This window comes from Typopeltis vanoorti, chromosome 7 (assembly GCF_054136105.1).
Source record: "Typopeltis vanoorti isolate ZY-2024b chromosome 7, IOZ_Tvanoo_1.0, whole genome shotgun sequence".
Taxonomy (NCBI): Eukaryota; Metazoa; Arthropoda; class Arachnida; order Uropygi; family Thelyphonidae; genus Typopeltis; species Typopeltis vanoorti.
Window position 1 is genome coordinate 155,825,821 of NC_143555.1, and position 1,153,433 is coordinate 156,979,253.

The following is a 1,153,433-nucleotide window of genomic DNA, read 5'->3' on the forward strand; positions in this document are numbered from 1 at the left end:
CTTGATCTTGATCTGGTTCAGAGTGACCCTAATACTCCTATGCTATCTGCATCCAGTCTGTTTTTCTGATTTCGTCATTTACTCTTGTTTCGTTTATGATGCTATTATACTGTTTTGTAGTCACAGTGAGTTTTAAGGCTTCTGGATCAGTATGTAACTGTAATGCAGTGACATAATGGTCTTTCTGTTTGCACATTATAATGGCTGCTGTATAATGGTTTGGAGGGCCCGTATATTTATGTCAATACAGTCAATACAGGATAAGGTGGTTGTATTTCCGACTATCTCTTCTCATGTATATGACTGTATGGATGAGGTTATGTTATTATTATTATTATTATTCAGGCCTCCATGGAGTCAAAAGACTCATCGTGGGAGGTCCTTCCTAAGAACATAAAGTCTGTCAAGACTCATCGAGGGGCGGTTCCCCCTAAGAAACACAAAGTCTATCATACCACTCCTCAAACTCATTGACCGTTTTCGCCCTCACCACTCTATCAGGCAATGCATTCGATGGCTCAACCATCCTCCATGCAAAGAAATCACTCCTCACCCTCTTGCCCACAGTTTCCTTTCGTAACTTCCAGGGATGGCCTCTTGTCATCACTCCTTCCCGCTGTTCAACCAAGTGAAAGAACTCCCCAGTGTCAACCCTGTAACCACCTCTCCAGATCAAAGGAGTTGTCAGTTCCCTAGCACATTCTCTCAAAACTCGTGGTGAAATACCATCCAGTCCCAAAGCTTTATTGACATCCAGAGTTCTCAGTATCTGAAACACACTCTCCTTCTGTACCTCTAAACCTTGAACCTGCCCTATCTCTCTAGCATTAAAACCGACTCCTCCAGGATGAAATACTCCAATAAAGTGGTCATTGAACAATTCCACTATGTCCTCTGCATCAGTCACTCTATTCCCATTTTTATCCCACAATATCATTCTTCCACAGTCATTTTTCCTCCTACTGGCCACATAGCTAAAAAATTCCCTAGGATTTTCTTTGGATCTTAGGGCCAATCTCCTCTCATATTCCAGTTTCGCTTTCCTTACCACACTTAGTCACTCTTCTGGCCTGTGTCTTATATTCTTCATGCATCCTCTCTTCACCTGCCTCCTTATATCTCTTCCATAGCCTCTTTTTCACAATCAATTCCTGTTTAATATTGTTTGTCATCCATTTTACTCCAAATTGTGTCCTTTTCTTCACTCGTGGTATACAACTTACCATTGCTGCTAACAAATATTCTTTCACAATTTCCCACGCACTAACGATATTCCGGCCTTCCAACTCCTCCCTCCATGAAACTTCCCGAAGTTGATGCATAAGACTATTATAATCACCTGCCTTATAATTCCACATAAGTTCCTGTCTCTTTGATACTCCTGCATGTCTATTCATTTTCCAAGTCAAAACCATATGGTCACTCTCTCCAACTGGTGGGAGAGATGTCATCTCAGTTATTATCAACTCTTCTGATGCTATAACCAAATCTAAAACTCTTGAACCTCTTGTTCCCTCTGTTACATGTTGCCTAAGACATTTGTCCCTCACGAATTCTAGAAATTCCATTCCACTATTACTACATGCATCTCTCTCCAATTTATACTACTGTAGTTAAAATCTCCCATAACAATCATTCTTCTTGCACTTGCCAAACTTAGCTGTCTAAATATCTCCTGGTCCCCATCCTCCGTGCTCCTGTGCCTGTAGCAACACCCTACTAAATATCCTGTCTTGTCTACCTCTACCTCACACCATATGCTCTCAAAATCATTTGTCTCACTTCCTTCCAAAGCCTCCACTCTTAGAGGACATAGGTCATCACTTATCATAAGCAGTACTCCACCACCACGCTTTTCCCTCCTATTCTGATGAAAAATGCTATACCCAGTGACTTCTATTCCTGTTATTATATCCCCTTCTGTCAACCACGTCTCAGTGATCCCAATAATTTTTGGCCAGGCTGATGCTATCTGCACCACCAATTCCTCTCCTTTATTTTGGATACTCCTCGCATTAGTATAAAGTATATAAATGCTATTGTTTCTATACCCAGCATTATCCCTTCTAGACTCCACTGGGCTCAGTTTTACCTGACATCGTCTCCCTTCACCCAAGTATCCATTCCCATCCTTGCTATCATCCTCTCTGGGACAAACTGACTCGTTCAGAACAACAATCTCTCCAGATGCCTACATCCTTCCTCATTCAAATGTAAACGGTCTCTCGCATACAATTCCATGCACACTCCAAGCATCCACATACACCAGTCCTCTCTTGTCACACATTCTTGCTATTATGCCATTCAATATCACTGCTCATCATTATCATACCTAGGCAACACACACACTATTTTTCCTCTCTCTGTCTTCTTCTGTACAGTCTCAAGCAAAAACCTCATATCTCTTGCTGCCCGACTTACATTACCACTCAAGTCATTCGTTCCTACCATCACAATCATCTCATCCACTATTTCACCTCTCTTAATTGCCATACCCACCCTTTCTATTGTTCCTCCTAGCAAACACTCCTCACGCATCCTATCTTGAACACCACAGATCATTGAGTTGCCATACATTATACCTCTTACCATTCCCTCTCTTCTATTGTTTCCATTCTCTCCTCTTCTTTCATTCCCATAGGTCTCTGTCATTCCCTCTCCTCTACTGCTATTCTCTCTTCTAGCATTCCCATATCTCTCTCTCTCTCCTACAGTTTCCATTCTCTCCTCTTCTAGCACTCCCATACATCTCTCTCATTCCCTCTCTCCTACTGTTTCCATTTTCTCCACTTCTAGCACTTCTATATCCCTCTCTCATTCTGTCTCTCCTACTGTTTCCATCCTCTCGTCTTCTAGCATTCCCATACCTCTCTCTCATTCCCTCTCTCCTACTGTTTCCATCCTCTCGTCTTCTAGCATTCCCATACCCCCTCTCATTCCCTCTCTTCTACTGTTTCCATTCTCTCCTCTTCTAGCACCCCCATATCTCTCACTCATACTCCCTAAATTCTCTCTCCCTCCTACTCTGATTCTCCTTGTATTTATCTCTTCCATTCTCCTAATCTTATCTTTCATACTTCTGCTCTCATTCACAAGACATTCCACCTCCTCTTTCAACTCATCTATCTCCCTCTGCAGGTCAGTCACTCTTAATCTAAATTGACTCTCCCAAACAAAACCATCTCCTAAACTTTCACAGTCACTCAGACCTTCCACACTATCAACTGTTATTTTCTCATTCATATATATCTTTTTTTCATTCTCTCCTATCACACTACTTATGTGCTGATAACAGGTCTAGGTATTGTTCTGTGTTATTTATGTCACATTTATGTTAATAAATGAGACATAAATAATTCTGATTCAAATTAAATAATGAGATATTTCTTCTCATAAATAGCATAAATATGTTATGAGATTAATATGTTTATATAATAATATAAACATATAATTTATAATATTATATGTTATAATATAAGTTATAATAATAATAATAATAATAATAATAATAATATTTATGTCACCTATTATTATCAGGTATTCTGAGTTGCTTGGTAGAAAGCCATCTGTTTAATTCATCAAGAAATTTTGTGGTTCTTAAATTGGGTTGCCTGTGTTTAATTTCAAGGAGTTCTTTGGTTTGATATTTTTAACTTCGATACATATATTTTCCGCAAATTCTAATTTATAGTTTATTTCTATTATTTTAATTTATGTTTGCTAAATATTATTATACCACCACCTCGTTTAGTTTGCATGCAGTGTTTGTGTTGTTGAAAGTTTGGCATTTGGTAGATGGTTGCCTCTTCGTTTGTTGAGGATACTTCTTTTAGTTAAAATATCTATGTTGTCTATATCTTCCTTCAGATAAGCTTGCAGGATCAGCCATTATTTTTGAATGCTCCTGATGTTGCTATGAAGAAAAGAAACACTCCTTTTTTGGGGGTAGTCACTTGTTTCTGTTCTATTATCGAGTTTAGAACATGGCAACTGTCATGTTCTGGGTTGATTACATCTGCTTGGTAGTCTGCATTCATGTAGGTTGGTATCTTGTTCCTTTCTTTAAGACTCATCAGTATTCCTTTTAATTGGAAGTCTTCTGAGATCTTCTACGGATTTTATTTGGATTGGCTTTACATCGTGTGTCTTTTTAATTGCCGTCTCTTGTCCATATAAACTGGCAATATTTTTCTGTTTTTACTTTCCTTGTATGGTAGAATATTTTCTGATAATATGGTGTTAAGTACTCGGACAGTTAGACCAGGTTATTGTGTTATTGTCGTGAGTTCCATTCAGATCCTTGGCTACTGGGTTTTTAATCCGTCTAGCTTTTATGAGGTTAACTCTTGTCAGGCTGTTAGTGAGTCGCACCGTGATGGGAGGAAGTCAGGGAAACTTATCTTTTTCTTGTTTTGAGGTAATCAGTGGATTGACTGGATCTTTTAGTCTTGGAGCACCAATTTTCTGGATTAATTTTATGGTATTAATTTTATATTATTAATATTATATTAATACTATTCATAATAATTAAATGTATTAATTCTACTTACTTAACAAAAACAAAGTACTTAGCAAGGAAATTTGTATCATGGTGTTAAAAAACTGCAACTGTTCTCAAAGACCAATAAGATTATTATTGTTATTGTTATTAAACAACTTATTATTAAAAATTATTACCGATTTAAAAAAAAATGTATTGTGAAAATTGTTATTACTTCTATTACTTTTAACATTAATTATAATTATTATATTGTCCTAATTCTGATAATTATAATAGCACGTAACAAAATGAATACTACAGTTGTGTAATTTCTCTGAAAGATAATAAACTGTTGTTATAAAAATATTATTATTATTATATAGGCACCTCGCTGGACTCCGAAGACTCACTGTGGGAAACCCAAACTGTCCAAACTCAATCTGTCATACCTCTCCTTGAACCCATTAACAGACAAAGCACTCACAACAAACTCTGGCAACCCATTCCACTCATTCACAACTTTCCAAGTGAAAAATCTAATCCTCACAACCCTACTGACCACACTTTTACTCAATTTAGTTTCTGCACTTGGCTAGGGGTTGTTCTCCCCCTAGCCAAGTGCACATTTCCCCTGCATCAGTTCTATAAAACCCTTTAAGAAGCTTAACTGTTTTTCCTCTTTTACGCCTTTCAACCAACTTCTGCAACCCACAAACCCTGAATCTATCATGAAATCTATCTATCGGAATCTATGGAATCTACCAGAAACCTCCCTATCCTCATAGGAAGGTTTTTCTGAAGACCGCTCACCTCTGGATCCTCTCCTGCTTCCTCATTCCCAAGGATTCCAGGAGACCAGACCTGAGCACAGTAATCTAGATGTGCACGTATCAAGGCTTTATAAAGAAGAATAACAACTTCCTAATCTCTACTTTGTTAATGTGTTTATTTTGTCAACTTGAGTTATCTCATATTCAATCTCACCTTCGTAAATCCTTCTTAAATTCCTCTGCTGTCTAAGAATGGTTTTTGAAAATCTTACCCATATCTCTGAGTGTCTGACTTCCGTTCTGTTTGACTTCGTGCACATGAGCAGAAATTAGCCAATCAAGCTAAGGAAAATTCTAGACAGTTCTTTCGATATGTGGGAAGTGGGAAAATGAACGATTATGGGAGGATTATATTACTGAATGGAAATGGTAACCGCTACGGATGAAATGCTTCAGCTATTTAATGAGCAATTTATCAGGGTATTTTATCTTTATGACACAACATCATGAGGAGCTTTAATATAGACAGTATAGTGAAGGAGGGATTGATGGTTAACGAGTGGGAGGTATGTGAGGAATTAGGTAAACGGTGTTAATAAGGCAGTAGGACTTCACAGCATATTACTGCCTGTTTTAAAGGAATGTTCCTCAGAATTAACGGCATCCTTCGTATACCAGGGGCGAATTCTCCATGCTTGCTGCGCAAGCTCATTACTTGAGAAAGAAGTAATATTTATTGGTTAATAAATGCATGCATTTATAAGCATTCCGTTTAGTCTTTTATTTTTGTAGACAGAGGACGTCTTAAGCTTGTGCGGCAATAAATAAGCTCTATGTTGTGTATCGAAGACTGATGCATGCTCGTCTAGTCAAAGCTACCTTGGCTTGCTAGGTTGTAGGAGCTTCCAGGTCCTCGCTGCAGCGCTGTGATGTCATGCCGGTCATAGCCATTTCCACTCCCTTCACGTCGTCTTAAACACAGGTCATATGCAGTCAAAGTGGCTCTAGCCTGTGAGCTTCAGCCAGCCTTTACAAGTGTGCGTGTTGCTTGGGAAAATTAAGTTACGACCAACTTTTTATGACGATGTTATTGACTGGTTCATAAAGAAGCACCGTAGGGTAGAATTTGTATTCAAGTAGCTAAATTGAAAAAGATAGAATATCATTTATAAAATAAATGTTGTATTTGTATGATTAACCTTTTAACTGCTGAGATACTAAATAACCAGTATGACCCTCCTTGCTGAGTTATTTTCACAATTAAAAAATATTTTATAATAATATGAATAGTTACTCTAATGTATTACACATTTTTGCACCGTTTTCTTGTATAAATTGAAGTCACTGAACAAAACTATTATATAGGAATTTTATTTTCAAGTTAGGGATGTCCAAAATTTATCTTGAAATTTATTTGTTCATTCCATGTCAAATAATGTCACACACAACTTCAAGTGAGAAGCACCTCCCCAAAAATACTTGAATACTTTGGTAGTGTGTGGTGTGCACATAAGGCTATGCCACATTTGGCACACATATACCGGCTCTCTTTTCTTTTTCTTTTGCCCAATGTGGTTGGGCAAAAGAAAAAGAAAAATTTATAATATAGTCTATAGTCTATATATAGTCTATATAGTCTCATATAGTCTACAGTATATGAGGGAGAACAAGTGAGAGTCTACAGATCATCTACAGTATATGAGGGAGAAAAAGTGAGAGTATAAAAAGCAGGCCAATGACTTGGTTAGTAAGGACAGCAAAATTGCAGAAGAAGCAAAAATTGGCCAATCAGGGCAATAAGAATCACAGAAAGTTCTTTCTGGGATTTTTTACTCCTCCTTCTTGTTCTACCACATGAAATATCTCTGCAGTGTATTGTTAATCCTATAGTTATTTCTCAAACAGATTAAACATCACAGTTACATCATCTCTTTGTCTCTTCTATTCATTAAACTCTGTAGTCCAAATGCTCTCTCAGCCTATCCTCTTAACTAACATTCTATGGTACTGATTTTTTTCCCCCTTCAAATCCGAATGATGAAATCTGAGCATAATAATAATCCAGATGTGATCTGATCAGGGCTTTAAACACTGGATTCACCACTCTTCTAACTCCACTGATCAGCATTCTTCTCAGTATTGCAGCAATCCTATGGGGTTACCTCACCACCTTTGTGCAATCCTCTAAAGTTCAACGCATATAAAGTATATTAATCAAAGGTAACTTTAATGAATAACTTCTATATTTCGGCAATGTCACATTGCCATCTTCAGGAACATAAAGATATGGTATGTGCACTCAGGAACTAACACAAAGCAAATGAGGAAGAAAGCAAGAAACTAATATTGTTCCTAAAGTCCTAATGGTGCCCTCTTGCGGGCTAATTTGGTAGTCTTGGCAGTTGGGCTGAAGTTCTCATAATGAAAGTCTCCCAAATTTGGGGCAGTTTCATGCACCCAAATTTGTTGAGGTTAGGAACGTTTTTAGAGCTGCTATTTAAACTTGCTGCGATGAATTATTTTTGTTTTCTTCCAATGAATTTTATGGTGGGTATCCAAGGCATGGTCTGCCAGCCCAGAGCGGCTGTACCAGTGAAACCGGATGTAGTCTTGGTGTTCTGAAATCCTGATATTTGTTGTTCCGCCTGTTTGGCCAAAGTAGGACAATTTGCAGCTGCAAGGGACCTGGTATACACCAGGTAGGTCTAGGGGAAGTGGTTGGTCTTTGGTAGAGAGGATAAGGGATGCCAACTTTTTATATGGTCTGTAACAGGAAGTAAGGTCATATTTTTTGAGGATATTGGTTATTTTCTCAGAGGTGCCCTGGATGTAGGGGATGGTGATAGACTTGGTGTAATCTTTATTGTGGAGGGGGGGGGGTTGTGGTTTACAGGTTTTAGTATTTTTTGGATTTTTTTGGGGTTATAGCCATTGGCTAAGAAAGTGTTGAGGATGTGGTTTAGTTCAATAGTCAGGGCCTTGTCATCTGAGCAGATTAATTTTGCCCTGTTATATAGTGTTTTTATCACCCCATATTGTTGTGAGGGGGTGGGTGGGATTGCTGGTGAATGTATCTGCCAGTGTGGGTGGGTTTTCTGTAAACAGAGAAAACCAAAGATCCATCAAGCTGGCGGGTGATTAATGTGTCTAGGAAGGGGAGGGTGTTGTTTTCCTCTTTTTCTAAGGTGAACTGGACTGTGGGGTGTTGGTTGTTTAAGTGTGCTAGGAAGGAGTGGAGTGTGTCTGAGCCATGTGGCCAAATAGCAAACACATCATCCACATAACGAAGCCAAATAGTGGGTTTTTGTGGGGCGGAGTTTAAGGCTTTCTCTTCAAATGTCTCCATAAAGAAATTGGCCAAGGGTGGGGAAAGTGGTGAACCCATGGCTGTCCCCTCTATCTGTTTGTAGAACTTTCCTTGCCAAACGAAATAGCCTGAGTTCATTGTGAACTGAAATAGGGCTGAGATATCGGGAGGAAACTTGGCTTGGATGAGCTCAAGGGTTTCTTTGAGTGGGACATTAGTGAATAGGGATGAGATATTTCGGCAATGTCACATTGCCGAAATATAGAAGTTATTCATTAAAGTTACCTTTAATTAATATACTTTATATGCGTTGTTAATTCCGTAAACTAATTACCAGTTATGTCTAACCAACGTATAAGTCTTACTACCAGAATCTAAAGTTCAAGTTTCTATCAATCATCAACCCAAGATTCCTTGCCTCCTCCATTTCCTCTAGTACAGTTCCACTAACAGCATATTTAGCTTCCCATCAATGGATTCCAAACTTTCAGATCTTACATTTAGTAGAATTAAACTGGTATCTTCCTAGTTATTTGTCCATCCATACTTATTCAAATACTCCTGAAGTGCAATATGCACTATTACTAATAATCATCCTTCCAAGATTCATATCATCTTCAAACAACTGAATATCTCCCTGCAATACATTGATATGAAGATGGGAAATAAAAATGAGCTTGTATCTGTTCACGCTAAGCCAATCCCCAATCTGGTTCACTAACCTGACATCTAGACCCATATACCATAACTTCAATGTCAGCTTATCATCATGTGGTACCCTGTCAAATGCTTTGTAAAATCAAAAAAAAAAAAAAAAAAAGGCAGTACAGTATATGTCTTTCCCTCATCAACTGCTCTTATTACTTAGTTATAAAAGGCAATCAGATTTCTAAAATGAATCCATGCTGACCCTCACTGATAACATTACCTTCATCAGTGCAATGCTGTATATGATCTCTGGCACTTTCATTCTATCACCACTTTTATGCAATGGCACTATTTTACCCTCCTTCCAATTGTTAAGCACCTCCTATAGTTAGGCTCTCATTGAAAAGGCAAGTCAGAGGAACCACCATTTCTTCAGTTCTTTAGCAGATTCTATCAAAATGTCCCATTTAACCGCATTGCCCTATTGACATCAGGAGTAATTGGTATTTGAAATATATTCTCCTCATGCACTTCTAAAAACTTGAACCATCCCTTTCCCTCCAGCAACAAAACTTATATTTTCAGGTTGAAATATCTCAATAAAATTAGATATGTGGCCAGTAGGAGGAGAAATGACTGTGGAAGAATAATATTATGGGATAAAAATGGGAATAGAGTGACTGATGCAGAGGACATAGTGGAATGTTCAATGAACACTTTATTGGAGTATTTCATCCCGGAGGAGTCAAGTTTTAATGCTAGAGGGATAGGGCAGGTTCGATGTTTAGAGGTACAGGAGCAGAGTGTGTTTCAGTATCTGGATGTCAGTAAAGCTGTGGGACTGGATGGTATTTCACCACGAGTTTTGAGAGAATGTGCTAAAGAACTGATAGCTCTGTTGACCTGGCTTTTCAATGAAAGTCTGGCTGCAGGAAAGATGCCTGCCCATTGAATGGAAGGAAGGTAACATAGTGCTATTGCGTATGGGCGGTAGCAGACTGGAAGTGTCTAATTATAGGCCAGTTTGTGTGTCATCAGTAATTAGTAAGATCTTGGAGAAAGTAGTGAAGGACCATATACAGCATTGAGCAGATGAGGATAATGTTATCTGTGAGAGTCAACATGGATTTGTGAAGGGGCGCTCTTGTTTTAGCAATATGCTAGCCTTTTATGATAAAGTTTCAAGAGCATTAGATGAGGGAAAGGCATATGCTGCCATTTTCTTAGACTTAGTGAAGGCATTTGACAGGGTGCCTCATGATAAGCTGAAATTTAAGTTGCAACACATGGGTCTGGATGTCAGATTGGTCAACTGGATTCAGGATTGGCTGTTCGATAGGTATCAGACAGTTGCGTATGGTGGGGCAATTTCAAGGAAGCAGAGGGTTACTAGTGGGGTCCCACAGGGCTCAGTACTGGGACCTGTATTATTTAACCTTTATATCAATGACATTGCCAGTGGATTGCAAGGGAATATTCAGTTGTTTGTGGATGATGCATAGCTGGGAAGGATTATTAGTAATAGTGCAGATGCAGCAGCCCTGCAAGAGGATTTGAATAAGCCAGATAGATGGGCAAATGAATGGGGGTTTCAGTTTAATGCAGCAAAATGTAAGGTCTTGAGGTTTGGGAAACATCGATGGGACACTGCATACTCTATGGGAGGAGTTATACTGGAGGAAGTAGGGAAGACAAGAGATCTGTGGTTGACGATTGATAGAAACCTGAAATTTAGGGGACATATTGCAAAGGTGGTGAAGGTAACACAGAGGATTGCTGCAATAATGGGAAGGCCTTGCCTACTTCCTATAAGGGAATAAAAGGCGTTAGCTAATTTATAAATAGATAATATAGATAATATAAATATATTATAAAATACTAAAAACACTAAAATCTACACTAATATACTATAAATCACCAATTTTCTAAGGGCACAATAAAATAGACAAAAATCACCAATTTTACAAGAATGCTAAATTCACCGCCCAACCACAACGTATCCTTGAACCAAACCCAATGGATCAGCCTTGGCCATCTATATACGAAGTATGTAACTCTTTCATCCCAAAGTGCATTATCATCTCATCTCATTTCATCTCACTTCCTTTTCCCCTCTTTTACCTTGCAGTGTCGAGGGTTTATTAATCATCGGACTACAAACCATTCACAGGATAAGGTGGTCAGCCCTACGCCCACAGTGTATCCTATATCTGTAGTGTGGAGTTCTCAAGGCCGGTTTGCCTGCTTTGCGGGATGAAAATCCTCAGGATAAAACTGGGGAAAAAAACCCTGCTGTCCACGCCCAAGACCAGCTAACTTGGCTATGGCTGTGGTAGATCCTTCAGCTCCTCACATCCCCGACGGGAATCAAACCTAGGACACTCCTTCCCCAGGCATATGGTTGTGAAGTGTACAGCCACTAGGATAACCGAGCAGATGTGCATTATCATACATTTTATAATATTAAATTGACAACCATTGTTCTTTACCCACACTGCCAATTTATTTGAGTGATCCTACAAGATAGCTATATCACCTTTATCAACTATTGCCCTCTCCAGTTTTGCATCATCAGCAAACAACTGAATATCCCCTCTCAAATCTTCTGGTATATTATTAATATACAAATTAAAGAATAGTGGTCCTAGTACAGAGTGCTGAGGCAATATACTAGTCACCATCATTTGCCTTAATTCCACTCCACCATATAGCAGAAGATTTGATGAGATGAGACACCCTCTGTTGTCTGTAAGCCTCCCCCCCCTTCCATGCCACCAACCTCATATCTACTCCCATTTGCTTCAACTTATGTGATAATTTTCCATGTGGTATTCTGTCAAATGCCATTATAAAATCCCGCAGTATCATAGTGTAGCCATTTCCTTGATGCAGTTCCATTGTCATCTTATTATAAAATGTGAATAAATTATTGAGGCAGGACTGAAGCCATGCTTTTCCCTATAGAATATCATATTCCTATCCACCAATTCAAAGAATTTTACTTTAACCTACTTTTCCAATACTTTAACCACCACCACTCCAGAGAATACTAATTGGACTGTAATTTTCTACTTTTGTCTAGGAGCCACCTTTATGTAATGGAACTATCCGGAATGGAATTTAGTGAGCAGTTGTTACCAGATTAATGTGGAGGATATTTTTCATAGTTCTGTGAAATAAACCTTCCTTATACAGCTTGCAGGGGTGGTTTGAGAAAGGGAGTGAAGAGCAGGTTCTTTGCACAGAGAGAGAGAGAGTGAGTATTGGTGAGTAGATTGCATTGCCTGAAAGTGCAGTGATGCAGGAACTGTGAAACTGTGAATGGGTTCAAGGAAGTTTAACGATCTTTTTTGCATTAGAGTGTGGATGGCTCATTACAAGGCTTGACTTCATAGAGATCTGATGTCAATAATAATAATAATAATAATAATTAAAAACTGACATTAAAATTAGCTTCCTTTTATCTGTTCACCTTTAAAATATATTCTTAACTAATATATAAGTCAATTAACTATGGATGTCAGTGTATCACCCAAAGAAGATCCAAAATGAATCTACATGGTCATCATTTGCCCTGCAGATTTTATTTATTATTTTTGAGTAACTTACCTGTTACTCAAAAATAATCTGCAGATTTTTTTTGAGTAACAGGTCTTGAAGAGAATAAATTCTCTTCAAGACCTGTTACTCAAAAAAAAAAAAATAATAATAATTCTTATAACATGTTTGATTTCAAAAGGCTTTAAGTGGAAAACTGGGAAGAATTCAGAAAAGAACTGCATTCTCAATTATTATTATTTTATTCTATTGGCATCTCCATGGAGTCCAAAGACTCATGCTATCTCTCCTTCTTATTCACCAAGCACTAATCACTTTCTCTGGAAATCTCATCCTCTTGTTTACAAACAAAAAATTTAGTCCTTAATTCCTTGCTAATGACTCTCTTACAGAACTTTTGTAGTAACCACCACTTCTGAATACTAGTTCTCACCAACCTCTCCAACACCTTAACTATACAAATGGATCTCTAGTGTTGATAACAAATGGGTCTAAAGGTGTTGATAAGGTAGTTGCACAACCTTATCAACACCTCTGTGAAGTGGGGCAATTTAACTCCTTCTGTACTCCATTGGGACTTGTGCTGTTGCCAAACCCTTGTTAACCCTTTGAGCAGTAAAGCAACAAACACAATCCCTGTTCTTCTATCCCCAAAACAGTATCAATGTTTATCAAATTTTAACTACTGTAATGAAGCCATACATTTATATTTGCTTAGGTTTTTCCAAGGAGATACTGCAATCTTTTACCAATTCCCAATTTTTTAAAAATATATATTTATATGCCACAGAAGGTGAGATATATATTTTTAACTTACTGCTCAAAGGTTTAAAAGGTATTCAAATGCTGCTGGTAAACTCCCTAGGTTACATGTAATATGTAATCAAGTCCTAGTCTATATTTCTATTCTCTTTTGCTAATTTCTGAGAGCTGGGTTAGAAATAAAACACTTGACCAAAGACTAGAGACTGCAGATATGATGTCAAAGAGTCCTGAGAAAGATTAAGGATGTTAGCAAATGGCATGAATGGCAATATCATATTAAAAAAAAAAGGATATTAGGAAAGAACTTGACATTGTTAGCATCCAGGAATGTGTTAGCAGAGCTAATCTCAGGTGGTATGGTCACTTAAACAGAATGGGAGAGGAAAGATTAGCAAAACAAGTGTTCTCTGCCAGGTTGGCAGGAAAAAGACCCACAGGAAGACCAAGATATTATTATTATTATTATTATTACCACCCCAAGACCTCATGGAGTCAAAGACTCATCTGGGAGGTCCTTTATCACACACACAGCTCATCATATCTTGTTTTAAACACGTTAAAACTCTTTGCAGACACCACATTCTCAAGACAGGGCTCAGTACTAGGACCTATATTGTTTAACCTTTATATCAATGACATTGCCAGTGGATTGCAAGGGGATATTCAGGCGGATGATGCGAAGCTCGGAAGGATTATTAGTAATAGTGCAGATGTGGTAGCCCTGCAAGAGGATTTGAATAATCTAGATAGATGGGCAAATGAATGGGGATTTCAGTTTAATGCAGCAAAATGTAAGGTCTTGAGGTTTGGGAAACATTGATGGGATGCTGCATACTCTATGGGAGGAGTTATACTGGAGGAAGTAGGGGAGACAAGAGATCTGGGATTGATGATTGATAGAAACCTGAAATTTAGGGGACATATTGCAAAGGTGGTGAAGATAACACAGAGGATTGCTGCAATTATGAGAAGGACACTGACCTGCAGAGATAAAAGGGTTATCATTCCGTTGTATAAGTCTCTGATCAGACCACACTTGGACTATTGTTCTCAGATTTGGTCCCCAGGATTTGAAGGGGATAAATTAACTGTGGAAAGGATACAAAGACGGATGACAAAGATGGTTTCAGGACTGTACAAGGATAGTTATGAGGATCAGCTGAGGGAATGTGGACTGCAGAGTTTGGTGGATAGAAGAAGGAGAGGTGATATGATTGAGACTTTTAAACTGTTGAGAGGTGGTTACAGGGTTGACACTGGGGAGTTCTTTTGCTTCGTTGAACAGCGGGAAGGAGTGATGATAGGAGGCTATCCCTGGAAGTTACGAAAGGAAACTGTGAGCAAGAGGGTGAGAAGTGGTTTCTTTGCATGGAGGGTGGTTGAGCCGTGGAATGCATTGCCTGATGGAGTGGTGAGAGTGAGAACGGTTAATGAGTTTAAGGAGTGGTATGAAATGCTTTGTGTTTCTTAGGGGGGGGACCTCCTTTCGATGAGTCTTGATAGACTTTGTGTTTCTTAGGAAGGACCTCCCACGATGAGTCTTTTGACTCCATGGAGGCCTGAATAATAATAATAATAATAATAATAATCTCCTCTTACATCTCATTCCTATACTGACCATCCCTGTAGTAATTGTTACTGCTTTCAGCATCTAATCTCCTTATGTCATGTCTCCCTATTTGCTCTGACTTTCCATTTACAAGTAGTTCAGCCTTATGTGTTCCACTCTTCTGATATTTCACGTCATAGGTTACTTTCTCTGATCTCTTGTTCACATCACTCATTACACTTTCTTCTTGCAACAGTCTTGCCAGCTGACACATCAAATCCCTTTAAATTCAGTCCATCACTTTGTACAATTTCATCTTCTGTCAAATGCATCCAGAACATTAACAAACTACATTCCTTTCCCCTTACACAACTCTGCCAACATTCCATTCGTTCTTGCTTGCCATCTCAATTCATCATTGTCATACCTTTGGCAACACACTGAAAACTTTTCCTACTATGCTGTTATCATTCAGTTTTCTCAATACCTCCTGACATTCATCCTCCCATTCTTCTTCTGTCTAACCAAATCATTTGTTCTCAGAACCACCACTAGCTCTTTTATTCATTTTTTCCTGTATGTCTTGGGTCGTCAACTGTGGGTAATACTTGCAGTTAACTCCCTGCACTTCCATCTCAGTGTGATATCACTGATAGTTGAACTGGGATGGCCCAATTTGTCAACAATTTGCCAAAGAGATAGACCTGCAACCATGGCATCCAATTACAATTTCTCTTTGAGATTCTGTCAGTTCTCTTCTTGCAACCATTTCAGTTGGACACAGTTGCACTAAATTTGGGAGCATCATATTCTTCCAATTTATACCAGCTACAAATATGTGACTTGTTACATGGTACAATGCACTTTGCCCACGGGAGGGTGTTCATTGATTTTGTTTGAAACAGTGTATATTCTCATAGTATTATTTCAGACTCGTGAAACTCAAAAGCTTTTGAAATAACCAATTGCTTTTGAATTTCAAATAGTTGCATGGTCACTGCACTCACTCGATGTGCACACACACACATGCATGCATGCACGCACACTGCTGATGCTATGAGAGACTTGTAGTTAAATATCCATTGTTTACTGTTTTTTATTAAATTTTGTTATTTTACCAAGGCATGTGTTATTTAGATTTAAATTCAGTGATTAATAATATAACAGTTTCTGAAAAAAAATTCTAATGAAAATATATGATAATACTACACATGCATATGTAGAACACCTTAGTTTTAAGATTCACGTTATTAGTTAATGACAGTCTGTTTGGACAGTATTTCAATTTTCTTGACAAGCTGTGGGTTTGACCCTTCAATTAGCATGAATGTCTGTGAATGCCTTTAAGTGATAAACTATTTTTGTTGCCTGAAGTGAGACAGCTATGCCACTAATGGAGACCTGAAGTAGCTTGTGAAAATATTGTGCCTAGTCTCTAGAGCTGGGGAAATGGATTATCTAACTGTCAGGCCACTTAGTAACCTTTCTGGCTTAAGACATAAAAATAAATAAAAACTTTCATATTTGTTTTTGAGTTATTTATTTCATTGCATACCATTTTTATGTGTGCAGTATTTTAGGAGATCAACCATCTTGTAGATTTTCTTAAATATTTTATTCATTTCCTAGATTTCAGTTAGTCTAATGGCACTGTCAACAGCACATTTTTGAAATGTATACAACTCACACTGAGATAGTTCAGTCTCAGACTTTACAAGCTATTTCCAAACACTACTTACACTGCATGACATTTGAAGGGTTTATGGCTAATAACTGCTAATTGAGAACTGTCACATCTAATATGCCAATTAGATTTTATTGGTGACCATTAAGTATTACTAAAGCTTTTACAGAAATAAAACATTAATATTTACTCCAGATAAATATTTAACAGATGTAAATCTGCAGGGTGACAAGAACAGAATTTATTTGTTTATAAAATATACAGATACATTTGATAAATATTTTCAATGCAATTTTCAAAATTTAACTTTTAATATTTGAAAATTTCAAAATTTTAATAATAAAGAGAAAATTATATATATTTTAAGTGAAATGTTTTAATGGCATAAATCCTGTAGTTATTTTTCTCCTAGTCTTGATTTAATTTCAGCAAATATAATGGAAACACTACTGTACTTCCTTTGTGCTCTTTAATGAACATGAAAATGAAAATATCTGTATTGGAGTTTTCAAAGAATGAAATTTTGATTGAGTTTTCTGCATTGCTGCCAGTTTTAAAAGTTGTTTTCATGATGAAGTTCTTTTTTATCACTGAATTTATAACTGGTAGTTAAAATAAAAGTTTCTGAATGCACACAAATTGTTACAGATAGAAAATGCTATTTCTAATTGGGTCTAATAAAGGAAAATGCAAAATGATCTGAACGCCCTTCAACATTCCAGCTATTTAGCCTTATTGCTAACTATAATTATTGCACGGACTTCTCTTTAATTTTTTTTTTAGTAAAATGCTTTTCTTTTTTTTTTGATGCAAATATGTACACAAAGTAAAGCTTTAAAAACAGCAATAAAAATAAAATTCTTCTGATAGATATAGCTACAGATGTAAGTGGCTTGTCTAGTAGAGAAACAATATTTTGTTTGGATCCTGAGCAGATATGCTGCTATATGCCAGTCATGCCATTGACAGCAGTATGCTATTTGAATTCCATGGTAAAGCTGGACAAGACTTATGAGATAAAAAGTGAATTATTTACAAGTTCAAAGAGCAGTCTGAGTCACTTAGAAATGATATGTAGAGAAGGCTTGCTATGCAGCTCTTCACTGTGATCTTTTGTAAGGAACAATCAACCTGCAAGAAAAAAATGCATGGTCCTTACATATTATTGCAGCTAATGAAAATAATAGTAAAAAAAATATGACTATTATTAATTAAAACCTTTTTCTAGAATTTTCAGAACAGTAAGCATGATAAATTAATCATTTCAACAATAAAAAGTGGGAAAGAACCAGAGGTAATTCCTGGAAGTTATGTAAAAGTGTGGTAAAGAAGGGTGTGAAGAGTAGATTTTTTTACATGGAGAATTGTCATTGAATGGAATGCATTACCAGAATGTGTTGTTAATGCAAAGAGTGTTAAGGACTTTAAGATTCTATATGATAAATATGCTGTCAGTTGAATGAACCTCCCACAATGAGTCTGTTGACTCCATGGAGGGTGTAATAATAATAATAAGTAAAAAGGTATAAAAAACATGAAACTGGAGAATAGATTGAAAATAAGATTGAGATTGAGCAAAATGGTAAAATAGTATGTAAGTAGAAACAGTAGTAATGTGAGTGATGAAGAGAGAATGGGAATGCAAAAGGAACAGGGAAATGGGGTGGGGTGGGGGCTTGGGTGGACAGGGAGACATGGAATAGGGAGAGTGGATGTTAAAAGTGGCAGTGAAGGTGTGTATGAAGAAGGAGTATATTGCGATGTGGGTGGGAAAGTTGACACTGAGCAAATATATGTGGTAAGTGGTGATAAAGGTGATTGGACAGGTGTGGTGGAGAAATCACAAATCGACACATGGCTTGGATGAAACTGGCTATAGACATAAAAATGAACTGCTGTGTTTGTTTACAAATGTCAGAAGTATCAGAAATAAGGAGGATGAAATCATTTCCGTAATTGAGTTTATTCGCCCCAAAATCATTGGAATAAGTGAAACATGGTTGAATGGAGATGATATCGTAATGAGAATAGAAATGGAAGGATACAGTATTTTTCATAAGGATAGAAAGGGCAAGAAGGGAGGGGTGCTGCTGATGATAGCAGAGAAATTAAGTCTATATAGAGTAGACATGAAAGGGGGAAATACTGTCTATTTTTATGAGGCATTGTGGTGTAACGTAGAGGTTGAGAAGAAGGCATATTTATTGGATGCTGTTATACGCCTGGGAATATGGAGGGTGGTGATGAAGAAATGTATAAACAACTTGGATTAATGAACAAAGAAAGGGTAATTATTATGCGTGATTTTAATTATAGTGGTATAAACTGTACTGAAGAGATAGCATTTGGTAATAAGGAAAATGAATTTCTCAAGTTCTTGAGAGATAACTATCTCAGGCAGCACGTAAAGGAAGGCACGCGAGGATCAAGAGTTCTAGATCTGATCATTTCATCAGAGGATGTAATTGTTAGAGGGGGTTTTCACATTTTCCTCCATTTGGTGAAAGTGATCATGAAGTAATCGCCTGTGTTGTGGCTAGTCATATGCAGACTTTTGTGATGAAAGGATATATGTGGAATTATAAGGCTAGTGATTATGACAAGCTCAGGAGACAGCTTGTAGTTATCATGTCGATATAGACCAGATAACTACCCCTGACTAATAATTGTGTGCACTAATAATTAAAGAAATACTGTAGTCCTTCTCATGACAAAATATAGGCTTAAACAACTGGTGAAGGTCTGACAAGTAATATAGGTAATGAAGGAAGAGAAAGGAGAGCATGATAGAGTGCAGTGAGAGTACTTTGCCGATTTCATGATCAGCAATGTGAATTATGAGAACACGACGAAATTTGCATTTTGTTATTATTATTATTATTCAGTATCTCCATGGAGTTAAAAGATATCTCATGGAAGGCCCATCTTAGAAAAAATCTATCATACCACTAAACCCATTCACCTTCTGCATGTTCAGCATCCTATCAGGCAATGCATTCTATGGTCCAACTTCCCTCTATGCATAAACATACCTCTCACCCTCTTACTCAAATGCCCTTTTGTAACACCCACTACACCAAAAAGTTTTGCCGTGTCAATCCTGTAAATACCTCTCAACAGTTTAAAAGTCTCAATTACTGCATGCAGTTTGCATGCCCTCAGTCTATCTTCCTAACCAATTGTTCAATAAGTCTGATTTTTGTTATCTGCCTCTGTTCCATTTCCAAGGTTACTCCATCCTCTTCAAATCCCAGTGACTAGATTTGAGCACAGTAATCTAGATGTGGTCTGATCAGAGATTTATAAAATGAAATTGCCACTCTTATTTCTGTTGATAAAAGGCTTTATTAATAATGCAGAGATGGTCTAGGTCACATTCATCACCTTTGCAGTATGTCCCCTAAACTTCAAATTTCTATTGATTATAACCCCAAGATTCTTGCCTGTTTCACTTACTCTTGTAAGTGAAACAGGCAAGAGTAAGTGAAACAGGCAAGAATTCCACCAGTAGGGTATGCAACCTTCTGTTGATAGGTCCAAATGTCATGTCGTTACATTTAGTTCCATTAAACTGAAATCCCATTTATATGTTCGCCACTCCAGCTTATTCAAATTCTCCTGAAGAGCCCAGCATTAGGACTAGTGATGCTTACCAGCTTTACATCATTTGCAAGCAACTGAATATCTTTGTACTGTCCATTGATAGCATCATTGATAAGAGGAGAGTAGAGGTCAATGGAGCAGTCAGTTCCTTAACACATTTTCTCAAAATACATGGTGAAACCAACCCAGTAGAGATCCCAGTACTGAACTCTCTGAAACCCAATGACCTTCCTTTTCCTTGATACCACTCTGTGATACACAACTCTCTGATATCAGTCAAACAGCGAATCTCCAATCCAATTCGCTAACTTGATATCTAAATCAATATACTTCAACTTAGATATAAGCTTATTGTGTAGCACCTGACCAAATGTCTTTGCAAAAAAAAAAGTATGTGCCATTCCCCTCATCAACTACTCTAGTAACTTTATTGAAAAACAGACAAGCAAATCACAGAAATAAGAATGCCCTTTAGCAAATCCATGCTGACCTTCACAGATAACAGATAACATCACTCTCATCTGCCCAGTTTTTATATGATCTATCACTAATTTCTCCAAAATTTTGACAACATCATTTTGCATTTTTCTGTTGTAATTGAACAGCCAGATCAATTCAGCTGTCAGTTCCATAGCACATTTTCTCAAAACATGTAGTGAAACCAATCCAGTTTCACCTTAGTGACTTCCAGAGTACTTTGTATTCAAAATACATTTTCTCCTCATGCACTTATAAACCTTCAATCTTGCTCTATACACAAATAAAATCCTTTTCTGGAATAAAATATGCCAATATATTGATGATTCAACAGCTCTGCCATGTCATATGCATTGCTATTTGATTCCTATTTTCATTTAATAGAGTCACTGATCCACAAGTACTTCTCCTACTGGCCACATAATGAAAGAATCCCTTAGTATTTTCCTTGGACTATACTGCTAGTCTCTTTTCATATTTCATTTTTGTCTTCCTTCCTATACTAGTTAATTTCCTATCACAAGTCTTACACTGCTCATCATCTACTCCCCACCTCTCTCTTTACTCTTGCTCATCTGCAATTCTTGTTTGATTTCATTAGTTATCCACTTTACCTTACTAAATCAAGCTATCTTTTTTCAATTGAGAAATGCAATTTGTCATTTTTAACTAGCTCCTGTGCACTACTGATATCTCTCCTTTCAATTCTTCCCTTAGATTATTATAGTCAGCTGCCTTAAAATTCTACACAAATTCCTTTCTCTGTGATACCTCTGCATGTCTATTCAGCTTCTAAGTCAAGACTACCTGGTTACTCTCGCCAACTGTAGGCAAGGATGACATCTCATTTTACAATCAGATCTTTTGATGCTAGGACCAAATCCAAAACTCTTGATCCTCATAGTCCCAGTGCTACATGCTGCCTGAGACATCTTTTCCTCAAGATTTCCATTCTATTCCCCTACTACTGAATGTGGTTTCCTATGCCCAATTTATACTGCTAAGTTAAAATCTACTATAACAATCACTCACTTTGCATTTGGCAAACTTATCTGCCTATGCGTTTCCTATTCATCACCCTATCTGTTCCCTGGCCTATAGCAATATCCCACTAAATACTCTGTTCTTCCCAACTCTCCATCTTACACTGCTTTCAAAACCATTATGCCACTTCTTTCCAAATTTTCTATTCTGAGGAGATGCAACTCATAACTTATCATAAACACCACTCATCCTTTTCTGTCCTACCAAAATACCCTTCTATTTCTATTCCTGTTAGGATATCATCTGCTGCCATGCACTTTTCGTGGATTACAATAACCTTTGAATAGGTTGGGGTATCAGTTCTTCTAATTTGTTTTCTTTATTTTTTATACTCCTGCTATTTGCATTACAAAATCAATGCATTGTTAGTATAGTTATACCTATTGTTATTTCCTCTACACTCCATTTGACTCTGCAATAAGGGTACAAAGGCAGATAACAAAGATGGTTTCAGTCCTGTACAATGATAGTTATGAGGATCGGCTGAGGGAATGTGGACTGCAGAGTTTGGTGGATAGAAGAAGGAGAGGTGATATGATTGAGACTTTTAAACTGTTGAGAGGTGGTTACAGGGTTGACACTGGGGAACTCTCTCGCTTGGTTGAACAGCAGAAAGGTGTAATGACAAGAGGCTATCCCTGGAAGTTACGAAAGGAAACTGTGAGCAAGAGGGTGAGGAGTGGTTTCTTTGCATGGAGGGTAGTTGAACCATGGAATGCATTGCCTGATGGAGTGGTGAGAGCGAGAACGGTCAATGAGTTGAAGGAGTGGTATGATAGGCTTTGTGTTTCTTAGGGGGGGACCTCCTTTCGATGAGTCTTGATAGACTTTGCGTTTCTTAGGAAGGACCTCCCACGATGAGTCTTTTGACTCCACGGAGGCTTGAATAATAATAATAATAATAATAATAATAATAATAATAATATCAAAATGACATTAACAGACAAAATCAACAACAACAGAATGTGTGGTGCTGGTAGAATGACCTGAAAGACACAGGGATTGTTATGTTTGTACACAAGTATAAGGAGTATTCGAAACAAGACAGCTGAGTTTGTTCCATAGATCAAGTCAGTATGCCCAAAGATAATTGGAATAAGTGAAACTTGGTTGTCTGAGGAGGATATGATGTCGGGAATAGAAATGGAGGATAAATACTTTTCCAGAAGGATAGGAATGTGAAAAAAGGGGAGGGGAATGCTGTTAATGATTGTAGAGGAACTGTGTCCACAAGGTGTGAAAGTTAATAGTGCACACACAGATTTTGAATCTGTGTGGTGTGAAGTTGAAATTAACAGGCTAGTATATCTGATAGGATGCTGTTATAGGCCAGGGAATGTAGAGAATATTGATTGTGAAATATTTAGGCAAATTGGTTGGGGATGTGAAAAGAAGGTGATCCTGATGGAAAACTTTCATTACAGGAATATAGATTTGATGATAACTTCACAGATGTAGTTGTTAATGAGGTATTAACGTTACCACGAGTTGGTGAGAGTGATCACAAGGTACTCGTTTGGTAAGTAGCAAAACAAGAAAAGGTTACTGCCAATTATTATATGTGGAAGTATAAAATGGGTGATTATGAAAAGCTCTGTAGTCAATTAGCATCATTACATATCATGACATTTGGCAGATGAGCTGAGTAGTGCATGGATATTGACAGTGCACAGAAATTCACAAGGTAATATCTGAAACAAGCGATGTATAATTGTATACCAAGGGTTAAGCGAGTGAGTGAATAGATGAAAAGTGTTATCAAGCAAGCTGTGTTAAAAAAGAACATACTATGGAGGAGGTATAAGACAGTTGGTGGTGATCGGTAAAGAGACAAAAAGATGCAGTATGAGAAAAGATTGGCTCGTCACTCCAAGGTTAATTCAAGGCAATTTTTCTGCAACACGGCAAGCAAGAGAAAGAATAATTATGGCAAGTTGAAACTAGTATAATAGTCATGGCAGCAGAATGACAGTTGCAAAGGATATAGTGGAATAATTGAACGAGAACTTTATCATTGTATATAGGATGCTGTTATAGGCCAGGGAATGCAGAGAATACTGATTGTGAAATGTTTAGACAAATTAGCTGGGCATGTAAAAAGAAGGTGATCCTGATGGAAGACTTTAATTACAAGAATATAAAATTGAAGGAGGAGATAATATATGGGAACAATGAGAGCGAGGTTGTGGAATTTCTGAGAGATAAGTATCTTAAGCAGCACATGATTGAAGCAACTAGAGGCTTTAATGTTTTGGATTTGGTGATAACTTCACAAGATGTAGTTGGTAATGAGGTGTTGACACTGCTGCCAGTCGGTGATAGTGATCATGAGGTACTTGTTTGAGAAGTGATGAAACAAGAAAAGGTCACTGCCAAAAAGAGATACATGTGGAAGTATAAAGCAGGCAATTATAGGAAGCTCTGTAGTCAGTTAGCATCAGTACGTTGGGTAGATGAGCTTAGCAGAAAAAATGTTGACAATGCATTGAAACTCATAAGGCAGTATCTGACAAAAGCAATGTATGACTTAGGCAACATGTAATAGAGGGAACAAGAGGTTCAAGAGTTTTGGAATTGGTCATAGCATCAGAAAAGCTGATAATAACTGAGATGACATCCCCCACCCCCAAAGTTGGAGAGAGTACCCGTGTGTGTTTGACTTGGAAGATGAATAGACATGCAGGAGTATCAAAGAAAGGGGAACATTATAAGGAAGGTAATTATAATAGTCTTAGATATCAACTTGGGGCAGTTCCATGGATAGCAGAATTGGAAGACCAGGATATCATTAGTGCTTGGAAAATTGTGAAGGAATATTTGTTAGCAGCAATAGTAAGCTGAATTCTACGAGTGAAGAAGCAGACACAATTTGGTGTAAAGTGGATGAAACAATATCAAACAGGAACTGCAGGTGAAAAAGAAATTATGGAAGAGATATAAGGAGAGGGGTGGAGAGCAGATGCATGAAGAATATAAGACTCAGGCCAGGAAAGTGACCAGTATGGTGAGTAAGGCAAAACTGGAATATGAGAAGAGATTGGCACTAAGATCCAAAGAAAATCCTAGGGAATTTTTTGGCTATGTGGCCAGTAGGAAAAGAAATGATTGTGGAAGAATGACATTGTAGGATAAAAATGGAAATAGAGTGACTGATGCAGAGGACATAGTGGAGTTGTTCAATGAACAGTTTATTGGAATATTTCATCCTGGAGAAGAAAGCTTTGATACTAGAGGGGATTAGGCAGGTTCGAAGTTTAGAGGTGCAAGAGGAGAGTGTGTTCCAAATACTGAGTACTCTGAATGTCAGTAAAGCAGTGGGACTGGATGGTATTTCACTATGGGTTTTGAGAGAATGTGCTAAAGAACTGACAGCCCCTTTGACCTGCTTTTCAATGGAAGTCTGTTTCATTTTCAATGAAACAGACTCACAGAACATTGAAAATTGGTTACAGGAAAGGTACCCAAGGAATGGAAGGAAGGTAAGATAGTGCCATTGCATAAGGGCAGTAGCAGATTGGAAGTGTCTAATCATAGGCCAGTTTGTGTGTCATCAGTAGTTGGTAAGGTCTTGGAGAAATTAGTCAGGGACTATATACAGCGTTAGGCAGATTAAGTAATGTTATCTGTGAGAATCAACATGGATTTGTCAAGGGGTGCTCTTGTTTAAATAATATGATTGCCTTTTATAATAAAGTGACAAGAGCAGTTGATGAGGGAAAGGCATACACTGCCATTTTTTTTGGATTTTGCAAAAGCATTTGATAGGGTACCACATGATAAACTGATATTTAAGTTGCAGCACATGGGTTAGGATGTCAGGTTTTTAAACTGAATTCTGGATTGGCTGTCTGATAGGTTCAGAGAGTTGTGTATGGTGGGGCAGTATCAAGGAGACAGAAGGTTACAAGTGAGGTCCCACAGGGCTCAGTACTTGGATCTGTATTGTTTAACCTTTATATCAATGACATTTTCAGTGGATTGCAGGAGGGATATTCAGTTGTTTGCAGATGATGTGAAGCTGGGAAGGGTTATTAGTAATAGTGCAGATGCGGCAGTCCTGCAAGAGGATTTGAATAACTAGACAGATGAGTGAATGAATGGGGGTTTCGGTTTAATGCAGCAAAATGTAAAGTCTTGAAGTTTGGGATACAACGATAGGAGGCTGCATATTCGATTGGAGGAGCTGTACTGGAGGAAGTAGGGGAGTCAAGAGATCCAGGGATGATGATTGGTAGAAAACTGAAATTCAGGAGGCATATTGCAAAGGTGGTGAAGGTAACCCAGAGGATTGCTGCAATACTGAGAAGGACACTGACCTGCAGAGATAGAAAAGTTATCATTCCATTGTATTAGCCTGATCAGACCGCACTTAGACTATTGTTCTCAAATTTGGTCCCCAGGATTTGAAGGGGATAAATTAACTGTGGAAAGGGTGCAAAGGCAGATAACAAAGATAGTTTCAGGACTGTACAATGTTAATTATGAGGATCGGCTGAGGGAATGTGCCAGTCTGGTCTTTGCCGGCCTGGTTGGCCGAGTGGTTAGCGTATCCGCTCTGCAACCAAAAGGCTGCAGAGCGGATACGCTAACCACTCGAATCCCACCATGGGCATGGATGTTTGTGACTGTCTGTGAAAATAATAGTGGTGATGGCGTACAGTAGATGGCGTTGGCGTAGATGAGGCAGTTTGTGGATGTGGTGGAGACAGAGAGCTGTAGAGTAGGTGCCCTTCCTCGATGAGTCTTAGGACTCACTGGAGGTGTCAAATAATAAAAAATAATAAAAAAAATGTGGACTGCAGAGTTTGGTGATAGAAGGAGGAGAGGTGATATGATTGAGACTTTGAAACTGTTGAGAGGCAGTTATAAGATGGATACTGGGGAGTTCTTTCACTTGGTGGAACAGCAGGAAGGCACAATGACAAGGGGCCATCCCTGGAAGTTATGAAACAAAGCTGTGAGCAAGAGGATGAGGAGTGGTTTTTTTTTGCATGGAGGGTGGTGGACCCGTGGAATGCATTGCCTGATAGAGTGAGAGAGAGAGAACAGTCAAGGAGTTCAAATAATGGTATGATAGACTTTGTGTTTCCTAGGAAGGACCTCCCACGATGAGTCTCTTGACTCCATGGAGGCCTGAGTAATAATAATAATAATAATATGATCTACTCCCACTGCCTTTCCACATTTCAGGCTTTTGATGGCTTTTTCTACTACAAGTATTGATATATATTCTGATTGGATGCCTGTTTTGTGTTTTTTACTACTGTGCTGTCACTGCTTGTTTCATTAAAAAATATTTCGAAGTAATAACTCCATACATCATAAATCAAAATATCTTTTTCTCTAGTTTTCATGTCACCTTTATCAAATTTAATTTGTTTTACAGCACTCTTCTCCAGGAGAATTTTCTGATTTACTCTGATATACTACCAGCTGTATTTCTTGTAATTTTATTTCTTCCACTATATAGTTAGTTTTAGTATAACTTCAGGCTTTGAAAACGGGTCAAAAATTCACAGACCACAATATCTATCATGCTTTGACTTAAACACATTCAGTGTTGGAGCAGCACTCGCCACCCAATCTGGCAATGCATTCAACTTGTTTACCACCCCAACAAGCAAAAAATTAAGTTTTTACTTCTTTACTCACATGACTTCAGTACAGTTTATAGGGATGATTTCTTGTTTTTGCATCACCCATTATCCTATGTATTAATTTCCTTGTATGTATTTGATATGCTTCTCTCACTAACTTTTACATTTTCAACCATATGACTCCTTCCTCTTCCTCTCTGCCAATATCTGAAGATCACATTCTTTCAATATTTCATTATACTCAGTATTCTATAGTCTTGACATAGTCTTAGTTATATGCCTGTGCATATTCTCTCTTCAATTTTTCCTTATGGCTAATATAGTCAGGTGGCCAGAACTGTGCAAAGAAATCCAAACAAGGCCTAATTAGCACCTTTTACAGTGGAACTATCATCTCCTTAATCCATACAAGTCAGCATTCTTTGATTATAGCAGCAGTTTTCTGGGTAACCCTTAAAACTTTTGCAATGTGTTTCCTGAATTGCATTTCCCTATCCACCAAGATCCCCAGATTCTTTACCTCCTTCACTTTCTGAAGCAAAGTTTCTCCAAGATAGCAAACCTTATTTTATCTTCATAATATTACACTTAGCAACACTGAAATGGTATTCCCATTCTCCAACTCAAAGCACCAACCTATTTAAATCCTCTTGTAGCAACTAACTTGTCAGAGCTTCTTGACATTGTTCTTCCTAATTTAGTATCATCAGCAAACAACTGAATATTTCCTTTGACACTGTGAACTATATCATTGATATATATATATATTTTTTTAAATAACGAAACCTGTGGTGCGTTCATAATTAGAAGAAACACACATATAAACAACAGTGAAAATTATTTAATTGTAAATATTTCATCCTAAGTATCTTAGGACATCATCAGTACAGTATTTAAACAAAATTAGGAATAACATACAGTTAGGGCGCATGATTACAATAGAATCTCATGAAAACGTGCATAACGTGCTAAAGTAGTACAAAAAAAAAAAAAAAAAAAAAACGACAATTATTTAACACAATTTTGTATGATAATTTCCCATACTTTAGGAATAGTAAGAACATCGTTGCGGTTTAGGTTTGGTCTGTGTAGTAGGGCTTCAGAACTTTCTTTGTATAAACGTTCATGTTTAAATAAAGATCTATGTAAAAGTTTAGCCTTTTCCCAATGAATCCTATGGTTTGGATTTTCAATTCCGTGTTGAGAGAGGCCAGACTTCTGCGGTTTAAGAAGACGAATGTGGTCTTGATGTTCCGAGATGCGTTTCTGAACAGACCTACCTGTCTGTCCAAAGTAAGATAATTTGCATGAGCATGGAATCTCATAAACACCAGGTAACATCAAGGGTGAGAATTTGTCCTTAGGAGAAGGTAATAAGTTGTAAATTTGGTTGATAGGTTAATCATTACTAGAGCTGATAAAGGAAATACCACTGTGGTTCTTGATACCAATTCATATGACCGAAAAATGAATTTACTTCTTCTAGATCGTAATACTTACTCCAAATTGGATTTTGATCCTACGAATCGTCAACTCAGAAAATTAAATAAGCTACTTAATGAAACTTCCTCCTTAGATGAAGAAACAATCAATAAACTTAAGACATACCATGCAAGACCTCCTAGAATTTATGGCTTACCTAAGCTACACAAAACTAATGTTCCACTTAGACCCGTTGTAGACTGTATCAGCTGTCCAACGTACAAGTTATCAAGATTCTTATCTAACTTTCTCTGCCCTCACATAGGCCACTCAGTCTCTTCAATCAAAAATTCTACTGAGTTTCACACAAAAATTAAAGACATTCAACTATCAAAAACTGACTTGTTAATCAGCTTCGACATTGTCTCCCTCTTAATAAAGAAACAATAGAATTACTAACTCAAAAATTTCCATCTGATATAGTTGAATTGTTCAAGTTTGTTATTGCATCAGGTTACTTCACCTGGAAAGGTCAAATTTACAAGCAAGAGGAAGGAACAGCAATGGGATCTCCTTTATCACCAAACCTAGCAAATTTGTTTCTAGAACACCTTGAAGAAAAAATATTCACTTTTGAACCCAAACCAAAAATTTGGCTAAGATATGTCGATGACGTATTTGCAGTCTGGAATCATCCCGAACTTGAATTACAACTGTTTCTAGATAAAATTAACCATCTTCATCATCGCATCAACTTTATGTTAGAAAAAGAATCTCCACAGGGTATCTCTTTTTTGGATTTACACATCCAAAGAAAAGAAGACGGTTCCATCGCCACGTCCGTCTTTCGCAAGCCTACATCCTCAGGTCGCTACATTCACAATTCTTCTGCTCATCATCTCTAATTATTGATATATATGTTAAACAATAGTGGTCCCAGAACAGAACCCTATGGTATCCCATTCATCACCTTCCTTTTTTAGGATGCTATGTCTCCATACACAACTCACTGTCTCCTATCAGTAAATCATCCCTGTAACCAAGCTGCCAAATGACTATCCATCCCCATCCTGCTCAATTTCACCAATAGTTTATCATGCAGTACTCAATCAAATGCTTTAGCAAAATCATAAAAAAGATAAATCACAGTATAAGTATCTCCTCTGCCCAATACACTGGTTGCCCTATTATAAAATATAACCAAGTTATTAAAGCATGAACTCCTCTTAACAAACCAATGCTGCTCTCTAGAAATACTTCTGTTTCTCATCAATCCAGGTTTGTATTCAGTCTTTGGCCAGTCTCTCTAACACCTTCACCACTACATTTGATACCTGACTTGGAGTCTCCCTTATGCAGTGGCACTATCTTTTCTCCCTCTTTCCACTGTTCTGAGACTGTTACTATTGCCAGGCTTCTTTTGAACAACCAAGTCAAGGGCACGGTCAGCTCTTTTGCACATTCTTGTAATATATGTGGTGACATCCCATCCAATCTCTCAGCCTTATTAAAAACACAAAGCTACCTAATATTCTAAACACTTTCCATTCTTGAACTGTCAGTCTTCTGTTCTCCTTCCTACTGCTATTCAACACCACTCTGAACTCCTTCCTACATGAATTACTAACGAAATACTCATTGAACATTTCCAGTACATCTGCTGAAGATGTACTGGAACTAAAGTCAGTCTTTCATATTCACCCATTCTTCTACTAGCAACATGATTGTAGAATTCTCTAGAGTTTTGCTTTACTGTTTCAGTCAATTTATTTTAAAATACCAATTTTTCTTTTCTTACTACACTCGTCACCTTTCTAGTATGCACCTTATACTCCTCATGATGCTGGGGAGCTCTTTATATCTCCTCCTGAACATTGTCTTTCTCAGAAGCTCAGGACTCATAATTTCATGATTCATCATTTTACTCCTACTTTATTTATCCTGTGAACTTTTGAAATACAATCTGAAGTTGCCATAAGTAACTCATTCTGGACCAAGTACCAGGTACTGCTGATTTCTATTCCCTTCAACTGATCAAGCCACAGCACATCACCAATCTGTTTCCTTAATTTATCATAGTCCTCTGTTCTGTAATACCACTTATGTTTAGTATGTATATTATGCATTTCTGTTTTTAGTATCTAGATTTTTAAAGATTATGCTGATGTTTTTTCTGGCAAAAGATCAGAGAGGACATGCATTCATGTTATGTTTAGAGATAATTTTTCTGGGTTGCCTAAACGAGTTGTAGGAGAAGACTGATGCTAAGTGGTCAGCTTTATTTTTTGATGATGTTACCATGGTTCTATCTGAAGGAGACTCAATTGCTATTTGAACAGGAGACAATTTTTTTTCTCATTTCCTCTATATATGTGATTAATTTAAGGCCTCCATGTTCTCATCTTTCTGATTGATTTTCTCTTTACTTCAAGGATAATGCTTTGAAACTGAAGAAATATCAGCAGACCTAATAAATCATAGTTTACTGTATTTTGTCCTATATTATTTAAAATATTAATACACAATGTTGTAACTAGAAATATTGTGCATGCAATATTTCCAATTAACTAATGATTATAGTAAGTATTATCAGTGTATGAGAATAAAGAAAAAAACGAAAAATAATTGTAATATCAACTCAGTTTACAGCTTAAAAACAGTATAAAACAATATTAAAAACAGGCTATTATCTGCTTTACCTCTTGCTGACTCTATATGCATTCATAATATTCATAAAAAATAAAAGAATAAATAAATGCATTTCCTTGTTTGCTATCAAGTGGTTAATTTTATTCATTAAGTTTTAAAGTAATGACATACGAAAAATTATAGGAATATTTTTAGAGAACAGGTATCCTTAGTTTTCCTTTTTTTTCTTCTTCTAAATTTTCTATTACAAGAACACAATATTGTAACAAACCCTTAATAAAATGGGCATGATGGAAGATTGCAGTATTTTCTTTCCACTTTTGGTCCACATGGAGCACCACCGTGTTTTGGAGTTCGTTTAACTGTCCTGTTCCTTTGCTGAATACCTCCCTGACCACAGGTTTTTGAACATAATGACCAGTCAGACCATTGATTCAGCATACAATCTAGTTAAAATACAAATAATGATTAGTAAGTGAAATGTAAGGTGAAAATCCTGTATCATATGCTAACTCACACACACAATATTATCAGAGCATGCCAACATAGTAATATTAAATGAAACGGATTTTTCGCAGGGAAATTAATTACATAAAGGCAGCATTGAACTGAAATGATAGCAGCGATCCTTCAAAACACTGACTAATTTATGTAAGATCAGTAATTGTGTGGGCTGCAATAAGATATAAGTGAATTTTATATTTAATTATTATTATTATTATTATGTGATGCCACCAAAGTGTCCAATGACTCATTGAGGGCAGGGACACACCATTCTACTCTACTCTGCAACTCTTCATCTCCATCATTTAATGCTCCAACTATACAGAATCACTACTATAGTACGCCCACAGATACGAGACCCTTCGACACTTCTGCACATGTCAAAAGAAGGAGAATCCATTCCGATAATAGGGTAATCAATCCGTATTGTGGGATGAGTGTTTATTATTACACGTCGGAAAATTAACTTCTCTTTTATGATCCTTGTAGTTTTTAAAGCGGTAACTATTTTGCTTGCATAACAGTTGAAAAATTTAACGTATAAAGCACATGATTTCACGTGTTGGTGACCAATTTGTACATCGCCTTATTTCTTTCTTCCCTTCAACATGAATTGACTCTTCTTGGCAGTCTGCCAACAACAGCTCTTGTTTATGTAGTTGGACTATTACCAACATCATCTACACACAACAATATCTGCTGCCCACCACCACCATCATCACTAGTATTTTTGGTCTGTAAACTGCTTGTATTATCAAGGCCGAATTGCTTGTACATGGGATTAACAAAGTGAGTTTCTATGAGAAAACACCCTACTACTCTGGTATGAGATTGACTAACTCACCTTCAATTGAAAAAAAACCATATAAAGATTCCTCTCATCAAACGAAAATCAAATGTAGGCCTTTTCCAGCTGAAGGTCACAATATACCATCGTTCTTCCAGTTGCACTACAGAATTAAGTAATGTGTTTAGATATTATCTAATTTGTAGACTGAGCATACTGTGAGATATTTGATTGTGGAAAGTGTTTGGATAAATTTCTTATGAGTTATTGCTATAAATTCATTGTTCTTGTTAGTATGCTGACATAAAATGGTGATGAAAGGCAAATCGTTGTGTACGTCAATGTGGAAGACAAGTCAAGTAAATGACATGGATTTTTCGAAAAGGTACAGTGCTGTGAATGTGGTATGTGTAGAAGAATGTTGCGGATATATATATGTACAGAGGCTGAGTAAGAGAAAAGAGCAAGTGTGGGTTGTAAGAAGTGCAATATTCTGAGGGACCACAAAGAGTGATTAAATATGAGTAGGGAACATAGCATTATAACTGAAATTGCAGTGAAAGATGATTGTGTGAATGTTCAGAAAGTGTGTTGAAATGATAGCAAGGGAATGAAGCTACTTTTCCTCAGTCCTGAAGATATTTTCAGGTGCAAACTTTGTTTGCTCACACTTGGATAAAGGATTAAACCAAATTTATTATACAATAGCAAGGGAAAGAGTTCTGCTGATAATAAAGGGGATGATAATGGTGTTGGAAAACAGAGTGCAATTAATGGTAAGGTGGTGAAAGGGGTTGACAGTGAATAAGTGTGTGACTGATGATAAAATAGCAAGAGTGAATGATAGCAAAAACTTGATGCAAGATTATTTGTAAGCTGAGTTGGTGAAGATGAAGTGGCTGTGGAGGGAAATGAAGAGAATCAAATTAAATGAAATGAAAACGAATGATGTTGGTATGAAAAATATAATGAAAGACCTGTGAGTAGCATTATATGGAGATTTGATTATTAGAGGTGTGGTAAATGAGAAGATGCGTAAGGTTTGTTTTCCAGGAGGTAAAGTGAATAGAGCAATCAAGGCATTGGACAGGAGGAGTAATCGAGCAAGAAAGTTCATAGTGGTAGTAGGGACAAGGAGAATGGATATCAGGAGAACAAATGACGACTGGGGACAAGGAGAATGGATATCAGGATATCAGGAGAACAAATGACGACTGGGGACAAGGAGAATGGATATTGTCGAAACGATAAAAGATAATAGTGTGATAGGAAAGGCAGTCAGTGTGTTGCCCAGGTATGAGACTGATGAGATGAGGTGGAGAGCAAGGATTATTAACATTAGCGGAAATGTGTGAAGAGAAAGGAGTGCAGTTTGTTACTGTGTGGAATGAGTTTGAAGAATGAATTGAACTATATAAGAGTGATGGACTGCATTTGAATGGGACTGATGCGAGTCATTTGGATAGACTGCTGCTGGAAGGGAGAGTAATGAATGAATGCAGAGAATGAATCTAAGCAAGTAAGAAGTGATGTGAAAGAGTGGGAGAGCAAGGAAGGAGAGACTGAAGTGGTGCTTTTGAATGAAAAAGTGGATAGCATGTGTGTAGAGAATGAGAGAACAAGTGTGCAAGACAAACAGGAAAATGGGGACAAGGGAACACAGTGTGAGAAAGGTTGATACTCTAAGAAGATGTGAATGTATGTGTAGACAAGAAGGGAATGGGATGGCCTGGGATATGGGGGGAAAACAGTTGGATTTGAAGAAGGTTCTAGGATGAGTAAGGAACAAAAGAAAAGGCTCGAGGAAGGTATGTCAGTCTTATCTAAGGAGTGGTATCAGGGAAACTGAGCTGTCATGTTTGTATACAAATGCTAGATGTATCAGAAAAAAGGGAAATGAATTGGTTGCATTGATTAATTTCGTTCACCCAAAAATTGTTGGAATAAGTGCGACATGGTTGGATGAGGATGACATTCTGAGTGGAATAGAGATGGAAGGGTATGTATTTCATGAAATAGAAAGAATAAAAAGGGTATTGGAGCGATATTGTGCATAGAAAAAAAATTATGTCCATACAAGTCTGAGGTGCAAGGGGGAAATAGTGGCAGTGGGTTTCAGGCAGTATGATGGGAGATACAGATGAACAGAATAAAATACTTACTCGATGTTGTTATAGACCAAGATACTTGAAATGTAAAAGGAAATTAGCCAAGCAAATAGAGAAAAAGTGATCATTATGGATGATTTTAGTTATGTCAATATAGACTGAAATGACAAGACAGCAACTGGAAGTAAAGAAAATGAGTTTCTAAAGTTTTTGAGGGAAAATTACCTCAGGCAGTATGTATCAGAGAGCCTACGAGGATTGAGGGCTATGATTTTAATCATCTCATCAAAGAATGTTAAAATAAATGAGGTGTCACATTTCCTTCATGTTGGTGTGAGTGACCGCAAAGTGATTACCTGTTCAGCTGCCAGCCATGTGCGGACTTCTGTGAGGAAATGGTATATGTGGATATGTGGAAATACAAGGCTGGTGATTATGAGAAGCTCAGAAGACAGCTGGCAGCTGTAGCATGGAATGAGGAGTTGAGTGAAAAGGAGATCAATGTTGCTTTGGTGATATTCAAGATCTATCTAGTAGGAGCAATATTTAAATATATTCCAAAGGTTAGAAGATTACATTAGGTAGAGAAGGAGTGAAATGGATGAATGAAGAGATTAAGCATGCAATGCATAGACAGAAGGCATCATTATTATTATTATTATTATTATTATGACACCCTCCATGGAGTCGACAGACTTGTCGTGGGCAGTTCATTCAACTGACAACATATTTATCATATAGAATCTTAAAGTCCTTAACCCTCCTTGCATTAACGACACATTCTGGTAATGCATTCTATTCACTCTCCATGTAAAAAATCTACTCCTCACACCCTTCTTCACCACACTTTTACATAACTTCCAGGAATGAACTATGGTTCTTCCCCTCTCACCTTCTACTATTTTTATAATCTCTCTGGATTAATCTGATAAAATCCTCTCACTAACTTAAATGGTATAAAGACAGCTGTTGCAGAATGTGTGGTGGAAATACTTAATGAGAAGTTCATAAAGATCTTTCAATCTTGTGAATGTGACTTCATGGAGAGACTGAGAGCAGTTGATGATGGGGAGGAGAGACTGCCTGTAAGTGAGCAAGAGGTGTTTGAGGAGTTGAGTAAACTAGATGTAAATAAGGCTGTGGGACTTGATAATATATCACAGCGTATTCTGAAAGAATGTGCCAGGGAGTTGACACCTGCCTTGACATATTTTTTTAATACGAGTCTTGCACTTGGTCATGTTCCTAAGGAGTGGAAGGAGGGCAAGATTGTGCCACTTTGTAAAGGAGGTGATCGAACTCAAGCATCAAACTATAGGCCTATCTGTGTGTCAGGTGTTGTGATTAAGTTGTTGGAGAAGCTTGTGAGAACTAGGATCCAGAGTTGGGTTGACAACAATGGTATTATCTTTGATGGACAGCATGGTTTCGCTAAAGGGAGGTCATGTTTTAGTAATCTACTTACTTATTACAATAAAGTGACTGCTTCCATGGATAGAGAAGAAAGGATACACAGTAATATACTTGGATTTTGCAAAGGCTTTTGATAGAGTACCTCATGATAAGTTGACAGTCAAACTAGAGCAGATGGGGATGGATATTAGATTAGTGCATTGGATTGGAGACTGGCTATCTGATAGGTATCAACAAGTTGTGTATGGTGGTGCGATATCCAGGAAAAGGAAAGTCACTAGAAGAGTGCCTCAGAGATCTGTTTTAGGGCCATTACTGTGTAACTTGCATATTAATGATATTGGCAAAGATTTGGATGGAGATATTCAGTTGTTTGCAGATGATGCAAAGTTGGGACGAACCATAAAGAGTAGTGAAGATGTTGTGGCCTTACAAGAAGACTTGAATAAATCGAGTGACTGGGCATGGAAATGGGGATGTGAGTTCAATGTTACAAAATGTAAGGTTTTAAAATTTGGAAAACAAAGATGGGATGCAGAATTTATGCTTGGTGAGAACATATTGTTGGAGGTAGAGGAAATAAGACATCTGGGGGTGACAGTGGATAAGGATCTAAAATTTAGGGGATACATCGCCAAAATTGTGAAGACAACACAAAGGCTTCTGGGAATGATGCGGAGGACACTGACGTGTAGAAGTAGGGAGATTCTTGTTCCGTTATGTAAGGCTTTGATTAGGCCACACATGGACTATTGTGCCCAGATTTGGTCACCGGTTTTTCAGAAGGATGAAGAGATGTTGGAAAGGGTCCAAAGGAGACTGACTTAGTCAGTCTCCTTTGGACTGACTAAGGTAGTTAGTAGTTTTTTTGGTAGTAATCAATTCTGACCTCTGGAATGTCGAGCATGAGGAAAGATTGAGAAGATGTAATTTGCAGAGTCTGGTGGACAGGAGGAAGAGAGGAGATATGATAGAGACCTTCAAGTTGGTAAGGGGTTGTTATAGGATCAATAGTAGAGAAGTTCTACAGAGAATAGTGGGAGATCAGGGGAGAACCAGAGGTTATCCCTGGAAACTGTATAAAGAGGGTGTGAGTAGGGGAGTGAGAGGCAGGTTTTTTTCATGCAGAGTTGTGAATGATCGGAATGCCTTGCCTGAGAGTGTGGTGTCTGCAAGAGGTTTGAGTGTGTTTAAGACATGGTATGATGAGATGTGTGTGATAAAAGGACCTCGCAGATGAGTCTTTGACTCCATGAGGTCTTGGGATAATAATAATAATAATAAATGTCTGTCTCTCTCTCATTTCATCTTTCTTCCTGCTATCCACATCTCTTCAACCTCTCTCCATAGCCAGCATTCCAAACTCCTGATATTGTCTCAGTCACTCGTCTCTGGATCCTCTCCAATGTCTCCACATCACATTAAAAACCAGGTGACCAGATCTGAGCACAATAGTCCAAGTGTGGTTTGACCAGTGCCTTATATGGAGGCAGCATAAGAGGATTGGTAGTAATCAATTCCATGAGGAGTACAAGGAGTGTAGGTTGATAAGTGTAGGAAAAGTGCAATATGAGCAGCAGTTAGCTAATGAAGTAAAAAAAATCCTAGGGAGTTCTTTCAATGTGTAGCCAGCCAAAAAAAAGAAAGATTATGGGTAACATGACAATGACTGGATAAAATGGTATAAGGACAACTGCTGCAGATGATATAGTTAAGATATTTAATGAGAAGTTCGTAAAGGTCTGTCATCCTTGTGAATGTGACATCATGGAGAGTTTGAGAGCAGTGGATGATGATGAGAAGGAAAGACTGACAGTGAGCAAGATGTATATAGGTAATTGACAAACTTGATGTCAATAAGACTGTGGGACTTGATGATATATCAACATGTATTTTGAAGAAATGTGTCAGGGAGTTTACATCTGCCTTGACATATTTGTTTAATATGAGTTTTACATTGGGTCAAGTTTCAAAGAAGTGGAAGGAGGGTAAGATTATGCCGCTTCATAAGGGAGGTGACAGAACTCATGCATCAGATTATAGGCCTACATGTGTGTGTGTCAGTTGTTATGGTTAAATGTTGAAGAGGAAAAGCTGGTGAAAACCATGACCCAGAATTGGGTTGACGATAGTGGTGTTATCTTTGATGGCCTGCATGAATTTGCTAAAGGGAAGTCATGTTTTAGTAATCTACTTACTTACTTATTAAAATAAGGTGTTGGCTTCATTTTAGTATACTTAGATTGCAAAAGCTTTTGATAGATTACTACATGATAAGTTGATAGTCACACTAGAGTGTATGGATGTTGAATATTAGGCTAGCGCATTGTTGGATTGGAGATTGGCTATCTGACAGATGTCAGCAAGTTGTGTGGGGGGGAGCAATATTCTGGAAGATGAAACTTCCCAATTGAGTGCCTCAGGGATCTGTTAAAGTTCCATTGCTGTTTAAATTGTATGTTAACGATACTGGAGAAGACTTGAATAGGGATATTCAGTTGTTTCAGATATTGCAAAGGTGGGATAAACTATGAGGAGTAGGGCAGATGTGGTGGCTTTACAAGAAGACGGAATAGGCCTAATGAATGGGCACAAGATTGAAGTTTTAAAATGTAAGGTTTTAAAATTCAGAAAATGAAAATGGGATATAGAATTTATTCTGGATGGGGATATATTGTTTGAAATGGAGGAAATAAGGGATCTTGGGGTGATGGTGGATAAGAATCTAAAATTTACAGGATACATTGCCAAAATTGGCAATGTATCCTGTAAATGGGCATGCAAGAGTGGGGATGCCAGTTCAATGTTGCAAAATGTATCATCATCATCTCATCCATTTGGTAACAGGTTGAGTCCACAAAGAAGAAAGGTTCTCCACTTATCACAATCTTTAGCCATCTCGGTCATAACTCTGTAACTGGGCAAATGGGAATGTTTTTTTTTTGAACCCTTTTGGCTGGAGAGTGGATAAGCTAACCACTTGGCCAACCAGGTGAACACAAAGTGACTTTGTTACCACTTTGTTATCTTTTATTCTCCTGAAGAACCTCCTTGCATCCATTTTCACATTCTCCTTGTTCTCAACTAAATCATTTGTTCCTACTACCACTGCCTTGCTCCTCATATTCAATGACTCAATCACTCTTCTCATTCTAACTCCAGGAACACAAACTTTGTGCACCTTCTCACTTATCACACTCCTAATAAATGAATCTCTATGCAGAGCAAATTAAATTTGCCATAAAATTATAATCTTATTTAATCCTTTACCCAAGTGTAAGCAAACAAAGTTTGCACACGAAGTATCTTCATGATTAGGCTACTTGTATAGTTCCATCTCAATAAAAGTTTTGGAAACTTTCCCATCATTGGAAGTTTTCACTGATGTGGCTACCTGCAATATCACTTCAGTTCCACTATCACTATACTTCCACTATGCATTAGTGCAAGTTTTGAAAATTTGGGATATTGAGTCTTTCATGACCATGACATCCAGTCTACAATCAAACTCTCGATTGACAGGACTGTTGTAATTCCAGCTTTGCTGCAAGTAGGATGGCAACAGTATTGTAGGTTTCCACCTACTCCAATGTTGCCTGAAAATCCTGGAAAATATACCACCAATGTTGCCTTTAAAGAATCCTTAAGATTAATAGCAAAGACTGGTGTACATTTCTTGCCTCGTTGTCTGAGCATATCCATCTGAAATCAGTGGACCGTGGATTCAAATTCCATCATCATGGATATGGATGTTTTGTGAATGTCCTTAGTCAGGAGATGAATTTCATTGCCAGCTAAGCGACTACCAGTCTGCTTATTTGAGATCGGAAGTTCATGTTTGGTCTAGTACAGGATTTTCATATTATATAAAAACTGTATTTATTTAAAATAATTAAAAAAATCTTAAGTCCACCCATGAGCTAATGCACTATACGTTTTACCCCTTTATGGCTGGGAATCACATTAAAAAAAAAACAAAAGGTAACATTAGTGTTTTGACTGATCCAGTTACATGAATACTGAGGCAATTATAATCCTCAATCAACTTTGCAGGATTGTCCATGTTGTCATATATCCCTTACAACACTAATGTGCTATAAGTTCTGCCTGTCATGTGTGAGAGATATAATGAAAAGAAAAAAGCTAGATACACATCTTCTAAACAGATCTTCTCTGAGGAAGGCAAAAAATAATGGGAGTGCAAGACAAGTTTGAGGATAATCTCACTCTTAAGGAAATGTAACATCAACACGAACACTTGGAAAGCTCAAGTTACAGATCAGTCGAAATTGAGAAAGATAGTGCTGCCTACTAAATCTCACTGTTTAGAAACTATGTGATCATAGATATAACTAATAAGAAAAATATCAGATTATGTGAGTGTTTCTTAATAATCATGGCTTCTCATCACCATTAAGATCACATGGATTATATACTGGTCTGATCATGAATCTCCAGACCTGTCAGTAGATCAATTCTGAAAGACAACTGCGGTTATTTTAGTATTATTTCCATACATCCATGGAGTGCGAAGAATCAATGTGGGGAGGTCAAACACTCACTGTTATCTTTTATTCTCCTGAAGAACCTCCTTGCATCCATTTTCACATTCTCCTTGTTCTCAACTAAATCATTTGTTCCTACTACCACTGCCTTGCTCCTCATATTCAATGACTCAATCACTCTTCTCATTCTAACTCCAGGAACACAAACTTTGTGCACCTTCTCACTTATCACACTCCTAATAAATGAATCTCTATGCAGAGCAAATTAAATTTGCCATAAAATTATAATCTTATTTAATCCTTTACCCAAGTGTAAGCAAACAAAGTTTGCACACGAAGTATCTTCATGATTAGGCTACTTGTATAGTTCCATCTCAATAAAAGTTTTGGAAACTTTCCCATCATTGGAAGTTTTCACTGATGTGGCTACCTGCAATATCACTTCAGTTCCACTATCACTATACTTCCACTATGCATTAGTGCAAGTTTTGAAAATTTGGGATATTGAGTCTTTCATGACCATGACATCCAGTCTACAATCAAACTCTCGATTGACAGGACTGTTGTAATTCCAGCTTTGCTGCAAGTAGGATGGCAACAGTATTGTAGGTTTCCACCTACTCCAATGTTGCCTGAAAATCCTGGAAAATATACCACCAATGTTGCCTTTAAAGAATCCTTAAGATTAATAGCAAAGACTGGTGTACATTTCTTGCCTCGTTGTCTGAGCATATCCATCTGAAATCAGTGGACCGTGGATTCAAATTCCATCATCATGGATATGGATGTTTTGTGAATGTCCTTAGTCAGGAGATGAATTTCATTGCCAGCTAAGCGACTACCAGTCTGCTTATTTGAGATCGGAAGTTCATGTTTGGTCTAGTACAGGATTTTCATATTATATAAAAACTGTATTTATTTAAAATAATTAAAAAAATCTTAAGTCCACCCATGAGCTAATGCACTATACGTTTTACCCCTTTATGGCTGGGAATCACATTAAAAAAAAAACAAAAGGTAACATTAGTGTTTTGACTGATCCAGTTACATGAATACTGAGGCAATTATAATCCCCAATCAACTTTGCAGGATTGTCCATGTTGTCATATATCCCTTACAACACTAATGTGCTATAAGTTCTGCCTGTCATGTGTGAGAGATATAATGAAAAGAAAAAAGCTAGATACACATCTTCTAAACAGATCTTCTCTGAGGAAGGCAAAAAATAATGGGAGTGCAAGACAAGTTTGAGGATAATCTCACTCTTAAGGAAATGTAACATCAACACGAACACTTGGAAAGCTCAAGTTACAGATCAGTCGAAATTGAGAAAGATAGTGCTGCCTACTAAATCTCACTGTTTAGAAACTATGTGATCATAGATATAACTAATAAGAAAAATATCAGATTATGTGAGTGTTTCTTAATAATCATGGCTTCTCATCACCATTAAGATCACATGGATTATATACTGGTCTGATCATGAATCTCCAGACCTGTCAGTAGATCAATTCTGAAAGACAACTGCGGTTATTTTAGTATTATTTCCATACATCCATGGAGTGCGAAGAATCAATGTGGGGAGGTCAAACACTCACATACCACAATGACTATTATACCTTGCCTTGAAGTTATTCAGCATTGGAGCACTTACTACCACTATTGGCAATGTATTCTATTCATTAACCACCTGCCATGCAAAAAATCTCCCTTTCATTTCCTTACTCACATAACCTCTCATTCTTCCATTCTCTAGCTCTTCTTACCAACTTATATGTCTCAATCATATCACCTCTCTTCCTCCTCTTATCTGCTAAGCTCTACAGATCACATTCCCTTAATCTGTTTTCATGTTCAACATTCCAGAGTTTCGAGATGGGCTTAGTTATTTCTATCTGCACTTTGTCCAGTGTTATCTTATTGTCAATATAGCAGGCAACCATATATGTGCACAGACATCTAAATGAGGCCTGACAAGTGCCATATTGACAGGGATAGGGATAGGGAGTTTACAGTGGAACTATAAACTCCCTATTATTTGTGAGAGTTCTTCACAATACACTCGTGATTTTCTGGGTAACCCTTACAAATTTTGTGGTATCCCCTGAACTTAAGATTCCCAGATCCCTTTATCCTGAGACAAAGTTCCTCCAATTTGATAAACCTCATTCCATCTTCTCACACCAAAGTGCATAATTTTACACTTAGAAACATTGAAATTAAATCCCCATTCTTCAGACCAAAGCACCAACTGATTCAGATCCTCTTGCAACAACAGCATGTCAGAACTTCCTGATGTTGCTCTTCCTAATTTAGCATCATCAGCAAACAACTATTTATCTTCTCACACTCTGAATTATTATTGTTATTAACATTTGACCTCCATGGAGTCAGAGACTCATCATGGGAGGTACACGGTATTGCACATAAAGTTCATCCAACCATTCCTTAAACTGATTCAATGTGTTTACATTCACAACACACTCAGGCAATGCATTCCACTCACCAACCACTCTCCATGTAAAGAACCTTCTCCTCTGAAACACCCTCCCTATACAGTTTCCAGGGATGGCCTCTTGTTCTATCCCCCTCTCCCATTCTGTGAAAAATCTCTTCAGTGTTAACCTGATAACAATTCTTCCCCCCTCCTTATTTTTTAATATAGTGAAACCTGTGGGGTATCCATAACTATAGAATAACACGTATACTACAGTAAATAACTTTTTTTAATATGTAAATATTTCTTCTTATGTATCATAAGACATCATCAGTACAACTAACAAACAGCAATAGGAATTGAATTCCAAAAACAGTTGTATGCATGATTAAATTGGAATCCCTCTATGTATACAGTTGCATGTTCATGGATTAAAAGCTACTGGGCTGATATTAAAATTACTTAAATTAAATTAAAATATAACAGATAAATTATTGAATGCAATTGAGGATGACAATTTACTAAACTTTTGGAAAAGTGAGACAGTCATTTTGTTTAAGATTAGGTCTATGAAGTAAGGCTTCAGCACTTTCTTTATATAACCATTCATGTTTATATGTGAATCTATATAGTAACTTGGCATTTTACCATTGGATCCTGTGGTTATCATTTTTAATTCCACGTGGTGCAAGGCCAGATTTGTGAGGTTTGATAAGATGGATGTGGTCTTGATGTTCAGAGATACGTTTATTTATAGATCATGGGCGAGAGTTTGTCTTTAGAAAAAGGTAGCAAATTGTGAATTTGGTTGATGGGTTTATAGTTGATATTTTCGTATAATTTTTGTCACACACTGGACAGTTACTTTTATGTAATTTTGATGAACCATATATTCCGAGACCACTCAGACCTATTGTGAATTCTATAGGCAGTCTATAAAATATCAGGATTCCTGTGTAACCTTCTCCGTCCTTTCACTGGCCATGCAACCTCTTCAATATCCATAGAATTTCATAGAAGGATAAAAGACATGAAACAAGCAGATACAGATATGTTATGTAGGTTTAGACATTCTCTCTCTCTCTCTCTCTTCGCTATTATCTCTCGTAAAGAAACATAGAATTGTTAACCAAAACATTTCCACCAGACATAGTGGAATTATTCAAATTTAGAGTCGAATCAGGTTACAGTGCATGGAAAGATAAAATATATAAACAACAAGAATGAAAAGCATTCGGCTCACCCTTATCACCTAACTTAGCCAACTTTTTTCTTGAACACCTAGAAGATAAAATTTTCACTCTTGACCCAAAACCAACAATGTGGCTATGCTACTTTGATGACATCTTTGTAGTTTGGAGTCACACAGAACCCGACCTCTACTAATTTCAAAACAAAAAAATCAACACCCTGAATCCTAGTATCAAGTTCATGCTAGAAAGGCATCATCAACAGGTATCTCCTTTCTTCATGTATACAACCAGCACGAACAAGATGGATCCATTTCCACTTCCGTCTGCCAAAAATCAACTTTTTCAGGTTGTTATATCCATAATGATAGATATTGTTTTGATAGTTTTTGGGTTTCCTGCAATGAGCCTACTGAGATACCTGTAATAATAATAATAATAATACATCAGCTCACCATCTATCTCAAATATATGGCATCATAAAATCTTTATAATCCAGAGAACACAAGATTCGTCCTTCTGAAGAATCCTGAAAACAAGAATTGTAAATTATCAAAGAAACAGCCTTACTAAATGGATATAATCCAATAACAACCCAAAATATAATTAACCACTCTCCTACAAATCAACCCAGAAAAGAAGAAGCTCACAGGACTCCTATTCTATATACGAGGGTGGTCTGAATAGTTCTTAGCCTAACAGATAAAAAACGAATTTATAATTTCAAAATTATTTTTATTTTTCAACATAATCTCCTTTAAGACTAATACATTTATTCCAGCAATGCTCCAGCGCCATTATCCCATCCCTGTAGTGGTTCTCAGTAAGATCTGCAAAATACCCCTCTACAGCTAATCACCTCTTGATTCAAAGAAAAACGCTGACCAGTGAGGAAGAGTTTTAGTTTTGGGAGGAGATAGACGTCAGAGGGAGCCAAATCTGGGAAATAGGGTTCATGTTCCAACAATTCATAGCGCAGATCCCTTAATTTTTTCATTGCCAAAACACTTTTGTGGGCAGGTGCATTGTCCTGATGAAAGATGATGTTTTTCTTCTGCAAACCAGGTCTTTTCTCACGAATTTTTTCATCTAGTCTGGTTAAAAGATTGGAATAATATTTCCCAGTTATTGTTTTACCCTTTTCAAGATAATCAATAAACAAAATGCCTTTAGCATCTCAAAACACCGAAATCATAACCTTTCCTGCTGATGGAACCTACTTTGTCTCCTTCGGCACTGAACAACCGACTTGTGTCCATGTTTTGACTGCTATTTGGATTCTGTTGTGTTATGGTGAATCCAAGTCTCATCCATAGTAATAAATCGATGCACAAAATCAGTTTTATTTTTGTTAAAATGCTCCAAGCACTGTTCAGAGATTTTCATGCGAGTGCATTTTTGATCTGCTGTGAGCAAGTGTGGCATCCATCTTGCGCAACGCTTTTTCATATGCAATTCTTTGTGCAAAATGTATCCTATACATTCTTTTGAAATGCCTATAATCTCAGCAATTTCACGAACTTTAACTCGCCAGTCATCCAATACCATATTGTGCAGTTGATCAATGATTTCTGGTGTTGTTACACTTTTTGGACATCCTTCATTAAGCATGTGCACGACTGTTTTTTGAATTCATTTTGTATTGCTGTTTGTTAGTAGTACTGGTGATATCTTACGACACATAAGATGAAATAATTACATAATAAAAAAGTTATTTGCTGTGGCATATTCTAATGTTATTCTATAGTTGTCGTATAGTTGTGTGGACATGATGTTTAGGGCCTCCCTCAATGAGTCTAAGGACTCCCTGGAGTCGCCCGTAATAATAATAATAACAATAAAAAAAATAATAATAATAGTTATAGTAATGACAATCCCTGACTAACTTATACCTCTCAATCAATAATAATAATTTAATAATAATATCCACTCCTCCTCCTCCTCCTGAAAAAGATTACATCGGAAAAGATTACATCAATAAGTTTTGACAAGTATGAAATGATACAACAGCAGTACCAGAACAGAATCCTGTGGTGACCCACTTACTGTAACCCTCCTTTCTTTGGAACACTACACAACTCATTAACTATCCCCATTCTACTCATTTTCAACAGTAGTTTATCATGCGGTACTCTATCAAATGCTTTAGCAAAATCAAGATAAATCACTGTATAAGCGTCTTCTGGGTCTAATACATTAGTTGCTCTATTATAAAATATGTTATAGGTTATGAACTTATATGAATAGGCTATAGGCTGGCCACTAGGTGGTGAAGAGAGCTGTGTTCATTGAGATCGCTGTGAAAAGATAAGTTTAAAATTTTAAATTGTATGTGGCAATAGTGATAATTAGTATTTTAAATACTGTTGTATGGTAGTTATGATCGGGAGGAAGGGTTTGGTGTAGTTATAATTCTGTGTTTATTAAATTTCTTTGTATTTCTTGTGTGAAAATGGTGGTGAAATGTAAAATGGCATGAAAGATAAATGCAAGTGGCATGGAATTACCAGTCTGGTTGGCCAAGTGGTTAGCATATCCACTCTCCAGCCAAAAGGCTGCAGGTTCAAATCCCGCCATGGGCATGGATGTTTGTGATTGTCTGTGAAAATACTAGTGGTGGTGGTGGGCAGTAGATAGTGTTGGTGTAGGTGATGATTGTAGTTGGAGAATTGAGTGGTGGAGACAGAGCTATAGAGTAGGTGCCTCCCATCAATGAGTCATTGGACTCCCTAGAGGTGTCATGTAATAATAATAATAATAATAATAATAATTTTTCGGAAATGATGAGATGTGGTGAATGCAGTATGTATGCTTGGGGAGAGATTAAAGATATTTATGTGCAGAGGATTAATAAGAGAGATGAGAGAGTTTAGGTGTGTAGCATACATATGGATTATGATATCAATGAAAGTAAGCAGTAGTTTGCAAAAGATCATGGATGTAGCTATGGGAGTAAGTGGAATTGATGGTGCAGCTGAGTGCTTGAATGGTAAGACAGCAGGAGAAATTGGCAGTAAGTTAGTATCCCTGTCACTTGCATGTTGATTGGTAAGACAGCATGCATAGATGGTGGCAAGTTAGCAGAGGTGAGCAGTAAGACAGCAGATGTGCAAGGTAGTGAAAATGCAATTTGCATAAATGGCACTGAAAAACTAATTGAAGATGTGAAAGCAGCGTTATTAAAGATGATGCAAGACATTAAACATATGAAGAATGAACTGAGGAGAATTATGAATTTGTATGGAAATGTGAGGAAGAATGGGATGACAGATTTGAAAGAAATATCAAATGATTTGAGAATGGAGTATGGAGATTTGATGATAAGAAGTGTGGTGACTGAAAAGGTGCACAAGTTCTGTTTTCCAGGAAGTAGAATGAGCAGATTATAGCATTAAAAAACAGTTTATTGACATAATAAAATATATTTATGGAAATGCTACATCAAATATCGTTCTTAATGAAATAAGTAAAACATTTCACATAAATCAAGGAATAAGGCAAGGAGACACCATATCTCTCAAACTCTTCACATTAACACTGGATCATATGATGGGTAATTTAGAATGGTCCAATAAAGGCATCAATGTTAATGGAATTAAATTAAATAACCTAAGTCCCACATTATTTCAAAGCCGAATAAGAAGCTCAAAGATCGGAATCAAAGAGTTTCATGCCAAATATAGTCAACTACAAAAGTTTCTGCGGATTGTAGCGTAAGCTAAAGCACGTAGTTCTACACTAGGGCGACTCTATAATAAATTTAGTTTAATCCTTTATCCAAGTGTGAGCAAACAAAGTTTGCACCTGAAAATTCTTCAGGACTGGGGTAAGGTAGTACAACACCAGGCAACTCATAGCAAAGGTGGATCCAAGCTAACATCACTCCTATATCAGTATCACCCATAATGCAAAACACATCTCCTTGCGGATATGTATAATGTTATGCATTAAGGGAAGGGCCACTACCGAGACTAGTTTCGACTTTTATTGAGGTCTCTTCAGTGGGAGCCAGGCCCAGAAGTAGGGATACCACGCAGAAGCAATGGAGAGATCATCTTTACCTATAGGAGTTGCCATAACATTATACATATCCGCAAGGAGATGTGTTTTGCATTATGAGTGATACTGAGATAGGAGTGATGTTAGCTTGGTCCACCTTTGCTACGAGTTGCCCAGTGTTGTACTACCTTACCCCAGTCCTGAAGATATTTTCAGGTGTAAACTTTGTTTGCTCACACTTGGATAAAGGATTAAAATAAATTTATTATAGTCTAACCAAGTGAAAAATAAACTTTCAACTAGGGCAACTCGTTGCAAAGGTGGGTAAAGTTCTGATCACTATTCTTAGTATTACCCATAATGTAAAACACATCTCCTAGGAGATGTATGATGTTATACATTATGGTGGAAGGTCACTACCCAGATCCATTTCAACCTTTATTGAGGTCTCATCAGTGAGTAGGTAGACCAGGTAATACTGACGTTATAGCAAAAAGAACTTATGTACTTTGCTATACGAGTTGTCAAAAAGGTGCATCCATAAATTACGTACTCGTACTTAAATAAAAGAGCCAATAGGCTTCACTCGGCGATGTAGCATAATTTAAATTAAGGGGATATTAAATCCCACGTTATTTCAAAGCCGAATAAGAAACTCAAAGATCAGAATCAAAGAGTTTCATGCCGAATATAGTAAACTATAAAAGTTTTGGGGGATTGTAGCGCAAGCTAAAGCACATAGTTCAACGCTAGGGCAACTCGTTGCAAAGGTGGCGATACATTATGGGTAATACTAAGAATAGTGATCAGAACTTTACCCACCTTTGCAACAAGTTGCCCTAGTGTTTTAGCTTATGCTACAATCCACCGAAACTTTTATAGTTTACTATATTCGGCATGAAACTCTTTGATTATGATCTTTGAGTTTCTTATTCGGCTTTGAAATAATGTGGGATTTAATATCCCCTTAATTTAAATAATGTTACATCGCTGAAGTGAAGCCTATTGGCTCTTTTATTTAAGTAAATAACCTAAGGTTTGCTGATGATATTCTTGTTATTGCAAACAATATGAAAGATTTAAAAGAAATGATAGAAGATCTAACAACTGAAGCAATAAAAATGGATGACATTAATTCTGAAAAAAAAAAAAATAATGACAAACTGAAAAGGATATACGATGAAAGATAACATTATGAAGGTAAACAATAAAGAAACAAGGAGTCCTGGAAGAAGTGAAAAGAAGAATAGGAATGGGATGGTCAGCTTTTGGAAAATTGAAAAGTTTTTAAGCAGCAAAATAAAACCTGATAACAGAGCAAGACTGTTCAATCAATGTGTATTGCCTTGTTACCAATTATATATTTGGTTTAATCCTTTATCCGAGTGTAAGCAAACAAAGTTTGCACCTGAAGTCTTTTCAGGACTGGGGCAACTCGTGGTAAAGGTGGTATAAGTTCTGATCACTTGCCTTAGTATCCCACATGTATAATGCTATGCATTAAGGGAAGGGTCACTACCCAGACCGGTTTAGACCTTTATTGAGGTCTCGTCAGTGGGAGCCAGACCTAGAGGTGGTGATACTAAGGTGGAAGTAATGCAAAAGTCATATCACCACATACCAGTTGCCAAAAGGTATCAACACCTTATTATTAAAATTCTCTGGATTAGAGATAGTTGATGTTATGACATATGCTGCAGAAACCTGGTCAATCAAAAAGGAAATAATAGACAAAATGTTTGGATATTGAAGCAAACATACTTGGAAAGAAATAGAAATGGGTGGGACAAATTACAAGACTCAAGGACAATAGATGAACAAAAGTTATACTGGAGTGGTGGCCATATGAAGGTAAAAGATCAGTGTCAGTGTGTAGTAGTTGAGACGGTTGTATAACAGTAGGTGTCCTCCTGCGATGAGTCTTCGGACTCCTTGGAGGTGTCACGAATAATAATAATAATAATATCAGCTGGAAGATCTGAAAGAAGATGGTCAGATGATATATGAAAAACAATTGCAACTCTTTGGCACCAACAACCTCAGGATAGAAAAGGATGGAGAGAATTGGGAAACACCTATAGCCAAAAGTGATTATAAAAAGGGTTAAAAGAAATAAAAGAAAAAGAATGAGCAGGGTGGTTGAAGCATTAGACACAAGGAGTATGTGAACAAAAGGAGTTGGTAGTGGCAGTTGGCACGAATGATTTGACTGGTAACAAGAATGTAAGGAGAGTGAAAGATAACAGTGTGGTAGGTAAGGTAGTCAGCAGGTTGCCCAGGTATGATAACAGGGGCCACACATGGATTGAGGATCTTGGATTTGATTATTTCATCAGAAGATATTGTTGTAAATGAAGTTTTGCATCTTCCTCCAGTTGATGAAAGTGACAAAGTGATCTTCTGGGTGATGGCCACCTTATAGTTCCACATATAACCCTTTCTCTTTGTGAGAAAGGGTTATATGTGGAACTATAAGGTGGGTGATTATGGCAAACCCAGGAGATGGCTTACAATGATGTCATGGAATGAGGAATTGCATGTGAAGGAAATCAGTGCTACTTGGTCATTATTCAGGAAGTATCTGGCAGAGACAATGACTGAATGTATTTCAAAGGTTGCGAGATTAAATAAAGTAAGTTTAAAATGGATGACTGAAGAGGTGAGACATGCAGTCTGAAAGAAAAAGGCATTGTGGGGGAAGCATAAGATGAGTAGAGATAATCAGTTACATGAGAAGTACAAGGAAGGTGACTCACTTGGTAAGGGTGGCAAAAGTGCAGTATGAGCAGCAGTTAGCAAATGACACTAAAAGGAATCCTAGGGAATTTTTTTCAATATATGGGCAGTAGAAAAAAAAAATGCTTATTGAAGAATGATGTTAATCTGATAATGGTAAAATGATGACCAATGAGGAGGATATAGTTGAAATGTTAAATGTGTATTTCATTAAGGTATTCCATTCTTGTGATTGGAACATAATTGGAAAATAACAAAACTTGAGAGCAGTGGAATAGGAGGAACCAATGATGGTGAGTGAGCAGGAAGTATATGAATAATTGAATAAACTTGATGTTAACAAGGCCACGGGACTTGATGGTATATCACCACATGCCTCAAGGAAACGTTAAAAGGGAGTTAACAACAGCTTTAATTTACCTTTTTAACATGAGTTTTAGATTATCCCAAGTTCCAAGGGAGTCTGAAGAGGGCTTTGAATTATAAGCCAATTTGCTTGTTTGGAGTTGTGGTCAAGGTGATGGAGAAGCTGTGAGGACAAGGATTCAGAACTGGGTTGACAGCATGGGTTTGCTAAAGACAGATGGTATTTTAGCAATCTGCTTACTTATTAAGCAGATTAAGTAAGTATATAACAAGGTGATGAATACATTGACAAGGGGGGGGGATGCATATACAGTAGTATATTTAGATTTTTTAAAGGTGATAGATCGCCAAATGACAAGCTAGTATTTAAATCAGAACAGATGGGGTTGAATAGTAGATTAGTGTATTGGTTTGGAGATTGGCTGTCTGACAGGTATCAGCAGGTTGGGTTTGGGGAGTGATATCCCAGAAGAGGAAAGTCTCTAGTGGCATGCCTCAGTTTTGGGGCTATATAAATGATGTTAGAAAGGACTTAAATGGTGATATACAGTTGTTTGCAGATTGTGCAAAGTCTGGGAGAGCAGATGTAGCTTTGCAAAAGGAACTAAATAGACTGTCTGAATGGGTAACAATTGTGTGTGTGGGGATGTCAGTTTAATGTTGCAAAGTGTAAGGTTTTAAATTTTGGGAAGTAAAGATGGGATGCAGAGTATAGGATTGGTGGGAATATTTTAGAGGAGGCAGAGGATCTGGGAGTGATGGTGGATAGGGATTTGAAATTTCATGGATATTCTGTTAAAATTGCAAGGACAACGCAGTGGATTATGGGAATGACGCAGAGAACATTGAAGTGTAGAATAAGGATGTTTTGATTCTATTGTACAATACTTTGATCAGGCTGCATATGGATTACTGTGACAGATTTGGTTACCAGGTTTTCAAAAGAATGTTGAGATATTGGAGAGGGTTCAAAGACAATTGACTAAGTTGGTTTCTCATCTCTGGAATGTTGAACATGAGGTCAGATTGAGAGAATGCAAATTACAAAGCCTTATGGATAGAAAGAAGAGGGGGGAAAGACATGATTGAGGCATATAAGTTGGTAAGGAGTAATTACCAGATTAACATGGATAAGATTTTTTATAGAATATCTGGAGACGGGGGTAGAATGAGAGACTTGCTGGAAGATGTATAAGGTGGGTGTGAATAAGGGGTGAGGAGTAGATTTTTTGCATAGAGAGTGGTGGGTGATTGGAATGCATTGCCTGAGAGTGGTGAGTACATTGACTGTGAATGCACTTAAGTTGAGGTATGATGAGCTGTGCATATCAGAGTGGGACCTCCCATTATGAGTCTCGACTCCATGGAGATCTGGTGATGGTGATAAAATTTATCTGTTAATGAAGCAAACAATTTCCTTAAAAAACCTATACTGCTCTCTTGAAAGATTTTCATCATCATCAATCCTAGTATATATTTTCTCTCTAACACCATCATCGCTACACCTGATACAGACTGGTCTATAGCTGGATGTCACCAATGGCTTTTCTGTTATGCAGTAGTACTATTTTTACATCTTTCAATTTTTCTGAGAACTGTTGCCAGACTCTTCTTGAACAACCAAGTCACTTTTGTGCACATTTCTGTAATGGATGTTTTGATGTCCCATCCAGTCCTGTAGCCTTATTAACATTAAGGTTACTTAATACTCTAATCATTTCCCATTACTGTTAGTGTATTGTCCTCCTTCCTATTGTTATTCGACACTACTGCTAATCCCCCCTCCCACATGAAATACACTAATGAAACTCACTGAACATTTCTGCTCCATGATCAGCAGCTGTAACCATATTCCACCTACGGCAAACTAACTAAAGTCAGTTTCCATATTCACATTATCTCTATGGCAAGATATCTGTAGAATTCTGTATGGTTTTGCTTTACTGCTTCTGCCAATCTCCTTTCATATGCTAATTTCTCACTCTTTACTTCACTCATCACCTTCCTAGCATGCACCTTACATTACTCATGCTGCTGAGGGGCATGAGGAACATGACCCTGTTCTTTATATCTCCTCCATAATGTCTTCTATCTCAGAAGCTCCTGCATAATTTCCTGATTCATCCATTTTATCCCTATTTAATTTAACCTCTTAACCTTAGGAATACATTCTAAACATTGCCATAAGTAACTGATTTCAGTCTAAGTCCCAGTCATTTCCGATTTTTCTCCCTTTTAGTTGATCAAGCCACTGTGTTTCCTTAATTAGTTGATCATTTCAATATGTTTCCTTAATTTATCATAGTCCTTTGCTCTGTAATTGCACACATCTTTCATTCTCTGAAGCTTGTACCAGCATAGCTACTTCCCATGTCAAAACCATATGATCACTTCCCAATCAGTGGAGCTAGGATGATATCTTCTGTTAATACCATATGAAATGATATTATTAAATCTAATACTTGCATTTCCTGCTCTGTAGAAACACCCCATTAAATATCTAAAATTTGTGCTTTCCTCAACCTGCCACAAAATAGCTTCAAAACCATTATCACTACTGCTTTCTTCAAGTTCCACAGGCAAGGGATACAACTCTTTTGAAATCATCATTAATAATCTGCCTCCTCCAAAAATGCTATCACCGTCATATTCTATTACATCATCTTGTGTTCACTTCTGATATCAATGATTTGCAGACTGACTAATTGTATCGAGGCCACAAATTCTGCACCATTATTACTAATACTCTTTGCAATTGTGTATAAGCATAGCAGCTTCCCCTGATTCCCTTTTCCTTCCCATAATTCCCTGTCCTATCAATCAAGTCCTTTGACTTTGTTGCTCCCGTTGAGTTCATTCCTGTATCCTTATCATGTCATCCTTCATCAGTGAGCGACTGCTGATACTACTTTCTGACATAGCATCCTCTTATTCATATTGTTTGTTTGTTTTCCATCCCTCATATGTTCCAGTTTAATGCCTTATCAATATGCATTTCTTTCCTATCCATCTCACCAATAAGTTTATCATAATTCAGAGCAAATTACTTTGACAGGATCTCTCCTTTGACACGGTACTATTCTCCACACAATCTGGATTATCTGTCTACCGCATTCCTGAATTTGATGTTTCATTGCACAAGGATGGTGATGCTATAACAGATATAACATATTAACATCAATCAATATTTCTAAGGTGATAGTCACCTTTTCTCAGACATAGTTCTGGAAAAAGCTGGTAAGTGTTTAATTTCAGGAATTCTGGTGCTGAGATCCAAACAACACCAGATAAAAAGTATTGTTGTTGTTCATGCACATTTTTGTAATGCATGTACTGAAATCCTATTCATCTCAATATCGATAAAAATTGCATTAAGATTGTGTAGTATCCCTGGCATATATCACTTTTGTATCCATTTCCCATATATTCTTGTACAACACTGGTAACCCCTTTAATAAATTTAGTTTAATCCTTTATCCAAGTGTGAGCAAACAAAGTTTGCGCCTGAAAATATCTTCATCTTCAGGACTGAGGTAAGGTAGTGCAACACCAGGCAACTCGTAGCAAAGGTGGACCAAGCTAACATCACTCCTATCTCAGTATCTCCCATAATGCAAAACACATCTCCTTGCGGATATGTATAATGTTATGCATTAAGGGACAGGCCACTACCCAGACTGGTTTCGACCTTTATTGAGGTCTCGTCAGTGGGAGCCAGGCCCAGAAGTAGAGATACCAAGGCAGAAGCAATGGAGAGGTCATCTTTACCTATAGGAGTCGCCAAAAGGTGTGCCACCTTATTATTAAATTACTCTGGATTTAGAGAAAGATGTTGAAAGTTTATTTTGCACTTGGTTAGACTATAATAAATTTAGTTTAATCCTTTATCCAAGTGTGAGCAAACAAAGTTTGTGCCTGAAAATATCTTCAGGACAGGAGATATTGAGATAGGAGTGATGTTAGCTTGGTCCACCTTTGCTATGAGTTTCCTAGTGTTGCACTACCTTACCTCAGTCCTGAAGATATTTTCAGGTGCAAACTTTGTTTGCTCATACTTGGATAAAGGATTAAACTAAATTTATTATAGTCTAAGCAAGTGCAAAATAAACTTTCAATTGGTAACCCCTTGTCTGGACTGGTAAAACAGGTATACTAGTGCCTAGCTTTATTATGATATTTGTACTATAAAATATCTATAATAATAATAATAGCATGCTGTAACAATAATTGTAATATTCCTTTAGGATATATAGCAATCCGTGAAGCTGTGAAATTATCCTTGGATGCTGGCGATTATAATGCTCTCAGGATAATAGTTCCCAGTGAATGAAAATTTCAAACCATTTCTTCATCTGTGGTGGATGCTCTTTCAGCAAATTAAAATTGATAAAATGATTTAAGATCAGACTTCACAAAAATGACATGAGTTTTTTATCCTATTCACAGCAAACAAGAGTTAAAAATGAGTGGAAAGGCCTATGTGTTGGCAGTACATGTTAGTTTATTTTAATGGTATTGATTACATCACACAATGATAAGAAAATAATTAATATTTATTAACTTATTAGCTAATATTTTGCAGGTATTGTACCCAGCATCTTCAGAGCACAAGAACAGTTTGTCACAGTATACAAAACAACAACAGTTTCATATAACACTGGGATTAGTTTAAAAAAAAAAATGTAGTGGACAACACAAGGAACTAAAGTCCTAATTGGCATCATCTATTTTGGAAAAAGAGAGAAAGCCAGTATTGATTAGATCTTAAAATGACTGTCTCTCAGATGTTTGGTAAATTTATACAGCCATACTTGTTAAGGTTTGGAGTATGTTGGGTACAAATGTATGTTGGGTTTGGAGTTATGGTGGGTACAAATGACCTGAGTGTTAGTATAAATCAGGTAGCAAAAGATTTAAGAACATTGTTAGATATCATGAAGAAAAGTGTCAATGGGAGGATAGTGTGTGTGTGCTGCCTCATTTTGACAATTATGAGTTAAGCAGACGAGCGATGATAATGAATGATATGATTGCAAGAATGTGCAAAAAAAAAAAAAAAAGATGTCTGGAGTGTGTTTGAAGGAAAAAGACAGCTGTATGCAAGACATGGGTTGCATCTGAACATGGAAGGTCATAAGCGATTGAAGAAGTTACTGTTTTCTGAACAAGTTGAAGTAATTGGGCAGGGAAACTAAAATTGAAAAGGTTGAGTGTAAGAGGGAGGAATGTAAGCAGTGATTGTATAATTGTTGATTCTTATTTGCAGAATAAAATGCAGAATAAAGGGGATAAAAATCGGCAAGGGACTACTGACATGTATATTAGTGACATGTATATCAGTTCTGAAGCTGGTACAAGAAATAAAGGCAATTTAGGTCTGGGGAGGAGTGTTCTATTATCACTGATATTACTGATTGACAAGAATGGACAAAGAGAGTGTGGAGTATCCAAGAAGTGTAGTTAGTGGGACTTGTTATAGAAACAGAAATGTATACAAATTTTTGTATACAAATGCAAGAGGGAAGAATTTTTGGCATTAGTCAGTGCAATCTCACCAAAATTTGTAGGCATTAGTGAAACTTTGCTGTCAGCAGATCAGATGTGATCACTGGAATTGAATGTGATGGGTACAGTATTTTCAGGGAGGATAGAGAAGATAGAATGGAGGGAGGAGTACTGTTGATGATAGCTGATGAGTTGCAGCCAAAGAAAGTAGTATATAGTGAATGATAGCACATTTGAGGTGTCTGGTATGAAATAGTGACCAATGTAACCAAATATACAGTTGGTTGCTGCTATAGGCCAGGGGGGGGGTATAGGGGGTGATATTGAATTCATGCATCAGCAGATTAATGCAATGAGTGCAGAGTTAGTGATTATTATGGCGGATTTTAATTATGGTGATACCAAATGGAAGGAGGAAATATCACGTAGCAAAAAGGAAATGGAATTCATACATCTTCTACGAGATAATTACTTGAAACAGTACAAAACTGAAGGGACACGTGGTGTGAGAGTGTTGGACCTGGTTATTGGTTCAGAGGATATATGCATAAGTAAGGTGTCCTCGTTACCTCCAACTGGTGAAAGCGATCATGTGGTATTGACTTGGGAGGTTGCAAAATTTGTGGATTTCTCTCTTAAGAAGGGGTATATACGGAACTACAGGTTAGGCAATTATAACAAGCTTCGGAGTGAACTTGCAGCAGTCCTATGGCAGAACATATTGCAGGGGAAAGCTGTTAGCAGTGCATGGGATAAAGTCAGCTGGTATCTGAGGAACAGGGACAGATTGTGTCCCCATGGTCAGGAAGACAAAGAAGGTAGGCATTAAATGGATGAGTAGTAGTATCAAGCTTGATCTGTAAAAAAAGAAAATGTTATGGAGAATTTACAAGGAGAAAGGCGATCAGTACACCCATGGCGATCAGTACACCCAAGGCTCAAGCTAGGAAGGTTACCAGCATAGTAAGAAAAGCTAAATCAGATTACGAGAAGACCTTTAGCAGAGGAGATCATGGGTAATCCCAAAGAGTTCTTCCGCTATGTGGCAAGTAAAAGGAAGAATGATTTGGAAGGATAACATTAGTGGGTGCTGATGGTATCGGGGTTACCGATTCAGATGTAATAGTAGAGTTACTGAGTGATCACTTTTCGAAAGTCTATCACCCAATGAGAATATCTCTGTAACTGTAACAATAACTAATATGACAATTGAAGTTAAGAAATCAGAAGTACTTAGTATACTGCAGAATTTAAATGCGAACACTGCTGTAGGTTTAGATGGAATATCAGCTCGGATGTTGCGTGGATGTGCAAAGGAATTGTCAATGCCTCTTACATGGTTATTTAACTTAACTTTGAACTCTGGTATCATCCCTAGGGAGTGGAAGGCAAAGTAGTTCCTTTGCATAAATGTGGCTCTAAAACTGCAGTAGTTAATGGCAGATCAAGTTAACAATTGGTTACCAACATTTCGGGTGTGGTGGTAAAAGTATTGGAAAAGTTGGTTAAAGACAAAAATTCAAGAAAGGATGGATCAGGATATGATACTTTATAGGGGCCAACATGGTTTTGTTAAAGGTCGATCCTGCCTTAGCAATTCATTAGCTTCTTATATTAGAATGACATCTGATTTGAACAAAGGAAATAGCTACACAGTGATACTTCGTATCACTTTGCTAAAGGCTTTTGACAGGATACCCCATGGAATACTGTTGTGCAAATTGGAGCAGCTGGGGATGGATATTAAACTGGTGATATGGATAGGAGAATGGCTCAGGGAGAGATACCAGAAAGTAGTGTATGGAGGAGCAGAGTCCAGGATGAGGCAGGTGAGCAGTGGTGTGCCTCAGGGCTCTGTGTTTGGGCCATTGTTGTTTAATTTGTACATAAATGATATAGGAAATGGATTAAAGGGAGATATTCAGTTGTTTGCTGGTGATACAAAATTGGGTAGCACAATAAAAAAAATCAAGCTGATGTTGAGAGTTTGCAGGATGATTTAAATAAGCTGGTAAAATGGGCAAAAGGAAATGGAGGTCAGTTCAATGTGGAAAAGTGTAAAGCTATGCATTTTGGGATTAAAAGATTACCAGCTTTGTACTACATTGATGGAATAATACTCCAAGAGATTGATGAGGCTAGGGACTTAGGGGTGTTGGTATATAGGGAGATGAAGTTCAGGGAACACATTGCTATGGTGTCTAAGATTGCACATAGGATTACTTGGTTATTGAGGAACACACTAACATCCAGAGAAAAAGAGTTTATTATAAGAAAGATTCCAATTATTGGACCACATGTTTATTACGATAAATAATAAAAAACAACCCGACAAGTTTCGTAAGTCATATGATTTACATCTTCAGGGGTCAAAGGTAACTAAAAGTTTAAACACATGAAATGAGAAATTACTCAAGATGGTTCATTCTATGCAGTTGTCTAACTGTTCATTAAATTGAATATCCAAATGTAGATTCAGTGCAATGCTAAGTTTGAACAATGCTGGATGCTGTCACGTTGTGTTGTTGATGTTCACATTATCCGAGGTCTGACTTGAGTATATTTTTTTATCAATGCTGACCAAAATTAGGTGTACAATTGGTTTTTGTTGTATTGTGCTGGAATTCTAAGCATGTTCGTAGCTTCTTTAAATTTCCTTATGAAACAATTTTTTTCAATGTAAGACATGTTTTTTTTTTTTTTTGCCAGAGTACATTATAGCCGGTGGAAGTTGTATGGTATGCTAAGCCTAATAATTTGTTTTTTTGTTTTCTCTTCTTTTTTGCACGTCTTTTTGGTGTTCGTTTATGTGTATTTCCCCTGATCTTCCTGTCTGGCCTGCATAGCAGATGCCACAGGAACAATGAATATTATATACACCTGGTTTTTTTAAATGATAATGTGGAGGTTTTGGGGATGTAGAGATCTTGAAATTTTTTCCAATGGTAGAAAAGCCACTTTGATGTTATGTTTGTTTAGTAATTTGGCCATTTTGTCTGTAACATTCTTGATGTATGGAAGCATGATTGAATTCTTGAAATCTTGCTTTTGTGAGATGATTGTAAGAGGTGTGTTCAGGATTTTTTTGATAGTCTTCGGTTCATAACCATTTTTTTTTTGAAGATCTGTGTTAAATGTTGAAGTTCTTTATTTCTTTGTTTTTCTGTGCTTAAAATACTATAAGCTCTGTCCCTCAAGGTTTTAATTAAAACTATCTTTTGCGATTGGTGGTGGTGTGAGGCCGCATAAAGAAATCTTCCTGTATTAGTGGGTTTTCTATAGATGGAGAAGGATAATTTATTATTTTTTTCATTGATTTCTATTAGGATATCAAGAAAGGGAAGTTTTTTATGCTCTTCTTGTTCCAAAGTAAATTTTATGTTATTGTGTATATTATTCAGGTAATCTTTTAAAGCAGTTAATTCCTCTTTTGTTCCTGGCCATATGATGAAAATATCATCTAACGTAGCAAGATTTTCGGTTTTTTATGATAATTGTTTAAAGCATTATTTTCAAAATGTTCCATATATAGGTTATCTAAAGCCAGGGAGAGGGAGTAGCCCATAGCCAGTTCTTCTTTTTGTTCCCAAAATTTATTTTGATACATAAAAAAAGTATTTTTTATGCAATGTTTATAAAGTTCTACGATGTCCGGAGGAAAAAGGTCTTCAAGGAGATTCACAGTTTCATTTCTAGGAACATTTGTAAACAGGTTCCATTACATCCAAACTTGCTAAGATTGAAGAGACAGGAGAGATTGAAGAAGTGGATATGAATGAGGAAGTGAATGGGATGAGAATAGAAAATGAGAGAATTGGTGTGCAAGAGGAGCAGGGAAATGGGGAGGCTCAGGGTGGACAGGGGTACACAGAGTGAGAAAGGTGGATGCTCTAAAAGGAGGTGAGAGCATGTGTAGGCAGGAAAGGAATGGGATGACCAGGGATCAAGAGGAAACAGTTGGAATTGAAAAGGGTTCAAAAATGAATTAGCAGAAAGGGAAATGGCCCCAGTCGAGCATGGAGAGATCACATCGAGTGTGTGGTATCAGTGGAACTAGCTGTAGATCTAGAAATGAGCTGTTGTGTTTGTATACAAATGCTGGAAGTATAAGAAACAAGGCAGATGAAATGGTTGCACTAATTGCGTCTGTTCACCCAAAGATTATCGTATTAAGTGAGACATGGTTGGAAGAGGATGACATCCTGATAGGAATAGAGATGGAAGGATATGATGTAGCCAATCTTCAGCTAGTATTAGAAACCATTCCATACCAACTGGTTGGAATGTAGAAGTATAATCATGATGTTAATATATGTATATAGATAGATACTTGTTGTTTTGTCCAATGTATTTCTACAACCAACAGATAACACTAATAATAGGACTTTAGCGTTGATGTATACATATATATATATTTTTTTTTCACCAGAGGTCAGGCCAACAATTGTTGTAGCGGTTGGAAAGTATCTTTAACAAACCAGTTTGATTGTAGTGTAGCTTGTTTTCTGTGTATAGTTGTATGCTCCAGAAGATGACCTTGACATAAAGGTCTAAACGACGAATGTAGATTTTAGTTATATTAAACCAGTTTTTATTCAAACACGGTAGTTGTCTCCATAATTTTCAAAAATGCATTTGGATCATCGTGTAAGCTTAAGAGAAAGGAAGGGTATGATGTGTTTCATGAGGATAGAAGGGGTAAAAAGGGAGTGGGAGTGCTATTGATGATATAGAAAGAGTTATGTCCATACAAAGTAGAGATGCAAGACGGAAATAGTGCCAGTGGTTTTGAGGCAGTATGGTGTGTGAGAGAGAGGTGAATGGAATCAAATACTTGGTGCGATGTTGTTATAGACCAGATAATTTTGATGGTGGTGATAGTGAAATGTATAGTCAAATTAGCCAAGCAAATAAGAAAAGGAGGATCATTATGGGTGATTTTAATTATGGCAATATAGATTAGGATGATGAGATAGCAACTGGAAGTAAAGAAAATGAGTTTCTTGAGTTTTTGAGGAAGAACTACCTCAGACAGTACGTAAGAGAGGGCACACGAGAATTAAGGCTCTTGGATTTGGTTATCTCATCAGAGGATGTAATTATAAATGAGGTGTCAGAACATCTACCAATTGGTGAGAGTGACCATGAGGTGATTACCTGGGTGGTTGCAAGCAGTGCGAGGACCCCTGTGAGAAAAGGGTATATGTGGAACTGCAAGGGGGGTGATTATGAAGAGCTCAGGAGACAGCTTGCGGGTGTAGCATTGAATGAGGAGTTAGTAGGAAAAGAGATCAATGCAGCTTGGGGGATTTTCAAAAACTATCTAGTAGATGCAATGTCTAAATGTATTCCAAGGGTTAGAAGGTTAAATAAGGTAGGTGTGAGATGGATGAATAAAGAGATTAAGCATGCGATACAGAGAAAAAGGGCATTGTGGCGGCAGCATAAGAGAAGTGTAAATAACCAATTTCATGAGGTCTACAAAGACCAGGCAAGGAAGGTGACTTGGTTGGTGAGAGTAGCTAAAGAGAGGTATGAACAGCAGTTAGCTAATGAAGCCAAAAAGAATCCTAGGGAGTTCTTTCGATATGTAGCCAGCAAAAGAAAGAATGATTATGGAAGGATGACATTGATTGGAGGAAATGGTATAAAGACAGCTGTTGCAGAATGTGCGGTGGAGATACTTAATGAGCAGTTCATAAAGATCTTTCAATCTTGTGAATGTGACTTCATGGAGAGATTGAGAGCAGTTGATGATGGGGAGGAGAGACTGACTGTAAGTGAGCAAGAGGTGTTTGGGGAATTGAGTAAACTAGATGTAAATAAGGCTGTGAGATTGATAGTATATCACCGCATATTCTGAAGGAATGTGCCAGAGAGTTGACACCTGCTTTGACATATTTTTTTAATACGAGTCTTGCACTTTGTCAAGTTCCTAAAGAGTGGAAGGAGGGCAAGATTGTGCCACTTCATAAAGGAGGTGATTCAACTCAAGCATGAAACTATAGGCCTATCTGTGTGTCAGGTGTTGTGGTTAATTTGTTGGAGAAGCTTGTGAGAACTAGGATCCAGAGTTGGGTTGATAAGAATGGTATAATCTTTGATGGACCGCATGGATTTGCTAAAGGGAGGTCATGTTTTAGTAATCTACTTACTTATTACAATAAAGTGACTGCTTCCTTGGACAGAGGAGAAGGATACACAGTAATATACTTGGATTTCGCAGATTTGATAGAGTACCTCATGATAAGTTGACAGTCAAACTAGAGCAGATGGGGATGGATATTAGATTAGTGCATTGGATTGGAGACTGGCTATCTGATAGGTATCAACAAGTTGTGTATGGGGGTGCAATATCCAGGAAATGGAAAGTCACTAGTGGAGTGCCTCAGCGGTCTGTTTTAGGACCATTACTATTTAACTTGTACATTAATGATATTGGTGAAGAATTGGATGGAGATATTCAGTTGTTTCCAGATGATGGAAATTCGGGGCGAACCATAAAGAGTAGTGAAGATGTTGTGGCCTTGCAAGAAGACTTGAATAAATTGAGTGATTGGGCATGGAAATGGGGATGTGAGTTCAATGTTGCAAAATGTAAGGTTTTAAAATTTGGAAAACAAAGATGGGATGTAGAATTTATGCTTTGTGAGAATATATTGCTGGGAGTAGAGGAAATAAGAGATCTGGGGGTGATAGTGGATAAGGATCTAAAATTTAGGGGACACATCGCCAAAATTATGAAGACAACACAAAGACTTCTGGGAATGATGTGGAGGACACTGACATGTAGAAGTAGGGAGATTTTTGTTCCATTGTATAAAGCTTTGATTAGGCCACACATGGACTATTGTGCCCAGATTTGATCACCTGGTTTTCAGAAGGATGAAGAGATGTTGGAAAGGATCTAAAGGTGACTGACTAAGGTAGTTTCTGACCTCTGGAATGTCGAGTATGAGGAAAGATTGAAAAGGTGTAATTTGCAGAGTCTAGTGGAGAGAAGGAAGAGGGGAGATATGATAGAGACCTACAAGTTGGTGAGGGGTTGCTATAGGATCAATGGTGGAGAAGTTCTACAGAGAATAGTGGGAGATTAGGGGAGAACCAGAGGTCATCCCTGGAAACTGTATAAAGAGGGTGTGAGTATGGGAGTGAGAGGCAGGTTTATTTCATGCAGAGTTGTGAGTGATTGGAATGCCTTGCCTGAGAGTGTGGTGTCTGCAAGGAGTTTGAATGTGTTTAAGACACGGTATGATGAGATGTGTGTGAGATAAAAGGACCTCCTAGATGAGTCTTTGACTCCATGAGGTCTTGTTTAATAATAATAATAATAACATAAAATTTATTTTCGAACAAGAAGAGCATAAAAAACTTCCCTTTCTTGATATCCTAATAGAAAACAATGAAAAAGATAATAAATTATCCTTCTCCATCTATAGAAAACCCACCAATACAGGAAGATTTCTTAATGTGGCTTCACACCGCCACCAATTGCAAAAGATAGTTTTAATTAAACCTTGAGGGACAGAGCTTATAATATTTCAAGCACAGAAAACCAAAGAAATGAAGAACTTCAACATTTAACACAGATCCTCAAAAAAAATGGTTATGAACCGAAGACTATCAAAAAAATCCTGAACACACCACCTACAATCATCTCACAAAAGCAAAATTTCAAGAAAGCAATCACACTTCCATACATCAAGAATGTTACAGACAAAATGGCCAAATTACTAAACAAATATAAAATCAAAGTGGCTTTTCTACCATTGGAAAAAATTTCAAGATCTCTACATCCCCCAAAATCTTTTGACAGTCTTCGGTTATGAACCGAAGACTATCAAAAAAATCCTGAACACACCTCCTACAATCATCTCACAAAAGCAAGATTTCAAGAATGCAATCACACTTCCATACATCAAGAATGTTACAGACAAAATGGCCAAATTACTAAACAAGTATATCATCAAAGTGGTTTTTCTACCGTTGGAAAAAATTTCAAGATCTCTACATCCCCCAAAACCTCCACATCATCCTAGAAAAAACCAGGTATATATAATATTCATTGTTCCTGTGGCATCTGCTATGTAGACAAGACAGGAAGATCAGGAGAAATTCGCATGAATGAACATCAAAAAGACATGCAAAAAAGAAGAGAAAACAAATCAGGGTTAGCCTACCATTCAACTTCCACCAGCCATATTGTAATCTGGCAAAAAACAAACATGTCTTACATTGAAATAAATTGTTTCATAAGGAAATTTAAAGAAGCTACAAACATGCTTAGAATTCCAATGCAATGCAACAAAAACCAGGGCCTAATTGTACACCAAGTTTGGACAGCATTGATTAAAATATAACCAGGTCAGACCTCAGACAATGTGAACGTGAACAACACAACGTGACAGCATCCAGCATTGTTCTAACTTTTAGTTACCTTTGTTCCTTGAAGATGCAAGTCATACGACTTATGAAACTTGTTGGTTTTTTTAATTGTTATTTATTGTAATAAACATGTGGTCCAATTATCGGAATCTTTCTTATGAACTGATAAAGCACAGAAACCATACAAAGAGGTTATTATTATTCCCCTTTATAAAGTGTTGATCCTTCCACATTTGGATTACTGTGCTCAGGTGTGGTCAACTGCATTCCTTGGAGATGAGGAGGTTGTGAAAATGGCTGAGAGGAGAGTGACTAAGTTGGTGATTGATGTAAAAAATTATTCTTCTTATTATTTTTATTCATGCCTCCATGGAGTCAAAAGACTCATAGTGGAAGATCCTTCCTAAGAAACACAAAGTCTATCAAGACTCATTGAGGAGAGATTCCCCCCTAAGAAAGATACAGTCTATCATACCACTCCTTGAACTCATTGGCCGTTCTCACTTTCACCACTCCATCAGGCAATGCATTCTATGGTTCAATCACCCTCCATGGAAAGAAACCTCTTCACCCTCTTGCTCACAGTTTCCTTTCGTAACTTCCAGGAGTGGCCTCTTGTCATCACTCCTTCCCACTGATCAACCAAGCGAAAGAACTACCCATTGTCAACCCTGTAACCACCTCCCAACAGTTTAAAAGTCTCAATCATACCACCTTTCTTTCTTCTATCCACGAAACTCTGCAGTTCCATTCCCTGAGCTGATCCTCATAACTATCATTGTACAGTCCTGAAACCATCTTTGTTATTCGCCTTTGTACCCTTTCGACAGTTAATTTATCCCCGTCAAATCCTGGGGACCAAATCTAAGAACAATAGTCAAAGTGTGGTCTGATCAGAGTTTTATACAACGGAATGATAACCCTTTTATCTCTGCAGGTCAGTGTCCTTCTCATTATTGCAGCAATCCTCTGTGTTACCTTCGCCACCTTTGCAATATGTCCCCTAAATTTCAGGTTTCTATCAATCATTAACCCCAGATCTCTTGTCTCCCCTACTTTCTGCAGTATATCTCCTCCAATAGAGTATGCAGAGTCCCATCAATGTGTCCCAAACCTCAAGAATATATATTTTGCTACATTAAACCGAAATCCCCATTCATTTGCCCATTTATCTAGCTTATTCAAATCCTCTTGCAGGGATGCCGCATCTGCACTATTACTAATAATCCTTCCCAGCTTCGCATCATCTGCATACCCTTGCAATCCACTGAAAATGTCATTGATATAAAGGTTAAACAATATAGGTCCCACTACTGAGCCCTGTGGGACCCCCACTTGTAACCCTATGCTTCCTTGAAACTGCCCCACCATACACAACTCTCTGATACCTATCGGACAGCCAATCCTGAATCCAGTTGACCAATCTGACATCCACACCCATGTGCTGCAATTTAAATATAAGCTTATCATGTGTCACCCTGTCAAATGCCTTCGCTAAATCTAAGAAAATGGCAGTATATTCCTTTCCCTCATCTAATGCTCTTGTAACTTTATCATAAAAGGCTAGCATATTGCTAAAACAAGAGCACCCCTTCACAAATCCATGTTGACTCTCACAGATAGCATTGCTCTCATCTGCCCAATGCTGTATATGGTCCTTCTCTACTTTCTCCAAGATCTTACTAACTACTGATGACACAAAAAATGGTCTATAATTAGGCATTTGCAGTCTTCTACCGCCCTTATGCAATGGCACTATCTTACCTTCCTTCCATTCCATGGGCACCTTTCCTGCAGCCAGACTTTCATTGAAAAGACAGGTCAAAGGCACTGTCAGTTCCCTAGCACATTCTCTCAAAACTCGTGGTGAAATACCATCCAGTTCCCACAGCTTTACTGACATCCAGAATACTTAGTATTTGAAACACACTCTCCACCTGTACCTCTAAGCCTCGAACCTGCCCTATCCCTCTAGCATTAAAACTGACTCCTCCAGGATGAAATACTCCAAAAAAGTGTTCATTGAATAATTCTACTATGTCCGCTATATCAGTCACCTTATTCTCATTTTTATCCCACAATATCATTCTTCTACAGTCATTTCTCCTCATACTGGCCACATATCTAAAAAATTCCCTAGGATATTCTTTGGATCTTAGGGCTAATCTCCTCTCATATTCCAGTTTCGTCTTCCTTACCATACTAGTCACTCTTCTGGCATGTGTCTTATACTCTTGATGCATCTTTTCTTCTCCTGTCTCCTTACACTTCCACAGCCTCTTTTTCGCATGCAATTCCTGTTTAATATTGTTTGTCATCCACTTTACTCCAAATTGTATCTTCTTGTTCACTCGTGGTATACAACTTACCATTTCTGCTAACAAATATTCTTTCATAATTTCCCATGCACTAATGATATCCCGGCCTTCCAATTCCTCCCTCCATGAAACTTCCCCAAGACTATTATAATCTAAGTCTAAGACTATTATAATCACCTGCTTTAATAATTCCACATACGTTCCCGTCTCTTTGATACTCCTGCATGTCTATTCATTTTACAAGTCAAAACCATATGGTCACTCTCTCCAACTTGTGGGAGAGATGTCATTTCAGTTATTATCAACTCTTCTGATGCTATGACCAAATCCAAAACTCTTGACCTCTTGTTCCCTCTATTACATGTTGCCTAAGACATTTGTCCCTCAAGAATTCTAGAAATTCCATTCCTTTATTGCTACATGCATCTTCCTCTCCCCACCTATATCTTGGTCTTCCTCTCGGTCGTTTTCCTGCCAACCTGGCAGAGAACACTTGTTTTGCTAATCTTTCCTCGCCCATTCTGTTTAAGTGACCATACCACCTGAGATTAGCTCTGCTAACGCATTCCTGGATGCTGACACTGTCAAGTTCTTTACTAATATCCTCGTTTTTAATATGATACTGCCATTGATGCCACCTGTTCACGCCTATAATCTTTCTCAGGACTCTCATATCTGAAGTCTCTAGTCTTTGGTCAAGTGTTTTACTTCTGACCCAGCTCTCAGATCCATAAGTTAAAACTGGTTTGAACACTGTCTTGTATACAGCTAATTTAGTGTTGCGACTAATTTCTCTCTTATTCCATATGAATTTATTCAATTGACTTCCCACCATACCAGCTTTGCTGATTCTGTTGTCTATTTCTATATTTAATTTACCATCTTCAGTAAAAATCGTGCCTAAATAGCTGAAATGTTTTACTTGTTCCACAGGTTCTCCATTCCCAACACAATTGACATTTTCAATGATTCTGCCTATTTTCACTGTCTTTGTCTTTTTATTGCTGACCTTCATACCATATCTATTACAAGAGCTATTCAATTTAGTCAGAGAATCTTGCAGACTTGTAGCGGATTTATTTAGAAGTATAACATCATCCGCATAGAGCAAAGAGCTGACATTAACATCGCCAATTTGGATATCATGTTGAATACCACTTTCCTTCATAATGCGATCCATATAGATAATGAATAACAGAGGGGATAATGTACATCCTTGTCTCACACCAGATTTAACATTAAACCATCTTCCTGTACTTCCTTTAATTCTAACTGCTGACTTACAACTCAAATAAAGACTAAGTATTGCTTGATACAATGCCCCATTGATACCATATAACTTCAGCGTATTGAATAGCTTCTCTCTTGGCACCTTGTCATATGCCTTTTCCAGATCGACAAAACTTAAATACAGATCTTTGTTATATTCCCATGCTTTCTCGACTATTTGTCGTAAAGTGAAGATCTGATCCTGACAGCCTCTATTTGGCCTGAATCCAGCTAGTTCTTCACCAAGCTTTTCTTCCACAATTCTTCTCAACCGTTTCTCAAGTATACTTGCATAGATCTTGCCAGGAACACTCAGTAGGGAAATACCTCTGTAATTCTCACATGCAGTTTTATTTCCCTTTTTATATATGGGTACTATGAGAGCTCTACTCCAATCAGCGGGAATTCGTCCCTCTGTCCAGGCTTTCTGAACTATGCAGTGCAGCCACTGTAAGACTCTTATACCACCATACGTCAGCATTTCTGGTCAAATATCATCTACTCCTGCTGCCTTTCCACATTTCAAGCCTTTGATGGCTTTTTCTACTTCAAGTATGGATATGTATTCCTGACTGCATGTCTGGTCAGTGTTTTTTACCACTGTGCTGTCATCACTGCTTCTTTCATTTAGCATTTTTTCAAAGTAATTACTCCATACTTCAAGGATATCTTTTTCTCCCGTTTTCATGTCACCTTTATCATCTCTAATTCCTTTTATAGCACTCTTTACTCCATTCTTAAGCTTCTTCAACAACCTCCAGAATATTTTGCCACATTCTTGATATTTATTTTCTATATTCTTGCCAAAGTCCTCCCATGACTTTTGTTTAGCTAGTTTTACACAGTGTTTAGCATTCTTGCATTTGTCTCTATATTCTCTAAGAGCACAAGCTGACTTATTTGACAGGAACTTTTGGTATGCTTTCTTCTTGTCCTTCACTGCTTCTTTAACCTCCTGTGTCCACCAGGGAGTTCTGATTTTTTTATCCTTACAAACAACCTCACCACATGCCTCTCTGGCAGAATCAATCAATGTTTTCTTCAGAGTTTGCCAATGAATCTCCAAGGTTTGATTCCTGTTCTCAAACTCTTTCATTTTTCCTTCAATAATCTTTGTGTATTTTAGTCTACAGCTCACATCTGAGAGCTGCTCAACTTTTATTCGCTTTAAAACTTTCTTACATGTTATTCTTTTCAATATGAAATTCAATTTTATCCTGCTCAAGACTAAATAGTGATCACTTCCAATTTCAAATCCTCTGTACACTCTGGTGTCCTGCACCAGGGAGAAAACATCACTATCAACAATAACATAGTCAATGAGACTTTTCTTATTCCTAGCCTCTTCTCTCCATGTGAATTTGTGCACATTTTTATGTTTTAACATGGTGTTAGTAATAACCAGTCCATGTCCTGAGCAGAAATCCAACAGATATTTGCCATTATTATTAGCTTTGCTCTTTTCTCCAAATTTTCCCAAAATATTTTTGTTTGTCTCACAACCATTTCCTACTCTGCTATTTAGATCACTAACAAGGACCAACTTTTCATTTTTCATTGTGTCAGTTGCTTTTTCTAAAGCATCAAAAAATTCCTCCACTTCTACTTTAGTAGAACCTTCTGTGGGACCATAGGCACAAATAAATCTCATTGTCCAGTTCCCCATTCTCATATTTGCCCACATTGCTCTACGTGAGACTGACTGCCATTCAAGAAGATTAGCCTCATATTTTGTGTTGAATACTATGGCTACTCCTTCTTTTCCTTGATTGTCATTGCCTGAATATAACATTTTGTATTTATTGCTCAGAAAGATCTCACCAGTTTTGGTCTTTTTTGTTTCAGTCACCCCTATTATGTCGATCTGGTAGTTATCTAATTCCTCAGCTAGCTCCATTTCTTTGCCATTCAGGCTTCTTACGTTGATACCACGTCTCAGTGATCCTAATAATTTTTGGCCAGGCTGATGGTATCTGCACCACCAATTCCTCTCCCTTATTCTGGATACTCCTGGCATTAGTATATAGCATATAAATGCCGTTGTTTCTATACCCAGCATTATCTCCCTCTCGACTCCACTGGGCTCACTTTTACCTGATATCGTCCCCCTTCTCCCAAGTACCCATTCCCAAAAGAGGCCACCCCTGCTACCATCCTCCCTGGGACACACTGACTTTTTCAGAACAGCAATCTCCCCAGATGCCTCCGTCCTTCCTCATTCAAATGTAAGTGGTCTCTTGCACACAATTCCTCTCTGTCCTCAAATGCACTCCAAGCATCTACATATTCCAGTCCTCTCTTGTCACGCATTCTAGCTATTATGTCATTCAATATTACTGCTCTTCTGCTCAGTTCATCATTATCATACCTAGGCAACCCACACACTATCTTTCCTCTCTGTGTCTTCTTTCGTACCACCTCAAATCTCTCGCTGCCCTATTTACACCACCACTCAAATCATTGGTTCCCACCATCACAATCATCTCATCCACTCTTTCACCTATCTTAACTGCCAAAGCCACCCTTTCTATCGTTTCTCCTGGCAAACACTCCTCACACATCCTATCTTGAACACCATGGATCATTGAGTCCCCAAACATTATACCATCATCATCATCATCATCATCAAATTCCTGCCGTGTACCCTCAAGGGATGTATAGGATATGATAGTACTACACGAAAAAAATTACATCATTACTAACTTCCTATCTACAATTTTCCTCCAAATCAGTCTGTTACTTGTCAAGACTCCAAAATTATCAGATCTTATATTGTCAGTGGATTGCAGGAGGATATTCAGTTGTTTGCAGATGATGTGAAGCTGGGAAAGGTTATTAGTAATAGTGCAGATGTGGTAGCCCTGCAAGAGGATTTGAATAAGCTAGACAGATGGGCAAATGAATGGGAGTTCAGTTTAATGCAGAAAAATGTAAGGTCTTGAGGTTTGGGACACATCAATGGGACACTGCATACTCTATTGGAGGAGATATACCAGAGGAAGTAGGGGAGACAAGAGATCTGGGGTTGATGATTAATAGAAACCTGAAATTTAGGGGACATATTGAAAAGGTAGTGAAGGTAACAGAGAGGAGTGCTGCAATAATGAGAAGGACACTGACCTGCAGAGATAAAATGGTTATCATTCCATTGTATAAGACTCTGTTGAGATCACACTTAGACTATTGTTCTCAGATCTGGTCCCCAGGATTTGAAGGGGATAAATTAACTGTGAAAGAGGCAGATAAACAAGATGGTTTCAGGACTGTACAATGTTAGTTATAAGGATCGGCTGAGGGAGTGTGGGCTGCATAGTTTGGTGGATAGAAGTAGAAGGAGAGGTGATATGATTGAGACTTTTAAACTGTTGAGAGGCGGTTACAGGGTTGACACTGGGGAGTTCTTTCGCTTGGTTGAACAGTGGGAAGGAGTCATGACAAGGGGCCATCCCTGGAAGTTACAAAAGGAAACTGTGAGACAGAGGGTGAGGAGTGGTTTCTTTGCATGGAGAGTGGTTGAACTGTGGAATGCATTGCCTGATAGAGTGGTGAGAGCGAGAACGGTCAATGAGTTTAAGGAGTGATATGATAGACATTGTGTTTCCTAAGAGGGACCTCCCACGATGAGTCTTGATAGATTTTTTTTTCTTAGGAAAGACCTCCCGCAAAGAGTCTTTTGACTCCATGGAGGCTTGAATAATAATAATAATAATAATAATAATAATAAATTGGCAACAATAATCCATTCCTAAGGACAAACTCTCTTCTTTATTACATCCAAGAGTGTATGAAGTGCCGTGTTCTTGTGACCTGGCTTACCATGAATACACAAGAAGAACTGTAGACATCCACCTTGGTGAACATAAAAAATACATTTGACACTATCGTTATGGCAAGCTGGATCTAGCAGACCATGTCTTTGATACTCCACACAGGATCAAAAGTGTTACTCAGAAGTCATAAGTCAGACATTGCATTTGGAATTAGCAGCAGCTTTATAATATACATACTCCAAATATCAACAGGTATGGCTGTATAAATTCACCAATATTCTGAGAGAGAGAGTAATTTTAAGATCTAATTGATACTGGCTTTCTCTCTATTTCCACCATAGATGGTGACAATTAGGAATGTAGTTCCTTGGCTTCTCTGTTACAAATTTTTTTAAATTAGTTCCACTGTTATATCATATTGTTGTTTTTTCATGTACTGTGACAAACTGTAATTGTGTTTTGAAGATGCTGGATATAATACCAGTGAAATATCAGCTCATACCTTAATAAATATCAATACCATTTAAATAAACTAACAAGACAGTTAAAAAGGCTCAAACAGCATGCATGAATTTTTTGTAGCAACTAAAATGAGAGAAGTAAATTTTGAATTTATTCCAGTTTTTTTGTTTGTTCTTTTTTTTCTTTCTTTTTTTTTTAATACACTCAATTTTTATTATAAGAAACAAAGTTATAGCAAACTTATTCACAATAACAGGGGAAATAAGGAAATTGAAATGGTTGTTGATTGAGTTCATTCACCCAAAATTTGTTGGAATCAGTGAGACATGGTACGATGAGTATAACATCCTGACAGGAATAGGGATGGAAGGGTGTGATGTATTTTGTAAAGGTAGAAAAGGTAAAAAGGGAGGTAGAGTGCTACTCATGAGAGAAAATGTGTTATGCCCATACAAGATAGAGATGAAGGGGATGAATAGTGATAGTGGTTTTGAGGCAGTATGATGTGAGATAGAGGTGAAGAGAATGAAATACTTTGTTGGATGTTGCTAGAGACCTGGTGTTAAATTCTGAATGAAAGGAATTATAATATAATAGTGTTTCATTCAGGATTTAACATAGTCTGACATTCCCTGAGCCAAATTTGCTCATTAGACAACAGCAAATTATATACTTACTGATGTATATTCCATAATTATAAAATAATTGTATGTTCTAATAGTTGTTATTTATTTATTATTATTATTATTATTATTATTATTATTATTATTATTTCCCCAAGACCTCGTGGAGTCAAAGACTCATCTGGGAGGTCCTTTTATCACACACACACACACACACACACACACACACACACACACACACACACACACACACACACATCTCATCATACCGTGACTTAAACACACTCAAACTCCTTGCAGACACCACACTCTCAGGCAAGGCATTCCAATCATTCACAACTCTGCACGAAAAAAACCTACCTCTCACTCCCCTACTCATACCCTCTTTATACAGTTTCCAGGGATGACCTCTGGTTCTCCCTTGATCTCCCACTATTCTCTGTAGAACTTCACCATTGATCTTATAACAACCCCTTACCAACTTGTAGATCTCTATCATATCTCCCTCTTCCTTCTCTCCACCAGACTCTGCAAATTACATCTTCTCAATCTTTCCTCATACTCAACATTCCAGAAGTCAGAAACTACCTTAGTCAGTCGCCTTTGGACCCTTTCCAACATCTCTTCATCCTTCTGAAAACCCGGTGACCAAATCTGGGTACAATAGTCCATGTGTGGCCTAATCAAAGCTTTATACAATGGAACAAGAATTTCCCTACTTTTACACGTCAGTGTCCTCCGCATCAATCCTAGAAGTCTTTGTGTTGTCTTCACAATTTTGGCAATGTGTCCCCTAAATTTTAGATCCTTATCCACTATCTAATATTTATATCCTTATCCCAGGGGAGGATATAAATAGTAGAAGAAATCAGATTGATTATATTTTGATAAACAAAAGATATAGAAACATTATAAAAAATGTGACAACATATCCAGGAGCAGACTGTGATACAGATCACATATTGTTGTCAACTAAGATAAGGATTAATCTAAAAAAGGTAACTACAGGGAAATGGAACAAATCATGGAACATGGAGCGGCTGAAGATACCAAGTACGGTGAATGAATTCTCAAAGAAAGTAGAGGAAGAAATGAACGAGAGAAATATACAAGAAAATGATGATGCAAGTGAAAAATGGAAGATTCTGAAGGAAAGCATAATTACTGCTACAGAATTACATTTAGCTAAAAAAGAGGAGGAAAGAGAGAAAAGAAAGAAACCACGGATGACGGAAAACATTTTGAGGAAAATAACACAAAGAAAAACGTTAGTTAATAGTAAAACAGAGGAGAAAAAAAAAGCAGTATAAAGACTTGAGTAGGGAGATACAAAGAGAGATAAGAAGGAAAAAGGAAGAGTGGTTAGATGAAATAAGTAAAGATACAACAGCAAAGGCAGAAAGAAAGGAGGGGTTTAGAAGATCGATTTTTATCCCCATTCCAAAAAAGACAGGAGTTTAGACTGTAACAATTTTAGAACGATAAGTCTTATAACTCACACAGCAAAAATTCTGGGGCAAATAATTTAGAGAGAATTAGGAATAAAATAGAAAAAGAAATGAACGAGGAACAGTTTGGATTCAGAACCAACAGAGGAACTAGAGAGGCTATAACTTGTCTAAGAATTATTGGGGAGAAAACACTAAACCATGGTGGAAAGTTGTTTTGGGGATTTCTAGATTTTGAAAAGGCATTTGATACAGTGAAACATGAAAGGCTTTTTGACATTCTAGAAAATACTGACATTGACTATTATGATTTGGAAATTTTAAAGAGATTATATTGGTCACAAATAGCATCAGTGTGTGTAAATGGAGAGGAAACAGGAAAATTCCCGGTGGAGATAGGAGTCAGACAAGGATGCAAGTTATCACCATTATTGTTTAACTTTTATAGTGAACAAAAGTTTAGAGCGCACTTGAGGATGTAGAAGAAGGAATAAAAATAAACGGATGAATCATTAATAACTTAAGATATGCAGATGATGTAGTAGTGATGGCAGAAAGTGAAAATGGATTACAACAAATTATTCAAAGAATTGAAAACTCTTGTAAAGAGTATGGACTAAGAATTAACACAAAAAAGACCAAGATAATGATAATGGGTAGAAAAATAGGAGATAATGTAAAAATAAGATGTGGAGGAAAGATTTTAGAAGAAGTGGAAAGATTTCAATATTTAGGTAGCTGGATCTCAGAGAAAGGAACTTCAGAGTTGGATATTAGAAATAGAATAGGTAAAGCTAAATCGGCATTTATGGAAATGAAGAGAATTTTAATAAACAAGAACACTAAAATGGGTGTTAGAATTGGAATAGTTAAAGCAACAGTTTGGAGTATTGCAAGTTATGGAAGTGAGTCCTGGATACTAAGAAAGAGAGATATGGAAAGAATTAATGCATTGGAAATATGGTATTATAGAAAGATGGAAAAGATTAGCTATACAGAAAGAATATCAAAATAAGAAGTTTTAAGACGATTTGGGATGGAAAGAACATTGTTAAAGAATATTATGCAAAGAAAGACTAGATTTGCAGGACATCTTCTGAGAGGTTCTTCGGGACACCTGACAAGAACTATATTACAAGGGAAAGTTCAGGGGAAGAGAATACGTGGAAGACCAACTAGAGAGTGGTTTAATGACATCGTGGAATGGACTGGTTTAAGAATGATGGAAGCGACAGACAGAGAGAAATGGAGAAGAGCTGCTCATCTGCTGCAATCCTCTTGCTAGAGGATGCTACCGGACGACAACGACGATGATCCACTATCACCCTCAGATCTCTTATTTCCTCTACCTCCAACAATATATTCTCACCAAGCATAAATTTTGCATCCCATCTTTCTTTTCCAAATTTTAAAACCTTACATTTTGTAACATTGAACTCGCATACCCATTTCCGTGCCCAGTCACTCGATTTATTCAAGTCTTCTTGCAAGGCCACAACATCTTCACTACTCCTTATGGTTTGTCCCAACTTTGCATCATCTGCAAACAACTGAATATCTCCATCCAAATCTTCGACAATATCATTAATATACAAGCAAAATAGTAATGGCCCTAAAACAGACCCATGAGGCACTCCACTAGTGACTTTCCTTTTCCTGGATATCGCACCCCCATACACAACTTGTTGATACCTATCAGATAGCCAGTCTCCAATCCAAAGCACTAATCTAATATCCAACCCCATCTGCTCTAGTTTGACTGTCAACTTATAATGAGGTACTCTATCAAAAGCATTTGCAAAATCCAAGTATATTACGGTGTATCTTTTCCTCTGTCCAAGGAAGCAGTCACTTTATTGTAATAAGTAAGTAGATTACTAAAACATGACCTCCCTTTAGCAAATCCATGCTGTCCATCAAAGATTATACCATTGTTGTCAACCCAACTCTGGATCCTATTTCTCACAAGTTTCTCCAACAACTTAAGCACAACACCTGACACAGAGATAGGCCTATAGTTTGATGTTTGAGTTCGATCACCTCCTTTATGAAGTGGCACAATCTTGCCCTCCTTCCACTCTTTAGGAACTTGATCAAGTGCAGCCTTATTTACATCTAGTTTAATCAACTCCCCAAACACCTCTTGCTCACTTACAGTCAGTTTCTCCTCCCCATCATCAACTGCTCTCAATCTCTCCATGAAGTCACATTCACAAGATTGAAAGATCTTTATGAACTGCTCATTAAGTATCTCTACCACACATTCTGCAACAGCTGTCTTTATACTATTTCCTCCAATCAATATCATCCTTCCATAATCATTCTTTCTTTTGCTGGCTACATATCGAAAGAACTCCCTAGGATTCTTTTTGGCTTCATTAGCTAACTGCTGTTCATACCTCTCTTTAGCTACTCTCACCAACCAAGTCACCCTCCTTGCCTGGTCTTTGTAGACCTCATGAAATTGGTTACTTCCACTTCTCTTATGCTGCCTCCACAATGCCTCTTTTCTCTGTATCGCATCATGCTTAATCTCTTTATTCATCCATCTCACACTTACCTTATTTAACCTTCTCACACTTGGAATACATTTAGACATTGCATCTACTAAATAGTTTTTGAAAATCCCCCAAGCTGCATTGATCTCTTTTCCAGTTAACTCCTCATTCCATGCTACACCCGCAAGCTGTCTCCTGAGCTCTTCATAATCACCCCCCCTTGTAGTTCCACATATACTCTTTTTTCACAGGGGTCCTTGCACTGCTGGCAACCACCCAGGTAATCACCTCATGGTTACTTTCACCAATTGGTGGATGATTTGACACCTCGTTTATAATTACATCCTCTGATGAGATGAACAAATCCAAGAACCTTAATCCTCGTGTGCCCTCTGTTACATGCTGTCTGAGGTAGTTATCCCTCAAAAACTCAAGAAACTCATTTTCTTTACTTCCAGTTGCTATCTCTTCAACCCAGTCTATATTGCCATAATTAAAATCACCCATAATGATCACCCTTTTCTTATTTGCTTGGCTTATTTGACTATATATTTCACTATCACCACCATCCATATTACCAGGTCTATAACAACATCCCACCAAGTATTTGATTCTATTCACCTCTATCTCACACCATACTGCCTCAAAACCACTGGCCCTATTTCCCTCTTGCATCTCTACCTTGTATCCACATAACTCTTTCTCTATCATCAATAGCACTCCCCCTCCCTTTTTACCCCTTCTATCCTCACGAAACATATCATACCCTTCCATCTCTATTCCTGTCAGGATGTCATCCTCTTCCAACCATGTCTCACTTATTCCGACAATCTTTGGGTGAACAGACGCAATTAGTGAAACCATTTCATCCACCTTGTTTCTTATACTTCTAGCATTGGTATACAAACACGACAGCTCATTTCTGGATCTACAGCTAGTTCCACTGATACCACTCACTCGATGTGATTTCTCCATGATGGACTGGGGCCATTTCCCTTTCTGCTTCTTCATTTTAGAACCCTTTTCAATTTCATCTGTTTCCTCTTGATCCCTGGTCATCCCATTTCTTTCCTGCCTACACATGCTCTCACCTCCTCTTGTAGCATCCACCTTTCTCACGCTGTGTACCCCTGTCGACCCTGAGCCTCCCCGTTTCCCTGCTCCTCTTGCTCACCCATTCTCTCATTTTCTATACTCATACCACTCACTTTTATTTATCCTGTACTAATTCTTTGTAGAATATATATATATATATCCTATGTGAACTGTGCATGGAAACTTGGAATTTAATCCATTTCTGTAAACCATTGCCAAAGATATAGCCAGTATGACAGAAATTAAGTGCTGTATGAAATTATGAAGTTATCTGCCAGCACACATTTTGGCGCTAGTCACCATGCCGTGTTTACAATGTCATACATGAGGCAGATTTTTTGGTGCGAAGAAGAGAGAAGAGACATAGGCTGTTGATATAGAAGGAAGGAGAGAGGAATGAAGGCCAACAGTATAACCGGGTTGAAAAGACAAGGGAGCGCTCTGTTTTTCTGTTACTCTTCCGTGGGCTCTTGTTCGTATCCTGATTCTTATTCCCTCATCTTGTAATTGTGAAAGACGAGAGGCATGACTGGGATTGCCAAAGAAACCTGAAGGATAGACATTTTAGAATGAGGCAGGCATGTATTCCCGAGTCAACAAGATCGCTATGGTGATTCTGGATCCTTTCGAACTAAAGTAACCTAAGAGAGCTATTGAGAAGCAAGGAAGTGTTTTCCAGAACACGTGATAACAGGCAAAGTATATCAACCGCCCCGGTAAGGAAATCCTTTCTGTCTTTTGTGAATGTAATTACAATAAAGAGGAAGCGTATTGCCTTAATGACAGTTCAAGTTTGAACGTGTGATATCTTGAAGCTTCCCCTTTATTGTATCCAATAAATCCAATCCGATCACCAAGAGAACGTGATATGTTAGAAACTGACTACTAAGAATTACTGTAATAGATTGATAGGACTTTAGAATTCCTTGGTGTGTGTGTGTATTTAGTAATATGTGCTTTGAATAACCAGATCGGCTAAGCAGAGTCGACAATTGAAATATATTGAATAGATAACCTTTGTCTAAAAGTTGTACTTAGAAGCTTATAACTCTAAGAAGGACAGAAATCTATATGTTAAGAATTTAACCATGCTGAGTGTATTCTACTGTGAAGTTACTATTGTCTTAATAAGAACTTCTTTATTTCATGATCATTTTAGTTATGTTTAGATCTTCTTAGATTAATGTAAATTCATGTGATAGTGTATTAAATGTTTTTATTTAGTTTGAATCATGTGCTTGCCTGAATTCATTTCAATGCACCACTCATTTAACAGTTCAGATCTAAGCGGGAACTCTATTTAATGTGAAAGTAAGAAAAGATTAGAGAACCACAACTGCTATATAACTTAAAGGTAATTTGTCTAAGGAAGGTTCTGTCTTATTTAGATTATTATAGCATTGTACTTGCTGATGATTGATTCCTTAACATTGTTCTTACAACCATGGACACACAGTGGCGCAGTTAAATATAAATTTTCTTTGTGTTCTAAAAAGGAGTCAATCAGAAGAAAGAACCAGGGAATTACCGACCTCGTCGATAACCTCCCCTATTATTTTAACTCTTGTACAGTGTTACCCATATAGAGATTAGGCCTAGACTGTCTCATAACTGAATACTGTATTCAGGCAAAAATAGAACACACAACGAAGAAGAAAGACATCACAACACTGGTAATGTGTAGGCTAATGACCAGGAAATGTAGAGCATTAATTGCAGCAATATGCACTGGGATGACAAGATAGCAACTGGAAGTAAAGAAAATGACTTTCTTCAGTTTCTGAGGGACACCTACCTCAGGCAGTATGTAACAGAGGATACATGAGGAGTGAGGATCGTGGATTTGATCATCTCATCAGAGGATGTTATTATAAATAAGGTGTCAAAGTTAGTGAGAGTGACCATGAAGTGATTACCTGGGTGGTTGCCAATCATCGAGGACTTCCGTGAAGAAAGGATATATGTGGAACTACAAGATTGGTGATTATGAGAAGCTGAGGAGACAGCTGGAAGCTGTAGCATCGAATGAGGTCATTAGGTGGAAAGGAGGTCAATATTGCTTGTGTGATATTCAAGAACTATCTATTAGAAGCAATGTTGAAATGTATTCCAAAGGTCAGCAGGTTAAATAAGGTAAGTGTGAAATGGATGAATGAAGAGATTAAGCATGAAATACAGAGCGAAAAGGCATTATGAAGGCAACATAAGATGAGTGTTAATAATTAATTCCATGATGCCAGTTCAATGTTACATAATGTAAGATTTTTAAAATTTGGAAAATGAAACTTGGATATAGAATTTATTCTTGGTGGGAATATGTTGTTTGTGGTGGATGAAATAAGAGATCTTGAGGTGATGGTGGATAAGGGTCTAAAATTTAGAGAACATATTGCCGAAATTGTGAGGACAACACAATGAATTCTTGGAATGATGCAGAGGACACTGACTTGTAGAAGTAAGGAAATTCTGTTTCCATTGTATAAGGGTCTGATTAGACCACATATGGACTATTGTGCACAGATTTGGTGACCTGGTTTTCAAAAGGATGAGAGTCCTTTTGAAAACTTGAGAGTCCAGAGGTGATTGACTGAAATTGTTTTTGATCTCTGGAATGTTGATGAGTCTAGTGAATAGTAGATAGGGGGAAGTTGATATGATAGAGATGTACAGGTTGGTAAGGGATTGTTATAGGATTAATGTTGTAGAGGTTTTTCATAAAATGGTTTGAGATGAAGGAGGGTACGAGCAAAGCAGTTAGAAGCAGGCTTTTTGCATGACGAGTTGTGAATGAATGGAATGCATTGTCTGAGAGAGTGGTGTCTGCAGAGAATCTGGATGTGTTTAAGGCATGGTACAATGAGCTGTGTGTATGACAAAAGGGACCTCCTAGATCAGTCGGTGACTCCATGGGGAGGGGGGGGGGTCTTGGAATAATAATAATAACTACTGAAAAGTGCTGACGTTCCACAGGCACATCATGCACCATAACAAAGTATTGTTGTAGTCCTGGAAGTTTGCTTTAGTGAGAATCAACAATATAATTATTTATCATAAATATACAATCAAATAACTAATAAAAATAAATTTTTTTGCAGTTATTAAAAAATGTTTCAGAAAGAGTCTTTTCTTTTAAATAATTTCTTTTGGCCAATATCAGATTTATGGTTATTAAAACCATTCTTATAATCTGATTTTCCTTGTCTTACTATTCTTGTCATTCTTCTAATCTAAGCCTGCACTTCATATTTTTATGTGTTTGTGTGTGTATACCTCTCAGTAATGCATACACTCTCATCAATTAGAGAGAAAATGGTTACCTAACTGATGAGTATATCCTATGATGTTACGAGTCTGAAGATACTATATGATTAAATCCAAAAGACTCTATGGTGCCAATAGATTAACACTAATAAATCATTATTACTTTATTATCGTCATCTCTCATTTATAGACAGCTGTGCCATGATAGGATTCGAAACCATGGCATATAGGTTAAAATGTGACATTAGCTTAGACATCTAGGCCAGTAAATCTCCAGGAAGTGATTTGCCTATGTCATGTGAGAAGATGAAAACATAGAAGGAGAGAAATTGTGCACAGTAGACTTGGCAGAGACTAGACGTGTAATATCAGGATCATATAATATAATGTAATGAATATAATGCGTAGTATCAGGTGAGACGGTGAGTGACAAAATGAGAGACATTCCATTAAAACTTCATATTTTTGTAAATTCTTAGAAAATCTTAAATTTAAATATTGGATTGGCCTACATGTTACTCACACTCAAGGAGATTTCAAAGTTGGCATTGTAGGGCACCATTATATAAGATGTCAGCTGAAAAAAACAGCTGAAAGATTGGTGCACAGCTTGATCCAGTTTGTGATAAGAGTACCATGCTAGCAGAGATTCATTTCCTGTTGGTAGCAATTTATGGAACAAATAACATGTCATGGAAACAAATTTCAGTTTGGTATAATGATTTTGTAACAACATGTCACATACCACCAACTGCATGGTGAATGATCATGATACCATAGTTAGGAGGTTTTGGACTTCTAATTTGTGTAGTCCTGATTATGCCTGTGTTCTTTGATCTCTCATTCTCGCTACACCATGAAAGAGTTAGTGGCTGTAATACAATATGCAGTCAATGGTGAAGTGTAACATGTACTCATTTTCTAGTTAGAGACACTTGACACCAATTTTTTTCTGGGCTGGAATGGATACTTTGGTAACATGGTAGGATAAATGGATAAACATCTCGAACAATATAAAATGTATATGAAACATAAGATATGTCAGATAAGAAAAAAAAGTTCTTGTTAACTTCATTTTTTTTTAAAATATATCTTTATGTGTGTGTGTGTGGATAGATATAAAAAAACATACCTGTCCTATCTTCTTTTCTGTCAGCTATATAAACAGAAGAGAAAAAAGATTTTTAATGTTGGAAATCTTAATAATAAACCATAATTCATTAATATTAAATAATGATTTTTTTCATTCATAATTAATAATATGTATGTGTGTGTATATATATATATATCTATATACCAGTAACATTAGTGTTTTTGCATCAATATTCATGTAACTGATTAAGTCAAAAACACTAATGTTACTTCTTTTTTAATGAGATTCCCGGCTATAAAGGGGTGTAAGCCTATAGTGCATTAGATCGTGAGTGGACTTAAAATGGATGGAATTCGAATTTATACAGTAGCTAAGAGATAATTACCTGAGGGATAATCACTCTCCAAATGGGGAGAGTGATCATGCAATCTTGTTCTGGGAGGTTGCTAAACATGTAAAATTCTTTGCCAAGAAAGAATTTATTATTATAATTATTATTATTCAGTCCTCCATGGTGTCAAAAGACTCATCGTGGGAGGTCCTTCCTAAGAAACAAAGTCTATCATACCACTCCTTACACCCATTGACCGTTCTCACTCTCAACACTCCATCAGGCAATGCATTCCATGGTTCAACCACACTCCATGCAAAGAAACCACTCCTAATCCTCTTGCTCAGTTTCCTTTCACAACTTCCAGGAATGGCCTCTTGTCATTACTCCTTCCCGCTGTTCAACCAAGCAAAAGAAATCCCTAGTGTCAATCCTGTAACCAGCTCTCAACAGTTTAAAAGTCTCAATCATATCACCTCTCCTTCTTCTATCCACCAAACTCTGTAGTCCACATTCCCTCAGCCGATCCTCATAACTAACAATGTACAGTCCTGAAACTGTCTTTGTTATCCGCCTAGGTTTCCACAGTTAATTTATCCCCTTCAAATCCTGGGGACCAAATCTGAGAAAAATAGCCTAATTGTGGTCTGATCAGGGTCTTATACAATGGAATGATAACTGTTTTATCTCTACAGGTCAGCATCCTTCTCATTATTGCAGCAATCCTCTGTGTTACCTTCACCACCTTTGCAATATGTCCCTTGAATTTCAGGTTTCTATCAATCATCAATCCCAGATCTCTTGTCTCCCCTACTTTCTCCAGTATATTTCCTCAAATAGAGTATGCACAGTCCCATTGATGTGTCCCAAAACACAAGACCTTACATTTTGGTGCATTAAACCAAAACCACCATTCATTTGTCCATCTATATAGCTTATTCAAATTCTCTTCCAGGGCTGCTGCATCTGCACTATTACTAATAATCCTTCCCAGCTTCGCATCATCTGCAAACAACTGAATATCTCCTTGCAATCCACTGACAATGTCGAGCCCTGTGGGACCCCACTTATAACCCTCTGCCTCCTTGAAACTGCCCCACCAAACACAACTCTCTCATACCTATTGGACAGCCAATCCTGAATCCAGTTGACCAATCTGACATCCAGATCCATGTGCTGCAATTTTATCAGCTTATCATGTGGCACCCTGTCAAATGCCTTTGCGAAGTCTAAGAAAATGGCAGTATATGCATTTCCCTCATCTAATGCTCTCTTAACTTTATTATAAAAGGCTAGCATATTGCTAAAATAAGAGTGCCCCTTCACAAATACATGTTAACTCTCACAAATAACATTACCCTCATCTGCCCAATGTTGTATATGGTCCCTCACTACTTTCTCCACGATCTTAACAAGTACTGATGACACACACAAACTGGCCTATAATTAGACACTTCTAGTCAGCTACCGCCCTTATGCAATGGCACTATCTTACCTTCCTTCCATTCCATGGGCACCTTTCCTGCAGCCAGACTTTCTTTGAAAAGCCAGGTCAAAGGCACTGTTAGTTCCCTAGCACATTCTCTCAAAACTCATGGTGAATTACCATCTAGTCCCACAGCTTTACTGATATCCAGAGTACTCAGTATTTGAAATACACTCTCCTCCTGTACCTCTAAACCTCGAACCTGCCCTATCCTTCTAGTATTAAAACTGACTCCTCCAGGATGAAATACTCCAATAAGGTGTTCATTGAATAATTGCACTATGTCCTCTGCATCAGTCACTCTATTCCCATTTTTATCTCACAATATCATTCTTCCACAGTCATTTCTCTTCCTATTGGCCAGATAGCTAAAAATTTCCCTAGGATTTTCTTTGGATTTTAGGGCTAATCTCCTCTCATATTCCAGTTTCGCCTTCCTTACCATACTAGTCACTCTTCTGGCCTGTGTCTTATATTCTTCATGCATCTTCTCTTCACTTGTCTGTTCTGTCATGCATCTGTTCCATAGCTTCTTTTTCGCATGCAATTCCTGTTTAATATTGTTTGTCATTCACTTTACTCCAAATTGTGACCTCTTCTTCACTCGCAGTATACAAGTTATTATTGCTGCTAACAAATATTCTTTCACAATTTCCGAAGCACTAATGATATCCCGGCCTTCCAATTCCTCTTTACATGAAACTTTCTCAAGTTGAGGTCTTGGACTATTATAATCATCTGCCTTATAATTCCACATACGTTCCCATCTCTTTGATACTCCTGCATGTCTATTCATTTTCCAAGTCAAAACCATATGGTCACTCTCTCCAACTGGTGGGAGAAATGTCATCTCTGATGCTATAACCAAATCCAAAACTCTTGGACCTCTTGTTCCCTCGGTTATATGTTGCCTAAGATATTTGTCCCTGAAGAATTCTAGAAATTCCATTCCCTTATTGCTACATGCATCTTCCTCTTCCCAGCTTATACTGCTGTAGTTAAAATCTCTCCTAACAATCATTCTTCTTGCACTTGCCAAACTCAACTGTCTAAACATCTCCTGGTCCCCACCCTCTGTGCTCCTGGGTCTGTAGAAACACCCCACTAAATATCCTGTCTTGCCCACCTCTACCTCACACCATATGCTTTAAAAATCATTAGTGTCACTGCTTTCCAAAGCCTCCACTCTTAGAGGACATAGGTCGTCACTTATCATAAGCAGTACTCCACCACCGTGCTTTCCTTTCCTATCCTGCTAAAAAATGCTGTACCCAGCGACTTCTATTCCTGTTATTATATCCTCTTCTCTCAACCACTTCTCAGTGATCCCAATAATTTTTTGACTATAAAACTAGTAATTATGATAATCTTATGAGGCATCTTGGAGCAGTGCCATGGCTTAAGAAATTACAAGGAAAGAATGTCAGTGGTCAAGGAAAGTGGTCAGGGATTGTTTGAGAGTAGCAATATTACACAGCATACTAAGCTCAGAAGGATAAACCAAGTGGAAAGTTAAGTGGATGAGCCTGGTTTTCCCTTTCAGTTGTTTCCGACCATAGGTGACTTTGTAGGCATTGCCCATAAAATATTCCTGGTGAGATTGTTACAGGGTAGTTCACCATTGCTTTCTCCAACCCCCCCAATTTTATCTGGGCTCGGGAGTGGCATATGACTGGGATGTATTCAGTCATGAATACATCCCAGTCATAATCCCGGTCACTGTAATCCATGTGTGTTCACAGGGCTGGTTTGCCTGTTCTGGGAGACGAAAAACCCGAGTTTCCAGGTGAAAAAATCCTCTTCCTCCATATGACCTTTAGTCACCTTTAGTCAAAAGAGACCAGATAAAGGTTCCTCATGTCACTGACCAGAATCGAACCCAGGTCTTTCCGAGCAACGGGCTTCGTTTAAACTGACTGAGCTACGGAGGCTCAAGTGGATGAGTAGAGATATAAAGCATGAGCTGTAAAAAAGGAAAACAATACGGAGGGAATATAAGAAAAAAAGTGATCAGCATACTCATGAGCAGTACAAAAGGAAAGAAAGAAGGATGACTAGTATGGTAAGAAAGGCAAAATCAGATTATGATAGAAATTAGCTAAGCAGGTCCAAGTAAATCCAAAAGAGTGTTTTCTTATGTATCAAGTAAGATGAAAAATTACTATGGTAGATGACTTGAATCGATGATGGTAGGAAAGTGAAAGAAGCAAGAGCAATAGTTAAGTCATCATTTTGAAACGGTATATATATCATCTAAGTGGGGACTTTGTAGTTGCTGATGTAACAGAGATGCATGTCAAAATTGAGATAGACAAACAGCATGTGTTAAGAATCTTGAAAAATATCAATGTGAATACAAAAGTGGGAATGGATGACATGTCAGCCCGTGTACTACGTGAACGAGCAAGAGATGTTGTTCAATCTAAGTCTCAGCTCTGGCAAGGTTTCAAAGGAGCGGAAAGAGAGTAAGATAGTTTGTTCCATTACATAAATTTGGATCAAAGACAGAAGTAGAAAACTAGCTATATTATTATTATTATTATTATTATTCAGGCCTCCATGGGGGTCAAAAGAGTCATCGTGGGAGGTCCTTTCTGAGAAACACAAGTCTATCAAGACTCATCAAGGGAGGTCCCTCCTAGGAAATACAAAGTCTATCATACCACTCCTTAAACAGATTGACCGTTCTCGCTTCCACCACTCCATCAGGCAATGCATTCCATGATTCAACAACTTTCCATGCAAAGAAACCTCTCCTCTTTCTCGCAGTTTCCTTTTGTAACTTCCAGGGATGGCCTCTTGTCATGACTCCTTCCTGCTGTTCAACCAAGCGAAAGAACTCCCCAAAGTCAACCTTGTAACCACCTCTCAACAGTTTAAGTCTCAATCATATCACCTCTCCTTCTTGTATCTACCAAACTCTGCAGCCCACACTCCCTCAGCCGATCCTTATAACTAACATTGTACAGTCTTGAAACCATCTTGGTTATCTGCCTCTTTCTCACAGTTTCCTTTTGTAACTTCCAGGGATGGCCTCTTGTCGTGACTCCTTCCTGCTGTTCAACCAAGAGAAAGAACTCCCCAGTGTCAACCCTGTAACCACCTCTCAACAGTTTAAAAGTCTCAATCATATCACCTCCCCCTCTACTTCTATCCACCAAACTATGCAGCCCACACTCCCTCAGCCGATCCTTATAACTAACATTGTACAGTCCTGAAACAATCTTGGTTATCTGCCTCTGTACCCTTTCCACAGTTAATTCATACCCGTCAAATCCTGGGGACCAGATCTGAGAATAATAATCTAAGTGTGATCTGATCAGAGTCTTATATAACGGAATGATAACCATTTTATTTCTGCAGGTCAGTGTCCTTCTCATTATTGCAGCAATCCTCTGTGTTACCTTCACTACCTTTTCAATATGTCCCCTAAATTTCAGGTTTCTATCAATCATCAACCCCAGATCTCTTGTCTCCCCTAATTCCTCCGGTATATCTCCTCCAATAGACTATGCATCCCAAACCTCAAGACCTTACATTTTGGTGCATTAAACTGAACTCCCATTCATTTGCCCATCTGTCTAGCTTATTCAAATCCTCTTGCAGGGCTACCACATCTGCACTATTACTGAAAACCCCTTCCCAGCTTTGCATCATCCGTAAACAACTGAATATCCCCTTGCAATCCATGGACAATATCATTGATATAAAGGTTAAACAATATAGGCCCTAGTACTGACCCCTGTGGGACCCCACTTGTAACCCTCTGCTTCCTTGAAACTGCCCCACCATACACAACTCTCTGATACCTATCGGACAGCCAATCCTGAATCCAGTTGACCAATCTGACATCCAGCCCCATGTGCTGCAACTTGAATATCAGCTTATCATGTGGCACACTGTCAAATGCCTTTGCTAAGTGTAGGAAAATGGCAGTATATGCCTTTTCCTCATCTAATGCTCTTGTAACTTTATTATAAAAGGCTAGCATATTGCAAAAACAAGAGCGCCCCTTCTCAAATCCACGTCGACTCTCACAGATAACATTACCCTCATCTGTCCAATGCTGTATATGGTCCCTCGCTACTTTCTCCAAGATCTTACTAACTACTGATGACACACAAACTGACCTATAATTAGACACTTCCAGTCTGCTACTGCCCTTATGCAAATCACTATCTTACCTTCCTTCCATTCCATGGGCACCTTTCCTGCAGTCAGACTTTCAATGAAAAGCCAGGTCAAAGGCACTGTCAGTTCCCTAGCATATTCTCTCAAAACTCATGGTGAAATACCATCCAGTCCCACAGCTTTACTGATATTCATAGTACTCAGTATTTGGAACACACTATCCTCCTGCAGAGTATATCAGGAGTGGTTATTAAAATATTGGAAAAATGTTCATTAAAGCTAAAATCCAAGAGTGAGTGGATAGTAATACAATCTCTATAGTGGAAGCATTGTTTTATAAAGGTAGTTCCCGTCTTAGTAATTTATTCGCATTTTATAATAAAGTAACAGCAGAAATGAATAAATTAAATGGCTACACGATGATACTGCTGAACTTTGCAAAGACATTTGACTGAATACCACATGGAAAACTATTACAAAATTTCGAGCAAATAGGAATAGATATGAAGTTAGTAGCATGAATATGTAGATTATTATTGTTATTTTCCTGACCTCCATGGAGTCAGGAGACTTATTGTGGGAGGTCAACACAGTCTATCATACCACTTCCTAAACTTACCTACTGTCTGCACATTCACCATCTTCTCAAGCAATGCATTTCATGCTCCTGCCACTCTGCAAGCAAAAAACCTCTTAACCTTTCACTCACCACTCTCTTTTGCAACTTCCACAGATGGCCCCTTGTTCCTGCTCCTTCCTATCATTCTAATATATGAAGAATCTCCTCAGTGTTAATACAGTAATAACCCTTCAACAGCTTAAATGTCTTGATCATACTTGATGATTTGGTGGAAAAAAGCAAAGGGTGGATACCCTTTGTCTTTTATCTACCACTCTATAGTCCTCATGTTCTCGGTCTTTCCTCATAATCATCATTGTAAGGTCCTGACATCATTTTTGTTACCTGTCTATGCACCTTCTCCAACTCAAATCCTGTTGTTCAGATATGAGCACAGAAATCCAGATGTGGTGTCTGATCAAAGCTTTATACAATGGGACCAGCACACTTTTATCTCTCATGGTTAATGTTTGCTTCAACATTGCTGCAATTCTCTGATATGAGTTTACAACTGTCACAATAATAATAAAAATATCTCCTTGGAACTTCAAATCTCTATCCAGAATCATGACAAGATCCCTTGCTTCCACCACTTCTTCCAGGATCACTCCACTAACTGAATATAAAGCATCCCATCTGTGGATCTCAAGCTTTAAAACTTTACATTAGTTGCATTAAACTGTAAAGTTTTAATCCCCATGCATTTTCCCACCCTTCAAGCTTATTCAAATCTTCTTGAAGAGCCAAAACATTAGCACTATTACTAATAACCCTCCCAAGCTTCACATAATCTGGAAACAACTTATCATCTCCCTGTAGTTCTGTGCCAATATCATTGACAAAAAAATTGAACAGCAAGGGTCCTAGGACTGAATGGTATGGAACTCCACTTATAACCTTCCTACTCCCCATATACAATTCTCTGATATCTATCTGAGATCCAATCACCAATCCAATCCACTAACCTGATATCCAAACCCATATGATCAATTTATCATGTCGCACAATGTCAAATGCCTTGGAAAAATCCAAAAAAATGAGACTGTTCGCCTTACCTTCATCCACTGCTCTTGTTACTCTATTGTAAAAGGTAACCAAATTATTAAAACAAGAGTGTTGTTTAACAAATCTATGCTGGCCTGAATAAGTAATATTACCCTCATCTACTCAATTCTGTATATGAGTACTTACCAATTCTTCCAACATTTTAACAACTACAGAATGCAATGGTACTATCTTATCTTTCTACTCTCCAGGAACATGCCCCATTGCAAGACTTTCATTAAAAAGCAAGGTTAATGGCACAGTCAGTTTAATAGCACATTCCCTTAAAACACATGGTGAAATTCCATCTATTCCACTTGCCTCATTGACATTTAGTGTACTCAATATTCGGAATACATCCTCTTCCTTCACTTCTAACATTTCATCACTCATTATGCCGGTCTGGTTGGCTGAGGGGTTAGCATATCTGCTCTCCAGCCAAAAGGCCACAGGTTCGAATTCCACCCGTGGGCATGGATGTTTGTGACTGTCTGTGAAAATACTAGTGGTGGTGGTGGTGGTCGGCAGTAGATGGCGCTGGTGTGGATGATGAAGGTAGTTGCAGTTGATGGAGTGATGGAGATTGAGTGTTATAGAGTAGGTGCCCTCCCTCGATGAGTCTTTGGACTCCTTGGAGGTGTTAAGTAATAATAATAATAATTATTATCCTTCTAGAAATAAAGCCTGCTGTACCAGGATGAAACACTCTAATAATGTGATCATTAAATAGCTCAACGAAATCATCTGCATTAGTCACCTGATTCCCATCTCCATCTAGCAAGGTAGTCCATCCACTGTCTTTTTTACTCCTACTTGTCACATAGTTAAAAAACTCATTGGGATTGCAGCAGCGGTAGTCTCTTCTGATATTCTAATTTTTCTCTCCTTACAGTACTAGTCACTTCCTTAGCCTGAGCCCTATATTCCTCATGCAACTGTTCTCCACCTCCCTCTCTCTCTCTCTTTATATGTCTTCCATAATCTCTTTTTTCTTTTACATTTCCCCTTTTATTTCTCTTGTCACCCATCCCATTTGACTCCAAATTGCTCTATCTTCTTCAGTCAAGGTACATAATCTGTCATTGCTATCAACAACATTTTCTTAAGCATCTCCCATGCACTAATGATTCCTCTTCCTTCACATTTTTTCATCCACTGTACTACTACAAGCTGGTTTCTAAGTCTATGATAGTTGTCTGCCTTATCAATGACACTGTCAGTGGATTGCAGGGGGATGTTCAGTTGTTTGCAGATGATGCGAAGCTGGGAAGGATTATTAGTAATAGTGCAGATGCGGCAGCCCTGCAAGAGGATTTGAATAAGCTAGATAGATGGGCAAATGAATGGGGTTTCAGTTTAAGGCAGCAAAATGTAAGGTCTTGAGGTTTGGGAAACATCGATGGGACACTGCATACTCTATGGGAGGAGTTATACTGGAGGAAGTAGGAGAGACAAGAGATCTGGGATTGATGATTGTTAGAAACCTGAAATTTAGGGAACATATTGCAAAGGTGGTGAAGGTAACACAGAGGATTGCTGCAATAATGAGAAGGACACTGACTTGCAGAAATAAAATGGTTATCATTCCGTTGTATAAGACCCTGATAAGACCACACTTGGACTATTGTTCTCAGATTTGGTCCCCAGGATTTGAAGGGGATAAATTAAATGTGGAAAGGTTACAAAGGTGGATAACAAAGATGGTTTCAGGACTGAACAATGATAGTTATGAGGATTGGCTGAGGGAATGTGGACTGCAGAGTTTGGTGGATAGAAGAAGGAGAGGTGATATGATTAAGACTTTTAAACTGTTGAGAGGTGGTTACAGGGTTGACACTGGGGAGTTCTTTCGCTTGGTTGAACAGTGGGAAGGAGTGATGACAAGAGGCTGTCAAATGGCTTTGAAAAGTCCAAAAAAGTCATGTTGTTGCTACAATTTTCTGGCCTGTTTTCTATGTGATGTTTCTATAACAACAACTATTGTTACAGAGTGAGTAAATTACTAAAGCAGGATCCACCCACCACCTACCTACAATTCACCAATTTCTGAATTCTGACCTTAATTAACTTAGGATGAGGAGAATTCAGCCAGTTTCCCAATCTATCAACAGTGGGAAAATGTGATGAAGACATGCTCAGCTATTGTCAGCAGGTTCTCCATTGTGATTTCAACCAACGATTGAAAGATATTCTTGGAATGAAAATACCTGATTGGGTTTTGGATCCATTTTGAAGTATGAATACAGAAGAATCTTTACGATTACAAGAACAACTGATAGAAGTAACAACAAATGAGGAATTGAAATTAAAATTCAAACACTGGTACCAGCAGTTCTGGTTGCAAAAGCAGGTGTCCAAACTTTTGCAACCTGGATTGTGGGCTGCAGTAAAAAAGAAACTGACTGCAAATAGCTAATCCTGATGATTTAAGAATGCTGTTGACAAATATAGAGTCAAATATCAATGAATTGGTAGCAGCACACCAGGCTCAACCTTATTAGGATTGTTTTTAATATTACTGATCGTTTTTTTTTATTTAAAAAAAAATTTTTTTTTTTAAATAACGAAACCTGTGGTGCGTTCATAATTAGAAGAAACGCACGTATAAACCACAGTGAAAATTATTTAATTGTAAATATTTCATCCTAAGTATCTTAGGACATCATCAGTACAGTATTTAAACAAAATTAGGAATAACATACAGTTAGGGTGCATGATTACAATAGAATCTCATGAAAACGTGCATAACGTGCTAAAGTAGTACAAAATGTTAATTATTTAACACAATTTTGTATGATAATTTCCCATACTTTAGGAATAGTAAGAATGTCGTTGCGGTTTAGGTTTGGTCTGTGTAGTAGGGCTTCAGAACTTTCTTTGTATAAACGTTCATGTTTAAATAAAGATCTATGTAAAAGTTTAGCCTTTTCCCAATGGATCCTATGGTTTGGATTTTCAATTCCGTGTTGAGAGAGGCCAGATTTCTGCGGTTTAAGAAGACGAATGTGGTCTTGATGTTCCGAGATGCATTTCTGAACAGACCTACCTGTCTGTCCAAAGTAAGATAATTTGCATGAGCATGGAATCTCATAAACACCAGGTAACAAAATTAGGAATAACTGTATGTTATTCCTAATTTTGTTTAAATACTGTACTGATGATGTCCTAAGATACTTAGGATGAAATATTTACAATTAAATAATTTTCACTGTGGTTTATACGTGTGTTTCTTCTAATTATTACTGATCGTAATGTACTATTTTATGTGTGATTTTTACATATGTGCAATTTATGTTTGTTTCTTAATTTTAATGGTGTTATTAAATTTTCAGCTGCAACTTGTCCTATGTTTACGTGCAATTTGTTTCTTTTGTCGATTTCAATAAATAGTTTTAAAATTTCAGTTTCAAGGTGTCTCATTTTCACACTTCAAAAATCTCTACTAGACACATAATAAAATGCAAATTTGTTTCTGTATCTATCTGTTTGTTCGCTTAAAACTCGAGAACTACTGATCCAATTTTCATACAATTTTCTTTTATATGTATCATGTAGAGCATGTCAGGTCTTAGAAGCAAATAAGCAAGTAAGCCAAAGCAAATAAGTTTGGGAACCACCACCACCACCACTAGCATTTTCACAGACAATCACAAACATCCATGCCTATGGCAGTATTCACTGATGCAGCCTTTTGGCTACAGAGCTGATATGCTAACCACTCGACCATCCATACAAGCAATTAGAAAGCTACAAAAAAAAAAAAAAAAAAAATTCGTTCAAAAACAAGCCAAAATCTTTAGATAACACAAAACATAATCCTACATATACAGAAAAAATATTCTATGGAAACAATTGAAGTGATATCCAAATAATAGCTTTAAACCATAAAACACAGCTTCATGGAAGACACCAAATCTATCTTTCCAGCAACTAGCAAATGACTTTAACCAATACTTTGTACATTCCATCCAAGAATTACAGAGAAAGATCTCTCTGACATTATGATTCTCAACTAGGAGAAGCAGAACTTCTCTCTGTAATCCAAACTAAACCAAACAAAGCCCAGGAATCAATGGTGGCAGACCTAAAGATATCAAGTAACATGCAGCTAGCTTAGACCCGATCTTACTAAAATTTTTTTAAAAAATATTCCAAACTGGACAAATACCCAGTATGTTAAAGATTGATAATCACACCTATATACAAACATGGAAAAAAAATGTAATCAATAATTACACTCATAGCAACACCACAAATTATAATTGACAATTATCAATCAAATAATGGAGCGGATCATGCTTAGCAAACTAGTGATACATACAGAGAACTTTCATATTATCCCTGATTGCCTTTTATAATAAATAAAAAATTAACAAATCCATGTAAACGGTGATTGACCCCACAAAAGAAGATTTGGGTTCAAATCTGGTCGCTGGCTAGAGGAACATTTTCTGGTCCCATGAAAATACTTCAGGCACAAACTTTGTTTGCTTATACTTGTATAAAGGATTAAACCAAGTATATAATTTCTTGGTATCTTTAATTTATAGTACAACCAAGTGAAAAAAACTTCTAACAACTTTCTCTAATCAAGAGTAGTTTAATAATAAGATGTGACACCTTTTGGCAACTCATATATGAAAATATGACTTCTGCATTATTTTAATCTTAGTATCACCTCTGAATCTGGCTCCCACTGACGAGATCTTGGTATACGGCAAGATAAGTACTTTGGTTTTCTTTTGTTTGTTTTTCACTTTAATTTATTTTACTGGTGCTAGTGGTGGTTTTATCCCCACTAGCACTGATTTCTTTTAATAAATACTGTATTAGGATTGCTGGTAGTGTAGTTAGTATCTGCATTATGGGATTATTTTTAGCGGAATCACGGCCGCCGCTCAAATAAACATTTACTGGTGGTGTAGAATTATTTCTGTATCACGAGATTATTTTATTCTCAGTCTTACAACTGAAAGTTTTTTTCTTCCAATTAAACACAGAGGTTATAGTCTTTTTCCCACTTGAGATAATGGTACCAATTCCTCCAAGGGTGCAAACTCTAGGAATTGAAATTCCCAGATGTGAAGAAACGAGATGGGTAACTAAGGTTTTAAAAGAGATAGTCGGTGCAAACAAGATTTATTCTTATGGAAGAGGGAAATATTTAATTGTAGTTAAAGATGTGGAAACAAGGGACAAACTATTACAGGGTTTTACTTTCGAAGGCAGCACAGTTATTCCTGTAATGCTCGGAAGCCAGGTAAAAACAGTAAAAATCGAAAGATTTCCAATGGAATATATAGAGAATAGTAATGAAATTGTTATACAGACATTTTCAAAATGGGGTAAGATTAGTAATATACGAAAGGGTTTGTCAAGTGAAGATCCAAATTGGTTTTATGGTGATGTCACCTTCACAATGGATATGAAATGCCTGTACCAAATTTTGTCAACATCGGTACAACCCGAGTTATAGTAAACTATATAGTAATTTATTTATTTATTCGTATGGAGTTCCCTCCCTTTTCTCCCCATCCCTACTGGGGCGAGTTGAGCCCCCACCTCATGGGGGTTAAGTATTTATGGCTGTAGATCCATGTGTTCACGAGGCCGGTTTGCCTTCTTGCGGGATGAAATCCCCAGACAAACTGGGGGGGAAAACCCTGCTGTCCACGCCCAAGACTGGCTAACTTGGCTATGGCTGAGAAAGATCCTTAAGCTCCTCACGTCGGTGACGGGAATTGAACCTAGGACACCCCTTCCCCAGGCATATGGTTGCGAAGCGCAAAAGCCTATACTAAGCTAACCGAGCGGACTATATAGTAACGAAATTCTTATACAGATGTTTTTGAAACGGGGTAAGATTAGTGATATATGAAAGGGTTTGTCATGTGAAGATCCAAATTGGTTTTATGGTGATGTCACCTTCACAATGGATATGAAGACGCCTGTACCAAATTTTATCAACATTGGTACAACCCGAGTTATGGTAAACTATCCTGGAGTGCAACATCAGTGCCTGCATTGTGGTTCATACGATCACTTAGGTGGTAACTGTCCCAAATCTAAATGTTTCAATTGTATGGAGATCGGAGATATCATTAATCAGTGCCTCAAACTGTGTCAGAAATGCGAAAGTTCTGAACACCATGTTAACACCTGTCCTTTTAGAACTTTCATGGAAAGAGTGGGAGCTCTTGTAGAGCCAATTAGAGCATAATATATATATCATAGAGGCATAATGAAGAGTTCCTGGATCTTCCAATTCAGTCTAGTAAAGATGGCACTTGGTAAAATCACAAAATGTACATGACCAAATCAGTTAGAAATTAGCCCTAAAATTCCAGATCTGCAGGAGCAACTTTTCTAGTCAAATGCTGATGGAACATCAGTTGAAATTACCAATAATGAACCTAAAATAACAACTGAACAGGTACATAATGAAATGAAAAAAACATTCAACTGTTCTACAAGGAGAAACTGGAGAAGAAACAGAAAAGCAAGTAAGACAACTGAAAGAACTTAATATGCAGACAAGATCATCAAAAAGGAAAGACGAATTAATAAAAAAATTTTAAAAAAGAACTACAACTAAAAAAAAGGAGTAATAAAAAATGTAAAAATGGAGAAAGCTGTGGATCATCAAATGAAAAGTCTTCAGATTCAGAAGAGTTTATGGATTATGAAGAACCAACTCATGCTAATAAAGAGAAAGTAAGAGATACAATTAAAGAAAATATAATGAAGTTTACTGATTCAAAGTTTTCTCAGTACAGTTATCATCTACATGAAAAGAAAATAACTAGCTTCCAAATCAATAATGATAGCCATGAAATTGAAGTAATAGAAAGCAACTGTAAAAAATTGGAAAACAGTTTACAAGTAGGTCACACAATTGCTTCTTCACAGATTGAAGACCTCATTGGGTTCATCCAAAACTTTGAAGTTAAAGACTTACCAGTGACACATCAATAATCATAGCATCTCCTTTCTGTATTGCCTCATTAAATGTACGAGGATTCCATAGGCAAATTATACAAGAAACTATATGGAAGCTTATACTACGCCATAATATCAGGTTTTTGTTTCTAGAAACATACTTCTGCAGATATAAAGATATAAAAAGTTTAACAGATAGATATCCACTTCTTTCTTATTGGAGCTTTGGAAGATTTAACAGGGCTGGAGTAGGAGTTCTTATTCTTGTCCCCCTCCTTGGATCATTCTCTAATATCCAAAGGGATGCAGAAGGGAGAATCTTGAAAATAGATTGGAAATACTGTGGATGTGTAATAAGGTTTATAAATGTTATACTCAATTCAGTGGAACAGTTAGACGAAAATTCTTCCAGGAATTGGAGCCATATTTATATGGTGTCCACTACATCATAACAGTTGGAGACTGGAATTGTATTGAAAACCACACATTAGACAAAATAGGAGGACACCCCCAGGAGTGGAAAAGTGGGATATGCACAGTTAAAAACCTGTCTTGACAATGCTCAATTAGTAGACATATTGAGGATTCGCAATCCTAATCTCCAGGCATACACATGCATGAATCAAGGTATTGGTACTCGTATTGATCGAATTTATATCTCTTCTTCCCTTATAAATAGGATAATTCAGATAAAACATCTTGACATCAACATGTCAGATCATAATCCAGTTATACTTAAGTTCCATTGTATGGAAAAAGTAGAGATCTCTTCTGGATCATGGAGACTTCCACCAAATTTTCTGTTGATCTTTTCAACTAAATTCCAGACCCTCTGTTTGAATTGGAATTATGTTACCTGGAATTGGGATATGTGAAATTCAAAAAAACAGTAAAACAGAATATGATGGAATGGGGAAAGGAACAGGCTTTCCTCAAAAGGAAAAAGTTGAAAGATCTGTATAAAGAGAGAAGCTGGTTTGTAACAAACCAATGCAATGGTATAGAATGTAGCAACATCATTCGAAACATTAACATAGAGATAGAACTGGAAAGGCAGAAACAAGTACAATAAATAAATAAATAAAAGTAGAAGAAAGAAATTTTAAAATAAGAATACAACAGCACTTAGCAGATAGCCCTTCAGCTGCATTCTTCAATAGACAATTTACAAAATTTCGCAAAGAAAGGACTATCACTCAAATCTGTGTTGATGGAGAAGACATGTCCACCACTAAAGACATCCTTAACTTCTTTCAAAAACACTACAAAAAACAATACACATGCTGTACAAGGAATTAACAGTTCCTTCAACTAAAAAGGAAAATAAGGTATTAGCATATGATAATGATGTAGTCGGAACTTTGAAGGATAATGTTTGAAGGCAATAGTACTGTTGGAAATTATAACTCATGGAACATAAATGGCTTTCCTGTTCATATCCAAGATGGGCTTGACAGCTCCATTACAGCATCTGAAGCTACCACAGCCTATAAAAAATGCCAGACAAGAAAATCCCCAGGGCTTGATGGTCTAGGGATAGAACTTTATCGTGAGGGCTGGGATTTTATTCTTCCCATTCTAGTTACAGTATTTAATTCCTTTCTCTCATCAGGACACATACCAAGTGAATTTGTAGCAAGCCATACTGTCCTCATTCCTAAACCTAATAGAGATCACACCTTAATCAGCAGCTGGAGACTTTTTTCTCTATCTAATACTGACTACAAAATATTTTTCTGCATTATCAATAACAGGCTCAAAGTGGGAATGAAATATATAATTAAAAGCACACAAGTGTATGGAGTACCAGGTCGAGTAGTAGAATTTAATCTATTTCTGCTACGTGATCTAATCCACTTAGTTAACACGAAAAAGCAGTCAATAGCAGCGCTATCAGTAGACCTTACTCAAGTATTCGATAGTGTCCGGCATCCCTTTCTATTCCACATCCTCCAGCAAATTGATGTAGGTAAAAAACTGCAATCTTTTATCAAAGGAGCCTATGCCAATTCAAACACCCGCCTCCTAGTTAATGGGTTCTGTGTCAGACCCAGTAAAAATTCAAAAAAGGAGTCAAGCAAGGTTGTTTTCTCAGTCCACTGCTCTTTGCATTGGTTCTTGAACCTTTCTTACAACAAGTCAACAATACACATGCTGTACGAGGAATTAACAGTTCCTTCAACTAAAAAGGAAAATAAGGTATTAGCATATGCCAATGATGTAGTCGGAACTTTGAAGGATAATGATTCCATATATATATTTTTTGGCATTTTGGAAAAATTCAGCAAAAGCAGCAGATTAATTATATGGAGACAAGACAAAATTAAAAGTTTATGGAAAGTGGGATCTTGAAGGCATTGCTTTTGGACTAACCCCCCAGAGAGAACCCCTCATTATGCTTGGAATTACCTTCTCCACTTACCCAATATTACCAGTCAAGAACTTATATACAAGAACTTGGAAATGTTAGAAGACTAGAAAATAGGGCTATTCTCCTTTTCTTTTAAAGCCATAGTACTCAAAACCATAATCTTTTCTGTTCAGTGGTACATAATAAATATTACAGACATCACAGAAGCTGAAGAAAAGCAATTATACAGTAAACCAGTGTGATTTTTTGTGATTTTTTGAAGATTGGACTTCAGTCTTAAAATTCTGCTAATTAAGCAATACAGCTTCAAAAAATCCATAAAATATTGCCAACTAATCACACATGTGCAGACCTTCTCCGGTACTACTTGGGTTTTCATCTTCCCTGTTTGGAGTTAATGATTATAAAGGTCCAAAAGCTGATATTTTTCCTGAATTTTCTGAGATTTTTCCTACAACACTCTGTGTTTAACGCTAAGACTGCTAAAATACTCTGGAATTGACATTCTTTCCATTAAAAAAAGTAAAATATGATATGAAGAAATCTTTAATCTCTTTCGCTGCGAAGTTCCACAGTTGGGTACTGACAACAATTTTGTTTCATAACGATGAAGTTCCAAGGGTACCATAATAGGAAGGATCTTGCTTGGAGAATTGCATATTATTATTATTATTATTATTATTAGTATTTCCTAAGACCTCATGGAGTCAAAGACTCATCTGGGAGGTCCTTTTATCACACACACACACACACACACACACACACACACACACACACACACACACACACACACACACACACACACACACACACACACACACACACATCTCATCATACCGTGACTTAAACACACTCAAACTCCTTGCAGTCACCACACTCTCAGGCAAGGCATTCCAATCATTCACAACTCTGTATGAAAAAAAAGTGCCTCTCACTCCCCTACTCACACCCTCTTTATACAGTTTCCAGGGATGACCTCTGGTTCTCCCCTGATCTCCCACTATTCTCTGTAGAACTTCTCCACCATTGATCTTATAACAACCACTTACCAACTTGTAGATCTCTATCATATCTCCCCTCTTCCTTCTCTCCACCAGACTCAGCAAATTACATCTTCTCAATCTTTCCTCATACTTGACATTCCAGAGGTCAGAAACTACCTTAGTCAGTCGCCTTTGGACCCTTTCCAACATCTCTTCATCCTTTTGAAAACCCGGTGACCAAATCTGGGCACAATAGTCCATGTGTGGCCTAATCAAAGCCTTATACAATGGAACAAGAATCTCCCTACACGTCGGTGTCCTCCGCATCATTCCCAGAAGTCTTTGTGTTGTCTTCACAATTTTGGCGATGTGTCCCCTAAATTTTAGATCCTTATCCACTACCTCCAACAATATATTCTCACCAAGCATAAATTCTGAATCCCATCTTTGTTTTCCAAATTTTAAAACCTTACATTTTGCAACATTGAACTCACATCCCCATTTGCTTGCCCAATCACTCGATTTATTCAAGTCTTCTTGTAAGGCCACAACATCTTCACTACTCTTTATGGTTCGTTCCGACTTTGCATCATCTGCAAACAACTGAATATCTCCATCCAAATCTTCGACAATATCGTTAATATACAAGTTAAATAGTAATGGCCCTAAAACAGACCCCTGAGGCACTCCACTAGTGACTTTCCTTTTCGTGGATATTGCACCCCCATACACAACTTGTTGATACCTATCAGATAGCAAGTCTCCAATCCAATGCACTAATCCAATATCCAACCCCATCTGCTCTACTTTGAGTGTGAACTTATCATGAGGTACTCTATCAAAAGCCTTTGTGAAATCCAAGTATATTACTGTGTATCCTTCTCCTCTGTCCAAGGAAGCAGTCACTTTATTGTAATAAGTAAGTAGATTACTAAAACATGACCTCCCTTTAGCAAATCCATGCTGTCCATCAAAGGTTATACCATTGTTGTCAACACAACTCTGGATCCTAGTTCTCACAAGCTTCTCCAACAACTTCACCACAACACCTGACACAGAGATAGGCCTATAGTTTGATGCTTGAGTTCAATCACCTCCTTTATGAAGTGGCAAAATCTTGCCCTCTTTCCACTCTTTAGGAACTTGACCAAGTGCAAGACTCGTACTAAAAAAAATGTCAAGGCAGGTGTCAACTCTCTGGCACATTCCTTCAGAATATGCGGTGATATATTATCAAGTCCCACAGCCTTATTTACATCTAGTTTACTCAACTCCCCATACACCTCTTGCTCACTTACAGTCAGTCTCTCCTCCCCATCATCAACTGCTCTCAATCTCTCCATGAAGTCACATTCACAAGATTGAAAGATCTTTATGAACTGCTCATTAAGTATCTCCACCACACATTCTGCAACAGCTGTCTTTATACCATTTCCTCCAATCAATGTCATCCTTCCATAATCATTCTTTCTTTTGCTGGCTACATATCGAAAGAACTCCCTAGGCTTCTTTTTGGCTTCATTAGCTAACTGCTGTTCATACCTCTCTTTAGCTACTCTCACCAACCAAGTCACCCTCCTTGCCTGGTCTTTGTAGACCTCATGAAATTGGTTACTTCCACTTCTCTTATGCTGCCTCCACAATGCCCTTTTTCTCTGTAACGCATCATGCTTAATCTCTTTATTCGTCCATCTCACACCTACCTTATTAAACCTTCTCACCCTTGGAATACATTTAGACATTGCATCTACTAAATAGTTTTTGAAAATCCCCCAAGCTGCATTGATCTCTTTTCCAGCTAACTCCTCATTCAATGCTACATCCGCAAGCTGTCTACTAAGCGCTTCATAATCACCACTTATCCACTTCTTCGATCTCTCCTGTCTTACTCTCCTGCTCTTCCACATCACTTCCCTCTCGATCTGATTCATTCTCTCTATTCACTTCTCTACCTTCCAGCAGAAATCTCTCCAAGCGACTCATACCATAACCACTAAAATGCAGTCCATTGCTGCCATACAGCTCACTTCGTACCTCAAACTCATTCCACACATTAAGAAACTGTACTCCCATCTCCTCACACATTTCAACCAGAATATCATTCATAATTCTTGCTCTCCGCCTCATTTCACCACAATCATACCTAGGCAACACACTGACTACCCTTCCTGTCACACTATTCTCTTTTATCTTTCCAAGCAGCCTAATAATATGGTTGCCTCCCAGTCAATGCCATCAAATGGAGGTACTTTAACATCGGAGATCCAATCTGTGACATCTGTTACCAATTGGAAACAGTAGAACATGCATTCTACAGCTGCCCTCTTGCTCTGCATATTTGGAACAGATTATGGAATGTGTTGGGCATGCCACTATTTACAACAGAACAAGTTATTTTTTTACAATACCCACCACCTGTCAGCAATTGGAAGAGAATTTTGATTTTTATACTTAATGAATTAAAATACCATTTATGGCAGGTTTGAAAAAACATGGATTTGAAAACCAGCAATATGACATCCAAATGCTTTATACTATTGTATTCTGGAAATTTTATTGTTTAGTCAAACTTTTTTTGTATTTAGAAAGAAGCATTCTAGGAGATATCAAATGTATCACTAGATGGTGTAGACCACCCATATTATGTAATAATCACTAGGGGGAGATAAAATTCTGTCTATTCTTGCTATGAGAGGTTTTTTAAATAGTTCCTTCCTCTTAATTCAATGTAGTCTTATAGTCAATTGCAGGGATGACTGGAGAGCAATCCCAGGCAGAGAAGGCCAAAGGCGGTTAACCACCTGGGTATCAGTCATCTTTGCACTTTAGTTTCAATTGGTTTTTTGGTTGTTCATCTATATGAGATTGGTGAAAAAGGAAAACTGATAACCTTTGGCCATATGATGATATAAAAGAGCCAAGGCCTTTCTCTCACACTCTCATGCTATCTATCTGTCTTTTTTTCTCCTAATACTATCAGGCTCTCTTGCACCCCTTTACTAACTATTGTAGGCCTATGATGAGCAACCCTTTACTTTTTCACCTCAATGTATATTACATAATATACATTGAGGTGAAATATGGGGTGATAATGAGGTGATAGACATTATATAATCTCTACAGAGGCGCTAAAGGTTGAAACCTTTAGTGCCTCTGTAGCGCAATTGGAAGAACGACGGTACCATTTGCACTTCAAGTTCGATTCTCGTCATGATGGGAGTAATCTTTATATGGACTTTTTCAAGCCAATCTCATACAGAGGTAGCAGGGTTTTTTCTCTTGGAAACTCAAGTTTTTCATCCCGCATACAAACAAATTGGCTCTTCAGAACACACGCATTCGACAGATAAACAATACTAGCTGTGGTGGTAGTGGCCAGTAGATAGCGTTGGTAGTAGAGGTTTTGTGTAGTAGTAGAGACGGAGAGTTGTACAGTAGGTGTCCTCCAGCGATGAGTCTTCGGACTCCTTGGAGGTGTCACGAATAATAATAATCTTCTTCTTCCTAACATGGAATATAGGCCATGTGGCCTGTTCCGGTCTCATGCCATCTCTTTCTTGGTCTTCCGATTCTTCTTTTTCCACTTATTTTGTATCTGTATAATATTTTTGGTAGTCTGTCCATTCGATTTAAATGTTCTAGCCATTTTTGTTTATACTGTCTTATGTAGTAATTAATTGGTTTTATTTTTAGGGATTGTAAGATTTCGTCATTTGTTTTGTGGTCCCACTTGGGACCACAAAACAAATGAAGCAAATATATCCAGCAAAATATATATCCAAATATTATCAAAACAATATATATCCAAATATATCAAAATATATATCCAAATATATCAAAATGTATATCCAAATATATAAAAACAAATATATCCAGCTGTTTTTCTGAGGAACTTCATTTCTGCTGTTTGAATTCGTTTTTCCTCTTTCTTTTTCATGGTCCATGTTTCGCTTCCGTATAGTAGAGTTGGTTTTGGCAAGACATTATATAGTCTAATTCTAGTGTGTTTTTGTACCAGGGATGGCTTAAATATATACGGAAGCGAAACAGAGTTTGATATTTTAGTGTCTATGTCTTTTTCTTCTTCGTATGATAGATCACATCCCAAGTATCTGAAAGTGTTAAATAATAATAATAATAATAAACCGGTCTGGGTAGTGACCCTTCCTATAATACATAGCATTATACATGTCAAGGAGATGTGCTTTGCATTATGGGATACTACGGAAAGTGATTTGAAGTCTTAGCTTCCTTATACGAGTTGCCCCAGTCCTGAAAATACTTCAGGCACAAATTTGTTTGCTTATGCTTGGATAAAGGATTAAACCAAGTATATAATTTCTTGGTATCTTTAATTACTGTCTGTTAATGGATTCAAGGAGATGTATGAAAGGTTGGGTCTCTCACGATGAGTCTTCGTACTCCATGGAGGTGCTGTATAATAATAATAATAATAATAATAATCTGTCCAATGCTGTATGAGTCATCTTTGCACCCTCACTAATTTCTCCAAAATCTTAACTATTGATGAAATACAAACTAGTCTATAGTTTGACACTTCCATTCTACTACCACTATTATGCAATGGCACTAACTCAGCCTCCTTCCATTTCTTGAGGCACCTTTCCCACGGCCAGACTCTCATTGAAAAGCCAGGTAAAAGAAGCCGTCAGATCTTTAGCACATTCTCTCAAAATCCATTCATTCCCATTGCTTCATTGACATCTAGAGTATTCAATATTTGACACATGCTCTCTTCTTGCACTTCTAAACTTTAAACCTTTCCTCTTCCTCTAGTATTAATCTCCCTGTCCCATATCAACACCCTACTAAATATCTAGTCCTACCTTCATCTCACTCATACTAAATGTTGTGAAAACCATTTGTATTATTGCCCTTTAAATCCTACACTCTGAGAGGACAGAACTCGTCACTTATCATAAGCAGTACTCCAATGCTGCATTTCCACTTCCTATCCTGCCAAAAACTGCTATACCCTGCTACTTCTATTGCTGTCAGTATATCATCTTCAATCAACCATGTCTCAATGATCTTAATAATCTTCGAAGAAGCTGTGGCTATCAGGGCCACTAATTCATCTCCTTTATCATGGATACTCCTGGCATCAGTATAAAGAATAATCAATGCACTGTTGCTGTTTCTATACCTATCATTATTCTCCCCAGACTCCACTAGATTCAGGATTACACAATGTATTCCCCCTTCTCCCAAGTGACTATTCCAACTACCATGCACCCTGGGAATTCTAGTTTCCCCTGCATTGACACATTGACTTGTTCGGAGAACAACATTCTCTCCAAATGCCTATGTACTTCTTCATTCAAATGCAAGTTGTTCTCTTGCTTACAATTCCTTTCTGTCGTCAAATGCCATCCATACATCCACGTAATCCAAACCTATATTTTGACACATTCTGGCTATCATTGCTATTCATTATTGATGCTCTTCTTCACAGCTCTGCATTATAATACCCAGGGGCGTGCCGGCCATATGTGCAATGTGTGTGACACACACAGGTGCCAAAGAGGAGGAAATGCTTAAAAAAAAAGTTTTTTTTAAAGTCATTTTTTTATTGGAGGGGGGGGGGGGCACCAACTAACGTTTTGCACACAGGTGCCGGACACTACTGGTTATAGGGGGTGCCAACTAAAGTTTTGCACATAGGAACCAGACACTACTGACATGCCCCTGATAATACCTGTGCAGCACACTTGCTGTCTTCCATATCTCAGTCTTCTTCTTTACAACCTCAAGTGTGAACCTCAGATCTCTTGCCACCAGATTCACACTGCCTCTCAAATAACTTGTGTCCACAATTATCTTATCCATTTTTTACCATGCTTAATTGCCATAATGTCACACTGTGTGTTGTTCCTCCAGGCAAACATACCTATGGCATTCTATCTTGCACACCATAGTTGATAGAATCTCCACACATCATACCTCTTACCACTCTGTTCCTTCCTTGCTTACCTGCATCCCTCATGATACTGTCTCATTTTGTTTTCCCACTTATATGCCATCTTATCATCTCTCCATCCCTGGTTGCTGCATTGTTTTGCCTACCTCTCATTCACTCTTTTGTATTGATTCGTCCCCCCCCTTCTATCATTCCCATAACTCTCTCTCACTCCTAATCTGATTCACTTCAAATGCATTGTTTCCTCTCTCTCAATCTCTTCTTTCATGCCTCTTAACTCATTCCTCATACATTCTGCTTCTTCTTTCAGCACATGTATCTCTCTCTCTCTCTGCAAGCTACCTGTTCTCACTTGACATCCATCTTTCCAATCAACAACATCTTATGACCTCCCACAATGAGTCTTTTGACTCCATGGAGACCTGGATAATAATAATAATAATAATACCATCTTCAAACCTACTACACTTCGTAATTTTATATTCTCATTTGCATGCGCTTGTTTTCCTTACTCTCGATCATTCTACTTGTATTCACCTGTTTCTGATAAAATGCTGCTGATGTCTTCTTCTTCTTCTGCAGCTTCTCCCACTTAAGTGGGGTCACTATTTGTAATGAGTCTCCTCCACACCTTCCTGTCTTGGGCTATCACCACATCCAAGTTCTTCATCTTCAAGTCCTCTTCTACCAGCTCCCTCCATCTCTTCTTTGGCCGCCCACACTTCCGCCTTCCTTGCACATCCATCTGCATGACCCTTCTTACCACATATTCGTCCTCCCTCCTCATCACATGACCAAACCATCTCAACCTTGCCTCCTGTATTTTCGCTCCTAAGTTCATAACTTTCACTATTCCCCTGACATAGTCATTTCTCAGACGATCCTTTCTGGTCACACCGCACATCCACCTAAGCATTCTCATCTCTGCTACTTCCATCCTGCTGATGTTATTTTTCCTCAGGGCCACAGTTTCTATAGCATATGTCATAGCTGGCCTCACTACTGTCCTATAAATTTTGCCTTTTAGATTGATCGGCACCCTCTTATCGCATAACACTCCAGCCATCTCCCTCCAGTTCCTCCAACCCGCTTGTATCCTGCATCCCACTTCCTTCTCAGCTCCTGCATCCCAGTTCCTTCTCAGCTCCTCCATCTTCTTCCACTGTTGAACCTAAGCATCTAAAGTCTCTCACCTTCCTGATGACATTTCCTTCCAGCTCCAGATCTGTCTCCTGGCCGCCACCGCCCACTGCGCAACACATATACTCTGTCTTACTTCTGCTCAGTCTCATACCTCTCTCTTCCAGTACTTTTCTCCATCTTTCCGGTTTAGTTCCCGCTTCTTCTCTTGAATCTACACACAGCAAGATGTCATCTGCATACAACATTGTTCAAGGTGCATCTTCTCTCACCTCCTCTGTTACCACCTCCATCACAATATTAAACAGAAACCGACTTAATGCTGACTCTTGATGCTAGCCAACTGTTACTTGAAAACTTTCTGTCTATCCCAAACAGGTCCGAACACTTGTCTTCACATTTCTGTACATTTCCCACACCAACCTGACATATTTCTCCGGCACCTTCTTCTCCCTCAGACACCTCAAGACTTCTTGCCTTGGCACTCTATCGTATGCTTTCTCCAGATCAATAAATACCAGATGTAGCTCCCTTTGGTTCTCTCGATATTTTTCCATCATCTGTCGTAACCCAAAGATAGCATCTGTTGTTGATCTACCAGGCATGAAGCCAAATTATTCCTTTGCAATCTCCACCTCCTTCCTCAATCTACCATCAAGAACCCTTTCTAGGATCTTCATTGTGTGGGTCATCAACTTTATTCCTCTGTAATTTTTACAGTCTTGTGCATCCCCTTTACCCTTGTAGATGGGAACAATACTCTCCCTCCATTCCTCGGGTATATTTTCCTGTTGGCAAACTTTCATGAATAGGTCCCACAGCAGGTCAATTTCCTCTTCCACCAGTGCCTTCCATGCCTCCACTGGAATTCTGTCAGGCCCACCGATTTTCCATTCCTCATCCTCTTCATGGCCTCCATCACTTCCATTCTACTGATGTTCTGCACCATCTCCTCTGTGAGTCCTTGCATTTTCCTCATTCAAAAGTCCCTCAAAGTATATTTTCCATCTGTTTCTTATGTCCACATCCCTCCATAATACTCTTCCTTCAGCATCTTTGATCTGCCTCACATGTAAGATGTCCTTTGCTGCTTTATTTCTACATTTCGCTAGTTGGTAAATTTTTCTCTGTCCTTCCTTTGTTTCTAATTGATCATACAGATCTTGATATGCCATGGCCTTCGCCTGTGCCACAACTCTCTTGGCTTCTTGCTTTCTCTCTTTGTACACCTCTCTGTCCTCTTCCACTCTTGACTCATCCCACTTCTGCTTTGCCTTCCTCTTAGCTGTCACTGCCACTTGTACATCATTATTTCACCACCACCAACCCTCCTTCTGCTCTCTAATCTTTCCAGATGTCTCACCAAGCACCTCGATTGCACAGCTCAGGATTACTTTTGAATTATGTTTCCACCAATCTTGTACACTTTCCAGTCCATCCGAAATCCTCTCTAACACCCTCTCCCTAAAACGATTCCTCACACTCTCTTCTTTTAAGCGAAACCACTTAATTGTCTTCATCCCATGGCATCCAGAAGTTCTTATCTTCGATCTTATTTTAAAGTCTGCACACAGCAGTCGGTGTTGTTGTGCTACTTGATCTGTTGGAATTACTTTACAATTTGTCACAACCTTAAGATGTTTTCTTCTAGTCAAAATGTAGTCAATTTGTGAGCTGTTGTTACCACTCCTAAATGTTATCAAATGTTCTTCCCTCTTGTAGAAAAACGAGTTCACAATTGCCAGATCAAATGCTACTGCAAAGTCCACAACCCTCTCTCCTTCCTGGTTCATCATTCCCACTCCGTGGCCACCATGTATTCACCTGTTTCTGATAAAATGCTGCTGATGTCCATTATGCTAATTTCTAAATCATTAAAAATCATTCCTAAAAATGTGAACAGAGAAAGTAGTTCTTGTTGGAATTAATGATTTTAGTAGTAACAAATATAGTTTGAGAGAGGATATTATTATTACATAACACCTCCAGGGAGTCTGTAGACTCACTGAGGGAGGGCACTTGATCTACAACTCTTTGCTTTCATCACTCAATCCACACACAACAACGAACCACAATTACACCAACGCTATCTACCGCCCACCACTAGTATTTTCATAGACAATCACAAATATCCATGCCCATGGCGGAATTCAAACCTGCAGCCTTTTTTTTTGGCTGGAGAGCAGATACGCTAACCACTCATCCAACCAGGCTGGCATATGAAAGAATATGAAAGGTCTGTTGGTTAAAGAAAAAAAAAAGAAAAGTGAAGGAGAAAAAATTGTTTGCTTTCTACCAAGATACAACAATGTTGAGTTAAGAAGGAGAATATGATAGCAAATGATTCAATGAGCAGACTACTGCATAACTTGGATAAATATTTGGCAATAGGGACAGATAGAATATCTGCATGCATGCTAAAGAATTGTTCAGCCGAATTGGATAGGCCTGTGATATCTTTATAAAACTTGAGTCTCATCTCGGGAAAGGAATGTAAAGAATGTATCTTCTTCTTCTTGAGTATTCTGCAATTGAGCAGGTTCTTCTTTTAATAGCAGAAACTTTCCTTCCACTCTCTTCTGTTCTGAGCCTTCTCTTTCAAGGTTGTGTACTTGTCTCCATTCAGCATGTCATCTAGCATTGTTTTCCTTACTCTTCCTCAAGGTCTTTTTCTGTATATTTTTCCTTCAATGGCATCTCTGATGATTTCATTCCCTCTCAGAATATGTCCAATCCAGTTTCTCTTGCTTCTTTTTATCCTCCTTAACAGACTTCTTTCTTCTTCTACTCTTTTTAAGACCTCTTCATTAGTTATTTTATCTGTCCATTTGATTTTTTCCATCCTTCTCCAAATCCACATCTCAAAGCTTTCCAAAATCTTAATTTCTTCTTTCTTCAATGGCCAAGTTTCAGCTGCATAGAGGGCAACACTCCACACATAACATTTTATTAGTCTTTTCTTTAGGTTTCTATCCATTTTATTCTGAATAAATTCCATTTTCTATTAAAGGCATCTCTTCCCATTGCTATTCTTGCTTTTATGTCACTTTTACATCTTCCATCACTGCTATTTAAATGTCTTTATTATATTCAATTTTTCCCCATTTATTCTGATATCCATATTTGCCTCTTTCCTTGCTATTTTCATTACCTTTGTTTTTCTGATGTTAATTTTCATTCCATAATTGATACAAGATTCTAGTAATCTGTTCAACAGATGTTGTAGTCCTGTTTCAGTATTTGATAGTAATGCCTTGTCATCTGCATATCTTATTGCAAATATCTGTCTACCTCCAATCTTTATTCCTTCTTCCGAATTCTCCAGTGCTTCTTTTAATGTTGTTTCGGAATACATGTTAAACAAAATTGGTGACAGAGAACAGCCTTGTCAAATGATACCTGGTTCTGTTGTACCATATATGTCTCTCACCATGGCTGTTTGTCCCATATATAGTGAAATAATTTGCCTTCTGTCTTTCCAATCTTTACCATTACTTCCACCATCTTATCCCATTTTACAAAGTCAAAAGCTTTTTCAAAATCTATATAACAGATATTAACTTCTTTATTCACTTCCAGACTTCTTTCACCTACTATTCTTAACAGTCCAATTGCATCTCTTGTTCCCCTACCCTTCCTGAAACCAAACTGATCTCCAAGAAATTCTTCCACTTTAGATGCAATTCTTCGTGTCTTGAGTCTCAAAACTTGAGTCTCATCAATGATAGGTATAGAAACAGCGACAGTGCATTGACACATCACCGATGTGTTTAACTACTGACCTATCAGTATCTCTGGAGAGGTGGTGAAGATTTTAGAGAAATTAATAAGAACTGGCATACAGAAATGAATTGATAGACATCTATACTCTGCAAGGAACAACATGAGTTTACTAAAGAGAGGCCGTGTTTTAGCAATCTTCTCATATTTTATAACAATATTATGGCTGATTTAGATAAAGGGAATAGATACACTATGATACTGTTAGAAAGGGAATAGATACACTATGATACTGTTAGATTTTGCTAAGGCTTTTAATAGGATACCACATGTGGTATCCTATTAAATCTTGCCACTGATCTCCACTGGTGGAGATCAGTGGATGGTTGATAGATAGATATCAAAAAAGTGGTATGCAGTGGATGTGAATCTACAAGATCAGTTCTTGGACCATTGCTGTTCAATCTGTGCATTAATAACATTAAGATGGGTCTAGCAGGAGATGTTCAATTGTTTGGTGATGAAGCAAAGACAGGCAGGGCAACCAGTGATGCTTCTGATATCCAGCACAAAATTATTTGAATAGGCTGGAAATTTGGGCAAATGACAATGCTATCAGTTCAATGTTAGTAAGTGTCAAGTTATGCACTTTGAGGTGAGGAGATTTCCTATGGCAAGAAGCTGATCAGGATGGGGATCTTAGTGTAATGGTGGATAGAAATTTGAAGTTCAATGGTCGCATAGAAAAAATTGCAAATACAATTTAGAGGATAACTGCGATATTGAAACAAATACTGACATCTAGGGATAAGAAAGTCATTTTGTCTCTTGACAAGGGCTTGCCAGACTGCCCCTGGACCACTGTGCATAGATTTGGTCTCCTGGGTTCCAAGAAGATAAAGAAGCTGTGGAAAGGGTGCAAAGAAGAGTTACAGAAATTATATTGGGATTATGGAATTTAGGTTATGACACCGGCCTGGTTGGCTGAGTGGTTAGCATACCCACTCTCCGGCCAGAAAGCTGTGTGTTCGAATCCTGCCATGTGCATGGATGTTTGTGATTGTCTGTGAAAATACTAGTGATGGTGGTAGGCGGTATATGGCATCAGTGTAGATGATGAAGGTAGTTGCAATTGGTGGAGATGGAGAGTTGTAGAGTAGGTGCCCTCCCTCGATGAGTCTTTGGACTTCCTGGAGGTGTTACGTAATAATAATAATAATAAAGTTAGATTGCGAGTATGCAGACTACAGACGCTGATTAACAGGAGAGAGGTGATAGGGTAGCAGTCTATAAACTTCAGCATGGGTGTTGTAGGATATCATGTAATGAAATTTTTTGTTACATGCAAGGTGAGAAAAGAACACAGGGCATCTATGATTAAGAAAAGGGTAAGAGCTTGATTTTTCTCTCACAAAGAGCTGGGTTCTTTACTTTTAGAGTAGTGAATGAGTGGAATGCGCTCCCTGAGTCTGTGGTGGATGCTGTGACAGTGAATGAGTTTAAGGCGAGGTATGATAGATACTGTATGAATGTCAAATAGTTGTGATGAATATGATTTGGGGCCTCCCTCGATGAGTCCAATGACTCCCTGGAGTTGCCCGTAATAATAATAATAATAATAATAATAGTAAAAAAGCAGTGAGTGAGTGGAAGAGTTTGCCTGTCAAAGTGGTGAGTGCATCTAGTGTGAATGAATTTAAGAGAAGGTATGGCAGCTAGTCTCTGGGTGATGTATAGACTCTAGATGAGTTCTTGACTCCTTAGAGGTCTCAGATAATAATAATAATAATCTTTCTAAATAAAGAATTTTAGTACATGAAGCAATATGATTTAATGCTGGTTGAAGTTGTCATTCAATGATTCTTCTGTCATTCATGTTGAAGTTTCTGGAAGATAAAATGAGGATAGACATGGAATGCAAATAAATAATTTACCAGCTCAAATTAATTATTTACAAGCCAACGTTTTGCTAGCTTAAGCTAGCATTATCAAAGGCAATTTAACACTACATTGAAGAAAACAAAAATGATCTGGATAACAGACAATGATCTGGATGGCACAGATCCTGTTTATATTAAAACAGGATGACGCCCTCTGAGACCTGGATTATAGAGGTCTTTTAATATGTTACATCTCCAGGCTGTGTCATAAGCTTTTTCCAGAGGGAAAAAAATACTGAAACTAGATTTTTTTCTTTTTCTATGTTGGGCCCATATATGAAAGATTGGCTGGTCAACTTATAGTACTTTAGTACAGTATATGGGTAGTGGGATGCGAAAGGAGAAACTTGTTGACATTAAATTTAAAAGCCTGTATATTGTATTTCTTGGGAAATACATCAGGGGGAAGATTGTTCCATAGTACAGCAGTAGCAGGGATGAAGGAAGAGGAAAAGAAACTTGTTCTGTGGGTTTCAAAGGTTGTACTGTGAAAGGATGTTGGGCAGCAGCTGTACATGTTCCAATGGGCTTAGTACAGAGTGGGGAAATTATTGATGCTGTTTCAGATGAACATTTTCCATGGAAATATTTATAGAATATACAAATTGCAGAGACTAAACGTCTATGTGAAAGTGGGGGGGGGGGGGTGAGTTGGTAAGAGATAGATCATTTCTCAGTCTAACTGCTCTCCTCTGTATTCAGTCAAGCATTTTGAGGGAGCGTTTAGGAGCCACACTCCAAATGTGAGAACAGTATTCGATAGCTGGGCAGATTTGTGATTTGTATAAGGTTAACAGTTGTTTTGAAGTGAAGTAACATCTTGAGTAAAAGAGAAAGCCTAGTTTTTTGGAAGCTGAGGATGCAATGGTTGTGATGTGTTTATGCCAGGAGAGGCCTGATGTCAAGGTAATTCCGAGAAGAGAAATTTCATCTTGTCTGGGAATTTGAGTGTTATCAAAAATAATACTGGGGGAAAATGGTTCTTTTTTGTGGGAAATAAGACAGAACTGCATTTTACTAGCGGTGAAGTTCATGAGGTTATCTGAGCCCCACTGGAGTCCGAATTAAGAGAAGTTGTGGTTGATGTTCTGTGGGTTGAAGTGAGTTGTGTAGGGTAAGGTTTATCAAATGAAAGGGAGGAGTGCAATATGCTGTCATCTGCAAAACTGTGTACTGGGTTAGAGGTCAACTGAAGTAGGTCATCAATGTATAGAAGGAAGAGGGTCAGTAGAGAACTGAACTTTGTGGGACCCTAGCATTAGTTGGATAGTGGGAGGATAGGGAGCCATCTACCATCACACATAGTGTGCATCCAGACAAAAAGCTGACAATCTATCTGCAGAAGTCCTGAGGCAGTCCAAATGATGGAAGTTTGCTTAGTAAGTCTTTGTGCCAGACCTGGTCAAAGGCTTTAGCGATATCAAGTGCAACTACTTGGGATTCACCAAATTTTTCCATGGCATATGTTCAGAGATGGATGATATACGAGAGCAGGTCACCTGTTGATCGGCATCGACGGAATCCATACTGTGGTCGCTTAATAGCTGGGTACCTTCAAGGTAGATTAGGAGTTGACTAGTTCCTGGTTGGAATCAGATGACTATCCCTATGTATCAGGATGAATCTCATACCTGTCACTCCTTGATGTTCATATTTCAGAAATGCATTGCATATATAGGTTTCTAGACAGACTAAATGATTCAATGTTGATTGGTATCTACAAAAGCTACACTGGGTGTTGGAGAGTAGATAATTTTTTGCAAATTCTATTTTTTGCAATACACAGCTGGACAGAGAAAGGTTGGTAATTGTTTGCATATGTTAGATCCTTTCTGGCTTAGGGATGTAGACCCTAACAGGGCAATTGAGTTAGCCTGCTTTTATTGAGGTTGGAAGTTTGTATAAAAAGTAAGGATGATGTTCCTGGTTGGAACCAGATGAATATCCCTATGTATCAGGATGCATCTCATACCTGTCACTGCTTGATCTTTAAACTCTGAACATATGTGCAATATGAGATTTCATTCTCATATTGCACCTCTAGAACGATGGAGTGTTTTAAGTGTCGCTGTAACTGGCATTCTCCCATTGACATTGCTCTCATCATTTTTCTGAGTGTTATTGACAGGATGTTCTGTCAAAAATGTAGTTTTTTAACTATTTTGGGTGATTCTACTAGACCTTCTAAACCCTTTTGATAAAGAAGAGTGAGATTTTCTCTGTTACCTTTTCATCTGTTGCATGGATAATGAGAAACCAATGGTACATCTATATGTGTGTCAGATGGCTTTTGTTTCTTATTTCTGTTGTCAGATGATGTATCTGTGTCTACACTTGCTTGGAGCCTTGTGAGAGGGCCTGAAAATTTGAGGATGAAGGATTTGAGTCCTTTTTTTTTCTTTCAGTTCAGCACTAGAGATCTCTACTCGCACATCTTGGGGCCACTACATGGATTCCCATTATCTGGCAAGCAATGAATGCAGTCAGAAGTGCAACACAAGGGTTATCCCAAATGCAAAAAGCCTTGGGCACTGTCTCTAGACCACTGGGGTAGGAGACTTAATTCAAACCACTGATCCTTGAAGGCAAGCCTACTAGCTGACTGGCACTGGCTGGGCCATCCAAAATCATGCATCATGCCAAAGCAAGGGATCAAAATAATGTCAAGGATCCCCCTTTCCAGATGTCCACAGGTCACACTGCATGACAAATAGCAGCAGATCATTGTATTCCAGATATGGTGGTCTGGAAGAAAGGACAGTAAAAATGACTAAGGAGAAGGAGAATGAAGAATATGAGAAGAAAGGCAATGAAAAAAAAAAAGAGGAAGAATGAATAGAGCCAGTGGAGGTTCCCTCCACCACAAACAGGTGCCACACATCAAACGGATGGGGAAGATTGTGAAGGAATGTTTGAAGAAAGCTATATCACACTGTAAACCAGAATCAGTCAGATGTTAGATGGGAGTTAGACGGAGAGTAACATCATTAAGTAGAAGGTGAAGAAAAAAGTTGTGGATGGTTTTTAAAGAAAAGGTGATCAGCAAGACCATGAGCAGAACAGCTGAGGGGAAAACAGTGACCTGTATGGTAAAGAAGGAAGGAAGGTCAAAGCTAATTATAAAGGAAGCTAGTTAATGAGGAAAAATAAAATCTCAAAATTGTTTCTCTGTGTGGTGAATAAAAGGAAGAATGACTATGGAAAAGATGATTTTAATGACTGTTGATAGTAGGGAGTTGACAAAAGAAAACAAAACAGTTGCATTACTAAGTGATTATTTTGCAAGGGTGTACCATATGGGTGGAGATATTGTAGTAACAGATGTCACACTGATTGATGTGAAAATAGGGGGAGATAAATTGGGGTGCTTATCGTATTGCAGAACCTCAATGCCATGGGATAACAATAATAATAATAATAATATGATTCAGGCCTCAATGAAGTCAAAAGACTCATCATGGAAGGTCCTTCCTAAGAAACAAAAAATCTATCAAGACTCATCGTGGGAGGTCCCTCTTAGGAAACACAATGTCTATCATACCACTCCTTAAACTAATTGACCGTTCTTGCTCTCACCACTCCATCAGGCAATGCATTCATTGGTTCAACCACCCTTCATGAAAAGAAACCACTCCTCACCCTCTTGCTCACAGTTTCCTTTCGTAACTTCCAGGGATGGCCTCTTGTCATCACTGCTTCTGGTTGTTCAACCAAGCAAAAGAACTCCGCAATGTCAACCCTGTAATCACCTCTCAACAGTTTAAAGGTCTCAATCATATCACCTCTCCATCTTCATATTCTATCCACCAAACTCTGCAGTCCACATTACTTCAGCCGATCCTCATAACTAACATGGTACAGTCCTGAAACCATCTTGTTATCATTCTTTGTACCCTTTCCACAGTTAATATATCCTCTTCAAACCCTGGGGACCAAATCTGAGAACAATAGTCTAAGTGTGGTCTGATCAGAGACTTATACAACTTATATGTCCCCTAAATTTCAGGTTTCTATCATTCATCAACCCCAGACCTCTTGTCTCCCCTACTTTCTCCAGTACAACTCTTCCCACAGAGAATGCCGCATCCCATCGATGTTTCCCAAACCTCAAGACCTTACATTTTGCTGCATTAAACTGACACCCCCCCCTATTCATTTGCCCATCTATCTAGCTTATTCAAATTCTCTTGCAGGGCTACTACATCTGCACTATTACTAATAATCCTTCCCAGCTTCGGATCATTTGCAAACAACTGAATATCCCCTTGCAATCCACTGACAATATCATTGATATAAAGGTTAAACAATATAGGTCCCAGTACTGAGCCTTGTGGGACCTATGGGAATGATAGAAACACCCTTGTGGGAATGATAGAAACCTCACTTGTAACCCTCTGCCTCCTTGAAACTGTCCCACCACACAACTCTCTGATACCTATCGGACAGCCAAACCTGAATCCAGTTGACCAATCTGACATCCAGACCCATGTGCTGCAACTTAAATATCAGCTTATCATGTGGCACCCTCTCAAATGCCTTTGCTAAGTCTAGGAAAATCGCAGTATATGCCTTTCCCTCATCTAATGCTCTTGTAACTTTATTATAAAAGGTTTTAGCATATTGCTAAAACAAGGGCACCCTTACACAAATCCATGTTGACTATCATGGATAACACCACCCTCATCTGCCCAATGCTGTATACGGTCCCTCAATACTTTTTCCAAGATCTTAACAATACACGCAAACTGGCCTATAATTAGACACTTCCAGTCTACTACCACAGTTATGCAATGGCACTATCTTAACTTCCTTCCATTCCATGGGAACCTTTCTCGCAGCCAGACTTTCATTAAAAAGCAAGGTGAAAACTCATGGTGAAATACCATCAAATCCCACAGCTTTATTGACATCCAGAGTACTCAGTATTTGAAACACACTCTCATCCAGTACCTCTAAACTTCAAACCTATCCTATCCCTCCAGTATTAAAACTGACTCCTCAATAATGAAATACTAAAATAAAGTGTTCATTGAACAATTCCATTATAACCTCTGCATCAGTTATGCTATTCCCATTTTTATCCCGCAATATCATTCTTCCGCATTCATTTCTCCTCCTACTGGCCACATAACTAAAAAATTCCCTAGGATTTTCTTTGGATTTTAGGGCTAATCTCATCTCATATTCCAGTTTCGCCTTCCTTACCATACTAGTCACTCTTCTGGCCTGTGTCTTATATTCTTCATGCATCTTCTCTTCATCTGTCTCCTATATCTCTTCCATAGCCTCTTTTTCGCATGCAATTCCTGTTTAATATTGTTTGTCATCCACTTTACTCCAAATTGTGTCCTCTGCTTCACTCGTGGTATACAACTTACCATTGCTGCTAACAAATATTCTTTCACAATTTCCCACAAACTAATGATATCTCGGCCTTCCAATTCCTCCCTCCATGAAACTTCCCCGAGTTGACGTCTTAGACTATTATAATCACCTGCCTTATAATTCCACATACGTTCCCGTCTCTTTGATACTCCTGCATGTCTATTCATTTTCCAAGTCAAAACCATATGGTAACTCTCTCCAACTGGTGGGAGAGATGTCATCTGTTATTATCAACTCTTCTGATGCTATAACCAAATCCAAAAACTCTTGAACCTCTTGTTCCCTCTATTACATGTTGCCTAAGACATTTGTTCCTCAAGAATTCTAGAAATTCCATTCCCTTATTGCTACATGCATCTTCCTCTCCCCAGTTTATACTACTGTAGTTAAAATCTAACATAACAATCATTCCTCTTGCACTTGCCAAACTCAACTGTCTAAACATCTCCTGGTCCCCACCCTCTCTGTTCCTGGGTCTGTGGCAACACACCACTAAATATCCTGTCTTGCCCATCTCTACCTCACACCATATGCCTTAAAAATCATTAGTGTCACTCACTGCCTTCCAGAGCCTCTACTCTTAGAGGACATAGGTCGTCACTTATCATAAGCAGTACTCCACCTCCACACTTTCCCTTCCTATTCTCCTGAAAAATGCTGTACCCAGCGACTTCTATTCCTGTTATTATATCCTCTTCTGTCAACCACGTCTCAGTGATCCCAATAATTTTTGGCCAGGCTAATGCTATCTGTGCCACCAATTCCTCTCCCTTATTCCGGATACTCCTGGCATTAGTGTAAAGCATATAAATGCTGTTGTTTCTATACCCAGCATTATCCCATGCACACTATCTTTCCTCTCTCTGTCTTCTTCCGTACAGCCTCAAGCAAAAATCTCATATCTCTCGCTGCCCGACTTACATTACCACTCAAGTCATTTGTTCCTACCATCACAATCATCTCATCAACCCTTTCACTTCTCTAAATCGCCATAGCCACTGTTTGTATCATTCCTCCTGGAAAACACTCCTCACGCATCCTATCTTGTACACCATGGATCATTGAGTCCCCATACATTATACCTCTTACCATTCCCTCTCTCCTATTGTTTCCATTCTCTCCTCTTCTTTCATTCCCATATGGCTCTCTCATCTCCTCTCCTCTACTGCTCCTATTCTCTCTTCTAGCGTTCCCATACCTCTCTCCTACTGTTTCCATTTTCTCGTCTTTTAGCACTCCCATGCCTCTCTCTCTCATTCCATCTCTCCTACTGTTTCCATTCTCTCCTCTTCTAGCACCCCCATACCTCTCTCTCTCTCATTCCTTCTCTCCTACTGTTTCCATTCTCTCCTCTTCTAGCACTCCCATAGCTCTCTCTCATTCCCTCTCTTCTACTGTTTCCATTCTCTCCTCATCTAGCACTCCCATAGCTCTCTCATTCCCTCTCTTCTACTGTTTCCATTGTCTCCTCATCTAGCACTCCCATACTGCTCTCTCTCCTACTGTTTCCATTCTCTCCTCTTCTAACATTCCCATACTTCTATCTCATTCCCTCTCTCCTCTTCTATCAAACCCAAAATTCTCTCCTCTCCTATCATTCCCAAAACTCTCTCTCCCCCCCCTACTTTGATTTGCCTTGCATTTATCTCTTCTATTCTCCTAATCTCATCTTTGATACTTCTCTCGTTCACAATACATTCCACCTCCTCTTTCAGCTCATCTATCTCCCTCTGCAGGTCAGTCACTCTTAATTGAAATTCACTCTCCCAAACAAAACCATCTCCTAAACTTTCACAGTCACTCACCATCTCCTAAACTTTCACAGTCACTCACCATCTCCTAAACTTTCACAGTCACTCACGCCTTCCACATTATCAACTATTATTTTCTCATTCATATTTTTTTCTTCATTTTCTACTATCACACTACTCGTCTTCCTATATTCATTTCCCATTCCTGGAGCAACAAGGTCGGATATTGATATAGCTATTGCATTTATTTCATCCCACGGGCTGCACTTTACGCACACAAGCACCACCCCTCTCTCAAAAGCCACATATCCAGTTCCCGAGACACATAAATGCAGCAAATACTGCACGCCACAAAGTCCCTTATTAAATTACTCATAACAGAGTTCTTAAATGGTGGAGAACTTGGCGACATGCCATTTGCGACTGCAGCTGAATCTGCCATCATTCCTTACTGCCGAGGAACTACCAGCATAATCGTTAACTATTCAAAATAGTGTCGCTAATTAGTGTAAAAAATAAATGCTAAATAAGTATTAGGGAGTATAAATAAATAAGAAAAAGTATAAAATAAGCAATTAAACAATTACAAACAATTTCATGTATTATGAGAAAGTTCAAGGGAAATGGCAGTTCATCTGACCAAGCTGTTTAAGTTAAGCCTCAGGTCTGGAAAGATGCCTAGGAAGTGAAAAGGAGACATAATAGTTTCCATTCATAAAGTAGGCTCCAAGAGAGAAGCACCAAATTATAAGTCCATCGGTATCTCAGGAGTATTGGTTAAGGAATCAGAGAAGTTAGTAAAAGACAGAATTCAGAACTAGGTGGACAGGAATATGATACTTTATAGGAAGCAACATGGTTTTGTGGACACCCAGTTCTGAATTCTATCTTTTACTAACTTCTCTGATTCCTTAACCAATTTGTCACATGAGTATAAAAATCAAGTTGCATAACAAAATGGCTACTCAATGATACTACTGGACTTAGAAAAAACATTTGACAGCATATCTCATGCAATTCTGTTGCATAATGTGGAGAAAATGCAGATTGATATAAAGTTGGTGATTAGCATAACAGGATAGCTGATAGACAGATATCAAAGAGGGGTATGAGGGAGCTAAACACAGGAGAAGACAGGTGAATAGTGGTTACTGTGCTATGGAGATGTCCAGGGTTCAGTGATATAGGAAATGATTTAAGGGAAATATTCAGCTATTTGCCAATGATGTAGAGATCTAGGATGACTTAAATAGATTGACAGTATGTGCAAAGAATAATGGCTGCCAGTCTAACATGGACAAGTACGCACTTTCGGATGACAAAATCACAAAATGTGTACTATATTAATGGAATTGAACTGGAGGAAATTGATAAGGCCAGGGATACAGGATGATTGTGAAGTTTGGAAGACATATTGTAAATATGACTAAACAGGATATCAGATTATGTGGTTGTGGAAGAGCACACTGCTTTAATAAGGTGACATCTGGAATGGCTTTTAAAAGGTCATTCATAGGCAGGGGATATTATGAAAGGAATTTTATAGGATTGACATTGAAGACTTTTTTTTCACTACTTGGTTGGAAAGGATCACCATTGGAAATAGTATAAGAGTGTAGGTAGCAAAGGTGATAACTAGTTTTTTTTGTTTTTTTTTTTTGCTTTAGGGGTTGTGAATGGGCATAGTGGGTGCCAAGAGTGGTTGCAAGTACTTCATTGGTGAAGGAGTTCAATGAGGTATATGAAAAGCATTATGTGAACAACAGTTAGCATGGGTCTCCCACAATGAGTCTTTGACATCATGGAGATGTCCAACAAATAATAATAATAATAATAATAATAATAAATAATGACCTTTCCCTGTCCTATTTTCCCCTTTATTCTACTTGAAGATGCTATGCTATGCCCCTTACATTCTTTTCCTATATCATTCTGTATTACTAATTTTCACTAATGTGTATACTTTTTGGGCAAGTTGAACTAGCTGTACTAAAAACCCCTTCCCTTATTATTATTATTAACACCAGCCCTCTATGGAGTCAAAAGACTCATCGCAGGAGGCACACACCATTGATTACCTTGGGTGGTTGCTAACCATTTGAGGACTTCCGTGAAGAAAGAGTATACAAGGCGTGTTCAAAAAAAAAAAAAAAAAAAAGATCAAACTTTTCCTATAAAGAATTTTTGCTCATTTTACAACATTTTAAACACTGTCTCCTTCAAAGTAATCCCCTCTACTGGTGATACACCGTTCCTAACATTTCTTTCATTGTTGGAATGTTTCCTGGAATGCCCTTTCTGTGATGGCATGCAATTCTCTTATCACATTTTCCTGAATCTCCTCTATGGTTTGGAAATGATGTCTTTTCAAAGTGGCTTTATTATTATTATTATTATTATTATTATTATTATTATTATTATTATTATTATTATTAACATTTGACCTCCATTGGAGTCAAAGACTCATCGTGGGAGGTGACACTATTGCACACAATGGTCATTCAACCGTGCCTTAAACTGATTCAATGTGTCTACACCCACAACACACTCATGTAATATAATGCATTCCACTCATCAACCACCCTCCATGTAAAGAACCTACTCCTCTGTTCATACCCTCATTATATGGTTTCCATGATGGCCCCTTGTTCTACTCCCCTCTCCCATTCTGTGAAAAATTTCTTCCATGTCAACCCGATAACAAGCCCTGACTAGCTTATATGTCTCAATCATATCTCCCCTCTTCCTCCTATTCATGAGGCTCTGCAACTTACAATCTGTCCTCATACTCCAACCAGATCACTGACTACCTTTGTGAATCTTCTCTGGACCCTTTCCAACATATCCTTGTCACCATGAAAACCCGGTGACCAAATATGAGCACAATAATCCATATGAGGCCTGATCAAGGCCTCATATGGATTATTCAATCATCTTCAAACAGCTGGATATCACTAGTCAAACCCAACCCAATATCATTAGCATACAAATTGAACAACAATGGCCCCCAAACTGATCCCTGCAGCATGCCACTAGTTACCTTTCTCTTTTGGGATACTGCACCCCCATATACAGCTTTCTGATACCTAACTGACACTGATCCAACTCAGAAGTCTGTTATCCAATCCCATCTGTTTCAATTTATTTAAGAGCTTATCACGTTGCAGTCTATCAAAAGTTTTTGCAAAATCCAAGTACACCACTGTATGTGCATCTCTCCTGTCCAAGGTATTTATTACTTTGTTATAGTACATAAGTAAGTTAGTGAATCTGATCTCCCCTTAATAAACCAATGTTGATAAAACCACAGAGAATACTGCTGTTTTAAGTTTGGGAAATAGGGAAAAGTCTGCTAGGGATAAGTCCAGAGAATAGGGTGGATCGGGCACAATGGATGTGTGATGTTTTGTCATACGGATGACTGTGTATTGCCGTGGTACAACATCCAAGTCTGGTTTTCCCATAATTCAGGCCTCTTCCTATGCATAGCATCCCTCAAATGTGCTAAAACATCCTGGTAATGTGGTACAAATTCATAATGGATAATGCCTTTCCAATCAAAACAAACAATCAACATCACCTTGATCTTTGACTCTCATCTATCATCAACGCTTAAACCACTCATATCACTGTGTTCAGCTCATACAGTCCTCCCTGTATGCTAGGTTAAGCAATTGAAATGTCTCTGTAAAAGTTTTACAACTTTAAGCAAAATATCACACACACACACACACACACACACACGTTGTTCAAGCTCTTTTCAACGGATGTAACTTGATGACTAATGCTAATAGCAGAATGGGCAAATGGCAGTTTGTTGTCAAAACCTGCCGCTAGGTGTGCTCAGTAGCCACAGTGAGCTCTCTGTGCCAGTTGGCATGCTATTTAAAAAGTTTGGTCTTTTTATGAACATGCCTCGTATGTGTAACTACAAGGCTGGGGATTATTATGAGAAGCACAGGAGACAGCTTGCAGCTGTAGCATGGAATGAGGAGTTGGGTGAAAAGGAGATCAATGCTTTTTGTGTGATATTCAAGAACTATCTAATAGAAGAAATGTCTAAATGCATTCTGGTCTGAGAGTTAAATAAAGTAGGCGTGAAATGGCTGGATGAATGAAATTAAGCATGCAATGCAGAGAAAGAAGGCATTATGGAGACAACATAAAATGAGTGGTAATGATCAATTCCATGAAGAGTACAAAGAATAGGCAAGAAGGGTGAGTAGGTTAGTAAGAGTAGCAAAAGTGCAGTATGAGCAACAGTTAATTAACGAAGCCAAAAAAAAAAAAAAAAAATCCTAGGAAATTCTTTTTATACAGGGTGTTCGGGATAAATTTGACAGTTTCGTAAGGAAAAAGAAAATCTTCTTTGTATCTATTAAATTTAATGAATTGACAAAAAAACATTACAGGCAGAGTTAATTACAATACTATCAACAAGATTTACTCAAAATAACCACCATTAGCATCGATCACAGCTTCAATTCTGCTTCAGAACCTCGAACAAGCTGATGCTACAGTCTCCCTGGGAAGGGCCGCAAAAACTGTTTTAATTTTATCCATTAACTGGGCTTTTGTATTACTGGAAGTGCGATTGGTGTCTTTTTCAACTGCGCCCCATACAAAATAATCCATGGGGTTAAGGTCTGGGGAGTTTGGAGGCCAAACATTTGGACTGGTGAAGTCGTAGAAATTTTCAGACAACCATTTTTGACTTTTCCCAGAGGTGTGGCAAGGGGCCGAATCCTGCTGCCATACATACGGCCTACCATTGGCTACCCTTGTTATCCAGGGCTTGACTACAGTTAGCAACTCCACGAACAAAGCCCGAATTCCAATGCCAGGGTTCTTCAACACCTGTTCCTGCAGATTTGCGAGGAATTCTGCTGTACGAACGCAATCAGATCGTCTGCTAGGGATCTTTCTTCTTGCTACATCCTCGTAGTCACCATTGCAAGTCTCTAGTTCATGCCTGATTGTTTTTACTGTATTCAGGGAGCATTGGGCAGCAGTCGTAATATCCTTATTTTGATGGCGGGCACGAATCATCATGATACAAGTTATTCTCTTCCATGATTCAGGTGGGTTCCAGCTATCCATCCTTTCTGACATCTTGTATGAATGAAGAAGGGTCCAAACTTTTAAATGAAGAGAAGTGTGTGTTAATACATGTAACTTACGGAAAAATATAATTAATTATAAATATGTCAAATTTATCCCGAACACCCTGTATGTAGCCAGCAAGAAAAAAAAAAAAAGAATGATTATAGCAGGATGATACTGATTGGAGAAAATGGGATAAGGACAACTGCTGAAAGCGATTTTGTCAAGATATTTAACGAGTAGTTTATCATCATCATCATCATCATCAAATTCCTGCTATGTACCCTCAAGGGGTGTACAGGATATGACAGTACTACATGAAAAAATTACATCATTACTAACTTCCTATCTACAATTTTCCTCGAAATCAGTCTGTTACTTGTCAAGACTCCAACATTATCAGATCTTATATTTCTATCGTCTAAGGCACTTTGTACCGTATCAATCCACCTATATCTTGGTCTTCCTCTGGGTCGTTTTCCTGCCAACCTGGCAGAGAACACTTGTTTTGCTAATCTTTCCTCGAGTAGTTTATAAAGGTCATTTATTCTTCTGAATGTGACATCATGGAGAGTTTGAGAGCAATTCATGATGAGGAGGAGAGGCGGACTATGAGTAAGGCAGAGGTATATAGGGAGTTAAGTAAACTTGATATTAATAAGACTGTGGAACTTGATTAAAGAAATGTGCAAAGGAGATGATATATGCGTTGATTGATTTATTTATGAGCCTTACATTGGGCCAAGTTAAAAATGAGTGGAAGTAAGGCATAATTTATTGCTTCATAAGGGAGGTGACAGAACTCAAGCATAAAATTATAGGCCAATCTGTGTGTCAGATGTACTGGTTAAAGTGTTGGAGAAGTTGGTGAGAACCAGGATTCAGAAACAGGTTGACAACAGTGGTTATTAAAGGGAGGAAATGTTTTAGTAATCTGCATTTAATAAGCTGCACTGGATGAGGTTGATGGACACACAGTAGTATACTTAGATTTTGCAAAAGCTTTTGATTGATTACCACATGATAAGTTGATAGTCAAATAGAGCGAATGGGGGAGAAATATCCTCTAAGAGGAAAGTTCCTAGTGGTGTGCCTTAGGGGTCTGTTTTAGTGCCATTGTTGATGATATTCGAGAACACTTCAATTTGGGATATTCAGTTTGCAGATAATGAAAAGTTGGGTTGAATTATGATGTTCTGGACAGTACAAGAAGACCTGAATAGACCGAGTGAATGGACATAGGAGTGAAGATAACAGTTCAATGTTGTAAAATGTATGGTTCTAAAATTTGGAAAACAAAGATGAGATGTAGAATTTATTCTTGCTGGGATAATGGTGGATAAGGATCTGAAATTTAGAGGACATAATTGGGTACTGCATAATTGGGGTCACTGGGTATAGCATTTTTCGGCAGGATAGGAAGGGAAAGCGCAGTGGTGGAGTACTGCTTATGATAAGTGACAACCTATGTCCTCTAAGAGTGGAAAGCAGTGACAAAGAGTGGAAAGCAGTCTTTGGAAAGCAGTGACACTAATGATTTTGAAAGCGTATGGTGTGAGGTAGAGGTGGGCAAGACAGGATATTTAGTGGGGTGTTGCCACAGACCCAGGAGCACAGAGGGTGGGGACCAGAGATGTTTACACAGTTGAGTTTGGCAAGTGCAAGAAGAATGATTGTTATGGGAGATTTTAACTACAGTAGTATAAATTGGGGAGAAGAAGGTGCATGTAGCAATAAGGGAATGGAATTTCTAGAATTCTTGAGGGACAAATGTCTTAGACAACATGTAATAGAGGGAACAAGAGGTTCAAGAGTTTTTGATTTGGTTATAGCATCAGAAGAGTTGATAATACTGAGACGACATCTCTCCCACCATATGGTTTTAACTTGGAAAATGAATAGACATGCAGGAGTATCAAAGAGACAGGAATGTATGTGGAATTATAAGGCAGGTGTTATAATAGTCTAAATCATCAACTTGGGGAAGTTTCATGTAGGGAGGAATTGGAAGACCAGGATATCATTAGTACGTGGGAAATTGTGAAAGAATATTTGTCAGCAGCAATAGTAAGTTGTATACCATGAGTGAAGAAGATGACACAATTTGGAGTAAAGTGGAAGACAAACAATATTAAACAAGAATTGCATGCGAAAAAGAGGCTATGGAAGAGATAAGGAGACAGGTGAAGAGAAGATGCATTAAGAATATAAGACACAGGCCAGAAGAGTGACTAGTATGGTAAGAAAGATGAAACTGGAATATGAGAGGAGATTGGCCCTAAGATCCAAAGAAAATCCTAGGGAATTTTTTAGCTATGTGGCAAGTAAGAGGACAAATGACTATGGAAGAATGATATTGTGGGATAAAAATGGGAATAGAGTGACCGATGCAGAGGACATAGTGGAATTGTTCAATGAACACTTTATTGGAGTATTTCATCCCAGAGGAGTCAGTTTTAATATTAGAGGGATAGGACAGGTTCAAGGTTAAGAGGTACAGGAGGAGAGTGTGTTTCAAATACCGAGTACAGTGGATATCAGTAAAGCTGTGGGACTGGATGGTATTTCACCACGAGTTTTGAGTGCTAGGGAACTGACAGTGCCTTTCACCTGGCTTTTCAATGAAAGTCTAGGTGTGGGAAAGGTGCCCATGGAATGGGAGGAAGGTAATAGAGTGCCATTGCATAAGGGCGATAACAGACTGGAAGTGTCTAATTATAGGCCAGTTTGTGTGTCATCAGTAGTTGTTAAGATCTTGGAGAAAGTAGTGAGGGACCATATACAGCATTGGGCAGATGAGAGTAATGTTATCTGTGAGAGTCAACATGGATTTGTGAAGGGGGCGCTCTTGTTTTAGCAATACGTGTGTAGTGCTTAAGTGCTGGGAGGACATCATGTTGGAGGCTTAATGGATTTTTTACAACACTCAAAAAGAATTAAATTAGAATTTAATACTTCCTATATTTCATTCTAGTCACTAGGACATCTACGGGGATTACAAAAACAATTAATGTAACATGCACACAAAAACTTACAATACTAAGCCCAACCATGTGGGTGACACTAGAGTCCTATCTAGGTGGAGCTCCCTCTAAGGGCGGTAGTAGGTGGCCTGGAATGTAAGGTAGGACCTCTGGTGATGAGTGTTTCCCAAATCTTCAGAAGCTTAATGCAATTGTATTTATTAAGATTTGGTTGATTTCTGAGAGCTGCTGCTGCTTCTAAGAAAAGTCTCTCTTTCTTGAATTTGCTGTGGTGGAGCATGGTCGTTTTCTTCCATGATACTCTGTGGGTGGTGTCCAAAACATGGTCAGCCAAGCCTGAATGGCCGTAGTTGTGTTTAACAATGTAAGACGTGTTCCTCCAGGCAGATGGATGCTAATTTGCCTGTCTTCCAAAGTACGCCAGCTTACAGGAACAGGGTACTTTGTAAACTCCAGGCAGAGAGAGAGGAGGGTTGTAGATTTTGTTCTTCCAAGCAGATAGTGGGAACCACCATGGGTTCCCCCCCCTCTCACCCCCTTGCCAATTGCTATATGGAAGATTTCGAAAAACGAGCCATAGACTCAGCCCCACTCAAACCTTCTATCTGGCTAAGATATGCAGATGATGTGTTCTCTATTTGGCCTCATGGCCCAGACATGTTAGACTCCTTCCTCAGTCATCTCAATAGCCTACATCCAAGAATCCAGTTTACTATGGAAAAGGAAAAGAACAATTGTTTACCCTTCCTAGACACCTTAGTCACACGCCTGCCTAATGATACACTTGCCTTCACTGTATACAGAAAACCCACACACACAGGCAGATACATTCACAAACTCTCCCACCACCACCACCCCTCGCAACAATATGGCATCATTAAAACTCTTACCAAGAGAGCCCACAATCTTTGTTCCAGTGGAACCGCCCTTACTACTGAGCTTAACCACATACACAAAATTTTCCTCTCCAATGGCTACAGCGAACACAGTATCAAAAAAATAATCAGTTCTTCCCCCATTCCCCGTCCATCTCGTCAACAAGATTTTAAAAATGCCATCACCATACCCTACATCCGTGGCACTTCGGAAAAAATAGCCAAGATACTAAAAAAGTACAACCTACACACAGCATATAAGCCCTACCGCAAACTTGCTACCCGTATCCGTTCTATGAAAGATCAGCTCCCTCCTCTCTCTCTGCCTGGAGTTTACAAAGTACCCTGTTCCTATAAGCTGGCGTACTTTGGACAGACAGGCAAATTAGCATCCATCCGCCTGGAGGAACACAAGTCTTACATCGTTAAACACAACTATGGCCATTCAGGCTTGTCTGACCATGTTTTGGACACCACCCACAGAGTATCATGGAAGAAAACCACCATGCTCCACCACAGCAAATTCAAGAGAGAGAGACTTTTCTTAGAAACAGCAGCAGCAGCTCTCAGAAACCAACCAGATCTTAATAAATACGGTTGCATTAAGCTTCTGAAGATTTGGGAAACACTCATCACTAGAGGTCCCACCGTACATTCCAGGCCACCTACTGCCACCCTTAGAGGGCGCTCCACCTAGATAGGACTCTAGTGTCACCCATGTGGTTGGGCTTAGTATTGTAAGTTTTTGTGTGCATGTTACATTAATTGTTTTTGTAATCCCCGTAGATGTCCTAGTGACTAGGACGAAATATAGGAAATATTAAATTCTAATTTAATTATTTTTGAGTGTTGTAAAAAATCCATTAAGCCTCCAACATGATGTTTTAGCAATATGCTAGCCTTTTATAATAAAGTTACAAGAGCATTAGATGAGGGAAAGGCACATACTACTATTTTTTTAGACTTAGCGAAGGCATTTGACAGGATGCCACGTGATAAGCTGATATTTAAGTTCTAGCACATTAGTCTGGATGTCAGATTAGTCAACTGGATTCAGGATTGGCTGTCAAATAGGTATCAGAGAGTTGTGTATGGTGGGACGGTTTCAAGGAGGCAGAGAGTTACAAGTGGGGTCCCACAGCGCTGAGTACTGACACCTATATATTGTTTAACCTTTATATCAGTGACATTTTGTCAGTGGATTACAAGAGGATATTCAGTTGTTTTCACATGATGTGAAGCTGGGAAGGATTATTAGTAATAGTGCAGATGTGGTAGCCCTGCAGGAGGATTTGAATAAGCTAGATAGATGGGAATATGAATCGGGGTGTTGGTTTAATGGAGCAAAATGTAAGGTCTTGAGGTTTGGGAAACATCGATGGGATGCTGCATACTCTATGGGAGGAGTTATACTGGAGGAAGTAGGGGAGACAAGACATCTGGGGTTGATGATTGATAGAAACCTGAAATTTAGGGGACATACTGCAAAGGTGGTGAAGGTAACACAGAGGATTGCTGCAATAATTATTATTATTATTATTATTCGTGAAACCTCCAAGGAGTCCGAAGACTCATCGCGGGAGGACACCTACAACTGTCTCAACCACTGCACCGAACCTCTACCACGAATCAACACCATCTACCGCCCACCTCCATCACTACCACAACTAGTATTTTTTGTCTGTAAATTGCGTGTGTTCTGAAGGGCCGATTTGTCAATGAAAAGGACACTGACCTGCAGAGATAAAAGGTTATCATTCTGTGGTATAAGACTCTGATCAGATCACACTTAGACTATTGTTCTCAGATTTGGACCCCAGGATTTGAAGAGAATAAATTAACTGTGGAAAGGGTACAAAGGCAGATAACAAAGATGGTTTCAGGACTGTACAATGTTATTGAAAGTTTATTTTTCACTTAGTTAGACTATAATAAACACTTAGTCCAAGTTTGCTACGAGTTGCCTGGTGTTGTATTACCTTACCCCAGTCCTGAAGATATTTTCAGGTGGAAACTTTGTTTGCTCACACTTGGATGAAGGATTGAACTAAATTTATTATGTACAATGTTAGTTATGAGGATCAGCTGATGGACTGCAGAGTTTGGTGGATAGAAGAAGGAGAGGTGATATGATTGAGACTTTTAAACTGTTGAAAGGTGGTTACAGGGCTGACACTGGGGAGTTCTTTCGCTTGGTTGAACAGAGTTTGAAGAGGTTGAAGGAGTGATGACATGAGGCCATCCCTGGAAGTTACGAAAGGAAACCGTGAGCAAGAGGGTGAGGAGTGGTTTCTTTGCATGGAGGGTGGTTGAACCACGGAATGCATTGCCTGATGGAGTGGTGAGAGCGAGAACGGTCAATGAGTTCAAGGAGTGGTATGATAGACTTTGTGTTTCTTAGGGGGGACCTCTCCTCAATGAGTCTTGATAGACTATGTGTTTCTTAGGATGGACCTCCCACGATGAGTCTTTTGACTCCATGGAGGCCTAAATAATAATAATTGCCAAAATTGAGAGGACAACACAATGAATTCTTGGAATCATGTGGAGGACACTGAGAAGTAAGGGGATTCTGGTTCTATCATAGAAGGCGCTGGTTAGGCCACATATGGACTACTGTGCACAGATTTGGTCACCTGGTTTTCAAACGGATGAAGAGATGTCGGAAAGGGTTCAGATGTGATTGCCTAAGATAGCTTTTGATCTCTGGAATTTTGAATACAAGGAAAGGTTTAGAAGATGCAATTTACAGATTCTAGTAGATAGGAGGAAGAGGGGTGATAAGCGAGGATGTACAAGTTGGTAATTGATTGTTACAGGATTAACTTTGAAGAGGTTTTACACAAAATGGTAGGAGTTCAGGTGAAAAACAAGATGTGAACCATGGAAGTTGTATAGGGAGGGTGTGAGCAAAGAGGCAGAAGCAGGCTTTGTGCATGGAGAGTTGTGAATTATTGGAATGCATTGCCTGAGAGTGTGGTGTCTGCAGAGAATTTGAATGTGTTTAAGGGACAGTATGATGAGCTGTATGTATGACGAAGGATATCCTAAATGATTCTTTGACTCCATTGGGTCTTAAGATAATAATAATAATAATAATTCATCCAGTATCACCTTAGTTTTCTCTGGATCCTTTCCAATATAACATCATATAAGGCCTGATCAAGGCCTCATACAATGAATCCAGAACTTCTTTATTTCAGATGCTTCTAGTATTAGTATACATAATTTGCAGAATCCTATAGATAATTCTTAATTGAAAATTTCACATTTGGCAACTGTCTCCAAAGTGAAGACTGCATGATCATTCTCCTCAGTTGGAGGCAACATGACTAACTTGGTTGCTGCTAAATTGTGTGATGCTATAAGATTTGTCAATAACCAAGTGTGCATGTATATAAGATTACTCAATAATTAACTGCAATCCATCACTCATAACATGTAAGTCCCTCTAACCATCAAATTCACTCCATACAATTTATACATATGATTAACTCCATAAGCTGCCTTGCCGTTAGCAATCATGGCACTTCTCTCAACTTAATTCTGTCTACGGTTGAAAAGATTCTTAATTTCTGATCTTTCACTTGTTCCAGCAACTTTTTCATATTATTTTGAAAGCTACACTGGTCATTCATACTTTCAAAAAAATAATCATCTTTCACTTTGCCTCTCTGTATACACTAATATCCTTAATCTTTCCATCCTGGAAACACAATTTCATCAAGTGCTCATCGAGCACTCCTTATCACAGCATCACCACTCTCTCTCCTTTCCATCTTTCAAACTCTGATTTCTCTTCATTTGCACAGTTTTCTGAAAAGCCCTACCACATGCCATATATTTCCAATAATTTGAGCTCACATTTTGTTCTGTGAAAGATCCAAGTATGTATATTCTCTCTCTCATCACACATTATTCTCATGTTGCACTGTATCTTTCATGCTTTTACTCATATATTATTCACCTTTGCTCACTGTGCTTTCACCTACAATCTCACTTGTGCTCACTTTTTTGTGCCTTTTGTCATTCAGCACCCTGCTATCATGCTTCTCACTGTCTCCACACACTTCTGGCACTTGCTTTCAAAACACTTCCTTGCTCACTCACCAGTTCTGTTTATCTTCTGCAAATCTTTCACTCTTCATAATGAATACATTTCATGCTCACACACACACTCATATGCTGCAGTGATTACCATTGTCCTGCTATGCACTAGCACTAATTAAACAATATAAAAGTAAAAAGCTTTTTCCTGAACAATGCACAAGAAAACACTTTAAAAATGAACAAACACTTATAAAATCACAAAATGGCCCTTCCCTTAATGCATAACATTATACATATCTGCAAGGAGATGCGTTTTGCATTATTGGAGATACTGAGATAGGTGTGTTGGTAGCTTGCTCCACCTTTGCAAGGAGTTGCCCGATGTTGTACCACTTTACCCCAGTCCTGAAGATACTTTCAGGCGCAAACTTTGTTTGCACACACTTGGATAAAGGATTAAACTAAATTTATTATTAAAATCACAAAAATACTAGAAATAAACCTGATGTTATTAATTACTCATATTTTCAAAATATAACTTATCTGTCAGCTCTGTGATAAAATGCTCCTACTCAGCAAATTGTCCTCTGCTGGTCATCTGATTAAGAACTTTTCATATGGTACAAAAATAGGTTTTGGATGATTATCCATCCCATGCAGAACATATGTTTATTATTTTTTTTTTTTATGTGAATACCACCTATGAAAGGTTGTTATAACCTATAGCAAATTAACACTGAAAATAGGCTAATATTTATTAGATAATCCTGAAACCCTGCACTACTGGTGAAAAATGAAGCATTTTCAAGCCCCTTCAGGCCTTTAGTAAGTAAGGTGGAAGTTTTATACAAGGTGATGAAATTCATCTACCACCTAAAGTCAAAAACATCTATGCCAACAGTGTGATTCAAATCCACACAGCCTGTTGATTTGGAGTAGATCTGCTATCTAATCAGACAGCTGGGCTGAAAACGTATATACATATTACATATGTGTGTGTGTGTGTATGTGTTTTGAGACATCTTTTGCTTTCTCTTATTGTGAACTGCATCACTGTAATAACAATATTTGTTTACTTGATTATAAACTAAAAATCAAGACTTAACAACGTTAAGACATTTCAGTGTATTCTTAGCATGTTTCCATTGTATGTATTGTAGCTATTCTAGTGGTTTTAAGTTTTTAAGTTAAATATTAAGTCCTGATCACATGGCATTCATATAGCTTCTGAAATATTGAGTGATTAAAATTATTAATCAACAGTTATTGTTACTCAATAGGTGATGTTTCTTACCATAAATATATGATTATATTTCCATGTAGAAAAGTTGATTACTTATTATTCTTCATAATTACTATTTGGCCAATGTTCAATTTTCTTGCAACTTAACTGAACTGTGTGCATGTTTCTCATTGCCAGAGGCTTCTACAGCTGTCACAGTATATATATATATATATATATATATATATATATATAGCAAATGCATCTTCTTATGCTCTGATGATGCTACACTAAATTACACTAGTGAAATACTGACTTGAATTGCTTTAATTATATTTCAATTAATAATTGAAATATAATTATAAAATTTAAACATGACAATGTCACATATTACTTCAGTAATTATTTCTCACATGTATAACATCTCCCTCTTTTTCTATTATAATTCGCATGCTGCCACTTCCTTCTTAACTTCCTTTTTCGAGATTAGTGATTTACTTCAGTACCATTTCCTAGAAGGTACCTAAAGGGATGTACAAAATACTTATAGTTCAGCAAGAAATATGTTACTAAAAAATCACCCTCACCTAAATTATCTTATTATTTGTGATATAAAACTATTAAATTATTTTTCCTTCATCTTTTAAGACAGTCCTAAATACATCGATCTATTTCTGTCTCACTCTGCATCTTTTCTTGCCACTTTTGCTTCAAATATCTGTTGTTTTTTTTTTAACTTTCATCATCCATTCACTTTAAATTACCATACCATCTTAGCCTGACTCTGCTTAAATTCTTCAGTATTAATATGCCAAGTTATTTCTAGAATATTCATTTCCATAGATAACTAGAAATTCCAAGATAACTACAATGTTATTGTTAGAATGTTGTTTCTTTAGCTATTCAAATTTTCTTTGGAACTTTATCATTAATGATTTGCTGTTTCTGACCAATTTTTTTATATTTAACTTGTTTCCAGATCCATGCATTAAAATTAGATTCAACAATTTCTATGAATTGCAAATGACATTTCCATTTTTGTGAATATCTTAGTTCTTTGATCCCTCTCCATTTTTTTTGTTAGTTTTCCTAACATATTTAACCAAACAAATCAACATATACAACTGATGTATGGGATCTCAAAGTACATGACTGATGATAATTATGATGGTTTCTCTTATTAGATATTTTCTAATATATCTTCTATTCCTCTGGAATACTGTTTTAAGCTCTCCAGTAAGTATACCAAGGAGTATCTGACTTTTCTCTCTTTTCAGACAATCCTTGTATGCTTTGTTCTGAATAGTAATGTTTATTATTTTTTTTTTTTATCAGTACTACTCCATTTCCATGCAATCAAATTTTATCAGATTTTTCCATTCACTCTCTAAGGTTGTTATTTTCTTGTTTTAATTTTTCCCTGAATACTATTCTATGTTATTAGAGAAAATGTGTATATTTGAATGTACAGCTGACAAACAGTTTATCACATTTAAATTAAAGCTTCCAATTTCCAAATATGACTGCTCTGTGTTATCATTTTTTTCCCTTTTATGACTCAAAACACATTGCCAATCAAAGTACATTATATTGTTGCATAGATCTTTTTACAATTTTCCAATATTATTATAGTCATATATAAATTAAATTAACTGTGGAAAGGGTACAAAGACAGATAACAAAGATGGTTTCAGGACTGTACAATGATAGTTATAAGGATCGGCTGAGGGAATGTGGACTGCAGAGTTTGGTGGATAGAATATGAAGATGGAGAGGTGATATGATTGAGACTTTTAAACTGTTGAGAGGTGGTTACAGGGTTGACACTTGGGAGTTCTTTTGCTTGGTTGAACAGCGGGAAGGAGTGATGACAAGAGGCCATCCCTGGAAGTTACGAAAGGAATCTATAAGCAAAAGGGTGAGGAGTGGTTTCTTTGCATGGAGGGTGGTTGAACCATGGAATGCATTGCCTGATAGAGTGGTGAGAGCGAGAACGGTCAATGAGTTTAAGGAGTGGTATGATAGACTTTGTGTTTCTTAGGGGGAACCTCCCCTCAATGAGTCTTGATAGACTTTGTGTTTCTTAGGAAGGACCTCCCACGATGAGTCTTTTGACTCTATGGAGGCCTGAATAATAATAATAATAATAATAATTCCTAACCTTCACCATGCACTGTTGACATTCTTACCTTGTAGCTTTTTATGCCACAGCACAGCTCCAAACTGCCTCCAAGGTTTGTCATAATCATCAGCTTTGTAGTTCCACATATACCATTCCATAACTACCATGGATATGGATACATCTTCTGATGCTGATACTCTGATACTAGATCCAGCACTCTCAATCCCCCGTTTCTCTGCATCACATGCTGTTTCAGGTAATTATTGCTTAGTAATAGTGTGAATTCCATTTCTATCTTGCCATGCAATTGCCATTTAAACAGCTTCCACCAAGATATCAAATTAACAATGGAGGTTGAAGAAAATGGATCTCTTCCCTTCCTGGATGTAAGACTTACTAAGACATCTGATTCTATTAAAATCTCAATCTTTAGAAAATCTACACAGACAGATAGATACCTGCATGCATCCTCACATCACTATCCTGCACAGAAAGTGGGTATCATCTCAACCCTAGCACATCGTGCCACATCTGTACTGTCAGATGATGACGAGCTAAAAAATGAACTACAACATCTACAAAGAACCTTCACAAGTAATGGCTACTCGTCGAAAACTATTAATAAGCATCTATACTGCCACCATCAAAACAACTCAGAAACACCAGACAATCCCAAAGGTTATATCTCCTTACCATATATCAGCTCGCTCTCCACAAAACTAAGAAGAATTTTACGAAAGTTCAACATAAAAACCTGTTTCTCTACTCTTCCTAAACTAAGATCGATTTTAAGCAAATACAAACAAGCTCACAACCATCTACAATTCCCAGGAGTGTTCAAAATCACATGTGACTGCGGGAAGCAATACTATGGCCAAACTGAAAAATCCATCCTCCTACATCTGGAAGAACACCAGAGCCAGAGGGACATTGCCTACAAAAGAACTAGAGCAAGTGTCCTGTCAAGCCATGTACTGTTTTCAGTAAACACAAATGATGAAGGCCGGCAACATGAGATAAACTGGACAACAACCTCAAACCTTCATATATGCCTTGACGAGGTGGAGCGCCGCATAGTCGAGTCTAAGGAAATTGTTATGGACCCTCATCACATAAATAATAACCTTAGCTATAATCTACCAGACTCTTTCAGCTCTGCTATCCAATATTGGCACACTCGTGAAATCAGACGCACGCAGCTGCTTAACAATAGAACTTCAACACGGACTGTAGCAACAGTTCGAAACTAATTGAATTTTATAATAGTCGTTTGTATAGTGATACGATGTTTCTTATAGTGTTTATTTGCTTTCTATGTTCCCATGCCTGAAGAAGTCGGACAATCCGATGAAACATGTTGCGATTTGAATAAATTTAATTGTTATTCTAGTCTCAGTTATAGTCAGTATATATAAATATGAACATATCCCAATACCGAGTTAATACTACAAATATGTATATGAAAGATACATAACAATAATAAATCGGTGCTTAATTCAGCAACAAGGGACCATCCCTGGAAGAAGGACACTGTGAGAAAGAGTGTGAGGAGTGGTTTCTTTGCATGGAGGGTGGTTGAACCGTGGAATGCATTGCCTGATAGAGTGGTGAAAGCGATAATGGTCAATGCGTTTAAGGAGTGGTATGACAGACTTTGTGTTTCCTAGGAGGGACCTCCCTTGATGAGTCTTGATAGACTTGTGTTTCTTAGAAAGGACCTCCCACGATGAGTCTTTTGACTCCATTGTAGCCTGAATAATAATAATAAAATCTACTTGCTCACTACACAAATGAAAAGACCATTTCTTGGAGATCATTATGCAGAGTATTATCCTCCTTAAAACAATTGCTGATGACTAATTTGGCTATTTTCAAATGTGATTTGGCTCATTGTTTAAACAGTCATTTGGGTATGTGGTTGTCAACACATACTTGATTGAAAACTAAGCTAAAAGATATAACTTCCAAGCAACACTTATTGTTAATAAATGTAGATAATACATCTGAGAGTATCATACATTTACTAATAAGGTTGCACGCATAAATGTTTTGACACTCCTATACTTTATGGGTACTATTATTATACTTGTTTCAGTAATTTCAAAACTTCAAGATGGCAGTAAAATATATGCTTTTCTGCTCACCAAGAAATACTATTTCAGAATAATGAATGGTCTGCATACGTGTTTTGAAAAAAAAAAAAAAACATATTTCTTGTACCATTTCAACTTTAGAAAAAACTGCAAATGTCGATATAATAAAGAGAACAGAAAGAAACTTTTAAATTAAAATTTTTTTAAATAAGTGTGGTTCACTGAATCTGGCTTAACTAATTGTTGCTTCTCTAATTTGAAAGAGAAATATCAACACTTCATCTATAATAATCTGCTATTAATCCAGTTATGCCATTTTTTTCCAGAAAGAGTTTTCAGAAAGGTATACAGTGAATTCCATCTCACTGCTTTAATTTGTATTTCTATTTGTTAAAATATAAATTCATTTTTTAGCACAGACTCATTATTCTAAGAGCACCTGCTTCTTAAATCAGCAATACTTATGGTATAACTTTTATTAGATCTTCATTATTGATTTACTGCATCCCTGTGTTCATGTAATGAACACTAAAGAGAACTGTTTTTTGTTTTCGTTTTTTTATTATCTGTGTTTATCAAAAAAAAAAGCTTTACATTTTTGTTTTCTTATCAGATAACTAAAGCATTATATTGGAATACTGTTTAAGTATTTGAATAATATTAAGTGGCTGTCTACGATAATTGACCACACACTTATTTTTATCTGTTTATGCTTTCCCACCACCTTTTATTACATATAATTATTCTTAATTATCTGCAGGGCTGTTTGCTTCGAAAGTTAAATCACCCACCTGCCATGGATCAGATGTCATTCCACTCATTATCATTATTTTATTCTTCTTGGGATTTTTCCTAAATTTTCATTCCTGTAAAAGACAACAATCTTCAGTAACTCTTTTAAGCCAGCCTTAGTCTCTGAGATAAGCATTATGCCATCAGCAAAAGAAAGAAATATGAGAAATAAATCCCAGCAATAATGTTTATACTGAACAGATTCTTTTTTTTTTTGTTGTTTGTTTGTTTGTTTGTTTGTTTGTTTTTTAATCTTCAGTTTGTTTTCTTCAAAGGAATAAGCTGAGCAAAACACATTTTCCTGTTCAAATTCTTGCTTGAACTCCTTGTTAATTCGAACATGTAAAATGTACTTTCATGGATTTTAAAAATTTACCTCGCATATTTATGCCATTATACAGTAACTGTAACTGGCGATTAAATGAAGTCGGACATTAATTTAAAATTACAATTAAACAATAGTAGGAATAAATAATACAAAAAAATATTTTCTTTAATAAAAAGTGTGAAGTGATAACATTTAATCTCTCTCTCTGTCTCTCTTTTCATTCAATTCATTCTGAATGAATAAAAGAAAAGATTTCATGCAAGTATTAAAATGCTGACCTGGTTGGCTGAGTTGACAGCTCTTCTGCTAACAGGCCGTGGGTTCAAATCTCACTTTGTTGGCAAGCACATATATTTGAGAATGCTCTTAAGCAGTAGATGAATTTCAATGCCCAGTGTGCAAGACACACACACACACACACACGAACTGAAGTTTGAAATAGCTTGAAAAAGTTCCATATTTGGTATCTAGAGCAGGGAAATTGGATTATCTAACCTTTAGCCCACCTGTGACACTAATATATGATAGTTTTACAATCCTTGGTGGAGGAGATTCATATGTAATAAAACTATATAAATAACATAAAGTCTTTCAAATTATTCTGATTTTAAATTCTAAACATTTAATTTTATTCATTATGAAAAAGAAGGATGTAAGGAGGAATGTTTATTAAGTTACAGATATAAAAAAATAGTAAAATTATGATCAAGAACAAATTTAAGTGATAGGTACAACATAAACTGAATTGCTCATTATTTTGTGTATCATTAAAGCTTAGGATTTTCTCTTCACAAAATTTTTCGTGTTTTGTGTGGAGAAAATCCCAAGTTTTCTCATGCAGTTCAGATTAAAAAAATACAATGCAATTAACAGAAAAAGCATTTGGGAAAACTGTGAAGAAGCTGCCTGTGATGATTTCTAGGATCTCATGGAAGTACCAGATCATAATAACTTATATATGTAATCTTTTATGAGGTCTTGGGGGGGGGGGGGTTTAGCTGCTATTTTTCTTTATGACATACAGATTCTTCACAATGCATTGTAGACTTCTTATATATTTGAATGAAATACCTAAAATAACATTTTATTCTTTTTTTAACAGTCAAAGGTTAGAACTGTATTATAAGAAGTATGTTCACAGGAGAAGAACATTCTAGACAAATAAAAATAACGAGCATATAAGTAGTTAGAAAGTGCTAGTCTGAGTACTGTTATTATTTTTGTGCGTGTTCAAGAACTTTAGAAAATAGTTCTAACTATTTTACTATATCTGTATAGAAAAAATGAGGTAGCAAAACATTACAGAATTTACAAAAGATGTATAATACACAAATTGTAGGATGAAACTTGGGGGATAATGTAATCCCCAAGTTTCATCCTACAATTACATTACATTACATGAGATTACATTATCTTCATGACCTTCATGGGGTCTCTTCACTCCATGAAGATCATATTAAACACTGGTTTCGCAAAGTCAATATCCTACATTAAAATCACTTACTGTCTGCACACTTGCCACACTCTCACATGTCATATAACATATAACATGTGAGTATGGCAACCATTTATGCTTTGCATAATTATCTTTCTTCTCCATGATGTCTGCATTTGCAAAGAATATACTTGGGATTTTCAATGAGCAATTTATATTTCATATTTCAGGATAATTCATCCTCGTGAATGCAATAATATGAGTTTAAGTATAGAGTATGGTGAAAGAGAGACTGACAGTGAGTGAGTGAGTAGGAGGCATGTAAAGAATTAAATAAATTTGATGATTGACAACACATCACCACTTGAAAGAATGCACCAGAGAGTTATTGGTTGGCATACCAGTTTAACACAAGTCATTAATATTATTATATTTAATTATTCCTTAAATCCTAAGGAATTCTTTCCTTATTATTATTATTATTATTCATGCCTCCATGGAGTCAAAAGACTCATCGTGGGAGGTCCTTTCTAAGAAACACAAGTCTATCAAGACTCAAAAGGCTGGCCGAGTGGTTAGCATGTCCACTCTCCAGTCGAGGCTGTAGGTTCGAATTCTGCCATGGGCATGGTTGTTTGTGATTGTCCGTGGAAATGGTGATGGTCAGTAGTAGATGGCATTGGTGTAGTTGTGGTCAGTTGGTGGATTGTGAGTGTGTGGAAGCAGAGTTGTAGAGTAGATGCCCTCCCTCGATGAGTCTTTGGACTCCCGGGAAGTGACAAATAATAATAATAAGACTCATTGAAGGAGGTCCCTCCTAGGAAAAACAAACTCTATCATACCACTCCAAAGTTCCCTCCTAGGAAACACAAAGTCTAACCACTCCTTAAATGCATTGACCGTTCTCGCTCTATCAGGCAATGCATTCCATGGTTCAACCACCCTCCATGCAAAGAAACCACTCCTCACTCTCTTTCTCACAGTTTCCTTTCATAACTTCCAGGGATGCCCCCTTGTCATGACTCCTTCCTGCTGTTCAACCAAGCAAAAGAACTCCCCAATGTCAACCCTGTAACCACCTCTCAACAGTTTAAAAGTCTCAATCATATCACCTCTCCTTCTTCTATCCACCAAGCTCTGCAGTCGACACTCCCTCAGCAGATCCTCATAACTAACATTGTACAGTTCTGAAACCATCTTTGTTATCCGCCTCTGTACCCTTTCCACAGTTAATTTATCCCCTTCAAATCCTGGGGACCAAATCTCAGACCAATAGTCTAAGTGTGGTCTGATCAGAGTCTTATACAACGGAATCATAACTCTTTTATCTCTGCAGGTCAGCGTCCTTCTCATTATTGCAGCAATCCTTTGTGTTACCTTCACCACCTTTGCAATATGTCCCTTGAATTTCAGGTTTCTATCAATCATCAACCCCAGATCTCTTGTCTCCCCTACTTCCTCTCGTATATCTCCTCCAATAGAGTATGCAGTGTCCCATCGATGTGTCCCAATCCTCAAGACCTTACATTTTGCTGTATTAAACCGATACCCCCATTCAATTGCCCATCTGTCTAGCTTATTCAAATCCTCTTGCATGACTACCACATCTGCACTATTATTAATAACCCTTCCTAGCTTCACATCATCTGAAACAACTGAATATCCCCTTGCAATCCACAGAAATGTCATTGATATAAAGGTTAAACAATATAGGTCCCAGTACTGAGCCCTGTGGAACCCCACTTGTAACCTTCTGCCTCTTAGATATTGCTCCACAATACACAACTCTCTGTTACCTATTGGACAGCCAATCCTGAATCCAGTTCACAATCTGACATCCAGACCCATATGCTGTAACTTAAATATCAGCTTATCATGTGGCACCCTATTCAATGCCTTTGCTAAGTCTAGGAAAATGGCAGTATGTGCCTTTCCATCATCTAATGCTCTTGTAACTTTATTATAAAAGGCTAGCATTTTTCTAAAACAAGAGTGCCCCTTCACAAATTCATGTTGACTCTCACTGATAACATTATCCTCATCTGCCCAGTGCTGTATATGGTCCTTCACTACTTTCTCCAAGATCTTACGAACTACTGATGACACACAAACTAGCCTATAATTAGACAATTCCAGTTTGCTACTGCCTTAATGCAATGGCACTATCTTACCTTCCTTCCATTCCATGGGCACCTCTCCCGCAGCCAGACTTTCATTGAAAAGCCAGGTCAATGGCACTGTCAGTTCCCTAGCACATTCTCTCAAAACTCTTGGTGAAATACCATCCAGTCTCACAATGATCCCTCACTAATTTCTCCAAAATCTTAACTACTGATGAAATACAAACTAGTCTATAGTTTGACATTTCCATTCTGCCACCATACTTAAGGAATGACACTATCTTACCCTCCTTCAACTCCTTGGGCACCTTTCCCATGGCCAGACTTTCACTGAAAAGCCAGGTCAGCAGAGCTATCAAAACCCATGGTTTTTATGGCTCTGTTGCTAACAAAACCCATGGCCAAAAACTCATGGTAAAATCCCATGTGGGATTTCATTATATAGTAAGTAGAAGGAGAAAGTATTGTGAAAGAATGACATTGTTGGATAAAAAATGGGAATAGAGTGACTGATGTAAAAGACATGGTGGAGTTGTTCAATGAACAGTTCATTGAGTATTTCATCCTGGAAAAGTAGGTTTTAATATCAGAAGATATGACAGGATCAAGGTTTAGAAGTGCAAGAAGAGAGTGTATTTCTCAGTACTGAGTACTCCAGATGTCAATGAAGCAATGGGACTGGATGGGATTTTACCATGGGTTTTCAGAGAATGTGCTAAAGAACTGATGGCTCTGTTGACCTGACTTTTCAGTGAAAGTCTGGCCATGGGAAAGGTGCCCAAGGATTTGAAGGAGGGTAAGATAGTGTCATTCTTTAAGGGTGATGGCAGAATGGAAATGTCAAACTATAGATCAGTTTGTATTTCATCAGTAGTTATTAAGATTTTGGAGAAATTAGTGAGGGATCATTTATTTCATTGGACAGATGAGAGAGTACTGTTATCTGTGAGAGTCAGCATGGACTTGTTAAGCGACACTCTTGTTTTAGTAATATGAGTGCCTTTTATAATAAAGTGAACAAAAGCAGTTGATGAGGGAAAGGCATATTCTGACATTTTTTTTGGATTTTACAAAAGCATTTGATAGGGTATCACATGATAAGCTGATATTTAAGTTGCAGCACACAAGTTATTGAGCTTGATTTGGGTGATTGGCTGTCCAATAGGTATCAGAGAGTTGTGTATGAGGAAGCGGTATCAAGGAAGCAGAAGGTTACAAGGGTCCCATGGGGCTCAGTATTGGGACCTGTATTGTTTAACCCTTTATATCAATGATATTGTTAATGGACTGCAGGGGAATATTCAGTTGTTTGCAGATGATGCGAAGCTGGGAAGGGTTACTAGTAACAGTGCAGATGTGGTAGCCCTGCAGGAGGATTTGAATAAACTGGACAGATGGGAAAATGAATGGGGATTTCAGTTTAATTCAGCTAAATGTAAAGTCTTGAAGTTTGGGATATATTGATGGGAGGCTGCATACTCTATTGAAGGAACTGTACTGGAGGAAGTGGAGAAATCAAGGGATCTGGAGGGTGGTGAAATATTGCTGCAATATTGAGAAGAATGCTGACCTGCAGAGATAACAGAGTTGTCATTCCATTGTATAAAGCCTGGATCAGACCACACTTGGACTATGGTACTCAAATTTGGTCCCCAGGATTTGAAGGGGATAAATTAACTGTGGAAAGTGTGCAGAGGCAGATAACAAAGATGATATCAAGACTGTACATTGTTAGTTATAAGGATAGGCTGAGGGAATGTGGATTGCAGAGTTTGGTGGATAGAAGAAGGAGAGGTGATATGATCGAGACATTTAATCTGTTGAAAGGTGGTTACATGGTTGGCACTAGGGAGCTTTTTTCATTTGGTGGAACAGGGTAAAGAGCAAGGCCCCCGATTCCTGGAAGTTATGAAAGGAAGTTGTGAGCAAGAGGGTAAGGAATGGTTTCTTTGCAAAGAGGGTGGTTGAAGTGTGGAATGTATTGCCTGATAGAGTGATGAGAGCATGAATGATTCAAGGAGTGGTATGATAGACTGTGTTTTCTAGAGTGGGCCTCCCATGATGAGTCTTGTGACTCCATAGAGGTCTGAATCATAATCATGATAATAATAAAAAAAACATTCATAGTTTCTGCACTTACCACACTATCAGGCAATGCATTCCACTCACCAATCATTCTCCATGCAAAGAACTTACTTCCCCCCCCTGCTGACACCTTCCTTTATACAGTTTAAAGAGTCATGTAACAAGGCAAGTCTCAAATGAACAGAAAGAAAGTAAAATTGTTCCACTTCAAATGGCTATAAATTATAGGATAATCTGTATATCTGGGGTTGTGTTTCAGGTGATCATAAGGTTGATGAGAGCTACGATAGAGAATTGGAATGATAATAGCAGTGTACTCCATGATGCTCATCATGAGTTTGAAAAGGGAGGGCTTATTTTACCAATTTATTTATTTATTTACTTCAGCAAGAGGCAAACATCTCTCTCCGCCCCCCCCCCCCTCCAAATGCAGTACAGGTATATGTGGATTTTTCAAATGTGCCAGCAAGATTTTTTTTTTTTAATATTAGGATTAATATTAATACTAATGGTATTCCAAGCCTCCATGGAATTTGAAAACTCATCTCAAGAGGTTGAACACTCACAGACCACCACAACTATCGTACCTTGCCTTGAAAATAGTGTGAAGCTCTTATAATAGGTCTTTTGACTCTGTGGAGGCCTGATGTTAGTAATAATAATGAACAAGTAAATCTCTCAGTCTTTTATCTACCATGCTGAATGTGAAACATGAAGACAGTATCTGTGCATACACATCGAAATAACATCTTATGGGAGACTTCATCTGTGGAGATATGGAGAAGGAAGAAAATGAAATGTATTCACCTACTAAGAGAAATTACTTGAAACAGCATGTGATGGAAAGAACACATAGTTTGACAGTGTTGGATCTAGTCATAAGTTCAGAAGATGTTGGAAGTTTATTTTCCACTTTGTTATACATGTCCGCAAGGAGATGTGCTTTGCATTATGGGAGATACTGAAACAAGGAGTGACGAGAGCTTGGTCCACCTTTACTACTAGTTGCCTCAGTCCTGAAGATACTTTAGGTGCAAACTTTATTTGCCTACACTTGGGTAAAGAATTAAACTAAATTTATTAAAGTTCAGAAGATTTTTCCATAACACTGGCCACAGCCTCCAACTGGGGAAAGGGATTGTGCAGTCTTGACTTGGGAAGTTTTGAAAAATGTAGGATTTTCAGTTAAGAAATGGTATATGTCAAACCACAGGGAACATGATTAAGACAAGCTTAGAGGTGTCCTGAAGCAGTGTCATGGCATGAGAATCTACAAGGGAAGGATGTTGGTGCATAAGAGATAGTCAAAGAGTATTTGAAGCAAGCGATGTCATACTGTATACCCGAGGTCAGGAGAGTAAATCAAGTGGGAGTTATATGAATGAGTAGTATCATTAAGCAATAACTGCAAAAAAAGAAATGTCATGGAGTTATGTTATATAAGGAGAAAAGTGATTACTGATATCACCAAGAAGTATGATGCAAAATGAGATTATGAAAAGAAATTAGCATAGCTAGTCAAAGTAAATCCCAAAGAGATTTTTTGCTATGTTAAAAATAACAGGAAGAATGTCTATATGATGATTCTTTTTAGAAGTGCTGATGGTAGCAAGGTGATAGAAGCAGATAACTGACAAAGCAGTTCAGTTACTGAGTTACTACTGTGCAAGGGTTTGTCATCCAGGGAGGTGATAATATTGCTGTGAGAGGAGATTATGTGAGAATAGAGGTTTATTGGCTGAAAGCACTTAGGCTATTAGAATGTGCAAAGAAACTAGCAATGTCCCTGACCAGGCTGTTTCAATGAAGTCTCAGTCTGGTTAATTCCCAAGGGAGTGGAAGAGGATAAAATAGTTCCATGCATAAAGGAGGTTCCAAGACTGTGGTAGTAAAGTAGTAAATTATAGACTAATAAATAAATCAAGAGTGGTAGTAAAAATATTTGGAAAGTTGATCAAAGACAGAATTCAGGAATGGATGTATAAGAATATTAATGCTATTCTATGGTGGGGGGGGGGGAGTGACAACATGGCTTTGTGAAGGGTAAGTCATGCCTTAGTAATTTTACTTACGATTGTTTTGATAATAGAGAGAGAACTGAATTGATTAAAGGCAATAGCTGCATGATACTACTAGATTTTGCAAGGGCATTTGACGGGATACAACATGGAACACTCTTATGCAAACTGGACAAATGGGATGAATATGAAACTGGTTATATAGATACAAGGGTGGCTGATCGACAGATACCAAAGAGTGGTGCATAAAGGAGCAGAATCAGGAGAAAGGAGATGACTAGCTCTGTGTTGAACCAGAAGATCAATTTGTGCATAAATAATAATAATAATTATTATTATTATTATTATTATTATTATTATTATTATTATGGGTATCTCCATGGAGTCAGTAGACTCATCGCAGGAGACCCAAACTATCAAAACAATATCTATCATACCTCTTCTTGAATTCATTTACAGACGAAGAACTCACAACTGAGTCAGGCAATGCATTCCACTCATTCACCACCCTCCAAGCAAAAAAAAAAAAAAAATCTAGTTCTCACACCCTTGTTAACCACACTTTTCAAACTCACAACTGAGTCTGGCAATGCATTCCACTCATTCATCACCCTCCAGATGAAAAATCGAGTTCTCACACCCTTGTTAACCACGCTTTTCCTTAATTTCTGGGGATGACCTCTTGTTCTTCCATCACTATCACACAGCTGAAATATTTCCCCTGCATCAATCTTATAAAGTCCTTTTAGTAATTTAAATGTTTCTATCATATCGCCTCTTCTCTGCCTATCAACCATCCTCTGCAATCCACAAGCTCTCAATCTCAATTTAGGTAGCATTTTTTACATCACTCTCCTCTGAACCCTCTCCACAACCTCCAAATCTCCAAGGAATCCAGGTGACCAGACTTGAGCACAGTGATCCAAATGTGGAAGTATCGCCGCCTTATAAAGGGGAATAATAACCTCTTTATCTCTGGATGTTAGTGTGTTCTTCAATAACCAAGTAATCCTATGTGCAATATTGGACACTTTAGCAATGTGCCCTCTTAACTTCATCTCCCTATCCACCAACACCCCCAAGTCCCTAGCCTCATCAATCTCTTGGAGCACCGTTCCATCAATGTGGTACACAGCTGGTAATCTTTTAATCCCAAAATGCATAACTTTACACTTTACCCACATTGAACTGACATCCATTACCTTTTGCCCATTTTGCCAGCTTATTTAAATCATCCTGCACTCTCAACATGAGCTTGATTTTTTTATTGCACTACCCAACTTTGCATCATCAGAAACAACTGAATATCTACCTTCAAGCAATTTGCTATATCATTTATGTACAAATTAAACAAAACCGGCCTAAGCACAGAGTCCTGAGGCACACCACTGGTCACCTGCCTCATCCTGGACTCTGCTCCTCCATACATTAGTATCTCTCCATGAACCATTCTCTTATCCATATCACCAGTTTAGTACCCATCCCCATCTGCTCTAATTTGCGCAACAGTATTCCATGGGGATATCCTGTCAAAAGCTTTAGCAAAATTCAGAAGTTAATAAATTGCTAAGGCAGGATCGATCTTTAACAAAACCATGTTGGCCCCTATAGAGTATCATGTTCTGATCCCATTCTTGAATTTTGTCTTTAACCAACTTTTCCAATACTTTTACCACCACACCCGAGATGGTGGTAACCAATTGTTAACTTGATCTGTAATTAACTACCACAGTCTTAAAGCCACCACCTTTATGCAAAGGAACGACTTTGCCTTCTTTCCACTCTCTAGGGACCATATCAGAGTTCAGACCTAAGTTAAATAACCAAGTAATAGGCGTTGACAATTCCTTGCACATTCACCCAACACCCAAGCTGATATTCCATCTAAACCTATTGTAGTGTTTGCATTTAAATTCTGCAATATGCTAAGTACCTCTGATTTATTAACTTCAATTCTCACATCAGTTATTGCTACAGGTACAGAGATATCCTCACTTGTGTGATAGACTTTTGAAAAGTGCTCACTCAGTAACTCTACTATCACATCTGAAATGGTCACCTCAATACCATCAGCACCCACTAAGGTTATCCTAAAAAAGTCATTCTTTCTTTTACTTGCCACATAGTGGAAGAACTCTTTGGGATTACCCTTGATCTCCTTGGCTAAAGTCTTCATAATCTGATTTAGCTTTTCTTACTGTGCTGGTAACCTTCCTAGCTTGAGCCTTGTACTGCTCATGGGTGTACTGATCGCCTTTCTCCTTGTAAATTTTCCATAACATTTTCTTTTTTTTGCAGATCAAACTTGATACTACTACTCATCCATCTAATGCCTACCTTGTTTGTCTTCCTGACCATGGGAATACATTCTGATATTGCCTTTCTCAGATACCTGCTGATTATATTCCATGCGCTGCTAACATCTTTCCCATGCAATATGTTCTGCCATGTAAGCTTACTCTGAAGCTTGTTATAATTACCTAACCTGTAGTTCTGTATATACCCCTTCTTAAGAGAGAAATCCATAAATTTTGCAACTTCCCAAGTCAACACCACATGATCGCTCTTACCAATTGGAGGTAATGAATACACCTTACTTATGCATATATCCTCTGAACCTATGACCAGATCCAAAACTCTCACACCACGAGTCCCTTCAGTTATGTGCTGTTTCAGGTAATTATCTCTTAGAAGGTGTATGAATTCCATTTCCTTTTTGCCACGTGATATTTCCTCCTTCCAATTGATATCACCATAATTAAAATCCCCCATAATAATCACTAACCCTGCATTCATTGCACTAATTTGCTGATGCATGAATTCAATATCACCCCATGGCTTATAGCAGCAACCAACTGTATATTTGGTTGCGCTGGTCACTATTTCACACCAGAACGCCTCATATGAACTATCATTCACACGTCTATCCTCTTGATACTATTGATACTTGATAGCCAAAGAAAGTAGAATATACTACTTTCTTTGGCTGCAACTCATCAGCTATCATCAACATTACTCGTCCCCCTACTCTATCCTCCCTGAATAATATAGGGAATGACATCAAGGGAAATATTTAGTTGTTTGCTGATGATGCAAAATTGAGTAACATCAAGATGATGTACAGAGCTTGCAAGATGATATAAATAGGCTAACTATAAAAATAAGATAATTGATGCCATTTTAATGTAGAAAAGTGTAAAGTTATACACTTTGGGATGAAAGATTATGAGCTGTGTTTGACATTGATTCCGGTCACAGATCTGACCACAACTGTACAGGTCCACGGTGGCAGATAGTGGATCAATCCCCAGATATGGAGAGTGGTTCAGAGATAATCTAATGAATAAGCAGTCCTGGACCAACAGCAGAACTGCCGTCAGGGGTGGTGCAGCCACCTTTGGCAGGCTTCTCAATATGATGAATGATATAATCACGTAATCACAACAAAGATATTTATTTAACCAAATATTTCAGTCTGGAAATAGCAGACCATCGTCAGTGATAATACAAGAACAGTTTAAAAATACAAGCTAGAATACTAACAATAGATCGTTAAAATTATAACACGCCGCGTGATGTTAAATTACTAAGTATGAAACGGAATATTTTGAAGTACAAAAATGATTGAATTTGTTATTAAAAAAAAAAAAAATTAATTAATGAGTAATCTTGATTAGATTTTCCCAGATTTTTGATATAGATATACAATCATTACGATTCAGGTTGGGGCGATGGAGCAAGGCCTCCACGCTTTCCTTGAACAAACGTTCGAACCTATAATGGGATCTATGTAAGAGGCGAGTCTTGGACCAAAGGATGCTGTGGATAGTTTCAATCCCGTGTTGAGCCAATCCAGACTTTTCAGGTTTGTTGTGAAGAATGGATGATTGATGTTCTTGGATTCTTTTTTCAAGAGAATGTCCAAACTGGATGTTCTCTTGAAAAAAGAATCCAAGAACATCAATCATCCGTTTGATTACTCATTAATTAATTTTTTTTTTTTTTTTTTTTAATAACAAATTCAATCATGTTTGTACTTCAAAATATTCCGTTTCATACTTAGTGATTTAACATCACATGGCGTGTTATAATTTTAACGATCTATTGTTAGTATTCTAGCTTGTATTTTTAAACTGTTCTTGTATTACCACTGACAATGGTCTGCTATTTCCAGACCGAAATATTTGGTTAAATAAATATCTTTCTTGTGATTACGTGATTATATCATTCTTATGTCGCAAGTATCCTTGAAACAACAGATTCTCAATATGATATGGCACCCTATGTTACCATTAAATATGCATGCCCCTGAGGAGGTACCCGAAAATCAACTGCAGTGACTGTCTATCAGGTAAGATGTGGCTGTTCCATGTCAGGAATTGATGGTGGCCTGCACCAGGCCCCTGGCTAGGAAATAGCAACTTCTGACTAATACCTCACCTCGTAGTCCAAATGCCAAGATTAGAGGTAGTGAGTGCATTTAGTGTGAATTAGTTTAAGGGAAGGTATGACAGCTAGTTTGAGTGATGTATGGCTTCTCTCAATGAGTCCTGACTGCCTGGAAGTATCAGATAATAATAATAATAATAATAATAATAATAATAATAATAATAATAATAACCTAATCCTTTATTTTAGTATTGCATGGTGATCAGCATCCATTTTAGAAATTATGGACTTTACAACCGTGTTATAAATAACTCTTTTAATTTCCCGACATTTCAATCTTCATATTAAGATTATCATCTGGAGCATATACAAATATACAAGGACAATCTGAGTTACATTACACACAGTAAGCTAGAGAAACAATGATTTGATCACTGGTTATTCTACTGGCATGACCTCTAGTGAAAAAAAAATTCAAATTAATTAATTATTTAGAAACTACATCAAAGCTAAATTCTATTTAAGGTAACATGAGAAAAACATTCTTTCTTATAAATGCTAAAGATACCGAGCTATTTTAAACCTGGTTTTACTCCATTTCCCAAGTAATCAAACAGACAAGTAAGTCAAGTTTGTACCTGCAAGTATTGCAAGTCTAGGTGATCCCACACATAGTGCAAGACCAGGGAAACTCATGGTAAAAAGGTGGATAAGCTCTGATCACTATTCTTAATGTTTACCCTTAATACAAAGCACATCTCCTGGAGGAGATGTATGATGCTATGCATACTTGCAGGTGCAAACTTGACTTACTTGTCTGTTTGCTTACTTGGGAAATGGAGTAAAACCAGGTTTAAAATAGCTTGATATCTTTAACATTTATTATACCCAAGGTAAAATACTTTTTACATCTATCTCTCTCCTGAGATTTTTATTTAATAAGGTTAGAACACCTTATGGTAACTTGTTCTGGTAAAATACTTATAAGCTCTATATTACTAAAATCTTGGTATTTCTTGCCTGGCTCCCACTGATGAGACCTCAATAAAGGTTGAAACCAGTCTGGGTAGTGGCCCCTGGCCTTTAATACATAGCATCATACATCTCCTCCAGGAGATCTGCTTTGCATTAAGGGTAAATATTAAGAGTAGTGATCAGAGCTTATCCACCTTTTACCATGAGTTGCCTTGGTCTTGCAGTACGTGTTGGATCACCTAGACTTGCAATACTTGCAGGCGCAAACTTGACTTACTTGTCTGTTTGCTTACTTGGGAAATGGAGTAAAACCAGGTTTAAAATAGCTTGGTATCTTTAGCATTTATTATACCCAAGGTAAAATACTTTTTACATTCTTTCTTATAGATAGTCTTCTTTCAGTAACAATGATGTCCTATTTTTAACATTACAATTGTTATTTTAGATTTAAGATTCTGGATTACCTACAGTCCTGTTTATAGTTAACTCTTAGAGAGAAAGGTTGAACATGTGCCTTCCATATGCATGGAATTTTTAGACCATCATTATTGTTCAGATTGGGGTGGTTGATAAGAAACTCACAGGCTTCCTTAAATTTGCGTTCATACCATGTTTTGGTGTGATGTAAACAACTGGTGCTTTTCCAGTCAATTCTATATAAAGTGTTCATGGCATGATCTGAAGGGCCAGCTTCACCATAGTTATTTTATTTAATGTGTTGTTTATGTTCCACTATGTTCCTTCACCATAATAACTATGGTGAAGCTGGCCTTTCGGATCATGCCATGAACACTTTACATAGAATTGACTGGAAAAGCACCAGTTGTTTACATCACACCAAAACATGGTATGAACGCAAATTTAAGGAAGCCTGCGAGATTCTTATCAACCACCCCAATCTGAACAACAATGATGGTCTAAAAATTCCAAGCATATGGAAGGCACATGTTCAACTTTTCTCTCTAAGAGTTAACTATTATTATTATTATTATTATTATTGTTCCGGGAAACTCCAAGGAGTCGACAGACTCATCGAGGGAGGCCCTAACATCATGTCAAGAACAACTATTCAACATTCACACAGTATCTATCATACCTTGCCTTGAACTCATTCACGGTCGTTGCACCCACAACAGACTCTGGAAGCTTATTCCACTCATTTACCACTCTCCAAGTAAAGAACCTAGCTCTAACACCCTTGTCAACCACACTCTTGCCCAGCTTCCATGCATGGCCCCTAGTCCTCCCACCACCAGTCATATTTTCAAAAATATCTTCTGGATCAATCTTATAAAAACCCTTCAGTAATTTGAATGTCTCAATCATATCACCCCTCCTTTGCCTATCGTCAAATTTCTGAAACCCACAAATCCTCAACCTATTCTCATAAGGTTCATTCCACAGACCTGCTATCATCTTGGTCACTCGTCTCTGAACCCTCTCCACTTCCTCCCCATCACGAAGAAACCCTGGTGCCCATAGCTGGGCACAGAAGTCCAGATGGGGTCTTATCAAGGCTCGATACAGAGGAACAACAACTTGTTCGTCTCGGCATGTTAAAGTATTTTTCAGAAGCCAAGTGATTTGGTGAGCTGTTTTAGTTACTTTTGCAATGTACCCCCTAAACTTCAACTCCCTATCCACCAACACTCCCAAATCCCTGGCCTCATCAATCTCCTGGAGTATGATTCCACCAATGTGATATACTGCTGCTATTCTTTTTACCCCAAAGTGCATAACCTTACACTTTGCCACATTAAATTGACATCCATTTTTCCTAGCCCAGTCCTCCAACCTATCCAAATCATCCTGTAAAATTTTGACATCTTGTGCACTCACAATTGCTCTACCCAACTTTGCATCATCAGCAAACAAGTGAACACTTCCTCTCAGATCCTTTCCAATATCATTGATGAACAAATTGAAAAGCAGTGGTCCAAGAACAGAGCCCTGTGGCACTCCACTAGTCACAAGACGTCTTTTAAACTCCACTCCTGAATAAACCACTCTTTGATATCTCTCCTTCAACCACCCTCTTATCCATCTCACCAACCCTATATCTATACCCATCTGCTCCAGTTTATTGATTAGGGTTCCATGTGGTATCCTATCAAAGGCCTTGGCAAGGTCCAGTAGTATCACTGTAAACCCATTACCCTTATCCAGTTCAGCCGTCACTGTGTTATAAAACGTGAGCAAGTTACTGAGGCATGATCTACCCTTCACAAAACCATGTTGTCCCCCATACAATATCCCATTTTCATCTATCCAATCCTGTATTCTTTTCTTGACTAATTTCTCTAAGACCTTGACAATGATTCCTGATATGCTAATCGGTCGGTAATTTACAACAGCAGTCTTGGAACCACCTTTATGCAGTGGAACTATTTTCCCCTCTTTCCACCCGCTTGGGACTAACCCAGACCCGAGACTCAAATTAAACAAAATGGTCAAGGGTACTGACAATTCTTTAGCTGCTTCTCGTACAACACGAGCTGGTATACCATCCAATCCCACAGATGTATTGACATTGAGGTTATGCAATAGAATATTCACCTCCACTTCATTAACCACAATTCCCGTATAATCTACTGGTTTATTCCTTTCTGCAATGTCACCACCTGGATGATATACTTTTGCAAAGTGCTCACTCAGTAACTCAACTATCTCAACTGATTCAGTTACCTCCCTACCATCAGCATTCTTTAAAATCAATCTGCCATGTACATTTTTCCTTTTACTTGCTACATCTAAAAAACTGTTTAGGATTCACTTTAGCCTGCATGGCCAATGTTCTTTCGTAATCCTTTTTTGCTTTTCTTACCACACTCATCACCCTTCTGGCCTGCGCTTTATACCGTTCATGTGCCTGCGGGTCACCCTTCTCCTTAAATTCCCTCCATAGTTGTTTCTTTTTTTGCAACTCAAGCTTAATGGTGTTATTCATCCATTTAACCCCTACTTGATTTATTATTCGGACTCTAGGTATACAGTCAGCCATTGCTTCATGCAAGCACTTCTTAACTACCTCCCATGCACTATCAACTTCTAGTCCTTGCACTTGTACATGCCATGGCACTGAACCAATCAAACTCCTAAGTTTGTCATACTTTCCAGCCCGATAATTCCACATGTACCCTGTCTTAAATGAAAATTCTACACCTTTAGCCACCTCCCAAGTTAAGACCCTATGATCACTCTCACCGATTGGTGGCAATGTGGTCATATTTGTTACAGCCAAATCCTCAGATGTAATTACTAGGTCAAGCACTCTCTGACCCCTAGTATTTTTCATTACATGCTGTCGCAGATAGTTATCCCTTAATAACCGCATAAAATCCAATTCCTTCCTCCCGTGTGTCCTCTCCTCACTCCAATCAGTGCTACCATAGTTGAAATCTCCCATAATAATTACCCTCCTTCCACTCATTTCTTCTATTTGCTTGTGCATACTGTCACCACCATCTTTTCCATCACCTGGTTTATAGCAGCACCCAATTGTATATTTAGTTCTCCTAGCCACAATCTCACACCAAATGGCCTCAAATGTGCTCTTTTCTCTATCCTGCAATTCAACTTCTATTCTCCTTGGCTGGAGCTCATCAGCTATTATCAACAATACTCCTCCCCCCATTTTATTCTCTCTGTCATTCCTGAACACACTATACCCATCACATTCAATCCCACTAGTTATATCATCTACAGTCAGCCATGTTTCACTAATACCTATAACCTGTGGTCTGGAAGTGCCAACCATAGCCAAAAACTCTTCGTTCTTGTTCCTAATACTCCTAGCATTAGTGTACATGAATTTAAGACCCCCATTAGCCCCAACCCTACCTTGATGCCTTATATTAACTATCCCACTCAGATTTGTTGTCCTTATTTGCTCTGGCATATTATATTCATTCTTACATTCAACTGCCTCCATAAGGACTGTATTTCTACTCCCCCCCCCCTAACAAATCTAGTTTCCCTGAATTTGCACATCCACTACATTCAGCAACACTTTCTCAAGTCTTCTTACACCGTAACCATTCAAATGCAATCCATCCATCTTATATAGATCCTTTCGCCCATCAAACTCACTCCACACATCCACAAATTCCACACCACTCGTCATACATAAACCACGCATAAAGTCATTCGCAATTATAGCCCTCCTTTTAAACATTTCACTGTCATACCGTGGCAAAAGACTAATCATTCTAACTCTCTCACTCTTTTCTTTTGCTACCTCAAACAATTCATTCAGGTCTTCTATCATTTCCATTTTATCTCCTTTCAAATCATTCGTACCTGCCACAACAATCATTTCTTTCACCCTTTCCTTTTGCTCTCTAATAGACGCAGTTACGTCCTTTATGGTCGCACCAGGTTGGTACGATTTTGTCAAATCCTCTACTAACACACCTCGTACTAACGAGTCTCCATACAGCACTCTATCCTTCATTTTGTTCATGTTCACATTCCTACGTCTATTTTTCCTGTCATACCTTTTATTATTGGTTGGTTCATTCAGTCTACTTTTGTTCATGCACTCTAACTGCTGTTTTGCTCTTTCTATCGCACTATTCAACAACGCGATCTCACTCAATGCATCTATCTCATCTTTTTTGTTCTCTGAGAAACCATTTATACTATCATTCACACTTTCTACATTCACACTCTCACAATTTTCATGTACAACCTTGCCGTTTCTTGTCATATCCCTATTTCCTTCATTCTGAAGGTTGACAAAAATATCACACTCACGATCCGAAATACACTTCAATTCCTCATTCTCCCTACATTTTCTACACACATTCAATCCTTTATTATCATCTAACCACACTCCGACCGCACTCCGCAAAGCGTACATTTCACAGCTAGTACACTGACTCATTTCTTTTATGCTACCGTTCTTTGATAACGATGGCGAACCTTCATTACTGGCCGCCATTTTCCTTCGCACAGGTACCATATTTATTTGCAACTTGTTTTGTCAAATTATACATTATAACTATAAACAGGACTATAGGTAATCCTGAATCCTAAATCTAAAATAACAATTGTAATGTTAAAAATAGGACATCATTGTTACTGAAAGAAGACTATTTATAAGAAAGAATGTTTTTCTCTTGTTACCTTAAATAGAATTTAGCTTTGATGTAGTTTCTAAATAATTAATTAATTTGATTTTTTTTTTTCACTAGAGGTCATGCCAGTAGAATAACCGGTGATCAAATCACTGTTTCTCTAGCTTACTGTGTGTAATGTAACTCTTGCATATACTCCAGATGATGATGATCGTAATATGAAGATCGAAATGTCGGGAAATTAAAAGAGTGTAGCAGGAAAGGTTGTGAGTGTGTTACCCAGGTATAATGATGATGAGTTGCGATGGAGAGCGAGCCAAAATCATGAATTGTATGTTGATGGAGCTGTGTGAGGAGAAAGGAATGGAGTTTGTGGATGTATGGCATGTGTTTGAGAGAAGAATAAAATTATACAGGCGTGATAGGTTGCATTTAAATGGCTTTGAAGTGAATGTGCTGGAGAAAGTGTTACTGGATGAAAGTACAGTGCATGATGCATGCCAGAGATCAGAAGGAAGAGATGAAGAGAAAAATCAGGAGAGTGGTACTGAAAAGACAGCAGTGCTAGAGGTCAGGGAGGAAGAGAGAATGGGAATACAAGAGGAACAGGGAAACAGGGGGAGCTTGGGTGTACAGGGAGACATGGCATAGAGGGAGTGAGTGTTGGAGGTGGCAGTGAGTGTGTGTGTGTGAAGATGGAGTGTATTGCAGTGTGGATGCAGAGGTGGAGACTGGGGAGGTATATGTGGTAAGTGGTGATAAAGGTGATCACAACCAACATATAGCTTGGATAGGACTGGCTAGAGACCTAAAAGTGAACTTTTGTGTTTATTTATAAATGCCAGAAGTATCAGAAATAAAGGAGATGAAATGATTTCAGTGATTGAGTTTATTCGCCCCCAAATCATTGAAATAAGTGAAACATGGTTGAATGAAAATAATATAGTAACAGGAATAGAAATGGAAGGTACAGTATTTTTCGTGAGGATAAAAGAGGGCAGGAAGGGAGGGGAGGGGGAGTGCTGCTGATGATAGCAGGGGAATTAAGTCCACATAAGGTAGACATGAAAGGGAGAAATAGTGGCAATGGTTATGAGGCAGTATGGTGTAACGTGGAGGTTGAGAGGAAGGCATATTTAGTTGGATGTTGCTATAGGCCTGGGAATGTGGAAAGTGGTGATGAAGAAATGTATAAACAACTTGGATTAGTGAACAAAGGAAGGGTAATTATTATGGGTGATTTTAATTATGGCAGTATAGACTGGAATGAAGAGATAGCATTTGGGAATAATGAAAGTGAATTTCTCGAGTTCTTGAGAGATAACTATCTCAGGCAGCATGTAAAAAAAGGCATGCAAGGATCCAGAGTTCTAGATCTCATCATTTCATCAGAGGATGTAATGGTCACAGGGGGGGGGGTTTCATGTTTTCCTCCAGTTGGTGAAAGTGATTCATGAAGTAATCACCTGTGTTGTGGCTAGTCATATGCAGGCTTGTGTGAGGAAAGGATATATGTGGAATTATAAGGCTGCTGATTATGACAAGCTTAGGAGACAACTTGGAGCTATAACATGGAATGAGGAGTTGAGCAGTAAGGAAATAAATGCTGCATGGGAACTTACAAAGAAATACATAAGAGCATCAATGTACGAATGTATCCCAAAGGCCAAAAGACTGAATAAGGTTGTTGTAAAATGGATCAATGTGGAGCTTAAGCATGAAATCTGGAAAAAGAAAGTCCAAAGGACTTTCTTTTTCCAGATTTCATGCTTAAGCTCCACATTGATCCATTAAGTACAAGATGAATAATGATAATCAGTTACATGAAGAATATAAAGAACAAGCCAGGAGAGTGACTCAGTTAGTAAGGAAAACAAAAGTTGAGTATGAGCAGAAATTGGCAAATCAGGTTAAGAAAATCCCTAGAGAGTTTTTTAGATATGAGCAAGTAGAAGGAAGAATGATCATGGAAAGATGAAGTAAAGGGATGAAAGTGGTAGAATGGTAACTGCTGCACAAGACATTGTTGAGTTATTCAGTGATCAATTTATAAGTGTGTTTTATCCTGATCAGGGTGGAATCATAAGGAACTTAAGTGTAGAGGACATAGGAGAGGATAGCTTAATTGTGAGTGCGCAAGAGGTATTTGAGGAAATAAATAACTTTAATGTTAATAAGGCGATAGGATTTGATGAAATATCACCACGCATCTTAAGGGAATGTTCCAGGGAACTGGCAGTAGCATTGGCATGCCTGTTTAACAAGAGTTTTGCAACAGCACAGGTTCCAAGAGAGTGGACGGATGGCAAAATTGTTCCACTGCATAAAGGCAGTGATAAGGCTGTAGCTTCAAATTATAGGCCGATCTGTATATCTGGAGTTGTGGTGAAGGTCCAGGAGAGATTGGTGAGAAGTAGGATACAGAAATGGGTTGATAACAGCGGTATTCTCTGTGGTTATTCTCTGTGGTTATTAGCATGGGTTTGTTAAGGGGAAATCATGTTTCACTAACTTGTGTACTATAACAAGGTGACAAATACCTTGGACAGAGGAGATGCATATACAGTGGTGTACTTGGATTTTGCAAAGGCTTTTGACTGCCACATGATAAGCTGTTAATTAAATTGAAGGAGATGGGATTGGATAACAGACATCTGTGTTGGATCAGTGACTGGCTGTCAGATAGGTATCAGAAAGTTGTATATGGGGGTGCAGTATCTCGAAAGGGAAAGATCACCAGTGGTGTGCCACAGAGGTTAGTTTTGGGGCCATTGCTGTTCAATTTGTATGTTAATGATATTCATTTGGTTTAACTAGCGATATCCAGCTGTTTGCAGATGATGCAAAACTGGGGAGAGAAATGTACAGTCATGCTGATGTTAATGCCTTACAAGAGGATTTAAATAGATTGCATGAATGGGCAGATAAGTGGAACTGTCAGTTCAATGTTGCCAAGTGTAAGGTTTTGAGATTTGGTAAGCAACGATGGGATGCCAAGTATACACTTGGTAGGGAAATGTTAACAGAAGTAGAGGAGATGAGAGATCTAGGAGTGATGGTGGACAAGGACCTGAAATTCAAGGGTCACATTGCATAAGTTGTGAAGACATCACATCGAATAATGGCAATGATGCGGAGGACCCTGACATGCAGAAATAGAGAGGCTATGATGCCATTGTATAAGGCCTTGATCAGGCCTCATATGGATTATTGTGCACAGATTTGGTCACCAGGTTTTCATGGTAACGAGGATATGTTGGAAAGGGTACAGAGAAGATTCACAAAGGTGGTCAGTGGTCTTTGGAATGTGGAGTACGAGAACAGGGAATGTAAGTTGCAGAGCCTCTTGAATAAGAGGAAGAGGGGGGGGGGGATATGATCAAGACATATAAACTGGTCAGGGGTTGTTATCAGGTAGACATGGAAGAGATTTTTCATAGAGGTGGAGAAAAGAAAGTAGAACAAGAGGCCATTGCTGGAGGGTGTGAGCAAAGGAGTGAGAAGCAGATTCTTTGCATGGAGGGTGGTTGGTGAGTGGAATGCATTGCCTGAGTATGTTGTGGACGTGGACACATTGAATCAGTTTAAGACGCAGTTGGATGAGCATTGTATGCAATAGTGAGTACCTCCCACGATGAGTCTCTGACTCCATGGAGGTCGGGTGTTGATAATAATAATAATAATAATTTATATCATGGCTGCAAAGTCCATAATTTCTAAAATGAATAATAACCTAAGTTTTGCATAAAAATTGCATATAAAGTACATATAAAATTAATAGATTATTTAAATAAACTTCTTGTAAAAATGATGAATATAAGAGATATATTTAAAAAGTAATGAATGAATAAATAAACAAATATATGAATATATATATATATATTTTGCTGGCCTGGTTGGCCGAGTGGTTTGTGTATCTGCTCTCCAGCCAAAAGGCTGCGGGTTCGAATCCTGCCATGGGCATGGATGTTTGTGATTGTCTGTGAAAATACTAGTGGTGGTGGTTGGCGGTAGATGGCATTGCTGTAGATGTGGTCCATTGTAGTTGGTGGATTGAGTGGTGGAGACAGAACTGTAGAGTAGGTGCCCTCCCTCAATGAGTCTTTGGACTCCCTGGAGGTTTCATGTAATAATAATAATATAAATAAATAAACATATCTCTATGTATATTTGTCATCATCATCATCAAATTTCTGACATGTGTTAAAAAATATGTTTGTGTAAAAATTACTTATACATATAATGGATAAATAATAGGTATTAGGGAGAATTCAAAGTCATAATTTCCAGAAGTTTCAAATTTTTAGACTATCGCTGCAATTTTGAGTAGGTTAATTGCAAAGACTTCATTGCATTCTTTGAAGAGTCTCTTGGGTTTGAAATGATAACAATGTATCTGGTCAAAATGGGGGAGATTACAGGAACAAGGAATCTGGTATACTCCTGAGTGAGCTAAGGAATATTGTTTGCCTTTAGTGGAAGATATAACTCTCTAGGAATTTTCAGCTGACATACTTAGTTTATTTGACCTTGCTGTGCCCTCTAGATATGTTTGTAACAATGTAATCTCTATATGTAGATGAAATGAGCATTGGTTTCTCCCTTGTTACAACAGTTATCCAGTTATTTCATTATTATTATTATTTTCACACCTCCATGGAGTCAAAGACTCATTGTGAGAGGTTCCTCTGTTAAACACACAACTCATCATACCTTCCTTAAATATCTACATTCTGTACAGTTACCACACTCTAAGGCAATGTAGTTCAATCATTCATCACTCTCCATGCAAAAAACCTGTTTCTAACTCTCTTGCACACCCCCTGCTTATACAGCTTCCAGGGATGACCACTTATTCATCCCATATTCTTCTTAAATATTAATCTGATAAAAACTGATTAACAACTTATATATCTCCATGATACTCCCCCACACACACCAACTCCCCTTCTGCTATTCACCAGACTCTGCAATTGCATTTTCTCAACCTTTCTTCATACTCAACATTCCAGACTTAGTCACCTTTGGACCTTTTTACAGAACTCTTCATCCATTTGAAAACCAGCTGACCAAATTTGTGAAGAGTAGTACATCCATATATATATATATATATATACACCCTCTGTCCAAAAAGAAACCAAACTTTTCGAAAATAGATGAAACTAGTGGCACCATCTGTTGTATCTTTTTGTTGTCGAAAGTGGCGAGCTTCATTAGCATTGTGTGAACTGTTTATGACATTTGTTTCATTAGAAGCAGAGTTATAATGCCAAGAGTGACAGTGTGTTTTGACGAACGGTCGGTCGTCACGATATTAATGCTGTATGCGACGAATTCTCGCTATCAATTGCTTCAAAACTTCAAGATAAAACTCACCATTAACCGTTTGGCCAGGCGGAACGAATTCTTTGTGGATAATGCCCTTGGAATCGTAGAAACAAATCAGCATTGTCTTTACTTTTGACTTCTCCAAGCCAATTTTTTTTTCGGATACCCCTCTTCTTGTGGTCTCCAATCAGCACTCTGCCATTTTTTTGGGGCTCATACTCACAACACCATTTCGTCCCAGTAACGATCATTTCAAGGAAGTTTGAGTCCTTACGAGCAGTTTTTAATGAGGTCCTTTCATTGTTCAATTCGATACATTTTTTGGTCTTCGGTCAACTTGTGGGGAACAAATCACGAATTCAATTTACGAAGGCCCAAACTCTTGGTCAAAATGTTGTGCACAGTTGATTTTGAAATCCCCCAATTCATCTTCAATCAATCTCATCAATTGACGATTTCGGGTTTTCTTTGATGAAATCACGTACTTTTTGGATGTTAACTTCACTCAGTCCAGTTTTTGGACAGCCCGGCTTTTCATCGTGGAAATCGCTTAAACCACTCGTAAACTTGAGTACGGGATAAGCATTCATCACCGTATGCTTTTTGAAGAAATTGATGCGTTTCGGTAAAACTTTTACCAAGTTTAACACAAAAGTCAATCACAGCTCTCTGTTTAAAACTCATTTTCTGACGATTCATCAAAACACACTGTAACTCTTGGCACTATAACTCGGCTTCTAATGAAACAAATGTCATAAACAGTTGACACAACACTAATGAAGATTGCCACTTTCAACAACAACAGGTGGCACCATTAGTTTCTTCTATTTTCGAAAAGTTCAGTTTCTTTTTGGACAGAGGGGTGTGCATAGCCTAATCACAGCTTAATACAATGAAATCATAAACTTCCTTATTTCTACAAGTGTCAGTGTAGTTCTCATCACTGCCAGAATCTGGTGTGCTGTCCTCAAAATTTAACAGTGTTGTAAATTTTAGGTTTTTGGACACCATCATCCCCAGATCCATAATGTCCTCCACCTTCTTCAACATATCCCTACCAATTGTATACTCTGCACTCTGTCTTTGTTTTTCGAATTTTAAAACCTTACACTGTTAGCCCCACCCCATGCCCATTTGCTCTGATTATTCAAATCCTCTTATACAAACCTAACATCTACTATACTCCTCACAGATATTCCTAGCTTTGAATCCTCATCAGACAACTAAATATTACCATTCAAACCATCCCCGATATCATTAACATACAAGTTAAACATTAATGACTTCCTCTTTCGAATTAGGAATATATAACTTCCATAAGAATGTCAGTAGTCAGTGGGAAGTGGTCAGGAATTGTTTGAGAGAAGCAGTATCAAATGCATATAACTTGCTGATATCAATCTGATAACCAATCTCCAATACAACACATGAATCTATTATCCAACCCTAGCCATACAGGTTTAACTAATTAACTTATCGTGTGGAATTCTATGGAAAGTTTTCCCAAAATCTAAGTACACCACTGTGTATACATCTCCCTTGTCCAGTCCACTTGTCACTTTATTGTAATAAGTATGTGGATTACTAAAACTTGACTTCTCTTTAGCAAATCCATACTATCCATGAAAGAGAATGCCACTGGCCCACACTAACCTCCGACCAAAGGACTAGGAGTCTGAGAGCAATAGATCTAGTAATAGCATCAGAAGATATATCCATGAAAAAGGTAGACACTCTGACTCCAACTAGGGAGAATGACTATGCAATTTTATTCTGGGAGGTTGCTAAATGTAAAATTCTTTGTCAAGAAAATATTTATGTTGAATTATAAAGCTGGTAATTATGACAGACTTACGAGGCATCTTGGGACAGTACCATGCTTTGAGAAGTTACAAGGAAAAAATGTCAGTAGCCAGTGGGAAGTGGTCAGGAATTGTTTGAGAGAAGCAGTATCAAATGCATACCTGCAATTGAGAGGATAAACCAAGTGGGAGTTAAGCAGATGAGTAGAGAAATAAATCAAGAACTGGGGGGGGGGGGGACATCATGAAGGGAATATAAAGAAAAACATGATCAGCATACTCATGAGCACTACAAAGTGCAAGCAAGAAGGGTGGCTAGTATTGTAAGGAAGGACAAATCAGAATATGAGAGAAAATTATTTAAGCAAGCCAAAGTAAATTCAAAAGATTTTTTTCATTATGAAACAAGTAATAGGAAAAATGACTATGGCAGGCAGGAGGTGACAGAGGCAAAAGAAATAGTTGGGTTGCTGAGTGATCATTTTGCAAATTTGACTCATCCAGGTGGAAATTTTGCTGTTACTGATTATTATTATTAATATGTGACACCTCCAGGGAGTCCAAAGACTCATCGAGGGAGAGTATGCCAACAGCATTGAACGATTGATCCTCTTCTAACTACTAACTGTGCTCAAACTTGCTTAACTTTTTGCGTGAGCCATTAGTAGCAGAGGTTCTACCAATCGAACAATCTTTGCTGGCAAAATTTAGTAGCAGAGCATGATATGACAGATCCATGTCAAAATTGAGGTAGATGAACAGAAGGTTCTCAGCATAAGGAAAATAATCAATGTGAATATAGCAGTGGAATATGTCAGCCCATATAATATGTGAATGTGCAAGAAAATTGGCATTACCTCTGATGAAGTTGTTAAATATAATTCAGCTCTGGCAGAACTCAAAGTGATTACATTTTATATTACAAAGCAGCTACCATTACATAAAGTTAGCTCCAAGACAAAAGTAGCAAATTTTCAGACCAGTTAATATTTCAGTAGTGGTAGTCAAAGTATTGGAAAATTTGGTAAAAAGTAAAATCCAGTAGTGAGTGGATAGGAATATGACATTATATTGGGGGGGGGCATGTAAAATCCAGTAGTGAGTGGATAAAAATATGATACTATTTAAGGGGGCATCACGGCTTTTTAATTACTAAGGCCTTAGTAATTTCTCACATTTTATAATAGAATGACAACAGAATTAGATAAAGGAAATACCTACACACGATACTGCTTGATTTTACAAAGGCATCTGGCAAAATACCACATGAAAAACTATTGCAAAATTTGAGTAAATGGGAATAGATATGAAGCTGATATCTCGGATGGGGGGAATGGCTAACAGACAGATACCAGACAGTAGTGGTGGAGGGCAATCTAGGAGAATGAGAGTAACTAGTGTAGTGCCAGAGGATTCTGTACCAGGGCCACCACTCTTCAGTTTGAATATTAACATTATAAGGAATAAAGCTATGATTTGGCTGCATCTTGACTACTGTGTACAAATTTGGTCTCACTTGGATTTCTTGGAGATCAGGAAGTAACAGAGAGGATTCAGAGATGTGTGACCAAGCTGGTGGTGGGTCTGTAGATCCCTGCCTATAAGGATAGGTTGAAGGTGTTGGTTGTAAAGTTCAGTTGATAGGTGGAAAAGAGAGTCATGCCAGCAACTTATAAGATAAAGAGGTTTGGTTTTATAAGATTGACACAAAGGAAAATTTTCAATATATGACAAATAGAGAGAGAGAGAGAGAGAGAGAGAGAGAGAGAATTAGGGGTTTTCCATTGAAGCTGTATAAGAGGGTTAGTGGTGTGCTGACTAGGTTTTTTGCATGGAGAGTGAGTGGAATGAATTGCCAGATTTAGTTAGAAATGCCCTGACAGTGAATAAGTTTAAGAATAGGTATGATAGGTTTTTGTGTGCATAAAAGTTAGTGTGGGTGTCCCACAATAAGTCTCTGGTCTCCATTGAGATACCCATGATGATGATGATAATAATAATAATACATTTTCCATTTACATGTGCTCTTACATACTCTGTAACAAGTTTTGTGTTCCTCTGCCCATTGGCTATATTTATAGTTTGTTTACTGTTATGCTTATTTTATGGTTACTTATTTATAGCTATGATGGCTGTTTATAGTATATTGCATAGGATCCTGATAGTATTGTGAAACTGATTGAGAGCAGTAAAAAGCACTGTATGACAGTGCTTTCTACTGCCATATAACATCTGTTCATTCCACTCTTGTATCATGTAACTGTCTGTTCTTTTTTATCTGTTAACGCTGATAATGTGATGAGAAACTCATCATAAAATATAAATGTTTTATATTAAATGCTTTGTCTTTAGTAAAATATATGGGTAGGAATTTCATCAACTGATTAATATCTTCTCTTATTGCATATTCTCACCTTTCAAATCATTCATGCCTGCCAAAAACTAATCAAATCTTTTACTTTCCCTCTCTGAATACTAACAACTTAGATAACATCCTCGATCTTTGCACATGGAAAAAATGCTTTTGTCACATCTTCATCAAGCACACCTCTTATCATATAAGCTCCATACACCTTTCATTATTCCCAATTTCTTGCTCTTTCATACTCTTTGTACTCATGCTTTCCTTTCATTCTCCTCCTTGATGTGCCATATGCTAGTCACTTCTCAAATTACTTGAGATTATGTTTGGTCCTGTGAAGGATGTTGTAAGTGCACTATTTCTCTCCTCACTGCTAACTTCTCATTCTGAATTCACCTCTTTCAGACTCTTATTAATATTCATTCATTACTATTATTATCCAGGCCTCCATGGTGTCAAAAGACTCATCGTGGGAGGTCATTTTTTAGGAAACACAAAGTTTATCATACCACACCTTCAACCCATTGACCGATCCAACTCCAATCTCTCTTGTGCACAGCCTTCTTTCGTGACTTCCAGGGATGGCCCCTTGTCAACGCTCTTTCCCGCTGTTCCACCAAGTGAAAGAACTCTCCAATGTCTACCCTGTAATTGCCTCAACAGTTTAAAAGTCTTGATCATATCACGTCTCCTTCTTCTATCCACCAAACTCTGCAGTCCACATTCCCTCAGTCGATCCTCATAACTCATATTGTACAGTCCTGAAAAAATCTTTATTATCCATCTCTGTACTCTTTCCACAGTCAATTTATCCTCTTCAAATCCTGGGAACCAAATCTGAGAACAATATTCTAAGTGTGGTCTGATCAGAGTCTTATACAACGGAATGATAACTCTTTTATCTCTGCAGGTCAGCGTCCTTCTCAGTATTGCAGCACTCCTTTGAGTTACCCTCACCACCTTTGCAATATGCTCCCTGAATTTCAGTTTTCTATTAGTCATCACCCCCAGATCTCTTGTCTCTCCTACCTCCTCCAGTACAGTTCCTCCAAACAAGTATGCATCCTCCCATCGATGGATCCCAAACCTCAAGACTTTACATTTTGCTGCATTCAACCGATATCCCCTTTCATCTGCCCATCTGTCTCGTTTCTTCAAATCTTCTTGCAGGGCTGCCACATCTGCACTATTACTAATAATCCTTCTAAGTTTCACATCATCTGCAAACAACTGAGTGTCCCCTTGCAATCCATTGACAATATCATTGATATAAAGGTTGAGCAATACACTTCCCAGTACTGAGCCCTGTGGAACCCCACTTGTAACCTTCTGCTTTGTTGATATTGCCCCACCATACACAACTTTCTGATACTTATCAGTCAGCCAATCCTGAATCCATTTGACTAACCCGACATTTAAACCCATGTGCTGCAACTTAAATATCAGCTTATCATGTGGCACCCTATTATTCATTTCTTAAACTACATTCCCTTACAACATTTTCAATTTCAAACCTTTTCATTTTTATTATTCATCCCTTTTTTTCTCACTTTCAACATCCTCACATTTCTAGTATTCAATCACAAAACACTTATTATTATTATTATTATTACCCCAAGACCTCATGGAGTCAAAGACTCATCTGGGAGGTCCTATTATCACACACACACACACACACACACACACACACACACACACACACACACACACACACACACACACAGCTCATCATACCGTGCTTTGAACACATTCAAACTCCTTGCACACACCACACTCTCAGGCAAGGCATTCCAATCATTCACAACTCTGCACGAAAAAACCTGCCTCTCACTCCCCTACTCACACCCTCTTTATACAGTTTCCAGGGATGACCTCTAGTTCTCCCCTGATCTCCCACTATTTTCTGTAGAACTTCTCCAGCATTGATCCTATAACAACTGCTTACCAACTTGTAGGTCCCTATCATATCTCCCCTTCTCTTTCTCCTATCCACCAGACTCTGCAAATTACATCTTCTCAATCGTTCCTCATACTCGACATTCCAGAGGTCAGAAACTACCTTAGTCAATCGCCTTTGGGCCCTTTCCACCATCTCTTCATCCTTCCGAATACCAGGTGACCAAATCAGGGCACAATAGTCCATGTGTGGCCTAATCAAAGCCTTATACAATGGAACAAGAATCTCCCTACTTCTACACGTCAATGTCCTCCACATCATTCCCAGAAGCCTTTGTGTTGTCTTCACAATTTTAGCTATGTGTCCTCTAAATTTCAGATCCTTATCCACTATCACCCCCCAGATCTCTTATTTCTTCCACCTCCAACAATATATCCTCACCAAGCATAAATTTTGCATCCCATCTTTGTTTTCCAAATTTTAAAACCTTACATTTTGCAACATTGAACTCACATCTCCATTTCCATGCCTAATCACTCAATTTATTCAAGTCTTCTTAAATAATCTTCACTTTATAATCTTCTTATAAATCTTCACCTATATCGTTAATATACAAGTTAAACAGTAATGGCCCCAAAACAGACTCTTGAGGCCCTCCACTAGTGACTTTCCTTTTCCTGGATATCGCTCCCCCATACAGAACTTGTTGATACCTATCAAATAGCCAGTCTCCAATCCAATGTACTAATCTAATATCCAACCCCATCTGCACTATTTTGACTATCAATTTATCATGAGGTACTCTATCAAAAGCCTTTGCGAAATCTAAATATATTACTATGTATCCTTCTTCTCTGTCCAAGGAAGTGGTCCCTTTATTGTAATAAGTAAGGAGATTACTAAAACATGACCTCCCTTTAACAAATACATGCTGTCCTTCAAAGATAACACTTCCTACATGTCCTCTCTTCACTCCCTCACACTCACACACACACACACACACACACATACATACAAAATCCCTCATGTTGAACTCTTACCAAAGAGACCTTTGCTACTGTTTTTCTTCTTTGCATGCCATCTAAAACACTGTTTATAAAATATACATGTTAATAAATCTTGCATAAAAAGCACAGAGAATTGAATGGTTATAAAACAAGGAAAATACCACTAGTAACAATCAGGAATATGATGAATTTTTAAAACAAAATCACTTATCTGTATGATGTGTTCATGTAACACTTCACAAAACAATCTCCTCTAGACTATCCAACTTATATATTTTTAGGATCCCATTATCTGTAGGCTGAATACAGAATTTGAAAGGGTATTTCAAGAAATTATAATATAACTTGAAAAAAAATTCATTTTGGTAGTCATTGTTGGTTACTTTTAATATGTCTCTTTAAATTACAAGAAGTTTTGTTAATTTAATTTTATATCATTAATTATGAAAAAATAACTATTTCCTATACTGTAGGTAATGAATAAAAAGACTGCAACCTACGACATGGTGGATTATCCTTGCACTTTCTTCTCTGCACTAATTTCCGGGGACATGGTTTTCCTCCATTTTCTGGATTCAGTTTTATCATTCTTCTACGTTCTTTGCGTCCATTACCACAGGTATGTGAGCAAGGTGTCCACTCAGACCAAGAGGTAACTACACAATCTATAACAGGTTGAGTTTTTTGATCTGTGAAAATTCCTGAAGTAGTCAGAGCTGTCAATGTGCTAATTGGAGCTGAAAAAAAAATATTTAGTAATCAGCTCCAATTGGCACCTTGACACCCCTAACTATTCAGGAATCTTCAATTAATAAGATAATGATATAATAAAATATAAGATAATAATGCTAACCAACTAACTAACCATGCATTTCATATCAACTCTGTCTTAATTATAATGCTAAATAATTCAAATGAAGTTTAACACTTACATAATTTATTTTAAAAAATTCTAAAGATATATATAAACAAAATAAAGTTAGGAAAAATTAGCAGATTTGAAAAGTACTACAAAGTAATGGCCTATGTCTATTCCCACAAAGGGAATAGACATAGGCCATTAGATCTGTTTAAGTTAGGAAATGAAGTAAAGTTTTACAACATTTCTTTATAAAGACATTCTATGAGGAAACACCTTTTATAAAAGAATCCTGTCTTGTTCAATAAACTCTAGGCTTAGTGTCGATAGCATGCTCCACAAGTCCAGTCTGTTCATGCTTATGGTATTTCATATAAGACTTGTATTCTTCAAGGCTAATAAAAATAGATCTTCCAGTTTGCCCAAACTAAGATAATCCACAAGACCAAGGAAACTGGTAAATGCCTGGATAACTGAGAGGTGGAAGATTGTCCTTAGCAGAGAAACGTGTAGAATTTTCTGATGGGGCAAAAGGCAATAAAAATATTCAGTAGTTTTAAAACTTTCACTATGCATTCAGCACTGCATGCACATAAGTGATAGGAATGCATGTTATTTATACTGTACAGGAAGAAGTAAAGATACCATAACTGTTAAGAGCTTTTTTTATGAAATAATTCTTAAAACCATAATACAATATAATATAATATGTTACAATTCTTTTTGTAAAAGTTCGTTTGAAGAACATAATAAAGAATGAGCATGATGTACTAAAGTTTTAATAGTTCCAGCCTTTTTACTAGGATGGTGATGAGATTCAGTGTGAATATAATAGCTATATGAGTATTCTTCTGAAAAACTGAAAAATGTAGGCTACCATCTTATTGGTGAAAAATTAAAGGTTATTTGCTTTAGTTATTTGGTTAATTGCTTATTTACTTCTTCTTCTAAGGTGAATTAGATCCTGGGATGAAGGGCATTTAATTTGGGAAACTACTGTAACTCAAAGAGCCATTCCAAAGTGCAAAAATATCATCCACAAATCTGTACCAATGTGAAGGTGTAGGTGAAAGGTTATCAAAAATATGGTGTTCAGAGTATTCCATTAAGAAATTGGCAATAGTAGGAGAAATAGGATTGCCCATGGGCTGTTTCTTTGATTTTTTTTTAAAAGAGAAATGACCAGAATGTATTACAAATTCAAATAGTTAAATATATATTTGAAGGAAATTGTTCTTGAAGTAACTCAATGGTGTCAGATAAAGGAATATCTGTAATCAAGAATACAACATCTAAACTAAGTATAGTATCTGAAGTATCCTGATGAAGATAAGAAATTTTATTTTTAAAATTAAAGTGTTTTTATATAAGTAGCAGTTCTTCTAGTTGAAGTAACAAGTAAAATGGATAAGAATTTAGAAATCTTATAAGTGAGATATATCCTATACAGTCTATGACTGATCTTAAAGAACTGGCATATTTTTTATTATATCCATTATTATATCATTAATATTAATATTAACGAAAGATGAGCGAGTGGCGTTGTATGGCGACTCCATTATTAAAGGCATGCTAGAGGATAGAATGCACAAGGTATGTTTTCCAGGCAGTAAAATGAGTAGAGGGATTGAGACACTGGATATGAGGCAGGAGCAAGCAAAAGAGTTAATAGTATTAATTGGTACAAATGATTTAAGAGCGTCTCAGAATGGATATCAGGAGGCTGCTTGGAAGGATAAAAGAGAATAGTGTGACAGGAAGAGTGGTCAGTGTGTTGCCTAGGTATGACTGTGGTGAAATGAGGCGGAGAGAAAGGATTATGAATGATATGCTGGCTGAAATGTGCGAGGAGATTGGAGTACAGTTTGTTAATGTGTGAAATGAGTTTGAGGGATAAAGTGAGCTGTATGGGAGCAATGGACTGCATTTGAGTGGTTATAGTGTGAGTCGCTTGGAGAGACTGCTGCTGGAAGGTAGAGAAGTGAATAGAGAGAATGAATCAGATCGAGAGGGGAGTGATGTGGAACAGCAGAAGAGTAACACAGGAGAGATTGAAGATGTGGATATGAATGGGAAAATGAGTGGTAAGAGTATAGAAAATGAGAGAATGGGTATGCAAGAGGAGCAGGGAAATGGGAAGGCTCAGGGTGGACAGGGGCGCACAAGCGTGAGAAAGGTGGATGCTCCAAGAGGAGGTGAGAGCATGTGTAGGCAGGAAAGGAATGGGATAACCAGGGATTAAGAGGAAACAGTTGGAATTGAAAAGGGTTCTAAAATGAAGAAGCGGAAAAGGAAATGACCTCAGTCAAGCATGGAGAGATCACATCGAGTGAGTGGTATCAGTGGAACTAGCTGTAGATCCAGAAATGAGCTGTTGTGTTTGTATACATTTGTATACAAATGCTGACACCCAAAGATTGTCGGAATAAGTGAGACATGGTTGGAAGAGGATGACATCCTGACAGGAATAGAGATGGAAGGGTATGATGTGTTTCGTGAGGATAGAAGGGATAAAAAGGAAGGGGGGGGGGTGCTATTGATGATAGAAAAAGAGTTATGTCCATACAAAGTAGAGATGCAAGACGGAAATAGTGTTAGTGGTTTTGAGGCAGTATGGTGTGAGACAGAGGTGAAAGGAATCGAATACTTGGTGGGATGATGTTATAGAACAGGTAATGTGGATGGTGGTGATAGTGAAATGTATAGTTAAATTAGCCAAGCAAATAAGAAAAGGGTGATCATTATGGGTGATTTTAATTATGGCAATATAGACTGGAATGATGAGATAGCAACTGGAAGTAAAGAAAATGAGTTTCTTAAGTTTTTGAGGGATAAATATCTCAATTATCCCACAAAATGAGGTGTCAAATCATCCACCAATTTGTGAGAGTGACCATGAGGTGATTACTTGGGTGGTTGCCAGCAGTGTGAGGACCCTTTTAGAAAAGGGTATATGTGGAACTACAAGGGAGGGGGGGGGGATTATGAAGAGCTCAGGAGACAGCTTGTGGGTGTAGCGTGGAATGAGGAATTAGCTGGAAAAGAGATCAATGCAGCTTGGGGGATTTTCAAAAACTATTTAGTAGATGCGATGTCTAAATGCATTCCAAGGGTGAGAAGGTTAAATAAGGTAGGTGTGAGATGGATGAATAAAGAGATTAAGCATGCAATACAGAGAAAAAGGGCATTGTGGAGGCAGCATAAGAGAAGTGGAAATAACCAATTTCATGGGTCTACAAAAACCAGGCAAGGAGGGTGACTTGGTTGGTGAGATGAACAGCAGTTAGCTAATGAAGCCAAAAAGAAGCCTATGGAGTTCTTTCGATATGTAGCCAGCAAAAGAAAGAATGATTATGGAAGGATGACATTGATTGGAGAAAATGGTATAAAGACAGCTGTTGCAGAATATGGAGCTTAATGAGCAGTTCATAAAGATCTTTCAATCTTGTGAATGTGACTTCATGGAGAGATTGAGAGCAGTTGATGATGGGGAGGAGAGAGACTGACTGTAAGTGAGCAAGAGGCGTTTGGGGAGTTGAGTAAACTAGATGTAAATAAGGCTGTGGGACTTGATAATATATTACCGCGTATTCTGTAGGAATTGTCAGGTAGTTGACACCTGCCTTGACATATTTTTTTAATACGAGTCTAGCACTTGGTCAAGTTCCTAAGGAGTAGAAGGAGGGCAAGACTGTGCCACTTCATAAAGGAGGTGATCGAACTCAAGCATCAAACTATAGGCCTATCTGTATGTCAGGTGTTGCGGTTAAGTTGTTGGAGAAGCTTGTGAGAACTAGGATCCAGAGTTGGGTTGACAACAAGGGTATTATCTTTGATGGATAGCATGGATTTGCTAAAGGGAGGTCATGTTTTAGTAATCTACTTACTTATTACAATAAAGTGACTGCTTCCTTGGACAGAGGAGAAGGATACACAGTAATATACTTGGATTTCGGAAAGACTTTTAATAGAGTACCTCATGATAAGTTGACAGCCAAATTAGAGCAGACGGGGTTGGATATTAGATTAGTGCATTGGATTGGAGACTGGCTATCTGATAGGTATCAACGAATTGTGTATGGAGGTGCAATATCCAGGAAAAGGAAAGTCACTAGTGGAGTGCCACAGGGATCTGTTTTAGGGCCATTACTGTTTAACTTGTATATTAATAATATTGGCAAAGATTTGGATGGAGATATTCAGTTGTTTGCAGATGATGCAAAGTTTTGACGAACCATAAAGAGTAGTGAAAATGTTGTGGCCTTACAAGAAGACTTGAATAAATTGAGTGATTGGGCATGGAAATGGGGATGTGAGTTCAATGTTGCAAAATGTAAGGTCTTAAAATTTGGAAAACAAAGATGGGATGCAGAATTTATGCTTGGTGAGGATATATTGTTGGAGGTAGAGTAAATAAGAGATCTGGGGGTGATAGTGGATAAGGATCTAAAATTTAGAATCCACATCGCCAAAATTGTGAAGACAATACAAAGGCTTCTGGGAATGATGCAGAGGACACTGACATGTAGAAGTAGGGAGATTCTTGTCCCATTGTATAAGGCTTTGATTAGGCCACACATGGACTATTGTGACCAGATTTGGTCACCGGGTTTTCAGAAGGATGAAGAGATGTTGGAAAGGGTCCAAAGGTGACTGAGTAAGGTAGTTTCTGACCTCTGGAATGTTGAGTATGAGGAAAGATTGAGAAGATGTAATTTGCAGTCTGGTGGACAGGAGGAAGAGGGGAGATATGGTAGAGATCTATAAGTTGGTAAGGGATTTTTATATGATCAATGGTGGAGAAGTTCTACAGAGAATAATGGGAGATCAGGGAAGAACCAGAGGTCATCCCTGGAAACTGTATAAAGAGGGTGTGAGTAGGGATAGTGAGATGCAGGCTTTTTTTGTGTAGAGTTGTGAATGACTGGAATGCCTTGCCTGAGAGTGTGGTGTCTGCAATGAGTTTGAGTGTGTGTATAAGACACAGTATGATGAGATGTGTGTGTGATAAAAGGACCTCCCAGATGAGTCTTTGACTCAATGAGGTCTTGGGGTAATAATAATAATAATAAATTAAAGCAATTCTCATAATGACAACAATATACACAATATGGTTATATAGATGTGACAAGATATACATAAGAAATAATCACAGACCAATACAAAGCAAAAAGATAAAAAGTGGCAATGGAAGCAAATAGGTCTGATATCGGAAGAAGGAAAAATAAAAATAATACTGATAAAGGAATCGCCTTTAGGGGAAGGGATAATCCAACCTGATAACCCATACTCGGAAAAGTAAGAATAATTTTAAACGTAGAAAGTCCTAATATAATAAAGAAAACTAAAATGACAATATGGCAAATGAGTGAATTACATGAATGTAGGTCAATACTTGTATTTACATAACTTGTAAATAGTGTAAACTATAATGTATGTGTGAAGTATAATGTACGTATATAATGTACATACGTACTATAATACAATGTACAAAGTATGTATAGAATGGATAAGTTTATCAGTCTGTAAATATTAACAAATATGTATTATAATGTGTGTTCTATAATACAATGAACAGAGTATGTATAGAATGGATGAGTTTATCCGTCATAAATATTAATGTGTATGTTATTCAACACAAAGTACATATATAAAAGTTAATTATGTCAGTATGTAAATGTTAACGTACATGTAATTACATACTGCAACAATGTATTTCGAATATGTTATTATTATCAATAATGTATTAGTAAACCAAAGAAAAAGCAACAAGCAGACTATGTAAATATTATATACAGATTGTAAATATTTGTATATATGATTTCTGAATGTACACATCTGCAATTGAATACACTGGTTCTTGTCTGATCACTGAAGTTAAGTAGCATTGGACCGAACAGTACTAAGAAGGGTCCCACCTGGGAACACTGGGTGCTGCTGGCTTTTTTTGTGAAGACATCACATCGGATAATGGCAATGATGTAGAGAACCCTGACATGCAGAAATAAAGATGTTATATGCCATTGTACCTTGATCAGGCCTCATATGGATTATTGTTCACAGATCTGGTCACTGGATTTTCATGGTGATGAGGATATGTTGGAAAGGGTCTGAGAAGATTCAGTTGTTAGTGGTCTTTGAAATGTGGAGTGCAAAGACAGATTAAAAGAATGTAAATTGCAAAGCCTCATGAATAGGAGGAAGTGGGGGGATATGATTGAGACATATAAGCTAGTCAGGGGTTGTTATCAGGTTGACATGGTAGAGTTTTTCATAAAATGGGAGAGGTGATAGAAGAGAAGAGAATGGAAACAGTAGAAGAAATGGAATGAGAGAGAGAGAGAGAGGCATGGGAGTGCTAGAGGAGGATGAGAGAATGGAAACAGTAGGAGAGACGGAATGAGAGAGAGAGGTATGGGAGTGCTACAAGAGGAGAAAATGGAAACAGTAGGAGGGAGGGAATAAGAGAGAGGTATGGGAATGAAAGAAGAGGAGAAAATTTAACCAATAGGAGAGAGGGAATGGCAAGAGCTATAATGTATGGGGACTCAATGATCCGTGGTGTTCAAGATAGGATGCATGAGAAGTGTTTGTCATGAGGAAATAGAAAGGGTGGCTTTGGCAATTAAGAGAGGTGAAAGGGTGGATGAGATGATTGTGATGGTGGGAACAAATGACTTGAGTAGTGGTGTAAATAGGGCAGCGAGAGATATGAGATTCTTGATTGAGGTGGTACGAAAGAAAACACAGAGAGGAAAGATAGTGTGTGTGTGTGTTGCCCAGGTATGATAATGACAAACTGAGCAGAAGAGCAGTAATATTGAATAATATAATAGCTAGAATGTGTGACAAGAGAGGACTGGAATATGTGGATGCTTGGAGTGCATTTGAGGACAGAGAGGAATTGTATCCAAGAGATTGCTTATATTTGAATGAGGAAGGACATAGGCATCTGGAGAGATTGCTTTTCTGAAAAATCAGTGTGTACCAGGGAGGATGGTAACAGGGGTGGCCTCTTGTAGGAATGGGTACCTGGGAGAAGGGGGACGACATCAGGTAACACTGAGCCCAGTGGAGTCTAGAGGGGATAATGCTGGGTATAGAAACAACGGCATTTATATGCTATATACTAATGCCAGGAGTATCCGGAATAAGGGAGAGGAATTGGTGGCGCAGATAGAATCAGCCTGGAAAAAAATTATTGGGATCACTGAGACGTGGTTGACAGAAGAGGATATAATAACAGGAATAGAAGTCGTCGGGTATGGCATTTTTTGGCTAGATAGGAAGGGAAAGCGTATTGGTGGAGTACTGCTGTGATAAGTGATGATCTATGTCCTCTAAGAGTGGAGATTTTGGAAGGCAGTGACACTAATGATTTTGAAAGCATATGGTGTCAGGTAGAGGTGGGCAAGACAGGATATTTAGTGAGGTGTTGCTACAGACCCAGGAGTACAGAGGGTGGGGACCAGGAAATGTTTAGACAGTTGAGTTTGGCAAGTGCAAGAAGAATGATTGTTATGGGAGATTTTAACTACAGTAGTATAAATTGGGGAGAGGAAGATGCATGTAGCAATAAGGGAATGGAATTTCTAGAATTCTTGAGGGACAAATGTCTTAAGCAACATGTAACAGAGGGAACAAGAGGTTCAAGAGTTTTGGATTTGGTTATAGCATCAGAAGAGTTGATAATAACTGAGATGACATCTCTCCCACCAGTTGGAGAGAGTGACCATATGGTTTTGACTTGGAAAATGAAGAGACATGCAGGAGTATCAAAGAGATGGGAACTTATGTGGAATTATAAGTCAGGTGATTATAATAGTCTAAGACTTCAACTTGGGGAAGTTTCATGGAGGGAGAAATTGAAAGGCCGGGATATCATTAGTGCGTGGGAAATTATGAAAGAATATTTGTCAGCAGCAATGGTAAGTTGTATACCACGGGTGAACAAGAGGACACAATTAGGAGTAAAGTAGATCACAAACAATATTAAACAGGAATTGCATGCGAAAAAGAGGCAGTGGAAGAGATATAAGGAGACAGGTGAAGAGGAGATGCATGAACTGTATAAGACACAGGTCAGAAGATCGACTAGAATGGTAAGGAAGACGAAACTGGAAAATGAGAGGAGATTAGCCCTAAGATCCAAACAAAATCCTAGGGAATTTTTTAGCTATGTGGCCAGTAGGAAGAGAAATGACTGTGGAAGAATGATATTGTGGTATACAAATGGGAATAGAGTAACTGATGGAGAGGACATAGTGGAATTGTTCAATGAACACTTTATTGGAGTATTTCATCCCGGAGGAGTCAGTTTTAATATTAGAGGGATAGGGCAGGTTCGAGGTTTAGAGGTACAGGAGCAGAGTGTGCTTCAAATACTGAGTACTCTGGATGTCAGTAAAGCTGTGGGACTGGATGGTATTTCACCACGAGTTTTGAGAGAATGTGCTAGAAAACTGACAGTGCATTTGACCTGGCTTTTCAATGAAAGTCTGGCTGTGGGAAAGGTGCCATTAGAATGGAAGGAAGGTAAGATAGTGCCATTGCATAAGGTAGGTAGCAGACTGAAAGTGTCTAATTATAGGCCAGTTTGTGTATCATCAGTAGTTAGTAAGATCTTGGAGAAAGTAGTGAAGGACCATATACAGCATTGGGTAGATGAGGGTAATGTTATCTGTGAGTGTCAACGTGGATTGGTGATGGGGCGCTCTTGTTTTAGCAATATGCTAGCCTTTTATGATAAAGTTAAATGTGCATTAGATGAGGGAAAGGCATATACTGCCATTTTCTTAGGCTTAGTGAAGGCATTTGACAGTGTGCCACATGACAAGCTGATATTTAAGTTGCAGCCCATGGGTCTGGATGTCAGATTGGTCAACTGGATTCAGGATTGGCTGTCCGATAGGTATCAGAGAGTTGTGTATGGTGGAGCAGTTTCATGGAAGCAGAGTTTCATGGGTTACAAGTGGGGTCCTACAGGGCTCAGTACTGGGACCTATATTGTTTAATCTTTATATCAATGACATTGTCAGTGTATTGCAAGAGGATATTCAATTGTTTGCAGATGATGTAAAGTTGGGAAGGATTATTAGTAATAGTGCAGATGTGGCAGCACTGCAAGAGGATTTGAATAAGCTAGATAGATGGGCAAATGAATGGGGGTGTTGGTTTAAGATTTAATGCACCAAAATGTAACGTCTTGAGGTTTGGGAAACATCGATGGGACACTGCATACTCTATGGGAGGAGTTAAACTGGAGGAAGTAGGGGAGACAAGAGATCTGGGGTTGATGTTTGATATAAACCTGAAATTTAGGGGATATATTGCAATGGTGGTGAAGGTAACACAGAGGATTGCTGCAATAATGAGAATGACACTGACCTGCAGAGATAAAACAGTTATCATTCCATTGTATAAGATCCTGATCAGACCACACTTGGACTATTGTTCTCAGATTTGATCCCCAGGATTTGAAGGGAATAAATTAACTGTGGAAAGAGTACAAAGGTGGATAACAAAGGTGGTTTCAGGACTGTACAATGATAGTTATGAGGATTGGCTGAGGGGTATGTGGACTGCAGAGTTTGGTGGATAGAAGAAGGAGAGGTGATATGATTGAGACTTTTAAACTGTTGAGAAGTGGTTACAGGGTTGACACTGGGGAGTTCTTTTGCTTGGTTGAACAGCAGGAAGGAGTGATGACAAGAGACCATCCCTGGAAGTTACGAAAGGAAACTGTAAGCAAGAGGGTGAGGGGTGGTTGAACCATGGAATGCATTGCGTGATGGAGTGGTGAGAGCGAGAACGGTCAATGAGTTCAAGGAGTGGTATGATAGACTTTGTGTTTCTTAGGGGGGAACCTCCCGTCAATGAGTCTTGATAGACTTTGTGTTTTTTAGGAAGAACCTCCCACAAGAGTCTTCTGACTCCATGGAGGCCTGAATAATAATAATAATAATAATAATAATAATAATAATAATAAATCCACCTTTTTATGTAATGGTTTTAAGGATTCTTTCATTGAATAAACATATAATGGTTATGGTATCTTTACTTCTTCCAGTACAGAAGAAATAATTCTCATTCCCATCCCCTATGTGCATGGCATTACTGGCATAAGGTTTAAAACCATTAAATATTTTTATTGCATTTCGTCTCATTAGAAACATCTCCACCCCTCTAGAGTTTATCCAAAATAAGATAGCCCACAAAGCAAGGAATCTGATACAGAACTGCAGACTAACCTGAACAGAACTTCTATGTAGCATGATAATGAGTGTCAGTTTAATGTTGCTAAGGATAAAGTGATGCATTTTGGATTGAAACCTTTGCAGATTGAATATTATATAGTATTATATTAATGGGGATTTGCTGCAAAAGGCTGATGAAGCTAGAAAGCTAAGATTAATAGTTGACAATGCATGCACTTTAGATGTTGCAGTGCTAAGATAGTTAAATAATCACATGATATATTTCTATCATATCTCCTCTTAGCTCCTATTTCTCAAACTTTAAAGACCACATTCCTTATTTCAAAGTCTTATAAAGTGAGAAACAAAGAAGAGATTTTCACACTTTACAAGACTTTGAACTAAGGAATGTGGTCTTCCAAGTTTGAGAAATAGGAGCCAAGAGAAGGGGGAGTTATGATAGAAATATACAAGTGGTTCTAAAGTATAAATATGAGGAAATTTTGCAGCTCATGGCAGGTAGGGTAAGGAGAATTAATAGTAATTTCTGGAAGCTGATTAAGGCTGTGGTTAGGAAACATATGAGGTTCAGGTTCTTCTCATGGTGTTTGGGTAGTGAATAGAATAAGCTGTTAGTGGACATCCTGAGTCTGCCTTTGGTGAATGTTTTCAATGAGAACATAACAGTTAAGATTGCATATCTTACAAAGAAAGGCCCTTCCATTGATGAGTATCTGCCTTGTATTCTGGAGATGCTATATAATTAAAATACTATTGTTTGGTGTCTATAAGCCTCTTATTTATCTTACAAACTTCATATCCATTCACACTTACTTCAGTTTATGTAACAGGTCTGTGTAATATTCTGTCATATACCTTTGCTATTCCCTTTATTCAACTTAACTGTTCACTTATGATAGAAAGTAAGTAAATTACTAAAGCAAGACTTATCCTTCTCAAAGTCTTTTTGTCTCCCATAAAGTATCATTATTCCCATTCACTCAGATATTCCTGGATTATGCTTTTAACAAATTCCAATTTTTCCAATACTTTAACCATTATCTCTGAAATAATGATTATCATATAATTTGCAACCTCTCAATTGGAGCTTCCTTTATGTAATAGCACTATTTTGCCCTCATTCCACTGTGTTGGTACTTTGTCAGAGCAATGCCATTTCTCATGTTCCCTTTCATAAGACAGGTTGGTTACACATCCATTTCCATGGCAATATGCAGTTTGAGATTCTGTAATATGCTAAGCACCTCCAGTTCATCTACCTCTATTCTCACATCAGTCTCTGTTACATATGTCACTATAATATCTCAAGACCCCTTACAATACATCTCAGAAAGTGATCACTCAGTAATTTAACTATTCCTTCTGGTTCTGTTACCTCCCTACCATCAGCAGGCATTAAAGTTATCTCTTCATACCCATTCCTTCTTTTATTCACAATGCAGCAGAGATACTCTGGGATTTCCTTTGGCTGCTTAGGCTACTCGCTGTACAGCTTGGTGTTAATAAGGAAGCAGTTGAGTTATGATTTATTTGAGGTTTGTGCTGTACATCTTGACACATGAACAGAAAAAGCACCAGGTTACATGTTGTCAAAATTTCATCCATGCAATTGAATAAGATTGCGATGTGTTGCAAAGAATTGTTACTGGTGCTGAAAGTTTTCATCAACAGCGTTTTCAGTATGATATTAGCCAGCCTTGCTGGCCGAGTGGTTAGCGTATTCACTCTCCAGCCAAAAGGCTGCGGGTTTGAATCTTGCCATGGGAATGGATGTTTGTGATTGTCTTTGGAAATACCAGTGGTGGTGGTGGTGGTCGGCAGTAGATGGCGTTGGTGTAATTGCAGTCAGTTAGTGGATTGAGTGGTGGAGACAGGAGTTGTAGAGCAGGTGCCCTCCCTCGATGAGTCCTCGAACTCCCTGGAGGTGTATAATAATGATAATAACAATAATAATATGGAAACAAAATGCCAGAGAAAAATAGCATGGAACGTCTTCTCCCCGACAGAAGGCAGTCTGGTTGCAAAAATCATGTGCAAGACAAGTCATTGCTTTTTTTTTGTTGTTATGCTGCTGCTGGAATTATCCACTACAAATTTGTTCCTGAGGACACCACAGTGAACAGTCAGTATTATTAAAGAGTAATGCAATGTATATGTCACATGTACACCCACATGCGACATGTCAGGAAAGACCTCTTCCACAACACCAATTGGTTCCTGTTGCATGACAATGCACCTGTGCACTGCCCGTGAAGCAGTTTCTGGCATCAAAGTCAATGTGTGTGATCAAACATCCCCCATTTGCCAGATTCGGCTCCTGCAAACTCTTTCCTCTTCCAACAGATGAAGTGTGCTTTGAAATGGGAGTGCTTCAGAGACACTGAGGATGTCCATCACATGTTGTGACCCAGTCACTGAAGGAGGTTCCCGTTCAGGACTTCCATCATGCCTTCGAATGCCTGTACAACAGATGTAAGCTTGGTGGAGTTGGAATAATTAATTTAAATCTGTCTAATTCACAATTCCAAATATAATTCTTTGTTTTGATATAATAATTGTTGTCTCATTATTTAATGAGCACATGTGTATATTAGTATTATTTTAATATTATTTATGGGTTTCCATGAGGTCAGAAGACCATACATTCACAGGCTACAATACATATCATATCTAACTTTGAAAAGGTTTAGCACTGAAGCATCCACCATCACTGTAGTAATGCATTTTACCCTTTCATCATTTGCCATACAAAAAAATTTCCATTTCACTTCCTTACTCACATGACCCTTATAAAGATTCCAGGAATGATCTATCCTACAACCTATTACGGCAAAAGAATACAAAGCAACTATAGATCAATGTCTAGTGCAGAAAGCCAATCCAGGGCCTCATCCATCACCTCGTGGATGTCTTGGAGGTTATCATGAAATTGGTGCCTTAAGCAGTCATTCACAATATGAGTAATTGTCTGGGCTATGGGACAGTCACAATAAGGGTGGTCTGTGTAATGAGCAGCCACATCTACCCTGGTTAGTTCTGATCCTGTTTTACAACCTGGTTTTGCTTTTCCTAGGAAGAGCAAAACCAGGCTGTGGAGCATAGGGATCTTCAACTAGGAAGCCATTTATTGGGAGATTGTTGGACCAGTGTTCTCCCCACATGTCAGATGTTGATGGTAAGGCAGCTGAAGAGAGTTCGTCCATGGACCAGAAAGGGTTGTTTCTTGATTTTAGGTGAAGACTAGGTGGATTGTTGAGAGTCTGGTGCAGGGGGCAGGAGCAGGTTCTCATTACTTTATTAAATTCTTTAATCAAGGCTTGTCTCCACTATGAGTCTGCCGGCTCCATGGAGGGTGTAATAATAATAATAATAATACATTTGGTAGAGCAATGTTAGGTATGACAGCCAGCCAGGATAGAGGGGGTGCTTCTCAGTGTCCCACTAATTGTATACATGATAGAGTTTAGCTGGATGTCTATGGTGTTAGTGTGCGCACTTCTTTCTCAGATGGGGGCACAGTTCTGCTGCAGAGAATGCGAGGGCTAGTGCAGATGACCTTAGGACTTCTGCCTCACAACCACAGGTTGTTCCAGCAAGCCTTGAAATGATATTATTTCTCGTTTCAATTTTGTTGGACAGATTGGTGATGTGCCTTTTATGATGTACCTGGGTTCTTTTCCCATCCATGACGTGAGCATCCTTTATCTGTCTCTTTTGACTAAAGATGAGTTAGCTAGTCTCGTACGAAAGTAGAGAGTTTTTTCACCTGAAAACTCAGGTTTTTTTGTCCCTCAGAACAGGCAAACCAGCCCAGTGAACACACACACACACACACACACACACACACACACACGAATTTACAGTCATTAATACTTACAACAATATGTGGAAGAGATAGGATCCTCACCACATGTCGTTACACCCATACCTAACCATGAGCCACATCATTGAAGTCAATCTCCTAGATAGGAGATGCACATGAATGGGATGGGGATTTTTAAACATACAAGTAATCCTTTTGGGCCAATTTACCAACCTTTGCAACATGGCCTCTGAACTTTAACTCTGTCTATCATTATTGAAAAGTCTCTAGACTCATGAATTTTCTGCAATCCAGCACCATCGATGTGATACATAGTATGCAACCTTAAACTAACAGTTATTATCTTTTGACCAGAATGCCAATTTATTAAAATCAGCATGCAGGATATCAACATTGTCTTTATCAGCTATTGTCCACTCTATAATTACTATCTTTATAGTTCAACATAAATTATTTTTTGATAGGGTCACTCTCAAGAAAGGATTTATGTTCTGCATGGTCCTCCATGTCTCCCTGATTGGAGACAGAGTGTCTACCTTGGTTATGGATATATCTTCTTATACTATTACCAGTCTAGCTCTCACACATCTGCTCCCCTCTATAACATGTTGTTTCAGGTAATTATCCCTTAGCAACTATATAAATTTCACTTCCATCTTACCATACCCCTTTCCTCCCTCTAATATCCCCATAGTTGAAGTCTCCCATAATAATTGGTCATTCTACATTCACTGTGCTAATCTGCCAACACATGGCATTGACATCTTCCTGTGCCAAAAAATTCAAAAAATATTAAAACCAATTAACCATAACCCCCCCTCCATTAATCTATTGAATGGTGATTAATCTATCACCATTCCTTATATCCGGGTTACTTCTGAAAAGCTAACAAAAATCCTAAAAAATATGACCTGACAACTTGTTACAAATTAAATTAAAAAGTAATCAGTTCAGATAACAATGCTCCCTCTCCCCGATTTATAGCAGCAACCAAAAATATAATTTGTGCTATTGGCCCCTCTCTCACACAAGATAGTTTCAAATGAATCATCTGAACGTCATACTAAAATCCTCTTTAATTTCTAATCTTTCTGTTTGTAGTTCTTCAGCTATCATCAGCAACACCCCCACCTCCTGTCCTATTCCCTCCTCTCTGAAAATAGAATAGCATTCACATTCTATCCCTGTAACTATATAATTTTTTGTCAACCAGGATGCATTGATGCCTATACTTTTTGGCCAAGTCGAGCTGACCAATGCCAAATGTGCATTGATGTACATGCATTTCAATATCCTCTTGGACCTACATTTATCCTTGTGTAATGTCATCGCTAACTCATTTGAATCCGAAACTTGCATATTGCATTAAGCACTGCATAATGATTTCTTTGCACACACACACACATACACATTTATCCCAGTGGTGGATGGACACATGCTTGACTGCACCCACCACCACCCCAATATCTCTAATTTTCCTGGTATTGCATTCCCAAACTTTCACTAAACAAACAGAGGAGAATGGAATGGATATCAATAAAGAAATAGCACACTTAAATGTTATCCTTCATATGACAAAGCGTGAAATTGATAAAATGAAGAAGCAACAGAAGTTAATCAGGCTGAAAAAATAATAAAGACACCAAACAAACAAGAAAACAAGTTAAAGAGAAGCTTATGTAAGGAGACTCAATAATCAGGGGAGTACTTAATGAAAGTATGATGAAATTGTGTTTTCTGGGAACAAAAATTCATGATAATAACCACACCATCTGGATGCTCAAAAAAAAAAAAAAAAAAAGGTAAGTTGAAGGAAATGATTGTTTTGGTTGGTACCAATGATTTCAGAGGTGAGAAGTATTCTATAAGGGAGGATGTAAAGGAGTTGTTAGAAGAGGCAAAAATGACAAGTGAGAAGGAGAAGACTGTAAGTCTCCTACCACGCTATGACAGAAGCGAACTGAGGAGGAGAAGGACATTGATAGTGAAAAATGAGTCTATACGTAGATTGTGCAAAAGGAATGATGTAGAATTTGTGGATCTGTTATCTCTGTTTGATGGAAAGAAGGATTTGTACAATGCAGATGGATTACATCTGAATAGTTTTGGTGTTTGGGGAGAGAGAGAGAGTTTTGTTCACCAAGCATTACTGACATACAAATTCAGGGAAACTTAAGCAGTTAGGGTGGAAACAAGTGAGTTTGTGTAAAGGCACCCATGAAGCGAGTGAGTATGAGAATGACCAAGTCAGGAATCTAGTCCCTTAAGCAAAAATATTGAGCAGGGCAGTCAATTCAGAAAGTAAAGGTGGGTGGAGGAATAAAGGGATGTTGCCGTTTCTATATACTAATGCCAGAAGTATCAGGAACAAAAGGGAGGAGTTTTTGGCATGGGTTAGTGCAACCTCACCAAAGGTTATAGACATTAGTGAGACTTGGCTAACAGCAGATGATGTAGTTACAGGGACTGAATGTGAAGGGATTAGTATTTCAGGGAAGATAGGATGGGAAGGAGTACTGCTGATGATAGCAGGTTAATTGCAACCAAAAAGAATCGGAGACAGGCGGGAGGGTGGCTGTTCATTTAAAGCAATATGGTGTGAGATTAAGACCAATAAGACAAAATATACAGTTGGTTGTTGCTATAGGCCAAGGAGTTCCACAGATGATCTGGAAAACATGCATCACCAAATTAGTACAATGAATACAGGTCGAGTGATTACCATGGGGACTTCAACTATGGAGATATATACTGGAAGGAAGAAAGATCTCATGGCAGAAAGGAAATAGAATTTATACACCTGCTGAGAGATAATTACTTAAGACAGAATGTGATAGAGGGGACTAGTGGTGGTAGAGTATCAGACCTGGTCACGGGATCAGAAGAGCTAGCCATAACCAAGGTGACAACATTGCTTCCTACTGGTGAAAGTGACCATGTGGTCTTGACTTGGAAGATTGTAAAACATGTGGAATATTCTATCAAGAAGAGGTATTTGTGGAACTAGAAGAGAGGTGATTATGACATGCTTAGGAAAAAGCAAAGCTTAAATCTGTACTATGGCATAAAACATTGCAGGGTAAGGATGTTAGTAGTGCATGGAATATAATTAAAGGTCATCTAGAAGAAGCAGTATTAAATTGTATACCTAGGGTAGGTAAGGAGGGTTAATCAGATAGTTAGATGGATCAGTAATATCATTAAGCATGAGCTGAAGAAGCAGAAAATGCTGTGGAGGGTATATAAAGAAAAAGGTGACCAGCACAGCAAGGAAGGCAAAATCAGATAATGAGAAGAATTTAGCCAAGCAGGATAAAGGAAATCTCAAAGAGTTCTTTTGTTATGTGGCAAGTAAGAGAAAGAATGACTATAGAAGATTAACATTAATGAGTGATGATCGTTGTGAGGAGACAGAAGCAGATAAAATAGTTGAGTTACTGAGTGAAGTGACCACTTTGCAAGCATATATATTCCTAGTGAGGTCTGCTTTAACATATGTGACAGACACTAATGTGGAAACAGAGGTGGATGAACTGGAGGTTCTTGGGATATTGCAGAATCTCAATGCAAATACAGCTGTGGGATTAGATGGGATATCAGCCAGGGATATCAACAATGTGTAAGGGAACTGCCAATGCCTTTGACAAAGCTGTTTAATTTAAGTCTCTGCTATGGTAGAGTACCAAGGGAATGGAAAGAGGGCAAAATTATTCCTTTGCATAAGGGAGGTTATAAGACTACAGTAAAAATTATAGACCAATCAGTATCTGAGACATAGTGATAAAAGTACTAGAAATGGTAAAAAAGAGAATTCAAGAATGGGTAGATAAAAATATCATATTGTATGAGGGTCATATTGTATGGCTTTGTGAAGGGTTGGTCATGTTTTAGTAATGTACTATCATCATCATCATCATCATCAAATTCCTGCCATGTACCCTCAAGGGGGGTACAGGATATGATAGTACTACATGAAACATTTACATCATTACTAACTTCCTATCTACAATTTTCCTCCAAATAAGTCTGTTACTTGTCAAGACTCCAACATTATGAGATCTTATATTTCTATCGTCGAAGGCACTTTGTACTATATCAATCCACCTATATCTTGGTCTTCCTCTAGGTCGTTTTCCTGCCAACCTGGCAGAGAACACTTGTTTTGCTAATCTTTCTTCGCCCATTCTGTTTAAGCGACCATACCACCTGAGATTAGCTCTGCTAACACATTCCTGGATGCTGACAATGTCAAGTTCTTTCCTGATATCCTCATTTTTAATATGATATTGCCATTGATGCCATCTGTTCACGCCTATAATCTTTCTCAGGACTCTCATATCTGCGGTCTTTAGTCTTTGGTCAAGTGTTTTACTTCTGACCCAGCTCTCAGATCCATATGTTAAAACTGGTTTGAACACTGTCTTGTATACAGCTAATTTAGTGTTTTGACTAATTTCTCTCTTATTCCATATGAATTTATTCAATTGACTTCCCACCATACCAGCTTTGCTGATTCTGTTGTCTATTTCTATATTTAATTTACCATCTTCACTAAAAATCGTGCCTAAGTATAGCTGAAATGTTTTACTTGTTCTACAGGTTCTCCATTCACAACACATTTGACATTTTCAATGATTCTGCCTATTTTCATTGTCTTTGTCTTTTTATTGCTAACCTTCATACCATATCTATTACAACAGCTATTGGATTTAGTCAGAGAATCTTGTAGACCTGTAGCAGATTTATTTAGAAGTATAACATCATCCGCATAAAGCAAAGAGCTGACATTAACATCTCGAATTTTGATATCATGTTTAATACCACTTTCCTTCATAATGTGATCCATATAACTAATGAATAACAGAGGAGATAATGTACATCCTTGTCTCACACCAGATTTAACATTAAATCAGTTCAACTGCATAAAGGAGAATCCAAGACTCCTGTTGCAAATTACCGACTGATCAGCATATCAGGAGTTGTTGTCAAGGTCTTGGAGAAAGTAGTCAAAGGAAAAATACAGGAATGGATTGATGAAAATGAGATACTGTACAGGGGACAGCATGGCTTTGTGAAGGGTAGATCATGCCTCAGTAACTTGCTCAAGTTTTATAACACAGTGACGGCTGAACTGGATAAGGGTAATGGGTTTACAGTGATACTGCTGGACCTGGCTAAGGCATTTGACAGGATACCACATGGAATTCTAATCCGTAAACTCCAACATATGGGAATAGATATAGGGCTGGTGAGATGGATAGGTGGGTGGTTGATGGAGAGATATCAGAGAGTAGTTTATTCAGGAATAGAGTTCAAAAGACGGCTTGTGACTAGTCGTGTGCCACAGGGTTCTGTCCTTGGACCACTGCTGTTTAATTTGTTCATTAACGATATAGGGAAAGATCTAAGAGAAACAGTTCATTTGTTCGCTGATGATGTAGTGTTGGGTAGGGCAATAGTGAATGCAGAAGATGTCAAAATCTTGCAAGAACAATTTGGATAGATTGGAGTTCTTGGCTAAGGAGAATGGATGTGACATTCTCCTTAGCCCAAGGGTGAAAAGATTAGCAGCAGTATACCACATTGGTGGAACTGTACTCCGGGAGATTGATGAGGCCAGGGACTTGGGAGTGTTGGTGGATAGGGAGATGAAGTTTAGGGGGCACATTTCCAAAGTGGCTAAATCAGCTCATCAACTCACTTTGTTGTTGAAAAATACTTTGATGAGCAGAGACAAGCAAGTTATTGTTCCTCTGTATCGAGCCATGATAAGACCTCATCTCGACTGTGCCCAGATTTGGTCATCTAAGTTTCTTCTTGATGGGGAGGAGGTGGAGAGGATCCAGAGGCGATTGACTAAGATGATAGCAGGTCTATGGAATGAACCTTATGAGAACAGGTTGAAGATTTGTGGGTTGCAGAAATTGGTTGATAGGCAGAAAAGGGGAGATATGATTGAGACAATCAAATTGTTAAAGGGTTTCTATAGGATTAATTCAGAGGATATTTTTGAGATCAGGACTGGTGGTGGGAGAACTAGGGGACATCTATGTAAGCTGGGAAAGAGTGTGGTTAGAAAGGGTGTTAGAGCTGGGTTCTTTACTTTAAGAGTGGTAAATGAGTGGAATAAGCTGCCAGAGTCTGTTGTGGTTGCTATGACAGTGAGTGAGTTCAAGGCAAGTTATGATAGATACTGTGAGAATGTCGTATAGTTGTGTGGACATGATGACTTGGGCCTCCCTCGATGAGTCTAAGGACTCCCTGGAGTTGCCTGTAATAATAATAATAATAATATATCCTCCATTACATACTAAATTCATGAAAAACATGAGTATAGAAAAGAAAAATTGCTATCAAGATATCATTCTCATCCAACCATGTTTCAATTATTCCAACAGTTTCCAAGTAAATCAAATCAATCAATGCAACACATCATCCTTATTTCTGATAATCCCAGCATTGTTAAACACAATAACTCATATTTGGGATTATAATTCATTCTGTCTATGTCACATTTTGACTGCAACTTTAACTTCTCCACACAGTGAACCTCGTCACTCCTCTTTCCCATCTTAGTCTATATTTTTCCCAAACCTAATGACTCCTCTTGCATTCTGGGTGATTCCATTCTCGTGTTGATTACCCTCCTATGTGTGGATGTATGTGCACATAAGCATGTGCACATACATCCACACGTAGCTTCCCATGCTTCCCACATCCATTTTCCTTACATTGCCTTGCTTTTCACCATGGATGTTCTCATTTAACTCTAAGTAGTGGGCACTTGAGCTGTCTATTTTGCATTCCTCTTTTCTCATTTTCATCTCTTACTCCTCCTCCCACTGGTTTCACATTACTCATTTATCCCTATCCCTTCTACCAACAGCCTCCAGCTGACTCATGGCAAATCCATTCAAATGTAATTCATCATTTATACAGCTCAATCTAGCTCTCCAGTTTATCTCTCACATTTATAAATAGCTTTCTCTCTCTACCAATATACCATTCATGATTCTTTCTCTTTGTTTCAACTTATCACTGTCATACTTCGTTGACAAGGTATGACGAGGCAAAATGTTGCCTATCCTTCCTTCTATACTGCTACCTTTCAGTCTTCTCAATAATCTCCTGATATCCATCCTCATATTTTCTTTCTGTCCATCCTCATGTTTTCTTTCTGTCCATCCAAATCATTTATTCCTACAAATGCCACTAACTCTCTTACTGGGTTACTTCTCATATCCAAAGTATCAATCATTCTGTTCACGTTCTTTTTCTCTCTCCTAGAAAATAAACTTTGACCACCCTCAAATTTAACACACCTCTAAAACTTGCTATTCATACAGTACTATTCTTGAGATGCTTGTTATCTTTTTTCTCTTGATTGTTTGGCCCTTTCTACACCTTTCCATTTATATCCAACAAACATTTTAATCCAAGTTGCATTATCATTAACATTACGACAGATAGTTGATTTCTTTTAATGAGAGGTAAATATTCCTTTCATACTATATATGAAATACACCATTGGCAAAATAGAAAACTCAGTTAAAATAATTCTATTTCCTTAAATTTATTTAAGAAACCACTGACATTTTCAAATATCTAAATAATACCTAAACTAGTTGAGATCAAACAAACAGAAGCAATACAAACTAAAGTTGTACAATCACACTATAATGATCACATGAAAATTAGGCAATATATTAAGCAGTTCTTTATGCAATTAATAATATACAAGCTCCTTTGAACACAGTAGAGATAAGCATTATATATTAAACATATATCACATTAATGAAATGTATTAATAAACTTTTAATAGTAATAATCAGCAAATGAAAATATATGTATATCAATGGTAAATCAAAAATAAAACTATTTCTACTATCATGAACACAGAACAAAAGAAATGAGGAACATAAAGAAAAAAAAAAACATGCAAATTCTATCACAGCACAACACAAAATGTTATAGTTCTGTCACAAACCACACACTAGGCCCTTCTCAAGATGGACTGTAGCATCCTTCACAGCATAGGCATAAGCAAAGGCAGAAGGAGGTAAGGCAGGACGTATATAGTCTAGAGTTTATTGAAAGTAATCATTAGTTAGTATATAGTAACAAAAAAATCCAGAAAGAGTAGCTAAGCTAAGGCTAAAAGAAATTATCATCCTACTAAAATTTAATGGAAAGTTAGTGTGATTAAATATAAAGGAATTCATTTTCAGAACTCACATACAATAAGATTTTAAAATCTCACCATTACTACCTATAAGAAAATGGAGTTTTTATAATATTCTTTTTATTATTATTATTATTCAGAACCCCCATGGAGTCGCAAGATTCATCATACCATTCCTTAAAATCATGCAATGCATCCATGGTCTAACCACTCTGCATGCAAAATGCCACTTTTCACTCTTTACTGACTTTTTCTTTCACAACTTCTAGGGATAACCCCTTGTTCCTTCCTATTTCTCTACCATATGAAAAATCTCCAGTGTCAATCCTGTAAATACCTCACAACAGTTTAAAGTCTCAATCATATCACTGGTTTGTCTTCTATCCAACAAACTCTACAGATTGCATGATCTCATAACCAACATGGTACAGTCCAGATATAATTTTTTTATCTATCTCTATACCCTAAGATTACTTCATCTCCTGGAATTAATTCAGAGATTGTCAGATCAAAGATTTATACAATGGAGTCACCACTCAAAATTTTATCTCTGCTGGTCATTGTTCTCAGTATTGCAGCAATTCTTTGGATTACCTTCTGCCTTTGTGATATGCCTTGTAATCTTGAAATTTCTACCAACGATCAACTCAACATTACCTGCCACAGTTTCACAAACAGAGTATACAACCTCCCATCGATGGATCTCAAATTTGACTTTATATTTATTATTATTATTATTTACATCTGACCTCCATGGAGTCAGAGACTCATCATGGGTTGTACACACTATCACACACAAAGCTCATCCAACCATTCCTGAAACTGATTCAATGTGTCTACATTCATAACACACTCAGGCAATGCATTCCACTCACCAACCACTCTTTCCATATAAAGAACCTACTCCTCAATCCTCTGCTCACAGCTTCCTTATACAGTTTCCAGGGATGGTCTCTTGTTCTACCCCTTCTCCCATTCTATGAAAAATCTCTTCCATGTTGAAAAGTTATATTTGGTCTTTATTAACTATAATCAACACAACAGATATTTGGATTATAATAAGATATAGGTTTAATACATATATGTACAAATTCATCGACTAGTTTCGCTAGCAAAACTGACTAGATTTGTCAAGACTAAACAGTGAAAAAACGAATATTATAAGACCATAGGTTTAATACATATATGTACAAATTCATATCTATTGTGTTGATTATAAATCTCTTCCATGTGAACCTGATAACAACCGCTGAATAATGTATATGTCTCAATCATCCCCTCTCCTCCTCCTATTTATGAGGCTTTGTAATTTACATCTTCTCAATCTGTCCTCATACTCTATATTTCAAAGACTACTGTTCACTTTTGTGAATCTTTTCTGGATCCTTTCTAATATACCCTCATCACCATGAAAACTCAGTGACCAAATCTGTGCACAATAATCCATATGAAGCCTGATCAAGGCCTTATACAATGGCATTATAACCTCTATATCCATAATCAAATTTATTTGAATTAAACTGACATCCCCAATTCCTTTGTCTGTCCAGCTTATTCAAATCAGGGACCATAACACCAGCAATATTACTAAATAACCCTTCCAAGATTCACATCAACTATTCTGCAATCCAGTGACAATATCATTGACATTAAGGCTGAACAGCAAAGGTCCCTGTGCAGGATCCTGTGGGACCCCCACTTGTGACCTTCTATTTCCTTGATGCTGCTCCCATACACTGTCTATTAGACAGCTAATTTCCAATCCAGTCCAATCCAATTCGCTAACGTAATATATTCTTACTAAATAGCTTGAGGAAATTACAATGTACAATAGAATATACATTAAAATAAATTTTAATACACTTCCAATATTTCGGCAATGTCATGTTGCCATTATCACAGGAACTTAAATACAAGACACGTGCACTCAAGCACAACACACAGTAAATGAGGAACGAAGCAGGAAGCGATTCTTTCTCCTAAAAGTCCCGATGGCGCCCCCTAGCGGGCAATGTTGGTATTCTTGGCCGATTGGGTTAAAGGTCTTCTGATGTAGGTTTCCCAAATTTGGGGCAGTCTCATGCAACCAAATTTGTTTAGGTTTGGATTGTTTCTTAGGGCTGAGGCTGATTCCATAAATAGCCTTTCGTATTTGAATTTACTATGGTGTATTATCGTGGCTTTCTTCCACCGTATTCTATGGCGGGAATCCAGCGCACGGTCTGCAAGACCAGAGTGGCTGTATTAGTGAAACCGGATGTAGTCCTTGTGTTCTGAAATTCTAATATTAGCTGTCCTGTCTGTTTGGACAAAATAGGACAGCTTACAACTGCAAGGGACTTGGTATACACCAGGTAGGTCTAGGAGAGAGGTTGGTCTTATATACATTAAATTACATTAATATACATTAAAATTAATTTTAATGTATATTCTATTGTATGTTGTAATTTCCTTAAGCTATTTAGTAAGAATGTATAACCAACGTCTAAGCCTTCCCACGAGAACGTGATATATAACCCTATTTGTTGCAATTTAAATATCAACTTATCGTGTGGCACTGTCAAATCCCTTTCGGAAAAAAAAAAAAAAAAAAAGGCAGGCTGTATATGCTTTCTTAGCATTGTTAGCATTGTATGGCCACTTGAATAAAATGGAAGAGGAAAGGTTAACAAAACAAGTGTTCTTTGCTAGGATGGCAAAAAAAAGGACCCAGAGAAAAGACCAAGATCTAAGCAGATTGATATAGTAAAGAGTGCCTTAGAAGACAATAATAGAAGATCCGATAAGACTGGAGTCGTGATAGATAACAGATTAATTTAGAGGAAAATTGCTGATAGGAAGTTAGTAATGATGTACCTTTTTCTTGTAGTATTATCATTATATCCTGTATCCCCCCCCTGAGGATATATGTTAGGAATTTGATGATGATGATGACATATAACATTGTTATATTCCTCAGCCTCTAAAAAAAACTAGACATTCTTCTCCACTGAAGATGCTATTTTACACCCACTCTGCTAATAATCTTATAAATCTACTATCCTTAGAATGCTGTTCACACATTTGGGATAGTGTATCTGAAACATCCCTGAAAATTCTTAATACTGTCCAGAGGTGAGCAGTTTGGCTTATAAATGATCCTTCTCTCACAAAATCACTGTTTAAGCTCTGCATATCTTCTAAAATTACTTTGTTGGTCACTGCTACAGCGAATTAGCAAGCAGCATTCCTCCACTTTTTTTGGGCCAATTTAAACAAGAGAAGCAGCTTCCAAACATCCCTTTTCAGCACAACCACAAACATAATGAACCTGATTCTACTCCTCATTTAATTGATCTGCTTCTGTACTTCTGAACAGCACTCCTCGTAATGTGTTTCCTAATAACTGCAGCTTCCTCTCTTCAATAAAAATGGCAATAAATTTCTTCTTTTGCGATCCTTGCCTACACACGCACACACTTATCCCACACACACATTAGTAAAGAAGAAAGTGACATCAAAACTGGCCATAATTTATTCCCTATGGATTAAATTATGCCCAGTTCTGATGAAGAAATAAAGCAGAAAATTCCATTTTCTTTTTTACTAATGTGCCCACCAATTTTATATCCGCTCTTTTACAAGTAAAATTATGACACTCTTGAAATAAAGGAGAGGAATTGGTAGCACTGATAGCATCAGCCTGGCCAAAGATTATTGGAATCACTGAGACGTGGTTAACAGAAGAGGATATAATAACAGGAGTAGAAGTAACAGGGTACAGCATTTTTCAGCAGGATAGAAAGGGAAAGGTTGGTGGTGGCTTATGATAACTGATGACTTATGTCCTCTAAGAGTGAAGGTTTGGAAGGCAGTGACAATAATGATTTTGAAAGCATATGGTGTGAGGTATATGCAGGCAAGACAGGATATTTATTAGGGTGTTGCTACAAGCCAAGGAGCAGAGAGGGTGGGGACCAGGATGTGTTTAGACAGTTGAGCTTGGCAAGTGCAAGAAGAATGATTGTTATGGGAGATTTTAACTACAGCAGTATAAACTGGGGAGAGGAAGATGCATGTAGCAATAAGGGAATAGAATTTCTAGAATTCTTGAAGGACAAATGTCTTAGGCAACATGTAACAGAGGGAACAAGAGGTTCAAGAGTTTTGGATTTGGTCATAGCATCAGAAGAGCTGATAATAAGTGCGATGACATCTCTCCCACCAGTTGGAGAGAGTGACCATGTTGTTTTGACTTGGAAAATGAATAGACATTATTATTATTATTATTATTATTAAAACACGACCTCATGGAGTCAAAGACTCATCTAGGAGGTCCTTTTATCTTACACACACACATCTCATCATACCGTGTCTTAAACACATTCAAACTACTTGCAGACACCACACTCTCAGGTAAGGCATTCCAATCACTCACAACTCTGCACGAAAAAAACCTGCCTCTCACTCCCTTACTCACACCCTCCTTATACAGTTTCCAGGGATGACCTCTGGTTCTCCCCTGATCTCCCACTATTCTCTGCAGAACTTCTCCACCATTGATCCTATAACAACCCCTTACCAACTTGTAGGTCTCTATCATATCTCCCCTCTTCCTTCTCTCCACAAGACTCTGCAAATTACATCTTTTCAATCTTTCCTCATACTCAACATTCCAGAGGTCAGAAACTACCTTAGTCATTCGCCTTTGGACCCTTTCCAACATCTCTTCATCCTTCTGAAAACCCGGGCACAATAGTCCAAGTGTGGCCTAATCAAAGCCTTATACATTGGAACAAGTATCTCCCTACTTCTACATGTCAGTGTCCTCCGCATCATTCCCAGAAGTCTTTGTGTTGTCTTCACAATTTTGGCGATGTGTCCCCTAAATTTTAGATCCTTATCCACTATCACCCCCAGATCTCTTATTTCCTCTACTTCCAACAATATATTCTCACCAAGCATAAATTCTGCATCCCTTCTTTGTTTTCCAAATTTGTAGGAGTATCAAAGAGATGGGAATATATGTGGTATTATAAGGCAGATGATTACAATAGTCTTAGACATCAGCTTGGGGAAGTTTCATGGAGGGAGGAATTGAAAGGCCAGGATATTATTAGTGCTTGAGAAATTGGGAAGGAATATTTGTTGGCAGCAATAATAGGCTGTATTCCACAAGTGAAGAAGAGGACACAATTTGGTGTAAAGTGGATGATAAACAATATTAAACAGGAGCTGCATGTGAAAAAGAGGCTATGGAAAAGATATAAGGAGACAAATGAAGAGCAGATGCATGAAGAATATAAGACACAGGCCAGGAGTGTGACTAGTATGATAAGGAAGGCAAAACTGGAATATGAGAAGAGATTGGCCCAAAAATCCAAAGAAAATCCTAGGGAATTTTTTGCTATGTGGCCAGCAGGAGGAGAAATGATTGTGGAAGAATGACATTGTGATAAAAATGGGTAAATTGATAAAAATAAAAATAAAAATAAAAATCAATGAACACTTTATTGGTGTATTTCATGCTGGAGGAGTAAATTTTAATACTAGAGGGATAGGGCAGGTTCAAGGTTTAGGGTGCAGGAGAAAAACGTGTTCCAAATATTGAGTACTCTGGATATCAGTAAAGCTGTGGGACTGGATGGTATTTCACCATGAGTTTTGAGAGAATGTGCTGGGGAACTGACAGTGCCTTTGACCTGGCTTTTCAATGAAAGTCTGGCTGTGGGAAAGGTGCCATTAGAATGGAAGGAAGGTAAGATAGTGCCATTGCATAAGGGAGGTAGAAGACTGGAAGTGTCTAATTATAGGCCAGTTTGTGTGTCATCAGTAGTTGTTAAGATCTTGGAGAAAGTAGTGAGGGACTGTATACAGCATTGGGAAGATGAGGGTGATGTTATCCATGAGAGTCAACATGGATTTGTGAGGGGGCTCTCTTTTTTTAGTAATATGCTAGCCTTTTATAATAAATTTATAAGAGCAGTAGACGAGGGAAAGGCATATACTGCCATTTTCATGGATTTTGCGAAGGCATTTGACAGGGCGCCACATGATAAGCTGATATTTAAGTTGCAGCACATGTGTTAGGTTGAATGTTAGGTTGGTCAACTCGATTCAGGATTGGCTGTCCGATAGGTATCAGAGAGTTGTGTATGGTGCGGCAGTTTCAAGGAGGCAGAGGGTTACAACTGGAGTCCCACAGGGCTCAGCACTGGGACCTATATTGTTTAACCTTTATACCAATGACATTGTCAGTGGATTGCAGGGGGATGTTCAGTTATTTGGGGATGATGTGAAGCTGGGAAGGATTATTAGTAATAGTGCAGAAGTGGTAGTCATGCAAGAGGATTTGAATAACCTAGACAGATGGGCAAATGAATGGGAGTAATGCAGCAAAATGTAAGGTCTTGAGGTGTGGGACACATCGATGGGACACTGCATACGCTATTGGAAGAGATATACTGGTGGAAGTAGGGGAGACAAGAGATCTGGAGTTGATAATTGATAGAAACTTGAAATTCAATGGACATATTGCAAAGGTGGGTAAGGTAACATAAAGGATTGCTGCAATAATGAGGACGCTGACTTGCAGAGATAAAAGAGTTATCATTCTGTTGTGTAAGATCCTGATCAGACCACACTTAGATTATTGTTCTCAGATTTGTTCCCCCAGATTTGAAGAGGATAAATTAACTGTGGAAAGGGTACAGAGGCAGATAACAAAGACAGTTTCAGGACTGTACAATGTTAGTTATGAGGATCGGCTGAGGGAATGTGGGCTGCAAAAAAATGGACTGTAGAGTTTGGTGGATAGAATAAGGAGAGGTGATATGATTGAGACTTTTAAACTGTTGAGAGGTGGGTACAGGGTTGACACTGGGGAGTTCGTTTGCTTGGTGGAACAGCAGGAAGGCGTGATGACAAGGGTCATCCCTGTTACGAAAGGAAACTATGAGCAAGAGGATGAGGGGTGGTTTCTTTGCATGAAGGGTGGTTGAGCCGTGGAATGCATTGCCTAATAGAGTGGTGAGAGCGAAAACGGTCAATGAGTTTATGGAGTGGTCTGATAGACTTTGTGTTTCCTGGGAGGGACCTCCCACGTTGAGTCTTGATAGACTTGTGTTTCCTAGGAAGGACCTCCTGCGATGAGTCTTTTGACTCCTTGGAGGCTTAAATAATAATAATAATAAAAAATCCAGGTTTCTTTCTATTTAGAAATGCTATCTACAAAGAGAATTTCAGTTTGGCCATTTTTAAATAGCATATAGTGTGGCTTTTTTAAATTGTGCTGCATTTTTTTTAGTCTGGATACCAGTCCTTCAATAGTGTTTGTTGTTTGAATTTTCATCTGTTTATATTGTGTTTTGCTACTTGCTTTCTTACTGCTTCTACTTCTGGAAATAGCATCTGTAAAGAAGCATATGTCGGCATCAAGTAAAGCTTCAGCAGGAAGATTGGGTTCTGCCTTGGATTTTTTATAGCGGATGTGTTACAAAAATTACTTCATGTATGCACCAAAATTATCCTTTCAAACTGTATCTGGAGTGTGACAAGGATGTCTGCTATCTCTCTTATTATTAATACTGGTGCTAGTTCAATTATAGAACAGACAGCAGTGAAACTTGCGAAAGGAATATCATGGAAAATAAATAATACTTTGGGTGATCAAGACTATTCAGATGATGTATGTCTAATTGCTCACAAACATGCAGATATCCAAAATAAACTAATCACATTACAAGAAGAATCACTGAAAGCTGGTTTGAAAATAAATACAAACAAAAACAAAACAAATGAGAATCAATGTGAACAAGAAGGCACCAAGTACAAATGAAAATGGAAAAATCAAAACTATTTCACATTTTACATAGCTTGACAGTGTTTTATCTACAGATGGAGGAGCAACTAGAGATGTTGACATAATGATTCAAAAGGCAAGAAGTGCATGTGCTAAACTCAGTAGAGTATGGAAAATGAAAAATATTCATACAGATATGGAATATGAAACTGCAGAACACAAATTCGTGGCCCACATTCAAATTACTTTGAATGTGGGCCACGAATTACTAATGAATAACAAATCAGCAAAAAGACAACCTTGAAATCAGAAACGAAAATTTAGATGAATTGGACGTACACTTGGGAAAGATCATGAAGAAATCTGTCATGCAATCCTGGAATGTAATCCACATGGAAAGAGAAAGCCTGGCCATCCTAAAAAAACAACTTTAATAGAATGTGAGAAGAAGAGTTTTGCTCAATTAAGACCAATTGCAAGAATAAGGAACCGATGGAAAGCATTTACAGACTCCAATGTTCCTGATGGAATCTGGGAAAGAAGAAGAAGAAAGAATGAACCTCCCATGATGAATCTGCCAACTCCATGGAAGGTGTAGTAATAATAATAATAATAATATTTATCATGGAACTGGAATTATAACCATTCTATCATTGAGAGTGAAATGTGCCTGGATTAAACTCCAAAGATTTCTCTTCCATTCCACATATCAGCTTATTTCAACCATGTTAGCAAAAATTCTCAAGAAACATAAGATCCATACTTCATTCACTCCTCTAACTAAAACTGATGCTTGATTTGCATGGCAAAACCAAAAGGCAATGGCTTAAAGTGTCCAGGTGTGTACCATCACTGGCATGGCTGCAGTTCCCTGTATTTCATACAAACAAAGAATTCAACTGAGCTTTATACAGAAGAGCTTGTTAGAGATATCACCTTTGGTGGAACCAGAGCCTCAGCTCTATCCAATCATGTTGCTAATCCTACTGATCTCAACAATGATCAGTCCACTATGGTGAGATACTATTGTCAGCTCTGTGCATCTTAACATGAATCTAACTACAACCTTTCTGATTGTTACTTCTCTACTATTCAATTATGGTGTACACAAAATTGCAACCTCATTTACACATTCATCAATGCAGTCAGATCAAGAATTCCTGATAGAAATCCATTTTTAATTTAATATTATGGCAGTTGTACTCAACTAATGTTTGTGTTGTGTGTCTGGTTTTTTCACTTCTATGTTTCCACTAATAAAGTCTCCTAGCAAGACAAAATTAATCATGCCATATCAGAAAAAAATAGATCCTATTATTTTTTTGTTCCTGCTCAACTTAATAGTCATATAAGTTTTAGAAAAATACACGCACACACTTTTGAAGATTGCCACAACATAGAGACTGAAATGTTGAGTGTGAATGTTTTTTAGTATCATTAAACTTTTAATCTCCAGGCAGTACACAAATCGACATACCACATAAACTTACGAGAAAAGGAGTTACAAAAAGTTGGCCACATAATTTTGGCCTGCCTGGTTGGCTGAGTGGTTAGCATATCTGCTCTCCAGCCAAAATGCTGCAGGTTCGAATCCTGACATGGGCATGGATGTTTGTGATTATCTGTGAAAATGCTAGTGGTGGTGGTCAGCAGTAGATGGCATTGGTATAGATGATGAAAGTAGTTTCATTTCATTGTAGTTGGTAGATTGAGTGGTGGAGACAGAGAGTTGTACAGTAGGTACCCTCCCTCAATGACTCTTTGAACTCCCTGGAGGTGCCATGTAATAATAATAATGATTATTATTATTATTCAGGCCTCCATGGAGTCAAAAGACTCATCGTGAGAGGTCCTTCCTAAGAACACAAAGTCTGTCAATACTCATTGAGGGGAGAGCCCCCCTAAGAAACACAAAGTCTATCATATCACTCCTTAAACTCATTGACCATTCTCGCTCTCACCACTCCATCAGGCAATGCATTCCATGGCTCAACCACCCTCCATGCAAAGAAACTACTCCTCACCCTCTTGCTCACAGTTTCCTTTCACAACTTCCAGGGATGGCCTCTTGTCATCACTCCTTCCTGCTGTTCAACCAAGTGAAAGAACTCCCCAGTGACAACCCTGTAATCACCTCTCAACAGTTTAAAAGTCTCAATCATATCACCTCTCCTTCTTCTATCCACCAAACTCTGCAGTCCGCATTCCCTCAGCTTACCCTCATAACTATCCTTGTACAGTCCTGAAACCGTCTTTGTATCCTTTCCACAGTTAATTTATCCCCTTCAAATCCTGAGGACCAAATCTGAGAACAATAGTCCAAGTGTGGTCTGATCAGAGACTTATACAACAGAATGATAACCCTTTTATCTCTGCAGGTCAGTGTCCTTCTCATAATTGCAGCAATCCTCTGTGTTACCTTCACCACCTTTGCAATATGTCCCCTAAACTTCAGGTTTCTATCAATCATCAATGCCAGATCTCTTATCTCCCCTACTTCCTCCAGTTTAACTCCTCCCATAGAGTATGCAGTGTCCCATCGATGTTTCCCAAACCTCAAGACGTTACATTTTGGTGCATTAAATCTTAAACCAACACCCCCATTCATTTGCCCATCTATCTAGTTTATTCAAATCCTCTTGCAGGGCTACCACATCTGCACTATTACTAATAATCCTTCCCAGCTTCGCATCATCCGCAAATAACTGAATATCCCCTTGCAATCCACTGGCAATGTCATTGATATAAAGGTTAAACAATATAGGTCCTAATAACAACAATAATAATAATGTATACATCAGTGGTGGCCCGTGAAGTTTTAAATGGGGGTGCTGCCTATACAAAATAATTTTTAAAAAATTCTTTTTTTTCCTAATCAGTAACCAAAAATCTACAGATTTATTTATTAATAAATTGGTTACTGATTAGGAAAAAAAAGAATTTTATAAAAATTATTTTGTATAGGCAGCACCCCCATTTAAAACTTCACGGGCCGTCACTGGTATATATGTTTAAACACAGTAACACTACAAATGTGAATATAGCATATACCTGCTTATTCTTTAACCAATCAACAGGAGTCTGTTTCAGGTACATTCGCAACCTGTTTGCTCTTTCTTTTTTTATGTCCAATCCACACATGAGAATAGATTTATATGGGGAAGGGGAATATGCAGCTATTTACAGAAAATGCAAACAGCTAATATGGGGAGGGCTATGGGAGGAAAACAGATGTGGCCCCCAGGATGATTTGAACAGATTATCAGTATGTACAGGTGAGTAGGACTAATAATTCATTGTTACAGAATATAAGTTTTTGAAATTTGAAAGGCAACAGCAATGAGATGCTCTGCAATCAAAAGGTGGGAATGGATTGAAAGTAGTGGAAGAGATAAGGTACCTGAAATGTGAAGGCTTTCTTATGAGAGCAAAATAGATTATGGCAGAGATGCAGAAATAAAGATGTTATAGTTCTGCTATATAAGTCATTGGTTAGATAGAACCTCAATGAATCTTGACTTCGTACAGGTCTCAGAATAATAATAATATAGAAAGTTCAGGCATTATTTTAATAATAACAGAGAAGCCATCTCCTAGTTATATACCTTCAACCCTTAAATAACCCCACTGCTTATTTTATTAAGTAATTATTATTATTATTAACATTTGACCTCTATGGAGTCAGAAAATCATTGTGGGGGGTACACACTATAGCACAAAATGCTCATTCAACTGTGCTTTGAACTAATTCGAAGTGTCTACACCACAACATTCTCAGGCAATGCATTCCACTCACCAACCACTCTCCATAGAAAGATCCTACTCCTCACTGTCTGCTTGCACCCTCCTTATACAGTTTCCAGCAATAGCCTCTTGTTCTAACCCCCCCCCATTCCATGAAAAATATTTTCCATGTCGACCTGATAACCATCCCTGACTAGCTTAAATGTTTCAATCTTATCCCTTCCCTTTTCTCCTATTCACGATGCTCTGCAACTTATATTCTCTCAATCTGTCCTCATACTCCACGTTCTAAAGACCACTGACCAACTTTGTGAATCTTCTCTGGATCCTTTCCAACATATCCTCACCACCACCATGAAAACCTGGTAACCAGATCTGTGCGCAATAATCCATATGATGCCTGATCAAAGCTTTATATAATGGCATCATAACCTCTCTATTTCTGCATGTCAGGGTCCTCCGCATCATTGCCATTATCTGATGTGACATCTTCACAACTTGTGCAATGTGGCCCCTGAATTTCAGGTCCCTGTCTACCATTAACTAATCAAAAAAATTAAAAATTTAAATAATTAACTAATCACTCATGTAAAGTATGAGCACAAGCACATTATACAGAGAATTTACCATTCGTGTCAAAACATATCCTACAGCCGTACTAAAGTAATAGAAGCAAAATATGAATAATAATGGCAATATAAAACGCACGCACACACAGTGTTATATTATTATGTTTTATAACATAATATTATTATTATTATTATTATTATTATTATTACCCCAAGACCTCATGTAGTCAAGGACTCATCTGGGAGGGCCTTTTATCACACACACACAGCTCATCGTACCGTGCCTTGAACACATTCAAACTCCTTGCAGACACCACACTCTCAGGCAAGGCATTCCAATCATTTACAACTCTGCATGAGTAAAAACCTGCCTCTTCCTCCTCTTCTCCCCTCTTCCTCCTGTCCACCAGACTCTGCAAACTGCATCTTCTCCATCTTTCCTCATACTCGACATTCCAGAGGGAAACTACCTTGGTCAGTCACCTTTGGACCCTTTCCAACATCTCTTTATCCTTCTGAAAACCAGGTGACCAAATCTTGGCAAAATAATTCATGTGTGGCCTAATCAAAGCCTTATACAAAGGAACAAGAATCTCCCTACTTCTACACTGCATTGTCCTCTGCATCATTCCCAGAAGTGTGTGTGTTGTCTTCAGAATTTTGGCTATGTGTCCCCTAAATTTCAGGTCCTTATCCACTATCACCCCCAGATCTCTTATTTCTTCCACCTCCAACAATATATATCCTCACCAAGCATAAATTCTGCATCACATCTTTGTTTTCCAACTTTTAAAACCTTACATTTTGCAACATTGAACTCATATCCCCATTTCCATGCCCAATCACTCAATTTATTCAAGTCTTCTTGTAAGGCCACAACATTTTCACTACTCTTTATGGTTCGTCAAAACTTTGCATCATCTGCAAACAACTGAATATCTCCATCCAAATCTTTGCCAATATTATTAATATACAAGTTAAACAGTAATGGCCCTAAAACAGACCCCTGAGGCACTCCACTAGTGACTTTCCTTTTCCTGGATATAGCTCCCACATCCACAACTTGTTGATACCTATAAGATAGCCAGTCATCAATCGAATGCACTAATCTAATATCCAACCCCATCTGCTCTATCTAATCTATCAAATGGCTTCACAAAATCTAAGTATATTACTGATCCTTCTCCTCTGTCCAAGGAAGCAGTCACTGTATTGTAATAAGTAAGTAGATTACTAAAACATGACCTCCCTTTAGCAAATCCATGCTATTCATCAAAGATAATACCATTGTTGTCAACCCAACTCTGGATCCTAGTTCTCACAAGCTTCTCCAACAACTTAACCACAATACCTCACACAGAGATAGGCCTATAAACCTAAATCATGGTGCAGCCAAATATTACGAAGGCATAAAAAAAAAAGTACCTGCAGTGAAGACAGTTACCGGGTGGAAACTGAAAATGGTAAACTGTATACAGAAAATTATTCAAAAGTATAAAAAGATTGTGGGCAGTGTGGATCCAGTTGCAAGTGAGATAAATAGTTGTGAATGATAATGCCAAAGCACATTCCTGAAAGAAATTGTTATTTCCATCTTAGCTGTTGCACACAAATTCATATTAAATTTCTGCAACAGAAATTACTTGAAACTGAAAAGAAATAAATAACATATTAACTAAGTTATTTACAAGCTGACATTCTGTCAGCTCAAACTGCAAAAAGACGATAGAAGATGATATGGAAGATAACAATACTGGTCTTTGTGGTAATCTTCTGTGATTATTGCAGGACTGGAGGATAGGGTAGTACACAAAATTTGTGTGGGATCACACCATTAATTATGTTGTAGTTAACCAGTATGTGTAAAATTTCAGTTGCTTCCAGGAACATTCTGTATGATTTAAATTGAGATTTGTGTAGTAATCTGGCTTTCTTCCACCTGATGGTATGGTCTTCAATCAAGGCATATTGTACTGCTCTGTTTTTAGGATGTCTGTAGTGAATGTACTTTTTTTATGTTCTTTTTGCTGAAGGTGGTCCCATCCTGTGTGTCCTAAATACTGAATTCAATAATAATAGGGAATATTGTAGAAACTGGGAAGGACAGGGAATTCTGGCAGTCTGTGATTTGTCTCAGTGGAAACTTTGTTCAATTGTTTGTAGACTCTTCTAATTCTATGTTGTTTTAGACATAGGCCTAGTCAATCTGTTGTACCTTTGATATAGGGTAGAGATATGGTGTGTATAGTCTGTTTTGGAAACAAATCAGAGACCTCCATCACAGCACAGGGCACCAGTTAGGATCATAGGAGCCTGCTGTTACAATTAGTGTTTGCCTTCCTACTAGTGTGCCTGCATGCATGTGCTCAATATATCTCTTTGTGCCAATACCTTGGTGACCAAAGGATAAATATCAGCTTAATAATCTAATTATTTAAAGACATTTAGATAATTAGATTATTAATGCTTTAGATAATAGCTTTAGACTTACATTTTATTCCACTAAACATCAACATGGATAACCAACCTCCAAGCACCAAAAAAGTCAGTACAAATGGAACATGAGGAAATTCATATAGTAACAGCCTATATCAGTTAACCTAGGACAAAAGATCACAATAGAGGAAGGCAATGAAGAAGAAGAAATTATATGCAGAATTCAACTTGATTGGATATTCTTTAGAAAATGCTGTGACTCACAAAAAGGAAACATCGCAATCTGCCTTAAAAGAAAAATATTTGACAGTTGTACACTTCCAGTTATGACATACAGATGTGAAATGTGAACTTTGACTAAAAATTTGACCAGCAAATTGAGGGTTACCCAGAATAAAATGGAAACATCATTACTCAGCATTACCATTTTAGATAGAGGGAAAAATTTGACTGTCATCTCCTCGTGGTGCCCTCTAGATAATCTAACAATAGCAGCATTTCTTTTTTCCCATCATGGAGACAAATTTCAGTGATTATAACTATGCTACAATGTACAAGACAGTAAACACAACTCTTGATTTGGAAATGACATCAGAGTTGAGAAATGAACAAATCATTCCACCCATTACAAGAATATTAATATAATCCAATGTAATTTACATGGTATCATTACTCCAGCAAGCAAAGAAAAACTAAATGCACTATTACTACTAGTTGACAAACATAATGCTGATGTTATTTGCATCCAGGAAACCAAACTTTGACAAACCAGCAGACAACATTAAAAACTATGATATCATACGACAAGATGGGCCTATTGACCAAAATAAAGGGCTTCTGATACTAATCTGAAACTTTTGCCACTTCATAAAGGAGGTGACAGAACTCAATCATCAAACTATAGGTCTATCTGTGTGTCAGGTGTAGTTAAATTGTTGGAGAAGCTTGTGAGAACTAGAATCCAGAATTAGGTTGACCACAATGTTATTTTCTTTGATGGACAGCATGGATTTGCTAAAGGGAGGTCATGTTTTAGTAATCTACTTACTTATTACAATAAGGTGACTGCTTCCATGGACAGAGGAGAAAGATACACAGTAATATACAGTAAAACTCCGAAGTTACACGGTAGGTGGGACCAACAAAAAGCAGGTAAGTCGAATTTGCGTAACTCGGGGTATAATTTTGCATGTAATTTATATATACAAACATACAATTGGGATTAAAGGTTTATAAAAACACCTATATTTTTTAAGAAATATAATCATAATTGTAGTTTTTCATACATAAAAAAAGAAATTATTTCGATGTCGATGGTTTCATAAAATCTAATAGATTCGTCTGATGGCATAATGTCTTTTTCTTGTCACGCAAAATTTCTTCATAGCAAGCTAATGATTTTTTTATTCCTTGCCTTGTGGCTACAATTCATTCCTCGTTAGAATATATGTCCTCCAAAATCTGTAAACCTTTCTTTTATGATTGTTCTTACTATGGATTCCTGTAGATTGAACTTCTTTGCTAGCTCACAAATTTTCATTCCGCCTTCAAAATCCTTAATAATGTTGAGTTTTGTTTCCAAAGTCAATGTTTTTCTTTTCTTGGTAGCAGTACAAGAATTGGACTTGCTTCTTTTGAATGACATTATTATTTTTTATGTGATAAAATTTTAATCAAGAACGTAACATTAAACAATCGAAAGGTTTGTGGACTCTAAAAATCGTGTATGAATGGAGACCGTGCGAAACACGTCAGTATTTATTCACAGCATGTGCGACACTGGCGAATGCAGCCTGCACTGAAAGATACGACTAGTGGTGAGACGTGAAGTGGGACGGTAATACGTACATATACGAAACCGCTTAACTCCGGATTCGCATACGTCGGGATAGCGTAAGTCGGGAGATGACTGTACTTAGATTTTGCAAAGGGTTTTGATAGATTACTGCATGATAAGTTGATAGTCAAACAGCAGTGGATGGGGTTGGATATTAGATTGGTGCATTGGATTGGAGACTGGCTATCTGATAGGTATCAACAAGTTGTTTATGGGGGGAAGCGATATCCAGGAAAAAGAAAGTTCCTAGTGGTGTGCCTCAGGGGTCTGTTTTAGGGCCATTGCTCTTTAACTTGTATATTAATATTTGTGAAGATTTGGATAGAAATATTCAGTTGTTTGCAGATGATGCAAAGTTGGGACGAACCATGAAGAGTAGAGAAGATGTTGTGCCTTACAAAAAGACTTGAATAATTTCCGTGATTGGGCATGGGAATGGGGATATGAGTTCAATGTTGCAAAATGTATGGTTTTAAAATCTGGAAAACAAAAATGAGATGCAGAATTTATGCTTGGTGAGGATATATTGTCGGAGGTGGAGGAAATAAGAGATCTGGGGGGGTGATAGTGGATAAGGATTTAAAATTTAGGGGACACATAGCCAAAAGTGTGAAGACAACACAAAGGCTTCTGGGAATGATGCGGAGGACACTGACTTGTAGAAGTAGGGAGATTCTTGCTCCATTGTAGAAAGCTTTGATTAGGCCTCACATGGACTTTTGTGCCCAGATTTGGTCACCTGGTTTTCAGAAGGATGAAGAGATGTTGGAAAGGGTCCAAAGGCGACTGACTAAGGTAGTTTCTGACCTCTGGAATGTCGCATATGAGGAAAGATTGAGAAGATGCAATTTGCAGAGTCTGGTGGACAGGAGGAAGAGGGGGAGATATGATAGATTCCTACAAGTTGGTTGGTGGAGAGGTTCTACAGAGAATAGTGGGAGATCAGGGGAGAACCATAGGTCATCCTTGGAAGCTGCATAAGGAGGGTGTGAGTAGGGGAGTGAGAAGCAGGTATTTTCATGCAGAGTTATGAATGGTTGGAATGCCTTGTCTGAGAGTGTGGTATCTACAGAGAATTTGAGTGTGTTTAAAGCACTATGATGAGCTGTGTGTTTGATAAAAGGACCTGATAGATGAGTGTTTGACTCACTGGGATCTTAGGTAATAATAATAATAATAATAATAATAAAGTTGTTGAACTATACATAGTAGCAGAAGGAACTGAAATACAAGGAATCCAAATACTGGAACCAAGTAAAAGGCTATTAAACATATTCAATTGTTATCATCCTCCTAACAAACCTGGACCAAATCTTTCTAGCCTATCCCATTTGTGGGCAGTTGTGGCCGAGTGGTTAAGTTGAAATCCATTGGGATCCCACCCAGGTTCGAATCCTATTGGTTGCATGATAATTTTACTTACCAGGTGCAAAAATTAAGGATGTGAGTGAGTCTATAAGAGTGCAAAAGCAGAGGGTGAAAGGAATGATAGTAGTGGCAGGAATGAATGATTTAAAAGGAGAAAAAATTGCTATGAGAGAGGAATTGAAGGAATTACGAGAGGGCAAAAGAAAAGAGTGAGAGATTTAAGATAGTGAGTTTGTTGCCGCTGTATGACAGAGAAGAGTTGAGAAGGAGGGCCATAATTGCAAATGACTCTATGCGCTGGTTATTATTATTATTATTATTATTATTATTATTATTATTATTACCTGACACCTCCATGGAGTCCAAGGACTCATCGAGGGAGGACAACTACTCTACATCTGTTTTCACCACTCAATCCACCAACCACAACTCACCGCAACTACATCAACGACATCTACCGCCCGTTCCCACCACTAGTGCTTCCACAGATAATCACAAACGTCCATGCCCAAAGCGGGATTCGAACCCGCAGCCTTTTGGCTGGAGAGCGGATACGCTAACTGCTCAGCGAACCAGGCTGGCTATGCAGGAGGAGTGGTGTGGGGTTTGTCGACGTGTGGAGTGAGTTTGATGGGCAAAAGGATTTATATAAGATGGATGGTTTGCATCTGAATGAATTTAGTGTGCAGAGACTGGAAAAAGTGTTGTTGAATGAAGTGAAAGTGGATGTGCAGATTCAGGGAAACTAGAGTTATTAGGGGGGGGGGGGAGTGAATATGCAGAATTCAGGGAGGCAGTTGAGTGTATGAATGTGTATAATATGACCGAGCTAGTACGAAGGACAACAACTCAGAATAATGGGATAGTTAGTATAAGGCATCAAGATAGGGGTGGGACTAACAAGCTTCTGCATTTCATGTATACTAATGCCAGGAGTATTAGGAACAAGAAGGAAAAATTTTTGGTCTTGGTTGTCTCTTCCTGGCCACAAGTTATTGGTATTAGGGAAATATGGCTGACAGAAGATGATACAGCTAGTGGGATAGAATGTGAGGGGTATAGAGTGTTCAGGAGGGACAGAGAGAATAAAATGGGGGGAGGAGTATTGTTGATGATAGCTGATGATCTGCAGCCAAGGAGAATAGAAATGAACTGCAGGATTGTTGTGTTTGTATACCAATGCTAGAAGTATAAGAAACAAGGCGGATGAAATGGTTGCACTAATTGCGTCTGTGCACCCAGAGATTGTCGGAATAAGTGAGACATGGTTAGATGAGGATGACATCCTGACAGGAATAGAGATGGAAAGGTATGATGTGTTTCGTGAGGATAGAAGGGGTAAAAAGGGAGGGGGAGTGCTATTGATGATAGAGAAAGAGTTATGTCCATACAAGGTAGAGATGCAAGGGGGAAATGGGGCCAGTGGTTTTGAGGCAGTATGGTGTGAGATAGAGGTGAATAGAATCAAATACTTGGTGGGATGTTGTTATAGACCTGGTAATGTGGATGGTGGTGATAGTGAAATGTATAGTCAAATAAGCCAAGCAAATAAGAAAAGGGTGATCATTATGGGTGATTTTAATTATGGCAATATAGACTGGAATGAAGTGATAGCAACTGGAAGTAAAGAAAATGAGTTTCTTCAGTTTTTGAGGGATAACTACCTCAGACAGTATGTAACAGAGGGCACAAGAGGATTAAGGGTCTTGGATTTGGTCATCTCATCGGAGGATGTAATTATCAATGAGGTATCAAATCATCCACCAATTGGTGAAAGTGACCATGAGGTGATTACTTGGGTGGTTGCCAGCAGTGCAAGGACCCCTGTGAAAAAAGGGTATATGTGGAACTACAAGGGGGGTGATTATGAAGAGCTCAGGAGACAGCTTGCAGGTGTAGCATGGAATGAGGAGTTAGCTGGAAAAGAGATCAATGCAGCTTGGGGGATTTTCAAAAAATATTTAGTGGATGCAATGTCTAAATGTATACCACGGGTGAGAAGGTTAAATAAGTTAGGTGTGAGATGGATGAATAAAGAGATTAAGCATGCAATACAGAGAAAAAGGGCATTGTGGAGGCAGCATAAGAGAAGTGGAAGTAACCAATTTCATGAGTTCTACAAAGACCAGGCAAGGAGAGTGACTTGGTTGGTGAGAGTAGCTAAAGAGAGGTATGAACAGCAGTTAGCTAATGAAGCTAAAAAGAATCCTAGGGAGTTCTTTCGATATGTAGCCAGCAAAAGAAAGAATGATTATGGAAGGATGACATTGATTGGAGGAAATGGTATAAAGACAGCTGTTGCAGAATGTGTGGTGGAGATACTTAATGAGCAGTTCATAAAGATCTTTCAATCTTGTGAATGTGACTTCATGGAGAGATTAAGAGCAGTTGATGATGGGGAGGAGAGACTGACTGTAAGTGAGCAAGAGGTGTTTGGGGAGTTGAGTAAACTAGATGTAAATAAGGCTGTGGGACTTGATAATATATCACCGCGTATTCTGAAGGAATGTGCCAGAGAGTTGACACCTGCCTTGACATATTTTTTTAATACGAGTCTTGCACTTGGTCAAGTCCCTAAAGAGTGGAAGGAGGGCAAGATTGTGCCACTTCATAAAGGAGGTGATCGAACTCAAGCATCAAACTATAGGCCTATCTGTGTGTCGGGTGTTGTGGTTAAGTTGTTGGAGAAGCTTGTGAGAACTAGAATCCAGAGTTGGGTTGACAACAATGGTATAATCTTTGATGGACAGCATGGATTTGCTAAAGGGAGGTCGTGTTTTAGTAATCTACTTACTTATTACAATAAAGTGACTGCTTCCTTGGACAGAGGAGAAGGATACACAGTAATATACTTGCATTTCGCAAAAGCTTTTGATAGAGTGCCTCATGATAAGTTGACAGTCAAACTAGAGCAGATGGGGTTGGATATTAGATTAGTGCATTGGATTGGAGACTGGCTATCTGATAGGTATCAACAAGTTGTGTATGGGGGTGCAATATCCAGGAAAAGGAAAGTCACTAGTGGAGTGCCTCAGGGATCTGTTTTAGGGCCATTACTATTTAACTTCTATATTAATGATATTGGCGAAGATTTGGATGGAGATATTCAGTTGTTTGCAGATGATGCAAAGTTGGGAAGAACCATAAAGAGTAGTGAAGATGTTGTGGCCTTGCAAGAAGACTTGAATAAATTGAGTGATTGGGCAAGCAAATGGGGGTGTGAGTTCAATGTTGCAAAATGTAAGGTTTTAAAATTTGGAAAACAAAGATGGGATGCAGAATTTATGCTTGGTAAGAATATATTGTTGGAAGTAGAGGAAATAAGAGATCTGGGAGTGATAGTGGATAAGGATCTAAAATTTAGGGGTCACATCGCCAAAATTGTGAAGACAACACAAAGACTTCTAGGAATGATGAGGAGGACACTGACGTGTAGAAGTAGGGAGATTCTTGTTCCATTGTATAAGGCTTTGATTAGGCCACACATGGACTATTGTGCCCAGATTTGGTCACCTGGTTTTCAGAAGGATGAAGAGATGTTGGAAAGGGTCCAAAGGCGACTGACTAAGGTAGTTTCTGACCTCTGGAATGTCGAGTATGAGGAAAGATTGAAAAGATGTAATTTGCAGAGACTAGTGGAGAGAAGGAAGAGGGGAGATATGATAGAGACCTACAAGTTGGTAAGGGGTTGCTATAGGATCAATGGTGGAGAAGTTCTACAGCGAATAGTGGGAGATCAGGGGAGAACCAGAGGTCATCCCTGGAAACTGTATAAAGAGGGTGTGAGTAGGGGAGTGAGAGGCAGGTTTTTTTCGTGCAGAGTTGTGAATGATTGGAATGCCTTGCCTGAGAGTGTGGTGTCTGCAAGGAGTTTGAATGTGTTTAAGACCCGGTATGATGAGATGTGTGTGAGATAAAAGGACCTCCTAGATGAATCTTTGACTCCATGAGGTCTTGTTTAATAATAATAATAATAATAATAATAGAGAAAAGAGCACATTTGAGGCTATTTGTGAGATTGAGTTTAGCAGAACAAAATATACAGTTGGGTGCTGCTATAGACCAGGTGATGGAATAGATGATGGAGACAGTATGCATAAGCAAATAGAAGCAATGAGTGGAAGGAGGGTAATTATTATGGGGGATTTCAACTATGGTAGCATTGATTGGAAGGAGGTGAGAACACAAGGGAGGAAGGAATTGGATTTTATGCAGTTATTAAAGGATAACTATTAGTGACAGCATGTAATGGAAAATACTAGGGGTTCGAGAGTGCTTGACCTAGTAACTGCATCTGGGAATTTGACTGTAATGAAATGACCACATTGCCACCAATTGGTGAGAGTGACCTTGGATGTGGCTAAATGTGTGGAATTTTCAATTAAGACAGGGTACATGTGGAATTACCAGGCTGGTAAGTATGACAATCTTAGGAGATTGCTTGGTTCAGTGCCATGGCATGTAAAACTGCAAGGGCTAGATGTTGATAGTGCATGGGAGGTGGTTAAGGAGCGTTTGTAAGAGGTAATGGCTGACTGTATACCTAGAGTACGAATAGTAAATCAAGTAGAGATTAAATGGATAAATAACACCATTAAGCTTGAGCTGCAAAAAAAGAAACAACTGTGGAGGGAATTTAAGGAGAAAGGTGACCTGCAGCAACAAGAACGGTATAAAATGCAAGCCAGAAGAGTAACGAGTGTGGCAAGAAAAGCAAAAGCGGATTATGAAAGAAAATTAGCCATTTAGCCAATTAGGAATTACTGAGCGAGCACTTTGCAAGAGTATATCATCCAGGTGGTGATATTGCAGAAATGAAGGAACCAACAGTTTATACAGGAATTGTGGTGAATGAAGTGGAGGTGAATAGTCTATTACAAAACCTTAATGTGAATACATCTGTGGGATTGGATGGTATACCAGCTCGTGTCGTATGTGAAGTGACTAAAGAATTGTTAGTGCCCTTGACCATTTTGTTTAATTTGAGTCTCAGGTCTGGGTTAGCGCTGAGGGAGTGGGAAAAGGGGAAATTGGAACCTCCTTTATGCAGTTCCACTGCATAAAGGAGGTTCCAAGACTGTTGTTGCAAATTATCACCTGATCAGCATATCAGGAGTTGTTGTCAAGGTCTTGGAGAAGGTAGTCAATGTTATAGGATCAATGCTGGAGAAGTTTACAGAGAATAGTGGGAGATCAGGGGAGAACCAGAGGTCATCCCTGGAAACTGTATAGGAAGGGTGTGAATAGGTGAGTGAGAGGCAGGTTTTTTTCATGCAGAGTTGTGAATGATTGCAATGCCTTACCTGAGAATGGTGTCTGCAAGGAGTTTGAATGTGTTCAAGGCACGGTACGATGAGCTGATAAAAGGACCTCCCAGATGAGTCCTTGACTCCATGAGGTCTTGGGGTGGTAATAATAATAATAATAATAATAAAACAAATGCTGAAATTAAACAAAAATATAACATATTACAAAGAACTAGGTGGCTAGAATTTTGCTACAACTTAAGTGAGACTAACACGCTAAAAGACCTGGGTGTAAATATCACAATTGGAGACAGGAAGATTGCAAATACCTTAGCCATTCATTTTCAAATAAACAAATTAGAGATGAATACTAGCAAAGACCATCAAATATCAAAACAGGCTCAAGAGCAGAAAAATGCTGCAAATTCCCCAAAATATAAAAACAAATTATTCTGGGACCCATTTACAATCTCTGAATTGAGAGATGCAATGGAGAGACTAGATATAAATAAATCATGTGGACCAGATAACATACAAGAAATTATGATCAAGCATCTTCCTCCCCTAGCCCTAGATTGGCTACTTCACCTATACAACATTAGTCTAAAACAAGAAAAAGCTCCAAAAGACTAGAAGACATCCACAGTCATACCAATTTTGAAGCCTCAAGACCAAACTGGAAGTTATCAACCAATTTCACTAACTTCAATTCCAGGCAAACTGATGGAAAAAATGATACTCTGACGTTTGAATTACTATCTAAACAAAAAAAATATTGCCAGCCTGGTTGGCGAGTGGTTAGCATATCCACTCTCCAGCCAAAAGGCTGCAGGTTTGAATCCCACTGTGAGCATGGATATTCATGATTGTCTGTGAAAATACTAGTGATGGTGGTGGTCGGTGGCAGATGGTGTTGGTGTAGATGATGAAAGTAATAGCGGACACAGAGTTGTGGAATAAGTGCCCTCCCCTCGATGAGTATTTGGACTCCCTGGAGGTGTCATGTAATATACCACCACATTTTCAGGCTGCCTCCAGAAGAAATCACCCAACTACTGATCAACTTTTCTACTTAACCCAGTCAATTCAAGATAACTTCCAGAACAAACCTACCAAATCCACCACTGCAGCTTTTATAGATTTTAGCAATACCTTTGACAAGGTGTAGAGGCAGAAATTCTTTTCCAAATTTTGTCATATTGGAATGGAAGGGAAAGTACTAAACTGGATTTATGACCTTCTAAGAAACAGAACAATTTGAGTTAGAATAAATAATACCTTTTCCAAGAAAGTGAAAATAAGCCAGGGACTCCTTCAAGGCAGCATTCTGAGCCCACTCCTTTTTTCCATCTACTAAATGACTTAGACAAAAATATAAATAAACAAACAAAGATAGCTATGTTTGCTGATGATAGGTCCTATTCTCAGCTCGCACCAACTTAGAAACAGCAGAAGATCACTTAAACAAAGCCATTGAAAGTTTATCTACATACTGTGAAAAACCAAAAAATCAAAACTAACTCTCCTAAATTAGAAATTTGTGTATTTACCATTAATAACCACCTCAGAAAGTGTAGACCAAAGATTAAGTTAAACAATCAACTACTTACATTTAAAGAAAACCTCCAATACCTTGGAGTTAATCTGGATCCATCACCAAGCTTCAATAAACATATCAACACTGTTACAGTCAGAGCAAAAAGAAGACTAAATATCATGAAAAGTATCTCTGGTAGAGAGTGGGAAGCAGATGCTAAAACCTTAAAAATCATCACATACACCTATATTATCCGACCCATAATGGAATATGCTTCACCCATCTGGATGCAAACATCACAAACCAGTTTAGACAAGCTAATAAAAATTCAGAAAAATGCAGCTAGAAATCATATTATTATTATTATTATTATCTAAGACCTCCAGGGAGTCAAGGACTCATCGAGGGAGGCTGTAAATTACCCAACCCTGCTATCATACCTACCTTTGAATTCATTCACACTAGATGCACTCACTACCCATAAGGGCAAATTATTCCACTCACTCACTCACTGCTCTCTGGGAGAAAAACCTAGCTCTTAACCCTTTCTTGACTGAGAACAACCTTAACTTCTATGGATGCCCCCATGTTCTCTCCCCCGCCTTCCATATAACGAAAAATTTCATCAGTTGAAATGCTATAACACCCATTCAAAAGTTTATAGACCTCTATCATATCATAGACCTCTATCATACCAGAGTCTGTAATCCATATACTCGCAATCTGTCCTCAAAATCTAAATCCCATAATCCAGATATAATCTTTGTAACTCTTCTTTGCACCCTTTCCACAGCTTCTTTATCCCCTTGGAACCTGGGAGAACAAATCTGTGCACAGTAATCCAAGTGTGGTCTTATCAAAGCCTCATAAAGAGGCAAAATTACTTCTTTATCCTTACATGTCAAGGTTCGCTTCAACACACCAATTATCCTCTGAGTTGTATTTGCAACTTTTGCTATGTGACCTTTGAACTTTAAATTCTTATCCATTGATACACCAAGATCCCTTGCCTCTTCAGTTTCTTGTAGCATAACCCACTAATATAATATGCCGTTGGAACTCTAATCAAGCCAAAGTTCATAACTTTACACTTACTAACATTAAACTGACAGCCATTTTCGTTAGCCCAGATTTCCAGTCTATTCAAATCATTTTGTAATTTCTGAATATTAGTAGCATCCCCCCCTGATTGCCCTGCCTATCTTCGCATCATCAACAAACAATTGCAAATCTGATGATAGACCCTGCTTGATGTCATTAATGTATAGATTGAACAATAATGGCCCAAGGACTGAACCCTGAGGTACACTACTGGTTACGTTAAATCTGGCAGATTTACACCCACTGTATACCACTTTTTGATATCTGTCTGTCAACCATCCCCTGATCCAAGTCAATAAATTTTAGCTGTTTAGTTAAATATGTTTTAGTCCCATATTCTCCAGTTTACACAACGGCCTCTCGTGTGGTATCCTATCAAATGCCTTAGAAAAATCCAACATTATCATAGTGTATCTATTCCCTTTATCCAACTCGGCGGTAACATTGTTATAAAATATGTAAACCCATATGTAAACCTTCCTTTAGTAAACCCATGCTGTTCCCTGGATAGTATAGAATGCTTGCCTACTCATTTCTGTATGTGAATTCTTACCAACTTCTCTAAAATCTTCACTAGCACACCAGAGATACTAATAGGTCGGTAGTTAGCCACATCAGTTTTTGCACCACCCTTGTGCAATGGAACTATCATACATTCCTTCCATTCCTGTGGTATCATTCCTGAGCTGAGACTCAAGTTATACAAATGTGTGAAAGGCATAGCCAATTCAGCTGAACATTCCTTTAACAAATGGGCAGATATTCCATCTGTTCCTATTGACAAAGTCTTATTCGGGTTATGCAAGAGCTCTTCAACCTCATTTTCATGAACCTGTTCATCTAACATAGTAGTAGCACCATGCACCATGCTACATCCTGGTTGATATATCTTAGCAAAGTGAGCACTCGTTAACTGAACAATCTCCTTAGCTTCTGACACTCGTCTACCATCAGCATTCAATAAAGTTATTCTTCCACATTCATTCTTTCTTTTGCTTGAGACATAACGATAAAATTCTTTTGGATTGCCTTTAGCTTGCATGGCCAATTTCTTTTCATACTCCGTTTTAGCTTTTCTCACAATACTTGTTACTTTTCTGGCCTGAGTTTTATATATTTCATAACTCCTCTCACTCTTATTCTCACTATATTCTTTCCACATCAACTTCTTCTTGTGGATCTCTAGCTTAATAAGGCTGCACATCCATTTCACTCCCAACCTATTTATTCTTTGAACGCTAGGGATACATTCAGATACCGCCTCATTCAAGCACTTTTTCAAAGAATCCCATGCATTGCTGACATTTTTTCCATTCAGTAACTGATACCATGGGACCAAAGATAGTATTCTTCTAAGTTGATCATAATTTACAGCTTTGTAATTTAGCATGTAGCCTGATTTAATTGGAGCTTCAATACAAGTAGATACTTCCCAAGAAAGAACAGCATGATCACTGTCACCAATTGGTGGTAAAATAGCCATATTCTGAACAGAGATCCCTTCTGATGCTATGAGCAAATCCAACACTCTTTGACCTCGAGTTCCTTCTTTCACATGCTGCTTGAGAAAGTTATCTCGCAACAATTCAATAAATTCCTGTTCTTTCTGATCATGAGATTTCTCTTCTACCCAATCAATGTTTGGAAAATTAAAGTCACCCATAATGATCATTCGCATATTACCCATAAAGCTAAATTGGCGATGCATTTCTTCGTCCCCTACAACTGAGCTGCCAGGTCTGTCCTTATAAGGACTGGCTTAAAGGGGCGAAGCAAGAATGCTTTTCATATTCCCCGTTATCTGTAGAGGACAGTGTAGGGATAAGGTGTTATTGAGCAATTAAAGCTCTGATCATGGCAGGAGGGTAACAGCAATAGCCGAGCCTCAGTTAGAACTTCATTGGCTACAGCATCGCCATCCATTACCCTCCAAGAGTATTTTGGATTGAATGAATCAATCACCGCATCTCACGGTCGATTGATTCATCTCCAACCAGGTCTGTAGCAACACCCCCCCCCCCCATATATTTCATTCTGTTAACTTCCACTTCACACCAAATAGACTGAAACTCATCTCTACATGGAACATTGTTACCCTCATTGTTTTCTTGTATTTCTAACCTAACTGGACTTAAGTCATCTGATATCATTAGTGCTCCTCCTCCTCTCCTATCTCTTCTGTCATTCCTAAAAATAGCATATCTGTTACACTCGATCCCACTTACGATATCTGATTCTGATAGCCAGGTTTCACTAATGCCAACAATCTTAGGCCACATCGTATTCAATAAAGCAACAAACTCAACCCCTTTGTTTCTAATGCTCCTAGCATTTGTGTATAGACATAATAAATTACGACCTAGCTTATTCTTATAATTAGATATGCAATGTATTTGGTCTTGTTCTAGAATTTTCTCTTTTCCCTCTCCAGACATACTTAAAAGGTCCGAACCCAAAACATATTTTTCCACTCCTTCGCCACATACATAACCATGTTCAAAGGCATTCATATCTTTATCTCGTTTGTATACCATAGTTGAACTTTCACACATATTTTCTCCATTCCTCCCTTGATGGTCTAGTTTCCCTGACTCTCTGCATTAAGTCTCATATCAAGAAGTAATTTCTCCAGGCTTCTGATGCCAAATCTTTTCTGCCATCAAACACACCCCACACACACACACATCTAAAAACTCACATCCATATCTTCTACATAGCCTGTGCATGAAATCATTTGCTATCATCGCCTGCCTTCTTAACTCAGTACTATCATATCTAGGTAGTAATCCTACAATTTTTACTCTTTCACATTTCTTTCTCGTTTCTTCAAACAGACCTTTCATATCTTCTCTCATACTATATTTGTCACCATTTAAATTATTTGTACCTACCAGCACTACCATTTCTTTTACATTTCGTTTTTGGTTTTCAATTACGTTTGTCATATTTTTAATTTTTGCTCCCAGGAAACTAGAAGTGGTGACTCCTTCGGCAAAGCCAAATTTTAAAATTGAGTCACCATACCATATTACCTCTTTTTTTTTAGATATTAACAGACTTACCTTGTTGTTATCAATATTTTGATTACCAAGTTCAGTATTTTCCTGCCTGTTGTAGTTCTCATCCTTTTTTCTTATCCTGTCGAAGTTTAAACAAATGTTTTTCCACATTTTCCAATTCCCTGGTCAATTTCCTAATAATTTCTTTTAACCGAGCTATTTCTAATGTCAGCGTATCCTCAGATAAATTATTATCATCACTGAAGCAGTGTTTTTGTTCAGGATAAACACTCTCCTCAGTAGCAACTTTAGCTTTAGTCACTGCCTTGTTACGAAGAGTTTTTGGCGCCATTTTCATGAATAGTAAACACTAATAATTTCTCTGAAATTATGTTATAAAACACTTTAGTACAAAAACTACACTAATAAAACTACAATAATATACTAAAAATACACAATTAAATCTAAGAAAATACTTAATAAATCAACAAAAATCACAAATCTCTCAGGAGCTCTCTGACAGTACGTCTTTTCACCTGCATATGTGGACTAAGGAATACAACTCCTGGAAAAATAGCAGAAATCGAATCCAACCTTGTTCTTTAAAAAATTAGGTGGAAAGAAAATTTGTAGAAAAAAGAGCCAACCTTACACATCACAGAATAAAGAAAAAATCGGCAATGCATAAAATCATGGAAAATAAAATTCCCTTGGATTGTCCAAATAAAATAGCCAACTACCCAGCATTTCCTCCAAATCAAAAGAGGAAAAATATAGTTATTAATTTTGAAATAGGGAAACACTAGGAAAAAAGCCTAGAAAACCTTGAAATCTTGAGATCATTAACTCTTTCAAAAATAATGAAATATGGACCTGACTCAATAAAGATCTATACAGATGGCTCCAAAAATCTAAATGGCAATTCTGGGAGTGGCATACTCATCTATGGCTATCAAAATACAGAGCTAAAAACAACCAACAGTATAGGATGCAACTCATATCATGCAGAATTAATAGCCATTAACACAGCACTGCAACATTTGAATAAACAAAACCCAAAGGAATTTATATTTTGCACAGATTCCTTAGCAGCCCTGCAAGCTAGGCTGCAACATCAAGAGATACCACAGATTTTGATTTCTTTAAAACTACTCAAAAAGAAAACGTAAAAAGAATGACTCTCCAGGACATGCCTCACCACTGGTATTCAGCAGAAAAACCAGTAGCTACCATCAACTCCAAGTTTAATAGCTGTGCCACTACCATGATTTCTCACCCGAAGACTGGCCACACAAGACCAATCAAGTTTAGCAATGGTGAAAAAGACTTCTGTAATATCTTCTTCTGAAAAATCTGTAATATTAAGGAAGCATCACCACTGCATTTACTAACTTGTATGAATATCTGGTGCAATAATACCATGAGATAAAAAAAACAAAAACATTCTAGATAGAAAGTGCAGTACTTGGATCAGAGCTAACTCATAGTCACTAGGGTGAGAAACATTATAACAGCCATTAAAAGATCCAAATGGCAAAGGACACATATTTGCAAGACGGAAGATTCAAAAATGGACAAAGTTGATATCTGAATGGTATCCCAGAAATTATTATTATTATTACTGACCAGGCACCTCCATGGAGTCTGAAGACTCATTACAGGAGATCCAAACAATTCCACATGGTCTATACCTCTCCTTGAACCTTAACAGACAAAGCACTAACAACCGACTCTGACAACCGATTCCATTTATTCACAAATGGGATGGGTTGCCAGAGTTAGTTGTTAGTGCTTTGTTTGTAATGCTAACTCTCCCAGTAGAAAACCCAGTCGTCACACCCCTACTAACCACACTTTTACTCAACTTCCAAGGATGGCATCTTGTTCTGCCCCCTTCTAGCCAAGTGCTGAAACATTTCCCTTGTATCAATCCTATAACACCCTTTAAGTAACTTAAATGTTTCTATCATATCCACTCTTTTATGCCTGTCAACCAATTTCTACAGTCCATACACACCCTCAATCAATCCTCATAGGGCATATACCACAGATAACTCACTATCTTGGTCACTCACCTTTGAATCCTCTTCACCACTTCCTCATCCTCAAGAAATCCAAGAGACCAGACTTAAGCACAGTAATCCAGATGTGGATGTATCAAGGACTTATAAAGAGGAATAATAACTTCCTTTTCTCTAATTGTTAGTGTGTTCCTCAATAGCCAAATAATCTTATGAGCTACCTTAGCAACATTAGTAATATGTCCTCTAAACTTAAACTGTCTCTCCGTCCCTAGCTTTACATCTATTTCCTGGAGTACAGTTCCATAAATGTGGTAGAGAGCTTGCAATCTATCCAAAAATGCATAACTTTGCATTTTTCCATATTAAACTAATGTTCATTATTATTATTATTATTATTATTATTCAGGCCTCCATGGAGTCAAAAGACTCATCATGGGAGGTCCTTCCTAAGAACATAAAGTCTGTCAAGATCCATCGAGGGAAGTTCCCCCCCACCTTAAGAAACACAAAGTCTATCATACCACTCTTTAAACTCATTGACCATTCTCGCTCTCACCACTCCATCAGGCAATGCATTCCATGATTCAACCACCCTCCATGCAAAGAAACCACTCCTCACCCTCTTTCTCACAGTTTCCTTTTGTAACTTCCAGGGATGGCCTCTTGTAATCACTCCTTCCCGCTGTTCAACCAAGCGAAAAAACTCCCCAGTGTCAACCCTGTAACCACATCTCAACAGTTTCAAAGTCTTAATCATATCACCTCTCCTTCTTCTATCCACCAAACTCTGCAGTCCACATTCCCTCAGCCGATCCTCATAACTATGCTTGTACAGTCCTGAAACCATCTTTGTCATCCGTCTTTGTATCCTTTCCACAGTTAATTTATCCCCTTCAAATCCTGGGGACCAAATCTGAGAACAATAGTCCAAGTGTGGTCTGAGGATCGTATACAATGGAATGATAACCCTTTTATCTCTGCAGGTCAGTTTATTTCTCATAATTGCAACGATCCTCTGGGTTACCTTCACCACCTTTGCAATATGTCCCCTAAATTTCGGGTTTCTATCAATCATCAACCCCAAATCTCTTGTCTCCCCTACTTCCTCCAATATAACTCCTCCCACAGAGAATGCAGCATCCCATCGATGTTTCTCAAACCTCAAGACCTTACATTTTGCTGCATTAAACTGACACCGCCATTCATTTGCCCATCTATCTAGCTTATTCAAATCCTTTTGCAGGGGTACCACATCTGCACTATTACTAATAATCCTTCCCAGCTTCGCATCATCTGCAAACAACTGAATATCCCCTTGCAGTCCCCTGGCAATGTCATTGATATAAAGGTTAAACAATACAGTTCCTAGTACTGAGCCCTGTGGGACCCCACTTGTAACCCTCTGCCTCCTTGAACTGCTCCACCATACACAACTCTCTGATACCTATCAGACAGCCAATCCTGAATCCAGTTTACCAATCTGACATCCAGACCAATGTGATGCAACTTAAATATCGGCTTATCATGTGGCACCCTGTCAAATGCCTTCTCTAAGTCTAAGAAAATAGCAGTATATGCTTTTCCCATATCTAACGTTCTTGTAACTTTATTATAAAAGGCTAGCATATTGCTAAAACAAGAGCACCCTTTCACAAATCCATGTTGACTCTCACTGATAACATTACCCTCATCTGCCCAATGCTGTATACGGTCCCTCACTACTTTCTCCAAGATCTTAACAACTACTGATGACACACAGCCTGGCCTATAATTAGACACTTCCAGTCTGTTACCAGCCTTATGCAATGGCACTATCTTACCTTCCTTCCATTCCCTGGCCACCTTTCCTGCAGCCAGACTTTCACTGAAAAGCCAGGTTAAAGGCACTGTCAGTTCCCTAGCACATTCTCTCAAAACTCTTGGTGAAATATCATCCAGTCCCAAAGCTTTACTGACATCCAGAGTACTCAGTATCTGAAACACACTCTCCTCCTGTACATCTAAACCTCGAACCAGCCCTATCCCTCTAGCATTAAAACTGACTCCTCTAGGATGAAATACTCCAATAAAGTGTTCATTGAACAATTCCCCTATGTCCTCTGCATCAGTCATTCTATTCGCATTTTTATCCCACAATATCATTCTTCCACAGTCATTTCTCCTCCTACTGGCCACATAGCTAAAAAATTCCCTAGGATTTTCTTTGGATCTTAGGGCCAATCTCCTCTCATATTCCAGTTTCGCTTTCCTTACCACACTAGTCACTCTTCTGGCCTGTGTCTTATATTCTTCATGCATCTTCTCTTCACCTGTCTCCTTATATCTCTTCCATAGCCTCTTTTTCGCATGTAATTCCTGTTTAATATTGTTTGTCATCCACTTAACTTCAAATTGTGTTCTCTTCATGACTCGTGGTATACAACTTACCATTACTGCTAACAAATATTCTTTCATAATTTCCCACGCACTAATGATATCCCGGCCTTCCAATTTCTCCCTCCATAAAACTTCCCGAAGTTGACATCTAAGACTATTATAATCACCTGCTTTATAATTCCGCATAAGTTCCCATCTCTTTAATACTCCTGCATGTCTATTCATTTTCCAAGTCAAAACCATATGGTAACTCTCTCCAACTGGTGGGAGAGATGTCATCTCAGTTATTATCAACTCTTTTGATGCTATAACCAAATCCAAAACTTTTGAACCTCTTGTTCCCTCTGTTACATGTTGTCTAAGACATTTGTCCCTCAAGAATTCTAGAAATTCCATTCCCCTATTGCTACATGCATCTTCCTCTCTCCAATTTATACAACTGTAGTTAAAATCTCCCATAACAATCATTCTTCTTGCACTTGCCAAACTTGACTGTCTAAACATCTCCTGGTCCTCATCCTCTGTGCTCCTGGGTCTGTAGCAACACCCCACTAAATATCCTGTCTTGCCTACCTCTACCTCACACCATATGCTCTCAAAATCATTTGTCTCACTTCCTTCCAAAGCCTCCACTCTTAGAGGACATAGGTCATCACTTATCATAAGCAGTACCCCACCACCACCAAGCTTTCCCCTCCTATTCTGACGAAAAATGCTGTACCCAGCGACTTCTATTCATGTTATTATATCCCCTTCTGTCAACCACGTCTCAGTGATCCCATTAATTTTTGGCCAGGCTGATGCTATCTGCATCCACTAATTCCTCTCCCTTATTCCGGATACTCCTGTCATTAGTATAAAGCATATAAATGCCATTGTTTCTATACCCAGCATTATTCCTTCTAGACTCCACTGGGCTCAGTGTTACCTGATGTCGTTTCCCTTCTCCCAAGTATCCACTCACACAAGAGGCCTCCCCTGCTATCATCCTCCTTGGGACACAATGACTCGTTTAGAACAGCAATCACTTCAGATGCCTATGTCCTTCCTCATTCAAATGTAAGCGGTCTCTCGCATACAATTCTTCTCTTTCCTCAAACACACTCCAAGCATCCACATATATCAGTCCTCTCTTGTAATGCATTCTCGCTATTATGCCATTCAATATCACCGCTCTTCTGCTCAGCTCATCATTATCATACCTAGGTGACACGCACACTATTTTTCCTCTTTCTGTCTTCTTCCCTGCAGCCTCAGTTATATTTTCCCTATACTGACAGCCTATTTAAATCATCCTGAAAGCTCTCCACATTGCCTTGATTGATTACTGTACCTAAGTTTCCATCATCAGCGAATAACTGATTATTTCTTTTCAGGTTATTTCCTATATATTTATGTACATATTAAGCAGCAGTAGTCCTAGCACAGAACCTTGCGACACAAAACTACTCACCTGCTTTTGCCCGAGCTTTGTTCCTCTGTATACTACTTTTTCGATATCTGTCCAACAGCCATCCTCTTATCGATATATCGACATAACCAGTATCATGTTTCTTCTTCTATTGTGATCTATCCCCATTTGTTCTAATATGTTTAACAGAGGTCCAAAGTCAAAGACATGCTGATTGACATGTCTTTGACTTTGTTAAATGGACATGTCGACTTTGACAACATATCAGTCAAAGACATGTTCATTTGACTTGTCTGTCAAATGCCTTATTTTTTTATGGAATTATTTTGCTCTCTTTCCACTTCCTTAGAACTCTACCAGAGTCGAGACGTAAATTAAAGAGGCTAGTCAGAGAGACTGCCAGTTTCCTTGCACATGCCTGCAAAACGATGGCTGATGGAAAGAGAGCTACAGGAAGACAAGAGACAGTGTGAGGATGAAATTAAAGCGTTATCTGGAACTCAGCTGCATAGAAAAGCTCAAGATAGGGCTGAATAAAAGACTTTGGGGGGGAAGCCTTCATTCAGAGGTAGATAGAAAATGGATGGTGATATGAAGGGGTATGAACATATCTGCCTCTGTATGTGTGTGTGTGTGTGATCTTATAGTAAACTAAACACATAGTGGTCCAATTTCATTACTTTCATTACAAGGCAAACTCAATTTGCCTTGTAATGAAAGTAGCCAAGAAAGTTAGATCCATTCTTTTTTCCCCTGTAACACTAATATGGGGTAGATGTTGTTGAGAATGAAGTTGCTCAACAATATTTACCCTGAAAGTGACATGATAGAAATATATATAAGTTACAAAAGGGGTTCTGTAAGATTGATATAAAAGAAAATTTTCAATACATAACAGGCAGGGAAGGGAGAAAAAAAAAGAACTCACCCCTGGAAACTGTGTTGGGGTGTGTTCAGTAAGAGTGTGAAGGACAAGGTTTTTTGGTTGGAGAGTCATGAATGAGTGGAATAAGTTGCCAAAAGTGTTCGTGAGTGCTCATACAGTGAATGAGTTTAAGAAGAGGTATGAATAGAGGAATCAAATAAGTACATCAAAAGTAGTCATGGCAAAAGTATAAAATTAGAGGTCGAGAGCATTTCCATGAGAATAATAAGATGAGGACTATGAAAGCGAAAACGATAATAAGGAAGAAGAAATGAGAATATAAGAGAAGTATTAGGAACCAAAGAAAATCACAGAAAAATTATTCCTTTTTAGAGCACAGAATAAATAGAATTTTTAGAGCACAGAATAAAACTTAGAGTACAAATAAGGTGTGGAAATAAGCCACACCTTATTTGTGGAAATTTCCACAAATGGGATGCTGGCAAGTATTGTCACCAAAACAACATATTTGAGGTCTGAAGTGGCTATTTCCATTTATGTTGCCTAGAGCAGGATTCCCCTTTATATCACAATCCTTTTCTTATATCATGAGGATGACAGTCTCATGGGCATGACAGAGAAATTGTAGGAATTCCAGTCTCTCCTGATTCAATAGTTTTACTGCTATATCCTTGAAGATGTAGTAGTTGCTAGATGGCACATAACCTGATGCTAATGCATCAGGAGGTATCCGAATCAGCTGATGAATAATCCATTTGCCACTTACTTTGCAAGATCATGACTGCAAGGAGCCAATATACAATGAACAGGAAATTGGGTACTCTCTGAGTGTAAGAATTGTTTGTGGGCCTTTCATCCCACACTGCATGTCCTTTAAGTTTCACCTTCCATTCAGCCATATAAGTTATTATAAAATCTCAATAACACTAGAAATAGTAAAAAATTTTCCACAGAAATCAATACCAGCAAAAAAAAAAAAATCATTTCAAAGGGGGAAAAAATTCTACCTGTCCACTGCATCTCCACAAGCTAGACAGGGTTAACAGGTCTTGCCTACTCCCCATACGGAATAAAAGGCATTAGCCAATTTCATTTTTGATTTGACCTACTTTATCAACGTGTGGACTTCAATATAAATTATTATTAACACCTGTGGAGTCAAAACTCCTTAAATACTCCTCAAAACTCCTTTTTTTTTTTTTTTTTTGGAAAAAAAAACTATAGAAATAGATCTGTTAATTTTTAACTTTAACCAAAATGTTGTGATTCCTATCTTTAAGAAAGGTAATAGAGATGACCCTAAAAACTATAGAGGTATCAGTATACTAAATTCCTGTTACAAAATATATAGCAGAATCTTAAATAATAAACTAATGAAATATTCCGAAAACTTTATTCTAGAAGTACAGAACGGATTTAGAAAAGGACGATCATGTATAGACCCAGCCTTTTGCCTAAAATTAATAATAGAGAAAAGAAGAGAATATAATTTAGAAACATATATTGCATTTATTGACTTTGAAAAAGCATTTGACAAAGTTAAAAGAAACATATTATTTAACATATTAAAAGAAAGACAAATACCAAATAATATCCTAAAAGCTATCACAAGTATATATGAAAATAATCAAATACAAATAAGATTAAAGCACGAGCTATCATATACAAGAGAGATAAACCAAGGGTCCGACAGGGATGTCCCCTCTCAGCAACTCTTTTTAATATCTACTTAAATGAAATAATAATAAAATGGAGTAAAAATTTACATCAAGGAATTAAACTCTCACCTACAGTTAACTTAAACACTCTCCTCTTTGCCGACGACCAAATAATAATTACAAATTCTGAAGATAACTTACAGAAAGCTATTTTAAATCTAAATGAGATATCCAAAGATTATGGTATGATAATATCAACAGAAAAATCAAAAACTATGGCCTTTAAAGGACAAGATCCAGCAAGAACTAAAATAGTAATAGATAAAAAGATCTCAGAACAGGTGAATTCATTTAACTACCTAGGATGTATGATCACATGAAAATGAAAAAGATATAAACATAAAAATTGCAAAATAGTTAAAAATAACAGGTGTAATTAACTCTATATTTAAACCAAACCTAGTTCAAAAACAAACCAGACTAAAAGTATACAATACATCAGCCCTACCAGTTTTAATGTATGGAAGCGAAATCTGGACAATAAAACAAAAAGACAAACAAAGATTAACAACAGCAGAAATGAAGTTTATGAGAAAAACTGCAAAGTATACCCCATTTGATCACAAAAGAAACGAAGAAATTATGAAAGAATTAAATCAAGAACCAGTAGTAGAAAAAATTAAAAAATATAAACATAAATGGATGGAACACGTTCAAAGCACAAAAACAGAAAGATTACCAAAGCAAGCCTTAAAGTACAAGCAATTAGGAAAAAGAAAACCAGGACGTCCTCTTAAACGATTCAACAATGACTTCTAAGGCCAGAACAGGTCATGCTAGGCCTAAATCCTTGATACGTATGATGATGATGATGAAGAACCAATATGTTATAGAACTGGCCCCCCATGGGAGTGAAATCTAAAATCTGAAAACGAAAATATAATATTCATTATTTTTTTTTATACTCATTGCAGGTCCTCTTCATCCTAGGCCCTGTGCCTGTGCATCCATTGCCTAGTTGAAATGGAATGCACAATGGAAGAAACTGATCAGGCTAGGAATATTGCAGTGTAAGTAGATAAGAAGTTGAAATTAAGGGCCATGTAGCAAATATTGCAATACATCTCAAAAGATAATTGCAATGCTGAAACAAACTTTGACATGTAAAAATAAGGATATCCTTTTGCCTATTTACGAGGCCTTGAGAAGACCTCACTTGGACTATTGTGTGCAGTGCTGGTCTCATGGTTTCCATTATGATTCTGATACAATGGAGACAGTGCAAAGAAGAATGTTAAAAATGATATCAGGATTGTGGAATACTAATTATGAAAACAAATTAAAAATGTATTGACTGCAGAACACTAGCAAACAGGAGAAATGGGAATGATATGATTGCGACTCAAACTTCTGAAAGGTTCATACAGGATTTCAGTTGATGGAATTTTTCATTTTATGGAGGGTAGGGAAAGGACAAGAGGGCATCCTTGAAAGCTGAGAATGAATGCAGTCAAGAAGGGGGTGAGATTTAGATTTTTCTCTCATAGAGTGGTACGTGATTAGAATGGACTGCCATTGGATGTTGTGTGTGTGCAAGTAATGTGAACTCAAGAACAAGTATGCCAACTGATATGTGTGTAGTATGTGGTCTCCCTCGATGAGTCCCTGAAAACCCTAGATGTCTCTCTTAATATAATAATAATAATAAGGATTTTAATGAATGCCAATGGTAGGGAGATAACTGAATTAAGCTAAATAGTAGAATTACCAAGTAACACTTTGCAAGATTATATCATCCAGTTGGAGACACTGCAGGAACAAGAGGAGCAAAGGCTTATATGGAACCTGAGGTAAATGATCTGGAGGTAATCGTCACCATGAAAACTTGGTGACAAAATCCATGCACAATAATCCATATGGGGCCTTATTGTGCATGGAAACATAAACCTCTTCATTTCTACATGTCAATGGCAATGACATGTAAAAGAGAAGATAAATGGAAGAAGAGGACAAGGAAGACGAAGAAAATCTTGGCTGGCAGATATCAGACAGTGGACTGGTATGAACTCTGAGAGACTGCTCAGAATAGCTGAGAATCGCTCAAAATTTGCCAAGGTGGTCGCCGACCTCCGATAGGAGATAGCACTCAAAGAAGAAGAATGGCAATGATGTCTACACATCATTGCCATTATCTGATGTAATGTCTTCACAACTTCTGCAATGTGTTCCCTAAATTTCAGATCCTTGTCCACAACCACTCCCAGATTTCTCATCTCTTCTTCCTCCTTTAAAGTTTCCTCCCTCAAGTGTATACTTTGCATCCCATCATTGCTTACCAAATTTCCAAACATTATCAGTCTTGTAATTCTACATATCCCTTCTTTATAGAAGTTCTCGTATGACTGGCCACAACCTAGGTGATCACCTCATGGTCACTCTCACCAACTGGAGGAGGATTAGACACGCCATTCACAGTCACATCCTCTGATGATATAACCTGATCTAAGACTCTTAACCCTTGTGTGCCCTCCCTTACATATTAACTAAATTGTTGTTCTTTAAGAACTTGAGAAATTCATTCTCTTTATTCCCTGATACTATATCTTCATTCCAATTAATATTACTGTAATTGAAATCAACCATAATGGTCACTCTTCCTTTGTTAGTAAGCCAAGCTGCCTATACATTTCTTTGTCTCCACCTTTCACATTCCCTAGCCACTAGCAACACCCTGTCGAATATTTCAAAATTACTGCTTAATTAACAAAATTAATGCTTCAAAATTATTGCCACTTCCTTCCTCCCCTTGTATCTCAACCTTGTGCAGACAAAAATTCCCTTCTATCATCATCATCACTAGCACCACTTCTCCCTTCTTGCTTTTCCTATCTTCACGAAAAACATCATATCCCTCCATTTCTATTACTATCAAGATGTCATTCTCATCCAGCCATGTTTCAGGCACATAGACTCAAAATGATCTCTTACCTTATGGCTATTTTGTTTTGATATTGTTCACCAAATATGCCTGTTGTTGGTGGTGTATTTTGGGTCCTCAACACACACACTAGCATGCATCATCATCTCTGCAATTATCAAATAATAATTTTATTATGTCTTATCAACTTTTCTGAATTATTGTAAAATGTTGCTTAATGACTGTTATTCTTTCTTTTAGGCTATATTTTGATTTCTGACAAACGAACACTTTCAAATTTCTATCTTACTGCTGCTATTCGTTCATTATTAAAGGTATAAATAAAACTGGTCAATGTGATCTGGGCTTTCCTGAGAGTGTGGTGTCTGCAGAGAATTTGAGTGTGTTTAAGGCACAGTATGATGAGCTGTGTGTATAACAAAAGGACCTCCTAGATGAGTCTTTGACTCCTTGGGGGGTCTTGGGAAAATAATAATAATAATAATTTGTGTAACTCCCATTAGCTTTTTATTTTAGTTTCAGTTATAGCTGCTGCAGATTTAGATTTGTCACTTTTAATCATTTGTTATGTTCTTTTCCTAGCCAAATCTCTAGTGTTTATTGCGGCAGCATTTCACATGCATCTAATATATCTGTTGAAATCCATCATGCTTTTTCTTTAGATGCTTCTTAGTTTAAAAAGATTATCATCCTTTGCTCAATCCTCAATTTAGAGGACTAGGATTCCTCTCTTTATTGTGCATTTCAAATCGCTTATTGTAAACTGTGGTGCCAGTGTCACTGGTGAACGTGGCTGTCATGTTGAGTTATGATAGAAAACATATTTTTAAATTAAAGTATAGTGTGGCTTTTTGTCTCAAATTGTGCAGCAGTTGTGCTTTGGTTGGATACAAGTGTCCTTCAGTGGTGTTATTGTTTGAAACTCTATTATATATATTGTGTTTTTGCTGCTGTTTCGCTACTTCAGCGTCTAAAGATGGCGTCCAACAAGAGACGTACATCATAGGCTCGGAGGACTTCTATACGAAAGTCTGGCTCTGCATTGGATTTTTCACAATGGATATGTTGCAGAAACTGCTACATGTATGCGTTCGAAGAATGTGAAGGATCTGTGGACTGTTTGGCTAAATGTGAATAATGAAAACATCGATATATGTGAGAAGTGTTGGGATAGGCTGGAACGATTAGGAATGGAAGCAGATGTCAGGACCGTAACGGAAGAATTTCGGCAGGAGTTCATGAAAATGAAAAGTGACCTTCATCTTCTGCAAGAGGAACTGGAAGTGCTCAATAAGGAGGTTCCAAAAATTAAAACTGAGTTAAATGTTTTGAATAGAGAAATTAGGACCATGGAGATTACTTTAGCTGAAGTAACTAGAACAGGATTAAGTATGAGAGAGTCTTTGGTGATTGACGAAGTAATAAATAGCATGAGAGTGATTGGGAATAAACAGAATGAAAGCACAAGAGGTTTAGAAGAAACGAGATGTCATGAGAGTGAGGGAGTAAGTAAAAGAGCGTTGAGCAGTGAAACTGGAGAGTCATGCTGAATAGCTCAGAAAATGAGGCCGTGAGTGATGCTTGTTTGGACTTCAATGAAGTTATGAGTGGTAAATTATATGGTGATTCTATGATTAAGTGTATGGAGAGCAGTATGCCTGAGGAGTGCTTGGCTGTGGAACAATAGAGAGTGGCTTTAGCAATAAAGAGAGGGCATGACGCAGAAAGATGATAGTTATGGTGGGTACAAATGACCTGCGTGGTAGTATAAATCGGGTAGCAAAAAATTTAAGAACATTATTAGATATCATGAAGAAGAAAAATGTCAATGGAGGATAGTGTGTATGCTACCTCATTTTGACAATTATGAATTAAGTTGATGAGTGATGATAATGAAGGATATCATTGCAAGAATGTGCAAAAAAGAGGTCTGGAATTTGTTGATGTCTGGAGTGTGTTTGAAGGAAAAAGGCAACATATGCAAGAGATGGGTTGCATCTGAACATGGAAGTTAATAAGTGATTGAAGAGGTTACTGTTTTTTGAACAAGTTGAGGTAATTGGGCAGGGAAACTAAAATTGAAAAGGTTGAGTGTAAGAAGGAGACACATAAGCAGTGATTGTATATTTGTTGATCCTTATTCGCAGAATAAATTGCAGAATAGAGTGGATAAAAATCGGCATGGGACTACTGAAATTAGTGATATGAAATTTAGGAGACATTATTATTATTATTATAATTATTCAGGCCTTCATGGAGTCAAAATACTCATCGTGGGAGGTCCTTCCTAAGAAACACAAAGTCTATCACACTCCTTGAACTCATTGACCGTCCTCGCTCTCACCACTCCATCAAACAATGCATTCCATGGTTCAACCACCCTCCATGCAAAGAAACCACTCCTCACCCTCTTCCTCACAGTTTCCTTTTGGAACTTCCAGGAGTGGCCTCTTGACATCACTCCTTTCTGCTGTTCAACCAAGCGAAAGAACTCCCCAGTGTCAACCCTGTAATAACCTCTCAACAGTTTAAAAGTCTCAATCATATTACCTCTCCTTCTTCTATCCACCAAACTCTGCTGTCCACATTCCCTCAGCCAATCCTCATAACTAACATTGTACAGTCCTGAAACCATCTTTGTTATCCACCTTTTGCTTGGTTGAACAGCGGGAAGGAGTCATGACAAGGGGCCATCCCTGGAAGTTACAAAAGGAAACTGTTTGTAAGCGGGTGAGGATTGGTTTCTTTGCATGGAGAGTGGTTGAACCATGGAATGCACTGCCTGATGGAGTGGCGGGAGAGAGAATGGTGAATACATTTATGAAGTGGTATGATAGACTTTGTGTTTCTCAGGGTGACCTCCCCTCGATGAGTCTTGATAGACTTTGTGTTTCTTAGGAAAGACCTCCCATGATGTGTCTTTTGAATCCATGGAGGCCTGAATAATAATAATAATAATAATAATAATAATAATATCAGTTCTAAAGCTGGTACAAGAACTAAAGGGAATCTGCAATTTTTGTGTACCAATGCCAGAAGCATTCGAAATAAAAGGGAAGAATATTTGGCATTAGTTAGTGCAATCTCACCAAAAGTTGTAGGCATTAGTGAAACTTGGCTGTCAGCAGAAGATATGATCAATGGAATTGATTGTGATGGGTACAGTATTTTTAAGGAGGATAGAGAAGATAGAATGGGGTTAGGAGTACTGTAGATGATAGCTGATGAGTTGTAACCAAAGAAAGTAGTATATCAAGATGATAGACATATGGATGATAGTTCATTTGAGGTGGTCTGGTTTGAAACAGTGACCAATGCAACTACATATACAGTCGGTTGCAGCTATAGGCCAGGGGGGGGGGTATAGGGGGTGATATTGAATTCATGGATCAGCAAATTAGTGCAATGAGTGCAGGGTTAGTGATTATTATGGGGAATTTTAATTATGATGATATAAATTGGAAGGAGAAAATATCATGTGGCAAAAAGGAAATGGAACTCATACATCTTCTACGAGATAATTACTTGAAACAGCACATAACTGAAGGGACGTGGTGTGAGAGTGTTGGATCTGGTCATTGGTTCAGAGGATATATGCATAAGTAAGGTGTCCTCATTACCTTCCAATTGGTGAGAGCAATCATGTGGTATTGACTTGGGAGGTTGCAAAATTTCTGGATTTCTCTCTTAAGAAGGGGTACATACAGAACTACACGTTAGTCAACTATAACAAGCTTCGGAATGAGCTTGCAGCCCTCCCATGGCAGAACATATTGCAGGGGAAAGATAATAAATTTAGTTTAATCCTTTATACAAATGTAGGCAAACAAACTTTGCACCTGAAGTAGTTCAGGACTGCGGCAACTGATAGTAAAGGTGGACCAAGCGCTCATCACTCCTTGTCTCAGTATCTCCCATAGTGCAAAGCACATCTCCTTGTGGACTTAAAGCTATGCATTACGGGAAGGGCTGCTACCCAGACTGGTTACGATCTAGTTGAGTAAACTAGATGTAAATAGGGCTGTGGGACTTGATAATATATCACTGCATATTCTAAAGGAATGTGCCAGGGAGTTGACACCTGCTTTAACATATTTTTTTTAATACGAATCTTGCACTTGGTCAATTTCCTAAGGGGTGGAAGGAGGGCAAACTTCATAAAGGAAGTGATTGAACTCAAGCATCAAACTATAGGTCTATCTCTAAATAACTTAGGGAATTGAAACAACGTAGATCCGAATATAAATTAAATAATATTTTAATAGATATTTCCGATATTTCGGCAATGTCACATTGCCATTTTCTAAAGGAACTTACAAAAAGGCAGGTGCACACTTGGCTGAGAAAGTGTTGAGGATGTGATTTAGTTAAGTGTTAAGGGCTATGTCGTTATAACAGATTAGTTTAGCCCTGTTGTGTAGTGTTTTTACCACTCCATATTGTTGTGGGGGGGGGGGGGATTGTTGGTGGATGTATCTGCCTGTATGGGTGGGTTTTCTGTAAACTGAGAAAACCAAAGTTCCATCAGGCTGGCGGGTGACTAGTGTGTCTAGGAAAGGGAGGCAGTTGTTTTCCTCTTTTTCCAGGGTGAACTTGATTCTGGCGTGTTGGTTGTTTAAGTGTGTAAGGAAGGAGAGGAGTGTTTCAGAGCCATATGGCCAAATAGTCTACGAGAATCAACATCATCTATAGGTCTATCTGTGTGTCAGGTGTTGTGGTGAAGTTGTTGGAGAAGCTTGTGAGAACTAGGATCCAGAGTTGAGTTGAGAAGAATGGTATTATCTTTGATGGACGGCATGAATTTGCTAAAGGGAGGTCATGTTTTAAGGATACACAGTAATATACTTGGATTTCGCAAACTTATGATAGAGTACCTCATGATAAGTTGACTGTCAAACTAGAGCAGATGGAGTTGGATATTAGATTAGTGCACTGGATTGGAGACTGGCTATCTGATGGGTGTCAACAAGTTGAGTGATATCCAGGAAAAGGAAAGTCATTAGTGGAGTGCCTCGGGGGTCTGTTTTATGGCCATTACTGTTTAACTTGTATATTAATGAAATTGGTGAAGATTTTGATGGAGATATTCAATTGTTTACAGTTGATGCAAACTTGGGACAAACCATGAAGAGTAGTGAAGATGTTGTGGCCTTACAAAAAGACTAGAATAAATTGAGTGATTGGCTCGGACATTGGGATGCAAGTTCTATGTTGCAAAATGTAAGGTTTTAAAATTTAGAAAACAAAGATGGGATGCAGAATTTATGATTGGTGAGGATATATTGTTGGATGTGGAGGAAATAAGAGATCTGGGGGTGATAGTGGATAAGGAAATTTAGGGGACACATTGCCAAAATTGAGAGGACAACACAAAGACTTCTTTAATGATGCAGAGGACACTGACATGCAGAAGTAGGAAGATTCTTGTTCTATTGTATAAGGCTTTGATTAGGTCACACATGGACTATTATTATTATTATTATTCAGGCCTCCATGGAGTCAAAAGACTCATCGTGGGAGGTCCTTCCTAAGAACATAAAGTCTGTCGACTCATCGAGGGGAGGTCCCCCCCCTAAGAAACAGAAAGTCTATCATACCACTCCTTAAACTCATTGACCAGTCTCGCTCTCACCACTCCATCAGGCAATGAATTCCATGGTTCAACCACCCTCCATGCAAAGAAACCACTCCTCACTCTCTTGCTCACAGTTTCCTTTCATAACTTCCAGGGATGCCCTCTTGTCATCACTCCTTCCCGCTGTTCAACCAAGCAAAAGAACTCCCCACTGTCAACCCTGTAACCACCTCTCAACAGTTTAAAAGTCTCAATCATATCACCTCTCCTTCTATCCACCAAACTCTGCAGTACACATTCCCTCAGCCAATCCTCATAACTATCCTTGTACAGTCCTGAAACCATCTTTGTCATCCGTCTTTATCCTTTCCACAGTTAATTTATCCCCTTCAAATCCTGGGGACCAAATCTGAGAACAATAGTCTAAGTGTGGTCTGATCAGAGACTTATACAATGGAATGATAACCCTTTTATCTCTGCAGGTTAGTGTCGTTCTCGTAATTGCAGCAATCCTCTGTGCTACCTTCGCCACCTTTGCAATATGTCCCCTAAATTTCAGGTTTCTATCAATCATCAACCCCATTGTGCCCAGATTTGGTCACCTGGTTTTCAGAAGGATGGAGAGATGTTGGAAAGATCTAAAGGAGACTGACTAAGGTAGTTTCTGAACTCTGGAATGTCTGGTATGAGGAAAAATTGAGAAGATGTAATTTGCAGAGTCTGATGGATAACAATCCCTCAGCGACGTTGGTAAGGGGTTGTTATAGGATCAATGCTGGAGATGTTCTATAGAAAAAAGTGGGAGATCAGGGAAGAACCAGAGGTCATCCCTGGAAATTGTATAAAGAGGGTGTGAGTAGGGGAGTGAGAGGCAGGTTTTTTTCGTGCAGAGTTGTAAATGATTGGAATTCCTTGCCTGAGAGTGTGGTGTCTGCAAGGAGTTTGAGCTTGTTTACGACACAGTATGATGAACTGTGTGTGTGTGTGTGTGTGTGTGTGTGTGTGTGTGTGTGTGTGTGTGTGTGTGTGTGTGTGTGTGTGTGTGTGTGTGTGATAAAAGGACCTCTCAGATGAGTCTTTGACGCCATGAGGTCTTGGGATAATAATAATATAATAATGAAAAAACAGAATGCATGCCCTTTGATTGGAAAACACCTGGAGAGGATTCTCCTCACTGATGAGAGGAAAATTTATATCAAACAAGAAAGGCTTTTTCAAGTGAAGGTTAGCTTAGCTGATTGGTCTCATTTAAGAAGAGAAAGGAGTTGTAGTTTCTTTCCCTATTGTAAACTTGATTTTTAATTATGCAAACAACAAACCGACCTAAGGACAAGTGCATGAAATAATCAAGGTCATGAATTACAATGGGAACTTCGTAAAGTAGCGTAATTGGACAAACTGCTTATAGCCTGATGGGGTGGACATAGATCTGTTGTAACTTAAAAACTGTTGAACCTGAAATAGAGAGAAATGCTCTCTCTAATTTTGGCCAGCCAAATTTCTGGTCTCAGACTCAATGTGAGTGGTAGCTTGTGCTCATAATAGTGAAAGTCACAAACTGAAAACTCTTAATTTAATATGCTTAATATTGGTAAAAAGATTTTTGTGCATGCTAAATATTTCTATAAAAGCAACCTAAATGCTTATTCCTTCAGATACTTAAATACTGCATATACATTATATACATGCAGTTTATAAACAAATTATGTCGAGATATAGAATAGGTTATTCTTAGACAGCGGTGTTGCCATATATTTGTTTAGCCACACAAATTTAAATGAATTTTAGTTATTTACCATTTTAGTAGTTTAACGCACTAAAACCACTAATAATTATTATTATTATTATCCTAAGATCCCCATGGAGTCACAGACTCATCTAGGAGTTCCTCTTTGTCGCACACACAATTCATCACACCGTACCTTAAGCACACAATATTTCTCATATTAATGTTGTCTGTTGTTTGTAGATATAACCTATAAAATTGCAAGTACTAATTTAATTTGCTTAAATCCATGTAGCTAAATAATCCATCACATTTGCACAGTTCAAGTAACTGCACTGTCTAGACAATAGACACTAAACAAATATACTTCTGCAACTTTTTGAAGTCACCATCAGTTTGCCTGCATGGTTCAGGCTAAAAGTAACTCATTAGGGTATGAAGTTGATATGGGTTTGCAAGAGTAATATTGGAATGGAGAGATTGTAGAAATTACTAAATAAAATAAGTGACAAATATTATTTATCATATAATTCATTTATATAGGACATTCCAAAAATTAATTACTGTAAATTAGAAATCTAAAGACAAAAAGTTTCATTTTTGACCAGTGTGCACATGAACATGCACAACGTTCCCTCTATGCTGTGCATAGAGGGAACATCAATAAGGACTAATTTAAACAATAGAACCTGGATCGGGAGGAAGGTCAGTCCAATGGCTGAACATAAGAATCATCTATATTTCCTTCCTTTCCACAAAACTTAAGGCGATAAATCTTAATTGCAAAATGCTTACCTCTTAACATTTCTTCACACATCCTGTTACAATCTGCATAACGTTCAAAATTATTTCTATTTCCTCGACAGCCACCATAGATGAATTGCAGGCACATACCTCTGTTCACATCATAATACCATCGAGGGAAATAACCTCTACATGGGCCTACTTCTTTCGGTAGTGTGCAAATTTCTGAAATTATTAAATCTGAAATCATTTTCTATTTGATTTTTAAATAGTTGTCAATAACTTTACCTATAAATCCATATTGCATAAAATCTTCATGTAGACACACACACACACACACACACACACACACACACACACACACACACACACACACACACACACACACACACACAGAATTAAAATGCAAATCAAACATTCACACTGTACACTAGTTGAGGGTACATATCAGAAATTTGATGAAACATTCAAAGCCCATATAGATATGCTTTTGAAATGACTCTAGTATGGTCATTAATAACAATTGTATTTTCTGTCTGGGTGTCCCTCTACTAGGGCACGATCAGTGATGGCAGACCTGCAGTTAATGAAACCTGATTTGTTGTCAGATCAGGGAAACACTTTTTTTTTTAATGTTCCTAGAAAAAGTGCTATATGTATGCACCGAAAAATGTGAAAGATTTATGCACTGTTTAGGTAAACAAGAATAAGGAAAGTATTAACATATGTGAAAAGTGTCTTGATAGATTAGATGATTAGAAATAGGAGCAAAGTCAGGACTGTAGTAGCTTAGTAGCAGAGCAAAGGCAGGAGTTTAGGGAAAATGAAAATGAAAATGAAACATCTGGAAGAGGATATTAAACATCTTAAGAAGAGATTGGCTGATGATGATGAGAAGGAAGAAGTTAATATTATGAAGAAAAAGTCAAAGGATAGTCGTATATCATTGTATGGAGACTCGATCATTACAGGTGTGATTACTAATAAAATATACAAAAAATGCTTTCCTGTTGGAACAATAAAGCAAATAACTGATGCATTGAAGAAAAGGAAAGACCAGGTGTGGGCATAAATGACTTGGTTGGCGAGAAAAAGAATGTTGATAAAGACTTGAGAAAGTTGTTGCAGCATGTAAAGAGGAATAGTGTTGTTGGGAAAATAATAGACATGTTGTGCAGATATGACACCAGTGAATTGAGAAGGAGAGCAGAGATAATGAATAGTAAGATGGCTGAGTTGTGTGAGGCAAAGAGGGTTCAATTTGTAAATCTGTGGTGGAGTGAATTTGAAGGGAAAGTGGAATGATTTAAAGCTGATGGATTACATTTGAATAGGTTTAGTGTTGGGCATTTAGAAACTATTGTTTTCTGAGAAGGCACAGAGTCAAGAAGTTAACGTAGAAAAGGATCAGATGCTAATTGTGAAGCTGGATAGCACAAATAAATGGATTGTACGACATGAGGAAGATGCATATGAGGTTGAAGATGTGGTTGCAGCAGCACAAGATGATGAAATGCATAAAGGTGAGGATGAGACATAGGAATGGAAATCAGAGTCAAGATCAGGGAAACAGGAGTGGTCACACAGAAGAGAGAGAGAGGTGTGGTATTGCAGCTAAATAGAGAATGTTGGTGCTTGTAGAATGGCCTCAAATACACAGGGATTGTTATGTTTATGAACAAATGTAAGGAGTATTCGAAACAAGAGAGCTGAGTTTGTTGAATCGATTGAGGCAGTATGCCCAGAGATAATTGGAATAAATGAAACATGGTGGTCTGAGGAGGTTTGATGTCGGGAATAGAGCTAAAAGGATATATAATTTTCCAGAAGGATAGAAATGTGAAAAGAGGAGGTGGAATGCTATTAATGATTACAGAGGAATTGTATCTGCAAAGTGTGGAAGTTTATAGTGCATGCACAGATTTTGAATCTGTGTGGTGTGAAGTTGAAATAAACAGGTTAGTATATCTGAGAGGATGCTGTTATAGGCTAGGGAATGCAGAGGATACCGAGTGAAATGTTTAGGCAAATTAGTTGGGCATTTAAAAAGAAAGTGATCCTGATAGAACACTTTAATTACAGGAATATAGACTGGAAGGAGGAGATAGTGTATGGGAATAAGGAGAGTGAGTTTATGGAATTTCTGAGAGATAAGTATCTTAAGCAGTATGTAATTGAAGCAACTAGAGGCTTTAATGCTTTTGGATTTGGTGATGACTTCACAAGATGTAGCTGTTAATGAAGCGTTCACATTGCTGGGTTGGTGAGAGTGATCAAGAGGTACTTGTTTATTAGGAAGTGATGAAACAAGAAAAGGTTACTGTCAAAAATGGATACATGTGGAAGTATAAGCCAATTATAGGAAGCTCAGTAGTCAATTAGCATCAGTACATTGGGTAGATGAGCTGAGCAGAAAAGATGTTGACAATGCATGTAAACTCACAAGGACAGATTTGGTCACTGGGTTTTCATGGGAAAACCCAGTGACCAAATCTATGCACAATCATCTATATGAGGCCAGATCAAAACATTATACAATGGCATCATAACCTCTTTATTTCTGCATGTCAGGGTCCTCTGCATCATTGCCATTATCCAATGTCACATCGTCACAACTTGTGTGATGTGGCTCCTGAAATTCAGGTCCTTGTTCACCACCACTCTTAGATCTGCCATCTCCTCTACTTCCTTTAAAGTTTCCCCACCAAGCATATACTTTGCATCCCATAGTTGCTTACCAAATTTCAAAACCTTACACTTTGCAACATTGAACTGATAGTTTCACTTACTTGTCCATTCATGCAATATATTCAAGTCCTCCTGTGAGGCCATAACATCTACTTGACTCTGCATTGCTCTTGCAAATTCTGCATCATCTGCAAACAGCTACATATCACTAGCTAAACCCATTCCAATATCATTAACATACAAATTGAACAACAACAATCCCAAAACTAACCCCTGTAGCACACGACTAATGACTTTCCTCTTTTGCATCCCCCATATACAAATTTATGATACCTATCTGACAGCGAGTCACTGATTCCACTCAGAAAGTCTGTTATCCAATCCCATCGATTTAAATTTATTTAACAGGCTGTCGCATGTCAGTTTATCAAACTTTTGCAAAATCTAAGTACACCACTGTATATGCATTTCCCCTGTCCAAGATGTTTGTCACTGTGTTATGTACATAAGTAAGTTAGTAAAACATGATCTCCCTTTAACAAACCCATGCTGATAACCACAGAGAATACTGCTGTTATCAACCCATTTCTGTATCCTACTTCACACTAATCTCTCTAGTACCTTCGTCACAACTCCAAATATGCAGATTAGCTTATAATTTGTAGCCACAGCTTTATCACCACCATTATGCAGTGGAACAATTTTACCTTCTTTACACTCCCTTGGAATCTCTGCTGTTGTAAGGCTCATATTAAACAGGGACAGGGATGCCAATGCAACTGCCAATTTCCGAATGTTCCCTTAAGACACATTGTGATGAAATACTTTATTGACATCCAGGTTATTTATTTCCTCCAACACCTCCTGCTCGTTCAGAATTATGTTATCCTTTCCAATGTTTTCTACACTTAAGTTCCTCATAATTGTATCCCAATGAAGATGAAACACCTTTTTAAATTGATCACTGAGTACCTCAACAATGTCTTCTGCAGCAATTACCATTCTACCATTTTCATCCATTAACCGAATCTTACCATAATCATTCTTCCTTCTACCTGCCAAATATCTAAAAATTTCTCTAGGGTTTTCCTTTGCCTAGTTTCCCAATTTCTGCTCATATTGCACTTTTGTCATCTTTACTAACTGTGTCACTCTCTTGGCTGGTTCTTTATACACTTCATGTAAGTGACTATTTCTATTATTCATCTTGTACCGCTGTTATCAACCCATTTCTCCTCCAAAGTGTCTTCTTCAGATTTCATGCTCAATTCCCTCATTCATCCATTTTACACCTAGCTTATTCAGCTTTTTTACCTTCAGAAGACATTCACACATTGATGCTGTTATGTATTTCTTTGTCAGTTCTCAGGAAGCATTTATTTCATTACTGCTCAACTCCTCATTCTATGCTATAGCTCCAAGCTGTCTCCTAAGCTTGTCATAATCATCAGCCTTGTACTTCCACATATATGGTTTCCTCACAGAAGTCAACATATGGCCAGCCTAGATATGATCACTCTCACTAACTGGAGGAAAGGCTGAACCCCTACTCACAATTCATCCGCTGCTAAGTGATCGATCCAAAACTCTTGAACCTTGTATGCCTCCTTTACATGCTGCCTGAAGATAGTTATCTCTCAAGAATTTGAGAAATTCAGTTTCCTTTATTCCCAAATTAAAATCAACCATAATAATCACTCACCAAAGTTGTTCATACATTTCTTCATCACCACCCTCCACATTTCCTGGCCTATAGCAACATCCAACTAAATATGTCTTCCTCTCAACCTCCACATTACATCACACTGCCTCATAACCATTGCCACTATTTCCCTCTTTCATGTCTAGTTTATGTGGACATAATTCCTCTGCTATCATCAGTAGAACTCCCTGTCCCCACTTGTCCTTTCTATCCTTACAAAAATACTGTATTCTTCCATTTCTATTACCTATATCATCTTCATTTAACCATGTTCACTTATTCAAATGATTTTGGGATGAATAAATCTCAAACTTCAGGTATTTCTGGTATTTGTAAATAAACACAGCAGTTCATTTTTAATTCTATAACCAGTCTTTTCCAAGCCTCTTGTTGGTTGTGATTTCCTCACCATACCTGCCCTTGCTCAATCATCCTTATCACCACTTACCACATATATCAGGGTTGTCCAAAGCACCACCTGCGGACCACATGCAGACTGCGGTGCGATTTTGTGCGACCCGCCTGTGGGTTTTGATTTTCACAAGCAAGAAATTAAATAACAATTTGAATCAAATGTGTATTAGATATTTTAATTCTATCACTAATCGATAATCTCGACATTGATCATTTTATTTGGTGTTTTTACATCACTATATACTCACGTGTTTTTCAAATGTTAGATGTGTCAAAGAAGCGTTCTTACAGTGTTTAGTTCTAATGTGCATGCTCCGGATGCTCACAGGGAACATGAGCGCACCATTAGTGCAATTAGTGTTGTTCATTTGTTCAGCTTTCGAGGTTGTGTTGCTGCTACTCACCAAATTACTAGATACACATTGTGATGTGACTCTCGGATAATTTTTTTTTTCTAATGCGGCCCTCGGGTTACCTAAGGTTGGATAGCCCTGACATATATCCACTCAGTCTCAACTTTCCCACCCATATTGCAATATATTCCATTTCAATGCTGATTATCCCATACACACATTTACTGCTACTTCCAACATCCACTTTCCCTGTACCATGTGTGTCTCTGTCCACCCAGGCTCCCCGTTTCCTTGTTCTTCTTGCATTCCCATTCTCTCTTCATCAATCACAGTACTACTGTTTTCACTGCCACCACTTCTGTCTCTTCAATACAACTTTCCTGAGCTTTCACTTTATCTCTTACTTCTGATCTCATATTCATTTCACTAATCTATCATCTCACGTTCACAACACCAGCAATACATTTCACTTGCTCACCTCTTCCCCTATGCCCCTCCCCTTGTAAAACCAAATTGTCTATAAATGAATTAAGCCTACAATTAGAAACATTACTTTCAGTGCTACTGTCGTGTAGTTGCATATTTTGGTTTCCTTTCTCTTCTTTGGACCAACACTATTGCAAGACTGTATAAGAAATTAGATCAAATGCACAATAAACTTCTTTGCATAATCTTTAACATTAACCAGCAATCTCTCATCCAATTGCACAGCCATATTGACATTTAGCCTATTCAACAGCTTTATTATTATTATTTATTTATTTATTTTTTTATGAGTTCCACCCCTGACAGGTTATAAATCTAAGTACTCTGAAGTACCCTGAAATGGTGATCTCACACTAGGCAATCAAAATCGTCAACCTCATAATGACTTGCACAAATATCTATATAATACTGAGATTCAAACTCATCCCATTGGAGAGTGATACTATTCACCAGACCAACCAGGATGGCAATATAGTTCCAATTGTTTCTCCTATGGTTCCTCTATATTTCACTTTCCTTCAGAACTCCAACTTGGAATATGCTGATAAGTGGTTGAATCTCAAGTGATTGAAACAAAACTCTTATTGTAACAATTTATAAAATGGTAGATAAACTAAATATTAAATAATAGCAGGATTTCTCTTGGAAATCTTCCAAGCAAGATTCATGCAAACATAGGAAACAAAACTAATAAGAAATTTTGAACTTATACAGTTATTTTGGAGAAGACCAAGATGAGTTTAATTCAAATATGGACTGACAGGCAAATTTTTACTTTGCAAACAGTTGAAAAGCTTTAAGAATCTCATAAGGATATGTTACAGGTTCTTTTTTTATCCCGAGTTCTTTGAGATAAAAATTCGGCGGGTGATACTATTCACCAGACCAACCAGGATGGCAATATACTTCCAGCTCTTTCTCCTATAGTTTTTGATTTTGAAAAGGCACATACACATACTAATAAAAAATTTACACCATGAATTATGTGGTGTAAATAGAATCATATACAGAGTGATGCACAGCTCTCATCTGCAATGCCAACCAATCAAAAAGTATTAAAAAGTATTTATAGTTAAATATTAAAGAAGGTAAAAAGCAGGGTTGTAATACTATCCACAACTGTTATTTAACAGATATTAAAACTGGAGATATTACAATCAGTTCTTTATTTTGAAAAGATGATATTATAATAATTGTTGAGTTGGTTTGCCAAGTGGTTAGTGTATCTGCTCTCCAATCAATGGCTGCAGGTTTGAATCCCACCGTGAGCAAGAATGATGTTTATGATTGTCTTTAGGTGGAAAATGAATTTCATCATTCAGTATGAGACCACCACCCTGCTTATTGGAGCCCTGAAGTGGCTTTAAAAAGTTCCATGCTTGGTCTCTACAGTGAGATTTTCGGACTATATAAAGAAAATTTTTAAAAAAATACAAACAAATGTAAATTCAATTAAAATAGAAAATCGAATGATTAATCCACTCACTGTACAAATGTACTATAGGTTTACAAGTCAACCTTTTGTAGGTGAGAGTCATATAAAAAAATAATAAAAAGTCATAACAAAGCCACTAATGGTCGTGAAGATTCATCAGCTATGGATACATGCTGTCTACTCTCTCACATATATAAGATCATGAACAGAGTAATACTGAACAAAATCCAAAACACTCTAGAAGACAACTCCAGCAGAGAACAGGCAGGATTCAGAAGAGGCTTCTCCACAATAGATCATATCCAGGTCATTTCACAACTAACAGAAAAATGCAGAGAATATTGAATCCCTCTATGTTTCCTCTTTATTGATTTTAAAAAAGCATTTGATACCATAGAACACAATGCAGTTCATCAGTGCCTTACTGGAAATAAATGTGGACCCTACTTATATCCACATGATAAAAGAAATTAACAAAAATCAGACACACAAATAACCCTATTTGATCAACCTATAAATATAGATATAAAGGTCAGCCAAGGCGATGTGATCTCCCCAAATCTATTTACCAGCACTTTAGAATATATTCTGAAAAAAATAGACCTAAATGGAGGAATAAGCATAGATGATGAAAAGCTACAAATTCTTATGTTTACCAATGATCTAGTACTGATATTCCACAACCCAAAAGACCTAGAAGAAATGGGTGAAAAAAGTATACACAAACAGCAGTAAGATAGGCTTAGAAATGAATCTAGAAAAAACAAAATGGATCAAAAACATCTACACAAGTGACAGTCACCTATGTATTGATAACATCCCTATAGAACAAGTTGACTCATACAAGTACTTAGGACAAACAATAACAATGAATAACGATTTATCTGAAGAACTAGCAAAAAGAAAGAAAGTTGCATGGCTATCGTTCAACAGACCAACAGAAAGGGGTCAGTAAGAAACACTTACTGATCCAAATCTTGACATCTCTCCGAAGGCAAAACTATTTAATAACGATATTCTACTATCACTCACATATGGATCAGAAACATGGAACACGACAAAAAAAGAAGAAGAGACTCTCAGAATAACTCAGCGTGCAATAGAACACAGGATGTGTAACATCAGCAGAATGGAACATGTTAGAAACATGGAACTAAGAAAGAGATCAGGCATAAAAGATGTCGTAACTGCAGTATATGAAAGCAAGATGAGATGGGCAGGTCACATAGCCAGACTCAACGATAACAGATGGACATATAGAATACTCAACTGGCAACCAAGAAGAAAGAGAAAACCAGGAAGACCACCTACAAGATGGGAAGATCCACTAGTGAAATCTATGGATATAACATGGAAGAGAGAGGCTCAATATCGAGATTGTTGGAGGCATCTTTGTGATCTGCACTCATGGAGAAATCCTGAGTGAAACATGGGTCCATGAAGGTAATCAAGGTAAGGAAGGGTCTTAGGTTGGTGGAGTAATGAGCCGTGTCCTCTCAGGGTGGAGAATTTGGAGTGAAATGGTGCTAACGGTTTTTTGAAAGCATATGGTGTTAGGAGAAGAAGGTGGACAGGATTATTTAGTGGGATGTATGTTGCTATAGGCCAGGGAACTCAGCAGATGCAAAACAAGTGATCATTATGGAAGATTTAACTACAGCAGCATAAACTGGGAAGAGAGAAACAACAGAGAATTTCTGGAATTCTTCAGGGACATTGCCTTCAACATGTATAGAGAAAACAAAAGGTTCAAAAGTTTTGAATTTAGTCCTAGCATCGGAGGATCTAATTATAACCAAGATGTCCTCCTTGGTTGAAGAGAGTGAGCATGGTCTTGACTTGGGAGATGATTAGACATGCAGAGGTATCAAGGAGAAAGGCATTTATGTAGAATTATAAGGAAGGAGATAATAATTGTAAGTTGAGGTTTCTGTGGTTTAGAAGTTCATAAGGCATATTCCGGTAATTGGAACACATTTTTTTTTATTAAGCTAAAATTATAAAGCCGGAGAGAGAGGGAAGAGCCCATAGCTTTAACTAACCTATTTATGGAAAATTATGAAAATAATGCTTTAATCAATTATCATAAAAAACCAAAAATTTGGCTATGCTATGTAGACAATATTTTCATCATATGGCCAGGAACAACAGATGAACTCATTGCTTTCAAAGATTATCTGAATAATTTACATAAGAATATAAAATTTACTTTAGAACAAGAACTTCCTTTTCTTGACATCTATTAGAAGTCAATGAAAAAGATAATAAACTTTCTTTCTCAATATATAGAAAATCCACCAACACAGGAAGATTTCTTAATAAGGCCTCACACCACCACCACCCTTCACAAAAAATAGGTCTAATAAAAACCCTAAGGGACAGAGCTTATAATATTTCCAGCACAGAAAAACAGAGAAATGAAGAATTGGAATATTTAACACAGATCCTCAAAAAAAATGGTTATGAATCCAAGACTACCAAGAAAATCCTCCACACACCTCCTACAAGTATCTCACAGACACAAGATTTCAAAAACACTATCATGCTTCCATATAAGAATGTTACAGGCAAGATGGCTAAATTACTAAACAAACATAACATCAAAGTAGCCTTTCTGCTGCTGGAAAAAATTTCAAGATTTCTATATCCCCCGAAACCTCCACATCATCCTTTAAAAAACCAGGTGTTTATAAAATTAATTGTTCTTGTGGCATCTGCTACGTAGGACAGACAGGAAGATCTGGAGAAATATGCATGGACGAACACCAAAAGGATGTACAAAACAGAAGAGAACACAAATCAGGTCTAGCTTTCCATACCACGTCCACCGGCCACAATGTACTCTGGCAGAAAACAAACATGTCTTATAGAGAAAAAACTGTTACATAAGGAAATTTAAAGAAGCTGCAAACATGCTTAGAATTCCAACACAATGCAATAAAAACCAAGGCTTAATTCTACAGCAAGTTTGGTCAGCTTTGATAAAAAATATACCTCAGTTAGACCTCGGACATTATGAACGTGAACAACAGAATGTGGCATCATTCAGCACCTGCTTTGAATATGCATTCTGATTTTTTAATTTTATGAACAGTCAGATGGCTACAACTGTATAGTATGAACTATTAATTTCTCTTTTTTTGTTCTTTTAAACTTTAAGTTACCTTTTACTCCTGAGGATGTAAGTCAAACGATTTACGAAACTTGTCGGGTTTTATTTCTTTATTGTGCTTTTAGCTTAATAAATAAAATGCGGTCCAATTACTGGAATATGCCTTAGGAGATAATAATGATTTTACTAATCAGCTTGAGGTAGTTCCATAGATTTATTTATTATTTATTTCGTATCCAAACACAAGTAGTACAGTAGTAAGTAAGTGGTACAACATGATTTACAACAAATTAGGATACGTTACAATGAGATTAGCTTAGATTTGGTAGGTGAATTATACAGGGAATAATAATTAAATATGAAAAAAAGGAAACTATACATAACTTATATACAATAAACATGGTCAGATGTTCCTCCAGCATCTTGCACAATCAACTGCTCTTTCTGTGCAGGATATAAGGTCTTCTTTTGCACAAAGGCGATGGAAGAAAGGGACAAGAAAGAAGGTGTTCCATGGACTGGGTTGTCCCACACTCACAATTGTCTGAGCCAGTGAGGTAGCCCCATTTGATGAGGTTTTGTTTGCTGCATCCTGTCGTCCAGAGTCTGTTTAGGCTTTTCCAAGTATTCCAGTCCAAGTGGGCACTACGTGGAAGATGTTCGGCTGTTGGAATACCAGTATTATTTTCAGGATATAGTTGAAGTCTTGTCTCTGGGATTTTTTTAGGCAGTTCAACAGTTCTCAGGAAGCTATGTCGGGATGGATCTTAGTCTTTGGGGCACTGTGATCCGGTCGAATAGTGGGTGACGTTCATCATTCATTTGTCTGCTTCTTTCATCAGCTGAGAATGCAGATTTTCGAATTGAAGGGGGTGCAATACCAGCCAAAGTATACAGGTCTTTTAGTGGTGTTGGTTTCAGGCATCCTGTAATTAAGCGGCAGCTTTCATTCGATGCCAGGTCAAGTTTTTCAGCATGGCAGGATCTGGACCATACTGGACAGGCATATTCAGCAGAAGAATAACAAAGGGCCAAGGCAGAAGATCTCAGTGTGCTCACTTCCTCCAAATAGGGTCTGCACCCCATTTGGAGGAAGTGAGCTTTCTTAGTATGTTATTTCTTGCATTCACTTTTGCCTTTGTTTTTTCTATGTGGGTTTTATATGAGAGGGTGCAATCGAGAGTCACACCGAGGTAGATTGGTTTTTAGGAATGTTCTATATTAGAGCCTTCCCAAGAAATCTGTAGCTTCCTGTTGGCTTCCTTATTGTTAAGGTGGAAAAGGCCAGTCTGGGTTTTTCAAGGTTTTTGGTTTTAGTTGATTGCTGGTATAGTATGTGGTTAGACTATTTAAGGTCTAACCACATACTAAGGCAAGTGATTGAGTAGTTTCAATGGACTTGAAATTTTTTGACTGTCAGCTATGGCAAGGTCATCAGCATAGATAGTTCCATAGATGGAAGAATTGGAAGGGAGAGATATCATCAGTGTATGGGAACTACTAAATAAATATTTATTAGCAGCAATGACAAGGAAACTGAGCATAGGAACATATTTACATTTGCATGTAAAGAGGAGGAGGGATTAATGGATGTAATGATGGAGAGGAAATTAGATGTTTTGGTTTGAGCAAGACAATATGGAAAAAACATGGAAAGAAGAAATGAAGAGGAGACTATATTTTGCTTTGGAAAGGAGCAGATGACCAAGTAAAACTAGTGTTAGTTTTATCATTAGTAAAGAAGTAAATGACAGATTCAGCGCATGATTGAATTAGTGATAAAATAATGAGGCTTGTATTTGAATGTAATGGAAAACAAATCTCTCGTATCCAAATATATGCACTAAACCCTGTTGTATTATTGGAAAAAAATGAGAACAGGTTGAATTTTTTTTGACATCAGAATAAGGGTGGAATAATGGTGTTCTAGGAGATCTTAATGCACAGGTTGGAGAAGAAAGAACAGGAATAAAAAAATATTGAGGCCCATTTGGTTCTGGTTAAAGAAATAAGGAAGGATAAAGGTTACTAGATTTTTGCAAAAAAAAATGATCTCAAAATTGGAAACAGCCTAGTTTCAATAAAGAAAAAGCCACAGAAGTGCAAGATATAGCTGGGATGGTGAGCAAAAATTAATAACAGATTATTTCATCCTTGATAAAGAATAGAACAAGGTAGGCATGGACATCAAAGTTTTGCCTTCAGTTGCTTTAGATGAAAAACAAAGGCTTCTTATAGCCACTTTTAAGGTGTATATGGAAGAAAAATGTGGCAAGAAAAAAAAGAGATAGAAAGCTGAAGCTATTGGCTATTGAAACAGTCTGAAGTAAAGCAAGAATTTGAGTGACATTAGATTAGCCCAAGATCCATTAGTTAAGTACAGATAATGTAGACAAGGAATAGGAAAATTTTCAAGATGTAATCGCAGGAACAGTAGAAGAGGTGGGTGTGGAAGTTGAAAAGAAAAGAAATGTGCTAGTGAAATGAGAGAGCTACAGAAGCATGAATTTAAAAACAAAGCTTTTTAGAGGTTCATGAAAACTAGATCAAATGATAATAGAATTGTTTATAATGCAAAAAAATAATAACATAATAAAAAGAAGAAAGGTCACCAGTGGTGTGCCGCAGGGGTCGGTTTTGGGGGCATTGTTGTTCAATTTGTATGTTATTGATATTGGGTTTAATTAGTGATATCCAGTTGTTTGCGGATGATGCAAAACTGGGAAGAGTAATGCACAGTCAGGCTGATATTAATGCCTTACAAGAGGACTTGAATAGATTGCATGAATGGGAAGGTAAGTGGAACTATCAGTTCAATGTTGCCAAGTGTAAGGTTTGAGATTTGTGAGCAATGACGGGATGCAAAATATACACTTGTTGGGGAAACTTTAACAGAAATAGAGGAGATGAGAGATCTAGGAGTGATAGTGGACAAGGACCTGAATTCAGGGTCCACATTGCACAAGTTGTGAAGACCACATCGAATAATGGCAATTATGTGGAGAACCCTGACATGCAGAAATAGAGAGGTTATGATTCCATTGTATAAGGCCTTGATCAGGCCTCATATGGATTATTGTGTACAGATTTGGTTGCCGGGTTTTCATGGTGACGAGAATATTCAAAAAGATAGTCAGCGGTGTTTGGAATGTGGAGTACGAGGACAGATTGAGAGAATGTAAGTTACAGAGCCTTGTGAATAGGAGGAAGAGGGGTCAGGATATGATCGAGATATATAAGCTGATCAGGGGTTGTTATCAAGTAGACATGGAAGAGATTTTTCATAGAATGGGAGAGAGGAGTAGAACAAGAGGCCATTGCTAGAAGACTGTATAAGGAGAATGTGAGAAAAGGAGTGAGAAGCAGGTTCATTGCATGGAGGGTGGTTGGTGAGTGGAATGCATTGCCTGAGTGTGTTGTGGAGGTGGACACACTGAATCAGTTTAAGATGCAGTTGGATGAGCATTGTATGCAATAGTGAGTACCTCTCACGATGAGTCTCTGACTCAATGGAGGTCAAATGTTAATAATAATAATAATAATAATAATAATAATAATTAAGAGAAAGATAAAAAGCATGAATTTACACATTAGTTAAAAGAGGATATAAATTATTATTATTAAGGGCAACTCCAAGGAGTCCTTAGACTCATTGAGGGAGGTCCTAAACATCATGTCCAGAACAACTATTCAGCATTCACACAGTATCTATCATACTTTGCCATGAACTCACTCACAGGCATGGCACCCACAACAGACATTGGCAGCTTATTCCACTCATTCACCACTCTCCAAGAACACCTAGTTCTAACACCCTTGCTAACCATTTAGCAAGGGTGTTAGAACCTTAGTCCTTGGCCCCTAGTTCCCCCACCACCAGACCTATCTGAAAAATTTCCTCTGAATTAATCTTGTAAAAACCCCTCAATAATTTGAATGTCTCAATCATATCACCCATCTTCCGCCTATCAACCAATTTCTGCAACCCACAGATCTTCAACCTGTTCTCATAAGGTTCATTCTATAGACCAGCTATCATCTTGGTCACTCGCCTCTGGATCCTCTCTACCTCCTCCCCATCAAGAAGAAACCCTGCATCCAGACCTGGGCAGAGAAGTCAAGATGGGGTCTTATCAAGGCTCGATAAAGAGGAACAATAACTTACTTGTCTCTGAACAATAACTTGCTTGATCTGATGAGCTGATCAGCAAAAGTGGAGTAATGAAGCAAAATATGGAGTAATGAAGAATAGCAGATATGAGAAACGAGATTTTTTAATCAATGGGAGTGGAAATCTTGTGAATATTGGAAGAGAGATTTGGATGATGTGTCAATATTTTTTTAGAGATCTGTTAAAGATGAAAGCCAAAGTGAAATAAATTGAAATGAATGCAGTGATGAGAAATAATTCTGGCAGATGAAGAAGCATTAAAAAATGAAGAATGGAAAACACCCTGAGATAGAAGATTTACCTTTTAAACTGATTACAGCTTCTGGTAATATAGGTAATCTAAAAAAATGTTGCCACATCATCCAAATCTCTCTTCCAATATTCACAAGATTTCCACTCCCATTTATTAAAAAACCTTCTTTCTCATATCTGCTATTCTTCATTACTCCATATGTTATTATCTGCTATTCTTCATTACTCCATTACTTCATTACTCCATTCATTACTCCAATCGACCAACCTTTGCCGGCAAAGGTTGGTCGATTGGTAGAGCCTCTGCTAATAATGGCTCAGTTAAGTAAGTTTGAGCACGGTTAGTAGTTGGAAGGGGGACAATCATTCGATGCTGTTGGCATACTCTCCCTCGATGATTCCTTGGACTCCCTGGAGGTGTCAAATAATAATAATAATAATAATAACTTTTTTTGTTCTCATTTATATCCTCTTCCAAATTGTAAATTCATGTCACATAAATGGTTATGTGACATCTTCAGACTGATTTGGAGAAAGAAGGTGATACATGATAACTGGACCAAGCAGATTACTGTTCCAATATATGGAGGAACCTCAAGAAGGAAGTGTAGTAATTAATTATACAGGAATAATATTATTGTGTCATGTGTGAAGATTTATGAAAGGAAAATAGCAACAAGAATAACAAATAAAATAGAGGAAGGTCAAAGAGAATGGCAGTTTAGTTTTAGAAAAGGGTGATCAACTGTTGATTTAATTTCTGCTGTAAGAATAATGATTGAAAGACACTGGGGATTTTGGATAGAAAGCCTGTTTATTGCATTTCTTGATTTTTTTAAAAAAAAAAGCTTTCATGGTGTTTCCAAACTTTCCCAGACTTCCCAATTGAAAATGTCTAGGAAAATAGTCCATATGTGGCCTAATCACAGCCTTATACAATGGAACTAGAACCTCTTTACTTCTACAAGTCAGTGTCCTCCTCATCATTCCCAGAATTTGTTGTATTATCCTCACAATTTTGGCAATATGTCCTCTAAATTTCAGATCCTTATCCACCATCACCCAAAGATATCTCTTATTTCCTCCACCTCTATCTATCTATATGTTCACTGAGCATCCACAGATGCCATATGGTCACTCCGATGCTCGGTGATGTGCCACACCGGCCTCGCTATGTAGTCCTGTTGTTTGCTTTTCTGGAGACTTCAATTCTCTAAAGATTAGTCGTTCCATGCACACCATCCATCCATCTCATTGATGGTCTACCCCTTTCTCTTTTTCCAGGAACTTTATCTATTATTACTGATCTGAGAAGTCCTCCTTCCATCCTTTCAATGTGTCCAAAATATTTTAACTTTCTTTTGTCAATATCCTTAAGGAGCCTTAAAATTCTACTGATCTTTTCTAACACCCATTCATTTGTATGCCTTTCAGTATGTGATATCCTCAAAAGCCTTCTGTAACACCATATCTCAAAAGCAGATATTATTTTCTTATCTAACTTCTTTAGGTTCCAAGTCTCACATACATAGGTTGCTATTGGAAAAACAACTACATCCAAAATCCTCAACTTTGTTCCCATGGAGATAGATCAATCCTTCCAGATTTTAGACAAGTTTCTGACTATTGTTTTAGATATTCAAAATCTTCTGATGTCTTCTGAACAGCAATTCTTCACATTAATAATGGATCCCAGGTACTCAAACTTGCTGACTTCCTCGATTCTTTCTCCATTAAGGTACACTTGTTTCTCAAGAGCTTCCCTGTTTGTATTTCCTTTGAGAACAATAATTTTGTCTTGCTAGGATTGAGTTGAAGTCCTCTGTTATTAAGGATCTTGTTAACTTTGTCAAGAATTTGTCCTAGTTCTTCTATGTCATTACAAAGGAGTACGGTATCATCAGCATACTTCAGATTACTGATCAATCTACTTCCCATCCTAATTCCTGTCTTGTGCTTATCCAATGCTTCACGCATGATGTCCTCTATATATATACTAAACAAGTGAGGAGAAAATAAACATCCTTGCCTAACTCCTTTTCCAAAACTGAAGCCAATCAGTCAATCCAACACCTTTACTTATCATGGCTTCTTGCTCCCTGTACAAGTTGGCTATCAACCTGATAGTGTGTTGAGGGAAAACCCATTCTTTTCATTACTTCCCACAGTTTCACACGCTGAACAAAGTCGGATCTTTAGAGTAGTCTAAGAAACACATTACCAGAGAGAGAGTCTGAATTCTTTATATTTTTCTATGATCTGTGTAAGGCAAGGGCACCAGAGATTTGATCTCTGGTGCCCTTCCCTTTCCTAAAACCTGCTTGTTCCTCGAGCATCTCTGCCTCAACTTTGGCCTCAATCCTATTTAGCATGAGCTTCAATAAAATTTTACTTGCATGAGATATTAAACTACTGGTTCTATAGTTCTTACATGCCTTCATATTTCCTTTCTTATGTAGCTGTATGAAAACAGACTTCTTCCAGTCTGTAGGCCATGATCCTGTCTCCCATATCCTTGTAATCAATCTATGAAACATTCTTATCCCTCCATCCCCTGTGGCCTTAATTAGCTCTGCTGGGATTTCATCTGCACCTGGGGCCTTATTGCTGGTAAGCTGCTTAACTGCTCTTTCAACTTCATGCCTAAGTGAAGGAGGTTACAAATCAAAATTTTCCTGGTGAGAGGGCTCGTCCACATTTTCTTTATCCACTGTATTGTACAATTCCTCACAGTATTCCTTCCATCTGTTTTTGATTTCCAATTCTTCTGTAAGTAATGCTCCATTCCTGTCTTTGATGACATTCAATTTGGGCTTAAACTTGTGCTTTAGGTCATGAACTAAATAAAGCATCCTTTTATAATTGTGCCTCCTCATCTGGAACTATCTCTTCACTTTTCTTAGTATACAACTTTCCTTTGACCTGCTTGATGGCTTTTCTGACTTCTCTATGTAATCTCTTATATTCTTAGGTCCCTGTAGCTCTTTGTTTTTCCAACTGCCTTCTTCTTGGTCTTCTTATTGGGCTGAGATACTTTTGGGCTGTATTCTGTATTATCACTTGACTCTGTCCCAAAGCATATCTGGTGAGTTCTACTCATTGGTCTCAAAAAAATCATCCAACTGAGTCGATGTTTCTTCTGTGAATCTACTAGGAATCATAGTCAGGCACATTCAATCTAGTGGGATGTGCTCCACTTGGAAGTTTTCAGAGTCTTAGTCTTACTTTGGTTCTTACTAGCTGATGGTCTGTACCACAATCTGCTCCAGGACAAGTATAATATAATATATTGTATATATAATATATAGTATATAATAATAATAATAATAATAATAATAATAATAATAATAATAATAATAATAATAATAATAAAGTCTGCACATTAGAGATGCTTGTCCACTGCTGGATAGCCAGGATGTAATCAGTCTGGTACCTTCACCTATCAGTGTTAGATATCCAAGTGTAGGTCCATCGTGGGTGTTTCTGGAAGCAGGTGTAAAACTGTGAATGAAATTATTTTGTATGTTTTTATTCTTCATTCACATTTAACAAAATCTACCATATACTAAGCAAGACCTGTTTATATATTATTTGTTAGTCCCTTGCTTAAGATTTATTATTCATGTAATTTTCCTTGAAGTTTTAATAATAATTAGAAAACAAATCAAAGATATAAGAATAGTATTAGACTCTGTATTTAAATATTATTAAGCTGCTTTAATTATTACTATGTTAATATTATAAGAATTTGTATTTGATAATTTAACTGTGTATTATTTGAAATGTAAATATTCTCTATTTATTCCTGTTTGTAGAAGTTTAACATTATGCAATAGCTCAATTTTATTATGTTTTGTTTTGTTGTCATGGAGACATATGTAAGTGAGCGAGCGCGAGTTTGGAACAGTACATGAGGAGAATGTTGAAAGTTTACTGAAAAGAGTTAAAGAGATCACGAGAACAATTTAGGCGGGAAGAACGGATATATAAGTGAGGAACGCTAAAAATATTAAAAAAAAAGTAAGAGAGAAGGTGAGAGAGAATTGGCATTTGGTTGGAATCGGAGTAATCAGCATTCGGGGAATCAGAGTGTGATATTAGAGAGTCGGCAAGTCACTCAAGCAGCTAATTTAAGTCTACTAGTCAAGAAGCAGTTAGCTAATAAGTTATAGAATAACAATTATAGCTACGGAAAACAGCTGAGAGACTATTAAATAGACTAGCAATACTTGAGTTGAGATAAAATTTCAGCGCCGACCTTTCAAGGACATACAGAGCCTTGAAGCAAAGCACGGAGTAACTAGAGAATAGTAGAGGCTGTAAAGTTGAAGTTTAACGATAGCTGTGTTTAGAATTCTGGTGCCTAAAGAATTTATTAAATGCCGGAGGTATGGACGACTGTGCATATAAAACTTCAAGTCAAGGAATTAATGTGTGTTACCATAATTCATAAGTGATTATTATTATTATTATTATTATTAAACCTCATGGAGTCAAAGACTCATCTGGGAGGTCCTTTTATCACACACACACACACACACACACACACACACACACACACACACACACACACACACACACACACATCTCATCATACCGTGTCTTAAATACACTCAAACTCCTTGCAGACACCACACTCTCAGGCAAGGCATTCCAATCATTCACAACTCTGCACGAAAAAAACCTACCTATTACTCCCCTACTCACACCCTCTTTATACAGTTTCCAGGGATGACCTCTGGTTCTCCCCTGATCTCCCACTATTCTCTGTAGAACTTCTCCATCATTGATCTTATAACAACCCCTTACCAACTCATAGGTCTCTATCATATCTCCCCTCTTCCTTCTCTCCACCAGACTCTGTAAATTACATCTTCTCAATCTTTCCTCATACTCAACATTCCAGAGGTCAGAAACTACTTTAGTCAGTCGCCTTTGGACCCTTTCCAACATCTCTTCATCCTTCTGAAAACCCGGTGACCAAATCTGGGCACAATAGTCCATGTGTGGCCTAATCAGAGCCTTATACAATGGAACAAGAATCTCCCTACTTCTACACGTTAGTGTCCTCCGCATCATTCCCAGAAGTCTTTGTGTTGTCTTCACAATTTTGGCGATGTGTCCACTAAATTTTAGATCCTTATCCACTATCACCCCCAGATCTCTTATTTCCTCCACTTCCAACAATATATTCTCACTAAGCATAAATACTGCATCCCATCTTTGTTTTAGAAATTTTAAAACCTTACATTTGGCAACAGATTAGTAGTACTTCATGCAAGAACGTTTGATTAAGTGCATTGCATCTGTTGATTAATTCAGTTATTGCTTAGAAGATTTATTTTAATAAGTGCCATTTATTGTTAAAAGTGTTTACAGTTTTAAAAAGTGTGTGTGTGTAAGTTGATGAAGAAAGAAGATTATCGGTAAGAACATTCCAACCATTAATATTCCTATGCAGAGATGTGAGCGTGTTTCATCCTAGAATTTCCTTATGTTAACAGTAACTATTGCGAAGATTAGCTGAAGTGTAAATTTAAACGTGTTTGCTTGTAAAGTGGTGTTACTGCGATTTTATTGTATTTGGAACTTAAGGAACTGTGAGAAGACTGTATTAGAGATAACAAATTTACCATTGTCTGAGTTTGTATGACAGTATTATCAGAAAGGCTGAAGTGTTTATAATAACTTAATTAGTGATTTGATCTTAAGTGTAAAAATTTGTGATTCTAAAATTAAATGTTTGTTTTTGTTAATCAAAAGTTGTATATTGCCTGAATCTCTTTTACTGCACCATTCATAAAATATTCGAACCAAAGCGGGTAAATTAAGTAAGTTAAATATTCTCGGCCAGTATATATAATAACAACATATAAAGGAAGGGTAGTTGAGAGTTGGTTTATCTTCAATTCTTGAACTAATTCAGATATAAAGTGGCGCAGTCTTTAAATATAAATTTTCTTTATATTTGAATTAGAAATCAACTCACAACCTATCAATTAGTTAAGAACATCGTAATAGTAATCATGTCAGATCCAAAGTGTAGATTAAGAAGTAGGATCCAACAAAATGGAGCAGTTGACAGGATTTGAATTCACTGTCATAGGTTGTGAAATTAAGTATTAGATTTTGTAATAGTAAAAAGAATTTAAAGATAAATTAAGTGAATCAAGTGAATTGGTTGTAAACTAGAATCAGGCAAACAGAGAAGTTATTTTAGAATCCTGATTTTTTTTAAAGTTGTTGTTAATAGATTAGTATGGCTGTTGCATCTAGCTCAAAAATGGAAGATGATGAATTCTTCAGAATGGTGAACCCCCAACAGCTATTTCCTCAATTTTCAGGAGAGGAATCAGATGATATATTGTCATATTTTACCTATACTGAGAAGCTCAGTGAAAAAGCAAATTGGACTGACTTTCAGTTATTAATATTACTCAGAAATAAACTAATAGGTAAAGCAAAGACATTCTTATATTCATCTCCAATACTTAGAGAAACATTTGAATATTCAAAATTTAAGGAAACTTTATTATCTCAATTCTGTAAACTGCCAAGTGTAGGATCTAATCTATGGAAGTTACAAAGGATCACACAGAAAGATAAAGAGAGTGTTACTGATTTCTACAATCGCCTGATAACTCTCTCTAACAGTCTGAATGTATCCAATACAGATAAACCACATTTGGATTGGGCAGTTTATCAGCAATTTCGTCAAGGTGTTAAGCCAGAACTGAGAGAAACAGCTTATAAAAAGAAGATCACCACACTAGAAGAATGCCTGAAAGCTGTCAAAGAAAAAGAGCAGATGATTGGTGACATTTGTCCCTCATCCAATGCAACTTTTGTCAATGTTGTGAATAAAATTAATTATCCCTTGGACCAGCCTAAAGTTGGAGGGAGGAATAATAAGGAAGAGGAGAAAAGATACTGGAGCAAGTCCTATTAGTGTTAGTCACATGACTGTGAATGAAGATCAAACCAACAAGAAGTTGATGGAAGATGTACAGAGCTTAATTCACCAGGAAGTTGAGAAATTGAATCAACCTATTATGGATAGCTTAATAAAGTGATGAAGCAATTGGCAACATTCACTCTACAGTCTAAAGAAAACCAAAACCCCACAACAGATAAAGTTGATGAAAGAATTAAATTGGAAGTAGAAAGGCAAAATCAACCTATTTTGGCAAATATAAGTGAGTTGTTACTAGGACTACAAAATATTAAACAACAACAGATATCATTTGTATCTCATCCTCAGATGGAGAGAGAACATAGAGATCCTCCCAAATGCTATAATTGCAATAAAGTTGGATACCTTGCTAGAAACTGTTTTCTTAACAAAGGAAATTACTCTAACAAAAGCTGGGATTCAAAGTATGGACACATACCCCACAGAGGATATAATAGAATGCAGAAACACTAAGGATCTAATGAACAATTGATGAGAATTAGAGGAGAAATCCTAGGTTCTAAGTGTAATATTTTATTAGATACAGGATGTAATGCTTCAACTATTAGAAAGGAATATCTCCAAGGTATAAAACACAAATTATGGAATAGCATTGCCAAACTAAGAGAACCTGTAAGAATTACTACTCTTTCAGACTCAAACTTCATAGCATATGAAAAGGTTCGTGCTAGAATCTACCTACCTGAATTTAAACTATGTCTGGCAAGATTTGCTTGTTATACCCTCAGCCTCTAACATAAGCTCCCACATTATACTAGGGGCAAATTTCTTGGAAAAGTATAAGTTCTCCTGTGATTTTTTTAGAAAAGAAATATCCCTAATGAACAGGAAAAGAAGTATCAGAAGAGCTGGCAATTATATGTATGATAGAACATGGACACAAAGGGAAAGGTTTTGTGTACCTAATAAAAAAATAAAAAAATTGCTCCAGATAAGGTAGAGCTGTCTATGACTGAACCAACTGTGAAGCATAGTGATACTAATTCTGATGTGCACAATCAGCCTGAAACACAACTTATCACTGATGAACCATCACAACAAGTAGTACCCAAATCTGAATCAGAAGTTGCCACTAAAAATAAATTAACAGTTGAAGTTAATTTTGCCAAAATAATCAAACTACATCATGAAACAAATCACCAAGTTGTGAGACAACTAAGACTCAATTCTAGTGATAGACAACATGATTTCTGCTCTGAAAGAATGCGATCTCACTATAGGAATAGGAAACAAGTCTTTCCTTGTATTAAATTAGCCAGAACCCAAAAAGAGATGCAGAGAGAAATAGAACCTGTAAACTGTGATAACAAGTCAAGTTCTATTCAAACTAAGAATTATTTAAGACCTCAAGAAAGAAATGTAAAATTTAAATCCTCCATTGAAAGGAACTCGTATGAAAAAGTTTTCTTAAAAGAAAAATTTTTCAGTGAAAGGATAAGCCTTTGTTAAACTGTGAATGAAATTATTTTGTGTTTTTATTCTTCATTCACATTTAACATAATCTACCATATACTAAGCAAGACTTGTTTATATATTATTTGTTAGTCCCTTGCTTAAGATTTATTATTCATGTAATTATCCTTGAAGTTCTAATAATAATTAGAAAACAAATCAAAGATATAAGAATATATTAGACTGTATTTAAATATTATTAAGCTATTTTAATTATTACTATGTTAATATTATAAGAATTTGTATTTGATAATTTAACTGCGCATTAATTGAAATGTAAATATTCTCTATTTATTCCTGTTTGTAGAAGTTTAACATTATGCAATAGCTCAATTTTATTATGTTTTGTTTTGTTGTCATGGAGACACATGTAAATGAGCGAGCGCGAGTTTGGAACATTGCGTGAGGGGAATGTTGAAAGTTTATTGAAAAGAGTTAAAGAGATCACGAGAACAATTTAGGTGGGAAGAATGGATATATAAGTGAGGAATGCTGAAAATATTAAAAAAAAAGTAAAGGAGAAGGTGAGAAAATATTGGCATTCGGTTGGAATCGGAGTAATCAGCATTCAGGGAATCTGAGTGCGACATTAGAGAGTCGGCAAGTCACTCAAGCAGCTAATTTAAGTCTACTAGTCAAGAAGCAGTTAGCTAATAAGTTGTAGAATAACAATTATAGCTACGGAAAACAGCTGAGAGACTATTAAATAGACTAGCGATACTTGAGTTGAGATATAATTTCAGCGCCAACCTTTCAAGGACATACGGAATCTTGAAGGAAAACATGGAGTAACTAGAGAATAGTAGAGCTGTAAAGTTGAAGTTTAACGATAGCTGTGTTTAGAATTATATTGCCTAAAGAATTAATTGAATGCCGCAGGAATGGACAACTGTACATATAAAACTTCAAGTCAAGGAATTAATGTGTGTTACCATAATTCATAAGTGATTAGTAGTACTTCATGTAAGAACGTTTGATAAAAGGCATTGCATCTGTTGATTAATTCAGTTATTGCTTAAAAGATTTATTTTAATAAGTGCCGTTTATTGTTAAAAGTGTTTACAGTTTTAAAAAGTGTTTGTGTGTAAGTTGATGAAGAAAGAAGATTATCGGTAAGAACATTCCAACCATTAATATTCCTATGCAGAGATGTGAGTGTGTTTTATCCTAGAATTTCCTTATGTTAACAGTAACTATTGCGAAGATTAGCTGAAGTGTAAATTTAAACGTGTTTGCTTGTAAAGTGGTGTTACTGAGATTTTATTGTATTTGGAACTTAAGGAACTGTGAGAAGACTGTATCAGAGATAACAAATTTACCATTGTCTGAGTTTGTATGACAGTATTATCAGAAAGGCTGTGTTTATAATAACGTAATTAGTGATTTGATCTTAAGTGTAAAAATTTGTGATTCTAAAATTAAATGTTTGTTTTTGTTAATCAAAAGTTGTATATTGCCTGAATCTCTTTTACTGCACCATTCATAAAATATTCGAACCAAAGCGGGTAAATTAAGTAAGTTAAATATTCTCGGCCAGTATATATAATAACAACATATAATGGAAAGGTGGTTAAGAGTTGGTATCTTCAATTCTTGAACTAATTCAGACATAAAGTGGCACAGTCTTTAAATATAAATTTTCTTTATATTTGAATTAGAAATCAACTTGCGACCTATCAACTAGTTAAGAACATCGTAATATCCATATATAGGATCCAAAGTATAGATTGAGAAGAAGTAGGATACAACAAAATGGTGCAGCCGACAGGATATAGCCAGGATGTAATCAGTCTGGTACCTTGATCTATCAGTATTAGATATCCAAGAGTAGGTCCGTCGTGGGTGTTTCTGGAAGCAGGTATTGGTAATAACTAATCTGTTAGCATAGGCAAATTCAAACAGTCTTTCACCACAGGTGTTGCATTCACCTAGGCCAAACATGCCACACTCCAGCCTTACTCTCATACTCTTTCTCACTTTTGCATTTAAGTTTCCTAAGATGTAAAGTATGCATCTCCTTGGTAGGCAGTCCAAAACAGTTTGCAAGTTTTCATAGAATTCCTCACTCTCTTCTTCAGGCCTTTCCATGTTGGGGTGCATAAATTACCATGACTGATACATTGATAGGCTGAACCTTAAGTCTAATACAAAGTATTAGACTTAAGGTTCTCATTTATGGGGCTATAACCAAGAAGGCTACTTGCCTGAGCTGTCTTCAGTATCACAGCTACCACATGATGTTTTGAGTCACCACCTGAGTAAATAATTAGTTTACCATCTTGTTTTTGAAGTGAAATTCTCCATTCCATATGGTATCTGTAATTCGCAAGATGTCAATTTCATACCTATCCATCTCTTTACAGACAATCTCAAGAGTAAGTACCCATCTGTAGACCCCGAACATTCCATGTGCCTAAGTAAAATTCCCTTCTGAGATTAATCTTATACCTTCTGTGTTGCTCATTCACAATATTGGATTTTTGATGGAAATTGTAATATACTTTTCGGACAGGACCCTCTGTCTAAGCCCTGAACATGGCTCTGATTATTCTGCACCACAACAAATGCAGGATGAGATGCATTATAATTATTATTATTCAGGCCTCCATGGAGTCAAAAGACTCATCATGGGATGTCCTTTCTAAGAAACACAAGTCTATCAAGATTCATGTCCCTCCCAGGAAACACAAAGTCTATCATACCACTCCTTAAATGCATTGACCATTCTCACTCTCACCACTCCATCACGCAATACATTCCATGGTTCAACCACCATGACTCCTTCCCACTATTCAACCAAGCAAAAGAACATCCCAGTGTTAACCCTGTAACTACCTCCCTCCTTCTATCCACCAAACTCTGCAGTCCACACTCCCTCAGTCAATCCTCATAACTAACATTGTACAGTCCAGACACCATCTTTATTATCCACCTTTGTATTTATTTTAAGGGGATAAATTAACTTTACACAGTTAATTTATCCCCTTAAAAATCCTGGAGACCAGATCTGAGAACAATAGTCCAAGTGTGGTCTGATCAGTGTCTTATACAACAGAATGATAACTGTTTTATCTCTGCAGATCAGTGTCATTCTCATTATTCCAGCAATCCTCTGTGTTACCTTCACCAACTTTGCAATATATCCCCTAAATTTCAGGTTTATATCAAACATCAACCCCAGATCTCTTGTCTCCCCTACTTCCTCCAGTATAACTCCTCCCATAGAGTATGCAGTGTCCCATCAATGTTTCCCAAACCTCAAGAACTTGCATTTTGTGCATTAAAATTTAAACCGACATCCCATTCATTTGCCCAAATATCTAGCTTATTCACGTTCTCTTGCAGGGCTACCACATCTGCACTATTACTAATAACCCTTCCCAGCTTCGCATCATCCGCAAACAACTGAATATTGCCGTGCAATCCACGGACAATGTCATTGATATAAAGGTTAAACAATATAGGTCCCAGTATTGAGCCCTGTGGAACCCCACTTGTAACCTTCTGCCGCTTTGATATTGCTCCACCATACACAACTCTCTGATACCTATCAGACTGCCAATCCTGAATCCAGTTGACCATTGATTGATAGATTGATATTCAAGTTGTAGCACATCCAGACCCATGTGCTACAACTTGAATATCAGCTTATCATGTGGCACCTTGTCAAATGCCTTTGCTAAGTCTAGGAAAATGGCAGTATATGCCTTTCCCTCATCTAATGCTTTTGTAACTTTATCATAAAAGGTTAGCATATTGCTTAAACAAGAGCACCCCTTTACAAATCCATGCTGACCCTCAGTGATAACATTACCGTCATCTGCCAAATGTTGTATATGGTCCCTCACTACTTTCTCCAAGATCTTACTAACTACTGATGACACACAAACTGGCCTATAATTAGACACTTCCAGTCTGCTACTGCCCTTATGCAATGGCACATCTTACCTTCCTTCCATGGTCACCTTTCCTGCAGCCAGACTTTCACTAAAACTCGTGGTGAAATACCATCCAGTCCCACAGCTTTACTAACATCCAGAGTACTCAGTATGTGAAACACACTCTCCTCCTGCACCTCTAAACCTCGAACCTGCTCTATCCTTCTAGTATTCAAATTGATTCCGTAAAGATGAAATACTCCAATAAAGTGTTCATTGAACAATTCCACAATGTCCTCTGCATCAGTCACTCTATTTCCATTTTTATTCCACAATGTCATTCTTCCACAGTCATTTCTCCTCCTACTGGCCACAGAGCTAAAGAATTCCCTAGGATTTTCCTTGGAGCTAAGGGCCAATCTTTTCTCATATTCCAGTTTCGCCTTCCTTACCATACTAGTCACTCTTCTAGCCTGTGTCTTATATTTTTCTTGCATCTTCTCTTCACCTGTCTCCTTATATCTCTTTCATAGCCTCTTTTTCGCATGCAATTCCTGTTTAATATTGTTTGTCATCCACTTAACTTCAAATTGTGTTCTCTTCTTGACTCATAGTATACAACTTACCATTGCTGCTAACAAATATTCTTTCATAATTTCCCACGCACTAATGATATCCCAGCCTTCCAATTTCTCCCTCCATGAAACTTCCCGAAGTTGACGTCTAAGACTATTATAATCACCTGCTTTATAATTCCACCTACGTTCTCGTCTGTTTGACACTCCTGCATGTCTATTCATTTTCCAAGTCAAAACCATATGGTCACTCTCTCCAACTGATGGGAGAGAGATATCATCTCAGTTATTATCAGCTCTTCTGATGATATAACCAAATCCAAAACTCTTGAACCTCTTGTTTCCTCTGTTACATGTTGGCTAAGACATTTGTCCCTCAAGAATTCTAGAAATTTCATTTCCTTATTGTTACATGCATCTTACTCTCCCCAATCTATACTGCTGTAAAATTTCCCATAACAATCGTTCTTCTTGCAATTGCCACGCTCAACTGTCTCAACATCTCATAGTCCCCACCCCTCTGTGCTCCTTGGTCTGTAGCAACACCCCACTAAATATCCTGTCTAGCCCACCTCCACATCACACGATATGCTTTCAAAAATCATTAGTGTCACAGCCTTCCAAAGCCTCCACTCTTAGAGGACATAGGTCGTCACTTATCATAAGCAGTACTCCACCACCACACTTTCCCTTCCTATCCTGCCGAAAAATGCTGTACCCAGCAACTTCTATTCCTGTTATTATATCCTCTTCTGTCAACCATGTCTCTGTGATCTCAATAATCTTTGGCAAGGCTGATGCTATCAGTGCTACCAATTCCTCTCCCTTATTCCAAATACTCCTGGCATTGGTATAAAGCATAAAAATGCCATTGTTTCTATAACAGCATTATCTCCTCTAGACTCCATTGGGCTCAGCGTTACCTGATGTCTTCCTCCTTCTCCCAAGTACCCATTCTCATAAGAGGCTACCCCTGCTACCATCCACACTGGGTCACACTGACTTGTTCAGAACAGCAATCTTTCCAGATGCCTACGTACTTCCTCATTCAAATGCAGTTGGTCTCTCGCATACAATTCCTCTCTGCTCTCAAATGCACTCCAAGCATCCACATATTTGAATCCTCTCTTCTGACACATTCTCGCTATTATGCCATTCAATATAACTGCTCTTCTGCTCAGCTCGACATTATCATAACTAGGCAACACACACACTATCTTTCCTCTGTGTGTCTTCTTTCATACAGCCTCAAGCAAGAATCTCATATCTCTCGCTTCCCTATTTACATCACCACTCAAGTCATTTGTTCCCACCATCACAATCATCTCATCCACCCTTTCACCTCTTTTAATTGCCAATGCACAACCATATTAGCAATTTGGAGTGAAGTCACTACAAGAAGGAAGTGGTAATACTATAATAGCATTGGGGGGGGGGAGGAGAAGAAAAGAAAGAAGGATAGAAAAAAAGAGGAGGGATCAGTTTACAGATAATATAACAGATGTATATTTTAACGGAAAGCATATTCCAGCATCAAGTACCTCAGGTTTGCCATGCCCGTACTCACTAAAGCCCTTGATTGTCCATCCCATATTTGTTTTCCAAATTTTAAACTTTACATTTTACAACATTGAACTGACATTTGCACAGAACAGCAAACTCTCCTGAGTGTCAATTCACTTAGTTTATTCAAATCTTTTTGTAAGGCCACAATGTCTGCTCTATTCCTCTTAGTTCATCCTAACTTTGCATCATCAGCAAACAACTGAATATCCCTTCTTAAATCTTTCCCTATGTCATTTATATACAAATTAAAAAGTAGTGGTCCTCGTATCAAACCCTGAGGTAGTCCAATAGTCACTATCATTCTCCTAGACTCCACTCCACCATATACTACTCTCTGGTGACTGTTCATCAGCCATCTCCCTACTAGCCTCATATCCATTACAATTCTCTCCAGCTTTTGTAATAGTTTTCCATGTGGTATTCTTTCAAATGCCTTGGCAAAGGCAAGCAGTATAGTGTAGCCATTACCTTGATCCAATTCTATGTCAATTTATTATAAAATGTGAATAAGTTACTAAGACAGGACCTACCCTTTACAAAGCCATGCTGCCCACTGCAGAGTATCATATCCCTATCCACTCACTGTTGTATTTTACCTTTCATCAATTCAATACATTAACAGCCAATCCTAATATATTAATTGGTCTGTAGTTTGCTACCTTGTCTTGGAGCCACCTTTATGCAATGTAGTATCTCACCCTCTTTCTATTCATTTGGAACCCTGCCAGAGCTGGGACTTAGATTGAACAACTTTGTACTCACCACTTCAAGAGGCACATTGTTCCACTCCCTCACTCATTGCTCTGTGAGAGAAAAATCTAACTCTTACTCTTTTCTTAACTGTGAGCAAACTTAACTTCAATGGATGCCCTGTGGTCTCTCCCACCTTACATATAATGAAAATTTTTATCCACTGATAACCTATAATACTCTTTGAAGATTGACTAAAGTGGTGGTTTCTGGTCTTTGGAATGACGAGTATCATGGTACATTGAGGGAATATAAATTGCAGAATCTAGTGGATAGAAGGAGGAGGTGGGAGGGGGGGCATGATTAAGAATATAAGCTAGTGAGGGGGTAATTACTGGATTAATGTGGATGAAATTTTTTACATTTTACAGAATGTAAGAAGGTGAGAATGGGTTTTTTTGCATGGAGAATAGTAAGTAATTAGAATGCATTGCCTGAAAGTGTGGTGAGTGCAGAGACAATGAATGTATTTAAGTCACATATGATAAGTTATATGAGTGTGTGAGATAGACCTCCTGTGATGAGTCATCTGACTCAATGGAGGTCTGATGATAATAATAATAATATAACTGCATATCATCATTCAAACCTTTCCCAATATCATTAATATACAAATTAAACAGTAGTACCCCCCAAAACAAATTCTTGAGACACACTAGTAGTAACATTTCTCTTCCAGGCTATCAATTCACCTACACAACTTCCTGATATTTATCAGACAGCCAGTCTCAAATCCAGCCACATCTCCAGTTGCATTACCAGTTTATCATGCAGTAGTCAATTAAACGCCTTTACAAAATTTAAATGGATTGGATTCCAGTTAACTGGGTCACATTGGAAATAGTGTGATTTGGTCCAATTAAGTGGTTGTCCTTATAAAAGTGTACGAATATATGAAAAAAAAAAAAAAGTCGTAGACAGATTTTTCATTTATTGAGTAGCAAATTTACTAAGTTAGAGAGAAACAATTGGTTTTAATTAAAGTAAAATATTTGCCATAAAATTATTTAATTTATAGTATATATTTATTAATCATATAGACTTGAAATTACATTATAGCATATATGTATATATGTTTAATGCATGCAGTTCTAAACAGTTAATGATGTTTTAGGAATTGATTAAGCATAGTTTATCAGGTTTTTTGATTAAAATAGTCATAATTATTATTATTATTATTATTATTATGTGACAACTGCAATTACACTAACACCATCTACTGCCCACAACCACCACCACCACTAGTATTTTCACAAACCATCACAAACATCCATGCCCATGGTGGGATTTGAACTCACAGCCTTTTGGCTGGAGAGTGAATACGCTAACCACTCAGCCAACCAGGCCAGCAATAAATTTTCTAGTGTCCTGGTTAGTCACTCATTGAAGCTCAGCAGTCTCATCACTTACTATTCTTCTGTTCTCTGATGCTTTGCTGTACTTTTCTCCACAAATTCATCTTCAAATTCTTCATTTTAGCATTCAAGACTATAGTCAATGGATGCAAACTCTTCAGTTTCTGATGTAGTTCACTGCTAATGGGATATAATTTTTCCCGTCAGCCATATCCATCATTAAATGTTGAAAAACCACAGTGAAGAAAAACAGTTTTGAATGCCTTGTTGCTCACACCTTGACAACCAAAAATTGCATTGCTTGAAAAAAGTTAACTTTTACGATGATTTCTTAGCTGTTGAAGATAATGTCAGTTGATTTTCTTCAATTATGTTGATTTATCAACTTTTCATGATAAAAAGTTTTCAAATTATTTATGATTCTCATTGTCTATTGGCTGTAGCAAGGCATGTTGAGAGATAGAAATCTCAAATGAATATTTTTCAGAGAATCTAAATGAGGATGCGCTGCACAATTGTCAAGAACCAGTAAAATTTTTCTCAATTTCCATTGTAATTTTGTGTCCCAACCAATAAGCTAATGCAGGGTGTAGCACAATAAAATAGTCCTGTTTGATCAGCATTTAAATGTCATCAGGACTAATTTTTGAAACAAGATTGGAAAGCTTGTTGATTTTCATTGTTTGCCACTTACTCCATTAGCATTGTCTTTTTCACTGTATGCTTTCTTGAATTTAGTGCTAAACCATGATTTCCATTGCAACAACCATCCGTTTTAAAGGAGGTACTGGAGATGAGATATCTGGGAGTGGTAGTGGACAAGGACCTGAAATTAAGGAGCCAAGCTACACAAGTTGTGAAGTCATCACATCAGATAATGGCAATGATGAATAGGACCCTGATGTGCAAAAATAAACAGGTTATAATCCCATTGTATAAGCCTTGATAAGGCCCTGGATTCTTGTATGGATTATTATGCATGGATTTGGTCACCAAGTTTTCATGGTGATGAGAAAATGTTAGAAAGGGATGCAGTGATTTACAAAGGTGTCAGTGGTCTTTGGAATGTGGAGTTTGAAGATAGATTGAAAGCATGTAAACTGCAAAGCCTCATGAATGGTGGTGGTGGTGGGGAATATGAATGAGACCTATAAGTTAGTCAGGGTTGTTATCTGGTTGGCATCGAAGAAATTTTTCATAGAATGAGAGAGTGGGTTAGACTAAGAGGCCATCCCTGGAAAATGTATAAGGAGGCTATGAGCAGAGGAGTGAGGGCAAGTTCTTTTCATGGAGAATGGTTGGTGAGTGGCATGCATTGCCTGAGAGTGTTATGAATGTAGACACATTGAATCGGTTTAAGGCATGGTTGGATGAGCTTTCTGAGTGTGATAGTGTGTACCTCCCATGATGAGTTTCTGTCTCCATGGAGGTCAGATGTTAATAATAATAATAATACTTGTTGCTCTGAACTTGCTGTGACAGCTTATTGGCTAACTCTTCTGACTTACTCTTCAGTATATGACCACTTACATGCACACCTCATCCATTTATGATAGACATAATTTAGACAACTACTAAATACACTAACAAAATACTCATTATATATTTCCACTACATCTTCAGCAAATGTGACTACTGCAACTAAAGTCAGCCTTCCATATTTACCCTTTCTTCTACTAGCAACATAACTATAAAATTCTGTAGGGCTTTTCTCTGCTGCTTCAGCTAATATCTTTTCATATGCCAATTTCTCTTTCCTTGCAACAGTTGTCACTTTCTAGCCTATACCTTATACTCCTGATGCTGCTTAAGGGGCTTACCCGGTTCTTTTTACCTCCTCCACAACATCCTCTTTCTCAGAATTTCCTGCATAATTTCATGATCCATCCATTTCACTTCTACTTTATTTATCCTCTGAACCTTAGGAATAAAATCTAACATTGCCATAAGTAATTTATTCTGGACCAAATCCCAAGCACTACTGATTTCTCTCCCTTTCAACTGATCAAACCACTCAATGTCACTAATATGTTTCCTTAATTTACTGTAGCCCCTGCTTTGTAATTCCATACATATTTCTTGTTCCACAAAGCTAGCCACTCTGCACATCAAAATTACATGATCACTCTCCCCCAACAGATGGCATTATGGTGACATTCCTATCGTCACTGTATGTTGATATTATTAAATCTAACACTCAAGTCCCATATGTTACCTCAACTTCATTCTTCATAAGATAATTGTCCCTGAGTAGCTCAAGAAATTCAATCTCCTCACTCACACATGATATTTCCTACTTCCACTCAATGCTTTCATAATTCAAGTTTCCCATTATTATAAACCCTCTTTTATACCTCACCAGTCTCATCTGTCTGAATACTTCAGAATCTTCTCCCTCTGCATTCCCAAGCCTGTAGCAACATCTCCCATTAAATATCAACTTCACACAAAATGGCCTTAATGATACTATCATTATTGCTTTCTTCAAGTTCCACCTTGATAGGACATTACTGTTCTGAAACTAATAGTAATATCCCACCACCTCTTTTATCTTTTCTGTCTTTTCAAAAAATGTTACAGCCATCATATTCTATTCCTGTAAGCACATCATTCTCTGTTAACTATGTCTCATTGATACAAATGATATATGGATTTTTACTGTATCAAGGCCACAAACTCTGCATCCTTATTATTATTACTCCTTGCATTGGTGTATAAGCAGAGTAGCCTTCCCCTGGTTCCCCTTACCTTCCTGCAATGGTTTATCCCATTATTCCACTAATTTCACTCCGTTGATCCCATCCTTGCATCTTGCCTTCCTTTGTCAATTATTTCACAATTTTGGTATCTTATACATAGCAGTTTAGTTAAAAATGCTGCTGGACTTTTCAAGTGCACTAGACAGGATGCTCTATATAAACTCACACAAAAAAGAAAGATGCAAAAGAACAGAAAAGGCTGTAAAAGCATATAGTGATATAGGAGTGTTAGATGGAATAACAAAAACATGTTTTCTGAAAGCAAAGCATTATATCATATCTGAGGCTATATACTAGCAGGCAGAACAAGAGGAGTATACCTAATTATACAGAATGGTGCAAAAAAAAATAGTACTGAATAATTACAATGATATATATTATGGAGTAAATTTATTATTATTATTATTACATAAAACCTCCAAGGAGTCCAATGACTCATCGAGGGAGGCCACCTACTCTACAACTCTCCATCTTCACCACTCCACCAACTACCTTCATCATCTACACCAATGCCATCTAATGCTGACCACCACAACAAATATTTTTACAGATAATTACAAACATCCATGCCCACGGCGGGATTTGAACCCGCAGCCTTTTGGCTTGAGAGCGGATATGCTAACCACTTGGCCAACCAGGCCAGCTTATTAATAAAGAAATTATGTAAATCAAGTGGATATTAAATCCAGCATTATTTCAAAGCTGAATGCAGAAACTATAAAATTTTGTACAAAATTTGACCAGAGAGCTTACAGGAATACATTTGCCGGCATTTACGAGTTGTCCTAGCTGGATCTTATAGGAGACATGATTGCTTTGCCCAAGCGTCCATATATTTGCCTCCTATTGGTCCATTTTGATAAGGTTTCACTGGTCTGACAGCTGTTTCGAACTCAGTTTTCTCAGAGGCACTGTTTAAGTAAAGGTTTCTCTAAAAATTAGGCGATCCCCCGGACCACTTCCTACGAGTGAAAAGATCATCCAACTCAGCATTGGTTTTATTCAGTGACAGGCTCACCCCACCACTGAGCAGAACTACTCATATTCAAGGGGAAAGCACCCACTAACATAGCCCCCACATGGACTATGCTGGAAAGCGCTTTCCCCCGGAGACTCAAAATGCTCTCTCAGGCAAAATTCTTCCGAAATCTTAAGCCCCCTCAGTGGGGAAAACCTTAAGAAACCTTAAGAGAACAAAAACACTTGTTCAATACTAAGGAACTTGAAGTGTCGGAAAGGTGTATATTTCGTAAGTGAACTCTCGGTCAGTGTGTAAAGTATCTACTAAAATAAAGAGCCAAAAGGCGTGGTTCATATATAATTTTGTGATGCAAAATTATATAAATCAAGTAAATATTAAATTCAGCATTATTTCAAAGCTGAATACAGAATTATAAAACTTTCATACGAAATTTGACCAGGGGCTTACGGGAATACACTTGCCAGCATTTAATGGACCAAATTTAATGGTCAAAATGGACCAACAGGAGGTGAATATATGGATGCTTGGGCAAAGCGATCATATCTCCTACAAGGTCCAGCAAGGGCAAATTGTAAATGCCAGCAAGTATATTCCCATTCTCTGGTCAAATTTCATACAAAACTTTTAGAGTTTCTGCATTCGGCTTTGAAATAATGCTGGATTTAATATCCATTTGATATTAAATCCAGCATTATATAATTTTGTATTGCCAAAATGAAGCCTTTTGGCTCTTTATTTTAGTAAAAAGAAATTATGTTTACACATGATCATATGTACATCCACAACTATTGGTGGAATCTTGGTCAAATAAAGCATAAAAGATGGTAGATTACGTGCTTGAAAAGAGCACATTGTCTTTCAAGACAGGTTCGTAGTGCATGTGAAGGTTCTCTGTCATCTTGTAGAACAAGGGTTGGGATATCTGCTGGACATGTCATGTAATTTTATCCCTTAGTTCATCAAGGTGTGAAGGTGGGTCATGGTTGAATACCCTTTCCTTCAACATACCCCCAAACAAAGGCATCAAGTGATGGAAGATCAGGAGAATGTGAAGGGTACGGGAATTCTGTGAACCTTGAAATGAGCCTCCCAGGGAAGTGTTCTGATAAATAAGTTCTAGAACCTGTGATGTGTGATAGGTTGCTCCATCCTGTTGGTATACTTGTGCACAAAATGGAATGATTTTTGCACAACACATCTTATGCAAATCCTAGGTGAATGGAACTAACACATTCTCAATGTAGCATCCACTATTGAAGGTTACAGTTACACCACCCTCTCAATGAAGTAGGGTCCAATTATGCCTTGGCCAGAAACTGCACACCATGTGATGACATTCTCACCGTGAAGAGGTTTTTCTCAGACAAATTCAGGTCTCAAGAAACCTGTACTGTCCAACCACCACAAATGCGAGGCCCTAGTCTGGCAACTTGCCAAGAAGAGTCAATTCGTGTTGAAGGGGGAAAAGAAATAAGCTGATGTACAAATTGGTCACCAAAACTCAAAATCATGTGCTTTATATGTAAAATTTTCCAACTGTTATACAAGCAAAATAGTTACCACTTTAAAAAATGCAATGACATAAAAGAAAAATTAATTTTCCGATGTGTAATGATAAACAACTCATCCCACAAGACGGATTGATTACCCAAGTATCGAAATGGATTTTCCTTCTTCTGACATGCGCAGAAGTGTCAAAGAGTCTCATATCTGTGGGTGTACAGTAGGTTTCTGTTTACATGACTGCTTAGATGGAAATGCTTTGTCTTGAGAACAAGACATTATGGAGGAAGGATGACTTTTCATAGACATTGGCCAGCATGCATGCACAGTATTCCCACCATGCAACGTAATCGGTTTCTGTTAAACACTGACCCACCTGAATGATGTACGAAAAGCTCCTTAAGAATTCTCTGTTGTGGCCACCTTGTTATCCCAAATTTTATCACTGTTCAGCTTTGGCTTAATTTCAAAGACTGTCACATTTGCTCCAGCACTTGCCCCTGATTCTCATTTGTGTTAATAGTTCATGGTCTCCCTGAATGTCCTTTGCATTGTGGCAGAACACTCCCAGTATGTGAGAACCTCTCAAATAAGGCAATGATGACACTATTACTTTGGGTATGCTTACTGAAGGCAATGAACAAACTGCTCACAAACATGTCATAGGCTTGGATCATTTGCTTTACCAACTCCTTGTGAATGAAAATAATGCTCAACAATAAATATCTTTTCATCCAATGTCAACACCATTGCTACAGCTAAATGTAATGGCATAAACTCTACATGTGCTCTTCTATTAATATGCTAGCAGTTGAATGACAGGTCTCATTTGCTTGATGAATTAGCTCCAACTACTTATTTAAAGAAGACTTATTTTGAGAGTTACTTGCATCAGTCAAGTGTTTGGTTATCGCATATGTTCACTAATGCCTCAGGAATAAAGGCACTGAATTTTTAGCATTGATAAATGATATGGGACCAGAATTATTGACATTAGTGAGTCTTGGCTAACAGAAGAGGAAAACAATCACCATAGAAAGGATACAAGAGTATTGCTAATGACTGTAAATGGATTAAATCCACTGCCAATCCATCTACAAACAAGGCTTATTAAACAGTAGTGTGAACTGCATAGACAAACCATATGGACAAAAATAGGAATATCATTATGGGTGATTTGAACTAGGAGAATATATATACCAGAGAAAGCGTGAGAGGAGAAAGTTGGCAAGACAAAGGAAAGAGAATTTGTAAAGTTATTGATGAATAACTATCTTAACCATCATGTAATGAAAGAGACTTATAGTTCAAGAATATTAAATCTGATAACAATATCTGAAAAGCTGTATATATTATTAAGAGGGAGTTAGAGACTCATCGAGGGAGGCCTCATACCTGTCTTTAAATTCATTCACACTACTTGTACACACAATGGCAATCTATGTGAGATAAATCTTGCTCTCAAACTCTTCTTGACTGCATTCATTCTCAGCTTCCAGGGATGCCCTCTTGTCCTTTCTCCACCCTCCATAAACTAAAAAAATTCCTTCAACTAAAATCCTGTATGACCCTTTCAGAAGTTTGTAAGTCTCAATCATATCATCCCTCTTTCTCCTGTTCACTAGTGTCTGCAGTCACTAGTCAAAAAATTTCTCAATCTGTCTTCATAATCAGTATTCCACAATCCTGGTATAATTTTTAACACTCTTCTATGCACTCTCTCCACTATATTAGAATCACAGCAGAAATCAGGAGACCAGACCTGCACACAATAGTTCAAGTGAGATCTTATCAAGGCCTTGTAAAGAGGCAAAATGACATCCTTATCTTTACATGTTAAAGTTTGTTTCAGTATTGCAATTATTTTTTGAGTTATATCTGCAATCTTTGCTACATGGCCCCTGAACTTCAACTTCATATCTACTTACACTCCAAGATCCTTAGTCTGATCAGTTTCTTTTAGCATAATTTCACTAATATAATATGACACTGGATATCTAATCACGCTGACATGAATGACTTTACATTTACTGACAACATCCATTTTCCCATGCCCACAATTCCAGCCTATTTAAATCATTCTGCAAGTACTGCAATCAGCCAAATTCCTGATTACCCTAACTATCTTTACATCATTTGCAAACAGTTGTATGTCCCCTGTCAAATCCTTCCCAATGGCATTAATGTACAGATTGAATAACAGTGGACCAAGGACTGATTTTTGTGGTACACTACTGGCTACCTTAAATCTTTTTGACTCACATCCTCCCATATATCACATTTTTGATATCTGTCCATTAGCCATTTTCTTATCCAGACTAATATTTTATAATCCAATCCCATATTCTCGAATTTATGCAACAATCTACCATGTTGTATTTTGCTAAAAATCTTAGTAAAATCCAAAAGTATCATGGTATATTCATTTCCCTTGTCTAGCTCAATGGTAACATTAATACAGAATGTTAGCAAGTTGCTAAAACATGACCTTCCTTTAGTAAATCCATGTTGTTCATGGATCTATAATGCAGGTGGATGTATTCTCTCTGACTGGAGAGGATAATCATGCAGCATTAATTTGAGAGTTGGAAAATCACATGACATCTTTCAATAAAAAAGATGTACCTGGAAATATAAAGCTTGTGATTATAATGTAGGGACAGCTTGAGTAGATAAGAGAACCGAGTACATCCCTAGAGTCAGAAGAATAAACTGTGTGATAATTAAATGGACAAATAAGACTAAGTTTCATATAAAAATTTTTTAAAAATGTTGTAGATCCAAAATTGCACACAGGTTAAGACAAGGTCCAGGAACAGTATAAAAAAGGGGACTAGGAGAGTGACAGTCATAGTGCAATGGAATATAATTTTTGGAAAAATTTATATTCCAAATGGAATATAAAGTATACAAAGAAAGAATTAAACAAAGTTTAATGATGAGGAAAGTGAAATGAAGTCAGGAAGAGCAGTCAGTCTTGCAGACAAAGGGAAATCTGAGAGAATTATTGCATGTGGCAACTAAAAAAATGACCATGGAAGAACAGTCTTAGTGAATGCAAAAGGTAGTAAAGTGTCAGGTAGTTTAGAAACATCTGAGTTGCTAAGCAATCACTGTAAGGTATACAACAAGTAGATTCATTAGCAATCTGGATACTGAGGTGGACGAGCTGGTATTAAAGATGTTGCCTGATTTGAATAAAGCAGCAGGATTAGATGGGATAGAACAAGAGTGCTGAAGGAGTGTATGAGAGAATTAGCAGTGCCTTTGATTTATTAAAATTGAGTCTAAATTCAGGCACAATTCCTAATGAATGGAAGGTCTAAAATAATTCTGTTATACTAGGGTGGAGTTAGGACTGATACAATGAATTATAGACCAATCAGTATCTCTGATTATCACAATATTAGCAAAAGTGGTTAGGAATTGCATCCAAAGGTGTGTTAGATAGTACTGTGATCATCTATAATTTTAAATTTTTAAGTTTTTCCAAATTTTAAAATTTGGAACACAAAAATGGGATGCATTATTTATATTTGGTGAGGATATATTGTCAGATGTAGAGGAAATAAGAGACCTGGGAATGATAGTGGATAAGGATCTGAAATTTAGGGGACACATAGCCAAAATTGTGACAACAACACAAAGACTTCTGGGAATGAGTCAGTGTCCTCTGCATCATGTAGAAGTAGGGAGGTTCTTGTTCCATTGCATAAGGCTTTGATTAGGCCACACATGGACTACTGTGCCCAGATTTAGTCACCTGGTTTTCAGAAGGATGAAGAGATGTTGGAGAGGGTCCACAGGCAACTGACTAAGGTAGTTTCTAACCTCTGGAATGTCGAGCATGAGGAAAGATTGAGAAGATGCAACTTGCAGAGTGTGGTGGACAGGAGGAAAAGGAGGAGGGGAGATATGATAGAGACTTGCAAGTTGATAAGGAGTTGCTATATGATCAATGCTGGAGAGGTTCTACAGAAAATAGTGGGAGATTAGTCAAGAACCAAAGGTCATCCCTGGAAGCTGTATAAGGAGGGTGTGAGTAGGGGAGTGAAAAGCAGGTTTTTTTCATTCAGAGTTGTGAATGATTGGAATGCCTTGCCTGAGAGTGTGGTGTCTGCAGAGAATTTAAGTATGTTTAAAGCATGGTATGATGAGCTTGTGTTTGATAAAAGGACCTCCTAGATGAGTCTTTGACACCATGGGGTCTTGGGTAGTAATAATAATAATGATAAAGGAGAGCATGTTTTGCTGAGGATGGGACTTGCTTTAACAATCTGCTCACATTCTATAATAAAGTGACAATGAAGCTGAATAAGGGGAATGGATATAGCATGATAGTTATGTAGTTGTTTTTTATCTTGACATTCTTGTTTTCCATGAAGTGATGTTTTTTTGAGATAAAAATATTTTAATCTCTTGAAAATATATGTTTTTTTGAATTGTGATCATCATTTCAATGCTTAAGAATAATTTTCATCTTAATTTCATATTGTTGAGTATTATTATTATTATTATTACCCCAAGACCTCATGGAGTCAAAGACTCATCTGGGAGGTCCTTTTATCACACACACAGCTCATCATACCGTGCCTTGAACACATCCTTGCAGACCCCACACTATCAGGCAAGGCATTCCAATCATTCACAACTCTGCACGAAAAAACCTGCCCCTCACTCCCCTACTCACACCCTCTTTATATAGTTTCCAGGTATGACCTCTAGTTCTCCCCCATTCTCCCACTATTTTCTGTAGAACTTCTCCAGCATTGATCCTATAACAACCCCTTACCAAATTATAGGTCTCTATCATATCTCCCCTCCTGTCCACCAGACTCTGCAAATCGCATCTTCTCAATCTTTCCTCATACTCGACATTCCAGAGGTCAGAAACTACCTTAGTCAATCGCCTTTGGACCCTTTCCAATATCTCTTCATCCTTCTGAAAAACAGGTGACCAAATCTGAGCATAACAGTCCATGTGTGGCCTAATCAAAGCCTTATACAACGGAACAAGAATCTCCCTACTTCTACACGTCAACTACTCTACAACAAGTATTACAGTATTAAAAATAGGAGTAATCATCACATCAATAAAAAATATACCCTTGTGGGTATCAAAATTTATTACCTTTTGCTTCACTTGGATCAATAAAACATTCTGGTTTGTCTGCCTTGCAAGTAGCTTTTTGCATCAACTCCACATTGCACACACCCTGAGATGCTGGACTAAGATATAACCTTGTGCGAACTTTAAGACCCTCTGCACAAGTGACTGTGCAAGGGGACCATTCAGACCAATGTGTGACAGCACACTTTGGGTCAATTGTCTATAGAAGTAAACAAAAAAAAAATACTATTGGCACAATAAACACAGCAGAATGTATGTAACACTTACATTGTAAATGTAGCTATAAATATTTCCACTGAACATAACGCATTGTAGCTAAAACAATATACTAGTGTTATCAGCATTATTTTCCAAACTCCATGAGTCAGAAGATTTGACACCCAATCTTGAAAAGATTGGGTATCAAATCTTGGCAAGACCTTTAAAAAAAATTTTGACTGAAATTTATTTTTATCAATCTGTTTTGGTATATTAATTATGATTCTGCAAATTATAAAAAGCAACTGGCATAATAAGAACTGTTTTGTTGGAGAACTCATACAGAAGTTAAGAACAAGTTTCAGATTACAGAAACAGATTACAAATCTGAAAAAACTGGAGAAAAAAGCAGAATGAACAGTAAGGCTAAATACTTACCAAAGTAGAGAAAAAAAATTAACATGAAATTTCAACTGTCAGGAGAGTGAGAGAGCATAATGACATGAAACATGAGTTAAAGAAACTTCAAAAACACTTAGTATGTGAGAAGTGAGAGAAAACACAATGATATACATGAGGATAAAATGACGGAATTAATGAAAGTGCAGAAATTAAAAAAGGATATAGTGATGTACAAATTCTATGATTATGAATATGAAGAGAAGTGCCTAATGGAGTGTATTATCTTAATGCAATTAAGATAATACACTCCATTAGGCACTTCTAATTTATGTGAATGCACGACTTGAAAGAAATTGTTATGGGAAGTAAAAGATGAATAAAAGAGTCTAAATTATAAATTTGCTTCTATGGTTTGATAGATAAGAAGAAGGCCGATGATTAAAAATGTGTTCAGGAATATCATGCAGCACATAGACATCTGGAATTCATTTAATTGTAGGTTTGATTGTTTTGATTGTATTTTCAGGTGTAACCCATCCTGTAGGTACAGGATGGGTTACACCTGAAAATATTTATATTATTATTATTTATATTATTATTATTCAGGCCTCCATGGAGTCAAAAGACTCATTGTGGGAGGTCCTTTCTAAGAAACACAAGTCTATCAAGACTCATCAAGGAAGGTCCCTCCTAGGAAACACAGTCTATCATACCACTCCTTAAACGCACTGACCATTCTCGCTCTTTTGATAGATAAGATGCTTTCTCTGAGAATGTGGATGTAAACAGTCAGTGAGACAAGAATGATTAGCTTGGAGCATGTGAAAGTTGAACACATGCATAAGGATGAATAATTATATTATTATTATTATTATTATTTCCCAAGACCTCATGGAGTCAAAGACTCATCTGGGAGGTCCTTTTATCACACACACATCTCATCATACCATGTCTTAAACACACTCAAACTCCTTGTAGATACCACACTCTCAGGCAAGGCATTCCAATCATTCACAACTCTGCATGAAAAAAACCTGCTTCTCACTCCCCTACTCACACCCTCTTTATACAGTTACCAGGAATGACCTCTGGTTCTCGCCTGATCTCCCACTATTTTCTATAGAACTTCTCCAGCATCGATCCTATAACAACCCCTTACCAATGTCGCTGAGGGATTGTTATCCATCAGACTCTGCAAATTACATCTTCTCAATCTTTCCTCATACCCGACATGCCAGAGTTAAGAAACTACCTTAGTCAGTCGCCTTTGGACCCTTTCCAACATCTCTTCATCCTTCTGAAAACCCGGTGACCCAAATCTGGGCACAATAGTCCATGTGTGGCCTAATCAAAGCCTTATACAATGGAACAAGAATCTTCCTACTTCTACACGTCAGTGTCCTCTGCATCATTCCCAGAAGCCTTTGTGTTGTCTTCACAATTTAGGCGATGTGTCCCCTAAATCTTAGATTCTTATCCACTATCACCCTCAGATCTCTTATTTCCTCTACTTCCAACAATATATTCTCACCAAGCATAAATTCTGCATCCTATCTTTGTTTTCCAAATTTTAAAACCTTATATTTTGCAACATTGAACTCACATCCCCATTTGCTTGCCCAATCACTCAATTTATTCAAGTCTTCTTGCAAGGCCACAACATCTTCACTACTCTTTATGGTTCGTCCCAACCTTGCATCATCTGCAAACAACTGAATATCTCCATCCAAATCTTCGCCAATATCATTAATATACAAGTTAAATAGTAATGGCCCTAAAACAGACCCCTGAGGCACTCCACTAGTGACTTTCCTTTTCCTGGATATGGCACCCCCATACACAACTTGTTGATACCTATCAGATAGCCAGTCTCCAATCCAATGCACTAATCTAATATCCAACCACATCTGCTCTAGTTTGACTGGCTTACAACAATTGACTGGTTGACAACAATTATACCATTGTTGTCAACCCAACTCAGGATCCTAGTTCTCACAATCTTCTCCAACAACTTAACCACAACACCTGACACACAGATAGGCCTATAGTTTGATGTTTGAGTTCGATCACCTCCTTTATGAAGTGGCACAATCTTGCCCTCCTTCCACTCTTTAGGAAGACCAAGTGCAAGACTCATATTAAAAAAATATGTCAAGGCAGGTGTCAACTCTCTGGCACATTCCTTCGGAATATGCAGGGATATATTATCAAGTCCCACAGCCTTATTTATTCAACTTCCCAAACACCTCTTGCTCACTTACAGTCAGTCTCTCCTCCCCATCATCAACTGCTCTCAATCTCTCCATGAAGTCACATTCACAAGATTGAAAGATCTTTATGAACTGCTCATTAAGTATCTCCACCACACATTCTGCAACAGCTGTCTTTATACCATTTCCTCCAATCAATGTCATCCTTCCATAATCATTCTTTCTTTTGCTGGCTACATATCGAAAGAACTCCCTAGGATTCTTTTTGGCTTCATTAGCTAACTGCTGTTCATACCTCTCTTTAGCTACTCTCACCAACCAAGTCACCCTCCTTGCCTGGTCTTTGTAGACCTCATGAAATTGGTTACTTTCGATATTGAGCACGAGAATGATCAAAAAAAGTATTTGTGTGTGTGTGTGTGTGTGTGTGTGTGTGTGTGTGTGTGTGTGTGTGTGTGTGTGTGTGTGTGTGTGTGTGTGTCTGAGAGAGAGACAAAGAGAAAGAGGGATTGTGTGGAAGGGAAATACTTGAAAATGATGAGCTGGATGCATCTTGTGTGAAATATGATATCCTGCAGGATGATTGCTATAGATTAACAGTTTAGTCAGAGGATGACGGTTGCAGTTCAGAAGAGTTCAATGTGACAAATATTAAGGATATGCACACTAGGATGAAGAGACTACAAACTGACTATTACATAGAATGAACAAGACTGCAAGAATTTGACAAAGAGTTTGGGGATGGTAGATTGTTGAAGTTCAGGAACACATTGTAAAAGTAGAAAAAAGAAGTTCAAAAATGATCTCGAATGTTAAGAAATATACTGAGAATTAGGGATATGGAAGTTCTTATTACTCATAAATGACACAGATTTGGTCAGTTCAGCTTCTTGATGATTATGAGAAAGTGGTAGTGGAAATGAGTATAGGATGACTAGTGGCTGGAGATCTCATGAGGACAGATGGAAAAAATGTGGGTTACAAAGCTACATTCACAGATGAAAAAGAGAATAAAAAAAAAGAGAGGTATGGTAGAACTATAAGTTACTAAAGAAAGGTTTTGTAAGAAATATGACAATGAAAGTTTTCCATACAATACTAGAAGGGGAGAGAACAAAAGCCATCTCTGGAAGTTGTGTGACTGGATGGTTAACAAGGATATGAGAAAGAGAACTTTTTGATTGGAGCAGTGAATGGCTGGAGGGCTACTGGAAGTGCTTGTTAAGTACTTTTTAGGTGAATGAATTCAAGTAAAGGCATGATAGGTATTGTTTAAATAATTGCTAGTGTGGGCCTACTGCATGACTCATCAGCCTCCAAGAAGATCCTGTATAACTAATAACAATTTATTGCTATTAAACATTTATCTGCTAATTTATTTAGCATGTTGGTAAAAATAATTAAATTATCATTAAATTATTTTTACCAATGATATGTTAATTATTATTAACATCTCACCTTCATGGAGTCAAAGACTCGTTACGGGAGGTACACTATCACATACAAAGCTCATCCAACCATGCCTTAAATTGATTCAATGTTGCTATATTCACAACACACTCAGGCAATACATTCCACTCACCAACCACTCTCCATGCAAAGAACCTTCTGTTCATACCCTCCTTATACAGTTTCTAGTGATGGCCTTTGTTCAATCCCTTGACTAACATAAAGGTCTCAATCATATTCCTCACCCCTCCTCCTACTGATGAGGCTTTGCAATTTACATTCTTTTAATCTGGGATTTAGCCAACCAAATTGTATTCGTATTGGTTAAACCAAAATATAGAATGATGGTACAACATGACAAAATTTCATGCCGGCTGGGGCGTCGCCAGGTTAAACAAGGCCCCTGCTGTTTTCGCCAGAGAACCAGGGCGAACAGCGAAAAGTCAGCTACTGGAACAAATCTGAAAATAAACTCCAACTCAACATCACCAGAGTTAAAGATCGGTACTATCAATGTAAGAAGCCTGAATGGCAAAGAAATGGAACTAGCTGAGGAATTAGATAAGTACCAGATCGACATAATAGGGGTGACTGAAACAAAAAAGACCAAAACTGGTGAGATCTTTCTGAGCTACAAAATGTTATATTCAGGCAATGACAATCAAGGAAAAGAAGGAGTAGCCATAGTATTCAACACAAAATACGAGGCTAATCTTCTTGAATGGCAGTCAGTCTCAAGTAGAGTAATGTGGGCAAATATGAGAATGGGGAACTGGACAATGAGACTTATTTGTGCCTATGGTCCCACAGAAGTTTCTACTAAGGTAGAAAAATGGAGGAATTTTTTGAGGCTTTAGAAAAAGCAACTGACACAATGAAAAATTGGTCCTTGTTGGGGATCTAAATAGCAGATTAGGAAATGATTGTGAGACTTACAAAAATATTTTGGGAAAATTTGGAGAAAAGAGCAAAGCTAATAATAATGGCAAATATCTGTTGGATTTCTGCTCAGGACATGGATTGGTTATTACTAACACCATGTTAAAACATAAAAATGTGCACAAATTCATATGGAGAGAAGAGGCAAGGAATAAGAAAAGTCTCATTGACTATATTATTGTTGATAGTGATGTTTTCTCCCTGGTGCAGGAACCAGAGTGTACAGAGGATTTGAAATTGGAAGTGATCACTATTTAGTCTTGAGCAGGATAAAATTGAATTTCATATTGAAAAGAATAACATGTAACAAAGTTTTAAAGCGAATAAAAGTTGAGCAGATCTCAGATGTGAGCTGTAGACTAAAATACACAAAGATTATTGAAGAAAAAATGAAAGAGTTTGAGAACAGGAATCAAACCTTGGAGATTCAGTGGCAAACAATGAAGAAAACATTGATTGATTCTGCCAGAGAGGCATGTCGTGAGGTTGTCTGTAAGGATAAAAAAATCAGAACTCCCTGATGGACACAGGAAGTTAAAGAGGCAGTGAAGGAAAAGAAGAAAGCATACCAAAAGTTCCTGTCAAATAAGTCAGCTTGTGCTCTTAGAGAATATAGAGACAAATGCAAGAATGCTAAACACTGTGTAAAACTAGCTAAACAAAAGTCATGGGAGGACTTTGGCAAGAATATAGAAAATAAATATCAAGAAGGTGGCAAAATATTCTGGAGGTTGTTGAAGAAGCTTAAGAATGGAGGAAAGAGTGCTGTAAAAGGAATTAGAGATGATAAAGGTGACATGAAAATGGGAGAAAAAGAAATCCTTGAAGTATGGAGTAATTACTTTGAAAAACTGCTAAATGAAACAAGCAGTGATGACAGCACAGTGGCAAAAAAAAAATGACCAGGCATGCAGTCAGGAATATATATCCATATTTGAAGTAGAAAAAGCCATCAAAGGCTTGAAATGTGGAAAGACAGCAGGAGTATATGATATTCGACCAGAAATGCTGAAGTATGGTGGTATAAGAGTCTTACAGTGGCTGCACTGCATAGTTCAGAAAGCCTGGACAGAGGGACGAATTCCCAATGATTGGAGTAGAGCTCTCATAGTACCCATATATAAAAAGGGAAATAAAACTGAATGTTAGACCTACAGAGGTATTTCCCTACTGAGTGTTCCTGGCAGGATCTATGCAAGTATACTTGAGAAGAATTATGGAAGAAAAGCTTGGTGAAGAACAAGCTGGATTTAGGCCAAATAGAGGCTGTCAGGATCAGATCTTCACTTTACGACAAATAGTCGAGAAAGCATGGGAATATAACAAAGATCTGTATTTAAGTTTTGTCGATCTGGAAAAGGCATATGACAAGGTGCCAAGAGAGAAGCTATTCAATATGGTGTTATATGGTGTGAATAGGGCATTATATCAAGCAATACTTAATCTTTATTTGAGTTGTAAGTCAGCAGTTAGAATTGAAGGAAGTACAGGAAGATGGTTTAATGTTAAATCTGGTGTGAGACAAGGATGTACATTATCCCCTCTGTTATTAATTATCTATATGGATCACATTATGAAGGAAAGTAGTATTAAACATGATACCAAAATTGGAGATGTTAATGTCAGCTCTTTGCTTTATGCGGATGATGTTATACTTCTAAATAAATCCGCTACAAGTCTGCAAGATTCTCTGACTAAATTGAATAACTGTTATAATAGATATGGTATGAAGGTCAGCAATAAAAAGACAAAGACAATGAAAACAGGCAGAATCATTGAAAATGTCAACTGTGTTGTGAATGGAGAACCTGTGGAACAAGTAAAACATTTCAGCTATTTAGGCACGATTTATACTGAAGAATATAAATTAAATATAGAAATAGACAACAGAATCAGCAAAGCTGGTATGGTGGGAAGTCAATTGAATAAATTCATATGGAATAAGAGAGAAATTAGTCGGAACACTAAATTAGCTCTATACAAGACAGTGTTGAAACCAGTTTTAACTTATGGATCTGAGAGCTGGGTCAGAAGTAAAACACTTGACCAAAGACTAGAGACCACAGATATGAGAGTCCTGAGAAAGATTATAGGCGTGAACAAATGACATTAATGGCAGTATCATATTAAAAACGAGGATAATAGGAAAGAACTTGACATTGTCAACGTCTAGGAATGCGTTAGCAGAGCTAATCTCAGGTGGTATGGTCACTTAAACAGAATGGGCGAGGAAAGATTAGCAAAACAAGTGTTCTCTGCCAGGTTGGCAGCAAAACGACCCAGAGGAAGACCAAGATATAGGTGGATTTATACGGTACAAAGCGCTTTAGACGATAGAAATGTAAGATCTGATAATGTTGGCGTCTTGACAAGTAACAGATTGATTTGGAGGAAAATTGTAGATAGGAAATTAATAATGATGTAATTTTTTTCATGTAGTACTATCATATCCTGTACACCCCTTGAGGGTACATGGCAAGAATTTGATGATTATGATGATGATGATTCTTTTAATCTGTCTTCATACTTCACATTCCAAAGACAACTGACCACATTTGTGAACCTTCTCCAGATCCTTTCTAACATATCCTCATCAGCAGGAAAACCCAGTGACCAAATCTGTTCAGAGATTTCATATGAGGCCTTATACAATGAAATCATAACCTCTTTATTTCAGCTTTTCAGGGTTTTCCACATCATTGCCATTATCTGATGTGACAATTTTAAAAAACTCGATCAATGTGTTTGTAGAATTTTTGGTCCTTGTCCACCACTACTCCAGATTTCTCATCTCCTCCATTGACTTTAAGGTTTCCATTGACTTTAAGTCTATCATACCACTCCTTAAACTCATTGACCACTCTCGCTCTCACCACTCTATTGGACAATGCATTCCACGGTTCAACCACCCTCCATGCAAAGAAACCACTTCTCACCCTCTTGCTCACAATTTCCTTCCATAACTTCCAGAGATGGCCCTTGTCATCACTCCTTCTCTGTTAAACCAAGCGAAAGAACTTCCTAGTGTCAACCCTGTAACCACCTCTCAACAGTTTTAAAAGTCTCAATCATATCACCTCTCCTTCTATTCACCAAACTCTGCTGTCCACATTCCCTCAGCCGATCCTCATAACTAACATTGTACAGTCCTGAAACCATCTTTGTTATCTGCTTTTTTACCCTTTCCACAGTTATTTTATCCCCTTCAAATCCTGGGGACCAAATCTGAGAACAACAGTCTAAAGTGTGGTCTGATCAGGGTCCTATACAATGGAATGATAACTCTTTTATCTCTGCCGGTCAGCATCCTTCTCATTATTGCAGCAATCCTCTGCGTTACCTTCACTACCTTTGCAATATGTCCCCTAAATTTCAGGTTTCTATTAATCATTAACTCCAGATCTCTTATCTCCCTTTAGTATAGCTCCTCGAATGGAGTATGCAGTGTCTCATTGATGTGTCCCAAACCTGAAGAACTTACATTTTGCTGCATTAAACCGACACCCCATTCATTTGCCTATCTATCTAGCTTATTCAAATCCTCTTGCACGGGTACCACATCTGCACTATTACTAATAACCCTTCCCAGCTTCACATCATCTGCAAACAACTGAATATCCCCCTGCAATTCACTGACAATGTCATTCGGATAAAGGTTAAATAATATAGGTCTCAGTACTGAGCCCTGTGGGACCCCACTTGTAACCCTCTGCCTCCTTGAATCTGCTCCACAATACACAACTCTCTGATACCTATCGAACAGCCAATCCTGAATCCAGTTGACCAACCTGACATCGAAACCCATGTGCTGCAACTTAAATATCAGCTTATCATGTGTCACCATGTCAAATGCCTTCCTTAAGTCCAAGAAAATGGCAGTATATGCCTTTCCCTCATCTACTGCTCTTGTAACTTTATTATAAAAGGCTAGCATATTAGTGAAACAAGAGCACTCATTGACAAATCCATGTTGACTTTCACAGATAACATTACCCTCATCTGCCCAATGTGGTATACAGTTCCTCACTAATTTCTCCAAGATCTTAACAACTACTGATGACACAAAGTGGCCTATAATTAGACACTTCCAGTCTGCTACCACCTTTATGCAATGTCACTATCTTACCTTCCTTCCATTCCCTGCTTTAGGTATAGAATTAATCTTAGAGGGGAACTTTACATAAGCACACTGAATGGAGGTCTACAGATGGGTTCTCTTGATATTTTGTAAAGAGATGAAGAGGTATAAAATTGACATCATGAGAATTACAGAAACCAGATGGAATGAAGAAAGTTACTTCAAAAGACAGGATGGTAAGCTAGTTCTTTATTCAGGAGGTGACTCAAAGCTTCAGTATCATGATGCTTTACTGCAATACTGAACAAAGTTCAGACAAGAGTCCTTCTTCATTATAATTCCATGACAGGATACATAGTATTAGATTTAAGGTTCATGCTACCGATGTGTCAGTCATGATAATTTATGCATCCCACACAGATAGGTCTGATGAAGAGTGTGAGGAAATCCATGAAGACCTGTTTTGGACTGCCTACCAAGGAGAAATGTACTTTACATCTTAAGGGACTTTAATGCAAATGTAAGAAAGAGTATGGGAGTCTGGCCTGAGTGTGGCATATTTGGTCTGGGTGACAGTAATACCTGTGGTGAAAGACTGTTGGAATTTGCCTATGCTAATAGATTAATTATTACTGATACCTGGACATGTAACACTGATAGGTCAAGGCACCAGACTGATTACATCCTAGCTCTCCAATGGTGGAAAACAAGCATCTCTGAAGTGCATACTTATTTTGAAGCAGACTGTCATACACAGACCATCAGTTAGTAAGAGCCAAAACTAAAACTCTGAAACCTTCCAAGTCATCAAGTTTGTCAGAGTAATTCCTAGTGGGTTCACAGAAGAAACATCAACTTAGTTAGCGAATCTTTCAGAGACTAGTGAAGAGAACTTGTGGAATGCCTTACTTGGCAAAGGCATTTGACAGGGTGCCACATGATAAGCTGATATTCAAGTTGCAGCACATCGGTTTGGATGTCAGATTGGTCAACTGGATTCAGGATTGGCTATCCAATAGGTATCAGAGAGCTGTATACAGTAGAGCAATATCAAAGAGGCAGAAAGTTACAAGTGGGGTTCCACAGGGCTCAGTACTGGGACCTATGTTGTTTAACCTTTATATCAATGACATTGTCCATGGATTGCAAGGGGATATTCGGTTGTTTGCAGATGATGCAAAAATGGGAAGGGTTATTAGTAATTGTGCAGATGTGGTAGCCCTTCAAGAGGATTTGAATAAGCTAGATAGTTGGGCAAATGAATTGGGGTATCGGTTTAAGGTTTAATGCACCAAAATGTAAGGTCTTGAGGTGTGCGACACATCGATAGGATGCTGCATACTCTATGGGAGCAGTTAAACTGGAGGAAGTAGGAGAAACAAGAGATCTGGGTTTGATGATTGATAGAAACCTGAAATTTAGGGGGACATATTGCAAAGGCAGTGAAGGTAACACAAAGGATTGCTGCTATTATGAGAAGGACACTGACCTGCAGAGATAAGAGGGTTATCATTCCGTTGTATAAGTCTCTGATGAGACCACACTTGGACTATTGTTCTCAGATTTGATCCCCAGGATTTGAAGGGGATAAATTAACTGTGGAAAGGGTACAAAGGTGGATAACAAAGATGGTGTCGGGACTGTACAACTTTAGTTATGAGGATTGGGTGAAGGAGTGTGGACTGCAGAGTTTGGTGGATAGAAGAAGGAGGGATGATATGATTGAGACTTTTAAACTGATGAGAGGTAGTTACAGGGTTAACACTGGGATGTTCTTTCGCTTTGTTGAATAGCGGGAAGGAGTCATGACAAGGGGCCATCCCTGGAAGTAACGAAACTGTGAGAAAGAGGGTAAGGTGTGGTTTCTTTGCATGGACAGTGGTTGAACCATGGAATGAATTGCATGATGGAGTGGTGAGAGCGAGAATGGTGAATGCATTTAAGGAGACGTATGATAGGCTTTGTGTTTCCTACTAGGGATCTCCCTCGATGAGTCTTGATAGACTTGTGTTTCTTAGAAAGGATCTCCCACGATGAGTCTTTTGACTCCATGGAGGCCTGAATAATAATAATAATAAAAATAATAATAATAATAATAATGCCTTGGGAAGGAGTCAAGGTTATAATACAGTATACATTATAACCTTGACATTATAACCAGGAAGTATATCGGCCCAATTAGAAGACCAAGAAACCCATGGATATGAGATTTAACATGGAATCTAATGAAAAGAAAATTTTATACTAATAAATGTGAAGAGATAGATTTTCAGATGAGGAGGAACAATTATAAAAGGATATTTCATTCAGTTCATAACCTAAAGCACTAGTTTAAGCCTAAGTCGAATGTCATCAAAGAGAGGAATGGATCAGTAATAACAGAAGAACTGCAAATCAAAAACAGATGGAAAAAATACTGTGAGGAACTGTACAGTAGAGCAGCCAGCTCACCAGGAATATTTCCATTTGGAATCTCCTCCACTTAGGCATGGGGTTTGAAAGAGCAGTTAAACAACTTAATAGCAATAAGACACTGAGTGCAGATGGAATCCCAGAAGAGTTAATTAAGGACACAGGGGATGGAGAGATAAGAGTGTTTCATAGATTGATTACAAGGATATGGGAAGCAGGATCATGGCCTAGAGACTGGAAAAAGTCAGTTTTCATACCACTATATAAGAAGAGAGATATAAAGGACTTCAAGATCTATAGAACTATTAACTTAATCTCTCATGCAAGCTAGATTTCATTAAAGATTGTTCTAAATAGGACTGAGGCCAAAGTAGAGGCAGAGATGCCTGAGAAACTAGAAGGTTTTAGGAAAGGTAAGGGTACCAGAGATTAGATCCTTTGCCTTAGACAGATCATAGAATGGTATAAAGAATTTAGACTCCCTATGGTAAATAGGTTTCATAGATTATGTTAAGCTTTTGACTGTGTTCTGCATGTGAAACTGTGAGAAGTAATTAAAATGATTTTTTTTTTCCGTCAAAACACTATCAGGTTGATAGTTAACTTTCTTATATAGTGAAACCTGTGGAATATCCATAATAGAATAGGACGTGGCGGTGAATTTGAGCTGTGCAGAAGAAAGTGATTTTTAATCGGTGAATAGTCCGCTTTTTTCCCTGTTTTTTGTACGTTTTTGAGTGCTAAATTGTTTCTCTGAATACGAGTGTACTTCAGTGGTTGTTTTTTGGAAGTTAGTTGCTGTCGTGATATAATATATTTTGGCACCATCGGAATCGAACGCGTAACGGTGGAAGACAAAACGAAGCTAAGTTACTGTATTTAGTTCTATTTCATTTTATTTAATTAGATTTAGTACTTAAATGTTCTGATGTTTGTACTTTTTTTTCCCTCTTATTTATTAATTGAATAATTATTAAAGATTACGCTACTCGGCAGTAAGGAATGATGGTGGTTTCAGCAGCAGTCGCAAGTGGCGTAACGCCAAGTCCTCCGCCATTTAAGAACTCAATTATTAGCAATATCATAAGGGACTTTGTGGCATGCAGTACTTGCGGCATGTATGCGTCTCGGGAATTACATATGCGGCTTGTTAAAGAGAATGGAGAGCGTATGTGCGCAAAATGCAGGCAGTTGGAGGAAATAAGTACATTAGATATATCGATATCCGACTTTGTTGCTCCAGGAACGGGGAATGAATGTAGGAAGACAATTAGTATGATATGAGAGAATGAGAAAATAATAGTTGATAGTGTGGAAGGTGTGAGTGACTAAGGAAGTTTAGGAGATGGTTTTGTTTGGGAGAGTGAATTTAGATTAAGAGTGACTGACCAGCAGAGGGAGATAGATGAGTTGAAAGAGGAGGTGGAATGTCTTGTGAATGAGAGCAGAAGTATGAAAGATAAGATTAGGAGAATGGAAGAGATAAATGCAAGGCGAATCAGAGTAGGAGAGAGAGAGAATTTAGGGAGTATGAGTGAGAGGTATGGGGGTGCTAGAAGAGGAGAGAATGGAAACAGTAGAAGAGAGGGAATGAGAGAGAGGTATGGGAATGCTAGCAGACGAGAGGATGGAAACAGTAGGAGAGACGGAATGAGGGAGAGATATGGAAGTGCTAGAAGAGGAGAGAATGGAAACGGTGGGAGAGATGGAATGAGAGAGAGGTATGGGAATGCTAGAAGACGAGCGGATGGAAGTGCTAGAAGTGGAGAAAATGGAAACAGTAGGAGAGAGGGAATGAGAGAGATGTATGGGAGTGCTAGAAGAGGAGAGAATGGAAACAGTAGAAGAGAGAGGTATGGGAATGAAAGAAGAGGAGAGAATGGAAACAATAGGAGCGAGGGAATGGTAAGAGGTATAATGTATGGCGACTCAATGATCCGTGGTGTTCAAGAGAGGATGCGTGAGGAGTGTTTGCCAGGAGGAACAATAGAAAGGGTGGCTATGGCAATTAAGAGAGGTAAAAGGGTGGATGAGATGATTGTGATGGTAGGAACGAATGACTTGAGTGGTAATGTAAGTCGGGCAGCGAGAGATATGAGATTTTTGCTTGAGACTGTATGGAAGAAGACAGAGAGAGGAAAAATAGTGTGCGTGTTGCCTAGGTATGATAATGATGAGCTGAGCAGAAGAGCGGTGATATTGAATGGCATAATAGCGAGAATGTGTGACAAGAGAGGACTGGTATATGTGGATGCTTGGAGTGCATTTGAGGAAAGAGAGGAGTTGTATGCGAGAGACCGTTTACATTTGAATGAGGAAGGACGTAGGCATCTGGAGAGATTGCTGTTCTGAACGAGTCAGTGTGTACCAAGGAGGATGATAGCAGGGGTGGCCTCTTGTGGGAATGGATACTTGGGAGAAGGGAGACAATCAGGTAACACTGAGCCCAGTGGAGTCTAGAAGGGATAATGCTGGGTATAGAAACAATGGCATTTATATGCTTTATACTAATGCCAGGAGTATCTGGAATAAGGGAGAGGAATTGGTGACACAGATAGCATCAGCCTAGCCAAAAATTATTGCGATCACTGAGACGTGGTTGACAGAAGGGGATATAACAACAGGAATAGAAGTCGCTGGGTATAGCATTTTTCGTCAGGATAGGAGGGGAAAGCATGGTGGTGGGGTGCTGCTTATGATAAGTGATGACTTATGTCCTCTAAGAGTGGAGAATTTGGAAGGAAGTAAGACAAATGATTTTGAGAGCGTATGGTGTGAGGTAGAGGTAGGCAAGACAGGATATTTAGTGGGGTGTTGCTACAGACCCAGGAGCACAGAGGATGGGGACCAGGAGATGTTTAGACAGCTAAGTTTGGCAAGTGCAAGAAGAATGATTGCTATGGGAGATTTTAACTTCAGTAGTATAAATTGGAGAGAGGAAGATGCATGTAGCAATAGGGGAATGGAATTTCTAGAATTCTTGAGGGACAAATGTCTTAGGCAACATGTAACAGAGGGAACAAGAGGTTCAAAAGTTTTGGATTTGGTTATAGCATCAGAAGAGTTGATAATAACTGAGTTGACGTCTCTCCCACCAGTTGGAGAGAGAGACCATATGGTGTTGACTTGGAAAATGAATAGACATGCAGGAGTATCAAAGAGACGGGAACTTATGTGGAATTATAAGGCAGGTGATTATAATAGTCTTAGACGTCAACTTCGGGAAGTTTCATGGAGGGAGGAATTGGAAGGCCGGGATATCACCAGTGTGTGGGAAATTGTGAAAGAATATTTGTTATCAGCAATGGTAAGTTGCATACCACGAGTGAAGAAGAGGACGCAATTTGGAGTAAAGTTGATGACAAACAATATTAAACAGGAATTGCATGCGAAAAAGAAGCTATGGAAGAGATATAAGGAGACAGGTGAAGAGATGTATGAGGAATATAAGACACAGGCCAGAAGAGTGACGAGTGTGGTAAGGAAAGCGAAACTGGAATATGAGAGGAGATTGGCCCTAAGATCCAAAGAAAATCCTATGGAATTTTTTAGCTATGTGGCCAGTAGGAGGAGAAATGACTGTGGAAGAATGATATTGGGTGATAAAAATGGGAATAGAGTGACTGATGCGGAAGACATAGTGGAATTGTTCAATGAACACTTTATTGGAGTATTTCATCATAGAGGAGTCAGTTTTAATGCTAGAGGGATAGGACTGGTTCGAGGTTTAGATGTACAGGAGGAGAGTGTGTTTCAGATACTGAGTACTCTGGATGTCAGTAAACCTGTGGGACTGGATGGTATTTCACCACGAGTTTTGAGAGTCTGAAAAGTATGAAAGTCTGGCTTTGGCAAAGGTGCCCAGGGAATGGAAGGAAGGTAAGATAGTGCCATTGCATAAGGGTGGTAACAGACTGGAAGTGTCTAATTATAGGCCAGTCTGTGTGTCATCAGTAGTTGTTAAGATCTTGGAGAAAGTAGTGAGGGACCGTATACAGCATTGGGCAGATGAGGGTAATGTTATCTGTGAGAATCAACATGGATTTGTGAAAGGACGCTCTTGTTTTAGCAATATGCTAGAATTTTATAATAAAGTTACAAGAACATTAGCTTAGGGAAAGGCATATACTGCAATTTTCTTAGACTTGGCGAAGGCATTTGACAGGGTGCCACATGATAAGCTGATATTTAAGTTGCAGCACATGGGTCTGGATGTCAGATTGGTCAACTGGATTCTGGATTAGCTGTCTGATAGGTATCAGAGAGTTGTGTATGGTGGAGCAGTTTCCAGGAGGCAGAGGGTTACAAGTGGGGTCCCACAGGGCTCAGTACTAGGACCTATATTGTTTAACCTTTATATCAATGACATAGCCAGTGGATTGCAGGGGGATATTCAGTTGTTTGCAGATGATGCGAAGCTGGGAAGGATTATTAATAATAGTGCAGATGTGGTAGCCCTGCAAGAGGATTTAAATAAGCTAGATAGATAGGCAAATGAATGGGGGTTTCAGTTTAATGCAGCAAATTGTAAGGTCTTGAGGTTTGGGAAACATCGATGGGATGCTGCATACTCTATGGGAGGAGTTATACTGGAGGAAGTAGGGGAGATAAGAGATCTGGGGTTGATGATTGATAGAAACCTGAAGTTTAGGGGACATATTGCAAAGGTGGTGAAGGTAACACAGAGGATTGCTGCTATTATGAGAAGGAAACTGACCTGCAGAGATAAGAGGGTTATCATTCCGTTGTATAAGTCTCTGATCAGACCACACTTGGACTATTGTTCTCAGATTTGATCCCCAGGATTTGAAGGGGATAAATTAACTGTGGAAAGGATACAACGACGGATGACAAAAATGGTTTCAGGACTGTACAAGGATAGTTATGAGGATCGGCTGAGAGAATGTGGACTGCAGAGTTTGGTGGATAGAAGAAGGAGAGGTGATATGATTGAGACTTTTAAAATGTTGAGAGGTGGTTACAGGGTTGACACCGGGGTGTTCTTTCGCTTGGTTGATCAGCGGGAAGAAGTGATGACAAGAGGCCATCCCTGGAAGTTACTAAAGGAAACTGTGAGCAAGAGGGTAAGGAGTGGTTTCTTTGTGTGGAGGGTGGTTGAGCTGTGGAATGCATCGCCTGATGCAGTGGTGGGAGCAAGAACGGTCAGTGAGTTTAAAGAGTGGTATGATAGACTTTGTGTTTCTCAGGGGGGGGGGGACCTCCCCTCGATGAGTCTTGACAAACTTTGTCTTAGGAAGAACCTCCCTCAACGAGTCTTTTGACTCCTTGGAGGCCTGAATAATAATAATAATAATAGTAATAATAATAACACATATGCCACAGTAAATATCTTTTTTATTTACATAATAAAAAAAAGTTATTTACTATGGCATACATGTTATTCTATAGTTACTGATGGTTAACTTGTATAGTGAGCAAGAAGCCATAGAAAGAACAGGTGTTGATTTAACTGATTGGCTTTAGGTTGGCTTTCTTGTCATTATATTACAAAGGAGTAATGTAATGACAAGAAAGAACTGGACAAATTCTTAACAAAGTTAACGAGATGAGTAAGAACAGAGGACTTCTGCTCAATCCTAGCAAGACAAAGATAATGGTTCTCAAAGGAAATACAGATAGGGAAGCTCCTGAGAAACATGCATACCTTAATGGAGAAAGAACTGAATAAGTTAGCAAGTTCAAGTACCTGGGATCCATTACTAATATGAAGAATTGCTGCTCAGAAGATGTCAGAAGAAGATTAGGAATGGCTAAAACAACAGTCAGAGACTTGTCATTTCTATTCCCGTTAGGATATCATTCCCGTCAGGCTAGTATCGCAAGAGAAGTAGAGGTGTGTAAAGTAGGGCTCCTGTTTCAGATAAGTTTTTTGAAATAATTAATAGAATATAAGCGTGTGTTCATGATAAAGAGCTGCTGTAAAGGTTGTGCGCTTGCATTGTTAATAGTGTGTAGGATTTTTTGTTTAACTGAAATAAGAGAGACAAAAGGCTTCACTTTGGCTATGCACAATTATTCAAATTAAGTGGATATCGAATCCGACATTATTTCAAAGCCAAATTAGAGAAACTACAACAGTTTCGTGCCGAATATAGAAACTATAAAAGTTTTGGCGGATCCAAGCGTAAGCAAACCTTTCATGACAGGGGCAACTCGTGGTAAAGGTGGAGCAAGTTCCATTCACTATCCTTAGCATTTCCTATAATGTAAAACACATCTCCTAGCAGACATGTATGATGTTATACATTATGAGGGAGTCACTACCCAGGTTTTGACCTTTTTTGAGGTCTCGTCAGTGGAAGCTAGACCCAGAGGTATGTAAATACTCAGGTTGTAGTCATGCAGAGCTAAAAAAAGGTGTCACATCACAAAAGGCATCAAGAATTACTGAAATAAGAGAGTCAAAAGGCTTCACTTTGGCGATGCACAATTATTCAAATTAATGGATATTGAATCCAACATTATTTCAAAGCCAAATAGAGAAACTTTTTTGTTTAAGTTTATTTAGGAATTCGCTGAAACTAGAGCTCAGTATACTGTCTGGCGAAGGAAAGATGGTGGCAGCTTTGTCCATGCAGGAATTCAATTTTGAATTCAGTCGTTTCGTGAAATGCTTAATGTACTCATTTGATTATATAGATAAACTTTGGATATTTAAGGGGGATGGAAGGAGGGTGTGCGAACAGAATGAGGACTTGATGAGTGCTAAGATGTTAATAACTGAAAGTGCTAGTAGCGAGAATGCTGCAAGGAGGATGAATGTTCATGTAATAGAAAAGAGCAGCAAAAAAATGTAAACAAAGTTTTGAAAAAGAGAATAAGCAATTGGAGGAAGGTAAAAAACAATTGATGGTAAGAAAGTCGAAAGTGATGTGAATTTGGCAGAAGTTAAAAAATGAAATGCGGTTAAAGATAAGGCAGTGAGCGATGTCGACTGCAAATAAGCGTGTATTGTGGCAACAAAATTGAGAGAATGAATCAGAATGAAATTGAGATGCAGGGTTCGAAAGTTTAAAATTTTGAAAGTATGAATGACAGCAAAAATGTGATGCAAGATTCGAAATTTGATTTGGCAAGGGATGAAATGGAAGCCGATTGAAGTTAAGAGAATTCGACATACGTATGGAAGAGTGAAAATGATGAAAACAAATAATGTTGCTATAAAAGAAGAAATGAAAGACCTGCAAGTGGTGTTGTATGGTGATTCAATTATTGAAGGTGAGCAGACAAAAGGATGCACAAAGTATGTTTTACTGGTGGTAGAATGAGTTGAGTGATTGAAACATCAGATACGAGAAGTAATCGGGCAAACGAGTTGGTAGTTGTAATGGGTACAAATGACTTCACTGCAAACAAAGAACACCTCAGATTGGATATCAAAAGGTTGTTGAGAAGGATAAAAGAGAATAGTGTAATAGGAAAGGTAGAAAGCATGTTGCCCAGGTATGATAGTGGTGAGATGAGGTAGAGAGCAAGGATTATGAATGATATGTTAGCAGAAATGTAAGTAGATTACTAAAAAGTAATCTACTTTTTTAGAAAAGTAAGTAGATTACTAAAACATGACATCCCTTTAGAAAATCCATGCTGTCCATCAAAGATAATACCATTGTTGTCAACCCAATTCTGGATCCTAGTTCTCACAAGCATCTCCAATGCATCTCACAAGCATAACTACAACACTTGACACACAGATAGGCCTATAGCTTGATGCTTGAGTTCTATCACTTCCTTTATGAAGTGGCACAGTCTTTCCCTCCTTAGGAACTTGACCCAGTGCAAGACTCGTATTAAAAACATATGTCAAGGCCGGCATCACCTCCCTGGCACATGCCTTCAGAATACGGTGATATATTATCAAGTCCCACAGCCTTATTTATATCTAGTTTACTCAACTCCCCCATACACCTCTTGCTCACTTACAGTCAGTCTCTCTTCCCCATCATCAACTACTCTCAATATCTCCATGAAGTCACATTCACAAGATTGAAAGTCCCTCATGAATTGCTCATTAAACATCTCCACTACACCTTCTGCAACAGCTGTCTTTATATCATTTTCTCCAATCAATGTCATCCTTCCATAATCATTCTTTCTTTTGCTGGCTACACATTGAAAGAACTACTTAGGATTCTTTTTGGCTTCATTAGCTAGAAGTGAATAGAATAAAATACTTACTTGGATGCTGTAATAGACCTGGTAATGTGGATATAGTGACTATGAAATGTATAATCAAATTAGCCAAGCAAATAAGAAAAGGGTGATCATTAATGGATGAGTTTAATTATGGCAATATAGACTGGGAAGATGAGATAGCAACTGGAAGTAAAGAAAATGAGTTTTTGAGGGACAAGAACCTCAGACAGTATGTAACAGATTCACATGAAGATTGAAGGTCTTGAATTTGATCATTTCATGAGAGGATGTGATTATAAACGAGATGTCAAATCACATCTCACAAACATGGTTGGTGAGAGTGACCATACAAAAGTATGGTCACTCTCACCAACCATGAAGTGAATACCTGGGTGTTTGCCAGCAGTATGAGGACCTCTGAGAGAAAAGGGTATATGTGGAAATACAAAGCTGGTGATTATGAAGAGCTCAGGAGATAGCTTGCAGGTGTAGCATGGAATTAGGAGTTAGGTGAAAAAGAAATTGCTTCTACTAAATAGTAGAAACAATGTCTAAATGTATTCCAAGGGTCATAAGGTTAAATAAGGTTGGTGGGAAATGGACGAATGAAGAGATTAAGTATGCGATACAGAGAAAAAAAAAGCATTATGGAGGCAGCATAAGAGAAGTTGTAATAATCAATTCCATGAGGATTACAAAGATCAGACAAGGAGGGTGACTAAGTTGGTTAGGTAGCAAAAGTGAAGTATGAGAAGCAGTTAGCTAATGAAGCTAAAAAGAATCCTAGTGAGTTGAGATATGTAGCCTGCAAAAAAAAAAAAAAAAAAAAAAGAATGAATATACAAAGATAACATTGATTTGAGAAAATGGTATAAAGACAACTGCTGCAGAAGATATTATAAAGATAATTAATGAGCAGTTCATAAAGGTCTTTCATTCTTGTGAATCTGACTTCATGGAGAGAGATTGAGAGCAGTTGATAATGAGGAGGAGAGACTGACTGTAAGTGAACAAAAGGTGTATGGGGAATTGAACAAACGTGACGTTAATAGGGCTGTGTCTTGCACTGGGTCAAGTTTTTTATAAGTATTTGAAAACTAGGACTGCCTCCATTTTAAATTCTCAGTTATGATCGTTGACAACCAACGTAAATCAAGAGTCATCTTCAGTTCATCCAATCTAGTGCTGCCATCTTGTGTTGTTGACACTGAACCTCGAAGTTTTCAATTAGAATTGATAGTCGGCCGGAAGCGGAACTTAAGTAGACTCACACTTTTACAATGTGGGTGAGTGAGGTTAACGTATTTCATGGAGGTCTCACCAGTTTTATGCGATGAGTAGTAAAATAATATAATTTTTCTCTTCTGCTCCCGCAACTAAAAAGTTAAAGCTCGAGAACAGTAAGTGTAGTTATAGTGATGGGGCAAAAACAGACCTGATGGAGAGTGATACAAAAACTGGAGGGATAAAACACGTGGCTGCTATAGTTGCTACAACAACGACTACAACAAGTAAAGATGCACAAGAAGATCTGCCCGACTGTTGGACTCTAGACCAGAAAGCTGATATTTGCAACAAAAATGAATGGCTGTTGGTGGAGATGAGGAGGGGGGGGGAGATATGATAGAGACCTACAAGTTAGTATGGGGTTGTTACAGGATCAATGCTGGAGAGGTTCTACAGAAAATAGTGGGAGATCAGGGGAGAACCAGAGGTCATCTCTGGAAACTGTATAAAGAGGGTGTGAGTAGGAGAGTGAGAAGCAGGTTTTTTTCATGCAGAGTTGTGAATGACTGGAATGCCTTACCTGAGAGTGTGGTGTCTGCAGAGAAATTGAGTGTGTTTAAAGCATGTATGATAAGCTGTATGCATGATAAAAGGACCTCCCAGATGAGTCTTTTGACTCCATGGGGTCTTGGGTAATAATAATAAAACATTGGCTGTAAAATATGTAAGGAAGTCGCAAGTTTGGGAGTAGAAAGGAATAGGCAAGGTAAGAATATTTCAAAGCCATGGGCAAATATTCAAATTTCTCATTATGGTAGGAATAAAAACGAGCACATGACTTCTCTATGTAAAAAAATTCACGATCATAAGAACAATTCAGCTCACATTGCTGCTGCTAAAATTATAGAATCTGCAAAAGGACGAAAACTGGAGGTAGCTTATTCAAAAGCATATGAATATGAGAAAGAAATCACTTATAGAATCTTCAGAACAGCATATAAAGTTGCAAAGAAAACTCAGGCTTTCAATGACTTTGAATCAGAAATTGACTTCCAAGAATTGAATGGCAGTGACATGAGTCGAATTCTACATTCTACAAATGCTTGTATCAATATAACATATCATATTGGAACTGAAATGAAAAAAAAACTTTTTAAAAAAATAATACAATCAAACTGTGAGATTTCCCTTTTGATTGACGAAAGCACCACTATTAGCCAGTTGTCATCATTAATAATATATGTATGCACGATGTTACCTGATATGGAGCAACACACAAATATTTTTATTGACATTGTAAAGTTGTTAGAAAATGTATCCACGCAAGGTATTTTCCATAGCTTGATGAATACCCTTAATGAATTAAGGTTTCATGATGATTATTTGAAGAAAAATCTTGTTTCCATTGCCTGTGATGTTGGGTATGAAAAAAGGAGTAGTGGCTTTGATTAAGGAACGCTATCCTCACATTTTGGTTTGGCAATGTGCCAACCCACAGGGATACAGCCAAGAATACCTTGAGGCATAGGAGTGACCATTCTATCCACGTATTTCGGTTACGAAATCCAAGCATGCTTGGAAGGTTGTGGGCCTTAAAGGCCTGTTAAAGCCATTGGGATAGGAATGTGCCAACCATAGACTCGAGCTCTCTTTTGGTGATGTTGTAAAAAAAAAATTCCCAAAACAAATCAACCACTTCAAGTCATTTCTTGACAAACTTTACTGTCTCTATCACCAGTCACACAAAAATGTCAGAGAACTAGGCCAAGTAGCTGAAGATCTTGACAAGGAAATCTTCAAAATTGGAAGAGTTTTACAAAAAAAAAAAGTTAAAAAAAAAACAAACGATGGAAGAGTTTTAAGTACATGCTGGGTAGCTTCTAGTTTTAGAAGTGTTTCCACAGTGTGGAAAGATTATGAAGCACTTGTGGCTCATTTTACAGCAGCAAAACAAGATGAAAACAGAGACAAGTCTGAAAGAGTCATGTATGAAGGCCTTTTGAAGAAAATAACAAGTAATGATTTTATTTTGGAACTTGGATTGATGTATGATGCTCTTCAAGAATTTTCAGAGCTTGGTGTTGAACTGCAAGCAAGGGATATTCCACTCTACAAAGCTAATAGCAGTATAGCAAGGCAGATTCAGCTGTTTGAAGACAGGAAAGTCAATGGTGGGCCTTTTTATCGTGAAGCTGTACAAGCAGTTGAAAATCTGAACTTTAAAGGAGTGACTTTGGAGAAGAGGGGTAACCAGTTGATCAACAAATGTGAATCATTCTCTTGATCCTACAAAATTTTATGACTGCTTGAAACAACAAATTGAGAATTGCCTACTATCTACAGAAGAGATGCAAATTCCAGAATGGACAAAAGTGTTGTATCCAGAATGTTGACCAGATGGTGCTAAAAGGAATGTTACTTTCGGTGAGACTGAAGTGGGGAGTTTGTGTAAGATGCTAAAAATTCCAGAACAACAGGTTGTTAGAGGTTTTCGTGAATTCCTGACAGAGAAGAAAATGCCTGCTGCACTATTGCAGTTAATAAACACTATCAACAGCATCTCCATTTGGTGTACTGCTGAATGTGAGCATGGCTTTTCCCAGATGAACCTGATTATCACACCGACAAGAGCTTCTCTACAAATGAAGACCGTGAGTACACTGATGTTCATCAAGCTGGTTGGGAGAAGAGGGTAACCAGTCGATCAACAAATGTGAATCGTTCTCTTGATCCTACAAAATTTTATGACTACTTGAAACAACGAATGGAAAATCGTCGAAAAACATGCCTGCTCTGCGTGTTTTTCGACCCTTACCATACATCAATTCCTGGTTCATAGAAGGCAGGCATCTAGCAACAGACATGAAGAGTAAGAAACAAACTCGAGAAGATGGCAACACCAGTGTGATGAGCCCAAATCTGAAACTATTGTGAAAATTAAGGTTTTTAAACTTTTTTTTTAACCTTTGCTTTAATGTTTTATTTCCATTCGATATATATAATATCCATTTGTCAAAACTAAAAGAACTAGAGCTTCAAAGGCCTGGTATGGTTAAATTATTGGAGAAGCTGGTGAGAACTAGGATCCAGAATTGGATTGATAACAATGGTAGTTCTACATTGGAGAAGTTCTACAGAGAATAGTGGGAGATCAGGGGAGAACCAGAGGTCATCCCTGGAAACTGTATAAAGAGGGTGTGAGTAAAGGAGTGAGAGGCAGGTTTTTTTCGTGCAGAGTTGTCAATGATTGGAATGCCTTGCCTGAGAGTGTGGTGTCTGCAAAGCGTTTGAGTGTGTTTAAGACACGGTATGATGAGATGCGTGTGTGATAAAAGGACCTCCCAAATGAGTCTTTGACTCCATGAGGTCTTGGGATAATAATAATAATGATAATAATAATAATAATAATAATGGTATTATCTTTGATAGACAGCATGGATTTGAGAGATTTGGATACAATATCTTGTATCCAAATTTTTAACCAAACTGTTAAGTTCGCATATTGGAAATTCTCATTTATTCATCAAAAATTCATCAGATTTTCCAACAAAAATCATCATCACTCTAGCTACTTCGGTTACAAAAATGAACTCTTTAAACAAATAAAAGAATCTGCAAAGGACAGTCCTCTCTCTCTCTCTCTCGCATTGGCTAATTTTTACCTACAACATTTTGAAGTAACCATCCTTCTAGGTATTATTATTATTCAGGTCTCCAAGGAGTCAAAAGACTCATCGAGGGAGGTCCTTCCTAAGACAAAGTCTGTCAAGACTCATCGAGGGGAGGTCCCCCCCCTGAGAAACAAAGTCTATCATACCACTTTTTAAACTCACTGACCGTTCTCGCTCCCACCACTCCATCAGGCAATGCATTTCACGACTCAACCACCCTCCACACAAAGAAACCACTCCTTACCCTCTTGCTCACAGTTTCCTTTCGTAACTTCCAGGGATGGCCTCTTGTCATCACTCCTTCCCGCTGATCAACCAAGCGAAAGAACTCCCCAGTGTCAACCCTGTAAACAGCTCTCAACAGTTTAAAAGTCTCAATTATATCACCTCTCCTTCTTCTATCCACCAAACTCTGCAGTCCACATTCTCTCAGCCGATCCTCATAACTATCCTTGTACAGTCCTGAAACCATCTTTGTCATCCGTCTTTGTATCCTTTCCACAGTTAATTTATCCCCTTCAAATCCTGGGGATCAAATCTGAGAACAATAGTTCAAGTGTGGTCTGATCAGAGACTTATACAACGGAATGATAACCCTCTTATCTCTGCAGGTCAGTGTCCTTCTCATAATAGCAGCAATCCTCTGTGTTACCTTCACCACCTTTGCAATATGTCCCCTAAACTTCAGGTTTCTATCAATCATCAACCCCAGATCTCTTGTCTCCTCTACTTCTTCCAGTATAACTCCTCCCATAGAGTATGCAGCATCCCATCGATGTTTCTCAAACCTCAAGACTTTACATTTTGCTGCATTAAACTGAAACCCCCATTCATTTGCCCATCTATCTAGCTTATTTAAATCCTCTTGCAGGGCTGCCACATCTGCACTATTACTAATAATTCTTCCCCCTGCAATCCACTAGCTATGTCATTGATATAAAGGTTAAACAATAGAGGTCCTAGTACTGAGCCCTGTGGGACCCCACTTGTAACCCTCTGCCTCCTGGAAACTGTTCCACCATACACAACTCTCTGATACCTATCAGACAGCCAATCCTGAAGAGGATTGGCTGCCTGATAGGTATCAGAGAGTATACAATATATTTATGATATATTTCACAATTTGGTATCATCTCAATAATATTCTCCCTGTGTTTCTTCAAAAGATAATTCTACATCCTCGTAATAAAATTCACCTTAGAAATAAGAGGATAAAGTAGCTTATTTGTGACATTTTGCTTTTTTTCTGTTCTCCTTCTGGTGAAATTCCTGAGTTTGGTTATGGTTGTACTTCTGTATAACCGTAAACCAACATTCATCAGTCAATACATACTACATAATTCAGCTCATCATCATAAACATTTTATGATAATCATCTCAAAAGATGATTATCAAAAATGTTTACGAAACCATTATCATGTTGTTTGTTCAAACTTGCAAGTCCTCCAGATAGAAATTCATAACATCCAAAACATTATGCTAAAAATGGTTTCTCCAAGAAACGAAGACAGTAGATCTGTTACTCCAATATTCCATATCCAAGAAATCAAGAAACTGTATGAAGTAGTTCCAGTTCTTTACACCTCCAGCATTTCTAGACTTGTTTCAAAGATCTTAAAGAAATATAATTTAATGATCACATTCTTTCCTATCAATAAACTCTCTCCTTTTTTTACCTTTTCCACAAGGACAGATGGTCTCTTCATATCTTTCCAGTCATTTAACAAAATCCCAGTAATTTCAAACTGCTTTATTTTGGACATGGAGAAGTCATGAGTATCAATCTTACATAGCTTATAATAAACCTGAAAAGTCCAGCTTAGTACAGCATGGTAGATACAAAACACAGAAACTGCTGGTCAAGAACTTAGTTACGTAATCATTGTCATTTTAAATATGGGCTTGAGATTTATTTAAGGAGAGAGCCAAAATCTTAAGAGAAAATTACAACGTACAATAGAATAACATTAAAATAAACTTTAATATATTTCCGATATTTCGGCAACGTCACGTTGTCATCTTCAAAAGGAACTTACAATAAAGATACGTGCACGCAGGCACTAAACACAATAAATAAGAATGAAGCGAGGCAGCTATGGTTTTCCTAAAAGTCCTGATGGTGTCCCCTAGCAGGCTAATGTAGGCATTCTTGGCTGATTGGGCTGAAGGTCTTCTGATGTAGGTTTCTCAAATTTGGGGCTGTCTCATGCAACCAAACTTGTTGAGGTTTGGCATGTTTCTTAGGGCTGAGGCTGATTCCATGAATAGTCTTTCATATTTGAATTTGCTACGGTGTATTATTGTGGCTTTCTTCCACCATATTATGTGGCATGTATCCAGAGCATGGTCTGCAAGACCAGAGTGGCTATACTGGTGAAACCGGATGTAGTCCTTGTGTTCTGAAATTCTGATATTCGCTGTCCTGCCTGTTTGACCAAAGTAAGTCAGTCTACAGCTGCAAGGGACCTGATATACACCAGTTAGGTCTAAGAGGAGTGGTTGGTCTTTAGTGGAGTGGATAAGGGATGCCAATTTTCTATATGGTCTGTAACAAGAGATCAAGTCATGTTTTAGTCATGTTTTTTTTTTAGTCTGCCCCAAATTTGGGAGGCCTACATCAGTAGATCTTCAGCCCAATGGCCAAGAATACCTACATATCCCGCTAGGGTCACCATCAGGACTTTTAGGAAAACCATAGCTACCTCGCTTAGTTCTCATTTATTGTGTTTAGTGCCAGCATGCACGTATCTTTATTGTAAGTTCCTTTTGAAGATGGCAACGTGACGTTGCCGAAATATCAGAAATATATTAAAGTTTATTTTAATGTATATTCTATTGTACGTTGTAATTTCCTTAAGTCATTTAGTAACCTAAACAATTGTAAATCATAACAATTGTATGTCTTTATCACAAATATGGGAAAGGCTTCTTCTCCTCAGTCATCAGTATGTTTCTTTTTTAAAACTCTTATCATGATGTTCTCACATTATATATAAATGCCGTAAATTTCATCTTAAACAATCCATTGTTGGCATTCTACCTTGTATAAGTGTTTTTAACCTACATTAATTATGTTCTTTTTTCAAATGAAAATATTTGTAAATAGAGTATTATTCAACGTTTTTTATGTTTATATGTTATAAATGCAAATAAAATATTGGATATGACACACCTCTAAAAACATGGATAATGAAGATTATGATTATTATATTACCACAAGACCATGAAGTCAAAGATTAGCCTAGGTGGTCCTTTTGTCATACACACAGCTCATCATACTGTGTCTCAAACACACTAAAATTCTCTGCAGACACCACACTCTCAGGAAAGGTATTCCAATCATTCACAACTCTGCAAGCAAAAAACCTGCTTCTCACTCCCTGCTCACACCCTCCTTATACAGCTTCCAGGAATGACCTCTGCTTCTCTCTTGATCTCCCACCATTTGCTGTAGAACCTCTCCAACATTGATCCTATAACAAATCCTTACTAACTTATAGGTCTCCATGATACCATCCCTCTTCCTCCTATCCACTAGACTTTGTAAATCGCATCTTCTTGACCTTTCCTCATATTCAACATTCCTGAGATGAGAAACTAACTTAATCATCTCTGGATCCTATACAACATATCTTTTGAAAAACAGGTGACCAAATCTATGCACAGTAGTCCATGTGTGGCATAATTAAAGCCTTATACAATGGAAAAAGATTCTCCTTACTTCTACAAGTCTTTTGCACCATTCCCAGAGTTCTTTGTGTTGCCCTCACATTTTGGCAATGCGTCCTCTAAATTTCAGATCCTTATTCACCATCATCCCAAGATGGGATGATGGTGAATCCTTACGGAATTGATCATTACCACTTTTCTTATGCTGCCTCCACCTCCAAAAATATATCCCCACCAAGCATAAATCCTAATCCCATCTTTGTTTCCGAAATTTTAAAACCTTACATTTTGCAACATTGAACTTGCAATCCCCATTTACGTGCCCATTCACTTAATTTATTCAAGTCTTCTTGTAAGGCAACAACATATCTACTTTTCGTAGTTCATCCCAACTTTGCATCATATGCAAACAACTGAATATCCTAATCCAAATCTTCACCAATGTCATTAACATATAGGTTAAACAGCAATGGCCTTAAAACTGATCTCTGAGGCACATAACTAGTGACTTTCCTTTTCCTGGATATTGCTCCCCCATACACAACTTGCTGATACCTTTCAGATAGCCAGCCTCCGATCTAATGCACTAATCCAATATTCCACTCCAACCGTTCTAGTTTGATTATCAACTTATCATGCAGTAATGTATAGAAAGTCTTTGCAAAATCAAAGTATGCTGCTGTGTAGCCCTCTGCTCTGTCCTAGGAAGCCGTCACCTTATTGCAATAGGTAAGTAGAATACTAAAACATGACCTCCCTTTAGCAAATCCATGCTGTCCATCAAAGATAATACCATTGTTGTCAACCCAATTCTGGATCCTGGTTCACACCTGGATCCTAGTCATTAACTGCTCTCAATCTCTCCATGATGTCACATTTACAAGAATAAAAGGCCTGTATAAACTGCTCGTTAAGTATCTCCACTATATCTTCAGCAATTGTTGTCTTTATACCATTTTCTCCAGTCATTGTCATCTTTCCATAATTATTCTCTTTTTTTTTTTTTTTTTTTTTTTTTCTGGCTACATACCGAAAGAATTCTCTAGAATTCTTTTTTGCTTCATTAGCTAAGTGCTGCTCATACTTTACTTTTGATACCCTTAACAATTAAGTCACCCTTCTTGACTGGTCTTTGTAATCTTTATGGAATTTATCATTACCACTTTTCTTATGCTGCCTCCATAATGCCTTTTTTTCTATATCACATGCTTAACTCGGCCATTGAAATACATTTAAACCTTGCTTCGAATAGCTAGTTCTTGAATATCCTCCAAGCTGCATTCATCTCTTTTTCAGCTAACTCCTCATTCCATGCTACACCTGCAAGCTGTCTCTTGAGCTCTTAATAATCACCAGTCTTGTAGTTCCACAAATACTCTTTTCTCGCAGAAGTCTTCACACTGCTGGCAACCACCGTGGTAATCACTTCATGGTCACTCACCAACTGGAGGGTGATTTGACACCTTATTTATAATTACATCCCCTGATGTGATGATCAAATCCAAGACCCTCAGTCCTCGTGTGCCCTCTGTTACATACTGTCTGAGGCAGTTATCCCTCAAAAACTCAAGAAACTCATTTTCTTTACTTCCAGTTGCTATCTCATCATCCCAGTCTATATTGCCATAGTTAAAATCACTCATAACAATCACTCTCTTCTTATTTGCTTTGCTAATTTGATCCACATGACCTGTTCTATATCACACCATACTGCCTCAAAACCACCGGCACTATTTCTCTCTTGCATCTCTACTTTGTATGAACATAACTCTTTCTCCATCATCAATAGCACTCCTCCCCCTCCCCTTTTACCCTTTCTATCCTCACAAAATACATCATACCCTTCCATCTCTATTCCTGTCAGGATGTCGTCCTCATCTACCCATGTCTCACTTATTCCAACAATTTTTGGATAGACAGACTCAATTAATGCAACCATTTCATTTGCCTTGTTTCTTACACTTACAAAGACAGCAGCTTATTCCTGGATCTATAGATAGTTCCACTAGCACTACTTATTTCATGTGACTTCTAAATCTCAAGCCATTTCTTTTTCTCCTTATTCATCTTCAATCCTTCTTCAGATCCAACTGTTTTCATCTTAGGTCATCCCCTTCCCTTTTGTCTACACATGTATTCATCCTCTTGGAGCATCTACCTTTCTCAAGCTGTGTTTCTCTGCCCACCCTGAGCCTACACATTTCCCTGTCTGTCTTGCACATATGTTCTCTCATTCTCTATACTCATGCCACTTCTTCATTCATAACCACCTCTTCAACTCTGTTGTCTTACTCTTCCTTTCTTCCAGATCACTTCCCATTTCTGCACTCACTTCTCTACCTTCCAGCAGCAGTCCCTCCAAGTGACTCACACCAAAACCACTCATTTGCAGTCCATCAACTCCTATACAGTTCACTTCATCCTTCAAACTCATTCCACACATTAACAAACTGCACTCCTTTCTCTTCGCACATTTCTGCTAACATATCATTCATAATCCTTTCTCTGCACCTCAACTCACCAGTGTCATATCCGGGCAACAGACTTACTACCTTCCCTATTGTGCTATTCTTTTATCTGTCTCAATAACCTCCTGATATCCAATCTGACGACACCATTCCTTGGATGCTACCCACAAAATCATATTTCATCATTGCCAGTTTAAATTTTGAGAATGTATTTTAATCTGCAGTTATTCTTAGAAAGATATCTAGAAAAACAAAAAGATGTGTACCTCTGCTTCATAGATTACAAAAAGGAATTTGACAATGTTCAACATGAGCAATTAATTGAAATCCTTTCAAAAATAGGGATGGATGGAAAAGACATTAGACTAATAACTAATCTTTACTGGAAACAGACTGTATCGTTGAGAATAAATAGAGAGACCTCAGAAGAATTCCCAGTTCAGAAAGGTGTGAGACAAGGATGTGTCTTGTCTCCGATTCTCTTTAACCTGCACAGAAGAAATATTTAATAAAATTAGTAACCTCAAAGGAATCACTGTAGGGGGCATAAATATTAATAACCTAAGATGACACGTTCTTCGAGGTGAAAACAAATATGACCTCAAGACTCTTATAGATGAAACTCTCAAGTACAACGAACAGTATGGCCTCAGTTTCAACTTTAAAAAGACAAAAATCATGTTAATTTCAAGAGAAAAGGAAATACAGAAAATATGCATCAATATAAAAGGAAATTAATTACAACAGGTGCAAACATACATATACCTCGGACACTTGATCACAGAGAATGGCAAGACAGAAGATGAAATTAGAAAAAGGACTGAAACTGCAAGGTCAACTTTGAACAAAATGAAAAATCTACTGACATCTACAGAATTAAATCTGAAAACAAGACTAAGAATCTCTAAATGTTATATATGGTCCATATTATTATATGGAGTAGAGACATGGACATTCTCCAATCTGAGTGTGAAAAAACTGGAGGCCTTTGAAATGTGGATGCTGCGAAGAATTATTAGAATACCATGGAAAGAGACAAATGAAGAGGTACTAGAGATTATTATTATTATTATTAAACAAGACCTCATGGAGTCAAAGACTCATCTAGGAGGTCCTTTTATCTCACACACATCTCATCATACCGGGTCTTAAACACATTCAAACTCCTTGCAGACACCACACTCTCAGGCAAGGCATTCCAATCATTCACAACTCTGCACGAAAAAAACCTGCCTCTCACTCCCCTACTCACACCCTCTTTATACAGTTTCCAGGGATGACCTCTGGTTCTCCCCTGATCTCCCACTATTCGCTGTAGAACTTCTCCACCATTGATCCTATAGCAACCCCTTACCAACTTGTAGGTCTCTATCATATCTCCCCTCTTCCTTCTCTCCACTAGTCTCTGCAAATTACATCTTTTCAATCTTTCCTCATACTCGACATTCCAGAGGTCAGAAACTACCTTAGTCAGTCGCCTTTGGACCCTTTCCAACATCTCCTCATCCTTCTGAAAACCAGGTGACCAAATCTGGGCACAATAGTCCATGTGTGGCCTAATCAAAGCCTTATACAATGGAACAAGAATCTCCCTACTTCTACACGTCAGTGTCCTCCTCATCATTCCCAGAAGTCTTTGTGTTGTCTTCACAATTTTGGCGATGTGACCCCTAAATTTTAGATCCTTATCCACTATCACTCCCAGATCTCTTATTTCCTCTACTTCCAACAATATATTCTTACCAAGCATAAATTCTGCATGGTAGGCATAAACAGGAGCTTGATAAAAGAAATTAAAAAGAGAAACGTCAGCTATTTCAGACATATTCTGAGGCAAAACTGCCTACAAAGGACACTTCTCAAAGGAACTGTTGAGGGAAAGAGAAGGAGAGGAAGACGAAGACTGGAACTATCTCTCATATGAGGAATGCAGCAGAGAGGGAGGCACAGAATAGCATATGGTGGAGACACATGGTAGTCAATCTCCAGAAGGGATATTGACTATCATAGCATATTTTGGCAAATGGCACATAGAACAAGTCATCAACTCTTGGTGTTGAGTGCTTTGCAATGAATTGGCTGAGTTCAAATACCCATTATGTATGCTTTTTTGGGTGTTGTCTTCAGCATGTGCAACCTGTTTTTATCAGCTATCACACTGAAAAAGGTTCTCTCCAAAACACTGGTTAGCATGCTCATCATCACCACACTCTGCGAGCTTCACAGTCAAAATTTTCTTTAACTGACTTGTACAATATTTTCAAATGAGAATTTTCAATAAAAATATCTGGAGTCGTAATCGTTCATAACCGGTTTTGTTCGGCATGTTGGCATAAAAGCAAGAATGTGTCAGAAAAAAAGGATTGGAATATGTCGATGCTTGGTGTGCATTTGAGAACAGAGAGGAATTGTATGCAAGAGACCACTTGCATTGAATTAAGGAAGGATGTAAGCATCTAGAGAGATTACGGTTCTGAATGAGTCAGTGTGTCCCAGTGTGGGTGGACTCTTGTGGGAATGGATACTTGGGAGAAGGGGGATGACATCAGGTAACGCGGAGCCCAGTGGAGTCTAGAGAGGATAATGCTAGGTATAGAAACAATGGCATTTTTATGCTTTATACTAATGCCGCAAGTATTCGGAATACAGGAGAGGAATTGGAGGCACTGATAGCATCAGTCTGGTCAAAGATTATTGGGATCACCGAGACGTGGTTGACAGAAGAGGATATATTAACAGGAACAGAAATTGCCGGGAACAGCATTTTTCGGCAGGATAGGAAGGGAAAGTGTGGTGGCGGTATACTGCTTATGATAAGTGATGACCTATATCCTCTAAGAGTGGAGACTTTGGAAGGTTGTGACACTAATGATTTTGAAAGCATATGGTGTGAGGTGGAGGTGGGCAAGACAGGATATTTAGTGGGATATTGCTATAGACCAAGGAGCACAAAGGGTGGGGACCAGGAGATATTGAGACAATTGTGTGTGGCAAGTGCAAGAAGAATGATTGTTATGGGAGATTGTAACTACAGCAGTATAAATTGGGGAGAGGAAGATGTATTTATCAATAAGGGAATGGAATTTCAGAATTGTTGAGGGACAAATGTCTTAGACAATATGTGACAGAGGGAACAAGAGGTTCAAGAGTTTTGGATTTGGTTATAGCATCAGAAGAGTTGATAATAACTGAGATGACATCTCTCCCACCAGTTGGAGAGAGTGACCATATGGTTTTCACTTGGAAAATGAATAGACATGCAGGAGTATCAAAGAGACGGGAACGTATGTGGAATTATAAAGCAGGTGGTCATAATAGTCTTAGAGGTCAATTTCGAGAATTTTCCTGCAGGGAGGAATTGGAAGGCGGGAATATCATTAGTGCTTGGGAAATTATGAAGGAATATTTGTTAGCAACAATGGAAAGCTGTATTCCATGAGTGAAGAGGAGGACACAATTTGGAGCAAAGTGGATGACAAACAATAATAAACAGGAACTGCATCCGAAAAAGAGGCTATGGAAGAGATATAAGGAGACAGGTGAAGAAAAGATGCATGAAGAATATAAGACACAGGCCAGGACAATGACGAGTATGGTAAGGAAGGCAAAACTGGAATATGAGAAAAGATTGGCCCTTAGCTCCAAGGAAAATCCTAGGGAATTTTTTAGCTCTGTGGCCAGTAGGAGGAGAAATGACTGTGGAAGAATGACATTGTGGGGTAAAAATGGAAATAGAGTGACTGATGCAGAAGACATTGTGGAATTGTTCAATGAACACTTTATTGGAGTATTTCATCTTGGAGGAATCAATTTGAATACTAGAAGGATAGGGCAGGTTCGAGGTTTAGAGGTACAGGAGGAGAGTGTGTTTCAAATACTGAGTATTCTGGATGTCAGTAAAGCTGTGGGACTGGATGGTATTTCACCACGAGTTTTGAGAGAATGTGCTAGGGAACTGACAGAGCCTTTGACCTGGCTTTTCAATGATGGTCTTGCTGCGGGAAAGGTGTGCATGCAATGGAAGGAAGGTAAGATAGTGCCATTGCATAAGGGTGGTAGCAGACTGGAAGTGTCTAATTATAGGCCAGTTTGTGTGTCATCAGTAGTTGTTAAGACCTTGGAGAAATTAGTGAGGGACCATATACAGCATTGCGAAGATGAGGGTAATGTTATCTGTGAGAGTCGATATGGATTTGTTAAGTGGTGCTTTTGCTTTAATACTATGATTGCCTTTTATAATATAGTGACAAGAGCACTTGATGAGGGAAAGGCAAGCATTTTTTTGGATTTTGGAAAGGGATTTCACAAGGTGTCACATGATAAGCTGATATTTAAGTTTCAGCACATAGTTTTAGATGACAGGTTAGTCAACTGAATTCTGGATTGTCTGTCTGATAGATTCAGAGAGTTGTGTATGGTAGGGGCAGTATCTAAGAGGCAGAGATTACAAGTGGGGTTCCACAGGGCTCAGTACAGACCTGTATTGTTTAACCTTTATATCGATGACATTGTCAAAGGAATGGAAGGGGATAAATCATCTTGCATGATTTGAATAAACTAGACAGACAGGTGAATGAATGGGGTTATCGGTTTAATGCAGCAAACTGTAAAGTCTTGAAGTTCGGGATATATCGATGGAGGCTGCATACTCGACTAGAGGAGCTGTACTGGAGGAAGTAGGGGGAGACAAGAGATCTGGGGTTGATGATTGATAGAAACCTGAAATTCAGGGGACATATTGCAATGGTGTTGAAGATAACACAGAGGATTGCTGCAATACTGAGATGGATGCTGACCTTCAGAGATAAAAGAGTTATCATTGTATTGTATAAGACTCTGATCAGACCACACTTAGACTATTGTTCTCAGAATTGGTCCCCAGGATTTGAATCGAATAAATTAACTGTGGAAAGGGTACAAAGGCAGATAACAAAGATGGTTTCAGTACTGTACAATGTTAGTTATGAAGATCGGCTGAAGGAATATGGACTGCAGAGTTTGGTGGATAGAAGAAGGAGAGATGATATGATATGATTGTTGAGAGGTGGCTACAGGGTTGACACTGAGGAATTCTTTCGCTTGGTGGAACAGAGGGAAGGAGTGATGACAAGGGGCCATCCATGGAAGTTGCAGAAGGAGACTGTGAGCAAGGGGGTGACGAGTAGTGAACTGTGAGGGTGGTTGAACTGTGGAAAACATTGCCCAATAGAGTGGTGAGAGCAAGAATGGTCGATGTGTTCAAGGAGTGATATGATAGACTTGTGTTTCCTAGGAAGAACCTCCCATTATGAGTCTTTTGACTCCATGGAGGCCTGAATAATAATAGTAATAATAATAAATATACTCTAGGTTTACAACACATGTGAATGGGATTCACATTAAAAATACCAATATGAGTACTGCTTGAAATGCTTTATTTTAATGCAAACTTAATAAATATATTTTAACTAAACTTAAACTTTTTTAAAGAACTTACAGGCTCCACTTTATCACAGACTGGACCCATACACATCTTTTTTTCCATGAGATCTAATGTGCAAACTTTGCGTGCTCTATAATCCTCATACTTTCTACTTCTGGTTTGAAGTCCTTTCCCACATGTAGCTGAGCATTCTGACCAACTTTCCCATTCTGATGTTCTGCAACTCACATTTCTACAAAGAAAATTCGGCAGGCACAATAAATTGTTTTATTTTAACTCTAATATATTTTGCAAAACAATTAAAAAACATATATTTACTTCCAAATTTTAAACAAAAGCATTTCATGTTGTGCAGATATTTGTGTAATTTATGAATACTTTTATACTACAACACAACTTTTTTTTAATGACAATATAAAGTCATTACCATCATAATTCAATTGTGCAGTGTACCCACAAGGAACCCACGGGATACTTGATAGTACTACATGATTAGGATTAGTAGTAATCATGTTGCCCAGGTATGACAATGATGATTTGAAATTGAGAGCAAGTATCATGAAAGATATGTAAACAGAAATGTGTGAAGAGAAAGGAGAATAGTTTGAGATGTTTGGGATGAGTTTGAAGATAAATGGAACTGTATAAGAGTGATGAACTGCATTTGAATGGTTTTAGTGTGAGTCATTTGAAGAGGCTGCTGCTGGAAGAGAGAGTAATAAGTGGAGTGAATGGATCTAAGCAAGTCAGAAGTGATGTGAAAGAACAAGAGTAAGGAAGGTTTGAAGTGATGCTTATTAATGGAGAGAAGGGTAGCAAGAGTGTAGAGAATAAGAGAACAAGTGTACAAGACAGACAATGAAACAGGCAGTTATGTGAGTAAACATGAAAGGAATTGGATGGTCTGGGATTTAGGGGGGAGGTCACATGTAATAAATCGCATCAGTGAAGCTTGTTACAGATACAGAAATGAACTGTTATGTTAATTTCAGGATCTATAACAAGTTTCTGTATGTTCATTTCTGGATATTCATATTTCATATAAATGCTAGAAGTTACAGAAACAAGGAATGGAGAACAAAATTATTGCATTGATTGAGTTTGTTAACCCAAAAACTGTTGGAATAAATGAGATATGGTTGGAAGAGGATGGCATCCTGACAGGAATAGAGATGGAAGGATATAATATTTTTCATGAAGATAGAAAAGGTAAAGCAATGGAGTGCTGTCGATGACTGAAAAGGAGTTATGCCCATAAAAGGTAAAGATCATGGGGAGGTTGACAGTAGACTAAAATTGAGTCTACTGTCAACCTTCACTCCCAGATCTTGAATCTCATCCACTTCCTGCAGTATACTGCCATTAACATAGTACACAGCTTTACATTTCTGTACTCCCAAATGTAACACCTGGCACTTATTAATATTAAAACTACAATGCCACTGCTCTGTTCAAGTGAAAAGTTTATTCAAATCTTCCTAAAGGGAATTAACATCAGTAGTTCTACTTATAATTCTCCCCAACTTTGTATTATCAGCAAACAACTGAAGATCCCCACTCAGTCTACATGATATTCTTTTTTAATATGAGTGTTGCACTTGGTCAAGTTCCTAAGGAGTGGAAGGAGGGCAAGATTGTGCCACTTCATAAAGGAGGTGATCAAACTCAAGCTATATATCAAACTATAGGCCTATCTGTGTGTCAGGTGTTGTGGTTAAGTTGTTGGAGAAGCTTGTGAGAACTAGGATCCAGAGTTCGGTTGACAACAATGGTATTATCTTTGATTGACAGCATGGATTTGTTAAAGGAAGGTCATGTTTTAGTAATCTACTTACTTATTGCAATAAAGTTACTGCTTCCTTGGACAGACGAAAAGGATACACAGTAATATACTTGGATTTCACAAAGGCTTTTGATAGAGTACCTCATGATAGGTTGACAGTCAAACTAGAGCAGATGGGGTTGGATATTAGATTGGTGCATTGGATTGGAGACTGGCTATTATTATTATTATTATTATTATTATTATTATTATTCCTGATACCTATCTGATAGGTATCAAGTTGTGTATGGGGGGGAGCGATATCCAGGAAAAGGAAAGTCACTAGTAGAGTGCCTCAGGGGTCTGTTTTAAGTCCATTATTGTTTAACTTGTATATTAATGATATAGGTGAAGATTTGGATGGAGATATTCAGTTGTTTGCAGATGATGCAAAGTTGGGACGAACCATAAAGAGTAGTGAAGATGTTGTGGCCTTACAAGAAGACTTGAATAAATCGAGTGACTGGGCACAGAAATGGGGATGTGAGTTCAATGTTGCAAAATGTATGGTTTTAAAATTTGGAAAACAAAGATGGGATGCAGAATTTATGCTTTTTGAGAATATATTTTGGAGGTAGAGGAAATAAGAGATCTGAGGGTGATAGTGGATAAGAATCTAAAATTTAGGGGACACATCACCAAAATTGTGAAGACAACACAAAGACTTCTGGGAATGATGCGGAGGACACTGACATGTAAAAGTAGGGAGATTCTTGTTCCATTGTATAAGGCTTTGATTAGGCCACACATGGACTATTGTATGCAGATTTGGTCACTGCGTTTTCAGAAGGATGAAGAGGTGTTGGAAAGGATCCAAAGGAGACTGACTAAGGTAGTTTCTGACCTCTGGCATGTCGAGTATGAGGAAAGATTGAGAAGATGTAATTTGCAGAGTCTGGTGGACAGGAAGAAGAGGGGAGATATATCATATCTCCCTACATATTAATAAGGGATTGTTATAGGATCAATGCTGGAGAAGTTTTACAGAGAATAGTGGGAGATCAGGGGAGAACCAGAGGTCATCCCTGAAAACTGTATAAAGAGGGTGTTTAAGTAGGGGAATGAGAGGCAGGTTTTTTTCGTGCAGAGTTGTGAATGATTGGAATGCCTTGCCTGAGAGTGTGGTGTCTGCAAAGAGTTTGAATGTGTTTAAAACACGGTATGATGAGCTGTGTGTGTGATAAAAGGCCCTCCCAGATGAGTCTTTGACTCCATGAGGTCTTGGGGTGGTAATAATAATAATAAAAATAATAATATTATTATTATTATTATTAACACCAGATCTCCACAGAGTTGAAAGACTCATCATTGGAAGCAAACACTGTTACACACAAAGCCCATTAATCCAAGCTTTAAACTCATTCAATGTATCTGCATTCACCACAATGACAGGTAATGCATTCCATTGACCAACCTCTCTCCATTTAAAGAACCTTCTCCTTATGCCCCTGCTGACACCTTCCTTATACAAATTCCAGGCAGGTCTCCTTGTTCTACCCCTCTTCCTCCATTCTATGAAAAATTTCTTTTACATTAACCCATATCAACTACATATCTCCATCCCTGTGAAAACCAGGGCCCAAGATTATGTTGGAAAGAGTCCAGAGAAGAGTGTGTAAGGTCGTAACTGGTCTTTGTGATGTGGGAACAGATTGAAGGAAGGTAGATTGCAAAGCCTTGTCAATATGATGAAGAGAGGGGATATGATTCAGACATTTAAGTTGATAAAGAGTTGTTATTAGGTTAATGTCGAAGAATTTTTAATAGAATGGGGAAAGGGGGGTAGAACAAGGAATATATCATGATATATCATGTGCACTGCAGGAACCAACACTGTTATTCATGGCCTGCTCCACAACTGCAGTAGCAACTTCATTCAGTTGTTTTGAACTGATTAGTTTGCTACCTCTGCCAGGTCTAACTCCCAATGACCTCATTTCTTCGAAATGACTAATCATTCATCACAGAGCACATGGAGATAGTGGACCTTGTCAACTCATCAGGTGATGAAATTCGTAGAGTGCAGCAACAGCATCGCAATTGTTTATGTAGTACATCATGAGCAAAGCATGTTGCAAAGGTTAGCACCATCACTATGGATGGTATTAACAACCAGAATGAAGGGAAAAAATCTAGTATCAACCTTTCATTAAACCCTCCTGCCAAGTTGCACGATATGCAGATTCTATGCATTTGGTGTTTACAACTCCTGTGCTGGTGAATTTTGGATGTACCCTTTTTTTCTCAGACATCAGTTCAGCATGATGCACAACGTATTCCTGCAAAGTTTCACAGCAATGGGATCACTGTATCAGTGCCATAACGAGGGCATGGCAAAAGAGGCGCCAGCCACGGGCACAACTAGGTTTGGGGTGCAAAACGTATAACATTTTTGTCATTTTGGGGTTGGGGGGGGGAAGTAAGCCACTAGCCACAGGCACTTCATACCCTCGTTACATCACTGAACTATATAGTACTACACAAGGCCTTAAACAGGAATACTTTTAATTTCAATCACCCTATATATATATATCCTGCAGGATGATTTCAATAAATTGGCATTGCAGATAAAAGGATAATGATTGTCAATTTAACATTGCAAAATGTAAGTTTATGCACTGCGGGTTGAAAAGGTTGCATACAGTGTACATACAGATGATACTGGATTGCAGGAAATCTGTAAGGATAAGGACTTCAGGATAATGGTGGACAGAGAGTTAAAGTTCTGAGACCATACTGCAAAAGTTGGTAAAATAGCTCCAAGGATTATTTGTTTGGATATTATTATTATTATTATTACACCCTCCATGGAGTCGATGACTCATCGTGGGAAGTACATTTAGCTGACAGCATATTTATCATATAGAATCTTATTAAAGTCCTTAACACCCTTTGCATTAACAACACATTCTGGTAATGCATTTCATTCACTGACAATTCTCCTGTAAAAAAATCTACTCCTTACACCCTTCTTCACCACACTTTTACATAACTTCAGGAATGACATCTGGTTCTTCCCCTCTCACCTTCTACTCTTTTTATCCCCTCTCGATTAATCTGATTAAATCCTCTCGCTAACTTAAATGTCTCTCTCATTTCACCGCTCTTCCTATTATCCACCAAACTCTGCAATCCACATTTCTTCAACCCCTCTCCATAGCCAGCATTACAAACTCCTGATAATGTCTTAGTCAATCATTTCTGGACCCTCTTCAATGTCTTCACATCACATTAAAAAACCAGGTGACCAGATCAGAGCACAATAGTCCAAGTGTGGTCTGACCAGTGCCTTATACAGTGTCACAACCACTTCCTTATCCTTGCATGTCAGAGTACTTCTTATCATAGCAGTGCTACGATGTGTAACCTTTGCAACACTAGCAATGTGCCCTCTAAACTTCAGTCTACTGTCAACAATCACTCCCAAATCTCTAATCTCATTCACTTCCTGCAGTACAGCACCATTGATTATAGTACACAGCCTCATATTTCTGCACTTCAAAATGCAGCACCTTGCACATATTGATATTAAAACTACAACCACACTCTTTTGTCCAAGTAAAAAGTCTATTCGAATCTTTCTGAATGGAATTAACATCAGCAGTGCTACTTATAATTCTTCCTTAACTTTACATCATTAGCAAATAACTGAAGATCCCCAGTTGGTTCACATGATATATTGTTTACAAACAAGTTAAACAGCAGGAGTCCAAGAACAGAACCCTGAACAGAACACGGTTACCCTTCTTTTTTGAGACACTGCTCCATCATACACAACCTGCTGGTATCGTTCAGAGAGCCAATCTCTGATCCATCTAACCAATATATTGTCTGAATATTTATAAATATGAATTTATAAATATTCATATTTATAAATTTAGGGACACAAAACACACATGTTGAAATGATTATTTTACTAATTATTATTACACAGAGCCTGTGTAGCTCAGTGGATGTGGCGTTTTCCAACCATGGCGCTTGGCCGCACGAAGGAAGACTTGGTTTCGAGTCTAGTCGGCGACTAGAGGAAATTTTTCTAAGCCTTTTTTCGACCGGTTCCCGAGTTAGTCGATCTCTGGCACGGGCAAGCAGGTTTTTCCTCCCGGAAACTCGGGTTTTTCGTCCTGTAAACTCAAGAAAATCGACCGTAGAACCCACATTATTTCAGACATTAAATATATTGTGTTAGGGTTAGGGACCACGAGATGGCGGCACATTTGAGCCGTCTCTCTTCACTGAGTACCGCTTAATTAGTGATAGCCTTGGGCCATCTATCTCTGATTGGTACCAGTGGAGATTGAACTGCCCACTCAGTCTCCAAAAGTTAGATAGGGCTAAATGGCCTCGCCTACTCCCCGTATACGGGAATAAAAAGGCGTTAGCTGATTTTTTTTTTTTTTTTTTTACTAATTATTAATAAAATAACACTTGACGTTTCGACCCCTGTATTGAGGTCATCATCAGAAGGATACATGTGTATAGGGAACCAAGCTATATGCTCTTGCACTCTATACCAGTAAATTAAATCTACGCTGTTAATTAATCTTTTTCTTAACTTGACCTCTAGCGATAATTAAATAAAACAAAATAAAATAAAAATTGAAACAATTAATTTAAAAAAAAATAATGAAATAAAATAAATAATAAATAGATTAAAAAAATTAATTAATAAATAAAATAAAAAATAAAAAACTACAATAAACTCTGCTAAAGTCCTCATGTACTAAGATTCTTCTGGATTTGTACAGTTCAGATTGTTATACTAAGATTTTCTTCAGGAATTGTACAGTTCAAGTTGCTATTGAATGTTAAGGGAAGGAAAAAAAAAAAAACACTTCATGTCTTCTTGTAGTGGGATTTTTCTTTGGCTGGTTCTGGTTGCTATAAAGGTTACAAATGGGTCCTTCACATTCTTGGAATGGTTAGGCCATCATTTTTGTTCAGATTTGGGTTATGTTTGAGCATTTCACATGCTTCCTTCAGTTTATGCTCGAACCATGTTTCGGTGTGGTGTAGGGATTTGGTACCTTTCCAATCAATTCTGTGGTATGTTTGGAGTGCGTGGTCAGAAAGGCCAGTTAGGTATTTTATGTGTCGTTTGTGTTCATCCTTCCTGATTGGGATGGTTCGCCCTGTTTCTCCTATGTATGGTATGTTACATGTGCATTGTATTTTGTAAACCTGTGAGTGGGCTAGGTGTGGCAGAGGTTCCTTGGAAGAACTGAGTAGGTGTCTTAATTTTGTCGGGGGTTTAAAGTTGGTTTTGAAGTTGTATTTGTGTTCTGTCTATTTTTTCGGAAAATACTGTCGAAAATATATTTCGGAAAATATTAAAAGGAAGAATATATTATTAAAAAAACGTTTCATTTTCTTGACTAAAAAACTCTGGAAAGACTTTTATTGGGATTATATTGATCAAGTGCATATAATAAACAACTAAATTATACCAACTAGTTTCACCAACTAAGTCTGTTGGCATCTTCAGAGTATGTAACTTATGTATGGCACTAAAAAGTAAAAAACTGTTACAAACTATAATTGACCGATTCCAATTATATTAAACAAAGAACAGGGCGTGTACAATACATTCATAGAGCATGGATGATATAACTTTTTTTTATTTAGGAACGTTCTATAGTTGGCACTATAATTCAGTTCTGGCGAGTTGAAGGATCTGATAAGGGTCTTCCAGATCACGGGGAAGATTAGTCCTTGGTTCTTGTTAAGGTTTTGTATACAGTGGGCAACTGTTGTGGCCTCCTTAAAAATTCGGGAGTGGAAGTCCTCCTCCATGTAAGGAATTGTGCTTCTATCCCACTCTATGGTATGGTTTGTTCTTGAGAAATGAAAAGCTAACCCCGATTTTTCTTCTCTGTTATTATTGATGTCACCTATGTGTTCTTTTTTACCTAATTTCAAGGCTCCTTGAAGTTTGGCCGATGTAATTCAAGCCGTATGAGCATGGTATGTTATAAACTCCAGCATATTTGGAGAAAGGATGGCTATCTTTTGGAGATCTTAAGAATTGTCTAATCGTTTCTGTGGGTTTAAAGGCCACTCTTATTTTATGTGGTCTAAGAAGTCTAGCAATCTTATTGGAAACTGTCCCTAAGTATGGAATGACGATGGTAGAAATATAACGTACATCATCTTGTTGTCTTTGTCGGGGTCCAAAGAAAAGTATCTTGTGGACGAGTCTTCGAGGAAATCCATTCATGGTAAGGTTGGTGGATATCAGGGATAGTTCTATAATCAAATAGATTATGTTACAAACTATAATCAACCGATTCCAAGTATATTAAACAAATAACAGAGCGTGTGCAATACATTCGTAGGATATCAGGGATAGTTCTTCCTAGAGGTCTTGTTGATCTGTTGTAAGGAGAGAGGCTGAGAAATGTGGTGTGAGGAAGTGAAATGTAAATAACGTCCTGTATTGGTAGGTTTGCGGTAAACTGAGCAGTTGATACCACCATTCGGAAGCTTCTTAATTAAAGTGTCCAGAAATGATAATTGATTATCTTCTTCAAGTTCTAGAGTGAATTTGATTGTGTGGTGTAGATGATGTACGTTATATTTCTACCATCATCATTCCATACTTAGGGACAGTTTCCAATAAGATTGCTAGACTCCTTAGACCACATAAAATAAGAGTGGCCTTTAAACCCACAGAAACGATTAGACAATTCTTAAGATCTCCAAAAGATAGCCATCCTTTCTCCAAATATGCTGGAGTTTATAATATACCATGCTCGTGCGGCTTGAATTACATCAGCCAAACTTCAAGGAGCCTTGAAATTAGGCAAAAAGAACATATAGGTGACATCAATAATAACAGAGAAGAAAAATCGGGGTTAGCTTTTCATTTCTCAAGAACAAACCATACCATAGAGTGGGATAGAAGCACAATTCCTTACATGGAGGAGGACTTCCGCTCCCGAATTTTTAAGGAGGCCACAACAGTTGCCCACTGTATACAAAACCTTAACAAGAACCAAGGACTAATCTTCCCCGTGATCTGGAAGACCCTTATCAGATCCTTCAACTCGCCAGAACTGAATTATAGTGCCAACTATAGAACGTTCCTAAATAACAACAAGTGATATCATCCACGCTCTATGAATGTATTGTATGCGCTCTGTTCTTTGTTTAATATAATTGGAATCGGTTGATTATAGTTTGTAACAATTTTTTACTTTTTAGTACCATACATAAGTTATGTACTCTGAAGATGCCAACAGACTTAGTTGGTGAAACTAGTTGGTATAATTTAGTTGTTTATTATATGCACTTGATCAATATAATCCCAATAAAAGTCTTTCCGGAAAGAATATATTGTCTATACCCATCCTCTGCAAATTGTACACCAACTTATCAGGTGGTAATCTATCAAAAACTTTTGCAGTCTAAGAATATCGTTCTATATGATTCTCCCTTATTTAACACACTTGTCACCTTATCATACAATGCAAGTAAATTACTGAAACAGGACCTACTCTTTACAAATCCATGCTGATGATCATAGAGAATGCCATGTCCATCAACCCTCTGTATTCTATTCCTTACCAATCTCTCCAACATCTTGATCACAACTGCAGTTATACAGACTAGCCTATGGCCTATAGTTGGAGACATCTGTCTTAGAACCACACTTGTGGAGTGGTACTATTTTTCCTTCTTTCCACTCCTTAGGAACCCTACCCACTGCAAGACTTTCATTAAATACCCTGTTCAAGGGTATAACCAACTGTCGTGCACATTCCTTAAGCACATGTGGTGATATGTCATCCATCCCCACAGCCTTATTCACATCTAATATCCATATTTTACATACCCAACCAACATCTGATACACCTCTGTTTCTTTCACTTACAATTCTCCTAATACTTGCCTCTCTTCTATATATTGTACCGGATAATTTATACCAGTATGATATACGCTGATAAAGTGCTCATTCAATAATTCCACTATATCCTTTGCAGCTGTTAGTCTGCTGCCATGACTATCCACCAATGTTAGTCTGCCATAATTATCCCTCCTCATGCTTGGCATATAGTGGAAAAATCCTGTTGAGTTAACCTTGTCCTGACCAGCCAATCTTGTCCTGACCCCTACCATATTGCACGTTTGATTTCTTTACCATGCTCCATAATATTTTCTTTTCCAGCACAGCTTGTTTGATTTCACTGTTCATCCATTTCACTCCAATTCTATTTACTCGCTTAACCCTCAGTATTCAGTCATACATTATTTTTGTCAGATACTACCTTATGAGTTTCCATGCATTATCAACATCTTTTCTGCTCAGCTCATCTACCCAACATACTGATGCTAACTGACTACAGACCTTCCTATAATCACTTGCTTTATACTTTCACATGTATCCATGTTTGGCAGTGACCTTTTCTTGTTTCATCACTTCCCAAACAAGTACCTCATGATCACTCTCACTAACTGGCGGTGGTGTCATCATCTCATTAACAACTACATCTTGTGAAGTTATCACCAAATCCAAAACATAAAAGCCTCTAGTTACTACAATCACTTGCTGCTTAAGATACTTATTGCTCAGAAATTCTATAAACTTGTTCTCCTTGTTCCCATACACTATCTTCTCCTTTTAGTCTATATTCTTGTAATTAAAGTCCCCAATCAGGATCACCTTCTTTTTACATACCCAAATAATTTGCCTAAACATTTCACAATCGGTATTCTCTGCATTCCCTGGCCTATAACAGATCCCATCAGATATACTAACCTGTATATTTCAACTTCACACCACACAAATTCAAAATCTGTGCATGAACCCCCCTCCTCCTGCTCTATTCATATCTCTATCCTTCCAGAAAATTATACATCCTTCTAATTATATTCCCGACATCACATCCTCCTTAGACAATCAAGTTTCACTTATTCCAATTAATTTTGGGCATACCGTCTCAATGAATGCCACAAACTCAGCTCTCTTCTTTCGAATATGCCTTATATTTCTGTATAAACATAGCAATCACTGTGTGTTTGAGACCATTCTACCAGCAGCAACATTCTCTATTCTAGCTGCTATACTACACCTCTCTCTTTTCGGTTTGACCACTCCCATTTTCCCTGATCCTGTCTGTGATTTCCATTCTTACCTGTGTCATCCTCATCTTTATGCATTCCATCATCTTGTGCTGCTGCAACCACATCTTCAAACTCATATCCATCTTCCACCTGCTGTACAATCTGTTGATTTGTGCTATCATTTCACGGGTAGACTCTGATCCTTTGTTACATTAACTTCTTGACTCTGTGCCTTCTCAGAAAACAATAGCATTTATAAATGCCCAACACCATACCCATTCAAATATAATCCATCAGTTTATACCATTTGAACTTTCCTTCAAATTCACTAAACAGATTTACAAACTGAACCCCCCTTTGCCTCACACTACTCATTCATCTTACTATTCATTATCACTGTTATCTGGGCAACATGCCTATGACTTTCCCAACAACACTATTCTTCTTGTTGTTTATTTTTTAACGGTATATATTAGAACACAGAAACTAAGTAAATAATTAATTTATTAACTTATTGCTGATATTTCGCTGGTGTTATAACCAGCATCTTCAGAGCACAAAAACACAGTTTGTCACAATACGCGAGACCATAACAACACTATTCTTCTTTACCTGCTGCAACAACTTCTTCAAGTTTCTATCAACATTCTTCTTCTTCTCCCCAACTACCTCATTCGTGTCCATGACTATCACTAACTTTGATGCCCAGTATTTGCTTTTCTGCAGCGCATCAGTTATTTGCTTTATTAAAAATTAAAGATACCAAGAAATTATATAGTTGGTTTAATCCATTATCGAAGTGTAATATGAGTTGTCTCAGTCCTGAAGATACTTCAGGTGCAAACTTTGTTTGCTTACACTTGGATAATGGATTAAACCAAGTATATAATTTCTTGGTATCTTTAATTTATAGTATAACCAAGTGAAAAACTTTCAACAACTATTTGCTTTATTGTTCCACCAGGAAAGCATGTTTTGTGAACTTTATTTGTAATCACACCTCTAATGATCAAGCCCCCATACAATACAAACAAGTAAAGTCAGGAAAGTTATTATTTCTCTTTATAAGGCTCTATTATTTGACCTCATCTTGACTATAGTGCACAGATTTGGTTACCTGGGTTTCTTGGGAACCAGGAGGTGGTAGAGGAAATTCAGAGAAGAGTGACTAAGCTGATGACAGGTCTATGGAACACTTCCAATGAGGATAGGTTGAAAGTGTGTGGGTTACAAACTTTAGTTGATAAGTGGAAAAGAGGGGACAGGAAAGAAATGTTTAAGATATTAAAGGAGTATTATAAAATTGATGAAAGGAAATTTTCACTATATATGACAAAGTCAGAGAAATAAGGGAAGGTCATCTATGGAAGTTGTGTAAGAATGTGGTTACTAGGATATGAAAACTAGGTATTTTGTGTGGAGAGTGGTGAATGAGTGGAATGAATTTGCTAGAATTAGTTATGAGTTCCTTGACCATGAATGAGTTTAAAGACAGATTGGATAGGTTTCATGTAAAATAGTCAGTTTTGGTCTCCCAGCATGAGTCATCAGACTCCATGGAAACACTGAATAATAATAATAATAATAATGGTCATAATAATAATCTTCCCATGATTGCTTAACTATTTGTCTTATTAAGACAAATAGTTAATGAGAAAATCAGATCCTGACAACATATATTTGGCCTGAAACCAGCTTGTTTTCTAACTTTATTATTATTATTATAATTACCTAAGACCCCACAGAGTCAAAGACTCAGCGAGGAGGTAACTTTATCATACACACAGTTCATCATACCGCACCTTAAACACATTCAAATTCTCTGCAGATACCACACTCTCATGCAAGGCATTCCAATAATTCACAACTCTGTATGCAAAAAACTGCTTCTGTTCACACTTCCCCACCATTTTATAAAAAATCTCTTCAACATTGATCCTATTTATTTATTTCGTATCCAAACACAAGTGGTTCAGTAGTAAATAAGTGGTACAACATTATTTACAACAAATTAGGATACGTTACAAATGAGAACAGCTTAAATTTGGTAGGTGAATTACATTGGGACTAATAAGTAAAATATGAGGAAAAAAGAAACTATACATAAGTTATATACAACAAATATGGTCAAATGTTCCTCCAGTATCTTATGCAATCAACTGCTCTTTCTGTGGAGGATATAAGATCCTCTTTGGTACAAGGTGATTGAAGAAGGGGACAAGAAAGAAGGTGTTCCATTGACTGGGTCGTCCTGCACTCACAATTACCTGGTTAGCGAGGTAACCCCCCATTTGATGAGGTTCTATTTACAGAATCCTGTTGTTCGAAGTCTGCTGAGGCTTTTCCAAGTATGCCAGTCCAAGTGGGCAGCAGATGGAAGATGTTTGGCTGTTGGAATACCAGTATTATTCTCTGGGTATATGCAAGCCATTGTTGAAGTCTTGTCTCTGAAGGGTTTTTAGGTGGTTCAACAGTTAGGAAGCTATGTCGGGATCTTAGTCTTTGGGGCACTGTGGTCCGGCCAAATAGTGGGTGACGTTCATCATTCATTTGTCTGCTTCTTTCGTCAGCTGAGAATGCAGATCTTCGAATGAAGGGGGGTGCAATACCAGCCAAAGTATACAGGTCTCTTAGTGGTGTTGGTTTCAGGCATCCTGTAATTAAACAGCAGCTTTCATTCAATGCTGGGTCAAGTTTTTCAGCATAGGATCTGGACCATACTGAGCAGGCATATTCAGCAAAAGACTAGCAAAGGGCCAAGGCAGAAGATCTCAGTGTGCTTGGGTCTGCACCCCATTTGAAGAAGGTAAGCTTTCTTAGTATATTGTTTCTTGCATTCACTTTTGCCTTTGTTTTTTCTATGTGTGTGTTTTATATGAAAGAGCGATCAAGAGTCACACCAAGGTAGACTGGGTTCCAGGAATGTTCTATATTAGAGCCTTCCCAAGAAATCTGTAGATTCCTGTTGGCTTCCTTATTGTTAAGGCGGAAAAGGCCAGTCTGCATTTTCAAGGGGTTTGGTTTTAATTGGTCACTGTTATAATATGTGATTCTTGTAGCAATGTTGGTTAAACATAACTGGTAATTAACTTAAGGAATTTACAATGCATAAAACAGATATTAATTAAAGGAAACTTTAATGAATACCTTCAATATTTTGGCAAAGTCATGTTGCCATCTCCAGGAACATACAAATATGGTATGTGTATGCAGGCACTAACAAAAGCTAATGCGGAAGAAGGCAAGAAACTAATATTCTTCCTGAAGTCCTAAAGGCTAATTGGGTTGTTTTGGCCATTGGGCTGAAGTTCTCATGATGTAAGTCTCCCAAATTTGGGGCAGTCTCATGCACCCAAATTTGTTGCGGTTTGGAACGTTTTTTAGAGCTGTTGATGATTCCATGAATAATCTTTCGTACTTGAACTTGCTGCGGTGTATTATTTTTGTTTTCCTCCAACAAATTCTATGGCAGGTATCCATGGCATGATCTGCGAGCCCAGAGTGGCTGTACTGGTGAAACCGGATGTAGTCTTTGTGTTCTGAAATCCTGATTTTCACTGTCCTGCCTGTTTGGCCAAAGTAGGACAATCCATCAAAAACCAACCACTTCCCCTAGACCTACCTGGTGTATACCAGGTTCCTTGTAGCTGTAAATTGTCCTACTTTGGCCAAACAAGCAGGACAATGAATATCAGGATTTCAGAACAAAGACTACATCCGGTTTCACCAGTACAGCCACTCTGGGCTTGCAGACCATGCCATGGATACCAGTCATAGAATTCATTGGAAGAAAACAAAAATAATACACTGCAGCAAGTTCAAGTATGAAAGATTAATCATGGAATCATCAGCAGCTCTAACATATGTCCCAAACCTGAACAAATTTGGGTGCATGAGACTGCCCCAAATTTGGGAGACTTACATAATGAGAACTTCAGCCCAACGGCCAAAACAACCCAATTAGCCGACTAGGAGGAACCATTAGGACTTTAGGAACAATATTAGTTTCCTGCCTTCTTCCTCATTTGCTTTTGTTAGTGCCTGCATGCACATACCATATTTGTATGTTCCTGTAGATGGCAATGTGACGTTGCTGAAATATTGAAGGTATTCATTTAAGTTTCCTTTAATTAATGTCCGTTTTATGCATTGTAAATTCCTTAAGTTAATTACCAACTATAATATGTGGTTAGACTATTTAAGGCAAGTAATAGAGTAGTTTCAATCGACTTGGAATTTTTTGATTGAATAGCTATGGCAAGTCATCAGCATAGATAAAATTTCTAGTTCCTGGAAAGATGGGAAGATCATTGACATAGATGTTAAAAGTAATGGTGATAACACACTTCCCTGGGGGAGGCCATATTTTGGGGGATGCCAGTGGCTCTTCCTACCCCCTAGGTCCACAAAAAAGCATCTGTTTTCCAAGAGGGATTAGATCAGGAGGACAAGGCAATAGTTTCTAGTTATTCTGTATATTTTATTTCTGAGTGTGAGATGGTTTATGGTATCATATGCTGCAGTTAGATCTACAAAGACTGCTCCTGTGGCTAGTTTTTGCTCATAACCATTTTCTATACATTGAGTGAGGTTGAGAATTTGTGATGTGCAGGATTTGCCTGGTCTAAAACCAGCCTGCTCAGCAATAAGATGGGGTTCGATTAGGGGTTGTAGCCTGAGTAATGATATAAGTCTGTAATTTTTTGCTTCGGTTGGAGTTTTCCCTGGTTTCAGAAAGGCCACCACTTTAGCATGCCTCCAGGTAGCTGGTATCCTTAGGGTTCTGAGAGTGTTGAATAGGTTTAATAACCACTCTTTAGTCATGGGTCCAAAATGTTTAATTTGTTCGTTACAGATATCATCAAGGTCTGCAGATTTTCTAGGTTTTAATAAGTTTATGGCAGCATTGAGGTCAGTGATGGTGAAGTCTGAGTTAATGTTTTGTTCCTCACTTGGGGTTCTAAGTATCTTATTTTTTGGGTGCTTTTTAGCATTTATTCAGCAGTGCTGGTGAGCAATTTGATTAGCTATTACCTGTGGATGCTCATATGGCTTAGTGAAATCCTTCCTAATTCTGTTGATAAAGTTCCATGCCTTTCTGCTACTATGGGTCATATCAAGGGCTTTGTTTCTTTTTTCCATGAGGAACACCTTTCTTCTGCCATCTTGGAGCACAATTTTTCTCCTGCATGGATAGTCTCCTCTGAAAAGGGGTTGGTGTTGTAAAGTCGTAATTAGCATATTGAGCTTGTATGTCACTGGAAAGGCCTGGAATGTAGTTTGTGCGGCATCCTTGGGGGATGTGTTTGGTGGAAATTTTCCTCAGTATTTTTATGAATTGAGGATACATATTCTCAAGGGTTTGGAGGGACTGGTTCTATGAAGTGGTCAAGATCTTCCATGAAACTCTTCCAATTAGCTTTTTTGAAATTAAATCATTGTCTGTAAGGGACCGTGTTAGGCATAATGGCTGGGTTGAATTGAAGCATTATAGGTCCATGTTGAGTATGTGGAATGGGATTTAAAAGCCTTTTAACATAAATGTTGGATATTTTTGAGCTAACAGATATGAGGTCAGGGTTATAGCCTCGCTACCATCTGCCACTGTTGAAAGATGCAGCAGGAAGTTTTATATTATTATGTATCAGGTTTAGAGAAAACTTTTCATCCCATTTTTCAACAAGTTCTCCATCTTCACTGGACTTGCATAACCCCAGGTCATTATCTCTGTAAATATTTGCAATGAGATCTTGCTTGACACTGGAGAAATCTTCAATATTCAACATTAGTCATGTATGCACTATTGTTGAGGAGGATGTCAGGGAAGGAGAAAGCTTCTTCTGGCAGTTTATATCTGAGGTGATTGAGATATTTTTAAATGTGACTGTAATCATCTCAATGTTTCTGTTTTTTTTTGAATCAATGGATGATGTAATTAAGTTTTCTTTTGTAAATATTGCACTACCATATTTATCATGGGGTATCTTTTTGATGAGATACCCATGATAAATATGAGTTTCTTGCAGGACATCGCAGGCATCTCTGTAAATATTGGCAATGAGATCTTGCTTGACACTGGAGAAATCTTCAATATTAAATTATATTATTTTTAGGACTGGCCCCAGGTGGGATCCTTTAGGAGAGGAATTTGGGAGCATTTTAGTTAGATCACTTGCGTTTGGTTGATAGCAGCTTTAGCTTCCCCTAATGGGTACTAACAGGGTGCAGGAACGAGAACCTAGCTGCTGCGCACCCCCCCCCTGACTTGTACATCTCTTTCATATCATCCCCCTTCCTCCTATCTACTACACTCTGTAAATTACATCTTCTCAACCTTTCCTCATATTCAACATTATTGAGATCAGAAACTAACTTAGTCACCTCTGGAGCTTTTCCAACATCTCTTTGTCCTTTGAAAACCAGGTGACCAAATCCGTGGATAGTAGTCCATGTGTGGCTAATCAGAACCTTATATAATGGAACAAAAATCTCCTCACTTCTAAAAGTCAGTGGTCTCTGCATCATTCCCAGAGTTTGTTGTGTTGTCCTCACAACTTTGGCAATGTGTCCTCTAAATTTCAGATCCATATCCACCATCATCCATGATCTCTTATTTAGTCCGCCTCAAACAATATATCCCACCAAGCGTAAATTCTACATCCCATCTTTGTTTCCCAAATTTTAAAACCTTACATTTTGTAATTTGAACTGGCATCCCCACTCCTGTGCGAATTCACTTAATCTATTCAAGTCGTCTTGTAAAGTCACAGCATCTGGTATACTCCTCATATTTCTCCCAACTTTGCATCACCTGCAAACAACCGAATATCCCATCCAAATGTTCCCCAATATCATTAACATAGAGGTTAAACAGCAATGGCCCTGAAACAGACTCCTGAGGCACACCACTAGTGACTTTTCTCTTCAGGAATATTGCTCTCCCAGACACAACTATCAGATAGCCAATCTCCAATCCGATGCACTAGTCTAATATCCAACCCCATCGACTCTAGTTTAACTATTAACATATCATGTGGCAATCTATCACAATCCATTGCAACAAAGTATACTACTGTGTATCCATCTCCTTTGTTCAATAAAGCCTTATTGTAATAAGTAAGTAAATTACTAAAACATGACCTCCCTTTTCAAAACTATTCTGCGCATCAAAGATAATACCATTGTTGTCAACCCAATTCTGGATCCTGGTTTTCACCAACCTCTTCAACACTTTAACAACAACTGATTCATAGATGGCCTATAATTTGATGCTTGAGTTCTGTCACCTCCCTTATGAAGTGGCACAATCTTTCCCTTCTTTCACTCCTTTGAAACTTGACTCAGTGCAAGAATAATATTAAACAAATATGCCAAGGCAGATGTCAACTCCCTGGTACATTTCTTCAAAATACGTGGTGATATATTATCAAGTCCCAAGCCATTACCAAGCCTTATTAACATCAAGTTCGCTCAATTCTCCATATACACCTCTTGCTCACTTACAGTCAGTCCCTCCTCATAATCAACTGGTCTCAAACTCTCCCTGATGTCACATTCAAAAGAATGAAAAACCTTTATGAATTGCTCATGAACTATCTCAAATAGTTCATGAGTTTCTTATACAATTTTCTGCAATCAATGTCATCCTTCTATAGCCAGCAAAGGTTGGTCGATTGGTAGAGCCTCTGCTACTAATGGCTCATGCAAAAAGTTAAGCAAGTTTGAGTGCGGTAGTGTTACATAATAATAATAGTAATCTTTTTTCTTTTTTTTTTTTTTTTTTGATTACATATCAAAAGAACTCCCTAGGATTCTTTTTTGACTTCATTAGCTAACTGCTGCTAATACTTCACTTTTGCTACCCTTACCAACCAAGACACCCTTCTTGTCTGTTCTTTGTAATTGTCATGGAATTGATTATTACCGCTACTCATATGTTGTCTCCATAATGCCTTTTTCCTCTGTATCACATGCTTAATCTCTCATTCATCCATTTCACCTACCTTATTTAACTTTATGACCCTAGGAATACATTTAGAAATTGCTTCTACTAGATAGTTTTTGAGTATCACCCAAGCAGCACTGACCTTCTTTCCACTCAACTCCTCATACCATGCTACAGCTGCAAGCTGTCCACTGAGATTCTTATAATCACCAGCTTTGTAGTGCCACACACATACCCTTTCCTCACAGAGGTCCTCACACTGCTAGCAACATACTGCATAAGGTAGTTGTCCCTCAAAAACTCATTTTCTTTACTTCCAGTTGTTATCTCATCATTCAAGTCTATATTTCAGTAAATAAAATCGCCCATAATGATCACCCTTTTCTTATTTTCTTGGCTAATTTGATTGTACATTTCATTGTCATTACCAGGTCTATAACAACATCCCACTAAGTATTTCATTCTATTCACTTCTATCTCACAACATACTGTCTCAAAACCATTGGCACTATTTCCCTCTTTCATCTGTACTTTGTATGGACATAACTCTTTCTCTATCATCAATATCACTCCTCTTTCCTTTTTACCCATTTCACCTTCACGTAACACATCATACCCTTCGATATCTATTCCTGTCAGGATGTCATCCTCATCCAACCATGCCTCACTTATTCCAACAATTCTTGGATGAACAGATTCAATTAATGCAACAATTTCATTTGCCTTGTTTCTTATACAAACATAACAGTTAACAGTTCATTCTTGGATCTATAGCAAGTTTCACCGACACCACTTATTAGATGTGAGTTCATACTTAACTTGAGCCATGTCTATTTCTCCTTATTCATCTTGGAACATTCTTAAAATCCAAATATTTTCCACTGATCCCAGGTTATCCCCTTCCCTTTTTTTTTCTACACATACATCCTTTCTTACACCATGTTCCCGTGTTACTCACTTTTTCATTCATAACCACCACTTCAATTTCTCCTCTCTTACTCTTCTGCTCTTTCACTTTGCTTCTTAGTTGATCAGATTCAATCTCTGCATTCATTCTCTACTTTCCAGCATCAGTCTCTCCAAATGACTCACACCAAAACCATTCAAATACAGTTAATCACTCTTATACAGTTCAATCTGTCCTTCAAACTCATTCCACACATTACAAACTGCACTCCTTTCTCCTTACGCATTTCCACTAACATATCATTCACAATCTTTGCTCTCCACTCATTTCATCATTGTCATACCTGGGCAACACACCAACTACATTTGCTACCACACTATTGCCGGCAAAGGTTGGTCGATTGGTAGAGCTTCTGCTACTAATGGCTCAGTTAAGTAAGTTTGAGCGGTTAGTAGTTGGAAGGGGACCAATCGTTCGATGCTGTTGGCACACTCTCCCTCGATGAGTCTTTGGACTCCCTGGAGGTGTCAAATAATAATAATAATAATAATAATAATAATAATATACTAATAATAATATTATCTTTTATCCTTCTCAACAACCTCCTGATGTCCAATCTTACATGTTTCTTGTTCCCAGTCAAGCCTTTTGTCCCTATTACCACTACCACTCTTTTGCTTACTTACTACTCGTATCCAATGCATCAATCACTCTATTTATTTTACCTCCAAGGAAACGGACCTTATACATCTTCTTGTTTACCACACCTACAATAATTGATTCCCCATACAATGTCACTTGCACGTGTTTCATTACCTCTTTCAAACCAATATCATTTGTTTTCATCATTTTCACTCTTTCATGCATATCTTGAATTCTTGTAATTTCACTCCACATCTGTTTCATCTCTTGCCTAATCTTAACCATCTGAGCTTTCAAATTTTGCGCAACATTTTTACTCTCATTCATTCTCTCAATTTTATTGCAAGCCATACACGCTTGATATGATTTTAATATGATATGACAATATCATATTAAAAACGAGGATATTAGGAAAGAACCTGACATTGTTAGCATTCAGGAATGTGTTAGCAGAGCTAATCTCAGGTAATATGGTTACTTGAACAGAATGGGAGAAGAAAGATTAGCAAAACAAGTGTTCACTGCAAGGTTGGCATCAAAAAGACCCAGAGGAAGATCAAGATATAGGTGGATTGATACAGTAAAAAGTGCCTTAGAAGTCAGAAATATAAGATCTGATAATGTTTAAGTCCAGGTAACAGATTGATTTGGAGGAAAATTGTTGATAGGAAGTTAGTAATGACATAAGTTTTTCATGTAGTACTATCGTAATATTCTGTACACCCCTTGAGGGTACACATCAGGAATTTGATGATGATGATTTTTTTTTTCTTCTGAAATTTAATAAAACAGTTGCTTTGAGAAAGGAGTGAGAGATACTTTACCCCTTGCAAAGAAAAATATAAATTCGGGGACACGTTGCTAGAATAATGAAGACAGGACAAGAGATTATCACTATGATGCAGAGGATACTAACATGTAGAAGTCAGAATGTTACAGTTCCACTATATAAGTCTTTGATTAGGCCACATATGGAATAATGTGCATAGATTTGGTCTCCTGGTTTTCAAAAACACAAGGCGATACTGGAAAAGGTCCAGAGATGATTGACTAAGTTGGTTTCTGGTCTCTGGAATGTTGTGTACCGAAATTTCATTGTATGGGTTATGTAGGTACAGGATTGTATGTGGTGTTTGTTGTATGAATTAAGGAATCGGGGTTGTATGGAGATTTGATTATTAGTGGTGTGGTAAATGAGAAGATGCACAAGGTTTGTGTTCCCGAGGGTAAAAATGGATAGAGTGATTGAGGCATTGGATACGAGGAGTAAGCGAGCAAAAGAGGTGGTAGTGGTATTAGGAAAGGTAGTCAGTGTGTTGGCCAGGTATGATAGTGATGAAATGAGGCGGAGAGCAAACACTGTGAGTGATATGTTAGTGGAAATGTGTTAGGGAAAAGGAGTGCAGTTTGTTAATGTGTGGACTGAGTTGGAAGGATTAATTAAACTGTATAAGAGAAATGGACTGAATTTGAATGATTTAGGTGAGAGTCATTTAGAGAGATTGTTGCTGGAAGGGAGCGTAATAAGTGAAGAGAATGAATCTGAGCAAGTAAGAAGTGATGTGAAAGACTAGGACAGCAAAGGAAGAGACAGTGAAGTGGTGCTTATGAATGAAGAAGTGGGTAGCATGAGTGTAGAGAATGAGAGAACAAGTTGCAAGAAAAACAAGGAAACAGAGAGACCCAGAAGAGGTAACACAGTGTGTGAAAGGTTGATGCTCCAAGAGGATGTGAATGCATGTGTAGACAAAAACAGAAAAAGGTGACCTGGGATCAAGAGGAAAGCAAATGATTGGATTTGAAGAAGATTCAAGATGAATACAGAAAAAAATGGCTTGAGGAAAATATGAAGTCACATCTTATAAGTGGATCAGTGAAACTTGTTATAGATCCAGGAATGAGCTGTTATGCTTGTATAAAATGCTAGAAGTATAAAAAACACGGGAAATGAAAGCATTGCATTCATTGAGTTTGTTCAGCAATTGTTGAAATAAGTGAAATATGGTTGGATAAGGATGACATCCTGACAGGAATAGAGATGGAAGGATATGATGCATTTCGTGAAGACAGAAAGGGTAAACGGGGGGGGGAGTGCTATTGATAATAGAAAAAGGGTAATGTCCATACAAGGTACAGATGTAAGAGGGAAATAGTGGCAGTGTTTTTGAGGTAGTATGGTATGAGATATGTTTCATACATATTCTACTCACATAACCTTTCTCCCTAAAAGTTAATTATAAATAGGACCATAGGTAATCCAGGATCTTAAATCTAATATAATTTTCGTGTTAAATTAGAACATCATTTTTGCTGTAATAAAACTATCTGTAGTAAAAATTTTTCTCTAATGTTGTCTTAAATAGAATATAGCTTTGATGCAGTTATTTTATTTCATTTATTTATTTTAATTTTATTTTATTTTCACTAGAGGTCAGGCCAGTAGAATAATCATTGTCTCTTTAGAATACTGTGTGAAATGTAATATAGCTTGTCTGTGTGTGTGTGTGTGTGTGTGTGTGTGTGTGTGTGTGTGTGTGTGTGTGTGTGTGTGTGTGGGTATACCCAAGATGATGACCATAGTATGAAAGCTACTTGGCCAGAATGGGTGAAAAAAAAGAAAAACCCTGTACCTTTGCATACAACTGAATATCACAATATCATCATATTAGCACATGCAGTTGGCAGAGAAGGAATTGATGATTTTTTGTCTGCAGGTAGTGAAGAATTGATAGTTGACAAGGCTGTTAGTGATTATGAAATAACAGAAGCTGTCCTTGAGAATCTCAATGAAAAAGAAAAAAGTGATGATGATAAAGAAATTTCAGGATTAAATTGCAAAGTCATTTTCTTACAATATGATCCAAATACTGAATGAGCTGAACAGTTTAAATGTCAACTGAAGTCATGTAAGATGCGATATGAAGAATTATACAACGATCTAGTCAAAACAGGATCTGAATGATTAATTACAGAGTTCATGGTAAAAAAATATCAGCCTTCAGAATTATTGGAAATTAGTGCTAATTTAGTTCCTTTTACTGAAGAAAACATTTTGCCATTGTAGTATGAACAGGACAGCCAAAGTGTTTCAAGTGATGGAAGTGATTTAACTCCAGTCTCACACAGAAGAATGTGTCTACTGTCAGAAAGTGACAGCGAATAAAATTTAACTAATAACCATATGCTTGGCCGTATTTGGGCCTTTTCAAATTTCTGTTTTATTTGTGACACACTCTTTATATAAGTTCTTTTAGAAAGATACATATGTATATACTTTAAATAAGTATTTAAAATAAAAAACATAATCTTAAAATTAAATAGAGTTTTGTTCAATGCTTTTTATATGTTTTGTTTGAAAATAACATTGTTCGTATCAGATTTTCACATCTGGAAACATTCTTCTATTTTTTCATATGTACTGTGTTCTTTTTTCCATGGTTTTCATTTACATGGTTTTTTCTGCAACCAATCTACCTTGTAAATGGAGAATTGGGTGTACTTCTGTGAGGAAATGATACAAGGCTATTATGAGAAGCTCAGGAGACAGCTTGCAGCTATAGCATGGAATGAAGAGTTGCATAGAAAGAAGATCAGTGCTGTTTAGATGATATTCAAGAACTATCTAGTAGCAGCAATGTCTAAATGTATTAAAAAGTTCAGGAGGTTAAATAAAGTCAGTGTGAAATGGATGAATGAACAGATTAAGTATGCAATACAGAGAAAACAGGCATTATAGCGAAATGGTAATAATCAATTCCATGAGGAAACAACAGTAAAGTAGGGTGATGACGATATAGTTCAGATATTTAATGAGCAGTTCATAAAGGTCTTTCATTCTTGTGAATGTGATATGATGGAGAATTTGAGAGCAGTGGATGATGAGGAGAAAAGACTGACTAAGTGAGCAAGAGGTACATGGGGAATTGAACAAACTAGATATTACTAAGCTTGTGAGACTTGATAACATATTACCGTGTATTTTGAAGGAATGTGACAGCGAGTTGAGATCTGCCTTGGCTTATTTGTTTAACATGAGTCTTGCAATGGGTTAAGTTCCAAAGGAGTGGAAGGAAAGCAAGATTGTGCCACTTCATAAGGGAGGTGACAGAACCAGAGCATCAAATTATATACCTATCTGTGTCAGTAGTTGTGGTTAATATGTTGGAGAGGCTGGTGAGAAACAGGATCCAAAATTGGGTTGATAACAGTAGTATTATATTTGATGGACAGAATGGATTTGCTAAAGGGAGGTCATGTTTTAGTAATCTGTTTATTTAATACAATAAGGTGAGAGCTTCATTGGACAAAGGATATGGATACACAGTAGTATATTCAGATTTTACAAAGACATTTGATAAATTACTGCATGATAAGTTCATAATCAAACTAGAGCAGATGGGTTTGAATATCAGATTAGTGCATTGGCTTGGAGAATGGCTATCTGATAGGTATCAGCAAGTTGTGTGTGGGGGGGGGGGGGAGCAGTATCCTGGAAGAGGAAAGTCACTTGTGGTGTGGTGTACCTCAAGAGTCTGTTTTAGGGCCATTACTGTATGTTAATGATATTGGGGAAGGTTTGGATAGAGATATTCAGCAGTGTTTGCAGATGATGCAAAGTCGGGACAAACTATGAGGAGTAGAGCAGATGTTCTAGCCTTACAAGACTTTATTAGACTGACTGAATGAGCACAGGAGTGGGGATGATAGTTCAATGTTGTGAAATGTAAGGTTTTAAAATTTGGAAAATAGAGAGGTGGAGGAAATAAGGGATCTCAGGATGATTGAGAGATCCCTTATTTCCTGATGAAATAATAATGAAATGATGAAATAATACTAAAATAATTTATTATTATTTCATCCTCCAGTTTTTAAAATGGAGGATGAAATAAGAGAGGTTGAGGAAATAAGGGATCTCAGGATGATGGTCAATAAGGATCTAAAATCTAAAATTTAGAGGACACATTCCAAAACTGTGAGGAAAACAACGAATTCCAGAAATGATGTGGAGGAATTGACTTGTAGAAGTAAGGAAATTCTTGTTCCATTGATTAGGTCACTTGTAAACTATTGGGCAGAGATTTGGTCACTTGGTTTTCATAAGGAGAAAGAGATGTTGGAGAGGATCCAGAGATGATTAACTAAGGTAGTTTGTGTTCTCTGGAATGTTGAATATGAAGAACGTTCGAGAAGATGCAATTTCCAGGTCTAGTGGATAGGAGGAAGAGGAGTGATATGATAGAGACATATAAGTTCATGGGGGAGGAGTTGCTATAGGATTAATGTTGAAGAAGGTTTTCATAATATGGTGGGAGATTGGGATAGAGCAAGAGGTTTTCCTTGGAAGCTTGAAATTTGGCATTCTGAGCTGACAAAAATTACATTAGTGTGAAGCAGATGGTATGTGACTGTAAAGTTATTCAATCAATGACAAAAACAAAGTTAATCAAATATGTTTATTTCATACAATAATGCAGCATGTCAGCTCTATTACATAGAGCTGACATGCTGCAAACAGCTGTCAAGAAGATTAGGATGATAAATGGAGGTGACATTGAATGTGTTAGCATTTGTGTACAGGACCAATAGCTGATACTGCCATACAGCATTGTTTACAGTGGAATGCAACTGATCTATTGAAGGGTTTAAAATTTTGTGATTTTGTCTTTCAAATCTTACAGGGTGAAGAAATTTTCCCTGATGCACCATGCTTTTTGAAGTAATCCCAAAGCCAAAAGTCACAGGGATTGAGGTCTGGTGAATGCAGTTTCCATTTCATAGAAAATGAGCGACTAATTACTCTATCCTCTGTGAAATGTTGATGCATAATTGAACTTTACATGCTATGTGGGGAGGTGCTCCATACTGCATCAATACCATTGTGTTCAGGCATCCTATTTGGTAGTCTCACATCCAAACTTACCATCAGTACTTACTAATATGTTTTCTTCCTTTTACTCACTATATAGCAGAAGAATTCTGGAATTTTTGTGCGACTTCCTTACCATACTAGTCACCCTTCTTGCTTGTGCCTTGCATTGCTCATAAGCTTGCTGATCATTTTTCTCTTTATATATCCACTACAACTTTTTCTTTCTCCAAATCCCACTAAATGATGCTATTCATCCATAGAACACCTACCTGATTTATTTTCCTAACTCCTCTGAATGTGCAATCTGATATTGCTGTTTTAAACACCCCTTTAAGATAAGCTGACTCTTCAGTTTGTAATAATCACTCGCTTTGTAATTCCTGTTTTTCCTAGTATTTCTGTTTAGATGTCTGCTAATCAATCAAATGGATGAAAACAAGAAATTGCTTGATATATATACTGGACTGCTGCTTGGGGCTCCATTAGTGTGGGTTCTGAGTATGTAGTCTTTCATTTCTTTCTCAATAGTGGTGAGACTAATCTAAGCTTTCAGCCTGTTGCTGGGGGCAGATAGAGGATTATTACATAGTATTTCTAAAACATAGTTTATTACAGAAATGGCAACTGGTAGCAGAATAGTATTATGCAGGTCATTTTAAGGAAAAAAAAAACAAAACTAATACTCAAAACTAAACTTTCTTTTTTTGTGGCATAAAGAATTTTTACATATATTATTATTATTATTACATAGAACCTCCAGGGAGTCCAAAGACTCATCGAGGGAGGGTACCTACTTTACAACTCTCCATCTCCACCACTCCGCCAACTGCAACTACCTTCATTTACACCAATGCCATCTATCGCCGACCACCACCACTATTTTCACAAACATCCATGCCCACGGCAGGATTCACTAACCTCAGCCAACCAGGCTGTCCTGGTTGGCTGAGTGGCTAGCGTATCCGCTCTCCAGCCAAAAGGCTGCAGGTTCGAATCCCACCATGGGCATGGATGTTTGTGATTGTCTGTGGAAATACTAGTGGTGGTGGTGTGCAGTAGATGGCATTGGTGTAGTTGCAGTTAGTTGTAGTTGGTGGATTGAGTGGTGGAGACAGAGAAAGATGTAGAGTAGGTGTCCTCTCTCGATGAGTCTTTGGACTCCCTGGAGGTGTCACATAATAATATATAATTTTTTAATGTAACTCCTACCAACAAAATATAGTAAACTTATGATACATTAGTACAATAGGTGGGTTAAGGATTTATTATTATTATTTTTTATTAATTTTTTTTAAAGTTTTATACTTTATAACTTTTTTAAATTATAAAATACCATCTTTCAACATCATTTTTATTGACTATTGATTTACCCATGTTGGAAGTTTACTCTAATCCAGAGTAATTTAATAATAAGGTGTGACATCTTTTGGCAACTCATACAGGTAGATATGATTTCTGCATTGCTTCAACCTTGGTATCACCTCTGGGTCTGCCTCCCACTAAAGAGACCTCAATAAAGATTGAAACCGGTCTGAGTAGTGACCCTTCCCATAATGCATAGCATTATACAAGTCCACAAGGAGATGTGCTTTGCATTATAGGATACTAAGGCAAGTGATGTGAAGATTTGTCCACCTTTGCAAAGAGTTGCCCCTGTCCTGAAGATACTTCAGGCACAAACTTTGTTTGCTTACACATGGATAAAGGATTAAACTAAATATATAATTTATTGATCTACCCAATTTTGCATCATCAGCAAACAACCAAATATTTCACTCAGATTATTTCCTATATTATTAAATTAAAATTAAATTTAATTACAAATTATCTACAAATTAAAGTGTAATGCATATCCACTCTCCAGCCAACAGATTTTAGGGTTTGAATCCAGGTGTGAACATGGATGTTTGTGATCGTATTTAGGGAGATGAATCTTATGACCCAGTGTGAGACCTCTGCCCCATTTATTGGAAGCCTAATGCGGTTGGAAAAAAGTTCTATGTGTAATCTCTAGAGCAAGGTTTCTGGACTATGTAAAAAATAAATAAAAATACAATATATATATATATATATATATATATATATAAAATAAATAACAATACAAAAATATATATAAAATAAATAAATATAGGGAAAAAATCCTTAGCTTACCTATGGTATGAATGTACCATAGGTTTACAAGTAAACCTTTCATTGGTGGGAGTCATATGAAAAAAAAAAAAAAATTAAACAATAATAGCCAAGTACAGAGCCTTTAGCACACCACTAGTCACACTCCTGGATTTTTCTGGATTCTACTCCAGAAAAAAACTTCTGTCTGATATCCCACCATCAGCCATCCTCTTATCCACATCACCAACATATCCATCCCTATTTAATGCAATTATGTATCAGAATTCAAGGCAGTATTCTGTCAAAAGCCTTTGCAAAGTTCAGCAGTATCACCATGCAGCGATTACCTTTATCCAACTCAGCTGTCGCTTTATCATAAAATAAAAAGTGTAAGTTACTGAGGCATGACCTACCCTTCACAAAGCTATATTGTCCCATACAATATCCCATTGCTATCCACCGATTCCTGAATTTTGTTTTTAACCAACTTCTCCAACTCTTTGTCCAATACCTCTGAAATGCTGTCTTTGAAACTTTGCCATCAAGTAAACACCACAATTACCTATCTTCCTTAAGCCTCAAACTTGAAACAATTAATGCATTCTGTCTTGCTCTTGGCCATAACTATGCACTTGCATCTAAAAAAATTCCTACAGAAGAAATGATTCAGGTTCAATGTGGGATTCTTTGCCCTTTCCTACCCATATGCTTGATGCTGTACGGAAAGACAGAGGGAGGAAAAATTGTTGCCTAGGTATGATAATGATGAGCTGAGCAGAAGAGTGGTGATACTGAATGGCATAATAGCGAGAATGTGTGACAACAAAGATGGTTTCAGGACTGTACAATGTTAGTTATGAGGATCGGCTGAGGGAGTGTGGACTGCAGAGTTTGGTGAATAGAAGAATTAGAGGTGATATGATTGAGACTTTTAAACTGTTGAGAGGTGGTTACAGGGTTGACACTGGGAAGTTCTTTCACTTGGTTAAACAGCGGAAAGGAGCCATGACAAGGGGCCATCCCTGGAAGTTATGAAAGTAAACTGTGAGAAAGAGGGTGAGGAGTGGTTTCTTTGCATGGAGGGTAGTTGATCAATGGAATGCATTGCCTGATGGAGTGGTGGGAGCGAGAACGGTCAATGTATTTAAGGAGTGGTATGATAGACTGTGTTTCCTAGGAGGGACCTCCCTCAATTTGTCTTGATAGACGTGTTTCTTAGAAAGGACCTCCCATAATGAGTCTTTTGACTCCATGGTGGTCTGAATAATAATAATAATAATAATATTGTTAACAATACCAGACTGGATGTTGGAATGTACTGACACAAGCAAAACCACCAAAAATGTAATCTCTCCTATAAGGAATATGAAGCACTACTGGAAAGTGCTGGTTTGGGTCTAGAGTGTCACAGGACTGGAGTCTTGGTTATGAAGAGCATTTGAGAAAATGCGGATTACAGAGATTGGTGGATAGGAGGAAAAGAGTAAATATGATAGAGACCTTCAAATTAGTTTAGGATTCTATCAGATTAATACAGAAAATATTATAAAAAGTGTGGATGTTAAGATGTGAAGAACGAGAGGCCATCCCTCGAAATGCTATAAAGTTGTGGTGAAGAAGGGGGTGTGAGGAGTAGATTTTTTACATGGAGAGTTGTTAGTGAGCAGAATGTATTGCCTGAGTGTGTTGTTAGTGCAGGTAGTGTAAATAACTTCAAAGCTCATTATAATAGACATCTTGCTGGTTCAATAGGCCTCCCACAATGAGTCTGTTGACTCCAGTGAGGTTACCAAATAATAATAATGAATGAAAAATAATACATTAATTATTACTAAATCTGATAAGTGAAATGCTACAGTAATTCTCAAACACCATGATTACACGTTAAAACTTGCCTCTTTACTTAAAGATTGCTCAAGCTACTTTTACTTGGACTAAGACCCTACCAATACACAGATCAGATCACTTCACTCCTTAAAAAAGGTTATCTTCCAGCCTGTTGAGAGTACTAATAAACTAAAACCATACAATTCTAGAACCCCCTCCTCAGATATACGGACTACCTAAAATCTACAAACAGAATGTGCCATATGCCCAACTGTAGACTGGGCATAATGGCACATTCTAAATTAAAATTAGCCAAAGTGTTTTCCCTATTACTGGTAACACACACACACACACACACACACACACACACACACACACACACACACACACACACACACACACACACACACACACACACACAAAAATAAAAAAACTCAGTCCATTTTAAAACAAGCATAGAATAGCTCGCACTCCAACACACACTAACATTACGGTAAGCTTTGATGTCTCCTCTCTGTTCACCAATGTCCCACTTAAAGACACTTTAGACTTATTCAAGCTGAATTTTTAATAATTTAGTCTTGTTTAAGTTCGCCATGAACTGAAGCAATTTTGTTTGGAAAGGAAAACTCTACAAATAAATGGAGGGGGAACAGCCATGGTCTCTATTTTCTTCCCCCCCCCCAGGTAATTACTTCATGTTAACCTTTGAAAAGCTTCAGAAAGCTTTAAACTATGCCCTACATAAACCTATTGTTTGTCTACACTTTGTAGATGATGTGTTCTCCATCTGGCCATGTGAGCTGGATACTCACAGCATATATTTAACACATCTAAACAATCAACATCCTAGGATCTGACTCACCTTAGAAAAAGAAAATAACAACAATTTGCATCTCGGTATACCCACACAACGTAAAAAAAACAAAGTTTAATTCTACACCAAGTTTGGTCTGCATTCATCTAAAATCTAACAACCACATATCTGGGATATGACATGCGTTATGACACAGAATGCGACTTCCAATGCTTATATATTAATTAGTACAATGTTTTTTTTTCTGGTCACTTTATTTGTATGTACTAGTTTTGAGTTCTAATAACATCTGAAGTGCATAATTAATTTTTCTAGTCTTTTTATTACATCTTACATCATTACCCCTAATGATGTAAGCCTGACAACTTACGAAAATTGTCGGATTACGTTGTTTATTTCAATAAACCTGTTTTATGTTCAGACGCATGTGGTCTCAATACTGGAATTCTGAAGATCTGCTACATAACAGAAATATTAGTGTTCAAACAGTCTCCTCTTCCTAAACACTTTAATTACATGGCAGCCTGATGGACCCTTAGCATTCATCAGAACCTCCCACTACCACCACACACTGGTAGATACTGGAAGTTTATTTTTCACTTGGGTAGACTATAATAAATTTAGTTTAATCCTTTATCCAAGTGTGAGCAAACAAAGTTTGCACCTGAAAATATCTTCAGGACTGAATACGGTGTTGTACTACCTTACCATGGTAAGGTAGGTGTTGTACTACCTTACCGGGGTAAGGCAGTACAACACCAGGCAACTCGTAGCAAAGGTGGACCAAGCTAACAACACTATCCCAGTATAATAAATTTAGTTTAATCCTTTATCCAAGTGTGAGCAAACAAAGTTTGCGCCTGAAAGTATCTTCAGGACTGGGTTAAGGTGGTACACACCAGGGCAACTCGTTGCAAAGGTGGAGCAAGCTACCAACACTCCTATCTTAGTATCTCCTATAATGCAAAACACATCTCCTTGCGGATATGTCTAATGTTATGCATTAAGGGAAGGGCCACTACCCAGACCGGTTTCGACCTTTATTGAGGTCTCTTCAGTGGGAGCCAGGCCCAAGTCGAGATATCAGGCAGAAGCATTAGCAGGTCATCTCCACCTATAGGAATTGCCAATTGGTGTGCCACCCTTTTTTAATAAATTACTCTGGATTTAGAGAAAGATGTTGAAAGTTTATTTTCCACTTGGTTAGAGTATAATAAATTTAGTTTAATCCTTTATCCAAGTGTGAGCAAACAAAGTTTGCGCCTGAAAGTATCTTCAGGACTGGGTTAAGGTGGTACACACCAGGGCAATTCCTATAGGTGGAGATGACCTGCTAATGCTTCTGCCTGATATCTCGACTTGGGCCTGGCTCCCACTGAAGAGACCTCAATAAAGGTCGAAACCGGTCTGGGTAGTGGCCCTTCCCTTAATGCATAACATTAGACATATCCGCAAGGAGATGTGTTTTGCATTATAGGAGATACTAAGATAGGAGTGTTGGTAGCTTGCTCCACCTTTGCAACGAGTTGCCCTGGTGTGTACCACCTTAACCCAGTCCTGAAGATACTTTCAGGCGCAAACTTTGTTTGCTCACACTTGGATAAAGGATTAAACTAAATTTATTATACTCTAACCAAGTGGAAAATAAACTTTCAACATCTATCCCAGTATCTTCCATAATGCAAAATACATCTCCTTGGGGATATGTATAATGTAATTATACATATCCATTATACATATTAATTAAGAGATTGGCCACTACCCAGACTAGTTTTCTGGGTAGTGCCCCCCGCCTCCCTAAAAATATGGGAACTTAAAACTTATTGAAACTCTATACAACAGAACTAAATTAATTAGTTCAAATAACAGTGTCCTCTTCACTGAACTTGACCACATTCAAAAAAACCTTCTTAGCCAATGGCTACAAGTCCCACCATATCCATAAAATATTAAAACCCCCTTCCCCCTCTCCAGAACAGAGACTACACAAAAGCTATCACCATTCTATATATCCAAGGCACATCTGAAAAACTAACTAAAATCCTAAAAAAAGTTAAAAAATTAAACCTTAGAACCACTTACAAGTACAGACCATATAAAAAATTGCCATTCCTTATCTTCTCTGCCAAACACCAGCAACAGTCCTTGGACCTCAGTTCCTTTGCAACTGTAAACTATTGTACTATGGCCAAACAGGCAGAACAGCCAACATTAGAATTGCTGAATAAAAAGGCTATATCAATTATCTAGATTATATCAAGTCTCCCCCCCCCCCACTTTTCCTACATGCAGTGAGAGTGATATCTTCAATGACATACCAATCTAATTGTAGGGGGAGACAGGACCCTTCCCGCATTCAAGAATACAGCAATAAAACGGTTCCTCAGACCAGCTGCTGGATAGTGCACATGACCAAACGAGTTAGTAATGAATCTGGAAGCTTGGCTTCCTGATCAGCTAGCATCAAATCCTGCAGCCACATATTTTGCCAGTTCATGACTGGAGACCAAGTTCCCTCTGTGTAGGCAGCATGTTTGCAAGTCTGTCATCTCTCACTGCTTGCCCCACTTTCTCTTTATCTCTTCCTCACCAAATACAATGGACCACAATTCAAAGAAATTCAATTTTACTGTGGATCTCAAAAATTCTCCCACAAAAAATAGTTAAAAAAACTCATAAAAATAAAAAAATCCAACCAAAAGGTTCATAATAAACAACATACCAACATTAATTCTTACCAAAAAAAAAAAAAGTTTCCACATCCACTTCACCAACATCCATAGACTAAATAGCAATATAAATAATGTGCACCATCATCACCTACAGTCATCTAAACCAGAAATACTATTCCTATAAGAACCCCAACTGGTAACCCCATTGTCCACCTCGACCGCTCAAACTAACCATTACACAGCTCCTTCTGCCACAAGGGCAGCACTTTTGCATTCATCAGAACCAACTTACCATGCCACAGACTGCAAATCCTTGAATCCCCACTGTTTGATCTTCTTTGGCTCAAAATTTCTCTACCAAACCAACCTGCCCTTTTCATATGCCCTCTCTCTATCACTCTCCAAACTCTGTAAACCACTCTGACCGCTTTAATTATCTCTCTCTAAAAGCTTGGCTTTCTGTAGTTGAAATACCACAATAATGAGGTCATCCTTCTTGGGGACTTCAATGTCCACAACTCATATTGGCTCCCCTTCTCCTGTTTCACCGATCAAGCAAGCAGGGATGCTGAGGTGTTTGCCATCAGCAATGACCTATCTCAGATCATTAATCTTCCTACCAGAATGCCTGACAAACCCCCTCCAATTTGCTTATACACTTGACCTCTTCCTAAAAAGCTCCCCTTCCAGGTATACTGTGGTTGCTGGTTCTCCTCTTGGTAACTCAGACCACAACCTCATATGTCTCTTTTGCCACAGAACAACCTTCACTCCCAGTTCACAGTATTGTGTCCTTTGGAACCACAAGGGTGCCAACTGGGAGCACCTCCATGACTTCTATTCCTCCTCTCCCATAGTCCAACTACTGCTTCAGTTCTTCTGATCCAAACATCTGCTCAGACCAAATAATAGAAATTATCCTCACAGGAATGAAGGCTTTCATCCCTTATTCCACTCCAAATTTTCAGCCACTATGCAAATCTTGGTTATCAAAATTTATGTGCCAATGCTCTGAAAGAAGAAACCTCTGCTTACCACAAATGGCTCAAGATCAAAACTCCAGCTGCTCACTCTGCCTACACTTCAGCTCACAACAGTTGTAAAAGAATCATCACCAAGTCCAAGTCAGACACTTTAAAAGGACTAAATGCTGCAAACTCGCCTCCTGCCCAAATGGCAGTCATTCCTTTTGGACCCTTGCCAAGGTCACTGGGCACAACTTCTGCCAACCCAGGTTTCCACCACCCTCCCATCTGGATGGTACTGTAGTTACCTCACCTAAAGACAAGGCCAACTTACTGACATCACTCTTCTCTTCCAATTCCTGCACTGATGACCTGTGCAAAATTTTCTACACTCCACCAAGAATGGCTCCCTTCATGTTGTCCATAGTCTTCCAACAAAAAGAAATCCAACAATTCTTAATAACCTGAACACAAACAAGGCATCTGGTCCTGATGGTATCCCACCTATTGTGCATACCTACTGTCCAAAAATAACTCATTATGCATAATGGAATGAACGAATATTAGAAGTGCGATTAAAATTAAATAAAGAAAATTTAACAGTTGTTGAAGTGTATGGCCCTGAAGAAGGAAAAGCAGAAGAAAAAGATTACTTTTACAAACAGTTACAAGGAATATATGAAAAATTAAATAAAACAGACCACATAATGTCAGAATAGCAATGAAAAAAATGAATAATAATATAGAAAAATTTGGAGAACCAACAGTAAACAAAAAGGAAAGCGACTCAATGATTATATAATATATAATAATTTAAAAATAATGAATACATTCTACAAACATAAAATATACATAAATATACATGGTGTGCAAGAGGACAAAAATCAATAATAGACTACTTTATAGCAAATAAAAAAGCAGCAAATCTCTTCCTAGATGTTAAAGTCAGAATAGGGCTAGAAATCAACACAGATCACTATTTAGTGCAGGCAAAACTAAGGTTCCCACCAAACTGGTTACAAAAAATACAAAAAAGTAAACAAACTAGAGAAACAAAATCTAATTACAAAGTAAGACTACTAAACGATCAAGTATAAGAAATTTATACCAACAGAGGATTAATAACTATTTAGAAAAAATCTGGGAACACACAAAAAATATCATAAAAATAAACAATTACATATATGGAAAAATGAAATAAAACAATAATTGAAAATAAAAGCTGGCCTTTAAAAGATGGTTAAGTAGCAAAAAAAACAAGATGAAATTGAATATAAAAAAGAGATGAGCAATAGCCAAAAGAGAAACCAGAAAGAGACACAGAGAAAGCTGGGAAAAATTTGTATCATATCTAGAAAATGACCTATACAAAATAAGACCCAATGCATATAAAATACTAAAACACATGGATGCAGATATAAAAGAAACTGCATAAATATAAATTTCGAAATAGATGCAAAAGAATTCTTGGATTACTTCACAGATCTTTGGATGATAATAATAACATAACAAAATGGCACCAACTGGTTAGCCGAGTGGTTAGCGTATCTGCTCTCCAGCCAAAAGGCTGCAGGTTCGAATCCTGCCATGGGCATGGATGTTTATGAGTGTCTATGGAAATACCGGTGGTTGATTGAGCAGTGGAGACAGAGTTGTAGAGCAGGTGCCCTACTTCAATGAGTCCTTGGACTCCTTGGAGGTGTCAAATAATAATAATAATAACTTACAAAATGCTTGAAATGATATAATAACAATGAAAAATTCAAGGACAACCTAAGTAAAATAAAAAATGGCAAATCAGCAGGAGAAGATGGGATAAATGCTGAACTATATAAATTTGCTGGAAAAAAATTTCATCAGAGATTAATTATTAAAATTTTTAAATAAAATATATACAAATGGACAAATACCAATAGAATGGAATACAAGTATAGTAATACCTATTTCTTTTAAGGTTACACAGCGATCAGCATTCATATTTATGAATTTATGGACACAAAACACATGTGTTTTTATTATTATTATTATTATTATTATTATTATTATTATTATTATTATTATTATTATTACCACGGGCTACTCCAGGAGTCCTTAGACTCATCGAGGGAGGTCCTAAACATCATGTTCACACAGCTGTTCAACATTCTCACAGCATCTATCATACCTTGCCTTGAACTAGCTCACTGTCATAGCACCCACAACAGACTCTGGCAGCTTATTCCACTCATTTACCACTCTAAAAGTAAAGAACCCAGCTCTAACACCCCTGCTAACCACGCTCTTGCCCAGCTTCCATGGGTGTCCCCTAGTTCTCCCACCACCAGTCCTGATCTCAAAAATATCATCTGAATTAATCCTATAGAATCCTTTTAGCAATTTGAATGTCTCAATCATATCTCCCCTTTTTTGCCTATCAACTAGTTTCTGCAACCCACAAATCTTCAACCTGTTCTCATATGGTGCATTCCATAGACCTGCTATCATCTTAGTCACTCGCCTCTGGATCCTCTCCACCTCCTCCCCATCAAGAAGGAACCGAGGTGACCAAATCTGGGCACAGTAGTCGAGATGTGGTCTTATCAGGGCTCGGTACAGAGGTACAATAACTTGTTTTTCTCTGCTCGTCAAGGTATTTTTCAACAACCAAGTGAGTTAATGAGCTGATTTAGCTACTTTCGCAATGTACCCCCTAAACTTCATCTCCCTATCCACCAACACTCCCAAGTCCCTGGCCTCATCAATCTCTTGGAGTACAGTTCCACCAATGTGGTATACTGCTGCTAATCTTTTCACTCCAAAATGCATAACCTTACATTTTGTCACATTAAATTGACATCCATTCTCCTTAGTCCAGAACTCCAATCTATCTAAGTCATCTTGCAAGACTTTGACATCTTCTGCATTCACTATCGCCCTACCCAACTTTGCATCATCAGCGAACAAATGAACTGTCCCACTTAGACCATTCCCTATATCGTTAATGAACAGATTAAACAGCAGTGGTCCAAGAACAGAACACTGTGGCACACCACTAGTCACAGGCCGTTTTTTGGAGTCTACTCCTGAATAAACTACTCATTGATATCTCTCCATCAACCACCCAGCTATCCATCTCACCAACCCTATATCCATTCCCATATGTTGTAGTTTACGGATTAGAATTCCATGTGGTATCCTGTCAAACACCTTTGCCCGGTCCAGCAGTATCACTGTAAACCCATTTCCCTTATCCAGTTCAGCCGTCACCTTGTTATAAAACTTGAGCAAGTTACTGAGGCATGATCTACCCTTCACAAAGCCATGCTGTCCTCTGTACAGTATCTCATTTTCATCAATCCATTCCTGTATTTTTCCCTTGACTACTTTCTCCAAGACCTTGACAACGACTCCTGATATGCTGATCGGTCGGTAATTTGCAACCATAGTCTTGGATCCTCCTTTATGCAGTGGAACTATTTTCCCCTCTTTCCACGCCTTCGGGACTAAGCCAGACCTGAGACTCAGATTAAACAACATGGTCAAGGGCACTGATAATTCATTAGCCGCTTCATGCAAGACCCGTACTGGTATACCATCCAATCCCACAGATGTATTCACATTAAGGTTCTGTAATAGACTATTCACCTCCACTTCATTCATCACAATTCCCATATAAACTAATGGTTCCTTCATTTTTTCAACGTCACCACCTGGATGATATACTTTTGCAAAGTGCGCGCTCAGTAACTCCACTATATCGACTGGTTCAGTGAACTCTTTACCATCGTCATTCCTTAAAATCATTTTGCCATGTACAGTTTTTTTCTTGCTTGCAGCATATTGAAAGAACTGTTTGGGATTCTCTTTTGCTTGCATAGCTAGTTTCCTTTCATAATCGGCTTTTGCTGTTTTTACCATACTCGTTACCCTTCTAGCCTGTACTTTATACCGTTCGTGTGCCTGCAGGTCACCCCTTTCTTTAAATTCCCTCCATAGTTGTTTCTTTTTTTGCAGCTCAAGCTTAATGGTGTTATTCATCCATTTAACCCCTCCTTGTTTCACTATTCGGACCTTAGGTATACAATCAGCCATAACCTCCTGTAAATGCTCTTTGATCACTTCCCATGCTCTATCGACGTCCAGCCCTTGCAGTTGTACATGCCATGGCACTGATCCAAGCAATCTCCTAAGCTTGTCATACTTGCCAGCACGGTAATTCCACATATACCCTGTCTTAATCACAAATTTCACACCTTTAGCCACCTCCCAGGTCAAGACCTGGGAGGTGGCTAAAGGTGTTGAAAAGATTATTTTACTGATTATTAATACAGGGGCGAAACGTCAAGTTATTATTTTATTAATAATCAATAAAATAATCTATTCAACATGTGTGTTTTGTGTCCCGAAATTCATAAATATGAATAGTAATTATTATTATTATTATTATTATTATTATTATTTCCCAAGACCTCATGGAGTCAAAGACTCATCTGGGAGGTCCTTTTATCACACACGCATCTCATCATACCGTGTCTTAAACACACTCAAACTCTTTGCAGACACCACACTCTCAGGCAAGGCATTCCAATCGTTCACAACTCTGCATGAAAAAAACCTGCCTCTCACCCCCCTACTCACACCCTCTTTATACAGTTTCCAGGGATGACCTCTGGTTCTCCATTGATTTCCCACTATTCTCTGTAGAACTTCTCCAACTTTGATCTTATAACAACCCCTTATCAACTTGTAGGTCTCTATCATATCTTCCCTCTTCCTTCTCTCCATCAGACTCTGCAAATTACATCTTCTCAATCTTTCCTCATACTCAACAGAGGTCGGAAACTACCTTAGTCAGTCGCCTTTGGACCCTTTCCAACATCTCTTCATCCATCTGAAAACCCGGTGACCAAATCTGGGCACAATAGTCCATGTGTGGCCTAATCAAAGCCTTATGCAATGGAACAAGAACCTCCCTACTTCTACATGATGAAGAGGACACTGACTCATTTCCAGAAGCCTTTGCGTTGTCTTCACAATTTTGGCTATGTGTCCCCTAAATTTCAGATCCTTATCCACTATCACCTCCAGATCTCTTATTTCCTCTACTTCCAACAATATATTCTCACCAAGTATAAATTCTGCATCCCATCTTTGTTTTCCAAATTTTAAAACCTTACATTTTTCAACACTGAACTCACATCCCCATTTGCTTGCCCAATCACTCAATTTATTCAAGTCTTCTTGCATGGCCAAAACATCTTCACTACTCTTTATAGTTCGTCCCAACTTTGCATCATCTGCAAACAACTGAATATCTCCATCCAAATCTTTGCCAATATCATTAATATACAAGTTAAATAGTAATAGCCTTAAAACAGACCCCTGAGGCACTCCACTAGTGACTTTCCTTTTCCTGGATATCGCACCCCCATACACAACTTGTTGATATCGGATAGCCAGTCTCCAATCCAATGCACTAATCTAATATCCAACCCCATCTGCTCTAGTTTGACTGTCAACTTATCATGAGGTACTCTATCAAAAGCCTTTGCAAAATCCAAGTATATTAATCCTTCTCCTCTGTCCAAGGAAGCAGTCACTTTATTGTAATAAGTAAGTAGATTACTAAAACATGACCTCCCTTTAGCAAATCCATGCTGTCCATCAACGATTATACCATTGTTATCAACCCAACTCTGGATCCTAGTTCTCACAAGCTTCTCCAACAACTTAACCACAACACCTGACACAGAGATAGGCCTATAGTTTGATGCTTGAGTTCGATCACCTCCTTTATGAAGTGGCACAATCTTGCCACTTCATAAAGGAGGTGATCGAACTTCCACTCTTTAGGAAGACCAAGTGCAAGACTCGTATTAAAAAAATATGTCAAGGCAGGTGTCAACTCTGTGGCACATTCCTTCAGAATATGCGGTGATATATTATCAAGTCCCACAGCCTTATTTACATCTAGTTTGCTCAACTCCCCAAACACCTCTTGCTCACTTACAGTCAGTCTCTCCTCCCCATCATCAGCTGCTCTCAATATCTCCATGAAGTCACATTCACAAGATTGAAAGATCTTTATGAACTGCTCATTAAGTATCTCCACCACACATTCTGCAACAGCTGTCTTTATACCATTTCCTCCAATTAATGTCATCCTTCCATAATACCTATATATTTAAAAAAGGGGATAAAACAAAACCTGCTAATTACAAAGGTATTCGTTTATTGAATACACTACAAAATATATAGTAGAATGCTTAATGAAAAATTGAAAATATACAGTGGACACATATATTAGAATGTCAAAATGGATTTAGAAAAGGATGCTCTGCAATGGATACAGCTTTCTGTTCAAAACTACTTATAGAGAAAGGAAGAGAATTTAATTTCAAAACTCATCTTCTGTTTATAGATTATGAAAAAGCATTTGACAAAGTAAAAAGATATATACTGTTTGATATATTACAAAGAATAAATATACTAATATTCTACTACATGCAATATTGAATATATACAAAGATAATGAAATAAAAATAAATAAAAAAATGTCTGAAAAAATAATCTATAAACCAAAGAGTAAGAGAGGGATGTCATCTATCTCCAACACTTTTCAATATTTATATTAATGAAATACTAATACAGTGGAACACCTTAAACAATCCAGGTATAGAAATTTCCTGGAATAACAAACTAAATATGCTATTCCTTTCTTTTAGGCTTGCACGGTGATCCGAATGCATTTTTGGAAATTATGGAGACAACTACCGTGTTTGAATAAAACTTTAGTTTAATATTACTAAAATTTTACAATTCGACGTTTCGACCTTTATGTCAAGGTCATCTTCTGGAGCATACAAATATACACAAGAAACAAGCTATACTACAATCATACTGGTTCGTTAAAGACACTGACTAACCGCTACCACAATTGTTGGCCTGACCTCTGGTGAAAAAAACAATAAATAAAATAAAAATAAAAAATAATAATAATAATAAAATAAAAAATTATACATCAACGATAGAGTCCTATTATTTGTGTTGTCTACTATATACATATATTAACATCATTCCATCCAGTTGGAGTGGAATGGTTTCTAATACTAGCAGATTTGCTAGAGTCCTGACTTATGTTGAATCTTTCATATTAGGTTGATTTTGTTTATATAGGACAAATAGGAAAAAGGACAAAACAGAAAAACTACTAAAGTCTGTCACTTCTTGGCCACCAGACACAGTTAAAAAACTCTAACCCCACTACGCCCCCCCCTAGAAAATATGGGGTTCCGAAAATACACAAACAAAATGTGCCCCTTCGACCAATAGTGGAAGGAATAGACAGTCCCAATTACCACCTAGCCAAGAAATTAGCGGCAACACTCAAGGAGTTGGTAGGTCATTCCCCCTCCTACATAAAAAACACACAACACTTTATAAACAAAATCAAAAACATAACACTCGACAAAGACGACTTATTAGTCAGTTTTGACGTTTCTGCCCTTTTCACTAATGTCCCCATCAATGACACAATTCTCCTACTACAGAACAAATTTCCGCCCGACATTACGGCCCTCTTTGCCCACGTACTAAAGTCCGGTTACTTCGTGTGGCAAAACAAATTCTACTTACAAAAGGAAAGTACAGCCATGGGCTCACCATTATCCCCCCCAATCGCGAACTTCTACATGGAAACCTTTGAGCAAAGGGCTCTTGATTCCGCCACGCTTCGACCGACAATCTGGCTCAGATACATTGACGACGTGTTCGCGATCTGGCCGCACGGGCGACAAACGCTAAACACATTCCTCAGCCACCTAAACAAACAACACGAACGCATACAATTTACCATCGAAATCGAAAACCAAAATTCGCTCCCATTCCTAGACACACTAGTTACACGTCTTCCTTCAGGCAGTCTATCCTTCACGGTCTACCGAAAATCGACACACACGGGCCAATACATACATGCGAATTCATACCACCACCCAGCACAAAAATATGGAGTCATAAACACCCTTAAAAAGAGAGCCACAACTATTTGCTCTAACCAGCAAGCCCTGAAACAAGAACTAAAAATCATTAGTGACACATTCATAAACAATGGCTATAACAAAAATACTGTCAATAAAATACTCTATAAAACCACAACAAAAACGAATCGAGATTACAGTAAAACCATAGCCATCCCATACATTAAAGGGTTATCAGAAAAAATCAACAGAATCCTACAATATTATAACCTCAATGCCACATTTAAACCACCCACTAAACTTAAAACCATATTCAGCTCCTCTAAGGATCCTCTCCTCCCATTAGCACATCCTGGAGTCTATTGCATCCGCTGCACCTGTAACTTACCGTACATTGGTGAAACAGGACAGACAATCCCTATACGCAAGAAAGAACACATTAGATACATTAAATATAACCATTATGGTGAAGCAGGCCTCTCAGACCATGCACTTAACACCTTACACCAAATCAACTGGAAAAGCGCCTGCTCCTTACACCGCACAAAAACATGGTACGAAAGAAAATTTAAAGAATCCTGCGAAATCCTGATAAACCACCCAAATATCAACAATAAAGATGGTATGAAAATTCAAAGGATCTGGATGGCACACATTCAGCCAACCTAATATGAAAGATTCAACATAAGTCAGGACTCTAGCCAATCCGCTAGTATTAGAAACCATTCCACTTCAACTGGATGGAATGATGTTAATATATGTATATAGTAGACAACACAAATAATAGGACTCTAGCGTTGATGTATAATTTTTTATTTTATTATTATTATTATTATTTATTTATTTTTTTCACCAGAGGTCAGGCCAACAATTGTGGTAGCGGTTAGTCAGTGTCTTTAATGAACCAGTATGATTGTAGTATAGCTTGTTTCTTGTGTATATTCGTACGCTCCAGAAGATGACCTTGACATGAAGGTCGAAACATCTAATTGTAAAATTTTGTAATATTAAACTAAAGTTTTTATTCAAACACGGTAGTTGTCTCCATAATTTCCAAAAATAAATATGCTATTATTTGCAGATGAATTGGGTAATAATATTAGATAAGGAAGACAATTTAAAAGTGCAACATATAATTTAAACGTTATAGTAGAACAGTTTGGAATGAAAATATCCATATATAAAACTAAAACAATGGCATTTTGTGGACAAACTCCAGTTAGAAGTAAAATAATTATTAAAAGAAAATAATAGGACAGATAAATACTTCCAATTTTTGATGTGAAATGTCATATGAAGGAGAAAAGGACATAAAATTAAAATCTTCAAAATTTTTACAGATTATAGGCCTGATAAATAGAACACTCAATCCAAATATAGTACAAAAAGAAACACGCTTGAAAATATACAATACTTTAACAGTGCCCACATTATTATATACAGTGATGGCAGTGAAATTTGGGCAATAAACAAACAAGATAAACATAGAATAAAAACAAGTGAAATGAGATTTATGAGAACTGCAAAATACACATTATTAGATCAAAAAAGAAAGGAAGACATTTTAAAAGAACTAAAAACAAAATCAACAGAAGAAAAACTAAACAATTATATACAAAAATTGACTAAAAATGTACACCAAATGGCCAATACCCGATATCATAAACAAATAATAAAATATAAACCAAATGGAAAGAGAAGGCTGGGTAGACCTCAAAAAAGAAAATTAGATGGATAATAATGAGACCGAAACAGACTAATATGTCTATATCTGTAATTAGCATTATGATGATAATAATGTTGTAAAATAAGTTTACATTTATCTTGAAGAGTTGGAGATTGAAGTTGCTGGGAAATACACATACCTGTCACTGAATAAGAAACTTATTTAATACCATGTTGGATCTCCTTTATTTTCAATTACAGTAATTCTCTGTATATAGTTTGGTGAGATACATGTAGAGAACAGCCTTCATTAAATTATTCAGTCAATTGCTTCACAAAGGAATTTCTGTTTGCCATACAAACTTTCTCAGACAATGCCAATTTCGTTCCTGAGAGATTGTCTTAGGACCGCGGTTATGCCTCTTAGACAAGCAAAGTGGGTTATTTTTCCACTGATTAAACACTCGGGATATCTCACCTTTTGAAAAACTAGTAAGCTCTTCTGTTTTCAAAATTGTGGCTCCAGCCAGAGGGGCACCCACAATAAGTCCCTTTATCGAACTCTGAAAGATCCTTTGCTTTTCCTACTGTGATCAACACTATTGACTGACCAGCAACATTCTTAAATAGTTGCCTAAAACATGTGGTGATGCATGTGACCAAGTATTTTGCATATATGCTGTGTAAGCCATGTACATCTGCATAAAGGTTTCTAATTCAGTAGCCAGTATGTGTACTTTGTGAGAAAGGCTGTTCCATAGTATGCAGATGAATGTAATAAAAGTGGAAGAGGAGAAGCAGGTTTCAGATGTTTGCAGTTGCACTGAAAAGATAATATGTTGGGCAGCTCCTTCTTTTATGTGCTTAAGCCCAACAGAAGTGGAAGCATGATGATTGTCAGTTCAGGGGAAGTGTCCATGGAAGTACATGTAGAAGTACCTAATTAGAAGACCTGAAATTCGTAGAAGTGGGTCATGATGGACATTATACAACACAAATCAATAATGAAACATACACATGATATTTTAGCATGATATCAACTATCTATTTTAATGATCTGATTAACATTAGTTTTAACATTAACATTTAGGTATCAAGGTTTGGTCTGCTTTTGTGTGGAGCAGTGTGCTCTCTCTTGCAATGAGTCTTTGGACTCTTATAATAATATTAATAATAATGAATTTTTTTATAACTATATTACTGATGAAGTGCACCATAGTGCACTGGAAAGTAGTAGAATGGAAGAGATTTTTGATTATATTGGTTCTACTGAGATATGTTTGATAAGATGACCATGTAAATATAATTGATCACTCTTATTGCAGTTCCATTCATTTCTCATATTAGATGATATATTACCAAACTGTATCTCCTTTTTTATTGCACAGCTCAGAATAAATTCATGATATGGGTCTGTCATTTCAACTCATTACTATTATAGTTGTCAAAGTAGTCAATAGTTTAACACTTCCATTTTCTACCACCACTCTTCTACAATGGCACAATCTTACCTTCCTTCCACTCATTGCACCTTTCCTGTAATCAGACTTTCATTGAAATGTCAAATCAGTGCAGCTGTCAGTTCCTCATCACATTCCCTTAAAACACATGGTGAAATCTCATCCCATCACGTTTTTGACATCCAGAGTACTCAAACAAATTCTCTCATGCACTTCTAAGCCTTGAACTCTCCATTTGTTTAGCAATAAATACTTTCCAGGATGAAATATCCCAATAAAGCGATCATTTAACAACTCTATACCATTCTTCCACAATCATTTCTCCTCATAACTGGCCATATAACAAAAGTCCTTAGTATTTTCCTTGGATCACAGTGCTAACCTCTTGTTGTTAATTTAATTTCACAGTATTGATGACAAAACAGAATGATAAGAAAATTATTACTATTTATTAACTTATTTGCTGATATTTTATGCAGCATCTACAGAGCACAAAAACAGTTTATCACAGTAGGAAACAAATTGTCGCCTACTGTGACAAACTGTCATTATGTCAAGTTGGGTCTAGCAGCCATGCCTTAGATACCCAATTCAAACAGGATCAATGGGAAGAAAACAAAAGTGCTACACAGAAGTCATTATAAGTTAGACAGATGGTTTTTGGAATCAACAGAAGCTCTAAAACATATTCCAAACTTCAACAAGTATGGCTGTATAAATTTACCAAAAATCTGGGAGACAGTCATTTTAAGATCTAATTAATGCCATTTTTTTTCAACATAGATGGTGCATAATTAGGACCTTGGCCTTTTGTGTTGTCCATTACAATTGTTTAAACTAATCCCATTGTTATACTCGATTGTTGTTGTTTTGCATACTGTAACAAACCGTTTTTCTGCTCTGAAGATGCTGGATACATTAAGAATGAAAGAAAAGAAAAAGATGCTGGATATAATACCAGCGAAATATCAGCAAATAAGTTAATAAATAGTAATTATTTTCTTATCATTCTGTGTTGTCGTCAATACCATGAAAATAAATTAACACGGACTATGAACACATAAGTCTTTCCATGCATTTGAGAATCTCTTCTTGTATTCCATGCTATTGTAGTCACTTTCCTGACATGAGTCATGCAACTGCTCTCTGTTCCTCCCTTTTCTATTTCTCATGATCTCTTTTTTATCAAGTTTCTGTTTAATTTCATCAGTCATTCTTACATCAAAACTGGAATAAAATGAATACTCATTGTATTAATATTAATTTGTAATATTTTTCACCTGAAGTATACAACTTGTGATTGCTGCTAATTAAATATTTCTTCACCAATTCCCACACACTGGTGATATCTCTCCCTTTCCAATTCTTGCTTCCATGGGACTGCCTACCCACCCCCACCCCTCAAAAAAACTGATTTCTAAGATTATTATAATCACCTGCCTTATAAGTATGCACTAATTCCTTTTTCCTTGATACTTCTGTGTGTCTATTCATTTTCCATCAAGTAAAGACTGCATGGTCTACATGTCATATTCCTTCTTGGAAAACAAACCTTATGCATCCTTTCATTAAACTATACCTCTAATAATGGAATTGCCATGTAGTTTCTTATGACTTGTTCATTATTTCTTTCATGTCATTCCATTTATATCCTCAAATAAATATAGAGCTTTATATATACAGTCATACCCCGAAGTTATGCGGTAGGTGGGACCAACAAAAAGCACGTAAGTCAAATTCGCGTAACTCGGGTATAATTTTGCATACATACAAACATACAAAATATTAGTTAATTGGGACCAAAGGTTTACAAAAACACCTATATTTTTTAAGAAATATAATCATAATTGTAGAGTTTTGTACATAAAAAAAAAGAAAGTTATTTCGATGTCAATGGTTTCATAAAATGAATGGCATAATAGCGAGAATGTGTGACAAGAGAGGACTGGTATATGTGGATGCTTGGAGTGCGTTTGAGGAAAGAGAGGAGTTGTTTGCGAGAGACCGTTTGCATTTGAATGAGGAAGGACGTAGGCATCTGGAGAGATTGCTGTTCTGAACGAGTCAGTGTGTCCCAGGGAGGATGATAGCAGGGGTGGCCTCTTGTGGGAATGGATACTTGGGAGAAGGGAGACAATGTCAGGTAAGACTGAGCCCAGTGGAGTCTAGAAGGGATAATGCTGGGTATAGAAACAATGGCATTTATATGCTGTATACTAATGCCAGGAGTATCCGGAATAAGGGAGAGGAATTGGTGGCGCAGATAGCATCAGCCTGGCCAAAAATTATTGCGATCACTGAGACGTGGTTGACAGAAGGGGATATAAAAACAGGAATAGAAGTCACTGGGTATAGCATTTTTCGCCAGGATAGGAGGGGAAAGCGTGGTGGTGGGGTGCTGCTTATGATAAGTGATGACCTATGTCCTCTAAGAGTGGAGAATTTGGAAGGTAGTGAGACAAATGATTTTGAGAGCGTATGGTGTGAGGTAGAGGTAGGCAAGACAGGATATTTAGTGGGGTGTTGCTACAGACCCAGGAGCACAGAGGATGGGGACCAGGAGATGTTTAGACAGCTAAGTTTGGCAAGTGCAAGAAGAATGATTGTTATGGGAGATTTTAACTTCAGTAGTATAAATTGGAGAGAGGAAGATGCATGTAACAATAGGGGAATGGAATTTCTAGAATTCTTGAGGGACAAATGTCTTAGGCAACATGTAACAGAGGGAACAAGAGGTTCAAAAATTTTGGATTTGGTTATAGCATCAGAAGAGTTGATAATAACTGAGTTGACGTCTCTCCCACCAGTTGGAGAGAGTGACCATATGGTTTTGACTTGGAAAATGAATAGACATGCAGGAGTATCAAAGAGACGGGAACTTATGTGGAATTATAAGGCAGGTGATTATAATAGTCTTAGACGTCAACTTCGGGAAGTTTCATGGAGGGAGGAATTGGAAGGCCGGGATATCACCAGTGCGTGGGAAATTGTGAAAGAATATTTGTTATCAGCAATGGTAAGTTGTATACCACGAGTGAAGAAGAGGGCGCAATTTGGAGTAAAGTGGATGACAAACAATATTAAACAGGAATTGCATGCGAAAAAGAGGCTATGGAAGAGATATAAGGAGACAGGTGAAGAGATGCATGAGGAATATAAGACACAGGCCAGAAGAGTGACTCGTGTGGTAAGGAAAGCGAAACTGGAATATGAGAGGAGATTGGCCCTAAGATCCAAAGAAAATCCTAGGGAATTTTTTAGCTATGTGGCCAGTAGGAGGAGAAATGACTGTGGAAGAATGATATTGTGGGATAAAAATGGGAATAGAGTGACTGATGCAGAGGACATAGTGGAATTGTTCAATGAACACTTTATTGGAGTATTTCATCCTAGAGGAGTCAGTTTTAATGCTAGAGGGATAGGACTGGTACGAGGTCTGGAGGTACAGGAGGAGAGTGTGTTTCAGATACTGAGTACTCTGGATGTCAGTAAAGCTGTGGGACTGGATGGTATTTCGCCACGAGTTTTGAGAGAATGTGCTAGGGAATTGACAATACCTTTAACGTGGCTTTTCAATGAAAGTCTGGCTTTGGCAAAGGTGCCCAGGGAATGGAAGGAAGGTAAGATAGTGCCATTGCATAAGGGTGGTAACAGACTGGAAGTGTCTAATTATAGGCCAGTCTGTGTGTCATCAGTAGTTGTTAAGATCTTGGAGAAAGTAGTGAGGGACCGTGTACAGCATTGGGCAGATGAGGGTAATGTTATCTGTGAGAATCAACATGGATTTGTGAAAGGACGCTCTTGTTTTAGCAATATGCTAGCCTTTTATAATAAAGTTACAAGAGCATTAGATGAGGGAAAGGCATATACTGCAATTTTCTTAGACTTGGCGAAGGCATTTGACAGGGTGCCACATGATAAGCTGATATTTAAGTTGCAGCACATGGGTCTGGATGTCAGATTGGTCAACTGGATTCAGGATTGGCTGTCTGATAGGTATCAGAGAGTTGTGTATGGTGGAGCAGTTTCCAGGAGGCAGAGGGTTACAAGTGGGGTCCCACAGGGCTCAGTACTAGGACCTATATTGTTTAACCTTTATATCAATGACATAGCCAGTGGATTGCAGGGGGATATTCAGTTGTTTGCGGATGATGCGAAGCTTGGAAGGATTATTAGTAATAGTGCAGATGTGGTAGCCCTGCAAGAGGATTTAAATAAGCTAGATAGATGGGCAAATGAATGGGGATGTCAGTTTAATGCAGCAAAATGTAAGGTCTTGAGGTTTGGGAAACATCGATGGGATGCTGCATACTCTATGGGAGGAGTTATACTGGAGGAAGTAGGGGAGACAAGAGATCTGGGGTTGATGATTGATAGAAACCTGAAGTTTAGGGGACATATTGCAAAGGTGGTGAAGGTAACACAGAGGATTGCTGCTATTATGAGAAGGACACTGACCTGCAGAGATAAGAGGGTTATCATTCCGTTGTATAAGTCTCTGATCAGACCACACTTGGACTATTGTTCTCAGATTTGGTCCCCAGGATTTGAAGGGGATAAATTAACCGTGGAAAGGATACAAAGACGGATGACAAAGATGGTTTCAGGACTGTACAAGGATAGTTATGAGGATCGGCTGAGAGAATGTGGACTGCAGAGTTTGGTGGATAGAAGAAGGAGAGGTGATATGATTGAGACTTTTAAACTGTTGAGAGGTGGTTACAGGGTTGACACTGGGGAGTTCTTTCGCTTGGTTGATCAGCGGGAAGGAGTGATGACAAGAGGCCATCCCTGGAAGTTACGAAAGGAAACTGTGAGCAAGAGGGTAAGGAGTGGTTTCTTTGTGTGGAGGGTGGTTGAGCCGTGGAATGCATTGCCTGATGGAGTGGTGGGAGTGAGAACGGTCAGTGGGTTTAAGGAGTGGTATGATAAACTTTGTGTTTCTCAGGGGGGGACTTCCCCTCGATGAGTCTTGACAGACTTTATGTCTTAGAAAGGACCTCCCTCGATGAGTCTTTTGACTCCTTGGAGGCCTGAATAATAATAATAATAATAATAATAATAAAAAAAAAATCTAATAGATTCGTGTGACGGCATAATGTCTTTTTCTTGTCATGCAAAATTTCTTCATAGCAAGCTAATGATTTTTTTATTCCTTGCCTTGTGGCAATTCATTCCTTGTCAGAATCTATGTCCTCCAAAATCTGTAAACCTTTCTTTTATGATTGTTCTTACTGTGGATTCCTGTAGATCGAACTTCTTTGCTAGCTCACAAATTTTCATTCCGCCTTCAAAATCCTTAATAATGTTGAGTTTTGTTTCCAAAGTCAATGTTTTTCTTTTCTTGCTAGCTGTAGAGGAATTGGACTTGCTTCTTTTGGATGACATTATTATTTTTTATGTGATAAAATTTTTATCAAGAACATAATAGTAAACAATCGCAAGGTTTGTAGACTATAAAAATCATGTATGAATGGAGACCGCACAAAACACGTTAGTGCTTGTTCACAGCATGTGTGACACTGGCGAATGCGACCAGCGTCAGAAAGATACGACTAGTGGTGAGGCGTGAAGCGGGATGGGAATACGTACATATATGAAACCGTGTAACTCTGGATTTGTGCAAGTCGGGGTAGTGTAAGTTGGGGTATGACTGTGTATATATATATATATATATAATACCCCCTCATACACACACATGAGACATCACAAGTCCTGTAATACAAAAGTCTCATGATGCGGTGATATTTCCAAAATACTAACCACCACAATAGAAACAACAACAATGATGAAATTTACTCACCCATAACACTTTTCTTCACAAACTTCCTTCTCTGACAACTGAGTTATACATCCTCCCATAGTAGCTTTATTATGATCATTGTAATGACGGTTCCTCATTTTTGTTCCTTGGCCACATGTTACACTACAAGGTGTCCATTCAGTCCATTCTGTTACTGAACACTCAACTAAAAGAAGAAAAAAAGATAATAATTAAAAACATAGCGTAACATAATTAAGATTTAAAAAACTTAGAAATAAAGTGATTTTTTCAAAGTCTCTAAAAAAGAGAAACTATTTTAAAAAATTTTTTCATATAAATGTAATTCTTGGCTAACTGCCAATATGATGAAATACCAGCAGGAATTGCCTAATTAACAATGCTTTCAGTGTTTTTCAATCACAAAACTAAAGTAAATGGCAAAAATAAACTACTACAGCAACCTCAAACCGAACAGAATTAGAAATAAACACCTGGCACATCAGTGTGATGTTTGTGATGGCAAGGGAAGATAATGACTGGTATACTAGCAGAGCTGTATGAAGAAAATGGGGTGTATATTGTGAAAGTATGGGTTGAATTTGAGGATGAACAGAATTGTATAAGAGATACAATTTAAATGGTTTTGGTGTGAGCTGGCTGGTGAGACTGCTACTGGAAATAAAAGTATGAATACAGTGAATAGAAAACCTGAAGAAGTAAGAAGGTGATGTGGAGGAGCAGGGAAGCAGAGTAGAATAGGAGAGCTTGTGAATGGAGAGATGAGTAGTGTAAGTGAAGAGAATGAAACAGCAGAAGCATAATACAACAGGGAAATGGGGGTAGAATCAAGGTAGACAGGGAGACACTGCATGAGAAGTGTAGATCCTCGATGCAGAAGTAGATGTGTGATTCAAGAAAGGATAGAGATGGCCTGGAATGTGGGTGGTGTGGAGAGGGATAGAGAATCAGTGGAAATGGAGAGGAATGACTGGGAAAGGTATGGAAGAGTCACATCTGAGAAGTGGTGTCAGTGGACTTGTTAAAGAACCAGAAATAATTTAGAATGCTTGTTAACAAATGCCAGAAGCATCCAAATTGAGGTGAACAAAAATATTGCATTGATTGAGAAAATTTGTCCAAAATGTTGACAGAAGTGAGATGTGGTGGGATAACACCCTAACAGGAGTAGAGATTGAGGAATATTATATTTTTTGTGAAGATAGAAAGAGAGAAGGAATCCTGTTTGTAATAGCAGGAGAGTTATACCCATACAAGGTGAAGATGCAAATAGAAATAGTGACAGTGGTTTTGATGCAGTATGGTATGACATAGAGGTGGACAGGATGAAACATTTATTTAGAGGTTGCTGTAGACCTGTTATTGCAGGTCTACAGCAACATCCAGTGAGAAGGAGATGTATAGCAAAGTAATCTAGGCAAATAACAAACAGGTGACCATTATAGATGATTTTAATTATGGTAATATAGATGGTGATGAAGATATTGTATACAGAAAACGGAGTTAATTTCTTCAGGTTTTGAGAGACCTTAGGCGGTAAGGATCAAGGGTCTTGCATTTGATTATCTCATCAGCGGATACTATTATTATTATTATTCCAGGCAACTCTAAGGAGTCGACAGACTCATCGAGGGAGGCCCTAACATCATGTCAAGAACAACTATTTCAACATTCATACAGTATCTATTATACCTCGCCTTGAACTCATTCACAGTTGTAGCACCCAAACAGACTCTGGCAGCTTATTCCACTCATTCACCGCTCTCCAAGTAAAAAACCTAGCTCTAACACCCCTGCTAACCACATTCTTGCCCAGCTTCCATGTATGGCCCCTAGTCCTCCCACCACCAGTCCTATTCTCAAAAATATCTTCTGGATTAATCTTATAGAAACCCTTCAGTAATTTGAATGTCTCAATCATACCATCCCTTTTCCACTTATCGACCAATTTTTGCAACACACAAATCTTCAACCTGTTTTCATAAGGTTCATTCCACAGACCTGCTATCATCTTGGTCACTCGTCTCTGGATCCTCTCCACCTCCTCCCCATCAAGAAGAAACCCTGGTGCCCATATCTGGGCAGTAGTCTAGATGGGGTCTTATCAAGGCTCGATACAGAGGAACAATAACTTGTCTCTGCTTGTTAAAGTATTTTTCAGAAAGCCAAGTGATTTGATGAGCTGATTTAGCCACTTTTGTAACGTGCCCCCTAAACTTCAATTCCCTATCCACCAACACTCCCAAATCCCTGGCCTCATCAATCTCCTGGAGTATGGTTCCACCAATGTGATATACTGCTGCTATTCTTTTCACCCCAAAATGCATAACCTTACACTTTGCCACATTAAATTGACATCCATTTTCCCTAGCCCAGTCCTCCAAACTATCCAAATCATCCTGTAAAATTTTGACATCCTGTGCACTCACAATTGCTCTACCCAACTTTGCATCATCAGCAAACAAGTGCATACTTCCTCTCAGATCCTTTCCTATATTATTGATGAACAAATTGAAAAGTAGTGATCCAAGTGACCCAGAGCCCTGCGGCACAGCACTAGTCACAAGCCATCTTTTGGACTCAACTCCTGAATAAACCACTCTCTGGTATCTCTCCATCAACCACCCTCCTATCCATCTCACCAACCCTATATCCATCCCCATCTGCTCCAGTTTACTAATTAGAGTTCCATGTGGTATCCTGTCAAAAGCCTTGGCAAGGTCAAGTAGAATCACTGTAAACCCATTACCCTTATCCAGTTCAGCCGTCGCTGTGTTATAAAACGTGAGCAAGTTACTGAGGCATGATCTACCCTTCACAAAACCATGTTGTCCCCCATACAATATCCCATTTTCATCTATCCAATCCTGTATTCTTTTCTTGACTAAATTCTCCAAGACCTTGACAACGATTCCTGATATGCTAATCAGCCAGTAATTTACAACAGCAGTCTTGGAACTTCCTTTATGCAGTGGAACTATTTTCCCCTCTTTCTGCCCCCTCGGGACTAACCCAGACCCGAGACTCAAATTATACAAAATGGTCAAGGGTACTGACAATTCTTTAGCTGCTTCACGTACGACACGAGCTGGCATACCATCCAATCCCACAGATGTATTGACATTGAGGTTATGCAATAGACTACTCACCTCCATTACATTCCCACAATTCCTGTATAATCTATTGGTTCATTCATTTCTGCAATGTCACCATCTGGATGATATATTCTTACAAAGTGCTCACTCAGTAACTCAACTATATCAACTGATTCAGTTACCTCCCTACCATCAGCATTCTTTAAAATCATTCTGCAATATACATTTTTTCTTTTACTTGCAACATATCGAAAAAATTAGGATTCTCTTTAGCCTGCATGGCCAATGTTCTTTCGTAATCCTTTTTTGCTTTTCTTACCACACTCGTTACCCTTCAGGCCTGCGCTTTATACCATTCATGTACCTGCCAGTCACCTTTCTCCTTAAATTCCCTCCATAGTTGTTTCTTTTTTTGCAGCTCAAGCTTAATGGTGTTATTCATCCATTTAACCCCTACTTGATTTATTATTCAGACTCTAGGTATACCGTCAGCCATTGCTTCATGCAAACACTTCTTAACTGCCTCCCATGCACTATCATCTTCTAGCCCTTGCAGTTGTACATGCCATGGCACTGAACCAATCAAACTCCTAAGTTTGTCATACCAATAAAGACATGTACCCTGTCTTAATTGAAAATTCTACACCGTTAGCCACCTCCCAAGTCAAGACCCTATGATCACTCTCAACAATTGGTGGCAATGTGGTCATATTTGTTACAGCCAAATCCTCAGATGCAATTACTAGGTCAAGCACTCTCTAACCCCTAGTATTTTTCATTACATGCTGTCGCAGATAGTTATCCCTTAATAACCGCATAAAATCCAATTCCTTCCTCCCGTGTGTCCTCTCCTCACTCCAATCAGTGCTACCATAGTTGAAATCTCCCATAATAATTACCCTCCTTCCACTCATTTCTTCTATTTGCTTGTGCATACTATCTCCACCATCTTTTCCATCACCTGGTCTATAGCAGCACCTAATTGTACATTTTGTTCTGCTAGCCACAATCTCACACCAAATGGCCTCAAATTGCTCTTTTCTCTATCCTGCAATTCAACTTATATTCTCCTTGGCTGCAGCTCATCAGCTATCATCAACAATACTCCTCCCCCATTTTATTTTCCCTGTCATTCCTGAACACACTATACCCATCACATTCAATCCCACTAGCTATATCATCTACAGTCAGCCATGTTTCAGTAATGCTAATAACCTGTAGTCAGGAAGTGCCAATCATGGCCAAAAATTCTTCCTTCTTGTTCCTAATACTCCTAGCATTAGTGTATATGAATTTCAGACCCCCATTAGCCCCATCCCTACCTTGATGCCTTATACTAACTATCCCATTCTGATTTGTTGTCCTTATTCGTTCAGGCATATTATACTCATTCATACACTCAACTGCCTCCCTAAGGTCTGCATGTCTACTCCCCCCCTTTAATAAATCTAGTTTCTCTGATTCTACACATCCACTTCATTCAACAATACTTTTTCAATCTCCTTATATTATAAATGGAATGTTAAATCTTCCTCCAGCTGGTGAGAGTGATCACATAATGTTCATGCAAGTGGTGGCCAGCCATATGTGGACTCCTGCAAGAAAGGAATATATTTGGAACTATAAGGCTGGTGATCATAAAGAACTCAGGAGACAGCTTGCAGCAGAATAAGTAATTTGATAGAAACAAGATCATCATATTCAAAAGCTGAAGAGGTGAAATAAGCAAGGTGTGCAATGAATGAATGAATGATCAGGTGGTGCCAGCAATCTGGAAGATGAAGACATTCTAGAGGCAGCACAAGATGAGCAGTAATTAATAATCAGTTGCATGAGGAATATAAAGAGCAACTGAAGAAGGTAACTCGCTTGGTAAGGACAGCAAAAGTGCAGTGAGAACTGTATACACAAATGCAGACCCCCCACTCCTCCCCCCCCAAAAAAAAAAATTCCAGGGAGTTTTTTGGTATATGAGTAGTAGAAGAATGATAATGGGTGGTGAAACTGGTAGAATGATAACCAATGCAGAGAATATAGTTGAGATATTAAATGAGCAGCTCATAAAGGTATTTCATCATTATGAATATGATTATATGCAGAAATCAAGTACAGTAGGAAGGGAGTAGACACTGATAGTGAGTGAACATGAGATATATGAGGAATTGAGTAAATTTGATGTTAATAATGCTGTAGGACTTGATGATATATCATCTCATGTTTCTTCGGGAAATGTTCTGGGGAGTTCACAACAGCTTTGACAAATCTTGTTTAGCATGTCTTAGACTGAATGAAGTTCAAAAGGTTTGGAAAGGGGGCAAAATTGTTCCACTTCATAAGGCAAGTAATAAGACTAAGACTTCAAATTATAGATCTGTGTGTGTGGCTGGAGTTACGGTTAAATTTTAGAGAAGTTAGTGAGAACCAAGGTTCAGAATTGGATTGACAGCATAGCAAAAATAATTCTAACTGCAGTGTAGGTCTTCCTCTCTCAATCCATCCTAAATTCCCAACCACTATCCAAGCCTTGGTTCTCTAAGAAGTGGTCCAAGGTAGTCTGTGAAAAAAATTCAGCATAATCAGAAATGGCTTGAAACTAAAACCTCAGCATCACACTCTGCCCAAAATTCAGCTTGCAAGAACTGCAAAATAATCAATAAATGAAAAATCTGATTTTGAAAGGTCCAAATGCTGCAGACTTTCTTTTAATGAAGTATTCTGGTCATCTTTCAAAGCTGTGCAATTCTTCCCACCCACATTTCCATTGCTCTCAGATGTAGTTAGTACTATTGTAATATCACCCAACAACAACAGTGGCCTACTGGCTTCATTCCTCTTTTCTAATTTCTGCATTGATGACCATGATAAAGTATGCCTCATTTTACCAACAATTACTCATTCCATGCTACCTTGGTTTTCCAGCAGAAAGAAATCAGAAAAATCTAGAACAAGAATAATGCAGATGGCATACCACCTATTGTGCTAAATATTTGTACTCCAGAATAACATCTTTGTATAGCCTTTTTGAACTTTTCTGTGTGTGGCATTTACCTTACCAAATGAAAAGAAGCCTATATTCAGCCCATTCCAAAGAATGGGCTGAATATAGGTTTCAGCCAACAGACCACCATCCAACTGCTATCACTTCTACTCTCACAAAAACATTGGAAAGAATCATCAACAGCCAACTTCTACAGCACCTGGAGTTCTACTAACTAATTAGTGACCAGCGATATGGATTTCGCCATTCTTGATCCACAGCTGATCTTCTGGCATTTACAGCCTACCTCTGAACACAAACCACCATGGAAAGGTTTAGAGAAGCTTACATGATCGTTCTCAACATTTCTAAAGCATTTGATCATTATGACACTGAGGTTTGCTCAGTAAACTATCATCCTATGGTCTGCCTTTGACATTTTACAACCAGATCTCCAGCTTCCTTACTGGAGATTCATGTGCCATGGTAGATGGTTTCCTCTCCTCAGATTTTCCTATTAGTGCAAAAGTACTCCAGGTATTTCTGTATTTTCACCCACTTTCTCTTCCTTCTGTACATATATGACCTATTCTCACCAACTTAAAATGATTTGCATGGACATGCTGAGGACGGCACACTGCACTCTTCCTTCTCAGTTGACAAACCTTGTAGTGCCTCAGGATCCTCTATAACTAATGCTTTAAATTTTGATCTCTTCACTATTCTTTTCTGTGAACTTCAATGCTACAAAAACAATCTGGTATAATTTCCCAAAAGAAGGATCTCTCACATGCTGGCCTGGTTGGCTGAGGGGTTAACATATCTTCTCTCCAGTCAAAAGGATGTGGGTTCGAATCCCACCATGGGCATGGATGTTTCTGGTTGTCTGTAAAAATACTTGTGGTAGCGGAGGGCGATAGATGGCATTGATGTAGTTGTGGTTCATCGTAGTTGGTAGTTTGAGTGGTGGAGACAGAGTTGTAGAGAAAGTGCCCTCCCTCAATGAGTTATTGGACTCCTGGAGGTGTCACGTAATAATAATAATAATAATACATTGCCATACCTTACTTACAATAATTGCTATACTCACTCATAACAAAACACATTCAAATTTTCCATCTTGAACTGACCTGCACTTCCAGCCTATGTTCTCTGTGAGAATATCTTCAATTGCTTCTATATTCTCAGTGAGAATATAAAAACATCTTAGCCATGTCTTCTGCAGCAGCCAAAAAACTCTGTAAACTTTTCATAAAGGCACTACATTTCACCTATGCTAACATTGTATAAATCCCAAATCCATCCAAATGTGAAATACTGCTGAAATATTTGAGATAGATTTGTATACCCAAAGCCTCACTAGCATTGCATTGCTTGATGCTGTTCAGAAGAGATCAAAGTGACTAATTGTCTCTCTCTCACAGAATCACTCTGGTCACGCTGTCATATATGTTCAGTTTTTGTCTTATTCCTCTTCTGCAGATAATTTCATGGTCAGTGTTCTGCTGAATTTCTCACCATCATTCCACCACCTCTTTCTTCCAAAAACTGTAAGAAGAACAGCTGCTGGTCAACATCTATTAATCATTTATTCTCAAAACCTATCAAACTAACTCTTCTTCCTCTCCTCCATCCAACATATTATTATTATTACTACCCCAAGACCTCATGAAGTCAAAAACTCATCTGGAAGGTCCTTTTATCACACACACACACACACACACACACACACACACACACACACACACACACACACACACACACAGCTCATTATTATACTGTGTCTTAAACACACTCAAACTCCTTACAGACACCACACTCTCAAGCAAGGCATTCCATCCGCACGAAAAAAACCTGCCTTTCACTCCCCCTACTCAGAGAATCTCACTCCCCTACTCACACCCTCTTTATACAGTTTCCAGGGATGTTCTCCACCTATCTCCCATTATTTTATGTCGAACTTCTCCAGCATTCATCCCATAACAACCCCTTAAAAACTTGTATTTCCCCTCTTCCTCCTGTCCACCAGATTCTGCAAATTACATCTTCTCGATCTTTCCTCATACTTGACATTCCAGAGGTCAGAAACTACCTTAGTCAGTCGCCTTTGGACCCTTTCCAACATCTCTTCATCCTTCTGAAAACCAGGTGACCAAATCTGGGCATAATAGCCCATGTGTGGCCTAATCAAAGCTTTATACAACAGAACCAGAATCTCCTTACTTCTACATGTCAGTGTCCTCCGCATCATTCCCAGAAGCCTTTGTGTTGTCTTCACAATTTTGGCTATGCGTCCCCTAAATTTCAGATCCTTATCCACTATCACCCCCCAGATATCTTATTTCCTCCACCTCCAACAATATATCCTCACCAAGTATAAATTCTGCATCCCATCTTTGTATTCCAAATTTTAAAACCTTACATTTTGCAACATTGAACTCACATCCCCATTTCCGTGCCCAATCACTCAATTTATTCAAGTCTTCTTGTAAGGCCACAACATCTTCACTACTCTTCATGGTTTGTCCCAACTTTGCATCATCTGCAAACACCTGAATATCTCCATCCAAATCTTCACCAATATCATTAATATACAAGTTAAACAGTAATGGCCCTAAAATAGATCCCTGATGCACTCCACTAGTGACTTTCTTTTCCTGGATATCGTTCCCCCATACACAACTTGTTGATACCTATCAGATAGCGAGGCTCCAATCCAATGCACTAGTCTAATATCCAACCCCATCTGCTCTAGTTTGACTGTCAACTTATCACGAGGTAGTCTATCAAAAGCCTTTGCGAAATCCAAGTATATTACTGTGTATCCTTCTCCTCTGTCCAAGGAAGCAGTCACTTATAGGAACAGCCTCCCTTAATTTATCTTACTCAGAACACTACAACATTCAGCTATTCAAAAAAAAAAAAAAGCATGTCAAAAAATTTCATTCTTCTTATCCTTTTATCCACACTCAGCACTGATGTGATATAGATCTTGCAACTTTTTGTTTGCAGATCAGATATATATATATTTAAAAAAAATATGAGTGATATAATATGTGCACAACAGTTAGCTATGCCCTTGACTTAGTTATTTAATTAAAGTTTTTAAGTGGGTACATTCTTAAGGATTAGAAAGAAGGCAAAATAGTACAACTTCACAAGCATTGTTCTTGAACAGAAGTTTCCAATTATAGTTAGGTCTGTATAACTGCAGTTGTGGTCAAGGTGTTGGAGAGATTGATTAGGAATAGAATACAGAATTGGGACATAAGATTATCTATGATGATCAGCATAGGTTTGTGAAAGGTCTCTTTTAGCAATTTGCTTATATTTTATAAGGTGGAGAGTGTGTTAGATAAGGAAGTATACAGTGATATTCCTAGATTTTGCAAAAGCATTTGATTGATTACTACATAAATTAGTGTACAAACTACAGATGATGGGGATAGATAGCATATTGGTTAGATGGATTGGAGATTGGCTCCCTGAATGATACCCAGTAATTGTGTATGATGGAGCAGTGTCTCAAAAAGAGTGGTAAACACCAATATCATTATGGTGATCAGGAACCCAATAACAGAACACTAGCATAGTCAGTGTTCTGTTATTGGGTTCCTGCTGTTTAACTTGTTTGTAAATGATAAATCATGTGGACTGACTGGGGATCTTCAGTTGTTTGCTGATGATTCAAAGTTGGGGAGAATTATAAGTAACACTGCTGATGTTAATTCTCTTCAGGTAGATTTCAATAGACTTTTGAATTAGAAAAAGGAGTGGGGCTGTAGTTTTAATATTAATAAGTGCAAGGTGTTGCATTTTGGAGTGCAGAAATATAAGCCAGTGTACTATATTAACAGTGCTGTACTGCAGGAAGTGGATGAGATTCAAGATTTGGGAGTGATGTTTGACAGCAGACTGATGTTTAGAGGGTATACTGCAAGTGTTGCAAAGACTGTACAATGTAGTGCTCCTATGATATGAAATACTCTAACATGTAGGGATAAGGAAGTGGTTGTGCCACTGTTTAAAGCACTGGTCAGACTATACTTGAACTAACATGCTCAGATTTGGTCACCTGTTTTTCATTGTGATGTGGAAACATTGGAGAGGGTCCAGAAATGAGTGATTAAGAAAATACCAAGGCTCTGGAATGTTGGCTATGGACAGTGGTTGAAGGAATGGGGATTCTGGAGATTGGTGGATAGGAGGAAAAGAGAGCATATGACAGAGATGTTTAAGTTAGTGAATGGATTTTATTGGATTAATCCAGAGGGGATTATAAAAAGAGTAAAAGGCTCTTGAGAGGGGAAGAACCAGAGTCCATCCCTGGAAGTTGTCAGTGTGGTGAAGAGTGTCATGAGGAGTAGATTTTTTACATGGAAATTGTCAGTGAATGAAACGCATTATTAGAATTACTAGAATAGAGAATGTTAGTGCTGGTAGAATGGCCTCAAACACACAGGAACTGTTATGTTTATACACAAATGTAAGGAGTATTCAAAACAAAAGAGCTGAGTTTGTTGCACTGATTGATATGGTATGTCCATAGATTACTGGAATAAGTGAAACTTAGTTGTCTGAAGAGGATGTGATGTCAGGAATAGAATTAGAAAGATCTATAATTTTCCAGAAGGATAGAAATTATAGAAGGAGAAGGATTGCTGTTAATGCTTGCAGAGGAATTGTGTCCACAAAGTGTGGAGGTTCATAGTGCATACACAAATTTTAAATCTGTGTGGTGTGAAGTTGAAATAAACAGGGTAGTATATCTGATAGAATGCTGTTATAGGCCAGGGAATGCAGAGAATACCGAGTGAAATGTATAGGCAAATTAGTTGTGCATGTAAAAAGAAGGTGATCCTGATGGGTGACTTTATTATTATTATTATTATTATTCAGGCCTCCATGGAGTCAAAAGACACATCGTGGGAGGTCCTTCCTAAGATACACAAAGTCTATCAAGACTCATCGAGGGGAGGTCCCTCCTAGGAAACACAAAGTCCATCATACTACTCCTTAAACTCATTGACCGTTCTCGCTCTCACCACTCCATCAGGCAATGCATTCCATGGTTCAACCACCCTCCATGCAAAGAAACCACTCCTCACCCTCTTGCTCAGAGTTTCCTTTTGTAACTTCCAGGGATGCCCTCTTGTCATCACTCCTTCCAGCTATACAACCAAGCGAAAGAGCTCCCCAGTGTCAATCCTGTAACCACCTCTCAACAGTTTAAAATTCTCAATCATATCACCTTTCCTTCTTCTATCCACCAAACTCTGCAGTCCACATTCTCTCAGCAGATCATCATAACCATCATTGTACAGTCCTCAAACCATCTTTGTTATCCGCCTTTGTACCCTCTCCACAGTTAATTTATCTCCTTCAAATCATGGGGACCAAATCTGAGAACAGTAGTCTAATTGTGGTCTGATCAGGGTCTTATACAATGGAATGATAATTGTTTTATCTCTGCAGGTCAGCGTCCTTCTCATTATTGCAGCAATCCTCTGTGTTACCTTCACCACCTTTGCAATATATCCCCTAAATTTCAGGTTTATCAATCATCAACCCCAGATCTCTCATCTCCCCTACTTCCTCCAATATAACTCTTCCCATAGAATATGCAGTGTCCCATCGATATTTTCCAAACCTCAAGACCTTACATTTTGCAAATGAATGGGGGTTTCCTTAAACTGAAACCCCCATTCATTTGCCCATCTATCTAGCTTATTCAAATCCTCTTGCGGGGCTGCCACATCTGCACTATTACTAATAATCCTTCCCAGCTTTGCATCATCCACCAACAACTGGATATCCCCTTGCAATCCACTGAATGATATAAAGGTTAAACAATATAGGTCCCAATACTGAGCAATGTGGGACCCCACTTATAACACTCTGCCTCCTTGAAACTTCCCCACCAAACACAACTCTCTGATACCTATTGGACAGCCAATCCTGAATCCAGTTAACCAATCTGACATCCAGACCCATGTGCTGCAATTTAAATATCAGCTTATCATGTGGCACCCTGTCAAATGCCTTTGCTAAGTCTAAGAAAATAGCAGTATATGCCTTTCCCTCATCTAATGCTCTTGAAACTTTATCATAAAAGGCTAGCATATTGCTAAAACAAGAGCGCCCCTTCACAAATCCATGTTGACTCTCATAGATAACATTACTCTCATCTGCCCAATGCTGTATACGGTCCTTCACTACTTTCTCCAAGATATTACTAACTACTGATGACACAAAAACTGGCCTATAATTGTAATTGGACACTTCCAGTCTGCTACTGCCCTTATGCAATGGCACTATCTTACCTTCCTTCCATTTCATGGGCACCTTCCCGCAGCCAGACTTTCATTGAAAAGCCAGGTCAAAGGCACTGTTAGTTCCCTAGCACATTCTCTCAAAACTCATGGTGAAATACCATCCAGTCCCAGAGCTTTACTGACATTCAGAGTACAGGTATCCCTTGCTTAACGGTGTTTTGCTCAACACAGGATTTGATTGACGCGCCGAAATTAATTGTGGCAATACCTTGATATACGCAGCAAGAGTTTTGATTAACGCACCTTTAACCCTGCAGAGCTCGTAGCTGATCTGACAGATACATGCAAAATGTTTAATATAAATATTCTTATGCAATTCAGTGTATAGCTTGGAAATCATAATTGATTGTGCATTCTTATGTTACGAGTGATATTCCACACTGTTTTTTGCTCTCAGTTTGGTTTAACATATGTTATGTAAAGGTTTGTGATATTTGACAGTAAACTGTATCTGAGAGATACCATGATCTCCGATGTCAGTATAGTATGGTTTAGTTTTTTTTTTTAATTATTTTTTCAATAATTTCTAGATTGTACCTGAAAATAAATAAACCATGATGTATTACAGAAATAGAGATCCAAAGGCTTATTTATCATACATGTCCTCTAGAAGATGTGCTTACATTATGGAAAATACTAAGGAAAGTGATCTGAAGCTTATTCCACCTTTACTACGAGTTGCCCATAAGGTTGCTTATGCTTGCATCAGCCGAAACTTTTATTTTCTATATATTCGGCAAAAAACTCTTGTAGTTTCTATATTCGACTATGAAATAATGTTGGATTCAGTATCCACTTAATTTGTACCATCATGTATTATATTTGCAGTGTTTTTTCTTTATGTTTTATTGCTTGTTTGCCGAAGCCTTGAGAGTCATTTTGCTTGTTATCATAGAATTTATGCTGATATTTCAAAAAACTAAAGCTGTTCAAACGACTCTTGATAACTTTTTTTGATAAAAAAAATTGCAGTAAATAATGTTGGTACAAGTATTTATTAAACATTTACTTTGCATTCATTTTTTATCTTTCCTAAAAGAGTACCATATAAAATGAATTATTAATACAGTAATCAATCATGAACGAATTGTAATTTTTACCATTGATTATTAGATTTGATTAACGCAAATTTGATATACACAGTGATCGAGGGATTAATTAATCACATTAATCGAGAGATACCTGTACTCAGTATTTGAAACACACTCTCCTCCTGTATACCTCTAAACCTTGAACCAGACCAATCCCTCTAGCTTTAAAACTGACTCCTCCAGGATGAAATACTCCAATAAAGCATTCATTGAACAATTCCACTATGTCTTCTGCATCAGTCACTCTATTCCCATTTTTATCCCACAATATCATTCTTCCACAGTCATTTCTCCTCCTACTAGCCACATATCTAAAAAATTCCCAAGCATTTTCCTTGGATCTAAAGGCCAATCTTTTCTCATATTCCAGTTTTGCCTTCCTTACCATACTAGTCACTCTTCTGGCCTGTGTCTTATACTCTTCATGCATCTTCTCTTCAAGTATTTATTAACCTTATATCTCTTCCATAGCCTCTTTTTTGCATGCAATTTCTGTTTAATATTGTTTGTCATCAACTTTACTCCAAACTGTGTCCTCTTGTTCACTCGTGGTACAACTTACCATTGCTGCTAACAAATATTCTGTCATAATTTCCCACGCACTAATGATATCCCGGCCTTCCAATTCCTCCCTCCATGAAACTTCCCCAAGTTGATATCTTAGACTATTATAATTACCTGCTTTATAATTCCACATACGTTCCCGTCTCTTTGACACTCCTGCATGTCTATTCATTTTCCAAGTCAAAACCGTATGGTCACTCTCTCCAACTGGTGAGAGAGATGTCATCTCAGTTATTATCAACTCTTCTGATGCTATAACAAAATCCAAAACTCTTGAACCTCTTGTTCCCTCTGTTACATGTTGCCTAAGACATTTGTCCCTCAAGAATTCTAGAAATTCCATTCCCTTATTGCTGCATGCATCTTCCTCTCCCCAATTTATACTACTGTAGTTAAAATCTCCCATAACAATCATTCTTCTTGCACTTGCCAAACTCAACTGTCTAAACATTTCCTGGTCCCCACCCTCTGTGCTCCTGGGTCTGTAGCAACACCCCACTATATATCCTGCCTTTAATTTCAGGAATATTGAATGGAAGGAGGAAATAGTGTATGGGAACAAGGAGAGTCAGTTTGTGGAATTTCTGAGAGATACATATCTTAAGCAGCATGTGATTGAAGCAACTAAAGGCTTTAATGTTTTGGATTTGATGATAACCTCACAAGATGTAGTTGTTAATGAAATGTTGACACTGCCATCAGTTGGTGAGAGTGATCATGAGGTACGTGTTTGGGAAGTGATGAAACAAGAAAAGGTTACTGCCAAAAATGGAATTGTTATGTTTATGTGGAATTAGCATCAGTACATTTGGTACATGAGCCGAGCAGAAAAGATGTTGACAATGCATGGAAATTCACAAGGACAAAAGCAATGTATGACTGCATACCAAGATCTCTATTAAGCGAGTAAATAGAGTAGGAGTGAAATGGATGAACAGTGAAATCAGGCAAGCTGTGCTGGAAAAGAAAATGTTCAGGCTAGAAAGGTGAAGAGCATGGTAAAGAAAGAAAAAGTGCAGTATGAGAGGAAATTGGCTGGTCAGGCCAAGTTTAATTCAAGGGAAATTTTCTGCTATATGGCAAGCAAGAGGAAGAATAATTCTGGCAGATTAACACTGGTGGATAGTCATAGCAGCAGACTAACAGCTGAAAAGGATATAGTGGAATTATTGAACGAGCACTTTAGCAGCATATATCATACTGGCGTAAATGATGCTATGCAATATATAGAAGAGAAGCAAGTATTAGGAGAATTGGAAGTGAAAGAAACAAAGGTGTATCAGATGTTGGTTGATTTAGATGTGAAGAAGGCTGTGGGAATGGATGATATATCACCACGTATTCTTAAGGAATGTGCACCACAGTTGATTATGCCCTTGACCTGGTTATTTAATGAAAATCTTGCAGTGGGCAGGGTTCCTAAGGAGTGGAAAGAAGGCAAACTAGTACCACTCCACAAGCATGAGTCTATGACAGAAGTCTCCAACTTTAGGCCAGTCTGTATAACTGTGGTTGTGGTCAGGGTGTTGGAGAGATTGGTAAGGAATAGAATACAGGATGGGGTGGATGGACATAGCATTCTTTATGATGGTCAGCATGGATATGTAAAGGGTAGGTCCTGTTTTAGTAGTTTACTTGCATGTACACTTCCTCTGATATTTAATATTTTACTAGAATGACTTCAGAAAAATATTCAGATAGCCTTGATACTAATAAGTTTGTATGTATCCCTTCATTTGTACTAAAAGCTTGTACTCCATAATTAAAAGTCGTCCTATATTACTGGAGTTAAAGCAAAGTAATAAATATGCCATGAAAAAGGGTGTTCCACAGGAGAACTGTTTACCATCAGCAATGATCCTATAAAAATCATTAATGCACTCTTGCAGGTTTCAAATCCAAATTGGTTGGTAATGACATTACAAAAAGGTAACTGTGGGTTGAAGGAGATGCATTTACATGAATTCCAGAAGTATCAGAAATAAAGGAGAGGAGTTTTGGCATTGGTCAGCTCAATTTGGCCAAAAAATTATATGCATTAGTGAAATTTGAAACTTTGAAACCTGGTTGACAGGAATAGAATGTAAAGGGTACTGTATTTTCAGGGAGAATAGGACAGGAGGTGGGGTGTTGCTGATGATAAATGAAGAATTTCAACCAGAGATAGTTATTTGAGGCTATCTAGTGTAATAAAGTAAATAAATAAAGTGTAATAAACTATCTAGTATCTAGTGTATAAAGGTCAACAGAACAAAGTATATTGTTAGTTGCTGCTAGAAGGTCCACAGGAGGATATAGATGCCATGCATCAGCAGATTAGCACAATGAGTGCAAGTTGAGTAATTATTACGAGAGATTTCAGCTATGGGGACATAGATTGATTTTGAGGAGGAAACAGAAAATGGCAGGATGGAAATGGAATTTATACAGTTGCTAAGGGATAATTACCTGAAACAGCATGTCATGGAGGACACCAGGGGTTCAAGAGTGCTGGATCTGGTAATAGCACCAGAAGATGTACCCATAAAAAAGAATGTACCCATAGACACTCTGCCTCCAATCCTTGTTCTGGAAGGTTTGCTAAACATGTGGAGTTTTCTGCCAAGAAAGAGATTATGTTGTACTATACAGCTGGTAATTATGACACTCTTAAGAGGCATCTTGGAACAGCGTTCTGGTTTCAGAAGTTGCATGGAAAGAATGCCAGTCATATATGGGAAGTGATTAGAAATTGTTTGTGAGAAGCAGTATCAGACCTGCATACCGACAGTCAGGAGGTTAAACCAAGTGAGGATTAGTAGATGAGTTACATATATAAAGCAGAGCTTGAAAAAAAAAAAAAAAAAAAAAACATTGTAGAGGGAATATAAAGAAAAACAGGTGATCAGCATGCTCATGTACTGCTCATAAGCAGTACAAAGTGCAAGCATGAGTGACTAGTTTGGTAAAAAAAAGCCAAATCAGATTATGAGAAAAAATTAGCTAAGCAGGCCAAAGTAAATCCAAAAGATTTTTTTTGTTATGTGGCAAGTAAGAGAAAGAAAGACTATGAAAGGATGACTTTAATCAACAATGATAGTAGAAAGATGACAGAAGCAAAAGAAATAGTTAAATCGCTGAGTGATCACTTTGCAAAGGTGCATCATCCAAGTGGAGATTTACAGTTGCTGATATGAGCGAGTCTGATGTCAGAATAGAGGTGTATGAACAGGAGGTGCTCAGCATACTGAAAAATATCAATATAAAGACAGCAGTGAGGCTGGATGGCATGTTGGCCTATGTACTACGTGAATGTGCACAAGAACTGGCAGTGCCAGAATGAAACTGTTTCATCTAAGTATCAGATCTTGCAAGGTTCCAAAGGAGTGTAAAGAAAGTAAGATAGTCCCATTATATAAAGATTGCTCCTAGACAAAAGAAGAAATGACAGTCCAATTAAACTCTCAGGAGTGGTAATAAAAGTATTGTAAAATTTGGTTAAAGTGTGAATGGGAATACGGTACTCTGTAGGGAGCGACATGGCTTTGTAAAAGATAAGGTCCTGCCTTAGAAATTTATTAATGTTTTATAATAGAGTGACAGCAGAATTAGATAAGGGAAATGACTACACCATGATACTACTGGACTTTTCAAAGGCATTTTACAGAATACCATATGGAAAACTATTACAAAAGTGGAAACACATGAAATGAATTGGGAGATGGCTATAGACAGACACCAGTGAGTAGTATATGTTAGAGTGGAATATAGGAGAAGGAAGGTGATTAGTAGAGTACCTCAGGGTTCTGTACTAGGGTCACTACTCTTTAATTTGTATATCAATGATATAGGGAAAGAGTTAAGGAGAGGGGATATTCAATTGTTTGCTGACAATGCAAAACTGGAGAGAGCAATAGTTAAATAAGGTGATATAGATATCCTGCAGGATAATTTGAATAAATTAGCATTGTGGGCAAAGGATAATGATTGTCAATTTAATTGAAAAATGTAAGGTTATGCACCTCTGATTGAAAAGTTACATACTGTATATCACATTGATAGTACTAGATTGTAGAAAATTAATGAGGCTAAGGACTTGGGACAATTTTGGACAGAGCAGAAGTTCAGAGGGGGCATACTGCAAAGTTTGATAAAATAGCTCAAAGGATTAATTGGATGTTGAAAACCATACTAACAAGTAAAAATAGGGAGATTATTATCAATCTTCATAAGGCTATGATTCGGGTGCATCTTGATTGATGTGCACAGATTTGGTCACCTAGGTTTCTTGGGGGATCAGGAGGTGGTAGATTAAATTCAGAGACAAGTGGCCATGCTGGTGACAGGAATGTGAACTGTTCCTTATAAGGATAGGTTGAATGTGTGTGGGTTACGTTTAGTCGATAGGTGGAAAAGAGAGGCATGATAGAAACTTATAAGATATTAAAGGGGTTTTATAAAAATTAAAAAGAGGAAATTTTTCATATTGAAAAATTCATATATCAGATAGTGAGAGAACTAGGGATCATCCATGGAAGTTATTATTATTATTATTATTATTATTATTATTATTATTATTACGGGCAACTCCAGGGAGTCATTAGGCTCATCGAGGGAGGCCCCAAATCATTTTCATCACAACTATTCGACATTCATACAGTATCTATCATACCTCGCCTTAAACTCATTCACTGTCACAGCATCCACCACAGACTCAGGGAGCGCATTCCACTCATTCACTACTCTAAAAGTAAAGAACCCAGCTCTAACACCTTTACTAACCACACTTTTGCCCAGTTTCCATGGATGTCCCCTAGTCCTCCCACAACCAGCCCTGTTCTCAAAAATATCTTCTGAATTAATTTTATAGAAACCCTTCAGTAATTTGAATGTCTCAATCATATCTCCCCTCCTCCGCCTATCAACCAATTTTTGCAACCCACAAATCCTCAACCTGTTCTCATACGGTTCATTCCACAGACCTGCTATCATCTTGGTCACTCGCCTCTGGATCCTCTCCACCTCCTCCCCATCAAGAAGAAACCTAGGTGACCAAATCTGAGCACAGTAGTCGAGATGAGGTCTTATCAAGGCTCGATACAGAGGAACAATAACCTGCTTGTCTCTGCTTGTCAACGTATTCTTCAGCAACCAAGTGATTTGATGAGCTGATTTGGCCACTTTTGCAATGTGTCCCCTAAATTTCAATTCCTTATCCACCAACACTCCTAAATCTCGTGCCTCATCAATTTCCTGGAGCACGGTTCCACCAATGCAGTAAACTGCCTCCCATCTTTTCACCCCAAAATGCATAACCTTACATTTTGCCACATTAAATTGACATCCATTCTCCCTAGCCCAGACCTCCAATCTATCCAAATCATCCTGCAAAATTTTGACGTCATCTGCATTCACTATTGCCCTACCCAACTTCGCATCATCCGCAAACAAATGAACTGTTCCTCTCAGATCCTTTCCTATATCATTTATGAACAAATTAAACAGCAGTGGTCCAAGAACAGATCCTTGTGGTACACCACTAGTCACAGGCCGTCTTGTGGACTCTACTCCTGAGTAAACCACTCTCTGATATCTCTCCGTCAACCACCCTCCTATCCATCTCACCAACCCTATGTCCATTCCCATATGCTGCAATTTACTGATTAGAATTCCATGTGGTATCCTGTCAAAGGCCTTAGCAAGGTCCAGCAGAATCACTGTAAACCCATTACCCTTATCCAGTTCAGCCGTCACTGTGTTATAATACGTGAGCAAGTTACTGAGGCATGACCTACCCTTCACAAAACCATGCTGTCCCCGATAAAGTATCCCATTTTCTTCTATCCAATCTTGTATTTTCCTCTTGACTATTTTCTCTAAGACCTTGATAATGATTCCTGTTATGCTGATTGGCCGGTAATTTTCAACAGCAGCCTTGGAACCACCTTTGTGCAGTGGAACTATTTTCCCCTCTTTCCACCCCCTTGGGACTGACCCAGTCCTGAGGCTCAAATTAAACATAATGGTCAAGGGCACTGACAATTCTTTGGCCGCTTCACGTACGACACGAGCTGGTATACCATCCAATCCCACAGATGTATTGACATTGAGGTTCTGTAATAGACTAGTTACCTCTACCTCATTCATCACAATTCCAGTATAAGCTGTTGGTTCCTCCATTTCCGCAAAGCCACCACCTGGATGATATACTCTTGCAAAGTGCTCGCTCAGTAATTCCACAACATCGACTGATTCAGTTACCTCCCTACCCTCAGCATTTTTTAAGATCATTCTACCATGAGCATTTTTCCTTTTACTTGCAACATATTGAAAAAACTGTTTGGGATTCTCTTTAGCCTGCATGGCCAATTTCCTTTCGTAATCTGCTTTTGCTTTTCTTACCACCCTTGTTACCATCCTGGCCTGAGCTTTATACTGTTCATGCACCTGATGGTCACCCTTCTCCTTAAATTCCCTCCACAATTGTTTCTTTTTTTGCAGCTCAAGCTTAATAGTGTTATTCATCCATTTAACCCCTACCTGATTTATTATTCGGACTCTTGGTATACAGTCAACCATTGCCTCCTGCAAACAGTTCTTAACCACCTCCCATGCACCATCAACATCCAGCCCTTGCAGTTTACATGCCATGGCATTGAGCCAAGCACACACCTAAGCTTGTCATACTTATCAGCCCGGTAATTCCACATATACCCTGTCTTAATTGTAAATTCGACTCCTTTAGCCACCTCCCAAGTCATGACCTTATGGTCACTCTCACCAATTGGTGGCAACATGGTCATGTTCGTTACAGCTACATTCTCAGTTGCAATTACTAGGTCCAGCACTCTCTGCCCCCTGGTATTTTCCAATACATGTTGCCGTAGATAGTTGTCCCTTAATAACTGCATAAAATCCAATTCCTTCCTCCCATGTGCCCTCTCCTCTTTCCAGTCAATGTTACCATAATTGAAATCACCCATAATAATTACCCTCCTTCCATTCATTTCTTCTATTTGCTTATGCATACTATTCCCACCATCCACTCCATCACCCGGTCTATAGCAGCACCCAATTGTATATTTTGTTCTGCTAGATTGTATCTCACACCAAACAGCCTCAAATGTGCTTTTTTCCCCATCCTGCAGTTCAACTTCTATACTCCTTGGCTGAAGTTCATCAGCTATCATCAATAACACTCCTCCCCCCTTTTTATTCACCCTGTCACTCCTGAACACGCTATACCCATCGCATTCAATCCCACTAGCTTTATCATCTTCTGTCAGCCATGTTTCACTAATACCGACAACCTGTGGCCTGGAAGTGCCAACCATGGCCAAAAACTCTTCCTTCTTGTTCCTAATACTCCTGGCATTAGTGTACATGAATCGCAGAAGCCCATTTGTCCCATCCCTACTTTGATTCCTTATACTAATTATCCCATTCTGATTTGTTGTCCGTCGTACTCGCCCGGGCATAATATACTCATTCATACACTTAACTGCCCCCCCTAAAGTCTGCATATCTACTCCCCCCCCTCTTAATAAATCTAGTTTCCCTGAGTCTGTACATCCACTTCCACATCATTCATGAACACTCTTTCAAGTCTCCGTACACCAACTCCATTCAAATGTAACCCATCCATCTTATATAAGTCCTTTCGCCCATCGAACTCATTCCAAACATCCACAAATTCCACACCACTCTCCATGCATAACCCACGCATAAAGTCATTGGCAATTATGGCCCTCCTTCTAAACACTTCGCTGTCATACCGCGGTAAGATACTCACCATCCTAACTCTCTCACTCTTCTCTTTTGCTACCTCAAACAACTCCCTCACATCCTCTATCATTTCCATTTTGTCCTCTTTCAAATCATTCGTTCCTGCCACTATTATCATCTCTTTCACCCTCTGTTTTTGCAGTCGAATAGATTCGCTGACGTCCTTTATGTTCGCACCCGGCTGGTACGACTTCGTTAAACTCTCAATTATTACGCCTCTTAATAGCGAATCCCCATACAGCACTCGCTCCTTCATTTTATTGACGTTTACGTACATTCTATTATTTGCCGTCACAGACTTCCGCTGGTTATTTGTCGGTACGTTCAACACACATTTTTGCATACGCTCCAGTTGTCGTTTGGCTCTGTGTATCGCGCCATTTAAACGGGCAATTTCGCTACTCGCATTTATTTCACCATTTTCATTATCGATCAAATCATCCATTCCTTCGGTGTTTCTTCCTTCATTTACACTTTCAGCGACGCTCTCACACATATCTGGCACTACCACGCAATTCTCTAGTACACCGCCATTTTCTACATTCTGACTACCGTTAACGATATCAGTCTTGATACACGAAACACGCTTGAAGTCCTCATTCTCTTTACACTTTCTACACATATTAACTCCACTATCACTTTCTAACCAGACTCCTACCGCTCTTCGCAAGGCATACATCTCACAGACAGCACATTGCATAAATTCTTTTACATCAAAACTCTTAAGCAAGCATGGTGACCTGGCCGCCATTTTTTTCTTTATCGGTGCCATGTGTACGCTATCTTTTCTTAAAAATAATAATTAAAATAACAGAAAACACGCAAAAATTGCACAGACACACCAAGAAACAAAAAGCAAACAATACTACTTAAAATTCTGGTAAAATATCTAATGTTAACACAAAATAATACTGATCTTTTCAGGAGCTCTCGACAAGCTCTTACACTTATGTAAGAGTAAAGGAATGAAGACTAGATTATTTGCATGGAGAGTGGTAAACGAGTGGAATAGATTGCCAGAATTAGTTATGAGTTCCCTGACCATAAATGAGTTTAAGGAGATGTATGATAAGTTCTGTGTATATAAAAGTCAGTGTGCATGCATGTGTTGTGTGTGTGTGTGTCCCATGATCAGTTTCCTGACTATATAGAGATTTCTATATCATAATAACAGATAATCCTTATCATTCAGCCATCATCCTGGACCTTTTCTTAATCAGTTCTCCTGCCAAATACACAATCTCCCTCCAAACTGAGGTAGCAGAAATCAGATGGAATCAAAAATGATTGGGAGTTACGGGTTTAGTGAATCAGCAGTTCAACTATAAACAATTGTTGGGTTGCTGTTGCTCATGTTGTTGTTGTTGTGTAAGTTGAGCACAAATGGTGTAGGGCAGAGGCCGGCAACGCAGTGCCCACGGGAAGCATGGCACCTGCAGTGAATTTTTAGTGCGCCCTCAAAGAAATTATTGTAAACTGCTTTGGAGCTCATAGCGGTAATTTTTCAGCATAGATCGCAGTATATCTGAGAGATACATTCATTACTAGTATGTGCTAAAATGCAAGAAAACATAAAGAAAAAACACTGCAAATATAATACATGATGGTAAAAATTAAGTGACTATTGAATCCAACGTTATTTCATAGCTGAATATAGAAACTACAATAGTTTTGTGCCGAATATATAGAAACTAAAAGTTAGGCAGATTCAAGCATAAGCTGTGCCTTATGGGCAACTCGTAGTAAAGGTGGAACAAAATCCAGATCTCTTTCCTTAGTATTTTCCATAAATGTAAAGCCCATCTTGCAGAGGTCAGCAACCTTTTTAATATGAAGAGCGCAATATAAAATTTGAAAATTAGGAGGGCTCATGACACAGGCATTTCAGGCTTAGAAATTCTATGATCAGTTGTTTTTAAGAAAAATGAGATTTCAAATTTTAACATTATTTTATAATAAGTTTAGTTTAATCCTTTATCCAAGTGTGAGCAAACAAAGTTTGTGCCTGAAAGTATCTTCAGGACTGGGGTAAGGTAATGCAACACCAGGCTACTCGTTGCAAAGGTGGAGAAAGCTCTCAGCACTCCTATCTCAGTATCTCTCATAATGCAAAGCACATCTCCTTGCGGATATGTGTAATGCTATGCATTAAGGCAAGGGCCACTGCCCATACCGGTTTCAACCTTTATTGAGGTCTCGTCAGTGGGAGCCAGGCCCAGTAGTGAAGATACAAAGGCAGAAGCAATGAGAGGTCATCCTAACCTACAGGAGTTGCCAAAGGGTCCTGAAGATACTTTCAGGTGCAAACTTTGTTTGCTCACGCTTGGATAAAGGATTAAACTAAACTTATTATAGTCTAACCAAGTGAAAAATAAACTCTCAACATCTTTCTCTGAATCCGGAGTAATTTAATAATAAGGTTGCACACCCTTTGGCAACTCCTATAGGTTAGGATGACCTCTCATTGCTTCTGCCTTTGTATCTCCACTACTGGGCCTGGTTCCCACTGACGAGACCTCAATAAAGGTCGAAACCGGTATGGGCAGTGGCCCTTGCCTTAATGCATAGCATTACACATATCCGCAAGGAGATGTGCTTTGCATTATGGGAGATACTGAGATAGGAGTGATGAGAGCGTTCTCTACCTTTGCAATGAGTCACCTGGTGTTGCATTACCTTATCCCAGTCCTGAAGATACTTTCAGGCACAAACTTTATTTGCTCACACTTGGATAAAGGATTAAATATGTAAAGGATCTAACCAAGTGAAAAATAAACTCTTAACATTATTTTATTTATCTTGCTTTTGCATATTTTTGTCACCTATGAATGAATATAAAATACGATAAAAAATAAAAATAAAAAATAAATACAAAAAAGAATATTCATGTTAACAATTAGCGTGTATCTGTCAGATCACATGCGACCACCTTGCTTTATCAATCATAATGCAAATGTATTTGTTTATTATGCAATAATAGTTTAGCTATTTCTAAAAAAAAAAGTAATGTAGAAAGACATTTCATTCATGCCAATTGTAATTTAATTATTTAAATCAGGAGGAGTCGGCAACACAGTGCCCACGAGCGTCGTGACGCCCGCAGTATTGTGCTCTTCCTATGAAAAAGGTTGCCGACTACTGGTGTAGGGTATAATGTATACTAGTTCTGCTCAACAGCACCATGGAAATATCCATAGAAAAAACACAATGTGGAAACTCTCTATGAGACAATGGCTGAAGTGAGTCTGTAAACGAGGGGGTCATCAATCAACCATGTTGCTTTCTTCTGTTTGCAGCAGAAGATTGGTAGATTTGGGATTTGTAAACAGTAAGTTACTTAACAGATGAAAAGCAAGAAAGGTTATCTTTAGCAAAAAAGGTTGCCAAGTCGCTTAGAAGTTGAGGATGCTGTAGAAGTGATGTGATTGTGCCAAGAAAGATTAGGATAAAAGTCAGTGTGAGAAGAGAGATCTAGTTTTGACTGTTGGTTATTATCAAAGGTAAGAGGAGAAGTGCTAAGGTATTTTTGTGAGGAAAAATGAAAATGTTTTGGGAGCACTGAAAGTGACTAGGATGTTATCACCCTATTGAAGGATGGTGTGGAGATCAATGTATGGGATACTTATTGTAAATGATCTAGTAGCTTGGGATATTTGAGCACGGAAAGGTTTGTCATGTAAGGATGAGTGGTGAATGCCATCATCATCAGCAAAACTATGTATTGGGTTTGCAGTTAGTGAGAGTAGGTCATTTATGCATATGAGAAGAAGGTGGCTGAAATAACAGAGCCCTGAGGAAAATCTACATTAACCACGCTACCGGCCAAGACGTCTATAGACGTTAAGGTTATCATGGATGCGAAGTGCATATTTAAATTGTAATACCATTGATATTACATTGAAATATATTGAACGATAAGAAGTGTATGAGGATGCGTATTTGATCCATAATGGCCGGTAAGGCGGTTAATAAGAAAATTCAAAGAGAGAACACCTTCCACTATTACACATAGTGAAGAACCTGAGAGAAACTGGGAACCGAATTACAAAGAGAGAAAGGCTGACCATAAGATGACAGTTTGCTAAAAGGCCCTCAATGCCAAACCCTATCAAATGCCTTGGAAATATCAAGTGCAATAGCATCCACAGGCAGGCAATGTAAGCGAGGTAATCTGCTGTGGACTTTGATTAGTGAAATCCGTATTGGTGGTTAGTCATTGATCCTCATATACACTGGCAGTTCTCCAGGTGTCAAAGTTATGGATAAGATCATCAACTGATGATAACCTTTTCCACTACTTTAAACAACACTGAGATGAGAGCAGTATGTTGAAGGTTTGATAGCAGACAATTATTAACTTTTCTTGGAACATGGTTGTATATGGGCTTGCATTTACAAACACAGCAGCTGCTGATCAAAATCCATAATCATTCCATTCAAAATTCCCTTCTTTCATTCCACCTTCTTTGCAGATGGAATGAGCATCCTGATATACATGGAATATGCAGTATCAAGTGAAAGAAGAAGAAGAACCATGAACTTCAGAAAGCGATACCTTAATAGATTAGAAATGAAAACAGTCAATAGCTTTCAATACACCTGGATAGGAGTGATGATAATCATAACCAAGGGCCTGGCTGGCCGAGTGGATAGCATATCTGCTCTCCAACCAAAAGGCAGCCGGTTTGAATCCCGCTGCAGGCATGGATGTTTGTGAGTGTCTGTGGAAATACTAGAGGTGGTGGTTGGCGGCAGATGGCGTGTAGTTATGGTCAGTTGGTGGATTGAGTAGTGGAGACAGAGTTGTAGAGCAGGTGCCCTTCCTCGATGAGTCCTTGGACTCCATGGAGGTGTCAGATAATAAAAAAAATAAAAAACATGACTGTCAAACAGCCTAGTCGTAACTCCAGCTTTTCAAGACACACGTTAATAGACTCCTTTCTCTTCTCGCTTTAACCACTTGTCTATGTATATATGGAACTGTTATGTTATAGGTCTTGAGATTCTTGTGTGAGGAAAGAGTTGATAGAGATTTATAGCATTTTGGTTTGCTGAAACATATTATGTTTCTTCTTGATTGTGTAGAAGGCTATATATGAATGTTGTGGTCTTTTTCTGTATATCTCAAAAATGCTTACCCATATGGATTTCTCCAGTATAACAAATTTTGCATATAGAGAGTTATCTTTGATGCTTTGTTTGGAGGAGTAATGACAATATTTATGTAGTCTTGTTGTTGTTGTCGTTGTTTAAAAGACTGGGCTATTTGAAAAGTTATGTTTTTTCATTTCAGATAGATTTTTCATGTCAGTTCCTAAAGAGTAGAAGGAGGACAAGATTGTGCTATTTCATAAAGGAGGTGATAGAACTCAAGCATCAAACTATAGGTCTATCTGTGTGTCAGGTGTTGTGGTTAAGTTGTTGGAGAACCTTGTGAGAACTAGGATCCAGAATTGGGTGACAACAATGGTATTATCTTTGATGGACAGCATGGATTTGCTAAAGGGAGGTCATGTTTTAGTAATCTACTTATTTATTACAATAAGGTGACTGCTTCCTTGGACAGAGGAGAAGGATACAGAGTAATATATTTAGATTTTCCAAAGGCTTTTGATAGATTACCACATGATAAGTGGATAGTCAAACTAGAGCAGAAGGGGTTGGATATTAGATTAGTACATTGGATTGGAGACTGGCTATCTAATAGGTATCAACAAGTTGTGTATGGCGGAGCGATATCCAGGAAAAAGAAAGTCACTAGTGGTGAGCCTCAGGGTTCTGTTTTAGGGCCATTACTGTTTAACTTCTATATTAATGATATTGGTGAAGATTTGGATGGAGATATTCAGTTGTTTGCAGATGATGCAAACTTGGGACGAACCATGAAGAGTAGTGAAGATGTTGTGGCCTTACAAGAAGACTTGAATAAATTGAGTGATTGGGCACGGAAATGGGGATGTGAGTTCAATGTTGCAAAATGTAAGGTTTTAAAATTTGGAATACAAAGATGGGATGCAGAATTTATACTTGGTGAGGATATATTGTTGGAGGTGGAGGAAATAAGATATTGGGAGTGATAGTGAATAAGGATCTGAAATTTAGGGGACACATAGCCAAAATTGTGAAGACAACACAAAGACTTCTAGGAATGATGAGGAGGACACTGACGTGTAGAAGTAGGGAGATTCTTGTTCCTTTGTATAAGGCTTTGATTAGGCTACACATGGATTATTGTGCCGATATTTGGTCACCTGGTTTTCAGAAGGATGAAGAGATGTTGGAAAGGGTCCAAAAGCGACTGATTAAGGTAGTTTCTGACCTCTGGAATGTCGCGTATAAGGAAATATTGAGAAGATGCAATTTGCAGAGTCTGGTGGACAGGAGGAAGAGGGGGTGATATGATAGATTCCTACAAGTTGATAAGGGTTGTTATCGGATCAATGCTGGAGAGGTTCTACAGAAAATAGTGGAAGATCGGGGGAGAACCAGAGGTCATTCCTAGAAACTGTATAAAGTAGGTGTGAGTAGGGGAGTGAGAGGCAGGTTTTTCTCATGCAGAGTTGTAAATGATTGGATTGAGAGTGTGGTGTCTGCAAGGGGTTTGAATGTGTTCAAGGCACGGTATGATGAACTGTGTGTGTGATAAAAGGACTTCCCAGATGAGTCTTTGACTCCATGAGGTCTTGGGGTAATAATAATAATAATAATAAACTAACTAGATCTCTGTAGGTATGATTTTTTTTCACTCCTCACAGTTATATTGCAAGATGTTAAAGGACTGTTTTCATTTTTAACCATTTTATACTGAAGCTTGTGGTTTTTCTTCCCCTCTCATTTAATAAATTGCTCAATGGATTACTTGCATTTGAAAAACACACTAACAAGTAAAGATATGGAAGATAGCGCCTCTGTAGCACAATTGGAAGAATGACGGTACGTTGCACCCTTTGATTAGAAAAGGCCTAAGTTCAATTCTCGTCATGACGGGAGAAATCTTTATATGGACTTTTTCAATTGAAGGTGAGTTAGCCGATCTCATACAGAGGAAGCAGGGTTTTTCTCCCGGAAACTCGGGTTTTTCATCCCACATACAGACAAATCGGTCCTTCAGAACACATGCAATTTACAGACAAAAAATACTAGTGGTGGTGGCTGTAGGCAGTAGATGGCATTGATGTAAGTGATTGGTAGTAGAGGTTCTGTGTAGTAGTGGAGACGGAAAGTTGTACAGTAGGTGTCATCCCGCGATGAGTCTTCGGACTCCTTGGAAGTGTCATGAATAATAATAATAATAATATTATTATTATTATCCCTCTTTATAAGGCTATGATTCAACCACAATTGGTTACTGTTCACAGATTGGTCACCTAGGTTTCTTGGTGATCAGGAGGAGGTAGAGAGGATTCAGAGATGAGTGACCAAGCTGGTGGCAGGTCTGTGAAATGCTCTCTATGAGGATTTATATGCAGAAATGAGGGCACATGATAGAAACATAAGATATTAAGTGGGTTTTATTAAATTGACACAAAGGAACTTTTCAATATATGACAAATAGAGAACTATGGTTAATCTAAGGAAGTTGTGTAAGAGTGTGCAGATTAATTTTTTTTGCATGGAGAGTAGTGAATGAGTTGAATGGAATGGATTGCCAGAATTAGTAGTGAGTGCCCTGACAGTGAATGAGTTCAAGGAGAGGTATAGGTTTTGTGTGTATAAAAGTTAGTGTGGGTAGTATAAAAACACATGCAATATAATAATAATATTGCATGTGCCATGTCTCCACGGTGCTCACAATGAAATGTTGCTAAATAGTGATGTGAATCAGCAGATAGGTATTTTATGTAACTTCTAATCCTAAGGAAGTAAAAATAATCAACTTAATATTTTATTGCTGATATATAGTACGCCCACAGATTCGAGACCCTTCGACACTTCTGTGCATGTTACAAAAAGGAGAATCCATTTCGATAATAGAGTAATCAATCCATCCTCTGGGATGAGTTTGTTTATTATTACAGGTTAGAAAATTTAGCTTTTCTTTTACGAACATTGTAGTTTTTAAACTAGTACAGTGACAGACAAGAACACACGTCATTTCGCATGTTGGCAACCAATTCGTACATCCTTCAGCATGAATCAACTATTCTTACCAGAAAGACAAGTGAAGCTCTACAAAGTGTAGGCGTACTATACCAGTTCTGTGGATGCACATACCACAGAAGCTTGAATAATAGTAAGTACCTTTTTGAATTTCTGTTCAACGAATAATAAACATTTACTGCTTATTACTAGCACAACATTCCAATATAAATATGTGCATAAATTCACCTAAGCTGAGCATTAAAAAATGTAGACAATTTTCTCCAGAACCAAACATGAAACTTTTCTTCAGGTCTCCTATTAATAAGCATGATAGATCCCATGGCAGACAATGAAAATTACCTACCACATAACAATTTTTCCAGTCATTCTTATAAAAGTAGAATTCAAATTCACATTCCTGATTGGTTGAAGAGTAGAGATGCTAATGCTATCCCGTCTGTCAATCAAGCCTCACAAACAGAGTAACGCAGATGAATAAAAAAAAAATAATAATATATATATTATGTTACTGTTAATAGAGATATCTTTACAATAGAAGTATATACATTGTAATTGATAAAGGACATTATCAACCTTTAGTTTTGAGAAAGATAAAAATTAATATTATGATTCCACTTGTGGTGGATAGGAACCTGAAGTTTAGGGGTTGCATTACTAAAATTGTTCATTCTATGTTCTCCCTTACAAAACACTACATATTACCATCACTTCACTTTCATTTTAACTTTCCATAGTGGCAAAACATTGTTTTATATGAAGAGATCACAAGTAGAAAACTTCACCTATCTCAGAGGAGTAATTGAATGCAACGGTGAAATTACAAAAGATGAATTACAGACAAATCGGTCAAGCATCCCAAACTTTTGGATGCCTTAATAAAATATGGAAGTCAAGAGACATAAAACAAGTAACAAAAGTAAGAATCTATGAGACAATGGTCCTCCCAATACTCCTCTGTGGAAGTGAATGCTGAATCTCCAAAAAGCTGAAGAGAAAAAATTATTAACTTCTGAAATGGGTTGGCTAAGAAGATTACTTGGAATATTTCTGCTGGATAGACTAACAAATGAAGACATAAGAAAATGACTAAAACAAGAAATAACAATAATAGACAAAATCCAAGAAAGAAGATTGCGATGGTTTGGCCATGTAACCAGAATGGGAACAGAAAGATTACCAACTAAAGCCCTGTATACAACGATGGAAGAAAAAAGATTCAAAGATCAGCCCAGAATTAGGATAGGATGTTGTTATATAAAAGGAAAGAGATTATGGTTCCATTGTATAAGACTTTAAAGACCATTGTATAAGACCATGGTAGAAGTGATGAATGAGATGATAATAATAATAATAATATTAAATTGAAAAAGAAAAACACAAAGAAAAAGTTTTAAAAAGTTTTATTGGGAGATGAGGTTATTTTAGAAAGAGTCCAAAGATGATTGACTGAGGTGGTTTCTGGTTTCTGGAATGTGGAGTGAGTATGAGACAATAGAAACATATGAGATTGAAGCATAAAAGTTGGTGAGTGGTATTACCAGATATGGTTGAAGCATAAAAGTTGGCAAGATGTATTAGCAGATATAATTAAGACATTAAAGTTGGTGATCATTTACTCTCCACCTGCATGGAGGGTAAATGAGCAGAATACAGTGTATGTGAAAGTGTGGTGAGTGTAGAAGTGATGAATGAGATGATAATAATAATAATAATATTACATTGAAAAAGAAAAACATAAAGAAAAAGTTTTAAAAAGCATCAAAGTTGAGCAGCTTTTATAGGTGAAATCTGCTTGAATAGATATTGTTCATTCTATGTTCTCCACTCTCCTTCTTACAATACATCACATATTACCATCGCTTCACTTTCATTTTTATCTGCTAAAATCTGATATTCCATTTCAGTCGTTTCCAACCATAGGTGACTTTGCAGGCATTGCCCACAAAGTATTCCTGGTGAGATTTTTACAGTAGTTCACCATTGCTTTCCCCAACCCCCCAATTTTATCCGGGCTTGGGACTGGCATATGGATGGGATTTATTGATGACTGTAATCCATGTGTGTTCACAGGGCCGATTTGCTTGTTCTGGGGGACGAAAAACCTGAGTTTCCAGGTGAAAAAACCTCCATATCAGACTGGCTAACTCACCTTTAGTTGAAACAAACCAGATAAAGGTTCCTCATGTCATTGACGGGAATCGAACGCAGGTCATCCGACCAAAGGTCTTCGTCTATACTGACTGAGCTACAGAGGCTCTTATCAATTATTGCTTTCATAATTTTTTCATTCTTAAAAGAGTCTTTCAGAGATCACTTTTTTTTTCCTTTGTTCCTTTTTTTGGAGGAACTGCTTAGATAAGTACTTCAGCTACGTCAGGCTTTATGTTAATGATTGTAGAAATGAAAATTAACATTTTCCTTGTGAATTATAAATTCTAATGTATGGATTTTTTTTTCTTTTGTGGTATTAAACATAATCAAAGCTTAAGTTAACACGGTATAGCAACTTGACCCATATTATAGAAAAATAATTCATCATCATCAAATTAATGATATTTACCCTCAAAGGGAGTACCAGCATATGATAGTATCCTAGTACACTTACAATTTTCCTCCAAATCAATCTGTTACAACATTGTCAGATCTTATATTTGTATCTTCTAAGGTGCTTTTTACTGTATCAATCCATCTATATCCTGGTCTTCCTCTGGGTCTTTTTCCAGCTAACCTAGCATAAAACACTTGTTTTGCTAATCTTTCCTCTCCCATTCTGTTGAAATGACCATACCAGCTGAGATTAGCTCTGCTAACACATTCCTGGATGCTAACAATGTCAAGTTTTTTCCTAATATCTGTGTTTTTAATATGGCATTGCCAATGATGCCACCTGTTCACCCCTCTAATCTTTCTCAGGACTCATATCTGTGGTTGTTAGTCTTCAATCAAGTGTTTTATTTCTAAACCAGCTTTCAGATTCATAAGTTAAAATTGGTTTGAACACTGTCTTGTCTGACACCAGATTTAACATCAAACCATCTTCCTGTACTTCCTTCAATTGTATCTGCTGACTTACAACTCAAATAAAGGCCAAGTACTGCTTGATGTCTTGATATAATGCCCTATTGAAACCATATAACTGTAGCGTATTGAATAGCTTCTCTCTTAGCACCTTGTTATATGCCTTTTTCAGATCGACAAAACTTAAATACAGATCTTTGTTATATTCCCATGATTTCTCAACTATTTGTCGTAAAGTGAAAATCTGATCCTGACAGCCTTTATTTGGCCTGAATCCAGCTTGTTCATCACCAATCTACTCTTTCGCAATCTTTCTCAACTGTTTCTTAAGTACACTGGCATAAATCTTACAAGGAACACTCAGTAGAGAAATATCTCTGTAATTCTCACGTTCAGTTTTATTTACCTTTTTATATATGGGTACTGTGAGAACTCTACTCCAATCATCTGGAATTCATCCCTGTCTAGGCTTTCTGAACTATGTAATGCAGCCACTGTAAGACTTTTATACCTCCATACTTGCGCATTTCTGGTCGAATATCATCTACTTCAGCTACCTTTCCACATTTCAGACTTTTGATAGCTGTTTCTATTTCAAGTATGAATATGTATTCCTGATTTCATGCCTAGTCGGTGTTTTTTTTTTATCGCAGTGCTGTCATCACTGCTTGTTTCATCTAGCAATTTTTCAAAGTAATTACTCCATACTTCAAGGATATCTTTTTCTCCAGTTTCCATATCACTTTTATCATTTCTAATTCCTTTTACAGCATTCTTTCCTCCATTTCTGACCTTCTTCAACAACCTTCAGAATATCTTGCTACCTTCTGGATATATATTTTCTATATTCTTACCAAAGTCTTCCCATGCCTTTTGTTTACCTAATTTTACTCAGTATTTAGTTTTCTTACATTTGTCTCTGTATTTTCTAAGAGCACAAGCGACTTATTTGCCAGGAACTTTTGTTATGCTTTCTTCTTTTCGTTCACTTCTTTTTCAACTTCCTGTGTCCACCATGGAGTTCTGATTTTTTTATCCTGGCAGACAACCTCACCACATGCCTCTCTGGCTGAATTAATCAATGCTTTCTTCAGGGCTTGCCACTGAATCTCAAAGGTTTGATTCCTGTTCTCAAACTCTTTCATTTTTTATTACATAATGTTTGTGTATTTTAGTCTACAGTTCACATCTACGAGCTGTTCAACTTTTATTCACTTTAAAACTTTCTTACATGTTCTTGTTTTCAGTATGAAATTCAATTTTATCATGCTCAAGACTAAATAGTGATCACTTCCAATTTCAAATCTGTACACTCTAGTGTCCTGCACCAGAGAGAAAACATCACTATCAACAATAGCATAGTCAATGAGACTTTTCTTATTCCTTGCGTCTTCTTTCCATGTGAATTTGTGCACATTTTTATGTTGGAACATGGTGTTAGTAATAAACAGTCCATGTCCTGAGCAGAAATCCAACAATATTTGACATTATCATTATCTTTGCTCTTTTCTCCATATTTTTCCAAAATAGTTTTGTATGTCTGATAGTCATTTCCTACTGTGCTTATTTAGATCCCCAACAAGGACCAACTTTTCATTTTTCATTGTGTCAGTTGCTTTCTCTAAAGCTTCAAAAAATTCCACCACTTCTACCTTAGTAGAACCTTCTGTGGGACCATAGGCACAAATAAGTCTCATTGTCCAGTTCCCCATTCTGATATTTGCCCACATCACTGTACTTGAAATTGCCTGCCATTCAAGATTAGCCTCATATTTAATGTTGAATACTATGGCTACTCCCTTTTCCCCAATTGTCATTGCCTGAATATAATATTTTGTATTTATTGCTCAGAAAAATCTTACCCAATTTTGTCTTTTTTGTTTCAGTCACCCCCCTATTATGTTGATCTGGTACTTATCCAATTCCTCAGCTAGCTCCATTTTTTGCCATTCAAACTTCTTATTTTGATAGTACTGATCGTGAACTCTGGTGACGAGTTCAGGATGTCTTTTAGGATTTTTTCTAGTAGCTGACTTTTCGCTATTTGCCCTGGTTCCCTGGAAAAAACAATGAGGGCCTTGTTTAATTGGGCGATGTCCCAGCCAGCATGAAATTCTGTAATGTTGGACCATCATTTTTATATTTTGATTTAAGCCAATAAGAATATAATTTGGTCGGCTAAATCCCAAATTTCCAGCTCAACCTCATCCGAGTAGATACTTAACAGGGTGCATCACGAGATGGTGAGGATTGGACATTAGGTTAGAAGCCCTGGTTGGTTCTATGCATTGCTTTAAAGGCTATGTGGAAGTCTCCTCTCAGATATACAACTTTGACCCTTAAGCACTCCTTAAAGAATAATTATAAAATAAGTATCTAGAAGAATAATTATAAAACTCTATTAACCAAATGCTCTTATTTTAGATATAAATAAACCTGAATTTAATATTAAAAATACTTACTTGATAGAATTCCAAGGCTGGCTATAATAAATAAAGTAATTAAAGAAAAAGAGTTCTAAATTCATTAAATTTATAAATATTAAAGACAACAAAAAATTACAAATTTGCAGCCTGAGACTTGTATTAGACAAAAAAGTTTTTTCACATGAACTTTTTTTTTTATGTGATTCCTATCCATGAAATGCTGTGATGGTTGGTTGGTTGGTTGGTTCTTTAGATTTGCAGGTCTGGCATCACTATATGAAACTAGATAACTCACCTTCAGACACTGTAGGGTCACGCACTGTGACCCTACAGTGCATTCAGTGTTGGTACTATTAGTGGCATAACAGTTTGATTTCGTAACAAAGTACATGTAATCAAGTGATTAATCAAATTGATTATTATTATTATTATTCAGACCTCCATGGAGTCAAAAGACTCATCGTGGGAGGTCTTTCCTAAGAAACACAAAGTCTATCAAGACTTATCGAGGGGAGGTCCCCCCCCCCAAAGAAACACAGTCTATCATACCACTCCTTGAGCTCATTGACCGTTCTCGCTCTCTCACCACTCCATCAGGCAATGCATTCCATGGTTCAACCACCCTCAATGCAAAGAAACCACTCCTCACCCTCTTGCTCACAGTTTCCTTTCATAACTTCCAGGGATGCCCTCTTGTCATCACTCCTTCCTGCTGTTCAACCAAGCGAAAGAACTTCCCAGTGTCAACCCTGTAACCACCTCTCAAATTGATTTTTTTTTTTTTAAATTCTTCTCTCACACTGGTTCTGAACAGAAAGTTTTTTCTGAAAAATTTTGCTTTATTTGGCAAGATCTCAATAGAGTAGAAAGATGACAAGTTAATTCCATTACATAAAGGAGAATCCAAGACAAAAATAGCAAATTATAGACCTTTCAGCATCTAATAATTAATTGATAAAGTTTTTTAAGACTCAAAATTAGACTGGAGGCATAGTAATATGATACTCTATGAAGAATTGTATGATTCTGAGAAGGAGTTGTCTTGCTGTAATAATAATCATTATTATTATTATGATTATTATAATGTGACCTTCCCCTATGAAAGGTTGTAAACCAGTTATACATTAGAACCATAGGTGAGCTAATGGTTAAATAATCCAGAAATCCTCCTTTAGTCACTAAGCATTAAATTTTTCAAATGACTTCAGGCCTCCACTAAGTAAGGCAGCAGTCCCATGCCAGATGATGATATTCATCTCCTGCCTAAAAACATTCACAAATATCCATGCCAATTGGTGGATTTTAACCCACAATCAATTGGGTGGAGAGTGGAGATGATAGCCATTCAGCCACCAGTCCAGTAATTCTATTCAGCTTCTATAATAAACTGATGGCTATATTAGATAACTGAGTCTACATCAGGGTTTCTCAACTAGGGGTTCTGCAGAACCTTGATGTTCCATGAGATGTTGCTAGGGGTTCATGCAAAAGATTTAAAAAAAAAAAAAAAACATTGTGTATATACATGAGAAATAGAAGACCGAGAAAGAGATGGTATGAGACTGGAACAGGCCACCTGGCCTAAAATCCGCATTAGGAAGAAGAAGATATATATATATATATATATATATCTTCTTATACCCTTGTGCAACGAATGTATGGTGATTACCATACATTCTTTCCATTCCTGCAGAATCTTCCTTGTTCTGAGATTCAAATTGCTGCTAGTTGGAGCATGCTGCTTATGGTGAACTAGAAAGACGCATCTTAGAATCGAATGAAATAGTTCTGGATCAATCACACATGAACTGTAATTTAAGTTATAGCTTACCTGATTCACACAATGCAGTAATTCAGTTTTGGCATTCTTGAGATAGTTCCCACTCACTAATGCCTCACGCAGATGACAGTTCAACCTTGACTGTTGTTGTTCCTAACTTGTTTATATGAGAAATTCATTTTTTATCTTGCTAGTTTTCCAGTTTTTTGTGATAATATGTACACCTAAAGAAGTCAGCATTCTGACGAAACTAGTTGTGTTCTAATTAAAGTTTTTGTCTTATCTCGGTGTTTGTAGTTCGACGTTTGTAAAATTCTAATATAAAATGTTTACAATCTGAGTAAATACCCTTAATAATATATAATATGTAATATATATATATATATATTTTTACACTCGTTTCCAAGAGTGTTTAATATCCACTTATGAAAATTAAGTGGATATTAAATCCAGCATTATTTCAAAGCCGAATATAGACACTACAAAACTTTTAAATATAGAAACTACAAAACTTTCATATGAAATTTGACCAGGGAGCTTATGGGAATACACTTGCCGATATTTATGAGTTGCCCTAGCCGGACCTTATAGGAGAAATGATGGCTATATCCAAGTGTCCATATATTCCCCTCCTATTGTCCATTTTGAAAAGGTTTCACAGCTTGCCTGATAGTTGTTTCAAACTGGTTGGTTATCATCAGAGACCAGACAGAAACCTTAAAAGTGCAAAAACTCTCAGTATTAAGGAACTTGAAAATTCAGAGAGGTGTATTTTTCATAAGCAAACTCTTGGTTGGTGCATAAAGTATTTACTAAAATAAAGAACCAAAAGGCTTCACTTTGGCAATGCAAATTTATAAAAATTAAGTGGATAATAAATCCAGCATTATTTCAAAGATGAATACAGATTTTTTATAAATTTGCATCGCCAAAGTGAGGCCTTTTGGCTCTTTATTTTAGTAAATACTTTTATGCACCAACCAAGAACCTTAGAACTGAGAGTTTTTGCTCTCTTAAGGTGTTTCTTCGAATTTCACTCCCGGTGAGGGGGGGGGGGGTTTGCCTTGAAAGAGCAATATGAGTCTATGGGAAAAGTGTTTTCAGGCATGGCCCATGTGGGGGCTTGTTGGTGGAAGCTTTTCCCTGGAATATGAACGGTTTTGCTCAGTGGTAGAGTGAGCCTGTCACTGAGTGGAACCAAAGCTGAGTTGCACAATCTTTCAGTCACTTGTAGGGAGTGGTCCAGGGGATTGCCTAATTTTTAGAAAGACCATTTACTTAAACAGTGGTCTCTGACAATAACCAACCACTTTGAAACAGCTGTCAGGCCAGTGAAAACTTCAAAATGGACCAATAGGAGAGGAATATATGGACGCTTGGGCATAGCGATCATCTCTCCTATAAGGTCCGGCTAGGACAACTCATAAATATTGGAGAGTGTATTCCCGTAAGCTTTGGGGTCAAATTTCATATGAAACTTTTATAGTTTCTATGTTTGGCTATGAAATAATGTTGGATTTAATATCCACTTAATTTTTATAAATTTGCATCACCGAAGTGAAGCCTTTTGGCTCTTTATTTTAGTTAATGCTGCTTATAATTTTCATAACAGATATCATCCTTATGTACATGGTATTCCTTCCACATCATTTGTTTCTTACAAATCTCTTACTTAATAAGATTACACATCCATTTGACTACTACCCTACTTATTCTTGGAACTCTCAGGACACATTCTGATATTACATCATTTAAGTATTTTTTTAAATGCTCCCCATGCACTGTCAATATTCTTCCCATTCAGCAACTAATACACTCCACTAAACTCAGTATACTCCTCAGTTGGTCATAATTTGCTACTTTGTAGTTCAGCATGTAACCGTTTCTGAATGGAACATTCATAAATTTAGTCACTTTCCAAGTGAATACCATATGATCACTGTCACCAACTGGAGGCACAATTGTTACATCTTTAACCAAAACATCCTCTGACACTATAATCAAATCTAACACTCTTTGACTCAAGTTCCTTCTGTCATATGCTGCTTGAGGAAGTTGTCTTGCAACAGCTCAATAAATTCAGTTTCTTTCTTCTCATGATATTTTACTGCTACCCAATCAATATTTGGATAATTAAAGTCTCCCATTATGATTACTCTTTTTACACTCATCTTTTCTATTTGGTGATGAATTTCTTCATCACTAGCAACCGATCCACCAGGTCTGTAACAACACCCAACTATGTAATTAATCTTGTCAGATTCCACCTCGTACCAGATGGCATGAAACTCGCTGCCACATGAAAAATTGTTACTAATATCAAGATACTAGATATTCCTAGCATTCATGTTTAGAGATAATAATCTACTTGCATGTTCTTTTGTATACTCCTGTCTTCAGTCTGCATGATCCAGTTAGACAACTTGCAGATCTCTATTCTTCTCTAGTGCCTTATATATGCAGACATCTTTGCACACATTTGATGGGTCTGAACTGGACAAACATAAAGTTGAAATCGTTCTCTCCACAAAATCATTTCCACGATAATACCCATTCCTTGTCATTAGCACAATTATATAACATTGTCGCTCTTACACTCATATTCTCCCCATTCCTCCTATTATAATTTAGTTTCTCTGACTATCTGTGTTAGGTCTCATACCAGTTATTAGTTTTTCAAGACTCCTGATACCAAACACATTCAGATGCAGGCCATACAAATCTAATCTTCCCTCAAATTCACTCCACACATCAAAAAACTCACATCCATTCCTTCTACACAGCCTGCATCGAATCGTTTGCCATCATAGCCTTTCTTCTTAATTCATTTTTATCATTTTAGGTAATATATATATTATTTTCGTGTTCTCAGTCTTCCCCTCTTCCAACAACTCTTTCATGTCTGCTCTCATACTGAACTTATCTCTAGTTAAATCATTAGTACCTACTACAATTACAATCTCATTTACTTTTCTTTTCCGTTTTTGAATTGCTTGCATTATATTTTTAATTTTCGCTCTTGGAAAACTTGAAGTTTTATAACCCACTCATCAACAGCATGTTTAATGATAGAGTCACCATACTAAATAAAATCTTTCTTTTTACAAATGTTACTTACTGACCTATCTGATTCTGTGCTCTGTTGTTTGTTATTTTTCTGCTTAATTTTCTTTACCTCCCTATGTTCATTCAAACGTCTCTGGACTTTCTATAATTCCTACAGCATCTCTCTGATAATTTGCTTTAATTTTGCTATTTTGGAGGTTAATTTATTTTCATTAACCTCCTCAATATCTCCAATAACTTCCTTAGTGGGGGCAAGCCTTCTTTTTTAACATTATGTTTCTTGTGTATTTTAAGCGTTGTTTTAAACTATATTTATTATTGAAATAAGTTAACAAAAATATGTTATAAAACACTAAATACACTAAACACATGAATATCTACACTAATATACTATAAAACACAAATTTTCTAAGGGAAAAACTCAATAAAACATAAAAATCACCAATTTTACACGAGCTCTAAATTCACTGACCAGTCACAATGTGGCCTTGAACCCAAAAAATATGAGAGATTGAGGGATTGCAACTTAAAGAGCCTTGTGAATAGAAGAAGAGGGATGTGACTGAGACATATACATTGGTGAGGGATTGTTACCTGATTAATGTGGAGGAGATATTTCATAGAGTAGAGGGAGGCAAGGGTAAGACTAGAATCTGTATAAGGAAGGTCTGAGTAGAGGAGTGAGAACCAGGATCTTGGCATGGAAAGAGATTAGTCAGTGGAATGGGTTGCCTGAAAGTGGGGCATGTGGAAACTGTGAATGGGTTTAAGACACAGTTCAATGATCTTTTTTGGGTCCATCCCTGGAAGTTACAAAAGGAAACTGTGAGCAAGAGGGTGAGGAATGGTTTCTTTGCATGGAGGGTGGTTGAACCATGGAATGCATTGCCTGACAGAGTGGTGAGACAGATCGGTCAATGAGTTTAAGGAGTGATATGATAGACTCTGCGTTTCCTAGGAGGGACCTCCCTCAATGAGTCTTGATAGACTTGTGTTTCTTAGAAAGGACCTCCCGTGATGAGTCTTTTGACTCCTTGGAGGCTTAAATAATAATAATAGTAATAAGTTTCACTGATACTACTTATCAGATGTGACTTTTCCATGCCTTCCTTGAGCAATTTCTCTCTCACATTACCCATCCTAGTGCCATCTTCAAACTGAACTGTTCCCCCACATTCCAGGCCATCCTATTTCTTTTTTGTCTACTTACAGATTAATCGCTGGGCATTAAACTTTCTCATGCTGTGTTCCTCTGTCCACCCTGACGAACCCTCCATTTTCCCTCCCTGTCTTGCATCCTTATTCTCTCCTTCTCTACACGAGCTACCTGCTTCTCCATTCATAAGCACTGCTTCAATCTCTCCTTCCTAACTTTTCTGCTCTTCCACATCACCTATTACCAGCTCAAATCCATTCTCTACACTCATTACTCTCCGTTCAAGCAGCAATCTCTCTCTCTCTCTCTCTCTAGATGACTCACACCAAAACCATTCAAATGCAGTTCAATCTTATAAAATTCCATTTGTCCTTCAAACTGATCTCACCCACATCCACATACTGCACTCCTGTTCAAACATTTTTGCTAACATATTCATATCCTTGTTCTCTGCTTCAACCCATCGCTACCTTGGGCAACACTGACTACCTTTCCTATGACACTATTATTATCTTTTATTCTTCTCAACAACCTCTTGTTTTCAGTCTTACATTTATCTTATTTCCAATGAAGTCATTTTTTCCTACTACCACTACCAATTCTTTTCCTCGATCGCTCTGCTCATTCTACCTCCTGGAAAAGAAACTTTGTTTATCTTCTTGTTCATCATGCCTCTAATTATTGAATCCTCATACAATGCCACTCACAAATCTCTTGTCATCTCTTTCATTTGAACATCATTCATTTCAGTCTTCTTCAATCTTCCATACATATCTACAATTCTCTTCATTTCAGTCTTCTTCACTCTTCCATACATATCTACAATTCTCTTCATTTCACTCTGCTTCCACTTAATCCCTTGGCTAATAGCAGCAACTCAGCTTTCAAATCTAGCATTGTTTTTTTACTATAATTCTATCTTGCTATCTTACTATCAGTCATACATACTTTACTCCATCAGCCCCCATTGTCATCTCACTGTTACTTTCACTCATTTCTTCACCATCATTTTACACACTTTCTTCATAATCCTTCTCAATTGATTCCTGTCATACCATGGCACCAGACTCACAATATTAACCCTCTCACTCTTCTTCTTCCAGCAACACTTTCATATCTCTCACTCACTGCATATTTCTCACCTTTCAAATCATTTATCTCCTAAAACAATTAACTATTTTTTACTAAACTAAAACAATAGTCAGAGACTTGTCTAAAATCTGAAAGGATGAATCTATCTCCATGGGAACAAAGTTGAGGATTTTGGATGCAGTTGTTTTTCCAACAGTGATTTATGGATGTGAGACTTGGAACGTAAAGAAGTAAGATAAGAAAAGGTTATCTGCTTTTGAGGTGTGGTGCTATGGAAGGCGCTGTTGAGGATATCACATACTGAAAGGCATACAAATGAATAGGTATTATAAAAGATCAGTAGAACCTTAAGGCTCCTTAAGAATATTGATAAAAGAAAGTTAAAATATTTTGGACACATTGAAAGGATGGAAAGAGGACTTCTCAGAACAGTAATAGAAGGTAAGGTTCCTGGAAAAAGAGGAAGGAGTAGACCATCAATGAGATGGATGGAGGTGTGTGTGTGTGGAGCAACTAATCTTAAGAGAGTTGGAGTCTCCAGAAAAGCAAACAACAGGACTACATGGCAAAGCCTGGTGTTGCACATCACTGAGTGTGCAATATACAGCATCTGTGGATGTCCAGTGAACATATAGATGGATAGATTACTAACAGCTTCACTGACATCCTTGATCTTTAAGTCCAGGAAACATGTTTTCATCACATGCTCATCAAACACACTTCTCATCACAGAATCTCAATACAATATCCACATTTATTCCCAGTTTTTTGTTCTTCCATAATCTTTCTCCTCACTTTTCTTTTCATTCTTCTTGCTGTGTCACATGTCAGTCACTTCTCAAGTTACTCAAACTTATGTTTTGTCCAGTGAAGGACTCTGTGTAAGATTGCTATTTCTCTCATTGCTGTATTATTCACATTACCTTCATCAGTATCTTTTATAATGATATTCATAATTCATCCACTATCATACATTCCAACATTCACTATAACACTTTCGATTTAAATTCTTCAATAGTAAGTTCATCACTAAAATTTTTCACTTTAACATGTCCTGCATTTCTGGTATATCTCACAAATCGTTTCTGACATACCTTCACTCCACTCTCATACCCTAAGCACAGTACACTAACTCACAAAATCCCTCATGTTAAATAAACTCTTTGAACAAGTTCATGTTTGCATCAGTGCCATTTAAAACACTGTTTCTGCATGATGTATATAACAAATCTCATAGAACAAACACTCAATTACGCAGCTATAAAAAAGGAAAATACTACTGATAGTGTTAGACGATATCATGAAATATTAATTAGAACAAAATCACTTAACTGTATGCCAATGCTCCTTGCAACACCCCACAAACCTCCCTCATCACAGTACATGCATAATACATTTTTACATTTCTGTTGAGAAGTTCCAGAAATGTAAACATGAACAAAAACAGACAGAAAAAAAAAAATCCATCTTAGTCCTTTATGAAGGTAGTTGCGATTTGTGGAGACGGAGAGTTGTAGAGTAGATGTCCTCCCTCGGTGAGTCTTTGGACTTTCTGGAGGTGTAATGTAATAATAATAATAATAATAAAACTGGCAGAAGATAAATCACAGTCCAGCTATTGTACTTTGTTTCAGGAATAATTTTTAGGAATAATGTTTCAAGAATAATATTTAGTATTCCTGAAAGTATTCCTTTAGTATTCCATTAGTTTTTTAATACGAGTCTTGCACTCGGTCAAGTTCCTAAGGAGTGGAAGGAGGGCAAGATTGTGCCACTTCATAAAGCAGGTGATCGAACTTAAGCATCAAACTATAGGCCTATCTCTGTGTCAGGTGTTGTGGTTAAGTTGTTGGAGAAGCTTGTGAGAACTAGGATCCAGAGTTGGATTGACAACAATGGTATAATCTTTGATGGATAGCATGGTTTTGCTAAAGGGAAGTCATGTTTTAGTAATCTACTTACTTATTACAATAAAGTGACTGCTTCCTTGGACAGAGGAGAAAGATACACAGTAATATACTTGGATTTCGCAAAGGCTTTTGATAGAGTATCTCATGATAAGCTGACAGTCAAACTAGAGCAGATGGAGTTGGATATTAGATTACTGCATTGGATTGAAGACTGGCTATCTGATGGGTATCAACAAGTTGTGTATGGGGGAGCAATATCCAGGAAAAGGAAAGTCACTAGTGGAATGCCTCAGGGGTTTGTTTTAGGGCCATTACTGTTTAACTTGTATATTAATGATATTGGTGAAGATTTGGATGGAGATATTCAGTTGTTTGCAGATGATACAAAGTTGGGACGAACCATAAAGAGTAGTGAAGACTTGAATAAATTGAGTGATTGGGCACGGAAATGGGGATGTGAGTTCAATGTTGCAAAATGTAAGGTTTTAAAATTTGGAAAACAAAGATGGGATGCAGAATTTATGCTTGGTGAGAATATATTGTTGGAGGTGGAGGAAATAAGAGATCTGGGGGAGATAGTGGATAAGGATCTAAAATTTAGAGGACACATAGCCAAAATTATGAAGACAACACAAAGGCTTCTGGGAATGATGCGGAGGACATTGACGTGTAGAAGTAGGGAGATTCTTGTTCTGTTGTATAAGGCTTTGATTAGGCCACACATGGACTATTGTGCCCAGATTTGGTCACCTGGTTTTCAGAAGGATGAAGAGATGTTGGAAAGGGTCTAAAGGCGACTGACTAAGGTAGTTTTGGACCTCTGGAATGTCGTGTATGAGGAAAGATTGAGAAGATGCAATTTGCAGAGTCTGGTGGATACGATTAAGAGGGAAGATATAATAGATTCCTACAAGTTGGTAAGGGATTGTTATAGGATCAATGCTGGAGAAGTTCTACAGAAAATAGTGGAAGATCAGGGGAGAACCAGAGGTCATCCTTAGACACTGTATAAAGAGGATGTGAGTAGGAGAGTGAGAGGCAGGTTTTTTTCGTGCAGAGTTGTAAATGATTGGAATGCCTTGCCTGAGAGTGTGGTGTCTGCAAGGAGTTTGAGTGTGTTTAAGATGAGCTGTGTGTATGGTGAGCACGGTATGATGAGCTGTGTGTGTGTGATAAAAGAACCTCCCGGATGAGTCTTTGACTCCATGAAGTCTTGGGTAGTAATAGTAATTCCTGAAAGCGGAATGTATTTAGTATTCCTTTTTTTTTTAGTATTTTTACAGGAATAATAAATATACGTAAAACTTCTGTAAAAAAGTTTTTAAAAATGATAATATTAAAACTTTGTAAAACTTTCAAGTATGAGAGAGGGAGAAAACTGGGGATGTTTGAGAAAGAAGATTAGAAAAATTAATGATGATTGTGATGCACAATTTCTCTGAAAGTGTCAGTAAAAAAAATTTGCATAAATATCAACTTCATGAAAGATATTTATTTGAGAAGTCAAAAATTAACTTATAAATAGATAAAATTTTCTTACCACGATAAGTTGTACTAGGTTCTTCCGTTGTAGAACTGGTTGAAGGTTCTTCATCACAAGATTTTTCATAAACTCTTTGTCGAGTAACAATTAATCTTGCTACTGGTTTCATTACAGATCCTGAAGGGTCATAAAATGGAGAAGCTTCATTATTTGGAATTGATGAAGAAATTCTGTGAATTCTTTCTTGGGGATCAGTTGGTTTATTAGAAGACTGTCAAACAAAAAAAGTTGTTAAACAGGTAATACATACATAGGTTATCTAAAATAAATTACAAATAAAATCTGGAATTCCTGAATAATGAAAATGACTAATACTTATCAACACAACTTCTGATAGTTTTGTATACATTTATCAAGATAGACATATGCATATGAGTCTAAATAAATATGAATAAATAGCTTCTGCCTAGCATAATCTGAAACACAGTAAAAAAAGTCATTACATTTATTAATGCCATGCTTTATATTCATGAAAGCTGAGAAAATTGCTCTCCTTGAATTCTCAATTTACATTTTGCTTGATTAATTCAAGTTGTAAAGGTCACAAATGTTGGTAATGTAATTTTGGATTCTGAACTCTAAAAATATTGCTTAGCAGTGCTCTTTCCTGATATAAATTGCATTGCAAGCTTTTCATATTGTATACTTAAAACAATTTTCTACAATTGCAAACATGACAAGCACTGTCATTCAAAAGATAACAAACAAAGAATTCATATTATTACCTAATATTATTATTATTCACATGGCATATTCCGGTAATTGGACCACATTTTTTTAATAAGCTATATAAAACACAATGAATTAATAAACGACCCAACAAATTTCGTAAGTCGTTTGACTTACATCTTCAGGGGTAAAAGGTAACTTAAATTTTAAAATACAAAGAAAACAGAAATTATTAGTAATAGTTCATACTATACAGTTGTAGCCATCTGACTATTCATAAAATTAAAAATCAGAATACAGATTCAAAGCAGTGCTGAGTTTAAACAATGCTGGATGATGCCACGTTCTGTTGTTCATGTTCATAATGTCCAAAGTCTGATTGAGGTATAGTTTTTATTAAAGCTGACCAAACTTGGTGGAGAATTAATCCTTGATTTTTAGTGCATTGTGTTGGTATTTTAAGCATGTTTGCAGCTTCTTTAAATTTTCTTATGTAACAGTTTCTTTCTATGTACGACATGTTTGTTTTCTGCCAGAGTACATTGTGGCAGGTGGAAGTGGTATGGAAAGCTAAACCTGATTTGTGTTCTCTTCTGTTTTGCACATCCATTTGGTGTTCGTTCATGCGAATTTCCCCAGATCTGTCCTAAGTAGCAGATGCCGCAGGACAATAAATTTTGTAAACACCTGGTTTTTTTAAAGGATGATGAGGTGGTTTTGGGGGATGTAGAAATCTCAAAATTTTTTCCTGCGGCAGAAAGGCTACTTTGATGTTATATTTGTTAAGTAATTTAGCCATCTTGTCTGTAACATTTTTGATATATGGAAGCATGATAGCATTTTTAAAATCTTGTTCCTGAGAATCCTAGGAGGTGGGTGAAGAATTTTTTTTATAGTCTTGGTTTCATAACCATTCTTTTGAAAGATCTGTGTTAGATAGTCTAATTCTTCATTTCTCTGTTTTTCTGTGCTGAAAATGTTATACGCTCTGCCCCTTAGGGTTTTTCTTAGACCTAATTTTTGCGAAGGGTGGTGGTGGTGGTGTGAGGCCATATTAAGAAATCTTCCTGTGTTGGTGGGTTTTCTATATATTGAGAAAGAAAGTTTATTATCCTTTTCATTGACTTCTAATAGAATGTCTAGAAAAGGCAGTTTCCTAAGTTCTTCTTGTTCTAAAGCAAATTTTATATTATTATTATGCAAATTATTTAGGTAATCTTTGAACTCATTGCTTTCAATCCACAAGCTCTCAATCTATCAATGTAGGGAGCATTTTTTACATCACTCACCAACTTGGTCACTCTTCTCTGAACCTTCTCCACAGCCTCCTCATCTCCAAGGAATCCAGGTAACCAGACCTGAGCACAGTAATCCAAATGTGGAAGTATCAACGCTTTATAAAGGGGAATAATAACCTCTTTATCTCTGGATGTCAGTGTGTTCCTCGACAACCGAGTAATCCTATGTGCAATCTTAGACACCTTAGCAATATGTCCTCTGAACTTCATCTCCCTATCTACCAACACCCCTAAGTCCCTAGCCTCATCAATCTCTTGGAGTACTATTCCATCAATGTAGTACACAGCTGGTAATCTTTTAATCCCAAAATGCATGACTTTACACTTTTCCACATTGAACTGACATCCATTATCTTTTGCCCATTCTACCAGCTTATTTAAATCATCCTGCAAACTTTCAACATCAGCTTGATTTTTTATTGCGCTACCCAACTTTGCATCATCAGCAAACAACTGAATATCTCCCTGTAAGCCATTTCCTATATCATTTATATACAAAGTAAATAGCAATGGCCCAAGCACAGAGCCCTGAGGCACACCACTGGTCACCTGCCTCATCCTAGACTCGGCTCCTCCATACACCACCTTCTGGTATCTCTCCCTGAGCCATTCTCCAATCCATATCACCAATTTAGTATTCATTCCCATCTGCTCCAATTTGCGTGACAGTGTTCCATGGGGTATCCTGTTAAAAGCCTTAGCAAAATCCAGAAGTACCACTATGTAGCCAGTTCCTTTGTCCAACTCAGATGTCATTCTATTATGAAAAGTTAATAGATTGCTAAGGCAGGATCTACCTTTAACAAAACCATGTTGGCCTCTATAGAGTATCATATCCTGATCCACTCATTCTTGAATTTTGTCTTTAACCAACTTTTTCAATACTTTTACCACTACTCCTGAGATGGTGATTGGTCTGTAATTAACTACCACAGTTTTAGAGCCACCCTTATGCAAAGGAACCACTTTGCCTAACTTCCACTCCCAAGGGACCATACCAGAGTTCAAACTTAAATTAAATATCCAAGTAAGAGGGGTTGACAATTCATTTGCCAATTCACGCAACACCCAAGCTGATATTCCATCTAAGCCTACAGCAGTGTTTGCATTTAAATTTTGCAATATATTAAATACCTCTGATTTCTTAGCTTCAATTCTCACATTAGTTATTGCTACAGGTACAGAGATATCCTCACTTGGGTGATAGACTTTTGAAAAGTGATCACTCAATAACTCGACTATTACATCTGATTTTGTCACCTCAATACCATCAGCACCCATTAGAGTTCCTTCCAAAGTCATTCTTCCTTTTACTTGCCACATAGCGGAAGAACTCTTTGGGATTACCCTTGATCTCTTTGGCTAAGGTCTTCTCATAATCTGATTTAGCTTTTCTTACTATGCTGGTAACCTTCCTAGCTTTAGCCTTGTACTGCTCATGGGTGTACTGATCGCCTTTCTCCCTGTAAATTCTCCATAACATTTTCTTTTTTTGCAGATCAAGCTTGATACTACTGCTCATCCATCTAACACCTGCCTTGTTTGACTTCCTGACCATGGGGACACAATCTGATATTGCTTTCCTCAGATACCCACTGATTTTATCCCATACACTGCTAACATCTTCCCCCTGCAATATGTTCTGCCATGGGATGGCTGCAAGCTCACTCCAAAGCTTGTTATAATTGCCTAACCTGTAGTTCCGTATATACCCCTTCTCAACAGAAAAATCCACAGATTTTGCAACCTCCCAAGTCAATACCACATGGTCACTTTCACCAACTGGAGGTAACGAGGTCACCTTACTTATGCATATAACTTCTGAACCAATAACCAGGTCCAACACTCTCACACCACGTGTCCCTTCAGTTATGTGCTGTTTCAAGTAATGAACGTGAACAACAGAACGTGGCATCATCCAGCATTGTTTAAATTCAGCACTGCTTTGAATCTGCATTCCGATTTTTAATTTTATGAATAGTCAGAAAGCTACAACTGTATAGTATGAACTATTACTAATAATTTCTCTTTTCTTTGTGTTTTAAAACTTAAGTTACCTTTAACTCCTGAAGATGTAAGTCAAACGATTAACGAAACTTATCAGGTCTTTTATTAATTCATTGTGTTTTATATAGCTTATTAAAAAAATGTGATCCAATTACCAGAATATGCTATGTGAACTTCTAAACCTCCACTTACATTATTATTATTATTATTATTACGTGACACACCTCCAGGAAGTTCAAAGACTGATCAAGGGAGGGCACCTACTCTGCAACTCTCCATCTACACTGCTCAATTCACCAACTACAATGAATCAGAACTACCATCTACAACAATGCCATCTACCGCTCACCACCAGCACTAGTATTTTTACAGACAATCACAAACATTCATGCCCATGGAGGGATTCGAACCTGCAATCTTTTTGGTGGAGAGAGGATAATACGCTAAGCACTCGGCCAACCAAGCCTTTCTGATATGAGATGAATTTTTTCTTTGCAGTTCTAAGTGTGTACAAAAACCTATAAAAAACAAAAAAAGTCAAGCTTCCTGATTTGCCTTTATCATTAAGAAAAAATTTAATATTTGGCCTTCCTTTCTTCATCCTGAGTGAACCAGCCACGAGAGATCGAGGATCCGAGATGTGTAAGTTCCGGAGGGGAGGGTCGGGAGACCCATCCACCAATGTTTCAGGGGGTGCTAGTGGGTCAAGCACTACGAACGTGTTTTGAAGAGTTCCTGATTCAGATAAGTTTTACTAGGAATAATTAAGTATATATGCGTAATTGTTTAAGTAAGAGCGGCTGTAAACGTTGTACGCTACCGATATTATTAGTGTGGGGTTTTTTTCCTTGCTTAAACTAAATATGAAAACGTTAATATTAGACCTAGTAACCTGCAGAGAAAAAAAAAAAAAAATGGCGGCGGCATTGTCATTCCATGATTTTAATTTGGATTTCAGTCGGTTCGTTAAGTGTGAGGTTTGTTATATGTATTCCTTCGACTACATAAACGATTTGTGGATGTTTAGTGCAGATGGAAGAAGGGTGTGTGCGAAATGTGACCTGAACGAGGAATTGATGAATGCGAATATGAAGTTAATGACAGAAAGTGCTAGTACCGATTGTGTCGCGAGTGCACGTTTGAAAGAGAAGGGTGGCGAGAAAGACAGGCGAAAAAATGTTAAAAAATCAGGAAAAAAGAAAAAGAGCGATTTGACAACCGTAACGGATGTTAAAAGGGATGAAAGTGAGGCGGAAAGAAACGAAATTGAGAGAACGAATGAAAGTAGAAATGGCGTGGCGCAGAAATCGCAAGTAAAAAAAATCGAAAGAATGAATGATAGCGAAAAAAAAATGACTGATGGCGAAAGTTGGACGCATGTTGGAACGAAAGTACTGAACCAAAGAAAGATGAATGACAGTAAAAGTGAGAAGAATGATATCGAAAGTTGGACACATGTTAGTCCGAAAGTACAGAAACAAAGAAAGATATGTGAGAGTGAAAGTGAGAAGAATGATAGTGAAAGTTGGACGTATGTTGGACCGAAAGTACTGAAACAAAGAAGGATGAATGAGAGGGAAAGTGAGAAGAGGGGGTCGAGAGTTAGAAAGTTAGAAAGATTTAATGATAGAGTGAATGTGTCGCGAGGTTCAGAAGGTGAATTGGATTGGATGAAGCAAGAAATAAAATGGATGCGGAATGAAATTAAGAGAATTCAGGTCAAAACTATTAAAATAAATCATGATGGCATGAAAGAATTAACAAAAGATGAGCGAGTGGCGTTGTATGGCGACTCCATTATTAAAGGTGTGCTAGAGGATAAAATGCACAATGTATGTTTTCCAGGCGGTAAAATGAGTAGAGTGATTGAGGCGGGAACGAGCAAAAGAGTTAATTGTATTAATTGGTACGAATGATTTGAGAGAGAACAAAGAGCATGTCAAAATGAATGTCAGGAGACTGCTTGGAAAGATAAAGGAGAATAGTGTGACAGAAAGGGTGGTCAGTGTGTTGCCTAGGTATGATTGTGGTGAAATGAGGCGGAGAGCAAGGATTATGAATGATATTCTGGCTGAAATGTGTGAGGAGATGGGAGTACAGTTTGTTAATGTGTGGAATGAGTTTGAGGGACGAAGTGAGCTGTATGGGAGCGATGGACTGCATTTGAGTGGTTATGGTGTAAGTCGCTTGGAGAGACTGCTGCTGGAAGGTAGAGAAGTGAATAGAGAGAATGAATCAGATCGAGAGGGGAGTGATGTGGAAGAGCAGGAGAGTAAGACAGGAGAGATTGAAGGAGTGGAAATGAATGTGGAAGTGAGTGGTATGAGTATAGAAAATGAGAGAATGGGTGTGCAAGAGGAGCAGGGAAATGGCGAGGCTCAGGGTGGACAGGGATACACAGAGTGAGAAAGGTGGATGCTCCAAGAGGAGGTGAGAGAATGTGTAGGCAGGAAAGTAATGGGATGATCAGGGATCAAAAGGAAACAGATGGAATTGCAAAGGGTTCTAAAATGAAGAAGCAGAAAGGGAAATGGCCCCAGTCCAGCATGGAGAGATCACATCGAGTGAGTGGTATCAGTGGAACTAGCTGTAGATCCAGAAATGAGTTGTTGTGTTTGTATACCAATGTTAGAAGTATAAGAAACAAGGCGGATGAAATGGTTGCACTAATTGCGTCTGTGCACCCAGAGATTGTCGGAATAAGTGAGACATGGTTAGATGAGGATGACATCCTGACAGGAATAGAGATGGAAAGGTATGATGTGTTTCGTGAGGATAGAAGGGGTAAAAAGGGAGGGGGAGTGCTATTGATGATAGAGAAAGAGTTATGTCCATAAAAGGTAGAGATGCAAGAGGGAAATGGGGCCAGTGGTTTTGAGGCAGTATGGTGTGAGATAGAGGTGAATAGAATCAAATACTTGGTGGGATGTTGTTATAGACCTGGTAATGTGGATGGTGGTGATAGTGAAATGTATAATCAAATAAGCCAAGCAAATAAGAAAAGGGTGATCATTATGGGTGATTTTAATTATGGCAATATAGACTGGAATGAAGAGATAGCAACTGGAAGTAAAGAAAATGAGTTTCTTGAGTTTTTGAGGGATAACTACCTCAGACAGTATGTAACAGAGGGCACAAGAGGATTAAGGGTCTTGGATTTGGTCATCTCATCGCAGGATGCAATTATCAGTGAGGTATCAAATCATCCACCAATTGGTGAAAGTGACCATGAGGTGATTACTTGGGTGGTTGCCAGCAGTGCAAGGACCCCTGTGAAAAAAGGGTATATGTGGAACTACAAGGGGGATGATTATGAAGAGCTCAGGAGACAGCTTGCAGGTGTAGCATGGAATGAGGAGTTAGCTGGAAAAGAGATCAATGCAGCTTGGGGGATTTTCAAAAAATATTTAGTGGATGCAATGTCTAAATGTATACCACGGGTGAGAAGGTTAAATAAGTTAGGTGTGAGATGGATGAATAAAGAGATTAAGCATGCAATACAGAGAAAAAGGGCATTGTGGAGGCAGCATAAGAGAAGTGGAAGTAACCAATTTCATGAGTTCTACAAAGACCAGGCAAGGAGAGTGACTTGGTTGGTGAGAGTAGCTAAAGAGAGGTATGAACAGCAGTTAGCTAATGAAGCTAAAAAGAATCCTAGGGAGTTCTTTCGATATGTAGCCAGCAAAAGAAAGAATGATTATGGAAGGATGACATTGATTGGAGGAAATGGTATAAAGACAGCTGTTGCAGAATGTGTGGTGGAGATACTTAATGAGCAGTTCATAAAGATCTTTCAATCTTGTGAATGTGACTTCATGGAGAGATTAAGAGCAGTTGATGATGGGGAGGAGAGACTGACTGTAAGTGAGCAAGAGGTGTTTGGGGAGTTGAGTAAACTAGATGTAAATAAGGCTGTGGGACTTGATAATATATCACCGCGTATTCTGAAGGAATGTGCCAGAGAGTTGACACCTGCCTTGACATATTTTTTAATACGAGTCTTGCACTTGGTCAAGTCCCTAAAGAGTGGAAGGAGGGCAAGATTGTGCCACTTCATAAAGGAGGTGATCGAACTCAAGCATCAAACTATAGGCCTATATGTGTGTCAGGTGTTGTGGTTAAGTTGTTGGAGAAGCTTGTGAGAACTAGGATCCAGAGTTGGGTTGACAACAATGGTATAATCTTTGATGGACAGCATGGATTTGCTAAAGGGAGGTCGTGTTTTAGTAATCTACTTACTTATTACAATAAAGTGACTGCTTCCTTGGACAGAGGAGAAGGATACACAGTAATATACTTGGATTTTGCAAAAGCTTTTGATAGAGTACCTCATGATAAGTTGACAGTCAAACTAGAGCAGATGGGGTTGGATATTAGATTAGTGCATTGGATTGGAGACTGGCTATCTGATAGGTATCAACAAGTTGTGTATGGGGGTGCAATATCCAGGAAAAGGAAAGTCACTAGTGGAGTGCCTCAGGGATCTGTTTTAGGGCCATTACTGTTTAACTTTTATATTAATGATATTGTCGAAGATTTGGATGGAGATATTCAGTTGTTTGCAGATGATGCAAAGTTGGGACGAACCATAAAGAGTAGTGAAGATGTTGTGGCCTTGCAAGAAGAATTGAATAAATTGAGTGATTAGGCAACAAATGGGGATGTGAGTTCAATGTTGCAAAATGTAAGGTTTTAAAATTTGGAAAACAAAGATGGGATGCAGAATTTATGCTTGGTGAGAATATATTGTTGGAAGTAGAGGAAATAAGAGATCTGGGAGTGATAGTGGATAAGGATCTAAAATTTAGGGGACACATCGCCAAAATTGTGAAGACAACACAAAGACTTCTGGGAATGATGAGGCGGACACTGACTTGTAGAAGTAGGGAGATTCTTGTTCCATTGTATAAGGCTTTGATTAGGCCACACATGGACTATTGTGCCCAGATTTGGTCACCTGGTTTTCAGAAGGATGAAGAAATGTTGGAAAGGGTCCAAAGGCGACTGACTAAGGTAGTTTCTGACCTCTGGAATGTCGAGTATGAGGAAAGATTGAAAAGATGTAATTTGCAGAGTCTAGTGGAGAGAAGGAAGAGGGGAGATATGATAGAGACCTACAAGTTGGTAAGGGGTTGTTATAGGATCAATGGTGGAGAAGTTCTACAGAGAATAGTGGGAGATCAGGGGAGAACCAGAGGTCATACCTGGAAACTGTATAAAGAGGGTGTGAGTAGGGGAGTGAGAGGCAGGTTTTTTTCGTGCAGAGTTGTGAATGATTGGAATGCCTTGCCTGAGAGTGTGGTGTCTGCAAGGAGTTTGAATGTGTTTAAGACCCGGTATGATGAGATGTGTGTGAGATAAAAGGACCTCCTAGATGAGTCTTTGACTCCATGAGGTCTTGTTTAATAATAATAATAATAATATCTTCAAGTCCAGAAAAACATCCTAAAATTTCATTGACAGGTGTAAGACCATCACTCTGTTTACTGGGGACTTGAAGTAACTTAAAAACTATCATGTTTAGTCTTATCATCATCATCATCACTGAGCTAACTACTGAGTCATAGTATATGTTTTGATGTTTCTTTTTTTTAGCAGCATCTTCATTCAACAGCACTATTATATCTTCTTTCTCCCTCTGCAAAGTGGACCAGTTACAAGACTCATTAAACAAACCAGGTCAGTGGTCTCTCAGTCCCTAAGCACATTCCCTTAAAACATGTGATGAAATATCATTAAGTTCCTATCTTACTAACATCTGGAGTGTCTGTAATCTTTCAAACATATCCTTTTCATTCACATGCAATCCATCCATGTTTCCTTACCTCTATGAATAAAATCTCTTCAGCAGAATGAAAAACCAAGGTAATCACTGAACAGTTCTACAATGTCATTTGTACAAGTCACCAAGTCTCCAGCCAATAAGAGCATTCTTCCATAATCATTTCTCATTTTACTGGTAAAATAATGAAAAACTCTCTGGGATTTTCCCCTTGGCTTACAATTCTGGTTTCCTTTCATATTCCAGTTTCCCCTTTGTTACCCTAATTTCACCTTGTCTTTTGAACTTTATACTCCTCATGTAACTGCTTATCTTGTTTATAGTTCTGCCATAACCTCTTCTTGATTTTCAATTACTGTTTGATCCTTCCTTCCCAGTCATCCATTTCACCCATGAAAACGTGATCTTTCCAAATTTATTTAATCTCCTCACCTAGAATACAATTTATGACTACTGTTATCAAATCTCTTACTTCCAAGCACTAGTGATATCTTGTCCATCCATGGCATAATACATTTTCTACATGGTTCCCAAGTCTATCATAAATCACCTGCCTTGTAATTCCACATTCATGCATTTCTTGTTGAAACTTCCACAAGGACACATCCTCCCCTTCAGGTCAAAATATATCAATCTCTACAACATCTCATTCACAATAATATCCTCTGATGCTGAAACTAAATTCAAACTCTTCATCCTTATGTTCCTTCCAACTGAGACAATTGTCCGACAATTGTCCTTTAACTAGTTTAGAAAGTCAGTTTCCTTATATTTTATTATTATTATTATGATTTAGGCCTCCATGGAGTCATAAGCCTCATCACGGGAGGCCCATCCTAGAAAATGCAAAGTCTGTCATTGACTATTTGTACTCTCACCACTCTATCAGGCAATGCATTCCACAGTCCAACCAACCTCCATGCAAAGAAACCACTCCTCATTCTCCTGCTGACAACTTCCTTTCGTAACTTCCAGGGATGGCCTCCTTGTCTTCGCTCCTTCCCGCCCCCCTGTTCCACCAAACAAAAGATCTCCTGAGTGTCAACCTTATAACTACTTCTCAACTGTTTAAAGTCTCAATCAAATCACCTCTCCTTCTTCTATCTACCAAACTCTGCAGTTCACATTCCCTCAGCCTTTCTTCTTCATAACTAACATTGTACAGTCCTGATACCATCTTTGTTATCCTCCTCTGCACTCTTTCCATGGTCAGTTTATTCCCTTCAAATCCTGGAGAACAAATTTGAGCACACAATAATCTAAGTGTGGTGTGATCAGGGCTTTATACAATGGAATGACAATTCTTTTATTTCTCAAGTCAGCATTATTATAGTCTTGTGTTCATCCCAATTTACCCAGGCATTGAATATGAAATATCTTCACAATCATGCTACTTGTATAGAAGTTGACTTCATATCAAGTTGCTCTTTTTATATTCCATAAGGCAGAGCACACACCCTTCTCAAACACCAAGCATTAGGTGTGCGCCTGTGAGTCACCCTTTCAATTTTTACTCTGGTTCTCATTAGTAGAAGCTAGACCTGTCGAGATACTACATCTCCATGAGTTTAGCTCCTATTGTTTTTTCCCTCTTTATCTGCCTATCAACCAAATTGTGCAAAAAATATAAGCTGTCATGATATAACGAGCATTTCAGAGACCCATGACCACCTGTTGGTTCTGCCTGTGAATTGACTATCACTTGCTCATCCCACCAACAATACAGGTGACCAAATCTGAACACCATAGTCCATATATGGTCACATCAAAGCCTTAAGAGGAATAACAACCTCCTCCTTTTTCCCTGTTTGTCGTATGGGTTTTAACACTCAAGATGATCCTCTGTAGTATTTTGCACACTGCTACAAGTATGCAAAATACCACAAAGTCCCCTGATTTATGTACTCTGAGCTTCAAACATCTCTCTACCATAAGGGAGTACAGTTTGTTAATGTGTGGAATGAGTTTGAGGGACGAAGCGAGCTGTATGGGAGCGATGGACTGCATTTGAGTGGTTATGGTGTGAGTCGCTTGGAGAGACTGCTGCTGGAAAGTGGAGAAGTGAATAGAGAGAATGAATCAGATCGAGAGGGGAGTGATGTGGAAGTGCAGGAGAGTAAGACAGGGGAGATTAAAGGAGTGGAAATGAATGGGGAAGTGAGTGGTATGAGTATAGAAAATGAGAGAATGGGTGTACAAGAGGAAACGGGAAGGCTCAGGGTGGACAGGGATACACAGCGTGAGAAAGGTGGATGCTCCAAGAGGAGGTGAGAGCATGTGTAGGCAGAAAAGTAATGGGATGATCAGGGATCAAAAGGAAACAGATGGAATTGCAAAGGGTTCTAAAATTAAGAAGCAGAAAGGGAAATGGCCCCAGTCCAGCATGGAGAGATCACATCGAGTGAGTGGTATCAGTGGAACTAGCTGTAGATCCAGAAATGAGTTGTGTTTGTATACCAGTGCTAGAAGTATAAGAAACAAGGCGGATGAAATGGTTGCACTAATTGCGGCGTCTGTGCACCCAGAGATTGTCGGAATAAGTGAGACATGGTTAGATGAGGATGACATCCTGACAGGAATAGAGATGGAAAGGTATGATGTGTTTCGTGAGGATAGAAGGGGTAAAAAGGGAGGGGGAGTGCTATTGATGATAGAGAAAGAGTTATGTCCATACAAGGTAGAGATGCAAGAGGGAAATGGGGCCAGTGGTTTTGAGGCAGTATGGTGTGAGATAGAGGTGAATAGAATCAAATACTTGGTGGGATGTTGTTATAGACCTGGTAATGTGGATGGTGGTGATAGTGAAATGTATAGTCAAATAAGCCAAGCAAATAAGAAAAGGGTGATCATTATGGGTGATTTTAATTATGGCAATATAGACTGGAATGAAGAGATAGCAACTGGAAGTAAAGAAAATGAGTTTCTTGAGTTTTTGAGGGATAACTACCTCAGACAGTATGTAACAGAGGGCACAAGAGGATTAAGGGTCTTGGATTTGGTCATCTCATCGCAGGATGCAATTATCAGTGAGGTATCAAATCATCCACCAATTGGTGAAAGTAACCATGAGGTGATTACCTGGGTGGTTGCCAGCAGTGCAAAACCCCTGTGAAAAAAGAGTATATGTGGAACTACAAGGGGGGTGATTATGAAGAGCTCAGGAGACAGCTTGCAGGTGTAGCATGGAATGAGGAGTTAACTGGAAAAGAGATCAATGCAGCTTGAGGGATTTTCAAAACTATTTAGTAGATGCAATGTCTAAATGTATTCCAAGTGTGAGAAGGTTAAATAAGGTAAGTGTGAGATGGATGAATAAAGAGATTAAGCATGATGCGATACAGAGAAAAAGGGCATTGTGAAGGCAGCATAAGAGAAGTGGAAGTAACCAATTTCATGAGGTCTACAAAGACCAGGCAAGGAGAGTGACTTGGTTGGTGAGAGTAGCTAAAGAGAGGTATGAACAGCAGTTAGCTAATGAAGCTACAAAGAATCCTAGGGAGTTCTTTCGATATGTAGCCAGCAAAAGAAAGAATGATTATGGAAGGATGACATTGATTGGAGGAAATGGTATAAAGACAGCTGTTGCAGAATGTGTGGTGGAGATACTTAATGAGCAGTTCATAAAGATCTTTCAATTTTGTGAATGTGACTTCATGGAGAGATTAAGAGCAGTTGATGATTGGGAGGAGAGACTGACTGTAAGTGAGCAAGAGGTGTCTGGGGAGTTGAGTAAACTAGATGTAAATAAGGCTGTGGGACTTGATAATATATCACCGCATATTCTGAAGGAATGTGCCAGGGAGTTCACACCTGCCTTGACATATTTTTTTAATTATGAGTCTTGCACTTGGTCAAGTCCCTAAAGAGTGGAAGGAGGGCAAGATTGTGCCACTTCATAAAGGAGGTGATCGAACTCAAGCATCAAACTATAGGCCTATCTGTGTGTCAGGTGTTGTGGTTAAGTTGTTGGAGAAGCTTGTGAGAACTAGGATCCAGAGTTGGGTTGACAACAATGGTATAATCTTTGATGGACAGCATGGATTTGCTAAAGGGAGGTCGTGTTTTAGTAATCTACTTACTTATTACAATAAAGTGACTGCTTCCTTGGACAGAGGAGAAGGATACACAGTAATATACTTGGATTTCGCAAAAGCTTTTGATAGAGTACCTCATGATAAGTTGACAGTCAAAGTAGAGCAGATGGGGTTGGATATTAGAGTGCATTGGATTGGAGACTGGCTATCTGATAGGTATCAACAAGTTGTGTATGGGGGTGCAATATCCAGGAAAAGGAAAGTCACTAGTGGAGTGCCTCAGGGATCTGTTTTAGGGCCATTACTGTTTAACTTGTATATTAATGATATAGGCGAAGATTTGGATGGAGATATTCAGTTGTTTGCAGATGATGCAAAGTTGGGACGAACCATAAAGAGTAGTGAAGATGTTGTGGCCTTGCAAGAAGAATTGAATAAATTGAGTGATTAGGCAACAAATGGGGATGTGAGTTCAATGTTGCAAAATGTAAGGTTTTAAAATTTGGAAAACAAAGATGGGATGCAAAATTTATGCTTGGCGAGAATATATTGTTGGAAGTAGAGGAAATAAGAGATCTGGGAGTGATAGTGGATAAGGATCTAAAATTTAGGGGACACATCGCCAAAATTGTGAAGACAACACAAAGACTTCTGGGAATGATGAGGAGGACACTGACGTGTAGAAGTAGGGAGATTCCTGTTCCATTGTATAAGGCTTTGATTAGGCCACACATGGACTATTGTGCCCAGATTTGGTCACCTGGTTTTCAGAAGGATGAAGAGATGTTGGAAAGGGTCCAAAGGCAACTGACTAAGGTAGTTTCTGACCTCTGGAATGTCGAGTATGAGGAAAGATTGAAAAGATGTAATTTGCATAGTCTAGAGGAGAGAAGGAAGAGGGGAGATATGATAGAGACCTACAAGTTGGTAAGGGGTTATTATAGGATCAATGGTGGAGAAGTTCTACAGAGAATAGTGGGAGATCAGGGGAGAACCAGAGGTCATCCCTGGAAACTGTATAAAGAGGGTGCGAGTAGGGGAGTGAGAGGCAGGTTTTTTTCGTGCGGAGTTGTGAAGGATTGGAATGCCTTGCCTGAGAGTGTGGTGTCTGCAAGGAGTTTGAATGTGTTTAAGACCCGGTATGATGAGATGTGTGTGAAATAAAAGGATCTCCTAGATGAGTCTTTGACTCCATGAGGTCTTGTTTAATAATAATAATAATAATAATAATATCTGTAATCTCACTTTTTACAGTATAGTCCCATCAAAGTAGAGCTTGTCACTTCAATGAAATTATATAACCTTACACTTTGCAATCCACAATATTAGTTTATTCAAATTCTCCTAGAGGATCTCTATGTCACTTTTTGCTTTTCACAGTTTATTGATATTCTTCTTGAACAGCTATAGTCAGTACATTCACTGATTATGGTACTTGAGGACCACTAAATAAAGAAAACTGTTTCAGAGAACAGAAGTAAGAGACAAGGAACATAAGAGGAATTGATTGTTTCAGTTGGATGTGAATTAATGAACATTTCCTTGCATATTTATCGACTTAGAGTAAAAATATTATTTTAATTAAAATTATAATAATACTATACTACATTATATAATTATAATATTAAAATTATAATTACAATTATAACCTGAAGGTCAATTATTTGACCTTCAAATGACTGACTCTTCAATTATCCAAAATTTGAATGGGCTAGAGTGCCAAATGACTTCTAGTAGCACAATATGCTCTACCAGAATGCACAATATGATGCTGCAGAAGACATTGTTAAGGTTATTCTACCCTCATCAGGATGAAATCATAAAAAACTCAGGTGTAGAGGAAACAGAAGATGATTTAATTGTGAGTGAGCAGGAGGTACATGAGAAAATAAATAAGTTGATGTCAATAAGGCGATAGAATCTGATGACATATTGCCACATGTCTTAAGGGAATGTACCAGAAAATTGGCATTCCTGTTTAATAATGAGTCTTACAACAACACTGGTTCAAAGATAGTGGAAATAAGGTAAAATTTTCCACTGCATAAAGGTGGTGATAAGACTGTCACTATAAATTATAGGTCAATCTATATATCTAGATTTGTGGTTAAGGTAGGTACTGAAGAGATTGGTGAGAGCTAGGATACAGAAATGGATTGATAAGTAATATTCTCTGTGGTTGTCATCATTAAAGGGAGGTCATGTTTTACCAACTTACTATTGTGTACTACAACAAAGTGACAAACGTACTGGATAAGGGAAATGCATATACAGTGGTATACGTAAATTTTGCAAAAGCCTTTGATAGACTACCTCAAAACTAGCTGTTACATAAACTGAAACAGGATGTTGGATCCATGATTGGCTGTCTGATAGGTATTAAAAAGTTGTATATGGAAGTGCAGTATTCCAAAAGAGGAAAGGCACTAGTGTGTGTTACAGGGGTTTGTATGTGGGCCATTGTTGTGCAATTTGTATATTAATGATACTGGGATGGGTTTAACTAGTGATATACAACTCTCTGCAGATATGCAAAACGGGGTCAAAACAGATGTTATGATCATACAGGAGAACTTGAATAGATTATATGAATGGGCAGATAAGTGAAACTATCAGTTCAATGTCGCAAAGTATAAGGTTTTGAAATTTGGTAAGCAATGATGGGATGCAAAGTATTCACTTGGTGTAGAAACTTTAAAAGAGGTAGAGGAAACAGACAAGAAATCTGGGAATGGTGTTGGACAAGGCCTTGAAAATCAGGGACCACATTGCAGAAGTTGTGAAGTCATCACATTGGATAACGGCAATGATACATAGGATCTTAACATTCAGAAATAAATAAGCTATGATTCCAGTGTATAAGATCTTGATCAGGCTTCATATGGAATATTGTGCACAAATATGTTTACTGAGTTTTCGTGGTAATGGGAATATGTTAGAAAGCATTCAGAGATTATTCACAAAGGTGGTAAGTGGGCTTTGGAATGTGGAATATGAAGATAGACTGAAAGAATGCAAAGTGCAAAACCTTGTGAATAGGAGGAGGATATTATTATTATTATTATTATTATTATTATTCAGACCTCCATGGAGTCAAAAGACTCATCGTGGGAGGTCCTTCCTAAGAACATAAAGTTTGTCAAGATTCATCGAGGGGAGGTCCCCCTTAAGAAACACAAAGTCTATCATACCACTCCTTAAACTCATTGACCGTTTTCACTCTCACCACTCCATCAGGCAATACATTCCATGGTTCAACCACCCTCCACGCAAAGAAACCACTCCTCATCCTCTTGCTCACAGTTTCCTTTCGTAACTTCCAGGGATGGCCTCTTGTCATCACTCCTTCCTGCTGTTCAACCAAGCGAAAGAACTCCCCAGTGTCAACCCTGTAACCATCTCTCAACAGTTTAAAAGTCTCAATCATATCACCTCTCCTTCTTCTATCCACCAAACTCTGCAGTCCACATTCCCTCAGCCGATCCTCATAACTATCCTCATACAGTTCTGAAACCATCTTCGTCATCCGTTTTTGTATCCTTTCCACAGTTAATTTATCCCCTTGAAATCCTAGGGACCAAATCTGAGAACAATAGTCTAAGTGTGGTCTGATCAGAGACTTATACAACGGAATGATAACCCTTTTATCTCTGATAGTCAGTGTCCTTCTCATAATTGCAGCAATCCTCTGTGTTACCTTCACCACCTTTGCAATATGCCCCTTAAATTTCAGGTTTCTATCAATCATCAACCTCAGATCTCTTGTCTCTCCTACTTCCTCCAGTATAACTCCTCCCATAGAGAATGCAGCATCCCATCGATGTTTCCCAAACATCAAGACCTTACTTTATATGATTGAGACATATAAATTAGTCAGGAACTGTTATCTGGGTGACATGGAAGAAATATTTCATAGAATGGGAGAGGGGTATAGAACAAAATATCACATTGCAGGTGTGAGCAGAGGAGTGAGGAGTTATTGAGTGGAATGTGTTGCCTGTGTGTGTTGTGAATGTGGATACAATGAATCAATTTAAGGTATTGTTGGATGAGCTTTTTGCGTATTAGTGTGTAACTTCCACGATGAGTCTCTGACTCCATGGAGGTCAAATAATAAGAAGAAGAAGAAGAAGAAGAAGAAATGTTCAACCAGCAATGGCTTTCTCACTGTATTTGGATAATTAAGGGATTACTATATACAGTATGTAATAATTATGGAACTTATAATTACATACCATTTATTGACTTTGAAAAACCATTTGACAAAGTTAAAAGAAACATATTATTTAACACATTAAAAGAAAGACAAATATCAAATAATATCCTAAAAGCTATCACAAGAGTATATATGAAAATAATCAAATACAAATAAGATTAAATCACGAGCTATCATATACAAGAGAGATAAACCAAGGGGTCCTACAGGGATGTCCCCTCTCAGCAACTCTTTTTAATATCTACTTAAATGAAATAATAATAAAATGGAGTAAAAATTTACATCAAGGAATTAAACTCTCACCTACAGTTAACTTAAACACTCTCCTCTTTGCAGACGACCAAATAATAATTACAAATTCTGAAGATAACTAACAGAAAGCTATTTTAAATCTAAATGAGATATCCAAAGATTATAGTATGATAATATCAACGGAAAAATCAAAAACTATGGCCTTTAAAGGACAAGATCCAGCAAGAACTAAAATAGTAATAGATAACAAGATCTTAGAACAGGTGAATTCATTTAACTACCTAGGATGTATGATCACATATGAAAATGAAAAAGATATAAAACCTAAAAATTGCAAAATATTTAAAAATAACAGGTGCAATTAATTCTATATTTAAACCAAACCTAGTTTCAAAAACAAACCAGACTAAAAGTATACAATATGTTAGCCCTACCAGTCTTATTGTATGGAAGTGAAATCTGGACAATAAAACAAAAAGACAAACAAAGATTAACAACAGCAGAAATGAAGTTTATGAGAAAAACTGCAAAGTATACCCTATTTGATCACAAAAGAAACGAAGATATTATGAAAGAATTAAACCAAGAACCAGTAATAGAAAAAATTAAAAAATATAAACATAAATGGATGGAACACGTTCAAAGAATGAAAACAGAAAGATTAGCAAAACAAGCGTTAAAGTACAAGCCATTAGGAAAAAGAAAACCAGGACGTCTCTTAAACGATGACTTCTAAGGCCGGAACAGGCCATACTAGGCCTAAATTCTTGATATGTATGATAATGATAATAATGACGATAATTACATACATATATATAATAAGAATGAAAAGTTCTTGAATTCAGTGAAAATAAATAAATATATATATATATATATATATATATTCATATTTATATATACTGACTATAACCGAGACTAGAATAAAAATTAAATTTATTCAAAATGCAACATGTTTCATCGGATTGTCCAACTTCTTCAGGCGTGGGAACATAGAAAGCAAGTAAACACTATAAGAAACATCGTATCACTATAAAACAACTATTACAAAATCAGTTAGCTTTGAACTGTAGCTACAGTCCGTGTTGAAGTTCTATTGTTAAGTAGCTGCGTGCGTCTGATTTCACGCATGTGCCAATCTCGGATAGCAGAGCTGAAAGAGTCTGGTAGATTATAGCTGAGGTTATTATTTATGTGATGAGGGTCCATAACAATTTCCTTAGATTCGATTACGTGTCGCTCCACCTCGTCACAGCATATATGAAGGTATGAGGTTGTTGTCCAGTTTATCTCATGTTGACGGCCTTCATCATTTGTGTTTACTGAAAACAGTACATGGCTTGACAGGGCACTTGCTCTAGTTCTTTTGTAAGCAATGTCTCTCTGATGTTCTTCTAGACGTACGAGGATGGATTTTTCAGTTTCACGCAGTCACACGTGATTTTGTACGCTCCTGGGAATTGTAGATGGTTGTGAGCTTGTTTGTATTTGCTTAAAATCGATCTTAGTTTAGGAAGTGTAGAGAAACAGGTTTTTATGTTGAACTTTCTTAAAATTCTTCTTAGTTTCGGGGAGAGCGAGCTGATATATGGTAAGGAGATATAACCTTTTGGATTGTCTTGTGTTTCTGAGTTGTTTTGATGGCAGTGGTATAGATGCTTATTAATAGTTTTCGACGAGTAGCCATGCTACTTAAATTAACAATGGAGGTTCTTTGTAGATGTTGTAGTTCAGTTTTTAGGTCTTCATCATTTGACAGTATAGATCTAGCACCATGTGCTAGGGTTGAGATGATACCCACTTTCTGTGCAGGATAGTGATGTGAGGACGCATGCAGGTATCTATCTGTGTGTGTAGATTTTCTAAAGATTGATATTTTAATAGAATCAAATGACTTAGTAAGTCTTACGTCCAGGAAGGGAAGAGATCCAATTTTCTTCAACCTCCATTGTTAATTTAATATCTTGGTGGAAGTTGTTTAAATGATTTATTAAAGACTGAAGGTTATCGGTGCCATGGTCCCAGATAAGAAATATGTTATCTACAAATCTTAGCCAAATTTTTGGTTTGAGAGTAGCTGAGGAGATTGCCTTTTGTTCGAAATCTTCAAAAAAGATGTTAGCTAATATATTTTAAAGAACAAAATTTCAAAAAAGATGTTTCTGTGCTATCACATTGCGTTCACTCCGGCTACTTTCAATATGAGAAGAAATTTTACAAACAAAATAAAGGATTGGCAATGGGAAGCCCCCTATCTCCTATATTAGCTAACATCTTTTTTGAAGATTTCGAACAAAAGGCAATCTCCTCAGCTACTCTTAAACCAAAAATTTGGCTAAGATTTGTAGATGACATATTTCTTATCTGGGACCATGGCACCGATAACCTTCAGTCTTTTTTATGCAAAATAGTCGTGGAAAATTTTGACAAAAGAGTGCGTATGTGCCAGCAAAGCCGTGGAGGCCATTTACCCGATATACTATTCCATGCATAACCCTATACTGTATACTTTATGAATCAATAAGAAATTATGATTTTTAATTAAAAACGTGTTTTCTATCAAAATTACTCCTTGCGTGAATTTTGGGACACCCTGTATACACACACTCACACACACACACACACATTTGAAGAAAGCCATCCTGTTAACTAAGTGGATTTGTATCTGTAATCCCTCACTGACCAACAGCAAAGTTTTTTGCTTTTTTGTTTTTTCCTCCCAAAAAAACTGAATTTTACCTCCTGAATAGGCAATCCAATCAGTGAACATGCACACACACAAAATTAACAGACAAAAATATGTTTTGCTGGATTGAATGTAGTGTAGAACGGTCTTCCAGAAGGCATTATGAAACTCCAGAGGTGGCACGTCATACCAATAATAATATTATTATTATTATTATTATTATTACGGGTATCTCCATGGAGTCAGTAGACTCATCGCAGGAGACCCAATCTAGCAAAACAATATCTGTCGTATTTCTTCTTGACTTCATTTACAGACGAAGAGCTCACAACTAAGTCAGGCAATGAATTCCAATCGTTCACCACCATCCAGGCAAAAAACCTTGTTCTGACACCTTTGTTAACCACACTCTTCTTTAATTTCAAGAGATGACCTCTTGTTCTTCCATCACTATCACACAGCTGAAACATTTCTCCTGCATCAATCCTATAAAAACCTTTCAGTAATTTAAATGTTTCTATCATATCCCCTCTTCTTCGCCTATCAACCAATCTCTGTAATCCACAAGCTCTCAATCTATCAATGTAGGGGGCATTTTTTATATCACTCAACAACTTGGTCACTCTTCTCTGAACCCTCTCCACAGCCTCCTCATCTCCAAGGAATCCAGGTGACCAGACCTGAGCACAGTAATCCAAATGTGGAAGTATCAATGCCTTATAAAGGGGAATAATAACCTCTTTATCTCTGGATGTCAGTGTGTTCCTCAACAACCAAGTAATCCTATGTGCAATCTTGGACACCATAGCAATGTGTCCTCTGAACTTCATCTCCCTATCTACCAACACCCCTAAGTCCCTAGCCTCATCAATCTCTTGGAGTACTGTTCCATCAATGTAGTACACAGCTGGTAATCTTTTAATCCCAAAATGCATGACTTTACACTTTTCCACATTGAACTGACATCCATTATCTTTTGCCCATTTTACCAGCTTATTAAATCATCCTGCAAACTTTCAACATCAGCTTGATTTTTTTATTGCACTACACAACGTTGCATCATCAGCAAACAACTGAATATCTCCCTTTAAGCCATTTCCTATATCATTTATATACAAATTAAACAACAATAATAACAGTAGTAGCCTGCAGCTTCAAATCCCACTGAAGCATGGCCATGTGTGAATATATTTAGATAGATGATTTCCATCAGGAGTGAGTGAGACCAATGCTCAGTTTATCGTGTTTATTAATAGCCTGAACTGGCATGAAGGAGAATTGTTTGGTCTCTAGAACAGTGTTCCCAAATTATCTAACCGTTAGCTTATCAATAGTAATAATTCCATATAGGATTACCATCTTTAGTGAGTGGGATTATCATAAAAAATTATAATAATAATAAAAACAGGGCATGAGAGAAAACTGTGTAATAGCAGCCATTATGAAATGGTTTCACACAAGCACTAAATAACACATATGACATTAACTATTAAAGACAATATGCCATTCTAGCATACTGTCTGGTTAATGAGCATAGTACCACAAAGCATCAAAAGTAGAATTAGTCATTTCGGAAAACTTCACAAAATTTTGAAGCATATCACAAGACAGCGAGAAAGAGAATGATTAATGGTAAGATAGTGTGCAAGACTGATGGTGACAAACGAGTGCAATTGATGACAAGATAGAGGGCAAGAATGTAAGTGAGAAAGTGATTCATAACATGAATGAGAACTGTAGATATGCATGTAAAAGTGGGAAAGAATAGAAAGAAAGATGGCCATGGTAAACAGGTCACAAATGATTCCAGAATAGAATAATGCTGTATTCTTATATGGAAATTTGGTTATTAGAGGTGAGGCAAATGAGAAGGTACATAAAACTGTTTTACCTGGAAGTAGAATGAACAGAAATGATTGAGTGGATATGAGGAGTAAGCCAACTCGATTGGATGAGTGCTTAGAATATGGTTAGATCCAACCAACAGGCTACAGGTTTGAATTCCCTGTGGACATGGATGTTTGTGGTTGTCTTCAGGTAGGAGGTAAATTTCATCATATGTGAGATCATTACCACCCAACTTATTGGAGGTCTGAAATGGCTTAAAAAGTTTCATATTTGATCTTTAGATCAGGGTTTCTGGATTATGTAAAATTAATATAAAAACACAAATATATATAGAGACAAAAAATCAGTTTCATCTGTTTCACATGGCCACCCTCCTTTCTATTCTTTTGTCACTTTTACATACATATCTACAATTCTCATTCATGTCCTGAATCACTTTCTCACTCATATGCTTGCTCACTAAGTTGTCATCAACAGAAGATTCTTTGAATACCTTTAGACATTGCTAAAGGTATTCAAAGAATACCTTTAGCAATATATAGTTCTTTCAATTTAGTTCTTGTAATTTAGCAATATATAGCGCTGATATATAGTTCTTGAGTAGTACCCAATCAGCATTGATTTCCTTTCCGTCCAATTCCTCATTCCATGATATAGCTGTAAGCTGTCTCCTGAAATTTGCATGATCACCAGCATTAGAGTACCTCACATATTCTTTTCTCACAGGAAAAAGTGGATTTGAAAATTAATAAGCAGGTTCTAGTAAAATACAACAGAGAATTAATAAGAAAAAAAAATAAGCAAGGACTAGTACAATACAATGGAGAAGAAATAATGAAAATATGTAGTTATTTTTATAGACGTATTAAAGTTTTGCAGTGGCTACAATGCATAATTCAGAAGACTTGCTTTGTAGATGAATTCTAGATGATTGCAATTCTCGTGGAAAGGCTTAGACGTTGGTTATGCATTTTTACTAAATAATTTAAAGAAATTACAATGTAAACCAGGATATACATTAAAATAAATTTTAATATACTTCAATATTTTGGCAATCACGTTGCCATTTTCAAGGAACTTAAGAACAAGACACGTGCACGCAGGCACAACAAACAGTAAGTGAGGAAGAAGCAGGAAGCTATTATTTCTCCTAAAGTCCTGATGGTGCCCCCTAGTAGGCAATATTAGTATTCTTGGGAGATTGGGCTGAAGGTCTTCTGATGTAGGTTTCCCAAATTTGTTGAAAGTATATTAAAATTTATTTCAATGTATATCCTAGTTTACATTGTAATTTCCTTAAATTATTTAGTAAAAACAGATGATTGCAGTAGAACTCTCATAGTACTCATATATAAACAGTACTCATATATGGCCAGCCTGGCTGGTCGAGTGGTTAGCTTATCCGCTCTCCAGTCAAAAGGCTGCGGGTTCGAATCCCGCCGTGGGCATGGATGTTTGTGTTGTCTGTCAAAATACTAATGGTGGTGGTTGGCGGTAGATGGCGTTGGTGTAGTTGGGTCAGTTGGTGGATTGAGTGGTTGAGACAGAGTTGTAGAGCAGGTGCCCTCCCTCGATGAATCTTTTGACTCCCTGGAAGTGTCAAATAATAATAATAATAAAGAGAGATAAACCTGAATATGACACTTACAGAGAAATTTCCCGACTGAGCATTCAAGGTAAGATTTCTGAAGGTATACTTGAGAAAAAGCCTAAGAAAAAGTGTGGAAAGGAGACTTGGAGAAGAACAAGCTGGATTCAGCAAGACAGAGGTTGTGAAAAACAAATTGTCACTTTAAGACAAATAGTTGACAAATCATTGGATTATAACAAGATTTTTCATTTTTCATAACATTACATTAAGTAATACACAGTTTATATCTGAGTTGTAATCAACAATTAGATCTGAAGGAAGTGCAGGAAGATGGTGATGTAATACTGAGTGTGATACAAGGGTGCACAGTATCTACACTGTTATTCATCATCTATATGGATCACATTATGAAGGAAAGGAACCACAGGCCTGTTTAAAAAAAATGCAGAAGTTCATCTCAGCTCTTTACTTTATACATATGTTATACTCTTAAATAAATCCAGTACAAGTTTGTAGATTTCCTGTAGACTTGTATGAATTAAATAACTATTATTATCCTAAGACCCTTATTGAGTCAAAGACTCATCTAGGAGATCCTTTTGTCATACACACAGCTCATCATACCTTGCCTTAAACACGTACAAATTATTTGTAGACACCACACTCTCAAGCCGGTATGGTAGGAAGTCAATTGAATAAATTCATATGGAATAAGAGAAATTAGTCGGAAAACTAAATTAGCTATATACAAGAGAGTGTTCAAACCAGTTTTAACTTATGGATCTGAGAGCTGGGTCAGAAGTAAAACACTTGACCAAACACTAGAGACCACAGATATGAGAGTCCTGAGAAAGATTACAGGTTGAACAGATGGCATTAATGGCAATATCATATTAAAAACGAGGATATTAGGAAAGAACTTGCATTGTCAGCATCCCGCAATGCATTAGCAGAGATAATCTCAGGTGGTATGGTCATTTAAACAGAATGGGAGAGGAAAGATTATCAAATCGAGTGTTCTCTGCCAGGTTGGTAGGTAAAAGATCCAGAGGAAGACCAAGATATAGGTGGATTGATACAGTAAAAAGTGCCTTAGAAGATAGAAATATAAGATTTGATAATGTTGGAGTATTGACAAGTTACAGACTGATTTGGAGGAAAATTACAGATAAGAAGTTAGTAATGATGTAAATTTTTCATGTAGTACTATCATATCCTGTACACCCCTTGAGGGTACATAGCAGGAATTTGATGATGATGATGATGATGACCACACTCTCAGGCAAGGCATTCACAACTCTGCATGCAAAAAATCTGCTTCTCACTCCATTCTTCACACCCTCCAGGGGGGGGGGTGTATGAATGGAGTTTTCCTCTTGTTTTCCCCTGATCACCCACCATTTCATGAAAAACCTCAACAATGATCCTATAACAATCCCATAGCATCCTGCATGTTTCTATCATATTACCCCCCTCTCTCTCTTATCCACTAGACTCTGTAAATTGCATCTTCCCAATCTTTCCTCATATTCAACATTCCAGAGATCAGAAACTACCTTAGTCAATTGCTCTAGACCCTTTCCAACATTTCTTCATCTTTCTGAAAACCAGGTTGTGTAGAGTAGTCCGTATGTGGTCTAATCAAGATCTTATACCATGGAACAATGAATTCTTTGGGAGAATTCGTTGTGTTATCCTCATAATTTTGGAATGTGTCCTCTAAATTTTAGATCCTTATCCACTATCACCCCAATATTTCTTATTTCGTCCACTTCCAAAAATATACCCCACCAAGTGTAAATTCTAAATTCCATCTTTGTTTCCCAAAAAAATGTATAAACAAATTAATGTTGGAGTCTATCAAAAGAATTTGATAGGTTCCCACATGACAAACTATTAAATAAATTGAAACAGACAGGATTGGATAAAAGACTTATGAGTTGGATCAGTAACTGGCTATCAGATAGGTATCAGAAAGTTGTATATGGGGATGCAGTATCCCATTAGAGCAAAGCCACTAGTGGTGTACCGCAGGGGTCCGTTTTGGGACATTGTTGTTGTTGTTCAATTTGCATATTAATGATATTGGGATGGATTTAACTAGTGATATGCAACTGTTTGTAGATGATGCAAAACTGGAGAGAGCAATGCAGAGACAAGCAGATGTTATGGCCTTGCAGGAGGACTTGAATAGATTGCATGAATGGGTAAGTGGAACTATTAGTTCAATGTTCCAAAGTGTAAGATTTTGAGATTTGGTAAGCAACAGTGGGATGCAAAGTATACACTTTGTGGAGAAACTTTAAAGGAAGTAGAGGAGATGACAAATCTAGGAGTGATATTGGACAAGGACTTGAAATTCAGGGCCCAAATTGCACAAGTTGTGAAGATGCTACATAATGGCAATGATGCAGAAATAAAGAGGTCATGATGTCATTGTATTAGGCTTTCATCAGGCCTCATATTGATTATTGTGCACAGATCTGGTCACTAGTTTTCATGGTGGCAAGAACATGTTCGGAAGGGCCCAGAGAAGATTCACAAAGGTGGTCAGTGGTCCTTGGAATGTGGAGTACGTGTTGTTGTTGTTGAATGTAAATTGCAAAGCCTCGTAGTGTATCATAGTGCTTCTGCTCAGCCAGACAAAAGTTCTTATCTTCAGCATTTATGTTAGCTAGTGCTTTCTACACTGCTTTGTTCTGATGGATTTTTTAAGACCATCTCAAATTAACAAGCTAAAATTACATTACCAAATACAATAAATCCACTAAAAGCTACAATAATATACTAAAAATACACCAATTATTGTTGTTGTTGTTGTAGTAGTTCGAGCACCTCCATGGAGTCTGTAAACTCTTTCAGACTCCATGGAGTTCTGAAAACTCATTGTGGGAGACCTGAACTATCCATACAATCTTGATAGTAATAAGCAAACTTAATATTAATAAGGCTGTGTTAATATTAATATTAATAAGGGAGTTGATGATACATCACCGTGCATTTTGAAGGAATGTGCCAGAGAGTTGACCTCTGCTTTCAAATATTTGTTTAATATGAATCTTACATAGGGTCACGTTCCAAAGCAGTGGATACAAGGAAGGCAAGATTGTACTGCTTCATAAAGGAGATGACAGAAGTCAAGCTTCAAAATCAGAGACCAATCTGTGTGTCAGGTGAAGTTAAAGTGTTGGAGAGACTGATGAGAATCAGGATCAAGAATCATATTGATAACAATGGTATTATCTTTGATAGACAGCACTGATTTTCTTAAAGGGAGGCCATTTTTTAGTAATCTGCTTACTACAATAAGATGACAGCAACATTAGTTGCAGGAGATGGATACACAGTAGTATACTTAGACCTTGCAAAGGCTTTTGATAGATTAATGCATGAAAAGTTGATAGTCAAATTAGAGCAGATGGGATTGGATATTAGACTAGTTAATTGGATTGGAGATTGGCTGTCTAATAGGTATCAACAAGTTGTGCATGGGGAGCAATATCCCAGAAGAGGAAAGTCATTACCGGTGTGCCTCAGGGGTCTCTTAGAGCTATTGCTGTTTAATTGTAAGTTAATAACATTGGAAAAGATTTGAGTTGGGATATTCAGTTGTTTGCAGATGATGCAAAGTTGTGATGAACTATGAGGAGTAGCACAGATGTTGTGTCTTTACAAGAAGACTTAAATTGATTGAGTTAATAGGCATGGAAATCGAGATGCCAGTTCAATGTTGTGAAATGTAAGGTTTTAGAATTTGGAAAGCAAAGATGAGATAATTTACTCTTCGTGGGGATATATTGTTGGAGGTGGAGAAAATAAGGGATCTTTTGGTGATGGTGGATAAGGGGCTGAAATTCAGAGGACATATTGCCAAAATATTGAGGATAACACAATGAATTCTGGCAATAATGTGATTACAGTGACTTGTAGAAGTAAGGATATTCTGGTTCCATTGTATAAGGCTCAGATTAGGCTACATATGGACCACTGTGCACAAATTTGGTCACCTAGTTTTCAAAAGGATGAAGAAATGTTGGAGATGGTACAGAGGCAATTGACCGAAATAGTCTCTGATCTCTGGAATGTTGAATATGAGGAAAGTTTGAGAAGAGTCTAGTGGATAGGAAGAAGAGCGGTATTATGATGCATGCATGCATCATAATAGTAAGGGATTGTTATTGGATTAATGTTGAAGAAGTTTTTCATAAAATGGATGTGAGATTTCGGGACAACAAGACGTCATCCCTGGAAGCTATATAAGGAGGGTGTAAGCAGGAGAGTGAGAACCAGGTTTTTTGTATGGAGAATTGTGAATGATTGAACTACATTGCCTAGAGCATAGTGTCTGCAGAGAATCTGAATGTGTTTAAGGTGCAGCATGCTGAACTATGTGTATGACAAAAGGGATCTCCTAGATGGGCCTGTGACTCCTTGGGATAATAATAATAATAATAATCTGTCATACCTCTCCTTGAAAATATTAATAAAGAGGTGTTGTCACAAATGACTCTGGCAACTCATTCTACTTATTCAAGTTTCAGCGATGACCTCTTGTTTTGGCTCCTTTAGCCACGTGTTGAAACAATTGGGTAGGTGTCAAATGAAGAGATTAAGCCTGAAATCTAGAAGAAAGTACTCTGAAGGCAGCACAACATGAATGATGGTAGCAGCCATTCGCATGAGGAATATAAAGAGTAGACCAGGAAGGTGGCTTAGTTGGTAAGGATAGCAAATCATCCAAAAAAACTCCTAGAATTTTTCTGGTATGTGGCCAGTGGAAGAAAGAACAGTTGTTATAAGATGATGTTAATGGATGAAGATGATACATTGGTAACTGCTGCAGAGGACAAAGTTGAGGTATTCAGTGAACAGTTCATCAGGATATTTCATCCTTATTATAGTGATATCATGAGAAGATCAAGTATAGAGGAAATGGAAGAGGATAACTTGAGCAACAAGGAGGTATATTAGGAATTAAGTAAGCTTGAGGTCCTTTAGGCAGTAGGATTGGATGACATGTTACTATATGTCTTAAGGCAATGGTCCAGGAAGTAGCCTTGTCATATTGTTTAATAAGATTCTTACAACAGCAGCTGTCCAAAGAGAGTAAGAAAGAAGTTAAAATTTTTCCACTTCACAAAGGTGGTGATAAGGCTATGGCTACAAATTATAGGCAATCTATATATCTGGAATTGTGGTTAAGGTATTGCAGATATTAGTAATAGTTAGATTCAGAAATGTGTTTTTAACCGCTATATTCTCTTTATGACAATACAGCTGTTAAATCCATGCTGTGATTGTCAGCATGGGTTTGTTAAAGGGAAGTCGTATTTTGCAGATTTGATTATGTAATATAACAAGATGACAAATGAATTGGACAGAGAGAGAGAGATGCATATACAATGGTATACTTAGATTTTGCAAAGGCTTTTGATGGATTGACAAACAACAAGCTGATAACTAAATTCAAACACATTGGATTGGATTGAATAACAGTTTAGTGAGCTGATAGATGACTGGCTGTCAAATAGGTGTCAGCAAGCTGTATAAGGAAGTGTAGTAGGCCAGAAGAGCACAAAATGAAAGAGGAGAGTCATTTGTGCCATAAGGATCTGTTTTGTGGCAATTGTTGTTCAACTTATATACTGATGATATTGAGATGGGTTTAATTAGAGCCTCCCCCAGCACAGTCAGTATAGATAAAGCCTTTTGATTGGAAAGATCTGAGTATGAATCCCATATAGGATGTGAAGATCCTTTATCAGGGCTTTTCAACTGGAGGTGAGTTAGCCAGTCTCATATGGGAGTGGCAGGATTTTTCCTCCCAGAAACTCAGGTTTTCCACCCTGCATCCAGGAAAACTGGCCAAAAGGGCAAACACACAATTTAGAGACAAAATAATACTTGACATAGGACTAACCACCTTATCCTCAAATTACGGTTACAAAATCCAAGGATGCTTGGAAGGTTGTGGGCACTTAAGTGCCTCTTAGAACCATTGATGATGATGATGTCTAGGTTTAATTGGAGATATGCAACTTTTGTAGATGATGCAAAACTGGGGAGAACAGAGAGGAGTCAAGCAGATGGTATGGCCTTACAAGAGGACTTGAATAACTGTATATGAGTAGACAAGTAAGTGAAACTATGAATTCAATGTTGCAAAGTGTGAGGTGATGACATTGATAGGCAACAATGAAATACAAAAGTATACACTTGCTTGGGAAATTTTGAAGGAGTTAAGAGATCTAGGAGTGGTGAAAAGGCCTGAAGTTCAGAGGTCACATGAACAAATTATGAAGTTATCACATCAGATTATTAGGCAATGATGCAGAAGGTGTTGACATACAGGAATAAAGAAGTTATGTCACGTTGTATATGGCCTTGATTATTCAGATCTCATATGGCTTGTTTGCACAGATTTGGTCACCTGGTTTTTATGGTAATGTGTATGTGGTTTGAATACAGATTGAGAGAATGCAGTTTGCAGTGACAGTGAATACAAGAGAAGATGTTGACGTGCATCTGAAATTTGTCACAAGTGGAGGCGAGTAATTTTATATGACTTCAGTATCGGACTCCAAGGGGAAAAAATGATGTGGGGGGAGGGGAAATGGAATTTACATAGATACTAAGAGTTATTGGAAGTTTTTTCCACTTGGTTAGACAATCAATTTAGTTTAATCCTTTATCCAAGTGTAAGCAAACAAAGTTTGGACCTGAAGTATCTTCAGGAATGAGGCAACTCATGGTAAAGGTGGACTAAGTTCTCATCACTTGTCTTAGTATATCCCATAATGCAAAGCACATCTCCTTGCAGACATGTATAATGCTATGCATTAAGGGAGGGGGCCACTACCCAGACCAGTTTCGACCTTTATTGAGGTCTCATCAGTAAAGTATTGAGGTCTCATCCACTTGGTTAGACAATAATAAATTTACTTTAATCCTTTATCCAAGTGTAAGCAAAGAAAGTTTGCACCTGAAGTATCTTCAGAAATGAGGCAACTCGTGGTAAAGGTGGACTAAGCTCTCATCACTTGTCTTAGTATCTCGCATAATGCAAAGCACATCTCCTTGCAGATGTGCTTTGCATTATGTGAGATACTAAGACACTGACTAGACCTCAACCTTTATTGAGGTCTAGTCAGTGCAAGCCAGACTCAGAAGTGGTGATACTAAAGTGGAAGTAATAGAGAAGTCGTATTTACCTATACGAGTTGCCAAAAGGTGTCTCACCTTATTATTAAATAATTCTAAATTAGAGATAGATGCTGGAAGTTTTTTCACTTGGTTAGACAATAACTTAACCTGGATAAAGGATTAAACTAAATTTATTATACACACTAAGAGTTAATTATCAAAACGGCCTGTTTGTTGGTTAGCATATGATGATACAATGTCTGTGAGGCCTATAGGGCAGGTACAGCACCATTTCTTTATCCTCAGTAGTATAAAGATGTTAGTTATAATCAGTGCTTTTTTCTGGAAAAAAAGGTGCCAGTACTCACCATGAAGATGTTATTACAGCAACTTCCACACTTTTAACATATCCTCCAGTATACCCTTGTTGTCTCTAGATCGCTTCTTGCTTTTGGTATCAACTGCAGAATGATGACCTCGGAGCAGTCATGAGTCCACATATTTGCTAGGGTTAAACTGAGTGAGAGGAGGTCCTACTATCCTGATGAACATCAGTGCAGAAGTTGTCCGTACAAGCAGAGATGACCTAGATGAAGTTACTATAAGATTCATCTGAGAGAAACCCCTTTCACATTCAATGGAAGATATTGCAATTGTGCCCAAAGTGTACTTTAGAGGAATTAGTATGTCCAGGACTTTATTTTCCTGAAGATATTCGCAGAAACCACGAACTGCTTCTCTTTCATTTAAGCGAAATTTGCGTGTTAACTTTTTAATTTCAGCTTCACCAAATGTCAGATGCTTCCCAGGATTTTCTGGCCAATACTTGGAATCTAAAATCTTAGCACATTCAGACAAATCAGCATCGTCTCCTTCAAGTAGACACTTTCCAACAGCTTTTTTCAGACTTTCATAGAAAGCAGATAAACTCATTGCATGACTGTGTCTTTCATTTTTGTGGAGCTCAATCCCTTTGAACTTCATGTTCTTCTGACTTTGAAGAGAAATACTGTAGTACGGACCAGGATTTTCAATTCTTTCTTCAAAAAGTTGAACGGTATTCTTTATCTTCCTGTTTGCTTTGTACAAGTCAATATTTCTCTCTTGGAAATCTAGACTTAGTTCACTAAGTTCTTGGAGAGCATCACACATAAGGCCCAAATCAAGAACAAACTTGCATGACGTTATTTTTCTTAAAAGGCCCTCATAAAGAAAGCAATCTGTTTTGGTTCTTCTGCTGTCTTCTTTTGCCTCCAGTGATGGACGAGGGCTTTAAAGTCTTGCCACACTGCAGAAACAGATGCGAATGCTAGATGCAACCCAGCGAGTGCTTAAAATTCTGCCAATTTTAAGAAGTTGAAGTTCTAGAGTCGCTACACATTCCTGTTCCCTAGCATTCTTAGGTGAAGCATGATAAGTCACATAAAGTTTGTCCATGAAACTCTTAAAGCGATTCACTCCTGCCACATTGTTCATTGTGTCACTAACAGACAATTCAAGGTGATAGCTAGCATGCCAGAAAATAGCACTAGGAAACTTCTCTTGCATTAGCCTCCATATGCCATTACGCACACCAAACAACACAGCTGCAGCATCACAAGTTACAGACAATAAATACGCCTTTAAGTAATCTTCAGATAATCTTAAACACTCAAGATGACTAATTAAAGAGTCTAGAATTCCTCTAGCAGTTAAATCTGATAATTCGATCAAATCTAGGAAAAGACTCACAGGAGCCGAAAGTTCAGGAAGAACTACAAACTACACGCACAATAACAATCGTTGTTGTGTTACTCACAGTTGTCGATTCATCAATAAGTAATGATATTTTGTTCTTGGAGTTCACTATATTGTCTATTAATGTCTATTAACTACTTATTTTTCTCATTTCATTTGTGATGTGGCTCACAATGTTAATGCAAGCATTTGCAGAATGAAGAATATATTCCATGTCTAGGCCATTAAGTTCCTGTAAATTTATTTCGTCTTCAAAGTTGTTAAATGATTGATTTCTCCTCGCAACTTTGTAAGCAGTTCGAAACACTTTTCCTGTTACACCTTTATTATGAGACAAAGTATTTGGAAAAACTTTATCCAATGTTTCGTTTTTCGCTTCAGATTTTATTTTTTGGTACGCTTTGTGCACTGCACTCTCCTTATGATCGTAAATCGTTTTTCTTAATGACATTAACTGTTGTTTGCGAGATTCTCCAAAATAACTGATTTTACCATTTGCCCACTCTGCTGAAATTTTCGTTCCTATGTGTTTATCGATGGCAAGACTTCCGACATCACGACACACTTTACAGCCCAACATTTTATTCTTGACATACAGCCACTTGTTCCTCTCACAGAAGTCATTTTTCTGCAAAAGTGTCCAACATTCAGGCCAATCATTATCAGAATCTGCTTCCTTTTGACCACGTGGATCTTCGATCTTGGTTTCGGGATCCTCTTCGCCAAGTGTATTTTCGGTGCTAGTTTTCTGTTTTACAGGATCACAAGTAGATTCAACAATTTCTGCTTCTTCAGCCTTCCTTTTTTTTACTCATTGGCATAAAGTAACTACTTATTTTACTCATTTTGAACAATGATTGCACTGATTTAACTTAGATTATTTCAAAACTCATGCGAACACCTGCCTGTTGCAGAGTGAATGTAGAACTGATAAACTGATATTGGAAGCAATCGGAAGTGAACACAACTTCCTGTTTCCAGTTGCATACCAACCTATGAAAGAGGAAAGCAGGGTACCAACTTATGAGTAATCAAAACTGAAAATTCAATTTATGAACACAGTACTGTTGGATTCTGATTATGTAGAGATTAGAGTAATTATTACGAAAGGACTGTACAATGATAGTTATGAGGATCGGCTGAGAGAATGTGGACTGCAGAGTTTGGCAGATAGAAGAAGGAGAGGTGATATGATTGAGACTTTTAAACTGTTGAGAGGTGGTTACAGGGTTGACACTGGGGAGTTCTTTCGCTTGGTTGATCAGCGGGAAGGAGTGATGACAAGAGGCCATCCCTGGAAGTTACGAAAGGAAACTGTGAGCAAGAGGGTAAGGAGTGGTTTCTTTGTGTGGAGGGTGGTTGAGCCGTGGAATGCATTGCCTGATGGAGTGGTAGGAGCGAGAACGGTCAGTGACTTTAAAGAGTGGTATGATAAACTTTGTGTTTCTCAGGGGGGACCTCCCCTCGATGAGTCTTGACAGACTTTATGTCTTAGGAAGGACCTCCCTCGATGAGTCTTTTGACTCCTTGGAGGCTTGAATAATAATAATAATAATAATAATTATTTGCTTCAGAATCCAACATGATCTTCCATCACAAAGGCTAGACTTGTAAATATTATTTAATGTAAACAACTTATTTTACAATTTAATATTCATATAACTACTTTAATTTTGTCTAATATCTAATTATTTAATCAAAGATATATGAATTAATAGTGAAAAGACTGTATTAAATATTATCAAGCTATTTAACTTATTTCTATGTTAATATAGAATTTATATTTGATAATTTAACTGCGCATTAATTGAAATGTAAATATTCTCTATTTATTCCTGTTTGTAAAGTTTAACGTTATGTAATAGTTCAATTTTATTATATTTTGTTTGGTTGTCATGGAAACGTATGTAAGTGAACGAGCACATTTTTGGAACAGAACGTTGGGAGAAAGCTGAAAGTTTACTAAAAAGGAATTAGTTAAAGAGATCACGAGAAGAATTTAGGCGGGAAAAACGGATATAAAAAGCGAGGAATGCTGGAAAAGAGAGAGCATTAGAGATTTATTAGAGAGGGATTGGCATTAGGTTGGAATCGGAGCATTCGTCATTCGAAAATCACAGTGCGATAATAGTGAGCCGGCAAGTCACTCAAGCAGCTAAATAAAGTCTACTAGTCGAGAAGCGGTTAGCTTATAAGTTTTGGAATAACAAATAAAGCTACGGAAGATAGCTAAGTGATTACGGATAGACTAGCGATTACTTGAGTTGAGATTTAATTTCAGGGCTGACCTGTCAAGGACACACAGAATCTTGAAATAAAGCACGGAGTTAGTAGAATAGTAGAGGCTGTAAAAATTGAAGTTTACCGTTAGCTGTGCTTAGAATTATAGTACCTAAAGAATTAATCGAATGCTGGAGGAATGAACAACTGTGCATATAAAAGCTAAAGTTAAGGAATTATTGTGTATTGCCTTATTTCATGAGTGATCAGTAGTACTTTATGCAACAACGTTTGTTTATGTGTATTGTGACGGATGATTAATTCAGTTATTGCTTAGAAGAATTTATTTAATGAGTGCCGTTTACTGTTTAAAGTGTTTACAGTTATAAAAAGTGTTTGCACATAAGTAGATGAAGAAAGAAGATTATCGGTAAGAATATTCCAACTATTAATATCCCTATGCAGAGATGTGAGTGTGTTTCATCCTAGAATTTCCTTATGTTAACGGTAACAATTGTGAAGGTTAACTGAAGTGTAAATTTAAAAGTGTTTGCTTGTAAGGAGGTATTACTGCGATTTTATTGTAATTGGAACTTGAGGAACTGTGAGAAGGACTGTATTAGAGATAACAGATTTACCATTGTATGAGTTGAATGATTGAATTTATCTAAGGAGTTAAAATATGTGTGATATCTTAATTACTGAATTAAAGTTAACTGCAAAATTTGTGATTTTAAAATTAAATGTTTGTTTTTGTTAATGAAAAGTTGTATTTTGCCTGAATCTCTTTTACTGCACCATTCATAAAACATTCGAACCAATGCGGGTAAATTAAGTAAGTCAAATATACTCGGCCAGTATATATTTTAAGGAGAGATAGTTGAAGGTTGATTTTTCTTCAATTCTTGAACTAATTCAGATATAGAGTGGTGCAGCCTATAAATATAAATTTTCTCTATATTTGTATTAGAAATCAACTAGCAACTAATTATTTTGTTTAAGAACATCATAGTGACTAACATGTCAGATCCAAAGTACAAATTTAGAAGAAGTAGGATCCAACAGTACCATCTACCAGAATATTTATAATATTTATAATACATTTTGCTGTCAATAAATTGCAAATTTTTAAAACTTAAGAAAAAAGTGCCATGACCTGAGTTTACTGAAGACGAAGGGGGGGGGGGTGGAACAAAGTCTGCAATCATTATATGAGAACAGCTAACTCACATGACCTGAGTTTACTGAAGATGAGGGGGGGGAGGTGGATGGAACAAAGTCTGCAATCATTATATGAGAACAGCTAACTCACCTTCAGGATTTAAACATGTCTTTCCAACCAAAGGAATTTGTTGAAACCAAGCAAGCAACAGAAGCTCGAAACATGCTGGTGAAAGGGGGGGGGGGTGACTTGGGCTTTAAAAGTGCTAGATCTAGTGATATAAGGAATCAAACAGCATCAGATGATTTATACATAACAGGTAATCGCATCATTGGAAGTTTCTCCACTTGGTTATACTATAAATTAAAGATATTCAGAAATTATATACTTGATTTAATCCTTTATCTAAGTGTAAGCAAACATGTTTGCACCTGAACTATTTTCAGGACTGGGGCAACTCATATAAAAAAGCTAATGACTTCACATCATTTGCCTTAATGATGCTAATATCCCATAATGTAAAGCGCATCTCCTTGCAGACAAATATAATGCTATGCATTATGCGTATATGTTATGCATTATGCATATATTGTCGGAGGTGGAGGAAATAAGAGATCTGGGAGTGATGGTGGATAAGGACCTGAAATTTAGGGGATACATAGCCAAAATTGTGAAGACAACACAAAGGCTTCTGGGAATGTGGAGGACAGTCACTTTTAGAAGTAGAGAGATTCTTGTTCCATTGTATAAGGCTTTGATTAGGCCACACATGGACTATGCCCAGATTTGGTCACCTGGTTTTCAGAAGGATGAAGAGATGTCGGTAATGGTCCAGATGCAACTGACTAAAGGTATCTAAGGTGCAACCTCTGAAATGTTGAGTATGAGAAAAGATTGAGAAGATGCAACTTGCAGAGTCTGGTAGACAGGAGGAAAAGGAGGAGATATGATAGAGACCTACAAGTTGGTAAGGGGTTGTTAAAGGATCAATGCTGGAGAGGATCTACAGCTTGAAGATCAGTGGAGAACCAGAGGTCATCCCTGGAAACTGTATAAAGAGAGTGTGAGTAGGGGAGTGAGAAGCAGGTTTTTTTCAATCATTCAGAGTTGTGAATGATTGGAATGCCTTGCCTGAGAGTGTGGTGTCTTCAGAAAATTTGAGTGTGATTAAAGCACAGTGTGATGAGCTGTGTGTATGATAAAATGACATATTAATAATAATAATATGTCCCAGTCTTGAAAATGATTCAGGCGCAAACTTGTTTGCATACACTTGGATAAAGTATTAAACCAAGTATATAATTTCTTGGTATCTTTAATTTATAGATAATCACATTGCCTTCAACTGCAGACATTCATCCTGGAATCTTCACATGAGATGTTGTCAAATGTAACATATTAAGTTTAGGGGGCACATTGCAAAAGTAGCTAAATCAGCTCCTCAACTCACTTGGTTGTTGAAAAATACCTTGACGAGCAGAGACAAGCAAGTTATTGTACCTCTGTACCGAGCCCTGATAAGACCACATCTCGACTACTGTGCCCAGATTTGGTCACCTCGGTTCCTTCTTGATGGGGAGAAGGTGGAGAGGATCCAGAGGCGAGTGACCAAGATGATAGCAGGTCTATGGAATGAACCATATGAGAACAGGTTGAAGATTTGTGGGTTGCAGAAACTAGTTGATAGGCGGAAAAGGGGAGATATGATTGCGACATTAAAATTGCTAAAAGGATTCTACAGGATTAATTCCAAGGATATTTTTGAGATCAGGACTGGTGGTGGGAGAACTAGGGGACACCTATGGAAGCTGGGCAAGAGTGTGGTTAGCAGGTTAGAGCTGGGTTCTTTACTTTTAGAGTGGTAAATGAGTGGAATAAGCTGCCAGAGTCTGTTGTGGGTGCTATGACAGTGAGCGAGTTCAAGGCAAGGTATGATAGATACTGTGAGAATGTCGAATAGTTGTGTGGACATGATGTTTAGGGCCTCCCTCGATGAGTCTAAGGACTCCCGAATTGGAGTAGCCCGAAATAATAATAATAATATACCCCTATAGGAGCAGACCGATGAAGGGAGAGTGCTGGTTGTATTATTATTATTATTATTATTAAGAGAGAGACCTCCATGGAGTCAGGGACTCATCAAGGGAAACTACATACTACACACGCCAGCTATCATCCTTGTTCTTGAATTAATTCACACTGCTTGCACACACACATCCGATGGCAATCCATTTCAACCATGCACCAATCTACAAGAGAAAACTAGATCTCACCTCCTTCTTGGCAGCATTAATTCTCAGCTTCCAAAGATGCCCTATTGTCCTTTCTCCACTCTCCATAGAATGAAAAATTCCATTATCTGAAATCGCGTGTGATCCTTTCAGAAGTCTCAATCATATCGCCCCTCTGTCTCCTGTTTGCTAGTATCTGCAGCTTACAATTTCGTATTCTGTCTTCATAATAAGTATTCCACAATCGTGATATCATTTTTAACACTCTCCTTTGCACTCTCTCCACTGTATTAGAATCACAACAGAAACCAGGAGATAGACATGCATACATAGTCCAAGTGAGGTCTTATGAAGGCCTTGTAAAGAGGTAAAATGGCATCTTAATCTTTACATCTCAGTTTGTTTCAGCATTCTAATTATCTTTTTGCAATTATAATTATATCTGCAGTCTTTGCTACATGACCTCTGAACTTCAACTTCCTATCTAGTCACACTCCCAGATCCCTAGCCTGATCAGTTTCTTCTAGCATAATCTCACCAATATAATACGACATTGGATATCTAATCACACCAAAGTATATTTATTTATTTATTTAGCGTATGGCTACCAAAGTATATGACTACATTTACTGACATTGAACTGACATCCATTTTCCCATAATCACAATTATACTCTATTCAAATCATTCTACAAGTACCATATCAGCCAAATTCCTGATCACCCTACCTATCTTTGCAGCATTACAAACACCTGTCAAATCCTTCCCAATGTCACTAATTTACAGATTATCAGTGGACCAAGGATGAATCCTTGGTCCACTGATAGATTGGTTTCCTTAAATCTTGCATACTCACATTGTCCATATATATCACTTTTTGATATCTGTCCATCAGCCAACCTCTTATCCATGCTAATATTTTATAATACAATCCCATATTCTCCAATTTATGCAACAGTCTTCCATGCTGTATTCTGTCAAAAGCCTTAGCAAAATCCAAAAGTATCATGGTGTATCTATTCCCTATAGATTACAAGCTGTCTGCCATATTGATAGAACTTTGCTCAGGTATGGTCTCCTGGATTTCTTAAGAATGAGGAAGCAACAAAGAATCGGAGGTGAGCAACAAAGATGGTGAGGTTATCTGTGGAATGTTCCCTATGAATACTGACTGAGGGTGGTTTAGATTGCAGAAGTTGGTCTATAGGAAAAAAAGACAGGATATGATAAAAACATTTAAGTTGCTAAAAAGGTTTTATAGGTTTTAAGGCACTACATTCCACTCAACAACGCTTCATGCAATTAATCTTCTACTCACTCCCTTACTCATATCCTCCTTATACAGCTTCCAGGACTTTGTTCTACACTTGTCTCCCTCTAATCTACAAAAAATCTCCTCCACATTAATTATTAATCATGTTAATTATATTATTAATATAATTAAAATATAGATTAATATATAGTAATATGTAATAATATAATAATAATATTATATATTATTATTATTAGGTTCGCACGGTTAGCCTAGTGGCTGTGTGCTTTGCAACCATATGCCTGGTGAAGGAGTGTCCTAGATTCGATTCCCGTCGGTGATGTGAGGAGCTGAAGGATCTTCCTCACCATAGCTAAGTTAGCCGGTCTTGGGCATGGACAATAGGGATTTTCCCCAGTTTGTCCTGGGGTTTTTCATCCTGCAAAGCAGGCAAACCGGCCTTGAGAACCCAACACTACAGACACAGGATACACTAGGGCACAGGGTTGACCACCTTATCCTGTGAACGGTTTGAGGTTTGATGATTAAACACCGCAAGGTAAAAGAGGGAAAGGAAGATGAGATGAGATGATGAGATTATTATTATTCAACTAATAATTATTATTATTAATAATATTAATGCGTTAAATTTGTTTCCTCTTTGATATGCATCACTCTTCTGTCATTCTTATGAGCTTTGATGTTGCTGTTGAAACAATATTGAAAGTCAAATAGAAACAGTACGTCTACAAATAAATGGATTGTAAACATTTCCGATCGCCCATTATCCACCGCTGAAACCAGTGCTTTAGCAAAGGGCCTTGATTTTTGCTGTTATTCCTTCAGGCATTACTTATCTTGATTTCTTACATAATATAGAATGCAATTTGTCAGGACTTCCTAGATGCTAAAAAACTATATTTTGAAGTTGCGACTTCGTTATTCAAAAGCAAATTACCTCCATGCAATTTATAAAATGCTGAAATTAAAGGTCTAACTTCTTTAAGAAAAGATAATACAATATCCATTTCTAAGGCCGATAAAGGAAAAGCTATTGTAATTATGAATAAGACTGACTATGACACAAAAGTATCCAGCCTATTAGAAGACACCACAACCTACCAAGAGATCACACGTAATCCTACTAATTCGCAAATTAAACAGCTAAATAAATTACTTGATGAAGTTATAAGTTGGGATCCCAACTATGTGGATAAAATACACACATACTTTGGAAGAACTCCTCGTTTTTATGGACTCCCAAAAATCCATAAAGAAGGCTGTCCTGTATGACCTATCGTAAATTGTATTGACTCTCCAACTTATCGGATTGCAAAAGTATTATCATGTCCCTTGAGTGCTCTCACTGGTCATTCCAGATCCTATATAAAAAACTCAACAGATTTTCTTGAAAAAAATCAAGGATATAAAAATTTCAGATTCTGAAATATTAATCAGTTTTGACATCATTTCTCTGTTCACCAATACCCTTAACCGACACAGTCAATTCATTATATGAAGATTACCCTGCAGATATTGCAAGGATATTCGAATATGTCATCCACTCAGGTTATTTCAGTTGGAAAAACAAAATCTACAAACAAATTGAAGGCACTGCCATGGGTAGCCCTCTGTCCCCACCTTTGGCAAACTACTATTTGAAACAATTCGAAGATACTATGTTCTCATTCATTCATCCTCAACCATCTCTTTGGTACTGTTACGTCGATGATGTTTTTGCTGTTTGGACACACACTAAAGATGAACTTTCTACTTTTCTACAATGGATAAATAACCTTCACCCACGCATCCAAATCACTATGGAAAAAGTAAACTGTGGTACTTTACCATTTTTGGACATCCTCCTTACTAGAACGTCTTCTGGTACCTTATCTACAAGCGTCTTTCTTTTGAAAACCCACTTTTACTGGCAGATACATTCACAAAAAGTCTGCGTACCACATGTCTCAAAAATTTGCCATTCTTAAATCTCTAATTCATAGAGCACATAAAGTTTGCTCTTCCCCAATAATCTTACAACAAAAACTTTCCATCATTAAAAAGTTAATGGAATCAAATGATTACAACTCCAGTCAAATCCAACAGATACTTGACTCTTGTGTTCCAACACCTACAGTTTCTTCAACAGTCTGCAGAGTTCCTATTCCGTACATTCCAGGAATCTCAGAACCTATAGGTAGAATTCTGAAAAAGTATCAACTGATTCCAACATATATTCCTATCAACAAAATTTCTTCTTTATTACCTTCTACAAAGGATAAACTGTCTTCTCTATCTTTGGCTGGCATTTACCAAATACCTTGCGAATGTGATGTCTCTTATTTTGGAAAAACTGGCCGTTCTTTGGAAAAAAGAATAAAAGAACATCAATATTATATTGATTATAACAAACCTCTGAAGTCTGGTCTGGTGCAGCACAGTATTGACTCTACTCATAGTGTCCAGTGGGATAAAGCAGTTCTCCTCCATAGATGCAGATTCAAATATGAACACTTATCCAAAGAAAGCTGTGAAACTATTTTACACTGACCGAATTTAAATAGATATGACTGTATGTCTCTCTCAAAGATCTGGGAGACTTTTATCTTATGTAAAAAACCATTTATCTTAATAGATTAAATTTGTTATTTCTATTATTTCCTAGCACGTGGTAACAATTGTATTTTAATAGATGATCCACCGAACGTTTGCCTGTATTCCATTCCTATTACAGTTACAGACACTGAAGATGTACTATTATTTTTTGTATGAAATATTTGTCTTTTTACTAATTAAAGATTTCACTGTGGTTTTTACGTGTTACTTGATTATTTAGTCAAATAGAAATCAATATACAGAATTTTTTTTTTTTTACATTTTTTGATTATTTTAATTATTTTTAAAATCAAAAATGAGTTCTGGTTTACATACAATATATGAGAGTCCACTATCAGTGCCAGCATCCCAAGGATATAAGTTCATCACTTTTTCTGAAACCCAAGAGCAATTTTTGAGACATAATTCAAGTGCACTGACTCCTACAATCCAGTCAGGACTAGGACCAAGCATAGTTAACAATGACATTAAGTGATGATGTCTGTCAACCCGAAAAACTGCAAAAGTTTTCCCATTCACATTAGGATACCAGAGTCCTCTTGCTTTAATGATTGTACGAATCTTGTTTGACTAGAAAATAAAAAAGTATTTTATGCATTTTAATATTCTAGTATTAAAGTATTTCAGTATATTACAAGAATTAAATTCTAGTATTTATTTTGCATAAGAATATATTATACACTTTAGTTAAAAAAAAAACAAACTAATAAATAAATAAAATAAACACAGATGTAGAAAGTTTTTTACCTTGGGTATATACTATGTTAAAGATACCAAGCAATTTTATAAGCTAGGTTTTAATCCTTTATCCCAAACAGACAAGTAAGTCAAGTTTGCACCTGAACATAGTTCAAGTCTGAGGCAACTCGGTAAAGGTGGAGTAAGCTCCGATCACTTTCCTTAGTATTTTCCCATAATGCCAAGCACACCCCCTTGCAGAGATCTATGATGCTATGCATTAAAGGGAAGGGCCACTACCCAGACCGGTTTCGACCTTTATCGAGGTCTCGTCAGTGGGAGCCAGACCCAAAAATGCCAAGGTTGAAGTAATGCAGAGCTTATAAATTTTACCTCAACAAGTTGCCACAAGGTGCTTTGACCTTATTACATAAAAATCTCAGCATGAGAGTAAGATGTAGAAAGTTTTTACCTTGGGTATATACTATGTTAAAGATACCAAGCAATTTTATAAGCTAGGTTTTAATCAACAGACAACATATATACTAGCATTACTTCAACCTTGGCATTTTTTTGGTCTGGCTCCCACTGACGAGACCTCAATAAAGGTCGAAACCGGTCTGGGTAGTAGCTCTTGCTTTTAATGCATAGCATCATACGTCTCCTCAAGGGGATGTGCTTTGCATTAGGGGAAAATACTAAGGAAAGTGACCGGAGCTTACTCCAATTTTACCACGAGTTGCCTCAGACTTGAACTATGTTCAGGCGCAAACTTGACTTACTTGTCTGTTTGCTTACTTGGGATTATTATTATTATTATTATTACTATCACTTCCCAAGACCTCATGGAGTCAAAGACTCATCTGGGAGGTCCTTTTATGACATATGATGAACTGCTCACTGAGCACCTATGTCTTCTGAAGCAGTGACTACTCTCCCACTTTCATCCTCTCTCCTCCAAATTCTTATGTTGACATTGCTCTAAGCTGACTCCTCAGTTTGTTATAATCATTTGCTTTGTAATTCCACACATATCCCTTCTTTTACAGAAAATTTTGCATAACTGGCAGTCTCCCAGATCAACATTCAGGATCCATGGAGTCAAAAGACTCATCGTGGGAGGTCCTTCCTAAGAAACACAAAGCCTATCAAGGCTCGTCGAGGGGAGGTCCCCCCCCCCCCCCGAGAAACACAAAGTCTATCATACCACTCCTTAAACTCATTGACTGTTGTCGCTCTCACCATTCCATCAGCAAGGCATGTATTCCATGGTTCAACTACCCTCCATGCAAAGAAACCACTCCTCATCCTCTTGCAAACAGTTTCCTTTCATAACTAAATTTCATTTCTTTCTCTCCCTGTGACTATTTCTCCTCGTAGTCTATGTTTCCATAGTTGCAGTCCCCATTAATAACTGCTCATTGTGCTAATTTGCCAATGCAAGCTATTCACATTCTCTTTTTATCTTTAGGCCTATAGCAGCATCCAACTATATATTTCATCTTGTTGGCCCCTGTCTAGATCCCTATTCTCCTGATGTACTTCTACTCTTTTTTTGCCTATTATTACATAATGCTCTGTCAACCACCTCAGTAAAGCCAGTAATTTTGGGCCAAGTCAAACTAACTAATGCCAAAAACTCTTCTCACTCATTTCTGGTACCTCTTTAGTATACATAAACTGCAATACCTCTTTTATTCTAACTTCCCATACACCTTTTGTTATTATCCTACTAAAATTAAGAACTACTTGAGGTGCTACATTCAGCATCATGCGATTACTCTCCCACTCACTCTCCTGTAAGATGCCTGCCTCAACTCTCTAGTTTCCTTTGCTCTGTATTTCCAAATTCTCTCTCTGAACAATACTTTCTCAAGACACCTAACTGCAAATTAGAAAGGGAAAACTGAATTGAATTTGAATTGATAAAATCAATATTTTTCTTGGACCTCAATCAGGAAAAAAAAAAAAAAAAAAAAAAAAAAAAATCTCATATTGAGACTATTCATTGTTAAACTATATTTGGTCACTCAATTAGATAATTTAAACTGAAATATATAGATTTTTAATTGCCAACAAGTTTTGAAACAGGGCTGTTCGGCTTCTTCAGAGCTTATAACGGTGAGAAAAACTCTAGTACAGAGAACATGGAGTAACACTATCATATGAATTAAAAAATTGAAACAGATGCATAACATTAAACGCATGGAGCATGTTGTATTAATCACTATTGTGCAAGCATGTTCTGTAGTTATGAGCGAAATGAAATTCTGGCAAACTGAGCAATCTTATTAAAGTTTTTCATATGTCAGCTATTATCATGCCCTGGTTTCTGTTAACGGAACATGACTAGTTGGTCCACAGACTTACAACGGAATCTGAAGTCACTACACTCATTGACGCCATGATTGTATGGTGCCCCGAAAGTACACAAAAGTGGAGTTCTGCTACTCCCAATCGTTCACAGAAGACATTCTCCTACATATTTATTGTCCAAACACCTCTCCAGCCTCCTAAAACGACATATCAGAAAATCACACACTTACATTAAGAATTCAAAGCACTTTATTGAAAAATTAAAAAGTATCCCGATCTTAAAGACAGACATTCTCGCTAGCTTGGACATGGTGTCGTTATTCACCAATGTCCCAGTAGAAGAAGTTATCAGTCGCTCTATTCCCATTTTTATCCCACAATGTCATTCTTCCACAATCATTTCTCCTCCTACTTCTTATATACCTTTTTTAAGGCAGTTATTTCATTATGTGGTATACTACATTTTGGTGGTTTAGCTTTGTTTAGACATATCAAAAGTTCCTGGCAAATAAGTCAGCATGTGCTCTTAGAGAATACAGAGACAAATGTAAGAAAGCTAAACACTGTGTAAAACTAGCTAAACAAAAGTCATGGGAGGACTTTGGCAAGAACATAGAAAATAAATATCAAGAAAGTGGCAAAAATATTCTGGAGGCTGTTGAAAAAGCTCAGAAATGGAGGAAAGAGTGCTGTAAAAGGAGTTAGAGATGATAAAGGTGACATGAAAACTTGAGAAAAAATATCCTTGAAGTATGGAGTAACTGCTTTGAAAAATTGCTAAATGAAACAAGCAGTGTGAGCACAGTGGTAAAAAACACTCAACAGGAATACATATCCATACTTGAAGTAGAAAAAGCCATCAAAGGCTTGAAATGTGGAAAGGCAGCAGGAGTAGATGATATCACCCCTTGGGGGAGGGGTGTTATTGATGATAGCTGATGAACTGCAGCCAAGGAGATTGAAGTTGTATCGCAGGATAGTGAAAGGAGCTCATTTGAGGCTATTTGGTGTGAACTGAGACTGGCAGAATAAAATATACAGTTGGGTGCTGCTATAGACCAGGTGATGGAATAGATGGTGGAGATAGTATGCATAAACAAATTGATGAAATGAGTGGAAGGAGGGTAATTATTATGAGGAATTTCAACTATGGTAACATTGATTGGAAAGAGGGGAGGACACATGTGAGGAAGGAAATGGATTTTATGCAATTATTAAGGGATAACTATCTGAGACAGCATGTAATTGAAAATACTAGGGGTGTGAGAGTGCTTGACCTGGTAATAGCATCTCAGAATTTGACTGTAAGAGGTGGCTAAAGGTGTGGAATTTTCGATTAAGACAGGGTATATGTGGAATTACTGTGCTGGCAAGTATGACAAGCTTAGGAGATTGCTTGTATCAGGGCCATGGCATGTACAACTGCAAGGGCTGGATGTCGATAGAGCATGCGAAGTGGTCAAGGATCATTTACAGAAGTTATTGCTGATTCTATACCTAGGGTCCGAATAGTAAAACAAGTAGGGGTAAATGGATGAATAACACCATTAAGCTTAAGCTGCAAAAAAAGAAACAACTGTGGAGGGAATTTAAAGAAAGGGGTTACCTGCAGGCACACAAATGGTATAAAGTGCAGGCCAGAAAGGGTAACGAGTGTGGTAAAAAAAGCAAAAGCGGATTATGAAAGGAAACTAGCTATGCAAGCAAAAGAATCCCAAACAGTTCTTTCAATATGTTGCAAGCAAGAAAAAAACTGTACACGGCAAAATGATTTTAAGGAATGACGATGGTAAGGAGATCACTGAATCAGTCGATATAGTGGAGTTACTGAGCGTGCACTTTGCAAAAATATATCATCGAGGTGATGACATTGAATAAATGAAGGAACCATTAGTTTATACAGGAATTGTGATGAATGAAGTGGAGGTGAATAGTCTATTATAGAACCTTAATGTGAATACATCTGTGGGATTGGATGGTATACCGGCATGGGTCTTATGTGAAGTGGCTAAGGAATTATCAGTGCCCTTGACCATGTGTTTAATCTGAGTCTCGGGTCTGGTTTAGTCCCGAAGGTGTGGAAAGAGGCGAAAATAGTTTCACTGCATAAAGGAGGATCCAAGACTACGGTTGCAAATTACCGACTGATCAGCATATCAGGAGTCATTGTCAAGGTCTTGGAGAAAGTAGTCAAGGGAAAAATACAGGAATGGATTGATGAAAATGAGATACTGTACAGGGGACAGCATGGCTTTGTGAAGGGTAGATCATGCCTCAGTAACTTGCTCAAGTTTTATAACAAGCTGATGGCTGAACTGGATAAGGGAAATGGGTTTACAGTGATACTGCTTGACCTGGCAAAGGCGTTTGACAGGATACCACATGGAATTCTAATCCATAAACTACAACATATGGGAATGGATAGGTGGGTGGTTGATGGAGAGATATCAAAGAGTAGTTTATTCAGGTGTAGAGTCCAAAAGATGGCCAGTGACTAGTGGTGTTCCGCAGGGTTATGTTCTTGGACCACTGCTGTTTAATCTATTCATTAACGATATAGGGAAGGATCTAAGTGGAACAGTTCATTTGTTCGCTGATGATGCAAAGTTGGGTAGGATGATAGTGAATGCAGAAGATGTCAAAATCTTGCAGGATGACTTGGATAGATTGGAGTTCTGGGCTAAGGAGAATGGATGTCAATTTAATGTGACAAAATGTAAGGTTATGCATTTTGGGGTGAAAAGATTAGCAGCAGTATACCACATTGGTGGAACTGTACTCCAGGAGCTTGATGAGGCCAGGGACTTGGGAGTGTCGGTGGATAGGGAGATGAAGTTTAGGGGGCACATTGCAAAAGTAGCTAAATCAACTCATCAACTCACTTGGTTGTTGAAAAATACCTTGACAAGCAGAGACAAGCAAGTTATTGTACCTCTGTACCGAGCCTTGATAAGACCTCATCTCGACTACTGTGCCCAGATTTGGTCACCTCGGTTCCTTCTTGATGGGGAGAAGTTGGAGAGGATCCAGAGGCTAGTGACCAAGATGATAGAAGGTCTATGGAATGAACCATATGAAAACAGGTTGAAGATTTGTGGGTTGCAGAAACCAATTGATAGGCGGAGGAGGGGAGATATGATTGAGACATTCAAATTGCTAAAGGGATTCTATAGGATTAATTCAGAGGATATTTTTGACATCAGGACTGGTGGTGGGAGAACTAGTGGAAACCTATGGAAGCTGGGCAAGAGTGTGGTTAGCAGGGATGTCAGAGCTGGATTCTTTACTTTTAGAGTTGTAACATTGATTGGAAATTAAATGAGTGGAATAAGCTGACAGAGTCTGTTGTGGGTGCTATGACAGTGAGCGAGTTCAAGGCAGGGTATGATAGATGCTGTGAGAATGTCATATAGTTGTGTGGACATGATGTTTAGGGCCTCCCTCGATGAGTCTAAGGACTCCCTGGAGTCGTCCAAAATAATAATAATTATATTTGACCCAAAATGCTGAAGTATGGTGGTATAAAAGTCTTACAGTGGCCGCACTGCATAGTTCAGAAGGCCTGGACAGAGGGACGAATTCCCGATGATTGGAGTAGAGCTCTCATAGAATCCATATATAAAAAGGGAAATAAAACTGAATGTGGGAATTACAGAGGAAATTCCCTACTAAGTGTTCCTGGTAAGATTTATGCAAGTATACTTGAGAAATGGTTGAGAAGAATTGTAGAAGAAAAGCTTGGTGAAGAACAAGCTGGATTCAGGCCAAATAGAGGCTGTCAGGATCTGATCTTCACTTTACGACAAATAGTTGAGAAATCATGGGAATATAACAAAGATCTGTATTTAAGTTTTGTTGATTTGGAAAAGACATAAGACAAGATGCCAAGAGAGAAACTATTCAATACGCTACAGTTATATGGTGTCAATGGGGTATTATAATCAAGCAATACTTAAGTCTTTATTTGAGTTGTAATTCAGCTGTTAGAATGGAAGGAAATACAAGAAGATGGTTTAATGTTAAATCTGGTGTGAGACAAGGATGTACATTATCCCCTCTGTTATTCATTATCTATATGGATCACATTATGAAGGAAAGTGGTATTGAGCATAATATCAAAATTGGAGATGTTAATCTCAGCTCTTTGCTTTATGCGGACGATGTTATTATTATTATTACTTGACACCTCCAGGGAGTCCAAAGTCTCATCAAGGGAGGACACCTACTCTACAACTCTCCATCTCCACCACCCACAATCCACCAACTACAATGAACCACAACTACACCAACGCCATCTACCGCCCACCACTCCCACTAGTATTTTCAGGGACAATCGCAACCATCCAAGCCCACAGCGGGATTCGAATCCGCAGCCTTTTGGCTGGAGAGCGTATACGCTAACCACTCGGTACAAGTCTGCAAGATTCCCTGGCTAAATTGAATAACAGTTGTAATAGATATGGTATGAGCAATAAAAAGGCAAAGACAATGAAAATAGGCAGAATCATTGAAAATGTCAACTGCATTGTGAACAAAGAGCCTGTGGAACAAGTAAAACATTTCAGCTATTTAGGCAAGATTTTTAGTGAAGATGGTAAATTAAATATGGAAATAGACAACAGAATCAACAAAGGTGGTATGGTACGAAGTAAATTGAATAAATTCATATGGAATAAGAGAGAAATTAGTCAGAACACTAAATTAGCTGTATACAAGACATCATTCAAACCAGTTTTAACTTATGGATCTGAGAGCTAGGTCAGAAGTAAAACACTTGATCAAAGACTAGAGACCACAGATATGACAGTCCTGAGAAAGATTAGAGGTGTGAACAGATGACATCAATGGCAATATCATATTAAAAACAAGGATATTAGGAAAGAACTGTACATTGTCAGCATCCAGGAATGCATTAGCAGAGCTAATTTCAAGTGGTATGATCACTTAAACAGAATGGGCAAGGAAAGATTAGCAAAACAAGTGTTCTGCCTGGTTGGCAGGAAAACGACCCAGAGGAAGACCAAGATATAGGTGGATTGATACGGTACAAAGTGTCTTAGACGATAGAAATTTAAGATCTGATAATGTTGGAGTCTTGACAAGCAACAGATTGATTTGGAGGAAAACTGTAGATAGGAAGTTAGTAATTATATAAATTTTTCATATAGTACTATCATATCCTGGACACTCTTTGAGGGTACATGGCAGGAATTTGATGATGATGATGATGATGAGCTTGCTTTAGAATATTTGTGATATCTAAGCACACATTATTTGCTATTGCCGGAGGGAGATCGTAGATGCCCCGTTCTACCTTCATCATGATTTCTAATTTGGAATTTGTTTAGGTGTGACAGCAAAGTTATTTCCTAGACTGAGAGTGTTCTTGGCTTCTTCAGTGAATATTTATGACGATAGATTTATGACCAAACGATCTCGCTGAAGTGCGGTCAGAACTTCATATGTTGGTGCTGTTATAGGAGTCCATATTTTTTTTAGGTGTCTGCTTTTAACTTTTGTAAATTCTTTTTTAGCTGCAATTTCGGAGTTGCGATGTAGGACAGTCCACATTTCAGGATTTAAGACATTGATTAGTGCTTCTTGTAGAGCGGCAATAGAAATGTTTAACTTACTAAGCTCTATGCGAGTAGCGACAATTTGTTCTCAAAGAAGGCTAAACTCGCCCATCAATAAATAGATGTACCTTTGCCAATTGTAAATTTTCTTTAAATTTGAGAGAAGCTGGAATGATACTGCTGTCACGGCATCATTTAAGGAAGGCAACAATTTCTGTTTCAACTTACCAAACCGTCGCGCTTTGTACACAATATCTTCTCTGTACAGAATCATCAATCTAACAGATAAGCTTAGGTGTTGACGATTATTCGTGATTTAAGTTTTTAACGGTATTAACAACACCAAAGAATTTAATCCAAAGTTGTTTAATTAACTGCTTACATTTCACTGAATTTTGATAGCACAGATAGTCCCATGTATAAAGTGGCTCAACAGTTAGCCAAGTCACTTGCTCCTCTTACTGGCAACTCCTCTACTTTTGTAAAAAATTCAGTCCATTTCAAAACACTAGTTAAAAATTATATCCTAAAAACATCAGACATAATGGTTACTTTTGATGTCACCTCTTTATTTACCAATGTACCACTTATAGACACTCTGGATTTGATCAAGTCTAAATTTCCCCCTGATATTTTTGAATTATTCAAATTTACTGTTTGTGGATTACTTTACATGGGGAGGAAAAATCTACAAACAGATTAATGGTACTGCTGTGTGTACCCCCCCTCCCCCCCTTTAGCAAACTTTTACATGGAACACTGAAAACAAAGTACTTGCCACAGCTACATACAAGCCACTAGTTTGGTTACATTATGTGGATGATGTGTTTGCCATTTGGCCCATGGACAAGACACTTTGGATGCATTTGTCACCTACCTAAACGGTCAATACTCCAAAATCCACTTCATAGTAGAAAAAGAATCTAATAACTGTTTATCATTTCTTGACACATTAGTCACCCGCCTTTTAGATGGATCACTATCTTTTTCCATTTACAGAAAGCCAACACACACACAGGAAGATACCTACATAAACAATCACATCATCCAGTCCAACAGTATGGCATGCATTTTAAAAATGTTCACACACAGAGCCAGAGCCTTTTGTTCTAACGATACAGCTTTGACCACAGAACTCAAATATCTGAGCCATATGTTCTTAGCCAACGGCTACAATCCCTACAAAATAGATAAAATACTACACAGCCCCATTACTCCTCCCTCCCCTAATACACAAGAACACAACATGACCATCTCTATTCCCTATGTCAGAGGTACATCGGAAAAGATAGCCAAAGTACTGATGAAACATGGCCTTCACACCACTTTCAAACCGCATATAAAACTAGCAACTCTAATCCACTCACCTAAGGATAAACTTCACCTTTAGCACACCCAGAAGTGTATGAAGTTCCCTGTGACTGTGACTTGGCCTACTACAAACAAACAGGAAGATCAGTTAACATCTGCCTGGAAGAACCTAAAAAATACATTCACTACTATGGAAAGTCAGGACTGGCAGACCACACTTTGGATACTCCTTCACACAGGATTAGATGGATGAAAATGTGCTATTTAGGAGTTATTACAAATCTGAAAGATTATTTTTTCAGTCAGCAATGGCTTTGAAGAATTCTCTAACCTGAACAAGTATGGTTGCATTAATTTGCCAAAAATTTGGGAGACTGTCATCCTAAGAGCAACTCCCAGCTGTAATGCTTTTTTTTTTCAACATTAGAGGGCACCATAAATAGGACTTTAGATCTTTTGTGCACTGCAATTTTATTGTTTTACTTACTCACTGTTGCATGTACAAGTGTGTTGTGCTCTGATGATGCTGATTTGAAATTCAGTGAAATATAAGCAGTTTATTAAACATCTTTTGATTAAATTGTTTGGTGTTGTTAATACTGTTAAAAAGTTAAGTCATGAATAACCGTCAACACCTAAACTTATCTGTTAGATTTAAAAGTATAATATCTCTCTTAGACAAGGATCATATCGGGTTGGATTTTAACCATCTGAGTAGTAAAGCAGTATACATACCTCACCATACTTCCATCCTACAAACAAAACTGACTTATATATTCAAATTTTAGCTATAGGAAAGCTGTAAATTTATGTCTGCTTTTAAGTTTTGCAGGGAGGCACTGCAATTTCATAGCAATTTTTTCTTCATATAACTCCATCAAAGGATTAATGAATATATTTAGTAGCACATCTATTTTATTTTAAATGCAAATGCAGAATTAACCCATAATAGATAAATAATATAGAGATAAAAAATTATAGAAATATGAAAATTGGAATTTAATATGTATAAACTAAAATTGATAAAAAATTGAATAAAAGAACATGTTAAAACTGAAATGAAAACTGAAATTGATATTTCTAAAATCCTTGAATTCGAATTGAAACTTGAATCGAATCATTATTTTTTTTCAGTTTTCTATTCTTGCTCCAAATCCATTCAAATGCAAACCATCTGTCTTACATAGGTCCTTTTTGTCGATCAAATTCATTCCCCATATCCACAAACTCCACCATTTTGGTCATTCAACCAATCTGCAATTATATATTTTTCAAGTTTGGGAAGAAAAAAAAATTCTTCTGTGAACAGGTATCATTTTTGCAATCAGCACAGAAAATAAACCATATAAACTGATTGACAAAGGTTGTTGGTATCAGTGAAACTTGGTTAACTGAGGAGGATGTTCTAACAGGGATAGAAATCGAAGGGTATAGCATATTTTGGCGATGGGGAAGATAAATGTAATGGTGGAGTGTTACTCATGATAAGAGATGAATTGTGTGCTCTCAGGATGAAGAATCACCAACTGCAAGAGATAAAAGTGTGGTGGTCCGATTGTAGAAAGCTTTGATGATTGCACCTGGATTTCTATGCTCCAATCTGGTGACAAAGATTTGAAGGGGATGACATAACCTTTGAGAGGATACAGAGATAAATAACAAAAATTATTTCAGGACTGTACAATATTGAGGACAGAGTGAGGGCATGCAGACTGCAGAGTTTGATGGATGCATTTAAACTATTGAAGGGTTATTATCGTGTTACCAATGAGGAGATTTTTCATATGGTAGAATGAGGGAAAGGAGCATGGACAAGGAGCCATTCCTGAAAGTTGCAAAAGGGAGTGATGAGTAAAACAATAAGAGGTAAGTTTTTTGCATGGAGAGTGGTAGGACCATGGAGTACATTGCCTGAGAGGAAGATGAATGTGCAGACAGTGGATGAGTTTAAGGAGCAGTATGATAGACTGGGTTGACCTTCCATGATAAGTCTTATTACTCCATGGAGGTCAGGAAATAATAATAAATTATGTGAATGGAAATGTTGTTCATTAATATTCAGCTTGTATGCCTAGTTAACCCTTGAAATGCTATTAAATACAACAATTAACTATAAAATACAAAAACTTTAGTTTTCATTATATGAATATCCAATTATAACATTTTTAGTAATATTTATAAAATTTGAAGATAGGTCTCTTTTCCATGTCATTTAATGAAAACTTAAACAGCTATCTCATTAACACTGATTGTAAATAATTATACTTTTTTAAAAAAAAGTAACAGTGACACACCTCAGATTTAAGTTCTGATTCTAATTTCTTAGTTGCTCCCCACTCAGCCACTTGTCTCACCCCTTCTGAAGCAAAGCCACCATAATCCCACATACGAAAGTCTCCAGTATGGGAAGCACCAATAATATCAGAAAAATGTGTCAACCACTCATCTGAAAAAGAATTGAATATCATTACTAATAATAGAAAAGATGATAAGAATCAATCTAATACAACTATTGTATTAGATTGATACTTATTTCTAATGCAAAGTATATAACAAAGGCTAACAAAATTTACATCAAATATCAGTTTCATAGCAGACTTTAGTAGAAAGCCTTTCAGTCATATCAGCATTTTATCATGATGCAAAGATTAATGAATGCTCATCAAGTCTGATATAACAAATCTGTAGTCAAGTAACTGGTCTACAATCCCAACTACCACATCAAGTGATATGTATCAAATATATGTATACATTATTGTTGTTATTATTATATGAGTATCTCCATGTAGCCAGAAGACTCATAGCAGAAAACCAATGTCATACAAATACCCCTGTCATACCACTCCTTAAACTCATTCACTGCCAGGGCACTCACAATTGCCTCTGGTAATCCATTCCACTCATTCATCGCTCTACAAGCAAAAAATTTGTATGACAACAATAATGCATACTATCTGTTATCTAAACTTTGCAAGCCACACACTTTCAATCTGTACTCATAAAAAACATCCCACAAACCTGTCCCTATCTTAGGTACCCATCTCAGAATCTTTTCTCTCCCCTTTCCTTAGGAAACTCAGATGAGCAAATCTATGTACAATAATGAAGATGGGACCATATCATAGCCTTATAAACAGGGATAATACCTCACTATCTCTAATAAGTTTAGTTTAATCTTTTATTTAAGTGTGAGCAAACAAAGTTTGTGCCTGAAAATATCTTCAGGACTGGGGTAAGGTAGTACAGCACTGGACAACTCGTAGCAAAGGTGGACCAAGCTGACATCACTCCTATCTCAGTATCTCCCATAATGCAAAACACATCTCCTTGCGGATATGTATAATGTTATGCATTAAGGGAAGGGCCACTACCCAGACTAGATTCGACTTTTATTGAGGTCTCTTCGGTGGGAGCCAGGTCCTGAAGTGGAGATACCAGGCAGAAGCAATGGCAGGTCATCTTTACCTATAGGAGTTGCCAAACGGTGTGCCACCTTTTTATTAAATTACTCTGGATTTAGAGAAAGATGCTGAAAGTTTATTTTTCACTTGGTTAGAGTATAATAAGTTTAGTTTAATCCTTTATCCAAGTGTGAGCACACAAAGTTTGCACCTGAAAATATCTTTAAGACTGGGGTAAAGTAGTACAACACCAGGCAACTCCTAGCAAAGGTGGAATCTCCACTTCAGGGCCTGGCTCCCACTGAAGACACCTCAATAAAGGTCGAAACTAGTCTGGCACTTCCCTTAATGCATAACATTATGCATATCCACAAGGAGATGTGTTTTGCATTATGGGAGATACTGAGATAGGAGTGATGTTAGCTTGGTCCAACTTTGCTACGAGTTGCCCGGTGTTGTACTACCTTACCCCAGTCCTGAAGATATTTTCAGGTGCAAACTTTGTTTGCTCACACTTGGATAAAGGATTAAACTAAACTTATTATAGTCTAACCAAGTGAAAAATAAACTCACTCTCTCTATTTATCAATACATTCTTCACCATTTAAGTAATCCTTTGTATATTTGCGTGAGGAGTGTTTGCCAGGAGGAACATAGAAAGGGTGGCTATGGCAATTAAGAGAGGTGAAAGGGTGGATGAGATGATTGTGATGGTAGGAACGAATGACTTGAGTGGTAATGTAAGTCAGGCAGCGAGAGATATGAGATTTTTGCTTGAGACTGTACGAAAGAAGACAGAGAGAGGAAAAATAGTGTGCGTGTTGCCTAGGTATGATAATGATGAGCTGAGCAGAAGAGTGGTGATACTGAATGGCATAATAGTGAGAATGTGTGACAAGAGAGGACTGGTATATGTGGATGCTTGGAGTGCATTTGAGGAAAGAGAGGAATTGTATGCGAGAGACCGTTTACATTTGAATGAGGAAGGACGTAGGCATCTGGAAAGATTGCTGTTCTGAACGAGTCAGTGTGTACCAAGGAGGATGATAGTAGGGGTGGCCTCTTGTGGGAATGGATACCTGGGAGAAGGGAGACGATGTCAGGTAACACTGAGCCCAGTGGAGTCTAGAAGGGATAATGCTGGGTATAGAAACAATGGCATTTATATGCTTTATACTAAAGCCAGGAGTATCCGGAATAAGGGAGAGGAATTGGTGGCGCAGATAGCATCAGCCTGGCCAAAAATTATTGCGATCACTGAGACGTGGTTGACAGAAGGAGATATAACAACAGGAATAGAAGTCGCTGGTTACAGCATTTTTCGTCAGGATAGGAGGGGAAAGCGTGGTGGTGGGGTACTGCTTATGATAAGTGATGACCTATGTCCTCTAAGAGTGGAGGCTTTGGAAAGAAGTGAGACAAATGATTTTGAGAACGTATGGTGTGAGGCAGAGGTAGGCAAGACAGGATATTTAGTGGGGTTTGCTACAGACCCAGGAGCACAGAGGACGGGGACCAGGAAATGGTTAGCAATGCTAAGTTTGGCAAGTGCAAGAAGAACGATTGTTATGGGAGATTTTAACTACAGTAGTATAAATTGGAGAGAGGAAGATGCATGTACCAATAGGGGAATGGAATTTCTAGAATTCTTGAGGGACAAATGTCTTAGGCAACATGTAACAGAGGACAAGAGGTTCAAGAGTTTTGGATTTGATTATAGTATCAGAAGAGTTGATAATAACGGAGTTGGCATCTCTCCCACCAGTTGGAGAGAGTGACCATATGGTTTTGACTTGGAAAATGAATAGACATGCAGGAGTATCAAAGAGACGGGAACTTATGTGGAATTATAATGCAGGTGATTATAATAGTCTTAGACGTCAACTTCAGGAAGTTTCATGGAGGGAGGAATTGGAAGGCCGGGATATCATTAGTGCGTGGGAAATTGTGAAAGAATATTTGTTAGCAGCAATGGTAAGTTGTATACCATGAGTGAAGAAGAGGACACAATTTGGAGTAAAGGGGATGACATACAAAATTAAACAGGAATTGCATGCGAAAAAGAGACTATGGAAGAGATATAAGGAGACAGGTGAAGAGAAGATGCATGAAGAATATAAGACACAGGCCAGAAGAGTGGCTAGTGTGGTAAGGAAAGCGAAAGTGGAATATGAGAGGAGATTGGCCCTAAGATCCAAAGAAAATCCTAGAGAATTTTTTAGCTATGTGACCAGTAGGAGGAGAAATGACTGTGGAAGAATGATATTGTGGGATAAAAATGAGAATAGAGTAACTGATGCAAAGGACATAGTAGAATTGTTCAATGAATATTGGAGTATTTGATCCTGGAGAAGTCAGTTTTAATGCTAGAGGGATAGGGCTGGTTCGAGGTTTAGAGGTACAGGAGGAGAGTGTGCTTCAAATACTGAGTACTCTGGATGTCAGTAAAGCTGTAGGACTGGATGGTATTTCACCATGAGTTTTAAGAGAATGTGCTAGGGAACTGACAGTGCATTTGACCTGGCTTTTCAATGACAGTCTGGCTTCGGCAAAGGTGCCCAGGGAATGGAAGGAAGGTAAGATAGTGCCATTGCATAAGGGTGGTAACAGAACGGAAGTGTCTACTTATAGGCCAGTCTGTGTGTCATCAGTAGTTGTTAAGATCTTGGAGAAAGTAGTCAGGGACCGGATACAGCATTGGGTAGATGAGGGTAATGTTATCTGTGAGAGTCAACATAGATTTGTGAAAGGCGCTCTTGTTTTAGCAATATGCTAGCCTTTTATAATAAAGTTACAAGAACATTAGATGAGGGAAAGGCATATACTGTCATTTACTTAGACTTAGCAAAGGCATTTGACAGGGTGCCACATGATAAGCTGATATTTAAGTTGCAGCACATGGGTCTGGATGTCAGATTGGTCAACAGGATTCAGGATTGGCTGTATGATAGGTATCAGAGAGTTGTATATGGTGGGGCAGTTTCAAGGAAGCAGAGGGTTACAAGTGAGGTCCCACAGCGCTCAGTATTGGAACCTATATTGTTTAAACTTTATATCAATGACATTGCCAGTAGATTGCAAGGGGATATTCAGTTGTTTGTGGATGATGCGAAGCTGGGAAGGATTATTAGTAATAGTGCAGATGTGGTAGCCCTGCAAGAGGATTTAAATAAGCTAGATAGATGGGCAAATGAATGGGGTGTCGGTTTAATGCAGCAAAATGTAAGGTCTTGAGGTTTGGGAAACATCAATGGGACACTGCATACTCTATAGGACGAGTTATACTGGAGGAAGTAGGGGAGACAAGAAATCTGGGGTTGATGATTGATAGAAACCTGAAATTTAGGGGACATATTGCAAAGGTGGTGAAGGTAACACAGAGGATTGCTGTATTAATGAGAAGGACACTGACCTGCAGAGGTAAAACAGTTATCATTCAGTTGTATAAGACCCTGATCAGACCACACTTGGAGTATTGTTCATATTTACAAAAAATAAAAGATAAAATAAACACAAATGATTATTCATTTGTAGATAATTATAAATATAGATAATTATTTATAGATAATTATCTATAACTAATAGGAAATTTTAATGCCAGAGTAGGGAACATTCCACTAGGTACAAATAGTGAAACAACATGCAATAAAAATGGATAGATACAGACTTAGGGATTTTTCTGCATAGAATAACTTAAAAATGACTAACACTTTATTCAAGCATAAAGATTGCCATAAATTCACTTGGGAAACAAGAAACGTAAAAAGTATAATAGACTATATAATAGCTAATAGGAAAACAGCAAATATGATACTAGATAGCCAGATATTTAGAAGTGAGAAATAGAATCTGATCATCATCTCTCACAAAGAAAATTAAGAATACCCCCAAGATGTTTTAAAATGAACATATCAGTGCTAAGAGAAATCTCTAGGAATCTTTTAGAGTTTGACTCTTGGATGATAAAAGTATCAACTACATTTATTCACAAAGAATAAATGGAAGACTAGAGCAAAAAAAGAAAATGATGATACAGACTAGAATAATTTAAAAAATGTATTAATGAATGCAGTAGCAAAATGTTCTTGGAACAAAAAGAAAATGGAAGAGAAGAAAGGGATTAATAATAATAATAATTATTATTATTATTTAAATTAAGGGGATATTAAATCCCACATTGTTTTAAAATAAATTTAATTTTTTTTAATTTTAAATAATAATAATTATAATTATTATTATTATCCTAAGATCCCATGGAATCAATGCCTCATTTAGGAGGTCCTTTTGTGATACACACAGCTCATCGTACCGCACCTTGAACACACTCAAATTCTTAGTAGACACAACACATTCAGAAAAGGCATTCCAATCATTTACAACTCTCCATGCAAAAAACCTGCTACTCCCCCCCCTTGTTCCCACCCTCTTTATACAGCTTCCAGAGAGATGACCTCTGGTTCTCCCCTGATCTCCAACCATTTTCTGTAAAACCTCTCCAACATTGATCCTATAACAACCCCTTACCAACTTGTAGGTCTCTATCATATCAGTGCAACTACTCCAATCCACTAGACACTGCAAATTTCATCTTCTCAACCTTTCCTCATATTCAACATTCCAGAGATCAGAAACTACCTTAGTCAGTCGCCAACATCTCTTCGTCCTTTTGAAAACCAGGTGACCAAATCTGGGCACAGTAGTCCATATGTGGCCTAATCAAAGCCTCATACAATGGAACAAGAATCTCCTTATTTCTAAGAGTCAGTGTCCTCTGCATGATTTCCAGAATTCTTTGTGTTGCCCTCACAATTTTTGCAATGTGTTCTCTAAATTTCAGATCCTTATCCACTATCATCACAAGATGCCTTATTACCTCCAACAATATATTCCCACCAAGCATAAATTCTACATTCCATTTTTGTTTCCCAAATTTTAAAACCTTACTTTTTTAAAAACATTGAGCTCAAATCCTGATTTCCATGACCATTCACTGAATTTATTCAAGTCTTCTTGTAAGGCCACAACAACAACATCTCTACTCTTCATAGTTTCTATATATAATTAGTTTCTATATAATTTAGCTATATATAAAAACAGCTATATCTAGTATTTTACAAAGAGCATTAATTTGTCACTCATCTCTAAGATATGTGTATTATTTCCTTGCAGCTGCAGGTTTAATTTATTTAGTTTTTTGAATATATCCACCAAGTAGCTCAATTTCATCACAAATAAGGGTTCTCTAAACTTCTCTGCTGCTTCGTGATTTTCCTCTTCTAAAATGATTGCTATTTCGTCTCTTAATTCGTAAACACGTTGTAAACATTTTCCCCTGTGATAACCATCTTGTCTCACAGTCAAATAGTAAAGTAGAATGTTCCACTCCAGCCACGTCTTTGCAAGGTTCAGAAAACAGTCTTGATTTTAACAGTCTCATTTTTATATAATTCACCACAATTATAACTGTTGTTAGCACAATGTTTAAACCAGGAGTCATTTCCTTTGCAGCAAGAGCTACTCTATGAATCATGCAATGCATCTAAATACATTGTGGGGATTTTTCCCTCACAAGGGCTTGTAAACTTTTAAACCTTAAAGACATAACTTGAGCACCATCAGTGCAAATTCCAACACAATTTTTCCACTGTATGTTTGCCTTGCATATAAAATCGTCCAATACTTTCAACAATTCAGGTGATGTGGCTCTTCTTTCTATTGGGTTACAAAATAATAACTCTTCAACTGCTGATAATCCATCGCAAAATCGAATATAAGCAATTAAATGACAATCCTTGTTGCTATCTGTTGCCTCACCAAGCTGAAATGAGAATAATTAGTCACAAAGCTTCGACAAAAGTTGTTGCCACATATCTTCACATATATCACCAATCTGCTGAACAACAGTATCATTTGATAGAGGTCTACACTGTAGTAGTTTAATAAAACTTTCTCAAAGTATAATTTCCAGAATACCAATCACAGCTTGCAGAATTATTATTATTTGACACCTCCAGAGTCCAAGGACTCATCAAGGGAGGGTACATACTCTACAACTCTGTCTCTACCACTCATTCCACCAACTACAACTAACCAAAACAACACTAATGCCATCTACCGCCCACCATCACCACTAGTATTTCTACAATCACAAACATCCATGCCCACGGCGGGATTCGAACCTGCAGCCTTTTGGTTGGAGAGCAGATATGCTAACCACTCGTCAAATAATAATAATTCTGCAAGAATTATTATTATTTGACACCTCCAGAGTCCAAGGAATCATCGAGGGAGGGTACATACTCTACAACTCTGTCTCTACCACTCATTCCACCAACTACAACTAACCAAAACAACACTAATGCCATCTACCGCCCACCATCACTACTAGTGTTTCTACAATCACAAACATCCATGCCCACGGCGGGATTCGAACCCGCAGCCTTTTGGTTGGAGAGCGGATATGCTAACCACTCGGCCAGCCAGGCCGGCTACAGAAGACCTAAGAATTAGGTCTTCTCCGATAGCGTGGGGCTTTTTGCACTTAGCTATTATATATGCAACTTCATAAGAAGCTAGTAAAGCTTTTTCATTTACAGACAAAGCTTTTTTAATGCTAGATTTTTGCTTTTTAAAACATTTCAGTTTGGCAACAAAGACCTCTCGAAGTTTGTTAATATACTCCTTATGAAGTGTTTCCAAATGTCTTTTAGGTTTATTTGGTTTCATGCTATCAGCCTCCAAAATTTTCAAACAAATATCACACAGTGGTCTTTCTTCATAATTTACTTCAGCTTTTGTAAAACTGAAATCTAAATATTCTGCTGCATACTTTCTTGATTTTACTTTTGGAGTGATATTCTGTGAACCAGAATTTGTTGACGTCAAAGTTCCACAGTCATCAGATGCCTGTTTACATCCAATGTAAAATGTATCCATTTTTCTACACTAGAAATGATTGCTTTTATACCATGTATCACAGTCCCAATGACTGTGACACACAGTATAAAACAATACACGCCGACCATCGACTTCTCACTGTTGTTCACTGTTGCTGCTATCTTGCCATTTCAAGCCTTATTTATACTCACAGAAACATTTCCAGAACATTCGAGATGTCTCATGATGAAATCGTGAATGTTTCCAAAAGGCTCATATGATTCAACAGCCTGTGCAATGATGCCAGCTCTATACAATTTTTGAAAGATTTGGTGACGTATTTAAATTTGTATGAATATTTAAGAATTTTAATTAATTCCTCATTTTTTTGTTGTTTTGCTAACAATTAAGGGTTTTGTCAATGCCTCCACACAAGAACTGCAAGGGAGAAGATGGGGTTGGCCACAAAAACTAATACGAACCTCCCTACCTGGCAAGATGGATGAAATAGTGAGACCAAATTGCACTACCTATGCATGTTATTCAATGGGGGTTACAGAATTGTATCCAGATTTAGCTTAACATCTATAGACGTCATGACCGGTTGGGGGGGGGTTAAAAATCTGGTACACATGAAAGAAGGTTGAGAAACACTGCCTTATACCATTTTCTCCAAACAATCTTTCCATAATCATTCTTTTTTTGCTGGCTACATAAGGAAAGAACTCCCTAGGATTCTTGGATTCTTTTTGGCTTCATTAGCTAACTGCTGCTCATACTTTACTTTTGCTACCCTTACCAACCAAGTCACCATTCTTGCCTGGTCTCTCTTATGATGCCTTCATAATGCCTTTTTTCTCTGTATCGCATGCTTAATCTCTTTATTCATCCATTTCAAACCCTCCTTATTTAACCTTCTGACCCTCGGAATACATTTAGACATTGCTTCTACTAGATAGTTCTTGAATATCCTCCAAGCTGCACTGATCACTTCTACACCTGCAAGCTGTCTCCTGAGCTCTTCATAATCACCAGCCTTGTAGCTCTACATATACCCTTTTCTCACAGACGTCCTCTCCACCACTTCCTCATCCCCAAGAAACCCAGGGAACCACACTTGAGTACAGTAATCCAGATGTGGGAATATCAAGGTCTTATGAAGAGGAATAACAACTTCCTTATCTCTTCTTGTTAATGTGTTTTTCAATAGCCAAGTAATCTTATGGACTACCTTAGCAATATGTCCTCTAAACTTTAACTCTCTGTCTGCCACCACCCTTAAATCTCTAGCATCATCATCTGTTTCCCAGAATACAGTGCCATCAATATGACATGTGGCTTGTAATCTATTTATCCCAAAATGCATAACTTTACATTTCACGAAATTAAACCGATACCCATTATCTTTTGTCCATACTGACAGCCTATTTAAATTGTCCTATAAGCTCTCCACATCGCCTTGATTAATATTACTCTACCTAATTTTGCATCATCAGCAAACAACCGAATATTTCCTATATCATTTATGTACAAATTAAACAGCAATGGTCCCAGCACTGAACATTGTGGCACACCACTAGTCACCTGTTTTCACTTTGATTCTTTCCCTCCATACACCATTTTTGATGCGTGTCCAGCAGCCACCCCTTTATCCACTTAACCAGTGTCATATTCATTCCCATTTGTTCTAATTTGCTTAACAGAGCTTCATGTGGTAATCTGTCAAATGCCTTTGTAAAATCCAGCAAATCATCATATTGCTATTTCCTTAATCCAACTTAGCTGTTACTCTATTATAAAAATTAAATAAATTACTAGGGCATGACTGACCCTTTATAAAGCCATGTTGATTCTCATATTTTGATCTACTCATTCTCTTAAATTCTCTTTTTTACCAATTTTTCTAGTACTTTTACCACCATGTCTGAGATGCTGATCGGTCTATAATTTGCTACTGCAGTCTTAGAACCTCCCTTATGCAAAGGAATTATTTTGTCCTTTTTCTACTCCCTTGGAACTTTACCAGAGCTGAGACTTAAATTAAACAGCTTAGTCAAAGGCATTGCCAGTTCTCTCACACATTCTCGCAAAACCCCAGCTGATATCCCATCTAATCCAACAGCTGTATTTACATTGAGATTTTGCAATATCGTAAGGACCTCCAATTCATTCACCTCTGTTCCCACATTAGTGTCTGTCTCACCAGGAAGATATATGCTTGAAAAGTGGTCATTCAATAGCTTAACTATTTTATTCGCTTTCGTCTCCTCATGACCATAATCACTCGTTAAGGTTAATCTTCCATAGTCATTCTTCCTCTTACTTGCCACATAATGAAAGAACTCTTTGGGATTTCCTTTGGCACGCTCAGCTAAATTCTTCTCATAATCTGATTTTGCCTCCTTTGCCATGCTGGTCACCATTCTTGCTTGAGCCTTTTACTGTTCATGAGTTTTTCTGGTCACGTTTCTCTTTTATACCCTCCACAGCATTTTCTTCTTCTGTAGCTCATGCTTAATGATATTACTCATCCATCTAACTCCTACCCAATTAACCCTCCATACCCTAGGTATACAGGATATGGAGGGTTAATTGGGTAGGAGTAACTCTGAATTGGGTCTGAATATGGAATTGGGTACCTCCATATTCAGGATTGGCTGTCTGAAAGGTATCAGAGAGTTGTGTATGGTGGAGCAGTTTCCAGGAGACAGAGGGTTACAAGTGGGGTCCCACGGGGCTCAGTAGTAGGACCTATATTGTTTAACCTTTATATCAATGACATAGCCAGTGGATTGCAGGGAAGATATTCAGTTGTTTGCGGATGATGCGAAGCTGGGAAGGATTATTAGTAATAGTGCAGATGTGGTAGCCCTGCAAGAGGATTTAAATAAGCTAGATAGATGGGCAAATGAATGGGGGTTTCAGTTTAATGCAGCAAAATGTAAGGTCTTGAGGTTTGGGAAACATCAATGGGATGCTGCATACTCTATGGGAGGAGTTATACTGGAGGAAATAGGGGAGACAAGAGATCTGGGGTTGATGATTGATAGAAACCTGAAGTTTAGGGGACATATTGCAAAGGTGGTGAAGGTAACACAGAGGATTGCTGCTATTATGAGGACACTGACCTGCAGAGATAAGAGGGTTATCATTCCGTTGTATAAGTCTCTGATCAGACCACACTTGGACTATTGTTCTCAGATTTGGTCCCCAGGATTTGAAGGGGATAAATTAACTGTGGAAAGGATACAAAGACAGATGAAAAAGATGGTTTCAGGACTGTACAAGGATAGTTATGAGGATCGGCTGAGAGAATGTGGACTGCAGAGTTTGGTGGATAGAAGAAGGAGAGGTGATATGATTGAGACTTTTAAACTGTTGAGAGGTGGTTACAGGGTTGACACTGGGGAGTTCTTTCGCTTGGTTTATCAGCGGGAAGGAGTGATGACAAGAGGCCATCCCTGGAAGTTATGAAAGGAAACTGTGAGCAAGAGGGTAGGGAGTGGTTTCTTTGTGTGGAGGGTGGTTGAGCCGTGGAATGCATTGCCTGATGGAGTGGTGGGAGCGAGAACGGTCAGTGAGTTTAAGGAGTGGTATGATAGACTTTGTGTTTCTCAGGGGGGGACCTCCCCTCGATGAGTCTTGACAGACTTTATGTCTTAGGAAGGACCTCCCTCGATGAGTCTGTTGACTCCTTGGAGGCCTGAATAATAATAATAATAATAATAATAATAATATACAATTTAATACTGCTTCCTCAAGATGACCCTTAACTATATTCCATGCACTACTGACATCTTTACCCTGCAGTGTTTTATGCCATGGTACAGATTTAAGCTCCTTCCTAAACATGTCATATACTCCTTGTTGATAGAATATTCCTCATGCTTTATAATCTCCCAAGTCAAGACTGCATGGTCACTTTCACCAATTGGAGGCAATATTGTCACCTTGGTTATGTATAGCTCTTCTGATCCTATGACCAGGTTCAATACTCTCCCACTCTTAGTATCCTCCATCACATGCTGCCTTAAGTAATTATCTCTCAGCAGGTGTATAAATTCTATTACCTTCCTGCCATGTAATCTTGGTTAACTCTTGCCACTTCTGCAATTTTTTAATTTCGTGCTTTGTCCTATGAAGGATAACATTTTAGTGCATTATTTCTTTATTAATGTCTATTTCATTCTCCTCTATTTCCACATCCTCACGTTCAACATTAATAATATCATTTTCCATCTTACCATCGGTAATTGTTGTGTTCTTGTCACCTAACAGAAACTCACTTTTGAGACACTTAATACATAGTCTCTCTCCAATTTAATTTTTTTTCCAGATATTCTTTAATTTTCTTGACGAATACATTTCACACACATTGCACTGAATAATATCCAGCTAATTCAAATCACCAGACAATGTGGTCTTTGCCAGCATTGTTTGTTGCATTGGTACTATGCCCACAATATCACAATAAATATGTTATAAGATATTAAATACTCTAAAAAAAAAAATCTACACTACACTACACAAATTTTCTGAGGAATAAACACAGTAAAAGAAATAAAAATCGTTAATTTTACACAAGTGATAATTTTACATGACCACTCACAATATAACATTGAATCAATCAATCAATAGTAATGAATCCAAAACTGACATAATGCTTACTACTAACTATACAGTGGAAGAAATAACATTACAAGAAATCCAACAAGCAATACAGCAAAGCATATCAGGAAAATCCCCTAAAGATGATGGAATAAATATAGAACTCATAAAACATGCAGGTGTTAAATTGTGAAATGAAGATATTTGAGAATTTTAATACTTCATTCACATTTAACATAATCTGCCATAACTTAAGCAATACTTGTAAATATTATTTGATGTTAATTTCTTGCTCGTAAATTATTATTCATATAATTACTTTGAGTTTGTTTATTATTGTTTAATTATTTAATCTAGAATATGTATTAGTGCTGAAAGGACTCTATATTATAATGTCACTGAATTTATTTTATTTATTCCTATGTTAATGTTGTAAGAAGCTGTGCATATATTATTATAAGAATTTGTATTTATCATATCTAAATGTATTTTATGTGAATTACGGATTATATCTTTTATTATTTCTAAAAAAAGAATGTAAATATGTGGAATTCTGCTGATATGATTCTTCTGATTGAATTTGATTGGCTAGTAAAGGAGAAATTGAGTTATTTTTAGTTAGCACGTGCTTAGAACGTGAACGGCTATGATATGGAGAGAAGTCTGTAGATGTAGGCTGAAGTGGCTAGAACTGGATTTTGGGTGGGAAGAATAAATGCAGTTAATTGGAAAACGAAAGTAAAGGGGGGGGGGGGGTAAGCTTAGGGACAGTGAAAAGACTGGTCGTGTGTAATGAAGGGCGAATTGAGATATGGGGAAAAATCGACCAGGAAAGGACCGGGAATAAATAGGCATTAAAAACTACCTCTGTGGAATTTTAATATTATGATAGATTCCTAATGATTAGAGGAAGAAAGTTGCAGAGCTGAAGTCAATACACAGTGGAAGATAATGAATTAGTACATGATATCTAATGTGTCAAGACTTATGTAGCTCAGTGTTTAATATTTCAGTTAACATAGTGAAGATTTCTTTGAATTGTGTTTCCTCACAATAATTAGTTAACAGGAGTTTTAAAATGTGCCTAAGCGAATTCAATGTGCTGAAGTTGTAACCCAGTAAGACTTATCCTTTTTACATCCAATGTCAAGCAAATGAAAATTAGTTCCGCCTAATATATCTCAACCCTAGCTATGGCCTTTAACTATAAATAGTCGAAAGAATGAAGAATAAAAGTGTTTCCCCCCTTGAATTGATAACTGCCTTGTAATACAATTAAGAGTCTATAGACTAGAAGTGAATTAGAGAAGCCAACTATAAAAATATTTATTGTGAATTCTGGAATTTTTGAACTGTGAGAACTATTTTCTATTAATCGGCAGAATATAGAGAACTGACAGTTGAATGTTTGATACCTAATGCATTGTATCTATTCTAAGCACTAGAACTAAATTGATGTGAAGATGATATGATTTGTCTCATAGAATAGAGACAAGTTGTAATATGCTTATGTCTTGAATAATAAGATCTAAGAATTTTGGCTTTAATCTTAAAAGCTAACTGAATAGCTACCTGTATCTCAGAGATATTTTGGATTTGTTCAATTCCATTATCTTGTTTAGAAAGTTATACTTAGATGTACATGTTATATAACCCTGCATCAAATGTTTTGTTTTATTGAATTCAATTTGATGTTTGCCTGATTTTCTTTCATCTCCACTGCTCATAAAAATTTATCGGACCTTGCAGAAGCCTTAAAAGTTAATATTAACCTCGGCCTGTAGAAAAGTGAGATTGCAAACGTTATTGATGATTGATTCCTCTATATTATATAGACTAATCTGAATATAAGGTGGCACAGGATAATATAAATTTCTTTATATTCGGATCAGTATCAATCAATGTCAGTATCGAACAAAAGGAAAATCACTAGTGGAGTGCCTCGGGGGTCTGTTTTAGGGCCATTACTATTTAACTTGTATATTAATGATATTGGTGAGGATTTAAATGGAGATATTCAGTTGTTTGCAGATGATGCAAAGTTGGGACGAACTATAAAGAGTAGTGAAGATGTTGTGGCCTTGCAAGAAGACTTGAATAAATTGATTGATTAGGCAAGCAAATGGGGATGTGAGTTCAATGTTGCAAAATGTAAGGTTTTAAAATTTGGAAAACAAAGATGGGATGTGGAATTTATGCTTGGTGAGAATATATTGTTGAAGGTAGAGGAAACTGGGGGTGATAGTGGATAAGGATCTAAAATTTAGGGGACACATAGCCAAAATTGTGAAGACAACGCAAAGGCTTCTGGAAATGAGTCAGTGTCCTCTGCATCATGTAAAAGTAGGGAGGTTCTTGTTCGATTGCATAAGGCTTTGATTAGGCCACACATGGACTATTGTGCCCAGATTTGGTCACTGGGTTTTCAGAAGGACGAAGAGATGTTGGAAAGGGTCCAAAGGCAACTGACTAAGGTAGTTTCTGACCTCTGGAATGCTGAGTATGAGGAAAGATTGGGAAGATGTAATTTGCAGAGTCTGGTGGAGAGAAGGAAGAGGGGAGATATGATAGAGACCTACAGGTTGGTAAGGGGTTGTTATAAGATCAATAGTGGAGAAGTTCTACAGAGAATAGTGGGAGATCAGGGGAGAACCAGAGGTCATCCCTGGAAACTGTATAAAGAGGGTGTGAGTAGGGGAGTGAGAGGCAGATTTTTTTTGTGCAGAGTTGTGAATGATTGGAATGCCTTGCCTGAGAGTGTGGTGTCTGCATGGAGTTTGAGTGTGTTTAAGACACGGTATGATGAGATGTGTGTGTGTGATAAAAGGACCTCCCAGATGAGTCTTTGACTCCATGAGGTCTTGGGAAATAATAATAATAATAATAATAATAATAATAACATCTGACAAATAAAAAATGGAATTTAAATAAGTAAGGGTAAGTTCAACTAACCATCATAATTAGATCAGTAAGCAAGATAGGACGACACAACACAGGTATCCAATTCATCAATGACTTTTAAAATTATTTTAAAATATCTGGCAGCAAGGAAAAATCCCAGAAAGTTAGAATAAAGCAATTATCATTCCAATATATAAAAAAGGTGATAAGTGCAGTTGTGAAAACTACAGAGGAATTAGTCTTCTGAATACTGGTTATAAGTGATATGCATGAATATTAACGTCACTTAAATCATATGTATAAGAGAAACTTTGTGAAGAACAAAATGGCATTCAAAAAGGATGATCGTAAATCAACCAAACTTTTACATTACAAATTTTAATGGAAAAACATTATGAATACAACATAGAAATGCACAGAACATTTGTAGATTACCAGAATGCCTTTGACAGAGTCTTAAGGAACAAACTGTGGACCACACTCATGAATCTAAATATTCCAAATCAGTTACTTGCTGCAATAACTAACATGTATCAGAACAACCAAATAGCTATAAGAATTAATGAAAAAGTCACAGAATAGAAATCAATAAACAGAGGGGATCCGTCGAGGATAGCCAATGTCATCATTGTTATTTAATATCTATATAGATGAACAAGTTCCCTTCCGTGGCGTGAGGAACCTTTATCTGGTCTCATTCGACAAAAAGGGGGCCAGCCAGTCTCATATGAAAGTAAGAGATTTTTTCACCTGGAAACTTTGGTTTTTCATCCCCCAGAATAGGCAAACTGCCCCTGTGAATATATGCATCTACAGAAATAGGACACTCCAGGAATGATGATTCACCGACCTATTCCATGGGATTTCCGGTTTCTAATCGTAACAGGCCACTAGCTCTAATACGTAAAAGAAGAAGAGAAGAAGAAGATAGATAAATTAGTAAAGAAAGGGAAGGAAAATATAAAACAAGCATTGAAACTAGATTGTTGGACTATACTTACTAACCTTTTGTTCGCAGATGACCAAATAATCATAGCAAGATGATCCATGGTGTTCAAGATAGGATGCGTGAGGAGCCAGGAGGAATTATAGAAAGAGTGGCTATGGCAATTAAGAGAGGAAAGGGTGGATGACATGATTGTGATGGTAGAAACAAATGACTTGAGTGGTAATGTAAGTCGGGCAGCAAGAGGTATGAGATTTTTGCTTGAGGCTGTATGGAAAATGACAGAGAGAGGAAAGATAGTGTGCATGTTGCCTAGGTATGATAATGACAAGCTGAGCAGAAGAGCGGTAATATTGAATGACATAATAGCTAGAATGCTTGGAGTGCATTTGAGGACAGAGAATAATTGTATGTGAGAGAGAGTACATTTGAATGAGGAAGGGCGTAGGCATCTGGAGAGATTGCTGTTCTCAAAAAGTCAGTGTGTCTCAGGGAGGATGGTAGCAGGGGTGGCCTCTTGTGGGAATGGGTACTTGGGAGAAGGGGGACAACATCACTTATGCTGAGCCAAGTAAAGTCTAGAGGGGATAATGCTGGGTATAGAAACAATGGTATGCTTTATACCAATACCAGGAGTATTCGGAATAAGGTGGCACTAATAGCATCAGCCTGGCCAAAGATTATTGGGATCACAGAGACGTGGTTGACAGAAGACGATATAATAACAGGAATAGAAGTTGCTGGGTATACAGCATTTTTCGGCAGGATAGGAAGGGAAAGCAGGATGGTGGAGTACTGCTTATGATAAGTAACAACCTATGTCCTCTAAGAGTGGAGGCTTTGAAAGGCTGTGACACTAATAATTTTGAAAGCATATGGTGTGAGGTGGAGGTGGGTAAGACAGAATATTTAGTGGGGGTGTTGTTACAGACCAAGGAGTACAGAGGGTGAGGACCAGGAGATGTTGACAGTTGAGCATGGCAAATGCAAGAAGAACGATTGTTATGGGAGATTTTAACTACAGCAGTATAGATTGGGGAAAGGAAGATGCATGTAGCAATAAGGGAATTGAATCTCTAGAATTCTTGAGGGACAAATGTTTTAGCCAACATGTAACAGAGGGAACAAGAGGTTCAAGAGTTTTGCATTTGGTTATAGCATCTGAAGAGATGATAATAACTGAGATGACATCTCACCCATCAGTTGGAGAGAGTGACCATATGGTTTTGATGTGGAAAATGAATAGACATGCAGGAGTATCAAAGAGAAGGGAACGTATGTGGAATTATAATGCAAGTGATTATAATAGTCTTAGACGTCAACTTGGGGAAGTTTCATGCAGGGAGAAATTGGAAGGCCGTGATATCATTGAAGCTTGGGAAATTGTGAAGGAATTTTTATTAGCAGCAATAGTAAACTGTATTCCACGAGTGAAGAAAAGGGCACAATTTGGAGTAAAGTGGATGACACACAATATTAAACAGGAACTGCATGTGAAGAAGAAGCTATGGAAGAGATATGATGAGACAGGTGAAGAGCAGATGCATGAAGAATATAAGACACAGGGCAGGCCAGGAGAGTGACTAGTATGATAAGGAAGGCGAAAATGAAATATGAGAAGAGATTGGCCTTAAGATCCAAAGAAAATAATACAGAATTTTTTTGTTATGTGGCCAGTAGGAGGAGAAATGATTGTGGAAGAATGACATTGTGGAATAAAAATGGGAATAGAATGACTAATCCAGAGGACATAGTGAAATTGTTCAATGAACACTTTATTGGAGTATTTCCTGGAGAGTAAATTTTAATTTTAAAGCAATAGGGCAGGTTTAGAGGTGCTGAAGGAGAGTGTGTTCCAAATACTGAGTAATCTGGATGTCGGTAAAGCTGTGGGACTGGATGGTATTTCACAACGAGTTTTGAGAGAATGTGCTAAAGAATTGACAGCCTCCTTTGTCCTGGCTTTTCAATGAAAGTCTGGCTACAGGAAAGATGCCCAGGGAATGGAAGGAAGGTAAGATAGTGCCATTGCATGAGTGCTAGCAGACTGGAAGTGTCTAATTATAGAGTAGTTGTTAAGACCTTGGAGAAATTAGTGAGGGACCGTATATAGCATTGGGCAGATGAGGGTAATGTTATCTGTGATAGTCAATATGGATTTTTGAAGGGGCGCTCTTGTTTTAGCAATATGCTAGTCTTTTATGATAAAGTTACAAGAGCAGTAGATGAGGGAAAAGCATATACTGCCATTTTCTTGGACTCAGCGAAGGCATTTGAGGGTGCCACATGATAAACTGATATTTAAGTTGCAGCACATGGGTTTGGATGTTAGGTTGGTCGACTGGATTCAGGATTGGCTGTTCGATAGGTATCAGAGAGTTGTGTATGGTGGGACAGTTTCAAGGAGGCAGAGGGTTACAAGTGGGGTCCCAAAGGGCTCAGTACTAAGACCTATATTATTTAACCTTTATATCAATGACATTGTCAGTGGATTGCAGGAGGATATTCAGTTGTTTGCATATTATGTGAAGCTGGGAAGGGTTTAATAATAGTGCAGATGTAGTAGCCCTGAAAGAGGATTTGAATGGGCAAATGATTGGGGGGAGGTATCGGTTTAATGCAGCAAAATGTAAGATCTTGAGGTTTGGGACACATCGATGGGATGCTGCATACTCTATGGGAGGAACTATACTGGAGGAAGGAGGGGGGGGAGATAAGAGATCTGCGGTTGACGATTAATAGAAACCTGAAATTCAGGACACATATTGTAAAGGGGATGAAGGTAACACAGAGGATTGCTGTAATAATGAGAAGGATGCTGTCCGGCAGAGATAAAAGAGTTATCATTTCGTTGTATAAGACTCTGATCAGCCTGCACTTAGACTATCATTCTCAGATCTGGTCCCCAGGATTTGAACTGGATAAATTAACTGTGGAAAGGGTACAAAGGCGGATAACAAAGATGGTTTCAGAACTGTACCATGTTAGCTATGAGGATCGGCAGAGGGAATGTGGACTGCAGAGTTTGGTGGATAGAAGAAGGAGGGATCATACGATTGAGTCTTTTAAACTGTTGAGAGGTGGTTACAGGGTTGACACTGGGGAGTTCTTTCACTTGGTTGAACAGCAGGAAGGACTCATGACAAGGGGCCATCCCTGGAAGTTACGAAAGGAAACTGTGTGAAAGAGGGTGAGGAGTGGGTTCTTTGCATGGAGGGTGGTTGAACCATGGAATGCATTGCCTGATGGATTGGTGAGAGAGCGAGAACGCGAATGCATTTAAGGAGTGGTATGATAGACTTTGTATTTCCTAGGAGGGAACTCCCTCGATGAGTCTTCATAGACTTGTGTTTCTTAGAAAGGACCTCCCACGATGAGCTTTTGACTCCATGGGAGACACTCCTGAACGATGCCTAAGATCCAAGATGAAAGAAAGGCCATAGAGACTTTAGTGCAAGACTTTTGATTGAATGTGCAATACAGAGTCTTTGTAAGTTTGTTCTATTTTTTTTTTTTTTTTGTACATTTCCTTTTATAATCTAGGAGATATGTTATAGATGCACTGAGAAGAATTAGCTTAATAGTAATAAGAAGTGTCCATAAGAGAGTCATTTGGAATGGTAATGATTGGCATAAGATTTGTGAAATAACTTGGCATAGTTAGCTAACAACTTAATGAGTAAATCAGAGTTTTCAATAATTTGATTTAATAAGCAGCGAAGTAATTCAGTAATTGTATTGTATAGTTAATTAGTGTTGAAAAGGGAAAATTTGTTTCTTTATGCTGAAAGTCTAACGCAGGGGTTCCCAACCTTTTTGTTTCTTAGAGCACATTCTAAAATATCGATAGAGCGAGTGACGGGCACCATCTATTTTTTCAAGCATATTTTTTTAATTTGTTTGTTAAATTAATCATACAAAGTTTACATTACAATCAAATGTTTTATTACTTAAAAGTTTACATTATATAAAAATTTAAATATATATGTAAGTTAGTGTGATCTTTGGCATTGCATTTCATTGGCCAGTGCTTCATAATTAGGAGAATATGATGATATTTCAGTTCTTAAACTGGAATGAACAACTTCGAATGCACGTCTACTTGACATTGTATGCGTTTAATACTCATCATGTGTCATTAACGCATGAGATATATAGAATACCATGAATTGTTGCATGATTATTTCAAACTATACGGCACACGGTTGAACAGCGGCGAACACACACAAATTGTTCGACGGGTGCCATGGTGCTTGTGGGCATAGGGTTGGGAATCCCTCGTCTAATGGATAGGTAGAGAGAGAGTGAGAGTAACCTCCCTATCGTTTAATTAATGTACTTTGATATTAATGCAAATAAATGTGTTTTATTTATGTGTCAATAGAGTTCCACCTGATTCTTTAAATTACAATGCACTGTTCCTAAATAAAACAACTTGTGAGTGGGAAACAACTGAGGCATATCAAGCGTAATTTAAGTACTTGAGAAGCTGCGACTGTTTACGTAAACTTTATTGAAGGAATTTATGCTACTGAGAGAGAGATCTATCGGACGCATTACTGAGTCTTATGCCAATATAGAATTACTGGTGGTGCAGTCTTAACAAATAAATTTTCCAATGTTCATAGGCATACGATTAGTAATTGTGAAAGGTGGATAAACATAGTACGTAATGGAATAAGTAAGAAAGGTTATGAAAGCAAAAGCGCACTACCATTTAATCCTGTGTGAAGGAACTTGTATGTGCTATAGAAAAGTCACTATAGGTCTGAGAAACTATTTTTATAATCAGCATCAAGGCTATGAAGCACTCCCCCAACCTCAACAAGTATGGCTACATTAATTCATCAAAGATCTGGGAAAGAGTCAGGTTATATTTGATTTTGAGATCAAATATAACCTGACTTCTCCAGATTAACTTTATGATTACCTTATTAGACATTAGTTCTTTTTCAGCTCCAATTTGAATTGTTTCTACAGCTATCTTGGGTGCTGTGTGCTTGCCACAATTGTAATTTGTGTCCTTTACTTTAAAACCAGAAAAATATTAATCAAGTTTAATAAATTAGTTATATTTTTTCTCAAGTCATTGTTCACAGTATGAAGCACTGTTATGTATATTATGGTCAGTATTTGTAATGTATTTTATGTTCAGACCTCATTTCCTTATAAGGAAGGAAGGAAAAATTCAAAAGGAAGATAGAGAGAGAGAGAGAGAAGAAGAAGAAATGAATAACATGAAACTGAGATTAACAACAGGCTGAATTCTGTTACATTTCTCTATATATGTGACTTTAAGGAAATAATTAATAACCCAAAATTTAAAGAACAGCATTTTGAAGCCAATATACTAACTTGTTGGAAAATCTTTTGGATGTGTGTGCCTAGACCACAGTCCTTCAAAAGTTAATTCATATTTAGCTTCATCACAAGCACAACATTCTTGAATTATTTCTGGCTGTTCATCCTTATTTTCTTGTTCTGTAAAGTAAAACAAACAGTTATATAAATTTCTTTGCAGTGGCACACCCAGGGAGGGGGCCAAGGGGCCCTGCCCCCCCCCCCCCCAAAGAAAAAGAAAAAGGAAAGAAAACATTAGAAATTTTAAAAAAAAATCTTTTCCTAACAAAAATTAATTTTTTTATTTATGTTGTGTCGTGTCTTCTATTTCTACTTAGAATTAGCAGTCACATAAGGTGGGAATACCCTATAGCACTTGGGAATCACTGCCGATGTGAACGCAAAGTGAACGAAGCAGTGCTCGGGCAGACCAAGCACTACTTCATTGGTCTGAGCTGGGCCAGAGGAAATCATGGGTATCATGTATTGGCGATCACTGCAGATGCTCAGTCATAGGTCGTATGCAATGCGTAGTGTGTATTCTCAAATCGACTACTCAACTCGGCCACTCCCAAGATTAAATCATGAGTGCTCAGCCCCCTCCAAGATTAAATCATGAGTACTCAGCCCCCTCCAAGATTAAATCCTGAGTGCGCCACTGTTTCTTTGTACAGCATACATGCAAAAATACAAAATACAATCAAGAGAAAAAAATCATATTTATCAGACTGTTATACTATCTATAATTAGATAATAAATAATTAATTATCATCTATATATTAATCATACTATTATAATATTATTATTTTGGTATGTTTTTACTGAAATTTGGAGAATCACTCAGATTTTCCAAAATTTAAAAATATTTTTTAAATAATCCAGAAACCATGCTCTAGAGCAGTGTTTCTCAAAGTGTGGTACGCGTACCCCCGGGGGTATGCGAAAGGTCGTCAGGGGTAGGTGGCAATTTTCGGCTAAGAATAATTAAAGGAGTCATTATATTTTTCAACAAACAGTGCAATTAAAGACAACCGGGATAAAACGGCATTAATTAATGAATCACATCCCCTCTCCAACAGAAACTGCTCTATAGACCAAGCAAAACCATATGTTGACGGTGGAACATATGGTTTTGCTTGACACCACCCTCGTCGTTAATGTGTTAAAACTAAGAAATATATAGCGAATGTGTTTCAGATATTATGGGATTCGGTTGAAGGGAATTAGCGAAGAACCACAACAATCATATGCAGTTCTTCACTGCTCTACGTATCTCAAGTCTTGTAAATTACTGGTAATTTTTGCTTGAAATAATGGGAAAGAAGATGACGCTATTTGGGTAGATGATTTTTACGATGCACAAAAAGAAACTGTTCTCGATGCCAAAAGTAGTGATAGTGAGTAGGAGCTTCTTGGTGAGTCGCGCCATTTTTAGACTTTTTTTCTGAAAACTTTAGTTTCCGAAAATTATTGCACATATCTCGCAACACGACTTTTTAGCTTTAATTTTGGGAAAAAAGTTAGAGTTATATTCAAGTTAATACAGTATTTTTTTTAGCTTTCAAATTATTACGTATGGATCATTGGTTAAAGATTGGATTTATAAAACCCCCAAAAGAGAGCAACATAGCAAATACAAGTAGCTGTAAGCAACAAAAAAATGTTGATATTGCATCTGGATCAAATGAAATTGATAAGAGTGTGTCGTCTGACATCTCTAGAGAAATAAATTTAAAAATAAATCATATTTTTTGTTTACATGAACATATAAATTCAAATAAAATAGATATTTAATTTTAATTAATTTATTATTTAATTTTAATTAATTTATTATTTAATTTTAATTAATTTATTATTTTTAATTCATTAATTAATTTTTAATAAATGAATGGATTTATTTTTTAATTAATTCATTAGGGAGTACTTGGTAATAATGAAAATTTAAGAAGGGGTATGCAGATATCTGAAGTTTGAGAAACACTGCTCTAGAGACCAAACAAAGAACTTTTCGAGAAAATGTAGGCCAATAGGCAGAAGATAGTCTCACACCAGGTGATGAAACAATCTCCTACCTAAAGATATCCATAAACATGGAATTGTTTGTTGCTTGGAGAGGGAGTGCAAATTGCTGAGCCAACTAGTTCAGTAAATATGCACAAAAATACAACAGCAATGAAGCACTTTGTTCTATATGGAAAGTTGTAGAAACCTTCTTTCATGTGTGCCACATTTTTAAATATTAGTTTTTGTGGTGCCATCCCCACCTTTCCCCCTTGCAATTCTTGTGTTAAGACACTGACAAAACCTATAAAAGTTAGCAAAACAACCAAAAAACAAGGAATTAAATTTTTTAAATATTCATACAAATTTAAATACGTCATCAAATCTTTCGAAAATTGTATAGATCTAGCATCACTGCACAAACTGTTGATTCATATCTACCTTTCAGAAACATTCACAGTTTCATCACAGGAAGTCTCAAATGTTCTGGAAATTTTTCTGTGAGTATAAATAAGGCTTGAAATGACAAGGCAGCAGCAACATTGACCAACAGTGAGAAGTCGATGGTCGGCGTGTATTGTTTTTATATCGTGTATCACAATCATTGTGACTGTGATACATGTTATAACCAGCCGGCCTAGTTGGCCAAGTGGTTAGCATATCCGCTCTCCAGCCAAAAGGCTGTGGGTTCGAATCCAGCCATGGCATGGATGCAAAAATAATGGTGGTAGTCAGCAGTAGATGGCATTGGTGTAGGTGATGAAGGTAGTTGCGGTTGGTGGAGATAGAGAGTTGTGGAGTAGGTACCCACCCTCGATGAGTCTTTGGACTCCCCGGAGGTGTTATGTAATAATAATAATAATAATAAAAGCAATCTTTTCTAGCGTAGAAAAATGGATACATTTTCAATTGGATGTAAACAGGCATTTGATGACTGTAGAACTTTGACGTTAAGAAAATCACGTTCACAGAATATAACTCCGAAAGTAAAATTAAGAAAGTACGCAGCAGAATATTTAGATTTTGGTTTTAAAAAGGCTTAAGTAAATTATGAAGAAAGACTACTGTGTGCTATTTGTTTGAAAATTTTGACGGCTGATAGCATGAAACCAAATAAACCTAAAAGACATTTCGAAACACTTCATAAGGAGTATATAAACAAAACTCGAGAGGTCTTTGCTGCCAAAATGAAATGATTTGAAAAGCAAAAATCTAGGATTCTAAAAGCTTCATAAAAGTAAAGGAAAAAGCTTTACTAGCTTCTTATCAAGTTGCATATATAATAGCTAAGTGCAAAAAGTCCCACACCATCGGAGAAGACCCAATTCTGCCAGCTGCAAATGATATTGTGGAAGCTATGCTTAGAGAAAGTTTTACTAAACAACTACAGTGCAGACCGCTATCAAATAATGCTGTTGTTCGGCAGATTGGAGATATGTGAAGATATATAGCAACAACTTTTGTCAAGCTTTGTGACCAGCTATTCTCAATTTTGCTTGATTAGGCAACAGAGAGCAACAAGGATTATCATTTAATTGCTTATGTTCGATTTTGTGATGGATTATCAACAGTTGAAGAGTAATTGTTTTGCAAACCAATAGAAAGAAGAGCCACAGCACCTTAATTGTTAAAAGTATTGGACAATTTTATATGCAAGGCAAACATACAGTGGAAAAATTATGTTGGAATTTGCACTGATCGTGCTCAAGTTATTCCACTAGAGATTAGGATGAGGAAGTGGTGGAGAGGATCTAGAAGCATGTGACCAAGATTGTAGTAGGTCTATTGAATGCAACCCATGAGAATAGAGAAAACTAGCTGATTTTCGAACAGGCTTCAAAAACCAGCTGATTAGGGAATAAGAGGAGGACATGATAAAAGCATGTACATCATTAATTTTACAGGATTGACCTGAAAGACTATTTCTTCAGTACATGGTAGGAAGGGAGGGTAGTGGTACCTATGGAAATTGTGTAAGAGTGTGGGATAGAAAGAGTGTTAGGACTAGATTTCTTGCTTTTAGGATGGAGTAGATAGAGTAGGTAGCTGGAAGTGGTTTTTTGCACTTTGTTGGTAAATGAATTCAAGTAAAGTATGATAAGTATTGTGTGAATAATGGTTAGTGTGGGTCTCCTGCAATAAGTATTTGATTTAATGGATTTGCCCAAGAAAATAATAATAGTAAAGCATTTCTCTAACCTCGGTAAGTATGGCTGCATTAATTCCCAAGGTTTGGGATAAGACAGTCATTTTAACACTGCATCCAAAATACTTTCTCTTTCTTTTATGTGCCTTAGAGGGTACAATGTTTTTTGGTTTCAACTTCATTTGTTTCCACCACTTGTTGTTAAGTGTCCAAGTTGAGAGCTGTCTATTCAATAACAAATGTTTGTTATTTGAAAATGATTGATTGTAATCCAGTGAATAATAATAAAAATAATACATTCATTTTGTTTCTCTGGTGTTTTTACCATAGAGCATTACTAAGAATCATTACTAGAGATTTTAGACCCCTTTGGGGAGCCTGAAACCCATAGAGGGATGTTTTGGGTGGCTGATAGGGGAATGCTTCTCAGATATGAGCAGTAGGAGGGAAATGAAATACATGGACCAATGGGCAACAGATGTATTTGATCCATATTGGGTGGTTGAAAGGACTATTAAGGTTGGGATGAGTGTTGATACAATGTGCTAACTGTAAAAGCAAAACACAGTTGAAATCTGGTGCGGTATGAAAGTGCAAAGGAAAAGTACAACGTGCTGGCTCAGGCACTGATTAAAAAAACAAGGCCCATATACCTAACTGAGTGATCAAGGTCGGATTGACAAATTAGCTACCAAAACTGGCCTGGTTGGCTGAGTCTGAGTAGTTAGCGAATCTGCTCTCCAGCCAAAAGGCTGCAAGTTCCAATCCTACCGTGGGCATGGATGTTTGTCATCCATGTGATGGTCTCTGAAAATACTAGTGGTAGTGGTGGGTGGTAGATGGCATTAGTGTGGATGCAGTTCATTGTAGTTGGTGGATTGAGTGATGAGACAGAGAGTTGTAGAGTAGGTGCCCTCCCTCGATGAGTCTTTGAACTCCCTGGAGGTATCATGTAATAATAATAATAATAATAATAAAGAAGTGCAATAAAATTAAAACCAGCAAGGAAGGTTAGACTTGCTTTGCAAGAAGATGGAGCAATATAAATGCAACATCCTTGGATTAGCAGAGATGTGCTGGACAGAGTCAGGGAAATGAGAGGTGTAAGAGGTTTTATACAATTGTCAGACCAGATGATTCATCTGATCTGGCAACAGTATAAAACATGAGCCAGCAGTTGGATTTCTTCTCAGTAAAAGAGGAAGAGAAGCATTATTAGGATATAAACCAGTAAATGAATGAATAATAATAGCAAGATTTGCAGCAAGACCATTTATCATCACAGCAGTTCGGGAATTTTGATTCACCCACTTCAGAAAGTATTGAAGAAGAAATAGAGTTACTCTATAGACTTGGAAATAACTTTGAAATCAGTATCAAAGAGAGATATACTAATTACTGGAGGAGATTGGAAAGGATATGTAAGATGGAAAAGAGTAATGGGGGCAAATATGGATATATAGAAAGCAATGAAAGAGGAGAAATGATTTGCAACACACAATTCCACAAAAAGACTACAGGAAGTGGATAAAATAGTCATCTGATAAACGAACTAAGAACATGTTAGCATGATACTGTTGTGTCGTACTTTCTACTCATATATCTATCCTTTAGTCTTTGGGTCAAATCCCCGTTAAACTCTCATTCGGGTATCACGTGGTACATCTGGGGCACAAAGGAACTGCCTCGAGATCGAGCCAATACCAGAGTAACAGATTGTCTGAGATCAACCCCTCATAAAACACTAAGAAATTTATATTTCGCTGTACCACTTAGCGCTTTTAGATTAAACAATATTGTTAATCAAGAGGTGATCTCAAGACAGTACTTAAGTGATACCATGTAATTATGTAGACGTGGCCAAAATCAGTTCTTATTCTAGTCTCCCACCTAGGTTCATAAGACTTTTTTATAAGCGGTAGGCATCGGATTCCAGAAATCACAGATAGTCTTAGTTGGGTACAAAAGCAAGGTTTATTAGATATCATAAATGTGTACATACAATACAATAAGCTTAATTCCCACCTTAAGGGAGTTCCTGACAGTCAGGATAGAATTAGAACAATACAATAATATAAGTATACTCAAACAGATTAAACTGTAAATCTCTGAAATAAGATTTCTTATATTTTCCCTTTTATACCTTAATCATGCATGATTATCATCATAACTCCCTTTTTTTTTTGTAGTTCAATGAAACCACACAAGATAGCATTTATATCTTTTACAATCCCTGCATTTATAGCAATTCCTTACTTTAAACATATTCTTAACCTCCTAGAACATATTATGTAACTCTATCACAATAGGAGACAGTAAGATTTTAAGGTAACCCTCTCTAGATCACTGCAGTTCAGTCCTAATTAATATCATTAATGTTCCTTCCTCTGTTTTTACAATGTGGCACCAATCTTTCATTCACAATCAGCAAATTACAAATAAAGTCTACTTATCTGTCCTTGGTTCTGCATCGCTTCAAAGGTCTACCAGAATCTGCCTCTCCCTAGATGAAATGTCCATGTGCTCCAATCTGGTTTTCTACGGATGGCAGGGGTTATTCCTTCCGCGGAGATACTACGTCTCGTTCCACCGCTGCCTCTATCAAAACCCTCCAGAATGGAGGCACTGCCACCCTTCACCTACTCACGACACTGCAAGACGATCACCAGGAGATCCAGGAACAAAATATCTCCTTTCAGGGGTGCTAGACCCTTATATTTTCACCTTTCTTTCTCGGCGATTCTCGCATTCCGAGATGTCCACCCAATGCACTCACGTGGGCTCACGTCACGGCGTCCAGCTTTCTCCGCTATATCCCATGTGCGCTGATGGCACGCGATTGCTTGGGGCAAACAGCTCCTTTGCATTGCTGCTCCATGACCTTTAGACTTCATCTCCCCCCATCTTGAACTTGTGCTAACATTCTATATCTCTTGGTGCACAATGCTCTATTAAACTTTGCTACAGGTCTACTCTTCCATTATTATTTAACTAATTTGTGAGTTGTACAAAATGCATACTTATTTGTTTTCTCGTAGTATGAAATATTTGATATATTTACAATGCATTATTTTTATACTCAGAGGCAAGCATGGCATAGTGTTTCTTATTATGTGTTCGCTCTGTTATACAATGATAAGATGAAATATTTTATGTTCCAACTTATCAGGGTATAACAATACTCTTAAGCAAGAGATGAGCTATATCAGTTCAGCAGTGTTTAATTTAACACTACAAGGTGCAGACACGATATCTGAGCATAGGTTAGTGATTGCCAATATCAAGTTGAAAATCAAGAAGCAAAATGAATGCAAAGTTTCAGAGCCGAAGACAAGAGGACATTTTGAGATATGAAGAATTTTGATTTTCCTGGTCTATGACTCTTGCTTTTGGTATGGAGGAGGAGTCCCAGATTCAAATCCTGAATGAACCCGTGGAATGACCAAGACACAGTACTGTTGTGTTACAGAATTTGTAACTTCCTGTGCTTGGTGATAATACATATATACATTTGATACTGTTTGTTTATGAGATATTCACAGAGGAAGGGATATTAAACTTACTAGCATTCGAAAGTGAAAAATGAAGTTTGATCTTGATGTAAAGTGGTAGTTACCACTCTTTTATCTGAACAAAAATTAAAATTCTTGCCAATATGTTCTGACAGTCTTAAATATGTAGTTCCATCACAATCAGTTCATCTGTTCTAGAGTAGTTTCATGTGAAGCGAAAAAACTTTTGATGCTGTTTGCTTATGACCATACCTAATTTCTTCACCAAAGTTCACTCGTTTTCTCGAGTTTCTTGCCCTTATTCATCTTTCACAATTATTAACAAGAAAATCCCAAGATTGAGAGTTACTACTCGACCCAGCAAACATATCCAACTCCATCACAAAAGGAAAAATTTCTCATCACTCCTCTGTTGGCCACATTCTTATTCAATTTCCAGGAATGATCCCTTGTTCTCTCCCCTCCTTCCAGCAGAATTCTTAATTCTTTCCAAAACATAATGCCTGGATCATATCTTTAGGATCAAAACCTCATAAGCAATAACTTCCTTATAACTGCTTCTCATTGTCCTTCAGTACATTATCCTCTGCTTTGACTTTACCAATTTGCGATATGTACTGTGAATACTAACTCTGTTTCACCATCACACATTCATTTAGACTTCCCCCAATATCCCTAATATATAAATGAGGGAGAGGAATTGGTGGCACAGATAGCATCACCTTGGTCAAAAATTATTGGGATCACTGAAACGTGGTTGACAGAAGAGGATATAATAACAGGACTAGAAGTCGCTGGTTACAGCATTTTTCGGCAGGATAGGAAGGGAAAGCATGGTAGTGGAGTACTGCTTATGATAAGCGACGACCTATATCCTATGAGAGCGAAGACTTTGGAAGGCAGTGGCACTAATGATTTCTAAAGCATATGGTGTGAGGTAGAGGTGGGCAAGACAGGATATTTAGTGGGGTGTTGCTACAGGCCCAGGAGCACAGAGGGGTGGGGACCAGGAAATGTTTAGACACTTGAGTTTGGCAAGTGCAAGAAGAATGATTGTCATGGGAGATTTTAACTACAGTAGCATAAACTGGGAAGAGGAAGATGCATGTAGCAATTAGGGAATGGAATTTCTAGAATTCTTGAGGGAAAAATGTCTTAGGCAACATGTAACAGAGGGAACAAGAGGTTCAAGAGTTTTGAATTGGGTTATAGCATCAGAAGAGTTGATAATAACTGAGATGACATCTCTCCCACCAGTTAGAGAGAGATGGTTTTGACTTGGAAAATGAATAGATATGTAGGAGTATCAAAGAGATGGAAACGTATGTGGAATTATAAGGCAGGTGGATGTTACTCTGGATGTTAGTAAAGCTGTGGGACTGGGTGGTATTTCACCACAAGCTTTGAGAGAATATGCTAGGGAACTGACAGTGCCTTTGACCTGGCTTTTCAATAAAAGTCTGGCTGTGGGAAAAGTGCCCATGGAATGGAAGGAAGGTAAGATAGCGCCATTGCATAATATTCTAAGATGTCAACTTGGGGAAGGAATTGGAAGGCTGGGATATCATTAGTGCGTGAGAAATTATGAAAGAATATTTGTTAGCAGCAATGGTAAGTTGTATACCACAAGTGAACAAGAGGACACAATTTGGAGTTAAGTGGATGACAAACAATATTAAACAGAAATTGCATGCAAAAAAGAGGATATGGAAGAGATATAAGAGATACAAGACAGGTGAAGAGAAGATGCATGAAGAGTATAAGACACAGGCCAGGAGAGTGACTAGTATGGTAAGGAAGGCGAAACTGGAATATGAGAGGAGATTGGCTCTAAGATCCAAAGTATATCCTAGGGAATTTTTTTGGATATGTGGCCAGTAGGTGGAGAAATGACTGTGGAAGAATGATATTGTGGGATAAAAATGGGAATAGAGTGACTGATGTAGAGAACATAGTGGAACTGTTCAATGAACACTTTATTGGAGTATTTGATCCTGGAGGAGTCAGTTTTAATACTAGAGGGATTGGGCAGGTTTGAGGTTTAGAGGTACAGGAGGAGAGTGTGTTTCAAATACTGAGTACTCTGGATGTTAGTAAAGCTGTGGGACTGGGTGGTATTTCACCACAAGCTTTGAGAGAATATGCTAGGGAACTGACAGTGCCTTTGACCTGGCTTTTCAATAAAAGTCTGGCTGTGGGAAAAGTGCCCATGGAATGGAAGGAAGGTAAGATAGCGCCATTGCATAAGGGCAGTAGCAGACTGAAAGTGTCTAATTATAGGCCAGTTTGTGTGTCATTAGTAGTTAGTAAGATCTTGGAGAAAGTAGTGAAAGACCGTATACAGCATTGGGCAGATGAGGGTAATGTTATCTGTGAGAGTGAATATGGATTTGTGAAGGGGCACTCTTGTTTTAGCAATATGCTAGTCTTTTATGATAAAGTTACAAGAACATTAGATGAGGGAAAGGCATATACTGCCATTTTCTTAGACTTAGTGAAGGCATTTGACAGGGTGCCACATGATGAGCTGATATTTAAGTTGCAGCACATGGGTCTGGATGTCAGATTGTTCAACTGGATTCAGGATTGGCTGTCCGATAGGTATGAGAGAGTTATGTATGGTGGGGCAGTTTCAAGGAAGCAGAGGGTTACAAGTGGGGTCCCACAGGACTCAGTACTGGGACCTAAATTGTTTAACCTTTATATCAATGACATTGTCAGTGGTTTGCAAGGGGATATTCAGTTGTTTGCAGATGATGCGAAGCTGGGAAGGATTATTAGTAATAGTGCAGATGCGGCAGCCCTGCAAGAGGATTTGAATAAGCTACATAGATGGGCAAATGAATGGGGTGTCGGTTTAATGCAGCAAAATATAAGGTCTTGAGGTTTGGGAAACATCGATGGGACACTGCCTACTCTATGGCACGAGTTATCCTAGAGGAAATAGGGGAGACAAGAGATCTGGGGTTGATGATTGATAGTAACCTGAAATTCAGGGGACATATTGCAAAGGTGGTGAAGGTAACACAGAGGATTGCTGCAATAATGAGACGGACACTGACCTGCAGAGATAAAACAATTATCATTCCATTGTATAAGACCCTGATCAGACCTCACTTGGACTATTGTTCTCAGATTTGGTCCCCAGGATTTGAAGGGGATAAATTAACTGTGGAAAGGGTACAAAGGCAGATAACAAAGATGGTTTCAGGACTCTACAATGATAGTTACGAGGATCGGCTGAAGGATTGTGGACTGCAGAGCTTGGTGATATGATTGTGTCTTTTAAACTGTTGAGAGGTGGTTACAGGGTTGACACTGGGGAGTTCTTTCGCTTGTTCGAACAGCGGGAAGAAGTGATGACAAGAGGTCATCCCTGGAAGTTACGAAAGGAAACTGTGCGCAAGACGGTGAGGAGTGGTTGCTTTGCATGGAGTGTGGTTGAACCATGGAATGCATTTCCTGATGGAGTGGTGAGAGCGAGAAAGATCAATGAGTTTAAGGAGTGGTATGGTGGACTTTGTGTTTCTTAGGAAGGACCTCCCATGATGAGTCTTTTGATTCAATGGAGGCATAATAATAATAATAATAATAATAATCAACTAAATACCATTTCCCAGCAACACCCTTTGAGAACCTTCAGGGCTCGGTCTGCATTAGCAATGCCTTTTGGTTTGTTTGTTTTATTATGTTGGGCCCATACATGAGAGTTTAGCTGATCAACTTATATAGTACGTTAGTACCGTATATTGGTAGTGGGTTGGGAAGGGAGAAACTTGTTTACATTTGATTTAAAAGCCTTTATATTGTATTCCTTGGGAAATAGGTTAGGGGGAAACTGTTCCACAGTACAGCAGTAGGAGGGATAAAGGAGAAGGAAAAGAAGCTTGTTCTGTGGGTTTCAAGGTGTACTGTGAAGGATGTTGGGTGGCAGCTGTACGTGTTCCAATGGGCTTAGTATGGAGTGGGGGAATTATTGATGCTGTTTCAGATGAATATTTCCTATGGAAACATTGTTTGGAAACATCTGGATTGGAATTAAGGAAACAGTCTAGAAGAACCACCAAAACACATATGCACACACATCCACACAATTAGGAAACATAATACACTGGCCTCATAGCCTCCTCTGTTGCATCAGCAATAATTCAAACCATTCCAACCAGGAACTGGTTGGAATGGTTCGAGGTGTTTAATAATAATAATAATAATAACTCTAATTTATACAATAAACTATCACACAATATTCCACCAAAAGTAAGGTTATTACCAAAACTTACTTTTTATGAAAGAGTAGGCAAAATATAGAGTGCATTATAAGATATGAATATCTAGATATTAGCCACTATACCGTCTTGGATGCGCAATCCATGTCAGTGATTATATCAAAATAACCTTCAAGAGCTGCTATATAGCATCTCTTGAAGGTTATTTTGGATCAGAAGATAAAATTAAATTAGCTTCAATTAACTTTTGACATCTGTTCCATTTTATGAGGCCACAATTAATTGACACCAAAATGGATGAAATATGATAGCCATTCGTAGAATAGTCTCTTTAAAATAATTTTGAATTTATTATGGTCTCAAATGAATCAATGTGTCAGCTTAAGACTATTACACTTTTTTTATATAATGTTTGTCAAGTAGCTTTATTTTATCGTCCTACATGTTTCGCCAATTTTTTTCTATCGGCATCTTCAGGGAATACAAACTAGTAAGCTATATGAAAGTAACAGACTAGGTTATAACTGATGGTTCTAATCATACAAAAAATTAATATTGAACAAGGCAATGCACATGTCTTGGGAACGTGATTTATTCATTATGGCTCATGATGTAATTGTCATGAAAGTTCATTTCTTTGATGTTTAATGATCTGATTAAAGCTTTCCAAACTTCTGGTAAGGTTAGACCTTGATTCTTGTTTAAGTTTTCAGTTTTATGGGTGGCTGTAGCTGCTTCCTTGAAGGTTCTTGAATGGTAGTTATCTTCTAAATAGGGCATAAGGCTCTTATCCCACTCAATGTGATGGTTAGTAGAGGCAAAGTGGCAAGAAAGGCCTGAAATGTCTTGTCTGTTGTTTCTGACATATCCTATGTGTTCTTTCTTTCTCATTTCAAAGCTTCTAGAGGTCTGACCTACATAACTAATACCACATGAGCAAGGTATATTATATACTCCAGAGTACTTGTAGAATGGATGAGGATCTTTCGGTGATCTTAAAAATTTCCGAATAGTGTTGATTGGCTTGAATACTACTCTGATATTATGTGGTTTTAGAAGGTTAGCTAATTTTTTGGAAATGCTGCTGACAAATGGAATAGTAATAGTACTGATGTATTGGACGTCATCACGTTGCCTATGTGGTATATCAGTCAAGGGAATTTTGTTGTAGAGTCTTTTTGGATAACCATTTAAAGATAGTTCTCTGGATATTGTAGTTAATTCCATTTGTAGGTCATTCTTATCTGTTGTCCGAGCTATATGATGATATGAGTTGAAATGGAGGTAATATCCAGTATTTGTAGGTTTTCTATAAACAGATAGGTTGATACTATTATTGGTTTGTTTCTTTATTAGGATGTCAAGGAATGGCAGTTTTCCATCTTTTTCAATTTCTAATATGAATTTGATGGTATGGTGGAAACTACTGATTTGATTAAGGTAATCCATTAGTTCTTCTTTCGTATGATCCCAAATGAGAAAGATATCATCTACATATCTGTACCAAATTTTCGGTTTTGGAATGATCTGGGATAAGATTTTTTCTTCTAGATCTTCCATGAATAAGTCAGCACAAGGAGGGGAGAGGGGGCTACCCATGACTAATCCGGTGAGTTGTTTGTAGACAGTTTTTTGCCAAATAAAATAGAAGTTAAACAGTGATTGAACAAAGTAGTGATGTTTCTTGGGAACAAGTTGTCTAAGATGTTGATGACTTCAACCACTGGAATGTTTGTAAACAGAGATGTAATGTCTAGGCGTGCTAGTATATCCTCTTCATAGATAGGGATGTTTTGTATTTTATCTATAAAATGTTGTGAGTTTTTAATATAGGTATCCGAGACGTGAATGTGTTGTTGTAAAATCTTAGCAAGGTACTTGGACAGTTGGTAAGTGGGAGAATAGATTCCGTCAACTATTGGACGTAATGGCATACCTTCTTTATGAATTTTAGGAACGCCATACAGTCTAGAAGTTAGTGGAAAGGGGATTAATCCCCTGCATGATTGAAATGAAAACTGCAATTATGAAAACAAATTTCTGTACATTTTTAAAGTATACATTTAAATACTAAAATTAAGGGGATATTAAATCCCACATAGTTTTAAAACCGAATAAGAAACTCAAAGATAGGAATCAGAGAGTTTCTTGCCGAATATAGTAAACTATATTCGGCAAGAAATGAAGCCGAAATGAAGCTTATTAGCTCTTTATACTTAAGTAACTTAATGGTTGCACCTACTTGGAAAACTCATTCGCAGAGTATATAAGTTCTTTTCGCTATACACTTCGGTATTAGGTCTAGCCACTCACTGATGAGGCCTCAAAAAAGGCTGAAACCGGTCTTGGTGGTGACCTCCCTCCATAATGTAATAACAGCATACTTTTCCTAGGAAATGTGTTTTTACATTATGGATAATACCTAAGAATAGCGATCTGAACTTTACTCACCTTTGCAACGAGTTGCCCGAGATTGTACTACGTACTAGGATCACTTGCATTTGCTAACGCTAGTGTTCGCCGATACTTTATAGTTTACTATATTCGGCAAGAAACTCTCTGATTCCTATCTTTGAGTTTCTTATTCGGTTTTAAAACTATGTGGGATTTAATATCCCCTTAATTTTAGTAATGTTTTCATTGCCGAAATGAAGCTTATTAGCTCTTTATACTTAAGTACATTTAAATATTTTAAAAGCAATGATGTGACATGAGGCCAGTCCAAAAGTACCAAAAAAAGCATTACATCACCGAAGGATATTTCCTAAGAATAAGGATCAGTTCGACAATGTACAAACTAAACATACTGGCAATTGACTTAGAAACTTTTATTTAATATTGTGTTGGATTGCATCTACAACATAACAGGCATTTACCAAACAGTCCTTTAACTGGTTCAATTTGATAGAAAATGAATTTGCTCCTGGAACTATTTTTCTACCATGTCCCATACATTCTCAATGGGGCTCAGATCTGGGCTTTGTGGTGGCCAAGGAAGATGGTGGAAGTCACTGTGATGCTCACTGAACCACTAATGAACAATTCTTTTGTGATGGACAGTAGCACTGTCGTCTAAGAAACAACTGTCACCTGCTGGGAAAAAAATCAACATTGTAGGATCAACTTGATCAGCCAAAATGTTCAGATATTCTTTAGAGGACACCCAACCTTCCAGCAATCAGAGGACCTGTTCTGTAGCAAAAGAACATGCCTCACACCATCTCCAGAACCATGAGTTGTGTTTACAAGGCAAGCTGGGTTTATTACTCCATGGGACTCCTGCCAAACTCTCTGTCAAACATTGTATAGAACAAGGTGTACTATGACTTGTCAGAATACATGATTTTTTTCCCAGTCTTCCAGCTTCCAGTCACATTGTTCTTGACATCGCTGTAGACCAGTGGCAGCTCGTCCATAAGGCTGCAGGGCTGCATTGAATACAGCTCCAGCATTGAGTATACTAGCAAGTAGTACTCGCTAGAATACTCAACACTGGAGCTGCATTCAATGCAGCCCTGTAGCCCATATGAATGAGCCACCACTGCTTGAATAACTTCCAGTTCTTCGCAATAATCAGCGGTTTCCATATATAGGCATACAACTGCCAATAACAATCCTCTTAAATTTCCTGTGCATAACTCAGTGAGATATAGGTAGGGAACAATCTCCATTAAAAGCATCAGCCAACTGCTACACACAGGAAGTTCAGTATGTCTGTAAAAGCCTTCTCAGACGATGGAGATCTAATTCCTGACAGACTGTCTTAGGACCATTTTCCTGGATTATCTCATCTTTTTCAAAAAAAATGTCAACTTTGCTGTTTTCTAGAGTATGTGGTGAACCACATGACCAAGTATTTTGCATACATGCTGCATAAGTGATGTTTATGTACATCTGCATAAAGGTTTTTAATTCAGTGGGCCAGCATCTGTACATGACATCAATAGCGGAACAATATTGTTATAATTATTTATTATTCAGGCCACCATGGCATCAAAAGACTCATTGTGGGAGGTGCTTCCAAGGAAAGACAATGTCTATCATACTACCCCTCCAACTCACTGACCATTCTCACTCTCACCACTCTATCAGGCAATGCATTCCATGGTTCAACCACCATCCATGCAAAGAAACCATTCCTCACCTTCTTGCTCACAGCTCCCTTTTGTAACTTCCAGGCATGGCCCCTCATTCCCGCTGTTCCACCAAGCGAAAGAACTCCCCAGTATCAACACTGTAACCACCTCTCTTTTTTTCTACCAAACTCTGCGGTCTACATTCCCTCAGCCAATCCTCATAACTAACATTGTACAGTCCTGAAACCATCTTTGTTATCTGCCTCTGTAGCCTTCCCGCAGTTAATTTATCCCCTTCAAATCCTGGGAACCAAATTTGGAAACAACAGTCTAAACGTGGTCTGATCAGGGTCTAACAACAAAATGATAACTCTTCTATCTCTGCACGTCAGCGTCCTTCTCAGTATTGCAGTAATCCTCGGTGTTACCTTCACCACCTTTCCAATATGTCCGTTGAATTTCAGGTTTCTATCAATCATCAATCCCAGATCTCTTATCTCCACTACGACTCCTCGAATAGAGTGTGAAGTGTCCCAAACTTCAAGACATTTTGCTTCATTAAACCGACATCTCCATTCATTTGCCCATCTGTCTAGTTTATTCAAATTCTCTTGCAGGGCTACCACATCTGCACTATTACTAATAACCTTTCCCAGCTTCACATCATTAGAAAACAACTCAATATCCTCCGACAGGTTAAACAATATAGATCCCAGTACTGTGGGACCAGCTCTGTGGGACCCTACTTGTAACCTTCTGCCTCCTTGATACTGCCCCACCATACACAACTCTCTGATACCTATCAGAAACACCAATGGGCATTGATGTTTGTGATTATCTGTGAAAGCACTAGTGGTGGTAGTTGACGGAATATGGTGTTGGTGTTAGATGATAAAAGTCAGTGGAGAAGTGAGACGAAGAGTTGTAGAGTTGAAGCCCTCCCTCGATGAGTCTTTGGACTCCCTGGAGGTGTGATATAATAATAATAATAATAATAATAAAATGGCATTATGTGCCTTTCCTTCATCAACTGCTCTTGTAACTTTATTATAAAAGGCTAGCATATTACTAAAACAAGAGTGCCCTTAACAAATCCATGTTGACTCTCACAGATAACATTACCCTCATTTGTCCAATGCTGTACATGGTCCAGAGTACTCACTATTTGAAACACACTCTCCTCCTGCACCTCTAAACCTCGAACCTGCCCAATCCCTCTAGCATTAAAATTGACTACTCCACGATCAAATACTCCAATAAAGTGTTCATTGAACAATTCCACTATGTTCTCTGCATCAGTCACTCTATTCCCATTTTTATTCCATAATATCATTCTTCTACAATCATTTCTCCTCCTACTGGCCACATGACTAAAAATGTCCCTAGAATTTTCTTTGGATCTTAGGGCCAATCTCTTGTCATATTCCAGTTTTGCCTTCCTTACCATACTAGTCACTCTCCTGGCCTGTGTCTTATATTTTTCATGCATCTGCTCTTCACCTTTCTCCTAATATCTCTTCCATAGCCTCTTTTTCACATGCAGTTCCTGTTTAATATTGTTTGTCATCCACTTTACACCAAATTGTGTCCTCTTCTTCACTGGTGGAATACAACTTAGTATTGCTGCTAACAAATATTCCTTCGCAATTTTCCAAGCACTAATGATATCCCGGCTTTCCAATTCCTGTCTCCATGAAACTGACCTCAAATTGATATCTAAGACTAGTATAATCACTTTCCTTATAATTCCACATACGTTCCTGTTTCTTTGATACTCCTGCATGTCTATTCATCTTCCTAGTCAAAACCACATGCTCACACTCACCAACTGGCGGAAGAGATGTCATCTCAGTTATTATCAACTCTTCTGATGCTATGACCAAATCCAAAATTCTTGAACCTCTTGCTCCCTCTATTACATGTTGAGAGGTCATATTAATGGAGAGGTCATATTTACCTGACCTCTCCATTGCTTCCACCTTGGTATCACCACCTCTGGGTCTGGCTTCCACTGACGAAACCTCAATAAAGGTTGAAACTGGTCTGGGTATGGCCCTTCCCTTAATGCATGGCATTATACATGTCTGCAAGGAGATGTGCTTTGCATTATGAGAGATACTAAGACATGGAGTGATGAGAGCTTGGTCCACCTTTACGACAAGTTACCTCAGTCCTGAAGATACTTCAGGTGCAAACTTTGTTTGCTTGCACTTGCATAAAGGATTAAACTAAATTTATTACAGTCTAACCAAGTGAAAAAACTTCCATTATCAAAGTGATGTTTACTTACATCTGCATAAGGGTTTCTATTTCAGTGGTCAGTATGTGTATCTGGATTGTACCAGTTGTGTAACATGGCATGGGACGATGTCAAAACAGCAAAAAAATGGACAAGACAATCCTAATACCCATTTACAAAAAAGGAAGCAAAATGAACTGCAAAAACTAAAAAACAATTGCTCTAACATATGTGAAAAGTACTTATGAGATATAGGTCGATAATGAATAGCAAATAAAACAAAAACAATAATATTCAAAGTGAAGAGAATGAACAAGGAAATAAAACTGAATGGATAAAAGCTGGAAGAGATTAGGAACTTCACATACCTAGGAAGAAAAATGACACCCAATTTAGACCTTAAAAAAATGAAATAAGATCTTGAATAAGAAAAGCAAAGCCAAACCTAAAGGTAATGGATAAGACATAGAAAAGTAAATCGGTGAGCCTTCCCATGCATGTTCACAAGTGCCTCTATAAGGTTATGAGACATGAGTAATTTTCAAAGACTCTGAGATGAATATTGATTTTCAAAACAGTATGCTATAGAAAGGTTCTACGAATTGGATGGGTGAAAGATAACAAATGAATTACTGTATCACAAAGTAAGCTGCAAAGAGAATCTAATGAGGGAAATAATTCAAAGGAAAGTAACGTTTTTTTACCATATCTACAGAATAGATAACAGTAGAAAGATCAAAACCTTGATGCCAGGTACAATGGATGGTATATATAGAAAAGGATGGCCAAGGCGAGAGTGGGTAGATAATGAAAGAGTGGTGTGGAAAGCGCCTGCAGGATTTGAATCAACAAGCATCAAAGGTCAGACACAAATGAGCATTGGACCCAAGAAAGATAATAACCTCATTATCTTTTACTGTCAATTTGTTCTTCAACATTCAACTGATCACTCAGTATTCTGTCTATATTTGCAATATGCCCTCTCAATAAACATTCTAAATTGAAAATTCCTCTGTACCATCTCCTCTAAATCTCTATGCCTTATCAGATTTTGCAGTTCAGTTCCATCAAGTGTAATATACAACATATAACCTTTTATCCCAAAGTTCAACTCAACCTTAGATATCATATTAAACTAATAATCATTATTAATTGTCTGCAGTACCATTTTCTATTTAAATCACTCTGCAAGATTTCTACCTCACCTTTATTGACCACTGCCCTTCCTAGTGTTGCATTATCAGCAAAAAATTAAATAGCAGCTTCACCTGTACAGAGTCCTATGGCCCACCATTGGTCAACTGCATTTTACTGGATTCTATCTCACTGTATATTATGCCCTGATGTTAGCTATCTGTTATTTTCCATATCTCCAGTTTCCCTATCTTCCCGATAAATCCCTGTTTACTCCAAGTTATTTAATAGAGTTTACTCCAAGTTATTTAATCCAAGTTACTTAATAGATTTCCATGCTATATATATTTTTTTAATGTTAGGCTCATATACGAGAGATTGGCTGGTCAACCTATAGTACATTAGTATCGTATATGGGAGGTGGGTTGGGAAAGGAGAAACTTGATTACATTTGATTTAAAAGCCTATGTTGTATTCCTTGGGAAATACATCGGGGGGGGGGGGAGAGACTGTTCCACAGTACCACAGCAGCAGGGATGAAGGAGGAGGAAATAAAACTTGTTCTGTGGGTTTCAAGGTGTACTGTGAAAGGATGTTGGGCAGCAGCTGTACATGTTCCAATGAGCTTAGTACAGAGTGGGGGAATTATTGATGCTGTTTCAGATGAACATTACCCATGGAAATATTTATAGAATATACAAATTGCAGACACCAAGCATCTATGTGAAAGTGAGGGGAAGAGAGTTGGTGAGAGATGGGTCATTTATCAGTCTAATTGCTCTCCTCTGTATTGAGTCAAGCATTTTCAGAGAGATTTTGGGAGACCCACTCCAAATGTGAGAGCAGTATTTGATAGCTGGGAAGATTTGTGATTTTGTATAATGTTCACAGCTGTTAGAGGAGAAGTAGCATCTTGAGCAAAAGAGAAAACCTAGCTTTTTGGAAGCTGAGGATGCAATTGAAGTTGTGATGTGTTTATGCCAGGAGAGGCTTGATGTTAGCATAATTCTGAGAAGAGAAATCTCATCTTGTCTGGGAATTTTAAGATAACACAGAGGATTGCTGCAATAATGAGAAGGACACTGACCTGCAGAGATAAAATGGTTATCATTCCATTGTTTAAGACTCTGATCAGACCACACTTAGACTACTGTTCTCAGATCTGGTCCCCAGGATTTGAAGGGGATAAATTAACTGTGGAAAGGGTACAAAGGCAGATAACAAAGATGGTGTCGGGACTGTACAATGTTAGTTATGAGGATTGGCTGAGGGGGTGTGGACTGCAGAGTTTGGTGGATAGAAGAAGGAGGGGTGATATGATTGAGACTTTTAAACTGTTGAAAGGTGGTTACAGGGTTCACTTGGGGAACAGCGGGAAGGAGTCATGACAGGGGACCATCCCTGGAAAGTACGAAAGGAAACTGTGAGCAAGAGGGTGAGGAGTGGTTTCTTTGCATGGAGGGTGGTTGAACCATGGAATACATTGCTTAATGGAGTGGTGAGAACGAGAACGGTCAATACATTTAAGGAGTGGTATGATAGACTTTGTGTTTCCTAGGAGGGACCTCCCTCAATGAGTCTTGATAGACTTGTGTTTCTTAGTAAAGACCTCCCACGAGAGTCTTTTGACTCCATGTAGGCCTGAATAATTCTTTTTTTTAATAATAATGATAACTTATTGATTGCTAAAATATTTACACATACAATAAACATCTTGTGTGATATTGCACCTTATAATTTTACAGAGTTCAACACTAAGTGTTGCAATTTCTACATTGGATTTAAATTAAAAGTTTTAATAATACTTTTTTGCATTTATATTATGTATTTACAACACATGTTCTTCTAATATTAACAATGAAGATCATATAGAATTTTTTGCATTTTTTTTTTCCTGCCAATTTTGTTAGGTGGCTGTTTGATGTATTTGCATAGACTGTTATTCCGTATCTGAGTAGGGATTCGCAGATACCGTGATACAGGAGTTTTTTTATGTTGGATGGAATAATGTCTTTAACTTGGAAGAGTTTTGCTGCGATGATCTGGAGTTTGGTGTGTGTAAGTATTCTATATGTTTTGTCATCTAAGGTGGGAATCTAAATAGAGACCGAAGTATTTTGCGCATATTACAGGTTTGATTTCGGAACATTGGCAGGTATTTTTGTTGTTAATGCAGCGATATGTGTGTGACAATGTATCGATAGTGATGTGGGGCATATAATTCTTGGGTTGTGTATTATCAACATCTGTGTTTTGGTGTATTATTATTATTATTCTGCCGTTGATTAGAATAATAATAATAATTATTATTATTATTATTATTATTATTATTATTATTATTATTATTATTATTTGAGTTACAAAATTAATAACGGAAAAAACTCATGTACAAAGATTATTTAATAGTATAATTTTTGCCTGTGTGTCACAGGCATCTTCAGTACATATGAAGCTCAAATTAAACAATAACTGACAATTCCAAAAAGCGCCACCTAAGTAGCTGGTGTAAGATAACCAAAAAGGTCAATAAATTTCCTAAAAATAAAAAATAAAATAAAATAAATAAAAATAAAAAATCAATAGAATAAAAAGTTAGGAAAGATTAGCTGATTTGTAAAGTACTATCTCCAATAAAGGAGAGATAATTTAATAGTATAATTAAATTATCTTCCCTTTATGGGAGATTATTTAATAGTATAATTTTCGCCTGTGACACATATGCAAAAATTATACTATTAAATAATCTTTGTACGTGAGTTTTTTCCGTTATTAATTTTGTATTGATATGTCTACTCACGGTATACCTCTTTTAAAACTTAATAATTTGAGTGTTATCAAAAACAAGGAAAATGGTTCTTTTTTTATTGGAAATAACACAGAACTGGGTTTTACTAGCATTGAAGTTGACGAGGTTATCAGAGCCCCATTAGAGGATGGCTTGGAGGTTGGAATTAAGGGCACTGGTGGTTGCTGTTCTGTGGGTTGAATTGAGTTGTGTAGAGTAGGGTTTGTCAAATGAAAGGGAGGAGTGTAATGTGCTGTCATCTGCAAACTGTGTATTGAATTAGAGGTGAACTGAAGCAGGTAATTGATATATAGAAGGAAGAGGGTCAGCAAGAGAACTGAACCTTGTGGGACCCCAGCATTAGTTGGATGGTGAGAGGATAGGGAACTGTCTACCATTACACTTAGCGTACATCCAGACAGGAAGCTGGCAATCCATCTGCAGAAGTTCTGAGATAGTCCAAATGATGGGAGTTTGCTTAGCAAGCCTTTGTGCCAGACTTGGTCAAAGGCTTTATTATTATTATTATTATTATTAAACAAGACCTCATGGAGTCAAAGACTCATCTAGGAGGTCCTTTTATCTCACACACATCTCATCATACCGGGTCTTAAACACATTCAAACTCCTTGCAGACACCACACTCTCAGGCAAGGCATTCCAATCATTCACAACTCTGCACGAAAAAAACCTGCCTCTCACTCCCCTACTCACACCCTCTTTATACAGTTTCCAGGGATGACCTCTGGTTCTCCCCTGATCTCCCACTATTCGCTGTAGAACTTCTCCACCATTGATCCTATAGCAACCCCTTACCAACTTGTAGGTCTCTATCATATCTCCCCTCTTCCTTCTCTCCACTAGTCTCTGCAAATTACATCTTTTCAATCTTTCCTCATACTCGACATTCCAGAGGTCAGAAACTACCTTAGTCAGTCGCCTTTGGACCCTTTCCAACATCTCCTCATCCTTCTGAAAACCAGGTGACCAAATCTGGGCACAATAGTCCATGTGTGGCCTAATCAAAGCCTTATACAATGGAACAAGAATCTCCCTACTTCTACACGTCAGTGTCCTCCTCATCATTCCCAGAAGTCTTTGTGTTGTCTTCACAATTTTGGCGATGTGACCCCTAAATTTTAGATCCTTATCCACTATCACTCCCAGATCTCTTATTTCCTCTACTTCCAACAATATATTCTTACCAAGCATAAATTCTGCATCCCATCTTTGTTTTCCAAATTTTAAAACCTTACATTTTGCAACATTGAACTCACACCCCCATTTGCTTGCCCAATCACTCAATTTATTCAAGTCTTCTTGCAAGGCCACAACATCTTCACTACTCTTTATGGTTCTTCCCAACTTTGCATCATCTGCAAACAACTGAATATCTCCATCCAAATCTTCGCCAATATCATTAATATACAAGTTAAATAGTAATGGCCCTAAAACAGATCCCTGAGGCACTCCACTAGTGACTTTCCTTTTCCTGGATATTGCACCCCCATACACAACTTGTTGATACCTATCAGATAGCCAGTCTCCAATCCAATGCACTAATCTAATATCCAACCCCATCTGCTCTAGTTTGACTGTCAACTTATCATGAGGCACTCTATCAAAAGCTTTTGCGAAATCCAAGTATATTACTGTGTATCCTTCTCCTCTGTCCAAGGAAGCAGTCACTTTATTGTAATAAGTAAGTAGATTACTAAAACACGACCTCCCTTTAGCAAATCCATGCTGTCCATCAAAGATTATACCATTGTTGTCAACCCAACTCTGGATTCTAGCTCTCACAAGCTTCTCCAACAACTTAACCACAACACCCGACACACAGATAGGCCTATAGTTTGATGCTTGAGTTCGATCACCTCCTTTATGAAGTGGCACAATCTTGCCCTCCTTCCACTCTTTAGGGACTTGACCAAGTGCAAGACTCGTATTAAAAAAATATGTCAAGGCAGGTGTCAACTCTCTGGCACATTCCTTCAGAATACGCGGTGATATATTATCAAGTCCCACAGCCTTATTTACATCTAGTTTACTCAACTCCCCAAACATTTAGGGATATCAAGTGCAACTACTTGGGATTCACCGAATTTCTCCATGGCATTTGTCCAGCGATATGGTGATGTATGAAAGTAGATCTCCTGTTGATCAGCTTCGATGGAATTGGTACTGGTGGTCGCTTAATAGCCAGGTATCTTCAAGGTAGATTAGGAGTTGAGAGTTGATGGTTTTCTCCATCACTTTAGATAGGACTGAAGTGAGTGAGATAGGGCGGTAGTTAGATGGCAGTGATTTGTCACCCTTTTTAGGAATGGGTTAATATAGGCCAGTTGGAAGGCTTTTGGATGTATACAACTGGTGTAAGAGGGTGTGTACAGATGGCATAGGAGAGGAGTCAGTTCTGGTGCACAGACCTTCAGGACAATTGGAGGAATGCCGTCGGGACCAGGAGACTTTTTTTGTATCTAATTTAGACAACAGGTTTATGATATCTTTTTGGCAAAAAGATACAGGGGGCATTGTATGTTGGGTAGTTAGAATGACTGGAGGGGATTTGCCATTCTCAGTTATGTGTGCATGAGGCAAAGTGTGAAGCCAGGAGCTTAGCTTTTTCTATGGGTGATGTTGCAATTGAGCCATTTGGGTATGACAGAGTTGGGAATGGTGTAGGACAAAAGTTATGGCCAATTGCCTTAGCAAGAGACCAAACGGCATGGCTGCAAGCTTCCTACTTTTTGTCCATTCAAATTCTGTTTTAGAAGCATCGATAACTTTCTTGCATCTGTTTCGGACTTCAGTATAGGCATTAAAGGAGGATGGGGTTCTTGATTTGAGCCATCTGTGGTATGCCTGATTTTTCATTTGTACAGCCTTGGCACATCTTTTAGAGAACCAGGCTTTAGTTAGGGGATGGCAGTTCTGAGTAGTGTGGGGAATGCATGTTTTCATGCCAGTGAGGATTACTTTCGTGATACGTTCGGTGCATATTATTATTATTATTACATGACACCTCCAGGGAGTTCAATGACTCATCGAGGGAATGCACTTACTCTACAACTCCGTCTCCACCAACTACAACCACCACCATCATCTGCTCCAACGCCATCTACCGCCCACCACAACCACTTGTATTTTCACAGACAATTACAAACATCCATGTCCACAGCACAATTCGAACCCACAGCCTTTTGACTGGAGAGCGGGTACATAACCACTCGGCCAACCAGGCCGGCATATGTTTGGACTGGAAGACAGAAACAATAGTCCAACCATGGGAATGAAGCATAGTAGTCTCGGAGACTATCCCATTTGGCACTGTTATAATGACAAACTACTCTTGTGTGGGAATGGCTGTATGCGTTGTTGCATGGGGGAGCAGATGAGCACTAGGTTGTGGTAAAATTACCGAGAGGGCTAACTACATTCACTGCATATTTGGAGAGGTCATTAGTACGGAAGAGATCCAGGGTACTTAGAGAGTGGTTCGGGTTATCTGGTATTCTGGTCAGTTTTTGAACAATTTGTGTAAGGTCATTAGTGATGATAAATGCTTCAGCATCTCTGCCTGCAGGATCTATATAACTGGAAAAGGAAAGTCAATTGGTATTATGGATGTTAAAATCACCCAGGAGGATGATTTCGCTGTTAAGAGAGTGGGACAGGATACAGTACCGTTGACAGAGTGCAGCATAGAGCTGAGGCAGTGAGCTGCGCCATGAGGCAGCCTGCCTCACAGCGTGGCTTAATAAGGGTGCTCGTTCATCCATATTGCAGTAGACACCATCGCTACGCTAACAGGAATTGTTAGCATAGCAAGTGTGGAAAGAAGTTTTTCCAAGCTTAAACTGATTAAATAATATAAGCACGTAAACACAAGAAAGATATTTAATTAGCCAAATATTTCGGTCTGAAAATTGCAGACCATCTTCAGTGGCACTACAAGAACAGTTTTAAAAAAATACAAGGTGGAATACTAACAATAGATCATTTAAAAATAGAACAAGCCGCGTGATGTTATATCACTAAGTATTAAAGGAAATATTATTAAGCAGAGACATGATTGAAATAAAGATATTAATTAATAATATTAAATAACATAAAAATAATATGAATTAATGAGTTATCTCGATTAGACTTTCCCAGATTTTTAATACAGATATACAGTCATTCTGATTCAGGTTAGGATGATGGAGTAATGCCTCTATGCTTTCTTTGAATTAACGTTCAAATTTATAGCGGGATCTATGTAAGAGGAAAGTTTTTGACCAAAGGATGTTGTGGTTAGTTTCAATCCCATGCTGAGCCAATCCAGATATTTCAGGTTTGTTGTGATGAATGGAGGATTGATGTTCTTGGATTCATTTTTCAAGAGAGTGTCCAGTTTGTCCAAAATAGGAGAGATCACAGTTGCAGGGAATTTGATAAACTCCAGGAAGAGACATAGTTGAGCATTTGTCTTTAGGAGAAGGAAAATGGGAAGATAATTTGTTAATAGGCGAATACGTAGCTGTTAACTCATATTTCTTCAGAATTCCAATTCTATACATCTCCTGAAATCCCGGAGATGTATGGAATTGAAACTCGACGTATTGAATCTTTGTTGTTTAGTGGTGGATTATAAGAATCAAGAAGATGTTGTGTATTCTTTTCGGAAAATCCATTGAGTTCCATGTGTTGTTGGATAGTAGAAAGTAAAATATCAAATTAAACTGATTAAAAATTATTTGCCATGACATAATTTTGAATGACCCAAGAAATAATGGTTGGGACGGATATAGCTTATAAACAGTTTTATCGTGCGATATCCCCGTAGAGCAAACATTTAATTAATATTATTATGTAATCGTTTTACATTAATGTTTCTCTTGTAATAAAAACAAAATAGCATTTGGAGATTTACTTATATTTTTGTCTTATAATCCATCAGGGGTGATATTTAATTGTTTGCCTCAGGGCACAATTTAATCTGGCGATGGCCCTGACTGGAGAAAATCAACTTTTAAGAAGAGAACATGAAAGAGCTCAGAGTTATTAGTGGTATTAGGAGAGCGATAGAAACAGCAGATGAATTTGACTGAGTAGGGAAGGGATATCTTCAGCCAAGAAGGTCGAAGTTAAGTGATTCTAGGTTAAGTGCGCTCTAGCAGGGTATGTCAGAGCGGATATATGCACAGATGCCACCCTTGGGTTGAAAGGAGTTAAATAGTGTATAGTTAGGTAGGTTGGGATGTATAGTGCTGGGAGAAGGTGAGATTTGATTGTCCTTTAAAAAAAAGTAGGTGGGGGTTTGGTGAACTGCAGATGGTAGTGGACGCTATTAAGGTTGGAATTGAGACCACGGATGTTAGCGAAGTGTACATACAAAGTTCTGTGAGGCATGGATTTGACTGTAAGGGGTATTGCATATTTCCTATGCAGTGCCTGCATACTAGTGTCCTTGATGGCTACTAGTGGCATCACTTGGTTTTTGCACTAGTTTGCTTTGTTTGTAGTCTATCATCCAACTATTGTCTCCATTTTGGCATTTTTCTTCTAGTCGTTTTTGGAGTTGGCATCTTTGTACACTCTGAGCATATCTAATCAGTTGTGTTAGTAATGCTCAGCAGTAGACTGGTACAGCCATTTCTTTTATCCAACTCATTATCATCAAATTCCTGATATGTATCTTCAAGGGGTGTACAGAATGTTGCAATTGGAAACACATCAAACTTGCTTCTCTATTCCTCTTTTATTCCAATTATCCAATCCTGTGTTCTCTGGACCATCTTTCCTCATCAAGTGTTCTCAAACAATTACACTCAACACCTCTTAAAAAAAAAAAAAAAAAAACAGTAAACGTTTTCTTTCCCAACCCTCATCTGTTGTACCTCACATTAAGATCCTGACTTCCATAATGAGATTCATGATTATTATTATTATTATTATTATTCAGTCCTCCATGGAGTCAAAAGACTCATCATGGGAGGTCCTGCCTAAGAAACACAAAGTCTATCAAGACTCATCAAGGGGGGAGGTCCCCCCCTAAGAAACACAAAGCAATACCACTCCTTGAACTCATTTACCATTCTCGCTCTCAAAACTCCATCAGGCAATGCATTCCATGGTTCAACCACCCTCCATGCAAAGAAACCACTCCTCACCCTCTTCATCACAATTTCCTTTACTAACTTCCACGGAAGGCCTCTTTTCATCACTCCTTCCCACTGTTCAACCAAGCAAAAGAACTCCCCAGTGTCAACCCTGTAACCACCTCTCAACAGTTTAAAAGTCTCAATCTATCCGCCAAACTCTGCAGCCCACATTCCCTCAGCCGATCCTCATAACTATCATTGTACAGTTCTGAAACCCTCTTTGTTATCCGCCTTTGTACCATTTCCACAGTTAATTTATCCCCTTCAAATCCTGGGGACCAAATCTAAGAACAATAGTCCAAGTGTGGTCTGATCAGGGTCTTATACAACTGAATGATAACTGTTTTACCTCTGCAGGTCAGTGTCCTTCTCATTAATACCGCAATCCTCTGTGTTACCTTCACCACCTTTGCAATATGTCCCCTAAATTTCAGGTTTCTATCAATCATCAACCCCAGATTTCTTGTCTCCCCTACTTCCTCCAGTATAACTCGTCCTATAGAGTATGCAGTGTCCCATTGATGTTTCCCAAACCTCAAGACCTTACATTTTGCTGCATTAAACCGACACCCCATTCATTTGCCCATCTATCTAGCTAATTCCAATCCTCTTGCAGGGCTACTGCATCTGCACTATTACTAATAATTCTTCCAAGCTTCACATCATCTGCAAACAACTGAAAATCCCCTTGCAATCCACTGATATAAAGTCATTGATATAAAGGTTACACAATATAGGTTCCAATACTGAGCGCTGTGGGACCTCACTTGTAACCCTCTGCTTCCTTGAAACTGCCCCACCATATACAACTCTCTGATACCTATCGGACAGCCAATCCTGAATCCAGTTGACCAATCTGACATCTAGACCCATGTGCTGCAACTTAAGCATCAGCTTATAATGTGGCACTCTGTCAAATGCCTTTGCTAAGTCTAAGAAAATGGCAGTATATGACTTTCCCTCATCTAATGTTCTTGTGACTTTATCATAAAAGACTAGCATATTGCTAAAACAAGAGCACCCCTTCACAAATCCATGTTGACTCTCACAGATAACATTACCCTCACCTGCCCAATGCTGTATATGGTTCTTCACCACTTTCTTCAAGATCTTACTAACTACTGATGACACACAAACTGGCCTATAATTAGACACGTCCAGTCTGCTACTGCCCTTATGCAATGGCACTATCTTACCTTCCTTCCATTCCATGGGCACCTTTCCCACAGCCAGACTTTCATTGAAAAGCCAGGACAAAAGTACTGTCAGTTGCCTAGCACATTTCTGAAAATTTGTGGTGAAATACCATCCAGTCCCACAGCTTTACTGACATCCAAAGTACTCAGTATTTGAAACACACTCTCCTCCTGTACCTCTAAACTTCAAACCTGCCCTATCCCTCTAGCATTAAAACTGACTTTTCCGGGATGAAATACTCCAATTAAGTGTTCATTGAACAATTCTACTATGTCCTCTGCATCAGTCACTCTAATCCCATTTTATTGCACAATATCATTCTTCCACAGGTCATTTCTCCTCCTACTGGCCACATATCTAAAAAAAATTCTCCAGGATTTTCTTTGGATCTTAGGGCTAATCTACTGTCATATTTCAGTTTTGTCTTCCTTACAATACTAAACACTCTTCTGGCCTGTGTCTTATACTCTTCATGCATCTTCTCTTCACCTGTCTCCTTATATCTCTTCCACAGCCTCTTTTTTTGCATGCAATTGTTTGTCATCCAATATTAACAATATTGGATGACAAACAATATTAAACATTGTTTAATATTGTTTGTCATCCACTTTACTCCAAATTGTGTCCTCTTGTTCACTTGTTGTATACAACTTACCATTGCTGCTAACAAATATTCTTTCATAATTTCCCATGCACTAATGATATCCCTGCCTTCCAATTCCTCCCTCCATGAAACTTTCCCAAGTTGACGTCTTAGACTACTGTAATCACCTGCCTTATAATTCCATATACGTTCCCGTCTCTTTGAGACTCCTGCATGTCTATTCATTCTCCAAGTCAAAACCATATGGTCACTCTCACCAACTGGTGGGAGAGATGTCATCTCAGTTATTATCAACTCTTCTGATGCTATAACTGAATCCAAAACTCTTGTTCCCTCTATTACATGTTGCCTAAGAGATTTGTCCCTCAAGAATTCTAGAAATTCCATTCCCTTATTGCTACATGTATCTTCCTCTCCCTAGTTTATACTACTATAGTTAAAATCTCCCATAACAATCATTCTTCTTGCATTTGCCACGCTCAACTGTCTCAACATTTCCTGGTCTCCAACGCCCTACTAAATATCCTATTGTTGGATTCTGATTATGTAGAGATTAGAGTAATTATTATTTGTTTCAGAATCCAACATGATCTTCCATCACAAAGGCTAGACTTGTAAATATTATTTAATGTAAACAACTTATTTTACATTTTAATATTCATATAACTACTTTAATTTTGTCTAATAGCTAATTATTTAATCAAAGATATATGTATTAATAGTGATAAGACTGTATTAAATATTATTAAGCTATTTTAATTATTATTATGTTAATATTATAAGAACTTGTATTTGATAATTTAACTGCACATTATTTGAAATGTAAATATTCTCTATTTATTCCTGTTTGTAAAGTTTAACGTTATGTAATAGCTCAATTTTATTATATTTTGTTTTGTTGTCATGGAAGCGTATGTAAGAGAGCGAGCACGTTTTGGAACACCACGTGAGGTTTATTGAAGAGTTTGAGAAAGAAATGACGTAAGCAATTTAGGGAAAAAAAGAGATATATAAGCGACGAACGCTGGAATTATTAATATACTAGGAGATTAGAGCATCAGAGATTTATTAGAGAGAGAAGGATTGGCATTAGGTTGGAATCGGGCATTCGGCAAGTCACTCAAGCAACTAAATAAAGTCTACAAGTTGAGAAGCAGTTAGCTAATAAGTTTCTGAATAACAAATAAAGCAACGGAAGATAGCTGAGTGACTACTGAATGACTAGCGATATTTTAGTTGAGATTTATTTTCAGGGCCGACCTTTCAAGGACACACTGAAACGTGAAGCATAGTAAGAAGTAACTAGAGAATAAATAGAGGCAACAGAGTTGTGTTTAATGATAGTGGTGTTTAGAATTATAGTGCTTAAAGAATTATTTGAATGCCGGAGGAATGAACATCTGTACATATAAAACCCCAAGTTAAAGAATTATTGTGTATTGCCCTAATTCAAGAGTGATCAGTAGTGCTTCATACAAGAACATCTGATTATATGTATTGTGCCGTGAATTAATTCAGTTAATGCTTAGAAGATTTATTTTAATGAGTGATGTTTACTGTTAAAAGTGTTTGCGGTTATAAAAAGTGTTTGTGTATAAATTGATGAAGATAGAAGATTATCGGTAAGATTATTCCAACCTTTAGTTGGAAGTGTGTGAGTTTCATCCCAGAATTTCCTTATGTTAACAGTAGCTATCGCGAAGATTAACTGAAGCGAAAATTTGAAAGTGTTTACTTGTAAAGCGGTGTTACTGCGATTTTATTGTAGTTTGGAACTTAAGGAACTGTGAGAAGTCTGTAATATAGAGATAACAGATTTATCTTGTTAGAGTTTGTATGACTGTATTATCAGAAGAGCTGAAGTGTTTGTAGTATCTTAATTAGTGATTTGAACTCATGCGTATAAATTGTGATCCTAAATTAAATATTTGTTTTGTTAATCTAAAGTTGTATTTTGCCTGAATCTCTTTTACTGCACCATTCATAAAATATTCGAACCAAAGTGGGTAAATTATGTAAGTCAAATACACTCAGCCAGTATATATTTTAAGGAGTAATAGTTGATGAGGGTTGATTTATCTTCAATTCTTGAACTAATCCAGATATAGAGTGGCGCAGTCTATAAATATAAATTTTCTCTATATTTGAATTAGAAATTAACTCACAACTTATCAATTAATTAAGAACATCGTAATTGTAATCATGTCGGATCCAAGGTATAGATTAAGAACAAGTAGGATCCAACACTATCTTGCCCACCTCTACTTCACACCACATGCTTTCAAAATTATTAGTGTCACTGCCTTCCAAAGTCTCCACTCTTAGAAGACATAGGTCGTCACTTATCATAAGCAGTACTCCACCACCACGCTTTCCCTTCCTATCCTGCTGAAAAATGCTGTACCCAGCGACTTCTAGTCCTGTTATTATATCCTCTTCTGTCAACCACGTCTCAGTGATCCTAATAATTTTTGGCCAAGCTAATGCTATCTGCGACACCAATTCCTCTCCCTTATTCCGGATACTCCTGGCATTAGTATATAGCATATAAATACCGTTGTTTCTATACCCAGTATTATCCCCTCTAGTCCCCACTGGGTTCACTGTTACCTGATGTTGTCCCCCCTTCTCCCACGTACCCATTCCCACAAGAGGCCACCCCTGCTACCATCCTCCTTCGGACATACTGACCCATTCAGAGCAGTGATCTCTTCAGATGCCTACGTCCTTCCTCATTCAAATATTTCCGAAATATCGGAAATATCTATTAAAGTATTATTTAATTTATATTCGGATCTACGTTGTTTTAATTCCCTAAGTTATTTAGAAATGCATAACCAACGTATAAGCCTATCTACGAGAATCAACATCATCCACGGAGATACTATCACACGGAAGGCTCGCCAGTATGGTAAAATGAAGATGAAGCTGTCAAGACAATTAAATCGTCTGACTTTCCTGAAACGATGCCGGGATAACAAGGTAATCCCGAACTGTGTGAAATTGAAGCACCGTTTTGTTTCGCAAAAAGCGCTCCGTATATACAACCGCGCTAGCTACGCGTTACTACGCGAACAGATCACCGCCACGCGGTTAGGCTTAGCCAAAATTAACGAAGCTATTCGTACCCTCGAAGAGGAACTTTTGTGCACTTTGAATCAAGAACTGTGGACAATTTTACATGACGTCTCGTGTACCTCCGCAGACAAAGAGTTTGAAAAGATACGAAGCCGACAGATGAAGAAATTCGATAAATTAATAAAAAAGAATTCCACCGTCAATCCAGAACTTGCTACCAACACCGTAATCAACCTTTCTTCAGTCACCCTGAAGCCTGAAGCTCTCAACGTGCTTTCACGTGGCCACAACTTCGCCATTGCTCCCAAAAAAATACCAAGTGAGGATATTATGATCCAGATTGAAAGAGGAATCCGCCACCTTCCACATCAAATCGCCAACAGTGTAAGACTAGATGTAGCTTGTGTCCTTTCCATAGCAAAACCACCCAAAACCAATATATCCAACAAGGAATTTGAAGCCCTACAGGAATTGAGAAATAATAAAGAATTAGTTATCACCAGAGCGGATAAAGGGAATGCAACTGTAGTACTTAACCAAAAGGACTACAAAGGTAAGCTGAATGCTCTCCTATTAGATTGGGCTACTTACCTCCCTATCAATTACAATCCCACCAACTCACAAATAAGAAAACTTCACAGCCTCCTTAAGAAAGTCACTTCTTGGCCTGTAGAAGTTACCGACAGATTAAAACCGTTTAACTGTATACCCCCCCGTATTTACGGACTCCCAAAAATACATAAAGAAAATGTGCCATTACGTCACATAGTGGATGGCATTGATTCCCCCACATACAAATTAGCTAAATATTTAGCCAAAGAGCTCACACACTATACTGGCAACACACCATCACACATAAAAAACTCAGCCCACTTCAAAGCCAGCATAGAAAACCTTACACTCCAACATAATGACATAATGGTCAGCTTCGACGTCTCCTCCTTATTCACCAATGTCCCACTCAAGGAAACTTTAGAGCTAATCCAAGCTAAATTTTCTCCCGATATCTCAGCCCTATTTCAGTTCACAATGAACTCAGGCTATTTCGTTTGGCAGGGAAAATTCTACAAACAAATAGAGGGGACAGCCATGGGCTCACCACTCTCCCCACCCTTAGCCAATTTCTTTATGGAGACCTTTGAGGAAAAAGCCTTAGCCTCTGCCCCACAAAAACCAACCATATGGCTTCGCTACGTTGATGATGTGTTCGCTATTTGGCCACATGGCTCTGAAACACTCCTCTCCTTCCTCACACACTTAAACAACCAACACGCCAGAATCAAGTTCACCCTGGAAAAAGAGGAAAACAACTGCCTCCCCTTCCTAGACACACTAGTCACCCGCCAGCCTGATGGCACTTTGGTTTTCTCAGTTTACAGAAAACCCACCCATACAGGCAGATACATCCACCAACAATCTCACCACCCCCCCTCACAACAATATGGAGTGGTAAAAACACTATACAACAGGGCTAAACTAATCTGTTCTAACGACATAGCCCTTAACACTGAACTAAATCACATCCTAGACACTTTCTCAGCCAATGGCTACCCCCCCAAAAAAATCCAAAAAATATTAAAACCTACAAACCACAGCCCCCCTCCACAAAAAAGATTACTCTAAATCCATCATCATTCCCTACATCCGAGGCACCTCAGAAAAAATTACCAAAATTCTAAAAAAACATGACCTCACCTCCTGTTACAGGCCTTACAGAAAATTGGCATCCCTTATCCGCTCTACCAAAGACCAACCACTTCCCCTAGACCTACCTGGTGTATACCAGGTCTCTTGCAGTTGTAAACTGTCGTACTTTGGCCAAACAGGCAGGACAGCGAATATCAGAATTTCTGAACACAAGGACTACATCCAGTTTTACAAATATAGCCATTCTGGTCTTGCAGACCATGCTCTGGATACTCGCCACAGAATACGGTGGAAGAAAGCAAAAATAATACACCGGAGCAAATATAAATTCGAAAGATTATTTATGGAATCAGCCTCTGCCCTAAGAAACTCTCCAAACCTCAACAAATTTGGTTGTATGCGACTGCCCCAAATTTGGGAGGCATACATCAGCAGACCTTCAGCCCAACGGCCAAGAATGCCTACTTAGCCCGCCAGAGGGCACCATCAGGACTTCTAGGAGAAAGATAGCTTCATATCTTCATTTCCAGTTACTATATTGTTAGAGCTTGTTTGTGCTCCTGCCTTTTGTTAAGTTCCTTAGAAAATGGCAATGAGACATTGCCGAAATATCGGAAATATCTATTAAAGTATTATTTAATTTATATTCGGATCTACGTTGTTTTAATTCCCTAAGTTATTTAATAATAACTGTGCAAAGATGTTTCTATTTGTGTGCTATTTAAAAAAGCACTATCCTAATAAAAAAAGGAATAACTTTACCTTGTTCACAGAGAACTTTTGTCAATCCTCCTTCATCCATATACCATTTATCTCTGCTTTCCAAAACAGTGGCCCTATATTTCAGAGAAATAAAAAATAAATTAATCAATCAATTAAAAATAAAAAGATGCATTAAAATCATATTAATTAAACAACTTTAAAAAAAATTTAAGATTGCATCAAAAGTAAACTATTATTTATAGATAATTTTGACCACATGTGAATATTCATTCATATGACAGAAAAACACAACAGCTCTTTTTATACATGTAATTTGCAAGTATAAAGAAGAAATTTAGAACACATATTTCACATAGAATAGATTATTTGTATTTTAACTGCTGGATATACCATATAATAAAAATAATAATAACAATAATATTTTTGACATTTTATTATTTCTCAGATAAATTACATACATAGATACAATAATAGTTATATATACACGTATATATATATATATATATATATATATATATATATATATAATTAATTTTTTTAACTTGGGGATATTGTATATTAGGGTTACCAAGTAATTTTATAAGCTTGATTATTTAACTCCTAAGTTTGCACCTGAAACATAGTTCAAGTCTAAAGATGGTAATCTTCAGACTTGAACAATGAGTTGAAGGGCAATTCAATGATTTACAATGAGTTGCCCTGGTGTTGTACCATCTTTAGACTTGAACTATGTTTCAGGCACAAACTTAAACGTTTGCTTACTTGGGATTAGGAGTTAAATAACCAAGCTTATAAAATTACTTCGTAACCCTAATATATATATATTTGTTAAAGATACCAAGCTATTTTAAACCTGGTTTTACTCCATTTCCCAAGTAAGCAAACAGACAAACAAGTCAAGTTTGCACCTGCAAGTGTTGCAAGTCTAGCTGATCCTGCATGTAGTGTAAGACCAAGGCAACTCATGGTAAAAATAGAATAAGCTCTGATCACTAATCTTAATATTTACCCTTAATGCAAAGCACATCTCCTGGAGGAGATGTATGATGCTTTGTATTAAAGACAAGGGGCCACTACCCAGACCGGTTTAAACCTTTACTGAGGTTTCATCAGTGGGAGCCAGGCAAGAAATACCAAGATTTGTTAAATGGCGAGAATGACGTCAATCCCTTGGATTTTTATCTCTTCATTGCTAGATTGTGATTATTGATAACGAGAAATTTTTGAGCACATGGCTCGCCCAAATTAGGGCTGTGTAGAATCGTTTGAAGCGATGATCAGAGCTGTCTTCAGGCATTTGTGTCTCCATCTGTCGTTTTCATCAAAATTTGATGCATCATGAATGAGTTGGTCGGGATGGAGTGATACCTGGGCGAAGTACTTGGCAGCAGTCTGGTTAAGATACGAAGGTATGTCTGGCACGTTTCCGTCTTGGTGGAGGAGAGCATTTCTAACAAACCACGGGGCATCGAAGATCATTCGGAGGCATTTATTTTGTAGTACCTGTAGTCTTTTGATGTTGCTGGGGGAGGTGTGGCTCCATGCCCGCAATCCGTACGTTAGTATGGATCTGATGATTGTTATGTATATTGTTAGTTTGTTTTCTGTACTGACTTTGCTTCTTCGGTTGAATAGCTGGTAGAGTTGAGCTATTGCTGAGTTGGCTTTGTTGCAGGCATGTGAGCTATGGGGGTTGAAGCTGAGTCGGTTATCCAGTTTGATTCCCAGGTATTTTACTTCTTTTTGCCATGGGATATCAGTGTTGAACATCGTGACTGCTCCGTGGTGGGTTGCTTTCCTTCTCATAAAGAGTATGGCCGTACTCTTGTCGTCGTTGACATCTATCCTCCATTTCTGAAACCATTCTTCAAGATTTGTTGCTGTGTCTTGTAGTCATTGTGTGGTTAAGTGTGGCTTGAGTGATCTGGTCAGTATTGCCATGTCATCTGCATAGAAAGCCATGGTGGCTGATGCTGTATTTGGTATGTCTGAGATGAAAATGTTGAAGAGTAGCTGCGATAGGAGGTAGCCTTGCGGGACACCTGCTGTGATGCTTCTCATGGAGGATCTGAGGCCACGTAGCTTAACTTGAAATTTTCGGTCTTTCAGATCAAATTCTATGATTTTGGTGAGGTTTAGTGGGTATTTTGCAGCTATTAGTTTGTGAATGATTTATGGGGGAGTTTTATGGGCAGAGTGCTTTTATGGTTTAGTTTGAAATCTCATCAGGACCTGGAGCCTTTCTGTTGTTTAGGCTCTTGATGATTTGGTGTACTTCCTTTGGTGTAGCGTAGCTTGTGTTTTCTTGGCTGCTGGTTTGATGGAGTGCACTGCGGACATGCCTGTGTATTTTTTCAATGAAGTGCAAGTCCGCATGCACATAGTTTGGGCTGAATTGCAGTTCCAGGGCATCCGTGAAGGCTTCTGCTTTCTCATCTCCTTGGTAGGCCATGCCCCTTTCTCCCTGGATTGGCTGAATGTTGGGGTGGTCGCTGCGAAGGGCTTTAGTCATTTTCCACAATGAGTTGTCTTTGGTGTTTAAGGAGCTTAGCTTCTTCTCCCACAGCTAGTTCTTGTGATCTTTGATCGCATATTGGACTAGGTTTGTTGCCCTGTTTAGCTCTTGTCTATCCTGGGGGATAGTGTTGTATGGTAACGGCGTCTGATCCTGTTTTTGCTGTGGATGAGCTTTAGAATCTCTTCTGGGAGCAGGTTGGCTTGAGCTCGAGTGGTAACAGTGGAAGCTGCTGCTAGGCCAGCTTGGATTGTGCTTTCCAGTTTTCTGATCACTGTATCTATTTCTTTAGGTGAGGAGATGGTTGGAATGGGTCCTGTGAGGTTGCGGAGAGTAGCATTCAGCTTTTTGAAATTTGTGGAGGACTGCCTGGGGATGATTTCTGTTTCCCCGCCTAGGCTTAGTAGTACCGGATTGTGGTCGGAGCTAAGATCATTGACTACCTGTAACTGGAATTGGTGCGAGGTGTTCTTAAAAATGGCTATATCCAGCACATCAGGTCTTCCCAGCGGTTTGTAGTGTGTTGGTTCGGCGGTACCTGCTATGATGATGTTTCTTGTCATAGCGAATGTGTGTAGGCTCTTCCCGTTGTTGTTGTTGTTGGAGTTCCTACTGTTCCATGCAGGATGTTTTGCATTTAGGTCTCCTGCCACAATTGTTGCTTCCTTTGTGTCGAGGAGCTGGGAGAGATCCGAGGCTAGTAGTGGTTTGCCTGGAAGGTTGTAGACTGAATATAGCTTTAGGTTACCTGCATTGTTGGTGTGTATCTCAATTCCAGTTTCTTCCAGGTGTGCAGTCCTTGTCTTCTTGATCTCGTTGTATCTTATGTCTTTTTTGACAAAGATAGCCGTTCCACCTCCTCTGGCATTGAGTCTGTCATTCCTAAGTAGTGCTTGGTTCCTTAGTTTGGGGTTGTTGCAGGGCCGAAGGTGCGTCTCGTTGATTAAGAGGATGTCTATTCTATGTCTTGCTGTAAATTCTTGTAGTTCCAGGATTTTGTTGTTTAGGCTGTTGGCATTCCAAAATGCAATCTGTATGAAGTTGTTTGAACCAGGTGTATTATTCATTGCTTATCATTATGAAGATGACTTGAGTGTTTTTTAAGAACTTGTTTGTATCACTCTGATTGAGGGTGGTCTTGCTGAAAACCATTAGCATCTCCCCTAGGGTGGCAGCTAGGATAGCAGCTGTGTTCTGACTGTTGGGCATAGGTTCTGCTGATTTAGCCTTTGAGGTGACTGCTGCAGCATATGAGCTGTGTGATGTTCGCTGATAGATACCTTCTTCAAGAGGTGTTACACGTTTTTGAGCTGGTGGAGTGCCTGCTTTTCTGTTTCTTACCAGGTTATCTGGGCGGATCATGCAGCCTCTATAGTTGGCTAGGTGTGGGCCGCCACAGTTTACACATGTGGCTGGAGTTGTGCGTGGTTTGGAGCATGTGTGAGTAGGGTGACTGTCCCTGCACTTCACACATTTGTACTCTGCTCTGCACAGTTTCTGTGCGTGCCCATATCTCTGGCAGCGATGGCATTGTCCTGCTGTTGCTTTCTTTCTGAGTGGTTCTGTTTTAATCCTGAGATTGCAAACTGTTTTGAGATCATAAATCTCTCTTTGTTCCTTACTAATTTCCATGAGAACCAGTGGCATGGGACGTTTGTCTGCCAGGTACATTCTTGATATTTTTATAGGCTCCAGTCCTTGAGATCTAAGGTCGATGGATATTTCTTCGGACGTAATTTCTCCTACCAGTCCTCTGATGACAACTTTTAGGTTTTTTCACTTTTCAATTCGAAAGTGTGGTATGGGGTCTTTAGCTCGTCCATTAACTTTGTTAGCCGACGGTAGTCTGATGTCCCTTCGGGCTGGATACAGACTCCTTCGTCGGAGTTTTTGGCTGTTTTGAATTTAATCTCGGAGTTTCTCATGGCCACCAAAATTGTTGGCCATTGTTTTTTGTCTCTTAAGATTACCGGCAGGGACTGGTTCTTTGATTTGTGCCACTGTGTCCATTGGCTGGTGTTCCAGTTCTTCGGGTGGTGTCTCTTTTCGTCGCTTTTTTCTGCTCACCGTTTGGTAGTCGTCTGGTTCTTCCAGCGTCTGAGTATCTGTGGCTGGTAATAATACTTATAAGCTCTGTATTACTAAAATCTTGGTATTTCTAGCCTGGCTCCCACTGATGAGACCTCAATAAAGGTCAAAACCGGTCTGGGTAGTGGCCCCTTGTCTTTAATACAAAGCATCATACATCTCCTCCAGGAGATGTGCTTTGCATTAAGGGTAAATATTAAGATTAGTGATCAGAGCTTATTCTATTTTTACCATGAGTTGCCTTGGTCTTGCACTACATGCAGGATCAGCTAGACTTGCAACACTTGCAGGTGCAAACTTGACTTGTTTGTCTGTTTGCTTACTTGGGAAATGGAGTAAAACCAGGTTTAAAATAGCTTGGTATCTTTAACAAATATATATATATTAGGGTTACGAAGTAATTTTATAAGCTTGGTTATTTAACTCCTAATCCCAAATAAGCAAACGTTTTAAGTTTGTGCCTGAAACATAGTTCAAGTCTAAAGATGGTACAACACCAGGGCAACTCATTGTAAATCATTGAATTGCCCTTCAACTCATTGTTCAAGTCTGAAGATTACCATCTTTAGACTTGAACTATGTTTCAGGTTGGTAAAAATAGCTTGGTATCTTTAATGTTTATTATACCCAAGGTAAAATACTTTCTACATTTATATCTCCTCCTGAGATTTTTATTTAATAAGCTTAAAACACCTTATGGTAACTTGTTCTGGTAAAATACTTATAAGCTCTGTATTACTAAACTCTTGGTATTTCTAGCCTGGCTCCCGCTGATGAGACCTCAATAAAGGTCGAAACCGGTCTGGGTAGTGGCCCCTTGTCTTTAATACAAAGCATCATACATCTCCTCCAGGAGATGTGCTTTGCATTAAGGGTAAATATTAAGATTAGTGATCAGAGCTTATTCTATTTTTACCATGAGTTGCCTTGGTCTTGCACTACGTGCAGGATCAGCTAGACTTGCAATACTTGCAGGTGCAAACTTGACTTGTTTGCTAACTTGGGAAATGGAGTAAAACCAGGTTTAAAATAGCTTGGTAAATTACAATTAAAATTAAAATTAAAAATAAATTAAAATTACAATTGTGAATAACAGATACTTGCGAGTTAATAATATTTTTAAATAATAATAATACTTTTTTTTAATAAATAATATTTTTGTTCATTGCTAAAATATTTACACATATATATACAATAGTTATCTTTAGTAGAATTTTACAAATTTTTCTACATTGGATTTCAGTTAAGAATTTTAATAACATTCTTTGCCTCTGTATTGTGCATTTACAGGCATGTTCTAATATTAACAGTGATGATTAATGATTATACAGAATTTTTTTTTTTTCTGTGAATAGCTAATATAATAATAATAGTTTGGGAGGCATTTCTGATTTCTTCCTCAAAGCTTTATAGAGCTTATCTAAGGACGATAATAGATGGTGGTGGTTTTGTGGTTATGTTTCTATACTGGTCGCAAGCCAGGTGTTGGTTTTACCTTTTGTTGGTACGTGCTTGGAAGGCTTCAACTGCTATTAAACAGTTTAACTTTTTTTGCAAGTAGGACTGGAATTGGACATGGTGTGTTTGTTTGTGTCCTTGTAGTGGTGTTTTTGAGAGGAGTTTGTCATAGGTTTTGTGTGTGTGTGTGTGTGTGTGTGTGTGAGGGAGAGAGAGAGAGAGAAACAGGAATTTCTCTAATTTTCATTCTCTCTATAATATTTATATAGGGCCTGTGTCAGCTCTCTGTATGTCTCTAGGTTTCTGTCGTCGAACAGCAGTTTGATTATCATGTCAGGTACATAGAAGTTTCGGGTGGCTTTGCCATTGTGATTGTTGTACTTATATATTACGTAGTTTGTTGACTGTGGTCTTGTTATCTGATATGTTGTTCTGGTTACTGTGTAGCAGGCCTGCACAACTTGATTGTCTTTGAGGGCCAAATTCAACTGGACCACCTGACCAAGGGCCAGACCACTTCGGACCTTGAATCTTAGAATAGTCCACTGCAGCTAAACTTAAATAAATTTGTTAGTAGGGCTACAGTAAATACTAATTAATATGCATATTTAAATTTTTAGAGAGTTACAATTAAAATTATAATCAAAATTATTTACAAACAGATATAGCTGCAAAATTTCTCAATAAAAACCACTTAAACATAAACACAAAGTTTACTAATAATTTCACTGAAAATATCATGCTTATTCTCAGTGAAATATTCTCAGTGTTTGTCCACTCAGGGTTAAATGCTAGATGTTCCGAATCTATTTTATGCTTTTTACTTAAGCTGATTGTGTCGAGATTGACAATATTAATTACAAAAAACTAATGATGAAAAACTCACAATAATGCAGGTTATGATAACAGTTATGTTATCATAACCTGCATTATTGTGAGTTTTTCATCATTGCTCTGGTTAGTTGGTTGTAGCTGTATTGCTCCAGCTACAACCAACTAACCATTACACTGCCAAAGCCAGTCAAGGCACAGCCAACTTTTGTAATATGATTCGTTCTCGTTCGTAAACATCAAGTCATTATCACGGAGATGTAACTTTGAATTTCCCCGCAGCAATTTATTGTCGAGTTGAAAGAAACATGATTGTGACATTAATCGCATGAATGTAAGCATGCAGTCTTAGTAAAAATTTAATTCAAATCGTCTAATTTCATATTCCCCATATGATTAATTAATTTCAATCAGGCAGATGGGCCAAAATAAATAGCCTTGCTGGCCACATGCGGCCCATGTGTTGTGCAGGCCTGCTCTATTATTATTATATTATTCCTGATACCTCCAAGGAGTCCGAAGGCTCATCGCGGGAGAACACCTACAACTGTCTCAACCACTACACCGAGCCTCTACTACGATTGGTTGGGCTATAGTAACGTTTTAACATGACTGTGTAGTGACATAAGTGTTTCACCTTAAATATTTTGTGTTGTGTCCATGCTGCCTGCATAAGTGTGGATTGTTCCCAGAATATCAGTTTTACCATTTTATCTTGCAACCATTGTAACCTGTTAAGTCTGTAGTCTGTGCTGAATGCATATGATGTGATTGTGTATCTTAAAATGTTTTCACATAATGCTTTTAGTATTTTTATGTGTGTCAGGGCTATGTCTTTTAATTGGTATAGTTTGCTTGCTATTATTCTAAGCTTGGTGTGTAGGTAGTTTATATGGCTATTCCAACTTTGATCAGCATCAAAATGAAGTCTGAGATAGCATGTTGTTTTCACCTGGGTGATGGGTGTGGTTTTATGTTCAGCGTTTTGTGTATAAATGGGTGAATGTCAGATAGTGAGATATTTTGTTTCAATGAGCAGGGTTTGGGGATTTTTGAATACCATTAGCTTTGTTTTTCCAGGGTTTATATATATGCCATTTTAGGTTAACCAGTTAGTGATTTGATCGATGTCATGTAGCATATTCGTGTAAGCAATATTTGCATTGTTGTGAATGTATACTATGGCTGTGTTGTCTGCATACTGGAAGATTTTACTTTTTAAGGAAAGATGGCTTATGTCGTGTGTGTATATGTTAAATAGAACTGGACATAGGACAGCTACTTGCGGTACTCCACAGGTTACCGGTACCTCGTTACTGTATGCTGATCCTATATGTGTGATGTGCTTCCTGTTTTCCATGTATGCTTTAAACCACCAGAGTAGACGGCCTCTGATTCTGATATGCGTTAGTTTCCTTAATATGGTTTTATGTGTTAGTGTGTCAAATGCTTCTGTTAGGTCAATGAAATACGACTAATGTTATTCTGTTTTTATCCAATGCAGCATTTATTAGGTCTGTGAAATCTTCCAGGAGTGTTGCTGTTCCTTTATTTTTTTGAAAGCCATATTGTGTTTTGGGTATGATTTGAAATTTTTCAATGTATGTGGAGAGTTTGCAGTGCATGATGCACTCCATGATTTGGTTGATTACAGACAATGTGGCGATGGGTCTGTAATTACTTATAATGTTTCTTTTTCCATGTTTGTGTATGGGTGTGATTAATGCAGTCTTTAGTATATCAGATATGTGACCCATTTCGAAAATTTTATTTAACAGTTTTTGTATAACTGGACATAGGTTGGTTGAGTGTTTCTTGATGTCTTTTGATCTGATTCCGTTATATGCCCGGTCCTTTGTTAGGGTTAATCTGTTGAATTGCCAGTGATAGTTCTTCTTTTGTTACTGTTGTTCTTGTAGTTTACGGACAGAGTTCACAAAGTGCTGATTAAAGTTGTTTGCCAACTGTTTGAGGGATTTGGGGTTGCAAGCAAAGTTGTATTTTATTGTTTCTGAGGCAGTGGTTCTGTGTATATTGTACAGCATTTCATTAATCAGGTGCCAGGTTTCCTTTAACGTCGTTCTGAGCTGTTGTTAATGTGTTGCTGTAGTTATAATATTTCAATATTAATAATTCTCTCCATAACCATGGAATCCAGAGATTCATTATGGAAGACCCACAATAACTTTTTTACACACAAAGCTTATCATACTTCTCCTTAAACTCATTCACTATCAGGGCACTCACAAATAATCCTGGCAATCCATCCACTTTCCCTGGAAAAACTCTGGTCTGCACACTCTTACACAACTTCCATGAATGATCCCTAGTTCTCTATCATTATTATTATTAATATTATTCAGGCCTCCATGGAGTCAAAAGACTCATTGTGGGAGGTCCTTTCTAAGAAACAAGTCTATCAAGATCACGGGAGGTCCCTCCTATGAAACATAAAGTCTATCATACCACTCCTTAAATGCATTGACCGTTTTCGCTCTCACCACTCGATCAGGCAATTCATTCCATGGTTCAACTACCCTCCATGCAAAGAAACCACTCCTCACCCTCTTTCTCACAGTTTCCTTTCATAACTTCCAGGGATGGCCAGTTGTTATGACTCCTTCCCGCTGTTCAACCAAGTGAAAGAACTCCCCACTGTCAACCCTGTAACCACCTCTCAACAGTTTAAAAGTCTCAATCATATCACCCTTCCTTCTTCTATCCACTAAAATCTGCAGTCTACACACCCTCAGCCAATCCTCATAACTAACATTGTACAGTCCTTAAACCATCTTTGTTATCCGCCTTTGTACCCTTTCCACAGTTAATTTATCCCCTTCAAATCCTGTGGACCAGATTTGAGAACAATAGTCTAAGTGTGGTCTGATCAGAGTCTTATACAACAGATTGATAACCATTTAATCTCTGCAGGTCAGTGTCCTTCTATTATTGCAGCAATCCTCTGCAATACCTTCACCACCTTTGCAATATATCCCCTAAATTTCAGGTTTCTATCAATCATTAAACCCAGATCTTTTGGCTCTCCTACTTCCTCCAGTTTAACTCCTCCCATAGAGTATGCAGCTTCCCATCGATGTGTCCCAAATCTCAAGAACTTACATTTTGCTGCATTAAAATGATACTTCCCATTCATTTGCCTATCTATCTAGCTTATTCCAATCCTCTTGCAGGGCTACCGCATCTGAACTATTACTAATAACCCTTCCCAGCTTCGCATCATCTGCAAACAACCGAATATCTCCTTGCAATCCATGGACAATGTCATTGATATAAAGGTTAAACAATATAGGTCCCAGTACTGAGTCCTGTGGAACCCCACTTGTAACCTTCTGCCTCTTTGATATTGCTCCACCATACACAACTCTCTGATACCTATCAGACAGCCAATCCTGAATCCAGTTGATTAATCTGACATCCAGACCCATGTGATGCAACTTGAATATCAGCTTATCATGTGGCACCCTGTCAAATTCCTTTGCTAAGTCTAGTAAAATGGCAGTATATGCCTTTCCCTCATCTAATGCTCTTGTAACTTTATCATAAAATGCTAGCATATTGCTAAAACAAGAATGCCCATTCACAAATCCATGTTGACTCTCACTGATAACATTACCCTCATCTGCCAAATGCTGTATATGGTCCCTCACTACTTTCTCCAAGATCTTACTAACTACTGATGACACGCAAACTGGCCTATAATTAGACGCTTCCAGTCTGCTACTGCCCTTATGCAATGGCACTATCTTACCTTCTTTTCATTCCATGGGCACCTTTCCTGCAACCAGACTTTCATTGAAAAGCCAGGTCAACGGCACTGTCAGTTCCTTAGCACATTCTCTCAAAACTCATGCTAACTCAAAACTCAAAACTAACATCCAGCTGATTACTCAATATGTGGAATACACTCCCCTCCTGCACCTCTAAACCTTGAACCTGCTCTATCCCTCTAGTATTCAAATTGACTCCTCCAGGATGAAATACTCCAATAAAGTGTTCATTGAACAATTCCACTATGTCCTCTGCATCAGTCACTCTATTCCCATTTTTATCCCACAATGTATTCTTCCACAGTCATTTCTCCTCCTACTGGCCACAGCTAAAAAATTCCCTAGGATTTTCCTTGGATCTAAGGGCCAATCTTTTCTCATATTCCAGTTTTGCCTTCCTTACTATACTAGTCACTCTTCTAGCCTTGTCTTATATTCTTCATACATCTTCTCTTCACCTATTTATCATATATTGAAAAATTTCCTTTGTGTCAATTTTATAAAACTCCTTTAATAAGTTTCTATCATGTACCCTCTTTTCTGCCTATCAACTAAACTTTATAATTTTATTTTTATTATTATTCCTGACACCTCCAAGGAGTCCGAATACTCATTGCTGGAGGACACCTACAACTGTCTCAACCACTACACCGAACCTCTACTACGAATCATCTCCATCAATGCCATCTACCACCCACCTCCACCCCAGCTAGTATTTTTTGTCTGAAAATTGCACGTGTTATAACCCACACACCTTCAACCTATCCTCATAGAGAACATTCCACAGAGCCATCAACAGCTTGATCATTCATCTCTGAATCTTTTCTACCTCTTTTGATCCCTAAGAAATCCAGGTGATTAAATCTGTGCACAGTAGTCAAAATATGGCTGAATCATAGCCTATAAAGAAGGATAATAACTTCTCTTTCTTTACTTGATAGCATGTTTTTCAATATCCAAGTAATCCACTGAGCTATTTTTCTAATTTCTGTAACATGCTCTCTAAACTTCAATTCTCTGTCCACCATTACTCACAAGTCTCATGAATTTCCTGCAATCCAGTACTATCAATGTGATGCACAGTATGTAATATTTTCATCCCAAAGTACATAATCTTACATTCTGCAACATTAAATTGACAATCATTATCCTTTGCTCACAATGCCAATTTACTGAAATATCCTGTATAATATATACAGAATTCTCACCTTCATACTGCCCTCCCCAGTTTTGCATTATCAGCAAACAACTGAATATCCATCCTTAAATCTTTCCCTATATCACTAATATACAAATTAAAATCATACATATACATATTAAAAATTAAAGAGTAGTTAATCTAGTCTAGAATTCTCAGGTACTCCACTAGTCACCCTCATTATCCTGGATTCCACTCTACCATATACTACTCTCTGTCTGTCAGCCACCCCCTTATCCATGCTTCTAACTTCACATCCATTTTCGTTTGATCCAACTTTTGTAATAGATCTGCATGTAGCATTCTCTCAAATGCCATCACAATGTTCAATAGCCATTTCTTCTATCCAATCTACTGTCACTTCATCATAAAATGTGAATAAATTACTAAGACAGGACTTATGCTTTATATAGCTATGCTGCCTGCTACAGAATATCACCGCTATCCACCCACTGTTGTGATTTTGCCTTCAACCAACTTGTGTAGTTGTGTAGTGTCAGAAAGAGCTCCAGAAAAATAAGTGCTATTTTGAATAATAATTGGCAGTGTTTCATAAATTTTAAGATTTCATTATTTCTTTTTGAGAACAAAGTGTGTCTGAGTGATTTTTGGTGTGAATTCTATCAGAATTAATAGTCTAAATTGCCATTTTAAATATCATAATGCCAGTCAGGAAGTCAACCATGCGGGCATCAACTGGTGGTACGTACTGGGCGAATGCCGCGAAAGTCAAGTAGCATTGGTAACATAGACTTTTCAAAACTGATTCGATGTCATGAGTGCGATATGCATGCATGGCGGAATGTAAGAGATGTCTTTGTGGAGAGGGAGAGAATGAGCGAAAGACAAGAGAAAGTATGGGTTTGTCATAAGTGCGATATACTGTTGGACAATGATCAGGGCCGGCGTTACCATTTAGGCATGCTAGGCAACCGCCTAGGGTGCACGCCATGAAGGGGTGCAAAACTTTCAAAATTTTGCAAAATTGAAGGCAAGAAAAATTAAAATTTGATTTTCATATATTATACATACTGAATATTACTTTGCATATTATTAATAAAGCATACCAAAATAATTTTTATTTTTTCTATTTAAAATTTCATTTTAAAAAATATCCAACTTGTGAAATAAGGGGAGCACTTGTAAACTTTGCCTATGGCGCAAAATAACCTGGCACTGATGACAATGATACACAGAATGCGAAACTGAATGAAAAGATAGATAAGTGTACATGAAAGAAACGGAAATGAAACAAAAGATAGAGAGACTGATGGAGTGAAAGAATGTGGGAATGTAGAAGTGAAAGTTACGAAAAACCGAAATGAAACAAAAGCAAGAGAAACTGAGGGAGTAAAAGATGTAGAAGCGAAAGTTACGGAAGAAGTTGTGAAAAACGGAAGTGAAACGAAAGTTGGAGAAACTGAAGGAGTGAAAGAATGCAAAGATGTACAAGTGAAAGTTAGTGATAAGGGAGCGTGAAAGAAAGTATGAATGAGGAAAAGTAAGTAAAGTGCAGCCGAACGAGAGGCAGCGATATAGAGAGAGTGAAGTTGTCGGAATGCAAGATTTAATGAAACAGATATTGGAAATGAAAAATGAAATGAAGAATATGTTGAGTGATGTTAGGCGTCTAGTGGAAATTAATGAAAGTATGCAAGAAATCAGAATGAAAGAACAAAGAGTAAAAGAAGTGACGAGTGATTCTAGGATAGCGGTATATGGAGACTCTATAATTAGAGGGTTAGTTACTGGCAGTCCATAAGGTCTGCTATCCGGATGGGAGAATGAGTATGATAATTAAGGCGTTAGACATGAGGAAGAAACGAGCAAGAGTGTTAGTTGTGATTGTAGGGACGAATGATCTAACTGGACATAAGAAGGATGTCAGGACAAATATCAGGAGGCTATTGAGAAGAGTGAAAGATAACCGTGTAGTAGGAAAGGTTGTTGACAGGTGCACAGGGAGACATGGCATAGAGAGAGTGAATGTTGAGAGTGGCAGTGAATGTGTGTATATGAAGATGGAGTATATTGCAATGTGGGTGGAGAAGTGGTGACTTCTCCACTCACAGTGCAATATACTCCATCAATATAGACCTAAAAATGAACTGTTGTGTTTGTTTACAAATGCCAGAAATATCAGAAATAAAGGGGATGACAAGGTATCAGTGATTGAGTTTATTCATTCCCAAATCATTGGAATAAGTGAAACATGGTTGAATAAAGATGATATCGTAACAGGAATAGAAATGGAAGGGTACAGTATTTTTCCTGAGGATAGAAAGGGCAGGAAGGGAGGGGGAGTGCTTTTGATGATAGGGGGAATTAAGTCCAGACATGAAAAGGGGAAATAGTGGCAATGGTTATGAGGCAGTGTGGTGTAATAACGTTGCTATAGACCTGGGAATGTGAAAGGTGGTGATAAAGAAATGTATAAACAACTTGGATTAGTGAACAAAGGAAGGGTAATTATTATGGGTGATTTTAATTATGGTGGTATAGACTGGAATGAAGAGATAGCATTTGAGAATAAGGAAAGTGAAATTCTCAAGTTCTTGAGAGATAACCATCTCAGGCAGCACATAAAGTAAGACAAGCGAGGATCAAGAGTTCAAGATCTAATCATTTCATCGGAGGATGTAATTGTTAGAGGGGGGGTTCACATTTTCCTCCAGTTGGTGAAAGTGATCATGAAGTAATCACCTGTGTTGTGGCTAGTCATATGCAGGCTTTTGCGAGGAAAGGATATACGTGGAATTATAAGGCTGGTGATTATGACAAGCTTAGGTGACAACTTCAAGCTATAACATGAAACAAGGAGTTGAGCAGCAAGGAAATAAATGCTGCATGGGAACTTACAAAGAAATACATAACAGCATCAATCTACAAATGTATCCCAAAGGCCAAAAGGCTGAATAAGGTAGGTGTAAAATGGATGAATGTGGAGCTTAAGCATGAAATCTAAAAAAAGAAAGTACTTTGGATGAAGAACAAGATTAATAATGGTAATCAGTCACATGAAGAATATAAAGCAAGCCAGGAGAGTGACTCAGTTAGTAAGGAAAACAAAAGTAGAGTATGAGCAAAAATTGGCAAATCAGACTAAGAAAAACACTAGGTATTCAGTGATCAATTTATAAATGTGTCATCCTGATCAGGGTTAAATCATGAGGAACTTAAGTGTAGAGAACATAGGAGAGGATAGTTTAATTGTGAGTGAGCAGGAGGTATTTGAGGAAATAAATAACCTTGATGTTAACAAGGCGATAGGATTTGATGACATATCACCACGCATCTTAAGAGATAGCATTTGAGGCAATGTTCCAGGGAACTGGCAATAGCATTGGCATGCCTGTTTAATAAGAGTTTTGCAACAGCACAGGTTCCAAGGGAGTGGAAAGAGGGTAAAATTGTTCCAATTGTTCCACTGCATAAAGGCGGTGATAAGGCTGTAGCTTCAAATTATAAGGCCGGTCTGTATATCTGGAGTTGTCGTGAAGGTCCTGGAGAGATTGGTGAGAAGTAGGATACATAAATGGGTTGATAACAGCAATATTCTTTGTGGTTATGAGCATCTGTTTGTTAAAGGGAGGAGATCATGTTTCACTAACTTACTTATGTACTATAACAAGGTGACAAATACCTTGGTCAGAGGAGATGCATATACATTGGTGTACTTGGATTTTGCAGACATTTGATAGACTGCCACATGACAAGCTCTTAAATAAATTGAAACAGATGGGATTGGATAACAGACTTCTGTGTTGGATCAGTGACTGGCTGTCAGATAAATATCAGAAAGTTGTATATGGGGGTGCAGTATCTCAAAAGAGAAAGGTTTCAGTTTTGGGGCCATTGTTGTTCAATTTGTATGTTAATGATATTGGTTTAACTAATGATATCCAGCTGTTTGCGGATGATGCAAAACTGGGGGAGAACAATGCACAGTCAGGCTGATGTTAATGTCTTACAAGAGGACTTGAATAGACTGCATGAATGGTCAGGTAAGTGGAACTATGTTGCCCTATGTTTACTATGTATTCAATGTTGCCAAGTGTAAGGTTTGAGATTTGTGAGCAACGATGGGATGCAAAGTATACACTTGGTGGGAAAACTTTAACAGAAGTAGAGGAGATGAGAGATCTTAGAGTGATGGTGGACAAGGACCTGAAATTCAGGGCCACACTGCACAAGTTGTGAAGACATCACATCGAATAATGGCAATGATGCAGAGAACCCTGACATGCAGAAATAGAGAGGTTACGATTCCAGTGTATAAGGCCTTGATCAGGCCTCATATGGATTACTACACAGATTTGGTTGCTGGGTTTTCATGGCGACGAGGATATGTTGGAAAGGGTACAGAGAAGATTCAAAAAGATAGTCAATAGTCTTTGGAATGTGGAGTACGAGGACAGATTGAGAGAATGTAAGTTGCAGAGCCTCATGAATAGGAGGAGGGGGGGGGAGGATATGATTGAGACATATCAGCTGGTCAGGGGTTGTTATCAAGTAGACATGGAAGAGATTTTTCATGGTATGGGAGAGGGGAGCAGAACAAGAGGATATTGCTGGAAACTGTATAAGGAAGGTGTGAGCAAAGGAGTGAAAAGCAGGTTCTTTGCATGGAGGGGGTTGGTGAGTGGAATGCATTGCCTGAGTGTGTTGTGGATGTGGACACATTGAATCAGTTTAAGACGTGGTTGGATGAGCATTGTACGCAATAGTGAATACCTCGCATGATGAGTCTCTGACTCCATGGAGATCAAATGTTGATGATGATTATAATAATAATAATAATTACCAACTACTCCTGATATATTAATTGGATCTGTAGTTTTCTACTTTAATCTTGGAGGCACCTTTATGTAATGGAACTACCATACTCTCTTTCCACTCCTCCCTTGAACCTTGCCAGAGCTCAGACTCAGATTGTACAACTTCATCAAAGACAATGGAAATTCTCTTGCACACTCACCTAGTACATGAGCTTCCATGCCATCCAGTCCCACTGTTGTATTCACATTGATATTTTTCAATATGCTGAACATCTCCTGTTCATCTACCTCAATTTTGACATGCGCCTTTGTTACATCAGCAACTGCAAAACATCCACATGGATGATATCCTATTCTATCCTTTCCATCAGTCCCTTAGGATGGGTTGGCTACTGGTACATATCCCAGTTGTTCTCTAGTATAGCCTTGGAACACTTCTTGGAGATTTGGAGCTCAGATAAGGGATGAGAATTTAAAGTGGAATGGAAAAATAAATGTTTCCATACCAATAAATGTTTTCAACCAATAAGAACTGCTTTAGTAATGCATTCAGTGCAAATATTTGTATTGAAAGACTAAAAAGGATACGATCATATATCATGACTTTCATCAGTTCACAAAACACCAGCACTTTCATTAATATAGCAATGAGATGGCTATTGATATATCGGTCTCTAGAGCAAGTTCTTTAGATTTCTGACCCATCATTCTGACATGAAGTATACTGTAAGTGATCCAAAGATTCTCCATTCGATATGAAATCAATAGTGATTCTGCAGATGAGGGATTAGGTTATACACACACAGAACAAAACCTGATGCCGACAAATCAAGAGGCTTCTGGTCCAGCTAGCACATAATCCTGCTGTTCAGATCATACCTGGTGATCATCTGAATACCAACATATGGGGACAACTGTTAACTATGCCTGACCAGGAGACTGGATTATCTATGCATGCATGTGACATGTTTGCAAATCATTACTCCATCAACATTCCCTTTCTTCATGTAACTCTTCTCCCACTACTTTAAAAAAAATACCTATTCATTGCAACAGCCACCTTCTGGAATCATTCTTCTATTGCCTTCCATTAAGATGCAAATACAAATTACCTTCCATTATTCCAATACTGTCCAATATCATCACTGATCTTTCATCAGAAATTTGAAAGAATTCCAAATAGCTCAGATGCAAATAAATCTGATTAGGATGGTCAGTACAGTAACGAGGGTATGAAGCACCTGTGGCAAGTGTTTAACTTGCCTCCCCCTAACCCAAAAATGAAAAAATTTTGAAAAATTGAAATGTAACAAGTTAAATTTTACTAAATGCAATATGTTAAATACTTACTATTAACCCATCAAAATGAGTTGCAGTGTGTTGCAGAATTTGTGTGTCTAAAGCGGCATATTGCCAAAATTTAAAAATACAATATAAAATAGCGGACTTTTATATCTATTTATTTATTTATTTTTATTTTTTACGTTTTGCACCCCAAACCTAGTTGCGCCTGTGGCATGCGCCTCTTTTGCCACACCCTCGTTACAGCACTGGGGATGGTATCTTCCAAACTGTGCTCTACAAAATTTCTGTCCCAAAATTAGCATCTATTCTATATCACCTTTGCAGTTCTTTCATTCTCTTCCAGAAACTATCATACAGAGTGGAAAGAAACCTATTATTCAGCCAATTTAAAAAAAAAAAGGAAATAAAAGTCAGCCATCAAGATATCATCCATTTTCCCTGTTCTTTCAAAAATCACAGACACCATCAACAACAATAACAACTTCTTCACCACATAGAGATTCACTAGCTAAATTAATGACATTCGATCTACAGCAGATTACTTAGTTATTATGATATTCGCAAAGATTTGGATGGAGATATTCAGTTGTTTGCAGATGATGTAAAGTTGCGACAAACTATGAAGAGTAGAGAAGATGTTTTGACCTTACAAGAAGAGGGGAAAGCATGGTGGTGGGGTACTGCTTATGATAAGTGATAACCTATGTCCTCTAATCTAACAGATAAGCTTAGGCGTTGCTGGTTATTCATGACTTATTTTTCACGGTATTAACAACACCACAAACACTTTTATCAACAAGGATGTTTTATTAACGCTAATATTTCGCTGATTTTCAACTCAGCATCATCAGAGCACAACACACATGTAAACGCGACAGTGAGTGAGTGAAACAATGTAATTGCAGAAAGACAAAAGATCTAAAGTCCTATTTTTGGCGCCCTCTAACGAAAAAAAAAAAAAAGCAGCAGTTATCCAGGAGTTTTTCTTAGGATAACCGTCTCCCAAATTTTTGGCAAATTAATGCAACCATATTTGTTAAGGTTGGGAGAATTCTTCAAAGCCATTGCTGACTCAAAAAATAGTCTTTCAGATCTATAACGACTCCTAAATAGCACATTCGTTTTCCTCCATCTAATCCTGTGTGAAGGAGTGTCCAAAGCGTGGTCTGCCAGTCCCGACTTGCCATAATAATAGTAGCGAATGTATCTTTCATGTAGAACATGAAAAATAAGTCATGAATAACCAGCAACGCCTAAGCTTATCTGTTAGATTAATGATTCTGCACGGAGAAGATATTGTTTACAAAGCGCGACGGTTCGGTAAGTTGAAACTGAAATTGTCCAGAAAATTGAACCGGTTAGCCTTCCTTAAACGATGCCGCGACAACGATATTATTCCATCCTTTCTGAAATTCAAAGAAAAGTTGCAATCGGCAAAGGCACATCGTATTTATCGACGGGCGAGTTTAGCGCTTCTTCGAGAACAAATCGCCGCTACTCGCATAGAGCTTAGTAAGCTAAACAGCTCTATCACAGCTCTACAACAAGAACTAACTAACGTGTTAAATCTTGAAATATGGACTGTCCTACAGCAGATCTCCGAAGTTGCAGCAAAAAAAGAATTCACAAAAGTTAAAAGCAAGCACCTAAAAAAATTTGAACTACTACAACAGCGCCAACATACGAAGTCCCGACCGCAACTTCGACGTGACCACGTGGTCGTAAACCTATCGTCGGAAACACTCACTGAAGAAGCCAAGAACGCCCTCAGTTTAGGACATAACTTTGCCATCGCGCCCAAACAAATTCCTAAACTCGAAATTATGATGAAAGTAGAACGGGGTATCCGCGATCTTCCGCCAGCAATGGCCAATAACGTGCGACTAGACATAGCAAGTATTATAAACAAAGCTAAGCCTCCAAAAAGTAATATACCACATAAGCAAATAACTGCCCTAAAAAAGTTATACAATAATAAAAATATTATTATTACAAAAGCCGATAAAGGAAATGCAACAGTTATCATGAATAAAGAAGAGTATAACAAAAAAATGCAAGATCTCATATGTGACAGTTCTACGTATCAAATTATACATCGAGACCCTACAATGTCGCAAAAGAAAAAAGTCCGAAAATTACTAAAAAAAGTGACATCATGGCCCAAAGAAATCATCAGAAAAATAAAACCAATTCATGTTAAAACACCCCGTATTTATGGATTACCAAAAATCCACAAAACTAATGTTCCCCTATGCCCCATAGTTGATAGCATAGATAGTCCCACATATAAACTGGCCCGGCATTTAGCTAAGTCGCTTGCTCCTCTTACTGCAACTCCTCTACTTTTGTAAAAAATTCTATCCATTTCAAAACACTGGTTAAAAATCTAATCCTAAAAAATTCAGACATAATGGTTAGTTTCGATGTCACCTCCCTATTTACCAATGTACCACTTATAGACACTCTTGAATTAATCAGGTCTAAATTTCCCTCAGATATTTTTGAATTATTTCAATTTACCATTAATGCAGGTTACTTTACATGGGGGGGGGGGAATTCTACAAACAGATTAATGGTACTGCTATGGGTTCCCCCCTCTTCCCCCCCGTTAGCAAATTTTTACATGGAACACTTTGAAAACAAAGTACTTACCGCAGCTACATACAAGCCACCAGTATGGTTGCGCTATGTAGATGATGTGTTTGCCATCTGGCCCTAAAGACACTTTGGATGCTTTTGTCACCTACCTAAACAGCCAACACCCTAAAATTCACTTCACAGTAGAAAAAGAATCAAATAACTGTTTACCATTTCTTGACACATTAGTCACCCGCCTTTCAGATGGATCACTATCTTTTTCTATTTACAGGAAGCCTACACACACACAGGAAGATACCTACATAAACTATCACATCATCATCCAGTCCAACAGTACGGCATTTTAAAAACACTTACACACAGAGCCAGAGCCATTTGTTCTAACGATACAGCTCTGACCACTGAACTCCAGTACCTGCGCCATACGTTCTTAGCCAACGGCTACAATCCCTACAAAATAGAAAAAATACTACATAGGCCCATTACTCTGCCCCCCCCTAATACACAAGAATACAACATGACCATTTCTATTCCCTATATCAGAGGTACATCGGAAAAGATAGCCAAAGTATTGTTGAAACATGGCCTTCGCATCACCTTCAAGCCTCATGTCAAGCTGTCAACTCTGATCCACTCACCAAAGGATAAACTTCACCCTTTAGCACACCCAGGAGTGTATGAAGTTCCATGTGACTGTGACTTGGCCTATTATGGGCAAACAGGAAGATCAGTGAACATCCGCCTGGAAGAACATGAAAGATACATTCGCTACTATTATTATGGCAAGTCGGGACTGGCAGACCACGCTTTGGACACTCCTTCACACAGGATTAGATGGAGGAAAACGAATGTGCTATTTAGGTGTCGTTATAGATCTGAAAGACTATTTTTTGAGTCAGCAATGGCTTTGAAGAATTCTCCCAACCTTAACAAATATGGTTGCATTAATTTGCCAAAAATTTGGGAGACGGTTATCCTAAGAAAAACTCCTGGATAACTGCTGCTTTTTTTTTTTTTTTTTCGTTAGAGGGCGCCAAAAATAGGACTTTAGATCTTTTGTCTTTCTGCAATTACATTGTTTCACTCACTCACTGTCACGTTTACATGTGTGTTGTGCTCTGATGATGCTGAGTTGAAAATCAGCGAAATATTAGCGTTAATAAAACATTCTTGTTGATAAAAGTGTTTGTGGTGTTGTTAATACCGTGAAAAATAAGTCATGAATATGTCCTCTAAGAGTGGAGGCTTTGGAAGGAAGTGAGACAAATGATTTTGAGAGCATATGGTGTGAGGTAGAGGTAGGCAAGACAGGATATTTAGTGGGGTGTTGCTACAGACCCAGGAGCACAGAGGATGGGTACCAGGAAATGTTTAGCAATGTTAAGTTTGGCAAGTGCAAGAAGAACGATTGTTATGGGAGATTTTAACTACAGTAGTATAAATTGGAGAGAGGAAGATACATGTAGCAATAGGGGAATGGAATTTCTAGAATTCTTGAGGGACAAATGTCTTAGGCAACATGTAACAGAGGGAACAAGAGGTTCAAGAGTTTTGGATTTGGTTATAGCATCAGAAGAGTTGATAATAACTGCGATGACATCTCTCCCACCAGTTGGAGAGAGTGACAATATGGTTTTGACTTGGAGAATGAATAGACATGCAGGAGTATCAAAGAAACAGGAACTTATGTGGAATTATAAAGCAGATGATTATAATAGTCTTAGATGTCAACTTCGGGAGGAATTGGAATGCCGGGATATCATTAGTGTGTGGGAAATCGTGAAAGAATATTTGTTAGCAGCAATGGTAAGTTGTACATCACGAGTCAAGAAGAGAAAACATTTTGGAGTAAAGTGGATGACAAACAATATTAAACAGGAATTGCATGTGAAAAAGAGGCCATGGAAGAGATATAAAGAGACAGGTGAAGAGAGGATGCATGAAGAATATAAGACACAGGCCAGGACAGTGACGAGTATGGTAAGGAAGGCAAAACTGGAATATGAGAAAAGATTGGCCCTTAGCTCCAAGGAAAATCCTAGGGAATTTTTTTAGCTATGTGGCCAGTAGGAGGAGAAATGACTATGGAAGAAGGATATTGTGGGATAAAAATGGGAATAGAGTGACTGATGCAGAGGACATAGTGGAATTGTTCAATGAACACTTTATTGGAGTATTTCATCCTAGAGGAGTCAGTTTTAATGCTAGAGGGATAGGGCTGGTTCGAGGTTTAGAGGTACAGGAGGATGAGAGTGTGTTTCAAATACTGAGTACTCTGGATGTCAGTAAAGCTGTGGGACTGGATGGTATTTCACCACGAGTTTTCAGAGAATGTGCTAGGGAAATGACAGTGCCTTTAACCTGGCTTTTTATTGAAAGTCTGGCTGCGGGAAAGGTGCCCAGGAAATGGAAGGAAGGTAAGATAGTGCCATTGCCTAAGAGTGGTAACAGACTGGAAGTGTCTACTTATAGGGCAGTCTGTGTGTCATCAGTAGTTGTTAAGATCTTGGAGAAAGTAGTGAGGGACCATATACAGCATTTGGCAGATGAGGGTAATGTTATCAGTGAGAGTCAACATGGATTTGTGAAAGGGCGCTCTTGTTTTAGAAATATGATAGCCTTTTATAATAAAGTTACAATGGCATTAGATGAGGGAAAGGCATATACTGCAATTTTCTTATACTTAGCAAGGTGCCACATGATAAGCTGATATTTAAGTTGCATCACATGGGTCTGGATGTCAGATTGGTCAACTGGATTCAGGATTGGCTGTCTGATAGGTATCAGAGAGTAGTGTATGGTGGAGCAGTTTCAAGGAGGTAGAGGGTTACAAGTGGGGTCCCATAGGGCTCAGTACTAGGACCTATATTGTTTAACCTTTATATCAATGACATTGCCAGTGGACTGCAATTGGATATTCAGTTGTTTGCGGATGATGCGAAGCTGGGAAGGATTATTAGTAATAGTGCAGATGTGGTAGCCCTGCAAGAGGATTTGAATAAGCTAGATAGATGGGCAAATGAATGGGAAGTATCATTTTAATGCAGCAAAATGTAAGGTCTTGAAGATTTGGGAAACATCGATGGGATGCTGCGTACTCTATGGGAGGAGTTATACTGAAGGAAGTAGGGGAGACAAAAGATCTGGGGTTGATGATTGATAGAAACCTGAAATTTAGGGGACATATTGCAAAGGTGGTGAAGGTAACACAGAGGATTGCCACAATTATGAGAAGGACACTGACCTGCAGAGATAAAAGGGTTATCATTCCGTTGTATAAGTCTCTGATCAGACCACACTTAAATTTTGTTCTCAGATTTGGTCCCCAGGATTTGAAGGGGATAAATTAACTGTGGAAAGGATACAAAGACGGATGACAAAGATGGTTTTAGGACTGTACAAGCACAGTTATGAGGATTGGCTGAGGGAATGTGGACTGCAGAGTTTGGTGGATAGAAGAAGGAGAGGTGATATGAGATTGAGACTTTTAAACTGTTGAGAGGTGGTTACACGGTTGACACTGGGGAGTTCTTTAGCTAGGTTGAACAGCGGGAAGGAGTGATTACAAGAGGCCATCCCTGGAAGTTACAAAAGGAAACTGTGAGCAAGAGGGTGAGGAGTGGTTTCTTTGTGTGATGGAGTGGTGTGAGCGAGAACGGTCAATGAGTTTATGGAGTGGTATGATAGACTTTGTGTTTCTTAAGGGGGACCTCCCCTCGATGAATGTTGACAGACTTTATGTTCTTAGGAAGGACCTCCCATGATGAGTCTTTTGACTCCATGGAGGACTGAATAATAATAATAATAATAATAATAATAATAAAGAAGACTTGGATAAATTGAGTGAATGGGCACAAGAATGGGGATGCGAGTTCAATGTTGTAAAATGTAAAGTTTTAAAATTTGTGAAACAAAGATGGGATGAAGAATTTATGCTTTGTGGTGATATATTGTATAGTGGATAAGGATCTGAAATTTTGGGGACACATTGCGAAAATTGTGAGGACAACACAAAGACTTCTAGAAATGATGCAGAGGACACTGACTTGTAGAAGTAGGGAGATTCTTGTTCCATTGTATAAGGCTTTGATTAGGCGACACATAGACTACTGTGCACAGATATGGTCACCTGGTTTTCAAAAGGACAACGAGATGTTGGACAGGGTCCAGAGGCAACTGACTAAGGTAGTTTCTGACTTCTGGAATGTCAAATATGAGGAAAGGTTGAGAAGATGCAATTTACAGAGTCTAGTGGATAGGAGTTAGAGTGGAGATATGATAGAGACCTACAAGTTAGTAAGGGGTTGTTATAGGATCAATGTTGGAGAGGTTCTACAGAAAACAGTGGGAGATCAGGGGAGAACCAGAGGTCATATCTAGAAACTGTATAAAGAGTGCATGAGCAGGGGAGTGAGAAGCAGGTTTTTTGCATGCAGAGTTCTGAATGGTTGGAATGCCTTGCCTGAGAGTGTGGTGTCTGCAGAGAATTTGAGTGTGTTCAAAGGGTAGTATGATGAGTTGTGTGTGTGTATGATAAAAGGACCTCCTACATGAGTCTTTGACTCCATGCGGTCTTGAATGATAATAATAATAATAATATCCTTTAGAAAAACAAGCCACAAAAGAGTTTGGTGAAACTTGTGCTGTCACTCTTGACGTTTCCAAGATCAGGTCTAGCAGAGAAGACTGCTCACATAACTATCATCACATGGTCTGCCTTCTATCCTTTGCAACTGGAACACCATTCCAGTCATGTAGGTGAATGTTCCTTTCCTTCGTTTCCTCACATCCCCCCCCCCACACACACTAATGCTGGAATACTTTAGTTTTCTGTACTTTCACCTACTCTGTCAATGATGTACATAAACAACCTCTCACAGGCCACAAATCCTATCCATAGTTTTGCCAATAATATGTTCTATCCTTTTTCATTCAAAAAAGCAGTGTCAAATAATTGCATTTTTTTCATAATAATCAACGTCTTCAACAATAGGATTGATTGCCTTGTCATATTCCAATGGGAATGTGGTTATGTCCAATTCATATAGATGCATTCACACACACTATGTATTTATCACCAAGCAAAAATGGATTGTGGTATGAGAGTGGCCGTGGAGAGCGAGTGTGTCGTTGAATATGGTTAACAAAGTTATGTCAAATTCAGTTACCAAAAGCCTCCTGTTTTATTTTGCAAGAGACACATCTTGTTTCACATCCCTTACTTTTAATCAGATTTCCAGGTTTTAATCAGAATGCAGTGAGAGAAAAGATTTCTCTCACTGGATTAACTTACATTTCTAGCCTTGCTGGCACAAACACATCCATAACTTCTTCAGCTTCTAAAAAACTGTGCTGTTCTTTTCTGTTTAAGATGATACTCCTTGCTTGTGCAACTGTTATTACTATATAAATATGGGCAGGATGACCATGTGATCGTGAGCTCACAGCTATTTAATTGACTTAATGATATTTAGATAAGTAGTGATTGTAGTATTCTTGTGTATGACTATGTGGCTGAGTGTGCTTATTTGTTTTTGATATATTTATACCATATATGATAAATAAAACGTGTTATTCATGATCAATGGTGACTACCGCATCATTTGACATCATGGGGAGATTTTGTAAAATGTAGTGTGTGTGTATGTGCCATGTATTTATAACAAGCAAAAACAGACTGTGGTATGAGAGTAGCAGTGGAGAGAGAGTGTGTGTCATGGATGTTTACAAGCCAGAAATGTAAGACTTGTCAGAAGCAAGAGAGGGAAGTAGCGGAAGTTAGTACTGAAAGCCCAAAAGTGTTGGAGTGAATGGAGTTCTGGATTTAAGCGATGGTGAAATAAATGCAAAAGAGAAAATAAATGAGATGATTGAAAATAGCAGTAAGATATCATATGCAAAAGTTGCACTGGTGGAAGTTCATAAAGAAATAAAGAAATGAGGCTGAAAAGCTGCAGAAAAAGCAAGAGATTAGTTGAACTGAGAACAGAAAAAAACAAGAGGTCTGAAGCTAAAAAGAAAATTGTAAGAATAAGTAAGAGAAAGAGTGTATATGGATAATTTTTATGGTGATTCTATGATAAGAGGAGTACTTCACGAAAGTGCTATAAAATCATGTTTCCTTGGGGTGAAAATTAATAATATTCTAATAGCAATGTTATTAGAATGCGGAAAGGGAAGGTGAAAGAATTTATTGTTTTGGCTGGAACCAATGAACTGAGAGGTGAGAAGCATTGTATGAGGGAAGATGTGAAAGAATTACTGGAAGAAGCAAAAAAGAATCACAAGAAAGTGAAGTTTGTGAGTCTGCTGCCACGCTATGAATGAGACAAACTAAGGAGGGCAATGATAGCTAATGAATTAATATGAGATTGTTCAAAAGAAATGATGTAGAGTTTGTAGACCTATGGACTGAGTTTGATGGACGTAAAGATTTTTACAATGTTGATAGACTGTGCTTATAAGCTTACAAGTATGGAGAGATAATTACTTAAAGCAGAATGTACCAGAGGGGACTCAGCATATGAGTATTGGATCTTGTTATAGAATTAGAAGACCTGTCCATAACTAAGGTGGCTATACTGCCTCCATATGGGGAAAGTGATCATGTGATCTTGATTTGGGAGGTAGTAAAACATGGAATTTCCAGTTAAAAAGGGTAACTACAAGGCAGATGATTATGATACACTTAGGAGGCAGCTTGAAGCATTACCATGGCATAAAGATCTGCAAGAAAGGATATTCTCAGTGTATGGGGTTATTATGGGTATCTGAAAGAAGCATTATAATACTGTATACCCAAGGTCAGGAAGGTAAAGGAGGTAGGAATTAGATGAATGAGTAACATCTCTAAGCAAGAGCTGCAAAACAAAAAGATACTGTAGAGGGTATATATTGTAGGTGATATAAGGAGAAAGGTGACCACCTAACTCAAGAACAGGCAAGAAAGATGCCAGATAATAAAGGCAAAATTGGATTATGAGAAGTTAGCCGGGCAGGTAAAAGGAAATCCCAATGATTTTTTTTTTTTTTTTTTGCTATATAACAAGTAGGAGGAAGATTGACTATGAAAGGATAACTTTAATGAGTGCAGATAGATGGTAAAGAGGTATCATAGGCAGACTAAATCGTTGAGATATTACTAAGTGATCATTTTTCAAGAGTATATCATCAAAATGAAGATACAATTGTGACAAGAACTCATGTTAGAACAGAAGTTGATGAATTGCAGGTACTTAGGATATTGCAGAATCTACATGCAAATACAGTTGTGGGATTGGATAGGATATCATTTCACATTTTATAAGAATATGCAGGAGACTGCTGATGCCCTTGACTAGGCTGTTTAATGTAAGCATCAACTCTGGCAAAGTCCCAAGAGAGGGCAAAATAATTCCTTTGCATAAAGGAGGATCTAATTCTGTGGTAGCAAATTATAGACCAATTAGTTTCTCAGGTAGTGTTAAAAGTACTGGCAAAGTTGGTCAAAAAAAAAAAAAAGAAAAAGAAAAGAAAATTCAGGAATGGGCAGATGGGAACATGATACTATATGGGAAGCAGCATGGCTTTGTGAAGGATCAGTCATGCCTTAGTAATCTAGTAACTTTTTATAATAGAGTGACAACTGAGTCGGATAAAGGGGATGGCTACATAGTGATACTGCTAGATTTGCAAAAGTGTTTGACAGGATACCACATAGAACTCTGTTATGTGTACTGCAAGAAATGGGATGGATAGGAAACTTGTGATATCAGTAAAGGGTGGCTGATGGACAGATACCAAAAAGCAGTATACAGAGAAGCATCATCCAGGAGACAGCAGGTGACTACTGGTGTGCCACAGGGCTCTGTACTTGGACCACTTTTGTTTATTTTGCACATAAATGATATAGGAAAGAATTTGATAGGAGCTGTTTGCTGATAATGCAAAGTATAGCAGAGTAATAGATAATCAAAATGATGTAGAGCACTTAAAGAATAATGGATGTCAATTTAATGTGGAAAGGTGGAAAGTTATGCAATTTGGGATACAAAGATTACAAGGTGTGTATCACACTGAGGTCACTGTACTCCAGGAAACTGATGAAGCCAGGGATTTGGGGGAGGTAGTAGATAAAGAGCTGAAGTTTAGAGGGCATATTGTTAAAGTAGTCAGAGTAGTTCACAGGATTACTTGGTTATTGAAGAACACAAAAACAAGCAGAGATAAGGTAGTTATCATTTCTCTTTATGAAGCCTTGATATGACCACTTCTCAATTAATATGCTCAGGTCTGGTCACCTGAGTTTCTTGGGGATGAGCAAGTAGTTAATACAATCCAGAGGCAAGTGACCAGGACAGACTGAGTTATGGAGGCTACAACCGTGTTACAAATAAATATTTTAATTTCCTGACATTTTGACTTCATATTAAGATCATCATCTGAAGTGTACACATATATAGATAGCTGTGTGATAGTGATGGAAGAACAAGAGGTCATCCCCAGAAATTAATGAAAAGTGTTCATATTTATGAATTTAGGGACACAAAACACGTGTCGAAAAGATTATTTTACTGATTATTAATAAAATAATAACTTGACATTTCGACCCCTGTATTGAGGTCATCATCAGAAGAATACATGTGTATAGGAACCAAGTCACACGCTGTTGCACTCTATAGAGGTAAATTAAATCTATGTTGTTAACTAATCTTTTTCTTAGCCTGACCTCTAGTGATAAAAAAAAAATTATAAATAAAAACTACAATAAACTCTGCTAAAGTCCTCATGTACTAAGATTCTTCTGGAATTGTACAGTTCATATTGTTATATTACCATTATCTTCTGGATTTGTACAGTACAGATTGCTATTGAATGTTCAGGGAAAAAAAAAAAAACACTTCACCAAGTCTTCTTGTATTGAGATTTCCTTTGTGGTTGCTATGAAGGTTGCAGATGGGTCCTCCACATTCTTGGAATGGTTAGACCATCGTTTTTATTCAGATTCAGATCATGTTTGAGCATTTCACATGCTTCCTTCAATTTCTGCTCGACCCAGGTTTTGGTGTGGTGTAGGGACTTGGTACCTTTCTCAATTCTGTGGTATGTTTGGAGTGCGTGGTCAGAAAGGCCGGTTTTTCCAAAACGGAGGTATTTTGTGTGTCGTTTGTGTTCATCCTTCCTGATTGGGATGGTTCACCCTGTTTCCCCTATATATGGTATGTTACATGTGCACTGTATTTTGTAAACCGCTGGGTAGGCTAGGTGTGGAAGAGGATTCTTGGAAGAACTGAGTAGGTGTCTTAATTTTGTCGGGGGTTTAAAGGTGGTTTTGATGTTGTATTTGTGTAGTGTTCAATTTTTTCGGAAATGCCTCTAACATATGGTATGGCAATAGCATTCTTGAAATCTTTTTTGTTATTAGTGGTATCTCTGTGGAGGATCTTGTGAATGGTTTTTATACTGTATCCATTTTTTATAAAGGTATAATAAATTTAGTTTGATCCTTTATAAAGGTATGTTTGATGGTCTCGTATTCATGGTTAAGGGCCTTGTTCATTTGAACAAATAGTTTGAGCTCTGTGTTTAAGGGTGCTTATGACCCCTAGTTTTTGTGTTAGGTGGTGATAAGAAGTTTTGTGTATATACTGGCCTGTGTGTGTAGGTTTGCGGTAGACTTCCACAAATAACAAAAAAGATTTCAAGAATGCTATTGCCGTACCATATGTTAGAGGCATTTCCGAAAAAATAGACAGAACACTACACAAATACATCAAAACCGCATTTAAACCCCCGACAAAATTAAGACACCTACTCAGTTCTTCCAAGGATCCTCTGCCACACCTAGCCCACCCAGGGGTTTACAAAATACAATGCACATGTAACATACCATACATAGGGGAAACAGGGCGAACCATCCCAATCAGGAAGCATGAACACAAACGACACATAAAATACTCCACTTTGGAAAAACTAGCCTTTCTGACCATGCACTCCACAAAATTGATTGGAAAGGTACCAAGTCCTTACACTACACCAAAACCTGATTCGAGCAGAAATTGAAGGAAGCATGTGAAATGCTCAAACATGATCCAAATCTGAATAAAAATGATGGTCTAACCATTCCAAGAATGTGAAGGACCCATCTGCAATCTTCATAGCAATCACAAAGGAAATCTCAATACAAGAAGACTTGGTGAAGTGTTTTTTTTTTTTTTCCCTGAACATTCAATAGCAATCTGTACTGTACAAATCCAGAAGATAATGGTAATATAACAATATGAACTGTACAATTCCAGAAGAATCTTAGTACATGAGGACTTTAGCAGAGTTTATTGTAGTTTTTATTTATAATTTTTTTTTTATCACTAGAGGTCAGGCTAAGAAAAAGATTAGTTAACAACATAGATTTAATTTACCTCTATAGAGTGCAACAGCATGTGACTTGGTTCCTATACACATGTATTCTTCTGATGATGACCTCAATACAGGGGTCGAAACGTCAAGTTATTATTTTATTAATAATCAGTAAAATAATCTTTTCAACACGTGTTTTGTGTCCCTAAATTCATAAATATGAATGTTGATCACTGTGTAACCTTAAAAGAAAGAAGGAAAAGTGTGGTTAACAAGGGTGTAAAAAGGAGGTTTTTCATCTGGAGGGTGGTGAATGAGTGGAATGCATTGCCTGACTCAGTTGTGAGTTCTTCATCTGTAAATGAATTCAAGAAAATATATTATTTTGATTGTTTGGGTCTCCCGTGATGAGTCTACTGACTCCATGGAGATAGCCATAATAATAATAATAAATACAGAGACAAGCTATATTACATTTCACATAGCACTAAAGAGACAATGATTTGATCAACAGTTATTCTATGGGCCTGACCACCAGTGAAAAAATAAAATAACTACATCAAAGCTATATTCTGTTTATGACAACATCAGAAGAAAATGTTTTTCCATATAGATAGTTTTATTACAGTAAAAGTGATGTCCTGATTTAGCATGAGAATTGCTATATTAGATTTAAGTTCCTAGATTACTTATAGTCCTATTTATAACTAACTCTTAGGGAGAAAGGTTATGTGGGTAGAATATGCGCTTTCCATATTCTTGGGATTTTTAGACCATCATTATTGTTAAGATTAGGATGGTTGAAAAGAATTTCACCAGCCTTCTTAAATTTACGTTCATACCACGTTTTGGCGTGGTAAACAACAGATGCTTTTCCAGTGTCAATTCTATGTCAAGTATTCAGAGCATGATCAGAAAGGCCAGCTTGACCATAGTTATTAAATTTAATGTGCCATTAATGTTCCTATTTTGTGATAGGAATTCCCCTATATAGGGTAAATTACAGGTGCACTGAATACAATATATTCCAGGGGTGAGCCAGTGGAGGAAGTGGATCCTAGAGGTCAGGCCAGTAGAATAACTATTGATCAAATCATTGTCTCTTTAGCATACCATGTGAAATGTAATATAGCTTGTCTATTTATAACTAACTAGTTATTTCTAACACTGTTGTAGTGTCCATAATTTGTCTGAAATGAATGCTGATCACACTAAAGGAAAGGACAGATTGAGGATTTGTGGATTATAAAAGTTGGATGAGAGGGGAAAAAAAAGAAAAACAGAGGGGGGGGGGAGAGTGATAGAAACCATTCAATTTATTTCAAGGCTTTTATAGGATTGCTGCAGTGGAAATGTTTTCAGCACTTGAATAGAGTTGGAGAGTTTTTCTCCATGGAGAGTTGTGAATGAATGAATGGAACAGGTTACCTGAGTCAGTTTTGAGTGTTTTGTTTGTTAATGGATGGTATCAAAGAGAGGTTAGATATTGTGTTGGCAGTCTCAGGACTCCATGGAGGCGCTCATGCAATAATAATAATCATAAATTTCTGATGTGCTCAACCTTGGACTATTGTTTCCACATTTGAGTTGCACACCAAAAACTTTCCTAAACATTCCTGCATATGCTGCAAAGTTGTGGAAAACTATGAGAATTAGAGCAGATGTTGTGGCCTTCTTGTAAGAAGAAAAACTTGAAGAAACTGAATGAATGGGCACAGAAGTCGGGTTCATACCCATTCATTGATGTAAAATGTACGGTTTTAAATTTTGGAAAATAATGATGAGATGTAGAGTTTACACTTGGTGGAAATATATTGTTGGAGTTGGAGGAAGAAAGAGGTTTCTAAATTTCAGATCCTTATCCACCATCACCCCAGGTGATAGTGGATAAGGATCTAAAATTTAGAGGACACACTGCCAAAATTGTGAGGACAACACAATGAATTCTGGCAACGATGCAGAGGACAATGACTTGTAGAAGTAAGGAGATTCTGGTGATCCAATGTACAAGGTCTTGATTAGGCCACATACAGCGGCTTGCCAGTAGTGTCCGGCTCCTATGTGCAAAACTTTATTTGGTGCCTCTATACCCAGTACCACGCCAGTAGTGTCCGGCGCCTGTGTGCAAAACTAGTTGGCACTCCCCCCCACTCCAATAAAAAAATCACTTTAAAAAAAACGTTTTTTTTAAAGTATTTCCTCCTCTTTGGCGCTTTTACTATCCTGGCACCTGTGTGCTTCGCACACATTGCACATATGGCCAGTGCACCCCTGGCCACATATGGACTACTGTGTACAGATTTGGTCACCTGGTTTTCAAAAGGATGAAGAGATATTGGTAAGGGTGCAGAGATGATTAACTAAGGTTAGTTTCTGGTCTCTGGAATGTTGAGGATGAAGAAAGGTGGAGAAGGTGCAATTACAGAGTCTAATGGATAGGGGGAAGAGGGGTGATATGACAGAGATGTACATGATGAACATTATAGGATTAATGTTAAAGAAAATGGTGGAAGATGGGTATAGAACAACAGGTTATTCCTGGAAGCTGCATAAGGAGGGTGCAAGAAGCAAGTTTTTGCACAGAGAGTTGTGAATGATTAAAATGCATTGCCTGAGAATGTTATGTTTGCAGAGAATTTGAATGTTTTTAAGGCACAGTATGATGAACTGTGTAATACAAAATAATACCTTATTTTGTATCATCAGCAAACAACTGAATATTTCCTTTCAGTAGTGGTCCTAGCATTGAAATTTGCAGAACACCACTAGTCACCAGCTTTCTCCTGGATTCTGCTCCTCTATATACACTTTTTGATATTTATTTAGCAGCCTGGGAATGGAAAGTCATTTGCCATGCAGAACTGGTCAGAGAGCAGATGGTATATTCAGGTATGCCATTGTCCACTTCTTTTTTTCCACGTGATGCCATTGACCGAGTCAGTATCGATGAAGTCCTTTGGTCAGAAAGACCTGGGTTCGATTCACGTCCAAGATGTGAGGAACCTTCATCTGGTCTCATACAGAGGTAGGGGGTTTTCACCCAAAAACTCAGGTTTATCATCCCCCAGAACAGGCAAACTGGTCCCATGAACACACATCTACAGACATAGGACCAACCATTTTATCCTCGAGACAGTTGTGAAGTCCATAGGTAATGAACCTCAATGTTTTGTGAAAAGCTTAATACAAGACATACTACTGACAGCTAATGCAACAAACTCAGTTCTCTTGTTTCTAATACTCCTTACATTTGTATACAAACATAACAATGTTTGTTACGTCAAGAGTTTCTTGAGTTTTTGAGGGGTAACTACCTCAGACAGTATGTAACAGACAGCACACGAAGACTGAGGGTCTTGGATTTGGTTATCTTATCAGAGGATGTAATTATAAATGAAGTGTCAAATCACCCACCAATTGGTGAGAGTGACCATGAGGTGATTACCTGGGTGGTTGCCAGCAGCGTGAGGACCTGGGTATATGTGGAACTACAAGGGGGAGGGGGAGTGATTATGAAGAGCTCAGGAGACAGCTTGCAGGTGTAGCATGGAATGAGGAGTTAGCTGGAAAAGAGATCAATGCAGCTTGGGGGATTTTCAAAAACTATCTAGTAGATGTAATGTCTAAATGTATTCCAAGGGTGAGAAGGTTAAATAAAGTAGGTGTGAAATGGGTGAATAAAGAGATTAAGCATGCGATACAGAGAAAAAGGGCATTATGGAGGCAGCATAAGAGAAGTGGAAATAACCAATTCCATGAGGATTACAAAGACTAGGAAAGGCAGGTGACTTGGTTGGTGAGGGTAGCCAAAGAGATGTATGAACAGCAGTTAGCTAATGAAGCCAAAAAGAATCCTAAGGAGTTCTTTCGATATGTAGCCAGCAAAAGAAAGAATGGTTATGGAAGGATGACACTGATTGGAGAAAATGGTATAAAGACAGCTGTTGCAGAATGTGTGGTGGAGACACTTAATGAGCAGTTCATAAAGGACTTTCAATCTTGTGAATGTGACTTAATGGAGTGATTGAGAGCAGTTGATGATGGGGAAGAGAGAGAGAGAGAGAGACTGAGACTGACTGTAAGTGAGCAAGAGGTGTATGGGGAGTTGAGCAAACTAGATATAAATAAGGCTGTGGGAATTGATAATATATCACAACTTATTCTGAAGGAATATGCCAGGGAGTTGACGACAGCCTTGACATAGTTTTTTAATATGAGTCTTGCAGTGAGTCAAGTTCCTAAGGTGTGGAAGGAGGGCAAGATTGTGCCACTTCATAAAGGAGGTGATAGAACTCAAGCTTCAAACTATAGGCCTATCTGTGTGTCAGGTTGTAGTTAAGTTGTTGGAGAAGCTTGTGAGAACTAGGATTCAGAATTGGGTTGACAAAAATGGTATTATCTTTCATGAACAGCATGGATTTACTAAAGGGAGGTCATGTTTTAGTAATCTACTTACTTATTACAATAAGGCGACTGCTTCCATGGACAGAAGAGAAGAATACACAGTAATATACTTAGATTTTGCAAAGGCTTTTGATAGATTACTGCATGATAAGTTGATAGTCAAACTGGAGTAGATGGGGTTGGATATTAGATTAGTGCAATGGGTTGGAGACTGACTATCTGATAGGTATCAACAAGTTGTGTATGGGAGAGCGATATCCAGGAACAGAAAAGTTACTAGTGGTGTGCCACAGGGATCTGTTTTAGGGCCACTGCTGTTTAACTTGTATATTATTGATATTGGAGAAGATTTGGATGGAGATATTCAGTTGTTTGCAGATGATGCAAAGTTGGGATGAACCATGAAGAGTAGAGAAGATGTTGTAGCCTTACAAGAAGACTTGAATAAATTGAGGGATTGGGCACGGGAATGGGAGTTCAATGTTGCAAAATGTAAGGTTTTAAAATTTGGAACAAAAATGGGATGCAGAATTTATGCTTGGTGAGGATATATTGTTGGTGGTGGAGGAAATAAGAGATCTAGGGGTGATAGTGGATAAGGATCTAAAATTTAGGGGACACATAGCCAAAATTGTGAAGACGACACAAAGGCATTCTGGGAATGATTTGGAGGACACTAACTTGCAGAAGTAGGGAGATTCTTGTTCCATTGTATAAGGCTTTGATTAGGCCACACATAGACTATTGTGTTCAGATTTGGTCATCTGGTTTTCAGAAGGATGTTGGAATGGGTCCAGAGGCAACTGACTAAGGTAGTTTCTAACCTCTGGAATGTCGAGTATGAGGAAATATTGAGGAGATGCAACTTGCAGAGTCTGGTGGACAGGAGGAAGATAAGATATGATAGAGACCTACAAGTTCTTAAGCGGTTGTTATAGGATCAATGCTGGAGAGGTTCTACAGAAAACAGTGGGAGATCAGGGGAGAACCAGAGGTCATCCCTGGAAACAGTATAAAGAGGGGAGTGAGAAGCAGGTTTTCTTCATGCAGAGTTGTGAATGATCGGAATGCCTTGCCTGAGAGTGTGGTGTCTGCAGAGAATTTGAGTGTGTTTAACCACTTTACCGGCCATTATGGATCAAATATGCTTCCTCATACATTTCGTATCCATCATATATTTCAATATAATGTCAATGGTATTACAATTTTAATATGCACTTCGCATCCATTGTAACTTGGACGTATATATACATCCTGTCCGATAGCATAGTTAAAGCATGGTATGATGAGCTATGTGTTTGATAAAAGGATCTCCTAGATGAGTCTTTGACTCCAATGGGGTCTTGGGTAATAATAATAATAATAATAACAACAACAATACCTGTGTATTTGAGGCTATTCTACCAACACCAATATTGTCTATTCTAGCTGGGTTTGACACTAATTAATTAATTAGTATCGAACATACTAATTAAACTGTACTGCAGGAATTGATGAAGCCAAGAGTGTTAAGTGGATAGGGAGTTGAAGTTTAGAAGGCATATTGCAAAAGTGGCTAAAACAACTCATCAGATTAGTTGGTTTCATTGTCGAGTATTTAGACTTACATGCTAGTTTGAACTCACTATATATGGTTTAATGGAATGAATATAGCACATATAAATAATTAAACACTAGTTTAATCGATCCTATAATTAATACTGTTTCCCAGACATCATCTGGGAAACAGTATTAAAATTGCAAAAACACACACAAAAATGCATAGACAGAACACCTTCATGAGCAGTGGATAAGATTATCATACATCTTCATAAAACCTTGGTTAGACTTCATCTTAACTACTGTGCACACTTCTGGTCACCTGGGTTTCTTAAGGATGAAAAGGAGGTGAAGAGGTTCCAGACCCAAGTGACCAAGATGGCAGCAGGGCTATGAAATGTACCTTATGAGGACAGCTTAAAAATTTGTGGGTTACAGAAATTGATTAATAGGCAGAAAAGATGTGATATGATTGAGATATACAAATTAATGAAAGATTTTTATAGGATTGATAAAGACAAAATTTTCAGAACTGGTTTGATAGTGAGAGAACTAAGGTCCATTCTTGGAAACTGCATGGAGTGCAGTTTAGTATGCGTATGAAGACTAGAATTTTTCACTTGGAAAGCGGTGAATGAGTGAAACAGGTTGCTAGTCTGTTGTGTGTGTGTGTCATGACTGTGAATAAGTTGTAAGAAAAGTATGATAGACACTGTTCAACAGCACATGCGAGAACCTTAGCTGGCAGAATGCCAAGAGTCAGTTCATGTTGAAGAGGAGAAAGGAATAAGGCAATGTACGAATTCGTCACCAACACGCAAAATCACATGCTTTATACAAAAAAATTTCCAACTGTTGTATGAGCAAAATAGTTCCACTTTAAAAACTATAATTTTTATAAAAGAAAAGCTAATTTTTCGATATGTAATAATAAACATTCATCACTGATTACCCTATTATCAGAATGGATTAGCCTTCTTCTGCCATGCACAGAAGTGTCAAGGGATCTCACATCTGTGGTCGGACAGTATTGAGAGAATATTGGACATTGCCTGGCTTAATGTTTAATATGGACTCCATGGAATCACCCAATAATATTAACAATAATAATTATTTCTTCTGCTGGTAGAATAGTTTCATGAAGATAATGTATACTGGTCTTCTGTTTTCTTCATATTCTTCCTGTTCTCATAACTATCATTTGATTTGAATGACAAGACTTTAAAATACAGATATTAGTCATGAAAAGTATCAAAAATAAACAAAATAGTTTATCATGGACATGAAAAACTCAGTATACCTCCCATAATTAACACCATAAAAATACTAAGTTACTGCAATCACTGTAGGCTAAATGTATACAAAAATTAAAATTATAATCAATCTATTCAATTCTGTGACCATGATAAAATTCCAGGCAAAACAGAAATATGACCTATATTCTACTAGTATAATGAGTAGAGAACGAGACAGATTATTAGAATTTGTAGAAAACAAATAAGTATGAAAAGAATTACTTACATAAAAGAATTTATGTAAAATTTTTAAATCGATGAGCACTATTTTGGGAGGTACACACTATTGTGTGTACTTCCCATGATGAATCTCCGACTTCATGGAGCTCAGATGTTAATAATAATAATCTTGCATTTAATTTCTTTTTTAAAGCTTGTTTTATGGAATCAAAAGATATGCGATATATGAGTTAATTATTTTAATTCAGATAATATTCACATTCATTTTCTGTACACATTATTGGAGCTATAATAAAATATACAGCCATTAGTAAAAAAAACTGAAATTAACTTTTTTTTGGTAATACTACACATGAAAGTGTGTTCGACCTATAGTCTACTATAATAAATTTAGCTTAATCTTTTATCCAAGTGTAAGCAAACAAAGTTTGCACCTGAAAATATCTTCAGGACTGAGGTAAGGTGGTACAACACTTAGGCAACTCGCTTCAAAGGTGGACCAAGCTCTCATCACTCCTTGTCTCAGTATCTCCCATAATGCAAAGCACATCTCCTTGCAGACATGTATAATGCTATGCATTAAGGTAAGGGCCACTACACAGACCAGTTTCAACCTTTATTGAGGTCTCGTCAGTGGGAGGCAGGCGAGAAATTGCTTGTGCTTTGATACCAAAGCACAAGCAATAGGACAGGTCATATAAGGTCGAAGTTGGTCTGGGTAGTGGCCTTACCTTAATGCATAGCATTATACATGTCCGCAAGGAGATGTGCTTTGCATTATGGGAGATACTGAGACAAGGAGTGATGAGAGCTTGGTCCACCTTTGCTGCAAGTTGCACCACCTTACCTCAGTCCTGAAGATATTTTCAGGTGCAAACTTTGTTTGCTTACACTTGGATAAAGGATTAAACTAAATTTATTACAGTCTAACCAAGTGCAAAATAAACTTCCAACTATAGTCTACTAGTATAATGAGTAGAAAAAGAGACAAATTATTAGAATTTGTATGAAAATAATTACTTACATAAAAGAATACATATGTTAAAAAATTGCATAAGTTTAATCAAATAGTTCTGCTTCTGTCTACTTCTGTTTATTAGAATATCCAAGATATTTACATGGTAATTCTCTATCCAAGATGCTGTAGAACTCATTTTATTCAAATAAGGCTGATGTAAGAGTTCATCACAATATTCCTTAAAATATCACTCATATTTCATGAATCACTTCACAGTAGGGTTAGTGTGTTACAAATATCTGTAATCCTGGTCAAGGGATTCTAAGTCTGTCCAGATTTGTTGTTTTGGTTATTATCTACTTTACCACTTGTCCATATACACTACAGTGATGTAGTGGGCAAGTGGTAAAGGAGGAAGTAGGAATTAGTTAATGTGTTTCTTAAGGAGCTAGTGGGGGAGGGGGAGGGTAGTCTTTAATGAACACAATATGAGGAAAGCTGATCAAAGAAAAGAGAGAGAGAGAGAGAGGTCATTCTATTATAACATTCCAGCTGTAACTAACATCATTTAATCTGATGGCATCTAGCATTTTAATCAGTTTTTGGTATACCATCTCAAACGTAGTAACTGCATTCTAAGGTTGAATAGACTGGGGGATTTATACAATGTTAGAGTCGTTCAGATAAAAAAGTAGTGTTTTGAGCAGAGAAGGTCACAGTTTTTCTGAGGCTATGGAACATATGCATTTTTGCCAGGAAAGGCAAGGTGTAAGTCATTCTATAACAGAAATTTTTGATCGTGTTTTGAAATTTGGATATTATCAAAGTTAAGGGGAGATGAATTGTACTCATTCCTGTGAGAAAGAAGTATTTTGATAACAATGACATACACAAGGCTGTTCACACCCTACAATATGAAAGTGCTCATCAAAATAAATATTAATTCAGGATGATTTTGAAACCTAAACTGATTGAGCACTGCAAGGTTTGTCAAATAAAGAAAAGACACGAGTAAACTATCACGAGAAATTATGAATACACTAGGTGATCATATATTATACAGTACAAGATATTATATTGTTTTTTCATTCTTATTTTATCCAAGTGTAAGGATAAAATATTTATCATTACACTTGGATAAAATAAAATAACATATTTCATGACTAGGTTGCTTGAATAGATAGAGAGTGGATGACTTCAAAAAAAAGTTGCAGAGTAACTCCTTAAGTGTACATGATATTATGGTAATTATTAGTATATCATCATTATCTGGGTATTTCACACAAAATTTTATGACTCGCTGTAGGAAGATGGGTGATTATTATTATTAACACACAGTCCTATCCATGGAATCTAATCAGTCACTGTAGAATACTCACACATATCATTGTGCCACTAATTATTATATCATCATCATTATCTGGGTATTTCTACAGAATTCTACAGCTCACTATGGAAGAATGGATGATTATTATTACTATTTTTACACTGTCATTGTTGCTCAATTTGTATGTTAACGATATTAGGATGGGTTTAACTAGTGATATGAGCTGTTTGCAGATGATGCAAAACTGGGGAGAGAAATGCAGAGTCAAGTGAATGTTATGGCCTTACAAAAGAATTTGAATAGATTGCATGAATGGGCAAGTAAGTGGAACTATTAGTATGTGTAATCTGTATCTGTAAGTGGAACTAACAGATGAGAGATCTAGGAGTGATGGCAGACAAGGACCTGAAATTCATGGGACACTTTGCACAAAGTTGTGAAAATGTCACATTGGATAATAGCAGAGGACTCTGACATGCAGAAATAGAGAGGTTATGATACCACTGTATAAGACCTTGATCAGGTCTCATATGAATTACTGTGCACAAATTTGGTCGCTGGGTTTTCATGGTGACCAGGTTATGTTGGAAAGGGTCCAGAGAAGATTCACAAAAGTGGTTAGTGGTCTTTGGAATGTGGAGTACAAGGACAGATTGAGAAAATGTAAGTTGCAGGGCCTAATGAAAGGAGGAAGGGGGGGGGGGATATGATTGAGACATATAAGCTAGTTAGGGGTTGTTATCGGGTTGACATGGAAGAGATTTTTCATAGAATGAGAGGGGGGGGGGGGGTAGAACAAGAGACCATATCTGGAAACTGTATAAAGAGGGTGTGAGCAGAGGAATGAGGATCAGGCTTTTTGCATGAAGAGTGGTTGATGAGTAAAATGCATTGCCTGAGTGTGTTGTCGGTATAGACATATTGAATCAGTTTAAGATGAGGTTGGATGAGCATTGTGTGCAATAGCGTGTACCTCCCAGGATGCATCTCTAACTCCATGGAGGTCAAATGTTAATAATAATAATAATCTCTATGGAATTCAATGACTCGTTGTGAAAGGCCCACACTAAAATTATTGGTACAATGAATATCATATCACTCCTTAAAATCATTCACAGTCAAAGCACTTATGCTATCTCTGGCAACTAATTCTACTCTCCAAGCAAAAAAAAAAAAAAAAAGTCCTTTCCAACCTTGCTAACTGCACTATTACCTTCCAAGAGTGACTCTTTGTTCTCTCTCTCTCATCCAAACATGTGGAAAATTTCTGTAGTATATATATATATATATATATATATATATATACACAGGGTGTTCGGGATAAATTTGACAGTTTCGTAAGGAAAAAGAAAATCTTCTTTGTATCTATTAAATTTAATGAATTGACAAAAAAACATTACAGGCAGAGTTAATTACAATACTATCAACAAGATTTACTCAAAATAACCACCATTAGCATCGATCACAGCTTCAATTCTGCTTCGGAACCTCGAACAAGCTGATGCTACAGTCTCCCTGGGAAGGGCCGCAAAAACTGTTTTAATTTTATCCATTAACTGGGCTTTTGTATTACTGGAAGTGCGATTGGTGTCTTTTTCAACTGCGCCCCATACAAAATAATCCATGGGGTTAAGGTCTGGGGAGTTTGGAGGCCAAACATTTGGACTGGTGAAGTCGTAGAAATTTTCAGACAACCATTTTTGACTTTTCCCAGAGGTGTGGCAAGGGGCCGAATCCTGCTGCCATACATACGGCCTACCATTGGCTACCCTTGTTATCCAGGGCTTGACTACAGTTAGCAACTCCACGAACAAAGCCCGAATTCCAATGCCAGGGTTCTTCAACACCTGTTCCTGCAGATTTGCGAGGAATTCTGCTGTACGAACGCAATCAGATCGTCTGCTAGGGATCTTTCTTCTTGCTACATCCTCGTAGTCACCATTGCAAGTCTCTAGTTCATGCCTGATTGTTTTTACTGTATTCAGGGAGCATTGGGCAGCAGTCGTAATATCCTTATTTTGATGGCGGGCACGAATCATCATGATACAAGTTATTTTCTTCCATGATTCAGGTGGGTTCCAGCTATCCATCCTTTCTGACATCTTGTATATGAATGAAGAAGGGTCCAAACTTTTAAATGAAGAGAAGTGTGTGTTAATACATGTAACTTACGGAAAAATATAATTAATTATAAATATGTCAAATTTATCCCGAACACCCTGTATATATATATATATTGTCGGAGGTGGAGGAAATAAGAGATCTTGGGGTGATAGTGGATAAGGATCTGAAATTTAGAGGCACATTGCCAAAGTTGTGAAGACAACACAAAGGCTTCTGGGAATGATTCGGAGGACATTGACTTGTAGAAGTAGGGAGATTCTTGTTCCATTTTGAGATTTGATTAGGCCACACACGGACTATTGTGCCCAGATTTGGTCACCTGGTTTTCAAAATGACAAAGAGATGTTGGAAAGGGTCCAGAGGCGACTGAACTAAGGTAGTTTCTGACCTCTGTAATGTCAAATATGAGGAAAGATTGAGAAGATTCAATTTACAGAGTCTAGTGGATAGGTGGTAGAGTGGAGATATGATAGAGACCTACAAGTTAGTACGGGGTTGTTATAGGATCAATGTTGGAGAGGTTCTACAGAAAACAGTGGGAGATCAGGGGAGAACCAGAGGTCATACCTAGAAACCGTATAAAGAATGCGTGAGCAGGGGAGTGAGAAGCAGGTTTTTTTGCATGCAGAGTTTTGAATGATTGGAATGCCTTGACTGAGAGTGTGGTGTCTTCAGAGAATTTAAGTGTGTTCAAATGGTAGTATGATGAGTTGTGTGTGTATGATAAAAGGACCTCTTACATGAGTCTTTGACTCTATGGGGTCTTGAGTGATAATAATAATATTCTATAAAAACCTCTGTAGTAATGTATACGAGGGTGGTCTGGAAAGTTCTTAGCCTTGACCATAGAGGGCAACACTATCAGCAATATTTTTTTAAAGTGATCAATTGTAAGTGTGTACCATCCAGATGGAAATGTTCAGTGCCAAATGAGATATTGACTGATAGAAGAATAGAGTTAGATGGAATTGCTTCTGATATTGCAGAACTTTAATACAAACACAGCCATGGAATGGGATAGCATGTATGGGAATTAGCACTTCCTCTGACACCAAGCTGTTTAATTTGAGTCTCAACTCTGGGAAGATGTCAAGGAACTGGAAAGAGAGCAAAATAGTATCGCTACATAAAGGAGGCTTCAAGACAGAAGTTGCAAATTATAGGCCATAATAAAACAAAATCACACATGTACCACAGTGCACATATGATTACTGTGGTGCCATGTGCAATTTTATAATTACAGGAACTGCACAGGCCTATACAAGAAAGTATAGGCCAATCAGAATCTCAGGAGTGGTGGTTAAGGTATTGAAGAAGATGGTAAAAGACAATTCAGAACTGGGTGGACAAAAATGGTGGACAAACTTTATAGGGGACAGCATGGTTTTGTGAACGTAGGTTTCGCCTTAGTTTGATAAAGGAAATTGCTACTCAGTGATAATGCTGGACTTTGCAAAGCAAATGAAGATGGGTATGAAGCTGATGATTTGAATAAGAGAATGGCTGATAGATATCAGAGAGTGATGCACAGAAGGGCTCAGTAGTTGGTGGTTCTCTGCAGCTTAATTTATATAGGAAATGATTTAAGGGGAAAATTCAGTTTTTTACTGATGATGATGAAAGTTTAGAAGAGTGATAGTCAATGAAAATGATGTAAAGATCCTGCAGATGACTTAAATTGGCTAGCACTTAAATTGGTAAGCATAAAAGTAAATGGTTGTCATACTGGGAATTATATATTTGGTCTTTATATATTATAATAAACACAAAAACTTATTTTGATTACAAGATCATAGGTTTAATACACATATGTACAAGAACGTCGACTAGTTTCACTAGCAAACTGTCTAGCTTTGTCAAGACTAAAAAAGGTTAAAAAAATAATAAATGCAAAAAAACGAAAGAATATATACTAACGGTTAGGTTTCAGAATTGGAAGGCTCGCATGACATTGTATGCATGAAGCGAGATGTTTCAGTCATTATTGTAAATACGCGCTACATAGTTTTTAGCATACTGTAGTTCCGCTAGACTTAATGAATTAATTAGATTTTTCCATGTATCCTTTAATGTTAGTCCTTGATTTCTATTAAGGTTATTTCCCTGTTCGTAGGATCACTGCAGCTTCTTTGAATATTCGCCATCTGTAATGCTCCTCTATATATGGCATTGAGCTGTTTTACCAATCTATTGCATGGTTAGAAGTTGAGAAGTGATGGTTCAAACCTGAGGTATTTGTCCTGTTATGATTAACATCTCCAACATGTTCTTTCTGTCTAATTTCTAGGCTTCTTGAAGTTTGGTCTATGTAGGATAGTCCACAAGTGCATGGTATGCTATAAACACCTGCATATTTGAAAAATGGTACGTTGTCTTTAGGTGAGCTTAAAAAATGTCTAATGGTTGCAGTCAGTTTAAACACAACGCTGATGTTGTATGGCTTCAAAATTGTAGCTATTCCTGTGGAGATTGAACCAATATAGGGTATGACTATGGATGAAATGTACTGAGTTGCTAACCTTTGTTGCTGGAGGTTGTTTTATAGAGCATTTTATTAATTATGTTTAGAGGACACCCATTTTGAGATACAGAATTCAATATGTGGGAAAGTTCTGTACGTATGTCTTCTTCGTCTTGACTATGTTTTGGGTTTGTGAGGCTTTTGGCTAATAGATATGTGGGGGAGAATCTGCCATCTACTATAGGATGGAGAGGAACTTCTTCTTTATGTACTTTGGGTATACCTTAAAGCCGAGGTGTTATGGGATGTGAAGATTTAATTTTCTTTTTAACTCTTCAGGCCAACCATTCAATTTTTTTGTGTTTATTATAAATGGTTGTCATTTTAAATGTAGCTAGGTGCAAGGTCATACACTTTTGGATGAAGAGATTGCAAGCTATGTACTATATTAATGGAAGTGAATTGCTCGAAATTGATAAGGCCAAGGATTTAAAGGTTATTTGGTGGACAGAAAGATGAAGTTTAAGCAGCATAATTCAAAGGTAACCAAAACAGCACATCAGATTATGTGGCTGTTGAAGAACACACTGACAAGCAAGGATAGGCAGGTTTATTATTTACTTTTTATTAAAACAACACCATCTGGACTACTGTGCACAGATCTGGCCCTTGCATTCTGTGGGATGAAGAAGTGGTAGAGAGAGAATCCAGTGGGGAGTGACTAAAACCAACTGTGGCAAGTCTACGAATGCTCTCTATGAGAAAAAAGATTGAGGGTTAGTGGGCTTCAAAAACAATTTTATAGGTGAATAACAGGGGAGATGATAGAAGCATATACACTATTAAAGGGATTTTATAGAATTGATACTGAGGACTTTTTTTTTTTCGGCAAATGGTGGGAAGGGAGGGCTCAAGAGAATGCTTGTGAAAATTGCATAAGGGTGTGGTAAGCAAGGGGTATTAGTACTAGATTTGCTTGGAGGGTGGTGGGATAGAATGGGTTGCAAAAAGTGTTTGGGAATGCTTCATCGGTGAATGAAGGAGAGGATATGATGGTATAGTGTGAACAATGGTCAGAGTGCATCTTCCACAATGAGGATTAGACTTCATAAGGATGCCTGAGAAATAATAAGATCACATTGCACCTCATGGCTGTATTCACATTGAGATTTCTTAATATCTGAAGCCTTTTGAGTTCATCTACCTCTATTCTTGTCTCAATTTCTGTCATATCAGTCATTGCATTATCTACATCTGGATATTAAATAATGGTTACTATAGTTGAATAATAGTTGAGGCAGGTGACCAGTGGTGTGCCTCAGGGCTCTGTACTTGGGCCAATGTTGTTTAATTTGTATATAAATGATATAGGAAATGGCTTAAAGGGAGATATTCAGTTGTTTGCTGATGATGCAAAGTTGTGTAGTGCAATAAAAAATCAAGCTGATGTTGAAAGCTTGCAGGAGGATTTAAATAAGCTGGTAAAATGGGCAAAAGAAAATGGATGTCAGTTCAATGTGGAAAAGTGTAAAGTCATGCATTTTGGGATTAAAAGATTACCAGCTGTGTACTACATCGATGGAAAGGTACTCCAAGAGATTGATGAGGCTAGGGACTTAGGGGTATTGGTAGATAGGGAGATGAAGTTCAGAGGACACATTGCTAAGGTGTCCAAGATTGCACATAGGATTACTTGGTTGTTGAGGAACACACTGACATCCAGAGATAAAGAGGTTATTATTCCCCTTTATAAAGCATTGATACTTCCACATTTGGATTACTGTGCTCAGGTCTAGTCACCTGGATTCCTTGGAGATGAGGAGGCTGTGGAGAGGGTTCAGAGAAGAGTGACCAAGTTGGTGAGTGATATAAAAAATGCTCCCTACATTGATAGATTGAGAGCTTGTGGATTGCAGAGATTGGTTGATAGGCGAAGAAGAGGGGATATGATAGAAACATTCAAATTACTAAAAGGTTTTTATAGGATTGATGCATGGGAAATGTTTCAGCTGTGTGATAGTGATGGAAGAACAAGAGGTCATCTCTGGAAATTAAAGAAGAGTGTGGTTAACAAAGGTGTCAGAACAAGGTTTTTTGCCTGGAGGGTGGTGACTGAGTGGAATTCATTGCCTGACTTAGTTGTGAGCTCTTCGTCTGTAAATGAATTCAAGAAGAGATATGACAGATATTATTTTACTAGTTTGGGTCTCCCGCGATGAGTCTACTGACTCCATGGAGATACCCGTAATAATAATAATAATAGTTATTATTCAAAATTAACCATTGTTCACACAACACCTACATATCTCTTTAAACTCATTCACTGAAGAGAACTCACAATGGCTTATGGCATCTTATTCCACTCATCTCATTCACACTCTTCAAGCAAAAATTCTAGTCTTCACATCCATTTAACCACATAATACATTTAGCAGAATCCCGTATTCTCTTTTTCCTGTCTTTTTGTTTATTGAAAATTTTCTTCTGAATCAAAAAAGCCCCTTTTAGTATTTTATATGTTTCTTTATATTTTATATTCCCTCTTATCCACAAACTTTCAGTTTATCCTCATACTGAGAATTCTGCAGCATATCACTACCTTGGTTCCTTGCCTCCAACTCCTCTCTGCTACATCCTCATTACCTCTAAGATCTACCTGAGTCTGAACACAAATAGTCCAAATGTGATCATATCAGAGGTTTTTTAGAGGGACAATAAATTTTTCACTTCTCACTAGTGTATTTTTCAGCAAGTAAGTTTGCATTATTCTGTTGACTTTTGTAATATACCTCCCTACCCAAACTTTAACTCCCTACCTACCAGTACCTCTAAATCCCTAGGCTCAATGTAATACACACCTTTTAATTTTTTTTTCATCCCAAAATGCATGCACTTACATTTTGCCATATTAAACTGGCAACCATTTTTCTCTGGTTAAACTCTCAGTCTATTTAAATCATGCTGTAGGATCTTTTCCATCACTTTTATTTACTATCGTAATCTACATCATCAGTAAAAAACTGGATATTCCTTCTCAAATTATTCCATTATCATTAATATAAAAAATGACCAGCAGCAGTCCAAATACAGAGCACTAGTTATATCCTGTCAAATGCTTCTGCAAAGCCCAGCAGTATGATGACATAGCCATATCCCTGATTAAACTTTATGTCACTTATATAAAAATAAGAAAATTACTAAAGCAAGATCTAGCATTCACAAAACTATGCTGAAACCCATAGAAGCATTATATTCATGATGTTCTATTATGGAAAGACTGAAATTTGTCCACCTATCTTTGAAATCCACCAAAATCATTTGTTTACCCATTCCTAAAATCAACCAACTAGTTGTCTGTTATCCAGTGAGCTCACAATCTGCAATCTCATTTGGATAACAAATGACTTTACCTGATGGAGCAGTGAAGTAAAAAAAAAAAAAAGGAAGCCAGTTATAGTTGCAAAGATTTAATCTGTGAGGAAGATTATTTTGCTTTTGGTTGAAGTTAAATTTGAAAAAGTCAATATTCAAAAAAAAAATCAAAATGTTTCAAATGGCTGGTAGAGTTAGAAAAGTGGCAGAGACAACTGATGAATCCAAGAGAAGGAGTTCTTTCAAGACATTCAGTCAAATAAAAAGATTTTTTGTCAAAGTTAAAAGAGATACTATTGGTAGTCTGATATTGGATATTTGAGCATATACATATGATATGTATTAAATACAGTTTTCACCGAGTAGGTGACAAAGCATGTTTATAGAGAATTGCCATGGTGTCAAGGAATTATCTGAGGGGTGTTTGAAGGAAGCAGGATTAGTTTTCATACTGAGGAAGATAAAAGAGGTGAGAGCAAAATGCATTAAGCAGGAGCTACAAAAAAAAAAAAAAAAAAAAAAACTCATGAGCAGTAAAACGAACAATATGGGTAACTAGCAGAGTAGGGAAGACAAAATCAATAAAATCAAAGACAATACAGAAGGAAAAACCTGATTTATGAAAGGAAAGTAGCCAAACAGGCTGAAAGAAATTTCCAGAGTTCTTTCACTACATGGTGAAGGGAGGTAGAATGAGCAGAGTGGTTGAAGCACTGGATAATAGGAGCATGTGAGCAAAAAGAGTTGGTAGTCGTAGCTGGCACGAATGATTTGACTGGTAACAAGAAGAAGGAATGAGGGATGTCATGAGGCTGTTAAGGAGAGTGAAAGATAACAGTGTGGTAGATAAGGCAATCAGCATGTTTCCCAGGTATGATAATGATGAGTTGAGAAGGTGAGCAAAGATTATGAATAGTATGCTAGCAGAGTTGTGTGAGAGAAAGGAGTTCATTTTGGGACATATAAAAGAGATGGGCTACATTTGAATGGATATGGTGTGAGTCAGTTGGAGAAACTGTTGCTGCAAGAGAGAGAGAGAGAGAAAATGACTTAAGTGGATGCAAGACCTGAGGAAGCATGTGGTGTTGGGGAAGAATAGGTAAGGTAGGTGAGTAGTACAAGTAAAGAGAATGAGAGAGACGCAACCAGACTGGAGACAGGGAAATGGGGGAGATAAGGATGGACAATGAGACACTGCATGAAAAGTGTTTCAAAGATGATGATTTCAGGGGTAGATGTGTAAATGCACAAAAAAATTAAGATAGTCAAGGATGTGGGGGGTGACATTTAGGTCTGGGGAGGGCTGTGATATCAGTGATGATACACAGGAATAGACGGGAGAGAGAGAGAGAGAGAGAGTGGTTGAGTCGTATCCAAGTGAGGTTAGTGGGACTTGTTATAGAAGCAAAAATGAGCTAATGTGTATGTTTACAACTGCTAGAAGTATTCAAAACGAGGGGAATGAAATTGTAGCATTTATAAAGTTCATTCACCAAAAAATTGTTGGTATAAGTAAGATATGGTTGAATGAGGATGACATTCCAGCAGGAATAGAAATTGAGGGGCATGTAGTCTTTCATGAAGACAGACAATGCAAAAAAGGGAGGAGGAGGAGGAGTGTTATTGATGATGGCAGAGGAGTTGTGCCCATCTAGGGTAGAGATGCAAAGAGCAAATACTGGCAGAGGTTTTAAAGTAGTATGGTGTGAAGTGGAGGTGGACAGGATGAAACATTCAGTAGAGTGTTGCTTATAGACCTGATAATGTGGAAGGCAGTGGGAAGGAAATGTTTAGAGAAATTGGTCTGGCTAATAAGAAAAGGGTGATCATTGTGGGTGATTTCCATTATGGTAATATAGACTGGATTGAAGAGACCACCAAAGAGAATGAATTTCTTAAGTTTTTAAGGGATACTACCTTAAGCAATAAGTAATAGAGGCCACAGGTGGGCTGAGTGTCTTGGATTTGATTATCTCATCAGAGGATATTGTGTGGTGGCCAGCCATATCAGGGCTTATGCAAGAAAGAGTTATATGTGAAACTATATGGCAGGTGATCATGACAAACTCGGGAGGCAGCTTGTAGCGATATCATGGAATGAGAAATTGCGTAGGAAGGAAATCAATGCTGATTGATCTATACTCAAGAAGTATTTGACAGAGGCAATGACTGAGTGTATTCCGAAGGTCAGGAGATTAAATAAGATAGTGTAAAATGAATGACTAAAGTGGTGAAGCATGCAATCTGAGAGAAAAAGGTATTGTGTAGATGACACAAGATGAGTGAAGATAATCAGTTGCATGATTAGAATAAAGAGCAAGCAAGGAAAGTGACTCACTTAGTAAGGGTAGCAAAAGTGAAGTATGAACAGCAGTTAGCACATGATGCTAAAAGAAACCTAAGTTTTTTCAATATGTGGCCAGTAGAAGGAAAAAGGATTATGGCAGGATGATGTTGGTCAGTAATAATGGGAGAATGATACACATGGGGTAGGATATAGTACAGGTGTTTAATGAGCCATTCATTAATGTTTTCCATCCTTGTGATTGAATCATAATGCAAAACTTGAGATCAGTGGGAATGGGGAAGGAAAACCAATGATGGTGAGTGAGCAGGAATTATATGAAGAATTGAGTAAACGATGTCAGCAAGGCTATGGAACTTGATTGTATATCACGCATGTCTTGAGGAAATGGTCCAGAGAGTTAGAAACTGCTTTAACTTACATTTTTAACCTGAGTCTAAGATTAACCTAAGTTCCAAAGGAGTGAAAAGATGGCAAAATTGTTCCACTTCATAAAGAAGGTTTGAATGATAGGCCAATTGGCTTGTCTGGAGTTGTGGTCAAGGTGTTGGAGAAGCTAGTGAGGACAAGAATTCAGAACTGGGTTGATAGCAGTAGAATTTAGAATTCTCTTTAATGGACATCATGGATTTACTAAAGGAAGATCGTGTTTTTGCAATCTTCTTCCTTATTAAGAAGATTGCAAAATCTTCTTAATAAGTAAGAAGATTTTGCAATCTTTCAATTAATTGCATTCAGTGCAGGGACACGGAATGCAATTAATTGAAAACACCATCATTTGTTTTCCTTCCCCATTCCCACTGATCTCAAGTTTTGCATTATGATACAATCACAAGGATGGAAAACTTTAATGAATGCACATGTAGTAGTATGTTTCGATTTTGAAAAGGCTTCAACAGATTGCCACGTGACAAATTAGTAGTTAAATTGGAACAGATGGAATTGGATAGTAGATTAGTGTGTTGGACTGGAGATTGGCTGTCTGATAGGTATTAGCAGGTTGTGTATGGGGGAGGGGAGTGATATAGAAGAGCAAAGTCACTAGCAGTGTGCCACAGGTGTCTGTTTTGGCACCATTGTTGTTTAATTTGTATGTAAATGACATTGAAAGCACTTAAATGTTGATGCAAAACTGGAGAGAGTTTTGAAAAGTGGAGGAGATGTTGCAGCTTTTCAAGAGGACCAGCGCGAGATTCAATTCGCTCTCGTTTTCTGTTCCTGATCCAAGTCCTGGATGGCTGCGGAAGCTTACCACCGGTACCCATGCAACAATCTCCCGGTTGCTGTACGTGCCGTGCCGAGTATAGTCACCGAAGGAATGAGGTCGGAATTCCAGTAAAGAGCCGTTGGTTAGTTATGCCAATCGTGTTGTCAGCAAAAGATGACCCTCTCGAAGATGATAGAAGTAAGTCGAAAATGCCATGAGAATACGTGGTGAGAAAATGCGGAAGTGTAATCAAGGAAGTCTCAGCTACTCCGTGAAAGGACAAGAATGGTAATATACAAGTTTTCATTACTCATTTTGAATAGTAACCAAAGAAGGAATAGGAACCAAGGAATTAGGGAGCTCCACACATTTAACTTTCATTTGATGCCTAAAGGACTGTTTTTGGACTAATCTGTCTATGTCAAATAAGCTAGTGCCACTCTAAGCTTGTGCTGAGAAAGGAACCAAACCTTCGAACTGTTTATTTGGAAGAAACACTTAAGATATTATGTTAGAAATTAGCTTGAATATTAACTAAGTTAGAGGAGGATAAAGCCTGAGCATAAATAAGAACATTATCCCATGTTAAAATACAAGGCGGAATATGTCTGATATGCTCTACACAAGGATTGTATATAACTATGTGCATGTGTTGTTTTTATATGTGGGAACTGAGTAACTCTGTGTGAATTAACCAAGTCTGAACATAGTAACACAAAAGAAAGTGTGGGACTGTTAGAATAAATTTAGGAGTAGATATTTTGGATATCTGAACATAAAGGGGGAGGGGAAGTTCAGACTCTTTAGTATTGAAATTACTATTTAAAGTGCATATATGTAAGTGTTTAAAATAAATGTATTTCTTTAACCCAAAGTTCATGAGTCTATCGTTTTCTGAGATTTGAATTACCACTTATTAAACTTTCGGACCTGCATGAGTAAAGGGGGAATTCATTGCCATAAGAAAAAAAAAAAGGGGGGGGGGGGACCACGACTGCAAATCACGTGATTCCTTTAATATTTGTTTTAATATTCCTTTAATAAAAGTTGTTTGATTGTGTATCAGAATTCAGTTGCTGGCTGGCGCAGTCGTTTTAAACAATTATAAATTTGTCGGCAACAGAATAGCTGATGTCCTTAAGTGATAGATAATAGAAACCTCGAATATAAATATAAATAAAAGAGATGAAGACTGTACGAAGTCAAGACGTAACAGAGTGGAAAGAAGGTAAAATTGTTAAACAGTAGCTGTGACTAGAATTATAGATCAAACTTGGAGTTGTGGTGAAGGTATTAGAGAGATTGGTGAGAGTAGGATACAGAAATGAGTTGATAACAGCAGTATTATCTGTAGTTATCAGCATGGGTTTTAAGGGGAGATACATGTTTTACTAACTTACTTATGTACCATAACAAGGTGACAAATGCCTTGGACAAGATAGATGCACATACAGTGGTATACGTAGATTTTGCAAAAGCTTTTGATAGACTGCCACACAACAAGCTGTTAAATAAATTGAAATGAATGGGATTGGATAAGAGACTTCTGAGTTGGGCTAGTGACTGGTTATCAGATAGGTATTAGAAGTTGGGGGTGAAGTATCCCCAAAGAGGAAGATCACTAGTGGTGTGCCGCAGGGGTCAATTTTGGGAACATTGTTGTTCAATTTATATATTGACATAGGGATGGGTTTGACTAGTGATACAGCTGTTTGAAGATGATGGAAAATTGGGGAGAGCAATGCAGAGCCAAGCAGATGTTATGGCCTTACAGGAGGAGTTGAATAACTTGCATGAATGGGCAGGTAAGTGGAACTATTAGTTCCATATAAGGCTTTGATCAGGCCTCATAAGGATTACTGTGCAGAAATCTGGTCACCAGGTTTTCATGGTGACCAGGATATGTTGAAAAGGGTCCAGAGAAGCCACACAAAGGTGGTTAGTGGTCTTCGGAACGTAGAGTATGAGGGCAGATTGAGAATATGTAAATTGCAAAACTTCGTGAATAAGAGGAGGAGGATATGATTGAGACATATAAGCTAGTAAGGGGTTGTTATCAGGTTGATATAGAAGAGATTTTTCACAGAATGGGAGAGGGGGGGGGTAGAACAAGAGGCCATCGCTGAAAACTGTATAAGGAGGGTATGAGTAGGAGGTTCTTTGCATGAAGAGTGGTTGGTGATTGGAATGCATTGCCTGAGTTTGTTGTGAATGAAGACACACTGAGGGTCTTGCTATAGACATGGTTGGATGAGCACTATGTGCAACAGTGTGTTCCTCCCATGATGAGTCTCTGACTCCATGGAGATCAGATGTTAATAATAATAATAATATAGTTGTTGCAGGTGATGCAAAACTGGAAGGGCAATAGTTAATAAGGTTAGACAGAAATGCTGCATGATGATTTAAATAGACTGACAGTATTTAAATAGATTGACAGTAATGGTTGCACGTTTGATGAGTTTAATGTGGTGAAGTATAAAGCTATGCATTTTGGGATGAAAAGATTACAACCTGTGCAATCTGTTGACTGGAGTATGAAGTTCAGAGGACATACTGTTAAAGTGGACAACATAGCTTAGCTTGGACTGCTTGGATGTTAACGAATATGCTGATAAGCAAAATAAGGAGAGTATCACTATTACTCTTTATAAGACTGATACTGGACTACTCTACCCAGATGTGCTCACCTGGATTTCTTGGAAATACGAATCCATAATCAGGGACTAAAATGGTGCCAAGAATGTTCCCTATGAGCAGATACTGAAGCTTTGTGGGTTACAAAGTTTAGCTAACAGGAGAAAAGAGGGGAATATGATAGAAACATAAATTATTCTAAAGTTTTATAGGCCTGATGCGGAAGAAATTTTTCAGTGCCTGACAAAAAAGGAGTGAACAAGGGGCCAATGAAAGAAATATGGTTAACATAATGACTAGATTTTTTGCTTGACGAGTGGTGAATGAGTGTAATGGGTTACCACAGACTGTCATGAGTGCTTTTTCAGTAATGAGTTAAAGATGAGATATGGTAGTAGTATATGAATAATAGTCAGTATAGGTCTTCCATGATGAGTGCAACTTAATGTTCAATCATAATGAAACAGAGGAAGCTATTTAAAGTATAAATGGAAAAAAAATAAGATTAGGATTATCATAGAAACCTAGAGTGGAATTTCAATTATGATGATACCACTTAACCAATTTCACTTAAGCTGGAACTAGGGCCATAGCCTTATATATTTGAAACATAGATCTTGAAAGTTCTACATAAAATATGACTTTTAAATTATATTCTAAAAATATATAAGCAGCAGAGATGAATAATAATTTTGTCAGTTATAATCAGACCATAATAAACTTATTGAATGATCATGCTTTCAATTCTTACTTGAATAGCATATTTTACTGAGAATAAACAGTACATCGTACTATCTCGAGTCATATGGTAATTATATATTTATGATAGGACAGATTTAAAACAAGTCAAAATACTATAATTATTATCAGGCTTCTATAGAAGCAACACTTATGAGAGGTCCCACACAACACTTATCGAACCATTCTTTAAACTTATTCACTGTTTCTGAATTTGCCACATTCTCAAGCAACGCATTCCATTTACCAACCACACTCCATGCAAAACGCCTACTCAGACTCTTCCCATTTACACTCACCATACGTAACTCTCAGATTCTTTTAAGACTTCCAGAAACATGACCACATTAATCTGGTAAAATCCTTCATCAACTTATGTGTCAATTATACTGCTGACTCATCCATCTGCCAGACTCTTCAAAAAGCATCTATCCTAATCTCGAACATTCCAGAATCATAACCCCACCTTAGTCACTTTTCTCTGAATCCTTTCCAAAATACCTTCATCCCCTTGAAAACTAGGTGACTAAAGCTATGCATAATAATCCATATGTCATCTAGTGCAGGCCTTGTATAGTGTAAAACCACCACTTCTACTTTTAAATGCAAATGTCCTCCTCGGCATTGCCATAATCTGTTTTATCAACTTTACAATTCTAGATATGTGATTCCTAAATGTTCAGGTCTCTATGAGAGGATGATATTTGCTGATGACAATGGCAGACTGGTAACCACTGCATAAGATAGATGGAAAAGAGCTCAATGCTGCTTGTTCAAAAAATATTTAACAGTGGCAGTGTCCAATGTCTGGAAGTTATAAAATGAGTGAATGCATGAACTGAGAGATACTGTTGAAATATTTAATGAACATCAAGGGATTTCACCCTATAAGTGCAACATCATGTGAGACTTGAGGTGTTAGGGAAAGAGAAAAGAGGGACTGATGGTAAGTGACCAGAAATACATGAGAAATTAAAACTTTATATAAATAAGATAATAGTTCTGTATGTCATATCATAGATTACCACTGCATTAAGGAAATCTTCCATGGGCTAATTACGGTTTTAACATACTTGTTTAATAAAAGTCTCACAACAGTGTAAGTCTCAAGTACGGAAAGAGGGTAAAATTGTTTTACTTCACAAAAGGGAAGATAACAGACTTTCAATTATATGCTAATCAATGTATTTGGAGAGGCTTCCTAGGATGAGATCCAAATGAGTTGATAAGTAGGATTTTCTGTGATTCTGATATTCAGAACTATGTATTACAGTAAGATGGTAAATGAACTGGACAAGCACGATGCATATACAGGGTGCTCCAGTAATAAGGCAGTTGTTGGATAAATGCATCAATGAATTTTTGTAACTAGCCTGTTGTTTTGTCTAAATATTATATTCTGCACATGCATTATGTTCTGTTAATAAACTTTTTCTGCTTAAATGTGGATCCTCTGACTATCCTATTACTTATGGACCTCAGAAGAGGAAAGTCATTAGCAGTGAGCCAGGGATTGTTTTGGGGCCATTGCTGCTTAATTTATTATGTTAATGATAATTGGAAGTGGTTTATATGGAGCAATGCAGTTGTTTGCAGATGATGACAAAGTTGGGAGAACTGTAAGAAACAGAGCAGATTATGTGGCCTTACAAAGAGGATCTGAATTACCTGCTCATATAGTCTATTTGGAACATGATAGCTAAGAGTGAAATGCAGAATATACAATTGGTGCAAATCTCTTGAAGAAGATGGAGGAGATGTTAGATCTGGGAGTAATGACAGACAAGAACCTGAATTAAAGAGGGGGGTCACATTGCTAAAATAGAGATCACAACTGGTTTGGTGATGATAAGGAGGAGAACACTGACATATAGGACTTAATCGGACTGCATGTGGATTATTGTGCAAAGATTAATCATCTGGTTTTCACTGGAATGAAGATGTATTGGAGAAACTAAAAGAAGATTGACCAAAGTGGTGTGGGATCTCTAGAATGTTCAGTATGAAGACTGAGGAAATGACATTTACAGAGAGTAGTTATGGAGGGGATGACATGGGTGAGACATAAGTGAGTATGAGGATTGTAACCAGATTAATGTAGAAGAGAGTTTCATAGAATGGAGGTGAACAAATGCTAGACAAGCAGCCATCTGTGAAAGGGGATATGTGCAGGGAGAAAAGTGAAGGGTCTTTGCAAGAAAAGTGCATGGTGAGTTAGAGTACAGAAATATTGAATAAGTTTAAGATGTAGTTTGATTTGCTCTGTGACAGCTGGAACCTTATCTTGGTAGGTCCCAAATGTCACAGAGTTCATCACAGGGCTTTCTTGTAGATCTGATGTTAATAACAATAATGCATGGTTAATTAATGTAAGTTTGAAACTATTAAATACAAAGCAAGCTCCAAAGTATAATCATATTCTTGCAACAATCCTCTACACTCACCCAATGCTCATTCCAGATCTTTTAATGACTAGTTCTCCTTCCAAGTGAACTGCTAAGGTCATTTCTCCTCTTGGTAACTTAGACCATAATCTCATACAAGTACCATCTCTAAAAGAATGGTCCTTTCTCAGCTAATATTATCCTCATGTCCTTTAGCATTATAACAATGACAAGTGTAAGACTTCCAGAACATGGTCAGATTACATTTTCCACTTTTCAGATCCAGATACATGTTCAGCTTGAGCTACAGAAATTATCCATGTTGGACTGAGGGTTTCATTCCCTAATCCATTCAGAATTCACACCCAATATCTTAGCTATAGTTTTCCATGAAGTGTAGCAGTGGGTTGTCTTAAAAAAATAAATAAAATAAAAAAACATATTGCAAGTTCCATGTTTGGTTTCTGATTATGTAAAAAATAATTCAAAATAACCAAAAATATATATAAAATTTAAAAAAATAGAAAAATAACTCTTTAGCCCATTCACAGTATGAATGTACCATAGGTTTACATAAAACCCTTTCATGGATGGAAGCTACATAAAAAAAAAAAAAAAAAAAAAAAAAAGTGGCTTAAGACCAGTTTCATTCTCTGCCTATACTGAGCACAACCATTAACAATGTGTTAATGGTTATACTCAATGGTGCTTTCACCTCTCTCTAACCCAGATGGTACTACTGCAACAACACCTCCAGATAAAGATGCCTTTTTCTTTCACATTTGATGGCTGTTATTGGATGCCATCTGATCACTTACATACAATTATATAGTTCTGGAAGTGAAGTTTTGCAGGAAGAAGAGGCAAGGTGGAAGATGTTCTTTCTGTACAGAATTAGTAAGAAAATCACACACATCGATGCCCACAGTGGGATTTGAACCCACAGTCTGTTACTTGGAGAGCATGTACACCATCAACTTGGTCAACTCGGTTGGCAAAGCTGTCATCCTGGCATCATTCCTCTTTTCCAACTCCTGCATAGATGGCCACGCCATCTACAACTCTACCAGGAATAATGTACCACAGCTCTCTGATGATGCACCAATCCTCTGTCAGAAAGACATCAGAAGAATCTTGAACAACCTAGATACCAAAATTCAATTTTGGTCCTGATGGTATTACATTTCATCCACCCTTAATCATCACTACACCCTATTATACTTAATATCTACCTGACGGCATGGAAGTAAGCCCAAATTCAGTCCATTTCAAAAATATGAAATAAATGTCCCCTCACTAACAACTTGATATTGTCTAGGTAATGGAGAAAATAATCAACAAATAAACTTCTTCATCACTCAGAACTGCCAGATAACCAGCGACCACTAGTATAGATTCAACCACATGAGCTTCATAAATCTTCTTGCGTACATTACCCACCTCTGGACAGATTACACAGAAAGATTTGGAGAGACCTGTATTACTGTTGCACTTTGACATTTCCAAGACATCTGATAAGGTCTTGCATACAGGACTTCTCAGAAAACTGCCATCTTATAGTATTCAGTATTAGTATTACTTCCAAACCTCTATGGAGTCCAAAGACTTATCACAGGAGGTCAAATACTCACAGACTACAATAACTATCATACCTTGCCTTGAACACATTCAATTTTGAAGCATGCATCACCCATTCTGGCAACACACTTTTTCAACACTTGCCAAGCAAAAAGTCTCTTTTTCACCTCTTTACTCACACTGACCCTTGTATAGCCTCCAGGGATAACTTCTAGTTCTTACATCACCTATTATCCTATGCAATAATTTGTCTGTATCTATTTGATAAGCTGCTCTCACCAGTTTATACGTATCAATCTTATGATCCCCTCATATCTACCAAGCTCTTAAGACCACATTCCCTCAATCTGTCCTCATAATATTCTAGAGTCCTGAGACAGTCTTGGTTATTTTCATTTGCACTCTCTCCAATGTTTTCCTATCACTAATAGAGCCAGGTGACTAGATCTGTGCACAGAAATCCAAATGAGGCCTAATTAGCACCTTATAAAGTGGGACTATCACCTCCTTATCCTTAGATGTTAGCATTCTTCACATTACCGCAGCAATTTTTTTGGGTAATCCTCACACCTTTCGCGATGTGTTCCCTGAACTTCAGTTCCCTATCTACCAAAATGCCTAGATCCCTTGTCTCCCCACTTCTTGAAGCAAAGTTCCTTCAATGTGATAAACTTTATTCCATCTTCTCTAGCCAAAGTGCATAACTTTACACTTAGCAACACTGAAATGATATCCCCATGCTTCAGCCCAAAGCACCAACCTATTTAAATCCTCTTAAAACAACAATACATCAGAATTTCCAGACATACTCTTCCTAATTTAACATTGTTAGCAAACAACTGAATATCTTCTTTCACACTGTGAACCGTATTATTCATATACAAGTTAAACAGCAGTAGACCCAGAACAGAATCCTGAGGCATCCTGCTTGTCACCTTGGAACACTGCACCTCCATACACAATGTTGCCTCTGGCTTCTATTAGCCAACAAGCCTTGTAATCAAACTAGTAAATGACTATCCAATCCCATCCTACCCAGTTTCAACAGTAGTTTATCAAGTGGTACTCGATCTAATGCTTTAGTAAAATCCATAAATCATTGTATAAGCATCTCCCCCATCCACTATGTTAGTCACCCTATTATAAAATGTAACCAAGTTACTAAAGCATGACCTCACCCTAACAAACCCCATGCTACTCTCTTGAAAGCCTTCTATTCTTGTCAATCCACATTTGAATTCTGTCCCTAATCAGCCTCTCTAACACCATCACCACTATACTTGATATACACACTGGACTATAGCTGGACACTACTGACTTGGATTCTCCCTTATGCAGAGGCACTATTTTGGTTTTATGGTTTATCTTCCACCCTTTGTAACTAGGTTGTGAGTTTTCTCTTGAGTTATTTGTTGCATGTAATGGCAGATGTGTTCTCTCTTCAGATTTTTCTACTACTGCAGGTATTCCTCGAGGTTCTGTTAAATCACTCATCCTCTTCCTAATATACATAAACTACCAACAATCACTAACATAAAGCTATTAGTAGTTTTGTAGATTATGGTATTCTCCACTCGTCCTATGCATACAATAAATCTCACAGTGCTCAAAACATCCCAAATCTGAAGACCTCCAATTAATAGCCAGAACACTGATCTAGAACATCACCTTCAATGAGGTTATGACAACCTAATTGTCTTTAACATTTCCAAAACACAACCTATCTTTTTTCTTACATTGACCATACACATAGTATGAATTTGCTATAGGTTGTGTAAATTCTCATGTGTGGGAGTAATAAGAAAAAAAAAACGTTTCAAAGAAGGAATAAATAATATTCATTCTGTGAGCTAATGTCTCAGTTAAGTCTAATTTTTTTCTTCTTGAAATGATGTATGGTTTAAAGAATATATCTACTAGTGAACACAGCCATTTCAAAGCCTGTTGAGAAAGACGATCAGGAAATGGTAATGTGTTATATGATTCAATCTCTAGCGTTAACTTTATATGATGATGGATGTTACTAATTTAGCAGTTTTTTTTTTTTAAATATGAACATAACTGTTTCTAGAGAAAAAGCTCACTTCATCTTTCCTCACTTTTGATGATATCCAGATTATTAGGAAAAGTCAGATTTCTTTTCAAAAACTGCCAGTCATCTGTGACATTTTCTGGCACAAATGCATTCTAAGCCTCCAAAAGAGCATCGAATCATTTCCTTTACTTATATAACTACTAATTCTATATAAATCAGAAATTTGCCTGCCCATGTACTACTGTTCTCTTGTTTAGGGTTGAAAATCAAAAATTTCTTCAAATTCCTTGATATCTATTTAGAATATGGCAATCTAGTTGAGTGATAACACATTCTCTCTCTCTCTCTCTCTCTCACACAGTCTCCTTCAAACATAATGCCTTTTCTGTAAATGCCTCTAAAGACACCAGTGACAACTGGTTCACTATATTTATATTTTAATTACTTTTTTTAACATGAAGCCCAACCATGAAAAGTTGTAAACCTACAGTACATTTAGTACCATGAGTGAACTACAGGTTAGATAATCCAGTGATGAAATTCCACTACAACCTAAAGACATCCATGTTCACAGTCTGTTGGTTGTAGAGTGAATGTGCTATCAACTTAGCCAACCAGGTTAGCCAATCACATTCACCAGATCAGCTTCTCCTTCATTCTATCATGTATATTCTCTGGAACAGCCTTCTTCAGTTAGTATTCTCATGGACCTATTTTCTTCCTCTCTTAACCTCTCTCCAACTCACACATGGCACTAACGTGCTATAGTTCTGCAGCTTTACATATGGGATTGATAGCAAAAATTAGATGAAGTGAACATACAAAGTACATCCGTTATCCCCAGCACAACAAATCTGGAATGTCATTACTTACCTTGACCTTAGATCACTGGAACAAAATGACTCTACTACATCGTAGTTAGCTCAAATATGAATGGCTTAGGAGTCTTGTGAAGCACTCTTACATCAGCCTGATTTGAACAAAAATGACAGTCTCAGGATATCTTTGATATGGGAAGTAGTCATCAGAAACAGAAATATTTGATAAAATCTTCATATAATTTTTTAGCATTATTATCACAAATATGCAAAAACTTCTCATATAGTCAGACACAGTAGTTTTAGAAAATGGTTACAGGTTCCTTCTGTAACTATTTCCAAACTTTTTTCTTTTTTTTAACCTTTCTGCATGCAAAATCTCAGTAGATTAATTGTTTGAATGATATAATTATATGATATAATTCACAATGTTTTTCACATTTAAAATATTATGTGGAAAAAAATGCTTTGTATAGTTCTGTGCAGCTGAATCACAGCCTGAGCATCTTACCATGCACTTAATATAAGCAGGCTGATTGTAGATGCAAACGTTGTCTTCTACTTCTGCCAGTTTAATTCTAGTTTATTCTAAGATTTGTTGTTCACAGACATCTTTCTCCATTTATATCAGACTTTCTTCCTTCAAATTGTAACATTCTTTTCTGTAGCAGTTCCCATTTTATTCATGTCTACCTTATCTTTTGCTATCTTCATTGCTTTCCTGTTGAAAGCTTTCCTACTACTACCATATCAAATGCTTACTGACTATATCAACTGGAACCTCCTTATCCCACTTTCGCACACTGTAAATCCAGCCTTTCTAAAGTAACTTGATCATGCCTTTTCTGTTCTATTTCTGACAGTCAGCTGAACTCAATATATTCTCATTTTGAATCTCTCTCTCTATTTGTGATTTCTTTTGTTCATCAAAAACTTTCATACCTACCTTTTCCAGATGCTGTTTTCTTTCCTTCTGTCTCTAGGTTTCTGCCCTATATAAGAGAGACAGCCATATTTCATTTTTGTAAAGTTTTTACTAAGGGATAACAAGCAACATATAGCCTTTTCCAATCAAATGTCAAACCAGCCCCTCCACTTGGTACTGCCTGGAGAAACAAATGTAGTTCAGACAGCAGTGAGTCAATATAACCGTAACATCCAGAATGGAAGAAATGCCATCCAGTGCCATTTTGGAGGAATAGGTGACAGTCTCACCAGAATTATTTTGTCTAGAAAGGATTGATAACCATCTTGAGGAAGTTTCATATGTTTAAAAGTCTAAAAAAAACTTACATTGGATAATCCTCATGGGAAAAAACCTAGGATTAGAAAATGGATAAAAAAAAATAGATAAATCAAGAAATCAAAATTGCAGCCTGCAATGTTCAAAGTTATCACAAACACGGAAATCTTGGTGCAGAACTAGAGAAGGCAAAAGTTGATTTAATAATAACAGAACAAATTAATCAGAACCAATAATGTGTGCTAGTCATTGCCATAGTGATAGAGTATTATAAATGCAAAGAATTAAAAATAAATTGGGAGAGAAAGAAGTGGATTAATAATATGGATAAAGACAGACTGGAAGAAAAATATATACAAACTATTTTATAAACTATATATAAACAATAAAAAATTATTAGAAAGCAATGAAAGAATAATTATTAGAAATAAGAAAAATTTTATAAGATATTACAAGACATAATTTGTTTAATAGAAGAATACTTGAATAAAGAATTCAATGAAATAATACAGTCTATAAGAAATTGTAGATAAGGCTGTCTTAATGAAAATGGCAAAAGATGAAGACTACAACTTACAACAACTTAAAAATAATGAATATCTTTTTACAAAATAAAGACATCTATAATCTAAGCTAATTGTAGGGAAGTTTTTTGCTTGCAAGAGGAAAAATAATTATAGCAGGTTGATACTGGTGGATAGTTATGGTAGCAGAGTAACTAACCATAGCAAATGATAGAGTGAAATTATTTAATGAACACTTTGTCATTTTATATCATAGTGGTCTCATACCACTATTGAGGATTAGGAGAATTAAAGGTGAAAGAATCAGAGGTGTATCAAATATTGCTTGGGTTAGATGTCATCATGTCAGTAAGGCTGTGGGAATGGATGACATATCACCTATACTTTTAAAGAATGAACAAAAGAGTTAACCATGCCCTAGACCTAGTTATTTAATGAAAGTCTTGTAGTGGGAAAGGTTCCTAAGTAGCGTGAAAAGAAGCCAGCAGTACCTCTTCACAAGCATATTCTAGAACAGAAATTTCAAATTATAGACTTGTCTGTATAACTGCAGTTGTAATCAAGGTGTTAGAAAAATTAGAAATGGAATGCAGAATTGGATTAATGGACATAAGATTCTCTATGATGGTCAGCAGGGTAAAGGTAAGGTCTTATTTTAGTAATCTGATTACATTTCATGATGGCCAGATAGAGTTCAAAAATCAATAATTACCTACTTAATAATTAATAATAAACTAGTAAAATTAATAAATGGTGTAAAAGTTTATTAAAATATCGATTCAGTTCATTATTTAATAAAAAGAAATATTATGCAACTAACGAATTAGATAACAAACAAAAGCAAAATGACAGTGAGAAGATGAAGAAGAAGAAAAGTGTAAAAATCTGCTGGATCAGATGAAAAATATGAGAGAGAGATGTGACACAACATAGGCAGGACTTACCACAGACAGAATATGTTGTGACAAAATATTTCACATGAGTATAACTGGTTATTGATACAGAAATGAATTACTGTGTTTGTTTACAAATGCCAAAAGTATCAGAAAGAAAGGAGATACTGTGTCATTAAGTCAGTTGATCTGCATGAAAAGTGTCAGTATACTTGGTTGGATGAGAATAAGAAGTGGAAAGATGGTAAAATTTTTCTACTTCATAAAGGGCGTGATAAGGCTAAGGCTTTGAATTATAGGCCGATCTGCTTGTCTGGAGTTGTAGTCAAGGTGTGGGAGAAGCTAGTGAAGACAAGGATTCTGAACTGGTTGACAACAGTAGAATTCTCTTTAATGGACAGCATGAATTTGCTAAAGGAAGATCATGTTTTAGCAATCTTCTTACTTATTATAACAAGCTAACAAATACATTGGACAAGGGAAATACACATACATTAGTATATTTAGATTTTGCAAAGGCTTTCAGTAGATTGCCACGTGATAATTTAGTAGTTAAATTAGAAGAGATGGGGTTGGATAGTAGACTTGTGTGTTTGATTGGAGACTGGCTGTTTGATAGGTATTAGCAGGCTGTGTATGGGGGGGGGGGATATCACAGAAGAGGAAAGTCAATAGTGGATTGTCCAGGGGATCTGTTTTGGCACCATTCTTGTTTAATTTGTTTGTAAATAACATTGAAAAGGGCTTAAATGGTGATATACAGTTGTTTGCATTTGATACAAAATTGGAGAGAGTTATGAGAAGTACAGTAGATGTAGCTTTGAACAGGATTCCACATGGAATTCTAATCAGTAAATTGCAGCATATGGGAATGGACATAGGGTTGGTGAGATGGATAGGAGGGTGGTTGACGGAGAGATATCAGAGAGTGGTTTACTCGGGAGTAGAGTCCACAAGACGGCCTGTGACTAGTGGTGTGCCACAAGGATCTGTTCTTGGACCACTGCTGTTTAATTTGTTCATAAATGATATAGGAAATGATCTGAGAGGAACAGTACATTTGTTTGCGGATGATGCGAAGTTGGGTAGGGCAATAGTGAATGCAGATGACGTCAAAATTTTGCAGGATGATTTGGATAGATTGGAGGTCTGGGCTAAGGAGAATGGATGTCAGTTTAATGTGGCAAAATGTAAGGTTATGCATTTTGGGATGAAAAGATTGGCGGCAGTTTACTGCATTGGTGGAACCCTGCTCCAGGAAATTGATGAGACACGAGATTTAGGAGTGTTGGTGGATAAGGAATTGAAATTTAGGGGACACATTGCAAAAGTGACCAAAATAGCTCATCAAATCACTTGGTTGCTGAAGAATACGTTGACAAGCAGAGACAAGCAGGTTATTGTTCCTCTCTATCGAGCCTTATAAGACCCCATCTAGACTACTGTGCTCAGATTTGGTCACCTAGGTTTCTTCTTGATGGGGAGGAGGTGGAGAGGATCCAGAGGCGAGTGACCAAGATGATAGCAGGTCTGTGGAATGAACCGTATGAGAACAGGTTGAGGATTTGTGGGTTGCAAAAATTGGTTGATAGGCGTAGGAGGGGAGATATGATTGAGACATTCAAATTACTGAAGGGTTTCTATAAAATTAATTCAGAAGATATTTTTGAGAACAGGGCTGGTTGTGGGAGGACTAGGGGACATCCATGGAAACTGGGCAAAAGTGTGGTTAGTAAAGGTGTTAGAGCTGGGTTCTTTACTTTTAGAGTAGTGAATGAGTGGAATGCGCTCCCTGAGTCTGTAGTGGATGCTGTGACAGTGAATGAGTTTAAGGCGAGGTATGATAGATACTGTATGAATGTCAGATAGTTGTGATGAATATGATTTGGGGCCTCCCTCGATGAGTCTAATGACTCCCTGGAGTTGCCCGTAATAATAATAGTAATAATAGCTTTGCAAGAGGACCCAAATAGACTGTGTGAATGGGGGAGTGTATGGGGATAACAGTTTAATGTAGCAAAGTGTGAGGTTTTAAAATCTGGGAAGCAAGATGAAATGCAGAGTATAGGATAGGTGGGTATATTTTAGAGAATGCGGAGGAGACGAAGATCTGGAGTTGATGGTAGATAGGGACTTGAAATTTCATGGACATTTTGCTAAAATTGGGAGAACAACACAGTGGATTATAGGAATGATGCAGAGAACTGACATGTAGGATGTTTTAATTCCACTGTACAAGACTTTGATCAGGCTGCATATACATTACTGTGCACAGATTTGGTTGCAAGGTTTTCAAAAGGATAACGAGATGTTGGAGAGGGTTCAGAGATGATTGATTAAGTTGGTTTCTGGTCTCTGGAATGTGGAATATAAGGTCAAATTGAAAGAATGCAAAGAAATTATAGAAACTAATGGATAGAAGGAAGAGGAGAAACGTGATCGAGATGTATCAGTTGGTAAAGGGTAATTACCAGATTAACATGGATGAGATTTTTCGTAGAATATCTGGAGATGGAGGGAGAATGAGAAGCCATCCCTACAAGCTGTATAAGGCAGGTGTGAACAAGGAGGTGAAGTGTAGATATTTTGCATGGAGAGTGGTGGGTGGTTGGAATGCACCCTGAGAGTGTGATAAGTACAGGGTCAGCAAATGTATTTAAGTCAAGGTATGAGGAGCTGTACATGTGAGAGTGGGACCTCCCACAATGAGTCTCTTGATTCTATGGATTTATGTTGATAATAATAATAATGATATTCTGACAAGAAAGGAGGTTTAGTCAAAAGTGCTGCTAATCATAGCAGAGGAACTGAACTTGCATGAGGTGAAGATGCAAGAATAAAACATTGGCAGTGGTTTGGAGGCAGAATTTTGCGATGTGGAAGTGGACAGTATAAGATATGAAGTTGGTGGTATCTTACTGGTCTTGAATATTTATGATTTAGAAGTATAACATTTACATAAAGTAAAAGAGCTGAATTGAATACCTCCAATTTTAATATGAAGTTTAATGCTACTTTCATGTATATGATCCACACATATATGATGAATACAGTGAAGATAGCATGCACCTTTCATACTAGATTTCACATCAAACCATAGTCCTCCAATTCTAACTGCTGACTTAAAATAGAAATGGTTTGTTTCATTATAAGAAACTTTAATTATTATTATTACTACCCCAAGACCTCATGGAGTCAAAGACTCATGTGGGAAGTCCTTTTATCACACACACACACACACACACACATACACACACACAGCTCATCATACTGCGTCTTAAACACACTCAAACTCCTTGCAGACACCACACTCTCAGGCAAGGCATTCCAATCATTTATAACTCTACATAAAAAAAACCTGCCTCTCACTCCTCTACTCACACCCACTTTATACGGTTTCCAAGGATGACCTCTGGTTCTCTCCTGATCTCCGACTATTTTCTGTAGAACTTCTCCAGCATGGATCCTATAACAACCCCGTACCAACTTATAGGTCTCTATCGTATCTCCCCTCTTCCTTACTCACATCCCCATTTCCGTGTCCAATCACTCAATTTATTCAAGTCTTCTTGTGAGGCCACAACATCTTCACCACTCTTCATGGTTCGTCCCAACTTTGCATCATCTGCAAACAACTGAATATTTCCATCCAAATCTTGCCATTATCATTAATATACAAGTTAAACAGTAATGGCCTTAAAACAAACTCCTGAGGCACTCCACTAGTGACTTTCCTTTTCCTGGATATTGCACCCCCAATACATAACTTGTTGATACCTATCAGATAGCAAGTCTCCAATCCAATACACTAATCTAATATCCAACCCCATCTGCTCTAGTTTGACTGTCAACTTATCATGAGGTACTCTATCAAAAGCCTTTGCGAAATCCAAGTATATTACTGTGTATCCTTCTGCTCTGTCTAAGAAAGCAGTCACTTTACTATAATAAGTAAGTAGATTACTAAAACTATTCTGTATTAGCTTAAACCAAAAGACAATGAGATGAAAAGCCATGTGACTGTGGCATCACCCAGTTAAACAAGAGGCCCTGCTATTTTCATCAATGAACTAGGGCAAACAATGAAAAGTCAGCTATTGGAACAAACTAAAATTCAACATCTCCAGAATTAAAGATAGGCTACTATCAATGTAAGAAGCATAATTAGAGAAGTACAACATTAACAAAATTGGTGTTACTAAAACAAAACAAAAAAGACTAAATCAAATGATATTCTTCTAAATAACAACTACAAGGCACAATAATGATCAGGTGTAGCTACAGAATTGAACACTAAACATGAAGATAATCATCTTGAATGACAGACAGTATGAAGTAGAGTAATGCAGACAAACATCAAAAGGAGAATTGGATGGTGAAGTTTACTGGTGCTTATGTCCACAGAAGATTCTATTAATGAAGATGTGCAGGAATTTTACTGAATCCTTTAAGAAAAGGCAGTTGACATAAAATAAAAAAAATAATAATAAAGTTGTTCTCATAAACAGGCTTATACGTTGGTTATGCATTACTAAATCACTTAAGGAATTGAAATATTTCCGATATTTTGGCAACGTCACATTGCCATTTTCAAAAGGAACTTACAAAAAAGGCACGTACACGTAGGCACTACAACACAGTAACTGAGAATGAAGTGATGAAGCTATTGTTCTCCTAAAAGTCTGGATGGTGCCCCTAGTGGGCTAAGTAGGTGTTCTTGGCTGTTGGGCTGAAGGTCTGCTGATGTAAGCCTTCCAAATTTGGGGCAGTCTCATACAACCAAATTTGTTGAGGTTTGGAGAGCTTCTTATGGCTGAGGCTGATTCCATGAATAGTCTTTCAAATTTGTATTTGCTACGGTGTATTACTGTAGCTTTCTTCCACCTTATTCTGTGGCATGTATCCAGAGCATGGTCTGCAACACCAGAGTGGCTGTACTTGTGAAAACGGATGTAGTCCTTGTGTTCGGAAATTCTGATATTCGCTGTCCTGCCTGTTTGGCCAAAGTAAGATGGTTTACAGCTGCAAGGGACCTGGTATACACCAGTTAGGTATAGGGGAAGTGGTCGGTCTTTAGTGGAGCGGATAAGGGATGTCGATTTTCTGTATGGTCTGTAACAGGAGGTCAAGTCATGTTTTCTAAGATTTTGGAAATTTTTTCCGAGGTGCCTCGAATGTAGGGAATGGTGATGGATCATTCCTGTACACCCCTTGAAGGTACATGGCAGGAATTTGATGATGATGATGATGATAATCACCTGCTTTATATGATCCACATATATGAAGAATACAGTGAAGACAGTATGCAACTTTTATACTAGATTTCACATCCAACCATAGCCCTCCTATTCTAACTGCTGACTTAAAATAGAAATGGTTTGAATTTCTGAAAATTATTTTCATGTAACTGTTGTTGTTGTTGTTGATCTGGAAATATAGTCAAAGCAGATAAGGCCAGTGTATTTGTCTGTAAATTGTGTATGTTCTTCTATCTACTTTGCTTTTGCAGGAAGAAAAACACAAACTTCCAGGAGAAGAAACACTGCCATCGCCTTATGAGACCAGCTAACTCAACTTCAAATGAAATACTAAGTTTTTTTTAATCCTAAATTAATTCATGATTAGATTCAAAATCAGGTTTTTCTAACCATAGGACATTCGGTGCTAAGGACTTTCATGTAGTTTCAATTTTTTTAAGAAGAAACCAGTGGTGGCCTGTGAAGTTTTAAGTGGGGGTGCTGCCTATACAAAATAATTTTTAAAAAATTCTTTTTTTTCCTAATCAGTATCCAATTTATTAATAAATAAATATACAGATTTCTTTATTAATAAATTGGTTACTAATTAGGAAAAAACGAATGATTTTTTTCAAATTTTGTATAGGCAGCACCCCCACTTAAAGCTTCACGGGCCGCCACTGGAAGAAACACAGAAAACAGAGCTGATACCATAACCAATCTAAGATGCTTTAAATTAAATTTATATATAAGCATTTAAATTAAATGCTTTTAAAATTTATTTTGATGAGAACATTGACCAAAGAAAGAAAAAAGATTACTTGAATATTCTTGAATGTATAGATGATTACCATATTTGAAAACTTTCGAATCAGATTATGTAAAGGATTTTTTAATGTTATTGAGTATGAGCTTAATAAATAGGGCTAAAAATAGTATAAGATTGAAAATGTGGCAAATACAGAACCTTAATTATGATGAAAAAATGAAAGGAAAAAAGGCTAAGCAGGGTAAGAACACTTGAATTATACATGACCAGCCACATCAGTAATGATGAAGTAGGTCATTATTGTTATTATTATCATCAGAGGAGGTCCATACTCTCACACACACAAAAAAAAGAGATCACTGAAAGATGCCTTAAATCCATTCACAATTTCTGAACTCACCACACTCTCAGGCAACACATTCCACTCACTAATCAATCTCCGTGCCAAGAGCCTGCTCCTCACTTCCTTCCTCACACTCTCCTTATACAGCTTCTAGGAATAGCCTCTTGTTCTACCCTTATCCTCCTCTACTCTACAAAAAAAAAAAAAAATCTCCTCTACATTAATCTGATAAGAATTCTTCACCAACTTATGTATCTCAATTATATCCCCTCTGCTTCTATTCACAAGGCTCTGCAAATTTCATTCCCTTAAACTGTCTTCACATCCTAGATTCCAAAGACACAACACTGACTTAGTGAATCTTCTCCAGATGCTCTAAAATATCCTTATCTCATTGATTATCAATTGAATAATTTTAACAATGTGACTCCTGAACTTTGAGTCTCTGTCCACTGATATTCTCAGATCTCTCATCTCCTCCATCTGCTTCAAACTTTCCCCATTAACTGCATAATTTGCATCCTGTCCTTCCTATCAAATTTCATGGCCTTACACTTAGTAACATTAAACTGGTAGCTCCATTCACTAGCTCACTCACACAGTCTATTCAGATCTTCCTCTAAGGCCACAACATCTTCTATGCAATTCATAGTTCTTCCCAACTTTGCATCATCTGTCCCAATATGGTTAATATCCATGTTAAACAATAATGGTCCCAGAACTGCTCCTAGTGGCACAGTGCTAGTGACTCTCCTCTTTTGGGATACCTCCCCCCCCTATACAAGACCTGCTGATACCTAACTCACAGCCTGTCCAACTCAGTAGTCTGTTATCAAATCCCATCTATTCAAATTTAGCACCACTTTGTTGGCTGGAAATTTATCAGAGGCCTTTGAAAAAATTTAAGTGCTGTATATTCAATGAAAGACTGGCTGCGGGAAAGGTGCCCAGGTAATGGAAGGAAGGTAAGATAGTGCCATTGCATAAGGACAGTAGCAGATGGGAAGTATCTAATTATAGGCCAGTTTGCATGTCATCAGTAGTTAGTAAGATCTTGGAGAAAGTAGTGAAGGACCATATACAGCATTGGGTAGATGAGGGTAATGTTATCTGTGAGAGTCAACGTGGATTGGTGATGGGGCGCTCGTGTTTTAGGAATATGCTAGCCTTTTATGATAAAGTTAAATGCACATTAGATGCAGGAAAGGCATATACTGCCATTTTCTTAGACTTAGTGAAGGCATTTGACAGTGTGCCACATGAAAGCTGATATTTAAGTTGCAGCACATGGGTCTGGATGTCAGATTGGTCAACTGGATTCAGGATTGGCTGTCTGATAGGTATCAGAGAGTTGTGTATGATGGAGCAGTTTCACGGAGGCACAGGGTTATAAGTGGGGTTCCACAGGGCTCAGTACTAGGACCTATATTGTTTAACCTTTATATCAATGACATTGCCAGTGGATTGCAAGAGGATATTCAATTGTTTGAGGATAATGCGAAGCTGGGAAGGATTATTAGTAATAGTGCAGATGTGGTAGCCCTGCAAGAGGATTTGAATAAGCTAGATAGATGGGCAAATGAATGGGGGTTTCAGTTTAAGGCAGCAAAATGTAAGGTCTCTTGAGGTTTGGGAAACATCGATGAGACACTGCATACTCTATGGGAGGTGTTAAACTGGAGGAAATAGGGGAGACAAGAGATCTGGGTTTGATGATTGACAGAAACCTGAAATTTAGAGGGCATATTGCAAAGGTAGTGAACGTAACACAGAGGATTGCTGCAATTATGAGAAGGACACTGACCTGCAGAGATAAAAGGGTTATCATTCCGTTATATAAGTCTATGATCAGACCACACTTAGACGACTATTGTTCTCAGATTTGGTCCCCAGGATTTGAAGGGGATAAATTAACTATGGAAAGGGTACAAAGATGGTTTCAGGACTGTACAATTTTGGTTAGTAGGATCGGCTGAGGGAATGTGGACTGCAGAGTTTGGTGGATAGAAGAAGGAGAGGTGATATGATTGAGACTTTTAAACTGTTGAGAGGTGGTTACAGGGTTGATACTGGGGAGTTCTTTCGCTTGGTTGAACAGCGGGAAGGAGTGATGACAAGAGGCCATCCCTGGAAGTTACGAAAGGAAACTGTGAGCAAGAAGGTGAGGAGTGGTTTTTTTGCATGGAGGGTGGTTGAACCGTGGAATGCATTGCCTGATGGAGTGATGAGAGAGAGAGAGAACGGTCAATGAGTTTAAGGAGTGGTATGATAGGCTTTGTGTTTCTTAGCGGGGGACCTCCCCTCGATGAGTCTTGACAGACTTTATGTTCTTAGGAAGGACCTCCCATTATGAGTCTTTTGACTCCATGGAGGTCTGAATAATAATAATAATAATAATATGAATATGTTAATGGATGGAGTGCTGGTGGAGACAGAGTTGTAGAGTAGGTGCGTCCCTCGATGAGTCTGTGAACTCCTTGGAAGTGTCATGTAATAATAATATTAATAATATGCACCCCCCGTTTCCAGTGAATTAATCACCTTGTTGTAGTACATGAGCAGATTGCTAAAACATTATTACCCTTTAAAAAATCGATGCTGACCATCACAGAGAATACTGATATTATCAAAATATTATCAAACCAATTCTAAATCCTAGCCCTTGTCAATCTCTCCAACACATTAATTATTCTGCCCCAGACAGAGCAAATGAAATAGTTGAGTTACTGAGTCATCATTTTGCAAGGATATTCTATCCATGTGGAAATAATGCAGTGCCAGATGTGACATTGACTGATGCAAGAATAGAGCTAGATGACTTTGAGGACATTGGAGAACCATAATGAAAATAGATTAATGAGATTTGATGAATTATCAGCCTGTGTTCTTGTAAGATTACAAGAATGCAAAGAGCATTGGCAGCTCGTCTGACCAAGCTACTCCAGTTCTGGGAAGGGGACTAGAGAGCAGAAAGAAGACAAAATAGTTCTGAATACAAAACAGTTTTGTATAAAACTGAAACAAAAAACTTATAAAAAAAAAACGATTATGGTAGGATGAAACTGATTGGAGAAAATATATAAGGACAACTGCTGCACAGAATATAGTTGCATTATTTAATGAACAAATGATAAAGATATTTAATCCTTGTGAATGTGACATCATGAAGAGTTTGAGCACAGTGGATGATGATAAGGAGAGACTGACCATGAGTGAGCAAGAGGTATATGAGGAATTAAACAAACTTGATGCTAATAAGGCTATGAGACTTGACATCTGCATTGGCATATTTGTTTAATATGAATCTTACACTGGGTCAAGTTCCAAAGGAGTGTAAGGAAGAGAAGATTGAACCACTTCAGAAGGGAGGTGACAGAACTCAAGCTTCAAATTATAGGCTAATTTCTGTGTTAAGGTTTAAGTGCTGAGAGGATATCATGTTTAATGGAAAATTTACAGCACTAGGAAAGGATTAAAAAGTAATTTTAATGCTTCCAATATTCCATCTCATTCACTGAAATATCTTCAGAGATTACAAATAACTCTTGTAACACATACACGCAAAGACAACACAATACTAAATGAAACGTGGGTGAATCTCAAGTCCTATCTAGGTGGTGCTTCCTCTATGGGTATTAGTAGGTTGCAAAGTGAGTACCGCTGCAGATTCTAAAAACAGTCTTTCCTCTTTGTATTTGCTATGGTGGAGGATGGTGGTTTTCTTCCAGGAGATCCTGTGGGTTACATCCAATACATGGTCTGCAAGGCTAGATTGACCATAGTCATGATTGCAGATGTATGATTTGTGTTCTTCTAAATGGATGGTCACTGATCCAAAGTAAGCCAGCTTCCTTCCTTTGGATTTACCATATTTGAATTTACCATTGTAAATTCAAAAAGGAAAGATTGTTTTTAGAATCTGCGGCGACACTCAGAAATAAATTGAATTTAAATAAATATGGATGCATAAAACATCCCAAAATTTGGGAAATAATGATTGTCACAGGTCCCACTTTACATCCTGGGCGACCTACAAATGTCCATAGAGGGTGCACCACCTAGACAGGACTATAGAGTCACCCACCTGTTTCATTTAGTATTGTGTTGCCTTTGAGTGTGTGTGTGTTACAAGAATTGTTTGTAATCCTTGAAGATATCTCCGTGACTGAGATGAAATATCGGAAGCACTAAAATTAGTGTTTAATCCTAGTGCTGTAAATATTCCATTAAACCTCCAACATGATATAGGCCAATCTGTGTGTCAGATAATGTGGGTAAAGTGTTAGGGAGGTTATTGAGAACCAGGATCCAGAATTGGCATGACAAGAGTGGTATTCTGTTTGATGGATCGCATGGATCTGCTAAAGGAAGGTTTTGCTGTTTTAAGGATACTTGTGACATAAGACTGAATGATAAATGCACGTAAACACAAGAAAGATATTTAATTAACCAAATATTTCGGTCTGAAAACAGTAGACCATCTTCAGTGGTATTGATTCTTTAAGAATATAACGACCTGTGAACATTGGTTTCCTGTATACTATAGTTGTAAGAATATTTGAAGGTGACTGGATGAGGAGAACATCTAAAAAAGATAACTGGTTGTTTTCTTCTATTTCCATAGCAAACTTTATACGATGATGCAAGGAATTAATACTGTTTAAAAAAGAAGGTAAAGAGTTTTTGCTGTGAGGCCAAATAGTAAAGATGTTATCTATATATCTTACCCAAAAAGGATGTTGAGGGAAAATAGATGAGAAGAGGACTTTTTCTAAATGTTCCAAATTGAAAAAAGAATCCAAGAACATCAATCCTCCATTCTTCACAACAAACCTGAAAAGTCTGGATTGGCTCAACACAGGATTGAAACTGACCACAGCATCTTTTGGTCCAGGACTCGCCTCTTACATAGATCCTGTTATAGGTTCGAACGTTTGTTCAAGGAAAGCGTGGAGGCCTTACTCCATCGTCCCAACCTGAATCGTAATGACTGTATATCTATATCAAAAATCTGGGAAAGTCTAATCAAGATTACTCATTAATTTTTTTTTCAATCATGTCTCTACTTCAAAATGTTCCGTTTTATACTTAATACTTAGTGATATAACATCACACGCCGTGTTCTATTTTTAACGATCTATTGTTAGTATTCTAGCTTTTATTTTTAAAACTGTTCTTGTAATACCACTGAAGATGGTCTGCTATTTCCAGACCGAAATATTTAGTTAATTAAATATCTTTCTTGTGTTTACGTGCATTTATCATTCATAAAGGAAGGTTGTTTTAGTAATTGTTATCTATTACAATAAACCTACATATGTAGTGGAGAAAGGAGATGGATACACAGTAGATTTTGCAAAAGCTTTTGATAGATTACATGATAAGTCAATAGTCAAACTAGAGCACGTGGGGTTGGATATTAGACTTATGCATCAGATTGGCGATTGGCTATCTGATAGGTATCAACAAGTTGTATGATGAATCAACATCTTGGAAGAGGAAAGTCACTAGAATGCCTCAAGGGTTATTTTATGGTCATTGCTGTTTAACCTATATGTTACTATTGGCGAAGATTTGAATGGGAATATTCATCTGTTTGCAAATTATGCAAATTTGAGAAGAACTATTAAGGAGTAGAGCAGATGTAGCCTTATAAGAAGAAAAAAATTATTTGAACAAAGTGATTTGATACAAGAGTGGGGATGCCAGTTCAGTGTTGCAAAATATTATTATCATCTGACCTCCATGGAGCCAGCGACTCATCATGGGAGGTACACACTATTGCATACAATGCTCATCCAACATGCCTTAAACTGATTCAATATGTCTACATTCACAAGAAACACAGGCAATGCATTCCACTCACAAACCATTCTCCATGCAAAGACCCTGTTCCTCATTCCTCTTCTCACATCTTCCTCATACAGTTTCCAACAATGGCATCTTGTTACATCCCCCCCCCTCCCATTCTATAAAAAATCTCTTCTATGTCACCCTGATAACAATCCCCTGACTAATTCATATGTCTCAATCATATTTCCCTCCCCTTCTTACTCTTATTCATAAGTCTTCCAACTTACATTCTCTCGATCTTTCTCATACTCCACATTCCAAAGCCCACTGACGACCCTTGTGAATCTTCCCTGGACTTTTCCAACATATGAATCTTGATAGACTTTGTGTTTCTTAGGAAGGACCTCCCATGATGAGTCTTTTGACTCCATGGAGGCCTGAATAATAATAATAATATCCTCATTACCATGAAAACCCAGCTACCAAATCAATGCACAATAATCCATATGAGGATTATTGGCAATGACAATGACATCATAACCTCTATATTTCTGCATGTCAGGTTCCTCTGCATCATTGTCATCATCCAATCTGACATCTTCACAACTTGTGCAATTCGGCCCCTGAATTTCAGGTCCTTGTCCACCATTATTCCTAGATCTCTCATCTCCTCTACTACCGTTAAACTTTACCCACCGAGTGTATACATTGCATTGCATCGTTGCTTACCAAATCTCAAACCTTACACTTTGCAACATTGAACTGATAGTTCCACTTACCTGTTCATTCTTGCAAGCTATTCAAGTCTTCCTGTAAGGCCATAACATTTGCTCGACTCTGCACTGTTCTCCTCACTTTTGCATCATCTGCAAACATCTGCATATCACTAGTCACATACAAATTGAACAACAATGGTCCCAAAACTGACCCCTGCAGCATACCACTAGTGACCTTCATCTATCAGGATACTACAATACAGCTTATTCCACTCATTTACCACTCTAAAAGTAAAGAACCCAGCTCTAATGCCCTTGCTAACCACACTCTTGCCAAGTTTCCATAGATGTCTCCTAGTTCTCCCACCACTAGTCCTGATCTCAAAAATATACTCTGAATTAATCCTATAGAAACCTTTTAGCAATTTGAATGTCTCCCCTTTTTCACCTATCAACCAATTTCTGCAACCCACAATTCTTCAACCTGTTCATAAGGTTCATTCCATAGACCTACTATCATCTTGGTCAATCACCTCTGGATCCTCTCCACCTCCTCCCCATCAAGAAGAAACCTAGGTGACCAAATCTGGGCACAGTAGTCGAGATGAGGTCTTATCAAGGCTCGGTACAGAGGAACAATAACTTGCTTGTCTCTGCTCGTCAAAGTATTTTTCAACAACCAAGTGAGTTGATGAGCTGATTTAGCCACTTTTGCAATGTGCCCCCTAAACTTCATCTCCCTATCTGCCAACACTCCCAAATCCCTGGCCTCATCAATCTCCTGGAATACAGTTCCACCAATGTGGTATACTGCTGCTAATCTTTTCACCCCAAAATGCATAACCATACATTTTGTCACATTAAATTGACATCCATTCCCCTTAGCCCAGAACTCCAATCTATGCAAATTGTCCTGCAAGATTTTGACATCTTCTGCATTCACTATTGCCCTAACCAAATTTGCATCATCAGTGAACAAGTGAACTGTTCCTCTTAGATCCTTCCCTATATCGTTAATGAACAAATTAAACAGCAGTGGTCCAAGAACAGAACCCTGTGGCACACCACTAGTCACAGGCCATCTTTTGGACTCTACTCCTGAATAAACTACTCTTTGATATCTCTCCATCAACCACCCACCTATCCATCTCACCAATTCTATATCCATTCCCATATGTTGCAGTTTATGGATTAGAATTCCATGTGGTATCCTGTCAAATGCCTTAGCCAGGTCCAGCAGTATCGTAAACCCATTACCCTTATCCAGTTCAGCCGTCACTGTATTATAAAACTTGAGCAAGTTACTGAGGCATGATCTATCCTTCACAAGCCCATGCTGTCCCCCCATACAGTATCTCATTTTCATCAATCCATTCCCGTATTTTTCCCTTGACTACTTTCTCCAAAATCTTGACAACGACTCCTGATATGCTGATCGGTCGGTAATTTGCAACAGTAGTCTTGGATCCTCCTTTATGCAGTGGAACTATTTTCCCCTCTTTCCACACCTTCAGGACTAAACCAGACCTAGACTCAGATTAAACAACATGGTCAAGGGCACTGATAATTCTTTAGCCGCTTCACGTAAGACCTGTGCCAGTATACCATCCAATCCCACAGATGTATTCACATTAAGTTTCTGTAATTGACTATTTACCTCCACTTCATTCTTCACAATTCTTGTATAAACTAATGGTTCCTTCATTTTTTCAATGTCACCACCTGGATGATATACTCTTGCAAAGTGCTCGCTCAGTAATTCCACTATATCGACTGATTCAGTGACCTCCTTACCATTGGCATTCCTTAATATCATTCTGCCATGTAGTTTGTTTTTTTTTTGTTGCTTACAGCATACTGAAAGAACTGTTTGGGATTCTCTTTAGCTTGCATAGCTAGTTTCCTTTCATAATCCGCTTTTTTTTACCACACTTGTTACCATTCTGGCCTGCACTTTATACCGTTCATGTGCCTGCAGGTCACCTTTCTCTTTAAATTCCCTCCACAGTTGTTTCTTTTTTTGCAGCTCAAGCTTAATGGTGTTATTCATCCATTTAACCCCTACTTGTTTTACTATTCAGACCATAGGTATACAATCAGCCATAACCTCCTGTAAATGCTCCTTGACCACTTCCCATGCTCTATCGACATCCAGCCCTTACAGTTTTACATGCCATGACACTGAACCAAGCAATCTCCTAAGCTTGTCATACTTGCCAGCATGATAATTCCACATATACCCTGTCTTAATCAAAAATTCCATACCTTTAATCACCTCCCAGGTCAAGACCTAACGATCACTCTCACCAATGGGTGGCAACATGGTCATATTCATTACAGTCAAATTCTCAGATGCTATTACCAGGTCAAGCACTCTCAAACCCCTAGTATTTTCAATTACATGCTGTCTCAGATAGTTATTCCTTAATAATTGAATAAAATCCATTTCCTTCCTCACATGTGTCCTCTCCTCCTTCCAATCAATGTTACCATAGTTGAAATCCCCCATAATAATTACCCTCCTTCCACTCATTTCATCAATTTGTTTATGCATACTATCTCCACCATCTATTCCATCACCTGGTCTATAGCAGCACCCAACTGTATATTTTGTTCTGCAAGTCTCAATCTCACACCAAATAGCCTCAAATGAGCTCTTTTCACTATCCTGCAATACAACTTCAATTCTCCTTGGCTGCAGTTCATCAGCTATCATCAATAACACTCCTCCCCCCATTTTATTCTCTCTATCTCTCCTAAACACACTATAACCTACACATTTAATCCCACTAACTATATCATCTTCCGTCAGCCATGTTTCACTAATGCCAATAACCTGTGGCCAGGAAGAGCCAACCAAGGCCAAAAATTCTTCCTTCTTGTTCCTAATACTCCTGGCATTAGTATACATGAAATGCAGAGGTCCCTTTGTCCCACCCCTATCTTGATGCATTATTCTAACTATCCCATTCTGATTACTTGTCCTTAGTACTGGCTTGAGTACATTATATACATTCTTACACTCAACTGTCTCACTGAAAATCCGCATATCCATTTCTCCCACCCTCCTTAGTAGTTCTAGTTTCCCTGGTTCTGCACATCCATTTTCATTTCATTCAGCAACATGTTTTCCAGTCTCTGCACACCAGATCCATTCAAATGCAGGCCATCCATCTTGTATAAATCCTTTCGCCCATCAAACTCATTCCACACATCCATGAATTCCATACCACACCATCTGCATAACCTGCACATAAAGTCATTTGCGATTATGGCCCTCCTTCTAAACTCCTCTCCGTCGTACCGCGGCAACAGACTCACCGTCCCAACTCTGTCAATCTTTTCTTTTGCTACCTTTAACAATACTTTCAAGTCCCCTCTCATAAAAAATTTATCTCCTTTCAATTAATTCGTACCCACCACAACTATCAATTCTTTCACCCTCTGTTTTTGCGCTCTAATACTCTCGCTTACATCCTTAAATTTCGCACCCGGTAAGTACGATTTAGTTAAACTCCCATCTATCACACCTCTTAATAACGAGTCACCATACAATACTCCTTCCTTCATTTCTGAAACTCTCCCACTCTTACGCTTATTTTTCCTTTCAAATACTTGTTTATTTCCGTTAGCCGAGGCACTCTGGAAAGAGTTTTGCAGGTGCTCCACCTGCCGCTGCGCACTGTGCATTACTCCGCGTAACCTAACGAACTCACTCCTTACAAATAATTCCTTATTTTTTTTCATTATTTAAATCATTTTCTCTATATATATAGTTGCTTTCACTCTCTCTTTGATCACCACTCTCATTGCCATCTTGTACAACATCGCAATTCCCTATCAAGCCACTATTTTCACTCACGTTCTGACTTTCTTCAACCACAACAATCTCACAACCTGACACATACTTCAATTCCTCACTTTGCTTACACTTTCTGCACATTCTACCATCACTATCATTTTCCATCCAAACATATGTTTGGATGGTTTTACAAACATATATTTTACAAACTATGTTTGTAAAACAGGATCTCCTTTTAACAAATCCATGCTGATAACCACAGAGAATACTGCTGTTATCAACCCAACCCATTTCTATATCCTACTTCTCACCAATCTCTCCAGTACCTTCATCACAACTCCAGATATACAGATTGGACTATAATTTGAGGCTACAGTTTTATCACCACCTTTATGCAGTGGATCAATTTTACCCTCATTCCACTCCCTTGGAACCTGTGCTGGTGTAAGACTCTCATTAAACAGGTATGCCAATGCTACTGTCAATTCCCTGGAACATTCTCTTAAGATGCATGGCGATATGTCATCAAATTCTATTGCCTTATTGACATCAAAGTTTTATTTATTTCCTCAAATACCTCCTGCACACTCACAATTAGGCCACCAACCCTATGTTCTCTACACTTACGTTCCACATGATTCCACCCTGATGAGGATGAAACACCCTCATAAATTGATCACTGAAAACCCCAACAATGTCTTCTGCAGAAGTTGCCATTCTACCATTATCATCCATTAACATCATCATTCTTCCTTCTATTTGCCACATATCTAAAAAACTCTCTAAGGTTTTTCTTTGCCTGATTTGCAAATTCTGCAATTTTGTTTTCCTTACTAACTGAGTCACTCTAATTGCTTGTTGTTTGAACTCTTCCTGTAACTGATTATTACCATTATTCATCTTGTAAGCCTCTAAAATACCTTCTTCTTTCAGATTTCAAGCTTAAGCTCCAAATTCATCCATTTTACACCTTCCTTATTCAGACTTTTGGCCTTCAGAATGCATTCGCACATTGATACTGTTATGTGTATTTCTTTGTCAGTCCCCAAGCAGCATTTATTTCCTTACCGCTCAACTCCTTATGCCATACTATAGCTCCAAGCTGTCTGCTAAGCTTGTTATAATCACTAGCCTTATAATTCCACATATATCCTTTCCTCAGAAAAGTCTGCATAAGGCTATCACTCCAGGTGATCACTTCATGATCACTCTCATCAACTGGAGGAAAGTGTGAACCCCACTCACAATTACATCCTCTGATGAATTGATCAGATCTAAAACTCTCGATGCTTGAGTGCCCTCCTTTACATGCTGCCTGAGATAGTTATCTCTCAAGAACTCAAGAAATTCATTTTCCTTATTCCCAAGTGCTATCTCTTCATTCCAATTTATACTGCTATAATTAAAATCACCCATAATAATTACCTTCTCTTGTTCACTAATCCAAGTATTTCATACATTTCTTCATCACCACCTTCCACATTTCCGGGTCTATAGCAACATCCAACTGAATATATCTTCTTGTCAACCTCCACATTACACCACACTGCCTCATAACCATTGCCATTATTTCCCTCTTTCATGTTTGCCTTATGTGGACATAATTCCCCTGCTATCATCAGCAGCACTCCCCCTTCCTTCCTGTCCTTTCTTTCCTTGCAAAAAAGTACTGTATCCTTCCATTTCTATTCCCTTTAGAATATCATCTTCATTCAAATGTGAGGCTTTAAAATTTGAAAAAAGAAAGGATGTAGAATTAATGCATGGTGGGGATATATTGTTGGAGGTGGAGGAAATAAAGAGATCTTGGGGTCATGGAGGATAAGAATCTAAAATTTAGAGGACACACTGCCAAAATTGTGAGAACAACAGAACAAATTCTGGTAATGATGTGGAGGACACTGACTTATAAAAGCACAGAGGTTCTGGTTCCATTGTATAAAGCCTTGATTAGACCAAGTATGAACAACTCTGCACAGATTTGGTCACCTGGTTTTCAAAAGGATGAAGAGATATTAGAAAGGGTCCAGAAGCAATTGACTAAAGTAGTTTCTGGTCACCAGAATGTTGAGCATGAAGAAAGATTGAGAAAATGCAGTTTACAGATTTCTAGGCACATACAAGTTGGAAGATGTTATGATAGGATCAACGTTTAAGAGGTTTTCATAAAATAATAGGAAATTGGAGGAGAACAAAAGGTCATCCCTGAAACTTGTATAAGGAGGGTGTGAGCAAGGGAATGAAAAGCATGTTTTTTTGCATGGAGAAGTGTGAATGATTGGAATGCATTGCCTGAGAGTGTGGTGTCTAAAGAGAATTTGACTGTATTTAAGGCATAGCATGATGAGCTTTGTGTGCGATATGACAAAGAGACCTCTTGTAATGAGACTTTGACTCCATGGGATTCATTAAGTCAGAGTTCTTGAGATAATCATAAAAATAAAGAAGGCCTCAAAGATGGCGGCAGCAAATTATAAGCCTATCAGTAGCTTGGGAATGGCAGTTTTAAGTTGTTAAAGAAGTAGGTAAAAGGACTAGAAGGTGGATAAGAATATAATACATTATGGGGATCAACATGGTTTTGTGAATTGTATTATGTCTTATGGAAAGGATTGACTTCAATTGGGTTTATATAGGTCAAATTTATTTGAAACTAAGTAAGAAATACCGACAATTTTCGCCAACTTAGCTGTTTGGCTTCTTCAGGGTAAAAATTAATAGATACAAAACAACTTAAACAACAAAACTGTTCATGAAGGGAAGAACCAAATACAACTGTATTTTTTACAAAAACAGAAGAACGCGTACATCACACGAGTGGAGCATGTATGATGTCAACTGTTGTTATTATTATTATTATTTTATTATTATTATTCAGACCTCCATGGAGTCAAAAGACTCATCGTGGGAGGTCCTTCCTAAGAAACACAAAGTCTATCAAGACTCATCGAGGGGGAGTCTTGATAGACTTTGTCCCCTAAAAACACATAGTCTATCATACCACTCCTTGAACTCATTGACCATTCTCACTCTCACCACTCCATCAGGCAATGCATTCCATGGTTCAACCACCCTCCATGCAAAGAAACCACTCCTCACCATCTTACTCACAGTTTCCTTTCGTAACTTCCAGGGATGGCCTCTTGTCATCACTCCTTCCAGCTGTTCAACCAAGCGAAAGAACTTCCCAGTATCAACCCTATTACCACCTCTCAACAGTTTAAAAATCTCAATCATATCACCTCTCCTTCTTCTATCCACAAAAAATGCAGTCCACATTCCCTAAGCCGATCCTCATAACTATCATTGTACAGTCCTGAAATCATCTCTGTTATCTACCTTTGTACCCTTTCCACAGTTCATTTATCTGCTTCAAATCCTGCGGAATAAATCTGAGAACAATAGTCCAAGTGTGGTCTGATCAGGGTCTTATATAACGGAATTATAACTGTTTTATCTCTACAGGCCAGTGTCCTTCTCATTATTGAAGCAATCCTCAGTGTTATGTTCACTACCTTTACAATATGTCCCCTAAATTTCAGGTTTCTATCAGTCATCAACCCCAGATCTCTTGTCTCCCCTACTTCCTCCAGTTTAACACCTCCCATAGAGTATGCAGTGTCCCATCGATGTTTCCCAAACCTTAAGAGACCTTACATTTTGCTGCATTAAACCAATACCCCCATTCATTGCCTATCTATCTAGCTTATTCAAATCCTCTTGCAGGGCTGTCACATCTCCACTATTACTAATAATACTTCCCAGCTTCGCATCATCTGCAAACAACTGAATATCCCGTTGCAATCCACCGACAATGTCATTGATATAAAGGTTAAACAATATAGGTCCCAGTACTGAGCCCTGTGGGATCCCACTTATAATCCTCTGCTTCCTTGAAACTGCCCCACCATACACAACTCTCTGATACCTATCGGACAGCCAATCCTGAATCCAGTTGACCAATCTGACATCCAGACCCATGTGCTGCAACTTAAATATCAGCTTATCATGTGGCGCCCTGTGAAATGCCTTCGCTAAGTTTAAGAAAATGGCAGTATATGCCTTTCCCCTCATCTAATGCTCTTGTAACTTTATCATAAATATATCCTCATCTGCTCAATGCTGTATACCATCCTTCACCACTTTCTCCAAGATCTTACTAACTACTGATGACACACAAACTGGCCTATAATTAGACACTTCCAGCTTGCTACCGCTCTTATGCAATGGCACTATCTTACCTTCCTTCCATTCCATGGGCACCTTTCCAGCAGCCAGACTTTCATTGAAAAGCCAGGTCAAAGGCACTGTCAGTTCCAGAGCACATTCTCTCAAAATTCGTGGTTAAATACCATCCAGTGCCACAGCTTTACTGACATCCAGAGTACTCAGTATTTGAAACACACTCTCCTCCTGTACCTCTAAACCTCAAACCTGCCCTATCCCTCTAGCATTAAAACTGACTCCTCCAGGATGAAATACTCCAATAAAGTGTTCGTTCAACAATTCTACTATGTCCTCTGCATCAGTCACTCTATTCCCATTTTTATCCCACAATATCATTCTTCCCCAGTCATTTCTCCTCCTACTCCCACATATCTAAAAAATTCCCTAGGATTTTCTTTATGTAGGAATGTTTTGTAATTAGCAGCAAGATTTAACTCTGGCAAGCTTAAAGATCTTATGAGGGTCTTCCAATTATCAGGCAAAATTAATCCATGGTTTCAATACAGGTTGCGTTTAGAACAGATAACTGTTATGGCTTCTTTTATGATTCAGGAGCAAAAATCTTCCTCTAAGTAGGACATGGAGCTTTTGTCCCATTCTATGATATGGTTTGTCCTGAAGAAATGATGTGCTAACTCTGAAATGTCTTCTCTGTTATTGTTTACATCTTCTAGAGGTCTGACCAATATAGTTTAATCCACACGAGCAGGGGATGTTATAGACGCTGGTATATTTGAAAAAAGCATGACTGTCTTTCGGAGATCTTGAGAATTGGCAGATAGTCTTTAAAGGTTTAAAAGTCACTCGTATTCCATGTGGCTTGAGGAGTGTAGCAATCTTTTTGGAAACTGTCCCATTATAAGGAATTGTGATGGTGGAATTATAGTGTATTTCTTCAGATTGTCATTGTGGGGGGTCACAGAAAAGTATTTTATGGATCAATTTTCTTGGGTAAACGTTGTCCAAAAGGTTTTTTGATATCAGGGATAGTTCATTTTTGAGATCTTTATCCTCTGTAGTGATGTGAGAGGCCCTATTTTTTAGCATGTGTACGATGCTTAGTTTTTCAGAAATGTGGTGTGAAGATGTGAAGTAAGTATTGATGTTGGTTGGTTTACGACAGACTGTAACGCTGATGCGTCCATCCATTTGTTTCTAATAAAGTTTCCCTAATGAATATAACTTTTGGCCAAGCTGAGCTAACAAATGCCAAAAACTCCTGATCCTTATTTCGAATACTTCTGGCATTAGTATAGATAAACAGTAATACTCCCTTCATCCCAGAACATCTTTTTCACCTTGTGTTCCTTAGCTCACTAAAGTTAAGAACTTGGGGTGATACATTAAGCATTATGCGATCACTCTTCCACTTACTAACCTCTAATCTTTGTGGTTGCCTACAGGCAACCACAAAGATTAGAGGTTAGTAAGTGGAAGAGTGAAAGTTTTGGGGAGATTACAGGTTGCCTGTAATCTCCCCAAAACATTCTAGTTTTCCTGACTCTGAACTTCCGAACTCTCTCTGAACAACACTTTCTCAAAACTCATGATCCAAAATACATTCAAATGCAAGCCATCCATCTTATAAAATCCTTCCTTCCATCAAACTCAGTCCACACATCCACAAACTCCACACCATTTCTTGTACACAATCTGTGCACTGACTTATTTGCAATCATAGTTCTTTGTCTCAGCTCACCTCTATCATGCCATAGCAAAGATTCAACTGTTACTTTCTCATGACAATTAAATTATTTAAGGAATTTACAACGTATACTGAAATATTAATTAAAAAAAACTTTAATAAATACTTGCTGTATTTCGGCAATGTCACATTGCCATCTTCATGGGAACATACAAATATGGCACGTGCACGCAGGTACTACAAAAAGCAAATGAGGCAGAAGATCGGAAACTATTGTTGTTCCTAAAGTCCTAATGGTGCCCCCTAGCTATATTGGGTTGTCTTGGCTGTTGGGCTGATGTTCTCGTGATGTAAGTCTCCCAAATTTGGGGAAGTCTCATACACCCAAATTTGTTGAGGTTTGGAACGTTTTTTAGAGTTGAGGGCGATTCTATGAATAATCTTTCATACTTAAACTTGCTGTGGTGTATTACTTTGGCTTTCTTCCACTGTATTCTGTAGTGGGTATCTAGAGCATGGTCTGCAAGCCCAGAGTGGCTGTACTGGTGAAACTGGATGTAGTCCTTGTGTTCTGAAATCCTGATATTCTCAGTCCTGCCTGTTTGGCCAAAGTAGGACAGTTTATAGCTGCAAGGGACCTGATATACCCCAGGTAGGTCTAGGGTATGTGGTTGGTCTTTGGTAGAGCAGATAAGGGATGCCAACTTTTATATGGTCTGTAACAAGAAGGCAGGTCATATTTTTTAAGGATTTTGGTTATTTTTTCAGAGGTGCCCCAGATGTAGGGAATGGTGATAGTTTTAGTGTAATCTTTATGGTGAGAGGGGGGGGGGGTCTGGTTTACTGGTTTTAATATTTTTGGGGTGTTGTAGCCATTGGCTAAGAAAGTATTAAGGATGTGGTTTAGTTCAGTGATTAGGACATTGTCATCTGAACAGATTAAATTTGCCCTGTTATATAGTGTTTTAATAACCCCATATTGTTGTGTGTGTGTGTGGGGGGGGGGAATTGCTGGTGAATGTATCTGCCTGTATGGGTGGGTTTTCTATAAATAGAGAAAACCAAGGATCCATTGGGCTGGCGAGTGATTAGAGTCTAGGAAAGGGAAGCTGTTGTTTTTTTTCCTCTTTTTCCAAGGTGAACAGGACTCTGGGGTGTTGGTTGTTTAAGTGTGTTAAGAAGGAGTGGAGTGTGTCTGGGATATGTGGCGAAATAGCAAACACATCATCCACATAAAGAAGCCAAATAGTGGGATTTCTAGTAGAGCTGTATAAACCAACACATCCAAAGATGAATATACAGCTCTACTAGAAATGAAGAAAAACAAGGAAATAGTACTCACGAAAACGGATAAGGGAAATGGCACTGTGGTTCTCAACCAAAAGGACTACACAGGTAAGCTTAATGCTTTATTATTAGATCAGGCTACCTACCTCCCTCCCTATTGAATATAATCCTACCAGCTCTCAAATTAGAACACTCCTTTTTAGGCTGCTTAAGAAGATCATGTCTTGGTCTGTGGAAGTTACCAACAAATTAAAACCTTTTAACTCCAGACCCCCCCCCCCCCCGATTATATGGACTTCCAAAAATACATATGTGCCATTACGTCCCATAGTGGATGGCATTGATTCCCCCAGATATAAAGCCAAAGCACTCACACGCTATACTGGCAACACACCATCACACATAAAAAACTCAGCCCACTTCAAAGCCAGTATAGAAAACCTCTCACTCCAACACACTGAAATAATGGTCAGTTTTGACATCTACTCCCTATTCACAAATGTCCCACTAAAGGAAACCTTAGAGCTCATCCAAGCCAAATTTCCTACTGCTATCTCAGCCCTATTTCAGTTCACAATGAATTCAGACTATTTTGTTTGGTAAGGAAAATTCTACAAACAGATAGAGGGGACAGCCATGGGTTCACCACTTTCCCCACCCTTGGCCAACTTCTTTATGAAAACTTTTGAAGAGAAAGCCTTAAACTCTGCTCACAAAAACCCACTATTTGGCTTCTTTACATGGATGATGTGTTCGCTATTTGGCCCAGATACACTCTACTCCTTCTTAACACACTTAAACAACCAACACCCCAGGGTCCTGTTCACCTTGGAAAAAGAGGAAAACAATGGTCTCTCTTTCTTAGAACTCTAATTACTCACCAGCCTGATGGATCCTTGGTTTTCTCTGTTTATAGAAAACCCATCCATACAGGCAGATACATTCACCAGCAATCCCCCCTCTCACAACAATATGGGGCTATTAAAACACTATACAGGGCAAAATTAATCTGTTCAGATGACAATGCCCTAACCACTGAACTAAACCACATCTTTAATACTTTCTTAGCCAATGGCTACAACCCCCAAAAAATCCAAAAAATATTAAAACCAGTAACCCCGCCCCCTTCACTAAAACTATCACCATTCCCTACATCCGGGGCACCTCAGAAAAAATAACCAAAATCCTTAAAAAATATGACCTGACTTCTTGTTACAGACCATATAAAAGTTGGCATCCCTTATCCATTCTACCAAAGACCAACCACTTCCCCTAGACCTATCTGAGGTTTTACAGCTGCAAGGGACCTGGTATACCCCAGGTAGGTCTAGGAGAAGTGGTTGGTCTTTGGTAGAGTGGATAAGGGATGCCAACTTTTATATGGTCTGTAACAAGAAGTCAGGTCATATTTTTTTTTAAGGATTTTGGTTATTTTTTCCGAGGTGCCCCGGATATCAGGATTTCAGAACACAAGGACTACATCTTGTGTTCTGAAATCCTGATATCCCAGAGTGGCTGTACTAGTTTCACTAGTACAGCCACTCTGGGCTAGCAGACCATGCTCTAGATACCCGCCACAGAATACGGTGGAAGAAAGCCAAAGTAATACACTGCAGCAAGTAAAATATTATTCATAGAATCAGTCTCAGCTCTAAAAAATGTTCCAAATCTCAACAAATTTGGGTGCATGAAACTGCTCCAAATTTGGGAGACTTACATCACAAGAACATCAGCCCAACAGCCAAGACAACCCAATATAGCCCGCTAGGGTACACCATTAGGACCAATAGTTTCTGATCTTCTGCCTCATTTGCTCAAGTGCCTGCATGCATGTGCCATATTTGTATGTTCCCATGAAGATAGCAATGTGACATTGCCGAAATATAGGAAGTATTTATTAAAGTTTCTTTTAATTAATATTCCAGTATACATTGTAAATTCCTTAAATAATTTAATAGTCGTGTTGCCAACGTATAAGCCTTTCTACAAGAATGTTACTTTACTTTTCTCTTTTGCATGCACTAGCAAGTCTTTCATATCTTCTTGCAAACCACACTTGTCACATGCTAAATCATTTGTACCAGTCAAAATAAACATCTCTTTCACCTTCACTCTCTGCATCCTTATAGCATCATTAACATCCTTAATCTTAGCACCAAGAAAACATGATATCATCACTCACCTCAAGCACTCCTGTTAACAATGAATTACCATGCAAAATCTGATCCTTATTCTCATGCTTTCATTCTTTCATACTCTACTTTCTCTCCCCTTGCATCTCTCCCTTCTTTTGCTTCTGTGTCATACCATCAGCCAGGCATTTCTCCCACCACTCTTTTGTTCATCTCACATTTTGTTCTGTGGAAAGTAAGTGCACTATCTTTTCCATTACCAACTGGTCTTCTCTTCATTTTCCACTGCTTCAAGCATGCAGTCACTCATACCACTTGTAACACCAATCTTCACATTATCACACATTTCATCTTTAAACTTACCATCATTCTTCTTGCTCTCTTCACACTTCTGGCGTTTACTCACAACAACAAGATATGAATAACTATTTTGTATTTTTACAGAACACCATGTTTTTTGCTTTTCATTTTCGATATCTAATATCAACATCTTTTAATTTGGAAATCTCTATCCACATTGCACAGTGTTTGATGGGCAAGTATGTCTTACTTCTTGGTTTATATATTGGTATCAGATATGTTTTCTTTTTTTTTTTTCTTATGTGCTTTATATTGATTACAATAAAATATTATGCATATTTATTTCAGATAATACATCAAACTCCCATAATAAGTCTTCTGGCTCCATGAAGATCTAGTTCCAGTATATATTATTATTATTATTCAAGCCACCATAGAGTCAAAAGAGTCATCACAGGAAGTCCTCCCTAGGAAACACAAAGTCTATCAAGAGAGAGGTCCTTTCTAGGAAACACAAAGTCTATCATACCACTCCTTGAACTCATTGACCATTCTCACTCTCACCACTCTATCAGGCAATGCATTCCACAGTTCAACCATCCCTCCATGCAAAGAAACCACTCCTCACCCTCTTGCTCACAGCTTCCTTTTGTATCTTCCAGGGATGGCCTCTTGTCATCACTTCTTCCTACTGTTCCACCAAGCAAAAGAACTCCTCAGTGCCAACCCTGTAACCACCTCTCAACAGTTTAAAAGTCTCAATCATGTCACCTCTCCTTCTTCTATCAACCAAACTCTGCAGTCCATATTCCCTCAGCCGATCCTCATAACTAACATTGTACAGTCCTAAAACCATCTTTGTTATCCGCCTCTGTACCCTTTCCACAATTAATTTATTCCCTTCAAATCCACTTCAGATATTATCATTAGCACCATGGATCATGGAGATATTGTGTTGAAAATAATAATAAATATTGGTAATCCCAAAATTATCTAAACCACATTGGAGAGCAATTTTCTAATTAAATAATTAGAGGATTAGATATAGAACTGCATTTGAAAGTCAGATAATTGAGAAATCACTAATGTATCAATATCTGTTTACTTTATCATGTGCATTTTCATAGTCTATAAACAGAAGATAGATTTCTAAGTTATATAATGATTATGCAGGAGCCTTTGGGAAGTCAAGGGATCATTAGAGAACGGCATCTTCCAATCCCAAAATATCTATCACATTTCTCTTTGAACATTCACTGAAGATGCACTCACAGCATCCACTGTAGCCCAACCTATACACTTACTACACACCATGAGAATAACCATTCACTTGCTTCCTAGCCATATCCTTACTCTGTTATTAGTGATGACTCCAAGTTTTCCCCACTACCATAAAAACAGTAAAATCTCACCTGTAAAATCTCTATAATAGGCATATGAAAATATGTCCATCTTGTTACTAACTGCTGCTGTATCTTTTCAGTTATCTCTTCATATATGAATCTAGGTGACCATATATGATTGTGCTAGTAGATGGTGTTATCAAAACCTTGTACAGTGGAAGAATAACTTCTTTATTTTTATAAGTTAGGAATGATGACGATATTCTTACAATTATCCAAGTACTAACTTGACACCTTCATAGATTACTCTTATACCTATCAGTCAGCCAATCTCCTATCCATGTCACGTCTATTTTACATAACAGTCACTTGGGGGTTTGTATAACAATCTCTTGTGTGTAACCCTGTCAAATGTCTTGGCAAAATCCAAAGGTAATGTGATATATTCATTGTTCTTCTTCCTCTTCTTTTTACCGAACTCTGTTGTCAATATTATAAAGCATAAGTAACTGCTGAGGCAAGACCTACTTTAAGAAAACTATTCTCTATAGAGGATCAAGGTGCTATCTACAGACCTCTGAATGCCAATCCTAATTAGCCTTTCCAAACCTTAATGACCACTTCAGAGACACTGATTGGTCTAAGATTGGTTACTTCCATAATAGCTTCACTCTTGGAAGTTTTTTGCCCACTTGGTTAGACTATAATAAATTTAGTTTAATCCTTTATCCAAGTGCATTAAGGGAGAGGCTCTGGCTCTAATGGTCTGGCTCCCACTGATGAGACCTCAATAAAGGTAGAAACTGGTCTGGGTAGTGGCCCCTCCCTTAATGCATAGCATCATACATGTCTGCAAGGAGATGTCTTTGCATTATGGGAGATACTAAGACAAGTGATGAGAGCTTAGTACACCTTTACCATGAGTTGCCTCAGTCCTGAAGATACTTCAGGCACAAACTTTGTGTGCTTACACTTGGATAAAGGATTAAACTAAATTTATTATAGTTTCACCCTTGTTTACCCGAATATTTCAAGGAACAGAATTATCTTGGTTTCCTTCCACTCATTAGTACTCATGTTGCAACTCAAAATGCACATTCAAGTCAGAGGCACTACTAATTCTCTTCCACATTCCTTCAGCACTCTTGATGATATCCCATTCAATCCCACTGCTGTGCTCGAATCCAGCTCTTACAATAGTTTTAATACTTCAAACGCAATTACTTCTATCCTTTCTAACTTCCTTTTTGTATTATGAAGCACTCAAAGTGGTGAAATTTTTGTTATGATGCTTGAACTGTTTTTTATTCACTACTACTTCCATATTTCCTATCTCTCTCATTACAACTCTTTTACAAAAGTAATTTTAAACAAAATTGAGAATTGTTTAGATCATATTTTTCTAATTCCAGTACAATATTCTAATCTAACAAATAAGCTTAGGTGTTGAAGGTTATTCGTCTTATTATTGATGGTATTAACAACACCAAACAAAATATTTTATTTAAAAAAAAAAGATGTTTATTAACTTGCTTATATTTTGCTGAATTTCAAATCAACATCTTCAGAACACAACAGGTATACACGACAGTGAGTAGGTGAAACTATACAAATTGTAGCGTACAAAAATCTAAAGCCCTAATCAGGCGCCCTCTAATGCTGTAATAAATAAATAAATAAAAATAAATAAATAAATAAAAATCGGTTCAGAGAATTCAGCAAGGCACATCGTATTTACCGACGGGCGAGTTTAGCGCATCTATGGGAACAAATTACCACTGCTTGCATAGAGCTTAGTAAGTTAAACAGCTCTAGCACCATTCTTACATGAAGAACTATTTAATGTTTTAAATCCTGAACTGTGGACCGTCCTACATCACATCTCCGAAGTTGCAGCAGAAAAAGAATTCACAAAAGTTAAAAGCAGGCCGTTGAAGAAATTTGAAATCCTATAACAGCATCAACATACTGCAACTTCAACAAGATTGCGTGGTCGTAAATTTATTGTCGCAAGTGCTTACTGAAAAAGCCAAGAACGTTCCCAATCTGGGCCATAACTTTGCCATTACACCCAAATGTTTTCCAAACTAAAAATCATGCTGAACGGGGCATCTACGATCTTCTACCTGCAATGGCTATTAATGTGCATATAGACATAGCAAGCATCCTAAACATGGCTAAACCACCAAAAACGGAATAATTGCCTTAAAAAAGGTGTATAGGAATTAAAATATTGTTATTACTAAAGCTGATAAGGGTAATGCAACAGTTATCATGGATCAAGAGGATTATAACAAAAAAATGCAAGATCTCCTATGTGACAGTTCTACTTACCAATTATAGATTAAGAACCCACTGCCTCAAAGGAAAAAAGTCTGCAAGTCAATAGTATAGATAGTCTCACTTATAAGCTTACCCAACCCCCCCCCCCCTTACTGGCAACTCGTTTACTTTTATAAAAAAATTCAGTCCATTTCAAATCGTTAGTTAAAAATTCAGACATAATGGTTAGTTTTGATGTCACTTTTTTATTTACTAATGTGCCACTGACAGACGATCTTGATTTGATAAAGTCTAAATTTCTCCCTGATATATTTGAATTATTCAAATTTACTATGTATGCAGGTTACTTTACATGGGGAGGAAAAATCTACAAACAGATTAATGATACTGCTATGGGTTCTCCCCTCCTTTAGCCAACTTTTACATGGAGCACTTTGAAAACAAATTACTGCAGCTACATACAGTCCCCTAGTGTGGTTATGATTTCTTGATGATGTGTTTTCCATTTGGCTCCATGGACAAGACACTTAGGATGCATTTGCAACCTACCTAAACAGCCAACACCCCAAAATTCACTTCACAGCAGAAAAAGAATCTAATTATTTTATTATTATTATTATTCAGGCCTCCAAGGAGTCAAAAGACTCATCGAGGGAGGTCCTTCCTAAGACATAAAGTCTGTCAAGACTCACTGAGGGGAGGTCCCCCCCTGAGAAACACAAAGTCTATCATACCACTCTTTAAACTCACTGACCGTTCTCGCTCCCACCACTCCATCAGGCAATGCATTCCATGGCTCAACCACCCTCCACACAAAGAAACCACTCCTTACCCTCTTGCTCACAGTTTCCTTTCGTAACTTCCAGGGATGGCCTCTTGTCATCACTCCTTCCCGCTGATCAACCAAGCGAAAGAACTCCCCAGAGCTAATAACTGTTTAGCTTTTCTTGACACGTTAGTTACTTGCCTTTCAGATGGATCACTATCTTTTTCTATTTACAGAACTCCAACACACAGGAAGATATCTACATAAACAATCACATCATCATACATCCCAACAGTATGGTATTTAAAAACACTTACACACAGAGCCAGGGCCATTTGTTCTAATGATATAGTGCTGTCCACAGAACTCAAAGATCTGTACCATACTTTCTTGGTCAATGGCTACAATTCCTACAAAATAGATAAAATACTACATAGTCCCATTCCTTCTCTAATACACAAGAACACAACATGACCATTTCTATTCCCTATGTTAGAGATACATCACAAAAGATAGCCAAAGTAGTACTAATAAAACATGCTCTTCGCACCACATTCAAATCTCATGTTAAATTAACAACTCTGTTCCTCTCTCCTAAGGATAAACTTCACCCTCTATCATACTCTGGAGTGTATGAAGTTCTTGTGATTGTGACTTACAGATCGGAAAGATTCTTTTTTGAGACAGCCATGGCTATGAAGAATTCTCTTAATCTGAACAAATATGATTGCATTAATTTGCCAAAAATTTGGGAGACTATTATCTTAAGAGTGACTCTCACATAGCTGTAATACTTTTTTTAAAAAACATTACAAAATCTTATTTGGAAATACATGAAATCTTATTATTCACAAAATCTTATTTGGTACTCCAATTGATGGGTTTGGTATTTTAAAGAGAATCATGACCGACCCACCGAAACTATAAAAATATCCATATGAGGCATCAGTAGAAGAAAAAGAAGAGACATTATTTTCACTTCTAGAATGTGGATGTAAAATATGTGGGGCTCCCTCCAGCCACACCAGCAATGCTTATTCGATGACACACACACAACTGCCTGATGGTTGTACATTCTCTTCTTTTATTTGTGGCGATGTTGGATCAATAGCAGTGGCATATGTGGAATGGGACAAAGAGGAATGTATTGAATAAATGCATCTTCACTCAGGATGATAATGTGATGCAAGCCTGGCTGGGCGAGTGGTTAGCATATCCGCTCTCCAGTCAAAAGGCTGCAGATTCGAATCCCCCCCGTGGGAATGGATGTTTGTGATTGTCTGTGGAAATACTAGTGGTGGTTGTCAGCAGTAGATGGCGTTGGTATAGTTATGATCAGTTGGTGGATTGAGTCGTGGAGACAGTTGTAGAGCAGGTGCCTTCCCTCGATGAGTCTTTGGACTCCTTGGAGGTGTCAAATAATAATAATAATAATAATAATTATAATTTGTAATGTTTCATTACTCACTGTCATGTAAACATGCTGTGTTGTGCTCTGAAGATGCTGATTTAAAATTCAGTGAAATATAAGCAAGTTAATAAACGTCTTTTTTTTTTGTATAAATAGTTCATTTGGTGTTGTTAAATATTGTTAAAAGTAAGTTATGAACAATATTTTAATATTTTTGCTATATATTGGCAAATTAGCATGATGAGTGAAAGTCAAGTAATTATTAGGAGATTGGGAGAAGAAATGGTCACAGGGAACAAAAGAAATGAAGTTTATACAATTGTTAAGAGATAACTATCTGAGATAACATGTAATGGAAGGGATAAGAGATTTGAGAGTGTTAGATCTGGTCATATCAGCAGAGAAGATATCAATAACCAGTTGAGTTGCACTACTTCCACTGTGAAAACAATCATATGGTCTTTACCTGGGAGATTGTAAGAAGTGCTGAATATTCTAAGCAAGGGGTATATGTGGAATTACAAGGCTGGTGATTATGACAAGATGATAAGCCGGTTTTCAGTAGTTCTATGGCATGAGAATTTGAAGGGGAAAGAGATGTTAATGGTGCATGGGAGATTGTCAAAGAGTGTTTAGGGAAAGCAGTATCAGACTGTATTCCGAGAGTCAGGAGGAGAAATCACGTAGGAATAAAATGGATGAATAGTATTATTACGCAGAGTTGCAGATAAAGAAAAGGTTGTGGAAGAAGTATAAAGAAAAAGGTGATGAGCATATCTATGATGTTCCTTACCATACAGTATGACCTGTATGGTAAAGAACATCAAAGCTAATTATAAGACGAAGCTAGCTGATGAGTCAAAAAAAAATCCTAAGGAGTTCTTTCACTATGTGGCAAGTAAAAGGAGGAATAACTATGGAAGGATAACTTTTAAAAGTGTTGACGGTAGGGAAGTAACAGAAACAAATCCAATAGTTAAGTTACTTAGTGATCATTTTGCAAAGATCACTATTGTACCATCTTGGTTGTGATATTGCAGTGCCAAATGTGCCAATGACTGATGAGAGTCTGGAGATAGAAGTGCAAACTAAGTCAGCAGTGCAAAATTTAGAGTAGTTCGTGTGTCAGGTGTAGTTGTGGTGAAAGTGGTAGAGAGGCTGGTGAGAGATAGAATACAAAATTGAATTGATGAGAATAGGAATCTTTTGCAGAGAATAACATGAACCTCATCAATCCCATTTTACAAATATTATATAAAATGGAGTTGATGAGGTCTTGCTTTAGTAACCTAGTTACATTTTATAACAGGGAGAAAATGCAATTGATAGAGGAGATGATATGATTATATAGTGATTTTTCCTAGATTTTGCAAAGATGTTTAATAGAATAACACATTAAAAACTACTGTTGAAATTGAAAAGAATGGAGTGGATCATCATTTGGAAGCCTGGTTGGAGAAATAGTTGGCTGATAGTAGCCAATGAGTTGTGTATGGGTTGCAATGGTTCAAAAGGCATGATGGCATACTACCATTGCTGTTAAGCAGTGCACTTAGTTATTTGCTGCTGCTGATGATGATGCTAAAGTGGCAAGAGTAATGAAGGAGAGCTTTGATATTAACAGATGATTTGAATAGTAAAGTGAGCTTTGTGAAGATGATTGAAGATGTTGGTTCAATGTTGCCATGTGTGATATTACTTTGTCCAGAGGAGATGGAATGAGTATTGGTTGAAATATCATACCAAGAAGTGGAAGAGGTGAGGAATCTTGGGGTGTTATTGGAAAGGAAGTCGAAGTTCACAGAACATACTGCCAAAATTTTAAACGTTCTCCAGAAAATTTCTGTCATAATGCAAATGTTATGACATTGGATAAAGGATATTGACAAATATGGATAAGAAAGTGAAAGTGCCACTGTATAAGGCACTGATCACCCCACATCTGACTTTCTATGCATGTATTTGGTTAAATGGATATCTGGATGATAAGGACAGGATTGAAAGAATGTGCTCTGCAAAAAGGTATTATGACTGTAAACACAGAATTTGATGACAGGATCTTATCAGATAGATACAGGAGAAACACTGCATAGTGTAATAGGCAGTGGTAGAATGAGAAGTCACCCTGGAAACTATAAGGATCAGGAAAGAAAGTGAAAAGTAAGTTTTACAAGGAGACTGGTAAATGAGTAATGCTGAATGTATTCAATAAGAGGTGATAGGTATTGTAATCTGTAGAGAGTTCGGTCTCCTTGAATCTGGGATTACATAAAGACCTTTTAGATATGATTTTATTGGTTTCTCTTTTGCCTTTTACTTGGCTTCGTTTATATTCAGTTTCATCTTTTTATTTGTTACTGTTTACCCATTCTATTGCAGGCTAATAAAATTTTTTATTTTCAATTATTGTTTTTATTTCATCCCACATCCAACTTTTTTATTTTGATTATATGTTCCTAAACTATCATATACTGCTAATGTAATAAGTTCTTTCATATTATTATTAGTATTATTATGTGATCCAAGTATTATCATGTGATCTTGGACTCCTTGGAGTCCAACGAGGGAGGATACCTACTCTTTCCATCTTTTTAGCTTTCCATCTCTACCACTTAATCCACCAACTATAGGGAAACACAACTACCATCATCATCATCATTTATGTCAATGCCATCTACTACCAATCACCATCATTAGTATTTTTTTGTCTGTAAATTGTGTGTTTTCTCAAGCATGTTTTCTCTATGTGTTTTTATTTCATTCCTTCTCTATGTATTCATTTCTTCTGCATTTTTTGAATTAACTATTAATCCTTTGATGATATAAATGTATTTATTTAAATAATTTGGCAGTCTTACTCTGGGTTGAAGGTTTCTTTCTGTTAAATAGCCAGTTTGGAAATCTCAGCTTTGTTTGAAATAGATATAATGATATATATCTATTTCTAGTGCACTTCTAACTGTAATGTCTATGAAGAGGCTTGTCTCTTTCTAATTCATAAAATAATGTATTATTGATTTCTGCTCTCTTGCACCTAACATATGCCTATTTCAGAACATTATTTTTGTAACATCATTACTTTGACCATACACACAAAACTCTTCTCATTATATGCAATATTCCTTATGACATTCATACTGTAACTTAATATTTTGCAAAATAGAATTGATATTACAGGTATTCCTCGATTAACACGGTTAATTAATTCCTCGATATTACCGCATATATCAAAATCGCGTTAATCGAATCTAATAATCAATTGTAAATATTACAATTTGTCCATGATCGATTACTGTATTAATAATTCATTTTATATGGTACTCTTTTTTAGGAAAGATAAAAAATGAATGCAAAGTAAATGTTTAATAAATGCTTGTACCTACATTAGAAACTAAACATTTCAGCGGATGCAAGCATAAGCAACCTTATGGACAACTCATAGTAAAGGTGGAGTAAGCTATACATCACTTTCCTTAGTATTTTCCATAATGTAAAGCATATCTCCTAGAGGACATGTATGATAAATAAGCCTTTGGCTCTCTATTTCATTAATACATGATGGTTTATTTATTTTCAGTTATAATCTAAAAATTATTGAACAAAGAATGAAAAAGCAACAATAAACTAATAATATATTGACATTGGAGGTCACGGTATCTCTCAGATACAATTTACTATCAAATATCACAAACCTTTACATAACATGTGTTAAACCAAACTGACAGCAAAAAAAAGTGCGGAATATCACTCGTAACATATGAACACACAGCTACTCATGACCTCTAAGCTATACACTGAATTGTGTAAGAATATTTATAATAAACATTTTGCATGTATCTGTCAGATCAGGCGCATTAATCAAAACTCTTGCTGCATATATCAATGTTTTTACACCGGGTTAATCAAATCCGTGTTAAGCAAGGGATACCTGTATTTGTGGAGCACCATATACTATGTCTAGAACTAGGCATGTGAAAATGTTGTGTGTTGTAGGTGTTCATGAATGTTATAATAATATATATGCATAAAAAGATAACACTTACTTGAATTGAACACATCCAGATCCACTATGAGGGGCTTTCCACATGACTTGTATTTCTGATTTTGGTATAGATGATGTTTGTGTAATGGCATTTGGACAGTCCTCTGAAAATTTTGAAAGAGCATCTCCAAAGAGCTATTAAGGAAATAAACAGTTTTTTCTATACCATGATTTATAATCAAATTTTTAAAAAGTATGAATGTCTATAGTTTTAACGTTATTAAGTCTAGAGCTTTAACATTACCAGTTCAATTGGAATACAAGTTTTCTTCTGTTTAACAAATAATTTTCGTAAAATGGTCAGGGCAGAAATTGATAGATAATAAGAAAAGCGGAGTTGATTGATATGATGACAGGCAATATGATAGAAATGTTTAAGTTACTAAAAAGGTCTTAGTAACAGAAGCAGAACAATGGATCATCCCTGGAAACTGCATAAGTGTGTTGCTAGCAAGGATGTGATGACTAGAATTTTTACTTGGAGAGTGTAGAATGAGTGGAATGGGCTCTCAGAGTCTGTTGTGAGTTCTTTGTCAGTGAATGCATCCACAGCAATACAGTGGATATTATGAGTCTCCTGCAATGAGTCTTCAGACTCCATGGAGGTTACCATGCAATAATAATAAGCGTAATTATGTGAAATTAAAATATTAAAGTTATATGTTTTAGCTTCTAGACAATCCAAACTGAAATGTACTGGATGTATCCAATCATGAACACTTTAATGAAGCTGAACAGACTTAACAAATAATGTCTCAAAGTTTCCTAGGATACTTTGCAACATTACAAAAAACTGACATTTGGCATGCTTACAGAAAAGATATGGAAATCTATGGTAAATATTTCAAAAATTAAAATTTCAAAACATCCAGCTGAATTACGAGAATCCAAAATTTGTAAAACTGATAAAAATCATTCAATTTATTATTGTTAAGAGAGACTCTGAGGAGTCAGGGACTCTTCTAGGGAGGCCACATACTACCTGCATAGCTAGAATTTATTCACAGTACCTGCAACACAACATCCAATGGAAATCCATTCCACTCATGCACTACTTTATGTAAAAAATCTAGCTCTCAATCCCCCCCCCCCTTCTTGATGACATTCATTCTCAACTTCCAAGGATACCCTCTTGTCCTTTCTCCACCCTCAATAAAATGAAAAATTCCATTTACTAATATTCTGTATCACCCTTTCAGAAGTTTGTAAGTCCAAATCATATCACTCCTCTTTCTTCTGTTTGCTAGTGTCTGCAGTCTACAATATCTCAATCTGTTACAGTTTGCTACACACTCTCTTTTGCACTCTCTCCACAGGATCAGAATTGCCATGGAAACCAGGAGACCAGATCTGCACACAACCGTCCAAGTAAGGTCTTATCAAGGCCTTATAAAGAGGCAAAATGGCTTCTATATCTTTACATATCAAGGTGCATTTCAACATTCCAATTATCCTCCAAGTTGTATTTGCAATCTTTGCTATTATGGCCCTTAAACTTCAACTTCCTATCTACTAAAACATGAAGATCTCTAACCTGATCAGTTTCTTCTAGCATAATCCCAATAGTATAATATTATTAATATTAGCATCAGACCTCCATGATGAAATACACATACTGGTAAGGACCTCATCATTACATATAATGCTTAATGCTTATCAACTGTGCCTTAAACTCAGCGTCGTCGCCAGATTAGATCACGCCCTGAGGCAAACAATTAAATATCCCTGGTGGATTATAAGACAAAAATATAAGAAAATTTTCAATTACTATTTTGTTTTTATTACAAGAGAAACATTAATGCAAAACTATTACATAATAATATTAATTAAATGTTTGTTTTACTGGAATATCACACAATAAGACTGTTTATTATAAGCTCTTCTAAATTTAAATTATAAGCTATGTCTCATTACACAGACTGCTTATACCTTATTCACTGACATAATAAAAGTACTTGTTTTTCTTGCCTCTGCTATATAATGACTATTGGGAAGGGCAATTTGTTTACCGCTGCAAAGCGAGTTACTATCGCCGAATGTGAAAGTATTTTAAGCTTTTTTTTCCCGTGCGCGGTATATGTGAAACTTTTTAATTTATTTTTTCGAAAAGTAAAATCAGGGTTGCGAGTTATATGCAAGTAAATGCGGTATTTCAACTATAAATAAGTACATTGGTACCTTCTTGAAAAATAGCTCGGATGCAGGGCCGATCCGAGAGTATCTGATGCCCCTAAGCAAAGAAAATTTAGGTGCCCCTATACATTGTCTCTCTCTCTATATATATTTTATCATTCTCACACAAGCACATGTACACCTACACATGTGGATATTTATAGAAATAATATCATTATGAACATTAAAAAAAATTATTAATCAAAACCAATACATTTGTATACATATATGATTACTCTTAATATCTGTATAGCAAGAAAATTATTACATCTTAAATAAAAAAATTATGAAAAATTAATCTTTCGAGCTTTTGCTTTGGCAAAGTTTTGAATTAATTGATCTATATTGATTGTAGATGCAATTTCATGCTCTATAGATATTATTGCTAGACCAGTGAGTCGTTCCTGAGCCATCGTAGAGCTTAGTGCCCCTAGGCGATTGCCTAGGTTCGCCTAATGATAAAAGCGGCCCTGCTCGGATGACAGTGATAATGCAAAACGAATTTGTAATGTGTACCTTCTTAAGAGAAAGAGGCCTGTAACGAATCCACAGAAATGCAGAATTCCCATCAGTTGCGATGCGATAATATTAATACGCTGGATGAAAGGAAAAATTTGCTGATTTGCTGGACATTCGACAGTGGATCGCATTCAAAAGGTAGATACAATTGGTTATTTTGTAGGAACATTTTTCTGTTTTGTGACTTTTCTCCCTTTACGGTAATTATGCGTACATTATTGTGTTATTATTCAACAATCGTTTACAGTTTTGAATGTGTATATAAAGTCAATATCGACAGTTGCCTGATTAGGAACGCATGATGAAAGGAACGGAGAGGTTTGGAGCTTCCCTGAATAGCATTCAAAGGTAAATACAATTGTTATGAAAAAGAGAGCCAAAAGGCTTCGCTTCGGCGATGCAAAATTATTCAAATTAAGTGGATATTGAATCCGACATTATTTCAAAGCCGAATAGAGAAACTGCAAGAGTTTCATGCCGAATACAGAAACTATAAAAGTTTCGGCCGATCCAAGCTTAAGCAAGCCTTTTGACAGTGGTAACTCGTAGTAAAGGTGGAGTAAGATCTGATCACTATCCTTAGTATTTCCCTTAATGTAAAACACATCTCCTAGCAGACATGTATGATGTTATACATTATGAGGGGGGGGTCACTACTCAGATCGATTTCGATCTTTACTGAGGTTTCATCAGTGGGAGCTAGATGTACCCAATTTACCCAAATGTAAATAAATACTCTTGGAGCATGGGTCCCATGCTACCAAGCGCGTCCCCGGGTTGCGGATAGGGGAATGGCCGCTGGATATAGAGGTTAGCTGCGAATAAACAGGCAAACCTGTGAATAAGCAATCATGGAGAATGGGATAGCATCTACCAAAAGGAATTGGTCAGATAGATAGTGGCATGGTTATCTCTATAAAAAGCCAAACATTTCCACTGACGGGGATGCGACACGGCGAGATGTAATCGCCATTAAATAAGTTACAGTCCGCTGAAAGTTGGGGCAGCAACAACTTTCATCCTGATCAGCAAAAGATCACCATAAGTGACAACGGTGTAAAGGATACTGTGGTAGGCGGATAATCATGAGGAATGAGAAATGGTTAGCACACTGAGCCTCTCTAGAAGGCTATTGCTGGACAAGGAAGGCAAGGGGATACTACCTTGTTCTATTTTTCCCTAGTAAGATAGCAGTATGGATGGACATTCTAAAAGATAGTAAAGCGCACAATGGCTCAATACTTGTGCACGGCAGGGGAAGAAGCAAGGCTTCCCAGGTCGTAAACCAACGAAATCCTTGTACATTCATTGGGACGTGGAATGTGAGAACCCTCCTACAAATTGGAAAAGTTGAAGAGAGAAATGGATAGATGGATAGATTAAAAATAGCCATATTGGGAATTAGTGAAATGAGATGGACTGGAACTGGAGATTTTTGGAATGGTGATTACAGAATCATTTATTCAGGTGATGAGACAGCAAAAAATGGAGTCGCGGTGGTTCTCAATAAGGAATGGGGAAGAAGAGTAATCAACTCAGTAAAATGTTGTAGCAGATTGATAATGGTAAAACTAGAAGCAAAACCAACAAATATTATAATAATACAAGTCTGCATGCCTACTAGCGACCACAGTGATGATGAAGTTGAGAGAGTATATGCAGATATTAAGAATCTAATCAAACTGACCAAGAAGGAAGATAATCTTATTGTCATGGGGGATTGGAATGCAGTCATTGGTGAAGGCAAAGATGGTAGAGAGGTGGGAAAGTATGGACTTGGATGCCGAAATGAAAGAGGAGATAGACTTTTGGAGTTCTGCCACCAATTCAATCTGATCATTACTAATACCTGGTACGAGGTACCAAAAAGAAGAAGGCATACTTGGAAAATGTCAGAGGGTATAGGAAGGTACCAAATACATTATATTATGACAAGAAATAGATTTAAAAATCAAGTAAAATCATGCAAAAGTTACCCGGGAGCTGATATTGATAGTGACCACAATTTGGTTTTATTGAAATGTAATCCGAAATTTAAAAAGTTGTCACAACCAAGGAAAAGGTCCAAATGGAACATAAGTAACTTGAAAATAGAGGAAAACCATAGAAACTATAAACAGCAAACTGATGAAAGCATTAAAACGGAAGAGAGGGGAAAGAAAAACATAGAGGAAAAATGGACTCATTTGAAGGATACAATCATTAAGGCCGCCAATGACTGCATAGGATTAAGCAAGAAGCAAATAAAAAACCATGGATCACCCAGGACATTCTAGATCTAATAGATGAAAGAAGAAATTACACAACCTCCCTAAAGGAAGAAAGGCAAAGACAAATATAAACATATAAAACATATGATAAATAGAAAGTGTAAAGAAGCAAAAGAACAATGGTATACAGAGAAATATAAAGAAATAGAAGATCTAACAAAAGCTGGAAGAATCGATAAAGCTTATAACATTATAAAAGGAATAAGCCAGCAAAACAAGACAAGAAGTAAAATTATCAAAAATAAACAGGGGAACATTCTTATAGATAAGGAAGAAATTTCGGAAAGATGGAAGGAGTACTTAGAAGATTTATATAGAGAAAAGATCTACATGCCAAGGCTATAGAAGATGAAACAAGACTTGATATGGAAGAAATTGGTCCAATTTCTTCCATATCAAAGTCCAATTTCTTCTATATTAAAAGATGAATTTGAATGGGCGCTGAATGAATTGTCAGCCAACGAGGCACCAGGCACTGATAACATCCCTTCAGAATTAATAAAATACTCAGGAAACATAACTAAGTCATACCTTTTCAAGATCATAAAGGATATTTATGAAACAGGGATCATCCCCAAAGATTTTACACAATGCTCTATCATACCCATTCCTAAAGTAAATAATGCAAACAAGTGTTAAAATCATCGAACAATAAGCTTAATATCACATGCTTCGAAAATACTATTCAAAATTATACAAAAAAGACTAACAAAGATGGTTGAAGAATATGCTGGCAATGACCGGTTTGGATTCAGGAAACAGCAGGGGACAAGAGAAGCAATACTAGCTCTAAGAACAGTTATCGAAAGAAGATTGGAGAAGAATCAAAATACTCTGATAGTCTTTCTTAACTTGGAGAAAGCCTTCGATAGTAAGCTAATATTCAATCTTTACCAGCATCAAGAAGCCCTAATAGAAGCAGCCAGCAATACCACAAAAACCGCAATAGCAAAAATACGTAGAGGTGTAAGACAGGGGTGTTCTCTTTCACCCATATTGTTTAATCGGCACATTTAAGATGCAATAAATAAACTGAAAGAACTAATGGAAACTGGAATTAAGATAAATGGAATTGATATTAACTGGCTACGGTTTGCGGATGATATAGCAGTTTTAGCTGATAACGAAAAGCCTATTTGAACTGAAAGCCACCCTAACAAAGATGGAAGAAATCTTCACACAGTACAGCCAAAAAATTAATTATAAGAAAACAAAATTATTAATTACAAGTAAAGCAAATCCAATGAAATTAAACCTAGGAATAAATAATAACCTACTACAACAGGTATCCTATTTTAAATATCTTGGAAGTCTTATCACAGAAGATGGAAGAAACCAATCAGATATTAAAGCACGGATAATCCTAGCCAAAAAAGCATTCTATAACAGAAGAAACATTTTTACCAGTAAAGGACTTAGCATCCAGCTCAAAAAGAGCTAGTGAAAACATACATATGGAGCATTGCATTAAGAAAAGAAAAGTAAGGAAGAAGTTCTGAATATAGTTCATGAAGAGCGGTCATTAATGAAACACATCTATAAGAGAAGAAAAAGCTTATTTGGACACCATTTGAGGCATTGGGGACTGATTACAGAAATAATGGAGGGGGGACTGTACAAGGAAAGAGGTCACGAGGCAGACCAAATTTCATATATAAATAACATAATGATGCTAACTGGCGCTAAGAGTTATGAAGAGATAAAAAGGAAGTCACAAGACAGGATGTTGTGATGTGCTGCTATATTTACCAATTTTCGGATTGATGCACCAAAGAAGAAGAGAAATAAATACTCAGGTTGAAGTGATGAGCTTACTCCACCTTTACTACGACTTGCCCTTGTCGTGAAAGGTTTGCTTATGCTTGGATCCGCCGAAATTTTTATAGTTTCTATATTCGGTATGAAACTCTTGTAGTTTCTCTATTCGGCTTTGAAATAATGCTGGATTCAATATCTACTTAATTTAGATACAATTGGTCATTTTGTATAGGGCTCCGGAACTTATTCGTTTAGAATTTGACCACTGAGAGGGATACACAGTAGTGTACTTAGATTTTGCAAAGGCTTTTGATAGATTACTCCATGATAGGTTGATAGTCAAACTAGATTGGATGGGGTTGGATTTTAGATTAGTGGACTGGATCGGAGACTGGCTATCTGATAGGTATCAGCGGGCATGCGGGCGCCGCTACGAAGGGGGAGCCGCCGCCGAGGAACCGTACATAAGTTCATTTTTAAGAAACATAATTTTTTATCATGAAAACAAAAAATTCTTAGAATGATCAATATTAAAATAAATAAGGCTGGATACACCGAATAAAAATTTTTTTAAAAAGTGTATATTGCTGCCTCTTTGATCAGCTGGCTGTTTACAATTTTGCACGAGAGCAGGCTAAATGCTTGCCTACAGAATGTTGTGTCTACTGCAGTCTATCTAAAGTGAAACGGTGAACGGTTTTTATGCGCAGAAACGAATTTTCGTACAAAACATTTGTTGCTAGTTAACCAGTCATATGGTACGCATCTCAGTAGGCTACTGACCGTAGCGCAGTGCGGACTATTATTTCGTCTCTATGTCGTGTTGGGTAATAATTTCTTGTGGGTATAAAATAGAAATGGAATCAAAAATTTAAAAAAAGTTATCCCGTGCACAAAATCGTAAGCGTCATGCTGCGAAAGAAGCAGATGTTAATAAAATTGTTAAAATATTAAAATATTCTGATGCAGATTGTAACCAACTCGATACATCAGAAATCAAAGTTGAAGAACCGTGCACATCATCCAGTTTTCATGAAAGTACTATGGCAACTATTGAACAAGATAACAAGACGCATGATTTAAGTGAAAAACAGTTAGGAGAAGATTTAGTTGTAGTTGACCACGAAACTAACACATTGTTAGTCTCTGTAAATTTAGAAGATCTATGTGAATGGGGAAATAGTGATGAAAAATTACGAGTTGTTTTAATTGAAATGGGGTCTGTTCAAAAGAAAAATATAATATATCCCAGAGATACATATGGTCATAAATTTGGCGACGCGTATTATAATAGAAAAATGGAAAATGGTGAGCTCGTGCCAAGAACATAGCTCATTTATTTCGAAACTTTAAATTATGTTTTTTGCTTTTGTTGCAAACCTTTCGCACCTACCGAATCAAGTAGTCTTGTAGAAGGTTATAATGATCGGAGAAATGTAAGTACAACTTTGCATGGACATGAGACTAGTTTAACTCACATGAAAAAATTCTTAAAATGGAAGGAAGTTGATAAAAATTTAAAAAACAAAACTACCATTGATTGCCAGACTCAATGGAAAAGAAACATTGGACGAGTGTTTTAGAACGCTTGACTGAAATTATAAAATTCCTTAGTAGCCAAAATTTAGCTTTTCTCGGATCATCTGATAAATTATATGAAAGAAATAACGGCAATTTTTTTAAAATTAGTCGAACTGTTTGCAAAGTTTGATCCCGTTATGGAAAATCATGTTGAAAGGACCCTACAACGAAACAATAGAGTACACTATTTGAGTAAAGACAGTCAAAATGAAATATTGGAAACTTTAAGTAACGCAATCAGGGATACAATTTTATTATCAATTCGAAAATCTAAATATCATTCCATAATTTTAGACTGCACACCTGATGTAAGTAAAACAGAATAAATGACCATTATTATTCGCTTTGTTTCCTGTGACAATGGAATTGTCAAGATCGGGGAAAACGTTTTAGGTTTCGCAGATATATCAGATTCCACAGGACGTGGTTTGTGTGCAACAATAATGGAACAACTGGAAAAATGGAACATTCCCATTGAAGACATGCGAGGTCAAGGGTATGACAATGGGGTAAATATGAAAGGAAAAAAATATGGGCTCCAAAATTTGCTTTTAAACAAAAATCCTCGAGCTTTTTACGTGCTGCTCATACTCTAAATTTAATCATTAACGATGAAGCCGAAGTGAATACAGATACAATTAGTTTCTTTGCAATTATTCAAGAAATATACAATTTCTTTTCATTCTCTTACAAACGTTGGGCAATCCTTTTCAAGTTCGTAAAAAATTAACATTGAAACAGCCATCAGAAACGCGATGGGAAAGTAAAATTAATGCAATCCGCCCTCTACGATATCAGTTACGAGAAATTTACAATGCACTTTTTGGAATTTTAAATAATGAAAATTTTAATAAAGAAACTCAGCATGAAGCACAAACATTATGTGTGCTAAAATAAAGGGCTACAAATTTATTTGCTCTCTTATAACTGGGCATAATTACTTAACAGAATAAACCCTGTGAGTAAAATGCTTCAAGACAAAAATATGAACATTACACTTGCTTTAATATCTATCGAAAACTTAAAAATATTCTTACAAGAGTATCGATCAGACACAAATTTTAAAGAAGTTCTAAAACGGCAAAAGGACTGAGTGAAGAGGTGGACGGAGAACAAGAATTTAAAACTGGTACGGAAGTCCGACGACGAAAGAAGACTCGACAATTTGATTACGAGCATCATGACGAAACTCCACAATCGCCAGAAGATAAATTTAGATTGAATGTGTTTTATACACTTCTAGCTGTTGCAATGTGTTCGTTAATAGAACGTTTTGAACAACTAAAAACATATTATGATAATTTAAATTTCTTGTATAGATTACTACAAATTAATAACGAAGATTTACGAAAAAATTGTGACGATTTAGAGATTCTCTTGAAGAACGGCGACAATAAAGACGTAAATGCAATAGAACTATATGACGAGTTATGTGCTTTCCGGGATATTTTTCGGAAGGATAATTTAAATATTCAAAACCCTTTCGATATCCTTAATTTTATTGTGTCCAATAATTTATCTTTCCCTAACTTTTCAATTGCTTTAAGAATACTATTAACCTTACCTGTTAGTGTAGCGAGCGGTGAACGTTCCTTTTCCAAGTTGAAATTGATTAAAACCTATTTAAGAGCAAGTATGTCACAAAAAAGGCTTGTTAGTTTGGCGTTAATAGCTATTGAAAATTATATATGTGCGGAATTAGACGTTAAGACTATTATTTCTAATTTTATGAATATGAAATCAAAAACCCTAAAATTTTAATTTTAAAAATTTCAGGTAATTTATGTACTTTAATTTATTTTCTGTTATTCTATAAAGATGTTATTTTTTAAATAATTATATTAAATGTTCTAATTATTTCTGAATTCTTTTCTTATTTTCTCATCTATCTTGAGTTTCTTTTATTTTTCTAAAAGATAGTTTCACTTATAAAAATTATTAAAAAATTTTTACAAGTTACTAAGAATTTAGTAACTTGTAAAATGCAAGATTTTTTAAACTTTAGTTCAAATAAATTTTAACTTTAATTAAAATTCATTTTAATTTTGTTAGCGATTCGGGTCGGTTAGAAGGCTATAATCCCTGTATCATTATATTCAACAATTAAAGTGAAGTGGCTTTAGCAAAATTTGCTTTAATTTTTGAGAATTTTTTGAATAATCGGTTTTTAACGATTATCCTGCCTGGTCAACACCTCCGGTTCGTTACATTTAGCGAACCAACGTGCAACTGTTCTGTCAAAATTTATTTAAGAAATTTCAAATAATTTAAATTTTTATTATCGTAAAAGAACCACACACGCCCGGATGGTTACAGGGGCGCTTAGATAGACATTGCATGAGGGCGGCAAAGACCCTAGCGCCGGCTCTGGGTATCAGCAAGTTGTATATGGGGAGAAATATCCAGGAAGAGAAAAGTCACTAGTGGTGTGCCTCAGGGGGGTCTGTTTTAAAGCCATTGCTGTTTAACCTGTATGTTAATGATATTGGCGAAGATTTGGATGGGGATATTCAGTTATTTGCAAATGATGAAAAGTTGGGACGAACTATGAAGAGTAGAGATGTTGTGGGTCTTACAAGAAGACGTGAATAGATTGAGTGATTGGGCACGGAAATGGGGATGCGAGTTCAATGTTGCAAAATGTAAGGTTTTAAAATTTGGAAAACAAAGATGGGATGCAGAATTTATGCTTAGTGAGAATATATTGTTGAGAGGTGGAAGAAATGAGAGATCTGGGGCTGATAGTAGATAAGGATCTGAAATTTAGGGGGACACATAGCAAAAACTGTGAAGATAACACAAAGGCTTCTGGGAATGAGGACACTGACTTTAGAAGTAGGGAGTTTCTTATTCCATTGTATAGGTGATTAGGCCACACATGGATTATTGTGCCCAGATTTGGTCACTTGGTTTTCAGAAGGACGAAGAGATGTTGGAAAGAGTTGGAATGAGATGTTGGAAAGAGTCCAGAAACTACTAAAGTAGTTTCTGGACTCTTTCCAACTCTGGACTCTTTCTTTTCAGAAACTACTAAGGTAGTTTCTGATCTCTAGAATGTCGAATATGAGGAAAGGTTGAGAAGATGCAATTTACAGAGTCTAGTGGATAGGAGGAAGAGAGGTGATATGATAGTGTTGGATTCTGATTATGTAGAGATTAGAGTAATTATTATTTGCTTTCAGAATCCAACATGATCTTTCATCACAAAGGCTAGACTTGTAAATGTTATTTAATGTAAACAACTTATTTTACAATTTAATATTCATATAACTACTTTAATTTTATCTAATATTTAATTACTTAATCAAGAACGTATGTATTAATAGTAGAAAAACTCTGATAAAATATTATTAAGCTATTTTAATTATTACTCTGTTAATATTGTAAGAACTTGTATTTGAAAATTTAACTGCGCATTATTCGAAATGTAAATATTCTCTATTTATTTCTGTTTGTGAAAGTTTAACGTTATGTAATAGCTCAATTTGATTTATATTTTGTTCTGTTTTGTTGTCATGGAGACGCATGTAAGTAAGCGAGCGCGAGAATTGGAACAGAACGTGAAGAGGAGGTTTATTGAAAATGCTGAAAGTTTACTGGAAAGTTAAAGAGATCTCGAGAAGAATTTAGGCAGGAAAAATGGATATAAAAAGGAGGAACGCTGGGAAAAAAAGCATTAGGAGAATTAGAGATTTATAAGAGAGAGATTGGCATTAGGTTGGAATCGGGCATTCGGCAATCACAGTGCGATCATAGCGAGTCGGCAAGTCACTCAAGCAACTAAATAAAGTCTACAAGTTGAGAAGCAGTTAGCTAATAAGTTTCTGAATAACAAATAAAGCAACGGAAGATAGCTGAGTGACTACTGAATGACTAGCGATATTTTAGTTGAGATTTATTTTCAGGACCGACCTTTCAAGGAAACACTGAAACGTGAAGCATAGTAAGAAGTAACTAGAGAATAAATAGAGGCAACAGGGTTGTGTTTAATGATAGCGGTGTTTAGAATTATAGTGCCTAAAGAATTATTTCAATAATTCTTTAGGCACTATAATAATTCTTTAGGCCGGAGGAATGAACATCTGTACATATAAAACCCCCAAGTTAAAGAATTATTGTGTATTGCCCTAATTCAAGAGTAATCAGTAGTGCTTCATACAAGAACATCTGATTATATGTATTGTGCCGGTAAATTAATTCAGTTAATGCTAGAAGATTTATTTAAATGAGTGCTGTTTATTGTTAAAAGTGTTTACAGTTATAAAAAGTGTTTGTGTGTATGTTGATGAAGGAAGAAGATTAACGGTAAGATTATTCCAACTTTAATATTTCTGTTCAGAGAAGTGTGCGAGTTTCATCTTAGAATTCCCTGATGTTAACAGTAACTATCGCGGAGAATTAAAAGAAGCGTAAAATTAAAAGTGTCTGTTTATGAAGAGGTATTACTGCAATTTTTATTGTATTTGGAACTTAAGGAACTATGAAAAGACTGTGATATAGAGATAACAGATTTATCTTGTCAGAGTTTGATTGTACTTATCGGAGAAGCTGAAGTGATTGTGATATCTTAATTACTGATTTGAAGTTAAGTGTAAAATTTATGATTTTAAAATTAAATGTTTGTTTTTGTTAATGAAAAGTTGTATTTTGCCTGAATCTCTTTTACTGCACCATTCATAAAATATTCGAACCAAAGCGGGAAAATTAAGTAAGTTAAATATATTCGGCCAGTATATATAAATAGCATCATATATAAAAGAGGATGGTTGTGAGTTGGTTTTTCTTCAATTTTTGAACTAATTCAGATATAGAGTGGCGCAGTCTATAAATATAAATTTTCTCTATATTGAATTAGAAATCAACTAGCAACTTATAATTTTGTTTAAGAACATCATAGTGACTAACATGTCGGATCCAAAGTATAAATTAAGTAGGATCCAACAATAAGGTCGTTATTTTCTCTTTGTCCCCAAAACATTAGTTTTATAAATTTGTACTGTAGCGACATTAATCTATTTAATTTGTAGGATGCAGAGAAAGCATACGTTGTTATAGCGTATCTTAGTATATTTTGGCATAGTGCTTTGTATATTAGTGTTTTTAGGCGTATGGGAACTATGTCTTTTAACCTGTAGAGTTCGCCACTTATTGTTCGGAGTTTGTTGTGTAGATGGTTTATGCATCGAAGTAAATTCCAAGGCATCGTATTGTTTGTTTCAACCTGAGTGATTGTAGTAGTTTTGCTGTTCTGTGTGTTTTTTATGTTGGAAAGTGGTTGTTGGATGGTTATATATTTGTTGTAAACTGGTCGCGTCAGTGGATTTCTGAATATCATCAATTTTGTCTTTTCTGAGTTTAGGTGTATGGAGTTTTTCGTGAGTCAGTCTATGATCAGATTTTTTTTTTTTTCCATGTTGCATATTTGTTTGGGCTATGCTTGCGTTATTATGGATGGATATTATTGCTGTAACGTCTGCGTATTGGAATATCTTACCTTTGAGTGGTAGCTGATTAATATCGTGCATGTAAATATTGAATAGAGTTGGGGAAAGTACAGCTCCCTGTGGTACTCCACAGGTTACTGGGGTAGCTCTCTGCTTCGGTTTGACCCGATACGTGTGATATGCTTTCTATTTTGAAGGTAGTTTGTAAACCACCTGTGAAGAGGCCCGTCTATTCCAACATGCCTCAGCTTTTCTAACAAGTTTTGATGTGTGAGTATATCGGATGCTTTAGTTAGATCAATAAAGACTACCATGGCAATTTTGTTTTTGTCTAAGGCGGTATTAATTACGCCTGCGAAGTCTTCCAAGAGAGATGTTGTTCCCTTATTTTTCTGAAAACCATATTGTGTTTTGGGGATAATATGAAAGGTCTCTGTGTATGCTGTGAGTTTCTTCAGTATGATCCCCTCCATAATTTGATTGATAATTGGTAATGTTGCTATCGGTCTATAATTGCTGATTAAATTTCTTTTTCCATGTTTGTATATGGGTGTGATTATAGCGGTCTTTGGCATACTGGGTATCTGTCCTGTTTTAAATATTTTATTTATTAATTTTAGTAGGATAGGACATAAACTAGTTGCATGTATCTTTAGGTCTTATACCATCAATTCCTGAGCCTTTGTTTGGTTTGATTTGATGTATTGCAGAGAGAAGTTCTGCTTCTTTTATGGTTGGGAACCATAATGTCTGTTTTCATTATGGTCCAAATGGAGGGTCACGTTTTGTGATTGGGTGAATATTTCTGTGCTGTGGACGGTATTGTGTGCAAAGTATTGGTTAAAATCATTTCCTAGTTGTTGGATAGGTTTTGCGTCTTTCATGAAGCTGTGTTTTATGGTTTGGGAGGCGGTGGTGTTGGAACACAATCTAGCATCTCATTGATCAGATACCAGGTTTGTTTCATGTTGTTTTGTGCAGAGGTTATTTTGTCTCTGTAGTAGCTTCTTTTTGCATTTCTGATTTGTGTTGTAAGACGATTCCTTGTTATCTTATATTCAGTTTTTAAAGCTGTGTTATTTGGATATCGCTTTAATTCTTTCCATAAAGCGTCCTTTCTGTGTATTTCTAGGATAAAGTTTTGTGATATCCAAGGATTTTGTGTTGTTTTTGAACGGATAATAAGAATAGTAATAATAATAATAATTCTCTCAATTGTGAAATTTATAACAGCAGCTACCCAGCATTCATTTACCGTTCAACTACTAACCCCAGAAGTGCTGTTGCCACTCATCTGCATTCCATCTACTTTGCTCTATGGAACAACCTTACACAAAGACTGCCTAAGGTTGTTTTCATTTTCTCTTAATCCTATCCTACACACTGCATTAATTTTACTAGCAATTCTGAAACCTATCATATGTGGAAGTGATACTTAAAACGTTAAATCAATTTCATAAGGCATAATACGTGCCTATGCTTCATCGTTTTTGCCTACTATTGTTTAAAATTTTATTTTTCCGCGCAAAAACTCGTTTTTCATTTCGCAATTCTTTGGTGTTTCGCTGTCATTTCTTAATAAATTTTATTTCAATTAAACAGATTTTTCATATCACAAAGGTAGTGCTACAATATTGCATTCTGACGTTTGAATATATTTTGCCTTTTTCGCAGTATTTTAATAGAGTTTGTGTTAAAGCTTTATTTGAAGCTATAACTTCCAAAAGAAATTTTTTATACTAAAAAAAAAAAGAAAAGAAAAATGGAATTGCAGTTTTCAGATGTGACAAAAGCTTGCCGAGAATGGTACCTCCTGGTAGTAATTCAGAGATTTCATGACCGCGCTCAATTATCTTTGTGTGTGTTTGTATACTCGTGTGTCAGTTTGTTTTTTTCCCTCGTGTCAGCACCTTTCCCACAAACGCAGAGATCCTCCAAGTGGAAGGCTGGTAAAGAATAAGGTTAGCGCATCACAGCTTCCACTAGCGGAGACAATGGTGTTGGTATAAACCTAACCACGATGGGTTACAAATTTATCGAACATTTTGTACCATGAGATGATTCAAGGAGCAAATAATCCAATTATATTCTAGAGACGAAACAATACATTTTCAAGCCACTTCATATCTTACCTTCAATAATCAGGGTAGTTATCTCACACTGCTCGTCGAAATTCGTCTACCATCTAAAAGATACTGTATTTAAAAGGTATATTTCGGTGATTACACCACATTTTTTATTATTCAGTTATACAAAATACTGAAATAATAGTTCCCGACAAGTTTCGTAAATCGTAGGATTTACATCTTCAGGGGGTAAATAGTATAACTTAAAGTTTAAACAAGAGAATTAATAAATACAAATCATAACCGTCTGGCTATTCATAAAGCTCAAATAACAGAATGCAGATATAAAACGTTATTGACGTTGAACAATACTGGACGATGTCAGGTGTTCTTGTTCATACAGTCCGAGGTCAGATTGAGGTAGATTTTTTATTAGAGCTGACCACACTTGATGGAGAATTAAACCTTAATTTTTATTGCATTGGGTTGGGTTTTTTATCATATTAGCAGCTTCTTTAAATTTTCTTATATAACTGTTGTTTTCTATGTATGACATCGTCGTTTTTTGCCAGAGTACATCGTGTCCAGTGGAAGTGGTATGGAAAGCAAGACCCGTTTTTTGTTCTCTTTTGTATTGTACGTCTTTTTGGTGTTCAGCCATGCGTATTTCTCCAGATCTTCCTGTCTGTCCTACATAGCAAATTCCGCAAGAGCAATGGATTTTGTAGCCTCCTGGTTTTTTAAGAGGATGATGAGGTGGTTTTGGTGGATGTGAATCTTGAGATTTTTTCCATAGGAAGGAAGGCTACTTTTATGTTATGTTTGTTCATTAATTTGGCTAGCTTATCTGTAACATTTTTGATATAAGGAAGCGAGATTGCGTTTTTGTAATTCTGTTTTATTGTGTTGTTAGCTGGAGGCATTTTAAGGATTCTCTTGATGGTTTTTGTTTCATATCCATTCTGTTGGAGGATTTGTGTTAAGTATTTTAGTTCTTCATTACATCTTTCTTGTGTGCTGGAGATATTGTATGCTCTGTCTCGAAGAGTTTTAATTAAGCTTATTTTTTGTGAAGGATGGTGGTGTGCGGTTGCATTTAGAAATCTTCCAGTGTTTGTCGGCTTCCTATATACTGTGAAGGAGAGTTTACTTTCTTCATTAACTTCTAATAGAATATCCAGAAAAGGAAGTTTGGACATCTTGAATCTTTTTAAACACTGTATAAACAATACTTTTTTTCACCTATTAAGACGGAATCTGGGAACAAAAAGGACTGGCCATGGGTTCATCATTATCCGGTATTAGCAAACCTATTTATGGAAAAATTTGGAAACAATGCTCTTAAGAATTACCATAAAAAACCAAAAATATGGCTACGCTCATATTTTTTCATATATTTATACGATCAATTTCAAAGATTATCTCAACAATTTGCACAACACCATAAAATTCACTTTAGAACAAGAAGAAAATAAAAAAACTTCCTTTTCTGGATATTCTATTAGAAGTTAATGAAGAAAGTAAACTCTCCTTCTCAGTATATAGGAAGCCTACAAACACTGGATGATTTCTAAATGCAACCTCACACCACCATCCTTCACAAAAAATAAGCCTTAATTAAAACTCTTCGAGACAGAGCATACAATATCTCCAGCATACAAGAAAGATGTAATGAAGAACTAAAATACTTAACACAAATCCTCCAACAGAATGGATATGAAACAAAAACCATCAAGAGAATCCTTAAAATGCGTCCAGCTAACAACACGATAAAACAGGATTACAAAAACGCAATCTCGCTTCCTTATATCAAAAATGTTACAGATAAGCTAGCCAAATTAATGAACAAACACAACATAAAAGCAGCCTTCCTTCCTATGGAAAAAATCTCAAGATTCCTACATCCACCAAAACCACCTCATCATCCTCTTAAAAAACCAGGAGTCTACAAAATCCATTGCTCTTGCGGAATTTGCTATGTAGGACAGACAGGAAGATCTGGAGAAATACGCATGGCTGAACACCAAAAAGACGTACAATACAAAAGAGAACAAAAAACGGGTCTTGCTTTCCATACCACTTCCACTGGACACGATGTACTCTGGCAAAAAATGACGATGTCATACATAGAAAACAACAGTTATATAAGAAAATTTAAAGAAGCTGCTAATATGATAAAAAACCCAACCCAATGCAATAAAAATCAAGGTTTAATTCTCCATCAAGTGTGGTCAGCTCTAATAAAAAATCTACCTCAATCTGACCTCGGACTGTATGAACGAGAACAAGAACACCTGACATCGTCCAGTATTGTTCAACGTCAATAACGTTTTATATCTGCATTCTGTTATTTGAGCTTTATGAATAGCCAGACGGTTATGATTTGTATTTATTAATTCTCTTGTTTAAACTTTAAGTTATACTATTTACCCCCTGAAGATGTAAATCCTACGATTTACGAAACTTGTCGGGAACTATTATTTCAGTATTTTGTATAACTGAATAATAAAAAATGTGGTGTAATCACCGAAATATACCTTTTGAACCAATTAGCCACAGAAGTCTACACGGTAGGATTTGAATCCGCAGCCCATTGAGTTTGAATTATCTGACAGTAAATAGGTTTTTGAAAATGGTGGTGTATAAATAAAATCTAATATGTAATTCCTTACATAATAAGGATAATCCTTATTCCCACCCACGGTAGTGGTGTACATATATTTACAACCTTTCGTGGTGTACATTATTTTATTCTATGACTTGACGTCGCTCTGTCTTCTCTTAGAATTAGTGTAATTCTCTATTCAGGCCGGACATATTTTATTGAAATTCTGTATTTTTGACATCCCAGTAGAGTATAGCGTAGGAGTCACGATACTTGGCTCTCACCCAGGTTCCGCTACCGCTGCAAAAAATAAATAAAAGTAAATTACCAATGTAGAAGGTCTGGCATGGTTTACGTTGCCGACGAAAAAACTACGGCTGTGTGTGTCTTTGTTAACTGCACGTGTTCGTCTGCAAGCCGAAAAATTGACTTTCTGAGAGAGAGAGAGAGAGGGGAAAACTTGCGGCCTTCTTTTTTTTTTTTTTTATGTAACTCGCACCCACGAAAGATGCCGTGGATGGGTTAAGGGTTATTTTTTCTATTTTTTATTTTATTGTTTTTATTCATTGTTCAACTGGTCCTGAAAGTGTTCTAAAGACCAAACATGCTTGTTCAAGCCAATAAGTGGCGGCGGTTTCATACAGGGTAATGAAATTCATCTAAACATCGAAAATTAGACCGGCTAAGTAATTTTCAGCTAAACAAAACCGCTTCTAAAGTTTCGTCGTATTCTAGAGATGATTTGAATCCGTATTTTTCCAACCGAAGGGCAAATGTTGAGGGCATCGATGTTTCCCAATGCTTTCGGGTGGCATGTGAATTTCATGAGACCACCACCCTGCTAATTGGAGATTTTATTTTATTTTTCTAACTTCGCACTGAAAGCCGTGCTACATACTATGATACTACATGTAGGATCAGAACAGAACAGTCCCTCCTCCAACAGTATCCTGTCTATCCAACTCCAGACCTGGAGATTCGAGGTCATTATCTGTTAAGTCCTGAATACCGCCAGTGTGCCAATCGAAGCACGCAAAGAGAGAATCTTGAAATCAGCCCGAGAGAACAACACTTAATAAGTTCAAAATCACATAACTTTGTCCCCACCATACACCTTTAAAGAATACAAGTTGCAGAGGGAAATTTTGATAAGATGTGGTGTTCATCCTGGAGTAGCCACACCAAGTCCTGGTTTTCAGCATAACAGACAAGTTTCTTACGATGGAGAATAGTGAGTAGTTGGCCAGCATCCACAACTTGAATGTTGATAACGACTAACTCATCTCCTTTCTTTAATACAAGGTCAGACCCTCTCAATCCAATCTTTGTTCTTCAGCCTATTATCTATAACTTTTACTATTACATTGTGTTCTGAAGTGGGTTTAAAAAAAGAAAAAAAAACGTTCCATGTTTGGTCTCAAGAACAATGGTGCCCAGATCATCCAAGTGGGACTGGACTGTTCTGGTGAATCGTTCCAATCGCCCCAAGTTGAAATTTTGGCTGAAATGAACCGAAATGCCTTATCAGTTCATTCAAGATCAGAGACTGCAACGCTTTCTTCACGTATTGAAATCGCTCAGCTGGTACATGAAAACTTTCACTTTGTTCGACTCATTTTATTGAATTTTAGAGTAGCATTTTGATGGTTCAATTTGTTTGCAGAATAGAAAAGAAAAGTAACTACTTTCAAGAGAAGTGAATGCAGTTACTTTTCTTTTCTATTCTGCAAACAAACTGAACCAACAAAATGCTACACGTCGCTTTCTGTAATTATCAATTTGCAACCGCCATTTCGTTCTTTCTGTCAATGCATTTGTGTGTGTGTGTGTGTGTGTGTGTGTGTGTGTGTGTGTGTGTGTGTGTGTGTGTGTGTGTGTGTGTGTGTGTGTGTGTGTGTGCGCGCGCGCGCGCGCGCGCTGCGAGAGGGTGGGAGCAGTGGAGTATTTCTACGCATGTTTCAGTGGAAACAAGTCTTGGATGAGCTCAGCTGATACATACAGACTTCCGAGAGTGTGACGGGGAGGATTTCTTAGGGGGGAAAGGGTAAGTAATTCAGCGTCTGATACTTGAATGTTTTTCTATTCACTCGTGTCGAGAAATCCGGGAAGGTAATGGGATATTTTATACAAATCTGAAGAGGCTGCGAAGAAACACTTGGACACGTTGGCAAGTGTGCACCTCGTCAATCACCGGCACAAAATCGCGCTGTGACGTATCGAACCTGCGGAAAATCTTGCAGAGAGGAAAAGCGGGGGAAGAGATACGTCTTAATGAAAAATGCATGACAGTCTTTAACGCGCATTTTGCTACTGCATCGGGAAGAGTTGATGGCGCGAGAAGAAAAGTGAAATTTTTTCTTTTCCTCTTTGTTTTAACAAAGATCTCAGTGTTCGAACGACTTGACAAAAAGGACGTGAAGAGACTCAAAACAAAGCCGGAAACGGATGACTCTTTTCTGAGGAGATCCGTGTAAAGAAGGTTTCTGATACAGTACGAGGAGAGATTTTACTTCCGATATCTGTAGGGAGATTGGCAGGAGGATCACAGAAAGTATTAGGACTACTGAAATACTGCACAAGAAACATCGCTAATATATAATGCACATGACATTCCAAGGGGAAAAACTTACCGATCAGGGTTAGGCAAGAGATCCCTGACACCTAGGCCACTCAGCCACATTCCTCATTATTCGGTCTTCCATTTATAACAACAAAACTATCCCGAAGATCTTGACATACAGCCTAAAGAAAACGTATGCAAACGAAGAAAAAAATTTAACGACCACTTATTCACATCCAATTACGTCTGGCTATTCCTAATTCAGAAAGCTGCGCTTTTCATTTAAAAAGAGCAGGGGAATCGGAAACCACTTGAAGCGAAAGCTTCAGTTTCGTGCAAATACAGCCAAGATAAATCAATAAGCAGAAGTGCTTAACTCACATTATAATGACCAGTATACAGTCCAGTGAGGTGAAACTCTTTCTGGGCGTTTTTTTTAATTCCCAAACATAAAAATATTTGTTGCCAGAGTTCTTTCACCAAAAATGTGATTTACTGGCCTAAAACAGGCATTAGCAATGGAATACATTGGATGCTTCTCATATTCCCCCCCCCAAGTTGCTTCTGCTCTCAACATAACGAATAACGCAAACATGCTGCTTTACTCCATTTTATGAGCCTCCGTAGTTCAGTCGAATGCCTTTGGATGGAAAGACCTGGATTCGAATCCCGTCTAGGACGTGAAGTAACTTTATCAGGACTTTTCAAGTAAAGGTGAGTTATCCGGTCTCATATGGAGGCGGAAGTTTTTCATTCCGCAAAGCGGCCATTAATACACGCAGTTAAACAGTGGCCTCATAGCCCGCGATGCTTCGGCTGTAAATCCAAATCTACAATCAACTCCATTTCATGGAGTGCTCAGAAATTTCAACTCAAGCAAGAAAGATAATTAAACAACGATTAAAATGAAGGGAAAAAATCGAGGCAATTTTCATAGCTGTTGAAGGAAAATTACTATTATTCAGTGGGTTAATTAGTTTAACCCACTGTGGAAGACCAATGGTGGATTCAAACTCGCAGCTGGTAGGCTGACGAAAGATATGCTATCCATTTGGCCAATCCGTCGGACAAAGTTCAACGTAAGTTCAGACTTGAAAGCAATTTATCAAAGTGACATTTGAATTTATTTGTTGGAGTCTTATTTTAATTAGCAGGATAGCCGAGAAAAAAATATCTAGGCAGCTAATTTTGGGCTGATGATGACAACTAGCATGGGGGGGGGGGGGGGTAGTTAACAATATGAAGTGCGAGAAAAGATGGAAACCTAACATCACGTTAATTTAAAGCACGTTTTTAACAGGTGAATTAAAATTAAGTCGAACTGCACAGTGCACGATTTCTCTAGCGAATTTCAGATTACGTAGAAATTTATTCCGTAGAGAACTGTGTTATGGAATCGAAAGCAACAAATGATCAGGTGGATAGGAACAGTCAAATTTGGGTGGGAAAGAGCGAGAGATAAAAGTAGCTAGCTTTTGATGGAGGAATCTCAAGAGGAAAGAGAGTGATTGTAATGCACAGGTTGTTGCTGGACTCTCTGCCTTACTGAGACGCAAGAATAAGTGACCTAATTAAAGTTGATCTTTATGGGAAATGAAGAAAGTAAATGACTGAAAGTAGGATATAAGGGTAATAGCGATGATAATATTCAGCCTGTATCTTACCCAACCCACTGCTGGGTGGAAGTCTCTCCCAGAGAGAATTGGGGCTCCTTCTCCCATAGCGACCCAGTACATCTTGAGAGAGTAATATATATTTGCATGAATGTATGTGTGAAGGTGAAAAACAATCACAAATGTGCCTTATCGGGGAACCCATAGCTTTTTTTTTTTTTTTTGCTTTTTTTTTTTCGGCTGGAGAGCGCGGACAGTAGCCATTCGGCCAACCAGGACGGACGGCGAAAAGTAATAATAGCAACGTTCGGAAGGAGAATTTCTCCACCGAAGTGTATCGTGTATGGTATTCGATCAGATAATAATCCCAAATCTTAAAGAATAACTTCGTGTGGTTGAAATGATTAGCTAGAAAACTTCAACCACATATTACGAGGATTTCTGGATGGGAGCTTAATGTTAAGAGGTCGTTCTTGATAACGAATGATATTTGTAATGTTGTCACAAAAGACTCGCGTTTTTCACAACATTCTATTATATCAAACATTCTTGATCAGTACATTATCGTCATATTCACAAGACCTTTCAATTTAAAATAGTTTTCCCCTTTGAAACCGGACTTTTCAAATTAAAATTTCAAACACTAACATCATTTAATTATCAGTTACTATTTTATAGGCTTTTTTCAACTGAGGCTAGTCAGAGATAATGGAAGAGGAGGAGTTACTTCTCTTAAATATTCAAGTTTTAACTCCGGAAAAACCAGGCAAAGCTGCCGTAGAACACACGAAGTTAAACAGACTTAATACTGACTTCATAGCTTAGCTGCAATGTAATTCTAATAATTCTAATCTTCCTGGAATTCTAATTAATTCTACCGGTCTGGCTGAGTGAAGAGCTCATCCGCTCTTCACTCAACAGGCTGCGGGTACGAATTCGAATTTCGGGGTCAGATAACTTGGCTTGTTGAAAATCAAACCTAACCTAATCTAACCTAACCTAACGCTCTGACAGGGCGGTTAATCCTATCTGCACGGTGCACATAGCTGTCAATTACGTGTGTTCTTCGGTCCGGCTGACCTGTTTTGTGGGATGAAAAACACGAGTTCCCAGGAGGAAAATCTAACAAGCTTCTTCCCCCCCCCCCAAGTTCCAGACTGGTAGGCCGGTTCTCCTTGAATTCTGATGACTCGAATTTTGAAGACTCGACACTCAGCGTAGCCCCTGAGTTTCAAAACGTTTCAAATAACTTGACAAAAACGTTACAGCCTACATCCGTTTCAAATTTCAGCTTATCATTTTATAGTATAAGAGTAGATATGTATTTCTGTATATCGTTTTTTTTTTTTAATTAGTTGTTCTATGAGAACAGTTGGTCAAATTCCACCGTAGACATTATTGTGGAGTTTATTAAATAGCTCACTTGACATTTCCTTTTTTAAGATAATTCTGCTACATTAAATTTAGTCGTGAAATGTAATTTATTTATTTATTCTGTTCGGCACATTTTCGTTCCATTCGTTTTGTACATATGATTAAATTACGTACGATGGAATTTAAAAAAAAAAAAAAAAATCAGTGTGAAACGCATCTTTCACGCCGATCGTTAGTTATTCCTTTAGTAAATGTCTCTCTTGAGAAATGCACGTGCTTCGTGAAACGAAATGAAAAAAGAAACATCTCCAAGAAAATTAATTGAGACTTTAAAACTATCGATGTGCTTATACGGAAGAACGCTGAAACCGAAATATTATTGAAGGATTTTATTATATTGCGTTTTTATTTGGATGACTTCATTAGCTAAGTTTTTTATATTTTTCTTTCTTCGTTCCGATCAATAAAATGACGAATAAAAGTGTTAATCCACTTAAACGAAACGCCAGTTATCGCTTCATTCTTCTTTTTATTCATAATTCTATCTCATTATTCGTTTAGAACCTTCCCTGATGTGCATTTTATAGTGCAAACTGAAAAACGTTGTATTTATTCCAGCTGTTTCATCCTTGCTTCCTGGAGTTTAGCGAGTTTACCTTGACGGCCACTTCTTTGGCGATAAAAAGACTTTCAAGTCGAATACGAAGCAGTATAATAAGGAATACAAGATGTTCAAAAAAAGAAGGCGTCTCGACTATATTATATAGTTGGTATGTTCTTAAATTCACAGAATCAACAGTGAAGTTATTGCTGGTGGTAGTGGTGGTATGGTACTACCGCTTGTATATAACAAAAGTACCATACCAGTAGGAGTATGGTACTTCTGTTATATGTCTGCCAAGTATCCTCTTTTAAATTGCAGACAAGCAGGAGCTTGTCTTCCAGTCTTGCACTTCCACTCTCCAGCCCTTTATCCGCTCACTGTGTTAATGTACTATCGGCTAACATACTTAAATGATGCAATATCAGAATGTGTCCCGAGAGTTCGAAGAATAAATAGGGTAAGAATCAAGTGGATTTGTACTCTTATTAAGCAGGTGATTAAGAAACGAATGATGTGGAAGGAATACCATGTGCATAAGGATGATGTCGGTTGTGAAAATTATAAGCAGCAGGCTAGAATAGTCAACTGTTGTGCGGAAAGCTAAGTCTGAGGATGAAAAGAAACTGGTTATGCAAGCTAAAGACAACCCACAAGAATTCTATTGATATACTACTAGTAAAAGAAAGAATGAATATAAAAGAATAACTCTTCTAAATGCAGAAGGTGTGAGGGTTACAGATCCAGAAGAGGTTGTTCCACTAATGAGTGCCCATTTTGTTGAAAGTTATGCAACATTGAGTTCACTGCTACCTCTTCACTGAATGAAGAAAGTCAGCTGTATGAGGACGAGGTATTAGAGCTGATGCCCAAACAATAAGAATTCAGCAAAGGGAGTGGTGAAATATTAGCACGTGTGCTAAAAGAGTGTTCAGCTGAACTGGCTATTCCTTTGACCTGGCTATATAATTTGAGCCTCAGAACAGGGAAGATTCCGCAGGAATGAAAGAATGCATGGTAATTCCATTGCACAAGGGTGGTGCAAAGACCAATGTATCCAACTATCAACCAATCAGCGGTGAAGCTTTCGGAAAAGTTATGCAAGTTAAGACTCGCTTCAGAAATGGGTTGACAGTGAATCTCTACTTTGCAATGAACAGCATGGGTTTACTAAGGAAGGTCATGTTTTAGCAACTTGCTGACTTTCTATAATATTGTTACCATTGAACTAGACAAGGGGAATGGATACGTCATGATACTTTTGGATTTTGCTAAGGATTTTGGCAAAATATAGCATGGAGGACGGATGCACAAATGAAGAAAATGGGTTTGGATTATAAAATATTAGCATGGATAAGAGGATGGCTGACTGACAGATAACAAAATGTGGTATACGGGGGGATGCGAGTCTGCAAGATTTAAGGTAACCAGTGGTGGACCACAAGAATCAGTGCTTGTTCCACTGTTATTCAGTCTATACATTATTATAAGCAGCAGGCTAGAATAGTCACAACTGTTGTACGGAAAGCTAAGTCTAATAACGAAAAGAAACTGGCTCTGCGTGCTAAAGACAACCCACAAGAATTCTATCGATATGCTGTTAGTAAAAGAAAGAATGAATGAATGGAAAGGATTTGACAAGTGACACACAGCTATTTGCTTATGATGTAAAGATAGATAGGGTAATCAGGAATGCTGCTGATATGCAGAACGTGCAGAATGATTTGAATGGGCTGAAATTTGGGCATGGGAAAATGGGTGTCAGTTCAATATCCGTAAATGTAAAGTCTTCGGCGTGATTAGATATCCAATGTCGTATTATATTGGTGGGATCAGGCTATAAGAAACTTATGAGGCTAGAGATCTTGGAGTGTTGAAGTTCAAAAGTCATGTATCAAAGATAGCAAATACTATTCAAAAAATAATTGCAATGCTGAAACGAACGTTCACATAAAGACAAGGATGTCATTTTGCCTGTTTACAAGGCCTCGATAAGACTTCACTTGGAATATTGTGCACAGGTCTGGTCTCCTGGTTTCCGTTGTGATTCTGACACAGTGGGGAGAGTGCAAAGGAGAGTGTTAAAATGATATCAGGATTGTGGAATACTGATTATGAAGAGAGATTGAGAATTTGTAGACTGCAGACACTAGCAAACAGGAGAGAGAGAGGGGGGGTGCTATAATTGAGACTAACAAAGTTTTGAAAGGGTCATAGAAGATTTCAATTGATGGAATTTTTCAATTCATGGAGAGTGGAAAAAGAACGAGAGGAATCCTTGGAAGCTGAGAATGAAGGCCGCCAAGCAGAGTGTGAGGGCTAGATTTTTCTCTCAGAGGGTGGTGCGTGATTGGAATGACTTGCCTTTGGATGTTGTAAGCGCAAGCAGTGTGAATGAATTCAAGAATAAGTATGATAGCTGGTGTGTGTAGTATGTAGCCTCCCTCGATGAGTCTCCGACTCCCTGGAGGTCTTTCTTAATAACAATAATAATAATAATTGATATCATAAGGTGGTGTATAGAGGTGCCATGTCTGCCAGGAGAAAAGTTATCAGTGGAGTCCCACAGGGTCTTCTGTTCTAGGACCACTGCTGTTTATTTTGTTTGTTAAAGATATCGCGAGTGGTTTGCAAGCTGATATTCAGCTGTTTGCGGATAATGCTAAGCTGGGAAAAGTTATTAGGAAGACTGCAGATGTGCTGGTGCTTCAAAGCGATTTGAACAAAGTGGCTATGTGGGCTAACATGTGGAATGTCAATTTAATACCAGTAAATGTAAGATTTTGCACTTTGAATCTCAAAAAAGTAAAACTGCGTATCGTATTGAAGACGTATTGCAGGAGGTGGAGTTAGCGCGGTATCTTGGAATATTGGTGGATAAAGAATTGAAGTTCGAGGGACATACTGCAAAAATTATAAAAATGGCACAAAGAAATGCCACTATACCAAGAACACCGAAAAGTAGAGATAAAGATATGGTCATTCTGTTTTACAAAGTCTTGATTAGAACACATCGATTTGGTCACAGGCGTTCCTAGGTGAGAAGCAAGCTGTGGAAAAAGATCAGAGGCGAATGACAAAAGCAATATCAGGATTGTGGAATACTGACTATAAAGACAGGTTGAGAAAATGTAAATTACAGACTCTAGTCAATAAGTGGAAGAGGAGCGATATGACTGAGGCATATAAATCCAAAGGGGTGCTTATCAAATAGATACCCAGGATATTTTTCAAAGCGTGAAGGAGAGAAGGGGATAGAGACAAGAGGTCATACTTGGAAGTTGTATAAAGGAGTGGTGCATAAGAGAGTGCGGCATGACTTTTTTGCATGGAAAGTGGTCGGTGAGTGGAATTTATTGCCAAATGAAATGGTGAGTGCGGAAACACTGAACCAATTTAAGATGAGGTATGATAAACATTATCTCTGTTGGAATACATCGTACTATTGCCTCTTTCGATGAGTCTTGACTACAGGAGGTCTTTGTATAATAATAATAATAATAATAATAATAATAATAAATAACCTTTGAATTAGAACAGCGATACCTACTTCCCATGGATAATGAGTTCGAAGATTTATTTACAGATAAATTAATGTTATAATTCATAGAGTATAGTTAACCTATGCGAAATATGCTAAATATAGCGGGATAATTGTCCTGTTATTCTATTTACCTCTCGATTTCATTAAATCCGCTTTGGCTTGACGAAGTTCGATGAAGTGTTCCGAGTTCAAAATAAAAAAAGAAGTTTAAATTGAATAACTTATCTAAATTCGAAAAAATGGGAAGAAATTATATGCTACAGTATTTGTGCTAAAGTTGTTTCAGCTATTTTGCAGTGTGGTGCTATGGCAACAGAATGTAAGACAATTACGGTTGATAAGATGCATCAAGGAATGCAACCTTTAAATACAGCTGAGCTGTATTCGACTTGTAACGCTCTTTTATTAATTGCGTTTAAATTTTGGAGCTTAAGAAAGCCATTAGCGGGTCACAATTAGGAAAGCGCTTAGATGATGCAGAGGTAGGTAGGGTAATCAGGAATGCTACTGATATGCAGTACTTGCAGAATGATTTGAATAGGCTGGAATTGTTGGCATGGAAAAATGGATGTCAGTTCAATGTTAATAAATATAAGGTCATGCACTTTGGCGTGATTAGATATCCAATGTCGTATTATATTGGTGGGATTAGGCTAGAAGAAACTGATCAGGCTAGGGATCTTGGAGTGTTAATGGATAGGAAGTTGAAGTTTAGGGGCCATGTGGCAAAGATGGAAAATAAAAGAGGGAAATAATGCAGTTCTGCATACACGAAAAGTATTTCAAGTCCTTCGCTGATATGTTCGAACGGACAAGACAGACCATTCGAGACGGTTTAAAATCCACAAAAAAGTGAATGTAATTCCAGAGATGGACATCGGTATTTATACCTCGTTTCGAAACGTAAAACACAGAAGACTCTCGGGACGTGAAGGCGGAGATACTCTTCATGTGGTGAGTCTCGTCCACAAGTAGTGAGCGATCGTAAACGCTTTCGCCTTACTCACTGATGTGTGTTCGCGTTAACAAATTGAAAACGTCGGTTTGGATCTTGCATCGGCACAAGTGATGATTTTGAAGATTCTGGAAAAGTTGGCGAGTGAAAAACAACGTTCAGCGAGATTTAAAAAAAAAAAAAGTTTCCTTCCTAACAAGATGTGATAAAACATTAAAGGTCTCACTAACTGATAGATCTAATTATCACGCCAGACAAAACGCGCAAAGCTGTGCGAATAAACAAAAATCACTTTCCAAAGTGTGCTTTACACTAATCTAATATCGGTTTATTGATAAATCGCGCCAACGCATTCTTTTGTGTGAACAGATCGATCTCGCAGCCATTTATCTTGGCCCGGTGAGAAGAGTATTTGATTTCTGGCATCAAATCGGTCAACACTTCACCGCTCCAGGGGGATGTACGGAACGAGTGCACCTGCGAAAACGAACCAGCAACGCAGTGGCAAACATTCACTCCTACAAATGTTTTCTCTCGACAAACGAGAAAGAATTAGGAACGAGGCCATTCGCTTGCACACTCACACACGGAGATGGTGTAATTAAATCGCTGTCATGATAAAAGATGCGCGTTTGTTGTCCACCCACTTCTGTACTTTGTTTTGTGTAGATTCGAAGTTATCGCATTCGTGGCCAAATGAATGCTTCTGCCTGATAGACAGAAAGTGAGGAAGCGAAATGAGACACAAGAAAGCTTCTCAGGACGGCGATGCCCCGAGAAGGCATTCGTTCATTAGGAACACTCTTAAATAACGGCATTTAGGTCTCGACACTCTTGCAAAGATGCATCCAAACTAAACTCGGATTTCTTTCTGAGATTCCTGAATGATTTCGCTAGGGGAGGAGAGCTTGTACTAACTTTCTTTAAAAGAAAGAAAATATTTCTTCCTTTTAAATTCACGAGACTTCTGTTATGAATTAGTAGAGGAAACGTAGCTATTAATGTAAAACAGACAGACACTGATTATTTGCAAAGTAATAATGCACAAAATATTACGTTATCGCAAGAAAGAGGGGCACACAAAAGTGCACTTCTTAAGGCAATTCCAGCCACACACACAAAAAAAAAAGAGTTTCAACGCTAACGGTTCGAATGCCATGCCCACAGTGGTATTGAGAGTCGGGATGGAAATCCAGTAGGTCCGGATCAAGGGTTTTGACTAAATAAATAAAACTCTAGAAATCGAATGTTTGGTCGATCAAACTTAAATGTTTTACTACGACTTTACAAATACTACTCGTAAATGACACGAGACACATCGCTGAATCGGAAGTTCAAAATAATTCTTCAGCTTGTCCTACGTACGTTCATTAAATCTGGATCAGGTGTATACACGTAATATGCTGAAGAAGGAATGACGTATTCCATGCAATAGACAAAACAGAGTTGCTGTACATTCGTAACTCAAGAATGTACCCCCCCCCCCTTCCTATGAAATGTGCAGCAAAAGCATCAAAGCACTTTTAATCACTCGATATAAGTTTCTTTATAGTCATAAAGCGGTTAATAATATCCCGCAAAACCAATTTTCCTGCAACGTGCCTTACTTGATTGTGAACATTATGAGTGGCATTCGCACAAAATTCAATGCGAGTTTTGTGTCCCTTTCACAACGCTTTCTGTTTTGCTATTGCAGCACGACTGATCCAATTAATAAATAAATATTTCTGGCTGTCAGGGCGCAATTCTCTAGCACGTAAGCTACTTAGTATTGTTTTTTTTTTTATGAAAAGAAGGTAGCCTATAGCAGCGTGGTTAGGCTAGGGGATTAAATAACCCAGAAATCTGTACGATAAATTTTAAGGTCAATATTTTTTATATAGCGAAACCTGTGGGTATCCATAAGTATAGAATAACAAGTGTGCCACAGTAAACAACTTTTTTTATTATGCAAATATTTCGTCTTATTACTAATTATATGAAGAGCCAAAGGCTTCAATTCGGCGACGTGAAATTATTTAAGTTAAGGGATATTACATCCCATATTGTTTCATAGTCGAATAAGAAACTCAAAGTTTCATGCCGAATATAGTAGAAACTATATAAAGTTCGGCGATTCCAAGCGTAAGCAAATACCTGGATACTGCAGCAACTGACCCTAAAGGTAGTGCAAGCTGAGGCAACTCATGTCTAAGGTGGAGCAAGCTCCGATCACTATTCTTGATATTTATCCATAATGTGAACTTAGCTCCTAGGAGCTGTATTACTGTTCTACATTATGACAGATGGTCACTACCCAGACCGGTTTCAACCTTTATTGAGGTCTCATATAGTTTCTATATTCGGCATGAAACAGTATGGGATGTAATATCCCTTAACTTAAATAATTTCACGTCGCCGAATTGAAGCCTTTGGCTCTTCACATAATTAGTAATCTATTACGACACCTTCTTGGCAATTCTTATAGTAGGATATATGTAAGTTCTGTTCGCTACAACTTGGTATTATCCGGGTCTACCTACTTACTCATTGATGTCCACCTACTGATCGCCAGAAGTTCCTATTTCCAGCAACCCTGAGAAAGAGCTCCATGTACCAGAATCCAGTCCCTGATCCTGGTGGTAAGATCGTTTGCAATCTTTTTTTTTTTTTCTACTGTTGTCTAATTTTGCCTTGTGCCTGTTTGCAGTCTTCCGCCTCTAGCTAGTCTAGCAGGAGATTTCGGCAAACAGGGAACGCTTGGCCCTGGTTCTGAAGGTTCTTCCTTTCTTGGACTTAGTTTTTTTTTTTCTCTAAATCATTATTTCTTTTTCACCGAGAGTCAGGACCCTTGGCATCGAAGCGGACGCCGACACACCGAATAGGATGTTGGCGAAAGCTCTTAGCGAAGCAGTAGGGGCAGAAAATATAGTTGGCTTTACCCCTTATGGAGCAGGCAGGTTCCAGGTAGTAGTAAAGAATATGGAAACCAGGAACAAGTTAAGTAAAGGACTAGAATGTCAAGGGAAAAAAATTTTTCCCTTTGTAGTAGCAAGTGTTTTCAAGACAATAAGAATAGAGAGGTTCCCTGTAGAATATCTGGAGGGGGGAACCGAAATAATCAACAAAGTGTTTTCGAAATGGGGAGTCGTACGCGACGTAAAAATCACTAACGATACAGACTTCTCCGACTGGAAGACTGGCGAGGTAACTTTCCGTATGGAAATGAAGGCCGAAGTCCCCAATTTTGTCTTTCTAGGCTCTGCCAGGGTAGTAGTTAACTACCCTGGAGTTAAGAAACAGTGTTATAAGCGCGGTTCTATGGCACATCTAGGTAAAGACTGCCCCCAATAACAAATGTAGGAACTGCATGGCGGCAGGACATGCCCTACCACAGTGTGAGGCATCTTGCCTTAAATGTGGCACCATAGATCACAAAGTAGACACCTGCCCATCCAGAAACCAGGCAGAAAGGATGGGAGGTGCTATCACGCCAGCCACAGTAACACCAGCAGTAAATATTAATGACACAGAACGGGAAGACTTCCCAACCCTGAAGGCTGTACATAACACAATAGCAACAGGGAATCAAAAACGCAATAAGAAGGAGGCACCCGTAACTAAGAATGCAGAAACGACCAGCAAAGAAAGAACAGAGGAAGAAGAAACAGTCAAGGATCAAGCCACCACCACAGAAACCGCAGTGAAAGAAATAAAGGAACGCAGCCAACAAGAAACTACCACTTTAGATACAGGGAAGAAAACGAAGCAGAGGAAGAATGAGAAACGGAGGAAGAAATGGAAACTATTAAAGAAGAAGGTACACAAGAGCGGTCACGAAGCCCTGAAGAAGGAAACATTAAAAAATCAAAACCAGGTAACACAACCTCATCGGAAGAATCAGAAGCTGATGAAATGGAGACCAAAACAACAAGACAGGAAGAGGCTGAAGAATCTTCTGTAGAAGAAATCAAACTCGTTATGGGTGAAAATATGTTTAAAAATGGGTTTGCAATAATAAAGAAATGGAGAGGACCCATCGAATCCCCAGATAGTGTATTCTTAACAATGCACAGAGAAGATGGGCCAACGTTCCTCCTTCGGAAAGGAATAATAAGTATGAAATGGAAGGATATCTATATCGAGGACATAGCCACGGCCGTGCCCAACAAGGTAGCGGGTCATCTGGGCCTGACAGAGGTCGAGAGTAAGTACTTCTGCAGAACTTTGAGAAAGTTAACAGAATCAGAGATCAAAGAAGACACTCACTGGGTTGGACGTAAATACTTCCAAAGGTTACGACAGATAGGAAAGTTGAGTTAGTTCACGCAGGAGGGGGTAAAAAAAATCGCTTGCCCCAACAAGTTTATGATTATTAGTCCACAAAGGAGGGGGTAGACCTGAGAACCCGGGCTGCGAAGGCTTACGTCGAGGCGGTGCAGCTCTTTGTGGGCTGCATCACTCGGGCCGGGCTCTTCCCCCAACTTTCAGTTCTCTGGTTGATAAAGTCCACCTCAATACGGATCCCGCTATCGCAGTTTTTTTTATTATTTTTTTTCAGTTGTAAGGCATAGTTTAAGAATAATCTAAGTTTCAAATTTTAACAATCATTTTTCTTTTTTTTAGGGGTTACGAGATGACGTCTCCAGACACCTGGATTAATGTAATCTAAAGTTATTTTTTTCGGGTAAAGTGAAGTGTAAATTACATAATAAAAAAGTTATTTACTGTGGCATACTGTTACTCTATAGTTATAAGGTAAACAGGATAAATAATAGAATAAGGATAATGTGATCAACTTTCCTTCAAACCACTTCAATAAACAGGTAGTAACTCATACCGAATGATGAGAATCAGTTATCACCTGAACTCAAACATGCATCAAACGGACGGCAGTGGGATTCGAACCCACATACTGTTGAATGAAGAGAGGATATGCTCAACTAACCTAACTGGTAGAAGAAATCGGTCTGAAAACTTTTCGCCATCACATGAATCTCGAAAGTACAAACCGTGGAACTTTCCCAGGGCAGCAGCTTAACGGAACGGCAAAAACGAAATATGAACAAAATCAGAAATAACAACATAAAATGACAATGATAACTGCGTTGCATTGTAAAAAGATGAGCTATTATCAAATCAGAGATCTATTTTCCAAGCAGACAGTCCTAAAAAGTTTTGAAAATATTTTTATTGATTTTGTACCTTTGAATTTTCGACAAAGAGAAAATAAAATTTTATATTACTATTTCGTATGGTGGAGCCTCCATAGCTCAGTCATTATAGACGAAGTCCTGTGGTCGGAAAGACTCGAGTTCAATTCCCGTCCATGACGTGAGGAACCTTTATCTGGTCTCCTTCAACTAAAGGTGAGTTAACCGGTCTCATACGCAGGTGGAAGGTTTTCTCCTGATAACTCGGGTTTTTCATCCCTCAAAACAGGCAATCCCATGAACACACTGCTACAGTCATAAATACTTACGGCAACGGGAAACCACCTTGCATCATACCTCCCTAGTAATCAGTTGCAACCCTCTCAAAGAAAGGAGGCCCACAGGATTAGGATTTCGTATGGTGAAGTGAAGTTTGCCTCCATGATATCCAGAAGAAAGGCCGTTATCAACTTCGATAGCAAATGCCGACTATACGACCATTTTACAGGCCTCTTCAGCTCACAGAGATAGTCGATCTTTGACATAGCAACACCCGAGTTTCTTTCTCCCAGAAAAATTCTGGTTTTTAAACCCGCAACTCAAAAAATCTACTGTAGAACTCAAACGATTTCCAAAAAGCGCTGTGGTTAGACAAGATGGCGACAGTTGCCTGCCGCAGTGTTCTCTCCGGATGAAAATCATGGATAGCCTCGAGAAAGCTATCCAGGCTAGGGGTGTAGTTCGGCAGCCGTATTCGAAGTTAGGACTTAAAGTGCTTCGCCTACTTCCTTTGGAGAATTAAAGGCGATAGCGGAGGTAATTTTTTTCTTTATTTCTTACACACGGTTCTCTTGGCCCAAGTAGAAAATATTTGTCCGTTAATAAAAATTAAATTATTGAAATTTTGTGATATGGGTGGGTGCAGAGTTCGTCTCATCCCTCTTGTATTTTTGTAGGCTCTGGCTTTACCTTGCGTATTGTTTTCTTTCACAGACATCATGTATTGTTTAGGAGGCAGCGAAAATGTGTAAAAAATATAGAATTTTTTATTTGCGACATTTTTTTTTTCCTTAGAAACAAACAAATAAAAAACAGAGACTATAAGTCCAAACATCGTTTAGCATTCATGAGTACAAGATTCAAAGAAATATACGACGGATTTCCGAAAAGGTAACAGATTTTGTACTCTTTAGGATGTTTAATAAAAAGGAAGTGGAAATGACACACCAAGAAATAAGTGAACATGCACTACTGCACAAACTCTCCAAATTTATTGCATGCACTTGTCTCAATGATAGATCAGTTTATCAATACCAGTAGTGAAAAAATCCGTGCCCGCAACCAGCATCACATCGCCTGATGAACTTCCTCATCGGGATTGAAATGCCTTCCAGAAAGGTGTTTCTTCAGAGAGCCGAACAAATGGAAGTGTCAAGGGGCCACAGGCGAGAAGGCAGAGTTTCCCAACGATTACAGCGCGACCACTCATGAGTGCTGTGCGCAGTGTGTGTGTGTGTGGAACAGCGTTGTTGTGCACAAAAATCATGCCGCTTTTTAGGATTCCTGGTCGTTTGCGTCGAATGTTGGCTTTCAGTTTGTCCAACGTTGCACAGTAAAGCCCTGTACTGACTGTTCCTCCCTTCGGCAAGAAGTCCACCAAGAGAATGCCCTGGCGATCCTAGAACACTGTGGTCAGAACTTTTCGGATAGCGGGAACAGTTTTGAATTTTTTGCGCACAGGAGATTGTGGATGTTTCCAGGTCATGGAGTCTTGTTTGCTCTCTGGGGTAAAGAGATCAATCCACGTTTCGTCTCCTGTAACTAGGCGAGCGAGAAAATCCTCGCCTTTGTCGCTATATCGCAACAGGTTCTCCAGATAAATCCCATGCGTGTGTCCTTGTCCTCTGACAATTGCCGGGGCACCCAGTGGCAATGTAAACAGTGGACTTCTATCTTGCTCGATAAAGGCCTGCCCGCCCGACGTCGATCTTCAATGTCACCACGGTCCGATTTAAATATACTGCACCAAAAACACACCTGCTTCTTTAACATCACCATTTCGCTATACACAGCAGTCAGTTAACGGTGAATGTTATTTGGGGAAGCCGCCTTTTGCTTGCAAAAAACAAATAACTTCATGGTCACTTGTTTGGGACCATACTTGCACGGTAGCCGCCATCTTGCAACTGGAATTAGTGCGAGGGGACAGTAGCGCCATACTGCAATGGCGGACTTTCTGAAAGTTATTAACAGGTCTAACTGCCCACCGTGTTTTATCTCGTTCCCTTCACCATTCTATTGTATTCTATTCTATTCCCTCAGCCACACGGCTGGTGGGGGTAGCTATATGCTACCATACTAGGGAAATGATTATGAGCAAGGTGGTTTCCCGTTGGCTTCCTTGCCGTACTATATCCTATGACTGTAGCCTGTGTGTTCAAGGGGCCGGTTTGCCTGCTTGCGGAATGAAAAATCCCAGATAAACTGGCGGAAAAAACCCTGCTGTCCACGCCTAAGATCGGCTGACTTGGCTAAGGAAGATCTTTAAGCTCCTCACATCGTCGATGGGAATGGAGCCTATGACACTCCTTCCCCAGGCATATGGTTGCGAAGCGCAAAGCCACTAGGCTAACCGCGCGGACTCTTTCCCCATTATTAAGAGAAACAAAATGTATTACTTTACTTCTAGGAAACCCCTCACATATGGCATCGCGGAGTTTTCCAATGGATATGAAAGAAGTCCAGAATTTTTCTCATATCCAAAACTCATTTTTGTGTCTCCCACCCAAGAAAGGAATTCTATAGTATATCATGGGCGTACTATGGAATTTTATCACTTTTTAGTATTTTATTTATTTATTGGTATTATTTTATTTCTTTTATAATCTCTGCCAGAAATCCTGCTTTAGAGACCAAACATATACCTTTTTCAAACTACTTCAGGCTTCCAATATCCGGCGCTGTGGTCTCACATCGAACGATGAAATTTATTTCTCATCTAAAGCCATTCGTGCCAACAGTGGAATTCGAACCAGCAGCCGGGAGTGAGAAATGTTAACTATTCGGCCAACCAGGCCAGCAGTTTATTATTAAAGTTTGGCATGAAATCAACCAGTTGTACCGTTCACTTTCTTTGCAATAAAAACCTTAATCATAATAAGGATTAAAACCAGAAATTAATATTCACGCCGCTTGAATATTGGATGTGTTGGTGGAGATTCAAAAAACGGCTAAGTTAGGCACAGCCGAAAACTGAAGAGGACATCCGCACCTTCTGACAGCCAGCCAGCATGGTTTGTATCAGTAATAATAACTTTATTACGCAGAATGAAACAAGCTATTAAAAACGCAAAATACCCATTTAAAGTTTCCATAAGACCCTGAAATAAGATGGATTTTTCTAAGCTTTCACTAAGACAAAAAACAGCAGCGGGTGCCTGTGTAACGACACGCGCCACTCTTAAGGACAACTACCCAACAAAGCCACGATACAAGTTCTCGGATTTAGAAACTTATTGACATCTGCAGTTCTATTCTTCGAAGAAGGCGTTGACGAGCTGATTTACATGTTTGATAGATGACAAGCGCGCGTTTTAATTAATTCTGCTTTTTTATTATAATTATTACGGGGACAAACGCATGCACGAGCAACGCGCCTAATTATTCGGACATCGAAGGAACACTCATTTAATGTTCGATGATGGGGATTTGAATAATTACGGCAACTTTGGGAATAAATTTCTTTTCTATTAAAATGCAAATGTGTATAAGAAACTGCTCATGTCATTCAGATTTCAAGCACATATTTCGGTTAGTAAGAAAACTGCTTAATAACTACTCTTTTTACATCCCAGAAAATTATGAATTCTCTCACTCTTCATTCATCCCCCGAGACTCTTGTAAAGAGCACGTCCCTTGCGGTCATTCCCATGTTTGCCGATGGTGGACTCGGCTACGACAATCCACATTTTGCTGTGTATGGACTTGTTCTTGGTTATTCGAACAGACTGTTCATATCGTTTATGGCATCGAATTTCATTTTGTCTGGGCACATTATAAGAATTGTGATCATTTATTTTCAGTAACTAATATATAGACATGCCGATAGCTCTCCAAATTTTCTATTTGGAAAATCCGGGACTCGTCGTAGGTAGCCATGCTAATACAATGATGTCCAAAACCTAAGGACTGAAGATTATAATCTCGCAAATTCAGACGGATCAGCTTGTGGCAATTTCTATAAGTGACGATTTCTAGCTGGTACACATTCAAATTTTCGAATTGCGCGCAAAGGGGGTCACGTGGTAGCACTAAGCAGAATACACGTCAAAAGGCTGCGGCGCTAAGGGAATTGTGTTTGAAGGAAGCTCTCTTCATGAATAAAGTTGCAAACTTAAATGTCTTGTAATGTATCACAGACATTGTCTAGATGATTTCACGCAGGAAGAATTATTGGAAACCGTGAAGAAGGCAGGATTACTCTGATATTCCCAGAGAGTTTGGAATGTCACATAGTGTTGCATCTGGGCAGCGTTTCAAACCAATGGAATGTGTTCCAGACGTTTGCTAAGAGGTCGCCCTCGCTCTACCACGGAGCACGAAGACAGATTTTTGGTTATTACAGTAAAACGTAATCGACGTACCACGGCAAAGTGAGCTTGCAAGTCGGCTCCATTCAAGCACAGGTAGGGGGATATCTCGACAAACTGTGTCAAGACGTCTGCGACAAGTAGATCTATATACGCCCGAAGGTCTGTAGTCTGCGTCCTTTTATCTACAGCTCTAGGTAGAGCACGTCTCAGTTGTGTTGTATCCATACACATTGCACAAGACACCAATGGCTAATGTACTCTACAAATGAGAGCCGATTTAGTGTTTCCTCCGATTGTAGACGACACTTGATCTGGCGTGAAAATGGTACTGCTTACCGTCGTAAGAATGTGCTTGAAAGGGACAGATACGGTTGTTCTGGGTTCATGGTGTGAGCAGGCATTATGCTTAATGGACCCATCCAGCTACAAGTGCTGGATGGGTCCATTAGAATACAGACTATGACTGGCGAACAATATTGCAACGTCATGTTCGATTGTCCCGTGGTGCTGTAGGCGAAAACTTCATTGACAATACATCGTACACGAGCAGTGGAGATACTTCTGGACACCGAGGATATTAATCATATCGAGTGGCCAGCAGGCTCCACAGCCATAGAACACGTTTGGAACGCAATAGGGAGATGCACTGGTGCAAGAAATTCCCCTCCAGAAAATAAACACGGCCTTATTCTTGCTCTGAAAGGAGGAGTGTGACAGTTTGCCTCAAGAACTCCCGAATTACTTGGTGCTAAGCAAGGTACGACGTTGTGAGAACTGCAGTTCGGGCTGACATATTCCATACTGAAATGTCTTTCCGCATAGTTTTCTGTAAGCGTTGTACAGTAAACTACATCCGTAGGAAATTTGTAACTTTTGCCAAAAATGTATTGCAATTCAATTTGTAGGAAATGTATAACACATTTTTGTATAACACAATTTATTAATATGCTAACAATAAATTTATATGCACATCTGGCTGTAGTCATTGATTTTTTTTTCCCCTATGCAGATAAAAATGTAGGTCGTCGTTATCTTTTATACACCAGTGTAGTAAGATCGTCCACTTCTTATGAACTCGTTGGTGGTATTGAAACTAACTTGCTTCTGTCGGGAATATTCTCAGTGAAGGAAGTTAGTAAAATTAAATATAGATCGAACCATTTTAGTTAGGAATTATTTTCTGATTTCTTGAGATGATTCAGTGTGAAATTCCTTCATATAAAAAGGCACGTGTTAAGTGGAAACACAAACCAAATAAACAGTCTCTGGTAAAGGTGACATTTGTTGTTGCCATAGTGACATTTTCGTGCAAGGCAATCGCTTCCAATCAGACATAAACCGCCAAAGAGAAAACTGCAAAAGATCTTTTGTTGCCAGAGTCATTTCTTGCGAACTTGCTTTACGAAGCATCTAAAAATGTACACACTCTCCCCAGAGTAGGAAAATCCTTTTAAAAAATCCAAGCGGTATAAAAGTGAAGAACACAAAAACCGAAAGATGTCGGTAACAAAACAGGATTATTTGACATAAGCTCATGCGAATGGTTGGCACATTTTGTTCATCCGTTTGCTTTTTTCTTGGTGGCTGTAAAAATAAATGCACTCACCTGGAACGTGCCTACATCCGGGCGTGCTGTGATGTCATTCTTCGGCTCTTTGGGCTCGACAATCAGCATAAAGCCAATGAACTTCTGGATAGAGTACTGGGTCCTGACTCCGTGTAGAGTAACTGCAACAAACACAAAAGTCAGCGAAGATCTCTTTCCTGGTGGCAAATTTGTAAAGTTTTCAGAGAATATATTTATTCATAAACAGTTACAATTTTCGGCATCAAAATGCTCTGTTAAGACTGCAACCCCTATTTGGAACTCTGTTGTGGTTTAAGATAGGGAGGTTGCGGTTTATTGAGATTTATAAAAGTCGCATGAAAGGAGGTCTGTTTATTGCGCTATTCAGATTTTACTGAACTCAGGGACAGAGTTAAAGTTGCTATGGCTCCCTACACTATAACATTTAAGAGACTTCCTCTACTGAGGAAATTTTAGATTATTTATACTAAAGAGAAGGTCCCTTGCAATGTGAAGCCTTAAGCTGGAGCTTATGTACCTTATACGTAAATCCAGAACTGATTGAACTTTAAGATTTTTATTGAATTATTCGATTCTTGATCTCACAAACAGAATTCTTCACTCGCCTAACAATTAAATAACATACCGAGAGCTAAAATAATCCATGCAGTTAAATATACTACTACTGCTGGCAAATATTTTTTATCGGATTTAAATTCTTACACTTTTATGATGATAATCCTATCCATAAAAGGTTGCCAACCTCTAGCACTTATTACCTGATACATAACAAATCAAGCAAAGTATTAATTTTCGTGAAGGATGCATATCGTCGTCTAATTTACTATGATTTACATATGAATACTTGCACCTACGCAGTGTGGATAATAAGCCTCGTTCATTTTATTTTGTCGATCGCACGATTATGCAGATAATTTTAATGAAGCGCTCAAAGAATGTCGAAAAGTATTGAAAGATTCAGTTTAACATCTAGGGGGGGGGGGGGGGGGGAATACGTAGTATCTCGACAGACTTGCTTAAAATATTAAACAAGTGGATGAATGCTTAACGTTACGCGCGACTGAACGAGTCTTTATTAAACATAACTGACAGCAAGAGTGACGGAGTCAGAATATGCAAATATCCCTATACTAGTCAAAATAAAAGGCTCATTATAGAAGGGAAGGTAGAGATCAACGGTATCCACAAAGGAAATCAAAGCAGCTGATTATATCAAGAGTATAATGCTCGTTTATTTCACAAGGAAATAAAGTCAACTAGCTTTATTCTCCGACAAACAAACAAAAAAAAATCTAAACATGACTTCAAAGAGGAAAATGGAAACAAGGATGAATATCTAAACTTTTAATAAATAAAAAGAAATAGTGTACAAAGAAAACAAAGAATATCCGGATGTCAAAAGAGAGAAATTTGAGAGCGAGAGATAAAAGAAGAGCATCTTCCAAACTGAATTCTCCAACTGCGTCAATGATTTTCAAGAAAGCAAATACAGATGCTTAAATTGATATACTTTAGCATAAACAGAAAATAAACTAATTGCACGAATCTAAAAACCGAAGTCACTGAAATAAAGACATCCTTTTTAAGTAGCAGTATCTCTGTGACGGATAATTAAAATTGAAGAATCCCAAATCTGAAGCGCTAGTTGTAAAGAAGGATTTCATTTCATATTTCTGTAGAAAATCCCCGAACACCCCTCCCCCACGGCTAATTATGTGCAAACTGAATTGAATCAAAGCTGAGAGTGGCTGATACAAAATTTTTATGAATGTCATTTCGAAAAGAAGAAAGTTTGAAAAATGTCTTCTTTTTTTATCCTTCACAAATCATTCTGAACTGGAGAATACACAAGAGACATTAAAACATAAACACGTATATCCATCCTAAAAAAGGAGATATCAACGATTACACTAACTGCAGACTTTTCGATTTCATTGGTTTTCTCAAAAATCCTTAAAATCGCAATAAAAACCAGAACGTGGGTTCTTTTTTTAAACTCACTAAACTGCAGTCAAAATTAATACGAATCCCTCGCAAAACTAAACAATGACTAATCTTACTATTTTCTGAACTCATTTAAAAAACTTCCTAAAAAGCAGTTTTTATATACGTAAATAAGGATTTCGATTCTGTTAAGAACACTTTGTATTCTTAATGACGTATGAATTGGTAGGATGAACGTATGGTTTCAATCATACTTAGAAAAACCGAAGACAGGCAGTTCAAATTAGACATCGTGAGCAGATACCGACTCATCAGAACTGGAAGCTCAGTCTTGTTCCATCCTATTTCTGATTCGCATAAACGACTTACGTTCAATGGGTCTGAAAGAGAACCGAATCTGTACAGATGGTTCCGCAACAATAAAGTGAAAATGAACGTCAGAAAACCAAATTTATCCTCTCTCAGCTTCTAAAAAGGTAGTGAAGCAGACTTTCCCCCCACAGAAGCGACTGCATTTGCAACATCATTGAAATGAAATGATGTAAGAACGCTTACCAGTATTTGGGTCACAGGTCGACTACAATTTGAAATGGAAATTATTAAACAAATTAAGATACATATGATATAGAATTTGCAATACTGTAGATTCAGTATTGCAAATTGAAAATTAAATCTTGTCCACACACATTTCTGTATACTTTGGTTGTAGAATTTATTCATTTATGGTAATCTGTAGTTCAATAAATTAGTCAAAATTCAATAGTAATAATAAATAAAATGCTAAAACATTAAACAAAATATTGTGAGGGGGACTAAAGGTTAAATAATCTGTAAACCCTGTTCTAGAGACAAAACACGAAATTATTTTCAAGTCACGGTAGGCTTTGAATCACGCACAGCCGCCTGCAGGCTATAAATCAGAGAGGCTACCTCAAGTGATCAATGCGAGATTTTTCGATGCAGTCTCGTTTAAGACTGGGCTACTATTAAATAAAATAATGGTGTCGAATAAACTCTTCGTCATATTAATCGGTTGAACTATATTTCGATCTTTATCCCTCCCCACAGCGATTTCTTAGCTTTGCGCTTCCGACGTCGCCTATAAAATGGATAAAGGAGGATATGTTTTAAAATTAATAGAGCAAGAAAGTGTCCTTTTAAAATTTATGGACCTACTCGCAAATGGCTGTTTGCAGTTTAAATAATATAAAGCTGGTTCTGTGTTTACTTTAGTGCATTAACAGTTTATAATTTTAATGGTTAGGTGCATTTAAATAGTTGTGATTAATCAGAGAGGTGAGCGTCAAATAAAAAATCCCCAATATAAATAGATGAAGATGCACATCATTAAAATGCATTTACCATAAATAAAATAACAGTGTGTTTTAAAATCAAATAAAAAAATTTTTTTCCATGTTAATAATTAACAACATAACAGGGAAAAAAGTTCCATGTCCATCATTTCTCCCACGAGGTGGGAAATAATTCCAGAAATAGTTATAGTCACAGACGAAATTCCCAGTCAGCATATTGTGTGCAAGTAATAAGCATTTACAGTCGGCGCTAAGAGCTGCTTGTGAGACAGCACATTAGCTTACAAACACAAATGACGACCGCCATTACGCATAAAGCTGCCATTTTAGAGATCCAATTACAGAGATCGTATTAAAGACAAGATGCTGCGAGCATACAAAGCAATGGGGTAGAACGTGTGTCCTTTAAAGATAAACTTATGCGGTCGCATTTGGATTTCTTTCCTCACAACTTGACCTTGACGAACGATTCTATAAGGAAATTTCTTGTGTGCAACAACGGTAGTCGGAGAAGTACCATTCTCGATGATTTCAGCTAGTTCTTCATCAGAGCAATCACTTTTGCCATCTACAAGCCGAAGACTTCCGCGAAGATATTTCAAAACCGTAAATCAATCCCTACATGTATGTGAAAATGCAATTATGTTAATTCGTAATTTCGATTCCTCAGAAACTGGAGGGCGATTAGTTAGGTTGGAGTTCAGCACGCTGAAACTAACCAGACGGAGCTACTTTCGCTTCAAAAATTTAATCTGCTGCCCAGTGAATTAGCGTGTTAGTTTTAAATGGGCCGCTGTTCCCATTTGTGACCCCTGATTAGGCCACGGCACCAGGTCATAGCCAGACCATTCAGATAACGTGTGCTCTTTGTAAATAAGCCTTTAATAAAATAATCACGAGGATGCGGGCATTAGCGGTGTGCGGCCAGAAGTGCTTTGCATACGCGGATAAATTTTACATTGAATTCAAACAGGAAAAATCAATTCATGGTTTTTTTTTTTTTTTGAAACTCAAGACTTCTAAACGATCAAATAATGACATTTAATTTAATTTGTTCGGTAAACATTAAGTAAATATTCTAATTACACACACTGGAGATTTGTATTGCTTTAATTAATGCTGCGGTAGGAAGAGCTAGTTTATTTTCAATTTACAGTTCGTTTACGAAGTGTTCGGGGGGGGGGGGAAGAATCTAAGATTGGTTTCCCTTTTCGTACAAGTTCACTTCGACCGCCTTGGTAAGATGGAGCATAAAAAACATATGTCGAGTCATGTGGTTTTTATGATTATGAAAGGTTTTTTGGAACTTGTTCAATATGCATTTCACGTTATTATACAATTGACATTCATTTTTAGTCCTTCATTGATGACACAAAGCAGTTTTAGTTTCGGAATTTGCAGCGTGAAGGACTCGTACGGAAAATGCCCGACATTCCTAATTAACTGACAGGCATGCGAGCTTTGTAAATTATTGAACAAATATGTTGTTGTGACTTTCGAATCAATCAGAAGTTTACAATTTATAATAACGAGAACAAATTAATAAGCTAGTTCTTCGGGTGTTTTGGGCATGCTAAAATAAGATTTCAAAGAGAACATTTAATTGCTGTTTAGAAAGTTTAATGAATTCAGAGAAATAAAATGCCCGGATATTGGAAGTTGCCAAATAACTACACTTGCAACGCAATTTCAGGTCTGCTTATTCTGACAACAGATTTCAGGGATGAAGCTTCACGACGTGCAAAAGCAAAATCTTTGTTTTGGGCAAAAGTCAATTTATCTGTAACAGGAACTTCCGGTATGTTTGAACCACACTCATGAAAGAGCGAGAAGGATGACTGATGCAATATAAGTAGTAGGGGAGCCACTAGTGACCAGATCAAGATCAAGATAAGATAAGGAATCGTGACGTCATTGGTTGATGACGTCATTTTGTGCATGGCTTCATGGGTCTGGAATGTTTGGAATTTCCCTATGGGCATATGAGTCACTGGCTTCAGCTCTTGTGTTTTGGTTCGCGTATGGGATTATGGGTGATGGTAGAGATAAGGATTCGTGTTGTGATTGGTGGTGCACTAGTGACCAGATCAAGATCAAGATAAGATAAGGAATCGTGACGTGAATGTTTGTTGTTATGAGATGTAGATAAGTGACGTCATTTGTTATTTGTAAATAAGTGACGTTGTTGTTTTGAATGGAAAGGATGATATTAGTGGATAAGAAATCGTGTCGTGATTGGTGGTCACTTCTGACAAGATCAAGATCAAGATAAGATAAGGAATCGTGACGCGAATGTTTGTTATGAGATGTAGATAAGTGACGTCTTTGTAAGTTGTAAATAAGTGACGTTATTGTTTTGAATGGAAAGGGAAGATATTAGTGGATAAGTAATCGTGTTGTCATTGGTGGACACTTCTGACAAGATCAAGATAAGATAAGAATCGTGACGTGAAAGTTTGTTGTTATAGAGTTTGGAATTTCGCTGGGGCCCTTGTCTGTCGGGGACATCACGTGTTGTGATGGGTGATATTTAGAGATAAGAATCGTGACGTTATGTCTTTGTATGGTATTTTGGTTTGGCTATGGAATTGTGGGCTATGTTTTGAGATAAGATATCTTTGAATTTTCCCAGGGTGACACACATATCCGTCATTGTCGTCTGTGGGAATTCTTAGAGTATGTCGTGATAGCGGGTGTGATTAGATTTTCTGAATAATTAATTCTATGCTATGTCACTCAAACATACATTTTTTTTTCTTCTATAGATGGGCGTACTAATTTCCAATACATTTTGGAGTATTTCTTTCCTGTTAAAGGGTGGGAATTCTTAGAGTAGAGGCTAGTGGCGGTTGTGTTTCGAGCTTTTCTGAATAATTTTATTATATGGTGGTGTCCTTCAAACATACACTTTTTTCTTTTTTTTTTTTTTTTTTGCTCCGAAGTTTTCATTATCAGTTGGAGGTGATATTACTAAAAGATTATTGGCAAATGACAACATCTTTTTCGAATTAACGTTATCTTGTTTACAAATGTTTGGGAAATGGTGTTTTTTTTTAGTTTACATGAAGAGAAAAAACCAAACGGTATTTTTAAAATAAACGGAGATTTTAAAGGTTGCAATAACTTTTTTGTATGTAGTCTAGAAATTCTAATGATAATTTAAATTTACTTACAGTTTTCCAGAATGATTCTTCTTAATGCAAATAGATATTCCAAAATAGTTGAATTTTTATCCACACCACAACACACAAAAACACAATCTTGAAAGAACGAAATTTCTGTAATAATCTGAAAAGCTATTTGACTTTCCTTCCTTAAATTTCTGGTTCCACTGTTAATTCCTTAGCATAGAGTCATACGATGTTTGTGATGTGACTATATGTTTTTAGTATTCACATGATTCGTTCCTTGTGACACACATATCCTAAGTCGTGTGTGTTTCATGAGTAATAATCCGGAACCGAAACCGAGCGGTAAAGTCAAAACGCAGTATTCACCTTTTAAATGACTCATATTCTTCCTTTGATGTTTTGCGCGGTATTATCAGTTCGGGGAAGTACGACTGTTTTTCTATAGTTGAATATTTAATTTAGATTACTATCCGATTGGTTCGTTCTCTGTTTAATTCCTTCCCACAGTTGCTCATGCTATGTTTTCCTAAGCTTGGTGGGAAAGTCTATGCGCCTTTTTGTTTAGGGTAAGTGTAATTTCCTGTTTCGAATTCTGAGTGCTGTTAAGGTATGGAATTCTGACAAGTGAAATTATTATTATTTTTTTTTTTTTTCAAATTGAATGGCTATTTTCTGTATTTTACTTTTAAAATTCAGTTTAAATACATATTCTAACATAATAACTGAGCAAAATTAACGAATAAATAAAATGTGAATTTATTTTCCAACACTGTAGATTTCTCACTAAGTCTTATCTTAAAGATATCTCTCTTATCCGGTCGCCAACTTGTTGTACCTAGGTGAAAAATAGTGTGTGTAGTAACGTGTTGGTTTAAAATATCTAATGGCTCTGCTCTGTAAAATAACCAAATTCTAGCAGTATTGTAATTTCAGGTGAAATCTTCTGCACTAAAATTCTGGTTATTAATTTAATACTCGATTTTTTTTTTTTTTTTGCTTCCAAGAGTTGACAGTTTCTTGATATATTTGAGGGCTTGCATTAACAAATAAGACTCATAACTCACTGAGTCAAAAAAAAAAAATAAAATAAAATAAAATAACAAAAATCTAGTTAGTTTGTGGCATTAAATTTTACAAGGAGAAAAAAAAAAATGTTGTAGTCTTACTTAAATTTGTATTTTGACCGTTGTCCTCTCAGCCCGACTCTTTTTCTTTTTTTTTTTTTTCACAGTAGGGATATTTATATATTTTAACACAATTATTATATTAGATATTCTTTCCAACACAAATAAATAATTATGTATTCTTATTTCAAATGAATATTAGCTCAGAAAGAAAGAAAGAAAATTGTAAAGAAAAAAAAAGAATGTTTACCTTCAAATAACTATTTTGGAATCACAGCAAACAAGAAATTCATCATCTTTTCAAAGTTTTGAAATTCCTACCCATATTGTTTTCATCATTTAGTATCATTTAAATGAAGAACGGTTCTGGCTATAAAGTTTGTTAATGTTATTGATTTTTCTCTTCCAATGGCTGTAATTTTTTTTTTTTTTTTTGATACATTCATGCTGATTCCTAGTTATCTGCACGCTACGATACCTTTTTATTTTCTACAACAAACGTTTTTAGAGTTTAAGTAACGTGATTGGCTAAAATATCAGCTGTTTGTCTCTGTAAAATAATCAAATTCTAACAGTCGTATTGTTAGAATTTGGTACGACTGTTTTTTCTAGTCTGGTGAAGGTATCTACTTCAGATGTAGTAACAAATTGTCACTTATCAGTTCATTTTTACTTTATTCACAAAACTACAAATCCGTTATTTGGTATGGTCTCTGTTTTTAATTCCCCCATTACTAGAATGTACGGGTGGGAAAGTTTTGAAATAAGTTTCGACTCGCAAGAAAAATAAAATGTTTACATTCAAATAACTATTTATGATCACAGCAAGCAAGAAATTCATCAGCTTTTCAAAGTTTGGAAATTCATACCCATTTTGTTTTCATCATTTGGTATAATTTAAATGAAGAACGGGTATGGGTATTAAGTTTGTTAATGATTTTGATTTTTCTCTTCCAAAGGCGATTATTATTTGATATATACATGTTGATTCATTTGTTATCTGCATGCTACGATATCATTTTTATTTTCTACAATAAACTTTTTTAGAGTTTAAGTAACGTGATAGACTAAAATATCAGTTGTCTCTCTGTAAATAACCAAATTCTAACAGTCGTATTGTTTGAATTTGGTACGATTGTTTTTCTAGTCTGGTGAAGGTATCTACAGATGTAGTAGCAAAATTGTCACTTTTCAGTTCATTTGTACTTTATTCACCTAACTAAAAATATGTGTTGTCAAGTTTTGAAAAAAAAAAAAAAAAAAAAAACAGAAAAAAAAAAGTTTCGACTGGCAGTGATATGTTTTTAAACTTTTATCATGTACAAATATCTTAAAAGAAAAGAAAAATGTACCTTCTTTTCTTTTTTACATCAAGCTTTTTTAAGAGTTTGGTAACGTGATGAGTTAAAATATCTGCACTCTGTAAAATAACCAAATTTTTATCTTACTTTGTGTGGGGAAAGGTAAAAAATTTTGTATTTGTGTTATCTGGAGAGTATAAACCTTTTTTCTATACTAAACTTTAAGAGTTTAAGTTATGTTTTGGGTAAAATTATCTGCTTTCTCTCTGTAAAATCACCAAATTCTAACAGGTAGGATTTTCGAGTATGCGAACGAAATGTTTACAGATAACTCAAAAAAAAAAAAAAAAAACATGTCAATAGGTAGCATTAGACAAATTTCTAAATACTTAATTACAGGATATCAGGTTTCCCATGGTCCTTGCATTAATTTCACATTAGTGATTTTTTTTACAATAATTAAACAGAATTGCATTAAGGTATAAAGTTATGGATTTAATTATCAAATTCTAAACTGAATACCTGAGTAAAAATTTCACTGTGGAAAACACAACAACAACGCACATCTTTGTTCATTTAAGTTTTACAAATGCTTATTTTATTTTGCTGAAATATTACTTACAACGAAAAAAAAAAATCGAAACTTGTAATTACCTAAAAATATTTCACAATATTTAGTTTACACTATTTTCCTGAAGAAAGAAAATTTCAAAGACTTTTGTGGTTCACTCATTATTTTACTTTACTGGACCTAAACACCACAACACAACACAATACGATAGCTGCACTGGATGAACGAATTGCAGTAACTGAAAAGACACTCGACTCGATTGTTTTTCTTTATAGTACTGTTTACCTGACCCTTTACCCTGACCGTTCCTTCCAAAATGAAACTTTCGCGCAGATGACTCACAGACATGTTTTCGCATGCTGGTGGATTGATGTTGATGTGCGTTTATCTTACTTTGTGACATTATGGTACAAACTTTATCTCTGTGGCTCGAATTCATCCAAAGGAAGATGAGTGAGCTACCCATTTGTAGATATCTTTTAGTGATGTCACCTCAAACTGATAACCAATGAGATGAACGATCTCGCCATTGCGGATGTCCGAAATTGTTTGGATGGAAAAAAAAAAAAATAGCATTATGTGTTGGGTGTCAAAGGGTAGTCAAGAGGTTGACAGTGGTCTTCCCTGCAAGGCTCCCCCACCCTCCCTATCCTCCACAAGATGTCTGCTCATCTAAGGGAGATGAGCTAGTTTGCCGTTGTCGGATTTCTTTTAGTCATGTCACTTCCAACTGATGCTAAATGCTCCCCCATCCCATACTCTAACCCATCATCCCTCTCTCCTCCAGCAGATGTCTGCTCAGGCTAGCGGAGATTAGCGAGCTTATCATTTGCGGATATCTTTTAGTGATGTTACCTCCAACTGATACTGATAACTTTGGAGGAAAAAAAAATAGCATCAGGTTGTGGAAGTGAAAAGGTAGTCAAGAGGGTGACTAAGGTCTTCCCTGCAATACTCCCCTAACCCCCTCTCCTCCAGAAAATGTCTGCTCGGCCTCGTGGAGATGAGCGAGCTCATCATTTGCGGATATCTTTTAGTGATGTCACCTCCAATTGATACTGATAACTTTTTGGGGAAAAAACGCGTTTTTTCTGATAACTTTTTAGGGAAAAAACGCGTTTTTTTTAACTTTTTTGGAAAAAAATAAAAAAACGCGTTTTTTTATTTCTCTTTGAAATTTTCTTTCTTCAGGAAAATAGTGTAAACTAAATATTGTGAAATATTTTTAGGTAATTACAAGTTTCGATTTTTTTTTTCGTTGTAAGTAATATTTCAGCAAAATAAAATAAGCATTTGTAAAACTTAAATGAACAAAGATGTGCGTTGTTGTTGTGTTTTCCACAGTGAAATTTTTACTCAGGTATTCAGTTTAGAATTTGATAATTAAATCCATAACTTTATACCTTAATGCAATTCTGTTTAATTATTGTAAAAAAAATCACTAATGTGAAATTAATGCAAGGACCATGGGAAACCTGATATCCTGTAATTAAGTATTTAGAAATTTGTCTAATGCTACCTATTGACATGTTTTTTTTTTTTTTTGAGTTATCTGTAAACATTTCGTTCGCATACTCGAAAATCCTACCTGTTAGAATTTGGTGATTTTACAGAGAGAAAACAGATAATTTTACCCAAAACATAACTTAAACTCTTAAAGTTTAGTATAGAAAAAAGGTTTATACTCTCCAGATAACACAAATACAAATTTTTTTACCTTTCCCCACACAAAGTAAGATAAAAATTTGGTTATTTTACAGAGTGCAGATATTTTAACTCATCACGTTACCAAACTCTTAAAAAAGCTTGATGTAAAAAAGAAAAGAAGGTGTATTTTTCTTTTCTTTTAAGATATTTGTACATGATAAAAGTTTAAAAACATATCACTGCCAGTCGAAACTTTTTTTTTTCTGTTTTTTTTTTTTTTCAAAACTTGACAACACATATTTTTAGTTAGGTGAATAAAGTACAAATGAACTGAAAAGTGACAATTTTGCTACTACATCTGTAGATACCTTCACCAGACTAGAAAAACAATCGTACCAAATTCAAACAATACGACTGTTAGAATTTGGTTATTTACAGAGAGACAACTGATATTTTAGTCTATCACGTTACTTAAACTCTAAAAAAGTTTATTGTAGAAAATAAAAATGATATCGTAGCATGCAGATAACAAATGAATCAACATGTATATATCAAATAATAATCGCCTTTGGAAGAGAAAAATCAAAATCATTAACAAACTTAATACCCATACCCGTTCTTCATTTAAATTATACCAAATGATGAAAACAAAATGGGTATGAATTTCCAAACTTTGAAAAGCTGATGAATTTCTTGCTTGCTGTGATCATAAATAGTTATTTGAATGTAAACATTTTATTTTTCTTGCGAGTCGAAACTTATTTCAAAACTTTCCCACCCGTACATTCTAGTAATGGGGGAATTAAAAACAGAGACCATACCAAATAACGGATTTGTAGTTTTGTGAATAAAGTAAAAATGAACTGATAAGTGACAATTTGTTACTACATCTGAAGTAGATACCTTCACCAGACTAGAAAAAACAGTCGTACCAAATTCTAACAATACGACTGTTAGAATTTGATTATTTTACAGAGACAAACAGCTGATATTTTAGCCAATCACGTTACTTAAACTCTAAAAACGTTTGTTGTAGAAAATAAAAAGGTATCGTAGCGTGCAGATAACTAGGAATCAGCATGAATGTATCAAAAAAAAAAAAAAATTACAGCCATTGGAAGAGAAAAATCAATAACATTAACAAACTTTATAGCCAGAACCGTTCTTCATTTAAATGATACTAAATGATGAAAACAATATGGGTAGGAATTTCAAAACTTTGAAAAGATGATGAATTTCTTGTTTGCTGTGATTCCAAAATAGTTATTTGAAGGTAAACATTTTTTTTATTCTTTACAATTTTCTTTCTTTCTTTCTGAGCTAATATTCATTTGAAATAAGAATACATAATTATTTATTTGTGTTGGAAAGAATATCTAATATAATAATTGTGTTAAAATATATAAATATCCCTACTGTGAAAAAAAAAAAAAGAAAAAGAGTCGGGCTGAGAGGACAACGGTCAAAATACAAATTTAAGTAAGACCACAACATTTTTTTTTTCTCCTTGTAAAATTTAATGCCACAAACTAACTAGATTTTTGTTATTTTATTTTATTTATTTATTGTTTTTGACTCAGTGAGTTATGAGTCTTATTTGTTAATGCAAGCCCTCAAATATATCAAGAAACTGTCAACTCTTGGAAGCAAAAAAAAAAAAAAAAATCGAGTATTAAATTAATAACCAGAATTTTAGTGCAGAAGATTTCACCTGAAATTACAATACTGCTAGAATTTGGTTATTTTACAGAGCAGAGCCATTAGATATTTTAAACCAACACGTTACTACACACACTATTTTTCACCTAGGTACAACAAGTTGGTGACCGGATAAGAGAGATATCTTTAAGATAAGACTTAGTGAGAAATCTACAGTGTTGGAAAATAAATTCACATTTTATTTATTCGTTAATTTTGCTCAGTTATTCTGTTAGAATATGTAATTAAACTGAATTTTAAAAGTAAAATACAGAAAATAGCCATTCAATTTGAAAAAAAAAATAATAATAATAATAATTTCACTTGTCAGAATTCCATACCTTAACAGCACTCAGAATTCGAAACAGGAAATTACACTTACCCTAAACAAAAAGGCGCATAGACTTTCCCACCAAGCTTAGGAAAACATAGCATGAGCAACTGTGGGAAGGAATTAAACAGAGAACGAACCAATCGGATAGTAATCTAAATTAAATATTCAACTATAGAAAAACAGTCGTACTTCCCCGAACTGATAATACCGCGCAAAACATCAAAAGAAGAATATGAGTCATTTAAAAGGTGAATACTGCGTTTTGACTTTACCGCTCGGTTTCGGTTCCGGATTATTACTCATGAAACACACACGACTTAGGATATGTGTGTCACAAGGAACGAATCATGTGAATACTAAAAACATATAGTCACATCACAAACATCGTATGACTCTATGCTAAGGAATTAACAGTGGAACCAGAAATCTAAGGAAGGAAAGTCAAATAGCTTTTCAGATTATTACAGAAATTTCGTTCTTTCAAGATTGTGTTTTTGTGTGTTGTGGTGTGGATAAAAATTCAACTATTTTGGAATATCTATTTGCATTAAGAAGAATCATTCTGGAAAACTGTAAGTAAATTTAAATTATCATTAGAATTTCTAGACTACATACAAAAAAGTTATTGCAACCTTTAAAATCTCCGTTTATTTTAAAAATACCGTTTGGTTTTTTCTCTTCATGTAAACTAAAAAAAAAACACCATTTCCCAAACATTTGTAAACAAGATAACGTTAATTCGAAAAAGATGTTGTCATTTGCCAATAATCTTTTAGTAATATCACCTCCAACTGATAATGAAAACTTCGGAGCAAAAAAAAAAAAAAAAAAAAAAAAAAAAGAAAAAAGTGTATGTTTGAAGGACACCACCATATAATAAAATTATTCAGAAAAGCTCGAAACACAACCGCCACTAGCCTCTACTCTAAGAATTCCCACCCTTTAACAGGAAAGAAATACTCCAAAATGTATTGGAAATTAGTACGCCCATCTATAGAAGAAAAAAAAATGTATGTTTGAGTGACATAGCATAGAATTAATTATTCAGAAAATCTAATCACACCCGCTATCACGACATACTCTAAGAATTCCCACAGACGACAATGACGGATATGTGTGTCACCCTGGGAAAATTCAAAGATATCTTATCTCAAAACATAGCCCACAATTCCATAGCCAAACCAAAATACCATACAAAGACATAACGTCACGATTCTTATCTCTAAATATCACCCATCACAACACGTGATGTCCCCGACAGACAAGGGCCCCAGCGAAATTCCAAACTCTATAACAACAAACTTTCACGTCACGATTCTTATCTTATCTTGATCTTGTCAGAAGTGTCCACCAATGACAACACGATTACTTATCCACTAATATCTTCCCTTTCCATTCAAAACAATAACGTCACTTATTTACAACTAACAGACGTCACTTATCTACATCTCATAACAAACATTCGCGTCACGATTCCTTATCTTATCTTGATCTTGTCAGAAGTGACCACCAATCACGACACGATTTCTTATCCACTAATATCATCCTTTCCATTCAAAACAACAACGTCACTTATTTACAAACAACAAATGACGACATTTATTTACAAATAACAATGACGTCACTTATCTACATCTCATAACAACAAACATTCACGTCACGATTCCTTATCTTATCTTGATCTTGATCTGGTCACTAGTGCACCACCAATCACAACACGAATCCTTATCTCTACCATCACCCATAATCCCATACGCGAACCAAAACACAAGAGCTGAAGCCAGTGACACATATGCCCATAGGGAAATTCCAAACATTCCAGACCCATGAAGCCATGCACACAATGACGTCATCAACCAATGACGTCACGATTCCTTATCTTATCTTGATCTGGTCACTAGTGGCTCCCCTACTACTAATATATAATTGCCGACATTATCCATAATATAATTAGTGGTCCTGTTAATGATATTCTCTAAATCATTTCAGAGGAGAATTTGCATTCTCAACAATAAAACAATAATGTCAGCCAAATAGTCGCTTTTAAATTGCAGCAGTCCTACTTCTTTTTTTAACATTTTTTATTTCCGATATATTTATTTATGATTTTTAGTCGGCATAACAAGGGAACAGATTGTCTAAAATAATACACCCTGTATCGGCTATTTTGCTTTCTTCTCTTTATCTTTTACACTTGCGCTTCGTTTTGGTCCAACTGTGCGAATAAATCTGAATCCTAACCTTCGACAACGTAAGAAGCGGCCATGTTCCGAATATGGTCGATACTGGTGGAATCCTGCTAAAAGATGGGTGCGAAAGACGTGACCATCCTACAACCTCCCCTTCATTTTATTGCGATTGGGAAGAGCTTTTCCCGATAACCTGAAACAATGTAGAAAACAAAGCCATTTCCAAATTTGTTCGCAGTGGGTTGCACAATGTCAAGTACGACTCTTATTCACTACCGTACTACTGGGATGAAATCCTCGTTGGAGAAAGAAAAAAAAAACGTTTAGCAACTATGTTCCAACTTTGGTCAAAATTGGTTGAACGAAGAAAAACGACAATTACTCGGATTTTTTACTGCTATCAAAGTAATTTTTTCCCTGTTAAATGGATTTAACATTAGGCTGATTGTGTCTTGGACATTTTGAATGGAGTTGGGTGAATTTTACCGCCCGGTGTGAGACTATACATTGCTTACTGGAGGCCTGAACTGGCTTGAAAAAGTCCCATGTTTGGTTTCTAGGTATCTGAATTGCTTCATCTTGAGCCAGCCCACCGTACTATTAGTAATGTATTATAGGTTTACGGCCTTTCATAGGTGGGATTCACATAAATAAATGACGGAATCGTTAATATCCAACTGATATGCTTTTATCCAAAGCGGAATTCATTTGGTTTTCGAAACATTTTACGCGATCTCATCCTGTTCAAAAACATTTCAAAGGCAAGATCTCTCATTGGCTGTCTGAATTTTACATCGAAGCTGAGAAACCCCCCCTCTGACGAGCAGAATTCATTTATTTCCCTCCTGCTCAAGTGATCTTAAACAAGGAGTTTTTAACTTCTGTCACCGTTTATGAATATCGCACATATTTCTGTAAGAATATGTGCATACATAAAGAAAAGTAAAACATCCAGTTAGCTCTTTCACCATTATTCACTTCGCCATTTGATGTGTACAGTTAAATTTTAGATGTTGAAGTCATTTCTTAATCTCTCATGGTTTCCGCCACTGCTGACTCAAAGTTTTTTTTTTATGTCACCGAACTTTGTAACACATACCATGGAAAAGTTTGAAGGGGAAAAAATAAAAAACGAAGTGGTTGTCAGGCATATGATCAGGTTTGGCACCAAAACATTAAATAAGATCCAAAGTCTGTGAATTCAGTTTTCTCTCCGATCGGATGTTATGTGTAATCGTGAATAAACTTTATCCTCAAACTATGGAACTTATTTCTGGTTTGTTTATTTGTTTGTTTTCACTTCTTCTGAGAAATTCATCCTTCCCTGTTTATCAATTTCCATGTCCAGCTGGCTAGAAATCTAATATGTAATCTTCCTGATGAGAACCCAACGCACTCCTGTTCCTCATTTGACTTCGCACTAGACTGATCACCCAAAATTTACAGAATATGGACTTCCACAATCCCGAATTTTGATTTCTAAACTAAACTACTCTTAATAAAACTCGGTCGAGTCATTTCTCGCGAAAAATAAAATAAAATAAATAAACGTACCTTCTAATCTTACTTTTAACAACACCCAAATTTCTGAACAAGAGGAAATATCTCTGTTTGGGATGTCAACTAACCCAGCAAGTATCACCTCTTCGGCTTTAGGAACATAATCCCATAATAGGAGAATAGCATTTTCCCACTTGGGATGGTCTCCAGAAGCTCCGTAAACACTCTGGCCTCCGTGCAGAAGAGAACCATTGGGTCAATGACCCATCTCTCACCATTTCATTCCGCTCTTTCCCACAGAGCTCACTTTTTGCTGCTTCCGTTTTTTACTACTATTCCCACGGCAGTTGTTAAAAAAACGTGCACAAGCTATTCAACATTCAACTCAATATAATTAAAATGGCTTTCATTATTTCAATATGTAATTTGGAAATAAAAATTATAACGTTCTAAAAAAATTCATCGTTTTAAAAATATTTTCCTTCTAAAGACTTTTAGAAAACCAACGCACGTTCCGAGATTTTTTTTTTAATAGGACGATTTCTGTTTCGTCCAGGCGTCAGAAAGCAACCTCGACTCCTGAAACTGAAGAACAAGACCATCTGAGATCCACTGATTCTGCATCCACCGGAACTGGCGAGTAATTCGGAATACTTTATAAGAACCCATCTAGTGAAAAGCGGTTAGAGTTGAGTGACGTCATATTGGATTACGGCCGAAACGATTGAGGCTAAATGTATTATCGTGCCAGTTACTTGGGCGTGTTCTTCTGGCTGATTTGCCTGTTTTGATGCATGAAAACAGGCAAAAACCTTGCCACATCTGTATGAGACAGGCCGTCATACGGGGGAAGCATAGTGGGGGTTCTTCATTCCACATAACTAATCTGGCTGAAATTTTAAATCCGTTTGCCTCACAGCGTCAGCTTCGAAATACCAAGATCATCAAAAGCGAGCAAACCGTCACTGAGAGTGGATCGCTGATCATAACTGACGGAGAGTAAATGCGTATTGTTATTAATACGTCCTTGGGAAAATTCAGCACTGCACTCTGGTTTCTTATAAAATCTCTTAAAGTGTATATTGTGAAAGACGACGGAAGGAAGAAAGCTCGGTTGCATCCTCAAGTGCTTGACCTTCTCGCCAGCGACTTGTCGGGGTAGGAAGATGACGTTAAGGGCCTTTTTGGAGAAGTGCGAGGACGGAAGACGTTTTGATGGCAGAAGATAAGTGGCTCACACAGTCTTTCACTTCCGCTGGAGCTTCTCTGCGAGTGGTTCGTCCCTTCACATCATAGAAGATATCCTGCACCGGATATCTTTTATCAAGGCTCTTGCTTTCATAAAAAAAACTCTTTCTCACCGGTGTGCGACATGCACACAGTATGCAATTAAGAAATAATTTTACGAAGCTAAAATAATGAAGTAAACACTCAGTGTTAATGCGGTTGATGATCGATTTGTTTTCTGCATCGGCGCTTGCTGTTAAATTCAACTAAGCTGTTGTGTATAAATCACTCACGCGGAGAAAATGAGCACATTGACAGTGTAAACTCCCAAATAAGAAGCTTCCCAATTGGCGATATCTGCACAAGCAAGAGGGTTGATAAAAATGATTCAGGTAGTGGCGCAGCACTGACTTTGACGAGAACTTTACAAAAGGTAAATATTGAACTGTTATCAACGCATTAATAACGTCAAAGAAGTGCACAAACGCGATAGAAAGTAATTCTTGCACGCTCAGATTAACGACGAAAATAAATACGGGAAAGGTACTGTCCAAACAAACTGCAAATTAATACGCGGATCGAATTAATCTCCAGATCAGCGGCCGTCAGTCTGTCTGTATTCTGAGGACCTTGGAAAATTGATCGCAGTCATAAGTTGCGCAATTATTTTTTGAAAAGCAAATAATCTGCTGTGGCGAGACGTCGATGCTGCGAAAGTTAAAAATCGCATTTCCTTCTCGCAAGAGAAGGAAATGCGATTAAAAATCGGCAGAAAGCGCCTAAAAAATCTGCATTTACAGATGTGAGAAACAACGTTCATGCTATTGATGGCACTCGAAGTTAATTTCAGGCTCTTTTTTCGCGTGTGAGAATTCTTCTGCTATTTCTATGCAGCGGATCGCGTTTCAGACTCAATTACTACACTTCTGGGACACTCCAATGAAAGGCGAAAGCATCACGATTAGCAGTAAGGAACAGCATCGCCCGAAAAAGGAGAAGAAAACACGAAGCTATTATGTTAATTAACCGTACTTCATTTGTTCGAATTAAAATGCTCCTCGGATCCCAATTTACGGAGGGATTAGATTTCTCCACCACGCACGATTCCTGCAGAAGAGAAATTCTGCCGAGCTTAATGTTTACCTAAAAATCAAACTCGGAAATTAATTTAAACACAATCGCATTTTTTACCCGCAAGACGAAAATTAAATTTTTTTTTTAATTCCATGACAGATGTCGGCAAAAATTTATTTCTAGGGTTTTAACAGGATTTTCAGTTAAGTCGATGCATTCCGTATCCCTTTATGTTTCGATATTAAGTTGTTCAAATTTTTTCCGATTGTTAATCTCGAGCTATAGATGTATTTGAGGCCACTGTTGTGTTAAGGGAGCATCGTTTACGAGGGTAGTCGAGCCCCACCCGGTAGCAAATGTGTCTGTCCGAAGACATCACTGCGTAACCGAAACATAAAACCAGTTTGTAGTGGAGTCTCTCGACGGTGATGCGTTATTCGCGAGGCCAAATGACTCTGAATAATACCTCGTGGCAAACGAATCTCCCACAAAGTAATGTTGTTCGTCGAGGTGGAGAAGGACAAAGTTGAACTATTTTGCAAAACAACACATTCTCTGCCCCTCCCTCTTGCAATCAATTCTTCGAATGTCAGCGAGATGCAAAATTAATGCAAATTGTATGCGTGACTCGATAATCATCTAAATTCTTCACGTCATGTCGTCAATAGTCCCGATGGGTATACCCGCAGTGTAAATATGAAGATTCTCCGAACAGACATCAATGATAAGCAGTGTGGAGTGACGTGCCCGAGAACTTTAACTCTGACACAAACTTGCAGATAAATGGCGCCACACTCCCAAAAATATGTCCACATGGAGCTGCTTAAGCTTAACATATATTTTTTTTTTGTCTCGCAACACTAAAGCGGTTGCGTGCTGGGACAACGCATGCGTATTAATCACTTTAACAGTGCCACAGCAAACACAAAGAGAAATACGTTGAGTCCAGTGACAAACCTTATCCGATTGCAGAGGAACTTAATCATGTGACTTCAGAAACACTTCCTTCCTATCAGAGATAAGTGTTGTGAAGAGGGGGGTGATGGCAAAAAGGGGTGAGACACACAGCAAGCAATCTTGCGGTGAGAGAGGAATTGTCCCACTTGAGACGGAAATAAAATACCCCAGCAAAGGAGTTTTCCTTGTCTCTCTTTTGGCAGCTGAAAGAACAACGCTGTGACCTCTGAACTAGTTGCAATTAGGGTCACCGAGTGGCGTCTAAGGTTTCGAAGTCCAAACTACTCGAGCAGTAAATGAGACGACTGCACATTGGTGTAGAAAAGAGTTAAAACGAAAGATCACAGGAACCTCCTAATCAACTCTGTTTAAATATTAATCTGCTTCCCATTTACTGATTTGTGAGTCATCGTCGAACTGGTTTAAATAGTCGCACCCTGCCAGTTAGAGAAAGCTTTTGAGAGACCGATTCACCCTTCAAGTATGGCACGAGGATAATCACCACAAACCTTTTGAACGTCAGTTATTTTGCGTCCTTCGCAGTGAAGATTGTTGGGTTGTTGTGTATTCAATTAACTTGGCTGGTTCGGTAAATTTAAACGTGGACGACTAAGACAGTGTGAAAAATGAATATGCCATTATAATAATGGTGAAATTAATAGAGAAGAGAATATACACTCTCCTTCCTTTTCTATCCCTGCGTGCTAATTTAAATCTCATAATCAGGGTTTTCTTGGAGGTTGAATAAGCGAAGGAAATATATTTATTTCGCAAGGAGGCTGTAAAACGCATATCAAACCACGAATTACCCGGTCCTCGATGTTACCGTTAGATGTTGCGAGTACATCCTCAGTGAATGTTTCAAAGCGATGTGATTTATAGGCATTGGGTGATCGGAAAAACGCCCTCCATCGAGTTTTGAATCCCCGATTCCGTGGAGGAGTCTGTATGGTAATAAATAATAATAACAGCAGCAGCAGGGGATACGTCGTGCACTGATTTATCACTGCGGATCAACAAAACCAATACACAATAACTACCATTTCTTTCCCCCTTCTACACCCCCCTGATAATTATGATGCAAGAACAAAATATCCTTCTCGTTCAAAAGCCAAACCCATTACAGTAGCTGAACAACAGTTTTTACGAAAATATTCAAAGCAAATGTACAAGAAACGACTTATTTTAAATACATCGAGCAGAAAGTAAAAAGTCTTAAAAAAGTTTCATTTTGACATCGAAAAACTATTAAAAGGGATTATCCTAAATGCGTCTTCTTATTTTATAGACAAATAATAAAAAAAAGGTTGCCATGGAAACTTCGGGAGAGATGGGCTGAGCTTCCCACTTATAGCGAGGTGTTATCTTTTTTCTTTCATAATCTCTGAAATTGGATTAAGTCGTTATAAATACGATAGTTTTCTTAAAATAGCGGCGTAAACTAGTTATTCATTGCTTTGGACTGAATTTTTTTTTTAAAGAGATTGCAAGTTGTTCGCAGAATCGCACGCATAACCCAAGAACAGGAACAACTCGAAGAGATCCTCAATTTCTACCAAGTTTTTTTTTTTTAATATAAATAATTTACCCACGTCATGGTAACATTTTGAAAAAGACAAACATATAATTAAACGCGACAGCAATTTTAACGCGGCTTTCTGAAATAAAGAATGAAACTGTTGTAAACTAACAAGCAACGAATAGACAAGAAATCCATTTTTAACCATAACTTTGTGCAATACGTAACTGTGTCCACGGTGAATAGCGAATGCTTCTTTCTCTTATAGACGCATCTCTTAAAACAGATTTTAAGGGATAAATGGGAACATCGAAACATTAAGTACCAGATTAAGCTTCATAGCCAAAATAAAGTAATAATACTCGTACAGCATAGCAATTTTACTAGCGTATAGCAGTCGGTGATAAAAATGAAAAAGTAACTGCAGTATTTTAGAAAAATAAACGTTTAAATAATATATTAATTATGTTTAATTAAATCACCTTAGCTTTTCAAAGGCACGAAAATAACGAACACTACTCTTCGCAAAACAAACCGAACATACTCCACTCTGCACTGTTTGGTGGATGAAAACACCAAAAACCGCTTACGTAGCTACGCGGCGCCGTTTCACCGAAGGATGAAAAGGAGGAAGTAAAATGGGGGGGGGGGGGGGGTTTGTGAGACACTCAAGCGAGAGAAATGAATTCGGTTAATTATGTGATAATGAAGAGTGGCAAAGCTATTTTATGCGGCTTCATCTCTGAAGGTATTAAATATAACTCTTGCTGTAACTACGGAGAGAATTTTGATGTTCATGGTGTACGTACGACTCTTGGTTTGTCTTGCAGGCTAGTCCCAGATTCAAATCTGGCCACATGCAGCACTGTTATGTTAACGAATTTGCGACTTCTTGTGCCAGGTATATAAAAAGTAAAATATTTACAGAGAAAAGGATGCTAAAATTACAGGCGTCTAAGGATAACTCACTCCATGTGAGTCACTCGTGTAACTAATGTCACTAATGTAAAGTGTTAGTTATTACTGTCTGATCTGAACAACAACGACAACAAAAAAAAAACAACTTTTGATACCGTTCGCTTCCGAACACGCCTAATTTTCTAATGACGAAGTTCACTAATTTCCTCGGGTTTCTTGCCATTATGCGTCTTTCGCAATCATTAAGTAGATAATACCAAGATTTACAGAGGAGAGTTAGAACTCGATCCGGCAAACATATCCTACTCCATCACAATAAGAAAAATTACTCATCACTCCTCCTGTTGGCTACATTCTTATTCAACTTCCAACGATCGCTCGTTTTCTCTCCCCTTCTGTCATGTATCGAAAACTCTTAGTGTCTATCCTGCAGAATTCTTAATTCTTTCCCGCACATAATGTCTATATCGTACTCTACTTTTCGATCGAAACTTTATAAGCAATAATTCCTTTTTCCTGCTTCTCATTGTTCTTCAGCACATTATCCTCTGCTTTGTCTTCAACAATTTGCAATATGATCTGCGAACGCTAACTGTCTTTCACCATCACACGTCATTTAAAGTTCCCCAACATCTCTAAGATATAAACTAAATACTATTTCCCAGCAACACCCTTTGAGAACCTTCAGAGCTCAGTTTACATCAATGATGTCCATTGACTTACATCAATGAGCATCATTGGAAAGATCTGGGTTGGAATCGGGTAAACCGTCCAGAAGAACCACAAACACATACACAAAATTACGAAATATAATAATACACTGGCCTCACAGCCTCTGTTACATCGACCATAATTCAAACCATTCCCACCAGCAACTCTAATTTATAGAATAAATTGTCGCGCAATGTTCTATCAAAAGTAATGTTATTACCAAAACTAATACTTTTCTTGAAAGTATGCAAAATATAGAGCTTGAGATGAATATGATAACCCAAATAGCACTGACATAACACGAGACCCGTCCAAAGTCCTAAATAAAGCATGATGTCACTTAAGATTAGTTCCTAAGACAAGGATCAGTTAGACAATGTGCTAGCCACAACTAGAACGCATTGATTATTCATCTTGTCCGTTTTAACAAGCTGCAATATCATAACTGAAGGTGTGGCGAGTTTACGTTTGCCATTCGATTGTTAATTTTGACCATAATGAGGAAACCTAAATCCTCTTTGCCAGAGAAAGTCGTCTCGCAATAGCTCAATAAATTCTGCTTCATTCTTATCACGAGTTTTCTCTGCAATGTTCGGATAATTTAGGTCACCCACAATGATTACATTAGTCGTTTAGTATCCATGAGAATAATTTGGTGATGCATTTCTTCGTCCCCAACAAATGAACCGCTAGGTCTGCAGCAACACCCTACCATATATTTCATCCTGTTCGCCTCCATCTTCAAACTCGCTGCTAAATGGAACATTACTATTGTTGCATTGATTAGTTTCTACCCAAACTGGACTCAATTAAGAATGAATAATAGATTCTTTAATCATAAAACATAACACAAATAACACGAGAAAATACACGAGAGTAAAAATCGGCAATTGATTTTATTTTTAATGTCTACCACACACGAAAGGTTGCAAGTCTGTAGTATATTAGCACCATGGATGGGCAAAGAATTTTTGTATTTTTATTCATTTTACCTTGATTATATTATACTTTTCAGTTTATAACATTATAAATAAACAGAAGTGGAAGCATTTAAAGATAATGTACAAAAGCAGCAAAAGAAGAATTATGGAATAAAAGAAACAAGTAGTACGATAGCTAATTAAAGAGAACATCTGATGAAGAAAACGTAAAAATCTTTGCGAAAGAAAAGAAAACCGCATTTCAGAAATCAGAAGATAAATCAAATACAGCGCAAGAAGAATATAAAATTATACGAAATAAATTAAATAGTAAAAAAAAAAGGAATATTAAAAGGAATACTGAAATAACTACTGTACCTCCAAGAAATTAGAACATGATTTTTATGGTACTCAAATAAGTTAAGAATAATTCAAACTTAAAAGAAAGAACTAAATGAAAATATAAACTAACAAATATTGGAGTGGGTGCATGGAAAGATTATTTTTAACATCTATACCCAAACAAGAATAAAGATAACCAAACACAATAATGTTTATGAAGAGAACAACAAAACTTTTGAAATAACAGAAAAAATATATTATAAAAACTAAAAATTGAAAATCTGCTGAAATGAACTTGTAAAATTTGGAAGAAAACAATTAGCAAAGAATTATGATATTCTAAGTATAGTATTTGAAAGAGGGAAAAAAAACCTGATGATTGGCGAAAGACACCCTAACAACATCAATTAAAAAGTAATTGGAAATTATTATTTCCAATTATTTTTGTGCAAAATTTTGAATAGGTACCCTGTGGAAATGGGGTTTGCTTCCATAGCGCTAAACCGCAAGAAAGAAAGGTGTTATAAGTTCGATCCTAGAACTCACGCTGTTTTAGACAACAATGCAGTATTAACGTGTAAGACCAGGAGATGACAACAGCCGTTAGCCGTATTCTCTTCCCCGATTGCCTATGAAAATCATTGATAGCTTTGAGCCAGCTATCTGTGACGGTTAAGAGTGGAGAAGATTGGCTGCCCTTGGCGACGTTAATGGAGTTATTTACATATTTATAAATAAATCTAATTTATTTTTTTGATGAGCAACAAGTATTCAGAAAAATAATGATAAATCAGCAATAGATACAAGATTTATATTACAAACAAATATAGAGTAATTATAACGATAAAATAAATATTGTTACATGTGTATTATTGATTTAGCTAAATCATTTGATAGAATACAATCACAGAGACCTAATCACCACATTAAATATAAGAAAAATACCAAACAATGTCAGGACTAATTAAGAATATATACAACAGTCCTAATAAATACAGAACAAATCAGACGAAGAACTTAAAATAATTAAAGGAATTAGACAAGGTGAATCATTAAGTTCCGCCTTATTTAACTTGGTGATGGACGAAATAATAAAAGAATTAAACAAAATGGAAAAATGTGGAATACAAATTAAAAATGAACACTCAGGAATAACTGGACATGCTGCTGATGATGTAATCTTACTAACAGAAAATTAAGATGATCTACAAATATTACTAAGTGCATTCAAATAATGTAAACAAACAAACAATATATATATATATATATATATATATATATATATATATATATATAAAGATATCAACAGAAAATACCAAAAGCGTGATAAATTTCTAGAGATTCTATAAGATGTAAATTAGAAATCAATGCAAAAATAATTGAACATGTTAGTTTAGTAACAGAACTAAATAACTATGAACACAAAGAACAAGCAACAAAAGCTAGTAGATATCTGGAGGCCTTAACAGTTTCATCTGGAAGAATAAGAACATAAGTAGGCGCGGGGGGGGGGGGGGATAGGAATAACAAGAATCGACAAAAAAGTTGTCAGATCAGTACAGTACCATATGCATCAACTACAAAAATTAGACAAATAACCCACCGAAATGAAAAAATTAAGACAAATTAAAGGTGTAACAATATTAAACAAAATTCTGAACTTGCAAATCATAAAATAAAATAAAATAAAAATTTAAATACAGCGTAAATGATTTGAGCCAAAAACGAAAAGAAGAATGAAAACAAATCACATAAAAAGAATGCAGGGTAACGTATGAGCAAAACAAGGAAAGAAATTGGAGAGGCAGAGGAAGATCAAGGCGAAGATGGTGAGATGGACTTAAACAACGCCACTACAAGCAATTAAGCTTAATCAGTGAAAGAAAGAAGATAATCCTAAAACGCTGCTTTAAAGATTAAACAACTTATTTTAATTTTTTTTCTTTTTCTTAAAGTACATGTACTATAGTATGTATACTTCATTGAAGCACTATATAATTTTCTTAAAATACATAGTACAGATTCTAGTTGACACGGTGAATGATTGCCATTCAGGAACACCTCTGGATAACGTTCCTGACAAGCTTTTCTAATTCTTATCGCATGCTCACTTTCACGACTTGGAGGCACAACAGGTCTAAGTTATGTCACAGAATGAATTCAGAATTTTTAAATCCAATCTCACGGACTTGCACTGCAAATACATATTTTTAAGACAGTACGGCGAAATAAATATCCGAGATTAAAGAAAAAGTGGCATTGACGCTGTTTGCGTTGATAATAAAATGTCAGGCATACAAGACGAGTGTAGAAAACGGAACTAAAACGCTTAATTCAAATAAAAGTAATGAGCGACGCAAAGTCATCACGTTAAATATTATTAACGCACAAAGCTGCGCAGAAGTGTCTTTTGCTCATTACGCGATCAGATTGCATCCCCCCCCCACCCTACGCCTCAGCCAAAGCAGAAATGATGACGCAGTTGAAAACAGAAGGCAATTAACTTCACGCATGCTGAACTGTGTTTAGAGACATTTAATGCAAGCGCACATACACATTAGGGTTAACGAGTGGAGCTTTTTTTAATAAAAAAAATACGAAGTAGCCTCGTACCAACTATGAACTGAGAAACTGTTTAGGGTCGCAATATGAAATAAGTGAAATAATGGTGCAAGTTTAATCTAGAACTTTAAATTAAGTCACGGGCAGAGGCACGCCAGTACAAAATGATTTCGAAACCTTTATCAAAAGAAAAATCAACGAGCGATTCGTTTTTTCAGATATCGTCTGCTGTCGTTAGGCTAGACGGAAATTGTTTTTGAATGGCGACAGTACAGTTGCCTTGTAAACCCTGCATCTTAAAGTGTAGTACAAAAGGTAATCGCAGTGAGGAATAGAAAAGGGAACTAAATTCAGAATTTACCGTGAGGGTCTTTAAAGAAATAAAACTACTCAGGATTCTTGAATTTGAGCTCACTTCTTTTGCACAGTTCATAATTTCAACGTTTGAGGGCGCTGCCTAATTAATTTTCTTACAAAGAAAATTAATTTGTGAACTGACGATAGGATTACAAAATACAAGCAAACAAAGAAATGTAAATTAATGTTTTCAATTAATAATTTCAGAAAATGAAATTCCGTAGAACATTTTAATAAAATGCATTAAAAGATATTCTACTTTAAATATTAACGTGGCGCAGGTTTCAAAGAATGGACATTTTTGTAAAGTCGCTTGCTGGAGGCGAGAGGGGGGGGGAAAGAACGAACCTGTGCGCAACAACAAGCTAAATTTCGTTCTATTTCAATTCTTTCAGACATTAAAAACGTGAGCAATCTGAGATTGGGGATCAGCGTTTAAATTAATGAACACATTCCTCCGGCAATATTACCATGCAAATAACCATAAAAAATAATAAGAAAAAACTGATTCATCCAGCCATTGCGCTATATATTTAATTTCCTGAAGAATTTCCTAAACATTGCTGCTCCGGCTAAGCCCAAATGCAAACAAACATTAAAGAAAATAATCTGCAGGCATCTCGAATTTCATCGGGAATGTGATAAACCTGCAAACAATTTACACTGCGCCTATAAATGGTTAAAGTAACTTGCACTGCATCGCAACACTCCTTTGTTGATCTCGTGAAGGGATTAAAACTCGGCAGACATCTGCTAGACTGAATTGCACGGAAACACGTCTGAGGCATTACACAGAGAGAGAGAGGGGGGGGGGTATTTGTATTACGACCTAAGATTAGTATATTTTGTTAGTTAATTCACCTTCGGGCTGGTTTTTCTGTTCTGCTGGATTCAAATCCAGAGTTTTCAGGAGGGGAAAAAATCCTATCCCTGTATGAGATCGGCTAACTGATCTTTAGATGAAAAGTCCTTTTTAAAGGTTCTTCATCTCCTAGATGACATGCGAATGCACGTCTTTTCATCCAAATGCATGTCCATACCGACTGAGCTACGAAGTCTCTTTCAGATGAGAGTGAGATTATAGACGATGCCAATGAACAGAGTGATCCAGATATATAAACTCTTCCAAGTCATCGCTACTGCCGTTATTATAAAGTGGTGTTTTTCAAAGTATACAACAAAAGGCAACTTTGGAAGAAACAAACGGAAAAGTTAACTCATCCTCCCTCAGTGGCTAACCCTCTTACTTCCTTTCGACAAAAGTAGACTTGTAACGGATTTTGATACATTTTGCTGACTGCTAATATAAGTTAACGCAAGCAGGAGTTTCTTTTTATTTTTTTATGCGAATCCTTCCCACGAAAGGTTATAAACCTATCGCACATCTAGAACCAAGGATGGGCTAAGGTTAAATAATCCATGTTCCCCCATTTAAATTCCAACGCGTGGAACTTTCTCCAATAAGCAAGGTGGTGGTGGTCACTCCAGGCAATCAAATTCATCTCCCGCTTAAAGACATCAAAAACGTCCATGTCCACGGTGGAATTCGAACCCACAACCTTCGATTTAGAAAGCAAGCATGCACTAGGCCAGTGACACTGGTGGCGAACCTATGACACGGGTGTCAGCACTAACACACTTGAGGGTTTCGGGTGACACACCTTGGATGTTGAAAAATATTGGTATTCTGATGGAAAAAACTGCGATAAATCGTGTAAGACCGCTCTCAGTTAAGGCGAAGGTAGGTTTCGGTTCATTGAACGAATTATATTTTATAGTTAGCCTATTTCTATTTTATTTTGCGGTTAGAGCTAAAGCTCTTCTAACAATTTTCTATTCTACATACTCTTGTGAAACTCTATTTTATGCCTTAAATAATATCAAATCGAAAGGGAGAAATAGATTGAGCAATGATTTGAGCGCTGCCTGTGTAGCATTAAAATGTACACACTTTAGCCCTCCCTTCTATAAAGCAACTTTCTACCAGCACTCAGCAACAGAAAAGTCATTAAATGTAATGTAAGTTTGTAATTTTATTAAATTAATTGTATAATATTAATTCATAGATTTTATATCAATGTCCTATTAAATAAATAGCCTAATATGGTATGTATAAGTCACCATCTATGATTATGTAGTTACATTTATAATGCATGTATGCAAGTGGCGCATCAACAACGTCAATATTTAAAAAAAAAAAATGTTTGCCACACCTGGGTAAAAAGGTTCGCCATCACTGCACTAAGCTAACCACGCCAGCGATTTGCACTTTTACTTAACTCTAAACATCTTACGGATAAGAGTCGTGGGGAAAATGGTAGTCTAGTCCTGTAAAAGAGCCGGACCAGTATGTTTACTACAGCATGTCTCGGGTTTTGCCGTGTACGGATAGTTGAATTATATCGCATCACCTTCTTCGCTTGGAAAAAGCGTTTTACCGTTCATTATTGCTCTACCAATTCTATAAAGTTCAACAAAACGTGCAAATGGTGTTTTCTTATTTCTTTTGAAACTGTCATTAATACGCTTAAAAAGAGAATCGAACATGTTTACAGCTGTATCTTACTGGGAAGAAGTAGTTCTGCATATTTGAATCAGTTAAACTTTGAATTAATTAACTAACGAATTTCGATACAAAATAAATATTCCCCTTTTGCCTTCCAGTAGTTCATCTTCCAAGTTCCTTCTCCGCATTTATGAGCGTTGAAATACGTGGGATGTGTGGAATTAAGAAACAAATTTCATTTCCGTAGATGATCATTTGAAAAATTCGCATTCACTGTTTAAAATGATTTCAAATACGATGGAGGAGAAGATATCACAAGAGTCGAATAACAGGGTGCTAAAGCACAAAAGGGAACATTATCTGCCTCCCACCGACCCTTTTAATATCTACAGCATAAAGGGGACTTGTCTACTCGCATTTAATCATGAAATGCACTCCAGGAATTAAAAACCGCATATTAAAATACGCCGCGTTAGGTGAGAAACACAAAGACTACCACATTTTTTAATCATTTCCTGGGCTTCTTCCTGAAAAAAATTGAAACCTGTAGCATGTTAGCAGCAGGAGCAGGTAAGGATTCAATAATGATGATAATCCGGAAACCCTGCTGCAGAGATCAAGCATCGAACTTTTTCAGTGGAATTTCAGGACTCCAATAAGAAGGTTCCGCTGGTCGAGCTTCGACCTAATAACTTTAACAAACATCCATGCCAATGCATTTGGAACACAGCTTACTGGTAACAAAACGGTCCAGCAGGTGTAGATGGACATCTTTGAAATTATTGCAGAAAAAGATTCAGAGCATGTAAATATTCATTCCTCAATGTCGGCAGAAACACAAAGGTTCAATACAACGAAAACTGACTGTCCAAAAACGTACTTGGTGGCCTTTTCGACCAGAAACGAATACACAGGACAGCCTATTCGCTACTGAGGGACCTTGGAGTTTTCACTTTATGCTTTAGACTCGGGTGCTGAAAAGTTTATGAACATTCCCTCTGTACTGTTGGGATATACGGAAGGTGCATTCTCATTGAAAAAGTTATTTGGAGATACATGTGTCGAATTTTTCATCTTTACTTTTGCATACCTCAAACCAGCTGAAGTATGGTAAGCAATAATGAGATGGACTAGAAAAGAAAAGTTCCCTTGTTTATTCTTCTTGAAGAACTAAAGAAATGAAACAGATTTCTATTGGATACGAGCACCACTGGATTTTCTTATTTAGAGATGGAGAAGTGTTTCCATTTAGAGACCCCCGAAAGCATCCTTTCCCCTTTCAAAGTAAAAAGCTGTGAAATGATATGGTAGGTACTATGTGCACCTTAATTCTCTCCCTCCGACCCGTCTCCTACGATGACAATGAAGAAGGCTTGGAAATTGAAATCAAGCTTCTCTCAGAGCACATTCCAGATATTTTACTCTGTATGTGATTTATATTCGTGGGGAAGTATCTGCAGCAAACCTTAACGATAATTTCAGTGTGGAAATGATCTTCCTGTCGGTCCAATCCGTTGTGAGTTCGCCGGGATGGGACAAACGTTTTCTCAGACACGTGCATCGAGGTGGTCAACTCGAGTCGTTCCACGCCCTGTTGTGAAAGGAACTGCGTTCAACCATTTATCACTTCGCCGTCGGCAAAAGTAAGTCGCTCGCCGACACAGCGTTCCAAGACGTTCCCCTGACAAATAACCTGTCTCCTTATCGCCAATCTGAGTGGCCTCGGTGATCGTATGCATTCTGATTCCATCGCACGAACGCGCCTCCCCCTTTGCCGCGCCAAGAAGAGGAGGAGGGACTTCTATCGTCCCTTCACCTCGCATCAGACTTGCAAATGTCCACTCGGATCGGCATCACCCACAGAGTCCCTCCAGACGGGGGGGGGGGTCGTTTCTCCTTTCTCCGCATTCAAGGTCAGCAGTATTCGAGTGTCAGCAGCAGTCGTTGGACGGGTGGGCAGGTTGCTTACCACCGAAACAGGTGAAAGCAGTTGGTGAATGAACCCCATACCGTTCCCCTTATTTGTTGCGTCTTCCGAATAATTACCCTTCGCGGGCAGGGCCACTCCTTCCTCCTAATAACTCCGTGCATTCTTTGTCAGGAACACAAAAGGGAACATTATCTGTCTCCCACGGACCCCTTTAATATCTTCGGCATAAAGGGACTTGTCTACTCGCATTTAATCATGAAATTCACTCCAGGAATTAAAAACCGCCTCAGACAAAATGGGAGGGGCATTGAGTTGGAAGACGCCAAACTCAACGCATGAATTAATGCAAGTGGATAACGACGCAACGAGGTCTACATTTTAAAGAAGCGGCACCTGTCGAAAATGCTGCATGCCCTGACGTCCTTTGAAACGAAGATTTTGACTGAAATTTTGTGAGAAATCACAAGATGGTAGCCATTCAATAATACTTCGATGTCATCGAGAGAACCGAAACTCCGCCGTAAATATTTACCGAGATTTTTGGCTAAACACAATATCGAAGCTGAAGGTGCTTGTCAAACATTGGTGAACACTCGAGGCTCCGTTTGAGACTTTTCTCTTCTCGTAAAGGAAACTCTCTTATGAGAAAAGAAAGAAAGAAAGAGTTTCGCTAAACTAAGAGGAAGGAGTAATGAAGCACTTACAGACCGATGTTGCCGAAGAAATTTGAGAAAAACGGGAAGGAAAACAACTCATCGAATTTTGACGATCTATTTCTTCCTGAGACGAAACTTGCTTGAAACAGTTTAGACGAGATTATGATTGGCTGGTCTGGAAGTGAATTAGTTTCGTATGTGTGGGCGCGCGCGTAAATTCCATTATTCCAGGAAGAACATTCTTCAAACGGTTCTTCCAGATTGTGTCGAGAAACCTTTCTTCCGTAGGGAGAGCGTTCCCATTCCCTCTCGCTCTGTCTGTATTTGCAGCACGTGACTCGGCAGAATTCCATTCGCCAGAAAACTCGGTGCGGTGTTTGTCATTAGCGTCGATCTGAGGGAAGCACAGATCTTAGAAAGAACTTCAGGAATTTGCTCGGATTCTTGTCCTTTCGTCTTACAACGCCATTAGCAAAGACATCCCTGAGAATTACGTAAGACAACATTCTACAAGAAGTGCGAACACACAGGGCAGCACGGGGTTTGTTTATTGCCCGTAATTCAGCAATAAATCATCTAAAAGCAAATAAAGGTGTGTGTGTGGGGGGGGGGGGGAACACGCGATCATTTGAAAGCACATCTCCGAATGTGCACATTAGTGGGGAGGGAGGGAGGGCAACATTAACCGAAGTAACTTCAAAGCACCACATTTAAAGAAATGTTGGGCGGCAACCCAGATGACGGTGTTTTCTTTCTACGAGAGCTTGTTTTGTGTACAACAAAACATCTCGGCTGCTCAGGGCAACGGGGAAATTATCTAGCGGTCAATTTTCTCTCTCTCGCTCCACCCCTCGAAACTTTGCGAACAATTTATTATATTGTGACTTACAAAAATGATACAGAAAGAAATCCACAGCTAAGAACAGCATCATAAATTAGACCTTCATAACATAATAAGAATAATTTATTTTTAAACTTGTCTGGTTTCAAATGAAACCAAAATAAACGCGAGTAGGAAAACCGATGCTTTTTTATATGAAATTGAAATATTTGGCAACAGATGGCAGCACTTGGAAAGTCATGAAACCCGATCTTGAGCAGAAATGGAATAAGATCAACGTTATTTCTCCTTCATTAATTCGATGGCATTTCATCCTTCTGACTCTCGGAGACATTCCAGCCAATAAACATACCTCGCAATTCCAGAACAGCGCACATGTGGTTAATGTACTCCTCAGCTAAGGTAATTGTCTGTTCCTTATCCCCACCCCCTTAATGGGCGAGTGGGGGATAACAAAAAATCGGCGAGCCACTAATAAGAAGAGGAACAAACTCCCATCTCAGTCATTTTTGCGTCTTTTTGTGACATTACCTTAAAAGACACTTCACGTGCATTTTCCCCTTCCTGGAGCTCTCGTTTCAGCGCAGCACAAAACATCGGATACATTCTCGTTATCGTACGCGAAGAAATGACTCCCTCCCTGTTTCCATGGCAACAAAGCAGCCCAAGACGTATTTTCAGCGGGGTAAAGGGGTTCGTAGAACTCGTCACGTGTTAAGGGTTTTTTTTTCACGTACTGTCGCGATGCCCGCCCCACCTCTTTGGAACCAAGCTCTGCGTTGTTTATCTTGAGCTTCTTCAAATGATGCGGAGCCCCGCATCATTTGCATTCGCGATCCTCATCCGAGAAGTGCTGTTCCCTTCCTTCCCCAAGTAAGGATTTCGAATTTCTTTAAAATCGGTGTGTATCACTTTACGTTGCTCGGCGACTAATCGTGCGGAAGGGTGAACTTTGCCCTCTGTCTGGAGACACCCAGTCGCTCCCGCATCTTTCCTTGCTGTCTCTTGAGATATTGGATCTTCACGGACGGTTTCCATAGCAACATCACAATCCGTGAGCGTGTGTGGGCTCGAGGAGTAGGCAACGATCTTCTGTCCAAACGGTCCGAATTGGAACCCCTTCACTCGCGGAGCCCAACAGCGATGGAAGATGACGAAACTTTTTCGCACTCGGTATACACGGAGTTCATCGCTGAGCACTAGATTGGCCTTTTTGAGTTTAGTTCCCCCCCCCCAAAAAAAATCTTTTTCTGAAATCACGTGATACTTAACGAGGTACCAAAAAGGGTTTCTCATCGCGTAAGAGAAAATCGTCGCTGGATCGATCCGCAGTCTCGCATTTCGCCGACGACGCACGAAGGGAGATTTACGTTACAATTCCATATTGCAGCGGGGAAGGCGATCTTCGCCTCCCTCTTTCCGTAACAGAAAATGTCTTAATATATTAGGATATTAAAAGGACGGCTTTTTATCGGAGTAATGGAGAAGAATTCGAGTCGGGCGGTCTCCGTGCAACCATTGTTAGGCACACGCAAGGCAGACGACGTTGCTAGGATTTACGGGGTAACGAGATGACAACCGCGGAGCGGGCACGGGAAGATCGAGTTTCAATTAAAGGGACTTTAGCTCGGGCACGGACCGAAGAGACGGCTAACATTTAATGACACGCATAACTGGATTATCTTCTGCTCACACGCCAGCGTTTTAACAAGGAACGTCCACACTGCTTGGGCTTCTCGGTCATGCACCGCCTCGCCGTTACTGTGCTGAACCCCCCCCCCCATTACACCGAAGTTGCAATACTTTACTCCCCTCCCCTATCCTTTCGTCTTTCCTGTAACGGACGGACGTGCAACAGAAAACCCTGTGTTCGAAGGGCAAACGAAATTCATATCCATTACGAGAGAGAGAGAGAGAGAGAGAGAGAGAATGGGTGGGGGGGGAGTGTTAATACTTTCGATGCTTCTCTTATGGCATGCTACCGGCCAGTAAAAGTACGAAGGGACTGTTTGAATTCAAAGAGAAACATGGCCGAGAGAGAGGAGACCATCGCCAGAGATATAACACAAAGCTGTTTGCTAAACTGTCCCTCACTTCTGATGGCATCAAATTTGGCCACGAGTTAAAAACAGGTCCAAGCTTTGGTCAGTTGGTTTCGATTTACGCCTCAAGCAACTAATACTATGAGGCCTGTGTGTGTGTGTGTGTGTGTGTTCTGTTCTTCTGGCCGGTTTGTCTGTTTGTAGAGATGAAAATCCGAAGGAGATACTCAGACTTTCAACTGTGTATGAGACTGCCTAAGTCACCCTCCAACGAAAAGCCCTGACCTTGTAAAGGTCTTTGCGATCCAAACCGTAGTCGTGCTTTTGTGCTTCTTTTGCTCAACTCGGTGACTGCCTTAGAAAAATTCCCACTGGTTTCGGGTTCAGTCGTTTTGTCAAGAACGTTAAGTGAAAACAGACTTTGCCGATCGCATGGCTTTAAGTCTATCATTCAAGTTGACCACAGATCTCCATCTGCTAGGATACCTTCGTCACAAAACGAAAGAGTCCTTCCATCTGAGTCCAAGTTCGTCCCACTGTTGGAGGAACAACAAGGGCTTTCCACGTAGACGTGGATAGGCAACAAGGTCAGCCGAAAGCCATCGAGACTCGTTAATGGCGTCCAAGAGAGCGTTGCAGCTTGTGGTTTGATGACGTCATTACGTTGCATGGCGTCATTTCAGCATATCTGCGGTCTCATACACAGTTGGTGACAATTTCACATTTAGTAGTGCACTCGCATGTGTTGTTGGAGTTTGGTGAGCTACTGTGGCAAACAGTTTTCTATTCATTTCATAAATCAGCTAATTTGTAAACCAAAATGGAGATAGCTCGGCAAACTACAGAAGCATCACAGTTTTCAGTACAATCGGAAGCTTTTATCTAACGGAAAGATAGAAAAGCAACCCTAATGGAGGCTTTTGCTGTAACAAGGAAACACAAATCGAAGAGAAAATTCTTTTCTTCTCAGAGGAAGCTTAATTATGCCCAACCACCGCTCACCTCTCTCCCGTCTGAATTATGAACTGCAGACGCCGCACAATCTCTTCGGACCACAAACTATTTTGCGCGACGTCTGAGGACAGAACTTCCTGAGAGAGTCAAATAAAAGCATAGAATGACGATCCGAAAGTGGCCACGTGCGTTCAGTCTTATTTCCTTCTTCTCAACCTGCAGCCATCGATGCAGCAAGAATTCGGCGTCCTTTTGGGCACCAGCAGAAGGGTGCCGAACCACCCTTAATTTCCAAAGTCATTCTGAAACCCGTTCGGCTTCAGCTTCACTACGAGGAAAGAATGTATCGTGTTTTTTAATTGCAGGTGTGGCCTGCCGCACCTTCATCTGACTATCGCTGGCTAAAGTTTTTAACATTCTAGACAGGATTCGAACCCAATAGGCCAATTTCGATTCATTTGCCGCCTACGACTGCACCGGTGATACTTCTTTAAATGTGCTTCTGTCGGTTTGGAAAATGCCCTTTGGATTCGAAAAGGGTTCAAATTCATTCCGGAATGCAAACGACCTCTTTATCGGGGCTTTTCAACTGAAGGTGAGTTAGCCGGTCTGATAAGGCGGCAGCAGGGTTTCTTCCTTCCGGAAAACTGAGGGTTTCACCCTGAAGGGCCAGAAGAAAAGACAATTACCGACAATGACCTCACGGCCTCAACTCGGCCGCAGATCAAGAACAACACAAACACGCTGTACAAGCTTATTCGTCAGCGCATTCAAGTTGCACGTGTCGTAAACGGGGAGGAAATAATCCGAAAGAGCCGCAAAGCGATGTACCCGTCGTCCAGAAATGCACGTTCGCTGGGAGGTCCCTCGGACAGCTCAGGATGGCGACTTCCATTGGCAACACGAAACTTGAAAAAGCCCCAATGAGAAGGGGGGGGTTAAAATTCCCGGATCCAGCTATTTTTAAGGGTGTTTTCTACTTTTTTTTTCCCCTTCGGAGGGAAAATTCTTTTCCGCAGGCCCAGCGTTGGCTGTCCACGCCTCTGGATGCACCCAGAAGGCGGCGCAAATGTATAAAATCCTATTTCGTCCGTTCGTTTATTTCGAAGTCCTTTCACCCCCCCCCCCCATCCGCTCTGATGTGTTTTTCTATCGAGTGTTGCTTCGTTTCCGGAAACAAGTCTTTAGAAGAGCGTTTTAAAGTCCTTCACGCGGTGCTGGCGGAAGTCAGCCGTGACCTTCTCGCATTTGCTGTCTGCGGAGCCGAAAGAAGAACAAATTCTCCGTATTTATAACTGACGAACGAAGCGTATCGCGCCGTAGTTAAAGGATTATTTTTCTCCAGTTGTCACACTCTACGCAACCGGCAAAAGCTTTTATTCCCCCCCCCCTTTCCCTTCCGAGCTCATCGTAGCATGAAGCCCGTGCACGCGTGTGATAAGCTCACTAACCATCGGGAGCCTCCGTCAGGCAATTACGGGCTTGTTATTGGCACGGCGAAGAAACCAAATGGAAAACACTCGACTTTGATTATTATTAGAAAACTTGGACCAAGCGCAATGCACGCTGAATTTCCCCGCGTGCTTCGTTCGGGGGGGGGGGGTGACGTCCTGTCCATACCTCGAACTCTCTCATTCTGTGAATTTCCCGATTTAGGAAGAAGAACTGGACCAGCGGTCTCCACCCACGGAATTGTAGCGACTTCACTGGTCAGGTGGCCGAGATGGGAAAGTGGACGCATTTAGGAAGTCGGCGTCGTGATGGTCTCTCTTTCTGTCCGTCTCCGTGGTAACCTCACTAAGTTTGCTGTGAAGAGATCATCGCCGCGGCCTCTCAAGCCAATCCGTTCCAAGTCAGAAACGCAGTCCACGGAAGCACCTTGCAACCGGACGGGCTCCGACAAATGTGTGGGTGGGTTGGTTCTCGAAACATCGAATCATGTATTCGCGAGTCGACGACGCAAATATTAAGTCAAACGACAAACTGCGTCTGCGGTGTCCTCGCAGAAATGTTTTATCTGGGGGAGGGGGGCTATTTTTAATTCAAATTCTCCTCCCGAACATTTGCCGACCCTCCTTGAAGAAAGCGCGACAACGAGAAGAAGCGAAGTGACAAAGAAATGCGTGATTGAGTGATTTCGGCAAATACTTGGAGCACTTGACGTCGTCCACGAAAACTCCCCTTAAAAAAATAAAAAGCACCTCGGGGAGAAAAAAAAAAGGAAACGCCACCTGGCAGGAAGATCAATTGTCGCTCCGCCGGGAAGAGCGAAGGAGATTTCGTTTTTGTTTTTTCCTGCGAGAGATGTTTACGGAAACCGAGCAGATTTGGGTCGCGACCCACGCTCGGATTAACAGAGAACACGTGCGAGAAGAAAGTTGCGCAAAGTTGCACTTGCGGAGAAGTGTGCGAGGTCACTCGTCAAATGTCGTTCCCTTCATGCGCTTTGGGATTGGTTGAAGTCACATCAGAACCGACTAAGACTGTGTGGACAGCGGACGATGTCTGCTAATGGCGCGGGTTTGCTCTCGAGTTGGAAAAAAAAAAAGAATCTCGCTTGCGAGAGAAAAGCGCAAATCGGCGAGAGGACCTTCGACTGAAAAAATCCTTCCTCGCAACCCTCAGAAAAAGCCCTCGCGTTATTTTTAACCGAGCAGAAAACTCCGGGTCGTCCTTGTAAGTCTGCACACTTTCTATTTAAGATATTTCGCTCAACACTCCTTCGTCGATTGAACTTTTAGGAGCGTTCTATTTATTAACGAAGGTCGAGGAGTAGATAGGAATGAATGCCATTGAACCGAATTTAAAATGTGACGATCCCTTTAATAAAAATTAAGAGGAAAAAACTTCAAAATCTTGGCAAAATACGCATCGAACTCAAAAATTGCGCAGCGGTTTGCTTCTTCTGCATCGAAACATGCCGAAGACAACTTTTCGCATCAAATATTTTACACTTAAAAAGTGTTTTTTTTTAACCACTTGTCAAACCGTGGGAACTGTGCGGCAAGACAGTAGAGTGACCTCCGCGTAAGACGTTTGATTAGACTCAACGATTTACGAAACTGTCTCATTTGCATAATATCCAACATAAAAAAAAAAAACGTTCATCCCTATCGCAGGATCTTACTTCTTCTCTGGTGGCAAATCACAAAAGATGGATAAACAAACCACGTCTAGGCAAGGAAGGGTAACACTAGTGTGTGAATCTCGCCCTCGTGGGGTGGAAACGTATCGCATATCGCGTGTGGGCTAATGATTAGAAAATCCACAAACCCAGCTCTAGAGACCGAACGTGGAACTTTTTCCAATAAGCGGGGTGTCGGCCTCGTCACGCTTTACGAAGAAATTCCTCTCCACCTAAACCAACCATGCCTGCAGTTTGCATTCGAACTCACCATCAGCAGAGACTGAATAAGATAGGAATTTGCTGTCTTTCAATCCCGATTCCAGTGTGGTGTTAAGTAACAACGGTGTGAATAATGATGTCTGGAATTTTGACATCCATCCACCTGATGGTCAATGGATGCTGCTTAAAGACGCCTTACCACGGAAGGATAACCATCACAGTTGAAAATGCAGTTATGTGGATGAAGGTCCGCTGTACCGAACAGCAGAGACCATCCAGAACAGTTCATGGATTGAACTCTAGTGGTTCTGCCTCAGAGGGTGAAATTCCATTGCTGGGAGTAGTTCTTCTTCTCTCGTGTTGTAAATTAAAATGTGCCAAGTTTCGTTGCATCACGTCTTAGAGGGCGCTCCAAATGGTTGAATTTTAATGGCAGGTTTGTAAGCGATAAATTCATACAGCAAATTCGAAGACTTAAGCATTAAATACCAAAAGAAGACAGTTTTCGTGTGAGAAAATAGCGTGGAAACATTCATACAATCTCACATCGAATTCTAAATAATCGCCATCCATATTATTCGACGAATGATAAACAGCGTTCAATTAAATCTGGTTTCTCCGCTCAGCAGGGACTGGAAGAATTTTTCAAATTCGTGGTGTTCTCGTACAAATGCATGCCTGGGTAAGCATATCATTAATTAAGAACACAGTTCGTCACTAATTATCGCCATTCTTGGACACATTTGGCGTGTTTTCACATCGTTCCCCAGTTGCTAATCAACATCCCACATTCGTGTTTGGTGAATGCAAATCTAACTTCGAGTGAAACGTTTGTTGTGTACTCACGACCCAATTTGTATCTCTTTATGGAAATAATGAATATTCAAGCCATTCCTTTCAATTCGTAACGCACCCGAGTTTTTGCTCGAGTTTATTTTAAGCAATAAATGAAGAGGATTGCTGTTTCGGTCTTTTACGCATTTCCACACAAACAACTCATTCTATGAAGTTATTTCTCACAACAGACATTTTGTTAACTAGGAAAGTAGAATCTGCTGACTTCACTGTTTTACTCTTTAGCAACCTATCGATTCGTCGATGCCAAATTTTTGCAACACCCACTTCTTGTGGACCGATTGAAGGTCACTAATTGTTGCCGACGCTGGCAATCCTACGTGAAAGGATATTAATATAGAATGGGTTCGCCCTCAATTTCTCGCCAGCGTGTTACTTGTTCCAAAAGCAAATAAATAAGCAACACACAAACATTATACTTATTTAGCGCCAAAAGTATTCAACACACTTCCTTCAACAATAAGAAAGGAAACTAACCCAAACAAATACAAAACTCTAATAATCAGAGCGTATTTATTTTCCCACAGAAATGAGGAAGCTCTGTTCAAAATAATTGAATAAAGTATTGGTTTTCAGCATACTTTTATTCAAAGATCCAGTCTTGTGTAAAACGTAAAATTTAAATGCTATTTAACTGCTTTGTTTTATTTTGTTCCTAATTAATTGTAATGCAACTTTCTCTGTATGGTGAAATTTTATTATTTGCGATTTTATTACGTAATTATATCATAATCTTCTTCTTCTTCTGCAGCTTCTCCCACTTAAGTGGGGTCACTGTTGATGATGAATCTCCTCCACACCTTCCTGTCTTGGGCTGTCACCACATCCAAGTACTTCATCTTCAAGTCCTCTTCTACCAGCTCCCTCCGTCTCTTCTTTGGCCGCCCACGCTTCCGCCTTCCTTGCACATCCATCTGCATGACCCTTCTTCCCACATATTCGTCCTCCCTCCTCATCACATGACCAAACCATCTCCACCATGCCTCCTGTATCTTCGCTCCTAAGTTCGTAACTTTCACTGTTCCCCTCACATAGTCATTTCTCAGACGATCCTTTCTGGTCACACCGCAAAACCACCTAAGCATTCTCATCTCTGCTACCTCCATCCTGCTGATGTTATTTTTCCTGAGGGCCACAGTTTCTATAGCATACGTCATAGCTAAGCTCACTAAGTCCTGTAGATTTTGCCTTTCAGATTGATCGGCACCCTCTTATCGCATAACACTCCAGCCATCTCCCTCCAGTTCCTCCAACCCGCTTGTATCCTGCATCCCACTTCCTTCTCAGCTCCTCCATCTTCTCTCACTGTTGAACCTAAGTATCTAAAGTCCCTAACCTTCCTGATGGCATTTCCTTCCAGCTCCAGATCTGTCTCCTGGCTGCCATCCACTTTGCAATACATATACTCTGTCTTACTTCTGCTCAGTCTCATACCTCTCTCTTTCAGTACTTTCCTCCATCTTTGCAGTTTAGTTCCCGCTTCGTCTCTTGAATCTGCACACAGCAAGATGTCATCTGCATACAACATTGTCCAAGGCGCATCTTCTCTCACCTCCTCTGTTACCACCTCCATCACAATATTAAACAGAAAGGGACTTAATGCTGACCCTTGATGCAAGCCAACTGTTACTTGAAAACTTTCTGTCTGTCCCAGACAGGTCGGAACACTTGTCTTCACATTTCTGTACATCTCCCGCACCAACCTGACATATTTCTCCGGAACCTTCTTCTCCCTCAGACACCTCCAGACTTCTTGCCTTGGCACTCTATCGTATGCTTTCTCCAGATCAATAAATGCCAGATGTAGCTCCCGTTGTTTCTCTCTCGAAACTTTTCTAGCATCTGCCGTAACCCAAAGATAACATCTGTTGTTGATCTACCAGGCATGAAGCCAAATTGTTCCTTTGCAATCTCCGCCTCCTTCCTCAATCTTCCATCAAAAACCCTTTCTAGGATTTTCATTGTGTGGGACATCAACTTTATTCCTCTGTAATTTTTACAGTCTTGTGCATCCCCTTTACTCTTGTAGATGAGGGCAAGAGTACTCTCCCTCCATTCCTCGGGTATATTTTCCTGTTGGCAAACTTTCACGAACAGGTCCCACAGCAGGTCAATTCCCTCTTCCCCCAGTGCCTTCCATGCCTCCACTAGAATCCTGTCGGGGCCCACCGATTTTCCATTCCTCATCCTCTTCATGGCCTCCGTCACTTCCACCCTACTGATGTTCTGCACCATCCCCTCAGAAGGCTGCCCATCTTCTCTGTGAGTCCTTGCATTTTCCTCATTCAAAAGTCCCTCAAAGTATATTCTCCATCTGTTTCTTATGTCCACATCCCTCCATAATACGCTTCCTTCAGCGTCTTTGATCTGCCTCACATGTAAGATGTCCTTTGCTGCTTTATTTCTACATTTCGCTAGTTGGTAAATTTTTCTGTCCTTCCTTTGTTTCTAATTGATCATAAAGGTCTTGATATGCCATGGCCTTCGCCTGTGCCACAGCTCTCTTGGCTTCTTGCTTTCTTTTTTTGTACACCTCTCTGTCCTCTTCCACTCTTGACTCATCCCACTTCTTCTTTGCCTTCCTCTTAGCTGTCACTGCCACTTGTGCATTATTATTCCACCACCAATCCTCCTCCTGCTCTCTAATCTTTCCAGATGTCTCACCAAGCACCTCGATTGCAAGCTAAGGATTACTTTTGAATTATGTTTCCACCAATCCTGTACACTTTCCAGTCCATCCGAAATCGTCTCTAACACCCTCTCCATAAAATGATTCCTCACACTCTCTTCTTTTAAGCGAACCACTTAATTGTCTTCATCCCATGGGCTTCCAGAGGTTCTTATCTTCGATCTTATTTTAAAGTCTGCGCACAGCAGTCGGTGTTGTTGTGCTACTTGATCTGTTGGAATTACTTTACAATTTGTCACAACCTTAAGATGTTTTCTTCTAGTTAAAATGTAGTCAATTTGTGAGCTGTTGTTACCACTCCTAAATGTTATCAAATGTTCTTCTCTCTTGTAGAAAAACGAGTTCACAATTGCCAGATCAAACGCTACTGCAAAGTCCACAACTCTCTCTCTCTCTCTCTCCTTCCTGGTTCATCATTCCCACTCCGTGGCCACCATGCACCCTTTCACAGTCTATTCTGTCTCCCTATGTGTTCGTTCAAGTCTCCTCCGACAATCACCATCTCGTTTTCTTCCAGTTCCCTCCTTTCTTCATCTAACACGTTCCGGAACTCATCTTTCTCCTCTGCAGTACAGCCAACTTGCGGGGCATATACACATAATACGACCACCCGTTCTTCTCCAAGACCCAATTTCATTCGCATGATCCTGTCGTTCCTTCTACCCACGTCCAGTACTTCGCCCTTCATTCTGCCACACACCACAATTCCTACACCATTTCTTCCCTCGTTATTAGCTCCAGAGTAGAACAATTTATATCCATCTCCCAGTTCCTTTGCCTTCCCCCTTCCACCTTGTCTCCTGCACACACAAAATGTCCAACTTCCTCTTCCTCATCATGTCTGTCACCTCTCTTCCCCTTCCAGTCATGCTTCCAACATTCAGTGTTCCCACTCGCAACATCCTCTCCACTTGCTGGGCTCGCTTCTTTAACCGCACCCGCCCTTGATGCAGTAGCCCTCGTCCACTTCTCGCATCTATAGGGCGATGTGGCTGCGCGTCGCTTAAGGGGTACGCCCTAGCCTTTATATCACTTACTCTTGGACTCATATCATAGCTAGAGCTGGCAGTGAAGTTTTCCGACCGGATGCCCTTCCTGACATCAACCCTCGTCATTTATTCGGGCTTGGGACCGGCACGTATTGAGGCTAGCTTGCCTCCTTCGGTGGCTGCATAAGACGAAATGACTTAGCAAGATAGGAAAGATTCACCCCTAGCCCTCGAATACTCTAATAGCATCAGGGGGAAGGAGCAAGGAGAGGAGAAAGAAGCAAGGAAAGAAATAATAATATGTATATTATATGAGTGTACATATGTGTATATAATGATAATGCATTACAAAAAGATTTGTTAACTTTATGCATATCGTAACCTGGACGAGCTGTTGCTCTTAGGTTACACACACGATTGTTCAACATATTGTACTATTATAGGGCGATTTTTTGATTTGAAAAAAAAAAAAAAAAAAAAAAAACATTTTCTGCAAAACAAGAAAGGCAACACAAATAAATGGGGATTGTCTTGATTTATCCGATTCCCTAGTTTCGCTCGACTTTATGTTTAGAAACCGCACTTGCAGACGATATTTACGTCAGAGCCTGATGTAAATTTCAACGCAGATGTTTTGTGCGAAGATGATCTTCCGTTAATTAATCTTAGCAAGCCCGAGATGGATGTCATCGGCAAAGCTGCTTTGCCGAGGCAGAGCAGGCGGCGCTCGAACGGGAGAGACGAGCAGAGGTTTGAAACCTCGGTCTTTTCATTTAGGCGGCCGTGTCAGGTGCTGTCGCAGGGTCACAAACAGACGATTGTCTGTTCATTATTTTCCCGAGATCTCCGTGTCTCGCGACACCTCCCTGGCGGGTTCGGCTACACGAACACCGTTTCGGTGGGACCGCCAACACGAACGCCACTCTCTCTCGGAACGAAGCTTGCCGCTGAAAGACATTCTTCGACTACACACGACGCCGTGTCTCGTGATCTGCACCCATCAGGGAGGGTGGAGAGAGAGAGAGAGAGTGGGGGGGGGGGGATATTAATCCTGTGCACGTAAGTTTTTGTGATTGCTGCTCTGTTGGGGTTGATATTAATTAAGCGACACTTTAATTTGGCCGTACGTTAATTAAAACATAACCCGTGCAAGTGCCCGGATTAAGCGAAGAGACGTACGGCAATTAATTAAGCAACCGCATTCACACCACCAACGAAGAGAGGGGCGCTCAATTATCGTACAACAATGGCGGGCACGAGCTTTCTTTTTCGGCACGTCGACGGCAGAGACACCGTGTGGATAAACATTAAAATAATTTTCCACACTGAACGCTAGGAGTCGCTGACTCTCCGTCGGATTTTTCGCAGGAATGACCCGTCTAAGTATGGCATCCTCCTCCTCCCTGATAGGTCTTCAGTTCCTCTCGATACCCTGCATCGTAAGGGGGCATCCCCCGAATTCCCTCCCTGATCGTCCTTCGTTTGTTCAAGGTGTTGGTTTCAGTGGATCACTTTCGTTGGCAAAATTGTTTCGGCTCCTGAATTGGCATATTTGGTGATAACCTTCGTTGACCCCGTGGTGAATGACACTCCACTCCATCCACAATCACGTTGTGCGTTGGATGTGCTCAGCAGTCATTATATTGGGGTGGTACTTGTGAGCAATCACTGTTGTGTGTGTACCCGTTTTTTTATCCATCTCGACACCCCCCTCCCACCTTCCAATTCTAGTGCTACGGCAGTGTGGTTTCCGTAACTGACGTGAGTGACTTGTAGAAGTAGCTTCTTTCTCTGCTGTTTTTAAGATGTGTGATGGTAATAATCTAAGGAAAACTGGGCTGGTCAGCAAAGCGAAGAGCATTGGCTATAAGACCATCGTGTCAGACTGCCGCCTCCGTATGAGACTGGTCAAATCGCCCTCAGAACTCCGTGTCCTATCGGTGTTAAAGTTTAATGTGGATAAGCGAAAGTAAATCTCGTCTAAGTGTCTGCTCCAAGCAATACTAGTTGCAATCGATTCGTCCCGGTTTTTAATGCATGTGAGAAGAGAACGAACCGATGGATTCAGAGAAGGATCGGGCATCAGTCTCATAGCAATCACAATTGCTTTGAACATCAGTTGAGAATTTCTAACAGGAGTGGGAACCGAGATTTAATTAAGATTAAGGTGGTTCAGGGTAGGCATAAGACAGATGATAACAAGAGTTCCTGTGTTTGGTCGATTCAGGCTATTACAGGGTGAAAAGATTTAAAATGTTCGGTCCTTACTTAAGATGGAGAAGAATCTGTTTGCCAGTGTGTAACAACGGACTATAAGAGCAGTGAAATGACAGTTGCCAGGGGCTGAAACCATAAGTAATCAAACGTTATCTATTAGGATTATTTTATTCAGAATATGTTGAATATGCGCATAAATGTGTGTTTAGAAATAATATTTCTAAAAAAATAAAAAAGAAGGCGTGTGCAGAAGTGACGTTTGCAGCCGTAGTGCTACGCAACCCGTACAAAGACGTACTAAGTTCGATTCCAGTCTGAGACCAAACCCTTTCTTCCTGAGTGAGTCAATTTCTAGCAGGGACAAGCTGTTTTTCTCCTAGAAACTCGAATTTTTCGTTCCGCAAACTAAAAAAAAAAAAAAGCTGCAATAAAACCCACCCCATCATTTTCAGACAATAATATAGTGTTAGAATCCGGGACCACCAGGGCGGCGGCACTTGCCTGCTGCCTCTTCAGTGGATGTTTAAGATATTATTGGAATAATAAGGGGGGGGGTAATGAAGGCGAAGGGAAGGAAGTGACAAGCTCTGATTGGTAAATCATTCACAAACTAAACCGAAACAATTTCACCAAGCGAACATCGTTTTGTGTGCATCTGAATGAGGATTTTTTTTTTAATTCCATCCATTAATGCCGAGTGGAGTGGATGCAGTCTCCGAGTTCGTACATTTTGCTCCTCGATGCCCCTGCAGACAGTTCGATTGAACCAAAAATTGGGACGCCTCTCTGGGAACGAAAATAACATGTTTAAGGAAATATCTTCAAGTAAGGAATGGACTGTCTTCTTATAGATTAGTCGGGAGTGCCTAGATGTGTCCCATCGACACTAGCGACGCCAACGGCAAGAGAAATCGAGCTCCGAGAAATTTTTGCATCGCAGGTTGATCTAACACAACACGAGAGTGCCGTTCTTCCAAAATGGCGTCTCAAAGAATCCCATTTGGGGGTGGAAATTTCCCCGCTTTTGCGGAGTTCGTCCACTGAATTCTTAGCGATCGTCCTCGCTCTCCTTTTCCAAGCTTTCTCAAGGAAGAAGAGCAGCCTCGTGCTTTCTTTGCGTGGCGGTGGGGTGGGGTGGGTTTCCAGTACAAACACGGCGACCCTCCCCAACACACACCGTAGAAAGTGCCTCACGTAGCTAATCCTCCGAGCTGTTTCTCGTTAAGCAAATACTTCGTGTTGACAGAAGACATCCTGTTAAGCTTCTTTCGACAACACCTCGCTATTTGCGGTCGTTGGAGACGGGCGAGAGGGGGGGAGCGGAGTCCAGTGGCGATTAGCGGAACCTTCCAATAATATTTACTGCTCGTCTTGGAGGTCTTCAGAAAGCCATCGCTTACGAGGAAACACTTTCTTACAGGAGTCGTAATTCTGCCTTTTTTTTCTTCTTTTGTGTGGACAGGGAATCTTTGATGGACCATCACCCTCCCAAGTAACGTTCTAACGAGTTGGGACGCGTGAGGTTCGCATTGGACCATCCTTAAGATCCAACGGGGACAGATCGCGAATTAAAATATTAAAAAAGAAATTCCGGCAGGTGGCGCTGGAGAGTGGCTATGTATTCGAAAGAATAAATCGAACATCTTTGGCCTTAGATATACATTTTTCCCCGTCTTCGATCCCTATACTGCAGCGCCCTCTGGTTATTGCTCTTGTAAGTTTATGACGAGTCGTTTGAAAGTGGTTTCTGCCTTTTGAACGCCGCAGTAAAGAAAGGGGTGGCGTTTTTCATTTCCATGACAACAGAGGAGCGCAATTTACAAGCAATCTTTTATAAATCACCCGGATAATCTGATGTGTCGCCCCCCCCCTTTTGATGTGGTCATCAGAGACTGTAATTAAACCAACGAAAGCGTCTTCTATTGAGAGTGACGAAGACTGATTGCTGGTAACTAACAGTCTTGTTGAAATTGTCAGCAGCCGGAACGTCCCGAACCCTCCCCATCTCTCTCTCCGTGACACGCGCGCACACTTCACAAAAGAACTGCTCGAGCAGCCGGTGACGTATGATCTAGTTCGAACTTCATTGTTGGCAGATTTCCTGGCAATTGCGCGAATCTGCTGTTTCGTCCGGTTTTTACGGCGTTGCATTTCCGGCTTTAATGCGTTCATTTGGAGTCGGAGCGAAAGAAAATTGCACGCGCATTACGACTATTTGCAGGAGTTTGAATATTTACGGAAGGACGTAAGTAATGGAATATTCCGAACACGCATTTCTTTATTCGCAGCTGCTTTTATTTCGCGTATGAAAAGTAATCGAGCGGAAAAATCGGCATCGCGATGGGACGGGAAAGGATGGGGGAGGAAGCGCACCACGTGGCCTTTAAAAAAAAAAAAAAAAAGGCGACTCGTATCCGCTTATACTTAACAGTAGGTGATCTTCGCTGCAATGAATGCGGGGATTACGCAAAACCCGTTCTCCCCGCATGTCACGTGACAAAGCAAAAACCTCCCCGAGTGTTAAGATGCTAATGAAGACCGGGGATAAGCGCCCCTCATCCCCGATCTTCGTCTTTCCACGGGAGATTCCGTCTAAGAAAAGAATAAGTGAGTCTGAGCAGCGCTTCAAATTAAAAAAAAAAAAAAAAAACAACTCATTATTAAGATGACCGAGGGTTATTCACCCCCCTCCCCGCACGTGCATCCAACTCGAATATCGCCTTCGTTATAAATGGCAGGAGTGAGATTATTAAAAAGAAAACAAATCCGTTTTTTCGATTCATATCGCAGACTGCACGCAGCGCCCTCTGCTTTCGGCTCTATTCATGCGAGCTAAAACCCTCGTGATGGAGAAAGTCGCGCACAAAAGAGGGATTAGAGAAATGGAATCTCGGAAAAGATGAATAGACATGGCGAGGACTGTATAAACCTCGGCAGCAGCGGAAGAAAAAGAAACAGATCAGTAAGGGTGGAAAAACTTGCATCCGCCCGACCGGAGAATGTTCCGTCAAGAAAACCGATTCCAAGTCAAGAAATTTTGTCGTTCCACATTCCTGCACGAGTCCGAATGTAAGAGCCTCACCTCGTCCACCAGAGGGCAGAGCAGTCGATGTAGTCAAATAAATTTCAGTCAGCAGGCAAATAATAAAATACCGAAGTTTCTCTACGTAGGAAGCAAATGCCTTTCTTCCCCCCCCCTCCTTTTCTTTTTTGAACGGAGAATGCTAGTGCTATAAATCGCCACTAGGGGAACTTTTTTCATTTTTTTTCGAAGCAATTTTTGATGGATGAAGAGAAGTTCAAAGTTGGCATGAGAACTGCATGCAAAGAAAACGGACTAATCCATTGCAAAGGCATGTGGGGGAAGGTCTGTCGCGTCCGATATAGCGGCATGAAATTCTCAAGCCGAAAGGACGGGAATAGCAACAGAAAGTCCTAGAAGGCTCCTTCACACTCTTCCCGCAGATGATACGGTTGACCCAAAGAAAATGTTCTTGCTTTTTATGTCGTTTCCGTTGCAAACTCGCGAAAGGATCTCGAAATGACCTCGGACCACCAAATTCTGAAATGGCCAATAGTTCCGTCGATTTTGTTTCGTCGTGTACCACACATACATCCCGTTCGATCCGTTTAAATCGCTTGCTTCTCAGTCTGTCTATAGGCATAAACAGAATTCCTACATCTGGACGAATTTTGATGAAATTTAGATCTTCTTTATAGCAGTTTGTCGAGTGAACAGTTTAAACCAGCACGTGGGAGGGACATTTCCTTCATATTGCTAAAACAAACACAGCCGACAGTTGTAGTAGCAGACTTCCTCCCGCTACCTCAAAGTAACATCTGCTAATATCGCGCAGTCGTGATATTCCACAATCCCCTTCAAGTTCGAATCCTGTCTCGGATGCGGCGACTGTGTTAGCCGGTCGCCTCTTGAGAGGGGGGGGGGGTTTCGTCCTGGAAAAGCACCAACAACAAACTCCAGCTAGGAGGTTAGCATCGTGTTTTTTTTTTGTTGTTGTTGTTGTTTGTTTATTTGTTTCTCGTGCATTTCCTTGCCTGTTTTAGGGGATGAGGCTCATCTGAAAAGCCCTCGTTAGAGCTTGTTTACGCCCCGAGTTAGATTCTTGCAAACAAAGGGCGACTTGAGTACCGACTGACCTGCGAAGGTTCCAAACCGTCAGAAAAGACTCATGCCCGCATGGCGTGGTCATTAGATATGCTGTTAGCCTCCTCATCGCTCTGAGGAATGCTGATACATCCCGCCCGTTTCCTCATCTGAAATTCTCTTCTGCAGCAGCTGAGACTTTGGTTCCAACTACGAGCATTTCTTTCAGCATCAACTTTCGTTAGTAAGAAAACCTTTAGTGTCGACTCGGAATGAAGTAATTAAAATCTTAACCAGAAACAAATATAAGGACACTTGCAATGTGTAATAAATACATCATACTAAACATACTACCCCTTAGATATTTATACGCCTATAGGGTACTATTATTCATAAAAAACGACAACGAATACGTAAATATCAAACAAGATACTTTCCTTAGTAGACATCAGGGCCTAAAATATATAGTTCCAAAAGCAATACACAAGAAGCAATAGACAAACATTATACTTATTTAGCGCCAAAAGTATTCAACACACTACCTTCAACAATAAGAAAGGAAACTAACCCAAACAAATACAAAACTCTAATAATCAGAGAGTATTTATTTTCCCACAGAAATGAGGAAGCTCTGTTCAAAATAATTGAATAAAGTATTGGTTTTTAGCATATTTGTATTCAAAGCTCCAGTCTCATGGGTGAAACGTAAAATTTAAATGCTATTTAACTGCTTTGTTTTTATTTTGTTCCCAATTAATTGTTATCCAACTTTCTCTGTACATATTAGCAGGTCTCCTGCGATTTTATTATGCAATTATATTATAATAATATGTATATTATATGAATGCACATATGTATATAATGAAAATTCATTACAAAACATTTTTGTGACTTTATGCATATCGTAACCCGGATGAGCTGTTGCTCTTAGGTTAGCACAAAACGTTGATTGATCAACGTTTTGTGCTATAATACGAAGCTTACAAATAAATAAATAAAAGAATTTGGAGATTTTTTTTTTCAAGATGTCGTACATTACGAACGCCTTCCCCCATCCCAAATTCCGATTAGTCTATAAATGACGTAGCAGCACAAAATAATCTCTCTCTCAAGCAACGTCCTTCCGTATGAAACTGGGTTTCTCGAAGAACTTTGATTTTGTACGTCGTAACTGTTTGCCTCCTTTATAGACTTTCGAAGTTACTGGAGAGATAACCTCGAACAGATGGAATCTCTCTCCGCTTGGTGCACGAATTCGTCGAGTTGTGTTTGTAAAGAAAGTTCTTAACCCTAAGCGAAACCAAATATTTGGCGAGAAGAAATAACAGCTGTGGGGGGAGCTCGAAGAATTCCTCCCAGACAGTCAATCACGCCCGAACTAATCGCTTGCGTGTTTTCATTTATGTTTATCAAGAAATGGTGAGGGGGGGGGGGGTTACGGAGAATGAAGATGAACATCATGAAAAATGACAACTTCGATGAGGAATTGTGTACGAGGCTACGGCGATTACCCGTCCACGTGTCTCTGGTAATCATAATTTTCGAAAATCATCTTGCCAATGCCAGTTTTAAACTGAGACATTTTGCGCTAAAAAAAAAAAAAAAAATAGCTTTTAGAATTTTGGAGTGTTTTACTAAGAACTGGTCTAAGCCTTATAAAAGTATTCGGTGCGATTGTGAAAAGAAAAAGAATTGAGCAAGTTTTTAGCGCATTGTTGGAGGGCCGCATTAACATAATTAAATGGCTTCGAAGCCGATCTTAGAAAGATTATAAAAAAAGTAAAATTGCACACTTAATTAATGAAGTTAAATTAGATAATTCGCATATAATACAAAAAAAAAAAACATGTATTGAGTAAAAGTTTCTTCAAATATTTTATTTCTCTTGTAAAAAATTAGTAATATCAAGTACACTTCTTTTTATTATTAACAGTGAAATTCTTTATCAAGTGGAAAACTTCCCTAACAGTGCGTAGCCTCAGAGGAACCCTGCAGTGCTTTCATCGATGGGATAATTGTCTGCCAGAACTATGCAAGAAGAACCCACGAAGTTACTGTTCCCGGCCATGCATGGAGATGTTGCTACGTGTGTTCTCCATCCCGCCGGAGATCTTGTTTGAAATCAGTCCACCCAATCGAAGTAGGTTCTCCATTAGGAATGGAAGAACAGGAGGGTCGTTTAAAATGGCAAAAGGCGTTCTCGGTTTCATTCCAATACTGATTATCAAGTGGGAGGTTTTTATCTCGGAATGTCTAGAATTTGAAATAGATACCGTCTAGACATCCACTTAGTGAAGCCGAGGATTCTCCGGCATCCTACGAGGTAACTCGATCGTACAGTTGGAAATAGGGCAAAGCAGACTGCGGCAAGTGATTATAAGGATTGGAACTTACTGACTCAAACGCACAGCGAATTAGAGCTGCGTTGCGAAAAGTCCGCGGAAGTGGTTGCAGCACGAAATTAACAAAATGGAAGTCCATCAAGGAGAGATTTCTGGGAGAGAATTCGCTCCAGAAGTTGGTCCTCAAACTTATTCAGGAACGAAGTGAGAATGAAATCTAAAGTAAGAAGTATCCTCGACAGGACAAAACAAGTTTCTACCAGCGAAGGAAAGTCCCGTGAGGAAACTTCTTGGAGACCATCCTGGATGATGTTCTAGAAATAGTGGCGAAGGTGAATCATTCCCAACATCACTTCCAGCCTTTGTCACTCACCAGATTAGATGGCTTCGTTTACACGAGTGTGTGCGCGCGTGTTAAGCGGGAGGTCGATCCTGCGAGAATTACCAAAGAAATTCGTGAAAGGATTCTTCCCGTGAACACCGACTAAGTGGCGAGTGAGGTTTCGTCTCCGAAGTCATTTCTCTCGTGTTGATGAAAGCAACTTCGTAACAGAGAGAAAGTACAATGAGAGAGAGAGAGGAGGAGCAGGATGGAACGTAGTTACAGTCGAAAGAAAACACGTTAAAGAAATACACGTCTGGAAGAAAAAGAAACCCGACAAGTGCACCTTTAAGCCACGCGAAATTAAACAAAATCGAAAAATAAAAGAAGGTCGAGTCATTACTTAAATATCCATTTTTCTTCTTTCAAATATTCATGTAACATCGGTCTACTTTGCCGATTGCGTGGCTCTCCAACGGTTTCGTGGTAGGCTCCAATCCCTTAGTGATCACGGCAACGTTTTCTTTAATTATTCGCATTTTTAGATTTTAGTGCCAAATTGTGTCCCGCGTGAGACGATGTTCACTTATCGCCGCGATTGCGAGCTTTCCATTACACAACAGTGGGGTGCTGTACAGGTCAGGGTTCGCTATGATCCGTCCCGAGATGTTTATTTCAAATATGCTTATTCTGCATATTTGAAACGTCTTACGGCACCGGTTCCGCTTACTCAGTACATTATTAGCGAAATAAATGCTCGGTCTTCTTTTACACGTTTATAGAATTAGCATCGATTACAGATAATTGTTATGCACCGGGAAATATATTTTAGCTATTTTTACATTAGCAAAAACTATTTCGAAACGGATTATTGTTTATCTAGAAAGATTAAGCAAAGCGTCGGTTATATCTTAAGAGAGAATTAAGACTATTTCCAAGAAATAGTCTCGATCCTCTCTTAAAGGTTCCTTCCGATTTTTCATCTCTCCCCTAAGAGAGTTAAAGAATCTTCTTGGTGCCAGGAATGTGAAATGTGGCTGCAGGATACTTGGTCTCCTGGGGGTGCCTGGAAAAGTAGACCATCTGCTTGAGGGATGAGGCCAATGGAATGTTTATTTCGATGTAAGGAGATGCGTATTCTATAAACGTATATCCACCTGGCGTCGGAGAGGATTAAATTCGCGTTGTTAACTGCAGAAGGATTATACCTGAAGCTTTTTTAATATTCTGTTTCGTACATCGTATAATTTGCTAAGATATTTTTGTATGCTCCGCTACCCACAAATTCCATTCCGAATTTTTGATTATCTTGATTCGCATAATATAAGGTTTAGCAGATGAATGTAATCGCCCGATGCGAGACCTTCGAAGAGGCCTGAAAAGAGTCCGTGTTTGGGCTCTACAGCACGGACTCCTTTCAGGCCTCTTCGAAGGTGCTAGAACTAATGTGCTGCAGGTAAACAGCATTTCGCGCGTAAACATCTCAAAAAATAGGAAAAAATTCTGCCACGTCACAAGCAGTTCTTCAGCTTGTTCGAAACTGAATCCCGCCAGAGAATTTTTCGCCGAGGAAAATGCGAAGCTCACTTAACGACTTGTTCGGGAAAGATCGCAGTTTCCAAACAGGCGCATCTGCGGCATAATTTAATATTTATCGGGATTAATGGCTTCTCCATCAGTCAGGCCTGGGATTTCGTTTATGATCGTCGATCCCCCCACCCACATTAAATGATTCAAGAATGCGCCACCACTACTGAGTTCGTAGAATTTTTTTTTTTTTTTTGTTTGTTTGTTTCATTTTTCGGGCCTCTCTTAATCGCGCATATTTCCCGACAGCTTGTAACTGGAGGAAGGCCACGTGCAAAAGCATTTCCGCGTATTGGCGGTTCGCTGCTACTTGACCTTGACTGGGGTCAAGGAGATTGGCGAGGGAAGTTTAAGTTGAGAAGTATCGAGTTTACTTCCGCCAGCACGAACTGTGACCCCGACACATAAACAGAGATGCTAATACACGTACACGATTTCGCAGATGTCGCGCACCCTCTGCAGTTCCACTTCTTTCCCCATAAATCTAGTAGTGCCGTAATCTTACGGAAGATTGAGACCGTACCCCACTAACGAACCCTCAGAGTCAAAGTTGCACGGTTTAAAATGGACACACGATGTGGGAACAGCATGCACGGAACTCCTCAAAAAAAAAAAAAAAAAAAAAAAAAAAAAAAAAAAAAAAAAAAAAAGCTTGTCATGATTCCCCCCCCCCTAATTCCCCCACATGTTGCTCTTCATTCCAGCAATGATCCCAGAAGTCTTTGCGATCGTGACCGAAATCTGAATTATCCTTTTATTAAGTGGGTTCTCCCCTATGATGCTGCGAAAGAGAAGGGTGAGATCGCTCATCGCGGAAAGAGTTCAACCCTCTTCGAGGAACAAAATGGTCGAAAAAGTCAAAGTTATCGGGAAGACACGATGTCGGGATCATCAGGCTAAACGCCATGCCGCGGGGTAGTGCCTACGGATGGGGTTCGTGTGCGATTTATAAAATGGAGGGCAGAAAACCGAATTTTCGGTGAGGAAAACTCCGCCTCATCCGAGAACGACTGATTTACGTTCTGTCGAAAACCCTTCATGTTCTTCCCATTCCGAAGGAAGATGGAGAACCGCTGAATCTGAATCGAGAATTAAAACGATTTCGCTGACGATGCACGCACGGTGGAGGATAAGCCGATTCGTAAAATGGCGAGAAAGTTTTTTTGCGCATCGCTGTACAAATTAATCATTTCGTGATGTTTGCCATGCGGCAAAGCATCATCTGCAGCCGATGACCGAGAAACTTCTTAACGAAAACCGACCTCGTCCTGGTTTTCAGCGTGAGGCAGCCGAGGCAACATCATCCTCCGTGAAGATGTAACCATGACAACGGAACTTTGACGACGTGTGTCGGAGTGACGTAAACCCCCGGAAATCACCTCCCATCTGCTTCGTAAAGTAACCCGACGATCTATTCGACACACGCAAGCACAACGAGATTCGTCGTGTCTTCGTCTTCCTTCTCCGTAATCTCAAATTCGGCAGCGAAAAATTCCGGTCACGCTGTCGAAAATCTCCTCGTCTATCCTTCGGCGTTAACCGCGTAGATCGCCACTTAATGCACGCTCGTTCCCGGAGATCCCTGTGAGCGGAAGCTTCGGACGTTCCTTCGTTTGAACTCAAACCACGAAACGCATTAAACGACGGCGACATCGCTTAAGCTTCGGTCGCGATGTTGTTCGGGGAGGCCATCAAATCTTCGCCAATCCCTTTAAACACGACTCGGAGGAGGGGGAAGGAATCCTCCCCCCGCGGCACTTTTTCTCTCTGATCCTCAACTGATCTCGGATAATCGGACGGCAAAACAGTAAATTGCAAAGGCTCCGTCTTGACCTTAAACCCCCCCCCCTCTGCTTCCCGGACAAGCAAAGGTGGAAAGAGCCCTCTCGTTTTCCTTCGGCGGAGTTCCCTCCGCAGCCAAGAACTCATTTGGAGCTCAATTAAGCAAATCATGCGAAACTCCTTCCTTTCCTACTTAATTACTGCGCACACCGAGACTCCTACACGCGCGCGTGTGTGGAGAAACGGCGGCACGAAAAGAAAGCGACATTTGTAGGATTCGTCAAAATCATCGCTTGCAGTCGGCCCCGTTCTTAAAAAAGCCGACACACACGGTAAGCAAAAGTGATGCCGTGGTGAAAACGTTGCTATGGTAACAGAACGTTTCCATAATCGCTGGTTAACAGTCGCAACACAAACCGATAGGACGTTTCAACGAAGCCCGTTACTATGGGAACGGTCATAGTAACGTTTATTTTTGTATGCAGTAATAGGGGACATCTGGACAGCTTTTATGGCGGTGGGCAACAGTCGGGTTTCGCCATTGTAAGCGACGTTGGCTGCTCTGCTCCACTCTGAACTGTTACGATGGACGAAGTGGTTACCACGGAAACTGCCAGAAAAATGTAGATAAAGGATCGTGACCTGGTCAAGGTATACGGCGATTTTTTTTTTAAATTCTAACATTCGACACAGAAGAGGACAGTTACCATGACAACCGAAATCGACATGTTGCCTGAAGTTTGATACGAAGTTGGAAAAGTGGGACATTTCAGTTTGACTTATCTGCTTCTAAAAGGTCAAAATGAGCGGAAACTGCCGAAAGAATTACGTTTCCTATCAGGTGTCACTGCTCACAGAGTTTTGATGTTTGTTGAAAGGTCACATTCGGTGAAGGGAGGGGGGGGGGGAATAAAACACGCCCGCATCCACGGTCAATGCTGGGTTACGCTTCCCATTTCGTCTGTCGCTGCGCTTCAGATTCGCCACGGTCGTCCCTGCAGCAGCCATCTTTGAGGGCATCTTGACTAACTGCGAAGCATATATTTGGAAAGGGGCGGGGGGGGGTGAGAAAACGCAACTCGCTCGAGTTCCATCCCATTCTCGGACCGCTTCTGTGTAGGTCGCATCAAACGGAGATCGATCGCGCAAGAAATCCGCCTCCGCATGGATCAAGGACGCTCGGCAATAAATTTGGAGCGAGCGACTGGTTATGGTCATTGAGCACGTGATGGCGGTAGCGGCATTGCCGCGAGCAAACATTTCAAGAAGTTCACGGAAAGTTTTAGGCGAGCAAATAGTTTGGGGGAAGGAAAAGATTCTGAGGGGGGAGGACATTGCGCATGCTCACAAGAAACCTGCGGTTGTGCAGCGAAGAAACGACTTGTCCCGCAGTCATTCCGATCATCAAACGTCACGCCAGACCTCCTTGGCACTGTCACGTGACTCGCCGCGATCGCCGGTCTATCATCGGCGAAATCTCATCGTAACGAAGTCGGTTTCCGTTACGAAAAGCGAATGTCGTGTGGGGTCGACGATGTAATAAATCTGTATTCGTTCCGCTGCCGAGGAGCTTCCCATGTGCCCTCAAAATGCCTTCTTAAACGCTGCAGTTTTACGCGGTCAACTCAACGTGTTCCCCCAAAGCAGAAGTTTCCTTCTTTCCACGCGATTTTAACTTTCCATTCCCCCCCCATTCTGTGAGGAAGAGAAACTGCCTAACGATTGGTAGAAAGGATGAGTCGATGTTGCTTCCGTAATCCGAGTAATGACCTTCGACCTCTGAGGACGCACTTGTGATGTCCGTCTAATTAGAGCTGCCACCGATGAAGGGGGAATTAATTCTCCCACGAACCCTTTCGACTCTAGAAACGCAACTGGCGAATAAGGGATTCTCGTTCCTCGCGTGGAAGATGGTCTGGAACCTTTAAAAGCCCTCGCACGACGGGGGGAGGCGTTGATTGCCCGTTACCGAGGGCAAGAGGGAACTCGGACGGACTTTGAATGCGGCTCATTAAAGCTGATGATTCGGAGGAGGCTTATGGGACGGACACAAGAGGGCGCAGTTTTATCTGTAAGGCGGGGGAAGCCGCAATTATTCCCCTATTAGGAAAGCTTCTGGTGTTTTTCGATTTCGGATCAGCGTGCTGAGCTCCCCCTGGCGGATTTCGCAGTTCCCCAGCGGTAGAGGTATTTCAGGTGGCTGCCACGGTTCCCAGCCTGGCTGATGATGATTTCCTCTCGCTCGTTACAAGCAGGAAATCAATTATACCATTCGCCTTCTCTGGCTCTTCGATGTTGCCCTCGTGACGTCACTGACCTTCGCGGCTTAAATTAACCCAGCCGAGTGAAAACAGGGGCCGTTTTGTCCAGAAACTTCGTTTGCTAAAAAAGCAAATTTCCCCCTTCGGGTGTGTCTTTAGTTCCATCTCCTGGTCGCCAGGTGACGTTGCCGTCGTTTCAGAAAATTGCCGCGAACCAATTTTATAAATAGTTATTAGTGAATCGTTCCGTTTGGCTAATTGAGGCGCGCTGGGACGAGATTAAACTCGTTCTCATTTGGAAAACAAATCGGTTAGGTCCCGCACGCGAAAGAAATCTGCCGATAATAAACATCGCGTAAATATTTTATTAGAATGCGGGCGAGAGGAAAAGCAGGTCGACCTGCGTGAGCGTCACGTGATTGCAGCGCCTTCGCAACAGTTCGAGTGTCGCTTGCAAATGAAAAATTCAATTTCCATCCGCCAAAAAAAAAAAAAAAAAAGCCTAAAAACCCGCACGGGTCGCCACATTTCGTGTCGCAGCGGATGCAAATCTTTCTTGTTCTGCAGCATGAATAATTGATGGCTCAATTCCGCTAATTATCCTCGCAAAACAGCCGCTTCATGTATGTTTAATGAGAAATGTTCGACTCGTGCAAACCATCCGAGTCGTCTGATCACTCGCCGTGTGAATTCCGCTGTTGGGTTTGGCCTCGCTTAGCAACACACCGCGCGAGCCAAACACGACTAATGCGGCTGCGAACTTTCAAAAAAATCGTCAGAATTCTTTCCGATTAAAAAACAGAGGGGGGGTGGGGGGGAATACCGTGCTGCACAAAGCAGCCCTCCTTTCGAAATAGATTTTCGTGTTTATCCAGGCGAGGGGAGGCCTTCCTTCCTTACGACGGGTCTCGATCCTCGTGTCAGATCGAATCCCGTGAAAAATGTCCGTTTAAGGAACAGCCGATGTTAAATCGCTTCTTGGACGAACCCGATGGGAACCGCGAGCGATCTTTCTTTGTCGCTGGACCGCAAGATGGATGGCCAATGTCCGCAGGGAATCGCTAAACCCGAGCAAACACAGGTGAAAAGCATAACCTCCGAAGATTGCGGAGCGTTCTTGGTTCTGGCATCGTAGTCGATTGAACGATGACGAGGGATTGTATCGGGCATCAGCCGCGTGCACTGGCAATTAGTAACGGAGATAATGGTCATCGTTTACTCGTCCTATAGGAGCGGCCTTTTGTGCTCGGAAAAATGGAAAAACCAGTTTCTTCATATGGCCGCCAGAGGCGCTAGATGTACTTCAGAAGACGAAGAGCGTGAAAAGTTTGTGGATGTTAAAGGGCGAAGGGGCAAGATTCGTTTCGGAGAGCGAGGGAGGTTGGTCCCTCGAGGGATAGAGGGGGTGTAGTGAAATTGGCCTTGCCACTTCGGGGCGTTCATAGCGGGGTCATTCAAACAGTGCCATGACATCCGTAGCAACTCGAATGTGGGGTTCAACGTTGCCAACAAGGCGAACGCACAAACAACGCTCCGCTGTTTGATGTGCGTTCCATGCCGCGAGTTCCCACGTACTTCGTGACCTTCTGCACATGTGCGGCGTCACGGGGCAGTCATCTGAGAAAACGGGATGTGGGAAGGGCTGCGGTCACCTGTTGGCGTCTCCTCTGTCGTTTCGGTGCCACGATGAAGCGAGCCTGACTGATGAGCGCACTCGACGAAACAGACTACCAACGCTGGTGGTTGGGACGTGGGGGAGGGAGGAAGGGAAGCGAAAACTAAAATATTGGCCGACTGCTCGATGGAACTCCGTAAGAAGGGGGGGGGAGGATGTGTGGTTGACCTTGAGAATGGGGACGGTCACAAATGTTGACGAAAACTCCCCCACACAGAATAAACGGCTCGGGGGTGACATCCGCAAGGACGCCAACGCTAAAAACTTCGCCTGTTGAGGGAAAGAATAAAAGAAAAAGTCCATTTTGCACCGAGCAAAATATTTGGAATTTCAAGATGCCGAAACCTCGGCCATCTCACGTGACGTGTGCCTCGCAGTTCACCCACGGAAGCGCAATTAGCAGAATTAATCATCGCACGGAGGATTTTTAAGCGGCCGCATAATTTAGATGGATCGCTTGGCTTTGTATGAAAAACGTCACTTTCAGCCTTTTGTCAATGCGACATCTGGCGGTTAAAATGAAACTCCTAACTTAGCAGCTAATTAAGTTGGCTACCGAACTCAGAAGCGTGTATTGGGGTAAAAAAAGAAAAAAAACTCTTCCAGGGAAAAACCATCTTCTCTTTGAACACACAAAGTGTTCTCAGCACATTCCACCAGTTTCCACTGCCCTCCCCTTCCTCGCCAAATACACAGGGGAAATGATATTATTACGTGACATCTCCAAGGGGTCCAAGGACTCGATCCAAACATTCTCCCGCCTATTCTGGAATCATCCTACGAAATAACGAAGATCCCTCCACCCAGAGGGCCACCCCTTCGGTGTTGGTGGGTCTGTATATGGGGGGTGGGGGAATAACTGTTCAAATTATCGCTAACGGAAAGAAAGAAAGAAAAGAGGGACTGACCTGTGTACAGCTCCTCTGGGGCGTACTTATCGGGGTTGGCGGAAATCTTGATGCTGAATCCGTTGGTCCCTGGGGTCTTCTCAGCCGTCGTCCCGGGAAGGATCCTGCGGCAATGTCCTGGGAAGCCCTGCGGAATCAATCGCGGCTGTTTCTCCGTCACTCCGAGGAAGGAAGTGTCGCCAGTCGCAGGCCTGAAGATGCACAGGACGGCGACGACGGCCAAGAAAGCTCGCGCAACGTCCACTGACTGGGAGATCATCGCCGACGATCAACACTCGAACTGCGAACGTGTACTCGAAAACGGAGTCCTCTCTCCGCAGCTGGAACGCACTCACTGAACGCTGCGTCTCTGCGTTTTACTAAACACGCGCTGCCTGCTCGTGACGTCACTGGCTCGCTCCTTCTCCTGCTGGCGTGACGTCACGGCGGATGTTTTCCAAAATACTCGCGGAGGGCGTTTCCGAGAAACATCGACGAGGGGGTCTGTTTATAGATCGGGGGGATGGGGGAAGTTTAGAACATTCCTCCGACTCTCAGCTGTACAGTAGCGCCCTCTATTTGCTGAGTTCCGTAATTAATTCTCGCTCTTCATTCGCCCACCCATCCTCGTCTTCTCTCGAGTCCATCTTGGCAGGACAACAATCTCCGTCGGTCATCCCCAACCCCTTCTGATGTGACAACGTCATTACCGGAGCAATACATTGACGTCCTGAACAGAACGCTTTTCTCCAAGGGACGGAAACAGAAGGAGGCAAGAATTGCGGAGTGGGGTCATAGTGCAGATACGGAGATTCATTCCCAAAAGTGCGATGCGGTTCTCGATTAAAGGTTTCTATTTGTAAGCCATCCTTTGAGTGCCAAAAAGAAGAAACAAAATTTGGAGGGTTGTCTTTCTCAGAACAAGGAAATATTTCGCGGGTGGGGGAAGAGATGAGGGAAAAATATGTAGATGCATATCTCCCCCCCCCTAGAGAAGCCAACCATTTTCTTCAAGACCTTTGGAGGGTTCCAGATTAGATGCATTTTGAAATCTTAACACATAAAAATGACAAGAAATATAATATATTATTATATTTACGGCTGTTTTGCCCGCTTCTGTTTAGGAGTACCCCTGTTTAAATGTTTGGCTTTTTACTCACGGATTCTTAGGGCATTGTAGATGTAAATTTACTAATAAATATATGTAGCATAAAGGAAGAGAAATTTGCACATACCTTTTTCTGGGTGCTGTGGCTTTTCTTCTTTCTGCGATGTCCAAACTACTGTGTGTGTGGGGGGGGGGGGATTTGAAATGGAAAATTGGAAAAAACTCGGGTTTTTTGAATAATATATATATACATATATATTATAGTATTAGGGATGGCCGGAGCGTTTTTTTATATTTATATAGGGTGGGAAAGGGTGAAAGGGGTTGAAAACAGCAACTGATTTTTAGAGGGGGTGTGAGTGGGAAAGGGGGTTGATGGTGTACGGTCCGTTTCGACTATGCTTGATCTTCGTCTGAACACAATGAGGAAGTGGATGCTCTGTCAGGTCGGTTAGGTGCTTCTGCTTTTGAAGTGTTTGTGTTATCGCCTATTGGTCGGGGTTGTGACCTCAATTCTATGTTGTGGAGCTTCCAAACCTCGGAGATTATGTAGGGCCTGTGGACGTTGATAGAGTTCGCGTCACATTTTATGGCTATTGTTTCCGATATTCTGAGCATTGTCAATGACAATGCTGACAATATATCGGAAACAACCTGACATAACATCCACTTCCTCCATGTGTTCAGACGATGACAAACATAATCGAAACGGACCGCACCCCGCAACCTCCTTTCCCACACCCACCCCCTCTAAAAATCAGTTGCTGTTTTCAACCCCTTTCACCCTTTCCCACCCTATATAAATATAAAAAAAACGCTCCGCCCATCCCTAATAATATAATATATGTATATGAATAATAATAATTTTTATTAAAATTTATAATTACATATTTAATACATATTTATTAATTACATAAAACCAAAAATATTGCAAACGAAAACCAGAACAACACTGTACAATACCTAGACACGCTATCCATGTATAATCTAATACCAACAATAACATCATGTACTAGAGAAGAAATATTCGGAAATACTATCACTGCCTCTCGTCTAGATCATATAAACGTCCGAGCACCACCAAACAGTTACACTGCATCAGTCATAAAGTGCAAAGTAGCAGACCATTACTTCACCGCTCTAAACCTGCACACCAAGACAATATCCATGCAGTGTCTCACAGAAGAAAAGCAACACAAAACAATAATAGACGAAGAAATAGTCAACCACGAAATAAGAAAAACAGACTGGGAACACCTGGCATCAGATTCAGCAGATATCTTATACAACAACATTAAACTCACACTGGAGGAAATATATGCAAAGAAAGTCAGAATTCGTTCAAAAACAACACAAAATCATTGGGTAACACAAAACTTAATCCTAGAAATACACAGAAAGGACGCTTTATGGAAAGAATTAAAGCGATATCTAAATAACACAGCTTTAAAAACTCAATATAAGATAACAAGGAATACCCTTACAACCCAAATCAGAAATTCAAAAAGAAGCTACTACAGAGACAAACTAACCTCTGCACAAAACAACATGAAACAAACCTGGCATCTGATTAATGAGATGCTAGATTGTGTTCCCAACACCACCGCCTCCGAAACCATAAAACACAGCTTCATGAAAGACGCAAAACCTATCCAACAACTAGCAAATGACTTTAACCAATACTTTGCAGAATCCATCCAAGAACTGCACAGAAATATTCCCCCAATCACAAAACGAGACCCTCCACTTGGACCACAATCAAAACAGACATTATGGTTCCCAACCATAAAAGAAGCAGAACTTCTCTCTGCAATACATCAAATCAAACCAAACAAAGGCTCAGGAATTGATGGTATCAGACCTAAAGATATAAGCAACATGCAACTAGTTTATGTCCTATCCTACTAAAATTAATAAATAAAATATTTAAAACAGGACAGATACCAAGTATGCTAAAGACCGCCATAATCACACCCATATTCAAACATGGAAAAAGAAATTTAATCAGCAATTATAGACTGATAGCAACATTACCAATTATCAATCAAATTATGGAGGGGATCGTACTGAAGAAACTCACAGCATACACTGAGATCTTTAATATTATCCCCAAAACAGAATATGGTCTTCAGAAAAATAAGGGAACAACATCTCTCTTGGAAGACTTCAGACGTAATTAATACCGCCTTAGACAAAAACAAAATTGCCATGGTAGTCTCTATTGATCCAACTAAAGCATTTGGTACACTCACATATCAAACCTTGTTAGAAAAGCGGAGGCATGTTGGAATAGACGGGCGTCTTCACAGGTAGCTTACAAACTACCTTCAAAATAGAAAGCATATCACACGTATCGGGTCAAACCGAAGCAGAGAGCTACCAGTAACCTGTGGAGCGCCACAGGGAGCTGTACTCTCCCCAACTCTATTCTACATTTACATGCACGATGTTAATCAGTTACCAGTCAAAGGTAAGATGTTCCAATACTCACACGATACAGCAATAATATCCATCCACAATAACGCAAGCATAGCCCAAACAAATATGCAACATTACATAAATCTGATCATAGACTGACTCAGGAAAAACTCCATACACCTGAACTCAGATAAGACAAAATTAATGATATTCAGAAATCCACTGACTCGACCAGTTGATAACAAATATATAACCATCCAACATCCACTCTACAACATAAAAAACACACAGAACAGCGAAACTACTACAATCACTCAGATTGAAACAATACGATACCTTGGAATTTACTTCGATGCATATACGAACTGGAATAGCCAGATAAACCATCTACACAACAAACTCCGAAAAATAAGTGGCAAACTCTACAAGTTAAAAGACATTGTTCCCATACGCCTAAAAACACTAATATAACAAGCACTATGCCAAAATATACTAAGATACGCTATAACAACGTATGCTTTCTGTGCACCCTACAAATTAAATAGATTAATGTCGCTACAGTACAAAATGATAAAACTGATCTTTTGGGAACAAAGAGAAAATCACGACCTTATAAACATTGCAATGTCAGAACACAAAATACTGACAGCAAAACATTTGTGGCACTATGCAGCTTTGCTAAAACATTATTTCGATGTCACCTACAGGACAGTCAGAAATACATACCGTATAACAAGACCTCAGACAACTAATTATATCACATATAAATACAATAATCACTACGGAAAGGCCACGCGAAACTTCTACATCCCAGACATGATAAACAAATTACCTTTTGAATACAGAAACCTTGCAAACTACAATAGCCTGAAATGAGCTCTAAGGACATACTATGCACAAGAAACACGCACCCAAAATACCATACAAACTTAATGAAACACAATATATTCGCTCAGGCTTCCAGTTCAGCGACGCATCAGTACATTCCAAGTTATTGTGTGTGTGGGGGGGGGGTGCGTGCGTGCGTGCGTGCGCGCGAATTTCTCAATCATAGATTTCGTAACTTCCCAACACAGCAAAAAAAAAAAACAATACATAATAACCAACTGGTGTCATCCTCAGATAAGCTTACATAGAAGCTTCGAGGATGAAAGCAAAGAAATTAGTGTTCATCCAAGATGTATCATATGTGACCAAATGCATGTAATGTACGTATCACATGAAAACCAAAGTATGTAATGTATGTATTATATGTAAACAAATGTAAGTAATGTATCCTATGTAATCAAATGTATGTAATGTATGTAATAACTGGAACAAAAGTATGCAATATAGGGTGATTATATCCATCGACATTGTATATATAGAGTGTAAAATTGCAAAGAAACATCTGTAATAATCATCATTATGAATATTATAATAATATATGTTGTAAACAGTTATTGTTATTATTATTATTTAAAAAAAAAAATTTATGTACGAGAAAGTATTTGTTATGCATAATTGTTCCTATGATGTATGTAATTTATCTGAGAAATAATAAAAATGTTAAAATAAATAAATAAATAAATAAATTATTATTATTATTATTTAAGAAATATTAGGTACGTGCAAATGTCTGTTATGAACAATTGCGTTCATGTAATGTTTGTAAATATTATATATATTTATATATGTATATATAAATTATTATTATTATTATTATTATTATTATTATTATTATTATTATTATTATTATTGTGCGTATGTATGTAATTTATCTGAGAAATAATAAAATGTTATATATATATATATATATTACACTGCTATATATGCAAATCTATCTGTGTATGCAGCAGCGCTTCCATAGGACCCTTCAGTTGAATTGGCCTCATCTCGATGCATTATTATGAATTCCTCGCCTCGCATCCCAGGGATGCGAGGAATTTTTATGAGATCATTTCCACTGAGGGTGAGTTAGCCGATCTCATTTTGCGGGTGGGTTTCGCAAATAACACAACGGGGTCATGGCACCAAGGGCGTAGTGATCTCGTTTTATTTTTTGGGGATATTCCTCTTCCCACGTGGCAGATCGTCGCAAACAACTCGGTCGTTCAGCCGAGGACAGATCGCCTTCCAGCAATGCATTCGCGTGCCTGTGACCTCCGTGGTGGAGGTCACGATTTGCAAACTGACGTGATGGATCGCAGAAGCAGCAGCAGCCCGCGCGAGGCTTAAAACAGAACCCAATTTCTCGCTCAATTAATCACTGATAAAAGAGGAAAAAGTGCACGAAAACATCGCTCATAATCTGCCGATAATTGATTCCAGTTGCTAGCGTATGCTAACACCATTTATCACCATTTAGCGTCTCCCCTCCCCCCCGGAAGTATCGCACCTCACCTAATTGCTTCCGTTTTAATCTCTGCGAGAGCAAGATGCTGTTTTGTGGATAAGTAGCATTGATTGAATACGTCATTACACGAGGATTTGATTCATTCCGAGTTTGCGCCTGTTTCAAAACCATCCACAAATTTTCTCTTTATCTAAGGGAGGAGCGATCGTTGTTAAGCTCGAACTCACCAATTTGGGCCGATCTCGGGACAGCCAAGACAAACAGACTGCATGATTGCAAGGATAGTGGACTAAATAACCCCACGTATAAAATGCTGCCCCCGTTATCATGAAGTCTAATCGTTGTCCAGTTTTCTACAACCAGATTCTCCACGATCACCTTCCCGATGGTCGACCTGTCGTTAGCCCCGCTTATATTCCCGACCAAAGAGGCATTCGACGAACAGACTGAAGGAAACGAGCCTAGACAAGGACAGAAGTGCGACACTCACGTTCCTCAGAAGAATTGCCAAAATCTCTGTGGTGTTGATCATTTCTTCCATGATTGATGTCTGACTTCATTCAGAGGCACGACGGATGTGTCTGAATTAAGTCAGACATCACGGAGAGACAAAGCACTTCTTTACGAAAGGCGTAACTTTAAAACGGTGATCCGGCTGAAGTGCTACTAGAGTGGACTGGACCAAATTTAATGGTAATACTTCAGCTGGATTCCAGGTTAGTTTGTTGCAGCAGTCTTCTGGTGGAACAAAGATTATACCGAGATTTCAAGAGGAGGTGGGTGAAATTCCCCGTGAGTATGTCTTGGTAATGAATTCATTACCGTACAGTTCATGCCCCTCCCAATTTCACCTCAACCAAAAAAAAATAAATACATGTGGATAAATGGAAATCCTCCAATGCCTTCTAGATTCACTTCATAAATGTAGATGGGCTTAATTTCATCTTCAACGATGTTCCTTTCCACCTCCGCTGTTCAAACCATCGCCTGCGTTTCCTAATAGAAACTCAAATTCCAGCTTCTTCAATCACTCCTACTCTCCTCCATTTCCCCATCACACTCTCTTTGACTTTTTTTGTCCCCAAAGTGGTATTTGTGAATATGTTCAAACAGCGATACCATATGACAGAGAGTTTTCAATTTAGAACTCTTTTTGGTGTTCTTTCGCTAAAAATATATCAATCCCGTTCCACTATTCATTTGTTGCATTTATCGTTTACTTAATTCCGTCATCCATTCTGAACTTCTTGATTTCCCTTCTTCGAGCGTACACTTTCGCTACTCCAACTTACTACGAGTGAAGTCATCGTCCTTGGAGATTTCGATGTTCACAACTCGAGGTGGCTTTCGTTGTCCAACTGCACATTTCGAGCACTCAGAGATGTTGAGGCATTTGCTATCACAGTGTCGTACACGTACGGTTCGCAGGCCTACCAGAATATCAGACTAACTCTAACTAATGTTCCAACACTGGCGTTCTTCATTTATGGCCCTTCTATACTGTGAATGTTGTTTGTCCTGCATACAATTCAGACCACAATCTAGTTGCGATTTCTTCTTCCATGGAGCGATGTTCACACAATCAACATATCGCCTGTCACTAAGAATGCCAAGTGAGATGATCTCTGTGATTTCGTATGCATCAATTCCTTGGTTCGATTATTGTTTTCTGCCTTCTGATTTGCATTGAACACCTCGCCGAAGCAATTCCTATTGGCATGGAGATATTTATTGCCGGTCCCATCTTAAATTCTCATCCTTTTGTCTAAGTCTCCAAGAATTGTGCTAAGACTATCCGAGAAAAGTACTAGATATATTTTAATTCGCTTTCATCGAAATCTGCATGTTCGATGTCCGCTTATACTCCTGCTCTAAACAGTTGCAAGTGGATCATCCAGAACTGGTTCTGAAACAGTAAAAGCAGGAAACAAACGCCTTTCGATCTTGCCAAAGCTCTTAGCAATACTATTCGTTCAAACCTCCTTTTTCACCGTGATGGTGGTTTGTTGCATCCTCACTCATCCATTGACAAAGTCCCGTCTTCATCTCCATGGAATTCTTCCATAGAATAACTTTGTAAAATGCCATTCCGAACAAGTAGCATTCAATGTCCACATTGAATCTTCAGAGAGAGCTCTCGCAAGATCATGTCCTAAACCGGATATCAAAAAGGTTTTCTGGTCCTGTTAGCATTTCTCCGAATGTCTTGCGTGTGTCACCGAATCTGCCTGTGATATCGCCAAGGACCGGGTTCGGCACTAAAGCCTTATTAGGTAAGCACCCATCTTGTGATCTTTCTGCAAACGGGTTTTCAGCTTTTTCTGGACACACCATACGTGTGACAGTGGAGAGATAGATAGATCGTTATCCTCAAACCAGTTCATGCTTGTGCATTAGTTGCATGCAAGGCTCTCACCTACCATTTTATATATAAACTGTCGACTGCAAATCAAATGTCGGGAATGTGAGTTACTGAATAGCAGCCGGTGTTGCAATAAGTGCTAAGAAATATGCTCGCTAATGCCCCCCCCACCTTGTTATTGATGGTTAAATTATTTTTTTAGATTGCTGCCATATGTGATTAAGTGCGTAGCATCCTTTAGCTGAATAATAAAATGAAACTTAGTTAGTCTTCTGACTCATAGATGGCGTTCTTATGTTTGTACTAGTTTTGACTTAACTAGGTCAGGGGTCGGCAACCTGCGGCTCGCGAGCCACATGCGGCTCTTTGGATGTGAAGCTGCGGCTCTTTAGTTCCATACGCAAATATTATTTATTTTATCAAAAAAAAAAAAATTTAAAAATCGTTCTGAATCGATTAACGAGGATTAGGCACCGATTCTATCTCTCAGCCACTTGTACTCGCTTTTCACCGCACCCCTCCCCCGTGACACGCATCGTCACTGTCGTCAGTTCGTCGGAAGCTCTCGGAAGTTTATATGTTTGGCAATTTTCATTGATTTCGGCATAGCTGGGCATAACACCTTTACTCGTAAACTAAGTATCTAATATTTGTAGTATCTAACAAACTAGAGGGGAAGATATAGCGAATGCCGTGCAAAAATGCCTTGAAGACAATAAGATCTTGTGGCTCTTTAAAAACTTTGAAATTTTGTAAATTGTAATTTTTGACTCTTCCGACTCAAAAGGTTGCCGACCCCCGGAACTAGGTGAATGCATGATAGTTCGTCAGACAGAACACGTGATTTTGGCGTTGTCGTTTGATTCTTTTATTTTTTAAGAGAAAATATCATTGCCATTGATTACTACAGTATTTAAATCTTCTACTTGCGCCCACGGAAGTAGAAGATTCCAGTTACATGCATTCCCTCCATAGAATTTTGCTTTATTTTGAATGAGACATAAGGAAGAAAGGGTGGTTAGAGGTTTCTTCGGCTTTGTTGTCGATTAAGAAGATGGGTTCAGCATCCAGTGAAAACAACCGGACGGAGCACGTCTGGATGCGATTGATGTTCCGATTATAAATGCTAAAAGTGAGTGTCGATTTGTAAATACTCCTTTGCTGGAGCACTCAAAGCATTTGTTTCAGAAGTTATTCTTCGTATCACATCGGGATCGAGATTAAGACTTGGTTGCGAAATTATTTGTTTCGCCGTTACTATAATCGTCCAAATTTGCCGAGTAAGCTCGTCCCAAATAGGATGCAGGTTACTCACACACACGCACGCACGCACGCACGCCACGCACACGCACACACAATTTTTTTCCCAACTAAATTGTTTCTCGTTGTTACCTTAAGTCAGCAGATGTTCACATTCTCCAAGTATTGCGTGCAATCGCGCACATCCCATTCGCGTCATTTGGCATCAAGATGGCTGCGGTGAATAAAAACCTCACAGTGTTTCATGATACCAAAAAAAAAAAAAATCTCGGTGGTTCATGTGAAGCGAGAAAAGGCAGCGTTCCTGCTACTGCGAGAAAAAGAAGAAGAAACCCTTAGCATCACCAACTCTCAAACAATACTGAATTTATTAGTCTTAATTTCTTTAATAATCGTGCAAACCACTGTTTGCACGATTCCTGCGTGTTGGACCGACCGACAGACAGACAGAGTGATCTCCTGTTTATGCTTTATTATGAAATCGATCCCAACGAAGCAACAAAAATTATTTAAGCGCATTTTAAGCATTTGAATGCCGCAGACGGGATCGGGATTAAGAGATGAGCACGTTCCTTGAAAGCGTGGTTGGCAGTCACAGATTCCTGCATCTTCCCTCCGATCGCCGTTTTCTCTGCGCAATTTCCTTCGCATTTTCTGATGACCCGTCCTTCTCTCCGAGATGCGGATAAAACAGTTCTTTTCGCCTTCTCCGTCATTTTACACGGACAGTTCGTATCGCGCGAGACAAATTCAAGGTCTCGCACTTTAAAGTGCCCCGAGGCAATCGTGGCGGGACGATTTTTGCTTGTCGCTATCAGCGACACAACTTTGGCCGACCGTGCGTCGCGGGTGGCCACCGCATGTCATCAATTATGTCACGTTCGATATCATCGACGGAAAGCGACACGGCTGGCAGCGAAGTGAAAAAAGTTTGAAGGCTGCGAGTCGCATCTGGTCGCAGAAAAAAGCTTGCTACGGAGCGAACGGAGTTGAAAGGGTAATCGGAAAATAGCAGCGGGCACAAGAATTGATATCGGCGAAATAACGACATCCAACAGAGACTGCGAATAATTACTTAACACGCCACAGGATTTCACGTGAAACAATCGCACACGTCACAATTACACAACTGCAGTCATTGTTATCGCTTCGCCAGTGACACCTTCTCGATATCCGATTGTTTCCGGTTGCGTTTCGCAGCATTTTAAAACCGCGTTCTACGACAGAATCTTTTTTTTTTTTTATTATGATTTACTTCGCATTTGACATTCGGCAACTGATGAGTCGCATCCCATACGGAAAGTGCAGTTGGTTCGTTCTTGGCCACTTAATTAATCACATTCGCTTCAATCTTCTTTAGAAAGTGTTCGTGATTCAAATCAGCTCCGAAATATTTAATAAGGGGGGGGGGGAGAATTTCTTCTTGTTGACCTGATTGGTCAAACGCTGCGAGTTCGAATTCCACTTTGAAGGGAATGTTTACGCATCGGTGGTCGCGCTGAATATAATCATAATAATATTCCAAAGAACCCTCAAAGCAGACCCACCCCCTGCATTTTCCATCAGTTCGGGTTGGTGAAAGGAGAGGGTGGTTTGCCGAAGCGAAAATCCATTAACGATGTCAACAAGGGGAATCTGAGTGAGGATGCGGAGAAGAAATTCGGCTTGAAATGAAGAAAAGTCCCCAGAAGCGCCATCTCGCTTACGAGCGTCTTCTCCTTCGGCTGGATGGATGCGGTTCTCGTCGGATTCCTTGTTGCTCTCTCCGCGTGCAGAAGAAATGCGTTGCAAACGGGGAGGGGGGGGGGTTAATATTCTTCACCCGTTACGAAAATACACGGAGTTCTATCAGAGTTCGGACACGAATCCCCAAGATTTTCCTCTTGTCATTTGTAAATTCTGTTTTTCTCTCTCCCCGACTACAAACGGGTTGCTTGGGGGGAACTCGGCTCCAAAACTTCGAGATTGCAGCGTTTGGAGTCAAGAAGGGAAAAAAAGGAACTTTCGTTGCCGTGCTTGACCTTTTGAGAAACCTTCGGAAGAACTTTTCAGGTGAAGGTCGGTCTCGAGCGAAGTGGCCAGACAAACCTGCTCCTTGCCTCGATCGCTTTGCCGTAAGCACTTTCTTTCTATTTCTGTTTCTTCTTCTGTCTCTCTCTTTATGTTTCGCGTCCCACTTGGCTTTTCTTTCTTTTTTTTTTTTCAATCTTTTCGGATAAATTGTTTCCTTCTTTCTGCAACAAACGACTCGTTTCTGTTTCGTTTTCTCCCTCGCTCTTATTTTCCGTGCGGTTTCTTCGTGTTTATTCCATCCCCCCCCCCCCCCCCAAGTGAGGGTTTGCTTTCTGGCTCGTGTCGTTCTGACGCAGCGCTTCTCCTTTCACGACGTTACAGAGCGCAATCGACTGATACTGTGCCGCGGCGAGGAAAAAGAAAAACCTTTTGACGGTGTCACCGGGCCGTGCGATGTCGGGCTCGCGCAGAATGCGGCGACGTGAAAAGATGCCGAGAGATTACAAGAAACACGAAACGGAAAACCATTTTGTAGAACCGCAAGACGGCTGCACGAACACATCTCCCCCCCCCCTTTCCAATTCAAGAACGGCGGAAAGATGATAAACACTGTGGGGGTGGCGGAAGAGCGGGATGATGAGCTGTACATTTGGATTAAACCGAACTTCTTGTGACAGTCTCTTTTTATCCTCGTGGCAAAGGTCATATCGAGGGGGGAGAGGCAAAAAAAAATTGCTCCGATGGCAGCAGCACGCGAGGCCTTTTAAACCATCGCTGCACAAAATTTCACCGATTATTTTGGCGTTTTTTTTTCTTTGCTCTCTTAAGGCAGCTTCAGTCTTGATTTTTGTGAAGGATTGGAAGGCGTCAAACTGTCCAAGTGTAGGCAATGCGCATTTAAGTTAAGGGGGGGGGGGGCAAGTGAAAGAAAATGTCTTCTGAACAGTTCAATATAGATACTGGCGAATGGAGATTACAGAACGTGTTTATTCGCATCAACTAATAGGAAAGCTCTCCCCCCCCCCATTGAGCAAGAATATATTTATATAAAATGTGAAGTCCCTCCAGAAGAGGGTCCAAACCAGAATGACGAAATCACGGCGCATTCTTACCCACTGGAAAGATCTTTGCTTGGCGACTTGAGCATTACGAGACCTTGAGGTCTCTTGGAAGGATCCTAGATGGGACCGATCCAGCAATAAACGATTCCCACGCCTGCACTGAGTGACAGAATGGTAGAGACAACCTGGTGGTAATCCGAGTCACAGAGACCCAACATGGAAGCGTCCAAAATATCGCCCCAGATGACACCAGCTCAAGGCTTAACATCCCACCACGACCAAACGAACTCGATAACAAGGAACTCGCGTGAATGTCTCATCAAAACTCCAGCAGCGTAGTATTCGGTTGGAAAGTCTTAATTTCCAATCTTTATAAGGGTACGGCAGTGGCGGAGAAAGGGGTGTTTCTTGTAGCAAAAAAAGCAAAGTCGCCCGAGGCGAAAAGCAGTCGACAGACGTAATGCACCAGTGGTCTCATTGCCATGGTTGTCTTTCGGCTGTAACTGTTCTAAAACCCCTTCGGATGTTTATGCTTTGCCCCCCCCCCCCCAAGAATAAGCATCCGAACTCGCCGGAGAAATCCTCTGTCTCCATGACAACACAGTCTCGCGTTAAGTCAGAGCCAAGAAGTGTGAAATCCGTTCGAAAGCGTTCAAACATCCTCCAGTCATTTCGATCCTCGGATTCCCTTTGGATGCAGCAGGGACAGTCCTTTGTGCAGCAACGCAGTGAAGAAGGCTAGCTGGTGGTCTCAACGAAAGAATGCTCGTGGCGAAAGAATGCATTTGCCGTCTGAGAGTTTCTTTTTTGGATTCCGGGTCACCCAAATCTGACAAAGCATTCACTGGATTTCGTACTTCTGGAAGTGCGATGTTAAGGTGCCGAAAATCAACGTCATCTGCAATTTACTTTCAAATCTTTCCGTTGAGTTGATCAAACAGACAGCAATATTGATGTAAACGGAAGTTCCTAACACAGATTTCTGTTTACTGTCTTGCTGACTTAACAACAGAGTCCAAAAAAAAAAAAGTTTGACGTCAAATTCTCGATAAACGTTTGAGTTTGAATCCTTAAGGGTTCTGCATAAACATCGTACACGCGAAAAAGGTCGCTCAACAGTTCATGTTACGCTTGGTTCGGAACTGACCCTGAAGACTTTCCGCTGTCATCGTGGGCTAATTCCACCGCTGTGGGAATGTTGCGCAACACCCTCACGTGCACTCGGTGCCTTCTCTTTCTCGCGTGAGGGCTTCTCGCGTTTCACGCTCGAGGTCGAATCCCCGGCGACCTCTTCCCTCCCTCTCCCCGAGAATCGCTGCGATAGGGCGGAAAGGTCACACGATTTCAGTCGAAAAAAGTGTGTCGAACGGCAGCGTTGCGAGTTGGCGCCACAATATTTGGACAAACAGAGCTTCTTGGTAGCCGCGTGACGTCACTGGTGCTAAATAAGACGTTCCTGTTAAGAGAACGGGGGGGGTGAACAGGATTACTTCGTTGCTACTTTAACATCGCGTGGCAGAGACTGCGAAAGTGTTTTTTTTTTTCGCGAATTAAACTGGAAGAAAGCATAAACATGGGGATGGAGCAAGTTGAAAGAATAAGAAAGGTGGATTGAATGTCTACGCATGGTACATCAGCAATCATTAGTCGGTGGTTTTGTCTTATTAAATGATCGCTATTTTGGGGATTTTTACTAAACTGAAAGAATCAAGCAATGCACCATTGCCATGGAATGCGCCCTCTAACGGCACTTCCCGCTTATGTTCGCGAGTGCGAAAAATCACGAAATGCGTATGAAAGAAAAACAAGTTCCGGAGGGAGAAGTCGAAAATAGTACGGACATCTGAAATCCACGTGAAAATCAGAAGATCCCTTGTAGATATCCGATGACCATTCTGGATATTTAATTTATACTCTTTTAATATTTTCGATTTATTCTCTTTCATTCTAAAAAGCACCCGATGATGGGCCGACTCTTGCTTACGTAATACACCTCGGCTATTTTACTCGTAGAACTTCTTTCGCTCTCACATCACTCTCTTCTTTCTTTCTTTCTTTCTTCTTCTTATTGCAGTAGTGATCTGCCTACTCTTCCAGGGTTCGTGTCCGGTCCTTATAGTTTGGTCCTTAAAGGACCCTGCAGCAAAGGGTTGGAAAATTGGCCAATCCTTTATTTTGTGTTTTGTAATCAGTATTTTGTTTAATCAGTTTTTTGTTAAATCAGTTTAACTGTAGTCTACTGCTATGAACAAAAACGACCATGGGAGATGCGTTTAGTGCTAAGGTCGGTTCTGCCCAGAGAGAGAGAGAGAGAGAAAGATGAAAAGTATGAGAAGTGATCCGTAAAGAACATTATTAATATACACTGTTGACAAAAGCATTTGGACACCTTACGTGGCATGCACATGTCGGATCCTCCCATATGCAACTGTGTCAGCATTATTCTGGTAAAGGTGGGATGTGCTGCATGTTTTGCACTGTGTTCAATGTCAAGATGCCACGTTCAGCGGAACTGAAAAACTTCCAACGTAAGATGGTAATTGGGTATCGCAGCAGTGCTCTTTCTGTCCGTGACTTTTCTACCCGTCTCAGTACCGAAAACCAAGGTTGCCCATGTCATTCATAGCTGGAACGTTGATGATACTACCACAGCAGGAAAACGCCCTGGAAGGCCACCGACACTCACTGACCGAGATAGAATGTTTCGGAATGTTCGATCATCTCGAACGTCATCAGCGCCGGACCTCGCATTCAACGTGGAAAATGCTGCCGGGACATCTATCAGCATTATAACTGTCCGCATGCCTTAGGTTTCCACGGCTGAACTGATACGAACAAGCCACACGTCACTTCCTCTCTCAAAGCCAAACGACGTTTGGACTGTTTTCCGTCTTTCACACATTCCAGGACCGTAGATCACTGGAAAACGTTCTGTGTAGGGCCGAATCACGCTTCCAAATGTTTCGCTCTGATGGTCGCGTTTGGATCTGGAGATTACCCGGGAAAGGTTCCGGCAGGACTGCGACATTCCAGCTGTCGCGTTTGGTGAGGGATCGGTAATGGTATGGGAAGGTTTCAGTTGGTGGGGTTTTGGTGGACGTGCCCCCAACTATAACGTCTGATGACTAACTGGACATTCTGAACAACTTTATGCTTCCGACGCTGTGGAAATACTTCGGCAGTGACCCTTGCATGTTTCAGCACGACAATACTCCAAGACATACTGCACTGGTTGTCCGAGAAACGACGTACAAGTGTTAGACTTCGGCTCCGAGTCCAGACCTCAACCCTTACGGAGCATCTTTGGGGTGGCTGAATTAGAGGTTGCAGAATCTTTCAATTGTTTGATCAAAAGATTGGGCATTACTAACACTTTTCTTTTCATAGAGACACGTGAATACAACTGAACTTCCGCTGATGGAAAAGCAATGAAATACATTGAGTATATTGTCAACGAAAAGTGAGAAACATATTCCAAAATGTGAAAATAAATAGATAAACAGAGCTTAATTACAATAAAACCATCAACAGGATAAACTTCTACTACTTGACACCTCAAACTCAAACTCCCAGTTTCAGGAGGGGAAAAAAAATTCAAATATAAAATGGAAACTTGAAAACACGGAAGAATTTTGTTTGGGGAAAAAGGAGGGTGGGAAAAGGCTTAATTCATTGGCTTAATTCTGGAATAATAGAGTGAAAAGAAGATAAAAGAATAACTCGCTACTCAGAACCAAATTACAAGAAAACCACGAACAGTCAAGAAAATAAAATTACATTTAAATGAAAAGAAACGAAATCAAAAGGCAGATATCGGTTCTTGACCCCATTATGATGGGGGTCAAGAACCTTCATTATATTTCATTACTCTATACTTCATTAGTATAGAGCAGAATAAAAGAGTTTTAAAAAACACAGAAACCAATAAAAGCGAAAGACAAAAGAAACAATCGGACTGATGAAGTTAAAAAATATTGAAATTTAGGCTGACTAATTTTTTAAAAAATCTGCAAAAACCAACCTGAAGAAGAGATCAGAGAAGTCATAATGTAGTAACAGAAAGAATAAAAGAAGAGCAGTTAGCGATATGGACAGCAGAGAATGCCTGCCGAATAGCATTTGCACTTTCTCCGTCATTTCTCCAGAAAGAGGAAGACCGAGATGGAATTGAACTGAACTGGAAACACCAAGAGCACGACTAGACGACTCGTGTAGTCAGGAAATCGCAACAACATGACTGGAAAGCTGCTGTTCGGGATGACTTCAGCCCTTCGCGGATGACTAAGGACGAGAATTCTGCTATGTTTGAACTTCTGTTCTCTTTTACTCTCTGTCCCTCTCGTCTATTCTAGTCTGGTTTTCGTTCTTTTCGATTGCATTCTTTTGTTTTACGTGGCTTCATGCCCTTCTTTGTTGGACTATTTCTACTTTTGCTCTTCATTGGGTTTCACTCTTTCTGTTGACTTCTCTTTTACGTTTAATTTCCAGTTCTGTTCTTGTTCTCATTTCTGTCTTAATCCTTTCTGTATTCTTCTTTTGTATGTTTTTTAAATGTTGCCTTAAGAAAGATTCTCACAATAAATGGCTACAATAAATAATAATAATAATAATAATAATAATAATAATAATAATAATAATAATAATAATAATAATAATAATAATAATGACATCCTACAAACGCGGTGAAACCACGAACCGTCAAAATTAAAATATTATTTACAAAAATGATATCATTCCACTGTACATTAAAAAAATACTTTACGGATAAAACAGCTGTAATTCTCATACAACGCAACATGAAGGTGGCATTCACAGTCTTGAAAAAAAATCCCCAATTAAATCGCCTGAAGAATCGAGATGTGTACAAAATCCTTTGTTCCTATAGCGTATGTTATATAGGATAGACAGGAGGATCAGTAAAAGTTCGTATGGAAGAAAAAAAAAACTCAGAGACCAAGCTTTCCATGCTACAAGTGAAAAATAGCAAGTAAATTGGCAGATAACAAAAATGCCATCCATTGAGTGAAAAGATGATCCGGTGTACGATACTGCAACAAATATGAAGGCCTCATCGTCAGCCAGTTATTACATGTATGGTCTTCTATACGCAACACGAGGAGCATTATTTCTTTTTTAATGGGCGTAACACCTCCATGACGAAGCACACCATCGTTTCTGAGAATCGTTGCTCGAATCAATAAAAATGTAGGGCATACCGGAAATTGTTTTAATAATTCGCATTTAAGCTGTGAATTAAAAAATAATCAGCTGCAACTGGAAAGGATGACTTTAAAAGACTTATCGTGTGGAGGAGAATTGAATTTAAAATTTCCAACTCATAAAAATATTCCTAAATTCCTCACAAGTAACGAAAACATTTAAAAATAAAAATAAAAATTTCATTACTTTGTGTTTATGATCAAGATTTTGAACGGAAACTGACATTTGCGACATTTCAAGTCAGTAAAAAAACACGTACAGTGCCAAATGCCATTCGCATGTCTATGAAAACGATCTCCAAAAATGCTAATGAGCCTAAAGCAGTATTAAGCGTAACTATAGCAACTGCAGTCTGTTTGACTGTCTCGTTTCTTTTGTTGTTCAGCATCGTAGCGACGCAACAGTATTATTCAGATCATCCGACGTTCTGTTTCGACGCTTTTCATTTCCAAGTTCTAAGTAGGTTATTGTGCAGGTCTGTCATATTCGCGATATCACGGAAATTCAAATATTAGGCAGAATGAACGCTGTCCCCCTCTTCGCACACGAAGAGAACGTGTAAAAATTACTGATAGAATCATCTGCGTTTCAGTTCAATTTTGTCGCAGGCTTTACTTCGTTCTGTTGAAATATCTTCGGCATCTCGATGGAGAAGAGTCTCGTGAATTTTATTCTCATACAGAGTTTGTTCTCCTCTTTTCTTGTTTACTTTTATCACCTTCTCTGCATTATTCTCTTGTTTTTTGTCCGCCCTTCTGCTCCGTTCTTATTCTTTCTATTACACTCTCGGTTCTGTTCTGTCCCATTTTTAGGAAGCAGCGCCCATGAAAAGACCAAATATTCAAGGCGAAAGCAGAACGAGGTGGGGAGGCTCTCTTCTAATAAATGAATTTCGACCCTTTTCTGGGTAGCGCAAGCATTTTTAGACTCGTGCTTACGGCGGAGAACCAGAAATGTCGGAGAGATATTCGAAGGTCAGACGGATTTAGAGTTTATGAGTGCGATCTGTTGATGCCAAGACACTGTTAGGAATCAGCCCAAGAAGAGAGAATGGTGAGGATTCACGTCTGTTATAGAGAAACTTGTGCGAAACGAAGAAGGGCCAGTAAAATTCGTGGGAAACTCCAGCGCTGATTGGGAAATCTGAAGACCTATCGGCCACGATACGCGGTGAAAGCCCAGACAAGAAACTGCCCACCCACCCACCCACCCACCCACTCACCCAGCAACAAAGATGGTAAGATGGTAAATAGGCTGGCCTTCACTCAACCAAGTGAGACGTGAAGGTCTAGACGCTGAAAAATTATGAAAGAATGTATTTAAATTGCATTAGCTCTCAGTCGGTCTCGTACGGTGGTCCCACCACCGTACGAGACCGACTCACTGACCTTTCATCGAAAAGCCATTATAAAGGTTCTTCTTGACGGGATTCGGACCCGGGTCCATCCAACAGAATGGCATCGACTGTGCTACGGAGGTTCTTTCTCGTTCTACAGCAGATCATCTCGCAGCAGATGACGAGACAGTCAGGAAAAAATTTGGAGAAAGTCACGTGATCGTTCTTGATACTTCCGAGGCATTTGATCGAGTCTGGTATCGCGGCCTTCGAAACAAACTGCCGTCTTCTGATCTCCGTCTTGCCCTTTGTCACTGGAGTGCAACCCACCTTCCTCTCCAATCGCTTGTTGCGTGTTGTTGGGGGGGGGGGGGGGGGATGGCTTCCTTCCCGTCATAGATTTGTCCATCAATGCAGGAGTATCCCAGGATTCTGTTCATTTCTCTCTTTCTGTCTCTCTGTCATTCATTTTCTGATTTGATGCTGTTCTTGATGTTCTCTTACAATTTGTCCTTTTCGACTTCGCTCCATTCTTCCTCCTCCTCTTTTCTTTTCTGCTGTTTTCTTCTATCTTTCCTTACGTTAGATTCTGTTCCGTTTTATTCTGTTCATTATTTTCCTTTACGCTCCGTTCTCTTCTAGAACACATTTTCAAATAAATTAAAAAAAAAAAACCAACTAAAAATGAAACATCCCTTAACTTAAATAAGTTCGTGTTGCCGAAATGAAGCCTTTGGCTCTTCGTATAATTAGAAATAAAACAGTTTCGATATTAGTTTCCCCCCCCCCCCGACGATGTTCCCTTTCTTTAGGTTTGTCCTGCTCTGTTGAGTGCATTTTTCTTTTTCATCTTAATGTTGGAAATGTGAGAAATTTTTGTGGCCTTCCCTTTCATGCCGTATTTTCTTTTTCGTTCTTTCCAAGCAAACTCTCGGTAATCTCGCACCGAATTGAACACAAACCTTTTAAGGACTTGCCTTTATCAAAAGAATTCCTCCTCCTGTTCTCGAGGTCTTGGAAATCTCTCTCTCTCTCTCTCTCTCGCTGTTTTGTGTGTGCGCGTGCCGGAGTGCTTGTTATTGTGTGCACGTGAGGTTGGCCCACCTGAAACTCATCGCATTCCGCACCGTCCCCGAGTGTTTAGCGTAAGCACCAATAAGACGAGCCCCAATCACGGTCTCGTAACGAGAGAAGAAACGGACGGATTTGTTCGGTGTCACCCGATCCCCGAGGACGTGATCGGGGTTGCTAAGCGGGCAATTGTTTCCAACTCCATCAGCTCGCGAATGCGTCCGCGAAGAAAGAAACAAAGACGAAGATTAACTTTCGGAGGACAATAATTTCTTCCGTCGGTCGCCAGCAGGATTTGCCACGGATCGGAGGTCACCTTTCAGTTCTCCCCATCCCACCCACCCCCTCCCAATCCGATGAAGTACTGCTGTTTTGTCACGGATTAGGGGGATCATCGGGGCGCACGCACAGACAATTTTTTTTTTTGTTGTTGTCGCTGACTTTTTATTTGGCGTAGCATCGACAGGCGTCAAGTGCGAATGAAAGCCGATCCTCCCTGCGATCTGGTGGCGACGACAGCTGACCGCTGGGACTGACCGCAGGGCGTGTCGAGCACCGACGAAGCGCAGCTGAAAGGAACGTTCGGAATCGGTTATCTCGCGCGATATTAGCACCCCGTTCCTGACTACCTAACTAGTCGAGTTTCGCAGAACACCTTCCAGGACGATCGATACGCAGCGGCTCGCGCTTGTTGACCTCCCGGAACAAGATTTATTTCGACCATTTCGAACACGACGGAATAACTTTAAGAAGAAAGTTTGGAGTGTGTTTGGGTGGTGGGTGGGGGAGGGAGAGAGGGCTTCTGGAAAATCTGCGCTTCACCCACCACAAGGCGCGAGAGACTGGGTGTGTCGAGAATGGCAGAGATTTGTTGTAAGTGATGCATCATTAACAGATTCCTGATGCCTAGTCTTAAGAAGTGTCAGGGTATTCTGACAGCAGTACATAAAAAACGTTTCATCATTACTAACTTCCTGTCGACAATTTTCCTCCAAATCAGTCGGTTAGGATTCCACATCTTACTTCATCAATCCGCCCACAGTTTGGTCTTCCTGTGGGTCTTCTTCCTCATCAAGCATCTGTTTGCTGACCTTTCCCTCTCCCATTCTGAAACATAATCAGTGTTAGCTCTCCTCTTGGCAAGACTGACCGTAACGTTCTCCGTGTTTCCTTTTCTACCGACCGTCCTTCACCCAGTCGTTCTCAGCTTCGTATCCTGTGGTGCAACAACGCACGAGATAACCGATTCTATGCCTCGCTTCCTGACCTAATTATTGCTTCTGCTCTTAGCGCCTGTTCTGATCTGATAAGAGAAATTATTCCCACTCAGATGAGTGCTTTTATTCCCCACTCACTCAACGCTTGACTCTTATCCAAACTGAGATTCGTCAACAACTGTGCCAACGCAATCCAAACCAAATTTTCAGCGTATAGTCCAAAATCCAACCTCTCACTCAACTTACACTACAGCTCGTAGCAACTGCAAACAAAAACAAAACAACAACAACAACAAAAAACAATAAATCCAAAGTTGACTTTGAAAGGGCCAATTTGTCTCCGTACAAATGGTAGTGGCGAATTCTGATCCATCGGCAAAACTGTGGAGGTGCAATTTTGTCCATTTATGTTTCGACCTCACGCATCCTGATGATACAATATCAGCATCTTCTAAAGATAAGGAGGATCTTTTGCATCAGTTTTTTCCCCTCCAAGTCTCGTATAGACGATCAAGGCAGATCAGTATGCCTCCTCTGAAATTTCTCCAGAAGGACATCATAAAATACTCAGCATCCTTAATCCGAGAGATCTCCTGGGACCGATGGTATTCCTCCAGTTGTGCTACGAGTCTGTGTGCTCCAGTTCTGTAGCCCATCCGGTATCGTCTCTTCGAGCTATCATACTCATCTAGCATCAATCCTTGGAAGCAAGCCCACATCCAACCTCATCCCAAAAACGGGAGATGAAAGAAAACTATCAAATTATCTTCCCATAACTCTGACTCTCAAAGATAGGGAAATTTCTCAATGATCATCAACACGGATTCGGCCATTCTCGTTCCACACCAGATCACCTTACCAATCTCATCCACCTCTGGATGGCCATGGGGAAGTTTGGAGAAACTTCCCCATGGCCAGCATCTTACCAAGCTGCCATTTTACGATAATCTTCTTTCCCTTTGTGAATGGATCGCCAGCTTCCTTTCCAGTTGTTTCCTATGGGTCCTGGTGGATGGTTTCCTTTCATGAGATTACATCAATGATCGTAATGAGATAGGAACACTTTTTCGAGGCATTAAAGTTCACCAGGTGAACTTTGTGGTCAAAGTTTACCTGGTGAACTTGAATGCCGCGAAAAAATGTTCCTATCTCATTTCCAGGAAGATCATGCCTCTCTCTCTCTCTCTCTCTCTCTCTCACTTTTGACAATATTGCTCTTGCCAACCAAGATCAGTTTTCTCTCCTTGGGTTACCTCTCCCATCCAGTTTATCCTGTCATAAACACAAGTCCATAACTTCTTCAGCCTCCGAAAAACTTTGTATTCTTTTTCGTTCCAAAGAGTACTTCTCTCCAGCTCAACTCCTGACACTATAAAGCTCGGGTCCGCCTGCCCTTAGACTACTGATCGCACATTTGGGATGGTGCGCCTAAAACTTCCCTCAGAATGACAGAAGAAACGGAGTAAAGCAAATTCCTTTCTTCCTTCTGACCACTTTTCCACACAAGGCGCTGTCTTATCACGGGTCTTGGGACCTCCCATGCGTGGGACTGATATAAAAAGAAATACTCCAAACATCCAGAATGTCTTTCAGTTCGCATGTCATCTTCATCATCTCTCGTTCCTTTAGTACTCTTTCTAAGCCCTTTTCAATATCCTGCAGAAGATTTTATCGCCTTCCCGAAGCTCTTCCCGTGACTTTTGTTCAGCTACTTTTGCACATTGCTTTGCTTTCTTACATTTTTCTTTATATTCTTTTGGGGGAACTTTTTCAATCCGGTTTGCTCTTTTCCAGGACTGCCTCTTTAACTTTACGAGTCCACTATGAAGTCCTTGGTCGGCAGCATTGATGCATGATTAGTTCTGAGTAATGAAAATCAAATGTCTTAGATTTCCTGTTCAGCATTTTCCTAATGAGATAATGAAATATGTACTCGCCTCTCTCTCTCATATCACAACCTGCACGATGAATATATGACATGGCTTTTACTACTTCACTGTCGCAATATAGCCCTGATTCAACATACTCTCCGTATATTAGAGAGATGTGGTTTCAAATCTTATACAGTTTGGTTATACGACACGTTAGGTTCCAGATCAATGTCTAAAGCAACTGGACGTGTATTTTCTCACTTGCAGATGAATATGATGGTTTAATAAACTTTTTAAGCAGTCATAAACGTGCGTAATGGATGTAAATAAAGTATTTATTTATGTCAGATTCGCAAACGAAAAATTTAGAATAATTTTCACAAACGTAAAAGTTATTCTGAATAACTAGAACAGGATTAGGGGCGAAGAAGAAGAAGAATTTAGCGAATGCGAGAGTAATGAAGAGAATGGAAGTGCAAAGAAGGAAAGAACAAAAGGGAGAGAGGGAATGAGATGTCGTGAGAGTGAGGGAGTAAGACAAAGAGTGATGAGGGAAAGTCATGCAACTGGGAGAAAAACGCAGAAGCGTGTAGAAAGGAGGAAGTGCGAGACTCTTGTTGGGGTGTGAATGAAGTTACGAGTGGAATAATATAAAAGATGATTCAATGATTAAGGTTGTGGTAAGTAGAACGCCTGAGGAGGGCTTGTCTGGTGAAACAACAGAGAGAGTGAATTTAGCGATAAAGAGAGGGCAAGATGCAGAAGAGATGACAGTGATGGGGAGCACAAATGACCGGAGAGACAATATCAATCGGGTGGCGAAGGATTTAAGAACAATGTTAGATATCGAGAAGAAGAAAAGCGTTAAAGGAAAAATGGTGAGTGTGCCAACTCGTTTTGAAAACTATGCGTTGAAGAGCGATAATGTAAGACGTCTGGAAAGTGTTGATGTTTGGAGTGTGTTTGAAGGCGAAAGAGAGCGGTATGCAAGAGATGGGTTGCACCACAATATGGAAGGCCATAATTTGAAGAGGTTGCTGTTCTCTGAACAAGCTGAAGAATTTGGGCAGGGAATCTAGAACTGATAAGATTGAGAGTAGGAGAGAGAGAGTTAGGTAAGGAATCTGATTCGTCTGTCGTGGAATAATTTGGATAATAGAGTGGATAAAAATCGCTTTGGGCTATTGAAAATGCTGAAATTGCTAATAAGTATATAAGATGTAAAGGTGGTACGAGAACTAAAGGGAATGCAAGAAGCATTCGAAATAAGAGGGGAGAGTTTTTGGCATTAGTCAGCGCAGTCTTCCCAAAAAGTATCGGCATTAGTGAAACATGGCTGACAGCATAAGATGTGGTTATTGGAATTGGATGTGATCGGTAAAGTATTTTCAGGGAGGACACAGAGGATGTAACGGAGGAGGGGACATTGCTGATTATTATTATTATTATTTAGAAGACATCGCCGACGCCATAAACAAAGCTCTCGACAAAAACAAGTATGCCGTCGTTATACATACTACTAATCAAACTATACTCAATAGGTATAAGAGGAACACCGCATACCTGGTTCAGGAACTATCTATCAAACAGAACACAAGTAACAAAAACAGGTACATATCACAGCCGGGGTATACAATTAAAACACGGTGTCCCACAAGGCGCAATATTATCACCTACTCTATTCAACATATACATTAACGATCTGGCCACACGAAGTCAAATATTTCAGTACGCAGATGACACCACGCTACTAGCAGTCCACGCAGACATCAACACGGCTCTCTCCAAAGTCCAACACGACCTAAATGAAATCACAACATACTTCTACCAAAACTCAATTGTAATCAACGGCAGCAAGACACAATGTTAATAATGCATAATCCGAGAACCATGCGCCTGGCACCACTATCTCTACACTGTGACAAATACTGCTGCATTAACAACAAAAATACCTGCCAATGTCCCAAAATCAAACCCGTAACACATGTAAATTACCTTGGCATTTGCATAGATTCCCACCTTAAATGGACAAAACATATAGAATACCTACATACCAAACTCTGCATCATCGCAGCAAAACTCTTCCAAATAAAAGACATGATTCCATCTAACATAAAAAAAACAAAAAAACTCCTATTTCGCGGTATTGCGAATCTCTAGTCAGGTACGATATAACGGTCTACGCAAACACATCAAACAGCCACCTAACAAAATTAGAAACATTATACAGGAAAATTGTGTCAACAGTGATTTGGAGACCTTATATACAAGCTAACTAATATCCGACTGCTTATGGCGATACACAGAATCCTCAGCATTAAAAATCTGAAACGCTACATAATGTTACTTCAACATCATCTATCGTAACAACAGAGCATAATCCTTCAACGACTCATACGGTTCTTTTGTGAGATCACATCTGATACCTACACTACTCAACAACCTATCAAGAAATTTAAAACAAATAGACAATTACAGAACATTAAAACACGAACTCTGGAAACTATACCAACACAGCTAATATAGCATTAACACTTATACGTGGGCTGTTCAATAAGTAATAAGACTAATTTCACTGTGGCGAAACCACTCATCATAATATTAATTTCTGTGGAATAAAGAAATGTTGCTGTCTGTATTAACAAAAGAGGTTGATAGATGGCGTATACGGACTGATGTGCCAGAGTGACACTTGACTAAACGCAAGTGCTCATCGGCGCGCCTGCGAGGTGCGACCAGTCTTCGAAATGGAAGCGTCCTTGGAACAGCGTTATGCGATTAAATTTTGTGTGCGTTTGCAAAAATCGGCATCGGACACTTTAAACATGATACGCGAAGCTTTCCACGATGAAGCAATGTCGAGGGCAAGTGCTTTTCGCAGGCATAAAACTTTTAAGGAAGGAAGGCAAAATGTGGAAGATCTTGAACGTCCATCACAGAGACAATGATCAACACAGTAGCGATTATCATCAAGCACATCAAAAGGGAGCATCCATTGCTGAAGAATGGCTTCGTATTGCACCCTGATAATGCAAGGCCACATATTGCTGGTTGTGCAGTGGACGTTTTGCAGAAGAACAACACAGATATCCTACCACACCCTCCATACAGTCCTGATCTCGCACCGTGCGATTTCTGGCTGTTTCCTTAGCTCAAGAAACCACTAAGAGGCCGCCATTTCGAAAGCAACAAAGCAGGTGTAAAAGCTGCGGAGGCGGTTTTGAAAGAACTCTCAAAAAACGGACTCTCACGTGTTTAAGAAGTGGACGCAACGTTGGGACAAATGCATCAAGTCTCACGGTAGTTACTTCGAAAAAGACCATGTAAATGATGACGATTAAAGGTAATCTGTTTACTGAATAAATATAGTCTTTTTACTTATTGAACAGCCTACGTATATACACACCACAAATCACCGGCATCCAACGCCTCCATTTCATCCATAAACAGTAAAAAAAACAATATAAATAGTGAGGGCTAATCCCACTCTCTTCATAAAAGCTAATCCGAGTTTTAAAGTAGGTGAGATTAGCACGCCTCATTCAACTAATCCTCGTAATCGTAGACTGTAGACATAATAATAAATGATGATACTGATATGAAAAAAAAATGTATTTATATTCAAAGAAAAAATATTAACAAGAAATAAGGTACTCTAAACTGTGTACAGAATTTTGTACGGAGCTGAAAATGTATTATGCCTTAATTATACGTATGTAAATACTCTGTATGATGATAATAGAAAAAAATTATTAAATAAAAATATTATATAGAGAAATTATATCTATTGTTATTGTATCTCCAGAGTATAAAAATGCAAAAAAAAAAAAAAAAAAATCTGTAATAATAATCATCATTATTATTATTTAAAAATATTACGTGAGTGCAAGTATCTGTTATGCACAATTGTGTACATGTAATGTATTATAAATATTATATATAAATAATAAAGTTTGACTGATTGAAAAAAAATATATTATTAATATTAAAGAGAAGGCCTGTGTAGCTCAGTGGAAGTGACGCTTGCATCCGCCACGCTAGGTCGCCCGAAGATAGACCTATAGTTCGAGTCCAGTCGCCGACTGGAGGAACTTTTCCTAAGACTTTCTTCGACCAGATCGCGAGTTAGTCGATCTCTGGCACGGAAAAGCGGGTTTTTTCTCCCAAAAACTCGGGTTTTAAGTCCTGTAAACGCACGAAAATCGACCGTAGAACCCACATTATTTCTGACAGTAACATATCCTGTCAGAGTTAGGTACCAAGAGATGGCAGCACTTGTTTTCTGGTCTCTTCATCGGTGGCCACCCGTAATTAGTGATAGACATGAGCCAGCTATTTCGATTGGCCACCCAATAGAGACTGAACTGCCCACTCAGTCTCCAAAAGCTAGATTATTTTTATTTTATTTTTTATTAAAGAGAGACCTCCAGGAAGTGAGGATCTCATTGACGGAGGTCATACTATTGCAACCAGCTTTCATACCTGTTCTTGAATTCATTCACACTGCTTGCACTCACAACATCCAATGGCAATCCATTCCAATCACGCGCCACTCTATGAGAGAAAAATCTAAATCTCAGCCCCCATCTTAGCGGCATCTATTCTCAGCTTCCAAGGATGCTCTCTTGTCCTTTGCCCACTCTCCATAAAATGGAAAATTCCATCAAATGAAATCCTGTATGACCCTTTCAGAAGTTTGTAAGTCTCAATCATATCGCCCTCTTTCTCCTCTTTGCTAGCGTCTGCAGCTACAAATTCTTAATCTGTCTTCACAATCAGTATTCTGCAATCCTGATGTCATTTTTAACACTCTCCTTTGTACTCTCTCCAATATATCAGAATCACAACGGAAACCAGGAGACTGGGCACCATAGTCCAAGTGAGGTCTTATGAAGGCTCTGTAAAGAGCCAAGTTGACATCCTAATTTTTACATATTAAAGTTCGTTTCAGCATTGCTATTATTCTCTGAGTTGTATGTATAATTTTTGCTGTATGACCTTTGAACTTCAACTTCCTGTCTACCTCCAAGATTCCTAACTTCATCAGTTTTTTCAAGCATAATCCTACTAATATAATACGATGTTGGATATCTAATCAAGTCGAAGTGCATGACTTTACATTATTTACTGACATCCATTTTCCCATGCCAACAATTCCAACCAATTCAAATAATTCTGCAAGTACTGTATATCAGCAGTATTCCTGATTAACCTACCTATCTTTTGCATCATCAGCAAATAGCTGTATGTCGCCTGTCAAATCCTTCTTAATATCATTAATGTACAGATTGAATAACAAATAAGAAATGAATGATAGGAGAAGAACTGTAGCCAAAAAACAGTAGGACATCAAAAAGACGGGGGTGTTTCACTAGTAGCCAACAGAACCAAATATATAGTTAGTTGCTGCTATAGACTATTTGATACAAGGGATGATGTAGAAGACAGGCATCAGCAAATTATCGCAAAGACTGCAGGTCGAGTAATTATTGTGGGGGATTTTAACTATGAAGATATCGACAAGAAAGAGGAAAGGTCCCGTGCAAGAGGGAAATGGAATTTATACGCCTTCGCAGAGATAATAACTTGAAGCAGCTTGTGACTGAAGGGACACGTAGTGTGAGAGTGTTGGGCCTCGTTGTAAACTCAGATCTGCTTATAAGTAGGGTGTCCGCGTTACCTATGATTGGCGAGAATGATCATGAGGTAGCGACTTTGGGCCTCCCAGTGCTATTGAAGCAACTGCCATTTCAAAGAATTAAATAGGCAAGTTGGGTGATTAGTATGTAATCAGAAATAAAGATACCATTAATAATGATAATTTGGTACATTTATAATTGCATAAATGTAGAAGAATGATAAATATACTTATTTAGTATACTGTAAAATGTGTTCATATTTCTAATTATTATTACTTGATGTTGATTACTGTTCTATGCCCTAGTAGACAGTGAAGAGTTTTAGAAGTTGTTATACTTTGCTTGGACTCGCCTCCTGAATAAACTGCTGCCTGGTATGCATCACCAACTTCTTGAAAGGTTGCAAAATTGTGGATTTTGTTTCTTAAGAAGGGGCATATGCGGAATTACAAGGTAGATGTAATTCCACATACATTCGCTTAACAACCTTCGGAGGCAACTTGTAGCCGCCCATGCCATAAGAATTTGCAGGGGAAAGGATGTTAGCAGTGCATGGGATTTAGTCGACGGGGATCCAAACGAAGCAATATCAGAATATATTCCTATGGCCCGGAAGATACATAAGGTAGGCGTTGGATGTTTGAGTAGTAGGTAGTAGTATTATGCGTGATCTGGTAAAAAAGAAAATGTTATGGAGGATTTATAAGGATGGTGATCAGTACACTCACGAGCAGTACACAGCTGAGGCTAAAAAGGTTACCAGCATAGTAAGAAAGTCTAAATCAAATTATGAGACCTTAGCCAAGGGGCCAAAGGAAATTCCAAAGAATTCTTTCACTACGTGGCAAATGAAAGGAGGAATGACTTCGGAAGTATAACTTTAGTGGACGCTGATGGTAGCGAGTTGACCGAGTGGTCACTAGCTCTAGTGGTCACTCAAGTGGTCACTAGCTCTAGTGGTCACTCAATAACTCTACTACTGCATCTGACCGAGTCAGATGCAGTAGTAGAGTTATTGAGTGACCACTAGAGCCTCCGCAGCTCAGTCGGTATAGAGGAAGCCATTTGGTCGGAGAGATCTGGGTTCGATTCCCGTCCATGGCGTAAGGAACCTTTATGTGGTCTCTTTCGACTAAAGATGAGTTAGCCAGTCTCATACGGAGGTGGAGGAGGGTAGCAATAACTGATATGAGAACGGAAGTTAATGAATCAGATGTACTTAGAATATTGGAGAATTTAATTGCAAATGCTGCTGTGGGTTTGGATGCGATCTCATCTCGTGTAGTGAGTGAATGTGCAAAGGAATTATCAATGCCTCTTACTTGGCTATTTAACTAAGTCTGAGCTCTGATAAGGTCCCTAGGTAGTGGAACAATCCTTAGAGCCTCCTTCGCTAAAAGGAGGATGTAAGACTGCGGTAGAAAATTACAGACCAATCGCCATCTCTGGAGTGGTGGTAAAGTTATTGGAAAAGATGATTAAAAACAGAAATGGGTGGATAAGAATATGATACTCTATGAGAGGGGAGGACAATACAGTTTTGTTAATGGTCGGTCTTGCCTTAGTAATTAATTAATTTTTATACAGAGCCTGTGTAGCTCAGTGGATGTGGCGTTTGCACACCACCGCGCTTGGCCGCACGAAGGAAGGGTTGGTTTCGAGTCTAGTCGGCGACTAGAGGAAATTTTTCTAAGCCTTTTTTCGACCGGTTCCCGAGTTAGTCGATCTCTGGCACGGGCAAGCAGGTTTTTCCTCCCAGAAACTCGGGTTTTTCGTCCTGTAAACTCAAGAAAATCGACCGTAGAACCCACATTATTTCAGACATTAAAATATATTGTGTTAGGGTCAGGGACCACGAGATGGCGGCACATTTGAGCCGTCTCTCTTCACTGCGTACCGCTTAATTAGTGATAGCCTTGGGCCATCTGTCTCTGATTGGGTACCAGTGGAGATTGAACTGCCCACTCAGTCTCCAAAAGTTAGATAGGGCTAAATGGCCTCGCCTACTCCCGTTTACGGGAATAAAAAGGCGTTAGCTGATTTTTTTTTTTGTCCCAAAATTCACGCAAGATTTAAATTTAGCGCCATTTGTGCAGTAAAGTGTTGCCAACGAGAAAAAAAAGACAGCGTGACAGCTGACAGTTCAGGGTTATTAAAAATGGAGCGCTACACGAAAGAACAACGCTTGAATGGATTATGGAACAACAACAAGTGGATGCTTATTTTTCGAACAAAATCATCTTCAGCGATGAGGCTCATTTTCATCTTGATGGCTTCGTTAATCGACAAAATTGTCGCATTTGGGGTTCAGAAAATCCACGAGTGATTGTTGAGAAACAAATGCATCCACAACGTGTCACTATTTGGTGCGCATTTTGGGCTGGAGGCATCATCGGTCCATTCTTCTTCGAAAATGCGGCTGGTAAGGCAATAACAGTTAATGGTGCTCGCTATCGCGACATGATAATCCAGTTTTTTGTGCCTAAATTGCAAGATATGGATGTGGACGACAGGTGGTTTCTAAAAGACGGTGCCACATGCCATACAGCCCGAGAAACAATTCAATTATTGCATGAATCATTTCCTGGTCGTGTAATTTCCCGTTTTGGTGATCAGAATTGGCCGCTCAGATCATGTGATTTAACGCCGTTGGACTTTTTTCTTTGGGGTTTTTTGAAGTCTAAGATTTATGCCAACAAGCCTACGACCACCCACGCCTTGAAGGAGGAAATTGAGCGCTGTATCAACGAAATTCAGCCACATTTATGCAAAACGGTCATGGAAAATTTCGACAAAAGAGTGCGTATGTGCCAGCAAAGCCGTGGAGGCCATCTACCCGATATGCTATTCCATGCATAACCCTATACTCTATACTTTATGAATCAATAAGAAATTACAATTTTTAATTAAAAACCTGTGTTTTCTATCAAAATTACTTCTTGCGTGAATTTTGGGACACCCTGTATAACAGCTGAATTGAACAAGGGGGGTGAATGGCTACAGGATCATACTGTTGGTTTTTTGCAGAGGCATTTGACAGTATACCCCATGAAATACTATACGCAAATTAGAACAAATGGGGATGGGTATTAAACTGGTGATGTGTGCAGATTCAAGAGAAGAAGCGGGAACTAAACTGGAAAGATGGAGAAAAGTACTGGAAGAGAGAGGTATGAGACTGAGCAGAAGTAAGACAGAGTATATGTGTGGCACAGTGGGCGGCGGCCAGGAGACAGACCTGGAGCTGGAAGGAAATGTCATCAGGAAGGTGAGGGACTTTAGATACTTAGGTTCAACAGTGAGAGAAGATGGAGAAGCTGAGAAGGAAGTGGGATGCAGGATACAAGCGGGTTGAAAAAACTGGAGGGAGATGGCTGGAGTGTTATGCGATAAGAGGGTGCCGATCAATCTGAAAAGCAAAATCTATAGGATAGTAGTGAGGCCAGCTATGACGTATGTTATAGAAACTGTGGCCCTGAGGAAAAATAACATCAGCAGGATGGAAGTAGCAGAGATGAGAATGCTTAGGTGGATGTGCGGTGTGACCAGAAAGGATCGTCTAAGTGACCAGTGAAAGTTACGAACGTAGGAGCGAAGATACAGGAGGCAAGGTTGAGATGGTTTGGTCATTTGATGAGGAGGGAGGACGAATAGGTGGGAAGAAGGGTCATGCAGTTTGTATATGCAAAGAAGGCGGAAGCGTGGGCGGTCAAAGAAGAGATGGAGGGAGCTGGTAGAAGAGGACTTGAGGATGAAGAACTTGGATGTGGTGACAGCCCACGACAGGAGGATGTGGCGGAGACTCATCATAAACAGTGACCCCACTTAAGTGGGAGAAGCTGCAGAAGAAGAAGAAGAAGATGTGGGTACGAGAGGGGCTCATAGACAGATAACAAAAAGTAGTGTATGAAGGAGCAGAGTCCAGGATGAGGCAGGTGACCAGTGGTGTGCCGCTAGGGGACATATTCCACCATTAGTGATAAAGGAAATGGTTTGAAGGGAGACATTCAGTTGTTTGCTGATAATGCAAAGATCGGTGATGTAATACGAGTAATTAATCACGTTAATGTAGAGCGCTTGCTGGATGATTTCAAGAAGTCAGTATAGGCAAAAGATAATGGATGTCAGTTTAAAGTGGAGAAATGTAAAGTTATGCGTTCTGGTATTAAAGTGTATACCACCGTGATGGAAGCGTACTGCAGGAAATTGATGAAACTGGGGACTTCGGGTGTTAGCGGATAGAGGGTTGAATTCCAGAGGGTATATTGCTAAGTTGAACAAAATAGCTCATAGGATTACTTTACTATTGAAGAACACACTAACATGCAGAGATAGAGAAGTTATTATTCCTCTTTATAAAGCGTTGATCCGTCCACATCTGGATATATTGTGCTCAGGTCTGGTTGCCTGGATTTCTTGGCAAGTGACCAAGTTGGTGAGTTGTCTGAGCAATGCTCCCTACATTGATAGAATGAGAGTTTTTGTGTTGCACGAGTTGGTTGATAGGCGGAGAAGAGGGGATATGATGGAAACAATTTAAGTCACTTAAAGGGCTTGATGCAGGGGACAATTGGCTCGTGATGGAAGATCAAAGGATCATCCCTAGAAATTAAGTAAGAATATGATTAACAATGGTGTGAGTACTCAATTTTTTGGTGGGAGACGGTGAACGAATGGAATGACTCAGCTGTGAGTGCTTCGTCTGTCAATGAGTTCAAGTAGAGGTATGATAGATATTGGGTGGATAGTTTGGGTGTCCGCGATGAGTCTTCTGAATCCATGAAGATACCCGTACAATACTAATTCTAATACTAGTAATAATAATTAACTTGACTTGACTTAAGGGAACAAGTGACCCAACTTGGGCATAAATCCACGCCATTAAAAGTTTTTCTATTTCGGTAATAAAATTAATAAAATCCCAGACTCTTTTCAGCGACCGGTCCGTTTTCGTACTGCGCCTCTTCTGCACATATTTCCACGGGCACTGTTCAGCAGAACTTGCGCTTCCCCAGAAATGGGGAAGCGCAAGGATCTCAACCTACAGGATCTCGACATCGTTTTGCAGTTGAACTAAGACTCGCCTGCTCCTCGTTAACAATTGGTTAGAAATGTCCCGTAAGCATTCCGCGATGTTGATATTAACGTTGCCGCATCCTTCTAGCAGTCTTTCCGAAGTTATAACACTTCACAAGAGGAGAAAAGATAAATGGAGTTTCGTATTGATTCCTTTAACAGTTTCGTTTAATAACCGAATATTACTCACAAGACTTCGCCTCCTGCGACGAAATTAGAATTGAATTCCGCGGCTAATCTTCGGACTTCATTAATTTCCGCTCCACTGCCATTGACATCTTTAAGTGTGCCGAGGCACATCCGTTCCTTTAATTTATTTTCCGGCTTTCTTTGCGTTCGGAGGTCGCCTTAGAATGTTAGTGGAATGCGTCGTCTACTGTGATTCCTGCAGTGCTTGAAACCAATCTCGGAATTTCGTTGCGTGGATTTTCGTTCAACTTTTAGCATCTATTTTATTTCTGGGTTTCGTTCGAGTTCCTTCTCTCTCTCCTGGGGATGAATGGCGTTGTTTCTGGAGGTTTTTTAAGAGTACGAATTATGAGTGTTTGTCTCTGTCGAAAGTGTTGTCATATCCCCCGTGAAAAATGCCCTTCCACTTATTTCTCTGTTTCCCCCCCCCCTTTCTCGACGAGTGATTTAAAGAGAAATGTAAGCGTTCGTCAGGTTCTTCGAAATTCGTACCAGGTGGCGCAGTTCGTCGTCACACGTAGAGGGCGCTCGTGAACGAAGCGACCTTCTCGGCTTCCCGGAGATGTTCGCCGCGTTCCTCGCTAGCCAATTCTCGGGTACTTAGAACAGAATCGTGACTTTTAACGGCGAGGAGAATTGTTACGGCTGAAGCGGCCGTGCGAGTGTAGTCATTAGCGCGCACTGTCTCACCTCCAGCATGAGAAAGAGCCTTTGCCGTACATCGTCCCCTTTTTATTTCTCTTTTGTCGACTTGAGAAATTGTGGTGCAGATACCGCACCAAGAAAGAGCGAGAGAACGAAGGAGGGAGGCTTCTAAGCTCGATGACAAGGAGCGAGCACGTTAAAGGAGTGTTATTAAGCTCGTGCGGCAAGAAATAAATAAGGATATTCTGGAGAGCTGCGAGGAATGTCAAGGAAGTCAAATGGCTGCAAAATGCTTCGGATGCGGCTACCGCCGCCTGCAATTTCAAGCCCCCCCCCCACTCACGGCTCTTGAGAATCGCATCTTGGAAAGAGATGCGCGCCGCCTCTACCTTGGGCTACGAGCTCATTTCCTTTAGATGAAAACATTCGGGATCTTAATGTGTCCCTTAAAAACACAAGATGCCTGTTAAGCCATGTTTATACTTATCACGAAGCCAAATTCCGCAGCTCCCCCCCTTCCATTATTCACTCGAGCAATTTCTCCCTCCATTATGAGACACAGGCTGTTGCAGCTGTCTCGAATATTTCCTGTTTTCGTCGTCTTGCCAAAAAATATAGTGGGGAGGGGGCAAAGCAAGAGACCACCCACTGAGGTTCAGCTGAAAACACCGAATAAAATTAGCAAGCTACTAAAAAAAAAAAAGCGAGGAGCTTCTCACAGAAAGATGTGGGTCAGAGATGTGTTCACAATTGGGGGGGGTGAAGACTTTCCCCTTCGAGTCGGTAACAGATGCAGGCGAAGCCCGCATGAAGTGGTAACCATTTGTTTCAATTGGCAAATTAATCACTCGCGCAATTTGTCTTAAACACCACAAACAAGTTATCGGTTTTCTTTAAACTCCCCTCCCGAACTTCTTCTATTAGCGAAGACGATTCATCATTTGTCACGAGCACCCGCCGCACACTTCCTTCGGCAATCATTTAAAATATCTCCCAAACCTCGCTGGTGTTTCGTCTCTCTCCGTATAAACACACGAGTGGAAGTCCCTTTAAAAGGGGGCCACAAATTCCCACTTGTGGCATCTCTACCAAAATGAATCACTAATGGCAGAACGTCAGTAAAAAAAAGGGAAAAAAATAAGAAGAAAGAATATACTCTGTTAATGGAATACACAAAGATGCACATAAAGTCTGCGAGTTCGTTTCAAGTGGGAATTCATTTTGGTGTGCTTTGCAAAACATACTTCCCTTTGAAAATACTCGCATAACAATTCAGTTTGAACAATAAAAAAATATCGTTTGCTGTAATAAAGAATCTATAAATGATGAATAGCAGTTAATCTGTAAAGTAAACGTTTTGTTAAAACAAAGAGAAAGACTTTCAGAGAATTGAAGAACAACCATCTGCCCTGGCGAGTTTCGTTACGTTTTACAGGTTGAGTGAAAACCATCAAAAAATGAGTTTCGCACAGAAAGATTTGGGTCAGAGATGTGTTCGTGGTGTGGGGGGAAGGGGGGGGAATACTGCAGAATAAATAAATAAATTCCTCCTCATGTTAATCAGTGATCTTTCAAATAACATCTTTCCATGCAAATAACACGCGATGTTGCAGAGATATGCTCTATAACAGCGTTTCTCAACCTTTCTGAGCCCAAGGACCAGTTGTTGTCAGTGGCGCACCCAGGGAGGGGGGCCAAGGGGCCCACCCCCCCAAAAAAAGAAAAACACTAAAAATTTTTCCAAAAATCTTTTCCTCATTAAAATTCATTTTTTTATTTATGTTGTGTCTTCTATTTCTATACTACTTATGAATTAGCCGTCACATTAGGTGGGAATACCGTATAGCTCTCGGCAATCACGGCCACTGTTGAACGCGAAGCGAACGAAGTATTGCTCCGTCGGACCGAGCGCTACTTCGTTTGCCCGAGCCGGGCCAAAGGAGATCACTGCAGATGCTCGGCCATAAGTCGTATGCAATGCGTAGTGTGTATTCTCAAATCGTATACAGGTAACCTTCGTATAACGCGGTTTCGATATAACGCGGTCTACCAATTGTAGCATCCCTTGTTCAACGCGGTCTACAATTTCTAGTAACCCTTTGTTTATTTTTTTTTTCATATTTTTCACCGCGGGACTTAAAAATCAAATTTTATCTTCGTTAAATTTGTGTCTGCCCGTATCGCGCAAGTAGTTATAAGTATCGAATTTAGTTTTATTGGATCACTGAATAAGGTGCTGTACAGAGGCTTTTGCAGTCTGTGTCATTCTCCACAAATAGTGCAATTAGAGACAGATGGAATAAAACCGGCGCTAACTAATAAATCACATGTCCCCTCTCACAGAAACTATGCTGTATAGACTTAAGCAAAACCATATGTTGCACCGAAACACAATATCTAACTAAAAACTATCGTCCAATTCAATTTTTCAATTATGAAATAAGTGTTTTTTTTATTGCATTTGAAATTCTCGATGTCATTATGACAGATCACAAAGGCTAACTTCAAATAAAAGACTACCAAGAATCGAAACATGCCATATAATGAATGTGCGAGTTCGCCTGCCACCTCAAACGCAAACAAGCAGCCATAAAATTCAACCAAGGGTTGAAACGTTTGTGTGAGTTGAGCCAGTCAGTAATGAGAAGTTCCATCGGAACGATAAAGGACACCCTGTTGTGAATGTGTTAAAACAAATAGTGAACGTTGTTATGACAGTTTCAGATGTTACGGAATTCGATTGAAGAGAATTAGCATTTCAAGTCAACACTTGTCGGTTGCTTTTGTCTCTGGGTCGCGCGATCTTTTGTTTTACCACACCAATCATATGCACGTCTTTATAGCTGCTGTCTTGTGTAAAACAAAATTCAGCTTGTACGTATTGTAACAATTAAAAAAAAAAAACTTGAATAATTTATGAGTACAAAAGGATATCACCTGTAAATCGTTGGCGTGCCAGCAAAATTCTCAGACGTGCCACCTCTGGCACGGGTGCCAGAGGTTCGCCATCTAGGGTTTACTGTTTAAAGTGTTTATTGTTGAAAATTGTCTTCGTTTTCTGCCAGGAAAGCGCATTTAAAATCATAAGCTGAGCAGTTTATTTTCTGGTGAGTTACATACATGTGAGAATATGAGAATTATACAAACGATATCCAAGAGATTTCAAGTGGGGACGACCTCCGGCCACTTAAAGAACATCTACGAAATGTTCGTTTTAAAGACAGTGATGACGATTAAAATACGCGCTTTATTTTATTGTGTCTAAAACATTTATGCATCATGGGCAATGAAATTTATGTACAATTTGTAATTTTTTAAATTTTATATTACGTATTTGTCTCATAGTTTATGTTTTCTTAACTTACATGAATTACCTGAATTAAATAAAAATATTTTTTTGTTGGATATGTCATTGTCGTTTATATAATTAAAAAAAAAAACAATTTCGGAACCTAACCCTACTTTTTCTATATGATCTGAGTCTCGTATAACGCGATTTGTATAACGCGGCATTTCCGAAGAACCTAACATCCGCGTTATACGAGGGTTACCTGTACTTAACTCGCCCCCCCCCCAAGATTAAATCTTGAGTGCGCCACTGGTTGTTGTTGTTGTTGTTATCTTGTCCTTTGAAGAGTCCTAGATGGCTCCAGTGTGCTCCCAAGGATCAGTAAAAATGCCGAAAACAATTCTACGGACCACTAAGTTACAGAGGCGTAGCTGGTGGGGGAGGGGGCGCGATCCGCCCTGGGCGGCACTTTTTTTTAGCGTTTAAGAAATCTTGCCATACTGTCTATAAAACAGCAACTGAGTGATGAAATAGACTTCGACAATGTCATCGACGATTTTGCAGGTTTCGTGCACTCGTTCGACAACACTTCATAACACAAAACAGATTTAGATTTCTGTTCGCTTTCACCTCCACACCAAGTAAACCCGAATTCCAAATAAGAACTGTTATATTTCTTGCTGTATTTTTTCTTTGAAATGGTTTTTTCTTCTACTTGAATAGTGTCAGATTTACTCGCCGTTACAACACGTGTATCACAATTAGGGTTAGCATCACCTGTTTTTTAGCTACAAAACATTTGAACATTCTGACGCTGTTTGTTGGTTTTTTTAAGTCTCCATTTGATTTCAATAATTTTTACTTACTTATTCAATTTTAGTTTGTTTGGATAATTAAAAATATCTATTTATTTAATTAATTTAAGTCTGCCTGCGGACCACCTGTCCCATCGTCGCGGACCATAGGTTGAGAAACACTGCTCTATAATATACGGAGGTGAGTACAGAGTGACAGGGCTACTTTAACCGTCACCAGTTTTGATCAAATCTGAATGTGGTCATTACATTTTTGTAAGAATTTCAATGACGAAATTTCATCAAAATTCGTCCATCGGTTCAAGAAATGAAATACGCTACAGACTGACGCGATGAACACATCTTGTTGCACCAACACCGAAAGGTGAGATTTAACAGTAACTCGAAGGAGGAGTCAAACTGCTTCATACATCGTTGCTACTTCACTCTATCCGCCATTTCGCCTCAATAAAAGCTACATTTGTGAACTGTCGGTATGCTTAATTCGTTTGATTTAAGAACAACTTCTGAACTCCCTCTACACACAACAAACAGAATGTCTGATCGAAAATATATCGGAACGTGCATCCGAAAACCTCCTTTAAGAGACGGATTCGTAAGAAGAGTTTTTGATTGATCAGAGAAAATCCATCGGAAACTCACTTCTCGAGGGTTTCAATAAAAAAAGTCGGATGAATCGAAGGGCAGGCGACGCGTGTCAAGGGGTTGGTATTGGAAAATTGAAGGAACGTTACGGCGGTCGGAAGGGGAAGGGACTGCGAGTGACCCCCGTACCCCTGTTCGTGTCACTGTTGGCACATCTCGAGCAAACAATCGAAGGCGTCCCTGTAAGAAGAGTCGCAGCTGTTCCTCGCCACGTGCGCCTCGCGAAAACACGACGGGCTGAAGGGGGGGGGGGGGAGAATCGGTGATCTGTCTTAACGCTACATGCACGTGCTGTTTCCGCACTTGTCAATCGGGCAGTCGGCTTTTATTAGAGAACTTGGAGAGATTTCTGGCAAGATGACAAACACGTCGAGGAACGAAGAGACCTCGGGACCCAGAAGCTTCTCCCCCCCCCCTCGGTGGGGGAGCGTACAGCATAAACACAAAAGAAGGTCGGCAGTTCCCCTGTTTATTGAGGTGTGCTTCTTTTCCGACTTTTGCTCACATCGCCCCGATGAAGAGACAGGTCAAAAGTCAATTTTAAAGAGAACCTGTTAGCAATAGTAACGAAATAAAATTGAAGAAAAGAAAGAAAGAAGTCCCGGAGAACCCATCAGGGTTGAAATTTTGATCAAATGACAGAGTTGTCAGGGGAATTCCGAGGAGCCTCTTAAACTAAGCTGTAGTTTTCCATGCGTAAATAAATAAGAATTATATTGTTGTAAATATGCATTCTTCATTATCATCGTCGTTATTATGTGTATCGCATCGCATAACAAGACGACGAAACATCACAAAACTAACTTACTACGGGCATGTTCCGGTCATATCACACATTAGGTTCCAAACCACCTTCGTATAGCGCATCTCTGCCTTTTTTCACGGCTGCATGTAAAGGATTAATGAGGTGTTTAAGCAGTCATAGATGTCCTTTAAGTTCAAACTTTAGCATAGGAGTGAAAAGAAGTCGCTGGGGATCAAATCTGTTTGAGGCACGAGTGGGAGGTTCTTTGGAGCTACAAATTCGGGAGCGGAAAGAGCGCACACGTCGTTCATGAATTCCCAACACTCAAAAAGAAAAGAAAACTCGTGTTAATTCTTCAAACTACTAGTGACTGATGTGATGCAATCACCTCAGGTTTGTTTCGTCATATTACAACATGAGCACATACATTTTACTTACCAAACGTGTCAGCGTGATCAGTTTCTTGGTAACAGTCGTCTGTGAACTTATTGAACTTATTGACTTCGTATGCACATAGTATGCATTAGTAAGCTGCTGTTTGGTTGATATGTCGACCATCAATTAACATTAGAGGGTATTAATGGCTCCCCAAGGTCGTCCTGAGACAAACTTAACACGAGCTATGAGGATCATTACGCAATTGTATAACATTCTCGAAGTAAAGTGACAAACCATTCAAAGAAGCAAGAAAAGATCGCATTTACTGTATATGAACACGAAATCATTCTGGTGCATAATTTGTAACTAGAAACAGAATTTCATCCAAAACATTTCACTATACGCGCTTGCAATGCATACACCTCGTCGATGTGCATACGCCTTTAAGCGGACCCGAGAGGCGCCGAATTTAAAAGCGTGTATTTCTCTTTAAAGTCAGCTATCAATGCCCTCACCGTTTTCTCAAGAAACACATTCCTCTCATTCGCCATGAGCAAATCCTGCTCCTCGCTCTTCAGATGATAACCACGCTCTTACTCAGTTTCCAAGGAAGACCAACTCCTCGTTTCAATTGGTCCTACTCAATACCGAAAAAGTCCTGTAAAATCCATCCCTTCCCACACCTCTAATCGCATCCTCTCCGGTAATCTCACCACGTTTGCACCATTTCATAATCCAGATACATCATTCAGTTATCCATCTTTATATTCCGTTTCCACATCCCGTCGAAACCCGGGAAACGACACCTACGCACATCCGGATGAGGTCGGATTAACGCCTTATGCGGAATTAAAAAAAAAATCCATATTCAGCATCCTCAAACTACACAGACAGACTACTTGCAACCATCTACCGTATTGCAGATGGTAGCACAAGGACGGAGACTTACATCATTCTCGCTGATATTAACTTAATAAACCACTCAATTGGACACGGATCCATCCTTTTTCCTTTTTAGTTGTTGGTGTCTTCTGGTTGCGAAATTACTCAGAATTTGCAGATAAATTGGACCGAGTGATGCTTTATTTTTTCCCCTCAGTATCATAGTCCCTACTCACCACGCTGCAGCTCACTTTTATCATATTAGCAAAGCAGTTCTAGTCAAGAAACAATAAAAACCGATTTGGTCTAATCTTGCCTTCCAGTCTGTTATGTTTGCCAACGTTCGGGAAAGCAGGAGGTCCAATAACAGGAGAGGCTGGCCAAAAAACGCAAGTAATTACCCGTACACGGAGATCGATTAACTGTCCCTTTGGAAACGCAAACAGCATTTAAGAAAGCAATTTTTTTAATTATATATGAGACCCGCACACTTTGCCTTGCATGCCAAAAGCACATCACACCGTGAGCCTACAGATTCCTTCTTTTCTCTCGCTCTAAAGAGCGAGAGAAAAGAAGGAATCTGTAGGCTCCTTTTCTTTTACCGCTGGGGGGGGGGGGGGTCATAGTTATATATCCGATGCCATTGAAAAATAGCAAACAGATCAGAGTGAATGGAGAACAAGTAAAACATTTCAAAAATTTTTAGTGAAGATGGTAAATTAAATATAGAAATAGACAGCAGAATGAACAAAGCTGGTATGGTGGGAAGTCAACTGAATGAATTTATAATGGAATAAGAGAGAAATTAATCAGAACACTAAATTAGCTGTATACAAGACAGTGTTCAAACCAGTTTTCACTTATGGATCTGAGAGCTGGGTCAGAAGTAAAACACTTGACCAAAGACTAGAGACCGCAGATATGAGAGTCCTGAGAAAGATTAGGGGGATGAACAGATGGCATCAATTGCAATATCATATTAAAAATGAGGATATTAGGAAAGAACTTGACATTGTCAGCATCCAGGAATGCGTTAGCAGAGCTAATCTCAGGTGGTATGGTCACTTAAACAGAATGGGCGAGGAAAGATTAGCAAAACAAGTGTTCTCTGCCAGGTTGGCAGCAAAACGACCTAGAGTCAATTCACCTAAAACTAAAATCAATCCACCAAGATATAGGTGGATTGATACGGTACAAAGTGCCTTAGATGACAGAAATATAAGATCTGGTAATGTTGGAGTCTTGACGAGTAACAGACTGATTTGGAGGAAAATTGTAGATAGGAAGTTAGTAATGATGTAATTTTTTCATGTAGTACTATCATATCCTGTACACCCCTTGAGGACACATGTCAGGAATTTGATGATGAAGATTAAATACCAGAGTTTGCAGGATGCCTCCAGGGCCCATTCAGATGACTTGCTAGTGTACAAGTCATTCAGGATTCTTCTGGACTAAGGGCAGTCTTTTGCAGGGGGCGAACTGGTCTTGAAATTCACGCTTGCTCTTGTTATCATTCAGGGAGTGCGATTGAAGTCTGATTAGCGGAATAATGAATTACTGACCATTTAAAACTATATATTTGGAAATTTATGTACATTTAATCATACAAATGCAACACTTATTTTACAAATGATATTCTATCTTTTTCAATTCAGCTACTTGAATACAAATTCGAGATCGAAATCTGAGAAGAAAAAAATCAGACTTAAAAATGTTTTCTCGAAAAAAATTTGGAGCAAATGAAACTGGGGGTGATTCGGGTTTAAACGTGATTTAACATAAGATTTCAGTTTAGGTGTTTGGCTACCCTTGTGATAGAGGGAACTGCGTCATGTGTAGTTTGGGCATTGACGTAACCGGCGGGCGTTGAGTTCTACCGATGAGGTTCCGTTAGGAATAAGAAATTCGGTTTGGATCACTACAAACGGCAGTGCGCATCATTTAAATAGCTGTTAAGGCCATCTGCGTTAATAATGAATTTAAATAGCTGTTAATGTTTAAATAGCTGTTAAGGCCATCTGCGTTAATGAAGTATACACAAGTATACACACTTGCAAAAAAAAGAAATTTTTTTTGCAAGTGTGTATACTTATGTATATTTTTTCGTTTTACCTCCACAAGAAAACAACCTACTATGTGTAAGTTGTTTGCTCATCATCACGAGCAAACAAATTACGCACAGTAAGGATAATTTGAGTAGTGAACGGCACTGGGACCAGAGAAAGCATCCAATGCGAAAGTGTTATAGCAGCAAACAGAAGAAAGCCGCGAATTGTACCCGGAGGGAGGGAAGGAGGGAGGGAGGGAGACGTGTTCTGCAACACAGATGGGAAAACATTTAAGAGAACATCAACAGTGCTGCTGGTACAGTTTGGAGAACAAAAGATCAAAAGAGCGTGGGCAGAATGTGCACGCGATTATCAGTTTTACGAGAGCTTCGTGAGCTGTTTCAGCAGAGTCGGTGCAATCCGAAATGGTTTCGGCATCTGTTCCACCTCCGGGGGGAGGGTTAACATCCACTGTCCGAAACGTTTATCGAAATGTGAGACAGATTTTCCTGTCGAGGAGATGAGCTGCAGGAAGTCGAGATTTAAGGAAATTCTTTGGATTAGAAGGGCATCGATCAAAACGAATCGCAAACAAAGAGGTTTTTTGCTTTTGTTGTTTTTTTTTGCTTTTGTTTTTTGCTGTGTTTTTAATTTTGCTGATTTTTGATCTTCGGGTGCGTATCAAAACTGGGAGTTTGTGTTTGGATCAAACGTCCACTGTGATATCGCAGTTCGCACCTCCTGAGGAGACAAAAAATAATTCCGTATGGAATCAATGCGGCTTGGAAGAAGCGAAGGTGAAAACCTGTGATGAAGTAAGAATGCAGACTTTGGATATTGCCGAAAAGTATGAAGAAGTCACTTTCCTCTTTATAAGAGAGAGACTCCAATCATCTGAAACTCCACCTTTTTTTTCCTTCTTCCGAATTATGCGGTGCATCCCTTTAAAACTCTTCTGACTCCATTCGGGTCGAATGTCATCCACTCCCGCTGCCTTCCCCCATTTCAAGCCGTTTTGATGTCTTTCCTCTCAATATCGAATGAATTATTCTTGCGTCCGTATTTTTGAACCTTTAATCAATTTCAGCAACTCTCCTCGGATAAGTTCCGATTTTGTTCTCAAGAATGCACCCGTTAGGTTTGGTTGGTGTTGCAAACCGTTTCACCTTTTCTTCGGTGATATTTCTGTGCTGGCGAGGGGGGGGGGGAATCACCCTTCCTGCCAGTGTAACGAAGTTCGCACTTCTTTCTGTCGTAATACGTATTTCCCTGCATCATCACTCGTGTTCCGCGATGATACCGCGCATCACTCTTCGGATTTCTACGTTAAACTGAGAGAGATTTCAACTTTAAGCGTTTCCCATCCGAACTTTGTTCATCTTTGATTCTTTTTAGCTGCCATTTTCCATTGACGTAGGATGCTCATGTTTCTACTGCTGAAAACTAGACAGTGATCGCATCCTATTTTAACAGCTCCCCACCTGTAGTGACCCAAGATGTACTTTGTATTCTGAATCAACGTCACGATATCTTTTTCTTCTTAAGTAGCTTCTTCGGTTTGGAGATTAGCAATCGTGGTAAGTCTGTATCTCTGACCTATCATAATTAAACATTGGGGACAGCGGTGTCACTGGGTCCGAAGAACCAGCTAGTTCTGTCTGTGGCTGTGTGTGTTCATGGGACCGGCTTGCCTATTTTGAAGGACGAAAACCGGTTTCCAGGAATAAATCCTTCACATCCGTATGAGACCGGCTAACTCAGTTTTAACTGAAAAACTCCGATAAAGAGTTTTCGTACCATCGACGGGATTTGAACCCAGATCTTTTCACCGTGTTTGTCGAAACCAACTCAGCTAAGGAGGCGCTGTTGTCAATAATAACATAGTCGATGAGGGTTTTCTTATTTCTTGTATCTTCTCTCCATGTGAACGGTGCACACCTTTCTGTCGGACTAGTGATGTCCTGAAGAGAAATCCAGCAGGTACTTACCATCGCTGTTAGCTTTGCCATTTTCTCCAAATTTTCTCAAACTTTGCCTGGTGGGATTCATTTCCTACTCTGCAGTTTAGATCTCCGTCAAGGACCAACTTTCCCTTTTCTTTATGCCTTCTCTAATGACTCGAAAATTGCGTCACCCCTTCTTTAGAGGAACCTAAGCTGCCTCTTCCTTTTATTAATCATTATTGCCTGCACATAACATCTTGTATTATTGCTTAGAAGAATGTCACCTGTTCTGGCCTACTCAGCAATGGTAACACCGCCCATTTCGACGTACAGTTCACCTCCTCGTCGTCACTTCTTTCTTTGAATTTTGCACAGAAGACCCTCTCTTTCATTTCAGAACGGGCATCACAAAAAACATGTTGTTCTTCATGGCATCCCCTGCACACGCGCACCTTTCGTACTCAAAAGAGGTGCTCGGAAACTATATGCGTCCTACGTCGTCTCCGCAATCTTCTATACTCAATGATACGGCACGGCAGGAAGCTTCCATTCAACCCACTTCAGAGGTGGGAAAGCCCCTTCGTTGCACTAGGGCAAGAACATCGGGGCATTTGTTCGTTTGTTGGAAATGCTTGGGTTCGAACACCCAGGAAACTTTACTTCGTCGGTCTCAGACGGAGCTGGGGGATTTTCCTTACGGAAATTCAGTTTTTCCCTTCCAGACAAAGCAGTCGTAGAATAGACGCAGTTAATAGACGCTTGCCTCAGGGCCATAGCTGCTTCATCCAGCAACCTGAACCTATCGAAAATAAGGAATAATGAAAGTCTGCCATTAAATCAGTTGCCGCATTTCTTTCTCCCTAAGGTTACGGAGATCATAACAGTCGATTTTTGAGCACCTGAAGACCAAGCGATGAATCACTGTCTACCAATCTGGATTTTGCCACCCTAAATTCACAGCAGATCTTCTAGCCTATATTACATGTTGTCTATCCCCCCCCCCACTCCCTCTTGAAACGTATCATTTGGACAACCTGTGTTCTTAACATTTCCGAGGATTCCATTTGATTGAAGTGTGGAACCTGCTTGCCAAAGTACCCTCTTATGGTTTTTCTTCCCTTCTTTGTTGGCCAGTGTCCTCTTTGGTCGTTGACCAAATGAAACGTGAATGGCTTCCTCCTCTTCCCACTTCGCCAATGCAAAGCGCAATGCTTTGTCATTTGCCTTCAAGACATAAACGACCCTTCTTCTCTCTCCCCTTCACTGATCTCAAACCTCTATCCACAGCTTTGCTGATGGCAGCACATTCCACTCCGATTCTTCTTTGGACAAGCATTGTAGTGCGGATCATTGCAAGCTTCAACATCGACGCATCTAATTTTGATTTTCTTCTCATTCTTCATTAGGTCTTCTTCTTAGGCCAACTTATTGATGTTCCATGCTATCAAAATATTGTTCTCTTAATAAATCAAAAAACAACAACCATAAACCTTTTTTCCTTATACTTGACAATACTAGACAATGGGATTTCTCTTATGGGGCAGAGATTTACCCTTTAGCTGCCCTTCTCGAAACAAATACATCGCATTCGCGGCACCTTAGAAACTACAGAGTTTCTAAAACTGTCTCCTCTCAAAACGCCTTTCTGGTCACGAGCTTATTGCTTCTTACCAGTGATGTTTCAAGTCGAAGACAAATCCCGATCCAGTCAATCTCAAAATATCTGATGCTGTTCAAAAGAGAGTATTTCAGCTAATGGATTCTCTCTCTCTCTCTCTCTCTCTTATCATTTTCTTGTCGGTGGTCTGTTTCCAAGTCCTTTCTACAGATACTTCCATAGGTGCTCATCCACTGAATGGATATTCATCTTCCCCCCCCACCCCCTTAACTAAACCTAAAATCACACGAGCGGTGCCTTATTGTCATCAGCGTGTTCACCATTTTGCTGTGCAGTGTCTGCACTACTTGACAGACACTCGAATGTGCGACTGATGTAGAGGGCGCTTTCTTGGAGGCACTTGGATTATCGGACTTTCTTATTTACTTGTTGTACTACGACAGGGTAGTTTTCAGAGAAGGAGAGAGAGAGAGAGAGATCCTGCGTAGCGCGCGCGCCGAGCGGTGTCACGTGCGATGCGCATTTCAATTTCTTCCTTCACACGTGAATTTCGATCCTCTCAACCGAATGCGCTTCCGTCGCCGAATTAGCGGCATCTTCGCAGACTCGAGAGAAGCGAACAAGGTCACACCAGGTTGCCGAGCGAGAAAATTGCAGTAAAGGTCGAGCGAAGTGAACTTCACAGCGAGCGCCGGTCGAAAAGGCGAACTCTTCTCCTCCGTCGTAAATCCGGATGCCGGAGGAGCGAGCGGAGAAGTCTCGCGCTGATAATTTTTTTTTTTTTTCCGGTGGCCGAAATCTCTTAAGAACTGGCGACGAAGTCATTGTTTATTTACACGCGCCGGAAGGAGAAGGGAGAGGAATCCTGGAGGCAGAAGATAAAACTCGAACGCAGATAACGAAACGGATCGAAGAGGTTGCCTGGCGAACATCCGGAAATAGAAAAAAAATCTTTCCGGTGACGTCACATTCGCACGTGTTTCATCCGGATGAGGAGCTGCAAGAGGAATCATCTTAAGAGAGAGAGAGGGACACAGAGAAAGAAAGATAAAGGGAGATGGAATGAACTTTATGAAGGCCACTTTCGCTGCAGCTAATAAAGGGCCCGTCGCACTTAACCCATTCCCTCGATGGTCGAAATTTTTCTACAGGGATCAAAGCTCGGTCACCACGAGACTCCAAACGAACCCGCCCCATCCCTTACCGCACACATTGCTAGCAGTCGCAACTGGAAACTTTCTTCTGCCGTTTGTCTGTAAACCAAGCCACCGAGGACAACTTTAACAACTCGAATGCGTTGCAGGAGTCCACAGCTTCTCCAAAGTTAGCGTGTTCGATTCGTCCGATCGGATCCGATCCCATTCGCACTCTTACTACGAACGGAGCAATGCGTTAAAAGAGTGGGCGATGCTTTTGTGTTTATGACGAGTTCATTTATTGGGCTGATTCCAAATAATCAGTTCCAAACACGATTCCTTCCGCGCCCCCCCCCGCTTATAGAAAGATATTTGAGGCAGAGAAAGTGTTGTGCGAGATCGCAAGGTAACCGCGTCGAAGCTTTTTTTTTTAGGGGGGGGGGGACGAGGATGTCAGTTACTCCGTTCAAAAATGCACCCATAAATTTCCGTCAACTGCTTCGGCATCAAAAACTGCGCATTACGAACACAAAAGGGCATCTGGAATGGACGGGGGGGTCGCATTCTTCCCAGACGAGAAACGAACTGTCGGGCTTCGAGCGTGTTTCGAACAGTCCAAGCTCAAACACTGGAGGTGGCATCCCCATCATAAACCCACTAGAGGAGTTCTTCTGCTCCGTCATGGGTGTCTTTTAGAGGGTGGTCGACTGGGCGAGAATGAACTTTATTCACTTCAACTGCTTCATGACACAAACGGGGATCTCACCTCCCCCCTCCCCCACAAACCAGCTGCGCTTCGTTTTCCACACGAAGAAATGCAGATGGACTCGTCACAGCACATCGTCGATGCCGATTTCTTTCGCCCTGAATGGTAACGATCGCTAGTGTTCACATCCCTGCTCGACACATGTCGATTCCACTTCCTTGGCCATGGTTCACAGGAATATCGGAGGCTCTCCACATTTATCGACGGTGCCCTTTAAAGGCACGCGAACAATAAGAGCAGCTAAAGGCAAACGAAACGAGAAGACGAGCTCCGCTAATAACTGTAATTGCTGTGCAGTGGGTCAAAAGGTCGAACAGCGAAGCACGTTAAGAAATAATTTCTTTCCGTTGCTGACGTCCGTTTGCCTCCTCTTTTTTTTTTTGTTTCACTTTTCATCTTTCCTTTCTCTACGAACTCTGACGCATCCCCCATCCTTGTTTCGGCCTTTCTCCCTCCCCCTTGACCTCGTTCCCTAATGCAGAGATATCTCGCGCTGACCTCTTCGTTGCATCCTCGCAGCTTGACGGAAACCGCGAGCAGGTCTCTTCGGAAGACATTAATTAATACGACTTCTCTCCTTCTCGACAACTCCTCGCGAAAGGTCACCAGAATCCCAGGAGTGTCCTCAACGTCGTGACCGATCCCGTAACTCTCACCGAAATGGCACCGGAATGATCCAAGGACCAAGTGTCAGGTGACACGAGCGTCTTATCTCCGGCTCACCCACCGCTCTGTGACGGGGACCGCGGGATTATTCACAACTTCGGTGTCGAGGTGTCGTGCGAAATTATCCCGATAATGGCTTCCCCAGAGTAACCTGATGCGCCCGTTGCTGCTTGTTGCCATGGCAACGATGACGTGTTCGCGTAGCGGTGCGGAGAGACTGGTTCGTAGATGAAGATGCTGCTACGGAACTATCCCCGTTAAGTTGGCAAACTCTCGAAGACCCCAGTGGGTGGAAACATGCAAACATTTCGTGAAGGTCAGAGAAGTCACGTGCCGGGAATCGCCTTCGTTCCCTCGTCTTTCGATATTAAGTCTTGGCAATGAAAATTGTCAATTTCCGTCTTGGAAATATTTCTGCGATGTGCAGTCTCTGTGACGCTTCAGGGAGTCGCAAAATAACCGCCTTCCTCCTCCTTCCTGCCTGTCTTCACTTGGCCTTCCTTCCGCACTTCCCATCTGCGTGTGTCGCATCATTTCCAGCACAAGCCACGTGACCTGTTTTTTCTTCATTTGACTGAAAACTGAAGAAAACGAAGAAACTGCTGCTCTAATGGAAGTGAGTCATTCGGAAGCGCAATTCACAACACGTTTTTTTTTTTTTTTTTCAATTAGCAAGTTGCATCCTTTTGGACTGTGGATGGAAAGAAAGCCTAAAGTTTGTCTCCTTGGGGGAATAGCATCCTTTCTGAAGATGGAGAGGAGAGAAGAGATATCCACGAACTCACCGGTAAGAACAAAAGAGGGGGGGAAGAGAGAGTTTTTCCCATAAGCAGGTAGACTGCATAAATATTAAAGCGAAGTTGAAATATCCCAGTTTCAAAATTCCTAACAGGAAAGCGAATTAGTGACGTCTCTGAAACATGGTCACGTGGATTTGATCTTCTTAATCAGCGTGCAATCATGAATTATTATTATTATTATTATTATTATTATTATTATTATTATTATTATTATTTCGGGCTACTCCAGGGAGTCCTAAGACTCATCGAGGGAGGCCTTAAACATCATGTCCACACAACTATTCGACATTCTCACAGTATCTATTATATCTTGCCTTGAACTCACTCACTCACCGTCATAGCACCAAAAGCAGACTCTGGCAGCTTATTCCACTCATTTACCACTCAAAAAGTAAAGAACCCAGTTCTAACACCCCCTGCTAACCACACTCTTGCCCAGCTTCCATAGGTGTTCCCTAGTTCTCTCACCACCAGTCCTGATCTCAAAAATATCCTCTGAATTAATCCTGTAGAATCCTTTTAGCAATTGGAATGTCTCAATCATATCTCCTTACGAATTGCGGACATTCTTACTTCACAAGAAATTAGAAATATTTTTTTCGCTCGTTGAAAGTTAAAAATGCGTGTGAATTTAATTTACTGAAAAACAAACGGCATGGCTAGCGGGAGTTCTCGTCCAGAGTACCGCAGAACAGATTGTATCAGCGTGAAATATAACGTTTTAATTTTAAAAATAAACAAATAAACCTTTTATCCCCATAGGAGAGCTCCTTGGGCCAGAATTAACTTTTTGAAGATCGTGAGTCTTCACACTTCGGCGATCACTGGTGGTGAACTCAAGCAATCAATGAATCGAGGTTTTAAAGGGGAGATTAAGGCTGACAAGTGCCGCCATCTCGTGTCTTTAAATCCTAACAGATATGAACAATTTCTCTAAAATACTGTGAGCTGAATGGTCCATTTTTTTTTTTAAATACTTAGGTTTAAAATGCAAATTTCCGGGAGGGGAAAAAATCCTGTTGCCCGTTCAACTAAGTGGGGCACAGACAAGGCTAGAACAGGCGACCAGGATTGAACCTATAACAGTCTTTCTTCAGGTGGTTTATCGCTATGAAGGCAAACACCATTTCCACAGGATTACACAGGCGCCGATTATTGAGTCCTTTGTTTAAAAAAATGAAAATCGAATATAAATTTTAGTCTTTCAGAATCTTCTAAAATAGTTTCCCGCGTGAGTTACGAAAGTTTTGAATACAAAATGAAGTCTGCTTAATCTTTCTTTTAGCCTTTCTGTCTTATTTTACACTTCAGCGCAGTGATCTCGCGTTTCTTTACTCCCCCCCCCCCTCTACATTCCCCTACCATTGAAAATTACGACAATCAAACATTCTGGGTTTCCACTCTTCGTTCTTTTTGGTTTCACATTCTGCTAAAGGGGAATGGAATGAACGCATCCACCGCAGAATCGAATAATCGGAGATTCGTCGCCACATAATTACGGAGTCGGTTGCCGAGGGAGGGACAATGGACAGCCGCGCTAATTAATTTCTTGAAAGCCCCGACAGACTGGCGAAATAAGTAACTACAGCCGGGATGAAGAGAAGATCAAATTGTGGAGGATGCAGTACGGAAGAGGGGACGGGGGGGGGTGATGGATTCGACTGAAAGCAGCTGCAGGAGTGAGAAAGAGATTCCGTCTGTTATTCTAATGCCCGACTTCGAACTCGGCAGCTTTTAAATGGATTGAGCGGACTCGATTCATTTGGGTGGACTTATTACTGATCTGACAATTGAGCGAAGGGTTTGCCTCCACCCGCTTATGAGCCTAACAAGACCAGCACGAGCGTGCAGGACTTCTCAGTCAGTGCGGATGCTTACTCAGACACCTCGAGGGTTCTTTAAGATGGCTTCGTACGATTTCTCGCATTACGATAGGAAAAGTAGGACAAGTGGGAAGGACCCATCTAATGCGACAGTCAGAAGAATCCTTTTTAAACGTTGATTTTTTGCAAATGTTAAAATCAGGGAACCACCAGTTGTATCCACCCGAAAGCTAAAGCCCCTTCGATCCATGCGTCTCTTTAGGTGTCGATTAAAGTGCACCAATTGAAGAACGTTTTGAGTTAGAAATGCTGTGTGGGATTTTTGTTTATTACTTCCTGCATAGACGAAAATCCTTCTAATTCGAATTTTTTCCAGTAAAAAGAAGATACGTTTTCAAAGATATTCATTACAAATGAATTAGCAATAAACAGCACTGAGAAGCAATCAATCAGACAAACAGCATTATTGCATTTGTCAATATTGGTTACCATGAAAGCATAAATGCTGTTTGTCAAAACCTTAATATCTAGGAAGCGACTGGAAGTCGAACAATGCAATAGTGACGTCAGCGGTTGCTACTTTTTTTTCAGTTCTCTTGCAAATAAAACATTAAAATATCTTTTGACGCATCAAGATCTTTTAGCGGTGGAAAATAACTTGAGAAGTACATTTTTTTTGAATCATCCACCCTTCGAAGGACTGAAATAGCTGTTTAATTCATTAGTTCATTATACACAATAACTAGAAGATCGCTTTATTTCCAATGGGATAAAGCATTACTCTTGGGACGGGTGGGGGTGGTCCTTGTGATAAATCACACGACAAAAGCCTGAACTGTGAGTAGTAGTAAGTGACAAACTCATAGTCAACACAGGTTCGAATTCCGTCTGTTTTTTCTGTTTTAGAGGATTTTTTCATTCCCTGACTAAACGGCCATAATTCCAACAAAAACCTTATAGGAAATACAAAAAAAGAAAAAAATAATAATAGGAGTCAGTTCGATACAAGAGCCCATGAATGTAGACATAGAAAAGGCATGACAGATAAAGAACATCTTTGAAAAAGTGATTGGAGTGAATTTGTAAGAGAGTAGAGGGGGGGGGTCTTCAATTAGTCAGAATGCCCTTTTCTCAAATGCGTCATCGACATTGCAAGGTCGGGTGGAATTCTGATTTATAGAGCACCAGCAGGAAATGCAAGTACGAGTAAGAAGTAATATTTTGACGATCGCACCTCGTTTTAAGAGGGTGATGAAGGGCTGAATGAGATGTGAGTGTGCCAAGAGGAACTTCGAGATGCAAGTTAGCTCGAGAGAAATGATCTAGTTTGGAGATCTGGTTGTTAGCAAAAAAATGGACGATCTTTCTTGTGGGGAATGACTGTGTTGGAGGTAGCACTGAAGCTCACAAGATTATCTTCGCCCACCCCCCACTAGCAAAAAACAAGATCAGAGTTTAACACATTGACTTAGGAAGATCTTGATGCTTCTCTCTTCCTCCTGTGCCTAAAAATGACATTCATTAGCGACCTCGAATGCTGTCTATAACTGTTCTTAGGCACAGGAAAAAGACAGTGGGAGAAAGTACAGAGCCCCAGGATACGTCATAGAATGACATCAAGTGGTGAAGGCATCTGGTCCTTTACTTTGCTCACGATGACTGGTAACGACCTTCTCCATTGGTCTTTTAGAGAGATGAGTGCTGGCGTAAGGAGGATAGTTTGATATGAAACTTTTATCTGGGCACTCAGTCATGTGATCCGTGATTGTTGCACGCAAAACGTGACAAGGGAATTCATGTTGAAGATAATTTGCAAGAACAGAACATACTGCATTAAGCAGAGAGAGAGAGTATTCTCACTGTACTTCTACCAAAATTTGGTGACTTCAAATTATTTTGATGAGTAAATTCTTTACACATAAATACAGAATGCAATATGTGTGAGATCCCTTTCCCAGATTTGGGAAGTCTGAAGTAGTGTGAAAAGTTTCGCGTTTGGTCTCTAGAGCAGCGTTTCCAGCTTATGTAAACAACAAAAAAACTCCATTTATTTTTTCTTTATAGGGAGTAGGGGTAGCCATTTTGTCCCCATCTGATTTTTTGGAGGCTGAGTGGGTAGTTCAGTCTCCACTGGTAGCCAATCAGAGATAGCTGGCCTAAGACTATCACTGATTTTAAGCGTAATCCAGTGGCAAATAAGTGCCACCATTTCGTGTACCAAATCCTAACACAATATGTTATTGTCTGAATTAGTGTGAGTTCAACGGACGATTTTCTTGAGTTTTCTGGAGAAAAAATTCGCTTGGTCGTGTCAGAGATCGACTAACTCGGGAACCGATCGAAGAAAGACTTAGGTAAAGTGCCTCCAGTCGGCGACTAGAATGGAACTGAATTGAACTTGGGTATATCTTCTGATGGTCTAGCATCAGCTTCTGGGTGAAAAAGCCACTTTCACTGAGGTATAGAGGCCTATAAATTAAACAATAATATAAAATATATAAAATTAATAAAAACAGAAAAATCTTTAGCTCACCCAGGATACAAGCGTACTACAGGCTTAAACCTTTCTTGTACCGAATTAATTAAATGAATTTGCTAAAACTGATTGCTCAAGTAATAACATTTCATAAAAAATTTTATTCTTTCTATTTCTTAATTTTATTATTCTTTTTACTTTAACCAAAAAAAAAAAAAAAAAGGTTGCAAGTAAAATATCTTCGGGAAAGCATCGTGCCAATCGTTGTGATGGGAGTCAGTATTCAGTTGCAACCTTCAAGATAAAATTTTTTTTTCGAAAACCTTACACTTGATGAAAGAAATAATAAAAGAAAATAAACTATTATTAGTTCAACAGAACTCCAGCGTGTGTCTGCGAAGCATTGGGGTTGCAGCAATGGATGCTATAATGCGACATCGCTAGAAAACACGCGGCCATCATCGAATCGTAGAAAATTTTCTAAGCTCACCGTGTGTCATCTTTCATGCAGACGAGTGGGAGTGTTTCGTCTCCCGAAACGTCGATTTTTTAACCTCACAATTTAGAAAAGTAGAATTCGCACTAGATTCGACAATAATATCTGGTACGTCTTTGGATCACGTGATGGAAGCGTCTGCCATGCTCCTCTTGAATTTCTTCGGCATACATAAACCCATCTATCAGTGACTACTAAGGATAGAACCAGGCTACCTACCGATTTACAAAATTATTTTCGATCAAAGAGTTCCGCATAATTCCTCTGGGAGGGATAAAAAGGCTTTCGACGAGTTATTTTTTTCGATTCATAGACCTCGAATAGTTACTTGGAAGTGTAGGGAATACTTCGTAATTTTTTAAAAATATTTCTCATGCCCCTTACTCCGGAATATTGCATCCGTAGGTTCTGCTATCAGACACCTTGTTCAACTGCAACTGTCTGCAGTGAGAGGCAGAAACTCTTCCATGTTATGCATCTTCTGCATGACCTCTGTTAAAAATGGCCCAACAGAGGGAGTTAGAAGAGAGTCAAACGCGAGTTAAGAGTCCGTTTCCCAGCTAATCCTGTAATCTGAAGGAATGGTTAGATAACAGGAAGCGAAGTCCCTCTAAGAATACTCATAACAAGGATCAGTAACAAGTAAGAAAATCTCGGTGTGCGTTCATACCAGATCTTTCTACGAGGATCTCTCTGTCAATCCAGATTTATTTTGCACGCCACATTTTTCTCCTTCCTTGTAATGGACAAGGAAGGCTCCAAATGCTTCTGCGCATTCCTCATTCTTTCCCGATGGCTCTCTCTCGACAGTAGAGTCCGTTAAAATGAATTTCCGCGCACATCTCAGAGGGATCCGCTTCGACAACCCTTCTAATGCACAGTGAAGTTCTTCTTGTGTGAGAAGAAATGAGCCCGACAGATGGCGTGCGTGTGCCTAACCGGTTCCCACTCCAGTGTTCGTTGAGTGAACGAGACGTCGCAGTTGTCGCTGTCCTGTTTCGGGTTGTTTATTTATTTTTGGCACAACTCGCTTCGTCCTTTCAATCGAAATGGTAAAATCCCATTTCAGCTGCGAATCCAGACGCGATCCCTTCCCCCACCCTTTTTTGCACGCACTGTGTGCGTGTGTGTGCTCGTGCTGCAGCGGGTTTTTCTTTTGCCGAGCAGATCGTCGCGTTAAGGAGAATAAAAGATAACTTAAATATGTGCGATGCCCATTACCGGTCGCGAGGAGCTCTTTCACCTGCAAAGCGAATGGAAGATAAATAGACTTAATGCAAAAAGCCAGCTCTTTATCGAAGCAGGCGGAAAAAAAGCGGCACAATGGTTATTGCAATCTCTCATGAAAACGAGTCTGTTGACAAGTGAGCTTCGCAGTGGGTTCACAATGCACGAGCAAGGAGCAAATATCACCACGCTCGTTGTGTTTTCTTTTTTATCCCATCGCGTGTCGGAGCTTGCTGCCAACGGCGCTTAACTTGGAAATCAAATTCAATTCACATTTCGCGAGGAAAAATTGAATGTTTTCCAAAAGGGGGAGAACTGGGGGGTGGGTCGAACGATGCGGTTTTTGTGGTGACAGCATTTCAAGCAAGACTTCGCTTAAGAACGAAATGAAGACAGACTGTTTGAACTTCGCTCGGTAACAGTTAACTTTCGTTTCAGAAGGAGGAGCCGTTGGAAATCTAAAACTCGAAAATTATTCCAGAAATTGCAAAAGAGTAAAATTTACCGCCAGAGACACGTTTATTATCTCCTAATTAGCATATTTAAAGACGTCGCTTCTCACCTTTTCAAAGTGTCGTGTAAATTAAAATATTTAATAAACCTTCGAGTCCGATCTCATGAATATTCAGGCTAACACACAATGAGTTCGCGTTGCGCTAAGAGAATGAACCTTTCTTTATCTTGATGGCGGCGCTGCTTATTTTTCCAACAGCAGCTCGACGACGTTTTCGACAAGTCAATGAAATGAAAATTGGTGAATCGGTGTTCTTTGGGTGTCAATTAAAAGGGAAGTTCCCTCACTCAGTCTTTAAAAACGAACTGTTTCCCACTTTAAATACCAAACTCATAAAAAGAAAGAGCCACAGACATAAACAAACCGTGTCCACAAAATTGCCACAAGTCTTCATGACAACTGAAAAACGCAGAAAACAGTACGCAGTAACACGTCATGGCAACGTTCCTGCTTCTAGGATACTCACGCCACCTATCGGTATTTTACTCCTCTGTGAGTGTAAAATGTTCTGTTGCAAACGAAACAGAATAAAATAAAGCATTTTAATGATTTTATTCGAATATATGAAGAGTGTACGATATTTTGAGAGGAACTGCACGTGTAGGAAAAATTCTCTTAAGTTTTATGATCAGCCTGCTTGAATTATTGAACGACAGCTAAACCTTTTTCCAGTCATAACCTAGTATTAGTCTGCACATCACGTGCGATAACTGCTTGTGTATTTTTAAGTTCAGTAAGTCGAAATCGGCATGATATTCTGGATGAGACTCATTTCTGCATGCAGAAATGAGTTCCCACGTAAGGCTATGAGGCCAGTATTCTTTGTCTTAAAATTGCGTGTGTTCTCCGCACCAGTGGGTCTGTTTTGCGGTGAAAAACTCTTCGAATCCAATATGAGAACATACAACTCAGCCTTAAATTGAAAAGCTCTTATAAAGGTTGTCCAGTCATAGACGGGAGTCGAACCTGACAAACCGGATTTGTCTGTAGGAAGAGGAGGAGAAGGAGGACGCTACGTCTTTGAGAATTTCCTAAAAAAGAGACCATGGGATTCGCTTCCTTTCGTCGCTGAAAAACAAAGCAAGGGATATTCGGAGTGACTTCTGGGTCTCCTCAACACACACGAGGAAGTGAAATCAATTTTGTTTTCGCTCAGTAATAAGATGCTGTGTGCAATCGACTCGTGTTTTACAAAGATGCAACTCTGTCTTTTGGTACGCATCCTAAGAATCGCAGCCATCCCCTGCGTGCAGAAAAATTATTTTGGAGCCTGTTTTGGACAGAAAGACGATTGTCACTGCACTCGCAGCTGCAGCAAAAGCATTCATCTTCGTCACAATCAATGCAGAGTAATTAAGCTCGGAGGATGCTCCGCGCGACATCTGCTGGCTGTCTTTTCAACTATGAAATTCAAACCAACTTCGAAGCTTCGATGCTGATTTCAGGCGTATATCCTGAAGAAGTACTGCACGCTGACGTCTTCCGCCACTGTGAAGTAAGGGACTAGGGGTGGGGTAGGGAAAACAAAAGAAACACCTGAGTTGGTTTTATAAGTTGAAGATCGAGAATTAGCCAACTGCCTCACAGAGCGGGGGGAGGAGGAAACAGTCTTCTGGAAACACGAGGACAAACGGGACTGGTGGGCGAATCGACGAGTGAGTTGATGTCTTCGGCTGGGAAATGTGGGGACTGCTAATTAAGCCATTTAATGAGACCCTATCGGATAAAATATCCCCGAACATTTCACAGAGCTCTCTTGTGGCGAAACGGGAGTGCCTTCCCACTCACTGGGAGGGGAGACTCTCGCTAAAATCGGGTGAAATAGGAAACTTCTTTTGGAAAGAGTAAAAAGCTAGTAAGGAGCGCACCTCAGCCGAAGTAATGCTCGCCACACACACATCGGTGACGTCAGAGGATATTGGTGAACGCATCTTCTTAAGCCATTCTCGCTCCTCTCCTCGGTGACAGCTGTGGCTGCAGGTCGATACTGACAGCAATGCAAAGAGTCGATCGCATCTGTGGCTTCCGGTTTGATCACGTCCTCTCCTCCCTCCGTCCCCAAATTTTAGTACATGACATCTGAAGACAGACAGACGCTCCCATTGTGAAACAAATTTTGTAAAAGAGAAGCAGGACTTCCTCGCTCTTTCCTTATCGAAGCGTAACTTCTCGCCACCCACGGAAACTGGGACCGGAAAAGAACGCAATTAGCATTAGGGAAAAAAGAAAAGAAAAAAAAAAAAGAATGGCGAACTGAAAAATACATTCGGTGAGATCAACCGTAGGCAATTTTGAAATAAACAACTGAGTGACAACTTGCAAAACTCACGGGGAGAGGGGTTCAGTCCCCCGACAACAACCACGCCTCGTGTCTATTCTTTTCCGCTTTCTCCATTTCAAGTGACGAATTCGCGCTAAGGAATTCACTTTGAACATTGGAAACAAAAATGAAGGACTGAGACCCCCCTCTTCCTCTCTCCCACCTTATTGCCTTTTCCCTTCTGGCTTGCGTTGTTTCGTGTAACGAATTGCGAAGCCCTTCACATGCGGCAATCTCGTAAAAACAAGGCGGCTTCGTTATAACAACCCTTTCCTGTGTTGTCACAGAAGAATGTGTGCGCCGCTTAAAAAGTTTTAAAAGCGTGTCGTACTCGGGCAAAACAGTTTAGGGGGCTTCGATGTGTACTACGCGTGATCATGTGTCGAACAACGAAAACAAGGCTAAAAGGAAACGCGTTTAGCGATTTTTGTTTCTTTGCGAGCGACAAACCAGCAGCTTATCAAACGAGGGGAGGGAACTCGTTCTCTTCTTTGTGTGTGTTTTTTCTTCTTATTGCGCACACTCAGTCGGAAGAGGTCTCGTTTTCATGTCGCAACACCGGATGTTGCTATTGTTCAAATATTCTCGGTACATGCCCCAACGGCACCCAAAATTTTCCGTTCAAACAGGAGACTTCCTTCCTCGCTCACTTTCAGAATCGCACTCACTGAAATCACGTCCGAGCATTTAATGGAAAACGTCGTCGTTTCCCCTTTAACGACTTCGCAACACATCGGGTTCGGTGAACAGAACATGATGACGCCAGCGCCCTCCAGTGTCGGCACATGCTAACTTCCTCGCAATTATGACACGGGAGAGAGAGATAGGATGCGATTTATTTCTTTATTACACGCTTCACCCTTCAAAACAGTCGTTTTCGCCTGTCCTTCTTCTCGGCCACTTAATTTGCTTATAAGAAAGTGTTAGTTATTGAAAATATTTTTCAAGGTGACAGCAAAAGCAATCACTGATTACTTTGCGCATGCACATTCCACTGTCGCCATGTCAACACATGATGTCTTAGTGGACAACAGAAGAAACTTGATCATATAGAGCAGTGGCTCTTAACCTTTTCGAAGTCACGGAACACTTTTGATTATAAGAAAAATTTGGGGAACACCAAAAGTATTAGGGTCATAAAACTAACAATAAAAATATGCATGGACTTGCCTTTGATAAAAATGGAACTTATTTTAATACGATACTTAAGCTTGTTCGGCTTTTGCAGATTTCAGCAATATCAGGTCTAATATGTGACAGGGCTACCCTCATCTCTTTGTCTATGTTAGTAAGTCTTTCACGCTTTTTAGTTTTTATATGGGTTAATATTGAGAAACCGAGCTCACACAAATATGATGTTGAAAACTGTACCAAAATTTTCAGGGCCCTTGTGGAGAGAGAGAGCTGGGTATTAGGCTTGGACAAAAATCCGAAATTCCTCAAGAGTTATTTCAGAGAATTTCATTTTCGGAGTACGATCCGTTGGCAAGGTAACAAATTGTTCTTCTTCTTGTAATGAAAATTCACAACTCGGTGTATTAACTCTGCCAAATGAGAATACGAAATCAAATGGATTTCGTATCATGGAGTATTTTTTTTTCTGTATTTTTTGTGAAATGCGGTTTTCCAAAGAGACACTTTTTTCTGAAAAGCTGACAATTTGTCAGTGGATGTCAAAATATTTTCATTTTCATACTTGTATTAACGCTATTTAAGCAATTAAAAATATCGGCTAAATCTGCCATTTTAGCGCACCAAATATCATTTTGAAGACATTTTACAAAAGTATTTGTACCTTCATTTTGAAAAAAAGCCAAAATTCATTCTTAAGTTCTAAAATTCACGCTGAAATAAAATGGTTATACCCCTGGATAACCATTTTATTTCAGCGTGCAAAAGCAAAGATTCGTACTTGGCGTACTTTTTTTAAAGCGTGCTTTTAAAGGTCTTCACTTGATGTAATTTATGTACAAATACTGTAAAGTTTTGCAAATTTATGTAAAAATAATGTTTGGCTTTATTTTCTTTACAAGGGTAACGAATCCTTTAATAAAGCCCACTATTGATGAAGCACCGTCCGTACAAATTCCTGAAAATCATGAAATTTTCTAAATATGACGTAATAGAGCCAAAAATATCTTGTCCCGTAGTAATTTGGGTGAGTTCTCTGCAGCATAGAAATTGATTCACTATTTCGTTTTCATTAATGAAACGAACGAATCCTAGTATATGACCTTCACCGCAAATGTCAGTCGACTCGTCGATTTGTAAAGCAAAATGTTCTTTGGAAACTCTTTTCTCAATATCATTTGACATTTCTTTAATTTTATTTTCTATTGTATCGCCCGTGTGAGGGAATTTTCATAATTTCCTTTTTTGCTTCGTCGCCAAACATAATGTTTACTATTTCACAACATGCTGGTAAAATAAGAGACTCTGCTATGGAATGTGGTTTTAATTTTACCGCAATTAATTCAGCTACCTTATATGATGCAAGTTGTGCCTTATCAGAAATTTTAAGTCTTTTCAAAATATTTTACTTGTTTAACTTGCATGTCCAGCAATTTCTTGAAATAATGTTTAGTTTTTGAAGCAAGATTGGCCTGCTTCGTATTAAAGTGTCATGTGACATCTTTCACCGGCAGAACACTTGTAACCACTTCGCGGAACACAAGTGTTCCGTGGAACACCGGTTAAGAACTAAGAATTAACGACACGTAAACACAAGATTATTTAAATATTTGGCAAATATTTCAGTCTTAAAATAACAGACTATCTTCGGTGGCTACATGGGACCGTTTTTAACAAGGTGGAATACCAACAATTGATCATTGAAAAGTAGAACGAGCCGCGTGATGTTACATCGCTATTATGTCACAAGTGTCTCCAAAGAGTAAAAAAAAACCGGTTAAGAACCGCTGATATAGAGAAACGTATCGGCTAAAGGCTCATTACAAAGATAAAAATATATATATATTCAAAATACTTATAATAATAGTATTTTTTAATGAGCAGAGAAACTTAAAAATCTCATCACTGATGTTTAAACTGCTGAAAACAAAAAATAGTATATCCGGGGTGTTTTTTTTTTTTAACGAACTTTTGAGATCTTAAGTGGTTTGAACAAGTTCCATATTTCGTATCTACAGCAGTGTTTCCAAACCAGGTTCACTATTTCACAAAAATGAAAGTGAAAACCTTAGCCCACCTACGGTACTAATGTACAAAGAGGTTGTACTGCCCCTCATGAGGTCGTAAACCTCTCGTAGGCAGCAGTTACATTAAAAAACTTGGCAAATCAGAATGTTTGAGTTATTGGTCATGGCATCAGCAATAACTTTCGTAATTAGCGGGTCCTTTGTCATAAGTGGCTTTGGTATTGCATGGCTCATTGGAAGTGCTTCCAGCTAGCTGAGGGTTCAGAAAGTTTGGATGGGTCGAGAGTGGCTTCGAATTACAGATGCCCACATACGAACTTAAATGTTACATAATACGATGGCCAGACCACCTCGTTCCTGCGACTCATGGACCAGGGTGTTATTGCCGGCTTCAAGGTATGTTATTAAGAAAGAGCTCGGGTCATTGAGGAAGAAATCTGTCAGCAAAGTTTGGAAGGAATATCTTAAATTGGAGATAAATGTAGTATGAAGTGAGGTGACAGCAGACAAGGCAGAGGTCATCTACGACAAGTGATCTAAACACCGATCTCCACACATCCTTCAATGGGGAGATGACAACCTATTCACCGTCACTAGTTCCAAAATACTTTTTTTCTCTCTCCCTCTCACCGTTGATGATCAAGTTAATGGTCAAGGCCAGATTCATTTCTGAGACTACCTTTTCATTCTACCTTCTCATTACTACCTTTTTCTGGCATATCCACCTCATTACTGAACAGTGTTCAGTAATGGGGCGGATATCTGCCCAACCGAGAACAGTGTTCCCGGTGTGGAAGATTTCTGACTTGCACAGACGCAAATACACCCAACAGATGAAAGTAGCGTCTTGAGCGAAAGATTCCAAAGGTTTCAGAAGCCGAAGACTACCCAACTGGGAACACTGTTCTCGCACTTGGGGTGGTGCCCCACAAGCTCACCTAAACTTCTTGAGGCTGTTCCTCTAATTGGCGATTCTTCTTTCACAGACCTTCTCCAGCCAGCCGCTGTTTCATAAGCAATCGGCTTTCGCGGTGTTTCTCTTCCACAGATATTTCCATGATGGCTCCATGAACGGCGCTCAGATGGGCTAAGGTCAGCCCATCTGAGCACCGTTCAGATGGGCTGGCCTCCATTGTCCTCATTTCTTCCAAACCTACTCCCATTCATCTTTCGTTCCATCTACATTCGCCAAATGCTGTACATCTTTACTGCCAATCCCCAACTCCACCCAGCAGCACTCTCTTCTCACCAATATATTGCAAGATTTTATCGAATCCTGCGAATGTATGAACGTAGTTTTGGCAGCTTCTTCCAAACGCCATTCCTTTCCATGACACGAGTTGAGAGGTGGGTGGTGCAGGCCAGAAGATCTTCTGTGGATATTGACTGCCAGAATCGATATTGGTGATCCTGATTAGTCGAGATAGTTCTCCACGTGCCGAAGAAGCTGAGCTTTAATAACTCTCTCCATTACACTGAGGTATCAGCAGAACAACAGTTTCATGGCAGACACGCATGAGATTTTTTTTCTTGAAATAGATGCAGATGGGCTTGCTCTCATGCGTGAGGTAGATGCTATCTGAGTGTGATGAAAGGTCGATCATGTAATGTATTGGTCCAGGAGCACGTCTCTTGAGCACCATTAGTGGGATGCTATCAGGAGCCTAGGTCTTCTTGGTATCCAGGTTCTCCAATATTCTTCTGATGCCTTTATGGCGAAGGTCATAGGAGTCATGCGATGCAATGCGAAGGAGGAGAATTGCCTTGATCACACGTATGCATCAGTTGGATGGGGAGAGTGACGCAGGAGGTAGCATTCACTTTAGTTGCAATACTGCCGTCCTGCATGAGAGAAAGGGCAGACACTCTTTTGCAAGGGATCGGAAAGCACGACTTGGTTCAGGAGGTGAGCTTTCTACGTGCAGTCCTTCATTCAAGGTCAGACTGGATGGTTTTACAGTTGCTGCAGGCCCTACTGTGGGCTATGAATGAGCCACGGGTGAGTGCCGCGGGTGGGCTAAGGACTTGTTTCGCATATTTCTGTTAATTTCTGTAATTTTTATCTGATCCGGAAGTCTGTTCTAGAGACCAAACATGGGACTTTGAAGCCACCTCCAATAAGCAAGGCAGTGGTCTCGCACAGAGAGATGAAATTCAACTCCCACCTAAAGACAATCATAAACATCCATGCTCACGGCGGGATTCCAATCTGCAGCCTGTTGGTTGGAGAGCGGATAAGCTGACCACTAGGCCGACCAAGCCTATCTTGGTCGGCAAATCTGGATTTGCCGAACCGAAAACTGTCCTGGAAAGGAAAAGTCTCGATTTTCCCGCTTGCTGTTGTCGTGCCAAAGGACAGTCAGGGAGGAGGAGGCACCTGAACACATGAGAACTAGTTCAGAAAAGTGTGTGAGGAGTTGTAAGATCAGAATGATTTTCAGAATTGGTGGGACAGCAAATGAATGACACGTGATGAAGCAAGGAAATCGTAAGCAACAGAAGGCCAAAAAGAGGGAGATTCAAGATTAAGAATATCAGACTACACAAAAGCACGAACATCGCCTTTCTGGCTGAAGGAATCATACGTGGTGTACTCTACATGGTTAAGATGAGCTGAAGTCATCGTTGGGATTTGGTCACAAACAGATCAGATTTGGTGTCCGATAATGAAGATGCGCATCATTTCGATGGTGTTGATGCCAGGTGATGTGAATATGAAAGAAAACTGTTGGTAAGATGTTTTGAATTTTTATTTATTTATTTATTTTTTAGGGATGTTTTTCTAATTTTCACCTATGTGACTAAGGTGAAAGGGAAAAAAAAGGGGGGAAAGGACATACTGTGGGAGGAGAAGGACACACTTAGGCACGTTGCCCATACAGAGAGCATCTAGTCTGTATGCTCTAACAAGACCTTGACAGTGTCCCTCGCATAATACCACCGCACATCCCCTCTCCAGGCACGATCTTGCTGTCTAGATGGCTCCGAGAGAGATGATGCGCCAGCGGCATAATCTCGGTGATGGCGCAGGAAGCCTTCCCAACCTTTGGGTTTGGGAAGGCTTCCTGCGCATTAAAGCAGCCCAGCAGTCCCTACAGACTGCTGGGCTGCTTTAATGCTATCCTTGAACATTCTGGATCTTCACAACACGTTTTTCGCGTGTCCTTACCTTTGAAAGGGAGCCACTCACACTGAATGTTGGGAGGGATAGAAGACGGAAACGAGCTCTGGTTCTAATCCTTCTGATCTCTTCGCAATTCATACGCCACCGACTGAACTCCGTGCTGCGTGTTGAGCCAAATTTGGAAACTCGCGACGCTTCTCTCAACGGGATTTAAGTCGCCTGTATTTTTATTCGCACGTGATGACTCCATATCGGGGCGTGTTCGTTATCCAGGGGCATCGGCAAGACGATGCAACCTGTTGCCCTAATTAGCGCGCGCAAGAAAGAAAATCAGGGAATATCGAAGCAACGTTGTTTGCGCGCGGCCCCAAACGCGAGGGAAGGCAGCGTGATTACTCCGAAGAAATTGAATAAGATTTTAATTCTGCGTGGTCTGCATTTTTCTGGAGAGACGAAAGAACCCAGCGGAGTGGTAATTAAGACATTGTGTACATGTCCGTTCCTTCGTAATTGGCCCTCGAGAAGGATGCGGAGAGTGCTGCCGATGACGACAAGGAATCGATGAGCGGAAAAATTTAATAATTAATAGGAACACATGCAGCGACTGTGGCGCCCTCAGGTGGTGCTATCCTGGCTAAATGGGGGGGGGACAAGAGCGATGCCGTAGATACTCACGATTGAGATTCTTGCATCTCTTCCTCTAAGGCGAGAGAAAGTCGCTACCGGTTGCTATGGCAACGGGGAAAACTGACCCGATGAGGCTGCATCTTTCTTTCTTTCCCATCCTTCGTCGGGTTATTGGCCGAATTTGCATTTGCTCTCTCTTCAGGTTACACCATCGCGATTATTGACAAGAATTTTTGAAGTCGATGATGCAACCACCCGCTTTTTATCTCCGGGAAGATTTGGGGATTGTAGAGATCGGGTCCCCATCTGTATCTCAGCCTTCAAAAAGATAAATGCTTTCTTACGTTGATTAATAAGCGCGTGGAAAGCTGCTCCGTCATATTAATAATCCAACTTCAAGACTTGAGGGGTGGAAGGGAAGGAGGTGATTCATCTGCGGTGCCACACTCATTTGCGGGCCTAATCTGAATAACTAAGAAGATTTTCTTCAGCATTGAATCCCACTGAGCCACGAATAGATCCTTCCCGTAGTGACCAACTTCGAGCACTCCCTGAGCGCCGCTGGGATTTTATTGCTCAACGTGATATCAAATATAACAAATCGCTTCTGAAACCCCCCTTCCCGAGAAGATCTGTTAAGTCGTTCTCTTATTTTACTTTTTCATGTCTAGGACTGAAGCATCTTTTACTTTTCAGAGAGTGCTGCGGTGCCACGAGAAAAAGAAGTCGAGTGCGATAAATGCTTCGTTTTCCACCACTCCAAAAATGAATTGCACTTCGGCAAGAATTGGGGGAGGCGGGTGACAGCTTCTCGAAAATTTTTTGTTGCATTCACATGAGTGTCGCACTCGCGGTCTTGATTGGAAGGATGAACTGTAATGAGATCAAAGTCCATGAAGGTGCCAAAGAGAAAACTTTGCCAAGGTTGCGAAGTAATCAGAAGAGTTCACCCACGAGGCAATCACCAGCACACCTTGGAAAGTGCGACCTGACCCTCAAATGGAGAGATTAGCAACCGAAGGGCTTTCGGCTAATTTTCGCTTCGGTTCAGCACTTTTATGATTCTGTTGATTTCACTTCCACCCCCGTGAATAAAATGTGCGAACGTTGAGCATGTTTTTGATAAGTGGGTGGGTGAAGAGTCAGCTGTTCAATAAGAATAAACATCCTTATTCCGGGGGATAAACATCTTTTCCATCTAAACCCTTACAAACTGCAGCGTCCACGGCGGAATTAGAACCGAAAGATTGTTAGTTGGAGAGCAAAGACGCGTATTCTCTTTCGACCAATCAGGCTGGATGCTCTGTGTGTATGCGCGCGTGTATTTGGAAGAAAGGCAGACGTTGCACTTTCGAATGGAACAATCAGTAAATTCGATTCTCGTCTTGGCCAGTGAAATCTTTATGCGAATTTTAAACTGAAGCTGATTTACCCAACTTCATGCCGGAATAGAAAGTTTTTCTGTTTGTTTTTTTGCCGTAAAATTGTGTTTTTCTTCCGACATTTCGGCCAAAGCGGAGAGCGTTTTGTGTGTGTGTGTGTGTGTGTGTGTGTGTGTGTGTGTGTGTGTGTGTGTGTGTGTGTGTGTGTGTGTGTGTGTTGATGGAAGATTCAGTAGTATGAACTGTGTCGAGTGGACTGTCCTCCCTCGATGAGCGCTTGGAGGTGCCACATAACAATAATAGGAGGTTTGGCCTCATGATTGATCTGGCGTACGAAAAGAATGGCTTTTGACAACAGCAAGCTTCAGGAAAGCGCAATTTGAGAGCACTTCGAAAAATAAGCGGATAACCCGTTATTCAACCGACGTAGGTTGAATTTGATGCGCATTCCTTTTCCACAGTCACCAAAGATGTTTCTGCAAAAGATCTTCATGGCGTGGAAGAGATTGGATTTGACCACGAATGACAGATTGGTGCATTCGTGGTCAAATCTTCTTGCAATTCGCTTGTCGACAAGTGGTCCAAGGAGACGAAAATCACCTGATGGTGAAAGTTGCTTCACGAGTTCCAGATCCCCCCAGTCGGTTTTATTGGTGCATTAACAAGTTTCTGTTCGTCTTTCTATCATTAGTCGACAACATTACACCAACCGAAAATAGTTTCAGCACGTTTGTTGACGCGTACGAGCGGAGTCAGAACTTTGCATGAATTTATTCTGGTGCAGAAGTTGTTCTATATTTATCAACTCTACCAGTGTGAAGCTTAATAGAGAACGTCGTCGGACTCCCACTTCTTGGAGAAAATGTGAAGAGAAGGTGGATTCCGTTCCACTCGTTCTGTCACTCTAACTGAGAGATCCACTTTCGATGACTGGTGGTTCAACAAGGAAGTAGACGATGCCGACGCTCTTTTCACCTATTCAACTGCCTCCACGAGACTAAATGTGTTTGAACGCAAGATGTGTCCTCCTATTTGTGAGACATTTTGACTCCTGTTGGTCAATGTAAGGGGCCCGCAGACACAGATGATTATTGACAAAGTAAATACAAGTTTAGTGTTTATTTGGTAATACACAGTGTGTAATAAAACCTTGTTTAACCGGGCGAAGTCCCGGCTGGGACGTTGCCAGGTTAAACAAGGGAACCAGAGCGAACAACGAAAAGTCAGCTACTGGAACAAATCCTAAAACACACCCCAACTCAATATGACCAGAATTGAAGATCGCTACTATCAACATAAGAAGCCTGAATGGCAAAGAAATGGAACTATCTGAGGAATTGGATAAGTACCAGATCGACATAATAGGGGTGACAGAAACAAAAAAAACAACAAAACTCATGAGCTCTTTCTGAGCAATAAATACAAAATGTTATATTCAGGCAATGACAATCAAGGAAAAGAAGGAGTAGCCATAGTATTCAACACAAAATGCAAGGCTAATCTTCTTGAATGGCAGGCAGCCTCAACTAGAGTGATATGCGCTAATATCAGAATGGGAAATTGCACAATGAGACTTATTTGTGCCTATGGTCCCACAGAAGGTTCTACTAAGATAGAAGTGGAGGAATTTTTTGAGGCTTTAGAAAAAGAAATTGACACAATGAAAAAGGAAAGTTGGTCCTTGTTGGGGATCTAAATAGCAGAGTAGGAAATGATTGTGAGACATACAAAAATATTTTGGGAAAATTTGGAGAAAAGAGCAAAGCTAATAATAATGGCAAATACCTGTTGGATTTCTGCTCAGGACATGGACCGGTTATTACTAACACCATGTTCCAAAATAAAAATGTGCACAAATTTACATGGAGAGAAGAAGCTAGGAATAAGAAAAGTCTCATTGACTTATGTTATTGTTGATAGCGATGTTTACTCCCTGGTGCAGGACACCAGAGTGTACAGAGGATTTGAAATTGGAAGTGATCACTATTTAGTCTTGAGCAGTATAAAATTGAATTTCATATTGAAAAGAATAACATGTAAGAAAGTTTTAAAGCGAATAAAAGTTGAGCAACTCTCAGATTTGAACTGTAGACTAAAATACACAAAGATTATTGAAGGAAAAATGAAACAGTTTGAGAACAGAAATTAAACATTGGTGATTCAATGGCAAGCTCTGAAGAAAACATTGATTGATTCTGCCAGAGAGGCATGTGGTGAGGTTGTCTGCAAGGATAGAAAAATCAGAACACCACGGTGGACACAGGAAGTTAAAGAGGCAGTGAAGGAAAAGAAGAAAGCATATCACAAGTTCCTGTCAAATAAGTCAGCTTGTGCTCTTAGAGAATACAGAGACATATGTAAGAAAGCTAAACACTGTGTAAAACTAGCTAAACAAAACTCATGGGAAGACTTTGGCAAGAATATAGAAAATAAATATCAAGAAGGTGGTACGATATTCTGGAGGTTGTTGAAGAAGCTTAGAAATGGAGGAAAGAGTGCTGCAAAAGGAATTAGAGATGATAAAGGTGACATGAAAACGGGAGAAAAAGATATCCTTGAAGTATGGAGTAATTACTTTGAAAAACTGCTAAATGAAGCAAGCAGTGACGACATCACAGTGATACAAAACAGTGACCAGGCATGCAGTCAGGAATACATATCCATACTTGAAGTAGAAAAAGCCATCAAAGGCTTGAAATGTGGAAAGGCAGCAGCAGCAGATGATATTCGACCAGAATTACTGAAGTATGGTGGTATAAAAGTCTTACAGTGGCTGCACTGCATAGTTCAGAAAGCCTGGACAGAGGGACGAATTCCCGATGATTGGAGTAGAACTCTCATAGTACCCATATATAAAAAGGGAAATAAAACTGAATGTGAGAATTACAGAGGTATTTCCCTACTGAGTGTTCCTGGCAAGATCTATGCAAGTGTACTTGAGAAACGGTTGAGAAGAATTGTGGAAGAAAAGCTTGGTGAAGAACAAGCTGTATTCAGGCCAAATAGAAGCTGTAAGGATCAGATCTTCACTTGACAAATAGTCGAGTCGAGAAAGCATGGGAATATAACAAAGATCTGTATTTAAGTTATGTCGATTTGGAAAAGGCATATGACAAGGTGCCAAGAGAGAAGCTATTCAATACACTACAGTTATGTGGTATCAATGGGGCATTATATCAAGCAATACTTAGTCTTTATTTGAGTTGTAAGTCAGCAGTTAGAATTGAAGGAAGTACAGGAAGATGGTTTAATGTTAAATCTGGTGTGAGACAAGGATGTACATTATCCCCTCTGTTATTCATTATCTATATGGATCACGTTATGAAGGAAAGTGGTATTAAACATGATATCAAAATTGGAGATGTTAATGTCAGCTCTTCGCTTTATGCGGATGATGTTATACTTCTAAATAAATCCGCTACAAGTTTGCAAGATTCCCTGACTAAATTCAATTGCTGTTGTAATAGATATGGTATGAAGGTCAGCATTAAAAAGACAAAGACAATAAAAATAGGCAGAATCGTTGAAAATGTCAACTGCGTTGTGAATAGAGAACCTGTGGAACAAGTAAAACATTTCAGCTACTTTGGCACGATTTTTAGTGAAGATGGTAAATTAAATATGGAAATAGACAGCAGAATCAACAAAGCTGGTATGGTGGGAAGTCAACTGAATAAATTCATATGGAATAAGAGAGAAATTAGTCGGAACACTAAATTAGCGGTATACAAGACAGTGTTCAAACCAGTTTTAACTTATGGATCTGAGAGCTGGGTCAGAAGTAAAACACTTGACCAAAGACTAGAGACCGCAGATATGATAGCCCTGTACAGGGGACCGAACATTAATAGCAATGTCATATTAAATACGAGGATATTAGGAAATAACTTGACAATGTCAGCATCCAGGAATGCGTTAGCAGAGCTAATCTCAGATGGTATGGTCACTTAAACAGAATGGGGGAGGAATGATTAGCAGAACAAGTGTTCTATGCCAGGTTGGCAGGAAAACGACCCAGAGGAAGACCAAGATATAGGTGGATTGATACGGTACAAAGTGCCTTTGACGATAGAAATAGAAGATCGGGTAATGTTGGAGTCTTGACAAGTAACAGACTGATTTGGAGTAAAAATTGTAGATAGGAGGTTAGTAATGATGTAATTTTTTCATGTAGTACTATCATATGCTGTACACCCCTTTGTTTTATTCTTCAGGATCCTGTTCTTTTATAAGTTTTTCTCGTTTTTAAATTCAAGATTTTGTGTTTATTTAATTCGTGGTTTATAATTTTGAATTTTGAAATCGAAAAAAAAAAAAAAAATTCAGAGGAAATTCTTCAATAACGCCGCTCGTGTTAATTCACAGCTGTCACGTGATCTGCATTGCTCTTCCTTGAGTGTCGCCCCCTTAAGATGATGTTTGATGGGTGGGCGGAAGTTTCCCCACCCGTAACTTCCTCCGAAGAGGAATTGCCATTAATTTTATTACTCCGTGGGCTTTAGCATCGCATCGCATCCCCCGATCTTCAGTCCGACGACGGAAGAAGTGTCGAGCGAGACAGGAAACGTAGATTGACAGGTGAAACGGGAAGTCGTGTACGGCGTGGCAACGCTGGTGAGAGGGAGGTTCACGACGCTGACCACCCACCCATCGCGTGTGACAGTTGGCCTGACTCGACATTTCCCCGAGGGAAGCCACGAGGAGACGCACTTTGACCTCTTCGACGGGAAGGAAAAGTTGAGCGGAAGGAAGTGCAGTTCGAGAACGCTCTCAGTCGCGCCGTGATTCATCAGTCTCGGTGTGGCTCGAGACGTTCCGCTCACGCAAACACGACCAAAAACAAAGAAGAAACTCCCGAGGCGTTCACTCGAAGCGACAATGGGAAAAGTCAAATCGCAGGAAAGTCGGACGAACATCGTCTGGGCAGGCAATTTACTCGAGGCTTGGCTTCGAGATTTGTTTTGCTCATCAGCATTCCTCTTGGTTGGGTGGCCGAGCGCTTAGCATGTCCGCTCTCCAGTTAATAAGCTGGGATTTTAAGTGGGTGTAAATTCTATTCGTAGGTATAAGACCCCTTCCCTCATTGGAGACTCGAAGTGTTTGATCTCTAGAGACCAAGCGCATGTGCGTTCCTGAATATGCTAAACGAAGGAGCGGTTCGTCATCCACACTTAGATTTAATACGCAGCTTGTAGTTGTGGGTTAACAAACAGCAGAGTGGGTTTTTCCCCTCGTGTGGGTATACTAGGTAAGGGGAGCAAAAGTAATTGTCTCTTACTTTCCTTAAAATAATAATAATAAAATGGAAGAGAAAATCCTGCGTCCACACCTTGGCTAGGTTGGACGCTGACCACCCACCCGTCGTGTGTGAGCCTGAATCGACATTTCCCCGAGGGATTCCACGGGGAGATGCACTTTGACCTCTTCGACGAGAAGGAAAAGATGAGACACCACAGGAGATGATTTCGTGTGTTTGAAGATGTTTTATGTGATTTTTATTACTTTCATTAGCAAACGACAATGTTCGCAACAAACGGGTGGTATTGTTTTTATTACTCAATAAAATATTGTTCGGGAGGAGGGGGGGGGGGGGGGAAACATTAACACGAGGTCGCCAGGCAAGCGTGCGATATCCACCGATCACGGTGTTCTCTGGATGGAGACGAATTTCCCCAGGGAAATCCATCGTCTCCGTTTCTGGATGAGATCGACTAATTCACGTCATTTCAAAGTCCCTCCTTATTGTTCCTGGTGTGTACTGTCCGGGATTCGAACCTACGCCTTCTATACGAAGGGCACGCCGTCATTCTCGGAATTCTGTTCGAACGGAGGCGCATTCTACGATTGGCTTTAACCTTCTCCCGTAAATTCCAATATGTCCGACAAACCTCTTCATTCTTCCCACAACTACGGTTGCCCTACAAAATTTCTTTTCTTCCTTTTCGTGTCGTGAAAATTCTTTCATTTTCTCCTTTGGATTTTGAATTCTTCTTTGTTGAGTCGAATCGTTGGGAAACTTTTCGGTTGCCGTCAGAAGAATGCGCGGATTCACCACACATATTTTGCGCCACACTCAAGAGAGCTCTCATTACTTCCCCTTATACGGCATCGTGATGTGGTTAGAAAAGAAATTCTTTGACGCTCCTAAACATAAATTCCAGTTCACTCCGTCCAACGACTACCGATGGCAAGAACCGTCAGAACCGCCATCAATCGATCAAACAAAACTAACTGCTCAGGGAGTGGGAGCTCCGCGCGCGGTTAATTTTCCTGTCTCGTCCTGTCCATCTTCTCCGATCAAGCAGCTTTGATTTAGCGGAACAAGATGGTCAGGGGGAATGCACAGACGTGCATGAGCACATAGTCTGTGTGTGTGTGTGTGTGTGTGTGTGTGTGTGTGTGTGTGTGTGTGTGTGTGTGTGTGTGTGTGTGTGTGTGTGTGTGTGTGTGTGTGTGTGTGTGTGTGTGTGTGTGTTTTAGCTAGGTCGATACGTTTCCGGTATTAAAAACCGGAGATTTCTGATTTCGAAGGTAAACGTGGCCATTCCCGTGTTAGGCTGGCAACAGAACATCATTCGGCAAGAGTTCCAGGGCGGGATTCGAACCCGTGTTTGTTTTTTAACCACAGCGTATCATTGTCGCTAATTGAACTGCAAAAGTTTAGGGTCATTTCCATTCTGACCACTTCCTTTATTCTGTTCAGCCGTGAGGACGCATCCTAATAATTCTTCGAACGATATTCTGTCTGCGATCTTTTCTCTTTCCAATCATAAGCGGGAGGACGGTCATAATAAACATTTATGAAAGTCACCCCCCCCCACACACACACACAAACGAGAAATACGCATTTATGTCTATCCCGTCACTCTCCATCTCCAAAGTGCTTTGAAGGAGGAAGGGGGGGGTCGTGAATTGAGTAACTTCAACAGAGCGTGGTTGGTGCAATGACAAAGCAGCTTGGTGAGTCGCGATGTGACGAATTGCAATGCCCATCTCTGAATTCCGAAATGGGCTTGAAATTTATAATTTCTTGGTGAGAAAGAACATTCATCGCATCCTCGGAATGCCTTCCAAGAGATAAGATCGCGCTCAAAAGGACAACCGCGTCATTTTTTATTGAATCAGCAGATGGTGATCCCGAGATTTGCTGGACATAACAAGATGAAGAAATGTTTCAATCTTATTGTTTAGTGTCATTTAACATGAAATTCATTTAGAAACAGAAACTTTCAGGTAAGCTTTTATCTGAAAAAGAGTCAATCGAAAACTGACACCTTGAGGAATGTTGAAGGTCGCGATGCTTGTAATGTTACACTCCACCATCGTACGGCTTTGATTCTCGCCGCTCATCTGTGACTTTATTCCTGTCAACTACATTTTCGAGGACCGTCGCTTCGCGTGCTCTTCTCCAACTCAATTCATACGCTATTTGAGGAAGGGCCTGACTAAGAGGAGCGTGCAAGTATGCGTGTCAGGACAAAATTACACGCGATAAAATTACACAGCCAAAATGACACGAGGACGAAATTACACGGGGAAGAGAGGATGAAATTACATACAATTTTTACTTTAGAGTTTTTAAATTTTTATGATGAATTTTATATTTATTTTCAGATAAGAGTTCCGTTAATTTTGTAATACTTTATAAGACCTACCTGTTGACTTTAATTCGATTAAAATATTATTGGTATTTTGTTGTCAAACTAAACACATAAACTTTCTTAATATTGCAAAATTTACTTTTATTTTAAAAAAATAATAAAAAACAAACCCTAAGTCATATCAGCTATACAACGTAAAAAATCCAATCGTCTACTAGAGTCGTAATTTTGTACAACATTTGAAATACGTTGTTTTAACGAAATGTACCTACGACGTCCTGGGTTTCGTTGACCAGTTAAATGCTGCAAATAGTTTGTGTGTTGTAAAGATAATTCTTTAACAATGTTATCCAAAAATTTCCGAACAGTTGGATGGGAACACTGAAAGAGAGACCGAAGCCCATAGTGCCATCCTTCGATACAATTTGTAGTTCTAGCTATACGGTTGGCAGCAGAGTGTCCATGGTTCCGAGTAGAAATATTGAATAGAGGGTGTCTATAAGCGCCGTTCCTGAGCTCTCGACCTCGAATATATGTACGTTCGAAGTAAAGGAGAACTTGCTCGATTTGTTCATTATATTCGTCTAAATTAGAGAACAGATCAGCAACTTCTAAAAATGTTTCTGACACTTCTTTTTCTGATAAAGGTGCAAGTGATTGTAACATTTTAATGTGTACTGCAAATTACTGATTGGAGTCATCATATAGAGGTTTTAGTCGACATTCATTTACTTTGCGTATAATAGATTGTGATAAGTGGAAAAAGCAGCCACCAATTTCGATGTTTTCAAACACGGCACGGAAAGCATTCGTTGCTGCTGCTTCGAAATCGGTCAAAATGTTTCGTGGTCGAGCTTGAGGAATTTTCTCCAGTAACATGTTCAGCATCTTCACGTCTATTTCTTCGTTTTTCCCTGGTAGAAGAGCCAGTAGACAAGGAAAAGCGACGCCTGAAATTCATATTGGACATGGATACTGTATAACTGATAATATATTTCTGGAACCACTTTAAATGTACCATCTGCTAAATGTACCAAAAATCGTTAACTACAAGTTGATCTAGAAGAGTCTTGTGATGACCAATTAGTATTATACGTTCTCGATCTTCTGCCCCGGAATCATGAATAATCCATTTAGAGTATTTCTCTGGTATTTCAAAGTTTTTGTTATCTGGATTTGACGGAACTTTTCCGACTGTTTTGGCTTTCGATCTATTTAATCGCCTCGTCATGGAGCTCTTCTTCGGTAGGCACATTTTCAATCCGTCTGATACAGTCACTAAATTGTTAGCTATAATTGCACGAGCCGTTGCGTCTGGATTCGACATTTTTCTTGTCATTTGATTTGCAAGTTGATGAGCTTCAGATTCAAAAGTCCTATTAACATGACAGTGTTCTGAAGACTCGCGGATAATCTTGTCGTCTGTGGTATGGAGCAGCGACCGACAATGTAAAGTTCTAAACTTTGCACGACGCCAATGAATAGTTCCGATAGCAGTTTCACGGCGACGAACAAACTCGAATCCTTTGTAAAGTATAATTTGACCACCTTTGTTACTAACGCCGTACTCAAAATCAGCCACGTGTAAATTAAAAATTAATTTTAAAAAATTAATCACGAAATTTATTAACCCGCACGTTATCCACTAGTTGTATTACGAGTCACTAAACTAGAACTGAAGAAAGTAAGACAAAAATTTACTTATATACCTTCCCCCAAACAATTCTTGGAAATTCTTGAGCAGCTCATGGTGATTAACAATTGTCGATTAGTGATTTACCCCTTGCTGGTTATAAATTTTGTACAATTTTTGGTAAATTTTATTTTATGTGTAATTTCTTACTTGTGTATTTTTTCCTTTTAATTTTTTTCTTAGTGTAATTTTCGTAATTTCGAAACTACTTGTGTAAATATTTTCCTATTTTCCCTTTTAATTTTTTTCGTAATTTCGAAATTACGAAATAAAATTACATTTAATTTCTTATATGCGTAATTTTTTCTTTATGTAATTTCTTCCCTGTGTAATTTTATCGCGTGTGATTTTGTCATGTGACCGCAATTATGAGCAGCGTGTCTGTGCTTTAAAATGGGCACAAAAGCAATTCGATTCGAGATCAGATTTGGGGCATTTTGACTAGCGTAAAAGTCAATTACCCCCAGGCAGAACTTCCCCAGAAAGAATTCGCTTTGGGGAAGGAGGCGCTGGGATATCCTTTTTCGGTGAGTAAAACAGACAAACCGATCCTTAGAACGCACGAATTACTGAGAGAAGCGAGAGTCACCTCGTGGACGAAGCGCACGGAGATCGCTGCTTCACTGCAACGAACGACAAAATTGCTCCTGAAGACGATAAATTCGCGTGCCTTCTCCCCTCCCAGAGCTTCGATCCCTATTTTCACAAAATATTAATGTGAAACATCTACCCGACAAGGTTTGCATAGACATCTGCGGACATACGGCCAAGATTTATGGCATACGGAGATCTATTTTCAAACTCGCTTTCTCCCCCGTTCCTTTAAAAAGAAGAAATTCCGCCGAGCACAAGCAGCAAACTCGGGGTGGGTTCACCGAAACCAAAAAGCAGCCACAACACTGGGATGAGGATGGTTCATCTTTTGTTTACGAAGGATGATGAGGATCTGCAAAAATGTTGCCGTTTAGAGAATATCACGGAAGCGGATGTTGTTTGCAAGTCGTCTTCCAATTTCCACTCCCCCCCTCCCCCTTGGTGGGCAGCAAATGGGGGGGCTTTCTCGACGTTCTAACAGCACTTCTAACGACGTGCCCAGTCAAGCGAAGTGCCCAACTGACTGACCGTCGAGATATTAAGCGCACTAAATGGATCGCCTTGCTCGACCGAGCAGTCAATTTGGCGCTGTGTTATGATGCGGAAAGAAGCGACGGACGGTTCGCAGATGGGAAGTTGGGAGGTAACAACGAATTTGGAGGAGGACGACGACAGGATTTGCGGGATGACAGCAAAGGAGTGAGTAGTAAAGACGCGAAATTAATTTATTTCATTACAGGAAGGGGAGAGAGGGTGCGATATTTTTTATTGTGAATCTCACCCCTCTAGTATTGGATGTGTCGGCTAAGGGGTGGAAATTTATGTCTAGACAGCAAATGGGAGCGAACCACCTAAAGACATTCACAAACATCCATGGACGGATTCGAACTCGCAGTGTGTCGGTCGGAGAGGGGGCACATTATCCGCTCATCCAGCACGAAATAAGAACTCCGCAAATATGTGTTTACTGGAGCGGAGAGAGCAAAAGACCTTACCCCGTCGGAAACAGCACCTCGTTTCCTTTTACATTGTTGAAAGGAAACGAGGTGTGTTAATAATACTCGGTATTAATAATGTAAATTAATAATTTACATTATTAATACCGAGGGAAAAGGGGGGGGGTTGGCAAAGTGTGGACTTGAAACCCGACCGAAAAGGGGCTTTTGTCTCCGCTGGATTCTCGCTAACGCGAACAATGAAAATGGCGTTCGAATGAAGGGCGAGCAGTTCAATGGTGAGGGAGGAAGCAAATACATCATCACCTGTCGGGGTGTCAACCGTGTACACAGAGCGCTGTTTGGCCGACACATCCATCATTCCGACGACTTTCATCTGCGCGGGTAGCGAGCGAGGACGAAGAGTCGAAGTTTGACATTCGTGATGTTAAACGTTTCCCCCCCACACACACACACACACCCATCCAAAAGACGATGTTGTTAAGAAAATCAACAGTCCGAGGCGACACTTCCAATGTACGCAATTAACGAGAATTAAAAAAAAAAGATTGGCAATAGTAAGAGCGCAACATCTTAATAAAAGCATCTGCGCCTCTCTGTCTCTCTCCTTCGAATAAGACGAAACCTCTTCCGAATGCGCTAATGCCCGACGCGTGACAAAGAAGCGAAGCAAGCCAGTTAATTAGCAAATTTAAAAATTGAGATCTCCGACAGATCTTTTTTCCGAATTTTTTTTATTTTTTTCTATTTCCGTTGGCCCTTGACAAAAAAGAAACGAAAAATAAGAAACGCATTCTTCCTCTGTTATGGATAATCATTACTAATAACAGCGCCTTTTTTTCTATGCAAGAATAAAAAGAAATGTTCGTCGAAGAAAAAACTGCGCGTGAACAAGCAGGAAAATATTTTTTATTTTATTTTTTTAACGCGGTCAGCACTTGTGAAAAGAATGAAAAACGAGTTGTTGCTGTAAGTGATAAAGCGAATTAAAAAGAGTACGAACAGAACTTTAAAATACGAGGAGAGGTCTCTCCGTGCATCATCGCCGAAAAAGGCTTTCGGAAGGCATCCTTGCGCAATAGTCGGATTCCTGTCGACTGCGCAAACGCGAAGTTAAAAAAACGGGCAAAGATTAGAAAGTTCAGTTATAGCTCAGCAGGTGGCGCGACGGTGGTGAGTGGAGTGTCGCGAATACGGAAGCGCATTCGCATTTCTAAAAGCAAAGACGGGGAGCGGAAAAGCAGCTTTGGAATCTTGTCGTGAATGTCTTAATGCTGAGCATTAAGATGCTCGAAGAAAGCACTCGGTTTTTTTTTTGCATTCCCTCGCTTTATCCCTTCGTTCTTACTCTTAATGTTTTATAGTGCGGAATCTGCTAAACCCGACATCGCATGTCAACTATATTGTACATGAGCGTACGCATGATGGTTTTGTCAGTATCTTTGTAGCCATAGCAACCATAACTTCCTGGTTAGGTCAGCAATAAATATAAAAATAATAAGCTAATCCAGACTAGTTATCACGTGCCTCAATGGCATCCCATTGAATAAAAGTAAAAAGTGCATCCTCATTGAGCTTATTTGGCCTCGTTTGCTCGCGCGCATCGCATTTCAATTATTCAGATTTGATTTCATTCGATTCCTTTTAAATAACTGTCGTCTTTCGTTGCTTATTTTTTTCATTTATAAGAGAGCAGAACAGCATTCTCCTTCTTTCGTTTTCTTTAAATGTGCATTATCCTGCGATTGAAGACGTCTCTACAATGCAACCAACAACAATCGAAAAAGAACGGAAATCAATGAAAACAAGTATAGGAGTTAAGAAACGACGGACTGAATGAAAACAATAACTTAAAGGAGAAACAAATAATGCATTGCAAGCAGCATTCACCCACTGGGCTGTTTGTACTAGACAATAAGGGTATTTAAAATTACGTCCAGTTCACGATTACAGCGCTGTCTACCGGTGTTTCGACGCACTAAATGTACAAAATGGACCGAGTGGCCAGTTTTGGTTTGGCCACTCGGTGATCAGTACTTTTAAATAACTTTTCTAATTTACAAAAACGATCCATCACATTAGAGCATAATAATTATTAGGTTTTTATTATTAAATTATATAATACTCCAGAAAAGCCTCAAAGTACATAAAATGAAACGAAGGTTCGTTTATCAGGGCGCCACTTCCAATATTCTAAGTTCACATTTGTGGATTCCTTATTTGCGCTTACGGGTAACCCCACACTTCACCGCGCAGATATTCGAAACGAGATCCGACAGAATAGAGCGGTTCATCCTTATTCCGGAAGTGTATTATGTCTCTATATTGGGTGCGTTCTTCCGCCTCAAAACCGGGAGAAAAACCTTACACCTCTGTATGAGACCGAGTAACTCACCCTTTCATTGAAAACGCTTGATAAACCTCACGTTATAGACGAGATTCGAACCCGGGTCTTTCCAACCAAAGGGACCGTATAAAGCAACTGAGGTCCGAAGGTTTAAGACTGCAGAGATAACAGGACAGAATGCAATGCAAAATGCATCGCTAAGTTTGTTTGTTTTTTCAATTAAAGAGGGAAAAATCTCCGTTCAGAAAGTCCTCAAACTGACAGTGGAGGTCACGCATTGCGCTGCAAAAATGCGTTTCCAAAAGAGAGGGGGTGACTGCATTCCTGTATGCAAATGAACAGCGTGCACATCAAAAACAGAAGCTAGCTGAAGATTTCTTTCATTTCGCAAAATATCTGAACTGCGCGGAGCAAACAAATCCTCACGACGACCAACTTCGCAGGAGTGTTTCATTCCAGATAATATTTTGCTCGTTCGACAGTTCGAGGTGATTAATTTCCACACGAACATTTACATTCAAACCTGGATGAGGATCTCTGGTTTGAAATAGAAATATTTAAAAAAAACCTCCCATTTCAACGTCAACCGCTTAGAAAAAAGTCAACGGACACACACACACACACACCATAGTGTTAGCAACAAACAGCCGTGGCACCCACTTAATAAGCTATAGGACCGCTTTTCGCTGCGATAACTGCAGCAATCCTACGGGGCATGCTTTCCACAAGCGTACAATAGCGTGCGATGGGAATTTTGGACCATTCTTCATGTAAGCATGCAATGAGGTCCTGGGGCGAACATCTCTTGACCTGATCCGACGCTTCAGCTCATGCCACAGATGTTCAGTAGGGTTGAGATCAGGGCTCTGTGGAGGCCAGCCAAACGATGTGCTGTCCACAAACCACGCAGTCACAGCAGCAGCAGACTTATGACACGGTGCGTTGTCTTGTTGGAAGGCAAAGAGTCAGTTCCGTCACAAAGACGCAATGCATTGTGCACAATGTTCAGATACTTCTCAGAGTTTAATGTTCGTGGCACCACGCACACAGTTCCGAGGCCAAACCGGGAAACACAAGACCATACCATCACACCACCTCCGAATTTCATAGTTCGAGTGACGCACTCTGGTAAGACACGTTGACCGGGCATTCGCCACACCGTCCATCTGGTAGCGAGTGTAACGTGATTATTCACACCGTAACGCAACTTTCCAAACTCCCGCATCCCACTTTGCATCACCGAAGACGACGCTGCATGTTGGTTGGGGTATTGCGGGGTTGCGCGATGCAGTTGGTCATACCATCGAAACCCACGTTGTCAGCCTCAGTTCTGAATGCCTTTGTTCAGATTCGAGTTGCAGTCGCTGCTCGGACCTCAGCATTCAACGTATCGGCTGATGAAGGCTGTTTTTTACAGTATTAATCATTCGTAGCTCCCTGCGGTCACGTTCGGTGAATGTAGTGGGTCGACCAATGAGGATAGCACTTCTAGCCAAATCTCTACATTTCCGTCCCATAATGGTATCACTGTTTGTTGAGCTGGGATGACCCAATTTGTCAATAATTTCTTTCTTTATTTATTTTAATCTTCACATTCGAGTACAGAATTTTGACAATCCTATGTGTAACCTAAGAGTAATAGCTCGTCCAGGTTACGATTGCATAAAGTTACAAGTTATGTAATGCATTTTCATTATATACACATATGAACATTCGTATAATATGCATATTATATATTATTATCTACCCTATAGATATAAAATGATAAACTTTTTTTGTAGCGTTTTTTGTCAAGTTATTTGAAACTCAGGGGCTACCCTGCGTGTCGAGTCTTCAAAATTCGAGTCATCAGAATTCAAGGAGAACCGGCCTACCAGTCCAGAACTCGGGGGGGGGAGCAGTCGCCGGGGGGTGAGAATACCCCACTTTCGAGTTTTCAAAATTCGAGTCATCAGAATTCAAGGAGAACCGGCCTACCAGTCCGGAACTCGGGGGTGTGGGGCGCCGCAGGCGTCGGGGGGGAGCCCCCTCCCCCTAGTAATATCATAAAATCGCAGGAGACACGCTAATATGTACAGAGAAAGTTGCGTAACATTAATTAGGAACAAAATAAAACAACATTTAAATTTTTTATATTTTACACCTGAAACAGGATTTTTCTGATACTACACCAACAATTTATACAATTATTTTGAACAGAGCTTCCTCATTTCTGTGGGAAAATAAATACTCTTTGATTAGAGTTTTGCATTTATTTGGGTTAGTTTCATTTCTTATTGTTAAAGGTAGTGTGTTGACTTTTGGCGCAAAGAAGTACAATGTTTGTGTGTTGCTTCTTTAGTATTGCTTCTTGTGTATTGCTTTTGGAACTAAATATTTTAGGCCCTGATGTCTACTAAGGAAAGCATCTTGTTTGATATTTACGTATTCGTTGTCGTTTTTTATGAATGGCTGTACCCTATAGACGTATAAATATCTAAGGGATAGTATGCTTAGTATGGTGTATTTATTACACATTGCAGTATTATTGTATTTGTTTCTAGTTAAGATTTTAATTACTTTATTCTGAGTCGAAACTAAAGACTTCAGCGTAGTGCGATAGATTCCTCCCCAACTTAATATACCATATTGTAGTGCGCTTTGAAAGAAGACACGCCTTGGACTATGTTGTATGCAGATGACATTGTGCTGTGTGCAGAATCAAGAGAAGAAGTGGCAGCCAAACTGGAAAGTTGGAGGAAAGTACTGGAAGAGAGAGGTATGAAACAGCAGAAGTAAGACCGAGTATATGTGTTACAAAGTGGATGGCAGCCAGGAGACAGATCTGGAGCTGGAAGGAAAAATTCATCAGGAAGGTCAGTGACTTTATATGCTTAGGTTCAACAATGAAAGAGGATGGTGAGGCTGAGAAGGAAGTGGGATGCAGGATACAAGCAGGATGGAGGAACTGGAGCGAGATGGCTGGAGTGCTATGCGATAAGAGGATGCCGATCAATCTAAAAGGCAAATTTTACAGGACAGTAGTGAGACCAGCGATGACGTATGCTTTGGAAACTGTGGCCCTGAGGAAAAATAACATCAGCAGGATGGAGGTAGCGGAGATGAGAATGCTCAGGTGGATGTGCGGTGTGACCAGAAAGGATCATCTGAGAAATGACTATGTAAGAGGAACGGTGAAAGTTACGAACTTAGGAGCAAAGACACGGGAGGCAAGGTTGAGATGGTTTGGTCATGTGATGAGGAGGGAGGAAGAGTATGTGGGAAGAAAGGTCATGCAGATGGATGTGCAGGGGAAGAGGAAGCGCGGACGGCCAAAGAAGATATGGAGGGAGATGGTGAAGGAAGACTTGAGGATGAAGAACTTGGATGTGGCTACAGCCCAAGACAGGAAGTTGTGGAGGAGACTCACCACAAACAGCGACCCTACTTAAGTGGGAAAACCTGCAAAGAAGAAGAAGATTGTAGTGCGCTTTGAATCCAGGCAGAATATAATATTTTTAGCATATTTAAATTTAAGAATCTGTTGAGGCAGCAAAGTCTGTTTAACATAATCCTTACTTTATTTACGACATCGGTAATATGCGGTTTCCAGTTTAAATTACTATCAATTTTTAATCTCAAGTAGGTTATTACCTTGACTTTTTCTATTTCCTCACAGTTGCAATTGGAATTTGTCCTGCAATTCCAATCATGCAAAATTAATTGTGCAGTGAAGTTCATTTTGCATGTTGTATTTCGCAAGTTAAAATTTCGATATTTAGTTTTTGAGACATTCAGACTGAGTTTGTTTGACTGGAACCAAATTGTTACTTTCAAAAGATCAGAATTCCCGATGGTTTTCATTTGTTCGGCTGTGTCTGTAGAGAAATTTAGTACTGTATCATCTGCAAAAGTATTTATTTTACTGTTTAGTTTAAGACCGCAGAAGTCATTGATATCAACACTAAATAAAATTGGTCCCAAGACAGATCCTTTATCCAATTATTTCATTTTTTTTTAAAGACGATCCCACATCTGGCCATTGGTGTCAGTAGGAGCGCCAATTTTGAAATAACATTAATATATATTCTGGTGACCTTTTTTTTAAATTTAATAGTGATCAAAAAAAAAAAAACTTGAAAACACATAATTAACGAGAATATTCTTGAAAAAAGAGTTATGGCAATCAACATACACACCTGATAGTGATGTGAAACAGATTTCTCAAAAGCCGTATATGAACTTGACCAGCACAATAAACATTGGAAAAAGAGAAAGAGAGAGAGAAAGTAGGTGACGCTGATCTTGTATGAATCACGTATTTGTTAGCAAAATCTGGTCTAGTCGTAGTAGAATTCGAGCTGCAGGTTGAGAACAAACGGCAAACTGTCAAGAAGCCACATTCGCACGATGTTGAAATGTGCGTGTAGGTGGGTGGGTGGGTAGTGGGTAAGTTCTCCTCTTGGCTTTCTCCCATTAATGGTATTTTGCTTTTCAAAAATGACAAGAACTAAGAAGCTTCAACAAGACAGCGTCAAGCTGGAAATCGAAAGGAGGCGTCGCGAAGAAATGCCGCCTCAACTACTACTAGTGTGTGTGTGTGGGGGGGGGGGAGATGCAGCGTTATTTATGCGTCGGAAAGGCTGTTTCCCTGCGAATAGGAAGCGGAACCTCTCTGCGGTGTGTGGTGCCTCAACGTCTCGTCCCGCCGACACAAGAACTTGTCGAGGAAGGCCTCGTGTATCACCTGCACTGACAGTTAATTAGGAGGTGCGGGGCACGTGACTTACCGGGGAAGGAAAGAGGGGTTTGGGGAACAATGGCGACTACGGTAATGAGAATCTTGATTAACGGATGACCTTTCACCTGTAATCATGGAATGAGCTCGCTCGCCTTTGCTCGCTACCGATCTTCCACTCCCATGTGGGTTTGGAGGAAGCCACTCCCTCGTCCCCATCTGATCTGCTTAAATGAAAAGTGTAATCACTTATTTCGCATTCCCGAAGAATCGCTCCATACACGAGCGGGTGGGGGAGAATTTAGTGTGGGCTGCACATTAGGAGAAATCACGTGATACATAATGAAAGAATAAAATAAAAAAAAAAGGAAACAACTGTTTGCGGAGAATATTCCACTTAATCGGGCTCAGCAGCTGGGAAACGTTTTACGTACTGTGCAGTTCGACTTTAGTCCCACTTAAAATTCAGATAAACCCTTGGGAAGGGGGGACGGGTTCGGCAGAGCGAGACGTCCACAAGCAATTTTAGGAACCAAACACGATTGCTGTTGATAGTAGGGGGGAGCGTAAAATGCGGGAGTACTTTGGATTGTTTTTTTTACGGGAAATATCTCTCCTGACATTTTGTTTCGCAAACGGTACGCGTGTGGCACCTGAATTTATCTCCTGCATCGGAAACTCTTTCTCCGTTCTTCCATTCCTTCATTGGCCAATGAATGTCGCAATTTCAACCACCCCATCGAGAGTCCTGAGGATATTTCACCTGTTGGGTGGCTCTAAAATGGTAGTGAATTGCTGATGGGCACGAGCTCAAACACGCCAGAAGACCCTAGGGATTACACCGAACATGAATTGCGCAGTTTTGCTGTCATTGAGGGGGGGGGGGGAACTTCCTAAATCTGTTTATCCCTCTGGAGAAAGCAGTCGAGTGGAAGATCGAGTTCAGGATCCCTCTTGGGATCTCCCTTTGAGTCGGAAACATTTGCTCAAGAGAAAAGGGCAACAGGCGAGATGTGAGAGGAAGCAGATCAATTGCATCCCACTAATTAGCGGCATTCGCAGCAGCGGTCCTTGAAAAGAATATTCAGGCGCGCGCAGACAGATCATCTCCACTAAATCTCGAAAGATGACTGACCCCATCCCTGCCCTGCGAAAATGCGGCAAGAAATTGATGGAAGGAGGAGCTTAAGCAGTTCGATCTGAGGTTAATTCCACTTTCGCGTTGTTAGCAGCCTCAGGGATTTCACCGATGACGACTTCCTCCTCGGGAGGTGTTTCCTGAGGATCGCCCGTGTATGGGGATGTCGGAGTGTTTAAGTATTTCTGCTGTACGGAAAGCGATCATCTCCCACGCGCTTTTAGACGCCCTGAAAGGTTCAAGGATTTAGAGAAAGGCATCCGTTTCTTACTCGTTTAAATTAAGGGGGACACTTAAGAAGCCGCGAAGTAAGCAGTTTGACGGGGCCAGCGGATCCCCTTTTTGCACACGCGGCATCAAGTAGATCCATCGGGGATAGGGGAGGGAGAACAGTGCACTGCGAAGATGATCTTCCTTAATGTTTTGTCATTTGTTTGAGATCGCAGATTCGGATGCAACCACCGAGGGTGTCGTTACCTGAGGTCATCCGTCTTCTCTTTCGAGCAGGAGAGCGCAGCACTCTTTCTCCCTCGTGCTTCGACAGATGACCTCGCGGGTTTTCCATCAATTTTTCACAGGTTGTTTGTGCCGCAACATTCCGTGGTTCGTGGAATACACGACGGCGAGTGCTGCTCTCATTGCACGAGCAGTTCATAAGCCTTTTTCTCGAGGTTGGATGCAGCGAGTTTCATTCCGTTTGGTCTTAAAACCTCGTTCGCGTCCGTTTTAACCCCCGCCACAAAAATGAACGGAGCGAGTTTGCCTTAATCGTGTTTGTTTCGCTGGCAAAAGTCTCTCGAGCAGCAGACTGTCTCGTGAGCAAAACCAAAAATCTGTTTTAACGACCAGTTTTGGTACTTTTCTTAAAGAAAATCCTTTGATCGGCTTTCGTACATTGAAAGCACGATTGCTGTAAACATTTAAAGGATCACTTCATAATCCCAAGGTGGAGGGGGGGAAAGGGCAATCGAATATTAGAGGGATCGCAGACATAAAAAGGCGTAATGCGTGGATACAATTGCTGATCGCCTTAGCTGAAAAAAAAAAAGAAAGAAAAAAAAAGGATTTCTGTGTTTTTGAACGTGTTGCCTCTTTTTGGAACTGTTTGATGGCACATCATTTATTGGCGAAATACAGCGAAGAGTTTCCCCACAGAAAAACATCCCAAGGATAAAGGAATGAACGAATGGACATCTTTTCCAAATGCTGCATTTTCAATCTGCAAGCAGAACCTTCTTCTCGGTAACTCGGATGAACCTCGCAAGATGTCAACACGCCGAACGTTGTTGTTGTTGTTGTTATCATACACACGATGGCTATAGTTGCTGTAGTGTGCCGATTGTTTTCTGCGAAGTCACATGATCGACGAATGACTAAAATACAGCAAACTGGAAATGAGTGTTTCGTGCTCCGGTTGCTACGTTTGTCAGCGCACTCCGAATGAATACTGTCCAGAATCGGCACACATTCAGAATCTTTTAAATATCGTATTACTTCCAAAAGTTCCGAAGAGAGAGAGAGAACGCGTGCTTTGTTCGTAGTGGTTGGGGGGGGGGGGGGTGCAAAATTTCTTCGTCGTTGCAAATCCGGTGGTAATGTTGCAGAAATTTCAAGGACCGCAAAAATCTCTGCAAATCTCCTTGTTTGTGGACATTTATTGCACGAGCGGATGAACCGCAGTTCCATCGGATGCCCCTCCGCGAGTTCTCTGGCGAAGCCACGTGCTCGCCGAGTCCGCTGGATATTTTATTAGAAATGTAATAAACCTCGCAGGAAATCAAAAAACTAATTATTTTGCGTGTGGAGCCCGAGGCCGTTTCGGATATTAAAAATAGCAACCCGTATACACTCGCCTTCCTCTGTCCCATTAAAACGCCGGTTTAAAACAATGCGGCATAAGGGCAAGATTGGTTTCCTTTTGTTTCCGCAGCGAGTGAGACGCTGCCGGAGTTCCATCTCATGTGAAAAGTAAACAAAAGCATCTCCTTGAAAGGATCGCCTTTGGTTAGCGATGCTTCAATTCTGGGCAATGATTTTCTATAAAATGTACGAATTGGCTTCTTCTGTGATGATACTACCTAGCGAGGGGGGGGGGGTAACTTCCTATAGGAATTACTTCCGGTGTCTACCAATCACGGCTTATTTTTATTTGATTTTTCAAATTGCTACTCACGAGAAAACCAAAATATAAAATGAATGCTTCCCTAGCTGACTCATTAATAGCATTCCTGTTGTTTGTTTGTTTTAATCCAATTTGCATTTCATATTCATTGCAATGCGAGAGAGAAGAGGAAACTGTGTATAATAGTTCGCTGTTTTACCTCCCCATAGGCTGCTCGCTAAGACAGAATGAACAGCGTGTCGTCCGATATCTTCAACTATCAAAAATAGAGTTCAAATCGAATTAGCGTTTGTGAGGGTGTTGGATGGCGTGGACTTTTCCACGTTTTGCCTTATCCAACCGGAGAAGGAGGCGAGCTTAGAGAAACGTGGATCCAGATTGGTACGTTTGTAGAAAAGATGGAGGATGCACTTCACGAGGAAAGCCATTCGCGACAGCAGACACAGAGAAGGGCTAATTTTTTTCTTGAACCGCCTTCTTCAATCTTATTTGAAAAGCGGGCGGAATTTTGGGTGGAGTGGGAAGCGAAGGCCTTCTGTCCAGCCAGCGAGAATGATTTTATTCACTTGCTGAGAGCGGCTGTTTGGATCAGAAGAGCAGCAGCAACGGGGTGACATCGGAAAGAAAGAAAGAAGTGCAGGAAGTCGCCCCACTTTTCCGCATTTGTAGCGCCAGAGTACAAGGGGTCGGCAGTGATTGGGAGGGAAGGTCGTTCTGTCAGAGAGGAAACTTGAATAAGGAGAAGTTTTTGTATCTGGAAGGAGAACTGGTTAAGAAAAGAGCGCAGAGGTTATCAGGTATGCGAATTGGTGGATGCACGATCTGGGTCCGATTCCCTGCTTACAGCGAATACAGCAGCAACAGCAATTTATCATTCCGATCACGTATACAATATATTTATACTGTATTATACAATTCAAGTTGTACAATTCAATGTACAGTATTACACAATACAATTCAAGCTGTACAATTTAATGTACAATATTATAGAATACAGTTCAAGTATTACTATCATTTTCTGTTGGTAATTACACTTATTTTTGGCTATTTATTTTGTTACAGTTAATAAATGTTTCCTTATATATACAAATAGAGTAAAATACATTTCGGATAGTTTCCGTAGTTTATAATAAGTTACTGGTTTTAGTGATAAAGTAAGTTAGTTTCTGTATTTTTGTGTAACCAAGGGCCATAGCCATACTGGTTACTAAAGAATTAAATTAGCTCGAGACAGTCACTCGAGTCCAGTGACCGTATCTATGAGGGCTCGCCTTACACGGTTTGATTCGATGTACATGTTAATAGATTAGTCTCCTAAGTGAATGAACTAGTTAGTATTTTGGTACCTTTACGATACGTTTAAAGTAATTGTCAGCCTTGTTTAGTCCCATGAGGTAGTCTCTCAATCTTTTTCTGAATGCATAAGCTGAGGTCACAGATTTGATTTCATTTGGGAGTTTATTGTAGCAGCTTGTCGCTAGGCATTCGAAGGATTTATGAAATATTTCTTAATTTTTCTAATGACTGGTTTCCCTTGGGTACTACCAGCATGTTCCGGCCGCAGCGTAATCCATAGTCTACATTATATACCAAGAAACTTTCAGTGTTTCTTTTTACATATAACAGACAACCATACAGATATAGTTTCTGTAGTAGTAGTAGAATATTATGAACGATATACAGATCATTGGTTGAATGTGCGAAGTCGGTAGTAGTTATGGCTCGAATTATTCTGTTTTGTATTCTTATTAATGGAAGCAGATTGTTACAATAGTCTCCTCCCCAACAGGTAATGCTATATTGCAGTGAAGAATTTACCCAGGAATAGTATAAACATCTTAAGAATGCTGCATTTACAAATTTTTTAGCATAATATATTCTGTTAATTATGAACCTGAATTTATTTGTTAAGAAAGTGGTGTGGGAGTTCCACTTCAAATTGCTATCGATATGGAGGCCCAAATACTCGACGGTTTTTGTTTTTTTGATTAATCTACATTTACAATTTAGAGTATCACTACATTTCCTTCCATGCCATTTTATAGTTATGCTAATTCGTCTGTTAATGTAAAATATCTCGTTTTGTCGGTATTAATGTTAAATCCGTTGTTGCTAAACCATATACTTAGTTTTAACATATCGCTATTAATCCGATTTTTTAGATTTCCAAGGTTTGTTTCGGTGTATACTAAAGCCGTATCGTCAGCAAAGGATATCATTTTGCCGAAAAGTTTGTATTTACATAAATCATTAACATATATTATGAATAGGATGGGTCCTAGTACCGACCCTTGTGGGACTCCGTATTTTGTTTGCTGCGCTTATAAATGTACCGTAGCTGGCATTTTGATTCCTATTATTCAGATAGGATCTGAACCAGTCATTAGGAATTCCTCTGATGCCGTATTTGGACATTTTCAGTAGCAACAGGTCATGATGAACACAGTCGAACGCCTTAGATATATAGAAAAAAAAAACGGCTGTTGTGTGCATTCCTTTATTTGTTCCACTACAAACAGCTTCATGAAACTCCAATAGCGCTTTTTCGGTATTGAATCCAGATCTAAACCCATATTCATTAATTGCGTAAAAGGATATTGTATTTAAATAGCTATTTAAGCGTTTTTTTCATTAGGATTTCAATAACCTTTGAGATTGTGGATAGTATAGATTTTGGTCTGTAATTTTTGATTTCATTTCTACTACTTCAGTTGTACCTTTAAATAACGGTACAACTGAAGCAGTCTTTAGGTGTTCTATAAATTTACAGTACGTGAGTCACTTTACGTAGAATTCTTAAACCACGCAAAGTGACTCACGTACTTTGTCCTTTCTGCAGGGTCGTAAACATAACTACCACAGTTTGTAAACTGGTTGTTCATTTTGTTAAGTACATCGGTGACGTCATTGCTCTCTGGGAATTCGCGAGTTTTCTGCTTTGTGTTTCCTATTATCTTATTAATTAACCTCCATTATTTACATTTATCATTCATACAAGAAAGAAATTTCGATAGCAGAGAATGTTCTTTTGCCTGTTTTATTTTTTCCTTTAGATGTTTAGAGAAATGTTTGCAGTCTTGTTCAAACATTAAATTGTAGGGATTTTTCCTATTCTTATGATAGAGCTTCTCTTTTGTCCTTATCATATTTTTAGTTCATCTGTTATCCAGTGTGTGTGTGTGTGTGAACGTCCTTTTTTGTAGTAACTCTTTTGTGATATTGCAATTTGCTGTCTGAATATTTATTTAATCATTTGGATAAATTCATCATATAACTGAAATTTATTTGTGTCTAATAAGTCCGTTTGTGGCAGTTGATAATGTTTTATGTAGTTCTCAAATTTATTATAGTTGGTGACTATTTCGAAGTTTTTATGACTACCTGCACAGATCATGTCAACGCTATTAGGATAGTTTCAACAGTATCGAATGGTGATCTGTTATCTTGCTAAAGTAGATTGCAGAGGATACCTAGGCCAGGGGTCGGCAACCTGCGGCTCGCGAGCCACATGCGGCTCTTTGGATGTGAAGCTGCGGCTCTTTAGTTCCATACGCAAATATTATTTATTTTATCAAAAAAAAAAAATTTAAAATCGTTCTGAATCGATTAACGAGGATTAGGTACCGATTCTATCTCTCAGCCACTTGTACTCGCTTTTCACCGCACCCCTCCCCCGTGACACGCATCGTCACTGTCGTCAGTCCGTCGGAAGCTCTCGGAAGTTTATATGTTTGGCAATTTTCATTGATTTCGGCATAGCTGGGCATAACACCTTTACTCGTAAACTAAGTATCTAATATTTGTAGTATCTAACAAACTAGAGGGGAAGATATAGCGAATGCCGTGCAAAAATGCCTTGAAGACAATAAGATCTTGTGGCTCTTTAAAAACTTTTTAAAATTTTGTGGCTCTTTAAAAACTTTGAAATTTTGTAAATTGTAATTTTTGACTCTTCCGACTCAAAAGGTTGCCGACCCCGGACCTAGGCCATTCTGTTTCTTATGAATGTGTGTTATTCGCTTCTCTCGTATTGCCATCGATGTAAGCAAGAAACCCCATGAGTAGATAAGATATTTTTATATTCTTCAGTTTTACTATTACTCTTATAAAGGTCCAAATTTATATCCTCACTAGTATGACATTGTCGTGTTTTAAGGTTTTTAGGATATTATTTAGCTCTGATAGAAAGATATCAACTGGGCAATCATGTGTATGGTATATAACAGGTATAAGTATATTCATTGCTGTGTCATAAATCATTACAGTTTCAGTGCTTTGCATATTTGATTCCAGTTTATGAAATTTATAAATATTTTTCTAGCATATAGAATTAATCCACCTGAACGATTATAGTCGCGACAATCATAATATGTGTCGTAATCTGCGAGAGAATAACGATCGACCTCAAGTTGTTTGATCCATATTTCACTTAAGACTAGTACATCTATATGTTACCGCTAAAGCTCGAAAGCCGTTAATGTGCACATTACCTAGCTAATCTGCAGATTAACTGATTTGCTCCGTTAACGTGGAATCAAGAGTTTTCCGCACTTTACCTAGGCAATGTGCACATTAACGGCTTCCGTATCGTTAAAGTTCAAAAGTTTGTTTCTCTCATTTCCTTTCCTTTCCCTATTCCTCCCCCCCCCCTCTCCCTCCACTTTTAGTTTGGTTTCGCCAGTGTCATATGTTTTGCAAATTCATTTCCTTAATTGTAATAATATTTTAAACCGTTTGATTATTTGTATTATAGTTTTTTAATTGATTGATTCTATCAACTAATTTGTTGATTGTATTAATTTGATTCTTTAGATATCGAAAAATAAATAAATAACATTATCTTAATTTAAGCGTACAGAAACGTTGCTGTTGTTCCAGCAAAGATCTTATTTGCACTTTAACGAGTGCCTAGTAGGTAATGTGCAGATTACCTAGGTAATTTGAGAAATGAAACCATTTTCGGCACTTTAACGGATCACCCTAGTTAATCTGCACAATACCTAGATAATCTGCAGAATAACTGATTTCTGCACTTTAGCGGTAACATCTATATGATTGGATTTCTGTGAAAAGTAACATTAAATTTTCAAAATTTGACCTTATCGACCTAATATTGACACGATATATATAAAAATTCTTGGATGAGTTTGTAATAGTGTGAAAAAAAAATATTTACGGAGGTTAAATTATATACTTTTCTACCGTTGCATCAGAATCTAAGCTGTGGAATCTTAAATCCATTTCGGTCTTTATTGTTCCGCTTATTCACAGGCAACATTTAGACTTGATGCCTTCTTTGACTGAGTTCGTCGAGATCGTCCGGTGTTTTTATCCGTATCACTTTTGTGTTGTCGTTCTTTCTCATGAATAGCTTACCATCTCTTACCCATACACTTGCTCTCTTTTGATTTGCTTCATAAAGGAGTTGCTTATTGAGTTTGGTCAAGGGTTCGTTTATGGCACCGGTTTTAACTGTTCATCAAACTGTTGAGCTGTAATCTTGAGTTTTCTTGCCTCCGTCATCCATTTATTTTTAATATTCTTGCTTTCTAGTTGAATAATAACTGGCTTGATATCTGTTTCTCTGCTGGTGGGTACTGTGTGGGCGTGCAAGATGTCTTCCCTTTTTACTCCAAGTAGAATCACCAGTTTTTCAGTTATAGTACGCAAGTTTTCATTCCGAGCTTCTGGTAGACCGCTTAATTCGATATTGTTCAACCTGGAGCCCTGCTGAATTTCATTAATTTCCCATTTGAGTTTGTTCATTTGAGCATTTAGTGTTTTATTTTCGTTTGTTAGTTCTGTGTTTTCGGTGCGCAGATCCTTAATTCGTTTTTCACTGTATTCGGCTTTGATCTTTAGATCTTGAATGCATGCAAAACTATACTCCAGCGATGCCTTCAGTTCATTTATTTCGGCATTTCCAGTTCCCTTCTCGCATCTCTTTCAGGTTAATCAGAGAGAAGCCAGTTCGAAGTTGAAACACGCAAGTGTAGATCGCTTCACTGTTTGAGTGATCGCATTGCAAAGCAGGACGAAAGCAGAAGGTTCCCAGTTTGACATTCTGTGTTAATGTGGGATCTCGCAAAGGCTCCTCTGGTTACCCTTGTGGCAAAAGGAATCACGAATGCGTAATCGGGGCATCGAAACTGAACTGTGATTGTTGTACCTACTGGGTTTCTATCGAGAGTAGGAGGTCGAGTTTAGTCTGGGTGGCTATAAATGATGATGTACGCGTTTTCATGTGGCGGATGATGCTGAAGTGGACGTCACATGATTTTAATTCGATTTTAGTTGGGGTTTCGAGGAACGTTTTTTAAATCAGAGCGACACGATTCACGTGATTTCATTGGCTTCATTTGAGAACGGTTAAAAAGAGAGAAGGGACATGCAGCGACAAGAGATGTTGCCGGTACGGAAGCACTCGGTGATTGTATTCTTCTTCATCGGTGAGGATGAACGAACGATTGTGTGGGGGAAGGGAGCGAAAAAGGTGAATGAAGAAGGCTCACAGCACACCGAGACATTGAAATGAAGACGCCGGAGGGAATAAAGGACGCAAGACCGGACGTGGCATTGATTTATAAAATGGACGAAACTGTTTCGTAAGGGATCAAACGTCATGTCAGTGGGAGTGTTGTCTCTTTCGGGGAAGGCAAAACTCTCAAACCTCTGTCTTTTCAAGCGAACGACATTGCGATACTAATCGAGTAGGCGACAGGCGCGAAACTGCTTTTTTCAAAGTTCATTTTGGCCGTCAGTGGAGATGTTTTTTTTGATTGCGTCTTCTGACATCAAACGAAGCAGCGAGTTCTGGCTTTGCTTTTAACAATTATTAAATCATTAAAATAAAATAAAATAAAACATCTCCCCACGCAGACTGAATTTTACTGCTTCGGGTGAAAGATGCCTTCAATAAAACAGAAGCATTCACAGACGTTCTGCTCGCTGAGTTCCAGGATATTTTTGTGATTTTGCTCGGCTGGGTCCGTCCTTTCTTTTCATCCCCCCCTCCTCCTTGCCTGACCACGGTTTCTTTGGTGCGATGCGAAACTTTCGAAGAATGCCAAGAGAAAAAGAGAGATGGCGACGTGACCCCGTTTCGAAAGATGCGATTCACGGCAAAACACGAACACAAAACACAATTTTTCCGCCTAAAGAATTAATCCCAATTGCGATCTGCCGGGCGAGGTCATCTCGCGTGGCCTTTGATCGACCCGAAAATCTCCGGTGACATGAAGCTGGCGTGCCTCGGACGTGTTTTTTTTTTTTGCCGGACTACGACAAAATGTTTCCGCCCAGCTGATCTCGGAGGTCATCTCTTTTCAATGCTTGGCAAGTCCTGAAAAACTTTCCCCACCTCACCCAACACTCCGATCCACTCTGCTACGAAAATTCGTGGAGTTAATTTGGAGACGAAACGGTAAACAACTTCCGACACAATGTTGCGATGAGCTGGGGAAGAAGAAATAATTTTTGGCCGGCTTTTCGGATGACCTCCGTTGTAAATTCTTCGCGTAAGAAGCGAAATCGTGTTCGGCATTCATTTTACGTAAATGCAGTTCCTGGTGGTCATCGTCTCTTTAAGGGACACCGAGAGAGAGAGAGAGAGAGAGAGAGAGAGAGAGCCTCTGTATGTGTGCGTGCGTGCGTCTTCCGTTTAAATCCCTTCAATTGTGGATCTCTAGAAGAAGATAAAACTGGAAATGCGGTCGTCTAATCAGAGGTCAAGCTCTTTCGTACGGAACCTCAAATGTGGAATGACCCACCTTTTTCTTTTCGAGGTGCTCCGACATTCACGCTATTCTTATCTTCACTCCATTTGGCTTTTATTTTTATCAAAAGTGAAAGAACGCTCTGAGAACAGAAATGCGAACAGTTTAAACATCTTTGGACCTGGGAAACCCCTAAAAAAAAGGACGATTATAGCACTGAGATGGTGACAGGTCGAAGTTGAAATATTTTCTGCATTTTGAAAACTCCTCAAGGCTAACACCTGGGTCTCGCGGGTTACTTTGCAGTTACCTGTCTTTCCAAGTACAACAATATCACAGCTTTTTTTCTGCAGTTAAGAAGGCTTATTTATTCTAAACACAACAATTAAACGCATTTTTGCGTTGCATTGTGGGTATTCAGAAAGGTGCGAAATGCTGGACTGAGGAGCAGCAAACAGATCGAGGGTGAAGTTGATTTCACCAATCTGAAAGACGCACCGCAATCCATGAAATTTTCGGATTTTAGGAGTCAGCAACGCGACCGACAGTGGCAGATGCCGTTTATCCGAAGACGACAGAGGGAGAAGGCAAAATGATCCCCGTTTTTTGCACACAAGATTACGGAGAGTGATGAAAGGGAGAATTTGACCTATGACATCTCGGAGTATTCGCGTGAGTTGGCTCAAGAGGAGTAGTAGTGGTGGTGGTGGTGGTGGTGTCAACGTAAACAATCACAACCTCACCACGGTAGACTGTGCGGATGCGTAGTCTGTTATAACTGCGTCTGCACAAAGGAATGAATTCCACTTCGGGAGGGGGGGAGATTCAGCGATGCGCTGCAGTTGGAAAAAGGGACTTCTAGAAATGGGGGGGGGGGGTTTCTCCGCGGTCTGTTCGTGTCCGACAACCCATTTGTTGTACTTGAGCTCTTTCGTCCCTCAGGACGGGGTTAGCGTTTCGTTGACTGGAATCAGCCTGATACGATAACGCAGTTGTCAGAAGGCACGGGGCTCGGTTCTCCGACCTCCAGAATTTAAATAAGACATAAATGTTAAATAAGACAGTGTTCCGCTCCGAGGTGGATTCCGTCGTAAAGTCGGAAGTGATTGCCGCACTTCCGCGAGCATCTGCAATCCCGAGGAGCGACGCAACACTGCTCAGCTATTCAACGAAGAGCAGTCGCAACGCTGCGAAAAGCATTTCCTTTGGCACGCAGATTCCCCCCCCCCCCACACACACACTACATTCCCCCAGGCAGAAGAGCCTCCGACGCAATCAATAAAATCCACGGAACTTCTGCTGCACGGACTTATGTGGAGGGAGCCAGGATCGGCCCTGATTATGGCAGCAACGTGTTGATTACGGAGCGGAGTTCATGGCAGGAGCGATGTCAAGCAGAAGGGAAAGATTCATTCGCGGTTTTCTCCACGCTGCTTTTTGAAGCGATCCTTCCCCCTTCGTTAATTAAGGGGCTGTCGTAGAAACCGCTTTAAATGTTTCTGAGCAGCGATTAACACGTCGTCTTGTTACAACTGATGCCCCCATTACCGCGGAATGTTCCCGCAAGAATTTGGCGGCTTCGGAGGTCTTAACGCATTTAATGGGTCCTTTCCGACAGGGTTTATTACGTGGAAGACGAACTGCTGCAAAATGCGCCTCTCACTGGTACGAACCAGTTGAGAGACACAAGTCTCTCTCTTTCTCTCTCTGTTTTTTTTTTTGGGGGGGGGGGAGCTATGGCCCGCTTTGTATTGACTGTTTCGCTCTTCGTTTTTTTCATTGAATGTGAAATAAATGGTGAAACCACCAACAGGGGACCGAATGTTCAAAAATTAACAAAAGGATTTTGTTGCGCCACCCCCCCCAGCAACAGTTCGTCCTTCGCCCGATTTCTCATCTTTAAACACACACAGCGATTGCGCATGAGTCGTGCCTTCTACCGAAGGCTTTTGCGTCGGTGTGCATTCTATTTGACTCTCCCATCACGTGGGAAATCAGCGTTCCGCTATTCCTTCTTCTGCTTCAATCTCAAGCAGAAGACATCATCACTGGCGGTAATGACGACTGTTCTCCGTTCGACCTGATCCCCCGCCCTGGACTTTCAAGCCATGAAACATTCATGATCTCGCACGAGGTTGTCCGCAGAATGTGAGCGGGATCCTCCGCTGTGAGTTGCTTAACGGAAGTGTTGTGACGTCATCGTTCACTTCCACATGCGATGAGCGAAAACATCCTCAGTAGGAGGCTAACCGATGCTGAGATTCTCGTCTATCCACTCGGTGCGCAGATGCGGTCATCGGCGAAACAATCCAGACCACTTAAGACCCAAGTAGGAGGTGGGGTGTGCAGGGAAAAAAACCGAAAAGGTTACGTTCAAGAATACTCGGCAATTACCACTCTAGATCCCAAGCGGAAGTAGTCGATGGGGGGGGGGGGGGGGATGAGTCGGTATATTATAATAAATACCGAAGAGAAGGTTTCATTAATGAACTTGCATTCCCACCAAAAACACACAGCGGGGGGCGAGGAATGACAAGATTAATAATTGGCGTGCATTCAAACCACGTGGGAATGCTCATTACGCGGCTATTTAATTAGCGGGAGTTTCGCTTCCACTTTTCTTGAAACCACGTGATCTCTTCGGGCGACACCTAGTTTGGGGATCGAGAAAACGTCACAAGGGATATTTCCGCTTAAAAGAATGAAAAAGAAGAGCAAAGCATTGTTACAACGCACTGCGAACACTCTCGCATCGATCCCCAAGAGAATTCAAGGAATCAGAGACTGCTGCGGAGATCAACTTCTACGCAAGTCCTGCAGCGCACTCTCTCGGATGATTAATGAAACTTTACTAGAGCATCTAGAGCAGGGGTTCCCAACCTTTTTGTTTCCTAGAGCACATTCTAAAATACCGGTGGGGCGACGGGCACCATGTATTTTTTCAAGCAATTTTTTGAATTATTTTGTTAAATGAATACATACAAAGTTTACATTATAATCAAATGTTTTATTACTTAAAAGTTTACATTATATAAAAATTTAAATATATATAAGTAAGTTAGTGTGATTTCTGGCATTGCATTTCATTGGCCAGTGCTTCATAATTAGGAGAATATGATGATATTGCAGTTCTTAAACTGGAATGAACAACTTCGAATGCGCGTCTACTTTATATTGTATGCGTTTAATACTCGTCACGTGTCATTAACGCATGCGTCATATAGACTGCCATGAATTATTGCGTGATTATTTCAAACTATACGGCACACGGTTGAAGCGGCGGGCACACACACATAGGTCGACGGGCGCCATGGTGCCCGCGGGCATAGGGTAGGGAACCCCTGATCTAGAGGATGAAAGAGGAAGGACATCCGCTCTTACAGTTTCTGAAAGGCGGCGCAGTTGTGTTTTGATTTTGAGAGTTTCCCCCGCTATAAAGCGCTTCTATTATTGAAAAAACTCAACACACACACACACACACACACAAAAAAAAAAAAAAAAAACGAGAAGCATCCAGAAAATAAAGGAATTGCAACCCACCATCCGGGCAACTCGCCCCGTTTACAGCCCTCCTCCAGAACTTAAATGTCGTTGCAATAAAGAAATTGCGGTGACTCGATAGTCCCCCTACGGCGCAACCTCTCGTCAGATGTGGGACATAAAGTGCATCAGGGTACATAAAGTACCGCTCCGAGCGAGCGGGGGTTATAAAAAGAGGTTGTAAAGAAGATCCTGCGAAGGCCAGAATGGAAAGTTTTCAGCGGAGAATTCAATTTTTCGTTTTAACAGCTGAAAGCAACCCTCCTCTGTCGAAGTTAACACGAGCGGGAGACGAAAACTCCTCCGTATGTGGCGCACACGCCGAAGAAACGAACCTACGGAAAATGTTCTCCGCGAATCATTAAAAGAAATGCGGAATTGAGTTTTAATTCGGAGTAGCGGAGGTCGTAAGTGACCTCCGCTACTCCGACGCACCGCTCTGCCCAACTTGGATGAAAACCAGCAGAGCTCGCAAGAGTGATTACACCCCAGACCGACCGTATCTAAGACAGAACCAACGGAATGATTTAGAAGACTTCCTGGTCTGCTAACGAAAATCGTGGTGTCAAGGAATCTCCCAGAAAGGGGGAAAGCCGAGCCTACAATTTGTAGAGGAGTTGGGTGAAAATATGCGTGGCTTAGTGGAATCCTCGACTGCGGTTCTGCTGCTTGCATCTTCTTCAGATCGTTCCAAGTGGCTTCGATAAAAAGCGTGGCTGCAATTACTCAACAGTCCACACTTCAAACCAAACTCACTGGATTTTCTCCTCTTTATTCATCCCACGTGGAAGCTGCAGTTTCCTTCTGCTGAAGGCGGTGAATTTCTTACAAGAAATTCACTTTAAGATGCTCTGTTCCTTTTCGTGCTGCTTCTTTAAATGCCATCCATCGACTATTGAACTTTGACCAATTTCATACGCTGTTGCAAGCGAACATTTATTAAATTCGCCCGCTCACTGCTTTGATATTTGAACACACCGTAGAGAGAAAGTTTAGTGCGAGCTTGAAGACCGCTGATGGTGATGACGGAGTCGTTTCTTTCCCCCCTAGAACCAACCAGACTGCTTTTGTTTTCAAATCTTGGGAAATGATTCTCATTTGCTGCAGGCTCGCGCGTAATTAAAATTAGTATTCGTGATCACAATTCGTCAAGTTGATTCAATTTTCGTTTCAATTTCGACGACAAAATTATGCGCACAGGATGCGTGCCAAAAGACAAAATTATGGCGCGATTCATTCTGGAGTCCTTTATGTCGCGAAATGAAACGCTTGCGGCAAACAATCAAAGTTCTTTACTTTCGGCCGTGGTCATCCGGACTATCCTTTGGAAAATGCAAATCTTCTCTGACGAGATCCACTTTGGGCGAACTGCAGCGGTGCACTTTGTAAAGCTGGAAAGAGTCCCCTCTGTCGAAGTCAACACACGCAGGAGGTTCGCACCGAAGCGATTTTCTACTCCTTTGCTTGACTCATTGGAATAGAAGGAAAACAATAATTTTTTGTTGTGGCCAGTGTGTTTTAGATGGTAGCTGAATGATATCACCAGGAAGAATCCATCGCTCTTCTCATTGGATGCTTGAAGTGTAGGAAAAATGCGACGTTTAGTTTCTAGAGGAGCGGTTTCAGATGACCTCTTCCTGGCATAATCATGTCATCCTCGGCTTCTAATAAGCTTGGCATCCTTTTCGCTCGAGAAGGTACTTCTCTTCAGAGGAGCATTTACTATTTCTGTACAAATCTAAAATCTTCCCAACCTTGGAACGCTGCTCGGGTGTTTAAGGTGGCGCACCGAAGCCCTCCCAAAAAATTCTTGAAACTTCACAACCCCTCTTCAGCGACTTTCCCATAGACCAGGGGTCCGCTCGCGAGCCACATGCGGCTTTTTGGGTACGTACATGTGACTCTAAAGTAAAATTGAAAATGAAACTATCATAGTTTCAGTTATAAAATTTTTAAGGGATTTTATTCACATAATGGTGACTAATTAGGATTAGGATTAGATTTTAGGGTGCTTCGACGTCTGAGGTCATTTGCAGAGCAACAAAGTGACTAATAAGTGAGCGCACAGGCGCCCTCTACTGGCCAAGGCTACGGTGGCAATGGCGAAATGTGAAAGCAGAATCCGTGTCGCTTTGCTGTTTCTGCAACTTGGTATTCTCTTTTGGGTGGGTGCATTCAGAAACTGCATTAAGGTGATAAAGGCAACCTGGCCTTTATTACAACTTGTTATATATTACTATAACATTACTTATTTGTAAAAATATATTTATGGCTCTCGAATAATTTTTAAATCGTTGTGAGGGACAGGTTTGGCTCTTCCGTCTCAACAGTTTGCCGACCCCTACCATAGACGATCAGTTTCTGCATGGTCTCTTCTACAGATGCTTCCATGGCCGCTGCTCAGCAGAACTTTCATGCATTATGCCTCCGTTTCTGCCAGGTCTATAGGAACTCAAGCCACAGCTGCTCAACATCCCTTTACAGTCGAACTGCATACTCACCGAGTATGCATTCCAGTAATCTTCCTTCTACTCCAGTAATTTTCATTTCGTTCACCTCAGTCCTTTGATATAAATAACCTTAGTCCATGTACAATAAATATTAATGTACAATAAATGTTTACAACGTTTCATGTGTAGTATTCATATAAACAATAAATAAAATGTATTAATAATAGTAATAATCTAATGTTTGTTAGCATTTCTCCTGGCTTAAGAGGAAAAACGTGTACATACAGACAGACAGACAGACAGAGAGGGAAACTGTTGCACCAAGGCCGTGGGAAAACGAATGTGGAGATCTGAGGAAACTTTATTAATTCGGGAGCTCCATTAAACCAAGTGGGTGTGACTCGTGTTGACTGTATGACCGATCTTACAACCTAACCCCCCCCCCTGCATTAAAGAAGGGATCTCAGGGACAAAAGAGAGGGGGAGAGAATAATGTAGACAAGAAAGCAAGTTGCAGTAGTTCTAACTGAACATTTTTGGACGTTGCCATGGAAACACTTACCGGTTATGCGTATGGGTTGAACGCAGTCGCGTAAGAAGAAGAGGAGAGGAGTGTTGGCGCTGATCAACAAGCGAAGGTCGAAAGCGAGAGAATCGCCGTGGGAAATGGGCACTTCTGAGATGGGGAGGGGAGCGATGTTAACGAAGCATGGCGAAGAAGAGCAGCGAGTTTATGAAACGGACGACTTCGGTAAAGAGTTGTTTATTTTGCAAGATCAACGCAGTTCACGCTCGGATGGCGACACTGAAAGAAAACTTTTGATGCCATTCTCGAGAACGCTCCGCTAAGCGCTATTTCCATTCGAGATGCGCATTAATCATAGCGAACACGCCGTAAAAAAGGGCGAAAAGCAAAAGGAATTCGGAGGAGGACGTGCTTGAGACAAAGCCAAGACATTAAAGTAAACGGTCCTTAAGTTAAACCCCCTCGTAATGAATTCCCGGTAAACGAGCCATTTGGAAGCCTCAACACACGCACGCACATCCACGCTCAGCGCGAACTGCTTCGCTCGGCTGAAGAATGGGACGGGAAAGACACCTGAAAGAGACTCTCGCACAACAATTGCCCACGAAGCAAAGCGCGTGCAATGTTTACGAACGGACAGGTGCTGGTCGTCTGGACACACTAGGACGGGAACCACGATCTTCTCACCATTTGTTGTGGAGGAGAACAAGCACAATAGAGAATGCGATCCTTCTCTCCGCCAGGAATTAAAGGATTTTGTTTTCCGAGTGGCGTTTCGTAATCGACTGAATTGGGTTTCCTCACCATCCCCGTCTTCCATTCAAGAAAATCAGAGCCATCCTTTCCTCGTCTGGTCTTCTGTTTTTCTTCTTGTTCATCATAAAGGAAAACGTGAGAGGTGGGGGGGGGGGGAGATGAGAATATTCTTGAAGAAAATTGTGTTGTGGTTGTTGCTGTGTTGTCGACATTCTTCAACGAAAGTAAGAGCAAATTTTTACCAACCAAGTAAAAGCTATTATTTTATTTTCTTCTGTTCTTCTTGTTATTGCTCAACAATAGGTTGTCCATTCTTCTTCTTTTATTATTCTTCTTGTCGTAGATTAAGAAAAAAATGAGAATGATCTTCATTTTTATCCAAAAAAAAAACTCGACCTCTGCTTGTTTTTTGTCTCGTTTTCTCTCCATGACTTTCTTCTTATTTTGTTCTTAAATGTATCACTGCCTATTTTCTTCTTTCTTCTTTTCATTCTTTCATTTTTCGTTAAAAAAAAATACAAAATATTCTGATTCAAATTTGTAACAAGAACTCCATCGAAGCAACCAGTGGTGCACCCAGGGGAGAAGTCCCCCCCCCCCCAAAAAAAAGAAAAAAAAACACCACAAAATTTTCCAAAAATCTTTTCCTAATTAAAATTCATTTTTTTTTTATTTTAATTTGTGTCGTGTCTTCTATTTTTATACTACTTATGAATTAGCGGTCACATAAAGTGGGAATACTCTATAGCTCTAGGGAATCACGGCCGCTGTGAACGCAAGGTGAACGAGGTAGTGCTCGGGCGGACCGAACCCTACTTCGTTTGCTCGAGGGGCCAGAGAAGATCACGGGTTTCATGTATTGGCGATCACTGCAGATGCTCAGTCATAGCTCGTATGCAATGCGTAGTGTCTATTCTCAAATCGTCTACTCAACTAGTTCCCCCCTCCCCCAAGACTAAATCTTGAGTGCTCGCCCTTTCCCCCCCAAGATTGAATCCTGAGTGCGTCACTGGAAGCAACAATTTCTCGCATATTAAACTTCAAGAAGTGGGCCAGAGACAAATACGCTGTTAGATTTTTTTTGCGTATTTAAGCTATTTTTTTTATTGAGTTATTATTACTTATCATTATCATTTGCATATCGTTACGTTACATCTCATTCATCTAAATTTTCTTTCAAAATGATAAAATTGTAAAACAATGACGTTCTAGGTATAACCCAAGAGCATGAGTTTCAAGAAGTAACAATTACACAGCATAAATAATACACAAAATATTGGCAATATATTTAGAGAATAGTGTGTATGATTGTATGGTATGTATTGCAGTCCTCATTACTAAGTCTTGGAAGTTTGGTTCTCGGATATTTTTGCCCGGTAGATTGTTTATGAATTTCCATTGTCTTCATTCACATTTCGGTAATACTCGTTTTTTCCTTCTTTCAGTTTTGGGCTTACTTGGTTCCTATAATATCTGAAATATTCTCGTAGTATTCACTGTGAGGATATTTTTTGTGTTTTTTATACATCTTATCTCTGAGTTTTATACACTGTTTTATGTCTTCGCTAGTTTGCGCCCGTTTCCTTGGAGTATGGCAGTGGCGTGTTGTATTTCAGTATCTAATATGTTAATGAATTTGCATCGTCAACATTGGTTTCAGATTATATTGGTTCCCAGGATATGAAACTTAATTTATGTTTTAGCACACCGTAGTTCATTCTAGGATACGGGACGCTGATATCTTTTGCGTCTGACTGTAGATGGATTTTTATGGCTATCGGAAAGTGACTTGTGATTGGCTGTTTTAACACTGCTGTCTTGACTTTAGTCGGATTTGTGTTCTTACAAACACATGATCCAAACACAGCCATTGAAATCCCTCGTCGGGACGTTTACATGTTGCTCAAACCCTTACATGGCTAATAAATCTATGAAATCGAGAGGATAACGACAGTCGCTTAGCAGATCAATATTTATGTCACCAATTATGACAACATTATCATAATCGATGTCATGTAGTACGATGTCCAGTTCTTGTGTAAAATCGTAAGAGTGAGATCTCTAAATAGCCATTGTGTGGTAATTAGAGTTCTCTAAGTAAAGGTTAACATTCTCGGCTGTTTCCATTTTTGCACTGCAAGTGTGTTGGATAGTTAAATACCTTCGAGCAAAGAGCATTAATCCCCCAGATCTGTCATAATCTCTGCAGTGATATTTACTATACTATAAAATACTATACTATTTTTAAACTCTTCTAAATAGTATAGGCTAGCTTCACACTGATTTATCCATATTACTGTTAGTATTGAAATATCTAGATTATAATGTAGGTCATTTAATATTAGTTCTAGATGTTCCATTTTATCTCTTGTACTTCTAATGTTTAAATGCAATATTCTTAGAATAGGCTCATTATCGAAATATAAAAATCTTTCTAATTCTGTTGCGTCGTTGCAAATCATACAATTCTCAAAATCAATTATACTAATATCCATGTTCTTTTTATCCGTCGTAAAGTAATCAGGGATTCCTTCGTTATTTTTAAAGTTTTTGGAAGTCATCTTCGCATTTTATCTTCCATATGCCACGTGCCATCTTTTCTCATACCGTCCTTGATCCAGAGATACTTATAGTCTTTATCCTGTTTATATTTTTTTGCTGAATACAGTAGATGCTTCGTGTTCGCAGTCAAATATTCATTTAAGTATATTTGCTGTCTTTAAAACTACTACTTATATCTCTAGTACTTATTTTGCATTTTATGTTCTTGTTTCCTTCTGGCCATCTATCTCTCGTCTCCTTAGACTTGATTTTTATAACAATATTTTTGACTTTTTTTTTTGCATTATGGATGCGTGCACATTTTCTTTACTGTTAACAGCATTCAAGAAAGGTTGTAATCCTGTCGTACACAAGATGTGCACAGCCTCCAATTCCTATATTCTCCAGTTGATTTTTTTTAATAAAATATCGTGGGGTACCGAGTCAAAAGCATTTTGCAGGTCTAGAAAGACTGCTAAAGTTATTTTGTTTGGTCAGGTGGAGAACCTTAACCAAGCCAGCAGTCACAGCAAGATGCAGGATTCAGCAACGCATCTTTGAAGCCTCAAAACTCCGCTGAACACCTCTTCAGCTGCTTGTATTCGGTGTTTTTCGCGTGTTGGATCCATTGTTCGCATACACAAATGACTGAGAACGCCACCTTGTGTGTAAAAACAAATATGGACAGCAATTTATTTATCGCTTTTTTTTTCCTTTCGCCACATTTTTCTTTCCTTTTCTTTTCGTACTCTCGGCGAGCAGTACCGAGCCTCTTAGAAGGAGATTGCAAAGGGCCGGCGAGAGGAGACGTTCCTACGAAACTGACAAAATCTTTCGAGTAACCTCAGCAAGCCAAGCGATCCACCAATTCTAGACTGGGGGGGGGGGGGGGTAGATTCCAGGGCGTCGTTTATACACGGGACGGCAACGGATCCGGAGCCCCTCTCGACACGAGAGAATTTACGAAGGCACAGTTTGGGCGTTTTTAGGAAGAAGATCGCGAAGCGGAGTGCTCGGAAGGAGATGAAACGCGAGTAATTGGCAAGCACGTAACGCGACCGAGTGGTCGCGTGAGAGCACTCCAAATGCGTGCCGCAAGTCCCACCAACCCAGCGAACAAATCCTTCGCACTCCCTGTCACGTGACCGCATGTAAAGCGCGTTCCTTCCTTCCAGAAGTTTCTTTCCCAAACGAGCTTCCCGTCGTTTCTTAGGCCGAAGATCTTCTTCGGAGTCTCTTTACTGTTGCGTAAATCCCGTACGTGTGCGGCGTTAAAACAGACCCTTTTACCTCCAAATTGCGGCCCGCTATTGCCCATTAACGGCTGCTCCCGTTCATCGCCAGCGAATCCTAGAAGCGCGAGACTTACGGGCTTTGGGCCGACTCGGAAGTCGTGCTGCCATTTCGACGGACTGCTCGGCAGTAAGTTCGCAAAGTACGCGGGGAGATCAAGACGCACGCCCCATGAAACTTTCATGAGACGTTGATGGGAAAATAATGGCCGCGAGGATCGGGGGGGATAGACGATGATGACCCACTCATTGATCTACGGGAAGCCGCGCTAAACCACCTCGCACCCGAATGTTTCTGCGCAGAGCATATGCTAAGAGCGCGTGGCGAGACACGAGGTCACTGAACGCTTCTGAATTCGAATTAGGTGCCCGGGAGGTACCTCGTTATCCATCCTCCGGAGGCTTCCACAACATGTTCTGAGGTACGAGATAAAACAAAGCCTGTCCGGCCATGTCCGAAACACCCTTGCAAGTAGTCCCGTCTGTGCGTCATGTTGCATTCTCCCCCCCCCCCTAGAAATGTGCGTCCAAAATGCTTTCCTTGGGATTTCTTCACCTCAATCGCTACCTCAAGTCCGTGCTGTGACATTCTGCACCAAAAAAGAGTCGTTCGCGCAGCAACGAGGGCAAGTGAGAGATAAAGCAGACAGCAAAGCAAACGCGCTCCTGAACTAAAGAAATCAATCTTAAGAAATTATGAACGGGGTTGACTTGCATTCGATGAGGTGGGGGACGCAGACACGTCAACTAGAGTCTTAATATTGAATTCACTCCGGAATTCATTTCATTCTCTCTCTCTCTCCCTCATCATTAAATGTTTCGAGCCACATTCCCTTCCCTACGAGGGGACTTCACGTGCTACGAGAAAGGAGGAGTGAGCGATGGGAATGATAAAAATTTTAATATTCCCCCCGCGTACTAACCTCTGTTTATTTCGCGATGCGTGTTGTGATTTGCTCCTCCCGACTCCCCTCTCCCCGCGAGGCCATTTAAAGGCTCGTTAGGGCCAGGCTGCGTCCCGTCTGTCTCTCGAAGAAGTTTGCAGTGTGTAATGGCTGCTCCAGCTGTTTCCGCGCCATCTGCGATCGAGTGAGCGAGGAACCAACGCCAAGATATTGCGCGTGCCTCGCGTTTGTTCGGCAACTTAATAAACAGTCCAATCGAGGCCCGTGTTTATGGATAAAGTGATTTTTTTTTATTTTCCGCGTGCATTTTCGAATTCCTTTTATTGTAAGCGAGAAAGATGGCTTGGCTCATCAGCTTAGCGAAGAACCTTCCTCCCCCTCTCCTCCCCAATTAGCAGAGGGGAGGTGCAGGGGGCATTTTTGGGAAAAAGCAATCTGGAGATTACTGCGAGATTAACTCGTTACAGGAAGAGTGCGAGATCTGCGGAGGAGTCTGCCTGGTTTCCATGGAGACGTGGCAGCCAGAGGGATGCTCTGCTCGTGATGCTGTTTCGAACTTCTGACCGAAGCGAGTGCACTCCCTTCGTGCATTCATTGTGGTCCTTTGCAACCAGAATTATGGCTGCAACATCCTCCGATTGTACTTTACATTCATTCCCTTCCTGGTTGGATTCCCTCCCCCCTATCGAAGCAGTTTATTCCTTTTGAGCTACCGAAAGAACTTTTGTCCGCTCTCTTAATTCCGAACTTTGGTTATTCAAGTGCGAGAGGAAGTTGCTAATTCTGAAGCTTTTTCTCAAGTTGATTCTGAGAAAAAGTGAAAGAATCCAGTTGCAAAGAAAATGAGAAAGCTAATTTCTCTCTTATTCTTCCACTCTCTTTCAGAGAGAGAGAGTGGAAAAATAAGAGAGAATATTTCACTTATTGACTTTGTATTATTTTAATTCGCCATCAGTTCGCTTTTTAAAGCTATCACAACACACATCATGTTTGGTCCCTAAGGCGGGATCCTCGTTTCTCAAACCTCAGCGCCTTCGTATGTGGATGCGCAGTGTATTTCCACCTCTTCTGATGGGAATGCGACTGTTTATGTGCGGACCTAACATCGCAGCTTACGAGAAAATCGTTCTGTGCTGTTGATATTTTGGGAGTACGAGAATTCAGTTCAAATCATAGTTATCGCAAAGAGGTACATTTTTTTACAACTTAAAGGTTTCCCCCTTCGATTAAATGGAACAATAACAAATCCATTGATATTAATATACTTCAGGTACAAATTTTATGGGTTTGGAGAGAGCATTTCCTTTCTTTCTCTTTGTGATGTTAGTGCTGCCATCTAGTGGCGTTTTTATCAAGTTACTCGATATCGTGAGAATACGCTACGAAATCAGAACCCAAATCGCTGATATTTGCAATATATACAGTATAGATAGATGACGCCGAAGTTACTGTTCGAAGTGAGGTAGCATCATCATCATCATTATTATTTATTATGCGTGATTTTTTATTAAAATAATAATCAGCTCGTTCCGTAATTTAATTGCTTCACGAGCCCCCAAATAACAGAAGCCTCAGCCACTTGAATTGATTGAAGCTCAAAGAAACCTTCTTAAAACCAGGCCACCGCTTTCTAGGGAACTGTGATTTGTTTGAGTTTTGCCTTCTCCGAGGAGATTAATTTGAGCGCGACCAACTGCATCGTTCCGATGGCCTCAGCGCGCTTAATTAAAATATCAATAAATAATTAACCGCGATGATAAACATTAATCGAAACGCCCTCTCGAGGGTTGCTCATGAGACATTAAAAATGTGGTGCGGTGCGTGAATGTGTCGCACGGGGACCTGTCGGGCATATCTTGCGACGATAAACAGGAACGTACGTGCAAAACAGAAGTTGAACTCGACTGCTGATGCATCAAACCACGTCTGATTCGCTCTACCAAAACGTGAGGATGTCACAGTAAAGATTGCATCTTTACTATAATGTATCCTTCTCCTCCTCTCTCACTGAACAACTCGGATGATTCTCATAAGAACGAGTGGGTGGACACCTCGATACGAAATGCGATGCAAAGGACCAAAGCAAACCGCTCTGAATGGTCCAGCGAAACGTGCAGCCATTAACGAAAGTGTTGCGCAGTGTAATAAGACGATGACTGCATTTTTGTACAAGACCACTGAGGAGCCTTCCAGGGTCTCCTTCGATGACTTTACGGTATCCGCTTTCCTCCTGAAGTTTTCAACCTTTAAATAATTAAATAATTAAAATAATTAAATAATTCAAAAATCTCTTTCATCATAAGAGAAATCATCCTTTCCAAATATCAGCGTGACTCCCTTCTTCGTTCTTTCTTCAACCCCTTAGTAAGCAACTGAGTTTGATAATCAGAACTTTCCCTGAGGAAAAGAAGGTTTCGGATTGGACTGAATGTGTACGCGAAGGGCTCTAATGCTTTGCCTGCACCGGAGGTTGAACTTCCAAACCTACATTTCCCAAGTTTGGTTTCCTCTGTTATGGATTTTCCCTAAATCCAATGAAGTTCTAATTATAATTACTAAAGATAGCCGTTTAATTATCTCTTTCTTTAACATAACAAACCCATTTACCTGATGTGGAGTTTGCTTAAGTTCCGTACTCGCAATTTTTTTCACAAATTTATTATGAGTAACCAAAATCTCTTACGTTCTGCCAGCTATGCGGGGTAAATTACTAGCTTCACTGACGACCAATTCTTACGTAAAAGGAAATAAACTGATTAAAAGCGTTACCTATCTCCGTTGATGTTCACCATTCCTTCCGCGTCCGTTCATCCTGTCCTAATGCGATTCCATTTCAGTTCCTTCTCTTGTTTTGCACTCCAAAAAAAAGGGAAAGTCTACGATTGCATATCAACTTGATAAAAACTGATGTCTTTCCCATTATTAAACATTTATTCCTACTGCCCTGTCTGATGTGCTTGAAAAGGCGTTCAACGTAATCACAACTGATATCTGATTTTTTTTTGGGGGGGGGGGGGAGATCAGATTAATATGAAGCGGACGCTTAACGGATTCAGTAATGAAATGGGGTGCGCAGCAGCTAGGTTCTCGTTCCTGCACCCTGTTAGTACCCATTAGGGGAAGCTAAAGCTGCTATCAACCAAACGCAAGTGATCGAAATAAAATGCTCCCAAATTTCTGCCCTAAAGGATCCTACCTGGGGCCAGGCCTAAAAATAATATCATATAACATTGAAGGTTTCTCCAGTGTCAAGCAAGATCTCATTGCAAATATTTGCAGAGATAATGGCTGCGATGTGCTCTGCCTGCAAGAAACTCAGAGGAGAAAGTGCTGCAAAACCTTACATCCATGGCATGAAACCCATCAAAGAAATACCCCACGATAAATATGGTAGTGCAATATTTACAAAAGAGAACTTGATCCCATCGTCCATTGACTCAACGAACAACAGAAACATTGAGATTATTACAGTCACATTTAAAAATATCTCAATCACCTCAGTCTATAAACCACCAGAAGCTTTTTCCTTCCCTGACATCGTCCTCAATAATGCATAAATGATTAATGTTGTATTAGGTAACTTTAACAGCCATAGTGTTAACTGGGGGTTACACAAAGTTCAACGAAGATGGAGAACTTGTTGAAAAATGGGCTGAAAACCTTTCTCTAAACCTGATACATAATCCAAAATTCCCTGCTTCTTTCAACAGTGGCAGATGGAAGCGAGGCTATAACCCTGACATCATATTTGTTAGCTCAAAAATATCCAACATTTGTGTTAAAAAGGTCTTAAATCCGATTCCACATACTCAACATCGACCTATAATGCTTCAATTTAACCCAGCAATTATGTCTTACACAGTCCCTTACAGACGACGATTTAATTTCCAAAAAGTTAATTGGAAGGGTTTCATGGAAGATCTCGACTGTTCCATAGAACACATCCCACCAAACCCTAAAGAGTATCCTGAATTCATAAAACTACTGAGGAAAATCTCCACCAAACACATCCCCCGAGGATGCAGCACAAACGACATTCCAGGCCTTTCCTATATAACAACTTTACAACACCAACCCCTTCTCAGAGGAGACAATCCAAGCAGGAGAAAATTATGCTCAAAAGATGGCAGAGGAAAGGCGTTCCTCGTGGAAAAAAGAAATAGAAGCCCTTGATATTACCCATTGTAGCAAAAAGGCAGGGAACTTCATCAACAGAATTAGGAAGGGTTTCACTAAGCCATATGAGCATCCGCAGGTAACAGCTAATCAAATTGCTCATCAGCTGCTGCTGAATGGAAAATTCCCTAAAAAGCACACAAAAAAGAAGATACTTAGAACCCCCAGTGAGGAACAAAGCATGATTAACTCAGATTTCACCATCACTGAACTCAACGCTGCCATAAACCTATTAACACCTAGAAATTCTGCAGGCCTTGATGATGTCTGTAATGAACAGATTAAACATTTTGGAACTAGGACTAGAGTGGTTATTAAACTTATACAACACTTGCCTCAGAACCCTAAGGATACCAACTATCTGGAGGCATGCCAAAGTGGTGGCCTTCCTGAAACCAGGGAAAACCCCAACTAAAGCAAAAAATTACAGACCTGTATCACTACTCAGCAACCTCTTAAAACTCTATGAACGATTAATTTTGAATAGGTTACAACCCCTAATCGAACCCCATCTTATTGCTGAGCAGGATGGCTTTAGACCAGGCAAATCCTGCACATCACAAATTCTCAACCTCACTCAATATATAGAAAATGGTTATGAGCAAAAAGTAGCCACAGGAGTAGTCTTTGTAGAGCGAACTGCAGCATATGATACCATAAACCATCTCACACTCAGAAATAAAATATACAGAATAACTAGAGACTATCGCCTTGTCCTCCTGATCCAATCACTCTTGGAAAACAGACGCTTTTATGTGGACCTGGGGGTAGGAAGAGCCGCTGGCACCTCCAAAAAAATGGCATCCCCAGGGAAGTGTGTTATCACCATTACTGTTCAACATCTACGTCAATTATCACCTCATCTTTTCCAGAACTAGAAATTTTATCTATGCTGATGACTTTGCCATAGCTACTCAATCAAAAAAATTTCAAGTCCATTGAAACTACTCTAGCACTTGCGTTAAATAGTCTAACCACATACTATACCAGCAATCAACTAAAATCAAACCCTTTGAAAACCCACACTGGTCTTTTCCACCTTAACAATAACGAAGCCAACAGGAAGCTACAGATTTCTTGGGAAGGCTCTAAAACAGAACATTCCTGGAACCCAATCTACCTCGGTGTGACTCTCGATCGCACCCTCTCCTATAAAACCCACATAGAAAAAACAAAGGCAAAAGTGAATGCAAGAAACAATATATTACGAAAGCTTACCTCCTCCAAATGGGGGTACAGACCCTAACACGGAGATCTTCTGCCTTGGCCCTTTGCTATTCTTCTGCTGAATACGCCTGCCCAGTGTGGTCCAGATCCTGCCATGCTGAAAAACTTGATCCAGCATTGAATGAAAGCTGCCGCTTAATTAGAAACCAACACCACTAAAAGACCTGTATACTTTGGCTGGTATTGCACCCTCTTCAATTCGAAGATTTTTATTCTCGGCTGATGAAAGAAGCAGACAAATGAATGATGAACGCCACCCACTATTCGGCCAGACTGCAGTGCTCCAAAGATTAAGACCCCGACACAGCTTCCGGGCACTGTAGCCTGAAAATAATACTGGTATTCCAATAGCCGAACATCTTCCAAGTGGTGCCTACTTGGACTGGAATACTTGGAAAAGCCTCAACAGACTGAGAACTACAGGACGCTGCAAACAAAACCTCATCACTGTCCCAGACAATTGTGAATGTGCAACAACCTAGTCCATGGAACACCTTCTTGCTTGCCCCTTTCTTCCATCACCTTGCACACAAGAGGACCCTATATCCTGCACAGAAAGGGCTGTTGATTGTGCAAGATACTGGTGGAACTTCTGACCATATTTATTGTATATAAGTTATGTATAGGTTCCTTTTTTCATATTTAATTATTATTTCCCTGTATAATTCACCTACCAAATCTAAGCTGTTCTCATTGTAATGTATCCTCATTTGGTGTAAATCATGTTGTACCACTTACTTACTACTGTGCTACTTGTGTTTGGATACGAAATTTAAAAAAGTAATGAAATCGAAATGACCTACGTGAAACTTTCAATATATAAATGTAACCTTTTCACTAATCGCCGCCTTTGCTATCTACCCTGCGATATTCAGTCAAATCTGACCGACACGATTCGAATTCACGGATTCGCAATATTTATTAACTGAATTTCTAGCATTCGTATAAAGCCAAGTTTTTCTTTATATTTGCAGGTTTGTCTGTAAGATTCATTTTAAACTCGACTTCCTGCCGTAACTTCATGAAGCACCTGAATATTTTGGATTCTTTCTGTCAATCTTAACTGATGCTGATAGCGTTTCATTTACACCAGTGTTGGATCGTCCTACCTAGGTGACTGCTCCAATTATGTTGGTTTGGTAAACTTATCCTTATTTCTTTAAATGCCGTTTTTCTTCGATAGTTGTTGATTGATGCTCATCTGAATATAAAGAAATTTATATTATACTGCGCCACCCTATATTCAGATTTGTCTAAATAATATAGAGGAATCAATCATCAACTATACTTATATTATCACTTTATCTTCAGGCCGAGGTTGTTATTATCTTTTAAGGCTTCCACAAAGGTCCGATTAATTTTATGAGGGTGCAATGAAGGAAAATCAGGCAAACACCGTATTTAACTCAATAAAAGAAAACATTTAATGTAGAATCTAACAACATATACATCCAAGTATAACTATCTGTAAAAGATTATCCAAATGAAAAAATACAAAAATTCACATTTAGATATTAGTAGCTTCTCAATTAGGTTTGAGGATTATGACTAATGTTAACACTTCTTAATTCTTAAAACATTAGTATTTCTTTCACATATTTCTCTCTACCCAATTAGATGAATCAAATCACAAATATATCAGTTTAGTTCAAAGTATTCAGAACAATTGCAATCCATTAACTATCAAACATTCACTTTACAGTTCTTTATGCGCAGTCAATCAAATTGAAAATATTTCTTAAAAGTTTAACTTTCCAAATGTTGCAATAATTGATCTTATGACAGACTTCTCTATATTCTCTCTGTCAGCTAACACTTGATACAACAACATAGCACTTATCACTTCGAGGGGAAAATACTTCAGTACATCTTGCATCCGACCATTATTTAATATAACACCACAGCTTAGGTCAAAATATATCCGACGGAGTTAACTGTTATTGCTTCACACAGGTTATAGAAAGGTCAAATCTTACCGGGTTACAGCTTCTACACATCGAATTCGCATAGGCACATTTGAAATTCTTGTTGACTTTTACCCTATGGCAACACAATTCAAAAGAAATCTTCCACTATAATAACTGAATTATAGACACAGAAAGACACAAGTCTTGATGCACTTGGTTTAAGTTATCTACTAATTCCTTATTTTCTTCTATGTATCAACTTCAGTTATGCACTATTCTTCCACTACACATTTGGAATTTATCGTAGTATCAGAACTCCCATAGAAGTAATTCGAAATGCCTATTAATTCCCGGTCCTTTCCTAGTCGATTTACGGCATATATCAATTCCCCTTCCACCACTCGCTACCAATCTCTATGCTGTCCCTAAGGCTTCTCTCTATACTTTTGTTTTCCAATCAACTACATTCTCTTCTTTCCCGCCAAAATCCGGTTCTAACCAGTTCAGCATATATATCAACTGGCTTTTCTCTTCATATACAGCAGTTCACGCTCTTAGCACGAGCTAACTAAAAATAACTCCGTTTCTCCGTCAGCAGCCAATCAAATCTCATCAGTAGAATTCCATAAAATTACTTTCGCTTACGTAAATATCAAATAAAAAACATATCACAATTCTTATAAGGTACATTTAAATTTATATACACACAGTTTCTTACAATAAATTTTACAGAATAAACTAAATAAAATGAATGACATATTTACATAGAGTTTTTTCATTACTATTACACATTCTAAGATTAAATAATTAATTAATAACAAACAAAACTCAAAGCATTTATATGAATAATATATTACAAGCAAGAGACTAACAACAAATGATATTTACAAGTCTTGCTTGTGACATGGTGGATTATGTTAAATGTGAATGAAGTATTAAACCATATAAATTATCTTCATTCACAATTTAACACCAGCAACCCCCCCCACCACCACCACCAAGAGTTTAGTTCAGTTTTAGACCAGAGTAAATGATCGTACGTCCGTACTCGCTAATGTCCTTGACCCCTTTTGCACTCAGATGAAGCACATCGCTACTGAGGTGTAGTTTCCTCCTTACAAGAAATAAATCCCACCCTCGCAGCACTTGGTACAAAAAAGTTAAAACTGTTTTTCTGGTCTTACGTTTTTACAATCCTAAATTCCAGTCTCCAATTGGGTTTTCTGATAACCTTAATTTCCATGCCAGAGAGTTCAGTCTCGCAAACCTCCTCATGACCTTCCAGTTTTCAAAATCTTTTTAACCAGTGTCTTTTTGATTAATACATGCAGGCTTTTTAAGGACGGTCTGCGAGTTCGCACTTTTATGAACAGCGACGTGTGACATACGCATGCGCTACATTTAGAGGCAAATAAACTTAGTTATTTACGGAACTCGACATTTTCAGTACGTCTGTTATTAAAATATTTGCTACATAAAACTTTTACTACAAATTATCGTATAAATTTTACTTCTTTTTATATACTTTTACTATGCATTGTATTCTTATTCCAAAAACATTAACACACTGTGAAAAAAAAAAAATCAGTAAATAATTTTTAGTTCTATTTTCGTATCATTTTATTTTTAACTTTTCCTGCTAGCAAGTACCAGAACCTACTGCTTTACATAAAGCCACTGGATATATATTCACAGTTCGTGTCTGTTTCCATTGCACTGCTGGATCTCTTTTTGCTGTCCGTGTGTATCGTCTTCTGTTAAGGTTTCGCCAGGTTGCTAATTCTCCTGAGCGCGCGATCTATCTCTGCCATGTCTTTAAGTAGACACTTCACTGTCGACGAAAAGACATTCAAGCAGCCGCAGGGGAACACCGCATTTCTGTTTCGTTTGAAAAGACCTGAGTTCGAATCCCATTAGTCTTTAACTTAAGATGAGAGCCTCGTGTGGAGGTTGAAAGGTCTTTCATCTCGCAAGCAAACAAACTAAGCCGAGAACACACGCAAATTACCGTAAATACGTCTAGACGAAAGTAATGGTCAAACTGATCTGAGTTGTGATTATTCCCGCACTGAAAAAGGGAAGGCGCTGTGCACTGTGGGAAATGAGAGCAGCAGAGTTGTGAACATATTCCTTGAGTAAATTTTTCTTTAATCACGTGATATATTTTTCTTTTCATTTCATTGGAGAGATGACATCATTTGATAATTTGAATAATAATAATAATTCAGGTACTCACACGCCCACGACCTTCCTAGATTCGTTTTCCGAACCGTAATTTTAGTAAAAGATGTTTAGTGTTATTATTATTTTATTTTTTTATTATTATTATTTTTTTATAACAACGTATGTTTTCGCTGCACCCTACAAACTAAATAGATTAATGTCGTTACAGTACAAAATCATAAAACTGATCTTTTGGGAACAAAGAGACAATAACGACTTTATATGCACTGCAATGTCAGAACACAAAACACTGAGAGCAAAACATTTATGTCACTATGCAGCTTTGCTAAAACATTATTTCGATGCCAACTACAGGACAGCCAGAAATACATACCGTATAACAAGACCTCAGACTACTAATTATATCACATATACAGGGTGTTCGGGATAAATTTGACATATTTATAATTAATTATATTTTTCCGTAAGTTACATGTATTAACACACACTTCTCTTCATTTAAAAGTTTGGACCCTTCTTCATTCATATACAAGATGTCAGAAAGGATGGATAGCTGGAACCCACCTGAATCATGGAAGAGAATAACTTGTATCATGATGATTCGTGCCCGCCATCAAAATAAGGATATTACGACTGCTGCCCAATGCTCCCTGAATACAGTAAAAACAATCAGGAATGAACTAGAGACTTGCAATGGTGACTACGAGGATGTAGCAAGAAGAAAGATCCCTAGCAGACGATCTGATTGCGTTCGTACAGCAGAATTCCTCGCAAATCTGCAGGAACAGGTGTTGAAGAACCCTGGCATTGGAATTCGGGCTTTGTTCGTGGAGTTGCTAACTGTAGTCAAGCCCTGGATAACAAGGGTAGCCAATGGTAGGCCGTATGTATGGCAGCAGGATTCGGCCCCTTGCCACACCTCTGGGAAAAGTCAAAAATGGTTGTCTGAAAATTTCTACGACTTCACCAGTCCAAATGTTTGGCCTCCAAACTCGCCAGACCTTAACCCCATGGATTATTTTGTATGGGGCGCAGTTGAAAAAGACACCAATCGCACTTCCAGTAATACAAAAGCCCAGTTAATGGATAAAATTAAAACAGTTTTTGCGGCCCTTCCCAGGGAGACTGTAGCATCAGCTTGTTCGAGGTTCCGAAGCAGAATTGAAGCTGTGATCGATGCTAATGGTGGTTATTTTGAGTAAATCTTGTTGATAGTATTGTAATTAACTCTGCCTGTAATGTTTTTTTGTCAATTCATTAAATTTAATAGATACAAAGAAGATTTTCATTTTCCTTACGAAACTGTCAAATTTATCCCGAACACCCTGTAAATACAATAATCACTACGGAAAGGCCACGCGAAACTTCTACATCCCAGACATGATAAACAAATTACCTTTTGAATACAGAAACCTACAAACTACAATAGCCTGAAATGAGCTCTAAGGACATACTATGCACAAGAAACACGCACCCAAAATACCATACAAACTTAATGAAACACAATATATTCGATCAACACAATTTATTCGTTCAGGCTTCCAGTTCAGCGACGCATCAATGCATTCCAAGTTCTTGTGTGTGTGTGTGTGTGTGTGAGGGGGGGGGGTGCGCGAATTTCTCAATCATAGATTTCGTAGCTTCCCAACACAGCAAACAAACCAATAAATAATAACCAACTAGTGTGTCATCCTCAGATAAGCTTACATATAAACTTCGAGAATGAAAGCAGAGAAATTAGTTCTCATCCAAGATGTATCACATGTAACCAAATGCATGTAAGGGTACGTATCACATGTAAACCAATATATTTAAACAAATATTGTATTTGATTTACAAATATTTGATTACATGATACATATGTAATGTATCATATGTAATCAAATGAATGTAATGTATGTAATAACTGTAACAAAAGTATGCAATGTAATAAAAAAATAAAATAAAAATAATAATAATAATAATTATTATTATTATTGTTATTATTATTAAAGAGGGGGTGGAATATTAATATTTATCGAACATAAATTAATAGCAAAAGAAACTGCCTATCAATTTGAGCATGCTGAAACCGTTTGCCTCGAAATCACTAATACCACCAATAGACAGCATCCAATAATACTAAATGCTATTTACAGGCCACCAAACCTAAACATGATAAAATTCTTGCACGAACTCAATTGCTGGCTTACACGCCAAGAAATATCCTCAACCGAATACCTAATGATAATCGGCGACATAAACATAAATATTGCAGACGAAAACCAGAAGAACACCGTACAATACCATGACACGCTATCCATGTATAATCTAATACCAACAATAACATCATGTACTCGAGAAGAAATATTCGGAAATACTATCACTGCCTCCTGTCTAGATCATATAAACGTCCGAACACCACCAAACAGTTACACTGCATCAGTCATAAAGTGCAAAGTAGCAGACCATTACTTCACCGCTCTAAACCTGCACACCAAGACAATATCCATGCAGTGTCTCACAGAAGAAAAGCAACACAAAACAATAATAGACGAAGAAATAGTCAACCACGAAATAAGAAAAACAGACTGGGAACACCTAGCATCAGATTCAGCACATATCTTATACAACAACATTAAACTCACACTGGAGGAAATATATAAGAAAGGTGCAAAGAAAGTCAGAATTCGTTCAAAAACAACACAAAATCATTGGGTAACACAAAACTTAATCCTAGAAATACACAGAAAGGACGCTTTCTGGAAAGAATTAAAGCGATATCCAAATAACACAGCTTTAAAAACTCAATATAAGATAACAAGGAATACCCTTACAACCCAAATCAGAAATGCAAAAAGAAGCTACTACAGAGACAAACTAACCTCTGCACAAAATAAACCTGGCATCTGATCAATGAGATGCTAGATTGTGTTCCCAACACCACCGCCTCCGAAACCATAAAACACAGCTTCATGAAAGACGCAAAACCTATCCACAAACTAGAAAATGACTTTAACCAATACTTTGCAGACTCCATCCAAGAACTGCATAGAAATATTCCCCCAATCATAAAACGAGACCCTCCACTTGGGCCACAATCAAAACAGACATTATGGTTCCCAACCATAAAAGAAGCAGAACTTCTCTCTGCAATACATCAAATCAAACCAAACAAAGGCCCAGGAATAGATGGTATCAGACCTAAAGATATAAAGCAACATGCAACTAGTTTAAGTCCTATCCTACTAAAACTAATAAATAAAATATTTAAAACAGGACAGATACCAAGTATGCTAAAGACCGCCATAATCACACCCATATACAAACATGGAAAAAGAAATTTAATCAGCAATTATAGACCGATATCAACATTAACAATTATCAATCAAATTATTGAGGAGATCGTACTGAAGAAACTCACAGCATACACAGAGACTTTTCATATTATCCCCAAAACACAATATGGCTTTCAGAAAAATAAGGGAACAACATCTCTCTTGGAAGACTTTACAGACATAATTAATACCGCCTTAGACATAAACAAAATTGCCATGGTAGTCTCTATTGATCCAACTAAAGCATTTAATACACTCACATATCAAACCTTGTTACAAAAGCTGAGGCATGTTTGAATAGATGGGCCTTTGCACAGGTGGTTTACAAACTACCTTCAAAATAGAAAGCATATCACACGTATCGGGTCAAACCGAAGTAGAGAGCTACCAGTAACCTGTGGAGTGCCACAAGGAGCCGTACTCTCCCCAACTCTATTCAACATTTACACGCACGATATTAATACGCTACCTCTCAAAGGTAAGATATTCCAATACGCAGACGATACAGCGATAATATCCATCCACAATAACACAAACAAATATGCAACATGACATAAATCTGATCATAGACTGGCTCACGAAAAACTCCCTACACCTAAACTCAGATAAGAGAAAATTAATGATATTCAGAAATCCACTGACTCGACCAGTTGATAACAAATATATAACCATCCAACATCCACTCTCCAACATAAAAAACACACAGAACAGCTAAACTACTACAATCACTCAGATTGAAACAATACGATGCCTTGGAATTTACTTCGATGCAGATATGAACTGGAATAGCCACATAAACCATCTACACAACAAACTCCAAACAATAAGTGGCAAACTCTACAGGTTAAAAGGCATAATTCCCACACGCCTAAAAACACTAATATACAAAGCACTATGCCAAAATATACTAAGATGCGCTATAACAACATATGCTTTCTGTGCACCCTATAAACTTAATAGATTAATGTCGTTACAGTGCAAAATGATGTACTTCGCATGACGCTATGCGCTTCGCAGGCATATGACTGGGGAAGGAGTGTCCTAGGTTCGATTCCCGTCGGTGACGTGAGGAGCTTAAGGATCTTCTTCCGCCATAGCCAAGTTAGCTGGTCTTGGGCGTGGACAGCGGGGTTTCTTCCACCAGTTTATCAGGGGTTTTTCATCCCGCAAGCAGGCAAACCGGTCCCGTGAACATACACGGATCTACAGTCATAAATACTTAAGTATTTATGACTGTAGTTGTATTTGAAGCTGTTCTTTCGTTTGTTGCATTGTTGGGAGAGTGCGTGCTTGCAGCATCACGTGAACGCCAGTACATGATTACAGCTGAATGACTATCTGGGAGGTTGTAGCTCAAGTTGTTATTTAGATGAACAGGATTGAAGATGATTTCTCTAGATTCCGCGATTTTTCTCTCTAGTTCATCATTGCAACGGAAGATGTTAGTAGATTTTCCCAGCAGACTTTGTGACTTTGGTTTTCATCATTAGGATTAGCCGAGAAAAGGATATGCCTTGATAATGCACTCGCTCGCTGTCTCTTGTAAGTAATGTCCCTCATGTGTTCCTCCATACGCAATTCGACAGATTTGTCTGTCTGCCCAAAATAAGGAATATCACAATCACACACTATTTTATATACGCCAGGGTATTTGAGTTGATGATGAAAAGGTTTTGGGTGGCTTATTAAGAAACGGATCTTTGGAAGTGGAGTGAATAAGATTCTGATATTGTATTCTCTTAGAACTTTTGCTAATTTATGTGAAACTGTACGTATGTAAGGAATAGATATATTGCCTTTGAATCTATTTGTTTCTTCTGAGTGATGTCTAGGAGGATGAAGAAGGAATTTTTCAATGATTCTCTAGGAGTATCCATTAACTTCGAAAGAAGTTTTCAGATGGTTTATTTCTGTAAGAAGTTCATTTGGGCCATCCAGAAGAGAACGAGCTATATGTCCCAAGGTGGAAATTATTCTAAGCTTATGAGGAGGGAAGTGATGGGACTGACTATGCAGATATCTGTTGGTATGTGTGGGCTCTCTATATATCGATATTTTGAGTTTACCAGAAGAGCGAGTCAGTTTCGCATCAAGAAAAGCAAGGAATTATCCGTTTCAAGCTCGTTGTTCATAGTCTCTATGTTGTTCACAGTCTTTTAACCTTCAGTGTTTAGTGTTTTTATTTTTATTTTTTATTTTTTTTTTTATAATGTCACCTGATGAAGGCTGTCACAGGCCGAAACTAGTCGTGTTTTTATATTAAAACCTTTTTACTTAAATCTCGCTTCTAGTCATTCAATTCTTCATAATATGTAGAAAGTATTTTACCTTGGGTATAATAAATGTTAAAGATACCAAGCTATTTTTAACCTGGTTTTACTCCATTTCCCAAGTAAGCAAACAGACAAACAAGTCAAGTTTGCACCAGCAAGTGTTGCAAGTCTAGCTGACCCTGCACGTAGTGCAAGACCAAGGCAATTCATGATAAAAGTAGAATAAGCTCTGATCACTAATCTTAATATTTACCCTTAATGCAAAGCACATCTCCTGGAGGAGATGTATGATGCTTTGTATTAAAGGCAAGGGACCACTACCCAGACCGGCTAGAAATACCAAGATTTTGTTCTGGTAAAATACTTATAAGCTCTGTGTTACTAAAATCTTCGTATTTCTAGCCTGGCTCCCACTGATGAGACCTCAATAAAGGTCGAAACCGGTCTGAGTAGTGGCCCCTTGCCTTTAATACAAAGAATCATACATCTCCTCCAGGAGATGTGCTTTGCATTAAGGGTAAATATTAAGATTAGTGATCAGAGCTTATTCTACTTTTACCATGAGTTGCCTTGGTCTTGCAACACTTGCAGGCGCAAACTTGACTTGTTTGTCTGTTTGCTTACTTGGGAAATGGAGTAAAACCAGGTTAAAAATAGCTTGGTATCTTTAACATATATATATATATATATATATATATATAATATATATTATTTTGAGTTTAGCAGAAGAACGAGTCAGTTTCGCATCAAGAAAAGGCAAGGATATATATGTATTTATATATATATATAAAAATATATAAAAGTATGTATTATATGTAACCAAATGCATGTAATGTACGTATCACATGTAAACCAATGTATGTAATGCATGTAATAACTGTAACAAAAGTATGTAATATAATAAAAAAAATTTAAATAATGAGTTTACACTGTATGTTTGTGGGAATTAGGAAATATAATATTTTGATTGCGTATGTGTAAATACTGTTGTATAATCACACCTTTTCAAACTTTGAAAAAGAAAAAAAAGTAAACTACAACATGTAATATTATATAACTTGAGTAACTCTGAACAATGTAATTGTAAATTATTACAGTGATTGTTATTTTTTAAAAAATGTTATCATGATTATTATTGAAATCTCATAATATGTAGCACAAAGTGCTAAACCTTGTAAAATAAATATACTGAATAGATGATCTTTGTACATATGTGAATATTTGAGAGATCAATAAAAATTTTTTTTAAATAAAATAAAATATTATATTATTATTATAACTGGTGTTATCCTCAGATAAGCTTACAAATAAGCTTCGAGGATGAAAGCTGAGAAATTACATCTCATCCAAGATTTTAAAAAAAATAAATCCAAACCCATATGTCACATTTCAGTGCTGTAGTTACAGCACTTAAATAAACTAAAAAAATCAAACTTGTAAATAGATATATAACTCATTGTTAAATGAACAAACGCTGTATTATTATTATTATTATTATTATTAATGCATTATACAGGGGGGAAAAGCTGTAAGAATTTCATTGTTACAAAAATAAAACAAAACAGAATTAAACCTGTTGTAAATAGGTAATCACAATATTAATCATAATTTTAATTTTAAAAAAGGATTGAATTTTTTTAAAGAAAAATATGTAATCAAGTATGTATCACATGTATGTAATGTTGTATCATATGTAATAAAAAAAACATTATTATCGTTATTATTCGTGACATCTCCAAGGAGTCCGAAGACTCATCGCGGGAGGACACACAACTGTCTCCACCACTACACCAATATTTTTTTACGTGAAAAACCTGCGTGTGTTCTTTTGAGCGGATCAAAACTTGAGTTTCCGCAGGAGAACCTTTCAGTTTCACGTGAGTACGAGATTGTAATTCAAAGCGAGGTCTTTCTAACCAGAGGGATTCCTCGAAACCGAATGAACTACGGAACTTCATCTCTTCACTCACGTTTCCGTAAAATAAGGATGAAGACAACTATATAATTTCTCGTCAAGTAAAATATACAGACATTATACACACGCATCATCCCCTCCATCCCTTTATTCATTCGTCTGTAATTCCAACTGCTAGCAAGAGCATCAGGGCTATTTTACTTCGCACTGAAAGCAATCCTAACTGGAACTTCTTTTTGCTGCTTTCTTGTGCAGCGAGCCCTCTGAAATCTCCACAAATAAACATTCACACGAGTGCCACAATAAAATATAATACTTAGATCACAAATATTTCGTCTTACGTATCATATGACATCATCAGTAAGCGCGAAGAACAACGGTAAGGAATTTGAACAATAAAACAGTACAGCGCATGCGCCAAATTTAAAACTTCCTCTGTACAAATGGGCGCACGTATTTGTTAAGTTAAAACTATTGGGCAGAAATGGTAAATTAATTATTATGATACAGTCTCTTATTAACAATTTCTCATAAAACAATTTCCCAAACTTTGAGGTGGTAAGAAAATCGTTAGGATTAAATTTTGGTCTATGAAGTAGAGCTTCAGAACTTTCTTTGAATAGCCTTTCATATTTGTATAAAAGCTTTGTGTTTTCCCATTGGATCCTATGATTTGTATTTTCAATTCCATGCTGTGCCAGACCTGATTTGTACGGTTTCACGAGCCGAATGTGGCCTTGATGTTCAGAAATACGTTTACTGACTGATCTTCCTGTTTGTCAGAGGTGTGACGGACTGCACGAACATCGGACTTGGTATAACCCGTGTAGCATCATCGTGGAGAGTTTGTCTTTTAGAGAAGGTAACAGATTATGAAACTGGTTAGTGGGTTTGAAGCGATGAGTTGGTATTATTTTTTTATAATCTTTGCCATTCGTTCAGAGACGCCTTTGATGTATGAGAGTCCTGTGTACTTCTTGGATATTGTCTTGGAGTGATGTTAACTATTTTTGCGTTGTTCTTGGGTTGAATCCGTTTAATAGAACTGTTAGTTTCCAATTCCTGTGTGAGAAACTCTTCGTGAGAACAAATTCCTGGGTGCTCTGGTCGCAAAGGATTTTATGAAGTCCTATTTCTGAGGAGGGTGGTGCTAGTGTATTGTGAAGATAGCGTCCTATAAAGGTCGGTTTTCGGTAGACAGAAGTAGAAAACGATCCATCAAGGTTACGCAATCGAGTGGGCTTCCTTTCTTGACGTTCATGTCAGTTCAACGACTCGAAGGAAGTGATATAAACAGATTACTACACTTTCATTGCCATGCACGAAATTACGTAAAAAATTGTTATGATTTTTCACTGAAAATATTTCACCGCGTATCACTGATACGCGTGGAGTGGATGAAACTGCTTCTAAAAGCACAGCTTGGTTGCCGTCCCACTTGTCAGAAATTCATGCAGACAGCTGCGACGACATTTGCATATTTTACCACTCATTGGGGAACATCGAAAATCGTACGGATAATTCTTTTCGAATAAACAATTAGCAACACCATTCTAAACTTGCTTAACTCTGTGGTTATAAGAGATTAATATACGTTAAAAAGAGAAGGCGTTAAAAGAGGAAACGGGTGGCGTATGGACGAAAGGCCTCTACTCCATAAGCCACCCGTTTCATAAAAGAGGAGCTTACTCCATTACGGAAAGAATCAAAGTTACGGGGGATTTGTCGGATCGTAATGGAGAACTTCTTCGAAGCATCGAAGAAGTTCTCCATTACGAGATCCCCATAACAAGCAACAATATCAGAAATGAACTGATTGAAAAACAGAAACTATACGAGTTCCTACTTTGTGGCGTTTCTAAGGAACTCAGCACGACAATGCACCGTGCCATGAGGCTGCTTCTGTAACTGTTTGTGGACAAGACGATACTTGACTGGCCTCCACAGAGCCCTGATTTCCATCCTACTGAACATCTGTGGGATGAACTGGAGCGTCGGGTGAGGTCAAGGGACGTTCCCTCCACAACTGTCCAGGACGTCATTACATACATAAGAAAAATTCCCATTGATCTGTATCGTACGCTCTGGGAAAATATGTCCCGTAGGATTGCTGCAGTCATCGCAGCGAAAGAAGGTCCTACATGTTATTGGAGGTTGACTATTTGTTCCTCACACTGTGGTGTCTGTTGAATTCTTTCCAAGAAGTGTGTATGCAGGAATATTAAAAGAGAAACTAATCAGTATTGTAGAGGAAAAAAAACTACTAAACGAACAAACTAGACTCAATTTTACTCTAAAATTATTAACCGAAAAGAGAAGAGAATTTCAAACAGAAACACACGCGGCCTTCACTGATTATAAAAAAAAATAAAATAAAAAACTTCCATCAATTTAATTGACAAAAATTATTTAAAATATTAACCCATCTCAATGCACTAAAACAGCTCTTACAGTCTATACAAGAAATATACGCAGGAAGTAAAACCAAATATCAGAATGGAAAGACATATCAATAGGAGTACGGCAAGGATTATATCCCAACAGCTCTGCTTTTTAATATAAATAAAATTATAACAACCTAGAAAGGGCATGGCCCATTTGGTATAGAAATAAACCCACAAATAAAGATACAGTATTATTTCAACATGATCGAATTGTATTAGTTACATCAGAAAATGATCTGCATAGATCTTCTTCTTCTTCTTCGTCTATGATCTCTTATGCTTTTAAGCGTCGAGATTTTGCCAAAGAGATTTCCATGCCGTCCTGTCCAAGGTTTGTTCTTTTGCTTCTTTCCAGTTAATTCCCTTCTTTTCCAATTTTTCTTTAATTTCCTTTTGCCAACCTTTCCTGGGTCTGCCTATGTTTCTTTTTTCTATTTTCTGGCTTTCGTATACAGTTTTTGCTATTCTTCCTTCTTCCATTCGATTGAGATGTCCAAACCATCTCATTTGGGCTTGTGTTATGAATTGATTCAGGGGTGCAACTTGAAGGCTGTCTCTTATGGTTTGATTTCTTATTCGGTCTAGTCTTGTTTTTTGTGCCACTTTCCTGAGATATTTCATCTCAATTGTTTGTAGTTTATTTCTGTTTCCTGTTGTTAAACACCAAGGCTCACAACTGTATGTTAATGTTGGTAGAAACACTGAACGGTACACTGCCATTTTGGTATTTTGGGTGACTTCTTTCTTAGCTAGGAGTGGGTCTTTCATTGCATAGAATAGCTTTGTTCCCCCTCGTATCCTGTTGTTAATTTCTGTCTAGTCTACCATCTTCTTGTATATATGATCCCAAGTATTTAAAGGAGTGGACTTGTTCTAGTTGGTGATTCTCTATTTTTATTGTGTGTTTTTGTTGGTTTCTAGATATGATCATTTTTTTAGTTTTATTTATATTTATGGTCATATTCCTTTTCTTTGTTTCTTCATGCCAAATGTTGATATTGTACTGCAGATCTTCAGCTGTATTTGCTAGAATTACTACATCATCTGCAAACGCCATATGTGAAATCCTGGTTTCTTTCAGTTTCCTGTATCCTAGGTGGAACTTTTTTTGTTTTTGTTTGGCATGCCTTTAAAATTTCATCCATTACTACGATGAAGAGAAGAGGGCTGAGGATACAGCCTTGCCTCACTCCTACATTTGTTTCAAATTCTTTTGATCTATTATTACAGGTTCTTACATAATTTCTATTACTTTTGTAGAGGCTTTGTATGGCTGCTATTAAGTTATCTTGTATCTTGTTTTTCTTTAATGTTTGCCATATTAAGTGTCTGGGAACTCGGTCAAAGGCCTTTTCAAAATCTATAAAACATGAATGTAGTTCTTTTCCATATTCCAATGTTTTCTCTGATATTTGTCTAAGACTGAACATAAGATCCTGTGTGCTTCTATTTTTTCGAAAGCCATATTGCATTTCATCCAGTGTGCCCTCTATTTGATTCCCAAGCCTCGCTTCTACGGGTATATAATTTTCCTGGAACGCTTAAAAGCGAAATTCCTCTATGGTTTTCACATTTGCGGTTGTCTCCTTTCTTAAATATAGGGATTATTATAGCTACTTCCCAGTCTTTGGGAATAATTTTCTTTTTCCATACAACATTGAATAGGTGTAAAAGAAATTTTATGGCTTTCGTTCCTAAATTCTTTACCATTTCTGGTGTTATTTGGTCATGGCCTGCTGATTTGCCCAGTTTTATTTTATTTATTGCTGATAACAGTTCATTTGCATGAATTTCTTCACTCTGATCTTCTATTTTGCTTGTGTGTCTTGCTCTTAGGGTTCTATTTTTTCCGTGTCCTGCATCTTCCAATAATTCTTGAAAGTACTGTTTCCATCTTTCCATGATGTCTTCGGAATTTGTGAGTAACTTTCCATCCTTATTTTTGATAAACTTTATGGGGCATTCTTTCTCCGACCTCATTCTTCTTAAAACATTATAGAAGAGTTTTTGGTTTCTTTTAAAATTTTGTTCTAAAGTATGTCCGAAGTCTTCCCAGCATTTTCTTTTCTCTGCTTTCACTAAGGTTTTAACTTTATTTCTTTGGTTGTTGTATAGTTCTCTACCAACCTGCAGCTTTGATGTTATATATCTCTTCCATAATTGCTTTTTCTTTTTAATTTCTTCTTTTAGTTCTTCAGTCCACCAGTGTGTTTTATGTTTCTTCTGTTTATTATTTAATGATACACCACAAATTTCTTTGCTTGTTTCTAGAAGAAGTGTTTTGAACTACCATAGGTTTTCTACATCTTGGTCTTCATATATCTCTTTTTCTACTTCTTTCATCTTCTCTTCTATTTTACTTTTATACTCAATGGCTGTTTCTTCTTTCTTTAGTTTGTAGTTCTTTATCTTAACATTTATTTCCTTGCTACTTTTTCTACATTTTTCAACTTTTATTTTATGGATTGTTTCCAATACTAATAAGTAGTGGTCACTGCCTATTTCAGGACCTCTGTAGACTCTTGCATTTTTTGTATACTTCCAGTACGATCTGTATGATGATGGCGTAGTCGATTATAGATTTTTCGTTTCTATTGGGCTCTTCCCTGGTAAACTTATGGATTTCTTTATGCTTGAACATAGTATTCGCTATTACTAAATTATTCGTAAGGCAAAGATTTATTATTTTTTCTCCATTATTATTCCGGGTTATTTCTCCTTGTGATCCCAACACTTGTTTCGTTTCTTCATCTACTTGATTCCCTACCCGGCCATTAAGGTCTCCTAGGAGTATGATATGCCCTTGAAATTCTTCAATTGTTTTTTGTATGAGTTCGAAGAATTCATCTTTAATTTCTTTATTGGCATTCTCGTTTGGGTTTCTGATTTAAAATCAGAAATTTGGCATTCTGATTTAAAATCTATAGTAATTGTCAACAACCTTTCGTTTATTAGTTGCCATTTAGTAATATATTGTTTGAGATCTGGTTTAATTATGCAAGCTACCCCTTGTTTTCCCCATTCTCTTGGGTTTACCCCTGAATAGAAAAGTATATACCCATCTTTCATTTTCTTGCAACCTTGACCTTTCTTTTTTGTTTCTGTGACTGCTAGCAAATCCAATCTTGATTTTTTAAATTCATCTATTAATTCGTTTTCTTTTCCATGTAGACTTTTAACGTTCCATGTTCCGTATCTCATGTACCTTTTTCCTCGCTTTGTCGTTGACCATTTAGGCAGTTCGGCTATCTCTTTGTTATTTCTTTTAATGAGTGAAATTTTAAGGTGTGCAGGGGATTAGCCTTCAGCACCCGAGTCTGATGGTGGGGCTGCCACCTTCGAGGCCCCCAGACCGGCCTATGAGGGAAGTGCTATCCTGTTGGTCCGCGGGAGGTATTTTATTTCCCTCCTACCCTTCATAGCAAACTATGACGAGCATTCCCCGATCCGCCACCAGGGGACGCGCCCGATGGGGGTTATAGGTGTCCCCACACGGGGTTCCCTCTGCTAAGGAGAGAAAATCAGCTGAAAGTAAAAAGAAGAGATGAACTACTTGTTGCGAAAAGAAGTTAAACTATTCTCACCAAAGAAAAAAGAAGCCTTTTAGCATATCTACAAGAGGAATATTTTAATTTCACCAGTGAACTTTACGCAATAAATAAAGCACTCGAAGCCTACTTAAAATTATCGTCATCTCAACAATCTGAGGGAACTGTTATTTACAGTGACTCAAGATCAGCTATGTGGAGGCAATAAAAAATGGCAATACCAAGCTCACACAAGACATCCATAAACTCTTAAATCAACTAAAGTGTTTAGGAAAACGTTGCATTTTACAATGGATTCCTGCTCATGCAGACATTGATTACAACGAGGAAGTTGATGAATTAGCAAAAGAGGCCAGAGAACTCAACCAAGAATCTCACGTGATAACTCTTGCTGATTCTAACGCACTAGCAAAAGCTAAACTAATTCCACTGAAATCAGTGATACAACATCAAATTCCCGAAATCAATGCTGACAGAAAGACCTCCACCACGATAGCAAGACTACGAACAGGACATTATAGAGGAATGAAGATCAATACAGATGATACGAGAACATATAGAAACTGCAACAACTGCCTCAATACTGAACTGACACTCACTCATTATCTTTACCTGTCCAGCAATTACAAGCAATAGAGCCTGTGTAGCTCAGTGGATGTGGCGTTTACACACCACGGCGCTTGGCCGCACGAAGGAAGACTTGGTTTCGAGTCTAGTCGGCGACTAGAGGAAATTTTTCTAAGCCTTTTTTCGACCGGTTCCCGAGTTAATCGATCTCTGGCACGGGCAAGCGGGTTTTTCGTCCCGTAAACTCAAGAAAATCGACCGTATAACCCACATTATTTCAGACATTAAATATATTGTGTTAGGGACCACGAGATGGCGGCACATTTGAGCCGTCTCTCTTCACTGCGTACCGCTTAATTAGTGATAGCCTTGGGCCATCTGTCTCTGATTGGGTACCAGTGGAGATTGAACTGCCCACTCAGTCTCCAAAAGCTAGATAGAGCTAAATGGCCTCGCCTACTCCCCGTATACGGGAATAAAAAGGCATTAGATGATTTTTTTTTATATTTCCATATAATAAATAATAATAAAATCTATGAATGATTCGGAAAGATAAGTATTTCATTACAGCAGATCGGACAAAAATATAAAATGAAAATACAACAATGAAAAGCACTTGTGATTAGTGGGCAACCAATCAGGTGGAATTTAGAAAGGCGCAAAAATTAATCGCGCTGGTGATGAATTTTTAATACTTCAGAATGTTTCAGATCGGCTAGGAACAAAATGAAGACGAAGAGCCGAAGACAAACAAGAATTCTTGACGGATAAACAAAGCAATGCGGTAAAATAAACATCTCAAGATTGCAAGTAAGACATAATAAGACCAGTTTTAAATTATGCGTCGGAAACAAGAGCCGAAAGAGCTAAGAAGAGGAAACATCGTTACAGAAATGAAACTTTTAAGAAAACTGCGGGCAAAACAAAATTCTATAAGATAAGAAATTAAGAAATCTAGAAAATAGCGTGCCTTACAACCAATAAACGAATGTGGGGCAAACAGGAAAAAGGAATGACGCGACAAAAGAAAGAAGATCCATGCGAACCGAAACCAGTTGGGACCCACGAAAAGGGGGGGAATTGTGAGGAATAGATTGATGTGACAGATCTTTACAGACACGAGGCAGAAGAGTGGAAAAATTATATGAATAATTTTATGTTTATTTTAAAACTAAAGCATAGCATTCTTGACATTAAACTCTTGTATGACAAAAAAATGGGGGAAAAAGCAAGGACAGATGGAAACCAATACCGAGTTTGAGTAAATTTTTCAATTAATTTTTTGTATAAGTAGTAATTTGACTAATGTCTGAATAGCGAATTAATTTCTGTTCCATTCTTTTATTAGAAATTTTGCCAATTAGAAAAAAAAAAAGAGAAAAAAAAAAAGAATCTAATTTTGGAGGAATTCCTTCCTCAACTGAAAATTAAGAATTTCACTCAACGAACTCCACTTTGAAATGGGATTCATTCGCAATTACGCAATTTTTTCCATTGCACACAGTTCAAGAAGTGTTCCTTTGAATGCTTACTTTATTACAAAAAAAAAAAAGAGGAATAAATATCATTCGCGCATTTTAATGACAATTCTCCTCCCCCCCCCCACTAAGGGCTTTAAAGCACATTAGCATCGAGAATGAGAGGTTGGCAACGAATACGAGCATGCGTGTAGTTATGAAATATCAGATGCGCCGAAAAAAGGAAAAAGGTGTACCAATCAAGCGCTGCTTCAAAAATCAAAATCCAAAATAAATCCAAAATGCATCACGGAAGAGTCGGGAGGATCAAGAACAGCGCGATCTCGATTGAAACTGCCCATTTTACAACAATTTCAACCAGAGCGCCATACTGTCTATTTTTCTGAAGATAATCTATAAATTTACGAATAGTTGGCAACCTAGGACCATTAGTATCAATCAATTTTTCTTGTCAAATATTTTCTGTTCTTAACAACTTCATATACAGAGTATTTTCTATTTAATGCGTTTGTTCAGAGATAGATGTCGCCACAATACACTACACTACTCCGATTTCTCGTAATTCGAATTATTTGTTGTTGACTTTTATCAGGAAGGTTGCTAATCACTACTACTTTTTTTTTAAATGTAATAACATTTTATTTATCATCTTACAGAGCATTTACATATTTACATATATTTACATATTACATACATATTTTTTACAGTGAATTTCATACAAATTTTTCCGTTTATTGTATTCTAATAATAATATTTTTTTTTTATTGCTAAAATATTTATACATACAATAAACATCTTGTGTGACATTGCACCTTATAACTTTACAGAGTTCAGCACTAAGTGCTGCAATTCTTACATTGGATTTCAATTAAAATTTTTAATAATACTTTTTTGCCTTTATATTATGTATTTACAACACATGTTCTTCTAATATTAGAAATGAAGATTAAACAGAATTTTTTGTATAATTTTTTTTTATTTTTTAAAGTTTGAGAAAGAGTGATTATACATACAAATCTCTGCATTTGTTTATAAGGATTACTTGTAGACGAGTGAGGCGAGTTAATCCCACCTACGTCGAAGCTTGGGTTAGCTTTTATGAAGAGAGTGGGATTTAGTCTTCACTATTTATGTTGTTGCTACTGTTTATGTATGGGATGTAGGCATTGGATGTTAGTGATTTGCGATGTGTATATTAGTGATAATGGTTTCTCAACTTTGTTGGTATATTTTCAAGAGTCCGTTTTGTAATGTTCTGTAGTTATCTACGTGTTTTAACTTTCTTGGTAGGTTGTTGAGTTGCGTGAGTATCTGATGTGATCTCACAAAAGAACCGTATGAGTTGTTGAAGGGTGTGGGGATGTAGAGAGTTGTTGTAGGTCGTGTTATACGCTGTGTCTCTGTTGTTTCGATAGGTGATGTTGAAGTAATTCCTTGTTAATATCATGTAGTGTTTCAGGTTTTTAATGCTCAGAATTCTGTGTATCGCCATGTGCTTGTCGGATATTGGTTGTTGCGTGTAAGGTGTCCAGATCACTGTTGACACAATTTTCCTGTGTAATGTTTCTAATTTTGTTAGGTTGCTGTTTGATGTATTTGTATAGACTGTTATTCCGTATCTGAGTAGGGATTCACAGATATACCGTGATATAGGAGTTTTTTTATGTTGGGTGGAATAATGTCTTTAACTTGGAAGAATTTTGCTGCGATGATCCGGAGTTTGGTGTGTAGGTATTCTATATGTTTTGTCCATTTAAGGTGGGAATCTATATAGAGACCGTGGTATTTTGCGTGTGTTACAGGTTTGATTTCGGAACATTGGCAGGTATTTTTGTTGTTAATGCAGCAGTATGTGTGACAATGTATCGATAGTGATGCAGGGAGTATGATTCTTGGGTTGTGTATTATCAATATCTGTGTTTTGGTGTCGTTGATTTGAATTGCGTTTTGTTGGAAGTATGTTGTGATTTCGTTTAGGTCTTGTTGTGCGTTGCAGAGAGCTATGTTAATATCTCCGTGTTTATTGCTAGTAGTGCAGTGTCATCTGCGTATTGAAATATTTGACTTCTTATGGATATGTTATGAACATCGTTAATGTATATGTTGAATAGAGTGGGTGATAATATGGCACCTTGAGATACACCGTGTTTTACTTGTATACTCCGACTGTGACATGTACCTATTTTTGTTACTTGTGTTCTGTTTGAGAGGTAGTTCTTGAACCATGTATGCAGTGTTCTTCTTATACCTTTCGAGTATAGTTTGGTGAGTAGTATGTCATGTTCAAGTGTGTCAAATGCTTTGGTTAGGTCCAGCAGTATAAGGACGGCGTACTTGTTTTTGTGGAGAGCTTTGTTTATTGTGTCGGCGATGTCTTCTAATAAAGTAATGGTGCTTTATTAGTAATGGTGCTTTACTACTACTAATAATAATAATAATAAATACTAAATTTCATTTAAAATTATGAAAAGCATGAATGAATTGAATCCCCCCAATTCGTTTTGGAATCTACCTTGATGCACGAAGTACGATAACGAACGAACAAGGAGGAAAATTATCGGCACGAACTTATAAGTTACTGGTTTTAGTGATGAAGTACGGTAACTTAGTTTATGTATTTATGTGTAACCAAGGGTCGTAGCCTACTCGCTTTTTTTTTTTTTTTTTTGTACCTTGAGACTCATCTACCTAAATACAGGAAATAAGTGATTGACGGGGAACACAAACAAGACAACGTCCAAGGATGAAAATACGGAAAATGCATTTAAAAACTAACTCGGTTCATCGGAACTCGGAACAGAAGAGCGAACACGTCTAAACGTCTAATCATTCTGCTACTACTAATAACAATAAATACTAAATTTCATTAAATACTAAATTTGCCGTCTTAATAATTAGCAGACGGAGGCTAATTATTAAGACGGAAAAGAAAGGACTTCGCAAACAGAAGTCCGCGTCCTGTGGTCATTTTTATTTATTTTTTTAAAAGATTCTCTTGTGGAAAGCAATAAGGAGTGATGTCAGGAAAGCAACTTCTCATTCTGAGGAGCACGTGAAAGTCAAAACGCGACATTTGTCGTTGTCTGCAGCTCTTCGTTCGTTCGTACGATGTTGCAGCGAGACGGAGATGGACCGCCATCGTCGAAGCACTAAAGTGCTTGGGACCATTGGGACATTGCAATAAAAGGAGATCATGAACTTTTCCCTTCCTTTCTTCCATCGCTTTTTGTTATAATCGCAATCTGGATTCATCGCGCCACACCACTTCCTCCACTATTCCAATGACCATTTTCGGTCACCATTTTTTGTTGTTTATTTATTTATTATTTTATTTTTTATTTATTTATTTATTTTTGTCGGAGGCGCAATCTACTGATTCTACTCACTCCGTTGTTGGTTGTGTGCAACTCTCAGAGAAGAATTTGATTCACTTAAAGGAGTATCGACATAGGAGCACATAAAACGAACGTGAATAGACTTGGTCAAATGATATCCACAGGAAGAACATCTCTCCAATTTAGTATTGGAAAATGAATAAAAATCTCGCTAAACGCTTAAAAATAAAGTACGTAAAAGAAAACATCTCCTAACGAAATCTCTTCTTTATATGAACGATTTATTCGTATGGGATTCGCCCCTCTTTCTCCCTCATCCCTTTAGGAGGAGGGTTGAGCCCTCCTAAAGAGATTAAGTATACGTATCTTATGACTGTAGATCCGTGTGCGTTCACGGGACCGGTTTGCCTGTTGTGAGGGACGAAAAACCCGGGTTCTCGGTGGATAAAACTCTCTACCTCCGTATGAGACTGACTAACTCGCCTTTAGTCGAAAGAAACCAGGTAAAGATTTTTAAACCTCATGGACGGGAATCGAACCCGGGTCTTTCCGACCAAAGGGCTTTGTCTACACCGACTGAGATACGAACGATAAAAGTAAAGAATGGAGGTCGATTAACACGATAATTGGTAATACAAAGTAGAAAACACGGGAATTCCCAGAGGACAAAAATGTCGGCGCTGTACTTAGCAAAATAAAAAATAATAAAAAAAAAGCATTTTGGGGACTACGGTGGTTGTGATTTGGTTCTTGCTGACAAGACAAAGCATGTGAATCATCTCCCTTGGTTAAGAATTTGATGTAATCTAAATGAATAAATGAGGATGAGGTAAAGAATGTAATAATCGGATTGAAAACAGGGATAAATAGGGGGGGGAGGATCATATAAATGTACAAAAAATTACAGATTATAAATAAATATAATTTAAATGTGATAATTTAATTATTAAACTTAATAATTATAATTGAAATTCTTTACACATATAAATAATTTGTTTGAATGGGGGGGGGGGATTAGAAATGAAATCGGAAATTACAGAAAAAACTCTTTATCTACAGTCTACTTTATCTACAGTCTCAAAGGTTATTAAAATCCCAATTAAACAAGAAAGAAAAAACACGATCGAATAGCTACCTAATTTCCACATCCGTTTACGCGCTTAATCAGTATGGGTTCAGATTCGGACTTAATACGGAAAAACGCCATTGGAGTTGCATGAATCAGTGGGATAAATAAAGGAATGCGCACAGCAGCAGTTTTTCAATGAATTAAAAGCATTCGACTGCGTGCATCATCACTCGCTGGTACGGCAGAAGTATCGATATTTCTAGGTGTAGATACGGCATTACATTACAGGTGTTACTAATGTTGGTTCAAATGCTATTTGAATGACAATATTCCAACTATGGCACCCTCAATAGCGCAACAAAAACAATAAAATAGGGAATCCTGCAAGGACCATCCTGTTTTTAATATATGTAAATGATCTGTGTGAGTACAAACGTTTTGCCAAAATGATATCGCTCGCTGATGACACCGTATTAATATACGCTGAGAGGACCCTTGAGGATCTAGAAATTCGATACGTTGCAATTAAATAAGTGGTTTAGCAGTAATGGGCTTAAAATCAATACCAGAAAAACTAAATACACTCGTATCAATGAAATATTTACCAGTTAAGCTAGATCACCATATAACTATAAAATGACACACCTCGAATTGTACTGGTAACTATAGTTTAGTCAACGAAACAAACTCAGCCAAGTATTTGGGCCTCCCCATCGCCAGCAACCTGGAATGGAACTCCCACGTCTCATTTTAAGAAACAAGTTGAGGTTCGTCATTAACGGAATAATTTACGTTGCGAAAATTGCTAATGCAGCATTTCTAAGATGCTTGTGTTATTCTCGAGTACATTCTTCACCGCAATATCGCATCACCTGTTGGGGTGGAGATTACTATAAACCGATTCCTTTGATTAGAGCTATAGCCATTACTAATTTCTTCCCATATTCAACTAGCAAACCATTCTTAACATTTTGTCATTACAGAAACTCTATCTTTATGGTTGTATGTAAGAAATAACGTGCTAAATGTTTCTGTAAATGAAGTAAACCAGAACTTGCTGGTAGTTCCCAAGGCAAACAAAGAAATTTTTCACAAATCTTTCGAGCAAACAGCTACAGTGAACTCCCAAATGAGATCAAATGAATAACCTCGCAATATCCTTTTAGAAAAACATTGCGAGACCACCTCGTGAGATTAAATAACGTTCACTTTATATTAAATGTGTATCATTAGAGCTGTTACATGTCCAAGCAGGATTCTAACAGATTATGATTGAGTACATATTATGTTATGTGAGCCCTCGCAGATGCAGTCGTTCATTGCACAGTGACTGCATATCGCCGACACTTAGATTTTTCTAGTAACGAGTATGGCTACGGACCTTAGTTACGCGTGTTGTGCGGCTCCTTCTATTTCCTTTTTCTGTTTTCTATCGTGTCTTTTTCGTAACTCAGCAGTCTCTACATCACTACTTGAACAATAATTGCATTATTATATTATATTGCTTTTTCTGAATTCTATTATCACTTGTATTGCTGTAATATTTGCGTTGCATTAGTGTTGTATTGTCATCACTTGTGCTACTTCTTCAATCTTAATAAATTGAAATTTATTAAGATCGAAGTAGTGTCACCCTCAGAAACGCACGCACGCGCAATATGTGATTTTGGCAGAATAAACTAGATGTAAAAGTCAGTCCAAGAAAAGACGACTGATTTTGACTAAAGATAAGAACATTAAACAAAAAGAAACGAAGTAGGATCCCGGATGACCTTGTTTCAATAGCATTCATATTCACTAAGTTGTTTTCATCCCGTTTGTGAATGGCAAGGATCAGCGTTTTAGACATTGGTCATGAAAGATCCTGAAGCTTGAATCATTTCTCGAATGAAGAAGACCGATGGACAGCAGAGTTATGTCGTCAGCGACGTTATATAAATGGGATTCAAACGAGAACAGGTCAGAGGAGGAACAGCGTGGGCGAGAGTACTTACCTGTAAGGCACTCCCAATGATAAAGAAATCTGCGCAACGAACGTATAACAAACGGCTATCGTGACACAAGCGTGGATCGCGGTTGAGGAACTGACAATCCGATCACAATCAGCACGAGGGAAGCAACAACAGAGCAGCTTGATAAGAAGATGCCAAACTCGATTGAACGCCGTGGAAGTGTCGAGAAGCGACCACATGAATTGATCCAAATCTTTTCATGGTCTGCTTCCAAACGCGCGTGAGGTTAACGAGGAGATCTGGTGTAGAACAAGAATGGCGGAATTCGCATTGCTGATCCCCAATTAAGTGTGAATCTCTATGCAGCGACGAAGGGCACTGGGACGATAGCTTACTTTTATCTCCCTTTTTAGGGAGCCGATGGATAAAGACTTGATTCTGTGCTGTTTTGTAGAATGAGAGTTGAAAAGAGGACACGTGGCAGTTCTGAAGCACTCTTACCACAGATGGAGAGATATCACGCAGGATAGGGCCCTTGTTAGCATCGAGACAAATGTGGAGATTTTTTATATCCTTCTGGAGAAAGATCAGAGGAGGAGGGGACATATCCTCACGGACAGTTCGTGGAACAGCGAGATTACCTTGGTCATCTGTACGATAGTTTTACAGGGCTGTACCTAATAAACTAACTAAAGCGTCCAGTAAAATAATTGCTAACAACAAAAAGTTACATTTTACAAGCTGAAGGTAACGGAATCGCAGAATTTTTACTCAACAGATCGACAAAATCGGCCAACTTAAAGCGGTCCACAGAACACGTGATATATTCGCCTATTACCTCGTGCATGCATGTGGCTCTGCGTCAAAATGGCACAACTTGAGCGCGGTGCTGTTGTTGTCGGCCGCTGAATTTGTTTTCGATTACTGAGCAAAGAAAATTCACGCAAAATTCATCTCAGTTGTCTTTTGGGGGATTTCGGGAGAAGGCATCGCATCCGTTAGTATTCCTATTTTTCTCTGGCTGGTGTGTGCTTTTGGGAAATGAAAAACCCGAGTTAGCGGGAAGAAAAACTTTCAAGTGACACAACTCAAATCTCCTTAAACAGAAAAGCCCTTAAGTTCTTTTTCTTCGCGTTATAGACGGGGTTTTTTTTTACATTAAAAAAAACACATTGTATTTACCGATAGTGAGCGGCGGAGACTCCTAATACTTATCATGGAGACGACTCAATGATAAGTATTACAGAGAAAGCAGCTCTGAAAACTAGAAAGGAAGTGCTAACCAGGACAGCAGATGCAGATTTGCCAGAAGCCCTTCGATGCATGTGAAAGTCGCAGGCTTCGAATTCCATCTTATGCGCGATCCTTGCAGAAAAACAGTGGGGCATCCACCACACCCGTCCGTCTGCTCGGTAGAAGGTGTAGAGTGTGGGGTGCACCGCTGAAGACGACGTTGGTGTGTTGGTTCGGGTAATTTGGGTCTTGCATATTGCGGTCCTTCCATGGAAACCCATCTCGTGAGCCTCGGTTCTGAACGTTTTTGTGTAGATTCGTGTTGCAGTCGATGCACGGAACTCAGCATTCAACGTGTCGGCGGGCGAATGGCGGTGTTTACATATTATCTTTCGTAGCACCATACGGTCAAGTTCGGTGAATTGTTCGCTGCCGACAGAACTTGCAGTTGGCTCCCCACGCTTCCATCTGAGTGTGGTGTCACTGACTGTTGACCTGGGATGGCTCAATTTGTCAACATCGGGTGAAAGACGGGTGTACAACATGCTATCCTATCAGAAAGCCTCTTTCAAATTCCGTCATTTCCCTTCTTGCAGTCGTTTCACGGTGACTTCCTCCAATTTATAGCAGTTACAAACACGTGACTCGTTACATGACACGATGCACCTGCCCATGAAGACAGGAATGTCGACTTCTTTCCAAACTTCGGCGATGCACCAAAGTTCTAAACTATTAACGGATTGTTCACATTCGAATGAATTCGCGGACCAGCTGCGTTGTTGGAGTTCAAGGACGTGGTCTCGAGACCGCCATAGCTGAATAGCAGAGGAGTAACAATCAAAACGGTTGCGGCTGAGGTTTACATTAAGGATTCGGTGTAATTTCTGTTGATTCTAAGATTTTTATTATTTCAAGTTCATTTATAAATGATTCGGATCTCTCCGAGTTTACTGAGTGCATTGTGGATTGATGGTCTGGGATCAGAAGAATTAAGCACATGGCTGGATAAGGCCATCGCCCTGTTTTTTGTTTTTTTTTAATGTGTTTATCACCCACGAAAGGTTATTACTCACCCACGGTACACCGTGGGGGGGGTGGGCTAAGGAGTTTTTTTGTCAATTTATGTATATATATATTGTAATTTTTTTTCATGGTCCAGAAACCCTGCTCAGCAGACCTAACATGGATTTTTTTGAGCCACTTCAGGCCTCCAATAGTCAGAGAGGTGGTCTCACATCCGGCGATGAGATTCATCTTCCACCCAAAGACAATCACCGATATCCATGCCCACGGTGGGATTCGAACCTGCGACCTTTCGGTTGGAGAGCGGGTATGCTCACCACTCGGTCAACCTGGCCGGTTCTACCGCAGGTGATATCTCTGAGATGTTCTTTCAGATTCGTGCGCCCTAGAGAGGGCGCACGCATCTGAAAGGAAGTTCTTCGGACACGCATTCCGGTCTTCCCGCAAATTCAGTGAAAGCCACTTAGAGGATAAACAGATTGGAAGCTTCATCGTTCCATAACCTCGCAGCCCCCTCTAGATTTTTTTTTTCTGTGAGGATGACTTTTTTTTTCTTTTTTTTTTTACATCTGTTCCACACATGAAAGGGCCCAAGACCTCCAGCACGTCAGCGCCGTGTAGGGCAAAAGGAACCGAACGAAATGATGCAGCAAACGCGGGAGAAAGAAGCAGTGAGATGTTGTAATAACTTCTGTCTGCTCCATTGTAAACGATTTTTTTTCTGCCTATAAATGTAATATCTCTATCTTTACTCTCTTTTATCTTTATTCTATTCCTAATAGCTATACTCTAATGCACTTTTTCTCTCTAATCCTCTCTCATTTACTCTACTGCGTACTATGATTATCCACCTTCCTTATTTACTAGTCGAATGCCAATGAATCCTGGAAATTTATTTGTCAGACTGCGCCACCAATATATCATTTAATTGTCATAAGACTAAATAAAACTTCCAATAGATTTCCCCTCCCTCTCTCTCACGAGCGAAGTTTCTTTTATCGATGTTTACTTTAACAGTGGTGGTTCGTAAGTAACTGAACTGCGCTTTTATTGCCTTAAATTATTTCCCGCTCACAAGTCCGATTTATTTAAGAACAGTGCGGTTGTAAAATAAAAGATCAGGCAGCACTCTTTTAAGAAATAATTAAAGCGCATTTATTTGCAAATGATACATGGATGAAACAATAGGGAGATTGCTTTCTCTATCCCTTTATAAAATCTTTCGCATAAATTAGAACCTATTTACCTTAACACTAATTAACTTCTTTAACTCATAATGTTATTTACTCTCCGCTTACAAATTCAACTTATTAAAGTTCTAGTTTACTTGCAAAGAGGTTAGCTAACTCTCTGTTAAGTTATCTTTACAATTTTTATATCAACTTACAATATGCCAATCTTAAAGACACTTCTTATTACTATTGAACACTCTCTTAAAAGTCCATCTACATCCTACTACAAGAGGGAATATACAAATACAAAAGACTCTGCGTCGCACATTCAGTCAAAAGTCTTTCACTGCAGTCTTATGGCATTTCTTTCATCTCAGATCTCGAGTTTCCTTCAGGAATGTCTGGCATTCAGCAGTATCTCATCGGGAAAATACTGGGCTGTGGACTGCGCCGAGCAAAAGGTTCTTCTCCCACGGAGAAAAAGAAAATCTTCCGAGCGAAGGTGCTTCGGGTAATTTACATCGCCTTATTTCCTCTGCTTGGGTTCGCCGTAAGGCCTGGACGACTGGCTTTTCTATCTGCCGTTTCCAATAGCTCTAACTGCCGCCTCCAATGGCCGTAATTGCCGCCAACTGATTCTCTTATGGACTCCCGAATCTGTTCCCTCTCTCTGGCGATGACTGGAAGCCTTTCCTTCTTCGGCAACGTCTGGAAGCCCTCTCTCTCTCTCTCTCTCTGGCCTGGAAGTCCTCTCTCTCTCTCTCTCTGGCGACGACTGGAACCGGGTAGCCCCTTATGCTTGGCTCAGTCCCTTTTATTTTACGATCTCGGAACCTTGCACTAAAGGTAGTAAACCCCAAAGAATTCGGCATGACTCTTTTATCTTCTTTTAAGTTTAACCCGCTCTTTGTTCTGCTCCGAAACTTGTCTCTAAAACTAGCGGACCTCTTTGATACTTTGCTTCTCCTTTCGGGGCCGCGGAAACTTCTCTAAACCTAGCGGCACTCTTAGATACTATCTTTAAAGGTGTTAGCGCAGTAAGCAACTCTTATATACAAAAGTAGTAAACAGCTTTTCCTGCGCTCTTACACATGACTATATACATATACAAAATTCCCCTGGGAAAGCATTGCCTTTGTTTTTGACGTTAAAACAGTAAATACATTCACTTCCCACAGGATTAACTACATTAATAAAAATACATACATACAAACAAGATTATTTTTGTAACAGTTCACATGAGACTTGACCTCTGTAAAAAATTGATATAAAGCGCTTTGGTATTTTTAAGCTACATCGAGATTTTACAATGTGTCGTCGTCCTCTGAACCTGCTACAAACTGTTGATCGAACTCGATATTTGGAGGCCACCCGAAGCACACAGGGCGCAGCATTGCTCTTTCGAATGCTATTAATATTTAGGGACTTTCTGCACGTGTGAGTCAAACATCCGGATTTCAACTGCTTTTTTGCAAAATTCTCTTTTGTGATAATCCCGCTCGTCGCGCTGAACAGTGAAGATGAAAAGTAAACTGCGTGGAAATCATTTAACCACCTTGTTCGTGTTTTGTATAAATAAAACCTTCGTTACATTCCGGGTTTGTTTTTTTTTTTCTGTTCCACACTGCGAAAGAAAAGAAAAAAGCGCGAGCCAATATGTTTACAGCCGGTAAAAAGTAAACATCCGGATGTTCTTATGCCTCATGTTCGGACAACAAACAGAGGTTTTCGCCCTACAATGAAAACAGTGCGTAGATAGAGCAGAATTCGCCTCGACTTGCACCGCCTCCCCACACACACTTCGGTATTCATTTATTAATAACCTCATTTAAATCGTTAACACGTGCGTGTTTCTCACCAGAAGCTGCCGCACTCCCGTCTGACACCATTCCTTTTGTGTTCTCCTTAAACAAGGTCAATCTTCGTGGGATTTCCGTCACACGAATCCTGTCGGTGCAACTCACGTGCCCGAAGAAAGAAACAAACAGCGAAAGCACTCAATGCGGAACACCCTGCAGCAGACAGACGGACTGGTAGACGGGAAGCATCTTGGAGAGCGATGCACTCTGCAACAAAGGAAAATAACTTCGCCGTTTAAGATGCAGTGTTTGTTTGCTTATTGTCGGTAAGCGACCAGTTGAAGTGTTCCTCAGAAATGGCATCGAGGTAACGAATGCTACACGCATAAATCAAGTAACGTCCGAAGCTGTCCCATCGCCGTATTTGGCAGTGAGCCGTGCATGCTGTATTTCAAACGGCCATTTTAAGGAAGCAACTGGGTTTTGCAGAACTTAAATCTAACAATATCTGCACTTTGACCATCCTTAATTAGCACACAGTCAAATTTCGGTTCCATTACTGGAAGAGGAATATTGAGGTCGCACTAAAATCACGGCACACTTTTTTGACTTCCACTTTTTTGACTTCCTCATTTAAATCGTTAACACGTGCGTGTTTCTCACCAGAAGCTGGAATGTTTCCGTACTTCGGATTTCTCTCTCATATCATGTGATAAATCGTCGTGATCATCCCAGTTTACTGAAGTATGAATAGGGAAACATATATTCAGAAATATGCAAATAGCAACTCATGGAAATATAGTCTGTGAAATGAAGGTGAACCAAGTGGAGTTCTGTTATAAGCCGACTGATAAATGTCAGATGGTTCATCAATCTTCAAAATAAAATTTTTAAAAAATTTACTTCTGCATTGCCCAAACAACCTCGGGGAAGTCCGCCCCGAGATTGCCACAAATAAAAAAAAAAAAATCATACTGAACTTACTTAAATTCATTAAAAGAATTTAATGATTTTAAATTTTTGAAATGTGCTAAGATGTGATTAAAATTCCCCCCCCCCCAAGGAACCGCTTCCCCTTTGGTGACCTGGCATCATTCCAGATGTATTTCCTCCTTTCATCTTCCCATATTATTATTATCATTAGACACCTCCAGGGAATCGAAAGACTCGTCGAGGGAGAGTGTGACAACAGCATCGAACGATTGAATCTCTTCCAACTACTAATCGCGCTCAAACTTGCTTAACTCTTTGCGTGAGCCATTAGTAACAGAGGCTCTACCAATTGACCAACCTTTGGTGGCAGCATTCCTTTCTGGAATGATTCGTAAATCATTTCTGTATTCTGCTTTATGCTGAAACTGGGTAATGGGTATTTTGCAACAGAATCTTTTCTTTTGAAAGATTTTCAAGATCTTTAATTTTAAGGAAATTACCATCGAAAAAAGATGAAACATTTTCATACTAGATGGCAGCACCAGACAATGCGTTAAATTATTTCACTGCTCAACGTCGCATTAAAGACGATAGAGGGCAGCACTCGTTTATATCTCGATGCATTCTGTTTGAAGACTAATCAGACGAGGATTTCCCTGCAGACGTGATGATCGCAATATCCTGAACTACCTGATTCAATCGAGGAAATGAAAGCCAGGAAAGGGTGACATTGCCTTCCCCCCTCCAAGAAATTACATACAGAGTCAAATCATTTCAGCTAAATTAAAAGACGAAATATGTTTTTTTGTGTGTGTGTGAATTAAAATTAAAAAAAAATTAACCAAAGTTCAATTTACAACCAGAAATGAATGGTGATGAAAAGCTGACATTGACAGGCCCATAAACGAAACGAACAAAAAAAAAAATCTCAGATAACTTTCCCAATTATGCCAAATAAAGTAGTCCAACACGAAACTCTGAAGCTGGAGGGGGAAAAAATGGCCCATGCCATTCTTTTTTTTTTAAGTTTTTTTAAAAACATTTTTAAAAAGTTCTTGCATTGATTTTTCTGGGATGGGGGGGGGAGGGAATAACCCTTTAACCAGGCAAGTGCAACATTTGGGATTTCACCTACGATTCTTGTTTGATCGAATCGGTCTCAGCAAACGAACGTCTGAGAAAATGGGGAGACTATTTGTGGGAGTGAAATTTATTGCATTGCAAGACACAGATTACAGTGGCAGATGGCGCTGCGCTCGAACAAAAGTCGATTTTTCGACGAATTGCCGAAATGCTCAAAAAGAATTTGGGCTGAGTTCTTTCCAGTGTTTCTCATGCACTCGCTGTGAGCCAAATTGAAATCCGTAGGAAGAAATTAAGAGCGTGTTTATGGGTCGTATTAACAGCCTCGGGAAAGAAACGAAAATAAGCTCACTCTCTCTCACACACACACACACATGGAGGTGGGGGGGGGGATTTCTTGGTAGTAGCTGAATCGTGACCTAGAAAAACACAAGTGACAGCCTGAAAAATGACCTCTATGAGCAAAAGATAGAAATTACAGTCATTGCCATGGGACCAGTTGCAGCACGAGACAATTAGAAATGGGGGGGGGGAGACAATACGCTCTCCCGACGCCGTCCATTACGGGAAATGTGTCCTCGTCTGCACTGGAAGAAGCGAAGGCAACAAAGAAGGGAAAAGACGCTGAAGGAGGGACGGAGGATGTGGTGCGCTCTGTGGTCGTCATGGAGACTGTGCAAACACCGCAGTGGTGAGAGAAGGGGTGGATGACGTCAAACGTGTCGTGTCAAGGGGTGCCCGCACCAACCGAGCTGTCGTGCGCCAAAACTCTCTTGTTCGCTTTGTGTAGTATCTCGCTATCACGTGACTGAAACCACTCCCCTCCCCTCGCTGCGGATCAGGTGGGTTCTTTTCGAATGACGTGACCGGTAATGAAGTTCTTTTTCCTCCATACCGCAAAACACCTGGCTCTGGGTCGAACGGACAGCAATTGTGACTTGCGCGCACACACACACACACACACACACACACACACAGAGACACCTGTTCTGGCTGTCACGACAGTCCACTCGACAAACAGCTGGAAGCAACCCAAATAATTAGACGTCCAGTTGCATGCGACTGGTACACCAGTCTTTCCATCGGTGTCTGCCAATGCCCACAATCAGAGGCATACAAACGAAAGACCAACAAAAAAAAAAAGGAAAACTTTTTTTATTTGAATGTTTCTTCTCTTTGTGTCCACTTAACGGAAATTCTGTTCACTGCACTGATCTTCTCTTTCTCCCCCCCCCCAGCGCTCATGCAATCGCAGGACAGCACCCAGTTTATAAAGGTGGAGCTGCATAATAGTTGTAGAGAACGGCCATTGCTCTATTCCCCTCCCCCCCACACACACACACTGAATTTTTGTCTCCTAAATCTTTAGCCTTGCCGGATAGATAGTAAATTGCATCTTCATACGAAAACTGTCGACCCCTGAGGGAAGACAAAATGTCTACGAAGAAATGAAGGCTTTGATGAGCACCGACGTGTTGTCGATCTCGATCCGCTCACAAACAACACATTTCCGAGCTTTCTGTTTAACGCTCTGGTTAGAAGTAATCACGTGACTTCTGATTGCTGCCAAATTTCAGCTTAAGTTTTTCTGACAGCGAGCAATTCTAAACCGTTGATTTTTATTATTTTTGAAAGAAACGAAAAGAAAAAAAAATCGCCATTTCTGGTAAATCCTTGCGGGCTAAACAATCCCCCACCATAATAATTGTAATTAAGCATCATAATTGTAAATCATATATATGCTGTGTGTGTGTGTGTGTGTCAAATAGTAAAGCAAGTCATATATCAAACAACTGCTTCGCTAAGTTTTAACTCTCATAATGAGATTTACTACTACACCATTTATTTATTAATAAAGCATGTTTAATATTAAAGGACAGTACGGGATAAGTTAATAGGCTATTTCTATAGCCTTTATTATCCATTTTCTGGATAAATACATTTGGAATGCGTATGCATTCCTAAATACATTTTAGATTTTATGGAAGTTTTTGCTCAAGAAACGGAAAGTTAGAGGTTTCAGGAAGTCAGAGGTTTGTTGTGCTTGATTACAAACACTCTTGTGCAGTTTGTTCGTCACCAGTAATCCTCGCCACCCCCGACATTTGGCTTCAGATGCGACACCGAATTACGCACTAAAAGGGATCCCCACCAGAAGCATGACTCACTTCGGCAACTTCCTGGCAGCTGCAAGAGGGAGTTAAAATCCCTTCGCCAAGCAGCAAAGGTTGCTGGGATCTATTTCAGAGTATCGCCCATAGAAACAGAAGAAGGGCGTTCGTGGCATGAAGAGGAACTGCCGATTTAACAAAAACTCTCCAAAATCTGTCCGAATCACCAATACAAGAAAGAAAGATCGTTCTTGGTTCGCAAAAACTAAGAAAGCGTTGCTAGTGTGTCCGCAAGCAATTGTTGTGTGCTTGTGACCTCCCGACAACAGAACTAATTTCGCAGAGCCCTGGACTTATCTCACACAGCGTATAGAAAGTTTTCCTTTACTGATAAATTGCAATCTGCAATCCATCTTAGTATACACGAAGTAGCTCGGAGCATCGTGTTAATCACTGATTGCTCCAACAGATTTTCACTGCTACAAACATTTGAGCATAACAGTGATAGCTGATGACCTTTCTAAGTCACTTTAAGGCACATGAGTCGTTACGTGAGTTTCCAAAGTGAAGTCTTCTTGTTTGTCATTCATTCTTCCCGTATACCTTTCCAACTCGAATCGTTACGGATCTTAAAGTTGATAAATCATTTCAATAGGACTACAACAAAAAAAGGCACCTGTTGTAAGATGAGTTGAACCAATAAATACGGAACGACTTCCTTTTATTGCTTAAAACCAAAGCGCTTTAAGCAATAAAACGAAAAAAAGAAACAGTAATCGGTAGTTAATTTTGGTGATGGCGGTCGCCATTTTAATCTTAAATCTACAAAAACTAATCGTGACGTTCAAACCATTCTTCGGTTATAAAATCACAATGTAAAACTGCATGTAAAAACTAAAATACTTACTTGCTACCGTCTTGTTGAAGTGCTTTCATTCTACACGTTTATATTAAGCAGTAAAAGTCGGTTTTATTTGACAAAGTTAAAATGGAAATAAACTCGTAGCACACGCCGTGTGGAACATTAATTGGAGACATAGTTTAACACTTTGACTATTATAAATTATTTAAGAATTTACAGAGTTAAAAATGATTTATCAGCTTTATAAATTTTAGACGTTTCTCGTTGATGTAACTATTATATAATATACTTTAATACAACGCTGGAATAGCTACAAGTGCTAACCATTTTGTAATTATACAATTCACAAGATTTATTTTGATATCATCGGCTGCAGGTATGATAGTTGCCCCCTCTATACAAAAATATACTTTGCTAAATATCACTTCGTCAGTTGAAATAAATAAATAATAAACTGACACCGATAAAATAGTACGTATAAAAACTAATATAAAACGAGATTATATTATTTATTTATTAAAAAGAAAGAAAAAATATTATTCCTTAATAGCGTTGCCTTTATAAATTGGCAAGTAATTTTTTGACGATGTCAAAAACTCATTCCTTTCAGAAATATGCATCGAGATTTCTTCAAAGAAATAATGAAATCGAAATGATTACAACTCCCCTCAAACCAGCGACAAAATCGTTCCAGATAATTTCAATGCAAGTGTATGAAATACGGGCAATCTCGACCCCTACTTTTACAACATAATTCCCATTTACGTCCGCAGAATATTAATTCATTTTCACGTGCGACGTAATTTGGCTTTTTGCCAAGCCACCTTTTCCAGCTGAAGGCCAACGATCGAGTCTTTGAGAATTAATTTTACAGCTCGGCATTAAGCGATGGCCAGCGTTAGCACCATTAACTTGTTTGATCCAATTTGCTTGTGCGCTACAAAGAAATACATGAAGATCATGACGTCATCGCAACCAATATCGTTAAGGACCGCTTTTGGAGTGACTTGGATGGAACACAATTAACACCCTTAACATCTTGCATTTTATTGTGTGTGTATATATATATATATACAATAAGATGCAAGATGTTAAAAGTGTTAATTGTGTTCCATATATATATAATTTATAATTCATTAATGCGATCCATCCACTGAAGTTTATTTTTTTTTTATTTTATTTTTTGTGAAACAATGACTCTTATTCAGTGAAAAAGCCTCGTGGCAACTTCCATGAAGAATCTCGGTCTGTAGAAGGAGATCGTCACAGGTTCGACAACAACAACAACAACTACTGAAATTCTTTCTAGGCTTTTATTCAGCCACTTCTCGAGTTAGTTGATCGTTGGCGCAGGAGTAATATTGTACTCGTGGATAGATTGACGCACCAATCAAACCAGACAGGCTACAGCTTAGCGCCCCACATTACGAGAGGCATCCGCCTCATTATAAATAACCTAAAATTTACATTGTAAAGGAGGGCTCTTGAAAGTTATAGCTTAGGGGCCATAACAATTTTAAATCCAGTCCTGGTCCACTCTAAATATTCCTTACCAGAGCCGGATTTAAGGATGTTGTGGGCTCTTTTAAGAAGCATCCCCTATATTGAGCAACGAAAACTCAGCAGGAATACGATTGTGTTCGCTAATTAAATTGGGCTTACTTTGCAATCTCTGTCGAAATCAGGTCTTCTGTGCCTGTTACAAACTGCTACATTTTCAACGAGCTCCAACTCTCCCAAAGAACCCCTTTTTGTGGATCGCTAATAAAAAGGTAATGTTGTTATTATTCCCTGTAGTATTCCCTGATCAGGACCGGGATGATAGCGACTGGCGCTGTGAGACTAGGGAAAATTCACACTTCTTTGATGGCAACGCCAGAATATCCTCTTCGCAATTCCGTATTTCACATTCAACCAATCTTTCAGCGTTCAAATGATTCATCTTTGAAATGTTCACTGCCAAACCTATGCAGGTCTTATTTCTTGAAAGAAAAGTGTTGCTTCGTCTTTAATAAGAGCCCCATAACTTCAAACAAGCTGACATTTATCTTCTTGGATTGACTCGCACTCATCGCCTTTCTCTCTACTTCGCTTTCCTCCGAAACACTTTCAAGACGCTACTGTACAGCTGCTAACCGCATTAAAAAAATCCCAAACATCCCTAGCTTTGAAATACTCTTTTCACATTTGCAGCGATGCATAAAAAAACCTCTCGGTAAGAAAAAAGTCTTTTTTGAAAAGGAAACGCTCTTTAATTGATGCCCCCTCGCTGTCTCGTAGATGTTTCCGTCTCTGCATTATTTGCTTTCCACAGGTGTTTTCATGAGCACTGCTCCATCACACTGACAATCGTCACTTCTCCACTCTCCTTCAAGCCCGTAAAAGGGTTCATACGCAACTTCGCCTCCTCTTCTCTCATTAAATCTACCTTTGTTTTCTTTGGAGTCTTCCTCATATTTTTTACACAAGGATTGCAACTTCAAACAGTTCACGAAGCACAGCAATAGAGTCATTCCCACCTTCTCCCATGTGCCCAAAAGTTTAGCACCACCGGCGCATCCTACTCAGGCAAAGACAGTTTGGGGGGAGTTGTAATATCTCATTTTCATTCAAACACGAATGCTTAGAAAGGTATTTATTTTTTAATATTTGCGTTACAATAAATGAAAGGGTCAAATACAGTATTTGATCCTGATGCATGGACGTGTTGCCTCTCACAATCATTTTCATTTTCAAACATCCCGCTTTTATCGATCCATTACGAAATGGATCAAGAAACACAAAAGGGAGATATAAATATTAGTTAAAATGTTTTTAATATTAATTATGACGAGAATGCACTTCAGTATTTGTTAAGAACCAATAACAAAACTGCTAAAAAAAAGTGAGTAGAATCCGTCCGCGTACAGATTCACGCACTGTGGTGAAACTATCGCTGATGACCGTTGCAATTTAAGATACCAATGATTCCGAAATGTAGCAGAGAGTTCTGTCCACGTGGTTCAAAGTATTTGAATCTAAACTTTTAAACAAACAGTTCGCGATCGTCCCATCAACCAGTCGTAACCCTGATGGAGGTCGGTCGAAACATGTCGAGAGACACGTTTTGTTTAAAACTATAAATTTTTAGCTATTGGAAATTTAATTATAGAATAGACCTGCACTGTGACAATGCGGTGAAAAATGTAAAAAAAAAAAAAAAAAAAAGATAATCAAAGCATTGTCTCGTACCCCATCCCCCGATGCCCTTCGTGTACCTCTGAAGATAAGCGTACAGCCCTTTTTCGAAACACTGGAATATAGGTTATGAAACCGGTCGCGCGCGCGCGCGCGTGTGTGTGTGTGTGTGTGTGTGTGTGTGTGTGTGTGTGTGTGTGTGTGTGTGTGTGTGTGTGTGTGTGTGTGTGTGTGTGTGTGTGTGTGTGTGTGTGTGTGTGTGTGTTATATTTTAAAACGCAATTGCAGTATTGTATTTCGTTGCTTAGAAACTCACATGTAATCCCTCTCACTCCTCATCGCCTAAGATACTGTAAAAATGAAACGACCCTTCTACAAAGAATAAAAAATCTGTGTACTTCAGGGCTCTCCTTATCCCTGCAGTTATCGTTGGTCTGCTGAGCATTTCGATGAGGAATTCGGAGGTGCTGTTCGCTTCCTCTTTGTATAACGTCTCAATAGCACGGTCCGTTTCGTATTCAAGTAGAAATCGGAAAGGAAGGAACCTCTGAGACAAGCTTTCTTTCCCTCTTCCTGTACGCACAACATCAAAGGTCAGCCATCGCTTCGAGATTTACCCGAGAGCTTGAAGGTTATCTCGGATTAGACGGAGCCCCTAGTACGAGTTTTTATGACGTCCCCAGATGGGTTAATCCTCTTGAAGCTTGACACCAAGCCTACTTCTGTGAGCTGGCAGGGGCTTGTCCTCTAACACCTTCGATAAAAATAAAAAAAATAAAAATAAAAATTCTGATGGCTTCGCCTTCTTAATCCAACAATACGCAATTACTCGTGTGGTCTGGAATATTCTCCGCTCACCGACCCACCCACAGATTCCTTTTCTTGCATCACACATCTCCCAGAAAGCAGTTTTTCACATTCACAGGGGCGATCCTTACAGGATTTCGTGTGATGGCTCGCGTTCAATAAAACGCGATTTGAAATTGCATCAGAAATGTGAACCACAGGAAATTCGGTTCCAAACGTGTCAACAGGAGTGTTTTAATGTATAATATGAGAGAGAAAGACAGAGAGAGAGAGGGGTAGAGTAGGGGCAGTCTCTTACTGTGTCTATCCAGTGAACGACAAGGGAAAATCTCTTTGAGAGTGGAACATATTAGGTATTCGATATATATAACAAATATATGACAAACTAACAAATCTATTGAACAACGGATAGAAGAGCATAAGAGAGACATCTCTTACAAAAGATCTCATGCAACTGCGTTATCCAGTTATGTTCTTTTTTCAAATAATCCTAATGATGATCAACAAAGCCACTCCGTTTGCTGGGATAGATCAGAAAATATTTTTCCTGATCTGTCCACTTAAACAACAATTTGAGTTATAACATCCCAGATAGTCATGCTGCAGTTATTCAATATTGACGTTCACGTGAGCCTGCACGCACACTTGCCATAAACAATGACACGCCTGTTAGAACAACCTTGAAAAAATACAACGTTTTTTATGTATCAATTATGTGTGGCAATTTTTATCTGTAATTTCCAGTTTGTTTAGATACTTCAATGTTTATTACTATTCTTTTCCTTTATGAATATCTGAGGAAGACTGTTATAAGCCGAAACTAGTTGTATTATTCTCATTAAAATATTTATAAGTTATCTCGGTTTTTTAAGTCATTAAATCTATGTTTAAAAAAAAAAAAAAATATATATATATATATATTTTCCCCTTTCAGGCGAGGTTCCGAAAGTTGGCACCTAAATAACATGGATGATAATACCAAGCTGGGCCTTCTGGGAAAAATAACAATTTTTCTGTTTTAAATCCATAATTTCGGTTGTGGAATATTTCACCCTGCATTAAATAGGACTAAAATATGTTTCAGGAAGAGATGGTCCACAGTGCAGCATCTTCCAGCACTGGGAAGAAGAAACTTGCGTCGATAACAAGAGCAGCGTGGGATTCCGAAAGAGAGAAAAGGGTCAATCTATGAATGAAGGTAAATAGAATGAAAGCTACTGCGAAGTCACTTTAAGGCTCGTGTACATTTGGTGAGTTTTAACTGCTGTCTTGTGTTTTATCTTACGATAATTCGCGTTTTATAGTGCATCAGTGCTCATTTTTCTGTTTTTCTTTTTCGCAATGTATTCATAACATATTTTTGAGATATTACAATATTAAGTCGTGCAATAAAATGGCGCTAAAATAGCACAAGAATCGAGCAAACAACAAAACGGAATTCTAATGGGTGCAGTGATGATGCCGAGAGCAAGAAGGCTTGCCCTGCTGAAATCAGGATGTTGCAGATGAATTAACCTTCGAAATCTCAAGACTAAAACAAATTATTAGACGACACACGACGCAAGAAATACAATAAGTCGAGTGACATTTAGAGGAACAAGTAAAAGAAGAGATGATTGAAGCAGGTAAGTAAAACTGAATAAAGATGTTATTTGGTATGACGATTTCCTCGTAAAAGATGCCACCGATGACTTCGAGAGCAGGGACGAACGATTGAACAAGCGATAAATTGAGTACGAAAGAAGATATGAAAGGATTGCTGGAAGAAACAAGAATGAGAGAGTGAAAATCGCTAGTTTGTTACTGAGATATGACAACACGGAATTAAGAACTACGAGGTGTGCTGAAAAGTTGTGATAATCACCATGAAGGAATTGAGGTAGAACCATGTGACTTACACATTATTCTACGTATTCCACAAAAAGTGTTAAACGTTTATTACGACACTGCTGCATCATTTGCAATCATCTGAGAACAAAGTCTTTCCCTTGTTTCACAAATTGGTCTATTTTCGTTCTAGGTGTTGATCAGAACTTTACAGCACCCCCCTCGTATGGTGGGTGGCAAATGATTCGATGCATAGATTATATAGAAAGAATAGATGCGAGTTTCTGGATGTGTGGAGTGAGTTTGAGGGAAGAATGGATTTGTATTAAGGAGACAACCTACACTTGAATGCGTTTAATATCATCGGTCTTGAGCACTTGTGAATTGATATGAGTCCTCATAGATAGGGAGGGAGACCAAATCATGATGAGAGGAATGATGAGATTCAATGCACAAGAACGACCGAAGTTATTATACGAATGTGCATGACCATGGAAGTGGTTACGAGGAAAGGGTAATTGTGTGCTCTTCCGTTTCGGACTTATTAAAAACATCAGTCCAATATTAGATATAAACAGGGATCTGAAAGTGGTTCAATTGGGTCACACAGGTTGCAGAGGAGAGTATACAAAAAAGCTGGAGGCAACCTATGTCTGTACTCGAATGCCAGGAGTAGCAAACAAAGGGGTAGAGTTTCTTGCAGTGGTGAATATGTTGGCGTATTCACCAAGATTGTAGACATTGGTGAGAAGACCCAGCTCTCAAAGGCAGATACACTAACTGGTATCGGGTGCGTATTTTTACGAAGGATACACAAGATAGGAGACGAGTGGGCATGCTGTTAATGATATTGGTCGATGTGAATCCAGCTAGGGTGGAAAGCTTTAGCTGCAATAAAAAAAGTACTATACTATACTAGTAAAAAATTTCCATGTAGCGGTGAGTTTGGTGTGAAGTGGAGTAGAACAAGATCAGATACATAGAGGAGTGTACTTACTGACGTAGTGGATTACTTAACAGACGTAGAGGAGTGTACTTACAGATCGGTTGCTGGTGATAAATGAATAATCATTATTGGAGACGTTGATTATTAAACATTGATTGGGTACGATGAAATCTCATGACAAGAATGAAACCGAATTTAGATGTTGCGAGACAAATTCCTCAAATAGTAGGCACTTGAGGTCAATTACTGTTAGATCTGATTACAGTGTCAGATGACGTGACTGCTTTGCCTTCGGTTGGTGACAGTGATCATTCCGCACTCACTTGGATGTGGCTATGGATGTTCCATTCATTCAAAAAGGATAAAATGATGAACTGCGAAGCAGAAAATATGACCAAATCATGAGGAGTAGATCAGGTTCTCGACCATGATATCGGTTGCCAGATAGCAAGAATAACGGCAGTGCAAGGGATGCATTTTAAAAAATACTTAAATGATGCAATATCGGAATGTGTCCCTGGATTTCGAGGAATTAATTGGATAGGAGTAAAAGGAATGCATAAGCTAATTAGATATAAGAGATTCTTAAGAAAAAGTTGAAGCACAAGAAATACCGGGTTTATAAGGATTATGTCAGATTCGGCAATAGGAACGGATGGGATATCAGAGCGAATTCTAAAATAGTGTTAAGCTGACCTGGATGATGCTTTGGATCAGACCGTATAACTTGAATCTCAGAACAGCGAAGATTCCGCTGTAGTGGAAAGAACGTATTGTAATTCCATTGCAGAAGGGCGGTAGAAAGAGACCAATCCAACCATCGACCTATCATTCGCTCTGGAGTGGCAGTGAAGATTTTAGAAAAGTTGGTCAGGGCTCGCATTCAGAAATGGGTTGACAGTGAATCTCTACTTTGCAATGAACAGCATGGGTTTACTAAGGGAAGGTCATGTTTTAGCAACTTGCTCACATTGTGTAACAATGTTTCCATGCAACTAGACAAGGGGGAATGGATACACCATGATACTTTTGGATTTTGCTAAGGCTTTTGATAGAATACAGCATGGTAAACTGTTGCATAAATTGAAGAATATGGGTTTGCATTATTGAAGAGAATAATAACGTAGATAAGAGGATGGCTAACCGACATATATGAAAAAGTGGTATGGGGTGGATGTGAGACTGCAAGATTTAAGATAACCAGTGGTGTACCACAAGGATCAATGCTTGGTCCACTGTTATTCAATCTGTACATTAATGATATTGAAAAGGATTTGACAAGCGACATACAGCTATGAGCCTATAATGCAAAGATGGGTAGGGTAATCAGGATTGCTGCTGATATGCCGTACTTGCAGAATGATTTGAATAGGCTGGAATTGTGGGCATGGGAAAATGGGTGTCAGTTCAATGCGAGTACATGTCTTTATATTTAGTATCTGTCTTTGCAATAAATAAATGTAAATAAAATAATAAAAATAAAATGTTATTAATAAAAATTAATTAATATTTAATACTTTAATATTCAATAATTTAATATTAATAAAAATAAAATGTAAGTAAATCTAATAAATGTCTTCACATATCTTTACATGACTTTTCAATCACTTTGGCGTGATTATACATTCAATGTCATGTTATTTTGGTGGGATTTTGCTAGAAGAAACTGATGAGGGTAGGGATCTTGGAGTGCTGGTAAACAGGAAGTTGAAGTTCAGGGATCACATAGCAAAGATTGCAAATACAACTCACAGGGTAAGTGCAATGCTGAAACAAATCTCAACAAAAGGTATTCATTTTGCTTCTTTATGAGGCTCTGATACTTCATTTGGACAATTGTGCGCAGGTCTGGTCTCCTGGTTTAGAGGTGATGCAGATACGGGAAAGAGAGTTTTAATGACAGCATGGTATTAAGGAAGACAGATTATAAGGACAGATTGAGATTTTGTGAACATGGAGGAAGAGGGAGATACGAAGATTTAGTCACTTCTGAACGGGTCATACAGGATATCAGTGGATTGAATTTTTCATTTTATGGAGGTGGGGAGAGGACAAGTAGACATCCATGGAAGCTGAGAAGAAATGCACTCGAGAAGGGGTTGAGGTCTAGATTTTTCTCTCATAGGTGGGCGGTTGGAATGGATTGACTTTGGAAGTTGTGAGTGTAGGCAGTGCGTATGAATTAATAAGAGGATGACAGTTGGCTTGGGTGTATGCAGTGGTGAGCTTTAAGGGGCTCGCGGGGTTTCGCGCGAGCCCTTTGTTAAATTTTTCTCAAGTTTGCGAGCCCCTTGTTCTTCTTGTTTAATAATCTTGTAGAACTAGAAAATACCACCGCGAAATGTATACATGCTACTATAATTGCTACTTTAAATTCATATGGATTTTCTGATAACTATATAAAAAATTATTTCATTGCATTTTGTTCTGATAGAGCTAGTGTAATGTTAGGAAAGAAATCAGGTGTTGCATTTTTGTAGAAGCAAACTTCTACAAAAATTTTCCACAGTTGTGATTTGGCATTGCGCTCATCGTTTACACTTTGCATTAGACGATTCGATAAAAAAAACATTAAAGAAATAAATCATTTTGAAACATTTATGGAAAAATTATATGCTTTTTATCATCAATCACCAAAAAATCAACGAGAATTAAATACGATTGCAAAAGACCTTGGCATCGAAATTTTAAAGATCGGCCGTGTGTTTGGACCACGATGGGCAGCTTGCAGTTTACGAACGGCTCTTTCTTTGTGGAGAAATTACCCAGCTTTATGCAAGCATTTTGCATCGAACGATAAACATAAGGGCTTTTTAAACCGACTTCTCAATTGGAATTTTTAAAAGATCTAGCATTAATGATTGATATCCTACAGGAATTATCATATCTGTCAGAAGCTCTACAAAGTAGCAATATAAGTACTATAAGGGCTAAGTTAGCCCTCCCTTTTTTTTTTTTTTTTTTTTTGCTCGACAATGCGAGCCCTTTGTTAAAATTTTCATACCTCACCACTGGGTGTATGGGATATGGACCTCCCTCGATGAGTCTCTCCCTCCCTCGAAGTCTCTAATAATAATGATGATGACTCCAAAAACAGACTGAAGCGCTCGTGATTTCCTTGTCAAAATGGTCCAAAACTCATTAAAAGATTTTGCTAATCTTCTTGCCAAAATGTAAAAGAGACTGAAGTTTCCTACTTTATTCAGTTTTATCCTGACAATCAAAAATAAAGGCGCCTCTCATATACTCCAATAACATGCACACAGTACAATATATTTATTTGTTATTTATATAAATAAATAAATCTTGGAACGGTTGTTCATTCCCCGAAAAGAGTGTGGAATCTATGATCAATTCCACTCAGCTATGAGGTTAAAAAAGAGGATCCCCCCCCTCCCCCCTTCAACAGAAAGTAGTGTCGTCTGCGTTGAAGTTGACTAACTCGCGAATGAGGAATTAAAAAACCTCGAAGATATTCGTGCAGTCAACTAAAATAAAAGCTTTTCTTCTGCGGTCTGTAAATTACCACAGATCTCTTTTATTATTTATTTTATCGTTAAATTTCGAGGGAAAAAAAAGTACAAAAGTAGTTATGGTGAATTTTGGGGGGGGGGGGGAAGAAGGAGAACAAAGGGTGAAGAGTAGGTGTTAGGCGGAGGGAGCAAATATGAGCCTTTGATTAAGCACAAAAGCACTCGTTTGAAGAAACGCATCACTTTGTGAGTTCCAAATTTTGTCTTGACTACGACGATCGTCGGAGGGAAGGAAGGAAACCGCGTGCATCACAATGAGAGTCCAATTATTTAGCACGCGCAGGATTTGATCGATTTCGACATAATGTGCGATATTGTGGCAGCAAGTCGCAATGTCAACATGCGAAACTTCACTTCCGATCTACAACTGCATTGATTTTTGTTATCATCGTGATGTGGTGTAATCAAAGCGCCCGTAGGTGTGTCGTAACGCATAACGGACTCTGCTAAATAGATTCGGCACCGAACAAGTCCATTGTACGGTATGAGTGTCGTTTCTTCGTTTATCCTAGACGTGGTGTGGCGTTTACACCCGGAATGCATTCTCGTTGCTGCAAAATTCGGTGTTTACAACAAGACTGTGTGTAATTTTTTTCTAATTCACAATTTAGTAATAACGAGTGCAATACCAGTTACTTGGAAACAATTGCAATCGTTACATTTTTGATGCCGAAAATATTAACATTAACCGTGTTAATAATCTTTTAAACAACTTTTTTTTTATTGATGACGGCAGCAAATTCAAATTTAAGATGGCAGCAAAAATGAGCTCGAATTTTGTGCGAATCTTCTGTACGAAAAAACATCGCACCCTGAACATCTCGAACGATCGCCGTTGGATTCTACTGAAAGGCGACAACTGAACCATTTCCCGTGTCCTTCGTTAGCTCGCACTCCTCTGGGCCTTCCATCGTGTGGCCAATTACTTCGCGTATTGATTGCAATCAAAATGAATCCCCCCCCCCTTCGAAATTGAATTTATTGCGTTTTGTTGTCTCCGATCAACGAGGGATTTTAAGCAATGACTTCCTTGTTTCCCGCGTGTTCAAATTTCCTCGTCGACTGCAATTTCTCCACCGGGAAATTTCCTTCCTACGCCAATGAGTGTTGAATGCAATTCTCTTCAGTGGGAACGATTGTGAGAGGTTTTTACTTTCGAATTTCATTCGCCGAACAAACTGGTTTCAGAAAATTGCGACTATCATGCAGTCTGTTGTCGAAATATTTAGTTTTCGCAATTTGTTTTACGCGATTTGTTTCCTGCATTTCAACAACGGCAAATATTGCCTTTTTTAAGTACGAAAAATGCATTTGTGTCCTTAAGGTCGTCACATTAGCCTTATGGAGACGATAATTATCTGTACACTCGTTCCCTCCACTTCCCCCTGGCCAGCCTATCTAGAATATTATCTTCTTAACACGAAGTCTACGGGGGAGAACAGCTCCCTCACTCGAGGATCCGGAGAAAGCAGAGTGGCTGCGTGATATCTGCTGTAGCAGCAATGGCGAAGACAACTTGCTCGCTACAAGCAAGGTGCGCGCGACGATAAATTGCCGCAAGTGCTTGGGACCGCGATATTTACGCTTTCCTGTTGATATTTTAACTGTGGCGAAGAGCAATAAATAACCCCCGAAGCAGCACGTCCTCTGGGCAACCAAAAACACAACACGTGCTTAGTATGTTTCAAAAGTTCGTGGATGCATTTAATAATAAAAAATAAATTAAAACACGAGCTTTCAAACGGTTTTTCGAGCACCCATCAGGAGGGATTCGAAAACACCAATAGAGCTACCGAATGACTCGAGCTGTCTTATTTAAGATTTCCAGTCACTATCAAAGTGTTTTGCTTACGCGATTGTTCTCACAGTGGACCGCACAGCAAGATGAACCCCCCGCTTCCCCGAAGGATTTAAATTTCTAGCAATTTTCCGGAATCGTTTTGCTAATAATAATATTATTAATAGGTGTGTGTGACACACACAGAGAGAGACAGCATGCGTTTTCAAAAACAGCAATGGTTACCACTGTATTTTAACAACTTTAACTTTAAAAGAAAATTAAAAATATTTCCCGAAAAGTAAAAAAAAAAATGAAAGAAGTATTGAAGTGACATTGAAAAATATCACATCGAATCCTGCTTGTGATTGTTCCATTAATTTACACAAATACTCTCTACCAAAAGGCCATGGGAAAAGCAGATCCAGCCTTCCTGTATATGAGAGAGGCCTCCCTCAGCAGTTGGGATTCTACAGGCCGAATAGCACCGATAGCAAAACATCGTAATAAGAACTATTGGGGTCAGCTTCAAAAGATCTGGAAAAACTTCCAACTTCCTCTACTCTTTTTGAATCGCAACTGCAATGTGTGTGGGGGGGGGGGGGGGGGAATGAACCGAATAAGAGTTTTGCTTTGCCACTAATTTCTACGGGTTTGAAACCTTCTGTGGAAGTCTGGAGACCTCTTTCCAGGTTAGCTGATATTTTTCGAAATTCACTGCTGTTGTCAAAAAACAAAGAAACAAATAAAAAACAAGTACTTGACACAAGAATGATATTTATTATCCAGTGTGACGCGGCCATCTCGTTTATTGGAAGTGAAATGATAAAGAGGTCTCTAGAAGAGGATTCATGGCTGTCGTATCTCACTGACGGGTGACCCACTCACGGTACTAGTAAGATAATAAATAATAATAATCGGCCGTGGTACTTACAGGTTCACCCACAACATGCCGTTTGTCCTTTCCGAACCGTCATTTTAGTATAAGGTCAGTGTTAAGCCTAAATATATTTTTTGTAAGTAAACTGTGTGTTTCTTTTCTGCTGGCCTTCCGGAGTATCTAATTGCAGAATGAAAAATGTTTCCGCCCGAGTTTAAAAGCTTGGATTAAGGTTCTTACGCGGGATTCGAATCGAAGTCTGGTCTGTCTTTCCAATCAAAAGGCTACGTCGAAACCGACTGAGCTACGAAGGCTCCAATAGTATTGCTACTATTGAGTTTGCGATTTAAAAAAAAAAAAAAAGTCAGATTTCCTCATAGCGAATAGCCCCCCCCCCTTTAAGTAATAAACAACATCTGGTGGTAAACAGAAATATCTGATTTATTGGATGCTGCGGCCACCCTTCAGATGTATCGTTTATTTCGAGAGAGAAATCTTGAAGGTAAAAGTAAGAGCAAAAAAATTCAGATTTTGAGAGAAGTAAAGAAGAATATTGAACAATGCCACATGGGGGAGTGCGATCCGAGGAATTCTTTGCAAGTGGAGCCAAATCAGGTGTGAAACAATTTATACAAAATTAGTTTTTTTTTATTTATTTAAAGTAATCATAACTAAAAATCAAAAAGACCTCAACTGGAGGGGAATGATTAGCATTTTCCTGCTGGATTTGGATTTCACAAGCGATTTACAGTGACCGAGTTTGCTATTTTAGAACAGGAGTCGGCAGCATCACAAGCCCTTTGACTAACTATGCGTAGGTGATTCTTTATTTTAAAAAAAAAAAAAAAATGAACGTTATAACTAGCAAGAAGCGAAAGACATTAAGAGTCCTTGAAATATTTTGGCCAAAGGAAAAAAAAAAAAAAAAAGAAATGCAAATACGGCACTTCAGTCTTGAAAGGTTGTCTTTCGTTGTTAGAAGGCCAGTTGGTTTGTGCAGCGTTTTCAAATGAAAAAGAAAAGGGTGCTAATCTGTCATAATGAGAGGTGTGGATTACGTTTGAACAAGGGTTTCAGAAAGAAAAGAAAAAACGGACGACCTGATTTCAGTGATTTTCATGGGGAAACAAAATCGAATGATTTGAGATATCAAAAGCGAGTGCTTCAGAATATCCAAACTTCTTCGCTATATTTTGCAAAGCAACAAAAAGACTTTTTTGAATTCTCACTGTTTGCTAATTGCCAGTTAAAAGCTGGAGTTGGATGGAATTGCGATCAAAGTATCTTTAACACTACGAGGAGATCTCTATGGCATCCATATTGGACTCGATTCTACAAGGCCGCTTTAATCTGTTTATTCAGTTACGGTCAGATAGTAATGGATGTTTGAAGCTTGTTTTGAGAGATATTAGATAGACAAAATCGTCCCCAGCCAGTAGAAAGAAAAAGAGAAGATTGAAATCTTGCTAATATATAAATTCGCCATGTTAAATGATGGCTTAATTTTTCAGAAGAAGCCATTTAAACGAAAGAAAACAAAAAAACAAATAATAAATAAATAAATAAATAAATAAATATATATATATATATATATATATATATATATATATATATATATATATATATATATATGAAATCACATAGAAAGATTGAGAGAGAGAGAAGGGAAAAATTTATCCTGACAAGCACTTTACCTCGCAGTCTAATCGCCCCCATTTTAAGTGGAATGTCTACTTGTACACATGGCGATATGCCAGATTTCAAAGTTGCTTGTGTGTGTGTGTGTGTGTGAGTGCGTTTCCTGCTCACTATTATACAAACATACTTGCTGGCAGCCATCATGCCCAACGTAGCTGACGAGGCATCCACACATCGAAGTTGCTCATTTTTCTTCTGTTACTTTTTTATAAACTCGCTTTCTCTGTACAAATTCAGAAGAAAAACATAAAAACAAGCCAGAATTTTGAAGTCAAATGTGTGTGTGTGTGTGTGTGTGTGTGTGTGTGTGTGTGTGTGTGTGTGTGTGTGTGCTTTATATTTAATACTGAGTTTCGCTTTTTTTCGTTGTACGCTGTTTAACTGTATGGGAGAGAGAGAGAGAGAGAGAAGGGGTTCGAGGCTATAAACAGAACTGGTTAGGTGGAATCAGTTTTCTTAATGGCAAGATCTCCATCTAACCTATTCAAAACTGACTTCATTTCAAGTTCTTGAGAAGGAAATAAACAGACTGGATGACGCTTGTTCGTGGGACTTCGTATTTTTTTCAGGCAGTTAAAGCAAAATAAGAGTATATTATACTATCGATTTTATTCCTATATATTCGATATCTTATGTCAGTTATGTAAAGATTATCTTAATTTTCCTGTGTTTTTGACACCCCTAACTTGGCCAGATTTCTGCTCTCTTAGAAATGCTAGGCCAACGTATATGGACTTTTCTTTTCTTTCTTCTTTTTAGCTTCGTTTATAAACTTCAAGTTTCGCGTTTTAGTATTTCGTGTGAATTTTCTTGGGCGTCTGGAACCAGTTTTCCGTGCAAAAGGGAAAGCGAACGTCTACCAACTGTCTTCACTTTAACTTCCTTATTGAAGCCTTGAAAGAACAAACACCTCGCGATAGATTTTACTGTTCTGTAAAGCTTCTTAAATGCACACTTTGATCGGCACTGAAATGAAAATCATTTCAGCATACTTGCGTAGAAACTGTTTTATCTGAAAGAGAAGAATTAAAACATCATTTATAAATTGTGCGAAGAAACGTGCAGTGGTTAAGTTTTTCATCATCAAACAAGAAACTAATCATAATAATTTCTATTACGCATTTGCACTTGACTGTACATTCGAAATTGCTCGAGAACTTGCAATAAATATAGAGTATTTGTCAAAATACTTGAGTGGAAATGGAAACGAAGTGGTGAGTTGTACAAGCGATTATTTAAGTGGCTTTCATTTCTGTTTAGTTCAAATTGACTGTTTTTTTTTTTTTTCGTATTTAATATCATATATTTCTTGAAATTTCCGAGTTTGAAAATTTTGAAAAATGAGTTTCAAAATTTTGTTTGACCCTACATTTAATGAGGAGTTGCATTCTGACGTCATTGAATACACTCCACACGATTCTCGCAACGAAAGATCCCCATGTGTGCGATCGAAATCTTAATCGTGCCTCGAGTGGACGACTGACGATCCTCTTCTCCAGATGAGGTTGTAAGATGCCAATTTATAAATTCTGAGGTACAACAACAGCACCCCGTATCCTCAAATACTTTCGACAATCCACGCGATGCAAAAGTCAAGGGAATTCCACACTATAATGGTCATAGTTTTTGTATGACCAACTTCCAGCGACAGCCACCTATTGCAGTACAATCGCCGTATTAATTACCGAAATCCAGTGACATCGTTAAACAAGATGAGCAGTAAGCAGGGTCACATAAACTGATGTAAAGAGATAGCACCGAAGGATTGCGTTCACTTTCTACTGTGCATCAATGGATTTGTCCCATTCCATCCCATCAAGAGAAGACCACAGTTGTAGAGAAAGAGGCTTCAGTTTCCTTAGGAAGAAAAGCCAAGCAACATCGCTTAAGTCGAAAAAACGTTCGACTTAAGTGACACAGAATTCGTCTTGACTGGACTAGAGAAAAAACACTGGAAAGCTTGGCACTCATTGACAAATTACAAGGTGCGCGCCCGTGCACACTTGCACCGTTCGGACATAACGGCTGCCAGAAGATTATTTAACAGCATGCATCTTCCTCCTCCCATCTGTTATGCATTGTGACGGTAGTGTTATGGCATCGGGATGATTGTCGCAGAACCCAAGAAAAAGAACGGTGAGCTATTATCTTGGCATTCTGGACAAGTCTGTGGTACTTAGCTAAGGAAACGATGATCGAATCTCGACGTCGACATGTTTGCACTCCAAGCAATGACTGTCACTTTGGCGAGGGAATGAACCAACGCATCTGCGTCTGTTCATCAACACTGAGGTTTTGGAAACAGCGGAGTGCCGAAATTTTCATAACACAAAGTTTTATAAGAAATACAAAAAGCGTAACAAAGCGTGCCTATCACAATAATATATATCACACGAAACAAGAGAATTTTGGGCTACTTGAGGAGTGCGATTGCTTCTTAGTGCTAAGAGACTTCAAACCCTGTTGCATGTTGTCAACAAGTGCACTGGATTGAGAAGGCCACAAGGCTTGTCCACCTGCTGTAAAAGACATTTCCAGTACCGTAGAAGGGTTTGCGCAGGATTTCTGTTAGCCACAGGAATGCTTTGCCGCCTAACTGGAAGCCTCGATCCTTTCCATTTGAAATCACGAAGCAAAATCTTCGGGAAGAATTGACTTGCCAATCGACGAAGTAGGAAGGGGTGGGGAGGCGTAAAGGAGGAGTGCAAGAACGATTATCTAGAAAGCAAACCAAAAGCTCGATCGCGTATATTCGAAGTGCTCGAATTGTCTTAGACACACTTCGTCCTTCCCATTTAGCAGAGTGAAACAAGCTTCATGCATTTTTTTTTCCTTAATAAACTTTCGTAAACGGATTCATTTTTAAACAAAGATTCACATTCAGTGACTTTTTAATTTGACGCATGCGGGAAAATGCTTCAACCGCCTAGTCCTGGTATACTCGCCTTCGAATCAGAACTGTTTCATACCAGAGGAGTGGCATTCTATTAAATTTTTACCAAATCCATAAATTTTCTTTATTTTATTTTTTTATCTCACTCACTGCGAATTGTAACGTATCAACGCAGAAGTGAATATTCATTTAAAAGTGATAGCTCAGCCACAAGGAGGCGGGGGGGGGATCTGTGATCACGATGCATTCTGGATATGTTCCAGGGCTTCTTCGTGCGATCCCTTTCTCCACTGGCGTCTGTAATTATGTTGCATCACTAGAAGCCAAACAATGCTCACCACTTTCGTTTTCATGCGTGCATTTTATGGGGAGATTCTGTTCACCGGAGATAAGATGCCTGAAAAAAAAAAAAAAAAAAAAAAAGGCAGTTGTTGCAATTAGTCAGCAGTAACTGCCAGTATTGAATTCAATGGGGGAGGGGGATCGGGAGTTAGGCCCGCAATAACCGGGAATGCATGCACCCGGCATAACACCCGTTCGGAGGCAGAAAGAAGGGGTGCGTAGTGCGAGCTATTTGACCGATTATCTCATTCGGATCAAGGTTTTTTTGTTCTTTTTTCCCCCTTGCTTTACAATCACGCAACTGCATCGAAATACGCAGAAGTGCATTTAAAAACACCTCAAATCTTCATCATCTAAAACTCGGAGAGATTTGTAGCGATTCGGATAAAGCAACTTCTGTATTTTACGTAAACAACACGCTTTCAAATAATCCCGCCAGTCTGAACTCTGGCGAAGTTCAGTCTGAACGAGGGATGTAAACAAGCCCTTCTTCAAACATCTTCCTCCTGTCGGTGTGTTCCAAATTCAAAATGTAATTAGAATTAAAGGTGCGATTAAAAACCGTTTCTAATAATAATTTTTCAAGGACAATGAAGACCGTTGAAATAAAAATGGCTTCCGAAATAATTACTTACGTCTGGCTCTTACGGGAACTGATGTCGCATCAAATCGTATCTCCCACTGCCTTCGCCCAAACGGAGAAATTATCTGAAAGGATTCGCCACGTAAATGACAATAAAACCGAAGTATTTAAATCAATAAAATGCAATTCAACATGTATTATATAACGAATAAATAATTAATATTCAATGAAATTCAGCAAACATGTTGAGAAAATTCACTTCGCTCGTGCTACTCTCAAAACGAGAAACAAACATGTGGAACGAAGCCACTTTCAGCAAAATGTGCCTACCGAACAGAAATGAAGACTTATTTCGATAATTTTGTATATTTCTATCATGTCTATTCTGTATTTACAATTATACACAAAACCATACTTGCATAATTTTAAATAATATAATAATTTATATTATATTATAAGAAAAATAATATAATTCATAATTATAATAATATAATATAATATAATTCAAAGGAAACATTCAAATTTACCTTAAAAGAAAAAATATTCGACAGTTGTATACTTCCGGTCATGATATACGGAAGTGAAACGTGAAAAAAAAACAAAAAAAAAACTGACCAACAAGTTCAGGATTACCCAAAGTCAAATGGAAAGATCATTACTCAGTATTACGATTCTAGATGGACAGAGCACAGAATACGGTTAGAGACATGATAACAGCCATTAAGAGATCCAGATGACAACGGACAGGTCATATTGCAACAAGCGACACTCAAAAATGGACAAAATTTATGTCTGAGTGGTATCCCAGAGATGGAAAGAGAGCTACAAAGAGACAGTGGGAGGATGAGATTAAAGCGATGGCTGAAACTCAGTGGCACAGAAAAGCTCAAGGACTTTGGGAGAGGCCTTCGTCCAACAATGGCTGAAGAAGAATATTACTACATTAATTATATTAACATAATATAATATGTGACATACCTCGATGCTCGAGGTCTCTCTTAATAATAATAATAATTTATAATTATTGTAACATAATTTATAATAAATTATTATGATTATTATAAATGATAGCGAGTATTGTGTAGCCCTGTGGAAATGAGTCTTGCTTCCAAATTGCTAGACTGTCCAAAGATAGACCGTTATAAGTTCGATTGGATTCGTCCACTGAGAAGCTTCTTTCTTAGGTGGTTTTCTAGTGAGTATTCCCTGACATGGGAAATAGGTTTTGTTGTTTTCCTGGAAACTTTTACACACAATATTACGAGTGTTAGAGTTTAGGGTTATGGTGGCAGTGTTATGTCCGTCGTACTCTCTCTCTCTCTCCCGAAAGCCTTCCTTCGTTGACAACTCGAGTTGACTATCAGTGAAAAGCTGGAGAAACCAGAATGGCTGTCCACATATCTTCAAAAATAATAAATAAATAATAAAAGTCAATGAAGGCTAAAAGAACTTCGTCTGTTGCCTTTGGGAATAAAAGGCAACAGAGGATTACTTTTATTTATAAATAATAATAATAATAATAATAATAATAATAATAATAGCAATGATCTTGATGAAAGTTAAGAGCGGTATAAAATGCAGGCCAAAAAAGTGATAGGCTGGTAAGAAAAACCAAAGGGCACTTACCAGAGAAAGGGGGTAGTCAGGCCAAAGGGAATTCAAGGGAATTCTTCTGCCATGTGGCAAACAAGACGAGCAGTAATTACATAACGGTGATACGAGTGGAGGAAGTTGGAGGTGGCCAAGTGTCCGAAGTAGATGGCGTGAGAATCGTGTGATCACTTTTTCCGCGTATTTCATACTGACCTGAACCCAGAAAGAGACCTAAAAGAGTTGTTCGGTGGTGTACACATTATGGGGCACGTCAATGGGGTTGGATGACATATCCCAGTGGTGAGCTATAAGGGACTCGCGCAAGCCCTTTGTTAAATGTTTCTCAAATTTGCGAGCGCCTTGTTTACTTTTTTTATTTTTTCAAAAAAAAAAAAGTTTTTTTGAAACATATTAAGCAACACACTCATGCGGTAACCTAAATTAGTCAATTCAGCAGTGTATAGATTATTTGGAATTATTGTTTCAACTCCTCTATAACGAATGCACCCAAGTTTGAAAATAAAATAAGCGCATGCGCTATCTTTACGCTTCTCCCTTCTGGTAGCCAATCGTATGGTAAAACCAGGAGCCAATCAAATGTTAGGAAATAAACACATTTCCTAGGAAATGTGTTTTTACATTATGGAAAATACCTAAGAATAGCGATCTGAACTTCCCCCACCTTTGCAACGAGTTGCCCGGTATTGTACTACGTACTAGGATCACTTGCATTGGCTAACGCTAGTGTCGCCGATACTTTATAGTTTACTATATTCGGCAAGAAACTCTCTGATTCCAATCTCAGAGTTTCTTATTCGGTTTTAAAACTATGTGGGATTTAATATCCCCTTAATTTAAGTAATTTAAGATTATAAAAGATTTCATTCTTATTATATTTTGATAGTTAAAGAAATGTTTTTCTTATGTAAGATAAATGAACACAGTTGATTGTATGCAAATATTTCATGTTTAGATCATGAAATATTTGTTTTAAAACGATAGCCTTTAAACGTTGATTGTCCTCTCATAGTTTTTGATTGCATTTGTACACAAGCTGCATTAATAAAAGTTTTTGTGTGGAATACGGCTTTTTATTATTATTATTATTATTTATTATTTATTTTTTTTTTGCTCGACGATGCGAGCCCTTTGTTAAAATTTCCATAGCTCACCACTGCATATCACCACGTACGAAGGAAAGTGTTGCACTAAGAGCAGGGGTTGAGAAAATCGGAAAGGCGTTTGGCACATTGCAGAATACCAAGAAGGTCAGCAGAACACCCCTCATGAAAACATCCATAAGAAAAGGCTGAAGTAGAAACAAGTCTATAAGAAAGTGACTCGAGCGAGTCTGTAAGAGGAAGCAGGAATAGTGTGTTAAGTCCGCTGCCGTCTTAAGGAATAACATCACGCTGCTTTTTTTTAAAAATTTTGTTTTTAGCACTAATCCAATGTGAGAAAAGCGTTTTAGTGTTTCGCGGACTGAATTTGTACAGGTGAGTTGCGTCTTGAAGAAAAAAGCGTCAAGATTTCTGAAGGTTAAACCACGCGATGTGTTTGGACACTGAAAGGCCAGAGGTGTGCACATTCAAGAAGAGAGAGAAAGTGACAGCTGAATATTATTAAAAGAAAGAGGAAGTGCCGCTTACCCTTTCTGCAATCCGAACAGCCATCTTCCTCAATCGCGGATGAAGTATTTGCAGAGTTGCTTGGTTACAATGTTAAATGCGGTGTAAAAGTAAACCTATTCACTTACGGTTCTCTGGAAATCATCCTGGAGGCAGTTACAGCACACATTTGCTTTTGTTCAGTTATTTACTTATTTTCGCTGTGCCATGTCCACACAGGAGCTTCAAACAGACAACGGCTACAGGTCATAACCAAGAACGGTCTTTAAAAGGAATCAAAGTGCTTCTTTCTTTGTTTTTTTGTTTTTTTTTAATGCAAAAAAGAATCCTCAGGATTCTTTTTTGCATTAAAATTTGCATTTTTGAATATTGGAGCCATGTGAATTCTTGCATGTGTCCGCACTTCCTCACGGAGCGCACGTTGCAGGTGGGAAGAGACTTAAAACGGTTTGACGTCACCCTGTTTAGATGACTGACCTGCTCAAGGTCAGTGCAAAATAGTATCGTCAAGAGGCATTTCTTTAATGACTGGCGTTCCGTTTGCCTCTCGGTGATGATTGGCTGTCAGCATTTTCTCCCCGTTTTTCTCGTGCTGCAGAAACCCACCAGGTGAAGGGTATGCAGACCCAGCCGGGGCCATCTACGCAGCCCTACAGCTCTCAGTTTCGAAGAACCAATTTCGAGCTCGTAAAGTGTTGCTTTGCTTTTATTGATTTATACACCTGCGGATGCATTTTTGACTTGATAAATAATTATTTGAATGTTTTTCCTTTTTCTATAAATAGCATCAATTTACACTAAAATATCAAATCGATGTAACTGCATGTAAATGTAAAATGTGTGGAAATGATTCTCTGAATAAAAGCATATTTTCCACTCGAAATAAAAAAAATATATATATTAACTTTTTGCGAAAGAATATTATGTTACATCTATTTCTAAATAAATTTGGATTATTTTTTCCTTTTTCATTACAGTGAGAAAGAAGAAATAGTCCGAACAAAGCAAACAGTAATTCTCGTAATAGAGGGCTTTCTCTGCCCGGTATGAAACCACCACAACCCTGTTCACTGGACGCGTGAAGTGAAGTTTGTAAATAAATTTTTGAAACCACCTGGATCGCTTGTCCGTTTTCTGCTTGTACTTTGCAGAATAAGTAATAAACTTAACAAATATGCTAGAATCGTTTCTAGATGATTATACCTTAGACTGACTACCCCAGAGAATAAAACATGCTACAAACTAACGTGTGTGTACGTACACAAATATTTTCAACTCGTATGTTTACAAATGCTGGAGTACCTCTACATTTGGACCAATATCATACTGTTGTCAAAGCAACCGCCATGCGTGACTGCTAGCAATATTAAACGACTATGCAAAAGTTCTAAACCCCATAATTATATAATGCGTTTTCGAGTTTTACCTTTCACGGCAAGCTAAATATATATTTTTGTCAAATAATGATAACTGTGTATACGGTTTAAATTCAAAATTAACGTATTATTGAGAAGTCCTTTGAACGGTTGAGAGAACTGAGAGGTTCTCTCAACCGTTAAAGATATTCGTAAGCATGGACGTTTGCGAATATCTTTAGATGGTGCATGAATTTCGACCCGAGAGGCAAGACCATCCTGATAACTGGAGTCATGAGATGGCCTAAAAAAAGTCTTATGTTCCGTTTCTAGATTATGCAAACCTCAGCTACCCACAGTACTAACGTGAAAAAAGCTGACAACTACTGGAGGGATTTCCACGAACAATCAATGAATTTTACAGATCAATCAATGAATTAATAAGAACCAATTAGCGTTTATTGCAATATCAGCTTTTCTTTTCTGTAAATTACTATTTCAGGTAAGTTTTGCCTCCGTAGCGCAACTGCAAGAACAACGGGAGATTGGCCCTGGAAGAGATTTGAGTTCTATTCTCGTCGTCATGACAAGAAGAATCTTTTTAATCTGGACTTTTTCAACGTAATATCCTATTTCATCATATACGGAGGTAGAGGTTTTTACCTCCCGGAAGCTCGAGCATTCCATCCCTCATACAAGCAAGGTGGACAGAGAACACACAATTTACAGACAAATAAATAAATAAATCATAATATTAGTAAGCAGTAGACGACATTGTGTGCAGATGGAGTGCCCTCGCGCGATGAGGTGGACTCCTTGAAGGTCTCACGGAATAATAATAATAACAATAATAATAATGATACCGATCACTTCTCATTCTGAAATTCATCATTTAATACAATGGATAAGCGACGAATCGAATTATAATATTTAAAACTTTTTTTTTCCAAAACACAGTCGATAAATGAGGCTTCAACGTATTGTTTTGTAGTACTGAAGTTTTGTAGTTTTGAAGTTCTTTTGCATCAGTTAACGAGATACGAAATCAATTGCTAAATATTATAGAAAAGTTTATCATTAAAATTCGGTAACTATAACTGAACATGTCTTCAGAAAAAGAAAATAAAAACATAAAAATCCCACAGCTTGTAGTTATTTATTGCTTGTTACATCATTCTAACATAAATACCCAGCGATATGACACTGTGCCGTTTACTTTCTATGTTCTTATCTCCCGTTATCTTCCACTTTAATAAACTATTGCTGAGTTGATTCCCACGCCACAGCTGACAGGAAAATTTTGCACACTTTGACCTGTACTTGCTTTTTCAATCATTTCCATCTTATTGTTACGGGCGAAAATATTCCTTTCACTTACAATTTGCTTTTATCCACACAACACAAAGTACAGGAATGTCATTACTATATAATTAGTATATATACATATACATATTAAAAGAACTTTGAGAAAGATTACAAAGCAACAATTCGTTCACATTCACAGTGCTAGTTGAGCAGCAATTAAAGTTCATAATTAATGCAAACAAGTATGAAGTTATTCCACAGCTGGATAAACACGCTTTTATAAACTTAGATTTGAACCTGCGTAATAGCTGACGTAAATAACTCTCGATGTTAATATTTGAGAAACGACACACTCTTACTCTCGAAATTACCTGCTTAGATCGCGTAACAGATAAAAAAGCTCGTACATATAACAATAAACAGGCTCGAAAGAAAGGACAGTATTGTTCCTTTTACTAATGATATCAGTATCCTATAGGTGGCGGTTTCTGTTGTTTCTGAAGTTGCATTCAAATTGTTAAAATTGAATTTAAATTGCGAAGTTTGATGCAAGATTATTACAAACTAAAACATTGATAATAATGGTTTTAACATTTAATTTTTTTTTAAATTAAATATATTGAATTATTTTAAAAACGTTTAAAATTAAATGGTTCATGTTTAAATTTCAAAAATCAAATGTTTATATTTTTAAAAATTTTAATTTAAATCTTTAATTTTCAAAATGTTTCAATTTACTTTTTTAAATTTCCAATAAACTAAACCATTTAATAAATGATTAACAAACTTAATTAATATAAATATATTTACTTAAAAAAATTTAATAAACTAAACCTAAAACTAAAACTACAAAGTGTTTACAAAAGTCTTAGCTCATAGGCTTTGTGCGACTCTAGACTAGCACAACCAAAAGAACAGGCAGGCTTTCGAAGGGGCGTTAGTACAATGGACCATATTCAAGTTGTACAGCAGATTATTGAACGGTGTAATGAATATCAATTACCACTCTGTCTTGGTTTTATTGACTATGAGGAAGCTTTTGATTCACTTAAAACTTGTGCAATTACGAAACCAACAAATGGAGGAGCCATACATCAGAACCATCAAATCATACACCAATACTACAGAAGCAATTCATTTCAATGGAAACATCTCTACTGTGGGAATACAGAGAGGTATAAGACAGGGTGACACAATATCTCCAAAATTATTCACAGCGTGCCTAGAAGAAATATTCAAACTTCCTGATTGGGAAGGGATAGTTCTGAAGTAAATGGAAGATATTTAAGCCATTTATGCTTTGCAGATGACATAGTTATCTTTAATTTAACTGCGCATGAATTACAGACTCGTATTCATGAGCTCCAAATTGCTAGCAAAACAGCAGACCTAAAGATAAACATAAAGAAGACTCAAGTTATGTTCAATAGCTATGTCCGACCAGAAATAACAAAAATCAATAATGAGGAAATTAAACAAGTAGATCATTACATATACTTAGGACAACAGATATCAATGGGAGAAAATATATTGGATGAAATTAAAAGGCGCAAGATGCTTGGGTGGAAAGCATTTGGAAAATTACATTCAATATTCAAAAGCCAACTACCATTATGCCTGAAGAGAAAAGTTTTTAACCAGTGTATTCTTCCTATACTGACATATGGCTGTGAAACATGGAAATTGAATGCAAAGGAAATTCAAAAATTAAGAACAACACAATTTAGTATGGAAAGAAGTATGCTTGGTATCGCAAGATTGGATCTCAAAAGGAATACATGGATAAGATATCAAACCAAAGTCTCTGACATCATAGAAAGAGAGAAACATCTGAAGTGGCAATGGGCTGGGCAGATTGCTCGAAGACAAGATCAACAATGGACAAAAGAAGTATTTGATTGGATTCCACGAGAGGAAAAACGACCACGACGCCGACCTACATCACGGTGGATTGATGATATCATCAGATTTGCAGGAGTGACATGGAAAAGGAGAGCCATGGACAGAGAGTTTTCGAGTAATCTTGGAAAGGCCTTCATCTAGCAGTGGATCGACAATGACTGATGATGATGATGAAATTAAACCATTTAACAGATGTTTAGACTACAATATTTTAATTTATTAGACTATATTACAATACGATAAAGATAATGTAGTAATCTGAGAGGATAGTTGACTATGGTAGAATAATTTTGCCCATTATTGATGGTAGAGGGGGGGGGGTGACTGAAGCAGATGAAATAGTTGAAATACTGAGTGGTCGCTTTACAATTTGAATACTGAGTGTATTCATTCAGATGGAGATATTCAGCAACATATATCGCAATTAGGATTGATTTGGAACATGGATAGATAAAGCATAGGTGTATAGGATATTTCAGAACCAGAATGTCAATACAACATTGGGATCAGACGAGACATCCGTCCGTGTATTACGAGAAGGTCTAAGGAAATTGACAATGCCATTTCCCAGTGCTAAATTTGAGTCTCAGATCTGGTTGGATCCCAAAGGAGTGGAAAGAGGGGAAACTAGTCCATTGCATGTAGGTGACTCTAAACCGAGGTGCAAATTATAGGGTGATCAGCATATCGGGAGTAGTGGTCAAAGTATTGGAGAAGTTGATTAAAGGAAAATTCAGAAATAGACGAATAGGAACGGGACACTGTTATGGGCCACAACATGGTTCTGTGAGGAGTAGGCAATTCCTCAGTAATTTTCTCACTTTTTATAATAGTATAACAAATGAATTGGTCAGGGAGAAGGGTTACAAAATATCACTACTGGACTTTGCAAAGACATTCAGTGGGCAGCCACATGAACTCTGTTGACAGAGTTTGTGATGAATAAGAAAATGACTGATGGAGAGATATCAGGAAGTGATTTGCGAAGGAGTGGATTCAGGGAGAAAGTGTATGACCGGCGGGTGTGACAATCAGCTCAGGTAAATGCTATTCGTATTTACGATATTCGAAATTAAGTGTTTGAAAATTAAACTGTTAGAAATTAAATGACATAATAAATATTGCATTGTGATTAATGGAGAACAGGGTAGTCGGAAAGTGAAGAGAACTAAACAAATGAGAGAAGAATAATTCAAGCAAAAAAAACACGAGATGAACTATGCTATAGTGTTTTGGTAGCGTAAAATCAAATGAAAGAAAGAATAAATTTATTGAGCTAGTTTGTTAAAATAATAATAGTGATACTAATAATAAGATGAAGACGTGTTAACGCGGTGTAATCACACTGACGTCGAAGCTACAGTAAACTTGCATGAATTGAGGGATTAACGCATCCCCTTTATGGTATTTAATGCTTTCTGTAGATGGAGTGTAGTTGTTAGGTATTGTAGTTTCTAGTGTTTTTTTTTTTTTTGTGTGTGTGTGTGTGTGTGTGTGTTATCTTTTTACTACTAATTGCGTTGATACACCTTCCACAGGTCGTGTTTTAGTGTTCTGTAAGTGTCTATGTGTCTTTAAATTTTGCGGTAGATTCAACAGTGTGAGATGCTTTCTCACTACTGCACCCTATAAGTTGTATGCAGGGTTTGGCTCTGTAAAGAGTGCTGAGAGGTCATGGTAAGCATGCATCTTTGTTAATCTAAAGTCATTTTTCAGTTACTACATGGTTCTCGATTTTTGATGCGAGTGTTTTGTGTATCTCCATTAGGAATTCAATTATCAACTGTCGTGAAATTTTCTATCTTTTTTCTAATTTAGATGGATGGTTGTTTGCATTGTTTTTGTACACTGTTTTACCGTATCTGAGTATTACTGATTCATGTATACTCTTTCCCCTCTCTTTTTGTTAGTTGGAATCGTGGCTTTTGCTCGGAAGGACCTTTCAGAAATGATATTAAATTTGGCTTGTAATCGATATCTTTTGTCCATTTAAGGTATGATTCTGGGGACAGTGACAGTTGTAATAATATTATTAATAATAAATAAATCCGCTAACGCCCTTTATAAGTAATAATAATAACAACAGCAGTAATAATTTTAAATAATAATATTTTATTAATGCATTATATATTCATATATTGCATAGTAATAGTATTACATCATATTCGGTAATTTTAATTTTAAAATTAATTTGTTTGATGCAATAAATACTTCCTTTTTATTTATTTTAAATAGCTTATACAAAAAAACTAAGAACTTTATCTAAATAATTAAGTATTTTTGATTGTGTGTGTGTGTGTGTGTGTGTGTGTGTGTGTGTGTGTGTGTGTGTGTGTGTGTGTGTGTGTCAAATTTTACATTTACAATATCACATTCGTTCAAGTAACTTTTAGAAGCATGAGGAGTGTCACGTGAGGTTTTTTCCAATTCTTTCCGTCTTGCATCCACAGTGGGCAAGGTTAGCGAGGTAATCTGCTGCAAAACAAGAATGGGGGAATCGATATTGGTGATCATTAATTAACTGATGCTTGCATCCTCGAAGCTTTTAGTAAGCTAATCTGAGGATGAATAATAATAATAATAATAATTTTTTTAAAAAACTGTAATACATTTTATTTATCATCAAATACGAAATTTGATCACAAAAGGAACTAAGAAATTATGAAAGAATTAAACCAAGAACCAGTAATAGAAAAAATTTAAAAAATATAAACATAAACGGATGGAACACGTTCAAAGAATGAAAACAGAAAGATTACCAAAACAAGCCAAAAAGTACAAGCCATTAGGAAAAAGAAAACCAGGACGTCCTCTTAAACAATTCAACGATGACTTCTAAGGCCGGATCAGGCCACGCTAGGCCTAAATCCTTGATACGCATGATGATGATGATCTATCATCATACAGTATTTACATATATACAATAAAGTATACTTTTACATTTTCGGTTCAGTACAAATGTAGAGTGCAGTGGTTTTTTTAAAATATAAATGGACATTTTTTTTCAATATCAATATCATAGCTTTTTATTATACAGCTATTTACATATACACTTTTTTTTTTAATATCAGTATCTTCTTTATTGTTATACGCTTACTGACTGTTTTGTTTGATAATCTGCAGTCTTTAATTATGAGGATTACGTGTAGATGAGTGAGGCGAGTTAATCCAACCTACTTCGAAGCTTGGGTTAGCTTTTATGAAGAGAGTGGGATTAGCCTTCACTATTTATGCCTACATCCCATACATTGAATGCTGGTGATTTGTGATGTGTATATTAGTGTTAATGCTATATTAACTTTGTTGGTATATTTTCCAGAGTTCGTGTTTTAATGTTCTGTAGTTATCTATGTGTTTTAAATTTCTTGGTAGGTTGTTGAGTTGCGTGGGTATCTGATGTGATCTCACAAAAGAACAGTATGAGTTGTTGAAGGGTGTAGGGATGTAGAAACTTGTTGTTAATAGTAATAATAATAATAATCAGTGAAGAAAGATGAATTGATTATAAAAGGGTTCTAGCTTATCCAATTTGTTGTCATCTCTCAAAATGCAAAAGTTTTGAGTAGAAGAGTGTGGAAAATTTCATTTAGACGGATGTCTGCGTGTTAACAAAAGATCTTCAGGATCTCCATCATATATGGAGAAAACAACAATTTTTAGATGTTACAGAGAACTTTATTTGGATATTAAAATTATTTGGATTATTGAAAGATGTACAGAAACAACTATATCTCAAGACAACTCCTGAATTCAGTAGAGAAATGTTGATGACAAATTCCTCGTCTAGAAACAAAGTCAAATAGAACTAAATAATTACTTAATGCCACACAATACGTCATCAGTAGACAAAATTTGCTCACGAATTTAAGCAATAATACATTATCCTGTTTAGATGTTCTGTGTAGGATTTATTTTTGTTCATCAATATATCTAAACAGGATAATTTATTATTGCGTAAATTCGGCAGAATTGTTAATACCTTGAAGAACTGAGCAAGACCCATCATGAAAGGCTACAACAACAACAACAATAACAAGGAAGAACTAGACTCTCTTATGCAATGACTTCCTTCTCAATGGCTGTTAAAAAAAGTATATTTACTTACAGAAAGCCATTACGCCAAAACATAGACGTCAGATGCAAGCATTACCTCCCTACGATAACCCTGGAATTTTCGCTCGCGTGGCTTCTTTTATTAAAAGAAGGGTGCTTACAAACTTATTCAAGAAAAAAAAAAATCGCTGCTTTCCGAGGTCTCCTAAAGATAGCTGCTTTCCAAAAATATCCGGGTGTCTTTCTGCAATCCACTGCTCTTGCAGAAAACCTTAGGTTGATAAAGAGGGAAGAACCTATGAAATGTTCTGATCTCAATTAATCCAAAATTCACCTGAAAAGCTTCGTTGTCATAAACTTTCTACAGTTCATATTATTGATTCAGCCTTTCATGTTATTAAAATGTATAATCAGGACAGAAAATCCATCGTTGATACCATCAGTCAACATCGCCACTACAAGTGTTATAACTGAATGCCCAACAGCTTCATCGGGATTCAATAGGAAACTGGTACAAAAAAGACTGAGATTATCTTTTAACCATTTTCCTCTTAATCCAGATGAAAGTAATCAACATTTAGGTCGAAACTCGCAGTTTGGATTTTGATTAATAGTATCGACAAGCATAGTGTTAAAGATTCCCCTTCCTGATTATGTATTAGAATACGTAATTAGGCATCGCTGCTAATTAGGAAATTAAAAAAAAATCATATTTTTACGGATAATTGAGTATTCCTTTAATTTTTGAGCTCATTTTCCTGAAGCTGTTGCCCTAATTTACTATCTTATTTAGATTAGGTAACTCTGTATGTTATATCCAGAGGTGGGTTGATAACAATGGCATTATCTTTGATGGACAGCATGGATTTGCTAAAGGGAGGTCATGTTTTAGTAATCTACTTATTTATTACAATAAAGTGACTGCTTCCTTGGACAGAGGAAAAGGATACACAGTAATATACTTGGATTTCGCAAAGGCTTTTGATAGAGTACCTAATGACAGGTTGACAGTCAAACTAGAGCAGATGGGGTTGGATATTAGATTAGTGCATTGGATTGGAGACTGGCTATCTGATAGGTATCAACAAGTTGTGTATGGGGAGCGATATCCAGGAAAAGGAAAGTCACCAGTGGAGTGCATCAAGTGTCTGTTTTAAAGCCATTGCTGTTTAACTTGTATATTAATGACAGGTGAAGATTTGGATGGAGATATTCAGTTGTTTGCAGATGATGCAAAGTTGGGACGAACCATGAAGTGTAGTGAAGATATTGTGGCCTTACAGGAAGACTTGAATAAATTGAGTGACTGGGCACGGAAATGGGGATGTGAGTTCAATGTTGCAAAATATAAGGTTTTAAAATTTGGAAAACAAAGAGAGATGCAGAATTTATGCTTGGTGAGAATATATTGTTGGAGGTAGAAGAAATAAGAGATCTGGGGGTGATAGTGGATAAGGATCTAAAATTTATTGGACACATCTCCAAAATTGTAAAGACAACACAATGGCTTCTGGGAATGATGCAGAGGACACTGACATGTAGAAGTATGGAGATTCTTGTTCCGTTGTATAAGGCTTTGATTAGGCCACACATGGACTATTGTGCCCAGATTTGGTCACCTGGTTTTCAGAAGGATGAAGAGATATTGGAAAGGGTCCAAAGGCGACTGACTAAGGTAGTTTCTGACCTCTGGAATGTCGAGTATGAGAAAAGATTGAGAAGATGTAATTTGCAGAGTCTGGTGGACAGGAGGAAGAGGGGGGAGACATGATAGAGACCTACAAGTTGGTAAAGGGTCTTACAAACTTGTAGTTGTTATAGGATCAATGCTGTAGAAGCTTTACAGAGAATAGTGGGAGATCAGGGGGAGAACCAGAGGTCATCCCTGGAAACTGCATAAAGAGGATGTGAGTAGGGGAGTGAGATGCAGATTTTTTTCGTGCAGAGTTGTGAATGATTGGAATGCCCTGCCTGAGAATGTGGTGTCTGGAAAGAGTTTGATGTGTTTAAAACATGATATGATGAGCTGTGTGTGTGTGATAAAAGGACCTCCCAGATGAGTCTTTGACTCCATTAGGTCTTGGGGATAATAATAATAATAATAATAATAATAATATGTAAGTGATGAAGAGTTCGCTTTTATTCATTTTGTTATGCTCCCTCTCGTGGTGAAAAATAAATTACAGTTATTATATTCTCTGGTACTTGCGTAATCTCGATAACGTTCCTGACAATAAATCACCAAAAGTGAACTTATGGATACGATTCTGGTCACCGACTACACTAGAGGAACTTTTTGCAGTTTTGTATACCCGAATTAGCATCTTGGTTCAACAAGGATTTTACTCCGATAACTCTTTTTTTCCCCTCCTGAAAAATCAAGTATAAAACACGCTATTTTCTTCTGTAATAATTCTAGTTAGAATTAGAAATGGCGACAGTTGTCTGTAGTGTCTTCGTGTCGCTTTTGTTTACGTACGCCAGAAGCTGGCAATGATCTTCCAGCGATGACGAAGGTGAATGTTGTTCCGAAGGTGTTGTACACCCCCAAGGATGTTTCTTTCGGGTGTACAAACGGAACGGTGCTTTTTTTTTTTTTTTTTTGACAATTCGTCCACGAGATATTGGTCAACCTACAGTGCGCTAACAGCGTGGAAGGGCAGGAAGCTTGTTCAGATTTGACTTAAAGAGGTGCAAATTGTATTCCTTAGGAAAACGTGTTTTGGGAGACTGTTCTTGGACAGCAGTTGAAGGAACGAACGAAGGGAAGGAAAATTTGTTTTGTGGGTTTGGAGTTCAAAGATAAGAAAGTGTTGATTGACTTCTCGAAATAAATAAATTTTATTCCTGTAGGGAGTAGGCGAGGACGTTTTAGCTCTAACTTTTGGAAAATGAGGGGACTTGATTGCGTTAAGGATTTTTTTTTAATTTTATAAAATTCTCTTAGCTAATGCATTGTATACATATAGAAGTAAATATGAATACTGATACAAAAATATAAATATAAATGTTAATCAACACTTGGAAGCTACATGTAATCTATGCATTGCATACAATGGACCATGTAGAAATAAATTACCTCATGGTAGGGTTATTGTTGGGAGGAAAACGAAACACACATACTGGGAGGAAAATGAAACACACACACACACACACACACACACACACACACACACACACACACACACACACACACACACACACACACACACACACACACACACACACACACACCGAGAAAGAGTTAGATTTTACTTTTTAGAGTCCATATTATAGACACTATTTTTATAAGATAATACGAATACCTTACTTAAAATATTAGCTTCTTTTCCTTCATGCTTACATTAGAATATATTTTATGAAAATTATGGATGGAACTACCGTGTTAGAGTAAACCTTTAGTCTAATATAAGCCAAAATATACACTCGACGTTTCGACCTCCAAATGAAGGTCATCTTCTGGAGTATACAAAAAAACAAGCTGCACTACAATCTACGTGGCGTACTAAAGTTACTGATCAATCGTTGAAACTATTTAGCTGACCTCTGGTGTTAAAAAAAATCTTACTACATGAAAGCTAGAGTCCTGTTATCTATTACGTTACAAAGTTAAATTAAGTTGGAGAGTAACATATACCTATAGAAAAATAATAAATAAATAAGTAAATAAAAATAAAATTGCCCATATAAGTATACATATAAATTAAAACAACTGGTATGGACAGTGGCCAATAAATCGCTTAGAGTCCTAAAGTCAGAGTTTGTTGGCAACTAAGTGGGCTGAATGTGTGCCATCCAAATTTTTGGGAATTTTAAGCCACCATTATTATTAAAATTAGGGTAGTAGATCAACATTTCGCAGGCTTCTTTAAATTTCCGTTCATACCAGGTTTTTGTATGATGCAAAGAACAAGTAATTTTCCAATCAATCCGATGTAGGGTGTTAAGAGCTTGATCTGAGGTCTGCTTCACCCAAATTATTATATTTAATGTGTCGTTTGTGTTCTTTTTTACGGATAGGGATTGTACGTCCAGTTTCCCCAATATAAGGCAAATTACAGGAGCAATAGATGCAATTAACTGCAGGGTGTGCCAATTGTGAGAGAGGATCCTAAGTTTATATTAAACTAAAGTTTTACTCTAACATGGCAGTTGTATCCATAATTTTCATCAAATGTAAAATATTAGCTATTCATCAGCATTAAATACTTCATTCCGTATTTAATGAATAACAGTGCATCAAACGTACATAACTAAAGGATTCAGCAATGCGTCGATGTTTTACTAAAGCAACAACGCTCAATTATTACTAGAATCCAATTACAAAACAACAACAGCAATAAGAACACTGACAAACGGAACTGAAGAGCGCAATTTTCTCTTCCCAAAACAAACTTTATTTGGAGGAGACTTCAAGGTCAGACTGCTCAGGTTAACTTGCTTTTTATTATTTATTTACTTATTTTTTACTTAGTCTGGAACCCTGCTCTAGAGATCAAACATGGAACTTTTTCAAACTGCATCAGGTCTCCAATGAGCAGTATCAGCATTATTATTAGCCCATTTACAGGGTGTTCGGGATAAATTTGACAGTTTCGTAAGGAAAAAGAAAATCTTCTTTGTATCTATTAAATTTAATGAATTGACAAAAAAACATTACAGGCAGAGTTAATTACAATACTATCAACAAGATTTACTCAAAATAACCACCATTAGCATCGATCACAGCTTCAATTCTGCTTCGGAACCTCGAACAAGCTGATGCTACAGTCTCCCTGGGAAGGGCCGCAAAAACTGTTTTAATTTTATCCATTAACTGGGCTTTTGTATTACTGGAAGTGCGATTGGTGTCTTTTTCAACTGCGCCCCATACAAAATAATCCATGGGGTTAAGGTCTGGGGAGTTTGGACTGGTGAAGTCGTAGAAATTTTCAGACAACCATTTTTGACTTTTCCCAGAGGTGTGGCAAGGGGCCGAATCCTGCTGCCATACATACGGCCTACCATTGGCTACCCTTGTTATCCAGGGCTTGACTACAGTTAGCAACTCCACGAACAAAGCCCGAATTCCAATGCCAGGGTTCTTCAACACCTGTTCCTGCAGATTTGCGAGGAATTCTGCTGTACGAACGCAATCAGATCGTCTGCTAGGGATCTTTCTTCTTGCTACATCCTCGTAGTCACCATTGCAAGTCTCTAGTTCATGTCTGATTGTTTTACTGTATTCAGGGAGCATTGGGCAGCAGTCGTAATATCCTTATTTTGATGGCGGGCACGAATCATCATGATACAAGTTATTCTCTTCCATGATTCAGGTGGGTTCCAGCTATCCATCCTTTCTGACATCTTGTATGTGAATGAAGAAGGGTCCAAACTTTTAAATGAAGAGAAGTGTGTGTTAATACATGTAACTTACGGAAAAATATAATTAATTATAAATATGTCAAATTTATCCCGAACACCCTGTATGTCTCCTTAAGTTCCATTCTTAAATAGCCCACGTTTTCCAATAAATAAAAAATCCACTGATGGCTTTCACTTTTCCATATGTAGAAGGTCTTTAAGTCCGAACTCTTTAGAAATCAGTGGACACCTGGCCCTTATGCTTAGTCGCATTGAGTTGATTCATGGATACCGATGGTTTGTGGACTTTTAGATAATGAGAGAACGGCAAATAACTGGCGCCATCTCGTGTTCCTAACGCTAACTGGTATTATTGTCTGGAATAGTGTGAATGAATTTCACATTTCGATTTTTTGAATTGTGAGGTTAAAACCCAAGTTTCTGAGAGGAAAAGTCCGTGCCAAAGATCGACAGAATTAAAATCACCAGAAAAAAGCCCTAGAGAAGTTCCTCTGGTTCGCGTTAGAATCCAACCTATGATGAGTTTCTTCTCGCGATTTACCACATCATTTCCACAGATTTCGCAAATGATCAGCTGAGATCTGGTGGTTACGCAAGGCCATGAAATATACCAAAATCATCCTAATACTTCTCTAGTCATTCACGATCGATTTGGACCTTATAACTAGCACATTATCAAGCTAGAAGTGGGTAAACTGTGTGTCTCCATAGCGCAATTGGGAGAACAGCAGATCACTGCGCCCATCAATTGGAAAAGACCTAGGTTAGATTCTCGTCGTGACGAAGTGAATCCTTATACTTTTTCAGTTGAAGGTGAGTTAACTGATCTCATACGGCGGAAGAGGATTTTTTCCTCCGGGAAACTGAGGTTTTTCATCCCTCGTACAGACAAATCGGCCTTCAGAACACACGCAATTTACAGACAAAAAAAAATAAAAAAAAACTGTTGTTGGCGATAATGGGCGATAGATGGTGTTGATGGTTGTAGTATCGTAGTGGGATTAAGTAGTAGTGGAGAGTGGAGAGAGTGAGATGCATTTAGCGAAGTAGAGTAGAGTGCCCTCTAGCGATGAGTCCTTGGACTCCCTGGAGGTGTAATGTAATAATAATAATAATAATGATGGTGATGATGGAAATAGATCGTTATAATAATAGTGTAACAATAAATAATCTGTAGTACTTACAGACCCTTAAAGTGCATGATCTGTCCAGATCCGTTTTTGTAACCATAATTTTTAGTATAAGGTAATTAGTCTTATGCATAAATATATATTTTTTTGTATGTGTTCTCCTGGTTGTGAGTTAAAAACCGACTTTCTAGGAGAAAATCTGCCATCTCCTTATGAGACCAGTTAACTCGTCTTCGACTGTAAAGGCCCTGATAAAGGTTCTTTGTGTCCTTGGCGGTATTCGAGCCCAGATCCTCCCAACCAAAGGGCTTTGTCGAGAACCAGCTGAGACTAGTACATCTCCGCGAAGCAATAGGTATAGTCAGCACCATTTTTCAAGTAAGCTGTGGCCATTTATTCGTCACTTCATTGAGTGTTAGTGGATGTGACGTGTGCCAAGAAAATATAACCACACCATCGACAGCCTACATTGCTGCGTCTAGCCCGATGGTCCATTGATTCATTTTGCTATTGCCATATTTGCTGTCAACGTTTGGAACTGGTTTCGTCGAACCTACTTCACTCTACAAGTGTCCATCGCTAGTGTTTCTCTGTTGTTTTCAGTTGACAGAGTGGAATTCTGCAGGGTCGTCTGCTGCCCTCCATTACTTTGAATGGTTCCGATATGCTTCTGTAGGATTCTTGTAATCCTCTTCCGAAAATTCAGTTCAATTCTCTAGCTAGGAGACGGAGATTATCGAGAAGTTTCCTTTCTAAACTATTCCCAATATACTAGGCATTACAGTGCGCGAACAGCCATACATGGATGCAGCTTCCACGATACTATTTATTTTTTATTTTTTGGAAGGACCTGAGCTGAAATTCCATCTAGATCGTTAGGAAGCTTTATAGGGGCTTTTTACCGAAGGTAAGTTAGCCGGTCTCAATAGTCTTAATTCCAAACAACATATCTACTCCCACACACAAACATCCTTCGCTGTTTGAGTAGTATCCGATTTGTATGGTCGTGAACTGGCAGGCGACTGGTCTCTGAAGTAGTGGATCACACAGTGACGGATAGTATAACCTAATATACTGGACCTCAGGGTACTCAACATATTATGAGGTAAAAAAAAAAAAATGAATGTATGAAACCCATTCCCGTCACACCTTTCCTCCCTACACTCGGTTTCTCCAGTTCATGATGAGTCTTTATTTCATAGAAAAAACGCCGTTAAGATTTATAAATATCATTTCGTGGTTTATTATTTAATTATATTTTGTGATGTCCATTATAGTTGATACTGATATCAAAGAGAACTGATACGTTGCCGAAATGATCAGCGAAATGAAGTGAACCTGTGACACTACGAACAAGCCTAATGCCGAAGACAACGAATGGCGGATGTACAGACTCCTGGCTGATTTCTGTTAAATGTTTTGCTCAGAAAGCCCTGTCAGCAGGAAATTCACGAAGTTAAATATACCACGAATTTCCAGGATATCTTATATCTAGGGTGACTTAAGAAGATATCTTACGCGATACGTCTAGAGAGTGATGAATTGAAATATACTTTTAAAGTAGTACGGAAACTACATATGAATGTTATACATGCGCTCTTTGACTTCCGTCTAATTTTCGTATTGCGAAATGCGTTTTTATTATTTCTGTGAGAAAAATAAAAAATAAAAACAGTATAAAAAACCTGTTAAGGTCATTTCCTTAAGCCATTCGAGAGGAAAGTAAGACTGCAGCGTGTATTAAAATACAAGTTCATTATCAGTGACCTACATTCCAAAAATCGACCTAGGCCTACATAACAGCCGTAGGAGTAATCTTAAAAATGATTAAAAAAAATTTACTACTCTGTTACCAACATATCCTACTTGCCACATGCTAGAGTGGTGCACGTCGCACGTTCACTCACGCTCTTTGTGTTCATGTTTACATTGTGACGTCATAGTTTCCTGACCACAGAGACTTATGACGTCCGAGGCAGCGAGTGTGTGTCCAAGATGGCGGCCAACGGGTGTGTGGAGGATAAGAGTGGTGGTGGGGAACTGGATATCTCGGGTAAAAGTCGATTTAATATGCTTAGTGCGGTTCGTGAGAATGGAATGTTTGAGCATGCATTTCCGTACGACAACAGTTCCTCCCTGTGTGCTGGTAAAAGTGAAGCAGCGATAGCCAAATGTATGGGTCGTTGGGATGGCTTAAACAAAGTAAATGGGAGTATGCAACTAGAACCCGGCATCGCCACATTGGGGCTCTTGAAAAGTTCTGTTGCCCCGTTGACCTTGTGCCCTGAAGATGATCGTAGTGAGGACAGCTTTCCTTGTGATCGAAGGACACTGAGATTTGATAGGGCAGGAAGTACAGATAGGTAGGTGGTTATAATTAGGGTTACCAGTGATTGTGCCGTAATCCTTGTTTGTTACTTTCTGTGCGTCGTTGATGCCTCTACCTCGCTGTAGGTCTTTAACAGCCGAAGCTCCTCGTGGTGTGACGGGAATCGACCGCCACCTGAACTGGGTGAAGGCTCCCGCGCGTTGTCACGTACAAGCAGGAGAAAAAAAAACACTCATTATTTTTCTTCTTATTCATTTCCTTAATTTTATATATATTGCATTTCATTCTTTTACATTCATTTTTCATATTTCATAGAGTTCAAATTTCATAAATTCGTAAAGTATTTTTAAACAAATAACCAGTTTAAATACCACAGTAGATAAGCACGCCAAGGTGAGAGGCCTAACTTGACCTTACAAAGGCTCAAGGAGGATATGCCGGCCAGACAAAGCACCTCGCAATACCCGTTACATAAAAGGAAGAAAGTGCATTCACACTTCACTCGTCATTTTAATTTTCTTCTCTTGTATGCTTGCTTTATTATCATTTCAGATGCCGAGCAATTTAAATGAGCTATGCTAATATAATAAATAGTAATATAATATTTGTAGAAAAACAAGGTGAAATATTAAAATATTAATTGGAATAATTTTATGTTCGTTTGGTACGTGTAAATATATAAGATGTTTGTAATACTGTAGCCAATGTTGACAGCAATGCTAGGCCTAGTGCATCATTTCCAGAGCGCAGTGGTGGGCTCTTTGTCTACCATCCCTGACGTCTGCACAAATACACATAGACAAGCGTCAGTCAATCATGGTGAAAAAATATTACGAAGTTATGTTCCTTTGTAATTTTAGACAGGCACATTTGAATATTTAGTGATAACCAATACCGAACCGCAGAGATTAATTACATATTATGTTTTGAAGTTATTTGAAATCTTAAAATTATTACTCGAATGGTTTCCTTGTTAAATTTTGTAGTGTTATTATTATTATTAATAATTTTATTTTAGCAAAAATTATTTCTGAAGTAACAGATATTTTAATTTCTGGGAATATTCTGAAAATTTTCTGTTCATGTTTAGTAAACACTGTTATTAGTATTATTAATTTATTGAAACGTGTTTAGATTTTCTAATGTGTTGTTGGATGTAGGTTTAAGGAAAGCACACTTTTGTTGTTCATATTTGCATCATATTATTATATGACCAAGGTATATTTCACCCCACATAAACATTTTAAAGTGTTAAATTTAATTCCAGCATTCTCTTCACACACAATTACCAAGAATGATGGGGTTAATGTTGTCGCTATATATTATTTTGTATATAGTTGTATTTTAAATCCACTCTAGGTAGATTTTGAATTTTCAGATTTATTTGAGCAATTCTTAAACAACAAGGAAATACATTTAAGAAATTCTTTTAGGTATTTTGTATCATAGCCATATAAGGAGGATGTAAAGTCTTAGGTTTTTGCATGTTGCATTTCTTCGATTAAACTAACATTTTGTTGTCTGAGGATTAAATTTGCTTCGAAAGATGACGTAATCTTAGTTTTCTATTAAGACATGATCTCAACACATTAGCTTATTTTATTGGTAAAAATTTTCAACCTTTTTTTAAGTTTCTTTCTTTTAAATTTGGCTGTAAAATATAGCTAGATCCATAATATCCTTCATTTTCATAATCACTGACTTTCCTTCTCAATAGTGTAAAGATGCCAGGTCTCTTGAGCTAATTTGTGACTTTTTTTCAAATATTATCAATATTTGAATAATATTACAAGATCTTTTAAGTTTACTTTGAATGAAAAGTGTGAGGAAATATATTTGAAGATAAATAATTCAGTAGAAAAGTGCAAATTAAACCATCACTTTCCTGAGGATATTCTGCAAAATTCTTGGTTTGGCTTTAGGCATTACACTGATAATTGGAAATCCAAAATACAACCTCTTACTCCATCATCGCTTCATATAAGATAGATCTCTTTCTTTTGATGAATTGCATATTTGAAATGTAATTTCAGTTTATTGGATGTGTAATCTATAATTTCAACTACAGAACTATTCAAGATATAGCTTTGATATTAATGCCATTGTTTCATTCCTTTATCTGTGCAGTTTGGTTCAAGTGGATATAGAGGCTAATAAGATAGAGATTCTACCCACTATCCTGATAAGACAGTTTATATTCCTACTTGACAAGTGTCTCTTGTTAATAGTACTGGATATGTCCTTATTTGGAAACACATTTCACCTTCTTCTTGATAAAGAATTGAAAGTAAATGGCAGTAAAACAAAAGAAAAAAAAAGTGTGAATCATAACAGTTTCCAAATAAAGTCAACTTCACTCTTACTTATAAGATGATGTTCTTGACTGAATTTAATGTTTATCCATGTGAACATTTTGATTGCAGCTCATCTAACATTCTTACTGGAATAAAAACAGCTGTTTTATTATTCCCAAAATCTTATTTATCTAACTTGTCTATGTTAGATATTTTGGATGAATTCGCAGGAATATTTATTAATAGCGTGACTGATAATAAAATTTAGATTTTTCAGTTTGGTTGCTGAAACTTGCAAATACGTTTTTTCTTTTACAGCTTCACAATTTAATATGCTATCTCTTGTCTGTTACTGAAAGCAAATTGTTGCATTTATATGATAGTAGATAATGGTGGTAGCTGTAGTTGGCGGATAAGTGGTGGAGACGAAGAGCAGTATCGTAGGTGCCCCCTCAATGAGTCTTTGGACTCCTTGGAGGTGTCATGTATTATTAATAATGATGATAATTATGATGAAAGTATGCTCTATTATTTTTTGAGATAATCTCATGCATCTGATAATCTGTTGATAGAATTAATCTGCCATGTGTATTGCATGATAATAGTGAAATGCATTATCTTAAAAATGGATGTCTTTAGATAGCCTCAGAATTATTGTTTAGAATTAGAATGCATATTGTCTATAATTGCTTATAATCAAAGGAAATGAATGCTTGGTGTGGAATTATTCTCATGAAGAGATTGAATGCAACAGATTAGAATGTCTTATCGAGAAAATAAGTTTGGCATGAAACAATAAGATGATACATAAAATTAAGACTGGATATGAGTGGATTGTTGCTGACTGCACAGCGTCTTCTGAAAATGAACTGAAAGAAATTGCTAAGATGCTCCACTAATTCTCTACTGTTAATTTTTTGTTATAAATAATGGAACATCTATGTGTCACCACATCTATTGCACTGTGTTCATCTGTATAACCTATTGTAAAATGATTGAAAGAATTCTGTAAATGGTTGAATATATTTTGAGAAATTATTCAGAAAAAACAGGAAAATTAAAAAAAAAACGCTTGATGTACAGTACCCATTTGTATTAAATAACAAATGGGATATATATGTTTCATACAATCTGGAATAAACTTTCACCATCTCAAAATAATTTAATTCTTTTTTTTTCCTCTTTTATTTACCGTCATTTTCCTTCTCATAAAATTATTGCATATCTTCATAGCATCCCAGAACTCATCATGGAAAGCCACTCTCTAGTACACAGCATTGCATGATCCACACTACACTACACTACACTACACAATCAATCATCTATGCTGCACAATCTGCTGTCTGCAGTGCATAGATTTGTAATTCACTATGCAGTATTTTTTGTTTAATTGCATGTATTCTATGGTTGATTTGCCAGTTATTCAGGATGAAAAACCGGCATTTATTGAAGAAAAAATCCTATCTTCAGTGAGACCCGTTAATTTGCCTTCAGTTGAAAAAGCTCATGATGAGCAAAGTCTCTTCTTATCAAAGCGTGCACGTCCTGTCATTCTTCCAAATACACTATGAGGCACGATGAGAATTGAACCATGCTCAAACAGCAGATATAAGCAGTCCTTATAAATATTTCCTAGTGTGCTTTCTGAATACGTATTTAATAAATGAAATAATTTCTTCTTCTTCTGTCCTTGAATAAGATTGCTGGTGCAGATACCAATCTACATAAGTGCACATTGCCACCAGTCAGATTGCTTGTCCTTATTATTCATTAATCACCTTTCATTAACTGTACTTACATACAATTACTAAGTTTCATAATGTAAGGAGGTGTTGTAATCAAAATATGAGAATTATACATATGTACATCTTGCATTTCAATTTTTTTTTTTTTTTTAAACTATCATTGCTCTTATTTAAACTTTATCCCAAGTTGAGGGAATTGTGATTCCCCCCCCCACCCCCAGTATTTAGTTAAAATACAGGTATTGGAATCATCATTATGTAGAGAGTTGGATTTCAACTTTGTAAACTATAGTATTGTATATATATGCCAATTATTGAAGTAAAAGTCCATTATTATTTTTTTGGACCTGAACCTTCTTTACAATGATGATTTGAATGGACTTTGAAAAGCTGGCAAAACACATGTTAACTTTGATATTTCATGTGCAAAAGTTTAATTTGTTTGTTTAGTAAAATAAGAATGGACACACAAATATAATTTGTCAGGTATAATATACTGTCACTTTCATAGCAACTTGAATATGGTAATTATGTAAATTCTGGTTAACTACATGTACTACTTTGAAGACATTTGATTGCTTTTAATATATGCTTAACTTACACAAAGACCATTAAGTAATATAGTTGTGTAACTGTTGCTGAAACTTGTAATGAGAATTTTATGTTCAAAGCATGAAGCAATGAATACGAAGTCATTTTACAAGTTTAGTAGAATACAAAACTCATACCTGGCAAGGATTTATTATCACATGACACATCCAAGGACTTATTCAAGAAGGCACCTCACACAACCCTCTATTTACACACATTGACATTACCATGTTGATTTACACAACCACATCAACCCATACTGTTGTCTACTGTCCACGAGATAGTTCTCAATAACATGAATATCATGGTGCAATTTTGTAATCGTACTTCTAACAATAACATAGCTGAAAGCCAAAATATAAGGTGATTCATATGTCTTGAAGCCATTTCTTTTGTAACAACTTCTTTTCTTTCTTGAAACATGTGGTCTCCCCTATATAATTTCTTATATCCTATATCATATTAATTGGTCTGTGTCCTGATGCATATTTCAAATTGTCATAAAATGAACAGTAGTCTTGAATAGTTGAACCAGTGGTTTTTATGTATTTTAGGCAATGTAAAAATGATGTCTCTCTCTACCCATTGAAAATATTAAGGTATACAAATTTGTAGACCTTCTTAATATCCGAAACAGTAACTGTATTTTATTTACAGTTGACATGAAACAAACAGGGGTGCTTAAGGGTTAAAGCTGTATAACTGAGAGGAGACCCCCACATAGCCTTTAAAGGAATGCAGAGAACCAACCAGGGCTTCTGACCTAATGTCCGATCCTCACCTTCTTGTGGTGCACCCTGTTGGGTATCTACTTGGATACTGAATGAACGAGGATGGGCTGGCAATTTGGGATTTAGCCGACCAAATTGTATTATTGGCTTAAACCAATATAGCAAATGATGGTACAAAATGACAAAATTTCATGCCGGCTGGGGCGTCGCCAGGTTAAACAAGGCCCGCATTGTTTTTGCCAGGGAACCAAGGCGAACAGCGAAAAGTCAGCTACTGGAACAAATCTGAAAACAAACCCCAACTCAACATCACCAGAGTTAAAGATCGGTACTATCAACATAAGAAGCCTGAATGGCAAAGAAATGGAACTAGCTGAGGAATTAGTTAGATAAGTACCAGATCGACATAATAGGGGTAACTGAAACAAAAAAGACAAAAACTGGTGAGATCTTTCTGAGCAATAAATACAAAATGTTATATTCAGGCAATAACAATCAAGGAAAAGAAGGAGTAGCCATAGTATTCAACAAAATATGAGGCTAATCTTCTTGAATGGCAGTCAGTCTCAAGTAGAGTAATGTGGGCAAATATTGAAATGGGGAACTGGACAATGAGAGTTATTTGTGCCTATAGTCCTTAGTGCTTAGTAGAAGGTCTACTAAGGTAGAAGTGGAGGCATTTTTTGAGGCTTTAGAAAAAGCAACTGACACAATGAAAAAGGAAAAGTTGATCCTTGTTAGGTTTCTAAATAGCAGAGTAGGAAATGATTGTGAGACATACAAAAATATTTTGGGAAAATTTGGAGAAAAGAGCAAAGCTAATAATAATGGCAAATATCTGTTGGATTTCTGCTCAGGACATTTACTGGTTATTACTAACACCATGTTCCAACATAAAAATGTGCACAAATTCAAATGGAGAGAAGAGGCAAGGAATAAGAAAAGTCTCATTGACTATGTTATTGTTGATAGTGATGTTTTCTTCCTGGTGCAGGACACCAGAGTGTACAGAGGATTTGAAATTGGAGGTGATCACTATTTAGTCTTGAGCAGGATAAAATTGAATTTCATATCAAAAAGAATAACATGTAACAAAGTTTTAAAGCGAGTAAAAGTTGAGCAGCTCTCAGATGTGAACTGTAGACTAAAACATACAAGATTATTGAAGAAAAAATGAAAGTTTGAGAACAGGAATCAAACCTTGGAGATTCAGTGGCAAGCCTTGAAGAAAGCCCTGATTGATTCAGCTAGAGAGGCATGTGGTGAAGTTGTCTGCAAGGATAGAAAAATTAGAACTCCATGGTGGACACAGGAAGGTAAAGAGGCAGTGAAGGAAAAGAAGAAAGCATATCAAAAGTTCCTGGCAAATAAATCAGCTTGTGCTCTTAGAGAATACAGAGACAAATGCAAGAATGCTAAACACTGTGTAAAACTAGCTAAACAAAAGTCATGGGAGCACTTTGGCAAGAATATAGAAAATAAATATCAAGAAGCTGGCAAAATATTCTGGAGGTTGTTGAAGAAGCCTTAGAAATGGAGAAAAGAGTGCTGTAAAAGGAGTTAGAGATGATAAAGGTGACATGAAAACCGGAGAAAAAGATATCCTTGAAGTATGGAGTAATTACTTTGAAAAACTGCTAAATGAAGCAAGCAGTGACGACAGCACAGTGATACAAAACACTGACCAGGCATGCAGTCAGGAATACATATCCATACTTGAAGTAGAAAAAGCCATCAACGGCTTGAAATGTGGAAAGGCAGAAGGAGTAGATGACATTCGACCAGAAATGCTGAAGTATGGTGATATAAAAGTCTTACAGTGGCTGCACTGCATAGTTCAGAAAGCCTGGACAGAGGGACGAATTCCCGATGATTGAAGTAGAGCTCTCATAGTACCCATATATAAAAAGGGAAATAAAACTGAATGCGAGAATTACAGAGGTGCTTCCCTACTGAGTGTTCCTGATAAGATTTCTGCAAGTATATTTGAGAAACGGTTGAGAAGAATTGTGGAAGAAAAGCTTGGTGAAGAACAAGCTGGATTCAGGCCAAATAGAGGCTGTCAGGATCAGATCTTCACTTGACGACAAATAGTCGAGAAAGCATGGGAATATAACAAAGATCTGTATTTAAGTTTTGTCAATTTGGAAAAGGCATATGACAAGGTGCCAAGAGAGAAGCTATTCAATACACTACAGTTATGTGGTATCAATGGGGCATTATATCAAGCAATACTTAGTCTTTATTTGAGTTGTAAGTCAGCAGTTAGAATTGAAGGAAGTACAGGAAGATGGTTTAATGGTAAATCTGGTGTGAGACAAGGATGTACATTATCCCCTCTGTTATTCATTATATATATGGATCATATTATGAAGGGAAGTGAAATTATACATGATATCAGAATTGGAGATGTTAATGTCAGCTCTTTGCTTTATGTGGATGATGTTATACTTCTAAATAAATCCACTACAAGTTTGCAAGATTCTCTTACTAAATTGAATAACTGTTGTAATAGATATGGTATGAAGGTCAGCATTAAAAAGACAAAGACAATGAAAATGGGTAGAATTGTTTTAAATGTTAACTGTGTTGTGAACGGGGAACCTGTGGAACAAGTAAAACAATTCAGCTACCTAGGCATGATTTTTAGTGAAGATGGTAAATTAAATATGGAAATAGATAACAGAATCAACAGAGCTGGTACTGTAGGAAGTTAACTGAATAAATTCATATGGAATAAGAGAGAAATTAGTCGGCACAATAAATTAGCTGTATACAAGACAGTGTTCAAACCAGTTTTAACTTATGGATCTGAGAGCTGCGTCAGAAGTAAAACACTTGACCAAAGACTAGAGACTGCAAATATGAGAGTCCTGAGAAAGATTATAGGCGTGAACAGATGACATCAATGGCAATATCATATTAAAAATGAGGATATTAGGAAAGAACTTGACATTGTCAGCATCCAGGAATGCGTTAGCAGAGCTAATCTCAGGTGGTATGGTCACTTAAACAGAATGGGCGAAGAAAGATTAGCAAAATAAGTGTCCTCTGCCAGGTTAGCAGCAAAACGACCCAGAGGAAGACCAAGATATAGGTGGATTGATACAGTACAAAGTGCCTTAGACGATAGAAATATAAGATCTGATAATGTTGGAGTTTTGACAAGTAACAGACTGATTTGGAGGAAAATTGTAGATAGGAAGTTAGTAATGATGTAATTTTTTTCATGTAGTACTATCATATCCTGTTCACCCCTTGAGAGTACATGGCAGGAATTTGATGATGATGAAGAAACAAACAGAAACTAATGCTTTTTTGTGTACTATGGCACACTTAGTATTTATTACTGAATATTATAACAGTAATAAGAATTATAGTATTGTTCTAAGTTAAGCACGATTTATTATATTTCCATGTTCAAAATTGGCAATTTTTTGCACTATGCAGTTACTGTTTCGGATATTAAGAAGGCATACAAATTTGTATACCTTAGTATTTTCAATGGGTAGAGAGACATCATTTTTACATTGCCTAAAATACATAAAACCACTGGTTCATATATAACCCATTGCCTAGTCCTTGACCTTATTTGATTTCAAATATAGTATTCTTCTGAAGCATTAAAGTAGCTCTCCATGGTTGTTTACTTTTCTACATTCATATTTTTTTTCTATGATCATTGCACTCTCCAAGCATAGAACCTGCTCTTGACTCACCTACCTCTTATAGAACTTTTATGGATGGCTTCTTGATCTGTCTCTGTTTTTCTCCTTCTGTTCTCTGAAAAATTTTCTCTTCATTAATTTGATACAAATCCCTCAGACTTGTATTTGAATCATATCATCTTATATCTCCTACTCTTGTTCACTAGACTCTACACATAATGTTTCCTCAATCTCCGCTCATACGTTGAGAGACCTGACACTACCTAGTCATCACTCTTCTCAGGATTCTTTCTTAAATCTCCTCATTTGCTTGAAAACAGATAAAAAGGTGACCAAATCTGCACACTGTAATCTATGTGGCCTGTTCAGTGCATTTTGAACTATAATCTCTTTATTTGTACGAGTCAGTGTCCACCTCATTATTATCATTGTGTTGTCTTCACTATTCTCAGGATACAGTTCCCAAGTTTTAGGTCTTGTCTCCTATTACCACTAAGTTTCTTATTTCCTTTCCTGTGTTAACTACCTCCAACCACTCTAATGCATAGTATCACAGCCTTCCATATTTCAAAATCTTCCACTTTGGAATACTGATGTGGCAATCATGTGCATCTGTTTATACAGACATTCCTAAAGAGAAACATCAGTTTCACACCTCATAGCTTTTCTGAATTTTATATTTGTAAACAGCTGTCCATTTAATCTTCTCCAGTATCATAAACAACATTCTTTTTCTTTCACTATGCATTATTCCCGCTTAATATGCAAGGTCCGCATGTTACTTAGATGCGACTTCTTGTTAGTACCACTCCCAACCGACCTGTCGCCTAGTCTGCCGCTGGGGGGGGATGGGGGGTATATTTTTGACTGTAGAAGCGTATGTTCATAGGGCCGGTTTGTCTGCTTGCGGGATGAAAAACGCCAGATAAACTGATGGAAAAAACCCTACTGTCCTTGCCCAAGACCGACTAACTTGGCTATGCCTGAGGAAGATCCTCAAATTCCTCACATCTTCAATGGGAATCGAACCTGGGACACTCCTTCCCCAGGCATATGGTTGTGAAGCGCAAAGCCACTAGACTTACCGCGCAGACTATCGTAAACAACAGTAATAACCTAAAACAGATCCTTGCAGCACACCAGTAGTGACTTTCCTCTTCTTCGTTGCTGCTTTCCTATACATAACTTACTGATACCTATAACTGACAACCGGTCTGTCATTGAATTTATTTATTATACATTTCCATCTTAAATACCAGTTTGTCTTTAGGCTATATGTATGAATGGCCTTGACAAAATCTGGATATGAGTATATATGCATTTCTCTTTTCCAGTTCATCTGTTACCCTGTTGTAATAAATTGCTGAACCACAACACCCTTTAGCAGGATCCATGGAGACGTCCATATGGAATCTTGCTGTGATCAACCTAATCATGAAACCCCGTTCTCGTCAATGCGAAGACATTAACCACTGTACAGATTACCTGTCATTTGAAGTCTCATTTTTGTCATTTTGTTTGTGAGGTGCATTAATTTCAGTTGTCTTCCATTCTTTTGAAACTTTCCTTTTGTAATGCCTGCCTGCGTTAAACAAGATTGTCAAGGACATTATCAATTCCTCAATAACATTCCCTTAAAATATAAAGTTGTATGTTATCCTGTTTATTGCTTTTATGTGGATACTTTATGCTGATTATTTGTCATATTTTAGTTTAATGGAAAACAAAAAAAGAAAAAACATCTAGGGATAATGATAAACCAAATTTTATTTAACATGAAGCCATTATTTTTCCTCAGTTACCAAGGCATCCTTAAGTCATAAAAATTGTAATATGCACATTTTTATAATTTATTTTATTTTTTTATGCCACTTCTGGATGAATGTTTTTTCTGTTTCTTCTATTTTATATCTGAGCTTGTCTATCTCTGCTCCATAAATGGCTTTAGTATCCTTTTTTTTTTTTTCATCTCATCGTTATTGCTGGTTTATCTAGTTCTTATTATCCTGTACTTGGTGTCTGTTCCATTGCTTCTTCTTTTGTTCCTCTATTATCAGACATTCTCATTACATCTCCTGTCCTATTCCATTTACTGTCTGTTTTTATTATTATCATGACAGACCTCATGGAGTCAACACACTCCTCATGGAAGCTCTCATTCATTAAGCAGTGATATATCATATCGAACCTTAAACTTGTGTTGTGAATGCTAGAAGTTCACAACCTTCTGGCAATGCATTCCACTCATCCACCATTCTCTGTGTAAAAAATCTACTGCTCTACAATTTTCTCTTTGTTAATTGGATACTGTTCCCCCTCCCCACACACACACACCGACACAACTGAAACATCTGTATCACATCATCTCTTCTTTACATATTCACCGAACTGTAAATATTTGTGGTGCCTGCTCTGTATATGGATTAATCTGGTAAATGTCCTTTTAAATGTCTTTTATCGGTTAAAAGCTTTTCATCCTGTTGTTATGGCTACCAGTAGTTAGTAGCCAGATATTTATATGAATTAGTTATCTTGATAATTTATTTTATTTTATTTATTTATTTTTTTGCACTTGTAAGCCTAGAGATAGGTCTACAAATACATCATTTAATTCTAAAATCATGCGCAGGGTTTCATAAATTATGCAAAACTCTACTTGCCCATGGCCCCCCCCCCCAAATATTTTTTGAAAAATACTACTTCTCAGTTGCACATTCTGGTTCAGACAAATCAGTTGATGGTCCATTGCAGGATATTGTCATAAAATTCTCTCAGCTGGAACTGGAAACATGGTTTGGTTCTTAGATTTTATTATATTCATCATACTTAAATCCCTTTCTCAGGATGTGGAGGCAGGAAGGACTCTAAAGAAAGATGGAAATTCATACATGTGAGATTTGGTTGATTTAAGAATGTCATCAAGCTTCAGATTCTTGCATAATACCTTAACTTCATAACATTTGTTTAAAAGGGCTTCGATAATGTGCACAAGTGAATTCTCGGGAGATATTACATGATAAAAGTTGCGTAAGCTTCTTGATTTCAGGATCACTATATTCAATAATGTTTCTTGGTCAGATGACCAAGAAATATTATATTTTATTCAAGTTTTTTTTATTACATAAAATTCTGTTTTCTCCAGTCTGTAGCTACTCACCAGCTGACAAAACCTACTTGCCATGTGTGAGTGGATGAGGATATCTACAAAGTCCTGATCATCTGTGAATTGTAGATTACTCAGTCATTGTCCATCTGTGTTAATTTTCTCATGGTATATTCAAGCAAAGCTGCAAAAAAAAGTGTTCAATGAGATGAAGCTTTTTTTGTCTGATTTCTCCTTTTTTTCTTCCTCTTCTATATTTATTGTGCTCATACATGTCAGTTAAATACGAATTGTAATCTATGAAGAATATTAAGCCTTCATAGCACAGCTGGAAGAATGATGAGATGACTTCACTTGGAAAAGACTTGAATTTGATAAGATGGTCATCATGATGAGAAGAATGTTTATGTGGGTGAGTTAACTGGTTTAAGGTGAGTTAGCTGGTTTTCCCCTATGGAAACTTGTGTTTTTTTTTTTTTTTTTGTTCTGCAAATAGACCATTCGGCCAGAAATGTTATATAGTGAATGATAATGTAATAATGCAAATGCTGAATCATGTCATGTTCTGTAGTGTAGAGTAGCCCTCTTAGGATGAGTCTTTGGAAGTGTAACATAATAACAATCTTATTTGTGCATCATTGCCAACACATTTAGTCATTCAGTGGACGTCTTGCAGAATACATGTATGTAATCAGCTACAGTGTACATTATTTGCCAAATGTAGATGAGAGATTCAACTACCAACACCACTTCATTGATGCAAACAATGCATCTGGAAGTAACCTTGTAAGACTATGGGTTTTCTGAAGTTCATGGAAGGAAGACCCATAGTCTCGTCCCTCATTTAAAATACAGTATATTGGTAACTTTCAAAAAAAAAAAAAAATTACTCAATAAAAGTTTATTATTGTTCTACTGTCTTTGTATTTTTACTTATCTAATAAAATGTGTTGTGACCTTATTTAGCAGGGTTTTAGTTAGTCCCCACATTCTAGGAACATTTCTTTACTGGGTATTATTATATTATTTAATCCGATATCCATACTTTTTGTTAATGTAGAAATAGAAGAAAAGCTATAGGGCTATAATTTGTCTGCTTTTTTGCCTTTCTAGTAGAAAAAGGATGATCTGTCATCCTTTAGGGTTTTGTCTTCTTCTTTTGAATATCCTTTATACAATTCTGCTAGTTTTATGTGCATGAATACCTCTCTTCAGAAGTTTTATTAGTACTCTGTATATCTTGCTAAATTCTATTCTCAATATTTATTTATATTCCCTTTGTGTGTGTGTGTATATATAAACTGTAGATAAATCTTACATATTACATGCTTAGCTAATAAATAGCTTATGCATCCACTAATATATAGCTAAATATAGTAACTGAAGCCTAGCTTATACATGCAACAGAGCTCTGAACCCTCATGTATGAGTACTTTTTAAAGACCAAGACTTTGACTATTATCTCCAACATTCTTATTCTATTTGTAATCAGAATTCCATTTTCATCTTTTAAAGTTCTCATAATGATGTCCTGTAATTAAGAAACTTTTTTGGTTCCTTTTTATTCTTGTCATTTTCTGTTGTTGTTGTTGTTGTGCTATAATCATTTTATATTAAAATTCTGTGTCTTGGTAGTGTGATATTTATTTAGGTTGAAGGAACATTGTGGATCTCCAACTGATTCCAAAAATAGTCCATGATATTTAAATCTGTCTGTATAATAAAGTATTTTTCCACGGAATATATTGATGTGAGTCAGGATATGGTCTACAACCACTGAGTGCTTTGGTAGTTGTAGGTATGGATGTATTTTTTATTTTTGTCAAAGCAGATATTGACAGTATCCAGTTTAGCTAAAAATAGGCTAAATTGCAGGGGATCTTGTAGATCCCAGGATCATCTTGAGTAATGGAAAGGATCCTTTTGATGGGCAGATTCTAGGTTTTGGCAAGGCTTGAAGGGGGTTTGAATGTTAGCTCCTTCAAAAGTATATGCTTTGCAACTTTGCTGAGATACCTTGGATGTAAGGAATGGTAGTGATTTTTTTTTTTTTTTTTTTAATAAATATATGGAGGTAGGTCGAGCTTGGGAAAGCAATTGTACAGTTTTAATTCTGTTGAGGAGAAAGATGTTGATTTTATTGGTGAAGTTTGTATGGCCTGAACAAGTGATTTTAGCTCTATTAGTTAATATTTTAATGATATCATACTGTTGAAAGGAGTAGGTGGGAAAGGTGATGGATGTATCTAGCAATGTATGTGTACATTTCCTGTAGATAGAAAATGATAAGGATTCATCAGGTAGACAAGTGACAAGCATATATGATAGACTTCGTGTTTCTCAGGGGGGGGACCTCCCCTCGATGAGTCTTGACAGACTTTATGTCTTAGGAAGGACCTCCCTCGATGAGTCTTTTGACTCCTTGGAGGCCTGAATAATAATAATAATAATAATAATATCACAGAAGGTCAGACAATTATTGTTTGTTTTTCTATGATAAAATGGATCTTAGGTTATTGGCTATTTAGATGTATTAAAAAGTATAACCTACCAATGCTATATAGACAAATGACTTAGTTTTTCTTCAAATATATCCAGTTATCTATGCCTATGCTGCACTACACTACACTACACTGTTCAGGAATGAGATCATGAAGTGGAAAAAGAGTTGTAGATTTACATTTGGTAGACTGTTTTTAGAATGTGCCATAGCTCTACAGGATTCCTCCCAACTAAATAAATATGATTGCCTCACACTACCAAAAATTAGGGAGACTTGTTTTCAAACTGTCAGCCCAAGTCAAGATTGCTTTAGTATGCTCTTAGAACATGTTGATTTTCACTGTAGAATTATACCCAGGGGTGGCTCATGCATAGGTACTGCGGAACTACAGCACCCCCAATTTTTCTCGATATAGATTTATTTATATTTGCTTGTAATATTTAATTTTATCATCAACAATCCTATACAATTCTCTTATTTTGTATGAAAAATAATTAAAATCCATCTTGTAGCACTTAGGAGGGCGAAGGATGTTAGCAGCACTGTGTTTACCACAGTGTCATATTGCTGTGCGCACAAGCATATGTACGTCATAGTGAGATACGAGCAATTAGCATAATGTGACACTGTCCGTCGTGCAGTTCCACTGTTGTTTATATGTAGTTTGCACCAGTAGTAGAGTGTTTGTAGTGCTTATCGTGTTTACTCCGTCTCTTTAAATATTTGGACATTACAATTAAAGACATAACATTTCTTATAGTTTTTATTTTAGAACATTATTGGGGTTATTGACAATTATGACCTCAGAATTTTAAAGTAAGTTTGAATTATACTAAAATGTATAATTTTATCGATAATAAACGATAATTTTTAAAAAAATTTTTACCATAATTTTGATATTTTATCCAAACACATATACACTGTACTTACAGTGTGTATGTATATTTCGAAAGTTGCAGCACCCCCATGATTTGATTCACCAAACTGTGGATATATAATTTATACCATTTATACACAGTTTGTTGTCTGCCTTTTATTTGCATACCTGTACATATCTGTTACATCTTTATCCCTTGGTGACTCAAGGTGAAATATTAGCATAATTATTTAATTATGATTCATCTCTTTGTAATTAAACAAAAGTAGAAGTTTGAGTCAATTCCCCATCTCCTTGTTTACTCACTATTAGCCACTACTCCATTATTCTTTTTCCATGTAAACTTTGTATGATTTCAACATTGAAATATTTTGATGAATTATTCATCACCTATTTTTCACCTATATCTTTTTTTTTATTTTTTAGAAAAATTTATAAAATTCTGAATTACTGTTATCTTACTTATTTTCCAAAACTGGAAAGACAGCCAAATGGTGAAATGTTATCACATTTTAATCAGAATCCTAAATGGTGGAAAAAAGCAAATTAAAAAAAATCAACTAATATATTCTGAATATTATTATCTTTTAGAAATATTTTAACTTTAGAATACCAATCTGATATATGCTGTACACCATTAACAGCCCAACCGGCCATGACATCTCTAGATGTCCAGCTAAATCTGGAACGATTCTGTAACCCATTGAATAACATGGATAAGAAGTGCAATTTCGTCTCACTATTTCATCCAACTCGGCCAGTAGGAAGGTTAAGCAATAAACACCATTAAGCAACACATATAAAAATCATGACTCAAAGTTTTTTTTTTTTTTTTTTAAATACATTTTTTAAAAATTTGAAATTTATTATTTTTACTTTTTTGAGTATGTGTTAAAAAATGAATATGAATTGTTATTATTTTTTTTTTCATATTTAAAAAACATATTTTTGGTCCTATGTTTAGCATTCATAGCATGACTGAACTTAATTTAGTAGTTATCATCTGTGTCTTTAGTGAAGGATATAGAGAACATATTTTCTTTTTGGATATCTAAGGAGATTTAAAAATTACATCAAGAAACAAATCATATCTCAAACCTGGAATTGTAAGGTAGTATATGCAGAACACTAATGACAAACACTTGTCAAATATTACTGTTTAACAACAGTTTTATATCATGCTTTTATTTATTATTTTCATTTCAAGCACATGCTTATAAACCTAAATTGTTATATATATATTTGTTATGTAATATGCTTTGCTCACATAGGCATGGAAATGTCTCCATGTTATTATGAGACTTCTGGGTTCAGCATATTATTCTTGATCCAGCCACTCATTAATAGGGCTGATATTCTGATGCAGAGAGTAAAAAGATAAAACTGTAATTGTAATCATTCTTAAATTTAATGAGGGTAATGTTTTGAATACACTTGCGAGGCACTAGAAAGCAAAAAATTGACTGTTTTTCAATAATTAGGCAAAAAAGACACCAGGAGTTTCATCTTTAAAAAAAAAAACATTGTTACCGAAAAAATGTAAGTCACATGGCTTGAAATCACAATTTTTACAACTTTTCTGTGTTCCTAAGCATAATATATAATTTTAGTTTCAAGATTTCTAATTCCATTCTCATATATAAAGAGAAACCTGAATGTTATATAGGAATTGTCAGAATCCTTTCACTGTCATTTAATGGTCGATGTATTCAGCTTTGAACATAAATGAAAGCGATCTAAAAACAAAAATTATAAAAATTACATTTGACTGATAATTGAAATTGTGACTGTTGAAATTGAAATCACAATTTTTACAACTTTTCTGTGTTCCTAAGCATAATATATAATTTTAGTTTCAAGATTTCTAATTCCATTCTCATATATAAAGAGAAACCTGAATGTTATATAGGAATTGTCAGAATCCTTTCACTGTCATTTAATGGTCGATGTATTCAGCTTTGAACATAAATGAAAGCGATCTAAAAACAAAAATTATAAAAATTACATTTGACTGATAATTGAAATTGTGACTGGATAGAAATATGAGAGGCATCATGGTCTCCAGAGAATCCCCTCACCCCAAGTCCTGTAACTCCATGCAGGACATTGGCAAGTATGCAAGTGCATTGCAGTATTTGGCCTTAATAATAAACAAAAGAAATAGTATTGAGTTTTAAATGGCTTTTTTTTTTTTTTTTTTGATAATTTCACATAATCTACCAAATAATTTTAATTGTTTAAAATACACACACGAGAAATAAGATTAGAGATAATTAAATCAGTAACAAAAATGTTTCAATATTTTTAAGGGAATTCGTATTAACAAATGATAGAGGAGATATCATTTGTATTAATAAAATAGATAATATAAGATATTCTAGTAGAATGGCTCATTTTCTGTTGAAAATTATAAACTAGCCACAGTTTGTTATGATAACATTAAAGAAGTGTGAATATTAAAGAATTGTGAATAGGTTGGGATTCAATATGAATGTTTGCTGAGTTAGACCTCCCACAATGAGGCTGACATGGAGGTTTGCTATGTTGATAATAAATAGTAAGTTAAGCATGATTTATTAGTCGCATTATGTAAAGATGATCATTGCATCAGTGTATCCTGTAATGGTTGAAAGTATTACAACATTTGCAAGAAAAAAAAAAAGTATTAAAGTTTACTGTAAGAATATTTGCAGCCACAAAAGGTTGCAAAACCTCTAGTACAAGTGTCATGAGGAAAATGGGTAAAGAAAAGAAGGAATCCATTGATTTTTTTTTTTTGAAAGTCTGTATATACTCAGTGGTGAGCTAGGGGCTTGCCCGAGCCCTTTGTTGAATTTTTCTCAAATTTGCGAGTCCCTTGTTCTCCTTGTTTTTTTTTTTTATTTTTTCAAAAAAAAAAAAAACACAACATAATTTTTTGAAATATATTAAGCGAAAAACTTATACGATAACCTAACAAAGTGATTTTATTAAATAAAATATTATAGTACTTAAGCATAAAGAGTACTTAAGCATATAGTACTTAATATATGCTTAAGCATATAGTACTTAATATTATAGTACTTAAGCATAAGCTTCATTTCGGCAATGAAAACATTACTTAAATTTAGGGGATATTAAATCCCACATAGTTTTAAAACTGAATAAGAAACTCAAAGATTGGAATCCGAGAGTTTCTTGCCGAATATAGTAAACTATAAAGTATCGGCGACACTAGCGTTAGCCAATGCAAGTGATCCTAGTACGTAGTACAATACCAGGCAACTTGTTGCAAAAGTGGGGGAAGTTCAGATCGCTATTCTTAGGTACTTTCCATAATGTAAAAACACATTTCCTAGGAAATGTATGCTGTTATTACATTATGGAGGGAGGTCACTACCCAGACCGGTTTCTGCCTTTTTTGAGGCTTCATCAGTGGTCTAGCTACTCACTTTGAGTTTCTTATTCGGTTTTAAAACTATGTGGGATTTAATATCCCCTAAATTTAAGTAAAATACTATAGTTACTGTTACTACCATTTTACAAATAAGAATTCACTTTTAGTAATCACATATAAATAAATAGGACTATAAAATAATGCCCATTGATTGGTACCATTGATTATCACTTGAAGTATAAAAACAAAAGAGAAATATAACGTATTTCAATATTATTGTGTTTAGATAATATTTATTATTTATAGATTGTCTGTCATAAAAACTTCTAGCGCAAACAAAACAAATTTATTTTGTTTATAAAAAATGCGGACTATTGCATATATGCGATTATAAAAGATTTTATTCATATTATATTTTGATAGTTAAAAAATGTTTTTCTTATCTATAAATTAACACAGATGATTGTGTGCAAATACAGTATTTCATGTTTAGATCATGAAATATTTGTTTAAAAATGATCGCCTTTACAGACTGATTGTCCCCTCATACTTTTTGATTAAGGAGTACACAAGCTGCATTAATAAAAGTTTTTATGTGAAATACAGCTTTTTTTTGCTCGACGATGCAAGCCCCTTGTTAAAATTTCCATAGCTCACCACTGTATATACTTATATTTTATTGGATTCAGTCTTTACTAAAATTACAAATTTTCAAATAAAAATATTATTAATGTCATAATGCATGCACTAAAAAAAAGGAAATTACAAATGATGTCATTAGACAAGTAAAAAATATGTAACTAGGAAACTAACTAGAAAAACTGAATTTAATGAGGGATTTTAAACATAAAACTGAACAGAATGTTCTCTTGAGAACAACACATCAGAATCAGATGAAAAATTGTTGACTGCATGTATTATGGATTGTATAATGGCAAAATTATACATTCAGTAAAGTCTTGCCAGAAAGTAACTTGTATATCATTAAATGTGGAAAAGAATGGTTTAGTGAAACAGAATAAATATCTGAATTACTTTCTTTAAAAAGGAAAAACAAAGTCGAGGAGTTTTTAAGACTATTCAGATTTGGCATTAAAATTGACAATAATACACAATTCAGCTTTGATTTGGTTATGATGTTGATTTGATTTTATATTGATTATTATGTAAAAATATATTGGCTTTCATGTTTGTTTTGTATTTTATATATCTGCTTCAAATTTGAAGTGTTGTTGTTATGCAAATAATATCTAACTGAAACATTGAAAAAGATTTTAACTCATTGTACTGGGAAATTGATTGCTATATAATGTATATAACTTTCCTTGCAAAATAAGTATACATAATAAATAACGGAAAAACTCACGTAGAAATATTATTTAATAGTATAATTTTCGCCTGTGTGTCACAGGCATCTTCAGTACAATTGAGCACAAAAGTAAACACTAACTGACAATTCCAAAAAGCTCCACCTAAGTAGCTGGTGTAAGATAACTAAAAAGGTCAATAACTTTCCTAAAAAAAAAAAAAAAAAAAAAAAAAAAAATTAATACAATAAAAAGTTAGGAAAGATTAGCTGATTTGTAAAGTACTATCTCCCATAAAGGGGATAGACGTAAGCAGTCGGATCTGTTTAAGTTAGGAGAATGAAGTAGAGTTTCACATGCTTCTTTATAAAGGCATTCCATGAGAAACTGACTTTTGTGAAGAACTCTTGTCTTTCTCCAATGAACTCTGTGTCTAGTGAAGATGGCATGTTCTGCAAGTCCAGACTTTTCAGGTTTAAAGTATTCAATATAAGATTGGTGTTCTTCTAGCCGAATGGAGGCAGATCTTCCCGTTTGTCCGAAATAACATAATCCACAAGAGCACGGAATCTGGTAGACACCTGGATGATTAAGATGTGGAAGCTTGTCCTTTGGAGAAGCGAGAAAGGTGGAGATTTTTCTAAACGGTCGAAAGGCAACAAAAATATTCAGTGGTTTTAAAATTTTTGCTATACGTTCACTGATGCCTTGTATATAAGGGATGGTAATGCGCGTTATTTCCTCTGTGTTTGAAGAGGGAGACATATTAAATCTACTCAAAGTTCTTTTAATGAAGCAATTCTTATAGCCATTAGATAGAAAGGAAGAAGTTATATATCGTATTTCTTTCTGTAAAAGATCGTCTGTAGAACAAAAGGAGTGGGCCCGATGAACCAGTGTTTTAATAGTTCCTGCCTTTTGATTGGGATGGTGATGAGATTCCGCATGGATATAATGGCCTGTATGAGTCTTCTTTCTATAAACTGAGAAATGTAGGTTACCATCTGGTTGGCGAAGAATTAGAAGATCTAAAAATGCTAACTGCTTATTTGATTCTACTTCTAGGGTAAACTTGATCCTAGGATGAAACGCGTTTAACTTATTGAGAAATTGTTGAAGTTCATCAGAAGAGCCATTACATACAGCAAAAATGTCATCGACATATCTGAACCAATGAGTAGGTCTGGGAGAAATATTGTCAAAGATACGTTGTTCAAAATGTTCCATAAAGAAATCGAATTACTACAACAGGAATTTCCTTCAGACATTGTAAACTTATTTGATTTTGTAATAAATTCTGGTTATTTTTCTTTTAAAAATAAGTTGTATCAACAAATTGAAGGAACAGCAATGGGTAATCCTCTCTCTCCTGCTATCTCCAATTTCTTTATGGAACATTTTGAACAACGTATCTTTGACAATATTTCTCCCAGACCTACTCATTGGTTCAGATATGTTGATGACATTTTTGCTGTATGGAATGGCTCTTCTGATGAACTTCAACAATTTCTCAATAAGTTAAACGCGTTTCATCCTAGGATCAAGTTTACCCTAGAAGTAGAATCAAATAAGCAGTTAGCCTTTTTAGATCTTCTAATTCTTCGCCAACCAGATGGTAACCTACATTTCTCAGTTTATAGAAAGAAGACTCATACAGGCCATTATATCCATGCGGAATCTCATCACCATCCCAGTCAAAAGGCAGGAACTATTAAAACACTGGTTCATCGGGCCCACTCCTTTTGTTCTACAGACGATCTTTTACAGAAAGAAATACGATATATAACTTCTTCCTTTCTATCTAATGGCTATAAGAATTGCTTCATTAAAAGAACTTTGAGTAGATTTAATATGTCTCCCTCTTCAAACACAGAGGAAATAACGCGCATTACCATCCCTTATATACAAGGCATCAGTGAACGTATAGCAAAAATTTTAAAACCACTGAATATTTTTGTTGCCTTTCGACCATTTAGAAAAATCTCCACCTTTCTCGCTTCTCCAAAGGACAAGCTTCCACATCTTAATCATCCAGGTGTCTACCAGATTCCGTGCTCTTGTGGATTATGTTATTTCGGACAAACGGGAAGATCTGCCTCCATTCGGCTAGAAGAACACCAATCTTATATTGAATACTTTAAACCTGAAAAGTCTGGACTTGCAGAACATGCCATCTTCACTAGACACAGAGTTCATTGGAGAAAGACAAGAGTTCTTCACAAAAGTCAGTTTCTCATGGAACGCCTTTATAAAGAAGCATGTGAAACTCTACTTCATTCTCCTAACTTAAACAGATCCGACGGCTTACGTCTATCCCCTTTATGGGAGATAGTACTTTACAAATCAGCTAATCTTTCCTAACTTTTTATTGTATTAATTTTTTTTTTTTTTTTTTTTTTTTTTTTAGGAAAGTTATTGACCTTTTTAGTTATCTTACACCAGCTACTTAGGTGGCACTTTTTGGAATTGTCAGTTAGTGTTTAATTTTGTGCTCAATTGTACTGAAGATGCCTGTGACACACAGGCGAAAATTATACTATTAAATAATATTTCTACGTGAGTTTTTCCGTTATTTATTATGTATAGTTATGTCTACTCACGGTTTACCTCTTGTAAAACTTCTTGCAAAATAAGGTTTATGAAGTTCTTTGTTTTCTTTTTTTGATCAGTTCTTTATAATACAGCAGATTTCTATCTTCCAGTCTAATATTCTGTTATTCTTACTTTCTCCATATTAATTGTTTAATATAAAGGTTGAGTGCCAAGCACAAAACTTTGGTCCTTCTTCAAAAAGTAAAACCATCAGTTATAATTTTTAACTTTAGTGTTGAAAGATAGAACTATGTTATTGTTGAATGACGGAATTCAAATTGGAATCGATTGCATTTAATATTGAAAAGTATATGATATAATAGTAAATTATGCTAATTTCACGTTTGAACAATCTTGTGTATTTCGTTTTTGTTTTGTTCTTTTATTTAGGTTTTGTTTGAATTATGTTATGCCATAACCCTACTAGATCCTGTTACATTTGTGTTTAATATAGATAACGCTATCATATTACAGAAATTGCAATTGGCACTTTAATTTTCTCACACATTATACATTTTCACCAATATAGAATATTGGTGAAATGTATGTATCCATTACTTGGCATTTTATCTGTGTTGTTGTAACCTATTTCAGAAGTTTCTGAGCATCAATAAATTAAGTGTAGATATTCAGTAAATATTCATCTCAAATACTAATTCTGAATGTGCATTAATTTTTTTTAATATACATTTCTCTTTGCTTGCTATTGAAGAACTGATGAGATCACAGCCAATGTTTCAGCTGGCTTGGTTATGCACTCTGACTTATTTAAAACTGACTAATTTAAAATTAATTTCAACATTGATTGTTCCTAGAACTCTTAAGCAACTGGTGTCTCCTTTCAGATAATGTTTTGATCTCTTCATTGCAGAAGTTCATGCTGCTATTATGCGATTCCAAACAGTTAAAATAGTTGCTTTGTACTCCATAAGCTTTTTATTTCTATCCATTCTCTTATTTGAAGATCACCTTTTTGTATGTTTTTCTCATGTGATGTAAGGCTAATCTAAGAACATGCTGTTTTCAGATGAGCCTTGAAATCAATATGGAATAAGTATATTTATTTGAGATAAGGTGTTGTAATGCAAGGCAATCCTTTTTTCAGTTCTTTATACTTTTACGTATGTATTTTCCTCTGGTTGCACCTTGTATGTGATGGTGAAGGGATCACCATCACATACATACACCAAATTCAGTAAATAAATGCTGGGTTCTAAGGGATTTTGTTCCTTCACTCATTCTCTTCCTTTTACACACACACACACACACACACACTGATTTTTTACACTTGCATTGTAAATGCAGTCCACAGTTTTGATGATGATAGCACACTGCACTCTTTCTCATTTGACAAATGTTGCATTACGCACACAACAGAATTTCCAGAATATCAACTTTTGCACTCTTGAATATTGATGTCCAAACCATTCTTCAAAATTGTTCTGATAGAATTAAATTAAATTCACAAGGCTATCGTATTTCTTGCAAAAAAAAGTAACTTTTTTCTTTTTTTTTAACCCCTATTATTTTGACAACATCCAAATCTTTTGATAAGAAAGATTTCTCTTCATGTTGGAGATTTAATGGCATATTGAGAGCACTAGGAAAAGGTTAAAAACTAATTTTAATACTTCCAATATTTTGTCTGTCACTGAGACATCTTTAGGGAATACAAATCACACTTGTAAGACTAGATCTGATTTGAATTCTCTGGAAGTAATTACATGAGTTTCTTTAAACCTTTCCATTGTTTGTGACCAAAGATATGGCTGATCTTGACACACACACACTAAGACAACACAATACTTAATGAAACACGTGGGTGACTAAAGTCCTAAGTGGCCTAGGGAGTTCTGGGACCTCTGATGATTATTGTTTTCCAAATTTTGGGAAGTTTTATGCACCTGTATTTGTTTAGATTAGGTTGATTTTTGAGTGTCACTGCAGATTCCAAAAACCATCTTTCCTTTTTAAATTTACTATGGTGGAGTATGTTTTTTTCTTCCCAGAAGATCCTGAGTTTGTCCAATACATGGATTGCAGATGCAAGATTTGTGTTCATCTGAACGAATAGTGGCTGATCTACTTTTCTGTTAATACTCCATTAAACCTCCAACATGATGTCCTCCTAGCACTTAAGCCTTAACACACAGAAAGATGTCTCTTGTTGGGAGAATTCCACCTATCTATTATTGTCACCATTGACTTGCACTTCTAACCTAATCTGCCACAAACAGATCGCGACTTTCTCAACCTCCAAAAACACTTGAGCACTTTCTGTTATTTGCCAAGTGAAGAAAACAGACCACAAGATGGAATAGATTAGCTAGCAAACTTCAAGACTAGATCTGATTTGAATTCTCTGGAAGTGACTACATGAGTTTCTTTAAACCTTTCCATTGTTTGTGACCAAAGATATGGCTGATCTTGATTCATCTTGAAAACAGGCAAACTGACCAGAAGAACATGTGCAATTAGACATAAAATATTGGCCTCACAACTTTAGTTGTTTAGGCAAACATCTGCAGGTGTGATTAACATATTTATTACTGACATACTAGACAATCAGTTGAATAGATACAGCTAGATTCTCTACATTGGTCAGCATGAGTGTGTGCTGGATAAGTCTTTGAGCAGTACACTTGTATTTTATGAAAACACAACGAATGTGCTTAATGGAAGGATTGGGCTCTTATACAGTAATATTTTAGGACTTCACAATGGCACTTGACAGACTACCATATAGCAAGATGGTATATAAGCTTGGTGAGATTAGAATGGATAAATGATTAGATCAGATCCAAAAAAAACTTAAGAGCATTTTTAAATTTAATCCATAACTTTTCACTTGTATAGGTGAGAAGTAGCATCTTGATTGGAAATGCCTTATCCTATACAAACTGAAAATCCATTCTAACCCCTGGAGGTTATGAATGGAAGTGGTGAGTAGTGAAGAGTGGCTTTTTTGCATGGAGGGTGGTTGGACCATGGAATGCATCACCTGATAGGAAAGGGAGAGAGCATGAATAGTGAATGAGTTTAAGGAATAGTGTGATAGACTGTGTGTCTTACCACTCCGTGTGGTTCTTGAATAATTATAATAACCCTATACAAACTACAAATCCCTAAACTTCAGAATGCCGTTCTCATACTTGGAATGGTGCACCAAAAACTTAAGAATTATCTACACATTAGCAGAAGAAAGTAAAAGCACCAAAAACTTCTTTTAAAAATACTCGATTGATGCTATCCCAAAGAAGATGTTGAACATAATAGATGACTCATCTCTTGCAGATGCACTGCCATCATACTTGTTCATACATTTTCTGCTTCTGCCTTTTGTGTAGGTATTATCATGGGCACTGTTCTCTCAAACTGGTGTCATTCTTCCTCCTTCACAAACACATGACCAGCTGTTGGCCAACATCCATACACAGTTCATCTTCAAAGTTACTGAAATCATAAAAAAACTATACTCATAAAATAATTTGAACATGCTGCATGAAGATAGAAAATTATGTTTAGAAGTTGTCTCATCTAGATGCGAGTTGATATGGGCTCACCCCACTGCATAAAATCAAGTGGGGTGAGTATTGTGGGTATTCTTTGTTATCATGCTATGACGAGAGAGAGAGCGGGAGGATGAGTTCTTACTTATTTCTGCTTGAACATGTTGATAGCAAATGGAGTGTGAAGCCATAAAAATTGCTATGTTAATTAACTTATGAGGCATTTGATTTTTGCCAGCAGATACAGCTAGCAAGCCATGCGATTAAGACACATTCTTAAATATAAGCAATAATCACATACTCTTTAGTTTAAGGTATGTTTTAATATAGCTCACTTCTTTAACTGCAAGGCACTGATAGAGCATAAAAGTTACTATGCTAAGCTATGTGACTCACATTTTTCAGTACAGTTTTTCATGGTTTGTTAGTTAAAACTCCTTGTACTTTAAGGTGCCATTTTTGTTATTGCGCAAAACATCATTTTTTTAATTTCCTAATGCCTTGCAAGAGGGATGTTACTGTCTTAAAAAAATTAGTAATCAAATTTATAAATGTTTATCATCATTGCAAGTTTTCCACTTTTATCTTTTCACTCTTTCACATTGAACTCTCATTAGCCTTATTAGTATTTTAGCATTTGAGACATCTTTGTAAGTTTGTAAATTATTATTCCTTCTAGAGGGCTGACCTGGAAGCTTTAAACAAGTTTTAAACATATACTTGAAACAAGAATAATAAATGAAGAATTAAAAAAAAATTGAATGACATAAAATTTCAGTGGTAATGCTGATTACTTTTTTCCCTTTTGTTTTGGGTACACCTGAAGGTTTGATGATGCTACCAAAAAATCAAAATAAAGTATCTCTGGCACTGTTATATAAAAATATTGAAAAAAACCAATATATTGGAATAGACAAACTTTTATGCTTGTAATTTAAAAATAATTTGTGAAACACATAATAAGTTTTGTATGTTTTCTTTCTCCCACTCTGCATGTTATTGACCATTTTACGGTTAAGAAGTAAGATCTTCCAATATTCAGACACTATAGCCATGTTCTTCATTCTTAACAGCATAATCATTGCCTACAACAAACTTCAGATGATTTAATGTGATCACTGGCTGACATACTGCAAATTTCCATTCCCATAAATTCCACTAAGATAAAGTTAATGATGTTCAGAAATTTAGTGAGTCACTCCTAAAGATGATCAATCCTAAATTAATCACCCTTTTCTGGTTTATATCTTAAATGAATTTACTTGACTAGCTTAGGTGTTGGGCGTTATTCATGACTTATTTTAATGGTATTACAACACCGAACAAAACTAAATTATAAAAGGATGTTTATTAACTGGCTTATATTTTGCCCGATTTCAAACCAGCATCTTCAGAGCAAAACAACACGTTACACTTTACACACAACAATGAGTAAGTCAAATAATTCAAACTGTAATGGGTAAAAGATCTAAGTCCTAATTGGCCACCCTCTGATGTTGAATGAAAGAAGTATTACAGTTGAGTAGGGGGTTGATCTTAAGATGTCTTCCAAATTTTTGGCAAATTAATGCAACCATACTTATTAAGGTTAGAAGAATCTTTCTTTTAAGGTTACACGGTGATCAGCATTCATATTTATGAATTTAGGGACACAAAACACACGTGTTGAAAAGATTATTTTACTGATTAATAATAAAATAATAACTTTACGTTTCGACCCCTGTTGAGGTTATCTTCAGAAGGATACATGTGTATAAGAACCAAGCTACATGCTGTTGCACTCTATACAGGTAAATTACATCTACGTTGTTAACTAATCTTTTTTCTTAGCCTGCCCTCTAGTGATTAAAAAAAAAAAAAAGAGTAAAATAAAATAAAAACTACACTAAACTCTGCTAAAGTCCTCGCGTGCTAGGATTCTTCTGGAATTATACAGTTTATATTGTTATATTACGATTATCTTCTGGATTTGTACACTACAGGTTGCTATTGAATGTTCAGGAGGGGAAAAAAAAAAAAAAAAAAAAAAAAAAAAAAAAAAACACTTCACCAAGTCTTCTTGTATTGAGATTTTTCTTCTCAAAGGTTAGAAACATGGAAGGGTTACTTTCATGTCTAAAGCATGGTCTGCCAGTCCTGACTTACCATAATAATGGTAGTGAATATATTTCACTACTATTATTATGGTAATGAAATATATTATAGGGAACTATATCTTCTTCTCCCTTCTGCCTGTTAGGCCTACTGGCCTGTTACAGAGCAATTTTCAGCCCTTCTAAGTCCTACCTGTCCCGAGGATAAGGTGACTAGCCGTGCCTCCCAGTATATATTCTATGGCTGTAGTTACATGTGTTCATGGGGCCTGCTTGCAGGAGGATAAACCAGCAAACTTGGCTATGCCTGATAAACGCCCAAGACCAGCTAACTTGGCTATGTCTGAGAAAGATCCTTAAGCTCCTCACATTGGCAACGGGAATCGAACCCAGGACACTCCTTTCTCAGGCATATGGTTGCGAAGCGCATAGCCACTAGGCTAACTGTGCAGACACTTCATAACTTCAGAATGTGCTGTAAGATAAGATGGAATTTGTCTTTAGGAGAGCTGATCAGAGTTGTTAATTTGACATGTAGTGTGAAGGTTATATTTATCACTTTGGTTATCTTTTCAGATGTACCTTGGAAATATGAAATAGGATTAGTGATGTTTTGTTCTTGTGTGTGGAAGTGGGGAGTAGGAGGGCCATGTAGTATTTTATCTATTTTGTGGGAGGTATAGCAATTAGCCAAGAAAGTATGGTGAAGATCATTCTGTGGAAATTGCTACATCATTAGAACAAATAGCCCTAGCTCCGTGTGTGTGTGTGTGTGTGTTTAGAATTCCATACTGTTGGGCTAGATGATGATGTGATTGTTTATGTACATATCTTCCTGTGTGTGTATATTGGCTTTCTATAAATGGAAAAATAGCAAATCATCTGGAAGGTGGCTGACTAATATTCCAAGAAAAGGCAGACAGTTATTTGATTCCTTTTCTACTGTGAAGTGAATTTTGAGGTGTTGGCTTGTTAAGTTACAAAAGCATCCAAAGTGACTTGCCCATGGAGCCAAATGACAAACACATAATCAATGAAGTGTAACCATACTAATGGTTTGAAAGTAGCTGTGATGAGTAATTTGTTCACAGAGTATTCCATGTAAAAGTTAGCTAAAGTGGGGGGGGCAAAAAGGAGGAACCCATTGCAGTATTATTAATCTGCTGTAGATTTTTCCTTGTCAAGTAAGAACCTGTATATATAATAAATTTGAATAATGCAAAGATATGGGGAGGGGGAGTTAGGCTTCATTAAATCAAGAGTGTCTGTTAGTGGTACATAAGTAAATAAGGAAGTTACATCAAAACTAGCCATTATGTCTGCATTTTTAAGGATGCAATTTTTAACTAGTGATTTGAAATAACAGAATTTTTTAAAATTTTTTATAATTTTAATTTTTTTTATAAAAGTAGACGAGTTACCATTTGGGGAAGGAGAGGCAAGTGACTTAGCTGACTATACATAATAAATAACGGAAAAACTCACGTAGAAATATTATTTAATAGTATAATTTTCGCCTGTGTGTCACAGGCATCTTCAGTACAATTAGGCACAAAAATTAAACACTAACTGACAATTCCAAAAAGCGCCACCTAAGTAGCTGGTGTAAGATAACTAAAAAGGTCAATAACTTTCCTAAAAATAAAAAAAATAAAAAAATACAATAAAAAGTTAGGAAAGATTAGCTGATTTGTAAAGTACTATCTCCCATAAAGGGGATAGACGTAAGCAGTCAGATCTGTTTAAGTTAGGAGAATGAAGTAGAGTTTCACATGCTTCTTTATAAAGGCGTTCCATGAGAAACTGACTTTTGTGAAGAACTCTTGTCTTTCTCCAATGAACTCTGTGTCTAGTGAAGATGGCATGTTCTGCAAGTCCAGACTTTTCAGGTTTAAAGTATTCAATATAAGATTGGTGTTCTTCTAGCCGAATGGAGGCAGATCTTCCCGTTTGTCCGAAATAACATAATCCACAAGAGCACGGAATCTGGTAGACACCTGGATGATTAAGATGTGGAAGCTTGTCCTTTGGAGAAGCGAGAAAGGTGGAGATTTTTCTAAACGGTCGAAAGGCAACAAAAATATTCAGTGGTTTTAAAATTTTTGCTATACGTTCACTGATGCCTTGTATATAAGGGATGGTAATGCGCGTTATTTCCTCTGTGTTTGAAGAGGGAGACATATTAAATCTACTCAAAGTTCTTTTAATGAAGCAATTCTTATAGCCATTAGATAGAAAGGAAGAAGTTATATATCGTATTTCTTTCTGTAAAAGATCGTCTGTAGAACAAAAGGAGTGGGCCCGATGAACCAGTGTTTTAATAGTTCCTGCCTTTTGACTGGGATGGTGATGAGATTCCGCATGGATATAATGGCCTGTATGAGTCTTCTTTCTATAAACTGAGAAATGTAGGTTACCATCTGGTTGGCGAAGAATTAGAAGATCTAAAAAGGCTAACTGCTTATTTGATTCTACTTCTAGGGTAAACTTGATCCTAGGATGAAACGCGTTTAACTTATTGAGAAATTGTTGAAGTTCATCAGAAGAGCCATTCCATACAGCAAAAATGTCATCAACATATCTGAACCAATGAGTAGGTCTGGGAGAAATATTGTCAAAGATACGTTGTTCAAAATGTTCCATAAAGAAATTGGAGATAGCAGTATTATTATTATTATTTTTTTTTTTTTTTTTTTTTTTTTTTTTTTTTTAAGGAAAGTTATTGACCTTTTTAGTTATTTTACACCAGCTACTTAGGTGGCGCTTTTTGGAATTGTCAGTTAGTGTTTAATTTTTGTGCCTAATTGTACTGAAGATGCCTGTGACACACATGCGAAAATTATACTATTAAATAATATTTCTACGTGAGTTTTTCCGTTATTTATTATGTATAGTTATGTCTACTCACGGTTTACCTCTTTTAAAACTTAGCTGACTGTTAAGCAAGTTTATGAGTCGGGTTATTTATACTAGCAATTATAGGGCAAATAATGGATTTATGGATTTTAGCTACTTCATAAATATGAGGTGGTTTAACGAACAGGTTTTATTTTGCTAATGATTTCTTTGGGCTAAGAAGTAACTTTTTTTTTTTTTTTTCTTTTGAGATGTTGTGGGATCTTGATCAGTGATTAAAGAAAGAAAAAATAAACTTTCAACATTCCTTTTGTGGTACTTTTCCTTCTTTAAGCTTTCTTAGTAGTCTCTAAAACAGTTAGCACATTCATAGTATTTATCTTTTATAGGCATTATAAAATTTTTCCACAACTTTTATTTAGCAATTTTTACATGCTTTCCTACTATTTTGTTTATAAGAGCAGATTTTGACTTATTTGTGAGGAACTTTGCTTTGATTTCTTCCTTTTATCGGCTACATCTGTAACTTCTTGCAATTTACCATGAGTTTCTTATTTTTCTATCCTTAAAGATAATTTCATTGCATGCTTCCTTGGCTGAGTCATTTTGTTTTCTACAGGTTTTTTGCTACTCAGTTTAAGGTTTAATTCTTATTTTCAAACTCTTTTCCCCTTTTTTTTTAATATTTGTGTTATTATTTTTAATAACAAACCTAGAGTCAAACTCATTGCTGGAAATCTTACTGCAGCAAGTTTGTTTTATTCATACTCCCAGCATTCACAAATTTTACTCACTTGCTACTCTCTATCTAAAAATAAAATGAAAAAAATCTACTCTTCACTTTCATCTTTATACCTTGACACAACTTCCAAGGATTGCATCTCACTCTCCACTCTATGCATAATCCTTTCCATATTAATCTTGTATCCTCTCTCTCCTCCAGCACATATTATCACTTTTCAGCCTCTTCACTAAACCCTGTAATTGACAGACTTTATGTTCTTAGGAAGGACCTCCCACGATGAGTCTTTTGACTCCATGGAAGCCTGAATAATAATAATAATAATAATAATAATAATTTAACCATTTCCTCAGTCTTCTCCTGTAACCAGTATTCCATAATCCTAATATTGGCTCAGTCATCTATCTGTCATGACTAACCAATATCGTGATTCTCAAGAGTTCCTTCTTTACCTATGAAACTAACAATCATATATTCACCTCCTTATCTCTGCTTGTTTTTTGCCATTGTAGTAATACACTGTGTAGTCACAACACTTGCTGTGCGCCCCCTGAACTTCGGGCTTCTGTTCATCATCCCTAGATGGCAAATCTCATCCACTTCCTTTATTATTTTTATGAATACAGTGCATAGTCCTTTATTGGGAGTGTATTCCTAAGTGTACACCTCACCTCTAGTAGCATTTCTGCTTATTTGTTCAGACTAAAAATCTATTAAATCTTCTGTTGACATAAACACTATTCTTTATAACTCTCCCCAATTTTTGAGTCTACATTTTACATATCAAAATTGTTCAAATATGATTCTTTTCAGAATATAGTGCACATTTTTCTTTTCAGTATAATATTTATTTTTATTCCATTGAACTACAAGATAATCACTTCTGTCTCAAATTCATTAAATACTCTTGTATCTTCTTTTATTTTTTTCACAGGTGTTACAACAAAAAAAAATCATAATATATATATATGAAAATTTAAAAAAAAAATAGCTTATATTTTGCTGGATTTCAAACCAGCATCTTCAGAGCACGATTATTTTTTACACTATACAAGTGACAGCGTGTATAAGAAACAGTTCAAATTGTAACAGACAAAAGACAAGTTCTAATTTGGTACCATCTAATATTGTATCAGTTGAAGTTATCTTAAGACTGTCTTTCATTTTGATAAATTAATTCAACCATAGTTGTTGATGTTAGGAAAGTGTTTCATAGCTGTTGCTGGCTCTTTTCCAGTTTCAGCACACTGATTTTCCCCTCCCCCCCATTTGATCCTGTGTGAAGGGGTGTCCATAACATGGTCTGCCATTAATAACTTGGAATAATTGTAGCAAGTGTATTTCTTGTGTTCTCTGAGGAAGATGCTTACAGATCTTCCTATCTGTCCGTGGTAGGCCATGTTACACTCAGAAGGCACTTTATACACTCCAGGATGTGATGGAAAGTAGAGCTCGACCTGTGGAAAGCACATCAGGAATATAAAACTCTCTCCTAGCCTCAACAAGTACATTTGTATTAATCTGCCAAAAATTTGGGAGACAGTCATCTTATGATCAACCCATCATCTATAAGAAAAACTATTATTATACAATATCACATGGTGACAAAGTAGGACTTCTGGTCTTTTGTCTGTTACAATTTGAATTGTTTCCTGTATTCATTGTCACTCATATATTGTGACAAGTAGTTGTTCTTTGAAGATGCTGGTTTGAAATCCCCAAAATATAAGCCAGCTAATTATTATTATTTTTGATATGATTTATTGCTTTGGTGTTGTAATAACATGAAAAAAAAAAGATAATGAATATTGTCCAACACTTAAGACTATCCACACTCTTGTATCTTTAGTAACTATTCTGAAGATACCACTAGCAAGTATATTGATAAGGATTTACTAGTTTTATGTGTATTCTCTCCATGAATTTCTGAACGTTTTTCTGTTGGAACATAGTTAATAATGACCAATACACATATGCATACAGATACCTATCCAGAACATTTCTGTGTATCTGGGATTCATTTCATATTCTTCTGTGGAGATCTCAAACAAGAAATTATTAATGGTTTTATAATTTGTCCTGCTTCTTCTGTTGGAAGAACCAAAGTTACAAAAAGCTCTTATAGTTCAATTTCTTAGTAAGAAATTTGTTTAGACCTCTACTTGGAAGTGACCATCAATCATAAATTTTCTTTTCGGTTATGATGCATTACGATGATACAGTTATGTTGTATCAGCATAATGCATTCTTTTCTGCTATATCTTAGATACATCAGATAAGATGGCTTAAGTACTGAATAAGTATACCATAATTTGGAACTTTGCATATACCATATTCAAAGTTCCAAATATTCGTAGCTGTTTTCCAAAGAACAAACTCTGTTGCCTGTTACATCCAGGAATGGATGAAGCATTCTGTGCCTGTAATAACTTTGCCTACTATGAACAGACAGGAAGATCTGTTAACACCTTCCTCAGAGAACTGAAGAAATACATTCACCTCCATCATTTATGCAAGTCAGGACTGTCACACCATGTTTGAACACCTCTTCATATAGTTCGATGGGAAAAAAACTACAGTACTATACGTAAATCTTTAAAAAATTGGAGAGATGATTTGTAGTAAAGCAGTGAAACAATTAGTATGCCTACATTAATTTATCTAAATTTTGGGGAACAGTCATTTAAGATGAACCCAACAACTTCAAATTTCTTTTTTATCTAACATTACTGACTGCTAAGTTAGGACATTGAGTTCTTTTCTCCATTATAGTTTGAATTGTTTCCAATGTTAATAATTGTTACTGTGTGTTATGTTATTGTTTTTGATGTAGCTTAATACTGTTATGTAAGAAAGCGAAACACTGTGTAAAACTAGCTAAACAAAAGTCATGGGAGGACTTTGGCAAGAACATAGAAAATAAATATCAAGAAGGTGGTAAGATATTCTGGAGGTTGTTGAAGAAGCTTAGAAATGGAGGAAAGAGTGCTGTAAAAGGAGTTAGAGATGATAAAGGTGACATGAAAACAGGAGAATAAGATATCCTTGAAGTATGGAGTAATTACTTCGAAAAATTGCTAAATGAAACAAGCAGTGAGAGCACAGTGGTAAAAAAAACACTGACCAGGCATGCAGTCAGGAATACATATCCATACTTGAAGTAGAAAAAGCCATCAAAGGCTTGAAATGTGGAAAGGCAGCAGGAGTAGATGACATTCGACCAGAAATGCTGAAGTATGGTGGTATAAGAGTCTTACAGTGGCTGCACTGCATAGTTCAGAAAGCCTGGACAGAGGGACGAATTCCCAATGATTGGAGTAGAGCTCTAATAGTACCCATATATAAAAAGGGAAATATAACTGAATGTTAGAATTATAGGGGTATTTCCATTCTGAGTATTCCGGACAAGATTTATGCCAGTATACTTGAGAAATGGTTGATAAGAATTGTGGAAGAAAAGCTTGGTGAAGAACAAGCTGGATTCAGACCAAATAGAGGCTGTCAGGATCAGATCTTCACTTTACGACAAACAGATGAGAAAGCATGGGAATATAAGAGAGATCTGTATTTAAGTTTTGTCGATCTGGAAAAGGCATATGAAAAGGTGCCAAGAGAGAAGCTATTCAATATGCTACAATTATATGGTGACAATGGGGCATTATATCAAGTATTACTTAGTCTTTATTTAAGTTGTAAGTCAGCAGTTAGAATTGAAGGAAGCACAGGAAGATGGTTTAATGTTAAATCTGGTGTGAGACAAGGATGTACATTATCCCCTCTGTTATTCATTATCTATATGGATCATATTATGAAGGAAAGTGGTATTATACGTGATATCAGAATTGGAGATGATAATGTCAGCTCTTTGCTTTATGCGGATGATGTTATACTTCTAAATAAATTCGCTACAAGTTTGCAAGATTCCCTGACTAAATTGAATTACTGTTGTAATAGCTATGGTATGAAGGTCAGCATTAAAAAGACAAAGACAATGAAAATAAGTAGAATTGTTGAAAATGTCAACTCTGTTGTGAATGGGGAACCTGTGGAACAAGCTATTTAGGCATGATTTTTACTAACGATGGTAAATTAACTATGGAAATAGACAGCAGAATCAACAAAGCTGGTATGGTATGCAGTCAATTGAATAAATTCATATGGAATAAGAGAGAAATTAGTTGGAACACTAAATTAGCTGTATACAGTACAGTATTCAAACTAGTTTTAACTTATGAAAGCTGGGTCAGAAGTAAAACACTTGACCAAAGACTAGAAACCACAGATATGAGAGTCCTGAGAAAGATTAGAGGCGTGAACAGATTGCATCAAAGGCAATATCATATTAAATTGAGGATATTAGGAAAGAACTTGACATTGTCAGCATCCAGGAATGCATTAGCAGAGCTAATCTCAGGTGTATGGTCAATTAAACAGAATGGGCAAGGAAAGATCAGCAAAACAAGTGTTCTCTGCCAGGTTGGCAGGAAAACGACCCAGAGGAAGATCAAGATATAGGTGGATTGATACGGTACAAAGTGCCTTAGACGATAGAAATATAAGATCTTATATTGTTGGAGTCTTGACAAGTACCGGACTGATTTGGAGGAAAATTGTAGATAGGAAGTTAATAATGATGTAAATTTTTCATGTAGTACTATCATATCCTGTACACTCCCTTGAGGGTACATGTCAGGAATTTGATGATGATGATAATACTGTTAAACATAAGACAAATAACTGGCAACACCTTAGATACAGAATGATGAAGAATCTATGAAGATACTTAATAATAACACATACAGAAAACAGTAAACAATGCCCCAGTTGGTTCTTTGCATTCCTTTAGAGTTTTCTCTTGATTCAGGATCTCTTCCTCAAATCCTATCCATAATTTTTGTGGTGACATTCTTCTTCTTCTTCATTTTACAAATCATTTAATGTTTGCACATTCTGAGCTTCAAGATCATCCATAATGAATATTTTGAACACTAATATCCTTGCTGTTCTCTTTAGGATGCAAGGAATCTCTAATTACAAGCAGTGGTGTAGCTAGAGCTTTTGCTGCCCATGGTGGTCCCTGAGTTTGCCGCCCCTCTTGATACACACAAAAAATACTAGAAAAAGTCAAACCACGTATAGGGAAATAAATTAAAACACTATGTTTATTTTGGAATTTCATTTATAATTTCGACAATCTAAAATGTTATTTTTCTTACTTTTCTGTTAGCAAAATCGTCGATGACATTTTCAAAGCCTTATTTCATAGTAATATAGGTAATGCTTAATCAGTTTTAATTTAGAAAACTCCTCTCACAACTAGCAATACTTACAGCAATTGTGAGGGAATTTCACAGTAGTATTACACTATTTGGAAATTAGTTCTCGAGACTGTATTTTAGAATTAACTGCAAAAGTTCAAAAAAGTTCAAAGTGCTGCCTGGGGCGGATCACCCCCCTCTGCCCGTCCCTAGTTACACTTCTGATTACAAGAACTGTTCAACCAAAGATGAGTTAGTTGATATGTATCATATAGTGGTATTGGTAGTGGCAGAGATTTTCCTATTGGAAGCTAGCATTTTTCATCCTACAAAACAAAGAAACTCGCCAGGAACATATAGTTTACAGGCATAATAAACTGGCCTTATATTCTTAGTTGTTTCATCTATAATTCTCCCCAAACCTTGCCATTCTCCACTGAAGACAACCTTGTCAATTTTAGTGTTACCAAAACACGTTCCTGTCTTATTTCTCATTTGAAAGATCTCACTTCACCTTTCCCTCGATAATATCCACATTGTCAGATGATTTCTCTTCTTGGGCTAACATTTGTAGCCTTTCCTGGCAGAAACATATCATCCTTTACTTCCGGAGCTTTCAAAAACTTGGTGCCCTTTTCTTATCAAGAACTTCTGTTTATCTGTACAGTTGTGATCCTATGCAATTGCAAATTGACTGGCCAATTATGATACCATAAATTTGGAGTGGTGCACCAAAAAGCATCCCTAGAAATGCTTGATACTATTATTATCTAATAAATGGTACTCTGATTAATTGAAGACCCCTTTCTTATTGATGTTCTGTTTGTCTTTTCTGTAGGTATGTTTATGAGCACTGCTTTGCTGAACTGGCTGTTATGTTCTTTATTTTCTATAAGCCAATTACTTAATGTCATTTTACTCCCCACCTGTTCAAGAAATATACTTCTTCTTAATTATTTGTCTTAAACACAACACTGATATACTGTAGGTTCGGCAAGCTCTTATTTGTGCGTTGTGGAGAGAGTGGGGGGGGGGAGACTATATCCATTAGTGAAACTTATCGTCGTGTGTATCTCTAGAGTTGGGAATAAAGAAATATAAATGATGCCTAGAAATTTTCTGTGATACAGATCTGGATATCTCCAGAAACCATTTACCAAAAAAAAAAAAAAAAAAAAAGCAAGCTTCCTGGCATTTATTTTTCTGTTACATGAAATCATCAACCTGCAGAGCATGATCTGAACATCTTAAGGGGTATGCATTATGTACAGATATTATATTCCAAGAGCAAAGAAAGATGACAGTGTTACTTGCACTTCATTGACAGGCTACAAGATATCCATTATGTGATATTTATACTACTACAGTTTTGCTAAAACATTACTTCACTGTGAATGCCAGACCTGTAATGGGTAAAGTTAATGATAAGGTAAAAATGGTGCTGGATGAAAAGACACGAGAATAGTGATCCAGTGAATCAAATACAAAATTTTCTAAACATTAATCACCCAACACCACACAGTTTCATGAAATATATCAATCATCTTACACTCTGTATCCATCTTATTTTAATAGAATCAACGTGGTATTTCACTTTTGATAGTTACTTCAGGAGGATGCATATGCAAGAGCATATAAAGATTTTGCAAAGGACTTTGATGGATTGCCACATGACAAGTTGTTATTGAAATTGGAGTAGATAGAATTTGACGGGACATTGATTTTCTGATAGGTTCAGCAAGGAGAGCAGTACTTTGGAAAGTCATATTACCTTACTGTACTGTAGGGCTCTGTTTTAGAGTCATTATTTAATTAGGAATGTATGGTTTGTAGATGATGCAAAGATAGAGAGAGAGCTCACAATAGCAAAACATATTATGACACTCCAGGAGAATTTGAATATGTGTGCAGTCTATATAGGCAGATATTAGTAGGCTTCCAGTTTACTGTTGTGAAGTGTAAGGGTTCTAAGTTATGGCAATATGGATGGAATGTCCCATTATCATTTGGTGAGGATGTATTGTAAAGAGAAGTTCAGGCACCTGGTGATAATGGTAGACAATAATCTGAAATTTAGTAGCCATATTGCGAAGGCAACATTTTGGATTATGGTATTGATGAGGTTGTACATAAACATGTAAAAATAAAGAAGTTATAGTTAAACTTGACAAGTCCTTGATCAAGCTACTATCCAACAGTTGTACTTTGATTTGCTCATCTGCTTTTTTGAGGAGAAGATGAAGAAGCATATCGAAGCATATCATGTCTCTGGTAATGTTTGGTATAAGAACAGAATGAGGAATGCCATCTACATATTCTAGTGGATAGGAGGAGGAGAAAAGATGATATCATTGAGACACGTATGATTAATACAAGAGTTTTTGATAGAGGGGAGGGAGAGGTATGAAGTCTTGAAGTAATGAGGAACATGCATTTTACTTGGAAAGTGGCAGATGAATGGAATGCATTGCTTTACTGGCATAGTTTGGTGAGCAGTGTGTTGGGTAGTTATGATAATATTAATTTAATGATAATAGTATTCAGGCTAATCTTATTGACAAGTTGATGGCAACTCAGACCTACACTTTGTGAGTTTGATTTTGCGTTGGCATTAGATGTTTGTGAATATCTTTAGGTAATATGAAGTGTGCAGTTTGTGGATGTATTGAGTGATTTTGGTGAGCCAAAAGCCATATATCATGGTATATACTTGGATTTAGAGTCTGGAGAAAGTGATGCTCAGAAGCACTCATCAGAATATAAGATAATGCAATCACTGGTGGAAACATTTTAAACTTGTAACAGTAAAAAACAAAGTATGATCAGAGACTCTTTAGAATGTATGCTCCAGTTCTGGATATATTGATAGACTGAAGTAGTCTTAGAATTAGAATTAGGTAGATATTGGTGAAGGGAGGAAAATGCTTCATTTATTCTATTACTAAATCTTAAAATAGTGTTTCAGATTAGCTCTTTTATGCATGATTGTTGTTCTTCTTCATCTTGACCTTGTGTGAAAGCATGGTCTACTAGATTTGACTTGCCATAATGTTGGTACCATATGTATTTATTTCTTTCAGGGTGGATATTAATAATTTTTCCTGGCTGTGCTGTTGAAAATAAATCAACTTGCAAACATATGACATTTTATACATTCCTGAATATGTCAAAGGATAGTTTTTCTTAGGTGAATAGATTGTAGTTTAATGTGTGGCTAAACAGTAGTATGAAGATTAGATTTCTTATTATTCCTGGCTTTCATGGAGTCATAATACTCATCATAGGAGATCCACCTTACATAACACTGTCTCTTGTTCCACTCCTTAAACTCATCCATCATTTGCACTATCACCACTCTTTCTGGCAATGCATTCCATGATCTTGCCACTTTCAATGCAAAAAACTTGCTTCTTACCCTCTTTCTTTCTTGCTACTTCTTTCTACAACTTCCAGGGATGGCTTCTTGTCCTTGTTCCTTTCTTCCTCTTATTTTACCATATGAAAATTATCCCTGGCTGTTGAAAGGTAAGTACCTTTCGACAACTTAAATTTCTTAGTCATATCCCATCCCTCATCTTCTGTCCACCAAACTCTGTAGTTTGCATGACTTCAGTCTATTCTGATAACCAGCATCGTACATTCCTGATATCATTTGTGTTATCTGCCTCTGTATCATTTCCAAGGATAGTGGAAATGGTGCAGAGGTGACTGGATCTAAGCACAGTAAACCAGATGTGGTCTGATTGTAGCTTTATACAATAGAACCACTACCATCAATTTCCTCATCAATATTATTGCAATTCTCTGTTTTTTTTTTTAACCTTTCATGATATCATTTGACCTTTGCAATATGGCCTCTTAACTTCAGATTTCTTTCTATGTGTAACACATTGGCTGTATTTTCAGAAGTATCAAATATATATCAGATGAAAATAATTTGTCTGTGAACTTGTGTTGTGAATAGAGAAGATATTTTTAGTACATTAAAAGCAATCTGCATTCAAAAATACACTTAACTATAGAAAAAGAATTGAACACTTTGCTCCTCCCCCTTGAGTTACACATCTTAATAGTTCATTTTTTTTTTATATTTGCAGAAAACCTATCTGTCCTTGTAGATGCTTACATAAATAAACACTCATACCATTGTTCAGTTCGACAATACAGCATTCCTAAAACATCAACTCATAACAATAAGGTAAATAAACTGCTATGAAGCACTATGTGCTTCATAGCAGTTTATTTTTGATAACGTTAACTCAAGTTATTATTGTCACATATTTTTAGCATTGGTGAGTCTATCTAAAACACACAGCTCTTTCGATCTCACTCTCTCTTTCCTCTCCTCTCTGATGCACAAAATCATATCAAAATTATTTCTATCCTTTATATCTAGGATGCATTTGAAAAGCTAGCCAAAACATTATATTAATATAATCTTCACACCACTTTTGAACTATTTATATTAAAGTAGTAATCTTTATCTGTTTGCATAAGTTGAGGTGAACTATTGGTACATCTAGGAATTTTTAAAGTATATTATTATTATTATTATATAACACCTCCAGGGAGTCCAAAGACTCATTGAGGGAGGGCACCTATTCTACAACTCTCCGTATCTACCAACTGGAACTACCTTCATCATCTACACCAACGCCATCTACCGCCGACCACCACTAGTATTTTCGCAGACAATCACAAACATCCATGCCCACTATAGCATGGATGTTTGTATGATATGTATCTGCAAGTTGGACTGCTTTGGACAGACAGAAAGAACTGTTAACATTTGAAGAACATAAGAAATACACATGCACTGTCTAACCTATTGTGGATACTTGGATGCTAATATTAACCCAATATTTGACATTGATTAAAATTAAGTAAAATGTAGTTGATTATTCCTAGACATATCTTTCTTCCATTGAACTGAGACATGAGTGATATGCCATGAACATTATGACATTCAGGTTTAGCTGACCTTCCTTTGGATATCCCTTCACAGAGGATCAGATGGGGGTGGGGAACCCAGTAAACCTGAATTGAAGCTGTTACAAATCTGAAAGACTATTTTAGTAGCATAATGAAACACTCTCCAAATTCATTTTTGTTTGCTTATTCTTGGGTAAAGAACATAATTTCTTGACAGATAGGAAGATCTGCCTTTATTCGGCTAGAACACTAGTCTTATATTCAATACCTTGAACTTGAACAGTCTGGGCTTGTGGAACATGCCATCAACACTAGACATAGAGTTCATTGGAGCAAGACAAGAGTCCTTCACAAAAGTCAGTTCCTCGTGAAACGGCTTTATAAAGAAACATGTGAAACTTTACTTCACTTTCCTAACTTAAATAGATCTGATGGTTTACGTCTATCCCCTTTGTTGGAAATAAGACTTTATAAATCAGCTAATCTTTCCTAACTTTTAATTGTGTATATATATTCTCGTAGATAGGCTTATATGTTGGTTATGCATTTCTAAATAACTTAGGGAATTGAAACAACGTAGATACGAATATAAATTAAATAATACTTTAATAGATATTTCGGCAATGTCTCATTGCCATTTTCTAAAGGAACTTACAGAAAGGCAGGAGCACACAGGCCCTAACAATACAGTAACTGGAAATGAAGATATGAAGCTATCTTTCTCCTAGAAGTCCTGATGGTGCCCTCTGGTGGGCTAAGTAGGCATTCTTGGCCGTTGGGCTGAAGGTCTGCTGATGTATGCCTCCCAAATTTGGGGCAGTCGCATACAACCAAATTTGTTGAGGTTTGGAGAGTTTCTTAGGGCAGAGGCTGATTCCATAAATAATCTTTCGAATTTATATTTGCTCCGGTGTATTATTTTTGCTTTCTTCCACCGTATTCTGTGGCGAGTATCCAGAGCATGGTCTGCAAGACCAGAATGGCTATATTTGTAAAACCGGATTTTCTTGGCGGCTTCAACAATATCAGTGCCTTTCATTGTTCCCTTCATGGGTATGAGTGTTAGCAGTTCTTCTGTCACAGTGAATTGTTGATCAATGCAATGGACAAAGATAGCCAGTTGTGCTGTATCCTTCACATCTGTGCTCTCATCTAAAGCAAGTGAATATGACATAAATTCGGACGACCATTTTTTTAAAGTTCCTTCAATGTCATTGGCAAGTTCTTCGACATGTTGTTGTACAGTTGTCCCAGACAAACTCGGTTTTTTGAAAACTTCCTTATTATTTGAGCACAGAATATTCCCAGCAGTGATGAGACACTCTTTCACAAACTCGCTGTCCAAGAAGGCTTTGATTTTTTAGCAGTTTTTTCCATTATTCCATAACTTACTTTGATGCATGCTTCACTCTCTTCTCTCTGCATTTTAAACATACCCTGCTGGCATTTTAAATCAATTTGGAGACGGTTTACTTTGTCCACACAAAGCGAAATCAGTGCATGCTTTGTCTCATAGTGTCAATTTAATTGTATTCTTTTGATACTGACACTGACTCACAACAAATTAAACTGGCTTATCGTCGATAAGCACAAAAAAGTACAAACTGGTCCACTTTTCATGAAAAACTCGACAAGAATCACTTGATTTATGCTTTTTACTTATAGACGCCAAAGTGATGTAAGGTGAACTCAAAAAATGATCCAAATGGCCGTGTAATGGTTATCATCCACTGATTATGTCTCACACTAATGAAAAAAGTCTGGCAGTATAAAACCACAATAGGCTATGGCTGACACGACGAACCTGCATGTGCTTATACACAAATATCACGCTGTTCATTGACTGACTGTGGATGAGATCCTTTTGTATTTATATGAAAATAACGAAGTATTGAGAACCTTCGAGATGTATCTGGAAGGCACTAGACAGCGCACTAGAATGAACTACTGCTTCAGCCATCTACCTGCGATGCTAGCACTTGTACTTAAATACCCGCTTGGCACTGGTAAATGACTGAAGAGGCATGTCTGTTTAATATTTATTTTTATAGTCCACGCAGTTAGCCTAGTGGCTATGCGCTTTGCAACCATATGCCTGGGGAAGGAGTGTCCTAGGTTCGATTCCCATCGATGATGCGAGGAGCTTAAGGATTTTCCTCAGCCATAGCCAAGTTAGCCGGTCTTGGGCGTGGGCAGCAGGATTTTTTCCACCAGTTTATCTGGGGTTTTTCATCCCGCAAGCAGGCAAACCGGTCCAGTGAACACATGGATTACAATACTGACCCAGCCATAGGTCCGATTCGTCAGCTATACCGGTTCCAGAGCCCGGATAAAATTTGGGGGGACTGAGATGGTGCCTTACCTCCCCTTAAAGGGCACTCATGGCAGTGTATCATCATACGATTATTATTATTTATTTTTATAGGATTTTATGTCAAGTATCAAATTCACAGTGTTCCTTGTGAATCTGGAAAGCATCTTACAATTCTAAATACTGCAGTATAGCTTAATGGCCCGCAGGCTTCATTGAAATTATTTTTTATTTAATAGTGTTTTAATGTTAAGTAGTTATTTTTTCAAAATGGCTGGTGGGCCACAGCAAAGAGCTCTGCGGGCCACAGGTGGTCCTCTGGCCATGCGTTGAAGACCCCTGCCCTAGAATGTCTTTTCTCAAGTAGTGTTCTTAATAGATTGCAACCTCCCTTCATCTGTTCAAAAAAAAGAAAAGAACACCATCCTATCTTTATTTGTTTCTTTTCTCCTTGATTTGTCATCAGCATACATCACCGAAATGTTATAGGTTCTCAACTTTTGGTATGGGGGAATTTATGTGTGTGTGTATAGTGTGTTTGGAAAGATGCATTTGTTTTAATCTTATTTATCCCCCAGCTCTTTGTGTTCAGCATGCTGTAATGTTGCTTAATTCCTTCTTTCTTCTCCCTCATAAGTTGGAATCAGATACAGAATTTGGAAGTCCTGTTTTGTTCATGACAATAAAGTACAGTATACAGTAAATACTCTGTCACCTAAGCAGAGCTTATTGTTGTTATGGAAACATAAACTATCTCACAATGAACAAAGCTGTATTATTATATGAGGAGTTTCTGAAAATGAAGGTAACACATTGTTTTTCTTAATAATGGTGAAAGGGAATGAATTAAAACATAATGAGCATAGAGACCTGTTAATATGTTCAAAAAAGAGCACCATTGTGGTGTAGGGCTACCGTCTCCTCGCAGCTAATTCCAGTTACAAGATGGTGGCTACTCTGAGAATGTGGTCCAAAACAGGTGCCCTTGAAGTTATTAATTTTTTGCAGGCAAAAGGGGCTTCACCAAGTGGCATTCACTTTGAACTGGTTGCTGTGTATGGTGAAAAGGTGATGTCAAAGAAGCAGGTTTGTTTTTGGTACAGTGATTTAAATTGGACCATGGTGACATTGAAGATTGACATAGGGCATACAGGCTCTCGTTGTGCAGGACAGAAGACAATATTTTGCACATCAAGAGCATCGTTCTTGAAGACCAACAACTGAAACTGCCTGAAATTGCACAAGTTGTGAACTTGAGTAAGTCCACTGTTTACGAAATTGTTCACAGTCTTCGTGGCTTTCAAAAGGTGTGTTCTCACTTGGTGCCTCGACAATTGTCAGAGGAGCACAAGGCAACACACATGGGGATGTGTCTTGAATCCGTTTTGATACAGTGACAAAGGCAAGGATTTTCTTGCTTGCTTAGTCACAGGAGACAAAATGTGGGTTGATCACTTTACCCCCAGAGAGCAAATAAGACTCCATGACCTGGAAGCATCCACAATCTCCTGTGCGCAAAAAATTCAAAACTGCTCCCACCATCTGAAAAGTCGTTACCATGGTGTTCTGGGATTACCAAGGCATTCTGTTGGTGGACTTTGCCGAAGGGAGAAACACTCAGTGCAGAGCTTTACTGTGCAACATTGGACAAACTGAAAGCCAGCATGTAAGGCAAATGACCCCTGACAAGTGGTGTGATTTTGCAGGACAACGATACTACACACACGTGTGCACACACACGTACACACCACTTGTGAGTGGTTGTGCTATAAATGTTAGGAAACTTTACCACATTCCTCCTTACAGCCCAGAGACTTTAGTGCCTTTAGACTTCCACTTTTTCAGCTTCCTCAAGAAAGATCTTTCTGGAAGGCATTTCACTCTGCATAAGGAACTTCATCAGGCAGTGCAATGTTGGTTACTGGTATGGACACTGACGTCTTCAGTACTGATATTGATAAACCGATCTATTGTTGGGAAAAGTGCATCAATATATTTGGAGACTTTGTGAGATGTAGTGCATGTTCATTTATTTCTTGGTGTATAATTTCAACTTCCTGTTATTAAATATCCTTGAAAAAAAATCTGTTTCCTTACTTTTCAGAAAACCTTTTGTAAAAATAAAGCAGTTTATTGTGTTAGGTGTACAACAAAGATTATATGTCTGATTTATACAAAGATTTCCTACTTTTAATTATTTTGAGTTCAATGTTCTCCATTAGGCAGTGCCTGTGAATAAGTTTCGTTAAACTTATGCTCCCGAGTTTTATTGCAATTGCAAGTATCTCTTTTGTGCAAAACAACCAGTAAACAGAATACAGAGGGTACCAAGGAGCCAGCTACTTCTATACAACTCGTAAGTACCCATAGTACTTCATATTAGTTGTTATTCAAGCAAAAAAACAGCTACGTGAAAGCGCCCAGTATGCCAACCATGCAAAATAAAGATGGCGCCAACAAAGGCCAGCAACAAAAGATTACTTAGAGTCCCGTCAGCATAGTGCAGCTGATGGCCAACAAACTGAAAGACAATACGAAGTGCTGCAGTTGCGAAACCGAAATTACCGAAAGGAAAAAAGGCAATCGTGCAACTTCTGCCGCAACTGGCTACACACTTCCTGTGTGAAAGTAAAGGATTCAGTGCTCAAGTTACTTATCGAACTGAATCAGCCTTTTTTCTGTTTGATATGCCTACCCTACGTTAAACAGCTGCTAAACATAGGCAAACGAGTCGAAGATCTCGAACAACACCTCAGTAACATGGTCGATACTTTCTTGTCCAAAATCCCAAAGTTGGAAACAAAGCTCGAGATATTCGATCATCAGCGGCCAATCACAAGTGCATCTGTATCCGCTAACAAACTCCGTGATTTAATCACATAGAAGGTACACGTCGCTCGAGGCCGAAAACAGGAGACTCGATGCAGTTATTTTGAACTTCCCGGAGGAAAACGATAAATCTCTAAAAGAAGAAGTTAGCAGACTAGCAAGCGAATGCAACTTCGATCCCAGAAACATCATCAAATGTCATCGATTTGTTCCCGTAAACAGAAGAAAGGATGGAACGAACTATCCACGTCTCGTCAAAGTGATCTGTGATACACCGACAAACACTTCCAAATTAATAACGGGTGATAAATAGCAAGCTAAAGGACAGTAGCCCCCAATCGTGTGTACGTGCTCGACCTGACTTAACCTTTGAACAAAGGGAACAAAGACGCCAACTCCGAAAACAGCTAGAAGAAAAACGCCAGAATGGAGACAACAGTTGGACCATAGACTACAAACAAACCAAACCAGTGCAAAAACCAAGTGATGCCACCAGCAGCCACCAAGGAGACCAGTATGTAGGCACTGCATAGGAAACGTGCACGACCCCAGCGGTCAAAGCCATTCCCCACAGACCCTTGCATATTCACTACACCAACATCCGTGGTCTCAACTCCAACCTTAATAGCATTTACTATCATCTGCAGTCAACCAAACCCCACTTACTCTTCTTAACAGAAACACAAATTTCACCTTCTCCCAGCACCATCCATCTCAACCATCCAAACTATATTTAATTCCCTTCGACCTAAGGGTGGTGTGTGTGTGTGTGTGTGTGTGTGTGTGTGCATATATCTGCTCTGACATACCCTGCCAGAGAGCACCTAACCTTGAATCGCCCAACTTTAACCTTCTTTGGCTAAATATATCTCTTCCCCACTCAGTCAAATTCATCTGCTGTCTCTATCGCTCTCCCAGTGCCACCAACCACTTCGAGCTCTTTAACTTCCTCTCCTCAAAAGTTGATTTCCTCCAGTCCCACTATCCTAATAGTGAAATCCTCCTCCTAGGTGATTTTAATGTTCATAACACCAACTGGCTTTCCTCTTCCAGTTGTACAGATCTTGCAGGCAGAAATGCCGAAATCTTTGCCATTACCAACGACTTTACACAAATTGTTCACAAGCCGATCAGAATACCAGATAACCCAAATCACTCCCCAAATACCCTAGACCTCTTCCTTACAAACGATCCTTCCAAATATACAGTGAATGTATTGAGCCTCCTGGGTAATTCTGACCACAACCTAGTGCTCATCTCCTGCCCAATGCAACAATGCTCACACATTCACACCTGCACAAGGGTAGTCTGGCATTACAACAGTGCTAAATGGGACAGCCTCCGAGACTACTATGCTTCATTCCCATGATTGGACTACTGTTTGCAGTCTTCCAATCCTAACATATCACCAAAATAATCCTCACTGGCATGATAACATACATTCCCCACACCACTCTGAACTGCTGTCCTCTATCCAAACCCTGGTTCTCCAAAAAATGTGCCAAGGCTGTGCAAATGAAAAATCAGGCATACCACAACTGGCTCAAATTAAGAACACCAACCTCCTTCAGTACTTATACTGAAGCCCGAAACAGATGCAAAAAAAGTGTCAATGATTCCAGAACAGAATTTGAACGGGCAAAAAGCAGGAAGCTTGCAGCCTGTCCTAGTGGCAGCCATGCCTTTTGGTCTCTTGCCAAAGCAGTTGGTCGCAACTTTTTCCCTACACTACTCTTCCCCCCCCCCCCTGCTATCATACTCAAATGGCTCAATTGCAACATCACACACAGAAAAAGCTAATCTCCTGACTTCACACTTTGCTTCCAATGCACTCATAATCGACAATGGCAAATGTCCCCCAGTCATTCCAACTGCCCAACACACAATGCCCCCCTGTATCATTTTGCCAGAAAGAGATCATAAACCTGTTGTCAAAATTAGACACAAAAAAAGCCCCTGGCTCTGATGGCATTCCTTCAATTGTCCCGAAAGTCTGTGCAGCAGAACTGACTCCTATCATGTACCGTCTATACACACTCTCCTACTCCACTGGTATATAACCCAAAGCCTGGAAATTGGCTTATATTCAACCTCTTTCAGTAAAGGAAGAAGGTTGAATATAAGGGTGACAAATCGCTGCCATCTAACTACCGCCTTATCTCACTCACCTCAATCCTATCTAAAGTGTTGGAGAAAACCATTAATTCTCAACTCCTACTCTACCTTGAAGGCACCCAGCTATTAAAGGTAGCTGGGTGCCTTCACCAGTATGGATTCTGCCAATGCCGATCAACAGGTGACCTGCTGTGATATATCACCCATCTCTGGACATATGCCATGGAAAAATTTGGTGAATCCCAAGTAGTCGCACTTGATATCTCTAAAGCCTTTGACTGGGTCTGGCACAAAGGCTTATTAAGCAAACTCCCATCATTTGGACTTGCTCATGACTTCTGCAGATGGATTGCCAACTTCCTGTCTGGACGTACACTATGTGTGATGGTAGATGGCTCCCTATCCTCCCACTATCCAACAAATGCCGGGGTCCCACAAGGTTCAGTTCTCTCACCGACCCTCTTCCTTCTTTACATCAATGACCTACTTCAGTTGACCTCCAACCCAATACACAGTTTTGCAGATGACAGCACATTGCACTCCTCCTTTACATTTGATAAACCTCACCCTGTACAACTCACTTCACCCTACAGAACATCAACCACAACTTCCCTTAACGCAGACCTCCAAAACATCCTCCGATGGGGCTCAGATAAGTCGTCAACTTCAATGCTAGGAAAACCCAGTTCTGTCTTATTTCACACAAAGAACCTTTTTCCCCCAGTATTATTTTTGATAACACTCAAATTCCCAGACAAGATGAAATCTCTCTTCTTGGAATTACCATGACATCAGGCCTCTCCTGGCATAAACACATCACAACCATTGCATCCTCAGCTTCCAAAAAACTAGGCTTTCTATTTTGCTCAAGACACTACTTCACTTCAAAACAACTGTTAACCCTATACAAATCGCAAATCTGCCCAGCTATTGAATACTGTTCTCACATTAGGAGTGGGGCTCCTAAAAGCTCCCTCAAAATGCTTGACTCAATACAGAGGAGAGCAATTAGACTGATAAATGATCCATCTTTTACTGACTCACTCTCCCGACTCTCACATAGATGCTTAGTCTCTGCAATTTGTATATTCTACAAATATTTTCATTTGTACTTTAGTACTAAAGTACAAATGGAAAATGCTCATCCGAAACAACATCAATAATTCCCCCACTCTCTACTAAACCCATTGGAACACGTACAGCCACCTCCCAACTCCCCTTCACAGTACACCTCGAAACCCACAGAACAAGTTTCCTTTCATCCTCCTTCATCCCTGCTACTGCTGTACTGTGGAACAATCTTCCCCCCTGATGTATTTCCCAAGGAATACAATATACAGGCTTTTAAATTGAATGTTAACAAGTTCCTCCTCTCCCATCCTGCTATCCATGTACGGTACTAAAGTACTATAGGTTGTTCAGCCAACCTCTCGTATATGGGCCCAACATAAAAGAAAAAAAAAAAAAATTTAAGTTTGTTTTTTGTCATCTTTCAACCTATGGTTGGGATTGCCATAAAAATAATAAAAAGCTTGTTTATTGCAGTTCATGCTATATGACTGTATTTTATGTGTGTTTAACACACACAAAGCTGCTCTGTTGTGTAACACAGTATACACAACAGAGCAGCTTGTGTTTATAGTAAAATGATTTTTGTAAGATTGTCTGTGCTGTTTAAGATGAGTGTAAATTTGTGTGCAAGAAAATTATAAGAAAGTATGAATACAGAGATTAATTTATGCTTGCACATTCAAGTATTATTGTAGATATTTCTTGAAATGGTTTCATGTTGTTCTTAATTGAAACAATATCTAAAAAATACCTAAGCTTATTGGTTGCTAGTTATCTCTCCATCACCAACCAAAGGTTAAATTAGATTAGAAGTAATCTAATATAACATTTTAATTTATATTAAGAGTAATTAAAGAAAACACACACCTGGTTGCATATTTTTAGAACCTAGGGATGACAGGATTTTTGGAGCTAGACTTGAAACCAAAATGTATGATAAGAGAAAGGTGTTGAGAATGAATCTGAATCGCGTGAATTTAAATACGTATATTCAACAGCTGAAAATGAAGCATGTATAAAACTGGTAAAGAAGGAAATGAATCAAGTGGATTATAGATCTGAAGTATTAAGAATTAAAATTAAGTAATTAAAGTTGTGAAAACTAACAAATTTTGAAAACTTAAAGAACACAAAAGACACAAAAACTAGTAAAGTATATATGGGACCAGTAATATGATGATGTGCTGGCTATTTCGTGGGAATCATCATCAGATGATAATAAGTACAAGACCGACTATTAATAGTCGGTACACTGTTTATCATCTGATGACAATTCACACAAAACAGCCAGCACATTGTCATGTTGCTGGTATATACTTTTGGTTTGAGACTAATAGTTTAGGACCCTTGTCAAATTAGATCTCTTTCCGACTAGTGAAGGGAGTTGCAGCAGTCTTTTTCACTGGATTGAAAAGTATATTATTATTCCATCCTCCATGGAGGCAGCAGACTCATCGTGGTAGGTTCGTTCAACTGACAACTTATTAACCCATCGAACCTTAAAATCCTTAATACTTCCTGCATTCACATGTTCCAGTAGAGTGTCACATTCACTAACATTCCTCCATATGAAAATTCTGTTTCTCATACCCTTCTTCACCACACTCTTACACAACTTCCAGGGATGACCTCTGATTCTTTCCTTCTCATCTTTTTTTTTAATTTATTTTATTTTATTTTTTATTTTTTATTTTTATAATCTTGTGATAAAATCTCTTCACTAACTTAAACTTCTATCCTATTGCCTCTTTTCTTCCTATCAGTTCTGGAGTCCTGATAATGTCTTAGGCACTTATCATCTGGACTTTCCACATTACAATGAAAACTAGGGGACCAGACCTGAGCAAAATAGTCCAAGTGTGGTCTGACCAGTGCTGTTTTACACTGGCATAACCACCTCCTTATCCTAGGCAAGAAATTATATTTTTATTTTACCCAAGCATTAGTAAGCTAAAGTTTGTATATGAAATATCTTCAGCTAAGTTACTTGTATACGACACAGTTGACTTCACATCATGTTGTCATGTATCTCATAATGCATAACATCTTCCTGGTAGTCATGTATAGTGCCATGTATTATGGAGGGAGACACCACCACCACCCAGACTGGTTTCATCCTTCATTGATATGGAGAATTTGTTCAAAAAATTGCCACCAGGAGTTTAAAAATTATTAATTCAATAGAACTTTTATGAGTGGTTTGCAAACTTGCGATGTTAATTGCTGTCTATGTTACCTCTAGATATTCGGTCTCTGTTTTGCTGCTAGACAGTACTATATCTAACTTCAGTTCTCAGTTGTAAGCAAAAACTTACTTCACTTCAAAGTAAACTTCCTCTGGATGACCTTTTGTTGGGATTTGTCTCATTGGCAGAAGTTATTTTTCCATAAGTAGTAAAATGATTCATTACCGTAGATATTATTTCTGGAAAAATTCCCATGTTACTCCTCTTAAAAAACTATTATTTATATGGCTATTTTAGACTGTTTCCGTTTAGGAGTGTCCCTTATTTTTAATACATTGACTTTTTACTCAAGAATTTTTTAGGGCATTATAAATGTATTTTAGAGGTAAATATATGCAGACTAATAGAGGAAGAAATTTTGCACATACCTTGTTTGAATGTTAGGATGTCTTCGTTCTCCATACTTCTGCTGGTAGGCCGATAAGGGGGGGCGGGGAGTTGTTTGAGGTAAGGTGGGAAGATTAAATTAGAAAACCCAGTTTTTTTTTAAAATAATATATATTATTATATTTAAGGGCGTTTCTTGAGGAAAAGGATGGGATTTATGGGAAACACGGCCGGGGAGAGCGTTAATGGGGTGCGAGCCGTTTCGATTGTGTATCGTCATCAGAACATTTCAGGAAAAGTGTAGGGCTATGTCATGTCGGCTTGGTGTATCTGCCTTAGAAGGACTTTTGTTTTCGCTTATTGGTCCGAGTTGTGACGTAATTTTTATGTTGTGGAGCTTCCAATGCTCGGAAATTAGGTAGGGTCGGTGGACATTGATTGAATTTTCATCACATTTTATGGCTATTGTTTCTGATATTCTAAGCATTGTTTTGTTGTCTTGTTTGTCTATTATTATGGCCTTGTCGATTTGTGGGGTATGTTTCTGTTCAAGGGTGTGAACTGCTATTTCTGTCTTCCCTGTACTCTGTATTTTATTTTTCTTTTTGATGTTGCATTTTTTTCCGTTTAAATGTTCTGGAATAAGGATGTTACAGTCACGGAAGTGTTCTTGTAGTTTAGCCCATAAAGACCTAATGGTAGAACCTGTGTAGGTGATATCACAGTCTTTTTGGCAATGAAATTTGTAGACTACATTGTGGTGTTCTTGCATTTCTTTGTGTGTAAGAGATTTAGTGGGTTTTAGGCGAGTTGCTAATTTTTGGTTCTTGGTGAATACAGTACTAGCTTATAGTCTGTGTGTTTGAAAATGTATTTGTAGGCTTTGTATATGTTTTGTATGTATGGCAGTTCGATAATCTTTCGTGTTGGGAAGTCTGTTTTGGTTGTAGGGTTGTTTTTGACGGGTTTTTGCTATTCTGTTTGCGTAATTTATTAGTTGTGTGGGATAGTTGCTATTTTTAAAAATTCTGTGCCAAATTATTTAATTCTGTGTTGAGATAATTATGGTTAGTCGAGAATTTGTAAGCATTTATAAATTGTGATAGAATGACCAATTTTTTAACTGAATATGGATGGTAATGGTATGAACTGAAATAGAGGTAGTTTCCGATATGTGTGGGTTTGTGGTATATTTTCATGGCTATTTTGTTGTTAGTTCTGATTAATCTCAGGTTTAAGAAATTGGTGGATTTGTTCTGTTCAGTTTCCATGGTGAACAGAACAAATCCACCAATTTCTTAAACCTGAGATTAATCAGAACTAACACTAGTTCTGATTAATCTGATGAACTGACGTTAGTGTATAATGAAGTTGCATCCAACAAGGTAAGGACGTCTTCCTGTGATAAAGTAACGTTATTTATTTTCTGGAATAGGTCGTCTGTATTTTTTACTATAGAGTTTAACGTTGTAAGTAAAGGTTTGATGACTTTAGCTACGAACTTTGATAATGGTGCTGTGGTGGTGGTGTTCTTGTAGGAGACTATAGGCCCTATTGGGTAACCGTCTTTGTGGGTTTGATGTTTCCGAACATATGGGGGGTGCGTGTGGTGTGGGCGTTGTGTTTTTCATTGTGGTTTTGTCTATCTTATTTTGATTTTTTAAGGCGTGTAGGGTGTTGTTGATTTGTTTTATGAGGTCGGGAGGTGGGATCATTTTGGATTTTTTGTCATTCTTTTTGAAACACCCGTATACTGCTATCCACTGAGTGATGAGAAGAATGCCGTTTGTAATGTTTGTTTTACATTTATATTCTTGCTTCATGCTACATTCTACTTGTTAGTCGTTGCATTCTTTTATAAATGGGATTCAAAAAAAAAAAAAAGCCTTAAGTATGCAGCAATAACAATATGCACCTGGCATGGATTGGCCAAGTGGATAATATACTTGCCCTCCAACCACTAAGTTATGGATTCACATCCCACTGTGGATATGAGTGTTTGTGAATGTCTTAAGGTTGGATATGAACTTCATAGCCATTTGAGACTATCATTTGATCATCGAGGCCTGAAGTGACTTCAAAAAAAAGTGTCATGTTTGGTCTCTACAGCAGGTTTCTGGATCACTTTAGTGCACTCACAGGTACTAATGTATGATCAGTTGCCTTCGATGGGTGTGGATTTACATTAAAGAAAAAAAGGTGCCACTCATGGATTGAATCTTTTAATTATTGCAGGCACAGAGGCCAATTTGGAGTTGTCATTGATATTAATGCATATTAATTATGATTTTGGAGTTTAACTGTGAATGGATGATGTGATTGTTATATATCTTACATTTTGAAGAAAAATGAGAACTAATAATGGATCAACAGTCATTCATTAAGAATCAAGAAATCCATGGAAATGTTGTTAGAAATGCTGTGTGAAAGAGAGTAGATTGAATCTGTGTATGTGGTGAGAGAGCAATCATTAATGAAACAGGTTGCTCACATTGAATCAAATATTTTGAAGTGTTTAAAAGGAAACCATCCTAAAGATGAGAACATGTTTTATAGTTTGAAAAGGTTGGTTTTAGGATATGATTCATAGTTGATCAGATATTACATAATACCTTAAGCTAAAACACTTTCTTACATGCTGAGGAGATTGTAACATGACTTCTCTACCAAGTAAGAAAGACTAGAAGTTATCTCTAAGAGAAAAATATCTTGCCTAGAGATTTGCATTTTATATTATCAAGGGTAAGAGTTGGGGGGGGGGGAGACTAGTTTTAATTTTGCAAGAAATAACAGAAGATTGAGTTTCATTAGCATTTCAGTTAATAAGGTATTATATTAAAACTGAAGAAAGATTCTTCAGAAATCTACATTAATGGTTTTGGATGTAGATATAATACTTTTTTGTTCATTATGCTGCAACAGTATATTCCACTTTCTTATTTGAAAAGATCTATTACATAAAAAAAAGTGTGATATCCTATCATCAGCAGCAAATTGGGGATTGGAAGTGCAGTAAGTTATAAAAAGTTGATGTACAGAATAATGACAGTAGGCAAGAGAGTGGAAATTTTTGTTATTGTTGTTTAGGATCGTGTTGAATCAACTAAAGTGGGCATATAGGCAAGAGTGAAATCCTAGCAGCGTTTAATGAATCAAGGTGGTCAAAAAAACTAGGAGTTATTTTGACGTGGGTAGAAGAAAGAATGATTATTGAAGAATAAATAATATCTGTTATTGGAAATGGGCAAGTGACTACTATTAATGTTGTTCAATATTTAATGAGCAGTGTTAACTATTTCATGCTGGTAAGTTGATATTACACTAAGTTTGAGGGAGAACAGAATAGTGGCTGAGTAGGAGATAAATGAGGAATTAAGTAAACTTGGTGATAATAAGATAGTATGACATGATAGCATATCACCATATGTTTTATGGAAAAGTCTAGGAGGTTTACAGTATTCTTGACATGCTTGTTTAGCCTTGCAAAAGGAATGTTCCAAAACAGTGGAAAAGGGTAAAATTATTCTGCTGCATGATGGAAGTGATAAGACTGAGGCTTTGAACTAAGGCTTAGTTTGCATAGAGATAGAGCTTGTTTAATATCTAGGATCCAGAATTAGGCCTATAACAACAGGATTCTCTATAATAGTGTAGTGGTTGTGAAAGAGAAGTCATGTTTTACATATCACAATAGGTAAAAGATGTATTGGACAAGAGGAGTGCATATACAGTTATATACATAAATTTTGAAAAGGTTCTTTCACAGATTGCCCATTACAAGTTAGTATTTAAATTAGGCAGATGGGGACTGTTTATTTGTTTGTGTGTTTTGAATTATGACTGAAGTAACTGCAGGGTGTGTATTATTTGTTAATTATGTGCATTTTCTTCTGGCCAGTTTGCCTGTTTTGCAAGATTAAAAACCCTGCCACAATGAGAACGGAGGAGGACTACAGAAGTATAAGATAGTGCAGAAGTGAATTATTAATAGAATTTTCTGTTATTTTATAGACTTAATATTATTTATTAATACAAGCACTTGCACAAAGGTATGGACAAATCTTTTTAATCATATATCTCAACCATATATTCATTCATAAATCATCTCTCTTTAAATTCATTGACATTTCATTCTGCTCGCTTACCACTTGCTGACTACACTCTTATGTTCCACAAGTGCAAAATCTTAGCTGCCTCAAAAAGATGTACTTACTTGAGACCCTACTCCCGTTTTTTTAATGATATGTTCCAGTAAATCAATAAAAGTTCAATAACATAATTATTGGTGCCATGTTGATGTCGAATGGTTAAGACTAACCCTGCTGCTGTCAACTGTCACTTATCACTTGCTAACTACACTCTTATATTCCACAAGTACAAAATCTTAGCAGCCACAAAAACAATTGTGGCAGGTAATTCAGAGATGTATGTAATCATTCATTTCTTAAAGCAGAGGTCTGTTGATATAATATGCCATCCAGAATCTCTTCAATCCAAAATGCACATCTTACATTTGTTAACACTAAAATGGTATCCATTATCATTTGCTCATAACACTAAACTAATTTAGAAAGAAATTGTTGATAAGAAACTAGGAATAAAATATTATGTTGGACTAGGATAATATATGACATAACTTTTATAAGAAGCAAGAGAATTGATTGGTTTGGTCATGTTTAGCAAGCTGATGGCCAGTTGATTAAACAAGTACTTAGAAATAAAATTGATAAGAAAAGACCTACAGGAAGACCTTGAACATGATGGATAGATGTGGTAATGAGGGACTTAAGAGGCAAAATGACTTTCTTGTTACATGTCAAGTATTCATTTCAGCATTGTAATTATCCTACGAGATTGCAATTGCTGTGTTTGCTCTATGGCCTCTGAACTTTAATCTTTCTGTCTACTAAGAGAACAAGATCCTTAATGCAATCAGGTTCTTCTAGCATAATCCCACAAATATAGTGTTCCATTAGGTCTCTTATTACACCAAAATGCTTAGCTTTACAATTACTAACATTAAACTGATGGCCATTTTCATATGCCCAAAATTTCAGCCATTCAAATCATTTTGCAAGTATTGCATTCCTGATTACCCTACCTATCTTTGCATCATCAACAAACAGCTTTATGTCTCCTGTCAGATTCTTCTCAATGTCATTAATGTAAAGATTGAATATTAATCTTTATATTTGCATTTTATATGTATATAGTTTTTTTTGGCAGTCTGCTATTATCCAATTTAGATAATCTAACTATTTGTGTTTATATTTACTTATATGGTAGTTAATTGGTTTTATATTTAGAGATTGTAAAATGTCTTCAGTTGTTTTATGGTCCCATTTAATATATCAGCTGTTTTTTCCCTTTCTTTTTTATGCTTCATATTTCACTTCCATATAATAAATTTAGTTTAGACAGGACATTATATATATTCTGATTCTGATATGTTTTTATACTAGGGATGGCTTAAATATATGCCCTTAGATAGAAAAGGCCTAAGTTCGATTCTTGTCATGATGGAGGAATCTTTATATGGACGTTTTTTCAATTGAAGGTGGGTTATCCGATCTCATATGGAGGTTTGCAGGGTTTTCCCAATGGGAACTTGGGTTTTTCATCCTGCATACAGACAAATTGGCCCTTCAGAACACACACGATTTACAGACAAAAAATGTTAGTTGTGGTGGTGGTGGGCAGTAGATGGCATTGATGTAAATGATTGGTAGTAGAGGTTCGGTGTAGTGGTAGAGATGAAGAGTTGTACAGTAGGTGTCCTCCTGCAGTTAGTCTTCGGACTCCTTGGAGGTGTCATAAATAATAATAATAATGTTATTTATGATGCCATTTATTCAACGAAATTTAATATTTTGTTTGTCATTTTTATCATCATACAATAAATCACATCCTAGGTCTGAAAGTATTTACTTATTCTAACGTTTTATTTTTTGAACTTATTTTTTATAAAATCAACTCTAAAAATAGAATATTAAGTGGATAATGAAAATGCAGAAGTCATTACCATGATGAATTTGCAGCTTTAACCATGAGTATATTATGAATCTTATTTTATCAGCATTATATTCATTGGATGACTATTTAAACACCATCAGTGAGATATATAATAAACTAAAGATATTTGTCATTTATAATTCTTTATTTTAAAATCTTAGTATATTGTTTATTATAAAAATTACAATAATGATTTAATAATTTGATATCACCTCTTTGTATCCTATCTTCCAAAGTCTGCAAAGAGCATTTCCTCACTCCATCTTCTTACTCAGCACTGCTCATTCGCAAGAAGAATGACATAACTGAAAAACAGAATTTTTTTTTATTTACCTGCAGAAATTGAAAGGGAACCTTGAATTCTGGAAGAACAACATAAGTACCTTTACTCAAATGCAATAATTTCCCTGTAATAAATGGTAATTTTTAAAAGAGTATTGAGGAATTTATATTATTGATTCAAAACTTTCAAACTCGTTTCCTGAAAAAATGTTGTTGTTTGTGTTATGTCGTTTTTCTCACAAATGAGCGATATATATATATTAATTATTATTATTTTTTTTATTTTTTATTTTTAATGGTATTCCATATAAGGTTGCAGTAGTACTATGTTGATGGACAGAAAGTTGAGGAGTGAAGGGTTTTTAAGATGATCTTAGAACGTCCCCAAATACAAGGACATTATTCAGTGGTTAGGTTGGCTGGCTTTTCATAGAATTAATGCGAGTTAAAATTGGAAGGAACATGGAATATACAGTAATGGATTTTTTTACTGAGCCATACACACAGAGAATTTCTCTGTGTGTATGGCTCAGTAAAACAACACTTTGCACTCCAGAGAGACAACACTTTGCAAAGTGTTGTCTCTCTGGAGTGCCTATATACCTGTACAGTCCCGAAGGAGTCCCATACCACTGTATGGGAGTCCTCCAGGCCAACCTAGCACAATAGGTGTCAAGAAACTTACTCACTGAACTGGAAGCCTCCTGAAATATTATTGTTTTGACATTACTGTATTATTTATTAGCGAGTATGTGGAATAACTTTTCAAGATGCACCAAAAGGAAGAAATGTACTCCATGATGCAATATTGTTGGAGAAAAAGGGAGAAATGGATCTTTACTTTGGAATAACATGTGGTTTTTGGTCACTTCAGGTCTCTAGTAAACAAAAGTTATACAAGCCATCTATATTAAGTCTTTAGATAGTTTCTTCCAGTCTGATAGCTTTATGTCTGTTGGCTAAGGGTGTGTCTAAGTTTTGCTAACTTTCCTCTCCCATTCTGTTTAAGTGACCAGATCACCAGAGATTAGCTCTCCTTACATTTTTGAATCCTAACAATGTCAAGTTCCCTTCTAAAATTGTCATTTTTAATATTTGTGGTGTTAAATCTTTGAATAGCTGTTTTATTTCTATCCCAACTCTTAGATTTATACGTTAAAATTAGTTTGAACACTGCATTATATACTGTTAATTTATAGTTCTACCCACTTTTTCTCTCATTACCTGTAAATAGTGCCTCCGTAGCTCAGTTGGTTTAGACGAGCCCTTTGGTCAGAAAGACCCATTTTCGACTCATGTTTGTGACATGAGGAACTTTTATCAGGTGTTTTCAATCAAATGGTGAGTTAGCCAATCTCATATGGAGGTGAAGAGTTTTTTCTCTCAGAAACACAAGTTTTTTTGTCCTCCAAAATAGGCAAACCGGCCCTGTGAATACATGCATCTAAGTCAATACACTTTCAGAATAAGGATTAACCAATCTATTTCATAGGATTGCAGTTTCAAATGCCTGCATGGTGAAGTGTGGGTCTACGAGCATAAATCACAAACAACCTATAAATCTATTCAACTGGCTCTCACCTCCATACCATATTAGCATATACTGTTATCTCTTTCCAAATTTGATTTGTCTATAGTATCTAAAATGCTAAAATATTTTACTTGTTCTCACATGCAGGTGTTGTTGTATATGTTTTCACAGTTTGTCTTTTTATTGTTGGTTTCCAAATTTGTTATGGCAGTTATTCAATTTAATTAAAGATTTCAGAAGATTGTGCAGGTGATGTTATGCAATGCATCACCTTTATGTAAAGTTATGTAAAGTAAAGGATTAAGTTGAATATTTCTGATTTCGATATCAGGTTTAATACCACTCCTTCATAATTTGATCCATATAGATGATGAAAAAATAGTAGCAAATGTAAAAATATTTAACCTTGCAACCACTTATAAACCATATAAAAATTGGCATCCCTTGTCCACTTTACCAAACACCAGCAACACTCTGTAGACCTGCCAGTGGTTACCAGGATCCATATAAAGTATCTTACTATGGCCAAACAGAGGAAAGCCAACATCAGAATTGCCAAACATGCAGTCTTGATCCATTTCCACTCAGGACTTGGTGCCCATGCTTTGGACATCGATCACAGGACATTCTGGAAGAAGAAGGCCACTCTTCCACTGCACCAAATATAAATACAAGAGACTATTCATTGAATTTGTCTTAGCCTTAAGAAAACTACCCAAACCTCAACAAATTTGGTTGCATGAAACTGATCCAAATTTGCACTCATTCTCTCTACTTCAGCATAACAACCACGGCCATCCATTTTAACCCACTACAGGACAACTACTTAGGACCTTAGGGTTGCCATGATTCAATCTCATTTACCAGTGTAATGCCTGCATACACATATATTGTACTTGTACTGGGTTTCCTGGTGATGGCAATGTGCTGAAATATTGGAAATATTAATTAAAATTATTGTAATGATTTAATTATAATTCATTGTAATTTACATTGATAAATAATAGTGGCAATAGCGTGTGTTCTGATCTTATACATGATTTTTTTTCCCCATATACCTTCTACAATTTACATCTTAAGTATAGGATATATATTGCTCGTAAAGTCCCATTTACACCATAAAATTGTAAAGTAATTTGAACAAGTTTTTTCTTGGCACCTTATATGGCTTTTCCAGGATTAAAAAATTGAGATTCTTTTTATATTCTCTTGATTTCTGAACTATCTTAAAACAGAAAAATTTGATCTGATCCTGATAACCCCTGTTTGTCCTTAACCCAGTTAGTTCTTCTCCAAGTTTCTCTTCCAAACAATTTTTCTTAACTTTATCTCATGGATATTTGCATAAATCTTACTTGGAACACTCAGTATGGAAATTCTTCTGTAATTATTATATTGTTTTAATTCCCTTTTTTTAAGGATGGCTACTATGAGAAGAGCTCTGCCCATCTAAAGTTTCACCTTCTGAATTATTCTGAGTATTAGTGAAGAACTTTTGTATCTTGATATTCAAGCCTTTCTGGTTGAATATTATCTACTCTCCAGCTGTCTGTCTGTCTCTCTCTCTCTCTCCCTTCTTGAATATTTTCTACTACTGTTTTCCCACTATTCATATAACTCATTTAACAGTCTTTCAAAGTAATTGCTCTAGACATAGCATGTGTTTTCAATTTTTATGTTGCCTTTGTCATTTCTGTTTCCTTTTTTTTTTTTCATTTCTAAACTTTTTTTTAATAGTGCCCCCTCCCCAGAACTTTATGGCACCTTTGTGATATTTAACATCTATATTCTTACCAGTTCTTCTTGTGTCTTTTGTTGAAGTACTTTAGGATGTATTTTTTGTATCTTGTTTTTATCTGTATTTTCTGAAGGCATTTGCTAATTTGGTTATTGGAGAGAGAGGTTGAGGAAGAGGAAATTTCAGAGTTTACTGGATAAGTGATAGGATTGAAGCATTTAAGTGGGTAAGGTGAAGGGATTTTATGGGTTAGTAGGAAGGGACTATACATAGAGGGGAGCACAAGAAAGGTAGAATGAGAGGCTATCCCTATATATGGATAATGTGAGGGATGGTTTTTTTACGAGTGAGAGTTCCCATTATGAGTGTTAACTCAGCGAAGGTTTGTTATTAATAACAATAATGAAAAATGTACCTTTTTTAATATTGATAATTTCCATATACTTGGTTTTTTAAGATTAGTTCTATTCATCAGTATTTTTCTACATTGTTTAGCCTTTCCAAACAGAATTGTTTCTGTGCAGAATTCTTGTTTTAGTTTGATGTCATACTTTAGTCTTGATAGTACAATCTGCTAGACTGAACTATTTATTTTTCAGGAAACAAATAGAAGATCTTATATTATTGATTTGCATTTATGGCAGTTTGCTCATAATAGAAATACTGCAAAAATAAGATATGTAGCAAGCACATTAAAACTGGAAATTTGTCTTTTCTGGTGTGTGCAAAAAATTGATATATTTTTTAAACTGTTTGAATCAGGTATGAAAATTATTTTTTAGAATTATCTTTTAGAGTCTCTCTCTCTCCACGCGCATGCGCGTGCACACACACATGCTCCTTTAATCCACAAAACAACATATATCTGTAATATGTCAATACTGTTGATGTCAGTACTTTCAACTTATCCTTTCAACTAAGGATAAGTTGAAAGCAGTGTTTCAACTTATCCTTAGTTGAAAGGATAAGGATAATGGCTCTTATGCTGCTATCCTGTTAACTAAAGATGATAATTGTTATTGGCTTTAAAACCTGTTAAAATGGATAACATATTCCATTCATTCATTGCTGCTCAGCTTTGAACTCATGAAACAAACTTTATTTTTATTTATCATTTTTATTCTTTAGAATGTTCTTTCTTCATCAATATTACTCAAAATAGTGAACCTACAGGTTAGGGTTGTGAGATAGAATGTGATTCATAATGAATATAACTAGCCATAGAGTTGCATATGTAATTGTTATTATTATTATTTGAGACCTTCAGAGAGTCAAGGACTCATTGAGGGAGGCTATAAATCACTCGAACCAGCTGTCATGCCTTTCCTTAAATTCATTCTCACTAGATGCACTCACTTCCCCTAAAGGCAAACTATTCCATTCACTCACTGCTCTGTGAGAGAAAAACCTAGCTTTTACTCCTTTCTTGACTGTGAACAAACTTAACTTGCATGGATTGCCTCCGTGTTCTCTTTCCATCTTCCATATAATGAAAAATGTCATCAGAGAATATCCTATAATACCCATTCAAAAGTTTATAGACCTCTATCATATTACTCCTCTTTCTCCTGTTAACCAGAGTCTGTAATCCACACACTCACAATCTGTCCCCATAATCTAAATCCCATAATCCAGATATACCCTTTGTAACTCTTCTTTGCACACTTTTCACAGCTTCTTTATCTAAGAAGCTTGGATAAAGAATATTTTGCTTCAGTATTTTAATTTTTAAAAAAATATATATATATATGATATGTATCAAGCACAGTCTGTGCGGTTAGCCTAGTGGCTGTGTGCTTTGCAACCATATGCCTGAGGAAGGAGTATCCCAGGTTTGATTCCTGTTGGTGACGTGAGGAACTGAAGGATCTTCCTCAGCCTTAGCCAGTCTTGGGATTGGACAGTAGGGTTTTTCCCCCAGTTTATCCTGTGGTTTTTCATCCCGCAAAGCAGACAAACCGGCCTTGAGAATTCAACACTAAAGGACATAGGATACACCGGGGCATAGGGCTGACCACCTTATCCTGTGAACAGTTTGAGGTCCAACGATTAATAAACCCTCGACTCCACAAGGTAAAAGAGGGTAAAAAGAAGATAAGAGAGAGATATCAACCACACACTGAAAAGACTGCTGAAGCTGTAGCGGGCAGATAGTACTGTGTTTAGTAAAGAGAAAGAGTGAATCTGTTGTTTTTTGAACAGCTGAAGGTATAATACATAGCCTTTAGGAAAATAATGTGAAGCGACTCCTTTCTTTTCCTTCATGGTTACACGATGATCAGCATTCATTATTAAAAATTATGGAAATAGTTACCGTCCTTGTCTTTATAGTATATATATAAATAATAAATCACATAAAAACCAATATTATATTATAAACCAATTTAATATAAACATTGAATGATTATTTTCATTTATATTAAACTGAAGTTTTACTATAACATTATAGTTATTTCCATAACTTTTAATAATGAATAGGAAGAGACTGTTCCAAAGAACAGTGGCAGGCATTCAAATAAATGAATGCCTCTGTTCTATAGTAACAGCTAAGTGCTATCCATGAAATATAAACCTGAAGTTCATTAGTGTCATGGTTAAATAATCCATAAATCTTGTTCTAGGGACTGCACAAGTAACTTTTCAAGCCACTTCATGCTTCCAATAAGATAGACAATGGTCTCACTCGCATCATGAAGTGAAATTTATATACTACCTAACAACAAGTTTTAAAAGAGGTATACCATGAGTAGACATATCAATACAAAATTAATAACGGAAAAAACTCGCGTACAAAGATTTTTTTTTATTTTTTATTATTTAAAAAAATTTTTTTTAGGAAATTTATTGACCTTTTTAGTTATCTTACACCAGCTACTTAGGTGGTGCTATTTGGAATTGTCAGTTATTGTTTAATTTGAGCTTAATATGTACTGAAGATGCCTGTGACACACAGACAAAAATTATACTATTAAATAATCTTTGTAGGCGAGTTTTTTCCGTTATTAATTTTGTATTGATACCTAACAACAGTACAAACATCCATGACTGCACTTGGATTCAAACTCCTTAGCCTGTTGGTTGAGAGTGGAAGTACCACGTGTTTGGCTGATCACAATAGTTGTGATTACTTAAATATAAAGTTAGTAAATAATAAATTTAGTTTAATCCTTTATCCAAGTGTGAGCAAACAAAGTTTGCGCCTGAAAGTATCTTCAGGACTGGGGTAAGGTGGTACAACACCAGGGCAACTCGTTGCAAAGGTAGAGCAAGCTACCAACACGCCTGTCTCAGTATCTCCTATAATGCAAAACACATCTCCTTGTGGATATGTCTAATGTTGTGCATTAAGGAAAGGGCCACTACCCAGACTCGACCTTTATTGAGGTCTCTTCAGTGGGAGCCAGGCCCAAGTTGATTGAGATACCAGGCAGAAGCATTAGCAGGTCATCTCTACCTATAGGAGTTGCCAAATGGTGTGCCACCCTGTTTTAATAAATTACTCTGGATTTAGAGAAAGATGTTGAAAGTTTATTTTTCACTTGGTTAGAGTATAATTAATTTAGTTTAATCCTTTATCCAAGTGTGAGCAAACAAAGTTTGCGCCTGAAAGTATCATCAGGACTGGGGTAATATTTTTCACTTGGTTAGAGTATAATAAATTTAGTTTAATCCTTTATCCAAGTGTGAGCAAACAAAGTTTGCGCCTGAAAGTATCTTCAGGACTGGAGCAAAGCGGTACAACACCAGGCAACTCGTTGCAAAGGTGGAGCAAGCTCAAAACACTCCTATCTCAGTATCTCCCATAATGCAAAACATAAAGCCAAACTTGCTCTGCTGGCTTATTTTCTTTTATCGTTTAAAAGAAGTGAACTTAGAACTTAGCCTTGAAAAGGCTAATATAATAATAGGTTTCTATGTAATGCATTCCAAACAGATGATTACTTATTGGTGCAACAAAAACATGATCAGATAGATCCTTAACAGGCATTATTTGATGTAATGAAACAATTTATGTGATTACATATTAATGATTTGTATTATTCTTTACAATTGAATTATGCATGTACGTATACATAAACACACAATGCAGAACATTTAAGCATATTTTTGTATGCTCAGAAACACATTCTACCTTTATTTTGTAACATATCACTGCTTCAGCAATGAATAACTGTTAATATAAAATGTAATCAGCAAATTGCCTTTCTGCATTATAGTGAAACCCATGCCATTTGAAACCATGTTATGCAAGGTGTTGCTGTATGTGGCCCAAACACCAACTTAATTGACGTGCACTGTCTGACTTATAGGCATCCAGGCCTGACCTGTTTCAAACCAAATTCCATCTTGAGGCTAAAGTAACCATTCTGTCTCAGTTGTCAAACTACAAATCCTTCTGGCACAAGAAATGTGCTTAGATAATCATGCAGTTTGATATTCCCTGTCAGAGAATGCCAAATTAATCATCTACTCTGGCTCAAAATTTCTCTTTGCCGTTGATTCACATTCATTTGTTTTCTCTCTTACCTTTTTAATTCTAAAAATATCTACTTTTTTATCCTTGCATCTTGGTTTTCTACAATTCAAGTACCCAAATAGTGAGGTGGTCATAATTTATTGCTGCATTTAATGTCTTCATCTATGATAACCAGCATGGGTTTGTGAAAGATAAAAGTCTTGTTTTAGCAATCTATTTGCATTTTATGATGTGTTGGATAAGGGAGAGATCATATACAGTGGTATTCTTGAAATTTGCAAAGGCATTTGATATATTACCGCATGATAAGTTACCATACAGACTACAGAAGATGAAATGAATAATAGATTGAGGTTAGATGGATTGGAGATAGTTTCTCTAAATGATACCAGCAAGTTGGGTATGATAGGGCAGTGTCTCAAGGGAAAAAAAAAAAGAAGGTAGCCAAGTGGTGTGCAGCAGGGGTTCTGTTTATCTTCCTAAGATTGGTTGAATCATTAGAGTCCCATCTATCTGCAACCAATTTATACTCTTATACCTTGGTGTTTTCCATCCTTTCCTTCTTAGTGTTTATAAAATGAAAAGTAGAAGGAAAGAAGATACCACATTTCATTTTGGAGAACTTGAGGAAATCTTTCAGTACACATTTCGAGCACATCGTACCACTCTGATTTTCCTTGATTCATGCTATTATTTGAATATAGTATAATTCTTTTCTGATCTCCTGATTGGTTTTAATGGTAGTTCATGCTATTTTATTTATCATCATCATAAGACCTCCATGGAGTTCAAAGACTTATCATGGGAGGTTGTTATTGTTAAAAACACAGATTATTATACTGAGCTTTAAATAAGTCAATTGTTTCTAGACACTTTCCAATATCTCTTCATTCTTTTAAAAAACCAGGTGACCAAATTTGTGTACAGCAGTCCATATATTGCCTGATTAAAGTCTTATACAGTGGGATGAAAACATCTTTACTTCTTGGCAATGATGCAGAGGACACATCAGTATCCTCTTCATCATTGCCATAATCCACTGTGCTGGCCTCACAGTTTCAGAAATGCATTTCCAAAACTTTAGCTCCTTGTCCACCATCATTCATCTTGGATCATTCATCTCCCTCATCAATTGCATTCTCTCCATTCCAGCTATGCTTCCCCCCAAATAAATTCATTTCTACCTATTGCCATTGTTTTGGTTTTACTAAAATTTATCTGCATTGCATAGTTCTTATTGTTTTTATGTTCTTATTGTTTTCATCGTATACTTTGTTTTCCTTATTATCTTTAAACAATACTATATCATCTGCATATTTTATGCGATTTAAATTTTGTCTTTCACAGCTATTCCCATGTTTTTTGGGAATAGATCTTTTACCATTTCCTCCAGGCATAGGTTAAACAAATGTGAGAGTGGACATCCCTCCTCAACACTTGTTGACTGGTATTTCAGAGGTTTCAACTACTCCAAATTTTATTGTTGCCATGGTATTTTTATGGTACTGGAGTACTACAATGCATTGGAACTATTCTGGTTTTAAAGAAATGGAGGCAGGGTCGGGCAGAATTTGGAAAGAAAGCATAATTGTCATTTGATTGTCAGCATGATGCAAGTTTACTAAACTGCCAAAAAACTTATGCAAAAACTGCCAAAACTTGCCAAGTTTTGGCAGTTTTTGCATAAGCTGGTGAAAAACAGCAGGACATTTTGCATATGTTCTTAGGCCTGTTTGCATATTTTTGGGAAAACAAAAAAAAAGAAAACTCCAGTTTCTGGGAGAAAAAACCCTGCCACCTCCATATGGTTAAGGAGGGTTCAGAAAGTCTGGGAGATGTGAACAGTTTGTTGTGAGATTCTTCTTCTTCTCCTCTCTTCCATCATCTATGTGGATGATGATGATGAGACTGAACGAACTCTTTCCACTTCTGTCTGTCCCAGGAGAGTCTGAACAATTCTGTCCAGTTTGGTGTCGCTTATTGTGATTTGGTTTTCAGGTTCTCTTTTATTTTGTCTATCCATCTAATTCTGGGTTGTCCTTTGGATCTTTTACCTTCCATTGTTGTATTCAGGGCTTTAGAAAGACTTTAGATGGTAGTGTTTCTGGTCACATGGACAAACCATCGCAGTCAGATTATTAGTGAGGGCAAATTAGTGAATGCCTCTGCATTGCTACCTGTTGGATAAGTGCAGTTGGAAAAAAGAAGTCAGTTGAAGAATTTAAATTCCAAAATAAATAAAAAAAATTGACTTTGCTATTAGTAAAGTTAGACTGAAAAAAAAAAGTTAATGTTTTTAAGCAAGGAAATTTAAAAATTCAGAACGGCTGGTTACATTAATAGAGGCAACATAGAGACAACAGATTAATCTGATATAAAACATAAGAGATTTTTTTATCACAGAGAGGAGATTCTAAGTGGGATGCTCTATGACATTGGTATATCAGAATTGGGAAATTGGGAAAACTGAGGTGAGTCATTACAGAAGAAGAAGTTGAATTTAAATTTATGTTAGGAAAAGTGGGTGCAGAGTAGAGGTGGAAATAAACATCATTGAGGTTGGCATTATGATCATATACATTTGTGAAGTGAAGCTGGAAGGTATTTTGGGAGGATTTTATATAATCTTTTATCTGCTTGCCTGACTTTTCATTGTTATTTATGGCAAGTAGAAATTGGGGAGAATATGGAGGGATACAGTAATAATTCTTTAACAAGCCACATATAGAAAATATTGCAGATCTCCTCAACAAATCATGCTTTGCATTGCCACCATATACCTATCTACCTACATAAATGTCTTCCACACATGTTCTTCCCCCCCCCCAGCAGATGTAGTATTATTTGCTGACTTACTTAGAAGCCTCCTATAGCATTACTGCTAATTAGTTCAGTCTATCTAATAGTCTGCAGAATAACAATTTTAAATCTGTGCTCTTGTAAAGAAATGCTGTGTCTCTTAGGTCTGCCGGCCTGGTTGGCTGAGTAGTTAGCATATCAGTTCTCCAGCCAAAAGGCTGCAGGCTCAATTCCCGCATGGGCATGGATGTTTGTGATTGTCTATGAAAATACTAGTGGTGGTGGACGGTAGTTGGTGGAATGAGTGATTGGTGGAGACGGAGTTGGCGAGTAGGTGCCCTCTCCCGATGAGTCTTTGGACTCCCTGGAGGTGTCACGTAATAATAATAATAATTTTGAAAACCACCCGTGTTTCATTCCCAAAGAAATAAGAAAAAACTAAGTTTTTGTTCTCATTCAAACATTTTCCACTTCAAGTCTCCATTAAGCAAAGGGACAGTATTACACAGAGTCAGCTCATCCACTACCTTAGAGCTTGGTGCTAGTGTTGATGTTACACCCTACCTACATTAGTTGGCTCTCATGAAATTTTCATGAGAGCAAACTGTGTACGTGCGTGCATGCACACACATAATTCCCAGGACTACTAACAGGCCCATGATTGTGATGGATGTAGGCAAAGGATTTGGTGCTGCAGACTGATAGTACTTCACCAAAGTGGGTCATACCAAACTGTGAGATAGCCTGAACATCCATAATTGAAACTTCCAAATTTTAGCTCTAGACATTAGTCATGCACTTCTGTTTTTAATCTCAGGAAGAATGTCTAGAGGCTCCTAATGTGTTAATGTCTCTAATACAACAGGAAATATGAGAAATTTTACATTTTTTTTGTCATTATATTTTCATCCTATTTATAACTCCATCAAACTTCATAAATTAATTTTATAAAACAATAAAAACGTTATCAGGAGTTCTAATTGAAATTGGATTCATGTTTTTGAAGATTTGCAGTTCATTTGGAAATTCAGATATTTTAATTATTATTTTTGCAAGAAGTGTCTTTCATTTGTTAACCTCACTACATGCAGGATAAAATTTCGGTATTTTCTAAACAGTTTTGAAATAAACTCAAACCTTGTAGGCATGCTATCAATCATTTCATTAAATTGAATATTGGGGAAGGGAAGGTCATCAACATGCAACTTTTTTACTACTTAAAGATCCACCACTTAATTAGTGATCATTAACGTGAATCTGCTGCTCTTATTCTGCAGCGTTCTCTTAACCAACCTTGTCCACCCATCTTGACACGTCTAAGGCATTTGATCAGTCTGGCATCAAGACTTCCTTACCAGGCTAACCATCTTATAGCGTGTCTTCTTCCCTTTGAAATTTTGAAATCAATGCTCTTATCTGCAGTATACCTTCTATACATCAATGACCGTAACTGACCACATCAGATTCTCTAACCTTAAATCTTATGTATAGCTTTGCTGATAACAGCATACTCTATCTTCAATGGTGACAAACCTAATAGTGCTCAACGAATTCAAAATTATTTGAATTATTCAAATTTTCCATAACTTGTCTTAAACACTGATTACTAGCATTGTGTTATGCTTCCCCTTATCTTTGATAATATCCAAATCTCAAGTATAGATTTCTGTCCATCTCTCTCTTCTTTGGCCTGACTTCCACCTCTCGCTGTTCCTCACAAATACACTACCTTCGTTTCTTCTGTAGCCTTGCAAAGAACTTGGTGTCTTCTTCCATTCAGGACAGTTATTACTCACCTGTGCATCTAACACTATATTAGTATTAGTATAACTTCCAAGTCTCCATAGAGTTCAAAATTCATCACAGGAGATCAAACACTCACAGACATAATAACTAGCATACTTTGCCTTGAATACATTGTGTTGGTGTACTTGCCACCCACTTCAGCAGTGCATTTAACTCATTCACTACTGCCAAGCAAAAAAATCTCATATTTCACTCCTTACCACATGACATTTGTACAGTTTCCAGGGATGAGATCTCTCATTCTCATATCACCAATTAACCTATGCAATAATTTCTCTTCATCCATTTGATAGACTTCTCTCACCAACTTATATGTTTCAGTCAGATCACTCCTCCTCCTGTCAAGCTCTGAAGACTACATTTCCTCAGTCTGTCCTCATATTCAGTATTCCAGAGTCCTAAGATAGTGCAGGAGTGAATAACTAAGACTATCTCCAAGATTTCCTTATCACCAATATATTCAGGTGACCAGATCTGGGTGAAAAAAATCCAAATGTGTCCTAATTAGTGCCTTATACAGTGGAACTATCACCTCCTTCTTTGTACATGCCAGTGTTTTTTGCATTGTAGCAGCAATTTTCTGGTTACAACTTTCACAGTATGTCCCCTGAACTTCAGTTCCATATCTGCCACGATCCTAAGATCCCTTGGTTCATCCATCTCCTGAAGCAAAGCTCCTCAAACATGATAAACCTTATTCCATCTTAACACACAAGGCACTAAATCTAATCTGCCCAATCTTAGATTACTATTCCTTAAAATAGTGGGTGCTATTTTTGGTGAATTGTGACCTCTTGTTCTGCCCTCTCTAACCAAGTGCTGAAACATTTCACCTGCATTAATGCTATAAAACCATTTAAGTGACTTAAATGTTTCCATTATATCCCCTCTATTTCTCCTATCAACCAACTTCTTCATTCCAGACACCTTCTGTCTATCCTCATTAGGAACATTCCATAGACCACTCACCAACTTGGTGAGTGGAATGTTCCTTATTCATCACAGGAGGTCAAACACTCTGAATGCTTGCCTCTGAATCTTCTCCACCACTTCCTCATCACGAAGAAACCCAGGAGAACAGACCTGAGCACAGTAATCTAGGTGTGGATATATCAGGGCCTTATAAAGAGGAATAACTTCCTTATCTTTAATTGTTAGTGTGTTCTTCAATGGCCAAATAATCTTATGAGCAACATGTCCTCTCAACTGTAACTCTTCTAGCTTCATTTAGTTCCTGAAGTACAGTTCCATCAATGTGGTTATACACCTTGTAATCTATTTATCCTAAAATTCATAACTTTAGATTTCTCTACATTAAACTGGCACCCTTTATCTTTTGCCATATACTGTCAGCCTATTCCTGCAAGCTCTCCACATTGCCTTGATTCGCTATTACCGTACCTAATTTTGTATCATTAGCAAACAACTGAATATTTCCTTTTAGGTTATTTCCTATATCATTTATTATGTTATTTCATATAGTTAATAACAGTTAATAAGTATCATAAATATCAACAGTTTTTATTTATTTACTCGTGTGGGATCCTTCCCCCTTTCCTCATCTGTCCCTTAGGACTGGTTGAACCTTTCTGATGAGGGATTAAGTATGTATTTTATGACTGTAGATCCATGTGTGTTCATGGGATCTGGTTTGCCTGTTCTGGGGAAAGTTTCTGGGTGAATAAACCCCCTATCTCTGTATGAGACCGGCTGAAAGAGACCAGATAAAGGTTTCTCATGTCTTGGATGGGAATTAAATCCATGTTTTTCTGACCAGAGGACTTCGTCTATACCAACTGAGCTATGGAGGCTCTAACATCAACAGTGATTATTATTAACTAGTTCTTTTAATAAAGACTGTAAAGTTAAATCTGTACTATAGTTAGCTACCAAATCTAATATAAAACATTATAAAATTGCAGAAAATTGTAATAATGTGACAAAAAACATTTCAGTAGATAAATTATACTTGTTTTTATCCTTTATGCGAACATGAGCATACCATTGCATATTTATTGGGACAATTTGATGTGAAGCTACCTTTATATATGAGCAAGTCTTGTCATGAAGATTTTTTGCATGCAAAAATGGTTTGCTCATGTTTGGATAAAGTATGAAATCAAAATATTTCTTGTCAAATATAATTTCTTGCAGGGTGGAGATGATATACCACCATTAGTAGTGTGTAAATTTATGTTGGGGTTAATTAAGCTACTTGCAATTAGTTTTAATGAATTATTGAGATTGGCAAAACTTATTACTGTTGATTGGATATTTATCCTACAAGCACTTTCATGGCATTGTCTGATGGACAGCATGGCATTTTCCTTTCAGTTTTCAAAGACCTTGGTTGTTCTGATTTCTGATGTGAGGGACATTACTTCAGAAAATAAAAGGGATTTTCAGTCCAGCTTATAGGCTGGAAAATAGAGATGCCACCTGCTTGGCTAACCAGGCTCACAAACCTTTTGTGTTGCATTTTTCTTATTCCTTTCTTGTTCAGGTGATTATATCATTTTAGGTGTGCTTACATTTTTAAATGCTAATAAACTTTCATTTCTAGAAGTTTATAGGCAGCAAAAAAGATAACTAGTAGTAGATTTTTTACATGGAGAGTGGCAGTAAATGGAATGAATTGTGTTGTGGATGTGAAGAGTGTGAAATTTTTTAAAGTGCTCTTGCCCCTTTCTTGACTGTGAACAAACTTAACTTGCATGGCTGCCCCTGTGTTCTCTCTCCACCTTCCATATAAGAAAAAATTTCATCAGATGGTATCCTATAATACCATTCAAAAGTTCATAGACCTCTATCATATCACCCCTCTTTCTCCTGTTAACCATACTCTGTAAGCCGCATGATCACAATCTGTCCTTGCAATCTAAATCCCATAATCCGGATATAATCTTTGTAACTCTTCTTTATCCTTTTGGAACCCGAGAGACCAAATCTATGTACGACAATCGAAGTGTGGTCTTATCAAAGCCTTGTAAAGCAAGTAAATGACAAAATGACTTCCTTATCCTGACTTGTCAAGGTTCGCTTCAACATCGCAATTATCCTCTGAGCTGTATTTGCAACTTTTGCTAAATATAAATATTCCCTTCCCCACACATACATACTAGACTAATACTAACACTGTCAAGTTCCTTTCTGATATCTTCATTTTTAATGTTTAAAAGCAGCCAAAATGTGTTATTTGTTTTATAGGTTTAACATTGAGAGTGCATTTATAATTATCAGATATCCATGGAGTCAAAACATTGCATAAGTTTTTGCTATCAAAAACAATGCTCAGCTATCTTGAGTGCATTCTACATGCTGAGCAGATAGCGCTTCTGTTTGATGGTAGAAGAATTTCTAGAGCATGGTTTCCGGATCATCTAACCATTAGCCCATCCACCCATGATACTGATGTGATATAGTTAGGTGATCCCTTCAGAAATGCATCCTACTCAATCTATCCCTTTTCAAGTAAAAAATAAAAATAAAAAAAATCTGCCATTCCTTGTTCACACCTTCTTTAATTTTTATGTGAATTTCACTTGAGAAAAGTTGTAAACCTGTATTACATTAGTTTAGTTTTAGTTTAGTGGGTGGGCTAAGAGTTGGATAATTTTGTTCCATCCTGTTATAAACACTCAGTATGGAACTTTTTCCAGCCACTTCATGTCTCTAATAAGCAAGTTGGTGGTCTCATACCTGGCAGTGAAATTCTATCAACTAAATACATCCATGTCTAGAGTGGGATTAATGCCCACAGCCAATTGGTTGGAGAGTGGATATTCTGACTATATGCCAGCCAAGCCAGCAACTTTGTAGAAATGAAAATCATGTTGTTTTTCTTCCACTCTGCTGTATGAAAAATCATCTCTGCAAATCTGGTATCCCTGCCTTCTTCCCACAAATTTGTATGTCTTGAGTTATATAATCCTTCCTGCTCCCCAGCCTTTATATAAAGATGGCGTTCTCACACTGTGTGCTTTAATATCCAACATTCTAAAGAATCTTAACAATACTATAGCAGTATGTGTAAATACAGTCTGTATATATGACAGAGTTCCAACCAGTTTTAAGTTACGAATTAGAGCATTGGGTTTGAAATAAAACACTTGATCAAAGATTAGAGAGCACAGGTATGAGGGTTCTGAGAAAAATTAGGGATTTTTCTCAGAACCCTTATGATTTTACCATTGAATAGATTGGCATCAATGGTAAAATCATATTAAAAATTGAGATATTAGAAAGGAACTTGACGTTATTAGTATTCAAGAATGTGTAAGTAGAGCTAATCTAAGGTGGCATGGCCTTCTTCTGGGTCTCTTACCCAGAAAAAGACCAAGGTCTAGGTGGATTGATTCAGTCAGAAGTGCCTTAGAAGAATGAAATGTTACATATGACATGACAATATTGGAGTGCTGACATGTAATAGACTAATTTGGAGGAAAATTGTTGATAGGAGATTAATAGGAATGTAAACTTAATCATGTAATGCTGTCATAATAGTCTGAACACCCTTTGAGGATACATATCAGGAAATTGATAAACCCTTTTCTGTCGCAAACTTTCAAAAAAAAAAAAAAAAATCAGCTAACGTCTTTTTATTCCCGTATACGGGGAGTAGGCGAGCCCATTTAGCCCTATCTAACTTTTGGAGACTGAGTGGGCAGTTCAATCTCCACTGGTATCAAATCAGAGATAGAGGGCCCAAGGCTATCACTAATTAAGCGGCACACAGTGAAGAGAGACGACTCAACATGTGCCGCCATCTCGTGGTCCCTAATCCTAACACAATATATTTTTAATGTCTGAAATAATGTGGGTTCTAGGATCGATTTTCTTGAGTTTACAGGACGAAAAACCCGAGTTTCCGGGAGAAAAAACTCGCTTGCCCGTGCCAGAGATCGACTAACTCGGGAACCGAAGGCTTAGAAAAATTTCTTCTAGTCGCCGACTAGAATCGAAAGCAAGTCTTCCTTCGTGCGGTTAAGCGCCGTGGTGTGCAAACTTTCATAGACAATTATTTTACTGTCTTCCTTTTATATTTTATTTAATAATAGAATTATACTTTCAGTTGATTGTATCTTATTGATAGATGGCTGATATAATAGTTCGTTAACTACCGAAAGGTAGTATCAGGCCATCGTATAGTTTATCCTAGTGATTATATTTTATTTTCTTTATAAAGAAAATTATGGCTTCTTGCAGAGGTACAGTACCTTGAGGACTTAGTTGGATCGATATTAAGAAGGTGCAGGTGGCTTTTAAGCCATGATGTGAAGAAAAAAATATAAGCCATATTTCTTATTGTTATTGAATTTTAAAGAGTGTTAATTATATGCATTTATTTTTTTTTAATTTATAGACTAATAATATTTTTTATCTTAATTATACTCGGGCTTAGAGACAAAGATAACAAATTATAAACTTGAATAAATTTATAATTTGAATTTCAGGAGTTGTGGAATAGACAGAAATTAAAAAAAAAAGAAAAAAGAAAAGTTTTTTTAACCCTCTAAAGTTTCTTTCTGCCTAGTCACTGATGAGAATCAACAGTTCGAAACAGCTATCAGGCCTGTGTAATGAGGAAAGTGTATGGGCTTCTGGGCAGAGTTCATGTTTTTTAAGTAGAAAGGGTTTGGATGAACTTGCGTGGTTAACATAAATACCCTTATAATAAGTTTAGTTTAATCCTTTATCCAAGTGTGAGCAAACAAAGTTTGCGCCTGAAAGTATCTTCAGGACTGGGTCCAGTCGTGAAGATACTTTCAGGCGCATACTTTGTTTGCTCACACTTGGATAAAGGATTAAACTAAACTTATTACAGTCTAACCAAGTGAAAAATAAACTCTCAATAAATACCTTTTGCGGTTGTCACAGTTTTCTTCATCCAGATTTCTCCAATAATGCTAGAGTATCCCCAAAGCTCTTTTTTTCCATGCTCTTCTTTCTGTGCATTAATAACCTCTTTTGACCAAGATCGAATCATATCCATTGTTTAGTTCTTTGTAGGTATTAAATGATTGCAGCATCAAATTCTTGCATAATCAATGTCTTCGACAATGATCTTCCTGTCATTCTCTGGTGCAGTTGATCCACCTAATACTTTCATCTAGTTCTTCACCTCGCACTTGCCTCGCAACATCTGCTGATCATCATTCATACACAGTCCAACTTCAAATTTATGCAGCTTCTCGTAATCATCTGTTTCATTGCCCTCTGTTCTTTGGAACAGCCTTATAAACTGCTTTCCATAAGGATAATCTCAAGTTCATTAAAAACATCACTTGTCTACATACGAGCTCTAAAACGCGTGATTTTTGTGTATTTTGTGCAAAAGAGTAAAAAGCAATCATATTGAAAGTCGGGTTTTATCTTCAGGTAGTGTTCATACAACGCGGAAGTGTATGTAACAGTTTCTATAAACAAGATAATGCAATCAGAATGTATTAAATACAAGCTGTCTATAAAGTCAGTTGTGCAGTTAAATTTTTTTTTTTTTTCACTTGTATATAAGATATAGACATTTTGAAAAATGTAGAAGAGAGACTATTTATTCAAGATTTAACAGATTTCATTATTGATATGTTGACGTTCAGCATATCCACTGTCATTTTGAAATATCCCGAACATGTTCTGCACTTGTCTGTGTCATAGCACTAATCCATCTGTCAAGAAAAACCTCATTTTAAATTTCTCGAACACTGCATGTGAAGTGACATGGAGCCTCCGTGTTCCCTTCTTTCTTGAAAGACCGTACTGTCGATAACTCTTGACCACCACCTTTCAAGAATAAGGCAATTCTGCAGCATAAGCCTCGCCATTTTCACAACAGTCTCTTCAAAAAAAAAAAAAAAAGGAATGGATTAATCATTTTTGCATGATTTTTTTTCCTAGAGCACACCAGACGTTCATTTCAGGAGAATCCTTCATATTCCCAAACGTTTTCATAGTTTCTCTATCCCCCAAATATGGCAGTTAGGCTTGCCGCTGATTTGCAATGTTGCTTCATCATTAAATATTATCAACAATGAGGCTTTATTTTCAACTGATTGATTAAAAAGATTGCAAGAGAGTTAATCTTACATGTAGTCTTCTTCTTCCAACAAGATTGGTAGACTTTGTATGCTGGCTATGTAATTTTGTGAACATTTTTAGGTTCTGGTTTAGAAATAAATACCTTGTTCTAGTGAACAAGCTCGTCTTAATGATTTTTAGATTGTAAAAGCTTGCTCCACAGACAATATGGTCTCAACGTTAACCTCCAGTCTTACGCGTGGCGTATCACTATTTTTTTACCTTCCAAGTTTCTAACGGTCGATGCAGACTGCAACTCAAGCTAGGAGGACACAACTATCTTCTTCAGTTGAAACGGTTCATTATAATGCAGGGTTTATTACCTGCAAAGAAAGAAATTAGAATAAATGAATCATTAACAATTTTATTTAAATGGAATAATTTTCCTCCTTGCAGTTTGTTTATATCCTGTATAGATGTGAAGGTATGAAAAGAAAAATTCACGCTGCACGAACTTGTATGTACATACGTATATTATTTATCGCATATATTTCTCTTATGCAGAAGGTTAACTGCAGAAAACTGATTATGATTAACATAAAAGGGCCAAGACCAGATAAGTTCACTCTAATCTAATATAAAAAATCGTATTTTTATGCTTTTAGTGCGTGCTGCCCAGTATTTATTCTCATGAGATTCATGAGAATAAACAGTTAATAGACTGTTTATGATAAAAATGCAAGCCTTATTTCCATTAATATAGCAGAACATTTATATTAAGAAAACTTCACTCAACACGAACATTAGTTTTCCATATGAAAGAATTCCCCCGGCTCTCATATTTTAAATTGTTTCTATAGACTGGTACCAGATCCTTTATAAATAAATAACGAAAACATATTTTAAAAAATCCAAAAAATAAGAAAGTGGAGAAGTGAATCGGGTCATAAATTATTTGGAAAAGTTATTAAATGAGAGAAACCAAGGTAGAAACGATCCAGAAACAGAAATCGCAATTTTCATTACTCGAATTAGAGAAATCTGAAATGTGGAAAGTTTGGAGTGGATGATATTAGACATGAAATATGATAGTATAAAAGTTTCTTAGGAAAATGCATTTTAGTCTTCGCGTAAAACAGCACTTATTCTTCTCCATTATTTTATTTATTTTTATTTTTTTAAAAATTAAAACTTCTGGGTAATTTTTCCTGGAAGTCTTAAATGTTAAGGCTTATCCAAATCGTTTCATCTGTTCTGGGCTTGCTTTATTTGAATAGATGATCTGACGAAACCGATCGATGCTATTTTATAATATGAGCAGTTAAATTGATAATAAATTTCCCTTAGAGTGTTCATCCCTTAGAATGACCTTGACCGCCTTGCTCTCTGAAATAGAGATGAAATAAGTTCGGCAATAGGCAACTTTTCCTTTCTCGTTGCTATGTATTTTCTTATTTGTTTTTATTTATAAGAGAAATTATTTTTTAAATTAAGTAGATAATTAATTCTCTCATGCATGAATTTTTATATTTATTTATAAAAAATCATAATGATGTTACAGTATTACCATTAATTCATTAATTTTGCTAAATTTGTGCCCTGTATATGTTAAAAATGATGTCCTCGTCTGAGGACATCATTTTTGTGTCCTCATATGAGGCCTTTATGCATGAGAGGGTTAATTTGTATTTGTAAAAATTTCTCTTCAATTTTGTTTCAAGTTATTCGAAAGAGTAAACTTTATGTATGTACGTGTATATTCGTAAGCTATCTTTCTCTCCATACATCAGAATGCTCTCTACTGTCATTTGGAGTATTTTCTTCTGCCGAATGTTTCGACTCTATAACATCATTCAGTTGTTCAATAGCATTACGGGCTTGATTGACACGATCATCTACATCTTTCCCACGTGTTCCCGACTTATGAATAATCGATCCTAAGTATTTGAAATGATCTCGGTAAAGTTTACTTTTATATTTCCAGTGTCGTAAAACATTGACCAGTTTTCTTATCATGAAGTCAGTGACATCCTGATCTTGAGCAGTTATCGGTTGATTGTCACCAAACAAGAGTGAATGAATGACACTGCTTCCTTTCTCGATTCCCATAGCTCTACACGAAACATTCTAACATTCCAGCACTGCATCAAGGTAAATCTTAAACACTGTTGGTGACATCCCACAACCTATATACCAGATGCCTGTCCTTGGGCAAAACAGCAAACACACTTGATGTTTGCACACCTTGAAGAGGCTTATTGTTCAGTTCCCATTAGCAGACTCCGGAGTTTGATGAAGAAGAATGTGAGTGAGTCAATCATCAGTTGCTCTGCACTTCTGTATATTCTCTTAACCAAACTGATGATTGACTCACTCACATTCTTCTTCCTCATCAAACTCTGGAGTCTGCTAAAGGGAACTGAACAATAAGCCTCTTCAAAGTGTGCAAACATCAGGTGCGTTTCCTATCCTTGGGCAAATCTTTTTCTCCCCTTGGATCTGACTTATAATGAAAATATTATCAATACACGATTTTCCAGCAGTAAAGCCAGTCTGTTTGCACAAAAGGCAATACTCTTCTCTAACCTGCAGTTATAATTTTCGATAATTGTAAAATAAAAATTACGATAGCGGTTAGCGGTGGAGATAATATTTTAAAGCAACGTTATTAAATGGTTTTCATGGTTTTATTATGGAGAATAAACCTAGCAAAACAAGTGGCCATAATTTCAATACCATCATTTTTTTACTTCTTTTCCGCGTCAGAAATGGTATGTCGAGAAGAAATAATTTCCAGAGAATACTGTTTTTTAATTGACTGTCCAATGTTCCATATGTTACAATATACTGAAATTTGCCTACAATTTCTCCAAAAACCATTCACAACCCTCCGTTCTACTGTGGATTGAAACTCATGGCTTACTTGTTGAAGAGCAGACAGTGTTCACGAGGCCAAACCAGGCCGTCATCAGAAGCCAATATGGATATTGATCTTCTGCAGTAGACAAGCATGTCTGTGCTATTTCTCACTAGCGAATTGGAGGAGGGGGGGAAGGCTTCAATCATCATTTCTTTAAGAGATGTTTTTACACTGCATGAATGACGTATTCATACATTACTGAATGGCATTATACGTCATTCAGACAATGTAAAAATATCTCCGGGTTTGAAGACCGACCATCTTGCTTATTGGAGGCCTGAAAAGTATTATGTAAGCTGTGCGCGCAGCGTAATGGTAGTAGGCGTATTTGAGAAAAAATGTAGTGGAGAGGTAGTAGTTATTTGAATCTACAGTTTTTCTTTCTTCAGTGCACTATAGATAGAATGAACATTAACAAGCAATACGTTCTTTAAACAATAGCATTTCTTTTTCTGTATCCTTGATTTTGGCTGTTTGGCTATTATTTGACTAGTTATGTTTGATGTAGATATTTCTTGCTAAATATCTGTTCCTTTAGCGGGCATTTCAGAAAGAAAAAAATATCGAAAACATTAACAACAAAATTAAGTTGAAATCGATTACTTTATCAGTCTGTAATGTCAACATTCTCCTTTTGAGATTTTTCATATACATTCTTAAGCTATATATTGCTAAATGACGTCCGTTGTTGCGGCAAGTTTTACTTTGCATGCAGGGTCTTAGGATCACATGAAATTGGCAGACTGTGAATTCCAAAAATAAGCTGTTATCACTTAACCCAGAGATACACTGGGTTATATTGTATTCGTGGCCATTAATTAATCGAATTAATTCTCTTCATAGTTGAATTCATAGTGGTGAGAATCCAGGACTGTGGGTCTTCTTCTTTTTTTTAGATTTTATTGAGAATATTATGATTTTGCTGGAAGTCGAGAACTGAGGTATCTGAATACAAATCCAGTCCTAGACCAAACGGTTTGTTTCAGGTGAGCATCATCTGTCTCTCAATGTTTTTTTTTTTTTAAACCAAACACTTTTTTTTTTCTGATTGTGACTGAATTATTTGGGTCATTAATAATAGTCAGTTGGAAGCGCTTTTTAAATTGTGACGTCTACCGCTAATTGTATTGCGATGACCATCTAGTTCGACTGACTATATGAGAAGACCGATTTTGTCTAAATGATATTTATGGTTTTGCTTTACTTAATTTCTGTAGAAGCTTTCGAAATCGAAGTGATTTTTGTCGCCGTCATTAATTCTTGTCACGTTATCTTTTCCGATGCAGACACGTGTAGGCGATATTTCCTTCGACTTTAGCCATTCTTAAATTGTTCACAAGTACTTCTTTCGAATCCGTTGTTTTGCTCTTTACATGATTTCATTTCTTGTTTCCACGTGTGAATCCAGTGAGCACGAACTGTGACCATTATGTCGTGATAACCCGATTGCTTTCAGTTTTGCCGTCTAGTCCCGAGTTCAAAGTCTTACATCGTTAAGTTCGCCATTTTTCGTTCTAAAGATCACTTTAGAACTGCTTTGTTATCGCCCCCGAAGGATTGTGGAACTTTGAACTTTAGACTCGCCAGCACTACTGAACTTTCAGGTGCTTTACTAAACTGGAACGGAACTTTCTCCAAGTCCGTTCGCATGTCTCCGAGAGGATTGCTTCCCCGTCAGCCCGTGTCTATGACGTAATGTGTGCTTCTAGACTAGTAAATGGCGGATTTATACGTTTCGGTAGGAGAAGAAATCGGCTCAATGCCATTAAGTATTATTTTCACAGCACGTCATAAAATGTATTTCAGAGAATGCGCCTTCGTGATTTAGAAGACTGACTATATATTTAAGCCACATATCCAAGTCAGCAGGTAGGTGATTCTCTTGTTCGTTCAGCAAAGTGGTTTACGTTTGTTTTCATTTTTTACTATAGTACACTAGCTAAGTTGTTTATGCAGTACTGGATAACCTTGCCGACCGACAGTGTATATATGAAAGCTGCAGACTGCAGCATAGTTAGCGTTTGTTTAGTAATTCATGCAGATGTTTTGAGAACCATACCTTCAGTTCAAGCAGTGATGGATCATTAGTCTGTCTGGATTTTTCAGCAGGTATTATTATGTATGTACTGGGTTAAAAATAATTATTGGGACAATAATTATTTTGCCGTCCCAATAAATGACGCAACCTCACTAAAATCCTCGCTTCTTTTCAGACACATTCTCCACCAGCTTGCTTGGAAACACCTTCATGATAACATTTTTCCTTGGACTTGCTGCCTCAGACGTTCCATTTCATTCAAGGGGAATTCTGTGTGTTTACGTGTGCAGTATCGTAAATCGGAACCGTGTGCAGTCTAGTAAAGTTTTACCGCATAACTTTTCTCAAACTTTGTCGCAAAGCGCCTTCATAGTGCATGATTTTCTTGAGAGATTTATTCCTTGCAGCTGCACAATGAACTACCAGCAGCTCATTGTGCAGGCATTGCATATAACTATCAAAGCACATCTTTGAAGGCATTAAACTAATTCGAGTCCATACCACGAGAAACAGTCCCAAAGCGCTGCATTTTCTCCAGTAAACTTCACGGTTGGGTTTTGGACACGATGAGTTTCCCAGGTGTTCACCACACCACATTCTATCTGAAAAGGGTTTAGTAGAGCGATTCCTTACTTCATATGATGGACCTGCAAGTCCCCTATGAGCTAATCACGCTTGTTCTTTAGGCCAGTGTAGTTCTCTGTGGTGGATTGGCATGTTTAATGTTTGGCTTACCTGCAGGGCTTTGTGTAGTGGCCCACTAACCTGAACTCATTTAAAACTCCTGATTGTTTCCAAATCGTGTCTCTGAGATTTCCATACCTTTCCATTCCTTCAACGCATCCTTTGGAAAGTGGTGGCTATCTTGGTACCCTTGCATCCCATCAACTGACGATGTTGCCTACTGTCGCTTTTGGTGATACAGTGTCACCGTTATGGTTATCCTACGATAATACTTCTTTCGAAGTCCATAATTTCTCCACGCGTTACTCACGGTATGTAGAGGTAGTGTACAGTCGACTCTAGGAGCTTATCTTTTTGCCATTATTTTAGCATAGTGTATAGCTGGAAAGAATTACGAACGTGGCCCGATGCTTTATGGATTTTGCAAGCGCATCGATAAATGATCACATGACATGATAATATTTAAGATCCTCAGAGGGTTTTATGCGAGGGTTGATCAGTGTCATGGGAGAAGAATTACAGACTATAATTTTCCTTCTTTCCGACGTTGATCTTCCCCTTTCCCATATACAACCTTTTGATATATATTACAGTTAATCCACTGTACTGCAAAACTCTGTAGAACTGAACGATCAAGAAGAAAGTGGCATGGAATCTTGGGAGTGATGAGACTTGATGCATTGCTAGAATGCAACGCAGTGCAAAACATTGAACAGAGGCAATAAGGTGGTAGTGGTTCAATTGTATAAAGCCCTAATCTTTCCACATCTAAATTACTTTGCTCAGATCTGTGCACTAGGATTTGCAGCCGCATGAAAAAATCTTAAGAGTACAGAAGCTGTTGACAAATGTTAGCTAGGAGAGTAGATGATTGACAACATGTAAACTGCAGTTTGGTGGATGAAGGACGAAAATTTCCTTTCCGTGTGATGGTACAGTACCCCCCCCCCCCCCTCTTTTTTTTTACACGAATGTACAGCACCATCTGAGCCCCCAAGGACGAACCGGCGATGTGATTGAGAGGTTTCAGCTGTTGAGACTATCTGTCGGATGGATATTATGGAGGTTTTTCAAATGGGAGAGCAAGGGATAAGGACTAGGATCAGCTCTGAAAGTTCCTCGAATGAGTTGTGCGTGAGAAGTGTTTTTTAAATGGAGAATATGAGGCAGGAGTGCATTACCAGAATATGTTGTCATTGCTGAGAGAGTGATTTTAAAGTTAGTTGTAAACCTTTTCCGCGACGAGTCTTTGACTACAAGAAATTAGTAATTAAGTCGAGAGAATACTCAGCGCATTTATTTCGCGTTCGTGTATTACCATGGAGCGTTTTGCAGTGTGTTCGCGCCCGCATACCCGTATAAATTAACATTCAGCAATCCTAATTTCTAGGATTTTTTTTTTTTTTTTGGTAGTATAGTATATGTGGTGTTTTCAGAAAATTCGAATGGTAATTAGGAATGTCCAGATTCAGCATACCGAATCACATCATCCTTCGCTACTAGAAATGTTCTCTTCAGTCAATTCTAGTAAATTCACCCAAACGAACGAGGCTTGCGTACCCATTATCGATTCCTCAAAAAACCTACGCACTGATTTTGTAATTCGCAATTCTGGTTGCTTCCGTTTTGTAATCGCATTTTTCATTGAGGACTACCAAAAGGTTATTTTTAATTCTCGATTTCAATTCCGGGTGCCGCAATAGCATCACTTTTGTACACACGGAATATTTCGATGGTTTACGCTAGGAATGAGGCGTCTGATTCCGTTCCTTAACTCATTCACTGTTACGGTTTTTAAGTCATTTAAATTACAGGGCGGCGAGTGCTTGGTTCAAGGTTGTTGAGGCGGGTCCTGGGTTGAGGTCGTAATAAGCGCATTAGTTTCACCTTCCAGCCCTAAAAGTTGCTCATTATTGCCATCTTCAGAGGACGGTTAGTGAGGAAACAAAGAGGTGGGCAGCACAAGTACTCCTCTTATGTTTCTTAAGTTTTGGCTCGTTGTCGTGTTCCGTATTTTAGACAGCATCGGTGATCCCTTATTGATTTGGAACCCCTCTTGCCGTTATTTTATTTATATCGCGTTCCTTGTTTGAAGTCCATGATGTTTTCCATCAGATTTTCAGTGCTCGCACAGCGTTGCACGATTGAAATGTCTCTTTAATTTCTTTTTAGGAAAATAAGTGTAGAATATAGACAGATCTTCTTTCTTTATAATCCTGTTTAGCATGGGAATGCTTTGAGTCTTTGAACTTAAGCCGCGGACAAAATTTATAAGGAGAGTGGTCTAATTGAATGAATTCAACATAATGACCAAGATTATAATATTTTCTTAACCTTCATTGTCCGGAGCTGAAACACATCCTCGTCATTGCGGAGAAATTTGCAACATTTGGTTGCTGCATTTGTGGTAATCTTGTAAAAAGTCGCCAACTACTGAGGTAAATGTATTCCTGAAGAGAGTGAGCTGTAATACCGCAAGCTATCAGTAGCTGATTTGCTGTGTGAAAAGCGGAATTAAGCTTTTTTCATATTTTCCATACGTTTCGCAATCGCGTTCTTTTCTTAGGAGTCCAAGACATGAAAATGAGCCTTTTTGGCATGTACACTTTGCTCATAATTTTCTTTTGCCTAATTCTGTCACTAAAATGGTTCAGTTGACATTCATCAACTGAACCATTCATTCGACAAAGTTTAATTGTGATCGCCCCTATTTTTTTTTTTTAAAAAAAAAACATCGATTCAAAACACGACAGATCGAAAGACCTATAAACACATCAGTGCGGTGTGTGGAGTGCAGATGAGGACTGAGATAGAAGTTTATTTTTTGAAGAGCTGCAGATTGTAGTTTGGGAATATTTCATGAGGAAGGCTGTTCCAGAAGATTTTTGAGGTGGATGGAATGAAAGAGGAAAACCAGTTTCGCTGTATTTGCAGTCGCGCAGTAATACAAGAGCGACAGCTGTTGCTCTTGTATTAACTGGTGCAACAGAAAGTGGAGGAATGAAGGTTGCCAATTCACTGGAGCAGTGACCATGGAAGTGCCTGTAGAATAGACTCAGTACAAAACCACTGCATCTGCGAGATGGAAGTTGAAGGGAATCTGTAAGAGAAGGATCATCAAATTGCTCACCTCTGGACAGCATCGAGGATTTTAAGGGAAGCTTTAGGTGTACTGTCCCAAACGTGAGCAGTATTCTAAGTATGGGCAGATTTTGGATTTGTATTATAGTTAAAAGTTGGTTGGGGGTAAAATAAGCTCTTGAACTAAAGTGAATGTCAAGTTTTTTGTGGCATGAACGACTGGAGGTGAATGTTAGTTCAAGCAAGGAGATCTGATCTCTGTATTACTGAGCATAAGGGGTAGGTGAACTGATATTTATTTTGCGAGAGAAATGGCAAGACTGTTTAGATGGCATTGAATATGACAAGGGTTGTCCTCACCCCATTGAAGGATAGTATGTATGATTTAGATCAATGTTTAAGGCCTTGGTTGTAGATTATCTTGTAGCCTGGGATATCAGAGTGCATCGTGGTTTGTCGGATAAATGGAAAGTACCATCGTCTGCAAAACTGTGGATAGGATTAGTGGTGATTGAGAGTAGTAGGTGATAGGAACAGAGCTTTGGGCCACTCCAACATTCATGTTGAAGCCCGAAGAGAGGGAACCATCTATTATGACTCGCAGAGAACGAGAGAGAAAACTGGCTACCCAGTTAACAAGGGGGTGACAGGGAAACAAAAGGATGGCAATTTGTTAAGCAGGTTACGATGTCACACATGGTCGAAAGCTTTGGAAGTGTGCAGGATGATAGCGAAAATTTCTCCGAAACATTTCCATCGCATGTGTATAGTGGTGGGTGATGTATTGTAAGCTACCAAGTCAGATGTGGATCTTGATTTGTGGAATCCGTACTTATGGTCGCTAATTAATTGGTGGATCTCTAAGTAGCGGAGGAGTTGGCTGTCGATGACGTTTTCCATTATTTTGAAGAGGACTGAGATAATGGCAGTTTGTCGGTAGTTTGATAGTAGACTTCTCTTGCTCCTTTTTTGGAAGAAGACGGATATGAGATTGCTTCCATGCATTAGGATAAGGATAAATGTGAATAAATATCAAATTTCATTCAACATTATCATGCCAAAAGGTAATTAGTGTTATTTGATTTAGCGAATAAAAATGGTATAGTTATAACAACAAAAAATAATAATTTTTTGTCGTGGTGCTGAGACATCATGGGCATCACAACAGCAGTTCATATAATTATATAGAATGAAATCTATATTACTGAGTGTCGATAGATGTGATGCTTACTTGAGAACTGTCGTGACATCTGGACAGATTAGTTATTCGGTGCTTCTGCTGTAAAATTTTGACTACTCTGTCAGAAGTTACAATATGTTTTTGTTAAACTCCAACTCATTGTCGGCGTATGTACTCGTGGTATCTTTTATTTTGCTCCTTCAACTTCTCCGATTGAAACCAGTCGGCATATTCTTCTGTATATATATATATATATATATATATATATATTTCTACTTAGAGATCCACCAATTTTGCTCCTGTGTAATCTTGCAAATGCTGGTTCCAACTGAAATGAAAACTGGATTGGCGCTCGGCACATTTTTGTAAGGATTTCACATTCCAAATTTTGAGGAAAATTCATCACATTCCTAAAAATTAACTTGCATATGGATAGATGATGGTAATCTAGGATTGCGACAAGTTAATTTTAGGATATTTGACATACACTTATAACTAGCGAATATGATTTTGTAATAGTTAATAACTTATAAATATACTTATAATTCGTTTCTGAGAAGATGCCAGATTACTCAAAATGTGGGATTATAGATGGGTTCTGTAGAGAATGAACATCCCCAGTTCCGAAAAATCATGCTGCAGCAATTACTGGAATTTCGGAGACGCGAACAGGAATTTTGACAAGAACAGTACCTTCACCTCGATTCTTGAACTGGCAACAACGCGTTGTCTTGTAAGGCAACTTTCCATTCAACAGGAGTCCTTGAACTTGTGTGTGTCAAGTCTAATTGATCGTGTTTTATTGCCTGAAGGATCAAATGGGCGTTAGCGTTAACCTTAAAGGGTAATAAAAATGACAGTAGTGGGTCCACCGTGTGTGTGCGTGCGTGCGCGCGCGCTCGCTCGCTCGCTAAGGGACCGTCGGTTGAACATTTCCGCTCGTCTCAAATGGAAGGTGTTCCAATTCTCGTATAATAACCGCGGAATGAAGCTGGAGGTTTGCTTTCTTGCATGCTTCTCACAGCTGAGTATAAGTGGGTTTGGAAGGAGGAGAGAAGCTGTTGGTAAAATTGAATCCCTACGAATAACTTCAAAATTAAATTGCAGCAGAATTGAAGAAAAAAAAATTGTTATTGTTGCAACCGAGAAGAACCGACTCGAAAAATATTTTGTAGTCTGTTATTCCCTTATAATGATAAGAATGAATTCAAACTATATAGTTCAAAAATACTTGAAGTGTTCTCTTTGCGTTTCCTTGAAATATATTGCTGAGCAAGCCAGAAAAGCCTATTAAAAAAAATAAATAAAATAAAACAACGGAAAGCCGTGGCTCAATAAAGAGTTATTGTTTGTCGAAACACCTCTTGGATTTTTTTTTTTTTTTTTTTTTGTTATATTGTTTTAGCCTCTCATAGCTGATCTGTCGGGTGCTCTAAATACATGAGAGTTCACACGAGGAAAAATATTAGCACCCAGTGTGATTACAGCTAAGCAAAAACTTTACATGGAGATCATTGTCATATTTCATATGCATTAGTAGTCCGCATCCTGACGGCATAGCTTACTGTCTTGAGGAATGCATTTACCTCGGTAGCTGGCGAATTCCTCGTCTCTTGGGTTAAATTCTGATTAAAAAAAAAAAAAAAAAAACTAATCTCGCAGGCACCTTCAAATGCTTGCGTCTCTATCGGGTTCAACATTTGGAGTGCGCGACGTTTTTTGTTATATCCTCCCCCGAATTATAAAAAAAAAAAAAACTGCACTTTACTTGTTAACATCTCCCAGGACATTCATAGCTGCAGAAGTGAAAGTTTTTTTGCATGCGTGCCATGGAATTGTGTTTCTGAAAGAACAAACACAGTTTTGTAATTTAAACCCTTTGTCGAATCAGGGACAGGGAGTGTTTGGTAATAATAAATGAACTCGTTCTTTTCTTTCCGATCGCACAGTGTGAAACATTTCTTTGTCATTTAAATAGAACACAATGCACCATTAAATACACTCGTTCACAGATCCTCTTGTCAGTCGAAGTGAACGCTTTCTTTGATCTAAATCCATCGACGAAACGGGATCTTGAAAGCATCTCTATAGACTTAGCGAGAATTCTTCATTACGTGAACAGTTCTTCAAACTGTCGTCCATTTTTCCTGCAGCTTTTATGAAAGTTTTCTACAATTGCACCAAATTACAAATTGTTTTAATTTCGTGAAAGACAATTAATGCACATAGGAATTTTAATGTGTATCACCCTTTAAATATTATGGTTCCATCGTGATATTTACCATATTTATCTTAAGCATCTCCAACAGAAATTTGTTTGGCAAAACGTTGCAGTCTTTATTAACACCTTCAGTATCAGAATTTTGTAATGAGCAGTTTGTGTTTTCTAGCACTTGTCGTTCAAGAAAAATGGCGTTAATTTTTCTGTCACTCTTATCTTATTCCTGTGGGTTCCCTTCTTTCCTCAATCCCTTAGAAATGGTTGTGCACTCCTAATGAGGGATTAATTTTATGCCTTTGACTGTAAATTCGTATGTGTTTACGGTCCGGTTTGCCTGTTGTGAGGAACGAAAAACACTGTTTTTCGTTCCTCACAAAAAAGGGGGAGAAAAAAAAACTTTACATGAGACAGACTAACTCACCTTTAGTCGAAAGAGACCAGATAAAGGTTCCTCACGTCATGGATGGGAATCGAACTCAGGTCTTTCCGACCAAAGGGCTTCGTCTATACCGACTGAGCTACGGAGGTTCTTTTCTATCAGTGATGCCGCTTGAGGTTATGCTTAGCAACAGCGATGTTGTTAACCTTTCGCATTTTTCATAAAATCCAATTCAGTATAAAGAAACCAAGAATAATGTATTTCGGTTTAACCATCGATTTCTGACAAATATTTAGGTGCCTTTTTAAAAATTAGGAGATTTTTTTAAAACTTATTTGGAGTGGATATACAAAATTATCACTTCATTGCGATATTTGTTTCAAAGGGCGCGAAGATACAAAATGTGCCGAAATTATAAATTGCAATAGTTCCTCTATGAATTATTGAGGCTGGAATGAATATCATAAAATTTAGGATGTTTAAGATGTCCGATTTGAATCGGGTCGTTTCTGTGGGCAATAGGATTCGAATCGAAGCGTTGTTAATAATTTTGCAGTGACAGGATCGAATGTAATGATATTTGACATTTTGGATCTTTTGTTAAAATTTTTTGAATCGTTTCCCTTTTGGTACCCATCGGACTATTTGTAATGTCGGAATTAGGCAAAACAAAATTTATACGAGGGTCATTTCAAAAGTTTTATACTCTGTACTCTTGTTGTTAAAGCAAACATTTGTTTAATGAAGGACAGCTGCCAGCAAACTTTTTTCTGTTCATATTATTTGATAAGTCGGTCGCTTTGGTAGAAACCTGATCTACGGAGTAATTCAGCTTGGGTGCTCACGTCACCTTCCCTTAGAAGTGCTTCTGACATGAGCACTTCTAATGTCAGGACTTGTAAGGGGAGGAAGGAAGCACTTTCCATCGATACTTTTACATTAGATGAGATACTTGATGTGAAACGTGGCTGGTCCACCATTTTGAAGTTTTATTTTCAGACTGCCGTGAATGTATAAAATTTTGCATGATGCCACCAGCATGAAGAACTTATACAGAACTTTTGAGATGACCGCGTGTGTGTAGCGTCCATGAGTTGGTGATCGATTTCTTTGGGTTTGAAAGACTTCGGTTCAAATCCTGTTTAAGTCGCGAATAATTTATTTGGGCTTTTCAAATGAAGGGGAGTTATCCCGTCTTATATGGAGTTGTCTGGTTATCCCCTCCCCCTCCCCTCTTGTTTTATCCCGCAAAACAAACTCGCCAGAGGAATACACGTGAGTAACAAATATAATACATTGGCCTCATAGTCCACGTTGCTTTGGTTGTAATTCAAGACAACCAACCCTTATAATGTACATTAGCCAGAAACCGGTCGAGGTGTCGTAAATATGCTATAACTTTTGAGACACTTGTCGTATTTTACGAAGATACCAGTAGAGTTCTTTGAGTAATAAATTTATCACCGATATAATGGAAGTTCTCGCGTAAACAATGGAAAGATCGGATGTTTATCTCTAAAGAATTTCAAAAAGCGCTTACTCATAGCATTATCGTGCATTCAGTCTTAGTCGTAGACTGAGGTGCGGTGATTTTCATTCTTTAATCAGTGCTAAGTTGAAAACTGCGTGATGAAAGATTTCATTGAAACCGATTTGAACTCATGATAATTTTGTTCATTCTTCTCAGTAATCGGAACATCTTCATAACCCATTAGGAGAAACACAATTTTTATAGTGCATATGCCAACCGTGCTATTTCATTTGTTATGACGAATGGCATCACTATTCCAAAATGCTCTAACGAAACACATCGTTTTTTTTTTTTTTTTTTTTTTTTTTTTTTTTTTTTTTGTGGTTATCTGCTGTCAGTTTCCTAACTTGGTCCAATAGTTCAAATGAGAGTCTCGTTTTTAATCTTATTTGGCTCCGTTATTCCGTTCGCAGAGGGAAGTGGCAATATTTTATATATCCGAGTTACAATTTGCAGTTTACTAGTAATAATTAAGGGACGTAACACTATAAAAATCCCAACTTGTAGAGTACTAATATTTATTTATGCAAGAACAGAACTACCAGTGCCATTTACAGAACACTCAAACACAACAAAGCCGACAGTTCTGATAAATGTGATGATCTTCAGTGATTTAAAGTCTAATGCACTTTTTTCTTGTTTTTCTGACAAGCCTTATAAACTCATGAAGCTGTTCAACTTATACAGAGCATACTTCACAAACAATCATGCCTTACGCGGTATTCGAACCCACAGCAGTGGAGGTGACTTAGTGAGGTACTGAGGAAAGCAGAGTATTACTTCTCGTTGAGACCTCTACAAGTGGAGTGACTCGTAAATACTGGCCAGGACTTTCATATGTATCTTAATTTAGCACCCGGCTTGAAGCCTTCAAACACTAATCTCATCTTTTGAGTCAGCAGATACTGTTCCTTTATTTGATGCGGCACAGCCTATTCCCTGTATTCGCACCACATGAAGTGGAGTAGCGAGAGAGATTACAGCCCATGAGGAGAAGGATTAATTCCCGCTCCACAGCTGGTACTGCTGCGATCCTGCCCTGAATGCGACCAACGGCCACTTCCTCTCCTATTTACTACGGTAGCTGTTATATGGTCACATGATTTGCTGTGAGCCGTGCGATGGAAAGCATGATTAATTAAGCAAAATAATTTTAACTGAGCAAAGAACATTTTAAAATTTAATTTAGCAACAAAAAAAAACTTCTTTTGATATCCTGACAAAAAATATATTGTGCATAAAAATCATTTCTTAGAACTTGGGGAAAAACAAAAATAATCTGAGGAAATTTGTAAATTAAAAAAAAATCCATTTTCTCTTTTATGATAAATCCTGAGAAAAACCTAAAAAGCACCAGGCCTACTTTTTTATGAGGATCAGAAACTCATCAGGTTCTTCATATTTAGTATACTAGTATTCTGATTGCAAGTTAAGAAAAAAAAAGATGAAAATGACTAACACTGTTGAGACACATTGGGCCCCTATTGTCGCGGTACCATCCTGAACGTGAGAATATATAATGGCTGAAATGAAAGAGAAAAAGCTGACACTTGAAAATCGCCAATTGGTTTTGATCGGCATGAAATTATATATATATATATATATATATATTTTTTTTTTTTTTCAGTTGATATATGAGTAATACTTCCTCCCAACCATCTGAATATTCATACATACACAAAACTTATCTACGAAAGGCTAGCATCGTAAACTGCGACAGTGGAATATCATAAGGAGGACGCATTATTAATTTTCTGCTTTTTACCTACGACAAAAAACGTTGTTTCCCAACATTCCTGAATTTTCGAATAGACCATTCCTAAATAGACTGAATTACGGAGTTGTTCAATAAATAACCTGTCTTGCCTTGTCTTGGACAGGGTGCGATGTTGAAGCGATGGGAAAAAGTGGGGTTGAGCTTTCAAAATCTAAAAATCACGTGTCTATTTTTTTTTTTTTTAGTCGAATGAATTGAATAATGTAATTCCTTGTCGAACGACAAGGCTCAATGGCAATTAAGTATTTCTCTGAATTTAATGTAATGTTAACGCACCTAAGAAACTACGGTCTGAAGTTTATCATTGAACGAAGCACGGCTGGAACCAAAGTACGTAATTTTACCTTGGTCTAGTTTCTTCTCGAGTCCTTTATAATATAACTTACTTATAAGAATCCTAAGAACAATAGTTTTCCATAAGATCATAAACGGCCAATTAATGACTTAGGCTATGACAGATGATACTACTTTATGCACAACAAATATTCAAGATCTGCAACTACTCCTAGAATGTGTCAACAAAGAAAGTACAGAAATGGGCCTAGAAATTAACACGCACACAAAACTTATAGGAAGCAACATCAGCCTTCGATTTAAAGCTGACTTAATTTTAAATGGAAAAAAATCGAACAAGTGAACAAATTCAAATACCTGGGATCCTGGCTAAATGAAAGTTTGGTCCGTGAAATGGAGATAAGATCAAGAATTGAAATTGCAAGACAGTCCTTTCTCAGTATGAAATCCATTTTATGTAACATCGACTTTGACATTGAAATTCGAGTACGAATGATGAAGTGCTACGTATGATCAAGTTTACTATATGAAGTTGAAATATGGAAGTTAAAGGCATATAACAACCAAAAAACTGGAAGCCTTTGAAATGTGGATATTTAGAAAGATGCTCAAGATCCCATGGACAGAAAAGGTGCAGAGGTGCTGAGCAGAATAAATAAAACTCGAGAATTAATCAATATTGTGAAAAGAAGAAAAACTGCCTACTTAGGGTATCTAATGAGAAACCGTAAATATAACATTCTCAGGTAATACTAGAAGGTAAAAATCAACGGAAAGAGAAAATCTGGAAGAAGAAAAATATCATGGCTAGACAGTATAAAAACTTGGACTAAACTGAACATAGAGCTCTTAATCGGAGCCACTAAAGATAGAAGTAAATTTACAAAGGTGGTCGCTGAACTCTGTTAGGAAATATGATAGCACTTGAAGAAGGTAGGATTCCATAACACATTGAATGGGCTCCGCTCAACCAAACATACCAGCCTGTTTGACCAGGTGGATACTCTTCACTCAGTCTATAGTAAATAGTATCCACTATCCACCTGAGTGAATAGTGGATGCTCTTCAAAGTACTCTTCACTCAGTAATCTGTGGGTTTAAATCGCATCTTGGGCATGGATGTTTGTCAGTGTGTTTTAGTAGTGGTGATAGATGAGTTTCGTCGCCCAGTGCCATCATCCTGCCTATTGAAGATGTTTTATTTTTCTAACTTCGCACTGAAACAGTGCTACATACTGTGGTGTCACATGTAGAACCAGAAGAGGCCAGATCCCAACATTATCCTCTGCTATCCAACTCCAGGCTTGAAAACGCTTCATGTTCGGTCTCTAGAGAAAGCTCACCCACTTTACTCGAAGAATGCGACTCCCTTGAACAACAAGGCTCAATGGCAGTTAACTATTTCTCTGAATTTAATGTAGTGTTAACGCACCTAATAAACGAGCGAAGCGCAGCTGACACCAAAGTAATTTTACTTTGGTCTAGTTTCTTCTCGAGTTCTTTATAATATAACTTACAGGTTTAGTTGCTTATAGGTTTCCATAACACACTGAATGGGCTCTCCACTCTGTCAACAGACGCCAGTCTGTTTGTACTCATGTACTTCTCAAATTCCCAGGTCTGAAGTTGGATAGCATAGGATATTGTTGGCGACTTAGGCCTCTTCTGGTCCTAGCACTTTTTTCAGTGCAAAGTTGGGAAAATAAATAGAAATAAATTTCAACATTTTGTGGACTTCAGTAAGCTGGGTGACGGTCCCCAGCCTAGTTGCTAATGTCATCTCGTACCATGACATTTGCTAATATGCACGGTGCACTGGGATTCGGACTCATAGCCTATTGGCCACAAAGCAGAGATGATATCCAGGCGGTGCCCTATTTAATCAACTCCTCCACATTGCCTTGTTCAAAGTCTTTCCTCGTTTCACTTCAGAAATACGAGGGAACCCCACTACATCATACAGAAGAGATGCATCTCTTCTGGTCAGAATTTTTTTTTTCACCATGCATCAAGAGTAAAAAGGCTATATCTGATTATCGTTCTTTGATGTTGTCAGTAGGCGTATTGTTTTATCATATTCAGTAATACTTCACTGTTGTCCTCCACGAGACGCTCGCAGATATACTCCATAATATAGTCAGTTTCCTATGAGATTGAGTCTCTTGTTTTGTTTTTTTCCAATTTTTTTCGAGGTGTATCAGAAGCGAAACGTGGATTAAAGGTTGGCACTGTCCCAACCTGCGGAATTAAGTAAAATCGACTAACAAGTTGAGGATTATCCAGAGGAAAATGGAAAGATCATTACTCAGTATTACCATTCTAGATAGAGCTCAGACTAGGGTGAGAGACATAATAACCGCCATTAAGAGATCCAAATGGCAATGGGCAAGTCATATTGCAAAATGTAACACTCAAAAATGAACAAAACTGATATCTGAATGGTATCCCAGAGATGGAAAAAGAAGACCAAAGAGACAGTACTAGGATGAGATTAAAGAGATGGCTGAATTTCGATAGCATAGAAATGCTGAAGATAGAAATGAATGCAGAACTTTGAGGAAAGCCTTCGTTTAACAGTGGACAGAAAATGGCTGATGATGTATCAGAGGCACCATTTTTGTTTGCACGATCTTCAGCTTAATGAAGTGAACAGTAGATGGTTTATGAAGCTTTTATTTTAGCCTATCATTGCAAACTTAGCTGGCCTTTCAGTGATCAAGAACTTTTTCTCTCTCTCTCTCTCTCTTTTTTTTTTTTTGTGATTGTGTTCTTACTGGGCTTGATTTGCTTTTGCTAGACATTTAAAATTTACCTGACTACAAAAAAAAAAAAAAAAAAAAAAGCAAAGTTGACAGCGAGAGTTGTAGGTTTAGTCTAGACCAGCGTTTCTCAAATTTTTCCTACGACGGAACACTTCACAAATCCTGAAATTTTAACGGAACACCTTTTTTATTTTGTAATGTGTTAATTAATTAATAATTATCAATTAATTATTAACATTACAACATTAATAATTATGGCATAAACTTAAAGAATATTAGTACACTTATGTATACGGTGTGACATGTTAACAAATATAAAATTACATTTAAATGAATCACTGGACTAATGAGAACTACTGGACTGTAGCATATTGTAGTTTCCTCAGGCCAATATCATCAAATTAATTTGTGCTGATTTTCATTGACATATCCCATTCTGATCACCAAAAATTTATAATATTATTATAAGTACTTACGTGTGAATGTAGACTTTTTCTCCTGTGTGCTGGTAGTTTTCTCCTCCTTTTGTACATCCTGGCAATCGCTTTGTAGGCTGGTGGTGGTATTACTTTTAAAAAAATCACGGCACTACGGCTTCGAAACTTTTACCCTTCAATACGAACTTGCAAAGAAAGTATTCAGTATTACTAGATTTGAGAACCGGATACAGACTACCTTGATCTTCAATTTTAGTGGAAAAATTTTCTTTATTCTTCCTTGCTGATTGGTCACTAACATTTGTAACACAGATTTTATTTCTTTCAGTTTTGAGAACAGAGGATACGCCGCCCATTGTTGTAATCGGCTTGCAGGCAATATTTATGACCGGTCATAAACAGCGGTGTTCCTTTTCCCAAATGTTGAAAGATTTCGATGTGTGAAAATTAACGATAATTCATGAATATTTCCACGTCTGTGGAAATATTCATGAATTATCGTGAATTTTCCACGTCTGTGCCCGTTTCTTCTTTTAGCTCCACTACGATTGTTTATGACGAAAGTCGCACAGTTGCAGCTCTAATTTTCCCCTTCTGCTCAAGTAAAGACCACATGATACTCACAGTAGATCGTACAATCAGAAATGAAATATCGCATGGGCGTAGGAATACACAGAAAAATAATCCATACTGGAGATCCTCAAATAAGTCCGTCCGTAGAAATTTATGAACCCTAGCCTTATGCATGAAATCTTTTAGCCCTTGACCATTTCAAAACTCTACTACTCGAAGGTGGCAAAAGTCCTCGAACGTTTCCTAAAAATTGCTCACAAGAATTTCAAACTATGAAGGAAAAGATATCCGCGGTGGCAGAAATATCTTTCAAGCTAATTTAGAGGAAAAAAACAAACAAACAAACAAACAATATAAACGATAAACATTGTCTCGAGCTACCGAAGGTATTTAATTTCGTAGGTTGGGACGGTGCCAACATTTAAAAATTACTGCAGGCTGTTTTGCACTTAAGGAATACGTGCTTTCGCTACTGCTGACAAGTATCTTTTCATCTTGAGACTTCTCAATTGCATTGCTGTATTATTAGCGTTATCGGACACCAGTATTAAGCCGATTCACATTTGTTACACCTTTTCGCTTCTCTTTCTGTGCATCCGTCCATTTTGATGTGTTGAGTACTGTCGGCTGTCATGAGAAAGTGAAGTGTCACATTATTGTGTATTCATTCCCCTCCCTCCCCCGAGTTTTTTTGTTGGCTGTTTTTATGGAAACGTGGTCGGTTTAATGAGTTTTGCTTCGCGGTCCACTGCTTCACCAATGGCAGGAAGTCTTGCAAACGTTCTTTTTGTGATGTATTAACTTCATTTAACACATAAAGCGGAAACAATTGATGTTCTCGGATCGAATGTCCACTTTACATAGTTATTTATTTATTTATTTTAAATGTTAAAGGTATAGATCTGTCAAAAGTCCACTATTGCTTAATTCACTTAACATTTTGTGACATTGTCATAAAAATGCATCAGCATTTTTATGAAAATTGACTTGAACGACATAATTAAATAAAAATGAAAAAAAATAATAATAAAACGTTTATTGCATAACTTCTGCTTTTGGAGTCAAGCTCGTATTCTGTTGCGCTTGTTCTAATATAAAACGCTTGTCTTTTTTAGCCCAACGTTCATCTTGATTTACTTCGGACACCATCGCGATGATCATGGTAGGGAACACCTTGGTGACGTGCGGAGCGAGTCTCTCAACGTTGGCCAGAAGACACTGAAACCAACAGGAAACGAAAATGAAAACGTTTGGAGGTATCTGGATGGATAATGACGCTCCAATTAAGATTGTTTCTTGCGACTTGAAATGATTGTGTTCAAGTCAATTTTTTAAAGGTTTCACTGAAATCCTTTCGCAGTCGACTGTTGCAAAATAGGAAATAATAATGAAAAAAAAAACTTTTATTTACATTAAGGGATATTAAATTCCACATTGTTTTAAAACCGATTAAGAAACCCAAAGATCGGAACCAAAGAGTTTCATGCCGAATATAGTAAACCATAAAAGTATCGGCAACTACTAGTGTAAGCTAAAGCATGTAATTCAAGTATGTAGTACAAACTAGGGCAACTCGTAGCAAAGGTGGAGAAAGTTCTGATCGCTATTCTTGGTATTTTCCATAATGTAAAACCCATCTCCTAAGAGATGTATAATGTTATACATTATCGTAGGAGGTCACTACTCAGACCGGTTTCGATCTTTATTGAGATCTCATCAGTAAGTAGCTAGACCAAAGTATAATACTAAGGGTATAGCGAAAAGAACTTATATACTCTGCTTAAAAAAAACAAACAAAAAAACGTTTAGCAAGTAATAAATCCCCCCCCCCATCTCTCTTTGCTATCAGATTCAAGATTTCGAAAATCGTGGCGGAGTGCACCAGGAAGTGAATGTGTGCTACTATTTATAATTTAATGTCGTTACACGAATTTTGCCGCCAGCCCACGTGTAGCGACTCCGCCCTCTTGACCGTAATGGAAAACAAACGCTTCGAGTGCAGTCTGTAGGGGAATCGTGGTTGTATTTGTTTGTTACAATACGCTGCGTAGGTGATCTGTGTTAAACGAATTGCCGAAGGCAGTTGTCGACTGACCGAGCAGAACATCTCGCCATTTATTATGCAAACGAGGAAATATGTTTCAGAAATATAAACATCCACATTTAATGATGTTTTAAGATTTCTGTTCAAATAAGCAAACAGTCAAGTTTGCGCCTGCAAGTATTGCAAGTCAAGGTGATCCCACACGTACTGCAAGACCAAGGCAACTCATGGTAAAAGGTGGATAAGCTCTGATCATTATTCTTAATATTTACCCTTAATGCAAAGCACATCTCCTAGAGGAGATGTATGATGCTATATATTAAAGGCAGGGGGCCACTACCCAGGCCGGTTTCGACCTTTATTGAGGTCTCATCAGTGGGACCAGGCTAGAAATACCAAGATTTTAGCAATACAGAGCTTATAGGTAGGTATTTTACCAGAACAATTAAATTGTTCTAGTAAAATATTAAGTTCTAGTAATACCAGAACTTATTTAATAAGGTTAAAACACCTTGTGGTAACTTGCTCTGGTAAAATACTTATAATCTCTGTATTACTAAAATCTTGGTATTTCTAGCCTGGCTCCCACTGATGAGACCTCAATAAAGGTCGAAACCGGTCTGGGTAGTGGCCCCTTGCTTTTAATACATAGCATCATACATCTCCTCTAGGAGATGTGCTTTGCATTAAGGGTAAATATTAAGATAAGATTAGTGATCAGAGCTTATCCACCTTTTATCATGAGTTGCCTTGGTCTTGCACTACGTGTGGGATCACCTTGACTTGCAGTGCAAGGTTTCTTGACTGTTTGCATACGTGGGAAATGGAGTAAAACCAGGTTTTTAAAATAGCTTGGTATCTTTAATATATATATATATATATTATATTACGGTTACCAAGTAATTTTATAAACTTGGTTATTTTACTCCTAATCCCAAGTAAGCAAACAGTTAAGTTTGCGCCTGAACGTAGTTCAAGTCTAAAGATGGTGCAACACCAGGGCAACTCATTGTAGGTGGCTAAAGCTCTGATCACTATTCTTAGTATTTTCCATAATGTAAAGCACATCTCACTAAGATGTGCATTTTGGTATTTAGGGTCTAGCTACTCACTGAGGAGACCTCAAAAAAGGTTGAAACCAGTCTGGGTAGTGACCCCACCCATAGTGTATTGCAGTATACATCTCTTAGTGAGATGTGCTTTACATTTTGGAAAATACTAAGAATAGTGATCAGAGCTTTACCCACCTTTACAATGAGTTGCCCTGGTGTTGCACCATCTTTAGACTTGAACTACGTTCAGGCGCAAACTTAACTGTTTGCTTACTTAGGATTAGGAGTAAAATAACCAAGTTTATAAAATTACTTGGTAACCCTAATATACATTATTCCCAAAGTAAAAAAAAAAAAAACTTATATATATATTTACATATATATATATATATGTAAATATATATATATCTCAGTCATGTAATCCACCAACTATACAGAACGTCGCTACCATGATCGTCTACACACAACGCCATCTACTGTCCACCACCCCTAGTATTTTTTTGTCTTGTCTTAGAATTGCGTAAGTTCTCGTAGCCTGTATGCAGGATGAAAAACCCGAGTTTCTCGGAGGAAAACCCTGCTACCTCCGTATGAGATCGGCGAACTCACCTTGAATTGAAAAGAAAAAAACGTATAAAGATTCCTCTCGTTACGACGAAAATCGAACTTAGGCGTTTTCCAATCAAAGAGCCCCCGTGTACCATCTTTCTTCCAATTGCGTTCTAACCAGAATGTTTTACTTGTGTATCTTAAAAGTTTTCCCCCCGATAGGATTCTGCTCGGTTTTTCCAACCCTCAAAACAGGCAGACCGGCCAGAACAGCATATTTATAAACATAATACACTGGCTTCATTAGCCGTAATCCCAATAATCTTAACTGAGTTAAGCTGTTAAAGATGTAGGAGAAATAGGTAGAGTGCTCATGCGTTATTTCTTTCTTTTTTGTGCTTTGTGGATTACATATTTCTTACCATTTCACTCTTACCATTTTGTCTGATGTTTATATACCGATAATCAGATTTTAAGACCAGTTGGATCTCTACATAACAGAGAGTGGAAAAATATTTAATTGGGTGTAGTATTCCAGTTGTATTTATTGATAGTTAGAATGCGTATTAATTTTGTGGATACAATTGGGGGGGGTATCGATATGGTGTAATACCCCCCCCCCATCTTAGAATATTCTACTGTGATAAAAGTTATATCCTTGCGAAGTATAAGCATAATATTCTAATATTGTTCCAGTTGATTACAGAAAAAAAAAAAAAATTCCATGGAATAACTCTTACCTTGTTGCGTACTTCTAAAATGCCAGTTTAGGTTGCTGGCAGTTTTTAATCATAAGTAAATAAATTATAGCAAGCATTTATTTTCATCGTCTGTTTATTATGTTTTTAATTTCATTTACAGAATATGCAATGGAGATCTTAATCGTCGTAAATCGCAGAAATGCCTGATGTAGATTATAAACGATAAGCACAGAACCGTTGGGAAATTTAGGCGAAGGAAACTACTATAGCGCTTGCTTATTTTTACTATTCGTCAAATAGCTCAAATTACTTCTAATTTTTCTCTCTCCAGTTTTTTATAATAAAATAGACGGGATGCTCTCGAAAGCTTTCTGTAGATCTAAAAAAAAATATATCGAAGTTAATTTCGGGTATAGTATCCCAGTTTTATTTATTAATAGTTAGAATGCGTATTAATTTTGTGGATTGTATCGATATTACACCATATCGATACAATTAGAGGTATCGATATGGTGTAATAACATGATTATTTCGTGATGAATGCTTGTGACACATGCTTGGTACTTAATTTCTGTCTGAATTCACACTGAGTTTTAGATTTTTTTTTTTTTTTTTTTTTTCAAAGAAAAAAATTACTTTAAGTTTTTGTTTAAAGCAGGGTGGACCTTTTATTGGTCAAGTCGCAAATTTTTATATTTTATAAAAAATAATAAAATAAAGCCTATAATGATGTAATTTAAAAATATATACTAAAGTACAATTTTTTTAGCTGTTGAAAAACGAATATTTTTCAGCTTCGCTTCTCTCTCTCTAACCTCGGCTGCGGGATGTGAACCCGCAGCCGAGGCATTAATGTTCATGGAATTATTTAGGTGGCAACTTCAGATCCTCTACGATTTCATGGTGGTTACCGACGTACCTCTTGATGGACGGACACCAGTTACGACTGTCTCTGTTGAACAAAGGAGACGTGGCTGCTTTGGCCGCATTATTAGACAAGCTAACTCATTCGCTTGAAAACCCCGTATAAAGGTTCCTTTCGTTCTAGACAGGATTCGTACCTAGGTATACCCAACCGAGCAGCTCCCTGTGAGAGGAGTTGTAAATCAGTGTTTAAGTAAATTTATTTAGCCGCTTCTGCAAATAGGGTAATCAAATTTAGTTATACGGAAATTTTGCAGACCAGAAGTACACTCGAGGGCGAGGCGAAATATATTCTTCGGTTGGAAAGATCCTCCGCTTGAATTCCATAATGGATTTAGTGGAATCGATCACTTAAAAGAGCATTCTTTGTTCTTGGTACTTCGTGTTTTGTGCAGAAAACGAAGTTCTCATTGGTGGTATCTTTTTAGTGCTGGTAGTTTTATTACACTCGTGCAATGTTTCTTTTCCTTTTCTACTAGTAACTGGCGAATAGACTGATAAAGTCTATAGATTATATGTTTAATTTATTTAATTATTTTTTCCTTTAGCATCCTCTCCTGTTTTCTACTTTGTCTTATTTTTAATATTTATTACTTCATTCACCTGTTTTCCTCTCGTCGTTTCATCTTCTATTAATCTTTCTGCCTCACTGTTCCACCTCATTATCTTTATTTGCAGTTATACCCTTGACACTACCCCCCCCCCTTTCAAATCAGTATTTATTTTATGTGTCTCGTGTTGTTTTACCCAACATTTGTTGTGCTTTTCTTTCTTTCTTTTTTTTTTTTTTTTTGCATTGCCCTAAATTTGTTGTTTATCGAGCATCAGTTAATATCCCACATCGCAACCATAAGTGATAGTTGTCCTTATGTATATCCAAGAGGTTACCTTTCAAAACTGACTTCAGGGAATTTTTTTTGTTCTCCGAATGGCACCCATCTTGCGTTGTCTGTGTGTCGTTTCGATATTATGTTGGATTCCGTTTCTAAATTGTGTCGGATATTCTTATGGTTGGTTGCTATATCAAGAACTGTGTTGCTTATATTATTTTGATAACATAATGGTTATACATTGTTTTTGCTTTATCTACCATGTTCGGTCTTAATCCAGTATCATCATATTTTCCAGCTGTCTTAGATTCAATTTGTTAGATATACTGCATCTGATTTGTTCTCCTTTCACGACATACAAGAGTTTTACAAGTCTGTTTCCCTCGCTGTAAACAGTTTTGAAAGCAATGTGACATTCCGTTTTACTTTTTGTTTATAATCCTTTTTTTTTTTTTTCGTTTTATAATCCTTTTTGAATGATTAATCGATCTTATACGAAGATTTTTCTCTAGCCATGTGGTATCGGATATTTTCCTGTAGATTTTAGCATGCCAGTGAATCCAATATATTTCAGCGAATTCCGTACAAAGAAGCATCCGATTCCCCCCCCCCCCCCTCTCTCTCATGATACCAATTACTGTTTTCTAAATATGATATTCTAAAGGATTTCTAAATTTGGTTTTCGGGTATCAGCTATATATTTTATATATTTTGATTACGAAGACCTAGGTTTTGAATTCTTTGCAAGCAGATCTTTTATCAAAGCTTTTCCATTGAAATCTTTTCAAACCGATCGAGTTTTTTCATTCTCGCAAACCAAAAAACCAGCCAGAAAAATAGACGCCAGTAAAGATAATTTCATCGCCTTAGTTGCTTCGACAATAATTGCAAACAACCACCTGTAAATATATAGTTTGCTTGTGCAAATGTTCTTCTGCCATGTCCTGAGGCGCAGCACAGGACATGGCAGAGACCACGTGATAGTCGATCTCCAGGACGAAGAGGACACCTGACAAGAAAGGTGACAAATGGAGAACTGTGTAGCAAAGTAAACTGCAAAGAGTACCTAATGTAAAGAATAAGTTGAAGGAAACTACAGATGTTTGGATATATCTGCAGAATGGATGACAGTAGAAAGATCAAACCTTGATGTTGGTACAATGGACAATATAAACCGAAGCGGACCGCCAAGGCGAAAGTGGATAGACGATGGGAAGGAGCGGCGTTGAAAGAGGGCAGCATTTGGGTAACCTGGCAATGGACAAAAAGAGAAATGGCAGAGAATGGTGAAGCAGGCATTGGACACTGATGACGATAAATGAGAGGAAACTAAGAAACATTGTGGAAGGGAAACTTGGAGAAGAATATGCAGGCCAGACAGAAGTTGTCAGGGTTAGATTTTCATTTCAAGACAAATAGCTGAGAAACCATGGGAACATAACAAGGATCTGTATGTAAGTTTAGCAGACGTGGGAAAGGGATATAACGAGGTATTAAGAGAATAGCTCTTCAAAACGCTACCATTATAGGTGTAAAACAGGACATTATATAGGTCAATGCTTAGTCTATGTTTGAGTTGTAGCATATTAAACAGAAGAAGAAGAAAGGTGTTTGATGCAAGGAAAAGACCAGAGGAAGACTACGGTCTAATTGGATTGATGAAGTTAGAAGTGCCTTAGAAGACCTGAGGTATAATAACAGATTGATTTGAAAGAAAATTTGCGATAAAAAGTTAGTACTATATGAAGGTCTGCATTATTACTGTCATAGTGTCATGTATGCTGTTGCATTTGATGGTGATTTGCTACGCCAGAATATTTTGATTTACCATTCATCACTGATGGGGAGGAAGGCTGATTATTATAACTTTTCTCATGCTTTTTTTTTATTTTATTTTTTTTTACTGTTTTTCTGAACTTGCTTTTTTTTTCTTGCTGATTATTGAAACTGTTTTCAAACACATGCATTAATTGGAATATGATTTAAAGAAATTTCGCCCATCGATTTTTGTTTTAAGTTTATAAAATTGATTTGAAAGTATTTTCGTATCTTAAGACTTTAATAGTGAGGTGGTAAGCTCATGACGACCCCTTTTGTAATACTATTGGAGTGAACGGCGAAAGTAGCAGGTCAGTTTTGGGGGGGTCAGGCAGTTGCACATCGAATTCGATTTTAGCCTATAGGCGAATATATTTCTCATTCTGTCTTTAAATTCATTTTTGTGTGTTTTCGATTTTTGCTTTTCAAGGACTGATTGCTATTTGTAAGCCGCTCGTCTTAAACCACGAGTGTTTCTTTAGAATAAGTGGTACCGCGCTTATTCTTTGTGAATTGTGTTGTTCTCTATTGTTTTGCATAAATCCTCTTTCGTTTCTCTTTGCATTTGATTGCAATCTCATCTTTTACTTGCATGTGTGAATTTTTTGGGATGTGTGTGGAATTGGAGTCCACAGATAACCGTTCACTTGAGCATCGTGGAGTTGCGTTAGTCGTGATTGCTCACCAGGCTGGCTTCTAAGCTCGAATCTGTCGTGGCAGCTTTTTTTCCTTCTTTTTTTTTTTTTTTTTCTTTCTCCACTCCACATTATTGTTGCGCCTATCGGGTTTGTGCCTCGCTTTTAGCAGTCGAGAAACTGCACGCGCTCCCAAGTTTGTTAGCGACCTTGACCTCTGCGATTCATATGGTCGATGAAGAGTGTTTTAGCAAAATCCGGTTGCTGCTTTTACGAGTTTTTCAGAAGAACCAGCGTTAATCGCAGGTTCGCGCATTCTTTGCTGGTACTTTTCTTTCAGCATTGCTTTCGCAACGTCTTTAGTGATGTTTTATGTGAATCATCTGGTTTCAGTCCTCTTCCCCCATTCCAATCACCCCCTTCCGCCCATCTAGCGCGCACGCGCACAAACACACGCATGTAGTAGTTTCAGTTTATACTTGCTTTGGCAGACGTTCCGTTTCAAATTCATGAACTTGCATTGTCATATGACTTCTACCTTTTCTCTCTTAGCGGTTCATTACGCAGTTGAAGGCGACCATAAATCAAGCAAAGTCCAGAAAGATTTTATAATGTGCAGTTTTCTTTTCTTTTTTCTGTAATACGGAATAAGTTTCGAGCATTCGACTTTGGAAACAAACGCCTTCATTTCTTGTTCATAGTTCGTGGACGGTTCACATTTGCTCACGCGTGCATCTCGCTGCAATTTTCAACAAGTAGTTCGTGTTTCATTTGAATAATGACAGTTGTTAATTCGGAAATCTCTGTAAATCCCCCCCCCCATTTCTTTTTAATCCGAAGAAGTACACGAAAATAGTTATTAAATAGTTTCTTATCAAAAAAAAAAGTTGCACGTGGTACTCGTCAGACTCAAAAGTACCAAATAGTTTGGCAAGCACAGAAACGGACCTTTGGACCTAAGTCGGCATGCTGATGGCGGAACACACACCTTTGACTATCAGCGCGTTATAGTTTGTCAGTTGGAGCTAAGCAACTACAGTTCGCTGGGAAGGAAATTAAAAATCCTCCTTTTCCGTATATTAGGCCTAGTGGCTCGTTACGTTCGTATTAGGCATGGCCTATTACGATTCGAAACCGCGACCGCCTCGAGGATAAGATGGTTGGCCCCATGCCTCCCGATGTGTCCTGTGTCGTAGATGCGTGTGTTTACGGGGCCGGTTTGTTTGTTCTGGGGGACGAAAAACTTGAATCTCCGGGTGAAAAAAAATCCCTACCTCCGTATGAGACCGGCTAACTCACCTTTAATCGAAAGAGAAAAGTTCCTCACGTCTTGGACGGGAATCGAACCCGTTCTTTCCGACCGTCTATTCCGACTGAGCTGAGGCTCATAAATTAAAAATAGATATCATGTAATTTTTGTTTTTTCTCACGCAGTTTATTTTAAACTTATCTGCTGTATTATTTTCCTGAAAACCAAATATCGGCAGATCCTTTTTTTTTTAATGTCTAAAAAATATTCTACATTATAAGCTGACAGTTTTAAATTGGTCCTGAGCACCACGTCTCTCTGTTTCCGGTCTTAGGTACACTGAATGTGAAAACCACAGCTGGAATGTCTGCTGGAAATCATATATCACACAAACAGAGGGAATGTGAGATTTTTTATTGTAATTTGGGGGGGGGAGAATGAAGATGAGGATGCCGCTGGTGACTTTTTTTTAACAGTAGCCATTAGGGCTTTTGTTACATTAATTACTTGCGCAGAAATAGCACGAACTCTTATTTTGTGTATTTATTTTAATATCAGATTGTGCTACATAAATTTGTTAAGTCGAAGACAAGAAAATGGAGGTTAGGTGTTTGGAGGAGAAGGGGAGGGGGGGGGATTGCTATCACAGTAGTACAGATTTGTGACAAGCTACGTAATGATCAGTTGAATTGGATAGTGAGGAATGTATGAAAACGTGCGTGTGTGTGTGATTGTCTCAGACAAGGTTTTCATTGCTGTATTTGTTTCTCATGTGGAATATGACGACGTCGTTAGGTATTTTAAAGACGTGAAGGGTGTAATTATGAAGTCGTGCACTTCCTGTTGAAAATTAGCCGCGTGGGTGTCAGGAACGTATAGCGGGAACCAGCCAGACGCAATGCGAGACTAATTAGCATTTCGGTATATGCTAATTAGTATACCATAACAACAGATGGCGCGGAATGCAGAAATCAGGTGCGACATGTAGAACAACAAAATAGTTTGGCAGTACCAGGAGAACTGTGGTAATAAGAACGCACGAAGTCGTCACATAACGTGCGCAACTGTCATTCTCAAATACTTGGCAAGGAATTAGAAGACCGTCAGCTCTGAAAAGTTTATTTGAAGTTCCCGTGCGGATTTGTTTCTTATAATTTACAAGCAGATTCTTTGTGCCATTCATTAGTTCACTATCTGCACCATTTTTAGTCTTTCCACTCGAAAAATGTACTCCCAAGCGTACTTTTTCAACTGAAGGTGAGTTAACCAGTCTCATACGGGGGATAGGATACCAGCGTTTCCCCAGGTAGCTCAGGTTTTTCATTCCTCAAATCGGCAAACCGCCAGCGGAACACAGGTACGACGAGACCGAAGCAGCTGACTTCATTGAACATCACAGGCTCTTCGGTTTTAAATTAACATCTTACTTGTGAATTTAACTTCCATCTCATTATCATGCGTCAAATATAGAAAAACTATAAATAGTTGGGAGGATCGCCTGATGTTTTAAGTGAATCACAACAGAAATTTTCTGCTTGGTCTTTGTACGATGAAACAGTAACTGACTAGTAGCGAAATTAAGTGAATTACTTGGGGAAGGGTCTTTAGACAGGGTTGTTTTTTCACTTGACAAATTCTTACTTTAGTAATACCAATGAATGCCATTCAGTGAATGTCGTTGTTGGTTTCACGCACATCTTTAGCATCGCAAATGAAGAGAGTGGTGAACCAAAAATTGCGATTAATTCATAAATCCAAATTTATGCTATGGTAGTTTCTCAGGCTGGAAATTATTTACTCCTTTGGAGATTTCATGTGTTCGTCAATAATGTCGATTCTTCGATAAAACGATCATGCTTCGTTTAGAAATGCTTTATTAAGAAGCAGCTGAGGCGCTCCGAACGAGCAAGGCCAGTGGTGCATTTGATAAGTTACCAAGCTGCTGTTTATCGAATAGCTTAATGGACAATGTGAAATAAAATGAACGAACGAACAGAGAATAAAGGAACGGTGACAAACGACAGTTCTGAAGTTATTCAATCTGTGAGGTTGGTTTCGCAGCAAAAGTTCGGGTGGAAACTTCACATCTTCACTGGAGAGGCGGATTTTCACTTGTAGTGTCAGGATGAGCAAAAAGTCCCTGCTTACCTTTGAAAACATGCCCTAATTGAAGTAGTTAAGCTAGTAAATATAGTTACGGTTACTATAGGTTTTTGTCTTGTAGGTGGTGCAGGTGTAGATTCACTATACTTCTTGCAGAGATTCTTCATTACCTTGTGCTATGGACAGGATAATGAAGTAATTATTCCTTCGAAGTGCTCGCTTCTAATGCAGTAAAGAGAAGTGAGTTGGAACATTGGATTTTGACTCGAGAACCTCGTCTTTTTGCAACACAAAACGGCTAAGCTAAGTCACTGTTCCCTCCACTACAACTTTTCTGTTTGTTGTTGTTTTGACTGTGCGCCTGGGCTGGGTAAATAACCTAGCGATGGTTATTTACTGCCTCGAAGGAAGGCGGCTGTCACGTGTCTCGTTATCTGAAGACCTCCACTAACCTCACTCTCAAGGCCAGCGCATATCGTATCCTCGGCCGAAGGAAGTTTAAGTAATAGAAATGACAATGACGTGTTAAAAAATAGCTGTTTTTCATGAAATCGAAGGTTATGGCAACGTATCTTCGGAACCGAATAGTTTTTCTAGAATTGTCCCCGCACTCCGATTGTGGTGAAGTACGTCGCATTTAAAGTATGAAATCTGCTTCGAGTTTGCGATTAAAAATCGCTAGCACTTTTAATTGGGCAATGTGCAGTGCTTCAGTATAGATTTTAAACTGAGGGCAATAACTACAGAATATTGCACCCTTCGCCAAATGAAAACTGTTCTTCAGATTTCAGCGCACGTATTTTGATTCCATGGGATATATTTGTTCAGTTGGTATTTTAGGAGCAGGGAAATTATTTTCCTGACTGCGTTTTACTGTGTTCACGAGCTGAATTATCTGTGTGTGGAGTGAAAATCCGGGTTTGTCTCCGGAGGAAATCCACTAAAATCTCTGTATGAAATAGAGCACTTAATTTTTAAAGGAAGTCACAAAAAAGAGACATTTTTAAATAAGACAGAGAGATGTTTCTCACATCAATCAAACTCAGGATTTTCCATTCAAAGTGCTCACGTCACACTGTTCTAATCGCGATGTGGTGGCCTCGAGGGTTCTGCTAACAGTCAGAATCTACATTGCAATTTTGAGGCATGCTACAATGCATCAGAAATGTTATATTTATTCCATACACGAGAAATGGAATTTATAAGCACACGAACCTGTGTGTGGTACAGATGAGTTGGGAAAGAAGTTGATTAAAGAGTTGCAGGTGTAGTTTGCATTTGATGGTCGTTATACACCGTATACATTATCTTTGTGCATCATTAATACCTGGAAAGACCTTAATTCGAATCTCATCTTGATGCGAAGAACCTTTATAAGGACTTTTCATCTAAAGGTGATTTAGCAAGTTTCATATGGAGACGACAGGATTTTTCTCTTGCTGTAACTCGCATTCTTCAATTCTGAATGAGGCAAACTGGACTGCAAGACACATACAATTAGTAGACATAATACACTGGACTCATAGCTTTGGTTGTTTCGGCAGTAATTCCAAATAAAAACAACCAAAGCAGCAGACTGCCGTGCTTGGTCATTCCTACAGTTGAGTTTCTTTTATGATGCTGTGACTAGCAAAACTTCCGTTTGCTATGTGGATATTTTTAGTGGAAAGACATCTTTTCAAATTCTCAACATTTTGATGATACCATCTCTTCATTTGTCGCGGTGTCGCGGTGCAAGCACTGTTTATCCAGCATCCGTCTGTCCCTCTGACCTTCGAAGTGCTCCGCTTCTCTGTCTCAGTAAGCGAAGCGACAGGTCTTTTACCGCTACGCCTCTTCGCGTAGCGTTCATTCTTTTAAAACAAGACCCTTGATTGGCAGGGGCGGAGTTTGACGTTGGAACACGTAATTTATTACCGAAGGGCGACATCAGATTGTTGCTGCATAGGCCTAGGCACGACCTCTCGCTCCTTTCCCGATGGGTGAATTAACTGCCGTTTGTCAAACGACATCGCTACAAAATGTATTTCTTGTTCATGGGAAGGGATTAAAGTGAGCTCGGGGGTTTGAAAGGATTGATTTGGCTTTCATCGCTATGCCGCAAAAGTAAGAAAAAGAAAAGAAAAAGGTTTGATCAAAATGGCTGCTGACTCTTCGAAGATAATAGGAAAGTGCAACCAACCGAATTGGTACGAGTGGGATTTCGATATTCTTTCAGTTTGGGGTTTATCACAGTCAATAATAATATGCTACAAAAATATGAAAAGGTTCGAAAAATGCCATTCAGCAAGGCTGTTTCTGTGGTTAAACTCGAGAGCTGCTCTATAACCACTGGCCATTTTTGCATAGACAAAATATCAAACTTAGTTGATTTCAATTTAAATTGCAATTTTCGATCCCTGAGGTTTAAAGATAATAGAAGGCTTTTAAGGATTGGAGACGGAACCAAACATTTTCACACTTGCTCGCCATTGAAATTCAAAATTTTCACAGTAAATTTTCAATGCATATTTGCAAATAAATCAACATTAAGTATATTATAATTTATTTTATTGCCTGTATTTAATAATCATTAAAATTATAAATATATAAATTATACTTTTTATATCCACTTTTATTTATCACCTCTGTAATTCCGTTTTTTTTTCCAATGTACAATTAATATATGTGTGGGTAAGATGTGGCCTCCATCGATAATATCTGGAAGCTCTCTTAATAATATTTGACCCGCGATATGGGGGGGGGGGGCTAGAAGTTAGTTTGGCCTACGAAAAGGTTTACCACGTTTACAGTAGTCTAACAAAGGCTGCCATCGGTTTAAATTTAATCTAACAGTAAATTTCTTCGAAAAGCAGAATATTGCACAAACAATTTGTCCCAATAAGGAGTGACTGTGGAATTAACTCTAGCTACTTCTTTTGAGTCGTTTATTTGAATAATCCTGAAAAGTCTAATTACAATCTATACGGTTTCCTTCCCTCATTTTTTATGGGAAAATCCCACCCAGGCAAGGTTGCAAATATATTGTACATTTTGTATTATGCATTTTAAAATTCTGTGTGCCTGTACACCCCTCGAGGGTACATATCAGGAATTTGATGATGATGATGATGAAATTCTGTGTTATGTAGCTTTATATGACCTTATCGATATAGAGGTCATATAAAACTACCTAACACAGAGTTTAATTATTATTGTAATACATGCTTAGCATCTAAACTCGCAGGCAGAAACTCCGTTACAGTTTCGTGTACTCAGTATACGTTCCCGAGAAGATAATCCACTGATCGATAATATTCGTTCCATTCTTTTGTTTATCTCAGTCTTGAATGGATAAAAATATTAAAGGACTACGTTTCACCCTAGCAACAGCTCCTCCTCTCCTAGAGCACTGCACGCAGTCGCTCGCTAACTATTTCTGGCAGTCCAAGCACGAATGGCATGTGAGGCAGCACATAGAATCCGTACCTGACAGTTGTGCGAGAAGAGTTCGAAGTTGTCGACTGTTGCTATAGGCTCTGTATGGCAACAGTGTCGAAGCGATCACGAAACGGCAGCAGCTACTGTGCTCATAGGACGACAGCTAATGCCGGTCGGCAAGGTCATTTCAGCACTTTCCTTAACCCGCGTTTCATTGCAAATCACGAATACAGACTTGCTTGTGAATTTTGGGACTTTTTTTGCATTGTATTGGCATCGACGAAGAGAAATGTTTAAAGAATGGAAAAGACCTCTTGGACGCATTGCACCCTTTCTCCATGTCTGCAGAATCCAAAACATGCAGTTGGAAACAGCAAGTTTCACACGTAAAACAAGCCAAACACATTCAATCTAGAACGGATCAAAAGTAATAGGCTGAACGAGCTGCACTGAGAATTCCGCCAAATGCTTGATTGGAACTTTCTAGAATGACTTCATTAGAAAAGAAAGTGTGAAAAAATTCCGCATGACTCTTTCACGAGAGCAGATAATTTACTGAACGGTCGATGCAAGGTAAGGAAACGAAAGTGTAGCAAGCGACATAAATGACGTGCTGAAGCTAATAATTACAGATGCAGATCATCGCGATGAATGACCTCCACAAGTGCGTTTACACTGACTGACACAGTGAGCTACGGAAACAGCATCCTGCTTTGCGAGAGCGCTACTCGGTGAGTGGTGGATGCCCGCTAGAAAGTCGCAGCAATTAGTAAACAGACCACCGTACGCGTTCATAGTAGAAAATGGCTGCAGCATGGAAATGACGTTGCGGTCACTTTCCTGGAGTGTAGTAGAGGGATTCAAGACGAAGACAATTGCGCAACGCCTGTGCGCTCTTATGACATTGGCTACTTCATAATAGTGGGCAGATCTGAGATCGTCGTGGATTCACTTAAGAGAAATTTCATTGCGAGTTCCGACACACGCACAACCAGTGTTATTTTAAATACTCCTTTATGATTGAGATCACCAGGAAGTTACCACGTTTGTCTATGGGCAGGAAGGCATTTGAAAATATCTGCTGTAAAAGAAGGAAAGCGAATTCTCCCATAGTGGTTATTATTACATCGTCAGAGTAACATGCACTTGACTATTCCACTTTATAACGACATCCCGTGTATAAAACGACGTATTGTTCCTATGTTTCATTACTGTGAGATAAACGAATTTAGCAATCTTTTTAATATACGCGCGAGATTGCTTGAAGGATTAAAGCCAGCTAACTGGAAGAAGACCTCCACGGCCAGTAAGGAAATGTGCAGAATCGACCAGTGTTTCTGACTAAATATGCAACCCCATCTTCTCGTAGCTTATTCCGTTATGGTGATAATAAGAACTGTATCTACTGGATTTCTATTGTGATCTTCATAGTGGTTCACGTGGTCACCATTTAATTTTGAACAAGATGAAATTGAATACCATATTGCAAAATATGTACGAAAGTTTTAAAAAAGGATCACGCTGAGAGTTTTTAGATGTGAACATACGTTCAAATATGTGTGTTATAGAAGTTTAAAAATAAAAAAAAAATTCAGATTTCGGAAACAAAAACCACACCTTGGTTTACCCAATGGTAAAACCTAAAGGGAATGTTGATTGTTTCAACCAGTAAGGCATGCAGTGAAGTTTTTGATTCAAGGATAGAAATATCGCACCTTCATTGCTGAATCGAGAAATTAAGACAGTCGTAGAAAAGAAGAAATCATATTGAAAGTCAGTAGATGCCTTTGCGAGAATACAGAAATAGATAAAGCTGTGTATATATAAAAGTAACTAAATAAAAGTTATGGTAAGAATGCAGAAGATAAATATCAAGAATGTTTTGGAGGCTTTTTAAAATGGTTAGAAATGGAGGAAAGATACAGTAAAAGGAATCAGAAATGACGAAGGTGATGATGTGTAAACGTGAGATATTTTGGATGACAGTGGAGTAATTACTTTGAAATGTTGATAAATAAAGCAGAGACAAACAGTAGTAGGAAAGATTCAACGTGATTGGATTCATGTTTTCAATCGTGTAGGATAAACCACCAGGAACTTGAAACGGGGAAAGCAGCTCGATTAGATATTCGACCAGAAGTGATTCTGTATGAAGTAGAAGGGAAGTGGGAGGATTGGCAAAACATGGATTTGATGGTAGGAAAAAAGACTCAGAGGACGACCAAGATGTAGGTCAATTTATGCAATTAGAAATGCCTTAGAAGATCTAAGTCCTAAAACATAACACAATTCGGCAGAATATTGTTGGTGGAAGTTAGTAATTTCAACTTAATCACCTGTTGTTATTATCAGAGTATCCCTTGAAGATACATATCACGGATTGATGATTTATGAGGACATTTTTATCAAGAATTTGATTTATGTCTGCAACTTTTGCGGTGTCAAGAGATATGATAAACTAGGTCGGATTTAGACACGATTCTCTCTTAATCATGCGAAATGAGAGGCTCCTAAAAGATCAAGTAAAATATATCCACATATATAAACATTAAGTAGATTTACTTTAGGAGAAGTTTCAACGAAGCAGTGCGTCAGTATAATTCATCGTATTCTCCAGCTGGGACAGCTGTATAATTCTGTCGAGTGTCGAATTTCAAGTCGCAAGAATTTCCATATTAAGAAAAAATCGTGACTTTTGCTTTAAAGATAAAGATTTCGATTTTTTTATTTGTTACTTACATGATTTATTTTTGAAATTTGGACTCGTAAATTGTGCTACTTTGAATTCTAGTTTAGTACTAGTGATTAGGCTGAATTTTTTTAAAATTCGATTTCAGTGATTTCTTATAGAAGAATTGCGGTTCCATGTGTGGTCAGATGATTAAGAAAGGCGAACCTGTTGTGTTTCTTGAAAAGATGTATGTTGGAAACACTGTGTAAGAAGAAGTATTTTCTAAAAGAACACAAACACCAAGGAGAGCGTCCTCTTCTGGATATTATCCAACATATTTATGGGGGGGGGTTTCTTTGATGCGCCATCCCAAATGTAACAACAGTATTCCAAGGTTGTGCAAATTTGAAACTTTATGTTAGGAGTTGTACAGGTGAAGTAGCGTCTTCAACGAAGAGAACAAGTTTTTGGATGTGCTGTGCTTGTGCCAGGAAAAGCTAGAGGAAATTGTGCGGAGAACAGGATATTATTGAATGTAGTAGGTGTAAAGCGAAATATTTCTCGCAACAAATAAGTAGTTCTGTGTTTTGGTAGTATTAAACTTGGGAGAGTTGTACGCATCCCACTAGAATAGATTGATTAAACATTAAAGATCAATGTTTAAGAAATTAGTTAAGTAAGTTCTTGGAATGACTTGAGTACTCTAAGGTTTGTTAGATAAAGAATAATGGCATGCACAGGATATGTAAGCCTATATGCTGGACCCAAACTAACTTCCACTTTTTGCAAATAGGTCACCACCTGTATTCGTTCACCAATTTGCGAAGAGTGGAAGTTAGTTTGGGTCCAGCATGTAGGCCGGCTTACATATCCTGAAACCACAATGACCGCACAAGCTTATACGGACAGTATAAACTTGTGCGATCCAAGGCATTTGGTATCTACAAACCGAAAGCAAAAATGAGAAATAAAAATTAGAGTATCGTCCCACTACTCTCACCTCAATCCTCTCGAAAATAACAGAAAGGGTCATCGACAACCAACTTCACTATTTGGATGTTTACCAATAAATCAGCGGCTACCAATATGAATTTCCTCACACTCTCGATCCCAAGTCTTTTAGCCAACAACTTGTGCGGTCATTGTGGTTTCAGGTATAACAGGATTATTAAATACAGAGCTCAGATTTTGAGCATGGTTGGTGGTGTGAAAGGGGGGGGGGGATTGCACACGGATTACTCAGGCCTAGTCTCGACAGTGTTTTTCTCCCACATGGGTCGCTTTACTCGGACTTTATTACACCTTAGTAGAAAGCGTTAAGTAATTGGATGCATCTCGGTATTTCTATTCTTCTCACTAAGTTAGAGACTGCACGGTGTACATTACTAGGTATTCTGCAGGACACGCTCCGTTTTATTGTCGAGACAGCGTCGTTCTTGATGTACCTGTGAAAACAGCAGTGCTTAGGGTTCGAAGTTTAAACTTTACTCTTGAATTTCACGTGAAAGTAACTAGATATAAAGTTCAGTAAACCCTCCATCCTCAACCTTAAGAAATATTAAAAGATGTTTTCATGTAAGTAGTAAGTCCCGATCAGATTGGTTTCCCTGATCAATTTACAAGATTTGATTTCATGCAATTCACAGAACGTGTACGTTACTGCCTGTAGTGGTTAGGCGAATTTCAGCTCGTGATGCCATGTGTGAGATCACCATCCTGCTTAGAGGTCTGAAGTGGCTCGAATAAAAGGCCCATGTGTGGTATCGGGAGCAGATTTCCTCAGCCTTCTAGCTCTTAGCCTTCCCAAAGTCATAATAGTAGTAATTCTTCTTGGGTGAGTTTGCAATAAAATAAAGTAAATCTGAATTCGAGAACCGAAAGATTTTATAAAGATTCCTATATGGGTAGAACTGCACAATCAAACTACCCAACTTTTCTTACGAATAGAAGAGAATTGGTTTCTCCTCATGTAAATGTAACAGCACTTGATCGAAGGGACTAAGACTGTGAAGGCTTGCTTATTATGGCTGTTTTGTGGAATGGAAAATCTCTTCGACCTCTGTACGAGACTGCTAACTTGTTGAAAAGTCCCTTATAAAAGTTCCTAGATTTCGAACCAAAGGGAACAACGGCAGGTTTGTGTTGTACACATTGTCATACACGAAGCCATTGTATAAACATATGCACTGTTTATCGTATCTATTATCCAATGAAAAGAAATGAATTCGAAACCAACTGCACATTTTATTGTTATTATTTATTTATTATTATAAATAAATAATATTATAAGTAATCTTGCTTTTGGTCACTATCAAATATGCATGATGCAATAAGTATTTTAAACTAAAAGGAAAACCATTCACATATTTATCAAGGTTCAGAGAAAACTCTCAGCATTATCTTATTTTAAAATTTTCGAAACTTGTGGTATGCAGAATAACTTGTTAGTAATTTCAGCTCACCCCTTGTACTTCGAACAAGGCAATTAGTGTTGACAGCAGAGTTTTAAGCCATCGCTTGCTATTATTCGATGCAGTAAATGTCTCTTTTTGATTTGAATTTTTATGGTTCAAAGACATCAAAGTCATACTGCGCCAGGACACAAGTTCTGCTATGACATATGGTAATTGGTTAGTAGGACAATCACGAACATCCATGCCCTTTGCAGGATTCGAACCCGCAGCGTTTAGGTTGGCATTAACTGTAGAATTGCCATCAAGACAAATATCTCATTAAGACGCGTACATACTGGTGGTATGTTTCACGTAGGAAAACGATTCGCATTTTAAAGCGGTTTAAGCAAGCATGTATTGAGAAATTGTGTTGATGATCATTTTCTCTCACAATCTTATACGCATTTTGATCTACACATCGTAAGGAACAGAATGATATGATGATGTTGGTTTGTTGATCGGTCGGTCAGTTAATAGTGGCTTTCCTTTTCTGGATCCTGCTTTGCATCGACTCCGGATTTGCAAAGTTATGTCGATGTTTCCACTTCATCTGAATAGTAGTCTTTGAAACTTGATATGCTTCGCATATAGATTTTTCTTCCCTTTGTCGTTTCATATACACCCACCCAGTATTTTAGCTGCTGTTCCTAGATGAGCTCGCCAGTGAAATGTGCCAAACCAACACACACACACACGTTGCTCTGGGTTATTAAAGCCGACTCATCGCGCGAAGTGTCCGGTATATGTGCCAGCTGTTTTCCAAATGAAGAATTCAGCTGCAAAAATCGACAGTCATCTGAGACTCACAGCGTAATTCCAGTCCAAGTAATCGACCGTTCTTTTGTCTCCTAATGATGTCTTTGAGGCAGCTGCTTCAAACGAATCTTTTGTGAGAGCAACTTCCCCGTGATTGTCGTCTCTTCGAGATGGTTTATTGCACATTCACTGTTTTTTGGGTCAGCTTCATTTTTTTTTATTTATTATTATTATTTTTATAATAATGAATTAGCGTGGAACAACCACATCCCCGTGTCTAGTACCGCACAGATTAAAGCCTTCGTCTTCCATTGTACTGGTGGACACTGTGTTGACGATATTAAATCTGGTTTCATTCTTCAGTAGCCAGAAAGCATTTCTTTCGGTTTCTTTCTCAGTTTTATTCATCTTCTCTGAATAAATTTTTGATAGTTTGCAAGTCTTCTTGCAGTGGAGCCGAGGAAAGTATTGCCGAACAGTACGACAAACCATAATATCGTTTCAACTTTGATGTAGGCGGCAATCTTGACATATTCGTTAACTCTTATGATAAGGCCTATACTAGACCGGTAATGATTTTCTGAAAGCTATGTCGTTGGCATTGGAGTTGCTGAATAGTATCTCACCATATTCTATATACTTCGTTTCACCATAACATTTTTTTTTTTAAATTTCATATTGTATGGAAAAAATCCATAAGCTAAATAACATCCATCAGGATTGTTTTGATTCCTGTAAATGTTTTTCTACGGATGTATTATTACTAATGTGTGTTATAAAACTTACAAGAAAGGGTAATGAATATCACATGAAGCATTCAGTCGCTTTAGATCACATTTGGATTGTAGTTGTTTCTTACGTTACTTAAGATCCACTAAGTATTTTATTACAATGGAGAAGATACGAGGAGCTTATCCTCCTCAGACATCGACAAGTTGTATCATTTGCGAGTGGTTTGCTTCGCTATTGTCCGGCTTAAAGGTTGTGGTTCAAATGATTCGTATATTTAATATCGGAAGTTAAATTTCGTCGCAGATGGTACAGTGTTGTGTTTTAATAAATTAAACAAAAGGGAGGCTTCGACTAAATTTGGAATCGAGTTATTTCTAACGTGGCAGAACATTTTCCCGAGAATTTTGGAACGTTAAGGGAGGGGAACGAAGGAAAATTTCACTTCTCTTCAGATCACAGCTGTTAAGTAATAATCCATTCCTTCACTAGTTTACTTTTTTTAATTAAAAAAAGGAGCCAAATATTGACAAACAGCAAAAGTGCACAAAAAAAACCCTCCTTGAATAGCGGAATTGTTTTAATCGTAGATTTTTCTCTGAGTTGGAGCAGTATTATAAAACATTTCGAGGTTTGTCTTGCCATCTTTGCTTTCTCTTTTGTTAATTTTAATATAATTTTATGAAATTCATTTTAATTTGATATTCGTTTAGGATAGCGGGTGTGTCTTTATTTACCTGTCTTGTTTTGTTTAGCTTAGTTCTATTTGTTTTTATTTAGTTCTTTTATTAATTCGAAGTGCTTTACTATATTACACCATTTTTTTATATATAATTTAATATCATATTTTGTCCTTCGTTTATCCAACGAGACAAACTAAAGAATAAAATATCTCACGTCCAAATAACATTGCGAATACTGGTAAACTGACCCTTTTTAATTATTATTTTTTTAGAATTAAGAGTTCCTTGTTAGTAAAATATTAAGTTTTTTTCCTTCAAAATTTTAATATTATTTTCACCCTCCCTTGTTAGTCATCCAAGAGTGTTAAAAGTATTCATCTGTTATACTATTTTATTATCGATGACTCTCTTATTTCTAAGCTAATTTGTCCACAAAATCTCTTTGTCTTCCCCCAGTTTGTTAGTATCACCTGCTTATCTGCAAAAATAATAAATTTTATTATTTACGTGGAATTTCTATACGTTGATTATTTAGTATTATGTTGTATTAATATTTAATTTGTATGGAATAGTATTGGCGACAGGAAGCAACTCCGTTGGTCCCCTTCAGATAAATACTTCGTACAGATTGTAATAAAAGGATCAGTTATCTTATGTAGACCCCTTCGTCCGTAGTTACTCGGCAATGAATGTCATTTGGTTGGAAAGAATTGAGTTCGAATCCTGTATAAGGATGCGAAGAACCTTCATGAGTTAGCCAGTCTTTTATATGCACGTGACGGGCTGTTCATTCAGGATTCTCGGATTTTTCGTTTCGAATGAACAAACAAGAGTAGGCTGTGCATATAGGATTAACTACCCTGCTCACTTCTTCGTTAGGTTTATATGAAGTACTTTCAGCGACAGGCTATTGTGTGTAATATGTTAAGATGAAGTAAAAAAAAAAGTTACTTTTGTCTAGACATTAAATGCTAATACCCTTCCACTTTATAAAATGCCTTTTCATAGTTGAGCAACCGTTAGAAAGTCGTCTGTCTTACTTTTCTAGTATTTTTTTTTATCTCTTAATTTTTCAGTTTGATATTTTACTATGATAGTGTATATTATAAAGTCAGTCATGAAACGAATTCCTCTCTATTTACTTCTTTTTTCAGAATATTAATTGCCTATTTTCCGTCTTGTTGGTGCCTTTGTGGTTTTTCTCTTTTAGCTGTCGCCTGATTTTTTTAATATTCTATTTTATTTTCTATTTTTTACTGCTTAGCTATTTTTAAAGGCCAGTTTTTATTTTCAGTTGTTTCTATTTCATTGTCTCATACATTTAATTTGTTTTATATTCTCAAAGTTTCATATGCTGTCAATTCAATGATTTATTTATCTAGGGAAAAAATCGTTTTTTTCTTCCTGCATTGGGATCATTCATATTATTCTGTTGCAGAAAGAAAAGGATTTTTCCTAATTAATTATTTAGTCCTTCGTTGTGATATACTTGAATCATTTAAGCGTCTTGTTTTATTTAGAGTTTTCGTACTTCAGTTTCTTTTTCTATTTTTTAAGTAGTTACTTTCTCAGACATCTCAAATTTTTTGCTGTAGTAGTGATTTTTCTAGTCCTCTTCTAACTGTAACGTCCAAGAAATGGTTTGTTGTTTTCTAATTAAATTAAAAAAAAAAAAAAGATTGGAAACCCGAATTTTTCTGTTTCATTCATTTTGGCCCTTGTGCTATCATAACAATATGCTATGTTTTTTCCTGTATATAATTATTTATTTTTCTTCCTCTTTCTCTTCTTCAGGAACGTACTTTTAATGGTGGATAGTGTTTCTCTTTTCAGACTCTCCTGTTAACGCCGGTATCCCCCAGGGCTCTGTCATTTCACTCTCTTCCTGATTTATATAAACGACCTTATCTCGTTGTCTGCAATCCCTATTTATAGTTTAGCTGATGATAGCACACTCTGCTTGTGCTAACTCATATGACAAGCCTTGCAGTGCTCAAACACCTCAAGCTTCAAGATCATTTGTAATAAGTGCCATGAATACTGATCTCAAACAATATCCTTGATCGGTGTGAAAACACTCTAGTCAACTTCAGTTCTTCCAAATTGTTTTTTCGTTTAAAAAAATCTAATTTTCATGTATAACGAGACGTGTGGAGTTTCCATAAGTAAACATTCACACGTGTGTCACAGTATATATACTATTAATATATAATTAAATTAAATAATCTTCTTTTACTGCGCGTTATTCCAGCTTCCTGTTCAGGGTCCGCGTGTTACTTAGAGATGCGACTACTTGTTAGTACTACTCCCAACCGACCTGTCGCCTAGTCTGCCGCTGGGGGGGGAGTATATTTTTGGCTGTAGAAGCGTATGTTCACGGGGCCGGTTTGCCTGCTTGTGGGATGAAAAACGCCAGATAAACCAAGGAAAAAACCCTACTGCCCGCTCCCAAGACCGGCTAACTTGGCTATGCCTGAAGATATGTCAGAGAAAATATTTGTAAAATAAACATTGTATTTTGCTGTAGCACACGTATGAATGTTCAAAAAGACCACAAATCAAGACTAAATATCTCTTACTCCAAATCTTTCTTGGCATAATCTTGTCACTTTTCTAGCAGCATCCTCTTCTTCCAAAAAAGCTGGCATCCTTTTTCGCTCAAGTACCTTGAAATACAGCTCTCGTGTTTGGAGTGGTGCACTTAAGACCTAAAAAATCTTGATGCTGTTTTAAAAAAGGACCTTTCGGTTGATTAATGACACCTCTCTTCAGCCACTTTCCCATAGAAGATCATTTTTGCATCGTGTCTCTCCTACAGATATTTCCATGGCCATCGTTCAGCAGAACTATCATCCATTACACCTCCCATTTCTGCCAGATTTACAGGAACTTTAGCCACAGCTGCTCAACATCCCTTTACAGTCGAACTACAAACCCACCGAACCAGGTTCAGTGGGTATGTAGTTCCGGTCATCTCTAATTCCACCTACCTCAATTCTGTGGAACAGTCCCCCTCCTCCCCGCGAGGTATTTCTAATAGTTCAAGAAGAATATCAGCAGATTATTACTCTATTCCTGACCTGGCCCACACATGGCGTTTATTGCCTTAAGCTCTTCTGTCTTTTGTGTGAGAGTAAGATGTAAAAAAAAAAAATCCCCGAATTGTTCCTACAGATTTTTCAGGATGGCTTGATCAGGTCCATACTTGGTTAGGTAGCAGATGAATTTTGTTCCTGGGTATGAAACTCTGTAAAGCAAGATCGTCATCGAAGGAAGTAGCTCACCAGAAATCTGTAGAAAAGCCTGGTGTCTTTTGCAAGCGGATGCCATTTTCACAGCACCGAAAGTGAATCCCAGGTTATAACGCAACGAAGGACCATCTTACTGCACCACACAATCTCAGAACTTTAATTAAAAAATTTGAATAAGAAAGAATTTAGGGGTGCTTAAGGGTCAAGGTGTATAACTGAGAGGAGACCTCCACATAGCCTTTAAAGGAATGCGGAGAACCGACCAGGGCTTCTGACCTAATGTCCAATCCTCACCTTCTCGTGGTGCACCCTGTTGGGTATCTACTTGGATACTGAACGGACGAGGATAGGCTGGCAATTTGGGATTTAGCCGACCAAATTGTATTCTTATTGGTTAAACCAAAATATAGAATGATGGTACAACATGACAAAATTTCATGCCGGCTGGGGCGTCGCCCGGTTAAACAAGGCCCCCGTTGTTTTCGCCAGGGAACCAGGGCGAACAGCGAAAAGTCAGCTACTGGAACAAATCTGAAAACAAACCCCAACTCAACATCACCAGAGTTAAAGATCGGTACTATCAACGTAAGAAGCCTGAATGGCAAAGAAATGGAGCTAGCTGAGGAATTAGATAAGTACCAGATCGACATAATAGGGGTGACTGAAACAAAAAAGACCAAAACTGGTGAGATCTTTCTGAGCAATAAATACAAAATGTTATATTCAGGCAATGACAATCAAGGAAAAGAAGGAGTAGCCATAGTATTCAACACAAAATACGAGGCTAATCTTCTTGAATGGCAGTCAGTCTCAAGTAGAGTAATGTGGGCAAATATGAGAATGGGGAACTGGACAATGAGACTTATTTGTGCCTATGGTCCCACAGAAGGTTCTACTAAGGTAGAAGTGGAGGAATTTTTTGAGGCTTTAGAAAAAGCAACTGACACAATGAAAAAGGAAAAGTTGGTCCTTGTTGGGGATTTAAATAGCAGAGTAGGAAATGATTGTGAGACATACAAAAATATTTTGGGAAAATTTGGAGAAAAGAGCAAAGCTAATAATAATGGCAAATATCTGTTGGATTTCTGCTCAGGACATGGACTGGTTATTACTAACACCATGTTCCAACATAAAAATGTGCACAAATTCACATGGAGAGAAGAGGCTAGGAATAAGAAAAGTCTCATTGACTATGTTATTGTTGATAGTGATGTTTTCTCCTTGGTACAGGACACCAGAGTGTACAGAGGATTTGAAATTGGAAGTGATCACTATTTAGTCTTGAGCAGGATAAAATTGAATTTCATATTGAAAAGAATAACATGTAAGAAAGTTTTAAAGCGAATAAAAGTTGAGCAGCTCTCAGATGTGAACTGTAGACTAAAATACAGAAATATTATTGAAAAGAAAATGAAAGAGTTTGAGAACAGGAATCAAACCTTGGAAATTCAGTGGCAAACTCTGAAGGAAACATTGATTGATTCTGCCAGAGAGGCTTGTGGTGAGGTTGTGTGCAAGGATAAAAAAATCAGAACTCCCTGGTGGACACAGGAAGTTAAAGAGGCAGTGAAGGAAAAGAAGAAAGCATATCAAAAGTTCCTGGCAAATAAGTCAGCTTTTACTCTTACAGAATACAGAGACAAATGTAAGAAAGCTAAACAGTGTGTAAAACTTGCTAAACAAAAGTCATGGGAGGACTTTGGCAAGAATATAGAAAATAAATATCAAGAAGGTGGCAAAATATTCTGGAGGTTGTTGAAGAAGCTTAGGAATGGAGGAAAGAGTGCTGTAAAAGGAATTAGAGATGATAAAGGTGAAATGAAAACAGGAGAAAAAGATATCCTTGAAGTATGGAGTAATTACTTTGAAAAACTGCTAAATGAAACAAGCAGTGATGACAGCACAGTGATAAAAAACGCTGACCAGGCATGCAGTCAGGAATACATATCCATACTTGAAGTAGAAAAAGCCATCAAAGGCTTGAAATGTGGAAAGGCAGCAGCAGTAGATGATATTCGACCAGAAATGCTGAAGTATGGTGGTATAAGAGTCTTACAGTGGCTGCACTGCATAGTTCAGAATGCCTGGACAGAGGGACGAATTCCCAATGATTGGAGTAGAGCTCTCATAGTACCCATATATAAAAAGGGAAATAAAACTGAATGTGAGAATTACAGAGGTATTTCCCTACTGAGTGTTCCTGGCAAGATCTATGCAAGTACAGGGTGTTCGGGATAAATTTGACATATTTATAATTAATTATATTTTTCCGTAAGTTACATGTATTAACACACACTTCTCTTCATTTAAAAGTTTGGACCCTTCTTCATTCATATACAAGATGTCAGAAAGGATGGATAGCTGGAACCCACCTGAATCATGGAAGAGAATAACTTGTATCATGATGATTCGTGCCCTCCATCAAAATAAGGATATTACGACTGCTGCCCAATGCTCCCTGAATACAGTAAAAACAATCAGGCATGAACTAGAGACTTGCAATGGTGACTACGAGGATGTAGCAAGAAGAAAGATCCCTAGCAGACGATCTGATTGCGTTCGTACAGCAGAATTCCTCGCAAATCTGCAGGAACAGGTGTTGAAGAACCCTGGCATTGGAATTCGGGCTTTGTTCGTGGAGTTGCTAACTGTAGTCAAGCCCTGGATAACAAGGGTAGCCAATGGTAGGCCGTATGTATGGCAGCAGGATTCGGCCCCTTGCCACACCTCTGGGAAAAGTCAAAAATGGTTGTCTGAAAATTTCTACGACTTCACCAGTCCAAATGTTTGGCCTCCAAACTCCCCAGACCTTAACCCCATGGATTATTTTGTATGGGGCGCAGTTGAAAAAGACACCAATCGCACTTCCAGTAATACAAAAGCCCAGTTAATGGATAAAATTAAAACAGTTTTTGCGGCCCTTCCCAGGGAGACTGTAGCATCACCTTGTTCGAGGTTCCGAAGCAGAATTGAAGCTGTGATCGATGCTAATGGTGGTTATTTTGAGTAAATCTTGTTGATAGTATTGTAATTAACTCTGCCTGTAATGTTTTTTGTCAATTCATTAAATTTAATAGATACAAGGAAGATTTTCCTTTTCCTTACGAAACTGTCAAATTTATCCCGAACACCCTGTATACTTGAGAAACGGTTGAGAAGAATTGTGGAAGAAAAGCTTGGTGAAGAACAAGCTGGATTCAGGCCAAATAGAGGCGGTCAGGATCAGATCTTCACTTTACGACAAATAGTCGAGAAAGCATGGGAATATAACAAAGATCTGTATTTAAGTTTTGTCGATTTGGAAAAGGCATATGACAAGGTGCCAAGAGAGAAGCTATTCAATACGCTGCAGTTATATGGTGTCAATGGGGCATTATATCAAGCAATACTTAGTCTTTATTTGAGTTGTGAGTCAGCAGTTAGAATTGAAGGAAGTACAGGAAGATGGTTTAATGTTAAATCTGGTGTGAGACAAGGATGTACATTATCCCCTCTGTTATTCATTATCTATATGGATCACATTATGAAGGAATGTGGTATTAAACCTGATATCAAAATTGGAGATGTTAATGTCAGCTCTTTGCTTTATGCGGATGATGTTATACTTCTAAATAAATCCGCTACAAGTCTGCAAGATTCTCTGACTAAATTGAATAGCTGTTGTAATAGATATGGTATGAAGGTCAGCAATAAAAAGACAAAGACAATGAAAATAGGCAGAATCATTGAAAATGTCAACTGTGTTGTGAATGGAGAACCTGTGGAACAAGTAAAACATTTCAGCTACTTAGGCACAATTTTTACTGAAGATGGTAAACTAAATATAGAAATAGACAACAGAATCAGCAAAGCTGGTATGGTGGGAAGTCAATTGAATAAATTCATATGGATTAAGAAAGAAATTAGTCTGAACACTAAATTAGCTGTATACAAGACAGTGTTCAAACCGATTTTAACTTATGGATCTGAGAGCTGGGTCAGAAGTAAAACACTTGACCAAAGACTAGAGACCGCAGATATGAGAGTCCTAAGAAAGATTAGAGGCGTGAACAGATGGCATCAATGGCAATATCATATTAAAAATGAGGATATTAGGAAAGAACTTGACATTGTCAGCATCCCGGAATGCGTTAGCAGAGCTAATCTCAGATGGTATGGTCACTTAAATAGAATGGGAGAGGAAAGATTAGCAAAACAAGTGTTTTCTGCCAGGTTGGCAGGAAAACGACCCAGAGGAAGACCAAGATATAGGTGGATTGATACGGTACAAAGTGCCTTAGACGATAGAAATATAAGATCTGATAATGTTGGAGTCTTGATAAGTAACAGACTGATTTGGAGGAAAATTGTAGATAGGAAGTTAGTAATGATGTAATTTTTTCATGTAGTACTGTCATATCCTGTACACCCCTTGAGGGTACATGGCAGGAATTTGATGATGATGATGAATAAGAATTTTTCAGTTTTTTTGTCTGGACAGATTACAGTGTAAATTACCTTCGAGTACGTCAGCAGCTGGATTTCTCATTTCATAACGACATATTATTCCGAGAAAGCACTTTTGATTCTAAATAATTCTCCTGGTAATCCCACATGTATTTTTTGTATTATGGCGAAATTACGTTTATGCCTCTCAATGCAGCCTCCATTTCAGTCCATGAATCGAGGGATCATCTCTGACTAGGGATGAAAATATTGTCAATGGACCAGACTGCAGTGAAAAAAACAGGGAAGCAAATACAACACGCGATTTTTAAAAGCTGCATTTAGATTATGAAATTCATCATACCGTAGCAGAATAAAAAAAAAGTACTAACCAATCTCCAGATAATATAAAATTGTGGTATACATTACAAAAAGTAAGTTCTGATAAAAATAAGTTCATTCATAAAATGTCAGCAGCCAACTTTCTTCTTTCTGTGTTCTTCTCTGTTCTCTCGGAATCTCTTTCTCCCTGCCCTGTGTATATAATTTTAAAACAAAAGTTTCTTTTAAAAAGCTACTGCGAAAGTTTAATTTTCCGATACTAATATTGGCTGAAATAAGCTTTTTGGCCAGTCCTGCACTTCAAAACATTTTTGGGGAATACGTGACCTCCCTCTACGCATATGGTGACGAATTTTAATTTAGTCGTGGTGGTGGGGGGGGGGGTATTCGAATCAGAGAAATGGAACTCGGCACATGTCTGCTTGTAAGGCACTTTGCTTTCCCACTGGTAAATCTCGTTAGGAATTTTTGCGTGATGTGTGTCGGCACACTGATATGACCTCCGTCGAAACACTTGGCTTGCCAAGAACCGAAAATTGTGAATTTTTCACGTCTCGTGTCTGCATTCGTCGTCACCCCTTCGGAGTTGCCATCGTTTCGTTCTCCTTGCCTCGAACACTCATCAACAATTTGCCTGCGGGCAGACTCGAATTACGGGGACCTCCTGGGTATAAGAGGGAAGGGGAGGTTGGGCTTAATTCTGCTCCTTTCTAAAGATCCCGAGGCCACGCCAATTCTACGAAGGCTTCTCTCAGGTTGAGCTGCCGAAAGTGGGTTAAGCGTAGTTGAGAATGCTTTCCAGAAAAACTCCCCTTCCTCAATTTCCGGTCGCGCATGTGTTCCGAGGTGGCTTTGTCACACAGCAGCTCTCCGACGGAGGGCAATGCAGGATTAAAATATTATTGTGTGCAGCGTTAACGGACCGTTGAGACTCGTTCTGACGCGCGCGCACACACGCACGTACACACACCTGGACTTCAGTTCACTTGATACGATGAAGGTCATTCGTGTGCACAAATTCGACGTGGGAGCGATGCGCATAAAGCAGAATCACGTGATACAAAGCACCCTCCACCGGCAGGTTGTTACCCATGCTCCTCGTGAGGCAGTTCCCAGAGCGGTCAAAGCGAAGCTGACAACTAGTAAAAATGGTTGTTCCCCCCGAAAAAAAAAACGCTATAAAAGTAGTCCCCACCAGGAGGGGGGGAAGGGGAGTCTGGAAACCGCAGAACTGAATGCGATGCATCAAAGGCTTGTGGCATGTCGCTGACATCCGAAATCATGCGACTGCTTCTGCATAATCCGGCTGCCTTTCTCAAACAACCGAACTACGCTCATAAAACAGTGTGGAAATACAGTTGACCCTTAAACCTTCGAAACTGAAAATATTCGAAATACTAGCTAATTTCCATACCCATAGTTTTTTGTTTTATAACAGGGACTAGCAGAATAAAGATGTGTATCGAATTGTAAAAGTTATTTAAAGAAGAAAAAAGATTTACTGGAGTTAAACGTGCGCCATTCACAAGAACTCGTGCAGTATTTGTGTGGTTTTGTGTGATACCGTTGGTTACTGTAGATGAGGTTACGTAAGGGATTTCTTACGTCCGCGAAATTTATTTTTTTATTGTCCTAACCGAACTTCTTAATTCACTTGCTTACCGAAAAAACTGGAAACAATATTCGACCATGGAATTCATGTTTTTAGAGGTTTCTTTTATGAACAAATTTCGATAACAGGAGGAACAGTGAAAGGAGTAATATATTTTATTCAGAATTAATTAACGAACCATACAAAACAATAACACACACACTGACTGAGGGAATTAATAATCTTGTTCTGGTTTATAGTTTTGAAAAATATAGCTCATCTACATTACGCACAAAGTTTCAAGCAGCTAACACATCATTATTATATTATATACGCGTCGTTATTATAGGAAAGAAATGCAACATACAAAGTTGGTTTAGTTCTAAACAAACAAGGAGTATATACATATAAGAAAAGCATTTCTTATTTTCCTAATTTCTGTGCAAGATTTGATCAGGTCTGTTCGGGTTGATTTCATTTCTTATTTGCAAAGGTCAGGTGCTGATGCTCTGTTGGCCACAAGGAGGTTGATATGTTCGATGCAAACGGATTTTGTTTATAGTCTGAATTGATGGAATTCAGATATCAGGGATGTGCGATTTCCAGATAGAATTACAGTCAATGTTTAATCCCAAATAAGTGCGTCTGTTGCGTTTTTCTCATACCATACAACTGCAATTTGAATTTGAATATTCGGACCACGCACGAATAATTCTACGGAGAAGTTCGTTTGACATTCTGCATTTCTCAAGTAAAATTTGCGTCTTTTGTTTCTTTTACATCAGACTAAATTTGAGTGGAACCAGTTTGCTACTTTTAGGAGCTGCGATATTTACCACGTTGTGCATTTCTTGGAAGAAAAAATTCAGAAACTTTTCTCCTATGCTTATTTAACATTTATTACTAAATAAATATTAAGACGCCATTAAAAAAATGGCGTTTTTAAATTTTTAACGACTATCGATAGAAATAATACATTATTTAAGGTGTGAGTTAAAATAGCACGATTTTATTTTGTAAAAGCTTTATTTATTAGTACGCACCTTTTTATTCCATATGAAAGGAAGCAACAGGTCCTTCGTAGGATATCGAATTTCATGGATAATGAAAAAAAGGATTTTCTTTAGTGAAAATCTTTTTGTTGTTTCACCCGGAAATCGTGATTTTTCCAAAATAAATAAATAAAATAATAATAATAAACTGACTTTCTGGTAACTCAACCTGTTTTTAAAAGAAAACATTTTAATGCATATTTTTTATTATTAAATTAATATGCATTGCTTTTCTTTCAAAACTGCCACATGAAACGAAAGAAGTTAAATTTTAACCTAATGCAGAATAACTAAAAAAATTTAAAGAAGTACAGTTGAAAAGAAGTTGTTCATTAAAATATTCTGCCAGTGAATTTTTTAAAATTAAATATAAAATATAAGTGGCAGAATTCACACTAGCGGAGCTCCGTCTGTTGAGGAAATCGACAGTTGATGATAATGAACATTTCCGGTATTTTGCAGAAAATCCTCAGGTTCCTCCACCTCGGGTCTGTGTGTGTGCTTCCACATTGAACCCCCTCTCGAAATCTTCCCTGGACAGCACGATTAACTGATTTGGATTCATAAAACCGCAAAATGATTTTTGTTGCTATCTTCATAAGTCTTGGAAAGAAAACAGTTTAGATGTTAACTCAATTGGATGCGGAAGAAACTTGGAGACTTTTCTTAATGTTATTAGTTTCACTTCCATCTTTAATAAGTATTTTGCGATGGCGATGGGCATTAACAGGTGCATATTATTATTATTACTTGACACCTCCAGGGAGTCCAAGGACTCATCGAGGGAGGATACCTATTCGAACTCGCAGCCTTTTGGCTGGAGAGCGGATACGCTAACCGTTTGGCCGACCAGGCCGGCATATACCCAGAAGTTTGGGCTTTTTCTACACTGGAGTCCAAAACCTAAGCACGAACACTATTTCTGAAAATTACAACCGCAAATTCAGACTAATCAGCTTCTGGCAATTTGTATAACTGATGATTTCGAGTAGAAAGCTCTTTTTGTGAAGGAATAAAAAGTTGCAAACTTGGATGTCTTATAATGTCTCATAGACACCATGCAGATGATTTCACGCGGGGAAGAATTATTGGAAAGCTTGAAAAAGACCGCAGAATTATTGATATTGCCAGAGAGTTTAGAACCTCATATAGCGTTGTATCCAGGCTCTGAGCAGTGTTTCAAACTAATGGAATATATTCCAGACGTTTGCTAAGAGGTCGCCCTTGCTCGACCACGTAACATGATGACCGATTTTTGTTCACAACTGCAAAACGTAATCGCTCACCACGGCAGGGTAGCTTGCAAGTTGTCTACATTCAAGCAGAGGTACGCGGATATCTTGACAAGTAGGCATATACGCACGAAGGCCTATAGTCTGAGTTCCTTTACCCACAGCTAATCGCAAAGCACGTGTTCAATTGTGTTGTATCTATAAAAATTGGACAAGACATTAATGGGCTAATGTACTCTTTACAGACGAGAGTCATTTTAATCTTTCCTTCAATTCTAGACGACACTTGATCTGGCCAGAGTGTGACTCTGCTTATCATCGCGAGAAAGTTCTTGAAAGGGGTAGATACGGTGGTGCTGGGCTCATGGTGCGAGGAGACATTATGCTTAATGGTGCACCGAGCTACACGTGCTGAAAAAAATGGACTATGACTGGCGAACGATATTGCAACGATGGTCTTCAACGCCATGTTCTAATGTTCCGTGGTGCTGTAGGCGAAGGATTAGTTTTTATGGATGACAGTGCCACGCCACATCGTACGCGAGCAGTGGAGATACTTCTGGAGAGCGAGGATATTAATCGAATCGGGTGGCCAGCACGCTCCCCAGATCTCAATCCCACAGAACACAGTTGGAACACAACAGAGAGATGCATTGCTGCTCTCGTAATTCCCTTTCAGAAAGCAAGCAAGGCCTTATCTGAAGGAGGAGTGGGTCAGTTTGTCTTAAGAACTCCCGAATCACTTGGTGCTGAGCATGGTACGACGTTGTGAGAGCTGCATCGCAGTTCGGGGTGGACATACCATACCGATGTCTCTCCGCCTAGTTTTCACATTAATTCCTTAACTACATACTTAGGAAAATATGTAACTTTTGTTAAAAACTTATTGCAATTTAATTTGTACAAAAATTATTATAACACATTTTTGTAGTATACTTTATTAGCATGCTGGCAATAAATTTGTCCACAGTTGGCTGTAGTCATGAAATTTATTCATATACAGGTAAAAAAGTAGTTCATCCTTTGCTTTTGAATACCACTGTATAAAGTTGATTTCAAAGAATACATTGCGATGTTGTCTGGCAAGCCTACTCAACCGGTATTAATAAATCGTGACGATTTTTATGACTTTAGTTTAATGGCGATTGCAGCCGAAGCGTCAATTCTCCTGGGAGTAACAAATGGTCTGTTGGGTCAAAGATGTGTCCTCCTTGGTTTGGCCAAACAGTGGACAAGAGGTCTTCATATAGACAGATTGGATTGCATTATTAATTTTTCTCATCAGGGTGCACTGTCTAGTTCGCGCATGGGCTGCTTGATAGGGTGAGGATGGACTAGGAAAAAAAGTCACGTGAAATGTTCTTTCAAACCCCCCCCCCCCCTTGTCCCGTTTGATAGCGGTCCTAAAACGAATTAGTGGAAATGAGACGACAGTTTCCATGCGGGGATTCATGGATTCTTTCCTTTAACTTTTCAGCTTCATACTGATTTTGTGAAGGATTTTCGTGAAAACGGTAAACGCATGCCGTTAAGTAACTCAACATGGCTTAATTCTTGGATAGCCATGACGATGATTATCGTTCATGGTGATTATGTGGTTGGGGGTTGGAAGAGAGAAATCTCCCTTTCTGTTAAACGAAGCTAGTGCGGGTTCAGAATCGATCGTTCCAATCTTCCCCTTTTCACCATTTGCTGCACTGGATTTCTCTATTGAAATCATTGTTTGGACATGCAAAGATTTGTTAACAGAAGCTTCATCGATCGTAAAAGTAGCTTCATCGATCGTAAAAGTAGCAGTCGAGAAGGTGAATATCCTATCGCACCCCATACGAGTATTTGGGCAAAGCGATGTGGTAGGTATACGATAATGTGGAGGCTAGCGCTGTGTGATTCAGTAGCCAGTAACATAAAGTATTTAAAAAATAAAATAAAAAAATTTAGACTGCTCACGGTACTAAAAGTATTGTGTAGGTTTTTGGAGATCTTTTGTGGTTAGGATGATCATTAAGAAAAGTGTCATATACAGTACAAATCGTATTAACTGAGTACAAGTTTCGTCTTTACATAAATCTTTGAAGCAGTCATTAAACATAACTTATGCATAGATAAGCAACATGTTTGGAAGAGCAATGATTGAAATTATACGGAGCTCAAGAGCTTCACACCAAGCTTCTCTTGTACGTATTACTGAATTTACGAGGTTAACATAACTGAGGCGATCCATGGTAAGATAGTTCAAGACCTTACTGAAATATGTCGCTTGGTTCCAAAATATGAATGTTTATACTGCATTATTACCAACACATGTACGAGCCTAGAAGTCAAATTAAACGTCTGGACAAAGAAATTAAATTTCTGAAAGAGGTTGCATGCATACGGATCTTGTTCCATATCTACTTCAGAGATGTGAAGTTTTGCATTTTTACTAGTGTTCGACCATTTATCCTAATATTTATCCCTTGCTAAATATTGTCCATTTGATGAATGCTAATAACTTATCGAGTTATTAGTATAGTATAACTTATCGAGTATCAGATAACAGTAAAAATATTAGTTTTTTCGTTGTTTTCATTAAAAAGTGGTATTGTGTCCACAGCTATATTATTTAATCCTTTGTATGCGTTTTGTGAATGCAACTATAATATTTTGAGAACTCCCGTAGCTCAGTTGGTATAAACGATCTCTTTGGTCGAAAAGACCAGGGTTAATTCCATATGTGACGCGAGTAACGTGTATTAGGTCAAATGGTAAGTTAGTCGGTCTCATTAGGAGGTAGATAGTTTTTTTATCCGGAAACTCGAGTTTTTCATTCCTTAGAATAGGCAAAGCAATCCTGTGAAAACACACAAACATCTCCAGACAAAAGGAACTCACCCCCGGAGAGGAATGTAGCAGGGGAATAGCAAGCCGGCTGCATAAATTGCCTAAAGCCCCATAACGGGGTGGCGAAACCCGTCTTGGACGGATGAGAAATGGATAAATTCTGTATGTGTGTGTGGGTGTGTGTATATGTATATATATAATGTTCCCAAAAGTTTTTTTTTTTTTTTTTTTCATTTCATTTTTGAGCCCCACTGAATGAAGAGAATGTGGGAGACCGTCCGTTACGCCCTTTGCTAGATCTCTTTTGTGTAAAGTAGTATTTTTTATGACAGTGATTAATCGCTTGGGATTAATCAAAATCAGATTTTTTTCCTCGCCAGTAATGCATTTCTTGACTAAAATTCATTTGCTCCTTTCATGCCATCGGACAATTCCATTTTTTAATCCCATTTATTTATTTGGGAAACTCGGAGCTTTGATTCGGCTAAACATGAATTACTGTATTAGTAAAAGCTGGATGTTACTGCCTTGTTATTTTCATCTGGAAAAAATCTCCGCAGTTAAACACCATTGCAAAGACACACACGCCATATTGTTATTATTATTACGTGACATCTCCAAGGGCTCATCGAGGGAGGAACCTCGTTTTTGAGACACAAAAATGACGCCCAGTTTTAATATAAATTATTTAATGAGAAATGCGTAGGCTTATTTCGATTTCTAATTATATTGTAGCACGTATTGATAATCACTGTTTTATGTATATAAGTGATGTGAGTAATAAAACTTTGTCTATTAAATACATAAAATAAGTAATGAAACATGACCACATGTTGAATTACTGGATTTTCGACTTTATAAGCACTAAAAAGATGGCAGCGTAAAATTGTTCATTCATCCAATTCGGTTAACAAATAATATGAGGCGAGTTGATAGCCATAATAAAATGGTACCAAAGATGCTTCCTTAAACCAGCTCCGTGATATAAGCAATTGATGTTGATTGGGCAAAAGTTTTTATGAATATTTTTAAGCAGCGACGAAGACTGTAATTCATTCTTAAGCAAAACCGAAATTGTATACACATTTTCACTTTGAGGTGTGATGCCTTTCTTTTTGTTGTTGTGTTTTAATGATTGATAGGTCGGATCGGACGTCGAGTCGGGCAAGGGCTTGATTTGCAAGCCGCAAAATACGGTTATTAAGTTTGTGGTCATTCTTACCACACGCTTAATTACCTAATAAACCGAAGGTTAATAAACTTTTGGATTTATTGCCTTATAAATTACCTAGTAAATCCGAAAGTTAATAAACTGCGATGGATATGTCCTCGCATCCGTCATAACATCCACCAATGGATATCGTGATTTGAAGGCCTCCCCGAAGTTAGACACGGCAATAGCTATCATGCCTTATCCTGAATTCCCTCGATTGGGGTATTCATTGCCCACCCTGGCAAATCATTTCCCTCAGGGATGACCTCATACATCCCATTGATAAGTTCCTCTCGTCATCTCAAAAGTCTCAAGCATGTCTCCTTTCGTCTTTCTATTTACCATTCTCTGCAAACGAACTTACTGGCCTTTGCAAGCAACCGAAATGCATTCGTTTTTAAAAGGTTCGAGGAAAAAATATTAGATTCACACGTGACCACTTGATGCATACTCTGCTATCTTACGTGACCTTATGAAAAGTAAGAATACTTGTTTAAAGACAATCGTGTGACAAAGACGCCTTAATTTTTGCATTTTCGCAGATACATGTTTAGAAATGAAGCGTTTATTAACAGTTTTCCCAACTGTCTACATATTATCCTTGAGATTTAGATTTGTTATTCTGCTATACATATTGAGATTCCACCCTTTTGGTAGTTTTACTGCTACTCGGCATACCCGATTCTGCAAATTTTAAGTTTTTCCATCAAAACGTGGGAGGAGGGGATTTAAATCAGAAGGCATATGGTAAGAAAAATAATAAGTTTTTTTTTTTTTTTTTTAATAAATTTACCCAATCCACACATCTTCCTGCCCGGAGAATGTCGTTAACAATGGCTTTGTTCCCTTGTAGGGAACATCGTATGCACGATGCAAATATTCAGTTGACTATGTGTGGTTATATGCATGTGTTTAGGTTCGAGTATTGTTTGTATATTTCCGTTATTGATGAACACAAAGTGCTACTCTCTCTCTCCGTGTCCGAATCTTCCTATATGTTCGGCAGCGGTGCCCTCCTTTAATTGTCCTTTCTAACTCGACATAAGTAAATTTTGTTACTCTGTGTTTGCGAGGTCTTTATTTATACATTAATTACTTCCTTTCTCTGTCGGCGAGCTTGCTTGAGGATTCCTGAGAACATCCTAAACGAATATTAAATTTATATGTCAGAAAAGGCAAGTCCGGTAACGAAAGCGACTGGATTAGATCGAAAAGCGTGTTCGGGATTATTATTGTCGTGATGATGATGAATAAACACTTTTTTTATTTAGAAAAAAGCATACTTTATAAAAACTGCATACTTTATGAATATCTTTATAGTTAACAAAAATACATAATAAAAAAACTTTGCTCTTGTCTCGTAATATGTGCTCGGGTTTAGTCTTCTGTGAAAATCAATTTTAGAATTAACGAAATCAAACATTTTGTTTTATAATCATACGATGTATGAATGATTTAGAAACAAAATTATTCTTAGGAAGAATTTCCGCGACAGTTTTTTTGCATAAAGAATAAAATAACATGAAAAATTAAACCAGTATTAGACTAGTTTATAGTCTATAACTGGTTCATTTTTGCCACATTATTGCTGGTTTATAGTCAATTACATCTAGCAGTGCTTCCTCGGAGATCATAACGACGGCGTTACTTAGAAAAAAATCGCAAAAGACTGTTCAGCACTCGACAAAAGTTGCAGCGAGCTATAAACACTCGAGCACCTTCGAACTGTTTTCTTTTTTATTATTTTTTAATGCACCTGAAAGCTTTTGCGGGGGGGGGGACAGAACGCAATTCCACTGTCAGATTACCACGAAACATTCGTGGCAGTCCGGAAGCAGTATTTTGGTAGTAATACAGTCCCTTTTAAACTGAATTTTATATTGTCTAGTATAACCCTGTGACCTTAGATCCATTCGTAGGCAAACCCTAAATCTGACCCTCCATCTCCGAATTTCTGCATTTTCGTTTAACTTCACGTGCAGTTTTTGTGGGGGGGGGGGCGCACACACACGCTCGCCGTACCTAATGCTGTATTTATTGCGGTGTAATAGTACACTGCGCCTGTTATCATCTATGTTTATTTGTGCAACTGTACGTTACGATAAAGCTGAACGAGGCGAATCTGATTGTTTGGACCCTGATGTCGTTTCCATTCCCAAATTCATTTCCAAGTGATGGTATTAAATAACCATATAGTACAATCTTTGGTCGACGAATAATGCTATATATGCCTGGAAAAAAAAAAATAACGAAAAAAAACAATTCATATGTGCAGTTTTGAGTTTTCCTAGAAATCATTTTGCTCTCTTCAACATGAAGTAGTAGAATCAGCGAAAATATGGAGAACACTTCGTTTTGGACGCGGATTTATCTGTACAGAAGTATTGTGGAAGGATAGCTGCTGGAATTAGGATTAATTTCATTTTCAAAAAGCAGGCAATTTCAGCTGATTCAGATGCCGGGCTGAAACATTTGATCGATTGCGTGATGCTAGATAGTTGAATTCAATTAACATCCATATTTTTTTAATTGGGAAAAAATTACACATCCTAGGTATGATCGCACTGTATCTAAAACGTGTAATAAATAAACAGACCGTTTGCTCTCAGAATCCCTAAGATTTTTTTATTTTTTAAACCAACAACATGTCTTTCTCGTTGAACAAAAAATGTGAGTTCTTGTCGTTTCGCTAGTCAGCGCTGTCTTTTCAAACTCGTGTAGAAATTTGTATTGAATCAAAGAGGAACTCTGTATTTCTTCGTTCTTTTTCTTTTTATTAAAAAAAAAAAGTAATAGTGGTGGTAAACGTGGTATATCTCATTTCTTATTGCCCTAGTTAATGTTTTTTTTCCTCCCTAATTGTGGGATTCTGTCACCTGTCTCGGCACCATTTATCGTCCTTTCAGTAAATCACGCTATGTACGTCAATTTGAGTGACAGTACCTCGTTGAAACAAGAAATCATTACACAGCGATGGACGGGATCGACTAAAGCTTCAACTTTGAAATTGGTTCTCAGGTAGAAGAGGTGTCAAGTGTAGTTGCGTAGAAACTCTGGATAGGCGATGATTTTTATCTCGTGCTGGCGCATAGCACAGATTACGAGTTATTTAATTCTTGCTCAAGCACGCTGTTAGTGTATTTCAACCTTTCTCGAATGCACTTTCTGATTTAGCTTGTCTTCCATGTGCGGATTTGGAAATTAGACCTTATTACTATATATAGTCAGGTCATCTGAGCGGGGCAAAAGGCCTTTTGAAGAAGATGCAGTTGTTGCATGTCACGAAAGAGTTTCCTCTGATTTTTTTTTTCTTTTTTTTCTTTTTCTTCTCGCCAGGATTTTGATTGCCTGAACCATCACTCTCCTGGCTGCTGGAAAAGTGGTTGCTGTGGTCTTATCTTGTAGCCATCTCAAAAGGTCAACAACAAAAACACGTGGTTTATATTTGGGTTCTTGCGTTACCGCTCTGAATTTGCCCAACATGGTCCTTTTTTCACTTTTCGATAAAATTGTTCTGTGATAAGTTTGGTTTTGCATGAATTATTATCATCACATCAGTTAACTGTGGGGTAGAAAAGAGTTACATTTCTCCTTTCCTCTAGTAATATTTCTATACCACAGTACATAAAAAACAAACGTTCCCATTCTTTTAATTTGTTTGGCTTCGTTCCATACATTTCAGTAATTTTCTTGTTCTTAGACTTGAAAGCAGTGAAAGTAGAACTTTGTTATCCACACTTATGTTGAAGTTTTTATGAATACAAGAGGCCGTTTATAGTTATATTACCGTTATGCTTTTCTAATGTTTCGAAGTTTCTTTCATCTTTCAACAAATTCCGCACTGTTTCGTGATTTTGTCAGATCGCTATTTCATTACCTTTACTGATGCCCCTTTTCCACACAAGCACTTGTCCCCCTCCCCCTTTAGAAAAGAACCTTATTACTAAATTGATGTATTCTTCTTTCTGTAGTTTCTATGCATTTCTAATCTGATCGAGTTTCTTTATTATTATTTTTATTTTGTACATCTCTCCCTAGTATTTCTGGGCGATACTTGCAGTTTGTATACTCCGCTATTTATATCTTGTGCAAATCAACTTAATACTGAGAAAACGGGGAGATTGGCTGCCATTTTAATAATCGTTATTAGTGATATTATAATTGCTGTTGTTGTATTGCTGGAATTGGCATTTACATTCCTGAACAATTAAAACTTTGTCAGTACTTGGCTCTCCAGTTTTGCTTGAGATATCACTTTTTTTTTTTTTTTAAGAAGAAATACGTAAACCATTCCATGAATAACTGTCGAAATCAATTTTCACTTTGATGAAATTCGCAAGCGAACATTAAAAAACAAACAAATAAACTAGTTCAGATGTGGTCGAAATCGGGTGAACGATGCGATCTGGATTGGTTTCTGTAGATAGTATACAATCATAAAATTCTGCATTTATTAATAGCGTTCTAGTACAGTGCCACCATTAGCTTGAACTAACGGTGGCATTTTTTTTTAATTTTTTTGTAAGATCGGAGAAATCAGAGTGCAGTCTTCGCAATTGAGACCAACTGTTTTTGCCTTCTGTACTTGAAACATAATAGCGGATACGCTAACCACTCGGCCAACAAGGCCTGGTTAGCTTATCCGCTCTTCAGCCAAAGGGCTGCGGGTTCGAATCCCGCCGTGGGCATGGATGTTTGTGATTGTCTGTGGAAATATGGCGGTGATTGGCAGCAGACAGCGTTGCTGTAGTTAGTGAACTGAGTGGTGGAGTTGTAGAGTACGCCTCCCTCGATGAGTCTTTGGATTCCCTGAAGGTGTCATGTAATAATAATACTTTTGATTTGACTATTTGTTCCTCTAGTAATGATCCAGTTAAAATTGAAATGCCTCCACATATTTTAATAAATAATTTAAAATTCCAAACTTCATTACATTTTCAGACCAGCCAGTGCTGATTTATTACTTCGAACCCTTTTGACAATACGTATTGACCCGCGTGTTATTAGGCAGTCTCAGTACGGAGAGGTCAAGATTTTCCGTTCCAGAAACTCGTGGTTTTTATTCTGCAAAACAATTAAACCTACTAGAACTCTGGCAAATAATCGACAAAATATCCAGGCCTTAGTTACTTCGGCTGTAAAAGCAAGCAATTCTGCACTAAGGGGGTGTCGATATTTGTGATGTCTTTTGAGGTCAAGAATACCCGAGCTTCCGATAGGAGAAAACTCTGCCGTCACCATATGAGACGGACCAACCCTCCTGCAGGTGAAAGGTCCTTATAATTGCCTTTGTCCTAAACGGGATGTGAATCCAAGTCTTTCCAGCCAAATGGACAACTGTAATTACTTATCAGAAGCTCATAGAGCGAATCCTGGCCCTTCGGCTCACACGTGGGCCTCAGGACCCGGTTTTCAACCTTTCCCCCACATTCGTAAAAAGTATCAGTAGATAATTCCCTCTTTTCCCCATTGTTATTATTACCTTTTCTGTGTAACTACGGAATGAATCGTATGCAGTTCCTCTTTATCCCTACCTAACTTCAGGCAGTAAATACCGCTGTCTCGGTCTACACTTCGGGCAGCTTTACACCTGCTCATTTCAGTGCAAGTGCGGATTATAGTCGTATTTTTCATTTTTTTCTTTCTTATTTTTGTTGTGGATGAAACAATAATTAAAATCAAAAGGCGAGGCGAAGAACTTCTTGTGAAGTAAAATTACAATTAAACGTAGGTCTTAATCTCATTTCTTACAGGAAAGAATGGAATCTTCCTGTGTATAAACATTTCCTCCAAGGCCAAACATTCAGTTTCTGTTAGTTGAAAGTATTTTTCGATTTACGCACCTTCTACTCTGTGTTGTTGCATCGGGAAAAGTCTGAAATCTGCGTGGGGTTACTACTGTGCGGAAGTTGCATCATCGGTTTGTTGTTTACAATTATCGTTGTCATGTTGGTTGGTTGTTTTGATTGTGCTAAAGCATTTAAGGCAAAGTATTATGTCTGTGAATAGCACGTGTTTGTTCTTGGCTGGTTTCATGTTATTCGGGATGAAAAAGACGAGTTTCCGGGGATGGCGAGGTGACCTCTGTTACTACGCTATCCGATTGGTTAACTCAACTTTAGTTAAAAGTCCTTCTAAATGCCCCTCTCATATTACGATGAAGGATCGAATTCAGGTCTTTCTAACCAAAGTGCGGTGGCTCTCTACCGGCTGCACTGCGAAGGGGTTTCTGTGCTAAAGGTTACGGAAACGTTCTTTGTGTTTTGTGTCAGTTACGTACACTTTCATGTCATTGTTTTTTTAATTTTATATATATATATATATATATATATATATATATATATATATATATATATATATATATATTTTTTTTTTTTTAAAGGAAACTCGCGTTTGGGGAAGAGGAGAGGGTACTTTATCGCTTCTGTTCCAGAGAGAATCTTTCTCTCTTGAAATCACTAAACAAGCAACCACAAAGTCGTCAAGCTATTGTAATGCATAGAAATTTTGTTTCATTCGTAAGGAAACGCTGCAGCGGTTGTGTTAGATGTTGTACGAATGCACATTATTTTCGTGCTGCAACAGGGTCTATCGCATGCCATTTTGATGTGATGTACTGGCTGGTTCTCTGGGAAAGAGCTCTGTGTTTGCAACAGTCCTGTTCCCCAGCCAGTTGCGTTCAGTACAGTATTTCACCAGACAGAGAGATAGAGACTAACGCTGCTCGCCTCGTTCCAGTGCAGTGAGGATTGTAACAAACAGTATTGTTTTTTATTATTGTTGTTGTCGCTTCAATAAAATAACAAGAAAAAGCAAAATCAGAAGGAGTGAGAGGGTCATTGCTTTTCGCATACCAATTGAACGCAGGTCTGTCCACAAATTCAGAGTTCTGCGTAGCATTTTGTAATTTGCGATCTTGTTCTGCCTTCCCCTCCAGCGAATTTCTCTTTCGAAACACGTATACTTGAATATAAATCGAAATTTAGAGAACCGAGTTTTCTGATGCATTTTTGACTTTCTCCACAAATCCTTAGAAAACAAAAATCAGATCTCTTGTCTAAGTGAATACATTGGAGTCATACCATCCCTTAACTCATTTATCTGCGTTCTCAGCAGGCAATGCATTTTGTACTGCTACGATGCTAAAAAGCTACTTCCCATCTTCTTTCTTTACTTTCTTTTACACCTTCCAGGGATAGCCTCTTGGCCTTCCTCTGCTACATGAAAAGTCACCCCAGTGTTATCTGAATATCTCTCAACAGCTTTAATATCACGACCATTCCTAATATTAATTTTGGTGCTATCTTCAAAGTTACTTCATCCCCTTCAAACCTCGAGAATTGGTCAGATCAGGTTATTTTGGATCTACGGCTCAAGCCAGTAAGTCTAAGAAACCACTGTAAAGTATTGTGCTGTAAATTGCGTGTGTTGTTCTGTAGGTTTGGCTGTTTCGCGGGATGAAAACCCCTGTCGCCTCCTTTTTATGATTCAGGGTCTCTGTTGTTCAGCATCCTCCTCAGTATTTCAGAATTGTCTTTTGGATTGCCTTTACAACCCCTGAATCACCACCCCAAAGTCCGTCCCTTGCCTCCTTTTTTCAGGATAGTTCAAATCAATTGTAGCTTCGTATCTGTGGGCCCCAGATTTCAGAACCTTACACTTAGCGGCGATAAACGAACGCCTTTTAACTTATTTAAATCTTTCGGTTTCACATAATCTCCGAAAGTTGAATATCTCCCTGCAATCAATGTCAGTTTCGTTGACACGAAAGTTGAACAGCAATCCTGTGGAGGATTACTGTTGTACATCCGCGATGAGTCTTCTGATTCCATGGAGGGCCTTATAATAATAACACAACCGTATAATACCAATCAGACAGCCAATATACTAACCGGAATCATATCTGAACAGCATACGTTGCAAATTATATCTGTTTATCGTGTTGCGCCGAGGAAAAACAACCACAGAAGATGTTTAGTGTTTGACGTTAATCTGGACGGGTTTGGTGAAAGAAGAGGATAACGCTTGGAGGTTCGAAGCGTGTTTTTGTGAAATGGCAATTCCGCTCACGAAAGATGTTCACTTTCGACGGAATTATTTTTTTTAAGAGGAAAATTTTTGCAGCGGTGTGTTGTCAACTGTTATTGGTATTCACAGTGCATTCATTTATTTTTCTCAACTGGATTACTACAGCCGGTTTATTTTTTTCATTATATTTGGATTATGATAATAATCCAAATATATTGGATTATTATCATTTGTATATAAGGAAAATACAAATACATAATAAAACGATGTTAAGTAGCGAAAATGAAATTCCACTTCACTCAATTTCACTCTCAGTGTCATCACGGATTATTTTTCGAATTCTTTTTTAAATTTAAATCGATATATATTCCTGGCAGATTTAAATCGATATATATCGTAGCTGTTTTGTATCGAATTTGTTGCACATTTTAGCAGATGCGTAGCTTCGGACCCGGATGAAAAACCACTGCTTGCCATTTCCCCCGAAATTCTCTCAAATGACGCGAACGTAACCTACTGAGCTCTGCCGTTCCAGCTCCATCGAAGAGGGCGCTTACATTGCTTTCTATTTCGTATGCAAGCAAAGATACGAAAGAAGAATTTTTTTCTTTCGTGGTTTTAGTTTTGCGCCGTTCAGTTCTTTTCTCGTGTCTGATTCAATAGGCGTCATTTTGAAGGTGAACCCATCGCAAGTGGACTCGCTAATCTGTAACTAGATATTCCCATCAGCGAAACCGTATTGACAAAAAAGTCGCATCGGTACCCAGGTGGAAGTTTCCGTAATCTTTAGTACGTTAAGAGGGGAAAGTTCTTTCTTCCGCGAGAGGTTGTTCTTGTCGTGAGAAACATATTCAGCACTAATTTCCTTCGCGGAACATGATTTTGCAGGTTCGTGGAAGCTGCGCGAAGGTCATTACCGAGAGAGACTGTCGCTGGCACCGAAGGCCAAATCTCATGCAACTTTCATATCTCCGCAGGAGCGGAAAGGGGCTAGCCGTTTTTATTTACTCTATCCGTCTCTGCTCACGTGTTGAGCTTCGGGTCAAAGACCTTCGTTTGCGAGACTCTCGTTAGATGCCGCACGTGCGCCCTCATTGGCAGGTTGACAATTTAAACTGGGATGTCTGCCGAACTGTGCTCTATTCCGTTTTTTGATGCTCGTCGTATTTCGACGTCTGGAGCGTCCCCTGAAAAACACGAAATGAAAGTGACGCAAAGCTTCGTGTCTTCTACGTCCCCCTTCGTTTCGAGTTAGGCTTAGCAACGGGTTGCGTCGCTCCTCTTCCTCACCGTGCAGGAAAGGTGAAGAAACTTCCACATCGTTTGACACAATTCTCTGAAGGCGTCATTTTGACTGGCGACTTATTTTGCACCGTGCGCATCGAATCCGTTTGGGTTTCCTGTAGTCCTCATCCGTATACACAGGCAAGTGTTCTCTCCGCTATATTCTCCCACTGCATTTCCCACCTGAATAATATTTTCATTGACTCCGAGTTGTGTCGCAACAGCCTTGTTTGTATTTTTGCGTTTAGAGGACTTCATAAATGCTTTACAGGAGTTTGCTAAGAATACGCTGATGCAAGCGAATATCGATTAGTATTTGCACGCATATTCAGAAATGTTGTCAACACGTGTGCACTGTTCACGAGCGTATCTTAACATTTCCAAGTCTCCTGTGTATCATTAATAAATTTTAATGTTCCAGTGTTGTATTTACAGAATAAGGGCGTGTCCGACAATACGCCATTGTGCGTCTCTTTCATTAGCTGATTGGAATCCCGAGTCAAATCTGTGGTATTATGATCTGGAACGATGTTTAAATATTTTCACTACTGTTGTCCTGGATGCATATATATATTACAGGAAAAAAATGCTATATATTCTCTTTTTCTGTATGCAGAGAAAGAGAGGCAGCTAGTAGCAACAGTGTGGTAATATCCAGCGTTTGATTCCAGCTTCTTATCTCACAAATATTTTTTGAATTAGAGAATGAAATATGCGATGCTCTCGAAACAGCTGGTGTGTGTGTGTGTTGAATGCAGTTCAGTTCTGAATTGTGTAAACATAAATACCGAGGTCACATAACCAGTTCATATTGTTACACAATTAGAGTAATATGAGAAATACATTTCAACAGTGTTGCTGAAATCACAGTTGAGCAACTAAAATCAGAAATTTGAAATGCGAAATGTTTTCGAGTGATAATTTATTTTTGATTCTGAGCCTTGCTAGAGAAAGTCACTCGCATTTCTTTCGCATAAAACTCACGATCAACTTGTTTTTATCGTCGTTAAGATCGATATTCCTAACCTATATAAATAGGAAGAAGTAAATTATACTTGTGGCTTTCCCAAAGAGAGAGAGAGAGATGGCAAATTGATTTGTAATCAGCGACTGAATGCGGACATTCATTTAGCACTTCCAGTACTCGGTCATCATCGAACGAATTTCTCTCGAGGCTCACTCCAGAAACACTAAATCGTGTTGCCATTTCTCCTGCCTCAGTAGGATGGCAAAACCCATGGATGGATTTGAATACACGAAGCCCTCGCATTCGTTCTTTGCTGCATTTTTCAGTTTTTAATTGATTTTAGAGACATTAGTTTGAATGGAATGGTTTGAATCGCATTATAGAATTGCGCGATGAATTCGTTAGAAGTGTTTATATTTGATAATAATCGTAGTAATTTTTCCTTTTATTCGTATATTCGCTTTGGAGTTGACACGAGATCCACGCTCAAAATGCTGTCAAAAAACTTGTAAAATGTCAGTGTGACGTGTGGGCAGGTTTTCCATTCATGATATACCTAAAGGAAAATGGACACGGTGAATGTGCTGAATGGTGAAAAATACGTTATTTTTTTTTTTTAATAGCCAGAGACTTCTTAGTGCATTACTTCACTTTAGGATAAGAAAATAAAACCAATGTTAACTAAAATCCGCAATTCGCCTACTTTTGAAAGCATTAAATTGCCTTGGAATGACACTCCGTCTTCTTATTTCGAGAGGGAGCTAATTCTTCGCGTTATTTCTTGGGAAAAAATGTAAAATTGTTAGTCAAGGTTGTATCGGCTCTGGGAATTCTTCAGAGTGGGTGATCGTTTTCAAGTAGGCGTGGCCTGGACATTTGTCACTTCGAAAGCGCAATTCTTGTCTGAGCACTTGGGAATACTGGGTGCTGCTGACGAAATGATTTCTTTTGGTTGGCGTCTCCACCAACCGGTTAGCAGAGAGTGCCTCCGTTCTCTAACCTGTGGGTTTGACCCCCCCCCCCCCTCCCCCATCGTGGATAAGAGTGTCAGACCACCATCCTGCTTATTGGAAGGCTGAAATATCCTACTTTCGAGCCAGTAGAGTGCTTGCTTAATGCTCTTTAGAGCACGCGCTTACAAATGAGATACGCATCCCAGGAAAACAAGAATCAGCGGCTACTCACGTTGTTTTTAAGTATTTTGCTAATATTCGCCTTGTTAACTTAAGAATATTGAGAACGATTTGTTCATGTCTTGACGTCACTTGTGGACTGCTCACTCCGTGTCATTCCGGTCGTTGATTTTCACTGTTGGTTGTTAAGTCGTCAGCAAGTGATTTCAGAGATGGATAACGTCTCCAATTCGGTACGTTGATTCGGTCGTTTCTCTTATTTATTCTATTCCGTTTTGGCGGTGCATGCAGATTAATTCAATCCTGTATTTTGTGACATCATCAGGAGAGTCCTGCAGGAATATAATTATAGTGAACTCACCGTAAATGGCGAAAGTTGCAGCAGCCTCACGGCATTCCGAGAAGGCATAACCGGCTGTTGTGCCGTGCCGTGCATTTTATGAACTCATTGTTCGTAGCAATAGTCTGTTTCCTGTTCTTCTTCTTGTTATCATTATAATAATTCCTTAGTGCTGTTGCTTTCTCGCATGATTTCTGATTGACAACTTTCTCATCCGGAGAGAAACGTCGACGGGGAAATATCGTATTGTCGTACCATAGAGCAACCAGTTTTATGCAATTGGAAATGCCAATTATAATAACGCAAGGCATGAGGCTTCTCATTCTTGGAAATTATAATAACATAATAGGGATGGCAAAGGTACATTTGATATACCCGGTTTCTCTTTCTGAATACACTTCCATTGGTCAGTATGAGACTCACTTTAGTTTTATGTCTTTTTATATCCGAAGAGCATCATCTTACCTACGTACACACAAACTTTTGTTTGCATGTCTTCTTACAAGTTGCGTTAAGCACCAGTTGTGGCAGCGCCAACGCAACCTGTTACCGTCGGTTGTATTGCATGGTTCGTCACATAAAAAACACGCCATTAGAACAACGAAAATGGCACCAATACGAAATGAGGCGACTGATCCAGCGATATGAAACGATGAAAAAACGCGCTGCCAAATTGGACACAAATGCAACGCAGCTAACGGTTTTGCTGTTGTTGGTCATCGCCATCACATGAGCGTACGGGGCGATGCCCTGGAGAGATTAAAGATGGTGATCAGCCAAATCCCCGTGTTACAACAAATCCAGGGTGATGCTTCTCATCCACATGTTATAATCAAGTACAGTGTGTTTTGCAAGAATGTCCTCAAAGAACAGACCCACTTCTTTCGGTATGAACCACCTCGTTAATTTTTAGTTATGGATTTTCAGGAAGTCTCTCATCTCAGTCTACATGTCTCGAAGCAGTGCGCTAGATTCTGTCAATAATGTCTATTATTAAACCGATGTATTGTGAACGATCTACGCGACTAAACGTGTGTTATTTACACACGTTTAGTCTAACGTTTTCTGAAAGATCATTTACTCGTTCAAATCTGCACATTTTAGTCGTTTAGCCATACAGTCGACAAAAAAAAAAATAGGTTTCTCTACTAAAGTGAGAAATTTTGTACCGCTCTACCCATTGACCCCCGTATTATCTGTAAATGAATATATTCAGCTCTGCGTAAAGGAGAATAAAATTCTTTACTAGCCGAGCGCCATTGCGACACTTTAATACATTCTGTGGCATTTCTTCAGGGATGAACACACAACGCAACAATACAGTTGCGATCCTGTTGAATAACTCATTAATGACTCGTAGCTTAGCAGATGAAATTATTTTACTATATTAATGTAATCAGGGAATATTGGATGCTCTGCAAGCCTTGCAGGTGTTACAGCACGAAACAGACCTCATCATCAAATTCCTGCCATGTACCCTCAAGGGGTGTACAGGATGTGATAGTACTACAGGAAAAACTTACATCATTACTAACTTCCCATCTACAATTTTCCTCCAAATCAGTCTGTTACTTGCCAAGACTCCAACATTATCAGATCTTATATTTCTATCATCTAAGGCACTTTGTACTGTATCAATCCACCTATACCTTGGTGTTTTTCCTGCCAACCTGGCAGAAACACTTATATTGCTAATCTTTCCTCGTCCATTCTGTTTAAGTGACCATACCACCTCACATTAGTTCTGCTAACGAATTCCTGGATGCTGACAATGTCAAGTTCTTTCCTAATATCCTCGTTTTTAATATGATATTGCCATTGATGCCATCTGTTCACGCCTATAATCTTTCTCAGGACTCTCATATCTGCGGTCTCTAGTCTTTGGTCAAGTGTTTTACTTCTGACCCAGCTCTCATAAGTTAAAACTGGTTTGAACACTGTCTTGTATACAGCTAATTTAGTGTTCCGACTAATTTCTCTCTTATTCCATATGAATTTATTCAGTTGACTTCCTACCATACCAGCTTTGTTGATTCTGCTGTCTATTTCCATATTTAATTTACTATCTTCACTAAAAAATCATCCCTAAGTAGCTGAAAGGTTTTACTTGTTCTATAGGTTATTCATTCATGATGCAGTTGATATTTTCAATGTTTCTGCCTATTTCCATTGTCTTTGTCTTTTTAATGTTGACCTTCATACCAAATCTATTATAACAGTTATTCAATTTAGTCAGGAAATCTTGCAGAGTTGTGCTGGATTTATTTAAAAGTCTAACATCATCTGAATAAAGTAAAGCGCTGAGATTAACATCTCCAATTTTGATATTATGTTTAATACCACTTTCCTTCATAATGTGATCCATATAGATAATGAATAACAGAGGGGATAATGTACATCCTTGTCTCACACGAGATTTAACATTAAACCATCTTCCTGTACTTCCTTCAATTCTAACTGCTGACTCACAAATAAAGACTAAGTATTGCTTAACAAAGACCTTTTTTATTTTTGTTTTATTTCATTCAATGTTTAGTGTTGCATCACTTGTTACATCGAATTATTTCAATACAACGGGTAATATACGTAAGCAAGAAGTTCATTTTTACGTGAGACGTTCTTTGTACAGTCTAAGAACATCATTCCTGAAAACGTATGGTCAGTGGATGGAAGAAACAAATATAGGAATTTATTTATTTTTTTATTTTATTTTCTTTATTTATTTTCCCGGTTACAACGATAGCACCATAACATTATTTTCGTCTTGAAGACCACTTGTGTTCGTTTTTACCATAGTTGCGCAAACAATATGTCTGCCACTTTGGTGTAGTCAGTCATCTTTGGGAATTGAATATGGATTGTTGATTTAACTAGCCTTGATGATTTTAATAATGCACTAATGTCACATTAGAGTTGCCGTTAATGGTAATTGCTCGCGATCAGTCACGTTTCCAAAATTCCGGTTTCCATTGTTTGATGGTTCGTTGGGATTTATTCTTTGTCTTTGTTCATCCTGCGCTACCGAATTGCTTTCTGTTTGTTTTATAATGTGATGATGTCCTATTCTTTTCAAAGAATTCTTTTCATTGCTTGCATTGAACGTGTCAAAGTAATAAAAAAGCATACCAACGGGATAGGCTAGTTATGATGATAATAGCTACCATGTAAGCTTTCAGCTGGTTTCATTCGTGTATTGAATAATCGCATTCACGTGCTATCGAAATGAAAATCGAATTTTTGGTAATATGGTTATTGATATATAGCGAAGAGGAAACACTTCCATTTTAACAAGACTGTTCTGTAAACATGAAAGATAATAATCGTGCATGCTCTCAGAGCATGCGCTGTAGTTACGAAGTGTCACGTAGGTCGTTTAGGGATTGATAAACCGCCAACATCGTAAATTTCATTATCAGAAAATTGGTATTTATCGAGTATCATATATAGATTATTTATTTTGATTTTTGTGTGTATGTTTTGGGATTCCCAAAGCGGAAAAAAGGAAATATCGTTGGTAATTTCTTCTTCACCCTTCGGAATGCAATTAAACACTTGGTAAATTAACTCTAGTTTTAAGAATTAAAGACACGTAAACACAAGATTATTTTAATATTTGCCAAATATTTCAGTCTGAAACTAACAGACCCTCTTCGGTGGCTACATAGGAACAGTTTTTAACAAGGTGGAATACCAACAATTGATCATTCAAAAGTAGAACGAGCCGCGTGATGTTACATTGCTAAAGTTTCATCAGAGTGACGATTAAACTATAGGTATTAATTCACAATTTCATGCAATAATCTTAATTTATAAATAACATTAGACTAAGGTAGGAATTATAAGTCGCAATTAAAAAAAAAATAATAATAATAATGTGTTATCTGATTAAGTTTTCCCATATTTTTGATAAGGAAATATTTCGATTCAAGTTAGGGCGTTGAAGTAAAGCCTCAGCACTCTCTTTCAATAGGCGTTCAAATTTATAGCGACATCTGTGTAGAAGGCGAGTCTTGGCCCAGAGGATGTTGTGGCTTGTCTCTATCATGTGCCGAGCCAATCCACACTTATCGGATTTGTTGTGCTGAATGTGTGATTGATGTTCTTGAATTCTTTTTTCTATAGAGCGTCCTGTTTGTCCAAAGTAGGACAGATTGCACTTACAAGGAACTTGATACACACCAGGCAGAGACACAGTTGAGCGTTTATCTTTAGAAGAGGGGAAATAGGTGGATATTTTGTTAACAGGTATATAAGTGGTTGTTAAATCACATTTCTTCAGAATTCTTGAAATTGGTTCTGAAATCCCGGAAACGTAAGAAATTGGTACTCGACGTATTGAATGTTTGCTGTTCTGGATTGGATTGCAGGAATCGAAAAGTTGTGTACTTTTTTCGGAGAAGCCATTTAATTTCATGCGATGTTTGATAGTTGAAAGTTCTTTCTGTAATTCATGAGGAGTTGAGCAATTAGTTCTGGCTCGTCGGATTAAGCATTTTATGATTCCTGTTTTTTTGATAAGGATGATGAGCAGATTGTTTGAGAATATAACGTCCAGTGAAAGTGGGTTTTTTGTAAACTGTTGTTGTTAGAATACCTGCAGGTGAACGGATGAGGAGGTTGTCTAAAAAGGATAACTTGTCTTTTTCAATCTCCATGGCAAACTTAATACGAGGATGTAAGGAATTGATTCTGGCTAAAAAGGAAGGCAAGGAATCTCTGTTATGAGGCCACACTGAAAAGATGTCTATATATCTTACCCAAAAGGATGGTTGAGGGAATATAGATGAAAACAGGACGTCTTCTAGATTTTCCAATAAAAGTTGGCTAGAGCAGGTGAAAGTGGACTTCCCATGGCCGTTCCTTCAACTTGGTTGTAGAATTTGTTTTGACATAAGAAATCACGAAATAAAATAATTTTATAATGTCTTATGGGAAGATGTCAGCAAGTAATTGTAAAGTCTCTTTGAGAGGTACATTAGTATATAGAGATTCTACATCGAAGCTCACCATAAGATCAGTAGGTTGTAATGAGATATTTTTTAATTTTTTTTAGGAAATCCGAAGAGTTTTTCAAAAAAAGAGCGTGATTTGCCTATATGTGATTTTAATAATTTCGCTAAATATTTGGCAATGCGATAAGTAGGTGAATCAGTACAGTCTACTATAGGACGAAGACGAATATCTGTCTTGTGTATTTAGGTAGACCATAAAATCTTGGAGGTATTGCGAAATCTGTTTTTAGCCTTTCTGTCAAGTCTGCATCCAAACTTATCACCTCATCTAGAAGGGAATTTAATTTCCTATAGTGGACTCTATTGATTCACCTACTTATCGCATAGCTAAGTGTTTAGCGAAATTATTAAAATCACATATAGGCAAATCACGCTATTTTTTGAAAAAATCTTCGGATTTCCTAAATAAATTAAAAATATCTCATTACAACCTGCTGATCTTATGGTGAACTTCAATGTAGAATCTCCATATATTAATGTACCTCTCAAAGAGACTTTACAATTACTTGCTGACATCTTCCCACAAGACATTATAAAATTATTTGATTTCGTGATGCATTCTGGATATTTCTTATGTCAAAACAAATTCTGCAACCAAGTTGAAGGAACGGCCATGGGAAGTGCACTTTCACCTGCTCTAGCCAACTTTTATTTGGAAAATCTAGAAGACGTCCTGTTTTCATCTATATTCCCTCAACCATCCTTTTGGGTAAGATATATAGACATCTTTTCAGTGTGGCCTCATAACAGAGATTCCTTGCCTTCCTTTTTAGCCAGAATCAATTCCTTACATCCTCGTATTAAGTTTACCATGGAGATTGAAAAAGACAAGTTATCCTTTTTAGACAACCTCCTCATCCGTTCACCTGCAGGTATTCTAACAACAACAGTTTACAGAAAACCCACTTTCACTGGACGTTATATTCTCAAACAATCTGCTCATCATCCTTATCAAAAAAACAGGAATCATAAAATGCTTAATCCGACGAGCCAGAACTAATTGCTCAACTCCTCATGAATTACAGAAAGAACTTTCAACTAGTAATAGAGAACTAGTAATAAACTAGGTAATAGAGATGACCCTAAAAACTATAGAGGTATCAGTATACTAAATTCCTGTTACAAAATATATAGCAAAATCTTAAATAGCAAACTAGTGAAATATTCCGAAATCTTTATTATAGAAGTACTGAATGGATTTAGAAAAGAGCGAGCATGTATAGACCCGGCCTTTTGCCTAAAATTAATAATAGAGAAAAGAAGAGAATACAATCTAGAAACACATATTGCATTTATTGACTTTGAAAAAGCATTTGATAAAGTTAAAAGAAACATATTATTTAACATATTAAAAGAAAGACAAATACCAAATAATATCCTAAAAGCTATCACAAGTATATGTGAAAATAATCAAATACAAATAAGATTAAATCACGAGCTATCATATACGAGAGAGATAAACCAAGGGGTTCGACAGGGATGTCCCCTCTCAGCAACTCTTTTTAATATCTACTTAAATGAAATAATAATAAAAATGGAATAAAAATTTACATCAAGGTATTAAACTTTCTCCTACAGTGAACTTAAACACCCTCCTTTTTGCCGACAACCAAATAATAATTACAAATTCTGAAGATAACTTACAGAAAGCTATTTTAGATCTAAATGAGATAGCCAAAGATTATGGTATGATAATATCAACAGAAAAATCAAAAACTGTGGCCTTCGAACGACAAGATCCAGCAAGAACTAAAATAGTAATAGATAACAAGATCTTAGAACAGGTGAATTCATTTAACTACCAAGGATATATGATCACATATGAAAACGAAAAAGATATAAACGTAAAAATTGCAAAATATTTAAAAATAACAGGTGTAATTAACTCTATATTTAAACCAAACCTAGTTCAAAAACAAACCAGGCTAAAAGTATACACTACATTAGCCCTACCAGTCTTAATATATGGAAGCGAAATCTGGACAATAAAACAAAAAGACAAACAAAGATTAACAACAGCAGAAATGAAGTTTATGAGAAAACTGCAAAGTATACCCTATTTGATCACAAAAGAAACGAAGAAATTATGAAAGAATTAAACCAAGAACCAGTAATTGAAAAAATTAAAAAATATAAACATAAATGGATGGAACACGTTCAAAGAATGAAAACAGAAAGATTACCAAAACAAGCCTTAAAGTACAAGCCATTAGGAAAAAGAAAACCAGGACGTCCTCTTAAACTAGTCAACGATGATTTCTAAGGCCGGAACAGGCCATGCTAGGCCTAAATCCTTGATACGGATGATGAACTTTCAACTATCAAACATCGCATGGAATTAAACGGCTTCTCCGAAAAAAGTACACATCTTTTCGATTCCTACAATCCAACACAGAACAGCAAAGATTCAATACGTCGAGTACCAATTTCTTACGTTTCCGGGATTTCAGAACCAATTTCAAGAATTCTGAAGAAATGTCATTTAACAACCACTTATATACCTGTTAACAAAATATCCACCTATTTCCCCTCTTCTAAAGATAAACGCTCAACTGTGTCTCTGCCTGGTGTGTATCAAGTTCCTTGTAAGTGCAATCTGTCCTACTTTGGACAAACAGGACGCTCTATAGAAAAAAGAATTCAAGAACATCAATCACACATTCAGCACAACAAATCCGATAAGTGTGGATTGGCTCGGCACATGAGAGAGACAAGCCACAACATCCTCTGGGCCAAGACTCGCCTTCTACACAGATGTCGCTATAAATTTGAACGCCTATTGAAAGAGAGTGCTGAGGCTTTACTTCAACGCCCTAACTTGAATCGAAATATTTCCTTATCAAAAATATGGGAAAACTTAATCAGATAACACATTATTATTATTATTTTTTTTTTAATTGCGACTTATAATTCCTACCTTAGTCTAATGTTATTTATAAATTAAGATTATTGCATGAAATTGTGAATTAATACCTATAGTTTAATCGTCACTCTGATGAAACTTTAGCAATGTAACATCACGCGGCTCGTTCTACTTTTGAATGATCAATTGTTGGTATTCCACCTTGTTAAAAACTGTTCCTATGTAGCCACCGAAGAGGGTCTGTTAGTTTCAGACTGAAATATTTGGCAAATATTAAAATAATTTTGTGTTTACGTGTCGTTAATTCTTAATCATAATGTCACAAGTGTCGCTAAAGAGTATAACTATTGTTTTCTCGGACTTATACTCCGTCTGGGAGAGATCTGAGCTTTTTTTTTTTTAATTTTTCGATCTGAAACCACGCAGAATTCCTCGTTTAATGCTTTAGATTTTTATTCATGCATTTTTCCATTACAGATCGTGCTACCACCGTTCATAGGTGCGATGACGCCTGTCTCCTATGCGAACGCACCTTTTATTGTCCAATCCAAATACACACCAAATACTTCGTGTACGTTACGTAAGAACACGTAACGTACACGAAGAACAACCCAACCAGCCTGCGAGGGAATAAATAATTCTTAGGACAACCTTCGCATCGTGAAGGTTGGGGACCCCTGACTTCGACGAACTCTGTAATTACACTGCAGACGTTCTTTTCGGGGATGCACTGCCTTGGGTCATGGAATCCAGTGGCTTTCGGAAATTATTTGATTTTTTCTCTCCTGCCATTCTACTAACTGCGTAATTCCCAACCGGTCAGAGCCATACTAGGAGAAGAAAAGTGGGGTTTGTATTACTCACTGAAAGAACGCCATAAGTCTATCCGTGCACTACTTTTCTTCCTCTCGGTTGGTGAACTGTTTTCCGTTTTATTGATATGGGATGCAGCACCGCAGGTTTTCGTTGCTGTTTTGAACAGTCTGCTGTGGTTCGCATACCGTTTTTTTTTAAAAAGTTACTTCTCGCATGTAGATAGATATTCGCGATGTCCTCTCGTGAATCTCATGCGTGATTTGTCTGATATTTCGCCACTGAACTGTAGCGATGGTTTTAACAGGAACAGTTTGAATCTTATCATTCCTGTTGACGCGCAGATTACGGCCGAAGCAAGTAGGGTATTACTGCCTGTGTACTACTGATTATTAATGCTATGCGTTCTGGCTGGTTTGCATCCGCCAACTCACCTTCAGTTGAAAAGCCTGTTGGACGGGATTCGAACCCAGATCTTTCCAGCAGATGGCATCGTGAAATCATTTGACTACGCAGGATATTCACAGAGAACAGATGGCATAAATTCAGCCACGAGCAGCGTTACTTGGGTTAATAATTAATTCTTTCGAAGCGTAATATTTATATGTACTTGTCCAAGGGATGTGGGATTATCAGACCCTTTTAGATTATATTGCATCCTCCGAACCCCAAGAATTATAGAGACGCATTATCGAAAGAACGTAGGTTTATCCGAGTTACAAAAATGTACTAACATTGCACCCGTGAACAGGACAGGCCAGGTCAGTACTGTGTTTCAAATACCTCAGCATACTTGCTAAAAATAAGAGCAGCGGTTAATTCACTTATTTTCAACAAACCATCCAAATATTCTTATAGAAGTTGAAGTATACTTTCTAATCAGATTCCTGCTTTTCTCGCTTGTCACCGAAGCAGCTCCCTTTTATGACTCGGAATTCTTATTGGACACGCGGTTTAGGGTCCTCTGATGCGAATACCTTGTTTATGTTAACAGGTCGCCGTGTGCAGCGAGTGGTGCATAAACTGAGATTCTGATGCTGCACCCAGGATGATCCACACAAGAATCTTTGCTCAATAGCAATTCGGATGACCTCGGGAAGACAGCATTGACGACTTCATCATAGTTTTACTCCACTTGTCGATTATTTGTTGATGTCAGCTAATTTAGCGCAACTCCGGTCTCTCTCTCTCTCTCTTAGGACGCCGCTTAAGAAATAGGGGACTTAAAATCCGTAACTTCTCGGTGATCTAACAACAGCTGTTCCTTCAGTTTATGGAATTTCTCAAAACAGCTGACGACCTTTGAACGTGAGTAGTTCGACGTGGAGAAGTAGCAGTTTTTTAATTTGTTACCGCCTTTCTAGATGTATGCTCAGTAGTTTTTCTCTTTTTTAAAGCTTCTGAAGAAATATTTACTTGGAAACTGGTGTGAGAAGATGCGAACCTGCTTGCTTATTTCTCCAAGAGCGAAATTCAGTTGCATTCATTACGTCTTTGGTGCTCCCGAGTTTGTGAAATCATCTGGGAGTGAACCGGACGAGACGTCTTCAGTCACCTCCCTGCGTGCGGGACGCAGTGCATTGACATCCTCTGGGGCTGTTTTGGAAAGTATTCTCGAAGACCTTGGAAACAACTACCCTCCCGCCTTCGCACTCACCAGGAGAGCACTCTCGATCACACACCGCGCGCATGACGAAAACTGCAAAGTTGGCAGACGTCGACCCACGGAGTATATTTTATGCTACTGCAGTCTTCGTGCAGCAGGTTCGTTGCCGGCCGCAGCTGCCGTCATTCGCTCTCCCTGTATGGCCGTGGCTTAACGAGCGAATCGCCGCATCTTGTGGGTTTGACTCGACTGCTCTTCCACTCCTCCTGGCGAGATAAAACATCACGTCAGTGGAGAGATGACATCTCCTCCTCCTCCTCCTCCTCCATTCATCGTGATCTGTGGATCGATCGACGACTGTGCGAATATTCTGAGGCACAGATCAAATCGGATGTTTTCATGACCGGAGTGCTTTGCCGAGTCGCCATAAGTTCCGTGCCTGTTTACTGGGTTTGTATAAATTGATTTGCTTTCACTCCGCTGATTATGAGTTTTTGCAAGTGATGAGACCTTCGGTTGGATGTATACCTCAGAATAGCTGTTTTGAACACCGCTCAGTATCCCAAGGATTTTGTGTGGGTAAGTTGAGCGTGAGTGAACATCTTGGATGTCTGGAGTATTCGCGTAACTCTCCATCTCCATCTCTAAGCCTCGTTTTCCAGGCATTTTCTTTCTCTTCTCGCAGGCTGTCCTGCGCATAGAGAAAGACCCGCATTTTGTTTCAGCGTGCATCATGTGCTGCATTCTTGATGCATCCGTTCTTCCTTGGAGCAACTACATATATAAGTATCGACTTCAGAAGTGTTCGGGCAAAGCTTCTTTGGCGATTCATAACACTTCACCTCTGTCCGCCTTCCCCTTGATGTTTACTTCCTGAATTTTATTTGAACATCTTATACGAAGCTGTGTTGAATTTATTGAACCGAGTTCCAGTTCCAATGTGTTGAATTCGTCTGCATTTTTCTAAAGGAAACAATATTTCGGTTCTCATTTTTTTTACTTGCATTCTGTAGAGCTCTTCCTGCATGTCCTCTCGTGCTGTATTTCTTAAAACTGCCGATCCAAGGCCTGTCCTCTGGGAGTTACGTTTGTTTGTGGGCTTATTCATGGCAGAAAACGAAAAACAGCAGTATCAGAATCATTGCGCTACGTAGAACATCCACGTTTCTGTGTTGGGGATTCGGTATGTGGTGTACGTACAGCCGCTTTGTCTTCATCCTAGAAATACCCCCCCCCCCCCCCCCACCACCACCACCCTGTACTCGGAGATCTGGCGTTAGTTGCTAGGCCTGCGAGGTGGATCGTCTCGCTGTCTTAAATGAATGCACGAAGAGCTCCGCGAGGGTGGGAGGCGCATGCGCATTGCATCTCCTTATGTTGCACGTGCCTATCTGCACAGTTTTATCGAACACGCGTCTCTGTCATCACAGTGCTGTTCGTAACCATACCGCACCGAGGATCGGTACAGTCCTCAAGCTGCTGCGAGTGTGGACAGAATCAACTTAAAGATGCATTCGGAGTAATATCCAGTGTGTGTGTGAACACGACGCTTTCCGTAGCCTCCCTAGCACGAGGCCTGGGATGACATCGTTCGGATAACTGATCACCTGTGTTGCTTTTAAAGTATCGCTCGTCGCCAGCAGGATGCGTCTTGAATATCTGTTTCAGCTCTGCGAGGGTAAGCTCAACGAATGCGGTGTCCTAATGTTGACGTTTTTTTTTTCCCGAAAGTAAATTCGAATTTATTTTGTTTACTTAATAAATAAACTACCAGGAGGAAGCCTACAAAAGCTTTTTATTTTTTTCTGCGTTGGATATCGTAGTGAAAACTGCAGAGCGTGTCGTTGAAGTTTAATTACAAAAACGAAAGATTCCAAAGAAGTACGCGGAAATCGTGGGCCCAATTATTTCGTTCGTGTGACAATTTATTTATGTTTCGGTTGGCAAATGTTATTAGTTTTATTTTTATTTTTTAATTCCGACTCGCTTTTACTGTGTCCCTAATTTTGTTTCCATTGTATGCGGGTATCACTTCTCCGCGCGTGTGATATTTCAGTTGTGTTTGAGCAACTTCTGAAGAAAGTGTTTTTTATCTTCGTGGAAACGCAGTGGTGAACACATTAATGCCCGCTTTGGTTCCGTCATGGGAGGAAGCAGTGCTTGATCGCAAGCCATGCTTATCACATGTCATCTATGCAGTAAACGGCTAATTATTTTTACCTGTTTCACGAGATGGTGTTCATCTATCATGCTGTGGGGGGGGGGGAAGTAGAGTCGCTCTATCTAGGCGCGTGCAGATTAAACAACACTAACAAAAAAAAAATAAACAAAAAATAATCCTCCTCCTCTTGAAATTAAAGGAAATCGCGTGTTCTCTCCGTCACCTCAAAACATTGACACGAATAACACTTAATAGGAAGCAAAGCACTGCAAGCCTCACTTCCTTCCACGGATGCTCATCGTTATGTGTCGTGAGTAGGAAATGATGTGCGGTTTCGATATTGGCGATCCTTAGGTGCATTTCTGCTTTTTCAGCCTCTGTACCTTTTCCCAGCGACGCCTTTGTTGGCAAATTCCGTCTAGGACGCGAAGAAATTCTTAAAAGTTTTCGATCAATACTGTTTCCCCTCGAAGCTAGCCGATAACCTCCCCCCCCCCCCGAGAATACGTCCATTTGGCACACAGGTACCTTTGAGTACTCTTGATGGAGTCTCACATCGTCTCCTCAGAGCACTTAGAATGACACTTGCTTGGTTGCCGCAAAAATCAAGACCTGGATTCGAATCCTGAATGGAATACGAGGAACATCTGCTTTGAACTGGCTGTGAGTTAACCAGTCTCGTAGGGACGTTAGCGGGCTACATCCTTATGAGACCGGTCAATTCATCTCGAGGCTTCGGAACTCTGAGTTTTATCTCCGCTAAGCAAACTGAGCAGCAGAGAAAAAAAAAGCGGGGGGGGGGGGAACACGCAGGTGCAATACTTATGTCCATTTGCCAACATTTTTATCTAATGGTAAAATACTTGATTGTGCTTCATGGTTTTGGCTGCCCGAGGAAGAAATTCATTGACCAGAACTTCTCTTGTTTTTAATTTCTGTTGTTTATCTGGTCGGAAAGACGAGTTGATCCCTGGAAAGGTAAACTGCACGAGGGAGCAATAGCCGCTGACGATTCATTTTGTCGGCATCTTGACATGGAGACGCCAGGGGAGAAGGAAAAAAAAAAAGTGCGAGTGATGGCTAATTTGATAAGCGATGCGTTTATTTCGGTAAACAAACATGCTCACGTGATTACAAAGAACTAGTCTCACCTTGTCGGTGGCACGTGTCTGCCGTTCCTGGCGAGATGCCAACTGTGACAACCTGTCTGGAACAGCTGACCGGAACGAGCAAGTCACAAAGGAAGTGGATTATGAAGTAACATTTGTAGCCACCAGGATTAACGTGATTATCGTGTTGGACGTGCATATGCCATAATGAAATATTAATTAACCTACGGGTCTCAGAGCCCGCTGCAATTAGCCAACCTCGCGGTGTTAACATTCGATCGCGTATTCGTTGTTGCCTGCTTAGCAACCGTTTTTTTAACAGCAGTTTTTTTATCTCCTTTTTTTCTCCACTTCGGCGAAAGCTAATTTTAGCGAACGGAATCTTCGTTGTTTAATTAGTGCGGCATCAACACAAACTGCATTCAGTGTTTAAACTGCCCAATTAATTTAATATTTCTCCTTTTATCGTCATTAGTGGAGCGTGAGAAAAGGCAGAGTTGAAGATTTTAATCAACGCATGTCAGAATATTTAGTGCCGCTCACTTTAAATTTACTTAGGATTTACGGAATTGATTTTCAATTACAACTTAGCCGCGAATTACGTAAGGAAACGATCGAGACGATGATAAAAAAAAAAGAAGTGCATTTTGTAACATTTATTATCCCAATAATTGAACCTATTCGGTTACGTTTTTTTAATGCCTCAGCAACTATTGGATTTATTTTGTCCCCTCACCCGACCATATGCACAAGTTATTCCGAGACTCTAGCGGGACGGACCGCACAAAAAAATAGTCGAACCATCGCTATTTTTATTACAATCGGACCATTCGCAAGAGCCAAATTTGGAGAACTTTTTAAAATGATAAAGAGACAGGAATTATGTAAAACAACTTCAGTGTAACAATATCGATGAAAATGAGTCCACTGAACTGAATTGTGGTTGCTTTTATTGGCAAAATATGCCTTAAAAGGTTGCGGTAGTTTCACAACGGTTGGACGTAACGAAGTCTCGTATTTAAGCCGAGTTTAGCGTCAGAATGATCATTATAATTATTACCGATATTTCCAGGGAGTCAGAAAACTCATCCAAACAAACCTGTGTCTGCAGTAAATAAGCTAATAATTAAGGAAATGAGTGGGACAATTACAAAGACGGTTAGTTACCTTACGTCGCTCATTTATCGCTTTGAGTATAGTGTTTGTTGGTTTTTCAGATTTATTGCAGGCATAATGTTGTCATAAAAACAACAGTCCGATTTCAGTGCGAGAAATTTTGCGGTGATTCTAAATGCAGAAGCTCATCAATTTCGTGAAGCCTTAGAAGAATTATCATTCCAAAGCAGTTCTGTAATTTAAACGGGCCACTTCACTGACCCCTAAAAGGAAATTAGACCTAAACCGTTTGGGTCAGTTTCCATTCATAATTGACTTCATTTATCTATGAAATCCATCCGGTCGGAATAATTTGAAGAAAGGACTGAGCAAATGTAATCAGCGCTTACGCATTTTGCAAGACGCACCCGAGAAAGGGGCATTTTCTTGTACGCCAGCACAGGCGACTTAAGAACGGCACGAGAAAGAATAGTTGCAATTCGAGCATAACACGTAAGGTAGGAACTAAGGCATGTTCTTGTTTTTTAAAAAAAAGAGGAGAAGAACAATTACTCCATCCTGTATACGTGAGTGACAGACAGACCGAATACGACACGTCTGAAAAGTTAATAACATCGTCTCTACATACAAGCATACTCAGATCGCCAAGATCGTTGCACCAATCCCTTCTCTTACCTGTTCATTCTGCTTTTGCGTTTGAAGCACTTCATTCGTTTTAATCCTACTCTAATAATCCTATTCGCATCACACAGTTTTGATTTTTTATTTTACTTTGGTGAGTTTTCTTCTCTGGTGGGTTCCTTTACTCTTGCAGCCTTCTGCTGTCTGTTATTATCACGTGGTCCAATGAGAGTGCCTTTTTAAGAGGGAAAGAAGGCCTTGTACTTTTCTTCTGTTCCTTCATTCAAGATCTCCACTTCTACCATAAAACTTGGATGACCCGAAGGATTATGCTTTCATTCTTTTCCTGCCCCTTCCTACGCTCATTTCTCATTGGGTTTATGTCTAATTATTTCTGTGGTCTTCCATTCTTCCTGTTCTCTCCGATTCTTTGGATGTCCTTTTATTTGCTCATTTGTTATATCTTATTTGTCATACATTTTTTATTTAATCATTTCTTATTGTATCCATACATTCTTTAAGAATATACGAAAATGTCCTTCCATAGGAAATTTTGTTTGAAGAATTTTTCGTTCGTAGATAATGAAATTCATCATCACATTGAATGTAATTTTGCTTTCGCAATATTAAAGATGTGCCGCTTGTTTAAGAGTTTAGTTTTCCGTTGCTATTTCAGTTTGTTATGGCATATTTACCTCAAAATGCCGTAATTTTGGTTTAGATTAAATAAAGCGTGGGGAGAAAGTCCTGTCGAACTGCTCGAATAGTTTCTGTGTCTGCTGTTATGCATGCATTAATATTAATAAGTATAGTTGTAATGTTATATCAACTCTTTCTTGCCTCTGTATTCTGTTGTATTTTTTGTTTATTAACTCGCTCAAAGGCTTCTACATAATTATGAATGCCAGGTTTTTCTATAAATTGAATTCCCTTTTTTTTTTTTGATATAATTTAAGTCTAAATACATAATCAATACGAATTTCCCGAATGTTCTTTTACTAAAAAAACGATTCGCAGTAGTGGCAAGTCTGTTATTTAAAACATTAATTTATAATTTCTATGCTGTATCGAATAAACCCAACACTGCAATTTTCCCAGACTTTCCACCTAATTGAAATGAGTCACATCGTGGATTATTTCAATTACTCGGCATACTCTGATGTCGTTTTCTATTAATTTTTATAGTTTTTTAGGAGTAGGTTATATGGTTTAATTTCTTATGTTCATATTTCAGCTTTTCAAACGTTTTCGTTCGTTACTGATACGGAAACATGTTTTATTACAAATACAAAAATAAAATATATCGCAAGAATTATGGAGGGGGCCCCATTCACATTTTATTCATAATCCACTAGTGTGGTTTGGTTAATGACCAGTTTTAATCTGTGTGTAGGAAGAAATGTTGTAATAAATATTTTCTTTTAAAAAAGAAAAATGCATTTAAAACGTTTAAAATATTTGAATCTCACCACTCGCAGTATTTCGATTTTCCTGTTTTGAAATGTTTTCCTCCGTTCGTTTGGATGCGATAGTAACCCGAGAGTATAAATCGGTATGCATCGCCAGGGCGTGACCTCTTTCTTAATACAGTATTAGCGCAAATTGTGGTAATAACTTTTTTTTTTTTTTTTTTTTTTTACTGACGGCGAGTTGTTCTGGCTGGTACTTCGGTATTTGATTCCTTAGAAAAATTCGCGGAACATGCCGCATATACTGTACTTATATATTGCAGTAACTTCGCTCCGGACACAAGAAAATACAGCATCAGTGCGGTCGCTTTTGCTTTCACCTTTTTTTTTTTTTTTTACTGGTTAAATATAATTCATCATTGTTAGTATTGGGGAGGGGGGGATATCTGTTAAAATCCGTCGAATCGTTTAAGTTTTGGTTTCAAGAGAGCGATTTGGTGTAACACTTGTTTATGAACGATCTTTATCTGGCTGGTTATTTTTGATGATCGCTTTCTATCGGAAGAGCTAAAATCCACTTAGGGTGGCATTGACATGAAATGACCCGCATCTTTTGTCATTTATTTTTCATCAATTAACCTTCTACTTTTACGGACAATCTGCATGTTGAAATAAGTAAACGTAAATCGCACATATTTCAATCCTCTTCTGGCCCTGATCCAGTTTGTTTTTCGCCTTTGTCTTCCTTGCTGAGATAGCGCTCACACATTTCCATTTGCTGACAGTGCTGCCTGTAGTTGATTTGATGATGCAGTCTTCTACCACCATCTGGAACGAACAAGCCACAGATGTGGTGTGTCTTCCTAGGATAAAATCACTTTTCCCCATATGCCATTCACAGTACTCTGTCTCGATGGAGTTTGCCTACAACAAGGCAAACAGAACCCCGGACTTTATCCGTCTATGCGCAGTTTATTCTTGGACTCGGGCTGACGGATTTTACTGAAATTCGATATTAGTAATATATATGTATTTATGATGCACTAGAAGATGCCAACGGATTTCGGTTGGATCATTTTTGTTCGTAAAATTTAGCAAAAATTGGGATCTGCTTGCAGTAACTTTTTATTGGCTGCATGGGTTTAACGTAATTTGGTATTTTGGAAGTGTACTAAAGTTGGTCAGACCTTGTTAGTTTGGGGTCATTTGTAGTGTTTAAATTAGACAAAACAGAAGTAGACATTATTGCAAGTTGAGTATGAACCCCAAAACCGCTTGGATTTCATTTGTGATGCTTACCGAACACGGCTGTTCATTACGTGGAGCGATCGTTGTCTTGCCGATTTTGAATATTCCAAACATGTGAATAAAGTTTAATAGTATTTCATTAAACCGAAATGCATTTGATTTAAGAACCGATTACATTATTTTTTTCCACAGTTACTTCGTATAGGGTCCGTACCTAAAACGATTCATTTAAACATTTTTTTAAATCAGTGAGTTTGATATTGCACATATTTTGTTTTTATTATATTCTGCATTATGTATTATTCCCCCCCCCCTTTTTTTTTTTTTTTAAAAAAAAAAAGAAATCCGTATTAAGGACAATGCGGATTTTAACCCCCCCCCGCACCATATCCTTTCTCATGGGTCTGTTAGGTCATTCGTCGCAACTTGACTGTATCAGGTTCGTGCTTACTTGTGTAAGTGAAAACATTTCTATTTCCGGATGCGCCGTTTTTGAAAAGTGGACTCACCACTTTTCTTAGAAGCGCCTCGCCAACCGATGCACTTGCTTTTGATGTTTTATTCACCTTGAAGTTTCCTCCGCGGGGTTTTTCTTGCACAGCCTATGCGTAAGCATGAACAGGGGGTGGTGATGGTGCATCGCGTACTAGATTCTCCAGCGATTTTTAGATCGCGTTTTCAAACACACAAAGAACTTTGTGTCCGAGGGAAATGTTGCCGATGTGTACAAATCTCCGCGTATTCATCCGAACATGTTCTCACGTGCAGCAAAAAAGCGTCTTAATGGTCGTTTTATACTCTGTGGCACGCCCTGGACGTTGTCTCGATGTCGCCACACGTTAGCGTTTTCCGCGAATTATACAAAATTCCGAGCTGAGATTTCCGGCGATCAGATTTCGCACAGGGCCCGAAACCCGTAGTTATGACACGAACGAAGCAGTGGAACGAACTCGAGCATTGCAGCTGACCTAAACGTGTTTCCAACTTGTCACCTGCCGCTTTTTTTCCGTCCCCCAAGGTCGCGAACGACAAAACGTGCCCGTTAATGTGGCATCGAGCACCGTAACTAATACGACTCAATGACGAAATGAAAATTTGGCGCTGATTTTCGGAAACGTTCGTTCATCCCTTCGCTGTTGAAGCTTGAACGAATTTTTGCTGCGCTTGAATAAAACTCGCCACGAGCGATTGGTGGTGCAGATTCGCATCTTTCTTTGTTAATTCGAATTGAAGTCTCCATACATACCTACGCGAATTTTTTTGTTGGGATCAGATCCGTTGGTGCCGATCTACGAAATCCCTACTGACCTCCTGTTACCGAGTTTTCCAGTCGCAGTCAGATTCCATCGGAACGGCTACTGGATGTTTGCGTTTCAGGAAAAATGCTCGATTTAAAAATACACAACAAATTGCGATTAATCCTCCAGTAACATTCCGTGGACAGACGGAAAACATCCTCGCTGGAATTCCATTGGCCAACGCCATCTTTGGTCTCGGAATCGGTAATCAAAGCCCATCCTAGGCGTTAGCTTCTGGCTGGTGGACGAGTGGCGTTTGCTCCTCACGAACTTCGTGTGCCCTCCTGTTGTAATAACACGTTCGTCTTGCATTAGTTAGACTTGGCAAGGTGTCTCCTCCCCGAGTCTAATCGCAGTGCCCTCCGGTGAGTAAGCTCTAGTCATTACGGGGTGTGCATGGGATCGAAGATATGGAAAGCCTCCCGCGGTGTGGCTCCTTTCGCCTGGAAGAAGGGCCCGAAGAAAAGCGATCGCGTTGTTCTTGGTCGCGCGAATCGCCAGCAGTGCAGTTCTGCAAACGAAGAAGGCGTGTGATAAATGCATTTGCGATCATCTTCCCTCAGCGATGCCCTTCGGTTGAACTCTTCGTCTCTCGGAGGACTCGAGCATGTTCTTTCCGGAGGACGTCAAACAAAGAATCGTTTTCGAGAAACCGTGGGTCGCCATGTTGGGATTTAAGAGTCGATCGCTTTGGACAACAGCGCAGTTCTGGACGAGCGCGAGATCAGATAACGAATAATAATATCATCAGTGGTCGTGGGACTTCCAAATTTCAACACGATAATAATGTAGATCGTACTAAATAAATGACTATAATTCATCTGGACTCCTTTTCCTTGCTAAATTTGTTTGGTTTTGGTAGTACCCCCCCCCAAAAAAACACACACACACACACACACACACACACACACATGCACACGAAAAAAGAATGTGTTGTTTAGATTCTCGAATCTCTCACAAGCGTAATTAAATATGGCTTCGGTGTGTGTGTGTGTGTGTGTTCAGTAGCTCACGGAAGTTAATCCGTCAGTAGCAGTGCTTTTAGCCCGACCAACGCGAAGCACTTTTGTTTTGCAAGCGTTCGCCAGGGACAATCATGTGGAGATGGTCGTTACCTCCCCTTGCAAAACAACTCGCGATAGGGTTTTTCATTTGAAGGAGGGCTAGCCAATCTCATACGGAAGTGGGACAGCTTTTCTCCTGGTTTATTATATACCGCAGAACATGCAAACTGGCCAGAGGACCCAAGTGGACACAAACCAGTGGTGTCATCGTAGTTGCTTCTCTAATTAAATTGGCTCGGTTGTAATTCCGAACAGTGCAACTCAAAATAGCGAACCTGCGTAATACACGCACATAACACGCTGATCTCATAGCGGCTGCGATTACTATTTCAACCCCCTCCCACGCCTCTCTCTCTTAATGATAATGCCATCCATCAGAGTTGTCCATTAACTACGTCATTCAGAAAAACTCGTTTTGGAGAACTGCAGATTTTATTTGTTTGAAGTTTGTTATCTGACTTCCGAGTTGAAGTGAGTGCGTGTTTTACAACTAAGAAATAGGGACGATGCTTCGTACTTGGCCGTCTCTCCATCTTCGTGCACCTCTACGAGGGGGAGGGGGGGGTCTGGAAAGTTCTGATAAACACCCAGAACAAAAATGATATAAAAAATTGATATAAGCACAAGAAAGAACACACGAGTAGCAGAATTATGAAGGCAACTTATGCTCTTATTCTTATTTCCTCGTGTGTTTTTTCTTGTGGTTCTATCAGTTGCTTTAATATCATTGTTGTCCTGGGTGTTTATCAGAACTTTCCAGACCCCCTCGTAAATGTGACCTTCCTTTCGTTTTGAAGAAATTGGTTCTCTACTGTGTACTGCATTTTCTTATTTTTCTAGTCCGTGAAGAATTATATTTTGTTAATGCTGCTCACATTTACAGTTGTGTGTTACAGGTTACACACAACTCTCGTGCAGGTTGGTATAAAATAATGCCGTTTACGCGCACATAAACATTACATAGTGAAAAGTTCTTAATACACTGACTTTCGTTTCGTTTCGCCCTTTGGGGTTTTCCAAAATCATCGCAATCTGATGATTTGGAAAATACCGTATTTTGTACGCTTGATCCGCATTGGTGATGATCGTCATCAGTACTTGCCACTCAAGTCATTGCTTTCCCAGAGTGGCGCATTTCTAAAATTCCTTTAAAACTTTTACCCTTTTTTGCTATAATTTAATTAAAGACTTAAACGAAAATACTTATTAGTGTATCAATAATTGCGTGACTCGATTACGTGCAGATTCATTGGTGCTTAGCCAATCAGTAAGATCGATAATTTTGCAGGAAATGTTCGTCGCAGTTACGCAGTGTACTAGATTAGATTTTACGTAAATACGTATGTGTTTATAAAAGAGCTTGCAGATGACGTTTCAGCATCTGCATATAATTGTATTAACAGTGAGATGGGGGGGGGGGGGGGCAGAAATTATAATGCATTGATTTAGGATGGTGTTTTGCGAGCTGAGTACCGGATGTTATAAAATCAGAGCGTGACTTCATGAGGAGTTGGGTTAAATATCAAAAACCGCCCGCGTTAAACTTTGTGATTCGATTTTTAATTTGCCACGGGAGTGAACTGCTCGTTTATTTGGTCCCCGATTATCCATTTCATCGAATTCTCTCCTCAGCATCCCAATACATGCAACCCGAATAATCGCTTTTCTAAAACAGCAACTGGTTACACTCGAGTCGATTTGGTTTGCGCGACTTAAATGCCGACGTCATTCTACCACCCAGATACGGTATTTGCATTCTCGCTTGCCGATTCCACTCGATTTTATTTTCGAGAAAGATGGCGAATGTGGAAAAGAAAGAACATAATACAGTAGAATGAAAATTTTAATTAAATAATGGTTCCAATTTCATTGAAACCGTTATTTGCACATTACGAACTAGCGAATGAATTTCATCACGACTTGTGCAAAATCGAAACCAGTTAGTGATTTTTTATTTCAGCTGTATACACCAAGAAGTTGACCCCTCAACTTACCTGTAAGGCTACAAATTAAATGTCTAACATTTCTGATAAATTTTGCATATAAAAAGAATATTGAACGAAGATACGTAAAATTTTGAGTTGAAAGATGATCGCATATATTTGCTGCATTTTTTAAGTGTTTTATTACGATTTTTTATTGAAATTTATTCACACTTTAACAGATGTTAAAATGTGTATACATTTTTTTGACGGACTCTGTATATGGAAAAGAAAGAATATAATGCAGTAGAATAAAAATTAAAAAGAGACAACTTATACTACACATGGAAAGCCAGCAGTAGTGACGTTGTGCTGGCTGTTTGGATGAATCGTCGTCAGAATATGAAAGCATAAAATAGGTTATCAGTTTGTCTTGAGACTTGGGTTGGGGACAATGGAGAATAAACAATATCACGTAATTTCAACGGGGATGAGATTGTGTAGGGTTGGGTTTGTTACATATTGGTTGGTTCTTATAACTAATTATATGCAACGTGATTTGTTCTTTTTCTCTGAAATCAATGTTAGTGACCTTTTTATTATGCAGGGTTTGTTTTAATCGCATGACATGTAAGTATTTCAGCCGTGGGAGTTTTATTGGTGTTCTTTGGTTGTATTTTTGCTTTTTGGTTTGTAAGTTGTCAGTTGTAGAGATTGCAATCGCGGTAATGTTCAATTAGATGCCATTTCGGGGAACTGATGTGGATCCGACGTATTGCATTCGAGTTGACTGTTGATTATGTAAACAACATTATGACATATTAACCGATGCCGTTAAGTGTAGTTTTGTGTTTCAGTAAGTTTTGTAATTTGCGATGACAATTTCGTAATTGGAATAAATGCTCGGAGATGCATTTAATGGCTTTATAGATGCTACGAATATGTGGGAACTTTAAACCTGGACACATTTTTGGCACGCTGTTTGGATGAGAGAATGAATGTTGTTGGCGCTGAAAGATCTCTCTGCAAGGCGTGAGATTTCTTGGTTTAATGCAGTTCGACGAAAAGAATGAAATTGAGGTTTTTCTCTTACATTTTGGGGAAAATTAAGCTAGTGATTATTTAGCAAAATAACGAAACGAAAAACATTGATGGATCTGTGTTTTGTTCATATTTTTTGATGCTCGATTTTATTTTTAGGGTTGTATTGGGCGGAGTCAGTAACGCACAAAATCCCCCCAAGTTGTCATTCTGATGTGCGTTTGCAGTTAGTTTTTTAAGGCATGCCATTTTCACCTCTTCGCTGCAGCATTTGAGCCTCGCTTTACCATTGTAAATATCGGCTATAAACTCGTATAGTGTTTATAGCCGAGCAAATATCTTGACCAGACGCGAAAACTTGCCCAGTGATTTCTAATACGCATCGATATTTTAATTCTGAACTACTCACTGTTTTTAACGGTTTGAAATAAGCGAGATAGCAAGAAATAGCAACGTCATTGAAACAGTTTGCAGATCGTTATGCAGTGTACAAAAAAGCGATTATTATTATTATTTTTTCCATAATTTTAAATTTTTGTCAATGCGCATTCATTTCCGATCTTTCCTTCCATCCTCGTATAATTCAAAACTCTCGGATTTCATATGTCGCTCATCCTACTAATTGTATCATTTACGAACGACGGATGTACATTGACATAGATTTCCATGACGAGTGGAGAAGGAGAGCCTGCGGAATCAAAAGGCGTATCGAAAAGCTATTTTCAGTTCTGGTCGCATTTCGAACGAAATCGACCAACATAAATGCACCTCGTCCGACGGCGAAGCCGAGCTGCCTTCGTCTCCAGTTGCGAGAGGATGGCGGTTTCCTCGACTAGTTTCGTTCGACTCGAGATCACATGTGGCGTCTTGTTGGAGTTGCAAGCACGAAAAATAGTCGGCGAGATGCGAAACAGCTGTGGAATAGCGGTGTCCCATTTGTCTGTTTCCCCTCGTCACGTGCGTCGATGTCCTTGACCCTGCAATCCCACCTGAGCGGCCAAATGCAGCAGGAAACCGTGCTTGAGAATGTTCAGTGGCTGACCTGGCGATGAAGAGAGGGGAGACGCAAGCAAATGGAACGCCAGACCCCCCCCCCCCTTTTCCCCCGAATGATTTGTGGCGTCAACAAAACGGTTCTGCCGTAGCCAGCAGTGTGGAACGGAGAGAGAGTGACGGCTGCGAGACGGGGTGTGTTGGGGTTACGTAATGCGGCAGTTTTTTTTCTGTCACAGCAGACCGATAACGTACGGCGACTTATTCACGGCAACGTTAAACGTCTTTACTCACTTAGTTCTTGTGGTTCCCGGTAGGTGGCCGCTAAATCTGTTTTTGAATCCGAAGTTCCTGTTGCTCCGCAAACTTCTGTTCGCTTGTCGTTTTGCATGACATGAAGAATCGTCAGTAAGCTGTTGCGAGATATGCGAAGATCGTCGCACTGCGTTGGCAGCACCAGAGTGGGAGGGAGGCAATAGTGGCTCAGTTGCACTGGGAACTTGTCGTCGCTTCCACAGTGGAAGCCTCTCGTTGGAACGCTTCAGAGAGGCCCCAACACGGAACGATTAAAAGACTTCCACCGTAAGGCTGTGCGCGCGAGACGTCTCTCTCAGCGTACAGCAAGAAGTCTCGTTTGGATCCGTTGGAGTCCGGAGAGAGACTGGGGTGGACAACCTCTTTCAGCGGCCAGCAGCGCGGGTCTCTTCATGAGGTGTCAGTGCAGTTCTGTCCCGGATTGTTCGAGTCGCTTTTCGTTATCCGAAGAGTTCATGTCTGGAATCGCACTTCTGGAGGAACAGGTAACATGGACAGCTGAATTCCCTCGACTAGTGCAGTTCGGGGGAACTGCAAAGAGCCGATCTTCGTCGTACTGGGCTGACTGTAGGTATGTTGGCGCCCCGATGCATAGCCTCGGAATGACATCCCAAAAATTAGATATTAATTATTAAAAATGAAACTGAATTGGTTATGAACAGTTTTATATTAAAAAAAGCTTAGAGAAATCTGCGTGGAAACATTAAATCTATTACAAAATATACAATATTTATTTAAAGCAATGCTTTCCTGCTGTTCACCTACACAACATTAATTAGCTTGTCGGTATTCAATAGAAAGCTTTAGTAAGCGTTCTGAACATATTGTCTGTCGTATATAATGTTTAATTAATTTCAAACATTTTTCTCGAGGCCCTTCCTATACTCCCACTAGTGGTGTCAAAATAATTCGTAACGATTTTGGGAAAATCTTGTAAGTTAACGAAATCTTTCACTAATTTTTATTCTTCGTATAAAGTTAATTCTCCAGTCAACAAGCGAAAGTCCAACGACAAATGAATGTTCATGACCTAAGTGAGTGTAGATTTTTGCTGGCTTTAAGATTGATATTAGGACAGTTCCATTGCCACAAAAATCGATGCTCTATATTCAGAAGGTATTGTACACCGTGCTTTTCTTCATTTGAAGTAAATTGAACACTTACAAGAAGTTTAAAAACACACACACACGTAAATGATGAAGGACAATGCATGCTGTGCACACCAACTCCGCACCCTCACAGTAAGCCCAAATTGGATAGGGGAACGAAGACCCTGCCGCACACAGTATAAACACGGCATTTAAAATTACACTTCGCACGATCTCATTTATTTGATTAACGACTTATTAATCCGATGTAAATGCTCCCACTTTAAATCAATTTTCGATTATTTTATAAAAATGCTTCTTTTAGCAAACATTTTAAAAAAAATTTTGTGTTTCGCGCGAGCATTGCACGGCAGCAAGCCGGCTAAAAGCTTCCATATACAGTGTGCATCGCAGTGTTTTGGGACAGCCATTACAACATTAACCTCGCTGGCCTAGAGGCAAAAATCGGAATAAAGATCGTAAAGGCTGAATACAGCCTTTCTTCATCTCTCTCTCTCTCTCTCTCTCTCTCTCTGTGTGTGTGTGTGTTTTTGTTGAAGGATTCGTCTGCATTTCTTTCTCGCGAACGCGCTTTGGGAGATTTTTTTGGGGTGGTGCGTTTTCTGTCATTTTGATGACTGGTTGAGTAAACTTGACCCGGACCGAGATGTTCTGTTCTCATAGCACCTTCGGAACCCTGAGAACTCTGCCCGTTAGTATTTTCATGCAACGCGAAATGCTTAATGTTGTGCGCGTCTGAACCCTTTATTCGGCTAAGCGGTGTGACGGGTTTCTCGTGGACCTGTTTTCCTCCTCTCGCTCCCCCCCCCCAACACACGCTACCAACCGACCGAGTTTTTCACTTTCTGGGTTGACTGGCGAGTGCGCTTAATGTCTGTCTTGAGCGTGACGTTTTCCCTCGGCTTTCGCACAAGATGAGCAAAAGTGCACGTGAAATGTTGACAGTGTTCTTTCTGTTGCTCGCGGGACAGAGTACACGGTCTGTGGATGCGATTTTCTCTCTTCTCGTCAAATTTGGGCATATTTTTATGGATCCCTTTTTTGAAAGCATAATCCGTAGACAGTTTGTATTATCCGCGCACGCGGCAGAAAGTTTCATGGCCGCAAAGATTTGGGGATGTTTAATGAAAAGGAAATCATTCCGTTGGTTTTAGTGATTCGCCAGCAATGCTTCGAACCACTCGTCTTTACCTGTACTGATCGACACGGAAGAAAACATCACTCGCATTTTGCGTCTGAATTCAGAGAAAGATCTTTCTACGATTCCGCAACATTTTTTGTTCCGAGTAAATGCGTTTATATTTGGACGCGACGTGTTTTTGGTAAAGAGCACTTGCAGACAAGTCATTGACTACTCTTGCAACCGCCTTCGTATTGAAAGCAGGCGATTGGCGCTTCCGAGGTGAATCCGTTTCGGTCCCTTTTGTTTGCAGCAGCCGACGTGTCTGTTTGTTATCGTGCATGTGGGTCAGCATCGCTTCCTGTTGCGTTAAAGGAAGTGGAGGACGCATTTTTGATGCTTCCTACATTTTTCTTACATAATGCGCTGGCTCTCGGCATTACATAAGCAGAGGTGTTGCGCTGGCAGCCTGCCAGCTCGCGTTGTTCCATTTACCACTCGGGTGGCCTTGAACGTCCAACGCGTGCTTTTTAGAGGACGCTCGAACGTCACAAGTTGAGCGCCGCTCTGCCAGGTAGAACAATAGCGATGGGAATCGATGCTTTACGATACAGCGGCAATCTCTTGGCACGCGTCTGTTACAGTGACGTAGGAAGCACTGTTTTTAACGTAATAACTCAGCTAGTGACGTTCTTGTGACTTGGTTGCGATCCAATGATGGGGAGGGGGGGGGAATCCATGTAGTGGCGTTTTACTGAGCCCTTGTGCAAGTCGTTACAAGCATTTTTAAATCAGCTTCACTTTCTCTGTAGTACTGTAGGAAGAAAGTCGCTCAAGTGCGTCGCTTGCGTGAGGTTTCCTCGTCCAATCGGACAACTTTCAACTATTCACAACCCCCCCTCTCGCCCCCCCCCAGAAAAAAAGAAAGAAAGGAAGAAGCTCTTCTGCCGTTGTAATCCCTTATTTATAAGGCTTCTTAAAGTTTTAATTAGGGATTTTCGCTGAAATGGTTTGGCTTCTGCTTCAAGAGGAACACCCCATCGTCAAAAGCACCTATTTGGCCCGTTTGTCTCTTGAGCCGGCAAAATGTGGTGGTGTTTCGTGTTAGAAGCTCCATCTGTTCTGTCGAAACTACTTCCTAAAATGCTGATGTTGAATTTCATTTCTCGCTTGTACTGTCGTCAAAGATTTTCTTCTGTAGATCTGCGTGATGGCCCCTCGAAAATGGCTAATCATTGCAGCAAACAAAGTTGTCGTGTGTGCTCACGGTATTCCCAATTCTAGCGAATCACTGCAACTATAGTGATTCGTTACAAGCTCTTTGGATGCGGAGAATTTTGTAATGTCATGAACTTGTATAAGTTATCCTAAGACACTATAACTTGGCATTTCTGGGGACCCAGGCATCTCAGCCAACCTTGTGCTCCGCTTCAAGTTTTCGCCAGAGGTAAGGATGGAGTTCATTGGTCTGGGCATTTTAACTTAATCAAACCTTAATCCAAAACTTGACTTTATGATAACTGCAAGTTCCCTCCTAAAATATGTGGTCTACCCCACAAATATAACATGCTTAAGGACGATTTGTTGTTTCGTAATCACTGAGCAAATGAAATCTGAGCTCTAAAGATTTGGAAAGCAATCTTAGCACGCACCGAAGTTTTTTTTAAATGTCGTACGATGTAAAATGCGATGAGTTTAATACGTTTAAGTAGCTTAAATAATGTACCAGTTTCATTGATTATGTAGTAAATAATAAAGTTGACTGCATGTTTTTATATAATATTCAGTCAATTCATACTGATAAACGAGAAGAAGATACCATAAACGCAACACGACAATTTGCTCTAATCGATAACATCCTCAACTCGGGTCCCATTCAGCATGAGTTGCCCTGGTATGGCACTATTTAGAAATGCGAACATTCGATTGTTTTTCGAAACTTGAAGCTTTTTGATTTCGCCGCAGTGTGCGGATCCTGTAAATAAATTTGAATGCCACATTGTGGACACGTTCTTAATAATAGAATATTAATTGCTTAATCGAGCAGGGGGGGGGGGATATCTTGCTTCTAAATACAAATATTTAGATAAAGTTAGTCGCAACGACAGCAAATTAAACAGCGGCTTCCTATGGCAGGAAGGGTTATCTCTCACAACATGTTATTCCCAGTTGGGGAGGAATCCGTCGCACTACGCTGAAACCTCTAGTTTCGACTCAGGATAAAGTAATTCAGGTCTTAACTAGAAACAAGTACAAGGTAACTTCAATGTGCAATAAATACACCACACTAAACATACCATCCCTTTAGATGTATATATATAGGGTACTGCTATTCAAAAAAAAAAAAAAAATGGCAGCGAATACGTAAATATCAAACAAGATGCTTTCCTTAGTAGACATTAGGGCCTAAAATATTTAGTTCCTAAAGCAAATAAAGAAGCAACACACAAACATTATACTTATTTAGCACCAAAAGTATTCAGCACACTACCTTTAACAATAAGAAATGAAACTAACCCAAACCAATAAATCCCGTAGATACCGTCACTGGATTTCGCAATGAACTGCATCGCGCAAATTTAATTTTCTAGTAACCAGTATTGGCTACGGCCCTTGGTTACACGCATTAAAAAAAAAAATAATAAAAATAAAAAATCTCTAACTTATGAAACTATGAAAACTATCTGATAATGGATCTTACTCTATTTGTATATATAAGGAAAATATTTTTATTTGTCTGTAACAAAATAAATGCAATAACGAACAGAAAATATGATAGTAATACTTGAATGTATAGTTATAAATCTTGTGCATACGTGATGGGAATAATAAACTTTGTCAAATACAAAACTCTGACCAGAGAATATTTATTTTGGTGCAGAAATGAAGGAGACCGTTTAAAATAGTTGAATAAATTAGTAGTTTTAGGTAATGGTTTATATTCAAAATCTCGCATGTGAAATTTAAATGCTATTTGACTGCTTTTTTTGTTTTATTTTGTTCGAAAACCTAATTAATGTGCAATTTTTGTCTGTATATGTTAACATGCTATTCCCCCCCCCCCTCTCTCAGAGAGAATGAGAGAGAGAGAGAGAGAGAGTGCATATCACACACAGTGCATTTTTTTATATAAAACAAAGGTGCCAGTACTCATTCTTTGCTCACTGGAAAAATTGAAAAAGAAATGTAAAGATAGAATTAAAAAAATATTTATTGATCTTTTTACTTCATAAGTGTGATAAGATTTTTGCAACCAGAAAACAAATGAAGTAAATAACACAGTTTATTATGAATAAATATATTGTGCATATGTATAAAAAGAAGTAAACTGTATGCGAAAATATTTAATGAACATTTTATATAGCGTACGCGCACACATGCATATATTATTAAACAGCTGTACATATAACTGTCTGTAATTATATGCATATCATAACCTGGGTGCTCCGTTTATTTTGAATTGTGTACGAAATTTAGAATGAAATGATTTTGATTGTGAACCACGTTTATCCATTTTTAATATCGAAAGCTTCGTTCTTAACTTCAGGATATGAAAGAATTGGTCGCTGCTGAAATTTTGCACCGGAATCAGTTTCGCGTCAGTTTCTTGTCGATTAGTTATGTTTTTTTTTTTTTTTTTTTGGGGGGGGGGGTGAAAGTAAGCAGGAGTGAATTTTAAACATTCCCTACTTTTTTTTTTTTTTTAATCCATGTTACCAGACTCACTACTTTAAGCCATTCAGGACACAGCTGTGTGCATGTTGCGTTTTTTTTTTTTTTTTTAAGTCACGATCACACTTAGGTATTTCCGGTGCCTCTCACACCCACGCATGCTCATCGCAGCGTTTGAGAAAATTCTTTTTATCTTATTGCTGAAAGCAGAGAATTCTCCTGATATGTGGATGTTTTCTTGAGGCATATTTCATGCCCCCGCTGTGTAATGAAGCCACGCATGTTCAGTAGCGGTTAGAAAAATACTCATTTTGTAATAGTTATTTATCATTTGAATTCAGTTGTTGTGTTTTCTTCGTCTGTTAACTAACTTGGTTCCTTTGTCTATTCTTGTATATATTTTCTTAAATAAAATATCTCGTAAACTGAACACACACTCTCTCTCTCTCTGCCTCTGCGAACGCTGGTTATTTCGCAGAGAGAGAGAGAGAGAGAGAGTAGAATTTAGTCCGCTAATAGAGCTGTATTAAACGATAGGAGTTATTATTATTATTATTATTTCGAATTGTCGGTAGTTAGTTGAAAATACATTTTCCCATCAAACCTCTTTTAATCCCGTCTTTGCAGTTAATCGAATTTCGTTTACAATTTCGAATTGATAATTATCTTTAAATAAAAGAACAAATGAACTGCATGTTGGAAACAACAAAAAAAGTTTTGAGGTTTTGAAACCGCGAAAACCTTTTTGTAGACGAAATTCGCGTATTTTGCATGAATCCTTAGAATTGAATACGTTAAGACAATCTCGGCCAACGCCATGCAGCACAACATGAGACCCATTAGGGAAAAAAGTGAAAGAAAAGCTTCTAGTTCTCTGGGGACCTGCCCAGAATCTTCTTATGGTGGGTTGGCTTTGTAGTTTGAATATTGCTGTCGCTCGTATTTTTTTATGCTCGAGCGAAATTGGAAGAATGACGAACGCTAATTCCGTGGAACCCACGAGCACATTTTCTCGATTCGAAATTAAAAAGACGTTTCAGTGGAATTTACCTGCGTGGCAATTTTGTTCACATCCTTGGAAACCGCGTTTCTTCCGCTCTCCCCCCCAAATCATTTCTGTGCCAGTGAAAACGTCGCCCTCAGTTTGGCTACTGCGAAAGCGACATCGAGAACGACACTGCTCGTTTAGTATTTAATCGCGGTCAATTTTCGAAGCGAGTTTTGACTCCTTTGCAATCGGGAGTCGGTCACATCGCGTGCAGCTCGTGTCGGAAATAATGGTCAACTTATCTCCTCCGTTTAGCGGCGATGCTGTTCCGTTGGAAATACTCGGATTCGTGTAGGACGCCAATAATTCCAAATAATCGCAACCCCCCATCTGTTTAAGATTCGGCAGTTTTAGGATTTCTCACGACTTCGGATTCGGTTGTTCTCTTGCGATAAACGCGTCGCATTAAAAGCTCGTTCTAAAAATGCCTCATTTTCGACGAAATCTTGCAGCGCGAGGATCTGTGCCCCTAAAGAGGCGCCAGACCCCCGATTATTTCACCACTGACAAAACAGTTAAATTTCGTTGCACGTGATGGACCTAACTTTGAGTCTTTTTAAAAAATTCACGAATTAACAAACCAGATTCTGGCTGCAACCGCCGTTTATCGTTTTTTCGTCAAATTAAAACGAGCCGCTTTATCGTTGCGGTGTCCACGTCAGTTGTTTCTGGATGGATGGATGGACGAAGCGATTGCGATTGGCGTACGTGTTAAGCCGAAGCTGTTCTAGGCTTTGTTGGCATGACAACGCGATAGCGATTAATAAGAAAATGGACCAATACCTTTGAATACTGTTACTTGACCGAACCCAATTTAATAATAAGATTTTTAAGTAAGACAGTATAATAAAGATTTTAGTGCATGGTTTTTATAACAAGATATTATCTCTGCTAAGCTATTATTAATATTATTGTTATAACTTGACAAACGTGGTAAGAAGGAAAGACGTTTGTTGGTGAAAAGTGGACCTTTGCATGATTTTAGATCAAGTGGGTTTGCTTTTACCACGTTTTTAATGATATGAACGCTGATTGAAGTTTGATATTTTCTTGCCCAAAAAAGTTTCCATTTTTCTCTCTCTCTTTTTTTTTTTTTTTGGGAAGGGGAAACTAAGTATCAGACTTTAATCATTCTTTTATGTTTAAAGTTCTTACACCCCCCCCCCCCCCCTTGGCGTTTCCTCTTAAATAAGAGCACTACTGGTCGCATCGCTCTGTGTCGTAAGGTGAAGGATCTCCTCTTAATAGCACATTGCTTTCCTCGGGTTTTCGACCTCTTGAGCCTTGCAGTGCCAGAAGGTGAAAATCCATATCGAGTCCTTTCTTCGCTTCTCAGTCTGAGAAATGCCGAAAGAGAATTTTTGCGTTGACTCTTCAGGTTAGCGCTATCAACGCTCGGATGGCCCGAGGCGATCGGCTAACAGTTCCTTGCACTTTCTCAGGACGTGCTATTCTTCTCCAGTCGAACAAGATTGGGCGAAAGGGTTGTGTGGGAACCTCGCAAGCCTGTTGGTGTTTGGATATTCGAACAAAGGCTGCGTCACTTGCTTTCTAGGTTGGGAATCTCTACTTGAAGGGATCGCATGATGCGAAGACCGAGTAGCAACTTATGGACGTACGTGGTTGGTTGCGGGGGAAACATTTTTAGTATCGCGGGTGGGTATTTCCCACGTTGTTATGTTTTATTTTTTCGTAATCCGAAAACACTGCTCCCGAGGCCAAACATCGAACTTTTTCTATCCTTTTCCAAAATGCGCGAGGATGGCCTCACACCGGGAAATCTCCCGCCTAAAAATTCTTCTTCCAGCACTTCATAACGTATTTATTCACTGGCGTAAGCGCCTTTTGCTTGCAAGACCCACGTTCATTTCCTGTCGGAGTTTACGAGAGCGACATTTATAAGGGATTTTGAACTCGACTCCAGTTAATTGGCCTTATGTGTTTTAGGGCTTCCTATCCTTGTTACATTTGCACGCATCGACGGAACTGATTATACATCGCCTCCATAGAGATGACACTTTTTGGTTAGAAAGATCTGAGTTAGTTTTTTTTTTTTATTATTTTTTATTTATTTATTTTTTTATGTGAAGTCTACAATGAACCAAAGGCTCAAAAGTTATGGTACATACAGTATAATACCATGGTGGGGTAAGGTTTGCTCTAGAGAGCAAACATGATACTTTTTCTAGCACCTTCAGGCCTCCAGTAAGCAGGGGGAGGCGTCTTGCACCTGACCATGAAATTCACGTATCACCTAAGGACATTCGCGAACATCCATGGTCTGAGTGGGATTCAAACCACAGCATGAAATATCGAAGAGATTTGTTGAGTGTGGGATATTTATTTATACCCAAGATCTGAATTACTATATTTTGCATGCACAGTAAAAAAAAAAAAAAAAAAAATTAACATTTTAAAAATTTAAGAATATAAATTAGTAAAGTCTCATTATATACTTGACTAATCACCCGTCGAGATATATATATATTATCAGTGACTTGATTGATACTTTAAATTTTTAGAAAACTGCTATAGCTGTTTATTTTAGCAGTTTGTGATCTGGTATTTGAATACCTTTTAAAACAATCAAGGTCAGTACCTCGACTTCCTATCTCTTCCAGTTTCCTTATTAGCATTTCATGGGACGCTGTGTCAAAGGCTTTTGGTGGATCTAGAGAAACTGCTAGATAGTTTGTGCTCATCTCGGGAGGCATGAATTGAGTCTACTAATTACGGGGGGGGAGGGAACAAACATACGGCAATAAGAGAGAGAGAGAGAAATATTGGTTTTGTAATTCTTTATATAATTTTCTTTTTTAATAGACCGATATGAGTAGAGCCTAAATGAGAAGACGTGGTAATGTCGATACATTAAAATTCAGTGCCATCGGCGATAACGTTAAACATGCATGGCAAGGAAACCATTATATGTATTTTTGCATTTCTTGGCAATAATTGCATTGATGCCAGCGGAGCCCCAAGTTTCTATCTTCATATGTGGCGGTCGCCTACTTTTCCTGAAATTTATGTCACAAAACATCTCTTTGTGGATGGTCATGCATCGGCCGTCCCGTCCTGTCCGGCCTGTGAAATCCCAGTTGTAAACTCACTTAACTGTATCTTTTATTCCGTCTGTCTGTTATGTTATCTCCTCATGAAGTGATCTCAACGACTACGACCTGTACCTATTCAAAAAGAATATCAATAGTTTCCTTTTCTTCTAATCCCCAGAAATTATGTGACTGTAGGTTCCACAACCTTTCCTGTGCGTAACTGTTATATATGTTACCGCTAAAGTGCAGAAATCAGTTATTCTGCAGATTATCTAAGTATTGTGCAGACTAACTAGAGTGATCCGATAACGTGCGGAAAATTGTTTCATTTCTCAAATTACCTAGGTAATCTGCACATTACCTACTAGGCACTCGTTAAAGTGCAAATAAGATCTTTGCTGGAACAACAGCAACGTTTCTGTACGCTTAAATTAACATAATGTTATTTATTTATTTATTTTTTGATATCTAAACAATCAAGTTAATACAATCAAACAATGAACAAATTAGTTGATAGAATCAATCATCAATCAATTAATATAATACAAGGAATCAAACGGTTTAAAATATTATTACAATTAAGAAAAAAAACATATGATAAAATTATGTTTACTTATTAAAAAACCAAACTAAAAGTGGAGGGAGAGGGGGGAAGGAGTAGGGAAAGGGAATGAGAGAAACAAACTTTTGAACTTTAACGATAGGGAAGCCATTAATGTGCACATTACCTAGGTAAAATGCGGAAAACTCTTGATTCCGCACGTTAACGGAGCAAATCAGTTAATCTGCAGATTAGCTAGGTAATGTGCACATTAACGGGTTTCGCACTTTACCGGTAACATATATATAAAACAGATTTTGATGCCCTCGTGCTCAGTTTGTGGATTTCGTAATTTCTGGTATGAGTAAACTACGAACCATGCTCGCTCAGTTGCGAATGTGAGTAGCATCTGCACTTCAAAATAGCAGGTTCCCGATATTTGCATTTCTAGTAACTTTTTAGTTGGATGTGGGCCTGCATATAACATGACTGGTTATATTTTTTCACTTCATTTTGCAGCAGGGACCTGAATCTAAATTGCAGGGTCTTGAGATCCTCAAAAAGCAATTAATATAAGATTTTGGAGGCGTCCAGAAACAACCATGGATGAGGATTGATCTTTAAATACACTTTTAATTATTTTGAACTACTTGTCCCCCCTCCCCCACCTCTAGTTCATGAGTTCCGGAAGTTGAAGGTTGGGCAAGAAAATCGAGTAATCGGGTTGTAGATGTGTAAAGAGAGAGAGCGAGGGAGAGAGCCAATCGGATTGGCCGTTTGGTAACTAGTGGAAGCTCATTTGCCGTTGTGACATGCAGACGCCGGGAATGAATCACCACGTTGTGTTGCTAAGTGGGGGGAATCTTTCCCTGGGTCATCCAGGCTTTGTTTTATGAAGCACACTGCGAGGGAGGGGGACTGAAGTGGGCTTACAGTTAACTGCAGGAGCTCAGTGGGGCTTCTCTGCTCCACCTACTTTGTCATTCGAATCTTCTCCCACCCGCTTTCTGGGCTGCACGAAGTTAAAGTGTACGACAATATAAAGAGATAAGATAAAGACCTGACAATTTCTACAAGACATCGGAGGCACCTCGTCCCTGTCGTGCACTTTCCTCTGCATTCCTGAGGGCCACTTATCGCCGACTGCTCTTCGAAATCTGCCGTAGGGTTTTCCATGCCATTCGTGGAAAGTTGTGAAGGTTCGCTTGGTGAGGTATTCTAACCGAACGAGACTGTGCCAATATAACACCACCAATCCGCTGCAGAGCAGTAAACCTAGTCAACACGACGCCATTTTCTGCAGTTCAGTTCGCTTCACTTATCGGCCGTCTAGTTGTCGCAGGAAATGAAACCGAGGAGAATTAGTTGCCCAGCGACAATCCCAATTTTGCTTTCACGTTACTTCCATTGAGGTGTCTGTATGAATATCCGTGGCAGTTCGCGTGGAAAATTTCAAGCACACAATTCTTAACAGGCACGGTATATATCGTACATGTGTAAGTCATAACTGCGCGTTATATTTATTGAAGTTTCTTGGTTATTTGATTATTTCAAAATTGCGCAAAACTTTGAAAATTCTTTTTGTCATTTACTTGTCCTCCTCGCGTTGTGCAAATGCCACACGTCTCCTCTAGCCGACTGAAAAACGGGTCAGTCACGCGAATCCAAAAACAGTATCTCTCGTGTTCGGGGAACGAATTTTTGTAAGTTCTCCACGTCGTGTGAAAATGGTAATGTCTACCGATCGCTTTAAGCGCTTAAAGGTTTAGTCTTCCTGCATTCAGACTTTTCTTTCGTGATTTGGCATCACTTGAGGGAAAAGCACATGAAAAAAGCCATTCACGCGGTGACCTGTGAAAATGAAGATATTAAAAGAGAACGAGACAGATGCTGCTAGAAATGCAAGCATGGTATAAAACACCTTGTTTGAACTAACGATTCGTTGGCATGCCCTTTTCAGACACGAGGGATCATCTTTTCTTGCTGAAATGTTTGGTATCTGCAACCTGGTTGCCACTTCTCTAGCTTCCAGACAGGGTCCGATATATAACGTTCGTGTTGACGTCTCTCCCGCAACATAAACCGTGCGCTGCGAACATGCCCCAGCTGTAAGGAAGGGACTTGACAGAGTCGGTGTTCGGGGCCAACTTGACGACAGCTCGGGGACTTTGGCACTTCGCCACAAACTTCCATCCTCCGAGAGGCATTCGCTCGTCTTGGTTGGGTTCGTTGATATGGCGAAGTGATTTATGTGTTGCACGTGGCGACGTTCTGCAAAACACACCTTCTTTTGACGTCATTATTTTACAAGTCACGAAATTTCAGTTTAACAGCTGCAACGTAAAAGCCACCGCACGAAAGAAGCGGCCTCGTTGAAAAAATTGAAAGTGGTTTGCACCTTGGATCTGCGATTGTAGTTGTTGGTGTGTTGACACGACGGTAGTTTTGTTAAGAGGAGAGCAGATATGCAAATGCTGAATCGATATCCGCTATTCATTATTAGACAACCCTCCTCCTGTTCGATCTCCAAAATCGCAATTATCTCGACCTGGCAGTAATAATAATTGATATATAGGTCTTCGCGGTTAGCCTAGTGGCTGCGCGCTTCGCAACCATATGCCTGGGGAAGGAGTGTCCTAGGTTCGATTCCCGTCGGTGACGTGAAAAGCTGAAGGATCTCCTTCAGCTTTTCATAGCCAAGTTAGGCGGTCTTGGGCAGTAGGGTTTCCCCCCAGCTATCCTGTGGTTTTTTATGATCTCGCTCCCCAAAAAAGGTTGGAAATTTATATCATTAGCACTGTGAGGAGGATTTAATAATTTGACACTGCTCCCACTCATCAAGCAGATACGATTTTTCCTTTCGGGCTCCGATACCCAGGATGGTGATCGTATATCTCTTGACGTCATGCTACATTGAGATTCGAATCTACAGTTTATTTGGTTGTAAAGCAGTCGCTCAACTAAGAAGGCCAGGCGGATAACGTCTCGTTTGGAACTTGTGTTTGCATTTTGACATTAATGACGTCGTGCTTCGCGCACACACATACTCAAATTTAAAACAAACAGATGTATTTTGATTTTTCAGATTACAATTTCTTTTGTTCTTTTCATTAGATCTGTTCAACTCCCCTGATGAACATTAGAAGAGTTGAACAGATCTAATGAAAAGAACTCGCCATTATTGGCATTAAGGCTCAGTTGGCAGCGCTAATTAAAAAAAAAAAAAAAAAGATCGAGGAAGACCAAGATGCAGGTGGAATTATTGATATAGTTAATAGGACGAAAAGGACCAATCTGGCAGTATTCAAACCCTGACAAATAAATTACTCATTTGGAGGAATATTGCTGATAGGAAGTTAGTAATGACACAAACTTAATTATGATCTATTGTCGCGGTACATCGACATAGTCCAGTACAGAATTTTGTTTGTACTGAACAGCCTGTAGCACATTGAGCCGTAGGATTATCTAAACTCATTGGAGCACATTGTGATCCAATGAGTTTAGATAATGCGGGAATTCAGAGTCTCGACTCTTTCGAGCCGCTTGAGATGTCGAAAACATGGTCTCACACCAGACGAAGAAAATCTTCTACCACTTTGAAAACGTTCCTAGGCATTCTTGCTATGAGGAGATTCGAAAACGTACGGCATGTAGATTGAAGCCCGGAACACTCGTCCTCCCCTTCTCATTTGGAAAATTCATCTGATCTGGGTTGTAATCGCTTTTCCTTTCTTTTGGTTATGTCATTCACTGCGAGGATATTTTATCGTTTGATCCTGCCTTTTTATAGAAATACGGTCGATTTGCCTCTTTCGGTATTTAATTCATTTAATACATCAACACAGCGGCTTCTGTTAAATTTACTTGTGGCCAGAAAATGCGATGTCATTGGTGTTGTAATACTCTGCAGTTTATTTTAGACTGTGGTGGTATCTTCCTTGCACTCTTTAGGTGTCGATTGCAAATTTATTTTCAGAGGTTTTTGGCAAGTGATTGAAGCTCGTTGGCATATTGCGCAAGATGATGATGCTTACGTGCTGTCTTGCGAATGGCCAATTTGTATCCGATCAGGACCGTGTTCGTGTATTTCGTTGCGATACCATTGGTATTTTAATATTATTGGAAATCTTGCGTGAAGTTGTACACAGGGTGTAAGAGTGGGATTTATAAACTGCCATCATATAATACTTTTAAATTCTCTACGTATATGTTGACATTCTCGGCTGTTTTCATTATTAATGTACTGACATGAACTATAAATGACTGACTGAACCAATCTCGTTGTACCTTTGTTACCATCTCTAAATTTTTACTCTTCTAAATGATAGAAGTCAGTTTCTACCTCCTCTTTAATTCAGACTGCAGCGATTATTTAATGTTTTCCAATACATATTTCATTTTATCGCTTACATTTTTTTATATTTAAATATTGCACTTGTAAAATAGGGTAGGTTCATTATCAGTAAGCAAAAAAGCACTGCAATTGTTTTTGACCACATTTAGTTTTCAGAGATCTTCCAATGCATATCGGCATCGATATAGCAAATACTATGAAATGCGTTACCGTGAAGGCGTCTTAACTTCGGTTCACGTGATGATAATATCCATGGATCTCGTGTGATAATATTTTTCAAGCATAGCGTAATATATTTAGAGTCCATCGTAGAGCGTAGCCTGTCCTGACTTAAGGGTGCCCTCACGCTATCTTGGACCGAGTATGCTTCGCTCCTAAGTTATTTGTGGAGTTACTTGCTAAGTAATTATTTGCAAATGGGGAATGGTCTGACGAGGACGAAGGTTTGGTCTTCTGATCAGAACTTGAATACGCATGTCACGAGTGATGACTGAGGAATGAACTCTCAGAGGGGGACTGACGCATCTGACCATATCACACGAATAGCTACACACGTTTTTATGACGAATTTCCTTGAAATTTAACTCCAAATTCGAGAGATTCGTCATTAATATAACCTTCCTGAACAATTTTATTTTATTATTCCCCACCCCCACCGGGACAGCCTGTTCTCTAGCTACATGTTTCCGAGTTGCGGAACACGTATTTGGATATTAAAACATCTTTTACTTCAGAGGGAGAGAAGGAAGAGTAGCTCGTTTGAGACTAGTCGGAATTGTAGTTAAAGTTGGTCGAATTTACAACCCAGCCAAGTAAGGTCACAAACTTTCTGAGTACCCTTGAACTGTCACAAGAGCGAATCCACGTGGTGTCTATGCCGCTAACATAGATTAATTCTTGTATTGTTATCATCTTGGGTGTGCTTCTTGTAGGCCTGAAGTGGCTTGAAAAAATACAATTTTTGGTCTAAATCAGAGGAATGAGATTGTTTGACCTTCAGCCCACTAACGGTACTGATGTGCTGCTTTACGACATTTCAGTGCAGCTCTTAATCGAGATTCGATTAAGAAGTATGAGCCGTGCTAAAAGGTCACGTGTCCTGAGTTTTTTTTAGCAAAAAAAGAAGAACAGAGTTTAACTGAATTATTTCTCGACAAACCATCTCTGCATTCCACATGCTGTACTTCCGCCAATATCACGAAGCGTCTTGTTGACAGAAGAACGACGTCGTCATCGTTTGGTAGGAAGTGATGGCCGTCCCCACAAGGCGGTGGATCCCTGCAGCTGCGCTTGTGGGAGGACACGCGCTGTCGTGTTCGAGGAAAGCTGCTGCATGTCAGGACGAGGTGTTTAATCCGTGCTTCAATCTTTTTTCAGCGTTCCAAAGCAGCATCCGAAGTAGAGCCTCGTCTGTAGAACGAATTCTGAGCACACCGCCACGGTGATGTCACACTCCAGCAAAATGCGTTAAGAATGTAATTGCAGCTTTATTTGGAGAGACGAAACAACGTCGTGTTTTGCTGCACTGTGGATTTGTGGTGCTTCCGAATTCCCGTTTTTGCGTGGAATCCATTTTTCTGCGTGATGAAGGATGGCAAGAGACCGTTTTGAGCGTCAAGATTCTTCAGTATTGTTTTGAAAAGAAAATCGATGAAATGAACAGCCGAGGCGTTTTTGAATTTAAAATTAATTAAAAATTAAAAGTTTTGAACCTGTCAGTTATAAAATTGGAAGCAACAATGCTGCTAATAACGTCTATAATAATTAAAACCAGTTTTATTAGCATAAGCTGAAACACACACACACACACACACACACACACACACACATAGAGAGAGAGACTTGAATAAGTTCGCTACATTATTGAGACGGGAATTCTTTTCTTGTTTGACCCCTAAGGCATTTCACGCTGTCCGATTAATTAAAAATTCCAGATATATGTGAGAGTTCATCATAAATGCTCAGAGAAATCAAGAACTGTTCAGAATGAGGATAAAAATATCCTTTTTTTTTCGCACCAAATATTTGACATGCACACAGGAAACGGAGTTTGAGTCTGACTGCATGTGCATACTTGACTTGATCTCACTAAATTTCCAACTTGCTGCTGCAGTCCACTTCTTAGAGATTTCAAAAAATTCTTCGCCAACTGACTGTTTCGATCTTCATTCGGAATACTTGCAGGCGTTGAAATTTTGTCAACTCGTATATATTTGACTTTCGACTGGAGGTTGGAATCGTCATTTCGTATAGGATTAAAGTTCATTTCGTTTATTAAGCTAGAAGAAGAATAAAACGTCAATCATTCGACAAGCAGGCTAAGACACGATCGTGGGGAAAACAGAAAGAGTGTGAAAAGCAATCATTGTAATAATATGTGGCTTAGTGCGAACCCGTGATCCTAAATTTTTGGTCTTTTGTATCATTTTACTTCATTAGACATTTTTGAAATGTTTCCATTTCACTTGGAGCGCGCAGTGCTCTAAAATCCCGTCACCTCTTTCGCTATTTTAAAAGCGCGCCCTTTATGGGGGTAGCTTGAGACGGATTCAAACGCAGAATGCTTGGAAATAACAGCGGCATGAAAATAAACTGCAAGCATGACTCCGGCAGAGCATTTTTTTTTGTAATATTGAAGGGGTAATTTTACACACACACACACACACACCAATAATACCCAAAACATCGGGCGGAGACGAGTCTTTGTTTTCAACACCTTTTGGTATTTTAATTGTATCATTGCTAGTCTATGAGTCGAATTGAATACTAAGTGTTTTCTTTTTTTTTTTTAATGTTTATGTAATTATTTTGTCACATTGGTTTCAGAATAATTTCTATTATAATATCTAAAATAAGACAACGCTTTATATGCGGGGAAGGTAGAAGGAGAAAGACAAACGTGAATATTCTGGCCGTTTCCAAAGACAACGACATACGCGTAAGAACTTTCAACATGGTGGCTTAAATATTCGGATTGAAATCCGTTTTATAAGAATAGCGATGCAGAAGGACTGAACAAAACATGTTGAAAAAGATTCGTTTTTTTTTGGGAGGGGGGGCATACTAGCTGACACAGTGTCATCCCTGTTCCGGAATACAGAGCCAGGTTTTCACTGCTGGCACTGAAATCGTCTTAACAGTACGACTATCCATAGAAATAAGCGACCAGAAGAACGCAGTTAACAGATATCACACGCGGGGCCAGTTGATTCGTGCCGCTTGTTATGCCTCTTCAGACTTTAGTTGCTTTGGCTGTAACTCTAAAATAGCTCCAATAAATAACTCGTCGTTTCCTGCTCAATTTTCAGTGATATGATATAATTCCACTTATCTACTTATGCAGGCTGCCCAGTTAGTTATTCACATGTGACGTCATTTTGACGACGTATGGTCACTCACTCCCATACCTTATTGGAGTTTGAGAGTAAAGCCTTCGGCTAGAAGAAGTGCTAAGGTCTTAAATAGCCTTTCCACAAAGAGTCAGTAGGACAATCATTAACATCCATGCCCCTGGCGGGATTCGAACCCGCACCCTCTTGGTGGGAGATCGGATACGCCAACCAGGCTAGCGAGTACCCAATAGATACACCATTTATCTCTTACTGGTGAAACTCTATTTCCGTCACGATTGACGAAAGCGTGCGAATAAAAGAAACAAAATATGGTTTTATTCCTAAGATTTAAAATAAATAAATAAATAATAAAAAAAACCCAGAAGGATAACCCCATCCCATTCACGTGCCGTCTCCTTTCCAGGAGTTTGACTACCATGATGTGACTCATCGTTAACTACGGGCGTAACGACATTGGCGAGTACCCTATCTCTTCCACATATTGTCGCAAGTATCCATGGCGGTAAATTTGTGTGTGTTCACGGGGTCGGTTTGCCTGTTCTGCGGAGCGAAAAGTCCGAGTTTCCGGGTGAAAAAACCCTCTACTTCCCTATGAGACCGGCTAACTCACCTTTAGTCGAAAGAGACCAGATAAAGATTCCTCACGTCATAGACGGGAATCGAACCCAGATGTTTCCGACCAAAGGGCTTCGTCTATACCGACTGAGCTACGGAGGCTCTGTAGGATAGACAGTAACTTCATTCGGGTAACTGATAAGAATACCCTTCTTCAATCAGAAGTAGGGATCGCTTTTGTGAATGAATCCGTATAGTTGTCTTTAGTTGCATTTCCATTAGGATGTGTATTCTTCCCTTATGTGCATTTTAAAACAAATCTAAAGACATCTCGTAGGAAACAAGGGTATCTCTCCTTTTCTCTCGAGATCTGCAGATCGCCAACATCTGCGTCATTCGCAAAATGTTCCTAGGGACATAGGGGTTTTTCTCCCTTCCCTTTGTCGCAGCACAGCTGCTTTGAAGGGACAGTGTGGAGTTTGGAACTGAGAATTGTTCTTCTGATTAGACGACGTGTCCCATATATGATGAACATTATGGACACAACAGTGCACGACCTGGAATTCAATAGAAAATAAGCCTCCGTAGTTCAGTCGATAACGAAGATTCCTTTCGACTGAATAGGACTCGAAAAACCTTTCCAGTGGGTTTTCATCTGAAGGTGAGTTAACCGGTCTCATACAGACGCATCAAGACTCTCCTCCTGGAAACTCGGGAGGGAAAAAAGAAAAAACTGGCCAGAAGAGTACGCGCAATGATCAAACATAACGCTGGCCTCTGTCTTCGCTGCTTCTGCCATAATTAAAAAAAAAAAAAACACTCCAAGAAGATGATCAGAGCGCCTTTTATTTAGAAACGAGTGAAATCCTAGCATTGGGAGTGTTGATCAGAAGTTTTGCATCGTTACTGATTTTTCAGTTTATTTAATTTTTTTTTCACGCCCACTAAGTAATTTTTACTGGCGCTACCTTAAATCCTCGGGTCTGTAGAAAGTTGGCAGCTCACATAAAGAATGTGAAACTGACAACCAGTCAGAATGCCAGAAGAGGGAGTGCTTCTATCAGTTTTCTTACGTGCTTCTGAGGAAGGCTGTATTTCGAAACCGCTTTCACCCCGCAGAGCTGTCGTGACTAATTTTATATCAGGTTCAAATGAAACGCTCTTATTCCATTGTTTCCCCATCAGGTGTTGTTTTAACATAATTCGCTCACTTCATATCTTGGTTTTATTTGCTGCTTCTGTATTTCGGATTTTTATTTCCTTTTACTTCTACATCGCGGTTTTACTATTACTTTTGAAAGTATTACAGCACTTCTGAACAATTTAGTTTTAAACTCATTTAATCTTGTTTCCATACGCTTCCGAGTAATTGATAAATTCCTCCTTTTCGCTAATATTGTTTCATTCACCTTTCCTGTCGTAATTACAAATCAATCGCAGACTGAAAAGCTTGTTCATACACATACAGACCGCTGAATTAGAAACCTTTATGCAGATGTACGTAAACATCACTTACGCAGCGCATATGCAAATCACCTGGTCACGTGTTACACACCACTGGAGATTATCGACCACGTGGTCGTAATCTCCAGTGGCGTTGATCACAATCGGAAGAAGAAAGGATCTTTCGGAGTTCGATAAAGGGCTTATTGTGGGTGCTTTCTAGCAGGAGCCACGGTTGTTAAAACAGCAGAACCCACTGGTTTCTCAAAAGGTGTTAATCAGTGGAAAAATAACCCACATTGCTCGTCTAAGAAGCGTAACTGTGTGAGATCGCCATCGTCCGAGAAGGCTTGTTTGGACAAGTAAAATTTCCTGTGTGCAGCAATTGACTGAATCGTTTAATGAAGGCCGTTTCCGACCCACATCTCATCCATCTGCGCGCAGGAAATTGCAAGCACTGATTTCTGCGAAGTAAATAAAAGTTGCTAATTCAGCGGTCGGTATGTGTGCTTCAAAAAAAACTTCGAACTTTCTTCATAAGAGAAATCATCCATTCCGGTGTGAACTCTCTTTTTCGCACTTTCCTCAGCATATTAATATCCTTCCTAAGACTCGACCGCAGTGCACCGTTTTGTATATGGAAATGATCCTATCATCGTGTCTACCGGCAGTGTTCGTGCAAAGTAATGAAAGAATTGTTTGAAGAGCTGTCTGCCGTCATTTAGAAAATTTCCTAATGGAGTTCGCTGCTATTCTTAGCCTCTTTTCATCTTCTCCGTCGTTTGGAGCCTATCGTAATTCATATGAAGGATATGCGTTTAAAGCTGTTCGCTGTTAGTGGTCATTTCTCATGAGACCAAACCAACACTTGTTGCTTTTCATTATGAACGTACCTACCAAGTTCGGGGTTTCTTCTGAAGAAAGAAACATCAATATTTTAATTTCTGGATTAGTACTGTTGATAAAAATTAACGAACGAGCCGATTCTGATCCCCGTTGGGAAAATCGCCAGTTACAATCGGAACTTCACTTCCCTCTTTTCTTTCCTTTAGCCATGCTGAGTGCTTCAGTCTTAATGCCATTACTATTCACAGCATCCGATTCGTTATTAATAACGTCATCATCAAACCAAACTATATTTCCATTCGCTTATAATTTATATCGGCATCTAAATATCCCTGCAGATTGACCTTAAAACAGACTACATTATCTTCTCGCAGCAAATTTCTTGTGCTTTAGGGATAATGTCGTAAGACGAGTAGTAAACTGGATCCAGGATGTCTCTGACGAGATCAAAATGCTTAAATGTTAGATTGTCAGTGACGGATCGGTCTGCACTTTGTTGCAGGTCTTAGCAGTAACAGTAAAGAGAACTTAAGTCAGTGGAGACAGATGTCGAAGAAGTCTTTTTCTAAATGGATGAATATCTGAACATCAGGATGAAGCTCACTGCAATTGCAGTCTTAATGTTAAGTAAATAAGGCGTGTACCTAATATCCAATAATTTTCAGGGGCTCGCAGAATAATTTTCGGTTTGTACTCTACCGAGCATATAGCTCTGTATATTTGGGCAATAAATCAACATATTGTTTAGAAGTTTTTCGTTTTATATATCATATGCACTTTAAAATATCACAGTTGCGATGCAGTTAGAGGATAGAAATATTCATCATCCTCATGCACTTCTGGGATTTAAGGCCTATTAAAGGCTCTTCCGGACTCAGACGCTGTCGGCAAGCCTCTTTACTCGGCAACCTTAGAAAAATTCCGTGTCGTTATTCGGGCAGACAGATATTTCTACTCGTTTTGGCGAAATACAATCTACCCTGAAATAAAAACAAGCGAATTTTATCTTGTTAAGTAAGATATTTTAACATTCTATACAGTTTAAAATATATAGAATTTTCTGTATATTTAAGAAAAAAATTATGTCCACTTAATTTTCCATCCCCCCCCCCCCCCCCCCATTTCCAAGTGTGAATGAGTCGTCTCTTTCTCCCCCCCAAAGCCTAGCGTCAAAGTACAATAAAGATAGACCTCGTGTGATTTGGGTGACAGCAGTTATTTCCAAATTTTCGCTTTGCCATTTTCAGCACGTTTCAACTTGCGTTGTGTTCTGAGTGCTTTCAGAAAATAGAAGAGAATCCATATGGATTTTTCACAGGATCCAGCCTGGATTCTTGCAACAGAGCACGTAGGCAGCGTTATAACGTCACTAGTGACGTCACTCGCCATCCGTAGAACGATTAGAAGTCGGAATTACCATCGAACCGAGTACTGTACTGTTAGCCGTGTTGCAGGTGCGTTCTGTAGATGTCACTGCAGTCGTCTGCTGTGGGTAATGATCGAATGGACACGAGGGGGGGGGGATGCTGTTACGAGGCGAGTCACGGAAATCGCTCGTGATTCGCCGAAAGAAGGAAAGTCTTTTGATGTTCTCTCTTAAAGGCCACACGCGGGATCGTTTTCTGCTCTATGGCGGTCACGTTCACGTGAGACGACCCAGTCTCGTGACCTCTCCTAACAAAGGAGTGATTCACTCGCAGCGGAAGGATTGGGGTATCCGGGGGAGAAGGCAAATACGGCCGGAAGTGCGCACATGGGCAGCCATACGGAACGCAGAGACGGAGAAGAACAAAGGGCGAGGTATGTGAGAAGACACCTTCGTAGACACTGGCGGAGAAAGACGTTCCCTGGGAACTTGGACCGTTATCACGGTGACCGACACGCACATTCCCTTCGTCGCTCCAACCTGCTGCTCAAGTGAACTCGCCTCCGATTGCGCGTGCTCCATATTATTGATTTCCCGGTCGTGGCAGATGCTTTGATTTGTGTTCCTCTTGCATCCGATCAAACTTCCGCGAAGACAGCTTGAAGACTCTGCGAACATCTCTTTATCGGCGTTGATTTCTTTAAATGTTCCTTTTCGATTGCTCTTCCCTCCTTTAGGATGAGACTTGGCCAAAACCGCCTCCATCTTAAACTGGAACGTCTCCCGCACACCTGGCGTAAGAGAGAGGGCACACGTCGAAGATCAGATCGGCCGCATTTCATCGATCGCGTCCTTAAATAATTTTTCACTTTTTTTTTCTTTTTTTTTTTTGCTGCAAGCAAATTGATTTCGCATCTGGTACATAGCAGACTTTTATCGCAAAATAGCTACGAGGCACCCCCTTGCGAAATCATTCTCTCCTAAGCACAAAAATTATTTCGAAATTACCTTCAACGATATTCGTTGGCTCCTCTTGCGAATTAGCAGTTCTGTTGGTCATTGCAATGAATGCAGATGATTAAGCAGGAACGTTTTGTGTGTCCGGTGTATGGCTTCAGATCTGTGCTGCATTTACTCTTCGCCTGTCACCATTTCACATCCAGCAAGATTGCATCGTTTCTTTGATTTGCAGGCTGTTTTCTTTCTCACCCCGCGGGTTTATTAGTGAACTCTTATGAGCGCGCAGGGACTCAGAAGCGATTTGAGAAATTAGCATGCACGGTCAGCTGCTTCTCCCTCCTGAACTTTCTATTGCAGGAGGAAGATGTTGACTTTCACTGAATTAATTTGTAAGAGGGTAAAATAGCAGATTTTCATGTTTTGTTTTGTTTTTAATTCATAACACTTCAATTCAAGTGAACGTAAGCAGATCGAGCTAAAGGCAGAGGAATAGAATAGCTAATAATGGAGCCCGAAGTGAGCGAGTCTCGAAATGGTGAAATCTCTTTCTCAGCCAGACGGACCCCCCCCCCCCCCCCCATTCCTTACCGGGAGGTCACTAGTAATGCACACGTGTCTGGAAACAGCAAAATGAAGTTTTGCTTCAGTACTGATGCATGACTCGGTTGTCGAAGGAAGAAGAAGCTGAGTTGCGAACTCTTGCGACTGTTCAGTGCTTCGACTCGCTGATGTTCTGCTCACTTCGAGCAAACGAGTGGGTTGTAAATTGTGGAGATGCGATTCGATGTATTAAACAGAACTTTGAGGTGCAAAAAAGAACACGCAAATGGAACTTTGGTCACACGTATGGGAAACGAAAACCATCGTATCGAAGATGGCCGCGATGGTTTCTCGTTGTTATTAACTCTCGCAGATACGAGCTTCCTTTCATTGACCACACAATCTGTATAGCATACAGATTTTTGCTTATTCATCGCGGAACCAGTCCCTTTTTAATGTGGGATGTGCGTGTTAATTATATATATTAAATACAAGCATTGTACTCTCGAACACTAATACGACTCTCTGACTTGCTTTATAGAAAATCGAAGAGGAGATTTCCTTCCATCTCTCTCTCTCACACACACACACTTTCTTCGCCTATACAAACAAGGATACACCAATTTTGTTAATGGTTGCAAGGGGAACTGCAAAAGCCACGAGACTTAGCCGCCGCCATTAGTTGAGTATGAATAATCACGATGCAGCAGTATTTCGGTTACGATTGCAAAAGATTTTGCGAACGAGGGTAAGAGACTTTCAGTTCAGCTGAGATTTTTTATTTGTATCGTTGCTGTAATTTAAATAAATGCATGCAGTCCCTTTCAAGCTGCTTTATAAACGCAGCAATAAAAGTTATTGTCTGAGTGCATCCCTCTTCTGCTCCCCCACCAGTAGGTTCCACTGCAGGTGTGTGTGTGTGTGTGAATGTCTTTACATGGACTTCATCGTCTGCACGAGACCACCATCCTGGCTACCTGAAATGTTTTGAAAACGTTCTGGGTTTCATTTTGATCAGTTTCCAAATTGTCTAACCTTTAACCTCCACATTACTAAGTATACTATTGGCTTACAAAAATTCACATAACAAAATTAAAAAAAAAATACTTAAGTGAAAATGTGGGAGTAAAGGAAAGTGCACATTCAGACACGTGTTACATCTGTTTGTCAGATTATATGTTTACAACAACCATCGCTGAGAGACACCAAGTGAAATAAATGAAGGTGGCAATATCCGTCTATCTACTTTCAATTTTTGTTCACTTTCATACTTTTAAGTAAGCATTTTTACTTCTCAATGCTTTTTTTTTTAAACTACTGCTAAGAACTTCTAGGAATGTCCCACTCATAAAATTTAGAATAATTGCGAGTGTGTGTGTGTGTGCTGTAAATACCTGCAAATAAGCATTCTGTTTCCAGAATGCTTATTTGCAGTTTAATGTTGATATAGAATAGGCTTGTCCAACATATTTTAAAAGTCGGCGACATTGCAAGGTCGATGGTCGTTTCTTTTTCGCTAAAAGAATATTATGGCTACATAGAGTATGTAGGCGTAATACAGTGTTTCTCAACGTTTTTTGGATCATGCCCCACCTCAACGTCTCAAAGATTTTGATGCCCCCCCCCCTCTAGCATGATAGTCAGCCAAGTTCTGAAAAAGTATAATATAAATATGTGCATGTACATTTTCTGATTGCCCCCTGTGGGCGTACGTCTCACGTTGAGAAACACTGGCGTAATAGATAAAATGAAAGTTTTCATAATTCTTAAATGGTAGTGCGATTTGTGTAAGTAATCCGATTAAAAAATGCATTTCTTGAGAATCGCCGAAGAATCCATCAGATACTAAATTCGAAAACAAACATTTAATAGTTGCGGTGTAGTTTACCTTTATTTTCTGAATTAATGTTAACCGTCCGTTTTATTTGGAATACTAATGTTACCGAGGCAAGTGGCGGACGTTGGACAAGCCATTACTTTTGTTAAAAGGTTTAATTTATTACGAAGTACGAAATCAGTGCTGTGTAGTAATTGGTTGTTTTTTCTTCTTTTGCAGTGTGGCCGTTAGCAGTGGAGACTCGTGCCAGTCATGCAGCAACGCCAGCGACACGACCAGCGTCTCGGAACCATATTCTCCCGAGAGGCCGCTGTCTCCTCGTTCTAGGACCCCACAACCGATGCCGCCCCTCCCTCCCGACTTGGTGGATTGTCACCATTTTGACAGTATTCGAGGAGACAGCGAGGACAGCGGCCTCGGGGCAAGTCCTACGAAATCTCTCTTAGTGTGCCCTTCTCCGGATGGCTATGTGTCTCCTGTGCAGTTCTCACCAGACGGCGACACCAGCGGTCCAACAGTGTCCGACAGTCAGACGACGACGACTCTGGCTCGATTATGTGGCTGTGACAGTGACTTCACCCTCTGCCCTAACGGCGCATCCAGCGACAAACCTGGCCACTTTAAGTTTCGGGTCAGCCCCCTTGATGACCTTGACGATGTTGATGCCGTTGTTTGTGATGACAACGCGGAGGTCGAAGGTGAGGTAGAACCTGACCTCAGATCGCAGTGTTCCTCCACCAATGACCTTGCATCGTCCCCGTCTGATGGTTGCAGGTCGGTGGGGGAATCGGAAACGCAGGGATCGTTGAGTGTCCCCGATGTGACGTGCAAGTGGCTTAACTGCCAATCGGAGACCGCCTCGTGCAGCGACCTCATCGATCATATCCGCCAGTGTCATGTACAGACTCAGGAGAATCGCGAGACTTTCGTCTGTCTCTGGATGGGATGCAAGGTGAGTATTCATCCAATGCGGGCAGATTTCAGTGACGGGGAGGCGAAACATTTTGTGTGTGAACGATGTCTCTGACATGTACACAATGACGTCATTTGTAAAACCCACCCACACAAAGGTGTTTCTTACGTGCACGATGTTCTCAGAATATTCCCGCTTTGACCCCTCCCTCTTCTGTTCCGTTCGCACCTGTCCACACATCCGTTATTATTTTTATTTCTTTGAATGACATTTCAGACGTGTGGCAGTAAACAGGCTCGATGGTGTCCTTTCCTGTTCCGAGTGCCGCTCCCTTAATGCGATATGTCTGAGCTGCTGGCACACCTGAGACCGGTCAAGCCTTCTTGCGCATCAGTGTGTTCCTTTGTAGAGAACTATTTCCTCCCCCCTTTTCTATGTGCTCAGTAGACGTGATTCGACATCCCTTTGCTTGTTGGATTTCATTATGTGTTCTGAATTGCATCGCAATGAATTCTTTGTTTGGTTGTTTAAGCTTTGCTGAACGAGTATTTAAGCAGATTACAAAGAGCAGCAAACACGTGCGAAATTTTTAAGCGAATGTAAAGTAAAACTTAACGATGCCCAAAACGTTTCTTTTCTGAGTTATTCTCTCTCTCTCTCTCTCACACACACACCGTGAGAATTAAGAGATCCTCCGTTGCCTTTTCCTTTGGAATGAAGACATTGCATTTCTTTTCTTTGCTGAAATAGGCAGAAACATACAGTAATCGCACCAGTTTTCTCCTGCAACTGCTTATTCCATCTTTTCAAAGGTGCAATCCAGCACCTCTTTCCCACTGAAGAGCCTGCGAGAAGCTGACAGCACGAGCTGTGAATCTGCATGTTCCATTGCTTTGGATCTACCGGCGTGACTAGTAAGGAAAGGTCAAGGCTCTTTAATGCCATATTTCCCCTTCCAGGGGACGAAACATGTTGGGTGGATGTTTCTGTTTTGAGAAAGCTAGATGTCGCTGGAGTCCCCGAGGGATCAGTTACTAATTTTGAAGCGCGTCTCGATGTGAGCAAGAGCAGCAGCCCTTTTGGACCATTAGGAGAGAAGCACTTTTGGTTCATTTGAAACGCATGAACTTGAAATTACCGGTAATTTGGTAGAATTCGATATTTTATGTTTATTAAGTAAGCTATCAGAATTTGTGAAATTTTATTACTCCACGAACTATTATGCAACAGTTGCGAGCTTCTTCTTTAATACTTTCCCAAGGAGTGCCTGTAATAAGCCCGATAATAAAATGAAAAACATTCCGTTAACACGAATAATTATGTAACATCACCTGTTACATAATTATTCGTTTTATTCCAATTAAAGCAATTGTGAATTGCTTTAAGTGGGATAAAACACATTAAGCAAGCCCCCCCACCCCAAAGAGGTTTTCTCGTCCTGGATCGTTTCTCGAATTGTACCTACCGTAGTTTGAGAGCGCTGATTCTTGCACTCGTCGGAGAATTTCGTGTTTTCGCAAGAACATTCGAGAAAGAAGTGGTTGATCGATTGGTTTATTTAGATCACGTCATAGCAACTATGGCGATGGGATTGGTTGGTTTGATTTATATTCCTGGGGTGGTGGACACGAGTTTCTCGAAATGAAAATGCCGTGACATCTTGGTGAGACCGACTCGTTCACTTTCATTTGAAAGTCCTTCTTTTCATGGACGGGATAATAAATAAATAATAAAAATTCACCTTTGACTTCCGTACACGCCGTATGGTCACTCCTGAACTTCACTCCATCTCCATCGAATGAAGTCTTCTGCTAGAATAAGTGGTAGGGACTTCAGCCTCAACTTTCCAGTTGCAGATCGCTCATCATTCGCTACGGAACACGTGGTAAACAGCGAAATGAGCGACACTTAGTGCGCCATAAAGGGTTTACGTTCTAATGGTAAAAAGTTCTTGAGATATAACGACACGAAAATCGAAACTGCGATCCTTGCCGGCTCCAAAATTTGCAGTTCGGCAGTCTGTGTGATTATTACAGCGAAGTAGAACTAGTTAAAACATATTCTTCGGTTTTAGAAGGACAAGGAAATTGATTTTGGCCGGTTGTTAAAACGTATTAATTTTCCTTTATATGATTTGAACCCGCGAAAGGTAGCAAAGCTATACGCCCATTAGTATACCGTAAGACGACTAACGGTTACATATTCCGTTGGCAATCAAAAGTTATGTTTGGTTTCCGGAAACCAAACAATAACTTTTTTCAATTCACTTCCAGGACTCCAGTAAGCAAATGATGAATTTTATTGCTCGAAATAAGATCATCTACCATCTTAAAGACACTCGCAAACTGTGGTGGGATTGTGGCCTGTGGGTTCTACTCGCCAACCACGCCTACAGTCCTGGATAACACAAATGCTCATTCTTCAGTGTACGTTTACAAAGAATATAGATGATATTATGACAGTTAAAATACACTCAATAAAAGTCAGTCGCTAGTTTTTCTGTCGGCAATTTTATTACTTTCTATTGCTCGGTCTCAAATTTGATCCCCCCCTTCAAAATCTGCCTTCTTGAGGCATGCTTCACTTCATCTTCTAAACTCGGTGGATGGTGATACCTTCCACCGAGTCTCGTTCCAACTATTTTCATTAAAATCCTTGTTTTAATGAACTTCGACTGCCACTTTGTAGAAAAGATAAAACTTTTCCCTCTTTGATGTTCTCTTTTGTGCTACTCACCATACCGCTGCTTTGATCCTCTTTCTTTGGACATTTTAAAGTTTTTATGAATTGCATCCCGACGACTGTTAATTTTCTTAGTCTGTTATCTTGTTTCCTATCTGATTTGCTTCTTTCTTTCTTTTCCTTACTGAAAAATTGTCGCATTAGATAGAATTTTATTTAATTCATTTTTTTTTAAAGGAATTCCTTCCACCAGCAGTCATCTTTCTTGGTGACTTTAATGCCCGCGACTCCAATTGGCTTCTTTTTCCCAGTTCCACTGACTTAGCTGCAAGAGAAGCTGAGGTATTTGTTGGAAGCAGTAACGAAATGTAAATTGTCCATCCACAACCATAATACCCGGTAATCCTTTCTACTCGGCCAACACTGGATCTTTTCTTAACCGGTTCTCCTGCCAGGTGACCTTTCCTCTTGGTAATTCAGGTCTTAATTCCATACAGGTTTCATTTGTAATGGTATGTCGTATCCTTTCGGATACGAGTTTGTGAATGGCTGCGGTGGAACATCTCCAAGACTTTTATTCCTGTTGTCCACGGTGTTGTCGTCATGTTACAGAAATTCTCAGATGAAATGAAAGTCGATCATTCCCCACTTTGATCAAAATTCTCGTTCATTACCCACGTCATGGTTTACCATGAAGTATGCCAGGGCTGAGAAAAAAAGAAATATATCATGAGCGGCGCGAAACAAAAACTCTGTCTTCATTCAAAACATACATGGAAACCCGCAAGGCTTACAAAACAATATCTACAGATGTGACTGTGGAAGGGCTAAATGCATTTAAAAAAATAAAATAAAATGCCAGTGGCAGTCATTCGAAAACTCTTGAACAGCCTGGATAACAAAGGATCTGAGAAATGACTATATAAGGGAACGGTGAAAGTTACGAACTTGGGAGCAAAGATACAGGAGGCAAGGTTAAGTGACCTTTCAAGCATGACCAAGAATGAAGCAAGAAAGCATGACCTTTCTTCCCACATACTCTTCCTCCCTCCTCATCACAGGAGGAGGGAGGAAAAGTATGTGGGAAGAAAGGTCATGCAGATAGATGTGCAGGGGAAGAGGAAGCGCGGACAGCCAAATGGGAGATGGTGGAGGAGGACTTGAGGATGAAGAACTTGGATGTGGCTACAGCCCAAGACAGGAAGTCGTGGAGGAGACTCACCACAAACAGCGACCCTACTTAAGTGGGAAAAGCTGCAGAAGAAGAAGCCTGGATAACAAAGGTTTTGATGGTATCTACCAGTTGTGCTCAAGAGATTTGCACTAAAACCAGTGCCTCTCCTTTATCATTTCTACAACATATACTTTGTTAACATCCGTCCGACCACCGATTCGGGGGGGGGGGGGGAGAAAGACAGTCTATCATCTAACTTTCGATCTCTTCTTCTCACATCAGTGTTATCTAAGGTAATGGAGAAGTTAATCGCTTTTTCAATACTTGGAAAACTGGTATGGATTTCACCCAGATCTGAACTCTTGTTAGGATGAGGTTTGGATAAACCTGTGCTGTTTCCATTGCATTTGATAGGGTTTGGCATCAAAATCTCAGCACGTTGCATTCTTATGGTCTGCCATCCTCTCTTTGTACAGGATTACCAGTTTTCTCTCTCTTGGATTGTTCACTGCCAGTATGGTGGAGGGTGTTCTCTCTTCACACATTCCTATTAGTGTTTTGTTATTTTTTTAGGGCTCAGTCATTTTACCCACTCTATTCCTCAAATGCACAAGCGAATCTGCTCTCGCTGACCTCCTGCTCTGTTCAGGACGTTACTGATGATAACGCTCACCAACCCTTTTCATACGACAAACGTAGTGCTCAAGCTTCAACATCGACTACAACCATTGCCTTAAACACTGATCTCCTTACCGTTGTTCGCGCGGATAACAATAACCTAGTGTTTCCAAACGCGCCCCCCCTCCTCACAAAAACACCTTGGTTCTTTTCCGATCTCTCTTCTCGGCCTACCCTCCTTGCTCTTTTTGGCATACTCCTGTTGCATCCTCGGCTTCAGAAAAAACGTCAACTTTCATTTCAGCGAAGTAAGACGTTGGTTTTTATTTGTCCAGGTACTCCCTCTGTACAATTATATATTGATGGTCCTCTCCCACAAACTCTCTGCAGTCACTGTCTCTCTTCAGATATTTCCATGGGCGCTGTTCACCAGAACTGGCATCCATCGTGCCTTTCCTAGCGGTTTTACTGAAACCTCCACAACGCAAGCTGCACATCTACTGACCATCCTTTTACAGTTGAATTGCTGACTCGACGAATCTGCACCGAACCAAAATGGATGGTTCGGAGGAACAGCCTCTTGAAGCACCCCCAAAAGACAAACTTCATCGTTTCAGAAGGAATATCAACAGTTTACTTTTCTCTTCGTCCCCTGCACGCACACGGTACTGATTTAGTGTAGTCTCGCTTGTGAGAAAATCCGAATTACAAATACGTTTGAAATGATGCAGAGTAAATGCTCCGTTCTCGATGAATGCGTTTTCATGAGATTTCGTACTTCGAATATTTGCCAAGTTTTGTCAATTTTAGCAGCTTTAATCGTGTCGCTTGTAGTTGCTCAGCTACGTCAAGTATTCGCAAGGATATAAAATTACATGTTAGGAATGACAGCTGACGTAATAATTTTGTATCGCGTATAAGTAGATAAGCCAAAAAAGAAAAAAAAAAAGGCCGCTCACTCAATATGATAATGATTGACATCACTTACTAGCATTCTTGTATCTTTTCTGTTATGTTCTAGATTCGTACTACCACTGTAGGTTTGGAACAAAATTGATTGAGGAGGGGTGTCCTTATACACTGCGTTGAAGAAATCGACGGACATTGCCCATGGGCAAGGTGCATCGTGCCGTATAACGAGTCAACCCAAGTTAGTGCAACTTCAGATGATGATGCGGTTCGTTGTAGTTGGTGGATTACGTTGAGTTGTGGAGTAGATGTCCTCCTTCGATGAGTCTTTGGGCTCCCTGGATGTGTTATGTAATAATAATAACTGTGTCCGAGTGAAATGGCTGCGAGGGATCTGACGGAGTTTGAGAGGTGTTGTTGTTCGGCAGATTGTTGACAAATTAAGCCATCCGAGGTCAATAATCAGTGATACCATAAGATTGAAACGCATGGATTCAACTGCAGATGCTACTCGCAGTGGACAATATTCACACTCACCGAAAGTGACCAGAGGATGATGCAAAGTATAACATGTAAAAACCACCATTCGTCGTCTGACACGTTGAATGCGGATTCCGAGCATCAACTGGAACACGAATCTGCACAAAAGCATTCAGAACCAAGGCTCACAGCTTAGGTTTCCATGGTAGGACCGCAATATGCAAGTCCCACATTACCCGAACCAACATGCAGCGTCGTCTTCAGTAGTACAAAGCGCATGTACAGTGGGACGTATTGAAAAGCTGTGTTATGGAGCGAGCGACGAATCACGTTACATCCTCTACCGAGCAGATGGACGAGTGTGGCCGATGCCCAGTGAAGATCTCTTACAAGAGCGCGTAACCCCAACTATGAAATTCAGAGGTGGCGGTGTAACGGTATGGTGCCTGGTCCTGTGTTTCCTGGTTTGGCCTATGACCTCTGCTTATGGTGCCACGAATATTGAACTCCGAGAGGTATCTGAACATTCTAGACAATGCAGTGCTTCCTACTTTGTGGCGTTTCTATGGAACTGACCATTGTCTCTTTCAGCAAAACAATGCACCATGGTATAAAGCTTCTGTTATAACTGCGGGGTTTGTAGACATGAACGTAACATCACTTGGCTGGCTTCCAGAGTCCTGATCTCAACCCCATTGAACATGTGTGGGATGAACTGGAGCGCCAGGTGAGGTCAAGGGACGTGCACTCTACAACAGTCTAGGCCCTCATTACATGCGTACAGGAAGGGTGGTCTAAAATTCCCCATTGATCGTTATCGTACGCTTGTGAAAAGTATACCCGTAGGATTGCTGCATTCATCACAGCGAAGGGAGGTCCTACATCGTATTAAGGTGGGAGCGATAGATGTTTATAACTCGCTCTATAGCATCCGTTGACTTCTTTCCACGCAGTGTATCTATCTCTTATAAGCTACAGCCATTCCGGATAGAATACAATGCAGTTTCGCAAAAAAATGCCTGCATTTTCAATACAAATATATTTTCCAGCCAAATGGTCCATCGTTATCATTTGGCTGGAAAATAATTCCTCATCTCGTTCTCAGTTTTATGCTCTTTCTAATCAGTTAGGTGAATAGTTTTATCGGAAATTGTCTGCAGATGTCACAGTATTTCATCTTTAGGTGACGATTAGATTTGTAGACTGGTCGTCCAAATAGACTTTTAAAACTAAAAGATTTCCACCCTTTTCCTTTGGGGAAGAAAAAAGTGTGAAGAGGATTCTTTATTAGAACATCCCGTTACACGAGAGGGCGAATAGTCTAACAGAGATACCGTGAAGCGGTTAGTGAGAGAGAGAAGGAATTTGTCAATCTGCTTTTTTAAAAGCAGCTTGTAAGTTGTAGTCCTTGGGGATGGCTTTTCCCTGTAGTCACAAAAGAGGTAGATGCCGTGCATGAAATGAAAATATCTATTGAAAAGACTGCACACACACACACACACAGCGTCTATGAGAAAGCGATTGGATTGAGTCACCATTGCTGTCTTCTGGATAACAGGAAACATTCTTATAAAAGGTTTTGGTGCTCTCCTGAATATGAGACCCACGTGATACGTTTAATATATTTAGGATTTGTATCGTGTTTGCAGTTGCACAAGTGAGAAGTAGTCTTGATTCCAAGTTTTTTTGGAGGTGAATAATTTTGTACCAGGAAAAGTAAAAATACATGCGTATAATCAGAAGTGTAAGTCACCCCACGAAGAGAAATGTAATCTTAACTTGAGAAATGACTGTGATCAAAAGTAACAGAAAGTCATCTTTTTATAAGCAAGGCACAGGAACTGTTTTAGACGTATTGAAGTGCGGTAGATTATCTTCACTTTAGTGGAGAATGGTAAGGAGATCACTGCTTTAGACTAGATAGGGAATATGTCGAAGTTTGAATCATTTAACGCTTCGGAAGAGGAGGAATGTTGTCATCAGCAAATATATGGATAGGATTAACTTACAGAAAGATATTCGTTTAGGAGGAAAAGCACAGGACTCTGGGACACCCAGCATTAATAGAGAAATCCATCCCTCCTGAAGAGCAGAGAGAAAACTCGAACCGAATCACGGAGGGTAGAAAGAAGACCATAAAATGATAATTTGGCGAGGAGACGTGTGCCAAATCTGATTAAACGTGCTGGAAATGCTAAGAACACCCACGTGAGTTTCTTCGAACTTTTTCATGATTTGTGTCCAGAAGTTAGCAAAGTTGAGTGAGGAGATCTTCTGGGGAATGAGTGTAGTATCAATTACCAATTAATGCCAACCTTGGTTGAGTGGACAGTTGATACGCTTTCCAACTAACAGGCTGCGGGTTCGAATTCCGCCCTACCCATGGATAGATGTTGGTAGTAGATGAATTTCATCGGGCTGCGTGAGACCACTACTGTATTTTATTGGCTTTTGTTAGCCCTCTAGAGCAGAGTTTTCGGATTATCTAGCTCTTACTCCACCAACGATACTAAATACTGATTTATTGTACTGACACTACTGTGCGCGATACGGGTAAGCATGAACTGGGGTAAAGAGATGAGTTGAATTAGTCGTTATTGACCTGCAAAGTTATATGGACTTAAGTTTTGGATTATATCCGGCTGATTTCAAACTACTTTGTGTCGTATTATTATAGATAACTCATCAGGAATTTCTCAACACAGGATATTGTTGGTACTTAGACGCATACTGATTTCATAACGAAGATGTGTGTAGCCTTTTATAGGCGAAATTCACATAAAAATATATAAACAAACAGCCTCCAGAGTTGGCTATTAATGATCTGCATTTGTCTCTGAGAAGGGTGAGGGAAGTGGAACGTTAGGATTTGATGGCTGGTTGTATCTTCTTTCTTCCTCTCTCTCTCTTTTTAATATAAGGGGTGGACTGGATATAAGTTTGCTTCCACGCTGTCGTGTAGTACTTGAATACATGATATAAGAATAAGTGTTATTTCTGGAGCGTAAATTTTAAGCACAGTTTGGGGAATAACATTCAGACCAGAAGAACTATTGGTTCCCAAGCTATGAAGGATTCTTTTGTCATCGTTTTGGCGAAAGATGAATGGAGGTATACACTGAGCTGCTTGATGAGAAATATGATGCCACGGGGTCATCTTTATGTTTTGGTAGTGTTACGAGGGTCAAATCTGGGGAAAAACCATGAAAACTCAGTCTCTTTACTGGGTATTATTATTTGACACCTCCAGGGAGTCCAAAGACTCATCGAGGAAGGGCACCTTCTCTACAGCTCTGTGTCAACCACTCAATCCACCAACTGATTGCAACTACACCAACGCCAATCACCACCACCATTAGTATTTCCACAGACAACACAACCATCCATGCCCACGGCGGTATTCGAACCCGCACCCTTTTGGCTGGAGAGCGGATATGCTAACCACTCGGCCAGTATTATTTATTTGAATTGTTTATTTCGATCTCTAAGGCTTTGCTTGGTGTCCGTTGTTAACGTTTCGTAGCATTGTGTGTGGTTGTCAGCCAGCATGCATGTGTAAAGGTCATCTCCATGACAATACTAATGTAGAACAATAGCAAGAGATTTGTCTGGAGGATAACATGACATTTGCTAGAATTAGGAGCTACCTTCGAATCCCGTCTCGGATGTGAAGAATTTTCTCAGGGCGTTTTAACTGAAGGAAATAAAGTGGCTTCACATGAATTTTTGGAAGGAATTACTAATTAAGCAAAATATTAAAGAAATGTTAAAACAAAGCAAAACTTCTGCGTATTTTCGGGGCGAAAGAATTGTGCTGGAAAAACTCTTTTGCCGGAAAATGCGCAATTAACAGATAAAATACTCTGTTCGTCGACTTATTTCTCCCACAGTTTGTCCAAAAAATCAGACCAGACTAGACTAGTCATACGTGAATGGTCGGTTGGTTTACGTTATGCCAGAATAATCGGCTATCATGCGTTAGCGTATAATGTATTTAAATTGTATGCTATGTAGGATGTTAAAAAAAAATAATAATAAAATAAAAATCTGAATTTCCGGATCATAAATCAGACGGTGACTCATTTTTATTTGAAAAAGTCTCTAATATAATCTAATATTTACCGTGGGATTTAATATCCCCTTAATTGAAATAGTGTCTCTAATATAAGTTTCTCTTTTACCGAGGGGTCATCGCTACCGATGGTTTTTTGAAGCCGTGCATCAACTTTCTTACGTTTTGTTTGCATCCTGAGAACTAGACGGTCATCGATGTACGTTCCACGTATCCCTCATAGGCTCGTTGTATCCTGGATAGTCTGATATCACTGTCCATACTGATGCGATGTTGTGCCCTAAGAGATAATTTATGACTGTTTATGTTGGAGACAGCCTCCGTAACTCAGTCCGTTTCGACGCAATTCCTTGCGGTCGGAAAAACCTGGGTTTGAATTGCGTGAATTTTGAACAAAGAACCTTTATTGGGGCACAGGAATTGAAGGGGATTTAGCTGGTCTCGTGGTGAAAGAGTGTTTCATCCTATAATCAGGAGAACACGCAGTTTATTTACAAATTATACATAAAGCTAACCAACCACCTTATCGTAAAATTAGGACTACGAAATCCAAGGATAATGGGAAGGTGGTGGGCGCTTAAGGGATTTATTAATGATATCTCCCTGTGTTCAGGAAAAAAATAGAAATAATAATAATAATAATATATATATATATATATATATATATATACATACAACGGGTCTCTTTTTATGTGGTAGATTGTTCCACAGAAAACAATATAAAACATCGCACAAAAAAAAAGGCTTAACTTACGTTGAAAAATCAGGGATATGTTCATAATTTTCTAAAACAGCATGAAACCGAAGTAGAGATTAAAATAAACCTAAAATCGCATAAAAAAGTTTATGAAAATTCAAGAAAATAAGAATGCCTAAGTTTGTTTTAAAGCTTTATTCATTTAATTTTATTGAAAAGTAACATTTAAAAAAATTTTTTTTAACATTTTGTCATCAGAATTATCGTCGCAATTAGACAATATTCGGCAACGTTTGCGAACTGGTGCGAAATCACTTCCATCACCAGAAGAGATAGTCAGCGCATCAGATCTGTATGGTAAATGATTCTTCACAAACAGAATTAGCTTCACCCTCGTTCTGTGCTGATTTTTTTCTTCCGACAATGTATCAGTGATTAAACTTTGCGATGATGATTTCACTAATTTTTTATACAGCTCGCGATATCCAGACATACAGTTTTTCAGCTCACTTTGGAATTTAAAGGCCTGTTCAGAATTTGTGTCAATAACAAGAAAATGATTTTCCAATTTATTGCACAGTTCAAGACCTTCTCGAATTATACTTGCAATGAGGGGGACAGGTTTTTCTTCCGCTTCACTATCGTTTTCTGAATTTTCGACGATATCTAAAGTTAATCGATATCCAACAATATCATCTTCACTTAAGGCATTATCCACAAGATGGTTGCACTGTTTGCAATACATCCAGGCCAAGCTGCTTTCCAGCAAGCATTTAAAGTTTGTGGTCTTATTTCAGCGATAGCAGATGCAACATGATTTAAGCAGTCCAAAATAGAAATTTTTTTTTCCAAACGTCAGTTACTGTTAATGATTCATTTTCTAGTTTATTCAATATAAATTGAAAAGTGTGCTTAACGTAATATATTTTTTAAAAATAGCAATTATGCCTTGATCTAATGGCTGAATAATGCTTGTTGTATTGGATGGAAAAAACACTACCTGCACATACAGATGTTCTAAATGCGGATGACTTGGTGCATTGTCAACAATGAATAAAATTTTAAAATCGAGAGCTTTTTGCTTCATATATGTTTCCACTTCTGATACAAAGCAATTATTGAACCATTCAGTAAATACAGCAGTTGTTACCCAGGCCTTTGTATTAGCCATCCAATGTACCGGCAGCTGTTTTAGATCTTTGCCTTTTAGAGCACGTGGTCTTAGAAATCGATTTACTAGGACGGTTTTCAACATTCGATCTCCTGATGCATTGCTACAAAGTAACAACGTTACTCGATTTTTGCTTGCTTTAAACCCACTTACTTTTTTCTCAGACTTTGGAATGCAAGTTCGACTTCGCATTTTCTTCCAAAACAATCCCGTTTCGTCAGCGTTAATTTAACACTTGATCGGGACAATATCCACCATCTTCAATCATTTTGGCTAACTTCTATTAAAATTTTTTGGCTGCTTCATCTGCTGCTGCAACCTGGCCTGTAATCTTCACGTTATGAGGCGCATTCCTTTTTAAAAATCCGGTTTACCATCCTTTGCTAGCCGAAAATTCTTTATCAGCCTGGGAAGCGGAAGTAGACAGCTCCAGTTGCTTCATCTGTTCATAAAAACCGAAGAGCTTTTTGTTTAATTAAATAACCACTTACAGGAATTCTTCTTTGAGTTAATTCTTCAATCCAAATTACGTGTTTTATAATGAAGCATCTCTTGAATACGATGATAATTCGGCACTTAGTTTTGTGCCAGAAATGACAGATTTTCTTATTGGGACTTCATTCTTTTTAATTGCTCTTATAGTAGATTCGCCTAAATTAAAATGTTTACCAATCGCCGTAGATCCGTCTCCTTTTGCTAAGCGATCTACTAAAATTGCAGTTTTCATTTCCAAACAAATTGCTTTTCTTCGGTGCTTTTTTTCCTCCATTGGGCCAAATTTAAATAATTATTAACAATTAATGATCAATTATTAATTAATAATAAAAATCAGTTAAATTAACAATTAATTATTAATGAATACATCACAAAATAACCAAGGTGTTCCATGAAAATTTCAGGATTTGCAAGGTGTTTCCGTCGTAGGAAAAGTAAGTTTGGGAAAGCTGGATTACCCTATTATCGGAATGGATTCTCCTTCTGTTGACATGCGCAGAAGTGTCGAAAGGTCTCGTATCTGTGGGCGTGCACAGCATAACTTCAAATCCGCATAAAAAGAGACCCGAGTGCATATATCCAACCATAGTTTTTCATTACTATTATTACGTGATAGCTCCAAACACTGATCGCGGAAGAGCACCTACACTACTGTTCCACTAACGCCTACTATTAGTCATTTTGTCGTTAATTGCTTTGGCGTTGTCTCCGCATTTTGCTAAAACTTTTCCGGATTTCATTCCCCACTTTGTTTCTTAATTCTCTTGTCCTTCCGTAATGATTCAAAATATTCTTTTCGTAGAATTGGGTCAAATTTCATCAAATTAATCAATGTCCACATTTGAACATTGATTGATTTGAACGCATAAAAGCATATATGTTAGGTTAGTGGGATTTTCTCTAACCACCATATCAGCGCGTTTATCTTTGTTTATAAGCCATTTTCCTTCCCTCTTCCTAGGTTGCCTTCGCAAGTTAACTGGGGTTTCTTTCGCACTTTGACACGAGTGCGAAGAGCATTTGCTTGTCTGGATGTCGACTAATCAAGTAGTAATAATCAAGCACATTGCTCAAGTTTTGAAGAGCTCCTCTACTTCAATGCACTCATTCGACTTTACCATTTCAGATTCACAATTTGAATTCTAATGCGAAGTGTGGTGCCCACGTTATTCGCCTCATTCCGAAACAGTTCACAGATGTAAATTGAAATCCTTACGAGCGAGACGATACTGGATAGTTTAGTTCTACAGTACACTCTGGAAGCAACCAATGAATGGAAGTATATTGTGGTGTTGAGAGGATAACCTGTTTCTCTTTTCCTGTAACAATCCCGATTATGATTTTAACCCAGAAGCCACGAGAATTTCCATTTCCAAACAACACGCGGACTCATAATGACTGCTTTTCATTTCCAAAATCTTTGCTTCGTCTCGAATTGCCAGCACTAAAATGCATGTTTAATTTTCGATTGTAGTTCTTCGAATTTCCAGAGTGATTTTTATTATTTATTGCATCGAAGTAGCACGCGGACCCTGCATAGGAAGCGGGAATAACGCGTAGTGAAAGAATTTTTTTTAATAGCCTCACTCATGAGAGGTCCTCCCAGTATCTATGCGCGACAGTGCCGAGTGTGGGCAAAATGCTCCACTCTGTTTCTCTAGTTTCGTTCGTTCATGACGCTTTTCTTTCTTTTGAAAAATATCACTAGTTTCATAACCGATCTGCGTCATTTTCCAGTTGAGAACAGAGATAAGACTTTCTTATTCCTCCCTCCGCGCAAAGAAGAAAGGAATTTGTTTATCTTTTGCGATGTCTATCAGACGTGACAGTGTCTTTTCTAGATCTGATGACTTTTACATTTTTTATCATTTTTTATAAGTTTACAGGTTGTATGGTACAACTTTGCTCATTCGGACTGCCTTATTCTTTATGCGATCATTTTATGTGCACAGAATAAATCCCCCCACCTTCTAAACAAACATTTAATGATACACTTTATATACATTGTAGGAAATTTTATATACATACAATTTCCTACTCGGCTGAAGATCAGCATCAAAATATAAGTATAATTTTGTATTGAAAGCAATACACCATCCTTCCCTCTAGAAAGAAGACGTCTTTCAGAACTCTAAATGATCGGCATTTAATTTCGAAGTGGCACCAATTGAATCAGTTCGCATAAGATCGCCTTGTTAGTACTGAACGGTATACATTTAATGGTTTATAATTTCTTTATAAACATAATTGCATGTAAATATAAAATATTTACATGCAATTATGATCTTTAACTCAGACATTTCACCAATTGACATTCTTCTCATCCTCCCCACTAGTCTGAGTGAGTGAGATTTACTATATCATCGCCAGTGTTGGTCGAACGAGCGGTCAGTGTAACCGCCCTCTTCAGCCAACAGGCTTCATGTTCGAGCACAGCCTTGGGCATGGCTGTTTGTGATGTCCTTCTTTCATTTATACTTCATAAACACACAGGTTTCCAAAAGCTAAGGACGAACTACATTTTTACCTATATATGAAAACATTTTCATGACTACAGTCAGATGGGTAGATAAATTTATTGCCAGCATACTAATAAATTATATTACACAAAAAATGTGTTATAAATTTCATACATATTAGTTTGCAATACGTTTTTGGCAAAAGTTATGAATTTCCTCAGGATGTTGTTAAGGGATTGATGTACAGTGCTTTCAGAAAACTGCGGAGAAACATTTCATTATGAAATATGTCCACCTCGAACTGCAATGCAGCTCTCACAACGTCGTACCATGCTCAGCACCAAGTGATTAGGGAGTTTTTGAGGTAAACGGGCCCACTCTTCCTTCAGAGCAGGGATAAGGACTTGTTTGTTTTCTGGATGGGAATTGCGAGTAGTGCGTCTCTCTTTTACGTCCCAAACGTTCTATGGGACCGAGATCTGGGGAGCGTGTTGGCCACTCGATTCGATTAATATCCTCAATCTTCAGAAATATTTCCACGGTTCTTGTACGATGATGATGTGGTATGGCATCCATAAAAATGAATTCTTCGCCTACAGTACCATAGAACAATCGAACATGACGTTGAAGAAGTTCGTTGCAATATCGTTCACCAGTCATAGTCCCTTTTTCCAGCATTTGTAGCGCTGTGCGTCCAATAACCATAATGGCTCCCCACACCATGACCGCCTTCAAGCACGTTCTTACGTTGACAAGCAGTACATTTTCCCGCCAGATCAAATATGATCTACAATCGGAGGAAAGACTAAAACGACTCATCTGTAAAGAGTGCATTAGCCCACTGGTGTCTTGAGCAATTTTTACGGATACAACACCACTTTATGTTTAGTGCTACCACGTGACCCCTTCAACCCGCTTTTTACTCAAAATCATCAGTTGTACAAATTGCCACAAGCTGATTCTTCTAAATTTGCGGTTGTAATCTTCAGAAATAGTTTTCTTCCTTAGGTTTTCAACACCAGTGTTAAAAGATATTTGAAATATTTTTTCAAAAACATTTCACATTTCCAGTCATCTCACCGTCTAACAAAAATGACCCTCCTTTGTCGTGGGATTCTAAAACAAATTTCTCAGTTCTGGACAGAAATACACGAAACAAGGAGGGTGAGGCCCGTGTATTTTCCATCAACGTGCTCTAGTCCGTTATCTGTTGTGCAGAGCAGAAAATCCTGGAGAAGACCTGTCGCCTCTTTAGGAGACTGGCGAGCTACTTCAGTTGAAAAAAGTAAAGTTTCCTCGCATTTTAATGAGAATTTCATGTGTCCAAATGACAGCATGTTCAAGTTATCAAGCATTTTAGGGATTTTCATTCGAACTCTGATTTGAATACAGTTGAAGTTTTGATTTTTTTTTATAAAAAAATTGAACAAGTTAAATATGTTGCGACAGGCTGTTGGATTCTTAAAGAATTTCGTCGAAATAACTTCGATTGTCAGCCGCTCATGCATTAGTTCATCAGTGCTACTTACAAGCCTTTACCGGCCCATAACCTGCCAAGTGCCTTTCGCTTTCGTAGCCTGAACTTTTAGGATAAGTTGGTTATTCTTCTGACTGCTGAATTCATTTTGTCTGTAAATTGAGTGTTTCTGTTTTGCGGTAAGAAAATCTCGAGATATCGGGAAGGAAAACCCTACCTCCTCTGCATGAGACCAACTACCTTGACTTTTGAAAAGCACTCTTATAAATGTGCTTGATAACCTGCACGGGATTCGAAACAAGTCTTTTGGCATCGACGGTAACCCAAAGGATATCATCGTCGATACCGACCGATCTACGAAGACGCGACAAAATAAATGTACATCGAGTTTGATGTGATTCTTACACTAGATCAGGGGTCGCCAAACTCCTTTGACCATCGACCCCTTCAAGAGTTTCAAGAGTTTCTTGAATTTTTATCGACTCCCTCTATTTTACGATTACGTAATTATAATAGGACAAGCAAAAAAGACGTTTATGCGAGTTTTTAGATTGTTTATTTATTAGTTATCAGTGTTTATTGTATGTATAATATAGTATATATTATTATATTACTATCACTGGTATTACTAGTGATATTAATAAACTACTGGTATTAATATCACTCGTATTACTACCAACCCTGCTGAACTCTTCAACATAGAGAAGTTTAGTTCATGAATGGATAACGATCGGATTATAATATGTATGTTGATGAATTTTAGAATATTAAGGCTCACTTGTATGTCGATGGCAAAAATGAGACGGATCAACACGTGCGCGGTTCTTACTTATGCTTACACGTATTCAATCTCGCTCCCGCCGCACCGGCCGGGTGGGAACCACCCAACCGTTTATTGGTAAATACGTCATTCCAGCCCACTTGATTGACCTCCGTAACTATTTTCATGACCTCGCTCAATCTTACAGGTTCTATTCATGTCACTGTTCCCACGATTCACTCTTAATTGCGTTGTCATTCAGGATGGAGGTAATCCAAGTTAACCGAATTAAATATTACCCATACAATGATGTCTTATATTTTTCTATCGACCCCTGGGCCCGAATCTACCTCTAACAATGTTATATCGACCACTTTGGCGACCACTGAACTAGATTATAGTTTAATTTGTTCACGCTTTTCAAATGCGAGTTTTCCAGAACCTTATTATCCAGTTGGCATTTCTTCTTTCGGACAGTCCCGCTCACAAAATATATTGTCAATCCGTAGTAGTGCTCTGACGCTTAATGGTTTAATAATCTACAAATCGAGACTGAACATGGAATTTTTACAACCATTTCAGGGATCCAGTAAGCAGGATGGTCATCTCACACCAGGCAGTGAAAATCGTTTATCGTCTCAAGTTATCAGTGCTACTGTGGAATGGATGTTTTGCGAGGCCATGCTTGTATAAGGATTTTCGTTAAGGAAGATATAACTTAGCCTGCATCTTCGGTTTCCTGAACAGATGATTATGTTTTCTTTGGCAGAGGTGGGCAGGATTTTTCTGGTGGAATAAACTTTTTTTTTTTTTTTTTAACATGCTGGTCAGCAAAAAGCTTAGAACACCAACGAGACGGGCGTTTAAATACTAATTAGTTTCTTCGTCTAAAGCAGCGCACTCTGATGCCAGATGAAATTTTGAATATTAGTTTAATAAAGAAATACAAGATGTGTATTTATAACAATCAAAGAAAATAAATACCAGCAGAGAACATGCATATTTCGCTTCTCCCCCATACTACTTAAGCCGCAATTGATTTTAAAAAATAAACCCCCAAAGAGCCGAGTTCGTGTATATGGCTGCGAGAAAAGTCAGAGAAGAACAGAATGGTAATTAGTTAGGGGCGCGCCGGCCATATGTGCAATGTTTGCGACGCACAGGATAGTAAAGGCGCCAAAGAGGAGGAAATATTAAAAAAAAAAAAAAAAACGTTTTTTTAAAGTGATTTTTTTTATTGGAGGGGGGGGGATAGGAGCGCCAACTAAAGTTTTGCACACAGGCGCCCCCTGATTACAGTAGCGAATAAATTATCCGAACAAGCCGAATTTTGGTTTCGGTTTACTACTTTGCGGTTTTCGTTTTAGTTCACTATTTTGGTTGAGTGCTGCATGTTTTAATTGTCTGTGCTGTTTATTAATAGTGTTGTGCATTTTTAATAGTGTTGACAAGTTGGCATTCGTAGTGTTTTATTCATTCCGAGTAGCTATAAAATGGAAACATCTCCAGGAAAGCGTTCAAAAGTGTGTCCTCTTTCTCAGTACACATCCATGACTCACTGACAAATTGCCAATGAGTATGGTGTTGGTTTGGGCGCTGTAAATGCGATTTCAAACAGGTACCTTTTCTCCTGACAGAAAAGGAAAATATGGGCCAAAAAGAAAAACTACTTACTCGAGCTCGTTTAATAGTTAGGAAAAGCAAAATGAATTCAAGATTGTCTGCTGTAGACTTAAATAGAGACTTGACAGCTAGTGGGATTAATGTTTCGGACATGACAATCCGTCGAAGATTGTTGGGAGGAGGGACTACAGAGCAAAAAAGAAAACTATTGACGAAGGCTATGCAGAAAAAGAGGCTGTAGTGGGCAAAAATGTACAAAGATTGAATTGTTGTGAAGTGGTCATATTCTCAAATGAGAGCCATTTCTTTGTCTGGAGAGCAAGTACCCTGTGTTTGCAAATCAGTGGCTGAGAAAGCATCTCCCGCCCACCTTCAACAAACTCCTAAACACTTAGCTAAAAAGATGTTCTGGGATTGTTTTACACATGACCATCCAGGATCACTTGTGCCTATTGACAGTATTATGAAAAGTGACTAATACATAAAGATATTGGGAAAAAAAGAGTGGCCCCACTGATCCAGAAAGAGAACTCATCTTCCAACAGGATCTCGCTCCATGCCACACTTCAAAAAAAGTGAAAGAGTTCCTCAAAATTCACAACATCCAATTGCTTCAGTGGCCAGGTAACTCTCCTGACATTAACCCAAAAGAAAATTTGTGCGCCGTAGCGAAAAAGAGACTTGGAAAATTAAAATGTAATACAATGGATAACTTCATGCAATCCGTTATAAAAGTATGGTTTTGAGATGCAGAAATAAGAAAAGTGTGTTCTACATTGGCAGAGTCCATGTCTAAGCGAATTAAGGAACTTATTAGGAACAGTATACCTTTACCCAATAATATAAATTATTACATAAAGTTGGAATTTAATGTTTGTACTTATTTTCTTGCAAAATTAAAAATTTTCTTTAAAATGTGAGCATTCGGATTAATTTGTTTGCTACTGTATTTCTGTTGAGTAAACCGAGGATGTAGACTAGCGTTACCAAAAGTTGTAACTTCTACAAGAAAAACATTATAGGTTCGATGATTCCAGTTACCAACCAGAAATTTTCGTAGGTCTTTCTTCTATAGAATTAGCATCATGTAAGTTATCACTTCTGCTCACGCTTAGTCTACATCTTTTGGTTTCCCGAAGAGTTAATTATATTTTCTTTGGCAGAGGTGAGCAGGATTTTCCTGGTGGAATAAACTTGTTTTTTTTTAAATCTGCAAGTCAACAAAAAGCATAGAACACAAAGTACATGCAAATAATTACTTGCAACAAATTCAAGTATGGCCTCTTATAGAACGACGTGGGAATGCATGGATCTGTAGTCACTGACTAAAGGCACTTTTTCTGGGCTTTGCTGCAGACAGTTCACGATTTACTCATCTTTAGAGCAAGCAAACAGTTTAAACTCCGCAACACAAAATAGATCCGTAGAACTAGCGCTGTTTCAGGCTGCGATACTAGTGAGCAACACCAGGCAGCAGTGTTCTCGTAAATCTGCAAACCCAAGGTTGGATTGAACTCAACCATTCTGCGAAGACGTGAAGGATGGAGATCTGCCGCTTACTTATTTCCAAAACTTAGGATTGAAAGAATGGATTCAGTTATTGAGATTCATGTTAATAAGTATTATGCGTATTGTTAGGAAACTTCACTTGCGATACCAGTTTGAGCAATTTTAATGGAGGGGAGAGAGAGTAGTAGTAGTAATCTATAGCGTTAACATAATCTGTGATCCAACCTTAACATTTGGGTGCCTTTCCTCCAGATATTTCACGATCACCGTTATCTTCAGAACGTATGGGTCAACACCGCCCACGAAAGTTTACATTCAACTATGAAATCCCCCACCCCTCTTCTCTCATTCCTTCGTCCAAATACCTTCTTTCAGTCGTCTTTGCTAGAAATTGCAATCTAAATTTTCGCTATTGTCAGCTTTACGGTAAAAATGCTTAGAAATTCGCACAACAGAGAGGTATCAAGAAAATGTTTAGATTTTTTGAATTTTTATAGTTCTTGATTTGGGTGCATTAAATCAAATTCATAAACAAGATGGTAGTGAATAATCGATGAATATTGCTAACGCGTGCAACCTTACGAACCAAATAAGACAATTGAAATAAGCGGCAAGTGCAAACGAGAAAAAAGAAGGGCGGCGACTTACAATTTCGCTGAATAATCAGTGAAATTGTAAGTCGCCGCCTTTCTTTTAACTCCTTTTATCTTGAGTGCTAAAAAAAATAATAATTCACGAAAATGTAGACTTCATAGTAAGTTCTCCATCTTACGCCTTAAGTCTTAGACCTTTTGGGGCAGTATTTTTTGCAATCCATCTTTCCGACGTTCGTGGTCTTCTAGTATTTTGTCTTATAAGGCAATTCTCGTAAATTGATTTTTTTTTGTCCATGATTAATATACGATTTGAACAATTTTCGAACTACTACCAGAAAGGGCGTAAACCTAGCCGCTTTCCAGAAATATAATTTTTACGCTTCTTAATTTTAAATCCATGCTGAAAGTTAGCAGCAGAAGAAAGACCGTCTATCCAAGATCTTGTGTTCACTATCTTTCCTTCTCTTCCGTTTTGCAGAATTTGAGAAAATATTTCAGTAGACATTCTGTTCACACATCCTAATCACTAACTTATATTTTTTTTAATACCATTATTGGACTGTGATTGTATTCTTCTCTGATCTGATTGGTTTTCATTTCAGCCTGTGCTGTTTTAATTTCCACAAACACTTGTTTACAAAGCCTGTCTACCTTTGTTCTTCCTTCCGTTTAATAACCCAAGTCTCTGCATCATGAAGTGGGAAATCCTATTGAACTCTATACTTTGATTTTAAGTTCGTGAGAGATGTGTGCTTTTCCATCTATTTGTGTGATCACAGTAGACCACTTCCTAGATTTATTCTGTTCAATAGTTTCTTCATCATTTAACCCGTCTCTGATTAGCGTGCCTAAGTCGATCATTTTATGACAGCTTTAGTTTATTACCTTCCACTTATAAGTTTTTTATTTCTTCTCCTTACCCATCGCCAACGATTCGGTTCACTAAAATGTGTCTGCATCGATTGCATAATTCTTGCTGTTTTTATGTAGGTTTTCATCTGCGTATTATATGCGATGTACGTTTTGTCCATTCACAATTATTCCGACGTTTTTTGGGATGGACTCTTTTTTACCATTTGTTCTAGGCAGGAACATAATCTCTACAAATGTGAGATTGAACATCGCTGTCGACTTGTAGCTCCAAATTTTATTGTTGATGTGGTGCTTTTATAGTACTGTTTCATACAACAGTTACTATAAAAGTATTTTCGATATTCAGTATTTTTTTCTATCGTAATTTTTTTATTTAAAAAAGATTCTGTTTTCTCCAACATTATTTCAGATAATTGGAATGGAGTAGATATTGCGGCTCTCCCTCTTGTAAATCTTCTAAATATTGCTCATCAATTGCATTTTTGTGATTCTGTTTATAAAATTCTTATATATATATATATATATATATATATGGCTTAATAAGGTTTATAGTTTGCACTTCATTCCTGATTTTTTTTTTTTTTTTTATGCATGGGATTTATTGTTCCCAATTTCCGATCATTAAAAATTTCTCCCGAACTTAAAGACTTGGTTGAATAACTTGCGCCAAATAACACTTTGCTGTTTCTCCCATACTGCCAGAACTCAGTTTCACCTCAGTCTCTCCGAGGCTTTTTCTGATCGCAGTATTTGTTTCTGTCTTTAATATTTTTCAAGTCTCATCGTTTATTATTGTGATGAGAACGAATTTAAACTACATACATACAATGATAATAATGATAATTAGGAAGGAGGTTTTTTTGAGTTGCTGATCTAAAAAAAAAAAAAAATGAAACAATGCAGATTTTATCTAGTGATTATTTTTAAACTTTACAAAATATTGGATTTGTCCAATGATACACGTCTTCATTATAGACAAGCTTTTCACACTCTCAGAATGCAGCTGTTTCTGTTCTTGATAATAACAGGTGTACATGTTGCATGCTACATACTACTTATTGGATTCGAAGTCAGATATTCGCGGTTGTGCACAAAGACGGGTGGGGAGGTGAGAATGCATAAGATAGATTACCAGATGCTGGTCGTCTGCTTTGGAAAGGTCTATTATGGGTATAGGCGAGGGTTACAGGATGCGAGCGGAGTTGATCTCATACGAAAAATAGAACAGTTAGGCGCTTGTAGAGTATTAGGAATTCTGTTATTGATCCTATTATTCATATTAGGAATTTTGTTATTGACAGGGATATGAATGTATGTTGGGGGGGGATAAACCATGGCAATTATGAGTCAGTCGTGCAGTTGCACGGGTGCTCACTACCATATACATATACCCTGGTGAATTATGCGCAGAATTCGCCAGGAATTGCGCATATAATGCGAACGATTCACCAGACTGCATCAAAGAAATTCACGCGAAACTGTACTGAAGTAATAAAGTACAAGCATTCTTCATTAGGGCTTTTCTTTTAATTGGCGCATCTAAAACCAACTACCTTAACGAGGGGAATTTTGATAAGACAATTTTAAATTATTTAATTTGCACTCCCAATCTATAAAATCATTTTTTTTTTTTTAAACTTCGCAATTTCAGACATGGGTGACACCGTTTTTAAGCGATCTGTTTTTTTTTTCTTTCTTTTGTTAAACATTTTATTTGGAAGCATCTAATTTTCAAAATACGAATTGTGCGTTAAGTAACAGGAGACGGAAGTTTTAAGTATGTGTCTTCTGCGGAAAGTCTTGTTTTTACTGTTATAATTGATCTCAGTGGCGAATATAAACCCGAAAAGTGAAATAAAATAGAACGAATGTTCGGTCACCTAACTCCATCCTTCAAACTGGTAATGAATTTAAGAAATCGTGTGTGTGTGTGTGTGTGTATATATATATATATATATATATATATATATAAAATTTGATACCTAAAACCAAGCAGGACATTGTGATCCCCTGGAACAGCAACGCGTGAGGGACTTAAGATACCCTCATTTTTTTATATACATTGTACAAATGAAACGAATCCGCATGCGCTACCAGCCACACGTGTGACGACAACGCTGTGTTAATAGCCTTGCCTCCACTGTTGTTAATCCCTTTTTGACCTTGTACCAGACTTAGTTTTATTTGTATTTGAGTCGTTACTTTATTGTATATGAAATGATTTCATTGATTAAAAGAGTCGCTTATTATCCTAGAATTTTACGCAAAGAGTGTTTTTAAATAAATACATGGCTAACTCAAAAAAAAAAAAACATAATAAAATAAATTGCGCAAATTACAGAATTTACAAAATTGGACAGTAATATATAAATATCACTGCATGTGGCCATGTAATGTGTATGTATAGTATATATATATATACTATATATATACACACATTTTGTTAAAATGTGTGTATTCTATGTATAGTATATATATACTATATATACACACACCTAAACCTCTTTTTATGCGAATTTTTTTACGCGAAGTGGGATATCAAAAATAATTGTTTTACGCAATTTTTATTCTTTTATGCGACCAACCTAAAGAATTTTGTAGAATTGCATACTCGTTTCAATTTAAAAAATTCTAAAATCTTACGAATTTCATTTATTGGGAATTCCCCGAATTATATACTTGACTGCGGATAAAAAAGCAGTTCTTAGCAGTTTGGATTTGGTGTTTGAGTAGACAACGCAGTTACTGTATTTTTTGCATTTGCATTTTTTAAGTGAAATCAAAATAAAAATCGCGTTATAAAATTAATAATTTTGCCAAGAAATAATAAATGGTAAGCTATATGTAATTTTCAAACTTTCATTTCATTAACCGAAGATTTTAATCCAGCCCTCAGATAATGTTGCGGATAACAAAAAAAAAAAAAAAAAAAAAAAAAAAAAAAAAAAAAAAGAGGAAGCCGTTTCCTTGGATAGAAAAATTCAACTTTTGGATCGTCTTCAAACTGGGGAAGGTGCGACGGCTGTGGGTAAGCATTTTGGAGTCTGTGAATAAACTGTCAGATCAATAAAGAAAAATGAAGAGGCTATTAGAAAAGCGGTATGTTCTGGTACAAATTCGAGCGCGAAATTATCATCATACACAAGAGATGTTCTAGGAAAAGGCCGAAAAAGCTTTAGTAATGTGGATAGAAGATAATGTATAAAAAAGAATGCAGTTGACGGAAATTCCATCAATCAATCAGCATTGAGATTTTATGTACAGATTAAAAAACTGCAGCCAGATACTTCATCTCAATCGAGGAAAAAATATGAATTTCATGCAAGCAATGGTTGGCTGGCTAAGTTTATTAAAAGACATGCCCTTCATAATATAAAAATTAAAGGTGAAACGGTTTCTGCTGATGAAACAGCTGCTAAAGCATTTCCACAAAAACTTGCTAAAATAATTAAAGATGGAGGTTACACTCTTGAACAAGTTGGATGGAATGTGGAAGAAACATTTAGGCCTAGCATGGCCTGTTCTGGCCTTAGAAGTCACCGTTGAATATTTTAAGAGGACGTCCTTGTACTTTGGAATCAAATCTAATGGCTTGTACTTTAAGGCTTGTTTTGGTAGTCTTTCTATTTTCATTCTTTGAATGTGTTCCATCCAGTTATGTTTATATTTTTTAATTTTTTCTATTACAGATTCTTGGTTTAATTCTTTCATAATTTCTTCATTTCTTTTGTGATCAAATAGAGTATACTTTGCAGTTTTTCTCATAAACTTCATTTCTGCTGTTATTCATTTTTGTTTGTTTTATTGTCAGTTTTATTTTATTGTCCAGATTTCACTTCCATACAATAAGATTGGTAGGGCTAATGTATTCTATACTTTTAGTCTGGTTTGTTTTTGAAACTAGGTTTGGTTTAAATATAGAGTTAATTGCACCTGTTATTTTTAAATATTTTGCAATTTTTAGGTTTTATATCTTTTTCATTTTCATATGTGATCGTACATCCTAGGTAGTTAATTGAATTCACCTGTTCTAAGATCTTGTTATCTATTACTATTTTAGTTCTTACTGGATCTTGTTCTTTAAAGGCCATGTACATCTCCTCAAGGAAATGGGCTTTGCATTAAGGGTAAATATTAAGAATAGTGATCAGAGCTTATTCCAACTTTTTACCATGAGTTGCCTAGACCTGCACTACCTTGTGGGTCAGTTAGACTTACAGTATGTGCAGGCACAAACTTGACTTATTTGTCTGTTTGCTTACTTGGAAAATGTAGTAAAACCAAGTTTAAAATAGCTTGGTATCTTTAACATATATTATACCCAAGGTAAAAAAATTTCTACATATATATATATATATATATATATATATATGTATATATATGTATATATATGTAAATAAGTTTTTTTACCTTGGGTAATGTATATTAGGATTACCAAGTAATTTTATAAATAAACTTGGTTATTTTACTCCTAATCCCAAGTAAGCAAACAGTTAAGTTTGTGCCTGAACGTAGTTCAAGTCTAAAGGTGGTTCAACACCAGGGCAACTCATTGTAAAGGTGGGTAAAGCTCTGATCACTATTCTTAGTATTTTACATAATGTAAAGCACATCTCACTAAGAGATGTATACTGCAATGCATTATGGGTGGGGTCACTACCCAGACTGGTTTCAACCTTTTTTGAGGTCTCTCAGTGAGTAGCTAGACCCTAAATACCAAGGTTTTAGTAATACAGAGCCTTATCAACTTTACCTATACAAGTTGCTATGAGGTGTTTTTATTTTGAATAAGAATCTCTGGAGGAAATATAGATGTAAATAAGTTTTTTTACCTTGGGTAATGTCAAGTTTATCATTAGTGGGGTTACCAAGTAATTTTATAAATAAACTTGGTTATTTTACTCCTAATCCCTCCTTTACAATGAGTTGCCCTGGTGTTGCACCACCTTTAGACTTGAACTACGTTCAGGCGCAAACTTAACTGTTTGCTTACTTGGTAACCCTAATATATATATATATATATATGCACTACGTGCAGGGTCAGCTAGACTTGCAACACTTGCTGGCGCAAACTTGACTTGTTTGTCTGTTTGCTTACTTGGAAAATGGAGTAAAACCAGGTTTAAAATAGCTTGGTATCGTTAACGTACACACACACACACACACACACACACACACACACACACACACACACACACACACACACACGTGTGTGTGTGTGTGTTAAAGATACCAAGATATTTTAAACATATTGCCGATTATCACATATATATATATGGATAGCATAAACCACCACAAATGTGAGAATGATATTATAAAATGGGTGGATTTGGGATTTATAAGCTGGCATAAGTTAGTTGGCTGAGTGGATTGTATACCATTCTCCAACTAGATGGCTGTGGATTCAGTCTCCATGAATTTTTTTTTTTTTTTTTTTTTTTTTTGTGAGTGTCTTTAGGTGATGATGACTTTATTTGCTCTGTATTAGATCAGCAAAATTCTGCTTATTGAAGGAATGAAGAAGCTTACCCTTCTAATTCTGTTCATGTCTTCTCCAAACTTTTTAATTTCTTTCTGACTTCTACCTTAAATGCTTCATTTATATCATTTAAATCAAATTTGATACTGCGTTTTGTTTCTTCTTAGCCCTTGATTTCTATTTAACTTCAGCTGTCAATAAATCATGATCTGTCCCACAGTTTGCACCAGGTAGCATTTTTGGTGTGGTGCAAATCAGTATTCATATACTCTGAGTTTATGTTCTCCGTCCCCTTCATCTTTTTTTTTTTTTGTGTTGTTTGTTTATTTGTGTTTATTTATTTCTTTGTTTTCTCATATATATATACACACAAGTGCTTTATTCCTGGCATAATCAACTTATCATTTTATGTATTGCTGATGAATTACCTCATTTGTGTTTTCGTATGTCTCTGCAGTTAAAATTTGGTTATATAAGTTGAGAGAAATGGGTTTAGATAGGTTAAGTTTTACTCATGAATAAAAAAAAAATATCATAGATATTTTGTTGAGATCGCTTTAATTTACTCATCAGAAAACCTTTGTATCAGTTGCGGGAGGGGATACTTCAGTTTGATGAATTCTATGTGTTTACAATGAGTTTATTCTGAAACCTATTATAATAATGATGATAGCATTTGTTGTATTAATGTTTTATTTTGTATGCTGTATTATAAACTTTAAAGTGTATTTAGCAATACTTGAAATCTGGATAGTGTTGACATCTAATAACATTGCTTATATTTCTGCAGGTATATGACCGTCCCTCGTGTTCCCTGAGTTGGCTAGAGAGACACATCCTCAGTCATGGAGGTAGCAAACCATTTAAATGTATCGTGGAAGGTTGCAATCATAGGTTTACTTCCCAGTCTGCTCTTGAAAGGCACGTGAACTCCCATTTCAACACCCTTCCGGGACCACATCCAAGTAAAATTACACGTCGCGATGACATTCATCTAGCCAGGTTGATAAAAAAGAAGAAATTGAGGTACAGAAGGCGGTGTTTAGCAGGTAAGAATATTAACATTTTAGAAGAAGTCTGAATGAATTCTAGGCTTTCTATTAATACAACCCAACAGTATTTAAATGTGCTTTCCTTAAAAATTTTATGTTGTTTCTTCAGTAAAAACTAAACGTAAATAGTTTTTATTAAACCAACAAGTAAGAGGTTATAAATTATGTTGAACTAATTAATTAAGTATGTCATTTTGATCTGTATGAAATTGTAAATGAAAAATGGTATGCAACAAATTGCATACATACAAATTGCATAGCACATCATGCAAAATGCAGACATTGATGGTTAAAGTAAGCAGTAAAACTAGGTAGGAACCAAATTGAGTCGTGAGCTCATAAGTGTAGTGTAGTGTCTTAAAAGTTGATTGAAATGTTAATTTATATGAAGTTATTATTGCTTGAATTTGGAATGTTCATCATAGCTTATGCAGATTATTTTAGAAGTCTCTAAGGTTAAAGAGAACTGTGGAATGCTTTAATTATTTTCTGGCATACCTTGTACTATTAAGAATAGTACATTCGGTCAGATCAGAATTTTCTCATTGCAGGAATTTACTGCAAGATTTGTTATTTGATTGTAATAAGATTTTGAAGCTATAATCTCATGTAAGTAATGTTATGTAGGTAATCTTATATACTCATATGTTATATGTAAGGTTATATCATCATCATCATCATCATATTCCTGATATATACCCTCAAGGGGTGTACAGGATATGATAGTACTACATGAAAAATTTACATCATTACTAACTTCCTATCTACAACTTCCCTCTACATCAGTCTGTTAAATGTCAAGACTCCAATATTATCAGGTCTTATATTTCTGTCTTCTAAGGCACTTTTTACTGTATCACTCCACCTATATCTTAGTCTTTTTCCTGCCAACTTAGCAGAGAACACTTGTTTTGCTAATCTTTCCTCTCCCATTTTGCTTAAGTGACCATACCACCTGAGATTAGCTCTGCTAATGCATCCTGGATGCTGACAATATCAAGTTCTTTCCTAATATCCTCGTTTTTAATATGATATTGCCATTGATGCCATCTCTTCATGCCCCTAATCTTACTGAGGACTCTCATATCTGCAGACTCTAGTCTTTGGTCAAGTGTTTTGCTTCTAACCCAGCTCTCAGATCCATGAGTTAAAATTGATTTAAACACTGTCTTGTGTACAGATAATTTAGTGTTTTTGGCTAATTTCTCTCTTATTCCATGGACATTTATTCAGTTCACTTAACCATACCAGCTTTGTTGATTCTGTTCTCTATTTCCATATTTAATTTACCATCTTCAGTAAAAAATCGTGCCAAAGTAGCTGAAATGTTTTACTTGTTCTATAAGTTCTCCATTCACAATGCAGTTGATATTTTCAGTGTTTCTGCCTATTTCCATTGTCTTTGTCTTTTTAATGCTGACCTTCATACCATATCTATTGCAACAGTTATTCAATTTAGTCAGGGAATTTTGCAGACTTGTAGGGGATTTATTTAGAAGTATATCCACATCTCTTGGCTCCTTGTCATATGCCTTTTCCAGATCGACAAAACTTAAATACAGATCTTTGTTATATTCCCATTATTTTTCAACTATCTGTCATAAAGCGAAGATCTGATCCTGACAGCCTCTATCTGGCCTGAATCCAGCTTGTTCTTCACCAAGTTTTTCTTTCACAATTCTTCTCAACCCTCAAGTATACTTGCATAAACTTTACCAGGAACACTAAGTAGGGAAATACCTCTGTAATTCTCACATTCAGTTTTATTTCCTTTTTTATATATATGGGTACTATGAGAGCTCTACTCCAATCATCGGGAATTTGTCCTTCCGTCCTGAACTTCTGAACTATGTAGTGCAGCCACTGTAAGACTTTTATACCTCCATACTTTTATAACACAGTGACAGCTGAACTGGATAAGGGTAATGGTTTTACAGTGATACTGCTGGACCTGGCTAAGCCCTTTGACAGGATACCACATGGAAATTCTAATCCGTAAACTGCAACATATGGGAATGGATATAGGGTTGGTGAGATGGATAGGTGGGCGTCTGATGGAGTAGATATCAGATAGTAGTTTATTCAGGAGTAGGGTCCAAAAGACGGCCTGTGACTAGTGGTGTGCTGCAGGGTTCTGTTCTTGGCCCACTGCTGTTTAATTTGTTCATTAACGATACAGGGAAGGATCTAAGAGGAACAGTTCATTTGTTCGCTGATGATGCAAAGTTGGGTAGGGCAATAGTGAATGCAGAAGATGTCAAAATCTTGCAGGATGATTTGGATAGATTGGAGTTCTGGGCTAAGGGGAATGGATGTCAATTTAATGTGACAAAATGTGAGGTTATGCATTTTGGGGTGAAAAGATTAGCAGAGTATACCACATTAGTGGAACTAACTCCTGGAGATTGATGAGGCCAGGGACTTGGGAGTGTTGGTGGATAGGGAGATGAAGTTTGGGGGCACATTGCAAAAGTGGATAAATCAGCTCCTCAACTCATCGGTTGTTGAAAAATACTGCAGAGACAAGCAAGTTATTGTTCTTCTATACTGAGCCTTGATAAGACCTCATCTCAACTACTGTGTCCAGATTTGGTCACCTAGGTTTCTTCTTGATGGGGAGGAGGTGGAGAGGATCCAGAGGCGAGTGACCAAGATGATAGCAGGTCTATGGAATGAACCTTATGAGAAGATTTGTGGGTTGCAGAAATTGGTTGATAGGCGGAAAAGGGGAGATATGATTGAGACATTCAAATTGGTGAAAGGTTTCTATAGGATTAATTCAGAGGATATTTTTGAGATCAGGACTGGTGGTGGGAGAACTAGGGGACATCTATGGAAGCTGTGCAAGAGTGTGGTTAGCAAGGGTGTTAGAGCTGGGTTCTTTACTTTTAGAGTGGTAAATGAGTGGAATAAGCTGCCAGAGTCTGTTGGGGGGGGTGCTATGACAGTGATGAGTTCAAGGCAAGGTATGATAGATACTGTGAGAATGTCGAATAGTTGTCTGGACATGATGTTTAGGGCCTCCCTCAATGAGTCTAAGGACTTCCTGGAGTCGCCCGTTGTAATAGTAATAAATACTTGAGCATTCCTGGTCGAGTATCATCTACTGCTGCTGCCTTCCACATTTTAAGCGTTTGATGGCTTTTTCTACTTTAAGTATGGATATGTATTCCTGACTGCATGCCTGGTCATTTTTTTTTTTTACCACTGTGCTGTCATCACTGCTTGATTCATTTAGCAGTTTTCAAAGTAATTAGTCCATATTTCAAGGATATCTTTTTCTCCTGTTTTCATGTCACATTTATCATCTCTAATTACTTTTACAGCACTCTTTCCTCCATTTCTGAGCTTCTTCAACAACCTACAGAATATCTTGCCACC

At 38.2% G+C, this 1,153,433-nt stretch overlaps 1 protein-coding gene across 2 annotated transcripts; it reads right to left on the reverse strand.

The window, feature by feature from the left end:
• Positions 1 to 16,670: 16,670 nt before the first annotated feature.
• Positions 16,671 to 732,729, reverse strand: LOC150105231 (spondin-1-like). Of its 2 annotated transcripts, none has more exons than XM_090395547.1 (16): positions 732,409 to 732,729; positions 671,081 to 671,202; positions 630,690 to 630,823; positions 529,716 to 529,789; positions 494,178 to 494,303; positions 472,385 to 472,536; positions 460,525 to 460,779; positions 417,467 to 417,680; positions 371,571 to 371,736; positions 320,101 to 320,278; positions 283,745 to 283,943; positions 242,259 to 242,432; positions 171,672 to 171,836; positions 83,365 to 83,388; positions 31,825 to 31,999; positions 16,671 to 17,892 (listed from the first exon to the last, which is right to left on the reverse strand). In XM_090395547.1, exons 1-15 carry the CDS (start codon positions 732,665 to 732,667, stop codon positions 31,827 to 31,829), a joined length of 2,415 nt encoding a protein of 804 aa, XP_090251673.1. In that variant the 5' UTR covers positions 732,668 to 732,729; the 3' UTR covers positions 16,671 to 17,892; positions 31,825 to 31,826. The 2 variants fall into 2 exon arrangements, with proteins under 2 accessions (XP_090251673.1, XP_090251672.1); XM_090395546.1 differs by having other exon boundaries at positions 171,672 to 171,908.
• Positions 732,730 to 1,153,433: the final 420,704 nt, after the last annotated feature.

What these genes read in the sequence shown, in the direction of transcription:
- LOC150105231 (XM_090395546.1), bottom strand. Translation starts at nt 732,667, where the DNA reads ATGATCTCCCAGTCAGTGGACGTTGCGCGAGCTTTCTTGGCCGTCGTC. An exon ending in AAAAGTTCTCTGTGAACAAG is followed by an intron (nt 494,304 to 529,715) that starts GTAAAGTTATTC and finishes TTTACTTTACAG; the next exon opens with AACAAGAAAATAAGGATGAA. An exon ending in CAAGGATAATCCACCATGTC is followed by an intron (nt 83,389 to 171,671) that starts GTAGGTTGCAGT and finishes CTGTTTATATAG; the next exon opens with CTGACAGAAAAGAAGATAGG.